General features: G+C 35.5%; 2 protein-coding genes, 3 long non-coding RNA genes, 2 other non-coding genes and 4 pseudogenes across 15 annotated transcripts; 4 read left to right on the top strand and 7 right to left on the bottom strand.

The window, feature by feature from the left end:
* Positions 1 to 46,604: 46,604 nt before the first annotated feature.
* On the bottom strand, positions 46,605 to 47,725 carry LOC105720487 (tubulin alpha-1B chain-like; annotated as a pseudogene).
* Positions 47,726 to 65,044: 17,319 nt separating this feature from the next.
* LOC135277112 (small nucleolar RNA SNORD56) lies at positions 65,045 to 65,115 on the bottom strand. The gene has a single exon (XR_010344713.1). It is a non-coding gene; the product is annotated as a small nucleolar RNA SNORD56 (small nucleolar RNA).
* A 32,149-nt stretch (positions 65,116 to 97,264) lies between these two features.
* RPRM (reprimo, TP53 dependent G2 arrest mediator homolog) lies at positions 97,265 to 98,714 on the bottom strand. Its single transcript, XM_012457046.3, has one exon. It carries the CDS (start codon positions 98,480 to 98,482, stop codon positions 98,153 to 98,155), a length of 330 nt encoding a protein of 109 aa, XP_012312469.1. The 5' UTR covers positions 98,483 to 98,714; the 3' UTR covers positions 97,265 to 98,152.
* Positions 98,715 to 124,929: 26,215 nt separating this feature from the next.
* LOC105718982 (uncharacterized) lies at positions 124,930 to 134,969 on the bottom strand. Of its 2 annotated transcripts, XR_001107879.3 has the most exons (4): positions 134,862 to 134,969; positions 132,587 to 132,797; positions 132,088 to 132,303; positions 124,930 to 125,175 (listed from the first exon to the last, which is right to left on the bottom strand). It is a non-coding gene; the product is annotated as an uncharacterized LOC105718982 (long non-coding RNA). The 2 variants fall into 2 exon arrangements; XR_001107880.3 differs by lacking the exon at positions 132,587 to 132,797.
* Positions 134,970 to 339,950: 204,981 nt separating this feature from the next.
* On the bottom strand, positions 339,951 to 340,843 carry LOC105718978 (dnaJ homolog subfamily A member 1-like; annotated as a pseudogene).
* Positions 340,844 to 451,545: 110,702 nt separating this feature from the next.
* Positions 451,546 to 1,049,851, top strand: GALNT13 (polypeptide N-acetylgalactosaminyltransferase 13). 6 transcript variants are annotated; one of them, XM_064382746.1, is made up of 16 exons: positions 451,851 to 451,936; positions 480,295 to 480,364; positions 524,305 to 524,550; positions 556,491 to 556,544; positions 711,532 to 711,700; positions 810,839 to 811,005; positions 811,472 to 811,679; positions 824,370 to 824,540; positions 837,069 to 837,186; positions 889,879 to 890,059; positions 991,807 to 991,946; positions 1,004,399 to 1,004,497; positions 1,031,219 to 1,031,353; positions 1,035,941 to 1,035,970; positions 1,039,925 to 1,040,122; positions 1,043,775 to 1,043,857. In XM_064382746.1, the coding sequence occupies exons 3-15, from the start codon at positions 524,409 to 524,411 to the stop codon at positions 1,040,108 to 1,040,110; spliced, it is 1,800 nt and encodes a 599-aa protein (XP_064238816.1). In that variant the 5' UTR covers positions 451,851 to 451,936; positions 480,295 to 480,364; positions 524,305 to 524,408; the 3' UTR covers positions 1,040,111 to 1,040,122; positions 1,043,775 to 1,043,857. The 6 variants fall into 6 exon arrangements, with proteins under 6 accessions (XP_021521573.1, XP_021521574.2, XP_064238816.1 ...); XM_021665897.2 differs by lacking the exon at positions 556,491 to 556,544; XM_064382747.1 differs by lacking the exon at positions 1,035,941 to 1,035,970.
* LOC105718966 (prohibitin 1-like) lies at positions 876,558 to 877,338 on the top strand (annotated as a pseudogene).
* On the bottom strand, positions 966,481 to 966,605 carry LOC135277131 (U4atac minor spliceosomal RNA). The gene has a single exon (XR_010344730.1). It is a non-coding gene; the product is annotated as a U4atac minor spliceosomal RNA (small nuclear RNA).
* On the bottom strand, positions 1,024,377 to 1,034,342 carry LOC135276993 (uncharacterized). The gene is made up of 3 exons (XR_010344600.1): positions 1,034,240 to 1,034,342; positions 1,024,816 to 1,024,899; positions 1,024,377 to 1,024,467 (listed from the first exon to the last, which is right to left on the bottom strand). It is a non-coding gene; the product is annotated as an uncharacterized LOC135276993 (long non-coding RNA).
* Positions 1,049,852 to 1,054,012: 4,161 nt separating the features above from the next.
* Positions 1,054,013 to 1,100,511, top strand: LOC135276940 (uncharacterized). 3 transcript variants are annotated; one of them, XR_010344490.1, is made up of 3 exons: positions 1,054,013 to 1,054,089; positions 1,077,940 to 1,078,055; positions 1,100,181 to 1,100,511. It is a non-coding gene; the product is annotated as an uncharacterized LOC135276940 (long non-coding RNA). The 3 variants fall into 3 exon arrangements; XR_010344489.1 differs by lacking the exon at positions 1,054,013 to 1,054,089 and adding an exon at positions 1,076,100 to 1,076,180; XR_010344491.1 differs by lacking the exons at positions 1,054,013 to 1,054,089; positions 1,100,181 to 1,100,511 and adding exons at positions 1,076,100 to 1,076,180; positions 1,095,063 to 1,095,284.
* Positions 1,100,512 to 1,136,736: 36,225 nt separating this feature from the next.
* On the top strand, positions 1,136,737 to 1,140,537 carry LOC105718977 (large ribosomal subunit protein eL20-like; annotated as a pseudogene).
* Positions 1,140,538 to 1,153,433: the final 12,896 nt, after the last annotated feature.

Here is a 1,153,433-nt window from a genome sequence, read left to right as displayed (position 1 = left end):
ACTTCTTTTTCTGTATAGGTATATCTCTGCTGTGTTGGAATTTGATGTATGCAACAATAGATAATAGTTTTAATTGTATACTTTATGTTTCATGTTGACTCAGAATTGGGAAAACATTTAATGGAAAAATCATTCAGACTTAAGCAGTATACCCCAGCAAGTAATTTGAGAAAAAAATCTGATTACTGAAGGTGTTTATTTCAACTTGATTATTCTTAATTACATTGCATTACTGATTTATACTGATTATAAAGCTAATTTCCTATGTTAATGAAAGATTATATTAAATTTTTTGATTTTCCCAAATTAGCAAGACTGAAATATTTACAAGAAGTCTTACTTGCCTATGTACTAAGTAGTGGAATATAAGATTTCAAAATTAAGGGGCCATAAACTGTCCCAGGGTTTTTAAAATTTTTCTTGAGACAGTTATAAAGCTTGCCTAGAAACTTTTAAGATATCTCTCTATAAATATTGAGACAAGGGGATGAAAGTGGAATCTTTAGCTGTACTCAGCCACTCCAAGCCTAATTTTCCATCCTCACTCAGGTTTATTTCCCTGACGCTTAATTGTGCTAAAAGTTATCAAAAAGACATTGTATATTTGTAAGAATGTTAATTAAATTAATGCATTTGAAAGGAACAAATATTAATTCTAAATATCTGTTTTTGTAGTGATTTTAATGGGAATACATCTTAGCCACAGCACTAATTTACATCATTTTGTACTCTCATGTTAAATCCCTATAATGTAATGTCACTGTATATCCTCCCAAGAGGCATTTAGGCACATATAGCTAGTTCACGATGGAACTACACACTCATATGATCAAACAGAAGTGTTAAGAATTCATATGAACCAAGAAATGAGGTTTTCACATATGAAAGGAAACTTACTCATGTGCTTACAGTTCTGTAGTCCACTTATAAGTCCCATGTAAAAGGCTTTTAAATGTAACTCTTGATTCCCATTGCATCTTTGCATTTCATCATTCCCAAAATAGACTGTTACTTAAAGTCTAGTGTTAGGAACATGCACTATGATGAGATATTTGAAAAATAACATAATTAAAATAAAAATCCAGTATATATGTCTTATCAACTTTAAATCTCTCCAAATTTACCTGGATGTAATAGCAACATAAAAGTTATAGATGCCTAAGGACATCATAGCAGAAGGTAATGTAGAACCAAAACTATCACTCCACCACTTAGAGTAACAATTGAAGACATTCACAGGGAAGACACCTGATAGTGAACTTCACAAAAGCTAAGGACTAACATTACCTTCCAGGTAATTGGTGCCTGATGGGAGGCACATGCACCAATGAAGAATGTTGTATGCCAGTGAGACTTTTATATTTTCCCCTTTTATTCTTACTAACCTATTTGAAAAACAGCTAGTATGGATATTTTTTTCCCTGGAGTAGGTCCAAGTGGTTTTAAAGAAACTGTCTCTAATTAGACCAGAACAATTCATGTAAAAATAATATAAAATGAATTCCTTTAAAATATTTAATTATGAAGTATTTTAAATGTACATAAAAATATATAGAACATATCCATGTGCTAATAATCCTTATTTACCTGATGTTGTTTGATATCTAATTTTTAGAAAGTGAAACATTCAGATACAAATAAATCACTCCTCCTGATTTTCCCCTCCCTCTCTTTTTTTCTCACCAGAGATTATCACTATTCTGTAGCTGGTAGGACGCATCATCAGGCATGTCTTTATACTTTTTAAACATAGGCATGAGATCATAAATAATACAAAAAATTATTTTGGATGCTTCCCTATTTTATGAAAATGGTATATTATACAAATCCTTCCACAACTTGATTTCACTAAATATTATTTTTAAGATTTATCTATTTTAATGCATATAAATTAGTTCATTCATTTTAATTTATGTATAGTATTCCATGTGGTGCAATCTCAGCTCACTGCAACCTCTGCTTCCAGGGTTCAAGTGGTTCTCCTGCCTCAGCCTCCTGAGTAGCTGAGATTACAGGTGTATACCACCACGCCCAGCTAGTTTTTTTTTTTTTTTTTGTATTTTTAGTAGAGACAGGGTTTCACCATGTTGGTCAGGCTGGTCTTGAACTCCTGACCTCATGATCTGCCTGCCTCAGCCTCCCAAAGTGCTGGGATTATAGGCGTGAGCCACCGCTCCTGGCCAACACTTAATTTCTTTATTGATGGTCATTATCAATATTTTTACAAAATGATAAATGCATCCTTTTGCATATGTAAGGACTAGTGAAGTTTATATAGAACTGGAATTGCCAGAGGGTGTATGCTTTTGCAACTTTAATGAATATAGCCAATTGCCCTCCAGAGTTGTTTTACCAAATCATGCTCCACTTTGCAGTGAATAAAAACTCTTGTTAATTCATATACTAAGCATTACCTTTTAATTTTTGTCAGTGATAGATGTTAAATGTTTTCATTTATATTTCATGATAACTCGTAATAATGATTTTTTTTATTTGAATTTTTGAAAGTGAAACAGCTATACACGATTGAGTAAAACAAGGAAAAATAGTCAGACTTCAAGTTTGCAACTTTCTTTTAAAATCCACTGGATGCAGAACACACAATTGACTGAAAATATAAAGAGAGACAGTACTTACAGAGAGAATGAAGATGTGAGCACCCACTTGAGCTGGACACATTGGGATACCAAAATACAGCTTTCAGCAAAAAACCATGTGACATATGAGAAGGCAGGAAGTAACTCAGTAAGATGAAACAAGCATTAATTAGAATAAAACTCATATATGACACAGATGTTGAAAGTATTTGACAGGGAATTTAAAATTACCGTGATTCATTTATTAAAGATGCTAGTGGAAAAATTGTGGACAACATGCAAGATCATATGGGTAATTTCAGCAAAGAGGTAGAAACTATAAAAATGAATCAAATTGAAACACTAGAAAACTATGAGACAGAAATGAAGAATTCCTTCAAAAGCCGCATTATAGGTTCAGCCTGGAAGGAAGAAGCATCAGTGAATTTGAAACAAGGACAAGGGTGGGGCCAAGATGGCTGACTAGAAGCAGCAGTGATCGGAGGCTCCCGTCCAAAATAACCAAGACAGTGGGCTAATCCTGCACCGGCAACCAAGCTATCCAGGTACTGTTGTCAGGACTGACTAGGCGGCTGGCGTGACCCACAGAGAAGGAAGAGCGGTGTGGTATGGCAGCCCACCTAGGAGCCACACTGGGCAGGGGAGCCAAGGAAGGTGGTGAGTGAGCATGCTACTCAGCCTGGGAAAGCGTGCTTTTTTCATGAAACTGTGCATCCCACAGATCGGAACAGTCCATTCATGAGCCTGCATCACTGGGGCGTAGGGTCCAAACCACAGAGCCACGCAGATTCTAAATGGCCACTCAGCTAGAACCTGCTTAAGGCTGCCCAGCTACTGGGGGAAGAGGCAGCCACCACCACAGATGCAGCTTCTTGATGACTGAGCCATCTGAGTTCCTTGGGGGAGGGGTAGCAGCCAACACTGGGACTGTTAGCTGCCTAACACAGTAAGCTCCCAGAGTGAGGGAAGAGCAGCAGCCACGTCTATAGTTCTAGCCCATACTTTTTCGCTACTGGAGCCAGGGAGGCTGGACAGCTTGGTCTCAAGTGGTATTCCCCACAGCCCAACACACCGGCTATGGCCGACTGCAGCTGGAGTGCCTCTTCAGGCCTGACCCTTACCCATCCCTCCTCACCAGGTGGGGCCTCCCTGCAGGAACTCCAACAACTCCACCCAGGGGCTCAGGGACAGAACTCTGAATTCCCTGAACCTAAGCCCCTAGTGGGAATGGTGGACATAGTCTCGGTGAACTAGCAGACTTAGTTTTCCTCTTGCAAGTTCTGAGGAATCCAGGCAGCCCAGACAAGTAGGTTTCCTCCCAGCACAGCACACCTCTTCTACCAATGGACAGCCAAGGTGTGTTGTTAAATGGGTTCTGCTCCCTGTGCCAACCAACTGGGAAAGACCCTCTAACAGGGGTTGTCAGACACCTTATACAGGAACATATCTACTGGCATCAAGTTGGTGCTCCTAAAGAGCACCTACTCAAAAGCTAAGAACGTTGATAAAAGGTTACAGGAGCTGCTAACTAGAATAACCAGCTTAGAAGGGAACATGAATGACCTCATGGAGGTGAAAAACACAGCATGAGAACTTCATGAAGCATACACAATTATTAATAGCCAAATAAATCAAGCAGAAAAACGACTATCATCAGAGTTTGAATACCATCTTGCTGAAATAGGCAGGCAGACAAGATGAGAGAAAAAAGAATGAAAAGGAACAAACAAAACCTCCAAGAAATATGGGACTATGTAAAAAGACTGAAGCTATGATTGATTGGAGTATCTGAAAGAAAAGGAGAGAATGGAACCAAGTTGGGAAACATACTTCAGGATATTATCCAGGAGAACTTCCCCAGCCTAGCAAGACAGGCCAACATTCAAATTCAGGAAATACAGAGAACACAACAAAGATACTCCACAAAAAGATCAACCCCAAGACACAAAATCATCAGATTCTCCAAGGTTGAAATGAAGGAAAAAGTGCTAAGGGAAGCCAGAGAGAAATGCCAGGTCACCTGCAAAGGGAAGCTCATCAGACTAACAGCAGATCTCTCAGCAGATACCATTGAAGCCAGAAGAGAGTAGGGGCCAATATTCAACAATCTTAAAGAAAAGAATTTTCATCTCAGAGTTTCATATCCAGCCAAATTAAGCTTCATAAGCAAAGGAGCAATAAAATCATTTTCGGACAAGCCAATGCTAGGGGATTTTGTTACCACCAGGCCTGCCTTGCAAGAGCTCCTGAAGGAAACACTAAATACGGAAAGGAAAAACTGGTACGAGACACTGAAAAAACACACCAAAATAAAAAGACAAATGACACTATGAAAAAAACTACATCAACTAGTGGGCAAAATAACCAGCTAGCATCATGATGACAGGATCAAATTCACACACGACAATATTAACCTTAAGTGTAAATTGTTTGAATGCCCCAATTAAAAGACAGAGACTGAAAAATTGGATAAAGAATCAAGACCCATTGGTGTATTGTATTCAGGAAGACCCATCTCATGTGCAAAGACACACACAAGCTCAAAATAAAAGGATGGAGGAAGTTCTAGAACAAGGCATCAGTGTCATTTTTCACTACTCATATTTAATATTGTCCTATAAAATCCAATATAATAAGTCAAGAAAGGTAATAAAAAGGATGTAGATCAGAAAAAAACCAAACGATTTGCATATGACATAGTTGTCTGTGTAGAAAGTCTCAAAGAAATGTGCAAAAAGGTACATAGCACTAATACACAAGCTTATCCAGATTGTAAGGTACAATGTCAAAACTCAAAAATTCTTAATGTAATAAATTTGAAATATGCAATTATAAAAACAGTGCCATTTATGATACTGTAACAAACATGTTGACATAAATCTAAAGAAAAACTGTTGTATCTGTATGAAAATTAACAATAATAGTAAATTGAGAGATACACCATGCTCATGAATTGGAAGGCTCAAAATATAGTTAAGATGTCATTTATCCTTAATTTGATTGAAAAATTAATTCTAAGAAATCCCAATAAAAATTCCAGCTGGGTTTTTGTAGATATTATAAAGTTGAGTCTAAAATTTATCCTTCCTCAAACACCTGGTGATCTTTGGATACTTTTTAAAACTCAAGACTTAGTCTCTAAAAAGCCCACTGTAATCTTCGTGTGTTTTGATGAGGCTTGTTCATTAGTGGGCTTCACTTGGAATGATAGAGCAGTGCCTTTGCGTTTTGTTAGAAGGCCCACATACCAGTATTTACTGGGCTTTTCTCTGGGGCTGTTCACCTTCTCTTGTGAGGAACCAATCTGTTTCTGATTTAGTGAGTGTTGAAACATGCCCAGTTGTCAGTATTCTCTGTTTCTGACTTAGTGTGTGTTGAAATATGCCTGGCTGTCAGTATTCTATTCAGGTGAGTTGGAGAATAGAATTGGTGGGTGGGGGGCCATGTGGTTTACTATTTAAGGGGTAAACTTTTACTTAACCTCTTAGGTTTATTGCAATGTATTATCCTCACTTTATATTGACTGGTTTCTCTGAGTCTGGAGCTTTTGTGATTCCATTTTTCTAGGAAAAAAAGCTTCTAGTCTTCCCACAGAAAGAAAGAAACATATAGCTGTCAAGAAAGCAGAAGAGACCTGAATCTTAACACTCTCTCTCATGCTCCCTTTAAATTGACCACCACACTTTCCATTCCATCCTTCATCTCTTTTGGAAGTAAATGGTGCCTCTATCCTGAGCATCATATGGGTTTTGCTTAACAAATTAGTGTGTCTTGCATTAGCATCATCATGTTGGTATTGATGCTTGAACTATCTTTACTCTTTTATGTAAATAACCATGCCTTTATCCTCTTTCTGTCTTAAAAATATTTATGGACATCATTGACTTTTGCCTTATTTTCTATTGGCATCCATTTACTGACAATTTGGTGGCGTTGCCTAAGACAGTAGAGATAAATGATTATTTTAATTCAAGCCGTTTAGTGTCTGAGGTTAATATGATTTTTACATGGTTATTGGTCATTCTCTTTTTCTTTTGTGAATTGTCAGTTCATAGCCTTTGCCCGTTATTCTGTTGCTCTGTGTGTGTGTGTGTGTGTGTGTGTGTGTACATGCACACATATACTTTACTGTTTGTAGGCAATCATTACTTCCTGGGAGATACAAGTAATTGGAACAAAAAAGAAAGTTGGGCCTATAAGTCACACAAACATGACTTTACTTTTGACTAAGAAAAACAAAGTGTATTTACTAAAATATTTTTAATTATTAAAAAATACATATAATGTTCCAACTCTGTATTATACACAATGTTAAGATGTGAAAACTGTAAAGCTGAGCTTTTTTTTTTAAATCAAAGTATCAAATATAATTCCCGTGCCTCCTCGTCTGTCCAACCTTGTTTCAGTTGTTTGTGCTGCTTCTGACCTGAGCATCCCTATATACAATTTTGATTGAGTTTGTATTGAATCTGTAATCAGGTTTTAGGGAATGTATAAATTTGCAAAGCTGTATTTTTCAAACTAAAAACATTTACTATTTCACCCACTTTTAAGTGTACAGTTTAGTGGCATTAAGTATATTCCCAGTGTTGGGTGATCATTAACCATCATCTTCAGAACATTTTTCATCATCTCAAAATAAAACTGCATATCCATTATAATAACTCCCATTCCCCTCTTCCCCATAGTGATGGCAACCGTGAGTCTACTTTTTGTCTTTATGAATTTGATTAATCTATGTACCTCAGATAAGTGAAATCATATAGCTTTTGTCCTTCTATGATTAGCTTATTTCACTTAACATTATGTCTTCACGTTTCATGCTGCATGTGTCCAATTTTCCACCTTTTTTAAGGTTGAATATTATTTTATTGTTTGTTTATACCACATTTTGTTTATTCAAACATCCATCAATGAATACTTGGCTTGCTTCTTCCTTTCGGTAGGTGTGAATAACACTGTTTAAAACATTGCTGTGCAAAGATTTGTTCAAGACTGTGCTTTCAATTCTTCTGGAAGTAGAATTGCTGGCTCATCTGGTAATTGTATTTTTAATTTTTTGAAGAATTGCCATACCATTTTGCATTGCAGCTGTATCATTTTAAATTGCCACCAGTAGTGCACAAGAATTCTAACTTCTTCACATTCTTGCCAACACTTGTTATCTGTTATCCAAACAAGTATGAAGTGATATCTCGTTGTGGTTTGGTTTTAATTTTCATTTTCCTTATGATTAGGAATGTTGAGTATCTTTTCATGTACTTATTAGCCATTGATATATATTCTGTGTGGAAATATCTCTTCAAGTCATTTGCCCATTTATTAAATCAAGTGTTGTTGTTGTTGAATTTTAGGGATTCTTTATATATTTTGGATGTTGAACTTGTCAGATTTGTGACTTGAAAGTGTTCAGTCTGTTATTTTACACTGATTTATATTCTAGTTCACAATTCTCCTTGCTGTGTTCAATCTAATAAACCTATCTATTAAACATGTAATTTTGATTACTGTATTTTTTCAGCTTTTATGCTATAAGAGAATGAACCCTAGACTGACTGATAGATACTGGCAAATTTTACCAATCAGAAATACTGGCAGGAGATTAAAGGAGGGAAGGAGACTGAGGACAGGCTATTTATTATCCTGATCACCTCCCTCCATCTCTGAAGAGCATTCATATTTCTGCAGTTTCAGGTTCTGCCTCACACTCTCTAGCACACATTTTTCTCTCTGCATCCAGTAATTGCTTTTTCCCTCACCTCTTCAGCATTAAGGGGCATAATGTGCCGCTATTACCAGTTCTCAGATACTGCACTAATGCTAGTGTTTTCTTTATATACTACACTTTGCTTTGTAAATAATCCTTTCATGCAACATCCTCAAATCATGGACACCATATTTTTCTACCTAGGACAGTGACAATAGTAGATATGATATGCAGAAAATTTTGGTTTCTCATTACTTACTAACTTCTGGAGTTCAACCTACTTTAAAAGGCCATTGTCATCCAAATATTTTATAAATAAAGTAGCCCATGTTTCCTTTTACTACTTTTATGGCTTCAAACCTTACATTTACATCTATGATCATCTGGATTTTCTTGTGATATTAGAACTGAAGTATTACTTATATTTTTCCTACACTTTTTTATGGATATTTTTGTTTATTTATTTACTGTTTGACTTTTGGAATATGCTTATCAAATTTAAAATGGACTAATACAGACTTGAACTGTATTAAATTAAAAAAATTTTTTAAAGTACTGTTTTTTTTGACACACATGTAATTTATAAATTCGCTTACAGATAAATGGCATCTTTAGGAGACTACTTAGTCATGATAGCAGATATCTTTTTTATTCAATTATTTATTTGTGTTTCTCACTAGCTTTTCTGATTTTTCTTTGCAGGGATCTTTTACAGTTCCTATTACCCCAGGTATTTTATCAAAGTTGTTATTGTAAATGTTGTTTTCTTTCATTATAACTTGTAAAAGGTTTTTGTTTGCCTATACATAGCCTAGTGATTCTTGATATTGTTATTTTAATTTTGGACCCAGCCATTTTACTGAATTATCTTCATGTTTATAACAGGTTAAAATTTTCTGATTTTCTCTTTAGCGAGCCTCTGGTAACAGAACATAGGAGAGTCGTTTAGACTATGTGGTCAGTAAAAGCTTCAAGTAGGAATTGATCCCTTAGCTGAGTCCACAGGTTCAAGTCTGTATTAGTCCATTTTTGCCCACAGGTATTTCTAAAAGGAATACCTAAGGCAGAGTAATTTATAACGAGGTTTATTTGACTCATGGTTCTGCAAGCTGTACAAGAAGCGTGGTGCCAGTGTCTGCTTCTGGTGAGGGCTACAGGCTGCTTCCACACAAGAGGGAAGATGAAGGAGAACTGATACTGGGCTGGCTCGGGGGAGGTGCCAAGCTCCTTTTACAACCAGCTCTCATGGGAACTAACAGAATTCACAAGTCCCTGCCTGCTCACAGGGAGAGCATTAATCTATTTCTGAAGTATCTGTCCCTATGACCCAAACACTTCCCAGTAGGTCCCACCTCCAACCATCAGGGATTAAATTTCAACAAGAGCTTTGGAGGTGGAAATATCCAAACTGTAATAAATTTGGATCTTGATAATTTTAGGTAAAACCGAGAGGTATATGAGAAGAATGTTCTAGCTTGAGGAAGGAATGATAATGATTAGAAGGAACAAAGTATGTGGTTGACTTGAGAACTTAAACATCGTTCAGTATCGCATGGCAATGGGCTATGTAATGGAGAGCTGTGAGACATGAAGGATAAGAAAGGGTCAGTTCACTCAGGGCCTTTCAAAGAAAGAGGTCAGGATTTATGCTAAAAACAGTGGAAGCAACTGCAGGATTTCAGAAGAGCAACTTGCTGACAAAAAGAATGTATCCTCGTGGTTAAGGTGCCTGGTATAAGCGTGTTGTAATAATATGGGAGATAAACTTTGATATATCAATAAAGAGGAATGCATGGGTTGAACACATACAATCTGAAAAATTTGTTGCTGACTTCCAGGAAAAAGAAAGGAGAGGGAGAGATTAAAAATTATTGCTGAGCAATGGGTGAGGAAGGGATTTGTGAGAGGAAGGAGATGAGTTCAATTATAGTGAGTTTGTATTTGAGGAGTCTATGGAATACATGCATATTAATGTACTGAATATAAATATGAATTAGGTCCATATATTCGTTTATTTATTCAACAAATATTGATTAAATATTCTCTCCATGTCAGATACATTTTTCATGGCAGGAACAGACATTAGGATATGTTTCCTGCCTTGCTGTAGTAATTGACACAGGATGGTGAATGAATATAAGTACTTGATGCATTTTGTATCTACAAAAAGCAAGGTGACTATTATGGGATGAATTGTATTCCCTTCAAATTCATATATTAAATTTCTAATCCATAGTACCTCAGTGTATTTGGAGATAAAGCCTTTAAAGAGTGATTAAGCTAAATGAAGCCATCAGGACGGGGACCTAATTTAATATAACTGATGTCCTTATAAGAAAAGGAAGAGGCACCAGGGATGCACAGAGGAATGAATATGGGGAGAGGCAGCAGGAGGATGGGTATCTGTAAGACAAGGATACCTTAGAGGAATCAACCTTCCCGGCACCTTGATCTTGGACTTCCACTCTAGAACTGTGAAAAATAAAGTTCTGTTATTGCAGCTAGTCTGTGGTATTTTGTTATGACAGGCTGCTATGATTTGGGTATGGTTTGTTTGTCCCCACCAAATCTCATGTTGAAATTTAATCTCCAGTGTGGTGGTACTAGGGGGTGGGGCCTAGTGAGAGGTGTTTGGGTCACAGGGGTGGATCTCTCATGAGTAGATTGAGGCCCTTGCTAGGGGTTGAGTCAGTTCTCACTCTATTCCTTTCTGTGAGAGTGAGTTGTTAAAGCCTGGTAGCTCCCTTCTTTGCTGTCTTGCTGTATGATCCCTGCACACTTTGGCTTGCCTTTTACTTCTGCCTCTAGTGAAAGCAGCCTGAGACCCTCACCAGAAGATAAGCAGATGCCAGTATCGTGCTTCTTGTTTGCAGAATCATGAGCCAAATAAAGCTCTTTTCTTTATAAATTACCCAGCCTCAGGTATTCCTTTATAGCAACACAAAATGGACTAAGACACAGCCCTAGCAAGCTAATACAGTGCCCAATAATTCAAATGTGCATTTATATCCATGTAGAGCAAACAGATCAACAATAAAGAAAGATCAAGAACCAGCCAAAAAAGATGCATGCAAATTACTTTTCTGAAACATTTTTCAGAAAGTAACTAAATATGTACATTCTATAATAGATTGGACTGTATTCTTTCAGCAAAGGGTATAATTTATTAATATAACTTTTGCAAGTTGGAATCATATCTTTGCCATTTTCTTTGGTGACAAATGAAATTTGTATTATATTTTAGAGTCTCAAAATAATTCAAATTCAGGGATAAAGTATGGAAAGTAAAATATTTCTTATTCTGTGACATAGAGTAATTAAGTGGTATCCTTAAGCATATTGACTCTTCATTTATAAGCCATTTTTTGGCAGTTTTATTCTTAATGTATTCTACAGAGGCAATGTTCCCAGAAGGGTAAATAGCAGAGATTTTATGTGTGTGTGTGTGTGTGTGTGTGTATATATATATATATATTTTTTTTTTAAGTAAATGCTAATTCTGCAGCCTTTAAGAAATTATTACTAGGAAATAAACCCATACTTAAATGTGTTTGGAACATATAGTTTGTGATATCAATATGAAAACATAGCTCTGAAGAGAAATAATTTTTTTGCAGCTATGATTTGATTAGATCCTTTGAACTGTGAAAAATGAATCAATCATGGCCAAGAAGTCAAAGGGGTGGCCTCCTTAGGTCACTTAAATTCAAGGTATTTTTTCCCAATCACTGCATTTCTTCTTGAGTCTATGCAAACTGGACACAGTGTTCATTTTTAATTGTTTCCAGAGGCCAAGAGTTAAGCAATGTATTTTCCTACTGGTAAATTTACTTTTTAGGAATCATCAGTTAGATTATGTTTTAATAGCATTTTATTTCCTCTTTAAGTGCTTGAAGAATATAATAATGGCTCAGTTGCAGATATGGGACATTCTTTTCTGACCCCAGTTCTCTGGTTTTGGTAATCTGTTAATCTGGAAGCCAACTTGTACTGGCTTAAACAATTACGAAAATATGCTGGTGCACATGCTGAAATGTCCAGAGTGTTGGCAGACTACAGGCACTGATTAACTGGGTTTCTATTTCATCTTTCAGAGATATTTTTTGGTGTTTCCTCCTAAGCTTGTTGACCATATTCCCTCAAGGGCTCAAAAGTGCTACAGCAGGACCTCATCTCGCTGAGAGAATTGTGACCAAATAGGACCCAAACTTAGATCCTGGAGTGAGGATTATTCCGAGTAGTAGCCCAAGGAGAGGAGATATTGTAAGGGCTCTTCTATCCTTAGATGCGATTATGTATTAATTAAATTTTAAATAAAATGAGCAAAACTCATTTTGAAAGACTTTGCTAGTTAATGAAGTTGATTCCAATATTAGCCAAGTAATGTTGCTTTTAAAATAATAAAAACCTAACAATGTGTATTCCATCTGGCTCATAATAATCAAGCAAGTCTATGACAGAGGTGTTTTTTAATTCTTAACACCAGTACTGCTGTGCTTATTTTAAAAGGGTTGGAGACCATCTAAGTGAGTCTATGTTTTCTAAGAGCCCACCAGTTGATTAAATGTAGAGATTAGGCAATTAAAAATCAATACTTACAAGGTTTCTTTAGGGAAATTAATTTTATTAGGTTCTAATCTAACTGATTAGGCAGCAATCAGACTTCTTTGTCTTCAAAATAATGCAGTTAATGTGACAACATTGTTTCATTTACTCTGATTAGGATTCTCAATTAGGACATCAAGGATATTTAAGATAAATGATGACAGGTCTAGGAAGAAGTTGGGAATCTGATTTAGAGCCAACTTTGTGTTATTTAACTGTGTTTAATACCACAAAAGAATTGAATGAGATATTGTTTATAATCATACTTTAATATTTATAGCATGGATACAATATTATTTCTGGGCACAGAATCTTTTATATATACTCATTCAACAATCATTTCCTGAATATCCATTAACATGTGAAACTTTTAAATGTACAAAATTAAAAAAGATACAGTTTTTATATTCAAATATCTTATGATCCAATGGGTTAGATATATCCATATAAGAATGTAAATCTAAGTACTGACAAAGAAATATAAATAATATTTTGGTAGAAGAAGGAAAAAAATTGGCCTGGAGGATTAGAAGCCTTTCTAGAGAAAGCAATATTTCAATTGGTACTTGAAAGATGAGAACAGTGATGAGTGGTGGTGAAGCAGGACTCTCCCTCCCATGTAGAAAGAGTGATGCCACAAAAGAGCATACAGTTGGCCTTACATGTCCATGGCCTCCACATACATAGATTCAACCAATCATTGATTGCACCTGTACTGAACATGTACAGACTATTTTTCCTGTCATGATTCCTTAAACAATACACTCTAAGAACTATTTACCAAGCACTTACATTGTATTAGGTACTATAAATAATCTATAGATTATTTAAAATATATAAGAAGGCTGGGCATGTGGTACATGCCTGTAGTCCCACTGTTTAGGAAGTTGAGGCAGAAGATTGCTTAAGCACAGGAATTTGAGACTACGGTGAGCTATAAACGCACAACTGCACTCCAGCGTGGGCAACACAGCAAGACCCTGTCTCTATGATAATAAAGTATATGGAGTATGTGCTAGGTTATATACAAATACTACAGCATTTTATTATATAAGGGACTTGATACTATGAATTTTGGTGTGGGGTGAGGGGGGTCCTGGAAACTATATCCCGTGCATAGCAAGGAACAACTGTATGTGAATGTACATAGTATAGTGGAAAATGGTGTAAAAGTATATTATGACCAAATTTACAACTGAAGGTCTTGAATCTCATGCTAAGGAATTTAAACCCCATTTTATGGTTAATGGAGAATCACTGAAGAATGTGCAACAAGGGAGTAAAAGATTATAGTGAATAATCATTATATAGACTAGTAACTCTCATGGCTACATTAAGCATTGAACTTTGAGAAGTTCCACTTCTGAAAGAAAAGGATAAAGGAAAAGCCCTTATCAAGTGATTGTGATAGCCTTAGTGAAGACTGTTTGTGCTGTATAAAGGGGCAAGGTGGAAGAGTCAGAATTGTGACACATTTTAAAAGTGAGATTAATAAAATTAGATGATGTGGAGGATGAGATAAATGTTCAAGCCAAATGTTTGTGGTTGACATTGCCAGTTACCTTTCAATATTTATTCTCCCAATGTTACTTAATAATATTGTCTAGAATTTTAGCTGGGCACATTGTCACCCAGTTAAAAGACTATGTTTTATAGCTGCCATGACTGTATGTGGCCAAATGAATAAGAAATTCTCATTCAGAAAGAAGTGTTTCCTTCTTCTGTTTCTTCCTTCCAGCTGCTGAGATGTGAATGGGGTACACTAGAGCACTACCGACCTTTGGGTATTACGAAGTGGACACCAAATGCTGCAGGTGAGGCTCTTGTGCATCAGAAGCAGGGAAGTAGGAGTGCGAGTCACTGATGATTTCAGGGCCATGCTGCCACACAGGAATGCTTGCCTCTGGACACCTTTCACATGACATAGAAATCAAGGTAAAAATGTGTTTTTGTAATTTGTATTTTAAATTTTTTGTTATATATCATATTTTAAGTTTTAAAATTTATATGTCAGGCTTAATCCTATTTCAGGGACATCAGGTTTCATATCTGAGAAATTACATGGCATTTAGTCAATTTGGGTTTTTTTGTGTGTGTTTTGTTTGTTTTCTTCTTTTTGAGACAGAGTCTCACTCTGTCACCCAGGCTAGAGTACAGTGGCACGATCATGGCTCAGTGCAGCCTCAGCCTCCTGGGCTCAAGTGATTCTCCCATTATACATGGTTTCTGTACCTCCCCAGTAGCTAGGACAACAGGTGCACCACCAGACCCAGCTAATATTTGTATTTTTGGTAGAGACAGGGCGTCACCATGTTTCTCAGGCTAGTGTCAAACTCTTGGGCTCAAGCCATCTGCCCACCCAACTCCCAAAGTGCTGGGATTCTAGGCATGAGCCACCACTCCCAGCCTCAGGTATGTTTTAATAACAAACAACTGCCAAATTTTGATAGTTGAAAGCAACAAAGTTTTTGTTTGTCATTATGTCACATGGCTGTGTCTAATTTTAAGGGTTGGTATAAGTGGCATCCTCTTGTGTGCCCAAATGGAGAAGAGAACCAGAAATATTGGCGAACATCATGAATATTTATCACAGAATTCTTTTAAATGGTATCATTAACCAGAAAGAGGAAGCAAGAAAGAAGGAAGAAGGCAGAGGAGTAAATTTAATAATGGATATGTTGCCTGTAGATTTCAGGTACCTATATATGTAATATGGCTAGAAATAGGGGTCCCAAACTGAGTGACACTAGAGGTAAGGCTGATATTCATCTATATTCATATGGAATTTGAATCAATGGGCAATGATGAGATCAGTGGGGTCAGATTGCCCAGAAAAGATGTATCCAAATCTTAGAAAAGAAAAAAAATCAACTGGGACACAGAGAAGCCCAGTTAACCTTAAAATTATTTAAGAAGATCTGAATTTTATAAATTAACATTTGATTAAAGAGTCATCTAAACTTTGTAGGTATCCACAATACTCTTGAAGCCAGTATTAAATATTGAACCAGCCAATCACCTGCATTTATACAGTCATCTGTGAGGCTGTTTTCTTGACAGAAACAAAGCAGTGTTATACAAAGGACTTTCTAATCGTTTTCACCCAGTGAGATTGTAGTGTGCAGGAAAATGATGCCATATACATAATGACAAAAAAGTAAAAACTCGATGTGATAATCTAGAAACAATCAATGCTGATAACCAAGACTGAGCATCTTCTGAACACATTGAGGTGATTCTCAGCATGGTTTATGAGGAATTAGATATGCTAAGGATGGTCTCTTGTAATCACCAATTTCCTCCCTAATCCAGAGCTTCTTTATTTTATCTATCTGCTTTGGAACCAATTTTTTTTTAATTTCAGCTTTTATTTTAGATGCAGGCGTTACATGTGCAGGTTTGCTACATGGATATATTGCACCCAGGTAGTGAGCATAGGACCCAATAGGTAGTTTTTCAACCAGAGCCTCCCTCTCTCCCTCTGCCCTCTAGTTGTTCTCAGTGTTTATTGTTGCCATCTTTAGGTTCATGAGTGCCCAATGTTTAGCTCCCACTTATAAATGTCATGTTATTGGGTTTTCTGTTTCTGTATTAACTTGCTTAGTATTATGCCCTCCAGCTCCATCCATGTTGCTGCAAAAGACGTGATTTCATTCTTTTTTATGGCTGTGTGGTATTCCATGGTGTATATGTACTATATTTTCCTTATTCAGTCCATTATTAATGAACACCTAGATTGCTTCCATGAGAACCAAATCATTTTTGCTTAGCAATAGAGTAGTTTTTTACTTGTTATTTGCTTAAAGTTTCTTATTTTTTACTGGTTGTGTAACTCAAGCATTATAATGAGGTCTGAATATGAAATACATAAATTAGGGGTAAATCCGAAATGATAGACATAAAATTATTTAAGCTGTTATATAAATCCAAATTAAACTTTTTCTCACTCTATGACAAAATCTTACATGATATAATTATGTGATGAATTGAAAAATCAATCAATGGTCAATTAAAAATCTGACGTATAATAGATTATTAATAAAGAGCAATAGTTACAAATTCCAAGTGAATTTAGCTGAATTTTCTATTTAATCTTATAAAAAGAATTTTCCTTTTGAAAGCACTAAACAATATCATTATATAAACATTGCAAGTATAGGAATATTTAAAAATCCTTTTAAAAAATTCATTTCTTTATCCATTTATACTTTAATATAATTAAGAAATGTGTTCAAATGTTCAGTAGCAAATTCATAAACTAAACACTATGCCTTGCTTTAAGGCAAATTCGAATTAAATAATTTTACATTGTAAAAATAATCAGGCAGGTTTCTGGGGAAAAAATACAGCACATATTACAACAAGACTGAAGAAATTTCAACATCTCCCAAGTGCTTAGTAACCATTGCTAAGGAAACCAGTTTCTCAACATTCATATAGCATGGAGTTAACAATTCAGAGGGCCTATCTGTTGAACTTACAGACACATGTAACGGATCACACACAATCTCATTCCCTAAATGAAAAATTATATTTCATTGGTCTTGAGAAAGTTTTGAAAATTAACTAAAGTTAATTATGTAGAGGTATAAATGTGAATCAGACTGAAAATTATCTCATGCCATGAGAATTAACTTGGTACCTGAAAGCAACCTAAACAGTATTTTGGTAGGGAAGCAGCTTGTATTGAGGTTGGAGAAAGAAAAATAGGGTATATTTTCAGGTTTATGTTTGACTTTCTACTTTGCTTTCTTAAAGGTTCTTAATTAGCTTGTTTTTAATTAATTCATCTAAATTGTCATGATAACACATATACCCTAAAAATAAATTTGTTCATTGATTGATTGTTCAGTAGATTCTCCAATTTACAAGTAAGAGGCACCACAGTATCAGTGGGAAATGGACATTATCAAGATACTTTGTCCAAACCTATTATGAGCCCAGGATGAATGGCAGAAAAATCAAACTGACCATAAGTCTTCATAAGACAGAAGAATGTTAAGACTCATGGGGAAAGAGATACAGGATGTATTTTTGATGAACTATTTGAAGCATGGTGGATTAAAAGAGCAGAAGTGAGTTAACATGAAAAGTAAAGTAAGATATTGACCTTGGGGTAGAAGTTTTGAATTCACATTTGGAGAACTTCAAAAAGAAGGTGATTATGAAAGACTTTAGATAGCAAACACCCATTTTCTATTCCTTTATTTTGAAATTACTAAGCACATTTTTGTGAGGGGGCTAAGAGTGTCAAATTCAATGAGTTCTCTCTCCACTCCTCCCTGCAAAATAGTATTTATTCTTTGCAATAATTCTCTGTTTACAAGATCTTAGTTGATTATTATGGAACTGATTGTGTCACCAAACAGCTGGGTGATTAATTACCATGACCTACTTACCAAGACCAAATGAAATCTAAAGTCTTACTATTTCTCTGTAAATCTTCATTCTTAGAGGCTCTACCTGACAAATATTGAAAGCAAATACCATTGTTAAAACTATGTTTTTCAAGTAATGAAGAAAGGGACTACCCTTAGAAGCAGTGACTCTTTGATTAAGTCATATAAATGAGTGAAGCTGGCCAGGTGCTTTAATGGAACAGCAGGAGGCTGTGGACTGCAGAAAGTTGGAAAAGGTGTTCCTTTTCAAAGGAAATGCCTGCCACTCACTCCAGTTGATTGTTGCCATTTGGAAATTAAAGTCCAGTCTTGCCAGATCTTCCAATTTTTAAAAGCAAGATGGAAATCTGGAACTTATGTGAAAATCTTGATTTTCAGAAGGAAGACTTTCAAACATTTAAAAAACAATGTCCCACTCAAAACAAAACTATACACATCCAGTCTAGTTAGCTGAAAGGCTGCTAACTTACAGCCTCTGCTTTAATGACATTTTTTGCTTCTGATTTTTAAATATATTGAGAAGAAATAAAAATATCTTTATTTTCATGTTAATTCAAAAAGTAGTTATTAAATATACAATTTAGGCACGGCAATGTCCTAGGTACTGTGAGGTACACACACAAAAAAAAAGGATGACTACAGATTTTGAAGAACAGTAGGAGAGAAAGAAACCATACATATCAAACTAAAATCATGAAATGGATCACCAGTGTTTATGTTGCCCATTTCACTACAGATTTGTTTTTAATTGCAATAAAAAAAAAATCTATTTAAAATTCCCTCTTTGGTGAGGATGTAAAGAAAAGGGACCCCTCATACCCTGTTGGTGGGAATGTAAATTAGTGCAACCACTATGGAGAATAGTTTGGAGGTTCCTCAAAAAATTAGTAATTGAGCTACCATATGATCCAGCAAGCCCACTGCTGGGTATATACCCAAAAGAAAGAAAATAAGTACATCAAGGAGATATCTGCACCCTCACGCTTGTTGCAGCACTGTTAACGATAACTAAATGTGGAAACAACCTAGATGTCCATCAACACTTGGACAGATAAAGAAAATATGGTACATATACTCAATGGAGTACTCTTCAGCCCTAAAAAAGAATAAGATCCAGACATTTGCAACATGGATGGAAGTGGAGATCATTATGTTAAATGAAATAAGCCAGGCACAGAAAGACAAACATCACATGTTTGTAGAATCTAAACATCACTTATTTGTAGAATCTAAAAATCAAAACAGTTGAACTCACGGAGATAGAGAGTAGAAGGATGGCTACCAGAGGCTGGGAAGGGAGGTGAAAGTGGGGTGGGAAGATGGAGATGGTTAATGGGTACAAAATAAGTTAGAAAGAATTAATAAGAATTAATAAGACCTACTATTTGATAGCAAAACAGGGTGACTATAATAATTTAATTGTACACTTAAAAATAACTAAAAGCATTATTGGATTGTTTGTAATACAAAGGATAAATGCTTGAGGAGACGAATACCCCATTCTCCATGATGTGATATTACAGATTGCATGCCTGTATTAAAACATTTCATGTACCCTGTAACTACATATACTACTATGCATCCACTAAAAATAAAAATTAATGATAAAGTAAAATAAAATTTACTCTTGATGTGGGAAAATAGAGTAAGTAAATTGTATCCTATCATATGGAAATAAACTCCAGAAAATCCACTTGAAAAATCCACTTTTCTTGACTTTTTGAGTTTCTGTACCATGATAAAATTTCTTGCTCCATGGAATTTTATTTTCTTAAGAATCAATGTCAAAATAACTGTCCTATTTTCCCTTAAGAGATTTGCGGTTTTTTTTTTTGTAGAAAGCTCTAAAATCAGTATTTAATTCCACATATGCTAGATTTTTAGGTGATTTGAATAACTACTGCTGAATTGATGTGACAGGAAATCAGTGAACTTTTAGCTTAAATAAGCAGAAGAAAATCAATCTTAAACTAGTTGACTTAAACTAAGGGCAATTTTAATTGGATGGTTCATTTGTAAGGCTTTCTCTTTGCAGTTGAGTGGGAAACTACATTAAAGGGAATGAGCAATTTTGAGGGAATTGAAAAATTGATAGGCTGTTTTACAGGGTCTAGTAAAAGCATCATCTTGAGAGTCATCACATACAGATGGGTAAAATGAGCTTTCAAAAAACAAAAAGACAAAACAACAGAAAAATAACAGACATAACAAGTTGGCAAAGTGCTAACTTCTCCTGACTTTATGAGCTTTGGAAATGACCTGGCAATTGTGGCTTTGTGGTGAATGAGGGATCTGAGTTGGGCCAGAGAGCAACATGCCAGGTGGTGAAAGTAACCCAGGGAGAAGCAAGAGGGGATATATGTTCTATCCCATTTGCTCAAACTCTACTTTCCTCTTGGAAACTGTGAAATTAATCACTGCTGACAAGGCACAGGGGCCAGGTCAATAAGTTATGCACTCCTCTCCATGCCTACGTAGTACAATTTCACTTCTAATTGAATATAGCACTTTTTCCCCAAAAGGATCACTGGCCAGGCCTCTGGGAGACATAAATTTAGATCCAGTCCTCTGAACAACTGCTGACTTTGCCTATAACCATGAATACGTGAGGCGATGCCCTTCCTTTCCACCCAAGCCTTGAATAGGGTTAGTAAAACGTAATAATAATGTCAAGTAACTAGCGTGGCCTTGCAGGGCTACTAAACTTTTAAAAATAAACTGTCCTTCTCTCCCCAGACATTTCATTGTTGGCAATCTAGTCACAAAAATTATGATTTAGAAAAGGAAAATGATTGTATGGACCATTACCTCATAGCATTTGGCTCTGGTACTTAATTCTAGAATCTAAAAAGTAAAAATACATATTGGAAAGAGAAGAAATGAAAGATAATTCCTGAAAGGCAGCCACATATTTTTTCTAAGACAATGAGAAAGCAAAGTGATGTAAGATTCTATGAAGCTCTCGTTATAATATTTGGTTTCTGAGCAGATTTAAATAATATACAATGTTATGCTTATTCCATCATGATCAACTTAAATACTAAGAAAGAGTAGAAATTTGCAGCAGGTGTAATACCCACACACAAACACACACAACTAGATTATACAATTTTTTTTAATGTCCACCAATGGGTAATTTTATTTAGAATATACCTCCACTCCCCTACTCAGGTTCCTGGTAGCTGACTTCTAGTGATTGTATTTGTATCAGTTGCTTTGTTTTGATTTTGACTAACTTTGTTGTAAAGGAGTTTCATTTTCACTGCTTAAAGTATCAAGGTATTTTCCTTTTCTTTAGAAGACTAGGTATCAAATATTATTATTAAATTTATACATTTTTAGCAAGCACTGAATTTGCTGTCCCAGAGACATTCAGAGCTGTTTAAGATGCAGACAAAATGTTTATTTTTACTTATAAGAATAAAAAGTCACTCAATATGACTCTTTTTTTTTTTTTTTGAGACAGAGTTTTGCTCTTGTTGCCCAGGCTGGAGTGCAATGGCACAAACTCAGCTCACCACAACCTGCACCTCCTAGGTTCAAGCGATTCTCCTGCCTCAGCCTCCTGTGTAGCTGGGATTACAGGTGCCTGCCACCAGGCCCAGCTTATTTTGTATTTTTAGTAGAGACGGGGTTTCTTCATGTTGATCAGGTTAGTCTCGAACTCCCAACCTCAGGTGATCCACCTGCCTTGGCCTCCCAAAGTGCTGATTAGAGGTGTGAGCCACCATGCCCAGCCACAACTTTTAAACTGTAGCACAAACTCTAAGTTGTATGTGTTAAAGGCTTTAAATTTCAGTGATTTCATAGCAGAAGAATGTTCCATACGCCTAAAATCCTGACAATGAGCTAAATGCCTGGCACCAAACTAAATGCTATAGCTAGTCCTCATCACTAACCATGTGAGGCCAGCATGCTTCTCTGCCTTAGAGCTGAGGGAAGTCGTCTCAAGAGACACTGCCTGAGGAATGTCTAATTCTAAGGCAGGTTCTCTCTCTTTATTTCCTCTACACCACATGGCCTCTCATAACTAACGAGTTTTTTATATCCATTAGATCTTTATCCATGTGTACCAAGAGATGATTTTTTGTAAGTAGATGGCATAATTAAAAGCACCTCATAAAAAGCTCCATTTTTTTTGTTTGTTTGTTTTTAGTTTGCATAGCGTGTGTTGATAGTAGTCTAAGGAAAGGGGAGGGCATGCTAGAGCAGTATTCAAAAGAATCATCAGGTAGCCCATGCGAGGAAATGAATATTTATAGCATATACAAATTCCTTCTAATAGTTATGTCATGTCATATAGTAACTTTGGGATTTTGGAATGAATGGAGGAAAAAGCGGGGAGGAGGAAGAGAGGGGTGTGGGAGGGCAGGGGAGGGAAGGGCAGGTGGAAGCAGAGAGGGGAAGGGAAAGAAAAAATGTGGACCCTAGTCTTTGCTTTGTCACTTCTTAGTTAACCTTTCCCTGTTGTCATTTTCCACATCTGTAAAGTTGGAGCTTGAAATATGACCTCTAACTTTACCTTAGCTTCACATTCTCCAACTTACTCATTAATCCAAACAAATGGTGGCAGTGTTTTCACATTTGGCTCCTCAAAGATCTAGTGGTTATAAAAACTAGTTAGCTATGAGAGGCTATGTGGTGTAGAAGAAATAAAGAGAGTGAACCTGACTTACAGTTAGACATTCCTCAGGCAGCATCTCCTGAGACAACTTCCCTCAGCTCTAAGGCAGAGAAGCATGCTAGCCTCACATGGTTAGTGATGAGGACTGCCTAAAGCATTGAGTTTGGTGCCAGGCATTTAGCTCATTGCCAGGATTTTAGGCCTATGGAACATTCTTCTGCCTGGAAAAGCTTTTATTAGAACTTCTAGTAACCTACTAAAAAGGATTAACCATGAATTCATTAGCCAGAGCACAGTTTAATTGGATTTTAGCGTCTGAAGGAACTTTGGCAATCTTTTAGTCCATCCTCTTTTCCATTTTACAAATGGAAGAATAGGAGGAACATCAAGTTAGGTGACTTGCTAAGGCCATTGGGTAGATTAGTTGCAAAGCCAGGAGTACAATTCCAGCCTCCTAACTTCTAGGCCAGGCTATCTTCCTTGATACAATTCAAGTCCAGAAACCCAGAAGGACTGACTGTAGATTTCTCTGTTTGGATATACTGACACTTTTCTCCATCTCTATTATACACTAGGGTTGACTGATTTCAAAAAATTGAAATGGAGCCTGGGGTCTACTTGGAGAGAGTAGAAGTAGCTCCTCACACATGGCTAATGGGCATTTCCTCAGGAAAACAATGCGAAATCTTGGCTGTAAGAAAGTGAGTTAGATCTGCTGCAGAATTCGCTCCTTGGAAACATAGCTCTTGTCAATACAGTTCATCATATGCTCTAAGGGACACTGGCTTTACTCACTGCCTACATGCATGGAGTTGTTAATTTGCTAATAATTGCTTAAAAGTCTCCATATTAAACTGACTCAGACTATGTCTTCCCTGTTACTAATTTGTATAGCATTTATTTTCGGCACAGCCAATTTGAGAGCTACAGTCCCCTGCTGATATTTGAATTACATATTGGATGTATACGTTTTGAATTTGAATGTCCTCAACAGTGTTGGTTTCTTCATATTTCTCTTGCTTTGCCCAAGTGGAAATTTACATACAAGTAGCAGGGACACCAGCGGGGAGGTGGCGCTGAGGAATGGAAAGCTTGTAAGAGGTAAAGGCTTCGTGGACAGGCCCTCTGCCTCATGTCACTAACTCCACACTTGGGATTAATTTCAAACAAGCTTAGGGTCTAGACTCAATCTCATGGTACACCAATCACACAGGACCCCTATTACACACATTTGACAGTGTGATGCCATCAGGATGAACTAAAGAAATGAACATTGGGAAATTTTTTTTTTTTTTTTTGAAACAAGAGTCTTGATCTGTTGCCAGCAGCTGGAGTACAGTGGTGCGATGTTGGTTTACTGCAACCTCTGTCTCCTGGGTTCAAGCAATTCTCCTGCCTCAGCCTCCTGAGTAGCTGGGACTACAGGCATGTGCCAACATGCCCAGCTAATTTTTGTAGTTTTAGTAGAGAAGGGGTTTCACCATGTTGGCCAGGATAGTCTTGATCTCTTGACCTTGTGACTGCCTGCCTCAGCCTCCCAAAGTGCTGGGATTACAGGTGTGAACCACCGCACCCAGCCCAACATTGGGAAATTTAAAAGAATGAAAGAATGTCCAGAGATCCATTTGAAGTTTGTGAAATATGGATGTGCACCAAAGAGTCCTACACACCTTGCCTTGATGACGGTGGAGAGTTTATGAACTGGCTTGTATAAACAGAATGTTTTCTACAGTGGCACCTGGTGGAGGGTACACTGGCGAGAGCACTGGGCCAAAGGCAAATACTTGGGCTTGTCTGATCCTAGGTGAGTTTCTTAAATTCCTGAGACTCAATATCTGACTCTACAAAATCAAATAATAATTTTCATTATTATTTTATTTATAAGGTTATTGAACAAGTCATTATAAAGTTATTGCACAAGTTAATAATAATAGTGTTTACAAAAACACATTGGAAATGATAAAGACCCATCCCATTATTTTTACATTATAGTAAAAAGTTGTAGACCTTTTACATTCTAGAACCAGTCAGTGCTTAGAGTTCCAATCAGAAAGCAACAATCAATATTAATATTACATATTATTTACTAATATTAATTATATTATTATGGTTTTATTGAGATTTATTTCTGCCAGTGACTCCCTGAATCTCTGCCCATTCGGTAGTTACTACAGTCATTTTTCATTCAATCCATACATTTGAATGCTTGCTGTGGACCACTTACAGTTCCAGGCAGTTGTGATAACGTAAAAGGTGAACTGGTAGAGATTTCTGCCCTCATTGGGCCTACAGCCTAGTAGGGGGTTGAAGATGGGGGAAGATGATAAATATAGTAAATAAAAAAATTGTACAACATATTCAAGGGTGAAAGCTGTTACAGAGGGAACAAAAAGTAGAACAGGGTAAGGAGAATTGGGAGAGCCAGGATTGGGGGCAATTTTAAACAGGGCGGTGAGATTTGGCTTTATTGATAGTGTGACATTTGAGCAAACAACTTAGGATGGTGAGAAAATTTGCCACTCTTTTATTGGGGGAAGAGAATTCCAGGCAAAAGGACTAGAGAGGTTAGAAAGGGTGGGGTCATATAAAGGCTTATAGGTGGTTTTAAGAACGTGGGCTTTTACTCTGAGGGATGTGAGGGGTTGTTGGAAGGTTTTGAGCACAGGAGTGATAGGATCTGTCTTATGTTTAATAGTATCACTCTGACTGCTTTCTTGAGAATTGACCTTAGAAAGGCAAGGGAGCAGAAATGAGTTAAGGGGCAACTGCAGGAATCTAGGAGCAAGAGGATGGTGGCTCATTCCACACTGTAGAGGTGGGAATAGTCAGAGTCCAGCTATGCAGCTGCTCATATGACATGCTATTACCTCAGTAATGATTGTGTCTTCTATTTAGGGCTCGACTATAGCTGTGACTAACTGCTTGTAAAGACATTTAAAGGTACATACTGAGATTGTAAGATATTTCTACTGGCAATATTGTGAAAAGGTCTTTTATTAAAAACTGGAAGAATGCTTTTCTAATTTATCATTTTGGATTTCAAACATGAAAATAAAAAGCTCTGTGGTAGGGATTTTAAAACCAAGTCCTTTTTCCAAACCCCATGATCTCCTTCAAGAATAAATTTTCAAAATTTATGATAGAGTCTGAATTTAATGCTATGTGACTCGCACCAGTAAGAAATTTGAGAGTTTGTTTTAGTGCAAAGCCTTGCTTCTGTGCCCTTTTACTCACAGATTTGGTTTAGAAAGATGGTTACATTGCTTTCTGTACACTCATATTAGTATAAAATATTATTTTCAGGCTACTTTACAAAGGAAAATTATATTTTTAAAGCCATATGTCCTCCACCAAAATGAAAAAAGCTATGACTGTGAAACTTTATTTACCCATTTGAAGTATACTATCTATATCTCATAAAATTCATAAAACATTAAACACATTTAATCACATTAAATTCATCACATTAATTATATATTTATATGTGATTAATCACATAAACTATATAACATAATTTATGGATGTTTATGACATATAAACTAAATTAAATATATACTACATTTTATATTTTACCATAAAATAACATGGACAAACACAATTATAGTACTTTCTGTAAATTTCACAAATAATCTAATTAAATTTGTGTTTTACATATTTCTTCCTTAATTAAGCTTTTTAAAATTCTTGAGATTTTTGACGTGCTTAAATTTACCATCTTCAAACATGACACTAAGAAAAAACAATCAAATACTAAAAAAACCCCACAAAAAACACATCATAGATGTTTTATGACCCAAGTCATTATTTTTCTCCTATAAGGCAAAAGTTCAAGAAGGTGTTTGTTTCAATCTCAAAGCAGAGTAATCTCCTTAGTTGAGGATCTTTATAATTTCTTAGGGAAAGATGTTAGCATTTACTGAGTTTGTTAACAGGGTTTTGTCAGTTAGGAGAGCTCTATGAAGATAAGCTAGCAGGCTGGAGATCCAAGGAAGAGTCTATGTTGCAGCTTGAGTCCAAGGGCAGTCTGCTGACAAGATTTCCTCTTCCTCTAGGGAGTGAAAGTATGACATACTCGTCTGAATCCTAGTTAGTTTGCCCAATTTCTCCCTAGTCCAGTCACCTGCTTGACATCTTCAAACAAGCCTTGTGCTGAATATTGATGTCCCCCCAAAGTTTATATGTTAAAGGTTAATCTCCAATGCAATCATATTAAGAGGTAGGGCTTTAAGAGGTAATTAGGTCATAAAGGCAGAGCCCTCCTAAAATGGAATTAGTGCCCTTATAAAAGAGGTCCAAGGGAGATTGTTAACCACTTCCACCATGTGAAAACACAAGAAGGTGCCATCTATAAAAAAAAAAGAGAGTGAGCCCTCAGAAGACAGTGAATCTGCTGACACCTTGATCTTGGACTTCCTCACTTCTAGAAGTGTAAGATATAAATTTCTGTTTATAAACTACCCAGTCTAAGGTATTTGGTAATAGCAGCCCAAATGATCTAAGACGTCTGGGTAATCATAAAGTTCAGAGCTGCAGCTGTCCTTGTGGCTGAATATATACAAAATATGCCAAAAAGTTCCCCAGCTTCTCATTAGACTAATCTTAATTTATTTTGTGGTCCCAATAACAGACTCGAAGTCTCCATTTTTTTCTTTTTCTTTTTCTTTTGGTCTTGTTCAGGGAAATAGATGCCATGGCAAAACAGATCTCTCTAGTTTCTTTGTCTTGTTTCCTTTTGCTTTTGTACCATTCACCAAATATTTCTGATTCTCTTCTCTGCCTACCAAATCTATGGTAACATCATTTTTCTTGCTTTCTAAGAACTTAGGATATGACCATGTGATGGTTAATTTTATGTTAGCTTGGCTAGGTCATTGTACCTGGACAATTGATTGAATATCATTTTAGGTGTTTCTGTGAATGTATTTTTCAGATGAATTAACATTTAAGTCGCTAGATTTTGGGTAAAATAGATAACCCTCCATAATGTGGGTGGGCCTTATCTAATCAGTTGATGGCCTTAACAGAAAAAAGACTGATCTCCCCAGAGGAAGAGGGAATTTTGTCAGCAGACTGCACTTGGACTCAAGCTGCAACATAGTCTCTTTCCTGGGTCTCCAGCCTGCAAGCCAGCCTTACAGATTTTGAATTTACCAGCCCCTATAATCACAAGCCAGTCCCTTCAGATAATCAATTTATTTCTCTCTTTCTCTGTCTGTCTACACACACACACACACACACACACACACACCCTATTGCTTATTGGTTTTGTTTCTCTGGAGAACCTTGACTAATAGGCCACATGACTTGTGTTAGCCAGAGGAATGTGAACAGAGTGATGTGTGTTGGTTCCGAGTAGAAGCTTAAACAGCCAGAATATGACTTGCCACCTTCACTTTTCCTGCCTCAGAAAATGTAAAATCAGAGAAATGTAGCCTGTAGAGCAGAACTCCAACAAAACTATGATGGACATAGTTTTGCTGAGAATTAAACCTGCATTTTTGTAAACCTCTATGATGTGAAGATTGTTGCTACAATATAACCTATATTGTCCTGATACAACTACTTCTAAATTTACCTTTTAAGACCAGAATTTTCTTTTTCTCCTAGATTTTGCAATTGTACTTAATACCATTTTTAACCTTGGCATTATGAGAATTTAAATTGGGCCCACACAAATATCTGAACACTTGCTTAATTGTCCAGTTGACTCTGAAGAAAACTTGAACACAAAAATGTAGGCAGAATCAATAATCTAGGCTACACAAATGTTAATCCATCCTCACTTCCCAACCTCAAAAAAACAGTTGATGGCTCTATACTTATAAAACTTAGTATGAACTTCCTTTCTTGGAACAGTCTCATTATAAAGGATCTGATACTTGACAACTTGAGGACTGTTCAGAAGATGTTCCAATCACAGTGATAAATATAGGTACTGCCATGTCAAATACATAACGTCTTTCCAACCATAAGGAAAAGCTTAAATAATTCTTTCTGGTTTTCCAAATAATAGGGTATATTAATGTTCTGTTGCTGTATCAATACTACCACACATTTGGAAGCTTAGACAAATTTATTGCATCACAGGTTCTGTGGTCAGGATTCTGGCACGTTTTAGTTGTGTAGTCTGTTCAGGATCTTACAAGGCTGGGAAATGAATATGTTGGCCATCTGTGTCCTCCTCCAGAGGCTGAAGTAGGGAAAGATCCACTCCCAAGCTCTCTCACTTTGTTGGCACAGTATACTTTCCTGCGCTTGCATTACTGAGGTCCCTGTCGTTTGCTGGCTGTCAGCTGGAGACCACTCTTAGATCCTAGACACTCTCAGGTCCTTGTCATGGGGCCTCCTTTAGTGTACAGAATAGATAGGGGAATTTGAGGTAACAGATCCCATGATGTTTCTAATCTTGCTGTTGTGATCCTTTCAAATGAATGCTTAAAACCTTGATACCTAGACCTCCAGGGATATTACATTTGGACACCCTTCCCACTCTGTTTCTTGCTTCTTATTTCCAGAAACTCACTCTTGTAGAACTTTCCTTTTTATTCTTTTAATCCTTTTCTCATCTTGGCAGTACCAGCTTAGGAGTTTCTATATAGAAAAATTATGTAATTACGACGTAGTTGGAGATGAATGTTTCTGGGTATATAAGACAGTAGGCTTGAATCTTCATTGTGAATTTTTTTTTACTTGAAAATTTAGAAACCCCCATATATGGATTTCAGAAAAGAATCAGCTGATGAATATTTCAGGAAAGAAGTCAAAAAATTAACAAGATCATATTTGTATTGAGAATTTCTGTGGGGCCAGTGAAGAATGGACTAGGGTGGGAGTGTGTGTAAGAAGGCAGATAGTGTTATTGGGTCAAGGGAGATTACTCACAAACTCTTGCAATTGACCAGGGGTCAGCAAACATTTTCTATACAGAACCAGATGGTAAATATTTTGGGCTTTGTGGTCCAGATGGTCTTTGTCACAACTACTCAGTTCTGAAGTTATATTGTGAAAGTTGCCATAGATGGTATGTAAATAAATGGGTGTGGCTCTGTTTCAATGTATCTTTATTTACGAAATCAGGCAGCAGGCTAAATTTGTGCCACTGTTTGTAGTTTGCAACCCCTATGATAGTCCATGACAGTACTAAAGCAATGACAGTGGGGCTGGTTAGGAGATAAAATTGGTTGGCTTAATTATACATGTTTTGATTTATATTGTACCAGGTGCTCTGCTAGGCACAGGGCCTATGTGATGAATAAAAGAGAAAAGATTCTGTCCAAACAGAATTTTCATTCTAGAAAAATTTAAAATGTAAAACCCTACCAAGTAGTTTACCTATTAAATGGAAAAGGGAGATAAATATTTTAGAATGGGAAGGTGGATAGAAAATATATATTTTCACAAAAATTCTTTGTGAGAAACTGCTGGTCAAGGATTGTGAATAAAATATAAGATTAATTAGTGAGAGCTTTGATTACACATTGACTCATTTCTTTTTAGTCTATAACCATGTTACACTGTGTTTTCTGCTCAGTGTAATGTGTCTAAAATAATCAGCATACAAAAGAAAATATTTCTATGTGAGTGGTCTGGAGCCCCAGCCAGAGAAATAATTTTGTGCAGCATGAATAATGTGACCATACAGTGACTTGTACTAGGGTCACATATCAAAGGATAATAAAGCAATGCTCCTATTGTAGATACTAAACATGAAACTGTTCTTCTGGGTCAAGTTGCAATTTTCAGAAAAAGGATGGATGATGTTTTGCCCTTTTATGGAAAATGTGAAGAGAATTTCCATTTATTAGGAACATTTGATTCCCTGTTTCTTGTTGACCTTTGCTAGCTGTTTGTGTTTGTCTGGCTGCACATTCAGGCAGCCAGGAGAGGCTTCTCCCAGCAAGTGATGCAAAAGAAGTTTGTTTCCAACAAGGACATGTGTGGGGTCTGAGTATGACAGAAAATGATGATGTGAAATGATGGCAAGCTATGATGGAACAGCGAATTGGGAGTTGATTTTGTCACCATTTTCATCCCCTAAGCTACATTTAGAAAGTAATCACAGGCTTAATGATTGTTTCTTCTGTAAGTATAGAGTTATATTATAACATCTAACCAATGGCACTGAAACCAGCATCTGCTCTAATGACAAATGCCTTTAAAATTGTTAGTGTCAGAGAGTAAAAGGATGTTTCTCATTTCTGGTTGTGGTATCTTTATTATTCCTGTGCCTCCAGGGTGTATGTTCATATCTGTGCATTTTACACAGGATACATGTTCAACCTAAGGAGGGTTCACATATTCTATTATTACTTTACTAATGTTAATGTGCTATGTTCTGTGACTTCATGCAGACCATGGGAAGAATCACTATGAAGCTGTAAGAGTCTCCACAGCAGGATTGCATTCATTGATGCACTGACTTTTCATGAAACCCAATGAGGCCACAACTTACAAGCTGATGTTTTCAGAGTGTGGGGAAAATCTAGAGAAATATTTTTCTTATTCCCTGATTTTTAGGCTCCAATATTTTAACTAGATGTTACCAGTCTTGCATCCATATTTGGAATTAGGTATGAGAGATTCATGCTTTGTTGTTGGGAGGGAAGGAATGTCTATGAAGGCAAAACAGGAAAAGTATCACCAAGGGGGAGGGCTCAAAGTGAAGAACTAAGAAAAGAAGGTAACATCTGCTGCTCTAGTTGTTAACTGCTGGTCGGTATCCAGTGTCTATTCGGTCTTCCAGCCTAGCAGAACTCCAGTTTACTGACGTTTCCACACTTCCTCTATATGACTCAGAGAACTTTAGTCTTGGATACTAATTCATCTACAGGTTTCCAAAATTTCCACTGATTATAAGACTTACCTAAGAAACTTGCTGAATACATAGGGGAACAGATTTTTATTTTGAAATTCTAATCCAAAACTAGGTCCAAGTTTGGGTCTCAGAAATCTGTGTTTCTACCAAACACTGCAAATCTCTCCTTTCCTTAGGGAAGTTGTAATAAACACTGATTTAGGCTCATTGGTGTGTGGCAAACTGTAGCAGCTTGTATCACTCCAGGAGTGGGCTAGTGACTTAGATTGGTCCAAGCTGACTGATGGCAAGGTCTTTTAGTTCAGGGTTTTTGAGAGAAGATTTTTTTCCTACTTTTTTTCTTGAGCAAAGGCACATACAGTGCCAGTAATTGGTGTCAGTCATTTTATGAAAGTGAGGAGAATTAGCCTTAGGCTGAAGAAAGTGTGTGCTTATGACAACAGAAAAAAAAAGTGAACAAGAAATCTTAATCAAAAAATGAGCCATCAATCAGCTAACTCCAAAGCCTGCACTGCCCCTGGACTTTTATTATGTGACAAGTGTTTTTCTTATTTCTTAAGCAAGTTGTATTTACTGTTCTTGGCTGTTAGAAGCTTTCTAATTTCACCTAATTGTGAATTTTTTTCAAAAGTTGTTTTTAGCTTTAGAAAAAAAATCTAGGAAAAGTGTTCCCCAATTTTCTGCTATTATTAAGTAAAACTATGCTAAACTATTAGTCTACATCATTTCCTTCTAATAATAAATTTGGAATCCAGGAAAGAACAATCAATTTTTTGCAATTATGTGATGAAACCACTTCAGGATCAATATATTTAACTCTTATGTCTTTGGTGTTAATGACTATGAAAAAAAATAACGTATTGGTTAAAAATATATAGAAGTATGCATATTTGAAAGTAAATTCAGTAAACAAAACTGGCTAAATGCTAAGGTATTCAACATTTCTAGTCTATAGTGGTAAAGATGCAAATTAATTTTCCCATGGAAAAATGAAATATTTTATTAAAATAGTCACACGTATGTGTGATGCTCATTTTAGCTGTGGGACAGGCTTTGGGGCTAAGCCTCTGTTGGTGCTGGGTGAGATAGCTGTCACAGTTCCTGCAGGACATCCAGTCGAATTTGGATGCCTACATACTATTGCTCGGTGGAGTTTGCTGTGTCCTTCCTTTTAAATGTTTTTTGTGTCCAGTAGATTACACACAAGACTGTTAAGTTCCTCGAGGAGTAAAAAGGGACTGGAAACTTGACCTCCCTCCCTGTAATTTTTATATATAAATATCCATTTGCTGCATGAGAGTGGCAGCTGACTGTTTTCATATTGCAAGAAGGACAACAGAGTTTCTACATAAGGAGTCTGACTGAACCTATGTGAAGATTTGGAGGCAGAGCCTAAGGTTTGGAAAGGAACTGTGGTTCCCTCTTCCATGTAAAGCTGGCACCAGGACTAAATTTAGTCAAGAATGCACCCTAGGGGAAATGCATGCACAGGCATGCACAAGTGTGTGCATTTATGTCTTCATGTGTTTTGGCATCCATAGATAACCCATAACACTTGGGGGCCTGTACAGTTTAGTGAAGGACACTCTTTGAACATAGCAGAGGAAAGGTTCCACAGGTATCCTCAGTTGTTAGCTACAGCTGAACTATTTTCTGTGCAATTATCATTGAGGCAATTTTTTGGAGCCCAACCTCAGGGAATATAACTAAATTCTTACTCTACCAATGAGTACTAAGGGTGACCAGAAATGATTTATAGGCTTGGAGTCTCAGAAACAGTTACAAATTGAAACTGTAAGCACATATTAGAATTTCTGATAGTCAAACAGGATGAGAGAAACAAGATTTGGAAGGACAAATGTAAATATCTTACTGCTATTATAAGCCAATAAAACCCAGGACACCCTGATTATACTTAAAGGACAAAGTGGTCTATATTAACTGCCCTGCCGAGAACTTCCCCCACTTCAAATTTCTCCCAACTCAGTTCTTAAAACTTACTCCAGGAGCTAATAGAATGTTAAATGCAGACTGGCAAGCAAAGATCCACTCCCAGAGTTAGAGAGTTCTTCATAGGATTTCAGGTGTGAGGAAAACAGGATTGGCAGGTGAGCTAAACAAGCAGAAGCAGTGCTTCCCTCCTTGATCCCTGAACTAGAGAAAAGAGAAAGCTGCTGAAAACAGTTTCTCGGTGTGTCTGTGAAGTTATTGCCAAAGGAGGTTAACGTTTGAGTCAGTGGACTCAATGAGTCAGAGGCAGATGCACCCCCAGTCTGGGTGGGCACCATCCCCTTGACTGCCAGTGCAGCTAGAAACAGCAGGCAGAAGAAGGTGGAGTGAGCAGACTTGTCTAGTCTTCTGACCTTCGTCTTTCTCCCGTGCTGGATGTTTCCTGCCCTCAAACATCAGACTCCTAGTTCTTCGGCTTTCGGACTCTTGGACTTGACACCAGTGGTTTACCGGGGACCCTTGAGCTTTCGGCCACAGACTGACGGCTGCATTGTCCATTGCCAACTTCCCTATTTTTGAGGTTTTGGGACTCAGACTGAGCACTGCTGGCTTCCTGGCTTCTCAGCTTACAGACAGCGTATCATGGGACTTCACCTTGTGATCATGTGAGTCAATTCTCCTTAATAAACTCCCTTTCCTATATACATATATCCTAGTAGTTCTGTCCCTTTAGAGAATTCTCACTAATACAGATTTTGGTATCACATATCATAAAATATCTGGAAAAAACTAATAGCCTGAAAGAGAATATAATAAAACAACCACAATAGAAGCAAAGAAAACACAAAAAGTAAAAGATAATTTTTTAAAAAATTAGTAAATTCAGAGAAATGCAGGAAGACACTGTGTTCATAATCCCAAGAATCAATGCCAGGAAAATTAGGTAATCAGAAGGCAAGAATACAGAGAGCTACAGACATAATCACTGAAATAAAACGCAAGAAAAGATAAACTATGAAATAAATAGAACTGAAGAGTATTAATAATCAGAAATAAAAAGTTAAGGAAATTTTCCAGGATATTGATGTAAAAAGAACAAAAATACTAAAGTATAATTAAGAATAAAAATGGAGAAAGCAAATAATAGAAAAACATTTCCTTGAACTGAAAACACACACACACATTTAGATGTGAAGGTCACACAATGTGCCAAGAAAATTCTCCAAATCTGGATATATCTTGGTAAAAGTTGTGAACTTGAAGGAGAAAGAAAAAAAATCTTAAAAGTTTCTAGGGGAGAGTGATAGATTATTTACAAAAAATGAGAATCAGACCAGTGTCAGCCTTATATACAGCTTAGAGTACTAGGAAACAAAATGGGGCAAAGTCTTCAAAGTCCTGAATGAAAATGCTTTGTTGTTGAGACAGGGCGTCACTCTGTCACCTAGGCTGGAGTGCAGTGGCACTGTCACTCACTGCAGTCTCTACCTCCTGGGCTTAAGTGATCCTCCCACCTCAGCCCCCACCTAGCGGTTGGGAGTACAGGCACACAACCATGCTCAGCTATTTTGGAGGTGAGGGGCAGAGATAGGAGTTTCACTGTGTTGCCCAGGCTTGTCTAGAACTCCTGGGCTCAGGCGATCCTCCTGCCTCTGCTTCCCAAAATGCTGGGATTACACGCTTGAGCCATCGCACCCAGCTGGAAATGCTTTTGAACCTGGAATTCTATACCATGTAATATTCAAAGTAAGAGTACAAGAGAGAGCTTTCAACAAGCAATGAGCTTTGAAAAATTTTATTTTCCAACCCCAAATCACTCAGTTAACCATTTACAATCAACAGACACTCATCAGAGAAGAGAGGAGAAAGATGTAGAAAACAAAATATGTAAAACCTGTAGTTTAATAATGAGATTAACTCATTTCTGGTGTGTAGGTAATTATCTTGTTAAGGAAGTTTTCCTAAAGAGTTAGAGATACGTAAAGAATGTGATAATAATCCCAATGAAAATTCTAGATAGCTTGAATAAAAAGGGTGGATCAGGGAAATAGTGATAAAAATAAGCTGTGTATATCATGTATTGATTATATAGTGTTAGCACTAGAGACACTTTGAATTTTAGAGTTTGAAAAACATTTACATATATATATATATAGAGAGAGAGAGAGAGAGAGTGAGAGAGTGTTGCCCAGGCTGCAATGCAATGGCATAATCACAGCAAACACTGTCTACTAGTTTCAAACCATCCTCTCACCTCTTTGAGTAGTTTGGAATGCAGACAGCATCACCAGGCCTGGCTACTTTTTGTAGAGATGAAGTTTTACTGTGTTTCCTAGGCTGGTTTCAAACTCCTGAGCTCAAGCCATTTGCCCACTTCAGCCGCCCAAAGTGCTGGAATTACAAGCATGAGCCACTGCACATACCCTATATATATATCTTTTTCTAAATTGAAGAGTAATAAATTCAAACAGTAATATAGTAAATTCATTCATTAATTCATCAAGTACTTATTGAATACCTGTTCCATGCCAGGCACCGCATTCAGTATAGGGGATCCAATAGGGAGATGTGGCCCTGCCCACAAGGAGTTTAGAATACATTTCAGTGAATCAGGAATCTGACATGGGAAGCTCAGGGTACTGTGGGAGCACACAGGAATGGTGCCTGACCCAGACTTGATGAGAGGTAGGAGAGGCAACTAATTTCTTTAGGAAATGATTACTGAGATAAAATCGGGGGTAGGTGGTGGGGGAAGATGTTTGCATGAGATGTATGCATGCATGACACTGAGAAAGACCATGTGCTTTGAAACAACTGAAACAGCTTCAGGTGAGTTGGAGTATAGGGTTCACTGGGGAAGAAGCATGAGATGAAGCTGGGGGCAAGCAGGTGCTGGATTATGCTGGGCCTTCTGACTGATATTGGAGCAATAGTAATAGCCCTTGAAAGCTTCTCATGAAGGAAGGAAAGGTGGTGCGATAGATTTGCATATTAGAGAGTTAACTCAGATTCTAAATAAGCATGGTAGAAATGCTTTTGCCTCTCCAAAACCAATAAAATTTTTCTATAAAGAATTTATCTGATTGTGATGGTTAATACTGAGTTGAGTCAACTTGACAGGATTGAAAGAAGCAAAGTATTGATCCTTGGTGTGTCTGTGTGGGTGTTGCCAAAAAAGATTAACATTTGAATCAGTGGGCTGGGGAAGACAGACCCACTCTTAATCTGGTGTGTACAATCGAGTCAGCTGCCAGCAAATGAAAGGCAGGCAGAAAATGTGAAAAGGTGAGACTGGCCTAACCTCCCAGCCTATATCTTTCTCTCGTGCTGGATGGTTTCTGCCCTTGACCATCCACTGGTCTCTAAGTTCTTCAGTTTTGAGATTCAGACTGGCTCTTTTTGCTACTCAAGATTGCAGAAAGCCTATTGTGAGACCTTGTGATCGTGTAGGTTAATATTTAATAAACTCTCCTGTGAGTGTGTGTGTATGTGTAGCCTATTAGTTCTGTCCCTCTAGGGAACCCTGGCTAATACACCACTGTAGCTTGGGTTTGAAAAAAAGCTTGGGTTTTGTAATTTGGGGTTCAAATCTCACCTTCGTCACTTACTAGCTGTGTGATTTCGAATATGTCACTTAGCCTCTTTGAGCCTCAGTTTCTGTCTCGTTAAAAGAAAAACATGAAAATACTTTTATCTTCTCTTCCTGGACTTTGTGGCATCACAAGTGAGAATTTAATATGCTGACTGTATGTGGACTCTTTTGTTCCAAGAAACAGAAGCTCATCTCAAAATAGATGGAGTCAAAGAGAGGAAATTGTAAGAGTGCACTGGCATGTCTCAGAAGCCAATGGCAAGACTAAGCCGTGGGTTTCAGAAACAACTGAATTAGGAATTTGAAGACTGTCAAGATCCTGTTCCTCTTTTCTACACATTGGCTTTTTTTCTCATTCCCTAAGGGCTGAGTGTTTGTTTTTTGGCTGTCCAAAAGCTTGGGGCTGTCGTTTCTTCTGTTCAAAGAACACTCAGACTGAGTTGTAATTTCTTATTTTTATTTCTGGATTTCTAGGGAGGCACTCGTCTTTGCTCTCTGGTGTTTGTTCTAAACCCAGTTAACTGTGGCAGTGGGCAAGTGTTTGCACTCATATGGGTTGGAGATATTTCTCAGGAGAGTGATACTTTCTCAAAAGGAGACACAACAGGGCCTAAACAGAAATCACATGGCCCACACAAATTAAGATAACTTAAGAATGGTTCTATAAAAAATTACTAATTACAAAAATGTTGGTAAATTATAGGAGGACTGTGAGGGATTATACACAAACCTAGGGCTAGCAGCACCTGTAGACTGTTAAGGATGAGGGAAGGGAGAATTTACCAGAACCCAGAAGGGGAGAGTTGGAAAGATCAGTCTGTCTTGAGAGGAGTAGTGACCTTCTGTTTAAGGACACAGGCAGCCCAAAGGAGGGAACTGAGAAATATACATCCTGACCGCATACTTTCCCTTCCATATCCTATCTGACCTCTCAGTTGGCCAAAACTCCCCAAGGGCACAGGATTGTATCGATACTGTCTATACAGGTCAGCTTCCTTGGGCAGACAGTGGAGTGGAGAGGGTGGAGAGTGCACTGGGGTACAAGCATAGGTAAGTGGACACTGACTACTGGGTCTGTCCCGCAGCTCCCTGAGCCAGACACCCTTGCCTTGCACCCCAGTGCACTCATACAGCTCTCCACCATGAAGAAGCTGTATCTCTGTCCTTAAGCGGCATACAACTACATCCATATCCATATCCATATCCATATCCATATCCATATTTCCTATTTAACATTGACTAATTTCGTCTATTGACTTCTAAACAATAAATTCCTTTTTTATAAGGAATGAGTGATGTAGGTTTCAGTTATATAACTGCCAAGTTTCTATTGAGTCCGTTTAAAATAGATCCTAGTTCTTTCAGATCCCTAGTATTCAAAACAGCAATGGATAGACTTGTTGAAAAATGTGGTGGACAAGATTTGTCTTTAAAGACAAGTACATTAAGACAAATGTTTATAGAAAAAGGTCATTTTTATGGGCAATTTTATTATATTTGGCTAACACAATTTGTATGTGAGTAAGTGCTTAGTATTTTATTCAGTTTCCGTATAGACATTTTTTTAGAATTCCAATCTCATAAGTTAGCATCTAAGCATTATCTACAATTGATTCAGAATGTATAAAAATATAAACTTTATTATATCTGTGGAAAAGATCTATACATTCTATGGCTATTCTAAAAGTAATAAATTTGTAAGGGAGAATGGAAGAAAAAAATGCCAAAAAACTTTAAAGTGATTTTTCTTTTGGAATAAGCTTTATGAGAAATTTTAAACAACCTTAGTATTTTTTTTTATTTAAAAATGGTATAGTGTCCTTTTAAATTAGATTTGATGAAATGGTGAGCATCTGTGTTAGAAACACAGGATAAAAAGATTTTTTTTTGTTAATTGATCTATACACCTACCACAAAACTGAAAGAAGTCATGACAAAAACCACTAAATGAAATGCATGCAAGTAATTCAAAATGAAATTATCATCAGCTAATGATCATAGGACCTTATCAGTATAAAAATGAATGGAACCATATATGCAAACATACTGAAATGAAACTTAAGAAGCAAGAGATTAAAATCTTACAATATAATCACTGTATTTTATAGCTTAAAAAATTCTTATCAGTTTTTCCACTTCGCCATAGGAGTCCTTCTTAAATCTGAAAATATACTCCTACTCTTAAGCTTTGAATCTGTGTTTGTACCACTGAAATGTTACAATGTGGTATTTTCCTCAGACCAACTGTTTATATTTACAAATAAAAGTGTATTTTTAAAATATTTCAGACCAATCAGAGAGCAGAACTCTGGTAAGAAGAGGGCAGTGTTCTACTTGAGAACAAGGAGGGAGTTTTAAGGGCATCATCTACTGTAATTGCTTTGCTCTCGCAGCTAGTAAGAATTAGAGACTCTTATGAAAATCACTGACATGGTATTACTAATTATTTAGCCTTGGTTTCTTAATATGTCAATTTGGCCTTCACATAAGAGTAGCTACATATTAAAAAAAAAAAAAGATTATATGATCCAGAAGATATCAGAAAGATGGCTGGCTTTTTAATATCTTCCAGGTGCTACAAAAGCCACACATAGTCTCGTATATTGATGTGGGTCCTGCAAGGTGAGGGCAGAAGTGTATGACTCCACCATGTAAAGGATGTCAGTTGGTGGAGCCATGGTAGCTGGATCTGGGAGGCTGACTAGTTCACAACCTCTGATAAACTGTCATCCAAGCCAGAACCAGGATCATGTAGGAGAGTCAGGGGTAAATGCATTTTAGGTGGCCCAACTCCTTGTGTTGCAGCAAAGAAAGTGATTATGAAAATGGTCTGCATTCATTGGAATGAAACCTTTGATTCTGGTTACTCACAAACTGGTGTGTTAATCCTTGCTTGATACCATTTAAGTCTATATAAAGTATGAGTACATGGTCAGTTTTATTATATAAATCAAATATAATGCATTTATAAAATTAAAACTGAATTTTCAAATTTGTGAACAATACACAATGATATGAAACAATGTTCACCATATGAAATTGAATTACAAAAGCAAGAAGTGAAATTATAGAGTGTGAGATCTCAGTTTTGCTAAAATGGACTTTAAAATTTACTGTAAAGTAAGCACACAAAAATAGAAACCTTTCTGTGCTGATAATTGTTTCTGTGTGAGAACAGGGAAAATGGTCTCTATTTTCTTATATTTCTGTGTCTATTTTCATTGTAATCTATTTTTAAAATGAGCAGGAATTATTTCTATATTCAGAAAAGAATTAAGTAAATGTTGTTTATGAGATAAAGTGAAAAGAAACAAGTTCTGCCGTGGCAACAGACACAACCCATTTCAAAGTGTTTAATCATTCTTGGTAATTGTTTAAAGAACATTTGCTATAAATAAACATGCCTACCATTAAATCTACTGAAATTAGGGCCTGTATTAGAGTATGTATGTGAATATTGTTAATAATTACAGTAGCACAAAAGCAGCCCCCTGATTTTGTGGCTTATGATTCATAATCATTTATTTTCTTATTCAATATTAAGAAATACCCTGAAAATTACTATTGTATTAAGAAAAAGAAAATGTACATGTGTAATTTTTGAAAAAGGCAATGTCCAAAGCCATGTGACTGCTTCTGTTTTATGAGAGAAATCCAAAATGTCTCATAGGTCTCTTCCAGACACACTGGAATAGAGCCAATGTAAGAATATTAACAAAGAACAAGCACTGAGTCAAATAATTTAATTATCACTTGTTGACTTCTTCCATCTAAACTACATGAATCTTTATCCCAATGACACAAAGGCATCATTTCACTAAAGCTGAGGAATAACTGCTTACGTATTTTCCTCCTGAATACTTAAATTTTGTCTTGTTCATTTGCATGGTTTTTGTTGTTTTAGTTTGTTCTTGTTGTTTTATATGTTAAAGGCATTTAAATTTTGTCTATCAAAGTTGTGGCAAATATTTTTCTAGACTGCTGATTACCATTCTGTTTATGGTATTTTTGTAAAATATAGAAATTAGTTTTTTAGAGGGTCATATCTATTAGTGTTTTTCTTTGTGAATTCTACTGATTGTATTAGTTGATTCAACAAATACTTATTACATACTATATGCCAGATACTCCTCTCTGTGATATGATGCAACAGTGATCCAAAACACCAAATACATTTGCCCTCATGGAGCTTGTACTCTTACAGGAGAAAGACAATAAACAATTAAAGTACATCCAACTTTTGTAGCTCCTGAATCCTGAATCAGTTGGAGGCTGTCTTTAAGAAAAAGAATACAGGACCTTGGAAAGGGACCATGGAAGTGAAGGGCTTCTGAGCATATCACATGAGAATGAGTGCTATGGAGACAAATAAAGAGAAGGAGAAAGACAGGAACTGCTAGGTCAGAAGTAGAGATCCCAAATGTTTCAAATTTGAACAAAGACCCAGAGAAGGGACAGAAGAACATAAAGAGGATATCTGGGGAAGAGCATGGTGGGAGAAGGAAAGAGACAGTGCTACATCCCTACAGGGAGAGAATACCTGTAATGTTCCAGGAATGGAAAGGAGATGGATAGGCTGAAACAGAGAAAGCCAAAGAAAAATAATAGAAGATGAGTCATAGAGCTGCCAAATGAAATTATGGGAAATGGAGGGCAGATGATGTAGGGCCTTGCAGGCCCAGTCAATTTTCTTGACTTTCTGTCTCTGAGAGTGTGAGGAAGTCACTAGTGGTAAAGTGATTTAACTTATGCTTTCACGTAGATTGATAGGTTAAGAATAAACTATAGGGAGAAAGAATGCAAATAGGGAGATAGATAAGGAGGATATTGCAATATTCCAGGCAAGAGATCATGGTGGTTAAGATTAATCTGTCTGGGGGAGGTGGGGAAATATAATTTGATTTTGAATATGTCTTGAAGATAGAACTATTAGGATTTTCTGGTAGAATGGATGTAGGTTGTAAACAAGGAGAGTCTATGGGTTTTGTTCTAAATAAACATGAAATGTTAAGTTTATTGAAATGAGGAATTCTTTTAGAGAATAAGCTTTTGGAGACAATACAAATGAGAAATTCCACTTGAGATATATTGAATTTGAGATGTCCATTGGATATATGAAGTAAGATTGTCATACATGCAGTTGGAGCTCAGTAGAAAAGTCCAGAATGAATATATACCTTTGAACATCATCAGCATATACTTGGAACTTATAAGCCATAATATCAGATATGAGTCACATAAATCACTGTAACAATTAACACGAGGAATTGGAAGATTGAGTCCCTGAAGGATGCTAATGTTTAGGTTAGAAAAATGTGGGAGAACCAGCAAGAGAGAATGTGGCCTTCCAAAGATGCCCACATCCCAGCCTTTCAAAACCTGTTAATATATTTTGGAGTGATTGTTTTGGAGTATCCAAGTGGACCCAATGTAATCAGAAGAGTGCTCATAAGAGGGAGGCAGGAGGATCAGAATCAAAGACAGAGATGTGATGACAGAAGCAGAGGTCAGTGGGGTTATGTAATTGCTAGAAATGAGACACAAGTCAAGGAATTCAAGTAGCCTATAGAAGCTGCAAAAGACAAGAAAACAAATTCTCCCCTAGCACCTACACAAGGCTTGCCACCTTCATATTAGCTCAGTGAAACTCCTTTTGGAGTTTTGACCTCCAGAACTATAAGATAAATTTGTATTGCTTTAAACCAGTAAGTTTGTTGTAATTTGCTACAGGAGGGATAGGAAGTAACTGCAGAGACTGTGAAAGGAATAGCTAGTAAAGTAAGTGGATAGGTAAGAGAGTGTCATGTTCTGAAAGCCAAATAAGAAGTATTTCAAGAAGGGAAAATAATGGCCATTTGATCAACTATGTCAAATGCTTCTTATAGGTCAAGTAAGATAAAGCCTGAAAAATGAACATTATTTTTAGCAACATGGAGGTCATGGGCAACCTTGACAGGAGTAGATTTTGGTAGATGGACTAAAGAGAAAGCCAAATCAGAATTGGTTTCAAGAGAGAGTGGAGGGTAGCCAGGATTGGTGGTGTATGCCTGTGGTCCCAGCTACTTCAGGGGCTGAGGTGGGAGGATGGCTTGACACCAGGATGCAGAGCTTACAGTGTGCCAAGATGGCACCACTGTACTCCAGCCTAGGGGATAGAGCCAGACCTTGTCTCAATCAATCAATCAATCAAAAAAGTAAAATAAGGGAGGCTGGAAGGAAAGAACTGGAGAAAGAATTGCTGTGGAGCAGTGACAGCTATGTGCTTTCTGTTTTTCCCCTTTTTGAATGAGAGTGTCTCTTATCTCCATACCATTGATTAAAAAGAAATAACTATTAATACACACAATCATTAGAGTGAACCAGCAACCAACAGAATGGGAAAAAATTTTGCAATCTACCCATCTGACAAAGGGCTAATATCCAGAATCTACAAAGAACTAAAACAGATTTACAAGAAAAAAACAAGCCCATTCAAAAGTGGGTGAAGAATATGAACAGACACTTTTCAAAAGAAGACATATATAAGGCCAACAAACATATGAAAAAAATGCTTATCATCACTGGTTGTGAGAGAAATGCAAATCAAAACCACATTGAGATACCATCTCACACCGGTTAGAATGGCGATTATTAAAAAATCTGGAGACAACAGATGCTGGAGAGGATGTGGAGAAATAAGAACACTTTTACACTGTTGGTGGGAGTGTAAATTAGTTCAACCATTGTGGCAGATAGTGTGGCAATTCCTCAAGGATCTAGAAATAGAAATTCCATTTGACCCAGTAATCCTATTACTGGGTGTATACCCAAAGGATTATAAATCACTCTATTATAAAGACACATGCTTCATCGAGGCGCTATTTATGTTCATCAAGGCACTATTTACAATAGCAAAGACCTGGAACCAACCCAAATGCCCATTGACGATAGACTGGACAAGGAAAATGTGGCACATATACACAAGGGAATACTACACAGCCATAAAAAACTATCAGTTTGTGTCCTTTGTAGGGACATGGATGAACCTGGAAACCATCATTCTCAGCAAACTAACACAAGAACAGAAAAGCAAACACCATGTCTTCTCACTTGTAGGCGGGTATTGAACAATGAGAACAGGTGGACACAGGGAGGGGTGCATCACACACTGGGGTCTGTTGGGGGGGCTAGGGGAGGGACAGTGGAGTGGAAGGGGGTAGGGATAACGTGGAGAAATGCCAGGTATAGGTTATGGGGGGATGGAGGCAGCAAACCACCTTGCCATGTATGTACCTATGCAATAATCCTGCATGATCTGCACATGTACCCCAGAACCTAAAGTACAATTTAAAAAATACATATACGATGACTTTGATGGTGTATTAGTTCATTCTCATGTTGCTATGAAGAAATACTCAACACTGGGTAATTTATAATGGAAGGAGATTTAATTGACTCACAGTTCCTCAGGGCTCAGGTGGCCTCAGGAAACTTACAATCCTGGTGGAAGAGGAAGCAAACACGTCCTTCTTCACATGGCGGCAGCAAGAAGTGCTGAGCAAAAGGGGAAAACACCCCTTTAAAACCATTAGATCTTGGAACTCAATCACTATCATGTGAACAGATAGGAGAAACTGTCCCCATGATTCCATTATCTCCACCTGGTCCCTCCCATAAAACATGGGGATTATGGGAAATTCAATTCAAGATGAGATTTGGGTGGGAGCACACCCAAACCATATCAAATCATTCTCAAGGTACTTACACTGATTGGAAAAGACTAATCTCAAAAATCATATACACTTAGGTTAACATTCTCAAAATGACAAAATGATAGAGACAACAGGTGAATGTTTTTAGGGATTAGAGAGGGAAGTAGACAAGGAAAGGATGTGAACAATGAAAGGAATCTTTGTGATGAAACTGTTTTGTATTGACTATGGTTGTAGTTACACAAATTTACACATGATAAAGCTACATGGACCTAAATACACACACATGTGTGCACACACACGCTCTACATGAATGCATGTAAAACTAGTGTAAATCGAATTAGGTCAACAGTTTATATCATTGTTAATTTCTGGTTGTGTTATTGTACTGTAGTTATTCTATCACTGGGGGACTGTAAAAATTAGTTTCATGTGAATATACAATTATCTCAAAAAGTTTAAAAGAACGGTAGAAATACATCTAAAGTAAATTGGCTAAATTTGCAAGTTAAATGGCAAGACTTCTGAAAGTGGACTTAAAAAAAAGTAGTCCATCTGTGTATAGTTTACAAGAGACCTACCTAAAACATAAAGACACAAAAATGTGAATGTAAAGAAATGGAAAATTATATTGGAGGTGAATATAAGCAAAGAAAGATGGTGTTACTTCCTATGATAATGTTTAAGAAATATATTTTAAAGCCAAAGCATTATTAGCAAAAAAGAAGGTTATAGAAACATAATAAAAGCAGCCATTCACCAGTCTGGATATACATTTAGTACATATGAGGACTGTAAAGAGCAGGTACACAGGATATTATGAATGTTTTTAATTCCACTGAACCATATGCTTAAAAATGGTTAAGATAGTAATATTATGTTATATGTATTTTTTACCACAATAAAAAGAGCAATTATAATGTTGATAAATAAGAAATCTGTACTCAACAATTAAAGCATTTTTATATTTTAAACATATATGAAATTATTAAGAAATAATATATTTAGGCATAAAAAACATACAGATCATGCTTCTGCTGATAATTCAAAAAAAATTTTTTAAAAAGAAATAGCAAATAGAATCGCCATATATTTAGAAATTTTATTTTATTTTATTTTATTTATTTATTTTTTTTGAAACAGAGTTTCGCTTTTGTTACCCAGGCTGGAGTGCAATGGCGCGATCTCGGCTAACCGCAACCTCCGCCTCCTGGATTCAGGCAATTCTCCTGCCTCAGCCTCCTGAGTAGCTGGGATTACAGGCACACTCCACCATGCCCAGCTAATTTTTTGTATTTTTAGTAGAGAGGAGGTTTCACCATGTTGACCAGGATGGTCTCGATCTCCTGACCTCATGATCCACCCGCCTCGGCCTCCCAAAGGGCTGGGATTACAGGCGTGAGCCACTGCTCCTGGCCCTAGAAATTTTATTTTATTTACTTCATGCCTTTAATTTGAGACATGATGGAAAAATATTTTAGGTACACATGGAAAAGTCATGATTACTGCTGAGTAAAAACAATCTAACTAGAAAGCTTTAATGTTTGTCAGCTAATGTCAAAGCTGAAATTACGGAAGTATGACAGGCTGCAGGGCTGAAAGGAATGGAAAATTAGTGTTTTTCTTATTTTTCTTCAACAGGATCTATATCAACTTTCTCCTAATCCTTTTTAAGGGCAGCCATGTCCTCACAGCCCTCAGAAAATGCTTCTTCTCCCATCCCCTCACCCATGTCCCAGTGAACAAAGGAACAGTTGGCATAACTCAGGTCAAACTTGTGGTCCAGGCAAACCCAGGGCTCAGCAATGGCTATAGTGTTGCTCAGCATGCATGCAGCTCTCTTTACATTGGCCAGATCTCCAGCAGGTACCACAGTGGGAGGCTGGCAATTAATGCCAACTTTGAGGCCAGTGAAACACCAATCCACAAACTGGATGGTCCATTTGGTCTTGATAGTGGAATAGCAGTAAGTATTGACATCATTGGGAACCACGTTACCACAGTACAACAGGCAGTAAGCCATGTATTTACAATGGTGAGAGTCACATTTCACCATCTGGTTGGTTGGCTCAAAGCAAGCACTGGTGACCTCTGCTGTGTATGGTAAGCTTACTCAGCAGAGATGACAGGGTATCTGTGACCACAGAGAAGAGGATGCAGGAAGAGGGACCAGGTCAGTCTGGAATTCTGTCAGACTCCACGTTATCTGAGAGAAGCAGTGATTGAGGAGACATTCTGGCTAACAAAGCAGCTGTGGAAACCTGCAGGGCTGGGTAAATGAAGAACTCCAGCTTAGAGTTTGTGCCATAGTCAACAGAGAGAAGTGAACCCAGAACCAGTTTTTCCACCAAAGCTGTGGAAAACCAAGAAGTCCTGAAGACCTGTGCACTGCTGAACCAGCTTGCGAATTTGGCCCAAGATGAGGCCAATGATCTTGCCAATGATCTTGCCAATGTTATGATGCCCATAAGCATAGTTATTGGCAGCATCTTCCTTGTCTGTGATGAGCTGCTCAGAGTGAAAGACCTGGTGGTAGGTGCCAGTGCAAACTCCATCAATGACTATGGGTTCCAGGTCTATAAACACTGCCCTGGGCACAAGCTTGCCTGCTCACTGAAGAGATGTAGAAGAAATTGGCATTTGGCTGTCGAGCTGAATGCTGTGTTCCAGATAGTGGATCTCCCAGAAGGCATTGCCAATCTGGACACCAGCCTCATCAAGGTGGATGAAGATGCATTCACACATAGTGGCTACAGGTTAGAAAGCAAAGGTCAGAAGATACCGAGTCTCCGTTGCCATCCCTGACATGCTAACAGTCAAATAGGTAACACATTGTATTTGGAAATTGTTAAAAAAAAAAAAAAGTCATAAATAACTCATGAAACACTTTAAGAAGAAATGATAATGGAAATTAGAAAATATTTACATCTGAATGATAATGCAAATGCTATAGATCAAAATGTGTGGGATTTGGCTAAAACCACAATTAAAAGGCAAGAGCCTTAACTGCATACATTAGGAAAGAAGAAAAAATAAAAATCAATCAGCACAACTTCCAATTTACACAGGCAAAAAAAGAATAATGAAATCATCCAAAGAAAGTAGAAAGAAGGAAAAAGCTAAACATGAGAACAGAAAGTTTTTAAATGGAAAAAACTAATAGCTACCCCATCCAGGGCTGAAGGGAAGAGGAAATGGAGAGCTTCTGTTCAAGGGGTACGTGTTTAGTTACACAAGGTGAATAACTTCTTGAGGGCTGCTGTACAATTGTACTTAATAATACTGCATTGTACACTTAAAATTTGTAGGAGAGGCCGGGCGCGGTGGCTCACGCCTGTAATCCCAGCACTTTGGGAGGCCGAGGCGGGTGGATCACGAGGTCAAGAGATCGAGACCATCCTGGTCAACATGGTGAAACCCCGTCTCTACTAAAAATACAAAAAAATTAGCTGGGCATGGTGGCGCGTGCCTGTAATCCCAGCTACTCAGGAGGCTGAGGCAGGAGAATTGCCTGAACCCAGGAGGCAGAGGTTGCGGTGAGCCGAGATCACGCCATTGCACTCCAGCCTGGGTAACAAGAGCGAAACTCCGTCTCAACAAAAAAAAAAAAAAAAAAAAAAAAATTGTAGGAGAATAAATCTTAGGCTAAGTGTTCTTATCACAAAAAAAATACAGAGAAAATAGTGTAAAAAGTACTCAAATTTAATTCTATTAAATAAACTAATACAATAGACAAACCACTGGCAGATTAATAAGAGAGAGAGACTTTAATGAAAACTAGACCACATAATCACAAAATAACATTTTGCAAATTATTTTGAATTTTTTTTTAGAAAAAATAAACTTTACAGAATAGATTCAAGGTAAATAGAAAGTCTGAGTAATCCTATTAAAATAAATGAAATGAAATCAGTAATCGGCAATTTTAGCATTGGTAAAAAACACAACAACAAAAATGACAATAACAAAGCAAAACGAACAATGACTGAAACAAGCAAAAACATGTATTCTAAATATATTTACAAGATAATTTCAATAATAAAAGGTTTGATAGTATCTACCTTATTCACTTTGTTCTAAAGAAGAAGAAAAAGTAAGACAGCTCCTCAACTATTTTATGCTTTGGTAAACTATGCTTTGATAAAATCTGTCAGGGATGTTAATGAAAGAAAATTTCAGACCATTATCTTTTATAAACATAGATATAAAAGTAATAGCTTAAATATTACCAAATATAACAAAGAAAACTATGCATATTTAAATCATGAAAAAGAATAATGAATTTTTTTCTTAAGAATGCAAGCATAACAATGTTAAAACATGCATTAGTGTAATTTAATCACAAAACAAATTAACAGTTTTAAAAACATGATTATTCCAATACTTGCAGTAAAATCATTCAATAAACTCAGGACTCCTTTATAATATAAACTTAACAAATAGGAGTAAGAGACTCTATTTATTATGATAAAAAGTTAGCTACCAAATATTACCCATATTAACCAAGATACTTTATAATAAAATATTAAAAACATGCCTTTAAATTGAGAACAACGCCTCAATGCCTTCTTCTGTTTATCATTGAATTGGAGTTCCTGCTATATGAGAAAGGTATGCAAAATAAATATGCAAGGATTAGAAAAAAATAAAACTATCATTTGTAAAGGTTATGATTATGTATATGAAAGTCCAAGAGATGTTACAGAGAATGATTGTTTAAAATTTAAAGAAATTCATATATACAAACAGCCAACAATTAAAAATATAATTTTAAAATATAGCGATCACAGAAGCAATGAGAGTACTAGAAATAGATGTAACTTCACAGAGGCAAGGGCTTTAATAAGAAAGTCATAAATCTTTATTGAAAGATAGACTTAATTAAATGTAGAGATATATTAATTATAAATAAGACTTAGTATAACAAATATATGAGTTCTTCCTCCTATTTATCTATAATTTCAAAAAAATCCCCAAGATTTTATCACTTTTATGGAGCATGATAAACTCAGCTTAAAATTTATATTAGACTATAAAGTGCCTAAAATGGTTGAGACTTTTCAAAGAACAAAAATTATAATGGTCTACTCATTCAAAATATATCATGAAATGATAGTAAATAAAAGTTTAACTGAAAAAGTAATAGTCAGATAGTAAAATCCATTTACTGAACAGATCGAGCCGTGTATATGTGGGTCCTCCCCATGTATATCTGGGTTCTAAAGCAAAATGACAATAGGATACTTAACATTTGATACCATTTATGAAAAAATTTTATACATGAAAATAATATTGTATATTGTGGTGGATATATTTACGTATATTAAAAGTATAAAAACACAGGTGAATGGAAACACAACTATAAAATAGCATTTATGAGGTGTGAGTGGGAAAGAAGAGCTTGGGGCAGCAAGGGCTTTTGTCTTAGTTGTAGAGTTTTTTAAAAAGTAAAGAAGATTGAGCCAAATGTAGAAAAATATTAATATCTCCTAGCCATCAATGGGACCTATAGGTTTCAGTTATTCCTTTGTTTGTAATATTTTGTTATTAAAAATTATAAGAATACATGAAATAGTGTGACTGCTTTAGCATTCAGGTTCTATAGGATCACTGAAAACTACATATGAAAACAAAATTATTTGGTTTCCGTGAATGTGTGAAATGCATTTGGATTTGGTGTCATTGATATACTGCATTCAGGAGGAGATAAATTTAATACACAGGAAACTGATAAATTTATGATTTTTATGGAAATATTAAAATTTTTACTTATGAAATCTTGTTCTCCCATTTCCTTCCCTGTTACTCAAATAGAGAAACATATACCTGAAATCACATATTAAGTATATGAGAAAATGATACAAAGCACAGATACCATCTCTGTGTGAGTTTTCAGTAATGCTGCACATGTAAAAAATAAAATTATTCTTGAAAATAAAGTCAATTTAATATGCCTGATAAATACTGCCATATGCCATGGTCTAAAAATTTTTATTATTTAAAATGTTACAAAGGCATGATGAACAATTATAATCAATGTTTCTCATATTACATTCCATTTGAGATTAGTAATATGAGATTAGTTTTTTCTTCTTCTGAGTCATTCTGCTTTACTTACTATCTCATCTTCCTTCAGCAGTAATTATTCCAATTTGTCATGGTGTTACAGCAAAAATCTGAAAAACATAAACCTCTTAGTTCATCTTGATGCCCTAAATTTTCTTGGATTTCACCAATTTTGTTTATTAGGTCATATGAGGTCTAATTCTTGATTAGCTGAGTTTATGATTTAATATTGATAGTGAGAGTGAAAATAATTTGGCCATTACATTACTCCATTAAAATGGAAAGCTCTATAAACACAGCCAGCTCTTATTAGCTCCATCTAGTATTTGTTGCCATTAATCAGCATTGGAGATTGAGAGTTTTAAATCATTGTGTTTAAAGTTGGCACTTGCTCAATTTCATAGTCTCCACGTCTTGAAAACACATAAAGCTGAGATATCTAAAGAAAAAGACAACAGGGCACAGGATTTCCATCAAGCAGAGGGCACTAATTTGCACATATTTTTATTTTGCTAAATGATTACTACCAAGCATAGATTCAGGCTTTGTGCTGAGGTAATATGGAGAGCTTTCAGGAAGGGCTATCTTAGGTCCAGAAGCTTCATGTGTAAGAAATTCAGTACTACAGATTAAACTAGTCTTGTAAGTCTGTGTTCTCAAAGAGGAGAACTATCATCAAAAGAAACTGAAGTGGTAATCATTTTATTTACATCATGTTCATGTGCATATACTATGTGCTACAATCTTCAAAATTATGTTTATTGCTAAAATTCTTCCAGCAAACCCAAAGCTGGTATACATTTTGTTTCATTTTTAGATGTTTTACCTGTTTTTTTTTTGCATGCACAACTTGAGGTAAACCTGCTTCATCTTTTTTTTTGTTTTTGTTTTGTTTTGTTTTTTGAGTCGAAGTCTCACTCTGTTGCACAAGCTGGAGTGCAGTGGCACAATCTTGGCTCACTGCAACCTCTACCTCCCGGGCTCAAGCGACTCTCCTGCCTCAGGAGTCTCACTCTGTTGCTCAAGCTGGAGTGCAGTGGCACAATCTTGGCTCACTGCAACCTCTACCTCCCGGGTTCAAGCGACTCTCCTGCCTCAGCCTCCCAGGTAGCTGGGACTACAGGAACACACCACCATGCCTGGCTAATTTTTGTATTTTTAGTAGAGATGGGGTTTCACTCTGTTGGCCAGGCTGGTCTCAAACTTCTGACCTCATGATCCAACTGCTTTGGTCTCCCAAAGTGCTGGTATTACAGGCGGGAGCCACTGCACCCAGCCCCTGTTTCATCTTATGAGATTGAAAAAAAAAAAACTCTTTTTGAGCATATGTAGAATTGGACAATTCAGAGCAATTAGTGTTCTTATTGTTTCAGTGGGCTGCTTTGAAATGTTTATAGTAGGCTACATTGTGAAGATAATGTGAAAGTATTTTTATGTTTCAAGATAGCAAATACTTTGAATAAATCAGTCAAAATAATTTTATTGGAAATTCTTGTTTTCATACATATTTTTGCCTTTCTGTTGATAACCAAACATTGGAGTATTGCTCATTTTTGCAGAATTTGAAGGTGTCTCAAGAAGCAGACTACCAGGATTAATAAAAATTTAAATGTATTTTCCTAGAACACCAGGAAAACATTTTAAGTTCTAATTCATTTGGAAATATATTCGTTTTAAACTTTTTTTTGGAGTACCTATCCAATGAATGACTAATTAAGTTCCCCTTTATTAAATAATAAATGACTCTTGTGATGTTGTAATGGAAGCTACAGTGTAATCAGGATGACCAGGAACATATATAGGAAAAGTTGAAGAATAAGGCTAAATGGCAGCAAGAGTAATAAAGATTACCTTCCACTAACAATATTAATGGCAGAAGTTAAGAGGCCACACAATGGGCTGGGGTGGTGAGAAAAATCTATCCAAGTTTGAGCTACAGAAATTTATGAGAAAAAAAGGTTTTAAGATGAACTTTTAGAAAAGCACATTAAATAGGCTAGGGAAACAATTAACAAGGATTTAGCTAAGAAGACAAGGTCAAAGAAAGGTGGGGGGGACAAAAGAAATTAGAAGGTTGAGTTACAGATTAGCCTGGGGGGAAAAGATGGGCATGTATTCACTGAGAAATATAAAAAGGAGAAGACAGGTAAAAGTTTGAAATATTTGGAACTTAAAATGTTTTAAAATAATCCTATCTGACATATTGTTTGCATCATATGAAGTTAAAGATTAGACTATTTTTTTATTTATACGCCAGCACATTCATATGGTTTAACATACTCAATCAGCACTTCCTACCTGCTAGCCTTTATATCTTGCTTTCTTTTTCTCTGTAGTTTTTATCATAACCTCACATATTATATAGTTTTTTATTTCCTTTCCCAGCTAGAAATTTATTTTAGAAAGACAGAAGTTTTTTGATGTTATTGTTATGAAAAACCATTGCAACGAGAACAATGCCTGGTGTTTAGAGGACACAATAAATATTTGTTAAGGGAATAAGTAAGTTCATTTTTACTGTGTTTTTGTTCTTCATTATTTTTCCTTGCTTTCTAATTAAAGATGATTTTGGAATCATCAGAAAGTAAGACATACATTCAATTGAGAGTCAAGGATAATCAAAAGCAATGTTGCTTCCAAAGAGGACCTAACTGAAATCAGGCAGCGTGAATGTGCAGTGGGCAAGATTGCTGTATTTCTAGGATGAATGCTATGTTGATCCATTTGCATTTCTTTCTATATAGAGGAGCAGCTGAGGTTTAGTTGGGTCACAGTTCTGCAGGCTATACCAGCATGGCACCAGCATCTGCTTGGCTTCTGGTGAGGCCTAGGAAGTTTTTACTCATTGCAGAAGACAAAAGGGGAGCAAGTGTGTCACATGGCAAGAGAGAACAAGCAAGGAGTTGGAGGCAGGGAGCACCACATGCTTTTAAACAACTAGGTGTCATGGGAACTCATTCCACTCATTACTGCAGGGAGGGCACCAAGCCATTCATGAGGAATCTTCCCATCAGGCCCCACCTTCAACACTGAAGATTGCATTTCAACATGAGATTTGGAGGAAACAAACATCCAAGCTATATCACATGCTCTTTTTAAAATACTATATTATAAAGTACTCCTTATAAAATTCCAGTGGTGGACGAAAAAAATTGAATTGGAGATAATTACTGAGAAAGGAATTGATTTGAGTAAGGAACAGGAAGGGGCCAGGTAAGGTTTTTCAGCATAGCCAGGAGGCTAACGAAGATGGTGGCCATCAGTTGACAATTGATCCTAGTAAGGAAAAAAACTGTAGTGGGTCTGAGGAAGTGGGAAATTTTGTTTGTAAAGGGGAAATACAAAGTTTACTATAGAGGGGATGGTGATCAGAGTTTGTGCGTTGACTCTACTTCATAACCAGAGAAATAATATGCATATCCTTTCCTCTGAAAGAGCACTGCTTGGATTTTAAGAAACTAGGCCCCAGTGAAGTAGGCAACATTCTTGTCCAGTCACCAAATACCCTCTTCTTCCTACCCTGGTTTATGTGCATGTCTTTTTAAATTCTAGTAACCCCTTTCCTATTCCATTAAGTGTCCGTATATTTCTTTCTCTTTCTCTCTCTCTTTTTGCATATAGTATCTCCAAGAGTCCCTGCATCACAAATTAAAAGGGTGAAAAAAAGGTTGCTGTTTTATATTATAAGGATTTCAGTCTGACAAAAGGTTTAAATTATTACTAGATATTTTCCTGTGGAAACATATTGAAGAAGACTCATTCAAAATATCTGTTGGCATAATACTCGTTTTAGGAAATCAGAGCATACCTGCTTCCTTTAAACGTCCTGAATCTCCCTCCTTATTTGTTGGTATGTCATACAAACACAGCCTCTGTGATTTACTGTGAACTCAGTGAACTGGATACCTCTTAATATGATTTTTGTCTATTGTAAAACATATGTTTAATTAACTTTAACTAATTCTTATGTTTTATCAGTTGGGAGTTCATTTGACCAAAAAAAGAATGGCTGGGATGTGTGAAACATTGTGCTAAATAATCAGAAATGTAACTTCTAATAGAGCATGCTGATTTTTTACCTTAACTTAATAGAGATAGTTATATCATCTTGGCAGTGTTATTCTACAGTCTCAAACACCTTCCAGAGAGAAAGCAGTAAGCATGAATTAAAAATTCCAGAGCAAAATTAATGTCAAACTTCAAAATTTAAAAAAATCAATTTTCAAAATTTACCTTCTGCTGGTATTTTGAAGTATAAAATTTATTTACCTTATGTTATTGCTAAAATAATGACATCTAGCATTTATAAAATATTATGCATTTACCTTCTTTATCCAAATGCTTTTACATATACTCCTTAATTTAGCCGTCACAATTACCTATTTTTGACAAAATGTTTGACCAAGATTTTAAATACCAAAAAGACAATAAAGCACTTAATATTTGTATCATTTTTAAATTCATCAAAAATGTAAATTGTATCCTCACCAGGAGAGTGTGAGTCACTAATAGACATAAGAATATGTTGTATCTATAATAAATTTTACAGGAATTGCTCTGTGTGCATTTAGACTGCAAGTGGGAACTACAAACACAGGAACTGTGTGAATCATTATGTTTCACAGTATGAGATGTTTTGCCTCAACTGTAAATGATGAGAGTTTTAGATTAGACTTATTAAATGTGTAATTATATACAGAGATAGCAACATGGACTATTGAGATTTGAGAAGATTTGTACATATTTTGAACCCTAGAGCACATGACTTCTAAGAAACAACTGGAGGCATAATTTTCAAAATAAGTAGGCAATTTTAATTTGTGTTTTTCTGTATGGGAAACACAAATTATTGAAAGCTTGCTAAAAAGTTATAGGTTTTGAGTTTTTATGATCATCTGCTGTTGTAGCATATTCAGATATTTTTAAAATAACATTTAATATTGCAACAAGTGGCCCTTTGCATATGTGATTTATAAAGTTACATGTAGTGTATTCTTTTGAGATTCTCTTTAATACTAAAGGCTTTCTGTCCTCTAAAATGCAAATGATAGGTATTAATAGGGAGGGAGGGAGGGAGACAGACAGAAAAAGAGAGAGAGACTAAACCTAGCTTATAATTTCAGGGGGATCACAGATCTCTTGAATATTTAAGTATCCATTGATCTCAGATAGTCTCCCATGACCTTTGCTTCACATATTTGAATGTCAATAAACTGCTTAGAATCTGGGTATGAAGAGCTTACCTGAGGATAGTTATGTTATCTTGATAGAAGATCCCTGCTTGAGCTACTCAATCATTTGACATTTTATAAATTAAATAAACTATTTAAATTGAAATCCTCACCAGTTCTTACATTTCTGTATGGAGGTTAAACTATTTAGGATTATAAGGAGGAATGATATTTAAAAGTTGACATAATTAGGTATACTCTATTTTACTAGAACAATTTTTACTGATGTTACGGTTGTCCGGTTTAAGCTAACAACCTAATTTTGCCCTTTCTTTTTTGACTTAGGCCTCAACCATTTTTCCAGATTTTTTTCTGTTGAGTTCACCATTATTTTGTCTTTGAAGCTGAATTTGATAGAGGTGAGCATGAGGCGTGCCATGTGTGAATGTATTTCAACTAATAAATGACCATCCTCAAACTGAGCATGTCAATAGTTGCTTTTCTGATGAGAACAGGGACAGAACCTTACCTAGGTGTACACTTTGCTTGATTTAAATTACAATACAAAAAAGACAAAGAAGTTAGCAGTAGCTTTGCCCTTCAGTTCTTGAGACCATGTCCATCTGACTACAAAAGACACAGTGCGTGCCAGTCATCCTCCCACTCCCTTTCTAGGCTTCTAGTCCCTCACTTTGCCTTAGAGGAGAGCCCTACTGGAGAGACAGTTAGCATGGGATTGGAAGCCATTCTCCAGCTTTCTGCATCTGCTAAATGATGGAGATGGGTTGCCTTTTTCAGTTCTTTCTGAAAGGGATCACCCATTTCTTTTAAGCATCTAATATATTTCACACAGAATGGCTATAAAAACTAACCAGTTACACGTATAACACTATCGCTTTCTCAGCAATCACTGAAGACAGTTGAATTTACAGCCAGAAGACAATCACATTATATTGAACCACACTTTCATACTTCATTTATTTCTCCTTCAAGCACTGCAGCTGTAATATCTCCTAGGAAGCTTTAAAAATATGCAAGAACATTTTAAACCTCCAGGAACACTCAGACTTCAAACTACTTTTTCTTCTTGTATAACATCTTTAAATAATTAATTATTTCTTTTGTTTCTTTTTTTAGTATTCTGGTTTGGGAAATACTAAGATAACTGGAAATGGAAAAAAAGGAATTTATGATTTTTCAATTTCCACAAAATCAACATCCTTGCCTTCTAGAGTGGATTCTTAAGGAGGTCAATAGTACACTTGTGTGTTGTTGAAAATTGTTAGCACTTCTATCTAAAAGCCACAGGATAGTATCCGAAGACTGTGAGTAACAACTCTAGGGCTCCCCGGGATCCTCAGTTGCTATTACCACCAGTGCACTTTTTTCAAAAATATTTTAAAGAAATAGTCATAAGCAGGAATCAAATGGTTTGGAACGAATCTGTTTTGTTGGAAAAACAGGTTTAATTAAATTTTGAACAGCACAAATTAATCTGGACTTAAGTGAGGGCCTGAAAATTGATTAAAATGTGAGCACCTATTCAGAAAGTATTTGACCAGGAAATAATTCATGTCTTCAAGGTCAGTGACTCTACAAGTTGACAAGTGATTCAGATTAATACACATCTGGCTTTCAAGTTTCAACTATTGCTTGGTAGAAGCTTTGCCCCATCCCCCACCCTCAGTGCTGCTTGTCATCCACCTGATCTAGTTGTCACCTGTCACCTTTTTCTCTGGACCATTTTCTGACCGAAACCCTTTGCAGACTTTTTTGGGGGGCTGGGGGGCGTTGCAATCAGTGCAACATTTCATTTTAGTTGTTCCATTCAAGATTGAATCATAACATTATGATTTAAAAATAAGACAGAAAATAGCTTTACCTAGATTAAATTTACCCTCTTAAATATATGTCCATCAAACAGAATGATTTATAAAATAGCTTCCTAAAATCCCACTTGATTTAATGATCTACCTAATTTTTTGCAGTGTCTTTTATTTTTTCTTAACATGCACTCATGTGCTTGCACACACACAGGCACACACATAGACACTCCAAGCATTTGGAAACTATCCTCTATATTATCTAGTAATACAAGCTTCAGGGCCAAGCCATACTATAAGGGAATATTGAAATAATTAGAGAAATGTTGTGTGAGAGTAAGTGAAAAGACTAACTGTTCATTCTAAGAAGAGGGGAAATTGCAAAAATAAAAAGTCTCATCATTGATTTCAAAGGAGAACTTGAAACAGGATTCAATCTTGCTACCCTCATTTAAAAAATTAGAAATTGTGGTCTTAGAAGGCCCTGCTCTACATTCTTTCATAGTTCACATGAAGTAGCAATGGGATGATTTAAGGTGTTTTTATGTCTTCTTGATTTAATGTCAAGTATAATTTAGTGGACAATTATATGCAATACCTTTGATAATTAATTTTCTACACCAAATTAGGCCTTGGTAATCCTTCTCTTATGCTGGTGTCATTATTCTTGTAAAATAATATACACGTTCTCTTTCTCTTTCTCTATTAATGCTTGTTTTTTTCAAATATTAACTATGCCACATAACTTCTAAGTAACATCTTTCAGATTTTAATAATAATTTTTTTTTTTTATGGAGGCAGCATATTGTTTGCAAAAAATCTTTAGCAAATACCTAGAAAAGTTAGAGTTTAGAAGAGCAGGACTTTTCTTCATATTTTTTAAATTAAAAAATTGAACTAACTGTCCGTATACTTCAACAATTTTTATACTCAATAGAGAAAAGTTTTAATATGATAATAATTAGCATTTTCTCTAGAGTTAAAATACATAATAGTATAGTTTTCTAGTTATTTCTTCTTGCTGTGACTTTCCAAAACAAACAAACAAAATAAAAAACCCTGATAAATTATAATGATTAGCCAACTTCTATCTCAGAAATCAATATAATGGCATGAAGCACAAAAGTGGTCAGAGAATCTGCTTACAAAACTACTTTATATAGCTATGTTGTTTCACAGCACTCTGTGATTTTCCTTACAAACTTTCATAATAATTCCTTTGCTCACTCCCACCCACCATTTCTTGTTTTTACCCTTTGATAAATACAGAAAGGAAAATACATGTAGTACAGTGAAAATAGAATATAATTGTTTTTCAGGAAACCTACCTTGGATACCAGTTCTGCAACAAATTTATGGCTTTGTCAAAGTCTTTTTCCATCTCCAACTCTCATCTTTCTTATGGGTAACACTTTCTTTGAACGATGGGTTCAAATCCGTGTGCCAAGGATTGCGCAAAGTTCTTTTGTGAATTATCTCACACACATTCCCCACAATTTTATAAGTTAGGCATTATTATTATCTTTATGTGTTGTAGATTAGATTGTGTCCCCCAAAAATGTATGTTAAAGTCCTTACCCCTGGTACTTGTAAATGTGATTTTATTTGTAAACAGGGTCTTTGCAAATTTTAATCAAGTTAACCTGAGGTCATCCTACATTGTGTTGGGTCCTAATCAAATGATAGGTGCTCTTATAAAATGAAAATTTGAACGCAGACACACATACACGCACTGACAGTAGTGTGTGAAGATGGACACAAAGACTGGAGTTATGCTCCCAACAACCCTCAGGACCTAAAAGAGAGGCCTGGAATAGATTCTCCCTCTGAGTCCCCAAGAAGAAACTGGCCTTATTGACTTTGAACTTCTAGACCCCAGGACTGTGAGGGAATAAATACAATTCTATTGTTTTAAGCAACCCAGTTTGCAGATATTTATTACAGCTGCCCTAGGACAGTGGTCCTCAACCTTTTCGGCACCAGGGTAGGCAATTTTTCCATGGGTAAGGCAGGGGAGGAAAGGATCATCAGGCATTAGATCCCTCACATGTGTAGTTCAGAATAGGGTTTTCTTTCCTATGAAAATCTAATGCCACTGCTAATCTGACAGGAGGCAGAGCTCAGGTGGTAATGCTCCTGTGCAGCCCTGTTCCTTAACAGGCCACAGACTAGGAACCTGGTCCTGCAATGGGGACTCCTGCCCTAAGAGACTAAGGCAAGAGATGAGGAAATTGACAGAGAAGTTAAGCTAGGGAACTGAAATCCAGACAAAACAGTCTGACTCACACTCAAACTACCATCTTCCCATCCTGACCTAATGAGACATCAAAAATCTTTCCATGCCAATACTTGGAGCATGAGGTTATAAAAGAAATTTATTATAGCACTAAAAATCAATCCCAAGCCTCTCCTGCATTTCCTTTTCAATGAATGTGCCATCATACATGTGCAATGTAAGCAAGAAAACTAGGTATTGTTAAAAACATGGGCTCTGAATGAAGGGACCCCCAAACAGGCTTTGTGTGAACAACATGGCTATTTATTCCTCCTGGGTACGGATATGCTGAGTCCAAAAATGGAGTCAGCAGAAGGCAGAGGGATAGGAGTTGGTTTTATAGGTTCAAGGTAAACTGTGGAAAGTTACCAGAGTTACAGTTTAGGGAGATTTTTTTGCAAGCTGGAAGGGAGTCATAGGGTGTGGAGTCATGAGGTTGACCAAGGTCAGTTACAAAGTCCAATGGCCTTGTCAATTGAGGCCGGAATAAGAAACAATAGAAGCATGTCTCAGGTTAGTTAGGCGCCACAGGGGTTGATCGTTCTTCCTTCCAGCACTTCAGGTTTTCTAATTCCAAAAGGCCCTCCAGAGGTGTATGTGCAGATCCAGGGGTCGCCATGCCATCCACCGCGTGGTGAGACCTTACTGGTGTCATTCTTGACAACTTCCTCTGCAACTTTCCATCTTCCTCCCATACATCCCATTCATCATCAAGCCCTAACAATTGTCTCTTAAATATCTGAAATGTTTCTATTCCTCTCCATCTCCACACCCCACCATTCTTGTTCCAAATAAAACATTTTTTTTTTTTACCTTCTCTGGTGAAGTAGCTTCCTAATTGGTCACTCTTAATTCACTCTTGATCTTTTCTAACCCATTTCTTTTCTTTTTTTTTTTTTAAGACGGAGTCTCACCCGGCCCCCAAGCTGAAGTGTAGTGGCACAGTCTCGGCTTACTGCGACTTCTGCCTCCTGGGTTCAAGCAATTCTCCTGCCTCAGCCTCCCAAGTAGCTGGGATTACAGGAGTCCACCGCCATGCACAGCTAATTTTTGTATTTTTAGTAAATACGGGGTTTCACTATGTTGGCCAGGTTGGTCTCGAACTCCTGACCTCAAGTGATCCACCTGCCTTGACCTCCCAAAGTGCTGGGATTACAAGCGTGAGCCACCGTGCCTAGTCTCTAACCCATTTTCTACAGTTAAAAACAAAGTGATCTTTCTAAAAGCCAAACTAATTGTGACATTCTTTTTAAAATCCTTCAAAGTCTCCAATTGCTGTTGGGGGAAAGACCAAAATCCTTATGCTCTTAAAAAGCCCCGTAGGATCTGGTTCCTTCCAGTTTTCCCATTTTCCTTCACTTTTCTCTATGCTTTGTTCACCAGCCATCCTGGACTTTCTCTAATTCCATAAATTTGTCACTATCCATTCATCTTTAAGACTTAAGTACTCTTTGTGTGTGTATGTGTGTGTGTGTGTGGCACTCTTCCCTATGTTTTTATCATTTAACTTCTATCCTTAGGATCTCTGCTAGAAAGTCAATTTCTCAGGCCAGGCATGGTGGCTCACGCCTGTAATCCCAGAAATTTGGGAGGCTGAAGCAGGTAGATCACCTGAGGTCAGGAGTTCAAGACCACCCTGGCCAACATGCCAGGGACCAGCATGGCCCCATCTCTACTAAAAATAGAAAAGAATTAGCCTGATCTGGTGGCAGTTTCCTGTAATCCCAGCTACTCAGGAGGCTAAACAGGAGAATCACTTGAGCTGGGGTGGTGGAGGTTGCAGTGCACTGAGATCGCACCATTGCACTCCAGCCTGGCTGAAGAGAAACTCCGTCTCAAAAAAAGAAAAAAAAAAAAAAAGAAAGTCAATTTCTCATAAAAGTCTTCCTATTCTCCCAAGATTATGTTAGATTTCTTGTGCTCTGTAATAATCTTTTCTAGAATTCTATAATTTATCTTGATAGCACTTAATTACAGTGAGTACTATTTTATCTATCATCTGTCTACCTACCTATCTGTTCATCCATCTGTCCATTCATCCATCCTTCTATCATTTATCTATATGTTCATCTATCTATCTATATTTATCTATCTGTCATCTGTCATCTATCCATCCATCCATTCATCCATCCACTCACCCACCCACTAACCTGCCTACCTACCTACCTACCTACCTACCTATCTAACTGCTTATACATCTACCTAGGGTGATTGTTAATGTTTGCCTCCCTCTTAGATCATAAATGCCATGGAGTTCTCAAACATAATACTCAAGAAATATTTTTTGAGTGAGTGAAAGAATAAATGAATATATTCTGATAAAATAAAAAGCTTGATCTGTTCAATTTTATTTTGAATATCATGATTGAGGAATGTGTAATTCAAAGATTTACAAGGTACCTAGCAGAAAAGCATTTATCTTTGCTATCCATTTGATGGTATGACTAGGATGTAAACAGCATAGGAATAATACTATTTTTTATATACACAATGACTGAGAATTTTCAAACCAGAGAAAATGCCCTCCATTTCCAATAATAAATATATTGATAAATAAGAAAATACAAATCTTTAAAGTAGCATATTAGATAATTTTGCCCTTTTTGGCATGTCATATAAATGAAATAATTCAATATGTATCATTTGTTTTCTGCCTCCTTTAACTTAGCAAAATGCATTTAAGATTTATCCATGATACTGTATGTGAATCAGTTTTTTTTCTATTAATTGCTGAGGAGTCTCATTCCATTGTAGATATGTAAGTTCTGTTGAGTCATTTGGTATTTCACATACATGTCTTGTGTCAATATAGGTTTATAATTTATAATACTTGAATAAATAACAAGAATTTAGATTGAATGTGTACATTTAATGTCATAAAAAACTAGCAAATTATTTTCCAAAGTGATTGCCCTTTTACATTTCCACCAGAAATGAGTTCCTATTACTGGACATGCTCCATAGCAATCAACAATGTCAATCTTTGAACTTTTAGCCATGGTAATACATATGTACTGATTTATCGTTGTGGTTATAATTTGGATTTTCCTAATGGCTAACGAAGCTGAATATTTTTTCAAATACTTATATGAAAACCTGTCTGTTAAAAAATTTGTCCATAAAAATAATTTTTTCAGATATAAACAAATAGAATATTAGAATACTCATAATTATGTTTACCCATATGAGAAGTCTAACAAGAAAAACCATAAGCCACCCCATGAGATGCAGAGAAGACATATGATAAAATTTATTCTTTATTAGTTATTTAAAAAATAACAAAATAGGAAAATATAATGATTATTTTTTTGAGACAGAGTCTCACTGTCGCCCAGGCTGGAATGCAGTGATGATCACAGTTCATTGTGGCCTTGACCTTCCGGGCTCAGGTGATCCTCCTGCCTCAGCCTCTGGGGTAGCTGGGATTAGAGGTGTGTGCCACAATGCCTGGCTAATTTTTTGTGTTTTTAGTAGAGGCAGGTTTTTGCTATATTGCTCAGGCTGGTCTCAAACTCCTGGGCTCAAACAATCTGCCTGCCTCGGCTTGCCAAGGGACCAAAGGTGTGAGCCAGCATGCTTGGCCTATAATTATTTTTTAATGTACAAATTCTTTTAAAAATAATCTCTATTTTCTCATATATATAAATCATGGGGATTCAGGGGTATTTCTCCTTATATGTTTCTTACCCTCAAAGCAGCATTATACTTGGTAGTGAATAATGAGCTTATAAATTAAAGTCAGGAAAAATGACAGGATGCCCATTCTCACCACTATTTTTTAACATTGTTTTGAAATTTCTGTTACAAAGTGTAGATTGGAAAGATTAGGTGGTGGAGAGACAATGATTTTTGGTTTTGAGGGTTTTTTTTTCTTTATTCCTTCATATGGTGTTTAAATTTATTACTTTAAAAAAATAAAACACTATCACCACAAACAGACATCCCTATATTATAAAGTTTACATTACATAGCATGGCCTATATTAAAAAAGAATTAGAGTCTGACCCACTTCTTGAATTTGTTAAATTCTGTTACTCTGGTCTGTTGAAAGCAGAAGATTGTAGATTTAGGGGTAGGAGTTAGGCAAAAGTAGAAATAAGCCAGGTTGGAGATTTTAGAATGAGAGGCAGGCATAAGTTTTAGTCAATATCATTGTGGAATTTGGAACCAGGTGAAATAAATCATTAAGATTCAGGGTCAACATAGTCCACCAAGCTTTGAACAAAGGAAGTGTCTAGTAAGTACTTCCTACATATCAGGCACAACTAATTTTGGCTGAGTTAATTCTATAAATTTTCTTAAAAGGTAGGACTAGTCATCTTTATTTTACACTGGAGAAATATAGAGAGAAATTAAGTAATCTAGGCAGGCTCGGACTTGAACCCATGTAAGTCTAACGCTAAAGATTATACTCTTAACTACTGAAGTATACTTCTACTTATTTGGATGTTCCTCAAGATAAGCAGCAGCTCTAAACTTCAGGGGCATCTATCAGATTAATTCTCTTGGTTTATCTTTCTTATCTGGACACCATCACTATTTTGAATGCTACTTTCAAACTCAGACTTTCCCAATAATTTAGAGGAATTACACTGATTTTTTTAAAGCATTTTACAGAATTTTTTGCTTATAGGAGTGTTTTTCAAACTGGATTAGAACCCAGTAATAGATTATGGAATCAATCTAGTGGATTGTGATTAGCATATTTTTTTCTTCTTTTTTCTTTTCTTCACTCAGACCCAAAGCATCAGCACTTATTAGGTAAGCTGCTGCTGACAAAAAATAATGTCATCCTAATAGTGTATTTTAAATGTAATAATGTAGAATAGTAATATAGGGATAAATAGAAAATATTAAAGTTTATTAAACATAGTGATGACAAATATTCTGTGAGACATTACTTTCAGGTATACATACACACATACATACACCATGATGTATGGATTGCAATGTAAAATACATTGTTACGTTGAAAGATTTAAAAGCCACTGGTCTATAGGACATCTTGGCTTCAGATTAAGTGCTATTTTGTTTCCTGATTTTTATTTCAAGTAAATAAGTCTTGTCTCCCTAATAAATATAAACCTAATTGCAAGCATAAAGGTAAAATGGCATACGTCTCTGAATTTCTTATTGCATCTAACCCGATGCTTGGCACATAACAGGTTCTCAACAAATATTATAATAATTGTAAATGTAGGTGAAGAGGCTAGGATAGCACTGGGGAGCAGAGGGCAGCTGGCCAAATGGGTAGCTGAGTTCTCCTACCTCTGGCCTCCAAAACGCCAGACCAAGTCAGGATTGAGAGACACCAAAGGACAAGATACAAGGTGTCGGATAGGAGCACTGATTATTTTATATGGCTTATTTTTTTCCTGAAGTATTAGATGATCAGTGCAGAAAATATGCACTACAAAGAAAAGAATAAAGGGGAAAAAGACACCTATAATCCTAAAACTGAAAGATAACCACAATTATTTGTAACATTTAAAGCGTATTAACATTTGCTACATTTTTGCCCTGTCTTTCCTGTAGTATTACTCTGATTGTACCCAATGCCTGTGCCTCACCATATAATAAATTCTCTTCATAATTATAGTTTTATTGGTTGCATTCTAGCTCTGTTTCGCAGCTTATTCAAGCATTCTCTTACTGTCAAAAATATGTCAAAAATACTGTCAAAAATTAGACTTTTTTCTAATTTGTAATATTATAAATTATGACTTAACTAACAGCTTTATGTAAAACTTTTCCTGACTTTATTTCCTTAGATTCTCAAAAATGAAATAAATTTAAAAATGGACTTTTAAAGACTCTTGATATATATTGTGAGGTCTTCAATCATTCATTGTGATCAAATTTTAAATGGCAAGGCATTGTGTTCTAGGACACCCTACTTAGAGGGCCATTGTACTTTTCATATGGGTTGATTTTTGGTGACTTTAATTACCCATATACATTGTCTCTTTTGTTACCTGAAAATATTCCTTGAGTTTAATCTAAAAAAGTCCCAATTGACCTAAAGAGCAATTACCATTTCCCTTATGAATGTTTGCAAAGCCAGAATTTTAACTGTAAATGAGGTTTGTGCATCTATGTTTGGATTGTATATGACCTCAGATTTAGGGTACTGATGGGGATAAAGACATATTCTTTGTTCAAACAATAATCATATACTGTCTTTATTTTTTGGTTGTATGTAGTGGAGAATGTTGCTTTTCTATATCTATCAACACTGCCCCCACAATGTGAGTGGGTGGAATGGAGGATTAATAAGGAAACATTGAAGCCAACCTATTTTTATGTGTTTTCTAGTTTATTAGAATAGAATCCTATTTTCATTCTATTCCTCTAACAGTTTATTTTTTTCCTCAAGCAGACAAATCTTCGCTGTCTAGAAACAAAATTTATATATTGCTCCAGTTATGATAAACCTTCTGACATAGGGGGAGATTTTTTGGTGATAGATTAGACATTTTCTGTAGCCTACCATTTGATCACAACTATCAAATCTGGAAGCATATATTGATCTGCTATTATGGTAATTAAGAAATACATATTTCACCAAGTTATATTAAGTTCACTCAGTTCTTCTGTTTTTTTTTTTTTTTCTCTAGATTCCATTAAAAATCAGATTAAAAGAATACTATGAGAGAATGTACAAGTTAATCCATTCTACCTCTCCCGCTTTTCTGTATCTCAGGACATTTTTCAGGACTCCTTGCTATCTCAGGGACTCAGCCAAAGGCATCACAGTAGGTTTAGTCAAAGGCAGTGCTATGGACTGAATGTCTGTATCCCCTCAAATTCGTATGTTGAAACCCTAACCCTAAATGCAACTGTATTTGAAGATGGGACCTCCAAGGAAGTAATTAAGGTTAAATGAGGTCACAAGGGTGGGGCCCTGATTCAATAGGATTAATATCCTTATAACAGACACCAGGGAGCCTGTATGTGCACTTTCTTTCTATCTCTATCTCTCTCTCTCCTTGTTTTTCTCTCTGTATCTCTTTATCTCTCTGTGTGTCTTTGTGTATCTCTGTCATTCTCTCTCCTGCACATGTACCAAGGAAAAGCTATGTGAGGACATATGGAGAAGGTGGCGGTCTACAAGCCAGGAAGAGAGCCCTCACCAGAAACTAAATTGGCAAGAAACTTGATCTTGGACTTCTAGCACCTAGAACTGTAAGAAAACATTTTTGTGTTTTTTAAGTTACCCAGTCTGTGGTATTTAGTTATGGCAGCCCAAGCCCAATACAGGAAGGTGGTGGCCAACAGGAGGAAGGGGAGGTCTGTTTGCTTCTCACCATTTCCTTCTGCATCCTTTGTTGTCTCTGCAAGTGCTTCTCTTTCATAACTCCAGTCACTCAAAGAAGCCATTCACCCTCAGATCCCACTTCTGACCAAGATGTTTCCACCATGGCTCTGGCTCCCACACATTGTCCCTCCTGCCCTAGAGATGGTAATGACTTCCTGCTATTGCCAATCTATATTTGCCTTACTCACCTCTTTAATTTTCAACAATTGCATCATCTATTGTTTTAGTCCATTTTGTGCTGTTATAACAAACATACCTGAGACTGGGTAATTTATAAAGAAGAGATATTTATTTTCTCACAGTTCTGGAGGGTGGAAGTCCAAGATCAAGGTGGCAGCAGATTCAGTTGTCTTGCAAGGGCTGCTCTGTGCTTTCCAATAGTGCCTTGTTGCTACATCCTTCAGAAAAGAGAAATACTGTGTCCTCACATGACAGAAGGTGGAAAAGTAAGTGGGCTAAATGTTAGGCCGGGCGCGGTGGCTCAAGCCTGTAATACCAGCACTTTGAGAGGCCGAGGTAGGTGGATCACGAGGTCAAGAGATCGAGACCATCCTGGTCAACATGGTGAAACCCCGTCTCTACTAAAAATACAAAAAATTAGCTGGGCATGGTGGCGCGTGCCTGTAATCCCAGCTACTCCAGAGGCTGAGGCAGGAGAATTGCCTGAACCCAGGAGGCGGAGGTTGCGGTGAGCCGAGATGGCACCATTGCACTCCAGCCTGGGTAACAAGAGTGAAACTCCGTCTCAAAAAAAAAAAAAAAAAATGTTACTTGCAGCCTCTTTTATATAGGGGTCTTAATTCCATTCATGAAGGAAGAAACCCTTATGACCCAATCACCTCTTAAAGGCCACACCTCTTAATAGCAACACATTGACCAAGTTTCAATGCCAGAATTTTGGAGGGGACATATTCAAACCATATAATCTGGGAAACAATTTTCTTTTCTTTTCTTTTCTTTTTTTTGAGATCGAGTTTCACTTTTGTTGCCTAGTCTGGAGTGCAATGACACAATTTCTGCTTACAGTAACCTCTGCCTCCTGGGTTCAAGTGATTCTCCTGCCTCAGCCTCCTAAATAGCTGGGATTACAGGCATGTGCCACCATGCCTAGCTAATTTTGTATTTGTAGTAGAGATGTGGTTTCTCCATGTTGGTCAGGCTGGTCTTGAACTCCTGATCTCAGATTATCCGCCCACCTCAGCCTCCCAAAGTGCTGGGATCACTGTGTCCAGCCTGGGAAACAATTTTCTATAGTAAATCTTGCTGGTTGAAGAACCCAGAGTATAGCTTCAGCTTTCTTGGATAGAATTGACTGCTAGAGGCATTTTACTTAATAAGGCTTAATCTTTCAGGGTTTAGAATGAGTCTTTCAGGTAATAATTGTTGGAGAGTTCATGTAACCACTCTAACTTGTCAAGTTAGTAATGTGAAACCTGTTCTACCATCATTTTCTACTAAAGTCTTCCTCTTTTATTCTCATAACTTATAATGCATTGAAACGGCAAAGTTGCAAATTAAAAGTTTCTTCCAGTGTATTACACATTGCTGCATTCACTTTTTATTTTCATTCATGTTTCTTTTTTCCTTCCCTATCTTACTCAACAACTTATTTTTTGTTATAAATATCTTTCAATTTGGATGAAAAAAAATGATTGAAGTGAAATGACCCATGATCAAATTTAACACTAGGAGACTCAGAGAAATCATGAACTCACACACTGATTTTTGTCACTGATTGCTTCAGTAAAATCTTTAATGGTTCTTTAGATGATGTATTGGATGATGAGTTCTGATTCCCACAGATAATTGAGTCCTATACCCCTAGGTTTGATTTTTTTTTTTTTGGTCCACACTTTAAATTGTGCCTAGAAAATTCTCTGGATAGAATTTGATTGCAGATGTCTATTATATTCTGATGAACACATATCAGTTCAGTCTTCCAAAGCATTTTATAATGGAGTGAAGCTGACCTTGTAATACAGTAGCACACTTATCAGGCCATTAACATGTCCCTCTTATGTAATAGTAGCTGGTTGCAGTTGACCAGAAGAAACTTTGATGGACTTTCACTTGGAAACTTGTGCAAATATATTCTTCATTTTGATTTCTTTTCATAGGACCTTCAGTTTTCCATAGCATGTTTCATGCAAGTAAACATGATACGATATTTTACTTAGGACCTATCTAATGTCTCACAGAGAAGATTTTCTATAGAGTTCAACCATAAATACAAATAAAGCATGTCCTGTACACAATTCATTGTCATACTTTGGTATTTATGAAACACCCCATGGAGGCATGATATGCTTTCTTTCCAACTGCTGTGTATTTTCAGCCTCCACCAAAAAGTATAATAAATAAATATTAATATACCAGTAATTTAATTGAGCCTATAAAAATAATCTAATTTATAACCTCAGAAAATATATTTTGATGTAAAATTATCAGCATTCATTAATAAACTGTGTGTTCCTTTATATATTTTAATCTAGTAAATAAGATTCTTTTCTCATCCAAAACTGGAATTAACTTTAGCCTGTTCTCAGTAACCTCTTCCAACCCAAATAACACCATTTGTTGTCACAGAGACCTTCTAAGCTTAACTCTATTAGAATTTGTAAATGTACAGAATATTTTCTCTTCTCAGACTTGGTAAGAAATTCCCAAATTATGAGTGCCTTCATCACCATTATCATTATCAAATAATACTGCTCTCCCCCACGTGCCTCAGGCTGCTGGAGACTACTAAATTTCATTAAGCCCTTTCTGCCCCATTTTAGCAAGATAATTTGCCCAAGTGCATGCAGTATAGCAAGAGAAAGAGAGAGTTAAATATCACATCCAGAAAATGTGCTCTGATGTGCTCCACCACAACTAGCATTTTACAATAATTCAAGTGTACTGTATGTTTTTGTTCTGAACTAAAACTGAACTTGGGAGGAAATTTCATTTTCAATACTGTAAACTTACTGTGAAAGAAATGAGAAATAGTGTCCCAGGCAGTGTCAGAATGACTTCTTCTTTCCCTTCTCACTGCAATTAGAGTTCTAGCCCCAGGTGGCAGGTAGGTGCAGACGCAAGTGACTTGCTTTTGATTGGCAGGCTCATGAAGCAGCTAGATAGGAGATTCCTGGGACTGAGTGGAGGATTCATTTACCTTCAAGGCTGGTTTTGGAAACCCTGGCTTCCTGACTAAACAAAAATGTGGATTCTCTTTCATATAGGTTAGAATCAAATGTTGTGTTGGCAAGCATCTGGAGGACAACCTCCTAAACAGCCAGCATCTCTTGTATAGCTTCTATAACTGACATTGGTTTTGTTTTGGTTAACATGTTTTTAATGAGAATTTTATAACTTAGTGTTTACACTTTCAGCACTTGATGCTTTTTTTGCCTGCTTAGAGAGCTTCCTTCCAACTGATGCTGTGGCCCAAACAACAAAACATATGGCATAAGAATATGCTCATTTTCAAATTAGTTCAACCACTGTGGAAAACAGTGTGGCGATTCCTCAAGGACCTAGAAATAGAAATTCCATTTGACCCAGCAATCCCATTACTGGGCATATATCCAAAGGATTATAAATCGTTCTACTATAAGGACACATGCACACGAATGTTCATTGCAGCACAGTTTACAATAGCAAAGACCTGGAACCAGCCCAAATGCCCATCGATGATAGACTGGACAGGAAAAATGTGGCACATATACACCATGGAATATTATGCAGCCATTAAAAAGGAGGAGTTCACATCCTTCGTAGGGACATGGATGAACCTGGAAAACATCATTCTCAGCAAACTGACACAAGAACACAAAATCAAACACCACATGTTCTCACTCATAGGCGGGTGTTGAACAAGGAGAACACATGGACACAGGGAGGGGAGCACTATACACGGGGGTCTGTTGGGGGGAGGGGGGATAGTGGGGGGGGTGGGGAGTTGGGGAGGGATAGCATGGGGAGAAATGCCAGATATAGGTGAAGGGGAGGGAGGCAGCAAATCATACTGCCAGGTGTGCACCTGTGCAACAACCTTGCATGTTCTTCACATGTACCCCAAAACCTAAAATGCAATAAAAAAAAAAAAAAAAAAAAAGAATATGCTCATTTTCTTGTAATTAATATGTGATTTTCTGACCAAATCACAAATTGCAGGATTGAAAGCATGATCTGTCCTTATTTAAAAATAAAAGAATATGAGTATCAAAGGATATGAATTTAGTGTTAAGAGAAATAAAATATTATTATACAGCAGTTAAATAAATTATTATCATACAGCATTTCAATGCAAAAGTAGTTTCCTTCTATCTAGTATTATCATTTAAATCATAATAGAATGAAAGTCTTAGAAATCATAGATGACACAAATAAATGGGAAAACATTTCATGCCCATGGATTGTAAGAATCAATACTGTTAAAATGTTCATACTACCCAGAGAAATCTACAGATTCAAGGCTACTCCTATTAAGCAACCAACATCCTTTTTCATAGAACCAGAAAAAAACTATTATAATATTTATATGGAACCAAAAAAGAGCCAGAATAAGCAAAACAATCCTAAGCAAAAAGGACAAAGCTGGAGGCATTACATACCTGATTTCAAACTATACCATAAGGCTATAGTAACCAAAATTGCATGGTACTGGTACAAAAACTGTCCTATAGATCAATGGCACAGAATAGAGAACCCTGAAACAAAGTCGCACAGCTACAGCCATCTGATCTACAGCCATCAAAATGAGTAAGTGGGAAAATGACTCCCTATTCAAGAAATGGTGCTGGAATAGCTGGCTAGCCATAAGCAGAAGAGTAAAGTAGGCCACGAACTTTCACCATATTAAAAAGTCAACTCAAGATGGAGTAAAGATTTAAATGTAAGACATCAAACTATTAGAATCCAGAAGAAAACCTAGGAAACACAATTCTGGATGTTGGCCATGGGAAGGAATTTATGACTAAGTCCTCCAAAGCAATTGCTACAAAAATAAAAATTGACAAGTGGAATATAATTAAACTAAGAGCCTCTGTACACACACACACACACACACACATACACACAAGCACACACAAACTATTAACAGAGTAAACAGACAACCCACAAAATGGGAGAAAATATTTGCAAACTATGCATTTCATAGAGGCCAAATATCTGGAATCAATAAGGAACTTAAACAATTGAACAATAAAAAATATAACCTCATTAAAAATGGGCAAAAGATATGAACAGATATTTATCAAAAGAAGACATATGAGCAGACAACAAACATTAAAAAATGCTCAACATCGCTAATCTTTGGAGAAATGCAAATCTAAACCATGGCGGGTTACCATCTCACACCAGTCAGAATTGCTATTATTAAAAAGTCAAACAATAGCAGATACTGGCAAGACTGCAGAGAAGAGAGAATATTTTTACACTATTGGAGGGAATCTAAATTAGTTCAGCCACTGTGGAAGGCAGTTTGGAGATTTCCCAAAGAACTTAAAACAGAACCAATATTCAACATAGCAATCCCATTACTGGTATATAGCCAGAATAAATTATTCGACCAAAAAGACACGTGCACTCATATGTTCATCACAGCACTATTCATAATAACAAGGATGTAGAATCAAAGTAGGTGCCCATCAACAGTGGATTGGATCAGTTAAATGTAGTATATATACACCATGGAATACTATGCATCCATGAAAAAGAATAAAATTACATCCTTTGCAGCAACATGAATGCAGCTGGAGACCATTATCCTAAGCAAATTAACGTAGAAATAATAATAATGAACCACGTGTTCTCATTTGTATGTGGGAGCTAAACAGTAGATACTCATGACCATAAAGCTGGCAACAATAGACACTACTAGAGGGGTTTAGTAGGGAAGGAGGGAGAAGGGCAAGTCTTGAAACCCTAACTATTCAGTACTGTGCTCAGTACTTGGGTGACAGGCTCAATTGTACCCCAAACCTCAGCATCACACAGTATACCCAGGTAACAAATCTGAATCTGAAATGAAAGTTGAAATTATGTTTATATATCTATCTGTCTGTCTATCTATCTACCTACCTACTGACCTATCTATCTATATACAACTATAGCCTTATAGTCCTAACTTTAGCTTCTTTACTAACTCATCCAGATCCTACTTTAAGTAACTTCTAGACCTGGCTAGTAATCTCTGAGGCTGTCTATTTTCACAGTCTACTGCAGAATAAACCTGGCAGCTGAGACCTGTTCTCTGAATTTCAGGCAGTTGTATCTAATTGCTTACTAGAAAGCTCTTCTCGGATGCTCTTTGGACAACTGAAAACCCATAAAAAACTGAAGTCATTATTTCCCCTATGAAAACCAGTTTCTACTCCAGCATTCCTTAGTTCAGTGAATGTGATCCTACAATACATTCACATTGCATTACATTGCACAATATGTTTGTCCAAGAAAGAGAGAACCCTGGGAATTGTCCTAGACTTTCTTATTCTCCCATATGTTCAGTTTTATATACCTCCCATTTCTCCTCTCTACTGCTACTTAGTTCAAGTTTTCAACATGTCTTGAATAAAATGTATGTCAAGACCCATGAGTGTATGTATTTGTGTATATGTGCAGGCAGGCACACATTAGGGTCACACACCAACATTATTTGTAATAGTGTAACAGTAGAGGATTAGTTATATAAATGATTCATGGATAATATTCCATATAACATAACACTGTGCAGACATTAAAATATTGATATGTATATATTTTCAGATGTAAAGTTTTGCAGAAGGGGGTGTGTAGTATGGTTTCCTTTGTAACTTAAAATGTATATACATGTATATTTGAGTAAACCTGATTTTTTTGAGTAGGAGAAGAATATAACCTGAAAGTGAATAAGTGTTTACATTGGAGATAGGAAGGAAAGATTGGATGAGGAAGAAGGATTTTCTGTTTCTTTTCTTTGTTTTAGGTGATGTTTGTATTTTCTCTTTCATGCAGTTCTTTAAAAATCTATTTTTATACTTCCAGTGAACTTCTTCGTATTATGATAACTTCTCAGGATTAAGAAACAAGGGATAAAATTTAAACTCAAGGAACACAAGTGTAGGAGTAAAACCCTTTAATGGTGTGAATAAGATAAGAAGGTAGCTGGGAAGTACTGAAGCAGGATATTTCCCTGACCCCTTTGTGGAACTCACCCCAGGAGTGCCTCGGTTACTCAGCCCACTGATCTCTCCCAGTGAGAGAGCACGCCAGTGAATGAGTGCGGGAACTGGAGTGAATGAGTGCTGGAACCAGCTGGCCACTTGGGCACCAGCAGGATCAAACTCCACTCACTGGAACCCACTGTGTTCACCCCTTGTGGGAGGGAGAGCGTAGGTAAGCAGGTAGGTACAGGAACCAGCTGGATGCTTTACGCTGGCAGGATTGAACTCTGTGCAGGCCTGCAGCAGTATCTGGGCAGGAGTACCCGCGAATCCTGAAGTCCCAAGAGGCATGTTATGGTGCTCATTTAGCTGTGCTGTCCGCAGATGGCTTAAGCATTAACAGTTTAGTGAACCCTCTGCCTTTTCTCGTGAGCTAGCTGTCCTCTGGCAGCAAGGGCAAAGGACCTTTTGTGTCTGCATTTGTGGCTCCTGAGCTCTTGCCCGGTGTCCGGGAAAAATAAGGTAGCACAAATGAATTGAAAGATGGCAAATGCAGGGCATTTTATTGCCAAAGAAAGTGGCTCTCAGCAGGAAGGGAAACTGAGAAGGGGACAGAGCAGGAAGGTACCCATCCCCTGAAGTCCGGTCATCTTCAGCTGAATTCTTCTCCGAAGTTACACCATCAAGCTGTCCTTCTGAAGTCAAGCCACTTCTCTCCAATGCCCAGCCATAGTCCCATCTACCAGCTGAGTCAGGGGTTTTTATAGGCACATGACGGAGCAGGGTGGGGCCATGGGTGGTTTAGGAAAAGGCAACATTCAAGCCAGAAAACAGGGATGTATGTTCTCACTTTGGGCCGTGGTTTCAGGCTTTTTGGCTTGAGGGTGAGGTTTCTCAAGAGACCAGCCCTTTTCTGCCTAGAATTTATCTGCCCCCATCACTATAAGTACTACCATCTCAGAGATACTGAAATTGCATCAAAATGCTGGTCCCTTTTCTAGAATCTCCCAAAATGGGCCCTTTCTAGGCTTTTATAGAATCTAGATTTGATCTATCCTCCAAAGAAAAAAACATGAATTGGAAATGCTGAAGTCTGGCTGTGCTAATAGATGGCTGAACATTGATAAAGCCTGGTTAAGGAGAGCTCAAGGGTGGGAGTAATGTTTACTTGGAGTGGCTTCCTGAGAACAGTTGGATCCCTAAGATATCCATTTGTATGTATTGAAACGTTCAGAAAAACACCTAGAAAAAGTACCTACTTACTTCCTCAGTACATAGCCATGAGCACTAATCTGTTACTATATACTGTTCTGTGGACTTTACATGTTTATAATACTCATAACAACTTGTAAATTAAGTATTACTAACATTCCTATTTTGCAGATGAAAAATCTAAAGTTTAGAGAGGCTAGGTAACTTGCCATGGTTAGATAGTAAATACCGGAACCAGGATTTGAACCTAGGCTATCTCACCCCAGAGCCTGGGTTGTTAACTATGACTGTTAGTAAAAGAAAGGTCTGGATTACACATGTGAATGAAAGCAGGGTCCAGGGAGATAATGTAAGTGAATGCAGAGGACCAGTTGTAAGGTATCCAACAGGAACCAGAGGGCTTAGAACAGATCTGGTGCTGTCACAGCACCTGATTTTCTAAAAGTCAAGACTTAAAATGGCTATTTCTGTATATTCAGGCCTTCCTCTTCTCTTTGGGCAAGTGCTGATTTTCTTGAGTCCTTTGACACAGAGTAGTCAGGTGGCTGGCTATTTCCTTGGTACCCATTGTTCTCAGCCTGAAGATTTCATGCCTTCTGAGCTCTATGTATTTTGATGTAACTGTATTGTCAGAAAAAGTAAGCAATTCACTTGTGTTTTATGTGGAGGTAATTTTGACAACTTTCATAAAGTAGGTCCATACTTTTTAAATCTGTCTGAAAATGTGTAAGTTACTGTTGTATTGCTAGGAAAATGTCTGCCTACCTGCCGGACTAGTACTTAGAGAACAGATATAACTAATAATAGTATTTAACTAGAGATATATCATCTGATCTCCTTTATTTTCTCAAATATGGGAAATGGAGACTATTATATGAGCAATATATAAGGTTACAGATCAAACTGAAAATGGAACTTCGCTTCTCTCTCCCCTGACTTTTAAAAATAAAAATGTTACTAAGCACTTATTGAACTAGACACTTCATCCATATTAGTTCATTTAACTGTCATAAAAACCCTATGAGTAGATACCATTTCATATTATTAAAATGAGAAAACCAAGACTCTGAGAGGTAATTATGTACTTTTTAAAAAAAATCACTGAGTAAGTAGAAGCATGGGGATTTCAACCAAGTTGTGTGTGATTCTAACATCACTGCCTGAATTTTAATTCTCCTCTTTTTTTCTCTCCTAACCCTTTTAACTTTCATCTTTATTGCGTTACTCTCCGTTAGGTATTTTCAGTTGTTTCTAAGTTGTTATCATTGCCATTCCTGCATGTACACTCCATTGTCAATGACTCTAGTCATGTTCAGAACAAACCCCACAATCAGCTCATGTTCCATACCCTCCCCAGCCTGTTGATGAGGCCAGAAACCTTGGAGTCATTCCTTGACAGACTCATCTCTTACCTCATCCCATATACAATCCATCTTAAAGCCCTACTGATTTTACCTCCTAAACATTGTTCAATTACAAATGGCTCTTTCTGTTTCAATGGTTACCATTCTAGACACAACTACTATAAGCTCTAACTTGCACTTCTGCTGTAGTTCTTAACTCTATGGCCTTTCTTGATCCACTGACTTCATTCTCCATGGAGGGAGAACCAGGAAGATCATTTCCACACAAATAATTGATCAAACCAAAAAGCCAATCACCTTTATTCTACTCTCAAATCCTTGCTTAAAAAAATTCAGTAGTGGTTTTATTTTTGTCATTTTAAATACAGAGATCAAAATATTTAACAAGATCTAAAATGCCTACCTCAACTGACATCTGAGGACCTCTCATGATTTTGCGTACCACAAAACCCATTTCTCTTTTCATTCTAGCTTCAAAGAGAGGTAGAACAAGCCAAGATCCCCCTGCCATTGGGTCTTCACACACATCACTTTTTATGTCTAATAAACACCCTCCTACTTCTCTTGCATGGTCACTACCCACTCTCTTCTTCCCTCACTTTGATATTTATATTTGGGGAAAGCCTCTCCCAGCGTTCCCAGCTAGATTTCCCCCAATGCTGATGATGTAACACTTCACTCCTTAGACTCAGAACTTAGTTTTACATATACTTGGGTAATATAATCTGAGGACAGATTCTAAGTATCATGTTGTGGAGCCATTTTTGTACATTGTTGTATTCCCAAAACCTATGTCAATTCTTGGAAAAAGTAGTTATTTAATGTTTCTTGAAATGAATGAATGAGTAAATGATTTTTTTATGTTATTCCCCCTGTGCAAATCTAAAATGGTCTTCCTTTCATTCAGAAACTATTTAAAAAAGATCTGTGAAGTTTGCTCCAACAATTTCAGTGAGCATTGTCTTCCTTCTTTGAATATCACAAAAATTATAATTTTTTTAACCTTTACTTGTTCTTTCTGTTTCTAGGATATATGACTCTTAAAATCTAGGGTCAAACTGGGCACTTTTGCTGATTCACCTTCTCCACTGTCTCCCTCCCTCCAATGCTTGTTTCTTGTGCAACAAGTAAAATGCTGCTAGTTTAGATTTGGTACTAAATAAATACTAATTCATGTGAGGTTTCATAAAAATCATTAGGAAATTCACGGATAAAGTGTGAGAGAAATGACTTTGGCAATTTAATGTCACTCTCCTTTTTTTCCCCAATTTTATACGGCCCTGACTTTGGAAGCTTAAAAAAAACAGTATGGCAAAACATAAAATATGTTGAAAAGAAAAAAAGGAAAGATAACATAATAGACAAATGCCAACAGAAATTAAAGATAGAAACATGAAAGTCATATGGAATGAAACCCAAGAGAAGACTATTAGAAAATAAAAGGAATAGTTTATATTGATTATAAAACAAGCTGCCAGGCACAGTAGTGCGTGCCTATAGTCCCAGTTACTCAAGAAGCTGAGAGAGGATCCATTGAACCCAGGGGTTCAAACCCTGGACAACACAGCAAAACCACCTCTCAACAACAACAATGAAATAAACAAAAACAAACAAGGAATAGATAATCCCAGCGTATCTTTCACATTATAAACCTATATGTACTGAGTAACATGGGAACAATATTAACAAGGCAAAATCTGATGGAAATACAAAGTGAAACTGAAATAACCAAATCCTATGAAACTTTAGAACTCTCAGAACTATCTATGAACACCAACAAATGTATAGGAACACAAATATACATATGAAATACATACTCACACAACACTAAAGACAACAGAGACCTCATATTGTCTAATAATGCCCTCATAGTATTTATAGAAGTTTTCATATATTTGGGTCAAATAAAATTTCATCGACTTGCTAAAACTAGATACCATTAAAGCCACATTATGTGGAAGGAAACAAAACAAATTAATAAGAGCATAATGGAAGTTTAATCACTAGAAAACTGTATATATTAATTTTTCCAATGAATCTTAAGTTAAAAATAAAATCACAAAACAACTGTATGAAAGATATCAGCAAATTATACTAAATGCAACAAAGTAGTACTCAAAAGAAAATTTGTGGTATTTGAAGGTTTTTAAATTAATATAAATGCATTTAGGTAAGATACATATAAGATAAAATATGCCTATAATTGGACTAATGTTTCTTTTTGTTATATTTCTTTGGATCTTTTTTTTTACACACACACACACACACACACAGCAAATATAGCAAAAAGCTAACAACTGTTTGAATCTAGGTACTAAGTATATGCATGTTCATTATGCCGGCCTTTCAACTTTTTTTTTTATTGCATTTTAGGTTTTGGGGTACATGTGAAGAACATGTAAGATGGTTGCATAGGTACACACATAGCAGTGTGGTTTGCTGCCTTCCTCCTCATCACCTATATCTGGCATTTCTCCCCATGTTATCCCTCCCCAACTCCCCACCCCCCACTGTCCTTCCCCTATTCCCCCCCCACAGACCCCAGTGTGTGATGCTCCCCTCTCTGTGTTCATGTGTTCTCATTGTTCAACACCTGCCTATGAGTGAGAACATTCGGTGTTTGATTTTCTGTTCTTGTGTCAGTTTGCTGAGAATGATGCTTTCCAGGTTCATCCATGTCCCTGCAAAGGACACGAACTCATCATTTTTTATGGCTGCATAGTATTCCATCGTGTATATGTGTCACATTTACCTTGTCCAGTCTATCATTGATGGGCGTTTGGGTTGGTTCCAGGTCTTTGCTATTGTAAACAGTGCCGCAATGAACATTTGTGTGCATGGGTCCTTATAATAGAACGATTTATAATCCTTTGGATATATACCCAGTAATGGGATTGCTGGATCAAATGGACTTTCTGTTTCTAGGTCCTTGAGGAATCGCCACACTGTCTTCCATAATGGTTGAACTAATTTGCACTCCCACCAACAGTGTAAAAGTGTTCCTATTTCTCCACATCCTCTCCAGCATCTGTTGTCTCCAGATTTTTTAATAATCACCATTCTAACTGGCATGAGATGGTATCTCAATGTAGTTTTGATTTGCATTTCTCTAATGACCAGTGATGATGAGCGTTTTTTCATATGTTTGTTGGCCTCATATATTTCTTCTTTTGAAAAATGTCTGTTCATATCCTTCACCCACTCTTGAATGAGCTTGTTTTTTTTTTTTTTTTTTTCTTGTAAATCTGTTTTAGTTACTGGTAGACTCTGGATATTAGCCCTTTGTCAGATGGGTAGTGGATCTTTTTATGATAAGTTACTTTAGATGAAGTTGAATTTCTTCTAACTTTCCTCCAAGGAACAATACCCTGTATCATAAATTGAATGTATTTGAAGTACTTATTTCAGTACTCTTAATAGTTATTTATAGCATGAAAAACCATATAGTATAATTGTATTTTTAGTCACCTATATGGTATGTAACAAAATTCAGTTTGCTTTTTTCCTGGATATTATGTTTTCAGAATCAACTCATACTAATAAATGTATAGAGACCTCATTCACTCATTTTATCTGCTATATAATTCATTCAGTTTATTCAGTCTATTTACCTACTATTAGACCTTTAGATAGTTTTTAGTTGTTTGTGATTACAGACAAGACTGAGGAAGCCCATCTTTACTCTGATCTTCTTATTTACCTGTGAAAGAATTTCTCTATACCTAAAATTGGATTTATACCTAAGAAGTGATATTATTAAGTTATGAGTTATATATACAAAGATGTTCAGTAGGGTTATTTAAAGAGCAATAAATTAGAAACAACCTGGGTATCCATATGGTTAATAAGTTAAGATACACACCAGGGTGATAGTAAAAATAGTAAACAATAACAAAAATAAACAACAGTGCACCCCTGGTGCTGACTAAATAGAATGCATTAATCAGAGTGGTCATGGCTGTACAAAATTGGCACAAGAATACTGCTGACTACTGGTTTGATTTCAGACATGGATACATCATTTTAGGAAGCTGCTTTTAAATTTGGGACTGACTTTTATGAATTACACTTGAATGATGTCCATAATATTCTGTTTAAAGGAAACAGAGTAAGTTACAGAATTCTATCTATAAATTTAAAGTGACTTTTTTTGGTTAAAAGTAGAAAGAAACAAAAAGTTTACTGTTTACATGGCAGAGTTGTGGTATATACACTTTTCTGTAGTTTTTTGCAATATTTAATAATATTTACTTCATAATTTGCATTAATATTTTTGATTTATCAATTGTATATCCTTCATTGTATTTTATTATTCACCTTAATCCTTCCTTTAATCAGCTTGTCTCTTTTCCTTCATGTCTCACCAAAGGTTTGACAAAGTAGAGAGAAAAGGGGGAAACAGTAGTCAGTTTTTAGAGTTTTGAATTTCAGAAGTTTAACATGCAGGAAAAAATGGAAAGAACTCAAGAGATGGAGAAAAAATTTGGGAAAACACATGAAAGTTAGAAGATGCTACTCTGACCACTTTCCCCACAGAGAGAAAAGAAAAGAAGAGTTAAAGAGTGAGCAGTAAGATTTCGATAGAATTGGGTAAGCAAGAAAGGTACTAGAATCCCTTCCTTTAGCCATCCTGGGTCAAAGCCAGACTAAGCCCAGGGTAGAGTAATGTCAGACAGAAGATGGTTTTGAGTATCTAAAAGATGTGAGGACTGGGGCCCCTCTCCAAAGAAGAATTGGTTGTACATCAGGTCAAGGCAGATGAGTCTGAGTTAATTTCAAAAGTTAGGATACCCAGGATGGTGCTGTAGTGGTGTAAGGATTCCTGTACTTCCAAGGGAAGATCATAATACATCTTATCCATCCAAGAATGGCATGAACTGAATACTGGGAGTCATCTGACCTGCAGAGGCTCCACAGGGAGGGACCTCTACAAATCCACAATCCAGACAAATTATACAAGAATCACCTCAGTAGATGCCACAATGGAAAGATAAGAACAAGAACAAGATACCATGTGTGCTCCTCCCTAAGCCTTGGCATTTTGTGAGCTCCCAACTGTAGACTCAACTCTGAGGAAGAAGGTGGGTGAGATGGAGGGAAGGAACTGCTCAGATACTATGAGAGCGCCTACTGTAAGTTATAGAAAAATAAAATTACAGTATTTGTATATTTTGAGTTTGTAGAGTAAAATGTGTATCTGCCACCACCTGGATCTTTTTCTCCTTTCACTTTCTCTAAATACCAAATTTTACTGTTGCACATCCTATAGGGACCTTTTATGGAATAGGTAGAGATTTTCACTTTTTTTTTCCCTAGAAGCTTGTATGTTATGGTGAACTTTATTTTTAACAGCAGCATGTACTTCAGTAATTAAAAATAGCAAAGAAAATAAAAATTGACATTTTCCTCCATACATACAAATAGTAGGTACAAATTAAATCTTAAATTATTTTTTGAAGGTTACACATTTCTAATATATCTCTTTTGTTAATTACAGCAATCATTCATATTTTCTGTATTTAAATTTATAATTATTTTATCAAATAAAATAGATGAAAGCGTTTTTTTAAATAAAAAGAGAATATTGTCAAATTTTAGTTGGACCTCTTCTTTTCATATTCCCATTTCTCAGCAACTGAAGCAACTATTAGCTCTGCATATGCTTGTTAATGGCTGGATGCAGTCTTTCAGAATTTTCTTTCTAGGACAGCAAGGCAAAATCAATGGCAGTTTCATCTCTCTTGAAGATTGATGCAGCCTTGCAATGCTTAGCAAAACCATGTGATCTTTTAATCAATCACTGAAATAAATCATGCAACTGGTATCAGGAAGCAAAGTCATTTCACACTCACCTTCACTATTGCTTAGAATCAAAGGAAATGAAATCTAAATTAGACTTGTCAAGCCAAACTGCAGCCTCCACTCCCAAAGGAATTGAAATTTTGTCACTGTTCAAAAGAGTTGTCTTGCAATAAGAAAATAGGAAGGTTGGCATATTTGTCTATAAATACGAAAGTGATGGAGAATCTCCTATGGTCCTGACTCATAAAGAGGCTAAGCCAGAATATTGTTGCATAAAACCATAACTTCTAATCACTGGCATATAAACAGTAACTGTATCTTTTCATAGATTCTGGAAATATTTTGCAGAGATCTTATGATTCACTACCCTGCCTCACATAAGATTTAATGAAACATTTGTACACAGAAGATTATCTTTTTACTCTTATCCTAAGGAAAGACATTTCTCTAAAAATGTAATTTATAGCCTCACCCTCTTCACTTCTAGGAATCTCTTCCACATAAAATCAACTCTTTATTTAATCCAGGTAAAGGGAAAGATGAGTGAACCAGAGAGTACAGAATCATAAATAATTTAAAAAGTAATTCAACCTTGCCCTGCAGAATTGTGGGAGAATTGAATAGTGAAGAAAAATGTAATGATACCCGTAATAATGTTTTGAAGAGCTTCTATTAGCTGACCCACCCCAAATCCAAGTGTGTATTAAAGGAGTGGCCATATTCAGTGTTTTTCTCAAATTCAGGACAAAAATAGCATCTTAAATCACCCCTTTAGTCTCTAATTGAACATGTAGCCTCTCTCTGAACACTTTGTTCATTGCCTAGAATCTAATTAGATTTGTGAGTACAGGAAGAAGCAGAAATATACAGTTGACTAACGGAAAACATAAACAGTATTGGGAAGCTAACTCAACCTTAATCATGGCTACAGATGAGGGGAATCAGTGGCCATCCTTATCCCTGGATCCACATAGGTATGGTTAACTTGAACTTAATTCTGGCTGCTCAAAATACCCGAGAGCATGCACTGTAATAGTTGAGGCAAACAGTAATAGTTCCAAAGCGATGCTTTATGAGGGGAGGTGGTGGTTTCACAATTAATAGACTCTCTCAAGCAATAATTAGAGGTATATCCAAATGAATTCCAGTTTCCTGGAAAAGGAAAGTTTTGGCAGTATCAGGGTTAGCCCAAGGTGCAGTAGAAGCCAGGACATACGAGTAAACTAGACAAACAAGTGGACTTCAGGTGGAAAAGCTGTGGTTCTCTGGATAAAAGACTGTCCAGGCCATCACTTTAAGCACACCAATACCTTAAGATCAATCAGATCCCACTAGCTGGTCACCTGGAAGCTACTATTATACTCTCTACTTCAGTCAAAATTGACTCAGAAACTGGACAAATATGATCCTGTAGGTTGAGGCCTCAGGGCTGAAGATATAGCCGAGCTGAGAAAGTCGTGAGCACCCATTTTGTATGTTAGCTACATGTTTGGGATCCTCTCCCACCCCAGCACTGTGCCTCCAAGTGCCCAGAGGATGTATGACATGGATGAACCACAAGATTCCTTCTAGGAAGCATTTCTCTCTCTGATCAGAGTTTAAGACCATATCATCTGTTATTTTTAAGTCTAAGTCTGAAGATGATTTATTGTCATTGCAAAGCATATGCTACTTGTGTTTTATAAATGGAAACTGGGTGAGATGTATCCTTTCAAAGACATTCTTCCGGGCTATGTTTAATCAAACTCTAGCACTCACAGTGTTGTTCTTGGCAGAATTTCAAAATAGAGGCCACTCTGAGGACAGGACATAAAACCGTATTATCGTGAGCAATATTTAAGCAAGATACCAATATGACAATGCTGATTGCAGTGACTTTGGAATACAGGACTGTAAGGTCACACCATGTTCTAAAATTAGGTCAGAAAATTTTTGGTAAGTTATGTTTAAGGGTGATATCACCTAGAAACAGACAACTCAGGTCTTATGATTCCATGGTCCTGTTTTATTACTAAATGTAAAATATCTCATTAAGAAGATATTTAACCAATGCAAGTGTGTACATTGTCTTTATTGAAATAAAAGAAAATAAAAAGCAGGTTATGTTTGGAGAATATTATAAACTATACCAAAAGTAGATATTTACGTACTGTAAGATGCATATCTACAGCTCTTATGCCAGGGATCAGAGACAGGCCACACAGTAGTATGAATTCTAACAGTACTGATTTTGCTTCAAAATTAATAAGTGGTCTCCTCCACGGTGGTGAAGTTTATTACCGCCTCTCTTTCCAATTTGTTGAACAGGATCAATCAGCATTCAAAAAGGTGGTCTTCATGTCTCCACATGGCTGTGTCTGTCTACTAAGAATGCCTCTACCATCTAGTCTGAAACATTACTCTTGTTGGAGATTTATTTTCTGACTATTTTTCTTTGGAGGTATGATATAGTATGCAACTACAGTATTGTTGGAAGATATTTTGGAATTTCAAGAGCACACCACCAAAAACCTCATACCTTTCAGAGCATGGTCTGTGTTCGTTACAGTTCTGTACAGATTCTGAAATAGAATGCTAAAATTACAGACTTGGAGTCTGTGTTTGTTCTCAAGCCTTGTGACATAAAAGTATTAAGTTTTCTTCCCAAGTAACAATAAAATGTTTCTTTCATTTGATTATCTAGTGTGGCTGAGACTACATCTTGTGCCGGATTAGAAAGAATGATTTATCCATTAACACTTTTTACTCATATAGTAAGGAAACAAAATCCTGTTAAATCCATGAGTCTGTACCTCAGGGATCCTTTTGTTTTGGATAAATAGGTGCCTCTGAGCCAGTTTAATTTTCCTTTAGAGGTAGGGAGCTTAATGTAAGGACTAGTCTTTGAACTTGTAGAAAGTTGAGAGGCTATGTCTGCACCTGCTTCAGTTAAATAATCTCAAAGCCATATTGAGTGTAACTCTGGGCAAACCAGTTAAAAATGGACTATTTTGAAGTGAGACCAGAAATTTATGATATTTATTGCAAAAGTAATAAAAGATGGTTTTTGCACAATGGAGGAGATGTGAGGAAAAAGTTGCACGTGAGTGAGAAAGTCTACAGGTCTTGCTACTTCAATAACGGCCAAAATCTTCTAAATCAGGGAGAGCTTTGGCCAAAGACCCTCAGCAGGCTACTGTTTGCTTGGGTCAGACAGCAGAGCCACCTGCCAGGTGCCCATTCTTTCTTGTTCAAAAAAAAAAAAAAAATGCCTAGGAGAAAAAAAAAAAACCACAGGATTGAAAGGCACTGCAAAGATCCAGTTTAACCATCCATCTAATTCTTGTATCTCTGTTGCAATATCTCTTCTGCATGGTCATCCAGTATCAGAGAATTTATTCTCTCCCAAAGCAGTTCATTTCATACTTGTAAAGCTCCAACTGTTAGAAAGATCTTGCTTGTCAAGACTTTAATCCTCTGTTTATAGCTGCTTCTACTCACTCTTGCCAGTTCTACTACTTGGGTTCTTACTAAATAAATGTAATCCCCCCGATTATGTCAGTTCCTCAGATATTGGTGGACAGCTATCCTAGTATCCTGAGGCCCTATTCGTTGTTTTCCTCTGTGGTAAATACTGCCAATTCTTGATCGTTTTTCATCTAACGTAGTGTTGAAATCTTTGCTAGTATAGTTGCTTTCTTTTGAATATATCTGAGTTTGTTTACAAGTTTTTTAAAATGCAGTATTAGGTTCAGAACCCATTATAAGACTGTAATAATCCAAAAGCAGAGGGGAGCTTGACTCTTGCTCCTCTTATGAGATTCAGTGCTTCCCTCAGTGCAGATTAAGTTCACTGTTTTTGGCAGCCTCAAAATTCCATTGACTTTTCTAGAGCTGCTTCTTCAGCAAAAGTTCTGCATCTTTTATACATATGGTCTATTGATGACAGATTTTTCCCATTCTGTACTTGGACAGTTGTTTTAGACTCAAATACAGGAACTTGTATTTTTCTGGGTTAAGTTTTAGCATATTAAAATCAGACCAATACTCAGGTCTCTCAGAATCTTTTTGTATCCAAATGTAGCCAATTAACATATTATCGCTCTGCACTCCAATTTCCTTAGCAATGGGAATAGAGACTACCACATTCCCATGAATGAGATCCATATGGGAATGCATTTCTACATGGAAACTGCTCAGAATGGAGTAAATATATAAGTAATCAATAAAAAATTATTATAACTTCACAAGCACAGCTAGTTCACAAAAAAATCTTTTAACTTTGAGGTATATTCATTGATATCATGAAATAAGCTCCAACATATTAGAATAAAATATTTTAGTCAAAATTATATTATTGGTAGAGTTTAATGAAAACGATTTGAGTAACATGATACAAGTGAAAATTAGAGACCTTTATAATTACAGGGCCCAAAGAAAAAAATATAAATTTTTAACCTGTATACATTTCTGAGTAAAGGGCTATATAATTGGACAAGTTGAGGCTCATTTTAAATTGCCTCCTAAAATGTACATCCCTATCTCCTAGAGCCATTTGCTACTAGCAAACTCTAGATCCACCAAAATGATAAATCACTTTGCATCTCCTCTATGTGAAATCATTACCCAAAGCTGTACGGGTGGATCCAAGTTGTTAATGACAAAGCACCATGTGTGTGAGAAAGCTTAAACTGTCCTTACTGTCTATGCTTCACCAAAAGAATTAGTACAATAGCAAAGAGTTATGCTGATGGTTTGTAATATTCTCAGATCTAGATTGACATCTTAGCATAAGAATATTTTACCTGTATGACCTTGGAAAAATTTCTAGCCCTTCATTCCCTCAATTTTCTCTTTCATGGGAATGGGATGATATAACTTCTAGAGTTACATCACTTTGAAAACTTCGAACTAACACCCATAATATACCAAATATGATTAATACTAGCAGTGACTGCAATCACCTATATAAATGGATGATGATGACATGAATCAACAAGAATTTATTTGATGCAGACCAATTTTCCGTGAACAGAATTTGAAAATTAGCCATGTCAACAATACAATCCAATTAGGAGAAAACAGTGAAAGGAGAATCAGAAAAGAGACCATGTAATATGGTGATTATGTGCTTTGGAGTCAGTGTGGAAATAGGATCTTAAAATAAAAACTTTTCATTTATTAGTTGAAAACATAGGATAGAAGAAAGTCAGAAGTGTTTATAGAATAGTCCAATATTCTGGCATATAATTTCAATGAAACACAGGAGAATTAAGACTCTGTAACTTCACTCAATCTTTATTAAATGACTGTTACATGCCGGGTAACCTAGACTCTAAGAAGACAATGCCCTTGGTGGTCGTAAAACGTGTCTCATTGCACTCTTTCAGTGTCTAAGCACTCTTTCTAAACCATGAAATCATAAATTGAAACTATAATCTCAAAAATCACTGAATCATGGAACACTTAACATTTTCCTTCTCTATACAGCACATTAAGCATGAAATGGAACCCAACATTAAATTTCTAAGGTTCGTTCTTTGAATGCCTTTTTATCTCAATAGTCAGTGAAGTCTTTGTTTGCTTTGTAGAATGGAAGTATGATTTTGGAGAATTAAAATACATTGACCAAATGCAAAGAATTCAGCCAAATTTAGTCTCTGTACCATATTATTGAGTCATACAATCTCATATAAAATATAGACATGAATTTACTTTAATTTGGAAGTAAATGTTTACAGAAAATCTAAAGGAATCTTTTATCACATTCTCCTTTGAAATCAATTATCAATTTTCAAGTTTTAAGTATTATAATTTGGTTCTTTATATATTGTTATTGTTTAAATGATACATCTGATATTTACCAGAGTATTTTGTTTTGGCATCTCTAAAATTTTTTATTGATAAACATTCTAAATATTAGAGAATTTTTAACAACATTTTGAAATAAATCATTCATTGAGAAAATATCAAAAATCTTAAATACTTCATTTTTAAAAAGAAAATTCAAGTAGGCTTAGAGATCTCTCCTCAAATAGACTAGGGTAGCACACGATTCACTGTGTCATAGTAAGAACACAATGTTATAAATCACTGTGAAATGAACTTTGCCACAGTGATCCAATCTTAAGACTACCAAACACTGACTGAGGAAATTAGTGGTATAGAAAAACTATCACTGAGTAATAACTGGATAATTAGCTGTTGGGTATAAAGCAATCAAGGATTATCCACAGAGTAAATCATGTCTAGAGGAGAATGGCTTATGTTATTAACCATTGAAAGTTGTTTTTATAAAGTTATTCCTGAAAAAGAAATTGTCCAAATACAGGAGGACCATCATGCCAAGAAAAAGAGGACATATTGTTTAAAAATGAGCGTGCTCTCTTATATGTGTACAAGCATACTTTAGAGGTCATTAAGTATGTTGCAAACACAGAGATGCTTTACAGAGAACACTGTGCTTCCAGCCTCAGATTCAGGTCTCACAGCTGGAAACTTGTAGAAGAGATGACTTTACCTGTGGTGATGAGCTGAATGAGAAACAAACTCCTAAACACCAGTCTTTATGGTTGAGCAATTTTCTCTTTCAACCACACCATCAGCAACCCTGTCCTCTAACCTGTTAATAAGAATGAAGAAGCCCACTAGCGCAAGACTCAGAGAGGGGCGATGATACTTACAAAGCAGACAGTCACAGTTAGAAAAGTCATTGTCCTCATCGGAAGTGTGGAGAAGGCAAAGCAGCTAGAAACCCAAAGCAATAAACAATGACGGTTCAATTTCTACGCACATGAGAAGCTAAGCCAAGTCTCTGGGTTAGGATGAGTTTATATGAGGAGCAACTTAGAAATAGAATTAGGAAGGCTTCCAAGAAAAGTAATAAAAGTATCTCATATGCTTACAAGGCAGCATTTCCAAGCAAGATGGGTCATGAGAGAGGCTTCATCAAAATAAATTTTTTAAATCAGTTTGGCTAATGCTGAGTATTTTATCCATCTCATGGAGAGTCACAGAGCTTAACTTTTTAAAATAAAATTTACTATTTCATATAAAACCCATTTTTATATTTAGCTAGGTCCAGGGAGGGCAGATGATTTTATTCTCATGAGCAAAGAGAGATGTCAAATGACTGATCCAAATGACCAGAGACAAGGTGGTGGCAATACCTGCCCCAGAAATTCAGAGCTATTGTCTAGGGCACTTGGAGCTACATCAGCTCAATGCAGAGAACCTTGAAATAAAGTATAAAAGTCTTTTTTATTTTTTCATCCTTGCTGAAATATAGTTGATAGAATAAGTAGCTTTAAAAGAAACATTAAGAGTCAGGAGACATAGATCCCATTACCAGTTCTACCTTTGACTAGCTGTGTGGGACCATGGGAAATGACATACCTACCCTCTCTAGGCTTTGGATCCATTGAGCGAGGTGACCCTTGTTGTAGGTCCTCCAGCAGGCCTCTTGCTTCCTTTGATACTAGAATCCCTTCTCCTGTGAGGATGCATGGCCTTGTATCCTCACAGGAGATAGAGGAGACTGGTTTGAATAGAACCAACTCTCTTTCCCCTTGTTCTCTCTCCTCTCATCCCAAGGGTGTCACTGGCCATTGACTGAGTACACCTTTCTTCCTGCACTCACCGATTTCACGGTGGTTTATTCGCCAGAGTTCTCCCAGGGAAAAAAAAATCTCTTTCTGCTGGGGTTATTAAGCTGATGAGATATGAGTGTGAGCCCAGGGGAATCCATGTTTTTTCTTTTCTCACCATGTGGAGAGAGAGAATCTGAGAGATGGAGAAAGAGTCTGAGTGACATCAGATATCAGCTTCTTTCATGCATGATGCACCTGTATCCTGGAACTTACAAGTCACATGAATCAATCAATTGTTTTTAATTAAAAATTAGCTTCAACTAGATTTTTGTTGATTGGAACCCAAAGATTCTTAATTAGTGAAGTCCATTCTAGCTTGAACTTTGATGATATTAGGAGATATTAATGTTACTTAAAAGCAAAATGTATCATTTTCTTAGAAAGCTCATCTATGGAATGCAGGGGAGGAAATTTTACACTTGATCTTCTTAATTATTCAGTCATTGAAAATTCACAGTGGGAGAAATGAATAAAACACTTGTTCCTGTGCTGAATTCGTAGAAATTATAAGTAGCCTCAAGATATTCATTTGGAGCACTTTCTTCAGGCCTTCCATATTCATGTTCATCTTGAGTTTGAATATGTAAAGTGGAGCAAGCTTTGTGTATGCTGCCTGAAGACATGGGGAAAAGTCAAATTAAATAGTTTGAGTATTTCAGGCCCCATGCTAATTATAGAGAAGGGTAGAGAGTACTTCATTTTCAGGGGGAGAAGGCAGGAGAATATGTGGCTCACACAGATAGATCCCCAAGGACACGTGCAAACAGATTAAGCAAAAGATAGGCTGTTATCACAGAAGGTCCCTTTAAATTCCATGATTCTTTGCATCAGACTTCCACCGTCTAAGTTAGTACCTAGTGCAGAATCATGACTATAATAGATACTAAATAATAAATATTTATTGATGATAAAGATAAGAAGGCCTGGCAAGTCCTCTTTCTCCTTTAGAGATAAGAAAATTGAGCCAGCGGACAGGATGTTTGCAATCATTCCAAGACTCCATAGAGAAGAAAAGAGAAACAGAGAAGGAATTTACAACCTTCCACGTTCTCCCAATGTTTAGTCCTTCCCCTCAGCATTGTTTTGAGAATTTAGAATCTGCCTGTAAATTTCTAGAGACTTTACTTGATAGGTTCTTTTTGTTTTCATTTACCTTCTTCAAATTTAGGGTCCCAGCTCATTTCTCTTAACTTAGCTTTTAAAGATTTTCAAGCCTATGCAATATATAATCGTTGACTTTCTGTCTCTTAGGGTTTTAGCTTCCTTTCCTTTACAATTCTTAGATGAAGATTAAAGCATATATCTCAAGATACAGATGTACTTTAAGACTCTAGACACTTCATATAAATCTTCTTTACTGAACATTTTGAGACAATTTACTTGCAATGTTTCCTATGCATTGTTTTATTGTAAACAAATAAATAATATAAAACATAGAATTGGGGAATGTGTAATGTGCAATGCTCATTTTTAGTCTATAGTAGAATAAACATGTTTCATGGGTGTACAGTAAGGGAAACACTGAGTATATGTGCACATGCACCTGCCTTAACCAATACTACTTAGAAGATGAACTACATGATCCTGCTCAATTTATAGGATAATAAATAAAGCAAAAGAGACACTCTGGATCCCAGAGGGATTCTTTTTCCAAAGCAATCAGACATCTGGAGTCTTGGTCTGATAAAAATCAATGACTCTTTCAGGGCACTATATCTTTAGATGTGGGTGTGGGAAGGAGTGTATAATGAGACAGCAATTGGTGAGGGTAGAAAGCAAATATTTAAAAAATGAGAAAAACTATAATCTTATCTTCCTGCAATAAAATATGCCAACATGTAGGCTATGGCATAATTATATGTGTATATTTGTATTAATATGAATTCTAGAAATAATAAGAACAATTTCTTATCTTACTCTTGTGGGTAGATTATATAACTTCCCTTATATGTGTGCCAGTGTTTTATGGTTCAAATGGAAAGGAATCATCTCATTTTCTTCGGTAATAAGTAGTAATGAACAATCTATGCATGGGTGCCTGAAAAACACCATATGACTCTTTGAATTATGAGTTCATAAAATATTACTATCTAATGGAAACCAGTTTTAAAATGGGGTGGGGCAGAATTTGTTCCAGTATTATCACAGATGACTTGACCTTTTTAGTATTGATCATTCTATGCCTGCATTTACCCACTCAAAAATGCTTCAGCAAGCATGCCCTTAAATATATTTAGAAAAGAAAACTATCCATTATCCCTTCAAAATATACATAGTTAAATAAATTAAAATAAGCTTTGTTTATTCTTATTTAGTGTATATCGCTATTTAGGTCAGAAGCAAGCCACTGTTTGCAATGTAACTGAAGATTATTTAAAAATACATGTAGTTATCCTTACAACAGTCCTTATAGGAGCTCTGGAATGTTTTAAGCTTCTCAAATATAACAAAGATAATAAAAAATAAGATATATACCTATAAATTCAAACTATGTTATCATAACCATAAATGATATATGACTGATAATAATATCATATAATTCTCATATAATTCATTTTTCTGAAAGTTAATCCTAGACTTTCAAGTCTTTTAAACATTTAAAACAACACAAAAATATCAGGAAAAGAGAACAAAGTGAGATCGGCCATGGAAACAACTTACCATTAAGCATTTACATTCAAACATTAGGAAACAATTACTACTGAGGCAGCTGCTTTTCAAACATATCCCATTTGAGCTATCATGCACAGGTCTACATGGGATTTGACAGGTAGAAAAAAGATTTATTGATTCCTATTGGAAGGATTGCTGCAGACTTGCTGCTTCAACAGGCTTTCAAACTAGGTTTGAGTTTGAGGGAACAAACTGAACCCTGGAATCCTTTCCTGTCATTGTAACCCCCAAAGTGACAAGTAGAATGAGCTGGTGTTAAGGAAGGCTCTAAACTGCATGTGCAACAGCTGCTGTGTGCTGTTGCAGAAACTCAAAAGGAAAAATGCTTTAGGGAGAAAAAGTGGCTGTTAATGAGTCTTCAAACACCCTAGTAGTTTCTATAAATGCTTATAGTGTGAATGTGTTCCTAGAAGAATTGCTAACTCGCCAGTACAATGGGCTTTACATTCATGACCTCATCCTTTGAGAGCACAGAGATCTGGAAATTTAAGGAGCTGGAGAGATCATGTGTAGTCTATCAGGTTAAAAACTACTGTCTACTCTGGCTTGGCTAGGTATCTGAAATTTTGCTTTGATTATTGTAAATAACTTACCTCCAGTGGAGGACCACTTGACTTTTGTGAGAAAAACATCTACACAAAAGATCAAGACTGGAAAGATAAAATATATATTTTTAAGACACATAACAGAGAGATCGATGAAACATCTTAAGAGAGAAAAAATGTTAAATCAATTAATTTAATGGAATCATAGAATTGGAAGTTTCTTTAGAACCCGTCTTCTTTATTTTAGGGATCAGGCCATTCAGCTGCTTAGTGACCAAACCAGAATTTCTAAAATCTCAGCCCAGTGTGTCTTTCCCTTCCTAATTCAGAGTTAGCATAAGAAGACACAGTAGCAGGATTGACTTGGATCCAGTGAAAAGTCAGGATGGCTTGGAAATCAGAAATCATGGACCATCTACTAGGAGCTGGCGTGTTCTCAGACTTGACAGAGCAGTATGACCTCTGCGTTTGGTTCCCTCAAGGTGTCCAGCATTCAAGCTCTTGCTACATTTTCAGAGAGAGTAAGGAAATGAGTATCAACAATATTAAGAAAAAAAAAAAACACTTATCAACAATTGGTTAAGCTACTTATACAGAGGACATCCAATTAAGCTATCACTAGCTGTCTGCCCGGCCTGAGATCCCATTAATCCACCAGCTATGTCTCATGGAAACTTCTTCCTGCATTTGCTATATTTCCAGAAGGGCTTCAGGAAATATTAGATAAGTCCCCCTGGGCCATGCCATATCAAGCAAGCTCTTACAGATCTCTCTCTCTCTCTCTCTCTCTCTCTCTCTCTCTCAGGGCCTCCCACTAATTACTGACCAAGACTTCAGTGTGGTATGGTAGAACCTGCCTGTTTGGTTATTTATCTAAACTTCTGGTCTTTTAAGGCTGACATTATTTTCTTAGGTGAAACACAGAGAGTGGCTTTCAGAACCTATTTTTCTTAGAGAATGTCTGTGGGAAAGGACCGACAGTCCATAAATTCTGAGCAGAATTAAAATGTTTCATTTAAAGCAGTTTTTAGAATGAGGGACAAAGAGAGTCAAAGGCAGAGTGAGAGAGGGAGTGGTATGGCCCCAGAAAGTGGTTGCTCTGTGGCCATCGGGGAATAGAGAGTGTAAAAAGCTTCTTGTACACATTGGCTCATCTATAAAAACCAGAAACACTTGGCATCTCTCTAAGTAACAAATGGATCTAAGGGCTGGAGAGAAAGGTTGTTGGCAGGAAATAGTCTCCAGGGCTATGTGCACTGCAGACTGTGCATTTCCCTATAGTGCATAGATCATAGATTACAAAACTACATTCGCCTATGTTTTCTACCTACATTTTGCAGGTTCTGGTTTGTTTCATGATCACAATTTCTGGGGGTAAGAGAATAAATACAGATAATTGAGATAAAGAGAAACTGTAGATTTTGCTTTTGAGGTTCAGGGAAGAGGAAAGAGGTGTGACTAAATATGAAGAGAAACAAGATAGAGAAGATAGAGGTCTTCAACCTTGGGACGGCTCCTCTCTCAACTTTCAGGACTTTTGTTTTAAATGAAAACATGTGTTCTATACAATTTAAAATTGATCTGTACGTTTGAACCCTCCTCCAGCGTCCCCATGTCTGAAACTCAAAGCACGTGCCTGTACACAGCAGACTACAATGCAAGATTCCTACACTCTACCTGATTTGTTTTTTTTAATCCCAAATCGAATTCTACCAGAGTACTGAATTCACTGGTGAGCTAATAAATCTTCTAGAAGAAGGGACCCTCAGAGGATGTTGCAGCCACAGCCTGAGTTAAATTTTAAGCGTCTGCTTTGTCCCAGAGAATCCCTTGCTCTGCTTTGTCTCTCCCTTTGAAACATGGAGGCAGCAGATTTACTCGGTGCCACAGAAACTGTCTACAAAATAAGACATTGCCATTTCTTGTCCTATCAGTTCGCAAAAGTAAACTGCCTTTCAAGACTCCTGCTGACTACCTATTGACTATCTCTTGACCCTGCCCCCTGACCAGATACCAAAACAACAAACAAGCAAACCATTTTAATAAAAGACAGGAACAACCAGCAAAACTTCAAAATCCTTTTTTCTCAATCCTGATACCCATTAGCATTAAAAAAAAAAAAATCCTAGATTGTAATTTCTGGCAAGGTTTACTTGAGAGTAAAATGGACACTTAATAGTGGATATGACATTAAAGGCACTCAAAACTTTTGATCCCAATCTTTGAGTCATTAACAGTGTTTACACCAGTTGTGCTTCTTCCCGCGTAAATGGAACACTTTATTGTTATTTGATTTTAGTTACTCTTATAGCTGTCATTGTGAAGTCTTTGAAATTTTAATTGCTATAGCATCTTAGTGGATTCTTTATAGTCTCGAAAATATTTAGAATCCTATCCCAGGCATAAAAATAAACTACTCAAAACCTTTTGTCAAGTTTATGCTCGGAGCTATTGCATCCTTTGGGTTATTTTCACAGGTACGATTTTTCAGTCTTTGTAACACTGTTGAATTTCTGAGCCTTAAATGTGTCAACGGCCATCGGTAGCTCTACTCCAACCACCCTTCCCAGTTGCGGTTGTTAATACTCATCTCCCACATTCAGGACCTCGGCTAACTCCTTTGAGCCCTTTGCCAGGTCTGGAGCAGACTCAATTACAAAGAGCAGGCTGAATCTTTTAATCTGGTCTTTTTGTTAGAAAAAGTAATAGGGCAACGACAATAATGCATCTCATGTTTTAGTAACAATGGTTTACCCCAGGGAGTATTAACATCACTAACGTCACTGTGTATCTTAGCAGCTACTTTTCCTCGGATTTTATAATTTCTCTCCCACCATGGGCAGCATCCCAGAGCCGCCTAGCTGACGTTAGTTAGGGTAGAGACGCCCTCCCTAAAGGCTGGCCAAGCCGTCTCTTCCTTTCATTAGCGGTGTAATCCTGTGTTCCCGCCGGAGCCTGGCACGGAAGTGCAATCTTCACGCGGGGGCTCTCCTGTCGTCTAGCCTACCTGAGAGCTGAGACTAAATGAAGTATAAAATATTAACGATAAGAGAAAACAAAGGATGCTGCTTCCAGGACGGCTCCTGTGCCTGAGGCTGGGGTCTGTCTCACTCATCCCTGGGCCTCTCCGTCTGGCCCAGACCTTCGCCCCTCCACGGGATCCACAAGTTGAATCGCAGCTCTCCAAGGTGAATTGCCCTGGCCGAGAGCCAGGCTCCTCACCGCCGCCCGGTTCCCCCTGCTGGGGAGCGCAGAATGACCACCAGGAGGCCAGGAACCAAACGCTTAAATGTTGCATTTATTAAGGAAATGTTAAATAAGAAAAAAAACAAAAAGTCAAAACGGTGTCACGGATGTCAAGAGCACTTTTGTGGCGTAAACCGTGCAGTCACGAGCTACGAGTTCTATTCTGGGTCTTTGTCCCAGGGCCAGCAGGAACGCCAAGCACCTCTCAAAAGACCCAGTGGGAAATGCACTAAAAGAAACAACGCACCCCGTTCAAATTCGCAGGCTCCCCCTCCCCCCACCCTTCTCCCACAAGGACAAAACTCTAACCCCTCAGGCAGGCAAACAGGCCAGGGGGGGCAGAAAAAGACTCATCAAATATTTGTATTCAAGCAAACAAACACAAAACCTTTTAAAACGGCACGTTACAATCAAAGGTATTTATCGCCTCTCTCCTCCAGGGCTGGAGAAGAGTGAGGGCGCATCCGGACACGGATTTGTGCGACCCCATCATGTCTGCTGCGTGGTTTTTAACAGGTCACTTTTCCGGTCACAAGGCGATCAGTGCCACTGGTCTCTCCCCTGCCCACCCTCTCCACCTGCCCCCAGAGCTTGGCCCACCTGCTGGTGGAAAAGGGCCTTCGCCCCGTCGGTCTCCCCGCATTCCAAGCAACTAGCAGCTTCCAAAGTTCTGCGCCCTAATCACCCTCTTCTTGTCACTTTCTGCTGAGTCCAGAAGTCTGGGCGCTGTCCTCCGACAGCCAGGCATGAGGACTTTCAGAGGGCGAGGGAGAAACCGGTCGCTTCTCTCAGAAAGGCGGAAGTCAAGAGAAATAATCGACTCCGACAGGTTTGCTTCGCCCAGTCTCTGATGGTGAGGGGCACAGCCGGGCTGGCAAAGTGGGCAGGCGTGGGAGCGGTTGCCGCGGGGGCGGAGGGCGGGTCAGTAAGGCCCCACGACCACCGCCTCCACCTCCTTAGACGGTCTCCGGTCCTTCACCAGGAAGTTGATCATGCCCTCGGACTTGATGAGCAGATTGCAGCCGAGAAAGAAGATGCCGAAGACCACGGTGAGCGACAGCACGCACATGACGGCGATCTGCACCACGCGCATGATGTACAGGCTGCGCTCGTCCGGGCCTCCCTCGGCGAAGCCGTCGTCGGTCACCACGGACGCCTGGGTGCAGCAGCGCATGGCGCGCTCCAGCGCCTCGCTGCTGTTGGCCAGGAACAGGCCCGCCACGTCGGTCTGGTTGCCCAGGGCCAGATTCATCTCAGAAGCGGGCGGGCACCGCGGGCGCCGCGGGTCCGAGGGGTGAGAAGGCGGCGGCGCTGGAGGAACAGGTGCCGGGCTGAGCGCTCACTCGCAGACTTGGCGCGCGCGAGGGCTCCTCGCTCTGCTTTCGAAAGTCCCTGGGCCGTGGGAGTTTCTCAGGAGCCTCTCCGACGCGCGCAGATGCTGGGCTCTTCTAACGCCGTCCGCTCCAGCCCGGGCGGTGCTTGTTCCCGGCGCTTGCTCGACTGGGGGCTGTTGGAACTTGGCGGGGCTGGGCCAGCCCCGCCGTGGGAGGTGCGGGCGCGGCGGCTGCAGCGGCGGGGCGGCTGCACTGAGCGAACAGCGGCCCCTTCCGGCCGCACCGCCGCGCTGCGCGCTGCTCTTGGGCGGTGGAGGAAGCAAAGGGGCGAACCTGGCCTTCCTTTTTATTGCTTGCTTCTTTTGCAAACTCCAAAGGCCAGGCAGAGGTCACAGTACTATTCTGGCTTGATGGATGATTAAACAGTTTGGGGGGGAGGGTGCGGTCAGCTGAAAGTTTCAGAGGAACTGGGACACGCCAGCTCTGTGTGTCCTTTGCCTGCTGCCCCCCTGCCCTCTGGGCGGATGGAAAGTGGCGATGAATCGCAGGTGCCAGATGGTACTGGCCGAGACCACCCGCCCGCCGCCTGCGCTTGACTCCGTCTAGCCTGCGTTGGATTTCTAGTGTAGTGGGGGTGATCTGAGAATGTTTTTTACAAAGTAATGAATTTGGCAAGACGGAAAGGCATGGAAGAAGGCAGGAAGGAAGGAAGGAAAAGAAAAAAGGAAGGGAGGGAGAAAAAAAGGCGATTGGGAGACAGAGCAAGGCAGGTTTTCTTGTGAGGTTTGAGGCCAAGGGAAGGGGGTTAGAGGAAGGAGGAGTTATTCTGTGGCCCTTGGGTGGAGGTGGTTGTCGGGAGCAGGGTCACCTCTCTGCTAAAGGAGGTGAACAGAGTGACCACTTGCTTGTAATTTTAATTGCAGATGAGTGTTTGGATGTACTTCCAGCATTTTGACCGCTGGCAGTAAATCAGTTGTTTAAGGGAATTGCTCACCAACATCCATCATCTAGAACGCTGGCCAAATGCTGGGAACCCTCCCCGTTTTCCATAAGCTGATGTATTTCACCCTTAGTCATTTTAAACTAAAAACAGATGTTTTTATGGGCCTGATCGAAGTTTCAGCCATTGTGATTTTGCTGTAGATTTCAATGAAATTGTATAAACCTGTCAGATTAAGTTTCTTAACTCTTAAAGAATACTGCATGTTCCCACGCCCCCTTTTTTATTTTCTTTCCCTTCCCTCTTCTTCCCCATTACTCCCTGCCTTCTTCCTCCCTCTTTCTTTCAGCTGTAACAGCTGAAAACCAGTAACTTGAACTTTCGATGGCATACACTTACTTTCTATTAAATGTTCTAACCACAAAGAATTAATAAAAATTTGAGATAATGGCTATGCTAATTACTGATTTAATCATTCCACAATGTATATGTGTATCAAAATATCACTTTGTACCTCATAAATATGTACAATTATTTATCAATTAAATTTAAAATAAAACTAGAAAACAGTAGCTGTCTTGCCATTTTAACTCTATTCTTAATTTCATTCTGTTTGCTTCATAAGTCCTCTTATTTCTGTCTCTTAAAACATAATTTATTCCATCTTCAGAGTGTTGCTTAAATGTTTTTGCACTGCTTCACGACTATCATAAAATAGAATTAAATGCCTTCTGGTTGAGTTTTCGATTTTTTGATGTTTATTGTATATTAGCTGCAATAAGTTCGAGTTTTAAGTAGCTGTTGTTATTTTTATTTTATTTTATTTTATTTGAGAGGGAGTCTTGCTCTGTCGCCCAGGCTGGAGTGCAGTGGTCAATCTCAGCTCACTGCAACCTTCGCCTCCTGGGTTCAAGTTATTTTCCTGCCTCAGCCTCCCCAGTAGCTGGGACTACAGGCGTATGCCACCACGCCCGGCTAATTTTTTGTAGTTTTAGTAGAGATGGGGTTTCACCGTGTTAGCTAGGATGGTCTGGATCTCCTGACCTTGTGATTCACCTCCCTTGGCCTCCCAAAGTGCTGGAATTACAGGCGTGAGCCACCGTACCCAGTCAGCTGTTGTTATTTTGAGGGGGATGTTTAACAGCTGAAAACTCATGCTTGGGCTTCTTCCACAACTCACTGCTTATTGTTCTAGTTTCCCACAATTTAATTAGAACTAAAGAATGCCTCACTCTCAATTTCTTCTTTGAACAAATTTATTAATAATTCATTAGTAAGAATTTACTTAAATCTCACCATACAATCAGTCTATCTTAATGTGGGTAGGTAGTCCTTAAGAATAATAAAACATAATGTATACATGGAAAAAGTTGCAACAAATTTAAGACAATATAAAGTAATCCTGAAATAAATGGTAGAGAAAAGTAATAGAAATTTAGAAAAGTCAAAGGTCAGAAAATAGAGGCCTACCTCTAGGGATGTCAAGTTGTACAGAACTGTGTGTTCAATAGAAGTTAGGTGTAAGCAAATGGAGAGGGACTAACCCCTCCTTATGTGACAAAAACCAACAGTTACTTTATAGTATGTTTGTAAGGTCCAGTATGGCAAGATGCTAAAAATGTTAGTTGAATCATTAACAATTTGAGTATATTTATTGCTATTAAGAGTATTGCTGTTTTAATCAGGTCAGTGTTAAATGGTCAAAACTTGGAGTCCAGGAGAGGTCTAATATTTAATCAGATCTTTGGGAGGGAAAGCACACTTACAAGACATAAAGTAACACTATGACTTTGTTTCTTTTCTAAATTGTTGATCAAGGTAATAGGTATTTCCCCCATCAGCTAGTTCAGCTCTCTGGTTTTGTTCAACACAATCTTGGGATTGTTTCCCTTATTTTCCCTCCAATCTGATTTGGTTGAATAAAATTACTTGGAATATTTAGATAGAAATTAATTATAAACTTAGTCATACAAAAATTATATTTTTTATTCATTCATCAATTGACTTAAGGGGATCTGTGTTGCTAGAGAAATCTTTATCTTTTACAGAAACCTTTTATTTATCTTTTCCTTTTGTATTTTCAGCAAACAGTTTCCTCTCAGTTTTACTCCTTTTATTCACCTGTTTCTTAGGAGAATCTTACAAGTGTGAAAAAGAAATCTTTAAGAAATGTTGACATTGAAAATCTTAATTTCCAGAAAAATGGATGAATATATGGTATGGGGGGAGCATACTGGTAATTCACTTTAAAGCAAAGGTTTTTGATACTGAGAAAGACTAACTGCTGTATTTATTTAACTAGTGTCCTCTTCTACTTCATTGGAAATAGGTAGGTGTGATTTTAGGAGAGTTAAAGGCTCAGTGTTTTATAACATACATGTTACACAAGGACAGAAACACTTGCCTACTCTTTCTGGAAATATAACTTTGGCTTATAATGCATTCTGTAAGGGTATTCCAGGCATATATGGTTGGTTGCTGTAATCTATAGTTTGAGTAGCCTTGAAGTAGGACCAGATAATGCCAAAAGATTTTTTATTTACTCTTTTGGTACATTATGAAAATATTAAGCATTATGTACATTATGTATTAAAGTATTATACGTTATGAAAACATGATATTTTTAAAAAGGAAATATCAAACATTGAAAGGATATTTATTGCTTTGGGACAAGCTTTTTAAAAAATAAATTACATTCTATTATACAATGTAAGTAGGAGTAAGAGTAAGAACTCCTATTCAGAAGCCATTCATAATAGTAAATTCCATAGCCAAAACAAGAAAAAAGCCAGAAATAACCAAAATAGGTTATTGAACTGCCAAAATAAATATCATAAAAGCTAAATACCTAAGCTGATATATTTTGCCCTTACATTTTCCCTCCCAAATTCTTTCTCAGAACCTATTTTTTTATTTCTCAGAACTCATTTTTTACAGTTTTAACTCACTTCTTTGTCTGTTTTTCTTAATGACAGGATATCAACATATGGGCTAAAGAGGAGGAAATGGCTAGCGGGTAGGTGATTTTACAACCACAAAGAGTAACAATAGAAGGGAAAAACAGAATGTTAAACAGCATACACAGATTTTCTAAGAGCATTAAGTAATAGTTTGGAGACATTTAATATAGAGACAAGCAGTCTAAATGGCAAGTAGACGATATAAACACATGGCTTTGAATCCCGTTGTCTTTACTTACTTGCCATGTAATCTTGGGCAAGTTCTTTTTGTTTGTTTGTTTTATTTTATTTTATTTTTTGAGATGGAGTCTTGCTCTGTCACCCAGGCTGGAGTGCAGTGGCACAATCTTGGTTCACTGCAACCTCTGCCTCCCAGGTTCAAGTGGCTCTCCTGCCTTAGCCTCCCAAGGAGCTGGAATTACAGGCATGCACCACCACACTTGGCTAATTTTTTGTATTTTTAATAGAGACGGGGTTTTGACATGTTGGTCTTGAACCCCCAACCTCAGGTGATCAGCCCACCTCGGCCTCCCAAAGTGCTAGGATTACAGGCATGAGCCCAACCTTTTTAAAACAAAACAAAACAAAAACAAAAAACCAAACCTCTATGTACATCATTTACTTATCTGTGAAATGGGGATAATATTTCACAGAATTTTGAGAGGATTGATCTATTCTATGGAAATAACTGGAAAACAGTACCTAGCACATAGCACCATCTCAAATAAAGATATATTGCAATAGTTTCTAAGGTCACATCAATATGCATAAGTCATTAAATGAAAAAAGCCATTAAATTTTATTCAATATTTTTCTTTAAAGAAGGCTGGAAAGTGAGTGAAACATTTTAGAAAGATTGCCATATAAAATAGTTGACCTTGGTGAGTAAAAAATGCTAAGGATATGGAGAAATTGGAACACTTGCACGTTGCTGGTGGGCTTGTAAAATGGTACAGCATGGTGAAAAACACCATGGTGGTTCCTCAAAAAATTAAACATAAAATTACCACATAATCCAGCAATTCCACTTCTAGGTATATACACTTCAACATTGAAATCATGTACTTAAACAGATATATGTATACTAATGTCCATAACAGCATTGTTCACAATGGTCAAACTGTGGAAGCAACCCAAATGTCCATCCACAAATGAAATGATAAACAAAATGTAGTATTTAAATAAATGGAATATTATTCAGCCTTAAAAAGGAATGAAAAAAAAATTTTTGTTTGAGATGGAGTTTCACTCTTTTTGCCCAGGGTGGAGACCAATGGCACAATCTCGGCTCACCGCAACCTCCACCTCCAGGGTTCAAGCGATTTTCCTGCCTCAACCTCCTGAGTAGCTCGGATTACAGGCATGTGCCCCCACACCCGGCTAATTTTGTGTTTTTAGTAGAGACAGGATTTGTTGGTGTTGGTCAGGCTGGTCTCGAACTCTTGACTTCAGGTGATCCTCCCACCTTGGCCTCCCAAAGTGCTGGGATTACAGGTGTGAGCCACCACTCCCAGCCTTGAAATTTTATATATGTTACAACATGTATGAACCTTGAAGACATGCTAAATGAAATAAGCCAGATAAAAAAGAATAATATGGTATGATTTCACTTTTACATGACCTACCTACATTACTCAATTCAGAAAGTAGCATGATAGTTACTATGGGTTGGGAAGAAGGGTAACAGTAGTTATGGGTACAGAGTTTCAGTTTGGAATGATAAAGAATTTCTGGAGATGAATAGGGAGACAGTTGCACAAAAATATGGATTTACTGAATGCCGCTGAATTGTACAGATAAAACATTGTTAAAATAGTTAAGTTTTAAGTTCTATGTTCTTCACTACAATAAAATACTCTAAATATTTTAAATTACATTTGACATAAATATTTACATTTTTGAAAATACAGAAAACTTAGAAAATAATCCCCCAAATTTATTACTCTGGTAGCTCAAAGATACCCTAGTAATGTAGACTTTTTTTTTCCTTTTTACTATACTTATTTGAACATAGCCATGACTATGTAGTAAACACAATTTTATACCTTGCTTTTCCGTTTTGATACTATATTTGCCCATGGCATTAAAAACTTATATGCACATTTTGAATATAGTGTTCCATTATGCGGACATAGCATTATTTATTTATTAAACCATAACTGAGCAGTTATATGTTGATCTCAAATATTGTTATTGAACTAATTATACACAAAGAACATTTTTTACTTATAAATATTTTCTATGTTTAAATTACACTTTTAGAATGAATTTATAAAACTGAAATTTTTAGTAAAAACTATTACTTTTACAAAGCTAAAAGTAACCAAGTTGTTTGCCAAAAAATGTGTTACCGGTCATGCGCGTTGGCTCCGCCTATAATTCCAGCACTTTGGGAGGCGGGGGCGGGCAGATCGCGAGGTCAAGAGATCCAGGGAGCCATCCTGGCCAACATGGTGAAACTCCATCTCTACTAAAAATACAAAAATTAGTTGGGCGTGGTGGTACGCACCTATAGTCCCAGCTACTCTGGAGGATGAGGCAGGAGAATCACTTGAACCTGAAAGGCGGAGGTTGCAGTCAGTCGAGATCAGGCCACTGCATTACAGCCTGGTAACGGTGCGAGACCCCGTCTCAATTAAAAAAAAAAAAAAAAAAAAAAAAAAAAAAGGTGTTACCAATTTTTGCTCCTAGTTGTAAAGCATGCAAATACCCATTTTATCATAATCTTCAGAGCATTAATTCTCAACTTTGGCTACATGTTAAAATCACCTAAAGATGTTTTGCCTTTTTTGATACCCAAACCAATCCCACAATGATTAAATCAGAATTTCTGGAGGTAGGGGCCAAATGTCAGCATTTCTTAAAATTTTCCAAATGATTCAATAGACTGGACTGATTGAAAACCATTTCTTACAATAATGTTTTCCAAGCTTGCCTTATCTTAAGATCAACTAGGATGAGAATGGGAGGTAAGTGGTTTCTGCCTCCTATTGCCAATCAATTGAATTAGAGTTCCCCAAACTTCCTTCCTGGGTCCATCTACTAAGATTTTGCTTTAGTGGGTTTGGGGGGATTCCTATAAGTTTGTATTTTTACTGTGTAACCCCAGAAAGACTGTTTTTGAGCACCAAGAAGTATAGTTGCAAGTTTGACAGGGAAAAGGTGGTACCTTGTTTGAAGTTGCATATTATTATCGTAGTGGAAAATTTTTCTATAAATTTGTTGTAGGACTGTATGTCCTGCTTTGTAAACTTTATGTTCAGGTTCTTTGTCTATTTCTCAATTGATATTTTATCATTCATATTGATTTATAATGTCTTCTTTTATCACATATATTAACCCTTTTGTACGACATATTTGTAAATTGATTTCCAGCTCATTTGCCTTTTAAATTAGGCTGTATTCTTGACATATGGAATTTTCTTACATGTGTAGATACATCAACATTTTCATTAGTGATTTCTTTCATTGCTTTTAAACTTAGAAAGTTCATCCTCATCCAGAATTTAATTATTATTTATACATTTTATTAAAAAAAAAGTTTTTGATATTTGCCTTGCTTCACATTTACCACAGTGGAATATCTGGAAGGTATTTGTGTGTAAGATAAGTTTGCTCCCACCCTAACAGTCCATCAATAGTTAAATAATAATTCTGACACAATTTTTGAATTCAGAACTTAAATGAGGGATTTCAAGTATCTTTTTTATATATAACTTTTTTATATATAACTGGGACAGGTACACTGACTGACTCCTGTAATCCCAGCACTTTGGGAGACAAAGGCAGGAGGATTGCTTGAGTCCAGAAGTCCTAGATCAGCAACATCGTGAGACCCCGTCTCTACAAAAAAATAAAAAAGCTTTAGCTGGGCATAGTGGTGCATGCCTGTAGTCCCAGCTACTCGGGAGGCTGAGGTATGAGGATTGCTTGAGTCCAGGCGTTTGAGGCTACAGTGAGCTGTGATCATGCCACTGCCCTCCAGCCTGGAGGACAGAGCAAGACCCTGTCTTAAAAAATGAACAAAAAAGAGAATATATCACCTTCCTTTCAATGAAATTTGTAAACTTTAAGCTTCTAAAATGTAGAAACTGTGTCTATTTTATCTTTTGATTTTAGTATTTATAGTTTTATGGTACTCAAAATTATTATGTAATAAGGGTTGGTCAGAGGAAAAATAACGGAGGTTGTGGCGACGGCAGTAAAAATTAAACCAAGTGCATGCCTGTTCCTTTTTTATTTAAATGTATTCCCTGGATCTCTTACCTGTGATATCTGGTGGCAGTGAACCTCTTTCCTTTTTTTTTCTTCTTCCTCTAACATAGATCATAGGAAACAAGACAGTGAACCTCTTTCCGTGTCCTTGTGTTACCCAGGTGACTGCACTGAGTCAGGGCTTTCTTTACATGCCAGACATGTGAAATAACCTTGTGAGTAGTAGCTACAATGTGCCCATCTGTTAATACCTCTTTAATGTTACTGAAATGAAAGGCCAAGGGAGGCATGTAATAATTCACCCAAGCCTGATTTAAAAATTCTGACCACTAAGCTTGCAGAGAAGTTTTCCGAATGATACATCATAGACCTATAGCATCCTATTTTTAGATGTGCAGCATAGACAATTTTTGCCTCCACAGAATTTTTGTCATTATTTCACTCTGATTTTCTGCATACTCTTTAAAGTCTGCATGATTTAGACTTTAGAGTGAAAAAGCCACTGAACTGCTTATAGCCTTCCGTGTCCCTGACGTATCCCTTCCCATCCTAAGAAACAAGAGTTGCACCAGCTTCATTATGGGGAAAAGCAGGTGGCTGCAAGGAGGCACAAAACTTGCAATTTCTCCAGTTTATCAGATTCAGCTCAATTAATTGGAGGTGGGATTATATCTGTTTCCATAGGACAAATTTGTGTTATTTTATTCCAATATTTAAAAAATATAAAGGAGAAATCATCCCAGAAGCAAAGGAGGAAAACGAAATCACTCCAATAGCGTGTTCAATTTAGACTTGTATATTTACACTCATGAGGATTTACAACTTCTGCAAATGTATAGACACAAAGGAGAGAAACAATGAAGGTCACCTATTTTCAGATGACAAGCAGGGGTTGCAGCATTTCTGTGTGTATACACTGATCAGAGTGGCAACAATAGTCCAGCATTTACTATATGCACACCTGTGATTCTGCAGTTGACAAATATTAAAAGTCAATGTGATGGATGTCGTTGGCCAAGTCGCCTACCAACATCATTCTGCTCAGTTTCCTTATCTGCCAACCATTTCTCTTTTCTGTATAATGTTTTTATGGCAATTAATTACTTATTTATTCAGGAAACATTTGCAGAGCATCTTATGTGTATAACATTCTAGAGGGGTGTAGATCGAAGGGACACAGTCTCTACCTTCCAGAAATTAAGGAAGCAGACCAGCACAAAAACAGCAATCATTGTAGCCTGTGATAAATTGTATGGGAAATATATGAAGAGCATCTAATCCAGACTGGGGCACTGGGAGAGTGGTAATAAGGACATGATGTATGAGCTGAGTCATGAAGGATAAATAGGAGAGCATCTAGCCAGGCAAAGCATGCCAAATGCATCAAGGCATGAAAGAACATACGTTTTACTTTTTTGCATGCAAGTAGTTCTGTATTTTGGAGTATTGATTATTATGATTTTGGGAACAATTAAGGAATTTGAAGGGTTCAGATCATGAGGGCTTTTTTTGTCATCTCACAGAATGTGGATTTCCACTTGAAAGCCATGGGGAGACATTGAAGTGTTCTAAGCAGCAGACTAAAAAAGTCAGATTTGCATTTTAAAAAGAACCTCTGCGGGCAATGCAAAGAAATATTAAGGTAAGTGAAACCTCTGAGAACAGTATAAAGTCTTGTACATTACATATTAAATAAATCATACCAGAGGTGCCTGGTGGCCAAAGGAAGGAGGTGGCTTCTCATTTCTAGAAACTTATTTCCTAACTCACTGACAGCAGTATCCAGAACATGAATATCCATGTTTTGGTTTCGGTTTCTTCAATTGTGCTGGACACCTTAAAAGAGGACATTGTCAACATGGCAAACCAGACCGAAATGCATTTCCACCTGGTGAGCCTCAGTTCTTTCTCTGTGAAGAAGGCTCTTGTTGTACAACATTCAGCACGTCACATTCACACACACTGAGCAGTAACTCTCAGTCCTTGCTAGGGTGTTCTTTTAGGCACTATTTTTTTCCTCAGCCACTTAGAGCTACAGTACACTGCTCCAAATGAAGGTTTTGTGATGCTTCACAAATAATTATTTTTCTGGCTGCTGAGTGACCCACTTTCACCTTAATAGTCACTAACCAACTCTATGTCCTACCCAGATAATGATGTTTTTGGTGGGACTTGAATCCAGCTGGTGGTCTGACTGCATTCCACAACATCATTGCTGGAGAGCCTGCTTTGAATTTAATCTCTATGGAGCTGATGGAGTGACATTGTTGATTCCAAATTCTGTAAGATGAATCTGTGATACATCCAGAGCTATTTCCAGTGTTAGAAGACCCAGACCGTTAAAAACTCTAAGAAAAAAAAAATAATGGAGCCTGCTATGGTTTGACTGTGTCCCCATCAAAATTCAGGTGTTGCTAATGTGATAATATTAAGAGGTGAAGCCTTTAACAGGTTATTCGGCCATAAGCACTCCTCCCTTATTAGTGGGATTAGGTGACCTTGTAAAGGAACCTGATGAAGGGAGTTTGTCGTCTCTCGCCATTCCCACTTCTGCTATGAGAGAATATAGCAAGCATCTTGATCTTGGACTTCCTGAGCTTCAGAACTCTGATAAATAAATTTTATTACTTTAAGTGAAGCAGCTCAGAGGCAGAAAGTGAAATACTGTATGTTCTCACTTATAAGTGGGAACTAAATAGTGTGTACAAACGGACATAGGGAGTGGAATAATAGACACTGGAGACCAGAAGGATAGGAGAGTTGGGGGGCTGAGGGGTGAGAAATTACCTATTAAATAAAATGTACACTATTTAGGTGATGGCTACACTAAAAGCCCAGACTTCACAACTACACAACATATCCATGTAACAAAACTGCACATATGCTTCCTAAATCTATTAAAAAACAATAATAAAAATAAAATAAAGGGCACACGTAAGCATACTTTCTTTATAAAAAAATGCATTTTTTGTTCTCTGTATATTACCCAGTCTGTGGTATTTCATTACAGTAGCACAAAACAGACTAAGAGCCTCAGTCTACCTTTCCAGTAATTGACTCTTAAATGTTAAACATCTCTTGATGTTCCTTGTAGTACAAAGATTGTTTGGATAGCACTCAGACATTTAAAGAAAAAGCAGACAGTTTGTGGGGCATGTTTATTGTTCCTAATGCAAGGTTATATCTAACTTTACAGTATATCCAAGGTTATATTTCATTGTTGTAGTCAGCAATTGCTATATATAAGTAGAATGACTAATCCCCAACTTTTTTTAATTGATACAACTTTTTTTTTAATTGATACAGGCAAAATCAAGGCAACCCACCATTTTGGAGAGGGACTTTAAATTAAGGATACGTTAGATAAGATCAGGTGTATACAAATGGTTCCTAGGACACATTGGTCCTCCAGAAAGATATTTAAGAGTAAATAAATTGTGTTTACAATAGCATATCAAAACTATTGCAAAGTAAAATTTCTTAACATGCATAGTTGGGTTATGTCACTCAAAAGAGGAAGCTTCACTGAGGTGGGAGGATCACTTGAGTCCAGGAGTTTGAGGCTACAATGAGCTATAATCACACCCCTGCACTCCAGCCTGGGCAAAGCAAGGCCCTGTTTCACACACACACACACACACACACACACACACACACACCACAAAACAGTGGCAGCTTCAGCAATGCAACATTCAATTATGCTGATCCAAAGCAGGCAAGCTTGCCAATGTGTTTCCTATTCTGTCTAGAAGACAAAGTGTCTGTGTGCATAAAATTTATTTGTTCAGTTCTTGTGACAGGCATATCTCTGTTAAGATGGCTGCCTCTGGATAATATTCTAATGGCATAAAAGTTATCTATCTTTTCCATCAACACTGGAATTTTTTTAATATACTTTAAGATCTGAGGTACATGTGTAGAAAGTGCAGGTTTGTTACATAGGTATACAAGTGCCATGGTGGTTTGCTGTACCCATCAACCCATCATCTACATTAGGTATTTCTCCTAATGCTATCCCTCCCCTAGGGCCCCCACACCCCAGACAGGCCCTGGTACATGATATTCCCCTCCCTGTGTCCATGTGTTCTCATTGTTCAACTCCCACTTAAGAGTGAGAACATGTTGTGTTTGGTTTTCTGTTCCTGTGTTAGTTTGCTGAGAATGATGGTTTCCAGCTTCATCCATGTCCCTACAAAAGACATGAACTCATCCTTTTTTATGGCTGCATGTATTCCATGGTGAATACATGCCACATTTTATTTATCCAGTCTATGACTGATGGGCATATGGGTTGGTTCCAAGTCTTTGCTATTGTGAACAGTGCTGCAATAAACATATGTGTGAGATGTCTTTGGAGCAGAATGATTTATAATCCTTTGGGTATATACCCAGTAATGGGATTGCTAAGTCAAATGGTATTTCTAGTTCTAGATCCTTGAGGAGTTGTCACACTGTCTCCTATAATGATTGAATTAATTTACACTCCCACCAACAGTGTAAAAGCATTCCTATTTCTCCACATCCTCTCTAGTATCTATTGTTACCTGACTCTCTAACAATCACCATTCTAACTGTCATGAGATGGTATCTCATTGTGGTTTTGATTTGCATTTCTCTAGTGACCAGTGATGATGAACTTTTTTTCATATGTTTGTTGGCTGCATAAGTGTCTTCTTTTGAGAAATGTCTGTTCATATCCTTTGCCCACTTCTTGATGGGGTTGTTTGTTTTTCTCTTGTAAATTTGTTTAAGTTATTTGTAGATTCTGGATATTAGCCCTTTGTCAGATGGATAGATTGCAAAAATTTTCTCCCATTCCGTAGGATGCCTGTTCACTCTGATGATAGTTTCTTTTGTTGTGCAGAGGCTCTTTAGTTGAATTAGATCCAATTTGTCTATTTTAGCTTTTGTTGCCATTGCTTTTGGTGTTTTAGTTATAAAGTTTTGCCCATGCCTATGGTCTGAATGGTATTGCCTAGGTTTTCTTCTAACATTTTTATGGTTTTAGGTCTTAAGTCTAAGTCTTTAATCCATCTTGAGTTAATTTTTGTATGAGGTGTAAGGAAGGGGTCTAGTTTCAGTTTTCTGCATATGGCTAGCCAGTTTTCTCAACACCGTTTATTAAATAAGGAATCCTTTCCCCATTTCTTGTTCTTGTCTTATTTTTGTCAAAGATCAGATGATTATAGATGTGTGGTGCTAATTCTGAGGCTTCTGTTCTGTTCCATTTGTCTATATATCTGTTTTGGAACCTGTACCACGCTGAGTTCAAGTCCTGAATATCCTAGTTAATTTTTTGTCTCATTGATCTGTCTAATATTGACAGTGGGATGTTTAAGTCTCCCACTGTTACTGTGTGGGAGTCTAAGTATCTTTGTAGGTGTCTAAGAACTTGCTTTATGAGTCAGTGTGTTCCTTTTTTGGGTGCATATATATTTACGATAGCTCTTCTTGCTGCATTGATCCCTTTGCCATTATATAATGCCCTTCTTTGTGTCTTTTGATCTTTGTTGGTTTAAAGTCTGTTTTATCAGAGACTAGGATTGTAACCCCTGCTTTTTTTTCCTTTCCATTTGCTTGATAAATATTCCTCCATCCCTTTATTTTGAGCCTATGTGTGTCTTTGCACATGAGATAGGTTTCCTGGATACAGCACACCAGTGGATCTTGACTCTATCCAATTTGCCAATCTGTGTCTTTTAACTGGGGCATTTAGCCCACCTACATTTAACGTTAATATTGTTATGTGTGAATGTGATCCAGTCATTATGATGCTGGCAGATTATTTTGTTTGTTAGTTGATGCAGTTTCTTCATAGTGTCAACGGTCTTCACAATCGGTTTGTTTTTGCAGTGGCTAGTACCGATTTTTCCTTTCCATGTTTAGTGCTTCCTTCAGGAGCTCTTGTAAGGCAAGCCTTGTGGTGACAAACTCCTCAGCATTTGCTTGTCTGTAAAGGATTTTATTTCTCCTTCACTTATGAAGCTTAATTTGGCTGGATATGAAGTTCTGGGTTGAAAATTCTTTTCTTTAAAAACGTTGAGGCTGGGTGCAGTGGTTCACGCCTGTAATCCCAGCACTTTGGGAGGCTGAGGCAGGTGGATCACAAGGTCAGGAGTTCAAGACCAACCTGGCCAATATGGTAAAATCCCATCTCTTCTAAAACTACAAAAATTAGCTGGGCATGGTGGCAGGTGCCTGCAGTCCCAGCTACTTGGGAGACTGAGGCAGAAGAATTTCTTAAACCTGGGAAGTGGAGGTTGCAGTGAACCAAGACCACACCATTGCACTCCAGCCTGCATGACAGAGCAAGACTCTGTCTTAATACATAAATAAATAAATAAAATAATGTTGAATATTGGTCCCCACTCTCTTCTGGCTTGTAGGGTTTCTGCGGAGAGATCCGCTGTTAGTCTGATGGGCCTCCTTTTGTGGGTAACCTGATCTTTCTCTCTGGCTTCCCTTAATATTTTTTCCTTCATTTCAATCTTGGTGAATCTGAGAATTATGTGTCTTGAGATTGCTCTTCTCAAGTAGTATCTTTCTGGTGTTCTTTGTATTTCCTGAATTTGAATGTTGGCCTGTCTTGCTAGGTTGGGGAAGATCTCCTGGGTAATATCCTAAACAGTATTTTCCAACTTGAGCCCATTCTCCCCATCACTTTTAGGTACAACAATCAAATGTAGGTTTGGTCTTTTCACATAGTCCCATAAAAATAAAGGAATTCCTCATAATAAAAAACATACAAACAGAATAAATAGCATTGAATATTTTTAAATTAGAATTTAAAAAACCCTGAGCACATTTTGGACTACAATGCAATTACTATAAAAGGCAATTTAAAAGGATAATGTTACATCACAGTGTGGTAGGCAGAATAATTTCCTTCCGAAATATGTCCATGTTTCAAACTAGAACTTGAGAATATGTTGTCTTAAATGGCAAAGGGAAAGGTAGCAGATGGAACTAAGGTCAGTAACCTGTTGATCTCAAGAAAGGAGGCTTATTCTGAATTATCTGGGTAGGCCTAATGTAATCACAAAGGTCCTTTAATGTGGAAGAGGGAGATGGAAGAGGTCAGAGTGATATATGAAAGAAGAAGAACTGAACTGCTCATTGGCTTTGAAGATGGGAGAAGAAGGCCATGAGCCAAGGAATGGGGGTGACCTCTAAATGCTGAAAAGGCAAAGAAACTGATTTTTCCATAGCGATTCTGGAAAACAATGCTGCCAACACCTTGATTTAGGTCAGTGAGGTCAATTTAGGACTTGTGAACTACAGAACAATAAGATAATAAATTTTTTGCTGTTTTCCGCTACTTAGCTTGTGGTAATTGACTGCAGTATCTATGGAAAACATGTACACACAGATCTGGAGGTAGTTTTCAAGATTATAAGAGAATATTGTAAACAATTCTATGTAAATGAATTTTAAAGTATTGTTCATTCTTTATATAATATAAATTAGCAAAAATGACAAGAATAAGAAAGCTTACCAGGCCAAAAATGAGGTGCTGTATTGAAAAAGTAATTAAAAATTTACATAAAGACAGATGCTGGCCCCAAGACATCTTGCTTATAAGTTAAATCAGACTTTCTCCCAGCACTTTGGGAGGCTGAGGCGGGCAAATCACAAGGTCAGTAGATCAAAGCTATCCTGGCTAACATGGTGAAACCCCGTCTTTACTAAAAATACAAAAAATAAGCCAGGCTTAGAAAGCATACTTATATATTTTACAAATGTGGCCTTAACCTCAACCTTCAAGGACAATACCAAAAATAAACCACAAATCAGCTTCACTTATGAGTAAATAGAAAATTGGCCAGGTGTGGTGGCTCATGCCTGTAATCCCAGCACTTTAGGAGGCCCAGGTGGGTGGATAACCTAAGATCAGACGTTCGAGACCAGCCTGGCCAATATGGTGAAACCCCATCTCCACTAAAAATGCAAAAATTAGCCAGGCATGGTGGTGGGTGCCTGTAATCCCAGCTACATGGGAGGCTGAGGCAGGACAAGCACTTGAACCCAGGAGATGGAGGTGGCAGTGAGCAGAGTTTGTGCCACTGCACCTCTACAGCTGGGGCAACAGAGCCAGACTCTGTCTCAAAAAAAAAAAAATTATAAAGAAATATCTATTAACCGAACCCAATAGTATCTTAATATAATTTTGTATCACAACTATGATTTATTCTGGGAATAAGTGGATGACTTTAATACTATAAATCTATTAATATCCAACATATTAATGAAAAAAGCAAAATCATTCCAACACAACAATGATTTTTCTATAACTCAGCAATATCAGATTATAGTATGTTAGAAATAAATTACTTCACAATAGAATAAAAAATTTAACAGATATAAAATAAATATAAGAAAAAAGTGAAACTTCACAAAGGAAAACTTTGAAACTTTACTGAGAAACATAGAAGATTTGAGTTAATAATATACTACATTCCTGGATAAAATACTTAAAATAGTAAAGACATTAATTAGATTTATAACTGCAACGTAATTTCAGTCAAAATCCTAAAGGGATTTACTTTAATACTTAGTAAAATAACTGAAATCATTTAGAAATGGAGATAGTGAGCAGACTTTCCCTGTGAGAACAAGAACTGTGTGGTACTAATGAAAGAAGAGTCAGGCCAGAAGATTATATTTGAAAACTCAGAAACACACCCCAAATCATATTTTCTTTTTCTTTTTCTTTTTTTTTCTTGAGACAGAGTCTTGCTCTGTTGCTCGGGCTGGAGTGCAGTATCACAGTCTCAGCTAACTGCAACGTCACTTCCCAGGTTCAAGTGATTCTTTCACCTCTGCCTCCCCGGTAGCTGGGATTTCAGGCACCTGCCACCAGGGCCCAGCCAATTTTTGTATTTTTAGTAGAGATGGGAGTTTCACCATATTGGCCAGGCTGATCTCGAACTCCTGGCCTCAAGTAATCTGCCCGGGTTGGCCTCCCAAAGAGCTGGGATTACAGGCATGAGCCACTACATCTAGCTGTATTATCTTTATTTCTATTTCTAGATGAAGCATTTTAAATCAAAGTATGCATTTTGTCACATATAGAGCCAAGGAAACTGGTTGTTTATAAAATAATAAAATTCCAATTCCATTTAAAAAAATTAAATGTAAAAAGTGACTAAAAGGGCAAACTGCACATAAAGGAGGAAACATAAGCAAAATATTAGGAGTTCAGAGGATTCTGGCAGAATGATGGTAGTGGGTGGTAGAACAGTTTATGAGTCTTCTCAACTCCCACCATTCAGACACATAGGGAAATTAGGATACAAAAATCTAACCTGAAGACAGCATGTACAACAAATCGAGGTGATTTGTTGTAGACATCCTCATTAACCCTAAAGTATGAATGAGTAGGGACAAACCACCAACAGCTACAAGACCAGTGTAGTATTAGCATCTGTGTAGGAGGAAGCAGAAGACAGCAACAGTGTATCTGAAGGACATGAGAACACCTGATCAACTAAAAGGTACAAATCCAAAAGTTTAGCAAAGCAATTGAAGAATGTTAGCTACAACTTTAGGGATGTTGCTTTGCACAATTTGATAACAGGTAAGTGCAAGTGGTCTACATAAAAGACTAAAGAAGCTAGCAAGAGAGGTTGAGACATAAACTCTCAGAATTAACCAGCCACATCTCCTTTCGAAGTCCCACACTGCTGGGAGTAGAAAACAATTCGAGCATAACAGAAACAACAGAGGAAATGTTCACATAAAAGTGCAGGTAGGAACAGAGCTAGATAAACTAAAAAAATAAGCGGCAATAATCTTGACCCAATTAATATTTGTAGAATGCTACCTTCAGCAATTGCAGAATATACATTTTCAGTGTGTGATACATCACCAATATAATACATGTGTTGGATCCTAAAATTAGTTTTACAAATCACAAAAGTACTGAGATAGAGTATATTGCCCGATCGTGACATAGTTAAATTAGTGTTCATTTACGATAAAACATCTAGGAAAACCTCAAATATTTAGAAATTTAGCAAACTGTTTATAAATAATTCATAGGTCAAAGATAAAAAAGAAAATTAAATGTTCAAACTGAATGATAATGTGAAAATAATATATTAAAATGGGTGAGGCATAGCAAAAGTGTTTAGGAAGACACAGCATTAAATGTTAGAAAAGAAGGACCTAAAATGAAGAACTAAGGTATTGCCAGAAGAAGAAGAAAATAAATAGATGACAGAAATAATAAAGCTCAGAGCAGAAAGCAATGAAATATAAATCAAACAAACGAGGAAAAATTGATGTGGAAACCTGGTTGTTTGAAGATATCGACAAAATTGATAGGCACCAAGCACACATGATCACTGTTTCACTGAGAGAGAATAAAGGAGGCAGAGAAAAAATTTCTAATATTAGAAATGAAAGGTCTTACAAATATTAATAGAAAAAGAATATCGTCAACAACTTTTATTTCAAAAATTCTACAGCTTGAATAAATTTATTGACAAATGTAACATCAAAAATTAACACAATATGAAATAAAATTTATTTAAAATAATTTTGTTTTAAACCAAAAAACCTTCTTACTCAGAAATTTTCAGATGATTTCACTAGTTAATTCTGTCACAATTCAAAGAGGAAATAACAGCAATTTTACACAGCATTTTTAAGAAAAATATAATTATAATATGAGGGAGCATTCTCCTACTCATTATATAAGGCCAGCATTAATCCTTATAATGGCATAATTGCAAATTTGACAAAGATACTACAAAAATAAAATCATCAGATGAATATTCTTATGAATATAGATATTAAAATCCTTAATAAAATATTAGCCAATCAAAGTCAACAATGTATGAAAAGGAAAATATATTGGACCAAGTTGGGTTTATCCCAATAATGCAAGCTTGGATTTCACATTAAGAAAAAACAGTCATTGTCGTTCACCACGTGAGTTTATTTGTGCGTAACTATAGAGGAATACCTGAGACTAGGTAATTTTTTTTAAAATGAAGTTTAATTGGCTCACAGTTCTATGGGCTGTACAAGCATAGTTCCATCATCTGCTTTTTGTAAGGTCTGAGGATAGGGGGTTCCTGTAAAAACAACAAATACATTTTTGTATAATAGCAATAAATAACAGGAATAATTTTAGCAAAAAAATGAACAAGACTTGTTCACTTACAACTATTGAACATCACTGAGAGAAATTTAAAAGGCCTATGTAAATAAAAAGATATACCATATTTAAACATTTCCATTCTTAGTATTGTTATAATTTTCCCCAATTATGTATTTGTGTGTGTGTGTGTGTATTTTTCCCAACACAATTCCAATCAAAACTTTCCACAGACTTTAAAAAAGTATAAATCTATCAGATGACTCAAAAATGTATGTAGAAATCAAAATGACCTAGAATACTGAGGGGAATTTAGGAGAGAATTAATTTGGCGGACATGCACAATTTTAAATGTGGTTTGGCAAAAGGATAGAAATAAAGGTCATTATGATTGAATAGAGGGTCCAGAAATAAACTTATACCTATATGACTAATTGATTTTCAATAAGTACCTCAAAACAATCCAATGGGGAAAGGAACATTTTTCAAAAATGTTGCTAGGATAACTGGATAAATATATGAGGAAAAGTGAACATTTACCCTTACCTCATACTGTGCTAAAAAACTAACAAGAAATGGATTATTAATATAAATGTAAAAAAGTAAAATTATAATATTTCAACAAAGAAACATAGAAAAGAAACCTTTGTGACCTTAATTTAGGTAATGGTTTCTATGATAGGAAAGAAAAGTTTAAGTCATTCAGGAAAAAATCATAACTTAGATTTCATCAAAATTTAACAACTTTACACTTTGAAAGAAAACTTCAGCAGAACAAAAGAAGTAAGCCACATAATAGGAGAATGTATACATATCCAGAATATATATAATGCTCTTACGAGTCAGTAAGAATACCAGAAACCTAATAAAAATGAACAAACTATTTGAATATACAATTCTTAAGAAAGAGGTACAAATGACCAGTAGAACAATGGAGAGGATTCACAATATTTCAGTTGGGAAAATGCATTTAAAATCAAAATGAGATAATATTACATAGTTTAATTAATTAAGATGTACAAATGACCAGTAAGTACAGTGGAGAAAATTCACAATATCTCAGTTGGGAAAATGCACTTATAATCAGAATGAGATAATACTACATAGTCAGATTAATCTTGTCATCTGAAAATAGACACAATTTTACTTCTTTTTCTTGATTATTTTACCTTTCTTTTTTTTTTTCCTTTTATTCAATGGCTAAAATTAAAAAGAATATACTAAGTGTTAGTGAAGGTGTGAAACAACTAGAATTCTCATACATCACTGGTAGGACTATACAATGGTGCAATCCTCTAGACATCTGTTTGGCAGTTTCTTAAAATGTTAGACATTCACCTACTATAAGCATACTTCAGCCTGGGCAACAGAACGAGACTCCATCTCAAAAAAAGGAAAAGACTAATTCTAAAAGCCACTACTTGGCTTTTACCCAAAAGAATAAAAAAATTTGTCCACAGAAAAAGATGTATCTGAGAATACCAATACAATAGAAGTAACTTACATCACAGAAGCCCAAATCTGGAAACAACCATAATTCCTATAAAGACATATATAAGATAAACAAATTCTGTTTTATGCATATAAAAAAAAACCTCAAAAAACAAAACAAAAACTAAAGGAGCTTACTGATGCAAACAACACATTGGATGAATCTCAAAATGCTGACTGAAAACATTCATACAGAGAAGAGAACATACTGTTTTGTTTTGTAGACATAAAATTCTAGAGAATGAAAACTACTAATCTATCATATCAAAACACAGAACAATGGTTTCTGGGACAGTGGGGAGGGAATCATGGAATGCAAAGGGGGGACCAGGACACTTGTTTTGTGTCTTGTTTGTGATGGCTGTTTTCTGTGCAAATATATTTGTTAAAACTCATTTGAGAGGAGCAGTGACCTTCCATTGAGGGAAAAGTTAGCCTGAGGTAACCTTACAGGAAAGGAGCCAAGAGAATACATTTCCAGATCTCACTCTTCTCAACCTGTTGATGTCTTGGCAGGCAGGGTTCCTATTGGCTGAACTGACAGGAAACCAAAGGTTATAGCTGCCTTGTTGATGGTGTCCAAACAAATCAGTCTCTAGCAGCAGAATGAAGGGTGGAGAAGGACAGAGTGGAACCAAAGGAAGAAGAGACGCAGCATTGATTATTTGCCAATGTTTAGACTATATTTTAGGGTTTGACTTTCTCCAAGCCCTATTAATAAACGTTATTGCAATATATTCTTCATAGCATTTTCCATTTTCTTTAGCCCAACGAGTTCACATAAACCATGTTTTATCCTAATAGAATGCTTTCTGGACCTTTTCTTTTTAAGGAATCCCTAATGGCAGAGGGAAATGGATACTTAACTCTTAGGAAATCTGGAAGCATAGCTTGGAATTTACTCTGTACATCAAATTTCTTCTAAGTTTCTTTTTGTCTGCTTCAGCTAAATAATTGATGTGAGTTTTGAATTGCACTGCATAGAACATTTGTTTGATATTACATCGAAGTTACTTACAAAAAGGAAAAATCAAACTAATAAATGTTGTGACTTTTTAAAATAGTTTTTCAGATTAATTTCCGGTAATTGGGTAAAAATAAGATCATGGATTATTTTTTCTGAATCTATAAAATATTAACCACCATAAATATTAAATCTTCATATTCCAAGTATCCACTGTCATTTCTTCTACTGATTTTTATTAAACCTGTTTGGTGGGAAACCACTGTTTCTTAAGAATGTATCTCTTGGCTGGGTATGGTGGCTCACACCTATAATCCCAGCACTTTGGGAGTCTGAGGTGGGTGGATCACCTGAGGTGAGGAGTTCAAGAACAGTCTGGCCAACATAGTGAAACCCCGTCTCTACTAAAAATACCAAGAAAAAAAAAATTAGCCAGGTGTGGTGGCACATGCCTGTAGTCCCAGCTACTTGGGAGGCTGAGGCGAGAGAATCGCTTGAACCTGGGAGGCGGAGGTTGCAGTGAGCAAAGATCATACCACCGCACTCCAGCCTGGGCAACAGACTGAGCCTTTGTCTCAAAAAAAAAAAAAAAAAGAATGTATCTCTCATTAAGACACAATAGGCACAGCAATCTGTACACAATAGGTACAGATTTGAGATGAAATCCACATTCAAATAGTAGACACTGAAAAATTCTGCAATTAAAAACATGCCTATTGGCTTTTTACTAGCCTTTTTTGTTTTCAAACTTATTTGACTATGGAATTCTTTTCTGCTAAAACCTACTTTTAAACAATAAACCACCTCAAATGGTTTATTATTTAAAAACTATAAGGTTTTTCAAATGAATATTGGCTGTTTCTCTTGGGTCTGGTGTCTGTTGCCTAGTTCCTTTATGAGCCTCTTCTCTCTGTTCCCACAGTTCTTTATGTGTCCTTCATATTTTATGTCTTCTGCTGCTTGCTGGTGCTTGACACAAAGCATTCAATAACTATGTATTGAATTTGAATCACATTAAGTTCATTGGTTAATTTTTTATTTTCTTAACATTTCTCCCAGCATTTTGTTTGTTTAGTTGTTTTGAGGAGGAGTTTCACTCTGTCGCCCAGACTGGAGTGCAGTGGCACGATGTTGTCTTACTTCAAAATCCGCCTTCCAGGTTCAAGCAATTCTCCTACCTCAGGCATCGCCACCACCCCCGCCCCCGCCCTGAGTAGCTGGGATTATAGACGCTCACCGCTATACTTGGCTAATTTTTGTATTTTTAGTAGAGAAAGGGTTTCACCATATTGGCCAGCTAGTCTCAAACTCCTGACCTCACGTGGTTTGCCTGCCTTGGCCTCCGGAAGTGCTGGAATCGCAGGTGTGAGCCACTGCACCCTGCCACAGTTCTCCCACCTTTTAGATTAGAGACTATTTGTTTACTCATCAATGCAAACATACTCAGAATTTGGAAAAGAAAGAGTTGATGATAAAAAGAAAAATGATAATGTTGTTTTGTAGGTGAATGTATAGAACTGCAGGGAGAGTTCAGAAGAATTTGTTTTTATCACTACAATGGCCAGATACAAGCAAAGATGCTGCTGTTGGAAAATGTGCCTGGAGATTATTTTGTACTCTTTACTGATCTTGCCTATAAGGAGAGTAAAGAAATAGATCAAATTACAGCCAACACTTCAGGTCATGCAGTGACATCTAGTGTGTGTAGAAAACAGTATTTTGGAATCACATGGTCACCTGACCTTAAAAGAGATACACTTTAAAAAAAGTCTTTCAAATATTTTGTCTTAAAATTATAAAGCAAAGCAGTTCATGGGATCGTTGGGGTGTCACTTCACCAGCTGGAAACCTCTGTGGCTAGCGGCACCTTCTGCTGAGTATATCTCATACCCACTGGGCTCATTCAGCCCTCACAGCCTGGCAGGCTGCACTTGGCTCATGTTACTGTCCCAGATCCCATACTTGCCAAGGGTGAGCCAGGCGTAGAGAAGCTAGGGGTATGTGGGTGAGTAAACATGAGGTTGAGTCACTTTGCAGAGCCTGGCATGCTGCTGCTCATTGGGGTGGGCAGCTACAGGTGCCAGTACAGTTGCCACCTCCATGTGAGGCTGTGACTGGACCAGATGTACCATGCGTGGCTTCATCTGTGGGCATCTGCATCTGGACAAGGGGGATGCAGTGGTGTCCAAAAGCTTGGAGTTTCTAGGAACTGCAGAGCTCCAAACAGGTTGTCACAGCCCTGGCTCAGGGAGCCCCTAGGTCTGAGCTCCCTAAAGGGATGCAGCTCTTCTCTTCTCATTGCCTGAAATGTGGTGAGTGGCGGGTGTGTGTTTGTGTGTACCTGTGTGTGTGTGTGTGTGTGTGCGCACGCACGCTTCAGCCCAGTTTGTGTTACAGCTTTTTCAATCCTGCCATTTGGTGGGTCCTGAATTCTTGTCCTGCTTTCAGGAAGAATGAGGTACACAGACAACTGGAGGATAAGCAAGGTGAAGAGGAGCTTCATTGAGTGACAGAACAGCTCTCACCTGAAGTAGGTAGTTCCTTTATGAAGGCAGGTCATTCTGACGATTGTTCGAGTCTGGCTGAGTCCAGGATTTTTACGGGCTCAGAAGGGAGAAAGGTTCATGGGTAGACATGGGTGGGTCCAGAAAAAGTATCATAAGTTCTTACTCTGGTCCATTAACTTCTCCCAGCAGAACTGACAGACCAATCCCCATACTTTAGGCCATCCCTGGCTTGAAGGTGGGATTTCACTGGATACCTGCCCCTTTCTACCCAGGAGCCTGTCTGCCTCCTGCCACCATCAACCATGTCATCCATGACACCCGGGATTTTCATGCCAAGGGATCCTGCAGACCTGTGCCAAGCCACCCTAAGCTTCACCTCAGTCTCCTTCCTGTGCTCATCAGCACCCAAGTTCCAGAGGGGGCTGAGGTGGCAGGGGGATGGCATGTCAGCACTGCCTTGGGTACAGGCATGTCCAGCTGGATAGTGACAGGGCCCAGGGTTGGCTTCAACTTTGCTCCAAAATCAGAGCATGTGCCAGGAGCTGGGAAAGGCCAGGCAGTGGGAGCAGACACTTCTGAGCCTCTGGGGACACAGGGCTTCCCAGCCCCTTGAGAGTGCAGAGACACCTGGGTACACAGCCACGGCTGGGTGGCTACAGCTGAACCCAGCAGGTCAGGGCTCCTGCACTGCCAACTTGGAAGGGGGCAGGTCTTCCACCTGCTCCTTGTTCCCGCCAGCTTTCTGGAGTGCACAGCTCCAGCTGTGCCTCTCCCACTGCAGCTGGCATCCCCACAAGTGGCTGCTCCAGATGGGCTGCTGCTGCCATCAATCCCTCCTGTGAAGAGGTACATCTAACTGCCATTAGTATAGAGGTGATGACTCATCTTAACTGCTTCATGGTGACAGGGGGCATGTTTTGGGGAAAACAGGAGTCAGATCTTCTCTAAGAGGCCTATCTAAGGATCCCCAGTGAATAGGAGCCATCATACGAGGCTCTATTTGCATGGCTATTTGGAGTTTGATGGCCTGAAGGTGAGAAGACACAAACCAGGTTATTAGGAGACACAAAATCAGAATGAAACAAGGGGGTAAGGACAGCTCAGAAGTCCTGAGGCTGCCAGCTATAGTTATTCTTGCTGAGACTTGGGTGAATGGGGCTTTGCTTCGGTTAGCTCCCTTGGTCTTACTTTCCCAAAATAGAAACCTACAGGTTATGGGCACTCCATTTACCCCCATCATCTGGCAGGGTTTACAGGATAATTGCCCAGAATTAGAGTATTGGTCCAGAATTTTACATTATGTATCCGTTTTGTTTCTTCTGAGCTGCAGTCAGAGATCACTGGTTGGTTCACAGGAATAAGCAAGGTTAGTCTTAAATGCAGGCAAAAACTTAAAACCAACTAATGGGCACCTGTCAAAGTCCAATAGCTAATTATAAACTATCTTTAGAAGAGGATCAAAACAGACAACAATTGTCTGTGAATGGCAAAATGTCTTAGGGTAGTCACAGTCAAAAACCTGATTGACAAAGAAATTTGTTTTTTTTTTCCTGTGGTTTACAATAACATAATAACATTAGTTATGATTGATAACATATACTCAGACATTAGAATTTTAGAAATCCCATACAATTTTGGAACATAGGTTAATATTATTCACTAAAATATAACCTGAAGAAGATTTGGACAGTCTCATCTAACTAAGCACATCAAATAATCCTGTTTACCTGTCTTCTGGCTATTCCAGAGGCCCTCCATAGCATCCCAAAGTTACGAGTCAAAAAAAGAAAAAAAAAACATTTCGAAATTGAAATTTGATTTTGGGAAGCTTATCAAATATGTTAAAGGTTTAAAAGATTTGATAATATGAAATAGAATTCCAGATTATCATAAATCATTCATATAGCCAAAATGATTACTCAAAAATTTAAAAAGAAGGCAAAAGCCTTTACTAATTAAGAGGGAAGACTCAGCTTTTCAAACAATCTGTTTTCTTCCAGTAGTTTAGTTTAGTTTCACCTTCTTTGTTTTGTTTTTGTTTTTGTTTTTGTTTTGTTGTTGTTGTTGTTTGTTTTTATTTTTGAGACGGATTCTCGCTCTGTCACCCAGGCTGGAGTGCAGCGGTGCGATCTCGGCTCACTGCAACCTCCACCTCCCGGGTTCAAACGATTCTCCCACCTCAGCCCTCCTAGTAGCCAGAATTACAGGCGCATGCCACCATGGCTGGCTAATTTTTATATTTTTGGTAGAGATGGGGTTTTGCCATGTAGGCCAGGCTGGTCTCAAACTACTAACCTTAGGTGATCCACCTGCCTCGACCTCCCAAAGTGCTGAGATTACAGGCATGAGCCACCACACCTGGTCACCTCCTTTGCTTTTCCCAAGGAGTCCTTGGACATCAGAAGTTATCTTGGAACTTCTCATGTGTGCCTTAAGAAAGCCAAGATGAAATGGAGAAAAATAATTCAGTCAACTGAGAAGAAAAAAACTCTTTTTTTTTTTTCAGAAAAACAAGATCGACAAAGAGAAAGGACATAAAGGCTTTTAAAATATTACTATAGCTTGGATATCCACTTTTAATTAAGCTGGTTTTTAACTATGGCAATCCTCTTTTAAGAAGTCCTTTTAGATCTCTTATTGCCTAACCTTAGTCATGCCAAATGCCCAATACTTCTGGCTTTTGAACTTATGGAGGGGCAGAGAATATAGTGACTTTTACTATTCCTACAACTAGTTTGCACAGAGAGAGAGGAACCAGAAGTCTGACTAGTAAAAAAAGTTTTTTAAAATTAATTATTTTTTGTGAGGCATTTTATTTATTTATTTAAATTTATTTTATTGTAATAGTTTTTTGGGGAACAGGTGGTGTTTGGTTATATGAATAAATTCTTTAGTGGTGATTTTTGAGATTTTAGTGTACCCATCACCCAAGCAGTGCACACTGTACCCAATGTGTAGTCTTTTATCCCTCACCCCTCTCCCACCTATTCCTCCAAGCCCCAAAGTCCATTCTATCATTCTTATGCCTTTGCATCCTAATTACTTAGCTCCCACTTATGAGTGAGAACATGCAATATTTGGTTTTTGATTCTCGAGTTACTTCACTTAGAATATCTGATAGGTTTTCCTTTATAGGTTTTCTGATGCTTTTGCCTCACAGCACCATCCAGTGGAGGTAGCAGGGGAGTGAAGGTCCTTGATTGTGTTTTCATTTAATGCACTGATGTTGTGTTGGTTGGCCTCGAGCCAGGAGGTGCCACTCTCAAGAGCACATCAGCTCTTACAGAGAGGAAGCAAACGTGCCCTAGGGTTGCTTGGTTATGTATTTAGGTTTCTCAGGCAGTGGGCAGGGCCATAGAGCTCCCAAGGGATTATGTCCCACTTATGAGTGAGAACATGCAATATTTGGTTTTTGATTCTCAAGTTACTTCACTTAGAATATCTGATAGGTTTGCCTTTATAGGTTATCTGATGCTTTTCCCTCACAGCACCTGCTCCAGTGGAGGTAGCAGGGTAGTGAAGTGGACTCTGTGAGGGTCCTTGATTGTGTTTTCATTTAATGCGCTGATGTTGTGTTGGTTGGCCTCCAGCCAGGAGGTGGCACTCTCAAGAGCACATCAGCTCTTATAGGGAGGAAGCAAACATGCCCTGGGGTCGCTTGGTTATGTATTTAGGTTTCTCAGGCAGTGAGCAGAGCCATAGAGCTCCCAAGAGATTATGTCCTCTGTCTTTGGCAACCAGGGAAAATAGAAAAAGACCACCAGGTGGGGGCAGGGATAGACATGTCTGAGCTCAGGCTATCCTTGTATGGGTCTTGCTGTGGCTACTGTGGGGGATGGGGGTGTGGTTTCTAGGCCAATGGAGTTATGTTCCCAGGTGGATTATGACTGCCTCTGCTAAGTCATACAGGTCACCAGGGAAATGGGGCAAAGCTGGTAGTCACAGATCTCACCAACTCCCATGCAGTCCACAGTCCTAAAGGCTGGTCTCACCCACAATGTGCTCCCCCAACTACACTGAGTCTACTTCCAAACAGCTGGTGACCAGGACTGAGAACTTGGCCCAGACTACCAGCCTCTTTGCTGAGAAAGCAAGTGGACTCACAGTTTTTTGGCATCTCAGGGAGCCTGCAGCGGTGATCCAGTCCTTCAATGGGTTTGTGGATTCTCTCAGTTTTCCTGGTATGTTGCTGTGGTAATTTTTGGAGCAAAAGCTCATGATGTGAGTCTCCACACACTGCTCTGTCTGTCTAAGTGGGAGCTGCATCCTAGTGCTGTCTCCTATCTGCCATCTGCCCCTCAATAAATCTCCTAAGAACTTTAACCCTTTTGCCAGCATGTCAAGCTTCTGGGCTCCCTTCCCTTGAGCCATGAGCCCTATCGACCCTGGGGTCCTGTGAAAGGGAAACAAAGAAGTTGTCCCTCCTCAAGAGATTGCCAGGCAGTTTAAAGTTTGGGGAAACGAAACTCTTCCCAGTTTGGGGGATGCATGTGAGGGGAGTGTCATGTGGTTACAGAGATGTGATTACCCATCTGTGAAGAGGCCAGGCAGTGGGAGCAGGTGCTTCCAAGCCTGTGGCAGAACAGGAGCTTCCCGGGTCCCTGAGAGCACAGGGATACCCCAGTCAGCAGCCATGGCTGGGCAGCTGCTGCTGCCTAAGGGAGCTGGGGCTAAAAAGAGCGGTAGGCGGGGGGACTTCCACCTGATCCTGGTTCCCACCAGTTACATAGAGTGCACAGACCTGGTGGTGCCCACTCTGCTGCAGCTGGAGAACCTGCAGCCACTGCTCCAGACAGGCCACCACTGCCATCAATAGTGATTCCTTCGCTTATATTTAAGAACTTGAAACTGTAATAAATAATTAGAATATTTGAAAGCACAGACCATAAAGAAAGACCCTAGATGAAATGTTTAAAGAAATTTGTAAATAAATTAACTGGAACTTCTTGTTAAAAGTGTTATTGTAGTCGTTTAATTGCTTCTATATAGATAGGAGGTATCAAATTCCAGCAATCAACATTTAACTCACTGTGTATGTGTGTGATCTTGGTTGAGCCGGGAAAGTAGAGAATAGTCACTAATTACAACTAGTTTCTTCTTCTCTCAGGGCTAGACTCTGCGAAGCTTTGGCCCAAGGGACTCAGACCTGACTCTAGCAGGTCTTATAATTTAAAATTTTTAGTTTAGATACAGGGCCTAAATTGTTTTCCATGAGACTTATTTTTACTCCTAGGTATATTTTTATCTCATTTTTACACTGTGCTGTGTAAATAATGATTTACACATTATAAATAAGTGCACTCTTGATTGCACTTATTTGAGAAATTATTTGATAGCGATACCAGGACTTACCTTATAGGAGTTGTGACCCTTTAGGGTCTCAGGAAATTTAGGAAAGAAAAAGAATATCTAAATGCAGGCAGAAAATGTTCCAGCCTAAGCATGACTCAAAGAATGCAAATCTCACAATGATTTATTTTAGTCTTGTCCCAATTTCATCTCCCCACCCAAATCAGAGCGATGCTCCTAACAAAAGGGACAGCGTAAAGGTTTCTGGGGTACATATTGCTTCCAAAGCCTTGTCTTGTCCTTTAACATTTTATTACTACAATAACACCACATAAGCTATGGCCAGAATATTTAGCTGGACCCATTTACTCAATATGTGATTACTGAATGTCTAGGACACGCCAGGAAGCATTCCAAGCTTAGACAGTGACCCTGCCCTTGAGAAACTTGTATTCTATCTGAGAAGTTCGGAAACAAACATGTATACAAAGCCAACACAGATAACAGGGAGTGTAGGCTAAGGAGGTGCTATTTTATACAAACCAATGTTGCCAGGAATTATCAGCCAGGTGGCACATTAGAATCACCTGGGAATCATTAACAAAATTGACCAAGCCTTTCCACTCACCCTCATGATTCTGCTTTAATTAGTCAGAGATTCTGATTTAATATGTTGAGGCCTGGGCACTATTGTAGTTTAAAAACTTGGCAGGTGATTCTTATATGCAGTCGTAATTGAGAAACCCTGGCCTAAAAGTAGGAGGGATTAGGATGTATCAGCAAAGGAGGCCGAGACAGTGTGTTTGGTGAGGTAGGAAGCAGACAGGAGAGCTGTGGGGTAGGTTTCAACTGAAGAAAATGTTTCTTGAAGGAAGGAGTTACCCGGCAAATATGAGCAGAAGGAGAGAATGGGCCACTCTGTGGTATCTGCCAATGGAGCGGACACTGTTGGACAAGAGCAGATTCACTGGAGAGGTAAGGATGAAAGACTGACCTAGGAGTTACCAGAGAGAGCCAGAGAAGCAGAGAGAACAAGCATAACTTTGTCCAGAGGATTTGCTTTATCTGGGAGCAGAGAAAGGGGTGGAAGGTGGAAGAGGATGTGGAGTTGGAGGAGGAGGATTAAAAAAAAAATCTATTCATGCCTTTTGGTAGGAGCTATTAAAGTACATTTCTATGGTCATGGGAATGATTCAGCAAAAAGAAAGAAATTGTTGAGATAGGAGAAGAAATTTCTAGATGTCCTGGAAAAAAAAGGGGGGTTGGCTATAGATTAGGGGGTGATCCAAGCAGGTCATTCACAGGTAACAGGTGAGAAAGCTGAATGTGGGGGTACAGATTCAATAGGGTTTTAAGAGATGTGGAACTTCTTTTCAGAATATTTTTGTATTTCTTTTGTCTCAATGAAATAGAAAGCCAGGGTAAACGTGTTAGGGGTCTGAGGGAAGAAGATAACAACTCTAGGAAAAAAGGGAGTTATTGGATCTTGACCACAGGAGATTAGTGGTCATGAAACTAAATTTATGCTAGTTAGCATGATTCTGTATTTTTCACTATCCACAGTCAACTGTGTTGAGTACAAGTTCAGAATAAATGAAGTGGATAACAAGATGACTGATTTTACCAGGGTTGTAGTTTTGCCAAGTGAGCACAATAAACAAGGCAGAAGCAGGAATTTTCTGGGTGAGTGTAAAGAAGTATTTATGTTGATAAACCATGTAATCTCACATTGATAACAGAAAACAGCAAGGAAATGAGAAGCAGGGATAGGTGGTCAGCTAAAATAAATTATACCCTAATGGGGTTGAAGAGGAACTGGAGTTTGGAGTCCAGTGTCCTGGAAAGATAAGAGGTTGTGGTGAAAGAGGAAATTTCTTGAAAGGAAAATTATGGAGAAGGTACAGTTACTGGCAATCTACGTATGTATGACCTACAATATAATCATGGGGAGAAGGGCTGAGATATGATAGGGTCAGGGTCAATGGAGGAGTCGGGGGTAACTGAACTGAGAGGTCATGGGATTGGAAGGCTTAACTATTAGGATATTGAAACCACTAAAACCCAAGGCAGGGAGAATACTGAAAAGAAAGACAGTGATTCAGATCCAGATCTTCAAGAAAATGGAGGATGACCCTAAAGTCTGTAGTTGACTGCCACAAAGCAATGTGGCAGGTGGTATAGACTTCAAAACCGGGTTTTTAGAGAAGAGGGTCAATTGTTTGGAAGCAAAAATGAGAAGCATGAAGAGCACCTATACCACTTCTAGGCACCATGAACAATATCCGTGGAAGAAAAACAAGCCATCATTTGTGAGGGCTACAGACTTTTTACACTAGATGAGAGTAAAAGCAGTATTTGTAAATTCATTGACAGCAGCAATATGTCATGGTGGTTAAGAGTGTGAGCTCTGGAGCCTGTTTATATTCCAGTCACACTTCCTTTACTTACTAGCTTTGTGACACTAATGCCTGAGTGCCTTGTCTTCTTTGTCTATAAAATTGGGAGAATAGAAGTAGCTGACTCCTCGGATTACTGTGCAGAGTAAACGAGTTAACACGTGTTAAAACACTTAGGATAACACCTGGCACATATTAAGAGTATGCAGTTAGCCATAATGATGATGATTAATCATTTTTAATTTGCTTTTGAGGAGTGAAAAAGATTATTATTGTTATTATTATTATTACTCATTTTTAATTTGCCTTTAGGGGACAGAAAAACAGATGCCTGGCAAAGAATGAGTAAAACTGTTTTCTGCCCAGCTGAGTTTATTCAAATTTTGTTTGAACATTCGGTCCCCATATGATATATATTAGGTTTCTGTAGCCTCCTGTCCCTGCAATATTAATAGTTTTCAACACATGTTATTTGCTAATTTTAAAAAAATTCTAAAATTGTCTGAGAAAAGAAATTGTAAATAAGGGGATGATCTGTTGGATGCCCAAGTCCCCAACACAGTATTGAATTTTAACCCATAGAGTAAAATAAATACCTATTGAGCACATATGGTAGAAGTAAATAATTGGATAAATTAACTTCCAGGTTTTTGTTTGTTTGCAGTCTCTCTCGTATTCTCATAGGTGAAATATATTTCTCATAGACAACTTACTCATCGTCCTTTTCGTTTTCCAATTTGAGTGCTTATGAATCTTATTTAATGACTTTTATAGATTTATAGGTATTGAAATTGCTGCTTTGGAAACTTAACTTTGCCATCATATTTAGAGAAGTTGATTTTCCACAAGTTCTATTTGTTTTGTTTCCCATACTCAATCCCCTAAACAAATCAAATTATCAGACTCAAACTTATGCTGTTTTCTTTTTCTTGTTAATCACTAAAGCTTATCAATATCTATGCCTATCTCCTAAATGAGAAAATAATGTGAGCAAATTTTCACTTTCTTCAGGTCACTGCCAACTGCCCTTTTCCTCAGTTAGTTTGGTGCCTGAGTTTTAGATGTTTTTATTTTTCCGTTGGTCATCTTTCATCTAGAGAACAAAACACTTCAGTAAGTCCATTATTTCCTTACTTTGACACCTGTTTCCATCCCCATACCTAGGGCTCTTCCCACCACTCAAGCTCAGGGGAAGTCCAGGGGTGTAGGGAGTGGGATCTAGCTGAACTAGAGCAAACTGACCAAGGGGGAACAGGAAAGCAGAAGCTGGAAGACAAACCCGTTTCATTTCCTGATCCTGGAGACACTTGCCTGTCTGGAATATGATAAATACGATTAAGCCTCCAGCCGTGATTTTCTGTGTGTTTGAAGCTGTAGTGAACTTGGAAACACGCCACCTGTACTTGCTTTCCCTCCTTCCTTTCTTTCCTTTCCTTTTCCTCTCATTCTTCCCACCCTAGAATTGGCATTTCCAAAAGATCTTAACTTGTAATGTTTGACTCAAGCTCCCTTTTCTAGGGGATATTAAAAACATTACGTTATTTCCAATCTAAGATTTAACATTTTTTTCTCTAATTCTTGGAAATTCATTTTTATAATTTCTTCAAATTATCTCGTTTAGTCTTATCACGTTTATTTTCATCCTCATATATCTTACCTCCGTTCTTTCCTCTCTTTAGCTCTTGCTCATTCCTATTTGAAGTTTCTGGCAATAACATTTCAGCTTCTGAAATCATTCTTTAGGTGTATCAATTTTTTAAAACACATCCATTGGGTTATTTATTTCAGTGACTGTATTCTCAAGCCAACTTTTGCCAACTGATTGTTTCATACTTCATCTTCCTGCTTCACTTTGCTCATGTCTTTCTCATCTCTGAAAGCAAATGGTCATTTTATATTCTTATTCTTTTTGTTCCATTTGTTAAAGTCCTGCTTTTGAAGTGTCTTGCCAAATCTATCAGCCACTTTTCCCCAAGTATGGTGACCTTGAGGGAAGGGTAACAGCCTAGGCCCTGATTTCTGCTCCTCTAGGAAACTGAGGGATGTGAGATGAGGACCTTTTATGGATGGGCATTTCTAGGGTTCCAATCTGGGTTCACATGTTCCTTTCCTTTTCCTCCTTACTCGCCATCATTCCTTGCTCCAAAGGAACTTACCAGGATTTCTGCTCTAGTCCTTTCCATTAGCCGAGTACTACCATTCATGTTGCTATTGCCTATGGATTTGTCAAGGGATGGGGATAAGGAACACTCAGTTGCTTGTTCTTTATGCTGTCGGCTGCTTCCTCCATGGTTTTGGATGCTTGCTTAGGTCCTGTGGCCTCTAGCAGGTGGTGTGCTCAGAATGCTGCTTTAGTGGCCAATCATCCTGGTCAGTAATCAGAACAGGATAATGTGGGAAGAGAAAAACATACAGACAGAATGCTCTCCCTCTGCCCACCCACTCCTCCCTATCCTGTTTCCTCTGTCCTTCTCCAGAAAATCCAGAATTTTTTTTATTACTTCCCACCCAAGACCCCTAAGGGTTTTTAAGTGTTTTTGTTGGGTAGATGCTGAGAATCACCCTAAGATCCATTAACCTTCTTGTTTCTCTGGTCCATCTTCAGGTTTGGGTGTTGCGGGGTGGATATTGTAACCCAAACTGATTCACTATCTTTTTTCCATTGGCAATATCAGAAGGGTTTAAACCCTTCAGTGACTTTCTTCAAGATACATCCTAAAGTATGAATAACTTGATAGGTCATAGAGACCATCCCTGATCTGGTCCCTCTTTTTCACAGCCCAATGCCCCACTTCTCTGCCCTAGCCCCCTCTGCCCCTGCAGCAAGGACCCCTTTGCCACTCATTGAACACATGCTGCTATTTCAAGCTTCTGTGCTTTGCACTTGTAAGTCCCTTTGCTCTCACAACCTTCTGGCTTTATCTACAAAATTCCTAGAAAATGTTTACCTAGTCTCCTACCATCAGCAAGCATTGAGCAATCTTGATTATTTATTCAGGTGACAAACTTTTGCTGAGCAATGACTATGAACCAAATCCTGAGAAATAAACTAAGGCAGCATTGGTGAGTAAGATAGCCTGTGCTTTCTTAAAACTTCTACTGAGAAAGGCAGCTTAGCAATTGACATAAAGTTATAATAAATTTAATAGCTAGACGATTAAGTATATGATCCAACGGGTCATAATACCACCTAGTGGTGGTAGCCAGTGCAGTTTAGGGGAACTAGGGAAGGCTTCTTGCTCTAAGAAAAATCTCATGGGTTAAAAGTTAGGTGGAAAAAGCGATTCAGAAGATGTTCCCTGCTAAGAGAATATTATATGTTGAAAAACACTAAAGTGAAAAAAAAAGCATGTGAGAAATTAAAAGGATTCACTTTGGTTGGAATATATATTGGAAGAGTGGCAAGAGGCTGGATAGATTAAGTGCCAGCTCCACTATGGCCCCTGTTAGATGTGGTAATACCTTACCAAAGGGCCGTGACAGCAACTGAATGTTTAAATTTATTTCTGAGAAATCACTCTGCCTATTGCATACAAGAAGAACCGTGGGGATGGGTCAACTGTAAGACAAAGACCAGTTATTAAATGATTGGATTTTAGTTCAAATAAATGATACGACTGGATTAGAGAAGTTGAGGGCAAAGGTCTTATTCTTCTATGCCACTTTGATTTACCATTATTATCATACTTATTGTACAGTATTTTAGTGATTTATTTGTAGATATGTCTTCAAAATCAGGCCTGAACTATTTAATATAGCTATTTTTTTTTTTGGAATATGAATTCTCAGTGCCTGACAATGCCTAAGTCCTCAGTAAACACTTGTAGAGTGAATGAATGAATGGTCTTATTGGATGATTAACTTGGAAGGATTGATTAAGGAGGTGGAGAGTTTCAAGTCAGGGAACTGGCCAATTAGGAGTTAGGAGACTTTGCAACAGCTAGGAATGGGAGAGAATAAGTGCTGGATTTTGATAGGAATAAAGAAACATTATTTGTAGTAATAGGTTTTGGAGAGAGAGCAAGTTAGGTGTTAGGAAGAGAGGGAATTTCCTGTCTGGTTTCTTCTGTTTCCTTAATGAAATATCAGAAAAAGGGCATCTGATGGAGGATGGGAGGATAGAGAATATTTGAAGTGAGAGAGGATGTGAAATGGCTATTTTACAGAGGGAGAAAGAAAAAATTCTTCCTGGGAAATTGTAGTAGAATCATGTGCTAAGTCCCATTTTTGTTTGACAAATTGTTAAATAAGCACGAATTCCGTTTTTAAAAACTCAGATCTATAGGATATCAAAAAGGATCAGATTCAGGTCCCACAGATATGCTTTTATCCTTCTTTATTCCTTCCCAGTTCTCTTTATACAGTATTCAAGGGCTCTCTTTTCCTCCCCACAAATAAATTACTCTCTTGTAGAGTTTAGTTTTACCTTACCTTCCACCTCCTTCTCCATTCTATTTTTTAATTAGTAACTGTTTTTCCCTTCGAGTTCTTAGGATCTGTCTCCCACTATGGCCAGTCTTCTCTGATGAGGCTTTGGTTCCAGGTGAGAGGCTCAGAGTCTGGGAAAGAAAATCAGATCTATGGGGTTTGTTATCGCGGAGGGCTAGTGGTAGTAGATGGGTTAGTCTATGGACATTCCCACCTTCATTTTTATCATGTCAGAAAAATTAGTACATATACTGTCCCTGCCTTTTAGAACAGTAGGTCTCAACCATGAAACTGTATATGCTTACCTGTATGGCTTTTAAAATATTCAGTGGTTTCTTCAGGAATTCAGATTCAATCGATGCTGTTTTCAAAAGCCCAGGGGGTGAACCTAATACGTGCTCTGAGTTAAGAATGACTTTTCTTACTTGATTAAAGGAACCAGAACTTTTAGGAGAAGTGATTGACTTCAGGGCTGGGACAGGGAAATATAATATGAGGCTTGGAACCCTTTATGGTACCTGAAAGCAAATAAATGTTCAAAAGAGAGAGGCTTTCAGAGAAACACAAGAGACAAACCTGAAGGAACTAATGGCCAACACTGGAAAAATGTGAGTCAGAAAATATTGATAGTATTGAATTTTACCCATAGAATCAAGCAAATTTCCATGAGTCCTTACTACTATAAATGAATAATTGAATAAGTAAATGGGAGCTACAGATAGCTCTTCCTCACAGTAGAATTTCAATTAATGTAGGAGGAAAAGGGAAATAGAGAATCACCATTAGGCAGACACCATAGTAATACATATTGCAGATAAATATCCACCAATGTGTGCTAAAATCAGTGGGCAAAGGTTTGAAGAGAAAGAAGCTATGTATAGTTTTAGTATCTCCCCTAGGATGCTTATCAACTACAGACAGGAAAATAGTAAATTTGCAGTGGAGTAATCGAATACACAGTGACTTAAGTGACCAAGGTAAACATCCCCAATAATAGCTATCAATAGCGTGAAACACTTGATATAAGGCACTAAGCAGGACACAATATCATTTAAAAAATGATTCATGACAGAAATGAGTCTGTTCTCTGTGGTGCTGAGAAAACATGGTGGCTCACAATAGTCACACATTTTCTTCTTCCTAGACGTGCTGCTCCCATCTCCAGACTCCCGTCCAGTACACACACCCTAGCTCTTCCTTTGGTAGGCTCTTATTTTTCAGTTTTCTTCCAATGTCTTCAGACATGTTATCTGACCAATCTAAATATGTTATTCTATTGTTTTTCTTGTAGTCCTTTCTTTGTATCCCTTATCATAATGAAAGTCACACACAGTCTGTCTACTTGTTTAGTGCTGTACTGCATGCTCTTTGATGGGAAGGACCATGTATATTTATCCATCCAGGATACTTAATACCTGACATGGTTCCTAAAATGCATATGGAAATTATAAAGATTTTACAAAAATGAGAACAAGTGGACAAACAAACAGGAAAAAAAATCTGTTTCTGAAGTAAAAATCCAAAATACACTAAGAAAACAGAGTCAGAAGACATGGGCTTGAATCATCACTGTTACTTACTGACTTTATGTGTTTAGGCAAGTATAGTTTAAACCTCTTTATAGTCTAGTTACTAAATGTATAAAGTAAAGGGTTTATATGAGTTCTTAGTATTAAAGAAAGATTATTTTAAATTATGAAATTGGTACTAGAGTTCAATGACTAAAACTAAAAGTTATTGAACTAGAATAAGTAATTCTATAATTAGTTCTATAAATATCTATTAGATAATTAAATATCTGGTATCTGGTTCTATAATTGTTTAGTGGGTTCCTGGAACAATAATTAACTTTTCTGACCCTTTTCTTAGTCCCACAGATGGAAAATGGGTTTCATATGAAGTGAGAGCTGTATTGAAAAGGTTAAGAGATTTGTATTGGCTCAGCACAATACAGTACTGTCATTGAATCGTGATTTCTGCCTTGGGTACATAAGGGTACATAAGACATATGCTAGCCAGATCATTTCCATCCTTGGAATAAATGACTTATTATATTCTTTAAATTTCTGCTAATTATGTCATTCTATGTTAAATTGTTGCTAAACAGTAGACTAACAAGTTAATGGGTAAGTGTATTGTGTCCAAGGCTCCTAGGACTTTTAGAAACCCCTTTAGCCTAAACTTTACTGCAAATTGCTGCTGCTGCACACACCCAAACAGGATTCAGTTGATAAACTGTAAAATAGATATTTTCCATTTAAATGGCTTGATTTAATAACTCACAGGGTTGACAACATGTTTATTATAAAATTTTGATTGTTGATATTGGTAGCAGAGTTAATCGATAAATCCTGCAGGTCTAACAATTTCCTTTGAGTTCTCTGCTGATTGAAAACAACTGGACACAGCATGGCATAACGCACCCAGTTAAAAGGATAGGAAAAAGTTTAGGAAATTAGTCAACGGGATAGTACAAGCAGTCTTAGAGTTCCAATTGGCTAACAATGATGGATTGCAGTGCCACCTGCTGGCCAGAAGCATTGTCTTTTTTTGTTGTTTGTTTATTTTTAACTTGTATCATTTTGTTGCCCTCTCATGGGCTTTTTGCTTGTATGTCATCTGTAAATTTAGGGTTTATTCAGATAAAGTTTCTTCTTCAATCAATTGACAAATAAAGCCATTCTACTACTAGCTCATTATTGCTATAAAAGATATAGCAATAGACTTCAATGGGAAACATTTCATGTGATTAAACATTCTCAACTTTACTTTTTCTCCTGTTTTGTATTACAAATAGAATACCACTCTAAGAAGCTAAAGTTAGAGGAGTCACAAAAATGAATGACAAGGCATCGTTGGAATCTATTACATTTTATCCCTCTGGGTTTATTTTAGCACTTCAAGTTTAGCATTATTTCTTCAGTAAATCCAGAATACCTGGAGTGTTCTGGACCTGTCACAAATTATCTTCATTTTCTTAGCGTATAGCTGCTTTCAATGGCTATTACTAACTGCAGTCCATCTTTAATCTCTCTCCCTGTAGGGCTGGCAGCAAAGGCACCAGATGCTAAATTAAACTGTTAAACATAGGATGATATTAATATGAGCTAGATGTCTTCCTGTCTTACTAGAAAAAAAATCACTCATTTAAAAATCACATTTAACAACATATTTGAGTTATTTATTTTAATGATCTTTACACATATAATTTTTATTTCAGGCAGTAAGGCACCTTAAGGAATGGACATCTGTTTCTCCAGAGGTCATAAAAACAAGACATACACTAAGCAATTCAGGCTAATGTAGGTCCTAATTGGTTGGGAAGATCAGCAGCTAAATTTACTGATCTCAAGGCGTCATTTAAGGTTCATAATTCTTCAGAATTTTGTGGTGACCAAATAACAGAGATATCTTTTCAAGCTAAGTTTGGGCTTTCAAAACTTTATGGATTGTTGGCTTCATTGAGAATCTAAAGATTTATCCAAAAATGCAATCTGAAGAAATCTGAACTCAATCTGACCTCAGGAGTGCTTCATTCTGTTCTTTCTTTTTTTTCTGGTCAGAAAAGGAGAACTTATTAGAGGTTCCCATGGATGGATTTTATCCTGATGCTCGGAAAAAGAAAGGCTGAGGGGTCGGCACATTGGCACCTGACACTTTCCTATCAACTACCATATTGCTTTTCATTTCTCTTATAATTTATTTCAAAGACATTTTCTTTTCTATTTTGATTATTCCCAAAGTGGTTTTAAAACCCTTTTAGTGGCACATTGTTATCTTACTAAATTATTAGAATATGATAATCAAATTGTAATAATTTGCTTTTCATAGATGAAAGTACATGAACAGAAGAGACCATGAGATATGTAAATGGTAAATAGGTTATTTCGTTGATAAATATGAGCTCATGGAGATAATTGACTAGAAATTGCTTTTAAATTGCACATTTTATTGGTGAATGTTTATGACATTCATTATAGGTCCCAAAATTTCCTTTCAGTGCATGACAGATTTAATTATAATCCTATTTTATACTTTAAAAAATGTGATTATTTTACTTTAAAGGAAGACAGTGATGTTTACAAAGTGTACCTGAAAGCACCATATAAAGTATCCTTGTAAGTTATATTTGTTCTATGTTACAGATGTTTTAAAGCATAGTCCTTCTTCTGAAGGAGCTCCAAACATTTTTTTTAAGTCATTCTAATTAATTTACACAGGAACGCTATGCTAGTGGATGATAACTACCATTAGGGTTTTTGTCCTAATTGAAATGTTTTACCAAAAAATTTTAAGATACTTGCCTAAGTTTTTATAGTCCAAAAACATAAACCACATCCATTTTTTAAGTGACTATTTTTGAGCAGTTTTAGGTTCAGAGCAAAATTGAGAGGGAAGTACAGAGATATCTCATATATCCCTTCCCCTTACACATGCACAGCCTCTCTCATTATCAACATCCCCCACCAGAGTGGTACGTGTTATAATTGATGAACCCACAATGACACATCATTATCACCCAAAGTCCATAGTTAACGTCAGGCCGCATTCTTGGTGGTGTACCATCCTATGGACTTTGACAAAGGCATAATGACATGTACCCACCATTATACTATCATACAGAGTATTTTCATGGCCCTGAAACTCATCCATACTCTGTCTATGTGTTCCTCTCTCCTCTACCCCTGGCAACTACTGATCTTTTTTTGGTTTCTATAGTTTTACCTTTCCTAGAATGCCATATAGTTGGAATTTTATGGTATGCAGCCTTTTCAAATTGGTCTCTTTCACTTAGTAATATGCATTTAATGGTCCTCTGTGTCTTTTTATGGCTTGACAGCTAATTTCTTTTTAGTGCTGAATAATATTTCATTGTCTGAGTATACCACAGTTTTCCCATTTGCCAACTGAATGATATATATTTTTTTTATTATTGCATTTTAGGTTTTGGGGTACATGTGAAAAACATGCAAGGTTGTTGCATTGGTGCATACGTGGCAGTATGATTTGCTGCCTTCCTCCTCTTCACCTATTATGTGGCATTTCTCCCCGTGCTATCTCTCCCCGACTCCCCACCCCCTGCTGTCCCCCCCACTCCCCGCCAACAGACCCCAGTGTATAGTGCTCCCCTCCTTGTGTCCATGTGTTCCCATTGTTCAACACCCGTCTATGAGTGACAACATGAGATGTTTGATTTTGTGTTCTTGTGTCAGTTTGCTGAGAATGATGGTTTCCAGGTTCATCCATGTCCCTACAAAGGATGCGAACTCATCGTTTTTGATGGCTGCATAATATTTCATGGTGTATATGTGCCACATTTTTCCTGTCCAGTCTATCATTGATGGGCATTTGGGTTGGTTCCAGGTCTTTGCTATTGTAAACTGTGCTGCAATGAACATTCGTGTGCATGTGTTCTTATAGTGGAATGATTTATATTCCTTTGGATATATACCCAGTAATGGGATTGCTGGGTCAAATGGAATTTCTATTTCTAGGTCCTTGAGGAATCACCACACTGTCTTCCACAATGGTTGAACTAATTTACACTCCCACCAACAGTGTAAAAGTGTTCCTATTTCTCCACATCCTCTCCAGCATCTGTTGTCTCCAGATTTTTTAATGATCGTCATTCTAACTGGCGTGAGATGGTATCTCAATGTAGTTTTGATTTGCATTTCTCTAATGACTAGTGATGCTGAGCATTTTTTCATATGCTTGGTGGCCTCATGTATGCCTTCTTTTGTAAAGTATCTGTTCATATCCTTCGCCCATTTTTGAATGGGCTTGTTTGTTTTTTTCTTGTAAATCTGTTTTAGTTGCTTCCAAATTTTGGAAATTATGAATTAAGCTCCTGTAAACATCTGCATGCAATATTTTATATGAATGTAAATTTTCAGCTTCACTGGCTAAATAAAAGAGGACCAAAACAGGGTGGATCACATGCTAAGAGTATGTTTAGTTTTGTAAGAAACCAATATAATGTCTTCCAAAGTAGCTTTACTATTTTGCATTCCTGCCAGCACTGAATGAGAGTTCCTGTAGTTGCTGTTGCTGGTGTTTTCATTCTGGATTTTGCACCATCCTAAAAAGTGTATAGTGGTATCTTGTTTAATTTACATTTCCCAGATGACATAAGTGGAGCATTTTTTCAGGTGCTTATTTTCCATGTGTACATCTTCTTTTGTGTGGTGCCTATTGAGATATTTGGCCCACCTCTTTTTAATTGTACTTTAGATTCTGGGGTACATGTGCAGATCATGCAAGATTCGTGCATAGGTACATTCATGGCAAGGTGGTTTGTTGCCACCATCCCCCCATCACCTATACCTGACTTTTCTCCCCACTACCCCTCCCTACCCACCCTCCCACTATCACTCTTGTGGTCCCCCCGCCCCACCGCCAACGAACCCCAGTGTGTGATGCACCCCTCTTTGTGTCCAAGTGTTCTCATTGTTCAACACCAGCCTATGAGTGAGAACATGTGGTGTTTGATTTTCTGGTCTTGTGTCAGTTTGCTAAGAATGATGGTTTCCAGGTTCATCCATGTCCCTACAAAGGACACAAACTCATTTTTTATGGCTGCATAGTATTCCATGGTGTATATGTGCCACATTTTCTTTGTCCAGTCTATCATTGATGGGCATTTGGGTTGGTTCAGGTCTTTGTTACTGTAAACAGTGCCACAATGAACATGCGTGTGCATGTGTCTTTATAATAGAATGATTTATAGTCCTTTGGGTATATACCCAGTAATGGGATTGCTGGGTCAAATGGAATTTCTATTTCTAGATCCTTGAGGAATTACCACACTGTCTTCAACAATGGTTGAACTAGTTTACACTCCCACCAACAGTATAAAAGTGATCCTATTACTCCACATCCTCTCCAGCATCTGTTGTCTCCAGATTTTTTAATGATCACCATTCTAACTGGTATGAGATGGTATCTCAATGTGGTTTTTATTTGCATCTCTCTAATGACCAGAGATGATGAGCATTTTTTCATATGTTTGTTGGCCTCATGTATGTCTTCTTTTGAAAAATGTCTGTTCATATCCTTCGTTCACTTTTGGATGGGTTTGTTTGGTTTTTTCTTGTAAATCTGTTTCAGTTCTTTGTAGATTCTGGATATTAGCCCTTTGTCAGATGGGTAGATTGCAAAAATATTTTCCCATTCTGTTGATGGCCAGTTCACTCTAATTATTTCTTTTGCTGTGCAGAAGCTCTGAAGTTTAATTAGATCCCATTGATCTATTTTGGCTTTTGGTGCCATTGCTTTTGGTGTTTTAGTAATGAAGTCCTTCCCTATGCCTATGTCCTGAATGGTTTTGCCTAGGTTTTCTTCTAGGATTTTTATGGTGTTAGGTCTTATGTTTAAATCTTTAATCCATCTGGAGTTAATTTTACTGTAAGGTGTCAGGAAGGGGTCCAGTTTCTGCTTTCTTCACATGGCTAGCCAATTTTCCCAATATCATTTATTAAACAGGGGATCTTTTCCCCATTGCTTGTTTTTGTCAGGCTTGTCAAAGATCACTTGGTTGTAGATGTGTGGTGTTGCTCTGGAGGCCTCTGTTTTGTTCCATTGGTCTATGTCTCTGTTTTGGTACCAGTACCATGCTGTTTTGATTACTGTTGCCCTGTAGTATAGCTTGAAGTCTGGCAGCATGATACTGCCAGCTTTGTTGTTTTTGCTTAGGATCGTCTTGGCTATGTGGGCTCTGTTCTGGTTCCATATGAAGTTTAAAGTGCTTTTTTCCAGTTCTGTGAGGAAGGTCCTTGGTAGTTTGGTGGGGAGAGCATTAAATCTATAAATTACTTTGGGCAGTATGGCCATTTTCACAATATTGATTCTTCCTAACCATGAACATGGAATGTTTTTCCATCTGTGTCCTCTCTTATTTCCTTGAGCAGTGGTTTGTAGTTCTCCTTGAAGAGGTCATTTACCTCCTTTGTTAGTTGTAATTCCTAGGTATTTTATTCTTCTTGCAGCAATTGTGAATGGGTGTCTACTCTTGATTTGGCTCTCTGTTTGTCTGTTATTGGTGTATAGGAATGCTTGTGATTTCTGCACATTGATTTTGTATCCTGAAACTTTGCTGAAGTTGCTTTTCAGCTTAAGGTGTGTTTGGGCTGATATGATGGGGTCTTCTAAATATACAATCATGTGATCTGCAAATAGAGACAATTTGACTTCCTCCTTTCCTAACTGAATACCCTTTATTTCTCTTTCTTGCTTGATTCCTCTGGCTAAAACTTCCAATACTATATTGAATAAGAATGGAGAGAGAGGGCATCCTTGTCTAGTGACAGATTTCAAAGGGAATGTTTCCAGTTTTTGCCCATTCTGTATGATATTGGCAGTGGGTTTGTCATAAATAGCTTTTATTATTTTGTGATAGGTTCCATCAATACCTAGTTTATTGAGAATTTTTAGCATAAAGTGCTGTTGAATTTTGTCAAAGGCCTTCTCTGCATCTATTGAGAAAATCATGTGTTTTTTGTCTTTGGTTCTATTTATGTGGTGGATTACATTTATAGAGTGATGTATGTTGAACCAGCCTTGCATCCCCGGGATGAAGCCTACTTGATCATGATGGATAAGCTTTTTGATGTGCTGTTGCAGTCAGTTTGCCAGTATTTTATTGAAGATTTTTGTATCTATGTTTATCGTGGAGATTGGCCTGAAGTTTTCTTTTTTTCGTTGAGTCTCTGCTGGGTTTTGGTATCAGGATGATGTTGGTCTCATAAAATGATTTGGGAAGGATTTCCTCTTTTTGTATTGTTTGGAATAGTTTCAGAATGATTGATACCAGCTCCTCTTCCAAACTCATTCTACAAAGCTACTATTACCCTGATGCCAAAACTAGACAAAGACACTTTTAAAAAAATACAGGCCAATATCTGATGAATATTAATGTAAAAATCCTCAACAAAATAGTAGCATAGGACATACGTGAAAAACATCATCATGATCAAGTGGGATTTGTCACTGGGATGAAAGAACAGTTCAATATTTGCGATTCAATCAATGTGATATGCCATATCAACAGAATGTAGGAAAAAACCATATGAGCCTTTCAATTGATGCTGAATAAAGCATTTGAAAAAGTTAAACATTCCACCATGATAAAACCCTTCAAACTAGGTATAGAAGGTTCATACCTCAACATAATAAAAATCATATAAAACAGACACATAGCTAGTATCATACAAAATGGGGAAAAACTAAAAGCCTTTTCTCTAAGATCTGGAACATGACAAAGATATCCATTTTTACCAGTGTTATTTAACATAGTACTGAAAGTCCTAGCTAGAGCAGACAAGTGAAAATAAAGGGCATTCATATTGGAAAGGAAAAAGTTAAGTTGTTTTTGTTTGCAGGTGATATGATTTTATGTTTCAATAAACTTAAAGACTCCACCAAAAACTATTAGAATTGCTAAGCAAATTCAGTAATGTGGAAGGACAAAAAAATCAATATATAAAAAAAAGGTAGCATTTCTTTATGCTTTTCTTGCCCAGTTTTCCAGAAACAAATGACAACAAAAACACAACATTCCAAAACTTATGGGATACAGCAAAAGCAGTACTCTGGGGAAGTATATAGCTATAAATGCTTATACTATATACTTGATAAATAATCTGAAAAGGAAAAAAAAATCCAATTCACAATAGCCTCACATAAAACTAAATACTTATGAATTAATGTAATCAAATAGGTGAAAAATACCTATAATGAAAACTATAAAATATTGATGAAAGAACCTGAATAAAATATCAAGAAATTGAAAGACAGTCCATGCTCATGGATTGGATGAATTGATACTGTTAATTTTGTCCATACTTTACAAAGCAGTCTACAGATTCAGTGCAATCTCTCTCAAAATACCAAAGACATTTTTCACAAAAGTAGAAAAAAAATCTAAAATTTATTTGAAATCACAAAAACTCATAATAAACAAAACTATCCTGAGCAAAAAGAACAAAACAGGAGAAATCACATTACCTGACTTCAAATTGTACTACAGAGTTGTAGTAACCCAAACAGCATGACACTGGCAACAAAACAGAACAAAACAAAACAAAACAGACACACAGATGAATAGAACAGAACAGAAACAAATTCATACACCTACAGTGAACTTGTTACCCACAAAGATGCTAATAACATGCACTGAGTTAAAAACAGTGTCTTCAATAAATGCTGGGAAAACTGGGTATCCATATGCAGAAGAACAAAAATAGACCCCTAACTCTTAAAATATACAAAAATAAAATCAAAATGAATTAAAGACTTAAATCTAAGACCCAAAAGTGTGAAACTACTGCAAGAAAACATTAGAGAAACTCCAGGACATTGGCCTGGGCAAAAATTTCTTGAGTAATACTCCACAAGCACAGGCAACCAAAGCAAAAATGCACAAATGGGATCCCATCAAGTTAAAAAGCTTCTGCAGAGCAAAGAAAACAACTGGCAAATTGAAGAGGCAACCCATAGAATGGCAGAAAATACTTGCAAACTACCCATCTGTATTCATTTTTGCATTGCTATAAAGAAATACCTAAGACTAGGTGATTTACAAAGAAAAGATTTAATTGGCCCAGAGTTCCACAGGATGCATAGAAAGCATAATGTTGGCTATCTGCTCAGCTTTTGGGGAGGCCTCAGGAAACTTATAATCATGGCGGAATGTGAAGGGGAAACAAGCATGTATTACATGACTGGAGTAGGAGAGAAAGGGGAAGTGCCACATGCTTTTAAACAGCTAGGTTTCATGAGAACCCCATCACACGATCAGCTCTAGGGGGATTGTGCTAAACCATTAGAAACTGCCCCCATGGTCTGATTACCTCCCACCAGTCTCCACCTCTAACATTGGGGATTACATTTCAAGGTGAGATTTGAGTGAGGACACAGATCAAAACCATATCACTCTGCCAGGGCCCCTCCCAAATCTCATGTTCATCTCACATTTAAAATACAATCATGCCTTCCCGATAGTTTCCCAAAGTCTTGACTCATTTCGGGGTTAACTGAAAAGTCCAAAGTCTCATCTGAGACAAGGCAAGTCCCTTTAGCCTATGAGCCTGTATAATAATAATAATAATAATAATAATAATAATAATAATAATAAAACTGCTTAGTCACTTTGAAGATACAATGAGACTTCAGGCATTGGGTAAATACATTTCAAAAGGAAAAAAAATGACAAAAAGAAAAATGCTACAGGCCCCATGCAAGCCCAAAACCCAATGGGATGGTCATTAAGTCTTAAAGCTCTAAAATAATCTCTTTTGACTCTAGGTCTCACATTTAGGCCACACGGATGCAAAGGGTGGGCTACCAAGGCCTTCAGCATCTCTGCCCCTGTGGCTTCTCTCAAGGGCTGGCATCGAGTGTGTATAGCTTTCCCAGGTGCAAAGTGCAAGCTGTCCGTGAATCTGTCATTCCAGGTTTTGTAGGACAGTGGCCCTCTTCTCCCAGCTCCACTAGGCAGTGCCTCAGTGGGGACTCTGTGTGGGAGATCCAACCTCACATTTTCCCTCTGTACTTCTCTAATAGAGGTTCTCTATGAGTGCTCCACCCCTGCATCAGGCTTCTGCATGGACATTCAGGTTTTACTTACATTCTCTGAAATCTAGGAGTTCCCAAGTCTCAACTCTCGCATTCTGCACACCCACAGGCTTCACTCTGTATGGAAGCCACACCTTTGAAGCAGCAGCCCAAGTTGTGCCTGGGTGCCTTTGAGCCACAGCTGGTGTTGGAGCATCTGGGATGCAGGGATTTGTGTTCCAAGGCTACATGAGACAGCATGGCCCTGGGCCTAACCCCCCAAAATTATGCTTTTATGCTTCTCTCATATGCCTCTGAACCTGTGATTGGAGAGGCTACTTTGAAAGTCTCTGAAATGCCTTGAAGACCTTTTCCCCATTGTCTTGGCTATTAGTAATTGTCTCCTCTTTACTTATGCAAATTTAGGCAGCATACTTGTATTTCTCCCCTGAAAATGGGCTTTTGTTTTCTATCACATGGACAAGAGAAAAATTTTCAAAATATTATGCTCTGCTTCATCTTTATAAGTTTCAGTTTTACATTATTTCTTTGCTTACACATGTAAGCATAGGCTATTAAAAAAAAAAAAAAAAACCAGCCAGGCCACCTCTTGAACACTGCTGCTTAAAAATTTCTTCCAACGGATTCCCTAAATCATGACTCTCAGGTTCAAAGTGTCACAGATCTTTACAGCAGGGGCACAGGGCTGCCAGGTTTTCACTAATACATAACAAAATGACCTTTGCTCCAATTCCCAATCATTTCCTGATTTTAAAAACAACTAAAATAATATAATTGGATTATTTGTAATACAAAAGATAAATGCTTGAGGTGATGGATATTCTGTTCTCCATGAGCTAATTATTAGGCATCGCCTGCCTGTATCAAAACATCTCCGTAATTTATAAATATTAATTTATTGATTTTTGTGAGTATTCAAATCTATTTTTGCTTGAATGGATTCTGACAAGTAAGATATAATTCTTATCTTTGTTCCTCCAAAGGTAAAATTTTTTTCCCTTAGGCTTCCTTTTAAATTTTTTTCTTTGTCTTTCATTTTCTGTAATTTGAAAGGAATATAATAATAGGCCTAGGTATAGTTGGTCTTTTTAGGTGGAAAGGCGTTTATTCTGCTTGGTGTTTTTTGTTTTTGTTTTCAAGACAGAGTTTTGCTTTTGTCTCCCAAGCTGGAGTGCAGTGGCGCAATCTCAGCTCACCCCAACCTCTGCGGCCCTCATTCAAGCAATTCTTCTACCTCAGCCTCCTAAGTAGCTGGGATTACAGGCAACTGCCACTACATCCAGCTAATTTTTATATTTTTGGTAGAGACAGGGTTTTGCCATGCTGCCCAGGCTAGTCTTGAACCCCTGACTTTAGGTGATCCACCTGCCTCCCACACCTAAAGTGCTGGATTACAGGCATGAGCCACCACACCCAGCCTGCTTAGTGTCCTTGAGCTCCTTTGATCTATGTTTTGGTATCTGACATTAATTTGGAAAAATTCTCAGTCAAAGTTGTTTTGATGTTTATTTCTCTTTTTCTTCTGCCATTTCCATACACATGTATTGCAGTTTTCATACTTGTCCCACAGTTCTTGGATATCCTGACGGTTTTTTTTTCTTTTTAGTTTAGGTAATACCTATTGGTATTTCCTCAAGCTGAGAGATTTTTTTTCCTCAGTTATGTCCAGTCTACTGAGAAGCCCATTTCTGTTATAGTGTTTTTGATCTCTAGTATCTTTTTTTTTTCTTGGAATTTCCATCTCTGTTCTGTTGCTCATCTTTTCTTGCCTATTGTCTATTGTATCCATTAGAACCCTTGGCATATTAGTAATAATTGTTGTAACTTCTCTGATAATTCCAACCTCCCTGCCATATCTGTTTCCGATGCTTGCTGTCTCTTTAAACTGTGGTTTTTGCCTTTAGTATACGTTATAATTTGTTCTTAATAGCTGGACATGATGTACTGGGTACAAGAAATAACTGTCAATAGGCCATTAGTAATTTGGTAAGGTGTAAGGAAAAGAAATACTTCATAATCCTATAATTAGTTCTGGTTTTTTTTTCATAAGTGTCTGACTCTGGACTAACTTCACAAGTGTTTCCCAGTATTTTTTCTTCCCCTTTAGATGAAACAGGGTAGCTAGAATGAGCTGGAGTTCGATACTTCCTTTCACCAAGGTCAGTCAGGATCTGATAAAATGCCAGCAAGTTAGGCCCCTCTTAATAAAGTCAGCTCTTAGAAGAAACTTTTTAAGAATAGAGTACTCTGACATGTTTAAAAATAGTTCATTTTCTCCTTTTCCTGCTGGAAGCATGAGGGTTTTCTTTTCTCTGCCATATTTAGTGTGGGAATATGATCAAGCTCCAATGGTAAAACTAACGACAGCATGAGAGCCTTGCATGACTGGGTTTCCCTTGAGTTTTTAACTTTGAGACTTATTCATACCTAGCCTCCAGCAATTTGTCAGTTCAGGTTTCTCTATCCCAGTGCTGGTTCTCACAAGGATTACTGCTTTAATATGTAGTAATTCTCTGTGTCTACTTGCCTGTCCGTCCAATCTTGGGGAGGGGGGGAATTCATTTTCCCTATTGCCTCATTTCTGTTACTGATGTAAGAAGTGGTACGGATTTTTTTTTAGTTTGTTTAACTTTTTACTTGTTAAGATGATGTGGTGACTTGTAAGCTCCTTACATGTGGAATTAGAAATCAGAAGAGAGACATCAATTTTAAATTGAACAAAACAGATATATGCTTATCATTTTTATTTTTGACTATGAGAATCCTTTCCATTTTAGTTTGCCCTGAATTCATTCATTTAACTAATATTCATTAAGCATCTAATAGTGTAGAACTTTACATTGTGAAATAAGTGATTTCTATTCTCAGGGTACTTATAGTTTGGTGGGAAGACACATAAACCTATAAATCAGAAATTTTAAAATAGTGTGCTAAAGGTTTCTTTGTCCAAATATATGTGTAATTATAAAATTATGAAAATAGAATACAATTATTCATGCAATAAAATACATTGTTATAATAAAAATGTGTGACTAAAATATAAATGAATGCATACTTATAACATAGTACGATAAAGGCTTTGACAGTATTTGACACATATTTCTGTACATTTAGTTAAAAGCTAACTACATCTGACTTGGAAATCACTGCAAAAACTTCTTATAGGAGGTGAATATTGAGCAGCTTTTCAAAGAATTATTAGGATTTAGTAGACAAAGTAGGGGTGGAAAAGTCCAGCAAGAAGATACTGTGTGCATGAATGCTCAAAGGCATGCATTCACTGCTATATTGAAGGAGCCACAGGTAGTTCTCTCTGGGAACATGAGAGGGAGATATGAAGCTGCAAAGACTGTATAGAACATGAAGATGAAAATTCAACTCGGCCTTGGAAGCTTTGGAGGATAATTGTGGAAATTGAAAACAGATTACAGTTGGGTTTTACAAAGAGCACTCTGGCAAAGACAAGCTCCCTTTAAGGCTGTGTCAACTATCAGGCAAGAGCTGGATCTAATGTTTTAGCTGTCTGAAAGGGCAAGAGAAGGGGGCTTCAAGATATTTATAGGATAGATTCTTTGTGAGGGAGGAGTGCGTTCTCTCTTTTGGGTGGCTGGTAAATACTGGTGTCATTTCCTGCTTTGGAGAAAACATCAGGACTGTGTTGGGACTCAGAAAGTACCACAAATTAAGCTTAGAAGCAAAAGCTTTTCTCTGACTGATATGTTTTGGCTGTGTCTCCACCCAAATCTCATCTTGAATTGTAGTTCTCATAATCCCCAAGTGTTGTGGGAGGGACCTGGTGGGGAAGAAATTAGATTTTGGGGGCAGTTCCCCCATGCTGTTCTTGTGATAGTGAGTGGATTCTCATGAGATCTGATGATTTTATAAGGGGATTTTCCCCCTTCACTCAGCACTTTTCCTGCTGCCATGTAAAGAGAGATGTGTTTGCTTCCCCTTCTGCCGTGATTGTAAGTTTCCTGAGGCCTCCTGAGTCCTGCTGATCTGTGAGTCAATTAAACCTCTTTTCTTTAAAAAAATTACCCAGTCTCAGGCAGTTCTTTATAGCAACATGAGAATGGACTAATACAGTACATTGGTATCAGAAGTGGGGTGCTGCTATAAAGATACCTGAAAATCTGGAAGCAACTTTGGAACCAGGTAACAGGCAGAGGTTGGAACAGTTTGGGGGACTCAGAAGAACTGTGGGAAAGTTTGGAACTCCCTAGAGACTTGTTGTATGGCTTTGACAAAAATGCTGATAGTGATATGGACGACGACGTGTCCAGGCTGAGGTGGTTTTAGATGGAGATGAGAAACTTGTTAGGAACTGGAATAAAGGTGATTCTTCATATGGTTTAGCAAAGAGACTGCTAGCATTTTCTCCTGACCCTAGAAATCTGTAGAATTTGAACTTGAGAGAGAGATTATTTAGGGTATCTGGTAGAAGAAATTTCTAAGCAGCAAAGCATTTAAGAGGGGACAGAGCATAAAAGTTTGGAAAATTTGCAGCCTGACAATGTGGTAGAAAAGAAAAATCCATTTTCTGGGAAGAAATTGAAGTCAGCTACAGAAATATGCATAAGAAATGGGAAGCCAAATCTTAATTGCCAAGACAATGGGAAAATGTCTCCAGGACATGTCAGAGACTTTTATGGTAGCCCCTCCCACCAGAGGCCTGGAGGCCTAGGAGGAACAAATGGTTTTGTGCACCTGGTCCAGGGCCCTCCTGCTGTATGCAGCCTAGGGATTTGGCACCCTGCATCCTAGCCACTCTAACCATGGCTAAAAGGGGCCAACGTGCAGCTCAGTGCATGGCTTCAGAAGGTGCAAGCCCCAAGCCTTGGTAGCTTCCATGTGGTGTTGGTCCTGCAGGTACACCAAATACAAGGGTTGAGGTTTGAAAACTTCTGCCTGGAGTTCAGAAGATCTATGAAACATCTGGATGTCCAGCCAGACATTTGCTGCAGGGGTGCAGCCCTCATAGAGAATCTCTACTAGGGCAATGAAGAGGAGAAATGTGGGGTTGGAGCCCCCACATAGAGTTCCCACTGGGGCACTGCCTAGTGGAGCTATGAGGAGAGGGCCACCATCCTCCAGACTCCGGAATGGTAAATCCACTGACAGCTTGCACCATGCACCTGGAAAAGCCACAGGCACTAAACACCAGCCAATGAAAGCAGCCTCAGGGACTGTATCCTACAGATACAAAACTGCCGAAGTCCATGGGAGCCCACCTCTTGCATCAGTGTGATCTGGATGTGAGACATGGAATCAAAGCAGATTTTGAAGCTTTAAGATTTAATGACTGCCCTGCTGGGTTTCAAACTTGCATAAGGCCTGTGGCCCCTTTGTTGTGACCAATTTCTCCCATTTTGAATGGGTATATTTACCCAATATCTATACCCCCATTATATCTAGAAAGTAAGTAACTTGCTTTTGATTTTACAGGCTTGTAGGCAGAAGGGACTTGCCTTGTCTCAGGTAAGACTTTGGACTTGGACTTTTGGCTTAATGCTGGAATAAGCTAAGATTTTAGGGGACTGTTGGAAAGGCATAATTATGTTTTGAAATGTGAGGACATAAGATTTAGGAGGGGCCAGGGGTGGAATGATATGGTTTGGCTATGTCCCCACCCAAATCTCATCTTGAATTGTAGCTCCTATAATCCCCATGTGTTGTGAGAGGTACCCAGTGGGAGGTGCTTAGATCATGAGTGTGGTTCCCCCATCCTGTTCTCATGATAGAGAGTGAATTCTCATAAGAGCTGGTTGTTTTATAAGGGGCTTTTCCTTCCTTCTCTCTGCCCTTCTCCTTCCTGCAGTCAGTGAAGAAGGATGTGTTTGCTTCCTCTTCCATCATGATTGTGAGTTTCCTGAGGCTTCCCTAGTCCTGCTGACCTGTGAGTCAAATAAATCTCTTTCCTTTATAAATTACTAAGTATCAGACAGTTCTTTATAGCAGGTGAGAATGGACTAATACACTGACTTTCTCTTGCCCTCCTGCCTCTCAGTTCTTTTCTTTCCCAAGGCACCGTAGAAACTAGAATCCTACCTCTCCAATGTGGGTCATAGAAACCAGAATACCTTTCCCCAAAGCCAGTCCTAAAACCTACAATTATTATTCTAATCATTTCCCCAGGCTTTCTGTGTAAAAACTGGTCATAAATAAATTATCTGACCTACCTTGTTTTATTGTAGGCCATAAGACCCTCATTACAGAGGATGTCCTGCCCTAACCTCAGAAAGAAGGGAAATATTACATGCTTAGAGAAAATAAGAGGAATCTAGATGGACAGGGCTTGCTGGGTTTCTCCACTCAATTATTAGCATTAGGTTTTTCGTTCAACATATTTCTACATAGCTACCCATAGTTTACTGAACATAAGTATAAAAATGAACAATTTCTCCTGTATCTTTGGACCTTCATTCTGAAAGCTCTTGTGTTATGTGAAACTATGATCAAATACGTTTCTATGCCTTTTCTCCTATCCATCTGCCTCTTGTAAGTAATTTTTAAATAAACCTTCAAAGGGTGAAGGCAATATTTCCTCTTAGCCCTGAGATGTGGCAAAGAAATACTGGAGCTGGACAGTAATTAAAGGCCAGGCAATGTGGCTCACACTTGTAATCCCAGCACTTTGGGAGGCTGAGTCAGGTGGATCACATGAGGTCAGGAGTTCAAGACCAGCCTTGCCAACATAGTGAAATCTCATCTCTACTACAAATTCAAAAAATTAGCTGGGCATGGTGGCACATGCCTGTAATCCCAGCTACTCAGGAGTCTGAGGCAGGAGAATCGCTTGAACCCAGGAGGTGGAGGTTGCGGTGAGCCAAGATCATGCCATTGCACTCCAGCCTGGACAACAAGAGCAAAACTCCAACTCAAAACAAAAACAACAACAACAAAAAAAAAAAAATAGGAAAAAGCAAATTTTATTCAGGACTATTGCAATAGGAAAAAAGAGATTTAAGTATAGAACTGGGCTCAGTTCTGAATACAGCTTGAGCAAGTAGGAATTTATAGCAAAGGGCCAAGTTGGCGATCAGTGGATGGAAAATTATGAAGCAGAAACATCAGGGGTAAGGAGGATTTTGATGAAGCTGAACTAACAGGATTCTTTCTGAAGACAGGCCAGGGTGATCAGACATCACTTGAGGAACCCATTTAGCTATTGAGGATGATCAGATATGAAGGATGGGGGATTCTGGCTAAACCACCTTATCAGGGTTCTTGTTAAAACTGGAATTTGCAGGAAGGTGCACAGATAGGCCTAGGAGAAGTTTCAGGAATTTGACTTAAGTTTGGTCAACAAAGAATGTCTGTCAAGACCAACAGATTTGGTGAGTGTGAATTCAACTTCTACTCCACTGCTTGTGGAGGCAGTCATATATATTTTACTTATGCTATACCTCATCAATAAAAATACACATCCAGTGAAATTTTGAGCATGCAACCAACTTTACATGTATTTATGACCTACATAATTATATATAAGATTTTTTTGTGCAGTGTACAAATAGAAATTTTAAAAGGCTGAGATAAAAATATATCTGTAAAAAGAAGTTTTACTACTTTCTTTCCATGCCCCATTGATTGCCTTGTAAACTGCAATTTGGAAGCCTCTGCTTTAAAACAAGTCTGTAGATGAGGTTTCCCAGAAATAATTTGTTGAGTGGAAATACTATAAGGTTGGTGGTAGATGTTTAGCAATACCCATATTTAAGAATACAGAGAAAATGGAGACCACAAAGAAGACTGAGATGAAATGGACAGAGAAGAATCATCTCACAGAAGCTGAAGGAAGACAATAATTCTTTTGTTTATCGCATCTGCCTACACCTTATTGTTGAGTGCAGGCTCTGTGACAAGCCCATTTAGAAAATCTAGAGACTCAGTGTAAAATAAGATGCTATCTTTCCCTAAAAGTGGCAAAAATAAATTTGTAATTATATTACAAGGTCATAAAGCTTTATCAAAGCACTTATAATCATGTAATATAAATATATATTTATAATTACACATAAGAACGCATTCTGCATTCTGAATGGAGTGTGTGTTTATATATGTTAGGGAGATGGAATGCTTCAGAAAGTTTCTCAGAAGAGGTCATGGCTGAACTGAGCCTTTTTTTCTTGTTGAACAGGAGTTAGGTAGAGAAAGCTTAAGAATACTCAGTAAATGCCTATGACTCAGTCTTATAGAAAAACAAAATTATCAAAACAGTACAAGAAACCATCTTCCTGCTATAGGTCACCTCCCGAATACATGGAAGTACTGGCTCCTTTATATTCCTGAGGGTTATTACATTATTGCAAATTGTTACAGATAACAGTACTCACATTTAAATGAGAATTTTTAAATACCTTTCTCTATTTATAGCAGGAAAGTAGTTCTCCACTTCTGCTCCCTGGAGGCATTCATTAGGAGAAGTGTAATGAAGCAGGCAAACAGGTGCTTTTTATGTGCCATTTATAAAGGGTTATAGCAGTGCTCTTACCATCCCTTCAGATTCCAACTGGGAGCACACGTCATCAGCTGAGCTAATAGCTCACAGCAGGGTCCTTTCCTGTGCTCCCCATAAATATTCAGTTTTATCTTCCTCTGCCTGGTGATCGATCATCAGCACAAAGTACAGAGAAAGACAGAAAAAATAAATGCAGAAATGTATGATTTCTGGGTCATAAATCCAAAGAAGTTTTGGCATAGTAAGATTTAAGAAATAAACACTGAAGATAGGATTGGTACATGAGTTATAAAACCTCTGCTGATTGTTCCTATTAACAATTTCCCTAAATCCCCAATATCCAGGGAAAAATAATTCTATCCAGTGGCCATATCTTTCTTCCATTGCTTCTCGATCTCTGCTTGCTAACTCATGTCTGTGGGAAGTGGTAACATTTACAACCATTCTTAACAGGTTCATCATAATATAAGCATTACATGAAGTCTTCGTTCATTTCACTTGCCAGTAATTTAATGTTTTAATTACTTGAATACTTGAACACATGTCAATTAGGTATATTATTTCCTTCTAATATCCATAGAGTGAAGAATCACTTTAATTCCTAAAAGATTACTTACAAAATTATCTGAATGAGGCAAATTGAGGAAAACTAACAAAAATTATTGTCCAGTTTAGATAGGAACCCATGATTCAGGTAAAATTTCTCAGTATGTGTTTAGAAATGGCTTGGAAAACTATTCTTAACAATTTCTAATAGGATACAAGAATACAGTGTTCTGTATTTGGGAATTCAGTGTTTTAATCACAGTAGAGATTATATAATACTGAAGTATGTAGTTATTCTTAAATGATCAGCAATTGTTACCTCTTTGCAGAAAGAAATGGAATCAAAAGTTAACAAAATCAGTTATAATCATTTTAAGTATGGTAAAATAAAGCCATGATAGAATTCAAGCATTGAGGATATCCTCTTCCAACAGCTTAACAACAAACATTCGTAAGGAAGAGGTAGAAATGAAAAGAGATCTTGGAGTTGGATAAATGATCTCTGAATAAGGACCAGTAGTGAGCGCAAAAGCATAAAATCAGATTATTTTTCCTCTAATTTTAGGATTATGATTTGACTTTGGGTAGCAGAGACTCAGAAAAAAAAGAGAGCTTAACCAAGTTACATGTGTGTGTCTTTTTCTTAAGTCTGGTGGTAGCAGTCCACAGCTGGTGAGGTGAAAACTTAATTTTTTAAGCTCCTACTCAGTCATTTCTGAGATATGGCCCTTCTTCTCAAGGTTCAAGATAACATCTTGAGCTCCTAATTTTATATCCATTTTCTCCATAGCAGAAGGAAAGATCAACGAAAAAGAGGCAGAGGATGGGTACTGGTGCCACACATGTTGATTCCATGTACACATCTTAGCCATGACTCAGTCACACAGCATTCTCAGCTGCAAGGCTGATGGGGAAAATGCCTGCTTTGTCTTTCTCCCTAACTAAAAGTTGAGAGTTCTGTTATTATTACACAAGAGGAGAATGGATATTGGAGGGCAAACAGCAGTCCGTACCCTGGCTGCTTCAACAGAAAGGATGTGTTAGGTAAGCAGGTCTAGGATGTGTGCAGTGTGCAAGGCCCAGCAGGTTGAAGGATAGTTTAGGCTATCAGTTTCCCCACCATCTGGTATTCCGGGCCCCACTTGGCCACAGGAGCCACCTTGATCTCAGAGAGAGTGTGGTATGGCAACGGTTGACATTATGCCCCAGTATCTAGGGAGAGGGTCATAGTGGTACGCATCCCAACTCTAGTCTGGCCACACTACAGAAGTCTCTTACCCACCCCCAATCCAGGTACCCAACATGGAGGTTACAATGCCTCTGGCAAGAGAATATGCCTAGCTGAACTTCTCCGCCCTGGTCAGGACAAAGTATGTGGATCCAGTGGCTGACAAGAAATGGAACTCAGTTGCAGTCAGGTTCCACAGCCCTGGGAGGTGGGCAGGGCCCTCGGCAGCCCTGTGGGTCTGCACATGCCCCATGAGTATTCCAAGTTGACCTTGGAAGATACTTTCTTCCTCGTTCCCACCATTCTAAATCTGGCTTATGTTTTTCTCTTCTGGCCAGCTCCTTGCACCCTCAGGAGATAAGCCACAAAATATATAATCTCAATTTTAATGATTACTAATAGGATCTGATAATTGCATTTAAAACCAGCATTTCATCATCTAAAGATAAATGATAGCATCCTTGCCAATTTAAAATTGATAAGTAATTTTTTGCTTAGAATGTAATTAAATGGAAAACATAAAAATGCTGTGACAAGTTGGAAGAATGATTGTAGAAGAGGAAAAAACTTTGTGTTTTTGTACTTTTATAATCATTTCCATCTCTTGGATTCTGAAAAAGTTTCCATATTTTTATTTTGCACTAGGCCCTACAAATATTTTCCTGGCCCAGTAGATGTTTTGCTACTGAAATATGAGCATATATTATATTTAAGGCATTGGAGGAAAGTTTGTAAAATTTTATGAAAGGATTAGAACATCTACATTTTGTGTGTCTAAATGTGCCCTTCTTGTCAGATGTCAAACAAGATTAGATGCTCTCCTTTACCTCGTTATCTACCTAGTCACTGTCCACAGCCAAGTACGATACTAATGCCAATAAGACTGTGTGCAGATCAAGTTTGGTATTAGCATTAGATGCAAAATGCCTTGTCAATAAATCTGTGTGCATATTGCCTCAATAACCACAATGTAATTTTCAGCATGTTTTGTTGTATTAAAGAAATGCTGAAGGTCTTCTGTGTTTTTCTAAGTCTTTTTGAATAATTTCCCCCTTTCCTACCTCTGTCTAATTCTGACAACTCCTCTATATATAAATAGAAAAGGCAATTTCTACTCTAAAAGATGAGATTATATAAATGAATTTATTCTCTTGTTTTCCTCTGGCTATGGCCCACCTACTCGGGGTTCTATTTATAACGCTAGCTTGGCATGTAATTTGGTCGCCTAATGGAATGGAGGTGAATAACAAGTGGTTCCACTGTAGAATAATCACGTACAAGACAGATGAAGTAGAATGTTTGGTTTCAAGAATTTCCTGCATTATTAGTCCTTTGAGAAATACATTTCAGCTTTACTCAATACATATTTTGCCACCATTATACCGCACATTTTCGATTCTTACAAAATGCACCCATGTTCTAGGCCAAAACTGATGTTTCCAGACCATTGTTTTATAATAAAACAACTGACAAGACACATTTTTAGTGACAAATACAGCTCTTTCAAGGTTGTGCTATGTCAAAACACTCTGTGATAAGATGGTATTCTGAGGAGTTACTGCTGATGTATAGCACCATATTACTTCTGTTTTCATTGAATAAATTCATCAGTGCCGCAGCAAACCAGCCATTAGCATTCATATTACTGGTAAAATTCAAGGCTGAGAAATTGGAAGAGAAATCAGTTAAAGATGAAATTTCATTTGAGTAAGCCATAGTAGTGTCTTAATATATAAACTAATTTTCTCATTCAATAAATTTAGTGACAGCTTATTATGTATTGATCTAGATATTGAAGATATACCAGTGACAATGTCAAAAATTCTCACCCTCTTGGAGCTTATGTTCTCATGAATAGGTAAGAACACATTTAATTAGTTAAGTTTAGAAATTATATAGCGTAGATCTTGTTTTCTTTTTCACAAACTAGATTATGAGGATGCCATTTGCAAACCTTACTGGGCAAGATAAGACAGTGGTAATGAACTTGGGCTCTAAAATTAGGAAAACTGGGGTTTGACTCCTGGCTCTTACTCTTAAAAGAGCTTACTCCTGACTTTTGGCAAATAGCTTGAGTTTTGAGCCCTGGTTTTGATATCCATAAGTGGGGCAACAAATACTTGATTGCCATAAAAATGAAAACAGATAATGCTTGGAAAGCAATTGGCATAGTTCCTGAAACATAGTTGACATCCAATAATTGCTTTCTGTGTATTATTGGTAATAATATTATTTGATGACCATATTCTCACAGGAAGATTTTGATTAAATGTCTGAACATCTAGCTTTAAATTGTGTAACAGCTCGATGAATTAAGGTTACTATATGGCATTGGCTTTCAATTTTTTCTGTGCATGAAAATCCTTGGGGATCTTGTTAAAATGCATATTCTTATTCAGTAGATCTGGAGTGGGGCCTGACACCCTGTGATTCTAAGAAGCTTATAGGTGATGCCAGCAATGAGGCTCTGCTCTGTGGATCATAATAAAACACCATGCTATTACAACAGTAAGCAACATAGTAAGACTTGCCACCACAGGCCAATATTAAGCAAAATGTGTGTTTTGAAACAATAGGGGATGTCAGTTATCTCAATTGATAAGGTATATTAATAAACCAAAGGATAATAAGGGAAATACTTTATTATAAAATATACTTACATGACTAGTGGAGTATGTGGAGGTTTCAGAGACACCTGAACAGGAGTCACTGTCCTCTGGCTTTTGCATCTGGAGAATCTTTCTGACCTAACTACTTTAGACCACAGTGATGAATTTAGGCTTTTTGGTATAAAGACTACTGAAACTTTTCATCTGGCCTACCCTACCAGAAATGACTTATTCTGATTTTTTTATCTGAGTGTATAAAACACATTGGTATGGTCCAGTCAGGCATACGCATCATGAGAAATCCTGGGTATAATACTATATCAAGACTCAGCAATCCCACTTCCAGGTGTATACCCATGAAAACTGAAAACGTATGTTCACATGAAAACTTGTGCACAGATATTCATGACAACATAATTCATAATGCCACCAAAGTGGAAACAACCCTAATGTCTGTTGATTGAGTAGATTAAAAATTTGGTATAGTCATATAATGAAATATTACTCACAGAAATAAAGTACTTATACATGCTATGATATGAATGACCTTTGAAAACATCATGCCACGTAAAAGAAGAGAAACACAAGAGACTATATAGTGTAGAACTTAATTTATATAAAATGTCCAGAAAAGGGAAATCCATACAGACAGAAAATAGATTAGTGGTTACCAGGGGTTGAGGAAAGGGGAGAATGTGGAGTGACTGAAAATGGGTAGGGATTTTTTTGGGGAGGTGATAAAAATGTTCTAAAATTAGACAGTGATGTTTGCACAATCATGTGAATATACTAAAAAAACCACTGAACTGCACACATTAAAATGGGAATTTCAAAATAAAAGTATATCAAGTGCTCAATACTTCAGTAGCTAGCAATCTTTAAACAAAATACTTGAGAACAGTAAAGTTCTCATTAATATTTAACTGTTTTAAAAGAACTCAGTTTTATAGGATAGGTCAATGGTAGATTGAAAATAAGAATAATTTTTTTGTGGTTCCTCACCTCAAGAGGTAGAGCCTATTTCCTCTCTCTTTGAAACTGAAATGGCCTCATGACTTGCTTTGACCCGTAGAATGTGGTAGATTGGATGTATGAGAGCTCCAAAAGAAATTGTGGCTTGCATTCTCACTTTATTAGAAAACTATAGGCATGTGACCAAGCATGGCAAGAGAGACCATGGGGAGTCTCGGCTTTCCTAACCCTCACAGTGTCTCAGCCAGAGGCCAAATACAAGAGTGGGCTCAGCAACAAAGCTTTCATGCACAGCCTGGTATAAATTGCCTACCCATGGGATTCTGAGCAAATAAATGATTATATTAAATAACTAAGTTCTAGGGTTGTTGATTACATAGTAAGGTCCTATTTAGTGGACTAGATACAATGGGATTTTGCTGATGACCACATTAAAAATAAGAAAGACTAAAATATCTGTTAGCATCTAACCAGAGCTTTCTTTTTATCTTCTTTATATTCTCATTTTCATCACTATCCTTGGTTTTTAAACATCTTTCTAGCTTGATTGTCTTCTTAATTAATAAAAGCCTGACCTCTAAGATACTGTAGCAATATCCAAGAAACTTTATGGGATAGGTTCAAATGCATACCTGATCTTGTGCCAGAGAGAAAGATATTGACTGAAAGACCTGAAATTCATTCCTTTTCTGCTCTTTGTTTCCTGGAATACCATTTAAGAGCCTGGCTTCACAAGATGCCAGCTATCGAGCAGCAAAAAGATTGCTTAGTCTATTATCTGTGTTATTTACATACATATTTGTATGTTGACGTATAAAAGCAATCTTGGTAACTGAATGGTCACTTAACTTTTTTTATGTTTGGAGACAGAGTCTCATTCTGTCTTCCAGGCTGGAGTACAGTGGTGCCATCTCAGTTTACTGGAACCTCTGCCTCCCGAGTTCAAGTGATTCTCATGCCTCAGTCTCCTGAAGAGCTGGGATTTCAGGAATGCACCATCACCAGCTATCCTTTTTTTTTTTTTTTTTTTCAGTACAGACAAGGTTTCATCATGTCAGCCAGACTGTTCTCAAACTCTTGGCTTCAAGTAATCCACCTGCCTTGGCCTCCCAAAGTGCTGGGATTATAGGCTTGAGTCACCGTGCCCAGCCTTAATTTTTGATTTAGCTGTCACAGACTGCAGAGCACTGTTCCCTGGCCTTCATGGCATTCCATAGGTATCACTGTTCATCACTATGGCTATCACCAACAACAGCCACATCTTGAGTGCCTACTAAGTGTAATGAACCACATTTTGCATGTAGGCTAGTCCCCAAGTACTTGCCTGTTTGATAATGCTTAACTTTACACAATAGTGACAATTATCATTGTCTTTAATATATCTAACAATGATTGTTAGATAAGTTAAATAGTGATTCATTTTATATAATATTTATTGAATCACTACCAGGTCTCAGCAGTTTTCTAGACATTGATGATACAACAAAAAATTCCTGCCTTTATAGAATATATATTTTAGTGGAGGGACAGTAAAAAAATCTGTAGATTATGACATATGTCCAACCGCGAAAAATACTATGGAGAAAAATTAAGCTGAGGGTGGCTAAAGAAGGCTGTTGGGTAGGATATTACCGTTTAAATAGAGGAGTCAAATTGTAATATAAGTCCAAAAAAATCCATGGCCAACACAGTGAGGGGTCTCTGGAAAAAATATTCCCCTTCAAAGTTGTCCTACATCAGGAAAAAATGACTGGGACTTTACGCACATACCTTGTGTGGTCATTGGATGTAGGTTATTATCTCAGAGGAGGTGACTTTTATGCTCAAGGAAGATCTTGAGAAAGTGACAGTGTGAGACTCTGCTAACCACAGTCCTACATTTGGGCAGCAATTCCCCTCATGACAGAAGATCTAGATGGAGTATCTTCATGCCTAACATAGGAACCAATAGAGCATTTGGAGCCAAGGAGTGACATGATATGACTGACATTAGACAATCACTCTGGCTGCCGTGTGGTGAATAGACTGTATGGAGACCATGGCAGACTTAATGAAGACAAAGGCAACATTAATGGAGACAAAGGCAGAATGAATGAGACAGGGTAGATTATCTTAATACAGATAAGAGATGATTATGGCTTGGACCGAGGTCGTGGCAATGGTGGTAGTAGAAAAGGCTAAAATTCTGACCGTATTTTAAAGCTTGGACTAACAAAACTTACTGATGAATGTTGGATGTCAGAATAAATAATAACTAAGTTTTGTGGGGCTGAGCAACTAAAACTGCTGTTACCACTACTTAGATAAGGAAGTTTGTAAGAAGGATATGAGGTGTCAGTTTGCTAAGAATGATGGTTTCCAGGTTCATCCATATATTAAAAAAAAGAAAAAAAGTTTGCTTCAAAGAAAAGAAAAAAAAAAGATATCAGGAATTTGGTTTGAGACCTATAAAGTTGTGATGTCCATTATATGTCAGAGCGTAGATGTTGAGTAGATAGATGGACATACAAATCTGTAGGTCTGGGCCTAATTCTAGGCTACAGATGTAAGTTTTAGAGTCATTAACATATGGATGACAAAATCCTGAATTGACTGAATCATTCAATTAGTTAGTGTAGACAGGAAAGAAGAGTGAACTGAACCCTGGCACTGCACTGTGTAATGATTGTGGGGGTGAGTAAAACATCAGTGGAACTTCAAAAGAAGAGGTTGGAAAAAATCCAGGAGAGGTGGGTATCCTGAGGGCCAAACAAAAAAAGTGTTTCAAGGAGGAGAAATGGTCAAATGTCACATGTTTCTGATAGGTCGAGATGATCAAAAATTGACCCCTGGATTTAGCAACATGCAGGTTATCTGTGGACACTGAAAAGAGAAGTTTCAGAGGAGTGGTGGGCAAACACCTGTTTAAATGGATTCAGGAAAGACTGGGGTTGAAAGCCTTTAGGATAGTGAATGAGACAACTCTTCTGAGGTGATTTGCTGTAAAGGGTAGAAGAGAAATAGCATTAAGGAAGGGAAAAGTGGGTTTTAAAATACGTTGAGAATGATCCAGGAGAGAGGAACAAACTGAAGATGTGAAAGAGAGGACAATTGCAAGGGTGATGTTCTTGAGCAGGATAGGAGAGATACAATCAAATGTACAATGTGCCCTGCCAATTCCACCTTAAGTCAGGAGGGGAGTCAGGATTTACAAACACAGATGCAGGTAGGTAAGCAATTGTAGAATGAGACTGGTGGAGGTTGTCTTCTGCTTGCTTTTTTTTTTTTTTTTTTTTTTTTGGACAGCACAATTGGAATCAAAGGCATCACTGGAAATTAGGAAAATGGGAAGGATTTGTTGGCAGTTGATGAAAGAAGCATTGGTATGAAATTGTTTTCTAGAACAGTGGTCCCCAACCTCTTTGGCACCAGGGACCTGTTTCGTGGAAGAATTTTTTTTTTTTTTTTTTTAACAGATGGTGGCAGGGGGAATAGTTTTAGGATGAAACCATTCCACCTCAGATCATCAGACATTAGTTAGAATCTCATAAGGAGCATGTAACCTAGATCCCTTGCTTGCACAGTTCACAACAGGGTTCCCCCTCCTATGAGTATCTGATGCCGCCACTGAACTGACAGGAGATGGTGTTCAGACAGTGATGCTTGCTGGCCTACAGCTCACCTCCTGCTGTGTGGCCCTGTTCCTAACAGGCCACAGACTGGTACCGGTATGCAGCTGGTGGGTTGGGGACCCACTTTCTAGAACATAGAGAAACTATAGTTGAATAATATACAACTGGGATACAGGAATAAAGAGAACTAGCTGCTGTGTATTGTAAGAACGAGTTTGCAAATTCTAAGTTTTGTGATATGCTCAAGTTAAAAGGAAACAAAACTTTGTCAGTTGCCTTAGATGTGGCATTTGGTGTTACATGAATGAGAAAGCCAATAATGACAGAAATATTTAGGTCTGATTCTGTCATGCAGTTTCGTCTCTCCTTAACTCAGCATTTTTCTGATGAAATTTTCCAAAGTATATTTGAAGAAAGTGCATCTGGAATTTAAACCAGTTCCTTAAATTGTAGACCAAGCACTGTTGAACCAAATATTAGTGTCTCAGAAAAGGGCTGTTACCAAATCCAGAAACCTGAGATGCTATGTGCTTTTGTGTGTGTGTGTGTGCGCGCGCGCGCGTGTGCACATGCACATAAGTGTACCACACAAAATTTGTACTTGTATAGTCTTTTTTTGTGTGCCTTACTGGAGAATTGAAGTGACCTATGACACCCTATGTTAATGCCTAATTTAAGTTGGGATCCTCCTAATATACTCACATATGCCCTTTGCTTTCTTTTTATATCCTTTTTAAAAAATATGGAAATTATTGTATGTGTATGAAAGAGACAGATTTTTTTTAAATGTAATACCTGCTTTGTCATTAGAATAGAAACTGTCTTAGAGCAGGTAGATAGAGATTGGTCTGTATCTCCAGGCCTAATATATCACCTAGAACATAACAGACACTCAACACTATTTTGTTGGGATAAATGGAAAAAAATTCAACTCTGTAGTACTTTTTAAAAAATAATTCATTGTATGTTTCTGTAGCTTGTATGAATGGAGTGGAGAGAAAACTACATTGTTTCCCCCAAATATAATTTAGTATAATTTTGATTACAATTTTGTTAATGTAAAAGAAAAGCTGTACTTTTAAATAAAAACAAAAATAATTATAAAAGCCTGGGTAAGTGTTGCGTGCTAGACATGATTCTAACAACTTGTAGTGATTAATTTCATTCTCAAGACACCCTTGTGAGGTAGTTACCCTTATTATCTCATTTTACACATGGGGAGACTGAGACATAAAATATTAAGAGTCATACAGTTGAAATGCGGCAGAGTTGAATATCTAAATGCAGCCTGTCTGGACCCAGAGTCTATGTTCTTAATTGCTGTGTTACACTACTTCTGAATCATTGTTTGTAAGATCTGATCTTGTTTTAAATATGTCATTCAGCCTATTAAAGTATTGAAAGTAAGGGAGAAATATGACATTACAGAAGATTATAAAAAGATTATTAGCAAATAACTTATTTCAGCTTTGATTAATTTGATACATTAAACACAGCATCATGCTTTTGCCTAAAGCTAGGGAAAAACATTTGTTGTGAAAGGACAAATGCCACTATAAGTTTTTATTGTAATGGTTGCAAATGGATGATAATTTTTTTGTCATCCTAATATCTCTTTCTGCAATTATAGCAAAATAACTTTTTTCAGTCAAGTGCTTTCAGGCATTTTTAATATTTTTCATTTATTTTTTCTTTTTCATAGATGGTGATGCTTGAAATTATGTAATGACATCCACTTTTTCAAAATTAGACTTTGTAGGAATAAAGAATTACATATGATAGCCCAATGAAACAATTTGTATAATATTTAAAGGTTGGACTATTTTAAAAGAAAAAACATGGCAGTAAGAGGCAGTTTAAATTAAAAGAAAATTTTTATATAATTTATATGTTTTTTCCACTTAGGTCGATGAACTTTACATCTTTTACAAATCAGAAAAAAAACTTACAAAATCAGGAAACTAATATTCTGTGTTCAGAGACTATAAAATATAAGTAAATTTCATTTTCATAGTATAATTTTATAAATTTTCCATTGAAGATATAATACTTGGAAAAGGATTTCCTTGCTAATCCTTAGCACTTCAGCTATCTTCACAATTTTCTGGCTTCGTCTGTTGCTACCCAAATGGGTACAATACATAATAAAATTGCTAGACTAATCATTTTCTTTTTCAAGCCGTATTCTGAAAACTCTAATGTCTTCAAAGCCAGCAGGTAATACAAATGTGTTAAGTAGCCTGGTAGAAAAGAGGGAAAATTGTTTAACTGGAAAATGCAGGCCATACCTAAATATTCTTAAATTCAAAACATTTTTCTGGTCACACTCAACCTTCCCTGCTAGGTTGATGCAGACTGAGACCCTGTTCTCTGATGGATTCAGCTTGAAGCCCTTTAGGAAATCCCATCTACTTCTCTGACCACATATCATCTGGCTAAGGACTTCCATATTTCTAGATCTTTCTTTGTGCTACATAGTTTTACATTTATCTGCCCATCTGACATTTCCAATAAGATATCCTAAATTCGATGTATCTCAGCCCAAACACATCCTTCAAATCTAGTTTACTTTGAATATTCTCCATCTCCACAAATATGGCCCCTACCATCATTCAGTTACAGACCACATATATGATGGTGGCCCCATAAGACTGTAATACTGCATTTTTGCTGTACCTTTCCTATGTTTAGATATGTTTAGATACACAGATACTTAGCATTGTGTTACAGTTGCCTGCAGTATTCAGTACGGTAACGTGTTATACAGGTTTGTAGCCTAGGAGCAGCAGGCTATACCATAAAGCCTAGGTGTGTAGTAAGCTATGCCATCTAGGTTTGCGTAACTATATTCTGTGATGTTTTCACAAATACTAAATCAACTAGCAATGCATCTGTTTTTTTTTTTAAGTGACTCATGCCTGTATACAAACAAGAAATAAGGGGGTTTCCTTGACAACTCCCTCTGCCTTACTTCACTTCCAACCTCCCCCACCCCTTAGCTAATCCCTCACCAAGGCTACGAATTAAATTTAACACATCTCAACCTTCTATTCACCTGCAGGTCACCAATAGCATTTCATTTACTATCACCTCTTGCTTGAACATTTGCAACATCAGTTTGCAATCTTTCTATCTATTCAGCCCTCCCTACAATCTATTCTCCATACTAAAATTATAGTGTTCTAAAAACGTAAATCCAATTTTGTTACTCCTCTGCTTAACATCCTTCAATTGGCTGTCAGTGGCATCAATTGCTCTTAAAATAAAATTTGAACACCTTAACGTGGCTACAGAGTTCTTTAACATCAGGCCTGCCTCATTCTCAAGCTTCATCTAGTTTCCTTCTCCCTCTGGTCTTTGCATTATAACCTATCTGACCTCCTTTAGCTGCACCTTTATTCCCACAATCCCCTCTGCCTGGGAAATTTTTGCTCTATTAACTTTGCCCAGAGCATACTTTTTCTTCCTTCAAGCATCAGGTAAGTGGCATTCCCTTGGAAAGCCTTTCCTGACCCTGCCAGACTAGAGAAAGGATTCCTTTGATATAGACACAGGAAGACACTGTTTCTTTCCATATCGCTATTTATGATTGGTGTTCATCACTGTGACTGTGGTGCAAGTCTGTCTCCTTCACTTTACTGGAAGTTCCTTTATGGAAGAGTTTTCTGCTTTTGCTCAGAGATTACATGCATCATAAATATTTTTAAATGAACAGATGTTTAAATACATTAGTGTATAACCTAAGCCTCAGAGCAAACAGCATTCTTCAATTTAGAAGGACTAAAGATACCTAACAAGCATCTGCACTCCTTGGGCATTTACTCTTTGGGGATGCTGTTATTTTCCACTGCTCTGCTTGAGCCTCAGGCCACTCCATATATCCTTAGTGGGCAGACCTAACCTGGGGTTCACTGAGAACAGAGTCAGCAGCAGCTTAAGAAGAGTAGTTCTGTCACTTGAAATGGCCCCTCCAGCTGTATCCCACATATCTTAGCGATGGCACCATAAACATCTGCAGCTGACCGCCTCAGTGTGGTTTATAACAGTGGTTTGTACTTTAAGTAGCAAATTGAGCTTTGCTGTCTTCTCCTTTCCAAGGTCCTTTGCAGACTGACATTTATAAGTCCATATATAGTGCTATTGTTTTTTAACAGTAATTCTGAGACAGGTGTAGGAGTGATCAACTACATTCATTCAGTTAATAACCCTCCCCAAAGGGGAAAATAATTCTACAGTATTCCTGGATGTGGATAACGTCTGTTAAAATATATTGGTTGTATGTTTCTCTGAAAGTGCTCAAATTATGTGCTATAGCTCCGCTGAAAAATCATAAACTCTTATGGGTCAGATGATAGTATCTTTTACTTTCTTTCTTTCCAATAGAAAAATGCTGTGTTGTGGACACTGGAAATTTCATAAATACAACTCTCTGGAAAGCCAGGAATAATGGCAAATTACAAAAAAATAAGATATGGCAGTTCTTCTGGAAAATTGGATACTTGGCACATAGAAAGTTTATTATATTTTGGTGGTGATAACAATGAATATTAGCAACTCTGAAAATCCAACATATTACGTTGTTTTGGGGGAGTATATTAAAAAATCATAAAGATTATGTTATTTCAGCCATATATACATGAGTATACACTGCTAATACATAACATTTATTTTTGTAACATAACCAACATTATAATAGTTATCAAATTAATAATTACCTAATTCTGTATAATAGCCAGTTTGTACTGAAAGTTTTCTAATTGTCTTAAAGAGTCTTTTTGTAGTTGACTGAAAAAGGATCAAAGCAAGTTACCACATTGCATTTGACATTTGTGTCTCTTGAGCGTCTTTATGTCCTAATAGTCTCCCCTTCTGTTGTCCACCATGCCACAGTTTAGTTGAAGAAATTGACTCTTTTAGCCTGTAGATTGTCAGTACCCTGACTTTGGCTGATTATTTCCTTATAGTATAATTTACACTGTCTCTGTATCCCCTATATTTACTGGATAATTATAGTGAGGCATATACAGAGAGGATTGGACTAATATTCAGTTCTTTGACAAAACATCCTGTTTGTGCTCTGTACTTCCTAGTCTATCACATCAGGAGGTACACAATCTCTGGTTCTTCCACTTCTGTTAATTCTTCAATTGACCAGTGCATTTAAGTAGTATCAGCTTGATCCCTCCATTAAGAGATTTTCATCAATTTTTGACCTGATGAGTTTAAAGTTTACTAGTTATTAGCCCTATCCATTATTTAGAGTTTGGAAAGTAGCGATATTCTAATTTTGCCATTTTATCTGTACATGTTCACTGTAGCTCTTCTGTCAAGAGGGATTTTATTTGGCTAACGTTTTCAGTATAAGAAAAATAAGAAACATTTTTTGAATTTTCTCTTAAGATTTGTTTTAAAACTAATAAGTTATATTCAAGTATATGTTAATAATCTAATCAGATTTTTAAATATTTCTTATAAGTAGTGCTATATCAGATGTTTCAATAAATTACAATCTCTGTGCTCTTTGAAACTCAATTTCATCTAATTCAGGCCAGTAGGAGCCCCATCAAATTGGTTCCTATAGCCTTTACACATGGTATCCTAGGATCATCTTTTGCATTTTGCACCCCAGACCTTGTATCAGTCACTTCTCCATAAATTACTGTCCCTTTAGGGGGAAATAATATTTAGAGACCACGATCTGGGCTCTAAATGTATTCTTTACTAGTGGTTTAACATTGTTTCTAGGCCTTTCCAATTGAACAGAGATAAGAAGTATATACATTTTTCAAGGAAAAGTTTTTGAAGCTATACTAGGCAAGAGAAAGCAATAAAGGGTATTCAAATAGGAAGAGAGGAAGTCAAATTGTCTCTGTTTGCAGATGACATGACTATATATTTAGAAAACCCCATAGTCTCAGCCCAAAGTCTCCTTAAGCTGATAAGCAACTTCAGCAGTCTCAGGATACAAAATCAATGTGCAAAAATCATTAACATTCCTAATACAACAAGAATAGACAAACAGAGAGCCAAATCATGAGCAAACTCCCATTCACAATTGCAACAAACAGAATAAAATACCTAGGAATACAACTTACAAGGGATGAGAAGGACCTCTTCGAGGAGAACTACAAACCACTGCTCAAGGAAATAAGAGAGGACACAAACAAATGGAAAAACATTTCATGCTCCTGGATAGGAAGAATCAATATGGTGAAAATGGCCATACTGCCCAAAGTAATTTATGCATTCAATGCTATTCCCATCAAGCTACCATTGAATTTCTTCACAGAATTAGAAAAAACTACTTTAAATTTCACATGGAACCAAAAAGGAGCACGCATAGCCCAGATAATTCTAAGAAAACACACACACACACACACACACACACACACACACACACACACACACACACAGAGCTGGAGGCATCACAATACCTGACTTCAAACTATACTGCTATGCTATGGTAACCAAAACAGTATGATGCTGATACCAAAACAGACATATAGACAAATGGAACAGAACAGAGGCCTCAGAATTAACACCACACATCTGCAACCATCTGATCTTTGACAAACCTGACAAAAACAAGCAATGGGGAAAGGATTCCCTATTTAATAAATGGTGTTGGGAAAACTGGCTAGCCATATGCAGAAAGCTGAAACTGGACCGCTTCCTTACACCTTATACAAAAATTAAGATGGATTAAAGACTTAAATGTAAGCCCTAAAACCATAAAAACCCTAGAAGAAAACCTAGGCAATCCCATTCAGGACATAGGCATGGGCAAAGACTTCATGAAACAAAAACACCAAGAGCAATGGCAACAAAAGCCAAAATTGAAACATGGGATCTAATTAAACTAAAGAGCTTCTGCACAGCAAAACAAAACAAAACAAAAAAACTATCATCAGAGTGAATAGGCAACCTGCAGAATGGGAGAACATTTTTGCAATCTATTCATCTGATAAAGGGCTAATATCCAGAATCTACAAATAACTTAAACAAATTTACATGAATAAAACAACCCCTTCAAAAAGTGAACATAGGATATGAACAGACACTTCTCAAAACAAGACATTTATGTGGTCAACAAACACATGAAAAAAAGCTCATCATCACTGGTCATTAAATAAATGCAAATCAAAACCATAATGAGATTCCATCTCATGCCAGTTAGAATGGTGATCATTAAAAAGTCAGAAAACAGCAGACGTGGGAGAGGATGTGGAGAAATAGGAATACTTTTACACTGTTGGTGAGGGTGTCAATTCTTTCAACCGTTGTGGAAGACAGTGTGGCAATTCCTCAAGGATCTACAACTAGAAATACCATTTGAACCAGCATTCCCATTGCTGAGTATATACCCAAAGAAATATAAATCATTCTATGAAGACACATGCACACGTATGTTTACTGCAGCATTATTCACAATAGCAAAGACTTGGAACCAACCCAAATGCCCATCAACAGTAGACTGGATAAAGAAAATGTGGCACATATACATCATGGAATACTATGCAGCCATAAAAAGGGATGAGTTCATGTCCTTTGCAGGGACATGGATGAAGCTGGAAACCATTATTCTCAGCAAACTAACACAAGAACAGAAAACAAAACACCACATTTTCTCACTCATAAGTGGGAGTTTGACAATAAGAACAAATGGACACAGAGAGGGGAACATCACACGCCGGGGGCCTGTTGGAGGGTGCAGGTCTAGGGGAAAGATAACATTAGAACATATACCTAATGAAGATGATGGGTTGATGGGTGCAGCAAAAGTCCATGGCACATGTATACCTACATAACAAACATGCACATTCTGCACATGTACCCTAGAACTTAAAGTATAATGAAAATTAATTTTAAAAAGTTTTTGAAGGTATATACACATTTTATATTTGAATGTAAAATTACCAGGTTAATACTTCTATGATTTTTCCTTCTATCTAATTACTTAATGCTAGACAAATAGATAGATAGGAATGAAAGTGTTTTCCCCTCCCAGGTTAAAAAACAAATTCATCTCTGTTTTCTACTCCTTTTGGAATTTTAAATTTTTATATTTAAATCTTAGATTCACTTGCAATTTATCCTAGTATGTGGTGGAAAGAATGTATCAAATTCTATACATTTCTACATGCTTACCCAGTTGTCCTGATATCATTTATTAAAAATTTATCTTTCTTCACTGATTTGAGATGACACTTTTATCATTATTGAATTCTATACTCATTGGGCCTATTTTTGATATTCTACTTATTTTCACTGGTCTTTTAGTTTATTAAATAATATTATGCTGTTTTAATTAGGGATGCCTTAAAGTATTTTGATATAAGCTATGATAGTTCCCCCACCATATACGCTTCAGCCTTTCTCTTGTTAATTTTTTCATATTTATTCTTTTTAAAAAATTTCATCAACTTGTCTTGTTCCAAGGAAGAACATTATGGAACTTTTATTTGAATTAATTCATTTACAGAATTAACTTAGAATTAACAACTTTATGAAGTTGAATATTCATAGTCAAGAAATACATGTACATTTGGTCACATATCCTTTGCATCTTTAATGAGTCTTCATATTTTTCCTTATATCTCTTATTGTACTTTTTCAAGTTTATTGATATATGGTTTATTATTATTATTTTATTGTAAATAAAACCTTCCATTCCATTATATCTGGCTAAGTCTATTGGTTTGGAGATGTTAATTATATATCCAGCCAGTTTACTAAACTCTTATTGTTTGCAATAGATTATTATTGATTTTGGGGTGTTTTCCAGTTATAATATCTTAGCATATGAAGATAATCTTCTTTTCAAATTCTTATGCTATATATATGAATATGCCATATATAAATATACAGGTTGACTCTCCCTTATGTGAAATGCTTGGGACCAGAGGTGTTTTAGATTTCATTTTTTTCTGATTTTAGAATAATTACATATACATAATGAGATATCTTGGGAATGGGACCCAAAATGTGCACCTTATACATATAACCTAAAGGTAATTTTATACAATATTTTTAAGTATCTTGGTCACAAAATAATGTTTTTATTGTGAGGTGTGACCCATCACGTGAGGTCAGGTGTGGAATTTTCCACTTGTGGTGTCATGTTGGTGCTCAAAATTTCAGATTTTGGAGCATTTTGAATTTCAGATTTTTGGATTCTGGATTAGAGATGTTCACTCTGTGTGTGTGTGTGTGTGTGTGTGTGTGTGTGTGAATCACCACTTAGGTAATATCTGTAGTTTATTGTGAAATACAATAGAAGATACCAGGTACATTTGTTTTGTTATAGACTTTAAAGGTAATGGTGCTAGGGTGTCCTCTTAATTAACTGTTTACTTTTGAATTGGAATAATATAAATTTTATTAAGAAAATTTCTATTTGTAATTTTTTCTAGATCTATTAATGTGTATTATATTAACAAATTTCCAAATTTAGAATCAAACATACAAAACAATAGTTTAAGCAATTATTCAAGAATGTCTTATTTCTTTACCAATTTTCATCAGTGTTTCATACTTTTACCCCTTTTGTTTACCATTCTCCCTCCCTCTCCTTATATGTGTGTATGTGTGTGTGTGCATGTGTGTGTGTGTCTGTGTGTGTGTGTGGTTCAGGCATAGGCAGGTGAGCATGTCTGTGAGTAGGCATATGTATATGTTTTTTCTGAACCATTTTTGACTAAATTGGAGGTATTATTCCCATTTACTAAAAAAATAGTCCAGTGTGTACTGAAGGCTTGTGCTTTTTTCTAATAGTTACTTTAAGATACACTTAATTTTTTATCAGTACTATCTACCATCTTTATAATGTAACAATAACAAAATTAGCTAGTAATGTTTTCATTCCTTTATCCCTTTCCTCCTGGATTTTATTTGATATTGACAATCACTTATACCAATTTATCCCCAATGAGGAGCGAACTTTGTATAATTCCTACATTTTGTCTGTCGTAGGTATTAGTTGTTGGCTGTAATAGACTTCCTTTGTCAAAGAACACCATGTTTATACTCTATTTGGTTATGTTATTTCCTTTAATTTGTGTTAGCTTTAAATTTAAATAAATTCAATTTACTTTAGTGATAGTTTTACAGAAAAGTTGCTGAGACTTACCTTGAATTCTTGGTGGGCTTCCTCTCTAATAAATTCTCAGAAAATGGACCTTGTTTAATATTCCTAGGAAATTTATAACAGTAATTGAAAATTACTTTTGGCTCAATTCAAAATCCTGAATTTGTACTTTTTAAGTATTTGTCTCTGTCATTTTATCTTATGAGGTGTTGCTGTGATGTTCGTTGCCAATGCAATTACCCTTTCCTTTACACTGATTTGGTCTTTTTGTCTAGTGCTAAATAATTCTTTCTTTAAGCCCAGTAGTTTTACTAGAAAATATCTCAGTGTGGCAATTCTCTGATACTTTTCCCAGTTGTATGATGTACCTTTGCAAATATGTAGGTTCAAGTCCTTTTTAAAATGTATTGTATGAATGATTGTTACTATTTGTGCTGATCATATTTTTTGTCTTCTTAGGATTACCTATTGTATCTATGTTGTTTTTTCCTTTTTTTGTTGTTGTCCAACCTGTTTTTATCTGTGTATTTATTTGTGTAATTTCTATTTGATATTTTTCCTCCTTGATAGCCTTTGTTTTTCTTACCTTACCTTCTATAATATTCTTCAATTTATTTAATTTGAGCTTTCCTTATTGAATTTTTTCCCTTTAAAAAAAATTTTTGTCCTTAATTCTGAAAGCTCTATTTTCAAATATTTTTCTTATTTTGTAATCTCATTTTGAGATTTTTCTTTGATTCGTACTTTTAATTAATCACTTTAGAGTTTTCTTAATTGGCATTTGCTGTTTTCATATGTTTATGCACTATATTAAAGTTTACTTCTAATTTATCATCAGATTTTTTAGTGGGTCTTCAGGTTTTTGTATTATTTTCTTCCAATATATTTATATGACGTTTGGTCACAATCCATTTCTTTTGTTCACATTGAATGATTAGGATTTTCTAATACCGTGAGAGGAACAGTCTTGCTGTGTGGAGTGGGTCAGGGTAGTTTCATTACTTGAAAGCTTTCTGTTTTGTTGTCAATATAAAATATTGAAAATATAACTTCTTTGTTTAGCCATATCCAAAGTTCTAAGATCTGCCTCCTTGGCATCTCCCCTCATCTACTACCTAGAATATGAAAATTCTTTCTCCTTCGCTCCTAGGGTTTTTTTCCTATTAAGCTTACCATTTGTTCACAGAAGTTTTCCTCCTTCGGTTCAGAGGAGATCTCCATCTTTACAAAAAAATGAGTTTTTAATAAATTATTCCAAAATGTTTCATGGGCCAACTTAATTAGTGCCCTCAAATATTTTCCCTAGTAGGTCCTCATAGTTTTTTGGCCCCCTCTTTCACATTGGAGCCAGTGTATCCTTTTTCGATTTTCACAAATTGTTCTTCGCTCTACATAGTTGAGGATTCCAAAATGAGATTACTCCACTTTTGTATGTGAATTTTGTGGGTTACTTATGGTTTCTGTATTTTTGATAATTTTGATATCACAGAGTGCTCCTTTCTCTACCCTATCCTATCTTTGTCTTGAACAGGTCATTCTGCTAGTGTTGGTAAGATACCATCAATTTCTATTCTCAGAAGTTGATGGGGTATTTCATCACTAGATCTTTCTGCAGATGTCCATGGATTTTTTATATTTTCTTTTTACTATTCTTTTTGTTTAATGACAGGATTGAAGGAATTTTTTTAAAGTACATCTATAAATCCCTTCTTTATATACTAACTATACTCTCAACTCTATCCTCTTCATTTTCACAATTTGCTGAAAGTATTTATACCATTTTAAAGTATAGTTATTTTGTCCTGGTCAACATGGTGAAACCCCGTCTCTACTAATACAAAAAAAAAATTAGCTGGGCACGGTGGTGCGTGCCTGTAATCCCAGCTACTCAGGAGGCTGAGGCAGGAGAATTGCCTGAACCCAGGAGGCGGAGGTTGCGGTGAGCCGAGATCGCGCCATTGCACTCCTGCCTGGGTAACAAGAGCGAAACTCCGTCTCAAAAAAAAAAAAAAAAAAAAAAAAAAAAAAAAAAAAAAAAAAGTATAGTTATTTTGGCTTTTAAAAGACAGAGAAGAGAAATCTATTTTCACTGTCATTACAAAAGAAAACAAAATTTTCAGTATGAGTTTTTAACACATATAGTAATATTGTCATGAGAATCGCACTGTTTTGACATCAATACTTTATAAAGTGCTTGTCAATCAAATATGTGAAAACAGCAGATGTGAATATTTAAATGACCCTGTGGAGATAAAGTTCAAGTGGGGTCAACATATGTGGGTTACTTTTCTTTTTGGAGTTAAAACCATTATTGTTTTTGATTTTTAAAAAATTTCAATTAAGCCTGAACCAAGTTTGAAGGTCATTAGTGTGGCAAATTTGACTAGTGGTCTTTGGAAAATAATTCTTACAAAATTACTGTCATACAGAATGGCAGACACATCCTACCTTGACTCCTTGTATCAAAAAGTCACTCTCTTGATTAGGTTACGTTGTACTGCAAAGGTGATGGAATGTTGTTCCATTGCTTTACATTGTATATAATTCTGTTTTAGCAGAATAGAGTCAGAGATTCTTCTGTGGGTCTTGAAGAAACAAACAACCAAGTTGTGAACTGCCTATGGAGCAGGCTACGTGGCAGAAACCTTAGGCAGCCTTAGCACCTGAGAGTGTCTTCATCAGCTAGGAGGAGATGCATTCTTCTAACAACCTGAATGGGTTTAGGATGCAGATTTCTATTTTAGTGGGTCTCCAGATGAGGACATGGGAAAACTGAAGCAGAGGACCCACCTGTCAGTTGTGCCTTGACTGCTGACCTGCAGAACGTGTGAGATTGTAGATTTGCAGTGTTTTAAGCTGCTAAGTTTTTGGCTATTTATTGTTCATCCATAGAAAACAAATACAGTATTATAATGATAAAGTGAAGGGAGGGGAGAAGGGAAAGGAGAAAAGGAAGGAAAATCATGTTGAGGCAGGTACTTTGACTGTGATGTCAGTAATGATTGGAATCTTTCAAACTCACAGGCTTTTTTCCAAATATATTAAAAAATGACATTGTACTTTTAGAATTAACATTTATTTCTGGGTGGTTGGCAAATCTCGTGTGAAATACCTTTTGCTTCCGAATTATTTTTTAGCAAGGCTTAGTATCTTAAAATCATGTGTGTGTCTGTGTGTGTAGATAATAGCATACAGCATCTCCTCACTTAACATCATCCACAAGTTCTTGGAAACTATGACTATAAACAAAACAATGTGTTATGCAACCATTTTTTTTCTCATAAATGTTATAAAGAAATAATGTTAGAGAAAATGATGTTATTTGAGGACCAGCTGTTTATCATTTCCCTTAAAGTCACAGTTTCCAAGAATGTATTGATGATATTAAGTGAGGACTTACTGTATATTTATGTCTCTTAATACATACACAGTGTGCATATGCTTATGTGTACACATCCCCCCATGAATACACATAGTCTGAAATTATATAACATTCTTTTATGTCTTACAATGAAAATTCCCTTCTCTGTATGGCTTATTACTTTAAGCAAAAATAAATGAAAAATATATTTAAGTTCAAAATAACTGGTACATAAAAATGTGTAATGAAATAAATACAATTTCATGTGCTCTACTGATGCTTTTGATATAGTTGTATTTCTTAGTTATGTAATATCAAAGGTAATAATGTAATTTTAATAAGATAAATATTTTAATTTAAAAGCATTGAATTAGAAGAAAGGCATGGTAAATAGAAAATTCAAAATATGATGGTAAATTATATTTCAAAACAGAATTATTTATTTGGAAAATATGCCATTATAGCATTTGATCCTGGAGTTCCTATGGCATGGTGTAAAGACTCAGCTGCTATTGAGACCCACAGGCATTTAAAGACTTTTAAAAATATAATAGGTATATTAGATATTTGTTGCATGTTAGAAATACCTTTAAAATCTTCTAGTCACATTTTATAGATGAGGAAAGGTCAGGTTAAATCATTCATTCAAAATACCATAGTAGGCAAATGGACAAACTAGGATTTGAAACTATGCTGTGACTTATTTGTAGTGCATTGTTCTTTCCATTATTCTACAGTGCCTCTGCTTTGGCTGGTAGATCTTAAAATATATGCTTATAGTGGCAAATATTTGAGTACTTTTTATGTTATGTATTGAATCATAACAACCCTATGGAGTCAACCCTTTTGTTATCCACATTTTATGGAAGAGAAGACTGAAACTAATTGAATTCATGTAATTGCCCAATGACATATTACTGGAAAATGAGAAAGTGAGAATTCAAATTCTATAACATAAACTATTGACATACTTTCCTTTTTATACTCTTTTTATTGGTTGACTCTTTTGCTTTTCTTGGCTTTTCCTCTCTTAACTCCATCTCAATGCCCAAGTGGGGCTGGATATGGCAAACATTGTTGAGGATGGGAAATTCCAGGCTGTTTCTCATCTCGTGGCATCCTTAGCATGACTGAGACAAAAAAATACATTTTCTGTTCTTAATTTCTGCTGCTTTCTCACTGGAGTTGTTCAGAAGGGCCAGGTTGAGATAAATCCTAGAATTTCTTTACTGGGAGACTTTATTATCCCTTCAATCTCATTACTAGCCATTGGTATGTTCAGGTTTCAACTTTCTCCATGGTTCAATCTTTCTGGTTGTATATTTCTAAGTATTTATCTATTATTGGTTTTCCAATTTGTTGGAAATTGGAAAACCATAGTAGCCACTAATGATCCTTTGCATATCTGCAATATCAGTTGCAATGTCTCTTTTTCCTCTTTTTCATCTCTGATTTTATTTGTATTTTTCTCTATTTTTCAGTCTCACTAAAGGTTTGTTAATATTGTTTAATGTTTCAAAAAAACAACATTTTGTTTTATTGATCTTTTGTACTTTTTACTTTCAATGTTATTTATTTGTGCTCTGGTCTTAATTATTTATTTTATTCTCATAATTTTGGGTTTTGGTTTTATAGTCCTTTAAGGTGCATCATTAGATTGTTTATTTAAAGCTTTTCCCCCTTTTTGATGTAGGCACTTATAGCTATAATCTTCCCTCTGAGTATTGCTTTTCCTGTATCTCATTCTTAATTTCTTCATTGACTCACTGGTCCTTCAGGAGTATATTGTCTAATTTCTACGTATTTGTATGGTTTCCAAAATTCCTCTTGTTATTAATTGTTAGTGTCATTTCATGGCAGTCAGAGTAGATGCTTGAGATATATATATATGTGTGTATATATATATATATATGTGTGTGTGTGTGTGTGTGTATATATATATATATTTAATGCTTTAAGACACCTTTTGTGACTAATACATAGTCCATCCTTGAGAATGATCTGTGTGCTAAGAAAAAGAATGTGTATTCTGCAGTTATTGACTAAAATATTCTTTAAATATCTATTAGATTCATTTTATCAATAGTACAGATTAAGTCCAATGTTTCTGTATTGATTTTCTGTCTGGAAGATCTGTCTAATGCTCAGTGTGGGGTGCTGAAGTCTTCAACTATTATTGTATTTTGGTTTGTCTCTCTCTTTAGCTCTAAAAATATTTGCTTTGTATATCTGAGTGCTCCAGTGTTGGGTGCATATATATTTAAAATTGTTATATCCACTTGCTGAATTGGCCCCTTTATCATTATATAGTGACTTTCTTTGTCTCTTCTTACGGTTTTTGTCTTGGAATCTAATTTGTCTGATACAAGGATAGCTCTTCTGTGGTTTCCATTTATTTATTTTCTGTCCATATATACCTTTTCGAAGTGTGTTTCTTACAGGTGACAGATTAAGAGGTCTTGTTTTCATCCATTCAGCCAGTCTGTGTCTTTTGATTGCAGAATTTAGTCCACTTACATTCAGTGTTATTATAGACAAGTAAGAACTTATTTCTGCCATTTTGTTACTTGTTTTCTGGTTGTTTGGTCCTCATTATTTCCTTACTGTCTTTCATTAGTGAAGATAATTTTCTCTGGTGATATGATTTAATTTCTCACGTTTTATCTTTTGTGTATTTATTACATGTTTTTTGGTTTGAGGTTACCATGAAGCTTTCAAATACTATCTGATAACTCATTATTTTAACCTTGTGACAACTTAACACTATTTGTATAAACAAGCAAAAAGAAAACTATAAAAACTGTATGCCTTAATTTCAACCCCCTACTTTTTAACTTTTTATTTATATTTATATTTTATTGTACTGTCTATATCTTGAAAAGTCTTTGTAGTTATTATTTTTGATTGGTTCATTGTTTTGTCTTTCTACTTGTGATAAGTGTAGTTTACACACCACAGTTATAGTGTTAATAATATTCTGTTTTTTTCTGTGTACTTAGCATAACCAATAAGTGTTGTACCTTCAGGTGATTATTTATTGCACATTAATGTCCTTTTCTTTTTGATTAAAGTACTTTCTTTAGCATTTCTTGCAGGATAGATACGGTGTTGATAAAATCTCTCAGCTTTTGTTTTTCTGGGAAAGTATTTCTCCTTCACATTTGAAGGATATCTTTGCTGGTTATACTATTGTAAGGTAAAGTTTTTTTGTTTGTGGTTTTTATTTTTTCCCTTAGCACTTTAAATATGTCATGTCACTCTCTCCTGGCCTGTAAGGTTTCTGCTGAAAAGTCTTTTACCAGACATGTTGCAAGTCCATTATGTGTTATTTATTTCTATTCTCTTGTTGCTTTTAATATCCTTTCTTTATCTTAGACCTTTGGGAGTTTGATTATTAAATGCCCTAAGGTAGTCTTCTTTGGGTGAAATCTGCTGGGTGTCTTATAACCTTCTTGCAGATATTGATATCTTTCTCTAGACTTGGGGAGTTCTCTGTTATTCCTTTGAATAAACTTTCTACCTTCATCCTTTTGCTATTTCATCTTTAAGGCCTTAAATTTGTCCTTTTGAGGCTATTTTCTAGACTCTGTAGGCATGTTCATTGCTTTTTGTTCTTTTTCCCTTAATCTCCTATGTGTATTTGAAAATAGCCTGTCTTCAAGCTCAGTAATTCTTTTTTCTGCCTTATTGATTTTGCCATTAAAAGACAGGTATTCTTCAGAATGTCAATTGCCTTCTTTTAATTCCAGAATTTCTGCTTGAATCTTTTTAATTATTTCGATATCCTTTTTCAGTTTATCTGGTGGAATTCTGAATTCCTTCTCTGTGTTATCTTGAATTTCTTTGTTTCTTCAACACAGCTATTTTGAAGCCTCTATCTGAAGAATATCTCTGTTTTCTTGGAATGGGCCCTGCTGGCTTATTATTTCATTTGGTGAGTTTAGTTTATGTTTTCCTGTATGATATTGATGCTAGTAGATGATCCTCAGTGTTGAATATTGAAAGGTTAGTCATTTATTGTGGGCTTCACTGTCTGGTCTTGTTGTACCTATTCTTCTTGGGAAAGCTTTCCAGATACTTGAAAGGACTTGGGTGCTGTGAACTAAACTCTTTCTGTTTTAGAAGGCACCCCAAGCCTAGTAATGCTGTGGTTCTGGCAACCTTGCAGAGGTACCACCTTAATGGTCTTTTACAGGATATGGGAAAAATCTCTGGATTATCAGGCAGAGACTCGTGCTCTTTCTGTGCTTTCTGCCAAACAAACAATATCTCTTTGTCTCTTTACTGAGCCACATAAAGCTGCAGGTGAAATGACAAAAGCACCCCTGTGGTCCCCATCACCAAGACTGTGCTGGGTTAGAGCTGTAGCCAGCACAGCACTTGTCCTCACCCAAGACCTGCTGTAACTACTCCTTGACTACTACCTATGTTTGCTCAAGGCCCTGGGAGCTGTACAATCAGAATGTGTCACAGCCAGCCAGGCCTGTGTCTTTCCCTTCAAGGTGGTGAGTTCCCTAAGGTCCATGTGGGTGCAGACATCCTGTCTGTGAGTCAGGGGCTAGAGTGAAAAAACTCAGAAGTCTACCTGGTATTCTATTGTACTGCAGCTGAGCTGGCAATTGAACCACAAGATGCAGTTCTTCCCACCTTCCCTCCACTTTCCAAAGGCAGGGGAGCCTTATCCAGTAGCCACTGCCACCACAGGCAACAGGGAGCATTGCCAGACTACCACCAATGTTTGCTTAAGGCCCAAGGTCTCTTAAGTTAGCGTTTGGTAGATGCTGTCTAGCCTGGGACTCACCTTTTGGAGCAGTGGGCTCCCCTCTGGCACAGGGCAGGTCTGGAAATGCTATCTGAGTCAAGTTCTGGAATTGAGGACACCAACAGCCCGCTTGGTGCTCTACTCTCCTCTGTCCATGTAGGTACTTGAAGGCAGCCCATCTCAGAGGCTTACTTGAGGTCCTTGATGTAGTACCTGGGTATTACTTCTGGTTATTCAGGGCCTAAGGGCTCTTCATTTAGTAGGTGATGAATGCTGCCAGGACTGGTTCCTTCCCTTCAAGGCAGTGGGTGCCCTTCTGGTACAGGGTGTGTCTAGGAATGTTGTCCGGGAGCTCAGACCTGGAACAGGGGCTTCACATCTCAACTGGTGCCTTATCCTGCCGCGGCTGAGTTCGTCCAAGATGCGAGACAGTGTCCTCTCCACTCTTTCCTCTCCTTAAGTGGAAAGAAGGGCCGGGTGCGGTGGCTCACACCTGTCATCCCAGCACTTTGGGAGCCCGAGGTGGGCGGATCACGAGGTCAAGAGATCAAGACCATCCTGGCCAACATGGTGAAACCCCGTCTCTACTAAAAATACAAAAATTAGCTGGGCATGGTGGCACGTGCCTGTAGTCCCAGCTACTCGGGAGGCTGAGGCAGGAGAATTGCTTGAACCCGGGAGGCGGAGGTTGCAGTGAGCCAAGATCACGCCACTGCACTCCAGCCTGGTGCCTGGTGATGAAGTGAGACTCTGTCTCAAAAAGAAAAAAAAAAAAAAAAAGAAAAAAAAAAGTGGAAAGAAGGGTCCTCTTTTGAAGCCTTGAGCTCTGCAGCCTGGGATTAGGGGAGGAGATATGCTAGGACTCCCTTAGCTTCTCCAGCTGGTGTCTCAGTAGGTCGAGTGCCCCCTGTCCACAGTCTGTGGGCCCAGTTCAACACTAGGACTCACCTAAGAGCTTCAGGCCTTCTGTACTGCCTTTCAAGGTTTCTCTGAGACCCAGAGCACTTTGGTCCTTGGTGATAAGGTTTGCAGGAACTCAAGTTCCAACAGCTGGGATCTGGAGATTCCCCTCTGGCTAGCACTAGTTTAAATGCTCCCTCCAGGGGCGGTTTTTAGGTTAGTTTGGTCTGATTTTCCTTTCTCCTCTATTAGAACAGCACTGAGTTTAATGTGTCATAATTGCTTTGCTTTCCTTCCCCAGCACCCAGTGATGCTCTCTGCACCATGCAGGCCCTGTTGGGGTTTGGGAAAGGGGTAGCACCTGCAATTCAATACTTTTTCTCTATCTCTTCAGTGCTTCTTTCAGGGATAGGAAGATAAAACTAGGTACTAAGAGGGTCCCCTGATTTTTAGTTCTTATGAGGTATTTTTTCTGTGTAGATAGTTGTTAAATTGGTGCCCCTGCAGGTGTTGCGGGGGTTACAATTAATGGATTCTTCCATTCTGCCTCTTGTTCCACCATGCCTTTTTATTCTTAATGGTCTCTTTTGATAAACAAAAGTAGCATAGTTAAATTTAGAATTTCTTAAAGTCATTGTTAGTGTCTTTTATATCTTGTTTAAAAATCTTATTTACTTCAAGCTGCAAAGATGTTTTCTTTTTTTCTCTATTTCTCTATGTGTTTTACTTTTCACATTTAAAGCTGAAAACCATATAGAAGTGGAACTGATGCATGTGTGTATGTGTATGGCATGTGAAGTAGGAGGTCAAGATATTTCCCTGCTCCTCTAATGGATAGAAATTGCCCCAGACCAAGTTTTTTAAGAGGGTATCTTTTCACCTCTGCATTGTAGTCTTTTAGCATGACATTTTTAGAGAAATTTTAAAAGGATGAAATGTTTAAGGTATAAATTATTACCTTTCTTAATTGACATGTATAAACTTTTCTTTGACTTATGCTAAATTTTATATTGCAATTTTTAAAATAGTTTGCTAACAATATCTTAAAATTTTAAGAGTAGAAGTGTCAGAGTATTGTTCGATTGTTTATCTTTTAGAAACCTCACATCATTCCGTTCTCAAACACAGGCAGTCTGTTAATATATAACTTCTTCCAATTAATTAAAAGAATTCCCTTAGTTTGCCTTTCTAGCTCACAGAAGAGCTATTTCCTTTATCTGAAGCAGAAAAATTAATAAATATATAAGTATCAATATTGGGCCCTTGAGAAGATAAAATTCATCATGTTTGTTTTCTCCCCCAAAGAAAAGCTTGCTTTTTAAATACCCACTCTCTTAATTGTCTTTATTGGATTCTATGTTCAGACATATATATTTACAAATGGTACTCTTAGTTTTTTAAGTCTCAGACAAAAATGGACTATTGGCTTAGTCCATTATTTTAGGCAAAATATTTATTTCATAAAACACTGTGTTCTTCCCGGGCGCGGTGGCGCTGTGCCTGTAGTCCCAGCTACTCGGGAGGCTGAGGTGGGAGGATCGCTTGAGCCCAGGAGTTCTGGGCTGTTGTGTGCTATACGATTGGGTGTCCGCACTAAGTTCAGCATCAATATGGTGACCTCCTGGCAGTGGGGGACCACCAGGTTGCCTAAGGAGGGGTGAACAGGCCCAAATCGGAAACGGAGCAGATCAAAACTCCCGTGCTGATCAGTAGTGGGATCGCGCCTGTGAATAGTCACTGCACTCCAGCCTGGGCAACATAAGACCCCATCTCTAAAAAAAACAAACAAAACAAAACAAAAACCACTCTGTTCTTGTGATTAGAAAAAATATTCTGAGCTATGTAAAATATTTTAAGAATGAATATATTCTATTTCTATATATGAATAAAATATTTTAATTATATTCAGTAAATGGATATTGAATGAAATTTATTCTATATTTTAAACACTGACAGTTTATATCTTTATATACATATATATTTTTAAACACATAAACACATAAGACTGTTTTATTCAATGAGCTTTTAATCAAAATATCTGTATATATATTTATATATACTTTTATGCACATGCACATGATTTTCTAAGTATTTATGTGTCCTTAGAATCTTTTTTAATGTCTTAAACTATACATTCCTAAGGAAACGGGTCTTTAAAATATCTTCCTTTACATGTTTACCATCATAATATATATGTGATAAGTGATTTTTTTGTTCAGTGCTTTAGGGTAAGCTTCAAGGTAAAGTCTCTAACCATGTCAATAAAACATTCTTTGCCTTTGTGTTGGATTATTATACAATTTTATCATAGGCAAAATATCATATACAAAATGAAGTTTAACCTTGAGAGTTCTTCTGGTATAGCCCCAAATTTAAATTTATAAGCTAAAGCTTCAACATATTTAGTATAGAGCCATTGTAATATTAGCTTAAGACAGTTGTTATCGTTAAGCCATGGAGAAATTAATTTACCAGAGAAAAGAAACAATGCACTTTTTAAAGTCTCTGTGTTGAAAATTCACAAAAAGAAACTAATATGGATGAACACTGATTGGCAGCCACCCTGACTACAGACTTGTCAGAAGGTGAAAATACAGAGTTTAAGATCTGAATGCACAAAGCCAGTAGCTTTAGTAATTTAAATCTAGAGAGAAGACACAAAATGAGAACAAAACCTTCAAGGGCTAAGATTTTATCTCTGAATGTGAGAATCATTTTGCCTATAGAGTTGCAGAGTTCCAGGGACTGAAATTTGGCTGAGCAGTAAGAATGTTCTGTGGTCTGTAGCAATGGTCAGTTAGAAATATTTTATGAAGTTAACCTCATAAATGCTAAGATAAATCAAGTGTGCAAAACACATTGGCATCATTCCTGGGATTGTTAGCAGCCACCAACAACTTAAAAAGGCATCACACGGAGGACCATAAAAAAAAAACATAAATGCTGTCAGCACTTATGTTAATATAGTTTTTGTTGCAAACAAGGCAATCAGACAATGAACACAAGGCTTCTTGGTTGGGCTAATTATGTGGCTAACAAATTCTAGACAATTTCCAGTAAAAATTTAACTTTACAAAGATTCTAATGTCTCCAAGACTTATTGGTTTGTATTGAGTGGGGAGCAGAAAAACTGTAGCTTTCCCAGAAATTTAGCTCATCCAGTGGGAAAATCTGAAATCCCTATTGTTGAGTGGTGGATTTTTGTGTCACTCTCTCTATCTAGAGATTAAAAACTATCCTGAGTGGCTGGTCCCAAGATTTATTGGAAGATCTACCAATGACATCAAAGAGTTGCCCAGGAATCTTCTGGCTTAGAAACCAGGAAGACATGGCAGATTTTTTTTTCTAGCATGTATTCTAAGTTTCATTAGCTAATACACACTTTGAGGTCTAATGGCATTTTATTTGTAATCAGGATGGCTATAAAACATATTGTTAAGCCATCAGTCAAAATGAAGTCAGAGAAAGTCATATGATTTTTGGAGGAACATTTTGGGGAAGGAAAATGCTGTTGTTCTGATTGTAATGTTATTTTGAATCTCTTTAATTTTTAATTTATAAAATAACCATACATTTGTTTTAGTGATCCCTAAGACATAATATGAAGATACTTGAGCATAATTTGAGAAAAGAGGCAGAATAGCATGAATGTTTCCAAATTTATTCCTTACAGCAGAGGTCCCCAACCCTTGGGGCACAGACCAGTACTGGTCTGTTGCCTGTTAGGAACCAGATTGCATACCAGGGGATGAGCAGACACAAAGTGTTACCACCTGAGCTCCACCATCCATCAGCTCAGCAGTAGCATTATATTTTCATAGGAATGTGAACATTATTGTGAACTGTGCATGTGAGGGATCTAGGTTGTGCATGCCTTTTGAGAATCTAATATCTGATGACCTGAGGTAGAACAGTTTCATCCCCGAACAAACTCCCACCCCCACCTTCTGTGGAAAAATTGTCTTCTACAAAACCAATCCCTGGTGTCAAAAAGGTTGGGGACTGCTGTCTTGCAGAATTTTATGTAATTCAATGGCTTAAATATGGTGAATTGTAGCCTAATTATATTTCTATGATTTCACCAGATGAAGAAAACACCTAATCTAGAGCACCTAAAAAAAAGTTCCCATGAGAGTTTGTTTAGCTCACATACTCTAATTTTTACTTTTTTCTTCTCTTCTCAGGGAAACAAAGTGTCATAGTTATGCAAAACACTACTTGGGAGGTAAAAATTCACCATTTATGTGGATCCTAGGTTTTTCTCCAAAGTAAGGAAACTTTCATAAAATTTAGTCCTCTGCAGGATACTCTATTCTGTAGAAAATTGCATGGTTATAGAACAATTTCTAGAATACCCAACTTGAACAAACATTTTCTAACAACAAAATCCATTTGGCCAAAAAAAAGTGATGCTAAGCCATGTCATCCAGTTTCCAGGTCTTTCTGAAGTACTGAATGGATAATCAATAGGCCCACCTGGAAACTCACTTTTAGCTGAGGGACTTCAGAATATCTGCTTATATGCCAGGCCAGAACGCCAAGACAATGCAGTATGAGAAGTAAGTTTTTTTCCAGAAAAATCCATACTACAGTGAACAAGTGATGCATGAAGACTGAGAGAGGACAGAAAAGAATATAATTTAGCATCTACAGAGATGAAGGAAATGAAAATTTATGAAAATAGAGGAAAGGAGTTTTGCTTTTTCTTGTAAGGGAAACAGGCATGGAAATAAAAAATTTCAGTAAAAGAAAAAATGCTACTTGCCTCCATCATATAGGTGTTTATAACAATTGCTTAAAAAGAAACAACTGGCCGGGTGCGGTGGCTCACACCTGTAATCCCAGCACTTTGGGAGGCTGAGGTGGGCGGATCACAAGGTCAAGAGATCGAGACCATCCTGGCCAACATGATGAAACCTCATCTCTACTAAAAATACAAAAAATTAGCTGGGCATGGCGGCGCGTGCCTGTAGTCCCAGCTACTCAGGAGGCTGAGGCAGGAGGCTTGCTTGAATCCAGGAGGCGGAGGTTGCAGTGAGCTGAGGTCGCGCCACTGCATTCCAGCCTGGCACCTGGTGATGGAGTGAGACTCTGTCTCAAAAAAAAAAAAAAAAAAAAGAAAAGAAAGAAACAACTATTGGCAAAGAAATTGCTTTTAATGTAAGGTCTAAAGTGAAATGTCCATTGTAGGAGTAATAGCAGTTGAAGTACCAAATATAATCCATTCATCTCTCTCAGGTACATTCTTGGTTGTGTATAGTATAAAGGAATTATTTCAACTATCTTTTTCCTTCATCTGTTAGATATTGGTGTTCATATATAAATTTCCTATTCATTTTTTTAACAACAAATTCTAGATGTTACTTCTCTTGCCTTCACTGGTCTAATCCAGACTCCCCCTGCTTAGAGATACTTATGCATCTTCTATTATAGTGCTCAGCATATTGTGTTATATGTAATTGTTTGCAGGTCTCTGTCTTTTTCATGTCTTATATCCTGTTTTCATGTATTGCTTGTACCTTAGTTTTTGACAGTATGTGGGACATTGAGTTGCCCTATAAATGCATACTGGATTACTAAATATAGAGAAAAAGGACTCCTTTTTTAGACTGACACCTGAGCTATAAAATAATTCTTTTCTTGACTGAGACTATTTGTTCAGTCAATGAATATTGATTAAGTACCTAGAATGATTGAGCACACAGCTACTTCTATTGTATTCACCACTGGTATATTTTAATTTTTTTTCTCATCTCATCTTTTTTTACTTCTTTCATGGTTATTTTAATAGCAAATATGGGGATATTCATTTTTACTTTGTCTTCATATTTATTTACAAGTTTGTAGAACACAAATATTTTCAGAAGGAAAGTAAGAGCTGCCTAAAATTTCTTTTCAAAAATTGGTATTGGTTTCTAAAATTTCCTTACTATTATCTTCTATGCGTGTGTATATATGTGTGCACATTTGTATTTCCCTGTTTTATCCTGTAGTACTCATAAGAACTGAATCTACCTATTGTTATAAAGAAGTATCTGGATATTCTTTTGATAAATGTAAAATTTCATGTATAATGGGAAAAAGACACATAACCATTAATTAACCTATATATTTATTCAATAAAGATTTATTGATGTCTTACTATTCATAAGAGAGTTTAAGCATCCAAAAGACCTGGGTTTTGCCCTCAGAGAGCATTCTGATTCTCTACCACTTCCTCTTTTTGCCATAATGGCATATTCAATAACTTTGGTTACATTTATTTTTTTCTTATTTGACTATATACTGATGATCAAGGTCCTTTAGACTTTGCACATCTCTTTTTAAATGGATAATGCTTATAATTTATTGTTTCTAAAACTCATTCCTGGAAGCAACCTTATACCTTCTTTTCAATGACCACTTAAAAGGAAAAGTAGAGATTCAAGGAATTCCTGTAAGGAGAGGGAAGTATAGTATATATATATATCTTTTGTTATAGATCTATTCGGAAAGAACTTCTTGAATATCTGGGAAAAATGCTTGTTGTTTCTGGATATTTACCAAAATATTATTGATTTCATAGCATGTTTACCACGGAGATACAGAATTAGCCCTTTTTCATTTAGTTGAGAAAGTATTTGTAATTCCTAAGCCACTAATTGCATTCAATTTTCACTTGGTTTGATTAATGTTTCTGTATTGATGACAATCTTAAGAGTAAATGCAGACTTGCTTTGTAATTTCTAAGGGATTTTTTATTCATGTAAAAAATTATCCTGTTGCATGTGTTATTGAATGTTGAACCATTCAAATACCTGAGCTGAATGTTTTTTATATTAGTTTATTAGAGTTGATTATAACTTGGTAATGAGTAAAATTCTGGTTTTACATCAATTCAATCATTTCAGATACCATAAATCACTTAAACTTTATTTTAGCCAAAAGAAATATATCTCTCCCATTTTAATTCAATGAAAACCTTATTTTAGGAACTAAAATTCTATTAAGATCTTTTTAGCAATCCTTTCTACCATTTTATTTTTTAAAAAATCTATAAAACTATGGTTACTTCTTTGAAAATTATTTGTGCTTGTAAAATTCCTATCTTTGATAACAGGATCTACAATTCACTCACTATTATTCAAAGAGTCAGATCTGTTATATATCTCTTTGAAATAAAAATTTATGGCCTGAAAAATTAAGCATCCATTTTCAAGGACTGTGGGATTTTAGTCTATGGGAGGCCTCTAACTTTTTAGATGTTGTATTGTAACATTACTGGCTGTGGGTTTGCAAGTGTAGTGCCCTTATTGAATATGAAAACTTTTTTTAGGATCATTCATTTCATCCAGCACATACATAATTATTTGGCATATAGGTGTGGCGCTGGGTACTGGAGATAAAATGATAAACAAAAACAAGTTTCTATTCTTGTGTTTCTTAGTCTGGTGGGTAAGTCAGGCATTAATTAATCACAAACATTGTAAAAGCAGCTGTGACATGTGCTATAAAGGAGTTGTGCGTGCTAGTCCACATGAGAGATTTCACTTGGTGTGGAGGTCAAGGAGGGCTTCTAGGAGGAAGTGTCACTTAAGCTGAGATGCCAGGAATAAATAAGCTTTTAATTCATGAGGAGGGAAGAAGGAAAGCTGACAGGCTGAGCAATGAACATTTCAACATGTGTGCTAAGAAATAATGGAAAGAAATTACAATTGTTAATGAAGGACATGGTTTTCTTTTCCAAGATGGTTGACTAGAAGAATTTTCAGCATACGTATCTACTTAGAGGAACCAAAGTAGTGTGTAGACAATCATACTTTGAATACATTATTCAAGGGGGAACATGGGAGTTCAACAAAAAAGCAAAAATAAACTTTAAAATCTACGAAGAAGAAAGAAAACAAAAAGCTTGAGTGTTGTCCAGGAACCGGGAGTGAATTTCCAATATGGAAGAGGGTAAATGAATGCCTTTTTGTGGTCCACTTTCCCACTGGGGAAACATGCAATCTGGGCATTGGAGAGCATTTTTACACTCCCCAGCTCTGAATCTAACTTAGGGAATGGCTCTGAGACTGTGAGAATTGCTCCAGGACATGTCCTATGCCCCTTTTGAGACTCCAGCAACTACTATAAAACATCATCCTTGATCCTCGCTCTTGAAAACCTGGGCACGGTCCTGGGAGCAGCAGTGTCAGTCCTAGCTGTTGGAGAAACTTGGGCAGCACTTGAAAGGGGTTGGGCTCTCACAACCAGCTCTGAGAAACAAGTGCGGCTGGGACCCAGCTGCTGGTGCTAGAACCAAGCACCCACTTTTCCTGGGAACTGAGCAGAAGAAGAGTTGCTAAGAAGGCTTAATCTTTAGGGGGACAGATGCTCCTATAGCCTGGGACTGAGTTACTGACTAGGTGCAAACCATCGGGACTGACTGAAAAGTTGAGTGGGCTGTGACAGCAGGGGCAGGGGAGGGAGCCCCACTGGGACTGGGGCATGAGAAAATGCAAGCCCCACTCTTACTGGCTAAAATTGTAGCTTTGGGTCCATACCACCCTCCCCATGCTAAGACCTTAGTGCAACAGTGGTTGCCCCTCAACCAAGCATTTCACCAGGGGCCTGAGAACTGCCCCACCCCATCAAGACTGATGCATGCATCCATCATTGAGAGGGCTTGAGCACAAGCTTGCCTGGTCCAACTTCACTGCCTCCCTCCAAGATGCTGCAGAGGATTTAGGTTATTGAGTGTTTCACAACCAATCTACCACCTGGGACACCTAAGCACTTCTCAGGAACAGAGGTTGGACACAAGCATTCTACTGCTACCACCACAGCTACAGGTGCCATCTACTGACCCACATAACCAATTGCAACCATTGCTAACATGAAAGCACAGTGCTTGGAAACTAGAATAGTATCCCATGACCACTACCACGACCATTTCCCACATCACTCTGACTGCTCAAGAGGCAAACTGCCTGATAGCCAACTCAACTTGGTACACTGTTACTACAACTGGCATCTGAGAGGCCAAAGAATTGGCATGCCAGGAGCCACCAACAAAGGTGCCAGCACAGAAAACAAGGATGATACACTTAACCCACCATTGAAACCTGAAGACAAACCTATCTGGCATTCCAGTTCCCAGCACAAGTTCACCACAGCTCCTGCCAATAGCAGCATCCCAACATGAATGAGGAAAATGCAGATGACACTAATGTTATTTATAGCTAAAAAAAAATTATAGATTATTCATTACTGCATGCACTCAGAGGCAAAACTAAAGGCCCTTACCCAACCAACATCATAGTCACATCTTCAAGGAAGAAGTCTCCCCTCACCAAACAAAAGTAAATTCAAAATTAGAAGCACCTGTTGCTACAAATTCACAGGAAATCTCAAAAGCCAAGTAATATGACACCCTCAAATGAATAAAATAATTCTCAAGCAATAGATCCTCATCAAAAAGAAATATTTGAAATACCAGATAAAGAATTTAAAATATTTATTTTTAAAGAGCTCATGTAAAAATCCTGCACGATCTGCACATGTCCCCCAGAACTTAAAGTATAATAATGAAAGGACGAAGGAAGGAAGGAAGGGAGGAGGGAAGGAGGGAAGGAGGGAAGGAAGGAAGGAAAAAGAGACAGAGACACGAAAAGTACACATACACAGGGAAAAAAAAATCCACATGAGGACACAGTGAGAAGGCGGCCGTTGCAAGTTCAGCACTTAAGTGTTATCTTGAATGCTTTGCTGCTAGATATTTCTTCTGCAAGATACCCTAGATCATCTCTCTCAAATTCAAAGTTCCACAAATTTCTAGGGCAGGGACAAAATGCCACCAGTCTCTTTGCTAAAGTATAACAAGAGTTACCTTTGCTTCAGTTCCCAACAAGTTCCTCATCTCCATCTGAGACCATCTCAGTCTTGATTTTACATATCATTATCAGCATTCTGGTCAAAGCCATTCCACAAGTCTCTAGGGAGTTCTAAACTTTCCCACATTTTCCTGTCTTCTTCTGAGCCCTCCAAACTGTTCCAACCTCTGCCTGTTACCCAGTTCCAAAGTCACTTCTATATTTTTGGGTATCTTTTCAGCAGCACCCCACCCTACTGATACCAATTTATTGTATTACTCTGTTCTCACACTGCTAATAAAGACAAACCCAAGACTGGGCAATTTACAAAAGAGAGATTTAATGGACTTACAGTTCCACATGGCTGAGGAGGCCTCACAATCATGGAAAAAGGCAAGGAGGGGCAAGTTACATCTTACAGGAATGGCAGCAGGCAAAGAGAGAGAACTTATGCAGGAAATTCTTCTTTATAGAAGCATCAAATCTCATGAGACTTACTATCATGAGAATAGCATGGGAAAGATTTGCCCCATGATTGATTTACCTCCCACTGGGTCTTCCCACAACATGTGGGAATTCAAGATGAGATTTGGGTAGGAATACAGCCAAACCACATCAAAATCCTGCATCAAAAAGTAGAAAAATTAAAAGCCAACAAAATAATGTTGAACCTTAAAGAACCAGAAAAGCAAGAGCAAATCAAATCCAAAATTAGTAGAAGAAAATAAGAAGAAAGATCAGAGCAGAACTAAATAGAGATAAAAAAAATGCAAAAAAACAAACAAATTAAAGGTTTTTTTTAAAAAAAGATAAATGAAACTGTTAAATGGTTAGCTAGAGTAACCAATGAAAGACCCAAATAATTACAATGAGAAATACAAAGGAGATATTACAATGTTATTTCAGATATAGAAAAGAGATGGAGGAAGATTTATCAAGCAAATGGAGAGCAAAGAAAAGCAGGGTATGCAATCCTAGTCTCTGATAAAATAGACTTTAAACCAACAAAGATCAAAAGAGACAAGGGAATTACATAATGGTAAAAGGATTAATGCAACAAAAAAAACTATCCTAAATATATATGCACCCAATACAGGAGCACCCAGATACATAAAACAACTTCTTAATGACCTACAAAGAGACTTAGACTCTCACACAATAATAGTGGGAGATTTTAACACTCCACTGTCAATATTAGACCAAGACAGAAATTTAACAAGGATATCCAGGACTTGAACTCAGATTTGGACCAAGAGGACCTAATAGACATCTACAGAACTCTCCACCCCAAATCCACAGAATATACATTCTTCTCAGCATCACATCACACTTACACTAAAATTGACCACATAATTGGAAGTAAATCACTCCTCAGCAAATGCAAAAGAATGGAAATCATAACAACCAATCTCTCAGACCACAATGCAATCAAATTAAAACTCAGGATTAAGAAACTCACTCAAAACTGCACAACTACATGGAAATTGAACAACCTTCTCCAGAATGACTAATGGATAAATAATGAAATGAAGGCAGAAATAAAGATGTTCTTTGAAACCAATGAAAACAAAGACACAATGCATCAGAATCTCTGGAACACATTTAAAGCAGTGTCTAAAGGGAAATTTATAGCACTAAATGCCCACATGAGAAGCAAGGAAAGATCTAAAATTGACACCCTATTGTCACAATTAAAAGAGCTAGAGGAGCAAGATCAAACAAATTCAAAATCTAGCAGAAGACAATAAATAACTAAGATCAGAGAAGAACTGAAGGAGATAGAGATGTAAAAAATATCCCTTAAAAAATAAATAAATCAAGGAGTTGGTTTTTTGAAAAGATCAACAAAATAGACCATTAGCCAGACGATAAAAAAGAGAGAAGAATTGAATAGATGCAATAAAAAATGATAAAGGGAATATCACCACCAATTCTGTAGAAATGCAAACTACCATCAGAGATTACTACAAACAACTCTGTGCACATACACCAGTAAATCTAGAAGAAATAGATAAATTCCTGGACACTTCTGAACACTTATGCCTTCCCAAAACCTATGACAGACACACGCCAATATCATACTGAATGGTCAAAAACTGGAAGCATTCCCTTTAAAAACTGGCACTAGACAAGGTTGCCCTCTCTAACCACTCCTATTCAACATAGTATTGGAAGTTCTAGCTAGAGCAATCAGGCAAGAAATAGAAATAAAGGGTATTTAATTAGGATAAGAGGAAGTCAAATTGTCCCTATTTGCAGATGACATTATTGTATATTTAAAAGACCCCATCAACTCAGCCCCAAATCCCCTGAAGATGATAAGCAACTTCGGCAAATCTCAGGATACAAAATCAATGAGCAAAAATCACAAGCATTCCTATACACCAATAACAGACAGTCAAATCATGAGCAAACTCCCATTCACAATTGCTACAAAGAGAATAAAATACCTAGGAATACAACTAACAAGGGACATGAAGGACCTCTTCAAAGAGAACTACAAACCACTGCGCAAGGAAATAAGACAGGATACAAACAGAAGAAAAAACATTCCATGCTCATGGTTAGGAAGAATCAAAATGGCCATACTGCCCAAAGTATGATTTGAAGTGTTAATAGTATCCGCTACAAAATTAAAAGAAGAAAATACAACTTCAGTGTAATTTGATGGGGAAAATCACACTCAAAGTAGATAATAGAGACCATGTGCAAAATAATAAGAAAAAGTGAAGATTAAAAATTAAAAAAACAAAATGATCAAATTAAAATAAAATGTTTATAACAATAAATGTAAATTAGGTAACTATTAAAAGAAAAAGGCATTTAGTTTGTATAATAAACAAACAATTTTATGATACATAAAAAACTCAGAAATAAAATTATTTCAATATAAGCAAGATCTTTAAAAATTTGTTAAATCTTTATATTGATTTATTTTTTAATTGATAGGCAATTTACATTAATTAGGGTAATTATTAATTTTATAAAGTCAAACCAAGCTTTTTGTTTACCTTTTCCTTATATTTTGTCTAGAATTGTCAGTTTATTCCTTAATTAAAATAAGAATGAATGGAAATTTTGCTACAGTAATTTTTATAATAAACCCAGTTATATGACATAAAAAGATTCACTGGAAATAAAATATTTATAAAATGACTGAGCAAGATGCTTTAAAAATTTGTTAAACTTTAATATCTATTCCTTATTTTTAAGAAAGCCATTGAAAACCTCTAAATAGATGAAAACTGTCCTACAGTGATTTTGTGTAAAATCAGATGAACCACTAGAATCATTTCCATTAGTCAGCCATAAAACGTGTGCTATTAAAATTTTGTTTTATTGCCACTGTAGTTTAATCTTGTTCTGAATGTACTAACCAATACAATTAGACATTCAACTAAAATAAGTGGTATAAATATTTAATGGCTTAAAACAACATATTTCTTATTATTTTTTGTGATTCTAAGTGGCTCAGCTGAGTGGTTCTTGCTTACATTTCCTCACCCAGGTAAGATTAGTTCTTGGCTGGATGTATGGTCATCTGAAGGCTCAGCTAGTCAAATCATTTAAGATGACTTACTCACAAGGCTGGCAGTTGAAGCTGACCATTGGCTGGAAGCCTAGCTGTGGCTAACAGCCAGAGAGCTTACATCTCAGATTTCACAGGCTTCTCACAGTTTGGTGGTTGAATTCTGAGAGGGAGTGTCCTAAGTGTGAGTGTTCCAAATCACAGAGGTAGAAGCTGCCAAGCCAAGTAAGGTGTCTATGCCCATAACCAACACAGTATGATTTTGTTACATTCTCTTGATGAAATCAGTCACAGAGCCTAACCAGCATCAGGAATTGAAGACATAAACTCCACTTCTTAATGCAGATAACTTATTAAAGACACCTCTCTGAAAAGCATGTTATGTAGAGATATTTTTTGCAGCTTCTTTTGAAAATGAAGTCAATTCCTTAGTAATAAATCTAGCATGACATTTGCAACATCTAATTTATAAAATTTTGGAGACCATGCTGAAGGTCACCAAAAAAGTGTTTAAATGGAAAGATTTAAGTGGAAAGATACTTTTCTTAGATAGGAAAATTCAACATCATAAACATGGCAATAGTTCCTAAATTAATTGGTAACCTCAATTTAATCTATTTAATTAAGATAACATGTTTTTAACTTGACAGTACTGGTTTAAAGTTCATGTAGAAAAATATGCACATAATAAAAGCTGGAAAAAACTCTAAAAGGAAGAAAACTGAGAATAAAATCAGTAATTAAAATGACTAACATATATACACATATGTATATATGTGTGTACATATTCATGCAAATAAAGACTAATCAGTGGAAAAATAATCAAATTCTATTTTAGAATGCTAGGATATATTGAAATCTAATAAATAATAAAGTTTTATTTCAAAGTAGTAGTTAAAATATGCTTTTCAACAAATGATTTAGGAAGACTAAAAAACAAATTGGGGTACAAACTTTAAACATCCGTGATATAGAAAACACCCTTAAACAAAATCCAATGATAAACAGAAAAATGAAAATAATATTTTCTATGCACAGGACAAAAATATAAATTTTAGAAAAATTCAAAGTATTCCTTTCTCATTTAGATTCTGCAACAGTGTTTTTAAAAGTTTCTAGGCTTCTGCTCTGGGCTCCTTTTCTTTTCCCATAACAGTCTGCCTACATAATTTTCAGGCATAGTGCAAAATGAAAATGTGGGCTTTTTGTTAATAAATTACATTGTATTTCAATACAGCCACAGCAGAGCATTAAACCTAGTGCAGGGTGCTTCAAAGCATAGGGCTCAGAGCAACTGCACAGATCACATAAGCATGAAGCTGATCCTGTCCCACAATATCTTTTAAAAGTATAAATCATCTGACAAGTGTGTCGTGACATTGCATGGTAGAAAAGATGATCTTTTCGACAAATGGTACTGGACAACTTGATATCCACATGCAAAACAATAAAATTAGACACTTGCCTTACGTCTTTAAAAAATTCACTCAAAATGAATTATAGAACTAAATGGAGAGCTAAGGCTGGAAAATTCTTAGAAGAAAACAGAGGAGTAAATCTTCATGAACTTGAGTTAGAAAATATTTTCTTAGATATGATACTGAAAGCACAAACAGCAAAAAAAATAAACTGGACTTTATCAAAATTAAGAAAAAAATATGCTGCAAGTAATACTATCAAAGTAAAAAGACAGACTGGGAAAAATGTTTGCAAATAATCATATATATGATAACCACCTTGTATCCAGAATATATGTTCTTATAGATCAGTAACAAAAAGACAGCCCGATTTCAAAATGAGCAACTCCAAAAAAGTATAGAAATGGCCATTAGGCACATGAAAAGATGCTTAACACATTATTCATTAGGGAAATTGAAATTAACCCATGAAATAAAGCTTTATATCCACTAAGGTGGCTGTAATTAAGAAAAAAAGACCATAGCAAGCATTGATGAGGCTGTGGAAAAATTAGAACACTCATACACTACCTGTAGAAATGTAAAATTGTACAGTTACTTTAGAAAAACAGTTCCACAGTTATTAAAATGTTAGAGTATATAAATATGAAGTATAAAACTGTTAAAAATAAAGTACCAATACCTGTGCATGTGTGTGTATGTATATAAACCCCAAAGAGATCATACCACCCTCGTGCTCAAAGCCCTCTAATGGCTTTGTATTGAACTTTGCATAAGATTTAAACTTTTCTTCTGTAAATTTTAATATGCCCAGATATCTTCCTAATTTCTCCAATCCCATTTCTTACTATTCTCCATCTGTATCTCTTACTGCAGCTACTGGGATATCTTTGTTTTCTCTGAAGGCAGCAAGTTATTTCCTGCCTCAGGGCCTTTGTACTCACATTTCCCCTTCAAAAAGCTGTTACCCATATCTTTGCATGGCTCCATCCCTCCCTTCAATCAGACAGGTGTCTTCTTAAATTATCATCCTATCTAAAGCAAACTCCTGTCTTACTCTTCTCCTGCTTTATTTTTTCTCATTGTACTTTTCACTGCATGGTGCTAAATATTCTATTTTTATTTATATGACGGTTGTATTGCCACTAAAGGCAGTTTCATGAAGGTAAGGATTTCGTCTGCTTTATCCACTGCTAACAATATCTACAGTCCCTGCAACAGTGCCTGGCACATTGTAAATACACAGTACTACTGATTGAATCATAGTAAAATCAATTTGTATGAATCCTTAAGAAAAAAGACAAACCATACGATAATACTTTTCTCCTGAGTTATATCATTATGAGAATATTAGTAACATCTGTTTAAATTTCTTTATTTTTAAATAGGCTGTGAGGACTCCAAGGGGAGAAAGAGAGTTTTATTCAATAATTTATGCTCTGTGAATGGCACATTGTGATGTCTAAAAAATTCTTTCGGTGAAGGCTGGAAACTTTCATAGCCAGGTTTATAAAGTTATTGTTCTCTACCCAATGGATCAAGTTTGTGTCTTCTTTTTTTTCCCATACCCATCCTCTTCTAAACAATGTCTTTTTGAATAGTACTGTCAGTAGCCTATAGGAAACTCAATCTTCTGTGGTATTAGTTCTTGAACTGTAAAGGCAGCAAAAGCAGTGAGACTTGAATCAATAGCAACTATAGTATTATAACAAATAGTAATTACCTGTGTGCCATGCATCTGTCATAGTGTAAAGCCTCAAAAAATTTTTCCAGACTAATTGGGATATATATTACCTTAAATTAATTATTTGTCTCTTCTTTATGATAGCAATATTTGAATTTTTCTCTTCTAGCTATTTCAAAATGTGTACTAGATTAATGTTACCTATAGTACCCTACTGATCTAATGAAAACAGGTCTTATTTATTCTATCAAACTGTATAATTGTACCCATTAATCAGTCTCTCTCATCCTTCCCATTTCCTTTCTTGGTCTCTGGTAACCACCATTCTACTGTGTGTCTTCCTGAGATCCATGATTTTAGCTGCCCCTTAAGAGTGAGAACAATCACTTTGTATGGGGAAAGTGCAAATTGTGTCCATTGTACTGATAGACCCAAGCGGGTATATTTAGTAAATGGTGAGGCTGGGATTTGAACCTGAGGTCAGACCTTATAACTACTAGTCTCTTAGGCCTCAGAGCTGTTTCACCACATTCATTACTATATTTTGAGAAGATAAAGAGCAAGACATAGAATTCCCCAAAAGACACCCAGATATAATCAGGGAAGGCTTTGGAGTAGCTGAATATATTATCATAATATATAGTATTTACATTATTGTGATTCTGTTGTTTTTAGTTCCTAGACTGCTTTACTTGAGAAAGCATAATTTACACATCTCTTTCTTATCATGCCATAGATCCCACGTAAATATATTCTTGAGTAGGATATTTTTCCCCTCTTCTCAGACCTGCCACTGAACTACCAAAGCTGTGTCAAGAACTGCCACATTATCAAGATGGCTGCTGAATACCACTCTACTGACTATACAAACATTCACCTATCCTTATCTCCACTCTACTGCCATCTAAATCTCCCAAGAAAGAGAGGATTAGAGAAACTCTGCCCTGGTTACTTAAAAATATATTTACCTTTCAGCTAACACTGGAAAACCAGAGCCATAGAGACCAGGGGGCAGAGTAGAGGTGTGTCATCCATCTGCTTAGTTCATGCCATGTACATGCAGCCTCTGTTTGTCATTTCTCCCATTTATTTTTGCCTGTATTGGCTTAACTGTTGAGTACAACAATTCTTATTTCATGCTGTCCAAAAATGACATTTTATTACTCAAATATAACATGCAATGTTATTTTCTTTCAAAACCCAACTCTACCTTTTGCACCTAAGTTAGCTGGAAAATTATTCATTTGGCTTTTTGTAAATATCTAAATACATCAATTAGCACTTTTGTTGCAAATGTCAGAAAATCCAACTAGAGTGGATGTAGGCTTAAAAGAAAGTGTTTGGCTTATATAAGTCAGTATGACAGCTATAGTGCCAGATTGACAGAGGGCATGACCCTTTATGCAAGGGTTCATTTTCCAACTCCTGGGTCTGCGCTATTGTATTTGTGCTTCCCTTCTACGAGATCCTAATTGATCAAGCTTTACATCCTCCCAACCTCATATTTTCAATAATTTCTCTTCCATTCTTTCAAAACTGAGATTCATTTCAGAGCTTAAATTCTGATGCCTTAAGACATTAATAGATGCAGCTATGTAAAGAATTAACTTTCTCAGTATTTTGGATGGTACAATTTGGGTACTATCTTTGGGAGAGCAGTTGCTGAAATCATTTTCTGTGCTGTAATTCAGATGAGGATCCCTGGCTGAGATTAGTTTGAGAGAGTTCTAAATATATCTGTATCTAACTCTTAATGGTTTTAATAATGTGGAGTAATCCTCCCTGATTCGATCATTGTGATCAGAAGGACAAAACATACAGAGAGGCACGACCTAACTTATAAACACACAAGAGAATCAGGGAAAGAGTCAAATCTAATATTCATATGCATATTATGACTGGAGGAATAGTGGTTCCAGGAAAGAAATTCAAGGCATTACTAACCAAAGATGTTGGTGGCTAAAGAGAAAAATAAATGTTTACCACAGCATATTCAAACATATGTACATTCCTTTAATTTCTTTATTTAGTAGGCTTTTTTGTCCTATCAATTTGTAGTGGAGTATTGGTTAGAGATTTATTTTCTAAATTTATTTTCTTAAGTTCCTTAATTATTGATGAGTTTTCCTTTCATAATTTGATGCTACATATTCCTGAAACAGAGTTTGTACTAGTAATGATGGCAAAATATTGTCTTCAGTGATTTGAGACTTTATAATATAATGAACATAAACTATACTAAGCAAACTATAATAAGAAATAACTTGTAAATGATGCCAATACTTTTCATTGGTAAGGAATATGATAATATTTTTCCTTGAGGAGATAAGAAAAGAATGTCATTTTTCCCTCTGACAAATTTCACCATTTTTCTTTTTTTTCAACATTCTCACATATTTCTTTTTGTTTCATGTCAGATGCAATTTCTCAAGCTGAACAAGGGCAAACTCTTTTCATTTCCACATTGTCACTCCTGTTCAGTCTGGTTATAAATGAAATGAAAACATATTGTACAATAGGCCCCCACATGTACTATAATACCAGAAAATGATTTTGATATACAGAAACAAATGTTGTGTATATCTAGGCCTTCTTTGACTTTTTAGTCTCACGTGGATGCACACAAGAAGATGTTCCTTACTGTAAGGAAAATGCTAAAAAGACACTGCCAAATGGCAGACAAAATTTAAATTAAAAGATAATGTATACACCAAATAATCTTAAATAATCTAGCCAAGAAAGAGTGATAAAATGCTGCATGATCCTTATGTAGTCAAATGGGATTTAGCCATGGTGAATCACTTGACTCATTCAGCCATGTGTAATAGGCCAATTAAAATGCTTAAACTGGCAAATTCTCAAAAGTGCAAATATTTAGTCCAATGTGGATTCTCATCCAACTTATCTGTGATACTGCATAAATAGAACAAAAATAGGGAAAGGCAAAGAGCAAATGGAGATTTAAAGATCGACAAGTCTCTATTGTGTATCTGGCTTAGCAAACAAAAGGGATAAGAAGAGTTCACATGGATTGTGCTTTATGTTTCCAGGCTTAGCTATAACATGTTATTAATTTATTTAACAAATACTTATTATGTATCGACTATATTCTAAGTACTATTTTAGGCACAAAATTTGTAGTGAGCAAAAGTTCTCCAAATCCCTGCTTTCACGGTATTTGTGAAAGACAGAAAATAAAGCAAATATGTCATATCAAGAGTGGTAGTTGGTGAAAAGGACTCTGGAGAAAATTAAAGCTGGAAAGCAGGGTTTAGACTAGTGGGTGGGTGGGGTTAATTTTAACTATGAGATCAGATAATACCCTACTTGAAAGGGGTCATTTGAGAGAGACATGTAAAATATGAGAGAATTAGCCTTGTGAATATTTGGGCAAGACATTTTAAGAAAGAAGTAATAAGTGCAGAATCCTTTGGTTAAGAGAATTCTTGGTGTAAAAAAGGAATAGAAAATACATAAAAATATTTCTGGCTAGCCTGAAATGAGCAAAAGGAGAGAGTTAGAAAATGAGGACAACCAGATTTCATAAGGCTTTGGAGATCATAGTAGAGAGTTATTCTCTGAGCAAAAGAAGGAGGTATTGGAAAGTTTCCATTATAGGAGTGAATGATCCACATAGGTTTTAATAAATTGCTCTGGCACCATGTGAAGATAGACTGCAGGGGCAATGGCAGAGAAATGGGAAAGGAAAAAAGTAAGCCATAAAGATTAGAAAGTTTTCGTAACTTTCCAACAAACCAAAGTAGAAATGACAGTGATTTGGGAGAATATAAAAGATGAGTCTGTTTTCAACACAACTTGATTGCAATTGCTGTTGAGGATATATTTCTTTTGTACTTTTAACAACAGGATATATCAACTATTCATCTAAAAAATAAGTGTTGTGTTATAGTCCTCTACTATTCCACCTTATTCCGTATGTTTACAAGGATATGTAGCTGCTTATAATAAAGACATTTCCCAGCTTCTCTTGCTGTCAGGTGTCATCTCATAACTAAATTTCAGCCAGTGCAACATGAGAATTACTTGTGCATCTTCTGGGAAGTATCTTTTAGGGAGCGAAGTACTTTCTCTTTTCTTTTCATATGAACATAATGACTAGAGCAAAAGAAGCCATTTAGGAACATCATGTAGCCTTGGGAATAGCAGCCACTCATGACAGAGAAACAACAGGAAAAAGGCTAGGACCCCAAGGAATTTATGAATCAGAATTTCCATATGCAAGCAGATTATATCAGGACAAAGTCTAATTGAATTAGATTCATTCTGGAATGGATATCCAGATGTTACCATGTACTTGTCTATATCATTTGGTTTGAAAACAAACAGTAATTTGACTCAAGGTGATAATAACTCTAGTTTTTTCTTATCAGGGTAGATAACTATTCTTCTCATGTTGGAGTAGATGGGGCCACAATATTATCTGCAGACTACTAATTTTCAAGGTTTCATTCATTTTCAGTGTTTGCTGTTTAAAGATACTATAGGCTTTGCTGTGAACATAATTAATCCTCAGCTTTTTCCTATTAGCACAGAAAGGAATGTGTCTTTTGTTATATTTTATTGAGACTCAACAAACAAAGTTTTTTTAGGGTATTTTAATATTTTAGACATAAAAATTTCAACATTAGATTTTACTTGATGATATAGAAACAGTAGCACCCCATGAAAATAGCCCAAGGCTTAGCTGTCAAGAAAGTTGTCTTCAAGACCATGTGTCTTGAAGAGTCTTGTTTTAACTTCTAGGCCCATATTGAAAACTCTGGATATAGGAAAATTCAATGGATGCCCTATGTTTTCTGTGAGTATGTCATTATCTGTTTTATCTTTGTTAAGAGAGCTTCTCCTTCCCCACAAATACCTTCCATGTTTGTTTTCAATATTACATTTCATTAGTCAAATTGTTGTGTCACCATCACCATCAAACGCATTACTTGCAATGTAAAGATGGCCAGAATCAATATATTGTTAACCAGGGAAAGCACTTAAATGAAAGTGTGGCATTTCCAAAGACTTTTCCTTTTCTTCCATTATAGTCTCCTCCTGCCAAGTTATATTCTGACAACCTCTGGGGCTATCACCCTCTGGCCACAACCTTTTGGTTGATACCAAGGGTCTTAAGTGATTTCAAACCTCTCTTTGAAAGGGGTGTGAATGTAACCTGAAACTTCATGGAAAGTAAATGGCATGGTAATCACAGGCATGTGGAAATTTTATGTAAACAGAGTTGTTGCCGGTCTCCGTCTCTGTCTCTCTGTCTCTGTATCTCTCTCTGGTGTCCAGATGAAGCCTTTAAAAAAATGCAATTAGATTTCACTGCAACCAATAATTTGGTTTCATCTCTCAGTTATATGGCTTTTGACCATTTTTATCATTAAGTTTTCAACTAAAACAAAATTTGCTTCTTGAGCAATATCCTATTTAAATTGCTATCTAGATAAACCTGCTGGAGAATATTGGACATACTTATTAGTTGGATTATATGTCAAAGTGTTATTTTAACTAAGCTTAATAGTTTGAGTTATGTATGGCTCCTTCAATTATCTAACTAGATATTCTTATCCTTCAATGTACATCATTGGTATTTTTTATGAATTATTTTAGTTTCTAAGCATATCTATGAATAAATATGACATTATTAAGAGAAATTTAACAAATAGTTTTTCTTACATGAAGGAATACATATTGGATGGTTTCTTTGTGCCACACCCTCTGCTACCTATTGAGGCTAACAAGGAACACATAGTTTGATTTTCCTGAAGCTCACAGACTAAAGCATAGTGACTATCTAGTTCAATAATTCATTTGATGGGTGAGAAATATAAGGCCCAAGGAAGGTAAATGACTTTTTTGGGATCATGCAACTAGAATCCAAGCCAGGACCAAAAGTCAGATCTCCTGACCGTCTGTCTGTCCAGTTTGATTTCCACTTTGACAACTGACACTCCCTATCCAACATGGATGTTTTAAAGGAAAGCACAGGAGATGAAAAACCTACATGCTCAGTCTATTTTCCTCCCTTCTGAAAATTCCAAATAGCTTTTTGGCAGTCTTCTATTCTAAGCCTAAATCCCGTTCTTTTTGCTATCAGTTGCAAGTAATAGATAGGCTCTTTACACAAAGCTGGTAATCACTTCTTGATTGACTCCAGACCAAAATTAAACTTGCTCTTGCTAAGCAAGCTCATCGGCTCTATGAACAGAGGCTTTTCAATTATCCAAGACCATCATACCTGCTTCTAAAATGTCCTGTTTTCTCTGTTATTATAAACTACTTCAGCATACTGCAGTGAGCTCTTAGCACTCAGAAAAAAATGAATTCTTTAACTTCTTAAATACAAGATGTCTTTGAGAGACCATGGCATATTTGATGAAAGTTTTTTAGTAGTTTTTTTTTTTCTTTTTGGTCCAGATTTAAACAGTTTAAAATCAATTGCTCTGGAGCTACTTGTCATTTCTTATCTTCATTTTTGCAGCATGTGTGAATTCATGTCAGACTTTACTTTTATCCAGAGGAGAAAAAAATTGTTATCAGTTCTTGGTCTTGCTTCTACTGCTGTATAAAAATAAGCTGACTTCTTCCCACACATTTAAGCAAAACTCTCTCCAAAAGAGGTTTGTCAGAGTTTTGATAATAAGGTAAGCAAATACCATTGCTATGTTTGAAAAATTTGTGAAATATTCTGAGTTAAACTACTTTGAAAGAAGCTCAGAAGAGAATAGGGGGTCAAATTCATCTTCATATGGCGATTTCGCACAGTGTCTATATGTTGTGGATATAAAGAATTTTGGTAGGGAGGGTCTGTGAGATACTCTAAGTGTCCTCATAATTAGAGCAATAGTGAAGAGAAGGACCCCAGAAGGCTAGATTCCAACCCAGGCAATAATGAGTTCCCCATATTTATACCCTTCAGTATATCCATCAATAGAGGGCAATGATAGCAAAGGAATTTCATAATTTCATGCAAGAGCAGCAAGCACCCATTAGATCCAAAGCAGGGCAGGGTTAACATATATATCATTGTCAAATATATATATACACACATATATACACACACATACACACATATACACATATATATATAAGTATATATATACACACATATAAATATATACATATACACACACATATATACACATATACTTATATATGTGTGTGTATATATATATACACATACACACATACACATACATAGTGCTCTGCATGCAGTGAAAACTGGAGGTCTTATTGAAGATGTCATTTCTGTAGCCTATTTCTAACTATTAGAAACATAGATTGTATGAGAACTCTGCAGCATTTGCCAATAAACCCTAAACAAAGACTGTCTAATCCACAGACCACAGGCTGCATGTGGCCCAGGACGGCTTTATACATGACCCAATACAAATTTGTAAATTTTCTTAAAACATTATGTTTTTTTGGTGATTTTTAAAGCTCATCAGCTATTGTTAGTGTTAGTGTATTCTATGTGTGGCTCAAGTCAATTCTTCTTCTAATGTGGCCCGGGGAGGCCAAAAGATTGGACACATCTGCCCTAAACCATGATAATATTTGGGAGACAAAGAATATATAACCTTGAGCTCTCAGGCCAAATTATATGTCTCAAATGAGTTTCTTATTTTGAAACCTTAAAGTAGTGTGCCAAGCCCCATGGCCCAGAGTGAAGCCTTTTAACTCTTTCTAAAGGTGGCATTCTGGCCCTCCTTGCCTCCCCTGTCTCTCTTCTCTCCTTCACATTCTCTTCTCCTGACTTACTGAGTTACTCTCCGTTCCCTAAATGCTCTGTGTTGTGTCTTTCTTCAGGTTTTTTTGTCCATGTGTGCTTTCTTCTGTTTGATACTCTATCTCCATACTTCTATCGATCACTTCCATTCTTCATGTCTTTTCACATTTCAGTATATAGACCCACTTTTTTTGGAAAAATGTTCCTTAATGTTCCAGGCTGTGTGAGATGCCCCTCAGCATGATCCCACAGCCCTCAGTGTTATCTCTGCATGAGCAGTTATTGAAGTTGTTTGTCAAAATTTCCTCTACTAGGACCCCTGGAGCCCAAATTCCATGACGGCCCATGACGTCTTTGGCACTGAAGCCCTAGATTGACCCATTGTATGTAGATGCCTAGTAATTACTTGGCGAGTGACATAAGTTAGGCAAGTTCCTTAGAAGAGAGGTAAGGGTGACTCCACTCCTTCATCCTTTCATTGTTGAATAACATTTATTTGTGCCTTCTACATGCAAAGAACCATTCTAGGCACTTGTTAAACAATGAATAAAAGGTAAAGTTAGACAGACAGTAAAACTGACCATCATCATGATATATGCCTTGTTTTCTAAATATGTTATCAGAGAAAAATCCATATTAAATGAATTATTCTGTGGTTTAAGGCAGTATAAAAATACAGAAAGAACTCTTGTGTGAGTTAAGGGAGGAAACATTCAATTAAGAATCTTTGGAAATCATAATTTTTGGTACCTCCAAAAGAAGAATAACACCATTACCAGTATCTTTCATCTCAGTTGAAAGATTATATTTATAACGTTTACCTAAATCTTTTTTAAAAAACATAATTTTCATAGAAAGTACAAAATTGAAGAAAGAGACTAAATGGAATGTATATGTTTGCTTTGAAATAAACAAGATTCTGTTTTTCTGGTTTTGTTTTCTTAAACTTAATGAACTCAGCTATAACATGTTTTTTACTGGGAGAGGTGATGATGTTTGTCCCACCCTTAAGAGAGTCTTCTAGAAATAGACAATCATGGACACTTATCAGAAAAAGCAGACAAGAATAATTTAATGCCATTATTTAATTTTCATCAGGATAAATTTTCATCTAGCCACACATAGCTAGATTCCCTAAAGTTTTCTTTTGCTTGTATGTCACACACACACACACACATACACACACACACACACCCCCCCCACACACACTTTCCCCTTTAAAAATGTTTTCCTTCCTTACAACTTTCTCTCTGTTTTTGAAGTGCCAAAACTGGCCACTGGAAGGATCGGGAATTTTCTGAATAAGCACCAGGGACTTTAATCTGAAATGTTTGCCGCAGAGGTGTCAGACTCTGAAAGCCTTCCAGATTGTTCTCTGTTAGTGACAACTCCCTGCAGAGGAGGTTAAGGGATTAATAGCAAATGAATCACATTTTAAATAACCAACTGTATTTAAGCTTATATCTGTTACTATAATGTATTAAAGGTGTTTCATTTCTTTGAGGGCTTAATATAAGTCATGAGGACAGTGTCATTTTTTTAAGTCCCACAGCTTTTCTTTCTTATTTCCCACCCATGGTGGCAGAGCGTGTTGAGAAAGAAATAAGGTTATGTGGCAATTTCAAAACAGGTAGAAGATTAAAAAGAGAAATATTTTGTTGATTTTCTTTTTAAAAGTATACTCCTAACCACGCACAGTTTAGTTAATAAAATTTTAAAATAGCACAGGGGTATCCATCATAATAATATTGCTTTATGCTATAACAGCAGCTGTTGCCTGCTAATATCAGAAAAATTTGGAAATAATTACTTTAGTGCCTTCTTATTCATTATATAATATATACACACATATTTCTTTCATAAATATATAAATATAGACAAACATTATATAAATGTATTTCTCATATATTTATAAAACATATTCATATATAAATATGTAAATTTATATATAAATTATATAAATATGTTATATATAAGTAAATATACCTCATCTATAAACTATGTATGATTTATAATATATTTTATTATATATAATATACACCATGTAGAATAAATATATATATTTTAAAAATATTTTTATATGACATATATATATGTAAAGCAGAAATAGTGGAAGCAAAAATCTAGAGTACAATTATTTTTACTTTTTTTTTTTTCGAGATAGGGTCTCGCTCTATTGCCCAGGCTGGAGTGCAGTGGTGCGATCTTGGCTCACTGCAATTTCCGCCTTCAGGGCTCAAGCCATGTTCCCTGCTCAGCCTCCTGAGTAGCTAGAACTACAGATGTCCATGCCCAGCTAATTTTCTTTTTCTTTTCTTTTTTTCTTTTTTTTTTTTTTTTAGTATTTTTTGTAGAACTGGGGTTTCACCATATTGCCCAAGCTGGTCTTGAACTTGTGAGCTCAAGTGATCTGGCTGTCTCAGTCTCCCAAAGTGCTGCAATTATAGGCATTAGCCACCATGCCTGGTCAATATTTTTTTCCTTCTAATCTTGAAGAAAAGGAAAATCTTGTATTTTGAAGTATAATTTTTAAAATCAAACTCTACCTTTTTCTGACAAAGGATGCTTGCATCTAAGTGTGTTAGTTCTAAAATGGTTTAAATTGTAATAATTATTGTAGTTCATAATGACTTCTGACAATATCTGGCAATAACTATTTTAAGTATTTGAGAGAACTCTGCCACTCCTATTGTCTTCCCTGCTTCTCTTACACCTGTTTCCCCCATTTCTCTACTTAAAGGTAACTTTCTTTTTATTATACTTTAAGTTCTGGGGTACATGTGCAGATCATGCAGGATTGTTACATTGGTATACACATGCCATGGTGGTTTCTTGGATCCATCCCCCTGTCATCTACATTAGGTATTTCTCCTAATGTTATCCGTCTCCACTTTCTTCACCCCCTGCTATCCCTCCTCTAGCTCTCCCACCCCCCCAATAGGCCCTGGTATGTGATGTTCCCTTCCCTGTGTCCATATGTTCTCATTGTTCAACTCCCACTTATGAGTGAGAACATGTGGTGTTTGGTTCTCTGTTCTTGTGTTAGTTTGCTGAGAATAATGGTTTCCAGATTCATCCATGTCCCTGCAAAAGACATGAACTCATCCTTTTTTATGGCTGCATAGTATTCCATGGTGTGTATGTGCCACATTTTCTGTATCCAGTCTATCATTGATGGGCATTTGGGTTGGTTCCAGGTCTTTGCTATTGCAAACAGTGCCACAGTGAACATACATGTGCATGTGTCTTTATAATAGAATGGTTTATAATCCTTTGGGTATATACCCAGTAATGGGATTGCTGGGTCAAATGTTATTTCTATTTCTAGATCCTTGAGGAATTGCCACACTGTCTTCCAAAATGGTTGAACTAGTTTATACTCCTACCAACAGTGAAAAGCGTTTCTATTTCTCCATATCTCTTCTAGCATCTGTTGTCTCCAGATTTTTTAATGATCACCATTCTAACTGGTGTGAGATGGTATCTCAATGTGGTTTTGATTTGCACTTCCTCTAATGACCAGTGATGATGAGCATTTTTTCATATGTTTGTTGGCCACATAAATGTCTTCTTTTGAAAAGTGTCTGTTCATATTCTTCAACCACTTTTTGATGGGGTTGTTCTTGTAAATTTGTTTAAGTTCTTTGTCAATTCTGGATATTAGCCCTCTGTCAGATGGGTAGATTGCAAAAAATTTTCCCATTCTGTTGGTTGCTGGTTCTCTCTAATGATTGTTTCTTTTGCTGTGCAGAAGCTCTTACATTTAGTTAGATCCCATTTGTCTATTTTGACTTTTGTTGCCATTGCTTTTGGTGTTTTAGTCATGAAGTCCTTGCCTATATTTATGTCCTGAATGGTATTACCTAAGTTTTCTTATAGTTTTTTTATGGTATTAGTGTAATGGTTAAAATGAGGTAACTGAGGCCAGTTATTGAAATAAAGAGATTTAATTGGCTCCTGGGCAAGGTTCTATGGTCCGGTGAAAGGGGGCTAGAGAAGTCGTGCTGACTTCCTGAGGTGTAGGGATTTTATAGCTAAAGTGAGCGAGGGGGAGCAGGGTGCTTTGATTGGTTATGGGGGAGTGGGACGTAGATGGGGCAAGCTGCTATTGGTAGGTAGATCGTTGGGCAGGATTTTTTACATCATCCAGATCCTCCCAGGAGAGCATGTGCTCCTGAGGTAGGTTCCAGGCGCAGAGATGTGAGGTAGGTTCCGGGCGCAGAGATGTGACGTAGGTATTGGGCACAGAGATGAGTGGGTGTGTCCGAGCTCCTGGCGAGGCAACTGGCCTTACAGTTAGGTTTTATGTTTAAATCTTTAATCAATCTGGAGTTAATATTTGTATAAGGTGTAAGGAAGAGGTCCAGTTTCAGCTTTTTGCAGTTGGCTAGCCAGTTTTCCCAACACCATTTATTAAACAGGGAATCTTTTGCCCATTGCTTGTTTTTGTAAGGTTTGTCAAAGACCAGATGGTTGTAGATGTGTGGCATTACTTCCAGAGCCTCTGTTCTGTTCTATTGGTTTATATCTTTGTTTTGGTACCAGTACCATGCTGTCTTGATTACTGTAGCCTTGTACTGTACTTTGAAGTCTCAGGTAGCATGATGCCTCCAGCTTTGTTCTTTTTGCTTAGGACTGTCTTGGCTATGCAGGCTCTTTTGTGGTTCCATATGAAGTTTAAGCTTGTTTTTACCAGTTCTGTGAAGAAGGGCAATGTAGCTTGATGGGGATAGCATTGAATTTATAAATTACTTTGGGCATCAGAGATTACTACAAACACCTCTATGCACAGAAACCAGTACATATAGAAGAAATGGATAAATTCCTGGACACTTAACACCCTCTCAAACCTAAATCAAGAAGAATTTGAATCCCTGAATGGACCAATAACAAGGTCTGAAATTTAGGCAGCAATTAATAGCCTACCAACCCAAAAAAGTCCAGGACCAGATGGGCTCACAGCCACATTCTACCAGACATACAAAAAGGAGCTGGTACTATTCCTTCTGTAACTATTCCAAACAATACAAAAAGAGGGAATGCTTCCCAAATCATTTTATGAGACCAACATCATCCTGATACTAAAACCTGGCAGAGACACAACTAAAAAAGAAAATTTCAGGCCAATATTCATGATGAACATTGATGTGAAAATCTTCAGTAAACTACTGGCAAACGGAATCTAACAGTACATCAAAATCTTATCCATCACGATCAAGTAGGCTTCATCCCGGGGATGCAAGGCTGGTTCAACATATGCAAGTCTATAAACGTAATCCATCACATAAACAGAGCCAAAGACAAAAACCACATGATTATCTCAATAGATGCAGAGAAGGCTTTCGAGAAAATTCAACAGCCCTTTATGCTAAAAATGCTCAATAAACTAGGTATCAATGGAATGTATCTCAAAATAATAAAAGCTCTCTGACAAACTCACAGTCTATATCATACTGAATGAGCAAAAACTGGAAGCATTCCCTTTGAAAATTAGTACAAGACAAGGATGCCCTCTCTCACCACTCCTATTCATCCTAGTATTGGAAGTTCTGGCCAGAGCAATCAGGCAAGGAAAGGGTATTCAATTAGGAAAGAGGAAGTCAAATTGTCTCTATTTGCAGATGATATGATAATATATTTAGAAGACCCCATCGTCTCAGCCCCAAATCCCCTTAAGATGATAAGGAACTTCAGCAAAGTCTCAGGATATAAAATCAATGTGCAAAAATCACAAACATTCCTATATACCAATAACAGACAGAGAGCCAAATCATGAGCGAATTCTCATTCATAATTGTACAAAGAGAATAAAATACCTAGGAATACAACTAACAAGGGATGTGAAGGACCTCTTCAAGGAGAACTACAAACCACTGCTCAAGGAAATAAGAGAGGACACAAACAAATGGGAAAACACTCCATGCTCATGGTTAGAATGGTAACTTTTCATATACATTTGTTCTGATGAGACCTTGCCCTTTATCTGGGCTGTCTCACCCAGTGAAGTGTGTCATTTTGTCCCCAGTTTTTTTCCTCATGAAAGTAACCTTTTGTTTCTCATTTAAAACACCCTACCAACTAGAGAGCAGAGCAGTCTTAGGTATTCACTTGTTGAAGTAAGCCATTTCCTTTGACAGAGATGTAAAACATGATGACAATGAAGCAAATCTTATTTGCTCTCAAATGCAATTTTTTTTAAACTCTTCTGCCCTTTTCATTCTCATAGCCCTAAAGCAAACATCTAGTATAACTGCACAGCAAATAAATAAGTAGATTCAAACCAGCTGGAGTCTTACACTTACATACTGTCTAGACATAAAACTGAGCCTTTAGGTAGAAGCCAAGTCACAATGTAGCGCATGAAGCTCTGAGCTAGGAAAGTGAGCTAAAAGGACTTTGGCAGCCTTCTTGGTATGTTTATTTGTGCACTACACAGATAAACTCAGATGAAGGGTCAGCTCTATGCTAGAGCTGGAAGTGTGGCCAACCTTCTGCTCTGCTGGCTATTGACTGCTAGGAGTGGGATGAAAGTCCCAGAGAATGTGCTCATATCCCATCATTCATAGGGAAGCCCCACGACAGCCATTACCAAAGTTGGTCAATAAAGAAATTGGATTTTTAACATATTATATAAAGTTAGTGATATAGCTAGTAGAACTGAAACCAAACAATAAACTATGTATCATATTGCACATCTACACACAGAAAATACACACACACACACACAAAAACAAAAGCTACATTTATTGAAAAAAGAATTAAAGGAATTAGAAACAGAAAACATGATGCAAAAATGGAGCCTCAGGGAAACATTTCATTGTTTGCAAATGGTATATATGCATATATTTATTAAAATAAACAGATTGGGCCAGGCACAGTGGCTCACCCCTGTAATCCCTGCACTTTTGGAGGCCCAGGTGGGCGAATCATCTGAGATCAGGAGTTTGAGACGAGCCTGTCCAACATGGCCTATACCTGTAATCCCAGATACTCGGGAGGCTGAGGCAGGAGAATCACTTGAACCCAGGAGGTAGAGGTTACAGTAAGCTGAGATTGTGCCACTGAGCTCCAGCCTAGAAGATAAAGTGAGACTCTGTCTCCAAAAAATAAAAGTAAAAATAAACAGATAGGGTCAAAAACCAAAACCCAAGTTATAGGCTGTGTATAATAAATGTAGCTAAAATAAAATATTTCAGACATACAGAACATAAAAAACTAAATTGAGAATGAAGGCATACTAGGAAAGTGCCACCAATAAGAAGATATGCATTTTATTAATACTAGAAAATGTTAATTGCCAAGGCAAATTGTTTCAATGGAGAAAAGAAGAAAATAAATTTTTTAAAATATTAATTTCCACCTGATAATTTTTTGGACCAAGAAGCACAGTATAAATAAAGGTAAAATTATAGGAAATACAAGGAATTGTGACAAAATAGCCCAGAAACAGGCAAATCAGGTAAGAAATGTAGTTATGATAAAGGTCACATTTTAAATCATCAAAAAAAATAATAATAATTGGCCAGGTGCGGTGGCTCACACCTGTAATCCCAGCACTTTGGGAGGCCGAGGCAGGCGGATCACGAGGTCAAGAGATTGAGACTATCCTGGCCAAAATGGTGAAACACCGTCTCTACTAAAAATATAAAAATTAGCTGGGCGTGGTGGCGTGCGCCTTAGACCAAGCTACTCGGATTTTTAACATATTATATAAAGTTAGTGATATAATTCCACTGAGGCGGAAGAATTGCTTGAACGTGGGAGAATTGCTTGAACCCAGGAGGTGGAGGTTGCAGTGAGCCGAGATAGTGCCATTGCACTCCAACCTGGCGCCTGGCGATGGAGTGAGACTCTGTCTCAAAAAAATATATTTATTATTATTATTTGGCTTAAATGGCTTTGCGACAACTGGCTAACCATTTGAAAATGCAAATGGTTTGAAATTTCACAAAGTTAATATATATATTAAAAGTACTAGACTAGCCAAGTATTTGAGTTCTAAGTAATTTAAATGTATTGTCACAAAGAATTAATTAAATTGCCCAATTTAGCATACCTAATACACGACAGACTAGGATTTGAACTGAGCAAATCTCCAGGCATTTTTTGTTTGTTTGTTTGTTTGTTTGTTTGTTTGAGAGGGAGTCTTGCTTCGTAGCCCAGGCTGGAGTGCAGTGGTACAATCCTGGCTCACTTTTACCCGGCTTCCTGGGTTCAAGCAATTCTCCGGCCTCGGCCCGCTGAGCAGCTGGGACTACAGGCACCCACCACCACACTCAGCTAATTTTTAGTAGAGACAGGGATTCACTATGTTGGCCAGGCTAATCTTGAACTCCTGACCTCAAGTGATCCACCTGCCTCAGCCTGGCCACCACGCAGGGCCAAGCAGTGTATTTTTACCTTTTTTTTTTTTTTTTAATTTTGCTTTAACTTCTGGGATACATGTGCTGAACATGCAGATTTGTTACATAGGGTATACATGTGCCATGGTGTTTTGTCACACCTATCAATCTGCCATCTAGGTTTTAAGCCCTGCATGCATTAAGTATTTGTCCTAATGCTATTCCTCCCCTTGTCCCTGGCTCTCCAACAGTCCTCAGTATGTGGTGTTCTCCGTGTCCTTGTGTTCTCATTGTTCAACTCCCACTTATGAGTGAGAATATGCAGTGTTAGTTTGCTGAGGATGATGTTTTCCAGCTTCATCCATGTCCCTGCAAAGGACATGAACTCATTTTTTATGGCTGCATAGTATGTTGTGTATGTGCCCACATTTTCTTTATCCAGGCTATCATTGACAGGCATTTGGGTTGGTTCCAAGTCACCTTGCCTCTAGCTTTCTTATGTAGGAAGATAAATTCCTCATTATTCATGTGAATTATGTTTGAACACGCATTGATTGATTTGTAGCTATTGTCTCATACCAGTTAAAATGGTGATCATTAAAAAGTCAGGAAACAACAGATGTCAGTGAGGATGTGGATAAATAGGAATGCTTTTACACTGTTGGTGGGAGTGTAAATTAGTTCAACCTTCATGGAAGACAGTGTGGCAATTCCTCAAGGATTTAGAACCAGAAATACAAATTGACTCAGCAATCCCATTACTGGGTATATACTCACAGGATTATGAATCATTCTATTATAAAGGCACATACACACATATGTTTATTGCAGCACTATTTATAAACTGCATTTTAGGAGTAACAAAGATGAGTTCTAAAAGGAAACCTTGATGGACTTGACTACATGAAAATTACAATCCTTTCAATGTGGAAAAAAATGGAAACAACAAAATTGAAAATCATCTGATAAAACAGAAAATAGTCACAAGACATATCATATAAACATTGTTGATATCTTCAGTACATTACAGGTTTTGTATCATAAGAAAACAAAGAAAAAGAACATACAGGAAAATGTGTAAGTGGTTAATTATTTTGACATCCACAAAATTACCATTCAATTAGTAAAAATGATCTTTTAGGAATATATTCTTTATAATGGCTAAAGTAAGGACAATCTATTATCAAAAGAAAATAGATTATAGAAACAATATAACAATAAGATAACATTTTTGTCTTAATATTTTTCATTACATATATGTGGTAAAGAAAAATTAATGTATGATTCTCTGTAACTTTATTTCCCTTTATCTTTGTTTTGGTGTAAGAATATGATATTTGGAATTGTTTCAACAATTTTATTACCATAAAAGGAAAACAAGCAAAAAATTTGTGGAATGACCAAACCGAAGGCCTCACTTTGTTAAGCTGCCAAATAAGTATCCTGGACTCACCTTGCCTCTACCTTTCTTATGTAGGAAGATAAAGTCTTCATTATTCATGTAACTTTTGTTTGAACACACATTGATTTACTTGTAGCTGAAAGCACCCTAATTGATATAGACAGGGAGATAATTGAGGGAAAATTAATTTGATCATACAACAGAAGAGGAAATAATAAAAGAAGAAAATAGAATCAGTGCAGATTTAAGATTTTTCTAAAGCATTTTAAGGGCAAGAGATCAAAGAGATTTTTGAGAAGATTGCAAATTTGGCTGAATATATCAACAGGGTATCCAGATTTTACAGACAATTTTTCCATAAGTTAATATAGTTACTCCTTTTTACCTATTTTAGAGAGCTCCATAAATATGTGCATTTTTTCTGAATATTAAGTTTGAATTTGTCTTTCTGTCAGATGCAAAGTGCTATCTATGTAACTCAATTTTATTAGAGCTTTATATGAGATAGTAAGAGAAAGAGTTTTCTCTTCAATAATAATACCAAAATATTTTCTAAAGAGGCAGATTCCATGAGCAAATGTTCTCAGGAACATAATATATACTATTAATTTTTTAGTATTATAAAACGTCAATATTTTAGAAAATAAAATGAAGAATCCTAATATAAGGAAAGTGTTTTGTTGAGTACTTCCTAAACCAAAGAATGGCTATTATCAAAAGGATTTCCAGGACTGAGTGGCTTCTAGGTAGAGATGAGATATAAAAGAATGATATTTCCTTGACAATGAACTCTAAAAACTCAACATCTATGAATACTCTAGGCATTACCCACACCAAATCAATAATAACATTAGAGCGAGTCACATATCCTCTTTAAAAGTATTGTGAGTAAAATGGAGTTAATACAATACTTACCTTATAGTACTGTTGTAAGAATTAAATTGTAATACTGTGATGATTAAAGAAAATATTTCATTTGGAAGGTTCTTGGCACATTATTAGTATGATTATAATAATTATTAATATGACTTGCTGTTATAATTATCATTATTTCATGAGGACTATAGTAGGAGAGGTGATGACTGGATTTCTCCAGAGCACTGGGGAGGTGGTCTAGCATCTCTAGCAGAAGTCAGTCAACTCCTGAGTCAGAGAAAGTGGGTCAGCTTCCCATCTTTAGCTGAGCTGAAGCACAGGTGCAGAATTTGAACAGTGATGGGGGTACCAAAGACTATTTGGAACTTTGTTTCTACTCTCCTATAATTTTGCATTAATGATATTACTATCTTCTCAAAATATGTTTATTGATTATAGAATTCCTATTAATCCTTGAGGCACACTGATTTTGGTTTTATAATTTATTTTTTAATTTTGAATACCGAATAGGTGTATATTTATGGGGTATATGAGATGTTTTTTATATAGGCATGAAATATAAAATAAACACATCATGGAATATTGGGTATTTATTTCCTCAAGCACTTATCCTTTTAGTTAGAAATGATCCAATTACACTCTTTGTTTTAAAATATACAATTAAGTTTATTTTTGACTATAGTAACCTTGTTGTGTTATCATGGTAGGTCTTACTCATTCTTTCCAACTATTTCTTTTGTTGCCATTAACCATCACCACCTCCTCAACACCTTTTACCATCATTTCCAGCCTCTGGTAATCATCCTTCTAACCCTCTATCTCCATGAGTTCAGTTGTTTTGATTCTTAGAATCCATACGTAAGTGAGAATATGCCATGGTTGTCTTTCTGTGCCTGGCTTAATAGACTTAATAATCTTCAATTCTATCCATGTTGTTGCAAATGACTGGATCTTATTCTTTTTTATGGAGGAGTAGTACTGCATTGTGTGTATGTACCACAATTTCTTAATTCATTCATCAATTGATAGACACTTAGGTTGCTTTCAAATCTCAGCTACTGTAAACAGTGCTTCAACAAACATTGGAGTGCAGATAACTCTTCCATATACTGATTTCCTTTATTTTGGGTCTATACCCAGTAGTGACATTGCTGGATCTTATGGTAGCTCACTTTTTAGTTTTTTCAGGAAACTTATGAGTTCCTGCTCTCCATAGAGGTTGTACTAGTTTACATTCCCACCAGCTGTGTACAAGAGTTGCCTTTTCTCCATATCCTCACCAGTTTGTTACTGCCTGTCTTTGGGATATAAGCCATTTTAACTGAGATGAGATAATATTTCATTGTAGTGTTGATCTGCATTTATCTAATGATCAGTGATGTTGAACACTTTTTCATATGCCTGTTTGCCATTTGTGTGTCTTCTTTTGAGAAATGTCTATTCAAATCTTTTGTCCATTTTAAGAATCAGATCATTAGATTTTTTTTATAGAGTTGTTTGAGCCCCTTATATATTCTGATTATTAATCCCTTGTCATATGACTACTTTGCAGACAGTTTTTCCCATTCTATGGATTGTCTCTTTACTTTGTTGTTTCCTTTGCTGTGCAGAAGTTTTTTAACTTGCTGCGATTCCATTTGTCCATTTTTGTTTTTATTGCCTGTGCTTGTGGGGTATTACTCAAGAAATTCTTGCTCAGACCAGTATCCTGAAGATATTCCCCAGGGTTTTCTTGTAGTATTTTCATAGGCTGAAGTCTTATGTTTAAGTCTTTAATCCATTTTAATTTGATTTTTATATAGTAAGAGATAGGGAAGTGTCCTTTTTTGTTCCTGCATGTGTATATCCAATTTTCTCAGCACCATTTGTTGAAGAGACTGTCTTATTCAAGTGTATGTTCTTTGCACTGTCTTAGTTTACTGTAGGGGTGTGCATTTGTTTCTGGGTTGTCTATTCTGTTTCATTGCTTCACGTGTCTGTTTTTATGCCACTACCATGCTGTTTTGGTTACTATAGCTCCAGTATAATTTGAAGTCAGATAATGTGATTTTTCCAGTTTTGTTCTTTTTGCTCAGGATAGTTTTGGCTATTCTGGGTCTTTTATGATTCCATATAAATTTTAGGATTTCTTTTCTATTTCTGTGAAGAATGTCAATGGTATTTTGATAGGGATTTCATTGAATCTGTAGATTGCTTTGGGTAGTATTAACATTTTAATAATATTGATTCTTCCAATCCATGAACAAGAAATATTTAGTTTCAGTGTTTTATAGTTTTTATTGTAGAGATCTTTTACTTCTTTGGTTAATTTCTAGGTGTTTAATTTTATTTGTGGCCATTGTAAATGGGATTAAATTTTAAATTTCTCTTTCTTATTGTTCACTATTGGCATATAGAAAGTCTACTGATTTTCGGCCGGGCGCGGTGGCTCAAGCCTGTAATCCCAGCACTTTGGGAGGCCGAGGCGGGTGGATCACGAGGTCGAGAGATCGAGACCATCCTGGTCAACATTGTGAAACCCCGTCTCTACTAATACAAAAAAATTAGCTGGGCACGGTGGCGTGTGCCTGTAATCCCAGCTACTCAGGAGGCTGAGGCAGGAGAATTGCCTGAACCCAGGAGGCGGAGGTTGCGGTGAGCCGAGATCGCGCCATTGCACTCCAGCCTGGGTAACAAGAGCGAGACTCCGTCTCAAAACAAAACAAAACAAAACAAACAAACAAAAAAAAAAAAGAAAGTCTACTGATTTTCATATCTGGTATTACATTTTGCAATATGAATGAATTTGTTTATTAGTTCTAATAGTTTTCTTGTGAAGTCTTTAGATTTTTCCAAATATAAGACTGCACTATCCACAAACAAGGATAATTTGACTTCTTTCTTTCCATTTTGGATGCCCTTTATATATGCACCCAATATGGGAGTACCCAGATACATAAAGCAAATATCATTGGAACAAAAGAGAGAGATAGGCCCCAAAACAATAATGACTGAAGACTTCAACATGCCACTGTCAGCATTGGACAAATCTTCTGTAAGAAATATCTTATCTTTCTCTTCTGATTTCTCTAACTAGGACTTCCATTACTACATTGATTAACAGCGGTGACAGTGGGCAACCTTGTCATGTTCCAGATTTTAGAGAAAAGACTCAGCTTTTCTCCATTTAGTATGGCACTACTGTGGGTGTGTCATATTTGGCTTTTATTATGTTGAGATATGTTCCTTCTGTACCCAGTTTTTTGAGGGTTTTCATTACGAAGGGATGATGAATTTTATCAACTGCTTTTCAGCATCTGTTGAAATAATCATATGTTTTTTATCCTTGATTCTGTTGATATGCTGCGTTACATTGATTTGCATACATTGAATCACCCTTGAATCCCAATGATAAATCCCAGTTGGTCATGATAAATGTTCTTTTAATGTATTGTTGCATTTGGCTTTCTAGTATTTTGTTGAGGATTATTGCTTCAGTATTAATCAGATAATGGCTTGTAGTTTTCTTTTTTTGATGTGTGTTTGTCTGGTTTTGGTATCTGAGTAATACTGGCCTCATGGAATCATTTTGGAAATATTCCCTTCTCTTCTACTTTTGGAATAGTTTGGGTAGGGTTAGTATTAGTTCTTTGAATAGTTGGTAGAATTCAGCAGTAAAGCCATTGGGCCTCAGGCATTTTTTACTGGGAGATTATTTATTAAAGCTTCGATGTTGTTACCTGTTACTGGTCAGTTCAGATTTTGGATTTCTCCATAGTTCAATCTTCATAGTCTGTATGTGTCTAGAAATTTGTCTGTATCTTCTAGATTTTCCAGTTTATTGGCATATAATCCTTTGAATTTCTGTGATATCAGTTGTAATGTCTCCTTTTTAATCTCTGATTTTAGTTATTTGGGTCTTCTTTCTTTTTTTGTAGTCTGGCTAAAGGTTTGTCAATTTTGTTTATGTTTTTTAAAAAATAACTTTTTGTTTTATTAATATTTTGTATTATTTTCTTTATTTCAATGTCATTTATTTCTCCTGTGATCTTTATTGTTTCTTCTATTCTACTAATTCTGAGTTTGGTTTGCTCTTGATTTCCAGTTCTTTAAGATATATTGTTGATTGTTGAAATTTTTCTCTTTTTTGATGTAGGGTCTTATAGCTATAAACTTCCCTCTGAGTGCTGCTTTTGTTGTATTCAATAGACTTTTGTATGTTGTGTTTCCATTATCATTTGTTTCAGGAGTTTTTCAGTTTCTTTCTTAATTTCTTCATTGACCCACTGGTCACTCAGAAGCATATTGTCTAATTTCCATGTATTTATATAGTTTCCAAAGTTCCTCCTGTTATTAATTTCTGGTTTTATTCCATAGTGGTCAGAGAATACATTTGATATTATTATTTTTTAATGTTTTAAGACATATTTTATTACCTAACATATGGTCTGTCCTTGAGAATAATCCATGTGTTGAGGAAAATAATGTGTATTCTGCAGCTCTTGGATAAAATGCTCTGTAAATATCTCTTGGACCCATTTACTCTGTATTGAAGATTAAGTCCAATGCATATTTGTTGATTTTCTGTCTGTAAGATCTGTCCAATGCTGAAATGGAATGTTGAAGTCCTCAGCTGCTATTGTTTTGGGCCTAACTCTCTCTTTAGCTCTAATGATATTTGCTTTATATATCTGAGTGCTACAGTGTTGGGTGCATATATATTTAAAATTGTTGTATCTCCTTGCTGAATTGACCCCTTTATTATTATATAGTGACCTTCTTTGTCTCTTTTATAGCTTTTATCTTGAAATCTATTTTTTTTCTATAAGTGTAGCAACTTCTGCTCTTTTTTTTGGTTTCAACTGGCATGGAATATCTTTTTGTGTCCCTTATTTTTAGTCTTTAGTGTATCTTTATAGATGAAGTGTGTTTCTTGTAGGCAACAGATCAATGTTTCTTGTTTTTTATCCATTCAGCCCATCTCTGTCTTTTAATTGGAGAGTTAACCTCATTTACATACAATGTTTTATTGGTAAATAGGGACTTACTCCTACCATTTTGTCATTTTTCTGCTTGTTTTGTGGTCTTCTCTTCCTTGTTTCTTTTCTTCCTAAGAAAGGTGAGTTTCTCTGGTGAAATTTAGCTTCTTGCTTTTTATTTTCTGTGTATCCATTGTATGTTTTTTGGTTTGAGGTTACTATAAAGCTTATTAATACTATTTTATAACCCATTAATTTAACCAGATAATTACCTAACACTATTTGCTTTAACAAACAAATAAGCAAAAAGACTCTAGTAAAAACTCCATGCCTTAATTTCATCTTCCTGCTTTTTAACTATTTATTGTTTCTATTTATATCTTACTATACTATATCTTCAAAAGTTGTTATAGTTATTAGTTTCCATTGGTTAAAAAATTAGTCTTTGTACTTAGGGTAAGAGTAGTTAACACACCACAGTTACAATGTTATAATATTCTGTTTTTTTCTGTGTATATACTATTAGCAGCAATTTTTGTACCTTCAAGTGATTATTTATTGCTCATTAATGTCCTTTTCTTTCTGATTAAAGTACTCCCTTTAGCATTTCTTATAGGACAGGCCTTGTAGAGGGTGTTTGGAAGTATCCTATCTGTTATTAATGAAATCTCTCAGCTTCGGTTTGTCTGGGAATGTCTTTATTATTTCTTCATGTTTGAAAGATATTTTCACCAGGTATACTACTATAAGGTAGAAGTCTTTTTTTCTTCAGCACTTTATATACATCATACTACCCTCTCCTGGCCTGTAAGGTTTTCACTGCAAAGTCTGTTGCCAAACATACTGGATCTCCACTGTCGGCTTTTTGTTTCTTTCTTTTGCTGCTTTTACAATCCTTTTTTTTTTTTTTTTAATCATTGATCTTTGGGAGTTTGATTATTAAATGCCTTCAGGTAGTTTTCTTTGGGTCAAATCTGCTTGGTGTTACATAACATTTTTATATTTATATATTGATATCTTTCTCAAGATTTAGGAAGTTCTCTATTATTATCCCTTAGAATAAACTTCCTCATCCTGTATCTTTTTCTATCTCCTCTTTACAGGAAATAACTCTCAGATTTGCTCTTTTGAGCCTTTTTTTTAAAGCTCCTATAGGCATTTTAAAAATTTTTATTTATTTATTTACTTTTTTGAGACAGAGTTTCATTCTGTCACCCAGGCTGGAGTGCAGTGGCATGATCTTGGCTTACTGCAACCTCCACCTCCCAGGTTCAAATGATTCTTGTGCTTCAGCCTCCTGAGTAGCTGGGATTACAGGAGTGCACCACCATGCCTGGCTACTTGTATTTTTATTAGAGACAGAGTCTCACCACATTGGTCAGGCTAGTCTTGAACTTCTGGTTTCAAGTAATCCACCTGTCTCCACCTCCTAAAGTGCTGGGATTACAGGCATGAGCCACCATGCCCAGCCCTGTAGGCATTCTTAATTACTTTTTTTTTGTTTTATCTCCTGTGACTGTGTATTTTCAAATATCCTGTGTTTAAGCTCACCAATTATTTCTTATGCTTGATCAATTCTGCTATTAAATGACTTTGATGAATTCTTCAGTTTGCCAATTGTATTTTTTTAGCTCCAGAATTTCTGCTTGATTCTTTTTAATTATTTCAATCTCTGTTAAATTTATCTGATAGAATTTTGAATTCTATGTATGTGTTTTCTTTAATTTTTTTTTAGTTTTCTCAACACAGCTATTTTAAATTCTCTCTGTGAAAAGTCACATATCTCTGTTCCTCCTGGATTGATCCTTGGTGCCTTATTTAGTTAATTTGATGAGGTTAAGTTTTCCTGGATGTTGTTGATGTTAGTAGATGTTTTTCACTGTCTCTTTGAAGAATTAGGCGTTTAATGTAGTCTTCATTGTGCAGCCTTATTTGTAGCAATCCTTCTTGGGAAGACTTTCCAGATATCTGAAAAGACTTGGGTGCTGTGATCTAAGCTATACGTGCTTTAGGGAATACTTCAAGCCCAATAACACTGTGTTTCTTGCAGACTTATAGAGATATCACCTTGATGGTCTTAGACAAAATCTGAGAGGATTTTCTGGATTACCAGACAGAGACTTTTGTTCTCTTCTGGTACTTTCTCCCAAACAAAGAGAATCCATTAATCTTTCTTTCTCTCTCTCTCTCTCTCTCTCTCTCTCTCTCTCTCTCTCTCTCTGTCTCTTTCCTCAGCCATCTAAAGCTGGGGGTGAAGTGATGATAGAATTACCCAATCACCCTGTGGTGCTTGCAGAGTAAGAATTATTTATAGCTAGCATGCTTGAACCTTCATATTTATGAAATGTTGTTACTCAAAGTTATTACCATGGAACACTCTAAGTGTATTCCAATGATGTTACCACTCAAAACACCACAGCTATCAGTATGAGTACTCACCAGTTTGGAACTTTCTTTATAGTCATACCTTACTTTTAATAAAAATAATATGACCCAAACAGATTATACAAGCACCATCACAATGACGGTACTGGGTCAGATCTGAAGCCAGCACATCACTGGGTCTTGCCCAAGGTTTTCTGTAACCACTCCCTAGCTACTGCCTATGTTCACTCAAGTATTTAGGACTCTACAATCTGCAAGTGGCAAAGTCAGCCATATCTGTGTCCTTCCTTCCAAGGCAGCAAGTTTCCCCAGGCCCTGAACAAGTCCAGAGGTGCTATCTGGGAGTCAGGGACTACACTCAAAAACCTTACAAGTCTATTTGGTGCTCTGTTGTATTGCAGTTGAGATGACATTCAAACCCCAACAAAGTCCTTCCCACTTTTCCCTCACCTTTCCAAAGGCAGAGGAGCCTCACCCGTACCTACCACCACCCTAAGCCACAAAGAGTACTGCCAGATTACTAGCCAGTGTTCCCTTAAGACCCAAGGTCTTTTAAGTCAGCTTGTGCTGAATACTGCCTGGCCTGGGGCTCACCCTGTAGGGTAGTGGTCTCCCCTCTGGCTGAGGACAGGTCTAGAAAAAGGCACATTGATTTTGGATAGTAATACAGAGTGAACCTTGCAGAATGACCTTAATTTTCGGAAGTATCTAACATTAATTAGAAGTTAGTTTAGTAAAAAATGTGCAATCCTTTTGTGTCATATTTTTTCTTAAACATAATATACGACTATAACGGAAGCCCTAAACTGGTAAGTATTTATGCTGATAGCTCTGGTGTTTTGAGAGGTAATGGCATTGGAATGCAGTTAAAGTATTCCAAGATGATAACTTTGAGTAACAGTATTTCATAAATATGTAGGTTTTAGCATGTTAGCGATAAATAATTCTTACTATATTATAGTTCTTCACACATACACACACATACACAGTGAATTTTATACTGATATTAGATATAAAATGTCTAATTTAAATTTTGCAGAGATCAAAAGGTTTTATTCACAAAGATCTTAAGTGATTTTGACAGGAAATTAGTCATATTCATTTATAACTAAGAGGCAAGAATAAGGTTATATTTTGAGATATTCCTGAGATCTGCTAAAGTAGTTTCTTGAATCATGAAGCATTAAAATAGCCACAAAAGCATATTTTTGGCATTTCTTTAGAAATCGAAGGGGCCTGCCCTCTCAGGGTTGAGGTAACGCAAAGATGATTTGCATATTTAATTTATGGTCTCTCCAGAGGGCAAGGCACTATGATTATTGGTTCCTCAGGCGCACATAATAGATATGGAAATGGACATTTCATAAATTTTTCTAGAAAAGGTATTCAGTTGTCTCAGGAAAATATAAACACAATATCCTTTATTATCCAGTTGGTGATAATATTTACTGCTTATTATGTGTGTCCAGAATTGTACATAAAATTTTAAAAACAACCAAATTTGTATTAACAGAATTTAACTTTTAATAGAAAAGAAGCATTTATCATTTTTACAAGCTTCCATAATGAGCTCACTGGTAACTATGTTTTGCTTTTATCTTTACTACCAATATTATGGCTATATTAAGTGGTAGATAAATAATATAGATTATTAACCTTATATGTAAATGTAACACATATGTTCTCTGGACTCAGAATGATTTCTAGATGAATCAACGAATGATTGTGGCCACCTTTGTTGAAAATAGAAGAGCTTAGGTTAGTCCTGTAAGGTCCGTGATAATACACATTTTCTACTTTTTATGCTTTGTATGTGCATTCAAATGATATGGATATTGTGACTATTCTTTATTAATTCTGATGCTTAGCTATTTATTTTTGTATTCTCCATTGAAATAGACTCCTGAGATGGAGGCTATTTTTCCTGCAGTAGAAATGCTATGATGTGAGTGAGTGGTTTGTAATTTCTATAATTCTGTTTTCACTGTAACCTATTAGGGCTCCATTCCAAGATCTACTTCTGACTCCTTTGACATTGGGAAAATCACTTTATACTGTTTCTCAACCTGCTTTCCCTCATCTGTGGAATGAGAATACTTAGCTCTACTTATCTCAATGGGAAATGTGTTTTATTAAAGGCCTATTAGCTTCTTGAAGTATAAAATTGTAGTTTTGGTAGCATTTCCTTTACTGTGGCATTTGGCATCAAATCTTCTTTTGAAATCTTTATAAACGTCGCTCTATATAAGTGTGCTTTGCAAGGACAAGTGGAAAGTAGTTTGCTCTGCTACAAAAGAAGAAACTGCCTTTATTCTAATATAGCTAAACCAAAGTAAGTTCCCTCCAAATGATGGCAAATATCTTTTAAGCTTTCAAAATTAAATAAAATGGCATAACTATACATAGAGAATGGGACTAAATATAATTATTACGGAAATATTGTGAAAAATATATATAATCTATGTGATAAATAATATTATGATTTAGTTTATTTAAATTTTTTAGCCTGAGAATTCATATGAATTAAAAGCATTCAAATTTATAGGAAAAAGTATATCAAAATTTTTTACAAATTTAAGTATTTAAAATGTTGAATTTCCTACTTTTTTTTTTTTTTTTTTATAACTCACCAATCTCATTCCTATTTAAATAAGCAGATATTTGTTTTATAAGTGAGGAACTAAAGAATGTGTTTTAGGGATGGTACACTCCATGGAGCCAAAACATAGATTGGCTTAAATGCCACATTTTCTGCCCATCTCATGCACATGTTGTTTAGAAAAGCCCTTTCCATCATAGGTCCCAAACTTTCTGTTCTAACCATGATCATGCCTATATCTTCTTAACAATAAAGATGATGTAGAGAGTGGGTACAGGAGTTGGTTATGAGAGTGGAAGAAGAAAATGAGATATCTAATTTATCCCAGACTCTTTGTTGATTATTTGAATACATTATCCCTAAAGATTCCAAAGTTAACTGAAAAGTGAAAAGACTTATTTGATTCCTTATATCCTACTTGAAGGCTTATTATGATCCCAGAGTAACTCATTCAAGAACTGTACTCTCTAGGAGCTTATTTCTGTGTGACATTTGTCTTAAACTACATTACTGGGCACTCCCTCCATTGTGAGAGGACTTTACCTCTCCACCCATTGTCCTGTGACCTGCAGTCCCTCTTTCTGGTGGAGGATATTATCCTGCCTTTTGGCTAATGTGATATAAACAAATGTGACATGTCAAATCAAAACAGAATATTTGGAAGAGATCACTTGATACACCTTGGCCTCTTGCTTTTGCCCCTGCCGTAAAAACAGCATGTCCTAGACAGCAGCTTCATACTGTGTCTTAGAATAGGAAGACATGCAACAGAGCCAAATAGAATCCAACAGTGTCTCAGCAGCCACAGCCAGAACACAGCTTACAAGTAGTATAAGAGGAATTTTTGAGGCAATTCAGTGAGCTATGGGGGTTATTACAGCAACAAAAATGTCCACTTTAGGAAATAGCTTTCAAACCTTGTGGTCTACTCTAACAAAGATATCTAATATATGTGAGAAAGATTTTGCTGGGCACCAGGAGGAAGACAGACTTCTCTTTTTTTTTTGGAAACTAGCAACCTGTTTTTACAGAGTGGCAATATGTTTTGTAATATTTTGTTTGAGATAGTTCAGAAGACAGTTGATATACTATAAAATGTTGTGGCTTTGTACTAAAAAGTTTCAAAACACTACAATACTGGCATTTTGCGTTGATTGTTATTAGTTGCGTTTGAGAAGGCACTCTAAGAAGGCTGAGGTCAGAAAAGAATTGATGTATTTGAAAGCAGGAATGAAAGGAAAATGAGATCCTAGCAATTCTAGAACTTGCACAATTTAAAAATGAAATGATTTCTCAATTTCAGTGAGTAAAAAATTAGAAACACTTTAAACTACTGTCTCAAGGTAAATACTAAACATGACCACGTTATGCTCCAGATTTCTTTGTAGATTAAGGTGGTCTTTTAGATGAACAAAATGGCTTGGGGGAGAGTGGGGAATGGTACAATTCCACAAAACCTGATAGATGAAATTACCTAAAAGTAAAAAAGAACTATGTTCAAATATAAACAGTGGAAGTAGTGATTGCATGTGGTACTGACTACAATAAATATTACAAACAAACACTTTTTTTTGAGAAATTTATGTTACAAGAAGTAACATAAATTTACAGAACTAACATAAAATTACAGAAGTAACAGGAGCCTGTAACAAAAACACTGTGACTGTTTAAGATATCAAGTAAGTCCTTGGACTCCTGTTTTTATCGACAGAGAGAAGAAAGAATTTGAAGTTCAGAAAACTCATACAGCCACAGAATTTGAAAATCTAAGATAATACTATAAGAACTGCTTACCCCAAACTGGCAATGATATTTTACTGAGTCCCTTTGTTCATTGCCCTCCATGAATTTTGGTTCCATCCTCCAAGAAGCTCTTTCTTTTCTATTATCCTCCTGGACTGTTGCTGAAGAGAAAAGTGGAGACTCTTTATTATGATTGCTTGATTTGTCTTAGTGGGTTTTTTTTCTTTTCCTTTTTCTGTTCTCTACCATAAGAACAAAATACCTCAGACAGGATCACTCTTCATTCTTCATTCTGAGTTCAGAATGAGGCAATATTGGAGGGCTGGTCAGACCCATATCAGCCATTGCTGACATACAGCTTGCATATAACACAAGTGAGAAATAAGTTATTGTCCATTTCAGCTCCCTGCTGAAATGTTTGAGTTGTTCAAAACTGATCAAGGTGTAATTTTTCTTATTTAATATTCACAAACTTGTTACTAGTTGCTTTTACTCCTTCCATTTTACAAATCATGAAATTTGCTCTAAAGTGAATTCATAATCTTAACAAGAATATACCATGCATGCCCCATACTTTAAGAGATACTGCCTTAAACTGCTCTAGTTTAATAGCCGAATTTCTAAGTTTCACATGAACCATAGGTTCACAGATACAGATAAGAAGTTTTGTCCAACTCACTCAATGAAGAAATATAAACTTACTCATGGGATACATATATGCTGAAAGGCAGAAAGAGGAAGAACCCAACATAAAGAGGAGGAACTCAACCTGAATATTAAATACAACACAAAAATTTTCACAAAGTCTTGTATATGAAGATAATCAAGAAACCTAGTAGTTCAAAGGAGAGATGAATACAAAATGTATTCTTCTCATTATGGGCTTTTAAAATGCAGGATTTCTGGATGCTGTGTTATGTTTTATAATGAAACTTTCTCTAAGGATTTACTGTATCTGTTGACTCCCTCTGATTATATAATCTTTTCTCAATTCAACACTTCTTGTCTGAATAGGAACATGCAGTACTTATTTGTAGCTCTACTTTCCATGCCTGGCACATAAGAGATGCTCAATAAATACTTGTTGAATTGAAATGGACTTAACAATAAAAAGCTTTAAATATTGTATGGTTTAGCATCATCATTGTTGTTGAAAAGTAATTGGCTAAATCAGGGATTGACAAGCTACTGCCTGCAAGCCAGTTTCAGCCTGCACCCAGTTTTTGTACAGCCCTCAACCTAGGAATGATTAAAACAAAACAAAAACAAGAATGTGAAATAAAGACTCTAGGATGCCTCCAGAACCCAAAATATTTCCTTTCTGGCATTTTACAGCAAATGTTTGCTGAGCCCTGGTTTGAATTCAAAGAATATTTCCTGGACTTAATCCCAGACATGTAGAATTTATGCAATAACATATGTAATAATACTTCAGATAAGGAACAACATTATAAATAGAGAAAAATGCACGTGGTAAGAGGAAATTGGCTGGGAACTTCTGGGAAAGTTATTTTCAGTTTGCAAAAGGGATGAGGAAGAAGTACAGCATTTTCCTCCTTTCTAGTTTTTGGGCATTGTTGTGTGGGAATGTAATGCCTGAAGGTGCTTGCAGCTATCTTGAGACTATGAAGGGACAAGCCTGGTCATAAAAACCAATACGCTGAGGATTGTACACAGAAAAGATGGAAAAAGGCTTAATCCTTAATGTTCTCAGTAAGCATCAGAATTTCCAAACCTAGAAGTATCATAATTATGTATTGTGCTATAAGTGATAATAATAAATTTTCTACTATTTTTATGTCAGTTGATTCAAAGTTTATATTCCTCACATGTGAAAACATCCTTAATGTCACTGTAATTAGAGTTTGGTTGCAAAGTAGAATAAGTAGATATTCTTTGAAATATCTGTCTTGAATTTGTGAACTTCTTAGAAAATGAGAGGACAACTGGACAAACAAGCGCCTTAGGTGGACTTGGCATGATTTATTTAATTGTCATATTATGATAGTAAACAAGTGAAAAACAGTGCTAGCAAAATATGTCATAATGTTCCCAACTCAACATAAATGATCATAAAGTAAAAGTATAAATTGATCCAAAAGTAATTGTGGTTGTTGCAAATTACTTTTGCACCAATTTATACCTTTATAAATTACTTTTGCACCACCCTAGTAAAACTCATACAAGGCCATTGCACAGCCATGTTTGGGAAGACAGAAGGAGACCCTTCTCAGCCATAAACATGCATTAAAACTCTTAGACAAAATTTTTAGGCCTTGAAACCAATAATATCAGTAGTCCCCCACCTCTTAGCATAAAAATTAAGATATTCATTGTTCTCAACTTTGACAGCATTCAAGGCATAAACAGCATCCCTCGTCCCTGTTAAGAATCATCAAGCTCAAAGCTGCGTCCTCTAAGAAGCTCCTCCCAAGTCCCTCTTACTGATACGCTTTCAGAGTTCCTCTGGGTTATGTTTCTCCTGCTGTAAAAAGCTAAAGAAACCTAACATTCTTTACTACAATTTTCTTCGTGCTTTAAAAAAGTTAATAGAGATTTTAAAAATCAATTTTAAACTTACAGAAAAATTCAGCAGAAAGTATAGCGTTCCTATGTACTTTCTCCCTAACTGCCCTCGGTTTCCCCATTACTAACATGTCACATTACTGTGGTACATTTGTTACAATCGGTAAACTAATATTGATATATTATTATTAACTAAAGTCTGTAGTTTACATTCTTTGTGTTGTGGGGTTCTATGGACTTGGCCAAATGCAAAATGTCATGTATCCATCCACCATTTGCACTGTCATACACGGTAGTTTCACTGCCTGAAAAATCCCCTGTGCTCCACCTGTTCATCCTTCCCAAACCCCATCGCTTATCTCCTAGAAACCATTGATCCTTGCACCTCCTCTATAATTTTACTGTCTCAATAGTTTTGCCTTTTTCTTTTTAAGTAAAATGAAACATACAGGATACAGTTTGAATCATATACTATGTAGCCCTTTTAGGCTGGTTTTCTTTATTTAACAATATGCATTACAGATTTATGTCTTTTCATGATTTGATAGCTCATTTACTTTTATTTTTTTTTGTTTTATATATTTGTCATTGTTGTTTGAGACAGACTCTTATTCTTTTTGCCCACCTAGAGTGCAGTGGTGCAGTCTTGGCTCAATGTAACCTCCACCTCCCAAATTTGAGTGATTCTCCTGTCTCAGCCTCCCCAGTAGCTGGGATTACAGGTGCAAACCACCACACCCACCTAATTTTTTTTAGTAGAGATTGGGTTTCATCATGTTGGCCAGGCTGGTCTCGAACCCCTGACCTTAAGTGATCCACCTCCTTGGTCTCTCAAAGTGCTGGGATTACAAGCGTAAGCCACCACACCCAGCCTCATTTATCTTTATATTAATGAATAATATTTCACTTCACAGTATAGCATAGTTTGTTTATCCCTTTATAACTATACAAGGTATCTTGCTTGCTTCCCAGTTTTAGGAACTGAATTTCAAGGAAATTGCTAAGCATACTTTTAACTTTCAATATATACAAAATTGAAAATATAATCTAGGTTTCCCCTATCCCCTAGGTTGTATTTGTGTGCAGTTCAATTCATATTTCTGAATTACATTGCTGAGGATATGAAGTGTTCTTAGAAGAAACAAATATGCTTAAGCTCTTTGTAAAATAAGACATTTTTTTACCAAGTGGTTTTTCTTTTTTTTTTCATTCAATTTACTCCCTTTCACCATTGTAGATGATAATAAACTAGAGAAAATATTATATTTTTTCCTTTCAAGGTTTTAAGAATGTTTCATATAGATAGATCCTAGACATATAATACTTACAGACATTCTGAAACCATAACCATCATTCCAAGAAATGCCTTCTCTTTGTTTGCCTACTACAATATTTTTGACCATAGGGGACATTTATCACCTGGTAGTGAATTACCTGTTGTAGTTTCTTACCAACTTGTTCCTCTTTGCCATGTTTTTAAGGAGTGGCTAATTAAGGAGTTCAGTGAGTAATCTATTTCCAAGTATAGTGTTCATAGCATATTTTCAGAAATCCCCAATCTTTGGAATTCTGATGCTGGAGATCTATGAAAGCTTTCATTATATCTTTGGCATCATATATAAAAGCCTCTGAATTTTTCATAGCAAAACATTTATAGTACTTTTTTCCTCTAGCGTTGTGGTTTTATAAATATCTTATTATAATCAGTAAAGTCTGTGGACAGAACTGTCAATCTTTTTTCTTTTAATAATTCCCCATGTCTGACTTTTAAATCCTACAGACCCTAAAGACTTAAAAATCTAATTAGCTACCTTTTGAGTGCTGTTGACTTAAAAATCATCATTTTCCATCACCTCATTGAAAGCTGTCAGATGCAATGCAGAACAATTTCCATAACTTTGTGTGGCATATTGATGAATTGTCAGGCAAACAAACAAATTATGCAGGGATTCGGTAGTCCAGAACCACTAGGAAAATTACTGAGTAAATGAGTCACACATAATTTTAAGTTTTATGATTTCATACAGAAGAAACCCTTGAACATAAATAAAAAAAAAAAAAAGCCTAAGTAATTAACCAAATTAGAACACCTACCTTTTATGTAGCCTACATTGATATATTCAGAAGAGCATTTTTGTTGAAAGTCATATGAGTCATGAAAGTAATAGAATGTAGTAACTGTCCATTCAACTCACACTGCTCTCTGATAATACTCTGATGGGACATTTTATAATTGTTCTTGATGATAACAACTCGGAAAGGTAAAGACATGAAACCTTTAATCCTAGAGACTCTCTTCTTCATCTATATATCCTTGGTAGAAGTGATACATCATGTTACTAACTTTTGAGTTTGACTTAATGATTGTAAAAACATGAAAATCTCTACTAAACACAAATTACACACTAAGGCACTGAAATAGATTTTTGTCTGTGTGTGTGTGTGTGTTACTTGCTTATCTCATCTTGTGGTTCTATCTTAGCTCTGGGAAGCAGGCATCTTGAGCTCCAATTAGGGAATGTGAAAACTGAGGTTGAGAAGCATTAGGTGCTAAAGCAGAGTGATTTTAGAAAGCATTAGTTTCTAGGAAGTGTGGAACCGACTACTACTTTAGAGGAAATTAGATCTTGGAAGCAGGGAGAAAAAAAACACTTTCTAGGAAAGGGAAATGGAGATGAGACTCTTGAAGCAAAGCATGTGCTTTATTATTTTCCTTTGTCTCATCCTTTGGTAGACCTAGTTTAGGCTATCTGCCCAGCTGAAACACATGTTTTTCTGAGAAATTTTACCATCCCTCAAGTGGGAATTGTATAAGATAGTACATTACCTCTATACAATACATTTTCTTTTACTTCAGGTAGTTTAAAGGGAGTTTCTGGTATTTGCAACCAAGAAACTTTAAACAGATTATTTTTTTTCCCTAGAACTCTCTACTCATAGTACAGTAAATATATATGTATATGTGTATATGTGTATATATTAGTTTTTAACTTACCTTTCAGTCTTGAAGATTTAAGAAAACAATTATTTGTATGACTGCAAGAAATTGCATGATACTAAAAGTAAACTAAGGCAAGAAGTTGGAAATATGAATATTTAAAAGTTTATAGCAGGTGTTTAGCCTAGGATCAATTCTGCAGAGTTGAAGAGGTACCACCCACTGTCTTGGGAGTCATTCATATCTTTGGATATGGAAAAGTCAGGTGGTTCTGTGTTCACAACTGCTCTGTGTAACTCTACTAATTTTATGTTACTAACTGGAAATCTTCAAATATTGCACATCTGTGGTTTCCCTGTAGTGTAAGTCAGTAAACTTCAAAGACTTCATAGATTAGTTTGAGGCTTTAATTTCTTTCTAGTATCGTATCTTTTTTGTCCATGTTTAAGAAGCGTTTTTAAAATTTCAGATGCTTTGAGGCAGGGGGAAAAAGAAACAAGAGAAAATGCCTTGTTTGAATTATGTATTAAATAGAAACTAAATGTGTAAACTTGAAGGATGTACGCGTGTTGATGTGGGAAAGGGAGAACACTATGAAGAGGAAATTCCAAACTCCATACATTTCTACATCACATTTGGTGACTACATTTTTAGCATGCTGGGAAAGAAATCAGGCACAAAACACTCATTATGTAAAAAGATGTTTTTCTGTCTAATTCCCCCTTCACTCCTGCTGAATACATACCCACTTATATTTAATTCCACACATTCAAAATGCAGTCACATTTTCAATGGAAAATAGTTTAAGAAAACAGTTACCTAGTTATTTTTTAATATTCCCCTCTGCTCCCTATTACTGACTTTAATGAAAACAAGAACAGCATGTACTACATTTTAAAAAATTAATTATGTACCAGTAAATAGGTACAGAATCATACTTTATTTAATAGTTTTCAACTCTTTTAAAAACAGAAAGGTGGTATTCTTAGTTGATATTAATGTGTAAAAAGGCTTCTTGTAGTTTTTATTTAATAGGCAGAATTTCCTTTTTGACTATAGTTAGCAGGAAATATAACAATAATAGTTACCATTACAAAATGCTTTAAATTCAAACAGTCTCCTTCCCCAGTTGAAGACCTTGCTAGATAAAATAGGATATTTCTGTTTTTTAAATTTGGAGAAATTGGAGCTTAGTTTTGTAAACTCAAGGAACCTCTAATCAATAATTGAAACAGTGCTGGAATCCAGGCATCTCTTCCTTCCAGTAGGGCTGGAGATCTTACTGCTTTCCTAATGCTATGTACCATTTAAACCCTCTGAAATAACATGTTCAAATATTTGCTCCTACATTGCTAGGAATTTAGGGGAAAATAGAGAAGATTTAAGGAAATTATTACAGTAAGAAAGCAGAATCTGTGATGGCAAGATAAATCAGTTGACATAGTTTAGCCTGGAAAGGATAAGGTTAGAAGGTGACTTGATACATGTATTTAAGTAAAATGATCCTGTGAAGAGGTGTTCTGTATCTCTGCCAAGGTAATAGTATGGAGTACAATGATGAACTACTGGGACAAATATAAGATAACTTTTATTGACAGAGGCTGCACTAAATTCAATAATAGGCAACAAAAAAAAGGTGAAATGTCCTTTTACAGAGAAATAAAGAAAGTAATCTCTGAGGCTCCATTTTATGTGATTAAATTGTAACATCACTTATGGTTAGTCAAGCTTGTAATATCACATCTCTCATCATATACCAACTTGCTGAATTTCTAAAATGCTCAAATCTTATGGATGAACATATCTATATGATGTGTTAATTCCCTTTGAAGTCCACATTGCCTCATTTCAATTGAATTGAATATTCTAACTGGAAGGAAATGCAAGATATTGCAATCTATCACATGATCTTTAATTAACTAACAATACCTCAGGGTAAATCCAAAAGCTGTTCTTATTCAGTGGAAATTCCAATTCTGGCTTCCTTTTCCTGCCTTTTTTCTTCTTGCTTCAGTTACTCTTCATCTACATTTTGTTACTGGTAAGCACCTCTCTGGATAGCAGGATAGAATAAAGAAGAACCGAGAATTCAAGGTTTGCTAATGTTATTACTTCTTATCAGGCTTGTTTTTTATTTTTTTAAACAAAAACACACAAGGAGGAGAGAAAAATATAACAGCAAGTTTGTTCCATTTTCTTGGAGCCTTTAGACGCATGTTATCAATGAATATTTTATTCTACATGCAAAATTTTATGAACACCTGCCAGAAATTGAGTGCTATTAAAGCACTGTGTGGAGTGTAAAATAAATCTAGAATATAATCCGTATATGTGTGGAGTTTATAGTAGCTATTGATAAAAATAACCATATGTAATTAGGTGCCAACTGACATGATACAGACTCTAGGTGTTGTAGAAGCTCACAAGAGAAAATGATTGATTCAGTCATACAATACAAATTGAGAAAAATATTACATTTATTCATTTATTTCTGTAGTCAATAAACTTTGTACAGTGGCTACCAAGTACCAGGCATGGAAAACAGAGTCATGAATTCTTCCCACAAATTCTTACTAAAACAGAGCCATGAATTCCTATTAAAACTTGAAGTTTTAGTAAAGGGTTGGGGTAAGAAGACAAACCATAAATAAATAGACAAATAAATAGTGATATGTTGGTGAGTGTTATGAAGGCAACATAAGCGAATTAAGCAAGGGAGGAATTAAGGTGAGACATGGAGAGGGGCTTATTTGATGTAGGTGGCCAAGGAGGCCTCACTGATTTCCCAAAGAAGCTGAAGGAATAAACCTTTCAGATACACTGCAAGAAGAGGGAGGGGAAGGGCAAAATCCTGGAGGTAGAATGCATGTTTGGCGTGGCTGGAATAGAGTGAGTTGGGATCAGAGGATATCAGAGATGTAGTGATAGGCAGATCATTTGGCACCTTGTATATCACTGTAAAGGTATCCACTGGATCTCCAAGAGTGCAAATCACTGGAGGAATTTCAGCAGAGAAGTCGCATAATCTTACTTGTTTGTAAACAAAATTGCTTTGGAAGCTCCCTTGAGAAGGGGCAATATGAGGGCAAGAGGAGAAGGAGAGGGACACAAGGAGTTATTGCAAAAATTCAGGCAGGATGCACTGGTTGCCTGGACACCAGAGACAGTAATAGAAATAGTAAAAAAGTAGTACAGTTAAGGATATATTTTAAAGTTAGAACATGTAGCAATGCTGATAAAGAACTGATGAAGTAGGGGGATGGAAGAATTGCTCTAATAGTACATCTTTGAATAGGCAAAAGGGGATAAAATCTAGTACACAAGCAGAAGGAGTGATTGTGAGTAGGAAAATGAAGAGTTTCTACATAGTAACAAGAGCAAAGGCAGAGTACACAGCTCAACCCTAATCCTGACCTTAAACCTAATTTATATGGCCACAGTCACAGATAGGTAGGTAGATATCGTGATAGGAATTTGGCAGGGGTAGGGGGTGCTCTCTTTTGATACTTCTGTTTTCTCAGTGGAAGAGAAATAAATGTCATTGGCTAAGAGTGAAGACAGACAAGAGATCCTAGTGATTTAAAGAAAATGAAAAAAGTGTAAATTTTCCTTGAAGAGAGTAGGAGAGTAAATGGACTAAAACAATGAGGAAGGATTGCTGAGCAGCATCAAGAGTCCACTTGAGCTCATAATATGTCAACCAGACAGCACTTGTGGTTTTCTCTGGTCATGTTCAATAGTATAGTTCTAGATAAAGAGTAGTTGGAGAATTAGATGCAATTAGAATTGTGTGGGTTTGTTTTTTTTTTGTTTTTTTTGGTCAGGCACTACTGTGAAGAGAGGGATGGTAAAGAGATCAATAAATACAAGAGGGCGATTACAATGATGGTACATGTTTTTTAATGGATGAGGAGAGAAGGAAAGGCATGAGGCATGTTAGGTCCAGTGAAAAGGAGTTAGGATTAATTGATGTCTTTGTCTAATTAAACATTTGTTGAAGTTAAAGAACAAAATGGGTGAGCTACAAGGAAAGAAGGTGGTGAGTAGAAGGATTAAGATGCACGAAATTATAATTTCAGAGGGAATACAGTAATTGATAATGCCAAGGTTTCTAAGAATATGATTATGAGTGTCTGAAGCAAAATGAACAGCAGAATTTTGAGAAGAGAGGAATCCAAGGACCTTTGTGCCTAAGAATTTGAAAGACCATGTATATGAACATTAAAATCACCAAGAATAAAACAGGGGTGTTGTTGACAAGAGTGAGAGCAGTGTGCAAGAAGTCAATGAATGAGGGAATGTGACTGTGACAGCATTAGCAAAAGAGTCAAAGCTGGGATAATGCAGGAAAGGAAGAGTTCCCTGAAACTGGCAAGGAGGACCAATCCATTCCATCACAAGAACTCATGTTAGAAGAGGATGTGAGTGTAAACATTCCCCACTTGTGAGAGCTATAGTTTTAAATTGATTTTAGTTAGAAACTAAAGGGATGGAAAATTGTATAGAGGAATTTGAGAATGTAAGAAATTTTGCTGATTACTGACCATGAGTTCAGAGGGTATAACTGTGAAAGAGTTTCAGGAGCTGGGAAGGTTTTGAATATGGAGTCAGAAGAGTTTATGTAGAAGGCAATCTGAGGACTAGAGTCTTGATGATAAGGGATGACCTGGAAATTCTTGGCTTCCTGTAGTAACATGTCCGGGGATCAAGGGCATAATGGGATTTGTCCTGATGGTCTCAGTGCAGGTGCCCATAGAGGGGCTGTGAGAGCTAGTAGGAAGGTAGGGTGAAGCAGTTGCCAATTCCTTTCATTTCTGGAGGCCTGACTTGGCCTAGTAATGGGAACATGGAGGTTGGAAAAAGAAGTTTGGTCTTAAATGGAGCACCAAGATCTCCGTGGTTCCCTCTTGTCTCTACTTCTAGGAGATGAGGAAGCTGGAGAATCAAAGGATTTACTGATGCTCAAAGAGCACCAGTATCCCCTCTTCACTCCTTCCAATGGATACCTGTATCCATTGGAAAATAGAGTAAAACTATTTCATCCAGAGGTAATTGAGTGCTCCAGGTGTGGAGATCAGAGGCCTATGAGAAGCATCTAAGAAGGAGTGGCAGTCCATACTGTCAACTGAGATCAAATGATCACTATGTTTGGATCATAGAAACACACTATAATTCAATGAGGAGACTAGACTTAAATTTTCACAACTTCATAAAAAATAACAAAAATCTGTAACAATCATTCTTAGCTATTCTCTTTAACATTCTCTTTAATATCAGGAAGAAAGCAAGACTATCTAACTGTCACCATTTCAACACTGCTCAGGAGATCCTACCAATGTGGTAAAACAAGAAAAGTAATAAAAACTATGAGGAATAGAAAAGAGGAACCCTGTCATTATTTTTAAGTGATACGATTGCTTAAATAGGAAACCAAAGTATCTATAAATACATTATTTAAATAAAAATGCTGGCTATAAGAACAATATATAAAAGAAATTACATTTTATACATAAGTAATGCAAATTTTTGTTTGTTAAGGCTGAAAGCATCCTATCTAATAAATGTAAAATACAGGAAGTAAAATATATTCTGAATCAGAGAGTGCTTAACTATTTTTCCTCCTGAATAATGATAATGCATTCTTCTTTGGCGCTTTCACCATTCAATTTGATTTTGTTAAAATTTTCCCCTCCTCTCTGAAGCTTAACCACTGCGTAATACAGGATCATCAGATCAGTTCAGTTATCACTGTCTCAGGACTGTGGGAAGGAAACTGGAGCTCTGAGCACTACTAGCAGAGGGATCTCAGATTTTGGGTTTTTTTGTGATTATTTATTCCCATGGTTCAGGATATTCAATGTACTACTTGTACTGGTCCCTACTCTAACTATAAGGTATAGAACTGTCTGACACTCCCCAGCCTCCCCTTACCCCTACCCCTCCACCAAACCCACCCTACTTCTTGATTCACTGACTTTGATAATTAGCCTTATTGTAAATTCCTACTACTTTGGAATTCCAACAGGTTATACAAATGTATTTTCAAGATCAGGTAAAGTACATAAAAATTACAGATTCAGATAGGTCTGAGCCAATGATAGTACCTATTTGTCTCCATTAAGATTCTCATCTTTGGCTTTTTATGTTGTTCTTTCAGTCCATTTTGCTTCCCAAACTAATATGTCCATGGGGCAAAATCTGTCAGTATGATATTCTACATATGCCTTCTTTGTGCTTACAGTCTTGTTTTTACTATTTCAACATGATGATGAAACATTTGTCAGTGTTACTTCTTTTAAAATTCATATAAGAGAAAACTATCTGCATATGGCAAGTCCCCAGATCCTCACTATTGTGAAACATTTTCCCTAATTAAAAACATTCATAAAAATTAACTGCAAAGAGTTAGAGGCAAGGTTACTTGAGATTGCATCTTATAAGAATACGAAGAAAAATGTGCGCTTCATGGTATAATGCTCTCTTCTGAGCAAGAGGCTAGATGTGGCTTTGCTCAAGGCTTGAGTTATATACTTAATTTTATACATTAAAATTTAATAACCTTTTAAATGTAATATGCCTTTAACAAACAGCATTTTTGCTTTTCCAATAGCATAATTTCATAGTATTGTAGAAGTAATAGTTTAGAACATAGTTGATATTTTTTTCTGTATACATTTAACTATTTTTCATTAATTAAAAAAAAACTTTTTTCTTCATTAGCACTGTCATTTTCTCTAGTTCTGACAAAATTCTGAGATAAAATGATTTAAAACATAATATATTTCTTTTGGCTCAGAGAAAAATTTAAATTATGCAAATACAATACTTTTTATTGACTCGTTAAGTCTATCATTACATGTGCATACAGAGCTGTTTTTTCACTCATGATTTATGAATTTTATAAATTAAGATGAACTTGGATTAGACAAAGTATGTTTTGAAATATATCTCAAGAGGCTTTCAATGACAACTAAAATAGAAAAAGCATTTTATATGTGGGAGAAATGCTTGTTTTATTCCCGAAAGTTCCTGGCAAGCTTTCACAGGATCTTAATTTTACATTCCCTTTTCCTGTGCAATTTTTTACTTCCCACCCAACAAATGAGGTAGTGAAAAGGGGTTATAGAGCAGCAGGGAAACCTGTTGTTATACCAGGTAGCTAGGCAACCAGCACCCATTCTAGTATTTTACACAAAATGCTGCTAAAATTTTACATTTGTGGAGACTGTTTTACATTTTTCAAAATGAGTTCATGCTTACATGATCTCACTTGACCTCTGCCTTGTAAGGTATGCAGAAAAACTAATATAATTATTTCTATTTTGGTGTAATAGCACCAAAGATGGAGTAGATTGAGGCTATTTTAGATATTATAGTAAATGGCGAAGATATAATTTTACTCAGGAATTCTGATTTTATATCTATTGTTCTTCCTCTGTACCTTGTTATGCACAGTGAATTTCTAATAGCTGACTGACTGAATACAAACAGTATTATCCCAAAGTTCAAAAGCCTTTATAAGTAATCTTAAGATATTAGTGACCCCCCGAAATATTAGTATTATTTACTAAGATGATAAAGACTTTGAAGACAACCCTATCTGCATTTCTACTGACATGGTTATTTACTACAGTTATGAAGGAAAAGTTCAGCAACTAAGATAAAAAAATTCTGAACTCTGGGTATTAAAGTTACAATTTTTTTAACTAATGACTGTTTTAAATTACTTTTAACAAAATGCACATTTCATCCAAGTTTAGGAAGTATAAGATTAAAACTTGGATGTGATGTACATTCATATCTTTTATAAAAAAAACCTGTAGCTTTATGACTAGCTTTACCAATGTCTGAAGTGGGAGTGTTTATCTGATTGATGTGAGGGTTCAAGTGAAATAGAAAATCAAGGGTTCAAGTGAAATAGAAAAGGTCACGGACCAATAGGCATAAAGTCTAAGTTATGCAAGATAAATAACTTCTAGAGATTTAGTGTGCCTATAGTTAACAATACTGCATTGTATATTAAAGTTCTTTAAGAGGGTAGATCTCAATTTAAGTGTTCTTACCACAATACAGTAACATTTGAAAAGGAGGAGTTGGGGAAGAAGCAGAAGTGTGGAAGTATAGAATATTAAAAAGGAGTCTGGAGAACTGATGGGGACCAGAAGTGAGAATCAAAGTCATAGAATAAAGTCTGATTGCAGGATGAGAAAATAATTGATAAATATGAATGAGAACAAATTTGGTGAAAGAAGCAAGGGTTCGTACCTAATTATGTGGAGCAACTGTTGGTACTTGTAACATTGTGATTGAATTAACAAAAATAGCTTAGTGGCTCAGGGCAGAATAGACAGTATCATGTCTGTTATTCTTTCAAAATCTCGGCTGCATTCTCCTTCTCTGGTAGAAGATATCTTGAGCCCACCTGTGCACGGTAATTAAATAATTGCTTTAAATCATTCCTAAGTAGACAATACTCTTGAAATACAAAGTATTCTAAGCATGGGAAGGACAAATCTTCATCACAGTAGTTGGTTGGCATTGAAGCTGACCATGGTGCTGGTGGAATGTACCGTTTCTAACGATCTGGGCAGAGTTTGAGAAATGGTGGTGTATTAGGAATGTAGGATACCCATAAGATGAGCAGACAAGCAAAATGCCATTGGATTGGCTGTGTACATTTTCTAAAAGGTATTAGGTGATGATCTTACAATTTTCATCAAGCAAGAGGATGTGGTATATTTGTTATATCTGTTATTTTTATATCTAATTCTGGTTACCAACTTCAACATAACTTTTACCTAAACTTTTCAGCACCAGTGGATGCTTCTTAAGTGAATGACCTGTAAGCTTCCGGGGTACTACCTAGCTGGTGGAATTCCAAGTGGTAAATAAATGACTGTTAGAACTCAGGATGGAGCAGCAAAAGTCATCATCATTCCAAATTTTTTTTCCACCTAACCTTAATCTAGTCCACTCTAATCTACGTATAAGTAAAATTATTTCGTATATGTTGCATAGGTCATGTATAAAATTTGACTAATTAAATTTTTATTTCAGTAATATATCTTAGGGTTTATACAAACATGTTTAATAATAAGTTAGTACATTCAGATAATATTTGAACCCATTGTAAAGGTTGTAAAAGTATTTTTACAATTAACTTAAACTTGATAATTTGATGAAACAAACAGACATATAAATTTAGAGGCAGAGGCCAGGCATAGTGGCTCATGCCTATAATCCCAGCACTTTGAGAGGCCAAGGTGGGCAGATTATCTAAAATCAGGAGTCCGAGACCAGCCTGGTAAACGTGGCAAAACCCCATCTCCACTAAAAATACAAAAATTAGCCGGGCGTGGTGGTGTCCGCCTGTAGTCCCAGCTACTCAGGAGGCTGAGACAGGAGAATCGCTTGAACCTGGGAGGTGGAGGTTGCTGTGAGCTGAAATTGCCACTGCACTCCCACCTGGGCAATGGAGTGAGACTCTGTTTCAAAAAAAAAATTAGAGGCAGAAAGATCAATAACTATGATTGACATGCACCTCTCCATTCTTGACATTAGTTTGAAAATAAAATGCAAAATCTTACCAGTTTATCCAAATGTAATTGCCCTCATATGTATTTAGAAATTTTTTCTAGTTTCTTCACCATCTGAAGTAGAATTTCTGTCTCAGCTGTAAAATAAAAACAGCTATATTCAGATTAATGCTAAATTATCAAAGAATTATGGATGAATTAGTAAAAAGTTCATAGAAAATATAAAAATGGTCCCTTATTTTTTACCTTTTAAAAAAATTTAGATGTAGCTGTTCATAATAAAAATGTGGTGGTAGTATAAGATATACATATGTATATATATATACACACACACATATCTATATGTATATGAGTATATATACATATGGATTTGTATCAGAAATACGTAGCTGAGGTGGCAGATAAAATTGAGTCAGGCAGTCATTTGAGTTCCAAATTTATTTACTATTTTGGCTATAAATTGCTTTCTCTGGAAACATGCTGATATAAAAATTGGGGTAAATTTTGTTAGGGATCAACAGATGTGAAGAGAAGGAGGGAAAGCAGAATTGGATAGGAGAAGAAGTCAAGTGATTCAAGCTCACAAAGCTTCCGCTAATCTACTGGGGAGCTTACAGAGAGAATTGCCCTTTAGAGAGTCCCACGCTGAGATAAAATGTCAAGACCTTTATAAACTTTTCTCATTCAATCGTCAGGTACGGGCTTCCCTGGGAAAACCATGACCTTGAGTGATAAATTATTTTAGAATTATTTAGTTGTTCTGAGGGTTGTGCTTGTGTTTGAAAAGGAATAATATTTTTTAGAACAGTTACTAAAATATTTATGAATATAATTAGATGTTGTGTGAGATAAAGTTCAAAAAAAAAACAAAAAACAAGACAAGAACCAAATTGCAAGTGGTTTCCAGTGACCAAAGATAGGACAATTTGAGTATACTCTGGCTCCCCAGAAAAAGACCACTAACCATCAGAACACCTAAAATATGTAAGTATACATGAGTTCATAATAACATTTGAAAATAACATTGTATTAAGTGTTGCTTCAACATGTAATTCATTTCTTTGAAAATAAATAAGAGAAACAGCCTAGCACTTTTCTGCCTACTTTATACAAATATATTTTGTAGTAATCAAATATGTGAAAAAAAATTTTATATAAAAATTTCATGTAATAAAGAATAAATAGTAGAATAGAAAAATTATTTTTAATAACCCTTAATAAAATAATGGATTTAGGCAATGATCATCAAAGGATGCTTAAACATTAAGCAAAATACTGATGTAAAAACTAATTGATGAACCAGGTTGAAGCTACTGAACCACTTGACCAATTGGGACAACTGTATATATTATGTACCTACCTGATAAGATGAATTAAGATATACATGGCACCCCCCATGTATATCTTAATGTAAATTAGTGTAATCAAGCCTCTATATCTGTGAGTGGGAATTATAAGAGAATAGAGAAATAATAGCTCTCAAATCCAAATCATAAAGAAATGCAGAAAACATTACAATACACACTTTTTTTCAACAAATAATTGACATGAAAAATATGAGGATGAAGAATTATTTTAAATTTTGAAAGTCTTATAAAACATACTAACCAAATGCAATTGTGTGGTCTTACTTGGATTCTGATTTTAGCAAATCAACTATATAGAAAAATATTACCATGGAACAAGTATTAGATGATATTATGACAATATTGTCAATTTTGTAGGTGTGATAATGTCATTGTGGTTAGGTTAAAAGGTTTTATTTGTTTGAAATGTACACTGAGTTATTTGTGGGTGAAGTATTTACAATAAACAGAAGTCCACATTTTTAAATTGTGTACTGCCTAAAACAATCTTGCTTCCTACTACCAGCAATACCTTAGCGTGGTACTGTTCTCTCCATCCACACAATCCACATCCGAGGATTCAACTGAGGATCAAAAATATTTGGAAAAAATAATAAAAATTACAACAATTAAAATAATACAAATAAAAATACAACATAATTATTTATATATTATTTACATTGTATTCATTATTATAAGTAATCTAGAGATTATTTAAAATATCCAGGAGCATGTATGTAAGCCATATGCAAATCCTATGCCATTTATAAAAAGGACTTGAACATTTGTGGATTTTGGTATAGGGGCAGGTGATCCTGGAGCCAGTGCTCCATGGACACCAAAGAATAACTCTGTATCTATGTGGTACCTGAATCATTGTCACTTCCACACTAGATATAAGTTCCTGATGTTAGAGATATTTTTCGGTTCTAATCCTCTATTCTCTAGCATAGCATCTAGCTTACATTAAGTATTAAGTAAATGTTTCTTAAATGAATAAACACATATAACTAGTATAACTTGTGAATTCATATTATCAATTTTGATCAATTTTTAGATTAAGGGGTGGTATTATTGAAGCAACTGCCAAATTCTCTTAATGCTGTGCTGTTCAGCACTGCTCTGATTTTTCTTAAGGAAAAGCATAGGTTTAGATTGTAGAGTTTATTTGTTTATTACACATAATTTATGCATCCCAAAATGCCTGAGATGTTAAACATTTTTCTGTTTTTTTAGTTGATAGTATGGAATAATGCTAGAAAGCAGATAATTTTATCATTATTAAAAATATTTGATGACTTTTAACTAAAACATGATTCTACAGGTGCTTTTTCTCTGTACAAATAATGTTCTTAAATGTTAGTATCCCTGACAATCACTTTTCATTCTTTGATTTAAGAGACTTATAGAGATTTTTCTGTCAAAATAATGTTGAAATCCTCAAAAGTGAGAGATATATGTCTTTGTGATTACCAATAAATAGATCCAAGTCCATGAACATGAGACGCATGTCTAGCTATGGGTTTGAAAACTACTATCCTAACTACCAATAAGAATGGCTCACATGATGACAGAGCAGGTCATGAAAGTCATTCAGAATATTTATGCATTTATGTTCGGAAGGAAACTGATATCTGGCATTTTATAGGGACATATAGAAACTAATATACCTTCTATAGCTTAATTATTTCATATAAGAAAAAAATCACTATTACTAAAATATCAGAGAAATGTTTATTTCCTTGTTATTGCTTGGGAGGGGAAGAGTGGTTGAAAACTAGAAAGTGAGACTAAGGTAGATGTTACAAAGTGAGTGAATTTACAGCCAACAAACGTAATATATTACCTGAAACATATCTAAAAGTAAGTCCTTTAATAGGTACAATGTCTTCAGATATCAAAACTTCCTACCGGTATTTCACTTATCCTTTATCATTTGAAGGCTTGCCCAGTATGTTATGCAAACTGTGAATGGTATGTCTCCATAATTAAACATTTTAATTGGCTTATGAATTGAACTTAAAATGTCTTAGTACTATCTAATTTTAAAATGTTGTCAACAGGCTTGTTAATTCTGCGTATACTTACTTAACACCTATAGAAATTTTTCTGTCAGATAATGAGGAATAAAAGTGAATAAAACAAAAGACAGTGAGCACACATTTCAACTATGGTGATTATCTCAGTGTATTGATTGCTTTGTTACATGTTTGAACACTTGTGGTTGACTTAGAGAGAGAGTGTGTGTGTGTGTGTATTCTAGATTATAATGTAGAAAATATTCCAACTGTGATAATAAAAAAAGATTGAAAAATACCGCACTTACCTGTGAGTTGCCTGAGAGTAGAGACTATTTCAGCTATTTTATCTGTTTCTCTTGAAACCAGAACTAGAACTGGAATTTTGTAGTTACTCAGTATTTGTTGAATCTTAGGCAAAAGAAAAAAGGAAACATTGTTTTTAGTATAGTGATAAAGTTCTTGTAGTCTTTAAACCTTAAGACAAAGATATTAGAGCAATAAGGTTGGGTTATTTTTGTTGCAAATGCCATCTGGGTTATTTGAAGACTACCCTTTAGGGAAAAGAAATGTCAAGAAAAAGTTCTATTACGATTGAGAGTGTTATTGGGAGTTGCTAGATGATCATGTCAGCTAGAGCTAAGCAGGGGAAGTGGGACATCAAATCTGGTTTGAAATTTCTTGAGGAAGTGGGGGAACAGTCATACATTGGGATAGAGTCTAAGAATTGAGGCTAAAGCACTTCAGTACAAGAGGAGTAGGAGGTGCAACCCAGCTTTTAGGAGTTGGGAGCTTGGCAGCTATAGCAATGGGAAAGAAAAATTAAGAAGGCAATGGCAGGAGCATAGATCTTCAGCTGGATAAGTGACCAGATGATGATGAAGGAAATCAGGAAAAAAATGGAAAGGGGATGACCGAGTCTTACAGCAGGGCTGGACATAGCAGTGAGCATCGGACAGATCTCTATGAAGTTATGGGCTCTACTGTAGTAAACACAAAGCATATTGAGATAATGTGAAATGCATTCAGTCTGGCTCAAAGAAAGAGATAGTCTAGGGAAACACAAAGCAAAGACAGGTTTTCGATAGGAAATGCAGGATATGTAATGGAGGATGCTATTTATAGGCACTGAGGAAGTTATTGAATTTTTTTAATGGGAGAGTTCGAAGATGAGATGTATGTATTATGACAGTGTCCAAAATGAGCAGAAAAGAGAATGAAGATAGAAAACAGTAGGGAACTATTGCAATAGATAGTAGAAACTATGTGACAGGCATGGTACTTAGTATTTATGTGCCTTACCCACATTTAATCCACAATAATATTATGAATTAGATACTGATTTCACCTCCATTTTGCAATTGGAGAATCTGAAACACAGAAAAACTATATGACTTGCTAAGGTAAAATGCTAGAAGGCAGGAGGGTAGTGTCAGGAAGCAATGCCTGAGGGTATAAACTGAGCCCTCAATTACCAAACCACATTATCTCCATATATACCACTCTACATCCAGTATTATATTCCTCATACATTTTAGAATGAAATAGCTCTTTGAATGAAGTTTTTCAAGTTTAAGTTAATTTCTTTTTAAATCTCCAATTAGTCTCTTATAGCATAAACCAATTAGGCATATGTTTGAGAATAACTTGGCAGATTTTGCTGTAGTATAGCAAGCCTGGGCTCTTATTATCCCTTCCATGTGTGTCCTTTAGAGCCTTAGATACAGTCTTTGGCTGACTTTGGGTATTGATTCCATTTTGCTGCCAACATTCTTCAATTGATGTAGAAAATCCAGGCTGATCTATTAATATACCTAAGTCTGCCTTCTGCAGCATAGGGTTGAAGTGAATTTTTAAAGAACAAGTTTGTAGTCAGCTGTATTTCTAGACCTTTTCATATAGGATCACCAACAATAAGGTCCAAAAAAATAGATACCTGAATCATTCAAGACCCCTCCTCAAGGGTCTGAATTCTCATTCAGAATTTTGTTATAAAACTTCTGCAGCCACAGCTTTCCTATTACTGTATATAAACGATTCATTCTACCTTCTGGCCAGGTTATCCTCCATTCTTTAAAATGCTTGACTTCTACACTTCCTTTTTCATGTATTTATTGCTTATCTGAATTCTATTCATTGTTCAAAGCCAGCATCACATCCCACTTATGCCAATGACCAACTACCTAGCCCCGGTGTTGTTTCTTATTCACTTCCACAGCACTGATTAGAAGTAGCACTCATTAGTAAGTACATTTTGACTACTTGATGTGGCTATTTTTATGTGACCATGTTAGTCTTAGTTCAGTAGGTGATAGATATTCCACTCCCCAACTATAGCAGGGTCTTGGCCTTAGCATTAATTTATATCTCTGATTAGCATATACCATTTTACTTTACACACTGCAAACATACAAGTACTTTTAATTTCTTTAACATCTTTAAAAATTATCAAATAGTGCTTATTTTCTTATGATTAAGTAGAATAGTGTAGATAACATATTTATTATAGGTGTTCTAAAGTCAGGAAAAAGATAAGAATTTAGCAAGTCATTTGGAGATTACATATGTTGTCTAAAATGAAAAATATATATATTGCAGTCTAAGACAGCAGGTGCAAAACTGCCAAACGTCACTCGCTTTTTTTTTCTTTAAGACAATCCAAAATTCACATTTTCGTGTAAAATTTCTTCAATACTCAATATTTACTGAAACAAATTTTAAATACTATGCAAGAAAAAATAAGCACATCTGTTGACCCATTTATCAGCCCACGTTTGTGCCTTCTATTGTATATGTATTTGTCATTTCAGTATAATATTTAGAACACTGTAGTTACAAGCATGAAAAAATAATTGAATGTATTAACATACACTATTTGTTTCTATAGACCATAATGTAATATAAAAAGGACTGAGAACTATTACAAAATTTTATTCCATACATGTATTTCAACAAGATTTTATCAACAATTTTGTATTGCACAGAAATGCAGAACTGATGGGAAATGCAAGCATCAGTACTTCTAGCATGCATCACTTTATCATTTATAGAAGTATTAATATAGACATTTTTCAGGGCCTAATAGCAGTTGCCAGATTTTATATCTGCAAGAATCAAACATTTCCGTGAAGACTCAAAGAAGTGTGATTGTTGGATTTACCCCCTCTGAGAGATTAGATTTCAGTTCAATTCAATCAACATATACTAAATATCTGCTTTTAGTAAGACCTCATGGTAGATGCTACAGATAACACACAAAAATGAGTAATATACTTTACCTTCTCTGTACCTCTGTTCATATCTTTGCCTATCTAAATTCTTCTTGTTCCTTCAAAGCCTAAGTCTTATTTAAACTCTTCTAAATCTAGTTGATGGGCAAAACACATAGTCAAATAAGTACAGAGCAAAATACACTATGACAAGTTCTTTAAAGACGACATCCAAAAAAATGATCTGGTGCACAAAAATTTCAAAGTAAGCCTCTACTAGTTTTACCACAATTCAAACTTATTCGAATTATCAATTGCAATCACATGCAAAGAAAGCATAGCCCTGCAAAGACAATGGAAAGCAGCTTTCTGCTGACTCTCAGAGCACTGCCTGTGAGTTAGTCCTGCTCCATAAGGAGCAGTAAATAATAATAATAATAAATTTTTTAAAAGGAAAAAAACAGCTTTCTACTAATGGAATGAAGAGGCTTGTGATAGAATATGAATAACTAAGCCAACAACCAGCACAGGAGATAGTCTAAAATATTCTAATTGACATTTCAATATGTTAGATATGAAATATATTGTTATTCAATCATCTATTAAAAATAATGATTGTCTTCCATAGGCCTTTTACTATTCTAGATGCTGAAGATGCAGCTGTAAATAAGACTGTCAGGGTTCTCTCTTCCTGGTATATACATTATGGTGACAAAGACAGATAAGCAAGAATAATAATTTCAGTTGGAAAGAAATGCTTTGGTAAAAATAAAACAGCATAACATAATAGAGAGTGACCAGTAGGAACTGAAAGCAACCTTAGTTAGGTTGTCCATTATACATCTCTTTGAGGAAATGATATTTGATCAGAGTTCTAGTGATGGGGGGCAACCAGAGAGGTGACTATCAGGGAGCCAGGCAGACTTGACATAGTCTATGAATGGAAGAAGTGTGACAAGAACCAGAGTGACAAAGAAGAGGAATGTTCCTTTCTCTAGTGGCCAGTGATGATGAGCTTTTTTCATATGTTTGTTGGCTGCATAAATGTCTTCTTTTGAGAAGTGTTCATATCCTTCACCCACTTTTTGATGGGATGGTTTTTTTCTTGTAAACTTGTTTAAGTTCTTTGTAGATTCTGGATATTAGCCCTTTGTCAGATGGGTAGATTGCAAAAATGTTTTCCCATTCTGTTGGTTGCCAGTTCATGCTAATGATAGTTTATTTTGCTGTGCAGAAGCTATTAAGTTTAATTAGATAGCATTTGTCTATTTTGGCTTTTGTTACCATTGCTTTTGGTGTTTTAGTAATGAAATCCTTGTCTATGCCTATGTCCTGAATGGTATTGCCTAGGTTTTCTTCTAGGGTTTTTATGATGTTAGGTCTTGTGTTTAAATCTTTAATCCATTTGGAGTTAATTTTTGTATAAGGTGTAAGGAAGGGGTCCACTTTCAGCTTTCTGCATATGGCTAGCCAGTTTTCCCAATACCATTTAGTAAATAGGGAATCCTTTTCTCATTTGCTTGTTTTTGTCAGGTTTGTCAAAGAGCAGATTGTTGTAGATGTGTGGAGTTACTTCCAAGAGCACCGTTCTGTTCCATTGGTCTGTATCTTTGTTTTGGTACCAGTACAATGCTGTTTTGATTACTGTAGCCCTGTAGTATAGTTTGAAGTCAAGTAGCATGATGCCTCCAGCTTTGTGTTTTTGCTTAGAATTGTCTTGGCTATGCAGGCTCTTTTTTGGTTCTATATGAAGTTTAAGGTGTTTTTTTTTCCAGTTCTGTGAAGAAGGTCAATGGTAGCTTGATGAGGATAGCATTGAATCTATAAATTACTTTGGATGGTATGGCCGTTTTCATGATATTAATTCTTCCTAACCACGAGCATGGAATGTTTTTCCATCTGTTTGTGTCCTCTCTGATTTCCTTGAGTAGTGGTTTGTAGTTCTCCTTGAAGAGGTCCTTCACATCCCTTGTTAGTTGTATTCCTAGGTATTTTATTCTCTTTGTAGCAACTGTGAATGGGAGTTTGCTCATGATTTGGCTCTCTGTTTGTCTGTTTTTGGTGTGCAGCCATAAAAAAGGATGAATTCATGTCCTTTGCAGGGACATGGATAAAGCTGGAAATCATCATTCTCAGCAAACTGACATAAGAACAGAAATAAACACCACAAGTTCTCATTCATAAGGGGGTGTTGAACAATGAGAACAACACATGGACACAGGTGGGGGAACATCACACACCAGGGCCTGTTGGGGACCGGGGGCATTAGGGGAGGGATAGAAGTTGGTAGAGGGATTGGGGAGGGATAACATTAAAAGAAATACCTAAAGTAGATGATGGGGGGATGGATGCAGCAAACCACCATGACATATGTATACCCATGCAACAATCCTGCACAATCTGCCCATGTACCCCATAACTTAAAATATAATAAAATAAATAAATAAAATAAAATAAAGTTAACCTTTTTATACAAAAAAAAGAAGAGGAATGGTGGGAAAAGAAAGCATATCACACCTGGATTTGTTAACCAGCATAAGGACTTTGGAAGTTATGTGAAATATAATAGGCAACCATTGAAATTTTTTGAGCAAGGAACTGGTACTATATGATTTAGGTACTGGAAGATTACTTTGGCCTAAGTAGACTGGGTTGATAGAAAAGCTGAGGAAGTGGAGCAACAGAATTGGAGGATATTTATATGGTAACAACTTCTAAAATATCTGTGGCTTACAAGACCTTTTTTCATTCAGGTTACCTGTCAGTTGCTACAGTTCAACCACTGTAGATGGTGCTTTGTGTCTCATTTTAACTCAAGGCCACATCGAAGAAGCAGCCCCTATTTGGGATGTATTATTCTCATACTAGAGAGAAAAGAGCAAGAGGTAGAACCTTATCTTGAAATTGTTCTTGAAGTTTCTGCCCAGATGTGATACAGTCACATTTATTGCCATTGGTCAAGTAAGGCAAGTCACATGACCAAGCATAGCAATGGGATGAGACGGCATTGGAGGCACTACCAGTGAAGCAGCAACATGCTAGTGTGTGCAGCGCTTCACAGAGGAGGGAGTGCATAGCTGGAGGCAATGATACAATCTACCACAAAAGGATAGGTGTAAATAGGGAAAAAAATGTTGATGAAAATGTCTTCAGCAGAGCTTCAGCACTGGATTCTGATTACAGGTGAATGAATTATCTGGTATCTAACCTGGCTTTGCAATTAGCAAACTTTTAATCCTTCACAATTCACTTAACTTGCTTGAGCTTCCTATTTATCTGTAAAATAATGTTTATACTAGAATCAGGGAATATTATCTTGGCTTTCAAGAGTTCTTGACTAACATTAGGTTCACCTAATGCTATATTAAAAAATTATATGATATCCGAGTAGGTACATTTTTGGAGATAGGATGCTCAGTGCTCAAAATCACTGGGACCTGAGGATAACAAATAATTTAAAAACAGTAAATGATTTCTAAGATTCACAGTGAGCTTTAAATGTCTAGATTCACACCTGCCAAGGCACATCACATCCCCAAGTTTAATCTTTCTTCTAATTCTTTTTTTAAGTGAAAGCATACTAACTATAAGAAATAAACCATACCAAAGAACAATTAGTAGTCTCCAAACACTATCTAAATAATTGATATCAACTCCCTGGCATGAATCATTCTGTGTTATTTTCCATGAACATACAGACTTATGTGGCCACTTCTATAATGCATAGTTTAAATCTTGCTTAGTTCATACAAAAAGGAAAATGCAAACGAGTTTGGACCAAACATATTTTCTGCAACTTATTTCTCCACATAATATATCATCAATATCCTTCCAGAGTAGTATATATAGATTAAATTTATCTTTAATAGCTTTATATTTGCTCATGGTGTGTATATATGTAATACGTTTGACCATTTACCTATTGAAGGACATTAAGATTTTCTTCATAGCATTTTCATCATAAACATGTTGATAGAAATACGTTTGCACATGCATCTTTACATATATGTCTTTATATCTTGTGATAGATTCTCCCAAGAGGGATTGCTGTACCAAGAAAATGTGTACTCTTAGTTTTATTGGCATAGTAGATGTAGATGGTGCACTGCACAGATCTTCTCTTTGGATCTGTGGCATTATTTCCATACTGCTAGGAATGTTGATGTCCAACTTCTCTCAGCTGAATTCCTCTCTGGTATTTGTTTTTCATTAAAGAGAGCTGAATAAATCAGAGTCGTAGTCTTTTCTTGGGGGCATCCCACACATAAAGATTGGTTGATGGAAGGGTACAAAGGTCTCATTTTCCCTCCAAATAGGGATAACTCTAAAGGGCTATCCCATTTCCAGATCTCCTGAAATGATTGGCTAGGATTTTGTGGCAACTGCAGCAAAACTCAGCCTATCTTTCTGTCCACTTCTGTTTCCTTCATTCTCCCACATATGTTTATAGAAAGATTATTTTCCAATAGACTTGGTGCACATTAATTCCAGTAATCTCCATCTCTGCTCCCTAGGGAACTTGGCCAGTTACAGTGGCAAATTCATTTCCGTAATTACTGCTCAGACTTCTCTGGCAATCAGGAAGTCAAACCTAGCAGCATTAGTCTTGAAACTTATCAACATAGCATAGTTTCTGTAGGATGAAGCATCGCATCACACACATTTTCTCAGTACCAACTTATCTGATGGAAATTAGTCTTCTAGAATGAAAATCCACTGCAGTGAATGACTTGTTTACTTTGTTCAGTTTCTATAATCAATATATCTCTCTGCAGGACATTTATATATTACATTTAGTTGATATGAATTTTTTTCTTCAGTGAGCTGGTGGTTTACTCCTTACTGTTAATGAAGCAAACATGCTTACAAAATACTTTCAAAGCCAAAATTTCTGTTTACTAAGTATGCAACAAAACGTCTTTAAGATTACCCTCAATTTCTGTGCACAGACAGCTAGTTTTCCACCATTTTGTCTAAAACCTCAATCTATTCTCCAGAGTTAGGCAATCACGTAGGAACTTTCCAGGCAATCCATTCCTGTAGCAGCCTTTTCAAGGTGCTTCCCAACTCTTCTGTGAATGCGACATACAGATTCCACGAAGGGAGATTTGTGAGAGGAAGGAAGAAGAAAGGAAAATAACACAGGCGGGAAGAAGGAACTCATTTGAAAGCAATAGTAAAAATAAACTCTAGTTGCCTTCTTTGTGAGTAACTAATATCCAGTGATAAATTTGTTAGAATATTTGATGTTTCAGTAGACATACTTAATTTAAAAAGCCTCTATAATAACCAAACGTTATGTTTAAAAATGTAAAAATAATACAAAATAGATGTATTCAGAAGCATGTGAAGTGTGCTCAGTAAAATCAACAAAGGAGTATGGAATAATAACTCTAATGTTATATAACTAGACTTTTTGATATTTACTTTAAGTGGGTAAGAGGAAGCCAATGTGGAAAGGTTATATTTTAAGTTGATAAGCTTCCTTGTAATGTGCTGATAATAAATCACTATTTGATTTTGGCCATGTCAGAAAAAAAAGTGAAAGGAAATGTTTACTGAGCTTTAAGCTATTCCATGTGCTACATAGAAATGCAATGGATCGATTTCATTACCTGGAAGTCAGTGATTGACATTTTGAGTGTCAGTTTGAAATATGGCTGTGACAAACCTCATTCAATTAAAGAATATCCCCACTTACAAAGAACAATCTTCTGCAGCTCTATACTGAGGGACATCATTGGGCTTATGATAAAGTCCATGGCAAGAGCTGACATTAGAGTTCTCCTTTACTGTCTACATAGTGCCTTGCTAATTAGCTCAACTTCACTCTGGGAAGACCTGTCTATTCGGAGTGGGAGAAGTTTTTCTTTCTCAGTGCCAGCTTGCTTCTAATTCCTTCCTGAAAAGAAAGTGTCAGTCATGCTTAATTGTATTAAATTAGGTGTGATGTTTTAAAACAGTACAGCCTCTTTAAAGCTCAAATAAATCATTCAAATTCTCACTTACTTCTTGAGCCTGAGGTTGGGGTTATAAGTCGTATCTGAGAAGTGTCACTGTAGGGAATTAAATGGCATGTGTGTCCAAGGTCACCTAACTTAATTTTCTGACACATGTTATAATCATTGTCAAGAGGAATTAAATGCTACCATCTGTATGGAGCTCTCTTAGGAACAAGCCAGAACAACAGAGACTTGGCATGGCTCTTTATTAGAATTCTAAGGTAGACAATATTGTTGATCACACACATGAGTGTGGGGATTAAATGTAAAGTCATTATTAATTTGAATTTGACTCATTTGGAATAGCTAGTAATTAATGCCATAGATTTTATCTTATCTTTAAAGAATTGCTAAGGAAAGTAAAAACACAAACAAGATCTCACAGAGCAAACTTGTCTACATAAAGAAATATATTTCCAAATATATGCATTCATTTATGTATGAATTCATTCATTCACACTTCGTTCAAAGTGCTCACTGAATGGCTTCATTGTTCCTATAGGAGTGTTCTAGGGTCTGCAAGGGTATAAATAAAATAAGGTAGCACAATTACAGTCTTGCAGAAACTGGTCAATTAATTAGGACCTATAGATATCTGCTGTTGGTAAACTTGGATTGAACTAGAAGGACATTTCCTTCCAAAGTTTTGTTTTGGTTTGTTTTTGTTTTTGTTTTTTTGCTTATTCACTTTGAGGTTTAAAATTTATTTTTGGAGAACATTTTTTTTTTTTATTTTAACCTGAGCTACCTCATTCTATCTGATATTCAAAATTCCAAGAGATGTATAGTTTATTATTGATGTAGCTAACAGAATTTGAGATAAACAACATTCAAAAAAACACACATAGGTAAGCCTGTTCAGATATAGGTATGCATTAACTTTGAGAATGCTTATCACAATGTCAGGCACAAAATTTGCACTCATTTAGCATGTATTGATTTAGGCAATAGAATAAATTTAGAAGAAAAATATACGTTAGGTATCAATCAACTAGCTCAATTTAACTTACAGAATTTTTCTTAGTTTATTCACCTTAATAGATTTTCAGCTTTCTCAGGATCCTCATTTTATCTTATAGCTTGTCCCTGTATTCCATCTGAGTATGCACCTAAAAGAGACATGAGCGTTAGAAAAGGAGGCATTGTAGCATGTAACCTATGTATTTTTTGTAAATATAGTCTATCTAAGTGTAGCATTTATACTTTGGTAGCAGAAGAAAAGCCACTTTGAAGCTTCAGCTGTTTCCACACTGTTAAAATGTTAAGGCTTAATTTCTCCTAAAATTATTGAAAACTAAGTAATTTGTATTTCTTTATGAGTTCATATGTCCATCAGTCTTCCGTCTGTTTATCCACTTGTCTATTCATCCATCCATCCATCCCTCCAGCCAGCCAGCCAATTACCTATTTGTCTAACAACATATGTTCCATAAAGTACCTTAAATTTAATGGTGGAAATACAAGAGATATTCACAGTATTTTTGAAAAATCATACAATTGGGACAGATGGGAGATAAACCAGAGAGTTATGCTTAAAGACAGTAGGTATAGAGGATAATTTGAGTTTAATAAATAATTTGATGGCCCAGGAAAAGAAAAAATTCATCTCTAGGACAGGGTATTTCGATATGCTTTACAGAATCTAAATCATCTTAATAAAGATTTCTTGAATGAGTGAATGAAAAAAATGAATGAATTACAATTTAAGCAGAATCTTAAAATAGGAGAAATGTTATAGGAAGAGATGAACACTTAGACGTTTTAAGAAGAGAATGAAATGTAAGCAATACTACTTGTATTTAGCTAAGAAAACACAAGGTGATTAGGAAACTGTATGTGTTCTATATTAATAGGCGTATGGAGAATGTAAAGGGAATCAAAGACTATGAAGATAGTTAAAGAAAATATGACTATAGGTCTTTCAACAATCTCCCATTAAAAGTTATAATTCATAAACCCTTTTCTAGTAACATGGAAGGCTTGTGATTACTTTGATCAGTAGAGTACATAGAATTAATGATAGGTGATTTCCAAAGCCAGGTCATGAAAGAACATATAGCTTCTGCCTGATTCTGTTAGGATGTATACTCTGGTAGATGCCAGCCACCATGTAAAATACATGACCAACCTAAGCCTGTGGTTCTGGAGAGGTCATGGGTAGGTAATGGAGTTGATAGCTCAGCTGAACTCTGGCATGAGTTGCCAGTTATGTAAGTGTGCCATTTTACAACTAGCCCAGGTAGCCCGCTTATACCCCTGCCAATATCTGACTGCAACCAAATGAGAATTGCCCTTCCCAAACTCCTGGACCACAAATAGTAAGCACAATAAAAATAGCTATTACTATACACCACTAAGCAAGAGTACAATTTTATAAACAGCAGTAGTAACTAGAATAAAAATTTGGTACCAGAGTATGGCAGTCAAACTCACACAAATATCGAATACCCATTTAGTTTGTACTTATCCTGCTAGTGTATCAACAGACAAGAAGTTCCACCCTACTAGCTGGGTGATTGATCCTCACTTTCAATAGGGACTAAGATGCTTTATATAGTGGAAGTGAGGAGAAGAATGTCTGGAATGGAGAATATCTCCTGAAGTGCTTCCTCTTATGTTCTGTGGTAAAAGTCAAGAAACAGTGACAACCCAACATAGGCAGCATTGCTAAAGATGCAGATCTTTAAGAAATGAAGAGTTGGGTCACCCACCAGGCAAGGAATAATGACCAGCTGAAAAGTTTGCTGAGGGCAAAGAGAAAGTAGAGTGGATAAAAAATAAAATTATAAATAACAGCAGAAACAAGAGTCTGTAATAGTTACAATATTTATTTTTATTTTCTATTAATATATATGTGTAGATGTGAATCAGTTCTCTTCCTCCACCACCTCCCCTTATCTAGCATAGAATGTGTTAATTCTAGTTAGCCTTATATCTTATTAAATTACAAGATATCAAAAGAGGAGAGTGACTCTGCTAGAAGAATACACATCATTTAAAGATGGAAAAAGGGGTGAACAAATGGATGACACAGACTCTGGGCTGAAGTGGGGAGAAGCTGGAAGCCCTGAATGGGGTTGCCAAGCACTAGGACTAATTCCTAGCCCCAAGCAGCTCCTAGAGAAGGGGTGAGTTAGGTAGGCATGGAGTGGCCCACTCCCGCCATGGAACTCTGGAATCCTAGCTGCAGGAGACCCCACAATCCCAATGGAAGTTTGAGCTGGTGGGGATAGCTGCTTGGAGAGTTGGCAGGAACCAGACTGCAGCAAGTGTGGAACCCAGAGGGTTTGGCACAGGCATGGCTGCAGTGAAGAATGGCCAGGGATGCCCATCCCTCAATGCTTGCCATGCTCTTCTAGGCAGCTTTGGCTTTTGTTTACGGTCAGACATAGACAAAGCACAGATGTCTTGCCCATGGGATTAGGTTAGTGTGATCTGAGCACCCCTCTATCTGACAGGCTCTCCTGGGTTGCCTGCCTGGCCATGCCCACTTGCAGTGCAGCCTTCAATACCCAAACAGGATGCTTCCCAGTGGCCACTTCTATAATTCCATTTACAGTAGAACCTGCCTAACCATCAGAGAGCTTCTACAGGTGGGCCCCCACCAACACTTACCCACCTGCAGCCTCCCCAAATTGCTTTACCAGCACATGATTGCCCATTGCCTATCCCCTGCTGCCACTGTGTGCACACACAATTGCAAACCCTGCCACCACACTGTTCCTGCCACCACCAGCGTGCAAGCACCAGACCCACTGTGCCACCTCTCTGCTGCTCCTGGTGCATGCATGGTGTGGACCCAGTGCCACTGCCTCAATGAAGTGCTTTTGCCAGCACTCCTTATTGGAGTGGTGCTTCCAGCAGACCAGGAAAACCTTAGCCACTTCAGCACAGCAAGCACTTAACCTTAAAGGGCCAGAGAACAGAGTGCTGAGCTGAGTCTTGCACCCCACTGAAATTTTCCAGAAATGAAGCCAGTCACCTATACCCAGCTTATACCATCATCAGACCCTCAGGTGCGTCAAATAATACAAAAGCAAAAATCCCTATCCAGAGGGCAGCAACATCAAACATTAAAGGAACATTGGCCCACATAAATGAGAAAGAACCAGTGCAAGAACTCTGGCAAGTCAAAAGCCATAGTGTCTCTTTACCTCCCAATGATTGGACTAGCTCCCCAGCAATGGTTTTCAACAAGGCTGAGATGGCTAAAATGATGGACTTGGAATTCAGAATCAGGATGGAAATGAAGATCATAAAGATTCAGGAGAAAGTTGAAACTCAACACAAAAAATCTAAGGAGTCCAGTAAAATACGAGATGTGAAAAGCAAAATAGCCATTTTAAGAAAGAAAACTCACTACAAGAATTTTATAATACAATTGGAAGTATTAATACCAGAATATATGAGGCAGGAAAGAATCTCAGTGCTCAGAAGTCACTTCTTTGAATAAATTTAGTCAGACAAAAATAAAGAAAAAAAAAGAATAAATAAAACCCACAAGCAATATGGGATTATGTAAAGGCTAAACCTACAACTTGTTGTCAACCCTGAAAGAGGGAGAGAGATCAAACAACTTAGAAAACGTCTTTGAGGATATCATCATCCCTGAACATTTCCCCATCATCACTAGACAGGTCAACATTCAAAGTCAGAAAATTCAGAGAACCCCTGCGAGATACTAAATAAGACAACTATCCCCAAGACACATACTCATCAAATTCTCTAAGTTCAACATGAAAGAAAAAATATTAAAGGCAGCTGGGCAAAAGGGGCTGGCCACCCCCAAAGGGAACTACAGGCTATAGTGCAGTAAATAGAGAAATCAATACCAAGAAGATATCTCAACATGAGAGGCAAGATGGCCAACTAGACACAGCTGGGAGAAAAGTCTGCCACTGAGGTACTGGGACACAAGAAATACTGGCATAATCCAAGCAGATCTTCAAAAGGAAGACATTGAGAGTGAGTGGAGGGAGGGCACAGACAGTGGGATGAAGGGAAGGAGGCTGGGAACCAAGCCCAGGGCCACTGTGCCTTAGGACGTGTTCCTGGCCCCCAGCTACTCCTGAGAAGGTGTGACTTGAACAGATAAGCCACAACCCACTCTCATCACAGGAGACCCTATGATCCCCACAGATATTTGAGAGGGCAAGGAGAGCTTCTTACAGAAATGATAGCGGAAGGACTCCAGGGTGTTCAGAGGCCTAAGGTTTTGGCATAAAAACATCTACATAGGTGCATGACCAGGGATGCCTATCCACCAAGTCTCACCTTGTTCCCCTACAAGACTTTAGTATAAGGGGAACTTTAAGACAAGGACATACCAGGAAAATCTTGCCATGAGATGGAGCCAGTCTGAGTTGAGTGCCCTTCTGTCTGCTGGCATTTTCCAAAGCTTGGCCATGCCTGCTCACAGTAAGGCCTCAGATGCCCAACTGACTGTCTCCTGGGGGCTGAATTATAGCTCCTGCACTCTCAGGCCATGCCTGACCATCAGAGAGCTCCATCAGAGTGGCCCCACCAACACACACCAGCTCATCTGCACCCTCCCCTAACCACGGCTTCCCCTATACTACTTTGCTAGCATGTTCTCACCATGGCCCCCTCCCCCATTACTTTGATGGTGTACCTGTGCACATGTGAAACTCACCTTCCCTACCACCCCAGTGCATAGGTGCGGGTGCACCCTACCATGCCATTGCTGCCAGTGTAAGTGTACCACTCCCCACAGCCATACTGCTACCTATTGGGTATTATGCTTATTACACCAATGATGAAATAATCTTTACACCAAACACTCATGACACACGATTTACCTATATAACAAACCTGCACATCTATCCCTAAAACTGAAATAGAAGTTAAAATAAGTACATTAAATTAAATAAAAAAAAAGAAGACTATATCTCAAAACTATACAATTACATGGAAATTAAACAACCTGCTCCTGGATGACTTTTGGGGAAACAGTGAAATTAGAACAGAAATCAAGACATTCTTTAAAACTAATGAAATCGAAGACACAACTTACCAAAATCTTTGGGACATGGCTAAAGCAGTAAAATGAAAATTTATAGTGCTAAACATCTACATCAAAAAGTTAGAATGATCTCATATTAACAACTTAACATCACACCTAGAGGAACTAGAAAAACAGGAGCAAAGCATCCCCAAAGCTAGCAGAAGAAAAGTAACAACTAAGGTCAGAGCTGAACTGTATAAAACTGAGACACAAAAAACACTATAAAAGATCAGTGAAATCATAGGTTAGTTTGTTGAAAGATCAAAGAAGATTTATAAACCATTATCTAGATTAATAATGAAAAAAGGTGAAAAGAACCAAGTAAACACAATTGTAAATGACCAAAGGGACATTACCATCAATTCACCAGAAATACAAAAAACCCTCAGAGATTATAATGAACATCTTTCTGCATACAAATTAGAAAAATCTAGAAGAAATGTATATATTCCTAGAAATATACAACCCCCAAGACTGAACTAGGAAGAAATTGAAACCCTGAACAGACCAATAATGAGCTCCAAAATTGAATCAGTAAGACAAAGCAAGCCAACCAAAAAAAGTCCAGGACCAGACAGATTCATAACTGAATCCTATCAGATGTGTAAAGAAGAGCAAGTACCACTCCTACTAAAAGTAATCCAAAAAATTGAAGAGGAGGATCTCCTCCCTGGCTCATTCTGTAAGGCCAGCATCATACTGATACCAAAACCTGGAAGAGACACAACAACAAAAACAAAAAATGTTAGGCCCATATTGCTGATAAACATAAAGACAAATATCCTCAACAAAATAGTAACAGACTGAATCTAGCAGCACAACAAAAAGCTAATCCATTATGATCAAGTAGGTTTTATCCGTGGATGCAAGGATGGTTCAACATATGCAAATGAATAGATGTGATTCATCACATAAACAGAAGTAAAAACAAAAACCACATGGTTCTCTCAATAGATGTAGAAAAAGCTTAAAAAAAAATTAAACATCCTTTCATGTTAAATATCCTCAATGACCTAAGCATTGAAGGAACATGCCTCAAAATAATAAGAACCATCTATGAAAAATAACACAGCTATGATAATACTGAATGGGCAAAAGCCAGAGACATTTTGCTTGAGTCTGGAACAAGACAAGTATGCCTACTCTCATCACTCCTATTCAACATAGTACTATTCAACATCCTGGTCAGAGAAATCAGGCAAGATAAAGAAATAAAAAGCTTTTGAATTGGAAAAGAGGAAGTCAAACTATCTCTCTTCAAATATAATATAATTCTATACCTAGAAAACCCTATAGTCTCTTCCCAAAGGCTTCTAGATGTGATAAACAACTTCACCAAAGTTTCAGGTTACAAAATCAACATATAAAAATAGGTAGCATTTCTACACAGCAATAACATTCAAGCTGGGAACCAAATCAAGGACACAATCCCATTCACAATATACATACATACACACACACACACACACACACACACACACACATATGCACACAATACCTATGACTACAGCTAACCAAAGAGGCGAAATATATTTACAATGAGAATATTAAAACACTACTTAACTGCATCAGAAATTACCCAAACAAATGAGAAAACATATATTCATGAATAAAAAGAATAAATATTGTTAGAATGGTCATACTACCCAATGCAATTTATAGATTCAGTGCTATTCCTATAAATGTACCAATGGCATTCTTCACAGAATTAGAAAAACAACTTTTTAAAAATTTATATGGAACCAAAAAAAAAAGCCTGAATATTCAAGACAATCCTAAGCAAATGGATAAAGCTGGAGACATCACATTATTCAACTTCAAACTATACTACGAGGCTACAGTAATCCAAATATCCAAATAGCATGGTACTCTTACAAAAATAGACAAAGACCAGTAAAGCTGTACACTTTACAACCTTCTGATCTTCAACAGAATCAATAAAATCCAACAATGGGAAAAGGACTTCCTATTCAATAAATGGTGATAGTGTAATTGGCTAGTCATATACATAAGATTGAAATTGGACCCCTTCGTTTTGCCACATAAAATAATTAACTCAAGATGGATTAAAGTCTGACATGTAAAACCTGAAACTATAAATCCCTAGAAGAAAACCCAGGAAATACCAATCTGCACATAGGTCCTGGCAAAGGTTTAATGACAGGCTCTAAAAGCACTTGCAACAAAAACAATAATTGACAAATGGTAGCTAATTAAACTAAAGATCTTCTGCAAAGCAAAACAACTCTCAACAGAGTAAACACACACTTACAGAATGGGAGAAAATATTTGCATCTATGCCTCTAACAAAGGAATATATATATCAAATATATCCAAAGGAATATAAATCATTCTGCCATAAAGGCACATGCACACATATGTTCATTGCAGCACTATTCACAATAGCAAAGATGTGGAATCAACATAGATGTCCATCAGTGGAGGAGTAGATAAATAAAATGGGTTACATATACCCATGGATTCTATTAGCCATAAAAAAGAATAAGATCATGTCCTTCTCAGCAACATGAATGGAGCTGGAGGCCATTATTCTAAGTGAATTAATGCAGGAACAGAAAACCAAATACTGCATCTTCTCACTTACATGCAGGAGCTAAACATTGAGTACACATGGACACAAAGAAGGATACAATAGACATGGAGGCGTACTTGAGGGTGGAGTGTGAAAGGAGGGTGAGGATTGAAAAACTGATCAGGGCTATGCTCATTACCTGGGTGACAAAATAATCTGTATGCCAAACCTTCATGACATGCAATTTACTCAGGTAACAAATCTGCACATGTACCTCTGAACCTAAAATAAAAGTTGGAAAGGGGAAAAAAGATGGAGAAAGGGACTTGCATTGTGTCAAGTGGAAGCAGTTGCTATTGTATTTATTTAGAAGTTTTAAGGATGGTTAAAAGAGTTCAGTTTAAGGATGGTTTAAGTAAGTTGTCAAGGGATAGACAGGAGTAGGTTTGTACTATGTCAACTTAGCTAAATTGGTACTATATAATATCCCAGAATTCCTTCACTATATGCTTTCCAGTAGGCCACAAAATACAATAATAGTTGAGAGTTCGGAAAATGGAAGTGAAGCAGCAGTCATCTCTTTATTCCATTGGGTTTCTCCTCCCTCGGCTTCTCTGGGCCAGTAGCATGAGCAGTCAAGTTATTGTCTCTTACCTACATTACCATTATTGAGGTTGTGAGAGACAAGCATGGTTTTCAAGGTTTCTTGTTTGTCCTCAAGGATTCCAGCTTATCCTTGCTTCCCACTACATATGTCTATATTTTCTTCCCAACAGCCAGCCTGTTGACTTCTGGAAAATACCAGATACACAAATAACAGCACTATACTAGACTGCCTATGCAGCTCCCACAAGTACATAAAGTCGAATTCCTGTAATAAATTCCTTATTCTGTAATACTCATAATGATTATGTTTCTCTGATCAAACCTTGACTGACACAACTTCAAACATTTATAATAGTGGTTTGATAAAGAGAATTCTGGACTTGTGTTTCTCTTCTGTCTATATAATTGAACCACTACATCAGGGCAAATGTCTTTGCCTTAGCTTCTTCATTTGGAAAGTGACAATATAAATTCAATCCATCAAAAAAACATACACACATTATGCATGGTACATGTCATTCATTTTTTTCTATCATGAGTTTTGACAAATCTGTCCAATTACAGTCCTTTTCTGGGGATGTCTTCACCTTATTATCCTTCCTGCACCTTAAATACATCATATCCAAAAATAAATTAAAAATTTCTCCCACAGATCTTCTACCTTTTTAAAAACTGCCAACTGTATCATTCTTTTACCAGTAATTTAGACCTCTACAAATTAATTTTATTCTGCAAATTATTATGTGCATCCTTTGAATTTGGGACACGATATAACAAACTCACTCATGTGCATTCTTTCTCCATTATCTCCTCTCTCCAGATGTGATCCTTCAATCTCAATCCAATTCAGTTTCTTCTGTGAATCCTGCTTAAATTTTTCTTGGTACTAACTTATACCTGCAAAACAATTTCATTTCAATACTATCTTTCATTATTCTGAATTCCATAACATAGTTTTATCTTCAGTATAAAAATTATAATCTTCCATACATTATATTGTTTTGTATATTTGTCACTTGTCCTTCTACCTTCATCCCACAAACTAGAGTAGTGAGCATGCTTCATCTTCCGTTAAGAAAATACTAAATAAATGTGTTGAATAAATGCATAAGTGAATAAATGAATGAATATAGGAGATGTGAATAAAGAAGAGAAATTTTAAAAATAAAATGAGTGTAGTAGATTGTAAAGTGGGTAAATATTGTGTAATGCCATATGACAAGTGAAGAATGGAGTTACATAAATACACTGGCTGTCTTATCTCTGGTCCCACAGAGAGAGAAGATAAATGAGCCTACTTCTACTACCCTATGGGAAATAATTTTTAAAAAAATCCTTCTCCCCTACCTGGAGGAAAAAAATGATTAGGGTTTACAAAAACAGAAGACAACAAATAGCATGTATCAGTGTACAAAAATATGTGGGTTTATATAAAAATAAACTCAATTTATAAGTGATAAGATACAGAAATTATAGATGCCCTTCCCTCATAAACTTGCACAAACATATTTATATATACCTTTAAGAAATTTTGGATTGCCCATAGTCTGTCTTAAACTTGATCACATCTGATTTAAACATGAGTAAATGCATTTCCTATCTCCTGCTTAGAGAGTCAGTAAGAATGACCCTGAAAATTCTCAATTGACTGTAGGTATGACTTTTCTACCTCTCTGTTCACATTGCCCACATTCAGTATGTCCCTGGGCCAGCCCTTTTCTCTTACTCAAGACTATAATATTTGCCCATCATATAAGAGCTATAAGAGGTGACTGTGTATGACTAATTTACTATTTTTTTTATTTTTATCATGAGTTCACATAATTAAAACAAAGATTAGAATTATATTATACATAAAACTCAGATATCAATCACTATTAGTTTTTCAGGGATAGCCTTAAGGAAGTTGGATAATGACTTATTTTCTATCTTCAGAGCCACAAGCCAAGACCCTACCTCTGACTCTAAGAAGACAAGGTTATAGAGAAGTCCAACAAAGTGGTGCCAAGTCTGCCAAACTCCCCAATGACACCTGCACACTGCAGTAATTCCTCAATTAAGCTAGAAAAGATGCCCCAATTTGTCTGACAAGGCTGCAGAAACATTGTAAATGGAGAAATGAGGACAAAGACCCAGTCCTGCAGGAATTACACTTGGCAGAAATTGATGAAATTTCCTTAACATGTTATACCTTTCAGTAGTTAGCACAAACCAAGTAGATATTAGATCCTGTACTGAAATGATCCAATCGTGACCTTGGATTATGTCGTGATAATATTAATCTCAAAGATATCTGGGAAACTGGACCATTTCTACAACTATTTCTCTGAAGTTTTCTTGTGAACATTCCTCTAATACTTTCTGGAAAATTATTCTAATATTTAATACCCATTTCCTCTCTTTAACATTCTCCTCTCAAATACTAACATCCTTTAAGTCTACAAATATGTTTATTTCCTCACCCTCTATCATTAAAAGACATGAACAGAATTTTAAAACAACAAAAAGACAACCAAATTTTTCTCTTTATGCTATCACACCATTCTCAATTTCCTGTCTGGATCTTTCTTCTCAGAGAAGTCTTTTGCTATCTCTATTTCTTCATTCTGCCCCTTTATCACCCATTATTTGACACTTTGCATGTGTCTTCTGTTTTCAAAATCCTATTAAAAATGCTCTTTTTATCAGTCAGCATTATTTTCCCCACAGTGGCCTTGGGGAATAGCCTCATTCAAATAGTTCTGATTTAAAAGATACACACCAAAGGCATAGCATTGAGTTTTGCTGCACAAGACAAAATGTTCTGGGATTAAAATGCTACAGAGCATAGAGTTCTTACAAAAATACACACAAGAAATTTACTATTGCTCAGTACTCAATTCAGGAGATTATTCTTGATTACCACCTTTAAGCTGTCTGTCCTGTGCACCAGGCATAGATGGTGTGAATCTTTCTATTGAGTAAAGTTAATTACAATTCTTGCGCTGGCAACTAAGTATTGCCATGAAATGTTCAATGTCATGACATATACTATATAGTAGTATGCACCATATGCTATTTGATCATTTGACCATTACATTCCAAGTTATGGGAAACTTGAACAAATGATTTAACTCTCAACCTTCATTTTCCAGCACTTCATAAAGTGATTGAAATAAATAAAATGAATAATAGAGGCAAAGTGCTAGACACAGTGCCTAGCACATAATAAAATGGCCAATAATTATGTTATTATCAATGAGTAGAAATTACAAAAGCAGATTTCAGCTTAACAAAAGGTTTTCATAAAATAATGTGGTTTGCATGTACTTAAATGGAAAGCCTCACTTTAAGAAATTTATCTTGAGAAAGTTCAAGGTTTACTTCAGCTCAACAACTTTTCTGTGTTATTGAGGGGATTAATTGCACTACGCAGTGTCTAATGTTTGTTACAGTTTAAATCTATTATGATTCTTAAGTGTTAGATATCTAAGACAACATATTTTATTGGAAGAAATAAGTAGATGAGATTAATGCAAAGACTAGTGAGGGAAATGCCCTTGGACTTTTGATTCCTCTCAAATTGTGCTGATGTCCCAACAAGGCTCTCTCTGCCTCTGGATACAATCTGCTAACATAGGCTTTGAACTAAATGGCAAAAATATATTTTTCCAGTTTCCATTATTCCTAATCTTTGGGGAGTAGCTACTTTTTCTAGGATCTGTACAGCTTCAACACTAAATGCTTTGATATCTCCTAGGAACTTTGGTGTTTTCGTTTTAAACAAATGATGGTATAAAGAAGCAAATAAATGGATAAAAGTGTGTGACAAGAAACAATTACCTCTCACCTCCAGCTATCACTGTCCTTCAGCAAGTAGAAGTCAGCATTAAAGAATCACCTGATGGCAATTTCAGGGAAATTAGCAGCTCTCACTAAAGTCCTATGTCAATATTTCCTCTTCATGATGAGAATACATATATATCCCAGGCCCGGGGAATATTTATTTTATTGATCATTTATTTTAAAGATCCTACATCATTTTACAGGTAGCCTGGGAGAAATTAAAATTGTATGTGAATAATACATAATAACAAGTGAAATTAGTAGAAGAAAGAAATTTCTTATGATAATATTGGTATGAATTTTTATATGTTTTATTTATATTATTTCCACATTATTCCTAGCTTATTTCCATAATAGTTTCCTGGGTCACTATGTCTATATTTTGCCTCCTCTAACTGTCATTATGTAAGAGCTCTTCATTGCTTCATAAGAAAAAACAATACTTTATTCCAGCTATATGCTACAAAAGGTGTAATTATTTTTTTCTGCTTGGGAATCACATCAAGCTGCATATTAAAATATTTAACCTGGGTATCAGGGAGGTGTACTAAACATTCATCCATGGAGAATGGTGTCAAGTGATGTTAAATATCAGTAGAATACACATTTATCTGGCCACAATGATTCCTTCAAATTATTTGTTTATTCCTGATTGATTTCCTTGTTGATGGTGTCAGAAGAAGAATGTTTCTTTTGTTTTTTAATTTTTTTTAACTTTTCTTTTAAGTTCAGGGGTACATGTGCAGGTTTGTTACAAAGCTAAACTTGTGTCATGGGGGCTTGTTTTACAGATTATTTTATCACCCAGGTACTAAGCCTACTATCCATTAGTTGTTTTACCTGATTCTCTACTGCCTCCCACACTCCATCTTCCGAAAGGCCCTATTGTGTGTTGTTCCCCTCTATGTGTCCACGTGTTCTTATTATTTAGCTCCCACTTGTGAGTGAGAACATGCAGTATTTGTATTTCTGTTCCTGTGTTAGTTTGCTAAGGATAATGGTCTTCAACTCTATCCATGTCCCTGCAAAGGATATGATCTCATTTTTTTTTATGGCTGCATAGTATCCATAATGTTTATGTATCACATTTTCTTTATCCAGTCTGTCATTACTGGCCTATCATGTAGGTTGATTCCATATCTTTGCTATTGTGAATAGTGCTGCATTGAAAATATATGTGCATGCCGCTTTATAAAAGAATGATTCATAGGCCTTTGGGTCCACTACTGGGAATACCAGTTATACCTTTGAGTATTCCTTTGGTATCCCATTACTGGCATATACCCAGTAATGGGAACTCAGTAATGGGAACCCAATAACGGGATAGTTGGGTTGAATGATATTTCTGTCTTTAGGTCTTTGAGGAATGGCTGCACTGTCTTCCACAATGGTTGAACTAAATTACATTTCCACCAACAGTATACAAGTGTTCCTTTTTCTCCACAACCTCACTAGCGTCTGTTAACTTTTGACTTTTTAATAATGCCATTCTAATTAGTGTGAGATGATACCTCATTTTGGTTTTGATTTGCATTTCTCTAACGATCAGTGAGGTTGTTTTTTCATATGTTTATCGGCCACATGTATGTCTTCTTTTGAAAAGTGTCTGTTTATGTCCTTTGCTCACTTTTAAATGGGGTTATTTTTTTTCTCGTAAATTTGTTTAAGTTCCTTTTAGATATTAGATTTTTGTTGGATTCATAGTTTGCAAAAATGTTCTCCCATCATGTAGGTTGTCTGTTTACCCTGTTGATAGTTTCTTTTGCTGTGCAGAAGCTGATTTGTTTAATTAGACCCCATTTGTCAATTTTTGCTTTTGTTGCAATTACTTTTGGCAATTGTGTCATGAAATCTTTGCCCGTGCTTATGCCTTGAATGGTATTTTTAGTTTGCCTTCTAGGGTTTTTATGGCTTTGGGTTTTACATTTAAGTTTTTAATTCATCTTTATAAGGTATAAGGAAGGGGTCTGTTTTCAATTTTCTGCATATAGCTAGCCAGCCACATTTATTGAAAAGGGAATCCTTTCCTCAGGGCTTGTTTTTGTCAGGTTTGTCAAAGATCGATAGTTGTAGTTGTGTGGTCTTATTTCTGGGTTCTCCGTCCTGTTCCATTGGTCTATGTGTCTGTTTTTGTACCAGTACCATCCTGTTTTGGTTACTATAGTCCTGTAGCATAGTTTGAAGTCAGTTAGCATGATGTCTCCAGCTTTATTCTTTTTCCTTAGAATTTCCTTGGCTGTTCCAGCTCTTTTTTTGTTCCCTATGAATTTTTAATGATTTTTCTAGTTCTGTGAAGAATGGCAATGGTAGTTTAATAGGCATAGCATTGAATCTACAAATTGCTTTGGGCAGTATGGACATTTTCACATTATTGATTCTTCCTATCTAGAAGCATGGAAAGTTTTTCCATTTATATGTGTCATTTCTGATTTCTTAAGTAGTAGTTTGCAGTTCTCTTTGAAGAGAACTTTCACCTCTATAGTTAGCTGTATTCCTGGGTATTTTATTCTTTTTGTAGCAATTGCGAATGGTAGTTCATTCCCGATTTGGCTCTCGACTTGACTATTGTCAAGGCATGTTAGTGATTTTTGCACGTTGATTTTGTATCCTGAGACTTTGCTGACGTTGTTTATCAGCTTAAGAAGCTTTTGGGCTAAGACTATGGATTTTGCTAGACATAGGATCATGTCGTCCACAAATGGATAGTTTGGCTTCTTCTCTTCCTATTTGAATGCCCTTTATTCACTTCTCTTGTCTGATTGGCCTGGCCAGGATATACAATACTATGTTGAAAAGGAGTGGTGAGAGAGGACATCCTTGTCTTGTGCAGGTTCTCAAGGGGAATGCTTCCAGTTTTTGCCTATTCAGTATGATGTTGGCTGTGAGTTTGTCATATATGGCTTATATTATGTTGAGGTGTGTTCCCTTCAATACCTAGCTTATTGAGAGTTTTTAACATGGATATTGAATTTTGTCAAAAGCTTTTGCTGCATCTATTGAGATAATTATGTGATTTTTGTCTTTAGTTCCATTTTTGATATGAATCACATTTATTGATTTGCATATGTTAAGCCAACCTTGCATCCAGGGATAAAGCCTACTTGATCATGGTGGAGAAGCCTTTTGATGTGTTGCTGAATTTGGTTTGCCAGAATTTTGTACAAGATTTTTACATGGAAGTTCATCAAGGATATTGGCCTGAAGTGTTGTTTTATTGTCGTGTCTCTGCCAGTTTGATATCAGCATGATGCTGGCCTCATCAAATGAGTTAGAGAAGAGTCCCTCCTCCTCAATTTTTGGAATAGTTTCTGTAGCAATAGTACCAACTCTTCATTGTACACATGATAGAATTCAGCTGTGAATCCATCTAGCTCTATGCTTTTTTTGGTTGCTAAGTAGCTTAGCAATAATACTGCTCAATTTCAGAGCTCGTTACTGGTCTGTTCAGGCATTCAATTTCTTCCTGGTTCAGTCTTAGGGGGAATGTATGTGTCCAGGAATTAAGTCATTTCTTCTAGATTTTCTAGTTTATATGCATGAAGGTGCTCATAATATTCTCTAATGGTTGTTTGTATTTCCATGGAGTCAGTGGTAACATCTTCCTTGTCATTTCTGATTGTGTTTATTTGAATAGAAGAGTAAATATTTATCTCTAATCTTTAATTTATTTCTTTTCCACCTTTTAAATTTTTTATTTAGCCTGTCATTCATGTCAGTACACTGTTTTCAGAAGTATAACAATTAATAGTAATTTACTAAATCTATAATCCTGGTGGAGCTTCAATAACTCTCTTGTATAATAACATAGATCCAAGGAAAACACACGAACCCTATCAAAAAGAAATGATGGTATAGAGTATATTGAAGAATCTTTCTGTCAGCCCCCAAATGTAAGTATCTTCAGGAATTGAAGACTTCAGACTGCCTTAACAAGTTACCAAAAATAAAAAAGAGAGTAGCTAGAAAAGACAGTTTGTGGTATTTTCTTTAGAGCTAGCCTTTACATTTTAGGTTATGAAAATTAATCATCAATATTCAATATTTCCTATTTATAAAAATACCATAGAAGAAAAGTAAATACTACCATTAACCTCAAATGTCAACAATATACCAAAGTAACTACACAGTTTTTGTTGCTGTTAATTTTAGTAAAATTCTCAAATTATTTTTAGATTAACTTTAACTTAGAATAGAGGTCGGCAAATCATGGTCCACTTCCTGTTTTTGTAAATAAAATTTTAATGGGACATAGCCACATCTATTCATTTACATATGGTCTATGGCTTCTGTAAACTACAGTGGCAGAGTTGAGTAGTTGTAAGAGACTGTGTTGCCTACAAAGCCTAAAATGTTTACTACCTGGTCTTTTATAGAAAAAGTTTGGAAATCTGGGCCTAGAAACTTCTGTTGGGAGAAAACTTTCATAGAACATGAATAGCTTCAGAGGCTACTGTGCTCTGTGTGACTTTAACAAGTTGTTAGTTTCTCAATATCACTACATATTTTTACTACTTAATATTTTAAAATAAGATATTTTAGTAAAATTTCTTTTGAACTATGTTTCCAGAAAGTACATACATCTTTAGTATATAGTGTATAGTTCAATGAAATTTTACTAAGTGAACATATCTGTATATTCTTCAGATCAAGATATATAGTATTACAACATAGGTTTTTCTCTTATTCTTTGGAGTCATTATCACCCAAAGGTGGTCTCTCTTCTAAAATTCTCTTATTCTTTGAGTCATTATCACCCAAAGGTGGTCCCTCTTCTAAAATTCTGACTTGTCTTTCCATAGGTAAGGTTTGCTGATATTGAACTTCATATAAAAGAAATCACACATTATGTTACTTATTTAAATCTGGCTTCTTCATTAAACCTGATGTTTGTAACATTCATTTGTGTTGTTACATGTAGCAGTGGTTTGTTTACCATTTACTGACTCGTGTTCAATTTTATATATGATACAATGTTTTGTTTTATCTTGATGAATATTTAGGTTGTTACCAGTTTTGGTGTCTATTATCAATATTATTGTTGTTATCTTTCTTGAGCATGTATTTTGGTGAACTTCTGCTGAGTTTCTGTTGACTGTATACCAAAAGCACAACTGTTAGGTCATAAGTAGGACTGTGTGTGTGTGTGTGTGTGTGTGTGTGTGTGTGTGTGTGTGTAGCTTTAGTAGATATTGCTAAACCATTTTCAGACATTAATGAACCAATTAATCTTCCTACTAGTGGTAGAAATGTTACTGGTATGAAATATCAGTTATTCCACATTCATGACAAAAATTTGTATTTCCATTTTCATTCAGATGTGTATGTCAAATCATATTGTGGATTTAATTTGTATTTTCCATATGACTTATACAGTTAAGCACATTGTCATATGCTAGGCTATTTGAATATATTCTATTTCTTAGTCCTTTTATCTATTATCTATTTTTTCTATTGGATTTGAAGGCATTCTTTATGTAATCTATTCTAGATATAAGTACTTTGTTGGTTATAATTATTATAAATCTCATTTTTTATTCTGTGGTTTGCCTTTAATAAATCCAATTTAATAAGTGTTTGCCTAATTCAAAATCATGGAGATATACTTCTTTATTTTCTAGTAATATTATATATTTTGTTCCTCAAATTTAAATCTATAACACTATGAATTAGATTTTTGTTTGTGGTGTCAGGTAGTTTCATATCTTTCAGCCTTTTAAATATGTGATTCCAGTGATTCTTGCTTTCTAATGAAGTCAGCGGTAATGCTTAACTTTTTTCCTTTGTAGATAATATGTATTTTTCTCTGATTCTTTAAGACTTTGTCTTTGATTTCTTCCAATTTTTCCACAATTTGCTTAAATATGTGTTGTGGGGAGTAGGAGTGGTGGTGGGCTTGGTTTTCATTGAGAATCTTGAATCTGCAACTTTTTTCCAAAAGGGACATTCATTTTGTATCTCTTCAGATTCCTTTTTTTTTTTTTTTTTTTTTGTCTTATTCGCGCTCTCTTTTGTTGTTCCTATAATTAACATGCACTGGGCCTTTTTAACCATTTTTATCCTCTTTACTATTTATACTTCAGTATGGATTTATTAGATTGATCTGTCTTGCAAAAGGCTTAATCCTTTTTAACCATTTTTATCCTCTTTACTATTTATACTTCAGTATGGATTTATTAGATTGATCTGTCTTGCAAAAGGCTTAATAGCCACTTCATGAAAAAATTAGCCAAAAGACAAACAAACACAAGGAAAAAAAAAAACCCCTTGACTTTATTTGTTATCTAAAAACCACAATATGATAACACTATATACATTTGGAAAGTCTATAAATGAAAAATAGAAAATAAATTTTCTCAAGGATATGTAGCAACTAGAACTTTCATACACTACTGGTGATACTGAAAATTGGCCCAGCCACTTTGGGAAACAATTTTTGGCAATAAATAAAGCTGAATATATACATGCTTTGTAAAAAAATTTATTGCTGGGAATATGCTCAACAGAAATGTGTACTGATATTCTAAAAAAAACATGGATTATAATGTTCAAAGCAGTATTGTTTGAATTGGGGAAAAATAGAAACAGCCCAAACACCAATTTAGAGAACATTGGCTAAATGACAGGTAATATATTTATGTAATGGAATACTATACCACATATGTATGGAAATGAACAATCAATATCTCCACACACAATGATAGGGATGAAGCTCACAAATACAATGCTGAGCAAATGAAACAAGAACCAAAGAGTAAATAGAGTAAATACTGTATTATTTATTTCATGTAAATTATATAAACAAACATATTGTTAGAAATGAGGCTAGGGTTCACCCTTGGTGTTGGTAGTGACTAGAAGGGAGTGTAACAGGGGTTTCTGAGTCACGAGTACTGTTCTGTTTACTTGAAAGCTGGTTACATGTTGTGTTTGCTCTTAAAAATTTATCAAGCTGTACAGTTGAGAGAATTCAAATTATGTATATTATAATTTATAAAAAACCAATAATGCATCCCTGCAAATATCATAGAAATTGGTGCCATAATTAAAGACTTGAAAGATACGTATGTGATTATTCTTTTTGGTCAGTAGAGAAGACAAATAGGTCTTGGAAACTGCTAGTGTGTTATTATAAACTTAATCATGTATTGACTTCAGTTGTTGTTATTCCAGATATTGTTTCTTTAGTTGGAATAAATCAACTCAGGCTTTAGTCCCTGTTAGGCAGTTATTGATCTGGTGAAAGCTATTTTCTCTATTGATTAGCAATGACCACCAGAAGCGATTTGCTTTCATCTAGCAGTGTAGTAGCATACTTTCATTGTATAACCTTTGGTTCTTTGTTTTAATCTAGTACACAACAACCTTGATCAACTTGTCATTCCACGTATATTGAGGACATATGTATTGTCCACTATATTGATGTTATTTTGTTATTTGAAAACGAGCAGCTTTCCTGAATGTCTTCATAAGACTCACATACCAGAAGGTGGAGAAGAATAAGCCTCATGAAAACTCATGGGGTTGCTATCATGGAGAGGTTTCTAGAAATCCAACTATGAGGCTCATGTTGAGTTATTACTTCCAAATGAAAACCAACATTTCACATTGTTCTCCCAACATTAAAAAATGGTCCCAAGGCTTTGTGGGCCTTTTTAATACTAGAAGCAATATATAGCAGAACCAATGTGTTCTACAATATATTTCATATTTAATCCAGCTTTGAGAGGATCCCAGAGCAAGCAAAGACTCTGAAGCTGGTCCTAGAGTGTGTATAGGTTGCTCTGCACTGTAATCGTCTAATCCAGCAGATCTATGGCACTTGAAATTTATGTGGCAGTTAAGAGTGCTGTCTGTGATTTTCTTGCAAGCCCCAATGGTCGAATCATAATACAGACCCTTTGAATTTTGAAAAAAGTCATGGCTTCTTTGACTAGCTACTCTTTTTGTGAAACATATTTGGATTTACTCCTGAGCTCTAGGAGATATGACAAGTCTATTATCGATGGGTTTTATCCTTCTTATCAAATCATAAAATTAGGTGTATGTAGCAGTACTCCTCCATCACATGCATCTTAAATTGGGCTAAGCAGGATCTAAAAGTTATAAACCAAAAAGTGACTGAGGCAGATCTCAATTGATTTAAAGGTTTATTTTTCCAAGGTTAAGAATGTGCCCCTGGGGAAAAAATGCAAGTTACAACAGAATCTGTAGCCTATACTTTTTCCAAAGAAGGTTTTGGGAACTTCAGTACGTAGAGGGGAAAGAACAAGCAGGAGGATGGGGGGAGTGGGGAAAGTGGGGAGGTGGGCAATGAGGCAAGAGATTACCTTCTTGTGAGGGTTTGATTAGCTCTGCTCAGTAAATCCACATTTTACATGTAGAAAGAAGGGATTTTGGGGAAAAGGCAATTATGCATTCATCTCATGCTCAGTAAATCTATATTTTACATATAATAAAACAGTCAAGTGAAATTACAGCTTTCTGTTTGGGAACAAAAGGAACGTAGTTTTTATGTGTGTAACTCAGTTATGAAGCATAACTTTCTCTTTGGCTTAGTGAGTTTGGGGTCCTGAGTTTTCATTTTTCTTTCACAAGGTGCAAGCAGGTTGTATGCACAGGTAACTCTAGGATTCCATGGATCTATGTTCATTATTTTGCCTATTCTCTCAAACTTCATGAATTACTTCATGAAGAATTTCCTATGATCAATTGATAGAACAACTAAAAAGTTCAGGAATGGTTAATTATGTATGATGAAATATTACATAGCAATTGAAAAAACTAGTACTATACATAATAACAGGTAAATCTCACAAATATAATGAATGAAAGGAGGCATACATAAAGCAGAACATATGTATGATTCAATTTTCATGACTTTTAGTAAAAGACACAACTAATTTGTGGTGTTAGAAATCAAAATGGTGTTTACGTTTGGAGAGTCTCGATAGAATGATGCATGAGAAAACCATCTATGGTGTTAGAAATGTTCCATATTTTTATCTGAGTGAGTTGCACAATTTTGGTAGAAGGCATTGAGTTGTAACTTCAAATTTGATTTTCTTAGGTAAAAAAATTTAAATCATAATGAAAGATGAGAGAATTTTTACAAATCTGTTCTCCATGTCTATGTGAAGGAAATGTCTAAGATACTATGACTGGACAATAAAGTTTTAAAATGTATGTTTTTAAAATAAGGAAAAATTACAGCTACTGATATGGGAGCCCCCAAGGCAACTCCCAGATTCAATGAATTGCTAGGATAATATACAGGACTCACCATATAGCTGTACTTACAGATATGATTTATGATAACAAAAGGATACAAGGAAAAATTAGCAATGGGGAAAAGGTACATGGAATGAAGTCTAGAGAAAACAAGCCACAAGTTTCCAAGTGTTTTCTCCCAGTAAGTCACAAAGATAAACTTAATTCTTCCAATGACAAATTATAACAACACTTGTAAAAGAAGCTCAATGGAGACTTAGCACCCAGAGTTTTAATTGGGACCTTTTCACTTAGACACCATGTAGGCATGTACCAAAATTCTAGTCTCCCAGAGGAAATTAGATATTCAGCATAAACCACATTGTACAAATAGTTTAGGCACAGTGAATCACTCTTATCAGGGAATGGTGAGAACCCTCTCACAAATACAAGTTTTTAGATACTAGGCAAGTGTCTAACTTGCAAGTAGCCCTTTCTAAATATAAGTCTTTCTAAGTTTTAGGCCTGATAGGTTACTTCTTTTCTGCACAGCAACTACATATGGGCAGGTCTACAACAAGCTCTAATACTTCAGGAATGATTGTTTGATTCAGCCCGTTAAGTAAGAAGCATGACCAGAGGAATTGATGGATGAATGGTTCAGGGCACCCTAAATACATGTAGAGGAGAGAAGATGTAACTATCAGTTATGGCTTTATGACCAGTTTCAATTTCAGAAAGGAGGAAATCAGTAGTGGATATTCCCTCCTTAACATTTTAATAAATTTTATTGTTGATTTAGTGTATAGATTAAATTATATTTTTATAAATGTTGATTGTAACTAAATTGGAAGAAATAAACATTACAAGGGGGTGAGATTTGGAGTCTCCTTTTTGAAGAAGTAAGAACATTTTTATTTTACAGTAGTTAACTGCATCATGTTAGGCAGAAATGCATTGTTCTAGATAAATTTTGTTTTGCAAGGATAATGGAGTATACCCCTTTATCCACAGAAGATATGGTTCAAAACCACCAGTGGATGCCTGAACCCACAGATAGTGTTGAATCCTCTACTTGCTGTATTAGTCAGGGTTCTCTAGAGGGACAGAACTAATAGGACAGATGTATATATATAGAGGTGTTTATTAAGGAGTACTGACTCACACAGTCTCAAGGTGAAGTCCCGCAATAGGTGATCTGCAAGCTGAGGAGCAAGGAAGTCGGTCTGTGTCCCAAAATCTCTGAAGTAGGGAAGCTGACAGTGCAGCCTTCAGTCTGTGGCCAAAGGCCCAGGAGTCCCTGGCAAACCTCTGGTGTAAGTTCAAGAGTCCAAAAGCTGAAGAACTTGGAGTCTGATGTTCGAGGGCAGGAAGCGTCCAACACAGGAGAAAGATGAAGGCCAGATGCCTTAGCAAGTCTGCTCGTCCATCTTCTCCTCCCGGCTTTATTCTAGCCAAGCTGGCAGCTGATTAGATGGTGCCCACCTAGATTGAAGATGGGTCTGCCTCTCCCAGTCCACTGACTCATATATTAATTTCCTTTGGTAACACCCTCACAGACACACCCAGGAACAATACTTTGTATCCTTCAATCCAATCAATTTAACACTCAATATTAACCATCACAGCTACTAAGTTCTTTCCTATGCATACATATCTATAATAAAGTTTAATTTATAAGTTAGTACCACAAGAGATTAACAATAGTAAATAATAGAATAATTATAAGAATATACAGTAATAAAATTTATGTATATGTAGTCATTCTCTCTCTTCTCTATCGAAATACGATTGGACTGCAGTTGACCATGAATAACTGAAACTGGAGAATGCAAAACTGCAGATAAATGGAGGGAAGGGCACTATTTTATGGTTAGAATATAGATGCTGAGTAGCCAACATAGGGAAATATACTACTTTTTCTTTCTGGAAAACCGTATCCCTTTCTGGTCTTCCCTCTTTGGATGGGTTGTAAATGTGAGATCTATATTTCTCAGACTCTCTTGTTTCTAATCTAAATTCTGCCACATTTTGCCAAGAAAATACACTCTGAAAAGAACTTATAGGAAAACAGGAGTCAAAACCATTTTCTAAAAGTAATAATAGTTATGTGAGCTCCTGAAACTCTGAGGGTTTGCAGAGGCTTTATGTGTTTCCCTGCAGGTAATGTGCCCCATTGCTGCAGGACATCTATGATTTTAGAGGTAGTTCCCCACAGTTCTGACTAGTGCAGTTGCAGCAATTTCTTTCTTATTAATACCACAGTGGCTGTGTGGAGCCTCAAAGCTAACAGTGGTCTCTTCTGTCTGTTGATCCTCTAGCACCTAATCCCTTATATTGAATTCTGCCTATTTACAATTCTTCCTGTGGTGTCTGCTTTATAAGACTTTTAGTCTATGTTTTCTTTGGTTATGATTTCTGCACTCTTGTTGCTTCCCCAGATGAATACAATGTTTCCATATTTACCACAGCCAGGTAAGAGAGAGAGGAGAGCATCCTGGCTCATTCCATAAGTGACATCCCTTTTTGTTTCTATAACTAGTCACATGGCCCCAACAAATTTCAAGGGGTCTGGGAGGTGTCACCTTCATTGGCTCAGAAAAAATGGAGAACTAGATATTTCTGAATGTGACATGTGAATATGTAGGAGAAAAATATTCTAAACAAGGAATGAAGCTAAACTGTAGGATCTTGAGGCAGAAGACTATCTGTAATATTCAAGAACCAGTAAGAATGCTGTGTGGCTGGAGCTTAATAATTGAGGGTATGAGTAATATGTTGTAGAGTCAGAGGTAATAGGGTAGAAGTGGAGAACTGATCACAAAACAATTTAAAGTTTCAAGTAATAATGAATGACATGTGAATGTACTGGAGAGTTTTGAACCAAGGGGTTACATGATCTGACTTGTATTTTAACACTGACTTGCATTTGCCACTCTGGCATTGAGACAAGCACTTTGAAGTTTATTGTCATAATCCAGGTAAATAATGGTTTAGGCCCCAGATTAAAGTGGAGGCCAATATTCAATATTCTTAAAAAAAAGAATTCTCAACCCAGAACTTCATATCTGACTAAAGCAAAGGAGAAATAAAATCCTTATCAGACAAACAAATGCTGAGGGATTTTGTTACCACCAGGCCTACCTTGCAAGATATCCTGAAGGAAGTACTAAATATGGAAAGGAAAAACCAGTACCAACCACTGCAAGAAACACACCAAAATAGATGACACTATGAAAAAACTGCATCAGCTAGTGTGCAAAACAACCAGATAACATCATGGTGACAGGATCAAGTTTACACATAACAATATTAACCTTAAATGTAAATGGGCTAAATGCCCCAATTAAAAGACACAGACTGGAAAATTGGATGGAGTCAAGATCCACTGGTGTGCTGTATTCAGGAGATCCATCTCATGTACAAAGACACACATAGGCTCAAAATAAATGGATGGAGGAAATTTTATCAAGCAAATGGAAAGCAAAATAAGTAAATAAATAAACAGCAGGCATCACAATACTAGTCTCTGACCAACAGACTTTAAACTAGAAAGATCAAAAAAGACAAAGAATGGCATTACATAATGGCAAAGGGATCAATTCAACAAGAAGAGCTAACTATCCTAAATATATATACACCCAATACAGGAGCACCTGAATTCATAAAACAAGATCTTAGAGCCCTACAAAGCGACATAGACTCCCACACAGTAATAGTGGGAGACTTTAATACCCCACTGTCAATGTTAGATCACTAAGACAGAAAATTAACAAGGATATTCAGGACTTGAACTCAGCTCTGGATCAAGTGGACTTAATAGATATCTACAGAACTCTTCACCCCAATCAGCAGAATATACATTTTTCACAGTGCCACATGGCACTTTTTCTAAAATTGACTACATAATTGGAAGTAAAACACTCCCCAGCAAATGCAAAAAAAAAAAAAAAAAACTGAAATCATAACAAAAATTCTCTTAGACCACAGTGGAACCAAATTAGTTTTCAGAATTAAGAAATTCACTCAAAAACATATAACTACATGAAATTTCAGCAATCTGTCCTGAATGACTCCTGGATAAATAATGAAATTAAAGCAGAAATCAAGAAGTTCTTTGAAACCAATGAGAACAAAGAGGTAATGGGACACAGCTAAAACAGTGTTAAGAGGGAAGTTTACAGCATGAAATGCCCACATCAGAAAGCTAGAAAGATCACAAATCGATACCCAAGCATCACAATTAAGAGAACTAGAGAAGCAAGAACAAACAAATCCAAAAGCTAGCAGAAGACAAGAAATAACTAAGATCACAGCAGATCTAGTGGCGCTAGAGACACAAAAAATCCTTCAGAAAATTAATGAATCCAGGAACTGATTTTATGAAAAAATTAACAAAATAAACTGCTAGCTAGACTAATAAAGAAGAAAAGAGAGAATAATCAAATAGACACAATAAAAATGATAAAGGGGATATCACCACTGACCGCACAGAGATACAAACTACCATAAGAGAACTCTATAAAGACTTCTATGCAAATAAACTAGAAAATTTAGAGGAATGGTAAATTCCTGGACACATATACCCTCCCAAGACGAAATCAGGAAGAAGTCGAAACCCTAAATAAACCAATAACAAATTCTGAATTGAGGCAGTATCTAATAGCCTTCTAACTGAAAAAAAGCCTAGGACTAGATGGATTTACAGCTAAATTCTACCAGAGGTACAAAGAGGAGCTGGTACCATTCCTTCTGAAACGATTCCAAACACTGAAAAGGAGAGACTCCTTCCTAATTCATTTTACGAGGCCAGCATCATCCTGACACCAAAACTTGGCAGAGACACAACAAAAAACCCCCAAAACTTTAGGCCAATATCCCTGATGAGCATAAATGCAAAAATCCTCAATAAAATACTGGCAAACCAAATCCAGCAGCACATCAAAAACTTATTCACCACAATCAAGTTGGCTTCATCCATGGGATGCAAGTCTAGTTCAGCATACACAAATCTATAAATGTAATCCTTCACATAAACAGAACTAATGACAAAAACCACGTGATTATTTCAATAGATGCAGAAAAGGCTTTTGATAAACTTCAACATCTCTTCATATTAAAAACTCTCAATAAACTAGGTATGATGGAACATAACTCAAAATCATAAGAGCTGTTTATGACAAACCCACAGACAATATCATACTGAATGGGAAAAAGCTGGAAACATTCCCTTTGAAAACTGGCACAATACAAGGATGCCCTTTCTCACCACTACTATTCAACATAGTACTGGAAGTTATGGCCAGAGCAATCAGTCAAGAGAAAGAAATAAGGGGTATTCAAATAGAAAGAGAGGAAGTCAAATTGTCTGTGTTTGTAGATGACATAATTCTATATTTAGAAAAACCCATCATCTCAGTCCAAAAACTCCTTAAGCTGATAAGCAACTCCAGAAACGTCTCTGGAAATAAAATCAATATGCAAAAATCACAAGCATTCTTATATACCAAAAATAGATAAGCAGAGAGCCAAACCATGAATGAACTCCTATTCACAATTGCCACAAAGAAAATAAATTACCTAGGAATATAGTTAAGGGACACAAAGGATCTCTTCAAGGAGAACTACAAACCACTGCACAAGGAAATAAGAGAGGACACAAACAAATGGAAAAACATTTCATCCTCATGGGAAAGAAGAATCAGTACTGTGAAAATGACCACAGTGCCAAAGTAATTTATAGATTCAATTCTATGCTCTTCAAACTGCCATTGACATTCTTAACAGAATGAGAAAAAACTAGTTTAAATTTCATATGGAACCAAAAAAGAGCCCGTATAGGCAAGACAATCCTAAGCAAAATTAACAAAGCTAAAGGCATCTTGCTACCTGACTTCAAACTATACTACAAGCCTACAGTAACCAAAACAGCATAGTATTGGTACCCAAACAGACATATAGACCAATGAAACAGAACAGAGACCTCAGAAATAACACCATACGTCACAACCATCAGACATACCTGACAAAAACAAGCAGTGGGGAAAGAATTTCCTATTTAATAAATGGTGCTGGAAAAACAGGCTAGCCATATACAGAAAACTGAAACTGGTCCTCTTCTTATACCTTATACAAAAATTAACTCAAAATGGATTAAAGACTTAAATGTAAAACTTAAAAACCCTAGAAGAGGCCAGGCACCATGGCTCAGCCTGTAATCACAACACTTTGGAAGGCCAAGGCAGGCGGATCATGAGGTCAAAAGATGGAGACCATCCTGGCCAACATGGTGAAACCCTCTCTTTACTGAAAATACAAAAATTAGCTGGGCATGGTGGCATGTGGCTGAAGTCTCAGCTATTCAGGAGGCTGAGGCAGGAGAATTGCTTGAATCCAGGAGGCAGAGGTTGTTGTGAGCTGAGATGACACCACTGCACTCCTGCCTGGCAACAGAGGGAGACTCCATCTCAAACAAACAAACAAAAAAACCCAGAAGAGAATGGTAATTCAGGACATAGGCATGGGAAAAGATTTCATGATGAAAATGCCAAAAGTAATTGCAACAAAAATGCAACAAAAGTTAAAACTGACAAATGGGATCTAATTAAACTAAAGAGCTTCTGCATAGCAAAAGAGACTATCATTAGAGTGAACAGGCAACCTACAGAATAGGAGAAAATTTTTGCGATCTACCCAGCTGACAAAGGTCTAATATCCAGAATCTACAAAGAACCTAAACAAGTTTCTGAGAACAAAAACAACCCCATCAAAAAATGGTCAAGGGATATGAACAGACACTTCTCAAAAGACATTTATGTAGCTAGCAAACATATGAAAAAAAGCTCAGTATCACTGATCACTAGAGAAATGCAAATCAAAACCACAGTGAGAGTCCATCTCATGCCAGTCAAAATGGCAATCATTAAAAAGTCAAACAAAAGATGCTGGCAAGGCTGTGGAGAAATAGGAATGTTTTTACACTGTTGGTGGGAATGTAGATTAGTTCAACCATTGTGGAAGGCAATGTGGTGATTCCTCAAGGATCTAGAAGAAAAAATATCATTTGACCCAGCAATCCCATTACTGGGTATATACCCAAAGGGATATAAATTATTTTACTATCAAAACACATGCACATGTATGTTTATTGCAGCACCATTCACAATAGCAAAGACATGGAACCAACCTAAATGCCCATCATTGATAGACTGGATAAAGATAAGGTGGTACATATACACCATGGATACTATGCAGCTGTAAAAAATAATGAGATCATGTTCTTTGCAGAGATGATCTGCAAAGCTGGATGGATGAAGCTGAAAACCATCATCCTCAGCAAACTAACACAGTAACAGAAAACCAAACACTGCATGTTCTCATTCATAAGTTAGAGTTGAACAATGAGAACACATGGACACAGGGAGGGGAACAACATACACTGGGGCTTGTTGAGGGTCAAGGGCAAGGGGAGGGAACTGAGATGGTGGGTTAATAGGTGCAGTGAACCACCATGGCACACGTATACCTATGAAACAAAACTGCACATTCTGCACATGTTGCTTGGAACTTAAAGTAAAATAAATAAAATAAATAATAATAGCTTAAGCCAGGATGGTAGCAGTGAGAGTGGGGAGAAGAGCTTTTGTATATAGTTTGAAGATTTATTCAACAAGATCAATTTATGGACTGGATGTAGTATGTGGGAGAAAAAAAATGAATCAAGGATGACTTCAAGTGTTTGGCTTGAACAACAGGAATAGTAGAATTTCTATTAGCTTGAAAACAGTCATTCAAGGAAGCAATGTAGGGAGTGGATATGAAAAGCTTAGTTTTAGACAATCTAATTTTGAGATGAAAAACCAAGCAGGAAGGTTAACATATGAGTCTGAGGTTTAGGATTAAGATCTATATTAAGCAGGAAGGTAAGCAAAAATTAGATGGTAATTAAAGGCATGAAACCAGATGAGATCACTTACTGAGCATAAAAAGATGAAGGACTAAGCCCTAGCACTTTAATATTAAGAAGTTGGGAAGATGAGGAAGACCTAGCAATGAGACTGGTAAACAGATACCATTAAAGTAAGAGAAAAAGCAAGGGAAGTGGGGTCTCCTGGAAGCTAGGCAGGGAGGCATTCATAGGGGTGAGTGATTAGATGAATCAAGGGATGCTGATAATCAAGTAATATGAGAGTTGGGAATTGACATTTAGCTTTTGCAATGTGTGAAGCATCTTAATAATAGCAGTTTGTATGAAACGATTGGAGTTAAAACATCATAGATGTGTCTTCTCCATACACATTTAATCTTTCCACATGCTTGACTGTCTTTGCCTTTTGTCTCATCATTAAAAATATAATCTTAATCTTTTATTTTAAGTTACTGATTCCATTGCTTACTGTATCTCATTTATTATTTCATAAGGGTATAAGTATTATGTTTAATTTGCTTTAATCTTTTATTCTTGTTTCATATTTCGGTAATTTCCTATTTCTAGAGAATATAAATGTAGCTTGTGCAAATGTTTCTTCAGTTTCCTTGGGATTATGTTTTTTTTTTTTTTTTTTTTTCTAGAACAGGTTTTTCATCTTTCCTTTCCTCTTTCTTTCTTCCCTTACTTGTGGTCATTTTGCCTGCCTTCCTTTCTTAGTACTTTTAAGGAGCTGCTCTTCATTTTGCATAGCTTGTCCCTGAACATCTCTAGTTAGGATTGTATTACCTAAATGTAGGGTGGTTATATAGTCCTTGATATCTGTCCCTTCTTTCCCTGTCTTGCCTGCCTTCTTTATTTAGCCTTATCAAACCAAGCTGAAAATATAATCTAATTAATTTCAGCCTGCATTTCCTTTTATTTTTAACAAACAATTGGAAAAATAGCTGGTACATAGCAGTATATGCTCTGCTTATGGACTGTGTCAAATGCTGGAGAGAACACGTGTCACTTCTATTGTGGAACAGCAGTCAAGTCACCTTAATCACTTTGATGCAGTTTCTTCACAGTAAGAGTATAAAATTTGATTATTTCTAAAGACCTTCCCAGATGAAAATTTCTATGTTTGTAGTAATATTAAGTTACTCCTCAATCCTACAGAATACTCTATTTTTCCAATTCCACAAAAGTTTTATTATATTTTTCAATATATTATATCTTAAAAACACGAGTACTTTTTATTCTGGTTAAAAATCTACCCTATAGATTTGTTAATATAGTAGAAGTTAGAACACAATGACTGACTTTTATATATAAGGCATTACATTATCCAAAACTTTCTCTTTCTCACTACCAGAACATTAAAAACCAAGTATCATTCAACATTTTGACTCATAGAGAAGAACTTCTGAGCCAATTACACAAATGTATCATTAAATGCTAAACTATGTACAGACGTATTAAGCAGGCTTGCTTTCTTACTTTAAAAAATTATAGTTAAGGAAAATAAGCCATTCACTGATTGACACTAAGCATGGCTACATTATTTGAGCACCATATTAAGTTTTCCTGAAGTACTTTTACACTACCTCTAATTTTCACTGCAAAGTGAGTGGCATAACTATAATTTTCTCATTGAAAATATACTATACTTTGCTCTCAATGTACAAATATACCTCAGTTTTCAATGCCAAAGCAAAAATCTTTCCTCTTAAAACTTTGGAGCTTATTGTAATTATAATGAAATTAGCAATGTGGCTATCGTTCAAGTGTGCATGTGATTTTGGAGAACTGTTTTGGAATGAATGATATTTTTGTTTTTCTGCTTTCTAACAACAGCTGCCTCCTTTCTGGGATATAAATGCCATCTGAACCCATGACTTATTTCCAATCAGATAGAAAATGTAGGCTGAAATCTTGCAGTTAGCTTAATAGAAACCCAAATATTTTCACACAGATTAACAACACAAAGAATTTACTGCAGCATGAGAACAGAGCATTAATTTCAAACATTTTAATAAATGTAATAAACAGATCCAAGAGGACTTCCACCACATAAGTTTTTAGATGCACTGCACAAATCTGTGATAAATATTAACAGTAATGCTAGAAATGTGGAGAAAATTCAATAACCTCATTTATACCGATAGTTAATTTTGGAATGGTCATGTCAACTACTACAACATTGCATAACTCAGCATCCTTTAGAGCAGCCAAGTATATTTGACTGTACTAAATATTTTGCTGTGTGTGTAGATTTAGCAGTAGCTGTTGATTTGGTGCAGAAACATGTACCAAATACATAATGCAGCTATTGACAGATAGTAGGATTTAAAAGAAAAACTTGAACTGGAAGACAAAGGTTGATTTTTGAAATACGGCTCCACTGACTAGTCTTGAGTAAGTCACTTTGCTTTCCTCAGTATGGATGTGTAGGAACAGTTGGTTGCATCATGAAATATACCTTTGCATTTCTGGACATATATTTCCTATCTGTCTAGCTGAACCCCTTTCTTTGTTCCTTTCTCTATTATTTTTACTGTGGTTGTTTTCAACTTCCATTTCCAATTGCAGTTGTTTCTTCCCAATATGACACAGTGGAAAACAAGAAAGATTGAGGAATCAAGTTCTCTGCCATTTATTATTTCCTCAAAACGGAATAAACTACCTAGACTTTTTGAATTGGTTTCCTTGAAGTAACTTGAGGAAAAGAAGACTGATATGGTTTGGTTGTGTCCTCACCCAAATCTCATCTTGAATTCTTATGTGTTGAGGGAGAGACCTAGTAAAAGGTAATTGAATCATGGAAACAAGTCTTTCCTGTGCTGTTTTCATGATAGTGAATAAGTCTCATGAGATCCGATGGTTTTAAAAAAAGGAGTTCCCCTACACAAATTCTCTTTCTTTGCCTGCTGCCATCCTTGTAAGATGTGACTGGCTCCTCCTTGCCTTCCACCATGATTGTGAGGCTTCCCCAGTCACATGGAACTCTAAGTCTAATTAAACCCCTTTCTTTTGTAAATTGCCCCGTCTCAGGTATGTTTTTATCAGCAGCATAATACAAAGACCTGGATTGTAGAGTTGTAAGAATAAATGTCGTAGTTTCTAGAATATTTCCACTTATCCAAGGTAAAAATGCCATATGCTTGATCTTTATTATTATGCACATCATTCATCATAATACTGAAAAAACCAAACCAACCTATAGAGAATCTTGATTATATTTGTGGTTGCTATGAAACTCCATATTCATAAAGATATTTTGATGCACACCTCCTCAGATAAAAGCCAGAATTCCATTTCCTAGCTTCCTTTGTACATGGATACAAGCATGTGACCTACATTCTACCAATCAAATGCAATAGCACAGTAGTTAAATGTTTGTGCTAACACATGTGTGCCCCCTTGCCTCTTTACTGCTGTGCTGCCTCATACAAGCTCACTTGAGAGAGTGACTTTCAGGGAGAAGCAAGTCGTCTTCATACTCCTCCTTTACCACCTTTCATTATCTCCAAGCCTATCGCTAGAGTCATAGCCCATCATGTCTTATGGGACCAATTACAAATTCAAACTTGAGAGGGGAACATATTCATGAATAAAACCTGGATTATATATGTGAGAATGGAATTTGAGAGTGTTAGACCAGGGAGGAATGTAATTTAGATCAGGCTGAGGTTTTTGATCTGAATGTAGTTCCAGAAGGCTTCTGGATAGAATGTATGACCTCAAGCAAATAGGGCTATTATACCTTATTTTGGCTAATTAGACTGAGATAATTAATTTTCTATGGGCTACATTAAATGATATTAAGATCCCATAAATTCTTTGAAATAATGGAGAGAATGGATTCTTCATGTTAAAATGTTCTTTTTATCCCCTCTGCTACCCACAAGTCTTCCCTCATAGAGTGAGTTCTGGTTCATTTTTATTTCCATTACTAATTTCTGTATTCTGTATAGGGCCCACCTTTGGCACAATTCACTTAGAAATTTTAAAAAGTGTTTTACATCATAAGAGAGATGTAGAGTAGAAGACAGCTACTGGTGTATGTTCCCTTTACATAAAAAGTCTTGATGCTTATAATGATATGAATCTCAGTCTTCACAGGGACCTCAAAGCAGCTTCCTTCTCCCAGACAATTCTACCTCTGTGGAGTGTGTGTGAGAGACAGAGAGTGAAAGTTTATGACTTTCAGGGTAAAATGAAACTACCCTCTATTCTTAATGGTTATAGATAATAGTCATAACTATGCATTTGATTGGCTGTGCATCAGATTAGCTTTATTTTATTTATATGTATCTCAAAACCTGTCATGGCAATCAGTGTTTAAACTTTATCAAGTGAAATAACCACCTTATGATAATCTTTAAAAATTGAAAGGACTATGGCTTTAGTGTAAATCAATGGTTCTCAGGATTCTGTTGCAGTCCTGAAATATTTTGAGGACCTAAAGAGATTCTGTTTATACAGATTTATCAATTTGTATTTAACAATTAAAAAATAAAACTCAAAAACAACAAAGCTGGAGGTATCACACAACCTGATTTCAAGCTACTATATACTACAAAGCAATAGTAGTTAAAACAGCATGGCATTGCTGTTTTATAAACATAGGCACATTGACCAATGGAATATAATAGAGAACCCAGAAATAAACCTGTACACTTTCTGTCCATTGATTTTGACAAAGATGCCAAAGGAGAAAAGACAATGTCTTCAATAAATGGTATGGGAAAAACTGGATCTCCAAATGCAGAAGAATGAAATTGGGCCTTATCATACACAATATGCAGAAAGGCAACACAAAACGGGTTAAAGACTTAAACATAAAACTTGAACCTGTAAAGCTACTAGAAGAAAACAGGGGAAAAACTACATAAATTTGGCCCTGAAAACACAGGAAATGAAAGGAAACAGAAGAATTGGATTATATCAAACTAAAAAGATTTGCACAGCAAAAGAAACTGCAAGGTTAAGAAACAATTTACAAATTGGGAGAAATTATTTTCTAACCACTTACATCTGATAAGGGGTTAAAATGCAAAATATCTAAGGGATTCAAAACATGAATAGCAAAAAAGAAAATCCAACTAAAAGATGGATAAAAGACTGAATAGACTTTTCTCAAAATAAAACCTATAAATGGCTAACATATATAAAAAAGTGTTCAACATCACTAATCATTAGGGAAATGAAAATTGAAACCACAAGATACCACCTCACATTAGCTTTTATTAAAAAGTCAAATGATAACAAAGGTTGGTCAGGAGGTGGAGGAAAGGAAATTTTTGTACCCTGTTGGTGAGGATTAAATTAGTGCAGCCATTATGGAAAGTTCTATGGAAGTAATTCAAAGAAACAAAAACAAGAATTACAATATGATTCAGCAATCTCACTTCTGGGTATTTACCTAAAAGATTTGAAATAAGTCTGTCGAAGAGATGTTTGCAGTCCCATGTTCATTGCAGCATCATTCACCATAGCTGTGTTATAAAATCAACCTAAGTGTCCATCAACAAATGGATAAAGAAAATGTGGTATATATATAGTGAAATAATATTCAGTCTTATTAACTTCTATCATTGTGACAATATGGATGAACCTGGAGGACAGTATGCTAAGTGAAATAACCTAGGCACAGAAAGACAAATAACACATGTTTTCACTTATAAATGGAATCTAAAATAATCAAATTCACAGAAGCAGAGAGTAGAATAGTGATTACCTGAGGCTGTGGGGTGGATGGAATGTGGAAATGATGGTCATAGGGTACAAAGCCTCAGTTAGGCATAAGAAATAATTTTTTTCTTAAATCTATTGCACAGCATGGTGAATATATTTAATAATAAGGTATTATACATTTCAAAACTGCTATGAGAATCAATTTCAAATGCTGTCACCACAAGAGATGATACATATGTGAGGTGATAGACACATTAGTTAGGTTGATTTAATTATTATACATTGTATTCAAAATCAACACATAACTTTATACCCAAGAAATCCATACAACTATAGTTTGTCAATAAAAATAATCTGAGAACTTTTAAAATATGAAAATACAAAAGCGAACATTCAATTAGCTGTCAAAGAGATGATGTCATCACACCTAATGTAACCTCTGGAAAATATCACAGACACTCAGAAAATGAAAGTGAAAAAGTAAAACAATATGTTGATACTATTATGAAAATAGTTTTGACCTTGTTGATACCCAGAAAGATCTCAGTAAGTCCCAAGAGTTCAGGAGTTTTGAACCACACATTGAGAACAACTGGTGTAAATAATTTTATGTCTTCTGAACCCAAATATAATTACCATCTGAACTGCATACATTAACCTTTAAAGGAGAAGGAATGTATATTTTGATTTCTCTATTAGAATATAACTCCTAGAGAGCTTATCTTTGTTTTAAGTTTTTTCTCTACTGAACAATCTTAGGCATTGGCATCCAACCATCCAAGAATCCTTGTTTGTTTCCTCCATATGTTGTTTTTTATATTACCCAGTTGTCAATAAAGTATCACAGACATTGGGAACTATTTAAGTGCTAAATGAATATGTCATTGACATTAACTAGTTCACACATTTTGTTTCTTACAGCTATTGTGTATTTGATTATTTTTAAGCATCATGTGGTCTATGAGAGTACAAATTTACAAAAGCAATGTATAACACAAAAGGTCACTATCCTTCAATATATTTTTATTCTTAATCTATTTACTTTTTGAATAAAAAACATTGTATATTAGATTTGATTTTTTTTTAAATATAAGCAAATAACACTTGTACTCTAAGTAAAAACACCTGACTTTAAAATAATATTTTAAGCCCCTCTTCTTCTGAGCCTTGCCACAGGAAATTTGTTGTATAATTACTCAGCTCTAAATTCAGCTCTCCAAACCATTTTCAGTCACTACTAAAGCCAAGTTTTTGAAAGAGTCATTTATCAGAATTACTAAGCTCAGGATGCTGAAATGAATTTATAAAAATTGCTATAATAATTTGGCCTAAATCTATGGCTTTATAACATTTATAGTATATATGGAGTTACATTAGTGGAAACATTAACTAAAATCTGGCCTCAAGTTAGAACTTGATGTCACCATAGATAACTTGAGATAGCTCAAGCTCTAGGCTTCTCTAGGAGATAATTATAATAAAACCTACTTTATATTGCATAGCTTAATACCATGTACTAGGAACTATGACCAGCCCTTTAGATCTCTCATTGTAATCCATACAGCCACCTCTTGAAGCAGCTATCATAATCTTCATTTCAAAGGTAACTAAAGGGAAGTTCAGAGAAGCTGGGAATCTTGCCAATGTCACCTGGCTAAAAAGTGGCAGAGCCTGGATTTGAACCCAGGTTTGTTTGACATTAAAGCTGTGTATTCTAATAAATGCCTTAATACAAAGAAGTTAAGTAATTATATGGATCAGAAGTTTAGTTAATAGTAGCAGCAAATAAAGCTGAATTCAGAGCAAAGATCTGTTGCTCACTTGTGCTACATGTTCATCATGGGCCAGCTGTGGGCTCTGTTCCATGTTTTCCCTACTCAGAAATGCAAGTTAACAAGGGTCCATCCTCTTTATTATCAGTGGTTGCTGCAACAGGGAAAAAGGATATGGAGAATTGTGTGCTGGCTGTTAAAGGCATCACTTTTATCCATATTTTATTTGCCAAGTCAAATGGTTAGGCCTACCTTCAAGAAGATGAATCCTACTGCATGCTGAGAAGAAAACAAATGATAATAATCAAAGCAGTCTTCTTGAAATTTTGAGTAAAATACACTACCACTCCAAATGTTAGTTCTTTTGACACAACCTGAAATTAAGAATAAAATTATTTTGGGTTTGTGATTTTTTTTGATGAAAATAGACAATTATACCCGAAATTGTAATCATATTCCTTCTTTTTTTTTTTCTTTTTCTTTTTCTTTTTTTTTTGAGATGGAGTTTCGCTCTTGTTACCCAGGCTGGAGTGCAATGGCGCGATCTCGGCTCACCCATATTCCTTCTTTAGAAACTTCAGTGGTTACTAGTCATAAAATATCTGGAAAAATTATGGAAACTTGTTATTATACTTCCAATCCTTTTTAGCAAGGTTAAAAATGTACTTCAATTAGAAGTATGTTTATATTATTTCAATATGACAGTTACACTATTACATGTGACATTCTTAGAGATTACAGCTTACCTTTGAAAGAAGCTACCAATTTATTAGTCCTTCAAAGAAATAGCTCACTGAATCTTCAGTACACCTAAAGTAAAATAAAAATAAAATTAAATTTAAAAGCAGCAAAAAAAAAAAAAAAAAAAGAAATAGCTCACTGAGATTTAAGACATTATATACATTTTTTGTCTACTTTCTCAATCCTTAGCCAATATCACTTCTATCTTGCCCTAGGTTCTTAACAACATTAAAGAGTCAGTATAACAGGATAAGCTTGCCATCTGCAAGAAAAAAGAACCTCAGTATATTCTTAAATATTTAGTGATGTTCATTTTTTAAAAATTAGCAAATAAATTATTGGGTTTGAAGTGAATAGGTAGGATATTATGCTGCCATAGAAAAATCTAGGGCTTTTTGCCTGGTGATCTGTGTTAAAACCTGTTCCTCTTGTACTTGCAGAAGTGAGACTAAAAAAAAGTTCTGTTACTCCACTAAATGATTATTTTTTCAAATTCATAAGCAACTTTGAGATATACTACATGGAAATGATCGTTTTAAGTGTCACAAAGACCTCTTGCAAGCCATGGTCATCTCATCTACCACCATTATGAAAGCCATCATTGGAGCAGGTAGTCATTATCTAACCACTGAAGCTGAACTGGAGAGTCAGCTCAGGTAGGACTGACTACCTGCCACCATAGAGATCAAAACATGTATCGGTCCACCATTTTGAAAATCTAGTCATACCCTGCCCCACAAGGGAATATTAAACGAATGGATCTATTTAAGCCATTGTAAAAGGATAAGTGGAGTCCAACAAAGTAAGCAATCTGCGCTGTGAGAACCTGTTATCCAACTGTTTAAAAACTGCTTTCAAAGCCAGAAAATAGGGAGTCACTTTAGGGATTTTGTTAATGGCCTAAAACAAAATGTATGGTAGATATGGAATTTAAATTGTAAAGAAGTTTATATACGTATGTTAAATATTAGCTGGTATAGTAATATTATTCCTAAAGCTAGTATAAGTACCTCCACAAATACTTTTATCTTTTAGGTAAAAGATAAAATACGTTATAACACTTCCCTTCATATGAAATAAATACTACCCTTATTCATTTCTCCTGGACAAACTGGCTTGAGAGCCAACAAAGCTTAAGCAGCTCTCACAGTGCTATCAGACTCAGGAATATCCCTAAAGCTACAAAACATCCTGATTCCAGGGTTCTCTTCCTTCTTACTGATGTCTCTTGTATTATAATTTTGCTGAAGTCAGTTCTTTACTTTTCATGAGAGAGTAGAAACTCTCTCATGGTTCCATGTTTTGCCATAAAGAGACTATGTTTTTGTTTGTTTTGTTTTGTTTTTTGAGATTGAGTCACACTTTGTCGCCCAGGCTGGAGTCCAGTGGCACAATTTTGGCTCACTGAAGCCGCCACCTCCCGGGTTCAAGCTATTCTCCTGCCTCAGCCTCCTGAGTAGCTGGAACTACAGGTGTGTGCCACCACACCCAGCTAACTTTTGTATTTTTAGTAGAGATGGGTTTTCACCATGTTGGCCCAGCCATACTCGATCTCTTGACCTCGAGTGATCCACCTGCCTTGACTTCCCAAAATGTTGGGATTACAGACATAAGCCGTCGTGCATGGCTAGGCTGTCTTTTAATGTCTATGGCCAAAAAGAGCAAAATCAAACATCAGTCAAATAAAAACTTCTGTCATCCAGACAAGTCTTCTGCTGCCACTTAGATCTCAAACTCCCTCTTCTCCCCAAATGATACAATTTGCTGCCATTTTCATACTCTGGATACCAACATCTCTGAAGTGTGTACAGAGTGACCCCACTTTCTCTAGCAATGATTACTAAATAACCCACACTCTTTCCCCAAAACAACCTCTCCTGGGTTTTAGGCCCATTCCTAAGTCTTAGGGAAAGTTCCTAGGGGCTAGACTGAGGGCATTGGATGACACCAGTGTTGTACTGAAACATCACATCTCCTGCACTTTCTATATCCCAGAACAAATTCCTCAAGTCTTTCCTATGTCATGATGAGTTCTTGCTAAACTAGGATATTCCAGGTCCAGAGATTTAGACATGTTTGTTGCCTTTTTCATTTAGAATTGATAACTCCCACTGAGACAGACTCTACTTATCACTACCACAATCCTCATTACTTTTTCTCCTAGGAGGAGAAAAATTTCCTCTGCATGTAAATAAAAAAAAGCTAGAGACTTGTTCTATGTCAAACAATTCTCAGTTTTCTAATGTATAATTAAATAAAATGCATTATAGGCATGTATATGGACATCATGTTTTTGATTTTAATAAAGTCTACCTCTTGCTCACCTATTTTACTGCACATTTTCAAAAATGTTCCCCACATTCAAAAAACCATTTCTAATATGCACCTTTAAGCTCTGCCAACCGTGTTTCTCATTATTATAAATTAAATGAATATATCATAGCCATAGACCAATTTTTTTAATGGTGAAACACTGGAACTGTTAAGTGTAAACAATTTGCAATGTTATAATTAAGGTAGAGAAAAATGAGCAATGATGAAGTGCTAAAAACAAAGAATACTCAATGTACCTATTCAATCTTCCAAGAGCTCCGACCATCCTAAATAAAACAGGCAAAATGGAAATGGCAAAAGCTAAAATCATGGGTCTACACCTTTTGGGTTCTAATGCTCCTGTGTTATATCGTTCTGCTAATTAGTCTGAATCCAAAGTAAAGAGAAAAAGAAAACAGAGTAATACTACTTCATACTTAGCCCTGACCTGCTTCTTTTCATTCATTTTGAGTTTCACAGAGTCTGAAATACCCATGTTAGCGAATATTGCCATAAGCTGTTGAGAGCTAATTGAAATTCAAATGCTACTTGGAAATCTTACAATCTTTTTCTTTAGTTTATTCATAAATGTAAAATATGTGTCTGAAGTAGTTCACTCTCTGTCTGTGTCTGTCATTCCTTCGCACCATGTCTCTGGGGGCATCATTCTTAGTGAACTATCAGGACTCAGGATTTCACATTGGCCTCACCTCAAAATTCAACTGCTGGCCTCGTACAGCTTAGTTACTAACTTCACTGGGATGTGTATAATTTGTAATTTATACTAATCTATAAGGGCTAATTGTAATCAGGGGTATTTTTGTGTGCCTACTAAGTGTCAATTGCTACCAGTGGCTGAGGTGGTAATTGGATTTGGAAATGAAATCTAGAACAAACTGTCTTCAGAAATACCCAGAGCTTCAGAGGTAGCGGCTGATTGCTTTGCAGCCCTCCAGTCTCCTTAGCTCCCAAGGGTTTCTGCTGGCTTTGGCCCTTCCACAGTGTGTCAGCAGCTCTCTCAACTGTGACTGGTGCACTGCCTTTTAGCAGCTTTAAATGGTAGATGCTAATGGCTTTGCAGCCTTGCCGTTCTCCCAGCAGGTTTCTGTGCCTTGTATTACTTTGAACGCAAAGCACTTTGAAAACATGCATAAATTAAGGCTATAATTCCATCTCTAGTCTTTGGCATGTACTACTTATCAACTTTTCAAAAAGCAAATGGCTGATATAAAGCATTCCAGCAGGCTTGGGTCAGAGTATTCCTTCCCTCTGCTTCACATTTAGGCTCTGGCCCTTCCTTCTTTAATCCACCCATAGTTCTCGCCTTACCATATTTAACATCCTTAATTATCAGTTCACTTTTCTTTTTGGTTTACCTGCTAGCTCCCTCTTTTTTATTTTCTTTTTCTTTTTTTTTCCAACTCATGGCTTGGATGTCAGAGCTGTAACTAGCCACAGTTGCAAACTGATGTCCTTTCATTTTACATACGTATAGGGAAGAAGGCCAAGGCACAGTTTTCTGGATTAAGGATTTTGGATCCTGAGCTCTGTTTTTGTTTTCATATTGTTGAAAGGGTAATGATAAATGTTTCATTGGTAACAAAAATTTGAGAATAGATAACTGAGAGAGATACAACAAGAACATGAACCTTGCTTGTGTAAGTATCATCTGAGCTGATTATTTTGTCACCTGTAGCAGGGCCTATCACTATAAAGTAAAAGAGTGAGTTTGGGAGCCAGAGAGAAAAATAAGATGAAACTTAATTGCATGGAAGAGCTTTAGTCACACTGAATATCTCAGATACTTGCTAGTTTGTCCCAGCCACAGCTCACCAGCCACATGGCCCAGGATAGCTTTGAATGCAGCCCAAACAAATTTGACAAATTTGTAAACTTTCTTAAAACATTATGTGATTTTTTTGTATGTGATCATTTCTTTTCTTTTTTTTTTTTTTGCTCATCAGCTATCATCAGTGTGTTGGTTATTTTATGAGTGGCCCAAGACAATTCTTCTTCTTCCAATGTGGCCCAGGGAAGACAAAGATTGGACAGCCCTCAAATGCTCACATAATGGGAAATGATAGGTCCCAAGCAGCCAAGGCAGCCAGTAATAACATTTCACTCTTAAGTTCAGAAATAGTGCTTTAAAAAATCTATATGAGTAAGCAATAATCTGAATTGCACACATCTCAGATTAAAATTTTTAAATGTATTATTGTATTGTAATTGTATTATGATACAGTCCTGCATTTAGGGCTCATTCCAATGACTGCCAGAGACCTTTTAATGGTTCACTAATGATTTACTGAGTTTTGAATACTATCCACTTAACACTACAAAATAACTAGTTATTTCTAATAAAAAGGCCTGTGACTGGTAAAACTACTCTTAATGCCATAGAAAGTAAGCTAAAAAATAAACAGCTTTAAGCTTTTCCATTCCTAAACCAACCTAATGGAAAGGCCCCCTACTCAAAGCATGAAACAGAGGGGAAGTATTTTCATGTTCTTCATAAAAAGAATCTGTTCCTTTCAAGATGAATCCTAAATCTTCATAAAACCACTGACTCTAAATAACATTAGTTTGCCTGCCTCTCTTCTGGCATGCTGAACCACACCCTTGTCACTTCATCTATAGCAGGAAGAGTTAAGGGATAAGAGGTGTTTTAATAACCATTCAATATCGCTAGGGCACTTTGGAAGCACTGTAGCTTCCCTGCCTGGGTGGCAGTGTTTATTCCCTGATGTAAGAGCATTCCCCGATGAATATCTCAAAATAATAAACATTCTGCTTTGCCATTTCCCCCCCTTCTGTTGGCTGTTTGTTGTTCCTAATTGCTAGCAGTGTTGCCATGTAATGAAAATAAAAGTGTATATTAGCAAGTTTCACTTCTGTTCTGCAGGGATTTTATTCCACTTCAGTATTCTTTTAGACAATAAGTGAAGCAGACTTTTTGCTACTGCTGTAGCATTTTTAGTAGAGATTTAAGCATCTATTGAGGAAATAACTTCTAAACTCTTGCAGGATGCCAGTTTATATACTTGTAGGTAGAATATTTTCTGAGGTATCTGTAAGGCCGGCTGCCTCACCGGGAGTTAAATGGACACACTTATCTCTCCCCGTGCCGGCTTCTCCATGCTGACACACTTATCTCTCCCCATGCCGGCCTCTCCATGCTGACACACTTATTTCTCCCCATGCTGGCCTCTCTATGCTGGCTCCCCACACCCACTCCTATCTGGTCTCTCTATGCAGGCTCCACACACCCACTCCTGCATTCCTCACTCGACCCTTTCAAAATTTAAAAAGCCCGCCAAAGATTTGTCCAATGGCAGCTTAACATTTACCTCCCCAGCCGGTCAGCCCACCAGTAGTCCCGCCTGGCAACCAATGGCAGCTTGCCCCATCAGCACCTTGACTTCCCCTCACCAATGAAACTCTCTGCTCTTCGTTTCCCTAGTAATCAATCAAACCCCCTCACCAATGAAACTCACCAATGAAACTGTCTGCTCTTTGTTTCCCTAATAATCAATCAACCCTCCTCACCAATGAAACTGCTCTGTTTCCCTAAAGACCAATCAATTACCTCCACTCCCTATAAAACCCCGCACCCTGAGAAGCCCAGTGCAACTTCTCTGGCCCCTTCCCGGACCACAGAACCTCGCCCGGGAGCTGAATAAATTGGATTCTCCATACACTGGCTTCAGTTTCCTCATTGTAACTCGGCAATATACCTTACAGTATCACTCCTAATTTATTTGGCTTTTTTTTTTTTTTTTTTCAGAAAAAAAACTTGAACATGGTATTATGTAGAGAATGAATACAACTCAAAAATCATGTCAATGTTATTGCTTACATACGACAACACAAATTGAGTTCTTGTATTTTATATTTATAGTGAATTTTAAATCTTCTACATATTTTAATCCTTTCTGGAATGGTAGTAAATTTCATGCAAGAAAGAAAGAAGATGCACAAATGTTTAATATTTCAATAATATGCTGAATTTTTAAGGACTGAGGCTTTTGTAATGCCAGTTAAACCAATCTAATGTTAGTTTGTTAACTCGATTACTTTGAGTAAATATTGAAAAGGTCGTAAAGCAACTAGCCAGAAGTCTTATTCAATCATGAAGTCAGAATTTTCTCACCATTTGGTGCTTGGTCATCAATTATTCACAGCTAAATTTACACCAAGTTCTCAAACCTAACAGACAAAAGAAATAAAAATATCTAAAAATTAGTAAATTTTTTTACTCATAGTTACAGGATGTATACAAACCCTCTTCTTTGGTGTTGCTCTGGAATCATTTAAAAATTCTGAGAATACGACTTACCTCTTCTTTTAATTTAACCATGTCAAAAAGATTCACTAGTGTTCTTACTTATTTAAAAAGTCCCTACTTCTTAGAAGAGAATTTTGAAGATAGACTAAAAGTAAATACAGTTTCATCATTGTTAGTATTAGAAAACAAACAAAAAACATGCTTAAAAAAGAAGCTAGGGCCATAAGAGAGATGAAACTAGTTAATGGTCCAATGCAAAACACAGAAAACAAACAAACAAACAAACAAACAGAATTAAGGTTGATCCAAAGCCAGGACACAAAGTAAGGTAGTGAAATTTGTCTTGGTTGCCCTTTAATGTCTCTCTTAATCACCTGTGTCTGTTCCTGCTAACAGGTATACTGGGGTAAGCTTAAAGGTTTTTTAGTGTGTTTTTTTTTTTATTTTATTTTACAAGTTATTATCTAAATGTTCAGGCGCCTTTAAACTCAACAGGAATAAATCCCTATTCTGAAGTTTGTAGTTCATAAAAGTAATAGAGGTGAAATTTGCAGTTGATGGGCCTCCAGGTAGCCTACAAGTCATGTTTCATAGCCATCTCCATATTCTTCTAATGCAGTGACATAAGGAGGCAGCAGGTGTCAGGATGGAGCATGAGAAGACTTCTTGGATTGAGGACTCTATTCTACCCTCACAAGCTGTGAGAATATAGAGAATAGCGCTATGAACTCTAGCTTTCTCATCTATATATTGCTAAGAATAATTCATATTCTGCTGACCTCACACTGTTGTGAAGGTCAGGTTTACAATATGCTTTGAAAATCAGAAGGCATTTTAGAAGCATAATGTGCTGCTATTGAATGGATCATTTAGTATCCAAAAGTTTGTATCCAAGCCATATGTTTTTATAGGACATGTCTAATTAAACACTGGGATTCTCTGTTTATATAGGGGGAAAATGCCATGAATATTACTCTCAAAGTCCAGAGAAGGATTTTCTAGTGGTCATTATTAACTATATCAGGTTAACTTCCACTGAAACCCCTACTCTGTTCTTATTCCACTGAATCTTTGATGATGACGGCAAAGCCTTCGCATCAAAACATAAACCCTTGGTTTTCTGTCTTCACATTTAATATTCATACTGTTGGGTTTATTACAAAAACCATCTGATCAACAGTGGCTTGAAGAAACTGAGGAATGTAGGTTAGAAAAGGGAAGACCAGGAAAATCAGATAGAAATTATGGCTTGGGAGTCATCATCTGTTTGAATTCCTACTACATAAAGAGATTTAACTTACCTGTTGTCCCCTCTAATTCACTAAATTGTATGTTCTCGTGGCTAGCTTACAAAGAACACTTTTCCGAGAGCTACATTGACACTGACTGAAAGGTACCTATTGAATTTGTAATTGATGATCAGGTATTTGCATTCATATTTGTTCAAAGTCCATTTGAAAAGCTAATATGACTAAGATGCAGTAGTTCTTCTTTTAAGGTCCCAAATCATATAAATAATGGGAAAGTTTCAAAAGATAAATCGATAGGGAATAGTTGAGAAAATTTTAAGAAGACTTTTTGGAAACATGAAGTTTTTGATATTTTACCCCATAGGGTCCAAAAATCTGGTCCCATGCCGCCAGCTTCACAGATGCTACTTTTGAGGAAGATGGATGCCAATGGCAGCTGGTTCCAAAAATATAATTTAAAACTTCAATTGGCATTCCTAATGTGCTACACAGCTTAATCATATGAAAAAAGAATTGTTTCGTGAATTTCCTCTTTATGGAATATTCACATTGTGCTGAACGTTTAAATGATCTTTTCCCCCTTTGTGTGAAATAAATTGTAAAACATTCTTTGTACTGTCTTTTTTGTGTGTAAATAGTTACCTTAATTAGTATGGTATTTTTAATTATGCTTTTAATAATTTTTAGTATACAGTGTTACTAGGAAATGCATAGAGTAGCTATTTATTCTTTAACAATGGTTTTTTATTATATAATAAGTTATTCTGTTGATGAGTATTATAATGTCAACATAGTAAATCTTAAAAATAGACACTTCTGAAAAAAATATTTTCATTTATATTTGGAATGGCTTTTATAGTCCTTTACTAGAGGTACAAACACACATATTCACATGCATATACAGAAAAATTACACAAATGTGGTAGACATCACTATGTAAACAAACTTTATTAGTTATTCAAAATTATAATTTGAGACATTTGGAAAAGTTTAATTCAAATGATTGAAATGTTAAGTCAATGCTGTCTTTAGTAACTCTCATAGATGTAACGTGTTATTTTTTTTAATTGCAAGTTTTTTTCCATGTGGAATCAGTACCTTAGGTTAATTTTTCTTTAACCATTCCTTTATGTCATAATTTGAATGTAATAAAATATGACTTTGTGAGGCACATTTTAATAAATTTCTGCAAAGTAAATTTGATGAGAGGTACTCCATTCTAGGTGTTGTTAGGCAAATAAAACACTTTAAGACAATCTCTTTGTTTTAAAGATATATGTGAATAAACCACATCATTTAGCTCATGCACCATTTTTTCTTGTTGAGAAACACATGCTAGGTTGCTAGCTTGTTTCCTGTTCAAAGAGAATATCAGTAAACCATTGGGTCCAAACTGCTGATGTGAAATCACACAGTCATAACTTCACATAGTAATATTGAGACTTGTAGAACATTAATTACTATATAATTTTCAGTTATTGGATGTAGACTTTAAAGCTTACGATTTTTTTCAGAAAGCTGTAGTTAAAAATAACATAATCAAGTTTTTTCTGATTTGTCACATAATATATTGGTTTTGCCTGTTTGGGAGCTCTGCATGAATAGAATTGTATAGTGTGGTTTCTGGTTTCTTTTAACAATAGGGTTGTGAGATTTATCCACATTTTTGTTTGTAGTTGTACATCATTCATTCTCATTGTTGTATATTATTTTATTTTGTAAATAGGCCAAAATTTATCCATTCTACTGTTGATACATTTGGTACTTTTTTAATTCTTTGCTATAAGAAATAGTGTTTTCATGTACATTCAAGTGTACACATTTCTGTTAGAATTGGAGTAGAGTTGCTAGATCCTAGAGTGTATACATGTTCATCTTTAGTAGCTACTGTCAAGGAGTCTTGTAAGTGATTTTACCAATTGCCATCCATACCGCTTATCTCTAAAAGTTCTAATTACTCTATAGCCTAACACTGGGTATTTTCTCTATTTTCCTTTTTAGCTATATTTTGGGTGTATAAAACAATCACTTGTGATTTCACCTTCTATTTCTTAAAAACTAATGAAGTCAAGCAATTTTTTTTTCTTCTATTAAATTTTACTTTAAGTTCTGGGATAAAAGCACTGAATGTGCAGATTTGTTACATAGGTATACATGTGCCATGGTGGTTTGCTACACCAGTCAACCCGTCATCTAGGTTTTAAGACCCATGTGTATTAGGTATTTGTCCTAATGCTATCCCTCCACTTTCCCCCCACCCACTGACAGGACCCGATATATGATGTTCTCCTCCCTGTGTCCACATGTTCTCATTGTTCAACTCCCATTTATGAGCGAGAACATGCAGGGTTTGGTTTTCTGTTCTGGCGTTAGTTTGCTGAGGATGATAGTTTCTAGCTTCATTCATGTCTCTATAAAGGAGATAAACTCGCTCATTTGTATGGCTGCATAGTATTCAATGGTGTATATGTGCCACATTTTCTTTATTCAGTCTATTATTGATGGCCATTTGGATTGGTTCCAAATCCTTGCTATTCTAAATAGTGCTGCAATAAACATACATGTGCATGTGTCTGTATAGTAGAATGATTTATAATCCTTTGAGAGTATATACCCAGTAATGGGATTGCTGAGTCAAATGGTATTTCTGGTTCTAGATCCTTGAAGAATCGCCACACTGTCTTCCACAATGTTTGACTAATTTACACTCCCACCAACAGTGTGAAAGTGTTCATATTTCTCCATATCCTTGCCAGCATCTGTTGTTTGCTGACCTTTTTAAAAGAAGGTCTTTGAAACCAATGAAAACAAAGAGACAATGTATTGGAATGTCTGGAATACAGCAAAAGCAATGTTAAGAGGGAAGTTTGTAGGACTAAATGCCTATACAGAAAGCTAGAAAAATCTCAAATTGACACCCTAACATCACGATTAAAAGAACTAGAGAAACAAGAGCAAACAAATCCAAAAGTCAGCAGAAGACAAGAAATAACTAAGACAGAGCAGAACTGAAGGAGACAGAGACACAAAAACCCTTCAAAAAAATAAATGAATCTGGGAGCTTCTTTTCTGAAAAGACCAACAAAATAGTTCACTAGCCAGACTAATAATGAAGAAAAGAGAGAAGAATCAAATAATACAATAAAAAGTGATAAAGGGGATATCACAGTGATCCCATAGAAATACAGACTACCATTAGAGAGTACTGTAAACACCTCTACGCAAATAAACTAGAAAATCTAGAAGAAACAGATAAATTCCTGGACACATACACCCTCCCAATACTAAAACAGGAAGAAGTCAAATCCCTGAATAGACCAAAGACAAGTTCTGAATTTGAGGCAGTAATTAATATCCTACAACCAAAAAAAGCCCAGGACCAGACAGATTCACAGCCAAATTCTATCAGAGGTATAAAGAGGAGCTGGTATCATTCCTTTTGAAACTATTCCAAACAAAAGAAATAGAGTGACCCCTCTCTAATTCATAGCCAATATTGTACTGAATGGGCAACAGCTGGAAGCATTCCCCTTGAAAACTAGCTCGTTTAGATGTCTTCTTATGTAGAGTATCTTTAAAAACCTTTTTCCATTGGGTTTCTGACTTTCATTAATTTGAAAGTTATTTAGATATGAAGAAATATCTTTTCAGATGTACATATTTTTAATATACTTTTCCTTATGTGGATTACATGTTCACTCTCTTAATGCTATATGTTAATAAATACAGGCTTTTAATTTTGATATCATGTATAATTTTAAAAAATTAAGGTTACTGATTATTGTGTCATGCTAAGAAATATTTGCCTATTCCATCACAAAGTTATTGCGCTGTGTTTTTTACTGAAAGCTTTCTAGGGTTACTTTAGATCTGAAATCCCTCTGGAGTCAATTTTGATGTAAGAGGTGAAAGTCAAGATTTACTTTGCCTACTTCACTATTCCTATTTAACATAGTACTGGAAGTCCTAGCTAGAGCAATTAAAGAAGAGAAAGAAAAAATTCATCCAGATAGAAAAATGAGGAAGTCAAATTATCTCTGTATCTGGTGACATGATCTTATACCAAAAAAAATCCTAAGGAGTCATCCAAAAGATTACTAGATGTGTTAAATGACTTCAGTAAAGTTTCAGTATACAAAGCCAGTATTCAAAAATCAGTAGCAATTATATACACCAAAAACAATCAAGCTGAGAACCAAATTAAGAACTCAACCCCATTTACAATAGCTAAAAAAATAGTAAAATATCTAGAAAGAGAACTACAAAACACTGATGAACGAAATTATAGATGACACAAATACATGGAAAAATATCCCATGTTTGTGGATTGGGAGAATCAATATTGTTAAAATAACCACACTACCCAAAGCAATCTAGAGATTCAATGCATGCCTATCAAATTACCAATGTCATTTTTCACGTGATTAGAAAAAACAATCCTAAAATTCATATGGAAGCAGAAAAAAAAACTCTGGATAGCCAAAGCAATCTTAAGCACAAAGAACAAAGTGGGAGCCATCACATTATCTGACTTCAAATTATATTACAACACTATAGTACCCCAAAGAGCATGGTACTGGCTTCAAAATAAATACATAGATCAATGGCAGAGTAGGGAATCTAGAAAAAAGCTACACATATATAACAAACTGATTTTGACAAAATTGACAAAATAATACAAATATACACTGTGGAAAGGACACTCTATTCAATAAATGGAACTAGAAAAATTGGATAGCAGTAAGTAGAAGAGTGAAACTGGACCGCTTTCTCTCACCATATACAAAAACCAACTCAAATGGATTAACAAGTTAAATGTAAGTCTTGAAACTATAAAGATCCTTTAAGAAATCACAGGAATAATTTATGACTAAGACCTCAAAAGCAAATGCAACAAAATAGACAAATTGGGACTTAATTAAACTAATAAGCCTCTTCCGAACAAAAGAAATTATCAATAGATAAACATGCAATCTACAGAAGGGAGAAAATATTTGCAAATTATGCATCTGAAAAAGAGCTACTATCCAGAATCTATAGGGAACTCAAACAACTCAATAAGAAAAACCAAATAACCTATTAAAAAGCTGGCAAAAAAACATAAACAGACATTTTTCAAAATAAGACATACAAGTGGATAATAAATAAAAATGTTCATCATCACTAATCATTGGAGTAATGTAAATTAAAACCACAATGAGATATTATCTTACACCAGTCAGAATGACTATTATTAAAAAGTCAAAAGACAACAGACGTTGATGAGGATTCAGAGAAAAGGGCACTGTTATACACTGTTGGTGAGAATGTAAATTATAATAGGATAACCTCTATAGACAACAGTATGGAGGTTTCTCAAAGAGCCAAAACTGTAACTGCTATTTGATCTAGAAATCTCACTACTGGGCATCTAGTCAAAGAACAATAAATATATATAGGAATTATATATGTATGTAAACCCTGCATTCACACATTTATTGCAGTACTATTCTCAATAGTAAAGTCATGAAATCAACCAAAATGTCCATCATTAGATGATTGGATAAAGAAAATATGACATATATAAGGGTGTGTATATGTTTGCGTGTGTTTGTGTCATATGTATGATACGTGTGTCTTTATGACACGTGTGTCATTTATATTTCACATATATGATGTATATATATAAAACATATGGTCATATATATGTTGCCTTAATCCTAAATAGAGTTAACTCAGAAAATCAAATACTATATGTTCTCATGTATATGTGGAAGCTAAGTGATGTGTACACATGGACATACAGAGTGGAATAATAGACACTGGAGAATGCAATAAGTGAGATGTGGATGAGGGATGAGAAATCATCTACTGGGTACTATGTACACCATTTGGATAATGATGGGTATGCCAAAAGTCCAGACTTTACCACTATGCGATATATCCTTGTAACAAAACTGCACTTGTGCACCCTGAATCTATTAATGATAATATAATAATCATGTGTAGTTTCCATGGCTCCATTAACTTACTCATTTACCACATCCACATCCAGCAGTGAAGCAGGGTATTACTGATGCATATTACATGACACAGGGCTATAAATACAGGATTCAAACTTTATCTTGGAGGCAGTTGGTTAAGTATACTTTTTAGATAAGTATTGTTATTGCAAAATTAAGGTTTCAAGCAAAGAATTGGCTTAGGAAATATTTTGTATTTGCCAGTTTTATATTTTGACATCAATTTTTCTGTAGTGCAGAGCGGCTATAAACTACTGTGAGAAAGATGCTCTCTAAATAAAACTGGAGAACAGATCCTTGCCAGATATAAGACTAAATGTAGACAAGTGTTTTGTGTTGTTTTGTTTGTTTTATATAAAGTAATGTGTTCTACTGTGGTATGCAGCACAACCACTGATGCTCTGAGTGCTTATAAATAGTGATAAAGTCATGTGTTGCTTTTTTGAAATGAATAGAATGCTTTCTTTTCTCATTTTAGAAAAAGGAACTACATTGTGAGTGTTTGAATTATCTGATACTCTACAGGAGCCATACAACGAGTAGCAGATCTCAGAAAATTCATCATTCTGAAATATTTTGGGAACTAAAACTATCATTAGGTTATAAATAAATTTAGATAAATTTATATATACAAAATCCACAGTAGGCCATAAAGTGGGGTTCAAGGATACATCTCTAATTTTTTGAGATGGGTCTCACAGAAAACCAATGATACCATCTTTCCAATGTCTTTTGAGTTTACATTTAATAGTTTTGAATCATTTGCTTAACTGATATGATTTAGTATTTGCCTAATTCATGAGCATGTGAGTAATACAAACAGAGCATTATATATTACAGTTTTGTTTGTGATTAGTTACCACCACTGTTGATTTTCATATGTGGTTAATGAGGCAGAGGGCATGGACTTAATTTTTGGATAGACCAGATAGCTTTTGTGTTGTAATATAACCATGAACTCTACCATAGCACCTTTAAGACTTAAAAATGTGTACAATGGCTGAATCAGGGTCAAGACCCATGTAGGAAGTATAAATGTGTCTGTTATACTAAGCGTAAAATTTCAAGTATAAACAAATGAGAACATAATCAAGTAAGAAAAACCCATGCCACTGGAGAATCTGCAGATGAATATTAAAACATGTACAGAAACTGTGGTTACTTATCCAAGTATTGTCTTCTTAACTAACCCAACTCTGATTATTTTTTAGGTAACAAGTTGGAAGACTTTGGAGCTCAAGAAAAGTGGATTTGGCCTCTACCCTAGAGATAGGTATGTGATCCAATACTACCAATAAAATATAAGGAAATGTTTGTTCATAGGAACTTATGGAATGTTTTGATTTGTAATAAAAATAGGGAGAGAGAAGAACTGCTTACTCTCCTAGTTTTTCTTCCTGCTTTTGAAGGTAGTTGTGTTTCTTTGAGTTGTAATAGTCATATTACAATCAGGAGGCAACATATCTAAGAATCAAATTTCAACATGTAGAAATGTCAGAGTAGAAGAGTAGAAAGTTGTTGAGATCTTGATGAATCTTTGAGAAGATAAGCTAATGCCAACCACTACTTAATATTTCTCGTAATGCAAGGAAAAATAATCCCTTGTTTGATAAGCCATGTGTTTGTTATTTTGGGTGAAAGTATTTCTGCCAAACAAAACATTAGCATAATTGGGTTATAGCTAATCTCACTTCTTCATTTATCATGTGTCCATTGACCTAGATTAAAATATGAAAGAAATTAAGCTAATGAGGTTAGCCTGCCCTTCAAATTGTTCTGAAAACTTCAAGATGGCAGTGTTTTCTTTGTTTATTCATCTGAAACTACTAACACAGTTCTTTAAGTCTCAATAAATATATGTAGAATAATTTATTGTGCCATAGTGATAAAAATCAGTTGGATACCACCCCTCCTTTTCCTAATTGCCCCTCCCAATACCCCCATGCATACATATTTGCACATTCATCCTGCCATGTTTTATGATGAATTCTCTATAAAAGGTCTAATTCCAGCAACCTTGCAATTCTGCCCTTTTTAGCAAAGACTTTTAGAATGAATGCTATTAGATCTGAAAGTGGCTTCCTCTCTGTGTCAGGCATTTAAAACTGCTATTGAGCAAACGGTTATTGGCAGTAACGTGGTGGTGTAAAGTGGAAGCCACTGCAGGCATGTAGTGGTAGTGTTCATTTCATAGCCGGTGAACACGTGAAGTAAGACTTAACCTAAGTCAAATAATTCTGAATAAAGCAACAGTATGAACTCAGGGCCTTTAGTGAATTTTCCAGCAGACTGTCCTTTTAAAACATCTAAATCCCCTCTGCTATGCAGCAGTGTTCTCTTTCAGATTGCTGAATTCATCTTGGAGCTATCCCCTTTTTATTTCTTCAGTGTCTGCATTGTCTTTCTCAGGAAAGCAGTCAGATTACTTGATTGCCTTAGAAACACGGGTATAGCTCAGGACCATGTTGGTTGTCTATTTCATTGCTTAAATCATTATGTCAGATGACTGTCCTAAGCCACATATGTCAGAAGCCATGTTCCGTGCGACTCAATTAAGTTTTCTGGCTTCTGGTAGCCCCCGTGTATACTCAAATGTGCTTGTTTTTCATGTTGCACTTTGAGGTCCTCTCTTCTGCTCTGTAAGACATTGACCAGAAGAGGTATTGCTTTTCAGTTTTCATGTGTTATTATGAACATCTCACACAATTTTTTCCTTTTCTTTCATGTGTGAACTCTTTCTGATAGTATTTACTAGGTAAACCATAGATTGCAGCGGAAAAACAAAGAGGCAGTCACCTGAATTGTAACTGTTTAGACTTACTGACTTACCAAAACACAGATCTGGTTAAGTCCAATCTGAATTTACTGTAGGCAAACACGGTTGGAGTGGAATCTGAAGAAACATAAACAAGGGATCAGGGATAGATTTGCATACACAAACAGCCTTCTTAAACTTCAGGCCTTATAGTTATTCAGTATTATGCATATATATTAGGTTGTTACTAATGTAATTGCAGTTTTTGTCATTAAAGGTAATACTAATTTTTTTGATCGAGTGCAAAAGGGATGGATTCTGCCCTGTAACGCAGAGCTCCTTTTTGTTTTAGGAGAAGCAGTGTGGTTTACACCTGCATAGCATCGATTCCTCCCTGGGCTGTGACTCTAGATGCAAGTGTATCCTGTGCTACTTTTGAAGTCAGAAATTATATTCTGATCAAGCTAACATTTTTTGGACTAATTCATAGTTAAACATCTTGGGATATAAGTTGTGTTATTTTCCCATAAGTTGTGGCCTTCTGTTTTTAACTGGAAATAGCAGCTTTGGAATTTTGGAGAGTAACCTCCTAGAGGGCCACAATCAAGATGTAGGGCTCTCTTTTCTCTTGCACCTCACTGAGTACCTGACCGTGCAACCTTGAACCGTGACACCTCCATCAATACCTCTAGCTCCCTGGCTGCCAGGCAAAGTGAAAGAACCACTGCTTGATATTACCTGAAGAACAAAACATAAGTCACAGCTACAGGGCTTCCACTTTGCAGTGTCCCATGTCTTGTTTGGAATTCCATTTTTACATTTTTATTTTCAGAGAACTTAATTAATATCCATGGGCACGCTCTACCTGATTTTATTTCTGAGAGCTGGTCTTGTTCAATTGAATTTTTAAAGTAAAAGAACTTTGAATTTTGTCTCTAGAGCTTACTGTGTTGTTTTTAATGGTTTTAGTTTGTTGTTCAGAAGAGAGAGTATACTTTTCCCCTTAAGATTTCATGCATCAAAAGCATTAAGTTGTCACATACATAGATTGTAGTGAGTGACAACAAAATAAGCTGCCTTTTAAATGGGTTGCAATGAAAAACAGGTAACGTTGATATTACTGAAAAATTTGTAAATATTCTTTTTTAGCATGCTATGATGATACTGTTAGGCCACCTTGATATGGACAGGCACACTGAATTTGCTTTTGTAATAACTATGGTAAGCTAGATTACCAAGATAATTCCACAGATCTTGCTCAAGTTTCCCCAGTTGTCCTAACAATGGTCTTTTAGGTAACAGATTCAGTCCTGGATCGTGTGCCACATTCCGTTGTCATATTTGTTAAGGCACCTTCAATCGAGAAGGTATTCCCAGTTCCTCATGACATATAAGATCTCATTGTTGTTGAAGATCACAGAGCAATAATTTTGCAGAATATCCCTCAACCTGGTTTGTCTGCTTTGCTAGGATTAGATTTGGGCCATTTATTTTGGACAGGAATGTCACAGAAGTGATGCTGTGATCATTTCATTGCTTTCTACCAGGTAGTGCATGATTTTGATTTGTCCCATTACTGGTGATGTTAACTCTGATCACTTTATTTAAGCTGTTTGTAACCAAGTTTATCCTTTGTAAAATTACTCTTTTTCTCTTTGGAATAAATGTTTTGTGAAAGGGTACTTTGAAACTATGTAAACATTCCGTTCCTTATCAAACTTTCATCCGCTAATTCCAGCATTAGATAATGTTTTTTTAGTCGAACCAACAATCATCGTGACGGTTGCCAAACGATGATAATTTTTATTTCCCTCATTATTTCTTCTACATTTCTTTAGTTGGTACTCCATCATGGATAAAAGCTGTGTTTCCTCCTCATTTATTTCTTCATCCATTCATTTAAATCAGCATACACTCATGGATTCTAACTCTTCTCCATGGGTTTTAGTCTGTTGCTACTGTTATTTTGATGTCCAGATTATCTCTGATTTGGCCAAAGGGAGCCCTTTAAGATATCTCCTGTGTCCTCTTAGCACACCCCTTCAATCTTTAAGAAGTTGCAAGTTCACCTGTGCTTTCCCTACTTCCCCACTCTAATCAAGTATTTCTTCGTCTTAAGAACTTTGGTTCCTTTTACTGGTGAATTCTGTTTAACAACAAAGATCCAGGCATTAGATGTGTTTATTGTTATTGGTGTATTGCAGTTCCTTGTGCCCTGTCAATGCACCAGACTTAGGAACATCTATATGTTTACATGTATATTAGCACCCAAACATCCATGTTTTCATATGTATTTCTCTAGATCATTTATATATCTGCTATCTGTCTATCATTTTCCTATCATCTGTTTCTCTATCGTCTATTGTTAAAACTTTAAGTCCACATGGATACATCCCATTTGAATCTAACACTACAGGGTTCATTTTACATTTTACCTTTCCAGGTATTCTTGTTTCTTCCTTCCTTCTTTGACATTATCTTCAGTCTGTTTTCATTATCTTCAGTCTCCCTGAATGCAATCTAGTTCCTATGACTGCTGCCACCACCACCCACCCCCACCAAATGGATGCCCTCCTCATGTTGCCACCCAGTTGGAGTGCAGTTGCCCTTTTCCATCAACCTCTGACATTCTATGCAGGATTGCTGCTGCCTTTCCCACTGCCGCCATCAGTCTTCTGGGTAGGCAGTCCTCTGCAAGCCCACTTGGGATCCAACATTCTATGTTGTTCTGGCCGGGCGTGGTGGCTCTGGCTCACATCTGTATTCCCAGCACTTTGGGAGGCCGAGGCAGGCGGATAACAAGATCAAGAGATCAGACTATCTTGGCCAACTTGGTGAAACCCCGTTTCTGCTAAAAATACAAAAATTAGCTGGGCATGCTGGTGCACACCTGTAGTCCCAGCTACTTGGGAGGCTGAGGCAGGAGAATAGCTTGAACCCAGGAGGCGGACATTACAGTGAGCTAAAATTGTGCCACCATGCTCCAGCCTGGGCAACAAGAGCGAGACTGCCACAAAAATATATACATTCTATGTTGTTCTATCAATCAGGTGGATGTGTGTGCCAGTCTGATTGATAGAACAACATAGAATATATTTATATATATTTTTATATATTCTATTTATATTTATATATATTCTGTGTTGTTCTATCAATCAGGCTGGCACACACATCCGCTTCATCTTGTTTATGCTCCAGCAGTCCACACTGGGCCATTCTGGGCCTTTCAAACATGCATGCCTTGTGGCTTATGGACCTAATTATTCAGGGAGGAGAAAAGGAGCACAGGCAGGCAGAAAGGGAGACTGGGTAATAGGAAGAAAGAATTTTAAATGATCAGGAAAGTTGGAACCTAAGGGGTCTTTAGGAAAGTGTTATTATTTTTTTAATGGTTCAGTTTTGAGGGGTTTGTAATTTTTTTCTCTACTTTTATTACCTTTGTTCATATATGTTGTTTTTCAACCTGTCTTGTATATATTTATTGGAATTGTGGGTTTTTCCCAATGTTTTTTATTTTGGTGGCCTCATACATTGTCAAATTTTGGACATTCCTTATGTTATTTTTAAAATAAAGCACATTTTGTGTTTTCATTGTGTAACATATATAAATATGTCCTAGATTGCATACATTTGTTATCATATCCAGATTTTCCTCTTCTTCACTTATGTTTATCTACTCTATTTTTAAAGACTTAGGAAATGTATCAAAATCTTACTTACATAACAATTCTATTTCAATATCTCCTTTATCATCTGGTACCTCTCCCTCGTAGTTTTGTTTCATGTATCATGAAAAGATATTATTTGGCACATAAAGATCCACAAGAGTTTAGCATAGTGTTTAAGAGCAGAAAACAGGAGTCAGACTTACCTATTGTGTTACTTAAACTACAGTTTCCTAACCTGTGAAATAATAATTATAATTGCATCACAGGTTTTTTATTTGTATCCAATTGCTGTAAAGTTCTTAGAATAATGTCCAAGTTCTAATATAGGCTACTTAGATTCTATTATAGAAATAAATGTAAGTAATATGTTTATGGGAATTATGTATTTAACAAATATACTAAGCTATGTTAATCATTTGTTAGTCTACTTAATATAGTCTATCTTGTGTTTAACTATATCTAATGTTAATCTTTCTGTCTCTCTTTTTCTGTTTTGTTTTACTCTTGATTTTTATTTTTCCAGCATATCTTCAGTATATCATTGCTTTTTTAATTTTTTATTTTTTCTCTTATTATGTGTTTATTAATCATATTAAAGTCCTTGCTTTTAATATATGAATTGAATATACCTGTGCTTATTTTTATAACAAATATTTGAATTTTCTATTTTCATTATAATTTACATTTTCTGTTTTTATTCTTCCTGGCTCTTTCTTTCTATTTCAACCTTTTACTATATTTTCCATATTTTATTGAAAGTAACTGCCCTCCTCATTCCCCAACATGGAAATTAGAAAGTTGTATAGTTCACTTCTGTTAATCTCATGATTACTTTTAAAGCCTTACATATTTGGGTATAAACTTACACTTTTTATTCAGCCGCTTCTGAAATCTTGCCTTCCTTATGAACTATTTTAAAAAATTAATTTATATTTTTTCCTACCTTATCTGTGCCACCTCTGATTTCTTTACAATTGACAATGAGCTTCTAGTTTTACTCTCTTAATATTGCTCTTATATTTACATTGGTTTATGCTTTTCAAAAATTATAGTATGTATATGTTATTTTATAATTAAAATGTAAAAAATATTATCTCTACACAACTTCCTTCTTTCTATTGGCTAAATTATGTCTTTGAGTTGACATTTTAGGACAAACACATGAGCAATCGAGTTCTTGGGCTCTTTAATATTTGAGCATGTGTAGCTACTGCCTATACATGTTATAATAGATTTATCTTAGTATCCAATCCTGGAGTCACCCACTACCCTCAAAGCATTATAGATATTGCTCCATCGTCTTCTTTCTCCTTCAGTTTTTATTATGAAAATTTCCATATGTAGAGCAAAGTCAAAAGAATTTTACAACAAACACCCAGAAACTAGCAACTTAGATTCTACCATTAGCAATTTATCATCTGTGCATGATCACACATGCATCCATCTGTACATCTGTGTATTTATTCATTCATCCATTTTATTTTGTAATGCTTTTAAATAAATTGAATTTAATAGTACATTTCTCTCTCCAAATACTTCACTTTTATATAACTAACTGGACTCCAATGTATTTATAACTTTTAAATCAATATATTACATTCAATGAAATGTATAAATCTTAAATCTATATTTGCAACATTTTGGCACATGGATTTTTCTGTGTAACCCAAACTCCTTTTTAGATACAGATTACTACTCCCACCACAGAGAGTTCTGTAATATCTCTCCCAGGTCAATTCACATCCCAGTCCTCTAAGCTAATAATTAACGACTGCTTTTTTGTATCAATATATATTCTGTGTATTTTTAGATTCCATAAAAAATGGAATTATGTACTATGTATTCTTGTATGTAAGGTTTTCTTCATTTTCCAGACTTTGAAGATACAGCTAGTTGTGTGTATTACTATATGCTTTCATCTTTGATCTTCTTGAATTAGATTTTTATTTTATTTTTTAATCTTTAGTCTCTTAATATTGTAAGTTACATTAATTTATTTATCAGTGTCATCACATAAACTTACTTTGGATAAATTTTACTTGATCGTGATAAATGACAATTCTTATACATTGCTCATTTTGATTTCTTAATATTTTGCTAAAAATGTTTACATCTATAGTCATGAGACATATTAGTGTATAATTTTCTTGTGGATAATGACTATCAGGTTTTGGTTATAGATTTAGGCTAGATTCTATCTTCTAATAGAGTTTGAGTAATATCATTTTTCATTTAGAATATTTATTAGAACTCACCAATGAGAACATTTGTACTTGGAGTTTTATTCATGAAAATGTTTTTTCTTCATAAAAATTGTATTTCTTCAATAGGATATAGAAGTATTCAAATTTTCTATTTGATCTTGTGTCAGTTCTGGTATTTTTCAAAGAATTGTCTATTTTATTTAAGTTCTAAGAGTTCTTTGCTTGCAGTTCTTCAAGTTTTTGAGTCTTTCAATTTGTCTTTTGCTATACTTGTGAAATTACCTTCAAACATATTTCTCACCTGGTTACTTTTCTTCTCTTCTACTGGGACTCCAATTACATCTACACTATGTGGTTTGATATTGGTGACACAAGTCCCTGAGGCACTGTTCATTCTTTATAAATTTTTTTTCTCTTTTATTCATATTGGTTAAATATTCAAGGTCGCTGTTTTCTCTTCTACTCTATTCTGGTATTAAACCTATCCAGTGAATTTTAAATTTTAGATATCATATTTTTTAAGCTGTAGAATTTTTATTACATATTTCTACTCATACCTTGAAAATTCTTACTTTTTCATTAATTGCAAGCATATTTCCTATTACTAAATGGCTGCTTTTAAATTTTTGTTTGCCAGTTCCAACATCTAGTTCATTTTAGCATTCATCTTTTCTCTCTAGCCTTATTAAATTTTTCTGGACCATTATATGTATAATTTTGGATTATATCCTGCACATTATGAATGTTTTGTTTGTTTGCTTTCTTTTTTTGTGGAGACTTAGGTCTGGTAATATTCCTTTGGAGTTTGCTGTGTTTTTTTTTTATTATTATTCATTTATTTTTATTATTGCATTTTAGGTTTTGGGGTACATGTGAAAAACATGCAAGGTTGTTGCATAGGTGCATACGTGGCAGTGTGATTTGCTGCCTTTCTCCCCTTCACCTATATCTGGCATTTCTCCCCATGCTATCCCTCCCCAACTCCCCACACCCCACCCCCGCTGTCCCCCCACTCCCCCTAACAGACCCCAGTGTATAGTGCTCCCCTCCCTGTGTCCATGTGTTTTCATTGTTCAACACCCTCCTATGAGTGAGAACATGCGGTGTTTGATTTTGTGTTCTTGTGTCAGTTTGCTGAGAATGATGGTTTCCAGGTTCATCCATGTCCCTACAAAGGACGCTGTGGTTTTAAAAGGCAGTTAACTTCATTTAACTCAAATGGCAAACACCGATGTTTGGGTGATAGCTCAAAAACTGGGTGGCAGTTGGGCTAGTCTGTGAATCCCCTGTATATGCTTTATTCATTTTCCACCAGACACCTGAGCAGAGTTTGTGCATAGCATTTGGGGCAGCCCCTTTTTAGCTCTCTCCTTTTCAATATTCCTCTTTCACTTTCCTGTGAGTCTCCACTTATAGAACCTGTAAACTTTCTACCAGTTTGTTACCCTTCTTGTACGGTGTCTGTACTTAAGCTAAAAGTTATAAAAGTGGGAGTGTTAGCCACACTAGAAACAAAAGTTCTACTCTATTGTTTTCTGACATTTAATCTTGATTAATAAATGAATGCAAGTATCACTTTTATTTTTTTTTGTCTGCTGCTGCTTCTATCCGTATTTCCTAAAATTCTTTGATTTTGAAATTTGGTAAATTCAACAATGTAAGTCTCACTATAATATTTTTTTTCCTGGATTATCGTGAGCTATTTGAATCTATATATTTATAAATACTATCTTGTATTTTCAATCAAATATATTTTTCTGTTTCATTATTTCAATTTTATTCTTCAGTCATATCAACTATCCATATGTCAATGTCCTTTGCCTTTCCATTCTATCAGCTCCTCTCTAAATCTTTCATATCTTTGTCTTTTCCTGTGCCCTTTAAAAGATTTTCTTCAATAGCTGTTATGTAAAATTGTACTCTGCTTCCGAGAGTTTTTAAATCTATCTTTGATACAACGGTTTAGCATACAATCCATTTTTTTCCTTCATTTCTCAAGCTTTCTTGATTTTTAATTACCAAAGAATATGGTAGGTACTTAATACATCTTAGTTGTTGAGTTGTGAATCTACTATATAATATATTAAATTAATGTTTCCCCACATTTTATAATATAAAGGCTAGAACCAATGCCTGGTTTTAGTGTTGCTACTATATATCCCTTTTATTTTTTATTTCTTTCTTTTTATTTCAATCTGTTTTGTAAAGGTAAACTATAAATCTGTTCATATATCACCATTTTTCCCAGAAATGTGCCTTTCAAATTTTTCTATACAACATCCTAGTCTGAATAGAAAACAATTTGATGAGTATTCAAACTTTATCTCTTTTAAAAATTTAATTAATTTATGTTATTATAAATTGAGAAATTATAGTTGTATAGATTTCTGGGGTACAAAGTGATGTTCTGATTTATAAATGTAATGTGGAATACTTAAGTCAACCTTATTAATACATCCATCATTTCAAATGGTTATCATTTGTTATAATGAGAACATTTGAAATATATTGTCTTAATGATTTTGAAATGTACAATATGTGATTATTAACTATATTCACCATACTGTGCAATGGATCTCAAAAAAAAATCTTTATTCCTCTTGTCTGAGGCTTTGTACATTTGGACCACCATCTCCCCATTAACCACGTTCCCCAGCTTCTGGAAGTCACCAATCTACTTTCTGCTTTTTTGATGTGTTTGATTGTTCTAGAGTCCCATGTAAGTAAAAACACTCACTATTTGTCTTTCTGCGACTGGCTTATTTTACCTTCATATAATGTCCTCCAGGTTTATCCATATTGTTGCAAATAACAATAAATCCGTAAATTGAATTTTTTTATTTTTTAAGACCAAATAATACCTTATCGTGTGTATATACCATGTTTTCTTTTTAAAAACCTTCTTTTAATGAATGCAAATTTTTCTTTTTTAAAATCAGTTTAGATTTAGGTGGTGCATATGCAGGCTTGTTACCTGTATATAATGCATAATGGTTTTGCATTATGGTTTGGGCTTCTAGTGTACTTACCCCAAATAGTGAACGTTATAGCCAGTAAGTAATTTTTAAACCCTGATTCCCCTCCTACCATTCCCCTCTTTTAGGTCCCCAGTGTCTGTTATTTCCGCCTTTGTGTTCACATGTATTCATAATTTAGCTCCCACTTATAAGTGAGAACATGTGATATTTGATTATCTGTTTCTGAGTTATTTCACTTAGAATAATGGCCTCCGGCTCCTCTCATGTTGCTGCAAAGGGCATAATTTCATTCTATTTTTATGACTGCATAGTATTCCATGCTACATATATACCACATCCAATCAACTACTGATGGAGACTTAGGTTGATTCCATGACGTCACTTTTGTGAATTATGCTTTGATAAACATACTAGTGCAGTTTTCATTTTATACAACAATTTCCTTTCCTTTGGGTAGATATCTAGTAGTGGGATTGGTGGGTAGAATGATAGTTACATTTTTAATTTTTTTAAAAAAATCTTCATACTGTTTTTCATAGATGTTTTACTAATTAAAATTCTCACTATATGAGAATTTACACAGAGTTACAAGTGTCTTCTTTTCTTCGCTTTCATGGCAACACATTTTCTTTATCCAATCATTGTTGGTTAGACACAAAGTTGATTTAATAATTTGGCTATTGTGAATAGTACTGCAATGAACGTGGAAGTGCATACATCTCTTTGATGTACTAATTTCATGTCTTTTGGGTAAATAGGAGTGGGATTCCTGAAACATATGATAATTCTATTTTAGTTTTTTTTTTAATTTTGTATTTTATTTTTTTATTTTGAGCCTACTTTATTTCAGGGGCACTTTTCTTTCAAGCTTTTTATTTGTTTATTTTTATTTTTGCAGGTATATTGTAGAGGTATAGATGTTTTGATACAGGCATGCAAAGAAAAATAATCATGTCATAGAAAATGGGGTATCCATCCCTTCAAGTATTGACCCTCTGTATTCAATTAAATTGGTTATTCTAAAATGTACAATTCAGTTATTATTGAGTATAGTCACCCTGTTTTGCAATCAAATAGTAAATCTTAGTCATTATTTCTATTGTTCGTACCTGTTAACCTTCCCCACTTCTCACCCCCGCAACTCAGCCTCTGGCAACCATCTTTCTACTCTCTATCTCCATGAGTTCCATTCCTTTGATTTTTAGATCCCACAAATAAGTGAGAATATGCCATGTCTGTCTTCCTGCACCTGGTTTATTTCACTTAGCATCATGACCTCAGTTCTATCCATGTTGCTGCAAATGACAGGACTGCATTTTTTTTATGGCTGAAGAATACTCCATTATGTATATGTACAATATTTTTTATCCATTCACCTGTTGATGGGCACTTAGGTTGCTTCCATAACTTGGCTGTTTTGAATAGTGCTGCAATAAACATGGGAATATAGATATCTATTCAATATATTGATTTTCTTTCTTTTGGGTATATACTTAGCAGTGAGATTGTTGGATCATATAGTAACTCAATTTTTAGTTTTTTTGAGAATCCTCTAAACTGTTCTCCACAGTAGTACTAATTTACATTTCTACCAACAGTGTGCAAAGGTTTCCTTTTCTCCACTTGCTCACTAGCATTTGGTATTGCCTATCTTTTGGATAAAACCATCTTAAATGTGGTGAGATGATATCTCATTATAGCTTTGATTTGTGTTTCTCTGATGATCAGTGAAGTTCAGCACCTTTTCATATGCCTGTGTGCCATTTGTATGTCTTCTTTTGAAAAATGTATATTCAGATATTTTGCCTATTTTAATCAAATCATTAGATTTATACTTAAAGAGTGGTACCTTTTCTCAGCTTTTCCTATCTCTTAGCTCCATCTCAATGTCCAAGTGTGCAAGATTTGGTAAACATTGTCAAGGATGGGAAATTCCAGGCTGTTTCTCATCTTGTAGCATCCTGAGCGTGACTGAGACCAAAAATATATATATTCTTTTTTAAATTTCTGCCATCTTCTCACTAGAGTTGTCAAAAGGGCCAGATTAAGATGGTTGGGACAAATCCACTGGAGTTTGAGCTTTTCGGAAATTGGCAGTATAAGGAATTCTAGATAGACAGATACATAACAAATGTCAGACTCAGATTATCTTTCCAGGTGAAGTGAAATAATTGGAAAGCAATTAGCATTGGTGGAAGTCCAAGTAGGGACATGAAGACCTGGTGAGGAGTGAGTGATAAATGAATACCCTTGTTTGCAGGCAGAGCATGGTTTCAGAAAATCTTAGAATGAGCAATAGACCACTGTCCAGAGAAACATAGGCTATCGGCACGAAGCAAATCCAATGAGAACTGATAGTCTAAGGTCCATAAACGAAATAGGAAAGGAACACAGATTTCTGTCCAGACAGTGCTTGGAAATGAGGTGGGACATCAAACAGAATACTCCTGGAGAGATCACTCAAAACAGAAATGCAGTGATGAGAACTAGGTGGTTAGGCAAAAATTGCTTAACAAGGAAGAAGCAAGAGCTGGTTACAAAAACAGGTTATGTACAAAAAGATGTTTTTTAAAAAAATAACAATAGGCATGATGGCGGGTGCCTGTAATCCAGCTACTAGGGAGCTAAGGCACAAGAATCGCTTGTACCCAGGAAGCGGAGGTTGCAGTGACATGAGATTGCACCACTGCAGTCTAGCCTGGGCAACAGAGCAAGACTCTATGACAAAAATAAACAAACAAAAACACTAAAATTCTATAATTGACCAATGCTGTAAATAACTGAAATAGCATTAAATATTACATAATAAAGATTTTTTTTCTTACTTAAAAAAAAAAAAAAACAATAGTTTACAGAAATCAAGCCCTACAGGACTAACATTACCAAACTACTTAATTCCTTGACAGAATTTTCTTAAAAGTCTCCCTAGCTATTTGACTCCAGAATCTGTGGTACGGCTGAGCATGTACATTAGGCTGAGTTAGCATTTGGTTTAGGTACCTAGGAATGAGGACCAAGAAATGTGTTAGCTTCCTGAGGCTTCTTCTGAGTTTTTTCCCTCTTGTTCTCAGCAGGTGATTTTTTTTTTTTATTTCAGCTTTTTCCATTTCTAAATTCACTGAAAGAAATTCTCAAATGATAGATTGAACCTGAAATTCTAGTTTTGGATTCATTCTTATAAAGCAAAAGTTTAACATTAAACTTCAAATATTAAGCATAGATTAACATAGGCCAAAATATTTGTTTGTTTGAAGCTTCGATTTTTGATTTGTTTTTTGTTTTTTGAAACGTGGTCTCACTCTGTCACCCAGACTGGAGTGCAGTGGAGCAAACACAGCTCACTGCAGCCTGGACTTCCTGGGTAATCAAGTGACTGTCTCACATCAGCTTCCCAAAGTGCTGGCATTACAGGCATGAGCCACCGTGCTTTGCCTGAACCTGCTGTTCTATATATTGCAGTTTAAATATTTCGTCAGAGTTGTTATTAACATCAGAAAACCTGAAACTGCTACTTAGATACATGGCCATCATATGGTACTGGTTTCTTAGACTGTAATAGAAAGTACATTTTTAAAGATTCATTTACCTCCCTTATAATAGTGATACTCTATGGTTCTCTGAATAAAAGTAAATTTTCTTAATAATACTCATTTTATAGATGACATTTTTCTACTAATTGAATTGTGATATATATGCATAGCAGTGCAAATATCATAAGTATACAGCTCAATAAATTTCTAAAAACTGAACACACCTACATAACCAGAGCTCAAATTATTTTTTGAACACAAAAATACCAAATAATACCAGCCCCTAGTAAGTACATACCTCCCAAAAGTTACTACTATCCTAATTTGTGGTATCATAGATTAATTAGCTAATGAAATATATATGTAGATATGTATACATATTGAATCATACACTGTATCTAAATATTTCTCCCAATATTGTTTTAAAATTCACCTATAGTATTAAAAAGATTTATAGTTCATTTAATCTTGTTGTGTAGTATTTCATTTGGTGTATATTCCATAGTTCATTTATCCTAATGAACATCGGATGGTTTCTGATTCAGCACTATTATGAATAATGCTGCTATGAACATTTTAGCACATGTCTTTTGGAGAACACATATATTTCTGTTGGATGCAGTGGAATTTCTGGGCCATATGTTATACTTATGTTAAATTTTAGTGGAAGTGGACAAATAGGGCTTAAGAGTTTAAGTTATTCTATATCCTTGCCAATATTTATTACTTTCTATTGTTACAATTTTAGCCATTACGGAGCCTACGTACACATGTTATTTGGGGATTCAACTTTCATTTCTCTTATGGCTGATAAAGCTGAGCAACTTTCAATATGTTTATTAAATATTTGGATGTATTTTTTTAAATATCTGTTCAAGCCTTTTGTTCATTTTTCTCTTTGGTTGCTTGTTGTTTTTTAAAATTGGTTTTGAGTCCTTTATGTAGTTTGATATGAGTCCTTTGTTGAATATTTGTGGCATGAATGTCTTCTCCAACTCTCTGGGTTGCTTCTTATTTTTATTTTTTTCCTAATTTTTAAAAATTTTTAAGCTTTGTGGGTACATAGTAGGTGTATATATTTACGAAATACATGAGATGTTTTGATACAAGCATTAAATTTGAAATAATCACATCATGGAGAATGGGGTATCCATCTGCTCACGCCTTTATCCTTTGTATTACAAACTACCCAATTAGATTCCTATAGTGGTTTCGAAATGTACAGTTATCATTGACTATAGTCACCCTGTTTTGCTATCAAATAGTAGATCTTAATCATTCTTTCTGTTTTTTTGTACTCATTAACTTTTCCCATAGCCCACCCCCAGAAGCCCCCACTACCCTGCCCAGCCTCTGGTAATCATTCTTCTATTCTCAAATCTCCAAAGGTACAATTTTTTTTAAGACGGATTCTTACACAGTTGCCCAGGCTGGAGTGCAGTGGTACAATCTTGGCTCACTGCAACCTCCACCTTCTTGTTTCAAGCAGTTCTTCTGCCTCAGCCTCACTAGAAGCTGGCATTACAGGCATGCACCACCACACCTAGCTAATTTTTATATTTTTAGTAGAGAAGGGGTTTCACTATGTTGGACAGCCTGGTCTTGAACTCCTGACCTCAGGTGATCTACCTGCCTCCGCCTCCCAAAGTGCTGGGATTACAGGTGTGAGCCACCACTGCTCACTGCCAAATTGTTTTGATTGTTAGATCCCATGAATAAGTAAGAACATGCTATGTTTCTCTTTCTGTGCTTGGCTTCTCTCACTTAACATAACGATCACCAGTTCCATCAATGTTGTTGCAAATGACAGGATCTCACTCTTTTTATGGCTGAATAGTACTCCATTGTATAAATGTGCCATTTCTGTATATGTATCTGTTGTTAGGCACTTAGGTTCCTTCCAAATCTTAGCTATAGTAAACAGTGCTGCAATAAACATGGGAATGCAGGAATCTTTTTGATATACTGATTTCCTTTCTTTGGGGCATATACATTATAAGTATATATAAAATATTAGTTTGGTGCAAAAGTAATTGTAGTTTTTGCCATTGAAAGTAATGGCAATTTAATCTTGTTGTGTAATATTTCACTTGGTAAAAATTCCACAGTTCATTTATCCTAAGGAACATCTGGGTGGTTTCTGATTCAACATTATTATGAATTTGGAGATTCCTCAGAAAACTAAAACTAGTTCTACTCTATAATCCAGCAATCCCACTGCTGGGTATGAGCAACTTTTGAATATATTTAATAAACATATTAAAAGTTGATCACACAAGTTGCTATAATTTAGCAACTATTATGAAAATTGGATACCCACACACAGAAGAATGAAGCTAGAACCCTATCTCTATTATTTATATTTATACTGCTCACTTATAGCAATATAAGTGCTAAAACTACATCTACTGTGTGATCCAGCAATCCCACTGCTGGGTATGAGCAACTTGTGTGATCAGCTTTCAATATGTTTATTAAATATATTCAAAAGTTGCTCACATCCAGCAGTGGGATTACTGGATCATACAGTAGATATAGTTTTAGTTTTCTGAGGAATCTACAAATTGTTTTCCATAGGAGATATAATAATTTAGATTCTCGCCAAAAGTGTACGAGGGTTCCCTTTTCTCCACATCCTCACCAACATTTATTATTGCTTGTCTTTTGGACAAGTCATTTGAACTGAGGTAAGATGATATCTCATTATAGTTTTGATTTACATTTCTATGATAATCAACGATGTTGAGTACCTTTTTATATGCCAGTATGCTATTCGTATGTCTTCTTTTGATAAATGTCTATTCAAATATTTTGCCAATTTTTAATTGAATTATTAGTTTTTTTTCTATAGTTTATAACCACTTTTCTTGTTGTCTTTTCACTTGGTTGATTCTATCATTTGCTGTGCAGAAGCTTTTTAGCTTTGTATGATCCCATTTGTCCATTTATGCTTTGGTTGCCTGTGCTTTTGGGACATTACTCAATAAACTTTTTCCACCTTTATTACAGTGATACCTGAAAAAAAAATGTTTGCCCACATCAATGTCCTGGATATTCTCTCCAGAGTTTTCTTGGAGCAGTTTCATTGTTTAAGGCTGTAATTCATTTTGATTTGATTTTTGTATATGGTGAGAGATAGGGTTGTGGTTTTATTCTTCTGTGTATGGATATCCAGTTTTCATAGCATCATTTATTAAAGAGACTGCTTTTTCCCTAGTTTATGTTCTTAACACCTGGGTCAAAAATGAGTTGACTGTAGGGTGTATGGATTTGTCTCTGTGTTGTCTATTACATTCCATTGGTCTATGTGTCTGTTTTCATGATGATATCATACTATGTTGATGACTATAACTCTGTAACATAATTAAAGTCATTCCTTCAGTTATGTTCTTTTTGCTCAGAATTGCTTTTACTCAGATTATTCTGAGTCTTTTATGGTTCCATATAAATTTTGGCATTGCTTTTTCTACTTTGAAGAATGTTCTTGATATTTTGATAGGGTTTATATTGAATTTGTTGATTGCTTTGCATAGTATGGACATTTTAACAATATTGATTCTCCCAATCGATAAACAAATATATTTTTATTTTTGCCATCTTATTCAATTTTTTTCTTCAGCATTTTATACTTTTCATTTTAGAGATCTTCACTTCTTTGGTTAAGTTCACTGCTAGGTATTTAACTTTATTGGTGGCTATTGTAAATGGGATTCCTTTTTTACTTCATTTTCAGATTGTTCACTGTTGGCATATAGAAATGCTACTTATTTTTGTATGTTGATTTTGTATTCAGCAACTTTACCAAGTTTATCAATTCTAATTTTTTTGGCATCTTTAGATTTTTCCAAATATTAGATCATATTATCTGAAAACAAAGATAATTTAACTTTGTCCATTCCAGTTTCGATGCCCTTTATTTCTTTTATCTGATTGCTTTAGCTAAGACAACCAATACTGCGTTGAATAAGAATGGTGGAAGTGTGCATTCTTGTCATGTCCTAGATCTTATAGAAAAGGCTTTCAGTTTTTACCCATTTAGTATGATACCAGCTGTGGGTCTGTCATATATGGCTTTTATGTTGAGGTATGTTTCTTCTATCTTCAGGTTTTTAGGGTATTTTCTCATGAAAGAAGTTGAATTTTGTCAAATGCTTTTCATCATCAAATGAAAGGATCATATGATTTTTATACTTCATTCACTTGGTATGATGTATCACACTGATTGATTTGCATATGTTGAACCATCTTTGCATTACAGGGATAAATCCCTCTTGTTCGTGATGAATGATCTTTCTAATGTATTGTTGAATTGGTTTGCTAATATTTTCTCGGGGACTTTTGCATCAATATTCACCAGAGATACTAGCCTGTAGTTTTAATTTTTTGGCAGGTTTTGTCCGGTTTTGGTATCAGAGTAATACTGGCCATATAAAATGAGTTTTGATAGTGTTCTTTCCTCCTTGATATTTTGGAGTAGTTTAAGTAGGATTGGTATTAATTTTTCTTTAAATGTTTCATGGAATTCTGCATTGAAACCAAGTCCTGGGCTTTTGTTTACTGGGAAAATTTTTTTGACATTTTAATCTTGTTACTTGTTATTGGTGTGTTCACGGGGGATTTTTTTTAGTGGTTCAGTCTTCATTTGTTGTATGTAGGAATTTTACCATTTCTTCTAGATTTTTAACTTTGAGGACTTATGTTGCTCATAGTAGCCACACATAATCTTTTGAATTTCTGTTAATAGCAGTTGTAACATCTCTGTTTTCATTCCTGATTTTATTTATTTGGACCCTATTCCATGTTTTCTTTGTCTGGCTAAAGTTTGTCAATTTTGTTTAACTTTGAAAAACAACTTTTTGTTACTTTTTTATTTTTTAATTTCAATTTTATTTATTTATGCTCTAATCTTTATTATTTATTATCTTCTAATTTTGGGTTTGGTATGCTCTTGCTTTTAGCGTTCTTTAAGGTTTGTCATTAGGTGATTTTTTGAAGTTTTTTAATTTGATTTGATGTAGGCACTTAAAGCTATAAGCTTCCCTCTGAGTACTGCTTTTGCTTTATCCCATAGGTTTTGGTATGTTTTGTTTTCATTGTCATTTACTTCTATTTTCATTCTTAATATCTTCATTGACCCACTGGTCATTCAGGAGTATATTGTCTAATTTCTGTATATTTGTATAGTGTCCAAAACTCCTATTATTATTAACTGTTGGTTTTATTCCATGGTGGCTAGAGAAAATGCTTGATATTATTTCAAATTTTTATGTGTCTTAAGACTTCTTTTGTGACCTAATGTATGGTATATCCTTGAGAATATAATTCAAGTGCTGTGGAAAGAATGCACATTGAATAGCTGTTGGATGAAATGTTCTGTAAATATTTATTAGATCCATTTTGTCTGTAATTCAGTTTATGTCTCATATATTTTTGTTGTTTTGTTTTTTCTGATGTTCTGTTTGGAAGATCTGTCCAATGCCGAGTATAGGGTGTTGAAGTCTCCAACAATTACTGTGTTGAGGCCTATCTCTCTCTTTAGCTCTAATAATATTTGCTTTATATCTATGTGCTCCCATGTTGGGTGCATATATATTAAAATTGTTATATCCTTTCGCTGAATTGACCCCATTATCATTATATAGTGACCTTCTTTGTCTCTTCTTACAGTTTTTGTCTTGAAATCTACTTTGTCTGATATAAGTATAACTACTTATGCTCTCTTTTTTTAGCTTCTATTGACATGGAATATCTTTTTCCATCCCTTTACATTTAGTCTATTTGTGTCTTTTTATGTAAAGTGTGTTTACTGTAGGCAAAAGATCAACAGGTCTTGTTTTTTGAATTTGCTCAGCTAGTTGATGTCTTTTGATTGGAAAGTTTAGTCCACTTACATTCAATGTTATTATTTAAATGTAAGAACCTATTCCTGCCATTTTGTTGTTTTCCAATTGTTTTGTGCTTTTCTTTTCCTTCTTTCTTTCCTTCCTGTCTTTTTTAGTTTTTAGTGGAGGTAATGTTCTCTGGTGATACACTATTCTTTCTTGCTTTTTATTTTTTGTGTATTCATTGTATGTTTTTTTGTTTGAGGTTATGTTGAGGTTTGTAAATACTCTCTTATAACCCATTATTCTAACCAGATAACAATTTAACACTATTTTCATAAAGAAATAAACAGAAATAAAACTAATAAAAACTCTGTGCCTTAACTTCATCCCCCTGCTTTTCAGTTGTTGTTATTTCTATTTATATCTTATTTTACAGTTGTGTCTTGGCAAGTTGTTGTAATTATTATTCTTGATTGGTCCATCATTTAGACTTTCTACTTAGCATAAGAGTAGTTTACACATCACAGTTACAGTGTTATAATTTCTGTGTGTGTGTGTGTGTGTGTGTGTGTGTGTGTCTACTTGGTATTACCAGTGAGTTGTATCCCTTCAGGTAACTACTTATCGTTTACTAATATTTTTTTATTTACGATTAAAGTAATACCTGTAACATTTCTTACATGACCACTTTTGTGTTGATGAAATGTGTTGATGAAGTCCCTCAGCTTTTGTTTGTCTGGAAAAGTTTTTATTTCTTCTTCATATTTGAAAAATATTTTCACCAGTTATAGAATTCTAGGGTAAAAGGGTTTTTTTTTTCCTTCAGCAATTTAAATATGTCATTCCACTCTCTTTCTTCTGCCTGTAAGGTTTTCACTGAAAAGTCTGTTGCCAGACATTTTGGATCTCCATTGTATGTTATTTGTTCTTTTCTCTTGTTGCTGTTAGGATATTCTCTTTATCCTAATCTTTGGGGGTTTGATTATTAAATACTTTCAAGTAGTCTTCCTTGGGTGACCTTCTTGTACTAGAATATTGATATTTTTTTCTAGGTTGAGGAATTTCTCTGTTATTATACCTTCAAATAAACTTTGTACCTCTATCTCTTTCTCTGCCTCCTCTTTAAGGTCAATAACTCTTAGATTTGCCCTTTTGAGGCTATTTTCTAGATCTTATAAGTATGTTTCATTGCTTTTTAATCTTTTTCCTTTGAACTCCTTTGCGTATTTTCAAATTACCTGTCTTCAAGCTCATTAATTCTTTCTTCTGCTTTATTACTTCTGCTATTAAAGGACTCTGATGCATTCTTCAGCATGCCAGTTTCATTTTTCAGCTCCCAAATTTCTGCTTGTTTCCTGTTAGTTATTTCAATCTCTTTCTTAAATTTATCTGATAGAATTCTGAATTCCTTCTGTGTTGTCTTGAATTTCTTTAAGCTCCCTCAACACAGGTAATTTGAATTACCTATACAATAGATCACATAACTCTGTTTCTCCGGGATTGGTCCCTGGGGCTGTATTTAGCTTATTTGGTGAGGTCATGTTTTCCTGGATGGTCTTTATACTTATCGATGTTCATCTGCATCTGGGCAGTAAAGAGTTACATGTTTATTGTAGTCTTCTCAGTATGGGCTTGTTTGTACCTGTCCATCTTGGGAAAGCTTTCCAGATATTTGAAACGACTTGAGTTTTGTAATCTAAGATATATCTATTTTATGGTGTATCCCAGGCCCAGTAGCACTGTGATTCTTGTAGATGCATTGAGGTACTATCATGATGGTCTTGGACTAGACTCAGGAGAATTCTGTGGATTACTAGGCAGAGATTCTTGTTTTCTTTCCTTGTTTTCTCTCAAACAAATTGAGTCTCTTCCCTTTCCCTCTGTTCTGACCCATCTAATCCTTGGGGTGGAGAGACACAGGCACCCCTGTGGCCATTACCACTAGGACTGGGTCTTGCCTAAGGTCTCCTGTAACCACTTCCTGGCTTCTGCCTATGTTTGCTCAAGGCCCTGGGCTCTACAGTCAGCAGGTGGCAAATCCAACCATGCCTGGTTTTATCCTTTAGGGCTGTGAGGTCCTGCAGGACCCAGGCAGGTTTGGAGGTGTCATCCAGTAGTTAGGGACTAGAGTAAAAAAGCTTAAACATTTACCTGACATTCCATTTCACTACAGCTGAACTAGTATGCAAACCACAAGACAGAGCATTTCCCACTCTTCTCTACCCTTTCTAAAGGCAGAAAAGCCTCACTTCATGGCCTTTGCCACCACAGTTCCACTGGTAGACTACCATCAATGTTTTCTTTAGGGCCAAGGGCTCTTCAGTCAGCTTGTGGTAAATACTGGTGGCCTGGGACACTCCCTTCTGGGCAGTGGACTCCCCTCTAGCCCAGTGCAGGTTCAGAAATACCACTGAATACCAAGTCCTGGGATCAGAGAACCCAGAAGCCCACTTGGTGTCTACCCACTTGTGGCCAGGCTAGTACCTAAGGTGCAAGACAAAGTCTCTTTCACTATTCCCTCTGCTTTTCTCACGCTGGAGTCTCACATCAAAGCCAGCACAGCTGGGGATGTGCTTAGTCTCACCTAAAACCAGCAAGTCTCAATGTAGTACTGGGTATCATTGCTGGTTATTCAGAGCCCAAGTCTCTTCAGTTTGTAGGTGATGAGTCCTACCTGGACTGGATCCTTCCCTTCAAGACATTGGGTTCCTTTCTGGCCCAGAGTGTCTAGAAATGTTACCCGGGAAGTGGGGCCTGAAATGACAGCCTCACAACTCTTGACCAGTGCCTATCTTGCTGTAGCTAAGTTGGTATCAGAAGTGCAAGGCAGAGTCCCCTCACTCTTCCTGTCCTCTTCAAGCAGTAGGAAGGAGTCTCTTTTGGAGCTGTAAGCTGTGCAGCCTGGGGTTAGAGCAAGGATGATGTCAGCACTGCCTTACCTTCCCTGGCTGATGTCTTAGTAGTTTGTGTGCTCCTTGAGTCCTCTAGCTCTAGGCCCAGTTCAACACTAGGACTCACCGAAAAGTGGTAATCCTTGTTGCCTAGCTTCCTTTCAAGTTTATTAGAGCCTCAGAAGAGAGCTTTAGTTCACAGTGGCAAGGATTGCAGGAAGTCAAATTCTGCCTATTGGAATTGGCAATTTTCCTCTGTCTAGGGCTTGTTTAAATGCTTAAATGCTCCCTCCATGGGTGGATGCCAGCTGATTTGGGTCCAATTTTTCTTTCTTCTATAACAGGATAGCACTGTGTTTAATGCTTCAAAATTGCTGCACTCTCCCTCGCTCTATTGCACAGAAACACTCCACACTGCAATGCTGCTGCCAGAGGGTGAGAGGAGTGGTGTCTATCCTCTCACCCTCTTTTATCTACCTCTTCAGTAGCTCTTTCAGTGATACGAAGTTAAAACCAGGTAATGTGATAGCTCCTCTGACTTTTTGTTCTTTTAAAGTTTTCTGTTTGTTTGTTTGTTTGTTTTTTAGTATAGACTCTTGTTAAATTGGTATCCTTGTGAGATGATCAGTAGAGGTTTCTCTTCTGCTGTCTTGATCCACCCCTCTCCTCTATTTTTAGTTTTTTGAGAAACTCTATACAGTTTTCCATAATGGCTGAACTAATCTGTATTCCTATCAACTGAGTAATCAATTTCCCATTTCTCCACATCCTGGCCAAAACTGTTATCTTTCATCTTTTTCAAAATATCCATCTGACAGGTACCAGATAATACCTTGTGGTTATAATGGGCATCAGTGATGTTGAACATTTTTCAATTTATCCATTGGCTATTTGTATGTTTTCTTTTGAAAAATACTTATTTAGGTCCCTTCTCTAGTTTTAAATTATAGTGTTTTCTTTCCATAGAGTGTTTTGAGTTTCTTATATATTTTGTATATTAACTCTTTATCTGATGTATGGCTTTCAGAATTTTTTCCTGAATCTGTAGGTTGTCTCTTCACTCTGTTGTTTCTTTTGTTGTGTATTTTATTTTTTCATTTAACTAGAATACATTATTCTGGTTGGTAATTTAAAATATCTCCTGCAGCATATTAATTAGTCCTCCAAAATATCATTACAACAAGTATCCAAATCTTTATCCCAAACATACCCTCCTCACCAGGCAAAAAGTAACGGACATTTCCTGTAGTCTTAAATGATTATTCCTGATTAATATTTATGCCATATTGATTTTGCAAGAAGTTAGTTCTGTCATTTTCTGCAATATTTTCAGCAATGAATGTCCATTAAGCAGGCTATTGGAAAAATATATTCCTATAGAAGTCTTTAATCTATAAGGTAAAAATAATTTATAAGATTATATAGTCCAATTGAAGAAGTCTGGTAAATACACATTCTATCTTTCTTATCTTCTCTGATTTGATTGGGCAATAAATAGCATTTAAGCATTTAAGCCATGCAATAAAAAAGATTGTCTTCAGAGGGATAATATGTATAAGATTACATCTATGAATACTTTACTAGGATCAACTTAATATCTTTTGTAGAAAAACCAATTATCAAAATAAGCATTTTACCTTAGTTACATTAAAAAGAGAAAAATGCTTTCATGACCAAAAAAAACCATATTTATTAACCAAGTAAATAAATATGTGAATATAAGTGCTTATAAACGGTGCATTGCTCTGTTAAATGAACCATTTAAAGGAGACAGAACTAGTTGTTGTAGCTATTTTATACAATAAAACATAGATTTCAGTTTACTTTTGTATCCTTGTAGTAGAACCTAATAAGACTGATAACTCATTTTATCAGTTCAATATATTTAAACTAGATTTTTCTTTTAAATCACATGTTAAGATTGCTCTTAAAAGAAACAGATGAAACTCACTTCAAGTACCTTATTTTATTTATAATCATATTAGACTTGTGCACCTTTATCTTCTAATTATGAGAATTTTTTTTTTATTTCAACATCCTTTCCTGCTTTCCAGATTTACCATTTTAGAACGTACCATTGACTAGACTTTCCATTCCAAACTGGTATCTTCAAAATACTCAGTGAAATTCATTAATTCTATATCTTCAGGAACTACAGCTGGGCCTTCCTTGGCAGAAATATAAACTACCTGCTCCAGTTCTCTAGGGTTTTTTTCCTATTATCCTATTTTTTTTTCAGGTGTTTTTGTTTGTTTGATTGCTCACCCAACCAGTATACCTTTCACTAAACACATGTGTCACAAATGTAGAATCTCTTCCTTTGTTTAGACAGTATTTTTTAAAGAAAATTAATTTATTTTTGTTAATTATTGACAAATTATAATGTATTCTTTTATGGAGCACAATATGATGCTATAATATCTGTATACAATATGGAATGATTCAATTGAGCTAATTAAGGTAACCATCACCTCAAAAACTTACTTATTTCTCCTGTCTAAATGAAACACTGTACTCTTTGATCAACATCCACCTGTTACTCTCCCCAGCCAGTCCCTGGCTTCTGGTAACCATGGTTCTGCTTTCTTCTGTGTTAGCTTCTTAGCTTCCACATACAAAAACATGTGGCATTTGTCTTTCTATAGCTGCATTATTTTACTTAGCATAATGTCCTACAAGCTCATGTATGTTGTTGCAAATGACATAATTTCCTTCTTTGTAAAGGCTGAATAGTATTTCATTGTGCATGTATACTATATTTTTTATCCATTAATTGACTGGTAAATGCTTAAGTTATGCCAAAACTTGATAATTATAAATAAATCTTTAGTAAACATGGGAGTGCAGGCATCTCCTTGACATACTGATTTCAAATCCTTTAGATATACTAGTGAAATTGTATTTTTACTGTTTTGAAGAACCTTCATACAGTGTTCCACAATGGTTGTACCAAATTACATTCCCAACAATAGTATAGTAGGGTTCTCTTTCTCCACAGCCTCCCCAACACTTGTTATTTTTCATCTTTTTGATAATAGCTGTCCTGAAAAATGGAAGAACATACCTCATTGTGGTTTTAATATGCACTTCCCCAATAATTAGAGATTTTGAACATTTTTTAAATGTATCTGGCAGCCATTTGAATGTCAACTTTTCTTTTAAGAAATATTTACTCTGGCCATTTGCCTATTTTTAATCTGATTATTTGTTTACATTCTATTCAATTGTTTGTATTTCTTACATATTTTGAATATTAACTCCTTATTAGATGTATGGCTTGCAAATATTTTATCTCAATTCATAGATTGCCTCTTCATTCTGTTAATTTTTTTCTTTACTATACAGATGTTTTAAGTGTGATGTAATCCTATTTCTCTATGTTTGGTTTTATTCCCTGAGCTATTAGGGTCAAATTTAAAAAAAAAAATTGTACAGACAATTATTGTATAGTTTTCCCCCGTTTTTGTTTTGTTTTAATACTTTTAAAGTTTCACTTTTTACATCAAACTGTTTTTAACTCATTTTGAGTTGATTTTTGTATATGGTATGAGATGAGGGTCCAATTTTATTCTTCTGCATGTGCATATCCAAATTTCCCTATTTCCTTTATTGAAGAGATTGCCTATTTTTTATATTTTGTTTCAGGCACCTTTATCAAAAATCAATTGACAGTAAGTGAATGGGTTTATTTTTTGGCTCTCTGTTCTGTTCCATTGGTTGATGTGCCTATTCTTATGCCAGTATCATGCTGTTTTAATTACTATCATTTTGTAATATATTTTCAATTCAGATAGTGTGATGCCTCCAGCTCCTTTTTTTTTTTTTTTGAGGGGGGTAATGTGTGCAAGATTGTCTTGGAAATTTGTGTTTTTCTGTGGTTTTATATAAATTTTAGTTATTTTTACATTTTTGTGAAAAATGAATTTACATTTTGATAGAATTTTCGTTCAATATGTAAATCATTTTTGGTAATAGGGACAGTTTGTTTATTTATTTGTCTACTGAGACAGAGTCTCACTTTGTCACCCAGGCTAGAGTGCAGTGGCATGATCTTGGCTCACTACAATCTCTGCCTCCCAGATTCAAGTGATTCCCATGCCTCAGCCTCCCAAGTACCTGGGATTACAGGTATGTGCTGCCACACCCAGCTAATTTTTTGTATTTTTAATAAAGACGGGGTTTCAATATGTTGGCCAGTCTCATCTAGAACTCCAGTCCTCAAATGATCCACCCATTTCAGCCTCCCAAATTTCTGTGATTACAGGCGTGAGGCACACATCAGGCTAATAGGGACATTTTAACAATATTAATTCTTCCAAAATGTGAACATAGAATATCTTCACATTTATTTGTGTCATCAATTTCTTTCATCAAAGTTTTGGAATTTTTTTAGTGCACAAATCCTTCACATCCTTGGTTAAATGTATTCCTAAGAATGCTTTATTCTAGGTAGCTGTTGTAAATGATTTTTTTTTTTAATTTCTGTTTCAAATGGTTCATTGTTCATGCATAGAAACACTACTGACTTTTGCATGTGGATATTTTTAATCCTGCAACTTTACTGTGTTCATGTATTAGTTATAACAGTTTTTTTGTGGAGTCTTTAGGTTTTCATACATAAGATCATGTCATCACCAAACATGAAGAATTTTCTTCATCTTTTCACATTTGGAAGTCTTTTATTTCTTTTTCTTAACTAATTGTTCTGGAAAAGAGCAATATAGTCACTTTCCATACTATAGTATATAAAAATGGTGAAATTAGATATTCTTGTCTTGTTCCTGATCTTATAGGTAAAGTTGCCTTTGTTTTCATCATTAAGTATAATGTTAGCTGTGGCTTGTCATGCTTGGCTTTTATTGGGTTCAGGTACACTCCTTCTATAACTAATCCATTGGGAGAATGCTGAATTTTCTCAAATGCTTTTTTCTGTCTCTAATGAGATTGACCATACGTTTTTTGCCCTTCATTCTATTAATGAGGTGTATCACATTTATAAATTTGGATTATGTTGAACCATCCTTGCATCCCTGGGATAATTTCTACTTGATCATATTAAATGATTAAATGATTCATTCAATATATTGTTGATTAGATATTGCTAATGTTTTGTTGAAGATTTTTGCATTTATTTTCATTTGGGATATTGGACTATAATTTTTTTTTTCTTATAATGTCCTTGTTTGGCTTTGGTACCAGGATGATTCTACCCTCATAAAAAAAATTGAGAAGTACTCATTTGTGGAAGAGTTTGAGATGAATTTATATTAGTTCTCCTTTAAATGTTTGGTAGAAATCAGAAAAAACCATCAGATCCTGAACATTTACTTGATGGGAGACATTTTATTACTGATTCTCCCTTTAACGTTTATTTTTATATATTTTTTATTTCTTCATGATTCAGAGAATAGGTTGTATGTATCTATGAATTTATCCATTTCTTCTGAGTTATTCATTGGTTGGCATATAATTATTCAAAGTAATCTTTTATGATTCTTACATAGCTGTAGTATCAGTTGTAATTTTTTTTCCCGATTTTAGGTAGTTGTCTCTCTTTTTTGTTAATCTAGGTGAAGTTTCATTGACTATGTTTATCTTCTCAAAATATTCTTGATTTCATGGATTTTCTTCTATTGTTTTTCTAGACTATATTATTTATTTCTTCTCTAACCTTTATTTTCTTAATTCTTCTAGCTTGGGACTTAGTTTTTTTTTTCTTTTTCTCTTCTTTGAGGTATAACATTAAGGTATTCATTTGAGATTTTTAAAACATAGAACTGCTTTTTTTGTATCCCATAAGTTTTGGTATATTGTGCTTCCACTATTGTTTGTCTCAAGTTTTTAAAAATTTCTCTTTTGATTTCTCCTTGACCCATTGATTGTTCAAGAGTATGTTGTTTAATTTCCATGTATTTGTGAATTTTCCAAGATTTCTTCTGTTTTTGATTTGTAATTTCATATACTTGTAATTAGAAAAAAATATTTGATAATTTTCAATTTATTCAATGTGTTCAAACTTGTTTTGTAGCCTAACTATGTAATCTATCCTGGAGAATGTTCCATGTTTCCTTGAAAAGAACAGGTATTCTGTTGATGGAAAGTTCTGTATATGTCTATTACATCCATTTAGTATAAGGATATTTCAAGGCTGATGTTTTTCATTTTATTAATTTCCTGTCTGAATGATTTGTCCATTGTTGAAAGTAGGGAACTGAAATCCACACTATGATTGTATTTCATATCTCCCTTCAGATCATTTAAGATTTCCTTTATGTATTTAGGTCATCCAATGTTGGGTGTGTTATATATTTACACTTGTTATATCTTCTTGATAGATTTGTCCTTAAATATTATGTAATAACCTTCTTTATCTTTTTTACTGTTTTTGATTTAAGGTCTATTTTAAGTATAGCTAACTTTGGTCTCTCTCTTTTGGTTTTCATTTGCATAGAATATTCTTTTATGTACCCTCATTTTCAGTCGTGTGTGGTCTTAAATGTGAGTTGAGTTTATTTGGGTAGCATATAGTTGGGTCTTGTTTTTTAAATAAAGTCATTCTATGTCTTTTTATTGGAAAATCTAATTTATTTATATTCCAAGTAATTAGTGATAGGTCAAAACTTTCTACTGCCATTTTATAATTTATTTTCTGCCTTTTTGAGCTTTTATTTTTGTTTATTCATCATTTCACTTTTAAAACATTATTATAGTTGAATACTAAAACAAAGACAATAGCAAGTAGTGAACATATTATGATTACAATCCTTCACTCATTCACTACTGCTCATCAAATGCCAGCAGTGAGTGTTACTCACTGCTCCTTTTATAAATTTTGGCACTGAAACACCACTTCTAGGATGTTACCATCCTCATATGTTTATCCAATGGAATAGTGCTGTCTTTTCTGATTTGAATCAAAGTACACCAGTTCTACTTGATCTATTTCATAAATGTCTTTTATTTCTTTCCTGTCAGGTAGGAGTTTACCCAACTAAGAGAGCTTATCATGAGAGAGAAAACCATTCTCAGGAAAGTTGACCTTGAATTTTGATGATTAGGTGATGCTTTTCCTATGGTCTATGAAGAATTGGCATGATTTCATTTAGCACATACTTGATATCTTCATGCTTGACATTTGGACCTGGGTAAGAGGTGATGACTATAGTTCAGTAGTCAATCGTGGATATCGATTTTTAGAAACCACACTATATTTCAACCAGTTATATGTCCAAAGATGTAAAATAATCTTCTTGTGAAGTAAAAACAGTATGGTCCTTTTCATCTAACTTAAAGATATCTCCTGGTTCCAATCTGGGTTCTTTGTCTCATTCACTATAAAATGTTATCTTCTGGCCATCTTTCATGCCTTTGTCAACATAAACTTTTAGAATCTTTTTCCCTCAAACTATCTTTCTTCCATTTCAGTTTTTACATCTATCTTTAGGACTGATTCATTCTCCATGAGCCCGGCACTCCATACATACAGACTAAGTTTGCTGAACCATTCGAGGTCCTATCTCATGAATTTGTATTTGCAGTCCAGTAACTTGGCAATCGGGACAGCGCTATACTTCTCTCCCATTTCCGCCCGCCCCCCTGACTTCTGCCTTCACATTAGTCACAAATTACATTCCTGTGAGGTGCCAATTTTCTTATTGTACTGTCATATACGTTTTCTAAGGTTTTTGAGAGCTGATGCACAACAGTGTTACTCCTCTTTTCTCTCTGCATTCTTCTTCCTCCATAAATAATTATATCGAAGATGTCCATGGGGGACCCAGAATTTCCACTTGCTTAGCCCTCTTATTTACCTGTTATCTTTCTTTGTTGAATAATTCCCTTTTATTAGCATCAGAAATAACTTTGTAAGCTTGAGAAAACTGTTTAAACTTCCTCCTTCATTTGGATTTTTATCAGGGTGGTACTTCAAGGACAGGGTCTCACGAGCCTTTTTCAATTTTTCCTTAGTGGTACTTTGTTTGACCCTCCAAAACATCATGGAAAGTGGTTTATTTCACCATTTTCTACAGCTAGTGAGTGGGCTGAGGCAAATCTGAGAAGGCAGAAAGGACTGCGTAGCTTCATGCAGCTCAGGCAGCTGCTGCTTCTCGGCCTCTCCTGAGTGTTCTGGAAAGTTCCACCTGGTTAACTGAAGCCCTTGCTGTCTTCTCCTTGTTTTTTATTTACATTTTTTCTTCCTCTGTTGCTGTCATCATTTGTAGCTTAATAGTTTTCTGCAGTGAATTATTTATATTTTTAAAATCTAGTATAGATTTTTGCTCTTTGGTTATAAAACTTACATAAAACATATTTATAACAAACTATTTCAATCTGATAACAATTTAACTTTGATTGCATTTGATTTTGTAGAGTTACAAAACTCTAAACTTTTACTCTACCCACTACATTTTATGTTTTTGTTATCAAAATGTACATCATTTTGTAATTTGTATTCCTTGAAAATTAGATTTTACTTGTTGTTTTGATGCATTTTTATTAACTATCATACTGAGATAAAATTGGTTTAAATATCACCATGTCAGTCTAGAGTATATTGAATATGATTCTGTATTACTTATACCATGAATTTTTGTGCTTTTGGATGTTAAAGATAATAATTAGTGGTCTTTGGTGCATTTTAAAGAATGTCCTCTAGTCATTCCAGTAGGACAGGCCTAATCATAGTGAACTGTATTAGTGATATGGTTTGGCTGTGTCCCCACCCAAATCTCACCTTGAATTGTAAAATCCCCATGTGTCAAGGGCAGGGCCAGGTGGATATAGGCCCAGAATCATCGGGGCAGTTTTCCTCATACTGTTCTCATGATAGTGAATGAATCTCATGAGATCTGATTGTTTTATAAGTGGGCCTTCCCCTCAACAAGCTCTCTTGCCTGCCACCACTTAAGACATAATTTTGCTCCTCCTTTGTCTTCTGCCATGATTGTGAGGCCTCCTCAGCCATGTGGAACTCTGAGTCAATTAAATCTCTTCAGTCCTTCATATGTCTTTATTAGCAGCATGAGAACAGACTAATACAGTAAATTGGTACCAGGAAGTAGTGAGGTGCTGCTATAAGGATACCCAAAAATGTGGAAGTGACTTTGGAACTGGGTAACAAGTGGAAGTTGGAATACTTCAGAGAACTTAGAAGAAGATAGGAAAATGTGGGAAAGTTTTGAACTTTCAGAGACTTGGAGGGCTCAGAAGAGGAGAGGAAGATGTGGAAAAAATTTTGAACTTTCTAGAGACTTGGAGGGCTCAGAAGAGGAGAGAAAGATATGGGAAAGTTTAGAACTTTCTACAGATTTGTTGAATGCCTTTGACCAAAATCCTGATAGTGATATGGACAATGAAGTCCAGGCTGAGGTGGTCTCCGTTGGAGATTAGGAAATTGTTGGGAACTGGAGTAAAGGTCACTCTTGCTATGCATAGAAACTGGCAGCATTTTTCCCATGCCCTAAGAGTCTGTGGGACTTTGAACTTGAGAGAGATGAAATTTCTAAGCAGCAAAGCATTAAAAAAAAAAAAGCAGAGCATAAAAGTTGGAAATTTTTGCAGTCTGACAATACAATAGAAAAGAGAACCTCATTTTCTGGGAAGAAATTCAAGCTGGCTGCAGAAATTGGCATAAGGAGGAGCCAAATGTTAATCACCAAGACAATGGGGACAATGTCTCCAAGGCACGCCAGAGACCTTTACCTGCAGCTCCTCCCATTATAGATCCAGAGGTCTGGAAAGGAAAAATGGTGTTTTGGACTGGGCCCAGGGCCCCCCTGCTGTGTTTAGCCTAGAGACTTGGTGCCCTGTATCCCAACTGCTTCACATCCAGCCGTAGCAAAAAGGGGCCACTGTACGGCTCAGGCCATTGCTTCAGGGGGTACAAGTGCAAGCCCCAAGCCTTAACAGATTACACATGGTGTTGGGCCTGCAGGTGCATAAAAGTCAAGAATTGAGGTTTGGGAACCTCCACCTAGATTGCAGAAGATGAGCAGAAATGCCTGGATGTCCAGGCAGAGGTGTGTTGCAGGAACAGAGGCTTCATGGAGAAACTTTGCTAGGGTAGTACAGAAGGGAAAGTGGGATGGGAGCCCCCAAACAGAGTCCCCCACTGGTGCACGGCCTAGTGAAGCTATGAAAAGAGGGCCACTGTCCTCCAGACTCCAGAATGGTAGATCCACTGACAGCTTGCACTGTGCACCTTGAAAAGCTGCAGACAATCCCAGCCTGAGAAAGCAGCTGGGAGGGGGCTGTACTCTGCAAAGCCACAGGGGTGGCACTGCCTAAGCCCATGGGAGCCCAGATCTTGCATCAGCGTGACTTGGATGTGAGACATAGAGTCAAAGGAGATCATTTTTGAACTTTAAGGTGAAATTACTGCCCTATTGAATTTTGAACTTGCATGGGACCTGTAGCCCCTTCATTTTGGCCAATTTCTCCTGTTTGGAACAAATGTAATTACACAATACTTATAACCCACTGTGTCTAGAAAGTAACTAAGTTGCTTTTGATTTTACACACTCATAGGCAAAAGGGACTTGCCTTCTCTCAGATGAGATTTTGCACTGTAGACTTTGAGGTAGTGCTGAAATGAGATAATTTGCGGGGCTATGAGGAAGGTGTGATTGTGAAAGGAACATGGGAAATGTGAAAGGAACATGAGATTTGGGAATGATCATGGGCAGAATTATATGGTTAGGCTGTGTCCTCATCCAAATCTCACCTTGAATTTTAATAATCCCCTCAGGTCAAGGGCAGGGCCAGATAGAAATAATTGAATCATGGGGGCAGTTTCCTCAATATTGTTCTTATTGTAGTTAATAAGTCTCATGAGATCTGATGGTTTTATAAATGAGAGTCCCCCTTCACAAGCTCTCTTGCCTGCCACGTAAGACATGACTTTGCTCCTCCTTTGTCTTCTGCCATGATTGTGAGGCATCCCCAGTCATGTGGAAGTATGGGTCAATTAAACCACTTTTCTTTATAAATTACCCAATCTCTCTTATGTCTTTATCAGCAACATGAGAAAATACAAATACACTTAGCTTTTGCTTATCTGGAAGTCTTTGTTTTGTCTTATTTCTGGAAAACAAATTATTTCTGAAAAATCAGCTTTGTTGGATAAAATATTCTTGATTGGCATGGGTTCATTTTTTTCCTTTTGCACTTTGAATATATTACTTCAGTCCTGCCTGGCCTCTGAGGTTTTCACTGAGCCATTCTCTTCTAGCCATATTGGGAGTCTTTTCTATGTGATATGTTTCTTATCACTTGCTATTATCAGAACTTTTTTTATGTCTTTGATGTTTGATAGTTTGATTATTATGTGCCGTGACAATCTCCTCTTTCAGTTGAATTTAATTGGAGAATTTGGGGTTCTCATACATAGCTGTTGGCATTATTCCTTAGATTTGGGAAATTTTCAGCTATTATTTCTTTAAACATGTTTTCTGGCCCTTTTATCTATCTTCTCCTTAAAATCCTATTACACATAGATTTGGTCTCTTGACCAAATCTGTTCAGTAATTTTCACAGACTTCATTCTTATTTTTTTTCTTGGCTCCTTTTGCTGGTTAATTTCAGATACTCTGTCTTGCAACTTACTAATTCTTTCTTCTGCTTGATCAACTGTGTTGAACTTATTTATTTATTTATTTATTTATTATTTTACTTTAAGTTCTGGGGTACATGTGCAGATCTTGCAGGATTGTTACATAGGTATACACATGCCATGGTGGTTTGTTGTCTCCATTCCCCTGTCGCCTACATTCAGTATTTCTCCTAATGTTCTCCCTCGCCAATCTCCCCACCCTGTGCTATCCCTTCCCTAGCCCCCCGCCCCCCAACAGACCTCAGTGTGTGATGTTCCCCTCCCTGCGTCCATGTGTTCTCATTGTTCAACACTCACTTATGAGTGAGAACGTGTGGTGTTTTTCATAGGCGAACTCCCATTCACAATTGCTACAAAGAGAATAAAATACCTAGGAATACAACTAACAAAGGAAGTGAAGGACCTCTTCAAGAAAAACTACAAACCACTGCTCAAGGAAATAAGAGAGGACACAAACAGGTGGAAACACATTCCATGCTCATGGTTAGGAAGAAACAATATCGTGAAAATGGCCATACTGCCCAAAGTAATTTATAGATTCAATGCTATCCCCATCAAGCTACCATTGACTTTCACAGAACTGGAAAAAACCACCCTACACTTCATCTGGAACCAAAAAAGAGCCTGCATAGCCAAGACAATCCTAAGCAAAAAGAACAAAGCTGGAGGCGTCTTGCTAACTGACTTCAAATTATACTACAAGGCTACAGTAATCAAAACGGCATAGTACTGGTACCAAAACAGAGATACAGACAAATGGAACAGAGCAGAGGCCTTGGAAGTAATGCCACACATCTACAATCATCTGATCTTTGACAAACCTGACAAAAACAAGCAATGGGGAAAGTATTCCCTGTTTAATAAATAGTGTTGGGAAAACTGGCTAGCCATGTGCAGAAAGCTGAAACTGGACCTCTTCCTTACACCTTATACAAAAATTAACTCCAGATGGATTAAAGATTTAAACATAAGACGTAACTCCATAAAAACCCTAGAACAAAACTTAAGCATTACCATTCAGGACATAGGCATATGCAAGGACTTCATGACTAAAACACCTGTTGAAGCTTTCTATTGCACTTTGTCTTTTACCCATTATATTATTTATCTCTAGGATTTCTATGTATTATTTTTTAATTTTTAAAATTTCTTTGTTAGTGTTCTCATTTTCTTCATTTATTCCTTCTAAATTTCACTTAATATTTTATTTTTTACATGTTTTCTTGAAGTTAATTAAGCTTCTTTAAGAAGATTATTCTGAATTCTTTTTCTGCCACTTTATAGATCTCCATTTCTTCAGAGTCCATTGTTGGAGTTTTCTTATTTCTTTTCAGTTTTTCATTTATTTTATTATTAAATTTGTCTTATTAATTGTCTTTAAATGTATTTTATTTTAGATTTATGGGATACATATGCATGTTTTTCTTTTTTACAGAGCTATATTGTGTACTGATGAGGGTTGGACTTCTAGTATATTCGTTAACCAAATATTGAACATTGTACCCAATAGATAATTTTTCAAAACTCACCCCCATATCTATTATTTTGGAGTCCCTGGTGTCTATTTTTTTAATCTATCTACCCCCATTGTTTAGCATCCACTAATAAGTGAAGACATGAGATACTTAGTTTTCTGTTTCTGCATTATTTTGCTTAGAATAATGGCCTCTAGCTCCATTAGTGTTGCTGCAAAGCACATGATTTTATTCTTTTTATGGCTGGGTAGTATTCCATAGTGTGTAGATACAATCTTATCTTTATCCAATTAATCATTGATGGACACTTAGATTGGCTTTATGACTTTACTATTGTACTGCAATGAATGTATGAGTGCAATTGCCCTTTTTATATAATTATTTCTTTTCTTTTGGGTGCATACCCACTCATAGATTTGCTGGGTCAAATGGGAATTATATTTTTAGTTCTATGAAAAATATACTGTTTTCCATAGAGGTTGAACTGATTTACATTCCCATGAACAGTGTATGAGTGTTCCCTTTTCTCCACATCCATGACAACATATGCTACATTTTTACAGTTTATCAATAGCCATTTTGAATGATTTTACATATTTCATTGTGGACTTAATTTTCATTTATCTGATCATTGCTGATGTGGAGCATATTTTTATATGTTTGTTACCCACATGTATGTCTTTTTTTGGCAGTAGTGTAGTTCATTTTCTTTGCCTACTTTTTAATGGGGTTTCTGGGTTTTTTTTGTTGTTGTTTAGTTGTTTGAGTTCCTTGTGGATTCTGGATATTGGTTATCTGTCAATTGCATAGTTTTCAAATATTTTCTCTGATTATTTAAGTGGTCTTAATCGTTTTCTGTTCATAATTTCTTAAATCGTTTTCTGTTCATAATTTCTTTTGCTGTGCAGACACTTATTTGTTTAATTAAATCCCATTTTTCTGTTTTTATTTTTGTTGCATTTGCCTTTAGGGTGTCATAAATTCATTGTCTAGGGAAATGTCCAGAATATTTTTCGTAGGGCTTCTTCTAATATTTTTATAGTTTAAGGTCTTACTTTTAAATCTTTAATCCATTTTGGGTTTCAATTTTGTTTATCCATTCAAAGGACCAACTTTGTTTCATCAAGTCTTTTTTGTTTTAGGTTTTTGTTTGTCTGTTTCAATGCCAGTTAGTTCTTCTCTGATCTTTTCCATTTTTCTTTTGCTAGTTTTGCTTTTGGTTTCTTTTGGCTTTTCTAGTTTTTTAAGATATAATGTTAGGCTGTTAATTTTATGTTTTTCTAAATTTTGAACGAAGGCATTTAGTGCTATAAACTTTGCTTTTAACACTGCTTTTGCTCTCTTCCAAATGATTTGATATATACTGTCTCTATTTTCATTTGTTTTGAACTTTTTAAAATGTTTCTCTTAATTTTGTTGTTTACCCAAAGGTCATTTAGGAGTAGGTTTTTTAGTTTCCATTTGCTTATGTAGTTTTGATAATTTGTCTTGGTGTTGATTTCTAATTTTATTCCACCTTGGTCCAAGAAAATATTTGTTATAATTTTGAGTTTTCTGAATGCATTAAGACTTGCTTTATGGCCAAGCATATGGTTGATTTTGGAGAATGTTCCGTGCACAGATGAAAAGAATGTGTATTCTGTGGTTGTTGGATGCAATGCTCTGTAAATGTCTTATAGGTACTATAGTCCAGTTTACATCCAGAATGTTCTGTAGTCCAGTTTACATCCGAATGTCACTGTTTATTTTCTGCCTTGATGATCTATCTGGTAATGTCAGTGAAGTGTTGAAGTCCCTTACTATTATTGTATTGCTATCAGTTTTTTTCTTAGGTCTAGTAGTGTTTGTTTCTTGAATCTGAGCACTTCAATATTAGATGCACACATATTTAGAATAGTTAAATCTTCACGTTCTAGTGAACTTTTATCATTATATAATGCATTTTTGGTCTTTTTTTACTGTTATTTAAAATTTGTTTATCTATTGGAAGGATGGCTACTCTGGCTCACTTCTGTTCTTAATTTGTGTTATATATCTTTTTCTATCACTTTACTTTGAGTCTGTAGCTGTCTTTAGCCATTACTTCTGTCTCTTGTACAGAGCAGATGGTGGAGTCTTATTTTTTAACCCAATTTGCCACTCTGTATCTGTTAGGAATATTGAGGCCATTTACATTCCAGGTTAATATTATTATGTGAGATTTTGTTCTTGTCATAGTGTTGTTAGCTAGTTGTCTTGGAGTTTCATTGTGTATAATTGTATTCTAGGATTACAAATATGTATAATTGTTTTCTAGGATTTGTGATTTTTGGACATATGTGTTCTTCTATGATGGTGAATAGTATCCCTTCATTTCAATCTTTAGAACTCCTCTGAGTCAGTCAAGCGATGACAAATTCTCTTAGCTTTTCTTTGTCTGGAAAAGGCTTTATTTATTTTTCATGTATGAAGGTTAGTGTGACAGAATACAAAATTGTTGGCTAGCTTCCCGTCACCCCACCCCCAACCTAAGGCTAAAAATGGCCTCCTAAGCTCTTCTGCCTTATAGAATTTCTGCTGAGAAGTCTGCCATTAGTTTGATAGAATTTCCTTTACAGGTGAGGCTTCTCTATTGCCAATCTTAGCATTTATTCCTTCCTGTTGACTTTGAATAGTTTGATGACTATGTGCCTTTGTGTGGTTCTTCTTGGATTGTATCTTGCAGGAGTTCTCTGAGCCTCTCATATCTGAATATTTAAATATTTAGATTTTTCCTGAATTATTTCCTAAAATATACTTTATATACTTTTTACTTTTTTCTTCCTCACCCTCTGGAATACCTATAACTCATAAGTTTGAACACTTTATGCAATCCCATTCTTCTCAAAGGATCTGCTCAGTTTTTAAAATTCTTCATTTTTGTCTGAGTGAGTTAATTCAAAAGGCCTCTCTGCACAGAAATTATTTCTTTCACTCAATATAGCCTATTGTTAAATACTTCAATTGTATTTTCTAATTGTTTTAATTGATTTTTCATTTCTAGGAATTCTGTTTAGTTTTTTTTGTAATGATGTCAATCTCTTCTTTATATCCTGAATTGATGCTGTGATCTACTTATATTGCTTTTCAGCTTTCTCTTGGATCTCATTGAGCTCCTTTAAAATCAACATTTTGAGTTATGCGGTATTTCAAACATTTCATTTTGGTTAATAGCCATTGATGGACAGTTAATGTAGTCCCTTGAGGGTGTTGTAACACTTCGTTTTTTTTTCCTACTTTTAGAGTCTCCCCATCCCACCCCCACCTGCCCCCACCGGCTCTTTCTCCTCTGGATAATCTATCTACCCTTATTTTTTTAATTTGATTTCATATGGATGAAATTTCCCATGCTACCCCAGTTTTGGAGGTGTCTGTAGTATATGTTGTCTATGGTCCTTTGACTTTGGTATGTTTGCTTTCAGTGACCAAGAGTCTGTTTTTAAGTTCCTTGGTTATAGATAGCCTTTTTATAGTGCCTTTTCTAAATGCTGGTTGTAGTAGCAATGTACTGGGCATGTGAGTATGTTCACTGGCACCTATGGGGCTGAGGTGGTATTGGTATCAAGAAGCTTATCTTGTTACCCAGTGCTGTGATTCACCTTTCCACTAGGGTTCCATGCAACTAGTTTCATGCCAAGAGAGAGCACCTTATTTCTCTGAAGCCCTGGAAAAAACTTGAGGAGACAACCAGAGGAAAAGATATTGAGAAAGCTATAGGCATTTTTCCATGCCCAGAACTGAGAGGATGAAATCATTTTTAATCCAGGCTCATAGAAAGTCAGTCATTGTTTGGTAAGCTGGAAGAAGCAGCCACTGCAAGCATTGTAGTCAAGGGCCAGAGATTGGTGTAGTGGCTCTGCATTGGGGGAATAATCTTCACAGCCAGAATTGATGGCAAGTGTGGAGAGCACCCCAGCAGTAAGCACTGGAATTGGGCTCTCTCCAGTCACGACTGCAGCAGGAAGAGTTGCTGAAGCCAAGATTTATCCTGGGATTTGCATCCAGGGACGGCTTTTTGACTTGGAACCAGTCTGCATATGCCATTGCTGGGTGCCCTGGACTGCTCCCTTGGTCAACCAGAAGAGTGCCCCACCAGTCTTGAGGAGCAAGAGAAAGGCAGACCCTAGTCCTGCTCACCTGAATTAAGAGTATAGTCCAACCCATCCTTCCCTTGCATCTGTGTGCAGTGACCCTCTCTCTACACCCCACACCCAGGCATATTCTGAGGCATTCGGAGTACTCACTCGCTTGGATTAGTAGCCTGAGTTTTCACTCCTTTTCTGTTTAGAGATTTTGGTGCACTGGAGTACTTTGCACTTTATGCCAAGACATATTTGCAGGCACACATCTGCTCACCTGGATTATCAGCCTGAGATGCCCCTCCTTTTTCCTACAAAATCTTTGTTGTAGCAGTGATTACTTCCCTTCTCACCAAGGGATTTATTTCCAGGCAATTGAAGCAATCACTCACCTGGTTTGGGAGACTGAGCCACCCTAGATTAGGAGACTACACATTCTCCTCTGCAGAAATCTTGGTGCAAAGGTGCACTCTTGCTCCACACCTGGACATATCTCCTTCCTGGAATAGGAGCCTGAGGCACCATTTCCTTCTCATGCAAAGGACTTGGTGCAGTGGCACTTCTTCTGCTCCATACCTGGATGTAACTCCAAGCATTTAGCACACCCACTCTCACATATTAGATGCTTGAGCTGCCCTGCCCTTCCTGTACAAAGACCTTGTTGTGGTGCAGTTTCTCTGCTCCTTCCCTGGACATATCAACTACCTTGAGACACAGCTGCCCCTCCACCAGATTAGGAACTTAAGTAGTTTCTCCCATTCCCTACAAAGACCATGTAACAGCAGTTTTTCTAATCATTGCTGGGTCATATTACCATGATTTGACACATCTACTTGCATGGATTAGGAGACTGAGCCACCTTTCCCTTCAGTTGCAGAGATCTTGGTGCAGTGGCATTCTCTCTGCTTGACACCCAGACATATCTCCAGGTGTTTGGAGTGCCAACTCTTCTAGATTAGGAGTCCCTTTGGAAAAGGCCACCCATTTTCCATGCAGAGAACTTAAGGCAGTGTGGGTTTTCCAACTTCACACCTAGGCATACCTGTAGATGCTTGATGGCTATCCACAAGACCATACCTCAAAGATGGTGCCTGTGCCTAGCATTTGGGAATCCATAGGTGGGTCTGCCCAGTTCAGCTGCAGCCAGCTTGGTCCACCCCTACAGGGCTGATCAGGGAGCTCAGACTACTGTACTTATTTTTTTTTAATAAGTATATAGGAGAGGATAGGGGAGGGTTTTAAGACAGAGGAGGAAGTTTCTTTGCTCTTTAGGACACCTAATATATCACTAAAATAATGTCATACTGACTTATAAAAATAGATCACAAATGCTTTCACTTTCTTTTTTTTTATTGCATTTTAGGTTTTGGGGTACATATGAAGAACATGCAAGATTGTTGCATAGGTACACACATGGCAGTGTGATTTGCTGCCTTCCTCCCCTTCACCTATAGCTAGCATTTCTCCCCATGCTATCTCTCCCCAGCTCCCCACCCCCTGCTTTCACTTTCTGAAACTTAGGGCATTCATCTGGATACAATACATTGATAGAAGCAAAACCACCAATGTATTGATAGAAGCAAAATAGAAGCAAACCCACCTATGGGGCTGAGGTGGTATTGGTATCAGAAAGCTTATCTTGTTACCCAGTGCTGTGCACTGGTGTCAAAAGATTTCCTATTGTGTTGTGCTGTTCCTCTTCCAGGCCAGTGGGTGGTGCTTATGGGTAAAAGCCAGAGAACTTCTCCCAGTAAACAAGGATCAAGTATATATTCATTTGCATCAAGGATCAAGTATATGCCCATCTACATCATCAGCCACAGTTGATACATATAGGTATATATATCTACTTATTCCTCGTTTACTGGGAGACATTTTTTATTGCCTTAGACTCAAGAAGTAATGCCAATTTTCCTCTTGTACTGAAGCTTCTCTCACTTTTATCAGCTGAATGCCATCGTGGGGGCTGCTTGCCCACTTTCTCCTCCCTGAGATCTATATCATTGTTCACTATTCCAGTGAATTCTCATTTTCCTTCTTGAATTAAAGCTCAAAGAGTTTACCTTTATGCACTGTTTTGCTATTTCCAGGTGGCTGAGACAGGCTAAAAGCCTCTAGTATGCTTTTTTCCCATCTTGGGAAAACAAAGGTTTGGTTAGCTTTTTTTGGAAATGTTGTGATCTCCTGATCCTTTATAGTCCTCACGTCCTTGTAGTAATGTCTGCATTTGTGGAGATAGCCACCTCCTCTGGGTTTTATAGGTATTTTTTGACAGAGATAGACATTGCCTATTTAGTCTAGCCTATGATTCTAGATAGGCTAGATGGTAACAACTCTGGGAGGGCAGGGCTTGTTTTTAGGCTCTCTACACAGCTGGACTGCCACCCCTGCTCTGATTTTAGGTGAGACTGCTGACTGGCCTCCCTCTGCAGTGAAATCACTGGCTGAGCTGTGCAATAGAGCAGAGCTGCTGGATAGCCACTGCAGTTGCTTCTGATTGGACCTGGCCAATCAAATCTGGGTGGCCTGGTATTCCTGTGGAACTGCTATTTGATATTCATAACTGAATATGGTTGTAGACTGAGCCCTGAAACTAGGCTGAGTCACTGCTTGGGATGAATAAGACCAGTTGCTCTGCTCAGTAGAAATGCCAAATTGAGGTTTGCTTCCCTTCCTAGGTAGAGTGGCCTTTGAGACTGAGCTGAGTACTGTTTAAGCTCCCAAGTTTAACAGAACTAGTTCCCATACTTACTGTAATGTGCTATGGCAAGCTGTCCACCTCTCTGGGCAGGTGATGCTCTTCATTTCTCAAACATTTTCTACTATAGTATTGGATACCAAGTCAGTCACTTGCCACTTTAATTTGAATAATTTAGATCAATGAAGTTTTTGTAATATTATGTATTTGCATTTAAGCTCTATGTGGAAAGAATATAGATATCCCTTATTGAAGTAATTTTAGATGTCAGGAAGAAAATAAGGTTTCCCTTCTTTTTCTAGATTTTTTATTCCTCTTTCCCTTACTTTTTAAGAGACAAATGGTTGTCACAGCATTTACAGTCAATGTAATATACGAAATTAACCTCTCTGGAGAAAATATTGCCACTTTTATACTTTAATGAGAATATCTGAGACAGTTTGTAAGAAGAATGACACCATGATAGGCTTTGAAAGAAAAGGTAGAATGGAGAGATTTTTGAAGACCTCAAGTTACACCTAACTCATAGTTTAACGACTATTTGTGGCCCATCTCTTCTCTTTAACCTTAACTCTTATCTTATCCCAAGACAATTATATATAACTCAAATTATAAAACTGACCATAATCTTAACTACCTGCAAATTGAACTCTAACCATGAACACTATATTAATGTATACTGAAGTGCATTCATTTATTTCTGACTCATATATATTGATATAATCCATTTATGATTGATTAGAATTAATCATACTTTGCTGATGCAGTATAATTTGAATTTTAACATACTGTTTTTCTGAAAAGCAGTTGAAATACATATTTATGTTTTTGTATTATGGAGACTATGGTATATTTACAAACTTTTAATCATATATATATAACTTTTTATTGATTAAAGTAATCAATATATGTAATACATCATAAATATGTAAATAATCCATAAATATTATCTTGAAAAACTCAAGATTAAATGCTTAGTAAATATTGCAAGATATTTATGGGCTTGTAGGTGATGTTTCTTTTCTCTCTTTCTCCCTCTTCTCTTTTTTCCATATTTTTCTAATATGTACAAATTAATTTCATAATCAGAAAAATAATAGGGGAAGATGGCATTGCAAGTATGAAAAAAGGAGAAGCTAAATTATATATCAATTGGGTCTTATATAGAGAGAGAATGCAGAGCTTAAGTGAGTGCAGAGTTTACTTGATTCAGGAAACCATTTCTATAGGTAGAAAATCTATATCTATACTTTTCTATAATCCCTTTGACAAGAAAACTTTTTTTTTGTAAGCTTATTCTGTTGAAATTTAGTCAAGAACAAAGATAGGCTGGGCATGATGGCTCACACCTGTAATCATAGAAGTCTGGGAGGCTGAGGCAGGAGGAGGATTTTAGTCCAAGAGTTCAGACCAGCCTGGGCAACAATGAAACCCCATCTCTACAAAAAATAATAATTTAAAACAAAAAGCAAAAAAGCAAAAAACAGTCATGGTGGCATGTGCCTGTAATCCCAGTTACTCAGGTGGCTGAGGCAGGAGGCTTGCCTGAGCATAGGTGGTTGAGGCTGCAGTAAGCTATCATCATGCCACTACACTCCAGCCTGGGAAACAGAACAAGACCCTGTCTCTAAAAATTAAAATGATAACAATAATTTCTGGTGTTATACTTCTGATCAAATACTGAAAATGCTCAAGCACATTCTCTGACAGAAGAAAACATTCAAACTGCAAAATTAATTTTTCTGACACTTTTATAGAAATATTGCCTTAATGACTCAAGTAAGGCAAATTTTCCTTTTTTAAAAATAAATAGATAGTAGAGGATGCGGGAGGGTTTAAAGACAGAAGAAGAAGTTTCTTTGCTCTTTAGGACACCTAATATATCACTAAAATAATGTCATACTGACATAAAAATAGATCACAAATGCTTTCACTTTCTAAAACTTAGGGCATACATTTGGATACAGTACATAGATAGAAGCAAAACCAAGTCAAATATTAACACAAAACACATTATTAAATATTTATTCATTCATTAAGTCAAGTTTGAAATTTAGTTTTCAATATATTGTCAGAATTGATAAAGAGGTTGCATAGTAACCACTTACTGCCTCATTCATATGTTGATATATTCTACTTACTTTTCATATTTCTGTTAACAGCAAAATCTCAAGTTATTAAATGGAAATCAGCCATGTTATCATGCAAACTATTCTCTTACTAAAAATAACTGAATATTTTCTATAAACTTTCTTAATTTCCTTCCTTCTTTCCCTTCCTTCTCATCCCTCCCTCCTTCCTTCCCTCCTTCCCTTCCTTCCTTCCTTTCTTGTTTTTTTGAGACAGAGTCTGGGTCTGTTGCTCAGACTGGAGTGCAGTGACAGATCTCAGCTTACCACAACCTCTGCCTCCCAGGTTCAATCGATTCTCCTGCCTCAGCCTCCCAAGTTGCTGGAACTACAAGCATGTGCCACCATGCCCAGCTAATTTCTATATTTTTAGTAGAGACAGGGTTTCACTGTGTTGGCCAGGCTGGTCTCGAACTCGACCTCATTATCCACCCCGCCTTAGCCTCCCAAAGTGCTTGGATTACAGGTATGAGCCACCCACCGCAGCTGGCCAAATTGTTTTTCTTTATAAAATATACATAATTCCCAATTAAGATTAAGGACACTAAGTCTAATATCCTTTTTCTTCTTCATCATGTACTCAGCTTATGTAATTTAAGTAATCTAACATATGTAAATATAAGTAATATGTCTTTATGCTGCCTTAAAAATATTCAAAGTTGTGCATTTATCTAAGAGCAAGAATCACATCATCTTTCTAGAGCCTTCTTTAGACACAATACTAACACACCAAATAATACTGAATGACTAAGTCTTGTACAATTACTAGAAATTATTCATACTAAATATACTCCTCCAAGATTTGTTTGAAATGTTATTCTTTCCTTTTTAATCCACTTTCTATTTGTACCTTTATTAAAACTCTAAAATTATTCATTTTAAAATTTGTCCATAATAAATTATAAAATCACCCTTGAATTAAGATTGTGACCTTCTCATTGCCAATCCAAATGAATATGTAGGAAACGTGGAAGAAAAAATTTAATAGAGATTCTATAATAAACAAAAAAAAATCTGTTCAAGCATTATTATTATTTTTTATTTTATTTTTTTGAGATGGAGTCTTGCTCTGTCTCCAGGCTGGAGTGCAATGGCACAATCTCGGCTCACTGCAACCTCCGCCTCCTGGGTTCAAGCGATTCTTCCGCCTCAGCCTCCCGAGTAGCTGGGACTACAGGCGCGTGCCACCACACCCGGCTAATTTTTTTTGTATTTTTTAGTAGAGATGGGGTTTCATCATGGTGAGGATGGTCTCGATCTCTTGACCTCGTGATCTACCCGCCTCGGCCTCCCAAAGTGCTGGGATTACAGGTGTGAGCCACCGCACCCGGCCGCATTCTTTTAACTCAGAAATTTGACATAGATGTGACATATTGTTGTAGAAATAAATAAAATAATAATGGAATCTGCTGTTTCCTTTATGGTGCATTTTAATTTAAGAAAGTGATTGAAAGTAAAATATTTTTGAAATTTTTCTCCAGAATTGTTTTTAAAAACTATGACACAAAAGAGGAAGACTTGTTTATGTTTTATCCTTCACAGTTGGTTGTGAATACATCTGTACAAGGCTAGTGTTCTTACTCTAACTCAGTTTTGAGAAGCTATAAAATTTCCCTTGAAATGTGTTCAATAAGGCCAAAGAGCACAATGCTTTAGATTTCCCTGTTTATCCTTCCCATAGCACCCCAGCTCTCTCCAAGGACAACACATCTTTGGTGCTTCACTACAGCTATTAAGTTACTTTTTATAGCTTCAAAATGTCAATTCCAACAAAGCATTAACATCCTAATGAAGCTTCTTTCAATTTCTCAGTTGCCCATGTCTTTCATTCCTGATGCTATCTACCCCAAAGATTTTTGAACTACGCATAAAGCACACATTTACTGAAAACATTTGTAAAGTGAATGTTAAAAAAAAAAAAGACTGTCACCTTCTATAAGAATCTTTGTAGCTTCTCTTCTCTGTGCAGCTCTGACATTTCAGTAATTGCTTCAACCTTAGTGCAGCCGGGCTTTGTGTTTTTCCTAGATGAAACATTTCCTTGACTCCTTATTTTAGAACTTCTCCCCTTTGATTATTAAGGCACTAAGTTTCTTTTCCTTGGCCAAGGCTGCTTTTAGCCTGTCAACATGTCTGAATCAAGTTTTTCCTCAGTGAACACGGAGTCCCTTGGTGAAAAGTGGTCCCGCCATTTCCTGTCTCTTAAGACTTGTTCTGGATGAACTAAATGTATCTGTGGAAGTATTTTTTCCTGTTTTTATTTACTTTTTAATTTAATGAAGTAGATTGATATTTTGTAACAACTACAAAGCTACCAAAAAGACATAGTTATAATATGTACATCAGATGTTACTGTCTTCTTTATATGATTTTTTTGACAAATAAGATTGTTTTGAATTGAAATAAAACCCTGCAAAGAAGAGTAGGTGCTTGAGGAAATAAGCCAAAACAAAACAAAGGAATAAAAAGTCACCTCCATTATCTTAGCTTAGGGCAGCAGACACTTTCTAGTGTTTTTGAGTGTTACCTGTTTGAGAGGTGGGATGGGGTGGAAGTGGAGAAGACTTACATGCAGTGCATTTCAAAGAGGATGCTATGGTCTGAATGTTTGTGGTCCTCAAAAAATCATCAGCAATGTGACAGTTTAAGGAGGTGGGCTTTTGGTTGGTGATAAGGTCATGAGGGCTCCACAGTCATATGGCAGAAAAGAGGGAGCTAGGGAAATGAACGGACAATTCATTGTGCCCATGTTCAAAACTGACACATTTCTCTTCCACTCACATTTTATTGGCCAATGCAGTAATGTTGAAATGGGAAAAGTTCCCTTGTCCCCATTGCAGGGCATGCAATGGGGGTGTGGCTCTCTTCTTCAGTGCCTCACTGCTCAAACCTCTAGGGAGCATACAGAAGGGCAGGCTTTGGGACTCTGACCCCACAGCAGTGTCTAGGGTTGGATTTACATCTCCTGAAGCCCCAGTGTGTGTGTGTTACAGGGTGCTCTTTTAGTTTAGCCGTCTGTAGGTGGCTTGTGTTAGTCAGCTCTATTAGACCCTCTACCTTGTTGCAAGGACAGGGGGCTTTCTGTATCTCAGTTCGTGCCTTGGTGTACTGGAAGAATGGGCTTGGAGAATGAATGCAATGTTGTATGGAGTGGAAGTAGTTCTCAGTAGCAGATAGGGGATCCAGAAGGGAGATGGTTTTCCCCTGGAGTTGGGGTACTCTGTGATGCAAGCTTTCCTCCGACTGTCCTGGCCAAACTCTGCCTGGTTCCACCAGTCAATGGCCTGCTGGTGGGCCAGGGTGCTCTTACGCCTGTTTGTTCCTCTGGATGTCTGGCTGTCCACGTGTTCCTCTGCTGATGTGCTCTTCTCCATGTCCAGCCGCTTGTGTGTCTGCCTACTAGGGTCTCAGGGTTTTTAGCAGCACACAATGGGAGCATGGCAGGCCAGGGTGATATTGGGAAATGCAACATTTGGGTGCAAAGGGAGGAGTGCCTGTACTCACCTACGTTCGTAGGCACAAGACTGGGAGTGGATCCCTAGCCAGGGACCATGCCCTTTTCTACCCAGCACTTCCCTTCACCCCTTCGGGATCATTTTAAGGGACCATGCCCTCCCTTCCTGGAAATTCTGTATTGACATGACAGGCTAAATTAAAGAGGTGAGGAAGTGTAATTCTCCATTCATAAGGAGAAGAGATAATGTAAACAATAGAAATGTCTACTTCTTTTATCAAACCTACTAAACTCTATTTCCAAGTGTCTTATGACTCATAATAGAAGACACGTAATACAAAATGATCACATTAAAAGACTTAGCGCCATTCTCTCTGCTAAATAATTCCAACTCTTCTCAATCTCTATTATAATCTCTACTTCTAAACTTTTTTAAAAATTTTATAAATTTAAGTGGTACAAGTGCGGTTTTGTTACATGAGTATATTGTGTAGTAAAACCCTGGACTTTTAGTGTAACCATCACCCAAAGAGTTTTTCGTCATTATTTTTCTGTACTCCTCTTTGAAAGCCAGATATTAATTTATATAGCAAAGGGAGAAGGTAGAAAAGCAGAATAATAGCAAGGCAGGTGAGATTCATATTCAAATCCTAGCTCTAAAATTGACTAGCTGTGTGGTCTTGGACCCAATACTTAATCACTCTAAACTCGGCTTCCTCAGCTGAAATTTTGGGTGACCTGTTATTAAAATTTTGCAAAACAATTAATGTTTGTGAGCTCCTAATTCAGTGCCTAGTACATAATAAATATTGAATACATGAACTAACTTAAGAGATGGGCACGTAACCAGGACATATCCTTGTTGTTTTTTTTTTTCTGTGAAGAATTCTTGTCCTAGAGGCAAAACACATAGGCTCATGTATGCTGTTTATTGAAAATTGGACTTCTGTTCTGAGCCTGTGAAGAGATGCTAATAAGTAATTAAAGTGTTAGAAGTTCTGTGGTCTTTCTATTAAAAATGGAGCCAATGGCACTAACACAATTTCCAAGTTATAGACTTGACACAGTTACTACAAAGACATTGATTCTGCTTCTTAGTCACCTCATTTTACAATGCACTGTTGTGGTTTAATTCTTAAAGTGCATATGCCGTATTATTAATACTTGGATTTTAAAACTTTGGTAAAATTGAGTGTACAATACAATTCATATAAACTCTCTTTTAACTTCAACTACTGTGATCTACAAGAAAGAGTTTTTAAAATAGTGTATTTATTATTTCATATTCTTATAAGCAGGGATTTCAATGTAGTCCCAAATGCATTGCTATGTTCCATTTTTATATTATAATAATATCTGGAAGGCAAGCTTATGTGTGTATTTCCAGATTCACAATAAAAAGAAAAGGTAATTTCTCATGAGTGATGGTTTTACTAGAAATCACAGTTTTCATAAAACATCCAGATTACAATAGCTAAACTGGTTCCAGTTTTTCTTAGATGTAAATACAATATCCACATGTAGCGCAAGAAGATTTTCAGCTTTTCCTTCTTTTTGTCAGCCTCTGAAGTCTCTGAATAAGTCAAAAACTGTTTACATTTTCTTCACTATTCAGCTTCATTTCCATCTAGTTTACATGTGTGGTAAACGTGATATATTCATTTTTGCAAGAAAATTCTCTATTCTTCTGACACCATGCATGATTCAGCAAGACACCATCAGAGTCAATAATAGCTCAGGTGAACTGCCTTCTTATCTCTGTTAGACTTTCTGAATATATTCTCACAAAGTAGCCTGCACATTTTTTCTCTTGTGCCAATGATCAATTATATAATGGTTCTATACAGTTTATATCTCAAATCATGCCATCCTAGGTAACATAATCTTCTTTTGGAAAGAATTTGAAGATATATACATCAGAAGCTGTCATTCTGTACATTTGACCTTAATATAATTCCTCTTAAGCCGCAGTTTAACCCTCTTCTGGAACCAGTAAAGTCATTTAAACTATCAAGGTGGGCTGCTGATCCCTCAGTACTGTTCACTGTAATCACACAGGGCAGCCTTTGCTTATGCCTGATCTCTGATTGCTACAAATCTTGCTCAACTTCAAACCCTTGGTTCTGTATTTTCAAGTTTAATCATATTTCTGGTTCTAAGGATTTAGTATAAATCTTTGCTTTGACTAGCAGATTCATATGAAAGAAACTCTTGCTCTATCTACACATATCTTCTTGATGTTTACATAGTCATGCCCTAACACTAAGCACTGGATTATACCATTGCAGGTATTACAAAATAAGAAATTCATATGGGAGGACTACAGAATATACCATGAATGTTTTTTGGGGAGATATATTTTTTTAATGATATGCCCAAACTAATAGCCTGCTTTCCATTCAAATTTGAGAACAGAAAAAATATTGCCTGCTTATTGCTCATTGTGGCAATAGATTGAGGTGTTATTATGGGCCAAGCACTGAATTAAGTGCCAGGGATACAGTAATGGCTAAGAGAGACATGATTCCTGGCTCCCCAGGGCTTAATTACCGTTTAATGGGTAAGATGGATAAACATGAGGTTACAATGCCATGTGATAAACTCTATAATTTGTTGGTTAATGCATGGAATGGCCATGTTCATATTTCTAAAGGACATTTATATAAACTGGGACCTGAGAGGCAACGAGATGTTAACAAACTGAAGTGGTGGGCTTGCAGTAAAGGGTAACAGAGGTGCATAATCCAGGCAGAGGGAACAGCATATGCAAAGTCACTGAAGATTTTGGTTCATTTGTTTCCTTTGAATTGACGTTTTGTTGCATAAGGTGTGCATATGGATTGAAAACAATTGTGATGTCAGAATCTATAAAATTGTTACCTTAGCTTTGCCACTGAGCAGGTACAGGGCTGTGAAGTGACTTTCTATTGCCTCATTTTGCTAATCCTCACCCTGTCATCTTGTCCTGTTACAAGAAAATGCGCTTACATACTTTTTGGTGTCACAGAATTAGAATGAACACATCTGTTGAGAATTGATTCATTTTCTTTCTAGTCGAGATGTACAACATGCACTGTATGATGAAGCTTTGGTATGCGTGCTGGGCGAGAATAAGTAGGCAGTTACTCCCTGAAGCATGGACTCCTTCTCCACAGTGAGAAAAATTCTCTGCCATTAGAAAAGTGGGCTTTTGTGTATACAACATATAAACTATTTATTTTTACATATCTCAGAAAAAATACTAAAGTTGAGGCACTTTTAAAATTAAAAAACTGTCTTTAAGTTAAAAAAAAAAAACCACTAAAACCTAAAGGTGGCAGATGTAACATTTTCTGTGTCCAGATTTAGTCAACGAAAATTAAAGTTGAGGAAAAGAGGTGAGAATTACTCTAAATTCTGTACAGAATTGCAAATGATTTGGATTAGACATCACTTCCAGTTAATAGAATATGGAAAATGTCACTTCCAAGATTAGGTTATGAAAAAAGTGCTAAATTGTTTGCTTACTCTCTCTTATTATTTCTCTTACTTACTCTGAGCGAATCCAGCTACCATGCTGTGACCTGCCCTGTGCATAGGTCCACCTGATAAAGAACTAATGTCTATAGTCAACAACTCAGGAGAGAACTTGAGGCCTGCTATTGTGGGCTGAATTTCATCCCACTACCCCTTTAATTCATATGCTGAAGACCTAACTCCTAGTACCTCAAAATGCTACGGAATTTGGAGGCTGAGTCTTTACTGAAGTATAGTTATATATGGCTTAATGATAGAGACACATTTGAGAAATGCTTCATTAGGTGGTTTTGTCATTTTGCAAATATTATAGATCTCTCTATGTATCATAGATCAAATATTTCCTTGATATATCTTATACAAGCTAGATCACATTTCTCAGATGTATCTTATACAAGCTGGATGATATGGCCTACTACACACCTTGGCTATATGGTATAGCCTATTCCTCCTAAGCTACAAATTTGTGCAGCATACTGTTCAGTTCCTGTAATGAACACTGTAGGTAATAGTAACACAATGGTATTTGTGTATCTACACACATCTAAACATAGAAAAGATACCATAAAATACAGTATTATAATTGTATGGGATACATACGATTACATGTGTGGTCTGTTGTTGACCAAAATGTTATGCAGTGAATGACCAATTAAGTTAAAATGAGGCTATTAAGGTGGGTTTCATCTAATGTACCTGATGTTTTCATAAGAAGAGAAAATTTGAAAACAGACAAAAAGAAAGCACTATGAACATATATGAAGATGATGGCTATCTACAAGCCACGAAGTCTGGAACAAATTCCTGTCTCATGGCTCTCAGAAGAAACCAATCCTACCAACACCTTGATTATGGTCTTCTAGACTTTGGAATCATTAGAAAACAAATTTCTGTTGTTTAGACTACCCAGTCTATGGAACCTTGTTATAGCAACCCAAGCAGACTAATATGTCTGCCAACAGCGACGTGAGTGAACTTCTTAGTGGCTCTTTGGAGGCCTGTCAACAGCCAGGTTATTGCACTTGAAAGAAACTTCTTTCCCAAGGTAAGCCTTGAGAAATGGTTACAGACATTCTGGAAACAGGTAGGCCCAGAAAGGGAATGCAGAGTGAATGAAAATTGAGGATGGTTTGGGCTTAGTGTAAAGGTAGAAGTGAATTCATCCAAAGGGCTGATGGATATTTAAGTCTAAAGTTTAAGAGTGAGGCCAGTACATGTTGATATAAAAATTGAAATCATGAGAATACTTTACATTTCTAAGCTAGAAAATACATATTATGAAAACCAATGTAGCAATAATAAAGCTTTGGAAAATATGCAGTTTGCCGTTTTAGTATTATAGTGGGAGATATGAACCAGCAGGAAGCCATGGAAAGAAAAATCCCAGAGGTTACATGTTTCTTGAAACCAAGAAGAAATGATTTCATCTTAAAATTAACAAAATAAAAGAATAAGAGAAATCTGTTTTTTTATGTTTGTTTGTTTTCTAGATTAGAAGGTTTACTAGAAAAGTCTTTTATAAACCTCATTTTCCTCACCTTCCTTATTTCTTCAGTCACCTTCAATGGTATCACATTTCTTTGGGGCTCCATTTTCATCTCAACCTGGACTTCCACCCTCATTATCAGTTGTCCAGGGCCAAGCTGATAGGCTTTGGCTGTGTCCCCACCCAAAATCTCTTGAATTGTATCATCTTGAATTGTAATTATCCCTATGTGTCAAGGGTGGGACCAGATGGTGATAATTGCATCATGGGGGCAGTTTCCCCCATACTGTTCTCATGATAGGGAGTGAGTTCTCATGAGATCTGATGATTTTATAAGGGGCTTTCCCTTCATTCAGCTCTCATTCTTCTTGCTGCCACCATGTGAAGGATGTAGTTGCTTCCTCTTCTGCTGTGATTGTAAGTTTCCAGAGGCCTCCCCAGCCATGCTGAACTGTGAGTCAATTAAACCTCTTTTATTTATAAATTACCCAGTCTTGGGCATGTGTTTATTAGCAGCATGAGAACCAACTTATACAGTAAATTGGTACTTTAGAGAGTGGGGTGCTGCTATAAGGCTACCCAAAATATGACCCAAAAATGCCCCAAAGCAACTTTGGAACTGGGTAACAGGCAGAGATTATAACAGTTTGGAGGGCTCAGAAGAGGACAGGAAGATGTGGGAAAGTTTGGAACTTCCTAGAGACTTTTTGAATGGCTTTGAACAAAATGCTGATAGTAATATGGACAATGAAGTCCAGGCTGAGGTGGTCCATATGGAGATGAGGAACTTGTCAAGAATTGGAATAAAGGTAATTCTTGCTTTGCTTTAGCAAAGAGGTTGGTGGCATTTTGCCCCCGCCCTAGAAATCTGTGGAACTTTGAACTTGAGAGATATGTTTTAGGGTATCTGGCAGAAGAAATTTCTAAGCGGCAAAATATTCAAGAAGAAGCAGAGCATAAAAGTTTAGAAAATTTACAGCCTAACTATACGATATAAAAGAAAAATCCATTTTCTGGGGAGAAATTCAAGCTGGCTGCAGAAATTTGCACAATGAAGAGGCAAATGTTAATCACCAAGACAATGGGGAAAATGTCTCCAGGGCTTGTCAGAGACCTTCCCAGCAACACCTCTCTTTATAGGCCCAAAGGCCTAGGAGGGAAAAATGGTTTTGTGGGCCAGGCCCAGGGCTCCCCTACTCTATGCAGCCTCAGGACATGATGTCCAGAGTCCTAGCTGCTTCAGCTCCAGCCATGGCTAAAAGGGGCAAAGTACAGTTCAGGTCATTGCTTCAGAGAGTACAAGCCTCAAGTCTTAGCAGCTTCCAAATGGTGTTGGGCGTGTGGGTGCACAGAAGTCAAGAATTAAGGTTTGGGAACCTCTGCTTAAATTTCAGAGGATATATAGAAACCCCTGGATGTACAGGAAGAAGTCTATTGCAGGCACATAGCCCCATGGAGAACTTCTGCTAGGGCAGAGCAGAAAGGAAATATAGGATTGGAGCCCCCACACAGAGTCTCCACTAGGGTACTGCCTAGTAGAGCTGTAAGAAGAGAGCCACCATTCTCCAGACCCCAGAATGGTAGATCCACCAAAAGCTTGCATTATGCACCTGGAGGAGCCACAAACAGTCAATTCCAGCCTGTGAAAGCAGCCAGGAGGGGGCTGTACCCTGCAAAGCCACAGGAGTGGAGCTGCCCAAGGCCATGGGAGCCCACCTCTTGCATCAGCATGACCTGGATGTGAGACTGCTCTGCCTAGACTTTACATAGCTCTGCATGTCAGACTGAAGGCCCTGGTGGAGTGGATTCATAAGGGGATCTCCTGACCTGGGGGTCACAAAGACTCATGGGAAAGTGTGGGTTCCTGGGGTCATTCACCCACTCATCACTTTCCTGGGTGATCTCAATAAACTAGGTATTAAAGGAACATACCTCAAAATAATAAGAGTCATTTATTACAAACCCACAGCCAACATCATACTGAATGGACAAAGCCTGGAAGTATTCCCTTTGAGAACTTGCACAAGACAAGGATGGGGTGTCTCACCACTCCTATTCAACATAGTATTGGAAACTCTGGCCAGAGCAATCAGGAAAGAGAAAGAAATAGAAGGAATCTACATAGGAAGACAGAACACCAAACTATCCCTGTTTGCAGATGACGTCATTCTCTCATTAGAAAGTGTAATAGTCTCTGCCCAAAAGCTCCTTAAACTGATAAAAACTTCAGCAAAGTTTCAGGATACAAAATCAACAGACAAAAATCACTGGCATTCCTATACATCAACAAAAATAAATCTGAGTGCCAAATCAGTAATGCAATACCATTCACAATTGCCACAAAAAGAAATAAAATACCTAGGAAAACAGCTAACTAGGGAGGTGAACAATCTCTAAATTGAGAATTACAAAACACTGCTCAAAGAAATAGAGATGACACAAATAAATGGAAAAACATCTCATGCTCATTGATAGGAAGAGTCAGTATCATTAAAATGGCCATACTGTACAAAGCAATTTACAGATGCAATACTATGCCTAGGAAACTACCAATGACATTCTTCACAGAACTAATAAAAACAATTTTACAATTCATACTGAACCAAAAAAGGAGCCTGAGTAGCCAAGGCAGTCTTAAGCAAAAGAACAAAACAATACATCATATTACCAACTTCAAACTATACGTCAGGGTTACAGTAACCAAAACAACATGGTACTGGTACAGAAACAGACACATAGACCAATGGAACAGAGTAGAGAGCCCAGGAACAAGGCTGTATACCTACAAACATCTGATCTACCACAGAACTGACAAAAACAAGCAATAGAGAAACAATTATCTAGTCAATAAATGGTGCTGAGATAACTGGCTAGCTATATGCAGACGATTGCAACTGGACCCCTTTCCTTATACCGTATACAAAATTCAACTCAAGATGGATTAAACACTTAAACAGAAAAGCCCAAAAGTAAAAAACCCTAGAAGACAACCTAGGCAACACCATTCTGGACATAGGAACCAGCAAAGGTTTTGTGATGAAGATGTCAAAAGCATGGCAACAAAAGCAACAATTGGGGTTCTAATTTAACTTAATTAAAAAGTTTCTGCACAGCAAAATAACTTATCAACAGAGTAAACAGACATCTTATGGAATAGGAGAAAACATTTCCAAACTATACATATGACAATCATCTAATACCCGGCATCTATAAGGAACTTAAACAAATTTACAAGAAAAACAGCAAAAACCCCATTAAAACATGGAAAAAAAAATCTACCTGTGGCCAACAATAATATAAAAATAAAAGCTCAACATTCCTGATCATTAGAGAAGTACAAGTCAAAACCATAATGTGATACCATCTCACACCAGTCAGAATGGCTATTATTAAGTTGGTGCAAAAGTAACTGTTGTTTTTGCCATTACTTTCGCACCAACCTAATATTAAAAAGTCAAGAAATTACAGATGCTGGTGAGGTTGTGGAGAAAAGGAAACACTTATGCATTGTTAGTGGGAGTGTAAATTTGTTCAACCACTGTGGAAAGCAATGTAGCGATTCTTCAAAGTGTTAAAAACAGAACTATTCTACCTAGCAATCCTATGGCTGAGTGTGTACACAAAAGAATATAAATTTTTCTGCCATTAAAGACATACATGTGTATGTTCATTCCAGCACTATTTACAATGGTAAAGATATGGAATCAACCTAAATGACCATCAGCGGTAGACTGGATAAAGAAAATATGGTATGTCTACACCATGGAATACTATGCAGCCGTAAAAAGAACAAGATCATATCTTCTGCAGGAACGTGGATGGAGCTGAAGGCCATCATTCATAGCAAACTAACACAGTAATAATAAACCAAATATCACATGTTCTTATTTATAAGTGGGAGCCAAATGATGAGAACACATGGATATAAAGTGATACTGGCACCTATTTGAGGGTGGAGGGTGAAGGTGGGGAGTAGAAAAAGTAGCTATTGAGTATTAAACTTAGTACCTGGGTGATGAAATAATCTGTACAACTAATCCCAGTGATAATAATTTACCTATGTAGAAAACCTGCATGTGTACCTAAAATAAAACCTGCACATGAACCTAAAATAAAAGTTAAAAAATAAAAATAAAATAAATAAATATTGTTTATAATCCCACTACATGTTGGTAACCACCATAAACTTTTGGCCTTTATCTTTGCAGTCTTTTTCTATATGTATATAATTATCATCAGTCCTCTGTATTTGGTGGGTTCTACATCCATGTATTCAACCAACTGAGGATTGAAAACTTTTTTTTTTAAGTTCAATGGTTGCCTTTATATTGAAAATATACAGATTTTTTTCTTGTCATTCTCCAAACAATATAACAACTATTTACATAGCATTTACATTGTTTTATGTATTATAAATAATAAAAATACTATTTTATATAAGGGACTTGAGCATTTATAGATTTTGATATTCACAGGGGGTCCTGGAATCACTCCCTGAAGAAACCAAGGGTCAATCCTCTTGATTTATTTTAATTATTTAATTTGGGACTGTATTTTATATTATATTATAACCTGCTTTTATCACTTAATATTCATGCTGAAAATTTTACACCTTTTCACATTTTTCCAGGCATGATTTTTAATGGCTACATAATAAATACTTGTATAGGTATATTCTAATTGGTATAATCTGTCTGCTACTATTGGTTGTGAAGTGATTTTCCTATATCATAGAAATCCTCATTTGTATCTTACCCACTGTCACAGAGAAATTCCCAGAAGAGAATAGACATATTCTTAAGGCATTTGAATTATATTGTCAAATTGTTCTCCAAAAAAATTGTATAATTAATTTTGGAAGAAGTGGGATATTTACAGTATGCATGCTTCCTAACAGAAACATAGTAGGTCTCTCCATTTATTTAATCCAACTTTGGTGTTCTGAGGTAACATTTTATAGATCTTATGGGCTTTAAAAAATACAGATTTTTCTATATTTTGTGTTAAGCTATGCATTTTTTATATTGTTCTTTGAGATAAAAATGTTCTTATACTTTCTCTTTACAGTCCAAACCCAGGACATCTTTTAAAAACTGAACACAATATTAGGTACTCTAAAATTTAGCTTCTTAATCCTTTAATGGTGCAGTAGAGTTTCTCAAAGCCACAGCTCCTCAAATGACATGGCCAAACTATATTATATCTTACTGCTCCTTGTCTCTGTTCTCTCACTTCTGAAATCAGAGTTATAGAACTGAAACCTAATATTTTCAGTAAGAAAATACTCTTCTAAAATTAGACAATAGTGTTGTCATTTTGCTTTTTTTTTTACACTAGAAAACATCCTTCCCATATTACGTGTTATGTTATGTTATGTTATGTTATGTTATGTTATGTTATGTTATGTTATGTTATACGTATCAAAGGAAAATTCAAGTCTTTGGATTTAAGGACTAACACTCTACCCTGGAAGGGCAAAATGAAAGGGAAAAAGCACTTTGTTATACTTTATCCACACAATATTTCATGTTTCTCTATAATACCTATAATGATACAAGCAAAGTAGAAACCTGTTAAACAAATGAATAAATACTCTAGAAAGTTGACAGTCACAATGATGTAATCTTCCACAGTGAATGTAGATTTTCTCTTATGAGGAGGTTGGTCTTGTTAATGCTGTATACAGTATATTTTAGTACTTCTTAGGCAGACTACTTTGAGTTTTCAGAAGGTAGAAGGATTGTTCTTTTTGCTCTAAAATATCTGTTTTAGCTTTTAAAATAAAAGAGCTTAGTTCCATTTAATCTGGAAGCCAAGAAACAAAGCATGGGCAGTTTTAATCTTGAAATTCAAAGCTATTGATCACAAAGAACTTATTTCTATTTTTGAGATCAAGGTTAATAAATTTTTAAATTAAATTTCACCTAAAATTTTAAAAATACAAAAATTTTGATTTAAAAGTTATTAACATTAAATCATTATGTAAGGTAATAATTTAGTGTCCTTTTTTTTTAACTTACAAAATTTTACTGCTGGTACCCCTAAAATAGCTCTCTCTTTTAAGTTATTTATATTTTAGAGTTGGTTTATTAGCAGTTATTCAGAAAAATGTACAGCACCATAAAAGAAAATTTCATACAGCAACCTGCAGCCAAACACAATTGTGATTTTAAATTTTAAGACCAATGAGTATTGGCTTAGTTTCCAAGAATACACTGTGTTTGGTCTATTAGAATAACTTTTTATTAATGTGATACTTTAGAAATTTTTTGAAGCAGAAATAAAACAAATTTAAGCATAAACATTGTTAGAAGAACTGTCATTCATATCTGGTAAAGAAATATTTTATTTATAGACAAAATAATGCTCCAGTGGAGTTAGTTCTGTAGTTTTCTTTGCCATAGCTTCAAAACACAGGTGACACTTAAATTAAAAAGAAAGAAAGAAAAAGCTAAACAGGCTCACAGGTTTGGCTTTCAGCTGAGCCAGGGAGGGTGGTTGTGAGTGCCCCAGATTTGTGAACTTTTCCTCACTATGTTAGTTTGTTTTCATTTCTCTTTAAAATAATTGCACTAGAAAGACCTTGCTAGCAATTGACAAAATAATTCTTTCATATTATTTAAAGTGTTTAATTGGAACTTTGCTGAAAATTGAGTCAATTTTTGGGAAATTATTGTACTTTAGGTGATTTTGTAGAGACATTCTTTGACTAAGGTACTGGAAAATGTGCTCCCTGTTTCCTGCCATCAAAGCTAAAAGGGACACTCTCAGTGGAGAAAACAGAATTGAATTACTTGACCTTGGAACTGATATACACCTGCCAATGATCACATGAAACTACCTAATGACCTCCTGGGCCCAAATCAAGTGATTTATTTAGAAAAACAAATCCCAGGTAGGCACTTTTTTGTTTTTTGTTCCTTTTCTTTAGCTTTTGGAGGGAAAAAAATGCATATTGTAAAAAAAAAACCAAAATAACAAAAAAACAAAAACAAGCTTTGAACATTTATTTTATAACCTCTACATAAAATATGCTTAATTTACTCTTGGATTCTACTCAACTTTAGGTTACAATTGATTCTTAAAACACAGATATTCATGGAAATTTACTGTTGAAAAATATTATTTTACATTTTTGCCATCAGTTCTGTTGATTTGTTTGTGTTTTCCATGCTAAAAGATTACTCTCAATTTGATAAACTTCAAAAGTTCTCCTACTATATCCGGGAAGAGAGAGCTATGAACACAGGCAGTCAATTCACAATTATTAAACTATCTGTGGCATATTTTATACTCATAATAGATTATGTATCTTGGAGTGTTCTCTCAGAATTAGTACATGCCCTTTCCTCCATTCTTGAGTGTTTTCACCTGCAGATCAAATTGTGCCAGAATGCAAGTCAAGAAGAAAGACCTCACCTGCACCCTGTAGAGTGTTCTTAGCCCATGTCAGGGAGATCAAACGTTCACTTCTACTTCTTCTTCACATACTTGTTACTTTAGCAATGGTGGCCTTTGTGCATAGATGGTGAGTTTTATATGGATGAAGTATTTAATACAGGAAAATACCCATTATAATGCAACAGCATCAATATTGTCCACTTGACTCATTGCCCATAGTCAGGCTTCTGGGATAGCACAGACTGGTAGAATGTGGTGCCAATCACCACAAGAAGAGAAAAGAGGAGAAAGACAAAGTGGGGAACATTTTCTCCCTAATGCAATATGTACCACACACACAAAAAAAATGCAAAAGGTGACCTGTGCTGGGATCCTGCATTATGCATTATTTAATAAAATGTATTACATCTGTCATAACTCAAATGTTTAAATTCAAAAAGCATTCAGATGACTTGGTGAAAATGATCATGTCATGTTGGAATAACTAATTTAAATCTCTAATTTATCAATTGCCATGGTAAATAATCTTTTATAAAAATAAATATTACAGTAAAGTAAAACAAAAATTATGTCACAAATTTAGTATATTGAGATTTTAAAAAGCATTCTTGGCAGTATAGAATGTTTGAAATTCAACACATGTATCCAAAAAAGCATAGACAATATTGCTATAAAATATATTCTTTGGTCAAAATATTCTCTGTTTCTAATGTGGTGAAGTACATATACATAGAAGTTTGTGTATCATCTTAGGACGGCAAAAGTATACGTGTTGTTTCACAATACTTTCTTCAATACCATAAATTAAAAATATATATAATGGCAGGTCTTCTCCTGCCAGTTTAGAGTTAACTCAGCTTTTTCATTATGGACAAAAGCCATATTTTATAATTTCAACAGGTAAATATAAATCATTAATGGGAGAAAATGAGAAAATTTATCTTCTTCCTCATGTTTGATGCAATAAGTTAGAGTTTATTTCTATCATCAATTTCACATCATATTTTTTAACAAACGGAAAGGAATGTTTAAAGCTTTAATTTTATATGATCTGTATTATCAAAGGACAAGTTAATAACACATTTGATGAACATTAACATGAAAGCTTGCACTCGGGCCACAATTAATGCCTACTTCATCAGCAGATGTAGAAGACAAGTAAATAACAGAGAGTCTAATGGCAAGTCTGTTAGATGTGTCATGGACAGAGGCGTTTTGAAATTCAGTAAAATCATCTATTACTCAGTTTCAGTCTGAGACAACAAATGTCCAGAAGGATTGCGATTAGGCTATACATCACTATTGGAGAGAGTTATGCTATATTTCCATAAATGGTTAGAAAGAATGATTTGGTGATGCTCTTAGTCTTCTTTAATGTGTTACATTATAAAGTGAGCAAAGGCCCTTTTGGACTACTCTCTGCACTGACAAAATAACATTCACTTTATATAGGTCACAGGAGCTCAACCATCCTAAAAATTCATCACATTGGCTCAATAGGTTTAATCTCAAGGGATCCCTTGAGGACTTTTCCTATCACTCTGCTTCCTATGTCACCTCCAGTCTGCATGGGTAGAGATCAGAGGCTTAATGTGTTTCCCTGAAGAACCCATCAACTACATTTCTTTTGGTCACTGGAAGTGTGTTATAAAAGAATTAGAAACCTCCCCTTGCGATCAAAGGCTAGTACTCCTGTGGGATTCAGTTACACCTTTAGACAAGAAGTTTGAAGTAAAGATTAAATTATAGTAAAGACAGGCAGTGCAGAAGCCTGTTGTTTGACCTTGCTGAGACTCACACTCCATGCTATTGCTGGCCTATGCCAACTGAAGTATTCCCATAAGTAGACTGGAAATACAATGATTTTTTTGTCCAAAGGTGATGTGGAATGCCTTCTATATTTTACTGTGTTTTTTTCTAGAGTAACTCTGACGTAAGCCCTACTGTCATCTAGCACCTGGCTTTTCATGGGCCACAGCATCAGCATTACTTGGAAGCTTGTTAGAAATTAAAAATCTCAAGTTGTTTCAGAACTAGTAGAGCAGAATCTTCATTTTAAAAAGATCACCAGATTATTTCTGTGCATGCTGAAATTTTAGAAGCCCTGCTCTACATTGTCCTTATTTGATTGAAGTCAACACATAACTTCTGTGCTAGCCAGTAGCTTCTCTTGATCTTATAATTCAGAATTTTCTGTGATTTTTCTCCTACTACATTTTTCCTCTTCACTGGATAAATAGAAAATATTTGATGAGGGAACAGTTTAGCATATACTAAAACAAATTATTCAGTTTCCATTAGATATTTGAACAATTTTTACTATTTTATGATAATATGTATAATACAGTTTGCGTAATTAGAGGTAAAAAAAGGTGTATGTGAATTGAATACTTTCTGAGTTTATTACTATGTATGTGTGTGTTTGCATCACTGTCCAGTCCTTTATGTCTTATGTGAATTCATCTCCTAAGATAAGTGCAGTGTTTACCTTTAATGACACAATAATAGCAAATTGGATCATAAAATATGTACATACAAACCTGGAATTTTAACAAGTACAGTATAAGTATGTCCTGGTAAAGATACAACCAATTACCTCCTGTTTCCTAATGAATAAGGGATAATTCAAAGAAAAACTCTTCTGAATAACCAGTTTTAATGAGAAAAGCTCACTCTAATATTGTATGTGGAGAGATTCTTTTATCTAAGTTGTTATAACAGATGCATTAATTTTTAAATCGAACTCTTAAAAGAGTTGTCATACTTCTGGTGGCTTTCCATGGTATAGTTTATTAATTGTTACTTAGGTTTTACTGCCTTTTACTTAAAAGTAGTTAAACTGCTATCCCCGCATTTCTATCGGCATAGCATTGAGCACTATTATTGCTGATGTTTTAAAGATGATGTTACATATGTTTGTGTATAAGCATGTGCACCTGATAAATACTGACATACTATTTTCACATCATCTAGACACAAACTCTGTATTTGTTTACCAGTTATAATAGGTTTTAAGGATTAAAATTTTATAGGAGACAAAATGCAAGCTCACAGGCTGCCTTACTGGGTGACTTAACAGGTGTCCATATGAAGAAAAAGTGGGGATTGTGATTCCTCTAAGAAGAAACACAGATATAAATAAAGATCAGGACTTTAGGATATTTTTCCATTAAAATTTAGTGTTTATTTTTTCTGTGGTTAGTGTTTAGTTTGTTCTATTTGTGTGTTCTTGCTAAATGTAAAACACTGGTCTTGCTTCATTGACCTGGGAAAATGAAAAGGACAGTTGCATAGAGCAAGGATTCTTAGAACTTCTTAACACATCTTCAGGTGTCTCCAGACCCTGTCTACCTTCCCTAGCTTCCTCAACCAGAATGGCTCCTATAGTTGCTACAAAGTCTATTCATTTATCTACATACATACCCTGACAGTGTTTGTATATGCTAATAAAACTGGGAGTAATGCAGAGGAATTGGACCAATACCCAGGAGTATCAGCAATCACCATGTCAGGTCTCAGAGACTGGAAAATCATTCAGAGCACAAGAATTGTCAAGTAGGTGTCCATTGCTTCCTATTCAAATGCTGTGCCATTATAGTAACTATAGTCAGTTATAATATTGTCTGAAGTTATTTGCCATCCAACCATGTGAAATAATTACATTTTGTTGCCCTGTATCACCCTATCAGGCATGAATCCATGACTTAGTTTGGCCTGTTAACTGTGAGGAAACAAATGACAAATGGCATTTTTAAACAGAACCTCTAAGTACTAGCTCTCTTTTTTCTTTTTCTTTTCTCTCTTTCTCTCTCTCTCTCTCTCTGTGTGTGTGTGTGTGTGTGTGTGTGTGTATATATATATATGTGTGTGTGTGTATATATATATATATACACATACACACACACACAAACATATTTTTATTGTACTTTAGATTCTGGGGTACATGGGCAGATCATGCAGGATTGTTGCATAGGTACATACATGGCAATGTGGTTTGCTGTCTCCATCCCCCCATCACCTATATCTGGCATTTCTGCCTATGTTATTCCTCCCCAACCTCCCTACCCCCACTGTCCCTCCCATAGTCCCCCACAGCAGACCCCAGTGTGATGCTACCCTCCCTGTGTCCATGTATTCTCATTGTTCAACACCCGCCTATGAGTGAGAACATGAGGTATTTGATTTTCTGTTCGTGTCAGTTTGCTGAGAATGATGGTTTCCAGATTCATCCATGTCCCTACAAAGAACATGAACTCATCTTTTGTATGGCTGCATAGTATTCACGGTGTATATATGCCACATTTTCCTGGTCTAGTCTATCATCGATGGGCATTTGAGTTAGTTCCAGGTCTTTGCTATTTGTAAACAATGCCACAATGAACATATGTGTGCATGTGTCTTTATAATAGAATGATTTATAATCCTTTGGATATATACCCAGTAATGGGATTGCTGGATCAAATGGTATTTCTATTTCTAGATCTTTGAGGAATCACCACACTGTCTTCCACAATGGTTTAACTAATTTACATTCTCACCAACAGTGTAAAAGTGTTTCTATTTCTCCACATCCTCTCCAGCATCTGTTGTGGTCAGATTATTTAATGATCACCATTCTAACTGGCATGAGATGGTATCTCAATGTGGTTTCGATTTGCATTTCTCTAATGACCAGTGATGATGAGCATTTTTTCATATGTTTGTTGGACTTATATATGTCTTCTTTTGAAAAGTATCTGTTCATGTCCTTCACCCACTTTTGAATAGGTTTGTTTGCTTTTTTCTTGTAAATCTGTTTTAGTTCTTTGTAGATTCCGGATATTAGCCCTTTGTCAGATGGCTAGATTGCAAACATTTTTTCGCATTCTGTTAGTTGCCAGTTCACTCTAATGATTGTTTCTTTTGCTGTACAGAAGCTCTGGAGTTTAATTAGATCTCATTTGTCTATTTTGGCTTTTGTTGCCAATGCTTTTGGTGTTTTAGTCATGAAGTCCTTGCCTATGCCTATGTCCTAAACGGTTTTGCCTAGGTTTTCTTCTAGGGTTTTCATGGTGTTAGTTCTTATGTTTAAGTCTTTAATCCATCTGGAGTTAATTTTAGTGTAAGGTGTCAGGAAGGGGTCCAGTTTCTGCTTTCTGCACATGGCTAGCCAGTTATCCCAACACTATTTATTAAACAGGGAATCCTTTCCCCATTGCTTGTTTTAGTCAAGTTTGTCAAAGGTCAGATGATTGTAGATGTGCAGTATTGCCTTTGAGGACTCTGTTCTGTTCCATTGGTCTGTATCTCTGTTTTGGTACCAGTACCATGCTGTTTTGATTACTGTAGGCTTGTAGTATAGTTTGAAGTCAGGTAGCATGACACTTCTAGCTTTGTTTTTTTGCTTAGGATTGTCTTGGCTATGCAGGCTCTCCTTTGGTTCCATATGAAGTTTAAGGTGTTTTTTTTCCAGTTCTGTGAAGAGGATCATAGGTAGCTTGATGGGGATGGAGTTGAATCTATAAATTACTTTAGGCAGTATGGCCACTTTCGCAATATTGATTCTTCCTAACTATCAGCATGGAATGTTTTTCCATCTGTTTGTGTCCTCTCTTATTTCCTTGAGCAGTGGTTCATAGTTCTCCTTGAAGAGGTCCCTTACATCCTTTGTTAGTTGTATTCCTAGGTATTTTATTCTCTTTGTAGCAATTGTGAAAAGGAGTTTGCTCATGATTTGGCTCTCTGTTTGTCTCTGATTGGTGTATAGAAATGCTTGTGATTTTTTCACATTGATTTTGTATCCTGAGACTTTGCTGAAGTTGCTTATCAGTTTAAGGGGAGTTTGGGCTGAAACGATGGGGTCTTCTAAATATACAATCATGTTGTCTGCAAATAGAGACCATTTGACTTCCTCCTTTCCTAATTGAATACCCTTTATTTCTTTTTCTTGCCTGATTGCTCTGGCTAGAACTTCCATACTATGTTGAATAGGAGTGGTGAGAGAGGGCATCCTTGTCTAGTGCTAGATTTCAAAGGGAATGCTTCCAGATTTTTCCCATTCAGTATGATATTGGCTGTGGGTTTGTTGTAAATAGCTTTTATTATTTTGAGATATGTTCTGTGGATACCTAGTTTATTGAGAATTTTTAGCATAAAGCACTGTTGAATTTTGTCGAAGGCCTTGTCCGCATCTATTGAGATGATCATGTGTTTTTGTCTTTGGTTCTGTTTATGTGAAGGATTACATTTATAGACTTGCCTATGTTGAACCAGCCTTGCATCCCCAGGATGAAGCCTACTTGATCATGATGGGTAAGTTTTTGATGTGCTGTTGCAATCGATTTGCCAGTATTTTATTGAAGGTTTTTGCATCTGTGTTCCTCGTGGATACTGGCCTGAAGTTTTCTTTTTTTGTTGAGTCTCTGCCATATTTTGGTATCAGGAAGATACCATAAAATTTGGTCTCATAAAACTATTTGGGGAGCATTTCCTCTTTTTGTATTGTTTGGAAGAGTTTCAGAAAGAGTGGTACCAACTCCTCTTTGTATGTCTGGCAGAATTCGGCTGTGAACCCATCTGGACCTGGGTTTTTTGTGTTTGTTAGGCTATAAATTGCTGCCTCAATTTCAGCCCTTGTTATTGATCTATTCAGGGTTTCAACTTCTTCCTTGTTTAAACTTGGGAGGGTGCAATTATCCAGGAATTTATCCATTTCTTCTAGGTTTACTGGTTTATGTGCATACAGTTGTTTGTAGTAATCTCTAATGGTTGTTTGTATATCTGTGGAATCGGTGGTGATGTCCCCTTTATCATTTTTATTGCATCTATTTGATCCTTCTCTTTTTTCTTTTTTATCTTGCTAGCTCTCTTTTTTCTTAGCCATGAAAATGATATGTACCACGGGGTTCATTCAGCCTGAGTCCTGAAATTAAGGAATAGAACAAAGCTACAACTGAGCCACATTGGTATATATTTGAGGGAGAAGTAAGCATTTGTTTTTGTTAGGCATTGAACATTTGCACCATTTGTTACTGCAGCATTATCTTTCCTAGAATGACTGGCATGGTTATCAGCTGTTTTTTGTTTCTATCAACTAATTTCTGTTCCACTTATTCCATTTAGTGTCCCCTTTCTCTCTCTCTTTCTCTCTGTCTGTTTTTCTCCCCACCCCCCAACACATGCATATCTCAGAGATATTACAGATTCAGTTCCAGACCACTGCACATTGTAATAAAGCAAATATTGCAATAAAGCAAGTCACACGAATTTAGTGGGGGGGCTTTCTCAGTACATATACAAAAAATTATGTTTACCCTACACTGTACTATTTTATTTGTAAAGCAGTATTATGTCTATAAATTCACATACCTTAATGGAAAAATAATGTATTATTAAAAATCCTAATGATCCTCTGAGCCTTGAGTGAGTTGTAATCATTTTGCTGGCAGAGGATCTTGCCTTAATATTGATGGCTGTGGACTGATTGGGGTGGTAGCTATGAAGGTTGGAGTGGCTGTGAAAATTTCTTTTAACAAGACAATGATGAGTTCACCATATGGATTGACTTCATGAAAGACTTATCTGTAACAGAGGATGCTGTTTGGTAGCATTTTACTCGCAGTAGAATTTCTTTCAAACTTGGAGTCAATCTTCTCAAGCCATGCAGCTACTTTATCAATTAAGTCTCTATGATATTCTAAATCTTTGGTTGTCATTTTAACGATGTCCACAAGCATCTTCACCAGGAGTAGGTCCTAACTCAAGAAACTGCTTTCTTTGCTCATCTAAAAAAAGCAACTCCTCATTTATAGAAGTTTTATTGTGACATTGCATCAATTCAGTCAGATCTTCAAGGTCTACTTGCTATTTCTGTTACATCTGCAGTTACTTCCTCCACTGATCTCCTGAATCTTTCAAATTTACATGCTATTAATTCTACGTTGAAAATATGTTGCTTAGCTTATCTACCTTTACAAATTATATTAGCTAGATATTCCAAATAACTTGCTACAGCTTCTCCATCAGCACTTGCTACTTCATTTTGTACTTTTATGTTATGGAGATGGCTTCTTTTCTTAAATCTCATGAACCAATCTCTGCTAGCCAAATTTTCTTTGGCAGTCTTCTGATTTCTCTCAGCTTTCATAGAATTAAAGAGAGTTATGGCTGTGTTCTGGCTTAAGCTTTGGCTTAAAGGAATGTTTTGGCTGGTTTGATCTTCTATCTAGATCACTCAAACTTTCTTGATATTAGCAAAAAGGCTGTTTTGCTTTCTTATCATTCCTGTGTTCCCTGGAGTAGAATTTTTAATTGTCTTAAAAATTTTTTACTTTACATTCACAACCTGGCTATTTGAACAAGATGCCTAGTTTTTGGCCTATTTTGCTTTTGACATGCCTTTTTTTTATGCTTAATCATTTCTATATTCTGATTTAAAGTGAGAGATGTATGACTCTTCCTTTCACTTGAACACTAAGAGGCCGTTGTAGAGATATTAAATGGACTAACATCAATATTGTTTTGTCTCAGAGAATAGGCAGGCATGAGGAGAGCAAGAGAGATGAATGAACATCTGGCTGGTGGAGCAGTCAGAACACACACACATTGATCAATTAAGTTCTTTCTCTTGTGTGGGCACAGTTCATAGCACCCTAAGAGAGTTACAATGGTAACATCAAAGATTACTAATCACAGATCACCATCACAGATACAATAATAATGAAAATTTTCAAATATTGTGAAAATAATCAAAATGTGACACAGAGACATAAACTGAGCACATGCTGTCAGAAAAATGGTGCCAACAGGCTTGTTGGACTCAGGGTTAGCACAAACCTTCAATTTATGCAATATCTGAAAAGCACAATAAACAAAGGTATGCTTTTTTGTATTCATTGTTTCCACTTATGTATGGTACCTGTTGCTTCATGTCTTCTTTTACTGTGATTTTAATTATTATTATTTGTCTCCTGTGTCCTTCTCTTTCTGCTTCTAATATCTACTGTCCACTTTCTAAGTTTCTCATTAATATTCTCAAGAAAATTAGTCATTTTATCATCTTGGCTGAGAAGAATGTTCATGCCTGTCTAGTTAATTAGCCATTAGCCTTTATATTTGTGTATCTGAGGACTATGTTGTGGCATGTCATTTACTATATGGAGAATATTTTGGTAAAAATTTAATGATAGGTAAAATGTCACATGCCCTTAAGTTTTCTTAAAAATCATGAACAGTTATTAGAATATCTGTCTTCAAGGCTTTCTCAAAATGTTAGCACCTATAAATAGAATAATTGTACTATTGCCATGGATTTTGTTCAGGAAATCAGATGTAATCAGAAGCTAAAATACAATTAAAAGAAAACTGAATGTTTCTAGTAAGCTTTCTCTTTATTAACTAAAGTACGTATTATAATGAAAATCACATTAATCTCTCATTTTAGGATATTTGGTTTGGTTTGTTCTACTATTAGTCACTCTATTAGTGATAGGAGATGAATGATGTCATTCTTTTCCATTTTCTCTGTTATTGTTTTCTTGCAAACTTTATAAAAGAGAAACAGAGTTTTATATAATCTCCAGGCTTTGCTCACTCTGCTGTGTTTATGAGTCCATCTAATCCTTACAACCACATTTCAGGTTGACAATTGTTAAGACATCAGTGGATATGGATGCCAATTTCATGAAATGTCCCTGAGAATAATACATCCTGAGTTATTTTTGAAACTTAAAGTATTCATCCTGCAGAGGAGAAATAGCTTCAACATTCTTTCATTTCTGTTCAATCAGTTTCCACAAATTTGTATTCCAATGCAAGCCTCTTTCATTTAGTCACAGTATCACAGAAACTAAAAGCTCAAAATACCTCTAAAACTACTGAATGGAATCCTGTCAAAACAGAAGCTCAGGATCATGCCTTAGCATCTGCCCTCAGAAAAACTGTGAAGTTTTTAGTGGCAACAGAGGAAGAGAGGATGCATTAGAAATAGCACTTGGTCTCACGTATTTTTAGAGGAAATCTTGATTCTGCTACTTTCTGGCTGTGTGATCTCCCCTTCTCAGTGCCCTTAACAAGACATAAATTAGATTTAATATTCATTACATCCAACTGAAGATTCTTATATCGATGCCATCCTGAATTCCTCTGTTTTAATGCCTGTAATTTCAGGGTACCACTGGTAAGCTCAGTGTTCCCCTCAGGACCACAGTCTATGAGCCTCAAGCTCATCTTTCCCCATGTCCCAAATTCAGATAGATATTTTCATTGTCTTATTTCAAATAGTTTATTTCAGTATATTAATGCTACACACTGAATTGTGTCCCCCAAAATTTATATATTCAAGTCCTAGCCCCCCAATGTAATTGCATTTGAAAATAGAATTTTTAGGAAGTAATTAAGCTTTAATCAGGTCATAAGGATCTGGTCATAATCCAATCGAATTGATGGCCTTATAAGAAAGGAACAGAGAGAGATTGATCTCTCTCTCCATGAGCACAGAAAGTTTATATGTATATACACCACAGTGGGGGCCACCTGCAAGCCAAGAGAAAAGGCTTCAGAATGAAACCTATCTTGCTAGCACATGAGTCTTAGACTGCTAGCCTTTATAAACTGTGAGAAATAAATTTCTGTTGTTTAAACCATCTAGTCTGTGGTATTCATTATGGAAGCCAAAGTGGACAAATCCAATTAATCCCTACCCTTCCATCCCTCAAACACTTAACCTGCTGAAGTGACCACATCTGCATTTGTCAAGAGCCTCTTTAGACATTCTTAAACCAATGAAATGACATTAATAGAAGAAATGGAATGTTGGGATTGAGACATGCCAATGAATAGAAATTAGAGTTAATATAAAGAAAATCAAGGCAGATATAAGTAAGATTCTTTTTGTTGTTTTTGCTTGTTTTTGAGATAGTCTTGCTCTGTGGCCGAGACTGGAGTGGAGTGGTGTGGTCATGGCCCCACTGTAGCTTCAACCTTCCTGACTCAAGTGATCTTCCTACATCACCCTCTCCAGTAGCTGGGACCACAAGCATGTGCCAACATGCCCAGCTCGTTTTCCTTTTTTGTTTTAATTTTTTGGCAGAGATGGAGTCTCACTAGGTTGCCCAGACTGATGTCAAACTTCTAGGCTCAAGCTATCCTCCCATGTCAGCATCCCAAAGTGTCCGGATTCCACAGCACATGGCCAGTAAAATTCTAACAAAGGGGAATGAGTGGAAGGTGACAAAAGTTATTAGGGAAAATATTATATCTGATGGCTTTCCTATGCTCTGCCTTCATTAAAAAAACACTCATGACTAATTAAAAGGGGAAAAAAGAGTACATTTATTTTTTACCTTTTTAAAGTGATTATTTTTTTCTTTGCTCTGAAGAAGTTCAGAGTAAATAATATGGAAATAACTAGACAAATTGTAATTGGTTTCATGTAAAAATAAGTGAGTAAATAATATGGAAATAACTAGACAAATTGTAATTGATTTCATGTAAAAATAAGTGACATTTAAGTATAATGTAAAATTCTATACATTTTATTATAATAAAAAGGAAGTAAAGAGCAGAATATCTACATAAAGTGAAAATACACCAGAAAGTCATGCTCATATAAAATATGCAATTTTATATTTTATTTCTAAATTAGTGAGAAGACAAAAATGTTGTAAAATAAAGGAAACAATGTTAATAAGAATTAGAAAGTTTAGAACATAAGTGACAGAACCTAAAAATTTATTCATAGAAAATATTACTAGAAATTAGTCTAAATAAAAAGAGTAAATGAGCATAAATTATGAAATATATATGTGATTATGAAATATGTATGTGATTATATACATATCGTAGACTGATATATATGAATTATTGGAATATAAATAATGTAAATTATGAAATAGAATATTAAAATGAGAAAAATTTAAAAATGAAGAGATTTAAGGAGGAAGTGAGAACTATTGATAGTCGAAGAAAAGTCAATGTCTAGATAATAATCTCTGAAGACAAAAAGCATCAAAGCAAGGGTATAGAAAAATACTAAAATACGATAAATAACATATAGTGAAAATAATTGTCATCAAAAATTTTAACATCAACTTCCACCAAGATCGCCGAATAGGAACAGTCTGGAGTGCAGTTCCCAGTGAGAGCAACACAGAATGCGAGTGATCTCTGCATTTCCAATGGAGGTACTAGATTCATCCCAATGGGACTAGTTGGACAGTGGGTATAGGCCAAGGAGGACAAACTGAAGCAGGGTGGGGCGCTGCCTAACTTGGGAAGTTCAACTGGCTGGAGGACCCCTTCCTACCCAACAGAGGCCATTGGAGACTTATCCTGGGCCACTCGGGCACTCCAGTTCAGATACTGTGCTTTTCCCATGGTTTTTAAAGACTGCAGACCATGAGATTTTTGCCTGGCCAGGCTGACAAGCCGTGGGTTACCAGCACAAATCAGAGTGGCTGTTTTTGCTGGTATTGCAGGTTTTGGCTGAAACGTTTCAGCTGTTGCCACAGGTTTTGCCTGAAATGCCTACGAGACAGACCCTCCCACTCCTCACAAAAAAAAGGGGAGCTGAAGGCAGGGAGCCAAGTGATCTGGCTCAGCAGGTCCCTTCCCCATAAAGATCAGCAAACTGAAACCCTCTAGCTTGAGAGTTTCATAGCCAGCATAGCAGTTTGAGCTATACCCAGGACAATCAAGCTCAGTGTAGTGAAGGGCATCTGCCACTGCCAAGGCAGTTCTAACCGTACCTTTGCAAACAGATTCATGGAGAAGTTTACCCAGCAGCTGGACTGAGCCTCTGTCAGCTCAGTAGTGCCTCTGCAGGCAGAATACGACTAGATTCCCTCCTTGTTGGGCAGGCATCTCTGAAAAAAAGGCAACAGCACGTCAGGGGCTTATAAATAAAACACCACCTCCCCAGGACACAGCGCCTGGGAAAAGGGGCAGTTGTGAGTTCCGCTGCAGCAGACTTAAACGTCCCTGCCCAACAGCTCTAAAGGGAGCAACAGAGCTCCCAGCATAGCACTTGGGCTCTGAAAAGGGACAGACTGCCTCCTCAAGTGGCTCTCTGACCCCCATATATCCAAAAAGACACCTCAAAAAGGAGAGCTCTGGCTGTTATCTGACAGATACCCTTCAGGGACTAAGCTACCAGAGGAAAGAACAGGCAGCAATCCTTGCTGTTCAGCAGCCTGGGAGGGTGATCCCCAGTCAAACAGGGTCTGGAGTGGACTTCCAGCAGTCCTGCAGCAGAGGGACCTGACTATTAGAAGGAAAACTAAAAAACAGAAATAAATAGCTTCAACATCAACAGAAAGGACATTCACTCAGAGACCCCCTCTGAAAGTCACCAACTTCAAAGACAAAAGGTAGAAAAATTCACGAAGATGGTAAGAAACCAGTGCAAAAAGGATGAAATCACAAAAACCAGAACATCTCTCCTCCTCCAAGATATCACAAATCCTCACCAGCAACGGAACAAAACTGGATGGAGAATGAGTTTGATGAATTGATAGAAACAGGCTTCAGAAGGTTGGTAATAATGAACTTCTCTGAGCTACAGGAACATGTTCTAACCCAATGCAAAGAAACTAAGAACATTGAAAAAGGTTAGATGAAATGCTAACTAGAATAACCAACTTAGAGAAGAACATAAGCAACTTAATGGAGATGAAAAACACAGCACGAGAACCTCCTGAAGCAAACACGAGTTTCAATAGCCAAATCAATCAAGCAGAAGAAGGATATCAGAGATTGAAGATCAAGTCAATGAAATAAAATAAGAAGGCAAGACTAGAGGAAAAAGAGTGGAAAGAAATGAACAAAGCCTCCAAGAATCATGGGATTATGTGAAAAGACCTAATCTACGTTTGATCAGGTACCTGAATGTGACGGGGAGAATGAATCCAAGTTGGAAAACACTCTTCAGGATATTATCAAGGAGAACTTTTCCAACCAAGCAAGACAGGCCAACATTCAAATCCAGGAAATACAGAGAACACCACAAAGATATTCCTCAAGAAGAGCAACCCCAAGGGACATAATTGCCAGATTCACCAGGGTTGAAATGAAGGAAAAAATGCTAAGGGCAACCAGAGAGAAAGGTCGAGTCACCCACAAAGGGAAGCCCATCAGACTCACAGCAGATCTCTCAGCAGAAACCCTACAAACCAGAAGAGAGTGGGGGCCAATATTCAACATCCTTAAAGAAAAGAAATTTCAAGCTAGAATTTCATATCCAGCCAAACTAAGCTTCCAAAGTGAAGGAGAAATAAAATCCTTTATGAACAAGCAATTGCTTAGAGATTTTGTCACCACCAGGCCTGCCTTACCAGAGCTCCTGAAGGAAGCCCTAAACATGGAAAGGAACAACCAGTACTAGCCACTGCAAAAACATACCAAATGGTAAAGACCATTGACACAATGAAGAAACTGCATCAACTAATGGGCAAAACAACTAGCTAACATCAAAATGGCAAGATCAAATTCACACATAACAATATTAACCTTATATGTAAATGGGCTAAATGCCCTAATCAAAAGACACAGACTGGAACATTGGCTTTAAAATTTTCCTACAGTGTGCTGTATTCAGGAGAACCATCTCACGTGCAAAGACATACATAGGCTTAAAGGGATGGAAGAAGATTTAACAAGCAAATGGAGAGCAAAAAAAAGCAGGGTTTGCAATCCTAGTCTCTGATAAAATGGACTTTAAACCAACAAAGATCAAAAGAGACAAAGAAGGGCATTACATAATGGTAAAAGGATCAATGCAACAAGAAGAGCTAACGATCCTAAATATATATGCACCCAATACAAGAGCACCCAGGAGCATAAAGCAAGTTCTTGACAGCCTACAAAGAGACTTAGACTCCCACACAATATTAGTGGGAGACTTTAACACTCCACTGTCAATATTAGACAGATCAACAAGACAGAAAATTAACAGGGATATTCAGAACTTGAATGCAGATTTAGCCCAAGGGTACCTAATAGACATCTACAGAACTCTCCACCCCAAATCCACAGAATATACATTCTTCTCAGCACCACATTGCACTTACTCTAAAATTGACCACGTAATTGGAAGTAAATCACTCCTCAGCAAATGCAAAAGAATGGAAATCATAACAAACAGTCTCTCTGACCACAATGCAATTAAATTAGAACTCAGGATTAAGAAACTCACTCAAAACTGCACAACTACATGGAAACAACCACCTTTTCCTGAATGACTAGTGGATAAATAATGAAATGAAGGCATAAATAAAGATGTTCTTCGAAACCGATGAGAGCAAGGACACCACGTACCAGAATCCCTGGGCCACATTTAAAGCAGTGCCTAGAGGGTAATTTATAGCACTAAATGCCCACATGAGAAGTGAGAAAAGATCTAAAATTGACACCTTACATCACAATTTTAAAAACTAGAGGAGCAAGGTCAAACAAATTCAAATGCTAGCAGAAGGCAAGAAATAACTAAGATCAGAGCAGAACTGAAAAAGATAGAGACACAAAAAACCCTTCAAAAAATCAATAAATCTAGAAGCTAGTTTTTTGAAAAGATCAACAAAATAGATAGCCTGCTTGCAAGACTAATAAAAAAGAAAAGAGAGAAGAATAGATGCAATAAAAAATGATAAAGGGCATATCACCACTGATTCTGTAGAAATACAAACTACCATCAGAGAATACTACAAACAACTCTATGCACATAAACCAGTAAACCTAGAAGAAATGGATAAATTCCTGGACACTTATACCCTCCCAAGAATAAATTGGGAAGAAGTTGAATCCCTGACTAGACCAATAACAAGGTCTGAAGTTGAGGCAGCAATTAATAGACTACCAACCAAAAAAAGTCCAGGTCCAGATGAGTTCACAGCGGAATTCTACCAGACGTACTAAGAAGAGCTGGTGCCATTCCTTCTGAAACTATTCCAAACAATACGAAAAGAGGGAATCCTTCCCAAATCATTTTATGAGACCAACATTATCCTGATACCAAAATCAGGCAGTGACACAAATGAAAAAGCAAATTACAGGCCAATATCCATGATGAACATCGACGCAAAAATCTTCAATAATATACTGGCAAACCAAATGCAACAGCACATAAAAAAGCTTATCCATCACGATCAAGTAGGCTTCATCCTGGGGATGCAAGGCTGATTCTACATATGCAAATCTATAAATGTAATCTATCATGTAAACAGAACCAAAGACAAAAACCACATGATTATCTCAATAGATGCAGAGAAGACCTTCAAGAAAATTCAACAGCACTTTATGCTAAAAACTCTTTAAAAACTAGGTATCGATGGAACATATCATAAAATAATAAAAACTATTTATGACAAACCCACAGCCAATATCATACTGAATGGGCACAAACTGGAAGCATTCCCTTTGAAAACCTGCACTAGACAAGGGTGCCATCTCTCACCACTCCTATTCAACATAGTATTGGAAGTTCTAGCTGGAGCAATCAGACAAGAAAAAGAAATAAAGGATATTCAATTAGGAAAAGAGGAAGTCAAATTGCCTCTATTTGCAGACAACATGATTGTAAATTTAGAAGACCCATTGTCTCAGCCCCAAATCTCCTTAAGCTGATAAGTAACTTAAGCAAAGTCTCAGGATACAAAATCAATATGCAAAAATTACAAGCATTTCTATACAGCAATAACAGACAAACAGAGAGACAAATCATAAGCAAACTCCCATTCACAATTGCTGCAAAGAGAATAAAATACCTAGAAATACAACTAACAAAGGACGTGAAGGCCTCTTTAAGGAGAACTACAAACCACTGCTCAAGGAAATAAGAGAGGACACAAACAGATGGAAAAACATCCCATGCTCATGGTTAGGAAGAATCAATATTGTGAAAATGGCCATACTGCCCAAAGTAATTTATAGATTCAATGCTATTCCCATCAAGCTACCATTGACCTTCTTTACAGAACTGGAAAAAGCACCCTTAAACTTCATATGGAACCAAAAAAGGAACCCACATAGCCAAGACAATCCTAAGCAAAAAGAACAAAGCTGGAGGCATCACACTACCTGACTTCAAACTATACTACAAGGATACAGTAATCAAAACAACATGGTACTGGTACCAAAACAGAGACAAAGACCAATGGAACAGAACAGAGGCCTCAGAAGTAACGCCACACATATACAATCATCTGATCTTTGACAAACCTGACAAAAAACAAGCAATGGGGAAAGGATTCCCTGTTTAATAAACGATATTGGGAAAACTGGCTAGCCATGTGCAGAAAGCTGAAACTGGACCCCTTCCTTACACCTTATATAAAAATTAACTCCAGATGGATTAAGGTTTAAACATAAGACCTAACACCATAAAAACCCTAGAACAAAACCTAGACAAAACCATCCAGGATATAGGCATAGGCAAGGACTTGATGACTAAAACACCAAAAGCAATGGCAACAAAAACCAAAATAGACAAATGCAATCTTATTAAACTAAGAACTTCTGTACAGCAAAAGAAACAATCATTAGAGTGAACTGGCAACCAACAGAATGGGAAAAAATTTTTGTAAGCTGCCCATCTGACAAAGGGCTAATATCCAGAATCTACAAATTTACAAGAAAAAATTTTACAAGAAAAGAAACAAACAATCCCATCAAACAGTGGGTGAAGTATATGAACAGACACTTTTCAAAAGAAGACATATATAAGGCCAACAAACATATGAATAAATGCTCATCGTCACTAGTCATTAGAGAAATGCAAATCAAAACCACATTGAGATACCATCTCATGCCAGTTAGAATGGCGATCATTAAAAAATCTGGAGTCAACAGATGCTGGAGGGGATGTGGAGAAATAAAAAAGCTTTCATACTGTTGTTGGTAGTGTAAATTATTTCAACCATTGTGGAAGACAGTGTGGTGATTTCTCCAGGATTTAAAAATAGAAATACCATTTGACCCTGCAATCCCATTATTGGGTATATACCCAAAGGATTATAAATTGTCCTATTATAAATATACATGCACATTTGTGTTTATTATGGCACTGTTTACAATAGCAAAGACCTGAAAGCAACCCAAATGCCTATCAACGAATGACTGGATAAAGAAAATGTGGCACATATCCATCGTGGAATACTATGCAACCATAAAAAAGGATGAGTTCATGTCCTTTGCAGGGATGTGGATGAATCTGGAAACCATCATTCTCAGCAAACTGATGCAAGAATAGAAAACCAAACACCACATGTTCTCACTCATAGGTGGGTGTTGAACAATGAGAACACAGGGACAAAGGGAGGGGAACATCACACAATGGTGTCTGTTGGGGTGTGGGAGGCTAGGGTTGGGATAGTGGAGGGTGGGAAGATTGGGGAGGGATAACATTGGGAGAAATACCTAATGTAGGGGACAGGCAGATGGAGGCAGCAAACCACCATGGCAAGTGTATACTTATGTAATAATCCTGCAGTATCTGCACATGTACCCCAGAAATTAAAGTATGATTAAAAATATATATATATATAAAAGAAAAACAAATTTTATTTTTTCAAAATTAAAAAAATTAACACTAATAATTTATACCGAAAGATTGAGTAATAAAGTACTCAAGAAATAAAAATGTGAGCCACTAATTTTGTATCTCACAAAGTTGATTTTCAAACATAAAGATCACAAACTTTTTGTGACATGTAAAAACTCAGTAAATTGTTTCCTTTTCTGAAGAATCTACTAAAGGAAATGATTAGACAATCGAAATGACTAGGGAGATATGGACATAACTAGTGATGAACATTAACTATATGGTTACTTATAGAATGAATCCTACATGAGAGTTACAAGAGAGAGAGCGTAATATGCTCAGACCCTGTAGATATAGTAAAACTATAACAAAAAGCAAGGTGGGGATTATAGGAATAATATATGCAAAAATAGTTTTGCGATTTCTCAGTGGATGTGGTGGTATTAATATTGTTAGTCTAAAACTAGGTATATGTAATGTGTGAAAAGTTCATGCTTATGATATTTTTTAATTCTGTAATTCATTGTCATTTGAAAGCAGGATTCTGATTATGAAGAAGAAAGCAGACATAAGTGTAATATATGTGATTAATTTGAAAATCCTCTAGTATTAAATTTAAAAAGGAAATATAAATATGGAATTGAGTATCCTAATTTATACATATATAGCATGTATAATATAGTATGTGTATATGTATATATAGTGTATGTATGTGTGTATATTCCTAGCTTTCCTACCAAGGAGCCTAGGAACAATGACCAGATCAGAAACAATGAATATCCCTAGCATCTGACATCCAGGTAGTCTTATAATACTATTTCTCATCGAAATACTAGGGTTGCTTAGAAAAATGTCTGATGATGTATCTGCAGCAGCAAATGTCCAAACTAAGTCTAAAACATCTCTTTATATCAATTGGTAATAAAGCTATCAAAGATTTCTAAAGTAATGTTAAAAATTACTAGAGTTATGTTAGAAGGAGACAATTTGAAGAAGCTCCCACTAGCCAAAGATAATAATTTGTACTTTAATAAGGATAATTGCAATTGACTTAAATCCATTACTATACTATATTGACAACAAATCAATAAGGGGACATAAAAAGCATTTATCTTTTACTATTGGGTGACTAAATGACAGATGAGAAGAGTGTCTTTTTATAATAATATTCCAACTAAAATATAGGCAAGAAATGATATAATTGAAATACCACTAATTTGATATCCTCATTGAATTAATAAATGTAAGCATCGATCATCAACAACTGCCAGTGTTAGAGAAAGAAAGGCAACCACACATTAAGTGGCTCTCTAGGAAAGAAATCAGTATCATTATAATGATGTCAAAGGGGATGAATAGGAATCTGATAAAGAGCCTGGATTTACCTGTCAATTTGTAAAAAAAAAAAGAAGAACATACAAATCTTTACTATGAGTATAAAATCAGTAAACTTTAGACTCTGTGAAATGCTGTAGGCCACGTGATTCAGGTTCTTAAACAGATAAATTTTAAGGGCAAAGGAATAGAACAGAACCTGCAGATTAAAGAAACTTAAACAACATACCAAATTTTTAAAAGTTGTCAAAGCCATGAGCTACAGTGTTTGAAGATGTACACTTTGGTGGGAAAAAAAAACACTAATGAAACATAGAAGTGATTACTATAAAAGTTAAAAGCGTAATTACTTTATGGGGAAGGGGAAAAGTGATGGGGATTGGGAAGGAAGATGGTTTCGGAGGTGACTAGCAACGTTCTCAATCTGGGTATTGATTACAAGTGTACTTATCATTATTTATGCATAATCATGTAGTAACACAAAATAAGAAAGTTAATTTCCTCTTTTAGCAATCCTATCCCTCTTCTCTCTTATCACTTATAACATACTCATGTATATCCTCCGAGATATTTTTCTAACCTTTTATATTAGATAGACAGACATATATGTATACATGTACATATGCAGTAATGTATAAATATAAACTTGAATAAGGTTTTTATGTATTTATTTTATAGAAATGAAGTCAGCCTATATGTATTTTCCTTTGATTTCCTTTTCTCACTGAAAAATATGTCTAAGCTACATTTTCAATTAGATAACTACCTTTGCCTCATCCTTTTGAATGGCCATAAAATTATTTCTTTTAACTGTCATATTAGATATTGTATATGTATAAAATATTTATAAAAATATAAAGATCAGTGATATAATGAAAACTCCCATCATATAGTTTAAAATATAACTCAATATCTTTGAAAGTTACTATGTATGGCAGACATTATTCCATCCTCTTAAAGGAGTTATTTTACAGTATCAGATTGGTTATCCTCAGAGTTTCTTGTTTTGCGCTCATATCTTCAAGGTATAATACATTTCTTTAAATATGTTATATTTATTCTAATTCTGTGTTTGATAATTTCAATATCCATAGTCTTGAGACCCTATTATTGTCTTGTGTTTCATTTGTCCATGAAACTTTGTTTCCTTGTGCATTTTGTGACTTTTTGTTTACTGTGAGTTTGTAACTTTTTGGATCTTCATTTATAGGAATTTGGTTTAGGCATGGGTTAAAGCCTTTGGTTATTTTCTTAGTGGTAATTTTCATATGTTTTTGATAGATGCCTGGCTAAATTACTAACCTGAAGCCACTTTCAACTGAATTATCAACTTTGCTTCAAACTTTCTCATCACTGGCTCTTTAGTGTCCACTTAGGAGTGCATAGAAGAAAGTGAAAAGTCAATGCAGTAGCCAAAAGCACTGTAGTTAATACTGTGATAGGCAGTTTAAACTATAAGTTACAGAAATGTGACTGTGTTTTTTCATCTATAATATGGACAGCTTTGGGGGGTTTTCTGTATTCGTTCATTCTATACTCAAACTACACCAAAAAGTCAGTATTAGCAATATTCTATAGTTCAGCAAACTGAACTGCATAAAATTAAGCTATTTTTTTCCCATGACATTTTCAACAGGTGCCTGTTTTATCTACCACATCCCATACCATAAGCCCAGAGGTAGTATAATTGTCTTCCTTATTTCTCATGACCATTTTCAGCCCATTTTTTTTTTTCTGTTCTTCAAATCTTGGGTTCTTTGAACTGCCTGCTTGCAGACTAGATCTGCTATTAGTTCTCCTTTTTGCTGTCATCTAATCCCCAAGGTTCTTCCCTTTGTTGTTAACTATCTCAATATCCAGCTCATTCCCTTTCTAACTTTATTCCTGTCATTATTTCTTAGGACTTCAGTCTCTTTTGTTGATGTCTTCAATACTTAGCTTCTCAGAAAATCTTAACCATAAGAACCCTACTTTGATCACTACATGCTCTTTCAAACTCACATTAATTTCTTCTCTCCAATAATTCTTTTGCTCACATTGAAACATCCAATGCTTTGACCCAACCTATTTTTCACTGTCATCTGCCTTATCTTTTTTCTTAATTTTCTATTTACCTATATTAGCCTCCATGATTAATCACTTTAATCATTCTCTTGCAGAGGCCTTCAACTCCTTGCCTTTCTCTAATGCTTTCAAAACTTGCCTGGCAAAATGCCAGGCCTGCTTAAACTCATAATTCTGTTTACTCTGTACATACACCTGAATATCTTAACGTGGCTAGAGAAAAAGAGCAACCACACTGACTATCTTACCCTTTAAATTTATAGTCATTAATCTTTTGTGGGCTCTCAGTAATGCTAAGCATTTCCATTATATTTCCCTAGTAAATTTACTTGCCTGGTCATCAAAATGACTCATATTTTCTCTCTCTCAATCACCTTAAGCTCTCTTAACTGACAGTAAAATCTGTTCTTGCTTCACTGATAACACACATGCTCCCAGGATGGAATGCTGTTGTTTTTTTATCATCAAATCTTTCAGCCCCCATTAATACACACACATTAACCATGTAAGATGTTTTTTCCAACAATCAGCAAAATACACTATGAAAATTGGTTTTAAATTGGGTTTTAAAATATCACATTAAAGAAAAACAGAGATGTGTGGTTTCAGTATTGATTAGTTCCATGCTCAAAAAATATTACAGTTCTGGGTGGCTTCTCTGTGATTCTCTTGGCTGTAAGATAGTTGCCACAGCACCAACATCACGTTCTAATACATCAAAACATAGATAGTAGGAGTTTCTCTTTGCGTGTATCTTCTTGTAATCAAGGAAGAAAACAATTTCTGAAACTTTTGAACAAACTTTTTTTTGCCTGTATATCTTTGAGCAATTTTAATCATATGCCCACCCTAAACCAGTCATAACCACAAAGGAAATATGATTTGTCAGGTCCAGTCCATTGAAGTGGGTCTATTAATCCTAGGCATATCTTAATGTAATTTGGATCATGTTAGAAAAGATGAAGAAGGAAATAACAATTTTGGAGAAACCAATATCAGGTACTACACCTTTATATTTTGCTTTCTCTACTGTTATAATAGACTTGTATCTATATTAAAGATATAGATATGATATAAATGACTTGTATCTATATTAAAGATCAACTTCACTTATACACTCAATCCCATCTTCTCTTGCTTGCTCAAGGATTTTCTCTCTCAAATAACCCCTATTTTCTCTGTACGAACAATTTCTCCCTTTCTAAACAATTGTTTCCATTAACATAAACATATGCTATGACATTTCTTAGCTATTCTTTTGACTTGAAAGTCCCCCAGAATTACACCAGAGAAACAAAAGTGTTTTAAAGTATTGTGTGTAATTACTGTCTATTTTCTCCTTATTCTCCATAGTCAGATTAAATTACTGGTATCTATATTAAGAGGTTTTATCAAATTAAATTTATTATAATTATTGTGGTTTACTCTCATCACAAGTTCACCAAATTTTTTTTTTAGTTTCCATAAACTTTATCTTCTTGCATATACATTTGTTATTTTACAATTGTATTTATTATTTCAATTAATACCAAATAGAAAAAATAGGACTGGCAAGAGAGAATTGAAAAACAGAAAGATAAAGAGCCTCTAAAAAATAGAAGCAAAAGGTTTGGAAAAGTATAGGAAAGGATAGAGTAAAAGGAAGATATGTTAATATGAAGTTCTGTTAGGGCCATTGGTTTTAGAGAGTGGTAGTATTTTATTAAATCAAGGAAGAATACCATTTACATATTTGTGGATCCTCATTTATCAAAATGCTGTGCTTATAAGTAGGCACAAGACACCTATTTGTCAAATTTCAGTTTTCAAATTGTAGAGTAGTTTCAGAAAAACTAGCCAAATATCACATGTGATTTATACAACCACTTCGTGAGGTAAACTAAAAAAGAATAATTATCATTGTTTTACTATACTTGTGATTTCAGGCCAGTCATTTAACCTTTTTGAGCCCTAATTTCATCATCACTAAAATGTGGATAATGTCCCTATTAATAAGGCTCTAGTGAGAATTGAATTAATTCAGTATTCAGCAGATAGCAAGCATATTTGTGTTAGCTGTTATTATTATCATTATCGTTATTATTTTAAAGATGGGGAAACTGAGGTTCAGAAACATTAGAACTACCCAACTAGAGAATGATGACTTCTTGAGATCAAAATCCAGGTCTTTTTATTTCAATCTAATGATCTCCCTACTTTACCATATTTTAGGACAAACTGGGAATCTCTTAGCATAGATTATAACATAAATTCAGTTCTAGACAAATTTATTTCCCTTGGGAGACTGATATTTGTCTTCTTTTCTGACATTGAGAATTAAAACACTGATTAGCTTTACCTCTGTTTACTGGCTGCTGAGAAGCTGAATCAAATTTAAAGTGTAATCATAGCAATTATCTGTCTTTATTGCCTTTATCTTCATTGCCTTTATATGTGTCTTATTTGTATTCTGATTTGTCCTGGTAATTACTTTTTACATATATCTTCCTATTAGCTGTCCTCAATTTCTTAGAAGAATTGCTCAGCATTGTTGAACAAATAAATCTCTGCTCCTACTCTTGTTGGGACTTGCAACATAGAGTTGCCCATGTGAGAAGTAGAGAAAATGAAAGCCAAAACCTACAATTTGGAGCTTCCACCCTTGTGGCTCCTTATTTAGAGCTCACAATTGAAACCACTATTTGTTTTCTCTGTGATGTCTTAATATATGCAGAATGACTCTTCCAATTGTCAGTCACACAAGCCTCTTTTTATTTCTAAGGCTCAGCTGCTCTGGGGGACAACAGTCTTTCTTTTGAAGTGTTCACACCAGGGTTCTCCAAAATTAACACATTTGCCTCAGAGCTTATACGTTTTCTTAATCTCTATCTCTTTTTAAATTGAGATATAATAAACATACAGCAAACTATATAAAGTACATTATTCTTATTCAGTTAAAGAATTATTTGCGTATGTTTGCATTCTTTTAACCATCACCTAGATAAAGATATAGAACATTTCCAGAATGCTATGAGGTTATTTGTGCCTATCTTGTCCATACCACTTCCTCCAGGAGGTAACTTGTATTATGACTTCTGTCATCATAAATTCATTTTGCCTATTCTTAAATATTCTGCAACTAAAATCATGCATGTTGTGTGAACAGCTTTGTTGTCTGGCTGACCTCTTTTTTATTATTCAGCACATCTAAGATTTATTCATGTTTTCTCTTGTACCAATACTTTGCTATTTTTTATTTTGTACATTCTATGATGGATATAAATATATATGATGCAGGAAAAGGCAAAATTATGGGAACAATTTGTTTTTGTGTCCTTCATACCTAGGTTTCTATTGTTAATTTCCTTAATCCTTTATGTAAAAAAAATATGATAAACATGGAGGTCTTGCAAGCGAAAGAGAACAGAAACTAAAATACTTAAAATACCAGAGTTAGAAGGATAGGAGAATTTCACTTACTATTAAAAAACATTTCTCTACACATTTATTCATAATAAAACTATGTTTTGTTAGTAAGTGAAATATTTTTTAATAGTAAGTGAACAAAACAGGGCCCAAAGATTCATTACAGCCCATTCTTACCTTATTTACTTTGTGCCCACAACACAATAGAGGGAAGGGAATGCTAGTTTAGCTGTGGCCTTTCCTACAGGTTCTATTTCTCCCAAATTCTAATTTATATTCCATTCCCTTTAAATTTTCCTATCTTTCCTTTGTTTACCTCAGTTGGAGGAAAAGGATACCCAGAGCTTTTCCAGCACTGATATTATCTAGAGCACGCTGAATATCCTGCTTTCCCCTATACACACAAAATGTTATCTTTCTAGTCTTATGTAAATGGTAATATTTCACAGGACTGTTGATTGTAAAAGATCCTCCAGGGTTTCTTCTCCTTACAAAATTATCTGTACCATTCTACATACAGGTTTTGTGTTATCTTTTTCACTGATATTGCTGAGAGATTAAAATGTATAAAAATGATCAAAGTGGTTTCTCCTTCACTTTATCTTTTCTTATTATCTATATGCTTCATTTCTTATCAATTTTAATAAAAATCTGATTTCTTCTTGGGTTCATCATTTCCTTATCATGTCTCACCTAGGTTTGAGACTGTATATGAGTTTTGAATTCTTATCTGTTTTCTTTTCAGTGATTTGGCATTCTAAGCATACACTTTTCTATTACAAATGAGTAAAGTAATATTACTGAGGTGGAGGTAGGGGGTTGGGTAAGTGTGAACAAGTATAACCTACTCTTGTGTAGGATTCCCTGGGACTGAGTTTGCATATTGATAAAACAATCTTATGATATAAAATATTTGCATTGTTATTTAAAATATATTTTAAATACTGCTAGGCTGCCAAAACAATTACAGATAGATGCATGTCCTTAATTTTCCTAAGTCTTGAGCCATGCAGCTATAGGTCTCTTCTAGAATCAGAAAGTAGCAGATCACACAAACCAATTCCCCATTAAGTTATGGAGAGGGTGGGAGGAAGACATACCTTATCTCGTTTTTTTCCATAATCAGAGGACCTTGAAAGGTGTTCTATAGTATTCAATTATGAGAAAAGACCTCAGATGCCATCTGGCCTGACCTTACCTATCCTATACTCATGTATTTTCTACAACTTCCCACAAATGATTACAGAATCTCTTCTTGAATACTACCAGTGGCTGGAAATCCCAATCTGATACAACACATGGGCTGATCATGAGCAGCTAGCATTTCAGAAATCTATTGATATAGTACAATACCATATCATGACTTTTAGCAACCATAATTTATTATTTCTTGCAATTATATAGGTTAGGAATTTGGGCAAGAATTAATAGGGCTGTTTTTCTAGTTTGCATATTGCCAGTGGGATCACTTGCTCAGCTAAACGGGGCCCAAAGATTCAAGAAGGCTTTATACCCAGCACTTTGGTGCTTCCTGATGCGCTTCATGTCATGTTGAGTCATCTTTAACTGTCAAAAAATTTTCTACATAGAGAACTACAATTCAACCCCCTGTAAATATTATTGTTTCCTAGTTCTATGTGTAAGAGCTATTTAAATGCTAACTACAGCTACAGTGCTCTCAGCTGAGCTATTTCCTGCTCTATGCTAAACATCCCTGTCTTCCGTCATTTTTTCCAAACCCTTTGCTAGCATAACCATTCTTTTTCAGATGAACTTCATTTGGCTGATATATATCTTAAAGCAGAAATTGTTTACTTGGAGAGATGATGTCATTTATATTCTAATTCTGGACACTATAAATCTATTGCCACTGCTGTCTTATATTGAGCCTGATGGAAACAAAATATTTAATTTTTGTGCATACTTTCTGTTCACTCATTTTTCTCTCATCCTATGGTTAATATACCCACATTGTTGCATAGAAACCTGATGTGTATAAACTCAGATGAAGTGCCTGGAACATTTGGGGAATGTAAACTCACTTCATTCCATTCAAGTAGAGCCCAAACACCAAATTAAGTGATATGTATATCTTCAGATAAAAATTTGTGAATGACACAATTACAATTTTTAATTTCCCTCAGGTTTATTTCTTCAGTCTCCTTACTCTCCAAACATACAAATCTTGAATACTTTTAGGTTATAGCTGCAATCTACTTCATAATAGGGGAGGGGAGGTGCAGGTCTAGTCATTAGGCAAGGTCATTAACTCTGCATGTCTTACAACACAATAAGAGTGTTTCCATTCTTAATATGTTTTTTCTAAACATAATGAATCATTTAGAAAATGTTCTCAAATAGTCACTTGTCATAATATCTTGAGGAAAGGTTTTCTTATTGGTCTCAATTCCTATTGTTTGGTTTCATCAAAATGTGCTGAAGGTTTAATCTTTTGAATTAAGAAAAGTCTTCACATCAGAAATTCTTTATTCTACTACTTACCCAAGGTCTTAAACCTAAATCCTAGGATACGTATATTTATTCAGCCAACATGTCAGTTTCTTCTTTCTACAAGATGACTACCTGTGATTATTCCTTCAATTTCTCAATTCACTCACTCAGCAAGTGTGCTTGATGAAGAGTCTGTGCCAGTGAGTCAGGAAGGCCAGTTCCGTGTTTTGTGAGGTTTACATTCTTGTGGGAAAAAATATGTAAACAAATCAATATGTACCGTGATTATAGATATAAGTTCTATAGAGAAATGTAACAGAGAATTAGAATCAATAATCCAAAACAAGGAAAAGCTAATGGGATAGGAACTACTTTAAAGGCAGTTAGGGGGAAGAGCCCTCTGAATACGACGTCGTGATGTTTGGACAGTTATCTGACTCCTGGACAGGAGTCAGTCTGAGGAGATGTGTGGGTGGAGTATTCAGCTCAGAGGTACAGAAGGTGAAATGGCTTCAGGATGGGTCAACTTTTGTGTTTTCCAAAGTCATGAGAAGTGGTAAGACCTAAGTAGAAGAAATAAGTGGGGAATGGCAGTTCATGGAATGATTTTCATTTCATTGGACATACTTAGTTTTTAGCTTAAATGCAATGAAAACTGTAGCAGACACTGCTGCTGCCATTTAGAAAGATTTTCTGATCCACTTATGAGGTGCATTAGGGTTCTCCAGAGAGAGAGTATCAATAGGATGGATGGATGGATGGATAGATAGATAGATAGATAGATAGATGATAGATTAGAAGGGATTGATAATTAACCATCACATCAGATTACTTAGAAAGCTGCTATTTTTGAGTAGGATCTATAGCAAGAGACATATTTGTGACAAGGTCAGTTTATAGGTCAGTCTTGCTGCTTGATCCATACAACCTGGCAAATTCCAGAATTCTAAAAGCATCCATGGTAAATAATTGCAACATGTCACATCTCAGGCCAGCACTAATATGAGAGTTACAATGCAGAATCTTTGGGTTCTGAAGCAAGGTCACACATTATGCAGAGGAGAAATGTTTACTGTTTACAAAGCTCTCCTGGAATGGTATTGGGCTCCAGCAGAGACAGTGCCTGACCATGGAATATCAAATGTCTATGTAATCAGAGCCACCCATTTTAAACTACTTATTTTCATCCACCAAGTTAGAAGGTCCAGCAGAAACAGCAACAGTCCATCATACAAAAGAAGTGCTACATTTAAGGTCAGCCCCAAGCAACTGGCTCAGAACTTCATGACATTCATTGCACCAATGACTCTTCCTCAGTGAAATTACATGTGTGTTTTAATGGGATGTTCATCAGGACCATCTGATAGAAGAGGAAAAACCTGACCAAGTTCAGGTATGAGTTTACCCACTGACAAAGACTCTTTGTTTGGCCAAACTTAAGTCATGCTTTTGAAACTTCTAGGCCTATCTGCATACTTTCTTGTAAAATTCAGTTTTAGTAAAGAACGCTGATAAATCAGTTTAGCAAGAAATCTCCATCTTGATATCTCATCATCCTTCATATCTTACTGAGTTTCTCATCCCCCACAATCTCCCCGGTGATATCTGATCACCCTGACCTGTCTCCAGCAAAAATCCTGTTAGGATGGCTTAGCCAGAATCTCCGTTATCCCTGATGTTTCCTCTCAGTAATTTTCCATCCACTCACCCCCATCCCGCTCCTCAGCTATAAACTCCCACTTGTTGATAATGATTTTGGAGTTGGACTGCACCTTTCTCCCCTATTGCAAGATCTCTGTTACAGTGGTCCCTAAACTTATTATAAGAGTCCCGAATAAAGTCTTACTTAACATGCTTTAACAAGTGTCATTGAATAATGATTTTCTTTAACATCACATAAAATTTTGTACATACATATTCATAGTAGCATCATTCAAAATAGGCAAAAATTATAAACAAATCAAATTTACATCAACTTTTCAATACAGAAAACTGGTGGTATAACCATAAATGGAAAATTATTCAACCATAAAAATAAATTGAGGAGGGGGAGGTTCAAGCTGGCTGACTAGAAGCAGCTAATGTGCCCTGCTTTCATGAAGAAGAAACAAAGAGCTAGAGTAAATACCACCTCTTCAGGTGTATCATCTAAGAGATCATGCTGGGATTTACCAATGAAGTGATATGACCCACAGAGTATGAGAGGAGTAAAGCTACGCAACTGCCCACTCAGAACTGGCACGGTACCAGGGCAAGTTCCCTAATCTAGAGAAAAGTTTAGTTGAGTAAGAGACCCCAGGAGATCCACACTTCCACCATGGATCTTTGCAATTCCTGGAATGGAAGGACCCACTGTTTCCCCAGGGACTCCAGATTGATAAAGAAAGCCATCTGGAGTCTTTGCAGAGTTACTGCTCAAGCCTATGTGGAGCCCCACAGGCCTCGGATCCCTGAGCAGCCTGGCGCCAGCTGCTTTAATCCCAATAGAGGCCTCAGCACAGTGCTGAAGAGTGGCCAGATTGCCCTGACTACCCCACTGTTTCTCACTAGGCAAGGCTCCCTGTGCAGCAGTCTTACCTCTGTCTGAACACTGGGGGTGGTTCTGGCCCTGTGCTCCTCCAGAAAGTACCCAGACAGCAGACTGTATGACCCCCACCCCATCTGCTCCTCTCCAGGCAGGGCTCACAGGCTAGGGCTACCAACATAGTGACTCTGCCCCAGCCTGAACACTGTGGTCCATCATGGCTCTGCGTTTCTCTGGTACAAAACTCTGAGATAACAGGCAAGGCTTGGCACCTTTGTGTGCCCGCAACAGTGAAGTGGGAGATAAATGCAAGTGTGCCACATGCCTGACAGCCACCAGTCTCTATTGCCATAGCGAAAGGGTCCTGCCCTCCCTAGTAAAGGCCCACAGCACAGCCACCCTGCCCCATCTGAACATTTTACCTGCAGCCCAAAGCCCTTCTGAAAACTCAGCCCCCATCAGTCTGTAATATTTTCTCAGGCTCCCACTACCTAAGAATCCTACCTAACCCTGCTTGAAAGTTCAGCCAGTGACCTGAGTACCAGCCCACCCCTCCCCATTGTAGCCAGCACCTGAACTTTGAGCCAGCCTGACTTGGGTCCAGCCCCTTCAGTACACATACACACTGTCCAGCGGGCCATATAGTGGGCTAGGAACCGAGAAACTCTCTACCCCATTCTAACTCTGCTAGCATCTGATAATTTCTCCCAGTGCCTGAGCTCAGGCCTACCCAAACATCCAATACTACCACAACCAATACCAACCTGTATGGGCCCAAAGGTAGAGTGCCCCTTTGAAAAGCAGCAGTATTGCTACATTTGAGAACAGGTGAGCCATAAAGGTATCTGTATCAGGCTGAGTGATGAGGTAATGCCCTGAAACCACACCCATGGAGAGTCGCAAGTTAGTACTTTCCCATTACTCTCAATCACATTGTGGTTCAGAGATATTCTACAATGTGCATATGAACTAGGAGTCATAAGCCCTGAAACAAGGACGTGATAGGGAAACATCAAGTTGCTGCCTATCAAAGATGGGGAACCAGTGCAGCTCCTTCACTCCCCCACAGAGACTTCAGTACACTTCAACCAAGGCTTCCTTCAAGCCACACTTGTTAGGGCTGGTACCTTCACTTGCCATCAGGATGTTTGTGGGAAAATCAGGGTCTCAGCTCTGCCCAGCTCTGTCCTCTCACCCACATGGAACAACAAAGTCTAGCCCTTGACCTGAAACAATAGAGAGCACATCTTAGTAAAAAAGGATCAGATACATACCCACCTGCTTGTGCCACAGCTAGTTCTTTCCTGTAAGCACTATCTACTGGCCTCTCCATCTAACCACACAGCCTAATATAAATCCTGCCAACTGAAGTGCATAGGGCTTTATGAGAAAAGCCAAAGATCCTACCTAACACACTCCTCTCCAGATGAGAAGAAACCAGTATAAAAATTATGGCATCATGAAGAATCTGAATGTGGCGACACCACCAAAGGATCACTCTAGCTCTTCAGCAATGAATCCTAATCAAAATGGAAACTCAGAAATGACAGATACAGAATTCAAAGCATGGATTGCAAAAAAGCTCAATGAGATCAAAGAAAAGGTTGATAATCGCACCAAGAAACTTCTGAAGCAATCCAAGAAATGAAGAGAAAGATAAACATTTTAAAAAGAAGCTGATTAGAGCTTACTGGAATTGAAAAACTCACTTAAGGAATTTCAAAATACAATTTAAAGCTAGACCAAGCAGATGAAGCAATTTCAGAGCTTGAAGACTGGTCTTTTTTAAAAAACAAAATTCAAGAAAAAATAATTTTAGAAAATGAACAAAATCTCCAAGAAATATGGAATTAGTTAAAGTGACCAAACGTACAAATTATTGGCATCCCTGGGAGAGGAGAAAAAGTAAACAAATTGAAAAACATACCTGAGAGAATAATTCAAAGAAATTTCCCTAACATGGTTAGAGAGATAGACATCAATATACAAGAAATCTAGAGAACACCTTCCTGATAATATACAAAATTAACATCACTAATGCAAATAGTCACCAGGCTAAGGTCAATGCCAAAGAAATAATCTTAACAACAGTTTGAAAAAAGATCAGATCCCATACAAAGGGAACACCATTAGACTAATGGCAGACTTCTCAGCAGAAACCTTACAAAACAGAAGAGATCAAGGCCCTATTTTCAGCATTCACACACAAAAAAATTTATATTCCACCAAACTAAGCTTCATAAGTGCAGAAGAAATAGAATCATTTCTAGACAAGCAAACACTAAAAAAATGTGTTACCACTACACCAGCCTTACAAGAAATTCTTTTTTTAAAAAAATTTTTATTGCATTTTAGGTTTTGGGGTACATATGAAGAACATGCAAGATTGTTGCATAGGTACACACATGACAGTGTGATTTGCTGCCTTCCTCCCCATCACCTATATCTGGCATTTCTCCCCATGCTATCTCTCCCCAACTCCCCACCCCCCAGTGTCCCTCCCCTATTTCCCCCAACAGACCCCAATGTGTGATGCTCCCCTCCCTGTGTCCATGTGTTCTCATTGTTCAACACCCACCTATGAGTGAGAACATGCAGTGTTTGATTTTCTGTTCTTGTGTCAGTTTGCTGAGAATGATGGTTTCCAGCTTCATCCGTGTCCCTACAAAGGACATGAACTCATTGTTTTTGATGGCTGCATAGTATTCCATGGTGTATATGTGCCACATTTTCCCTGTCCAGTCTATCATCGATGGGCATTTTTGTTGGTTCCAGGTCTTTGCTATTGTAAACAGTGCTGCAGTGAACATTCGTGTGCATGTGTTCTTATAGTAGAATGATTTATAATCCTTTGGATATATACTCAGTAATGGGATTGCTTGGTCAAATGGAATTTCTATTTCTAGGTCCTTGGGAGTTCTAAACATGGAGACAAAATAATAATACCTGCTACAACAAAAACAGACTGAAGTATAAACACACCCTGTAAAACATATAGCCAACACACCCTATAAAACATCTACACAATCAAGTCTACAAAACAACCAGCTACCAATATGGCAAAAGGATTAAAATCTTATATAACAATTTAGCCTTGATTGAAAATGGTCTTAACATCCCACTTAAAAGGCACAAAGTAGTGAGTCAGATAAAGAAGCAAGACCCACTCATTCATTGCCTTCAAGAGATTCATCTGACATGTAATGACACCCATAGGATAAAAGTAAAGAGTTGGAGAAAGACGTATCATGCAAACAGAAGACTTGACTATTCTAAATATATATGAACCCAGCATTGGAGCACCAAGATTCTTAAAACAAGTACTTCTGGACTATGAAAAGACTCATACAACCACACAATGATAGTGGGGAGCTTCAACACCCTACTGACAGCATTAGATAGATCGTCAAGGCAAAAAAAAAAAAAAAAAAAAACTAACAAGAAATTCTGGACTGAAATTCAACACTTTACCAATTGGACCTCATAAATATCTATAGAACACCCACCTATTATCTACAAAATATACATTCTTCTCATCTGCACCTGGAACATACTTTAAGATTAACCACATGCTTGGCCATAAGTCAAGTGTCAATGAATTCAAAAAAATCAAAATCATACAAATCATACTTTTAGATCATTGTAGGATAAATAATATAAATCAATACCAACCAGATATCTCAAAACCACACAATTACATGGATATTAAACTTCTCCTGAATGACTTTTGGGTAGGCAACAAAATTAAGACAAAAATCAAAAATTTCTTCAAAGTTAATGAAAACAGAGACACAGCATACCTAAATCTCTGGGATGCAGCAAAAACAGTGTTTAGAGGAAACTCGTAAGTACTAAATGCCTATATCAAGAGTTTAGAAAGCTATCTAATTGACAATCTAACATCATACCTAGAAGAAATAGTAAAACAGGAACAAACTAACCCCAGAGCTAGGAGAAGAAAAGAAAAAAACTAAAATCAGAGGACACCTGAACAAAATTGTAACCCAAAAATCCATACAAAAGATTAATGAAACCGAAAGCTGATTCTCTTAAAGGATAAACAAGATCCATAGGCCATCATCTAAATTAACTATAAAAAAGAGGGAGAAAATTCAAATAAGCACAACCAGAAATGACAAAGGTGGCATTACAACTGATTCAACAGTAATACAAAGATCCTTGGAGGCTAAGGAACTCTATGCACACAAACTAGAAAATCTACGGAAAATGGATAAATTTCTGGAAGCACATAACCTCTCAAGACTGAAATAGGAGGAATTGAATCCCTGAACAGACCAGTATGAGTTCCAAAGTAGATTCTGTAACAAAAAACCAATCAGCCAAACAGAGCTCTGGACCAGATGGATCCACAGTCAAATTCTATCAGACATACAAAGAAGAGCTGCTACCAATCCTACTGAAACTATTCTAAGAAATTGAGGAGAGACTCTTCTGTAATTCATTTTTACAAAGCCATCATCACTCTGATAACAAAATCTGGCAAATATACAATAACAAAAGAAAGCAGGCAAATATTCTTGATTGACATAGATTCCAAAATCCTCAACAAAATACTAGCAAGCCAAATTCAGCAGTACACCAAAAAGTTAATTCAAACAATAAAGGCTTTATCCTGGGGATGCAGGGTTAGTAAAACACATACACATCAATAAATATGGCACACTATATAAACAGAATTAAAAATAAAGGCCATATGATTATCTCAATAGATGTAGAAAAAGCTTTTGATAAAAATCTCACATCCCTTCATGATAAAAATCGTGAACAAACTAGGCATTAAAGGAACATACCTAAAAATAACAAAAGCCATAGATGACAAACTCAAGCCAACATCAAACTGAATGAGCAAGAGCTGGATGCATTCCTTTTAAGGACTGGAACAAGACAAGTATATTCACTGTCATTACTCCTATTCAATATCATGCTGGAAGTCTTAGCTAAGCAATCAGGAAATAGAAAGAAATAAAAGGTATCCAAATAGGAAAATAAGAAGTCAAATTATTTCTCTTTGTTGATATGATGCTATATCTAGAAAACCCTACGGAATCTACCAAAAGGCTCTTAGAACTGATGAACAACTTCAGTAAAGTTTCTGATTACAAAATAAATGTGAAAGAATTTGTTGCATTTCTATATATCAATAATGTTCAAGTTGAGCACCAATTCAAGAACATAATACCATTTACAGTTGCCACACACAAAAAATAAAATACCTAGAAATACATCTAACCAAGGAGTTGAAAGTTCTGTATAAGGATAATTATAAAACACTGCTGAAAGAAATAATAAATGGCACAAACAAATGGAAAACCACTCCAAGCTCATGAATTGGAAAAATCAGTATCTTTAAAATAGCCATATTGCCCAGGACAATATACAGATTCAAAGCTATTTCTATCAAACTAATATCATTCTGGACATTGGATTTGTAACAAATGTATAAGCCCTCAAAAGAAATTGTGACAGAAACAAAAATTGACAAGTGGGACCTAATTAAACTAAAGAGCTTCTGTACAAACAAAGAAACCATCAACAGAGTAAATAGACAACCTACACCATTGTAGAAAATTTTACAAACTATGCATCCAACAAAGGTTTAATATCTTGAATCTCTAAGAACGTTAAACAATTCAACAAAAACCAAATAACCCCATTAAAAAGTGGGCAAAGGATATAAACAGACACTTCTCAAAAGAAGACATCCAAGTGAACAACAGACATTAAAAAACGTTCCACCTCACTAATCATCAGAAAAAAATGTAAGTCAAAACCACAGTGAGACATTATCTGACACTAGTCAGAATGGCTGTTATTAAAAAGCCAAAAACAACAGATGCTGGTGAGCCTGCAGAGAAAAGGGAATGCTTACACACTGTTGGTGGGAATATAAATTAGTTCAACCACTGTGGAAGCAGTTTGGAGATTTTGCAGAGGTTAAAACAGAACTACCATTTTACCCAGCAATCCTGTCACTGGGTATATACCCAAACAAAATTAATCATTTTACCAAAAAGACAAATGCACTTGCCTTTTTGGTAATTATATCCAGCATAAAATCACCTTGGGCCAAGGAATCCATGTTTGTTCAGGGAGTTGTGACAATGGGCATACGACCATGGGATCCACCATTCCTGTCTTCTGGCATATCATGAAAAACCTAGTGGATTGATGGAGCAAACATTGGGATGATGTGGGAGGCAAAATTCTAAGATGGATCCCCAAGATTTCCAGGCACTGGTGTATCCACATCTGATATGATTTGAATCTGTGTTCCCATCCAAATCTCATGTTCAATTATAATCCCTAATGTTGAAAATAGGGCCTTGTGGGAGGTGATTGGATCATGGGGGCAGATTTCCTCCCTTTAGTGCTGTTCTCGTGATAGATTTCTCACAAGATCTGAATGTTTAAAAGTGTGTGGCACCTCCTCTACCTCTCTGTCCCTCTTGCTTCAGCCACATAAGATGTGCCTGCTTCCCCTTTGCTTTCTGCCACAATTGAAAGTTTCCTGAGGCCTCCCTAGCCATGCCTTCTGTACAGCCTGGGGAAATTTATAAATTACCAGTCTCAGGTAGTTCTTTATAAATTGCCCAGTTCTTTTCTCTATAAATTACCCAGTCTCTGATAGTTCTATATAGCAGTGTGAGAATGGACTAACACAACATCTTCTCCCAGGTATTCCACTGTAGGGGGAAAACCCGCAAGTGCCATGGCAAGGGTCTGAAGCCTCAGCCTGTTCCCATATAAATATTGATTTAGAAAAGAATTAGAAATGTAGGCACATAGTTATTCCTTTATATAATCATATATAATCTTATAGTTACTTATAAAGATATATACTTAATATAACCTTTAATTTTTCTAATGACTATTGGGTTATGAAGCATGGAACTGAGGTGACATTGTGAACAAAGTGCTCTTAGCCCTCTGTCACGCCCGCATAAGGGCTGCTGGAGGGCGCCTTGGCCGTGCAGCAGTGCTGATGCCATGAAATCACCTGCTGTTTTGCTCGCTAGGGAAGGAGATGTCCAAAATGACCGAGATATCTCCTTCCTGGGGAATTTAGGTGAAAACTCCGCTTCTCCAAGCTCTTGTGACAAGGCCTGACGACTGTCAGGAGGCCCACAGACTTCCAGGGGCTTAACTGTCTCTATGTCATGCTGTGCTTCAGTGGTCATGTTCCATGTCTACTCTCACGTCCTGCTTCTGCACCTGGTTTCTCTTTTACTCAGAAGAATTAATGTCCTTGACATTTCTAACAAATATGTGAAGAGTGCTGATGCATTAGGTTTTCTCCTTGCCTCTGCTGCTTGATAGTCTTGGGCCCCCTAACTTTTTTAGGAATGCAAGTTATGACTTGCAATTGCCAGTATCTGTGACTCTCTCCATGAGTGCTCTGTGTGTGTGTGTGTGTGTGTCTCCACTGAAACCTGCTACACCTGAGTGTGAGCAGACCAGAAACGCAAGGGAATTAATCCCTATATCCCTCAATGAACAGCCTTTGCAGGAACAGCATATAAAATGACTAACAAAGCTAGCTTCTTTGCTTCTCCAGTGGGATAACTGGGACACATATTCTACATTGCATCTAGAATTTTGTATGAAATTCATTTTTACTTCTTCAAAGTAGTGCCTTGTTTGGTGTCTTAGTCTACTTTCTGTTGCTTATAGCAGATACTTGAAACTGGATAATGTATTTATCCTAGCTCCCTGGTACCTCTGCACCAGCAGCTCTCTCCTCCTCATTTGCTCTAAAGTATATCTAATAACTCATGCCAAATTCTGACACTCTTCTCTATCCCAAACTCTCTCATTAGTGTACCCAGTTTCCATCCAACACTACTCAATACACAAAATTTATTTTTTATACTTCTGGAGGCTGGGAAGGCTCAGATCAAGAGCTTGTATCCAGTGAGGGCCTTCTTGCTGGTACAGACTCTCTGCAGAGTCCCAAGGTGGTGCAGGGTAACACATGATGAAAGGGCTCACCATACTCTCTCAGAATTCTCTTTCTCTTATAAATCCACCAAGCCTACTCCCATGATAATATCCCAGTAAACTATTAAGGCAATAAGCCATTAACCCATTACTCCCTTAATGAGGGCAGAGTCGTGTCTTCTCATGACCCAGTTATTAATACCTCTTGAGTGCCTCACCTCTCAACACTCTCATTGTGGATTAAGTTTAAACATGAGTTTTGGAGAGAGCAAACATTCAAACCCTAGCACTGGGTAATGTACCATTTATGATGTTTTTCCTTTTTCAGTCCGTACTTTCCCTACAAGTGTTCCCTGGGATTGCCTGTCAAATAATTTATTATCCTTTCATCCGTATTAAAGTCTGCTTCTGAAGAAATCCAAAGTAAGACAGAAAAGTTTAAAGAGTTTTAAACCAGAAAATAACACAATCTAAATAATATTTTTAATGACTCCTCTAGCTATTTTACGATAAATGAATGGCTGGGAAAGAGTGTAATAAGGGAAACTAGATGAAAAGCTATTTCACTTGTTCAAGAGAGATACAGAGGACTTCGACTCAGGTAGCAGCATTGGATGGGGTAGGAATTAGATATGCTAATGCAAAAGTTGGGGATACATAAAAGTGTCATATTTTGGCATTAGTAATTAGGTGTGTTCTAGAGAAAATGAGGAGGAGAAAGTTGCCAATGCAGAGGTGCCAGGTAGATAGAATCAAGCAGAAGGAAGACATTTTTTTTTGGACATGTTTATTTTGTGAACTCAGACTTTGTATTAGTCTGTTTTCACACTGCTGATGAAGATATACCCAAGACTGGACAATTTACAAAAGAAAGAGGTTTACTGGACTTAGAGTCCCCCATGACTGGAAACGACTTACAATCATGGTGGAAGGCAAGCAGGATCAAGTTACATCATATGTGAATAGTGGCAGGTGAAAAGAGACAGCTCGTGCAGGGAAAATCCTGTTTTTAAAACAATCAGATCTTCTGAGACTTATTCACTATCATGAGAACAGCACAGGAAAGACCCACCACCATGATTCAATTACTTCTCACTGGGTTCCTCCTATGACACATGGCAATTGTGGGAGTTACAATTCAAGATGAGATTTGGGTGGCAAGACAGACAAATTATATCATTCTACCCTGGCTCCTCCCAAATCTCATGTCCTCACATTCCAAAAAATATCATGCCTTCCCAGCAATCCCCCAAAATCTTAACTCACTTGAGCATTAATTCAAAGGTCCACAGTTCAAAGTCTCATTTGAGATAAAGCAAGTCCCTTTCACCTATGAGACTGTAAAATCAAAAGTAAGTTAGTTATTTCCTAGATATAATGGGGATGCAGGCATTGGGTAAATATACCTGTTTTAAAAGGGAGAAAGTGGCCAAAACAAAGGGACTACAGGCCCCATGCAAGTCTGAAATCCAGTGGGTCAGTCAAATCTTAAAACTCCAAAAGGATCTCCATTGACTCCATGTCTCACATCCAGGTCATGCTGATGCAAGAGGCAGGTTCCCTTAGTCTTGGGAAGCTCCACTGCTGAGGCTTTGTGGGGTACAGCCTCCTTCCCAGCTGCCTTCATGGACTAGCATTGAGTATCTGCAGCTTTTCCAGGCACACAGTGCAAGCTTCATTGGATCTCCCATTCTGGGGTCTGGAGGATGGCGATGGCCCTCTTCTCACAGCCCCACTAGGCAGTGCCCTAGTAGGGACTCTGTTGGGGCTCCAACCCCACATTTCTCTTCTCCACTTCCCTAGCAGAGGTTCTCCATGAGAGCCCCACCCCCACAGCAAACTTCTGCCTGGGTATCCAGGAGTTTCCACACATCCTCTGAAATCTATGTGGAGATTCCCAAATCTCAAATCTTGGCTTTCGTGCACCCACAGGCTCAACACCATGTGGAAGCTGCCAAGGCTTGGGGCTTGCACCCTCTGAAGCCCTGGCACAAGCTGTACCTTGGCCCCTTTTAGCCATAGCTGGAGCAGCTGGGATGCAGGGCACCAAGTCCCTAGACTGCACACAGCATGGGGGCCTTGAACCTGGTCCACAAAACCATGTTTTCCTCCTAGGCCTTTAGGCATGTGATGGAAGGGACTGCTGTGAAGAGCTCTGATATGCCCTGAAGACATTTTTTCCCCAATGGTTGGGGGTTAGCATTGGGTTCCTTGTTACTTGTGCAAATTTCAGCAGCTGGGCTTGAATTTCTCCTCAGAAAATGGAATTTTCTTTTCTATTGTATTGTCAAGCTGCAAATATTCTGAACTTTTATGCTATGCTTCACTTATAAAAGAGAATGCTTTTAACAGCACCCAAATTATCTCTTGAATGCTTTGCTGCTTAGAAATTTCTTCTCCAGACACCTCAAATTATTTCTCTCAGGTTTCAAGTTCCATGAGTCTCTAGGGCAGGGCCAAAATGTCACCAGTCTCTTTGCTAAAACATAGTAAGAGTCACCTTTGCTCTGGTCCCCAACAAGTTTCTCATCTCCATCTGAGACCACCTCAGCCTGGATTTCATTGTCCATATCATTATCAGCATTTTGGTCAAAGTCATTCAACAAATCTCTATGGAGTTCCAAACTTTCCCACATTTTCCTGTCTTCTTCTGAGCCCTCCAACTGTTCCAACCTCTGCCTGTTACCCAATTCCAAAGTCACTTCCACATTTTCGGGTATCTTCTCAGCAGCACCCCACTCTACTGGTACCAATTTACTATAGTAGTTTTTACACTGCTGATAAAGACATACCTGAGATTGGGCCATTTACAGAAGAAAGAGGTTTAATGGATTTACAGTTTCACATGGCTGGGGAGGCCTCCCAATCATGGCAGAAGGCAAGGGGGAGCAAGTCTCATTTTATATGGATGGCAGCAGGCAAAGAGAGAGAGAGAGCTTGTGCAGGAAAACTTCCATCAGGTCTCATGAGACTTATTCACTATCATGAGAAAAGCACAGAAAAGACCTGCCTCCATGATACAATTACCTCCCACTGGGTTCTTCCCATGACACATGAGAATTGTGGGAGTTACAGTTAAAGATGAGATTTGGGTAAGAACGCAGCCAAACCATATCTGGCTTCTATGGTTTTATGGTTTTTAGACTTCTATGTCTACTAGATGCCTAGTAGACTGTTAATTGTGCATATCTGGAGCTTAGGAAAGAGGTCAGAAAATATAGGTTAGAATATTAAACCTATAAATGCCATTTAACTGATTATTTAACCTAGAAAATAAAATTTCAGAATTAATGTTTGCAAATTATAGTTGCTATAAAATGCTTGTATGTTGAATTGAACAGAACTAGAAGTTGGTATTTAGAAGAGATTTAATTCATTTATTTTATTTGTTATTCCAAAGGAAATCTCAGTCTTTACATTTTGTTTTTGGGGAATAATGGGGAGATATATTTGCTCCAAGAATGATTCTCAAGTTCTGAGTATATATTTTCTTTAAACAGATGTGTACTAAAAATTGTGTACCTTAGTATTTCATTTTATGAATGGCAAGTTTTAAAAGTATTTTTAAAAGTGAAATAATCATCTATAATTTTGCTATTCTGAAATGACTATTATTGTTACATATTACCTAGACTAATATCAGAAACATTATTTTGTATTTTGCTTTTTTAAATTTGCATGTTTTGAAGTTTCCAAGTTTATCAAATGTATATTTTTAAAATATGCTTTTCAAACCTGCATAATATTTAATCATATGGCTCTACCATAATTTTCTTATTGTTAGATATGTAATGAATTGACAATTTTCTTTATTATTGTAAAGATGTTGAATTTCACATACTCAAGACTTTAACTGTATCTTTATTCATTTTCTTAGGTTAAAGTCCTAGAAATGGGGAAATTCTTTAATTCTAAAAATTCTTTAAGAGTTTAGGACATGTATTGCGCTTTTGTCTACTAAACAGGCTGTGCACGTTTACTACTATCAGCTGAGCATGGGAATGCCTTTAATATTGTCAATATTAATTAGTATTTCCTTGGTCAATTTCATATCAAAAAGTATAAATTTTTATTTTATCTATATCTAATTGCTAAAGAGCCTTAATTTTTATGTTTTTTATTTTTAACTTTCTCTTTTACTGTTTGCTTAAGTCTTTTGCTCATTTTTCTAAAAGAAAGCTTTTCACTTTTTATTGATTTATAATTTTTCTGGCTGCCAAGAACTGTATCTCTTTTTGCACAGATTTGTAAAACTTGTTCCTAGGTATCATTATTTCTTTCATTTTTGCTTTAATAACTTTGCTTTCAGAATTATTCATTATATGTAATCATTGTGACTCTTCCTTTAATGTTTTTCTTTAGTTGTATGTTTACATATTCTTTCTCCATGCTGAATCCAGTAAAAAATAAACATCATTGATTTTCTATATTTTAGTATCTTCATTTTACACACTTGAAATCTTAATTCACTGAAAATAAAATTGGTTTGACATGTTACACATAAGAAAATGATATCTCAAATTTCTAGCAACATTGGTTTAAAATTGTTTTACAATTTAAAGACATAATAGAGTCTGTTTCAATAATTTACTTAATCAATTTACAGTACTATCCTGTTATGGTTTGGAGTATCGTTTCTCATGCATTTTCATGTCCTTAATATAAAACTGCTGTTATTATACTTGTTGATAAACTTTGCCTCTTTTATTCCTTCAAATTTCAACTTTAAACTATTTTAAAACTTCAAACTATTTTCAGATACTATTATTCTATCACCCAAATCCATTTATATCTATTAATGTACTTAGGAAAAGTGGAGATTTGTTGTACCATTTAATATGCTATACTACTGTCTCTCAGCCCCAATTCTGCTCTTCTGTGCCCTGCTCCTTAATGTTGGAGTTAGAGCTCTGCAAACTACGTTTTCTTTAATAGTGTCTCTGTCTGAGTCTGCCAATAAAGAGTGCTAGAAAGAGGCAGCAAGGACAGGACGACGGGACTTGCTGCTTCTTTTCTGCTTCCTGTGGGAGATGTGCTCTTTTGTTCCTGTATCTTCCTAGAATGCTTCTTCCCTTTGGTAGCAGCAATTCCTTCTTGTAGTAGCCACTGTATCCATGTTGAAGCTTTTCCAGCCTTCACAGAATCAGCCTCATCACGCCTCAGCACCTAGAAACCCGGCACTACTGCCAATGTCCCATCTTCGTTCTGTGGGAGTCCCTCCTCGACTTCAAAGCAGTAATAAATCCAATGTCTTCCCTCTGTTTCCTCAGCCTTAGCAGTGTTAACTGCTTCTATTGTTGCTATCTCTGTGATTCTACAGTTCTGTTTCATGTCTCCCTGTTGGCAGCTTCCTATTTCTATATTCTATGTTCATTTGCTTTGCTGAGTGGACTCTCGCTAATAACGGGAAATCATAGCGCATCTCTTCACTTATTGCCTTCTTTGAACTCTTTTAGCAGAAGTCCACAGTTCTGCTTCTATGTTCATGTGACATATTTCTAGTTAATTATAAAGTACTTTATATTTTGTTGTTTCTGTGTGTGAGCTAGCTTTGTCATATATCTTCAAGCAGGTCATTGCTGGAATAAAGGAAAACTTTTAATTTCCATGTTGATTTTAAGTAATTAATTTTTCTGAAGTTTAATGAAAGAAGAGAGCTGTATGCTTGGGAGCATAATCACTAGGGATGTTTGTAATATGTTAAAAGCGTATGCTAATAAAATAAATGAAGCCTACCTGTTCCATCAATGCCTGAATAATCTGACTGTATTACAATTGACATTCACTGGGAAAAAAATGAAGAAGGCATAGTGGAGACTAATAAGGACAAGGAAGATCACAGCAGACATTGCTAAAAATAAAAATTATTTCCAGAAGAAATGCTATTCATAGTGAATTACATGTGCTATTGGTGATATGATCTGTGAAGGCATAAACCAAAATTTCATTATTTTAGTATGAGAGTCTCCATTGGTCAATTTTGCCATAATCAAAACAAGTTGAAAAGTAAATGGAGTTACTATGGAATTTAAGTTGTTCAGAGAATTAGGTATGTAGTTGTAAAAGGTCTTTATTTTGACTCCAGTGCTTATCCAGGGAGTATGACTAACATAAAATAAAAGTTACAAAATGGCAGAGTTGATTGTTTGCTAACAGATTTCAATATGAATAAATATTATTGATGATATTGTTTTGTACTTCTTCATTTCAACCAAAGTCAAGATGAAGTAATTAAAGCTGCAGCAGGAGAATTTAGATTAGGTAGAAGAAGAACTTCTGCTACAAAGGCCATTTTGTAACGTATTTTGGGTACCTAGTTACGTTTTTCTTTAGAATAGAGATAGACAAACTTTTTCTCTAAAGTGTCAGTAAATATTTTCGGCTCTAAAGCGGGACAGTCTCTGTCGCAGCTATGCAATTCTGACTTTTTAATACAAAAGCAGCCACAGGTAATACTAAACAAATAGGCATGGCTGTGTTACAACAGGCTTTATACAATAGTCCCTTTTGTCCTCTGTTTTGCTTTCCATGGCTTCAATTGCCTGTGGTCAGGCTTGGTCTGAAAATATTAAATGGGAAATTTTAGAAATAAACAATTCATAAGTTTTAAGCTGTCCACCATTCTGAGTAGCCCGATGAAATCTTGCACTGTCCTTCTCCATCTCGTCCAGGTTGTGAATCATATTTCTCCAACATCTCCATGCTGACCATGCTCCCTGCCTCTTAGTCACTTAGTAGCCCTTTTGGTTATCAGATCACCTATCCTGGTATTGCAGTGCTTGAGTTCATGTAATCCTTATTTTACTTAATAATGTCCCCAAAGCACAAGCATAGTGATGGTGGCAATTCTGATATGATAAGGAGAAGCTATAAAATACTTTCCTTAAAGTATTTATGGATACTGTAGTATCCATAAAGTATATATGGATACTCTAGAACATGAAAGTTCTAGACTTAATAAGAACAAAAATTGTGTGCTGAGGTTGCTAAGATCTACAGTAAAAACACATCTTCTATCTGTGAAATTGTGAAGAAAGAAATTTTCCAGTATGTTTTAATTGTTCTATTTTATTAGTAGTAGTTGTTGATCATCTCTTAGTGTGCCAAATTTAAGTGAAACAGTATCACAAGTAGGTATGTATTGGAAAAAAACATAATATATACAGGGTTCAGTACTACCAATGGTCTTAGGCATCCACTAGGCATCTTGAAATGAATCTTTCATAGATAAAGGAAAATTATTTTATATGAAACAAGCAGCAGGCCAGATTTGGGTCATAGATTGCATATTGCCAACTCCTATTTTAGAAGACTGGAAACAGAAACAGTAAAATCAACTCTCCAGGTAGAGACATTTTGGGAGATTTATATTTTGGCAGGTGTCAAAATATGGTGGTAGCTTCGGGGTTCTATGCCACCAAGCTTTCTATTCTTTTTTGATTCCCTTCTGAGTATAATATTGGACAGCCATACCTTTTAGTCTTTAGAGTTATCACTTCAAAAACAGTGCTGTGATTTATTAACAATGTTACTGATAAAAAATTAAATTTTCTTCTTTTGTGATTTAGGCATACTCAGTTTTGTTTTCATTATATTAAATTTAAAAAGATAATATACTGACCTGCCTGTCCTCACCCCATTGTAAGGAAATTTGTACCACCAGTAGCTGTTTTTAGTTAGGCAGCTATATTTTCTGTTCTAAAGCCCTCTCACTCCCAGGACCCAGAGGATGTGCTTCATCTAGGGAAGCCTACCACAGGCTGGTCACTATGCTAAAATGAGACTGCAAGGTATGCAAACGGGAAAGTTCCCAGAGGCCATGCAGATAATATAAAAGACTGAAGGAGGCCAGATTACACAGTATTTCACTTTCTTCTGCTTAGAAGCTCTTCTCTAAAATATGTCAGGGCGTAAAGACAAAGATAAAAGCCAGAGAATCTCAGCCTCATTGTAGGACAGAGTTGGAGTGGTAAGAACGTGGACAGCACAGGCTCTGTCCAGGGGACTGTAGCTAATCAGTCCCAAATAATTGTTAGCATGAAAAAAAGGTCAAGTGTTGCCAGCTCTTCTTGTTTTTCAAGGGATGGCAAAAAATAGTATTTTTTTTTTTTTTGTAAAAGTTACCAATTTATAAATATTGGGAGTTAATTCAATTTTTTAAGACTTTAGTGGAGAGGGTGCAACAGTATGTATGCTTAAAATATATCTGAAAGTTTAAAATGATATTGAACCACCATTTACAACGTCTATAGTACACATTGATTTTCTTTTTGGGGAACTTTAATTTGGAAAGATAATGAGGCATATAATAGGCTTATATAACAGGCATAATAGGAGGAAGGAAGCTGGCAAAAATCAGGTGGAGTTGGAGCCATGGCAAGATGAAGCTGTCTGTACCCTAGAACATAGTTCATGCCTTGTAAATACTTGCTTTTCAATGGGGATCAACACATTTTCAACTTAAATATTTGAACTACCATAAAGTATGAGTAAGCAGAGTTAAGTTAATTGGCAGAAACTCGATTGAGAGAAGAGCAGAAAAGACCTGAAAAGAAAAATAGAAACTAAAGAGGAAGTAATTAAGTCTATGAAAAAGAAGAGAAGAGAATCTGGTCCTTGGAGTTGCTTCCTTTCATGGTACTTTTTCATTCTAGTTCTAGACTTTTCCTCATGTCACCTTACAATAAAACTTCTTATCCTGAGAGAACTTGGATGAATTCTTTCTTTCTTTCCTTCTTTCCCTCTTTCTCTCTCTCTTTCTTTCTTTCTCTTTCTGTAATTAAAAGCAACTTAACCAAGCATGTAACATTATAGAGTGTATCTGTTTGTTTTAGATAGTATCAGTGAGTACAGGGTCATGGTGGTTAATCTTACATGTCATATCCCAAGAAAACTTACAGGCAAGAAAGATACAATTGCAAAACATAAGAATTATTTATGTCCAACTTTTTTATTAATTCATTTAAGATTATAATATTTGTTATCTGTCATTCAAAGCATTGGATGTAATATTTGATACCAGTGATAGTTTGAGTAATAAAACATAATCAGAATAAAGAGTGCAGTCTTTTTAAAAAAACAAATTTAATGAAAGGGGTTTTTGTTGCATGATAAAATAGTTTTAACATAGTTTCTGGAAAACTGGAATCTTGAAGGTTTTGCTTTTAAAAAAAATTTTAATTGAAATTAATAAACTTAAAACTTACTTTTAAAATATAAAAATACTTTGGTAAAACCCCATTTGTCTATGCTTTATAATATAAAAGTGAATTTTCTCTACTTATCACACATATTTATATTTTTACTTTATTGCTATCACTTCATGTCATATTAAAATACTTTAAATACACATTTCAAGAACAAATTTTGGATTTATGGAAACCAACAGATTAACTCTTATATTTTTATGGGTAATAAGCTCACTTGCTTCATATGACTTGAGTGATTTGGCCACTCTAAGACTGAATATCAGATTAATCTTCTCTAACTAATATGTCCATTTTAGCTATGCCATTTTTGGGGGAATAGTGAACCTATCCAAAGCATTGAGTTTGCCTTAATGTGCTGTAGGTAATAAAGCTAACATGAATTAATCTTTTCCCTTGATCTATGGTTAAGATAAAATAATTTTAGGAGTCTTTAATCCTAGACTTTCCTTCCCAAGTTGGCAAATTACCTAAATATATCTGGAAGAGATACAATCTGAGCTATGGCTTCAACATTTGAATGCAATGAAGGTAAAATAACAAGTGGGGCAATTTATTGATATGATAGGACAAGAAGAAAATATTTTTATTGTATATTTTTAAAGTGTACAACCTGATATTTTGAAATACCTATATATTGTATAATAATTACCATAATCAAGCCTATTATTGCATCCATCACCTCATACAATTGCCATTCTTTTTTGTGGTTAGAACACTTAAGATCTACTCTTAGCAAATTTCAAGTACACAATACATTACTGTTGTCATCATGCTACACATTAGATCTTCAGAATATATTGATCTTATAACAGAAAGTTTGTACTTAATGCCAAAAATTCTCTTATTTCCTCCCCTCCCATACCCTGGCAACCATTGTTCTTTTCTGTCTCTACAAGTGCAACATTTTTAGACTCCATGTATTTAAGTAAGATTATGCAGTATTTGCCTTTCTGTTTCTGGCTTATTTCACTTAGCATAATATTCCCTAGATTCATCCATTTTGTTGCAAATGTCAGTATTTCATTCTTTTTCTAGGCTGAATAATATTTTACTCTATATACCTATACGTATAGATGGACATCACATTTTCCTTATCCATTCATATGTCAATGAATATTGAGGTTGATTCCATATCTTGATTATTGTAATGCTGCAATGAATGTAGGAACGCATAAATCTCTTCCAGATACTAATTTTACTTTCTTTGCATATATTCCCAGATATAAGATTGTGGGTCATATGGTAGCTATACATGTAGTATTTTAAGGAATCTCTGTATTTTTTCCCATAATGACTATACCAATTTATATACTAGTTCAATAATGTACAAGTGTTCCTTTTTCTCCAATTCTCACCTACAATTATTATCATTTGACTTTTTAATAATAACTATTCTAACAAATGTGAGGTGGTATCTCATTGTTTTGATTTGCAGTTCTTTGATAATTAGTGATGTTTAGCACCTTTTCATGTACTTGTTGGACATTTGTGTATCTTCTTTGGATAAATGTCTGTTCAGGTCCTTTGTCCATTTTTATTTATTTATTCATTTTTGCTACTGTGTTGTATGAGTTCCTTATATATTTTGAATATTAAACACTGTCAGATATATGGTTTCCAAATATTTTGTCCCATTCTATAGGTGGCCTTTTCACTTTGCTGATTTTTCCCTTTCCTCTGCAGAAACTTTTTAGTTGGATGTAGTCCCACTTTATTATTTTCTTTTGTTGCTTGTGCTTTTGGTGTCATATCCAATAAAGCATTGCCCAGACCAATGTCACATAGCTTTCCCCCTATATTTCTTCTAGGATTTTTATGATTTCAAACCCTATGTTTAAATCTTTAATACTTTGAGTAGTTTTTTTATGTGGTATAAGATAAGGGTACAATTTTATTCTTTTCTGTGGGTAAGGGACTGCCCTTTGCCCATTGTGTATTTTTGATGCCTTCATTGAAGATTAGTTGAGTTTATGAGTTTTTACTTTATTTTATTTTGAGCTGTCGATTCTACTCTATTGGTGCAAAAGTCTGTTTTAATGCCAGTTCATGCTGTTTTGATATAGCTTTATAATATACTTTAAAATCAGGTAGTGTGATACATCCAGTTTTGTTCTTTTTGCTCAAGATTGCTTTTGGTCTTCTGTCTATTCAGGGGTCTATTCAGAGACTCTTGTGCTTTCACAGAAATTTTAGGATTTTTTTCTATTTCTGTGAAAAATGTCTTTGAAGTTTTGATAGAGATTAAATTGAATCTTTAGACAACTTTGGGTAACATAGACATTTTAACAATATTAATTATTCTAACATATTAACAGAAGATATAATTCCATTTTTGTCTCCTTCGATTTAAAAAAATTTTTTTCTAAGTTTCAGTGTATAGATCGTTCATCTGTTCGGTTAAATTTATTCATAAATATTTTCTTCAATATGATGATATTATAAATGGATTTATATTATATATTCCATATGAAAAAAGTATTAATTGTGAATTATGTAAACTTTTTCACAATATTTTTGAAGTGGAAATCCATATGTTTAATAGGTTATTCATAATTTGCAGCTTCAATAGATACTGAATTTTTCTGATCTGTTTCGAAATAGACATTTGTATTTTTTTTTTTTTTTTTTATCATTGATACAATTAGAGACAGGAAAATCTGGGCCAATGTTACATGCACTTTCTATTCTAAACCACTAAGGAGCCATTGTGTATTTATTATCTAAAAGACTCAAGACTTCAAAACAGGGAGTAACTAAAACAGTATTTTTAAGCTAGTATGTGTACTGCCAAAATCATGAAAAACTGGCTCTACAAACAGCTACATTTGCCAGCAGAGGATGATGGAGCAAACCCAACTTAGAACATTTTTTTCAAAAGGTAAAAGGATAGGAGACGGGGGAAGGTCCTCCCAGTAGGGAACTACACTTATTTTTCTTATTACCAATTAATGTGGTTGGCGTATTGTGGTTATTGCTTGTTTAATGACCTATATTTTTATATGTGATATTGCTCCAATGCATTGAAGAATGTTGTTTACAAATAGAAAAATAAATAAACAAACTAACACATAGTTCAGTGTAAAATTCATAGGCAATAGCATTTCATTGAACGGGTTTTGATACACAGTTTTTCTTCTGGGTTTTGAAAATATTTGGTGTTATGTTCCTATAATCTCAAAATATTCATTTATATAATTTGCTTTTACAATTAAAGCTACATGTTAAGAAACAAAATGTTAATATATGACATGATGTCAAGCATGATTGACTTTATGAACATACCTGAGAAACAGGTCATCTGTTGTAATCTATATAATAAAGCAATAAACTTCTGGGCAGCAACAATATATTTATCGTATTGAGAAGGAGAAAATGTTGATTAATAAACCCCAAAATTCTGAGCTCCTTTAATTTTTCCCATATTAAAGATATGGTTTCTGTGTGCATCAGGTCCTAGCAGAAAAAAGACAGCCCACGCAATTTGGTAATTTGAGAAATGCATTATAAAAGGCAGAGCATAAGTAAACCACAAAGGATAGTAGAAAATACTCTAATGCTTGTAACAGCATCTTTAAAAGCTGTGTGGTGAGAATTGCCTGGCAGAAAATATAACCTTAAGCAAAAAATAGAAAAAGCTAGAATGACCCTGGAAGAAGGCAACAGGGGGACTATATACCCTGACTTGCCTCTAACCTCCTGATAATGTTGCTCATTGGACAAACCCAACCAGAAGTCTTTCTGAGCACAGAGCAGAATGCAGAAGTATGGCAAGTGCAACTGAAGATATGCAGCACATATTCCAATCAGGTATTTCTCAGGCTTTTTTTGGTGTGTAACCTTGGAAAGTTAATTAAGTATTCCCAATTTAAGAATTCTTAGATTATAAGAGCTCTTACAGTTCTAAACTCTCATGATTCTCTGAAAAAAATATTAGAATTAGGCTTGTCAAAATTGGCAAAGTTTTGCATTACTTAATGGAATATATTTTAAAGTCTCATAACAATTTAAATATTTACTTTCAATTACTCTTAATTTTTAGATGCTCTTCAAAAAGAACTTAATTTTTTTCTTTCTATAGAGGAATTCTTTTGAACTTCATATTATTCCTCTATAGACATTTATTGTGTTTTATTTATTAAAAACAGTACTACTTTTAAAAGTATATACCTATTCAACTGAATCTATTCCTTTATAATTTTATAGCCAAACGTTCCAGCATAATTTGAATTTATTTTTAGACACTTTCACTTCACTGAGGAAATTATTCATAAAGAATATGAATGGGTGACTAATATTGACTAAGCACTTCGGGTAAAGTTGATTTTGTGTTAAATATTTTATATACATTATTCCATTAAAACTTACACAGTCATCATACATAAATATTACAGTATAATTTAACAGAAAATTGAGGAGGAAAGATATTACATTCTAATTACATACAAAGTGGTCAAGCCAGGATTTGAGCACATGTCCATCTCATCCCAAAGCTGAAGTACTTCCTGAAATATGCAGCATAATATTTCTGCTCTTCCTCTACTTTCATAATTTTTATTATACAAAATGTGCCAATGTTTTGAGAAAATCACATGAGCATCTGTGTTATGGTTAGATCTCAAGTTTAATGTATAACATCTGAAAGTATATAATTACTATAAGGTCCTTCTTTATTAAGTGGTCTATGTTTATAACAATGTATTTTTGGGATCCAAAAGTACAAGTCAACACTCAAAACAAAGTGCACAAAAGATGATATTTACATTTCTGATTTGTACTGTTAGCATCTCCCAGGGTTAGAATTTAAGATTGTTGATCCAAAGGAAGACAAATGAGACCAGTACTAAAATTTTAGGGGTGTACTTTCCTATACGAAACAAAGTACAGTAGGTGTGGGGGAGCAGGGTAGAGGATTGGGAGAGATTCTCTTTCCCATAATGGTAAAATAGCTTATTGTGGAAATATTCTGCCACTGAAAAAAAGTAAAAAAAACTGGGTGGGGGAGCGGGAATAATCTCTCCTACAGCATCAGAGAACTAGCACAGGGCCAGAATATGAAGAAAAGGAAGTAAACTGAAATGAGTCCACCATTTTTTATCCCTTTCTTTTCAAAATTATTTGCCAACAAAAGTCACTCAGAGTTGAGAGGTCAAAACGTTGAACAAAACATTCGATAAATAAGAAACTGAGTAGAAATTTTGACAGCCCCACAGTCTGGTGAGACAAATATTGGCAATTAGGGAGTATCAAAGAGCAAAGGTCCTGGATAATTCTCAAGATGTACATTTAGGAACCTAGAAGTGTCATCACCTAATAGTAAGGATGAGGTAGAAACACTCAGTGTCTTACAAAGGACTGAAAAACAACTTCAAACTCAGTCCTAAACTGAATGAAGGTATCTATTTTTACTCACACTGCCTGCTAAAGAGTAAAAATAGGGGATTTTTTTCTGAAGAAAAATTATACCATCCAGAACCTCTTTTAATTCTTCATTTTTAAAAAACACAAGAGCTAGAATGCAAAAATAAAAACCAAAGCCTGCTGACAATGGGGAAAATTACAAAAGAATAACACACACAAACACAAACACCCCAGACCAACAGGTAATCCAGATGCTGCAGTAACTTTAAGATTAATATGTCTTAGAATGTATATGACAAGATTGAAGTTTGACAAGATTCCAGTTTTATCAAGAAACTGATCCATATAAAATAGTATATACTTGACATTACAGAACTGGAAAAAAACACAATAGTTTCAGATGAAATGAAGGATGTAATACATGTGTTTAGTAGCAAATTACGGTGGTTACATTTCAACTTGAGATTTAGACAGACAAATATCCAAACAATATCATTCTAGCCCTGCCCCTCCCCACAAATCTCACATCCTTCTCACATTGCAAAATACAATTTTGCCTTCCCAATAATCACCCAAAGTGTTAACTTATTCCAGCATTAACTCAAAAATATAAAATCCCAAGTCTCATGTGTAACAAGGCAAGACTCTTCCACCTATAAGCCTGTAAAATCACATGCAAGTTACATAACTCCAAGATGCAATGTGGTATAGGCATTGGGTATACTCCCATTCCAAAAGTGAGAAATTGGCCAAAAGAAAAGGGCTACAGGCCCCATGCAAGTTTTATGACTGACTCAGCAGGGCAGTCATTAAATCTTAAAGCTGCAATATAATCTGCTTAGGCTCCATGTCGCACATCCAGTTCTCACCAGTGTAAAGAGTGGGTTCCCAGTCTCACCAGTGTAAAGAGTGGGTTCCCAAGGCCTTGGGCAGCTGTGTCCCCATGGCTTTGCAGGGGCACCCTCTAACCTGTGGCTGCCTTCACAGGTTGTTTAGTGCCTACAGCTTTTCCAGAAACAAGTGCAAGCTCCCTTTGGATCTACCATTCTAGTGTCTAGAGGTCAGCAGTCCCCTTCATGCAGCACTAGGCAGTGCTCCATTGGGGACTGTTTGTGGGGGCTCCAATCCCACATTTCCCCTCCACACTGCCCTTGGTTTCTTGGGGGCTTTACCCCTGCAGCATGCTTCTGCCTGGACACCCAGACCTTTTCATATATCTTGTAAAATCTAGGCAGAGGCTGTTTCTTCACTTTTGTATTCTGTGTACCTGCAGGCTTAACACCACATGGAAGGTGCCAAGGCTTACAGCTTGCACCCTCTCAACCTGAAGTGGCAGTGACAGTTCGAGCGGTACCTAGACCCCTTTAAGCCAAGGCTGGAGCCAGAGCAACCAGGATGTGGAGAGTATTGTCCTGAGGCTGCACAGGATAGCAGGGGCCTACACCAGGGCAACAAAATTGTTCTTCCCCACCTAGGCCTCTGGACCTGTATTGGAAGGGGCTGCAGGTCTCTGAAATGCCTTCAAGGTTTCTTCCATATCCTTGGATAAGAGCACTTAGCTCCTTTTTAGTTGTACAAATTTCTCTATCAAGTGGTTGCTTCACAGCCTGTTTTTTTTCTTCTGAAAAAGCTTTTTATTTCTTTGCCACATGGCCAGGTTGCAACTTTTCCAAACCTTTCTCTCTGCTTCCTGTTTAAAATTCTAGCCTTAAGTCATTTCTTTTCTCCCACATCTGAATGTAGGCTGTTAGAAGCAGCCAGGCTACATCTTGAATGCTTTGCTGCTTAGAAATATTTTCCAGCAGATACCCTTGGTCAACTTCAAACTTCAAAATATCCCTAAGCATGAACACAGTGCAGTCAGCTCTTTGCTAAGGCATAACATATGTGACATTTGCTCCAGTGCCCAAGAAATTCCTCATTTCTATTTCAGAGCTTGTCAGCATGGATTTCACTGACCATATTATTATCAGCATTTTGGTCGCAACCATTTAACCAGTCTCTAAGAAATTCCAAACTTTTCCTCATCTTCCTTTCTTCTTCCAAGCCCTTCAAATATTTCAACCTCTGATGTTACCAAGTTTCAAAGTTGCTTCCACATTTTCAGGTATCTTTATAGCAAGGCCCCACTCACAATACCAATTTTCTATGGTAAGCCATTCTTGCATTGCTATAAAGAAAAATACCTGAGACTGGGTAATTTATAATGAAACAAAGATTAATTGGCTCATGGTTCTTCAGGCTTTACAGAAAGCATGCTGCTGATATCTGCTCAGCTTCTAGGGAGGCCTCAGAAAGCTTGTAAACATGGTGGAAGGTAAAAGGGGAGCAAGAACATCACATGATAAAAACAGGAGCAAGAGAGAAAGAGAGAAAAAAGGGATGGCAGAAGGTGCCACATACTTTGAAATGACCTGATCTTATGTGAATGAACTCAGAGTGAGAGCTCACATATCACCAAGGGGATGGCCCAAACCATTCATGAGTTACCTGTCCCCATGATCCAAACACCTCTCACCAGGCCCCACCCGGTGATTACATTTTAACATCAGATTTGGATGGGGACAAATATTTAAACTATATCAAGAGACATGATGAAAAGATAAAATTTAGTATTTTAGGGGTTCCCAGAAGGAGAGGAAAGAGAATGAGCAGAAGCAATATTAGAAGACATAGTGATTAATATTATCTAAAACTGACAATAGATATCAGGCCACAAATTTATGAATTTCTTCAAAACCGAAGAAGGATAAATGTAAAGTACCATACTTTTGTGTATCACAAAAGTATATACCAAACATAAATTATAAAAGTAAACAGGAAAAAAAGGTGTATTATTTTCAAAGAATAAACAATAAGACCAAGAGCTGGTTTCTCAACAGACATCAAGGAAAAAAATAAGACAGTGAAATGACATCTTTAAAGTTCTGAGAGAAACTGCTGACCTAGAATTTTATGTCCAACAGAAGTAAAGGCAAAGTAAAGTGAAGTCTTTTCCAGACTAACAACAATTTGATACTTTTCTATTAGTAAACAGTAAAAAGAAGTACCAAAGAAAGTTGTTAGGCAGAAGCAAAACGATTCCTTATGAAGTCATAATAATACAAAAATACATTTGAATATGTGGAAAGGATAAATATATGGAAAATCAAAATAGATGGTTCTTAAAGCATTAATACTAATTCCTTCTGGTGTTTAAATATATGTAGAATTTAAATAGAGGACTCTAATATACATAAGGAAGAAAGTAAAGAGAGAAAAGATTTCAAAAATACTGACACTGCCATTTTCAGGAAAGAGATAAAAGTAGAATGCATATTGAATGTGTATAGGTATTCACTAAGAAATTTTGAGCACATTAATAACAAGCCAATGAGGGTTAAATAATCATGTTAAATAGACAGGGTCTGGTGGCTCACACCTGTAATCCCTGCCCTTTGGGAGGCCAAGGCATGTGGATCAGGAGGTGAGGAATTCAAGACCAGACTGGCCAAGTTGGTGAAACCCTGTCTCTACTAAAAATATGAAAATTAGCCAGGCGTGGTGGTGGGTGCCTATAATCCCAGCTAGTCAGGAGGTTGAGGCAGGAGAATTGCTTGAACCCCGGAGGTGGAGTTTGCACTGAGCTGAGATCAAGCCACTGCACTCTAGCCTAGGCCACAGAGCAAGACTCTATCTCAAAAAAAAAAAAAAAAAAAAAAAAAAAAAAAAAAAAAGATAAATATTGTTGGTTAAATCAAAAGAAAAGGCAAACAAGTTGGGGGATGTAGGAAACATCTGTAAGATGTTAGATTTAAACATAAGCAGAAATCACCTTTAAATGTGACTGTTTTAGATAATTTAAGGATCACATTAAAAGATAATATTCAGAGGAAGCAAATTTATGACTGTCATACAGATATAAAAATATACACTTGTTAAACAGTTTAACTCATGAGTGAACTTAACATATGTTACAAACCAGTTAAGAAGAAAATTCAAAAACAGACTCATTTATAAATTAGGAATAATGAAATGAATATGTAGATAGAGGCAAAAATTAACTGCATCTGCACCAACAAAATAGGGCATAATTTGCATGTCTATAAATTTACATTTACAACATAGCCTAAAGAAAAAGAAAAACTAGAATCAGATAACCTGAAAAGGTGTCCGAATTAAAATATATTATTTTCTCCAATAAATATTTCTAGAATGAACATACAAATAAGATATAATTTAAGCTGTTTATAAGAGACACATCTTAAATATAAGGACACCTGAAGGCTGAAAGTAAAAGGAGGGAAAAATGTATTCCCTATAAAAATGAATGAAAAAAGCTAGTTAAATCAATTAATATAGAAAAAAGCAGATATCTAGGATAAAGAACATTACTCAAGACAAGAACACATTTCACAATGACAAAAGAATCTGTTTATCTGGATATATTATATAACAATTATAAATTTTATTTCATCTAATATTACCTTCACTTCAAATTACGTAGAAAGAATTAAGAGATTTGAGTAAGTAGACAAAAGTACATGCAATAATAAAGGATTTTGAATGCAAATCTTTCAGTAACTCATATAAGAGACAAAGATGTCATTCAGAATATAGAAGATTTTAATAACATGTTTGACAAATATATGTTCACACACACACACACACACACACACACACACACACGCTATATAATATTTCACCCTAAGCTAAAAAAAAAGTAGAAATATATTGCAACATCTCAACAAATTCTAACACAAAAGCAGAAAAAACCTCTTATCTAATCAAAGTGGACATAAGTTTGGAATCTATTGCAAAAAGACAACATGAAAATTCCCAGATATTTCGAAATTAAGTAACACACATCTAAATAACCCAGGAGTTTAAAGAAAATGTAATTATAATGGAACTTAGAAAATACTGTGTGTTAAGTGGTGATAAAAATAAGGTGTATGTCAAAATAATGTTACCCAGCTAGAGCAGTGCTTAGAGGAGAACTTGTAGAATATTCTAAGTTTATTTCTTCCAGAAGCACTCTTTAATTGAACAATGTATTGAGAAATGCTTCAGAAAGAAAGAATTAAAATATTGGAAACAACAGTTAGTGAAGTGTGAAAGTATAAGAAATATGAGATTTTACTTAAAGGTTCAGCTACAATTTGATCCCATGGAGAGCTCTAGAACTAAAATTGCATCTCAATTTCAGTTCCATCTTGAGGCAAGAGAGCTGGCTTATGGAACTCTGAATCAGTCAGTAATTGACTATGGTCTATTCCAAGGAGATGGAAAATTTTCAGCACTTCAAGCTCTCTCCAAATAATCAAGGCCGCTCAAATATTGCCAAGACAACTCTCTGAAAAAGCCGCAACTATAAGCTAGAAGCCAGAGGATGGGCCAAAAACACTAGAAAAGAAGTATTTGGGGGAATCTGTGTGCCATACTGGGGGGATTTAAGCTCCCAAGCACTTATATATTTTTATATTGCTGAGGTAGTTTTAGTGCCCTGAGGGTAATTCTCTGAAGAAGTTTGAAGCTACACACCATTAGTAGCAAAGAACACAGAAACTGGGAATTGAGCACATAGCATGGTGATTTACACAAGGCTTTGAAGGTGTTCATTTGGTAGTGTTAGGCTGGAAATCAGTCTCTAAGATTCTGTCTCAAGAAGTCATCAAATAAGAGTAAATTAAATCCAAAGAAGTAGAAAGCAGAAAATAATAAATATGAGTAGAAATTAATGACTCAGAGGTAAACACAAAATAAATAAACCACAATATCAAAAGGTGCTTCTTTGAAACTACTGATTACTGTAGTAAAATTATCCGTCAAGAAATTCTGAGAAATACAAATTATTCATATGAGCATTTTAGAAAAGGTGAATATCACTACAGCTCTTACAGGTAATAGATAATATGAAAAATCCATGAAAAATATGTGTTATGAATATGAAAATTTATAAAAATATGCAAAGTTTTAAAAAACCTTAATATAGAAACAAGATAAAATAGTCAATATGAAGCATTTATAGCTAATTAGTAATTGAATCTATATTTGAGTCAATATTGAAAACCTTTCCACAAAGAAATTATAAATTCAGATGGTTTTATTGATACATTCTACAATGTATGTATAAAGTAAATTGCACTAAAATTATAAAACTTTCCCAGAGAATAGAAAATTATTTTATAATACAGCAAAATTTTGATCCCAATAAATGACAAGGACTTTATGAAAAATAAAGAAAATTACAGCTCAACCTCTCTCATTAATCTAGCTGTAAAAATATTTAAATACAATTAGCAATGCAAATTAATAAAATATGGAATGATACTACCTTAAGACCAAGTTGGATTTATTTCCGAAATGTAAGGAAGTTTTAATACCCAACAAAGTAACTTACAAAACTGACGATAAGGGAGCGAAAACCACATTACCATTCCAATACATGAAAAAAACACATTTGAAAAAAGTTAAAACATTTTGATGATAAAACTAGGAACAGAAGAAACTGTCTTAAACTAAAAAATAAAATCCTACCAAAAAGCATATGTAATAGTGAAATATCTACTTTTTCTTAGAGATAGATGTAAGACTATAATGTCTGCTCTTATACCTCTAATACTCAATAATGAACGGAATTCAATATTGTATTCTTGCCTAGCAATGAGAAGCAATGACACAGCAAAACAGAATAAAAAAAATTAATTCTGCTTCTAAAAAATATATGAAACAATAATTTTCGGATAATGATTGTTTGTCAGTGGAATGCAATGACTCTGAGAAAGGGGAAACAAACAGATAATTCCTGCAATTGCCCCAGTTGTGCCCATGAGAATATAGGGAGGGATAAGCCAGGTGTCTCCCTGAGTTGAAGGTATTGAACCAGGAGTTCTCTCTGCAGTAGCACCCAGCAGCTTCCCTGAATAGAGAGGACAGAAGAAGAAGTCCAGGGAAGACACAGTGGTACAGTTTGAAAGACAGAGATACGGAGATTAAAGAGCTGCAAAATAACTTCATAAATCTGCAGTGGATTCCTTTAAGTATTCAAGTGAGTTATGTATGAGCATATGTGTTTAAGAAACTATCTGATGCTGGGCTAAGAACCACTAAAATGAAGCATAGAGAACAATACTTGGCAGTCACACCAGTCCAGGAATAGTTCCTGTTTCTACCAGTAGGACACTGGATAGAATAATCAGAATGATGGTTTCATCTCAGTAATAAAGAGAAAACACTAGATTGAAGACTGATTTGTTCCTATGGAAGCCTAAAAGCGACTCTCAAAAAGATCAAACTATTTCCAAACAAATTAACTGGGTCTCAGAATATAGCCCAAGGTAATTTATGAAAACATGAGTTTTCAGAACTCAAAAGGTAGAACTGATAATGTCTGCCAATCAAAAATTACCAAGAAAGAATCCGAAAAATTATAATTCAAATGTGTCGAACAATTGATCAGTTAACACATGTATAGTAAAGACATGAATGATAATTAGTAAACATGGACATTCAAACAATTTTTAGAATCATATTCCATATATTTAAGATGGTAAAGCTTGAGCATGCTTAAGAAACACATAGGATTTATTATAGACACCCTATCTAGAGATGGGAGCTAAAGTTCTGGGATGAAAAAGGAACTGGATGAGATGAGCTGCAGATGATGTAGAAGAAAAGATTAGTTAAGTTGAAGAATAGCAACAGAAACTAAAAGTAATGATACAGAGAGGTAAAAGGCTAAGAAAGCTGAAAAGAGCATTAGGATGTGTGAGACATCTTCAAGTAACCTTGGTGTGATTAGAAACTCTGAGTAAAGGTGATGGTTTCAGCACAGTTTTTCTCTGTCACCTTCAGAGAAATAAGGTGACAAATAAATTTTTGAAGAAACAATGAAAGATTAACCAAATTTGGTGAAAAGTATGAGCCCATAGTTTAAGAATATCAAAAACCTCAAGCACAAGAGAGAAGAAAACTATACCATAATTTATCACAATCAAATTGTTTAAAATAAGTGATAGAAAAATCTCAAATGTATCTAGAAAAAGAGGCCATGTTACAAAGGAGGACAAATATCAAAGTTTCAATGCAATTCCTGTCAGCAACAATTCAAGCCATAAGAGAGTAAAGCAATATATTAAAAACACTTCAAACAGCCATTCTTGAATTCTACAAGGAAAATGCCTTTCAAAAAAGTAGGCAAAATAAGAATTTTTAGAGACATAGAAAAGCTAAAACAGTTACCAGAAGACCTTCACTACAGAAAATGGTACTGAAAGTCCTGTAGAAGGAAAATGATATCAGATGGAAATTTGCATTTACCTGTAATCTCTATGTTTTAGGAGGCTAAGGTTGAAGGATCACTTGAGGCTAGGAGTTCTTAGGCCATCCTAGGCAACATAGTGAGACCTCAAGTTTCCAAGAATAACAAAGAGTAGCCTGGTGTGTTAGCATGCACCTATAGTCCCAGCTACTTGGGAGGCTGAGGCAGGAGGATTGCTTGAGCCCAGGAGTTTGAAGCTATAGTGAGATCTGCTTGCACCCAGGAACTTCAGTCTGTATGACAGAGCAAGATCCTGTCCCAAAGAAAGAAGAACAACAACAAAAAGAAATCTGCATCTATACAAATGAATGAATAGCACCAGAACTTGTAAATACACAGATAAATATTGCAGATCATTTTCTTAGTTAAAAAACTCTTAAGATAATAGACTGTTTAAAGGAACAAAAATGTATTGGAGTTTATAGCATGGAGGAAACAAAATGTAAGACAAGACTAACACAAAGGCTGGGAAGGGGGAAATGAAGTATACTTGTAAGTTGCATACCGTATGTGAATTGGTATAATATCACTTGAAGGTGGGACTGAAAAGTTAAAGATGTATACTATTCACCTTAAATCATTTTTCAAAATAACAAAGCATTGCAGCTAATAATCCAAAAAATGAGAAAAAAATGGAGGCATAAAACTACTCAAATTGAAAGTAGACAGAAGTAGAAGTAAAAAGAAACAAGATAGATTGGATAAATAGTAAAAAAGAAGAAGATGGTACATTTAAACCCGTATCTATAATTACATTAAATGTAAATGGCCTGAATAATTAAAAGCAGAGATTTCCAGATTGGATTTAAAAATACAGCAAAACCCAACAACTGTATATTGTCTACAAGAAGCACACTTTAAATATATGCAAATCAAACGAAGTCTACATTGGCTATATCAGTATTAGATAAAGTGGATTACCTAGTAAATGATATTTTCAAAGATAATAAATAAGATTTCTTAATGATATTTTCAAGAATAATAAGTGACATAATGAGGTCATTTCATGTATAGGACATAATCCTAAAATGTTTATGTATTCAATAACAGAGATTCAAAGTACGTAAAGCAAAAATGTATAGAACTAAATAAGAAATAGACAAATTTACAAATAGTTGTAGATTTCAATAATGCTCCCTCAATAACTGATAGAACATACACATGGAAAATCAGTAAGTATATAAAAGACTTAAAGGACTATCAAGCAAGTTGGCTTAAAATGTATCAAACATTCCACACAACAACAGCATAATACACAACATAAGTGGTATAACCACTGAGGAAAACAATGTGGCAGTTTCTTAAAGCATTAAACATGTAAGAGCCATTTAACCTAGCTATTTAACTGCTAGGTATTGAGTCAAGAGAAATGAAAGTATATGTCCACACAAAGACTTGTTGTATTAAGCTTCGTAAAGGGACAGGACTAATAGGACATATATATATATAAAGTCCCACAATAGGCTATTTGCAAGCTAAGGAGCAAGGAAGTCAGTTTGAGTCTGAAAATCACAAAAGTAGGGAAGCTGACAGTGCTCCCTTCAGTCTGTGGCTGAAGGCTTCAGAGCCCCTGGCAAACCACTGGTGTAGGTCCAAGAGTTCAAAAGCTAAAGAACTTGGAGTCCGACCTATGAAGGTAGGAAGCATCTCGCATGGGAGGCCAGAAGATTCAGGTGGTCCAGTCCTTCCATGTTCTTCTGCCTGCTTTATTCTAGCCATGCTGGCAGCTGATCAGATTTTTTTGTGCCCACCCATATTGGGGGTAGGTCTGCGTCTCCCAGTCCACTGACTCAAATGTTAATCTCCTTTGGCAAAACCCTCACAGATACACCCAGGAATGATACTTTGCATCCTTCAATCTAACCAAGTCAACAACAGTCAATACTAACCATCACACTTGTACACAGGTGTTAATAGCAACCTTATTTATAATAGCCAAAAACTGGAAACAATTCAAATATCCAGCAACAGGTGAATAAATAAATTGTCATATAGATATAAATTATATAGCTGAATGTATGGATTAAACAGATAGACATAGAGATGATGGAATGTCTCAAAGAAATTAAAAGGAATCAACATGCATAGATACATAATACATGCAACAACATGGGTAAATCCCAAAAAAATTATGCTGAGTAAAATAGGTTGGACAAAAGTAATATACACTGTGTGATTCATTTATACAAAATTCTAGAACATGCAAGTAGTCTTTAGTGACAGAAAGCAGAATAATGGTTGCCTAGGAATGTAAATAGGGTTAGAAAAAGAGTTATAAGGGATTAATTATAAAAACACAGGAGGAAATTTTGTGGGTTGACGGTTTAAAATAATGAACATATCCATCCATCGCCCCACAAAATTTACCATCCATCAGCCCATAAGTATATACATATGCCAGATTCATCAAGTTATATACTTTAAATCTGTGAAGTCCATAGATTGTTAATTATACCTCAATATAACTATAAAATGTAAGTATTGTAAAGAAATACAATTGTCATTATTGCTAATAACATAATTAAGAACCTAGAAAACCCAAAGTAACCATGGATAAACTATTAAAGATATGTTGTTAGATACACTGTTGCCAGATACAAAAATCCATATATGAAGAGCAAGTCTTTCTATAAATCAGCAATAATAAAGAAATTAAATATAAAGATATAATTTATATTATTAAAAATCAAATTTCTCATAATGTAACAAAAAATATAGAGCACCTTTTCGAAGATAACTTCAAATATAATGAAAAGAAGGCAAGGAGACATGAAAAATGGAAACATATACTATGTTAAGTTAAAAGAGTCAATATTTTAAAGATATCAACTTTCCATAAATTAGTTTATAGTTTCAATATTAATCAAATAAAATCAAGCAAATTTTTGGTGGAAACTGACACACTGATTCTAAAATGTACACATAAATGCAAAGGGCCAAAATAGTTCAATTTTGGAGAGGAAGAAAAATTAATGTAGAATGATAATGTTTTGATTTCTGTAATGGAAATCAAAACATTATCATTCTACATTAATTTTGACAATGTAATATTGCAGCAAGCATAGAGAATTGATCTTGTAATGACGTAGATTCCACAATGATATAGATTCCACGAACAAGCCAACATGTATTTAAACAAGCCTACATGTATATAAATGATATAGATTCCACAAACCAGCCTATGTGTATATAAACATTAGATTTGTGACAAAGTTGAAAATGTGGAACAATAAGATACAAAATATTTTCCTAATGGCGCTGCTGAATTAATTAAATATTCATGTGGAAAAAGTTAATCTTAAACCACAGCATACAAAAATTAATTACGACTTATTACATATTAAAGTGTCAAAGGTAAACGAGTAATCCTTCTAGAAATTAACATGGGAAAACATTTTTATAACCTACATGTAAGGAAAATATCTTTAACCAGACACCTAATATATTTACTATAAACGAAAGGATTGAGAACTTTTGTAACTGAATAATAAATAGAAAAGTAACCTGATTAAAAGCAGACAAAGAAAAAAACAACAACAAAAATGAGCAAATACCTGGCTAGGCATTCTCCAAAGAAGATTGCAAATGTCAATCAGCACATAGAAAAATGCTCAAATTCTCAATATCATTAGTCATCAGAGAAACGCACATCAAAGCCACAATGAGACACCACTTTTCACCCATTAGGATGACTATAATCAAAAGGATGTCATAATAAGTATTGTCCAGGATGTAAAGAAATTGTAAACCCCATACATTGCTGGTGGGACTATACAATGACACAGCTGCTATGGAAATGAGTCTGGCAATTCCTCAAAATGTTAAATTAAGTTACCATATAACCCAGCAATTTCAGTCGTAGGTATATACACAAGAAGAATGAAGACATATGTCCACACAAATGCTTATATGTGAATGTTCATAGCAGCATTGTTCAAAATAACCAGAACAGTGGAAATAACCTAAATGTAGAACGAATGACTAAATAAAATGTGGTATATTTATGTAATTAAATATTTTTCATCTATAAAAAGGAGTAAGTGCTGTTGCTTAGTACAACATGGATGAACCTTGAAAACATTATATTTAAGAAACCTCACAAATGACCACATAGTGTTATGATTCCATTGATATGAAAAGTGCAGAATAGGCAAATATGTAGAGACAGAAAAATATTTGTGATTGTCTAAGCCTTATGAAGCATGGCAAGGATACGGAGAGGTATTATAAATGAATATGGGATTTATTTGGGGGTGATGAAAATGTTCTTGACATAGTTGTGGTGATGGTTACACAACTCTGTGAATATACTAAAAATTATTTTGCTATGCAGTTTAAATGGGTGAGTTGTAAGTGTTGTAAATTGTATCTCAATAAAGCTGTGATAGGTAGGTAGATAGAAATAAAAATGATTGGCAGGTAGGTAGGTAAATTTATAGACAGTCGTTTTAAGGTGGAAACTTCTGTTCATTAAGGAATTCCTTTAAGAACATTAAAATATGAGACCCAGAATGAAAGACATTTTTAACACGTCATCAAAGGTCTAGTATTCACAATGTATAAAAAACTGCAAACCAACCAACATTAAAACATGGATCTAAGACTTGAATAGAACATTACACAACAGAGACTATCCAAATGTTTCAATAAACATATTATAATGTGCTCAATCTCACCATCATCAGGGAAATGAAAACTGAAATCAAAATGAGATTTTTCAGAACTGAATGCATAAAATCTGAGAAGACAAAATTTCTTGTCTAGGTAAAGATGTGGAGAAACTAGAATTTCCATACACTGAACAGTAGTGACAATTTATGCATTTACTTTTGAACGATTGTTGACATTTTGTATTAACATTGATTTATCCTTTGATTTGACAGTTCTTTTCTTAGGAATCTACACTACATAAATAAGTACATGTGTTAAACTAAGGACAAGTATAATAATTCTTATAACAATATCATTGATAATAACCAATACTAGAAACAATCCAAATGATTGTCAATGCAAACGTGGATCTATAAATTATAGCACTGTATGGAATAGTATACTGCACTGGAAAGGAACTACTGCAACATATGGATATATCTCATAAACACAGAATTGAGAAAAAAAGCATATGCAAAGGAATGTGTATCATATTTTTATATTAAGTTCAAAATAAGTGTTAGAAATTGGAATACTGGTTACCTCTGGGAAACCGTGAAGGGAATTTGATTGAGGGAATCATGGTATGACGTTTTTAGTGATGTGGTATCGCCGGCTTACATCAATGTGTAAGGATTGTTAAGTTTTCAAATTTTGCAGGCTGATTGACATCAACTTAGTAACTTGAAATTAGCCATATTGGGAGTATTCACATTTAAAATTTAGTTTTTTCAATGTGGTATGTTTTCCTTTTCCAGTGGAGGAGCTGGTTGTTACATACTTACTAGCATTCCGGTGATACAAAGATTTATGCACATGTGATTTGTCAACTTTTCTCTACTGATGTTACAGTTCAAGATATAAGTTAGTTCATGTTTTAAAGAAGGAAATAATGAAAGTCACTGTAATTTCAAACAAATATCCCTATAGCATAACCTAACCCAAATCCAGGGAAAACGGGGCAAGAGAACCAAGTAGGCAGCTGCGAGAGGAGCAACAGGGCCAAAGCACTTGTAAAACAACATTGATTTCCTCTCTGCTTTAACTACCTAGATCAAAGGTCATGATGTTTTGCTTTTACAGAGGTCAGACGGGTTGTAGAAATATGTTTGCATATTTATTCGCATAGGAATATTCTGCACTTCCACACAGATTTCTTTTTAAAATTTTTTTCTTGAAAATCACATACCTCTTCTTAATATATTTGAAATTTTGTGATTAAGAGATTGAGACCTGGTTTTAGACTGCCAATGTTTAAATATGGGATTTTAATTTTTTTTAGGCATGTGATCCTGGGCAACTATATAACTCTTGCTTCCAGTTTCCTCATTAGCCAAATAGGAAAAATAATCATACCCATAACTTATTCATTTAGACCAATTTTCAGGTTAAGACTTATGGGCCAGGTATGAGTCTTAGAGCAGGGAATATAGCAAGAAGTAAAATATATGAAAATCCATTATATTAATATAAAATTGCCTCTATAATAATGAGGAACACAGAGAATAAATAGAATATATAAGTAAAATCTATAGGAGGTAATAAACATGGAGGAAAATCAACAAGGAAGAGAGATAGGAGTATCAAGGTATAAATTAGGTGGTTAGTTTTTACTAAGAAGATGACATTAAGTGAAGACTTAAGAGCAACTGTATGGGAGAAGTGCATTATAGGAAGAGGGGACAGAAAATGGGAAGGCCCTAAGGCACAAGTAGTCCCCAACGATTTGATAACTAGCATAGACGCCAGTGTGATTGAAGCAGAGTGAGAAAAGGTCAGACAGGCCACTGAAAGGACTCTGATATATATTTTTTAAGATCTTAGTTGTTTTTAAAATGTTTTTATTGTTGTTGTTATTTTATTTATTTATTTATTATACTTTAAGTTCTGGGGTACATGTGCAGATCGTGCAGATTTGTTACATAGGTATACACGTGCCATGGTGGTGGTTTCTGATACTTACTCAGACTGAGATGTGGAGGTGTTGAGGGTTTTAAGCAGAGTGGTACTAAGATGTAACTTGGGTTTAAGAATAGATTCAAGAAAGGCAGGGAGAGAAACAGAAGGTGATTACGGTAGTTTCCCCCTCTTATTTTTGGCTTCAGTTGCACATACTTTAAGTTACCTGTGATCTGCAGTCCAAAAAGGTGAGTACAATAAAATCAGATCATTTTGAGAGAGAGAAATTATATTCACATAACTTTTATTTCAGCATATTGTTATAATTGTCCTATTTATCAGTGTCTGTTGTTAATCACTTAACGTTCTTAATTTATAAATTAAACTTTATTACTGGTATGCAAGTATAGAAGAAAAATGTAGTTTGTAGGCTTTAAAAATTTTTTTTTTGAGACAGTTTTGCTCTGTCATCCAGGCTGGAGTGCAGTGGCGTGATCTCAGCTCACTGCAACCTCTGCCTCCTGGGTTCAAGCAATTCTCCTGCCTCAGCCTCCTGAGCAACTGGGAATTACAGGTGCCTTCCACCATGCCTGGCTAATTTTTGTATTTTTTAGTAGAGATGGGGTTTCACCATGTTGGCCAGGCTGGTCTCAAACTCCTGACCTCAGGTGATCTGCCCACCTTGGCCTCCCAAAGTGCTGGGATTACAGGTGTGAGCCACTGTGCCTGGCCAAGTTTATGGGGTTTTATATGGCATAGGGTCTGCAGTTTCACACATCCACTGGAGATCTTGAAACTTCTTCCCTGGAAAGAGGGTGTACTACTGTAGAATAATCCACGTGAGAAATGATGGTCCTTTTGTCCAGTTAGCTTCTTTTGCATTTGGCAAAGTAGATTCAATTTTTCTAGATCTAATTTTAAGGGAAACCAAATATCTAGTTTATTTTAATAATAAATATCCTAATTTTCTAATGTTGGATTAATTAATTTTGTTTTGTTTCCTAACATACGAAGATACTCATACACGCAATCTATATCTACAGATTTTTAAGTGGAATCTTTTATTACAAGAATACTGTTCCTAACTCTTTCGACTGCTCTTTGTGATGTCTTTTCTTCATAAACAAATGAGTCTCAAACCAGGTTCTGTCTTGATTTCTCTCCTTAACTTACTCCACACCTTTTGGTGTTGGCTTTCAGTATTCTGTCCTGAGTCGTAAAATATAACAAATTGTTTGTTAAATATATCCCTTAGTAGAAAAGGCAAATAGGAAACAAATAAGACAAATAAGCAAAAGAAATAGACAAGTAAAACATGCCCAACTTTTCTTTAATATTAGGAGGAAAAAAGCGAAAACATGTTTTCACCCTGAATCATGGACAGTGGCTATAAAATGCAAATTGGAGACAACTTTGTAGATGTTATTGAAATATCCACCTAAATTTTGATGTAGACAGTACATATTTACTTTAAAATCTAGAAGTCATTACTTCTATACTTTTTAAGGGAAGACTTTACAAGGACTTGTAGTAAATTCTACCATACATTCAGCAGTAATAGAATAATTGGCTAAGAATCCTACTCAAACAGTTTTAAAGGAAGGTACATCACAGTGAGACTCATAATCCATATGTAAAAATTTGTTCCTCTTTTCATTGGTACTGATAACACAAATCTCAATCATTAAAAGGCAGATTTTTAAAAAGTTGAATAAAAAGCCCTAGATGATTTACTTCTCAATAATGTAAAATAAGATAATTTGAAAGTAAATTACTTTCAAATACATAAATTTATTCAGGGATTTTGTACTTTCAGAAACTCTAGAAATTGAGTTGCCAAAAGGCAAATATTATGATAAAATAACACTTTGTAAAAAAGAATTCTGAATTTTCAAAATGTTGGAGTTATCAAAGTGTTTTGAGTCCTGACAAACAGATCGTGCTTCTATTCCTGTTTCTTCTTTTCCTCTTCTTTCATATATTAGCCAGTTTAGGACATCTTTGTACTAGCCAGAGTGAGCTAAGCAAAGTTCAGAATAAATGAGGGATGTGGGATACAGTTGCTTGACTATTTAGGACCAAATCGGTTGACTTCTATCCTCTTTTGCTATATGCAAAGCTTATGGAGGTTACAGCAGGTGGTTGCTGGCATGACGGTCTTCGCCAAAGAGAGGAGCATTCACTTCCTAACTACAATGTCGTTAAAAACCCTGATAATGAAGAGACTGCTTGAATAAAGCCGGTTTCTTCTGATATTGAAGTGGTTATTTAGGAGAGAAAAATATAGAACTATATGATGACCTGTGCTATTTATCAGGCTCTCATTAAGAGGCACTCCATTCTATTGGGGATATTTCTATGACCAATGTGACAAAAGTCCCTGGGGCTTACACTTTAAGTGGGAATCTGTGTGCATGTGTGTGCTGATGCACGGTTGTATGTATGATACACTGAGGACAAACGCAAATGATAGGAGTAGTAATTAGGTCTACGAGCAGGAGCAGGAGCGCTCATAGTACCAATGTTTATTCTGATTATAAATTAGGATCATTACTGAGTTTAGGGATTTGAGGGGGCAGAAAGCAGTGAGAACAGTGATATATATACAAATAGTTTTGATCACCTGGGCTCCTATTCCTAAATTGTCATCATAACAAGGACCATGAAACCTTCCTGGATCCAAACTTAAGCCTCTTTTATATTTTGGAAATAGCAGTGCCTTTTAAAAATACAAGGATTTAGAAATCGCTATGATTTACTGAGTACCTAGTCTAAGCATGGTAATATACTAGGGAACCTCCACATATTGCATCATTTAATTCTCAAAACATCTATTATTGTATGTAGTGTATACTTATTTTACCAACAAAGTAACTACTTCTTAAAGTACTTCTCAAAGTGACTACTTCTCAGACATACCCAATGCCATGTAGCTAGGAAAGGACAGAACTGGATATTTATTCCATGTCTCTTGTAAAGTTTACAGTTAGTTTGTGGACCCTTGACCTGAGAAGGAATGTGATATTTAGAAGAAAAAAAATGACAACTTTGTGTAGACTGGTGAATGAAAAATGATAGTAATTATTCATTTACTATTTTTATGTTTTTTTTTTTTTTGTGGTGAAAATAAAAGTAGAAGCCCTGCTTTTGAAAAGCTGATTCTAGTACAGTATCTTTTTCTGTGCCTCCCTTTCCTTTCCTCCCCTCCCCTCTCGTCTCCTCCCCTCTTCTCCCCTCCCCCTCTCTTTTTCTCTTTCTTTCTCTCTTCCTCTCTTTTTCTCTTTCTGTCTTTCTTAATACAGTTTTGCTCTTGTTGCCCAGGCTGGAGTGCAATGATGCGATCTCGGCTCACTGCAACCTCTACATTCCAGTTCAAGCGATTCTGCTGCCTCAGCCTCCTGAGTAGCTGGGATTACAGGCGCCTGCCACCATGCCTGGCTAATTTTTGTAACTTTAGCAGAGATGGGATTTCACCATGTTGGCTAGGCTGATCTTGAATTCCTGACCTCAGGTGATCTGCCTGCCTCAGCATCCCAAAGAGCTGGGATTACAGGCGTAAGCCATCAAGCCTGGCTTCCTAACTTTAATGGATGCCTACAGGCCATGACACTAGGTCTTACCAATTTTTAAAATCGAGCTACTGGCAGCTCACATGGTTTGCAGACTGGTGGGGCAGAAGTATCATTTTCAGCTTTCACTTTTAACCACTCTAAAAATGTCCATTATTCAATATTAGGTAACTCCAAAAGATAATATAACACCATATGTGTCACATGACATATTTAGTCCTACCATATATTTTATGATAGGTTGCTATAAAAGTGAACTTTTCAAATTCAAGAATCTTAAAGAAATTACACACTTAGAAAGATAGCTCTGGGTATTTGCTTCTTAAAAATAAACTGTACTATAATTTAAAGATTCATACACATATCTACACACATACTTATGTAATAACCTTTTGTTCAAAGCAGCAGCACAAAGGTGTCAGTTAAGTTGATATAACTAAAAGCCTGGAAAAAAGTCTTGCAGAACTGTTTCATATATCCTGGGGCATAAATACACTTAAATGTTTTCAATTCTATTTCTTTATAAATTTGAGTAATTCTTAATATCCTACACTATAAATTGTGAAGGGTCAATTCCCATGTTTATGGAATTCTTCATGGAGAGAATAATATTATGTCCTTTATGGCTGATAGACTTCATTGCTTTTGTGTTATACTGATGACTATTTCAAGGGAATAGTATGTAGAAATATTGCTACAGATTTCACCCTAATATTACTTTCCTAACACTAAATAAATGAGGCCTATCATTTAAATATTTCATAATTTTTCCTTTTCTTGATGTGTTAATACTATTTTTATTTTACTATAACTTACATTTATAAAATGCTTTATATTTTCCAAAGAAATATACATATGATGTATTTTATAGCATATATATATCTGTATGGTTCCTTTTCATATACATATCATAACATAATTACTACATATATCTGAATTAGTGGACTGTTATGCATTTTGGGGTAACGAAAAATTCTAATATGTTTTATTTTTATATTTAATCTGTACTATAGTATGAACTTCTAATCTTTTATGTCCCCTTATTTATTTAGCCAAGTTTCACAAAATTCTTCACAGTTAATGGTAGTCAACTTTCCTACCAGATGAGTCATTCTTTTGACATTTAATACTGAGAAAATTGCCTCTTCACATTAATTTGGCAATGTACATGAATTTAAAGTGAAACAGACATTCTCCTTTTTATCCAAATCCTAATCAGATATTTAGATAGGATGCAGGACCAAAATTTGCAACACTACACTTAATACCTTCTACTTCATCTTCTCTGTTAAAATTGTATAATGTATTTGTCTACTTAAAATTTTCTTGTCTGGTACACATAAGTTTTGTTTAGTACATTGTGTTATGTATAAATAATTACTTTGAATTAGATGGGTAATTCAAAGTGAGGCTTACAATGAAAATCCAATATGATTCTGGGAATCCTTTTAAATATTTAAATTTAAAAAGTGGCTTTCATACTTTTCTTTGTTCTCCATATCTGACTCACTCTAACTCTATAAGTCATCAATGCACAAATGTAAAATTATTGTCTTAGGAATTTAGAGTGAGGCAGATATAAGCTATCTGTTGGATAAAAGATGTGATTGTTACAGTTAGTATGGCTAAAATTTTGAGTAAAGCCTCAAACAAATAATTAAAACACACTAGAAAATCCTTCATATAAGAGGGAGATATTTTAAATGTAGCTTTAAAATAAAGTCCAAATGTAAACCAATAAAATGTACTATCTATGGAGTTATTTTTGATAAGCATTCATGTTCAAAATTTAAATAGCAAAGTATTAGGTTCTTAAACATGAAAGTTTTTCTATTCTAATGAATTATTCATAAGCTTTAATAAGCAAGTGAAAAATGCTTGACAGAATTATGTAATTTAATATATATATTTAATGAAATAATAACCATGTACTATGTGCCAGATATTGTACTCAGTCCTGGAAAGCAATGATACAGTCTCTGCCTTCCAAGGGTTCACATTCAAAAAGAGGTATGACCATATGGTATATGTAAGTGAAAAAATCTTGAGATTGTGTGTGTGCAGTTGCTTCTTACATTGATGATCCCTGATGGCGCTTAACATTTTACTTCATATTTGCCTTTTCATTTGCAGAAATACACAGAAGTTACAAAGCAGCAAAACCACATTCCTGTAACTGAATGCCAATACTTTTCCACATTGTCCTGATTTCTGCCTACTTACTTATCTCTGTTTATGAATTCTGAACAGGAGTATAACAAGTCTTTTCCATATTGTCCTACTTTCTATGTAGTTACTTTCTCTGTCAATGAATCCTAAATAGCATAGTCAGGCTGGCATTACCACAACTTTGGTTGGCAGTCAATTGTTGCTCTCCGTGGTACTGAAATATCAGTGTGGGCTGAAAATTAGTTGTTTTTCCTTATTCTTTGACAGGAGTGACTACTGTCCAATCAAGAATTCACAACATGGAGAGAAAAGGTCTGTTGGGGGAAAGGAAAGATCAAAAACAGAAAGTCTTAAAGGAAAGATTTAACTGTTCATGAATAAATGGTTGGATTCATTTATCCATTCAACAGGAGTTTACTATACAAAAGGCACTGTGCTTTGAATAGAGTTACAACAACCACCTCCCCATATAAACAAATAAACCTATTTTTTTGCTGTCATGTATTCTACTGTATAGTGGAGAAAATAGATACAAATCACCGTCATGGAAAAGTATAAATTTGCCACTGTGTTTGGTGCAAATGACAAATGATATAAGGCTTTATGGATCATAAGATAAAGTAGAGTAAATTTGAGTGTATTAGCATGAAGCTTAGTTAAAAACTAATTTTACTTTCTTCACATTATGAAATTATTATTATAAAACCTACAGTAACAATAAGATATATTGAATCATAAGACTTCCAAATAAAACTTTAAAACTTATAATGAGATCTTGCTTTCATAAACTCAACATTTTAACAAAAGATTTTATGCTTGAAGTAGCTATAATATTTACTCATTGTGACATTTTAAATGATGGTATAATAATTTATCATCATAAATGATGAGAAAATTTGTTTGCACAAGTATAGGTGAGAAAGATTTTAAACATTTGCTTTTATGACCAAATATTTACATCAGTTAAAATCTTATTAAAAATATATCATCTCTACTTTTCTTTCATTAATTGATTCATGTTTTTGTGGCTACACATGGATTTTATCAAATCTATTCAACATAATGGCAAAGCTTGAATATGAAGAATGTCCATGCATTATAAGAACAGTCAATCTGCAGCTGAAATAGCTACCACTGAAATAACAAGTCAACTATATATAAAATAGGATTACTTAATCTTTAAGTTGCTAAATCTTTGGGTCATTAGCTGGAGCTATACCCTCCTGAAGTTCCTGCCCAACTTCTTTTCTTTCCCAGCCACAATGGGCTATACTTTGAACTGCACATGCTGGCCATTCTCTAAGAAGTCCTTATCAAGTTTCTTATGACTAAAGGCTATCTAACTATGGGCTCTAGCAACTTGAGGCCACACTGCTTGGCTACTTCTGATGGGTGTAGTGGTCAATATATTACGGTGTATCTATAAACTATTTGTGGTACATGAGCTGAAAAGCTCAACTCTTAGCCTGTTCCAATTTTCTTCTAGAATTTATTATCACCTGACATAAGTACATGCATACTTGTTTATTTGGTTAGAGCAGGAGTCCCCAACCTTTTTGGCACCAGGAATGGTTTTGTGGAAAACAATTTTCCACAGATTGGGAAAGGGGATGGTTTCAGGATGATTCAAGTACATTACATTTATTGTGCACTTTATTGCTATTATTTTTACATTGAAATAGATAATGAAATAATTATCTAACTCACCATAATGTAGAATCAATGGGATCCCTCAGCTTGTTTTCTTGCAACTAGATGGTCCCATCTGGGTGTGATGGGAGATAGTGACAGATCATCAGGCATTAGATTCTCATAAGGAGCACAACCTAGATCCCTCACATGTGCAGTTCACAATAGAGTTCACACTCCTAAGAGAATTTAATGCTGCTGCTGATCTTACAGGAGGTGGAGCTCAGGCAGTAATGTGAGCAATGAGTAGTGTATGTAAATACAGATGACGCTTCACTGGTTCATCCTCCCCTCACTTTCTGCTGTGTGGCCTGGTTTCTAACAGGCCAAAGACTGGTATTGTGGTCAAGGGGTTGTGAAACTTTGGGTTAGGGCATACCTCAGCAAAATGTAGTATTCATGAAGGCAGGATCTATATCTTTTTTTAAAGTTATTTTATTTTACTTTTTATTTATTTTTATTCTTTTTTTATTGTATTTTAGGTACATGTGAAGAACATGTGAAGAACATGCAAGATTGTTGCACAGGTACACACGTGGCAGTGTGATTTGCTGCATTCCTCCCCATCACCTATATTTGGCATTTCTCCCCATGCTATCTCTCCTCAACTCCCCACCCCCTGGTGTCCCTCCCCTATTTCCTCCCAACAGACCCCAGTGTGTGATGTTCCCCTCCCTGTGCCCATGTGTTCTCGTTGTTCAACACCCACCTATGAGTGAGAACATGCGGTGTTTGATTTTCTGTTCTTGTGTCAGTTTGCTGAGAATGATGGTTTCCAGGTTCATCCATGTCCCTACAAAGGACACGAACTCATTGTTTTTTATGGTTGCATAATATTCCATGGTGTATATGTGCCACATTTTCTTTGTCCAGTCTATCATCGATGGGCATTTGGGTTGGTTCCAGGTCTTTGCTGTTGTAAATAGTGCTGCAATGAACATTCGTGTGCATGTGTCCTTATAGTAGAATGATTTATAATCCTTTGGATATATACCCAGTAATGGGATTGCTGAGTCAAATGGAATTTCTATTTCTAGGTCCTTTAGGAATCACCACACTGTCTTCCACAATGGTTGAACTAATTTACACTCCCACCAACAGTGTAAAAGTGTTCCTATTTCTCCACATCCTCTCCAGCATCTGTTGTCTCCAGATTTTTTAGTGATTGCCAATCTAACTGGCGTGAGATGGTATCTCAATGTAGTTTTGATTTGCATTTCTCTAATGACCAGTGATGATGAGCATTTTTTCATATGTTTGTTGGCCTCATGTATGTCTTCTTTTGTAAAGTGTCTGTTCATATCCTTTGCCCAGTTTTGAATGGGCTTGTTTGTTTTTTTCTTGTAAATCTGTTTTAGTTCTTCATAGATTCTGGATATCAGCCTTTTGTCAGATTGCAAACATTTTTTCCCATTCTGTTGCTTGCCAATTCACTCTTATGATTGTTTCTTTTGCTGTGCAGAAGCTGTGGAGTTTGATTAGGTCCCATTTGTCTATTTTGGCTTTTGTTGCCAATGCTTTTGGTGTTTTGGTCATGAAGTCCTTTCCTACGCCTATGTCCTGAATGGTTTTGCCTACATTTTCTTCTAGGGTTTTTATGGTGTTATGTCTTATGTTTAAGTCTTTAACCCATCTGGAGTTAATTTTCATGTAAGGTGTCTTTTTTCTCACTGCTAGGCAGTGCTAGGCATTGTCTTCTGCTCACTGGTAGGCACTGGGAATATAGCAGCGACCCTTGGCCTTAGTTCACTGCTATATTTCTAGTGCCTAGTAAATAACTGACGTGCTGTAAGTGCTCAATGTATATTCATGGGATGAATGACTGAACCCTAAGTTTTGTACAGGTTGTCTTTACTTTCCTCTTTGACTTTAACATGTACCACAGTGCTTAGCTCATTGTTAAGTACAAAGGAGGTAAGCAGAGCCCCAGAGTAAAGGTTCTTATAGGGCATGTTACAGATTTTCGACAATTTCTTAAAATCAATGAGAAGCCACTGAAGTGTTAAAATTAAACAGAAATGTTATTAGATTTCATTTTAGAAAAAGAAAAGTTACTGCTTTTGGTTTCCCTTAATAATGGCATCTCCATCATTCTACTAATCTAATCTTAATCGCTTAAAGTTATATAATGCGTTTTCCTTTTTTCCTCATTCCTAATAATTTGCCCAAACCTGGTAATTTAATTTCAGCAACATATAACTATCTCATTCTTTCTTTATTTCCCTTTTGAATGAGGGCCTTGGTTAATCACAGAATGGACAACTGTAGCTGCTAAACTCACATCCCTATCTTTAGTATATTCTATAGCTAAGTCCCTATACATTTGGCCATATAATGAACAATAAACATTATTGGCCTGGTAGCCATTATATTGGCCTTATAGCCAAGAATTGTCCAATATTGGTCATACCATTTATCTAAGCAAATACTTGGAATAGCTCCACTTTGATTAAAAATAATGCCTTTCTATTTGAAAAAATATAACTTTTTAATAACTTCCAACACTCATTCAGATGAATTGTTAATTATTCTTGTGACATAAGTAATGATAACTACCCAATTTTTCCAAAAAGTATTGAAACTTCAAAAAATATTGCAAAATTACTACAAAGAATTAACATAAACCCTTTACTGAAATTTACCAATAGTATTATAAAAGGTTGCCACATTTGCTTCATCATTCTCTTTATAGGTATTTCTGGACCATCTACAAATAACTTACAACTGCTATGTTCTTTTTACTTCAAAGTATTGTATTACGTATTTTTAAAGATCAAGGAGTTTCTTATACATGATCACAGTACAATTATCAAAATTAGGACATTTAATATTGATATAAAACTAATTTTATTATAAAGTTTTCTAGTTTAGATATTATGGTTTTTATTAATATTTTGAAGCAGATTGTCTCAATAATGTCCTTTATATTAATAGATATTTTTCCCAGTTTGCTATCCAATTCTGGATCACACATTGCATTTAGTAGTCATGGTTTTTAAATCCACATTAGTCTGGAACAGTTTCTCAGCTTTTCTTGGACTTTCATCACCATGACATTTTTGAAAAGTATAGACAAGATATTTTGTAAAATTTTCCTTAATTTGGGCCTGTCTTTGCTTTCTCATGTTTCCATTCAATTATACTTTTTTTTGTTGTCTGGAATCCTAAATAAATAATGTTATATACTTCTCAGTGCATCATATCATGAGGCTCATGATATCACTTGGTTACTGATTGGAGACTTCAACCTTGGTCACTTTAAGGTGATGTTTACCAGTTTTATCCGCTACATGTAATTTATTATTCCCTTGTAATTAAGGATCTATAGTATATTATAAAAATGGCCTTATTTTCATTTATGTATGCATTCTCCTAAAGGTGGTGTTATAGTTTATCCCATCAAGACATGGAGCATATTATCTATGTTTGGGCCATGTAACTTCAATGACTAATGAGACACTAGTAAATATACGTCCACAGAATCTCAAAGAGTGCTCCACATTGCAGCTTGCACTCCCTTGTTGCTTTCTGGAGCCCTGCAACTACCACTGGTGCTAACCTATTGAAGGATGATGGACTAGATTAAACAAAAGACAGAACATTGCAGCTGAGTCCCACACCCTCAAGACAAGTAAGTATGCCAGTCACCAGACAAGTGAGTGAGGCTATCATCCTAGACCTCTAGACCAAATTAAGCTGGCCAGGGCAGAAACCCCCCTGACAACCCACAGAGCTTTAAGAAATTATTGATGTTTATTGTTTGGGACCAATAAGTTTGGACTGGTGTATTATTCAGCAAAAGCCAGTACTTTCTAGGGTGATACTCTGGGACTATGTAAATATCCAGTTACCCAAATAGCTTTGAACAAGTTTATGATTCTTGCCTAAGTAAAGTATTACCACAAAGATTGCAAAATGGTATTGTGCCTTTTAAAGTGATTAAAAATGTGAAAATGGGGTCTCATTTGTCTTCAAAGAACCTAAGACTGTTAGTAGCTGTATCAGCATCAGAACCCTGATCTTTTACCTGGTCCAGAGTTTCTCTCAGTATGCCACGCAGAGGTAAATGACCTGATGGTAGGACTGGAATTCACTAGAGGGAGCAGTACAGAGAAATTTTAGAGTCTTATGAGTGGGACCCTGTGTACTCACACATTCCCAGAAGCATCTCTGGTAAATGCTCCATAATTGATGGTGGGACAGGATGGACAATGTAGGAGGAGACATTAATATAGTTATTAACATACAAATTTAAATGATAATTGACTCATGAAAAGATATAAAGATAATATGTCTGGAAATTGCCTTTCATGCATATAATCAAGAATGCCATTGACATACTAGGTTATAATTAATAGTATCATATTTGTGAAACGTGGCTCTTATTTTTATGTAGCTGTTATATCCTCCCCAAATTCTGCCAAAAACATCCTATAAGACATGTGAAGTGACACTGTGAGAAGAAAGGACCCGTTAACCCTTCTTAAAAACAAGAAAACTGACATCCTAGGGGCCAAAACTAGACAACAGCCACAGTGAATAAATAGCCAAGCAGGAACTTGAACTAGGTAATCCCAATTCCCTAGAAGAGTTCCTCTCCCATGGCAGTAGTGGATAGGTCCCAAGTCTTTCAGATGCTAATAATGCCTTCATCTTAAGTCTCTACCTTGTGCCAGGCACTGTTCTAAAATCTTTACACATATTTAAACTCAGCACCATGGGGTACTGGTACTACACATTAACTTAGACATGCAAACATCCAGGCACTTCGGAGTCAGTGTGTGCTTAATATCACATCTTCCTGCCTGAGAAAGGTATTCAAAACTCCACTTTTTTCTTTACCTCTTCATAAAAATTTGATAGCACAAGGAAGCGCTCTGTGTGCCCAGTACTCTTACAGTGCGTTCGGTGGCAGCAGCCACCGCCAACTAGAACACTAGGATCCTGCCAAGGTGTACGGACTGTAACCAACAAGAGGCCAAACTCTGTCGTTTCTGCGGAGGGCGCCGAAGCCTCAAGTACCCCGCAGCATGTCTCCGCTGGAGAACCGACGGCAAGGGTGAGGTTGCCGGCGTTTTCCCCGAGGGCAGTCTCTGATCCTCCAGCTCCCCTCTAAAAGGCTCCCCGGCGCATGGGGCGAACGGTGCACGCAGGCCGGCTCTGGCGTTACGGGAACCCAAGGCAGCTAGGGGTCGCGAGGCGCTCTCCGGGGAGAGGAGCTGACCCCACGGTGGTTCTCGGGGGCCGTGCCTGCCAAGTATCGCGGGACTTGTGCACACCGCAGGAGCGCCAGCTCCAGGAGCAGCTGGAGCGCGCTCGGTGCGCACAGCCCCAGCCCGGGGAGGAGCGGGAGCAGGGAGGGAGGAGGGCCGGAGGTGCTGGTTACGTAAATGATACTAGCCCAGTGAGAGGCCTCCAGGCTGGGGCTACGAGAGGGGGAGGGACCACGCGAGGAGGAGGGGCCGGGAGGCGGCGGGTTGGGGTGGGAGGGGGGCGGGGGCCGGGCGAAGTGACCAGGCGGCGGCGGCGGCGGCGCCTCCGCCGAAGTGACAACGCGCTAGCAGCCCTCGCTCGCTCTCCGCGCCTTCTCGGCCTCGGCGTCCGCTCTGGCCGTGCTCGAGGAGCCCTTCAGCCAGCCGCTGCGCTATGAAGGCGCCTCTCTGGGGCTGGCCGAGGCCGGAGCCGGCTCCCTCTGCTCGCCGGGAAGTGTGAAGAGACACGCGCGGGCGGGAGCCCGGGCTGCGCGCGGTGCTCGCGGGCCGACGCGGGTTCCAGGTGAGCGCGGGTTCGGCGAGCCTCGCACTCGGCGCGGCTGGCCGGCGTCTGCTGGGCTTGATTGAAGGCTGAATCCCGTGCGTGCACCGCTGTTCCCTCTTCGCGGGATTGTTGGCCACGATAGCAGGTCTCCGTCTCTTTCTCGCTTCCCCTCTTTTCCTCGTGATTGTCTGGGACGAGCCCCCTCTGGGCTGCCGGAGTGACCGGGCTGGGTGCCGCAAAGTCCCGCTTTGAGTGCCAGGGCGCGGAGCCGAGCGCCCCGGGCCAGTCCCAGGGCAAAGGCAAGAGCTCGGGCGGACGCGGCGAGGCGGCCTTCCCGGAGCTCCGAGCGCGCTCGCCCGGGGCTGCAGGTGCTGCGGGAGGACCGCGTGGCGCGGAACTTTCTGCCGCCGCCCACCTTCTGCTCTGCTTTTCCGGCTACCCTGCTGAGTTTGGGTGGGTGGGTGGGGGGTGCTCTTGCCCCCTCGGTGTTCTGGTGACGTTCTGCGGCGGGGGTGGCTCGGCCTGCCAGCCCAGGCAACTTTCTCGCAACAGCTCCTGGCAGCCTCAGCTGCGGTGTGGGCGTTTCTACTCGACCTGACACCAGGCGCTCCCTGGGTCTTGGGTGTCTTCCTCGACGGTTGCCCTCTTATTCTGCCCCCTTTGCCTAGCTCTTTCAGAGTCTTCCTGCCTCTCATTCTCTCCATGAATGTCTCTGCCTCTGTTTCTTTCTGAGTCTTGGTCCCTTCAGTCCCCACTCCCTGGTCATGTATCTGTTTTTTTCTCTTACTCTATTTCCCCGTTTGTCTTGGGATGTTTGTGTCCCAGTTAATCTGTCTTTCCGCTTGTCTTTCCGTCTTGCAGCATTTGTTTTCTCTGTGTCTGCTTCTCGCAGCTTATGTGTCTCCCTCTGTCATCTCCTTGCCCGGTCTTCCCCACCACCAGCCCCCTGATCCCGAAGTGCCTTGGTTAGGGGAGCAAGCCCTGGCCCATCTAACGGGCATCTCCAGGTGCAGAGACTTCCCTACTTGGGGCCAGCGGGGACGGAGGCAGCCTGCCCTTGTCCGGGCTGTCGTGGACCTGAATGAGGGGTGCAAGGGGTAGAGCGGAGGGCGCCAAGGCGGGCTTCCCTCGCCGGGTCCGAGAGCGCTGCGCTGCCGCGAGTCTGAGCGCACCGAGGCTGCTACTCTGGACAGCGAAAGCTGCGCAAGCCCCTCCCGCAAACCCGATTCTCTATGACTATGCTTACTTGAATTTCCAGGTGGAGAGTCTGCCTCCCCAACCTTTATAGTCAGCTGCAGGAGAACGGAGAGTGGGGCAGGCAAACATAGATGCTTTGGGGTTCAGGGAAACTAACCTCAAAAGGGTGGGAGCTTTCTTCAGGCAAAGGTGTTGCTAGCAGAGGAGAGGAGCTTTGGGCACTGAGGTATGCCTGCCTTAAACTGCCGTGCATTCAGTGCTTAGGAAAGCGGTTTCCTTGGAGAGATCATGGTCAGCCTTCCCTGAAACCGCCTAACAACCTGGGTTTTATTTGCAAGACTAAAGCCACTTGGCTGCCAAAGCTCCCTTGAAATTTCTGGTTTCCTTGCGTATTTTTCAGCTTTATGTGAAAGCTGTCTTTCCTCAGAGTCAGTCTCTCTCTCTCTGTCTCTCTGTCTCTCTCTCTCTCTCTCTCTCTGTCTTTCTGTAATGCCCTCTAGTGTTAAAGAAGCCTGCTGGTTTGAGAATATTGAAAAGTAAGGTCAATCTATTGGCTATTTACTTTTGAACCTCTCATCTTCCAGGATCATTCTCCTTGTATTACCTGCATCCTTTCCTTTTCCTCAATGAATGACTTTTGCATTGCATTACTAATCTTTGTTCCCCTGCCCCCCAACCCCTGCAATCTCTACGTTTTTTTTTTATTTGGCTCCTGCAGACTAAGAACCTTCATATTGAAACCCTGTTCGTTTGATTTAGGAATTGGTTAGATGTGGAGAATTTTCATAGCCTAACGCAATGCATTTCTCTGCACTGTTTGCCACAAACCAGGATTTCACATCTCTCCTTCAGCTCCTATCCACATTCAATTCCATAGAGAATTTTCCTGGCTGCTCCTGCTTGTTTAAATAAATGCTTTGATTTCACCATTTCTGTGATGCTCATCCCATTCCAGGGCTTAAGCTACTTGCTTAAGTAGGGGCACTATGTCTCAGATCCGCTTTGGAGAGGAAGAATAGAAAGCTTTTCCAAAGGAATTATAGGGTGCTATTAATTCTAGTTCAGAAAGTACCGAGTGGGAATGTGGGAATGGAGGCTATCTCAGATATGTAGTCCCTAGTAGTGTGGGGAAACTAGTAAGTGCTTAATAAAAACTTGTTGGTTGATTGATTAGCATGCAGCTGATCATAGACTTCCAAGTTACCGGCTATGCTAAGGAGCCTACAGTTGAATTCCACCTCCCCACTCCTTTTTGGGAGGTTTCATTTAGTTTTTTATGTATGGTAATTGAGAACTAGTAGAAGGGTATTGAAACAGGAGTCTTCTGTTTCTTTGTAGTTGATGTCATTGCTTGAATTTGCCCCTTTTTGAACATCACAACATGGCTGGTGTTCTTTAAAACAGTCATTGCAGAATTGAAGAAATGAGTTTAGAGGCCCTGAAGTATGGCATCTCTCAACCTCCCTACCTGAAAGTAAAATGGGACATGGCATCATTTCTGGGTGAATACTTTCATGTGGTTTCTAACGAGTGAAAAGTTCTCTCTCTTATATAAAAAACAGCTATATCAGCTTAAAATAGTTGGGGGCTACATATTGATCTGTAATCTGGATCACTTACCCTAAATAATTTATGGATTCCCCATACTGCTTCAAATATATATGAGATGTGTGATACTGCATGAATATAAGAATTTCCTAAAGTACCTGAAACAATGCGTCTTAACTAAACGTACTACTTTTTTTGATGATATGCTAGTCACCTCTTAAAATAGTTGGTGGTTTACCATGAGTATTGTGCAGGAGCATGTTCAAAGCAATTTTTCTTTAAAAATATTTATAAATCACTTAATACTTTACCAAATTTTTATATTTAAAAATAGCAAAGACATAGTGAAGGTGAAAAATCAGATATTGTTTGAGATGCCTACTTTTTTTTTTTTTTTTTTTTTTTTTTTTTTTTTTACAAATTTAACTTGTGCATTTAACTTTTTAACTTACTGGGCAATCATTTCAGTTTAAGCCATTATGTCATAGTGAAGTATGTTTTTATCATGCCAACTTGATTTCTAGAAATAGTAGTTGTAACAGGAACATTTTCATGTAATAAAGCTTGTACAGCTTATAAAAACTTTGGAATTTTAGAAAAGGAGTGAGATAACAAGTAACAAATGAGTATTTTTATTATTTTGAATGGGCAGATGAAGAGAATCTTGGTGTTTCTGAATAAGAACAGTCGAAAAAATGCCTGCATAGAATTAAGTCTCACTGTGTAAAATATATTATAAACTACGTATCTCTGTTAGGTGTTCATTGTGCTTTATAAAAATGGACAGTTCAAATAGTTGCGACCTTTAAGTAATTTGCCTTATTAGACATGATATTCTCAAGGGACACCTCTTGAAACAAACAACACCTTCTTGACAGTGACTTTTAGTACATCACCTTCTTGTATTTGTGTCCCTACTAGTAGGAACATGTAGATATCTTAAATCTAATGGGATCTAACAGGATTACTGTTTTGAAGTCTAATTATCAAAGGATTTTAACTGGGCTTTGGTTCTAAATCCTTCCATATGCTCTTGTCATCAAAATAAACACGTGAAACATCAACTCAAGACCTATATGTGTGTATATATATATATATACTCATATTTATTCTGACAACCTATTTAAAGACATTTCTGACAGCAACCCCCCCACACTCCATACACACATATACATACACATCACACACACACACACACACACACACACACACACACAGAGAGAGAGAGAGAGAGAGAGAGGCTAAGCATATGTTTGAAAACATAAATAACATTTAAAGATCTGGCACTGTCTTATTTGATAAACCATTTATTATTTTATCAGATTAGTCTTCTGTTTATAAGTTCTATCTTAAGGCACATTGTTGAAGGACTTCTGCCATTCAAATATATGCATGTGTGTTTTTGAAAAGTCTGTTTTCTCATTGTGAAATTTGGCTTTTCAGGGAAATTTATGAAAATGAATACATTTGTTAATTCAGTAATAGTCATCCCTTTGGGGCATTATAAACAATTATCTCTGGTCTTTTGGAGGAGAAGTATAAACGAAACAGACTTTAATCCCTTGATATTTGTTTCTTCTTGATTTGAGATTTAGACCTGTGTCTGCTTTTTCAGTGTAGCAGGTCTGTTATAATACATTTAATTGGTCTTAGCTTGATTACCAAGAAATGGTTACAGGTGGCTAGAGACATCTGTGTTATTCTGATTACTGTATGCTTTCATGTCCCTAAATTCATTTTTAGCTATGAGTTTTTCAAGTTTTTTTTTTTAGTATGTCTTCAGACTTATACATTTAAATGAAATTCTTAATTTTTAAAAGTTATCACTACAGAGATTGATGGGATCTAAAATTTAAATTGTAAGTTAAAGTTAAGAGACATGCTTTTCTTTAAAGGCTCAGCTTGATTCGATGTCCACATAATTAGAGTCCTTATGAACTATCAGGCTCTCTCTTAATGTCTACCCTATCTTAAGTGAACTCAAATAAGATTCAAAATATCAGTTATTAAACATTGTTCTATGTTAATGGTTAATCCTTTCAAGATAGTTTGAGAGGGATGTAGGGAGAAGAACGACTATTATTATCATAGATAGGAACATATTTGTTATCATCTTATAAACTGTGAGAACATTGAACACAATGTCCGTAATAAATACTTAAATTTCTTTCATGTTTTTTAAAAATCTGCTCCTTGTTAAGATAGATGGGTGCTGTCCAAGATATATCCTTAAGGTTTTAACATGAAGAGGAATTAATTGAGACTCTGTTTCATACATTCCACTACATTGAATTGTTGCTTAAATTTTATTTAAGCTCTTATACAACATTATAGGGAGAGTGTGATTAATCTGCTTGTTGACACTTTGGTAAACATAATGCATGTGGTGAGTAGCCACAGGAAGAAGTAAACAGAAAGAATTTAAAAGCATAGCACAATCAAAAATCATCCAAATAACACCTTAAAGATAGCGGTAAATGTCAACTTAGTCTCTTATATTAATTGCCTTGATATTACAAGCAAAGCGTCTCTTTTTTGTTAATAAAGTGAATTTTGACATATGAGGAGGATTATATAGCTTAGAAAGATAATAACTGACTTAATTTCCTCTTGAGATTATTATGATATAATTAGTTTCAGGTAGAGAGGGTAAGATTTATATGACTATCAAGACTCCAGTGAAATACAACCATTAGTTTAAAGAAAGAAAAATGGAACAAAATATATGTGAAGGTATATCCATTACAACTTATTTATGAAGAAGTTAAGATGGTGAATTGGGTTATAAATTGTTAACGTGACTAAAATGTGTTGAATGTTTACTTTGTACTGGTACTGTGGTAAATAAACATCTGACAGGTCTTAACATGTTTTAGCCTTATAACAGCAATATGAGTAATAGTAATGTTGATATTCTCATTGTATCAATGAGGCCTTACCTTCTCAGAATCACATAGCTAATATGTGTGAGGGGCAAGAATGACACCGGTTCATTCTGCCACGAAGCCAATAATCTAATAGTTCTCAATTTGACATTTTCATTGACTAATAATTTAAAAAAAAATGGTAAACTTTATTTGACTATTTTCTTTTGTACGATAAGAATGATTTAAAAAGTCTTACCACAATTTTATAAGAGTGGACATTCTAACACCAAATAACATGGAAGAACTGAATCTCAAAATAAATAATAGTTATTTAAAGAGAATAAATTTAGCTCCCTGTACATTTTCCACATTGTACTTATTTTCCTAATTTCACCCAAGACTGATGAAAATTTCATCACAAAAATTTCCTGTAGATTGTGCTTAGATGCCCATCTTACTCTGAACTACTATGATATACTGCCTACTCTATGCAGCCACACAGTTCTGGCTGGCATGGTCATCATATTCATGGCTTGATGACATAGTGCTTATAGCTTATTCCATTCTCTTCCTAGTTGCAAATCTGGATAATAAAATTTGAACCTAGGAAAGGTGCCAGCATTTGCTTTAGCCTTAGTTTACTGTGTCACTGTTTGTTGAAATGATTGGAAGTTTAGGGATGACTTGTTGCTTCTTGGTAGTTAACCATCATTTACTGACCAAAAGATGGTACCAGTCTTTGTCCTGGGATAGGGAATGAATATGGGGCAATGACAGCAAGAGCTTATCAGAACTAATTTCTCCATCCTTCCCCCCAAAAACACATCCCAAGCTATAGGGATCAGTTCGCTCCATTTTTACTGACTTGCTTTGGCAAAAGCAAAGCAGTTTTGCTTCGTGCTTTGTAAAACTGGCTGTTGGTATTACATCCCAAGTTTCTTTAGATAGTGTCTATTTTGGCCATCAAAGAGGAAAAGAATGCTGATGGAGTGTGTGAAATATGGCTAAATTGACCTAAGACATTAATTTTATTTCTACCAAAGCATTTTATAAATCTAAATTACCTTATTTATTTATTTTAGTTATAGGTGTTCAGGTCCCACTGGTACAGATTCTCATTCGTCTGGGATGGATCCACAGAATCTATCTTTATACACATTTTCCTATATGATTTTGAGGTGCAGTGACATTTCAAGCAACTGATCTGCATGCAGTATATCATTTTACAGATTTATTTAACAAAACATAGCAATTACTATGCTCCAAAGACTGTTCTAAGTGTTTTGCAGATACTGATTCATTTAATCATAAAGACCTTCAAAAGTCAATTTTATTAGTATCCTTATTTTAGAGACAAGGAAAGTAAGGCACAGAAAGGTGAAGTAAGTTGGCCGGTGTAAGAAGATCAGTGGAAGAGCAAGGATGATGCTAATTTTGATGAAATAGTTTAGAGTACCTACGTGTGTGTGTGTGTGTGTGTGTGTGTGTGTGTGTGTGTGTATGTTGAGACAGAATCTCCCTCTGTCAGATATGCTGGAGTGCAGTGGCACAATTATAGCTCACTGCACCCTTGAGCCCCTTGGCACAGCCTTGAACCAATCCCTTGGTGCAACCTCTCAGTAACTAGGACTGCAGGCATGTGCTGCCATGTCTGGCTAATTTTTTATATTTTATTTTTTTGGTAGAAATAGGGACTCACTATGTTGCCCAGGCTGGTCTTGAATTCCTGGCCTCAAGTAATCCTCCTGCCTCAGCCTTCCAATGTGCTGGGATTACTGGGATGAGCCACTAGCCTGGCCATGTTAAGTCACAAAACTTGATCTAGCAGAATTGAAAATAGAACCCAGATTTCTGTCTTTTTCCTATTTGAGTAAGTTTTGCCTTTGAAAATGAAGGAAGAAAAGCTGATATTTCTAGAGTTGGAAATTAAAAAAACATTTATATTTTAGAAGTCATAGCACCAGATTAAGAAATAAATATAATGATGAAGGGGACAATAGACATGGAAGAATCTGAGCAGTTTTCCTCAGCTAGTGCCTTCATTGACTTGGCCTCACTTAGACATAGACCAAGGCAATAATAATAATCACTAATACATAGTATTGCAGACAAGAATATTTTTAAGAAATTTGGAAAAGAAATAGCTGTTTGTTTCAATCCATAACAAAATAACCATATATATACTTCAATACGTAAGATTTCCTCCCCCTCCTTCCCTCCTTCTCCTTCCTCCCTCCCCCTCCTTTCTTCCCCTCCTCCACGACTCCCTCTTTCCCCTTTTTTCCCTCCCCCTCCTCCCTCCTTCTCCAATAAGAAACAATTTATTTTCCTGTTCTCCTCATCTTTAAATTACATCAGGAAATGCTCATATTTATGGAAGGATTGGGAAATTCTACCTAAATTTATGGATTTTTTATCAATAATTTTTGTAAGTTTTTTATAAGATGGAATATTTGTAATAATTTATGATCACTTGTGAAAACCGATGTATTAATCTTTAAAAGGTACATTTTCTTCTTTTCTGTTATTTAATATTTTTGTTTAATGCACTAAGATAATCTTTTAATATGGCTTTCCTTTAGTGTTTTTAAAGTAAATTTTATTTTAGACCGATGTTTGCTTAGATTATGTAAACTATTTGAATTCTATACTCCCAATAATGAGTCATTCCACTTGTGTGGTTTAAAAAAGAGTTTAAAATCGGCGTTTAGAAACAATGTGATTTCCAATTCTGCAAATGAATTAAGAGTTTATGTGGTTACTGACTCTTCTACTTTCAAAACTCAATACCATCTTTTCTCTTTTTCTTATAGCAAATTTCACCAGGATTCCTGAGGCTTATGTTTCTTTGATTCTCTTGATCATTCAGTCTGAAATAGGATTATATATCACCTGTCCTGAAAAATATTAGAAAGAGTCTGTCACTGAATATGGTGCAGATTTTATTCATATATTATAGATTAAACATACCTTTTTATTTTTTTCTTAAAGTAAATACTGTGTTTATTATTTTGCAGTATTCTTTTTCTTTGTCCCATGTCTTTTTCTTTCTTCTTCTTTCCTTTCTTCTTCATGCTGCTTTTCACTTTAAATTGTCTTTCTTTTATGACTTAATAACTCTCCATGTAGTCAGACTGAACTATCTGTTGGTGCCCTTGATTCTGTCAAAAAACAACAACAACAAAAAACGGAAATAAAAAAGGGCTGTTCATTTCATCATTTAGTTTCTGAATAGGTAAGAGACACTATAGCTCTTGCATCTAGGTCATTTAACAGGAGGATGGGGATGCTAAATTTGCATCTCATTACCTTTGTCTACTTTTAGAATTGTGTGTTTGGGCCCTGTGGTCAGTTGGCAGGTGGCAGGCCATGGCTCCAAAGGAATGCTGTGTTATTTGAGGGGATGCCAATTTCAGTTGCCACACGGTTCTCACATTACTTGGTCAGACTTTTTAAAAAGAAAACAACCAATATACGTTTCGTTATTAACTCTAGATTACTGACGTCACATCAAAAATCATTGTGATATTGATAGACTGTGATAAATAATTTTAACAGTTTATGTTTTGTGGCACCTACTGCCAGACTTATGGATAGTATTTCCCCTATTTTGGTAACCTAGAGCGGACATTTTGTCAGAGATTTTTAAAAGACTTTTATTGTTGTGCACTAAAGTTGAGATGAATTGTAGGAAATTGGATGGTACAGCTGAATTAACACATTGAATTGCTAGTTATGAGACACTTCATTTGCTGTTGCAGACAACAATAGGCCCATTTTGCTTCTACAATGCACAAATTCTTATTATCTGTATAAAATTCTAATTCAAGTGGGATAACATGTATACATCATTTCCATTCCTTTTGTAAGGAAAACTAACTTCCACAAATGTAAAATATTTGCAGCTATCTCAATTTTGAACTTCAATTAATCTTTTTCTTTTTTGTGTAAATGTTATTCAATTTTCTCATTCCCCACAAACAGAACAGCATTTAAAGCATTTTGAACATGAAATCAGTAGTATCAGTTTACCCTGTGTGTACCTTAAAGTCTGTGCAGATGGGCAATTCACATTGATCTCAACAGAGATCCTGATTTGAATCATTCTGAACAACATTATTACTGTCATGATTATGGTGATAGGCAACAGTGTAGTAATTTTGTTGGTTCTTGGGTTTTCGTTTTAGACTTTTTAAAATATAGCTTCTTAGTTTTCAATAGGTGAGTATCCATTTTAAGAGGAAGGAATAAGAACTATCTTTACATAAACTACCTCCTGAAAACTCATCAATTCAAACATTAAACTGAGGGATTAAAAGTTATGAAATTGTTACAAATTGTAAAGAGCAAATCAAGGCAAAAGAAACTGCCCAGAATGTAGCATGGGAGAAATTGGGGTGGTAGCTTGATGTTGAGGAGAGTCACTCTGCCCATATCAAACCTCCAAAGATTTGAGCTTCAATAATGTTGAAAAAGTAGAGAACAGAAATGAGAGTCTGGGGCTAAAACAAAATAATTTACCAAACATGTATAGATGGATTAGAAAGTCTTCTACTCACAACTCTACTTTTTATGTAAACATCTCTATAGTTAAGTTTTTCTCGCTCACTTACCTAACTGTCCACTCTTAACATGTACTAACTGCTAAGGGACAGCAAGGGCAACTAAGAATGAGTCTTAGAAAAATAATGCCCCTTTTATTTTGGTACTTAGAGTCTTTAAGCCTAACGGTCAGCTTTTTACTTGCCCTAAAGCAAAGTCTTCTAGTCAACAAGACTCACTCAAGTTCATAGATACCTGCGCTTTCTATTCCTCTATTTTCTTTACTTTGTTTTTCTTTTTTTTCCCTTGAGCCAGGGTCTCTTGCCCAGTTTGGTATACAGTGGCTTGATCATAGCTCACTACATGTAACCTCAAACACTTGGGTTCAAACAATCCTCCGGCCTCAGCCTCCCAAGTAGGTAGGACTACAGAAATGGCCCAACATACCCAGTTTTTGTATTTTTTAGATATAGGAGATCTTGCTATGCTGCCCAGACTGGTATTCCTCCATTCTTAAATATATAAAACAGCAATCAAGGATCACAGGCATTTAAGAAATAATATAAGAACAAAAATTTTAAAAAGTCTGCAACATGAAAAAAAAAAGACTAGGGTAAAGAAACCGATAACAACAAAATGACTTTGCAAGAAACAAATAATTAGAGGACCATAAAAAAGACAAATACACACACACACACACACACACACACACACACACACACACATTTATGTACATATAAAATACTTGAAAAGATCCAGGAAAATATTGCATTCATAAAACAAGTGGATGATACAGAAAGGGAGCATGCAATGAGCATGAAAAGCTTTTGGAAATTGAAGATTTTCAAATAAATACTTTAAGGAAAAATGCGTAATAGTAAATGGAGAAAAATATGTCAACAGTTCTAACAAAAATGAAACAAAATGGAAAATATGAATCACAGTGAATCTCTATGATGTGTGACTTCTCACTAATTGAAAGTCTAGTAAGAAAACAAAACAAAAAACTACATTTAGAACAACCATTAATGAATTAAGAGAATAATTATCAAATTTCTGAGGAAAGATGATTTTCAACTCAGAATACCATACCCAGTCAAAATATTCATTGTCAGGGTAGAATTAAGACTTTTTAAGACACGTAAAGACAAAGGTTTTATTCTTTAAATAAAACCTTTCTTGAAAAGTTACTTGAGGTTGAACCCCAGCAAACTATGATTAAGAAAAAGAGAAAGACGTGGCATGATGGCTGTGAAGTAGTCCAAGAAGGTGAACAAATTGTGTTATTCCAGCCTGGTGTAGGATTAGTATAAGGAAATGGAGGTCTTTGATTGGTGGGAGAATTTGGGAGAAAAAGGGGAATTTATAGAACATTTAATGTTTAAGGAGTATTTAAAAAGACAAAAAAAGTACAAAGAAAAAAGTAGAAATTTCAGAAAAAACAAAAGAATATGCAAAAAAGGAAAATAACCATAGAACTTTAGTTTGCTCCAAAATGAATAATATTTTTATATTAATTAAATATACATGGTATTTACTAATTTTCAACTTTTGATAGGTTTTCAGTCAATCTTAAAAAGTGGAAGATAAAATGCAAATATTATCAAGACTGACAATGTCACGATAAACACACACGTGGTGGGGTTGCGAATTTGGCGTGGTGACTGGAGAGAGCTGAAGGAAAGGTTAGGGATTGGAATAGTAGCACATCACAAAATAGGAGTCAAGAGATAGTGTCTATGGTTAATGTAAGAAATAGCACTAATAGTCCTTAAAGTTATAAAGACAACTGACAAGAGGAATAATGACTACATTAGGAGGAAAGATACAGAGAAGTTCTGAATATGATGTGAAGTCACTTAGATAATGGCTAAACTAATTTGAATGTATTTGGTCAACATATGCTTTAATTTTTTTGAAAAAAATGTGATTATGCTTCAGTGAGTGTGTACTTTCCAGATTTACACAGATTTCAACTACTCTGTGTGGAATCATCATGATCCGTAAAGATATTGGGATTTAAAGGTTCTGTAGTAGAGCTAATAAACAATTAAAGGTGAGTTCCTCTGGGGAGAGGAACTGGTTGGGGTTGAGAGGGGTCACTATATAAGAACTGTAAATTCTTGGCACTTGTGCCACTGAACATGATAGCAATAATTCCCTATAATACTACATTATGGAGTTAAGAGAGGAAAATTGGATTTTAGTTCTGATAAAGCCATTAATAAATTCTGTAACATGTCATTTAAATTCCCTTAATGTCAGTTTCCTCATCTTTAAAATAAAGCAACTGATGCTGAGCACGGTGGCTCACACGTGTAATCCCAACACTTTGGGAGGCTGAGGCAGGTGGATCACCTGAGGTCCGGAGTTCAAGACTAGCCTGACCATCATGGTGAAACCCTGTCTCCACTAAAATATATTTTAAAAAAATTAGCTGAGCATGGTGACATGAGGCTGTAGTGCCACCTACTCGGGAGGCTGAGTGGGGAGAATCACTTGAACCCAGGAGGTGGAGGTTGCAGTGAGCTGACTGGGCAACAAGAGCAAAACTCTATCTCTAAATAAATGAAAATAAAGCAACTGGTATTAAAGAATACCCAGTACCACTTTGTAGTCTAATGTTTACTTTATGAAGCTAGGTCTATCATTTTATTGAGAATAAAATGAATTCTAATTATTCTAGGTATAAATCCTAAGACTAATACAGAGCTCTTACTCGCTCTGTATCTTTATTAGAGTAAAGATGTTCATTGCCTTCTTAACAATGGTTCTGTCTCTTTCCTGTCTCCTTTAAGTTTGATTCTTTACTTTGTGTCTTACTGACTTTACCAATCAAATCAGAATCATACATCTTTAGTTTTATGAATGTGTGTGACCAGATCCTAAATAGGATTGTTTTGATAGAACTTTTTTTATTCTTCAAGGCCTCATTTTCTTATGGCTTAAAAAATTTTTTTGCTGATGTAAAAATGTACATTACAAGATGATTCTTTTTTTTTTTTGCTTTCTATCTATTGATTTTATAACCTGCACTTTACTAAATTCTATTAAGTGTTTTGACAGTTTTTTTGATTTTTTTTTTAGTTTTCCAGATATATAATAATCTGTAAACAGAAATAATTTTATCTTTTTCTCTAATTCATATGTCTCTCTCTATTAGCACTGGATGATAATTTCAAACTGGTTTTCTACAAGATGATTCTTTAGAAGATCCTATCACCATTTCACCTCTGTTTTTCTAGACATTTTCAAAGCACTGAGGAATAATTTGAAACAACATTTTGTAGTGGATTCCAGATAGAGACAGTAAATTTTATAGTTCTCTCTGTTATTAAATTGTACCAGTTACTGTGATTACCTGATGTGCCTGCAGATTTATAGAAGAATTGACAAATGTAGGATGGCCATTTCAACATTCACAGATGTGAAGATATTGCCATCTTAGATCAGCAGCTGCTCTCAAAATGTTCACTCCTTAGTATCCTTTGGGCTAGTACTAGTTTTGTAGCTGATTAGAAATAGTTGCTGTAAAGATACTAGCTATTCCTAATTAATGTGAGCATATGGGTAGTTCCCACAAAAATTTTATTAACCTACTGGTTGTTGCTGTGTACATGTTCATACTTTAGCATTCTTAACTATGAACATGAATTAGCAAACTAAAAAATAATCATAGTTAGCTTTCTATAGATGGAAATGGAGAGAAAGAGAGAGAGAGAAATGAGGAAGTTTTCAAGTTTCCCCATAGTGTAGGATACATATAACACAAGAAAATATTGTGGAAAACTGAGAAAAATAATTTATGTGGTAAAACCTAGTCTGTTAATAGTAAGAAGGGATAGGGGATTCTGATATGAGAAAAAAACAAATGAACAATGAGGCACTCTTTAAAGCTGTGAATATCTGGTTTCTCTTGACAGTTTGTGATTACAGTCTCTCTTGGTCTCCTCATTTTACCATATTCTGGGTGATCTTGATTTGAGGACAATAACTTGTGGGCAGATCGAGCTCTTTTGTCCTGTTATTTCAAGTGGTTGCTGAATCTGGGGTCCTGTAAGTTATATATTAAAGGTGAAGTTCATGGCAATTAGTTAGGAGCTTTTAGCATATTAACTTCCTCTTCATTTTAAAATAAGATGAATATAGAGCTTCAAGTAAGGAGAGACAGTAAAACACAACTAAATGTTAAAGACACAAGTTTAATTTTATGGTACCTGGAATCATATAAATATAGTTTAAAATTCTTATATCTAATTTCTAGAAGTATGACAGAAGACAGTTGCATAGTCTGCATGAAATTTAGTTACCTCATCTTTAAAATGGAGATAATAGTTATACTAGCTAACACTAATAAAATCCAGGTCTCTTCCTGGGCAAGAAGTTCTCTTTTAAGTGCTCTACATAATATTAACTTATTTAATTCTTATAACACTATAAACTAGATATTCTCATCCACCTTATAAAATGGTATGAGGGTTCAGATGACAATGGATGTAATGTATGGATTGTTGTGCTTGGCACTTAGCATGTGCTCAATAAATGCAAGCTGTTATTAGTGTATCTCCTCTTCCACGGTCCTCTTTTGGTATCTAGTGTGACAGGTGCCTAGTAAATTTGGCCTGCTTAACCAATTTTTGAAATAAAATCTCACACCTGGAAGAGTTATTGTAAGGAGTTACTGCAAAATTGGGCCCTGAGTGCCAATAAATAAATAGGAGTTAAAGATAGGACTGAAGCCAAGTGAAGTAGAAACAGTAAAACTGTGTTAGTGAAATATTGAGAAATCTTATTTAAGAGAGAAGGAGAGAAGGGAAGATAAATGTGTGAAGGCAAAGGTGCCTTCATTTCATGATAAATATTATGATACTGTACACATTACACGCAATGCTAAACAATGACATACCACTTTGCGAAAACGTTCATCAAGCTGAGAACAATGATAGTACGCATGTTCTATTCCCTTTAACTTTATTTGGGTCTTTCCAACATCACTGCTGATTTTTGTTAGGTGTTCTGGGTTAAGTGATAGCCATCTTGCATTTCCCCCTTATTTGATCTGCTTTGACTATGTTGTTTTTATCGTGTGGAAGATCTTTAGAGAAATTGTAAGATCAGTGCTTTTTGTGTGTGTGAGTATGGAAAATAGAGAACATTTTAAAACATTGCCATCCTACCCTTAATTTCTGAATGAAAAAAGATGAAACACTGTATATTTTTAAATCTTTTTTCTTTTTCTGAGACAGATTCTTGCTCTGTCGTAGGCTGAAATGCAATGGCACGATCTCGGCTCACTGCAACCGCCTCCTCCTGGGTTCAAGCCATTCTCCTGCCTCAGCCTTGCAAGTAGCTGGGACTACAGGCTCCTGCCACCAGGCTCAGCTAGTTTTTGTATTTTTTGTAGAGACGAGGTTTTACCTTGCTGGCCAGGATGGTTTTGATTTCCTGACCTCGTGATCCACCCGTCTTGGCCTCCCAAAGTTTAGAAACACAGATTGTATTTTCAGTATGTGATAGGTAGTTTTTAATGATTTTTATACAAGCTTATTTAGAGATTTTCTCCTTTTTTAATTTGGAAGAAAGCATAATTTGAAATAACAAATTGTAATTGATTTCACATTTAGAAATATTTCAATTCCAGTTCTCTTTTCTTATCAAGTGAGGCGAATATGTTTTGAGCACTGGTAGTTTGTCATTTCCTTGATAATAATTTGAGCAAATGATAATTATACATAAATTAATAAACTGCTGGTGGGAATCTAATGATGCATCATGCTGTTTTTGATTTATTTCTAAATCATTTGCAGAATGTTGAAATGTACCTGGACTAATTTTTAAATGTAACCTATAACTTCCTCAGCTCCAAAAACATATTCAGTAAAATAAAATAGTTATTTTAAAAAATGCTGGTACAGGAATAAATTGCATTCTGTTTTGTGAGTTTATTATATGAGAAGGACATTATAGGTTATTAAATAATATTGTGTTTATGTTTAAAAACTTTTTATAATGCAAGTAAAGAAATTATTTTAAAAACCTATTAGAATTTTTCCTGTGTACTAGCAATTTCTAGTACTGCCTAAAATAATGTTGGCTCCTCAATTTATATTTCCTTAGTGCTCCTGTTTCATTCCTTCTTAAAGTTTTCTGTGCCACTTGAATATATTTTAAAAGTAATTAAAAAAATTTTTATCTCAAGCTTTAAAAACTTTGTGGAACAATTTCTACATTAAAATATACTTAAAATCAAGTAATAACTCGTGACATTTCTGGGGACCACATATGAGGTTAACTATTTTCAACCAAGATTGCATAAAGTCACAGACAGACAATTGATTCATTTTTTTGTGTTGTTGCATTTGTCTGCCAACATATTACATCAATTATAATTATTTTATTTATAGAGTGATAGTCAATTGATAATTAACCCTGTAAGTTCACTTTGAGAACAGTCTTCATTTTATTCAACACCAGGTACCTTGGAAGTTAGTAAGTCACAAAAAATGTTTTCCAAAGTTATAAAATATTTAGCAATATGATTAATTTTGTAATGTATTTTTCACTAGCATGAATCAAAGATATACTCTTTCCTAGCATAGGGCAGAGCTGATGGAAACTACTTGTGTGTGTGCTTTTCTCTAAATGGCTCCTATGGAAAGTTGGTTTTTCATTTTTCTAAGTTTCCTGGCAGTTTTTAAGTGTGGTCCTTCAAGATCTTGGCCTTGGATACCACTAAAACTAAGTATAAATTACTGATCTTATTTTGTAATTCAGATTTATTCTAGACTTTCAGTTGCCTTATTAACTCTAAAGTTTGGTTTGACCTTATATTAGATCAAATTAAGTTTTGCCAGCTGGATTTTTTTTTTAAAAGTTCCTTATCCCAAACTTTATGCTCAGTGTAACTTTCCTGTCAGATTCCACTCAGTATGTTGAGTTTTTAACCAACCTCAAAGCCTTCCTGACAACCATTTACCCTTCTTCACCCCACACTAACACATTCTAAAACTCCCACATGTAGTGGGAGTTATTTTCTGTCTGTTTATTTTTATGAAATCGCATAAGTATTTATTTCTTGCGATGGGAAACATTTATTATGTGATTTTAATCATGTTGTATTATATGCAGTTGTCATTTTATTATAATTCACTAAATACTGATGCACTTTCATTTGGCCACAGGCCTACATCTCATAGTAACTGGGTATATAAAATTGTGGGCCAGTAAAATCCTGCTGCATTTTAATATAGATATGACTACACTTCATTGGTGCATGAAATGATTTCTGCCTAAGCAGTCAGTATACGTAATCAATTAATAAATCTGGCCAGTGATTTTGAGATCTACATAGTTTAAGGCACTATGTAAATACAAGATCAGGCACTTCCAACTTATTGAGATACCTACCTACCAGTGGGTTTTCAGCAATGGGTTTATGCTCATGGTATGCAATTATTGAATGCTTTTTGCAATTCTAAAACCCTGGGGGTCCACTAGCCAAAATTCATTTTTGTGGGTGTGTCTGTACTTTTGCTTGCTTTCTGTGAAGTCTCTGCCCTACTGAAGTCTCATACTATCAAGACAAGTTGTTTTCTCATTCCTGTTTCTGAGAATTATTTTCTCAATCAGGAAAGAATAACATCTGTGAAATAGAACTACATGTTTTCATAAGGCTATTCTATCAAGAAAGGGCCTCTTTGTGTCATAAAAAAACATAAAAATCATCTGTCTATATGAACAATATTCCAAATATATGAATCATGAATTACAAATGTATAAGTTACATGTTGTTATTTTGTAGAATTTTTAGTTTTCCTTTTCTGTGTTTTTTAGTAAATGTGTTCATATTATGTTATTTGCAGCTGTATTTTATGGGAAAATATGTGCCTCATTCCTTCAACCACTGTGGAGGGGTTCAAGGACAGGGAGTTGTTTTATATCAAGAGTTCTGATCTCATGATATACTTGGCTGATTGCCATCAAACCAGTCACTCATGGGACTTAAGAATTCTGATCTCGTATACCACATACTTGGTCTTAGGGATAAAATTCACACTGCAACCCAAGTTAAAACTTTTCACATGTTGCTTTCTCAATCCAGGTTCTCACCTTCTATTTATTAGAAAATTTATGAGTTCTGTCTTTTTGCCGACACATATATGTGGGTCTCCCTCTGCAAGGCTAAATGCCCTCGTTAGAATGGCAAAACAACAACAGAAGAGAAAGCAAAAGGAAAGGAAAGGAGCTTGTATCTCCAGACTGATGCTGTGCCATGGCTGGCTTGTTTCTTCTTTCTTCAGCACATCACTCCTGTGACGTGTTGTGCCTCAGACTGTTTGATTGACCTTGCTGTTTAGAGCTGTTAAATCTGAATAGAGTAGAGCTTTTCTTTTCCCTTCCAGTAAGTCTCAGGAGTGAGATCTGGTCACTGGCATTCATTCTCTGATCCTTAACTGTGGTTTCCCTTGAAATGGAACTTAACAAGGTGTTGTTCTACTTATTGATTGATGCTCATGAAGTATTCATTGTCAGTACATATAATTTTACCTGTTCCTATACTTGAATAAATTCTTTCTTCTACCTAAACTATAGATGCATAGCTACATCTGTTTGCCTTTTGTAGATTAGAAAATCCAAGAAGGCAGTCTGACAGGATTCTTTTTGTGCTGTACCTAGCAAAATGCTCTACACAATTAAGTCCTTACTGCATGCATTTAATTAGATTGCATCTGCACAGATAGGCCCCTTGGGCCTTCCAGAGCAGTAGAGGCTACTTTGCAAAATGATGCAGGCCAAAAAGGATTTAGGTCAGTCAAATTTTTGTCTGGCTTTCCCAGAAGGATAGTTGAAACTGCCTTTCCACTTGCTATAAGAATATCTTCCATGTGATTTTTTTTTCTTCTCAAATTTCGTTGTTAGCTAGTCAGAGATTGTGCACTCTATATGCTTCTTGTCAAACTCATTGGGTATTTGAAATCACAACGCCTTTATGATTTTCACCCAAGTGGCCTCAGAGTTCTGCCACTTCTGTCATTTAGAAGAATTTTCCTGGAACTTGTTTCCTTTACAGGAGACGTAAGTCACCGGGTTTAAGATCGAAAAGGATCTCAAGGGCTGATCCTGTCACTCCTACCAGCCCTCAGTCAAGGTTGTGCTTAATCTAAACCCAAGACTAATATGTTTCTCTAAAACAAAACTGCGCCTCATCATGTGGTTTGTTAAATAGTCTGCACTGTCAGTAGAGGGATCTCTCTGAATAAGCATGTAAGTCCTGTGTGTTAAAAACCTTCAAAAGCTCTGCAGGTTAAATTTCAAATTCTTTAGCCTATCTTTCAAGACCCTTCCTAGAGATCTATTCCAAATGAGTTTTTTGGCCTTGCATCTCATCTTTTACCCGTTCTTAATCTATTTTAAGGATTCACTGAATTGATTCTCTTTTACCTGGACTTACCATAGAAGTCCATGATTGTTTCTTTGCTCACATTGCTTTGCAGACTTGAATTACTCAGCTCCTCATTTCAAGGATCAGCTCACATGAGCAAATTCTTTTTAAAGGATATCTCCAAATCCCCAAGGCAAAAATATTCTATTTTCCTGTTCCCTTGTTTCTATTGCTGTTGCTAACGTTTAACCTGTTATCATAGTGGTGCCCTCACATGTCTCCCATTTTAGATGATAAGCTTTTTCACAATGAAGACATCACATTTCTCATCACATTCCTCTGAGACCTACCAAAGTTCATAATACAACGATTCATTTAATAAATGTCGAGAAAATTGTTAAATATTGATGCCGTAAGATAAAGGGCTATGAATTTAATGATGCTTTATTGAATATATCTTTGTGTTATGCCTTGTAGTGTAGCATAATCTCTCCTGGTACTGTTAAAGCTATTTCTTATAATTTTAAAAATAACCTATTGTATTACTAAAAATAAACTACTAAACATTTATTTTTATGAAATGTAAATTTCTCTATTTGGGTTATTTTTAATGTATCCTAATTTTCCAACTGCTAATTCTTTCCATTTCTGTCTTTCCTTCATTTTAAATATGACTTGACATGTGAACTCTAATATTTAATAATATATGGTAGCCAAATACTCATTAAAACCATAACAAAAAAAAATTAATCTTATCTGCAAATTCTTAGATAATGTGTATCATTCAGGAATTGTGTTCAGTGTATATCCAGAGTGGCTTAAAGAAGTTGGTACTTGATTCTTCACTCACAAAATATAAAATCTTGATGTTGGTAGTCCAAGTCTGCTAAGATGACCTCTGTAATGTTACTAGAGGTCTTGGATTCTTGTATTCATTCTAGGATTCATGCATTCAAAATAGCTGTCAGAGTTCCATTCATTATAACTACATATTGAACAGGCAAAGGTCAAAGAGCATAAATGTGCTAATATCAGCAAGGAAAGGAGAGATTAGACACTGGCGAGGCACCTTACAGGTCTGGCCACATTCGTCCAAAAATCATGTATTCTTAACTTTTGTAAAATTGATTTTGTTTCTTACTTACGTTGCAACTTGGTTTATACAATTTTCCAGTTCTTTTAATGTTGAGGTTCTGCCTAATTTATAGCTGTACAATTGGTTCTTACCTATGCACTTTGTTGCTGTTGTTGACTTTCAGCTTTTAAACTGGCATTTTTTTGGATTATGACATGATACATATTTTTTGTAGAAGCTTGGAAAATTAGAAAAAGTGTGAAAAAGAAAATGGAAATTACTTACATTTTTACACCATTTAGACATAATAACGTTAATATTTCACTGTATAGCATATTGTTATACTGAATTTATATATTTATATAGGCACATATATTTCATATATGTAAATTACATAATTTACACAACTGCTACTTTATTCTCCATATTATTTTAGAAATTATTGATACTATTTTGAAGATTAGGTTTCTGTATATAAATAAATATTATTTGGGATATTATTTTTTATGACTACATGGCATTTCATCATATGGACAAGCCATAATTTACCTAGTTGATCCCTAATTGTTGCTTTTATGGATTTAAAATTATAGCATTATAAATGACACTGATGAAGTACTTTGAATATGAAATTTTGCCTGTATATCTAATTACTTTTTAGAATAACTTGATGGAAGTAGAATGGGTCAAAAAGTAAGGATATGCAAAGGAAAAGGCCACATTTCTTCAGAAACTAGGAAATAATGAAGCAAAGATATAAGATATGCCATGCTTTATTGTGTGTTTACTGGGAGTGGAGTGTAGTGAATAAAGTAGAAATGTTCCGGTTTTCATCCCAGAAGATGGAAGAGCCAGTATTTTCTTCTGTTTCTTCAGGTAGACAGGGGCCAGTGGTGAAGGAGCTGTCATTGAACTCTCTTCACATAGGCTAGTGACTGTTTGGAACAATCATTTGGCCGTTTCTTTAAACATTCAATGATAAAAAAAGGAATAAAATATTAACAGAGAACCCACTTGAATCTCTTGAGACCCTGCTTCAGAACCCACAGATCTCTGCCTCTCCCCAACTGGATGAATAAAAAAGAGGAATGGATGATGTAGTGTTTAGTTAGGGAATGCATCAGCATGGCATCTATCTATGATGTAGAGACTGGATATGGAATGATGCAGTGATATAAATTGGCTGATAGATTATAGAGTGGTTACGTTTAAATACTGGTTGTGTACAAATCAGGGGATCCTGATTTGTTATGCCTATGATGGAAAATATCATGAGATCATGAATCAGGGAGCTGGAGGTTGCAGTGAGCTGAGATCATGCCACTGCACTCCAGCCAGGTGACAGAGTGAAACTCTGTCTCAAAAAAAAGAAAATATCATGAGATCATTATCAAGTTGTATTTACACTGGGAGAAATGCCAGATATAGTATGCACCTAAAGTAAAATAAAAATAAAAATAAAGTGCAAGGGAGTTAGTGGCTTTGAAGGTCAAATTAAGAGAGAGAGAGAGATGGGGGTGACAAGGAGGAAGGGAAAAAGGGAGGACATACTAGAGATGATTTTAGAAGTTACAGATGAATCAGTTTGCTTTGATATTTAGGAAAATAAAAGAATAAGACACAGTGATGATTGATTTCCATACACTTAAAGAGCAGAAGAAATGGGGTAACAACCAACATGTCTGAGAGAAGCAAATCACTCAGTTAATGTAATTTTCTTCTCTGACACATGACAGAACTTAAATATGAGAGGACAAAAAGTTCATCTTTACTTCAGTAAGGTTTAGTTCTGTCTGACATGATATTCTGATCAACCAGCAAAGAAAATGTAGTCTTGTATAAAGGCAGGCATAGCTTCTTACTTGTCTTTGAATCAGTGACCTGGTAAGGCAAAGAAAATAAGACTTTAGAAGTATTTATTGGGGACTTACTGAATTGAATAATATTTGTAATAATCCTCATAATTTAAGACTACACAATGTAGAATCTACAGACAAGCAAAATTGCTAAATCTGTGGGAATTTGCAGGAATCTAAAGTGAATATGGGAATTAAAAAAAAGGGACTGAAATAAGTTGACTCTCTATGAGAACCCTTGATTAAAATGGTATTAAAATGGTAATAGCTAGTGTTGGTGAGGCATTTTGACACATTGTTGCTATAAATTAGAGATGAGACCTGGAATAGTTGTTTGTATTGTTCAGGAGGATCTGTAGTGTTTCCTGCTTTAATTACATCCTTTATCCTGTAATGACCTTTTTTTTTTTTTCTATGTTCTGAGTTTCAAGATTGTAACACGTCTTCCTCTATTTGTGGACATTTTTCTTTGTTTTCTTTTATCTCAACAACATGAATAATTATTTTACTGATGCTGCTTTGTTTCCATACCTTTTCATATAAACAATTTTTCATTTCAGTGTTACCTTTTGGTGTAATCTTTTTGAAGACATTTTAAAAGGTAATTAAACTCAACATGTAGAATACCAAGGGTGCATACAACTCAAATGAAGGCATGACAATATGCAAAACTAGGGTCAAGTTGGGGCATCACCAGGCAACAAACCCTTTGTCGTGACTGTAACTGGCTGCAGTAATTGTAAAATATAACCTGATTTGGGAGATGGTCAAATAGGAAAGTTGGATATATCAATATTGATAAAATATGGTTTAACAAGTTTTAACAGTCTCATGCTACTTGACCCAGAAATTTCACTTCTGGGTGTTTTATCCTAAGGAAACAATCATATTATGGCAAAAGATATGTGCACAAGGACCTTCACAGTATCTTGTTTTTGTCACAAATATTTGATGATAATTTTTATTTAGAAAATATATAAATGATGGCATGTCATAGCAGCAGGATATTAATCAGTGAAGTGATCTTGCAGTGTAATAATAAAAATGATGATATTGTCATACAAAGAAATTAACAATTAAGTAAAAAGAGAATATAATCATAATATAGTTTATATTATATAATTCTTTAAGTAATAATCTGTGAGAACAGAATAGTTGTATTCTTTCTGAAATTAAGGATGATTTTATATTTTTATTTTTTTCCTGAATTGAAAAGAACTTGCAACTTTTAATTTAGAAAACTGATTATATAAGAAAAAAACATTTATATTGCTAATCTTTAAAGACTGATAACCTTTTGTCTTTTTTCCTTGAAGTCCTACTTTCATTTATTTTTTGATTATCATTTTATTATTTAACTTTACATTGCTTAATTTGCTGACCATAATGTAGTATTGTTTGTATGGTTTATTTTAAAACTCTAAACTAGATTTTACATTTGTTCTTGTGCTCCTGTATTTATATATTTAATGGGTTTATATCAATATGTAAGTTGTGAATAAATATATATATATATCATTTAATCTAAATATTTAATATATATGAAGATATAAATTATATCTAAACACTATATGATATATAGTATGTAAGTTATCACTCTGGATTTCTTACTCTACTAATTATACAAAAACATTGATGATTTTGAATTATTTTTTAACTTTTAAATTGTTTTCTGATTTATTTATTTCTAACTTTCATTTTAGCTTCAAGGGTACATGTGCAGATTTGTTATATAGGTTAATTGTGTTTCACGGGGGTTTGGTATACAGATTATTTTGTCACCCAGGTAATAAGCATAGTACCTGATAGGTAGTTTTTTGATTCTCACCTTCTTCCCAGCTTTCAGCCTCAAGTAGGCCCCAGTGTCTGTTGTTCTCTTCTGAAAAATACTTTCTTGATATATGTTTGACTATTATTCTGTGATTCCTAAATATAAATGTCTAGATTGAAATAAAAGATTTTATTTTTATTTTTACTTATTTATTTGATGTTTATAATTTCAGATAGTTTCAAACATACAGAAAATTTCCAAGAATTGTATTTAAGAATACCTTTTGTCTAGATTCAAGAGTTGTTTACGATTTTGCCTCTTTTGCTTCATTTCTGTGTGTGCTTTCTTACTCTATACCTGTGTGCTCATGTGCACACACACACACACCCCCCCCACATTTTTTTCTCAAATCATTTGAGGATAAGTTGTAGACTCATGCTTCCTTAACTGAAGTGTTTAAGTGTACATTTCCTAAGAATAAGGACATTGTCCTCTGTATCCAGAGAATAATCTTTAAAGATATTCAGTATTGACACAATATTACTTGTATTGTGTAACTCACAGTATAGGATCCCAGGTATATTTTGTTGTCTTATCTTTAAAAGTCCTTTTATCTGGAACATTTCCTCAGTCTAATTACTTGGACATTTAAAGAGTTCAGATAAGATACTGAGTGCAGTATTCTCGATTTGGCTTTACTGGATGTTTCCTAATGGTTAATTCTGGTTTTGCATTTTTGGCAGACATACAACAAAAGTGATGTGTTCTTCTCAAGTGGATGATACTTGGAGGCATGTCGTATTTGTCTGATTATTAATGATGTCTTCTTTGATCAATTTGTTAATGTGGTCTCTGCCAAGTTACCCCACTGCTAGTTACTATTTTCCCCATTGTAATTAATAAGTACTTTGTGGGAAGATACTTTTCAACTGGAAATTCCACGTTTGTTATCACACTTTCATGCACTGGTGCTGATGCACTAATATTTTCTTTACTGAATCATTTACCTAAAATATTATGGTGATTTTCTAACACCATCAGTCAGTCTGTACTTTTTAGGTGACACTATACTTGCAGAAAGAGTTTTCCCTTCTTAATTTCATTTATTATATTTTCTGTAATAAATTTTAATCCATTAACAATAATTATTTATTTTTATTTCCCAATTGTCTCAGATGAGACCAGTAAGAGCCTCTTGAAGCTAGGACTTGTGTTCCTTTGACATATCCCCATCATTTGATAAATGCCTTACTTGCTTTTCTTCCAGAAAAAAAAAATGTCTCCTCAAATTTCATATATTTTTAAGTCTTCTTTCTGTGTCCATGTTCTAATATGCCAGGATAGTTTTTTGGAATTTTCATAGTTTGAATGGATTTTCTGTGAGTGATTTTCATGTCACTCTTAGGAATTTTGGTTTCCTTTATCCTCTTTCTTACAGTTTTTCTGGACCCCATATATCTGTATATGTAGTGGGAGCTTGAAAGATAACTCTTTTAGAAATTGGTGTCTAATTTTCTGTTTACATATAATCTGACATGTTTATTATTCTCCTACTTCCAGTTTTGCTGAAGGACTAGGATTTGTGTGTTGTTGTTTGTTTTTGTTAGGTGTATGTATTTTTTTTTTGGATATGTGATCAGATTGAGATTTAGGTGAGTCCTACCTGAATTCCTCAAAATGCCAGTCCGTATTTTTATACATTCTGTAAAATGTGTTGATATTTGAAGACAATTGCAGTATGCCATTATTTAACCAAAATTTGCAGATTGCATGGCTCTACCTTTAGCTGTTAGTGTTCTCTTAATCCAGTTTATCCAATTAAATTGAAGTTTTCAATATATCATAGTTATTATACCTATCAATCCAGGAAATAGCTCTCTGAAAGACATGTCTATGGTAAATGTAAGATCATTATTTAAGATCACTCATTCTTTCACTTGATGATGTACTAATCAGTTACGTTTGTAATTTTCCTTTAGTTATGAAAATTATCAAATACAGATTTTAAAAATGGAAATTCAAACCCACAACTTTTTAAAACATGTATATAGATTAAAATAAGATAACCAATCAATAGCCCCTGATTATAGGAATCCAGTGAAATGTAGTATTATAAGTGGTTGTTTCAATTGACAAAATACATTTTTCAAGAATAATAAGGTAAATCCTTCAGTTTCACAGCAAAAAAGAAAAATGATGGCAATTCTTAGTAAAGGAGGGCTTGAATCTGGTGCAAAACACTCTAGTGTTTAAAATTGGCAGAGTGAAAGATGGTTTGTACAAGTAGGAAGTAGATGAGTATGAAAATTTGTGCTGTCTAAGAGAAGAAGGACATCCCCATTTTTCTGTTTCATGCCTGAGTCTGGCCTTGTAAGAATCTTCACTTTTTTTAAAAAGCTAGATATGAGGATTTTTTTTATGAGAAATACTCTGCTTTTGAATATTGGGTAATATTTTAAAAACCATGGTTGGGGCGGACGAAATGTATCAGTAAGCCAGATTTGGTTTTCAGTCCCCCAGTTTTCAACCTCTGCTTTGGATGCAACCTAGAAACTAGCAGATATTGTAGTAAGATGAAACCTAGGTCAGAAAATCTGGTTTTGAGCCCAGGGTTACCTCCTATTTGCTGTGTCAGATTGAGAAAATTATGTAATTAGTGTTCACCTCAGTCTTCTTGTCTATGAGGATGAATATGCTAAAGTATGAAGAAATATAGAGATCTGCTACTTATTATTACTTTATAATTGAATTGAATTATATTTGAAGATGAATATGTATCTTTTTATGTTCTAAGTTTTAAATTTAGAAAATACAAAATTTCTTGGGCATTTCTTGATTTACTTTTTTCATTTAACTATAAGCTTGATAACTATATCTATGTTTGAGAGGTTCTGTGTAAAACATTAGTAAAATCATTTATTCATGGGCCAGGTAGAAACCTGTGTAATCCCAATGTCTCTAACATACTAGAGCAAGATAAATTAGATTTTCTATTCAAAATGTTTATTCTGAATGTTGAATTGTTGATTTGGTTACAGTTGATTTTGGTGAACACAAAAGCACAACTCCTGTGTTATTAAGCTGGAATTTCTGCTTAGTACCATAAAGACCCAAATCTCTCTGAACAGAAATTCTGTTTGTTGCTAAGAAATAATATTCCTTTAAAGATGTTTGGTACTTAAGAGGATTTTTGTTTGTTTTGTTCATAGTGTGTCTGATCTGTCTGAAAGAACACACTGTATTTTTAAAGGGTTATGTATAATTTTTTTTTTTGAGATGGATTCTCACTCTGTCTCTCAGGTTGGGGTGCATTGGCACGATCTCAGCTCATTGCACCTTCTGCCTCCTGGGTTTGAGTGATTCTCCTGCCTCAGCCTCATGAGTGGCTGGGACTGCAGGCACCTGCCACTATGCCCAGCTAATTTTTATGTTTTTAGTAAAGAGATTGTTTCACTATGTTGGCCAGGCTGATAATTTTCATTAGGTTGTATTTTATTTTTTTTCTTTGAATGGTTGTTTTATATCATTGTGTATACTCAGTAGCATAAAACCCATTTAAGTTGAAATATTTTGAGATTCAAAATCAATATCCTCTTTCAAAACCCTGCTCTAAAACAAACAAATTAATTAATAATGCTTGATTAAATCACTTTCTCCTTATAATCACATTGATATTCTGAAACACAGAGAATGGATCTGTTTATGTATTTTTGTGAGGTATGCAGGTCTCATGCCTGCATTTTTCTCAGTGCATCATTTTCAGTTAGAATTGAAATGCAATTACAAAGTGAATTGGTGCAACTCTCTGGATAAATCAAACAAAATTCTCTTCTAACTCAGTGATCCTCATATATCAGATAATAGTACCTTTTAAAAACTTGAAATATTTGAATAGTCACCTCAGCTCTCCAAGTATGTTTATTTATGAACATCTCATATTTTTGAATTACTTTTATGCTCTTCTGCCAGCATTCTGGGGGCACTGTGTTTCTTGCATATAATTCTGAAGCTAATTTGCAGAGACTTTTACTTCTTTCTTCAAAGTGTCCTCCTTGACTGATGTTTTGGAGTATTTGCATATAGTTGGGAATATTTCTGTTCATCAGCCCATTATACTTTGCTAGATGTATAGTCTACATTTTGCAAAACCTACTTTAGTATGTTACAGTGTATAGTGTTTAAGTGTGTGTTGGTCTGGATTAGTTTTTCCTGTGACCTTGACAAATTGCTTACTCTTTTGAATTATTTTTTTTCTTCCTCCACAGATAACATTTTTATAGAGGCATTTTGAGGATGAATGTTTTCACATTTTGAAATTGCCAAGTGCCACATACAGTAAGTAATATTTTTATTTTTCCACTCAATTGCAGTCGTGCTCAATTAATTTGGCAGACAGTCATAAAAGAACACATTTCTATTTACAGTCTTTGATATTTGTGAAGATTGAGGACAAATGTTTACAAAAGATTAAAAAAATTGATGGGCTATTTATTAATCTGAATTAAGCTGCATAATTTTAAGATTTCTGATGACTGATTTTACTATCGTTCTATGTTAACCACAGATAACTTTTCTCATTTATTCTTTAAATAAAAATTTTCCTTCTTAGTCACAAATCAGAAAGAGTGAAGGAAAGATTAATAATATCAGCTAGTGTTGATATGTAAATTTAAAGGAGTACTGAATTAGTATGTATTAAGATTTGCCATGTGTCCGGTAGTTTATATACGCATTGCTTTTAATCTTCCCCCAAATATTTTAAGATCAGTATTTTTATTTCTACCTTATAAATGAGAAAACTAAAATGCAAAAGTTTTAATAGCCCACTCAGTATCTTTTCAAAATGATGAATCTAGGCATTGAACATAAGACTTTCCACAAAATATTGCCTCTACCAGTTAACTTAGAATAAGTTAAATAAATTCAACTTATGAAAACATGTTCTAAGTATTTCTTTTGGATTTTGGTTCTGCTTAAGCATTATCTTGACAATTTTCCAGATTATTTTTTGTATTGTCTGTTATGTATTGTATTGTATGCTATATGTATTGTATATGTATTTGTATTGTCTGCTCCCGTTTTAAATAGTGTGTTCTAATTCCTGACTTGGACTGCTTTGAACTAGAAGAAAAGAAGTGAAAATGTAAATTCCTGAAAGTTTATAAAGCACTTGAATTATTATTTGATAAAACATGTTATGAATTAAAGTTTCCAATTTCTCTAAGAGTCTTCTTTCATTCACCAAAAAAAACCCATACAATTTAAAATGTTATCCTATTATGTTATAGCTGGAAGGGACCACAGACTCATAGTCTTAGCCCTTACTTGCTCAACTGTCTTGTTTGATATAGTGGAATGATGTGGAAGATAATTATAAAATAGAATTTCCAAAAAATATAAAAGCAATGATGGCAACATTGATGTTTGTTCATTATCTCTCAATGTAAATACTTCAGTAAAAAGGTGGCATAGTGTAGTAGTTGAAAAATCCAGGCTCTGGATTCTGTTGTCCACAATGGCTGATCTAAATTATATTCCACCAGCAGTGTATTTTTTGATTTTTAATAGCAGACATTCTGACTAGTGTGAGATGGTATTTCACTGTGGTTTTGATCTGAATTTCTCTAACAATTAGTGATGTTGAGCGTTTTATTCATATGCTTATTGGCTGCATGAATGTCTTCTTTTGAAAAGCATCTTTTCATATCCTTTGTCCACTTTATAATGGGATTTTTGTTTTTTGCTTGTTAAGTTTCTTATAGATTCTGGATATTAGACTATTTTCCAAAGTATGGCATGCAAATATTTTCTCTCATTTTGTTGTCTCTTTACTCTGTTGATAGTTTCTTTTGCTCTGCAGAAGCTCTTTGGTTTAATTAGGCCCCACTGGCCAATTTTTATTTTGTTGCAATTACTTTTGGTATTTTTGTCATGAAATATTTTCCATGTCCTATGTCCAGAATGATATTTTATTTTAGGTTGTCCAGTTTCAATTTTCTGCATATGGCTTGCCAGTTATCCCAGGACCCTATCCCATTGAACAGGGAGTCTTTTCCCCATTACTTGTTTTTTTATCAACTTTGTCAAAAATCAGAAGGTTGTATGTGTACAGCATTATTTCTGGGCTCTTTATTCTGTTCCATTGGTCTATGTGTCTCTTTTTGTACCAGTACCATGCTGTTTTGGTTACTATTGCTCTGTGGTATAGTTGGAAGTCAGGTAATGTGATACCTTTAGTTTTTTTCTTTTTACTTAGAATTGCTTTGGCTATATGGGCTCTTTTTGGTTTATGAATTATAAAATAGTTTTTCCTAATTATATGAAGAATAGTATTTGTAGTTTGATAGGAATAGTATTGAATCTGTAAATTGCTTTGGGCATCATGGCCATGGCCATTTTATTAACCTTGAGTCTACCTGTCCATGAGCATGGGAGGTTTTTCTATTTGTGTCATGTCTGATTTATTTGACCAGTGTTTTGTAAAGAACTTTCTCCTCCTTGGTTAGCTATATTCTTAGGTATTTTATTCTTTTAGGGGCTATTGTGAATGGGATTGTGTTCTTGTTTGGCTGTTGGGCTGGTAATTGTTGTAGAGAAATATGCCTCTGCCCTGATGAAGTGCTCTGGCCAGCACTACCCATCAGAGTAAATGAGTATTATGACTGAATTTCAAATAAAAAAATAACAATTGCCTTATATTGAGTGTCAATAGAACCAATTGTCCACCCAAAATGAATTGCCTTGAGCAAAATGTTATTTGATTAGAGAAAACTTAAAAATATATATCAGCTTTTCCCCTAATGGCAGAGACAGTGTCTTACTCTTCTATTATACTTTTCAGAATTTGCAGTGGCTGACCACACCCTTTTCTTGCAGTCTTTTAGTTGCTTTCTGTAGTGAAAAAAAGTTTGGAATGAAGGGTTGAGCTTAACTTACCATTCTCTTTGCTCTATATTATCTTCAGATGTGTAATGTTCGTAATACTGTCCTTTACATCACACTGGCCACATTGATGCTTTCCCTTTTGGACTCTGCTGATCTTCAAATTCTTTCACTTTAGCCATTCATTGGTTCTACCTCCTGTACGCTTTATTTCTTAAAACAAACAATCAGCAACATTTTATCTGGGGACATTTTCAGAATCACTAGTATTTAAAAGATCATTACTCTGAAGGCGGGGTGTGGTGGCTCACATCTGTAATCCCAGCACTTTGGGAGGCCGAGGCTGGAGTATCATGAGATCAAGAGATCGAGACCATCCTGGCCAACATGGTGAAACCCCGTCTCTACTAAAAAAACACAAAAATTAGCTGGGCGTGGTGGCATGTGCCTGTAGTCCCAGCTACTCGGGAGGCTGAGGCAGGAAAATTGCTTGAACCTGGGAGGTGGAGGTTGCCGTGAGCCGAGATCGCGCCACTGTACTCCAGCCTGGCGCCTGGTGACAGAGTGAGACTCTGTCTCAAAAATAAAAAAAAAAGATCATTGCTCTGAAATTGAGTGGATCAGATCTTTCATGCTCACACACTACTTTTGGTTTTGAGATTCAAGAATTTACAGAGGGATGAGAATGAAGGGTTAAGTCTCCATTTCTAGAATTGACCTCTGCAAGACCAAGCTAGTGATTTTGTTTAGTAATTTTATTTTATTTGGTTCAGTTAATATTTCATGCTCCTCAATGTGAGAGGCACTGTGTTAGTAAGGATTAGAGCAAGTGGGAGAGAAAGACAAAAAGAACTCTCAAGGAAATTTTGTTGTTAGTTTGAGGAAATAATGTATACTCTCATTTAAATAAAGCAGAGGCTATGGTACGTTACATCGTGAGAATAGCATAAACTAATAAAATTTCAAAGCCATTTTAAATAATTTGAGAAATAATAAAATGTACAGGTGAACGAAAAAAGAATCCATTTTGAGAGACCTCAGAAAGGAGATATAATTCTGAACGATATTGGTCCAGGGTTTCATGGAGATTGCATTTGGGGTAGATCTTGATGCAGGTGAAAAATGTTAACTGAACAGTCAAGAAAATGGCATACTAACATTTAGAAGTGAAGAGGCATACTGTACACTCAATGAATGACAAATTAATTAGCTTGGCACCAGAATAAGTTTCTTATGTTGGACTAAAACAGATAACAGTGGAAAATAAGGCTGGTGACAGGTTGTGGGAAATACTGATAACCCTTCAAGAAATTTGAATTTAATTGGTAGGTAATTAAAAAAAGAGATAATATTTTGTGAGGGCTAATCCTGTGAACAGAAAGGTATTTTTAAATGCTGTTCTGGCAATATCTTCAAAATAGATTGCAGTTGGAAGACTTGTTGCAAAAAGATCAATTTTTAAACATTTGGAGAGGGATGAGAATGAACGGATCAGGGCAAGACCTGAGGTCATGGCAGTGGGGTTGGACTGGGAGGTGTTGGAGCTCGTGACATTTATTTGGAAGGAAATAGATTCGGGTATATAATAATTAATGCTTATGCAGGATTTACTAAGTACCAGGCTTGTTTCAAATGCTAATGACTGATGTCATCTCCATTTTGTGCAAGAGGAAACTGACAGAGGCATCATTTAAGCAAATTATCTCAGGTCACCTAAGTAAAACATACCATCGCTGATATTTGGGCCCATTTTGTCAAGCTCCAGAGTCATTGCAGTTACCATTGTACCATCATTTCTCCAAAAAAAAAAAAACTTAGGCTTTCAGGTTGCTTGAGCTGGAAAATGATGTTGCCAATAATCAGGGAAACTTCCCCCCCCCCCCCCAGAATTTACCCCTTCTTTACATAGGTTTTTGGGTAGGCAGAAAAATCTTCTGACCTTTAGGGAGAAATATCCCTTGTGGTTAGTGATAAATCTCTTGTATACATTCACTTGTATGTAGGGCAGCAGGAACAGTAATTTATTATATTACTCAATTATAAGTTAAAATAGTAAATATGTCATCTTAATCTGATTTGTCTTCCTTCCTTAGCAGAGCTTAAAAATGAAACAAGGATAGAGTGGTAAATAAAATATTTTGTATCTTGGTTCCATAAAAGACCACTATTTTAGACTTAGTTTACCAATCTTGCGAAACAGTAATTTTGACAAGGGAGAAACATAACAGCATATGGAGTATCTCTTTTTCTATTGGTTGATACAAAGGAATTTTTGCCATTACTTTTGAATCACCCTAATATGGTGGAGAAGTAGAATAATGTACTGCTTAAGACCGTGAGCTCCAGGACCATGTGTGGTTCATTAATTTTCATTGCTATACAGTATTCCATTGTATAAAAATACTACAGAGTATTTATTCATTGTATTGTTGATGGACATTTGTACTGTTTCTAGGTTCGGGTGATTATGAATAATGCTGCCATAAACATTCCTTTAAATGTTTTTTGCCAAACATCTACATATATTTCTCTTGAATATATACTTAGCAATGGGATTTCTTAGTCCTATTGCATGCAATCTTTCCATTTTAGTGGATACTACCAGACAGTGTTCCAAAGTAAGTATACTAATTTCACTTACTTTATTAGTGTGTAAGAGTTTCCATTGTTTCATCTTTACCAAAGCTTAGTATAATCAGTTCTTTTAATTTTAGCCATTCTGGTTAGAGTTTGGTGTACATTTCCTTGTTGAATAATATGGGTATGTCATGTGGCTTAATTGCCATGTGCATATTATTGTCTATAAATTTCCTGTTCATATGTCTATTTTTTAATTGTGTTGATTTTAAAAGTTGTTAATATTCACAAGTTAGTTACATTGGATTAAGGGCCTCCCATCGGTTAAATATGCTGCAAAGGTGTTCTTCCTTTCTATGATTTGCTTTTTCAATTTCTTAATGAGGTTTTTGATGTTCCTAATTTTAATTTTAATCATTATATCACCTCTTTATGTTTATACCTTTCCACTTGCCTTTGGCTTTTGTGTGTGATGTGAAGTAGAAGTCAAGTTGTATTTTCTTCCAAATAGATATCTAGTTGTTATGGAATCATACTAGATGATTCTCTCTTTTGTCCACTGTTCTTCAATGTTACATTTATTATAAATTAAATTTCTTTATATATTTGGGTCTTTTAAGAGCCAACTATTCTATTTGATTGGTTTATTAGTCTCTTCTTACCACTAATAACACTATTTTAACTATGGCTACTAAGTATTCTTAATATCTATTAAAACAAGTCTACCATAGTTTAATCAAGGGCATCTTGATTTTGCCTTCTTTCATGTAAATTTTAGAATTACTTTGTCAAGTTGACAAAAATAATAGTCTAGATTTTAGTTGGAATTTCATTCAATCTAAAGTACATTTTTATAAAGAACTGGCATAATTACAATATTAACTTATTACATCTATGACCATAATATATATAGCATTTCCTCCTTATTATCTAGGGACTCAGTCCAAGATCAGCAGTGGATACCTGAACTGCAAATAGTACCTAACCTTATAAGACTTATGTTTTTTTTTTTTCTATACATATATGCCTATGATCAAGTTTAATTTATAACTTAGGCACAGGAAGATATTAACAACAACTAATAATAAAATAGAACAATTATGACAATATACTCTAATCAATATAGTCTGTCACTCAAAGTATGTTATTCTACTGTGCTTACCTTGCTTCTTGTGATGATGTGAGATGATACAATGCCTACATGATGAGATGAAGTGTGATGAATGATTGTGGTCGTAACTTTCATAGTTTGAGGTGCAATAGCAAAATGAACATAAATCTCTTTTTCTTTCATCACAATTTTAAGGATAGAAGAAGCATTCTTACCATAGAGCTTAGCAACCTGAGCATACAATTTTTTGTTTTTATTCTTTTCTGAAAGGAAACACTTTATGGCTTCTCTTTGGCATATTCAAATTGCCAACATTACTACTCTTGTAATTTGGGGGCCATTATTAAGTAATGTGAGGGTGACTTGAACATAAGCACTGTAATATCTTGGAGATCAATCTGATAACTGAGATAGCTACTAAGTGACTATGGGGTGGGTTGTGAATATAGCATGAGAATGTTGAACAAAGGAATGATTAAAGTCCTAGGAGGAATAGAGCAGAGAGGTGGGAAATGTCATCATGCTACACAGAACAGAACATCATTTAAAATTATAAATTGTTTATTTCTGGAATTTTCATTTAATATTTTTGGACCACAGTTGATGATGAGTAACTGAAACCGTGGAAGGCAAAATCATGAATAATGGGGGACTACTGTATTTATTTCAGTCTTTAAATTTCTCTCAATCACATGCATTTTTTTTTGTTTAGAGGTCTTATACATTTTGGTTAATTTGTGCTTAGAAGTTTAATGCAGTTTGATATTATTATGTATATATAATTACATACATATATATCTTATATACATACAATTACATATTATATATACTTTTTAAACTTTCATTTTAGGTTTAGAGGTACATGAGCAGGTTTGTTATATAGGTAAACTTTTGTCATGGGGGTTTGTTGTACAGATTATTTTGTCACTCAAGTACTAAGCCTAGTACCCAATGGTTGTTCTTTTCTTTTCCTCTCCTTCATGCCACCTTCTATCCTGAGGTAGACCTCAGTGTCTGTTGTTCCCTTCTTTTATACATGTGTTCTAATCACGTAGCCTCCACTTATAAATGAGAACATGTGGTATTTGATTTTCTGTTCCTGCCTTAGTTTGCTAAGGATGATAGCCTCTAGCTCCATCCATGTTACTGCGAAGGATATGTTTTTTTTTTTTTTTTTTTTTTTTGTGGCCGTATAGTTTTCTGTAATGTGTATATACCATATTTTATTTATCCATTCTACCATTGATAGGCATTTAGGTTGATTCCATATCTTTTCCATTATGAATAGTGCCACAATTAACATATGTGTGCATGTGTCTTTATGGTGGGATTATGTGTATTTCTTTATGTATATATCCACTAATGGGATTGCTGGGTTGAATGGTAAGTAGTTCTGTTTTTAACTCTTTGAGGAATCAGGACAGTGATTTCCACAATAGTTGAGCTAATTTATACTCCCACCAACAGTATATAAGCGTTCCCTTTCTCTACAACCTTGCCCGCATTTATTATTATTTGATTTTTTTCATAGTAATCATTCTGACTGGTGTAAGATGGTATCTCATGGTGGTTTTAATTTCCATTTATCTAATGATCAGTGATGGTGAGCTTTTTCATATGATTTTTGGCCACATTTATGAAAAGTGTTGATCCGTGTCCTCTGCCCACTGTTTAATGGAGTTTTTTGCTTTTGTATTGTAATTTATTTGAGTTCCGTATTGATGCTGGGTATTAGAGTTTTGTCAGATGTATAGTTTGCATATATTGTTTCCATTCTGTAGGTTGTCTGTTTACTTTTTTGATAGCTTCTTTTGCTGTGCAGAAGCTCTTTAGTTTCTTTTGCAGTGCAGAAGCTCTCAGTTAGATCCCATTTGTTAATTTTTGCTTTTGTTGCAATTGCTTTCAGTGTTTTTGTCATGAAACCTTTAACAGGTCCTACATCCAGAATGGTATTTTCTAGGTTGTCTTCCAGAGGTTTTATAGTTTTGGGTTTTACAGTTAAGTCTTTAATCCATCTTGAGTTGATTTTTCTATGTGGTGTAAGGAAGGGTTCCAGTTTCAATCTTCTGTATATGGCTAGCCAGTTATCCCAGCACCCTATCCCATTGAATAGGGAGTCCATTCCTCATTGCTTGCTTTTGTTGACTTTGTGGAAGACCAGATGTTTGTAGGTGTGCAGTCTTATTTCTAGGCTTTTTATTCCATTCCATTGGCCTATGTGTCTGCTTTTGTACCAGTACCATGCCATTTTGTTTATTGTAACTCTGTAGTATAGTTTGAGGTTTATAACATGATGTGTCCAACTTTGTTCTTTTTGCTTAGAATTGCCTTGGATATTTGGGCTCTTTTTTGGTTCCATATGAATTTTAAAATCGATTTTTCTAGTTCTGTGAAGAATGTTATTTAAAGTTTTATAGGAATAGGATTGAATCTATAAATTGCTTTGGGCAGTATGGCCATTTTAATGATATTGATTCTTCCTATCCATGGAGCATGGAGTGTTGTTCTGTTTATTTGTGTTATCTCTGATTGCTTTGAGCAGTGTTTTGTGATTCTCATTGTAGAGATCTTTCACCTCCCTGGTTAACTCTATGTCTAGGTATTTTATTCCTTTTGTGGCAATTGTGAATGAGATTGCATTCTTGACTTGGTTCTCAACTTGGCTATCATTGCCATATAGGATTTTAAGTGATTTTTGTACATTTTTTTTTTGCTAGTTTGTACAGATTTTGCTAGTGATTTTTGTACATTGACTTTGTATCCTGAAACTTTGCTGAAATTTATCAGTTTAAGGAGCTTTCAAGCTGAGATTGTGAGGTTTTTGAGATATAGAAATATGTCATCTGCAAACAGGAATAATATGACTCTGGGTCTTTCTATATGATTGCCCTTTATTTCTTTACCTTGCTGGATCTCTGCAGCCAGGACTTTCAATACTGTGTTGAATAGGAGTGGTGAGAGGGGGCATCCTTGTCTTGTGTGGCTTCTCAAGGGTAATGCTACTAGCTTTTGCTCATTTAGTATGATGTTTGCTGTGGTTTTGTCATAGATGACTCTTACTATTTCAAGGTATGTTCCTTCAGTATGTTGCTTTTTGAGAGTTTTTAATGTGAAGGGTTGTTGAATTTTGTCAAACATCTTTTCTGCATCTATTAAGAGAAATGTAGTTTTGACTTCTGTTTTTGTAATGAATTGCATTTATTGATTTGCATATGTTGAGCCAATCTTGCATTCCAGGGATAAAGTCTACTTGATCATGGTGGATTAGCTTGATGATGCATTGCCGGATTTGATTTGCTGTTATTTTGTTGAGGATTTTTAAATCTATCTTCATAAACAATATTGGCCTTAGGTTTTCTTTTTTGGTTGTTTCTGCAAGGTTTTGGTATCAGGATGATGCTGGCCTCATAGAATGAATTGAGGAGGAGTTCTTCCTTGTAATTTTTTTGGAATAATTGCAGTAGGAATGATACCGGCTCTTCTTTGTACGTCTGGTAGACTATGTGAATCCATCTGGTCTGGGCTTTTTTTCTGGTTAGTAGACTATTTATTAATGATTCATTTTCAGTATTCATTATTGGTCTGTTCATAGATTCATTTTCTTCCTGGTTTAGTCTTGGGAGGGTATATGTGCTCGGTTATCTATCCATTTCAGGAAATTTTTGAGTTTGTGTGAATAGAGGTGTTCATCATAGTGTCTGATGGTTATATATGTGCATCTCTGTGGGGTTAGTGGTTATTGCCTTTGTCATTTCTGATTGTGTTTATTTATCTTCTATCTTTTTCTCTTTATTAGTCTAGCTAGTTTCTATCCATCTTTTAAAATTTTTTTCAAAATGCCAACTCCTTGATTCATTGATCCTTTGATGTGTGTGTGTGTGTGTGTGTGTGTTTGTGTTTGTGTGTGTCAATCTCTTTCAGTTCAGTGTTGATGGTTATTTCTAGTCTTCTGCTAGCTTTGATGTTGATTTGTTCTTGCTTCTGTAGTTCTTTTATTTGTGATGCTGTGTTGTTAATTTGAGATCTTTCTAAGTTTTTGATGTAGGCATTTTGTGCTTTAAATTTTCCTCTGAACACTGCCTTATCTGCCTCCCAGAGATTCTGGTATGTTGTAGCTTTGTTCTCATTAGTTTCAAAGAACTTCTTGATTTCTGCCTTAATTTTATTATTTATCCCCAAATCATTCTGAAGCAGGCAATTTCCATGTAATTGTATGGTTTTGAGCAATTTTCTTGAATTCTGTTTTTATTGTGCTGTTGTCTGAGAGAATGGTTACTATGATTTCAGTTCTTTTGCTTTTGCTGATTGTTTTATGTCCTATTGTGTGGTTGATTTTAGTGTATATTTCATGTGAATGAGAAAAATGTATATTCTGTTGTTTTTGGATGGAGAGTCCCATAGATATCTTTCAGGTCCATTTGGTCCTTTTAACTTCAGGTCCTAAATATCTTTGTTAATTTTCTGCCTTGATGATCTGTCTAATACTGTTAGTGAAGTGTTGAAAGCTCCCACTATTATCATATGGAAGTCAAAGTTTCCTTGAAGGTCACTAAGAACTTGCTTTGTGAATCTGGGTGCTCCTGTTCTGGGTGTATATGTATTTAGAATAGTTACGTCTTGTTGACCTCAATCCTTTACCATTATGTAATGCCCTTCTTTGTCTTTTTTGATCTTTGTTGATTTAAAGTCTGCTTTGCCTAAAATTAGGATTGCAACCTTTGTATTTTTGTGTTTTCCATTTGCTTGGTAGACATTTCCCCTTCACTTAATTTTGAGTCTGTGGGTGTCATTGTATGTGTGACTGAGTATTGCTTCTTTATTCACCTGGCCACTCTGTGTCTTTTAATTGGGACATTTAGCCTGTTTACATTCAATGTTAGTATTGATATGTATGGATTTGATCCTGTCATTGTGTTGTATCTAGTTATTAAGCAGATTTCTTTGTATGGTTACTTTATAATGCCACTGGTCTGTGTTCTTAAATGTATTTTTGTAGTGGCTGGTAACAGTCTTTCCTTTCCATATTTAGTGCATTTTTTCAGGAGCTCTTATAAGCAGGTTTGTTGGTAATGATTTTCCTCAGCATTTGCTTGTCTAAAAAGTGTCTTACTTCTCCTTTGCTTAGGAAGCTTAGTTTGTTCGTACATGAAATTCTTGGTCAGAATTTGTTTTTTTAAAGAATGTTGAATATAGACCCCAATCTCTTCTGGCTTTTAGGGTTCTTTCTGAGAAGTTGACTGTTAGTCTGATGGCCTTCCCTTTGTAGGAGACCTGTGCTTCGTCTCCCACTGCCTTCATCATTTTTTCTTTCATTTCAGCCTTGGAGAATATGATGATTGTGTGTCTTGGGGATGGTCTTCTTGTGAAGTATTTTGTGGGGGTTCTCTGCATTTCCTGAATTTGAATGCTTACCTTCCTGGCTAGATAGGGGAAATTATTATGGATGATAACCTGAATCATGCTTTCTAAGTTGATTCCTTTCTCCTCATCTCTTTCAGGGATGTCAATTGTCATGGATTTGTTCTCTTTATACAATCCCATATTTCTTAGAGGTTTGGATTGTTCCTTTTCATTCTTTTTTCTTTATTCTTATCTGATTATATTATTTCGGAAAGTCAGTATTCAGGCATTGAAATTATTTCCTCACCTTGGTATAATCTGTTGTCTTTACTTGCTATTGCATTATGAAATTCTTGTGGTGCATTTTTTCAGCTCTATAAGGTCAGCTTCATGCTTTTTTATACTGTCTATTTGTCTGTCAGATTCTGTATCATTTTATTATGATTCTTAGTTTTCTTAGATTGGGTTTCAGTGTTCTAATGAAACGTGAAAATCTTCATTCTTATCCTTATTCTGAATTCTGTTTCTGTCATTTCAGCCATAGCAGCTCAGTTAACAACCCTTCTTGGATAACTTCAGTGATCATTTGGAGAAAAGAAGACACTCTTGCTTTTTTTGAGTTGTCAGACTTCTTGTGCTGGTTCTTTCTCATGTTTGTGGTCTACTGTTCCTTCAATCTTTGAGGTTCCTATCATTTAGATAGGTCTTTTTTTTTCTTTTATCTTATTTAATGACCTTGGGGGTTTAATTGTGGTATAAGGTCAATTTGCTTTATTTCTGGAAGATTTTAGGGAGTCAGGTCTCAACTCAGGACTCCTGGACTGTGTGTTCTAATTCCAGTTGACTGTTTTTGGGCGCTGGCTTTGTTTTCTGGCCCCTCTTGGTTAGGAACGTGTTGCACTGGATGGGTTAAAATGCTCCTGGACCGCTGGTCACAGTACTCTTATGCATGGTGCCAGCCAAAGCTCTTTTTAGGGCAGTGGCAATGGAATCTGTCCTCATTTGCATGGGCTAGCAGCAGTGGCAGCAGCAGCAGCATGGCCAAGTGCACACTTGTCAGCTGTAGCAGGGTGCTGGTGGGTGTTGGGGTGCCAGCAGGTGTTTGCAGCAGTGGTGGTGGCAGTATGACTTAGGGAGACGGGGTCTTCCACTGGCAACTCTGCATGTGTTTATGCCAGTGGTGGTGTTAGCATGATGGTAGGGTGCTGGTGGGAGCAGGACTGTGCATGACCTCTATGCACATTCACACTGGTGGTGGTAGCTGTCTAGGGTGGAGGCAAGCTGGCTGTTTTCCCTGCCTAGTTTCACTTCGGCAGCAGTGCAAAGGTGGGTGCTGCTGGCAGCAGGACAGGTGAGTTTTGTGCCTACCAATCTCTGACAACAATGGCAGTGTGACAGGTGGGGTGGGGGGCAGCATGTACTCATGCCAACAGCAGTGGCACAGCAGGGTGCATGCACACACATGTGGTGGCAGGGAAGGGAAGGGAAAGTTTGTCTGTGCATACATGTCCTGTCTCATGAGCAATACAGCCCTGCAGAGTTCAGGATGGACAATTCTCCGAAGACTAAAGTCTCCTATGGAAGCAAGTTAAGCCCAGGGGAATGGGCATCCCCGGCCATGCTCCACTACAGATACTCCAATACCAAACCCTCTGGGCTCTGCAGTGGCTGGAGTTCTGCCCCTACCACTTCTGTAAGTAGTTCTCCCTGCCAACTCGAGGGTCCATGGTGGTCGAGGGGTTTTCTCCTACTGGGATTCCAGAGGGTTGTGGTGAGAGCAGGCTGCTCCTTGTGTGTTCAGCTTCCACTTTCTGCAGGAGTTCCTGGGAGCCAGGAATAAGTCCTGGTGAAACGGTAGTCCCATGCAGGGTTTCCAGTGCCCTCTCCCTTCAGTCCAGCATTTGTGTCTTCCCTCTGTCTGTTCTCAATGCCTTGCCTCTGAAGATATGAAGATATGCTCGGAGGATTCCAGTCTTTCTGATGTTCTGGTCCCATGGCAGGGAGATGTTCCTCCTAGCTGTGTTTAGTCAGCCATCTTGGAGCAGGCAAGATATATCTTAAAAAAATTATTTTCTCTTTGTTCCTTATATAAAAACAAATGTTTAAATATTGACGTTGCATATAGTAGATTGTAAATTCATTAATTCTAGTATTTTTTCAATGGATTATTTTGAATTTTCCATGTAAATATCCATGTTGTCTGTGAAGAAAGATACATAACTTAACACTTTCAAAATCTTATAGCTTTATCGTATTTTCTGTGTCTTACTGACTTGGCTAGAGTGTCCAGAAAAATGCTGAATGAACATAGGAAGAATGAACATTCTGGTCTTATTCACAAATCAAAGACAATACTTTCCATCATTTTACTATTAAAAATGATGTTTACTGTATATAAAAATATAGCATATATTTGAGAAAATCTATTTTTATTCTGATTTTATTAGGATTCTTAATTATAGATAGGTTTTAAATTTTTATCAAATGTTTCTGCATGTATTGAGATTTCCAGACCCATTGAGATTATCAAATTATCAAATCATCAAATCTCTTTTACTTTCTTCTCTGATTATTTGTGTTGATATTGCTGTTATTCCCTCCCCCTACCACAGGCCTCCTTGCTTAGTACAGTATCTTAGTACAGTACAGCCTTCCTTGCTTAGTACAGTATCACATGAGAATTTTTTTAGTGTTTTTTTCCAACCCTTTCTGTGTTCCTTGAATGTTTACCTAGGGGAGGTGGCCTCTTATTACACTCTGGACTCTCCTCCAGTGGTAAATTGCTGTTGCTTATTAATATACTACTCCTGGTGGGGGAGAGGAGGTGCCTGGATCCTGTTCTCTAATCTTTATCTTAGTCATGGCCTGTACGCCTGTGTCTTAGATGTGTGACTCTTGCAGAATACCTACCCATTCCTCCCATGGTGCACAAACTCTTCCTGGAGTCTGTGGGATTTATGAATGGGAGAGGTGTCCTGCTCTTCCTCCAGTGTTAGCAGACCTCTGTTTTATGTTAGCTTAAGATTCTGGGGACCAGAAAATTACCTGCACATTCAGCAAGTTTCGATGGATCATTCTGCCTCTTCCCCAGAAACTATACCTCTTTTCCAGGACCTTGGGAGGATGAGGATTTTTTTTTTTTAATCCTAAAAGGCTAAATTTTGCTTTGTATTAGAGAAAGATTTGGAGAATTGGTAAGGATTGTGTGGCTTTATACCTCCAAAGAGTTCTCACTGGTCTCTACCCTGGCTTGAATCTTTCTTCATAAAGAAGTTTATGAATGAACACATATTTGTTCATATGTGGTATCCCTGGGTGTCTATACTGTTCTTTTGGCCAATTCTGATCCTTAGGTATTTGATACACTTTTAGCTGTTTTCATCTTACCTACTTTCGTGGTGACCACCTCTTCCTCTCTTATTCTGTTGAAGGCAAAATAGTTCATATGGCCTGTCACTCCTCGGAGTGGCTATTAACCTCTGAAATTTAGTTCATCTCTTTGCCTGGCGACCTGTGCCCTCTGCACACAGGAAGCCTGATCGTTATCATCGTTGGCTAAAATTATAGCTTCTAGGTCATTAGGAATCTAGTCTCCTTGTGTAGTTCTTTTCCACAGTCTTAGCTACATAACTTCATCCTCAGGAATTTTCCAGTGGTTTAAGATGGCTTCTGGAGCCTAGCCATCACATGAGTGTTCTACACAGCAAGAATGAAAAAAAAAAATGCAATGACAAATGAGGCCTGCAGCCAGCTGATTTACCCCTCGTCATGGAGATGACTTGGAAACTCTTCCTTCTGTTTTCTACCTTGCCATCATTACTCTTAGTTGTAAAGGCAACTGTTACATGTAGTATTGTAGCTGCACATACAACTGCTCTGTTGGTGACCTAGTAAGGTGGAAGGGGAAGATAGATATTTAATAAGCTCTTAGTGGTCGTAATCACAAGGAGGAGATAGGAATTACATTTAAGTAATCTAATTTTTTTTTCTTTTTATAAGTTTTTGAGATAGGATCTTACTCTGTCACCCAAGCTGGAGTGCAGTAGCACAATCATAGCTCACTGCAGACTTGACCTCTTGTACTCAAGCAATTCCCTGCCTTAGCCTCCTGAGTAGCTGGGACAGTAGGTGTGTGCTATTGTACCTTGCTAATTTTTAAATTTTTAGTAGAGATGAGGTCTCACTATGTTGTCCAGGCTGGTCTTGAACTCCCGGCTTCAAACAATCCTCCTGCCTTAACCTCCCAAACTGCTGGTATTATAGGCACAAGTCACCATGCCCAGCCTAGCTAATCTGATTTTTGAGGCAGGATGGGGTGGGTAAAAATGTATAGGTACTAACATCATACAGAATTGGATTCTGATCTTAGTTCAGCAAATAACAAGCTGTGATATCTTGAGCAATGTTTTTATTTGGTTATTCTTTCTTAGTTGTAAAAGGGCATGATGTAACTTTAAATGTTTTGGTGTGGATAGAATATGGTAATATATTCAATAGGTTTATTGCATAGGACGTGATCGAGAAATGGTATGTTTATTTTACCTATCTTATATTAGCATAAATTCAGTTATTTAAGAGAGGACAATGTCTATTAATGACTAATACAGACTGATAGAGTACAAAGGCAGCTAACCTTGTTTCTCTTGAGTAAAGCTTTACCTTTTAGAGAGAATTGAGTCTCCGTTTCTGTTCTTTGATGTATATTTTTTACACTTTGAACTAAACTGAAAGTTTGCTCAAAGTTAAGGGTTATGATAGTAGCACTTTATTAATGTCAAACTCTGAAATAGGTAAGAATTTAAAGGTTTCCCTTTAACCTTTGCCATTGGTAAGTTATGAAACTTATGGAAGAAATTATATTCCTCTGGGCCTTAGTTTCTTCAGCTAACAAATCAATTAGTTGATGAGATGGCCTCTACCACCTATTTAACAACTTTGAAACACCATAATTCTGTGCATTTTTTCTTTTGCCCAAGGCAGATTCTTTTGCCAAAAGAAATATCCTAAAGGCCAACAAATAAAATGATAAAGACTTATTTACTGAAACTACAGTTTAACTTTTTGTAGGAACTGGCTATGTTGAGATATTTTACCAGTTCTGAAATAAAACGGTAGATGTTAATGTAATAACATAGTGGTATATGTTAGAAAATTGGCTTAAAATTTTGGTTGTGAAGATTGCTGGCTTAGATAAAATATATAATATGGGACAAGTCACTTAAATCCTCTGAGCCTTAGATTACTCATTTATAAAATGGACACTATATTACTGAGGCCATTATGAGGATCAAATACAAAAAGAACAACCTAAAATAATAATAAACTGTCCAAGTTCAATGCTTAGCTCTTTAGACTATTCAATGGGTAAAGCACAGAATATGCCCTAACACTCTGATACAGAGATTATGCAACAAAGTTCAAAATAAAATACAATAAAAGCAATTAAGGATCTCTGTTTTAAAATCTGTATTAGAGATTGCCAATCTATTTCTATGTTGTGCCATAGGAAGTTGTGGCAAGTGGGGATCTAGCGTACTCTGCAGTGGCCAGACCAGCAAGGCGTGTGTATACTTTGTGTATGAAATACTTAATTGAGGTAAATTTCCATATATCATATTTTCTCTGCATCTGTAGCGTTCTTGTGATCCAATGAGGCTGAAACAAATGGCAAATAACATTTGCAGTGTGTGGCTCTGAGTGCTATTTGCTCTCTTGAATTCGCTTGGGTGAATTGACATTTAAGGCTTCCTTTCTGTAAATAGGAAGTTAGTACTGAAAGCCTGGCTACCACATGGCAAAATAGTTTATATTGTTAAACTGACTACATGTAATAAAAATGCCCAGTCTTTAAGAAGATATATGATAAAAGCAGACAGTGTTTTTGTTCTAAAGCTAACATATACCAAGGTTGCATAGCCTCTGTTTGTGTCTCTGTGTATATATTTGTTCATATTACCATCATCTTGAAAATATCTTGAAATATACCATATGTGTATTAAGATGTGTAAAGTACACTAATATTAAATATATGGATTGATGGGTTTTTACATAGTTATATGCCTGCATTACTGCTACCTAGAAAGAAAACATATGGAATATTTCTAACCCCCAGAAAGTACCCTTTACATCTTTTCCCCATCAATAACCTGCTGGTTTTTAATGTTTTTTTTTTTTATTTTGACTTTATGACTTTATGATAATATAATTTGAAAAAGGTATGTGGTATTTTGAGCAGTAATTGCAATATTTAAAAATTTTCTGGAGGTATTAGTAATTGTGACAAAACCAAAAGCCTCTAAAGAACACTGAAAAGTCAATAAACTGTAACAATGATGTTATAAGTAATAATTTTAATTGCACATCCACTGAAGTGAAACAGAATTGCAGTGTGAAAAATCTCATAAAATTCTATCCAAATCTCCCACCTGTAAGCCAAAAAATAGAGCTACCACACAGGCTGGTGAGTATTCTATCAGTCATGTTGCCAGGCAACCTTAGTCAGTATGAGAGACACCCAGTTGAGCAGCCGTAGAGTCAAACTAAAAGTTATCTCGGAAACAAAAGGGTGCAACTGATAGAGAGGGAGAATGGAGAGAGAGAGAGAGAGAGAGAGAGGGAGGGAGGGAGGGAGGGAGGGAGGGAGGGAGAGAGAGAGAGAGAGAGAATGTCAATTAGGAAGTTATCTATGTTAATCATGACCACAAACAATTTTTTTGCTAGTAAAATGCAGCTAGCATACAGCAAAGTTACTTGGATTTCTACTTCCTTCACAGTGTTTTTCTCCTGCATGTACCCATGTGTGAGTGGAAATGTTTGGCAAGACGCATTACCATTACTTTTTTAGAGAGAAGGATGTTAAAAAGCATTTTTAGAATACTCAAAACATGTTCACTAGGAGTTCATTGAGATTATAATAATTCAGGATTATGTTTGATTCAGTCATGTTTAAAATAATCTGATTTTTAGATTGAAATACCATGTTTAAAAAATTGGGAATACAAAGTAAAAATCCCTACCACTTGAACTGAACTGCTTGGAAGGTAAAATGAATAGAAAGGGAGGTGCACCTAATTCCCTCTGGGTGAACTTTAGTGGAGATACTATATGCCAAGCAAACAAGGTGAGAATATGGCATGACAGTGTCAAGTAAGCCCTCAACTCTGCAAAGCAACTCTTAATGTGATTTTCTAGAGAGATATCTTCCATTCCTCACAGTTTCATTTTCAAATCTAATCTTTGCTACTCCCCTATGCTCTAACCCACCACTCTTCTCCCTTCCTTTTTAACAGATCGTGTGCAGAGAAAATTAGCATTTGTGGGACAGGAACTTTTGAGGTTCCTACTAACTTACTAGTGTCCATAAATCCTTTTATTCTCCCCTTCTATTGATGCCTCTTCCTCTATAAACCAATTCCTTCATCAGTGCTCTGGATCCTACACCTACCTGTGCGTGTTCTAAGAGTGCTAGTTCAAATGATTATTTTATTTTCGAATGTTCACCCTTCTCCCTTTTTCCTGATTCCTTCCTCTTGGCATTGAACATGTCAAAATATCTTTCCCCTTAAAACCAAAAATGCATTTTTGCATAAATCCTAACTTTATTTCAAGTCTATTTTTAGCTACACTGTAACTATTACCTCTACTCATAGCTAAATGTCTCCAAGATTTGTCAGTATTCTCTGTCACATCCGTTCACACCTCAACATACTGAAGCTTTCTTAATCTGCTTGTCTGAAGCTGCACCAAGGTCACCAAAGTTAGTTGTGTGACTTAAATTGCATATAGAATATACTTCTTTGCTCTCTTAGCACAATTTTGTACTATTAATCTTTCCTTCAATTAAGAATATTCTTTTTGATGAAATCTATATTATTGCACTTCTGCTTCTTTCCTCCCTTGAGAGCATTGCCCAATCTCATTTGTGTGCTTATCTTTCTTAAAATACGTATTCTACAAGATTCTTTATGGCACACTTGTTTTCTCTCATGCTTAGATTCTCACTGAACAAATTTCACCAATTTCCATGGCTTCAGTTTCCATCGGCTTGCTGACTCCCTCATCTTTACCTCTTCTGATATTCAGTCTGTATACTCACCTGCCTTCCGGGCAGCTCCACTTGTATATTCCGTAGGAGATTCAAAAATTAATAAAATCTTCTGGTGAATTTGTGAATAATACTGTTTTTTTCCTATTGTAAACTTAATTAAAATATATGTGATATTGATATACACAAAAGCAAAATGAAAATAATAAAATTAATATTCTTAACAATGATGCTGACCTCAGAAATTTTAATCTTGAGCAGGCCTTTGATTTTATCTAGAACTGCTAGATTATAAATTGTGAGGTAAGGTGTCTCAAGCACCTACTTTGGCCTAGGGTTGAGGGCATATTGTGTACTTAAAAATTACTTGGCAAATAAATAAAATAAATAACTTAATATTTGAATGTATCTTAAGGGATTTTCTTTTTCCAAGTTATGTTAAAAAATTATTTTGCTCATCCTAATATTGATTACAATAATAGCAATGGTTAACATCTACTGATTAATTACATTATGCCAGTTCCTCTGATTCTCATTTCATATATATAATCTTTACCACAATTCTATAAGTAAATATAATTCTTATTGCTATTTTATAAACATGGGAACAACTGGAGTTAATTGAGCAAATTAACCTCTTCAGTATCTTCAAACTGAATATGTATAGGGGTTAGACTTGAATCAGAGTTGTCTGATTCCCCATTATATATATAATACAGTTATATATATTATATATAAATAAATATAATCTATATGTCTATATATATCTGAATTTTTAGAAAAAAATAGTACTTTCTATATTCCTGGTTCTTTGATACAGACATTCATGTTGTGATATTTTTGTTATCAGTAGGCTCTTTGGAGTCTCAGTACATGCACATGACTTAGGTGTCATCAATTATGATTATAATTTGGGTTGTCTTGAATAAATAACTTAAAATATGCCTTCAGAGGCTACAGTAATCAAAATAGGATGATACTGGTACAATGACTGACACGTAGACCAATGGAACAGAATGGGCAACCCAGAAATAAGGCAGCACACTTAAAACCATCTGATCTTCCACAAAGCTAACAGAAACAAGCAATGGGGAAAGGACTCTGTATTCAATAAATGGTGTTGAGATAACTGGCTAGCCATATGCAGAAGATTAAAACTGGACCCTTTCTTTACACCACATAAAAATATCAACTCAAGATGAATGAAAGACTTAAATTTAAAACTCAAAACTATAAAAACCCTGGAAGACAACCTAGAAAATACCATGCTGGATGTAGAAACTGGCAAAGATTTTATGACAGAAGTGCCAAAGCCACTGCAACAAAAACAAAAATTGACAAATGAGACCTAATTAAGCTAAAGAACATCTGCAAAGCAAAGGAAACTTTCAACAGAATAAACAGACAACCTACAGAATGGGAGAAAATATTTGCAAACTATGCAAATTCGAACAGATTCTGGATATTTGGACAAAGATCAAATATCCACAATCTTTAAGGAACTTAAACAAAATTACAAGCAAAACAACCCATTAAAAAGTGGGCAAAGGGCATGAACTGACAATTTTCAAAAAGACATACATGTGACCGACAAGCATATGAAAACATGTTCAACATCACTGATCATTAGAGAAGTACAAATCAAAACCACAGTGAAATACCATCTTACACTAGTCAGAATGGCTATTACTAAAAAGTCAAAAATAACAGATACTGAAAAGTTGTCGAGAAAAGGGAACACTTAGACATTGCTGATGAACGTGTAAATTAGTTCAACCATTGTGGAAAGCAGTGTAATGATTTCTCAAAGAACTTGAGAAAGAATTAGCATTCAACCCAGCAATCCCATTTTTGAGTATATATCCAAAAGAATATAAATCACTATACCGTAAAGACACATGCACGTGCATATTCATTGCAGCACCATTCACAGTATCAGACCTGAAATCAACTTAAATGCCCATCAATGGTAGACTGAATAAAGAAAATATGGAACATATGCACCATGAAATGCTGTATAGCCATAAAAAAGAAGATCATATCCTTAGCAATAACATGGATGGAACTGGAGGCCATTATTCTGGGCGGGTGGATCACCTGAGGTCGGGAGTTTGAGACAAGCCTGACCAACATGAAGAAGCCCTGTCTCTACTAAGAAAAAAAACACAAAATTAGCTGAGCATGGTGTGCATGCCTATAATCCCAGCTACTCAGGAGGCTGAGACAGGAGACTTGCTTGAATCCAGGAGGCGAAGGCTGCGGTGAGCTGAGATGGCACCATTGCACTCCAACCTGGGCAACAAGAGTAAAACACCATCTCAAAAAACAAAACAAAACAAAACACCCCACGAAACGAACAAAAAAACACAGGAACAGGAAATCAAATACTACACGTTCTCACTTATAAGTGGGCGCTAAACAAGAACACATGGACACAAAGGGGAAAAACAGGCACCAAGGCCTACTTGAGGGTGGAGTTTTGGAGGAGGGAGAGGATCAGAAGAAGACCTATTGGGTAATATGTTTGTTCTTGGGTGATGAAATAATCTGCACACCAATCCCCTGTGACAAGCAGTTTACTATATAACACACCTGCACCCTGAACCTAAAATAAAAGTTATAATAATAAAAAAGGAATGCCTAAGAATTTATGTAAGAGTAAGAGAGAGAGAATGCAAGTAGAGATTATGTAGAATATTGGGATGGCCAAGAGATACGGTGTTTTCTCCATAGTAGAGGAAGAAAATATAGTAAATTTGAAAAAGATGGCAGAAACAATTGACAAATGGACAAACAATTAACAAATATATCCTGCAGAACCAATTAAAAACTGAAATAAAAAATTCAGGTCAGATGTTTTTTATAATTGAAAAAAGACTATGGACAGGAAATAAAATGAATAATAAAGGAATATTAGAAATATAAGGAGAAACATAATTTAAATATGTTAAAGACATCTATAATTTTAAAAATATGAGGAGTGGAATAACCAGGAATTAAAATGACATATAGAAAAAAATCTATGTGTTGGTTAGTAGGCTTTATTAATTTAGATTGCTGTCTTTGTACATATCTTTGCCAGAAATGTGAAACGGAAAGGAAAATAAAATGTTGATTGCTGTTCTGCTGGAGTGGAGCTGAATGGATGTGGGAGATCAGAGAATTTTTGTACTGATTATGGTTTTTTGCAGGAAGGGGAATCATACCAATATTTTCTTCTCAGTTTGAACACAGTTTCATTTCACAGAAATTAATAGATAAGAGACTTTGAACTAGAGCACACCTACTGATTTGTTCTGATGTCAATCAGTTTGTTAGAAAGTATTTACTATGCTTTTCAAAATCAAAAGAAGATATTATAATTCAGCCACATAAATAATGGATGCTTTTCCTTGGACTAAACAGATATTTTGATCTTGAAGCTTTATACCTTTCCCATTTCAGCTATAAAACTATATAATCTTTACAGAAAATGTATGGACTGTTTACTTTTAGAATTTGGACCTTGACTCAAAAATAAACTGTAATAAGAAAAGCTGTCTGTTAATAACTAATTGCTTCTCACCTCCATCATATCAATTATAAAGATCTCATTTTAAGAAAGGAAACTTTATGGTTGAGGTAAACTTAGAAAAGGTGATAATCATTCCTTTCCCAGCCCTTACTCTCCACCCTCCTTGGTCTAGTACCATGTTCCTCACAGCTAACTTCTGGTGAATAATATGGAAAGAAAAACTATTTTCAGAAATTGCTTTAATTGGCAATGACTGGCACAAAGTGATAAATGGAAATGCATATTTTAGAAACTCAGAAATATTTAATAACTATGTTAAAGTAATAAGGTCATTTGAAACAAGATTTTATTTTATTTTATTTTTTATTATTTTTTTGAGACAGAGTTTTGCTCTTATTGCCCAGGCTGTAGTGCAGTGGCTGAACCTCGGCTCACTTCGACATCCACCTCCCAGATTCAAGCAATTATCCTGCCCCAGCCTTTGCAGTAGCTGGGATTACAGGCACCCACCACCATGCATGACTAATTTTTGTATTTTTAGTTGAGATGGGATTTCGTTAGGTTGGCCAGGCTGGTCTCAAACTCCTGACCTCAGGTGATCCTCCTGCATTGGCCTCCCAAAGTGCTGAGATTACAGGCATGAGCCACTGTGCCCAGCCTGAAATAACATTTTTAGATTAGACATTTAAAAATTGAAAAAAATTATATATTAATTAATAGGCTTTATTAATTCAGATTCCTGCCTTTGTGCATATCTTTTCCAGAAATGTGAAGCACAAAGGAAAATAAAATGTTGATTGCTGTTCTGCTGGATTAATAGCAAAGTATAGTAGAACTGATTATACTAGTTAGGTACTACTACTGTATTAGTTATGTAATTTTTGGTTTCTGAATAAAATCATACTCTAGTTTGCTTTTAACAGGGAGAGTCGTTTCTTCATATTGATTTGATTTTGAAATATTATTTTTGTTAAACCTCAATCATGATTTTTTATAATTTCCTACTTTTAAGTTCTGAGTACATGTGCAGGACGTGTTCGTTACATAGGTAAGTGTGTGCCATGGTGGTTTGCTGCACAGATCATCCCATCACATCTATGTATTAAGCCCAGCATCCATTAGTTATTCTTCCTGATGCTCTCCCTCTTCCCACCCCCCACCCTCAGATAGGCCCTGGTGTGTCTTGTTTGCCAGTATGTGTCCATGTGTTCTCATCCTTTAGCTGCCACTTATAAATGAGAACATGTGGTATTTGGTTTTCTGTTCTGTATTAGTTTTCTAATAATAATGGCCTCCAGCAACAACTATGTTCCTGCAAAGGGTATGATCTCATTCCTTTTTATGACTGCATAGTATTCCATGGTGTATATGTACCAATTTTCTTTATCCAGTCTATTGTTGATGGACATTTAGATTGATTCTGTGTCTTTGCTATTGTGAATAGTGAATATATGTGTGCATGTATCTTTATAATAGAATAATTTACTTTATAATAGAATGATTTATATTCCTTTAAGTATATATCCAGTAATGAGATTGCTAGGTCAAATGGCATTTCTGCCTCTAGGTCTTTGGGGAATTGCCACATCATTCCACAATGGTTGAACTAATTTACACTCCCACCAACAGTGTATAAACATTTCTTTTTCTCCACAACCTCATAAACATTTATTGTTTTTCGACTTTTTAATTATAGCCATTCTGATTAGTGTGAGATGATATCTCACTGTGGTTTTGATTTGCATTTCTCTAATGATCAGTGATGTTAAGCTTCTTGTCATATTTGTTTTGGCCACATGTATGTTTCTCTTGAAAAGTGTCTATTCATGTCCTTTGCATACTTTTTAATGGGATTTTTTTTTTTTTTGCTTGTAAATTTGCTTATGTTCCTTATAGATGCCGGATGTTAGGCCTTTGTCAGATGGATAGATTGCAAAAATTTTCTCTCATTCCATAGGTTGTCTGTTTACTCTGTGGATAATTTCTTTTGCTGTGCAGAAGCTCTTTAGTTTAATTAGATCCCATTTGTTAATTTTTGCTTTCGTTGCAATTGCTTTTGGCATCCTTGTCATGAAATCTTGGCCTGTGCCTTTGTCCTGAATGGTATTGCCTAGGTATTCTCCTTGGGTTTTTATAGTTTTGGGTTTATAGTCAAATCTTTAATCCATCTTGAGTTGATTTTTATTTGTGGTATAAGGAAGGGGTCCAGTTTCAGTTTTTTGCATGTGGCTAGCCAGTTCTCCGAGCACTATTTATTAAATAGGGAATTCTTTCCCCATTGCTTGTTTTTGTCAGGTTTGTAAAAGATCAGATAGTTGTAGGTGTGCAGTCTTATTTCTGGGTTCTCTATTATGTTTCATTGGTCTATGTGTCTGTTCTTGTACCAGTACCATGCTGTTTTGGTTACTTTAGTTGTGTAGTATAGTTTGGCATTGCGTAGGATGATGTCTCCAGTGTTTTTTTTTTTTTTTTTTTTTGGCTTAGGATTGACTTGGCTATTTGGGCTCTGTTTTGGTTCCATATGAATTTTAAAATTCTTCTTTTCTAATTCTGTGAGGAATGTCAATGTTGGCTTAATGAAAACAGCATTGAGTCTATAAATTGCTTTAGGCAATATGGCCATTTTCATGATATTGATTCTTTCTGTTCATGAGCATGAAATGTTTTCCATTTGTTTGTGCCATCTCTGATTTCTTTGAGCAGTGCTTCATAGTTCTTGGAGAGGTCCTTCACTTCCCTTGTTAGTTGTATTTCTAAGTATTTTGTTCTTTTTGTGGCAGTTGTGAATGGAAGTTCTTTCATGATTTGGCTGTCTGCCTGTTGTTGGTGTACAGGAATGCTAGTGATTTTTGCACATTGATTTTGTATCCTGAGACTTTGCTGAAGTTGCTTATCAGATTAAGTAACTTTTGGGCTGAGATGATGGGGTTTTCTAGATATAGCATCATGTTACCTGCAAACAAAGATAGTTTGACTTTCTTTCTTCATATTCAAATACTCTTTATTTCCTTCTCTTGCCTGTCAGTCATAATTTTTTTCAAATTATAGTACACTACTGATAGGAGACAATGGTTTTCTAAAGCAAATATCACTACAGGTCTCAGATACCTCAAGTTGCATGTGATTTTAATCTAAATCGTATAAAAATAATAATGTTCTGAGGTCCAAGTATCTATATTTTCAGTATATTAAAATTTGTTTACATGAGTTGAATATAGAATTTCTTGACTTTTTGTTTCTTTTTTAAAGATTTAGTTGGATTTGTGGGAAATACAGGCTGCAATGGTGACAGTAGTTGAAGTGAGTAGTCTTCTCCACTTTCAATAATCACTTTTAAATATGGTCCAGATGGATTGAAGGTCATATTTGTTTGAAACGAAAAACCACATATACAACTAGAAAAAGATAGTTCCTGAATTTGTAGTAAGAGTCCAGGTTTGAATGTTAGCCATTTCCTTCAAAAGAATGTGGAGTTTTAAAATAATTTGACATTTGAGGCAAACTTTCATCTTTTCAGAGTCTGTATACTAGAGACTAGGAAAAGTTGGAATTTTGGAAACAGATTACTTAAATCAGACATTGTAATAGGGAATTCTGTTCTCTTTTTCTTTCTCATTTATTTTTTTCTGGATAACCCTCGACAGTTCTTTGAGTCTGTTGGTCTATATTTGCACAATGTTCACGACTCTGTGTGCACACATATACTCATATACACATCAGCACAAATTTCAAATGAGTCAGAAATTTAGTCTCTATCACTATTATTGGTGATTTTCTTATTACTTTAAAATAAAACATATATTTTCCCCATTATCGAGGTAACAGATACTATTTCTAGTTACTATATAAAATCACAGAACTAATCAGAGAAGTACAAAGAAAATTCCTACATTTGCACGTTTTTCCAATACTTTTATATGAGTAAGTTAAAAATCATTACAGTCATAGTGCATACATAAGTAGACATCGTAGTTTAAAAAAAATAGTGAAATAGTGTCATAATACCTCTTACCTTAAAACCTTTTCTCTAATATAGGGTATTTAAAAAGTGTTCAGTAGAGAAATTACTAGTTCAAAGTATATGATAATTTTTAAGAAAATAGGTCAAAAATCTTATATTTAATAAACCGTTATTTCTTTCCAAAAACGTTTTTACCAATTTACTTTTCCATCTGCAAAGAAAGGACTCATTTATCCCATCTTCACTAAAATATAATTTTGTTACAAATAGTATTTAATTTTTATTTATAATCCTTTAATATGTGCAATTATTGATTAAATTAATTGGAAGTTTTGCCAGATGATAGGGAAAATGTTGCTTTGTTTACATGTTTGCATGTGCTGTACACATAATGGTAATCTCTGCTTAACTGTTATATCTTGCATTATTATTTTTCCTTTTTTCTTACAATTGTGGCAGATTTTCTTATTTTATAGCATCTCTGTGTTTTCTATTAATGGATTATACACTCCATTATTTATTTGCTTTATATTGATTAACAAATTGTCTTCAGCAATCTTATATAACAAGTTAGCTTTGCTAATAAGAATATGACTTTTAACTCCATGGGGACTTGATACTTTTACTTTACTGTTAATTAATTGGAGAGTAATTATTCAATATTTGGAATATTTAGTTCTTTATGTGATTATTTACTTCTTCCCTCTAATTGCCTGTCTTTTAAGGCACTTAACTTATGATCGATAACGTTACCAGGAAATGTGCAGGGAAAAAAAATGAAGCTGCAAGTCAAATTATTAAGTAAGTTTATATAAGCTTTAATGAATTGTTTTGTTTTTTTCCCCTACTGGAAGAAGATGACTGTTTCACCTATTAATACTTCATTAACTAGTTTAAGAGTGCATTTATTATTCCATAGATAAGATGTGGTTAAAATCAATCATTAAAAAATATATGAGCAGACAAATAAAATGTTGTTTACATTTGTGCAATTTTAGTATACCTCTAGAATACCCTGTGGAAAAGCCCCTTCTTCATCTCTCCTTTGTGCTACTGGGGGTTCTTTTGTATCTAGTGTTCTGTGCTTTCGTTTGACTTTATTTCACTTTCTATCTCCCATTAATTGTCAACCGGACTAGTGAGAGCGACTCTGATATAACTTTACAAGATAATCTAATTATTTCTACAAATAAATGCCCCTATTTTGAAATGGAAGCCTAGATAAGAAATAACCACATTATTCTACACATTTCAAGGAAAGAACACTTGTAATTCATTCCTTACACATTTTGTGATGAAGAATTCAGAAACCACTATACACACTGGGGTCTGTTGGCGGGGAGAGGGGGGGATAGAGGGGGGTGGGGAGTTGGGGAGGGATAGCATGGGGAGAAATGCCAGATATAGGTGAAGGGGAGGAAGGCAGCAAATCACACTGCCACATATGTACCTATGCAACAACCTTGCATGTTATTCACATGTACCCCAAAACCTAAAATGCAAAAAAATAAAAATAAAAATAAAAATAAAAGCATTTGGATATGAAGCAAAAAAAAAAGAATTCAGAAACCTTAAGGCCAACTAGGAAGCTGAGGTTAAGATTTTCTAATGGTTTGATGTCTCAGTAGAAACATTTATTTTCTTTTTAATCAGAAGATTCATGGCAGAAGATGGCCAGCTAGCTGATAGATGTCTGCTGGGAACTGTCTAAATGCTCTAGTGTTGTTTTAAATCTCTAGTTTTATATCTACTTCAACATTCTGAATTTCTCTCTTCCACTCTTGGTTACTATTAATGAACAAGCTTGGACCATTGGTTGGCTATGTTACAAGATGAATATTGAGTAGTCATTAAACACTATAACAAATGAACTATGAACATTTTTTTATGTTGATAAATAGGATTTTAAAAATAATTTCATTATCTTTTTGAGGCTCATATATTCCTTTTCACAAGCTTTCTTTATGAAGACTTCTTTCATTACATTTTAATAATAATCTATTGCTTTTAAAATTTCACTATCATATATTTTAGGTTTTGACAGCCATAGCATCTTCATAGAATGGTTATTCCTAAATTCAAGCATGGCTGAAGACACCTATGTGTAACAAACTGCCTTGACACATGACATCTGCATTATAAAAATGTTACTGCTCGCTAAACATTCTCTATAACTCACTCTATGGCCGATTATTGTTTGTCACTTCATTTTCTCAGCATTAGTAGTTGTGTATAAAAACTATCTGTTAAGAGTTTTACATCTTGGAATTACTCCATATGTTTCATGCATCCACTTTCTTATCCCGAATCTACTGCTTTATCTCCCCTCCTGAATCCTAAGACAGAGGGCAGGGATTATGTCTTGTTTTCTGTTTATTTTATTCACTTATTTGTCTTTTTATTTGATTCAAGAGAAAAGATGAAAAATACATCACAGAACCTGCCTGTCAGCCAATGTGAGGTCCAGTGGGCCACAGCATCACCCCAGGTTGTTAGACATGTGCAATCCCCGGCCTTATCCCAGCCCTACTGAATTAGAATATGCATTTTATTTTTCTTTCCAACACTTACTTCTGGTTTGCAGGGGCATCTGCAGGTTTGTTACATGGGTAAATTACAGGTTGGGGTGGTTTGGTGTACAGATTATTTCATCACACAGGTGTTGAGAATAGTATCCAAAAGTTAGTTTTTCAGTACTTACCCTCCTCATGCCCCCCACCTTGAAGCAGGCCCTTGTGTCTGTTTTTTATTTTTATATCTGTATGTACTTAATATTTAGCTTACACTTATAAGTGAGAACATGCTATATTTGGTTTTCTGTTCCTGTTTTTAATTCTCAGGATAATGGCCTCCAGTTCCATCCATGTTGCTGCAGAATGCAGGGTTTTATTCTTTTCGTGGCTGCATAGCATTCCATGGTGTATATGTAGCACATTTTCTTTATCCAGTCTACCATTCATGGGCATCCAGGTGATTACATGCCATTGCTTTTGTGAGTAATGCTGCAATGAACATGCACATATATATGTCTTAATACTAAAGTGACATATTCCTTTGGGTATATACCTACTAATGAAATTGCTGGGTCAACTGGTAGTTCTGTGTTCTTTGAGAAAGCTTCAAAATGCTTTCTCCATTGGCTGAACTAATTTACATTCTCATTAGCAGTCTATAAATGTTCTCTTTTCTCTGCAACGCCACCAGCATCTGTTATTTTTGAATTTTTAATAGCTATTCCACTCATTGTGGTTTTGATTTCCATTTCTCTAATTATTGGTGATGTTGATCATTTTTTCTTATGTTTGTTGGTCACATACATGCCTTCTTTTAAGAACTCTCTGTTCATGTCCCTTGTTCACTTTTTAGTGGGTTTTTTTTGCTTGTTTATTTAAGTTCCTTATAGATTGTGAATATTAGACCTCTGATGGATGCATAGTTTACAGATCTCTTCTTCCTTTCTGCAGGTTGTGAGAGTTGTCTGTTTTCTGCTTTGCAGAAGCTCTTTGATTTAATTAAGTCCCACTTGGCAATTTTTGTTTTTGGTGCAATTGCTTTTGGCATCTTCACCATGAAATCTTTGCCAGGACCTGTGTTCAGAGTGGTATTTCCTAGGTTATCTTCTAGAGTTTTTATAGTTTTAGGTTTTACATTTAAGTTTATAATCCATCTTTAGTTGACTTTTACATATGGTGAAAGGAAGGGGTCGAGTTTCATTTTCTGCATGTGACTAGCCAGTTAGCACCATTTATTGAATAGGAAGTTCATTCTTCTTTGCTAGTTTTTGTTGACTTGTTGAAGATCATATGGCTGTTTACGTGTATGGCTTTATTCCTGGGTTCTTCCTTCTGTTCCATTGGTCTCTGTCTGTTTTTGTACTGGTAAGTACCATGCTGTTTTGGTTACTGTAGTCTTGTGGTATAGTTTGAAGTCAGGTAGTATGATTCCTCCACCTTTGTTCTTTTTGCTTAGGATTGCTTTGGCTATCTGAGCTCTTATTTGGTTTCATATGTACTTTAGAATAGTTTTTCCTAATTCTGTGATGAGTGTCCTTGGTAATTTGATAGGAATGGTATTGAATCTATAAATTGCTTTGGGCAGTATTGCCATTTTATCAATATTGATTCTTCCTATTCATGAGCATAGAATGTTTAACCATTTGTGTCATCTCTTACTTCTTCAGCAATGTTTTTTAATTCTCAATGTAGAGACATTTCACCACCCTGGGTAGCTATATTTCTAACTTGTGTGTGTGTGTGTGTGTGTGTGTGTGTGTGTGTGGTTATTGTGAATGGCATTGCCTCTTTGATTTAGATCTCAACTCTGACGTTATTGGTGTATAAACATGCTATTAATTTTTGTACATTGATTTTGCATACTGAAACTCCTGAAGTTGTTCATCAGATCTAGTAGTCTTTTGGCAGAGACTGTGGGGTTTTCTGGTATAAAAATCCTATTGTCCACAAACAGAGATACTTTTATGTCCTCTCTTTCTATTTGGATAGCTTTTATTTCTCTCTTTTGCTTGATTACTCTCAGTAGGACTCCCAGTATTATGCTGAATAGGAGTCGTGAGAGTGTATGTCCTTGTCTTGTTCTGGATCTCAAGGAAAATGTTTACAGCTTTTGCCTATACAGTATAATGTTGTCTGTGCATAGGTGGCTCTTAATTTAAGGTATATTCATTTTATGCCTAGTTTATAGAAGGTTTTAAACGTGAAGACATGTTGAATTTTATTGAAAGCCTATTCTGTGTCTGTCAAGATAATGATGTAGTTTTTATTTTTAGTTCTGTTTATGTGTCGAAGCATATTTACTGATTTGAGTATGTTGAACCAACCTTGCATCCTAGGAATAAAGCCTCCTTGATCATGGTAGATTAGCTTTTTGATGTGCTGCTGGATTCAGTTTTTTTTTTACATCTATGAAGATTTTACATCTATGGTTATCAGGGATATTGGCCTGATATTTTCTCTTTTCATTGTGCTTGCTTTTAGGTTTTGGTATGATAATGATACTGACCCCATAGAATAAGTTGGGGAGGATTTCTTCCTCCTCAATTTTTGGGAAGAGATTCGGTAAGATTGGTACAAGTTCTTTATATGTCTGATAGAATTTGTCTGTTAATTTCTCTTATCCAGGGCTTTATTTGGTTGGTAGGTTTTTTTATTACTTATTCAATTTTGGAACTCACCTGGGAATACATCCATTTCTTCTGTTTTCTAGTTTGTGTTAATAGAGTTGTTTATAATAGTGTCTGAGGGTTTTTTGTATTTCTGTGGAATCAGTGATAATGTCACCTTTGTCACTTCTGATTGTGGTTGTTTTACTTTTCTCTCTTTATTGTTCTAACTAGTGGTATATTAATCTTATTTATTCTTTCATATAACTAACTTTTGGCTTCATTGATCTTTTCTATGGTTTTTCACATCTTAATTTAGTTCATTTTAGCTCTGTTTCTGGTTATTTCTTTTCTTCTGCTTACTTTGAAGTAAGTTTGCCCTTGTTTTACTCATTCCTTTAAGAGTGATGTTATGTTGTTAATTTGAGATCATTTAAACTTTTTCATGTGTGCTATAAACTTTCTTCTTAATAATGCTTTAGCTGTGTCCCAGAGATTCTGGAACATTGCATCTTTGTTTTCCTTAGTTTCAAGGAATTTCTTGATTTCTACCTTAAGTTGTTTTCCCAAAAGTCATTCAGGAGCCTATGTTTTTGACAGATCTTCTTTTCTTTTTTCTTTCTTTCTTTCTTTTTTTATTTTTTACGAGACACAGTCTCACTTTTGTCACCCAGCCTTGAGTGCAATGGTGGCATTTTATTGGCTCATTGCAACCTCCACCTCCTAGGTACAAGCAATTCTCTGCCTCAGCCTCCCCCGTAGCTGGGATTACAGGCACCCGCCACCATGCCTGGCTAATTTTTGCATTTTTAGCAGAGACAAAGTTTCACCATATTGGCCAAGCTGGTCATTTTTCAATATTCCTTACTGCAAACACAGTTATGAAAAGTGGCCTGGAGCATTTGGGGCCTTGCATTCTTGGCATCCCCAACAAGAAATTTAGGAGTTTATGAGAGGGGAGGAGTGTCTCTCAATGATATCCACTCTTTGATCTTCCATCATGTTGACTTTTGGTGAATTTTCATGTGAGTATGCCACTCCATTGAACACCTTAAATAATATAACAGAGGCTGAAGTCAAATCCATTTAGTTTTTCTCATACAGTATTTCTATAAGGCTATTATTAACAGAAATTCTAGCAACGGGATTAGACCAACCTGTAGTTTTGACTACACTCATATTTCCCATGGTCCTGGACTCAGTCACTTTAAAGAAGTCTAAAAGGATATCAACAGGTTTTATTCTATAAAGCCAAATTGTAGTAGTCTAAGAACAATGTATTATCCAGCACAACTGATACAAGGGAGTTTACATAGATTGGCTTATCTTTGGTTATCACTGCAATAGATGATTTACTTAATAGAATCTGAATTTCCATGGAGAGATGGTCCATGGCTCATTCTGACCATATACAAACGTATAGCCCAAAGGAATAGAAGTCTGTCCAGTTCAGGATTTTTTATTAAGCTTTATTTGGATCATTATTACATTGGTCTGATTAAGCATGTCCCATGTCATTGAAGAGTTGTAGCCTGGATTGTATACATGGCATAAGCCAAAGTGCTTAGACATCAGAAGAAGCCAGTGAATTTCTACAGCCAGATGGAAACAATGTTATGCAAGTTCTTATGATTCTTTAGGTGGGAGGTGGGGTATCATTTTGGGAGCAGTCATTTATGGCATCAGGCATAGCAGGGCAGTTTAGGACTGGCCATGCCCACATGAGTTTTTCTGTTTCAAAGCACTTGGATGAGATGACAAATGGAACAGCAGGCTGGATGGTCAGCAACAGATGCTATTTCACTCAGGCAGTCCATATGATTATTTTGCCAGGCTCTGATTTTGGATCTAGGTGACAAAGAGAGCCTTAATTAACACATCTTCTTCTTCACAACTCTTGATGTACAAGCCATTTCCTCCCCAGATGTCAGAGTTACTGCTTTATCTGTAGCCAGGAAATTTTGTGTGCCCTATTTCAGTATAACTTCACCATTTTTCTCCCCAATCCTCTATTAATCTAACCCAGAGTTTTCATATGGAAGTGTTAAAGGCAAGTGGAACAAATACATTTTTACAGACTATACAGAGACCCATTATACCTCCCATGTTTGCCCACACATGCCATTGTAGAGGGATTCAGTTAGCAGTAAGTAGAATTGCCCTCTGGATCTGCAGTTTCTGCATCTACAGATTCAAGTAACCTTTGATTGCAAATATTTGCAAAAGAACACAATAAAAATAGAAATACAACAATAAAATTACAAATAAAAACAATATAGCATAACAACTATTTGCATAGCACTTACATTGAATTAGTGTTATGAGTAATCTAGAAGTGACTTAAGGACTACAGGAATATGTGCATAGGTTATATACAAATACGATGCCATTTTATATAATGGACTTGAGCATTTATGGATTTTGGCATCCATGGGGTTCCTGCATCCAAACCTCATGGATACCAAGGGTCAATTGTATACTCAGTCAAGTGCTTAGTATTCTTATGATCTGGGACTATTTCAGTCCAACAAGAGAATTCAGGTAGCTGATTGAGAATTCAGTTTGAGGACCCTAGATTCGCTTTTGTCTGGGCTGCCACCTAAAGGCATACCAACCAGGCTGACTGTCAGGGTAGAATTCCATATATTAAAATAGTCTTATATGATTTTCTACCCTTTTAATCCTGATTATTACTCAGTAGGAGATTAAGGGAATATAAACTTGTTCTTGAGAAGGCCATATTCAGTGAGTCAACTACTTTAGAGTAGGTAGACCAGGGGAAGATGAGAGGATTGATTACATATTTTTTTCCAGTAAGTTTTTGAAGAGGTTATTCCAAACACTGAATAGTAGTGAGTGTAGAAAATCTAATAAATAATAAAATGTGGCCAGGCGTGGTACCTCATGCCTGTAATCCCAGCACTTTGGGAGGCCGAGGTGGGCAGATCACGAGGTCAGGAGTTCAAGACCAGCGTGGCCAATATGGTGAAACCCTGTCTTTATTAAAAATACAAAAATTAGCTGGGCGTGGTGGCATGCATCTGTAGTCCCAGCTACTCAGGAGGCTGAGGCGGAAGAATCACTTCAACAGGGAGGCAGAGGTTGCAGTGAGCTGAGATCACACCACTGCATTCCAGCCTGGGCAACAGAGTGAGACTCTGTCTCTAAATAAATAAATTAGTAATGCCTAATAGTGAGTTTGGAAAATTAATACCTTGACTATCATTTTATTATTAGGTGACCTTTACAACAAATGGTACAATGTTGCTAGACTGTAGATGGTCTGGAAACCAGCAAATAAGATCCAGTTTAGTTTCACGGGTCACGGTGGTATAGCTGGAGGTGGGTGACTGGCCTGAAACAGCAGCCCTGTAACCTGAAACAAGGTAGGGTGGTGATATAGGTACCTTTATTAAAGAGAGCCATAAATATTCTTATTCCCACCATCTCTTCTTAATTTTGAACCATACTTGTGTTGCAGTCCAGGGATAGGATTTCAAATTTATTTTAAATGTGATAGAAGCCATTGATCAATAATGAGCAGAACAGGGAAGAGATCTAATTACATTTAAATATTAACAGGATCAACCTGCCTTTTGTGTGAACAGATTATAATGGGGGTACATTTAAGATGCTAAGGCATAGCATATGGTCAAGCAATTTTACTCTTAGGTATATACCCAAGAGCAATGAAAACATGTCTATAGAAAATTTATAAATAAGTGTTCACAGTTTAAATTTTTCATTATAGTCAAAAGGTAGAAACAACACATGTGTATCAACTAATGAATGGATAAATAAAACGTATATAGCTATACAATAAAATATTATTTGGCAATAAAAAGAAATGAAGTACTTGTATATGCTACAATGTGAATGAACTTTGAAAAGATTATACTGAGAGAAGACAGTCATGAAGGCAACATACTGTGTGATTCATTTTATATGAAATGTTCAAAATAGGAAAATTCATAGACAATTAATCAGATTACTTGTTACCTATGGCTATGAATGATGGTAGGATTGAGGGTTCTAGCATTGGGGAATGGTTTACTTTTAGAAGAAAGGAAATACTCTAAGATTGTATGTGGTGATAGATACACAACTGTGTGACTATATTGCATTGTATACTTTAAATGAGTGAATTATCAGATATATGAATTATGTCTCAATAAAACTGTTTCTTTGGGTTTTAAGAATCTAAGGCAGTATTTCAAAATCCTGGTGGCTGCTTGGCTATAGTTGTAGTGGTGGAATTGGTGAAAAGTGGCTCAAATCTGAAAGTAGAGCCAACAGAATTTGCTGCATAATCAAATATGGAATGTGAAAGAAACGAGTTGCTAGAAAGGAGTACACAGTTTTTGGCCAACCCATACCAAATGCTGCTAAGGATTTATGTAAGATAATGATTAAACATTGTTCATTGGATTTGACTATGACCTTATCACATAAAGTTTCCACATAGTGGCAGGACCTAAAGCCTGTTCAATTTAAGAGAGAATGGGAGGATAAGGAATGTGTAGACATACATAATTATTTTAAAATGTTTTACATTAAGGGTGAACAGATGGATATAGGGGTACCTAAAGAGGGATGTATGTGAAATTAGTTTATTCAAAGGTTATTATTAATATAACATCTTTGCATATTGGTAAAAATGACTTGTTAGAGAAGATAAACTAATGTAGAAGAGAAAAGTGCATGAGTAAAATCCTTAAATATTGAGGGTGGAGGGTATTGCATTCTTTAAAGGGACAGTTCATCCATGGTAACAGTTGGACTTGTTTGGTATGGTGATAATATAAAGAAGCAAGCTGATACATTTGACATGGCAGTATGCAAAATTCTCTTCTGATTGTTTATATCTTCTCTGTTAAATGTAGATGCATAGTGATCAGCCATAAGTTAAAGACATGTGGAGATGACCATATGAAAAAGTCAAATAAGCTGCAAAATAGTTGTTGGAAAGATGGTTTTTGATTTGGGCTCCACTGCAGTGTGGGCTTATAGATTAATGAAAAGATATGCAACTGCCTTAGTAATCAGGAAAAAGCAAAATGAAACTGCAATGATATATTACTATTTACTTATCAAAATGGTTGATGCTTAAAACACTGATAGTAGTAAGCATAGGTAAGCATGTGGAACAACTGGAACTCTTATATACTGCTGGTGGGAATGTAAATTGGTATAATCACTTTGGGAAATTGTTTGAAATAATCTACTAAAGCTGAGTAAACACATACTCTGTGATCCAGCAATTACTCTTCAAGGTATGCACTCAAGAGAAATGTGTTACCAAAAGACATGTGCAAGAAAGTTTATAGCAAAAAATTTTGTAATAGCTCCAAGTTGGAAACCACCTGAATTCCTATCGAAAGTGGAGTAAATTATGGTATTCTGCACAATGAATACTATACAGCAGCCTCTTCCAACCTGCAGTTTGTGGGCTGCATGTGGCCCAGGACAGCTTTGAATAAGGCCCAACACAAATTCATAAACCTTCTTAGAAATATTATGAGATTTTTTTTGCATTTTTTATCATCAGTTACCATTGTTAGTGTATTTTATGTGTGGCCCCAAACAATTCATCTTCCAGTGAGGCCCAGGTGAGCCAAAGATTGGACACCCTTGCCAATTAAAATGAATGAACTACAGCCACGTACAACAGCATGGATCAATCCCAGTGACATAATTTTGAGCATAAGAAACCAGACACAAATTATTACATACTATATGGTTCCCTTTATATACAGTTCAAAATCTGACAAATCTAAACAAAAGTGTTTCATGATTTAGGTTTAGTGATGAAATTTTAAAGAAAAGTGAGAAGATCATTATCATAAAGGTCATAAAGAATCCCTTTGTGGGAAGTAATAACTGTGAGGGAAAGGATGGGGGCTTCTGGTATGCCAGCCATGTTTTATTTATTTTTTAAAAACTTGAATGGTAGTTACAGGTATGTTTACTTCATAATAATTCAGAGTTGTACATACTTTGTTCTATACACTTTGTCATATGTGTGCTGTATTTTACAATAAAGAGAATAAAAAGGTTAAAATAAATAAATAAATAAAATAAAATAAGAAGAGGTGGAATAATTTGGGAGTTCCATGCAGCCGTGTTCACCTGTTTGCATGTAGAAGTGGAGTATAGGAAAGTGGATTTGACTAGCCAGTGTATTAATTTGCAGGGGCTGCCATAAGGAATACTACAGACTGGGTGCCTTAAAAAACAGAAATTTATTTTCTCTCACAGTTCTGGAGGCTAGAAGTCCAAAATCAAGATGTCAGCAGTGTTGATTTTATTGAGGCCTCTTTTTGTGGTTGGAAAATGGTGGCCTTCTCTGTGTCTCCACATGGTTTTCCTGTGTCCTAATCTCCTCCTTGAAAGATACCAGTCATATTAGATTAGGGTCCACCCACATCACCTCATTTTGTCTAATTACCTTTTCAAATACCCTATTTCCAAATATAGTCCCATTGTAAGATACTGGCAGTTAGCACTTGAATCCATGAATTTTTGCAATGTGAAGGGCAATGGCAATTCATCCAACAACAAATGTTGGAGTTTTAAAATTTAAAAATATTGGAGTGAGAGAGGGCATATGTAAGAGAAGTGTAATCCTGTTCTCATATAGCTTACCATTTAAGAAAGGGATCAAATGAGAAACAAACCAAAGAATTAATTTTTCAATAAACTGGAGATGATAATTGCTAAAAGGAAAATTAAGTGGGGCGAGAAGATAGAGAATGACTAAGGTATGTGTGCTGTTTTGTATGGGCTGAAAAGAAGGCTCTTTGTGATGTGACATTTGAGCGGGAAGGAAGATCTGAAGGAAACAAGTGCAGGGAGCCATGAACATATTACTGGGCAGAGAAAGCACAAGTGCACATGCCCTGAGGCAAGCTACTAATTAGCATATTTAAGGAACAGCCAGGATACCTAAGTGACTGGTGTGAACAGTAGGAAATGAGATCAGAAAGGCATTAAGTAGAAGCTCTTTTATCTGATGAACTTGTGACTCTAATTTATTTAATTAATCAAAAGTTGATGATACTAGGGAATTATGTGATACCTACATAGTCATTTTATCCTATTTTTCCTTTAAAAGGGAGGTATAATTTACAGAGAGTGAAATGCACAGATCTTAAGTGCACAGTTCAATGAGTTTTCACTGTTGTAAAACCTTGTGTAACTCATACCACATTAGAAACTACATCTAAAATAGTTCCTGTGGTGCTCTTGTTCTCCAATACCCTGAACACCTACACACTGAACATGCAGTGCTTCTGCAAGGGTGGGCAAGGAGAATCCTCATTATTTTTTTCTGGCTCTTTGAATGATGTTTCTGATGATAATAATATGTGTTACTCCTACTACTAATAATGAATATATATTGAGTTCTTATGTGCCAGGCACTGTTATAAGAGGTTGCATGTTACATCCCTGTACTCAGCCTTACAAGTAGCTACCACCGTTCACATTTTATGAATAGGAAAACCAAGGCTTTAACATTTAAGGAACTTGAATCAAGGTACATAATTAATGAGTGTTGGAACCTGGACTCAAATCATGACAGTGTAACTCTGAAATGTTTTCTTTTATAGCCTATGTTAGGTTCTCCTAAGAGTTGAATTTTGTGTTATCAATATTCTCTTTTCCCTTAGTTTATATGCAAGTGAAGGCATTTTTTGTTTGTTTGTTTGTTTTAGTTTTGTTTATTGCTTCTCTCTACCACCTTTTAGTAAAAGGCATTTATTTAGCATTATATTTGTTGGCTTCTTGGTCTCTTAGTTTATCTTTTAGTGTTATGTGATTATTACAGCAGACACTGGATTAGGCTGTGAGTGGATTTCCTGGGTTTAAGTTAATTTTTTATCTTTTTTTCCTTTGAGACGGAGTCTCACTCTTTCACCCAGGCTGTAGTGCGAGGGCATGATCTCAGTTCACTGCAGCCCCCACCCTTCAGATTGAAGTGATTCTCCTGCCTCAGCCTCTCGAGTAGTTGGGATTACGTCTACCACCACACCCAGCTAATTTTTGTATTTTTAGTAGAGATGGTGTTTCACCACGTTGGCCAGGCTGGTCCTGAACTCCTGACCTCAGGTGATCCACTGCTCTCAGCTTCCCAAAGTACTGAGATTATAGATGTGAGCCACCATACCTGGCCAATTTTTTATCTTTATTCATGCAAAGATCTGTTTTCTTATTAGTTAGATCTGAAGCTAATTTGTGGTATTTTTTCAATGCTTACTACATTTATCAGGCCATAAACCAACTACAAAATTATTTGGTCATCAGCTCACAGAAGCTCCTGCATAACTATTTAAAATATTCAAAGTGTGCTGAGAGCCTGAAACTTCTGGAAGCATTACCAGCAGCCTTAAACACTAATTTTTGGGATCCATTGGCAACCTCAAGTATAGCTCATAAATAGACCGAAAAAACTTGCTCAAATTACACAATTTTCTACAAAAGAATGTTTATGTGTACAGATTAAAAATATGTCAAATAACAAGTAAATTCCCTAAGTAATAACCTTCTAATTAAAAAACAACAACAAATAAAAAATCAAAGCAAAAACCAAATATTTTTTCTTCTTTATTTACCAACATAGTTATGAAAACCTTAAACTTTATCTAGATTTTATTTCTTATATTTAAAACAATTTCTAATAAAGATAGGAAATATGGTACATATTTTCAAGTAAAAATCCTGTAATATAGACAGTCTTGCTGATATCATTATTTAATGCTTTCAAAACAATTAGGAAAAGGGTAATAGTATTAGATAGAAAAGGCTGTAGTTTATGCAAGTTGGTCATGCTCCACATTGGCTTGGCAAGCCAGGGGATATTGCAGAACTTGGATTTTCTGACTGTTTGAGAAACAGAACAATATTTACAAATAAATAGGGGTTTCCTAGAACAAAAACATAATACAGATGCTGATTCTCTTAAATAAACCTGGTCCACCAACGGTGCTTATGTTGATTCCTATTCTGTGTTTAAAGTACCATTTTTCTGCTAAGTTTTCTTCTCTTAAGAGGAATGTTGAAATACAATATATGAGATTATTATTTTGTAAGTACCAGGGGATTAGATTTCTGTGAAGGATAAAGTTTAGCCTGTTTTCAAGATACAGGTAAAATTTAAAAACTTAAAAAATATAAGGAGAGTCTGTTTCATAATTAGATAAGAAGTTGAAACAGCAACTTAGTTTATCACATGAAATATTATAGTTAGACTTTTTTCCATGCTAATGTCTTAATATATAGTGCTAGCAGGCTATGAAATTAGGATAATTTGAATAATGCTTGAAGTGGCAATAATATGTAATTTTGACTTTTTATTATAACTAAGGTTTAAATTAAATTCTCAATAACCTCAACTGTTAGGCTCGTATTAGAAAATGACTTATCTTAGACATTTTAATGTTTAATTAATACTAAGTGATTTCAGATTTTCTATTATAATATTCTTCATTTTTCTTAAACAATTTTTTAAATTCTTTATCCTGCTTAAATCTCACAATATTTTGTGAGATGGATGGGGCAAGAAATATAAGCAAATGAAACACTGAGTAGCAAGATACCTACCTAAAGTCATCCCTTTGTTTGATGACAGAGCCAGGGATGGTACTGTCTACATCTTCCAGGATCATTTAAGTATAAGGTACTCCTTCTAAACTTGGGAATAGCCAGGTAGTGACCATCAGTGTTTTATGTACTTCTCCATGGGATTATTTTCTACAATAAACTGAAAATACCCTATCTTTGGCTCTAAAACAGAAAATTTGATAGCTTAAATTGTTTCATATCTCAAATTTAGAAAAGCATGGACACAGTAACAGGAAATAAATATGGGAGAATTAATCCCTTATTATCAAGTTTACAGGCTGATTTCCAATATTTAGCGATCATTTTTATAGAAAACTAAAGTGGAAATGAAACAAAGTATATAATAACATGTCACTTTTTTCTAAGAAAAAAAAAAACCCAAATGTCATGGAATCCATGTTTAGATTTACATATATCTCTCCATTTTTAATATATATATTCTGAGCAAATGTAAATGTAATTTTTTGTAGTTACTAAAATAAAATCTGTTACAATAATTATTTTTTAACTGACATTTCATGTGGATTTTGAATTTTTTGCTAGTTTAGGTTGGTTATAACAGGCAACAGAATTTCTTTTGCTTTTTTGTGCTGTCAGCTGCTGTTAATTTAAAGAGCTTGTGCTCAGCAAATTATACTTTGATGTTATTCTTTTGAGACAAACGTTTATGAAGTATTTCAAGTGTCTTTGTACTTAATTCTGTTCACCCCAGATAGCTCTGTCAAAACTTCATCACTTATCTCATTGTCATTAATAAGTTTATATTTTACTTGATATTATTTGAAATGTGACAAATGGTATCAGATTATGTTTCATCTGATTTAATTACTTTATAGATATAAATTAGTTAACCAGATAAACAAATGTAGTAGTATAAATAAAATGCTCAATGTAGTATAAATAAAACAAATATGTATAATGTGTTAATTCTGTACTTTGAATAATATCTCTTAATAATTATGTACATATCTATACCCTTTAGAATTCTTGCTTCAATAATTGTAAATCATTTATATTAATATGATTTACTCCTCTGATAAATTATTTGGATACTTCCTATCTATTTTAAATACACATCTATTGTGGATATTTTCTGTGCAGATCAGGTGGGATTTTCGAGGCTAAGTAATATTTGATTTGTGTCTTGTAATTTCTCTACTTAAGAATTGAAGGACAATTTTTTTCTTTTATATATATATTTTTATTTTATTTTTATTTATTTATTTTTTGAGACAGAGTTTCACTCTAGTCACCCAGGCTGGAGTGCAATGGTGTGATCTTGGCTGACTGCAACCTTCACCTCCCAGGTTCAAGTGATTCTCCTACCTCAGCCTTACGTGTAGCTGGGATTGCAGCATGTGCCACCATACCTGGCTAATTTTTGTAATTTTAGTAGGGAGAGGTTTCACCATGTTGGCCAGGCTGATCTCGAATTACTGACTTCATGTGATCCACCTGCCTTGGCCTCCCAAAGTACTGGGATTACAGGCGTGAGCCACCATGCCCAGCTTTGTTTTATATTTTAATAATTATCTGTTCTGCAAGATGCTTTATAAGTATCATCTTATGTAATCCTCATAACAAATGAGGTTTAGGTTTGGCACTTCTGTCCTCATTACACATATGAGGAAACTATGTATGGCTTAGAAAGTCTTCCATTCCTAGGAAATGTGTAGACCCAGACGTGTCTGTCTGCAAAGGCCAGCTCTTAGTCACTATAATATCTTGTATCCCAGATGATTTCCATTTCAATATTATTGGCTAGTCAGAAGTACTGAATTAGAGTAAAGTCAGAATTGCACTATTTGACAACCTGATGCTATAAAGAATATCATGATAAGACTTTAAGGTAATTACAATACAACTTGAAGAAATCAGATAGTTTGTCAAGGGCCTAGTAGAAAAGTGGCAGATCTAGTATTAGGTATTGAAATGTTAGTCAGCTAGCTTGCTATCAACTTTCATTTATTTAGACTTTTAATTTTGGATTTGAAGGCTTGAGTGCTGATGTATTTGAGAACATCCATTAAGTCATACATTTCATATTATATGTTCTTTATGCACATGTGTACGATTAATGAAATTTTCTTTTCTTTTTTAATGCAGTGGAATGCATCCTGCTTTATTCTTGGAGTTCACCTGTGTGGCTTGGATTTATCACAGTAGCATTTGTCTTCAATCTCTGTGTTAACTAGAAATCAAGGAAAGACATGAGGAGATTTGTTTACTGCAAGGTGGTTCTAGCCACTTCACTGATGTGGGTTCTTGTTGATGTCTTCTTACTGCTGTACTTCAGTGAATGTAACAAATGTGATGAGAAGAAGGAGCGATCTCTGCTGCCTGCATTGAGGGGTAAGTGCTCATGAAGCAAATATTGTTTTTATAGAGATGAGAAGAGTGGTGACTTGACAAAATAAGAAACCTCAGAATCAGAAGAGTTTTGCCTTAGTGAGTTAGAAGAGTGTATTAGCAGCACTATTAATGCACATTAAACCATGGAGAAGTTACTTTACCTTTCTTGGTCTTTGTTGCCTTCTTGGAAGAAATGAGTAGAGTTTGCTAACTTCTAAGATACCATTCAACCTAATAAAGTCCAGTGTTCTATGACTGTATGAAAAGCACAGTTTAGTGAACATTCAAACTGGGCAGAATTTTGAATCTAGGCTCCGAGAAGCCAAAAGCCTTTAAAGACCAAGCACATAACATAAAACGGAAAAAATACTGAAGTGAGACAGGTGGCGATTGTAGCAAATGAACTGTGCATGAATGATACCACTAAAGACTTCTAAAACAGTTGAAATAAAACAACTAATTTTTGAAACAAAACACATGGTGGTATTCAGATTCACCAGATTGCTGGCTGTATGCTAAGTGAAAAGATAATTTCAAGTCTACTACAAAATTACTTTAATTCAGTATTTTCCTCTTGAGGGACCAGTTTCAAAGACTATGAATATAAACATAATAATGTGTATGAATGGTTATTTATCAAGTAAAGGCATAGAGATTTGTTTTCTGTGAAGCTATTCCAAACAGTTTATGCTTTCTTTTTTGTTGACTTCAAGATCTATAAATATACTTCTAAAATATTCCTAGAAAATGGAATACTTCTAAAGTGTAAGAGTACTCAAAATTAGTTTTATTCTCATTGAACTAACATATTCTCTGGCAAAAGTTTTCTGCATAAATCTGACAACAGGCAAACTTCAATTGAAGTTTGATGAAATGTTTGTACTTTTCAGAAAAGTCAATCTAAATTATCAAGGTGAGATTTTCATTTATTTAATGAATGTAATCTGCTTTTAATGTTATAGATATTTTAGAGATTATTTATTAAACAAAATAATAAGCAGAATTTCATTAACACTATCAGATTATATGAAGTTTAGGAAAACAGAAGAGCATTTCTAAAATTTAATTTTTGTTCAAAGAGTGCTTTAGACATGTTGAGTTTGCTTTAGATTGCAAAAATACTATTATTCAATTGAAGAAATTCTGAATAGCTTTCTTTTTAGAAAAAATAAATCATTTTAGTTTTTGACTAATACAAATAATTTTAAAAAATACTTTGGAAGTGACTGATTCTAGACCCGCTTAGGTGGCTTGCATGTTTTTTTTTTTTTTTAATGCCTTGATACTACAGTTATTCTGAGAAGGGAACATTATGAGTCCATCAGTTTTTAACAGATGAACATGGGGAATGATTTGCTGATCTTTTATTAAAACCCCACAATTCATCAGCCTTCTCAGCCTCTTTGTCAGAATCAGTTGAGTTACTGCTTGGCTGAAAGTAAAAAGTGTTTTTGATGGATTACATCAGTTTGGAATGATCACTCTGTCATTTGTTGAAGGAAACCATCTAGGTTGGTCACAAAAAAAAATGTTATAATCTGATTCAGCAAAACTTTGATAGCCTTTTCTGCATGTAACAAAGAGGTATAGTTTTGCTGATTTATGTCCTTAATGCTCCTTAGGTCTTAAATCTCAAAATGTGAAATTTAACAATGGAAGGGAAAAGTAATAACTTTTCTTTTTACTTAAATTGTAAAATTACACTATTGTTCTCCTTGCTTACAAGACTTGTTATTTTAGTTCATTCTTGTTAAAAAATATAGCCTTGGTGACTAATAAAGAACAGAAATTTATTTCTTACAATTTTGGGGGCTGGGGATTCCAAGATCAAGGTGCTAACAGATGCAATGTTTGATAAGGACCTGTTCCTTATAAACAGCTGTCTTCCCATTAACCTCACATGGCAGAATAGTTGAGGAACCTCTCTGGGGCATACTTTATAAGGGCACTAATTCTATTCATGAGGGTTCCATCTTAATACACAATTACCCCCCACAAAGGCCCCAACTCCTAATATCATTACTCTGAAGTTAAGATTTCAGTATATGATTTTGCTGAGACATAAACATTCAGTCCATTGTACTAGTTTAGTTTTACATTAATATTATTTGTCTTGAATAAATAGAAAATAGACTTGAGGGTTTTAATTTCATTTTCAATTTTGACTTATTAATTCAGAATTTTACTTTCAGAATTTGCACCATGTATTCAAAAAATTTTATTTGTAAGCAGATGATGCTGTGCAAAGTGTACCTAACTGAAATTTTCATGTTTGAAGTCTGCTAAAAACAGGCTTTTTATTTACTTAAAAAAAGATTCTTCTGAACTTGTGCATCTCCATTATAAAAGCAAAGGTTTTGGATTAGGCAGCTTCTAAGATCCTTTATATGTCTGAATTTTAAAAAATTCCTAAGGACCCAATATTAGCATATACTATTAATTTTTGAGATATTTTCATTCATTAATTCACTCATCAATTAATTACTTAGTAAGTTCTTACTGTATGCAAATCCTGGGGATATAACTGAGGTCCCTGATGTTTGGAACATAAAGGAACAAGGCTCCCACCTTCCATGGAGCTTAAAGTCAAATATATAGTAAACATTTTTCTCTTTCTCTTTCTGTATGTATTTATGTGACTCTGTGTGTGTGTGTGTGTGTGTGTGTGTGTGTGTGTGTCTGTGTGTAGTCATGTGCCATGTAATTTTTTTTGTCAACAACTGCTTGCATATGTAATGGTGGCCCTATAATATTTTAAAATAATGATCAGTAATGTTAAGCTTTTTTTCTTCTGATTGTTGGCTGCATGTATGCCTTCTTTTGAGAAGTGTCTGTTCATGTCCTTTGCCCACTTTTTAACGGTTTTTATCTTGTGAATTTGTTTAAGTTCCTTATAGATGCTGGGTATTAGACTTTCGTCAGATGCGTAGTTTGCAAAAATTTTCTCCCATTCTGTAGGTTGTTTGTTTACTCTGTTGTTAGTTTCTTTTGCTGTGCAGAGGTTTTTAGTTTAATTAGATCCAATTTGTCAATTTTTGCTTTTGTTGCAATTGCTTTTGGTGTCTTCATCATGAAATCTTGGTATGTACCCATGTCCTGAATGGTATTAATTAAGTTGTCTTCCAGGGTTATTACAGTTTTGGGTTTTATGTTCAAGTCTTTAATTATGCAATGAATGACTGAATATATATTAAACTAAAAAGGTAAAATAAGTCAGAAATGATTACAAAACAAAATTGATATTAGGATTAGGAAGAAGAAGAGGAAATTGGATCTAGAGTTTTAGATAAAACTTCTGAAGCCAGGCATGATGGTTTGTGCCTGTAATTCCAGGTACTCAGAAAGCTGAGGTTGAGGATTGCTTGAGTTCAGGAGTTTGAGTCCAGGCTAGGCAATGTAGTGAGACTCCATCTTAAAAAAAAAAAAAAAAGAACCTTCAGAAAGGCTGTAACATTAAAATTGAGATTCACAGCCTTAGAGTAGGAAATAACTAGTAAAAAGCAAAAAAAAAAAAAAAAAAAAAAAACTAAAATTTTAAAGAAATGATAAAGATTCCAGTAAACCCAGGTTACTTATAAGGGAGAAAAACACAGAGTAGAGATTTGACAAGTAACAGCTCTTAAAGTGTAGAGTAATTAAGGCTATATAATTGGAACAGAGAAGGACAGGGGGAGACAAGTTGTCTGAAGGAAATGAATTAGCCCTCGGATGTCAAACCACATATGTTTGGAACATTCAATATATGACAAGAGAGGCACTGCAGATCAATGGGAAAAGAGAGGTGTTCAGTAAGTGGAACTGAGAATAAAATGGTAATCCATGTGGAAAGAGATGAAATTAGATGCCTAACTCATGTCAAAAACTTTAGGTTTAGGACTTAAATGTCAAAAACAAAACTAAAACTTTTGCAGAAAAATATTTAGACCACTATAAGACATTGGAATAAAAAATTCTTAAAGCATAAAAAATTACCACAAAAATATTGATAAATTTAACTATATTAAACTTGAGAAAGTTAGTTCATTCAAATGTACCTTAAAGAAAGTAAAAAGAGAAGTTAAAAATTGTAAAATATATTTAAAGAAAACAATTGACAAATTATTAAGTATATATAAATAACTTTGTATATATCAAGTATATATAAAATTTTTCTATAAGAGAAGCCCAAATAACCCAATAGAAAAAAGCAGGCAACAGAAATGAGGTGACACTTCATAGAAAATGAAATGCATATGGGAAATAAACTTGTGAAGATATAATTAACAGCAGCTGTACTTGACAAAATGCAGATCTGGGTAAAGTGAGGTATCACTTATATTTAGTTGGCAAAAACTAAAAATGGCTGATAATATCAATATCTAAAGGTGATGTGTCTATATATATTTTTAATAACTTCAGATAACAGTTGGGCATTATCTCTGAAATCCAGACATTCATCTATAACTCAGCACTTCAGTCATATACCCAAGAAAATTTCTTCTACATAAACAAAATGTCCATAGCACTACTATTCATACAAATAAAGCCTGAAAATGACCGACCAATCTATTAGTGGAAAAGTTGATGAATAAATGTTAGTATATCAGTAGAAGGAAATCTTATATAGTGGTTAAAATGAATGAACTTCAGAGACTTTCATCATGATTGAATCTTGAACATATGATAGCAAATTATGTACAAAAAGTACCTATTGGGTACTATGTTCACATCCTGGGTGACGGGATAATTTGTACCTCAAACCTGAGCATCACACAATATATCCATGTAACAGACTTGTACATATATCCCTGAATCTAAAATAAAATTGTAAAAAAGAAAAAAGTTATATCATTCAAAGATTATATATAGTATAATAATGCTTAAAACACTAAAAATAACAAAAATTTAAAAAATGGTAGAATTTAAGAATATAAAGAGATACAATAAAACTACAGAACCCAAGCAAGGCTAATTATGAATATGGGAATTAGGAGGTTGTCTGTATTGTGTGGAGGAGATTGGGGTATGAGATGGGGGTGAACATTTTGACTAATGTAGAGTATTATTACAGTCCTAGACTTGATTTGGATATGGATTTGATGTGTCTTTTTCATTATATGGGTAACTAAATGAATGAATAATATATACTGAATGGATTTTAGAAGTGGGAAGTCACTGAATGGACTTAAAAATCAAAACAAACAGGATCAGACTTGTGTCACAGAAAGATTGCTGTAGATACAATGTTGAGAATGGACTGGAGAAGAGCTGTTCTCTCCAGAGGGTCTGGGTAGGAGGCTGTGGCAGTATTCCATGTATTCTGTGTAGGAAATGATGCCTGCTTAGAGCAAAATAGTGCTAAATGAGGTATGAGAGAAGTAGGTAAAATTGAGGCATTTAAGATATGAGAATAAAAGAGCTGGATACTTGCTTGATGCTGGCAGATGTAGGAGAAGGGAGTTTCAAGGTCAGATCTCTGGATTTTTGCAGGACTTTGATCCAATTTCCTGAGAGAAAGAAAATTGTAGGAGATGATTTGAGGGTAGACATTGAGTTTATTTTGGACATGTTGAATTTGAGATGCCTGTTAGGCCTCTGAAAGGAACTGTTCAGTAGGAAGTTGGCTACATCATTGAACTCTAAATATCAAACTTAAAAAATAAAACAGTCATTTTAATGGACATTTTTCTAAAATGAATTACATTATCATCTCCTTTTTAAAGATGAAATTTATGGACTGTAATGGAATATTTGTTACAGAATCAGTATTATCATTTTACACATCAATTATTGAATGATGCTGTAAAAAAGAAACGATTTCAGGGACTTTATGGGATGATGTAGACCTAATCCAATATTAGATATAGACCCATGAATATGATTTGTTTTTCTGTTTTTCTAAAGGACTGCTCTTGGGTAAGGTAAGTACTTGTTAGGGGATGATATTAACTCTTTTGTGCCACTCTGATGCCACCTGGAATTAAAATGCACCAAAAACATTTCAAATTCATAAGTGGTGCCACTCCTACTGTGGCAGGGTTAGAATAGGTATTTGAGAGTATAGGTATTTAAAAAGGCCAATGATGCCACCGTGCACCTGCAAACACTTTGTGGAAATTTGAGGGCATGTGGTAGATTTGTATGGGCATTATGACATAGTGAATCCTTGTCCTGGCTCCCCAACTTATGGCCTATATTCTCAGGCAAGTAGATTAATCTCTCTGGGCCTCAGTTGTAATATGTAATATGAAATGAATATGAATCATGATTTTTAAAATCATACCAGTCCAGAGTGAATTATTATCTGCTTCTAGCTTTAAGAAAATAAGCCTATAGAAAACCAACTACTTTATTATCTAGCTTCCAGTTAGTCTATAGATAATATTTGGTTTGAGATGAGAAATGGTCCTACAGAGATGACATAATGGGAAGGGATCTGCTTAGAAACTCCAGAGGTTTCTTATCACAGATGGCAAAAGGGACATAATGTTATGATATGTATTAGTTGGGGCTCTCTAGAGGGACAGAACTAATAGGATAGATGTATAAATAAAGGGGAGTTTATTAAGGAGTATTGACTGACACAGTCACAAGGTGAAGCCCCACAATAGATCGTCTGCAAGCTGAGGAGCAAGAAAACCAGTCCAAGTCCCAAAACCTCAAAAGTAGGAAAGCTGACAGTGCAGCCTTCAATCTGTGGTTGAAGTTCCAACAGCCCATGGCAAACCACTGGTGCAAGTCTAAGACTCCAAAAACTGAAGAACTTGGTGTTCAATGTTTGAGGGCAGGAAGCATCCAGTACAGAAGAAAGATGAAGGCCAGAAGACTTAGCCAGTCTAGTTCTTCCACTTTCCTTTGCCTGCTTTATCCTAGCCCGATGGCAGCTGATTAGATGGGTGCCCATCCAAATTGAGGGTGGATCTGCCTTTCCCAGTCCACTGACTCAAATATTAATATCCTTTGGCAACACCCTTACAGACACACCCAGGAACAAAATCTTGCATCCTTTAATCCTATCAAGTTGATACTCAATATTAACTTCACATGATATTCTAGAAGGCAAGGAAACCTATCTTTTTTTGTCTTATTCTGAACCTTAAAAATATGACATATGCATAGGAAATGAAATGAAATTTACTTGAAAAAGGGGAAAAATAGCAGAGCAAGAATTTCTAATTCTATAGAAAAAGATACATACATTAGTAAATAACACAGTAATACTTTTAAGTATCAACTATTGTAAATTATTTACAAGTGCTACATTAGTAAATTCTCATTAAAAAATCTGTAAAGTTGGCATTATTATTATTATTTTACATATGAGGAAATAAGGCAAAGAGAGGGTAAAGATGTCTTCCAGAACTTTTACAACCAATGGAACAAGCTTTGGTTGTTATAGTATAAGTTCACAAAATAATTCTGTCATTGGTAAATGCTAGTTTGCATTGGAATTCAAGTACTGTGTTTTCATTTGGATACCAGTGCAGAGATACACATTCTGAAAACTCAATGTTTTGTCTTTATTCTTAGAGACACTCTACACCCTCCAGATCTCCTTAGCGTGTAATATGTGTAAATCTTAGCCTGGAAAATATTTACTAGTTATCATTCTGCTTGCAGATAATTAGTAAGACAGTTATTACCTTCTCTGGCATTTTAAGGTTTGCAAAGTTACTCTTACTCACTTTTGTTCCTCATACCCCCCCAGTACTGCTCTGAATTGGTGAGTATCAAGAAAATGAGTGGAATTGCTGACCAATGATTTCACTTCAAAATCTCTACATTTTTCTTGGTGCTGCCAGGGAGGTTAAGGTTTCTTCTCATAAATCCAGGAGGACAGGTGGCCTTGCTCTCTTGCATGTTTGACAATAGGCTATTGTGTCAGCCTTTTCCTTTTTTGCTTTTTAAATTACCTCCTCCTTATAGCCATGCATTCATTTATTAAACAGGAAATGTTTGCTGATTTTGTCTGATTCATCTTTGATGCTTTGGGGGAGAATTCCTGTGTTTACATATGGAAAAACTAAAGACTGGTGAATTAAAGCAATAAAACCAAAAGCATATTTTAAAAATGTATGGCTTCATCCTTTGCAGGATAGGTAGAGGGGTATGATTGATTACAATGCATTGTCAGTATTGGAATAACCCTTAATATATTCTTATAACCACTGGAATGTTCAGATTATAATACTTGTAAACTTAAAAAAGTGGAATATATCAACACAATTAATTTGGATTAAGGGCATATATGTCCCAGATAATTTTCAATCAGTTCTGTATACAGCTTACAAAAAGTAATAGGCCTTATAAAATTTTGACCTCTGATATTTGCTTTTCTCTCTCATACTGTTATCCACAATTCACTCTGACCCTTTTGCTCTTCTACACAGGTATAGTAATGTCAGGAATAACAATAAATTATGATCAATATTATAATGTATTTTAATAAATAATTATAATATTGTAATAATCATTTGTTAAAATAAATAAATAATGAACAATTATTGGGTTTATTGTGCTAGGTGCTTTAGAAGCATTTTGAGTAATTTCAAAAGCAGCATTAAAAGAAGGTCCTGTTGTACTCATTTATGTATGAGAAACTGGACTATGGAAAGGTTAATTAAATTCCCCAAGGTTACAAACCTCTAGTAAGAGGGAAGAAAGGACTCACAGCTGGTTTGTCAGACTTTTGAGCCCATATGTTGAAACAGTAAACTGCTGTGCCCCTGGCCCAGGCATGCCTAGACTCCTTTTAGCCAAAGTAATCATAACATTTGTATACTATGTATGAAATATTTATATAAACAGGAGTATTTCTGAAGGACATAGACATGGCCATTGACTTTGGGTAAAATATGTCTTATTTAATAGGGAAGTGAAAAGTACCTTTGCCAGTCTCACCTAGCCTTATTTCAGACTAGCAGTTTTGCTTTCATTGAGTCTATAAAGCATACTGATTAATTTAGATTACAGTTTTTTTGAGCAGTGAGTTTTGGGGGCAACATAACAAGTCTTAGAAAAACTAGTTAAAAATTGAAAGCAATAGTGAAACACCAATTTTTTCCCAAAGCTTAATAAAAATAATTGATACCATTCATTCATTCAGTAGAGGTACCGGAGATATGATGCATCCATAAATAATATATTACAAAACAGAAAGTGGTGTCTACTGTAAGAGAGGTGCCAAATAAACTTCTGTAAGTGTTAAGAAGTCTTGAAATATGAGAGTTTTATGGACATGTGAAAATTGGGAGAGAAGGGATAGCAGAAGGAAGTGAACTACTAGGAGAAGCATGTTGCCTTTCCCAAAATAAGGATATAAGAAATCAGTGAATTAGTTGATAGAAGCAGAATCAGACATAAAATCGTTTCTAGATTGTAGGTTGAACATTCGGAGAAAGACAGATTTTAAAGGACTGAGTGCTAGGGAAAGGAATTTTAAACTTGTTCTCTAGGAAAAGGGATCATTGATGGTTTCTCTAAAAAAAAGTGTGGATTTGATGCTGGCAGGAAAGCCCCAAAGTGGATCTTAGCCTGTAAAGTTTCTCGGTTTTACCCAGGAAAGAATTGAAAGGCAAGCCAGAGGTGGAAGAAAACAGTTTTATTGAACAGGCAGTGATATAGCTCTGGTGGGGTTACAGCTCTGTGACTGCCAAGGAGTACTTGCCCACTTTTACTCTCATCTGGCTAAAAACATCCAGCTGGCTACAATTCCCCTGACTTGAAGTCCTCTGGCTCTGGGGGCCCTACCAAGGGACACGATGGACGCAGAGCAGGCAGCACACCTACTCTAGCATTGGTACAGGACAAAATGAAAGCTTGGCATCAACACTGCCTTCAGCACACCCTAACAAAAAAGGTGAATACAAAAACAAAACCAAAATCCATAGGCCAAAGGGAATGGAGTTGGGCAGGCACCTGCAAGCCTCAAAACCCTAAAAAACCAAAAGCCAAAATGAGGTTACACATCAAGGAACACTGATAGCATACAATTAAGCTATGTTGGGAGATAATACCGCTCCCACAGACCTCTAAGATAAAATACTTTAGCATTAGGCCACAACAGCAGTCATAATCAAAGTAAAAAAATTCAAAGGAGCTAACAAAAAAGATAAAGGAGAGAGCTACATGAATCCGAGAAGATTTCAAAGGAAATAGATCACAGGATTGAAAATAAAATTTTCTGGTAATTTAGCAAATTAATACCTTAAGAAAATTTGGTTCAGACACAGAAACCATTTTCTAAAAAGTCTGTTATAGACAATTTCCTTTTAATACTTCCATACATTCATCTTTACAAACTGTATCAAGACTTATGCAGATCATCTATAACATGCATGAATGTGCATGAATGTTCTGACTTGTTCTATACTGCTTATTTCTTAAATAACCAGTCATTTTACTTTAGGACAAGAATTTACTATACGAGATCCCTTCTTTTATGAAATTATTCTTTCTTTATATCCTTCCTTGCAAAATAATAACAAATCTTCTATTTATGATGTTCTCTCCATCTCTCTTTTTTACTCACTGGTTCCCTCATATTTTGGACCTGTCTTTTAATAACTTCCAAATTAGACAAAATTATTTTTCCCAATAAAGAATCCATTTTTTGGCACATTTTATATAAAACTAGGAAGTAAGAAATCCTGAACTGCCCACCAGACACTGGCATTCTAAGATAAGCATCATTCTATCATTTTAAGACTTTAAACCACATAATAAGCTCACTATTTAAGCATCTATTCCATTCTTTCACTTTCAATAGTTTTATGTAGACTATCTCCAAGAACCAAGATACTGTGCAAATCTAGTCACTGTTTAAAGCCATGTTAACCATTTTAAAGCCTATGATCATCAATGATTTACCAAGGTGAAAATCTTAATGTCAAATTTCAGAAGACATAACATTATCTCCAAACTAATAAGTTTTGACTAATCTTATTTAATTTATGAACACTTTTATTTATAAACCAATTTGACAGCATGCTAGACAAAACACATATCACAGTACCTGTATATATACCTAAACAAACACATTAAATAAAGTTACCTATAGAAGGCAACTAGATTAAATTGTTTACAAAATTTGGACCATCTACTTGGCCAAGTTTTGTTTGCCCCAGTAGATAGGAAAGCAGGAAGAGGCAGAGAAGGGGATCAAATAGTATCAAATAACAAAGGGAGGGAGCGAATGGCATTGCTCAAGGGGAGACCCTGGAAACCCCGAGCCACCAAAGAGCTCACTCAACAGTGGAATCACTGAAGAAAAATGTTCAGGCAGCTGCTTGTCTGCCACTGTGGGAAGACATCTGCTCGGTCAATGGTTCAAGACTCCCAATCAAGTTACTTGAACAAGGAAGTTTGTTGGGACTAGTGGAAGAAATTTAGCTCTAGAATTGGTGGAGAGCTTATAGTGGGTGCCCAGTTGCTGATTGAATAAAGAATGCATCATAAGCTTGGTACTCTGTTTTCATTATCTTAGAGTAGCCAGTTTATATATATAATTAAGAAACTTGATGTAACTTGATAAAACATGCATGAATGTGACTTGTTCTATATTGCTTATTTCTTAAATCTGTCATTTTACTCTAGGTCCAGAATTTACCATATGAGATCCCTTCTTTTATAAAATTACTATTTCTTTATATCCTTCCTTGCAAAATAATAAATCTTCTATCATGACATTCTCTATGTCTCTCTTTTTTACTCACTGATTCCCTCATATTTTGAACCTCCCTTTTAATAACTTCCAAATTAGACACTCGCATGCTATAGGCTTAAAAAATTGTTTAGTTTACATACAACCCAAATGTAGAATATTTTCTTGGCCCATGTAATTTGATTTATAGCCCAAATTGGGCAAATTTATGGCCTGGAGATGATATTTATTCCTTCAGAACCTGCCTTGTGTTACATTGTATATACTTTCACTGGCTCCGTGATACATGTTAGTTTTCATAAGATCACTGCATATTGACATTGTAGTATTCAATAAGGTAAGAGAGTAAAGCAAGTTCTAGATGGAATAGACATATCATGTGGAGTATGTGGAATGAATCAGTACATAGAAGACTCAGCAGGAGCACTCATGAAAATAAGATTGAGGAACTTTGAAAAAGATGGAGATGGGTGGTATATTTGACTTATGTGTAAAAAGCAGATAATAAATGGAAACAATAGCAAATGAACATATAAAGTACTGTTGGAAAGTTTTAAGAGTGAAAACTTCAATCAAAGAGGAAAATGACTGAAATGCAATTGTAGAACAGAACTTATGGTTTGGCCAATAAGTAAAACTCCATGTAAGTATAGCTTTGAGAATAATTAAGAAACTTTATTTTTAAAATCAACTTTATTGAGCTATATGATAAAAATCTCCATTTTAATTGTACAGTTTGATGAGTTTGGACAGATGGATCCCAGATTTAGTCTCACGATCATGACTCCCCCTGCACAATGTCCCTTGTACCTCTAGGCAGTCCATTACTCCACTCGGGACCTGATAACCACTGATCTGGTTTTTGTCACTATTAGTTAGCTTTGTCCATTCTAGCAAATATGAAAAATTGAATCGTATTACTCATAAGTGTTTTTAGATTAATCATGTATTGGGTGTATCAGTGGTTCTATTGCATAAAAAATTCTTGTATAGTTTCTTTATTTCATGCTGCTATAAGAGAGCATGTGGAATGGGTAATTATTAAAGAACAGAAATTTATTTCTTACACTTTCAGAGGTGTAGAAAGCCAAGATCAAGGTGCCAGCAGGATTGTTCTCTAGTTCCAAGTCGGTGCTTTGTTGCTTTGTTCTCCAAAGAGGAGGAGCATTGTTGTCTTGATGTGCCTATCAATTCTTTTAGTAGTGGCATTAATTCTATTAATTAGGACAGAGGTCTCACTTTTAAACATCTGAAAGTCTCCATCTCCCTATTCCTCCATGCTGGGGGTCAAGTTTCCAACATATGAATTTTGGGGAAACATTCAGAGCATAGCGTGTCGATAGAGTAAAATATCACTATTTTTTCACTAGCTGGTGGACATTTAGGTCATTTCCCTCTTTTCATTATTATGAATAAAGCTGCTACATTCATACACAAGTCTTTGTGTGGACATATGTTTTCACAACTCTTGGGAAAATACCAAAGGATGGAAGTGCTGAGTCATATGCCAAGTGTATGTTTAATTTTGTGAGATACTGCCAGTCTGTTTTCCCAAGTTGTTAGACTATTTTCTATTCCCATCAGCAGTGTAGGAAATATCTAGTTACTTCACATCCTTGCCAACACATCATAGCCAGAATTTTAAGTTTTAGCCATTTTACTGAGTTAATTGTGGTATCTCATTGTGATTTTAATTGGGATTTCTTGGTAACTATTGATATTGAGCATCATTTTCTCTCTTTGTGTGTCTGTGTCTGTGTGTGTGGCGAGACTTCTTTTATGAACTACATTCAATTTGTTCATTTTTGAATTGGATTGCCTGTGGCTTGCCTTTTTTATTTGTCTAAATGGGGTCTTTGAAAGAGCAGAAATTTTCAACTCTGATGAAATCTAACATTTTTTTTTCTTTTATGCTTCTTTTATTGTTCTAGCTAAGAAATCTTTGCCTATGTCAAGGCCATGAAAATTCTTTCTGGAAGATTTATGGTTTTAGATTTTAAGATTTGAGTTAATTTTAGGGCATAGAGGGTGAGAAGAGTCAAAGTTCCTTTTTTTTTTTCCCCCTGAAAGAAACCCTCCATTAATTCAAAATTATGTGTCCCTTGAAGATAAAAAAGGCATGAGTTTTAGAAATAAGAACAGGATTTTCGGCCAGGTCCCAGTGGTTCACGCCTGTTATCCCAGCACTTTGGGAGGCCAAGGGAAGTGGATTGCTTGAACTCAGAAGTTTGAGACCAGTCTGGGAAACATGGCAAAACTCCATCTCTACAAAAAATTACAAAAATTAGCCAGCCATAGTGGCATATGCCTGTAATCCCAGATACTTGGGAGGCTGAGGCACAAGAATCACTTGAACCTGGGAAGTGGAGGTTGCAGTAAGCCAAGATCATGCCACTGCACTCCTGCCTAGGCAACAGAGCAAGACTCTGTCTTAAAACAAAACAAACAAAAAGAAAAGCATTTTAATATATTTCTCAATATTCTTATACATTTTCCTATTCCTAATATGAAAAATTTAGTTATGAATACTGGTTTAATTTTTAAAATTTGTTACATATATATAATGTTATAAAATTCCTTAGATAACTTAAAAAATATGTAATTGTTACAGACCAAGTCTTCTTTAGGTATTTCATTTAAAGGTAATGAAAAATCTATTTTGTTGAATTTCTTTCAAAAATAGTACTGTTTATTTTTCTTGATAATAAAATTAATAAATATTGATTGTAGAAAAAAATTAACATATATACAAATAAAAAAATTAAATTTGAATTCCACCCAGATACTGACCTCACAGTAAAAAGAAATTTAATTTTTAAATTAATATAATGTGGGCATTTTGTCTTTCATAAGATATTCTTTAAAAATATGCTTTTAATGGCCAGATAATATTTTATAATATGTCTATATGATAGTATTCATAACTATCATGAATTTTCATGTAAATTGCATCCAACTTTTTACCACTAAATAATGTTATAAATATATTTATGAATTTATCTTTGAAAATGTGACTGATTTTTTATCTAATGGAAAGTATGTTTCAATATTTTTATGGATAAATAACAGTTTTACATATTTATGAGGTACACGTGATATTTTGATACAAGTGTACAATGTGTAATGATGAAATGAGGGTAATGGAGATGTATATCACCTCAAGCATTTATCATTTCTTTGTGTTAGGACCATCCCAATTCCTCTCTTCTAGTCGTTTTGAAATATACAATAAATTATTGCTAACTATAGTTGTCCTATTGTGCTACCAAACACTATTTCTTCAGTCAAAACTGTATTTTTTATTTTTATTTTTTTGAGATGGAGTCTTGCTCTGTTGCCCAGGCTGGAGTGCAGTTGTGTGATCTTGGCTCACTGCAACCTCCGATTCCTGGGTTCAAGCAATTCTCCTGCCTCAGCCTCCGGAGTAGCTGGAACTACAGGCATACACCACCATGCCCGGCTAATTCAAAACTGTATTTTTGTACCCATTAACCAATTATTCTTTTCTACCCCCACCACATTACCCTTCCCAGCTTCTGATAACCATCATTCTACTTTCAATCTTCAGGGGATAAATTTTTTTTTAGCTCCAAAATGTGAGTGAGAAAATTTAATACTTGTCTTTCTGTACCTGGCTTGTTTTATTTAACAGAGTATCCTCCTGTTCTATACATGTAATCACAAATGACAGAATTTCATTCTCTTTTATGGCTGAGTAATATCCATTTTGTATAAGTACTATATTTTCTTTAGCCTTCCAGTCATGGATACTTGGGTTGATTATATAACTAGGTTATTGTTAATAGTGTTGCAATAAATAAGGGAATGCAGATTTCTCTTTGATATACTGATTTATTTTCTTTTGGACATATTCTCAGCATTGGGATTGTTGGATCAGGTGATAGTTATTTTTAGATTTTTGATGGACTTTCATGTTGTTCTCCATAGTGGCTATACTAATTTACATTTGTACCAATAGTGTACAAAGGTTCCCCTTTCTCCACATCCTTGCCAGCATCTATTATTGCCTGTCGTTTGGTAAAAGTCATTTTATCTGTGGTGAGATGATATCTCATTGTAGTTTTTATTGGCATTTCTCTGATGATTAATGATGTTACGCTTTTTTTTAATATACCTGTTGGCCATTTGTATGTCCCCTTTTGATAAATATCTACTCAGATTCTTTGCCATTTTTTTAGTTGGATTATTTATAGTTTTGGTCCTTATATATTCTGATTTTAAACCCTTTGTCAGCTGGATAATTTGCACATATTTTCTTCCATTCTACGGGTTGTCTCTTCACTTTATTGTTTTCTTTGCTGAGCAGGAGCTTTTTAGCTTTGTTTATTTTGTTTGGTAACCTGTACTTTTGAGATCTAATGAAAGAAATCTTTGCTCAGGCCAGTGTCCTGGAGTGTTTCTTCAGAGTTTTAATAGTTTCTGGTTTCTGGTCTTACATTTGAGTCTTCAGGTTTTTTTTTGTTGTTGTTGTTTTTTTTGAGACGGAGTTTCGCTCTTGTTACCCAGGCTGGAGTGCAATGGCGCGATCTCGGCTCACCGCAACCTCCGCCTCCTGGGTTCAGGCAATTCTCCTGCCTCAGCCTCCTGAGTAGCTGGGATTACAGGCACGTGCCACCGTGCCCAGCTAATTTTTTGTATTTTTAGTAGAGATGGAGTTTCACCATGTTGACCAGGATGGTCTTGATCTCTTGACCTCGTGATCCACCTGCCTCGGCCTCCCAAAGTGCTGGGATTACAGGTGTGAGCCACTGCGCCCGGCCGAGTCTTCAATTTATGTTTGATTTTTGTATATGATGTGAGATAGGAGTCTAGTTTCATTCTTCTGCATGTGAATATCTAGTTTTCCCAGCACCATTCATTGAAGACACTTTCCTTTCCCCCTTGTATTTCTCATTGCCTGTTTCAAAATGAGTTTACTATAAATATGTGGATTTATTTCTGGGTTCTCTGTTTTTTTCCATTGGCCTATGTGTCTGTTTTTATGCCAGCACCATGCTTATTTGGTTACTATAGCTTTGTAGTATAATTTGAAGTCAGGTAATGTGATGCCACCAGCTTTCTGCTCAGGATTGCTTTGGCTATTCTGAGACTTTGGTAGTTCCATATAAAGTTTAGGATTATTTTTACTATTTCTGTGAAGAATGTCATTGGTATTTTGATAGGGTTTGCAGTGAATCTGCAGAGTACTTTGGGCAGCATGGACAGTTTAACAATATTCTTTCAATTAATTAACATGAAATACCGTTTCATCATTTTGTTTACATTTCAAATTCTTTCATCAATATTTCATAGTTTTCATGTAGAGATCTTTCAGGTCTTTGGTGAGTTAATTTCTAATATTTTATTTATATCTATTTTAAATGAGATTACTCTCTTGAATTCTGTTTTAGATTGTTCACTATTGGCCTATTGAAATGTTATTGATTTAGGTATGCTGATTTTGTATTCTGCAACTTTATTGCATTTATCAGTTTTAATGTTTTTTTTTTGGTGGAATCCACAGGTTTTTTTTTCTAAATGTAAGATTGTAGTGTCTTCAAACAAGAATAGTTTGACTTCTTTCATTCCAGTTTTGATTCTTTTTATTTATTTCTCTTTTCTAATTGCTCTGGCTGGGACTTCTTGTATTATGTTAAGTAAATGTGGTGAAAGCAGTTATCCTTGTCTTGCTCCAGATCTTGGAAAAAGTTTTCAGTTTTTCCCTATTTAGTATGATACTAGCTGTGGGTTTTTCACATATGGCCTTTATTGTGTTAAAGTATATTCTTTCTGTACCAATATTCTGAGAGTTTTTATCATGAAGGAAAGTTGATTGAATTTTGTTGAATGGTTTTTTGTTAGGTATTGAAATGATCATATGTTTCCCCCCTTCATTCTGTTGATGTCCTATATCACATTTATTAATTTGCTTATATTGAACTGTCCTTGTATCCCTGGGATGAATCTTATTTGATTATGATAAATTATCTTTTTAATGTTTTGTTGAATTTGGTTTACTAATGTTTTGTTGAGGACTTTTGCATCGCTGTTCATCAGAAATACTGGTCTGTAATTTGCTTTTTTTTTTTTTTGTGATTGTCTGGTTTGGTATCAGGGTAATATTGGCCTTTTAGAATGAGGTTGAAAGTATTGCCTCCTCCTCAATTTTGTGGCATAGTTTGAGTAGTATTAGCATTAGTTCTTTTTAAATGTTTGTTAGAATTTGGCAGTGGAGCCATGAAGGCCTGGGCTTTTCTTTGATGGAGACTTTCTGTTACTTCTAACTTATTATTGGTCTATTCAGTTTTTGTATTTCTTCATTTTTCAATCTCGGTAGGCTTTATGTGTCCATGAAGTTATCAGTTTCTTCTAGATTTCCAATTTATTGACATATAGTTGTTAATAATAATCTCTAATGATCCCTTATATTTCTGTGGTATCAGTTTTAATGTCTTCCTTTTTGCCTTTCATGTAATTTATTTGGGTCTTCTTTTTTTTCTTCTTAGTCTGGTTCCAGGTTTGTCTACTTTGTTTACTTTTCTAAAAAGCAACTTTTAAAATGTATCTTTTATATTTTTAAGTATCAATTTTTATTTCTATTCAGATTTTTTTTCTACTAATTTTTTGTTTCTTCTTGGTTTTCTAGTTCTGTTAGATGCATTAGGTTGTTTATTTGATGTTTTTCTACTTTTAGTTTTTTGTTGTAAACTTTAACCTTAGAACTGCTTTTGCTGTACTCCATTGGTTTTGAAATGTTGGGTTTCCATTTTCATTTGTTTCAATAAATTTCAAATATTTTTCTTTCATTGACCCAGTGGTTGTTCAGGAATACATTAGAATATTTTTCAAAGTTCCTTTTGTTATTGATTTCTAGACTTACTCTATTGTATATTAGAAAAGACCCTTGATATGATTTCATTTTCTTTTTAAATTTTTTTTGAACTTGTTTTGTGGCCTAACATATGGTCTGTCCTTGAGAATATTCCATGTGCTGAGAAGAAGAATATTCCACAACTTTTGGATGCAGTATTCTTTAAAATATCTATTAGGTCTATTTGGTCTATAAGGAGGATTAAATCTGATGTTTATTTATTGATTTTCTGTTTAGATGATCTGTACAACGTTCAAAGAGGGGTTGTGCAAGTCCCCAACTACTATTCCACTGGAGTCTGTTCTGTTTATTTATAATAATATTTGTTTTATTTATCTGGATGATTACTGGGTGTATATAAGTTTACAGTTATCATATCTTCTTGCTGACTTGACCCTTATATCAGTGTATAATGATGTTATTTGTCTCTTTTTACAATTTGTGTTTGAAATGCATTTTATCTGATATAAATATAGCTATTGCTGCTCTTTTTTTGTTTTCCATTTGCCTGCAATCTCTTTTCCTATCTTTTCATTTTCAGTCTGTGTGTGTCTTAATATGTGAAGTGAATTTCTTGTAGAAATATGGATGCCTTTTGTTTTATGTGAATCCATTCAGCCACTCTATGTCTTTTGATTGGATAACTTATGTCCATTTTACATTCAATGTTATTATTGAGAGGTAAGGACTTACTACGGCCATTTTGTTGCTTGTTTTTTGGTTCTATAAATCCTCTTTCCTTTCTTTTTTTCTTAAGGTTCTTCTTTATAAATACGTAATTTTATTTGGTAGAAAGTTTTGATTTTTTGCTGTCTATATTTTGTGTATCTATTTTAGGTTATACTTTGTGGTTACCATAAGACTTGCAGATAATGATTTTTAAACCAGTGACAACTTTACTCTGATCACAATGAAAAGGAAAATATAAGCAACAAGAAAACGAAAAACAACGAAAAATAACAACTCTACACTTTCATTCCATCCCCCCAACTTTATGACTTCTGTTGTCTCTACTTATATATTTTTATATTGTCTGTCGTATAACAAATTGTTGTAGTTACTATTTTTTGTAGGTTTGTCTTTTAGTTTGCCTACTACGTATATGAGTGGTTCACACTCTGAAGTTACAGTTTTAGGATATTCTGTATTTTTTTGTGAATTTACTTTCTCCAGTGAGTTGTATACCTTTAGATGATATTGTGTTGCCCATTAGTGTTCCTTTCTTTCAGACTGAATAACTTATTTTAACATGTCTTGTAAGATGGATTGGTGTTGAAATCCCTAGCTTTTGTTTGTCTGGGAAAGTCTTTATTTCTCCTAACTTTTCTGGAAACAATATTCAATATTCTAGGATAGATTTTTTTTTTTTTTTTACTTTAGTATGTTGAATATGTCATCCATTTTCTTCCAGGCTTATATGGTTTATACTGAGAAATCTGTTCCTAGATGTATCAGTTTGTTAATATTGCTATTTGCTTTTTTTATTGCTGTTGTTAGGATTCTTTTTTCTCCTTGACCTTTGAGAATTTAATTATTATATGCTTTAAGGTAATCTTATTTGGGTTGAATCTTCTTGGTGTTCTTTTATGTTCTTCTACATGGTTATTCATATTTTTTCCAGGTTTGGGAAGGTCTCTATTATCATTTCTTTGAATTAACTTTCTACCTTGATCCCTTTCTCTATATCCTCTTTAATCCAGTAACTCTTAGATGATCCCTTTTGAGGCTATTGTTTAGACTTTGTGGGATTACTTCATTCCCTTTTTCTTTTTTCATCCCTGTATATTTTCATACAGCCTATCTCCAAGTTTACTAATTCTTTCTTCTGCTTGATCAATTCTGCTTTTGAGAGACTCTGAGACATTTTTCAATTTGTGACTTGAATTATTATTCTCCAGAATTTTTGCATGATTAAAAAAAAATTTTGATCATGTTGTTAAATTTCTCTGAGAGGATTCTAAATTCCTTCTCTGTGTTATCTTGAAATTTGTCAAACTTCCTAAAGACAGATATTTTGAATTCTCTGTCTGACAGGTCACATATCTTTGCCACTCAAGGATTGGTCACTGGTGCCTTATTTAGTTCATTTGTAGAGGTTATGTTTTCCTAACGTCCTTGATGATTGTAGATGTTTGTTGATGTCTGGACATTGAAGAGTTAGGTGTTTATCACAATCTTTGCAGTCTGAGCATATTTGTACTCATTCTTTTTTAGAGGGAGTTCCAGGAATTCAAAGGGGATCGAGTGTTGTTACCTAAGCCTGTGGTCACTGCAGCTGTTTCAGCAGTAGGGGGTCCCCATAAGCCCAGGAACATTGTGGTTCTTAACTTAAATACAGTCTTGGTGGATTTGTGGAAGACAGAGTATTCTTTGAGTTCCTAGGCAAAGCCTCTTGTTTTCTTCCCTCTCTTAAGGAGAAGGAGTTTCTCTCCATGTGGCACTGCGAGGAGTGTCACCCTCGAGGGGTGACACCTGAAACCACTGCCTTCCAGAGCAGCACAGTAGTGGTGCTCACCCATAGACCACAACTACCACTGTCTGTCTGCCATGGATATTTTGTCAAGGCTCAAGGCCACTTTAGTCAACAGATGGTAATTCCTGCTGAGACTCAGTCTAATGTGTCAGGACAGTGGATTCCCTTCTGGCCCATGTTGGGTCTAGAGGTGCCCTTCAGGAGCAAAGGTCTGGAATTGGGCACTTCAGAAACCTTCAGATGCTTTACTTTGCTATGACTGAGCTGGTACCCATGTTGCAAGACAAAGTCTTCTGAACTGTCTCCTCTCCTGACCCAGGCAGAAAGAGTCTCTCCCAGTGCTGTACTGCCTACTGTTAGGAGAGGTCTGACACAGACACTCAGTTGACCACCACAGCTGTGTTGCTCTGGGATGTTCCCTAAGGCCACTGACTCTGAGACCAGCCCAGCACCAGAGCTGGACCAGGGACTACAGTCACTGTGGCCTGTTGCCACGCGAGTATTTGGAGCCCCAGGCCATTTTAGTCAGCCACAGGTAGAGCAGACTGGAATTAAGTTTCCTCCTACTGGGGCAGAAGATACCTCTCAATCCCAGTGGTGGTCTAAGTTCTCTCTCTGCGAGCACCGGCAGAATTTTTCCCTGTGTTGTGCTTTACTGTGACAGGGTGGCCCTGACCTTCAGTGCAAACACCCATACTTTCTTTGCTGTCCCTTCTCTAAGCAACAAGATTCTTTCTCCAGACTGTGCTTCCTGGAGTTGGAGGAGGCGGTGTTGTAGGCAATGCAAGACTGTCCTTCCTACCCCTTCAATGTTTCTTTCTTTGTTATTATGCTGAACTGAGGTATTGTGGTCCTTAACCTGCTTATCTGGTTTTTATGAATGTCCTTCCTTGCATAGACAGTTTTTGAGTTTGATGATCCTGTGGGCAGTAATCACTAGAGGGTTTTTTTGGTCATTTTGTTCCACCTTCCTCTGAAAAGTAGTTTCTGATTATATTCTTAGATTGGATTATTGGTATTAGATTAAATTTTTAAAGACATTAATATTCTCTTATTCTTTTGGTAGAAACTTTCACTGCTTTAAATAGGCTTGTTTTTAATAGTTTAAAACAATAGTTTAGTAGTTTAAAAACAAGGCTTATTGATCTTCTTAACATATCATCAGTATAGGTGTATACATCTCACCACAGTATTTACAATTTAATTTAAACACATTTGTGAGTTAAATTACTTTCTAGTCAGAATTTTTTTGAGATTTTCTGTTTTTAGATTTTTACATTGAATGATGTAATCCATATATATTTTGATTTAGAGTAATAATGAGGATGTATTTTAATTTTTTGATAATGATTCACTTGTAAGATATATTGAATTGCCTTGCTCTCATTTTTATAACGTGAAAGTTAACATGTAGAAAATGTTTAGGTACATTAGGGTCTATATACTTCAAAATCAAATCCAGATATAATCTCACTTCCTCCATTTTCTGAAGATTGAAGAGGTAAACAAAAACAATGCATTAGGCATCACAAAGGCCTCTAGAGAAAAATAATATGCAAACATCATAATTTACCTAAGTTAATAGTTTAAAAAAGTCTAATTCCTTTAATTAGAAAAACTTCAAGTATTTTCTAGTTAAAAATTACCTAAATAAAATGTGTGATTTCCTTTTTAGAAGACTTATTCTCCTTTCAGATTACAATAACACATGATCTCTATTTAAACATTTTTTCAATATAGAAAAATAAAATAAGAATATAAAAGAACTTATAAATCTAATACACATAGATTGTAGCAATCTTGGTTTATTTTTTATATTTATAATAGAGTTTTTTTTCATTTTTACATCTTGCTTTTATTGTCTGAATTTATATTTTGGGCATTTTTTTACAGTATTAAATCTTCCTTAACCCACAGTTTTACTGACTGTACATTATTCCACCTAATATATTACAAATTGCTTTAACATTTTCCTTTGGATTTTCAAAGGGATAATAAAAAATTTAAAATCTTTCTTTACTAGTTCCTTATTTATAACTTTTATTATTTTCTTTTATTATTATTACCTTATTTATAACTATCATTATTTCCTGTAGTATGGTTCTATGTGTTTTCCTTTCCTTCTCTAATCTGTGTGTTAAATTTATTTTATTATTATTGTACCTATTTTGAGCATGTCTAATCTTATTATTTTTATTGTTTATTATTCAAGATGTGAGCTGGACCTGAAATGATAGATTGCTGAAGGTGAGAGATTTGTTCTTAAGGAAATTCGCACTCTTGTTGAATTTGGAGATTTATGTGTATTGTTATAAGCATCTTCACCATTATTAGGAGTTATCATTTATTAGGTGTTTATTATGTACCATGCCATGAATTCAAAGCACTTAGTTTTCAAACATCTCTATGGAGAAGTTAAGAGAGAATCATCTTGACAAAATTTTCTGTACTCATAGTCTCTGAATTCAGTCCATAGTTTCTTTCTTAAAGATACTCCAATCAGCTTCTTTTCAAGTCACCATGACTTCACCAGAATTGCTTTTGTTAAGACCCCTTATTGTCTCCATATTGCAAAGTCTGGTGTAGTGGCCAATTCTCAACCTTTATTTTACATGACTGTCAATAACATCTGAAACAGTTCATCATCCTTACCTCCTTGTATTACTTTTGTTACTTGTCTTAGAGGCTGTCACACCCTCCTGGTTTTCTACCTCACTGATAACTTCTTCCCAATATCCTTTGCAGGTTCCCTGTCTTCATTTCACCTCCTAAAGTTGAGGTAGCCCAGGAAGCAGAATTAGATTTATCTTTTCTTTTTCTATATTTATTCCTTTAGTGATCTCTTTGAATATAATATTATTCATTTATATGCCTTATCATAATTTTACCACTTCAAAATTTACATAGCCATCTTATACTTCTCTCCTAATTTTTAGACATTTGTGACCAAGGCTTACTTGATATATCTGTTTGGATTCTAAGAAACATCTCAAATTTACCATATCCAAAGCTGAATTTCTGATCTTCCATCAGAAGCTTCTCTATTTATCATCTTCTCTATGTCAATTTTTAGCAGTTTCACCACTCCAGTTGCTTAAACCCCAAATTTTAGATATCCTCAACTTTTCCTTTTCTCTCCCATTTCACATTAGTACATCCTTTTTATTCTTTCTTTAAAGTATATTTAGAATTCAGACTTAAGTCAGATCATGCCAATCCTCTGCTCCAGCCTCCTTGTTAGTTCCCCAGTACTCAGAGTAGAAACAGAAGTTCTTATGATTGTTTACCTAAGTTCTGTGCCTTGAGCACTGGAGTCACAATGACTTTAGGTCTTGTTATTCTCCCCTTATTCATTCTGTTCCAGTCAAATTGGCTTTCTTGCTATCCTTGGAATATGGAAGATAACTTTCTACCTCAGGATGTTTGTCTTGCTAACTCTATTGTATGCAATATTCTTTCTACAGTTTACTTCATGTCTTAATTTTCTACCTCGCCTTTTTCAGGCATTATCTCAAATGTTACTGACTCAGTGTGGCCCGCATGGCCACACTATTTGAAAATGTAAATTGTTCCCCATCCCTATACTCCCTGTCTTTCTTCTCTGCTTTGCTTTTTTTTTTAACCATTATATTTTTTGCTGCATTTCATATTATGTTTTACTTATTTACATTCTTTATTTTCTATTTTCTCTCTCTGCCCAATAACAATCCTGTAAGTCTATTTTACTGCTGTATCTCTGGTATCGGGAAGTGCTTGATGCATCAGATATGTGAATGAGGGAAAGAATACTGCATGAATATTTGCTTAATGCTGTATGATAGCAGAAACTGCAGAGCAAGAATTCAACTTTTGTTCCAAGAATAATTTACCACTAGAGAGAATCATTTCAAGAATTTAACTAGAAATCTATATACAACATAAATAGTATATAAACTTGAAAAATCTATAAAGCATGAAGACAGTTACAGATTTCTTTGTTCCTTTCCACTCCCACCGCTTCACTTGACTAGCCTTAAAAAAAAAAACCATGAAGTTTTCAAATATAGAGTTTCCAACAACTGAAAGCATCACAGAATTTGCTTTTATGATATAATTTTATAGTATTGAGAAGACTGCATGCATTCTTGTAACTTGTAAATCTTTTCATATTTTATACAAATGGATAAAATATTTCTTAACCATTATAATGGGTGAATAGTGTCTCAGAAAAAGTCATGTCAACCTGGACCCTCAGAATGTAACCTTATTTGGAAATAAGGTCTTTACAGATGTAATTTGTCAAGGATTGAAATGGGATCAGACACGATTAGAGTAGGACCTAAATCCAATAACCAGTGTCCTCTTAAGAGAAGAGAATGCAAAGAAATACACAGAAGGGAGAGATTCATGTGAAAATGAAGGCAGAGAGTATAGTTATGCTGTTACATACCAAGGAATGCTTGAGGTCATCAGAGAAGATGAATGAGACAAGGAAGGAGTTTCTCCTACTGCCTTTGGAGGGAGCACCGCCCTGCTGACATTTTGTACTCCTAGCCTCCAGAACTGTGTGAGAGAATATATTTCTGTTGTTTTAGCCACCAAGTTTGTGGTAATTTGTTATGGGAGCCCTAGGAAACAAATATAGCAACTAATAACAGTTTTTCAAATGTTCCACCAAAATACATCAAAATACAGTCCCAAAATATTTGGGACATGGCTTGTCCCAAGTCACAAAGTGATTGAGTCAGGATATTGATGAACTATTAAGAAGTCTTTATTCCTGGTTCAAGATGCTACCACAAATATCCTTCTCTATCTTTTTAAGATAAATGATGTATAGTTCTATAAAAATATAATGCATTTTTATGGAAGTCCCTTTATTAGAAAAACAGTAAATATATATTGAGAATATATAATATTTATCAACTTATATAGGTAGACTGCTGGTTGATATATTTCATAATTTGCAGTCATTACTTCTCATGACAAATATGCTACAAATAAATTGGGGATGATGTCATAATATGTGCATATATTAGGTACTTTCTGTACCTAATATAAAATAGTGTATTAATGTTTATATAAGGGCATTTCTTGCTTTAGCTTGAGATGCAGATACTTCCTGTACTTAATGAAGAGTTATATGCCTATATTATGACATAATATGTCAAGGTATTCCTTCCTTTAATGAAGTAGAAGTTGCTAATTTAGATCATTCAGGATAACCTATGAAGTAGCCTCATTGACAGAATTTGTATTATGTAACGCTTTAGAGTTAGTACTCATGTGACAAAGAATAAATGAAAAGAATAATATAAAGGTAGTCATTGAGTTTTAGAGCTGGTCGCAATCTTAGAATTCATCTAAGCTATTTTCATACTTCTGAAAATTCTCGATGACATAGAATACATTTTCAAATAGAATCTCATGTAAATGCAGTTTATTAATTGACAAAATATTGAACTCTTCTATGTAAAGAGGGGTTAGTGGTTCATAGCCTTTTTTTTTCCTAACAAGGAAATGGAGATCTGAGGAAAGTACATCAATTATCAAAGTTAGACTAGTAGTAGAGGCCAAGCTAAAACTACTGAGAGCTTTGAGCATTGTGACCTAGAACTCTATTTAAAAATTACAGTGATTATGAAAATACCTCTATAATTTACAACCCGGCTTTTGGACTCATTAATTTTATCTTTTTCTGAAACGTATCAATATCATCCTATCTGCTGTACCAAATATCATTAAGAGTTACTGACATTTACCAAGAATTATCCCAAATCCATTAATATACTATTTTTGATGTTTTTTGGTAGAATATATATTATAGCTCAATTACTAGCAACTCACTGAAGATTTCTGCAATCCCAAATTTATAGTAACCCGTTTCTCTTCTCACTCAAATAGTACCTTATCTAACGTCTCCCATTATAATCTTATTATTTTCAGCTATTTATGTGCTTTTTTTGCCTTACTAAAGGCACTTTGAGTTCAAACCTATGATTGATCTGTGATTTAAGGAAAGCATCTAACAAAGTATCTTTCATATGGCAGGTACAGAACCAACATGAATGAATAAACTTTAATCTAGTTTGGACATCCTTCCTTCCTTTTACTTTTTAGACATTCTTTGAAGATATTTAAGTAAGTTTTTTATGTTATTCACATACCTACCTAGTGGAACGAGATGAACATGACCATATACAGATGATCTTGTCTTACCACTTGACATACAGTGTCTGGTAGAGTCTGTTGAGGATGGCTGTGAACATTGCATGCCCTCAATAAATATTTCCTGAATGATCGTTTGTAATAGGTCCGCATCTCAAGCTGAAGAACAATTTGATGTTACCAATGATTTATAGACTTTTACTTTGAACTAGTTCCTGAAATTATCTTGACATTGTGCTTTTTTCTTTGAACCTTCTTGCTGCCTTGATGTTCTTCCCCTACCAATCTTTTCTCCACACTCATGGCAGATAAATCTTCCAGAAACACTGTTTTGTGGCTGTTATTTGCCAGCTCTGTGTCCTTCAATAATTTCCAACTAATGACAGCTCTAAGTCATAACTCCTTACCTTGGCACCAGAAACTGTCTATGGTCTGGTTAGACATAGTCTAGCTTCAAATACTTCCCTAAATATTTACTGTGTAGTGGTTAATGAATGCACTTTTATATGAGACAGATCTGTATTTTAATCAGTCTGTCATTCCCTGAAGGTGTGACCTTTTAAAATTCATTTGCTATTATGAGCCTCAGTTTTTTCATCTTGAAAATAGGAATACTGATCACATAGATTTTTATCCTTCCTTTAATAAATATCAATTGAGTCCTTATTATGTGCTAGTCATTTCTCTAAGTATTGAGAATGAGTCAGTCAAGAAAGGAGACAAAATTATTGTGGAGCTTCCATACTAGTGGAGGAGATAGACAATAAATATAACACATAAATAACCCATTGAATATGCTAAAAAGTAAAAAAAAAAGTTGGTATGGATGGGTTATTAGGAATGGAGGAAGAGTTCTGGAGAAGAGGAAGGATGGAAATCAGTGATAGCACAGATGAGATATTCTTCCTCCCTTGCTTTCTAGAAGTCGTGGTTACCAGAATAATTAAGATTTTTAGAGCTAAAGACTGATTCAAACTTCCTATTATTTGTTCTGTCAGTAGGTCCTAGGAAATTGGAGTCATGTGTAAGGAAAAGAAAGTTGGTTTTGACAGTCTGGTCTTCCTATGTCTTTGTGATATAAAATAATCTAGAGGAAGGAAATCTGATTTTTTAATTCTTAAGTGATAAGTGGGAAACTTTCGGAATCTTGATTACTATATTATATGGGTATTACGACTTAAAAAACAGAAATTATTTTATACCCATTCCTTGATTTGCATATGACTGTCTGTTATTTTCTGTATGTTTGTGTATGAGTATGGAAATTAGGTAGAAAAAAATTAAGAAAAATTTAAGAATTAAGAAAAAAATTAAGAATTTCAGCAAAGCTTTTATTCTTAATTCAAGGAAATGTATTTTGACATTACTGTTTTTCACCCTAATTTTTAACCCTGATCTCTTGGCCTTATCATGCCTTCAAGTGTGTGATCATTCATTCCTAACAATGGGTGTATGTTACATTTACGTGAAGGATTTGAAAACATACTTTTTCTTAGATGCCATTCATCCCCGCTCCTTTTTTATTGGTATTTTGTCAAATTTCTCAGTTGATTCTAATATGCAGCCTGACTTGAGAATACTGACTTAGTTGGTCTGGTACATGCCTCTCTCTCTAACCTTATCATCTACACTTCTCTTCATCACTTTCCTTTCTCTGCACTCAGGCTTTCTTTTCCTTTGCCCAAATTGCAAGTTATGCTCATATTGGGCCCTTTGCATTTTCTACTCCAACTACTCAAAATGCTTTTCCCCAGATTGATTCATTTAACACTTCAACAAGTATGTTAATTAATTGCCTATTTACTTTACCATGGATGAAACTGGAAAAAAAAAATTCCTCTTGATTTGGCTGCTTCTCTCTCATCATTAAAGGATTCAATGGAGAGATGTTGGCAAAAAGAAACAAAGTTTCAGTTACACAGGATAAATGGGCATATAATGTATAGCTTGGTGGCTATAGTTCAGAAAATTGTATTGTGTACTTGAAATTTGCTAAGAGACTATGTCTTAAATGTTCTCACAGCACCACACACACAAAAACGGTAAAGTGATGAATATTTTAATTAGTTTAATTGTCATAATGAAATCACAACTTATACCTATATTAAAATATCACATTGTACATCCTAAATATATGCAATTCAATAAAGCTGGGGGAGAAAAGAAGAATAAATAAATACTGCGTCCCAACATACTTCACCTGATCATTCCAGCTGAAATTGCCACTTCAAAATTATTCTCTGTCTTCCTTATTTCATCACAGCTCTTATCTTGTTGCATCTTTTGATTTTGTCTTATGTATTTATGTGTTATTTTATTTCCCACCTTTAGAACATACGTTCTATAACAGCGAAAATTTGTATATATTATTATCCATTTTATCTTCAGTGCTTAGATTAGCATTGGCTGGAACATAGTGGGTACTCAGTAATCAATCAATTAATTAATCAGTCAATCTGTTTCATAATGTAACTAAATGTGGTCTATAGTTTCTAAACTGAATCTTATCCACCATGAAGATAATGAAGTTCAAGGTTTAGCACCTATTTTAATCATGAACCATTTTCAATTTTATCTTTGTAAATCAGTCCTTCAAAATTCATAAATTTCAAGTCCTATAATAAAATCTGCATGTCTTCTGTTCCTAAACTAAATTTTCTTCCAAGCCAATTAGGTATTAGTTTATCAGAATAACATTTTTTAAATTTCAATTAAACTAGAAAACTAATTCTGCTGTAAAGAATAAGCTATATTGGAATCATGGGTTGAGTGAATAAAACATTTGGAACCAATAATAAATAGTTTAGGTAATACCTCATTTTAGAAAACAAAAACCATTCATTTAGCTTTTTCTGTAGAAACAGATTTTTTTTAGTCAATCTACTATGGTGGGTTACTTATAATAAGTAAATATATTTAATTCCAGACTACTAGTGATTAATTCCCACAGCATATTTGAGAATTTTAGAAAATTTGCATATTTTTATAACAATTTGCAAAAATTGACATGGAAACATGAAAAATCATTGATATGGGTATGCATTTAAAGTAAATTTGAGATTAGTTAGGAAATAATTATTGAAATAATTTCATCTAAATTTTTTTTAAGGCTTGCAATATGCCTTCTCTAATAAGAGAGGGCATACTAGTCATAATTAAACTGATAAATCACTTTATCCTTAAGTTCTTTTTAACATTGCTCTTGTCAATGAGGGAATATTTTTCTTTGATAAAGCAATGAAAGTAAGTTTTGTGCTTGAAATAAAATCTTGGAATAGTAACTTGTCATTCAAACCCCTTTATAATTTGACTTAAATAAACCTTTTCATCCATTGCTTCTCCAAGGAAAGGGTGCTACTGACTAATGCAAAGCATAAATGATTCTTTTTTGCCTCTATACTTGCTCATACTGTTTTATATGTCTAGCACTACCATGCTACTTGTATTAGTATGTTCTCATGCTGCTAATAAAGACATACCTGAGACTGGGTAATTTATAAAGGAAATAGGTTTAATTGACTCACAGTTTCCCAAGGCTGGGAGGCCTCGGAAAACTTACAATCATGGTGGAAGGGGAATAAAACATGTCCTTTTTCACATGAAGGTAGGAAGGAGGAGTGCTTAGCAAGGGGAGAAGCCCCTTATAAAACCCTCAGATCCCATGAGATCACTATCTCACTATCGTAATAACAGGATGGGGGAAACCAACCTCACGATCCAATTACCTCCACCTGGTCCCTCCCACGACTTGTGGGGATTATGGGAACTACAATTCAATATGAGATTTTGGTGGGGACACAGCTAAACCATATCGCTATTCAAAGTGTGGTTCTCATACCAGTAGCGTCATCATATCTCAGAGCATTTTAGAGAAATGCAAAATCTCAAGTCCCACTGAAACCTACTTAATTAGAATCTGTACATTAACAATATGTCTGAGTTATTTATATGACCATTCAAATTTTAGAAGATATAAAATGCCCTTTTCATTAACATTTACTTTTTGAAATTCTAACTTTTTCTCAAGACTATACTCATATCCACTACCTATTGAAGTCTTCCTTGAATATTCTAGAGAAAAACAATCTTTCAATTCTGGGAATTACTGCATTTAAAAAAAAATAGTGCCTTCAATTATAGCTATTTGTAGATAATCTTGCTCTTTGAGATTGCTATTCATGCCTCAGCCATAACCTAGAAAAATAGATTTAATAGATTTTCCAAAAATGTTGTTTCATTAATTATTGTCATGCTTCCAAAAACGTCACAAATGAATTACTGAATTTAATGCAAACTGAATTTTTAGAGGTAAGAAGATAGAATATTGTCTATTTACTTCTTAAGCTACTGCTTTTGTGCTAGGATTGTATGTCCTCAGGGTCAGAAACTTTCTTTCTGCTTCCTGCATGACTAAGATAGTGGCATAGGAACAGAAAATTGAAGAGGTTTTCTACATTTTCATTGTCACTGAAACCCAGTACAGTATACTTGAATCATCATCTCTACTTGCATTCAGCCTGGGTATGAATTCTTACTTTCCTCATTGCTTTGGGTGAGGTTCATCAAGTATCATAGTTTTCTATGTCTGATACGGTTTGGCTGTGTCCCTACCCAAATCTCAACTTGAATTGTATCTCCTTGAATTCCCATGTGTAGAGGGAGAGACCTGTAGGAGGTAATTGAATCAAGGGGACTTGTCTTTCCTGTGCTATTCTTGTGATATTGAATGAGCCTTATGAGATCTGATGGGTTTATCAGGGTTTTCACTTTTGCTTCTCTCTCATTTTCTCTTGCCACTGCCTTGTAAGAAGTGCCTTTTACCTCCTGCCATGATTCTGAGGCTTCCCCAGCCATGTGGAACTGTAAGTCCAATTAAACCTCTTTTCCTTACCAGTTTTGGGTATGTCTTTATCAGCAGCATGAAAACGGACTAATAAAATGTCTTATTTCATTATCTCTTAAATTGAACTTGGCATGGTAACTCATACAAGTAGTCCTAGTTACTTGGGAGGCTGGGATGGGAAGATCCTTTGAGCCCAGAAGTTTGAGACTGCAGTGAGGTATCATTGCACCACTGCACTCTAGCCTGGGTGACAAGGCAGCTGAGCTAGACTCTGTTTCCTAAAAAAAAAAAAAAATAAGGAAAGATAATAACAATACAATAATATACTCCTTGAATCATAGGCTTATTATTAGGATTAAATTATGTTACATCTACAGAAAATTTTGCACACTACTTAACATATAAGAAATACTCCAAAAATGTTATTAATAATAGTTATTATTATTATTTGATTATTTTAAATCTAGGTTACTTTTATTGTAGCTATCCAAAGAAGGCTCACACACAATTTCTTAAAATAAACTATTTAATTTACATTTACTTATAATGAATTGCCCCAAATCAATAGTTTTATACTTCAAGTATGGATATTTTTCATAAATCTTAGTGATTCAGCTAGCCACACTTATTTAAATAATATGCTGGGTTGCTGAGGGGCAGAGGATCAAAAATTAATGGGGCAATAAAGGCTTCCTTGCTTTTGAACAGATCAATATCTGTAAGTGAACTAGAGACACTTACAACTAAATATCCAGGAATGAATTAAAAATAGATTCACTGATGCTTGATGGAGTTAAGGATCTGAGATTATGGTCTTTGGCAAATTTAGTGACCTGAATACATATTCTTCTTCTACCATCCTCCTTTTCTGCAATGCTCATCATTTCAATAGGTATTGATATGCCTGTTGTATAAAAGGACATTGAAGAGTTGAGCCTTATATTCAGAATAGCTTTTAAAATACACATGTGAATCATAATTATTCTCTAGTAGAATCTGTGTATATAACATCATATGCACAAATAAAACATTTGTAAGTATGATTTTAAACATTCTTCAACCTCATTACAGATGTAGGGAAGCAGACAAAGAGAGAAGGGAAGATTCAGCATCCAAGTGAGGCTGATATATATACTTTTTGCAGATAAAAAGGATGAAAATGTTTAAATCTGGTCAAAAGTCTATGATACCCAAATGAAAGGTAGATTATATTCTTCCTCATATTCCAGATTATTATTTACTAATAAAATGGATAGAGGCTAATTCAGCTCTAGACATTATTTGCTGTGATATGAGGGTAATACAGAGAGTGTAGCTAATACTAAACATAAATGTTAAAAACAGAATTGCATGTTGAATTATTGTTGTGATATATATGATAGCATGAAAATGGATGATCTGATCTCCTTTGTGCCAAGCCCTAGGCAGGGAGAAATTAACAGTACTTAAGAGACAGAGAGAGTGCTAATACTGCTGGAGTACAGGTGGACCAAGGAGGCTAGTGACATAATTAAATGATTCTAGACAATATTATGAGTTTTGTTCTTAATTCTAAAGGCAGTAGAGAACGACTGAAAGATTTGAAACAGGGAACTTTAAACACTAAGGTCAGATATGCACTAAAAAGGATTACTAATTGCTATGTGTAAAAAATGCATTAGAGAACATGAAAAGTAGGTGAGAAGGAAGACCTATTAGAATGTATTACAGTAGCTTGGAAATGGACATAGGGGTAGCTCATTGAATAAGGTTAGTGAAATAGAGATGGAGAATAGGAAGCATAGATGGAATTGAGAAAGAAAGGTTTAGGGAGAGTAACAGGCATGGTTTAGGAATGTTTGGAAATTGTTTATGGGTGAATGAGAGGGAGGTGATCAAAGCAACTCCTGGCGTCCTTCTTGAGATGTTGCGTGGGTGATAATGTTCTTTACTAAGGAAATGAGTTTAGTCTTGAATACATTGCACTTGATGTTCCCTTTAGAGATTCACATAAGAGTTTTGAGTAGGCAGTTGGATACATATTTCTGAATCTTAGAGAACTAAAGGGCAACTTTAGATGTTGAAAAGTCTTATTTTAAGACAGATGAACGGCAAAACTTCTCTACTCATATAAACCTACTAAACTTGTCTTCTCATGTTTATCGAAATTTGAGTATGAAATAGAAGTAGGCTTCTAAGTCATGTAGTGGTTTGCAAGCTTTGTTTCTTAAAGCCCTAAGGTATCATGAAGGTGACTCAGAATACCTCACATATTGAGGAGGTATCTGTGTATAGGAAGCAAGGCTCTTCCTTTTCAACTAAAGGAGCTTTACTTTTCTATAAGTTGCAATCTCAAATGATATTATATTTTTTAAAAGATCTATTTTTAAAATTTAAAAATATTTACATTCATGGATGGAAAAGCTCTGGTACATTATTAAGTAGTGAGGTATCTCAGTTCACACCCTAATCATTTGAGAATGAAACTATGGAAGGCAACTATCATAATTACCTCCAAAATTATTTCTTTAAAGTCTAAATACTAGATTGGAGGGACTACTCATTTCGTCTCATGCAAAATTATGTTAGTCCTTGTCATATTTTAGAAATATAATTTTTAGAAACAATAATTCAAAAGTTACTTTGGTTCACAGTTTAACATTTTGGGTTTTGCCTTGTCACCTGAGATCAGCAATTCATCGAACCAGGTTATCTCCCTTGGCTTTCAGAATTTTTTCTAGCTCATGGAATACAGATACGTTGTGTGTATCCAACAGTCCTCTCCTTGATATAGAATAGCCTGATATGTGTATTTTTCTTGCTAGTTATTTTTTCTCAGGTCTTATTATTTATTTAACATATATTTTATCACGTCTATTATTATAATGTTTGTTGTGGCATTACTGAGTAGTCTTGTCCTTTTTCTTGCTTATGAAGGGCAAATAATTACCACACACAGAATGCCCCTCTCCTACAGAAACTGAAAGGTGTAATTTCAGCTTTCTGATGCTCTTTCAAACTGACACTCGACTCTAACAAATGTGTGCTAGGAGAAATTAAAATTTTTTTTCTCTCATACTTCACTACAATCTACAAGAACAAACACAGTACCAATATTTATCATTTTAGTTAAGTGAAATGCTAGGAATCAAAGTGACAGACTCCGAGAGAAGTTATACCGTGGAATAAAACTTTATGATCCGTTTGCAAGGATGAAATGTACTTGGCTCATCTTAGTAATAAATAACCCTAAATTTATTTAAATATTGATCTGTTTTCAGTAGAAGGGTGAAATGAATTTCAAAATGTAGAGGTTACAAATGTATACAAAGCATTTTCTACTGTAATACCAATATTGTGCTATGTCACTTTACGAATCTGTGAATAAGTTGCTGAAAACTGCAAATTCTAAGTTAAACTAGTCTTCTATCACCAAGTTTGTATGTTAAAGTCAACATACCTATGGAAAAATAGTGACAGACAGATTAGCTCCTGCATAGTGTCTGTCAGTGTAGATAGCTACCTCATTTTATAGGTGAGAAGCTTAACTATCTTTAACAGGTAATATAGGGTCTGTTCTAAGATCTACTCTCTATTTCCTTTAATAAGCGCCATGATGAAGCTCTAACTTCTAACTTGACGTTTGGAGATATGTTGAATAATCTTAAGGAAACATACTTCATTTTTATTTTTCAAAAGATTTATAGATCATCAAAGAAAATTAATTATACAAAGCAATCCCAAATAACAGATGTATTTAATTTGTCTGGGGAAAAAAAAGAATATGCGGTAAGAAATTTTGTAATTTTCTCTGCCAGGGTGCTGAGAATATTTAAGTTACTGGATATATTTAAAGTGCTGGGACTTTTTGTTAGAATTTGAAGAGAAGAAAACAAAAGGTCTATTTTCAAAATGTATTGAAACAAGAACTATTTCTATCTGGATATAAATTAGACAGTAGTAACAGTTTTATAAAGCTAATCTATCAGAAACCTAAATAAATGTTAATTAACATTGATATTTATTTATAAACTCTTTAAATATTAGAAACTACAACTTAGACTATGCATTTAAAATCATGTAATTTAATTCTCTTCCACCTCTTTTCTTCCTTTAATTTTTGGGTTGGTTGAAGTTATCTGGTAAACTGAATCTGTGACATACACTGAAATGTTAAATGGATGGTTTTTTGTTTGCAGTAATGAAAGATTTAAGCTTTAAATATTCTCTCAAACTCTGATTTCCAAAAAAGAGAAAGTAAAATGAGATTCCATTCGCATAATAAAGTAGTGAGAAAGAATTTGAGTGTAATTTATTTCATTGCAACCCTTTATGTGCTTGGCATTCTATTTCATTACATAAACATGCTGTTTAACATGTGGTAGTGTGTATTGGTCTGAATGGAATGAAGATATTTCATTCTGTGCCCTTTATATTGTGCCATACTGGCATTTTCAATAAAGGTGTCACTTACTTTGTTCCTTTTACAGAAAATGCTATGCTTCTTCCTAAAGGAAAGCAAAGATAATGTGAGAACAAGACAGGTAAATGTTTAATGGTATCAGAGAACTGCAATAAATTTTGCTTGTTAGCTTAAGGAAAGATCTGTCATATTTGCTTGTACCTGTCATTTTTAATTTTAAAGTCTTTTTCTGCCGGGCATGGTGGCTCATGCCTCTAATCCCAGCACTTTGGGAGGCCGAGGCGGGTGGATCACAAGGTCAAGAGATCGAGACCATCCTGATCAACATGGTGAAACCCCGTCTCTACTAAAAATACAAAAAATTAGCTGGGCATGGTGGCACGTGCCTGTAATCCCAGCTACTCAGGAGGCTGAGGCAGGAGAATTGCCTGAACCCAGGAGGCGGAGATTGCGGTGAACCGAGATCATGCCATTGCACTCCAGCCTGGATAACAAGAGTGAAACTCCGTCTCAAAAAAAAAAAAAAGCCTTTTTCAATAATAAAATTCTTCTTAAGTAAAATCCATTCAGTGCTTTTTTTAATTTACAGAAGCTACAACTTTAAAAGTTTAATGTAATCCCCAATTCTTAAACTACATTGTAATCATGGAGGTTTTACAATAATACAATGCGTTTTTTGTGTTATTGTGTCTGTTTTTATTTTATTTTATTTTATTGTACTTTAGGTTCTGGAGTACATGTGCAAAACATGCAGGATTGTTGCATAGGTACATACATAGCAAAGTGGTTTGCTGCCTCCATCCCACCATCACCTATATCTGGCATTTCTCCCCATGTTATGGAATTTGAAATGAAAAAAATCATAGGGTGGGTTTATTGCAAGCTTAAATTATTTTTATAATTGATTAGATTATTGGCAGTAGTTATCTTCAGCACAATTATTTGTGCAAACTTGTACTGGTTATTTGGAAATGTATTTAGAGACTATATAGTAAAGGATACTAACTCCAGAAGACTGTAGTATACCAAAGTTATGAAGAGAAGTTAACATTCAAATACCTCCTAACAGTGAAATTTGGAAAGGCCAGATTTCTACAAGTTTTAATGTTATTTAAATATTATTTGAATTAAATAAATTCTTTTTTATTTTTATATTATATCAACCATCTTTTAAGCCAAATTGTGAGTTATCCATTTGGTTATTTTTCCCTTTAATCAATTTTATTAAAGAGTAATTTACAGACAATAATATTCACCAGTTTTAAGTGTGCATTATGATGTGTTTTGATAAATGTCTACAGTTGTGTACGCAACATGATGTCCTCCTCTCACCCCAAGTCCAGGAATTTACTGATCTATTTTTAGTAACTATAGTTTATTGTTCTACACATTACTGATGCTTCTCTTTACTATTTGTTTTATATTTACTCTCTTTTTTCCATTTTGGATAGTTTTCAACACTGTCAGGTTCACTGATGTTATCTTCTGCAGTATCAAATCTGCTGTGAATTCTAGCCAGTTTTTTGTTTATTTCTATTGTATTTTTCATCTCTATAAGAAGTTCTATAATGAAATAGGCATAATTTTTCAAATGACTAGGGTCAAATCCTGTGGCTGATATTTTCATTTGAAGATGTTCCTTAACTATTCAGTGCCTCGTGATATTTTATCTGAAAAATGGGAAAACAGTTCCATCTATGTTGTAAGATCAACTGCAGCTATCTGTATGTCACACTTAAAAGTAAAAAGTAAACCTTCCATAAGTACCAACTATTATTTTTATTGTCAATTAGTATTTATGACTTATTAAATGCCCATTCTTAGAAAACTACATATGCCTATTATTTGTAATCCTCAGCTAAGTGCATCACTTTCCTAAGAAAAGACCCTTACATCCTACTTAACTCCTTTTCCCTCCAAAGTTTAAATGTCCGTTTCTCTTGAAGTCCATTTGGCTGTACCCCGCCCAGACTCCTCTGGTCACTGTAATACATAACTTTTCTATTGTTAGTTGAGTTGTGTCAAGAATTTCCTTCCTGTTCAGTTGTATTCCTCTTGTACATCAAGCTTTCCATTCTACTTTTGATAATTTACTTATGGAATTTTTTTTCATTGGACTGGGAATGACTGTAGAGAATAGATTTTCATATCATTTGTTCTATTTTTAGCACCCAACTCAGTACCTGGTGTAATAGTTACTTAGTACTGAAAGGCGAAATACAAAAAATAAATAAAAATAAATTCTAGGGAAAAAAACACATTAACTTTTTGGTTATGCCATTTTTATTTTGGCAGTTTGAGTGGACTCCATTAGCTTAATACATTAATGGGCTTGCTTCTTACCTATCTTGGCAAACTATGGAATATAAAGAGCTGATCCGAACCACTGCTTGACATCACATGAAAACATATCCTGACTGAAAGTCCTCCAGAAGAGTTCCAGGCCTATTTGCCTCATGAATTTTCCTGTTTCATTATTCATTAAAATGCTATTCGGTAGGAAGCTGAATTTGATGATAGTTTGGAATGTTGCATTTTTATTGGAAATCTTTGGCTGTATTTAGTTTCCTTGGTGTGAGTTGTTATGTGATCTCAGCACAGTTGTTCAGGTCAGAGCACTCTTGTCCTTTTGTGGTAGTTCTGAAACTGGCCCTCGGCCCGATTTATAAGCATATCTACAAGAAACGTGAAATTGCTAGATAGTGTTACCAGTGATGAGGTCCAGAAATACTGGGCATGAGACTATTTGATTCTGGCAGTAAAAAGACTGTAACCCTGCGATTTTGCCTCCTTTTCAATCATTACCTCATATTTACTTTATATAGTAAAAAGCTGGCTTCAGACTGTCAAATGCTATATACATTAACATGGAGGTGGTTTACTCTGGAAGAATCTCACTTAGAAAATGCACTTTCTTTTTAAATTTGGACTTCCAAATCAGAGGAAATGTGTCATACTCAAAAATAAATGTCCCTCATTTAAAACAAAACAGAAAGATAGGTATTGTTCTAAATGAGATGTTCCTGTGTAAATTAGATATCACACAGTAATCAGTAAGTGCTAGGATTACAACTGTATACTTGGCCATATAATACACATCAACAATATTGTTACTGGGATTTGATAGTCACACATTTGAAAAACACTACCTGGAGTCATGATTTTGACAGCAGTTTCTCAATTTGAATTTATGGATTTCACAATTGTAAAGTTGCTTTGAGTAGTTATTTTTTAATCCCCTGCCTTCAAATCCCTTTAGCCCAAGTTTACCCCAATCACTGTGACAAGATTTTTATGTCACAGTAGAAGACTCTTTTCTGTACTAGTGCTTCAACTAGCAAACACCCTTTGTTAAAAGCCTCAAGGAGCTCAGAATGCCTAAGGAAATGAGTTATATTGGGTGTAACAAAGTGGATGAAGGGGAGAATTAAGAGAGAGCTAGGCAAAAGGCTGCTTGTGCAGGGTCTTTTACTCTGTATTCACCTTAGGTACAGTGGGAAGCCACTGAAGGATATTAACAATAGAGGAAGGGAATGAGAAGAAATGATATAATCAGATATACATTTGTAAAATTTTCCTACTGAATGTTGTTTGGCAGTTAGTTTGGAGGGAAATAAGATAAGCATTAGAGCCAGTAAATAGGATATCACAGTAGTCCAAGAGAAAAGAGGAAGGTGGTTTGAACTGAGGAGCAGGGGATTCAAATACATAGAGTTGAAATCCATTTATACACACAATAATATGTCTTGGTATTAGATTGGATCTAAAGGATAAAGGAGTAGGAAGAATCAGGATGAGAGCCAGATCTCTGGCCTAAGCAAATGTATAAATGCTGATTTCATTTACATAAAATTGGGCAAGCTGTGGGAAGAAGAATTGGCTGGGAATAAAAAGAGATAGGGTTCTGGTGAAACTCAAGTTCAGTGTTGTCTTTTGGATTTGAGAGGCTCATAATTCATCTAGGTGGCTAAATTCTAGTCCGGGTTTAAGGGAGAGGAGCCTTTACTTCCTCTACCTTGGAAACAAGACAACCGTTAAGCAAGAAGAAGGTAAAGGTACCTATTTAGACACAAAGTAGATAAATATTATTAGACTCAGTCATTGTATTGAATGCTCTTACACTTCAATTGGTGAGATTAAATATGTATACACATGTTAAAATATTCCCATAGTAAAGCCTACCTAGTTTTATGTTTATTGTAAGGAATTTAGGCATATTAACTCATGAAAGAGCAAGAAGTTAGGGATTATGTTAGTGTAATGTGTCTTTGGAGGAATTACCCTACAAAATTGACCTCAATGACTAGTCCACATAGAGAAAAATAGGAAGATAGTTTGCTCCTTAACTTCCTGGGCATGACACTAGATAGGATGGTAACTCACCCTGAGTTGGGAGATAATTGACTTAAGCATCTTTGCAGAGAAGGATGCTATGAAATAATTCATTAGTTTTCTGACCTAATGTATTGCATTATTTGCAACAGTATTTATAGTATTGATCAAATAAAAATAATTGTAATACTAAAAGGTCTAAAACTATTCCTACAGTTAGGATTAAACCCATAAGGACTTCGTGGCGAAAAGCATCATAGAACAGGATGTTTTAAAAACTATTTTTAAACTAATATTGTTTTAACAAATAATAATTGTATACATTTTTGGGATAGGAAGTGATTTCTAAATATATATATATGCAATTTAGAATGATTAAATCAAGTTAATTAACATTTTCATTGCCTCCTTTACCTATCATGTTTTATGGTGAAACATTTAAAATTTACTCTTCTAGTTATTTTGAAATATACAATACATTGTTATTGACTGTAGTCATCTTGCTGTGCAGTAGATCTAAAACTTACTCCTCCTATCAGAAACTTTGTATCCTTTGCTCAACAACTTTTCATTCCCTCTTTCACCTCCTGCCACCTGCCTGGCCCCAAGTAACCACGATTCTACTCTCTACTTCCATGAGTTCACCGTTTTTAGATTCTACATGTAGGTGAAATGATGCATGTTTGTCTTTTTGTGCCTTGCTTATGTCACTTAGCATAATTTGCTCCAGGTTAACCCACATTATCAAAAATGGTAAAATTTCCTTTTTTTGCAGCTGAATATTATTCCATTGTGTATACACCCTGCATTTTCCTTATCCATTGATCTTTTGATGGGCACATAGGTTGATCATGGACTAGAAGTTTAAAAATGTGAGCAACATTGGAATAAAGCATTGACAGTGATGCCTAAATAGATGAAATTAAGCAATTGTAGGAAGCAGGGGCATTGAAGGCCCTGTTGAGTAATGTGTGTCTACCCCAACCCTTGGTGAAAATTTAAGAGGATGATGAAGACTTAAATATGTAATAAAAGCAACATATTTTAAAGTATTTATTTATTTATATAAAGTTCAGGTGACTAAAGTGTGATTTTTTTGTGTAAATCAGGAAATAAATAGAGTCAAGTAAATAATAAAAGCCAGAGATGGTAGTAAAAATGGAGAATTCCTTCTCTCTTTGAGGTTATCATATTGAATTTAAATTGAACCTTAAAAGTGGGATAATTTATGTCAAATTTAGTTAATCTTGGCCAAGCCACATGCTTGTAATAATAGATAGAGGTGCAATTAAGGAATGAAAGTTATATATTATTGTTAAAATATTTTTTCCAGTGCCTTCAGAATGCCTGAATCCTCTCCTAGTCAAACTTTTCAAGGACTTTTCTAAAGAATTGGTACAAAATGCTATAAAACAAAGTAAAGCAATACTTTATGCAGCTGGATTTAATCTTTTAAAAATGCATTAACTGATTTTTTGGCCTTAATAATCTAGAATCAATATACAGTCATAGGTCTGCATTGTATATATTTCAAACTATAAGTATAAACTTAGATCTAAAATCATATCTCTCTACTGCTTGAAAAGGCCACATCCTTTAAGGCCAGAAATTAAGAGAGAGTGGAGAGTCCTTAGTCTGCCTGATTAATTATCTATATTCTCTCCTTTAAGGCACCAATCATGATATATATATATATGCGGTCTAAATACAGTAATAAAAGCCAACCAATATAATTTTCCTTTTTTGGGTTTGTGTGCAAGGAGTCCTGGAGAGTAAGTGAAGAGTACTTCTTTATCTTTGAAGCTAACTTATAGGCAGAATTTAGATATCTGCAAAGATGTGGAAGGATACTCTTGGCAAGGTGGATTATGTTAGGAAAGGCATATGGATACAGCAAAGCACAGGGCAATTCCAGGGGGAAAGTGTATATCACAGATAATGATTGGTTGAGCATTTGCCGTATTTATGCACACTACAAAATACTATGGCAGTCAAAGATGCACATTCCTTTTCCTGCTCTCATATGTCAGGGATTTATTTGGAAATTCTGGAAAATGAAAGATATTGATTGAAGTGGTGTTTTAAGGCATGTTGATATGATCTCAGAATGCATGATGTTTTGGGTATAGAAAAGTCCAGAGGTAAATAAATTTGTCAGAAGACAATGAAATGAACTCCAATATGAAAAGGATGATATTTACCTTCAGAGATAAAACAAAAAAAAAAAGGATCAACAATATCTAGTAGTATGCTGATTGAAATAGAACAACCTATCAGGGTAATTTTTCTTGTCCCAGAGGAGTTGAGAAAACTTGACTCCTCTGGGACAAGAAAACCTAAGTAGCATTTATTGGAGGCAGCTTATGAATAGTTCTAAATAGTTTTATTTCATTTAATCTATCTGTAGGTTCGTGCTTTTTTTTTCTTTGTTCATCAGATGTGAAAAGGCTGAACAAATTAACTTGCTCAAAATCAGACAATTAGTAAATGGTAGTGTTGGCATTCTGAGTCAGTCAGCTATCATTTAAAAAATGATGGGGAAGAGAAAAAGATATAAGAAAGGTGACAAGTTGTCACAGAAGAGCAACAGAGAAGATGTATTTGCCAACCATATGTTCTTTGTGTTATAATTTGTATTTAGACTTTCCCACACTTAATTATGTGGATTACCACCATTAGAATCCTGTCTCTGTGGTATAAGTTCTGCCTGCAGTAAGTTAAGTGAGGAACTAATATTCACTTTTGGTTTTTTAGGATGAAGTCTTCCAACATTTAATGCAGAAATGAAAATGAGTCATTGGAGAATGATAAAGCTTAGAAATCCTTGTTACAAGGGAATTAGGCTCTTTGAATTATATTTTGAGAATGTGTTGCAGAGTTTGGCATGATGTTCATTACATAGAGTGGGGCCCTGGGACTTTGAAAATAAAACAAACAGGTTGGTTTGAGAATATGAAATGATAAATATCTCAAAGCAGTGTTAGCAACAAGTATAAATGCGTAGTTTAATATACACTTTCCTACCCATGCAGCTTACAAAGCAAAACTAAAAACTTTTTTCTGCAAATGTGAACTAGTTCAAATGAATATTTTAGAAAATTGGTGTACAAATGGTGATAGCTGTTGTTTCAACATTTGAGGAGCAGATTGAAACACAAAATTAGCTATTAGCCTAAAGCTTAAGTACTCTCTAGGAAGGGAAAAACAACTGAAGCTAGCAAATTGACTTTCATTTGGGATGGGGTGCCCATGGTTCTGATGAAACTTGCGTGTGGTAACTTCCAAATCTCTGGGGACATATGTTCAACTGACCTCTGGGAAGTATAGCAAAGAGGAGCTGGGCAGCTTTATACAAAACCACCCTCAGCATTTCACTCAGCAAAACCTTCTCCACCAGAACAAAGCACGGCATACATTAAAAAGAAATTGAAGCGTAACTGGGAGAAGGACAGAAAAATTCACTCATAATGTTAGGAATACTGTTTAAATCATTCCAACAAAGCATTAGCTGGACAGGGCTAAACTGATGGAGCAAAAAATGTGAGAATGAGCTGACTATTGATCAAGTCAAAGGGCTGAGGATGCAGGGGCTTGAAGATAAGCCTGAATAGACAGCTGGAGTGAGGGACCAATATTCCAGATGGTTGATCTGAGTCAGATAGGTTATGAGATGTCAGGCTGCACTGGAGGATAGAAGCAGGATTTGGAAGAGAAAAGAGTGAACACCACCCGGAGGTCAGAGTGAGGGAGGAGTGTATGGGCAGAAGTATAGACAACATTTCTTCTTTAGGGATTAGGCCTAATTCTGAAAAATAATGAAGCATCATTAAAACACTCTTTGGCCACTTTACAAGAAAAGAATGAACTTCGTGTAGGGTATGGTAGTGAGGGGCTTATTAACTAGTGGTATATAATTATACTATATTGTGTTAAATAGAGACAATACTGCGAAATGGTTTACGGGGATTGGCTTGACTACATTTAATTCTCATTTCTGCTGTTCCTAGTTGTGTCACCATCAAGAAATTATTTAATTTTTTAACACCTATTTATACTTACTTAAAAGGGGGAAATAATATTATCAGTGTTACTGGGCTGTTTTTTCAGATCAGGGTGTTGAAGATCATTGTCATTTGATGATCACTCCGATTTTGCCAAGGACAAGCTTGTACTTAATGCCAAAGAGAGAAATAAATAATGTAGAAGGCTGCAGCTGGTATCAACAATGTGTTTGAAATCACGGGAGAGTGGATCATGAAAATGAAACATTAATCTGATAATTGTTAACCTTTTAAAGGGGTATTAAACCTTTCAGAGAAAAAATAATATCTGATAATTTTGTCCTAGGGTTTTATAATAGAGTGAATTATCATTATGTTTTTATGTTATGTTTTCAATCCATAAATTCTTCAAATAACTAGAAAAATAGCAACCACTATGTTGATTTAAATGTTTCAGTATTGTAGAGTAAAAGAATTAGAAATGCAATGATTATTAATAGTTCAGTGTGTTTTCATATATCATATGCATGTTTATAATTAGTGTGGTGAAATAATATACACTTTTTTATTTCTAAGAGAGAAGTTCAGATAAAAACTGCTTTGATGAAAATAAAATGAAAGTGAATGTTAGGGATGTTTAATGCTGCTTACAATGCATGTTGGCACTTAACTTTAGTGTATGGAAAACATACCTGTACCTAAAATAGAACAGGACCCAGTAATTTAACACTAAATTTTTCATTTTACATATAATTCATTGAAAAATACATGTATGGACAAAATTACGATCAACCTGAACGCTGAATGATCTGATTGTGTAACTCGTTTCTGGGCATCTAGATTCATGAAGCTGATTCCCTAATAAAGTCATTCTGGAATAAGTGTATCTGCTTCTAGTAATTTCTAAACAACAGATTGCATTTGTAATATATTGTGGGGTTATAACTTTAGTCTGTGGAAACAATACCATACTCATACTTTTTTTTTTTTTTTTAAATTTTAGAAAAGAAAATGGAACAAAAAAGCAGAAAACAAATGGCAGCACTGTGAAAAAGTCTGTCTGGTCTAAGTGCTGACTCATCACCCATGCCTGTTAGGCAAATTATTTTCCTTGACACTTATAGAAGTAAAACTAATATTCATTTTACTTGCACACAATATATCTAATACCCAATTTTCTTTCATCATTAAAATTTAAAATTCTACAAATGTTTACTTTTTTAGAAAATATACTGTAAAATTACACATGATATAGTCTGCGGAAGCATTTATTTGATTAGGAAAGGTTAGTTCAGTCTGTTCTTTATGAATGAATATGAAGAAATTCAGAAGGTGATACATTTATGACTAATATATTTTATATTCTTACCAAGTATGTTACAATTATATATCTTAAGTTGTCACGTGCTATATTTGACAACTATATATACTACAAATTAAACATCCCATTCATTCTGAACAGATGTGTAAAAATAAAGTGACTGTAAATTTATTAAATAAAACAGAATAAGTAGCAGCATTTATAATAATATACTGAATTTAAAAATGATTTCTTCCAACATTCATTGTAGAAAGCATTATTAATATGATTAATTCTTCTGACGTATTAGATGATATGCAAAAGAATGCCAAATTTTGGTGGTAATGACTTTTATTCTTTTACTTTTCAAAAAATGTATGTAAGCCCCCTATGTAGCCATGATCATACTTCAACTACTTAGAACATTTTTCTTTTGATTTAACTCATGTATATTCAACAGAACACTTGTTTTTTTAGTTGTATTATAAAATTAGAAATAATCTAAGAAAGCTTAAATCTTTAATAAAATGGTTATATATATTTCTAAATAAGAATAAAAATATTGTCATGGATATTCCTATGGTAGCATAGACAATTTATTTGCATATACAGAAATTGTAGATCAACTTTAAAATAGTTTAGTTATAAATATTTGCATATCTATATTAGTTTCCATTTTTTCCGCTTTTTTTTTTTTATTTAATGTAAAACCTACATACTCATACCTGGTTTAAATGCATAAAATCAATGCCTTTGATTTGCCTATTTAATAAAATTGAACTCTCAGTTAGTTTTAATTAAAATATTTATTTTATGTTTACTTTTCTAGACTCAGTGTTATGTTATACATAAAAATAAATACCACTGCCTGTTCATTTTGGAACCAAAGCAGGGTTTTATATAAATTATAAGAATAAGACATTGCCATTGCTCTCAGGAGCTTAGAGGCAACTTACAGGTATTTTCAGTCATTTCATAACTGACCTTTAAATTTTCTTTAAAAAATTTTTTTTGTTTATATTTGGCATATAATTTTACATGTTTATAGGGTACAGAGTGTTGTTTCAGTACATGTATACATTGCATGATTATCAAATAAGTATAGTTTTGATCTATTCATCAATGTCTATCCCTCAATCCTTGATCATTTCTCTGTGGTGATAACTTTTAAGATATTTTTTTTTGCTAGCTACCTTGAAATATCCAATACATTGCTATTAGCTAAAGTCACCCTAGTATGTAATGGAACATCAGAACTTATTCTTCCTATCTAACTATAACTTTGATCAAGTAGTCTCTACCCTACCACTCCCACCTTCTCCCTTTCCTCCTCAGCCTCTACCTAATCACTATTCAACTGTCTACTTGTATGAGATCAACTTGTAGAAATTTCATCTATGAGTGAAATCATGTTCTTTCTGTACCTGGCTTATTTCGCCTGACATTATATCCTCTAGATTTATCTGTGTTGCTACAAAAGACAGACTTTCCTTCTGATTTTAATAGCCGAATAGCATTCCAGTGTTTAAATACCCCACATTTTCTTTATCCATTCATTGGTTGATAGACATTTAAATTGCTTTCATCTCTTGACTGTTGTGGCCAGTGCTGCAATAAGCATAGGACTGCAAGTATCTCTTCAAAATACTGATTTATTTATTTTTTTTGATAAATACCCAGTAGTGAAATTGCTGAATCATATAGTAGCTCTATGTTTAATTTTTTGAGGAACTTCTATACTGTTTTTCCATAATGGCTGTACTATTTTATATTCTAACTGTGTATGAGTTTTTTCTTTACACCGTTGCCAACATTTGTTATTTTTTGTATTTTTGAAAATAGCTATTCTAACTGCGGTAAGGTGATATTATGGTTTTGATTTCCATTTCCCTGATGATGAGTATTGTTAAGCATTTTTATCCTATAACTACTGGTCATTTACATGTCTTCTTTTGATAAATGTCTATTCAGGCTGTTTGCCCACTTTTGGATGGGATTTTTTTTTTGTGAGTGTGTGCTATTGAATTGTGTGAGTTCCTCATATATTCTGGATGTTAACCACTTGTCAGATACATAGTTTGCAAATACTGTCCCTCATTATGTAGGTTGCAACTTCAGTATGTTGACTGTTTCCTTTGCTGTGCAGAAGTTTCTTAGTTTCACATAAATTCATCTGTCCATTTATTCTTTTATTTCCTGTGCTTTTCAGGATCTACCTGAAAAATTTTTCCCAAATCAATTTTGTGAAGTGTTTTTCCTAAGCTTTTTTTGTAATACTCTTGTAGTATCAGATCTTATATTTAAGTCTTTAATCCATTTTGAGTTCATTTTTGTTTGTGTGAGATGGGGGTCCAGTTTCATTCTTCTACATGTTGATATCTAGTTTTCCTGGAACCATTTCTTTTTTTCTTAATTGAATAGACTGTTCTTTCTCCAATGTATGTTCTTGGCACCTTTGTAAAAAGACAGTTTAGTGAGATGTATGGATTTGTTTCTGGGCTCTCTATTCTGTTCTGTTGGTCTTCGTGTCTGTTTTAGGTCAGTACCATGCTGTTTTGGTTACTATGGGTTTGTAGTATACTTTGAAATCAGTTAATTTGATACCTTTATCTTTGTTCTTTTTGCTCAAGACTGTTTTGACTATTCAGGGTTTTTTGTGGTTTCATACAAACTTTAGGATTGCATTTTCTGTTTTTCTAATGAATGACATTGCTATTTTGATAAAGATTACATTGAAATTGTATATCACCTTGGATAGTATAGACATTTTAACACTATTAAGTCTTTCAATCTATGGATATGTAATGCCTTTTTATTGATTTGTATCTGTTTCATTTTTTTCATTAGCATGTTTTCATTAGTGTTTTATAGTGTTTATTGTAGTGATCCTTCACCCCGTGGTTGACTTTATTCCTAGAGTGTTCTTTTTTTTTTTCTCATATAAATGTCGCTTTTTTGATTTCTTTGTCACATAGTTTGCTATTACCTTAGAAAAAAATACATCTGGATTTTTATGTTTATCTTGTACCCTGCAACTTTACTGAATTCACTTACTAGTTCTATGAGTTTTTTTTTGGTAGTATTGTTAGTATATTCTATACATATGGTTATGCCATCTGCAAACAGGGACAATATAACTTCTGTCTTTCTTTTTTTCCAATTCGAATGCCATTTATTTCTTTCTCTGGCCAAATCACTATGGCTAGGACTCCCAATACTGTGTTAAGCAAAAGTGGTGAAAGTGGGCACTTTTGTCTTGTTCCAGACATAGAGGAAAAGCTATAAACTTTTCCCTATTCAGTATGTTACTAGCTGTGGGTTTATCATATAAAGCCTTTACTTTTTTGAGGTGTGGTCCTTTTATGCCTAATTTGTTGGGAATTTTTATTATACGGGGATGTTAAATTTTGATGCATACTTTTTCTGAATGTATTGTAACAAGTCTATGATTCTTTTGTCCTTGATTTTGTTAATGTGATTTATAATATTTATTGCTTTGTGTATGTTGAACTATCCTTGCATCCCTGGGATGAATCCCACTTGATCATGGTGAATGATCTTTGTAATATATTGTTGATTCTGGTTTGCCAGTGTTTTATTGAGTATTTTTGCATTTATGTTCATTGGTGATACTGGCCTATAGTTTGTTTTGTGGTTGTGTTCTTGTCTGGTTTTGGTATTAGGGTAATGATAACCTTGTAGAATGAGTTTGAAAATATTCCCTCCTTTTAAAGTTTTTGGATGAGTTTGAGAAGAATTGGTATTAATTCTTTTTTAAAAATGTTTGTTAGAATTCAACACTGAAGCCATTAGGTTCTGGGCTTTTCTTTGATAGGAGGGTCTTTCAGACTGCTCCAATATTATTATTTGTTATTAATTGATACAGGTCTTCCATTTCTTCATGATCTGATCCTGGTAGCAGTTAGGTAAGAGAAAGGATGTATGTTACCAAGAATTTATGCATTTCTTCCAGATTTTCCCATTTGTTAGTATATAGTTGTTCATAATTATCTCTTATGATTCTGTGTGTTTCTATAGTATTGGTTACAGTACCTTCTTTTTCATCTCTGATTTTATTTAGTTTTTACTCTTTTTCTGTTAGTCTAGCTAAAATTGTATCTGTTCATATTTTCAAAAATAACACATACTTTTTGATTTCTATTTCATTTATTTTTGCTCTGATATTTATTACTTATTTCCTTCTAGTAATTTTGGACTTACTTTGTTCTTTTTTTGTTTCTTGAGCTATAACATTAGCTTGTTTTTTTGAAACCTTTCTCCTTTTCTGATGTAGGATTTTATTGCTCTAAAATTTTCTCTTATAACTATTTTTGCTGTATCCCATAAGTTTTGGTATGTTGTGTTTCCATTTTCATTTGTCTCAAGGAATTTTTACTTCAAAAATAATTCTTCATTGATTCATTCATGTTGTTGAACATCCTTGTATTAGACTTTATAACATTTTTGTTATTGATTCCTAATTTTATTCTATTGTGGTGAGAAAAGGCAATTTATATGATTTTAGTTTTTAAAAAAATGTTAAGACTTGTTCTGTGACCTAAAATATGGTCTATACTGGCAATTGTTCCACGTGCTGTTAAGTAGAATGTATATTCTGTACCTGATGGATGGAATGTTCTGTAAATGTCTGCTAAGTCAATTTGGAAAACAGCACAGTTTAAATTCAATGTTTCATTGTTGATTTTCTGCCTGAATGATCTTTACATTGCTAAAAATGGGGAGTTGATGTCTCCTACTATTATTATATGGCAATCAATTTCTCCCTTTAAGTCTGTGTGTATTTGCTTCATATATATATATATACACACACACACACACATACATATACATATTGTGTGTGTATATATATAAACATATACATATTGTGTGTATATATACATATTGTGTATATATATACATATACATATTGTGTATATATACATATATATTGTGTAAATATATGTTTATATATATGAGTAATCTGGTGTAGGATGCATACATGTTTACAATTGTTATATTCTCTTGCTGTATGGATGCCTTTATTATTTTATAATGGCTTAATTGGAATATTGTTGTCATCCTGTTTTAAATTATATCTGAAATACATATAGCTACTCACACTCTTGTTTTAGTTTCAGTTTATATGGTATATCTTCTTGTGTCCCTTCACTTTCTATCTTTGTGCATCTTTAAAGGTGAAGTAAATTTCTTGCAGGCATCATATAGTTGCACCTTTAAAAAAAGTTATAGAGTAACTCTGTATCTTTTAATTGGACAATTTAATTCATTTACATTCAAGGTTATTATTGATAGCTATGGGTTTATTACTAACTTTTTTTTCTTATTTTATGATTGTTCTTTTTTGTTTCTTACTGTCTTTGTGGTTAAATGATTAACTCGTGGTTAAATGATTAACTGTATTAGCATGTTTTGATTCTGTTTTATTTATTTTTAATGTATCTATTATAAGTTTTTGCTCTGTGCTTATCATGAAGATTACAAAAAATCTTATAGTTATAAGAGGTCATTTTAACCTGATACTATCTTAAGTGTAATTATAAAGAGAAAAAACTGAAACACATTCTACAGGTCAAACAGCATACCCCCACTGTTTTATTTTTTGATGTTTCAATTTATATAATTTTATATTACATTTCTTTTTAACAATTACTGTAGTTATTATAATTAATAGTTTTGTGTTTTAGTCTTTATACTAATGAGATATTAGTGGTTTACAGACCACAATTACAGTTTTAGTGTGTTCTTAATTTGTATAATTACTTTTGCCACAGAGTTTTATATATTCAGATGGTTTTTTGATACATGTTAGAATTTTTTTCCTTTCAAATGGAAGGACTTCGGTTAGCATTTATTGAAAGACTGGTCTGTTAGTGATTTATTTCCTTAGCTTTTGTTTTTCTGGTAAAATCTTTCTTTCTCCTTTATGTTTGAAGTATAACTTTTCTGGGTATAGTATTCTTTGTTTACAGGTTGTTTGTTTTTTGTGTTTTGTTCTAGCACTTCTAAAATATCATCTCAGTCTTTCTTAGAAGTAGGATTCTGATGAAAAATCTTCTGGAAGCTCTATTGGGACTACATCGTATTTGGTATACTTCTTTTCTCTCGCTTATTTTAGTATTCTTTCTTTGTCTTCAATTTTTAATAATGTAATTATGATGTGCCTTGGGAAATTTCTCTGGATTGAATTTCATTGTTGACTTCTGAACTTCCTATACCTGGATGTTGTTGTTATGCTTTATATTTGGAAAATTTTCAGGCATTATTTTCTTAAATAATCTTTCTAGGTTGTTTTCTTTTTTATCTCATTCAGTAATAACTATTATATGAAGGTTTATTCCCTTTATAGCATTTCATAATGCTTGTAGGCCTTCTTCAGTCTTTCTTGGTATTTCTTTTCCTCCTCTCATTGGATAAATTTGTATGTTCTGTCTTCAAGCTCATTGATTCTTTTCTCTTTTGATCAAGTCTGCTGTTGAGGATTTCTGGTGAGGTTTTAAATGTATTTATTGTATTCTGTAATATGCAATTTCTATTTTTTATTGCGTTTATGTTTTTGTCAATTTTGCCTTTTATTCCTAGATTGTTTTTCTTAATTTTCTATACATATTTTCTTGTGATTCTCTGAACTTCTTTGAGTATTATTCTGAATTGTTTGTAGATGTTTTTTAGATCTTTAATTCTTCTGGCTCCCTTACTGGAGCTTTGTTAGTTTCTTTCAGTGAAGTCATGTTTCCCTGAGTTTCCTTTGTGTCTTTTTATTCATTCCTGTGCATTTGTTGAGATAGCCACCTCTTCCATCTATTGCAGTTGTTTTTTGGTGATTTTAGACTTTTATCAGTTGTTACAAGAATTTAATTGTAGGCCTATTTATTGCTTAGAATTCTGAGGAGGCCTCATAGTGAGCATCAGAACTAAAATATGGCACAAGAATTTACTCACTGGCTTTCCACTGTTTCTCAGTCTGGGGACAACTTATTGTAGTCTGAAGAAAACTTAAGCACACATCACAATTTAATTGGTAACCTTTTAGGTTTTGCAGGTTAGGGGATTACTTGACACAAACACTTAGGCTTTGTGAGGGACCCAGCCAGGGTTTTGGGCCTTAAAGTGCACTAGGCTCCCTTCAGTGCTAAGACACCAGGCAGCATTCTCAGCATGACTTCCTCACTGATAGGAAAACAGAGCAGGTGCCGAGATCTTCATGCTTGTCACTGCAGTCAGTGTTCTCAGTCTTATTTCCAATTTACCTCACATTGTTGAGCCCTTTTGGCCCTCCCATTGCTTCCTGTGGAATGAAATCAAAGTGTGGGCCCCCCATGAAGATTCCCAGACTGGTGGAGAGATTAAACATCTACCTTCATTTCTTGCCAAGAAATCGTGAGTCTAGGGAAGTTCTCTGAGAGGGGTGTTATGCCGGCTTGGGAGAGGTGGGTGTTTACTAGCCGTGGCTTCTTTCATTTCTGTGGCTCAGGGTATTTTTATGCTTCTTTTCCAAGTTCTTGTGAATTCAAAGTGATATTCTTGCCTTTGAATGGTTGTACTTTTTGTGAGGGGATTGATGCTGAGGTATCTTCTACCATCTTTCTGATGTCACTCCTCTTAGTTTTCTTTTAAATATTGTTGAATACAAAGTCTTGTTACCTACCGATGTGTTTTGTATCTGTGTCCTTATCAAAATCTCATGTTGTTGTAATCCTGATGTTGGATTTGGGGCCTGGTGGGAAGTGATTGGATCATAAGAGAGGTTTCTCATGAATGGTTTAGCAATGTCCTCTCGATGCAGTTCTCATGATAGTGTGGGTGTATTATTGTGAGATCTGGTTGTTTAAAAGTGTCTATCACCTTCATCCTCCTTTCCCTCCTCTGGCCATGTAAGACATGCCTGCTTCCTCTTTACCTTCCACCATGATTATAAGTTGCCTGAGGCCTCCACAGAAGCAGAAGCCACTATACTTCCCATACAGCCTATAGAACACCGAGCCAATTAAACTTCTCTTCTTTGTAAATTATCCAGTCTCAGGTAATTTTTTATAGCAATGAAAGAAGAGACTAATACATACCTTTAATTTTTCTAATTAAAGGACTAATATTAATACCTTTCATTAGACCTTTAATGAATTATAGACTAATACTAATACCTTTAGTTTTTCTCCATAGAATTATTACTAATTGTTATTACTTTGCTATAGTGTATCCAAATAAAGTGAATATTTCAACTCCCTTGAAATACAAAACTTTTATGAACCTGACTTCTTAAGATGGTGCTAAGGAGATTGAAGTAGAGATTCACTTCTGAGAGAACATGGACTTAAAATGAATATAAGTCAGCCTTTTGTACTACATATTGTAGATTGATATCTTACATTTTGATCTACAGCTAGTATCTCAGTGGTGCCATAGATTAGTACCCAGCTCTGATTTCACCACTGTCACAAAAATTGATCTGCCATCACTCTGTTACCTCCAATCATTGAAGTGGTAGGGTATTAAAACTTTTCTATTGGTGAGAAACATACTTTTAGCACAGTTATGTTTCAAATATATGTTATTGATTGCAAAGAGAATGAATCTTTACACAAGGCTAAGCAAATAAATACACGTACCTGATAGGTAGTGAGCTCAGTGATATCAGAATTTTACATATTACTTTATTGCTTATAATCTCAGAAAAAAATAATTAATCCCTAAAGTGTGTCTTTAAAATTTGAAATATGGTAGTCAAATTTAGTAACTTTTAGTAGGGGCTCTATATAATCTGTTGCTTTAGAATTCCATCACTGTGCAGAAGATTGATCATACCTTGTGCATGTTTCATTTTTCAGATTGTTTCTCTGCATTTAGCATCTGTAATTACTACATATATTTTGAATTTTATCTTCAGTCATTTTAGCTAATTAAATGTAAAATTTTTATGATGGTTATATTGAAAATGATTTTAAATTATTGGTTGGTGAAATTGCTGTTATACTGATATTGATATACAAGCAATAATTACCTGACTTTGTGAAGTAATCACAAGGAAGATACTCTTGTACTTATAGTTTTGGGAGTTTGATTCATATCATATTTTTTATTTGTTGTGATTTTTATTTTCAGGTTTATGCATTTATTCTGTGTTATTTTTGGCATCCTGGAAACCTGTGCCCACTATGATATTTTTAAAATACCTTAAAAAGTTATTCGCTACATAATCTGCAAGACTGAAGTGCTAGTGTCTTTGATTTATTCTTCAGTTGTTTGCACTGTGGTGAAATTAATGGCCCCAAACCATGACGTTGAAGTGAGAAATAATACTGGAATCTACATTCAAGCTTGGGCCCTTTGCTCTTTCTCTCAGAGGTTTATCCAAGCATGCAGTGAGTTTATTATCCCTTCTCCTCTTGATGGGACAGCTAATTACTAATTCACAGATGGGCCCAAATATAAGTAAGGGGAAAATTTTACTTAAATACTTTGATTTCTTTTGTAGTTAAAATAAAAACAATTGTTGCTATCAAAAGAAGCTAGGTAAATGTTTCTCTAACTTTTGTGTGTGTAAGAATCACCTGGAGAGGTGGTTCAACACATATTTCCAAGTAGAAGAATTAGAGATTTTGATTCAGTAGGTCTAGCAGTTGGGTGCTTTAGAATTCTCTTCTTGGATTAACTACAAGATGCTAATGCTGCCTGTCCAAGGACCATATAATGAGTAGCCCCATGATGGATGATGATATGCAGTCAGAGGTATCTGCCTAATGTTTAAAACTTTGAAGAAAATGGGTACATTAATTCAGTAGGCACACAAAAATACCTTCCTCATATTTGGATGTTAATCATAAACAGAAATTTTAGGGTGCAAATCTGGTGGTAACTATGCTGAACATAGTTTGTTTCATAAACATTTTACATTAGAATAATCCTGTGAGATTCTTAATTACAAAACCTCATTGAACTTCAAATGAAAATTGCATTTATTAATGATTAGTTATCAAGAAACTTATGTGAATTACTGATTGTTTTCTAGAGAAGAATTTTTTAAAAAGCATGTTTGATGTATATGCTAAATTTTTTGCTGAGTATCATTGGGATTGTGGGGTATTATAAATAAAATTTACATTAAGTAGATATTAAAATTAAAAGCTGATTTTTAATCTGTTTTCTAATTTATTCATCACAAATTTGACTGATTAAAAGATAAACTTTCCTTCAAAATGTACCAGTTGATAACTTCTTTTTGATGTGCTGAATCTTATAAAGTGGTTACAACTATTTGTGAATAAAATTTCATAAAATATCAGAAAAATGGACTGTGGGTTCCAATAATAGGGGATTATTCTGTTAGCATTTTAAAATTAGCTTATTAATGAGAACTACCAGAAAAACTGGTTAGTATTTTTTAGATAAAAATAAATTTTAAAACACACCACAGAAAACCTGTGTTTGAAAATCAGACAACCATGGTAGGGAGCACATGAAGAGCCCAGATACTGGAAAGAAGGTAAGCATAGAGTGGAGAGCCCAACATTCAGCCCAGATTTGTCTTGCAGGTAATTGTCAATTTGCAAGTGAAAATTACCAAGCTAAGAAGCCAGGAAGAAGTTTTAGTAGTCTTCAAAAGCTATGATTTTTTGGACCTCCAAGTAGGAGCTTAAATACCCGACCTTTCAGTTGATACCAATAAAGTGTTGCATCTTGGTATTGAGATTGTAATGGGCAGACTTGTAAGATGGCTCTCAGTGACCCACATTTTTTTGTCATTCCCTCCCTTTGGGTATGAAAGGACCTATGGATGTGATGGGATATTATAACTGTGACTAGATTCAATTTTATGACTAATATTAAGAGATTTTGCAGCCATACTCAGGTTCCATAACAGCTGGATTTTGAGTTAATTAAAAAGGAGATTACCTTAGGTGCACCTGATCAGGTAAGCTCTTCAAGGAGTAACTGTGACATTGCTAGTGAGAGAGATCCTCCTACTGGCCTTGAAGTAGTAAGTTGCCATAGCATGATAGGGTCCTTTGGCAAGGCACTGTGAGAGGCCTTTAGACTTTGTGAGCAGCTCTCAACTGACTGCTCACAAGAAAACAGGGACTTCATTACTACAACTGCAAGGAACTGAATTTCTCACCAGTCATGCAAGCTCAAGAGATAATTCTAAACTTCAGAAAGGAGCAAGTCCTGGGGAACACCTTGATTTTTGTTTTGTGAGTTTGGTTTTGTGATGATACAGCTAAATGGCCCAAAATTCTTTACCCATAGAAACTGTGGGAACCCTAAATGGAAAAATGAAAGGTTGTGATTAGGTATTCTGTATAGTTCCTTTAATTTCTAAACATTATATTTTCAAGTTGTGTTAGTATTATATTTTGAATTGAGTTTATTAAAATTAACTCCATATGAGGGATGTGTTCTTTATTCACTAAGAAGGAATTTATATACTTAGGAAAAGACCTAGAAAAATATTCACCAAATTCTTAAAAATTGATATTATAATCACATTACTATACCTATGTTACAGTTTAGGATTAAGAGGTGGTGGTTGGAAGATAGAGAATGGAATGCTAACATTTTCTTTATGTATTTCTATACTTTAGATTTTTTTGTAGAAGGAACATTGTTTACTCTTCACTCTTTTTACACTAGAATATCAACTTTAAGACAGCAATACGACATATTAGGGTCAAAATTGTTTCCATATATAGTCTTAGGGCATCTATTGCCAACTGTAGCCTAGTCTAGACTTGTTAACACATTAGGAAATCTATCTTGTATTCAATGCAAAGATAGAGCCCTTCAGGTTTCCAATCCTGTTCCATCCCTACCCCTCTCTCAGTACCTCCCAACTATTCCCATGGTCATCAAATTGTAGTATCTGGATGTTCATCCTCAACTTGTTATTCACTTCATTATGCTTAATTAGAGTCTCATTACAGTTGGTGGAGTTAACTAAAATTTTTCTCTCTTTAGAGACAGGATAAACTCCAAATTCCAGTACCATTTTGAATAGGAGTGGTGAGAATGGGCATCTTTTTTTGGTTCTGGTTCTCTAGGGAAATGCTTCCAGCTTTTGCCCATTCAATATGATGTTGACTATGGTTTTGTCATAGATGGTTCTTATTATTTCGATGTATGTTCTCTTTTCACTCAGTTTTCCCTTAGGAAGATTTGGGTTATCCACTATCTTGGAATATTATTCTATATCATTTTCCTATATGACCTTAGTATATTACCACTTGTGCTAACAATTTCTCTCTGGAGTTACTTTTTGTTATTTATTGTTTTTTAAACTTTTAGGTTTGGGGCATATGTACGTGTTTGTTATATAGGTAAATTGCGTGTTATGGGGGTTTGGTAATACAGATTATTTCATCACCCAGGTCATAAGGATAATACTCCATATGTAGTTTTTTGATCCCAACTTCCTCCCACCCTCCACCTTCAAGTAGGCCCTAGTGTCTATCTTTCCCTTCTTTGAGTCCATATGTACTCAATGTTTATCTCCCACTTATAAGTGAGAACATCGGATATTTGGTTTTCTCTTCCTGGGTTAGGATAATGGACTCCTGCTCCATCCATGTTGCTGCAAAGGTCATGATCTCCTTTTTCTTCTTTTGAGATGGAATCTCACTCTGTTTCCCAGCTAGAGTGCAGTGGCACAATTTCAGCTCACTGCAACTTCTGCCTCCTGGGTTTAGGTGATTCTCCTGCTTCAGCCTCCTGAATAGCTTGGATTACAGGTAACCTGCCACCATGCCTGGCTACTTTTTATATTTTGTAGAGATGGGATTTCATCATGTTAGGCAAGCTGTTCTTGAACTCCTGATCCACCTGCTTTTTATGATCTCAAGTGATCCACCTGCTTTTTTATGCCTGCGTAGTATTCCATGGGTGTGTGTGTGTGTGTGTGTGTGTGTGTGTGTGTGTGTGTGTGTATGTCAACTTTAAGACAGCAATACAACACATTAGGGTCAAAATAGTTTCCATACATATTCTTAGGGCATCTGTTGTCAACTATAGCCTAGTCTAGACTAGGCTACATCTATCATTTTATTTATCTAGTCTACCATTTTATGAGCATTTAGGTTGATTTGATATATTTGCTATTGTGAATAGTGCTATGACAAATATACGAATGTATATGTTTTTAATGGTAGAACAATTATTTTGTGGGAGTATATACCCAACAATGGGATTGCTCAGTTAAATGATAGTTCTATTTTAAGAACTGTGGTCTGGGAGTGTGGTTGGTATGATTTCAGTTTTTTGGATATTGCTGAGAATTGTTTCATGGCTGATTGTGGTTTGATTTTACAGTACACCTCATGTAGATGAGAAGAATGTATATTCTTTTGTTTTGGGATGAAGAGTTCTGTAGATATCTGTTAAGTACATTAGGTCAAGTATTGAGTTCAGGTCCTGGACATTTTTGTTAGTTTTCTGCTTTGATGATTTGTCTAATGTTAGCAGGAGGTGTTGAAGTCTTCAACTGTATCTAAGTCTTTTGTATGTCTCTAAAAACTTGTTTTATGAATCTTTATACTCCTCTGTTGGGTGCATATGTATTTAGGATAGTTAGGTCCTCTTGTATGTACAATTATATAATGCCCTTACTTGTCTTTTTTGATCACTCTTGGTTTAATGTTTGTTTTGTCTTAAATTAGAATAGCAACTTCTGATATTTTTAATTTTATGTTTACTTGGTAGATATGTCTTCATTTATTTACTTTGAGTCTCTGGGTCTTCTTGCCTGTGAGAGAGGTCTCTTTAAGATAGTATTGTATAGTTGGGTGTTTATTTTTCATTCAACTTGCCACTTTAGGCCTTTTAATTGGGGCATTTACCCAGTTTACGTTCAAGATTAATGTTAATAAGTGGGTATTTGATTCTACCATCATATTGTTAGCTTAGTATTATGCAGACTTGATTGTAGGTGCTTTATGGTGTCACTAGACTATGTACTTAGTTGTGTTTTTGTGGTAGCCAGTAACGGTGTTTTATTTCTAAATGGACTTTCTTAAGGACTTCTTGTAAGGCAGGTCTAGTGCTACTGAATTCTTAGTACTTGCTTGTCTGAAAAGAATTTTATTTCTCCTTCACTTATGAGGCTTAGTATGATTGGATCTGAAATTTTGGTTGGAGTTTCTTTTCTTTAAGAATGCTGAATATGGGCCCACCCATCTTTTCTTGTTTGAAGGATTTCTTCTGAAAGTTTCATTGTTAGCCTGATGGGGTTTCCTTTGTAGGAGACCTGCCCCTTCTCTCTTGCTGCCTTTAATATTTTTCTTTCATAATGACCTTGGAAAATCTGATGAGTATGTGTCTTAGGGATGGTTGTCTTGCATAGTATCTTGCAGGAGTTCTCTGCATTTCTTGAATATGAATGTTGGCCTCTCTGGTGACGTGGAAGAAATTTTTGTGGACTATATCCTCAAATATGTTTTCCACGTTCTCTCTCTCTTTCTCTGTCTCTTTTTCTGCCATGTCAATGTGTTATACATTTGGTCTTTTCACATAATTTCGTATTTCTCTGAGGTTTCCTTCATTCTCTTTTATACTTTTATATGTCTAATTAAGTTAATCTGGAGAGCGAGTCTTTGAGCTCTGAGATTGTTTCCTCAGCTTTGTCTGTTCTGCTGTTAATACTTTGTGGTTGTATTATGGAATTATTGTATTGTTTTTCAACTCTATCAGATTCATTTGGGTCTATCTTAAAATGATCATTTCTTCATTCAGCTCCTGTATGTTTTTATTGTATTTTCTGGATTCTTTAGATTGGATTTTGACTTTCTCCAGGGTCTTGATGATCTTCATTTCTGTGTATATTCTGAATTCTATGTCTGTCATTTCAGCCATTTTAGCCTGGTGCAGAAATACTGCTGGGGACCTAGTGGGTCATTTGGAGGTAAGAAGACACTGACTTTTTGTGTTACTAGAATTTTTATGCTGTTTTGAAGTTACTGACCTCTGAACAAAGCCTTTGGCTTTTATCTTCTTTGAAGCCCTTCGAGGTTTGATTGTGGTACAGGATGCCTTTAGTTGACTGGCGTTGATTATGAAAAATTCCAGGGGACCAGGATGCCCCCAGCTGTGTTTTCTGGCCCCTCGAGGTTATGAACCTGAGCCCTAGAGGTGCTGAAATGTTCCTGACAAGTTGGTCCCAACACTTCAAGAGGAATGCTGGCTGAGGCGCTTCGTAGGGTTGTTAGCAGTGGTATCAGTACTCATTTGTGCTTGCCAGTCACTGTGGCCTTGCAGTGGGGTGCTTTCATGTCAGTGGGGTGGTGCACTAGTAGGGGTGAGAGGCTGAGGGGGGCGTCTGTGACGGGGCGGGGGCACTGGTGTACACTGTGCTCACTTGGGCGGGAGTAGAAGCAGCACAGCAGGGGTGGGCTGCTGGTGGATGCACGGTTCTGGAATCTGTGCATGCAGTTGCACCCACCGCTATGCGGTGGGCTGCGCAGACTTCAGCGACAGTGGAGTGCTGGCAGGGGTAGGCAAGGCAGTAGAGTGTGCTCATGCCAGCAGCAGTCAGGCAATGGGGTGTACGCTCAAATGCCTGCTGTTGGAAGAGGGTTGGTGAGGTCGGTCGGCCCTTGCATATTCACTGACAAAGCAGTGAGGGAAGGCTGCAGTGAGAAGAGACTGTGAGTGGGCTGGCTGTGTTGGTAGAGTCCAATCTGCTGGGCTTCCCAGATAGTTAGGCATGGACTGCCCTGGTTGGGCATTTGATGCTGCATTGCAAGCGGGAGTGACCAGGCTAGGGCTCCAGGAGAGTCCGGCAGCAGGAGAGGTTGCTCAGATAGGAATGGCTCTGAAACATGGGCAGGACCACCCTGCTCCCAATCCAACAGTCACCCAAATGCAAAAATCACTTAGAGAAGCTTGGTGGATAAACATCCCTGGCCATGCTCCACTGCGGCCATTCCCCTGACAAGCCTTCTGAGCTATGCACAGGTTGGAGTCCTGCCACTGGCATCTCTTTACGTAGCTCTTGCTACCAGATAACATGTATGTGGGGGTCCTGAGGTCTCCTACAACTAGGATTACGGGAGTCTGTGGCAAGGATGCACCACTACTCACCTGTTAAACTCACCCCTTCCCCAGTAGTCACTGCAGGCCAGGAGTGGGTCCCAGGGCTCAAACAGCCCCATGCAGGATTTCCAGATACCTCCCACTTCAGTCCAATGTCTTCGTCCTCCTTCCATCTACTCTCAATCCCTTCCCTTTGAAGGTCTGCTATAACTGTGCTAGTCTTCCCAATGTCTGGGTCTCTCTGTGAGAGATGTTTCTCCTGGCTGTGTCAGGTCAGCCATCTTGGCTCTTTCCTCTATTTTTTTTTAACTACTTTCTGTCTTTCTAATAACTCTCTTTATCTACCTGACTCAAAATATACCCATAGAGAAAATATTACAATTTTCCTTATTGACATGTACATTGAAGAGAAAAATAAAACAAAACAGGCATATTATCTTCTGAAAAATATGTATCCAGTCTCTATAGACAGGTAAATATTTAATGGAAGAAACAATGCCTCATATATGTGGGTACAAGTTAAAAAAGGAAAATAAAAGTTACAGTACTTCTTTTCTAATACTAGAGTTTGAAATGCTTCTGTTCTTATTCTACTTTGTTTTGCTTAGCAACTTAAAATATGAATTATTGCCATCAGAATAAATCTAATTTAGTGAATTTATTTTAAGTTGTAAGAGAAAAAAATACTAATTTTTGTTAAACATTGAACAATTAAAAATTAAACTAGTTAATTCCTGCTCCTTGATAAGTCCTAAAGCATGGCATCATTACTGAACTTAGAAAATCTCTTTGCTGATGTAGGTACTTCCAGTCAATAGGTGGGGTTCTGCCACTATATAAATAAGATGTGTCTGCTACACTGATATTTGTTGATGTCACTGATTCCTAGTCCTTTCAGGAATCTCTCTGTGGCTTTCCAGCATTCCCCTGGGAGAAAACACAGCTATCAGGGGACAACTTTTCCCGTTTTTATTCCGATTTTTTTTTTTTTTTTTTGAAGACAGAGCCTTGCTGTTTCGCCAGGTTGGAGTGCAGTGGCACGATCTCCACTCACTACAACCTCTGTCTCCCAGATTCAAGCAATTCCTCTGCCTCAGCCTCCTGAGTAACTGGGAATACAGGTGCGCATCACCACACCCAGCTAATTTCTGTATTTTAGTAGAGATGGTGTTTCACCATGACTAGGATGGTTTCAAACTCCTGACCTCATGATCCGCTCACCTCGACCTCCCAAAGTGCTGGGATTACAGGCTTAAGCCACCACGCTGGCCTTATTCTGAATTTTTAAAACTATTTTCTGTCCACTTGAAAACTTCTGTTACTCACCACATTGCCTTCTCCTACACTAGTTATACTGTCTTTGGAAGAAATGAAAGAAAACTTAAATTTAAAACAGATAATAATATCTACAGGAAGCATTTTACCGTCACATATTTTAAATGTTCCTAATTGCAATCAGTTTTTACCCCCAATATTTACCTCGTTAATGTCATGAGTTTGTACTCTCCTGCCTAAAAAGAATATCCATGTTCTTTCTTTAAATTTAAAAATTATTATATTTATCCTAATATTTCACATAACTAAGAACACATGACTGTAAACACTTGAAAGGTATTGTGAAAATATGAATGTTTTAGGTACAAACTCAGAGGTGCCAGACAAAATGAAATTAATCAGTATCTACTTGTGTTGAGCCGTTACCAGCACAGATGGCAGCACATTAGCTTATTCTTTGTCTCAGGATATTAATGATGCAAAATTATGTGTGTTTTACTTTGGACAAATACGTGACAGACTAGCAAGCAATATTTTGGAAATATGAGCCCTTGATTTAATAATGGGGTGAAAGCATTTAATATTATAATTCTAACTTAAATTTAATGCATTCTATATAATTTTAGATGCCTCCATCTCAGCTTTTTAAATTGGAACATGACACAAAGTTATCAAAATGCAGGCTTCAGTGACTTTGTGGAGCATAGAATTAGAATTTTGAATTCTTCATTCGTAAACACAGGGGTGATTTTTTTGTTTTTTTGAGATGGAGTCTCACTCTGTTGCCCAGGCTGGAGTGCAGTGGCGCAATCTTGGCTCACTGCAACTTCCGCCTCCTAGTTTCAACTGATTCTCCTGCCTTAGCCTCCTGAGTAGCTGGGATTACAGGAGCATGCTGTCATGCTCACCTAATTTTTGTGTTTTTAGTAGAGACAGGGTTTCACCATGTTTGTCAGGCTGGTCTCGAACTCCTAACCTTGTGATCTGCCCACCTTGGCCTCCCAAAGTGTTGAGATTACAGGCGTGAGCCACCGAGCCCAGCCAACACAGGGGTGATTTTTGAAGATTATGTTTGCGTTCTCAATAGCCTCCAGTCTCCATTCTGAAGATTATATTGTCCTAGATTTTTTTGAGACAAGGGTCTCTCTCTGTCTCCCAGGATGGAGTGCGCAGTGGTGCTCTCTTGGCTCCCTGCAACCTCCGCCTCCCAGATTCAAGCGATTCTCCTGCCTCAGCCTCCCAAGTAGCTGGGACTACTACTTGGTTTGTGCCACCATGCCCAGCTAATTTTTATATTTTTAGCAGAGATAGGGTTTTATCATATTGGCCAGGCTGGTCTTGAACTCCTAACCTCATGATCTGCCTACTTCAGCATCTCAAAATGCTGGGATTACAGGCTTGAGCCACGGCACCTGGCCTAGATTGTTAAATCAACACATCAAGCCAACAGGATGATTTGAAGATTTATATAAATAACTAGAAAACTAATCAACTATAATAATTTTATTTTTAAATGGAATATATCAATGATTGAATGTTAACTGGTGTGATGTAAATGATTATTGTTGAAAAGAAAGAGTGATCAGTCAAGGGTTTCTGTTGTTGTTGCTATGGGCTTAAGAAATGAAAAATGTGGAATTAATGAGAAGTTGAGAATTTTCTGAGGGGTAGGTAAGAAAGTACAAGAGATATAGAGAAGTACAATATGTAAGCAGAAAGTAGTCTTTTTTTTTCCCCTGTGGAAGATTAACACATAGACAAAAGAGACCAATGAGGAGCCCACAGTCTCAGGAAGAACAAATAACGGAGTATCCACAGGCAGCATGGTATGCCACAGAAAGCACTAGATGAGAAATTCAGACTTTATTTTTTTCATCTATAAAGTGAGAATTGTTCATTCTCCTTAGTCTGACTAATATGACTTTCATGAAGATATTTTAAAATTGTAAATGACATGAAATATAATAATAGATAATACTGGCATTATATTATAAAATAAAATCATATCCACATATAACTCTTAACATCCTCATATGAGTAGGAATGGGCAGTACTAGCTTTGGAGCCATAATATACTCATTATTTAAAAAAACTGTCAAAATCCCCTCTCTTCCTAAATAATTGGTTAATATGATATTCAAATGTAAAATGAAGAATACTTTTTGAAAATTACATGATAAGTACACTACTTTAGTACTTATTTAAAATTTTGTTCTTTATAGGTTACTGGGCTGTTATTCATAACTACAACGTTCAGAAATTTACATATTTTCCCAAGAATTTGGGAAGATTATAATGAATGTTCTTTTCTTGTTTAAACACTCACACAAATTAATTTGCAACTTATTACTGGCTGTAAAGTTATTCAGATTTCTTTGCCAAATGAGCAAACCCAGCTCATAACTGAAATATGATGCTTTTTCTTTCTAAATAAACCATTTTTACTATTTTTGAAACATCCTATTTATGGCTTATCACTGCAAGTTAATAAGCACATTGTGGAGTTTATTTTTGTTATTCACTTGGAGGATTTTAGGTATTATAGCCACCTTCTAAAGATCTGAAATGAGTTTTAACTGTGACATGTATTGTCTTTAGGTTCTATTTATATTTTCAGTACAGGCGGAAATAGTTCTCTGTTGACGTCCACTGCTTAGGTTTTGTGATTATCCATTGTTTACTTTTATATCTCCAAAAGTTTGTTGCTTTATAATCAATTTACCTTTAATTCAGTATAATCTTCATCACAGTAGAATGAATTAAGCTTGTCAGATGTTATTCCTAGCTCTCTTTATATTTAGGAATTCAAAGGCAATAGCAACTTGAGAACTGTCTTTTCAGAAATCTCAGTACATTCTCAACTGCAATCTCATAAACTCAGTAAATATATGAATGGAAACATTCTTTTGCATTTCCATTTATTTTGTTACTATATCAATTGCTATTTATTGTCAGAGTTTATTCTATCCCATAAACTGCCACTCCCAACCAGAGGAGAAGGAGCCATATTTGCAAAATGGAATTATAGAAGCCACTTCCTCCAACCATCTGAACACAGTGATTGTCCACACCTTGTTGAAGCCGAGACAATAAGATTATCTCAGAATTTGGAATTGGGTCTCATAGGTATCAGTCTCTGTGGTCACTTGAATTAAGTTATTGCAAACTCAGATGAAAGAGTTCAACCTTGTTTTGTTTGTGTGTATAGGAAGAAAAGCAGAGAATACCAAATCAGAGAGAGGGAAAGAGGATGGGGGAGAGGAAGAAATAATGATGGAAACCGTGAGGAGATAAGAGAGAGTTGGAGAGAGAGCGATGAAGATGGCAAGGGGATGAGGGAGAGGGAGAGAGAATGATGAAGAGGGTGAAGGGATGAGGAAGAGAGAAAGATTGAGAGAAGAATAGATAAGGGAGGGGGGAGGGGATGAGCGAAGGTGAGAGAGAGGTCGATAGAAAGGATCAGAGAGGAGGAGGAAGAGCAAGACAAGAGAGGAGAAAGGAAATAGAGGAAGACGGAAGCCTGGAAAGAGGAGAAGAAAGGAACAGGAGAGATGAAGGGAGGGATGGGAGAGAAATAAGAGGGAGTTGGGAGAAAGAGAAATGAAAGAGAGAGAGGAGAGATTGACTGTAGGAAAGAGATGTACAAAAAGCAGAATAAAGATATTAGATGTCTTCAGAGAAATAGAAAGAAGCTGAGGCTGCGTGCCTCTTTTTATTCCGTGATGCCTGTTGCCAGAATCTTGACTTCGCTCTCTGCTCTTGGTTTCCTTGAGTTCCACCCATATGGTTTATTTATTTTGCATCACTTTTTCAACCCTAAGAAATTCAACCAAGACATAAATTGAATCAAAGCTTTACTGTACCGTAATTTAAAAATCAAAGCTTTACTGTACTGTAATTTAACAATCCAAATGGATTGTTTAGATTTTTAACCATTTTAAAGCCATTTAATATCTTGTTTTGCTATAGAATTTCCATTAACGTATTTGTTTCATTAGCATACTTGAAAAATGCACACATGTTTAACAAAAAATAAAATATACGTTTGATCTCACCATATGGAAGTAACTTTTACTAATGTTTTAGTACATTTTCTTAAAATCTTCTATGCATGCCAATACATACACACACATACACATAATCCATTCATTTTTTCTGGACACTAATCAACAGCATATACAGTTTTACATTATGTTATTTTTATTTAACAAAATGAGGTTTCGAAGACATGGTTTTTATTCAGTATAATCCCACTTAATTTACCATTGTTCTATTTTAATCATTCTGGATTTTTAATTTACACAGTGTTAATTGTAGCCTCATTAGTGCTATGATTTTTTATTTCATCATTTAGTCAACAAATCTTTATTAAGTACTCACTCTTTATACCAAACATTTTAATACAACTAACCAGGAAGATGTGTGTCTTGAGGGGATTACAGCTTTACAGTGAAAAAGACCAGTAAGCAATACCTTCATTCAATCCAGGTCACTCAATTCTTTGAGGGAAAGGGGGAAAACAACTACTACTTAGGGGCAAACTGGGTCTTGAACTGAGTCATAATATATAAATAAATTAGAGGAGGATGCATGTGAAGTAGCAGGAGATAAATTAGAAAGGCAGGCAGGACTCAGATCATGGGGAAGGAGGAGAGAGAAAGGGAGTGAAGGCTTACTCACCATTATATAAGGAATGGATATCACTGAACATTTCAAGTATGCATGGGGTTGGGGTAGTCAGGACTTAGTAGATTTGCATTTTTAAATGATTATATGACAGTAGCAGATTGATTTCTCAGGTATAAAACTTGGAAGGTTATTTGAAGTGAGCAATCTATTGAAAGAGTCCACATGGGAAATAAGATCTAATATTCTGCTAGAGGAGAGAGATTAAGTTATGGCTATATTGATAAGACAGCTTATGATATTTGATAACTAGTTGGCTGTCAGAAGGTGAAGGGTAAAGCAAAACTCAAATTGCTCTCAATCTTCTGGCTTGCTATTATTTTATGAGGTATAGAATATAAGAGGAGGAGCAAGTTCAGTAGAAAGTATGGATTTAGGTGTGTTTGGCTTGTGTTACCTGTTGATCATTCAGGTAGAGGTGACTAGTTGTCAGCCAGTGGTGCCATCACAGAATACCACAGACTGGGTTGTATAAAGAACAAAAATTCATTTCTCAGTTTTAGGGTCTGGAAGTCTGACATTAGGGTGCCAGCATAGGCAGGTTCTGGTTATAGTCTTTTTCCTGACTTTCGGTGGACAACTTCTCTCTCTGTGTTCTCATATGGAGGAGAGAGTACAAGTTATAATTCTGCCTTTCTCTTCTTATAACATAATAGTCCTGTTGGATTAGGGCCCCACTCTTATGACCTCATATAACTTTAATTATCCCCTATAAACCCTAGCTCCAAATACATTGAGAATGATGTTTAGAACTTCACCCTATGAATGAATTTGGGAGAGTAGGGATATTTCAGTCCATAACAGCTAGATATAAATCTGAACTTAGTGACATCTTGGAATTGGAAGTGTAGTTGGGTATGCCACATCATGAGAATGGATAGGTACACCCAATTGAGCATTCAGAGAAAGAATGGAAAAGGGTCAAGAACTGAAGGATTTATGTTGCTCTCAGAAGAAAAGAAGATAGCAAAAAAGACTGAAAAGCTAAGGTCAGGGAGCTGGAGGACAAGCAGGAAGCAGGATGCCTCTGCATGTAAGGAAGTGGACAGTTTTATCTAGAGTGGAACATTGAACAGTATCAAAAGATATATCGAAGTCAAAGAAAATGAGTGAGCAACTATTTTACCTATCTAAACGAGTTGGATCCCAATCTTTTGTTCTTAACAGCATATAGTATTGGGGATATTCACTCATTCCTCACCTCTTCCTTGTTCCAAGTTTCTTTTCAGCTATTCCATTTGTCTTATTTATCATTGTTCTGTGTTACAACAATGTCAGTAACATAATATTGGACTACTTAATATAGAAACATTGCTTTGTATCTGCTTATTCATATTCAGTAGATTGATATTTTCAATGTTTGATCATTTTCAAAAAATGATCCCTGACTAGAGATAGCATGACATTAGCAGGGACAAACTGTTGAATGGACAACATATACCTAATTAAAAAAAATATGTCACAGATGAGTCACACTTCAGACTCATAATTGGCCTCTATTTGGAATTGTTTGAATGACATGTGAGAGATATAATCCAAAAGACACAAGCTTAGAACCGTTTAAGCATGACCTTTCCTGTGAGAAATAAAAAATAAATTTAAAAAGTTATTTTCAGAAGGAAAGCTATTAAGTCATTCCTAGAGCTAAGGAAAGAATGTTAGTAAAAGATTTACAAAATAAACTGTGTAATATCTATAAATATCATGGGGGATAAATAAATAGGAACTGGGAATACATCTCCAGGTATTTTCACAGAAGAGCTTAATTAATGACAAAGACGTTTCCTACGTCTTAAATATAACATTATTTTGAATTGTAAAAAGACAACAAATTAAACAGTATTTGTTATAAAATATATCATATTATTACATATTGCACATCAAGGATATTTTTAAATAAAGTGAATATTATATACTTGCTTTTTGGGTAAACATTGCCTAAGTGAAACCTACAATTTTAGCTTTTTCTCCCAAAAGCAAACCTTGATATGCACATAGAATTGCAACTATAGAGCACTGTAGCCAAAGGAGGATGGCAAACTTTTCGGTAATGCTGATCCTACCAACATGTGAGGGCGTTAGGCATACTGATAGTGATATGAACCAAAGGAAATGTTGACACTGTCCTAAACAATATTCTTTGGATTTTTAAAGTTATTTCATTGAGGGCAAAACCATAACCTGTGTAAGGTCATAGTACATTATGGCTTATTACTTTGCCTTGGCTATATTGCTAAGAAAATTAATTTGGTTATCTTGATAAATTTAGTCTTCACACAGCCATGAATAAATTTATTCTTCACACAGCCCAATAGCTTGTAATGTTATTATAGCTTGCAAGTTGATTTTTTTCTTTTATTATTTGCTTCAATATTTCCCCAAGCATAACATTTTAGATAAGTATTTCACTAGGGGGATTATTGTGCCATCCTCTTCTTTCTACTTAAGGATGAACTTTTTAAAAAGGCATTAAGGATGAACTTTTTAAAAAGGCAATGTATTTGTCCTCATCTTCCATAATCTCAAAAATAGTCAATAAATTCTAATAAATAATAGATAATTTTTCTGTGATTATATTTGCCAGTTTGTTAGGGAATTGGGATCTTGCAAAAGTATACAATTTTTTAAATTGTTTAACTTGACTCATATTTTTATTAGAATTTGTTTACATTTTAATCAAGACTTTTTATTCTGCTGCATTTTGTGGGGCATAATTATGTTTTCATAAGGAAATATATAATACAACATGTGAATTAATAACTAAACAGGAGACTTAGGCTTACTTCCAACTCCTGTTTGGAGATAAAAAATGGAAAGAAGCATCACTCCTGGCTGTAGAACAGCAACTAAAAAAAACTAGACAGTTTGCAAATTCACAACTTTTCTTGGACTCATCAGAGAACTGAGGTCATAGGTCATAGGGCATGCAACTTACCTGAAACTTAGGAGCAGACATAAGCACTTGTTTTCCTGGAGCAGATACCACCAGATAGCAGTAAGCATTTAGATGAATTTTTAAATTGAATTGATAAAACCAGTTGTGCACTGGAAAGAGAATATAGCAACCCTATTGACTGCATATATGAGGGGAATTTGCATTACAGGTTTTTCTCCATAGACTTCAGTGGATTCTCAAAAAAAAAAAAAAAAGATTGTCTAGAGTCCTCTGAAAGCATCTCTTCTGATACAGATATAGCATAAGAAGTACAGGAATCACTCTGAGAAAGGGAGGAGTCATCACCTGAATCCTTCTCCTCTTCTCCTTACAGAAGAAAATCCTTAAACTGCTAAGTGTAGGATAGCTATTCTCTGAAACACAGTGTAAAAAGAAGACCTAAAGTTGAGTATGGAGAAGATATTTGAAAGGAAATGACTATCCATGTATTATCCATCCTAAACACAAGAGAATATTAGAGGAATTTGAAGCTTGTGATGCCAAGTAACCTTGGTAATAACAAATCCCAAACCTAGCTTAACTCCTGAATAGAATGATGCAAACCTCAGCTCTAGCAGAGGGACAGTTACTCTCATTTAAAGACATAAACACCATTTACTCGGTCTTTAATACATAGGATACTCAGTCTTAAAATGTACAAGATGTGTACAATGGAAAGAAAAAATGGGCACACTGCCAAAATAAAATGAATTTAACAAAACCAAAGTTATGACTTACATAATAAAACTATCAGACAGAAAATTTTAATTACTGTCATTAATATTTCAAAGATTCAAATGGAAAAAGTGAACAATATGCGCATCCCATAGGTAATTTTAGCAGACAGCTGGAAACCATAAGAAAGAGTCAAATGGAAACACTATAACTGAAAAACATAGCAATAGAAGTGAATAATGCATTTGATGGGCTCATCAATATGCTTGGTATACCTGAGGAAAAAATTATTATTCTTGAAAACAGGTAAATGGATAGTTGAGGTGCAATAGTGTATTTGCAATCTCCTGAGCAGTAGTCTTAAATATGTGTACTTGCAATCCCAGATGGAGAGAAAGAGAACAGGACCAAAGAAATGTTTGAGGAAATAATGCCAAAAATTCTCTGAAATTAATGAAAAATAAACTAATGAGGATTTAAGGAGAAAAAAATCAGTGAGAGACACCAAAACAGATTGAGAAGTTCAGAGAACAACACACACACACACAAACACATGTATAAAAAGGAAACCATACTCAAATTGCTAAAAACCAAAGACAAAAAGAAAATGTGTAAGGCATCCCAAGAAAAAAAGACATATTATGTACAGTGGACTTGTTATCAGACATAAGGCAAAGTAGAAGACAAAGGGTGACATCTTGAAATTGATGAAAGAAAACAACTCTCAACCCAGAATTTTATACCCACCAAAATTTATCATGATGAAGGAGAAATGAAGATGTTCTTTGACATATAAAAATGAGGAGAATTTATTGTCAGCAGAGCTTCTATGAAAGAAATATTGAAGGAGGTTCTTTAGGGATATGGAACGTAATACCAGACTTAAACTTGGTTATTGATATGTTCTGGTTCCGTGTCACCACTAAAATCTCACATCAAATTGTAATTCCCACATGTCGGAGGAGGGACCTGGTGGGAGGTTTTTGGATCATAAGGGCAGATTTACCCTTTGCTGTTCTCATGATAGTGAGTGAGTTCTCATAAGATCTGGTTTTCAAAAGTGTGTAGCACTCCTACCTTTACTCACTCTTTCTCCTGCTCTGCCGTGGGAAGATGTGCCTTGCTTCCCCTTTGCCTTCTGCCATTATTGTAAATTTCCTGAGTCCTCCCAGTCATGTGTCCTGTTAAGCCTGTGGGAATGTGAGTCACTTAAATGTGTTTTCTTTGTAAGTTACCCAATCTCAAGTAGTTCTTTATAGCAGCCTGAAATCAGATTAGTGTAGTTATACAGAAAGAAGTGAAGGAAACTGAAAATGAATGAAGGTCAAAATGAAATTTGTTTTCTCATATTTTTAATTGTTCTAGAGATAACTGACCACTTAATAAAAAAATAGCAATGCAATATTTATTTGTCTTACCTATAAAAATAAAATATGGAAGAAAATGGTACAAATGATGTGTAGGAGAAGTATTGAGATAAGATATTGTGTTATAGCATTCTTATACATATTAAAAAATATAATATTTGAGAGTTGACTAAAGATGTGTAACTTAAACTAGGGTAAGCATTAGACACTTTTTGAAAAATTATGTATTGTAAGTAAATAGTAGAGGTAATATGGTAACATAAAATATATTTAATTAAAGAAGAGGAGGAAAAAATAACAACATACAGAACAAGTCAAGAACAGACAGAAAGATGGTAGATTTTTAATTTAACAATGTTAATAATTACGTTCAATGAAAATAGTGTAAACATGTTAATTTAAAAACTGAATGACAGCTTGGGTAATAAAATCAAGATCCAAATATATACACTATACAAGAAACCCACTTCATGTGTATGGATATATATAGAAAAGCAAAAGAATAGAGAAAGATAGATTATGGAAACATCAACCAAAAAAACTGGAATTGCTATATTAATATCATTAGACTTCAAATAAAATATATTAACAAGGTTAAAGATGAACATTAAATAGCGACAAAGAAGTCAATTTTCCAAGAAGACATCTTTAGTGCTGAAAAAGTCTTTAAATATGCATATACTTAACCACATAGATTCAAAATATATAAGGCAAAAATGAGTAGACTTGAAAGGATAAATAGATAAATCCATAATTATAGTGGAAGGCTGTAACAGTCCTTTCTCACTAATTGATAAAACAACTAGATAGAAAATGAGTAAGTATAAAAGAAGACCTGAGCTGTTAACACAATCAGCTGATTTGACCTACTTGATATTTATATAACAGTCTAAACAAAATGCAGCTAAAGCAACCCTTTAAGGAAACTTTATAGATTTGATTCTCATGTAATATTAGAACGAAAAAACCTCAAATTTGTGACCTAATCTACAATCCTAAGATACTACAAAAGTAAGAGCAAATTAAACCCAAGACAAGCAGGAGGAAAAAGTAATAAATACAGAAGCAACAATCAAATAAATTGGAAGTACACTAATCGAGAAAATGAATAAAATTAAAAGCTAATATTTGATAAAAAGCATTAAAATATAATAAACTTAATTTTGAAAGACATAATGCACTAACTTTCACTAAAACACAGGTTATGTGAGTAGACCTGTTTGTATTCAAAAATCATTTAATGAAGAGGCCTCTAGGCTCAGATAGGTTAACTAGTGAAGTCTATTAACCTTTTAAGAAAAATATAATATAAATTCTACCCAGTCACTTCCAGAAAGTAGAAGAAGCACTTTCAATTCATCTAAAACTAAAACCAGGCACAGACATCACCAAGAAAAGAAATTGCTAACCAACACACCAATACCTCTCATGAATATAGATTTTCAAAACATTTTTTCAATAATTTTTTTCAAGAATATTCCATAAAATTTTGAGAAAAAATCTAGCAGTATATTAAAAAGATATTATGCAAAATGTTATTTTTCCAGAAAATCAAAAATTGATTTAACATTAGGAAATCTAACTATGTAATTAATCATATTAATAGAATAAATATGAAAATTCATATGATTTCATAGATGCAGAAAAAGCATTTGACAAAATTCAACATCTATTTATGGTAAACTTCTCAAAACACTAGAAACAGGAAGATAATTCTTTAACCTGAAATTAGACACTTAACTATAGAAATAACTGACATCATATTTATTAGTGAAAGACTCAATGCTTTTCCACTAAGATCAGGAACAAAGTATAGGAACATACAGTTCCTTTTTTTCTTTCTTTTTACATTGACCTTGTGGCATGCAAACTTACTAAACTCATTTATTAGTTTTAGGATTTGTTTTACAGATTGTTTGGGATTTTCTACATAGAAGCCATTATTCTATGTGAATAGATAATGGTGGGAAAGATAGAGTCCAGAACAGGACCTATACTAATTATTAATTAATTTTCTTTAAAAGGTACAGAAAATTCAATAGAGAAATGTATTTTCAATAAATTGTGCAGAAAGCAAAATTGGACATCCATATCTAAAAAATGAGCAAAAACCCATGTTTCACACCTTATATAAAAGTTAAATCAAAAGGTATTGTAAGTCTAGGTGTAAAACTTGTGAAGAAATACAATATTTGTAACTTGGAGTTCAAGAAATTCTTAGATATGATACCAAAGTCATCATCCATAAAATAAAATATATTTAAATTTAACAATATAAATAATGAGATACCACTACACACCTATTATTAGAGCTTTAAAAAACTGGAAGGGGCCTGGCGCAATGGCTCATGCCTGTAATCCCAGCACTTTGGGAGGCCAAGGCAGGCGGATCATGAGGTCAGGAGTCCACGACCAGCCTGGCCAACATAGTGAAACCCTGTCTCTACTAAAAATAAGAAAGAAACTAGCCGGGCATGGTGGCAGGTGCCTGTAATCCCAGCTACTTGGGAGGCTGAGGCAGGAGAATCGCTTGAACCCAGGAGGCCAAGGTTGCAGTGAGCCTATATTGTGCTGCCATTGCACTACGGCCTGGGTGACAGTGGGAGACTGTCAAAAACAAACAAACAACAACCAAAAAAAACCAAAAAACAAAAAAACTGAAAGGAATGAGTGCTGCGGAGAATCTGGAGTGACAGGATCCCTCAGACATTGCTGGTGAGAATGCAAATGGCTGTCATGACACTTGGGGAAAGAGTTTGGTAGTTTCTGATAAACTTAAACTTACTTTATGACTCAGCCGTCACACTATGAGGTATGTACTCAAGAGAAATGAAAACCTGCATTCACATAAAATATCGTACATAAATATTTTAGCAACTTTATTTATAATTACCAAAAATTGGAAGCAATTAAGCTACATTCAACCAGTGAATGCATAAACAAGCGGTAATATAAGATTACAATGGACACTCATCCCTAAAACTGAATAAACTATTGATATACACACTCATGACTACGTAGGACATGATTCCATTTATATGACATATTGAAAAATACCCAATAAATATTTTTAATAAAATTAGAGTCAATAGGTGAGGTTTTGGTTTCACTTGGTTTTCTGTTTTTTTTTTTATTATTATTTATATAAATTTAAGGCATGCAAGTGCAATATTGTTACATGGATATATTGTATAATAGTAAACTCTGAGCTTTTAGTATAACCATCATTTGAATAGTGTACATTGTATTCATTAAGTAATTTCTCATCCCTCATTACTGTCTCATCCTCCCATCCTTCCAAGCTTTTCCAGTGTCCATTATTTTACACTCTGTGTCCATTTAATAAGGTACACATTGTTTAGTTCTGACTTATAAGTGAGAAAATGTGGTATTTGGCTTTCTGTTTCTGAGTTATTTCACTTAATGGATTCTACTTCATCTGTGTTGATACAAAAGATCTAATTTCAATCTTTTTTATGGCCGAATAGTAGTCCGTTGAAAAAATACTCAACACTGCTAATCACAGATAACTGCAAGTTAAATTCATTGAGGTATCATTTTACACCAGTCAGAATGGCTATTATTAAAAAGTCAGAAAAGAACAGAAGTTGGCAAAGATAAGGAGGAAATGGAATAGTTATACATGCTTAGTGGGAATGTAAGTTACTACAACCTCTATGGAAAACAATATGGAGCTTTCTCAGATAACTAAAAATGGAACTACCATTTGATCTAGCAATCCACGACTGGATATATTCACTTGTATATTTATCACAGCACTATTCACAATAGTAAACATATGGAATCAACTAAGTGTCCATCAGTGGATGATTGGATAAAGTAAATGTGGAGTATACACACACACACACACACACACACACACACACACACTCTCTCTCTCTCTCTCTCTCTCTCTCTTAGATTTCTTACTGCTCATCTCATCTCTGATGGGTATGTGTTTGTGTGTGTGTGTTGCTTTTATTAGTAAGCATTTTATCTTAAAATATTATTTGCCATATAAATGAATGTGAATAACCTGTAGCTTAATTATTTTCATGTGGTATAAGTGTTTATTAGAAATCAAATGGACATTGTAATTTAGTATAATATAGAACTTGAAGTTAACCTCAGAACTGTTATATTTTGTCCATACCCATTAATGTCACTGCAAGTTGTTTCTCCATCACAGATCTACAAATAGGAGTATATAGCAAATGTCTAGCATGCTATGTACAATAAGTACATGTATGATTAGTCATTTTTAAGTGGAAAATTATTTCAAAGTAGAGCAATTTGAACTACAATTTTATTTTTAAAAACATTTAGACAGCATGTTAGATTAGCAAAGTCAGAAATATTTTCATCACCGTTTTTTATTAATGTGTAGACCAATGTTTGGAATATAGTAGACCTCTGATTTCTATTTGTTGGATTATTTATTGATTACATTTGGAATAAAAATACATCATAACTAAATATAACAAAACCATTTTTCTAAAGTATACTTCAGGAAAATCTAGATTATACCCACCTTAAACAGGGATGTTAGAGTTGTAGCATTGTTATATTATGAATATGGATTAAACACTTAGTAATAGGAGAGAGAGGAATAAAGAATAATCTTTGATATGAAGATATTTCCACGTCTAATACTGTAGGCAACAAAAAAGATAGACTTATAAACCTGGCTTCCTATTATGTACTGCTTTTCTGATGATTTCATTATTTTAGTATTTTTAACTTGTCTCTAATGAGAGCTTATTGGTTATTTCTCCTCAAAGTATATATAAATGTATCTATTCTGAAGAATCATTTATTAAGACAAATTAAATTTTTCATTTATTGATACAGTTTGCCAGTGATTAGTGTCCAAGTTAAGAAATACTGTTATAGCCACAATGATTTCCCTAGAGGACTTCCTAAATAATAAAGTGAGAGTATTTCACATTACATCTGCTTTCTTTAAATTTATCTGTTCTGAAAATAGCAACATTGATCCCATGATATACCTGATATATTCTAATTGCCTAGAATGTAAACCACAAATGCTGCATTGCAGATGCCATCATAGTAAATGCTGTTTAACTTATGCAAAATTTATAGAATGATGACAAAACAAAAGCTTCTGAGAGAATAAGTGTTTGACCACAAGCAGTTTATGAATCTGGCTCCATTTATAAACTGTAAATTAGCCTTGGGTTATCATTGAGTCCCAACACAGTAGTAATGGTAAGAAAATATGCCATTTTAAGCTATGTTCTTATTGACCTCTATGTTTATATGAGTGTATGTGTGTACCTATGTGAACATGTTTATGTAAGCACACCTTTTTTTACACACTTTTATTTTTTAACTAAAATATTTTTCTTTCCTTTACACTATCAGACATTGTTACTTTGACCTGTACGACTTAACAAATATCTGACCTCTAATCTAATGGAGAGGAGCAAAACACTGAAAAAGGGTAGAAAAACTTGACTTTTTAATAATAGCCATTCTGAATAGGGAGGAGCAAAACCCTGAAAGAGTATAGGAAAATTCAGGATGGTCTACAAGGTTGGCTGCCCGTATTGGAAACACTTGTAGAATTTTAAAGAGATATTGATACCTTTGTTCCACCCCAGGAATTCTGATTAAAAATATATTGTGTGTACATTGGATATCAGGATTTTTAAAAAATCTCCCCACGTGATCCTAATAATGCAGCAATGTCTGAAAATCCTTCCTCTAGAATACAATTAAAGTGCCTAATAAAGAATGATTAGTGTGTATTTTAAAACCAGAAACAACCGTTTTCTTAACCTTTTGTGTTTTAAAAAAATATGGAATAGAAGTTATTTAAAGGTGATTTTATGTGTCATATGTGGTTGTTTTTTTTTTCTGCAATAACAGTGGTTTTGGATTAAGTTATAACCTATTCTTCTTGTGGAGTGTATGCAATAGAAAGTGACCCAACTTGAGTGTGTATGGTATGGTAGTTCTGCCACTTCTTAAATATATTGCCTTGGCTGGGTCTCTTATAAAACTTACTTTCTTATTGCCCATGGTAATATAGTTGTTATGGCATTTCAAAAATTAAATGGTGCGTTTGTAATAAAGGCTATATATAACAAACCCACAGCTAAAATGGGTTTCCCATATTAAACAGGCAAAAGTTGAAAGCATTACCTCTAAGAGCTGGAACTAGACAAGGATGCCCCCTTTCACAATTCTTATTCAACATAGCACTGGAAGTCCTAGTCAGAGCAATTAGGCAACAGAAAGAAATAAAGGTATCCAAACTGGGAAAGAGAAAGTCAGTTGTCCCTTTTTTGTACATGACATGATATTATATACAGAAGAACATAAAGGCAACCAGAAAATTCTTGGAACTGGTAAATGAATTCGGTAAAGTTATAGGATACAAAATCATATAAAAATCATTGTCATTCATATACTTCAACAATGAATTAGCTGAAAAAGAAGTCAAGAAAGTAATCATTTTTATAATAGCCACAACAAAAAATTACATACCTAGGAATACAATTAACAAAGGAGGTTCTATAATTAAAATTATAAAACACTGGTGAAAGAGGACCTGTAAAACACTGGTGAAAGAGGACTTAAAAATATTATAAGATGGATAGGCATGGTGGCTCATGCCTGTAACCTCAGCACTTTGGGAAGCTGAAGCAGTAAGATTGCTTGAGCCCAGGAGTTCAAGGCCACCAACATAGCAAGGCCGCATCTCTACAAAATTTTTAAAAAATCAGTCAGGCTGAGTGTCATGAACCTGTAGTCTCAGCCTCTGAGTTTGGAGGATTGCTTGAACCCGGGAGGTTGAGGCTTCACTGAGCCATGATTGTGCCACCTTGCTCTAGTCTGATAATAGGAAAAGAAAGAAAAATTAGTAAGACAATCCTTGCTCATGAATTGAAAGAATTAATATTGTTACAATGACCATAATACCCAAAGCAATATCAGGTTCAATACAATCTCTATTGAAATATCAATGACATTCTTCACAGAATTAGAAAAAACATACTAAAATTTGAATGGAACCATAAAACACCTTGGCCAATACCAAGCAAAAACAGCAAAGCCAGAGATAATCACATTACCTGAATTCAAAATATATGACAAAGGGATAAGTAACAAGCAGCATGTTATTGGTATAAAAACAGACACATAGACCAATAGAGCAGAATAGAAAACCCAGATATAAATTCACATATTTATAGCTAACTGAATTACAAGAAAAGTGCCAAGAATGTGCATTGGGGAATGGACACTCTTTTCAATAGAAGCTAGAAAAACTGGGTATGTATAATCAGGACAATGAAAATAGACTCTTGTCACTTGTGGTGTACAAATATCAACTCAAAATGTATTAAATATTTATGAGACTTCAAAATATAAAATCATTTCATAAAAACATAGGAGAAATGCTTCAAGACATGGGTCCAGGCAAAAATTTTATGGGTAAGACTATGAAAGCATAGGCAACAAAACAAAAGTAGACAAAAGGGACATTTTATCAAACTAAACCATTTCGCACAGCAAGGAAAACAACCAACAGAGTCGAGAAACAACCTTAGAAAAAGAGAAAATATTTGCAAGTTATTAATCCTAGAAAGGAATAATATCCAGAATATATAAGGATCTCAAAAAACTCAATATACCTCAAACAAATAATTTTATTAAAAATGGACAAAAAAACTCAGTAGACATTTCTCAGTAGAAGACATACAGATGGCAAGCAGGCATATGAATAAAGGTTCAGCATCACTTGTCATCAGGGAAATGCAAATCAAAGTCACAGTGAGATAGCACCTCACCTCAGTTAGAATGGCTTTATCAAAAAGACAACAAAAGCTGACAAAGATGCAGGAAAAATGAAGTTTAATACTCCATTGGTGGGAACATAAATTAGTAAAGCCATTATCGAAAGCAGTATGGAAGTTCCTCAAAAAAACTAAAAATAGAACTACCATATGATCCAATAATTCTACTACTGGATATTTATCCAAGGGAAAAGAAATCAGTAGATCAAAGAGATATCTTTACCTCCATGGTTATTGCAGCACTATTCACAATACTCAAGATGGAGAATAAACCTAGGTACCCCTCAACAGATAAGTGGATAAAGGAAAATGTGGTATGTTTACACAATGGAATATTATTCAGCCATTAGAAGAAGGAAGTTATGTCATCAGCAGCTACATGGGTGAACCTGGAAGACATTATGTTAAGTTAATTAAGTCAGGCACAAAAGGATAAATACTGCATGTTCTCACTCATGTAGAAGCTAAAAACATTGAGTTTATAGAATCAGAGTAGAATTATGGTCATTAGAAGCTGAGTTGGATAGCATGGAGGAGAGAATAGGGAGAAGTTGGTTAATGGTTACAGAATTACAACTAGATTGGAAGAATAAGTGCTAGTGTTCTGTGGCACTGTAGGGTGAATATAGCTAACAATAATTTATTGTGTATGTTAAAAATTCTAGAAGAGAGGATTTTAAATGCTTCCTGCACAAAGAATTGAGAAATGTTTGAGGTAATGGATATGCTAATTACCATAATTTGATCATTACACATTACATACATGTACAGGGATATTCTGTGCCCCATAAATACATGCAATTATTATGTGCCAACTAAAATTAAAAGAAAAAATAGTGTCTATAATAATTCAGGTATAATTTTGCACTGTTATCTGTAGCCTGCTCTGGCCTCTTATTTTTACAAAGTATATTTTTAAGTTCACCTTACTAAATAACATATTTACCATTAACTCATTTATTGTATTTTTTATTAAATAATTACTCAATGTCTACTACATGTCTGTTAGACACTTGCTAAATGTCAAACATACAGTGTTATGTGAGACATGATTTCTGTCCCCAGTGAGTTATTATGCAATGCAGAAGAAAGATATACACGAACACATGCACATGTGTATTTTGGAGGGTGGGGTGAACTAAAAGTCCAGGATTGCATAAGCAAAATGTGAAAATGCTCAATCAAGCAGGTCCTCATGTAGTTCTTTAAAGCTCAAACCAAATGTATTCAAATCTAAGGCATCTTTCTGATGTGTCTTAGGCATTGAAGTTTTGGTGCATTGAGTAGAATACATTGTGATTAAGAAATGTTTTCTTTGGAAGGTATTATAAATTAATTGATAATGATAGAGGCTTTGAAATCATATTGTCTTGGTTCAATTTTTTGGCCCCTCCAGCACATCAGCTGTATGATCATGGATAGGTTTTTAACCTTTGGGTTTCACTGTCCTCATATGTAAAGTAAGCAAATAACGCTAATACTTCTTTGACTTGTAATGAGAATGAAGAGGTAATACCTATAAAGTTATTTGAATGTTGTCCTTACACATAGAGATTAGACAATATTTACTATTATTTTAAAATTACTGTAATGATATTGCTTATTTGGGAAGAAGATATTTTTCTGCCTTTTCTGTATCAGAATGGTGCATTGAAGATATTTTACTCTTAAGGTAATTATTGAACTGGGAAAATGGTTTTTATCAGCAAGATATAGAAAAACATTGGCAAAGGTAAAAATACTTTTATTTTGAATCAAAATATTAATATATTATTTTTCTGATTTATGGCTCAGACCTATTTATTATTATTCTTTAGATGCTCAACTCCTCTATTTAATGTCATGTGGTACTTTTAAAGAGAACATCTGTTTTTGTACAAAGTGTTTGCTATGACACTTCAGTAGAAAAATGTAGCAAACACATAAAAAGTTTAGTACTATAGCTAAGGCATGGGATTATATTGGTTTGGTTTGACTGTTCCTTAAACAAGAAAACAGTTACTAGCTAAACCACACATTTCAGATGAATAAGTGTGAGGAATTCAGGGATTACCTTGTTCTTGGTAAAAATCTTTGTTTTATAGATTTCAGTGCTTGAAGGGTCATAAGAAATGTCGCTTCTTTCATGTCTAAATGTGTTTTATTATTGCAATTACTCAAGCTATTGTAAATGAAGAACTAAATTGAAGTTTTTAGACTATATTGTTTGTATTCAACAATAAAGGTTATTACTTTTCATCTTTGATTCTGAGAAATCTGTTCTCTTTATGTTTTAGAGAGAGAAAATCTCTTGATAGTTTTGAGATATAGGGTGGAAATATGCAATTTTTGATGGTCTTCTAAATTTCACTCTTTTATATCAGAAAATGTTCTGTGAGGATTTTTTTCTGGACAAATATTAAGACAGAATCAATCAAAACCAATATAAACACACTGTTAATTTGCACACAAGAAAAGAGATGTGTCATTAATTAATTTACATAAATTATCTAGCTGGCTTTAAAATCTATTGACATGTGAGAAGTTCAGAATTTCTTCACCTTAGAGTAACCTCTTAAGAATATACATGTTTAGATAGACACAAGAATGTATATAGATACTATAGAAATTTTCTTTAATGATATAAAGCATAATTTGTATTTACTTTCTGCAAATATGGGAACTTCTAATGTCTTTCAAAATCACCATAATGCTGAAGACAATGTTTATAATGATATCATATACAAGTATAGATTTTACTGCTCTTTCTTCTTCGTTTCTGTGTAATCTGTTCCACCAACCAAAAATAAGATTGAACCAATATATGATTTTTAGTAAACTTAGTACTTAGTAAATGTATTTAGATGCTCAGTAAATTAACTAAAACTAATTTAGGTGTTTAGTATATTTATTGAATGGAATCTAACCTAACATTTATAACTGGAATATTTTATAATTGATCTATAAAAATCATCAGTGATGTTCTTTTTATACAGTATCTATGTCTTTATCAAGTCATGGAGATTATATACTTAGTATAAAGAGCAATGTCAAGATTTTGATGGCTGGAAAGAGCACTAGAGGAGGAACCCTGAATATCCATTTTCACTTAACTTCTCTGAGTCTGTTACCTTGTGCATAAAATGGAAATGATGACATTACTACAGTAATTATAGTTTTGTGTTTTTTTTCCAATCTCTTTAGACATATGTACTGGGTACCTCATTATGTGCTGCTCATAATTTTAAATACTGTACTGAGGATTTATTCCCTGCTTTCAAAGAAATAACTTATAGTCAGTGCGGGGGTGGGGGAGAACTAGCAGACTCTTTTACTGCAAGGTAATATGTTATGACATTATCATTTAGTTTTATTTATTGGTCACAGCTTCAGTGTCAGCACTTCAGAGGAATTCCCTGATCACCCAGTCTAAAGCAGTCTTCCAGGGAATATAATAATCTTTTTTAAAGTATACAACACTATCTAAATTTTCTTTCTTATTTGTTTATTATTTTTCTGTCTCCACTCAAAATATCAGTCTTACAGCTGCAGATACTATGTTATTCTGTTCACTTATTTACCCTAGTCCTTATAATTATGCCTATATATATCTTACGTTTTCATTAAATATTTATCGAATAGATGAATGGAAGGATTCTTAAAAATACTTGTACCATGGCAGTATAGATAAGGAGACTTTATTAATTTAAATGATATTTGTTTCTACTGTTTTCCAGAAACATACTATTTGTTCTTGGGAGTACTATGTTAATCTTAGTCTAGTGGGAAGACATTGATCAGCTTTGTAACTGCAAATGATTATAAGGGCTCTGTAGAAATGGTGTGAAGGGTGGCATGTTACTATGTTAAAAAATAAGGTATCTCCCTAATATGGGAGACTAGAATCCTTTTGAGGAAGTTTCACTTGAGCTGAAATTTGAACAGTTTGAATTAACCAAACAAAAGCATTGGGAACATCATGTACAAAGGCCCTGTGGTAGTGGCAGCAGGAGTCTTTTAAGAAAGTGAAAGAAAACCAGTATGGGTTAACTGTAATGGGTGGGCACTTGGTAGAGTGGGAGAGATATAGCTAAAATGCTGGACACAGACCTTGTAAGTCACTGTACTGGTCTGCATTAATACTTGATATCAGAAAGCAAAATGTATACAAGGAGAACAGTATAAACAAAGGAAAAGAGTAAAAGAAAAAAACAACAATGATGCATAGAGTCTTTGTCCTCTCATGTAACTGGGTTACTTTAAAATATCAACATTTTCAAAATGTCTTCTCTCAACACTTCTATAAGGATGTTAGACATACATATATACATACATGAATACGTGTATTGCAAATAGAAATAAGGTCTCTATTTAACAATTTAACAGTTATTTGCTAATCATTTGTTTTTATACATATAGGCCTTAATGAGAGAAATAAATATTCATCAAAGTGAATTAAAAACAAGTCTACAGTGTAATCAGTAGAGAATAGGTCACATTAAACACAAAATGTATAATTACATCAAACTATGCATTCAGTGTCTCACTTGTACAGGAAGAGACACAGGGTCTAGTATTATTTTCAAAAAATGGACTGAGACTTAAAATATACATATGAATATACCCCAGAACTTAAAGTATAATAATAAAAAACTAAAAAAAAAAAATACATGTGAAAGGCATCATAACAAACATATGACCTACACAAATATAAAAGGGAATAGCTGAGTAAGATCTAGGCTTAGCAAGGTGCAGGGGCTTATGCCTATAACCCTAGCACTTTAAGAGGCCCAGGCGGGGCAAACCCAGTCTCTACAGAAAATACAAAAATTAGCAAGGCATGCTAGTGGTGGCATGTGCCTGTAGTCCCAGCTACTCACAAGGCTGAGGCAGAATATCACTGGAACTCAGAAGGCGGAGGTTGCAGGGAGCAGAGATGGGGCTACTGCACTCCAGCCTAGACTCTTTCAAAAAAAAAAAAAAAAAGAAGGAAAGGAAAAAGATATGGGCTTAATTTAATGTAGAAGGCTTTGTAGGGGATCAGGTTTGAATTGAATTTTGAGAAAAGAAGGTGATGAATATAAATAAACAAGTGGAGTGAATGGAAGAGATGCTAATAATCAAAAGCATGAGGTCCAAGCCATAGAAGAACTAATAACGTGTGAAATTAACAAAGACATTAACTTTATGGAAATACAAAGCTCAAGAGTGGAGACCTTGATTAAAAAGATACCTTGACAATTATCTGAAAGATAAGGGAAGTAAGATCATTTCAGATGGAGGCACTCCCTGTACGAAAGCTTGGATCATTCAGTGTCAGTCATGTGGCAAGATGATGTTAGCTTGGAGATGTACCCATGTTAGAAGCTGACCACTACTAAAGGAGCTAGATCAGGATAGGTCTGGGGGACTTGCTATCGAGGTGTAGTCTCATGCACTGGAAAAGTATGGAGTGACACAGAGGGAGCTAGGGCATGATTATAGTGGGCTGGGAGGGAGATGAGGAATATAAAAGAATAGGGAAGTGAGGAGAGAAGTTATATGTTAGAGGTATTTAAGAAGCCAATTCAATAGGATTTAATGATTTATTGGAGGTAGAATGAAGGGGAAGGAGAATGAAGGATAATTCTTATGTGTGTCTTAGCTAACTGAACATTTAAGGGGAACCCTGGGCCAAGAAGGTTTTGTTTTTTTGCGGGGGGAGGGAAGGGGTTTAATTCATTTAGAAGAGATAATGAATTAAATGTTATTCACATTTAATCCAAGATAACTGAGAGATACAGGATGAGATATCTAGAAGGCAGATAGTCAGGTCTAGACTTGGTGTTATCCATTTAGAAGCCATAACAGGTAATGGATTAGATTTTAGCTGGGCCTTGGAAGATGAGGTATGTTATGGTCAGTACCAGGGAAAAAGAAAGGGCTTCTGAGCTGCATGATGACATGTCCATGGAATAAGGAGAAGACAGGTATCACGAAACTCAGCATGTGCTAGAGTAATATGTGATAAGGATGAATCATGGATCAGTAAGGTGAGGCAAAATTATAGATGGAAGTAACAGAATAAGAGGTGGGACACTTTGAAGCAACTTTTAGGAAAGAAAGATGAAATTACACAGTGAATGAACTGCATAAGAAAGAATAGGCAGACATTGGAGGACAGGACTTTATCACAGTCAAATTGTGAATTTTGGTTACTGTGGTTGGAAGAGGTGCTTAGGAGAGGTACATAATAGCTGTGATGTAAGAGACAAAGAATAAGAACATTGAAATGTATGCTCAAATGAAACAGATCGATAATTGTATTCATGATTTATTGACACAAAATGCTCTTTATTGTGTATCCTGGGTCTGACCTTGTCTCCAGTTAGCTGTGATTTCGGAGAATACTCCTCTGTGACCCTTGCTTCAGTTATCTTTTCATTTGGTTCTTTTCTCTTTGTTTCTGCCGACCTGCTAAGGAGGCTGACAGCTCTGTACGCAAGTGATTTTGCTTCAGGAGTAGATGGGAGAAAAGCATGTCCTGTAGTTATAATGCTGCTTTTTGCTAGGCAGGGAGAAGCAGCCTCCAAATACTAGGAAAAAAAAAAACTGCCTTAAATTCAATGTAGCAGTTCTGATGTTTCTGTGAGTTTAAGAAAAAGCAAACAAACCCTTTCTCTGCTCGCCAAACCAAGCCATAACAAATCAACAAACAAGAAACCTAACTAAAGTGAGGAACTCCAGATTGTACTTACCTCTTCTACTCACTCACAGAAAAAAAAGATTCAACAGATTTTTATTGTCATGGCATTATTGCCTTAAAATCTTTTTATTTCTCTGTCTAGTAAGTCTTTTTTTCTTGTTCAATACAGTTGTTTGTTTGTTTGTTTCCGGTGTAGTGAAGAGAATATTGCAAGACTATGAATAAGACCCTGAGCTGGATGTCATGATTCATGCTTGTAATCCCAGTGTTTTGGGAGGATGAGGCAGGACGATCACTTAAGACCAGGAGTTGGATGCCAGCATGGGCAAAACAGTAAGACACCATCTCTATCATAAATTAAAAAAAAAACACACAAAAACACAAGAAGATGATGGGCATGGTGGTACATGCCTGTAGTCCCAGCTACTTGGGAGGGTGAAGCTGGAGGATTGCTCTAGCCAAGGAGTTTGAGGCTTCAGTGAACCCTGGTCATATCACTGAGTTCAGTCTAGATGACAGAGCAAGAATTAAAAAAATAAAAATTAAAAAAGGACTCTGACAACTATTTGTCGACACACACAAATTTCAAGTTGGTTCTGGTGGCCATTTTCCTTTAGGATTCATCACTTGTGGCGCCATGTTGCAAAGACACAGTGCTATTTATTTAGTAGATATCTTACAGATCTTTTTTCTTAACACCTAACAAATTGCTCTGTTAGTCCTCCAGGAAAAAGTTCTGGGCACATTAAGCCCCATGTCTTATGCAGAATTGTCCTTGCTATATGTTGTGGTGTAAATTGCGATTCTTCGAAATTTATATAATGAAGCCCCAAAGCCTAGTACCTTAGAATGTAACCGTATTTGGTTATAAGTCTTTAAAGATGTGACTGCACTACTGTGAGCCCAACAGGGTGGGACCCTAATTCAACATGACTAGTGTTCTTACAAAAGGAAAAGACACTGTGAAAGAAAGAAAGAAGAAAAGGAAGATTAAAAGCCATCTGAGGACACAAGAAGAAGGTGGCCTTCTGTAAGCCAAGGAGAGAGGCCTGAGAAGAAACCAAACCTGCTACACCTGGATCTTGACCTTCTAGCTTCAAAAACTGTGAGGGAATATACTTCCGTCATTTAGGCTACCTAGCCTGTGTTATTTTTTTTAATGCCTGTCATAGAAAACAATATACAATACGTTCTGGTTAGTAAGTTTTTATTTTCCCTGAGTGAATTTTTGGTAGCACGTATCTTTTCTGTGCTGAAAATGTGAGACAGTTGACGATTTGATGAACCCTTCTCTTACCTTAACTTATTATATCAAAGCTAAGTGCTTTCTATTCTTATTTTCTTGTTAGTGTGCTGTGTTTCACTTAGCTGCATTTTTCATTTTTCTAGAAATTTAGAATATATTTGCTAAAGCTGGAATGAAAATCTCAATAAATGAAGAAATAATGATTTCGTGACATCTGCTGTGTGCTTGAACATTTATTGATCTTTAAGAATGAAATTTTCCAACAGCAACTGATCATTAGGGATTTCTGTAGATCTTATTAAGTATGATGCTTTTTAAAACCTTTTATCAGAAATAGGCTTCTTTGATCAACATGAATATAACATAGTGATGTCGTTAAGAGTATATGGTCTGGAGTTAATGTGCTATAGTTTAAATCCTGGCTTGGCCTCTTGGAAACTGGGTAACAATGAGTAAGATAATTAAATTAGAGCCTCATTTTCCTCATCTGTAGAACAAGAATAATAATAGTTATATTCAACTCACAGTACTGTGATGAAGATTGAGTAAGCTAATAAATACAGTACCTGGTTCATGGTAAATGCTCCCTACATCTGGGCTATTGTTATTATTTTTCTGAATACTATTCTTTGCCGTCCTGAAAATCATCTTGTGTTAATATTGTTACTACTGGAACTTTATTGTGATATTAACTTAAAGCAGGTTTCTCCACCTTTGGCTGTATTGACATTTGGGGCTGGATAATTCTTTGTTGTGAGTGCTCTCCTGTGCGTGCAGTATGTTTAGCATATGTGGAGTTTAACAGCATCTATAAAGTCTACCTACCAGATGCCAGTAGCACACTGCCTCCCCACCCAAGTTGTGACAACTAAAGCTGTCTCCAGATGTTTTCATCCATTTTCACATTGCTATATAAAAATACTGGAGACTGGGTAATTTATAAAGAAAAAAGGTTTAATTGGCTCATGATTCTTCAGGCTGTACAGGAAGCATAGTAGCTTCCACTTCTGGGGAGGACTCAGGAAAGTTTTAATCATGGCAGAAGGTGAAAGGGGAGCCAACAGTTCACATGGCTAGAACAGCAGGAATAGAGAGACTGGAGAGGTGCTACACACTTTTAGACAACCAGATCTCATGATAAGTCACTATCAGGAGAACAGCACTAGGGGATGGTCTTAAACCATTGGACACCCATGATTGAATCACCTCCACAGGGCCTGACCTCCAACTTTGGGGATTACAATTTGACATGAGACTTGGTGGAGACTCTGAACAAAACCATCACCAGACATTGCCAAATGTACTCTGGGGGGCAAAATTACCCCCAGTTGAGAATCCCTAAAAAAATTTCATTAACAAAATATTGTTTGGGAAAATATATCTAAAGTCTGCTTCTTACATGAGCTATACCTGATGGTATAGCTATACCTGATTGCTTGATTTAGTTTGACTGATAGTCTTCGGATTTTTGTAAGATAGCTTTTCTTTTAAAATATTATTAAAGAGGTAAGCTACAGTGTAACTCATAATTTCTCTCACTGTGTCATAAGGCCAGAATATCTTGATATGTCTAATTCTCTAAAACAGAAAACATAGCCATGAAAAATATAATTGACTTAAAAACTGATCCAGTGTGTTTTCATGAAAGCATCTAGTAACTGAAATAAATTATACCTGCAGCTTATCAGAGATAACTCAGATGTTATCAGAAATGGACTTGTAATTACTTACTTATATTTCTCATGATGCTGCAGAGATTTGTTTAAAGTAGAATTTGGAGTAGGAGGGAGAAATTTAAGTATTTGTCAATGTGTAATGCCATATTTCATGATTAAAGGTATAGAAAGATTAAGTATATGGATAATTATTTAAGGTACCATAGAGGTATTTTTCTAGAGAAATAAGATACATTGCAGTCAAGTACATGTGGATGTATATCATCTTTCTAAATTAAGGTATTACATGGAACTTACTATGGTTCAATAACTCAGTAGGAAGTTTTTAAAAAAGTAAGTATGTTTGCATAAATTCCAAAGTGTAATGACATCTTGTTTCTGTCATCCCTGTGTGTTCAATCAAAATGATTAATGCCTGTCAGTTACCATTCATTACTCTTTTGCTGCTTGGAAGTTGCAGTGCTTCATCTGACACACTGAAACACTGATCAGTGTGGAATAGGCTGAAAAGTAGATTTTGTGGGTGTGTGGAATTTGTCTTAATACTTATTCTAAAGTATTTAAATACTTAAACAATTGATATGTATTTTATTTTACAATAAATGCTGTTTTATACTTATATGTGTATATATATGGATGTATATATTTTAAAGGATATGTATCACTGTATAATGAGATATATAGACATATGAATATATGGATATAATGTCCTGTAATATGAAATACATATATGTATGTCACTACAGTGATAAAGTCAAGTAGCATAGGAAGCAAACAGATCCAGAATTCAGGGAACATACCACATATAATAAATGATATCCCGCTGTGTTTCTTCAATTAAAAAATAGAATCATAGTATTTTAATATCCTAATAGGATTTTCCACATGCTTAATAGTTACCCTTAATGTTTTCATGCTAAGGGTAGGTTTTGTATAACCCTTTACTGGCAAGGTGACAAGCTGGAAAAGAATGGGTTGCCTGTTGTTGATTATATAGTCTGTAAGAAACCGTTTTTTCGTTGTTATTGTTGACACTTTGAATGCCATGTCCTACAGATTTTGCCAGTGTGAGAATTTAAAAAGACTTATTTTATTTTTATTTTGTTGGGTGCCTTTTCTGTTTGATCAATACCAGCAAGTCTTTTCAAAATCAGAATATAGCTAAACATATATTCCTTTCTCAATTATTTAAAATGTTTATTATATTATTAATTGGACTGATTTTTGTATTATGTTATTTTAAATATACCATTTAAAATTAGATTCAATATTTATGTCATTTTTACTTTCTTTATTTTTGTCCTGGTTTTATACAATCAACATTGACATTGAGAATAGAAAGAAAGAGAAGGGATTTTAAAGGATAATAATAATGAACCTTTGTGTAATTTTTTTCATACATGACTTTTTAAAATTTCATAATAGTGGGGTGATATGGATGTACCTTCTAACATCATCATTTTGGTGATGGGGAAAGTTAGACTGTGCGTGGGGAAAAAAATGAGGCTTAGTTTAAGTGAAGCAATAAAGTGGAAGTGGTACTTTGTCCTAGCCCCTCTGACTCCAGACCTTGTGCTCTCATGCTACATCACAGTGTCTGTGGAATACCCTTTTGTCACTTTTGTTGTTGAGAAAATGAACTTGGGGTTTCTTATCATGATGTGTAATTTCCCCTGGGAAAGTCCTTGATAACTCGATAAAAACAGCCAAGAGTTTTGGAGAATGATTAAATACCACTCTTCACTTTTATATTTTTCTTTTAACAAGGCCTTGAGGATCTCTTCATCTGGTACTGAAAAACAGCAGCCAATTAAAGGGGGGAGGAATATTAAAATATAAACATATATTTTAACACATTTTAAGTATCAGATATTGTAGAGTACTCAAAGAGTGTTTTGCCCTGTTTTAACATATGCATATCTGTGTTTTTCTTTATAAAAACAAATATAATAAAATAGTTTAATAATATTTTATTGCCTTTTTGTGCACAGTCACCATCTTCAAAATTAATCAATCTTCACTTCAGACATACCGTATGTGATCTTTTACCAGAAAGTACATAAATATATTGCTTAAAAGATTAAAAGAAATTAATCACATATAGTTCGTTTTACAAACCAAAGTTGAGTACTTTTATGTCTGTTTTATAGCACATAGACAATACTTGACCTCCCCCTCCCAGGACATAGGACATTATAAACTCTGAATAGAAAGTCTTCTTGGAAACTTTGGGAGCATTGTGTCAGACGGAAAGTAGTGCTCAGATAAGAGCCAGCAGTAGTTATAACTCTCAGTAATGATATCCATCTTATCATCTTGTGGATCAGTGGTTGTCTTAGTGGAAATCAGAAGATAATGCCAAGGAGACATCAAATGTTCAGAATGTCCTGCTCTGTAGAGTATAACTTGTTAAATTTCACTCCTGTTTAAATCTTAATTACTGGAAGAAGCAGGTGGTGAAAAAAATTATTCACTCCTTCTTGAAGTTTAAGCCATTTAACAATTAATTATTAAACAGGGTTAGAATCAAGTGAAATAATCTACTTCATTTAGACTTTTCCTTCTAAACTGAGCATAAATGCCCATTGGTACAAATATTATTAAATGGAGCAATGACATGATGACCTATAGATAATTTCCTTTCTAGATAAACATTATAAATTCACTTCAGCATGTCAACTATATGCTCTCTATAAGTAAACAATGTGATTCTGCTACTTAGCAAGATATTTCATTCAGTGTACTGTCTTATCCTAACTCTGAGCTTTCCATTGTCTATTCAGAAATGTCAGAAATGATATTCCTTTGTAAAAGACTGTTTCTCAGTGTACGTACTTGTTAGCAAAATCAAACATAGGATGCCAGAGAAATCAGTGATTTTTTTTTAACTTGTTCCTGTGGTTGTACTCATATTCCTCTGCTCATGTAAACATTTCAGTTCCCAAAATTCAACCTGACTGCTTGAAAATCTTTGTTAATATCCATTACCTCTTTAATAAAGTCTAAATTCCTAAACCTCTAGATTAACCTCCATGAGAGCAGACACTTTGTTGTTGTGCTTGTGGCTAATATCATCAGTGCTTGCTATTGTGCCTGTCCTATAGTAGGTAATCAGGAAATATTTGTGAAAGAAAAAAATATAACCAAGTTACTGTACTATCTGACTTCAGTGTACTTTTCCAAGGCCATCTTACATAACTTATCTCCATGCATTCTATGTTTTAATCCAATGAAGATTATTTTTCTTGCACTTGGAGATGATCCCATTATCTTCATGTATGAACCACCAGTTCAAGTGTACTCTCTTCTTAAAGTTTTTTTGATCACCTCATTTAAATTTTTTTCTTTTCAAACTCCCTTAGAATTTTATTTATATTTCCTTTACAATTTTTTACATTTCTCTTTTGAATCACAGTTACTAAATATATCCTTTTTCAACTCCTTGAAGTGAGTAACTATAAGAGATAGGAGAGTATCTTAACTCTTCTTTATTCAACAGTGCTCAGCATAGGACCCTCAAGTGTGTTGGTGCCCAGTACGTGTTGGCGTGTTGTGTTGGTGTTCAATATATGATCGTTGACTGAATGAACACTTCTTTGTTCACTTAACTACAGAAATGACTATTTTTTAGTTGTCACTTTTTCCTCTCACTATCTTAAAAAACATTCCACAGCTAATGTAATTTGATAGAAATTCAGTAGAACTTGGTTCTTAAAGATATCTGACAAATAACTTTTAATTTGTAGTACTGTAATAAGAAAGAACACTGAACTTGGAGGAAGAATCTTGAGTTCCAAGACAGGACCTCAATGAACTGATTGAGTAAATTTGACATCAAAATTAATTCTTCATGTTAACCTCATATGCAAAAAATTTAATATGGTACAGGGCAATAGCTAGACCTCAATAAAACCTCCTTTCTTCCTTTTCCTATTGTTTCACTTCACTTAACTTTTTTTTCTTTTTCCTTTCCCTTCTTGCCCTCTCCTTTAAAAATCACAGATTTATTAAATGACTTTTTAACCTTTTATGACCTAAAATTTTTCTGGCCTGGATTTTTTATTAAATCAATTCTTCCTGCTTTACTATTCGTGTCTGATTTTCCATATAAAAAATTATTTGATTTATATTGAAAAACAGAACACTAAACAATAGTGCCTTAAGCCGAGTAATTTTAGAAACATCATTGGTTGGCAATATCTAGGTATGTTGCTAGCATCTACCTTCCAAATCTACTTTGGAATGGCTTTGTTGCTTAGATTTTAAAGAAATATAATATAAAGAAACTTGTAGTGTGAATCTGGGCTGAATGGGTGAAAAGCCAGGATTCAGCATCTTTTGCAAGGTGATTCAGTCTTCTTAACTGTTAAATACCCCTTTATTGTTGATTTTTCTTTTTCTATCAAAAACTGAGAGACATCTGTTCTGTGTTTTAGGTGGTGTTTAAACACATTTAACAGAATGAATAGATTTTCCTATTATATTATCTATAAATAAACACAAGGTTCTTGACATTTCTCTTTCTCCTTTTATCACTTTTGCCTAAGGAAACCTAGTTTATTCATTTGCCTGTATTTTATACTCACAATATTTTCTTATTTGCTTTTACCTTCTTCATATAAAGTATTATTTTTGCATAGAAATCTATTTTGCAAACACATTTACTCTTAATATTTTACCTTTTGAGTCTATATTATGCCGATGGAAGTTTTTCATGTATGAGTGTTTCATTTTTCTGATACAGGTTCAGTTCTTTTTCTTTTTGCCTTGTTTGTAGTTATTTTCCCTGAAGAATGTTTTGTATGCTACCTTTCTTTTTACTTTTTCCAGAATACTTTCTGAACAAGTAGCTTGTGAATTTCAAATAATTCATCTTTATTTTTATGCTATGAATTGACATTCTTTTCCTCTGCTATTATTCAGATGAGGAAGAAAGATAAAAGTGATAAAAAGAACATAAATTCTACCATAGAAGTTATTGCCAAGTGAATATGTATTCTAGTATGTAGGAGTTTTACTCATGAAATGTTTTGCCTTTACTTAAGGAACCTATGTTAAATAGGAAAATGCTTATTTTCATTTTAAAAAATTAAGGTATAAATTGGGGGTGCAAGTATATGCACAGTCTCCCAAAATTATCTTTTTCTGTATAAATATTTACGAAATTGAATATCCTCCTTTTTTAATGACTCCTTCTAGGTAGACAAGAGGGAGGGTACTTCATAATTTTGGTCATAACATCCCTTAAGGAATTCATTCCAGTGGCCAAAAGAGTACCTTTGTAGGAGGGAAACAGAATCAATCAAGTTAACAAAATTATTGGTATAAGTTTCTTCACAGGAAACTTTATGAAATAAAAATTATATCCATAATAAAATAACTAAGAAATTAGAAATTATGAACTCATTTTAAAATGGTCTTTAAACGTTCTGTATAATGTCAGTGGTCTACATAACTTGTTCAGTGTCTAATTATGTTGGTAAAATAAGATGTGGGACTTTTTTTTTAAGATGAAAGAACTTCCATTGTAACTCTTTGCATATGTATGACAAATTATTCTCTTTATGCAAAGTTAAGTGGAGGTTTGATCAAAAATCTAGGCTCTTTGGTCCAATAAATCCTACATAATTATTTATTCATATCATTTCCCTCATAAGAAAGAATTTTTGTAATATCATTATTATTTTGCTATGTTGCTTATGTAGATGCAGCTATCAATTTGGAGCAGCAATATGATGAGAAGATAGAATAATATCTTTGATGAGTTTTGCACACGTGCAAAAATGTAAATAGTTCCCTTTACATTGCTCCCTTTTGTTGCTGCTCTCCACCTCCACCTCAGCTGCAGAGCTGGATGATGTGATCCTACCTCTCTTTGCTCTGCTATTGCATTTAATACAGTCGATTGCGGTTATCTTTTTAATGTGTCTCTATTCCACAATCGATTATGAAATTTTCCAGGGCAATGGCTATTATACTCACCTTAGTTTCCCCAGCACTTCCAAGTTGGTACTGCATAAATATTTAATGAATAAAAAAAAAGTATAAGACAGTGCCTTGAATCTCCCAGTACATTTTGTTTTTGCTTCTTTGTATGGTTATACTCATATTGCCAATCTAAAATTGTTTTAAAATAAAAAATTTAGAGCCAGGCACAGTGGCTCACACCTATAATCCCAGCACTTTGGGAGGCTCAGTTGGGCAGATCATGAGGTCAGGAGATCGAGACCATCCTGGCTAATACAGTGAAACCCTGTCTCTACTAAAACTACAGAATTTAGCCAGGCATGGTGGCAGGCACCTGCAATCCTAGATTCTCGAGACGCTGAGGCAGGAGAATTGCTTGAACTCAGGAGGCAGAAGTTGCAGTGAGCCGAGATCATGCCACTGCACTCCAGCCTGGGCGACAGAGCGAGACTCCATCTCAAAACATAAATAAAATAAAAATAAAAAGTTTAAAAGAAGAATTAAGTTTCCTTCCTGCCTTTTTCTTAATGTTTTCTATAGTCATAGGTAGTCAGAGAAAAGAAAAACAACGAGAAATTCTTGGATCAAAGAAACTCAATCTAAAACTAAAAGGAATCAATTTATATTATTCTTCAATTTTTCTAATATTAAATATTTTATTACGAGTAGGTAATTGACTGTTTCAGATATGTCTATAAATATGTAAATGTTTGTATTCTAAATTGTTTTGTCATTCCATCACCCATGGAACACCATGATACATATAAACTCTGACAAACAGGAGTTAGTAACATACTCGGGGAACCTAGGTTATGATGTTTTAATCAAAGACACATTTCACAGTTTCACTAAAATTAATCTGTTGTTATCAATATCAGCTATAAGTCTGAGTTTAAATTCCCATTCATTTAATGATGGCTTTACTGTCAATGACTTTAAGTACAGTAAGAAGAAATGTTGAAAATTAATTCAAGTGCAAGAATCAAAAACTCAAGGGTTTCTAAAGTACCATAAAACGCACTTGATCTATGAGTCTGAAGTTATCAGGGCATTTAAATTGAGCAGGCAATGTATTAACTATATCCTAGGATAGGATGATCAATATTTTGCTTTAGATTAAAAATATAAGAATGCTACCAAAGTAGTTCTATGATGAATACGATAAATCTAGATGTCTAATATTACGTAAATTATTATAGCCAAATGAAATGAATTGTCAACTTAAGATTTCTTTAAAAAATAAACTGAGAGCATATTTGGAGAATGACAAACTCAACAAAGTTATATTGACTTTTGGTTGAAATACTTTCCAATTATCTTTTATCCAGAACAAATAACTTACTGAGGGTTTTCCCCTTTTTTTCTTTTTAAATGGTCATATATAAATTGCACAGCTCTAAGCAATAAAAGTAAATCAGATGAAAACATTTTTCTTACCTAAGGTTTTATTATGAGGGATCAGTAATTCTGACATGAAGAAGAGCCTGTCACAGAATTATAACTACAAAGATAAGACTTCTTATTGTTTTACTTAACAATAAAGTTTAGATTTCATTTAACCTCCTTTGCTTGAGGGAATAGCCAAATCTTGACCCAGGAGACAGTTATACTCTGTGCTAAAATTGCAGAATAACCATTAGATCATCCCCTACTGCCACAAGCCTCTAAAAGCCCAACTTGAAAATGGATGGTTAAGATTTGAGGTGTGAGGCAAGCATAGGAATCAAGGATGACTCCAGGATTTGGAGCCTAAGCAACTGAAAAACTGCAGTTACCACAAACTGAATGAAGGATAATGTTTGTCTCCTTTCACCTAACCTGCTGTTACTAATCACTGGTAGAATTCAGGTGGCTTTGGTTGTAAAATATGAACATAATATTTTGAGAAAAATGAAGGGAAGATAAAAATAATTAGGGAAAATAACCATGTTATGGTATTTAAGTTTCTTTTAGCTATTTTAATCTTCATTTCTCTTGAATGATCCTTAAGGTCTTGACCATGGCTGCAGGGAGAGTGATAAACTCAAGTGATAATAATTTAAAATATAGAATCTTGATCCGAAAGAGCATGGACTTCATTTTGTTTTTAAGGCAATGCTTCTTACATCTATATATGAATATTTAATTCCTACCAAATTGTATATGCAACATTATGTTAAGCTACTCTACAAAAAATCTTTTGAGAAAATGTGTGATGCTATCTTAACACAATTAAATTAGTTTCATCCATTTTTCATCTGTGAAACAGCCCATGTAGGTATTTCAAAATGATTAGTTTTTCAAGTGTATTCACAAAGCATTTCTACTAATAATTGCATTTTTGTAATATACAGTTTTCAAAATATTTCCAGTATTTAAATACATTACATTTTTTTATAGTGTTTTCCTTCTTATTAGCATTACGTACCAGACAAGATGCTTGTGGGAAAGAGAGAACACACTCAAAAAGAGTGACTAAGGAAGATTTAATAAAGGTAATACTTACCAAGGTGTGGGCAAGATTAAGGGAAGTCAGCAAGGGATAATGAAGCCTGGGGAGCTGGTAGGGAGTGATTTTTTTATGTCCTTCAAAATTCATATGTTGGAATCCTAATCCCTATTGTGATGGTATTTGGAGATGGGGCTTTTGGGTGGTAATTACTTTCAGATGAAGTCATAAAGGTAGAGCCCCTATGGTGGGATTACTGTTCTTATAACAAGATGAAGAAAAACCAGAGCTCCACCCATGTAAGTGTACAAACCAGGAAGAGGGCTGTCCCTAGGAATTGAATCTCTAGCTCCTTGATCATGGATTTTTCCAGCCTTCAGAATTTCGGAAAATAGATGTCTGTTGTTTAAGCCACCTGACCCATCCTACTTTGTTAAAACAGCTTGAGCTGACTAAGATAGCGAGTAGACTCACAAGATCAAGATTACTGTCTTAGTTTTTCAGGTACCTAGAGAGAGTTATGTCTTTATTTTATATTTGTATTTTTATTTTTTTTTTATTGTACTTTAGGTTCTCAGGTACATGTGCAGATCTTGCAGGATTGTTGCATAGGTACATACATGGCAATGTGGTTTGCTGCCTCCATCCCCCCGTCATATCTGGCATTTCTCCCCATGTTATCCCTTGCAAACCTCTCCACCTCCCGCTACCCCTTCCCTAGCCCCACCATGAACAGAATCTAGTGTGTGATGCTCCCCTCCCTGTGTCCATGTGTTCTTGCTGTTCAACACCTACCTATAAGTGAGAACATGTGGTGTTTGGTTTTCTGTTCTTGTGTCAGTTTGCTGAGAATGATGGTTTCCAGAATCATCCATGTCCCTACAAAGGACACAAACTCATCATTTTTATGGCTGCATAGTATTCCATGATGTATATGTGCCTCATTTTCCTTGTCCAGTCTATCATCAGTGGGCATTTGGGTTGGTTCCAGGTCTTGGCTATTGTAAACAGTGCCATTATGAACATACATGTGCATGTGTCTTTATAATAGAACCATTTATAATCCTTTGGGTATATACCCAGTAATGGGATTGCTGGGTCAAATGGAATTTCTATTTTTAGGTCCTTGAGGAATCGCCACACTGTCTTCCACAATGGTTGAACTAATTTACGCTCCCACCAACAGTGTAAAGATGTTCCTATTTCTCCACATCCACTCCAGCATCTGTTGTCTCGAGATTTTTTAATGATCGCCATTCTGTCATGAGATGGTATTTCAGGGTGGTTTTGATTTGCATTTCTCTAATGATTAGTGATGATGAGCATTTTTTCATATGTTTGTTGGCCTTATATATGTCTTCTTTTGTAAAGTGTCTGTTCGTATCCTTCACCCACTTTTGAATGGGTTTGTTTGTTTTTTTCTTGTAAATCAGTTTTAGATTCTGGATATTAGCCCTTTGTCAGATGTGTAGATTGCAAAAATTTTTCCCATTCCATTGGTTGCCGGTTTGCTCTAATGATCGTTTCCGTTGCTGTACAGAAGCTCTGGAGTTTAATTAGATCCCATTTTCCTATTTTGGCTTTTGTTGCCATTGCTTTTGGTGTTTTAGCCATGAAGTCCTTGCCTATGCCTATGTCCTGAATGGTTTTGCCTAGGTTTTCTTCTAGGGTTTTTATGGTGTTAGGTCTTATGTTTAGATCTTTAATCCATCTGGAGTTAATTTTGGTGTAAGGTGTCAGGAAGGGGTTCAGTTTCTACTTTCTGCACATGGCTAGCCAGTTTTCCCAACACCTTTTATTAAACAACGAATCATTTCCCCATTGCTTGTTTTTGTCAGGTTGTCAAAGATCAGATGATTGTAGATGTGTGGTGTTACTTCTGAGACCTCTGTTCAGTTCCACTGGTCTATGTCTCTGTTTTGGTACCAGTACCATGCTGTTTTGATTACTGTAGCCTTGTAGTATATAGTTTGAAGTCAGGCAGCGTAATGCCTCCAGCTTTGTTCTTTTTGCTTAGGATCGTTGTGGCTATGCAGGCTCTCTTTTGGTTCCATATGAAGTTGAAAGTGGTTTTTTCCAGTTCTGTGAAGAAGATCATTGGTAGCTTGATGGGGATGGTGTTGAATCTATAAATTACTTTGGGCAGTATGGCCATTTTCACTATGTTGAGTCTTCCCAACCATGAGCATGGAATGTTTTTCCATCTATTTGTGTCCTCTCTTACTTCTTTGAGCAGTGGTTTGTAGTTCTCCTTGAAGAGGTCCTTTTACATCCTTTGTCAGTTGTATTCCTAGGTATTTTATTCTCTTTGTAGCAATTGTGAATGGGAGTTCACTTTTGATTTGGCTGTTTTTCTGTTATTGGTGTATAGAAATGCTTGTGATTTCTGCACATTGATTTTGTATCCTGAGACTGCTGAATTTGCTTATCAGTTTCAGGAGATTTTGAGCTGAGATGATGGGGTTTTCTAAATAAACAATCAAGTCATCTGCAAATAGAGACAATTTGGCTTCATCTTTTCCTAATTGAATACCCTTTATTTCTTTTTCTTGCCTGATTGCTCTCACTAGGACTTCTAAGTATATTAAACAGGAGTGGTCAGAGAGGGCATCCTTGTCTTGTGCCAGATTGCAAAGGGAATACTTCCAGTTTTTGCCTGTTCGGTATGATATTGGCTGTGGCTTTGTCGTAAATAGCTTTTATTATTTCATGATACATACCATCGGTACCTAATTTATTGAGAGTTTTTCGCATAAATGGATGTTGAATTTTGTCGAAGGCCTTCTCTGCATCTATTGAGATAATCATGTGGTTTTTGTCTTTGGTTCTGTTTGTGTGATGGATTATATTTATTGACTTGCATCTGTTGAACCAGCCTTGCATCCATTGGATGAAGCCTACTTGATCATGAGTAAGCTTTTTGATGTCCTGTTGTGTTCTGTTTGCCAGTATTTTATTGAAGATTTCTGCATCTACATTCATCATGGATATTGGCTTGAAGTTTTCTTTCTTAGTTATGCCTCTGCCTGGTTTTGGTATTAGGATGATGTTGGTTTCATAAAATGAGTTGGGGAGGATTCCCTCTTTTTGGATTGTTTGGAATAGTTTCAAAAAGAGTGGTACCAGCTCTTCTTTGTATGTCTGGTAGAATTCAGCTGTAAACCCATCTAAACACCCGTCTGAACATCCGTCTGGACCTGCGCTTTTTCAGTTGGTAGGCTATTAATTGCTGCCTCAACTTCAGCTCTTGTTTTTGGTATATTCAGTCATTCTCCTTCTTCCTGGTTTTGTCTTGGGAGGGTGCAAGTGTCCAGGAATTAATCAATTTCTTCCAGATTTACTGGTTTATGTGCATAGAGTTGTTTGTAGTAATCTCTGATGGTAGTTTGTATTTCTGTGGAGTCAGTGGTGATGTCCCCTTTATTGTTTTTTATTACATCTATTTGATTATTCTCTCTTTTATTTTTTATTAGTCTGGCTAGTGATCTATCTATTTTGTTGATCTTTTCAAAAAACCAGCTCCTGGATTTGTTGATTTTTTGAAGGGTTTTTTTGTGTCTCTATCTCCTTCAGTTCTGCTCTGCTCTTAGTTATTTCTTGTCTTCTGCTAGCTTTTGAGTTTTTTTGATCTTGCTCCTCTAACTCTTTCAATTTTGATGATAGGGTGTCAATTTTAGACCTTGCCTTGCTCCTCATGTGGGCATTTGTTGCTATGAATTTCCCTCTAGACATTGCTTTAAATGTGTCCCAGAGATTCTGGTATGTTGTGTCTTCATTCTTGTTGGTTTCGAAGAACATCTTTATTTCTGCCTTCATTTCAGTGTTTGTCCAGTCTACATTCAGGAGCCAGTTGTTCATTTTCTGTCAGGTTGTGCAGTTTTGAGTTAGTTTCTGAATCCTGAGTTCTAATTTGATTGCAATGTGGTCTGAGAGACTGTTTGTTATGATTTCCATTCTTTTGCATTTGCTGAGGGGTGATTTACTTCCAATTATGTGGTCGAATTTAGAGTAAGTGCGATGTGATGCTGAGAAGAATGTATATTCTGTGGATTTGGGGTTGAGAGTTCTGTAGATGTCTCTTAAGTTCACTTGGTCCAGATGTGCATTCAAGTCCTGGATTTCCTTGTTGATTTTATGTCTCATTTATCTGTCTAATATTGACAGTTGAGTGTTAGGTCTTGCACTATTATTGTGCAGAGTATAAGTCTCTTTGTAGGTCCTTTATGTATCTGGGTACTCCTGTATTTGGTGCATATACATTTAGAATAGTTAGGTCTCCTTGTTTTATCGATCCTTTTACCATTATGTAATGCCTTTCTTTGTCTCTTTTGATTTTTTTTTTTTTTTTTTGGTTTAAAGTCCTTTTTATCGGAGACTAGGATTGCCACCCCTGCTTTTTTTTTTTTTTGCTCTCCATTTGCTTGGTAAGTATTCCATCCCTTTATTTTGAGTCTATGTGTGTCTTTACACGTGGGATGGGTCTCCTGAATACAGCATACTGATAATTCCTGGCTTTTTATCCAGTTTGCCAGTCTGTCTTTTGATTGGGGCATTTAGTCCATTTATATTTAATGTTGTTAATTTTTGCTTAGGATTGTCTCTTTTCTTTCTTTCTCATTTCATTTCATTGATTGGATCTTCCATCTCTGATATCCTTTCTTCTGCTTGATCTATTCAGCTATTGAAACTTGTGTATGCTTCATGAAGTTCTTGTGCTGTGTTTTTCAGCTCTATCAAGTCGTTTATATTCTTCCCTGAGCTGGTTATTCTAGTTAGCATTTTGTCTAACCTTTCCTCAAGGTTTTTAGTTTCTTTGCATTGGGATAGAAAATGTTCCTTTAACTCAGAGAAGTTTGTTATTGCCTATCTTCTGAAGCCCGCTTCTGTCAGTTTGTCAAATTCGTTCCCTGTCCTGCTTTGTTCCCTTGCTGGTGAGGAGTTGTGATCTTGTGCTAGGGGAGAGACATTCTGGTTTTTGATGGTTTCATTCTTCTTTCTCTGGTTTCTTCCCATCTCTTGGATTTGTATAGTTTTGATCTCTGGTAGCTGCTTGGGGAGGCAGCCTTTTCTTTGTCTGCCTGCAGAGGCGCTGCTGGGCTGCCACAGATTCAGTGGAGCTGCTGGGTCTTTTATTTACTCAGGAATATTAGGCTGGCTTCCGTAATTGTGGCTTCCTTTCACCCTTCGGAGCTTGATCGTTCCTGGTCGCTTTCTAAGTGATGTTCTGGGTGCGTAACTCTGGAGTCAGAGTTTTTTAGGCTGCTGGGCTTTGTGTGGGGCGGGGTGGGGGGACTGTCCTGCCATTTGGGCTTTTTCCCTGCGTTCAGTTCCCCTTCTTACTGCATGGTGGTAGCTCTGTCTCACAGGCTTTTTGGATTTTTAGGCGTCAGCCAGTGCTTCCACCTAGATCTGTGCTGACAGCCCCAGCGCCGGCTGGAGTTTCTGTTTTGCCCTGTTCATGCAGCTCACTGAGGCTCTTGAGCCTGGCAAAGATCTCCTGTTCTGTGGGTTGTAGAGGGCTTGGGTGGAGCACTGTATCCAAACTGATGTCCCAGTGTGGGAGATCCCCCGGTCCTCCGGTCGGTTGCATGTACCTCCAGGGTGGGGCAGTGCCCCACCTTGCCTCAACTTACCCTTTTTGGTTTATAACCACTGTCCAACCAGACCCACAAAATGAACTTAGTACGTCATTTGGAATTGTGGAGACCAGTTGGCTTCTGCATCTCTTGCTGGGAGCTGCTTTCTGGAGCTGCCTCTTATTTGGCCATCTTGGGATCAGCCTCTTTTTTTTTTTTTAATAAGAGGATGTTAGGGAGAGGAAAGAGTTGATGTGTTTTGTTATCCTTTTTGTTTCTGCAGCAAACATATATTTCTTGATTTTTATTCACTGCCTCATTTCAATCCCTTACATATATCACATTATCTTAAGAAAGCAGTGGTCTTAGAAGGCCATCACTTTGATTCTGCATACCATCAAGGCCCATCTATATAGCCAACGTTATAACCAAACACCTGCTGACCCATGTTTAGTATTTTAGCATTTAATGCTGCACTTTTTGTCTTTTAGGGACTGATTTGGTCTATGTTTCATGGATAATGTCTACTCTTCTCACATTTTTCATGAAGTCTCTTATGCCTTCTCTTTCCCAACTTTCATACCCCTAGATTTGTAATACTAGGTGACTGGTAGAAATTTTGCTGGAATTTTCTTCTTCACAATTTTAAAGGTCATATTTTTCTCTGTCTCCTAGTTAAATTGAAGTCCTGGGTTATGCTCGGATTATTTTGCTATTATAGATTTTCTAATTTATTTGGAAGGGAGTGGAGGAGATTCAGAATCAATGGCCCCATCATTATTATCCAACAGCAAAGGTTGACATTTATCTGTATTTTGAACTAGAGTAATCAAAAATTAATTTAAAACTATTTTGTTTAAATAATCATATACATCTTTATTCTCATAAATGCTGAATATGAAATGAGAGGTCTAGTTACAAAAACAAATTTTTTTGCAGTAAAATATAAAAAATAACAACTTTTATGGGAAGTAGAGCAACATGGCTACACAGAAGCCTCCACTGATTGTTCTTACTGTGGGGACACCAAATTTAAAACAACTATCTATACAAAAAAGCAGCAGCTTCATATGAACTACAAGTCAGGTGAGTCATCACAGTACCTGGTTTTAATTTCATGTCATTGAAAGAGGCATAGAACAGGGTAGGAAAGTCTTGAATTGCCAACACCACTCTACCCTCATCTACTGGCAGCAGCCCAATGGCAGGGAGAATTTGTGTGCTTGCAGGAGGGAGATCCCCGTGATTATAGGACATTGCATTGGAACCCAGCACTTTCCTGTCACAACAGAAGCAAAAACATGCAGAACTTAGCTGACACTGATGGAAGGAGCATTTACACCAGCCCTAGACAGAGGAGAATTATCCCTCTCAGTGGTTGGAACTTGGAGTTTGCCAAGCCTCACTACTATGGTCTAAAGTGTTCTTGAGTCCTAAATAAGCATGAAAGGCAGTCTAGGCCACAAGAACTGTAATTCCTGGGCAAGTTCTAGTGCTGGGCTGGGCTAAGAACCAGTGGAATTGGGGTGCATGTGATCTAATGAGACACTAGCCAGGGTGGCCAAAGGATTGCTTGCACCACTCCTCTCCTAACTGCAGACAGCATAGCTCACAGCTCTGAAAGAGACTTTCTTCTGCTTAAGGAGAGAAGAGAGAAGACTAAAGAGTAGTTTGTCTTGCAACTTGGATACCAGCTCAAGCCAGAGTAGGCTACAGCACTGGGCAGCCATGAGGGTCCCATTCTAGTCCCTAGCACCTGCATGACATTTCTAGACACACCATGGGCAAGAAGATTACCCATTGCCTATAATGGAAGGATCCAGTCCTGGTAGGGTTTATCACTTGCTGACCAAAGAGCCATGGAACCCTGAAAATCAGCAGTGGTAGCCAGGTAATACACCCAGTAGGCCTTGCTTAAGACTAAGACCATGCTGGCTTCAGATGTGATCCAGCAATTCTCAGCAGTGGTGACTGTGAGGAATGACTCCTGCTTGAGAAATGCAGAGCGAAGAGTAAAGGGGACTTTGTCTTGCAGCTTAGCGACCAGCTTAGCCACAGTGGGATAGAACACCAATCAGGATCTTGGATTCCTCAGTTCTAGCCTTTGGATCTTGGATGTTGTTTCTGGACCTGATTTTGGCAAGAGGGGAGCCCACTGCCCTAAAGGGTGAGTGCTAAGCCTGGCATTCAACACAAGCTGACCAAATATCCTTTGGGCTTTCAGTGAACATTGGTGGTTGCCTGGCACTACTCCTGTGGGTCCGTGGCTGTAGGTGCCACAGGGAAAGACTACTTTCTGTTGAAAGGACAGCAAAGAGTGGAAGGACTTTGTCTTGTGGTTTGGGTGCCAGCTCAGCTGCGGTAGAATACAGTAACAGGTAGATTTCTAAGGTATCTGACTTCAGACCCTGGTTTCTGGATGTTCTGGACCTGCTCAGGTCCTGGGGAACTCATCATCCTGGAGAAAAGGACAGACTTTGCTGTCTGCTATTATAGATCCTTTGGGACTTGAGCAAACATAGGTGGTAACCTGGTAGTTGTTACAGTGGTGCTTGACTGACATCCAGTGTTGTGCTGACTTCAAGTCTAACACAATACATTGCCAGTGGTGGTACCCACAGGGGTGCCTGTGTCACCCCTCACCCAGCTCCAGACACCTTAGCACAGAGAGAGATTCCGTTTGGTAGAAAGTAATGGAAGAGAGCAAGCATCTCTGGCTAGTAATCCAGGGAATTCTTATGGATCTTATACAGTATCACCAAGGTGGTATCTCTGTGAGTCTACAAGAAAAATAGCATTACTGGGTTGGAGTTCCCCTAATGCAGATATGGCTACAGTAAGCAAAGCTTATATCATAACACACAAGTCCATTCAAAATCATAAGAAGTCTTCCCTAGAAGGACAGGTATGAACAAGCCCAGACTGTGAGGACTACAATAAATCCTGAATTCCATGATGCCAGACACTGACAAATATCCACAAACATAAAGACCATCCAGGAAACCATGACCTAATCAAATGAACTAAATAAGTCACCAGTGACCAATCCTAGAAAGAGAGAGAAATGTGATTTTTCAGACAGAAAATTTAAAAGAGCTTTTTTTTAGGGAACACAACAAAATTCAAGATAACAAAATTCAAGATAGCAAAGAGAAAGAATTTAAAATCCTATGAGACAAATCTAACAAGGAGATTGAAATAATTAAAAAGAATAAAGTAGAAATTCTGGAGTTGAATAGTGCAACTGACACGCTGAAGAATTCATCAGAGTCTCATAATAGAATTGATCAAACAGCAGAAACAATTAGCTCAAAGACAGGCAATTTGAAAATAAACAATCACAGGAAACACAAGAAAAGAACAAAAAAGACTGAAGCACACCTACAGGATCTAGAAAATAGCCTCAGAATGGCAAATCTAAGAGTTATTGGCCTTAAAGAGAAGGTAGAGAGAGAGACAGAAGTAAAAGAGTTTTTGAAGGTATATTAACAGGAAAATTCCAAAACCTGGAAAAAGTATATTAATATTCAAGTACAAAAAAGTTATAGAACACCAAGCAGAGTTAGCACCAAAAAGACTACCTTAAGACCTTTAATAATCAAACTCTCAAAGGTGAAAGATAAAAAAAGGATCCCAAATGCAGCAAGAGAAAAGAAACAAATAACATACAATGGAGCTCCACATCTGGCAGCAGACTTTTCAGTGGAAACCTCACAGGCCAGGAGAGAGTGAAATGACATATTTAGATTACTTAAGGAAAATATATTTTGCCGTAGAATAGTATATCCAGCAAAAAAATATTCTTTAAACATGAAGAAGAAATTTTTCAATACAAACAAAAGTTGAGGGATTTCAACAACACCAGACCTGTCCTACAAGAAATGCTGAAGGGAGTTATTTAATTTGAAAGAAAAAGGTGTTAATGATAAAGAAAAAAGTCTGAAGATATAAAACTCACTAGTAATAGTGAGCACACAGAAAAACACAGACTATTATAACCCTTAATTAGAAATACAAAAAATAGGTCAAAAGTAATAACAACTTTTCAAGACATAGCCAGTATAGTAAGATATAAAGAAATAAAAAGTTAAAAAGGTGGGAGATAAAGTTAAAGTGCAGTGTTTTTATTATTGCTTTTCTTGTTTGATTTTGTTAATGTAATCAAATTATCAGTTTAAGATAATAGATTATAAGATATTACTTGTGGCCAGGGTGGTGGCTTACACTTGTAATCCCAGCAATTTGGAAGGCTGAGGTGGGCAAATCACAAGCTCAGGAGATTGTTACAATCCTGGCTAATATGGTGAAAACCCATTTCTACTAAAAATACAAAAAAAATTAACCAGGTATGGTGGCACGCACCTGTAGTCCCAGCTACTCAGGAGGCTGAGGCAGGAGAATCACTTGAACCTGGAATGCAGAGGTTGCAGTGAGCGGAGATTGTGCCACTGCACTCCAAACTGGGTGACTCCATCTAAAAAAAAAAAAAGATATTATTTGCAAGCCAAATGGTAACCTCAAATCTATAAACATGCAACAAATACATAAAACGTAAGCAAGAAATTAAAACATACTACAAGAGAAAATTATCTTTACTACTAAGGAATGAAGGAAAGAAAGAAGACCAAAAAACCAATATAAAAGAAATGGGAAAATGGCAGGATTACATTCTTACTTATCGTAATGACATTGAATGTAAACGGACTAAACTGTCCAATTGAAAGACATAATGTGGCTGAATGGATTTTAAACAAATGACCCAACAATCTATTGCCTACAAGAAGCACACTTCACCTATAAAGACACATAGACTGCAAAAAAACAGATAAAATATGATAATCCATGCAAATTAAAACTAAAAAAGAGCAGGAGTAGCTATACTTGTATCAGACAAAGTAGGTTTCAAGACAAAAAACTCTAAGAACTATAAGAGACAAAAAAGGTTATTATATAATGATAAAGTGGTCAGTTTAGCAAGAGGATGTAGCAATTGTAAATATGTATGCACCCGACAGTGGCACAGCCAGATATGTAAAGGAAATATTATTAGATTTAAAGATACACAAAGAAACATTGGAGTTAATCTGCACTATCCCTGGCCATATGCAAAAATCAAAGCAAAATAGATTAAAGACTTAAATTGAAGATTTCAAACTATGAAATTACTAAAAGAAAAATTTAGGGAAACTCTCCAGTACATTAGTCTGAGCTAAGATTTCTTGAGGAATATACCACAAGCACGTGTAACCAAAGCAAAAATAGACAAGTGGGATGTGTCATGTTAAAATCTTCTGCATAGCAAAGAAAATAATCAACAAAGTGGGGAGACAACCCACAAAATGAGAGAAAGCATTTCCAAACTGTTCATCTGACAAGGGATTAAAAATCAGAGTATATAAGGAACACAAATAACTCCATAGGAAAAACAATCTTATAATCCAATTAAAAAATTGGCAAAAGATCTGAATGGATATTTCCCAAAAGAAGACATACAAATGGCAAACAGGTACATGAAAAGATGCACAACATCATCAGAGAAATACAAATCAAAATTGCAATGAGATGTCATCTCATCACAGTTAAAATTACTTCTATAGAAAAGACAGGCAATAGTAAATTCTGGTGAGGATAATGACAAAAGAGAGCCCTCATACCCTGTTGGTCAGAATGTAAATTAATACAAGCACTATGGAGAACACTGAAGATTCTTCAAAAAACTGAAAATAGATCTGCCATATGATCCTGCAGTCCCACTTCCAGTTATATACCCAGAAGAAAGAAAGTTAGTATGTCAAAGACATAGACACACTCCCATGTTTATTGCAACACTATTCACAATAGCCAGGGTTTGGAAGCAACCTAAGTGCAAATGAACAGATGAATGGATACAGAAAATGTGTTATATATACGCCATGAAGTAATATTCAGCCATAAAAAAGAGTGAAATCCTTTCATTTGGAAATGAGGTTATTATGCAAATAAACTGGAGGCCATTATATTAAGTGAAATAAACCAGGCACTGAAAGAAAAGCTTCCTATGTTCTTATTTATTGGTGAGAGCTAAAAATTACAACAATTGAACTCATAGAGAAAGAGAGTAGAATTATGATTACCAGCAGCTGGGAAGAGTAGTGGGGCAGGTGAGAAGTAGGGATGATTAATGAGTACAAAAATATAGTTAAATAGAATGAATAATCTCTAGTATTTGATAACACAACAGGGTGACTACAGTCAACAATAATTTATTTATATGTTTAAATAGCTGAAAGAGTATAATTGGAATTTTTATAATACAAAGAAAAGATAAATACTTGAGGTGATGGATACCTCATTTAACCTGATGTGATTATTATGTGTTGTGTGCCTACCTACATCAAAATATAAAAAAATTTAAAAAGTTAATTAAAAAACACAATAAAATTATATCTTTAAAGGGCCAAAAGGAAAAGTCAGTATAGAATTCTATGCCAGATAAAAATATCCTTCAAAAATAACTATTATTTAGATAAAACTGAATGCATTTATAGCAATCTTTGTTACAAGAAACACTAAGAAGGTTCCTTGGCTTGAAGAAAAATATTTTTGTTGGAAACAGATGCTTGGTGTTGGAAAGAAAAATCAGCACTGAGACAAAGGATCTTTCAGCAATGCAAATTTTACTTCCTGGACTGCAGGAAGGGTACTCTCGCTAGGCATCATGCTACAAAAGCTCAATGAACAAAGGAAAACACACAAATTCGTTTCTTACTCATTTGGGGTGTCCGTATTGCTGTGTTTGATATCCATTGGCTGGAGCCAGACCTCACAATCTAAACTAAAACCCGATTGGCTAACAACTTAAAACTTTTCTAAACAGGAAAAGGCAATGGAGAGCCAGGACATGTGAGCATGTCCAGTACAGATATTTTTGTTAAAATAAAAGGACATAGAATGTACTACGTGCCTGTAAGCATGGCATGTTTAACAGCTACATAGGATAGGGCTTAACAAAGTTATTAGTACACTTATTCTTGAACAAGAAAGGAAACTTTAAAAAGGAACTTTTTTACTTCCCACGGTTTGTAAATGGAAGCACATAGTATACAGAAAGAAGAGGAGTTCCAGAATGTTCAATCATAGATACAAAGTCAATTTAAAAAAAAAAAAAAAAAACACTGTACTCTTAGAGACTAGCAACATACGATTGCAAAAATGAACCTTTATAAATACTATTTACAATAGCATAAAATCTTGAAATACCAAGAGAGATTTTAATAGGTGTTTGAGACCTCTGTTTTGAAAATATTGAAACACTACTTGGAGAAATTAATGAACAGCTAAAGAAATGGAGAAGATCATCTATAAATTTATTATGATTGTAATCTGTATCTAAGCATAGTTCCTTTCTTTTGGTGGACATTAAATAATTTTGATATTTTTCTGGATTTCAAAAGACATAGCTAGAATAATGTTTAAGAAAAACACATATTACCAGTTTTTAGGACTCATTATAAAATTAGAATAATTAAATGACTGTGGGATTGGCACAAGATCATGTCAAGAGGTGGCATAAACTAGATTATAGAATAGACTAACACCTCCACATTGAGGAGGAAAGGATAATGTTTACATGAAAGCAGTAATTTCTTCTTTCCTTATATACAAATTAGCTTGAAATTTACAAAACACATGTCTGTAGTAGCATTCGTGTTTCTTCCCAAGTATCTAGCACATTTCAAGGCATATGATGGATATCGAATAAATAGTTGATGAATCAGTGACAATTAACATAAACTTCATTATCGAGAAAGTTTTATTAGAATGCACTACTAAAATAAAAGAAAAACTAAATTATAAAAGAATGCACTACTAATAACAGCAATAAGACTGATCCAGAGTTTAGGATCCTGGAAGTTTTCTTCTTGAGGACTGAAGAAATATAAATGAGTGCTGATCCTACTGATAGTTGATATGTGGCCCTAGATTTAAATGTAAGGGGATTCACAACTGAGCTCCAGTCCAGAAATTCACAGTTACTCATTTATTGAGGCTATCATAAAATAGAGTTCTTCACTTGGTGTTGAAGTGGCCAGGGAAAAAAAGAAATGGAAAAGTGGTATTTCATGTTGTTTCTTTGTTACTAAACATGAGAAACTGTATTATATAAGGTGATTTCTAAAATTTCTATAGTTCCACATACTTTCATTATCAACATATACTGTCATATGGTTCCGTGTATTGATAATACCATTCAAAATAGTTGACTGAAGAAGTTTTAATCTAAAGTAGCATAAAAAGCAGATATAGAAGAAACACATATGGATGAAATATAGAGCTGGTATCTTTTAGTGAAGAACAGAAGGGAACATGAAAAAAGAAAGAAAGAAAACATGTTAAAAGTCACCAAAAAGAAAAAGAGTAAAATTATCTACTACCTTCTCCTCTTTTATATTGTGACAAATAGAGATTCAAGTTTTTAATTAGAAAAGTTGGGCAAGGTGCGACGGCTCGCACCTTTAATCCCAGCCCTTTGGGAGGCCGAGGAAGGTGGATCACTTGAGGTCAGGAGTTCAAGACTAGCCTGGACAACATAGTGAAACACTGTTTCTCCTAAAAACACAAAAATTAGCTGAGTGTGATGGTGAGAGCCTGTAATCGCAGCCACTTGAGAGCCTGAGGCAGGAGAATTGCTTGAACCCAGGAGGCAGAGGTAGCAGTGATCCAAGATTGTACCTCTGCACTCCAGCCTGGTTGACAGAGTGAGATTCTGTTTCAGAAAATAAATAAATAAATAAATTGGATCACTTAGCTATGATAAGGAGACAATGAAATACTTATGGATGATTTAAAATGTATAGCAATAAGGATTTTCTAGAAGTCAGATTTCTGTATTTGGTTGTGTTTTCTAAACTTCTGGAATTAGGGCTATACTAATTTGTTAAAAATGAATTTTCAAAATAATATTGAAAGCTTCAAAAATTTTTCTTATTCTTATTTCTTGCAAGTTGGTACTTTCTCTTCATTAATTCAAGCATCATGGCTTTTTTGCCAGTATTTTATTCAATCCTGAAACCTAGCATAACTGACATCTATTTCTTTTCACGAAACTGATATTGGGGGTTGATGCCATTTAGATGAAGAGCTCAGAATTAAAATTTTCCAAAATTTCTGAGTCTTGATGTTATAACGTGTTAAAACTACTTTAGTATCCATAATCCTAATATAGGGTCACATGACCTTAAATGTAGGAAATTTGTAAACGAGTGCTTTTATTGCAGACAGAAAAAAACACACCTGCAGCTGTTGTGGATTGTATTTTTATAATTCTAAATATGTTTGAACTTTACATACTATGTTAGCACAGTTAGTCCTCATTATTCATGAATTTCACTTTTGTGAATTTAACCACTCACTATGAAATATGTTGATAATCCCCAAGTCAGTATTCGTGGTGTCTTTCCTGTAATTCATGGACATGCACAGAACATTGAAAAATATGAACTGTCAAAAGCACATATTCCCATCATGTGAGAACAAGGCAAAACAGCACTCTGCCTTCTTGTTTCAGCTCTTATGTTATAAACAAGAGTCCTTTTTGCAGTCTAGTTAGTGCCAAGAGCTTTGAATTTTTGTCCTTTTTCTTGGTGATTTTACTTTTTAAGATGGTCCCAACCAGTGCTGACGTGCTGTTTATGCTGCAATAGACAGGAAGCACAAGAAGGCTATGATGTGCCTTACAATGAGAAAATATGAGTGTTGGACAAGCTGTTCAGCATGAGTTACAGTGCTTTTGGCTGTGAGTTAAATGTTAATGAAATTACAATATGGATATCCAGAAAAAGGAAGAGGAAATTTGCTGATCTGTATGTGAAGTTGCTTCATAAGGTGCAAAACTAGCATCTATACTACATGATAAAACTATGGAAAACATGGACTAGTGGCTAACTCTGTGGATTCATAAAATGACAGCCAAGCGTAGAGAATAGCATTATTTTGATGCTGATAGCAAAAGAAATTTATGGTCATGTTATTCGGGATTTTAAAAATGCTATGCTAAATCCTTCTGGATTAGTGCTACATGGTCCACAGATTTCAAAGAGTGATAGCATGAACATGTGAAACTTGCAGGTGAGGCATATTCTGTAGATAGGAGGCTGTGAAAAACATTTTTGAAAGAAATCTGAATTCTGTATAATTATGTTTATGATGGATAACATTTATGTTTAGTTTATAGTTTGTTTTTTATGATCAAAGCGACTGGAGCTAATTGCAACTTACTCTCTTTTCATTATAGTGTATTTAAGATTTGGCTCAAACCATCAATATAACCCTATAGCTCATAATTATGACTGGTTTTCCAGAGTCCATACTAATACCTCCTTGCTTAGTGCTCTCTCCTTTACAGTGTATCACCCAAAAGATTATAAAATGTTTTGCAAAACCCCTAGAATATTGCTGCCTGGTTATAAGTAATAGCGTACTGATACTACCTGTCCATGTACTCCTTACAGAAACTGGTGGTAAGGCTGTAGCTGCAAGAATTAGATAAAATTGACTGATGATACTGCAATCTGCTACCAAATTTATTATTGAAAGATAGTTCACTGATTGTAAGGAACACAAAGAATTAAATGAGAACAGGAGAAATTTCTTCTAAAATAATAAAACAAAGTGTAATAATTTCCTACCTACCTCAGGGAGGTAGGGATATGCAAACATTTTCATGACCTCAGGTTATTAATATGGTCTGTGTCAGTGATTCTCAAATTGTGATCCCTGGCTCTCTGAGTATCCTTGAAACCCTTTCTGAAGGTCTAATAGGTCAACACTTTTTAAGAATAACAATAATATAATGTTTTTGTCTTGTTCACTTTGTTGACGTGCACTGATGGAGACAAGAAGTAGTGATTTAAATTTCTGATGCCTTCATTTGAAGGAAGACAGTGACTACACATGATTTATAATGAAATGGAAAGTAAATGTAAGCAATATTGGCGCCATCCTTATGTGTGATGCGTGTCTAGAATAAAAGCCCTTGTGCGATTGTTTCAGTTGCAAGATAAAGTAGCTGCTTTTTTCATAGAACTTAACTGAAAGAATTACTATGAATAATTTAACTGAAAGAGAATATATGGATGTTAAAAGTTGGATATTTTGCAGACATTTTCTGTGAAAATATAGGAAGTGAGTCATTCAAGTAAAACGAGTAACTATTGCCAATGGTAATTCAAACTTTCAAGTGACAATTTGAATTTTAGAATACTTGTATCCATGTTCACTGTGACCTTGATCATTTTCCAATAAAGATTTTTCTGAAAAAAGTTATAAACAAATGTATTTTCACATTGCATTTGAAATGTGTTAAAACTTGGAAAATCTGCATAGCCCAAAGAACCAGCATTTTCCAAATGACCAATGCAGAATGTTACAAAATCATGAAGAAATTTAGAAATTCATTCAAAATGCAAGATAAATCAATTGGTTTTACCAAGTAGAGTATGAAATATTCATTGTTAGGGTTTTTGTTTTCACATTGCAAGTATATTACTTGCTGAATTTTGATGTGATATCAAATTGGAATATCTCAATTATCTGAAAAATCTGCCAGAATACTATTCCAGTTTCTAACTGAATATGTGTATGGAACAAAATAACATAACAAAAACAACATACTATATAGCAGATTGAATTCAAAGGCTCAATTGAAAATCTAGCTAGTTTCTAATAAGGCAGATAACTAAATTTATTTTAATGAACAAAATGTCATTTTTCTTACTGGTTTTTAGATAATAAAAGTATTTGATACTTAAATATTTTATGTATATTGTTTTAGGTTCGTTATTTTTACATTCAAAAATCAGAAATATTTTTAAGTTATATTCTTAAATCAAATAAATGCTCTTATAGGCCTTAATCATTTTTAAGAGGATAAAAGTGTCCTAAGATAAAAATTTCTAGAGCTGCTATGCTACATTTTGAAAATATCTCAATAGTATAAGGTTTCATTATTATCTTAAATAAGTTATACTTAAAAGTGAAATGGTAGTTTAAAAGGATAATCAAAAGGAAGTTCTCAGAACTCGGTTATTTTGTCACCAATTGAGGAAGTACAGTTGGGGACAATCAGTACATGGTTAAAGTATGTGGATGAACTATGAGAATACAGTAAGTGTTTCCCTGGCTTGGGATTTGGAGAGCCAGTCAACTGGTATAACGTGATACAGGACCCATTTTCAAGTGTAAATTAAAATGGTAACATTTATTGAGGACAATTAGGTTTTTACATACATAATTTTGTTTTCTTTTTACACAACTTTTTGAGGTAGATACTATTAATGTAACTTTGTAGATTTGAAGAATACAGCTTACTGAATTTTGGTAACTTTACTGAACACAGAAGGAGAGATTTGAGAATAAGATAAGGGACTACTGCCTAACTAATTCATTCTATGAGGCCAGCATCTTCTTGATACCAAAACCTAGCAGAGACACAACAAAAACAGACAACTTGAGGCCAATATTCTTGATGAACATGGATGTAAAAGTCCTCAGTGGAATACTGGAAAATTGAATCCAGCAGCAGACCAAAAAGCTAATCCACCTTGATTAAGTTGACTTTATCCCTAGGATGTAAGGTTGGTTCAATATATGGAAGTCAATAAATGTAATTTACCACCTAATAGATGCAAAAAACGCTTTTGATAAAATTTAACATCACTTCATGTTGAAAACCCTCAGCATACTAGCCACTGAAGGAACATCTCAAATAATACACCTTATGATTTGAGATGGCTCTCAAATAATAAGAGCCATCTATGACAAATCCATGACCAACATCACACTGAATGGGAAAAAACTGAAAACATTACTTTTGAACTGGAGTGAAACAAGGATGCCCACTCTCACCACTTTTATTCAACATAGTACTGGGGATCCTAGCTGGAACCATTAGGCAAAAGAAAGAAAGAAAATACAAACAAATAGGAAGAGAGGAAGACAAGCTATCTCTCTTCATGGATGAAATATGAAATGAGAGATGAGAGGATCAAAAAACTACCTTTTGGGTACTATGCTTATTACTTGAGTGACAAAATAATCTGTACTGAAGCCACGTGATGTGCAATTTACCTGTATTAGAAATCTTCACATGTACCTCAACCTAAAATAAGAGTTAAAAAAAAAGGATACTGTCAAAACACCACAGTTCTTGCTATTTCTGTTATACCATTTTGTAATATCAAAGATTCTCTTCTTCTTTAGGTTTCAGACTACATCCACACCGTACATGAAACCAAGTTAGTTGGTTTTTATATTACTTTTTCATTATAAAATTAATGCATGTAAAAAAGTATCACTAAATATTCCTCTATAACAATTTTAGTTACTAAGTAGAATTTAATTATGGCTATCCCATAAGTTATTTAACTAATTTCTATTATTAGAGATAAAATATATTTTCAACATTTTTTATTGTAAATGATGTAGCAGTAGACACTCTTCAATTATAATTTTGAATATATCCATAATTACTTCCTTTACAAAATTATTAAAACTAGAATTATTAAAATGTACCTCTAGATTGTACTACAGAAATATTGTAGCTGTTAATATTAATCTAATCTAATATTTATTATCAGTTCACTACTGGAGTAAATACTTCTAATGTTTTTTTTTTATCTCTAGTATCACTAATTTTACATTGTTTCATATGATCATAGGCTATTTGCTTTTAAAAAGTTATTCACTATTGAAATGGTATGTGTCACTCATTGCTCTAAGTATTATATATATATATATATAACACATATATATACACATATATATGTATGTATACACACACGCATATATATATATACGTACGTATATACATATACATTTATACTGAGACATTTAATTCTGAAAACAACCATTGGAAATAATATACCAATCAGATTAGGTGAAGACATGCTGTTATTAGGAGCAACACCAAAGTCTCAGACGCATACAACAGCAAAATTTTGTTGTTGCTCACAGTACATATTTATTGTGGGCCAGCAGCAGGTCTGCTGTCCCTTTTCTTCATTGTAGGACCCAATCTGAAAGATTCATCCCTATTGAAATTTTTTAAATTTAATGGCAAATAGAAAAGGGAGAGGGCTTAACTACAAGATGACTCTTAACCTTTCTGTGTGTAAGTGGTTCCCATCATTTTAGTGCACATTGCTTTGACCAAAATAATGCAAATCATTAAACACACCTAATGGAATAATGATTTTTAGCTCTTCCATATGGAATAGTATCAGAAATCACAGAATCAGTCATGATATCAATGAGCAACAGAAAGTGTTATCCTTCCACAAAGAGGGGTGACAAATATTTGAGAACAAAGATATAATCTGTTACACTAGATCCTATAATTTTCCACATTTTGTGGAAATCTGGAATACATCTCAGAAAACTGAGATATGGAGAGTTTGAGTAACTAACTTACCCATACTGGGAGATTTAATAAATGGTACAGCTGGGATGCAAGCCTGAGCACTCTGGTTTCAAAGATTGTGTTCTGGTCCAATGATAGGAGATAAAATTTATCCAGAAGAAGTTACCTAGCACCTCATAGTATTTTATAAATATGACAACCCTAGAAATTATTGTCCAAAGATGGATCATTTTTCTTGGATACATGTTAAACTGGACGGGATGTATTAACTAGTTTTCACCTGGGATTGTCCCAATTAAACCAAGACATGAGGTAAATCTTGAGGCAAATTTTATAAAACATTATACTTTGGGGCAGTAATTAAGGGTTTTGGCAAGATTGTTTAAGGAGTACCAACCAGGCAAACACTTATAGAGGCTTCACTGTAAAATGCATTATGTAATACCCTCCAGTGCACACTAAATTTCTGAGTTGGTTTTGCCTCTTTGCTATATTCTGTAAGTGAAACTTATTAATGTTTGCAGCATTTCCCAAGATGGTCTCTAAAATCTGCTCTATTTTAGCAGTTTTAAACTACCATTTGAAGTAACAAATATTTCTAAAGGAGCCCAAATAGTGGTTGTAAAGTTTTAATAAAGCAGAATAAATAATAAAACACACTAGGAATTTATTAGTATAACAATGAAAAGGAGCAAGACTTCTAAACTTGAGCTTATATGCCTATTGTTTTGTGTGCTTAGTGGAGGAATTTATAGATGCAGCTAAGTATACAAACTATAAAATCTCAGTAATTTTAACATTGCTTGTTTATATACCAGGAACCTTAAGGGGAGTTTTGATTTGCAAGCTTTTGTAGGTTTACCAGACTCATTAATTACCTGGGAAGAATTTTCTGTACAGGATTTCCTTTGGTTTATATCTAATCTTTGAAATTGGAAAACTTAGAAGTAAAATATAAATTATCCACAGAGAAGTGATCACGAGGTCTGAATATAATCAGGCAATTCCCAAGAGACATACAAGATAATAACAAAGACACACAAAACTATATTCCATATCATTTGTGACCTTATTTGTGAGTAAAGTGGTGGAAAATATGATACTGAATGGTTGTGAGGGAATGGTCAATTGAGAATTCTCTTATATGACTGGTGAGAATTTAAATAGACACATTTTGTGGAAAGTAATTTAAAATTTAAAAAAAATTATGCATGTTCCTAGTCATTGACATCAAGGAGTTTATGCTTTGGAAATACCCATAGATTTTAGTGAAATAGTTATCTTCTAGAATTATGTTTAGTGTTGAAAAACTAGAGGCAATAATGAAAGGTTAAGTAAATTATGTCTGTGCACATGGAGGAAACTTATACAGCATTTTTTTAAATCATGCTTTCAAATAATGTATCTTAGGAAGTTTTAATTATTCAATCCTGAATGAAAATAGCAGCCTGCAATATTGTTAAACAGAGTATGGTCACAATTTTTAAAATTAGAAAGAAATATAAACATGTATCAGATTAACAGCAGTTATAAACTGTGTTGTAGAAAAATGAGTAATGTTTGCTTTTCAAAACTATGGATATTTTCCAAATACTGTGCAGTTTTCTTTTCTTTTTTTTTTTAATTGTATTTTAGGTTTTGGGGTATATGTGAAGAACATGCAAAATTGTTGCATAGGCAGTGTGATTTGCTGCCTTCCTCCCCTTCACCTATATCTGTCATTTCTCCCCATGCTATCTCTCCCCAACTCCCCACCCCCCACTGTCCCCCCCCACTCCCCCCAACAGACCCCAGTGTGTAGCACTCCCCTTCCTGTGTCTGTGTGTTCTCATTGTTCAACACCCGCCTATGAGTGAGAACATGCGGTGTTTGATTTTCTGTTCTTGTGTTAGTTTGCTGAGAATGATGGTTTCCAGGTTCATTCATGTCCCTACAAAGGACACGAACTCATCGTTTTTTATGACTGCATAATATTCCATGGTGTATATGTGCCACATTTTCCCTGTCCGGTCTATCATCGATGGGCATTTGGGTTGGTTCCAGGTCTTTGCTATTGTAAACTGCACTACAGTGAACATTCGTGTGCATGTGTCCTTATAGTAGAATGATTTATAAATTACTCTGCAGTTTTCTAATTATAATCAGAAAACAATTCTTAAACAAAGTGAAATAAAATTTAAATTTTCCAGTATAATGTTGCTTCTTTAGAGGGGGATATTTTAACTTATTGACTACCATCAGGTTTATTAAATATCATAGCACATTATTTCATTTAAATTCACTGCACATTACTTTTTATGTAGATCATTTACCACAGGTATAATATTACCATTTGTATTACTAGAGTTTATACTTAATACGTTGAATTTATGCCATAGGAAAAAGAAAATTAAAATTATTTGCTTATTGTATATGCCTATATTTTCTTTTTGAGAAAGGATTTTTCTCAAGCAGATTGTAATGACAGATGATGGATAGATAGGAATTCTTAATGTGAAGATAAATATTTGTGAACTGGAAAAAAGCTGCTCTTTCAATCTTGATAGGATATATTATTCAAGCAGTCTTTTAACTGAATGTTTCTTTTTTCTAAATTAGATAATTGATAAAAATAATTTTTTATTTCAGAGTTGTATGAAGTTTATATAAAAGGTTTATAACAGGAAAGAAAGGAAGGTACACTTGGAAGAGACCCAAGCAGTCACCTTGGAGGTCAAGTACCCTGTTTAACTTTGAAGCTCAGATTTTTATATGCTGGCCTACTTCTCGCATCTTGTACCCCTTTCTCTTCATTCTTCCCTCAGGCTGAGCCACCCATGGTGGCTCCTTACACTCTAGAGGTGAGCATGCAGTGTGTTTAACAAGTTGCATGCATGCTCACCTCAGGCTTTCTTCCATGTGGAAAGGATATTTTTGAAATACATAAAATAACCTTTTAAGTAATTTGCAAATTTAAGGCTTTATGATGACTACTACTACTACTTTTCTTATTAATAATCATCATTGAACATAGAAAATTAAAGTAAATTAAATTACTTTAACTTTCCATTTGAGAAGAAATATGGAGCAAAATGGGCAGTACATTTTATTCTTCTGTTTATTTTTATGTAGCTTTTGAGAATACATTTTTTGGAGTTGAGTGTATTTGGGCATAATGTGCTTTAATACGTTGAACTTCTTCCACCCCTTTGTTTTCTAAAGGGCTTTTTGTTGAATTTTAAAGAAAATTTAGATTTTTAAAAACATATGCACAATAGCATGTGCATAAACATGCACATATGTGCATGTGTATTTCAACTAAGGTTGCTGGGAAGAATGTATATTGTGGAAACCTTTATTTAGGCAATTTGGCTGCTTTAGTTGCATCCTTCATTCTGCAAAAATTCACTGGGCATGAGCTGGAGTACAGCTACCTTCTTCCCAGCTTCCTTGCTGATGATTAAATGAAGCTGTGGAAAAAGAAGGAGGAGAAGGAAAAGAAAAAGGAAAGAGAAGGGTTAAGTGTTACCTTCAGGGCCAAGGAGATGAGATGTTTCCTTTAATATTTAATGAAATAAATAAAGGGAGTAGTAAGTCAAGTAGTAATAAAAACTTGAAATGCACTTGGGCAGGATATTACTTGGTAAATATGATTAAATTCTAGACCCAACATTTAGTGGAAATAAGTTTTGGAATTTTTCCACTAGGGATCTTTAAAAACATTATTTCCCTCAAACACGGTAACAGGTGGAAGAGTGAGTATCTGATCTCTAAATTGCTACGCTCCTTAGATTCTTCTGACATAACAGCAGTGGCCAAATTCCAGTATACATTCAGAGTTCAATGCACCTTTTCATACTCTGGAAGCACCTGCATATCCACTTTCTCCCTAATCCTTTGACTATTCAAATAGTATTACCAATGCACAATTATATCAGTGATTTTTCTTCATGAATTGTAACCCTATGCTAAGTAAAGTATGTCATCATGTCAGTGCTAGTAAATATTATAGTTCCTTGGGTGAAACTCAAAGACTAGTATTCAGGATCCTTAAACATGTTATCCATCTAGTTTCTAGGAGGGAGGACAGGAAGTGTTCAGTTTTAAAGAAAGGTTAGTTTTTTTGTGTGTTTTTCATGTAGTATAAGTCCCCATGTTGTGTAATCATATTGAAACTTCATATTATATTTTATGGTTGTGCATCCAAGATTCCTTTATACTTCTTGCATATAAACTGAGTTTTATGTTCTAATTGCCTGAATATTTCTTAGAACTCCTGTAATCCAAATGATTTTAGCTTATACTCCACAGAGAAGTCATGAAGCCTGTAGACCATATCCTATGTAAATCTTTTGTTCATTACTGATTACTAATCCACCCTAGTACCCTTCCCTTGACTTTTACACCTATATTTTATTTTAAAACCCTTTCCATATTAAAAACCACCACAAGATGTAAGCCATCTTCTTGAGAGAGAAGCAGGTATTCTCTTAGCCTTCTACCTTCTGCTGTAATTCCAAATTACTACTGTTAAGAGCTTAATTTCCTATAATAAGTTACATCACTGCCCTTGTGTCCTCTTAACAAACAATCGCATCACTGCTCACTCATCATCTCCCTCAATGTGGCATATCGAGAATTCAATTTTAGTCCTTGCTATAAGGGAGTGACAGTAGAAAACTGGGCTATGATAGATCAAGCATTATCAATTTCACAGATGCTCTTACCCAAAACTCAGGTCATAAACACTATGACTATACCCTGAAAATACTTTCTACTAGTATTTCCACCCAAGTTATACCTGTTTACATCATACCACAGTATTTTCCCCCATACTACTGAGTAAATTTCTATATATATGTGTGCTATAAGAGATCCAAATGTAGTTTGCTTTGAAGGTAGAGCACTGTCAAATGACCATTGATTAATCTTATTTATACTTTGATAATATGTATAACGTTTAACAGCTTGAAGTAGCCTCAATCTTTAATAGGCATTTGTGGTCAAACCACAATAAAACAATGCTTGACACGGGTTTTCTTAGTCTCTAGGCTCTAATTCAAGCAATTTTCTATCCATACAACCAATAGATTGTTCAAATATCTTGTGAATATGACAGATTTCTTCTAAAACAGCATAGCTTGCTAGTTCCTAGCTCCTGTTAAAATCTAGAAACCAATTTTTTTTCCCCTGTCCAAATAGATTCCGTAGGTACCAAATCCTATATCCAAAGGTCAGAGTGTAAATATTAAGAGAACTTTATCATGGTTTTATAATGTGTATTTTTAAATGAATTAATCTCCTTTGATTTTTAAAACAATATAACCTATATAAATTTTGTTTTTATCTTAAACCAAATGAAACTGAAGTAATATAATAATCTTTCCTAGGGACAGAAAAAAAAGATACAGTGGAGTTGAGATTTGGCTTAGTGGTAGTATATTCACAGGAAGAATTTTTCTGTCTTATGTCCCAGAGCATTGAGATTTCTATATGACATTAAAAATTACTTAATTTTTAGTTCATAAACATTAAAAATTTATTTGATTATTGATTCTGTTGATTAAATTTGTTATACATAAAGATGTCTAAAATAACCTTTCTGAGTTAGCAGGAATGCTTGTGTTTTGGGCATACCTTATGTACAGCTCCATTGTGATGAATATTATGAAACATTTAACAGTTTATTCACTGAAAGGAACAAGTGATAACTATTTGGTTTAATAAATAAGTACTATTGTTGAGCTTTCTGAGTTGGAGAAAGTACAGACTTTCTTGAGGAAGTGATTTTGAATTAGAACTAGAAAGATGAGAAAGACATTTCTTCCATTTTCCATGACTACCTCTGCTTTAAACTCACCTCATTTTTTTTTTTTTTTTGGCTTTTCTTTTTAAATTATACTTTAAGTTCTGGGATACATGTGCAGAACGTGCATATTTGTTACATAGGTATACATGTGCCACGGTGGTTTGCTGCACCCATCAACCCATCATCTACATTAGGTATTTCTCCTAATGCTATCCCTCCCCTACCCCGCAATGGGAACCTGGTGTGATGTTCCCCTTCCTGTGTCCATGTGTTCTCACTGTTCAGCTACCACCTATGAGTGAGAACATGTGGTGTTTCGTTTTCTGTTCCTGTGTTAGTTTGCTGAAAATGATGGTTTCCAGCTTCATCCATGTCCCTGCAAAGGATGTGAACTCATCCTTTTTTATGGCTGCATAGTATTCCATGGGGTATACTGCCACATTTTCTTTATTTGGTCTATCATTGATATGCATTTGTGTTGGTTCCAAGTCTTTGGTATTGTGAACAGTGCTGCAGTAAACATACACATGCATGTGTCTTTATAGTAGAATGGTTTATAATCCTTTGGGTATATATCCAGTAATGGTATTGCTGGGTCAGATGGTGTTTTTGGTCCTAGATTTTTGAGGAGTCGCCATGCTATCTTCCACAATGGTGGAACTAATTTACACTCCCACCAACAGTGTAAAAACGTTCTTGTTTCTCCACATCATCTTCCAGCATCTGTTATTTCCTGCCTTTTTAATGATTGCTATTCTAACTAGTGTGAGATGATATCTCTGTGGTTTTGATATGCAGTTCTCTAATGACCAGTGATGATGAGCTTTTTTTCATATGTTTGTTGGCCTCATAAGTGTCTTCTTTTGTGAAGTGTCTATTCTTATACTTTGCCCTATTTTTGATGGGGTTCTTTAAGTTCCTTGTAGATTCTGGATATTAACCCTTTGTGAGATTGATAGATTGCAAAACTTTTCTTCTATTCTGTAGGTTACTTGTTCACTCTGATGATAGTTTCTTTTGCTGGGCAGAAGCTCTTGAGTTTAATTAGATCCCATTTATCAATTTTGGCTTTTGTTGCAAAATTGTGTTGGTGTTTTAGTCATGAAGTCTTTGCCCATGCCTATGTCCTGAATGGTATTGCATTTAAATCTTTAATCCATCTTGAGTTAATTTTTGTATAACGTATAAGGAAGGGGTTCAGTTTCAGCTTTCTGCATATGGCTAGCCAGTTTTCCCAACATCATTTATTAAATAGGGAATCCTTTCCCCATTGCTTGTTTTTGTTAGGTTTGTGAAAGATCAGATGGCTGTAGATGTTTGACATTACTTCTGAGGCCTCTGATCTGATCCATTGGTTTATATATTTGTTTTGGTACAAGTATCATGTTGTTTTGTTTACTGTAGCCTTGTAGTATGGTTTGAAGTCAGGTAGTGTGAGGCCTCCAGCTTTGTTCTTTTTGCTTAGGATTGTCTTGGCTATATGGGCTCTTTTTTGGTTCCATATGAAATTTAAAGTAGTTTTTCCCTAATTCTGCGAATAAAGTCAATGGTAGCTTGATGGGTATACCATTAAATCTATAAATTACTTTGGGCAATATAGCCATTTTCACAATACTGATTCTTCCTGTCTATGAGCCTGGAATGTTTTTCCATTTATGTTCTGTCTTATTTCCTTGAGGAGTGGTTTGTAGTTCTCCTTGAGGAGATCCTTCACAACCCTTGTGAGTTGTGTTCCTAGGTATTTTATTCTCTTTGTAGCAACTCACCTTTTTATGACTTGCACCACTGAAAATTAAGCGAAGGCTTTGTGTCTTCTCATCAGACAACCACGTCCCTGCCTGACCTTTCCTTTTATGTGGCCATAGCAGCAGTTCTATTTTAGTTCCTGCTGAAGTGAAGAAAGTGAAGTTTTAAAGAAAGTAATGGTTTGTGAATTGGGATGACAATGGCAGTTTTTAGTAATACAAGGAGTTTGCCAATGTTGGGGAGTCCTAGAAAATGAGTATCAACTGTCATGAAGAATTGTTCAAACTTGATGTTTTTATAGATAGGAAGAGAGAATTATCATATTTTCAACCCAAGGACTAAAGGAACAGATGTCTTGGGCTCTGTATGCAAATAGGCTACTTCTGGAATACTAAAACAAGTGTACTTCTCAATTTTTACTGGAGAAGAGATGCAGCTTAAACACTACCACAGAGTTGCCATTGTTAGAGTCCCAAGCAGTAATAGTCCAAATGTGTTATTTTAACTATAAATGCCACTTTTTATTGTCAAAGGTTAAAGAACTTTACAAAATAATTTTTTATTAAGTTTCTTCCATTTGTTTTTCTGGCTGTTCTCTCTACAGTATGCTAATTATAAATTTATGATGGGAAATTTATTACCAAACTGGTTAGCAAGATTATTTGTTTATGTAATTTCTACTACACCAGTTTCACCTGAATTATAAAAATTAGGTTGATATATCTTAAGTATGAAAGGACCCTTTAAAGCGCAATTGTGATCCATTAAACAATATTAAACTTGAAGGTAAGCCTACTGAATTTTACAAAATTGATTTTAAGTAGAGAATAATGTAATTCCTAAATTATTTAGGTCTACTTGAAGAGATATTTTATACTGTAAAACTGCTTACTATAATACTAATGTTTTCACTTGCCTCTATTACAAATGTTGAAAACTCATATTAAAACAAATCCATGTTTCATGCCAACTATAAAACAGATATTGTGTCTTAGCTAAAGTAATAGGGAAGCTTGTTACTGCCCAGATAAGATTTCATGCTACCAGTGCTACCTAAGAATACCTTTGTATCATATAAAAATTTTCTTCGTCTTTCTGAAAGTTATTTTTTAATCGCCCAACGTAGACCAATGCTTAGTGATGTTGTACTTGAAATTGTTTTAAGAATTTTTTTATATTTTGAGTAACTTATCATGATTAACAATTTTGAACATTTGCCTCAAATTTCTTAAGAATGAAATTTCTATATTCTCTTTCACTGTTTACTTTTTTCTTGCTCAGTAATGCACTTTAATTGCTCTCAAGTAATTTCAAGGTCATGCTTAGTTGTTGGTCTTGTGCATATTCTATGGAAGATTTTCAACAATGAATTTGCTAGAGAACCTAATTCTATACAACTGATCTATATTTATGTTCCTACTGAAGTACTCCTTCCTCACACATGCCTGCCCATGAAATCGAAATATTTGGCAGGACAAATTCTCCAAAGATAAAAACACTCCAAATGGAAGAAAAGTATCAATTCAAATCATATCTTTTAAGAAGAAATGTGTTCTTTCTTGCTTAAATTTGAAATCACAGCAGTTGAAAATTGTGGATTGGAACTAATTGCTGATTAAAACAAAGTACAGCTATGATTTTTAATACAAGCAGTTAAGAGTATTTTGTAAATGACTTTTCCTTGTTCATGAAAACCGTTTTGGTTTTCAGGTGCAGCTTATCTTCACAAAAGCTAATTGTAGAAATAATTACATCCAAATGCACAAATTGGGGTAAACATAGAGAAGCTTCATTCAGAATTCACTGACTTTATGAAAGACAGGATGGTATAAAAGGTTACTGTGCTCTGAAAAAGGAAGATCTTAAAAACTTTGGAGCTCCAGAATCTTGGGTTTGATTTCTGCTTCCATCATTTAATTGAATTTCATGCAGGTTATCTAAACTGCCTCAGTTTGCTCATTGTTCATGCAACAGAGTTTCTGTGCAGATTACATGTAGTAATATATTTTAAGCTTTAAACGTAAATAGAGTTGATTTCTCACTGACTCATTTTCTTTCAATAAATAATTCATTTTTAAAAATTATTTCTTAAAAGTACATTATAGGTCAGGTACAATAGTTTTCTCCTGTCCCAGCATTTTGGGAGGCCCAAGTGGGAAGATGGATTAAGGCAAGTTTTTAAGACCTTCTTGGACAGCAGAGTGGGGCTCCCTCTCTACAAAAAAATAATAAAAGTAAAAAACAACTACATTGTAATTTGGCCTTTTTAATTTTACAATGCCAGTAGTAATATACAGTAGAAAGCTATTATGCGGTGGTCGTTCCCCATTGTCAATAAACAACATTTCGATGAGCTGTAATGTTAAACTGAAAATACCCTTTTTCTTTAGCAATTATATGATATTTATACATATATAATATATGTAATGTGATTATCATATATTATAAAAAGTATATATTATATAGAATACATATGTGTATAATTATATATTATATGGCAATTATATGCATCACATAAATTTCTTTATATATCATTATATTTATTTATATATAGTATATATAAATACATATATTTATAATATATTTATGTTATTTATATAAATCTTAAGATATAGATATGGGTAATTATGATTTTACAGACATAATCAGGGTTCTGTATATTCATCTGCATACACTTTTGATTGTATGCATTTTTATGTGGGATGTTGACTTATTTTTCATCTAATAAATGTAATTTTCTGTCCATAAGAGAATTTACCTTTGCATTTGTTTCGGTGATACTTTAAATCATAGGTTAACTTTTAGAAAACCAATTGCAAATTACAACTTGGTAACTAAATGATATTTACTAAAGCAAAGCATATCAAGTTATATGTTAAAGTTATATGTAAGTTATATATGTTTTTTATATATATATATATTTGCTTATATGTAACTTAAAAATATATATGTATACACAAGATAGGCTCCAGATATATTGATGCCATAATAAAGTAACATGCTGGTTAAAGGTGAAATGAATTTATAAACATACCATTATATACAACTCTCTGGATAAAAAAAACAAATATGACTTGTGGTGAAATACAAGAACTTTTGTTCCCTACATGCACTGCTGCCATCGTTTGTTTTTTATGAGAGGATTCAACTGTTGCATCAAAGGTTTGCAGGTGTGAATTCAGATTCTTAGTAGGGAAAAGATAAAAGATAAATTGCTATCTTCTGAAATGTGTGAATTGTTCATATGTGCAGATTTTACACTACTGAGAAACCTTAACTGTTTCTCAAAAGAAGAAAGGCATTTCCGACAAGGTTACATACAGCATTTTTTTGCTTTTCTACAATCTTTTGTTTCAATTTCTTTCAGGAAAAAGGACAAGCTCCTAGACCAATTTTTCAGACTCTTCTCTAGATTGCTTGAGCAGATATAAATCAGTAAGAACTTAAACAGTATGGTAAAAAAAAAAAGTCTCTGATACATTGAGTCTCAAAATATGTTGCACATTAACTGAAGACATGTTTGTAGAGTTCATAGCATGGTTATATCTTGACCATACTGAGTCCTCTTTAACCTTGACCATTACAGATCTATCTTGCAGTTTCTCCAAATTCATTTTATTTTAATGAGTTATTAATTGACATTACAGTCCATTATACACTTACTTGACTAAGTCTGTGCTATCAATTTGTCTACCACCACCACTTCCTATCAGTAAATGATTGAAAGACTTCATTCTTATAAAGCACAATTATGTTAGCTTGATCAGTAATCTTCAACTATATCTGCTCATCTGTCCCCTGAAATAATTGAGAAATGTAATATAAAATCAATAATTTTTGAATTGAATACATTCAAGCAATGATGTCTTTATACATGTGCTTGTCTTCCTGACACATGGGAAATGTTTCTCTTAGATCTCAGTGCTAGAATGGTATAATTTCAGAGCAACAATACAGTTTTCTTGGAATAAAAATGTGAAGCTCACAACTATTCATGTTTCTCTCTTTGTCACAAAAAAGCTATAAGGTTCAACACAATTATGAAAGCTAGAATACAAATGTATTTTTGTAGCAGTTTTGTAGAATTGCTGGCTTTATGTTACTGTGTTTCACTTTCCAGTAATAGTTTTTTTAATCATAGAATATGTTTGTGAGTGGAGTAGGTAATAATTAAATATTTCTAAACAGACTGCTATAGTACAGTGTGAAAAGTTTTACCATAACTGAAAATGTATTAATAAAGAAGTGGCTACAGGCTGTGTCTCATACACTCTAATTTTTTTCAGTAGCCTTGCATCTCTAATTGATTTTGCAAAACTAAGGCCTTCATTTCTTCTGTTACATTCTAATATTTTTTCTCTTGTTTTATCTTTAGTATTAATAGATATAAAGAAAAACATATTCCTTTACTTTAACTAGATTCAAATGCTGTTTCCTTTTGTTCATTAATCCTTCTTTAAACTCTTCATATTCTGTATTTTAAAAAATATTTGTATATGTTTTCCATAAAAGTACTATATATACAGCTAATTATTTCTCTATAGAGTTAAAAAGTAGAGATAACAGTGCTTATTTTATTTTAATTAATTAATTTGTATATTTATTTATTTAGAGGTGGAGTTTCACTCTTGTTGCCTAGGCTGGAGTGCAATGGTGCGATCTCCACTCACTGCAATCTTCGCCTCCCAGGTTTTAGGTATTATCCTGCCTCAGTCCCTGAGTAGCTGAGATAACAGGTGCTTGTCACCATATCCAACTAATTTTTTGTATTTTTAGTAGAGATGGGGTTTCACTATGTTGGCCAGGCTGGTCTTGAACTCCTGACCTCAGGTTATCCACCTGCCTCGGCATCCCAAAGTGTTGGGATTACAGGCATAAGCCAATGCACCTGGCCAGTGCTTATTTTAAAATGAAATATCAGGACCATTTTGAAAAACATTTTTGCACTAAAGTATCAGGGCTATGGTTTTTTCTTGACACCAATTGCCAGCTGATTGCATTATTGTGTTTAAAATTTATGCCCTGGGGCATAAATTTCTCCAGAGTCTGATCTAATTAATTTTAGGCTCCTTTGCAGAGACTTTTAGGGACTAGTTATCTCTGAGATTTTTTCTGAACACAGGAAGGCTCTTCTTGACTTTCTCTTTGAATGAATAGCTGGCCTACAATTTAGCTTGATATTCTCTCATGGAGCTACTATCCTTTCTTAATCTCACTTCCAAAATCTCTATTATTCAGAGTGCCTTCAAGTTTAACCTTCCCCACACTTTGTTCTAAACAAATGAGTTCCTTTGAGGAGAGCTTTGGAACTCTCTCTGTTCTTACGGCCTTCCTACTCCATGGGCAAGATTCCTGTGTCTCACTGTTCTGTAGTTGGCTTCTGGACAGTGGTCTACTTCTCTCAGAGTAACACTCCTGCTTTTCAACCAGAGCACTGGGTGGATTGATAACATCTGCTCTTCTAGGCTTGTCTCTTATAGCATGGAACTTTTGCCCTGTGAGTGAGTAGAGGCAAGAGTGATCAGGGTCTGCCCATTAATTTTCTTGGCTTCTCATACCTGGAGTAGAGCTTTCACTGTAGAAGTGGGGGTCAGACAAAGGAATAAAGCCTAGATGTCTCAGCCATTGTTGGCTGGAAGAGATTCTGAAACAGAGATGTGGGAGTGGGAGCTGAGAAGCCCTGGTGCTCTGCCCTTGAAGAGGAGATACCATCCCTCATGCTCAGCTGTGGGTGAGCTGTGGGTATTTGTGGCTCAAATTCCACAGACTCTTGCTGCTCTTACTGAGATTTAGCAGAATTTCTAAAATAAATGTTTCTTTCATTTACTGTCTGTTTTTAGGACAATTTCCAGAGATTATATATATATATATATATTTGGTATACTCTTCACCACTTATGGTTGTTTTCCTGTGGAAACGGTCCACAGATTCTGGATTCTGCCACCATTCTAGGAACCATCTCTTTACTACCTATATTATTAACATCATTTATTGTATCTTGTTTAAATGAATACATATATTAATATGTCAATAATTGGGCCAGATACTAAGAAGAGAAAATGTTCCTTGCAAGAAGCACAAATTTAAACTGGAAAAATGTAAACAATATTATCATTTGTGTAAAATACAAAATGATGTGAGTACATAATACAACTGTGAAAGATATCTATGCATAACAAGATAAGCACTGGGTGGTAATTTTAGTGTGGAATGCTCCATTAAAGAAATCAAAATATAGGGATATGTAAGTTTATTAAAAAGAAGGTGAAACAACTTTATTTATTTTCTGGAAATAGGTGAAAATCTACATCATTATATGGTTCCCTTATTTGAACCTGTAATGTCCGCTCAACTTGTTTGATGAAAGGCAGATATTAATTAATTTTAATCAGCTTTTTATTTTATAATATTAAAAAAATATAGATTTTAAACATTATTCTAATAGAAGTTGTTTTATTTTTAACCATTTAAAGTTTATTTTATCAGTGTAAGCCCAAACTATCAGCACAGAAGAAATACCAAACTCGATTTACTCATTCTATTCTTTTGAAAACCTAGATTTCGTGTTCTACAAAATGTACCTTCAGCACTTTTCTCAGTCTATTTTAAAATAACCTCTGTGATTGAGCTTCTACCATAGTCTCAGGAACCTGTTCCATAATTCATTTATTGTTCAGAGTCAGGAAATCGCTTCTGATATTCAACTCAAGTTTCCTTTACCATTATAAAAATAACTTTCCTCTATTAGGATACTTTATATTTATCCTACTCACTTTGTTCCTAGTTTTTTCCCATGTCACACAAACATGCATGTCACAATTATCTAACAAATATTTGTATGTCTGTATGATTTTAAACATAAAAAATCTAAAATACAACATTTAATAAATCTAGTCTACAGTATTGGGTAACATTTTTGGATCTATAAAACAATCACGAAATTTTCACATTGGATTATTTTGCATGAAAGTTTAAGGTTCTTAATTTGATATGCCAGACAAATTATCATCAGTATTATTTACAAGGATGAAGAAAAATAGGAAGACAAGCTGTTTGCTGTAGCTATAAAGGTGGCATAAATTATCTTAAACTGCATAAGCAGAGTATAATATTGTGATAATATGCAGCAACTGTTGTCTGTTTTACAGCTAGGACTATATTTGAAACCTAGTGCTCAGATATTTGATTAAGGCTCTTATAATATTCTTGTTGAGAAGATCTCCATTTGGGAATGGAGACAATGCGGTATAAGCTGAAAGATGTTATGTTATAAAATTTTATTTTTAATATGTATACATTTATTTACTTTTATTGCTGTATAAGGAAATTTGATTTAAAGTTAGATTTTAATTTTCTATTCTTATTACTGACTTGAATGAAGACAAAGGTCATGTTTATTGTGTGTGTGTAACATGGTCAACTTGGAAAGGATATAGGTTATAATGGCTAAAAACTCAAGAAATAATTTTCATAAGCTGAAGAAAATAACCTTACCAATATAAATAATTTGTGTTAAGCATTATAAAATATGCTAAATTAAAAGGATGTGTTATTACCTTTTATTATTTTTATAGCATACAACATACATTCTGAATATATTTCATTCTTAAATGTATGCTTTTGATAGTTCTAAATACTAGAAATTAAGGTATTTATCAAAATGTTTATGTCATTTTCAGTGGCTTCTGTAATTGGGGATTATTGTATTAAATCATTTGTCTAATTCATTTACAAAAATGTTAGTAACCTACTTCTTCAGAATTAGTCATTCCTGTTAGAAGATAACATATCCTTGTTAAACTGAAAGGGTTTTTATTTTTTCCACTATACTGAGGTAATTTTGTTCATTGAAATAAGAGATACTGACTAATGACTTTGATGAAATGAACTAAATGATCAGTTAAGTTAGGCTCTACTAAAAAACTAAATGGATGATTTAAATTACAGAATGACTTCAAACTAATCAGATATTTTATTGTACCCTGAGAGTTTATTATAAAAATTTAGATATGTCCCTGTCTGGCAACCCTCTTACTACAAGCTAAGTACAGAGAATCTTGCTGCCTGAAGAGGCATTTCATGCTTCATGTCTGCAAAAAATATGCTATAATTTAGTTGTATATGCTTGTTCAGACAATTTCAAGTTGGTGCTTTTGATAGTCCGAGTTCCAGCTGCTCAGTCCTATGAGTCCTCTTGTGAAAAATTACGAAATCCCAGCCAAGTTAACTGCAGTCATTTGACAGATCTCATGTATATTGGTAGGAATTACTGTACATTGCTGTCTTTAGAGCTAATGTTGTTTTAAAATAAGAACTATTTAAAATCATTAAGAAGAAAATCTGAGGCAAATGTTTGACATTTTGTATGCATTAGATGGCCCTGTCATTTTTGAAGGTATTTTGCAAGACTAAATGAAATATGCAAAATGCCTCTTATAATATGGATCTTTTGGAATTTAAAAGCAGCTACCCAATTTGAAATGTGTGCTCCATGTAGGCTACAGCTCCTTTAATGCTGAAAATATCTTCTCCAATTAACTTAATTAACTGAAAACTGTCACTGTTGGCACTGCACTGGCATAGCCAAATACTTAGAAATGTGCAATTATTCTTGCTAGAATAAGAAGTGGCTTTAAGGGTACCCAAGAATGTACTTAGGGGCTAGTTAACAGTATCAAGACTAAGAGAAATTTACATTTCAGAGAAACATCATTTACTCCATCATCAACATGAACAGTGGTAACCAATGTGAGATCAGGTGAAGGGGCACCTTATTTGCAGTAGGAAGAATATATTGAGTGTCCATGTGAAGTAAGAGGCATGAAGTATGACTACAGGGAGTATTGTGGGGTACAGGCAGCTGAGGGTAATTCTTTGCTTTAAAGGATTTCATGCAGAGAAAAGTGACTATAGATTCTGTGCCATGCCGAAGGAATAAACTGGATGGCATCCCAGTGCTTGTTCAAAAAATAAATGTAAAATGTACAACACATCTACTTTTAAAGCACTAAGTAGAAAAAATTTAAAATATAAATTTAAGTACTTAAAGTGAAATACTCGAAAGATTTCATGTACCATTAAATGAAAATAATGTAGCCCTACTTATGTCTCAATAGAATCTCAGTTGTAGAAGAAATAAAATATATGAGTAAAGAAAATGAGATGTGAAATAGGTAGTAAATGGTGAATATTTATTTTAAATTGTATCTTTTTATAAATTATTTGAGTATAGGGGATTCTCTTTTACTTTTTTTCTTCTATGATTATTTTTAGTAATATCTGTAACCAAAATGTCAGTGACTGCTGAATGTTAAAAGAAATTCAAACACATGATTAATGTTTGCAGTAAAGAGTAATGCCCATAAATATTTTTCAATTTTTAATTTTAACTAAATATAGTTCAACAGTATTTATGTCGTATCTCTCATGTACCTTCTCTAGACTCTACCTTCACAAAAATGAATCAAGCATAATTGTGATGTGTGTTCAGTGAGTAGTCCAGCATACTCTGGCATCACAAAGAAGGAAAACTGTTCATACTGAGAGTTTAGGGGAAACTTCCTGCAACAGCTGCCGCATTAAAGATAAAATAGCTAAATACAAAATAAATAAGGTAAACTATTAATTAAATATCCTAAAATTTTTAAAGCATTTGGTCAGACATTATTTCACTGGACTTTTATGGGAATTCCAGGTGTTTCATAGGGTATTTTCCTCATTTTGCAAGTGATAAAATTGATAGTAATACAGTAAGCAAACACTCTTGTCTAATGTACATATAATTCAGTGTACAACTAGTATGTTACAGAGCGTAACTCAAACGCAGGTAATCTTGCTCTAAGTATATTCTCCCTCCTCCCTGCCCATCAAGCTGCTTGTTAAACTTCATAAAAGCTCTTATGTACTAGGCAGTAAGTGAGCTGCTTATTGACTTGCCATGCAAATAAGATTTTTGGTATGGTGGTCTTGGTGTGTGTTTCCTATATGTGGAGACCGTCACTGTTTATAGTTTAGCATTTAACTTTTCCAAGATACTGCATAGTTATCTCAGAGTTCATAAATATAAAGTACCTTTAAAACATGTTTTATGCAGGTGAGTTGTTATTACTATTTTTCCCAGGCCAGTTTCTTATGTTTAATACTTAGTTTAGTTGAGCAGCCCATTAAAGCCAACTGGTCAAGGTCCTGTGAAACTAGGCCACTAGGCAGTTTCCAGGGTAGCAAAATGTAGCTCCTTTCCAATGAGTAAAGTAATAGGTGCAGATCATGAAAGGAAATATTTGGGCAATGTCCTGTTCACCTCTCAGGTTGCTTGCTCAGCTGTAAGCCTTGGTGCAATGCTGTAGAGCTTCAACATATAGTCTCTGCTATCCTTTATTACTCCAAACTAAGGCCCTTGTTTTATAACACAATAAGACAGACAATAACTAAAAATTATTTTCCATCAGTAATCCTTGCCTTACATTTGCCAATTCAGATAAATTCTAAATGTATATTTTGGTGAGAAAAAATATTTGTTCAAATAAAAAATTAAGATTTATCATTTAATTGATATATATTCAATATTCTAATCAATCCTTCTTTTTCTGTTTTTGTCTCCTTCCAAATAAACTTTTATATTTAATTTAGCACAGAGAAGTTATACATAATATTTAATTGCCAAACTAAGTTCACTTTTGAAGGCAAATATTATTCATTTACCACATTCTCTTTGCTTAAATGTCAACTCCTCGTCTCCCAGTTAGTTATCTGGCTTACCTTCATCTTGAATATTTTCATATTCAGACCTCTTAATCTTATGCAAACTACTTCATAAAGTCCTCATTTATGTGTTGGAGTAAGGAGAAAAGATGAATAAACTAAATTTATGTTAAAAATAATATGTTTATTATTATTATTGTTATTTCGAGATGGAGTCTTGCTCTGTTGCCAGCCTGGAATGCAGTGGTGCAATCTCGGGTCACTGCAGCTTCCACCTTCTGGGTTCAAGTGTTTCTCTTGCTTCAGCCTCCCAAGTAGCTGGGACTACAGGCATATGCCACCACAACCAGCTAATTTTTTTTTGTAATTTTAGTAGAGATGGGGTTTTACCATGTTGGCCTGTATGGTCTTGATTTCTTGACATCGTGATCTGCCTGCCTTGGCCTTCCAAAGTGCTGGGATTACAGGTGTGAGCCACCTGTATATGATTATTTTTGTCACCATATAAAGCCTTCTATTGATTAAGTTCCCAATACCTGTATTTTTTTTTATTAAATCCACATCCAATTTAAAAAAACTGAACTTTTTTTTTCAATAGAGAAAATTCTTACATATGGAAGATGAATGTCTTCATCAGCTCTACTGATATTTAATTGACTAATGTTAGAAATGTTTTCAAAGGAAGAATTCCTACTGCAAATGTTCATGGCTTAATAAATCTGGTATGCGTTGTTCATGTGCAGGCAGTTAAATGGTGTCCTGACATACAGCTTTTGAAAAATTCTTACATATGGAAGATGAATGTCTTCATCAGCTCTACCTGATACTTAATTGACTAATGTTAGAAATGTTTTCAAAGGAAGAATTCCTACTGCAAATGTTCATGGCTTAATAAATCTGGTATACGTTGTTCATGTGCAGGCAGTTAAATGGTGTCCTGACATACAGCTTTTGAGTAATTCTTTCAGGTGTTAGTTCATTGTCCAGATGATTTAGCATCTTTAAGTATAATTTGGTCTCATCCCTGCTTTAAAATAACTGGAATTACTAGATCTGCTACTAGGTGATGCTCTAGGATATATTTGCATTGAACAATTTATATTACTGTATCACAAATTTGTGTTTTAAAAATGTTTTTGATAACTGTAGTTCAATGTAATTGGTTTTTTTGTTTTTTTGGAACCCTAAACTTTTTCACTGGAATGCCCAAGGGATGTATGGAACAAAGAAAGGTCAATAACCCCCACTTTTTTCTTGTTTGAGATGGAATCTTGCACTGTCACCAGAGTGGAGTGCAGTGGTGCGATCTTGGCTCACTGCAATCTCCACCTCCCGGTTTCAAGGGATTCTCCTGCCTCAGCCTCTTGAGTAGCCACTAGGCCTAGCAATTTTTTTTTTTTTTCATATATTTAGTGGAAACGGGATTTCACCATGTTGACCAGGCTGGTCTCGAGCACCAGACCTTGTGATCCGCCCATCTCAGCCTCCCAAAGTGCTGGGATTACAGGTATGAGTCACGGCTCCTGGCCAAGAACTCCTATTTTAAAAGGTTTAATTCAATGTTTACTTTCAAATCACTGCCAATAACAAGCTAATTTTCACATTTCATCCCCAATTCATCTTATTCCTAACTCTTTTTTTAATTAATGCCTGTGGTTTCCCTACAGAAGAGAAAAAGAAAACAATAGATTTTTCTTAATATGTGAATAGAATATACTTCTATATTTTTACAGTCTTTACCCCCAAACTATGCTAAGTATTAAACTTAATAAATAACATACATGGATTACTTCTAGGTTAAATGATAATTGCATAGTTTTATCTGAATGAATTTTAGGGCATTAAATAATTCACACATTTTAAAATATAATGGCTTTAATATTTAAATCTTTAACACACTGGTTTTGATTTTGTCCTGTATTAAAGATTTCAGTATTGATAATGAATTCCTATAAGTTCAATGTTGTCATTTTCAAAGTGTGTTCATCAGCTCCTATAAACCACAAAATAAGTAGATTAATGTAATCTCCAGATACCACATCTATAAAACATGATTGAAAATGTCTTGTCTTCTTATTAGCAAAGCGCTAGGCAAAAAAGCAATTTGAGGCTTCTTTCAACTCTGAGAAAAGGTATTCTATTCTATATAATGTCAATGTATTTGTATGTATAAGGAATAATATTTATATTTATTCTTAATATATCACTTTTACTAAGATACATATGTTTACACAAATTGAAATTGAATTTAAAGTTTTCCAGTGGAACTTAGTTAACATATTCAAAGAAAATAAAATTTCAATTGCTGGCAACTCTTTCTTCATCCCCATTGCCAACTCTGTTCCTTGTAATTGATATTAGGTACATATCCACTCCTTTTATGGCGTCTGGCTCTGGGACATACCCAGCTGGCATAATTGGTAGTGTGGAGAAAAGAGACAAATACTCTTCTTGTAAGAGGCATTCCACCTTTCCACCTGCTGTGACATTGAGATGGCTTACAGAAATCTCATGCTCAGTTAGAAATGGCAAAATATTTCTCAACACTAAAGTGATTCTCAAAGCCGTCTCATTTCTTGGATACACAAAGACTCAGAGACAGATTGATTCTATGACTTTGTGTTGTAAGTAGTGTTGTGGTAAACAAATGAGTGTAAGTTTCTTTTTTCATATAATGATTTTTTTTCCTTTGGATAGATACACAGTAGTGGAATTGCTGAGTTAAATGGAAGTTCTCTTTTTAGTTCTTTGAAAAATCTTCATGCTGTTTTCTATAGAGGTTATGCTAATTTACATTCTCACCAACAGTGAAAAGCATCCCATTTTCTCTGCATTCATACCAACATCTGTTGTTTTTTGACTTTTTAATAATAGCTGTTCTGACTGGGGTAATATGTGTTTTATTGTAGTTTTAATTTGCATTTGTCTAACGATTAGTCATGTTGAGCATTTTCTCATGTTTATTGGCAGCTTGCATGTCTTACTTTGAGAAATGTTGGTTCATGTTCTTTGCCTATTTGTTAATGGGATTACTTGTCTTTTTCTTGGTGAGTTGTTTTAGTTACTTGTTAATTCCAGGTATTACTTTTGTCAGATGCATGATTTGCAAATATATTCTCCCATTCTATAGATTGTTGGTTTACTCTGTTGATTATTTCTTTTGCTGTGCAGAAGCTTTTTAGTTTACTTAAGTCCCGTCCATCTATTTCTGCTTTTGTTGTTTGTGCTATCAAGGTCTTCATCATAAATTATAGACCTAGCCCAATACCCAGAGAAGTTTTTCCTAGGCTTTCTTCTAAGATTTTTAGTTTCAGATATTACCATTAAGTTCTTAATTCATTTTGATTAATTTTTGTATATGGTGAGAAATAGGGGTCAAGTTTCATTCTACTGCATATGGCTAGCCAATTTCCCAGCACCAGCCAGGCACAGAGGCTCATACCTGTAATATCAACACTTTTGGAAGCCAAAGCAAGAGGATTGCTTGAGCCCAAAAGTTGAAGACCAGCTTTGGAAACATGGTGAAACCCTCTCTCTACAAAAAAAACTTGAAGAAATTAGCTAAGCGTGATGGTTCATGTCTGTGGTCCCAGCTACACAGGAGGCTGAGGCTAAAAAATCACTTACACCTAGTAGGTTGAGGCTGCAGTGATCTGTGTTTGTTCCACTGCACTCCAGGCTGGGCAACAGAGTGAAACCTTCAAAAATATTTCCAGCATGATTAATTGAGAAGGGAGTTTTTGCTTCATTGTTTATTGTTGCTGACTTTGTTGAAGAGCAATTGGATGTAGTTATGTGACTTGATTTCTGCATTCTTTATTCTGTTTTGTTGATCACTGTGTCTGTATTTATACCAATACCATGCAGTTTTGGTTACTATAGCCTTGAAGTATGGTTTTAGCTCAAGGACTGATATGCATTTAGCTTTGTTCTTTTTACTTAGAATTTTTTTTTTTTTTTTTTTTTTTTGGCTATTTGGGTACTTTTTTGGTTCCATATGAACTTTAGGATTGTTTTTCCTTCTTCTGTGAAAAATGACATTGGTAACTGGATATAAATTGAAATGAATCGGTAGATTTCTTTGGGCAGCGTGGTCGTTTTAATAATATTGATTCTTGAAATATTTGAAGATGGGATGTTTATCCATTTGTTTATGTCATCTATGATTTTTTTCAACAGTACTTTGTAGTTCTCTCTGTAAGATTATTCACTTCCTTGGTTAAATATATTCCAAGGTATCTTATTTTATTTTATTGTCAGCTATTGTCAATGAGATTGAGTTAAATTCAAAACTTGAATTGGTTGGTAGCTTGAATGTTGTTGGTATACAGAAGAAATGTTGCTGATTTTTGAATGTTGATTTTGTACCCTGAAACTTTATTATAGTCGTTTATCTAGTCTAGGAATCTTTTGGAGAGATCTTTTGGGTTTCTAGGTATAAGTTCATGTCATAAATGAAGAGAGATAATTTTACTTTCTCTTTTCTAATCGGAGTGCCTTTTATTTCTTTCTCTTACCTTGTTGCTCTTGTTAGGACTTCCAGTACTATGTTGAATAGGAGAGGTTAGAGTGGGCATGTTTGTCTCTTTCTAGTTCTTAGGGGGAAATTTTTCAAACTTTCCCCATTCAGTCTGATATTGGCTGTGGGCTTGTGATACATGGCTCTTAATATTTTGAGGTATTTTCTTTCAGTGCCTAATTTGTTGAGGGTTTTTATTTAAAAAGGATGTTGGAGTTTATCAAATGCTTTTTCTGTATCTATTGAGGTAGTCATATGGTTTTTGTTTTTAACCTTATTTATGTGGTGAATCAGATTCATTGATTTATGCATGTTGAACCATACTTGCATCGTGCAGGAGGCAAATTGATCAGGATGAATCATCTTTTTCATATATTGTTAGATTTTGTTTGCTAGTATTTGGAGGAGGATTTTTGGGTCTATGTTTATCAGAGATATTTTTGTTGTTGTTGTATCCTTCCCTGATTTTGACATCATGGTGATACTGGATTTGCAGACTAAGTTAAAAAGGAATTCTTCCTCCTCACATTTTTTTTGGAATAGTTTCAGTAAGATTGTTACCAGTTCTTTTTGGTTGTAATATTTTCTATTACTTGTTCAATTTTCATACCCATTATTGGTCTTTTTTTTTTTTTTTTTTTTTTTTTGAGACAGAGTCTCACTGTGTCACCAGACTGGAGTGCAGTGGCATGATCTTGGCTCATTGCAACCTCCAACTCCCTGGTTCAAGTGATTCTCCTGCCTCAGCCTCCCAACTGGAATTCTGGGATTACAGACACATGTCACTATGCCCAGCTAACTTTTTGTAGTTTTAGTAGAGACGTGGTATCACCATGTTGGCCAGGATGGTCTCCGTCTTCTGACTTCGTGATCCCCCCACCTCAGCCTCCAAAAGTGCTGAATTACAGGTATGAGCCACTGCGCCTGTCCTATTGGTCTTTTTAAGGTTTCTATTCCTTCCTCCTTCTATCTTGGAAGGTTGTATGTTTACAAGAATGGATCCAGTTCTTTAAATGTTACAGTTTGTGCACATGGAAATGTTCATAGTAGTCTCTCATAATGTTTTGTATTACTGTTGTATCAACTGAACTGTTATCTTTATCATTTCTGATGGCTTATTTGAATTTTGTCTCTTTTGTCTTTAGTTAATCTAGATTATAGTCTATTAATTTTGCTTATCTTTTCAAAAAATTTATTTTCCATTTCATTGATATTAGTATCTTTTTACTTTCTTTTTTTTTCTTTTTTTTTTTTGAGATGGAGTCTCACTTTGTCACCCAGACTGGAGTGCAATGGCATGATCTCAGCTCACTGCAACCTCCACCTCCAAAGTTCAAGTGATTCTCCTGTCTCAGCCTCCCAAGTAGCTGGAATTACAGGCACCCACCACTATGCCCAGCTAATTTTTTGTATTTGTAGTAGAGACGGGGTTTCATCATGTTGGCCAGGCTGGTCTCAAACTCCTGACTTTGTGATTCACCTGACTGGGCCTTCCAAAGTGTTGGGATTACAGGTGTGAGCCACCGTGCATGGCCAGTATCATTTCTTTTTGTTCTCAATCTTATTTAGTTCTGATCTGATCTTTGTTACTTCTTGTCTTCTCTTAGCTTGGTTTTGGTTTGTTCTTGTTTTCTTTTTCCTTGAGGTGTGACATTAAATTATTAATTTGATATCTTTTTGATATAGACACTTAACACTGTAAATTCTTAGTTTTGTTTTTGTTGTATCCCAGAGGTTTCGATATGTTGTTTTCCTATTTTTTCTTATTTCAAACGATGTTTTGATATCTATCTTAATTTTCTGGTTCACCCAAAAGTAATTCAGGAGCAAGTTTTTTAGATTCTGTGTACTTTTTCTTAGTTTTAAGAGTTCCTCTTGGTATTGATTTCTCATTTTATTCTACCTTGCTTCAAGAAAGTATTTGATATGATTTTGATTTTTAAAATTTATGGAGACTTGTTTTATTGCCAGGTATATGATCAATTTTGAAAACTGTTGCACAGATGGCAAAAATGTTTATTCTGCAGTTTTGTAGTAGAATGCTTTATAAATGTCCATTAATTAGTTCTGTTTGGTCTAAAGTGCAGTTTAGATCCAGAGTTTCTTTGTTGATTTTCTATCTATGATAATCTATGTGGGTATCCCCCTTCTACAACCACAGGTGGTGCTCTCTTGAAAGCACCACTGCCTGGCTGGAGCTCAACCAACTCAAGCCATTACAGCAACTCATAAAAACCCTGCTCCAAAAAGGAGAAAACAACAGCTAATTCCACTGCCTGTAACACCCTGGCTAACCAGAAGTCTTCAGTCTGTCTACATGACACTTCACTGCTAGCATAATTAGCATTCAAGAAAACCAGTGAACTAAACATAATGATGAAATACATAAAAATAATATAATGGACTCTGGAGACTCGGGGAAAAGGGTGGGAGTCGGGTGAGGGATTAAATACTACACAGTGGGTGCTTTGTACACTGCCTGGTGATGGGTGCACCAAAACCTCAGTAATCACCACTAAAGAACTTACCCAACAGCGTAACCAAACAACGTATGTTCTCCAAAAAACTATTAAAATTTAAAAAGACTAAATATTTAACAAAAAAAAAATATCTATCTGGTAGGGTTAGTGAATTGTTGAAGTCATCCCCTAATACTGTCTTGCTGTCTCCTTTCTTAAGTTTAGTTAATTTTTTTTTTTTAATGAATGTGAGTGCTTGGGTGTAAAGTGCATATGTATCTAGGATAGTTAGGGCTTGTTTTATTGAATACTTTATTATTTTGCAATGCCAGTTTAGTATTTTTGTACTGTTGTGGGCTTAACGTCTGTTTCATCTAATATGATAATAGGTACTATGGTTCCCTTTGGTTTTCTATTTCTGATTATTGTCTTGGTGATGTTTCTTTTGTATAGTATTTTCTAAGTGTTCTCTGCCTTTCCTGTATCCAATGTCTAAATCTCTAGCAAGATCAAGTAATATTTTTTCATTATTCTTTCAAATATATTTTCCAAATTTCTTTTTCTTATTATCCCTCAGGAATGCCTATAAGTCATAGGTTTGATCACATTACATAATTCTCCAAGGCTTTGTTCATCAAAAAATTTTTTCTCTATTTTTGTCTGACTGGGTCATTTCAAAAGACTGGTCTTCAAGCTCTTAAATTCTTTCTTCTGCTTTGTATCATGTATTGCAAAAGGTTTGAAATGTATTTTGAAACTCCTATAGTGAACTTTTCATTTACAGAAGTTTTGTTTTTTTTTTAAAATATGTCTGTCTCATCTTTTATATTATGAATTCGTTTATTGATTATTTTGTGTTGGTTTTCAACTTTCTCTTGTATCTCTTGAGCTTTCTTATAGTACATGTTGTCAATTTTTTATCTATCATTTCAGAATTTATATTTTGATTGATATCCATTGCTATAACAGCTTGCATGATCCTTGGAGATATTGAAACACTCTGTCTTTTTATATTGCTGGAGTTCTTGGACTGATTCTATTACATCTGAAGAAGCAGTCACTTATTTTTGAAATTGTTATTGATTTGATAGCACTTTTAAATTTGTTATTCTTTTCTCCCTTGTAGATATCACCATAGGTTATGTTACATATGAGCATTTGGCTTTGTTTTTAGGAGCTTTCAGAGGGCCAGTGTTTTGTTTGGGTTCCTTGGTTATTATCTTATGCGATGGCTTTCTCAAATTCTGGTTGTTGTGGCAATGTATTTGGTGTATGACGCCACACATCTGCTATGGGGATGGGAGTGTGGATGTCTCACAAAGCTTCTTTCATACTCTAGCACGATTCCCTTCTGTCAGCAGACTTTTTATTTTGTGATCCAATTTGGTCTCCAGTTCAGTTGTTGGCAATCAAGATTAAGAGCTGTCTCACCCTTGGGTAACCCAGTGATGAGTGAAAGCCCCAGCCCCGACCCCTGATGGGAGTAGTGTGGGAAGTTCATGGTGAGATATGCAAAGGTCCAGGTGTGGGAGGGGACTGCACCAGCTTGGGTGCAGACAGACACATGATCCATTTCTCTGTCATACTCCTGTATAAGGGCTTGCCATCTTCCATTCACAGAGACACTGTCCTTTATCTTCAGACATGATGCAACTGAGTTTCATAGGGTGGGGAGTTGCGGGGGTGGACATGTCTGGCAGGTACCACTAAAATGGCCAGGGGAAGAACCTCTTCAATCATTCCAAAACAAGTAGATTTGCAGCTGGTCTGCCCTCCAATGCAGGGAAACTTCTGCTCTTTGTAGAGAGGGAGAGATGAGCCTTGCCCTCTGTGTGAGCACAGGCAGCGGGCACACATTCATTTAGTGAATGTGCAGCTATTGTGAACAGCACTCGGAAGGTTGTTTACAAGGGCAGTCATGCCAGCCTCCAGAGGGAAAAGCCTTGGCTACATCCATAACATGGACAGGGGAAGTTGGGAGTACCCCTTCTTCACCTCCTTTTCCCAGCAGCTAGGGCTGCCTATTCTCTGGGACAGAACAATGCTCCCTTCTTTTGAAGACCTGGACTGCGTGTGTGTGTTTTAATTGTTTCTGTGGGTGCTTTGGCAGCTTGTCCTCTCATTTTCCATAGGGGTAGCCTATGCCATGCACTAGATCTCCAGTGATCCCACAGCTCTCCATGACCTACTGGTCCCTGTGTTTTCCAAAGTCAGAATGTGTTCTCAGGTGTGTTTTGAGAGATTTAGTGATGGAGTGACAGAAAGACTGTGATTCCCTGGGCAAAGTAGTGGCCCAGAATGAGTGCACAACCAGTATGGCACCCACTGCCTCAGTTCAGGCTTGTGTAGAGTGTAACCACACTTGTGCAAGTAGGCCATCTGGTGCTCTGCCCCCAAGAAGTTCTCAAACTGCAAGTGTTGCCCAGACGTGCAAGGGCAGAGGAGCTCTTTGACAATTTGGTACTCAGCAGGCTGTTGCAGGGTGAGGGGGCAAAGAATAACTTCCACCTACCCTTTTGGTGGGACTCCAGGTTCCTTGGGGATCACTTCCTGTCATATTCTTGCTACCTTCCTTTTCTGCATCACAGATGCTTCTTGTGGGTTTTTCAGCTGGTTTTGGCACTCTGCCCTCAGCTTTCCACTAGGGCCATGACTGTTCACCTATGATCATGATTTTTTTCTGAACTTGTACCTAATGTCTGTAGTTAGCGATTTTGAATAAAAAATTTTGTTTTTGAAAATGGTCATGTACCACATAAGGACATTTCAGTCAAGTATGGTCTGCATATATGACTGGTCTCATTAGATTATAATAACAGTTTTTCTGAAACTTTTATTATGTTTAGTTATGTTTATATACATAAATACCATTTCTTACAATATCCTACAGTATTCAGTGGAGTCACATACTTATACTAAAATACAGGCTGATAGCCTCGTAGCAACAGGTTATACCATATAGCCATGGTATGTAGTAGTCTATCCCATCTAGATTTATGTAAGTACACTCTATGATGTTCCTAGAATGATAAAATTGCCTCATGACACATTTTTCAGAATGTATCCCCACTGTTAAGTGATGCATGACTGTGCTTCTAATAAACTTTGACAGGAAAACAGAAGTTTGTTTGGACCACATTAAAGACAATGCTATCCCTTAGAATGTTCTGCATTGGTACGAATGTTCTAAGACTTGTACTGTCCAGTATAGTAGCCACTAGCCCTGTGTTAATGTTAAGTACTTGAAATGTGCAGTGAAGGGACTAAATTTTTATTTCAATTAACTTAAATTAAAATAGTTATTTCTGACTATTACCTACTGTACCAGACAACTGGAGAGTATATTTCTGAAAATTGGCTGTGCCACCCTGATATAATCAATAAGTTAAGGAAGCAAAAAAATGACAAACCGAGGGAAAATAAGGAGACTTCTGTTAGCCTCTGTTACTCAGCCTTCATTCTCCTTTTTCAGTGCTATTTTGATCATTCATTATATATTTTGGGTAGATGTCTTTTGTCAGATACAGGTTTTGTAGGTATGTCCTCACTGACAGTGGGCTGTCTTCTTATTCATTCAATGTTGTATTTTTGTAAAGCAAAACTTTGTAATAGAGTGCAACTTATCATTTCTTACTTCATGGATCATGCTTTTGTTGGTATATTTACAAACTCATCATCAAACCAAAACTCATGATGATCTTACCCTATTTTTTGAGAAGATTTTTAGTTTTGAATTTTTAAATTTAAGTGTATGATACATTTTGAATTCATGTCGTGAAACATGTCAGATCTTTATCTAGGTTTACTTTCTTTTGCATATGTATGTCCAAGTTCTCTAGCACTATTTGTGAAATGACTATCTTTTTTCCATTGAATTGGAATTACTTCTTTGTAAAAAATCTGTTGAATATGTTTACATGAGTATATTTATGACTTCTATATTTCTTTCATTAGCCTATGTGTCTCTTTTTCTGCCTAATACAATAATGTCTTGATTATTAGAGATTTATAGTAACTCTTGAAGTCAGGTAGTGTGAGTCTTAAAATTTTAATTTTTTGTCTTTAATATTTTGCTACTTTTTGTTGGCCTTTCCATGTAATCATTTTTAAATCACTAAATGTTTCATTATAAATTGACAATTTATAATTTTATATATTTATGGGGTACAATATGATGTTATGCTTTGTAAGTTCAATGGGATACATAAATCAAGCTAGTTAACATATTACTCTGGTTTGGATATTTGTCCTTCCCAAACCTCATGTTGAAATTTGATCCACAGTGTTTTAGGTGGGGACTAATGGAAGGTGTTTTGGTCAAGGATACAGATCCCTCATATATAGATTAATGTCTACCTTTAGGGAGTGAGTGAGTTCTCACTCTATTAATTCCCAGGAGAGCTGGTTGCTAAAAAGAACCTGGCACTTTTCTGTCTCTTGATTCCTCTTACCATGTGACCTTTGTGCATGTCTACTCCCCTTTACCTTCAACTGTGAGTGGAAGCAGCCTGAGACATCACCATAAGCTGAGCAGATGCTGGCATCATGTTTCTTGTGCAGCCTACAGAATCGTGAACCTAATAAACCTCTTTTCTTTATAAATTATTCCTCTTCAGGTATTTCTTTATAACAACATGAAACAGATTATGACAAATACCCTTTAACTGAAATACTTTACATTTGTTGTATTAAAAACATTGAAATATGCTCTCTTAGCAATTTCCAAATATGTAATGCTCTATAATTAACCATATTTATCGTGAGGTGCAATAGATATTTTTTTAAAACCCACATATTCCTTCTGTTCATCTGAGATTTTCTACCCTTTGACCATCAATTCCAATTCCCTCTGTGCTCCAAAGGTTTTTTTTCTGTAAAAACTATTTTATTTTCTGCTTCTATGATTTTTATTTCTATAGATTCCATATGTTAGAGAGAACATAGAGTATTTGTATATCTATGCCTGGCTTATTTTACTCAGCATAATGATCTCCAATTTCATGTAGTCAAAAATGACAAAATTTATTTCTTTTAAACATGAATAGTTTGTCATTGTGCATATATACTATCTTTCTTTATTCATTTGTGTGTTGATGTACACTTGGGTTGATTCCATGACTCAACTCTTGTTAATAGTGCTGCAGGATACATGGGAGTTCAGACATCCCTTTGACAAATTAATTTCAAATCTTTTGGGTAAATCTTCAGAAGTGGGATTACTTGAACATTTGTAATTCTAATTTTTGTTTTTTGAGGAATCTCTGTAAAGTTTTCCATAATAGCTATAATAATTTACATTCCCACCAAGAGCATACAAATGTTCCCTTTTCTCCACATCCCTGCAACACTTGTTATCTTTTATCTTCTTTGTATTTACCATTCTGAAAGGTGTGAAATGGTATCTTATTGTGGTTTTATTTTCCATTTTTCATGATTAGTAATAATGAGCATTTTTTTCACATTTCTGTTTGCTGTTTGTATTTCTTTTTCATGGTATGTCACTTCAACTTTCTTGCCCATTTTTGATTAATTTTTTTGTTTTCTTGCTATTGAGTTGCTTCAATCTTTTACATATTTTAGATATTAAATCCTTCTCAGATGTATATCTTGCACATATTTTCTCATGATTTTCACACTGTTGTTTCCTATGCTGTTCAGTAGCTTTTAAATGTGATGTAATTCTATTTGTCCATTTTTATTTGGTTGCCTTTGTTTTGGGGGTCAAATCCAGGAAAAGTGATTGCCTAGCTCTTTGTTGTATAATTTTTCCCTTATGTTTTTTTTTCTTCTTGTAGTTTAACAGTTTCTGGTCTTACACTTAAATCTCCTATCCATTTTGGGGTATGAGTTTTGTTGAGTTTTGTATATGCTATGAGGTAAAGATACAATCATTTTTCTGTGTGTGGATATCCAGCTTTTTCAACACCATTTATTGAATAAATGGTTCCTTTCCATTGAGTATTCTTGGCATGTTTGTTGTAAGGTAATAGATGTTACATGTGTGGGTTTGTTTCCTGTGTTTTAATTATCATAGCTCTGTGGTATACAATAGTTTGTAATTATGTAGTGTAATAACTTCAGATTTCTTTTTTTTTTTTTTTTTAACTCATGATTACCTTATTTCAGGGTTTTATTGCCTTCCTGTGTAATTTAGGCTTAATTGTATTCGTATGAAAAATGACCTTAGAATTTTGATAGAGACTACATTAAATATTTAGATCACTTTGGGTAGTATGAACATTTTAATAATAGTGATTCTTCCAATTCATGGACATGGAATATGTTTTCATTTATTTCTGTTATCAGTTTATTTCATCGAAGTATTGTAAGTTTCAGTGTACTGATTTTTCATCTCCTTGTTTCTTGATTTCTTTTTTAGATAGTTTGCTCTTAGTGTATAGATATGCTACTGGTTTTTGCATGTTGAATTTGTATGCTGTAGCTTTTCAGTATTTACATATTATTTCTAACATTGTTTTTAGTGGTCATTTCCTATACATAAGATCATGTCATCAGCAAATATCAACAATTTTACTTCTTCCTTTTCTGTTTAGATGACTTTTATTCATTTCTCTTATTGCTCCGGCAAGGGTTTAGAGTACTTTGTTTAATAGAATTGGAAAGAATGAGTATTACTGTCATGTTCCAGATCTTAGAGGAAGGATTTCAATTATTCACCATTGCATATAAATGTTAGCTGTCAGTTTCTTATATATAGACTTCATTGTTTTTTTGAAGTACATTTCTTCTACACCTAATTTAGTGAGTTTTGATGATGAAAGTTTGTTTCTTGAATTTTGTCTAATGCTTTTTCTACATTTAATTGAATAATAATATGGTTTTTGTTCTTGATTTTGTTCATTTGATTTAACATACTTATTGATTTGTGTGTGCTGAACTATCTTTGCATCCCATGAATAAATCTTACATAATCTTGGTGGATGATCCTTTTAGTATGTTGTTGATTTGGTTTACATTTATTTTGATGAAACTTTTTGAATCTGTGTTCCTCAAGTATATTGGCCTGTAATTTGTGCATATGTGTGTCTGTGTTGTCCTTGATCTGGCTTTAGTAGCAGTCAATTCTTACCTCTTAAAGAGTTTTAATGTATTCCCTTCTTTTCAATTATTTGGAAGAGTTTGAGAAAGACTGATATTATTTCTTCTTTAAATGTTTGGTACAATTCAGCAGTGAAGGCCTCAGGTCTTGGAGTTTTCTTTGATGAATGAACTGATTCAACTTCGTTTGTTACTGATCTGTTTGTATTTTTTATTTCTTCATGATTTTTGTCTTTTTGTTATTGTTGTTTTAATTTTTTCTTTCCAAAGGTTTTGGGTAGCAGGTGTGGACTAGTGAGGGTTCTTTAGAGGAACAGAACTAATAGGATATATATATATAAAGAAGAGTTTATTAAGTATTAACTCACATGATCACAAGGTCCCACAATAGGCCATCTGCAAGCTGAGGAAGAAGGAAAGCCAGTTTGAGTCTCAAAACTGAAGAACTTAGAGTTTGATGTTTGAGGGAAGGAAGCATCTTTCAGCATGGGAAAAAGATGTAGGCTCAGAGGCTAGGCCAGTCTACTCTTTCCACATTTTTCTGCTGCTTTTATATTCTAGCTGGCAGCTGATTAGATGGTACCCACCCTGATTAAGGGTGAGTCTGCCTTCTCCAGCCCACTGACTCAAATGTTAATCTCTTTTGGCAATACCCTTACTGACACACCCAGGATCAATACTTTGCATCCTTCAATCCAATAAAGTAGACAGTATTAACCATCACAAGTCCACCCCTTGTCAACTTGAACCCATACACATCTCCTGAGATCATACATAATCTTCAAATAAAAACAATAGTAAGATCATAATTACACCTAACATAATACCTTGTATAACCAGAAATGCATCAATCCCAAACTCAAATACTATTACATAATGTTAACAATACTTAAATGTTAATATGAAGTCAATAAATTTTATGTCACACAAAAAAGGAGAAAGAAAATAAAATGAATATATTTTCATAGTACAAGTGTATACATACATACACAAACATGTTTTTAACAAAAGAAGGAGAAAATACTCATGACAACTATAGTCCTTGTTTCTGCAGCTGGCCACATGGTCATAGCTTGTATTGATGACTACCTTCTTTTTCTACCCATTCTGCATTCCATTTCCCTTCAGCAAGTACCTCAAAAGGTCATGGGTTTTTTCCCGGTGGAGTGACTCAAACTTTCATTCCTGAAGGGTCTGAGCCATTTGAAGTCCTGCCTGAATTGGGCTGTTGTAGTTTCCCATTGACCTTAGTCACAGGGAATGATAATACTAAGAGACACCCTCATGAATCTCCTGTATTCCATGCATATTCTTTCTTACCTCTGTTGTAGAGTAGTAGACTGATTTCATCTTGATGGTCTGGGTCAATCACCCCAGCCAACACTTTAACTCCCTTTTTAGCCTGTTGACTTAAAGGTAGGAGGAGCCTACCAGGTGCCAATCTTAACTTCCTGGTGGCAGCATCCCTCCCTCTGGAATTAGACCTCTAGGCCAACAGAACGTAATGTCACAGGAACAGGAAGCAAAGGGGTGATGGTCAGTGGTGCCACTTCCACTTCCATCCCTTGATTCCTGGACCCATGAATCCTGGTTATGGAAGAAACATATTGGACGCTGAATCAGAGCATACACAGACTTCTGGAGAACTTTGTCCCCCAGCTCTGCAAAGTATTGTCACCTAGTTGGCATTGTAATTGTGACTTCAAAGGCCATTCCACTGTTCTGTAAATCCAGGTGATTTAGGATGTTGGGGAACATAGTAAGACCAGTGAATTCCTTGAGCATGAGGCCACTGCCACACTTCTTTAGCCATAAACTTAGAGGCAATGCTGTATGGAATACTGTGACAGTAGATAACACATTCCATGAGCCCAGGGATGGCAGTCTTGGCAAAAGCATTGTCTGCAGGATAGGCAAACCCATATTTGGAGTAAGCATCTATTCCAGTGAGGACAAATCTCTGCCCTTACCATGATGGAAGAGGTCCAATATAATTAACCCACCACAACCAGGTAGCTCGCTGATCAACCCAAGTAATGGTGCCATATCAAAGGCTCACTGTTAGTCTCTGCTGCTGGAAAATTGGGCAGTCAGCAGTCACTGTAGCTAGGTCAGCTTTGGTGAGTAGAAGTTCATGTTGCTGAGCCCATGCATAACCTCGGTACCTGCCACCATGGCCGCTTTGTTCGTGGGCCCATTGGGCAATGACAGAGGTGGCTGGGGAAAGAGGCTGAGTGGTATCCACAGAACAGGTCATCCTTTTCACTTGATTTTTAAATTCCTCCTCTGCTGAGGTCACCTGTTGGTGAGCACTCACATTCAGAAAGGTCCATCCACATAACTCTTCCCCAAATTTCTTTGTCACCAATTTTCCAATCTTGCTTCTTCCAAGTCCTTGACCATCCAGCCAAACCGTTGGCTACAGCCCATGAATCAGTATATAATCACACATTTGGCCATTTCTTCTTCCATGAAAAGTACACAACCAGGTGCACTGCTCAATGTTCTGCTCATTGGGAAGATTTTCCTTCACCACTGTCCTTCAGGGATGTCCTAGAAAGAGGCTGTAGTGCAGCAGCTGTCCAATTTTGGGTGGTACCTACGTATCATGCAAAACCATCTGTGAATCAGATCCTAGTCTCTTCCTCTGTCAACTGATCATAGGGAACTTCCCATAAGGCCATTGGTGCAGGCTGGGTAAGAGAAGGCAGGGTGGCTGGAGTACAGACCAGGTCATTTGAGCCACTTCCTCATGTAAGTTACTTGTGCTTTCAGGACCTGCTTGAGTCTGATCACATATATACCACTTAAATTTAATGAGGGATTGCTGCTGCACACAACCCATTTTATGGCTAGATGTGTCAGAAAGCACCCAGTTCATGATAGACAGTTCAGGTGGCACGGTGCCTTGAGGAACCATAGGCAAGCATTCAGTTTCCACCAAAGTCCAGTAACAGGTCAAGAGCTGTCTCTGAAAAGGAGAGTAGTTATCTGCAGAAGATGGCAGGGCCTTGCTATAAAATTCTAGAGGACTCTGCTGTGATCCACCTGTGGGGGCCTGCCAAAGGCTCCAAAAAGCATCCCTATCTGCCACTGACACCTCAAGCACCACTGGATCTGCTGGGTCATATGGCCCAAGTGGCAGAGTAGAGCAACTTACATAGCAAACTGGACCTGTTGCAGAGCCTTCTCCTGCGTGGACTCCACTCTAAACTGGCAGCCTTTTGGGTCACTTGATAAATGGGCCAGAGTAACACAGTCAAATGAGGAATGTGTTGCCTCCAAAATCCAAATACATCCACTAGGTGTTATGCCTCTTTCTTGGTTGTAGGAGAGGCCAAATGCAGCAACTTACTTTTCACCTTGGAAGGAATATCTCAATGGACCTCACACCACTGGACCCCTAGAAATTTTACTGAGGTGAAAGATCCCTGAAATTTAGTCAGATTTATTTCCCATCCTTTGGCATGCAAATGTCTCACCAATAAGTCTAGTGTGTTTGCTACTGGATCCAATCAACATAATGTGATCAGTGTAATAGACTAGTGTGATATCTTACAGAAGCAAAACATGATCACAGTCTCTCTGAATAAGATTATTACACAAAGCCAGAGAGTTGATATATCCCAGAGGTAAGACAGTAAAAGTATATTGCTGAAAGCCAGCTGCTTCTTGTGGGCTTTATGGACAGGAATGGAGAAAAAGGCATTTGCCAAGTTAATGGCTACATACCAGGCACCAGGAGATGTGTTAATTTGCACAAGCAATGAAACCACATCTGGTACAGCAGCTGCAGTTGGAGTCACCACTTGGCTAAGTTTACGATAATCCACTGTCATTCTCCAAGATCCATCTGTCTTCTGAACAGGCCAAATGGGAGAGTTGAACAGGGATGTGGTGGGAATCACCACCCCTGTGTCTTTCAAGTCCTTGATGGTGGCACTAATCTTTGCCATCCCTCCAGAGATGCAATATTGTTTTTTATTTACAATTTTTCTAGGTAAAGGTAGCTCTAATAGCTTCCATTTGGCCTTTCCCACCATCATAGCCCTCACTCTACCAGTCAGGGAGCCAATGTGGGGGGTTCTGCCACCTGCTAAATATGTCTATGCCAATTATGCATTCCAACACTGGGGAAACGATTACAGGATTGAGTCCAGGAACCCATTGGACCCACTGCAAGTCAGGCTGGAGCTAAAACTCCATTAATTACCTGGTCTCCATAAGACCCTACTTTAACTGGAAAAACAAAATGACGTTTTGGGTCCTCTGGAATCAATGTTAGCTCAGAGCCAGTGTCCAGTAGTCCCTGAAATACCTGATCATTTCCCTTTCCCTGGAGGTCTCCTTGGGGAATGATGGGAGAAGGAATAACAGCATAAATTATCAGTAGTGTAGTGGGGTCCTTCCCCAAGGGGACCCAGCCTCCCCTTCATTCAAAGGGTCCTGGGTCTGTAAACTGGATTAAGTCTGGAAATTGATTGAGGGGCCATGATTCTCTGTTTTTATAATTCAAATTGTCCATTTGACCTAGAAGTTTTCTGCTTGTATAAATTAAGCAGGAATGCAGTAGGCGTCCTATCAATTTCACTTTAAAGAACACTGTGGTTAAATTAGCCAATGCCAGAACTACACAAGTCAGAGTATTGTAATTGCTGCTTTGCCTCTGCTGTTCATTACAGTAGCTATGCCCACCTTGATTTTGACAGTTGAATGCCACCACTTAGCTTCTGCCACCTGGGATCTAGTTATTCCCATTGTATTTAAATTTTGTAGTTGAGTTACTGTGATTCCCACCATTAGATCTGACTTACAGAGAAGAGCAATTACAAGGCTCTTCAGAGATGCAGGTGTTGCCCTCACAAACTTATTTCCCAAGGCATTGGTCAAGGGTATATCTTCTAGACCCTCCCAGCTGGGATGAGTAGTTCTAAAATGACTAATCCACTCCATCATCCTGATTTCCCTAAGTCTTGGGATTCCTTCCTCTACATTAAACTAAGGGAGATCAGGCATTTTCAGCTCACTCACTGTGGTCCATCTTTTAATCCATATTTCTCCTAACTAAGCAAATAAGCTATTAGAACTTTTTATTTTATTTTAATTTTTGAGATAGAGTCTCGCTCTGTCACCCAGGCTATAGTCCAGTGGCATGATCTTGGCTTACTGTAACTTCCACCCAAGTTCAAGTGATTCTCCTGCCTCAGCCTCCTGACTAGCTAGCATTATAGGCACCTAGCTAATTTTTATATTTTTAGTAGAGATGGCATTTAGCCATGTTGGCCAGGCTGGTCTTGAACTCCTGACCTCAGGTGATCTGCACATCTTGGCCTCCCAAAGTGCTAGGATTACAGGCGTGAGCCAACATGCTAGGCCTATAAGAATCTTTTTTTTAACTCCTCAAGCTGCAACATTAACTGCAGAGTTGCTACTTAGTGGGCCCAAATCAATCAACTCAGCCTAATCCAACTCTATGCTTCTTCCACCATTATCCCACACCATTAATATTATTCCCACACTTGTTCTCCAGATTTCTGCTTACATAAATTAGAAAACTCAAGCTGCACTTCTTTTCAAGTGTAGCATACCTCCTCATTGGTCATACTCTGAACCCCACCTGTAGCAGCCCCCTGGGACTTTAGTCTAGTTGTAGGTGTAGAGGCAAACAGGGGTGTTAGGGTTGGCTTGTGAGGAGAATCAACATTATGTTGCCTGGCAACTGCCTCAGGGGAGGCCTTCACTATTTCCTTGGGCAGCACAGGGTTTATCTCCTCAGACAAAAGTAGAAAGGCTGATGGCAACTACTAGAGATGGGGAACCTGTTTCTTCTGGCAAGAAAGGTTCATTAATGTTTACAAACTCAGTATTCCCAGCTTCATCAGGGTTCTCCCATATGTCCCCATTCCAAGTTGCAGGGTCTCATTCTTTTCCAATCAATGCCCTCACTTTAATGGCAGACACCTGGTGAAGCTGTTCATGCACCTTTCCTTGCAGGTCAGTCACTCGTATGATAAGAGTTTGTGTCTTGTTTTCCACAATTTCAGCTCTTTCTCTGTAGGAGATAAGACTCTCACTCAGGGCAATCTAAGCAGCTTTGAGGCTCAGTATCTACTTCTGAAACTGGGAGTTAAAAATCCCTGAGTTCATCATTTTCTTTCATCATTTTGTCCACTGAACTAGAAGCAACCAACCAGCTTCATTACCTTTTTTGGTTCTCCACATACAGTCAAAGGTGTTATGTATAGAGTCACTAAACTCTTTGCCTGTCATGAGCAGTGAATTAGGAGTGTCCAATGCATTTATTTTGCATAACTCTGTTTATAAACTCTGTTTATAAACAGTTCACACCAAGGACTATCAGTGTTCTCCATACCATTAGAAATAGAGTCCTTAGCATTTTTGGGTATAATCATATTAAGCAGCCAAATCCAGAAACCCCAAAACCAATGAAAGAACGCCATCCTTAATATTCTGTTTCTCAAGAACCAATCCTGGTACCAAAATATGTAACAGTCAGGGTTCTCTAGAGGAAAAGAACTAATAAGATAGATAGATAGACAGGAGAGTTTATTAAGTATTATCTCAAACAATCACAAGATCCCACAATAGGCCAACTGCAAGCTGAGGAGCAAGGAGAGTCAGTCGTAGTCCCCAAGCTGAAGAATTTGGAGTCTGATGTTCAAGGGCAGAAGCATGCAGCACAGAAGAAAAATATAAGCTAGGAGGCTAGGCCAGTACAGTCTTTTCATATTTTTCTGCCTGCTTTACATTCTAGCCATGCTGGCAGCTGATAAGATGGTGCCCACCCAAATTAAATGTGGGCTTGCCTTTCTAACCCACTGACTCTAATGTTAATCTCCTTTTGCAACACACTCACAGGCACACTCAGGATCAGTACTTTGCATCCTTCAATCCAATCAAGTTGACATTCAGTATCAATCATCACAAGGTGGTATTTGGTTACATGAGTAAGTTCTTTCTTTAGTGGTGATTTGTGGGATTTTGGTGCACTCATCACTGGAGCAGTATACACTGAACCCAATTTGTAATTTTTTATACCTTGCCCTCATCCCACCCTTTACCCTGAATCCCCATAGTTTATTATATCTTTCTTATGCCTTTGCATCTTCATAGCTTAGCTCCAACATATGAGTGAGAATATAAAATGTTTAGTTTTCCATTCCTGAGTTACTTCACTTAGAATAATAGTCTCCATTTTCATTCAGGTTGCTGCAAATGCCATTAATTTGTTCCTTTTTATGTCTGAGTAGTATTCCATCATAAAATAGGCACATAGACCAATGGAACAGAATACAGAAACCAGAAATAAACCTAAATATTTACAGCCAACTGATCTTCGACAAAGCAAACAAAAATATAAATTGGGGAAAGGATGCCCTGTTCAAAAAATGATGCTGAGATCACTGGAAAGCCACATGTAGGAGAAAGAAACTGGATATTTGTCTGTCACTTTAATATGAAATCAACTCAAAATGGATCAAGGACTTAAATCTAAGACTTGAAACTGTAATGTCTTCATTTAATCTTCTGAAGATTGCTGAGACTTGTTTTGTTTCCTAACATATGATTTATTTTGGAGAATGTTCCATGTGGTCTTTAGAAGAACCTGTATTCTGTTGTTATTTGTTGGCTGGAATATTCTATACATATCTGTTAGATCCATTTCGTCTACAGTGTTTTTTGAGCCAAATTTTCCCTTATTAATTTTCTGTTTGTAAGTAGGGTATTGAAAGAAGGGTATTGAAGTCCCACCTTGTTATTTTATTGTGACCTCTCTCTTCAGATCTCCTTGTCTTTTTTTTTTTACATTTTTTGACTTAAAGTTTATTTTTTTATTCCCACATTCCTTATGAATACAAAAGTTTATTTTTTAAAGTATAGCTATGCTGTCTCTCATCTTTTTATGTTCCTTCACTTTCAGTTTATGTGTGCCCTTAATAGTAAAGTCAATCTCTCTTTAGTAAAAAGTAGGTGTTTTTTTTTTAATCCATTCAGTAACTCTATTTCTTTTTGTTGAAGGATGTAATAAATTTACACTCCAGGTAATTACAGATGAGTAAGTACTTACTACTGTCACTTTGTTTTCTGATTATTTTGTAGATATTTTATTTTTTCTTTCTTGCTTGCTGTCTTTATGGTTCAATGGTTCTCCGTAGTGGTTCATGCTTTAAAACCTGTGTAATTCCTGCTTTGAATGCAGTGATTCATGCGTTGAATTCTTTCTATTGTTTTGTCTTGTGCCCTACTAAATATTTTTGCCTATTTGTTACCATGTTATTTGCTAGAACATCTTGTACTTATTGCATTCTATTTCAGTCTGATAACAACTTAAATTTTATTGTATACAACAGCTCTGCATTGTTACTCTTCCCTTCATAGTTTATGTTTTTGATGCCAGAATTGATATCATTTTTATTATGTATCCCTTGATAATTTATTTTAGCTATAGTTGTTATTAACAGTTTTGCATTTTACTCCCCATACTAGGAATACTATTGCCTTATACACCTTACACACACACCATTAAAATCCTAGAGTATTCTGAAAATGGCTGTGTTTTACTTCTACCATTAACTTTTGTGCTTTTGTATATTATTATTACAATCTAAATATTAATAACTCCCATTAAGATTACTGGAAGGCAGGTCTAGTGGTGTTGAACTGCCTTAGCTTTTGTTTGCCTACAAAAGTTCTTATTTTTCCATGACTCTGAAAAGACAGTTTTACTGGATAAAGTATTCCTCATTTGCAGTTTTCATTTTTATTTAGCACTTTGAATATATTATTTAAATTTCTACTGGCCTGTAGGGCTTTTTCTAAGAAATATGTTGATAGTTCTATTGCCATTCATTTGTATGAAATGTTTGTCTTATTTCTTGCTGCTCTCAGAATATTTTGCTTTTGATTTTGACAGTTTGAGTATTATGTATCTTGATGTAGTCCTCTCTGGGTTGAGTTTGATTGAACTCTGTGCTTCCTCTACCTGGGAGTTTACATCTATCCTTAGATTAGGGAAGTTTTCAACCACTATTTTTCTAAATGTGATTTCTGGTCCCTCTTCTCTTTCTTCTTCTCCTGCAACTCTTCTGCAAAGACTTTTTGAAGGTGTCTGAAATTTTAAAGGGCTTTCTTTACTCTTTTTTATTCTTTTGTCTTTTTGATCCTCTGGCTGTATTATTGCAAATTGCTGTTTTCCACTCACTGATCCTTTCTTTTGTTTGATCTTTTCTGCTGTTTGAGTTTTCTGTTGAGTTTTACAGTTTGGGTGTATTTTTAATCTCTAGGATTTCTATCTGATTTTTTTTTTTTTTATTGATTCTATTTCCTTGTCAAACTAATTATTTTGCGTATTGTTTTCCAAACTTTATTAAGTGTTTCATCCATATATTCTTGTACGTTACTGAGCTTTTTAAATGGACATTATTTTGACTTCTTTTTCAGTCATTTCATTGATGATATTCATTTCTTTTGGATTTATTATTGTAGTTTTATTGTACATTTGGAGATGTTATTATTCCTTAATTCCTCATAATTCTGGTTCCGTTGCATTGTTGTCTATACATTTGAGGAGACATCCTTCTCTTTTGTTGTTTTTAGGTGCTTTTTGTCAGGAATAGATCTTAACTATTTAATAAAGCCTGTGATTCTGGAAGGGCAATCTGGTAAAGGCCCTGGTCTAGTAGAACTTGCTGTCAGTTTTCTAGTTGGCATGGCTGCTACCTTTGCCATGATGTCAGGTGGAGCTTGTGGTTGGGCTCTACTATCAGGTATCAGGCAGAGCTTCTGTTTTGATACTGAAATGTCCTCTGGTCAGGCTGGTCACAGGATGTAATCCCTGGCTGGGCATTTCTGCTATTTGGGATCTGCAGTTGGGCAGGGCTACCAGTTCGGCTTTGAATTAGGTGTAGCTGCTACATGGAGAGACAAATAAGACCAGAGCCTATACTCATTAGCACTGGAAGAGTGAGAATGGCCTGTTAGGTTGAAGCCATAGGGTGAGCTTTTGGCTAAGTTGAGTGGCTGTTTGACTTTCCAGGTCAAACCAGTTTATTTCTCTGGGATGTATGGAAGTAGAAGTCTCCCTGGCTAGGCAAGGTCATTGGGTGGGCTTCTGTGCTGAGTGGAGCTATTGCATAACTTTCCAGGTCAAATTGGTTTAGCCTTTGTGCTTTTTTTTTTTTTTTCATAGAGGTGGGAGTCTTCCTGTCTTGGTCAATTTATGGGCATGGAAACTAGCTGCCTAGGGACCCAAGGTAAGTTAAACTTTCCATCATACTTTTGAAGGCAACCACACCAGTTTCATAAGTGGGCTGTGAAGTTGACTGGTAACTTTAATCTGGTGCCACAACTGGCAGGAAAACGGAGCAACCGCCAAGATCACTATGACCTCCATCTCCTTTCTTTGTTTCTGTCTGACTGAGTATTCTTGCCAGGCTGTTTCCCCACTGTTCTCCATGAGGTGAATTTAGCATAGACTTTCTGGGAAGTATCTAGGAATTCTAGGGAAACTAGATGACTACATGTTGTTTTTCCTTCCTTTGTAGTAGAAAATGTGAGTCAGGAAAATCCTCTCTGTCTCCTATTGTGCTGATTTGGGGAAGAGAATAAAGTGGTTCAGGTGAACTAAAACCATTCTTCTTACTCTTCTAATTCAGATATAATTCTGTTCTATGGAATGCATGGGTGTTCAGGCATATTTCGAAGTATTGGAGTTTTCAGATGGTTATTTTGGTCTGTGGACATTTGCTAGTTGAACTTTCTGTTGGGGGTGAGAAGTGGAACTTGAGAGTTTGTTTTTGCCATCGTGCTGATGTCCCTCTTTAATCTTCTATATCAGTATTGATGTATATATAGTAGCTTACTGACATTTTGATTGGAATTCTGTTGAATTTATTGATCAAGTTGGGAATAATTTATTCAACAGTATTGTCTTCTAATCCATGAAAACAGATGATTTATCAATTTGAGTGGATGTTGGATTTGTGTGTGTGTGTGTTTGTGTGTGTGTGTATGTATATATATTTTATTGTACATTAGGTTCTGGGATACATGTGCAGATCATGCAGGAGTGTTGCATAGTTAAATACATAGCAATGTGGTTTGCTGCCTCCATCCCCCTGTCACCTATATCTGACATTTCTCCCCATGTTATCCCTCCCCAACCTCCCTACCCCCATTGCTCCCCCCTAGTCCCCCTCAACATACCCCAGTGTGTGATGCTCCCCTCCCTGTGTCCATGTGTTCTCATTGTTCAGTATCCACCTACGAGTGAGACCATGCAGTGTTTCATTTTCTGTTCTTGTGTCAGTTTGCTGTGAATGATGGTCTCCAGATTCATCCATGTCCCTGCAAAGGACATGAACTCATTGTTTTTTATGGATGCCTAGTATTCCATGGTGTATATGTACCACATTTTCCTTGTCCAGTCTATCATTGATGGGCATTTGGGTTGGTTCCAGGTCTTTGCTATTGTAAACAATGCCACAGTGAAATGTGTGCATGTGTCTTTATAATAGAACGATTTATAATCCTTTGAGTATACACCCAGTAATGGGATTGCGGGATCAAATGGAATTTCTATTTCTAGGTCCTTGAGGAATCATGATACTATCTTCCACAATGGTTGAACAAATTTAGACTCCCACCAACAATGTAAAAATGTTCCTATTTCTCCACATCCTCTCCAGCATCTGTTGTCTCCAGATTTGTTAATGATCGCCATGCTAACTGGCATGAGATGGTATCTCAGTGTGGTTTTGATTTGCATTTCTCTAATGACCAGTGATGATGAGCATTTTTTCATGTTTGTTGGCTTCATATATGTTTTCTTTTGAAAAGTGTCTGTTCATGTCCTTCACCCACTTTTGAATGGGTTTGTTTTTTTCTTGTAAATCTTTTTTAGATCTTTGCAGATTCTGGATATTAGGCCTTTATCAGATGGATAAATTGTAAAAAGTTTTTCCCATTCTGTTGGTTGCTGGGTCACTCGAATGATTGTTTCTTTTGCTATACAGTAGCTCTGGAGTTTAATTAGATCCCATTTGTCTATTTTTGCTTTTGCTGCCAGTGCTTTTGGTGTTGTAGTCATGAAGTCCTTGCCTATGCCCATATCCTGAATGGTTTTGCCTAGATTTTCTTCTAGAGATTTTATGGTGTGAGGTCTTATGTTTAAGTCTTTAAAACATCTGGAGTTAATTTTAGTGTAAGGTGTCAGGAAGGGGTCCAGTTTCTGTTTTCTGCACATTGCTAACCAGTTTTCTCAACACCATTTATTAGAGAGGGAATCCCTTCCCCATTGCTTGTTTTTGTCAGGTTTGTCAAAGATCAGATGGTTGTAGATGTGTAGCATTGCCTCCAAGGCCTCTGTTCTGTTCCACTGGTCTATATATCTATTTTGGTACCAGTACCATGCTGTTTTGATTACTGTAGCCTTGTAGTATAATTTGAAGTCAGGTAGCATGATGCTTCCAGCTTTGTTCTTTTTGCTTAGAATTGTTTTGGCTACGTGGGCTCTCTTTTGATTCCATATGAAGTTTAATGTGATTTTTTCCAGTTCTGTGAAGACGGTTATAGGTAGCTTGATGGGGATAGAATTGAATGTATAAATTACTTTGGGCAGCATAGCCATTTTCATAATACTGATTCTTCCTAACCATGAGCATGGAATGGTTTTCCATCTGTTTGTGTCCTCTGTTATTTCCTTGAGCAGTGGTTCCTAGTTCTCCTTGAAGAGGTCCTTTACATCTTTTGTTAATTGTATTTCTAGGTATTTTATTCTCTTTGTAGCAATTGTAAATGGGAGTTCGCTCTTAATTTGGTTCTCTTTTAGTCTGTTATTGGTGTATAGGAATGCTTGTGATTTCTGCACATTGATTTTTTATTCTCAGACTTTGCTGAAGTTGCTTATCAGTTTAAGGAGATTTTGGGCTGAGATGATGGGGTCTTCTAAATATATAGTCATGTCATCTGCAAATAGAGACGATTTGACTTCCTCTTTTCCTAATTGAATGCCCTTTATTTCTTTTTATTGCCTGATTGCTCTGTCTAGAACTTCCAATACTGTATTGAATAGGAGTGGTGAGTTAGGGCATCCTTGTTTAGTGCTAGATTTCAAAGAGAATGCTTCCAGTTTTTGCCCATTCAATATGATATTGGCTGTGGGTTTGTCATCAGTAGCTTTTATTATTTTGAGATATGTTCCATTGATGTCTAGTTTATTGAGAGTTTTTAGCATAAACAGCTGTTTAATTTTGTCAAAGGCCTTCTCTGCATCTTCTATTAAGATAATCATGTGTTTTTTGTCTTTTGTTCTGTTTGTGTGATGGATTACATTTATAGACTTGTGTATGTTGAACCAGCCTTGCATCCCTGGGATGAAGCCTACTTGATCGTGATGGATAAGCTTTTTGATGTGCTGTTGCACTCAGTTTTGCCAGTATTTTATTGAACATTTTTGCATCTATGTTTATCATGGATATTTGCCTGAAGTTTTCTTTTATTGTTGAGTCTCTGCCAAGTTTGGTATCAGGATGATGTTGGTCTCATGAAATGATTCCCTCTTTTTGGATTGTTTGGGCTAGTTTCAGAAGAGGTGATACCAGCTCCTCTTTGTACGTCTAGTAGAATTTGGCTGTGAACCTATCTGGATCTGGGCTTTTTTTTCGTTGTTAGGCTATTAATTGCTGCCTCAACTTCAGCCCTTGCTATTGGTCTGTTCAGGGTTTCAACTTCTTCCTGGGTTAGACTTGGGAGGGTGCAAGTGTCCAGGAATTTATTCATTTCTTCCAGCTTCACTTGTTTATGTGCATAGAATTGTTTGTAGTAATCTGAAGGTAGTTTTTATTTCTGTGGAATCAGTGGTGATATCCTCTTTATTGTTTTTTATTGCATTTATTTGAATCTTCTCTCTTTCCTTTTTTATTAATCTGGCTAGCATTCTATTGTGTTGATCTTTTCAAAAAACCAGCTCTTGGATTTATTAATTTTTTGAAGGGTTTTTGTGTGTGTGTGTGTGTGTGTCTCTATCTCCTTCAGTTCTGCTCTGGTCTTAGTTATTTCTTACCTTCTGCTAGCTTTTGAGTTTTTTTTTTTTTTACCTTACTCCTCTAGCTCTTTCAATTTTGATGATAGCATATCGATTTTAGATCTTTTCTTGCTTCTCATGTGGGCATTTATTGCTATACATTTCCTACTACACACTGCTTTAAATGTGTCCCAGAGATTCTGGTATGTTGTGTCTTTGTTCTCATTGGTTTCAAAGAACATCTTTATTACTGCCTTCATTTCATTGTTTATCCAGTCAACATTCAAGAGCCAGTTGATCCGTTTCCATGACGTTGTGTGATTCTGATTTAGTTTCTTAATCCTGAGTTTTAATTTGATTGCACTGTGGTCTGAGAGACTGTTATGAATTCCATTCTTTTGCATTTGCTGAGGAGTGATTTACTTCCAATTATGTGGTCAATTTTAGTGTAGGTACTATGCGATGCTGAGAAAAATATATATGTTCTGTGGATTTGGGGTGGAGAGTTCTATAGATATCTATTAGGTTTGCTTGGTCCATATGTGAGTTCAAGTCCTGAAAATCTTTGTTAATTTTCTGTCTCGTTGATCTGTCTAATATTGACATGGAGTGTTAAAGTCTCCCACTATTATTGTGTGGGAGTCTAAGTCTCTTTGTAGGTTGTTAAGAACTTGCTTTATGTATCCAGTACTCCTGTATTGGGTGTGTATATATTTAGGATAGTTAGCTCTTCATATTGCATTGATCCTTTTGCCATTATGTAATGCCCTTCTTTGTCTCTTTTGATCTTTGTTGGTTTAAAGTCCATTGTATCAGAGACTAGGATTGAAACTCCTGCTTTTTTTTGCTCTCGTTTGCTTGGTAAATCTTCCTCCATCCCTTATTTTGAGCCTGTGTGTGTCCTTGCACATGAGATGGGTTTCCTGAATACAGCACAGTGATGGGTTTTGACTTTTTAATCCATTTTGCCAGTCTGTGTCTTTTGATTGGAGCATTTAGCCCATTTACATTTAAGGTTAATATTGTTATGTGTGAATTTGATCCTGCCCATTTTGATGCTAGCTGGTTGTTTTGACTGATAGTTGGCACAGTTTCTTCATTGTGTCGATGGTCTTTACCATTTGGTATGTTTTTGGAGTGGCTGGTACTGGTTGTTTAGTGCTTTCCTTGTTTCCTTTCCATGTTTAGTGCTCCCTTCAGGAGCTCTTGTAAGGCAGGCCTGTTGGTGACAAAATCTCTCAGCAATTGCTTGTTGATAAGAGATTTTATTTCTCCTTCGCATATGAAGCTTAGTTTTACTGGATATGAAATTCTAGGTTGAAAGGTCTTTTCTTTAAGGATGTTAAATATTGGCCACCACTCTCTTCTGACTTGTAGGGTTTCTGCCAAGAGATCGGCTGTTAGTCTGATGGGCTTCTCTTTGTGAGTAACCCAACCTTTCTCTCTGGCTGCCCTTAGCATTTTTTCCTTCATTTCAACCCTGGTGAATCTGACGATTATGTGCCTTGGGGTTTCTCTTCTTGAGGAATATCTTTGTGGTGTTCTCCGTATTTCCTGGACTTGAATGTTGACCTGCCTTGCTAGGTTGGGGAATTTCTTCTGGATAATATCCTGAAGAGTGTTTTCTAGCTTGGATTCATTCTCTCCTTCACATTTAGGTATACCTATCAAGTGTAGAGTAGGTCTTTTCACAGAATCCCATATTTCTTGGAAGCTTTGTTCATTTCTTTTCACCCTTTTTTCTCTAATCTTGCCTTCTTGTTTTTTTTTTCATTGAGTTGATCTTCAGTCTCTGATATCCTTTCTTCTGCTTGGTTGATTCGGCTCTTGAAACTTGTGTATGCTTTGTGATCTGAATTTCGTAGTTTACCACATATAGGTTTTGTTCATACTATGTAAGATTTATAGCTAAATATTGAAATTTTTGGTGTATTGCAATTGTAGTTGTTAAATATTAAGAGTACATTTACTAAATGTTTATTGCCATGTTTTGACTTTTGTATATTATCCTTGTTTCTTGAGACTTTGCTGTAGTCATTTATTGGTTTTATGAATTTTTTTTCTATTGTACATACATTGTGATTTTCTTCATAGACAATATGTCATGTGCAAGTAATGACTATTTTATTTCTTTCTTTCCATTCCATGAAACTGGTCTTTCTTTCTTCTGCCTTATTGATCTGAATTTCAGTAGTGTTGACTAGAAGAGGTAGGAGAGGAATTCCTTTCCTTGATTCCAACCTTTTGCAGGAAACCTTCTAGTCTTTTAATGTTTCTTTTGTTGGTATAGGTTTTTGTAAACATTTTTATCAAGTTGAGGAATTTCTATAATACAAATTCTTTTTTTTTTTTTTTTTTGAGATGGAGTCTTGCTCTGTCGCCAGGCTGGAATGCAGTGGCGCAATCTCAGCTCACTGCAAACTCTGCTTCCTGTTTCAAGTGATTCTTCTGCGTCTGTCTCTGAGTAGTTGGGACTACAGGCACACACCACTCTGTCCAGCTAATTTTATTTTTGTAGTTTTAGTAGAGACGGGGATTCACCATGTTGGCCAAGATGGTCTTGATGTCTTGACCTTGTGATATGCCCGCTTCAGCCTGAGATTACAGGCTTGAGCCACCGCACCCAACCAATACTAGTTCTTGTTTTCTATTGTCTGAAAGATTTTATGGTGAATTGCTGTTGGATGTTGAAATTTTATGCATTAGTTGATGTTTATATGCAATTTTTTTTTTGGCCTGCCTCTGTGGTGGATTTCACTGATGCTTCAAATGTTGAAACATTTGTATATACCTGGATTAAATTACATTTGTTTGTGGTATATGCCTATTTATTATATTTTTATTATAAATAGATTGAAATAATCTTTTTATTATAAATAAATTTAAGTAATCTATTTAGGTTAAAAAATGGCTTCAATTTTTATTCCGAATGGGTTTACATTGTTGCTGTTTTAGTAACATTTTGTTGAGCATTTCTGTGTTTATATTCCTAAGAGTTATTGGTCCATAATTTTTCTTTTTGTACTATTTTTTTTCTGGTTTGGTATTAAGGTGATGCTGGTATCATAAAATATTTTAGTAGCTATTCCCTCTGCTTCTGTTTTCTGGAAAAAAGTGTGAGGATTGGTATTCTTTTTTCTTAAATATTTGGTAGAATCCACTAGTGAAACTACTTGGGCCTGGTGCTTTCTTTTTTGGAAGTACAATTATTAATTCAACTTCTACAATAGGTTGATGAGTATTCAGGATATGTATTTTTCCTTGTGTGGGTTTTGAGAATTTGTGTATTTCAAGAAGTTTTTTTCATTGCAACTAAATTATAAACTTGATAAATTTAGTCTTGTTTATACTATTTCTTTATTGTCCTTTTGATGTTTATAATGTCAGTACAAATAATGATTTTTCTTAAACTACAGATCTAAGTAGTGCAGGAAACACTAACAGGATAAATACTAAAAATGTACATTTAGTCACTTTGTATTCAAACTTTAGAAAATGAAAGACAATTTGAAAACCTTGAGGGCATCCGGGGTGGCAGGTAAATGAAAAGGTTACCTCACCTATACAGGAATATGGATAATAAACACAGCAAATTTCCCTATGTATGTGAACGAAAAGAGAATGGAATGAATTATTGAAGCATTGAAGGAAAAATGAATAATTTTATATCTAATGAAATTATCTTTCAAAAGTAAAGAAGTAATAAACATTTTTTTTTTTTGAGACTGAATTTCGCTCGTTACCCAGGCTGGAGTGCAATGGCGCGATCTCAGCTCCGCCTCCTGGGTTCAGGCAATTCTCCTGCCTCAGCCTCCTGAGTAGCTGGGATTACAGGCACGTGCCACCATGCCCAGCTAATTTTTTGTATTAGTAGAGATGGGGTTTCACCATGTTGACCAGGATGGTCTCGATCTCTTGACCTCGTGATCCACCCGCCTCGGCCTCCCAAAGTGCTGGGATTACAGGCTTGAGCCACCGCGCCTGGCCAATAAACATTTTTAAACAAAAAAAAACTGAAGGAAATTTTGCTAGCAGAGTTGTGTATAATAAATTTTATAATCTATAGAAACTTCTGAGATCAAGAATGGGACTGTGATGAACTGAAACACAGAGATGCATAGGTATGCTTTTATGATGTCAGCATTGAGTTTTTATTCATGAGGACATAGTGTGTATTTCTAGAAAGTTGTATCTAAAACTGTTCAAGTAATGTTTCCCTGTGTATGCTACGACTATGGCTCAGTCTAGGCTGAGCTTCAAATATTTGCAGGATGGGGATCAAGATGACAAATATAGATACTCCTACTACTTGTGTAAATATTTCCTATTTATAAAATCGATAGAAAACTATTAAATATGTATTATACCATTTAAAAAAGCCACAGAGAATGTAACTACACACTCAATAAAATGGCTAAAGTTAGAATGAATGATAATATCTTATCCTGGAAAAGATGTGGGGAGCAGCTGGAACTCATACACATTTCTAGTGGGAAAGTGACTTAGAGAAGGGTTTGTCATTTCTTATAAGGTTAAGAAATGTACTCTCATTTAATCCAGAAAGTTTACCTTTTGCTTTTTACCAAAGGGAAATGACTATTAATAGACTCAACAATATATATGTATCTTAAAATGCTGGCCTGGCACGGTGGCTCACACCTGTAATCTCAGCACTTTGGGAGGCTGAGGCGGGTGGATCACAAGGACAAGAGATTAAGACCATCCTGGCCAACGTGGTGAAACCCCGTCTCTACTAAAAAAACACAAAAATTAGCTGGGCGTGGTGGTGTGCGTCTGTAGTCCCAGTTACTTGGGAGGCTGAGGCAGGGGAATTGCTTGAACCCGGGAGGCAGAGGTTGCAGTGAGCTAAGATCACGCCACTGCACTCCAGCCTGGCGACAGAGCAAGGCTCTGTCTCAAAAAAAAAAAAAAAAAAAAAAAAGCATTATGCTAAGGGAAGACAATCAGACACAAAAGGCTATGTAATTCCGTTTGTACAAATGCTAGAAGAAAGAAATATAAAATATAGCGGCAGAAGGCATATCAGCAGGTCTGAGAATATTCATGGACTTCACATAGAAGGAGCACAAGGAGTCGTTTAGAGTACAATGCATGTTTTCTACATTTTGGTGGGAGCAGTGTTACATGGGTATATACATTTGCCTAAACTCATTGAACTGCAAACATAAAATATGTTTTATTTTATTGTATTTGGACAATACTTTAAATAAAGGTAGTTTGAAAAAAAAATATTTCTTAACTAAGAGGGCCAAAAATTAGAATTAAATTAGTGACAGATCTCGGTTTTATATTTTCCTTTACATTGCTTGAAGGTGCACATAAGTAGAATCTACTTCATTATCTTAAAAGGGATTTAGTATCCGGACGAGACCAATCTGGTTTACATGGATGATAAGGAAGCTGTATATCTATTATACAGACGTAATTTTAAAAAGAAATTAGAGAGATACACATCGATAGGTTTCTAGCCAGGAGGAATATGTTCATGGTCTTTAAACAATGGATTCAGAATTCGAATCGAGTATATTTGCCATTTTATATTAAACTGACTTTGATGTAGTAAAGTTTCTTCTATTTTGTTATAGATCTGTGTACAACAAATAATATTGAAAATAAAGCCAGTATTTAATGGACTTCATTTCCTACAGCAATAATTATACACTTATTAAAAATGACTCCTTTTTATTGGGTGAAATATTTTGATGCCTAGACCACATGTTTTCTATTACAACCCAAAAAAGTCATGGGATTAGAAAGTAGTAAAATATATATATTATTCTTGTAATATTATATACCTCTCATTTGTAGAGAAAATTTCATTATTTTTAATAATTCTTTGATTTAATATGAAAAATGATCTATTTGGTATTAAAGAGAGACATTTTAAATCAATGGCCATGAGGTTAAGTTAAATTGATTAAGAATATATTGTGCTTTGAAAATTCTTCAATGAAATGTGATACCCTTTCCTTTTAAATATATACCATAGTTTTGATTAGATGAGATTCTGAATTGAGTTTTAGGTTGCTATATAACAAATAATTAAAGTATTAAAGTAACTACACCAAAAGAAATACTACATAAGCCTTTCTGGAGAGATTTTGAACATTTAGTGGTAAATGTTAATAACACAAACTCTGAGGGTAAGCTGCCTGAGTTTGACTAGAATGTCACTTGGTAACTGGAAAAACTTGGAAAAGGATTGAGCACAAGGGGCTTTCTCTTTTCTCACATTGGGATAATTATAAATAATGAATAAAAAAATAAAATAAAAATAAAAAAATCCCATAGACTTGTTATGTAGCTTAAATGAGTTAATAGATTGAACACTTTAGAACAGTGCCTAGCACATGAGCACAGCATAAGTGTTACCGCTTTCATTATCGTATATGTTAGATAGTAACATAATTGGCTATTGAAAATTTTCTAGTGGTACTAGGGAGAAAGGGTATCAGAAGAGAAAATGAAAACTTTTGGTGGGTGAAGTAAACTATAGAATATGTTAATATATTAGGCTTAGATGCAAGAAATAAGGGTAAAGGTTTTGTCAGTTTTCTTCACTAGCGTACTCCAAGAATCCCAAATAGAGGCAGACAAATAGTAGATAGTCAACAAATTCTTGTTGAAATTAAATTGAATTAAACTTTCCCAAACTTAGAAGAGTTAAATGTTCCGTTATATCAAACAATGATAATTAAATGTGTAATTTACACAAAAATAGAACTTGAAACTATTTACTGAAAGGCTATGCAAACTTAAAAGGAAATTATGAATTAGATAATCTGCATGTACAAAAAGGCCAAAAAAATGGCTTGGTAAGTCATTGGGATCTGACAGCAAAGAGAAGGTGACAATAAGTCATTCTCATTAGATGGGAAAAAAATAGGAAGAGATGGAAAAACTCTAAGGAAAAAGATTGTTGTCAATCTTAATGAATTCACTGTTAAACTTGACGAAGTTTGGTTCCATCTTCCTTGTTTCCTTTTTGTAATAAGCATCATGAAAAGATGACCAGTAAGAATGGAGGTTGGTAAATAACTACAGGAAAACTAAATTTTATAACTCTGCTTTGGACCCCTACTCATACCTTTATTTAAAGTCTCAGAAAAAATGTTGTATCCGAGTAGTTGCCTTCATACAATGACCTCAGATTCTTTCTTATAAGGGATACAATCTACCTTCTGTAATACCTCATCCTAGGGATTCATGACTGTTTTTCAGTGGGTGAATATCCATTCTAGAGGGAGCACATGAGGTCAGTTAATAGGCAAAGCAATAGCAAGTTGCTATTATCATGAGTTCTCTTTACCTGAGTGTGGTACTCAAGACACAAAGACACTTTATTGCATCATTCTCCCTTCCCTGTTCTTTCATCAATCTATTTTATCCCAAGACCACATAATTTTACTTTTTGAATTATCATAAATAACATCATGGAGATAAATTTGCGAGACTGAATTGCAAGGTAAACTCAAGTTTATTTTTTTCCTTTTTTTTTTTTTCCCCAAGACTGGGTTTCACCATATTGGTCAGGCTGGTGTCAAACTCCTAACCTCAGGTGATCCGCCGGCCTTAGCCTCCCAAAGTGCTGGGATTACAGGGTGAGCCACCATGCCCGGCCACTCAACTTTATTTTTCAACTAAAAGACAGCTAGGGTAAAAAAAAAAAAAATACTGGTGCCTAACAGTTCTCTATTCAAAACATGTTTGTGCATTAGAAATAAATTAATGACTGATGAATCCACAATCTTGAGATATTTGTGTTTGTCTAATTCTATAAGATATACATGTATGTGGTTTTTGAAGAATGCAAGGTAATGTTGACTTAACATGCAATGCATCTACCAATCCAGATTGACTTTTTTTATTTACTTGGTCTCCCATATGGTAGTGCATGAAATACCACAGTATATGGGAAAAAAGAGGCCAGAGTGAAGAAATGAGATATGAGGCAAAAAAAAACAATATCTGAGGGATAATGATAATGTTTTTATTATGCTGTAATGGAATAAGAAACCAAATTTGATCAATAAGCAATCTTAAAGCTCATTTCTAAAAGGATACTCAGCTGCACTTTAGAAGGTCATTTTTAATTGCTATTTTTACCTCTCTGGACTATAAAATAAAAAATAATAATAATTCAAATTAGCTTAGTGATGCAGGGAGGAAATATAAAATAACGGAAAATATAACTATATAACAATATATATTAAAGTTTACCCTCCCTAGTAGCATGAATAAAGAGCCATAAGCATAAATTACAATGGTACCTAATGGGCAGTATTAACCCATAATATAAAGGAATATAAAAGCTGTTTTAAAAAGTGACCACTGATATGTATATCTGTAGAGATCTTAACCAATTTCTAGACATTGGAAGGCTACTATGCCATAGTAAACTACTTTTTTGTTTTGTTTGAATAAATTCATGCTAAATATTCCTCAAAAGGTTCATAGTTATCTTGAAAGTCAAACTTTATTGCAGAATCTTCAGAAGTAAATTAAAATCACATCGATTTTGTTTAATGTAGCACAGGAGTTAAACTAGCCGTGTTTATGTAAGGAAAATTAAGTACCTCCAGAAGTACTTGTGAAGAGGTGAAGAGGAAATATCAACTATTATAAAACAAAAAAGTATTTTTCATAAATATATTTTAGACCTAAAAATATAGGAAGAAGTTAGTGTGTGTGTGTGTGTGTGTGTATATATACACACACATACACACATATACATATATATATCCAGATACACACACATTAAACTTTTGAATTTGCATATATTTCTGCATACATATGCAGACATATGCAGAAATATAAACCTGCATGCATATATATATACACATAAATATTTGATGTATTTATTAAATATAATCAGGTAGAAATTTTTAGGATTTTAAGAGGAAACTATAAGTAGGGCAAATTTATTACTTAGAGCACTGTGTTATTTCATATCGGTTTATATCGATTTACTATTCTATAATTTAGTCTTAGCTTTTCTACATAAGAAGGCACTCATAATATGCCCTTGACCTTATGATATAACCAAATTATTTTATTAAAGCAAGGCTTACATAATAAAGGCCAGAGTATGTTTGATAATATTCTATATACGTCTGATGAGTTGTAAAAAAGAGCAGGTTCATTTAAAGATGCACCTACTGGGCTGGGCGCAGTGGCTCACACCTATAGTCCCAGCACTTTGGGAGGCCGAGGCGAGTGGATCATGAGGTCAAGAGATCAAGACTATCCTGGTCAACATGGTGAAACCTCGTCTCTACTAAAAACACAAAAATTAGCTGGGCGTGGTGGCGCACGCCTGTAGTCCCAGCTACTCGGGAGGCTGAGACGGGAGAATTGCTTGAACCCAGGAGGCAGAGGCTGCAGTGAGCCAAGATCACGCCATTGCACTCCAGCTTGGGTAACAAGAGCGAAACTCCGTCTCAAAAAAAAAAAAAAAAAAAAAAAGATGCACCTACTGATAATGTAGCTTTGTGTTAATGTTCACAACAGCATTTAAGTTTTGGAACTAGCATATTTCTTTGGCATACTCAATAAATACTTATTAAATGTGTTGACTTAGTTAGGTCTTGCATGTTTTGATTTTTTTTTAGTTACTAGAATATTTGAATACTTGAAAGGATTAGGAATAGTATATGACAATTTCTTAATTTTTAATAGCATATTTGCATTATTTAGTTTACACATTCAATTTAATTATTTTGATTGTTAAGGTAAGTTTTTCTTTTTATAGTGTATTTTTAGTATGCTGGTTCTTTTTTATTAGTGTTAACTAACAGAAAATGTCCAAAGGCAATGAAAAACACAAACCCAGTATAAATTAATAATGAACAGCAAGATTTATAATGACTGTGAGGAAATACAAAGATCAGCAGCTGGTTTGTACAGATGGTCAATAAAATGTTGGAATGCCCAAAACATAAACATAAGGGGTGCCAGTAGGAGGCAGGTAGTGATTAGATATGTGATCACTGAGGTTAGCTGTTAGTTTTCATAGAACGTTGAACTTTTTTTTCGTAGAATGTTGAACTTTTTTTCTTCCACTAGAGATTTTCTTCATGAAAAAAATTTATTAAAATGCTACAGTTCAAATTACAGTGCCTCTTACAGAACATATACATCAGTTTATTTTGATAGCCTGAAATGGCTGCTAGAGCATCTGAAAAAATACCTGATTCAAAAATCCAGTAATTATTTAGGTCATAAGACATTATCCATTATTTGACAGCTAAATTGAATAATTTATATAATTTTATATTTCTGAATTTACAGGTGTATATGTGACCTTCCTCTCAGAATTACATCTAGTCATTTGGAAATGCAAATCTTACAAGCATTTGTTACTCACTTTTTTTTAGCATCATGGAGATCAGTGATATTTTAACCCTATTTCAAGGAATATATTCTAATTAATATCTAAAATCAAGCAATCAAATTGTACTTTTAGGATTCCACTGTATGTGCCTTACCATCCTAAATTACCTTTTATAGTTTTTGTATCCCCCACCATCCCAATTACCACACACACTAGAGTACACACATAGATACAGTACCTTAGCAAACCATATTCTATGAAAACTGGCAATGTGATTATCAGGAAAGAGAGCAAAACATACTTGTCATTTAAACTTCATCCCTATTTTGGCCCTCAGAAATGCCATTCAGTAATTTTTTCTTCTTCTTGATATTGTGCCAGTAATAATAATAAAAACGTCAACCCCATGCCCAGCATTAATAGGTGAGTACTAAAATAAAATAATACCTATATAACAATTAATGCAATGTAACAGCAAAATGTCTTGAGATGTATAAATGCATGTTATCATCACTTTATCTACAGCAATTTTCAAAGTGTTGAGTTTGAAATCCAGGAAATGTGGAAGATGCTTCATTGAAATGGAAAAAATGAAATACTATTTTATGTTTATATCCTTATATATTATTTATAATATGTAAATATCTTTTTATTTATTTTTATATTTTACCTTTCAATTTTCTACTTTTGATTTAAATTGATACCTATATTAATTCTCAACAAATACAATTTATTACAAATTCATACTCAAACATTTTTAATTGATTAACAAACATGGTGCTTGTTTCGAGAGGACTATTAATGTACTCCTCCATGAGATCTCCTGATCATCAATCTTTCAATCTTCCAATCAGCTTCTTTGCAGTTCCCTTACCAGCTGCCCAACCTGTTAGCTACTACTCATGGGTGTTCAGGTCCCTAACTCAAGCCCTCTCTCCCTTCACACATTGCTCATTCAAATTTCCCCTCTAAATTTCTCCCTGATGGAAGGATTTCCTTTCACTCACTGACTTGCAGGACCATGCACGTGTAGGGTTATAAAGAAGCAACTGCTAGCAGTTGCTAACTTATCAGTGAATTCTTATTCAATGTGAGTTTACAATTTTTCTTCCTTTATTAATTGGTTATAAGGCACTCCCTATGAAATTGTACTTATGGTTGAGACAGCCGTCAGCAACCCCACAGAGAAGAACTATGGAAATAAATGCCTTCACCTCATTCATTTTCTGTCTCCTAATACTCTGTCATTGCCTTACCAACCAGGAGCCAAAGGGAAAGGGAGCCTGGCTGGTATGAACATAGAGGTCAGCAACTCAGGGCACAGAGCTAGAGATGGTGCAGTCAGGCCTGTGGAGCCAAATAAATAGCATTCAGCACAACTGCCCTCAGCAAAGTTTCACAGTCCAGCTGTAGATTTAATTTTATAACTTAAAATACTTTAGAATATCTGAGAAAATCCATTTTTCTGTTCACACTTATTCCAGTATTATTTTATTGATAATTTGTAAACTTTTATGAAAGATATATATATTTTTTACTTCCAACAAGGACTGATTAGCATGCTAATACTTGCCTCATGTTTTCTGTCACTAAATTGGCGTTTGGAGCTTTGTTAGATATTTTATGAAGGTTTAAAATAAATAAAATGTTACATCTAGAAATTGTTTCTAAAATATATGTCCATTTCCTAATTAGATGTATAGTCAATGAATGCAGTACTCTTTTCTTTATGACAAAAGTGAGTATACTTTTCAAACATGGTGAATCCAGATATGTGATGATATGCTGTATGCTGCTCAAAGCTTACTATTTTCTATCTGAAGAAGAACTCATAGTGAATATTGGATTATGTAAAGAGCTTCTTTAAAATGGCCCTTGTTCTACTTGAGATGTTCTCTTCCAAAGGGCTTCTCAAAGCATCTGGCAGCCAAATTGGTGCTTTTGTTTCCAAAGAATTCATGGTCATTTCAAAAAAATTTTTTTTTTTTGCAATGTGGGCAGAATGGGGAAGATAAGGATATTTCCTGTACAATGCTGAAACTAAGGCTATTACTGGAGCCATTGCAAGATAAGGGCCTTTTAAATATTTTTATTGAGGAAGCTCATTCTTAATGCAGAAGGAAATCATTTCATAATTCAGCATTATTTTATTACCTTAGTGAACACTTCAAAAGTTGGGTCAGTGGTTTCCAGGAAATGTGTATGACTGTAACATGTGCCAAACAACCTCTTATTGTATATGAGAAGAGTATAAGCTTAAAGGATTTGTAGAATATATTGTAAGGATGATTGCAAAAGGAGTGGTACAAATTGTTATATTACTATAGGAGTGTGTTTTTTCCCAAAAACGAAACAAGGACCTTGCTACTTGTTTTTGCTCAGCTACTAAATGTTTTCCTTATCTTTGTAAATTATAGTGAATTTCTTGTGAGGAGCTTATATTCTAGAACAAACCGTATTTCTTTATGGATATTCCTCTCCCCACTTCTCATCTTATGTCCATTAAGAAAGTGTCTTTCCACAGAACTTTGATCCCTTCTTTTTCGTATCCCAACATCTTCTGATCACTTTGTATGCCTGCCACTATAAAAGTTATTTTATATTCCTTTTCACTGGAGCCAGATTTTTCATTAATACGTAGCTAAAATTACCTTAGTGGGTGTATTAGTCAGGGTTCCCTAGAGGGACTGGATTAATAGGATAGATGTATATATGAAAGGGAGTTTATTAAGGAGTATTGACTCACACGATCAGAAGGTGAAGTCCCACAATAGGCCGTCTGCAAGCTGAGGAGCAAGGAAGCCTGTTGGAGTCCCAAAACCTCAAAAGTAGGGAAGCCGACAATGCAGCCTTCAGTCTGTAGCAAAAAGCCTGAGATCCTCTTGCAAACCACTGGTGGAAGTCCAAAAGTAGAAAAGCTGAAGAGCTTGAAGTACCATGTTCGAGGGCAGGAAGCATCCAGTAAGAGAGAAAGATGAAGGCTGGAAGTATAGTCCTTCCACGGTCATCTGCCTGCTTTTACCTAACCATGCTGGCAGCTGATTAGATGGTGCCCACCCAGATTGAGGGTGGGTCTGCCTCTCCCAGTCCACTGATTCAAATGTTAATCTCCTTTGGCAACACCTTCAGAGACACACCCAGGAACAATAATTTGCATCCTTCATCCAAACAAATCAAGTTGACACTGTATATTAAGCATCATAGTAGGTCATGTACTGATATAGAAAATGTAGATAATGCAAAAGAAAGATGTGAAAGTCCCTTTAATTAAATGAACCACTGCTAATCTTCATTGGTGATATACATATATGCTTCATTTAACTTTTGGTTTTCCAAAAATAGGCTTAATTTATAACATTGTCTTATAATCCCCTTTTTTTACTTAATATAACATGAACATCTTTCACATCATTGAACATTCTTCTATGCATCATTTTAATCACTGCATAGTCTTCTTGTATGGATGCAACACAGTTTTCATAGTACTGTATATAAGACATTTGTGAGGGGGAGTGATATATACATTTATAATGGGATCCATGTACAGACACACATGCATACCTAAGCTACTTTAATCACGTATGCAGGGCCTGGCGCAGTGGCTCACGCCTGTAATCCCAGCACTTTGGAGGCCGAGGCAGGTGGATCAGGAATTTAAGACCAGGATGGCCAATGTGTCAAAACCCCGTCTCTACTAAAAATACAAAAAGAAACTTAGCTGGGCATGGTGGTGCACACCTGTAATCCCAGGTACTTCGGAGGCTGAGGCAGGAGAATTGCTTGAACCCTAGAGGCAGAGGTTGCAATGAGCCGAGATAACACCATTGCACTCCAGCCTGGGCAAGACTCTGTCTCAAAAACAAACAAACAAAAAAACAAACAACAACAACAACAAAAAATGTGTGCAGGTAAATCTTTGGTCAGTTCTATGTATGTTTTAGAATATATTTTTAAAAGGAATTTCTGAGTCATAAGTTATAAGCTGTGATTCATTTGCTTGTATAGAATAGTATAGGAAGGTATCATATGGGCATCTACTGTAGTTCCTATTGGCATTGGGATATAACTTTCCATCTAAACTACATGGTGAAATTATTTAAGTATCTTATTTAGGAAGTGATTGTGAAGAAGAAAGGCAGAATAAGTGGTCCATGATTGTACAAAAAATAGCTGACAATATTTAATAAGCCTATTTGTGTTGAGGTATTTTTGAGACTCCTTTGTAGCAGTTAACAAAATGCCATTTTTATTAAAAGTTGCCATTGGGGCATTGAAATAAATTAATCATATACTTTTTTAATTTAAATGGTGATTTGTTAACTCTCTGCTTAAAATCTGATTTGTGATCTAATTAAACCCATTAAGGCCATAGTCTCCACACATTTTCATTGTGAGTTGCTATGAATAAAGATTTTTGAGCTTGCATTAACACTTATCAATTTATTTATAATGTATATACATATGGTAATCTCCACTCAATTCATCTAACTTTTTTGATAACATGACAGACTATATATATATATATATACATATATATCTGAGATGGGGAAAACCCATGTTAAAAACCTCTATTCTAATTACTTTTTCATCAGTCTTTTGATAATAGAACTAGATTGTATAAAAATTTCCTTCTACTTTAAAAAAATTATTCACTGATTGAATGGACAGTGCCAAGCACTGGGATGTGCCAAAATTGATGCACAGTGCTTTGGTGAGGCTCACAGACTAAAGGGGTAATGAACCCAGTACATTAATAAAATTAACACTGTCAGGTATAACAAATAGACCTAAAATTCTAATGGTTTAGCAAAATAGAGTTGTTTTGTTTTGTTTTCTCATGTAAATTTTGCAATGGATATTTCTGATGAGCAAGTAGCTATCTTCCAAGTGGTGATTCAGACATCTAGGTTACTGCTGGTAGTGTCAACTGCTGTTTTCCACACATGGCTTCCAAAGTTGCTACAGCAGGGGAAGGTACATGGAGAACCACATATGGGAAGTTTTTATGAGCCAGGCTCAGAATTGGCATATATCTTTTCTATTCTCGGTTAAGGACCACACCTAACTGCAGGGCAGGCTGAAAAATGTTGGATAGCTATATGTCCAGGAGGAACAGAAACTATGTTTGTTCAGTAGTTAGACTCTCTGTGATAACATGCAAAAAATGGTATTACAACATTATGAAAATTATAATAGAGTAGATGTAAAAGAGCTATAAAATTATAGAAGAGAGAGTTATCTGGAAGTCGAAATTGGTCTTCAGAGATGAACAGGGATTATTTGAGTGAACAGAGGTTGAAGGAACTTTCTAGCAAAAGAAATATACAGAAAGTCAAAGAGATGAGAAAAGGAATAATTCTAGCATGGTTTATCTGAAATTCACCCATTGAATTTCCACTACTTTTTCAAAAGGTGTTTTCAGACAAATTTACAAAGACATATACATAAGGAAGAAAATTAATTGCATTGCTGTTTATAACAGAGATCATTGCAAACAACATAAATATTCAAAGAAAAAGCATTGGTTAAATAAATCTTGGTGTATCTAAACTTTGGAATATTTTGCAGCCATTAGAAAATAAGTATGGATTGACATATTTATTTGGAAAGTGTCCATAAATGTATTTTAAATGATATAACATGTACAGGCTGGGCATGGTGGCTCTTGCCTGTAATCCCAGCATCTGGGAGGCCATGGCGGGGCAGATCACCTGAGGTCAGGAGTTCTAGACCAGCCTGGCCAACATGGTGAAAACCAGTCTCTACTAAAAATACAAAACCTTGCCAGGCATGGTGGTGAGAACCTGTAACTCTAGCTACTCAAGAAGCTGAGGCATGAGAATCGCTTGAACCCAGGAGGTGGAGGTTGCAGTGAGTGGAGATTACGCCACTGCACTCCAGCCTGGGTAACAGAGGGAGACTCCATCTCAAAAAAAAAAAAAAAAAAAAAATTGGCATGTACAATAATGATGAATGAAATTATAAAATTCAACATGTATGAATGGTCTTATTTTAGATGCATAATTATGTTTATATACAGATTACTGCTGACTGTTCATTCAAGTAGTAGTTTAATTGATTTTTCACTGTTTTTCTATAGTGGCTTCCTCCCTTGCTTGCTTTCTGCCTGCCTTCCTGCCTTCCTTCATCCTTGTAAATGAGCATGCGTTATTTTTATCATAAAAATAATATATTTTGGGTTAAAGAAAGATAATGTTGGTGATAAGTGTTCTCTTGGTTCTGTGATAATCTCACTTACTTAGCTAGCTGATGTAAAATGCTACCTTATTGATTATCTAATAGATGACACCCTTCTGGGAAACAGTAGTTAATATATGCTAGACTTGATGCAGTCAGGGCTTGCTATTTACAACTTTCTACATAAAAAATGAAAACAAATCTTATTCTCAGATGTGTCAGATTTATAAAAGTTGCATATAGTTTCTTTTCAAAGGGATACTAAATGAATTGCTACTTGTCATACATTAAATAGAATAAATTTAGTCAATTTGTAGATTAACTATAATATTGATATGTAGAGTCTATATTTGTTTCTAAGAGAAATGGGCCAAAGCAAATGTATACTGAATCCCCTTATTTTATTAAGAATTAATCCTGAGCCCTGTGTGATGGTGGGTTTCTATAGCGTCAGCTACTCAGGAGGCTAAGGAGGGAGGATCCCTTGAGCCCAGAAGTTAGAGGTGGCAGTGAGCTGTGACTGAGCCACCACACTTTAGTCTAGGCAGCATAGGGAGATCCCCATCTCTTTTAAAACAATGAAAAAAGGCAATTACTCATATAATTATCCTTGGTAAACTAGAGCCTTTGGACCAGCAAAAGAGCATGATCTGGAGAATGGTAAATGAAGGGTAAAGTGATTTTGGTGGTGGAGGGGTGGTGCAAAAACCAGTATGGTTTTCTTATCTTCTAAGTCTACTATAAGCAGATTATTGATTAACAAGATAAAAAGCATTGTTTTAGGGAAATTGATTTATTGGTAGCGGAGTATGAATATTCAAATATGAGAGGGACTAAAAGTCAGTGTTTCTAATTTATTACAATTGTAAAATTTGAAGTAATAAAAGTGCAAGATCTACAATGCCAATGAAAAGAAAATAAAGGAAAATATACAGAAATCAGAAATTAACAACTTAGTAGATCTGAGAATGGAAATACAATTTGAAAGAATTTTTTGACAAGCAAGGCATATGAGATACCATTTAGATTTTGATTTAATGTTATGCTTGTACCATTATTCATCACTTTTTTTTTTTCTCTTTTTGAGACGGAGTCTGTATCCCAGGCTGGGGTGCAATGGCATGATCTAGGCTCACTGCAACCTCCACCTCCAGGTTCAAGCAATTCTCCTGCCCCAGCCTCCTGAGTAGCTGAGATTACAGGCACGTGCCACTACGCCTGGAGACAGGGTTTCACCATGTTGGTCAGGCTGGTCTTGAACTCCTGACCTCGTGATCTGCCCACCTTGTCTTCCCAAAGTGCTGGGATTACAGGTGTTAACCAGTGCACGCAGCTCATTATCTATTACTATGTTCTCTAACAGAATAAAATAATTACTTTAAAATTAATCAACTTGAAATGCTTTTGTTGCTTTTTTTTAACTTCAAGCTTTTTCCTAGATATAGACTAGTTCATTACTCTTTTTTCAAATAGACACTGCTCATTGTTAAAGGGGTAATTCTGCAAATAAGAAAATGTTCATAATGTTAAATACATAAGCAAATAATGCAATTGCTACATAGTGTTCTTTCTGGTAGATTTATCAGTTGGTTTGTTTATAGTATGATGATCATCTTCTTTATCGTTGGGAATTCTAAGATTAAAATAAATATTATTGAAATCTTTAAAGTAGGTTCTATGGTAAAGAAAATGAAAGATAAAAAATGATTCTCACTTTATCATATTTCTACAAGCTTTGTAATGTCATTTTGAGTCAAATTAATTATCTTTTAAAAAACGTTCACCATATAATTAGGAAGAAAATGTCTTATAGCATAATATATTAATCTATTTTTGCTGTCTACACCAGCTTTGGTATTGGAACATTCCCATCCATATTCAAATTAACAATAAAGAAATCACAATTTATATTTACTTGCCTTCTGGATTACATTTGCCTATTAGAGGACATAAGTAGCACACATATTTAAATGGCAACTGTTTTGTTTTGTTTTCCTTTTACTATGGGAAAGTATGGTATTCTGTGAGTATACAAGGTGTGGGTGTTTGGTTTTTTGTTTTGTTTTGTTTTGTTTTTTAGTGCTATGTAGAGGAAATAAATCAACAGCTGAGAAAAATGTATAGAAATGGGTATTTAAAGGTGCTTCAGATCAGAGATAAGTCACAAAACCCAATTGCTTATTCTTTCCCATTTGTTATTTATGCTATTTGAAGGATTAGAAAAGTGTTTTCTTCTGGGAAGATGCCTTCCTCCGGGTAAAAGCCAGAAAAAGTAAAAGGCTGGTTCCCCACCATAATTACTTAGCATTCTTTTTGCTTGAGCAAAGTGAAAAACACCAGTAGGTCCGCTTATACACAGGAACGAACACACACACACACACACACATTTCTAAAATGTCAAATATATATTCATCAGAAGCTGTTATAGAAAAATGTATTTAACTCTGAGGAGAAGACACTTAACCTGATATGCTTTAAGTTGTTACCTATTCTCCACCAAGAAACTGAGAACGATTAGGAGAATGACTAATGTTCTTATTCAACATTAACAGCATGTTAATGCAAGTAGTTCTAGGTGTACGGACACTGTTTATGACCATTTTAATTTTACTGATTATAGTACTATATAACATGACACAATTACTCCTGCTACCACTGATAAAACAATAACTTACATAAAGTGAAAATAAGATTGCCATGATGCCTTTGAATATATTGCAAATATCAAATACTTCTCTGTGCTCTAAATTGACCTTCATACCTTAAGATATTGGAGTTGAGCTCATGTCTTTTCCACAGGGTGAAATTTTAATCCTATCTGCTTCCTAGTCTTGGAAGGATTATATTGATTATGGTGATTTTTCTCTGCAGCATGTTTTTTTTATTAGTTTACAGATGGTGAAGGGGATCAGAACATGCACCCCCAAATATGCCACTTTGGCATATGGGTTATTTTAAGCTGCAGGCTCTTTTTTAAGAAAGAACACATGCAAGAAGCTGTTTCTGATCTCCCCCTTCCTACCTAGAAGAAAATCATGAAGTTTCCTATGATAAAAATCCCCCCCACCCCTTCCCACTGTATTAGAAAGCAAAAATTGTTCTTATCACCAGAAGTTAGGAGTCAACACTGGAATGGACCTATGTAAACAAGCTTACTAAAATAACCCTCATCTCCTAATAGTTTTCCCCAAATATTACCTAGTTACTGTCCCACCATTTACTGCCCCAACCCCCCTACCTAAATCCCCTTTGTATTATCACTTACTGACAATTTATTATTCTTTATTTAAAATGGCATATAAGCTTTTGGGCCTAAAAGGTTCTTTGACCTTCATTTTCCTTCTGAAGACATAAAACACATTTCTATGCTCTTCTCCTATTAATGTGTATTATGCCAGTTTAATTTCCTTCTGAAGACATAAAACACATTTGTATGCTTTTCTACTATTAATGTTTATTATACCAGTTTAATTCTTAGGTCACCACAGAATGTAAGAAGATAAAGAAGGTTTTTTCCCTTACAATACCTTTACAAACAACTGTAAACAGAGAATTGCTTTCTTAATTTCTAAAAATTATTTTTAAAAATGTACCCCAAATTATTTTAATCATTCAAAAGAATCACAAATTTTCAAAATGTTAAGAATCACAAAATTTTTTATAATGGGGAAAATTATCTCTTTTTTTAAGGGAATTAAAGTTACTGGCTCTTAAGGAGCCACCTACAAATTTATTTAATGCTCTCTATAGACTCAAAATATTTTTTTAATCTAAGAAGTGGAAGATACCTTAACGTGATTGTCTCACCAAAAGCACAAATTCATCCAAAGCCAAATCCAATAACTCCATCTGAGTTTAGGGATATTACATGTACTAAAGCCCAAGGAAAATTTTTTCCATTAGAATTTTATTTCTTGAATTTAGAAAAATATACCTTCTCATAAAATTCCTGCTGTCATTTCTGTTTTTGCTTCTTAAAGTGAATGATAATCTTTGTAAACTTTACTTTGATGACAACTTTTTAAATAGTTTAAAACTGAATACATACCTTTTTTTCTATATTCAGTGTTTCCAGTTCTAACTATTTTTCTTTACGTAAGAAGATTTCAAGGCCAATCACCTTCCTGTTACCCATATCTTAAGGTCCTTAGAGGTGCCCATTCTCTTCTATAGTTTGACTCATGCCATTACAAAATCATCAGTGGGATGGTCAAATGTGTATTGGTGCTAATAATGCCAGTTTTGATGTTTAGTAACTATGAAGGTCCACTCAGAGGAAAGTTTGCTGAATGTGTTCTATCCTGGTTTTTACCATATTCATACATTATTTTAGAATCTGTGTTTTTAATGAAATGTTCTAACTTATAAAATATATTTTTGTATGCATTATAGCCCTTATTTTTTAATAGTATTTCAAGGTAGGCTATGCCTAAATATGTGCCTTTTAATTTATGTGGAAATTAAACCCAGTAAGATTAATGTGTTAGGAAATATAGCAAAACATTGGAAGAGTCAAGACCAGAGCTACATTCCTTTCACTTTAACCTAATTTAGTATCACTGTGAAGAGTAAGTTCAGGATACATTTGAACCAACTGGAACTTTGTCTTATTACTATATATACACACTCACACCTTGAAACATATACTTTAGAGCTAGAAGGGACTTTAGTGTAGTGATAACTTGGGAGAAGTGGCAAGAAAATTAGCCTGTATATCAAATCCTGCATTCACTTAAAGTATATTCAAACCCAGAAAATTATTGTGAAGTTTCAGTTATAGAGCACATAGTATCCAAATTCAACTTGATGTTTGAAGTTACATGTCACCACCATGAAGCTTCTTTTGACAAAGTTCAAAATGCTTTGACAAAGGAATTAAATTTTTATGGGATTAAGGCTTATTAATTTTATTTGCCTTTATAAAGATGTACTGGCAGTAAATATGTGAAATATCAAAACATTTAATTGGCTGTGAAAATAAATTAATCTTGCTTTTTAAAAAGTTCTCTTATTTTGCACTATTTTGTCTGCCTCGTGTTCAACTTCATTTTTCTCTAATAAGTGCATTAAAAATAGGACACAAGTTTTAAGACTTGGTATTTTGTACTGTTTAAAATTATTGTCTTAATGATTAGTCATCATATAATATGCCTATACTTGGAAAACAACATGCAGAATTGATTTTTTCCTTAGCATGGTGTGTGGTTAATAAGCAGTAAAATCTTGGTCATTATATTATAAAGCCTGTATATAAATAATATACTTCAGAATCTAATCAGACACACAAGTTTATTTATTCAGTTCATTATCTGTGTGTTTGTATGTATGTGTGTATCTGTGTATGTCTTACAGCTGTTATTTCAAGAAACCAAGAAGGGCCAGGAGAAATGGGAAAAGCTGTATTGATTCCTAAAGATGACCAGGAGAAAATGAAAGAGCTGTTTAAAATCAATCAGTTTAACCTTATGGCCAGTGATTTGATTGCCCTTAACAGAAGTCTGCCAGATGTAAGATTAGAAGGGTAAGTTTACATTTGTTATATAATCTTTGATATTCATAATCGCCATATTTCAGAATCTCGGAACTTCAGCTAACTCAGATTATGTCAATTCTAGAAATGTGTGCTTTTTAGTACCTATAACATAGCAGGAATTTATTATGCATGCATATGCTGAAAAGATGAACTATTTTCTTCTCTGGCAAAGCAAAATATGTTACTTGCCAAGACGCTGCAAAATACTCAGGCCAAACAAATTTTTCCTTGTGAGATGTTTTTTGTTATTGTTTTGTTTTACTTTCTTTATCTTACCAAATACAGAGTAAACATGCTCTTTAATAGATTACAGTTATGTATTGCTTAACGGTGTGGATATGTTCTGGGAAATGTGTCATTGGCAATTTTGTCATTGTGTAAGCATCACAGGTGTACTTAAACCTCCATGGTATAGACTACTATATTTCTAGGTTATATAGTGTAGCCTGTTGTTTCTAGGCTGTAACTCTATACAGCATATTACTGTACTGAACACTGTAGATAGGTGTAACATTATGTTAAGTATTTTTGTATCTAAACATAGAAAAAGTACAGTAAAAACATGGTGTGACATAAAAATTGGTACACCTGTATAGGTCATGTAGCATGAATGGAACTTGCAGGACTGAAAATTGCTCTGGGTGAGTCAGTGAGTGAGTAGTCAATGTGAAGGCTTAGTGCATTACTGTACACTACTGTAGACTTTATAAACACTATACACTTAGGTTATGCTAAATTTATTTAAAAAATTTTTTTCTTTAGTAATAAATTAACCTTACATTACTGTGATGTTTTTACTTCATAAAGTCTTGAATTTTTCACTTTTAAACTGTTTAATATTAATATTTAGCTTAATACACAAGCATACTATACAGCTGTATAAAATATTTTCTTTATATCCTTATTCTATCAGCTTTTTTCTGTTTATAATTTAATTTTTAATTTTTTTCTGTTAAAAACTAAGACACAAACACACACATTAGCCTATGTCTATTCAGGGTCAAGATCATCAAAACATCACTTGGCAATAGGAATCTTTCAGATTCATTATAATCTTATGAGACTATCATTATATATGTGATCTGTCATTGGGCAGTACATGACTGTATTTACTTGGCTGCATATATACTTTGCTTATAAAAAGTATATATCCATTGCTATTCTAGCATTAAAACAGCCAATTGTCTATATGACTCTTTGACCCTGTAAAAGTGATTTATTATGGTTTCCAGCAATTTATACTGCTGTTTATACTTAGAATGCTTAATTATCAGCTGCAGAATAAATAGGCACTTGAAAATAATATTGCATGAAAATTATGTTGAAAAATTCAACTTTTATTTGATTAACTGTAAACTATGCTCTAGATAGTTGAACATATTTTAAACAGATGTAATAAAATGTGAATATTTAGTGGCAGCCTTGTCAATCTAGTATATAGTCCTTGTAAAGCAAATTCTTGGCATTGATAAAAGATGTGTCTTGAGATTTTAGAAAATCTCCAAGTTTACAAATATACTCCAGGACACACTTCCATGTAAACAGAAGTTGTTATTTTAAGCACCTAATGATTTTTCTCTAAATGCAGTATAACATAATGCAAATAAAGTTTGCCACCTCTAATGGGCTATGTTATACTGCTGTGTCATGATAGTAGCATCATATTTACTAACCCTTATTTTTTTCTTTCTGAATTACTTCATATAATATGAAAACCTTGGCTGGGCTTGGTGGCCCATGCCTGTAATCTCAGCATTTTAGGAAGCCGCGGTGGGTGGATCACCTGAGGTCGGGAGTTTGACAGCAGCCTGACCAACATGGTGAAACCCAGTCTCTACTGAAAATACAAAATTAGCCAGGTGTGGTGGTGCATGCCTGTAATCCTGGCTACTTGGGAGGCTGAGGCAGGAGAATTGCTTGAACCTGGGAGGTGGAAGTTGCAGTGAGCTGAGATTGTGCCATTGCATTCCAGCCTGGGTGACAGAGCAAAACTCCATCTCAAAAAGAAAAAGGAAAAAAAAGAAAGAAAAAAAGGAAACCTTGTTGAGATTCCAGGGCTGGTAATTGTCAGAGGTTTATTTAGTAGTTTAGTAAGTGCTTTGTCACAACCATCGTATACTTTTGAGATGTCTCTCTCAACAAAATCACAAGTAATTACATGTTGTGGACATGTTTGGTCCCTGGAATATAGTTCAACATTGAATATTAAATTTGTACATTGTAAATTGTTATGTAAAAATAATTTTACATATGGTCCTGTCCGTGTGTGTGTGTGTGTATATATATGTTTGTATGTAAACACATTTAAAAGCATATACGATAAGCATATACAAAAAGTATATACAATATGCATAATCTTCAAAGCACTTTTGAGCATTTTAGATGCTAAGTTTATAATGTTTTAACATTACATTTATTCCTTTGTTTTATATGCTGTAGTATGCTATAGTGCAGTGGTCCCCAACCTTGTGGCATTGGGGACCAGTTTCATGAAAGAAAATTTTTCTACAGGTTTGGAGGTGGTGGGTTGAAGTTTGGGGGTGATTTCAAGATGAAACTGTTCTAACTAAGATCATCAGGCATTAGATTCTCATAAGGAGCACACAATCTAGATCCCTTGCATGTGCAGTTCACAATAGGGTTTGTGCTCCTATGAAAATCTAAGATCTGCTGGAGACTGAGCCCAGGTGATAATGCTTGCTCACAGGCAGCTCAGCTCCTGCTGTGTGGCTGGGTTCCTATAACAGGCCAGGACCAGTACTGGTCCTCAACCCCAGGGACCTCTGCTGTAGTGTGATAAAATGAGTGGGTATGATACTTGTATGTTCCAGAAAACTAGGTAAACAGTATTTCAGATTTTTAAAAAATCATGACTTTAAACTGTCAGAATACAAATAAATCAGAACTGTCAATTAAAAAGCAATAAATAAAGTCTTAATTGAGCTAATGTTTAAAATATTCATAGCCAGTTACATTTTTTCTTTTAAGAATCTCTGCGGGGCACTGTGGCTCATGCCTGTAATCCCAGCACTTTCAGAGGCTAAGGTGGGCGGATCACTTGAGGTCATGAGTTCAAGAACAGCCTGGCCAATATGGTGAAACCCTGTCTCTACTATAAATACAAAAATTAGCCAGGTGTGGTGGCCCACACCTGTAATCCCAGCCTCCTGAGTAGGAGGCTGAAGCAGGAGGCGGAGACAGGAGGCGCTTAAAGACAGGAGGCGGAGGTTGCAGTGAGCCAAGATCATGCCACTGCACTCCAGCATGGCTCAAAAAAATAAAAAATCCTTAGCATGCTAAGTTTATGAGTAAGTCAAACTGTGGGGCAGTCCAACATTTTAAATGAATAATTCAACTTGCTTAGCATAAAAAGTACTTAAATGCTGTATTTACTGTGGTTATTATTGCTTGAATTCTCAGGTTTACAAATAGTTTCTGAAATAATATTAATGAAATAATTTTCCATTTTATTTTCATATAAAACTACAGTGTGTTATAAGTAAGAAAAGAGAAATGCCATCCAAAATTCCTAGTAAAGTCACAGTCTGTGAGGTTTACCAGGGACATTTACAAGTCATCTAGAATGACTCAGCTGTGGGACTTCCTGGGAACAACTAATGTTGAAAAACTTACCATGAATCATATATCCAAACTGTTGTTTAAAAGATGTGGAAATGTTAATTATTTGATATAGAAAATATTTTTATAATTTGGTTATGTGTCAGTTACAGTTCAGTTTTTGGATGATTATATCTTAAAAATAAATAGATATATTAAGCCAGCTCCAGTGATGACTGATATAAATTATATAAAGATGTAAAAAGAATATGATTCTAAAATAATTAATTTTAAGAAGAAGCTTAATTTATTTTAGTGGAAAACTTAAGTAGATACTTAGAAAGTGTCTGAGTCATCCAAACTGTGAATTCATTCAAATATCTAATCATATTTTACTGTATTATATATTTGACCAAATTAAAAAAACTGTCCAAAAAGTTTCAAGTTGTGTTTGGTGTTAATATCAATTTACAAATATTGGAAGATATATTCAGAGAAGTAAACCTAAGCATATAGCCTATGTTTACACAGAGAACAGACTAGGTAAAAAATAGTTTATCTTGGAAGCAGTTCTGATTAACCATCAGGACATATTACAGTTCTCTTCTTTAATATCTGTCCCTAGGAATGTTTAAATATTTATACAAATTTACTTAAAGTATTTAATTTGTTAATAAATGTAACACATTTGTATGTAATTCTAATTTTTTTTGATACAAGATGCTAGTTACAAAAAGTTATGTTACTTTTATATTTTAAGTACAGTTAAGGGCAGATACCTTTATAAAATGTTTTACCTTCTTGAAGTCCCTTCATTTCTTGAATTCTTATTTAGTCTGTCTGAAAATATATATACATATATATATAGAGAGAGAGAGAGAGACTAAAACATTTACATATAAATTTTATTTCTATAAATAAAAGTTTAGACAGCTGTAACCAGCCCTCTCTCTCCTTTGCCCATTCCCCCACAAATAAAATTTTTTAAAGTGAATGTCTGAATAGTCTGTCTGATTCAGAATGTTGAGAAAAATGAGTATCAACTAATGGTTCCGCATTAGGGATTTGTCAGCTTGTTTCCCATCTAAGATTTTGTAAATTTATATATTTCGGATTTCTGAAGAGCAGGGTTTACATACTTGTGTTGTTAGAAAGTAAATAAACAGATGTTATTTTGTTTTTTTTTTTAACCTAAGATTCCTATGATAATAATTGAAGAGAGATAAGGGCGGTGCAGCGGGGTCAGGGGACAGCTGGGGTTGGCAGACAGAGAGAAGGAAAAAGAGAGAGAGAGAGAATATTACCAGATTAAAAGTGCCTATTAACATATTTTGTATACACTATTTTGAGCATCTAATATGTTAATATATACTAAGTACTGTTCTATGTACTGAGGATAAAGCAGTGAACAAAACTAAACTAAATTCCTGTTCATGGAGCTTAGAACAAGTCAAAGAGCTAAGACTTGTTAGCTTAGCTAACAAGTAGAGAATAGAGTAGTGAGGCAAAGCCTTTTTGAGAAATTTATGTTTAAGTAGGTTGAATGACGTTTAAATATTATACTTTTCTTTTTTTTTTTTTTTAGCTAATACACAGATTGTTAAGTATTTACTGGGTTCCTGGTACAGACAATACTGCAAATATAACTGACCTATGGATATATAAAACTTGTAAAGATACAAAAGCAATATGTAAACATTAAGCAAATGCATAGATATATATCTATATTTGTATTAAAGTTTGAAAGCAGTATTTGAATTGTCTTTCCTTGCAAGCCAGCAAAAATCACATTTTTGTTTGGTAAGGCGTCTTGGTAGCCAATGATAGGCTTTCCTGGAAGTAGACAAAACAATATGACTATGATCATATCAGTGAGATGGAAACATAACTCCATTCCATTATTTTCAAAACAAACAGGGAGAACAAAAAGCCAACTGTGGAGAGAGATTTTTCAAGTAATTTGGAGAAAAAAAATCTCTAGACATGGAGCCAAAATATATAGGTTTAAAACCTGGCTGTATGACTTACTATTACATCTTGAACAACATTATTTTACCAAGCCCTAGTTTTCTTTTACTGATTAAACCAACTAATCAGTCACTCAACTAACCAGCAAATTCATGTTATTTACCTAATATACAGTTAGCCTTAAGAACCTAAAATGGATACAATAGGCCTTGACTGTGAGAAGTAAAATGAATATATTTACATAAAAACTGAATTATAGGCTGGATGCTGTGGCTCACGTGTGTAATCCCAGCACTTTGGGTGACTGAGGTAGGTGCATAGCCTGAGGTCAGGAGTTGGAGACCAGCCTGGACAAAATGGTGAAACCCCATCTCTACTAATAATGCAAAAATTAGCCAGATATGGTGGTGCACGTCTGTTAATCTTTGCTACTTGTGAGGCTGAGGCAGGAGAATCACTTGAACTTCGGAGGTGGAGGTTGCATTGATCCCAGATCGAGCCATTGCACTCTAGCCTGGGTGACAAGAGTGAAACTCTGTCTAAAATTAAAAAAAAAAAAAAAAAAGAGGCCAGGCACGGTGGCTCACGCCTGTAATCCTAGCACTTTGGGAGGCTGAGGTGGGTGGATCATCTGAGGTCAGGAGTTCGAGACCAGCCTGGCCATCATGGTGAAACCCCATCTTAAAAAAAGAAAAAGGATTATAATATTGTGTGAACACACCTAGAATTGCAAAAATGACAAAGTAAGAATAGAGTTGCCAGGAATTCTTAGTGCAGTATAGATATATAAACCTTCCCTCTGAAGATAATAATTTATTTAATATTTTGATTTACATAATGTGCTCATGTGTAGAATTAATTTTACTACCCAAATTAAAAGTGATATGTTAGAATGTCTGTATGTTTATATATGTTTATATATGTATAAACAGAATGTCTGTATGTTTATATATATGTAAAATATTTTCAACTCTCTATAAATATTATATTATTATTAAGATTATGGGGGATTCTCTTATGCCCTCTAGCTCTTTTCTGGGTTAAGGGAAACTTTTTAAGCAATCAGCTGCTCCCTTTATTCTTTACAATTCTTTTTGAATATGCAGTTAATAGTAGCTATTGGTGAATAATTATAAAACAGCTACAGGTAATTAAAACAAAATGCTAGAGTTCTTTGGCATTTACTTGAATTCAGTCATTTAATAACACTTCAAGGACTGGTATTGAGTTATTTGAAGGTTATATTACAGGTGGCATTTAAATATTTTTCATCAGGAAAAGTTTAAGAAAATAGGAAATTTATTTTAGCTATTTATATCCTAGGCTGCCAAATAACTGCTTCTTACATATGCACACTTTCAAGTCAATAAAGAGGAAAAGACTCTGGCAGTCGTATATTATTAGTGGAAGAGGAGCTATAGCATACAAATTTTGAATAAGTTGCTCTCAAAGGATAAAGTATTTATTTACTGCATAAAGTAGAAATAAGACATAGCGTATATCTTTTCTGTACTCAATCTCATGAGTACATGTTCATTTATAAGGATTGTCTTTCCCATAAATTAAAATATGATAAATGTAGCATTGATTGCACAAAGGAGAAATAGAAAATGAGAATATTAATTGGATTCCCAATCTCTGTTCCACATCTTTTCTTTTTAATTTGAGAATTATTACAACATTTATATGGTGGTAAAAATCTTCCCTGTGAAGATAATAATGATTTCTGTAATATTTTGATTTATGTAATGTGCTCATGTATAGAATTAATTTCACTACCCAAATTAAAACGGTGTGTTAGAATATATGTATGTTTATGTATGCACGTATGTATGTATATCTATATATATATGCACACACATACACATACATACACACAGGCTTCAGGAATGTGAATATAAGTATTATCATTTGGGGGATAATAATACTGTTACACTGTAAGCTTCCTTTCAAATAAGCAAGTAGAGTAACACATGTCTAGGCATGTTCTCAGTTACACATTTAAGTACATCGTATGCAGAAAACATGCCACATGATCTTTATTTACACTTGAACTACCCCTCATGATTTCCTTATGTAATTTAATTTTCTGACACTACTACCTTCAACTTCTAAAAACAAATGTAGTACTATGTACATAACATAAAATTTCCCATTTTAACTATTTTAAATTACATAGTTAAGTAGTGTTACGTATAAAGGGCATAAGAACATGCTACCCTAAAATATGCCAATTTAGCATAAAGATCCTTTTGCGCTGAAGGCAATTAAGGAAGAGCAGGCACGGGAAACCTCTCTGCTCTTCCCCATCTACCTAAAAGTAGGGCATACATTCGACTTATGAAAGCATCCCCCACTCTCATACCAGGAGGAGAGGAGCAACCTTTCTTAGCAGAGATAGAAATGCTGCCAAGATGGGTCAGCATAAAGAAATCTCACTGAATAACCTTTGTTATCCATTAGTTTCTCTCCTACGTTACAGAGATTCCCACCCTAGAAGCCCCAAACCCTTTTTTTTCGTCTTGCCACTTCTCCACAGTGTATCACCTTTTTAAAAATGTCATATAAACCCACTGAGTGTAACTACTTTTTTGGGTCTTCACTTTTTTTCTATGAAGGTATCTGTCCATGTGAAAATAAAACGATTTTAATCAAATAAAATGTGTATACCTTTTTCCCTGTTAATCTGTTTTTTGTTATATTAATTCACAAGCCCCAGTTACAGAACCTAAGAAGGTAGAAGAAAGGCTTTTCTCTTCTTTTTAAGTGAATTCACATTGTTGTGCAATGAATCTTTGGAATTATTTTCATTTTCCAAAACAAACTCCGTAGTCAATAAACAGCAACTCCACATTTCCCCAGCCCCTGGCAACCACCATTCTAGGTCCTGACTTTCGAAAGATGATATTTTCAGCATCTATCAGGACTTAATTGAGTGCCAATGAAAACTAAGACAGATATCTATTCTGTTAGAAAATGGAATATATATCTACCTAGTATGTGACAGTGTGAATTTAGAAGTGCCATTGTATCGAGGCAAGATGAAGGACAGCTTTACAGGAAGGTGCATTTGGAACCAAGCTTTGTAACATGGATTTGTGTAGAACCAGGCTACACAAATGAGACAGCAGAGAGTGTAGATAAGCAAGACAGTTCTGGTTGGAGGAGGGCCAATGAAATATTTGTTAAGGAACATGGATCATAGGTAAACAGGTATGGAGCCTGGCTGTTATTTGATTTATACTCTTAAGAATTTATATATTCAAGTTTACCAAATACCTATTTGTTTTTGCAAATTCTAATTGAGAAAGCAGAAAATCTAATTTTCATTTTCTAAATATACATGGTAATCATATTTTCCCTACTTGAGTTATGTAGGCCTGAAATGGTTTTGAAAATACTACCCACCATCATGGCTGTTAATGTGTTCTTATATTTCTAATGTTTTGTTTTGTTCCCTGTATTTTTGTTCTATGTGATTTAAAGCAAAAATACTCAATTATTTAAACCTCAGTAAAAATTAGAGTTCACAGCAATTAAATCTGGCAGGTTTTTTTCCCCAAAAAATAAGAACATTTAATAAAGAAAAAGTAATTTTAAAAATGCAGAAGATTTGGATAACCAAGGAATGGAAAATGATGATACCGTTAAGACAGAAGGGACGTGAGGCCTTGTGAGAAGAGAAAGTAACTCAGAAAGTTAACTATCCATCCAAGCTCACTGGCCTGTGGAGGATGATGAAGAATCTTGGAAGCAATGTTATTTAGACATTTGATGGTAGGTGATAAGGAGGTTTTAGAACAAAAACATGGTGTGATGGAAATGATATTGAGGAAGAGCTATTCTTGCAGTGTTATATACAAGATATTATGAATAAGAGAAGCCTGAATTTACTAAGATTCCCTACTGGCTATTATAGTCACATAGATCTGATTGGATGAGGAACTTGTCTAAGATAATGACCTTAGAAACATAAAGCAATATGTAGTAATAAATTAAAATGAAGAGAAAGGAAAAACACCGAATTTAAGATACTGTCAGGAGGGGTAGACATGTGGTTGAATGTTCAACTTTATTTGTAAGTGTAAGTATTTGTGTGTGTGCATTTTAAACCTGAAGCAAATAGGAAAGAGAAAGGAACTGTAAGTAAAAACTATCCCAAGTATATTTTCAAGTGATTTCCCAGAATTGGTGACTTACTAGATACAAGGGAAGTCAAAATATGACTCTAATGTTTCAAATCGGGTGACTAGGAGATTTGTGGTATTGCTAACTGATTGTTACGTTTGTGTACGTGTATGTGTGTGTATAAACACACATATACAAAGAGACATACTTAAATGCCACTTTTAATATGGATAGTAGAATTAACTTCACACATAAGAACATTAGATAAATCAAAATATTGTAGAAACTATTATTGTTATCTTCAGAAGCAAGATTTTGATCAGCATATGAAAGTTGTATTAATTCTCAATTTAAAAAGAAAAGATGTGTACCAGAGATCAGAAATTCAATTAATATTCTCATTTCTATTTCTCCTTTATGACATCAATGCTACCTTTAACTGCATATCATTAAAATAACTGTGCAAAACATAATTTTTAAAATCAACCATTTGAAAGTCAGTCTTTGTGGTTAAAATGTGTATTTTTTTCACTTAACTCATTAAAAAAATATGATTTAAAAAGCAAAAAAAAAATTTTTTTTAGTAGACATTGCAGATTGATTTAATTTAAGAAAGAAGATAGTTCTATTATTGCTAGAAAAATCCTATGTGGAAGGAAGATTTGACTTCTGTATTAAATTACTTCTCACTGTTTTTTGCCCCAGATGTTATCTGTGCACATATCAGTATCTTAGGGAAGGCTAAATTGTTCTAATGCCAACTTACAGTAAAATTTTGCTGAGGAAGAATTTGATTTTTTAGTTAAATAGTTTAACTCATGATAGTAAGACATTTTTATTGACATGAGAGATGTTAGCATCTGTCTAAAAATCTCATTGTATATTATAATTACTATTCTCATCAGCTTACAAAGTCTCCCTGTAGAAGCCAGTATACTTTCTGCTTGATAACTGCTGTTCAAATTAGAAAATTTATATTTGAACTTTGAATTTCAATATTTAATGTTGCTATGTAATTTTGTTCATTAAGAATATTGAAAACAAGGCCAAAAATAAGTTGCATTTTCTTACATTTCAAGTCCAACTTGAAATAAATGGAACATATGTAATGGTTATAATTTTAAGATAAAACTATAGGTGTACAAATATATTTTCTACTGTATATCTATGTATTGCATTTATAGTGTCTTATTTTTCCCCTAAGAAAAAGCATTCTTTCTATTATTTTTTATGTCTTTTTATTTGTGAGTTATAGTATAGATACAGATAGAGACGTTTTCACTAAAATGTCATAGGAGGCTTTCTGGTTATACTTGACAAGATAGTTAATTTTCTAAGATAGTGTTCTATCTTCAAATAGAAATGGAAAGATCAAATATAATGTGATTGTTTTATAGTCATACTATGTAACATAGGGTTGAATTTCACAATATAAATTCTTAAGTAAAAGTCAAATTTTATATTCATACAGTGTCTCATTTCTATGCTGTATTTTGTGAGAAATTTAAAAGCAACTTACATAGCATAGGGATTAGGAAGATATATTTCCCCCATGGCACAGTTTAAACACATGAATTAATAAATACTATGATAATAGTAAATGTAGCTTAGTATCAATATTTATTGGACTTTTAGTGTGTATCAGCTATATATTAAGTATTTTCGCTGAATTATGGCATGGAATTTTCAATAAAAGCCCTATGAAGTATATCATATGTTTTAATGTTATTGGTTTATAGATTAGGAAACATACTCAGAAAGGTTAAGGAACTTCCTCAGGGTCGTGCAGTTGACATTTGAAGTAGGACTGTCTAATTCTGAGTATTTACTCTCAACCACTACAGAACACCAAAGAATATAAAAGCGGAAAAGACAAGGTAGAGAGTTACATTACCAGGAACTTCATGGAAAAGACTAATCATGAGTTAGCCCTTAAATAAAGACTGGTCTCATATAGATAAGGGAAAACACAAAGATTCCACATGAAAAGACAAAAGTCCCTTTGTTATTCCATCTCCTCATGCACAGAATAGAATTATTAAACAGTGTGTTGAAGAGACTGATCTAATATAATAATGAGTTTATTTGGGAGACTGTTCGTTCATACAGTCATGCTGACCTGTCCTGAGTTAAATACTTAAATTACTGCTATCACAGGCTTTAATGCAGTCCATCTGTCATATGACATTTCCCTTTTCTATCCTTTTTTCCACTTTTTAAATTATTTTATAATTTCATCAATCCCCTCCCTCACACCTACAATACTTCCTCTCAACCTTCATTCTCATTATCTTACCTTCTGTTTCATTGAGAAAAATAGACACAAAGAAAGCTCCCCTTGGTCTCGCCATGACATCTACCGACTTACTTGAATTTGTAGCCCTTTACTCAGCCTTCTCGCCTATTACTATGAATACATTGTCCAGCCTGTCCTTTAGGTGTCCTTCCCTCTTACCTCTTAACTACTGAAGCACAAGTACATTGTTCCAACAATTCTATCCACTTTTTAATTTTTTTTTAAAAGATTGGGTCTCACTATGTTACCCAGGCTGGATTCAAACTCCTAGGCTCAAGCAATCCTCCTACCTCAGCCTCCCAAATAACTGGGACTACAGAATTCTGCTTACTTCTTTAATCAATTTTCTCTCTTGGGTTACTCTTAGCAGCATGAAAACATGCTGTTTATCCTCTCTTAAAAACAAATGTATAAACAAAATACTTCCTCTAGAGAATGCTTCTCATGGACATTTTCATTTTTCTTTTCTTATTCCAAAAAGTTATTGAAAGAGTTGGCTGTAGTCACTGTATTGAGGCATCTCCCCACCACCATTTTGTTTGAAATTCCCTGCAGTTGACTTTTGTCCCCACAACACCGCAAAATTGCTATTACCAAGTCCACCAATGATTCTTACGGTGCTATATTTAACAGTCAATTTTCAGTTCTCATAGTTCTTGACTTGTCAGCATAATTTGACACACACAGTTGATTACAATCTCCTTTTTGAAATAAATTTTTCACTTGGCTTTTAAGTCACTACACTGGAATAATAATTTTCTCCTACTTCTCTGATGATTCCTTGCCTTTGTTGTTTGCTGATGCCTTTTCACCCTACCCTCAAGTGTAGATATGCCCTAAGGGTAAGGCCTAAAGGTAATGAGCTGGACAATTTTCTGTTGGCAATCATTCCCATGGTTATTTTATGTCAATGTTCAATATCATTTTAATCTGCAGTCCAGACTTCTGCCCTGATATCCAGACTTGAACATCTAATGGTATTCGGGATATCTTCTCTTGACTATCTAACACTCATCTAAATCTTAACATATCCAAAACTCAGCACCAGATAGTTCCCACAAAGCCTCATCTTTTCAGGAAGTTAAATCCTCTTAGAAAACAGAAACTCCATTCTTTCATTTGCTCAGGCCAAACCAAGAAGTCTCATTGGACCATGTCTTTCTCTTAAAATCAACATCTGACTCATCATCCCATTAAAAATATTAACTCTTAGCATCATCTTCCTTGCTGCAATTAATATTTTAGTCTAAGCTGCCAATATTTTTACCTGAATCATTGTAGCAGTCTAATAAGTGTTTTTGTTTGTTTGGTTTGGTTTGGTTTTTATATGATGTTGTTTTTCATTTTCTTAGGCACCCTTCCATCTCTGATCAACATAACAGTCAGAGTGAGCCTATTAAAATATAAAGTCCTATTAAACTGTAGATCAGTTTTGTGTTTATTTCTTTCAGTCCAAGGCACAGGTGAACCATACCAAGAACAATTCTACTTCAGGACCTTTTTACTTCCTATTCTCTCTGCCTGGAGATTTCTCCTGAATATCCACATGGTTTGCTCCCTTACTTTCAGTCTTTGTCATTATACCTGAGGTTGCAATGTTTTTGAATTTGAAAAATCAGACTTGGCAATGACCTTGAGGAGTAGGATATAAATAACACTCACATGCTTAGTGTTCCAGTAATGGAACAGTAGACATAAATGGGTTAACCCATTTATCATTTCTCTGAATTCTTCTTTGGCCAAATTATATAAAATTACTCCCACCATGACACTTTCTACCCCCTTATTCTGCTGTATTCGTCTGCTTTGTACTACTGACTGCCTAATATAGTGAATGTTTTACTTCTTTATTATGAATAAGGAAGTAAAACATATTTATCACTAAACATAAGTTGATTGATTGCAGAGGTCTTTTTTGTTATTTATTAAATTTTATTTATTTTTTGAGACGAAGTCTTGTTCTGTTGCACAGGCTGGAATGCAGTAACACCATCTTGGCTTACTGCAACCTCCTCCTCCAGGTTCAAGAAATTCTGGACAAGGCGTGTTGGCTCACACCTGTAATCCCAGCACTTTGGGAGGCCAAGGCAGGTGGATCACAAGGTCAGGAGTTCAAGACCAGCTTGACCAAGATGGGGAAATGCTATATCTTCTAAAAATACAAAAATTAGTCAGGCGTGGTGGCAGGCGCTTGTAATCCCAGCTACTCAGAAGGCTGAGGCAGAAGAATTGCTTGAACCCTGGAAGGTGAAGGTTGCAGTGAGCCGAGTTTACACCACTGCACTCAGCCTGGGTGACAGAGTGAGACTCTGAGTCAAAAAAAACAAAAACAAAAACAAAAAACAAATTCTCCTGCCTCAGCCTCCCAAATTGTTGGGATCACAAGCACAAGCCACTGTGCCTAGCTAATTTTTGTATTTTTAGTAGAGACGAGGTTTCACCATGTTAGCAATCTGGTCTCGAACTCCTGACCTCAATTGATCCACATGCCTTGGCCTCCCAAAGTGCTGGGATTACAGGCATGGGCCACTGCTCCCAGCCAATTGCAGGGATCTTTGTAGGGGACTTTCATCTGTATGGTGGGCACTCAATAAATATTTGTGGAGTGACTTTACAAATTAATAAATGATTATATATATTCTGATAGCACACAGAAGATGTGATAGGCAGAAAACTTGACTTTGATTTTGTAATCTAAAGATGAACTTAATAGGTTTTTAGAGAAATACTAAGATGATGAAAGAGGTATTGATCTGTATTGGGATGAGTTAGTGTTTTTTTAATCTATGTTTTCCCCAGCAGGACAGTTTATCCTGGAGCAGAATAAGAAAAAAGAGAAATTGAAAATAGTGTAATGTTGGAGATTATTACAGTGTGCACTATAAAAAATCAGATTGTGATTGAGGTCATTGGAATTTAGTGATAGCTAAGAGAGGACTAACAAATTGTTACAATTAAAGTTGGAAGTCCTTTTTATAGCTTCTATTTATTGAGCAACTACTGGGTGCCCTAGGTGCTGATAAATCTTCTAACTTAAGTCCTCCTCTTCAATCTTTAAATTATGCTTAAAAATTAAGTTGCATTATTCCCAGTTTACAATTAAGGGAACTGAGGGAAGAAGAGAGATTTTTATTTGGACTGAACTATTGGAAATGGCTTTCTCCTGTAATTTCTTCTATATTTGCTGCCAGACTTCTCTTTCCAGCCTTTAGATGATTTATCTGCAGTTTTTTGGCCATTTTCAGCTATTTTTAAACTCTCATTTTTAGATACTAAATGATACAGCCTAGTTTTTGGCTAATACTGGTTGGACTTCATATTCTCCATGCTGCATGCATTTATATTTTCATTTTTTATGAGAAGCATTTTGGAGACTACTTTACTGCAAAATTTTCAACAGACCGATGACTCCCACCTGATTTCTTTCAATCTCTCTCAGTTCCTGCTTCTGGCAGAACACCATGCAAGTACTTGCTTCTGAGGCGTTCTTTCCTCATCAGACATCCCTATAGAGGAGAGACTTGAGTCCAATAATTCCTAACATGTCCACTTCCCTGTAGGAATTCATGACTCCTTACCACATCCAGATTTGCAAATGTACTTCTTCAACCATGGACTTGTTTTCCCCAATCAGCTCTTACAATCTCTTTCAAGATGAATCCTGCCTTGCATGTCTCCAAACCTTAAAGAAACCAAGTCATGTTATTTTCCCATTACATTCTGTCAAAACCAAAGCATTATTTTAGGTTATAATTTTATGGTCATTAAACATTTTTAGCAAAAGTGAGACGCTGATCTCTTAAAAGCAGCTACAACCTCTGAAAATAGGTGTTTTAAGATTCCTGTCACTTTGTTGAAGAGATGAAAAGTATACTTTTTCCTTTCCCTGGAAGTAGGAAATGCCACCACATACCCAATGCCTTTAAATTTTCTTACTTCATTGAACTCTTCTCCAAATTTCTTATCTTCTGCCACAGAAATTAGAGATGTGTGATAGAGAGTCACAGTTACAATATCAGTACTGCTGTTTTTCCAACCGCTTCTTTTATAATTTGGGGGTCACTTATCACTGGCTAGTCTCACTTTGCATACTTGCTAAAATTCCAGGAAAATGAATTTTTCTTATCTCTATACTTACCACATTTATCTGTTATCACACAGTATATAAGCCTCAAAGTCAGGAATTGAACAATATTCTCTGACTCCAAAGTTGTACTCTTTATGATGCTTCTTACTTGAGTTTCCTGAGAGGGTAAAAGACACTAAAATATTCATGCAATGAGGAGGAAATGGTCAGGATACTAAGGTCATAAAGGGTGAACACAAATCTGTGAAATGCTGCAGTGTTCTTGATTCAACAACTGTATTCCCATTGTCCAATAAATGTGTTCTGTATTATTAATGAATATTCTGCTAGAATGGATATTTCTACATTTAAGAGATCTCAAAGTTCATGCCAGTTGCATGAAGATGATCGAAGTAGTCTGGAGTAGAAAGGAGAATAAATGTGAGTCCCACACTGGTATCATTTTAGGGAGTTCAGAATTGGTATGCATTGTGGTAGGAGTGGGGACAGGAGAGAACAGGAATGATTAAGTGGGTGTCTGAGACAGATGGTGTGGACTTCAAATAAAGAAACCCAGAGGGTGGTGGATAAATAATGATGAGAGTAGCACTGGAGAGTAAGGAAAAACTGGACAATTCTATCTAAAGAATTCACGGAATAAAGGATGAAATCAGATCTTTTAATGTTTACTATCTTTAATTATTTAAATGATGTGACAAAAAATAACACTTGGAAAATCATTTTTAAATGTTTTTGTTATAAACTCTTATAAACAAGACCATCAGTTTATAGAAGATAAGGCTGAGCAGCATAACAAAATCAAGTGTATTTTTTTCTTTTGAAAAATTATGTTGTGATTTTTCATTCTAACATACTCTATATCAGAAATGAACAAACAACAACCAACCACTAGAATGAGGAGAAAAATGTCATTACAATGGAATTTGGTAAAAAAGAAATTGTTGCTGATAAAAGAACCACCAATCTGGCGGGGCACGGTGGCTCACGCCTATAATCCCAGCACTTTGGGAGGCTGAGGCGGGTGGATCACGAGGTCAAGAGATTGAGACCATCCCGGTCAACATGGTGAAACCCCATCTCTACTAAAAATACAAAAACTAGCTGGGCATGGTAGTACACGCCTGTAGTCCCAGCTACTTGGGAGGCTGAGGCAGGAGAATTACTTGAGCCCAGGAGGCGCAGGTTGCAGTGAGCCGAGATCGCGCCGCCACTGCACTCCAGCCTGTGTAACAAGAGCGAAACTCCATCTCAAAAAAAATAAAGAACCACCAATTTGTGTATGTGAGGAAATAGCTATTTAATTGTTAAATTTTTGTGTCATGTAGAATTCTTAAATAACATAATAATACCTAAAAAGTCACTGAGTGCCTTTTATAAACAGTTTTGATCATCTGAGAGCCTATTCAGCTGTGAGTGATTTTAACCAAAGTAAGTTGCTTCAACTCTTTGCTTAATAGATGGTGTCACAAGACTGCAGCCCAGAAAACAGGATGCTGAAAGACATGAGATGTACATGAGATACACATGTGTCAGTCATAGCCTGAGTACGGTAGATGCAGTCTAGGAGAACGTCTGGGAACACAAGACCATGTCTTCATATTTATTTTCAATGAGTTAGGGGGTAGACAGAGATAGGATCTTCCTAATGAAATATGTTGGTTTGTTTTTATATATGCATTGAATATTTGTGTCTTATAAAGAACAATGTTAGATAAAGAGACAGAGTTAAGTAACATAAGGTTTTTATTTTCACTGTGCTTAAAAATAGCAACCAAAAAATATTTGTTGGCAGAATTAACAATATTATTGTCAGTTTTACCATTAGAAAACAGCACCAACTAAAGTGTTAGTTTAGTGTCACTTTTAAATATATGAATGTATTTTACACCTTCTTTATTGTGTAGATGAGGTAATGGAAGTCCATAGTAGTGAACTGAGTTTTCTGAAGCTGTTTATGAAAAAGAACAAAACTCTGTCTCAACCCACATTCTTTAGTATGAGTGTTCTGTCATTCATCTCACTGCTGTTGTCCATTTGACACCCAGACTGTGGCAGCTGTGATGATTGGGGCAGTTTTCTATTTGGCATGCAGTAGCAGGGATGGCTGTGTGTCCCTTCATATTCTTTAGCATAATCAGAATCATATCTATACACTAACAACCCTGAAGCTATCTTAGGACAGAGATAGTGACTATACATGAGCACCCTAAGAATTAAGTTAATAACAGTGGGAAGTTAGTAGAAATGGTGGAGTTTAAGTAGGGACACATAGAAGTACCTGTTATAAACTGGGTTTTGAAACAATGGACAAGAATTCAGGATAACATTTCTAAAAGTGGTTCCTCTTTCATAAGCTATGGTCCTTAGTTCCCAATCTGTATTTCATAGGTCTTAGTCTTTTTTTATTTATCAAATACGAGTATTGACTTTGCTATCACCCAAGATTTCTTCTAGCTGTAGGATTTCATCTTAAAATGAAGATTTCTTAAGATATAAACTCTTCCTAATTAAGATTTCTGAACCATTTGGCCTGCCAAATAGTACAAAGCTTTATATCATACTGAATCACAGATGCTAAAGTATTTATAAAACAGTTTAGTAGGCATCAGTGTAGGCATATTGTAGGCATTACATAGAATTATTCTAATGTCCCAACATATGAGACAGGAAAACATAGTCTAGAATTGATCATGGAAAAAAAAAAGCAGTGAATCTAGAAATTCACAATATTTATCAGGCAAAACTGGTAATAGGGGTAAATTACCATACAGGCCCAAAAGGTGGTCTTTGGGCAATTAATAGCTTAAATATAAGTGAAATATACATAGATCATGTATAGCATTCTATCTCTGTGTTACATTAATTATATTTGAAATTTGGAGTTACAGCTTAAATATTTAAAATATTTATATGATTTCAACAACTAGGCATAACTTTGTACAAGAGGTAATAGAAGCATGAAATACTTGTCCTTCAAAGAAAGATATGATAGATTCATTAAAACACACACAAAATCTAAACTTGGTATTTAGAGAAACAACGTATATTGGATGGGAGATTCAGGAGAACAAATTCTGTTGACTAAACAGAGAATTCTTATGTTAAGCTAAAAGGTTTTTTAAATTATCTACTCAAAAAGTACATGTAGTTTTAACGCTAAAAATTTCTTTATAAGGAACATAAGAAAGCACATGATGTGGCAGCCTCAAATAATAGCAATTTAAATTTAGAACTTGATTATACAATGGATGTTTGAATTTGAGCACACACTCATGTGCACAGTCTATACAAATTTAGAATTCAGAAAATCAAAAAATCAGCCATGTTATTTATAAAAACTGAGAAAAAAACACTTTTTTGGTTGATAGTAAGTTGTAAGTTTAAGGAGGACATGGTTTGGGTCTGGTTTATTTTTTAGTTTAATAAAATTATAACATCTAGCAATGTATCTGAAAAATAGTCTCTTTAATAATGGTATCTTTAATACATTAATAAATGCATTGTTTGAAAAACTGAAATCCAAGTGAAACTCTAACACAAAATGAAAAATGTGTCTCCTGTTCCAGGACTGTTCCAAAAAAATTTCAAAGGAGAAAAGCACAAGGAAATAGTATGATGCTACTTGCTCATTTTTAAGTGAGTGTTAATGTGAGAGAAAAATCCACAAAAATATTTATCTAAAGAATAGAATATAATCTAACAGGTGTCAATCAGAAGATTGATATTTTTGCTTGGGAAACTTTCACCTCCTTCACTGTCTTTTAAGACAAAACTCATCAATAATTTGAAGGAACCATTCTGTTTGTCTGTCTTCTTTTGAGGAAAGTCCTTTCCATTTAAAGCTTCTTTTTTAAAATTTTTCCTGTTTTCTTCACACGTTAGGTAATTATCACCATTTTCAGAGATTGGTAATTAACTGAGACATATGTACATGCTTACACTTACAGCCTCATTATATTATCAAAATACAAAGAAAATTAGCTTTAGAAAGGATGAACCATTGATTTGGGAATTTAATCATTTAAGATGTTCTGGAATGTTTATTTACATTTTATTATCTGTGTTTATTTTAAAGTTAGTTTTCATTAATATTTAGAATTCTTGCAATTTAACTTAATAGGAATAGATGCAACATAGCATTCTGACTCCTCATAGGGAAATAATTTAAAGACTATTCTGAATCTTTCTGTCAGAAGAGGAGGAAGTCTAAAAGAAGCATTACCAAAGGGCACTGACTGTGATTTGGGGCTGGAGTACGTGAAATTAGATCAAGATCTGGACTCCAAGCTGAGAAGAAAATTACACAAAGAGAAAGCTATTAGCAGAACTCAGTAAAAGGATATCACTGGGTCAAACTCCACAGGTGGAAAAGATTTTTGATTGATTACGAATTCAAGAGAGTATTGCAAGGAGGCACTTCTTGCTTGGCATCTTTGGACACAAAGTGTTTTTTAAAGCTCTGTGTAGGAAGTTTGGATGTCATGACCTGTGTCTGATACACTGGTCAATTTTTCCTAAGGTCTCACATTTCTAAACAAAATAACTTTTTATTTGTTCCAAAAGACTTGTATAGAGAAACTCAATTCAGTTACTAAATAAATATTGTTGGCTGGGCATGGTGGCTCATGCCTGTAATTCCAGCACTTTGAGAGGCTGAGGCAAGTGGATCACCTGAGGTCAGGAGTTCGAGACCAGCCTGACCAACAAGGTGAAACCTCGACTCTACTTAAAATACAAAAATTAGTCAGGCAGGGTAGCAGGCACCTGTAGTCCCAGCTACTCTGGGTGCTGAGATTGGAGAATCACTTGAACCCGGGAGGTGGAGACTGCAGTGCACCACTGCATTCCATCCTGAACAATCAAGCAAGACTCCATCTCAGTCAATCAATCAGTCAGTCAGTCAACATTGTTAGGGTCTATCAGGTTCCAGGAATTGTGTCAGATCCTGTGATTGAAATTATGAGTAAGACATATTCCCTGCCATTGTGAGATTTACCTTGTAGTTGAGGAAAAGTCGAAAGTATACAAAAACCACTTTGTATATTAGAGAACATAGCATGATCAATCGATCTGTTTCTACAATAGGCACACATAGCATTTTAAAAATTGTATTCTTCTAGGGTTGATAGAGGAATTCTATTACTGAGCTTTGTCGATTAAGCAACTTTCAGATAGTAGTTCAAATATTTGAAAGGTTATAAAAAAAGGCAGCCTCTTCTTTAAACAAGCTTTTGGGAGTGATCACTGTAACAGCAAACATCTCCTTTGCATGTAAAACTAAGCAAAAGCTTTTCTTTTACTCCTTTCCTTTCCATTCCCCTTTTCTTTTTACCACTTCAGCCCAAAGCCCTTAGGTGGTGTTGAACAGAGGGAAGGCAATGGTCATTTGAGGTCAATGCAGGGAGAGAAAGGCATCCATGTGTGACCACAGATGTGGGTATAAGGAGGCAACTATATGGGCATCAGGGCCCAAGCAGGTTGAGGATAGAGTCCTGGCAGAAAGACAGCCTTGTTTGGGGGATGAGAATCTGTGCAGGTTGGGACTGACGATTCAGTGGATGGTACCCTGGCATCGCATGTCAGAACCTGAGCAGGATAAGGAAGGCATCCTTGTAGGAGGATTTTTCAAAATGCAGTGTAAGAGCCTGAGCAGAGTAAAGAATACTTTCACATAGGAAGAGAACTTTCACCCAGCGAAGTTGGAGTGCCAAAGCCAGGTCAGGTGGGGAGGGCATCAGTGCATGGCAAGAAGCTGTTTGGCCTAAGGATCCAGAGTCCAAGTGGGGTAGGTATGTCGTCCATGCAGTAACTGACCCAGGCAGGGTGTGGTGTGGAGCCTGGGCAACATGAAGTGGCCTGGTGTATGGCAGGAAATTTAAAGGCAGTCTATTGGCAGAATTCCCTCTTCTTCAGAAGAGGTGTCTTTATCTATTAAAGCCTTCAACATATTGGATGAGATGCATCCATATTATGGAGAGTAACCTACTTCACTTAAAGTCTACCAATTAACCTAATTTCATCTAAAAAATACCACTATAGAAACATCTAAAATGATGTTTGACCAAATGTTTTCGTTCATTAGTGTTGCTACAAAGGAAAACTTGAGACTAGGTCATTTATAAGAAAAGAGATTTGGCCAGGCAAGGTGGGAGACCTGTAATCTCAGCACTTTGGGAGACCAAGGTGGGTGGATCACAAGGTGAGGAGTTCGAGACCAGCCCGGCCAATTTAGTGAAACCTCATCTCCAAAAAAATACAAAAATTAGCCAAGAATGGTGGCAGGCACTTATAATCTTAGCTACTCAGGAGGCTGAGGCAGGAGAATCACTTGAACCTGGGAGGTGGAAGTTGCAGTGAGCCAAGATTATATCACTGCACTGCAGCCCAAGTGACAGTGTGAGACTCTGTCTCCAAGAAAAAAAAGAGAGAGATTTATTACTCCATACAGGAATAATGGTGCCAGCATATGAATCTGGAGAGGGACTCAAGCTGCCTCTACTCATGGTGCAAGGGGGAGGGGAGCCAGTGTGTGCAGAGATGACATCTTGAGAGAGAAGACGAGAGAGAGAGAAAGGAGCGAGGTGCTAAGCTCCTTTTAACAACCTGTTCTCTCAGGAACTGATACTCCAACAACTCTCTCACTCCCCACTACCACCACAGAGGGTATTAATCATGAGGGATCCAACCCCATAACCCAAACATATCCCATTAGGCCTGTCTCTAACACTGGAAATCAAATCTCAATATGACTTTTGGAGGGGAGGGGTCAAGCAAAGCATATCCACACTATAGCAATAAATATCTCAGTATTTTAGCCTACTCAAGTTGATAGCATTAACATTTGGGAAGTAGGCTCTGAGGTATAAGTAGTTTCACTATGGCTTATTTTAAGCTATCAACTTCACATCACTGGATGTGAAGTACAGAAGAATTATGTGAACACAGCCAGCTATTGTGAGCAGTTATTAGCCAGCTGCAGCATACCACTGAGTTGACTTGAGTTGTGATGTCTGAATGGAATCTTAGTCCAACCCTATGGAAGGTTTTGAGGATGGGACACCCTTCAAAACTGTACCATATTGGCACTAGTGAGTCAGATCACTATGCCCTGAATCAATCATTGGATTCAGGGTACCTTCAGAAGGGAGCAAGGATTTGAGGAAGGCAGCTCTCTTCAATTTAGGCTGGGCTGATAACTGGAGCTATTCACTGGCAGCACTCCCAGTAAGTTGAGTGGTAAGCTATTATTGGTGGATGAGGATCTAGGCAGCACATTGCAGCATCATAGCACCCACTATGTTCAGTGATGGATCTCCATGATTAGGTCTCACCAAATCCATAAGAAGAAATTGGAGACTGACTCTCTCTTTCTCTCAGAGTGACATCTACCACTATGCTTTCCATGCTGCCTCTCTTCTAGAAGCAATCCAGTTAGGATAACACTGTAATTTATTGCTCAATTGGACTCTTTGGGGAGTAAAAGAGGAGCTTTTATAGTTGTTCCATGAAGCAGGTGTAGACCCGAGTAAATCATATGTATGGTCACTGTAAACAAAGTGGATAACAGTCCAGCATCAAATCTCCTACCTCTCTCTTACTGAATGCAGTTCAGTAAAGAACTGCTCAGAGAGAGAAAGAGTAAGAGAGAGAACCCAGTCACAACCAGAGTTCTATGGAGCAGAAGCACAGCTGTTGCAAAGAATGAACTTCAGCTGAATTTCAGGCACACCAAGACTCAACTGAATTTGAGCCAGACCAAGACTCAAATTCTAAAAGTATTATTTACTTTTTATCAGCCTAGTTGAGTCATGGAACTAGTCCTTCATCACAGAAAGTGTGTAGTTTTAATTGATAGGCCTACTGTTTTAGTCAGGGTTTCCAGCTGCAGAAAAGAAAGATAATTTGCCTTTTCCCTGCCTTCTTGTTCTACCTGGGACCTTAGCCAGTTGGATGGTGGCTGCCCACATTGGATGAGGGCGGATCTTCCTTACTCAATCCACTGAGTCAAATGCTAATTTCTTCTAGAAACACCCTCACAGATATACCCAGAAATAATGCTTTTCCAGCTATTTGAGTATACCTTAATTCAGTCAACCTGACACATAAAAGTAACCATCACACCCACCAACCTCAGTAAGGGAGAGGTTGGAGATTTGATGCTGGACTGTTATCCACTTTGTTTACAGCGACCATACATGCGATTTACTTGGGTCTATACCTGCTTCATGGAATAACTATAATAGCTCCGCTTTTACTCCCCAAAGAGCCCAGTTTGAACAATAAATTACATTGCTATCCTAACTGGATTGCTTCTACAAGAGAGGGAGCATAGAAAGCATAGTGGCAGATGTCACAAACTTTCACTGGCATTTAAAGCCTGGGAGAAAGAATAATAATACAATTTAAGACCGTCATTGGAATTAAATAAGATAAAATATGCAAAAATATACAAGCTAAATTATTGGAATAGCACATAAGTATTATTATATTTTCCTTGTGATGGCATTTTATACTGCCCCCAAATGACTAAATATTAAAATGTCCCTGCAATAGAATTCCAACATGAAAATATCCAGCACCAATATAAAAAAGAAAGAAATGATTGTTTTTTTAACAAATGAATACTCTGGAACAACTTGTGTAGTTTGCTGGAAAAGCTTTCAATGCAGAAGTCTGGGGTCAAACCCAAAATCTTATAAGCAGTAGTTGTGTTTAGGCAATTTGCTTAAACTTTCTCAGCTGTGGGTCTCTCAATTAGTGGCTTGTAAATTATCAGAAGGATATCTTTAAAGTCCATAGTGTCTTCCTGGCCTTATCAGACACTCAGCAATGTTAATTTTCCTCTCCTGGATGAGAAAAGTGACTGAGGTTAGGAATATTTTTGAGATCAAACAACTGCATGGAGGGCTTGGAAGGAGTCTTCCAAACTTCTCAAAGCAGAGAGTATTCTGTCCTCAAACCCTCCTCATCAAATAATAAAATTCTCATTCATGGGGAAGGATGGGATGGGATTAATACCACCTACTACTCTAGAAACCTGTTCTCAATTCCACTCTTCATCTACCTGCTCCACTAGCAGCATTTCCTTATGGCGTGAATGACAATATATATGAAAGCATACTATACATTTGCATGTTTTCAATTTATAAAAATGGTTTTACATATTACGTCTCAGTTGAACATCAAAACAGTGCATGAGTTGTCAATTCATGTGTTAGTCTCATTTTACAGATAGGAAATAGGAAATTCCAAGAGGTTACTTGACTTGCCTGGATAATACAATAACTGGAAGAGACAGGCAGGATACAAACATAGTTTTCTTAGCTCTGAAGTGAATGATTTGTCTACTTCGGAACACTCTGAAGTCCTTGACTCTGAAATAGGAGCTCCTGGATGTGTTATTAAGACAGGCACAGTGAAGTATGAATACATAAGTGCTAAACTGTTTCTCAGCTTCACAGCTTATCAGCTATTTCAAGACTATTTCCACTTGAGAGTTTTATACTTCTAGCCTGCTGTGAGTCACTAATGATATAATCCATTTTGGAAATGGTGGTAAATTATGGGTTGTGGTAACCCTGTTATGAGCTTATTATTATTAATTATTTGCCATCACTTGCCATCTCAATTGTTTTGTTCAGTAAACATAATATCTGTGCTCAATACCAGAATTAAATCTCTCTCTCTCTCTCACACACACACACACACATACACACACTAATAAGCCAAGAAATGAGTTTTACTTTTACTTGACCTTAAGTTTCAGCATCAAATGTGAACCTGGATTCCTGAAAAAGTGAGTTTCTGACTATCTTTGCCAAATATTTTTGAGGGTTGGTTTCAAATGAACATTTCTAATGAAAATGTTATTTTAAAAAATTTATTTTTATTTTTACAGTTGCATAATAGATACATATAGTTTAGGGGTACATGTGATAATTTAATACGTTCATGTAATTTGTAAAGATCAATCTATCACCTTATATATTTGTCTTTTCCTTTCGCTATAAACATTCAAATTATTCTCTACTAGCTACTTTGAAATCTATAACTTATTTTGAACTATTGTTACCCTACTAATGTATCTAATACTGGGTCTTATTCCTTCTGTCATGCTGCTTTTTGTACCCATTAATCAACTTTCTTTATCTTCCCTCCCCACTACCCTTCTGCCTCTAGTAACCACCAATCTATTTTCTGGCTTCATGAGATTCATGTTTTTTAGCAACTACTCATCAGTGAGAACATGTGGTATTTATCTTTTTGTTCTTGGCTTATTTCATTTAGCATAATAACCTCAAGTTCCATCCATGTTTCATTCCTTTATATGGCTGAATAATATTCTAGAGTGTGTGTGTGTGTGTGTGTGTGTGTGTGTGTGTGTGTGTGTGTGTTGATGGGCACTTAACATTGATTCCATATTTTGGCTATTGTGAATAGCTCAGCAATAAACATAGGCATACAAAGATCTATACAAGAAAATCTGTACAACAGTTATGAAAGAAATTGAAGAGTACACAAAAAATTGATAGATATCCTATGATCCTGAATTGGAATAATTAATATTGTTAAAATAATAATACTACCCAAAGCAATTTACAGATTCACTGCAGTCCTCTCAAAATACCAATGGCATTATTCACAGAAATAGAAAAACATCCTAAAATTTATATAGAACTACAAAAGATCCCAAATAGACAAAGCAATCATGAGCAAAAAGAACATGAGTAAAGCTATAGGCATCACATTACATGACTTCAAAAGTTACTGCAAAACCATATTAACCAAATCAGCTTGGTATTGGCATTAAAACAGACGTACAGAGAAATTGAACAGAATAGAGGACCCAAATATAAATCCACATATTTTCAACCACCTTATTTTCAACAAAGGTGTTGAGAACATACATCGAGGAATTAACACATTGTGTTCATTCATTGTGGGAATGATAAATTGTGCCAGGAAAACTGGATTAATTATCTGCAGAAGAATGAAACTAGACTCCGATTTCTCACCATACACCCAAGTCAAATCAAAATGGATTAAGACCAGAAACGATGAAAGTACTGAAGAAAGCATTTAGGAAATGACCCAGGATATGGGTCTGGATAAATATTTTCTGTGTAAGACTTTGGAAGCTTGAGCAACCAAAGATAAATACACAAATGCGATAACATAAAGCTAAAAAGCTTCTGCACAGCAAATATAACAGTCAACAAATTGAAGGGATAACCCACAGAATGAGAGAAACTGTTTGCAAACAATTCATCAGACAAGGAATGAACAACTCAATAATAAAAGAAAAATCTGATTAAAAATGGACAAAAGTTCTGAATAGACATTTCTCTAAAGAAGACATACAAAAGGCCATCAAACATGTGAAAAATGTTCAACATCACTAATCGTCAGAGAAATGTGAAGCAAAACTTATAATAAGACATTATCTCACCCCAGTTAAAATGACTTTTATCAAAAGACAAGCAATAATAGAAGCTGGAAGCTGGCACAGATGTGGAGAAAGGGGAATGCTCATATACTGTTGGCAAGAATATAAATTATTTCAGCAACTCTAGACGATAGTATGGAAATTTGTCAAAAAACTAAAAGGAAAACCAGCACATGATCCAGCAAGTTTACTACTGGGTGTATCTCCGAAAGAAAGGAAATAATATGAATGTTCTTTGAAGTTAAATTAGATATACATAATTTAATTGTGATGAGTTTGCAATTTATGATTTTCTGGATTTGTTTGCAAAGAGAATTTAAGATACATTAAAATTATGCCATCTCAACCCCTTCACTGATTGGCTGGACGGTCCAGGTGGATTTAGCTAGACAGTACCTCAGAGTGTTTGCAAATGCTTAATCAAATACTGGTATTCCTGTTAAGGGAATGTGAGTAGGGCAGATGCAATTATAATCTAAGCTGAGGTGAGCAGTTCTACTCTAGGTCAGTACATCTATGAAACCACACACAAAGCAGAAACTGATCTATATCATCAAAGACTCTCAGAAACAACTGAACTCTGGAGTGTAGAGGGTGATATTAAATAAGAAATTCAGGGAGATAAATCCGAGGGTTTTTTAAGCTAACCTAACAGTTCCATGAGCAAGTTGGAAAGCATTGAATGAAGTATACACATACGAACTTTGAAAAGTGAACACTAACTTGTCTAAAATAATCCTTTCTAGTTAATGGTTTTTAAGCAAGATGAGTTTTGGAGTGTTTGAGTTTATTAGGTTTGATTAAAGATATAACCTTTATTTCCTTTCTTCTATGTAAGTTTATACAGGAAACTTGACGTTTGGTTAATTGACTTTTTACATTTCTCGTTGGGAAATAAAACTGAAGCTTTATGAAAATTCAAATCAATTGTGTATATGGGATTTTTGGTTTTGCTATGTCTCATTTTTCATTGATGCCTCCAATAGAACATTATCATGTTTTTCTAGCTGCATGTCTATTACTATAAAAAATGTTTTCAGTCTTGGGAAATGAGGTAAATCTTCTTGTCATCATAACTATATTGCACTCCATATACTTGATTAGAAAGCCTTTGCATATTAAAAAGAAATTTACCAGAAGTGAAAACTTGAACTGATATTTCATTTCAATGTGGTTATAATAATCAGTATCTTTTCCTTGCGAAAATAATGAATAATATTCCCTATCGTTTTGTTAATTTGATTAGGCAAGTTGTAAATTCAGGTTTTCTGATTTTTGAGAGAACCACTGAGCCAAACATCTGCATATTCTTACCCAATGAATACACATCACTGTTGGGAACTTAACTCATAAGTGGAGGAATTCTAGCATTCTCTTTTCATTTTCTGGAACATCTTAGTTTATACAGTAAACACATCAGTATGTGACATAGTTAATCTGTTCTTTTCAGCTGTTCTCCTGATGAATACTGTGATCAAACCAATTTATAAAGATCCACATAGATCATGTAACATGACACTTTTGACGTAATGAGATTCATTCATTCTGTGTAGAAAGACATGAGCCTTTCTACTATCTGAATAGCCATATTTCCATACAGATACTTAATATGAACTATGTTAGTCAGGTGGCAGAACTGAAAACTATTCTGGAGGGAATAATTGAAGCTAAATGGGATCCTTAGTGCTAATTTGGAACAAGCAGGATATTTTTACCAAGCAGTATGGGGATTCTTAACCTTTAAATGCCACAGGCTCCTTGGAAAATCTGGTTAAAACTATAGATAACTTCTCAGAATTAGTTTTCAAATGTACAAAATATCAAAATAAAAAAAAGAATATTATATTGAAATATGGTCACCAAAATAGTTTAAAATAAATGCATAATAGGGTAATATGTACTGTAAAATTATCTCTATCCTGAGGTACTTGTAATAACTATCATAATTTCAAAATAGCAATGAGCATAGATGATAATCCCAGATATGTGCAACTATAATGTGCTCATAAAAATATCTATGATTTATGTTATTGATAAAGTACCAGTTATTACAGTATGTCTATGGTTTGTTGCTTATAGTCATAATTAAATTAAATGTTTTTTCTTACTTAGAAATTAAGGAAACATATTTTCTCCCATCCAAGTTTATGAATTCTAAACATGGACCACTGTCAAGCTAGTAAAAATAAAAACAGGATAGGAAACCTTGTATTAATGATTTCTCTGAGAGGCAGAAGTGATAACGATAATATTAGACTATGCTACATAGATCAGTATACACACAGACATAAACGATAGAACATAACCCATTTTGTACTAGAATTTCTGGCTCTCTGGTATGGGAATCTGTTCCTCTGAGAAGTCAGCATGATGCAGGGTATTTTTGTTTAAGGTTTAACAGAACATATAATTTAATTGATAAATAATCATTTTAAGAATTCCTGATATTAAAAGAATAAAAAAGGCAGCTGTTTGGTTTAAGGTACATGTTTATTATGGATAATGGTATGAACGATGTTACATAAAATCAGGAAGAGGAAAACCATGATTAAGATGTTCATTTAGTTTGTAGTGTTTCTGTTATGGCTAGTGTGCTATTCATATTCCCCTAAAATGCTGATTTTGAAAAGATGTTTAATATATTTCATTTAATCTATCAACTAAAGTAAAGGGAAAATTCTTAATAAAAATACTTAGTGACTTCATTTTATTTAAAAAATTTCTTAGCCCAAATTTATGGTTTTGGTTATCTAGGCTGTTGTTACTTAAATTGTGGGCCAGGAGCAGCAGCTTCTGCAACTGCCTGGGAATTCATTAGATATGCAAATTAATGAGGCCCCTCTCCACTCCAGTCTTACTGAGTCATCATTTGGAGGAATATGGGTAAGGAATCAATCTTTTAAGAACCACAGATAATGTTAAACAACAATAACTTGAATTAACTGCCAATATTTAAACTTAGAAATATTTTACATTAAAAGAATTCAGAATGCTAATCTCAAGAAAAGAAACTGACAAAACAAGGATCTGCTGTGGTACACCCAGACAATGATATATCATTCGGTGTTAAAAGGAAATGAGTTCTCAAACCACAAAAAGACATGGAGGAATCTATAATGCATATTGCTAAATTAAAGAAGACAATCTTAGAAAGGCTATATACTGTATGGTTTCAACTATATGACACTCTGGAAAAGGCAAATTACAGAGACAGTGAAAAAGCCATGATTGCCAGAAGTTGGGGAGTGGGAAATGAATAGGATTTTAGGGCATTGAAAATTCTCTTGTGATACTATAATGGTGGATACATCTCATTATTCAATGGTGAATCCATACATTTGCCAAAACCTCCCCCCAAAAATACAACACCAAGAGTGAACCGGACTGTAAGCTATTGGCTTTAGTTTATAATAATGCATCACTGTTGGCTCAACAATTGTGATGAATGTAGCACATTAATGCAACATGTTAATAACAGGGATACTGTTACTAATATTCTGTCTTTTTTTTCTTGAGATTAGCTGGGGCAGTGGACTAGGGGATAGGGAATATATAGGAATGCTCTGAGGTTTTCTGTAAACCTAAAACCCTAAAAATAATGCTATTTAATATATGTATACATACATAGATGTTTGCCTACATATATACATATGAGACAGAGAGAGAGACCAGACCTAAAAAAAGATCTGGCAACACTGGACTAGATTTTTGTGTAATAGCATTCTGCAGCTGAGTAGTAGTCACCCCCTTTTAAAGAGCCAAGCACACACCAGTTTGCCTCAATGTCCAAGTGGCCATTTTAAGAATTTGATTTATATACTCCTGGCTTCTAAACTTTTATGACTCAGGTAACTCAAGAGCAAGTTTTAAGAGCAGAATTGTATTGGTAATTGCAATGCTCTGGAGAATTCTGGGAGAGGATACCAGGGCCATCGTCTTCTGCTACTACTATGCTTAGCTGTAGTCATTGCTGCAGTTGGGCCATGAACCATGCCAATCCTTATTCACCTCTATGAGATAGGTGCTAAGATACGGTGGCAACTTGCTGGGGGTCATATAAGTCTACTGAATGGAAGAGGGTACTCAGAATCACCAGCCTGTGCCAAATTGTTTCTGGTTACTTTTGCATTTGATAGATTTGGCAGATGTTTTTCAAATGGAAATTAATGTGAAGAAACATTATCTAAAACATGGGAAGTGCTGAGTAAGAAAAACACTAAGAATTAAGCATGTCTTCCTCTCACTCACCTTGCATATGGAGTGGGTTGCAAAGTCCTTAGTTGTATCAATTAACATATTCTTCAAGTCTGCTTTCACTCTTCCAATTCCATTGTCTTCATCATTTGCTGCCTGAGGGTTTGCGATAGCTTCTTAATTTATCTCCCTGTTGCCAGCATTGTGGTCAATGTCCTTTCCCATTCAGCCAGCTCCAATTTCTTTCAGGAGTCTGCCAGAATTGTACTCTAAATGCAAATAGTAATCAGGCGGCTCCCTCCCTAACATCTTTTACTGATATTCTAGTCTAACTGGTTTAGCATCATTTAAAACTCCTTCAGACAGCCTTTCTAAGTTTATCTACAGCCTCTGTCCCTATGGTGCCTTAGGATCCAATCACACAGAACCAACCTGAGAATTTTAGAGCTCTCAGTTTTTTTCTTACTGATAAATCTCTTTTACCATGGTGTTCCCTTTGGTAAAAATTTCCTTTCTTGGCACACCTGCTCAATAAACTCTCACTCATCCTTCATGTCCCAACAAAATTATCCCTCCCTCTGAAAGTCCTTCTACTCTCTTAACTCTAGCTCAGGTGTGGTAAGTAGTAACCATTATCAAAGCATTCTGTTTATAACTTTTTGATAGCATATATTATATAGTTTATTATGATTAATTTTACATCAATTTTCCTCATCTAGAGAATAAATCAGAGACTATATTTTTTGTCTATTTTCCTAGCCTATAGTAAATATTTAGTAAGTGTTCAGTGAACAAATAGATATGAACAAATGAGTGAATGAATCTGCATGTGAAATATATGATGCTGTTTTGCTGATTTTATTATAATTAAATTATGAAAAGGGAAATTTGCTGGTAAATTACACATAAGATTTAACTTCCTATTGATTCTCTCATACTCATTTTAAAATTAAAAGCATACACAAAATGTTCTTAAAGTCAACAGGTGTGAGGATAAACTGTAAAATGTGGAATATCAAATCTGAAAGTGGGCTAATTTTTGCAGGGTTGTATGGTTGAGTATTAAAGAACTTGACTGACTTTCATTTGAAATATAATATCCTGGGTTTGCATTTTTATTATGAAACAGGCCATAAAGTAGTACTAATGCTAATCTTTAAAGGCTTTCTCTTTTTTCAACTGACTTATAGCTGAAAGAGGCTTCAGGTACAATTTCATAAGCAGGCAAAGCAGCTTCTCAAGAAATGACATTTAAGAAGTGTCAGTATTTCTGGTTTGGGTATCCTCCTCGATGATAAAAAAAAAAATCTTAAAAGGAGTGTTCAGCTAACTCAAACATAATTCTATTTGTTATTTGAGTGCATATCCAATCAAATACTCAGGGAGCCAGATGTTTTGGACACACATTTCTCTATAGCTGACTTAGAGTGCATTTTATTATGTGCTTGGTTTGAAAACAAATTTCATAGCAAAATTTACAGAAATATCCTGCTTAGTTTGTAATGCAATTCACATACTCAGCATGAATCCCAATTTATGAAGGTGTCATCAAGTTGTTTAAACCAACCCAAACACACATAATACAGATGGCATTGTAGGCATCAGTGCCTGAAAAATAATTTGTGACATCTGTAGCCTTCTCTAATCATTTCAGTTCTTTGTGCTTTTTGTTCAGTGACTCTTTTATGCTATTTCAAAATATATACAGACATATAACAATATAGAAATTGTTTTTGAGCATTAAAATGAAAAGTTTATTATATATAATTATTGTTATTTTATTTTATTTACTTTAACATAGCTAGTATGTTACACATTTTGGTAGATCCTTTTCTCCTTGTCTTTTATGAATCTTTTTGTCAGGCAGTTGAACAAACCATTTATTTTTTAAAAATATATAAATATTGCTTTTTAAATTTACATTTACAATTTCTTACTGAAAGTTGTGCATTTCTAGAGTTACAAGTACCTGTTAAAACAAATAGATTTGTTATTTCTGATTACAAATGTAATTAATGGATTTTGGAAACATTTTTAAAAATTTATAACCATGTATAAGAATTCTAAAAATCACCATGCAAAATAAACTTAGTTAAAATGTTATTATTCATAATTCTCACCTTCTTTTTCTAAATTAAAATCCTTATATAGGTATCTTCATCCGTATATCTAAATTAACCAAGTGTTAAATATTTTATGGTTAGTTTTTTGTTTTTTTTCCCCCTCATCTGTTCTATATGCTTCATTTCATTGGTCTTTATTGATGTCATTAACTGGAGATCTTTGTGAACATGTTAGTGATAAAACAAGTGTTAAATATAGTTGACCCTTGAACAACATAAGTTTGAACTGCATTGGTCCACACATACAAGTATTAAAAAAAGAAAGAAAGAAAAAAAACCACCATCAGCCCTTCCCATTGGTGGGTTCCATATCCACAACCACAGGTGGGTGGTATTTTCAGGATGCAAAACCTGCCATAGGAAGAGCCAACTTTTCATATCTGCAGTTTTCACAGGGCCAACTGATGGACTTGAGTATGTGCAGATTTTGGTATCCACTGCATTCCTAGAACCAATTTCCCATTGATACCAAGGGACAACTATATTGCTTTGAATTTAATCAATCCTTTATTATTGTATGTTTAGTCATTTTTATGATTTTGTAGACCATATTGACAGTAAAGTGTTTATTATCAGTAACACTTCAGGGAATAGATTTTAGCACTAGGATGAGAATTTAGAAGAAAATTAACAAAATAAAAATGCATCACTTAAAAGAATAATATTTTAGCCTTGAAAAGAAAACTCTCCTCAGCTTTGCTACCAATAAGGCATTAATCTAATACTTATATTTATAGCATTTCTCATATTTACATTAACATTATTCTCTCTGGCAAGTAATTGACACAATAACAATTTTAGGTTTTATTATTTGATTTAAAGTGAGTATGTATTTTCCCCAAAGGGATAATTTAAAGTTGAAATGAAGCAATGCCATTTTGCTTTTTGAAACACAAGAGTTTGATAAATTTTTACAATATGATATATATGTATAGCCTTTTAAGTTTTAACTACAAAATACATTTGTTTTTCCATTCACAGTAAATAGTTACTGGATTTCACAAGTAAAAATAGAAACAATTAATATTCTTATCAACCCAGGATGACTACAAGTTACATTTACATATCTTTTAGAGGTTACTCAAAATATATTTTCATACTTTAAAAATAATTATAAAGAAATATTTAACATAAACAATATTGCACAATTTTAGTCAGTTCCTTAGTATCTAAGCTAATATTATGAATGTCAAAGTCCACTAAGTAGTGTATTCCTTAAGAACATTTTTAGATTTTCTTGTTTTTTGTTTATATGTTATTGGTAATCATTTATCTCTCTTTTCTCATAAGATTTCTAAATCTGAGAGTCTAATGAGATTAACGATGATAATATAGTTGCAATACCCACAGATATTCAGGGAATTCTTCCTGAATATCAAACACTATGCTAACTATTTCATATGCATTGACTATTTAACTTAGAACCCACTGAGCTGGTACTATTTCTAGCTCCCTTTGCTTATAGGGAACAAATGCTTATAGAGGTTAAACAAATGGCCCAATCCATTGCAGTGCTAGTAAACTGAGAGAGTTTCAAGCCCAGGATATGTCAATTATTTGACTACTGCACTTATAACAAGACAATGTTTCATTTCATCAATGCATTTCTAGTTGCACAAACTGAAAAGCACACATTGCTGGGGTTTTTTGTGTGTGAATTTGGTAGAAGTATTTCTAAATATTTCAAAGTTGTCTAAATATCATCATCAGATCTTTCTGAGCTTCAAATGGCTGCTTTTTGTGTACAATAATATTGGTTCTATTTTGTGGTCTTTAAGGATCTTTCTTATCCCTGTTCATGTGGAATGATAAGCCAGGAGTTCTCAAACTTTCGTCTTAAAAATTATTGAGGAACCCAAACACTGTTTATGTAGGTTATAACTAATTATATTTGTTGTATCAGAAATTAAAGCAGAAAAAAAGTATTATATGGTATATAATATATAAAATATATTTATTATATTGATATAGAATAATATATTTGTATAACATATGAAAATATATTTATTGATATTGGTGTTGACCCCTTTTTAAAATAAGAGTAGGCCTGGCACAGTGACTCACAACTAATCACAGCACTTTGGAAGGTCAAAGCCAGAGGATCACCTGAGCCTAAGATTTCCAAACTAGCCTGAGCCATTTGTATCTCAGGCATAAATCCCACTTGATTATTGTGTATGATCTTCTTAATGTGCTGTTGAATTCAGTTTGCTAGCATTTTGTTCAGAATATTTGCTTTCATATTTATTAGTGATATTGGTCTGTAATTTTCTTTTCCTGTAGTATCATTATTTTGCTTTGATATCAGAATAATGCTGATCTTGTGGAATGAGTTTAGAATTTTTCCCTCCTATTTAATTTTTTGGAAGAGATTGAGAAGCACTGGCATTGAATCTTCTTTAAATATTTGTTAGAATTCCTCAGTTAAGCCGTTAGCTCCTAGGCTTTTTATTTGTTGGGAATAAATACTAAATCATTGTCCTTAATTGTAATTAGTATGTTGAGATTTTCTATTTCTTCATGGTTCAATCTTTGTGAATTGTATGTTTATAGAAATTTATCTCTTTCTTTTAGGTTATCCTATTTGTTGGAGTATAATTGTTTATAGTAGTTTCTTATGATCCTTTATACTTCTGTGCTATCAGTTGTAATATATTTTCTTTTATTTGTAATTGTATTTATTTGAGTCCTATCTATTTTTCTCTTGTTTATCTAAAAGCTTGCAGACTGAGCATGGTGGCTCATGCCTGTAATCCCAGCACTTTGGGAGGCTGAGGCTGGTGGATTGCTTGAGCCTAGGAGTTCAAGACAAACCTGGGCAACACAATAAAACCCCATCTCTACAAAAAAATATAAACATCAGCTGGGTATGATGGTGCATGTCTGTAGTCCCAAATACTTGGGAGACTGAGGCAGGAGAATCACTTGAGCCCAGGAAATAAAGGCTGCAGTGAGCCTTGATCCTGCCACTGCACTCCAGCCAGGGCAACGGAGTGAGATCGTATCTCAAACAAACAAACAAATTGAAAAAACCTTGTCAATTTTGATTATCTTTTCAAAAAAACCAATTCTGAGTTTCATTGTTCTTTTGATTTTTTTTAATCTATTTCATTTATTTCTGCTATTATCTTTATTATGTTTTTTTTCTTCTGCTACCTTTGGGATTAGTATTCTCTATTATTTTGAAATGAAAAGTTTATTTGAAATATTTCTTTATTCTTAGTATAGGCATTAATTGCTATTGATTTTTAAATAGCAAATAAAAAATCAATAACTATTGATTTTTTAATAGATGCAGGGTCTTGCTATGTTGCCAAACCAAAGTCCTGGGCTCAAAAGATTCTCACTTGTTATAACCTTATCATGAATTTACCCATATATTATTTGAATTTATAAATGTATAATATATTTGAACTTATAAATTTATAATAATATGTGGGTAAAATATATTATATGAATTTACCCATATATTATTGTAGAATAACCTTCTTTGTCTTTGTTGTGATAGGTTTTGACCTATAGTCTATTTTTTATATACATATACCTGAGACTTTTCTCACTTTTTGTAACAGATGGAATATGCTTTTTTACCCTTTGCTTTCAACATGTGTGTGTCCTTAAGACTAAAATGAGTCTCTTGGATACCATTTTTAATCCATTCAGTCAATCTCTGTGTTTTGATTGAATAATTTCTTTGACTTGAAGTAATTATTGATTGAGTAGGATTTATTATTATTATGTTGTTACTGCTTTTCTGTTTTTAAATTGCTTTGTTATTTTTTTTCTTATCTTGTTGTCTTTCTTTGTGATTTTTTGCTTTCCATAGTGATATATTTTGTTTCCTATCTTGTATCATTTAGTTTCTTATTTGTGATTATCATGTGCCTTAGTCTGTTTAGTGTTGCTAAGAATACCTGACGCTGGGTAATTTGTAAAGAAAAGAGATATTTGGCTCACCATTATGCAGGCTATATCAGATGCATGGCAAGAGAGAAAACAAGTGTATAGAGTAGAATTGCCAGGCCCTTTTCAACAACCAGCTCTCACCAGAACTAATAGAGCAATAACTCGCTTATTACTCCAAGGACAGTGCCAAACCATTCATCAGTGATCTACTTCCATAACCCAAACATCTCCCATTAGGATTAGGCTCCACCTCCAATGTAGAGGATCCAATTTTTTTTTCTCTCTTTTTTTTAATTGCATTTTAGGTTTTGGGGTACATGTGAAGAACATGCAAGATTGTTGCATAGGTGCATATGTGGCAGTGTGATTTGTTGCCTTCCTCCCCTTCACCTATATGTGGCATTTCTCCCCATGCTATCTCTCCCCAACTCCCCACACCCTGCTGTCCCTCCCCTGTTTCCCCCTAACAGACCCCAGTGTGTAGTGCTCCCCTCCCTGTGTCCATGTGTTCTCATTGTTCAACACCCGCCTATGAGTGAGAACATGCGGTGTTTGATTTTGTGTTCTTGTGTCAGTTTGCTGAGAATGGTTTCCAGTTTCGTCCATGTCCCTACAAAGGACGTGAACTCATCGTTTTTGATGGCTGCATAATATTCCATGGTGTATATGTGCCACATTTTCCCTGACCAGTCTATCATTGATGGGCATTTGGGTTGGTTCCAGGTCTTTGCTATTGTAAATTGTGCCGCAATGAACATTCATGTGCATGTGTCCTTATAGTAGAACGATTTATAATCCCTTAGATATATACCTGATAATGGGATTGCTGGGTCAAATGGAATTTCTACTTATAGGTCCTTGAGGAATCGCCACACTGTCTTCCACAATGGTTGAACTAATTTACACTCCCACCAAAAGTGTAAAAGTGTTCCTATTTCTCCACATGCTCTCCAGCATCTGTTGTCTCCAGATTTTTTAATGATCACCATTCTCACTGGCGCAAATTTTAACATGAGTTTTGGACTGATCCTATGACCCAAACATCTTCCATTAAGACTAGGCCCCAACTCCAACATTGAGGATCAAATATTAATGTGCGTTTTGGAGGGGACAAACATCTGAACTATAGTACCATGAGGCTTACATAAAATATCTTATAGTTATGATGGTCTATTTTAAGGTGATAACAACTTAATTTCAATTATATATAAAAATTGAACACTCTCAATTTTGTGTTACTGACATCACAATTCACATTTTTTCATATAGTATATAATTTAAAAAGTTGTCGCAGCTCTAGTTATTTATAACACTTTTATCTTAACTTTTATATTAGAATTGAAAGTGTTTTATACACCACTATTACAGTATTAGAGTTTTCTTAATTTGATGATACACTTACCTTTGCCAGTGAGTTTTATACCTTCATATGTATTCATGTTGCTAATTAGTATCTTTATATTTTAACTCGAAGAACTTTCTTTAGCCTTTCTGGTAAGGCAGGTTCAATGATTATAAACTCCCTTAGATTTTGTTTGTTGAATAAAATTATTATCTCCTGATTTGACAGCTTTAGTAGTTACTGTTTTCCTAGCAGGCAGTTCTTTTCTTCAAGCATTTTGAAAACATAATTCCACTTTCACCTGACATGCAGAGTGTTTGCTGAAAATTTTACAGATAATTTTATGAAGGTTTCTTTGTGATAAGTTGGTTTGCTATTACTGCTTTCAAAAATCTTTGACTTTTGGCAATTTGATTTTTATGTTTCAGTGAAAATGCCTTTATTATCAACTAATTGGAATTCTTGGGTTTTATCAACCTGGATGTTCATTTCCCTATTCGTATTTGAAACATTTTTATGTCATTAATTATTTAAATAGGCTTTCTACACCTTTCTCTTTCTCTATCCCTACTGAGATTCTCATTGTATATATATTAATTCACTTGATAGTATATCATAAGCTCTATAGGTTTTCTTCACTTTTTTATTGTTTTTACTTTTTGGTTTTTGACTGGATTATTTCAAATCATCTGTCTTAGTGTTCTCTGATTCTTTTTTACATTCGATTAAATCTGCTGTTAATGTTCTCTATTGACTTTTTAAGTTCATAAATTATATTTTTTAGCTTCAGAATTTTTATTTTTAAAATAATTTTTATCTCCTTGTTGAACTTCTCAAATTGTTCATTTATTGTTTTCCTGATTTTGTTTGGTAATCTATAAGTTATAATTTCTAAATGATTACCTACAGTGAAGAATCCATATCAAGGTACTTTCTATACTCTGTTACATTAAAATTTATTGCCTAGCTTGTAGTTCAAGTGGATATTTTCACTCATGCTAAATTTGGGACATTATTTATTGTTCATTTGGAAAGTATTTTTACTTAATTATTCCAGTCTTCCAAATATAGCATATTCCATATTATACATTTTGATAGATTAATGTCATAAAATTACATTGCCTAATAGCATCACCAATCTCATCAGAGAATTTTTTTTTACACATTGCCATGCTGTCAAGCTCAAGGTGAAGGATGCACATATTCTTAAATTGTAATTTTTGTTTAAAGTCTTGAATTTTTGTTATTTTAAAGAACTATTACTGACAGTTGTTTTCCATGAATAGCAGCTTTATTTTGTTAAATTTGAAGAAAATGTTTGGCAAATTCCCAATTGTTAAATGACAGTCTATCTGTCATCCATTCTTTCCAGTAACAATGTCATTAGATTTAAAAAAATAGATAAGTTAGCTTGCAACTCAAACAATCTCATAATGACTTATTTTAGGCAACCATTACATTTATGTATGTAGCAGAAGTTCTTTGGGCCACCTCTGCATTTCATCTCACAGAATTTTCAAAAGGTATGTGTTGTTGCTGCTCACACTATTTGCTCATGTTATTTTTACTGGAAGGTGAAGAATTTAATGATCACTAGTACAGTTTGCTGCCAACCGGATTCCTGCAAAGAGGCCAACAACTTACCCACCACTGATTTTACATCATCAGTGCAAATGTCAACTCTGTGACAAAGGCAAATATCTTAGTTTTGCTTTGAAACTAGTTGAGAAACTCTACAATAATCCATCAACATTTCTTTACTTAGTTCTACTTGAAACCATATGCTTATATTGTTGAGCTAAAGTAAAATTGTTTTCTCACAATCCTAGTAGACTTACAGGTTAAGCCTATGACTTTGACCCAGCTCAAAACTGGGTGTAAACCTAAACAACTACCTGAGATCACAGAAAATAAAAAGTAGGGTTGGGGGAAAGGAAGGCAAATAATTTACTACATATATAAAATATATTAAAATGGCATTTTTAATGTTATAATTAAAAATAATTTTTTGCTGCTTCTGTGACATTTTATGAGTTTTTTTTTTTTTTTTTTACCATAAGTAACAGAAATAAACTCCTACTAGTTCATCAAGAATAGATATGTAATGGAGATTGTTCTTTTCTATTAGCGTTCATGAGAATAATTGCCTTGGTAATTTCATGGAAAACGTAAGCTAAGAAAAAAGTAGTGATATAGCTGGCTATCAGGCGTCTTCCTCTCCCCATCTCTCTCTCTCTCTCTCTCTCTCTCTCTCTCTCTCTCTCTCTCATTTCCATTTTCTTTCTACATTAGCTTCATTTTTTTCTCACTGCAGTGCATCTTTCCCCAATGGTGGAAATATGGCCTCCAAAATTTCCATTTCTAGAAACATGACTCTTCTGAACAGATGTCCAAATGTCAGGGAAGGAAATCATTTGCCTTTGGTCAGATGAATGCTCTGTAGCACACAGAATAATGATAAAGAGGTCAGAATAAGGACAGTCTGTACTTGAACTATATGGACTAAGTACAAGATGTCAACAATCCCTAAATAAAGAGTGGTTATTGTAGCTGAAGAAGGGGTGGGTACTAGATAGACAAAATAAAAGTTTACACTACAGAGACTCATTGTTATAAGATTTTAAAAATCAAGTCAATTAAGTTATTATAAATTACAGTTATAATATGTATCCATGTTGAATAAAAATGAAATTCATTACTAGGCCAACTGCCAGCTGGGGAAAACAAAACACAAAAAGATGCTATGATTGTGGTGAGCCCAGCAGAAGCTTTGCATGTAAATTAATTAGTAGTTATTAATGTTAAAGCAAAAAAGATAAGCATACTAATCTCCTAACAGCAAAGAATATTTGATGAACAACAGACTATTTTTAAATTAGATTGGTGAATATTTCATTTGTCCTTGTATATAACAAATGGAGTAGGATGTTACCTTTTAATTTTTTTTCTTTAATATTATTTTGGAAATAAAAATTATGGGGAAAAGCATATGCTATTTCATAAAGAACAAAGCATATCTCATAGTCAAAATACAGTATTTCATTTTTTCTGCACATTTCTTTAGGTAATTTTTTTAAGACTGTCATTTGACAACTTGCTATTAGGTTGATTTCCATTACTTTTAATGGCAAAAACCAAAATTACTTTTGTAACAACTTAATAACTGTAATAATCTTGAATCAATTATTTAAATTTACTATGCCTCAGTTTCCTAATATAATAAAACAGGTTTTATAATCCTATCTAAAACAAAAGTTTTCAATTAGGTGATTTGAGGAAAACATTTGGAACTAAGATAATTAAAAAGCTGTTCTTATTCATGTAAGTTCATATAGTTGCACTTATTCGTTGTACTCTGACCATTCAGACTAGCATATAGAGATAGAATTAAGATCCTTTTAATTATAAATAGGACGTATAGAATTAAAAGTTGGATAATGTTAAGGACTGAATGTTTATGTGCCCAAAATTCATATAGGGAAGCCCTAACTTCCAATGTCATTGTATTTGGAGATGGAACCTTTGAAAGGTAATTTGGTCTGATGGGATTAGTGGCCTTATGGCCTTAAGAGGCACCACAGTCCTTGTTCACTTTCTCTCTTCTCATGTGCATACCAAAAAAAGCCATGTGAGCACACAGCATCAAGGAAGAGAATCCTTACCTGTCCATCCATGCTGGCACCCTGATCTTGAGTTTCCAGTTTCCAGAACTGTAAGAAAATCAATTTCTGTTTTCTATGGTATTTTATTGTGGCAGTTGAAGCTGACTAAGACAGATAAAAATTAAGTTAATTTAGAAAAAAAAATAGAATGATTTAAAATGGAAAACATAACAGAGTTGTCTGCCTTCACCTCAATAAATAGGTCACTAACCACATTTTATTCTGCTACTAAGGTGAAGTAGGATAAGAATGGATTAGTAATAGGTAAAGCTATTTGATCTACATTAGTAAAAATAGCTTCACCTTATAGGAAAAAAAAAAAAATGGAGAAAGATTCACCTTTTTATACCTACAACAGTGCTGCTTCCATTGTTCTGTTATTAGCTTTAATATATAAAATACAAGTGGTTGTCAAAACCATAAAAAACCTGAAAGTAGTTTTAAAACTAAAATGTCAGGTCATAAAAGACACTGTATTTGGTATCCTTCTTGTGTGTGTTTCTTTTCGGTGTCTTGTTCTTGATAAAATTCCCTCAAATGCTCCTTAGAGGCAGTTTGCTTGCAGCAGGGTCCAGGATGTGAGAGGACTGTAACTCAATTTTCGGATTTAATAGTGCAGGGTTATTCAAGCATGAAATTACCTATTCATGTAGAGCGATCCCCTTTGCCTGGCAAGTCAAGGCTCAAAAACTTGATGTCTACTATGATTACAGCTGTTGACCCAACCAATTGTTGCTGGAATCAGAGTTAAGCTTTTCTGTATGCCCCACTGAGGAAAATACGTGTCTGTGAACAGCTAAAAGGTGAAAATAGGTATGTAGCTCTTCTTAAAATCTCAGCACTATGTGATTAACATGCTGGGTTAAAATGAACCAAATATGATCATAGCACAGATGCAAAGTGTATTTTTTGAACTTTTATTTTAGGTTCAGGGGTACTTGAAAAGTGTATTTCTTTAATTGACTAGAATGTGCTTTCATTTGGTTTAAACACATTTCTTTTAACAAAAAAAACCTACTAGATTTAAGAATTACAGGGGAGGCAGAGTCCAACTCAGCTTTGTCTGTGACCATCTGCTCTATAGGAAACAATGCAAAACAATTTGGTTTTCCTCATTAACCTAATCAAATACCCTAAGTGAAGTTGTTTTGAATTGCAACCTCTGAAGTATGAAAATTCAAATAGTGCAGACCTGTCCAGGAGTAATTTTGAACCACAAATTTTAGCTACATATATAATTGTATTTTTTCCTAGTAATCACTTCATAAAAAGAAACAGGGGAAGCAAATTTTAATAATATATTTTTAAATTTACCCAATATATCAAAAATATGGTTACTTTTAACACTTAACAAAAGAAATGTCTGATGAGATACTTTATATTCTTTTTTTTCATACTAAATCTTTGAAATCTGGTGTGTATTGTATACTTACTGGACATCTGAATTTGGAATAGTCATATTTCAAATACTCAATAGGCACATGCTCCTATCATATTGGACAGTGCAAATCTACCATCATTAACATGGTAAAATATTCTCTCTGAACTCAGCAGTTTTTAGAACCCCTAAGCGGCAAACACTGGAGATGTGAAATGATTGAGAGAAACAGACAAGGCTACCTGCTTTATTGAGGTGTTTTCAATATGATAAGGCTATCTAAAAAAAAAAATGTTCTTTTCTGTGCAGTGGGAAAAGTCATATTCACGTACGTGCGCATGCACACACACACACACACACACACACACACCCCACTTAAGTTCTTGGTTCACTGACTTCTCTTGTCCTGAGCAGAGTAATGGATTAAAAGGTTTAGATTTATTTAGATTTTAAAGACTAGACAACTGCCATTTCAGATCAAAGAAAAGATCTAGGAAGGCTGCAGTTGGAAGCAAGAAAAGTGTCATTTTTGGATGAAATTTAACCGACAGTGAAATAAGAGATTGAAAACATCCGACTAGGAAGAGAAATTCAGAGGGCTAACAGTTTGTTGTGAGGTATGAATGTAATCACCCTGGTTATCCATTCCATAGTTTTTGGTAAAGTTTAAACCACTTTTCTGCTTGGAGAAATGTTTAATTGATGGTTTTCTGAATATAACATGATACCTACGAAACAGAAGTTCCCTTATCCCCCTTGCATGGCATGCAGTGAGGTGTGGCTCACTTCTTCAGCGCCCTGCTGCTCCAAACCCCTTAGGAAAGCAGGCAGATGAGCAACTTATGGGGCTCCGACCCCACGGCAGGCCGGTGAGTGTTTACAACTCATGCGGCCCCAGTGGGCATGTGTTACAGTGTGCTCTTTTTGTTTAGCCATCTGCAGGCAGTTTGTGTTTGTCAGCTCAGTTAGACCCCCAGGCTTAATCGCAAGGACAGAGGGCTTTCTGTATCCCAGGGTTTCTTGCCTTGTGTACCAGAAGAATCGGATCACATGTGGGCTTGGAGAATGAGTACAAAGTTTTATTGAGTGGAAGTAGCGTTCAGCAGATGGGGGAAGCCAGAAGGGAGTTGGAGTGGGAAGGTGGTTTTCCACTGGAGTCGGGCTGCTCAGCAACCGGGCTTTCCTCCGAAACCCCTGGCCAAACTGCGCATCGTTCTGCTGGTTGATGAGCTGATGGTGCCTGTCGCTGTGCTCTTACACGGGTGCGTTTTTCTCGACCTCCAACCACTTGTTTTCTTCTGTCAGTGTGTTCCTCTCCATGTCCAGCCGTTTGTGTGCCTGCCTGCTAGGGTCTCGGGTTTTTATAGGCACAAGATGAGGGCATGACAGGCCAGGGCGGTCTTGGGAAATGCAACATTTGGGTGCAAAGCCAGGAGTGCCGGTCCTCAGCTAGGTCTGTGGGTACAGGCCCGGGAATGGAATGGAGCACTACCCAGGGACCCGCCCTTCTCCTCCCAGCATTTCCCTGCCCCAGTCCTGTATCACCTGCATGGGCCATGAATTCAGCCAGGTTTGTTTGGGTTATATTTACATTCACTTGGATTGAATGACAAACAATATAGCTTTATTTTTTTAAACTTTTAATCTGCCTTTTGCCAATTATATAGCGTACACTTTTTTATATATACTTTACAGCATTATGAAATAAAGTAACTTGTTTTGCCTGTTTGTGTATGCAAGAAAACGATATAAAACTTTAGATTTGTCATTATAAAATTTGTTTTTTATTGTTGTTAGCCAGCAATTAGGTCCATTCTTATAGATGTTTTTAGTAGTTTGTTTGTTTCTGTCACATACATGAAATTTTCAGAAATATTATGTAAGTTATTTAAAGTCTGATCATGAAGGACAAAGGATTTCAAAGCAAAAATCTGTAAGTTTTAAGGTTGTTATCTTGTGATTTACTTAATGCTTATGTGTAGCTTGAAAAAAGTTAGAATCTCTCTTGTCAAGAGCTAGTTTCAGTATTTTAGAAGCACATGACTTAAAAATCTGTACTACTCTCATTCACAACAGTGAAAGTTGGGATTTGTCGAGTTCCTTAAAGTGGCTATATGTTCCATTTCTTGAGTAAAAGGCTATTGAAAAAAGTTAATTAGTATAAAGAGTAAATGTCACATAAATTAAAACATTTTGACTAAAATATTAGTGTATGTTTGTGTGTGTCAGATCAACAAAGTCGTGATTCTTAGCAAGGAACTATACGTATGCATATGTTGTACTTCTGCTCAGGGTAAGAGTACAGATTCCTTTGGCTCTTTCTGAACAGTGACAACAAATAATTTTATTTGGAAATATCACATCCTTTATAATTGTTGTATATACAAATATTATATGTGTTTATTCATATGATTAACTTCAACTTCTCTCTGACAATCTCAAATAATACTGATATCTCTTGCTGCTTTGTTTTTCATTCTTATTAAGTAGAACTCATGGACTCAGGTTTGGAGGCATCCAAGTTGTGATGTTCAGTTGCATCTCCAAAATTAGGTCATCTCTCCTTGAGGGACAGTAGGTAGCCTCCCTCAGAGCTGACCAGTCTGCTGTAGGCAGTTTTGTTCCTGAAGAATCATGATCATGACTAAACATCACTTGAATGTTGAAAGTTTTCTTTCTCTATAACTTTTCTCCAGCAGCCTGATTCCCGGAAGATTCCTGATCTGATCAGTGACAGCCCTTGTCCTGACAGGATTTGATGAAACACACCACCATCTCTCGAGAAACTCTTGCTTCAGTGCTGGACCTTGTACCATAGTAATAATAACTCATCTAATTTGCCTTCTCATATTGCTTGAGAGTGAATGTCAAAAGTTTGCTTTGCTTTCTAATATATATAGGTAATAAGTGTGAGCAAGCTTCCTGGATTTTAATCCCACTCCACATCTGTCTATACGGTTTTGGGAAAATTACCTAACCTCCCTAACCTCCCTAACCTCAATTTCCTAGTCTGTAAAACGGGAATAATAATATCAGCCTGCTTTGGAGGATTACTGTGGAGATTAGATGACTTGAGAGCAAAATGTGTTAATTCCTGTAAACCAAGTTGAATAGGACCTGGCAAATGGTAAGCAACCAGCAGATGGCACTTATTATTACCATCGTAACATAGTATATTTTTACAGTGGTGGCTGTAAACTGCACAGCAGAATCACCCAATGAAAATTTTAAAAATCAAGCTACTTGTGTCCTAGCCTAAACTTACTGAATTAGAAGTAAGTCTCAAAGTGTTTTTTCAAGTTCCAAAGACGATTGTGATATTGCAGTCAAGTTTAAGTCTTACTGCTGCAAGAAGATATTATCATTCTAATTGGTGTCCAGTTTTTATTAATTACAAGTTAACCATATACTGATGGTGGCCATTCTGTGCTTTACTGACTCTAGACCATTATTCAATGTCATTATTTATGTAGAGATCTCAAATGAGAGGTTGAGACCATTTTTTTCCTATGCCATTTACATGCAATTATTTATTTATTTATTTATTTATTTATTTATTTATTTATTTATTGAGACAGAGTCTTGCTCTGTCACCCAGGCTGGAGTGCAGTGGCACAATCTCAGCTCACTGCAACCTTCGCCTCCCGGGTTCAAGCGATTCTTCTTCCTCAGCCTCCTGAGTAGCTGAGCATGCAATTTTTTAAAAGTAGAGTTGGGAAGAAATGCCCAACGGGTGAAAATTTAACTATGAAAATACGGTGTAGACAGTAAGGGAAATCTAGATTTTGGTTCAGCCTTAGAGGGAACAGTCATTTCCTGGGGAATTGTTGGTGAAAGGTTGAGTTTACTTAAACCAGATGGTAAATCTGAATTTCTTTGTATCCCTGTTTTCCCCAAGATTTCCACTGTCCCTTTAGAGCACAGTTGCACTATTGTCAGGGTAAACTTTTGCAGATTTGCCCTAATATGGTTATTAGCTAAGATTTATTAAAGGCCTTCTGGGAGTTAAAAAAAAATGTTTTAGGTGCTTTACATGATTTTATCACAATAATGCCATGAAAGAGAAATTAATGTCATTATTTTACCTATGAAGAGGCTGAGGTCAGAGAGATTAAGCAACTTGCCTAAAGCTGCAAAATTTTTAAGTGATATAGCCAGGATTTTAAGAATTTCAGCTTGGACTCTAGAGTATTTTTTTTTTCAACGTAAGTTCTGGGATACATGTGCAGAACGTGCAGGTTTGTTACACAGGTATACATGTGCCGTGGTGGTTTGCTGCACCCATCAACCCATCATCTAGGTTTTAAGTCCCACATGCATTAGGTATTTGTCCTAATGCTCTCCCTCCCCTTTCCTCCCACCTCGAAAGGTTCTGGTGTGTGATGTTCCCCTCCCTGTGTCCCTGTGTTCTGAAGAGAGCAATATTCTTAACCACCACTGCTCTGTACTGCTTTCTCCGATAACTGCAGCTCTTCAGCCCATTTCTCTTGAGAATAAATACATCCTCTTAAAGATGACTATTTTGGGTAAACAGAAATATTGTTACTCTGGGCATTTCTTTGTCTCTCCTGACTTTTGTCCTTAGCTGCAGGTTTTGGCCACTACTATACCTTCTTCATTAAAATTGCTTTTCTTAGCATTTCAAGTTTCAGTGCTATTACAAACAGGTTTTCATTTTTTTAAAAAAAATGTACCATGGGAGAAATGCAGCTGTCTTTCCTTCAGGGCTCTTTCCTTTAGATATGATTAAACAATCCACATCAATAAATGACTCAACCAGGTGAAACAGAGAATTCCTAAGAAACCATAAATCTCACAAGTTTCAAAGGCTGCTGCTCATTTCATATTGTTCAGATGAAATATATCACCCTAAATTCAACTTTAATCATATTATCCTGATTGTCTTTGCTCCTAATACTTCTTCAGATTTTCAACACTTTGGTCTGACTTTTTATTTTTTTAGTCCATTCTTTGTTTAGTGTTAAGACCTTCTACACATATTGGAGCTCATAGCTTCTTTGTGGTGATTAAAGATGAGCCTCTTCAAATTTTGAAAGAAAAAAAAATCTCAGCTATGGGGTTTAAATGAACAACTCTGTCTCAGGTTTCAAACCAGTGGATAGTGATATTTTCCAAACACCCTACACAGCTAAGCACTTGCAGTGAAGTGATTTTGCCAACGGGCAGCATTTTTCTGGTGCCCCAACCCCTGCTCGTAGTACCAGAAACCTAACTCCAAACTGTACTGCTTCTTGTTCATAGATCTAGGATTAGGATAATATTAACTCAACCAAGCTAGGAACAGAAACTGTGAAGTCCACTCTTTTGTTCACCTTAACTGCATCAGGCCTGGGCCTGTAAGTCAGTTCAAACCAATTCGACACTGCAAACATTTGCTGGTGTCTTCTGGGTAAAAAGCTTCTCTTTCCACTGAAAGCTGTGAACACAGTGTTACCTCTTTACTTCTGGACATTGAAATACAAGATTGTAAAGCCTAGAACTGTTGCAACTATTTCTAATAAAACGAGAAAAGCCAGTCTTAGAAATGATCTGATACTCAAAAAAAGACTGTCTCATGAATTATGTGGGATAATTCAGATCAAACCATAGTCAGAGAACTCTGAGCTTTATAATTCCTTTTTATGCTTAAGGCTGTGTCATCTGTGATTTTTGGCTACATACAATGTAAAGAGTTCTAAATGATACTTCAAGAGAGAAACAGCATGAAACTTATAATTCATGCTTGAATTATAAGACTTTAGAGAAGTTATTTTATTTGTTTTCTTTAATTTTTTATTAATCAACTGGTGTTAGTCATACCAAAGACACAAAGAAGTGAAATAATTAGCTAATCATAGATTCAGAGGCAGCATAGAGACAGAAATAAAAAGCAAGCTGTAACAAAACTTAATTCCTGCTTAAAGGCTTTGATTCAATCAACAGGATCATTAATATGCATTTATTTGAAAACACAGGTGATTCTGATAGGAAACTACTAGCGGTCATTGTTAAGTGAGTTTATTTTCAGTTGTATAAACTTTGTGATAATTATAAATTCAACCATGTTTCAGTAGTCACAATATATTTATAGATTTGGATTTTCACAATCAAAAGCTCTTTAATTGCTTTTTGAATTAATATTTCAAAGAATTATGTTCCACTAAAATTATCATTTCATGACCTCTTTGTTGAATGCACTTTGGCAATGTCTTTGCTAGATGATCATATATCCCATGCTTAAGCACCATGGGTTCTAATCTTGACAGGTTTTTACTATTATATGCTTCCTTACTCTCAGGAAATGGATCGTCTGATTGCTATCTTATTCCCTGAGTGCCGTATAGAAAGAAAGCCTTTTCAATATTTAAAGATGTCCTTTATAACTTTTATTTATTTTTACGTGATCTCCAATATCTTCTCAGGATAAATTCCTCCAACATTCTCGTTATTTGATTTTTTAAAAATGTATATTAAACATTTTATTTAGGCCAAAGAGATGAATGACAGTAAAATAAATAAAAGTGACAAAGGTTAATAAGGAATCAGAAACGTTTCATTATTTATAGATAATATGTTTCTCCAAACAAAAAAGCCCAAAGAAGTCTAAGGCAATAACCAGGCATTGCATTCCAAGTGGTAAAGGATGGACTTTTCAATCAACTGAGCTGATAAAGTTGACTTTCCCTATTCAATAAGGAAAGTCTTTCCCTATTCTAAAAGGGTCTATTGGAAAAAAATAAATGAGTACACGTACCTCACATGATACACATGATCAATTCGAGATTATTAAAGACTTCAAAGTAAAAAGTAGAGTGCTAAAACTATTATTAGAATATTTTATCATTTCAAGATTAAAAGAAAAATTTTTTAAAGAACTCAGAAGAGAACATAAACTATGAAAAAAAAGACTGATACTTTAAATTAACTTAAGCACATCTATTCATTGGAAAGCATCAAGTAAAAAAATAGAGAATACTAGCCACAAATAAGCAGAAGATATTTGTAGCATATATAACTGATGAAGGATTAATTCAGAACATACAAAGTCTAGTAAGTAAGTTTTAAGAGACACTCATCTAGTATAAAAGTATCTAAATAACAAACACAAATGATCAACAAATATATGAAAAGCAACTTTACTTCACTGTAATCATAGAAATCATTTTACCTTTTTAAGAAATTAAATGATTTTAATTTAAAATGATTTTACATGTTGTTTAGGAGTACATACAGATGTATTCAAAGTAGATACAATGCTTAGAAAAAAGAACACATTTAATTCAGAACAGTGAATAAGTATTGAGACAGTGAGATGGAGTGGGAAAAAAGGGAAATGCCATCAGAATAAGCTACCAAGAGGTTGAATTGTACCTCATATGATTTAAACCTTTTTTTTTTTTTTTTTGGCTTGGTGCCTTTTTTTGTTGTAGTAAAGTATACACACCATAAAATTTACTACTTTGATCATTTTATGTGTACAATTCAGTGGCATTAGGTACGTTTATAATGATTATGTTTTTAATAGCTAAAATAAGTTTTTTCTTCTTATGGATGTAACTACTATCCTGAAACAGAAAATTTGGGTGGGCAAGATACTGAAAATGATTGTAACTTCTTCAACTGATAGTGAACGAGACTTGGGGTCTCTATGAGTACCCTAAAAGGGGTGCTTTCCACATATAACCTTTCTGGGTGAGATTACAGAACAGAAAAACATAAATGTTAATAACTTTTTGAAAAAATAAAAAGTAGAATGACTCAGTAACAAATTAGAATATGGGTAGAAGGGAGCTGAATTGTCAATAAGTGAATAAGCTTATCTTACAAAGTAGATAATTAAGATATGTTGTCTGTGGTTATTAAAATAGAGATTTAGATATGGTACCTAAAAATATACAAATACAGTTACTAGAGTACTATAGCCTTAGTATTATAAATATATCAGGAGAAAGAGTAGGATATAACTAAACTAAATCTTAATCTAGCATAGCAGAATTTCAGTGGTTAACACTAACTTTTTCAATAAAAATGTATGTGTATGTTCAAATTAAAAAGTTAATAGTATATGATTTACAACTATGGAGAAATAAGAACAGAAAGAGGTCCAAGTGCTTGCAAAAAAGGAGCTGGACTCAGGATGGGGAAATTGATGGGAAACTGTGACTTTTAATGATAATTTCTTCTGTATTTTTTTTTATGTAACTTGCTTGTATTCTTTCATTGAAAATAATCATCATGGTAGGTTTAGAAAACTGATTCTGTTTTGTTTTGAATGTCTCTCTCAGATTTATGTTATATTTAAATTTTAATTGTTTATTATTGACAGTAGTATATCTATTATAGGATTACTGTAAAAAAATGAAATGCAAGAAGAGAGGGGATGCATTTTAAGTCTAGGAAGTAGAATAAAATATGCTGCAAAAAATGTTTTAGGTTTAGTATTTCTTGAAATAGAATTCAATCTTGATTTTTTGGGAGAATTTTTCACTGTATCATTCTTTCTGTATAATCAATCAGAGCACAAAATAGGTATAGGTATATTCAACCTTAGGAAACTTGAAGTTTAGTAACTTTTCCTTTTCTAATACCTTACCAAAAATGGTTTCATTAAATCAATTTTTTATGTTCATACAATTTACTTCTAAGACGAGGTAGTTAACAAGGGTTTTATAGTGTTTGACAGTGGAAGCTAAACAAGATATGTCTCAGTGGAGTAATTATTGCTTATGTATGTATTAGAATTTCTCTATTAGTAAAAAAAATCAGTCTTATAATTATGTCATAAAATTTGATTAGGGACATAAAACTGGATATTGTAATACTATTAGAGTGCAGGGAATCTGCAACTTTCTAAAAATCTGATTTTGGAATGTATCTCTTTTGGATACCAAATACAGAATTATTTGACCCTAGGGTAAGTAATCATTTATCTAAACTCTGTTTTGAATTTTCTAAGACTTATAATAATCAAAGTTTGGATTGAAAGCATAATAAATTTTTTAGAGATGCATTATTGCACAGTTAATGGCCTGAGATATGCACAGTTGCACATTCCACATAGACTCCTCAGAAATCATATCTTCAACATAAGTAAAATAACTTCCACTAGCAATTTATTTATTTATTTTGTGAGGGATGGGGGGATTAACTCTTAAATATTAAGGCATTAAAGTTTTTACAAATTGTTATTCCTGTAAGATTTTATTTTAGAAGTCGTGATGATATATTGGGTAGTAAGCATAAAATTAGATTTTTGTCTCTGCATATTGAAGTCAATCCTCTAGGTATGATTATTATTTAACTTATGCAATGCATATTTTTTCTTATCTCTTCTACTTCCAATCAATAGAATTACATTAACTGTGGAGACGGGGTGGCGATTAAGGAGACTATCCCCCCAAAGATTTGAACTGTGGTCTGGTAAGAGTATGGCAAGAGTAATAGAAGAAATGCCACTACACTACTTTTAGTGCATTTCCCATGCATATTGCCTTAGTCTGTTTGTACAGCTATAACAAAATACCATAGACAGTAATTTATAAATAACAAATTTATTTCTCACATTTGAAACTTGGGAAGTCAAAGATCAAGACGCTGCCAGATTCGATGTCTTGTGAAGGTCCTGGTCTCCACTTCCAAGATGGCAGCTTGTTGCTGCATTATTTGGAAGAGAGGAATGCTGTGTCCTCCCATGGCAGAGGGTAGAAGGACAAGAGGGCCAAGCTTTGCCTGAAGTCTCTTTTGCCAGAGCCTTATCCCATTCACAAGGGAGGAGTGCTCATACCTGATAACCTTTTACACGCCCTACCTCTTGCTACTATCACGTTGGCCATTAAATTTTAATACCTGAATTTTGGAGAGGATACATTCTGACTATGGCAGAGCTTAATCTATAAAATTTGACCAACATACATGATGAGATGGTTCATCTCTTAAGGTTTGTTGTGAACTAAAGAGGTTTTGGGAGCTAGCCGAGAAAATGTGATATATTATATAATTTTGTTTTTCCAAGAAAATGTAATGCTATTTTGCAGCAATTAAATGAACTTCAAGAAAATACTTGTGGAATATTATCAGTTCCTACATTGAGGTCTCTTTATATGTATATGTGTGAGTAGTCACACAGGTGGTATATATAATATGCTTTGTATTAGTTTGTAAGAGCTATTGTCAAGTTCAGCTAGCTAACTGAAGAAACTGTGGTCAGGCTACAAAGAGTTGTCATGTGTATTAATAATGTAATCTGAATGACTGCACAGTGATGAAATTGTGTTGTTGGTAGTTAATAAAGACAATAGAAAGTCTTGCATGAATGTGTATTGATGACAGCATGGGAGAATGATTCTCTCTAGTTACACTTTGAAATCTTGGCATATCATAGAAGCTTTGTTTGATTTGTTGCTGTTGCTTTCATGACAGAAATTCTATTTAGGGAGGAACTCTGAGACCAACACATCTGTTACCTGCTCTGTGAAGCATGGCATTGAAGACTGTCTTACACCTATTAGCAATCATGACAAGAGGACATTAGTAATGATGACACACATGCATAGCATTACCTTCTTACTTTATTTAAAGTGTCATGGGATTGGGCCCCTTAGATAACTATTCCAAACAGATTTAGATAATTTTGCAGCTTAAACATACAGATGCTACCAAAACCATGGACCATAAAGTGCTGTTCTTTAGATCATATTTTTTAAAAAGTATCCTTGGTTATCTCCTCTTTTCAAAAGCTTCCTTTTTCTTCATTTTATTGCGATAATGGTAAGAGTTAATTCTAAATGTTTTTGCCATAAGCATGTATATTTGGGAATTCTTTGCTTTTTACTTACAGAATAGGCACCTAGTTGAGCAAATGTGTCCCAAAAGGTTGATGTGTGTCTGGCAGTGTTTTCCCTTCACCTAAGTCCTTGTTCCATTACAGTGACTATTATTGACAGACGGAGCACCATTTTTGATTCTTCCTTGTCATCTCAAGACTCAGCGAGAGTCACCTAATTTTATTATTGCTGTTTACAGTTTGTCTCTTGACAACCACATTTTTACAATTAAGTCTCATTGGTGAAAGTAACTTTCTGGCATTTATACTGCTTACCCTTAGACCTAATTCATTCCAAAGTACTTTTATGAAACACCTACTCTGTGCCTGGCTGCAGACAATGTTGCTGTTTGTCTGGTAGGGAGGAAAAATAACTATATTATAGAAGAATAATGCAGATATATGTAAGATGTTAATAGAGTTCTATTGTGGAAGAGATAAAAACTTTGCCTTTCATAGAAAGGAGCTAGATTGGGATAGTCAGTAAAACTCCTGTAAGGTAATATTTGATCTAGATTTTAAAAGATATATGTATTTTAAATGCATAGAGTAAGTGCTGTGTGTTCCCTGATGAAGTTCTATTTTTCAGGGAACACTGCTGCGCTTAGTGTCCCTAAGACCACACTTCTGCTTTTGGATTAGTAGAAACATGAATGGAGGTAGCGTTATTTTAAGGCACATATTCTTAATTGCACACTTTATATATTATGGTTATGGCTATCAGTATCCTCTTTTTTTAGCCATGGGCCAGGGAGCCAGGGTAACTTAAAACAATATAAGAAAATAATACATTAGTAGGCTGGAGAAAATTTAGGAGATTTTTCTTGTTACCTGATGGCCAATACCAAGAGCCAAGCTTTCTTGACTATCAAGATTTTATAAACATGTATTTACTAATATCCTCATAGGTTTGCCCATCTTTCACTACCATGACATTCTATTAAAAACTATCAAGAAGCTTTGTTTATGTTTAGGCCCAGTCTCCTTTGATATTCCAAATAGGCTAAAACCACATGCTTCAGCATTTCAGGGTATGTAACAATTATCTAAAATGACTACCATCGGTGATTCCAAGGTAACTGTGCATGAAGTTCACTCAGGGAAATTAATAAAAACCCAGAATTCTGAGCCTAACATTGGATGTTTTGCTGCAATAGGTCTGTGGTAGGAAAATACGGTAAGGATTTGTAATATGTAATTCAGGTGAATCTGATTTAGTCATTTTATGACATGGGGCCTGGAAGCCGTTAATCTAGATTTTATACACCTGCTAATGAAAATATACCTTAAAAAATTCCAGTCTGTACTTGTGTTGTCAGGGGCTATAACTGGCCTCCAAGCAAAAGTATCCCAAAATGTAAAACCTGTTGTAACCCAATGTGGAGCATGGGGAGGAAGAAGATACAAAATAATAAAATTCATTATGAGCACTCATAACCAGTTATGCCTTGAGCAACCCTGGCAGAAAATTATGGGAGAATAGATGTGAGTGTTGTTTATTCTTCTTATTCAATTCTAATTCTCTTTTCATGTTTAACATCTGGATGATTAATAACTTATTAATATTCTGCAATAGAAAGCTCTCAATTTATCAAAGTTGAAACCCTTACTGTCAGGCTATCAGAATTGGCATCCCCAATTGTAACAGAATTGTCTTTTCTATGAATTGTCTCATGTCACATTTTCTCTCTCACTATATATAGATAGATAGATTTTTAATGGCAATTTTTTTCACTATAAAACCTCCTCCAAGTCATGTAATTTCTTTCAAAGCCATTCAGACCAGAAGTCTGGAGGCTCTTCCTAACTCCTGATTTCCAGGGAACCCCTGTTCATCCATTCCACCTCTAGTTTTCCCTGTATCAGTAAATGACAACTCCTTCCACCCAGTGCTTTGGAGGAAATTCCAGGATCTTTCTTGATTCTTTTCTTTGATTTATACTATATCTACAATTTCCACTACATGAAAGTTCTATTCATTCAGCTCTATAATGTAGCCTGAATTAATTCACTTCTCTTCCTTTCCTGCAACAAATCACTGTCATTGCCTGTGTTTCCACTGTTACCTACCTACAATCTATTATTTATGGAGTAGCAAGAGGAGACTATATAAAAACCAAGTCACTCCTTCAATAGTGATTCTCCAATACATTCAAATTGCTTTAAATAAAGTGCAAAATCTTTGTCTTACCTACTAGGCCATCAATCTATGACTTATGCACACTTCTTTAACTATACCTCTAGTATCACATTCCCACAAGCCCATTTTGATCCAAACACACAGGACGTAATTCTGTCCTTTGGACATTGGGACTTAGTCACTCTGTACCATTGCCCTCCTTCTTCTGACACATTTTATCCCAGACTGCCTCCTTATTAATAAAGTGTAAGTTCAAACATCAACCATCTCAGTTAGTCTTTGACTAATCAGCCTAAATTTAGCACCACCATTCTATTCCCTCTTTCAATATATTACCACATTTAATTGTTTCAAATAACTTATTTTGTAATTTATACTGACTTAATCCAAGTTTTTCTCTCTAAAATATAAGATGTGTCTGTTTTATTACTACATTTCAAACTGGAGAAGTCCCTTATATATTGTAAGTACACAATAAATATTCACTGAGTATTAACTCCTTTTCCCTGTTGAATCTTACTGCACTTCATCTTCCACAGAGTTGCCAAAGTTAAATTTCCAAACCAACAAAGTGTTGAACTTTTTTTCATTCTCCAAATTAATAAGATAAAGTCAAAAGTCCTGAGCAGTGTCTAAAGGCTTTTTATTATTTATTCTGCATCTGTATTTTTAGCTTCATTTTCTGCCTCTTCCCCTTTGTACCATACTATCTAACCACATAAAACTTGAGTAGTCTCAGACATACCATGTTATGTTGTGATCCCTGCCTTTGCCAGTTATTCATTTTGAAATTCACCTCAAGTGTCAATTCTCCCTTCTTTGTTGTCAGTTAGTGGTTTTCACAGGTCTCTGTCTTAGCGTTTAATACAGCATATGGTAATTATCTCTTCATATTCTATACTAGCCTTGAAGACTAACATAATGTGCTCAGCATATGTCACATATGTGTAAATCGAATGAGTGATGGATGGTAGATGGGTGGATGGGTAGATGAATATATGAAAGATGTCTTCTACTAATTCATAATCATCTTGTGAACAGGATCCTTTTCTATTCATCTAAGTGTTCCCTTGACACTGGGCTTTAAATATGTTAAAGGGTTTATGTTATTAAGGGAGTAGATAAAATAACCGTACTTATTTTATTCACTGTACTGTAATAAAAGTACTTATTAAGAGAGTGGCTAAAGTAATGGTATTCACAAACTTTACCGAAGGGAGCATTATCTTCTTCTTAAAAAGTTTTTCTGACCTGGAGCGGTGGCCCACGCCTATAATCCCAGCACTTTGGGAGGCCGAGGCTGGCGAGGATCACAAGGTTAGGAGTTTGAGACCAGCCTGGCCAATATGGTGAAACCCCATCTCTACTAAAAATACAAAAATAGGCCGGGCACGGTGGCTCAAGCCTGTAATCCCAGCACTTTGGGAGGCCGAGGCGGGTGGATCACGAGGTCAAGAGATCGAGACCATCCTGGTCAACATGGTGAAACCCCGTCTCTACTAATACAAAAAAAAAAAATTAGCTGGGCATGGTGGCGCATGCTTGTAATCCCAGCCACTCAGGAGGCTGAGGCAGGAGAATTGCCTGAACCCAGGAGGCGGAGGTTGCGGTGAGCCGAGATCGCGCCATTGCACTCTAGCCTGGGTAACAAGAGCGAAACTCCGTCTCCAAAAAAAAAAAAAAAAAAAATACAAAAATAAGCCAGGCGTGGTGGTATGTGCCTGTAGTCCCAGCTACTTGTGAGACTGAGGCAGGAGAATTGCTTGAACCTGGGAGGCAGAGGTTGCAGTGAGCCAAGATGCACCACTGACTCCATCCTGGGTGACAGAGCGAGACTTCATCTCAAAAGTTTTTCTGTGTTCTAGTCCTGTGTTCTCTAATATAGTAGCCACTAGTTATTTAAGGTTACTGAGCACTTGAAATGTTGCTAGTCCAAGCCAAAATATGCTGTAAGTATAAAGTATATACACTTAATAGGAAAAAAATGTAAATTAGCTAGGCAATAATTTAACATGAATTATATATTGAAATGTTAATAATTTGGGTATATTGTCACATAGACATTGTATTAGTCTGTTTTCATGCTGCCGATAAAGACATATCCAAGACTGGGCAACTTAATAAAGAAAGAGGTTTATTGGATTTACATTTCCACATGGCTGGGGAGGTCTCACAATCATGGAGGAAGGCAAGGAGGAGCAAGTCACATGAAACACAGATACCATTAGGCAAATGAGAGCTCGTACAGGGAAACTCCTATTTTTAAAACCATCAGATCTCATGAGACTCATTCACTATCATAATATCAGCACAGGAAAGAAGGAAAGACCCTCCTTTCCCTATAATTCAATCACCTTCCACTGGATTCCACCCACAAGACATGAGAATTGTAGGAGTTACAAATCAAGATGAGATTTGGGTAGGGACATAACCAAACCATATCAAACAAATAATTAAAATTAATTTACCTGTTTGATTTTATATTTTTGATGTCGCAAGTAGAAAATTTAGAATTACATATATGGCTTACACCTTATTTCTGTTTTATTACAATTATTGTTGTCTTTTTTCAACATGTCTTGTTATATGTTAACAGCAGTCATTTCAAACTCACACAATCTACAAGACAGTGATGCTGCCTTTCTTGGGAGATGCTCTTTTCACCACATTTGGTGTTTTGCAGAATAAAATAGTTAAGTCGGATGAGTATCACATAGCTGCTTATTTGTGTTCCTGATTCACCAGTAAACCTCCTAAGATATGATAATCAGGTGATCTGTCTTTCTTTTTACCTCCATTACCCCCAACAAAAGATCTAAGGATAATTTAATTTTAGAATAGCTCCAACTTTAGTATCAGAAAAAAAATTCTCTAGTTTTCTTTATTTAGACTTCATTCAGCTTTATTTAAATGTTTTACTTTGCATTGTATTTTATTTACAGGCTCTGACATACATGTTTTCAAACAATTATGATTTTCCTTTTATTGTAGGAAGCATTTTGTTTTTGAAATTATATATATGATATCTCTATGTGTGTGTGTATATATATGTGTGTATATATATGTATATATATAGACACAGAGACACTTTTTTTTTAAGTTGAAAGTTGTGGTTTTAAATGAATCTGCTTACTTACAAATATTTACCTAGTAAACATTCGAGGTTTAGGATCGTAGTTATCTAGGGGTATAAGAGGAAGGGGGACCAGGCTTGGTGGCTCACACCTGTAATCCTAGCACTTTGGGAGGCCAAGGTGAGCGGATCAGCTGAGGTCAGGAGTTTGAGACCAGCCTGACCAACATGGTAAAACTCTATCTCTACTAAAAATAGAAAAAATTAGCCGGGCATGGTGGCAGGAGCCTCTAATCCCAGCTACTCTGAAGCCGAGGCACAAGAATCACTTGAACATTGGAGGTGGAGGTTGCAGTGAGCGGAGATCCTGCCACTGCACTCCAGCCTGGGTGACAGAACGAAACTCTGTCTCAAAAAAAAAAAAAGGGGGTGATTTGAGGTTAAGGAATAAGTCTAAGGTCAAGAACAAAGAAACTACTTCACCAGGCAAATCAGCAATCAGGATTTATTTATCAAATTTGATCATCTTTCCCATCTCTGATATCATGCCCTGTTTTAGGGATTTACTACTTTTTACCATGATAATTTCAACAATCTCCTGTTATCCTTCTCTCCATTAGTGTCTGCATTAAATCCATTTTCCACACTGCTACCAGAGAGATGATTAAATATTTATAATTTAAAACTATCACTTTCCTAAGTGAGAGCCTTTGTTAATCACTAACTATGACCCCATTAAACACAGAGATAAAGTCTAAATCCCTGGCTAGGGTATACAAGCCTCTGTGTAATTGAAATCTCGCTACCTCCAATATCATGTCTAGTCTGATACCTCCCCTACCTCCTGCTACATGTTCTAGCAGCACCAATCATGTCTTTCTTACTCTCATCTCCATAACCTGCTCTTCTGTGCTGCCTTTGCTGACTCCTTCTGTTGCTCTCCCATTTATCTGTTGAATTATTTATAATTTCCATACCAAATTTTATTATGAATCTGTTTATTATAAATAACCTGACAAGACTGCTTCTTTTATAAGGCACAGATCTTGCCTTACTCTCCATGGCTTGTTTTCCTCATCAGAAAAATGAGAATGACTCATTACTTACTTTGTAGGAGTGAGTGAGTGAGTTGATACATGTGCCTGGCAAATAGTCAGTGGTCATTAAATGTTAGTTTTATCATTTAACATAATTATTTTAATTATCAATATTAATAGTAATTTGTTATTATCACACCATTAAGCACTCAGTAATGTGTATATAGTAAATAAAAATCAGGTGATTAATTATACTTAGGATGCCAGGAAAAAGGGACAGGGAAGAACTGAGTTGAATTAAGAAGGAAGAAATTCAAAAAGCAAGCATGAGTCCAGAAGTCTCTAACTGAAACTACTGGTTCCTCTGCACTGGTCTAAACCTCGATCATTCAATTAGCTTACATACTAACTGTCCCCTAAGGAGTCATTTTTCATATATTCATTGTAAGTTCCCTCAGAGATCAATCATAGTCAGTATTAGTTGATGTTGAATAGAAGACAACATATGTGGCTTTGAAATAGGACTTTTGAATGTACCTCCTTCAGCATTATCCTAATTTACTTCCTGTAATTCTGTACTGCTAATTTGGCTCTTTTCTATTTCAATAACAAATACCTAGGGGATTTTTTTAAAGCAACTAATAAAGATATTAGCAATTTTTCATAAGTTCCAGTTAGATCAAAGAGGAAATCTATCATGTAGTTGGTAAAAACAAAATTAACCAAAGGTCATTCCAGAAAAAAACTGTAAAAAGAGCAAGAAATATCTCATGTCACTTAATTGGTTATGATTTAAGTAATTAACTTGTTCTTACTTTGTGTTTGGCACTCATGATATTATCTAGTTAGCATAATATATTGTTATAGAACAGACCTAGTTCCTGGTTTTTTGTCATTATGAGAAAAGGAGAAGTTAGAGCTAGAAAATTAATCTGCATATTGCATTTGTATACAAATAAATATATTTTATATAAAAATAAATATTAAATCACATCATACATATTGCTGCAAATATATAATTTACTGTGTGAAATCTAATATTAGGTAGCAGTTACTGAGAGTCTATATTATTTTTTCTTGCATAATTGTCATAATGATCTAGAGCTCAGGTTGTTTCCTGGAGTCATATGGGCAGAACCACACGATTCAACAAAGGTCTCTTTGACCCTGGAGTCTAATATCTGAAGCACTGCCTTGTCTTATTTTAGTCGTGTGTGTGTGTGTGTGTGTGTGTGTGTGTGTGTAGCTAATTGAACTTTTATGCCTAGAATAGTGCTGGTCTAACAGTAGATAAGGATCATATACTTTTATTACCTCAAATGCCCAGGAGTATCATATTTTTCATAATCACTTAACATATTTCAGCTACCCAATCTTTGAAACTATGTTTTAATCCTGTAGAATATTTTTATAATGAGATCCGTGTCTGTATTACCTGTATTGAAGCACAAAGAAGCAGAAATTATTTTTATTTCAATTAACTTTGTCTCTGTCCTTCTGCAAGAGATACCTACGATAATAGTATTTAAGAATTTAAGTAGGTCTATATTTCCCCTTTAAAATTTTTGTATGGGTTTACAAACATTGAAGAAATTCCTTCTAAACCGTCCTAATTCCAGATCAAAGACTCATCTTCAATGTTTTTGGTTATAACAATGAAAATGAGAAGAATGATAATTTTCTTGAAAAAGGAGTTTGTGAAAGTTCAGGGAAAAAAAGAGAAATAGTACCAATAAATGAGAGCAAATGATGTTTCCAGCTGGATAAAATGAAAGTATACAAATCCTTCTTAAAAGCAAATTTAATTAAATCTGAGGATACAGTGGGGTTTTTTAGTGCTGGTGGTGGTTGACCTATTTTTAGGTCACAAACCTCAGCGGAGAATGTAATGAAAGCTAAGGGTTTTTTTCTTCCAAGCAAAATGCTTGCATGCAAATAAATACAAACTTTTTTCATAAAATTTCAGGGAACAGAACCCAAAGGATAGACCTTAGGTTAATAACTTCTGACTGAATCTATAAATTAAGATTCACTTTACTGAATTCAATTCAGTTTTCACTATCTCCTGCTAAAGATTTGTATCTTCTAAAGCTATAACATATTTTACTGCTTTGCCACTTGAAGTCTCCTCCTATCATTTACATAATGCTGATGCTATTTCATTTCTCCAACTCTGCTAGACATTTTTTCATTAAAAGTTTTAGAAAACATCCAGCCTTTTAAGAATTGTCCCTTGGGAAGCTGAGGCGGGCGGATAACGAGGTCAAGAGATTGAGACCATCCTGGCCAACATGGTGAAACCCTGTCTCTACTAAAAAATACAAAAATTAGCTGGGCATGGTGGCACGCACCTGTAGTCCCAGCTACTCGTGAGGCTGAGGCAGGAGAATTGCTTGAACCCAGGAAGAGGAGATTGCAGTGAGCCAGGATTGCACCACTGCACTCCAGCCTGGCGACAGAGCAAGACTCTGTCTCAAAAAAAACAACAAATAAAGAATTGTCCCACGTGCCTACTATGTTATTTGAACATTATCTCAGAGGAATTATTTCATGTTCCCTTTTAAAATTGTTAATTGACAAATTATAAAGTATATTTTTGTGGGGTAAATTGTGATTTTTGATATATGCGGTATAATTAAATCAATCTAATTAACATAACAATCACCAAAACTACTTGTGATTATTGGTGGTAAGAACATTTGAAATTTACTCTTCTGGCAATTTCAAAATATAAATTATTTAACTATAGTCTCCATGCCATGCAACAGATCTCACAAAAACTATCCCTCCTGCTGTCTAATTGCAACTTTGTAGCCTCTGCCCAACATCTCCCCTTTTCCACCCCCTCTCAGCCTCTAGAAACCACTGTTCTCCTCTCTGCTTCTATGAGTTTAAATGTTTTAGATTCCACTCATAAGTAAGATCATGTGGTATTTGTCTTTCTGTACCTTGCTAATTTCAGTAGTATAATGTCCCCCAGATTCATTCATGTTGCTACAAATGACAAAATTTACTTATCTTTAAATCTGTATAGTATTCCACTGTATATTTATACCACATTTTCCTCATGCACTCCTCCACTGATGGACACTTTGGTTGATCCCGTATGTTAACTGTTGTGAATAGTGATGCAGTGAATAAGGGAATACAGATACCTCTTCAGCATGCTAATTTCAAATCTCTTCAATATATACCCAGAAGTGGGATTACTGGATTATATGGTAGTTCTATATGTAGCTTTTGAGAAACCTTTATGCAGTTTCTCATAATGGCCATACTAATGTGTATTCCTACCAATAGTGTAGGGACAACAGTCTTGTGTTCCCTTTTCTGTACGATCCTAGTAACACTTGTCATTCATTTTTTTTATAGTAGCCATTTTGACAGATGTGTGGTGATATCTTATTGTGGCTTTAATTTACATTTCCCTAATGATTAGTGATGTTGAGCATATTTTTATATAGGTGTTGGCCATTAGTATGTCTTCTTTGGAGAAATGCCTATTAAATTCATTTGCTCCTTTTTTAGTCAGGTTGTTTATTTGTAACTGAGTTGTTTGAGTTCCTTATATATTTTGGATATTAGCCACTTGTCAGATTTATGATTTGCAGATATTTTCTTCTGATTCACACATTGTCTCTTCAGTCTATCATTTTCTTTGCTGAGCAGAAGCTTAAGAAGCTATCTTTTTGTTTGTTTGTTTGTTTTTTGAGACAGTCTTACTCTTACTCTGTTGCCCAGGCTGTAGTGCAGTAGTGTGATCTCAGCTCACTGCAGCCTCCACCTCCCCAGTTCAAGTGATACCTGGTGCCTCAGCCTCCCAAGTAGCTGGGATTACAAGTGTGTGCCATCACACCTGGCTAATTTTGTATATTTAGTATAGGCGGGGTTTCACCATGCTGTCCAGGCTGGTCTCGAACTCCTAGATCCAAGTGACCCGCCTACCTCAGCCTCACAAAGTGCTGGGATTACAGGCGTAAGCCACCTCACCCGGCCAAGAAGCTATATTAGTAATAGTATTTCCTAGTCTTTTTCCACTTGTGTGTGTGTGTGTGTGTGTGTGTGTGTGTGTGTGTGTGTGTGTATCCGTCCCCATATTTTATGAAATTTAGTTATTAGGAGATGCCACATACATTTGATGATAAGGTGTACAGTGCATTTTAAATTATAACATTTGTCTGAGCATGATGGCTCAACATTAGCCTTGAAGAGGTTTAGAACATGGATCAAGAAAGACAAAATAAAAATGTAAACTAAGAAAAAATGAGGGTAGGTCATTTCCCACAGAGAAAGGGTAGGTCAAGAAAGCTGTGAGAATGGAGTGGTAATCTGCGAGATATCTACCAAAGAAAAAATTAAAAATATTGTCCATTGAGTTTAGGAAATTGCATCTTTGATGATATTTTCCAAAGAAACTTTACTAGCATGTTAGGTTGAGAAGCCAGATTGAATTGTGTTTGAAAGAGAATGAAAAGTTAAGAAGTGGAGACAGCAAGTGTAGGCAACTTTTCAAGAATGTTTGTTCTAAGAGTGTACAAAATGTTTACTAGTGGGAGTGCAGGGGGTTGGGGAGTAGGTGGAGTAGTGTTTTGAAGAAATTCAATCAGGCTTTTTTTTTTTTAGACAGAGTCTCACTCTGTTGCCCAGGCTGGAGTGCAATGGCATGATATCAGCCCACTGCAACCTCCACCTCCTCTGTTCCAGCAATTCTCCTACCTCAGCCTCCCAAGTAGCTGGGACTACAGGCACCCGCCACCATGCCTGGCTAATTTTTGTATTTTTATATTTTTAGATACAGAGTTTCACCATGTTGGTCAGGCTAGTCTCGAACTCTTGACTTCAGGTGATCCACCCGCCTCAGCCTCCCAAAGTGCTGGGATTACAGGTGTGAACCACCACACCCAGCTTAGGCAATTTAAGTGTGTATTCTTCCTCTCTTTCTCTCTCTTACTCTTGCTATTCTTTCTTTCTATTCTTTTCTCCTTTCCTGTCTCCTCCTATCCTTCTTTCTCACCTCTTCTCATCCCACTTTCCTTTCTCCTTTCTCTCCCTGTTCCCCTCCTTCTTCCCCTCATCCTTCTTCTCCTTCTAAGACAATAGATACTAAAGCAAGTTTAAATGCCCAGAGAAATAATGCAGTGGAATGAAAGGAGGTTGCCAATGCAGGTAATATAATCCTTTTTAATACAATGTTTTTTTTATATTTGTGCATATTTCTTTTCAGATTTTTTTCACATTGATACACACATTTTATTAACCACAGTAGTCAAAATAGAATAGAATAGGTCTCAAAATTTGATGGGGTTTTAAAATACACAGAAAATGTAACATTCATGTGGGATATTGAAATCAAAGGACTGAGCTAGATCACTTTTAGGGTTTGACTTAAAGAGGAAGAGTGGCCGTGTTTGCTGTAAAGATGAAATGTGAACTTAGGAGAAAAGGAAGTCAGGTTTTTGTTTGTTTGATTTTTTGTCCATTTGTTTTTTGAGAAGGGTCTGGCTCTGTCACCCAGGCTGGAGTGTAGTGGCACAATCTCAGCTCACTGCAGCCTCCACTCGCAACCTCAGCCTCAGTGGCTGGGACTACTCATACACACCACCACGCCCTGCTGGTTCTTGTATCTTTTGTAGAGATGGGGTTTTGCCATGTTGCCCCGGCTGGTCTTGAACTCCTGGGCTTAAGCAATATGCTCGTTCCAGCCTCCTAAATTGCTGGGATTACTAGTGTGAGCCACTCTGCCCAGCTCAGTGTTATTTATATTAAAGTTAAGGTGGTCAGATAGCCTTGAATTTGAAAGTAAATGTTGCAGACAGACAAATGGAAAGCAGATTGTAGATATGAATTTATAAACCATATTTATAAAGTCAGTTCCAAACTAATAAAACAGATATCTGGAAGATAGCAGATTAGAAAATAAAAAAGACTAGGTGAGTATGAGGAAGGAGTAAGAGAGAAAGAAGAGAATTCTACTTAGCAAGTGAAAAAAAATAGACACAGACAGTGAGAGTTTGGATGTGTATATCTCAAGAGGAGATGTTGGCCAAAACTAAAGCTGGGAAGCCATTTTTCTGAAAGAAGGGAGTGGAAAATCAGTTTTTATAACAAGGTAGGTAATGTTTCAGTAACAGGACAGATATTTAACTAAAATCAATTTTCATGTTAGGATTTATTCATAATTATCTGTGAAGAGTTAGAGCAATAGTCATTCTCATGTACTTCTCTCTTCATTTGTTCTGCTCCTATTTTTCCTCTTTTAACTACACAAACTTTCATTATTTTCTCAGTTAAACAATTTTACCTCCACTTTTCCAGATCTCTTAATGAGGTCCACATGCCAACTAGAATATTCCACTAATATCATTATATAACTCACTAATGATGTAATGAATAATTGATACATTATCATAATTGATAAAAATTCATAAATTTCACTTGTGAATCCACAGTAAGATCCTTTCTCAGTGACTAACTCTACCATTGTCTATTCACTAATGCAAGGCACCAGTAGTCAATCCATTTTTTTTTTTTTTTTTTTTGAGATGGAGTCAGGCTCTATCGCCCAGGCCAGAGTGCAGTGGTGTGATCTCAGCTCATGCAACCTCCACCTCCTGGGTTCAAACGATTCTTCTGCCTCAGACTCCCAAGTAGCTGGGACTACAGGTGCATGCCACCACACCCAGCTAATTTTTGTATTTTTAGTAGAGACGGGGTTTCACCATGTTGGCCAGGATGGTCTTGATCTCTTGACCTCGTGATCTGCCTGCCTTGGCCTCCGAAGGTGCTGGGATTACAGGTGTGAGCCACTGCGCCCAGCCAATCCTTTCCTTTTTCTTACAATCAGTAACTAATTCTTTCTCAAATGCTCTCTAGTCTTCCTCTTTGTCCTAAGCTTGTGTTGAATCCAAATGGATTTTCCATCTCCTTAGTTTCCACCCTCATTTATTACATTGTATTTTAAAACAATTTTACCTAGCAATCCACCTTTGCTTGTTGTGCTATTGTTGTATTTGCCTCTCATTCTCATTCTCATCTTATTTAAATAAAGTCATTGCAGTTTATAATTAGGGGAACCAGCCTTTCCCTATTGACATGATTTGGCACTGGGTCCCCATCCAGATCTCACCTTGATTGTAATAATCCCCACATGTCAAGGGTGGGATCAGGTGGAGACAATTATCATGGTTGTTTTTTTTTTTCCCCTCCACGATGTTCTCGTGAAAGTAAGTGAATCTCATGAGATCTTACCGTTTTATAAGGGACTTCCCCCTTCACTCAGCACTCCTCCTTCTCGCCGCCATATGAAGAAGAATGGGTTTGCTTCCCCTTCTGCCATAACTGTAAGTTTCTTGAGACCTTCTCAGCCCTGTGGAACCGAATCAATTAATCCTCTTCCCTTTATAAATCATCCAGTCTCAGGCCGTTCTTTATAGCAGCGTGAGAACAGACGAATACACCTATTATTAGTGTATGTAATTAGAGTGGACTTGCTGGCTGTACGCTTAAGAGCCATCTGTTTCCCTAGCATAATGCTGGATTCACAGATGACATATGAATGAGATGATCTATAACAGCACTCACTCAGACTTTGATTTGGGCTATTGGTGAAAACAATGTTTTTCAGAGGTATTGCTGAGCTGTGTAGCATATGTAAGCCAAAAGTTTCTGGTGGTTGATTCTGCAGCCATGTGTGAAGAGAAAAGTCAACACAGAAAAATCAAACGTAGATGAGAAGACAGGCACTTGACACCATTGTTTGCACACATGGATCCAGCTGTATGCAAAGCTCTCACTCTCCCCTGACTTTGGAAGTTATATGCGCCAATAATTTCCCCGTGCCTGAACTAATTTGAACTGAATCTGTCATATGTAGCCAAAATTTTTGAATATGCCACTTCTATATGTTGACCTTCCAATCTAAATTTTACTGCCACCAGATAAATCTTTCTAACATAGAAACCTGGTTATCAAATCCCTCTGCTTTATTCTTAGCACAAGGGAGCCTTTGGGATAAACACAGTGCCTTACTGTGACCTGACAGATACCTTCGTGATCTAACCTTTGACCTATCTTTCTAACTTTGTCTCTTGACACTCTCCCTCCACCAAATTTGTCTATTCATGCTTCTAAGTATTCTTATATTTACTTTGCTCTGCCTGAAAAGTCTTTCTTTTCTAGCCAATAGGTATTAACTATTTGCTTTCCTTTGCTCATCAGGTATTATGTTTAAAACCCTTCTTCATATCCCATAACTCTCAGTACATACCTTTATGAGAGCCCATAGGATTTATTTCTCTTTCTTTTATTTAAACCTCCATAAAGGGAATAATATTTTTTCTGAATCTCAAACTCTTACCCGATCATTTGGTCTATTAATAAATGTCTACCTAATGAATGCTTGGAGGAGCAAATTGATAACAATCTTAAAAGGCTAAAATAATGTTCTGCCTCAGAAGCCTTGCTTATTTAACCTTAGGCATCAGAGCCTACAATTTTGGGGAAAACAAACTCTTACACGTTTTGTAGTTAGAATACATTTTTAAATATTTATATGAAAAAAATTGATATTTTAGAAATATAAAACAAATTAAATAATTCTGTTACATTTGATATTTTATTTACCATTTGTTGACTCATATTACAGCGAATTTAGGCATATTTCTTACATATTATTTTATTTCTAATATATAAACACATATCCTTTTGAGCTTCCTGTACATCACCTGCTTACATGTAGTAATGTCTAATATATTAATGTTTTATTTAGGTTTAAAAACTCCCCACGAAGATTTGACATTTAAGTCTAGATTCAGAGTGTGTTATAATGAACATTGACAACTGACACTGTGACTGAAGGGTCTTCGTACTTATAAACTAAAAACCTATTTATAATGCATAATGAAACACTAGAAAGCCATTTTCCTTACCTGTTTCTATATCCATCATTCTCTACATATAAAACTTGATTGGTTTTGAGTATTTTTATTTAACAAAATTTAAGAAGTTGGTGGACATGTAGTTGTTATAGACCCCATTTTTTCAATATGAAGCAAATTTCTTGTTAATTTTTATTGATCATAACAAATTATAAATTTGAAATATACCTGGCTTCCATGTGAAAAATGCTCCTGATAATGCCCATCTTTTTATTGAAATGATATTAAATCAAGATGGCCCAAAATATTACAGTAGAAGTTTACTTTTCTTTTTCCTTAACTTAAGGCAAGTTAAAACTTTCAAAATAACCATTTCATATAGATTTGTATCCAGGTCCATGTGTCTGTACGTAATAATTAAGACAAAATGTTAAAATGATTCCTTTTCCCTCCTTTAAAATTATTTTAAAAGGCAAACACCTTTCATTTACTTTCTCTCTCCTTTTTTTTTTTTTTTTTTTTTTTTGAGACAGAGTCTTTCTTTTGTTACCCAGGCCCAAGTGCAGTGGTGTGATCATAGCTCATTGCTGCCTCAAAATCCTGGACACAGCCTCCCAGGTAACTAGGACTTTAGGCATGGACCACCACATCCAGCTATTTTTTTTAAAATTTTTTGTAGAGCTAGGGTCTTGCTGTGTTGCCCTGGCTGGTCTCAAACTCTTGACTTCAAGCAATCCTTTTGCCTCAGCTTCCCAAACCACTAAAATAACAGGCCGAGCCACCTCATTACCCTCATCTCTTTTTTTATTAAACTACTTAAGTTCCTTCTTACAAAAAGACTTTTATATTTTCTATTCTTGCAGATTTAAAACAATGTACCCTATCATTTGCCTTACCTCTTACGAATACGATTCCTGAAGAACATGACAAATAACAAATAAAATGTAAACTCCAGATTCCAGCAATGAAATTCTCATTATTTAGTACATTACTCACATTTAACTTCTTATTTTGAAACATATGAATGAGTAAAGTACTATTTCTGGAGGGGACTACATGTGGCCATTCATTTAGAAACCTGCCTAGTGGGTTTGAAGGGAAAATATAATTGTGTAAATTAGTGGAAAGAAAGGTTGTCAACAACATTTTTTTAAGTTTAAGTTTATATTTTAACTTTATGTGTCATATGTTCTATTCTATTTTATATACTTCTTGTTTTCAATGACATCACATGATGTTATATACATCTTCTGGCACTTGTAAGCCTCATGAATTTTATAGACCATGCTGACATTGTTGATCCCCCTATGCATACAAATCTTTGGAAATATTTATCAAAAAAGGAAAAAAAATCTTCACTGAGGCATTAGCATTCCAGTGATATGAGAATTATGCAATGTTAAGATTAAAATAATTTTCTTTTTTCATGAGTAATGCATGCTCATGGTTATAAAAAGAAAATAAATTAAAACTACATAGAAGTATATAAAGTAGAAAGTAAAATGAAAAATATGCCCTCCTCAGAAAAAATATTTTAAGATGTATTTTTTAAAAAGTGTATGTGAACAGAATTTATATGGATTTAATCACCTCTGGACTTAGTTGACAATCTACAAAATTGTCTAGAATAAGATCTAGGTAAGCAGTAGGGGTCTAGGAGGTTTAAATGGCAGGAAAAATCAGGATTACCTACTGTAAGATATCCAACAAGCTTATACTTACGAGATCATGAGGACATTTCACTTTCTAGGACAGAGGTCAGACCAATATATCACATCAGATTTGGATTGATATCAGATTCCAGGAGATAACAGCTAGTCAATAAAAGGCCAAATATGTAGATAAATGAACCCAGAAAATAGTCTTTCATTAGTGTATTCTCAGCAATCAGCCTGAGTATTAATATTCAATCAGTGTTACATTTACTGTTTCTTCAAAGGCTGTCAACAGGTGATTCCCTATATATTCTAGAATCAATCATTGACAGAGATGTGACAGTAACTATATTTCCTCAGTCTCCAAACCCTCCTTCCCTCCTGACACTTAGCCTATGAACATTCTCCCATTGTTTCTACCATCTAAAAAAGTAAACAATCCTGCATACAAGAAATATGCCTTCCCTTCACCTCCAATCCTCCTCCTCCAGATGTTGCACTATTTCTCACCTTTTCTTAAGAGCCAAAATTATAGAAGTCATCTTCACTGCTTGTCTTTACTCACTCGTTTCCAATTCCTTACTCTACCCACTGTAATCTGGTGCCTGTTTTCGAGAATCATTATTGGTGATCTTCCAAGTGTCACAGAGGGCCTCCATGTTGGGAAATCCAATGGGCCTTTCAGTCTTTTTCTTACTGTATACTTCTGACTAAGCCTCCATCAAATCACTTTATCTTGAATCTTAGCCATATTTTCTCAGTTATGTTTCAGGCTCCTCAATAATTTCCTCTTTTGCCTTTCATATCTTAAACATTAGTATTCATTTTTGATACACATACTTATCCATTTTGCCTAATTTTGTGGACAATTGTCTGTTGATTTTCCATTGCCTGTCTCAACATTTGACTAACTCCAGAGCTTCAAAGTCAAACATTTTATCTTTTGTATGACATATTGTCTTGAATCTATCCAAGTCAGGATCCACCCTACAAGTATGCATAAGCTCTCTCTTTGACTTTCTGGTACCAGTTCTTCTTTGGGTATCTTTTATCTCTATTAATGATACTTTAAAATCTGGAGTAATCTCAGTTACGCCATATCTTTCACCAGAGGTCAAAATTAATCACCAAGAATCAAATATCTCTTAAATATTTTCTTAACTTTTATATGCTTCCTAGCCTATTTTAATGATGATAAATAAGATCTATGTTAATAATGTTGGCTAACATTTATTGAGTGCTCACTACAATGCAGGCACTGTGACAGGCGCTTTACATGTATTCATTCATTTGATCTCCCCAACATTCTTATGAGGTAGGTGTTATTAGTGATTACATTTTAAAGATAACGAAATTAGGCAAAAGATGATTAAGTCACTTTACCCAACATTCCACCCCCAGTAAGTTAGAGAGGCAAGATTTGAATTCAGGCAAATCTGGTGCCAAAGTCTGACCTTCAATTTCCTTACCTGTTTCCATTTTCCCAATCTTACCATTCTTTAATCCTAAATCTAGATGTAAATCTTTCTACCCATATTATTTTCAAGCAATATTCATACTATCTAGAAATCACATTAATAATATATTGTGTATCACTGCCATACCTCAAGTTCTGTTTTATAATTTCAAAGGTGTCTTACAAATTAGCCCCTTCAGCTTTTGCTTATGATGAAGTAATAACTTACAAACCCAATCCTGCTCCCAGTTGATCCATTTTCAGAAGGCCTGGGCCATGGGTACTTTTTAGAAACTGGAGCTGTGAAAGTACCAGAATATCTTTGTGATCTCTAGCTCTTAATGTACCATGGTTAGGTCCTATTCCCTGCCTGTGTAGAATACCAGTCTCCACCTGGAAGTGATCAGTCCTTCCAGAGCTTATGATTTGCAGAAACTTTAAGGGCTGAAGCCTACAGTCTGTGAGAATATATGACCTCAGATGCCTGATGCACCGAAACAAGGAGACCCTCAGCAGGGAGCAGGCTAATTTCCAATAAATGAAGAATAAGGACACATCTCATATATATCATATATGATACAAAAGACTTCCAGAGCAAATCTAGGTGTGTTGTGCCTCATACTTAAACTAATTGGGTGTATTCTTTAAGAAAACTAATAAAAACTGTGAATTTAAAATTAGATACAGGGTGCTGAATGAGCTGTGCAAGCAATGGGCCCTAATGCTTGTGATTCCTTGGCTTTATGCTCATCTACCTCTGTCCACTTCAATGAGTACCAGAATAATGTTGATGCAATTTCCCTCATGAGTAAATGTTACTGTATATACCCAGCACAAATTTTATTCATGAGCCATAAATGAAATATTTGGATATATATTAAAAAAATCTTAAAGTCATTTGTAGAGATTAGAAAGTAGAGAAATAAACTGGAAATAGATATTAAGATTAGTAAATATCTTGGAATTAAAAAGAATGAAGAGAAATTAGTTATTCTGATGACATACCAAAGAACTAATCGCCTGCTTTTCAGTATGTTCATTCTCAGCAATTCTAAAGTTATTTTCTACTAAATCTTAAGCTCTTAATTTCCAGACTCTCTGTTCATTTTCACTTCAAATTTTAAAAATACATGTGCACATATGCATATACACACATTTCTGAAGAAAAGTTATTTTAACTTGAATATTTACATTATGAACTTGGGATAGAAGTTCTTAAAATCTTGATCTTATACAATTTTCTTATCATGAGTTCTATTATTTTGCAATGCCATTTATAAAGCAAGTTGTAACATAAGTAGTCAAAAGTGAATCATCTTGTAACAATCAAGAGAGTAGGTGATACTTATTAAATCCTACTTTTTAAAGACATTGTACTAAGAAGGCCAATTTTTTAAATCACATTTAGTTAATGAAAGATTGTAGAAGTTTGTAAAGTTTAAGTCAGACACTTGTGCTTTAGTTTCTGGCCCAAATACTTGTCATAATTCTCCAAACTATCACCTTTTTGTTTCAGATAAGCACAAAGAAATAATGGCATTTTATAGACAGACCAAATTGAATTATATTAATTTGTTTACTCACATTTTAACTACATAGTACACTGGGGCTTAGAAAGATAAAGAAATCATTTTCTCTGGACTCCAAAAGCATCTAGTGGGTTTTACCACTTACCAATATATTAACCAATTCTTTCTACCTGCCAGAATATTCTAGTAATAAAGTGCGCAAATTAGTATTGTTGGTCAATTAACTTAGCTTTCTTGAATAGAGGCTGTTACTTGTTGATGCAAACAAACAAACAAAAAAAGCAAGAATGGGAGCCCACTTTCCTTACCATATAATCATTGTTAATATAAATCATAATGTTTATTTTTCATTGTTATATCATGTATATTGCATTAGACAATAATAATTTTTTAAAGTGAATGATCCTCACCACTGTGTTCAAAGCCAGCATCTATTGTTATTAGAATTCTTATCTGAATAACTCCTTGACTTAGTACTTCAACTAATTACATTGTTTTGATTTGCAGGTATGTGTTTCTTTTGACTGTTGGCTTGAGGTTGATTTTGTTCCCTAAAATTAGAATCTATAATTATAGACTAATGTAACATTTGAGATCTGAAAGAGCAGTGACCTTGAATTTACAATAATTTGACAATCACAAGTGCAGTAGGTTCTCCTTAGAGAATGAAAGCCAGTTCTATTCGAGGCTTCTAGTAACAGATCCCAATGACAACTCATTCCTTTCTGCAGGATATGGAGAAAGGAGATAGAGTTCAGATACTAACCCTATTTACTACTCTTCTTCTGACCTTCTGACATGGAAACATTCTATTATAGAGCATAGAAAGTAACATTAAAATGAAGTTTGTTCTTTTCCTCAATGAAAACATCACTTGTTTATCTTATTAGGAGAATTCATTTGTTTTACTGTTTATTCGTGTTTGAAGTGGTGCACAGAATAGCCTTTCCTCTTTCCCAAGACACCACACCACTGTAATCCTCAAAGAAAAATGGTGGAACCACCCCAACATTTCTCCAAAATAGTTTTCTTTTCTTTTATAGTTGCTTGAATTCAAGCTCAATTTGTTATATTAGGAAAACCTTAAAATGCTATGGGTGGGTGCATTTTTCTAGCATTTCAGAAAATGCATCTTTAAAAAATTTTTTTTCTAACCATTTATTCTCTACGTGCCTTTATTTCATTTCTACCTGCGTTTTTTGCACAATTTACAGGTTGATCCCACTCTCCTTAGAAAAGAAAGCATTGAGTATTTTGTCTACAAATCCTATGTAAGAAATCTTACTGAAATAAAAAAACTAGATAAAATTTAAATTCCTAAAAGAAAGTTATAGTATCTTCCACAATTAATATAAATTATTAGCCAATGAGAGAAATCTTTGAAATGTTTCCCTGCTTTTCCTCATGAGTACTATTTTGTTTCAGAGAAACCATATTCTGATCAGCCAATAATATCATCAAAGATAAAGAGGCTTTCATAAGAAAACTGAATAGACCTTACAAGAAATGAAACAAAGTGTCTTATGTTATTTTAATCTCTAAAATCATTGTTGATAAAACACAGAATGAATTTTGACCTGGCCTGTTCCTTTTGTTTTTACTCTGTTATTTGTTTCATAAAAGTTGAACTATGTAGAACCTTTGCATTTTATGGGTACATTTTGCCTCCAGTAGCTACTGGACACCCTCAAGAGGCAAAGTCAGTGTTTACAGAATTCAAAGACTTGAATTCTGGTCAAAGCACAGCCTCCAGTTGTTTATTCTTTTGTCAGGTTATTTTCTCTGTTTGTGATACCCTTTCCCCATGTGTTGCCTCCTCAATCAGGAACTGGTTCAGCATTTATGAATGAGTTCATGGAGTAAGTTGGATTTGAAAGAGAAGCATCATTGAAGTGGTGGATGTGACTGGTGTCAGCAAAAGAGAGAGGCAAACTCTTTTTAAATTCTGCTTTATTTCAAAAGGTTTTAAGGACAATGTAAGATATGCTGTTTAAATAAGTGATAAAGGAGACTAAATTAAGAAATAGGAACACTCTTACACAGTTGATTGGAGTGTAAATTAGTTCAACCATTGTGGAAGACAGTGTGGTGATTTCTCAAGGATCTAGAAATAGAAATTCCATTTGACCCAGCAATCCCATTACTGGGTATATGCCCAAAGAACTATAAATCATCTACTATAAAGACACATGCACACATATGTTCATTGCAGCCCTGTGTACAATAGCAAAGACCTGGAACCAACCCAAATGCCCATCAATGATAGACTGGACAAAGAAACTGTGGTACATATACACCATGGAATACTATGCAGCCATAAAAAATGATGAGTTTGTGTCCTTTGTAGGGACTTGGATGAATCTGGAAACCATCATTCTCAGCAAAGTGACACAAGAACAGAAAACCAAACACTGCATGTTCTCACTCATAGATGGGTGTTGAACAACGAGAACACGTGGACTCAGGGAGAGGAGCATCACACACTGGGGGCAGTTGGCGGGGCAGTAGGGGAGAGACAGCAGGGGGTGGGGAGGGTGGAGAGGGATAACATGGGGAGAAATGCCAGATATAGTATGCACTTAAAGTAAAATAAACAATTTTTTTTAAAAAAGAAGAAAATTAGGTTTTAGAAGTTTGAACGTGTTAACAAAAAAAGAAAAAAATTCCAGCTCTAGTTCAGAGTTTACTTGTAGCAAGAAAGAAGTACTTAATTTAAACATATAATTTCTATTTATTAAACCAAAAATTGTAGCTCTTGGTTAAATTATTTGAAGATAGAATCTGGGATTTCTTTAGCATATAAAACTATAAAAGGGTCCAGCTTTACGTATATGATAAAGTGGTCTTAAATCTTCAATATGATTTTAAAGGAGAAACCTCTTATTCTGATCAATTATTTTTCAGCCCTTTTCACAGAATATAGATGTGAAATTTTTTAATAAAATTAAATAAACATCATTTTTCATACAGTTCAATGTGAGAGATATCAGCAACATAAAAAGGATGCTGGATTGATACAGTATATATTTGGGAGTGATTAAATTCACTATTTCTCTTCACTATGTTATTGTGGATGGAAAGCTGATCCACTTTGTTGAAATTTATTATTTCATTTTTAATAAATCATTTGGAAATTATCTTATCACAGGTAAAAGTATTTATCACTTGGGATTCTCATTCTTCAATGGTAATAGCTGCTCTTAACTAGCATTACATTGAAATTAAGGATAGCTATAGTTAACATTTCGATATTGCTTGCAGTCAGTGAGGCATGCTATTTTATATTACATTTAGCAATAACAATGGAAACTCTGGGCATTTATGAGGTGTTCGTGATGGGAAGGGAGGAGTTGATATATGAAGATTGCTTTGACTTCAGTTATTACCATTCAGAAAATGCTCAGTAATAAGGTCATTGTTTAGAATTTTAGGAAAAAAGAGAAGTTTACATTGTTTATTTATTTGTATGGTGTATGTGTGTGGACAGAGAGAAATAGAAAAAATTATAAGAACCCTATACAAAAGAGTATATACTATATGATATCATGACAAAGTAATTTTGTGGTGATAAAAAGCAAACAAGTGGTTGATTTGTAGGACAAAATTTCTTGTGAAGAAATGTAGCTATGATAATGCTTCACATTTTGATAGGTGTTTAGGTTACACAATTGTATGCATGTATCAAAACTTAGGAAATGCACAAAAGCTATGTGCATTTCATGATATACACATTTTACATTAAAAAAAACTGAAACAGAAATCAAACTCTAGTTAATAAAGCACATGGCAAAATTTTGGGAGTAGTGTGCCTATACTTTGATAAGTATAAAACATTAGATGGATCAGAATGAATAAAGAGGCTCACAAGAAAAAACATGCTAGAATAAGTAGGAAAGCAAAGAAAAAAATCTAAAGGGAGAACTAATCTTGCTGGATATTAAAACACACTATAAAGTTATATAATTATAACAAAGCAATAGTGGAGCATGGATAGACAGTCAAAAGGAATGAAATAGAAAATATAAACATAAAAATAAATGGAAGTTTAATATATGATAAAAACGACAAATCACTCTCCTAGCAGTAATAATTGATGCTGAAACAACTGGTTTGTCATTTGATAAAAGGTATTATTTGACACAAATTTCACATCAGAACAAAAGAATAAGCTCCACGTAAATCAACATGTGAATGTTTTCGAAAAAAATAGCTACATTCCTTTTAACCTCTATAAAGGGAAATGCTCTCTGGTGATACTGCATATGCAATAGAAGAAAATATTGATACATACAAACCTTTTACGTATTAAAACAATAAGTTAAATGAAAAGACAAATATCAAATTGATAGAAAATATTGAAGATATATCACATATAACTGCTAATATCACTTTAAAGATCTGTAAAACATTGATGGGTATCAAAGCAAAACAAGCAAATAAACAAAACCCCTCAAATACAGTAATGAAAGAAACACTAGAAAAGACATTCACAACACACATGGAGAGACAGATAGAGAGAGACAGAGGCAGAGACAGAAAGACAGAGAGAAAATTGACATTTAACATATTCAAAGATGTTTGACTTCATTCTTAACTTTTTAAAAATGCAAGTTAAAACTATGCTGAGGCACCTTTATTCACCTAGCAGTCTGTTGAAAACTTAAAAGTGTGATAACACATTCTGTTTGCAAGTCTATGGGAAAACCAAAACTGTTCACACATTGACGATGTGAAAGTAAACTGCAACAAGCCTTATAGTGAGAGATTTGGTAATACCTAATAAAACTGTCTATGCATTTACCTTTGATTCAGCAATTCTGTTTCTAGAAATTTACCCTCAAGATACAGCTCCAACTATGTGAAAAAAATACATGCACAAGATATATGTTAAAGGCAATAATTGTCAAGATGATGTAGGCACAGGGGAAAAACATATTCACTCTCTTGAAGGTTTGTGGAAAATGACTGAAAAAACGCAGATTAATAGGAAAAAAAGTCATACAGCTTTATTTTATCATTGTTGTACATGACATGGAAAATCTTCAGCATAAAAACCCAAAGATACAGGGGAAATTGTCCATTTTTATGCTTAGATTATATCAAGTATGAACAGCTGTGTAGAGTATGACTGGACAAAAAGGAATATGATTTATTTATTTTATTATATTTTAAGTTCTGGGGTACATGTGCAGACCATGCAGGACAGTTACATGCCATGGTGGTTTGCTGTATCCATCCCCCTATCACCTACATTAGGCATTTCTCCTAATGTTATCCTCTTCCATCCCCCCATCCCCTGCTATCCCTCCCCTAGCCTCTCCACCCCTCAACAGGTCCCAGTGTGTGATGTTTCCCTCCCTGTGTCCATGTGTTCTCATTGTTCAACACTCACTTATGAGTGAGAACATACGGTGTTTGGTTTTCTGTTCTTGTGTCAGTTTGCTGAGAATGATAGTTTCCAGATTAATCCATGTCTCTGTAAAGGACATTAACTCAACTTTTTTATGGCTGCATAGTATTCAATAGTGTATATGTCCCACATTTTCTTTATCCAGCCTATCATTGATGGGCATTTGGGTTGGTTCCAAGTCTTTGCTATTGTAAACAGTGCTGCAATGAACATATGTGTACATGTATCTTTATAATAGAACAATTTATAATCCTTTGGGTATATACCCAGTAATGGGATTGCTGGGTCAAATGACATTTCTATTTCTAGATCCTTGAGGAATTGCCCACTGTCTTCCACAATGGTTGAACTTATTTCACACTCCCACCAACAGTGTTAAAATGTTTCTATTTCTCCACATCCTCTCCAGCATCTGTTGTCTCCAGGTTTTTTAATGATTGCTATTCTAACTGGCATGAGATGGTATCTCAATGTGGTTTTGATTTGCATTTCTCTAATAACCAGTGATGATGAGCATTTTTTCATATGTTTGTTGGGTGCATAAATGTCTTCTTTTGAAAAGTGTCTGTTCATATCCCTTGCCCACTTTTTGATGGGGTTGTTTTCTTATAAATTTGTTTTAGTTCTTTGTCAATTCTGGCTATTAGCCCCTTTTCAGATGGGTAGAGTACAAATTTTTTTTTTCCCATTCTGTTGGTTACTGATTCACTCTAATGATTGTTTCTTTTGCTGTACAGAAGCTCTTAAGTTCAATTAGATCCCATTTGTCTATTTTGGCTTTTGTTGCCATTGCTTTTGGTGTTCGTCATGAGGTCCTTGTCTATGCCTATGTCCTGAATGGTATTGCCTAGGTTGTCTTCTACAGTTTTTATGGTGTTAGGTCTTATGTTTAAACCTTAACCTATCTGGAGTTAATTTTTGTATAAGGTGTAAGGAAGGGATCCAGTTTCTGCTTTCTGCACATGGCTATCCAGCTGGGGGAAAAAGGGGGTAAGATTTAATGCTAATACACTGAGGGGGAAACCCAGCAAGGCCTGCCTGTCTAGATTTTGACCTCTCTGTGCAACAGTCCTTCCTTATGGGTGTGGGGCAGGACCCTCTCCAGAATGGGGATCTTATAACCTGTAGCTAAATAAGGTCAGTAAAATATTTTCTTGATGGAGAGTTTTTACACAATATAGAGGGTAGGGAGTTAGAGTAATATTTTTAGGTTTTGTGACTGGCTTTGGGGAAATGGGTTTTGTTTTTTATGACGCAGCTTGGAAAAGAGGGATTCTGGCTAGCCTTGGGGGAGAATGAGTAGACAGAGACAGGAGGACAGGAGAAGGTCAGAGAAAAAAATTTCTTATAAAGACTTTATTATGGTGTGACTCCGATAATGATATAACTAGTGAGTGAAATTTCTATAAAAATTGAAAAATTTACAAATTCTCACCTTAAGTGATCAAAGTTAACGTTAGTAACGGCACAAATCAACATTCTCTGTCAACTTTTATGGCGCACTAAGTACACAATATCACTTCTGTTGCATTCTTGACAAAAAAATGCAAGAAGGTAATGATGTGTAAATACCAGACAAATCTCTCTTCCTCCCAAAATGATGTGACTATTATTGTCATTTATAACACTGACTGTACTTAATAAGAATAAAATATGAAGAGAAAAAATAATGAATTTCTTTTTTAAAACTGTATGGAGAAATATGCAAGAAGAGAAATTCACGATGCATATAGTCTTTTAATTGATACTTAATTTAGCAGCAATTAAACCTTGCAATTAGTATTTAATATTTTTTAAATTTTAGTATGTAAAACATGATCTCTCTGCTTTAATTTTTTTAACTTATTTCACATACAGACTGATACTAATTTTTCTTATTGATGGATTTAAAATGCTTTTATAAATATAACAAGTAGCATTTAAGTTTCTACGCCACAGGAACAAAGTATTGTTGTTCTTTAAAACATTTCTTTTGTGTCAGAAATTCATGATATTCAATTTCGGAGTATTATTAATACCATTAATATTGATTTTATATTTGTTGGCGTTGGTATATAGTGCTATATAGTTAACAAATATAGAAATAATGGAAAAATTATCTAAGCCAAAAGAAAAAATAAATTCTCACAAAGCCTACATTTTTTTTACTGCATAAAGAGAGACTCTCCTCAATGACCCTGCTCAATTATCTGCCTTTCTGCCCCACTTCATCTAAAGATACAACTGTCCCTCTAGCAACAGAACATGTCCTCTTTCGTAGTCAGGGTGATTTAAGGCTGTCTAGGCTCAGTACATCCATGCAGAGTGATCCAGTGTGTGTACTGCACAAAGACACCAGCTGAAGGAATGAGTGGGTGCCCTCTGCTGATGATGCGGGGAGGGGCTGTCTCACTGAAAAAAAAAAAGTGCCTTTTTCTGGATACAAAGGCTTCATTTGCTTTTAAGTTTGTGGTAGCAGGACTCCACAGCCTAGCTGGGGCACATTTCTTAAGTCACACAAAATATAGGCTGGTTGTTGCCCTCATTCTAGCTTAACCCATTTCCCACTTACCCCTGCAATACTCACCAGTGGCACTTGTGGCTGTAGCGTTTACCTTGAATAACTTTACCACACAACATCTCACTTTTATTATTATATTTGCATGGCTCTAGTATATCAACTTTGGAAACAATAGACATCATTCTATTTATTGCATTCTGTTTTTAGTAGTGGTATTTCCATTTACAAAATATAGTAATTCTCAGTCACTGTAAATGTCAAATCCTAGAAAACGTAGCATTCCTATGTGTGATGTTAACATTGTTCTCAAACGGTTTGTTGGCCAAAGATTCATTTGATGAATCCAACTTTTCTGAAATAGATGATTCTGATGATTCAGATGATTCTGATGTTAGTTCTGTTTAGAAATAACTCCAAGAAGTTTTTATATTTCATTTTCACACTGAAAATCAGTTAGATTTGCCTCAGCCTCAAAGAGGGTGTTTATATAAAATTAAATGAGTGCTGGCAGCGAGCTGCACTTTTTTTTTCTTTTTCCTAAATGGGAAAGGGTTAACAAGCCCATTTTACACCTTAATTGACCCTATCATTTTAGGTTACTGCTTTGGTCCTAAGCTCTACCTCCCATATTGTACGGTGATCTGTGAACTGAGTCTTTGTCCTGCACATTTGTATGAATATCTTGCTGTGACAATATCAGAAGCCCTGTTTCTCCATGAGTGAATTATTTTGTTTCTCTGGGACTGTGATCTATTTCTGAATTTTCTCCTAGATTTGGTCCCTGCTTTTGTTACTGAAACACGAGAGGTTTTGTCTAGGATCTGCTACTCACCGTGCAGAAAGCCAATGACTGAGACGATGAGTATTGCCAAGGAAGAAGGTTTTAATCGGGTGTTGCTACTGAGGAGCTCAGTCTCAAATCTGTCTCCCTAACAATATAACAATGTAAAGGAAAACAGGAACTAAGGAGGGGCAAGGAAGCAATCATGATGAATGAGGGGTCTGGAATCTCATTTTCAGGATGTGGTGATCTGTTGAGTTTCAGTTCTTTGATACTTTTTTTGAGAGGCCTGGAGTTTCTTTCCTGAGGAAGGAACTCAAATAAAATAAATATAAGTTTTAAGCTTTAAGATCGGAAAGGTCAATTTCTGTGTTTATTAAATAGAACAGTTTATGGGACTATTGGGTCAGTTTCACTACCTGCTACGAAACTCTACAAATACCATCAATTTATCTGTTAGTATCTCTTCATTTTTCTTGTTGCTGTGTATCCCTGTGCAAGGCTCTTGTTCTTTGCTAACACTGGGCTGTTCTTAAGTGTTTTACATGGCACTAAGGACATAGTATCAGTTCTGTTGCATTCTTGACCCCGCAAAAAATGGGTCTCTGAATCTAATGATGTATAAACACCAGACACATCTTTCTTCCTCCCAATCATGTCTTATCCTAATTTACTTTGGATACAGAGCTTCACTTGACAATTAAACTTTCATTATTAATAACCACACCACATCTTTCTTTAAGATTGTATGGGCCATAGCCAACAGATGTTTAGTATATACAAATTCTCAAACATTTGCTGAATGTGTGTGTGTGTGTGTGTGTATAATTTTAAAAATTCTATGAGTGAAAAGTCTCATTAGAAGAATACTAAGGAAAGAGATTCTTTCAGAGAATTGTTCAGATTTTGCACTGAAAACAGTAGCTACACTGTGATCAAAAATTTTCCACACACTTCAGAACAGCTTGATTCTCTCAGTGGGTTTGATTGCCCAATAACTTAATTATATGAGAAGGAAAGGTGAATAAATATATAAAATATATTAGGAGATGAGGAGATTGAATCGTTGAATGTCACTGGAGAAAATTCGGATTTCTGAGAGGAAGTGTGACTTGAGGGCTAACTTGGGCAATATGTGTAAGTTCTACATGAAAGAAAGCATTCCAGATAGAAGGCATTCTACAGCTAGGAAGAGACAAAAGCATGAGAGGGCTTTGTTCCATGAAGAAACATTGATATGTTCAACATTGCTGAAGAGTTACAGGCAATAGTGAAAGAAAAAGATAACATGAGGTGAAGCTGATCCAGATCCTGTTGAGCCTTTTGACTTTATCATTAGGAAAGAAGAGCCATCAAAAACATTTGAGTAAAGGAGTGGATGTTTTAATTTTGCATTTTTGTCTGCCATGAGGAGAATATAATTTGAGGATCAAGAATATTCCACAGATGCACTGTACTGACTACATGTAATCATTTAAGTATTTGTTGGCTTGTGATGTCAATATCACCATCGTAATGTCAGTATCAAAGTTTCTGGCTTTGAACCTGTATGGATAGTGGTTTCATTGTCTCGGAGACGTAAAACATGAGAGCCCCAGGGTGGTCAGTTGACTGGGATGAGACCATAAATGAGAGCAGAAGCAAAGCCCAGTCCGGAGTCCAGGCCTGCTGATACAAAATGCAGTGTTAGTTTTACTAACAAAAGCAAAAATTTAAACTTAGGAATTGTAGGAGTAAGTTTGTTGCAAAGTCACTTTAATTATAGTTATCATAGGCAATAAACATATTTGTTCTAGACAACTAATTGTTAACTACTTTCAGTAGCATGAAAGAATTATATTCAGAGGTTACACAAAGGGAACAATCTCACAAATTCATTTTCCAAAACAACAAAGGCCTTAGCACTAACTTGAATGGTGCTCTTTTACTTTTATTGTAGTTTATTTCCAAAATTCAAGAGAGTTCTTCGCAATAGAAAGAGTATAAAATTTGCTTGCATAATACTGTAGGTTATCTCTCTCATTTTTATGTCCTAGATAAAAAGGCTGTTTTAAAATTATTGACATTATGGAAATAACTCCAGTGGTAATATATGATTGTCATTCATTTAACAGAAATTATATCCATGATATATTTTATTTCTTAAAATAACTCACATATCAACTGAGTATACCCTGTCTGTTAAAGTCCAGATGAGTTCCACTGAAACTCCAGAAGAATTATCTGTGGATGTTCAGAGAGCCGTGCAAGATGTATTCAGTTCCCTGGTAGACTTAAGTGTTTTGTGACTGCTTTTGTTATTGCTTTCTCTGACCCTCACAGTTCAATCCAGATACTAAACTTGGCTTTTTCTTAGATTAATGGTATTGCCATGAAACTACTAATCTAATGCATTTATGAATAGACTAAATTTAGTGGACAATAAGAGAGGAGGTGGGCTTGTACTGCAAAATTGTAGTCAAACCTGAACTTTAGATATAACTCATTTTAAGATTTCCTCCAGCTATCACACCACTAAGGAAAACTCACCGGCCTTTTTAGCTTCACATCATTTGACTTGCTCATTTTCTCGACATAGTCTCTTTTTATTCCTTTCTTTAGTTTCCCCCACTTTAAGCCCCTACCTTCCTGGAATAAAGCAAATGTTCCTCTTATCTCATTCAAAGCAGCTATTTCCTCTGTTTCCTGGAGATACATACCTCACCAAATGAAATTCATCCTATCAAAGGCTGTTTCTTTCATAAGTGGGTTGTCATTGCTAGCTATTAAAATACTAATATGTTTACTTTCTTAAATAACCTATCTGGACTTACGATTTAGAGAGATGGAGGCCTCTTCAAAGTACTCACCTTAGAAGATCTCATGTGTCTACTGATGATGTTGCTCGTATAAATGGATTTTGATTGGTTTTGTTTTTATTTTCAGTTACTCATTATTACTCTGGTGAGGCCCTTAATTTATTCAAAAATGATAAAGAAGTTTTATGATTTTTAAGAACTTCAATTAGCACCAAAATACTTTTCAAAACCAGTCCATAAGGGGTGACTATTCCTTTTGAAGTTCTTTTTCTACAATTTTATTAAAAACCACATGGTGCAGTGGATGATAAAATGCCTTTCCTCACCAATAATGTTGAATTCCATTGAGCCATATGCTATTATTATTTTTGCCATTATTTTCAATGGCAAAAACCACAATTGCTTTTGCACCAACCTAATATCTAGCCAATTTTGTTTAGTTTTACTTTTCTATAAATTTTTAAAAATTCAAATAAAAAACTGACTATAGACAATAAAAAAGCACCATGTAATAAATTTACATATATGTTATATAATACTATATGCCATGCACTAGCCTGCTTTACATTTACTGCCTCCTGTCTGACAACTCTGCGAGGTAGATAATATTTTTATTCCCATTTTACAACTGAAGAAACTGAGGCACAGAGAGTTTAAAAAAAAAAAAAGTCCATTCTAACTCTAGGCCTATGCTGCCTTATCCAGGATTATTTCAGATAACATTCCAGTTATAACAATGCTGAAATGTGATTGGGGAGTTGATCTAATAATTCATACAATGCCTGCCTCACTCCGAACTTTTCACTCATTCAAGCTCTTATTCAATATATTTTGCCATATGAAAATATAACTAGTAAATATGTAATAGCACATTTACAGTCTCTAAAGTTAATAGTATTTATCCTAATTGTCAATATTGTATTCTATTCTGCTTCTTTCATGTTGTCCATGAGTTTATTCCCATTTGTTGACCTTCACCAAGCCTTGATGGACAGTTACTGCTTTAGACTTTAAAATCATCATTACTGTAATAATCACGGTAGACTTCTTTATATCTAAGTCCTATTTATTTTCATCAAAGTATACTGCAACAAAAATAATTTACCATCCTTTTTTTTTTTTTTTTTTTTTTTTTTGATACAGAGTCTTACTCTGTCGTCCAGGCTGGAGTGCAGTGGTGAGACCTCGGCTTACTGTAACCTCCACCTCCTGGGTTCAAACGATTCTTCTGCCTCAGCCTCCAAGTAGCTGGGATTACAAACGTGCACCACCACGCCCAGCTAATTTTTGTATTTTGAGTAGAGATAGGGTTTCACCACATTGGTCAGGCTGGTCTTGAACTCCTGACCTCGTGATCCACCCACCTCAGCCTCCCAAAGTGCTGGGATTACAGGCATGAGCCACCATGTCGACCATAATTTACCATCTTTATTTACCACGTGGCTTAGTTAAAATGGTGATATAACTGCCATTGTTATCAGAAACACTATCTGAACTAGTAAAAAACTTTATCCCATCAGGAAAGAACTTCTGAAATCAGACTATATGGGTTTGAAACCCAGCTCCACTACATAGAAGCAAATTACTTAACTGATTGGAACATCAGGTTCTTTATTTATCCAGTGGGAGTAACAGTATAATTAGGCTGGGTGCAGTGGTGCAGGCCTGTAATTCCAGTACTTTGGGAGGCTGAGGTGGGCAGATTGCTTGAGCTCAGGAGTTTAAGACAAGTCTGGGTAACATGGTGAAACTTTGCCTCTACAAAAAAATACAAAAATAAGTCTGGAGTGGTGGCATGTGCCTGTAGTCCCAGCTACTTAGGGGGCTGAGGTGAAAGGATGCTTGAGCCCAGGAAGTAAAGGTGCCAGTGAACCGGGATCCTGCCATTGCACTGCAGCCTGGATGACAGAGTGACCCTGTCTCAAAAAGAAAAAGAAAAAGAAGGAAAAGAAAGGAGAAAAGAAAAAGAAAAAACATATAATTAGCTCATAAGGAATATTGTGAGGATTATCTTTTCTGTAAACCCCACAAAAGACCACCAGAATACCCTGAAGAAAAAGGAAACTGAGTTTATTTCCTGCTGCAGTAAAGATCACCACATTAACAGATGTCTTAGTAATCTTGGAAAGGAGACACCAAGGTGGATATTTGTAGACATTGGGAGTCTGGACGTAACTAATTTAAGGAAGGTCTTTAATGTAGGGATGTCATTTGGATTGGGCGAAAGATGTAATAGTCTAGGATGGGTAGACATAATAAGGAGGTTCTGGAGGTTAACTGATAAGCAAGCAGTTTGTCTAGTTAGGCAATATGTAATTGTCCTATGAAACAGGCTGTTTACCCACGTGAGCAACTTCTCCTCCTAAGAAGGGGGCTGTTTGAGCAGTTTATTGTTTGAATAAATTTATTTCCTAATAGTTCTTGATGCATGAAATGAAGTTACTTATGAATTTTAAGCCTTATTATAGTTGTGATAGGTAATCTGTGTGGTTGCTGGAAGTCTCAGTTCTCAAGAGCAAATGGCATGATCCCTATAAAACACATAGCACAATGCCTGCTATATAATTAACATATCCATAAATATTAGTCATTTATAACTGCATCTTATATTATGATGTTTCTTAAATCAGGGCTTGATAGATGGGAGACATAGCCTAACTCTGGAAAGATGCAAAATTTGGTAACCAGACAGACCAACAGAGTGGAGAAAGTGGTCAGGGACAGTCCCAGTTGTGCTTAGTAGGAAGTGGGGTGGAAGATGGCAGATAGCTCATGGATGGTCATAAGGGGGCAAGAAGCAGAGATCTCAGCAAACAGGCAAAACATGATCCTCTGGGTTCTTCCAGCTGAAAATATTAAACAGAGATTAAGGTAAGTAAGCAGGAAGATCTACCAGCAGGCCAGATACTTTTAGGATTAGGAGCTACATAAAATTGTATTTCATGCTTTACAAGAGCTGAAAGGGAAAGAGGCAGGACCCTTACTCCACACTGCTGCACTGGACAAACAGATAAAGCTTCTCTTAAGCCTAGATGGTCTAGACATCAAATCTGTTACTGAAATTTATTGGGAAATAGTGAATATAAAATGGAAGCTTGGCCATAGAAATTAACATAAGATACAAGATAGTAGAACCATGGCAATGATCAGAGTTTTACCAGCAGCATGACTCACCCAAATAATTTAGAGACCTTACCTATAATATTCTGTACAGCACTTCATATTATAATATAATAACAAATTACATTCATATCATTCCTTTATAATTTTATGTGTTGTCCTCCAAACTTCTGCAATGTAGCTATTGGAGCAGTTTTACTCTAATCTATGTGATAACAAAACTGAAGCTTAGAGAGTTTACTCACAGATTTTAAATGGCAGAATGAAGAGGCAACTACAGGTTTTCCGACACAGATCTTACTCCAGTATGTCCAAATAGTAATTATGTTACTGAGGTTTGAGGGTAATGTGTTATAATTGGGTCACTTGTAAACTCATTTTCATATACGCCTTCCCTTTCTTGTATTTTGCTCATTTCTGGCTATAGAAAAACAAAATCAGTTGAAGATATGGAAAAAAATGTTTTAAAACAAGATATTTCTGCACCTCTATTTCATCTTGTAATAATGCAGAGATATGATTGAAGAACTGATCTGATAATTCATACAATATCACTCCTCATTGTGAACCTTTCATCCATTCAATCCCTTACTAACTATATTTTTATAACATGCAGAATGGTATATTCTGGACAGACAGAGAAAAATAAGATGAACCTTCCCACTGTTCTCCTTTCTAAGAATTCCCTAGTCTGTTGAATTTGATAGATTTATTGTGAAAGAGTATAAAAAGTAAAAGATTAAGCCATATACAAGGTACAAGGTTAGGGAGGAGGCTATATATTCTAATATGTGCTTAGGGAAGAGTAAAGAAATTCCTTGGCTTCCAGTTCCTATTTTGTCCAGCACTGCTGTGTCCCACCTGAGATCCCTATGACATATTTCCAATAGACCCAAGAAGTATGGGAGTCTTGGAAATACATCCTGCCCAATGACCCTCTCACCCCATCCCCACCAATACTTAGAAGAAAATAGAAGGGCAAAGAATTGATCTGATAGCAAATAGATCAAAGATAAGTTTAGCATCTCCCTGGAATTTTTTCTTTTTTTTTTTTTTTTTTCCTTTTGAGAGGGAGCCTTGCTCTGTCCTAGACTGGAATGCAGTAGCGCCATTTCCCCTGCCTCAGCCACCTAAGTAGCTGGGATTACAGGCGCTCGTCACCACGCCCAACTAATTTTTTTTTGTATTTTTAGTAGAGACAGGTTTCACCATGTTGGCCAGGCTGGTCTTGAATGCCTGACCTCGTGATCCGCCCGCCTCGGCCTCCCAAAGTGCTGGGATTACAGGCATGAGCCACTGCACCAGAACTGGATTTTAAAATAAAGATGTTTGGAGCAGATGAATACCAATCTGATTTTTTTTTAATTTCAATTACTCAAGTAATTATGACATACGAACTTACTTTTGGAAGACTTAACACATTGTAAACATAAATCAACACATAGAAACTCATATAAAATTTAGTGCTTCATTTTACTCCAGGCCCCAAGCTGCTCAACTATTATGAAAGAACCGCTTTTTGGTTGCCCACGTTTTCTTTGCATGGGTGTATTGGAGAATGAATTTTCTCTCTGTGAATGTGAATATTAATGATCGAGAAACAGAAACCACATACAATTCTGCAATTCTCATAGCTCTTAGAAATATATAAAGGACTTGCATTGCAAGTCTTTAATTACTGTTGTTAATCTTCTTTGATTGAGGTAGTAAAGGTAGCCACTGACTCAATGAGCAGCACTCCAACAAGTCATGGAAACTCCAATGCTGACAGCGGTTGTTTGGAGTGCTGAATGAATGGATTGTGTCTAACTAAATCACTGTGTAATCATGGATCCTTTGTGATTTCACATTCTCATCTTATAGTTAATTTTTCTTTCTCTGATGTGGCATGTTGTTTTCAGTAGCTTATCTGAAAACATCAATACGGTTTTGAAAGGATAAAATCAAATTGTTAACAGTTTATGTTTCCATGATGTGTGCATAGCCTAGGGGGAAAGTGATAAATAGGTATACTATCTCACTGTATTGCCATGTTACAGACATTGGAAATACGATTCTATCTCCATATTCTCTCCAAAGTAGATCAGCTGGATTTTTATATATTTATAAATCAACAGCTAGTAGACCATTAGAACAACATTAGTGTATATTCAGATGACAGAAGAGATTGTAAACAAAATGGAGAAGACTATCTGACTTTTCCTGCTTTCATGACAGTAAACAGTGTCTTCTTGCTTTTGTATGACATAAAAGTAATATTACTTTTCTACGACATAAACACAAAAGGAGATGTTAACCTCATGCATCTTATTTTATATATATATATATATATTTTTTTTTTAAATTGTACTTTAGGTTCTGGGGTACATGTAAAGATCATGCAGGATTGTTGCATAGGTACTTACATGGCAATGTGGTTTGCTGCCTCCATCCCCCCATCACCTATATCTGGCATTTCTCCCCATGTTATCCCCCCCCAACCTCCCTACCCTCCACTGTCCCTTGCCCTGCATCTTTTCTTAAAATGTTGACATAAGTCTTAAGGTTTTACATATTTCAAAAAGTCTGTCTTTATGGTAGAGTACTTGAGTAACCATTCTCAACTTTGGCTACACATTTGAATTTCCAAAGATTTTTAAAAATTTTATCCCCTATAGCCACACTCACACACTTTAATCAGATCTCTGTGACAGAAACGCTCACACCCGTAGTTTTCTGAGCTCATGATAGAATTCCAGTGTGCAGTCAAGATTAAGAGCCACAGATACATTATCATAGAATTAAAAAAAAAACTTGTACTTCCTTGCAAGTATTACAAATTCAGCATGTCAACATAGTATTAACTGTTGCCATGATTAAGTTCATGATTTCACTGGAATACCAGATTTCAGGCACAATTTGACATCAAATATTCCTTTCAAATTGATGAAAACTGCTACTGTTGCCATCTGCTACTTTTACTCTCAACGTTAATTACATATACATTGTGCTCCACAATAATATCAATTTTTGCTAATCCCATTTAGGTGTTTACGTAAAAGAAAACAAATAGTAACTTCATAAGACATGTTGCTAAAAGAGTTATTTGGTCTATTTGTGCATAATATCAATTAAAGCTGACTTTCTATGCTTAGTTTTAATGAAGTGATCCTGGGGAAATTGCTATTTCCTTATCTGATATAAAGATATATATTTGAATGCAAGATTAAAGCACATTTTGATATGCTTTGTTTCTAATTTTCCAACTAATGTTTTTTCAATTAATGTCATTTTAAACATTTGATATAGCATATGAAAGAATCTCAGGCAGAAATCATTAGTAAGTATTACTAAAATAATAAATTATTTTTGTTGCATTACTTTATTATGGTACTGAAAGAGCTGTGCAGCTTGAGACTTGTATTCTGTAAAATGAAACATTGAATTAGTCAACTTTGAAAGTCCTTTCTAGTTCTACCATGTGGCGATTATAAACTTTACTCTGCAGTGTATACCAAGCAATGTCTACCAATATTTCAGATAAGACCTTTGAGATTGCCTACTTTAATCTTATTATGTAAAAGATATAAAAACTGAGGTGAAAAGTGTGAAATTATCTTTTTCATATCACAAAGAACAAATTGTCTTGTATCAGGGAAAATAGATTACTAGCCAAGTTCTATCTATTTAAGTATTCATCCCCACTTCCATCATTTGTTCCTTGTTGTTGTTGTTTTGAATTATTTCTGGAGAAATCAGTGAGTTAAAAACTCTGCCAGATATCTATATCTGTATCTATCTATCTATCTATCTATCTATATCTGGCAGAGTTTTTAACTCACTGATATTTCATATATATATACACACACACATATATATGAAATATTGTTTATAATATATAACATCATTAAAGGTTTTTGTTAAGGACACAAAACTTTCAGTGCTTTTTCTTGTCTAAACAAAAGAAATTATTGTATTCATGTATGTTAAGATGTGTAGTTTTTTCATTTTATATTGTGAAATCAGCATGAGTTTAACAAACATGGTCATAGCTGTTAATATAGCCATTGCTTCAACTAAATTATATGTATTCTTAGTACTGCATATACTGAGCTTGTCATTCACTATTTTTTCAAAAAGATTACATTATGGTTCAGTATTAGAACAAAAAGTTATTGTCTGAAAACAAGAAACAAAAGAGCAGGAATAATTAAATTTCATATGATGAAACAAGTATTTGTTATTGGAGTCATCATGACAATCCTGTATTTACTTGCTAATGGACAGATGACTGATTTATATGGCTTTGCTTCTTATCATGTCAACCAAGAACCAAGAGTGTTGGCACCACCAAGGATGGTATTATAAATGCAGAATATTGAGTCAATCCCAGACCTACTGAATAAAAATCTGCATTTTAACAAGTTCCCCACATAATTCATTTGCACCTTAATCTTTAAAAAGCAGGACTTTATAGCACCAGGGAAGATATCCACAAGAAGTTGATACTGTTTTAGATTTCTTAATTGAGTTATATGCTAAATGTTTGTCTCTCACATAAGCAATACTATTTAAAGCTGGAGAAAGATTAAATACATGAAAGAAACTTCAAATCCACAAGAAAGTGATGTGACTGATTCATATGTCAAGCGTGACAATATTGATAGAAATCTATGTCCAAATTCATTTAAAAGATTTTTCTATAAGCTCCATTTAAGTATTAAATAGATTCTAGTGATAAGAAAGCATTGTGCCATAGTTTGACCACATTTTTTTCTTTCCAGCAGTAGATAAAATCAATATATCTTTCCATTTCCATGGATGAAATATTAACTTTGGTAAAATACAGACAATAATATCAATGTACCACAAATCCATCAGAAATAATGAAAAACATAACCCTTGCTTATATAAATCTATGCATTTAAGATAACTGGAAAAACTGAAATAGAAAATAACTAATTAGTATCACTTTATCGTATAAATTATTTTATTGGTACAGAGTCTTCTTTGCTGAAGGACTTTATTTTTTCAGCTTTATTGAGGTGTATTTGACAACTAAAATTTATATATACTTAAGGTATACAACTTGATGTTTTGATATACATGAACATTGTGAAATGATCAAATTAACATGTCTGTCACCTCACATCTTTATGATTTTTTTTTTGATGTGGTGAGAACTCTTAAGATTAATTCTCTTAGTATATTTCAACTACAGTATATAACACAGTATTATTAATTATAGTCACCATGCTTTGTTTAGATCTCCAGAACTTATTTATCCCACATAACTGAACCTTTTTACCCTTTGATGAATGACTGTTTACATAGGAAGAAGAGGAAGAATTATTTAAAATATTAGTTTTATTTTTATGCTACATTAAATAATGACAGTGGAAGTTTTCTCTAAGTAAACATGATAGCTGCATTAATAGTAAATTAATTCATTATAACTTCGATACATAAAATGAATGCAAAATTAATATTGGTGAGTAGATTTTTTTAATCACAAAATAAAGCTTGATAGAAATGTTTTAAGATGCTGGATCTAAATACCTGCTTTTAGTTTGACATTTTAAATCATTTATTTAATTGTTGGCATTTAGTGTAACAAAAATTGTTGATTGAAAAATCTTTTTTTTTTTTTCTATTGTACTTTAGGTTCTGGGGTACATATGCAGATCATGCAGGGTTGTTGCATAGGTACACACATGGCAGTGTGGTTAGCTGCCTCCATCCCCCCATCACCTACATCTGTCATTTCTCCCAGTGTTATCCCTCCCTGACCTCCCCACTCCCCTGCTGTCCCTCCCTTGCACCCCACCAACAAACCCCAGCGTGTCATGCTCCCCTCCCTGTGTCCACGTGATCTCATTGTTCATCACCCACCTATGAATGAGAACATGTGGTGTTTGATTTTCTGTTCTTATGTCAGTTTGCTGAGAATTATGGTTTCCAGATTCATCCATGTTCCTACAAAGGACACAAACTCATCATTTTTATGGCTGCCTAGTATTCCATGGTGTATATGTGCCACATTTTCCTTGTCCAGTCTATCGTCAATGGGAATTTGGGTTGGTTCTAAGTCTTTGCTATTGTAAACAGTGCCACTATGAACATATGTGTGTATGTGTCTTTATAATAGAATGATTTGTAATCCTTTGGGTATATACCCAGTAATGGGATTGCTGAGTCAAATGGAATTTCTATTTCTAGGTCCTTGAGGAATCGCCACACTGTCTTCCACAATGGTTGAACTAATTTATACTCCCACTAACAGTATAAAAGTGTTCCTATTTCTCCACATCCTCTCCAGCATCTGTTGTCTCCAGATTTTTTAATGATCGCCATTCTAACTGGTGTGAGATGGTATATCAATGTGGCTTTGATTTGCCTTTCTCTAATAATCAGTGATGATGAGCATTTTTTCATATGTTTGTTGGCCTCATGTATGTCTTCTTTTGAAAATTATCCATTCATATCCTTTGCCCACTTTTGGATGAGTTTGTTTGTTTTTCTCATAAATCTGTTTTAGTTCTTTGTAGATTCTGGATATTAGCCCTTTGTCAGATGGGTAGATTGCAAAAATTTTTTCCCATTCTGTTGGTTGCCAGTTCACTCTAATGATTGTTTTGCTGTACAGAAGCTGTGGAGTTTAATTGAGTCCCATTTGTCTATTTTGGCTTTTTGTTGCCAATGCCGTTGGTGTTTTAGTCATGAAGTCCTTGCCTATGCCTATGTCCTGAATGGTTTTGCCTCAGTTTTCTTCTAGGGTTTTTCTGGTGTTAGGTCTTATGTTGAAGTATTTAATCCATCTGGAGTTAATTTTAGTGTAAGGTGTCAGGAAGGGGTCCAGTTTCTGCTTTCTGCACATGGCTAGCCAGTTATCCCAACACTATTTATTAAACAGGGAATCCTTTCCCCAGTGATTGTTTTTGTCATCTTCATCAAAAATCAGATGGTTGTAAGTGTGTGGCATTGCCTCCAGGGCTTCTGTTCTGTTCCATTGGTCTATACGTCTGTTTTGGTACCAGTACCATGCTGTTTTGATTATGGCCTTATAGTATAGTTTGAAATCAGGTAGCGTGATGCCTCCAGCTTTGTTCTTTTTGCTTAGGATTGTCTTGGCTATGTGGGCTCTCTTTTGGTTCCATATGAAGTTTAAGGTGGTTTTTTCCAGTTCTGTGAAATTTGTTGATTGAAAAATCTTTCTTTACAAATGATGCTGAGTAGACTATTGACTGTAATCTTTGTGTGAAGCTAGTGGTTGTTGGATGTTAGACTGCTTTCAGCCTGTTATACCAGCTGTACTTCTTTGAGGAGGAGGATGATCTTCACCTTACTTTTTGCTTCATATGCTGAAAGTGATTAGGCTTTTTAATGAGGCAGAAGAATGGAGATTTGGGGAAAATGGTGGAGAAAGCCCTCTCTGATTTACCAAGATGGCTTTCTAAGTTTATTTAGTGATGAGCTACTTGGAGATACAAGTCAAGTGATGAAGAAGTTCATATAAATGTTTTCAATCTTGCCACCGAAAGGAATGAGATGATAATACATCTAACTACTTTTTCCACACCTTATATTTTTATTTTCATATATGCACAATATCTTTTGTATTATAGATGCTTAATAAATTTTTTTCAAATAAACATGCTGGAAAATGTTGTAATTGTGTTATATGTATTGGCTATATTGCAGTAGACCTCATTTAGACAGTTTTAAAAAATAATGAAGATAGCTGGCACTGAATCAAGTATTTATTATATGCCTTCTTCTTCCACATTTTATTTTTTTTTCACTCTCTTGTGAAGGAAACTAATTTCAACAACACTGTACTGTTCATGTATTAAGCCGTTCATAAGTAGCAAGAGGTATCTGATTCAATTTTATTATGGTATTATTTTAATTATCTACCTCTTAAGAATATTTTACATGAAAAAATAACCTCAGGTGAATAAACTTCTGTTACTGCTCCAGAAACCCTTTGACATTTTTTTTAATAATCTATACTCACATTGATTTAAAATGACATGACAGAAATGCCTGAATGTTGACAAGTTGATGAGGGCAGCAAACATCTGCCTGTTAAATTTGGGATCACCACCTAGAGTACTATACATATCAATGATCCAAGTGTACCTTTTTTGATTGATTGCTTGATAAGAAAATCTGGACTTCTTTAGATTTATAAGCAAAGTCAAAAATATTTTTCAAAACATTAAGTTCTAAAAGTAGTAGTAATTATGGTGTAGCCCCTTACTAATCAGTGTGCTCCAGGGACCAGCAGCCTCTAAATCGTCTGGGAGACTTTTAGAAAAGCAGAAACTTCACCCTACACCTAGTGAATTAGAATCTGCATTTAAACACATCTCCAGATGATGTTGAAATGGGAAAAGTTGCCTCGTGTCCCTCGCAGAGGGTGTGATGGGGCTGTGGCTTGCTTCTTTAGTGCCTCTCTGCTCAAACCTCAAGGGGAGCATAAGGATGGGCATGTTGTGGGGCTCCGACCCCACAGCAGTGTTTTGGGGTGAATGTTTACAGCTCCTGAAGCCCCGGTGGGCAGGTGCTACCATGTGCTCTTTTAATTTTGCTCTCTATAGGCAGCTTGTGTTAACCAGCTCAATTACCTTGTCACTACCTTGTCACAAGGACAGAGGACTTGCTGTATCCGGGTTCTTGCCTTTATGAACCGGAAGAAGCAGATCACAATGGGGCTTGGAGAATGAGTTTAAGGTTTTATTGGGTGGAGGTAGCACTCAGCAGATGGGGGAAGCCAGAAGGGAGATGGAGTGGAAAGGTTTTCCCCTGGAGTCAGACAGCTCAGTGGCCTGGGCTCTCCTCTGACTGCCTGAGCCAAATTCCACTTCCTCCCATTGATCTATGGCCTGCTGGCATGCCGTGCCCATGGGTGAGTCCCTCTCCATGTCCAGCCCCTGGTCCTTTACTGTGCTCCTCTCTACATCCTGCTGTGTCTTCTTGGGCAGATCTGCTCCTCTGGCTGTCCAGCAGTTTGTGTGTCTGCCTGCTAGAGTAAGGATGGCAAACCAGGGTGGTCTTGGGAACTGCAACATTTGGTCAGGAAATGCCTGTCTTCACCCAGCCTCTGTGGGGGTGGAGCCCTAGTGAGGGACCATGCCGTCCTCTACCCAGTACTTCCCTTCTCCCTTCCATGTGATTTAAAGGGACCAAGCTCTCCCCTTCCCAGCACTTCCATATCAGTGCCTATGCACATTAAAGTTTGAGAAATGCTGGTAGTTCATTCCCTTTCCTGATCTCCAAAGCATAAGGACATTTTAGAGGCCAGGATGCATTTAGTAGATTCTGAATCTAAAGGAAACCTAAACCTTTCCTTGGAAGTAGACGTTTATAGCATCCTCAAATGCAGTTAGAAGCATACATGACTAGATTTAGAACAGAAAATCTCAGTTTTACCCACTTCATGACCCTTTGGACACATGTCTGTTTATGTTCTTATGACTTCTTGAGTTATACAATTGTTTTTAACAAACAATAAAATTATATTCACTAAATGAACTCATTTGTACTTGGTGTATGGGGTCTTTTATCGACAGTCTCAGAATACTATTTTGTATTTCTTAAGTTTTTCTTAGACTTGTACAAATCATGCTGCTTTGTTCTCTGCTGCAGTTAAAATAAAAATATTAGTAATTATGCATATTTAATTTTCAAAATGCCAAGTGATTACTCACAGTACTTATAAAAGGAAAATGATTTTAGATATTCATAAAACATTTCCTTAGTAAGGGACTTTCAAATCTGAAGTTGTGTTATTATGGATATTTCTTTTTATAATAATCAGGGTAAAAATGCATTTATTAATTTATTTCCTCTTTTTCAGATGTAAGACAAAAGTCTACCCTGATGAACTTCCAAACACAAGTGTAGTCATTGTATTTCATAATGAAGCTTGGAGCACTCTCCTTAGAACTGTTTACAGTGTGATAAATCGTTCCCCACACTATCTGCTCTCTGAGATCATCTTGGTAGATGATGCCAGTGAAAGAGGTACAAACTTTGTTTTTTTGTATTGTTATTAAGAAGCTTTATTATGGCCAAAAAGATAACTACACAATTATCTATATTTGCATTATAAATTTACTGACTCTGCTACAGCCTATCAAATTCTCATCAATAACTTCATTAATGCCAACTCTAGAAGCAAATAATTAATCCTTTCACTTTCTCTCATGATTCTGTATGGCTCTTACTAACCTAAAAATTCAGTCAAAATGACTTTCAAAAATACATCTTTTTTTCAACTCAACTGATATTATTGAGCATTCATATGATTTTATGGATACATGACATTAATTAACTGATTAAATCTCTACTGTTTTATATCTAAGGCAATAAATACTGATAGAAATTGGCCACCATTTCTGTGTGTTGAATTACCATCTTGATAGTATCTCTGCTATGTCTTAAAACAGTTTCAAAAATTTTTCTTGTAAATTTTTATTGCACGTTACAGATTTTCTGAAGTTGACACTGGAGAATTACGTGAAAAATTTAGAAGTGCCAGTAAAAATTATTAGGATGGAGGAACGTTCTGGGTTAATACGTGCCCGTCTTCGAGGAGCAGCTGCTTCAAAAGGGCAGGTCATAACTTTTCTTGATGCACACTGTGAATGCACATTAGGATGGCTGGAGCCTTTGCTGGCAAGAATAAAGGAAGACAGGTAAGAATTTGTGTGTTATTTCTGCCTAGGTTATGACTGAACCTCATAGGACAGTTCCAGATCTCCATCAGAATTTCTCCTCCAAGTTACTATTTTTAAAAGGTTTATTTTATAGCTTTTATTTATTATTATTATATATATAGATTTTTTTAAATTTAACTTTAGGTGCATACTGTATCTGGCATTTCTCCCTATGTTATCCCTCCCCACTCTCCTCTCCCTCCCCACCCCCCGCTATCTCTCCTCTGCCCCCTCCAACTGCCCCCAGTGTGTGATGCTCCTCTCCCTGAGTCCACCTGTTCTCATTGTTCAACACCTACCTATGAGTGAGAACATGTGATGTCTGGCTTTCTGTTCTTGTGTCAGTTTGCTGAGAATGATGGTTTCCAGATTCATCCAAGTCCCTACAAAGGACACGAACTCATTGTTTTTTTATGGCTGCATAGTATTCCATGGTGTATATGTACCATAGTTTCTTTGTCCAGTCTATCATTGATGGGCATTTGGGTTGGTTCCAGGTCTTTGCTATTGTACACAGGGCTGCAGTGAACATACATGTGCATGTGTCTTTATAGTAGAATGATTTATAGTTCTTTTGGTATATGCCCAGTAATGGGATTGCTGGGTCAAATGGAATTTCTATTTCGAAATCTTTGAGAAATTGCCACACTGGCTTCCACAATGGTTGAACTAATTTACACTTCCATCAACTGTGTAATAGTGTTCCTATTTCTCCACATCCCCTCCAGCATCTGTTGTCTCCAGATTTTTTAATGATTGCCATTCTAACTGGCGTGAGATGGTATCTCAATGCAGTTTTGATTTGCATTTCTCTAATGACCAGTGGTGATGAGCATTTTTTTATATGTTTGTTGGCCTCATATATGTCTTCTTTTGAAAAGTGTCTGTTCATATCCTTCACCCACTTTTGAATGGGTTTTTTTTTTCTTGTGTGTCTGTTTTAGTTCTTTGTGTATTCTAGATATTAGCCCTTTGTCAGATGGGTAGATTGCAAAAATTTTTTCCCATTCTGTTGGTTGCTGATTCGCTCTAATGATGGTTTCTTTTGCTGTACAGGAGCTCTGAATTTTAATTAGATCCCATTTCTCTAACTTGACTTTTATTGCCATTGCTTTTGGTGTTTTAGTCATGAAGTTCTTGCCTATGCCTATGTCCTGGATGGTTTTGCCTACGTTTTCTTCTAGTGTTCTTATGGCATTAGGTTTTATATTTAAATCTTGGATCCATCTGGAGTTAATTTTAGTTTAAGGTGTCAGGTAGGGGTCCAGTTTCTGCTTTCTGCACATGACTAGCCAGTTTTCCCAACACCATTTATTAAACATGGAGTCCTTTCCCCATTGCTTGTTTTTGCTGGGTTTTTCAAAGATCAGATGGTTGTAGATGTGTGGTGTTTCTTCTGGGATTTCTGTTCTGTTCCATTGGTCTATGTCTCTGTTTTGGTACCAGTACCATACTGTTTTGATTACTGTAGCCTTGTAGTATAGTTTGAAGTCCGGCAGTGTGATGCCGCCAGGTTTGTTCTTTTTTACTTAGGATTGTCTTGGCTATGTGGGCTCTCTTGTGATTCCATATGAAGTTTAAAGTGGTTTTTTCCAGTTCTGTGAAGAAGGTCATTGGTAGCTTGATGGTGATAGCATTGAATCTATAGATTACTTTCGGCAGTATGGCCATTTTGACGATATTAATTCTTCCTAACCATGAGCATGGAATGTTTTTCCATCTGTTTGTGTCCTCTCTTACTTCATTGAGCAGTGGTTTGTAGTTCTCCTAGAAGAGGTCCTTTATATCCTTTGTTAGCTGTATTCCTAAGTATTTTATTCTCTTTGTAGCAATTGTGAATGGGAGTTTGCTCTTTATTTGTCTCTCTGTTTGTCTGTTATTGGTATATAGGAATGCTTGTGATTTCTGCACATTGATTTTGTATCCTGAGACAGAGAAGATTTTGGGCTGAGATGATGGGATCTTCTAGATATACAATCATGTTATCTCCAAAGAGAGAATTTGACTTCCTCCTTTCCTAATAAAATATCCTTTATTTCTTTTTCTTGCCTGATTGCTCTGACTAGAACTTCCAATACTATATTGAATAGGAGTGGTGAGAGAGGGCATCCTTGTCTAGTGCCTGATTTCAAAGGGAATTCTTCCAGCTTTTGCCCGTTCAGTATGATATTGGCTGTAGGGTTGTCATATATAGCTTTTGTCATTTTATAATACGTTCTGTCAATACCTAGTTTATTGAGAGTTTTTAGCATAAAGGGCTGTTGAATTTTGTCGAAGTCCTTCTCTGCATCTATTGAGATAATCGTGGTTTTTGTCTTTGGTTCCGTTTATGTGATGGATTACATTTATGGATTTGTGTATGTTGAACCAGCCTTGCATCCCCGGGATGAAGCCTACTTGATTGGGATGGATAAGCTTCTTGATGTGCTGTTGCAATCTGTTTGCCAGTATTGTATTGAAGATTTTTGCTTCGATGTTCATCATGGATATTGGCCTGAAGTTTTCTTTTTTAATTGAGTCTCTGCCTGGTTTTGGTATCAGGATGATATTGGTCTCATAAAATGAGTTAGGGAGGATTCCCTCCTTTTGTATTGTTTGATACAGTTTCAGAAGGAGTGGAACCAGCTCCTCTTTGTACGTCTCCTAGAATTCGGCTGTGAAACCATATGGACCTGGACTTTTTTTTGGTTGGTAGGCTATTGATTGCTACCTCTACTTCAGCCCTTGTTATTGGTCTATTCAGGGTTTCAACTTCCTCCTGGTTTAGTCTTGGTAGAGTACAAGTGTCTAGGAATTTATCCATTTCTTCCTGGTTTGCTGGTTTATGTGAGTAGAGCTGTTTATAGTAATTTCTGATGGTAGTTTGTATTTCTGTGGGATCAGTGGTGATATCCCCTTTATCATTTTTTATTGCATCTATTTGATTCTTCTCCCTTTTCTTTTTTATTAATCTGGCTAGCGGTCTATCTATTTTTTGATCTTTTCAAAAAACCAGCTCCTGGATTTATTGATTTTTTGAAGGGTTTTTTGTGTCTCTATCTCCTTCAGTTCGGTTCTGATCATAGTTATTTCTTATCTTCTGCTACTTTTTGAGTTTTTTTGATGTTCCTCCTCTAGCTGTTTCAATTTTGATGATAGGGTGTCAATTTTAGATCTTTCCTTGTTTCTCATGTGGGCATTTATTGCTATAAATTTCCCTCTAGACACTGCTTTAAAGGTGTCCCAGAGATTCTGGTAAGTTTTGTCTTCATTCTGATTGGTTTCAAAGAACATCTTTATTTCTGCCTTCATTTCATTGTTTATCCAGTCGACACTCAGAAGCAAGTTGTTCAGTGTCCAAGTGGTTGTGCGAGTTTGAGTGTGTTTCTTAATCCTCAGTTCTGGTCTGATTGTACTGTGGTCTGATAGAATGTTTCTTATGATTTCTGTTCTTTTACATTTGCTGAGGAGTGATTTACTTCCAATGATGTGGTCAATTTTAGAGTAAGTGCAATGTGGTGCTGAGAAAAATGTATATTCTGTGGATTTGGGGTGGATTGTTCTGTATATATCTATTAGGTCCTCTTGGTCCAGCTTCTGCATTCAAGTCCTGGATATCCTTGTTAATTTTCTGTCTCGTTGATCCATCTAATATTGACAGTGGAGTGTTGAAGTCTCCCACTATTATTGCGTGGGAGTCTAAATCTCGTTTTAGGTCATTAAGGACTTGCTTTATGTATCTAGGTGCTCCTGTTTTGGGTCATATGTATTTAGGATAGTTAGCTCCTTTTGTTGGATTGATCCTTTTACCATTATATAGCATCCTTCTTTGTCTCTTTTGATCTTTGTTGGTTTGAAGTCCATTTCATCAGAGACTAGGATTGCAACCCCTGCTTTTTTTTTGTTCTCCATTTGCTTGGTAAATCTTCTTCCATTCCTTTGAGTCTACATGTGTCTTTGTATGTGAGATGGGTTTCCTGAATACAGCACACCGATGGATTTTAACTTTTTATCCAGTTTGCCTGTCTGTGCCTTTTGATTGGGGTGTTTAGGCCATTAACATTCAATGTTACTATTGTTATATATGAATTTGATCCTGCCATTTTGTTACTGGCTGGTTTTCTTTCCCATTAGTTGACGCATTTTCTTCATTGCATTTTTGGTCTTTGCTCACTGGTTTGCTTTTGCAGTGACTGGTACTTGTTCCTTTCCATGCTTAGTATTTCTTTCAGGAGCTATTGTAGGGCAGATCTGGTGTGACAAAATCTCTCAGTAATTGCTTGTCCAGAAAGGATTTTATTTTTCCTTCACTTATGAAGCTGGATATGAGATTCTGGGTTGAAAGTTCTTTTCGTTAAAGATGTTGAATATTGGCACCCACTTTCTTCTGGCTTGTAGGGTTTTTGCTGACAGATCTGCTCTAAGTCTGATTGGCTTCCCTCTTCGGGTGACCTGACCTTTTTCTCTGGCTGCCCTTAGCATTTTTTCCTTCATTTCAACCCTGGTGAGTCTGACGATTATGTGTATTGGGGTTGCTCTTCTTGAGGTATATCTTTGTGGAGAGAAACTTCCTGTATTTCTTGAATTTGAAATTTGGACTGCCTTACTAGGCTTGGGGAGTTCTACTGGATAATATCCTGGAGCATGTTTTCCAGCTTGGATTTATTCTCCCCATCATATTCAGGTACACCAATCAAGCATAGATTAGGTCTTTTCACATAATCCCATATTTCTTGGAGGCTTTGTTCATTTCTTTTCACTCTTTTTTCTCTTGTCTTTCCTTCTCTTTTTATTTCATTAACTTGATCTCTGATATCCTTTCTTCTGCTTGATCGATTCGGCTAATTAAAACTTGTGTTTGCTTCACGTAGTTCTCGTGCTGTGTTTTTCATCTCCATCAGGTAGTTTATGTTCTTCTCTAAGCTGGTTATTCTAGTTAGCATTTTGTCTAACCTTTTTTCAAGGTTTTTGGTTTCTTTGCATTGAGTTAGAACGTGTTCCTTTAGCTCAGAAACGTTTGTTATTATCCACCTTCTGAAGCCTGTTTCTGTCAGTTCTTCGCACTCCTTCTCAGTCATGATGTGATCCTGTGTTGCTGAGGAGTTGTGATCCCTTGAAAGAGAAAAGGTGTTCTGGTCTTTGATGATTTCATCTTTTTTGCACTGTTTTTTCCCCATCTTTTTGGGTTTACCTGGCTGTGTTGTTAGGGAACTGCTTGATGAGGTCCCTTGTCTACCTGTGGAGGTGCTACTGGGTTTCTAGGGACTCCTTAAGGTTACTAGGGAAGCTTCCTGTGTCTTTTTGTTTATACTGGGAGATTAGGGCCCCCCTCTTCTGCTGACCTGTAGGTGCTGCTGGCTTGTCAAGAATGCCATCCCGTTGCTATGTAGGCTTCCTGTGTTTTTTGTTAAAACATGTAGCCCAGTCCCACTCCTCTCATGGTGGGTTGTGCCCTTCCTCCACTGGGCTGGATCATTCAGGAATCAACTCAGACTGTGGCTCTTGCTGCACAACCCACTAGAGTCAGAGCTTCAGCTCTCTGTTTTTTGGGGGAGAGTAGGAACCCGCCCAGCAGTGCCTGGCTGTCTCCCCCTTTTAGCTTCCTCTCTCTCCAGTCATGGGCTAGGGGACCGCCCAGCTGCTCCCACTTACAGTTCCCTCTCTCTCTGGGTTGGGGGAGGGGGCAATAGCTCAGTCCACAGGTTCTACTGGACCAGACCCATTAAAATGCACCTGGTACCTTGGTTGGAGCTAGGAGATCTCTGGATTTCTGCATCTCTCTCCCTGGGTGTTGTGTGCTGGAGTTGTATCTATTCAGCCATCTTGGATCCAAAGCTATACATAGCTATTTTATTGCACTTTAGGTTTTGGGGTACATGTGAAGAACATGCAGGATTGTTGCATAGATACATAAATGGCAAGGTGATTTGCTGCCTCCATCCCCGTCACCTATATCTGGCATTTCTCCCCATGTTATCCCTCCCCAACTCCCTACGTGGCACTGTCCCTCCCCTAGTCCCCCCCAACAGACCCCAGTGTGTTATGCTCCCCTCCCTGTGTCCCTGTGTTCTCATAGTTCAACACCCACAAATGAGTGAGAACATGCAGTGTTTGATTTTCTGTTCTTGTGTCAGTTTGCTAAGAATGATGTTTTCCAGATTCATCCATGTCCCTAAAAAGGATATGAATTCATCATTTTTTATGGCTGCATAGTATTCCATGGTGTATATGTGCCACATTTTCCCTGTCCATTTTATCATCAATGGGCATCTGGGTTGGTTCAGGTCTTTGCTATTGTAAACGGTGCTGCAATGAATGTACGTATGCATGTGTCTTTATAATAGAATGATTTATAATCCTTTGGATATATACCCAGTAATGGGATTGCTGGGTCAAATGGAATTTCTATTTCTAGGTCCTTGAGGAATTGCCACACTGTCTTCCACAATGGTTGAACTAATCTACACTCCCACCAATAGTGTAAAAGTGTTCCTATTTCTCCACATCGTCTGCCCATTGTCTCCAGATGTTTTAATTATCACCATTCTAACTGCTGTGAGATAGTATCTCAGGGTGGTTTTGATTTGCATTTCTCTAATGACCAGTGATGATGAGCATTTTTTCATATGTTTGTTGGACTCATATATATCTTCTTTTGAAAAGTGTCTGTTCATATACCTCACTCACTTTTAAATGGGTTTGTTTTTCACTTGTAAATCTGTTTTGGTTCTTTGTAGATTCTGGATATTAGCCCTTTGTCAGATGGGTAGATTACAAAAGTTTTTTCCTATTCTGTTGGTTGCTGGTTCACTATGATGATTGTTTTTTTTTTTTTGTTGTTGTTGTTGTTGTTGTTGTTTTTTCCTGTGCAAAAGCTCTGCAGTTTAAGTAGATCCCATTTGTCTATTTTGGCTTTTGTTGCCAATGCTTTTGGTGTTTTGGTCATGAAATCCTTGCCTAGGCCTATGTCCTGAATGGTTTTGCCTAGGTTTTCTTCCAGGGTTTTTCTAGCATCAAGTCTTATGTTGAAGTCTTTAATCCATCTGGAGTTAATTTTAGCATAAGGTGTCAGGAAGGGGTCCAGTTTCTGCTTTCTGCACATGGCTAGCCAGTTTTCCCAACACCATTTATTAAACAGGGAATCCTTTCCCCATTGATTGTTTTTGTTAGGTTTGTCAAAGATCAGATGGTTATAGGTGTGTGGAATTGTCTCCAAGGCCTCTGTTCTGTTCCACTGGTCTATATCTCTGTTTCGGTACCAGTATCATGCTGTTTTGATTACTGTAGCCTTTTAGTATAGTTTGAAGTCTGGTAGCATGATGCCTCCGGCTTTGTTTTTTTTTTGCTTAGGATTGTCTGTCTTAGCTATGTGGGCTCTCTTTTGGTTCCATATGAAGTTTAAGGTGGTTTTTTCCAGTTCTGTGAAGAGGGTCATAGGTAGCTTGATGGGGATAGCATTAAATATGTAAATTACTTTGGGCAGTATGGCCATTTTCACACTATTGATTTTTCCTAACCATCAGCATGGAATGTCTTTCCTTCTCTTTGTGTCCTCTCTTATTTCATTGAGCAATGGTTTGTAGTTCTCCTTAAAGAGGTCCTTTACATCCTTTGTTTGTTGTATTCCTAGGTATTTTATTCTCTTTGTAGCAATTGTGAATGGCAGTTCGTTCTTGATTTGGATCTCTGTTAGTCTGTTATTGGTGTGTAGGAATGCTTGTGATTTCTGCACATTGATTTTATATCCTGAGACTTTGCTGAAGTTGCTTATCAGTTTCAGGAGATTTTGGGCTGAGATGATGGGGTCTTCTAAATATACAATCATGTCATCTGCAAATAGAGACAATGTGAATTCCTCCTTTCCTAATTGAATACCCTTTATTTCTTTTTCTTGCCTGATTGCTCTGACTAGAACTTCAAATACTATATTGAATAGGAGTGGTGAGAGAGGGCATCCTTGTCTAGTGCCAGATTTCAAAGGGAATGCTTCCAGTTTTTGCCCATTCAGTATGATATTGGCTGTTGGTTTGTCGTAAATAGCTTTTATTATTTTGAGATACGTTCCGTCGATACCTAGTTTATTGAGGGTTTTTAGCATAAAGGGCTGTTGAATTTTGTCGAAGGCCTTCTCTGCATCAATTGAGATAATCATGTGGTTTTTGTCTTTGGTTCTGTTTTTATGTGGTGAATTATATTTATAGACTTACGTATGTTGAACCAGCCTTGCATCCCTGGGATGAATCCTACTTGATCATGGTGGATAAACTTTTTGATGTGCTGTTGCAATCGGCTTGCCAGTATTTTATTGAAGATTTTTGCATCTATGTTCATCATGGATATTGGCCTGTAGTTTTTTCTTGTTGAGTCTCTGCCGGGTTTTGGTATCAGGATGATGTTGGTCTCATAAAATGATTTGGGAAGGATTTCCTCTTTTTATATTGTTTGGAATTGTTTCAGAAGGAATGTTACCAGCTCCTCTTTGTATGTCTGGTTGAATTTGTCTGTGAACCCTTCTGGACCTGTGCTTTTTTTGGTTGGTAGGCTATTAATTTCTGCATCCACTTCAGCCGTTGTTATTGGTCTAATCAGGGTTTTGTCTTCTTCCTGCTTTAGGCTTGGGAGGGTGAAAGTGTCCAAGAACTTATCTATTTCTTCCAGGTTTACTGGTTTACGTGCATAGAGTTGTTTGTAGTAATCTGTGATGGTAGTTTGTATTTCTGTGGAATCAGTGTTGATATCCCCTTTATCATTTTTTATTGCATCTATTTGATTCTTCTTTCTTTTCTGTTTTATTAATCTGGCTAGTGATCTATTTTGTTGATTTTTTCCAAAAACCACCTCCTGGATTTATGAATTTTTTGAATTTTTTGTGTCTCTATCTCTTTCAGTTCTGCTCTGATCTTAGTTATTTCTTGTCTTCTGCTAGCTTTTGAGTTTTCTTTATCTTCCTCCTCTAGCTGTTTCAATTTTGATGATATGATGTCAATTTTAGATCTTTCTTTGCTTCTTATGTGGGCATTTACTGCTATAAGTTTTCCTTTAGACACTGCTTTAAATGTGTCCCAGAGATTCTGGTACATTGTTTATTCATTCTCATTGGTTTCAAAGAACATCTTTATTTTCATTGTTTATTCAGTCAGCATTGTTTATCCTTCATTTCATGTTTTATCCAATCAACATTCAAGAGCCAGTTGTTAAATTTCCATGAAATTGTGCGGTTCTGAGTTAGTTTCTTAATCCTGTTTTCTAATTTGATTGCACTGTGGTCTGAGAGATTGTTCTGATTTCCATTCTTTTGCATTTGCCAGGGAGTGATTTACTTCCAATTATGTGGTCAATTTTAGACTAAGTGTGATGTGGTGCTGAGAAGAATATATATTCTGTGGATTTAGGGTGGAGAGTTCTGTAAATATCTACTAGGTTTGCTTGTTCCAGATCTGAGTTCAAGTCCTGGATATCCTTATTAATTTTCTGTCTTGTTGATCTTTCTAAAGATAGTGGAGTGTTAAAGTCTCACACTATTAGTGTGTGCGAGTCTAAGTCTCTTTGTAGGTCATTAAGAATGTGCTTTATGTATCTGGGTGCTCCTGTTTTGGGTGTTTATATATTTAAGATCGTTAGCCCTTCTTGTTGTGTTGATCCTTTTACCATTATATAATGCTCTTCTTTTTCTCTTTTGATCTTTGTTGGTTTAAAGTATGTTTTATCAGAGATGAGAATTGCAACTCCTGCTTTGTTTTTTGCTCTCCATTTGCTTGGTAAATCTTCCTCCATCCCTTTATTTTAAACCTATGTGTATCCTTGCATGTGAGATGGGTTTCCTGCTTATAGCACACCAATGAGTTTTGACTTCTTTTCCAGTTTGCCAGTCTGTGTCTTTTTGATTGGAGCATTTAGCCCATTTACATTTAAGGTTAATATTGTTATGTGTGAATTTGATCCTGCCATTTTGATGCTAGCTGGTTGTTTTGACCATTAGTTGATGTAGTTTCTTCATTGTATCGATGGTCTTTACCATTTGCCTTGGTTTTGGAATGGCTGGTACTGGTTTTCCTTTCTATGTTTATTACTTCTTTCAGGACCTCTTATAAGGCAGGCCTGGTGGTGATGAAATCTATGAGCAACTGCTTGTTCATAAAGGATTTTATTTCTCCTTTGTTTATGAAGCTTAGTTTGGCTGGATATGAAATTCTAGGTCGAAAATTCTTTCCTTTAAGGATGTTGAATATTGGCCCCCACTCTCTTCTGGCCTGTAAGGTTTCTGCTGAGAGATCCACTGTGAGTCTGTTGGTCTTCCCTTTGTGGGTAACCCGACCTTTCTCTCTGGCTGCCCTTAGCACTTTTTCCTTCATTTCAACCCTGGTGAATCTGATGATTATGTGCCTTGGGGTTGCTCTTCTTGAGGAATATCTTTGTGGTGTTCTCTGTGTTTCCTGGACTTGAATAGTGCCTTGCTAGGTTGGGGGAGTTCTCCTGGATAGTATCTTGAAGAGTGTTTTCCAGCTTGGATTCATTTTCTGTCACATTCAGGTACACCTATCAAACATAGATTAGGTCTTTTCACATAATCCCATATTTCTTGCAGGCTTTGTTCATTTCTTTTTACTCTTTTTTTCTCTATTCTTGCCTTCTCATTTTATTTCATTGAATTGATCTTCAAGCTCTGATATCCTTTCTTCTGCTTGGTCGATTCAGCTATTGAAACTTGTGTATGCTTTGCAAAGTTCTAGTGTTGTGTTTTTCAGCTCCATCATTCATTTATGTTCTTGTCTAAGCTGTTTATTCTCATTGGCATTTCGTCAAACCTTTTTTCAAGGTTCTTAGTTTCTTTGCATTGGGTTAGAACATGTTCTTTTAGCTTAGAGAAGTTTGTTATTACCCACTTTCTGAAGCCTGTTTCTGTCAATTCATCAGACTCATTCTCCATCCACCCTTGTTCTCTTGCTGGTGAGGAGTTGTGATCCCTTGGAGGAGGATCTGGTTTTGGGTGTGTTCATCCTTTTTGCACTGTTTTTTTCCCATCTTTGTGGATTTATCTACCTGTGGTCTTTGTAGTTGGTGACTTTCGGATGGGGTCTGAGTGGACATCCTTTTTGTTGATGATGAAGTTATTTCTGTTTTTTAGTTTTCCTTCTAATAGGCCATTCTGCTGTAGGACTGCTGGAGGTCCACTCCAGACCCTGCTTGCCTGGGGATCACCTGCAGCAGCTGCAGACCAGTAAGGGTTGCTGCCAGTTTCTTCTGTTATCTTTGTCCCACTAAGATACCTGCCAGATGTCAGCCTGAGTTCTCCTTTATGATGTGTCTCTTTGGATATATGGGAGTTGGGGAGCTGCTTGAGGATATATTCTGTCCCTTACAGGAGCTCAAGTGCTGAGCTGTGAGATCCATTTTTCCATTCAGAGATGCTGGGCAGGTACATTTAAGTCTGCTGCAATGGAACTCATAACCACCTTTTTTTCCCAGGCGCTCTGTCCTGGGAATGTGGGCTTTATTTATAAGTTCCTGACGTGCTGCTGCCTTTTTTCAGAGATGCCCTTCCCAGTGAGGAGGTAGTCTAGTCACAGTCTGCCAGCAGAGGTGTTGCTGCGCTGCAGAGGGCTCTGCCCAGCTGCTGTTTGAACTTCCTCGTGGTTTTGTTTATAGAGGTATAGTTAGAACTGCCTCGGTAATGGTGGATGCCCTCCCTCCCACAGAGCTGGACCATCCCGGGTCCAGCCATGCTTGTTGTGAAACTCTCAATCCAGAGAATTTCAGATTGCTGGTCTTTGTTGGGGTAGGAACTGCTGAGCCAGATCACCTAGCTCCCTGTTTCAGCCCCCTTTTTTTCAGTTGAATGGGTGACACTGTCTCCCAGGCTGAACTCCAGCCTGGGAGACAGAGCAAGGCTCCATCTCAAAAAGAAAAAAAGGAAAATAGGATAAAACACCAGAAATTGCAATTGCTTAGCTTTCCCTATCTTATCATCTAGATTATAAATGTAATGAGGACATTTCACTCAGAAATCATCATGTCTCAGAAAAATTCACTTTTAAATTATGATCTAGAAGATATCATCTGGATTATAAATGTAAACCCTTAATTTGAGGACATTTCACTCAGAAAAGTATCAGTCATTTTTCATAGAAAACATATACTGACAGATGATTATGATTTTTATTGTTACTCTTTGTTGATTTTTTGTTTGTTTTCCTAGTAGGTGTTTTCTCCATGAAGATGGTCCCTGAACTCTCTAAACTAACCTACCCTACTTGAAATGTTAACTACCAGATCTAATTTGCTGTCATTCCTTCTTCCCTCCCTGAATGCTATTGCCTTTCAAAGTGTTGTAGCTAAAATGAAGCATAAAATGAAGCATAATCTCAGAGCAGCTCTACTAATCATGCTGCGGGTAGAGGTTTTATGAAAAATTGACCATGCCTATCTTGCTAAGTTAGTACTTAGAATGCATTTGGAAATAAACTTGAAGGTCAATTAGTGTATTTGATTAGCTTTCAAATGATAGCATAAACTGTAAGGAATATATATTCAAAGGAAATAATTCCATGGACTAATAGGATAAAAATGAAGCTAAAAGCACATTAAAGTAACAAAATAATTATCAGCTATATCAGCTATAATCAGTTTTAAGAAGATAATGTAACATTTTAATTATCATGTGTCTATAAATTGGGCTTAATTTCTTGGCAGGAAAACGGTTGTCTGCCCTATCATTGATGTGATTAGTGATGATACCTTTGAATATATGGCTGGGTCAGACATGACTTATGGCGGTTTTAACTGGAAACTGAATTTCCGCTGGTATCCTGTTCCCCAAAGAGAAATGGACAGGAGGAAAGGAGACAGAACATTACCTGTCAGGTATGTAGATCATATCTCTTAAAGATTATATAGATTCCCATAAAAACTAAGGAATATTGTAGATTTCTGTTCTTTTTATTTAGTCATATCCTCGTTATTCTATAGGTATGTGTGTGTGCATATATATATATATGCATATATATATGCACACACACACATGACCCTTTATATGAGCATATTAAAATCAGTGACAATATTAAATCTAGTTTAAATTAGTATAGGCAAACATTAAGTATTGGCAAAAAGGCTAAATATCTTTTAAAGCTTTATGTATTCTTATATTCAAAATATATTTACTGTGAATTTGCTACATGACAGAAATGTGCTAGCCTTGACACTTCAAATAAATGTGTGTCTTACTCTAAAGTATATGGTTTATAATAGAAATGTTCTCAACACTGAAATAGCCAAAAATATTTTGGTTAATATTCTAAATATACTATGTTTAAAAAGCTGTCTTCCTTATAGACTTCATAGATCTGTTTGTAAAATTTTAATGTATTCAAAATTAATTATGAAGGGTTTAAATGAATATTGATTAGTAACATATAGGCTTACTTGTAATAAAAAAAATACACATCTCTGTCTGTGTAAGCATTACCCACTTTATTGACAAAAAAGGCTATCATCATCTTCCTCCTTAAACACATTGTGGACTTCTTACGTGAAACTGAAAATCGGTTTCCTGAAAAATACTTTCGGAAGTATTCACTAGTTTAGTTCTTTAAAGATGAATTTGGCAAATCATCCTTCCTTTGGAACATGAGAGAAACACCCTAACATTCTAAAACCATATACTTTAAGTCCTTACTTAGCACTGTCGACAAGTTTTTGGAAACTGCAGCTTTAAGTAAAATACCAGAAAACACTGTCATGTGTCTTATAGTGAAAGGACATTGAACCAAAGGATGTTACTTGAGGACCTTTTATTTGTCATTTCACTTAAAGCTGCAACAGCATTAAGTGAAGACTTACTGTATATAAAATCCATGATCTGAATAAAAATGTCTGGTAACCTACTGAAGGGATGACTTATCTATTATCACCTACTTAATTATATAATGAATTAATTAAAATTAAACTCTTAAAATTGGCTAATGGAAGAGAATGGCTAAAGGCATTTGCTACTGAACAATTAAATATGATGGAAATTAACTTCTTAAAGAGATCTATTACATCAAAGAGAAAAATAAAATGTGACTTCTAACATTTGTATAAAGCCATGTAAGTTATCATGTCAATATTTAAAATGTAACTTAGTAGTCTTAAGTCCTTTATAATCTTCAAATTCACCAAGTCTTATTTATACTTACCTTTAAAAACCTGAGAAAATATAGTGGCTCATGTTACCATCATTTATTAGAAATCATATTTTCCCAAATTGTTTTCATTTAGTGTTTGTTTGTTAGCTGATTTTTAAACTTTAGATTCCAAGTGAAATCTATCAGAATGCTTGACCAATACACTTAATGTTTTTATTCTTTTGAAAATTCTATTTATAAGAAAGCATGTTTATACTCATTAAAAAAATTGGCAAAAGACATGCTTTATTTATGTTCTCACAGAGTCAAAAGGAAGATAACTAAGAGGTAGCCAGTATTCACAGTAAGAAATTACTGATCTCATTCATAAAATAAACATCTATGTAGAAATCAATCATTATTACTTACCTTTCATTAAATAAAACAAAAGATGGATCATCTAACTTGCTATATTTTAACCATAATTTATGTGGTTGTATTGCAGTAACATGAGAACTGATAAACTCTCCATATATTTTGTTTGCTTCAGTAACTGCACATCATTTTATTTCCTAACATGCTGAGGAAGCTGAAGCAAGAGAAATAATAGAGAAACCTCAGTCTTTGCTGAAGTTTCTAGATTTTTATGGCAAAAGGTTAATTAATTCATGGGCTCTGTTGTAACAGCCTGCAGGTAATTTTCATCAGCATAGCTGTAATGTGAACTTGCTTCCAACTTATAATCTATTACTTGAAGATGATGTGATCATTTTTCTCACAGTCATACAAACAGATAAATCATTCTAGGTGTTGAAGACAATTTTTTTCCTACTTGATTAACAGAATTCTAAATAGCTAAAGTGATGAAAATGAAGCTGAAATTTTAATTTTCTTAGTGGAATGCTTCATTAAAAATGTCAGTTATGACAGAACTTTGTAGTCACTATAATTGGCTAGTCATCATTTAGAAATACAATCATGCATCTGCTTACATTGAAAGTGAAGTTGAACTTGTGACCTAAATCAGTTATACTACATTTAAAATAAAGCTTAACATGGTTATTCTTATTTTTCTCTTGCCAACTTCTGGGCTTTGGTATTTTCATTTTCATAATAAATGTAGTTTGTGAAATACTTATTTTTCTTATTATAACTATGGAATAATATACATAATTCTTAATATATAGTTTTCATTCTTAATATATAGTTTTAAAATCAGTAAACTTTCCTTGACATTTAATAATCAAATTATATGACTTTTCAAGAATATTTCAATTATGTGTGCAACAAATAGTACTTTTTTAAACTGAAGTCATAAACTAGGAGCTTTTATGTGAAATATGCTCTGTAGAAGTGTTTTACTTTTCAAAAATTACCAACGCTTTAAAAATGAGATGTTTTAAATAAAAATCTGGATTTCTCGCTACTGATAAGTTAGAAGATCTTACTACAATGGCCTGGGATTCTTACCTGGCACCATCAGTGGAGTTTAGTAGAAACTGCCCATGTAGAAATGGAATTATTAAAGCTTATCCCAAACTCCACAACTCCTTCTAATTATGTCCCTGACTTGGAGGCTGAGGGTCATTTGCCATTTGTCATTATTCTTGAACTTGAAGAAGTATTTCTCTGTAACTGTGTCTCAACAAAAGGGGGAAAATACATTTATTGTAACAAATCCACCTTATGTAATTAACTTTATCTGGCTATAATCTTTTGAAGTTTTGACCCTGGTCTTAGAGGCTGCTGCCTAGGAAATGGCTGGGTTTGAAACTCATCAAGCATATCACCCCTGTATAACTATGCATATACATTACCTAATGGAATAGGCGAGTAGTAGCAAAGATACATGATAATGAAAATAATCCTCTAAATCATTTAATTAATTTGGGGATGAATTATGCATTTTTTGTAACACATACAAATTGGAGGTGATCTGGTTTAGGCTATTGAAATAAGTTTGATTCCATACACAAAAACACATGCATACAAACTGTTAGACACTATGCCAAGTTCCACACATACAAACATGGGTAAGGCAACCTCTCCTTTAAAGTTGCTCACTCTCTGGCACAGGCTGCAGCTATGCTGGATGAGGGCAGGAGTCTAATGTAAGTGGTCCAAGTGTGGGTGTACAGGAATATATCTACTACTAAAGTGATGTGGACCTCTAGAAATGAGCCTGGCTTAAGTCTTATTGATTGCTTTAGTCCTTAATTATGCCCTGTAAGTGAATCTCAATAAATAATTATAAACATATTTATTTCCACTTTAATTTCACACTGACTAAAATAGATTTTTTAAATTAAAAACCTACTGGTAATTTCTAAGTAAATTTAACTTTTTTTACCCTTCACATATTATGGACTCTTTTACATGTAATCATTAATATTATTAATATTTCATTTTTACTTCAAGTGCCATGTTGAGTATATTTCTAAAGTAAAACAAAGGAGTTTTAGATGTTCTTATAATTCTAATATAGCAATAAACATAGATGTTACTGGTTTTTATTTCAGACCTATTTTACTTGATTTTATAATTTTTTTAATAGCATTCACCTGATCTCAATTTTTTACTTAATTAGAATTAGGAGTTTATGAAGATCAAATAAATCAAGTAACATTATTAATGTCTCTGATTATAATTTTATCATGAAAAACTCATAGAATGTTCATATATATTATCTCCTCTATCATTGTAGTGTTATCATAGAAGAAGCATTGAAGCTAGCTTTAGAGGATCTGATTTTATTTCAAGCTCCTCCAATTGGGAAATTACCTAGTCTTCTCAACTATAAAATGGAAAATTATTCTCCCTGCCTTGCTTAACTTGTGAAGTATTATAAAATATTGAAATGAGCAATGTCTTGACATGAATTAGATTTTAAATTTATCTCTGATAATGTAACATATATATTGCAAAATAAATGTGACAAGTACCTAAAAGGATAACGAAGAACACCAATAAGCCACCCCTTTTAGAATTTGGTTGCATTTTCTTCCAAGGCATTTCTATTCAATTTCTCTACAATGTGAAAGTTGATATAGCTTCAATATTTTTCTATGCCATTAATATTTTTCCCCACGTAGGTTTTAATGGCTGCAAATGTCTTAATTACTTAGGTTGTTCCCCTATTTTTGTGTGTGACTAAAGTTCATCAAGAGTTTGTTTGCAGTTTATTTTTTTACCAATTATTTTTTCTGTATCTAGTTTTTGCATATGAAGTAGTCACTTTAGAATTATGCAGTTGAACAACATGAAACTTGTTTTAATATTCCTGATATTTCCTGACAATTTAATTCCTCCCAAAAATATTATCACTGCTTTCAATTTATAATTTCACTAGTTAGTATAATAAATTGAAAACACAAATATTACTCTATAAAATCTTATACAAATATGACAAAGTTTTTTATATTTAATAGTAACTAGTTATTTTTTATCAGATTACTTTAGATTTTTTTCAATACAACCATAAGATACGTTTGGATTGGAGAAAAGAAACAGAAGTAGATACCACCAAAACCTTTAAAGCACTTCTATATAATAAAAGATATGAAAAAAACAACAGCACAGGGAAAGGTCAATATTGTGAGCAGAACAAAGACTGAAAGAAAGAATTAACTTTGGAATGCTCAATTAGTCAACATCCTTGCTTACTCCTGTTAAAATTTAATGTCTGTTGATTAAGTAAAAAATTCACGCCTGTAATAAAAATGTTTGAATCTATATTCTATGAACAAAGTACATTTATTTATATTATATTACTTTCTATTATAGTTTAGGGGATAATTTGCAACATTTTCTTAGCAGCCTGTTGGGATGAGAAGAAAACTAGGGTAGTATAAAAAATTTTCAGAGTGGTAAGTTAAATACTATATTTATATGCTGAATAATTTTATCACGTTAACCAAAATATTTTAAGACTATTAAATATATTAGTCCCAGCTAGCCCCATTGTTTATTTGGATCCCTCAAAAGCATGAAATGAAAGTATAATGAAAGATTAAAATTTGCACCAATTACTGTACATGCTTTTGGAAGCTTAGGGTTTTATCGGGACTTGGAATTATTAAAAAGAACTTAGAAAAAATAACTACACTTTTATTGGAAATATAGCTCTTTAAGCACAGGTTAAGGTATTGATTCCCATGCTTGTTGGTAAGTGGGTTCTTTGGCCGCAAAACTACTCATTTGCCCATACTAAGCGGAACATTATATTTTTCTTATTCCTTAAAAATAACACTGAGATTGTGTTTCATAGATGCTGCAGGATTTTAGTAAGCTTCCTTGTCCAGCACCTAAGCCAACATAAACTCTTAAAGTAACAGTTTCTTCTCTACAAAAAGCCACATCTTCATCCTCAAACATAGGTTCAGATGATTGTAATAGTGTGCAGTATTCACCAAACTTCTCATTTTTTAGCTGTAAAATATTTAATTACTTCAACACCTAATTATTCATCACTCTGATAGAAGAGTATTTGTGCCTCTGCTTCCCTTCTCTTTCCTCTGCTTTCTATTTTGGTTAGTGGATAGAAAAAGGAAGAAGGGAGAGAAACTCAGCATTTCATTTCCTTTTGGTTCCTAAACCTGCAAAATGGTTAACGTAACAAAGCCATTAGATTTTATAATTAAAAAAATATCAGCTGTATGCGAATATTTCAGCTATTCATGCTTCATATTTGTAAATGTAAAATAACTCATTTTTGTTACTTATCTTTAACAATTTATAATCTATGGAAAATGTAATTAGTGTCAATCTAAATACTAACAGTTTAGATATTGTGTTATTTGAACATTATAAATAGTAGCCTAGAACTGAGCTATAGTCTCTCAAACATTCTTTGGAGATTTTCTCCAAGGACCTTGATTATTTGCCAAGTAAGATTAAACAGAATCCTGATGTATCAAAATAAAAAATTAGTGAGAAGGAATGATGTTTCAAGAACTTTAAGAGAAATTGTTTCTGAAGGGCAGTGCAAAAATTCACAGGAAAACATGGTACATAAACATGGAACTTGAAATCAGGAAAAATGTGTTTCTGATTATCCAGAATCTTTTCCTGTATAAGGTATATGGATGAATGGAGAGATTAGTAGTTGGAAGGCAGGAAAGAAGGAAGGAAGGAAAGAAAGAAGGAAGGCAGGCAGGCTTTTTTTTTAAACCATGCTACTAACTAGTTAGAGATCTTTGAACAAGTCACTTAAACGCATTCCCACTACCTTTTTTGACCAAATCTGTAGGGATTTTAGAGCTCCAAAATATTACAATTCTAAAAATTAATTGGACCTTGAAAACAATAAAAATGAAGCAAATTATAATCTTGGTAAACACAGATGGTTTCCTTTTTTTGATAGATATTATCTAAAATGTATACTATTAACGTTGTACTGGTATTGTTTCAAGAGTATTACATATATTAGCTCACATGATCCACATTTTATAGGTGATGAAACAGGCACAGAGTTTAAGTGACTTACTGACAGTCAAACACTTTGAAGTTGGTGTTTAAACTCAATCTAGCTACTAAGTCCAGACTTCTAACAACTGAATTTGGCTGCCTCTTAGGTTTGCCTTACCTCTCTCTATACTGGATGATTATCCCAGTGTGAAATACAAAATATATCATCTTCTTGGTGAAAATACAGGCATTACATTTTAGCATGATTGAATAATTAATGTATTCTGCCACAATTTCTGTTGATTCACCAACTTCTGGTGAAAACCTTCAGTATTTTTCCAGGTCAAATGTGTACTTTTTTGAGACCTTTACTATTTTGCATAGTTATAAAGCTTTATATCTTAAATTCTAAAACTCTAATAGAAACTGGATGCTGAGGCATGTACCTGTAGTCCTAGCTGAGACAGGGAGATTGCTGGAGGCCAAGACCTTGAGCTTAGCCTGCGTAATATAGTAAGACCCAATCTCAAAGTATAACTAACTAACTAAATAAAATACTATCAATCTCAACCTCTAAAACTGCTGTTAGATGATAGAGCCTTTAAATATCTTGGAATTAGTGAAATTACCTTTGTTACTCATCAATTTAGCAGGTATGAGCAAAGAATATTTTTGAAATCTTAGAAATAAGATTACAGATAATTTTAACTTTCAAATAGATTTTTCTGTGGCTACGGGAATACATTGCTCTTTTGTTTATGTTATGTATTCAGTAAATATCTATTAATAGTCTAATGCTATTAAGCCAATCTACTGAGTATGCTTACAGAAGTGGTGAAATGTACACAGAAATAAATATAATACTATATACAATAACAATTGGCCAGTGCCTTGAGACAGACAGAGATAAGGGGCTATAGAAGAAGGTGGAAGGGGAAGAATATGTCTTGATTGAGGGAGCAGGGAGACAGGGCATTGGTGTTGAAGGCAGGCTGCCTAGAGTATATAACATTTGTATTAGCCTAAGAATAACCAAGTTTGAATATACAAGGGGAGTTTTCAAAGAAAAAATCCAGGTGACTAATGGATGTGAACAAATGTACCAAGGTACAAAAATGTAAAGCATTTACCAGTAACAGCTAAACACTTTACTGCAGAGAAATAATTAAAAAGGGTTGGGAGAAGCTCATTGGGTGATGCCACATTACTGATGCCAGTATAAGAAGCTAGAATTTGTTTCCTTAACATAGATTTTTGAACATCTGGTTTACATTTTTAGAGAAGCATTGATTTACAGAAATTAATCTGGCTATGGTTTCTAGGATAAATTTCAGAAGCAGAAGAATCTAGAGCCATACAGATCCTCTTAGCATCTAAGCATCTTAGCATCTAAGAGGATCTCATTATTACCAAACATCGAAGACAGTTAGACATAGAAGACTAAAAGTAGAGTCGCTATGATAACAGAGATGAGTCAAAAATACTTCAGAAAAAAAAGGTAGAAGTATTTTGGAAATAACTGAATTACACAGAAAAAAAATGTTCTTTTTTTAATTTTATATTAAGAGACTGGAAGGAAATGAAAGACATTAAAAGAGAAGCAGATGAATACCAAATTCTCAGGTCTATGATATACACATTGAACAGAGTCAAAGGAATTTTTTAAAGGAAACATCTAGTGAGGAACTGCAAAAGCACAACTTATGCAGAGAAAACAGGTATGGAAACACAGATTAGGAGTCAACCGTAGAAAGGTATGTGATGAATGATCTTATCATACCCAGGCAAAGAGCATAGAAAGAGAAAAGTGCCTCTGACAGACCCTTAGGAGGATACATTTCAGATGAAAGAAAAAATTACTAAATGCATATATCCACAAAATAATATTATAATGGCAAATTGCATTTACGTGATAGATGTGAAACTAACAGCTTATATTCTGATAGCAAGGAGAAAGGAGAGGAAGGGGGTTATCAATAAGGATCATAAAATTAACAGTCAAATTCGCAGAAGGAAAACCTCTACAGAACAATGCAATGGGAGCTAGAAACGAAAATAATTTCAAGCAGGAGGCTGATGAACTGTGCTATATGGTTTCAAAGGAAAAGTTAAGGACAGGTTATTGGAGTTCAGAATCAATGGGGACCTTTCAGAAAGAAGTTATTGCAGAAGTGGGAGCAGGATCTACCTTCTAGTTAGAAGGTCAAAAGTTGTTAAGGGAGTCTGAAGAAAGTAACCTTTCAAGAAGGTTACCAGTGAAGGAAATAGGAAATATATGTCCCTAGTTTAAAAGAGTAGTAAGATGGAATGAAATTTTTTTCTGGTTTAGGATAGAACTTTGTTCGCAGGTTTGTAAGCTCAAGAGAACAATCTAGAAATCAAAGGCATAAAACATAAATGTTAATAGTCAATGAGCAAGGGCCTGAAAGAGTAGTCAGGAGAGAGCCTGTTGAGATGACAAGGGTGAATGCTAGCCCACAATAAGAGGAAAGGAGATATTCTTTTCTATGAGACAAGAGGAAAGACGAGGCCATGAGGAAGACACATTTTTAAACACGTTGAGCTAGAGATTGAAGGAGTTTAGATTTCATGATTGAGAGAATTTAGGTGTCATGCATTGCCTTGATCCCCTGGTTGTTGAGAGGAGTCCGAAACTTTTGGAAGACTCAGGCCAGGTGTGGTGACTAACACCTGTAATCCCAGCATTTTGTGAGGTTGAGTAGGCAGGTCATTTGAGCTCAGGAGTTCAAGATCAGCCTGAGCAACATAGCAAAACCCTGTCTCTACAAAAAATACCAAAAGATAGCTCAGTATGGTTGTGCATGCCTATAGTACCAGCTACTCTGGAGGCTGAGGTGGGAGAATCACCTGAGCCTGGGAAGTCGAGGCTGCAGGGAGCTGTGATTGCACCACTGCACTAGTCTAGCCTGGGCGTCAGAGTGAGACCCTGTCTCAAAAAAAAAAAAAAAAAAAAAAAAAGTTTAATAAGACAGGTGAACAAATAAACAGATAGCAGTTTGTGAATTAAGCAGAGAATCAATAATGTAGACTTGTCCTATAACCAGTTAACCACATCTTACTACTTTTCCAGTGCCTTAATAGCAGAAGTAAATGAAGTGAAAGGTAAATTCAACCAATCACCAACATTAAAGAAAAAAGAGAGAGAGAGATAATTAGAAACTGCAGAAAAGCAAGCACAGAGAACTAAGGTTCCTAAGCTAGTGTTTTGCTGACATGACAGAGCCCTGGAAATGGGCTGTGAGAAGGGAAGAAGGAATTCCTGATGGGTGTTATTAATGTGAGACTATAGATTAAGGAACCAGAATCACCAATGAAGGATAAAAAGTTACTTCCTATGAAGGATAAAAAGTTACTTCCTATGAAAATGGGAGTAAAAAGTTATACTCTGAGACAGATTTCAGTCCACATCTTAAATATGAGGTAGTTCCAAATGGTTTTGAAACCTAAAGTGAGGGTGTATGTAGAGAGAGGAGCCCAAATTAAGTGAAGGACAGCAAGGATTTTGCTTAAATGATTAACATCAGTAACAACAACAAAGATAAATTACCTAACCTTATTAACTATTGATTACGTGTTGGATACTGTGTTAAGTGCTTTACTTCTGTTAACTCAGTTCATCTTTCCTACTTACTATGTGTGGTGGGCAGTGTTCACAGTCACTGAGCTGACTGTTCCCCTCAGGTTCAATTGATTAAATTGGTTGTTTGATTTGACATTGTATAGACACAATCTTGAAAAGCAAATAATTTCAGCTAATTTCACTACAATCAAGGTTTTTCATTTTCTAGATGCTCTGAATACTTAAGGTACACATGGGCATATGTAAATATTTTATTAAGCATATTACAGAGTAGTTAACTTAGAATGTATTGCATAACATTGGCTATGGCGATAGGTATTAAATATTATAAGGCACCGTCTCCAACCTGAGAGAGCTAACTGATACTGCAAAACACACACACATACACACACAACCTGTCCAGGAGTATCTGTCTTCAGAAAATACAGGAATTACTTGAAGAATTGTAATTTTATCTTATTTTTATTATTTTCAAGCACAACTACAAGTTGAGTCATTCTCAATAGTATAAAAAAAAACTATTAAGCATAATTTATTTTTAGCCACTTATCACACATTTCTCACATACAAGAATGATGACCAACTGTAAGGTGAAATTCAATACATGTTATTTAAATTAAAATGTGCCAGTACTTTATCAGTAAGTAGATAAGTAGAGAGGCAGTCTGAACTGATCATTAAAAATGCATCACTTATCAGTCTTAAGCATTTGGTTGCATTATGATAGGATAATTGCAGCAATTTTGGTTCCTAATTTTATCAAATAGACTCTCCAGCACTGTAATACCTAATATAGTTATTGCCATAGAGTTCCATCAGGTGAGGGTCATGGCTACTTCCTAATTACCATCTGTTTAGCTTTGTTAGTGTTTCTCATTTTAACTCAGAAGGTCAATGATACTGTTCATGATAGGAACCCAGCAAGACAAAAAGTAATAAAATAGTTCTGAGACTAAGCAAGGCTCTGCTACTCCAACTGATGGACAGTTAATTACCTGAGCATAAAACAGCAAGAGCACTGGGAGAAACAGAGAACTTTGCAATATGGTAGATGTCCAAGTACAATATCATTTGGTGGTTTTTCAATGAACAATTCTGTTTAATTAAAACATGAGCATAACCTTTGGCAGAGGAGAATACAATTTTGACAAAAGCAAAACACTGGGTTTTTAACAGCCTCACAGACTACTTAGATGAGTATTCCAGTAAGTTTCTATAGCAGTTTCTCATCCTTGGCAGTACATTAGAATTACATAGAAACTACATAATACCAAAGTCAGGCACCAACCCAAGCCAATTAAATCTAAATCCGTGGAGGGTGGTACTTAAGCATGCCCATCTTTTTTTTAAAGTTGCCTCAAGTGCTGCTATTGTGCTTTTAAGGTTGCAAACCACTGTATTACAACTAACATTCAAAAGTCATCATTGCCAGTATGGATCTATTTCTGATAAACTACAATCTTCTTTTTAACCTTTAATTTATACTGCTTATATATAGAAAGACTTGTGTAGCTTACTCATTAACATTGTCTGTAATTCTTCTTTTAAATTAACAATTAATTTATCCTTTAAAAACTTAACATCAGACTCCTCAGCTCCTATAGAGGAATTTTGAATGTGAGACCAAAAGGCATTTATTCCTAGGAAAAAGTTTTAGAATCCCTTCCAAATGTCCTTCCAAACATAAATCCCATAGAATTAGATGACTAATTCTATCATTTTAATTAGTAAAGAGAGAATAAACAATTAGATGTAAAGTTCTTATGATTAAAAAAAACCTTTGTAACTATCACTAGATACTTATTTCCTATAAACATTTTACAGCACTTAATTTTTTCATATTTAAACAGGTTATGGATCTTTTCAAAGTGAAACCATGTCTACAGGTTTCTAGAGTTTATATAAAAATGATTTATAGTTATGTGACCTAAGTTCACAACTGGTAGTTTCATGACCAGCTAACCACTTTAAGGACAGTGCAAAGGGCAGAAACCTCTCTTCGCTATGCTTTTCAGAGGGAATATAGAAGTCCCAGTCTTCCGTGGCCAGTGTTACTTCCGCGTATCTATTTGATCACCCATAAGAAAAACAAAAACTAATTTGAGTTTTACAGAAAATGTTAAAAAAAATGCTATTAATTTAAAAACTTCTTACACCTGGATTTTGTTTCTAGTTTGAGATTATTTTTAATATTTAGAATGTCTCAAAAATATGTCTCATTAAATTCCACACATTGTTTTCAAAAGATATTCTTTTCTTTTTGTTTTTTTTTTCAACTAGGACCCCTACTATGGCTGGTGGCCTATTTTCTATTGACAGAAACTACTTTGAAGAGATAGGAACTTACGATGCAGGAATGGATATCTGGGGTGGAGAGAATCTTGAAATGTCTTTTAGGGTAATTGCATTTTATTTTATTTTTTGATGCTGAACATACTATGCTGTAGCATGCACATACCAGACACAGTAATTTACTGTCAAATCATTTTTGCTAAGTGATGCAAATTACTGATCAATTGGTCATCTTAATACATATGTAGAAGATTTGACAGAGTCCTATTGCATGCAATATTTACTGTTAAATGGAAAATTATAGATAATTTTTATTTTCAAAAATAATGTTTTTATTCGCAGTAAAAAGTACGTTAGGGCTTTAAACTGCTGAAATAAAGAAGGGTTTTGTTGATTAATAAAATGTTGCTCTATAAAATCACTTTGTGTTTTTGAACTAAAACTTGGAAGTATTTATGTAATCTGAATTTGCAACTACTGCCTGAGATTGTTCTCAGAAAATGTTAAGAATGAACTGTGGTCAAAGGAATTTGGATAATTCTGCAAGTAGTATGAGTATTTCCACTGACATTATTGTTTGATAAATCAGTTTGAATAAAGCTAATTCATTTAATAAATGGCCTTCCAAGTGAAAAAAAAAATTAAGGAATAAGTCCTTACAAATAGGTTATTAGGAAATGTTTAATAATATTTTAAATAATATGTTGTTATATTTTAAAATTTTAATATGGACACATAAGTATGCTTTCATGCTAAGAAATTGATAAGCACTAACATAGTGGTTTTTTCAAATTACACATAATACTATTGCTTTTTTTCTACCTAGAATTCAGTGTAAACTATTTGTGTGTGTTTGTTGTTGTTGTTTTGAGACAGAGTCTCACTCCATCACCCAGACATGAGTGGTACAGTGGCACAATCAGGGCTCACTGCAGCCTAGACCTCCAGGGCTCAGGGATCCTCCCACTTTAGCCTCTCTAGAGGCTGGGACCACAGGTGCCCAACACCACACCTGGCTAATTTTTTTTTTTTTATTTAAACGGAGTTTCGCTCTTGTTACCCAGGTTGGAGTGCAATGGCGCGATCTCTGCTCACTGCAACCTCCGCCTTCTGGCTTCAGGCAATTCTCCTGCCTCAGCCTCCTGAGTAGTTGGGATTACAGGCACGCACCACTGTGCCCAGCTAATTTTTTGTATTGTTAGTAGAGACAGGGTTTCACCATGTTGACCAGGATGGTCTCGATCTCTTGACCTCGTGATCCACCTGCCTCGGCCTCCCAAAAGTGCTGGGATTACAGGGTTTTTTTTTTTTTGTATTTTTTGTAGAGACATGGTTTTGCCATATTGCCCAGGGTGGTGTCAAATTCGTGGGCTCAAACTATCCACCCGCCTGTGCCTCACAAAGTGTTGGGATTACAGGTGTGAGTCACTGCACCCAGCTTCAGTGTAAAATATTTGAAATATTCCATCATTTTGCCCAAAATATTTGTACAATAAAATTATTAGAGTTTACATATATTTATCTATGAAGTTTAAACATTATGCCTTTTAATTTCTCATTTCAAAAGTAAAGTTTTTCATTTTCATAATATAAATATGTGTGATGTTGTTTAAGAAAATGTTAAAATTTGAGAATGAGTTACCTTGAATTTCTCTACTGTAGAATTCAGTGGATCTGGGATAAATTATTTTAAAATCACTGGGATGGCTTAATTATATTATTATTTTGCCTGCAAACTTTCCTTATAGCCAGATGTCTGAGACAAACCTTAGTTAAGAGAATTTTATTATTTTTGCATTTGCTTATATGCTCATATTCTCATGAAACTTGCCAAACCAAACTCAGGAATATCTTCTTGCCTTCAGGTCCTGTAAATCTTTGCAAAAGTTTTGAGGACATTTGAGAACCCAAAATTATTACCTGGTATAATGCTCACAGTGAAAATAGAAAAGAAAAAGAAAATAAAAGAAAATCAGTATATTCAAAAGTTTAAAAACAATTTGCTTCTATTCTTAGATGTAATAATGAGATAATTTATTCATTCATTAACCAATATTCTTTGGGTGTTATGCTGTGGTTACATAAGAAATAAAATCAACACAGAAATACTGCTACTATATGGGATTCTCTTGTTCCCTTTTCTCTTGTCTTCCTAAAATTCGAATTCACCTCTTTTCTCCCTACCTGTTAAGGTTGATTTTCTGCCAATGGATTCCTCTTACTTTTATCACATATGTCCCAGATTGGAGGAATGCTCTTTATCTAACTGATTGAAAGTAGATTTCAGAAAGAATTTAGTGGAATAATATGATAAACGAGGAGGACCTGATCAGGAAATGTAACAGGTTTAAATGTAGAAAAAGGAAGACTTGAGGATAAGATAGGTGATGCAGATACCAGGGATACAGAAGGAATGCGGCTAGGGGCTGTAAGAATAATCAGATCCCTCAAAAATGACACAGGAGGTTTTCAGTAATTGGTTGTTAGGGTTACTAAGAAATAAAATACTTATCAGTAACTTTTAAAACAGTATCAAGTGTTTTAAAATATGTTATTAGTTTCAATATGACTTTAATAGAAAGAAATATGCATTTTGCTTTTTATTAGACTCAATTTATGTTTTAGTTTCTTCTCTGTGACATGAATATGTTTGCTTAATAGATTGTACTGTAGCTGAGGAATATATTGAGTAAGGAAAAATGCTAGAATAGTGCATTAGCAAATGATTGAGACCCCTCATCTCTCTTTAGATTAATTTCATGACACTTAATAAAATGAGAATGTGTTGAGCATTTATATTCAGAGGATTTGAATCTAATATCCAGCCCAATTATTACACAACAGATATACATTGAGCAAGTGATATGTTTCCAGGTGCTGAGGCTACAAAGATGAGTAAAGCATAATGCTTCTTTACTCTCAAAGAACTACATTACTATGACAGAGATGTGTGTTATTGAAAAGAAAATGTGATAATTTCTTTTATATATTTATGTGTGAGGTTTTTTTTTTGTCTCTGTCATGTGAGCGTAGGCAAATGTAAATTCAACTGTAAGAAGATGATTATACCTTTCCCTCTAAGATCAGGAATAAATAAAAATGTTGGATCTTCATCTACTTAATATTATACTGGATGTTTTAGGCACAACAATAAGGTAAGAAGAGTAAGTTAAGCCATCCATATTAGGAAGGAAAAATTAAGACTATAATTTCAGAAGACAGGATTATCTACAAAATCCATTGGAATCTACAAAACAAGTCAGTCTTCTTATCAAGGTTGTAGAATATAAGAACAATGTATAAAAGTCAATTGTATTTCTATACACTAGCAAAAAACAGCAGAAAATGGATATTTAACCTTATGTAAAATAATTTTAAAAATATGAAAAAGTGATAAATCTGACAAAAGATGTGAAAGACTGCTATGCTAAAAACTACTGTATATTACAAATAAATTAAAGGATACCCAAATGAAGAGAAATTCCATTATTTAGTAAGAGTTAGTAGACTCAATATGATATTAATATGATAATTCTTCCTCACATCGATTCACTGCAGTAGCAAATGTATTTACTTACTATTGCATATTAGTATACATTCAAAATAATAGTTATGTGTATTTTATTTGCTTACTATTGCATTGAATCTATATTGATATGCAATAGTAAATAAAACTTACTTCATCTAGTAGAAATTGACAGGTTGATTCTAAAATCCATATAGGGATGTATAATAGCCAAAAATACTTTAATAAAGAAAAAAGAGAATTAACAAAATGGGATTTTAAAATTTATTGTAAGGCTATAATAATCAAGACTGAGTGTTGTGGATTAAAGACAGACAAAGGAACAAAACTGAAAATCTGGAAATAAATTCACACATATATGGACAATTGATTTCTAACAAATATGCAAAGGCTGTTTAGTAGAGAAAGAATAGTTTTTCAGTAAGTATTACTAGAACAACTGAGTATCTGTGTGTGGGGGAAAACAACTCCAATCCATAACTTGTACCATGAAAATATTAATTCAAAATGTAAAAATATAAAATTGAAAAAGAAAACATAGGAGAAGAACTTGTGTGACCATTGATTAGACAAATATTTCTTAGATATGACACCAAAAGTATGAGTGATAAGAAAATGGATCAGGCGGATCCCTACGCCATGACCGGAGAGAGAAGAAGCTGAAAGGGGGAGACAGCCAGGTGCAGCTGGGTGGGTCCCTACCCTCCCCCACAAACCCCAGAGTGCTGAAGCTCTAATCTAGTGGGTTGCACAGCCAGTGCCACAGTCTGAGATGAACCCTGAATGATCCAGCCCAGTGGAGGAAGGGCACAACCCACCACTAGAGGGGTGGGACCGGGCTACGTGTTTTAACAAAAAACACAGGAAGCCTGCGTAGCAACAGGACCATATTCTTGACAACCCAGCAGCGCGTACAGGTCAGCAGAAGAGGCTGGCCTAATCTCCCAGTAAAAACAAAAAAGACACAGGAAGCTTCCCTAGTAACCTGAAGGAGCCCCAAGAAATCCATTAGTGCTTCCACAGGCAGACAAGCGACCTCACCAATCAGCTTCCTGACACCACAGCCAGGAAAATCCACAAAGATGGGAAAAAAAACAGCAATAAAATGATGAAACCATCAAAGACGAGAACACCTCTTCTCCTTCAAGGGATCACAACTCGTCAACACAGGATCACAACTGGACTGAGGACTGTGACGAATTTACAGAAACAGGCTTCAGAAGGTGAATAATAAACTTTTCTGAGCTAAAGGAACACGTTCTAACTCAATGCAAAGAAACCAAAAACCTCGAAAACAGTTTAGACGAAATGCTAACTAGAATAACCAGCTTAGAGAAGAACATAAACGACTTGATGGAGTTGAAAAACACAGCACGAGAACTACGTGAAGCAAACACAAGTTTTAATAGCCAAAGCGATCAAGCAGAAGAAAGAATATCAGAGATCGAAGATCAACTCAATGAAATAAAAAAAGAAGACAAGACAAGAGAAAAAACAGTGAAAAGAAATGAACAAAGCCTACAAGAAATATGGGATGTGAAAAGACCTAATCTACACTTATTCGGTGTACCTGAATATGATGGGGAGATTGAATCCAAGCTGGAAAACACACTCCAGGATATTATCCAAGAGAACTTCTCAAGCCTAGCAAGGCAGTCCAAACTTCAAATTCAAGAAATACAAAGAACTCCACAAAGATATTCCTCAAGAACAGCAACCCCAAGGCACATAATCGTCAGATTCACCAGGGTTGAAATAAAGGAAAATATGCTGAGGAGAGCCAGAGAGAAAGATCAGGTGACCCAAAGAGGGAAACCAATCAGACTCACAGCAGATCTCTTGGCAGAAACCTTACAAGCCAGAGGAGAGTGGGGGCCAATATTCAACATCCTTAAAGAAAGAACTTTCAACCCAGAATCTCATATCCAGCCAGACTAAGCTTCATAAATGAAGGAGAAATAAAATCCTTTCTGGACAAGCAATTACTGAGAGATTTTGTGACCACCAGACCTGCCATACAAGAGCTCCTGAAAGAAACACTAAGCAAGGAAAGGAACAAGTACCAGTATCTTCAAAAAAAAAACCAGTGGGCAAAGACCAAAAATGCAATGAAGAACTAATTTCATTGTGGAAGACAGTGTGGTGATTCCTCAAGGACCTAGGAATAGAAATTCCATTTGACCCAGCAATCCCATTACTGGGTATATATCCAAAGGATTATAAATAGTTCTACTATAAGGACACATGCACACGAATGTTCATGGCAGCACAGTTTACAATAGCAAAGACCTGTAACCAACCCAAATGCCCATCGATGATAGACTGGACAGGAAAAATGTGGCACATATACACCATGGAATATTATGCAGCCATCAAAAATGATGAGTTCATGTCCTTTGTAGGGACATGGATGAACCTGGAAACCATCATTCTCAGCAAACTGACACAAGAACACAAAATCAAACATTGCATGTTGTCACTCATAGACGGGTGTTGAACAATGGGAACACATGGACACAGGGAGGGGAGCACTATACACTGGGGTCTGTTGGGGTGAAGTGGGGGGGACAGTGGGGGGTGGGGAGTTGGGGAGGGATAGCATTGGGAGAAATGCCAGATATAGGTGAAGGGGAGGAAGGCAGCAAGTCACACTGCCACGTATGCACCTATGCAACAATCTTGCATGTTTTTCACATGTACCCCAAAACCTAAAATGCAATTAAAAAAAAAAAAAAGAAGTCAAGAGAAAAAAATCTGTAGTCTTAGCCATGAAATGCTATAAGCAAGAATCATAAGAGTGCTAGTTTTTAAAAACATGACCTGTTCCACCTATGTGATTACAGATGGTCTGAGAACATGTCAGATTTACCCAGATTCAAGGCACCGACCTTCCAAAACAGGCAAAGCCTTCTAAATCAATTCAAGAAATGAAGCTAGACATGCCTACTCCCTAAATAAAAAAATATACATTCCAGCATCTTTTCTAACTAAAAAGAATATTCATCAATCACTTTGAATATGAAAATAAGTCCTTAATAAAAATTTTCTCTAAGAATAAAAAAAAAAATGCAATGAAGAAAATGAGTCAACTAATGGGAAAGAAAACCAGCTAGTAACAAAATGGCAGGATCAGATTCACACATAACAGTATTAACATTGAATGTAAATGCTAAATGCTCCAATAAAAAGACACAGACTGGCAAACCGGATAAAAAGTCAGAACCCATCAGTGTGCTGTATTGAGGAAACCCATCTCACATACAAAGACACACATAGATTCAAAATAAAGGAATGGAAGATGATTTACCAAGCAAATGGAGAATTAAAAAAAGCAAGGGTTGCAATCCTAGTCTCTGATAAAATGGACTTCAAACCAGCAAAGATCAAAAGAGACAAAGAAGGACACTACATAATGGTAAAAGGACCAATCAAACAGGAAGAGCTGACTATCCTAAATATATACGTCCTCAACAGAGGAGCACCCAGATAATAAAGCAAGTCGTTAATGACCTAAAACAAGATTTAGACTCCCACACAATAATAGTGGGAGACTTCAACACTTCACTGTCAATATTAGATGGATCAATGAGACAGAAAATTAACAAGGATATCCAGGACTTTAATGCAGACCTGGATCAAGTGGATCTAATAGAAATATGCAGAACTATCCACCCCAAATCCACAGAATATACATTTTTCTCAGTACCACATTGCACTTACTCTAAAATTGACCACATCATTGGAAGCAAATCACTCCTCAGCAAATGCAAAAGAACGGAAATCATAACAGTCTATCAGACCACAGCACAATCAGACTAGTACTCAGGATGAAGAAACAGACTCAAACCTGCACAACCACTTGGAAACTGAACAACTTGCTTCTGAATGTCGACTGGATAAACAATAAAATGAGGGCAAAAATAAAGATGTTCTTTGAAACCAACCAGAGAGAAGACACAACTTACCAGAATCTCTGGGACACCTTTAAAGCAGTGTCGAGAGGGAAATTGATAGCAATAAATGTCCACCAGAGAAGAGAGGAAAGATCTAAAATTGATACCCTATCATCAAAATTGAAAGAGCTAGAGGAGCAAGATCAAAAAAACTCAAAAGCTAGCAGAAGACAAGAAATAACTAAGATCAGAACCGAACTGAAGGAGATAGAGACACAAAAAAACCCTTCAAAATATCAATAAATCCAGGAGCTGGTTTTTTGAAAAGATCAACAAAATAGACCACTAGCCAGATTAATAAAAAAGAAAAGGGAGAAGAATCAAATAGATGCAATAAAAAACGATAAAGGGGATATCACCACTGATCCCAGAGAAATACAAACTACTGTCAGAGATTACTACAAACACCTCTACTCACATAAACCAGTAAACTAGGAAGAAATGGATAAATTCCTAGACACTTGTATTCTACCTAGACTAAACCAAGAGGAAGTTGAAACCCTGAATAGACCAATAACAAGGGCTGAAGTAGAGGCAGCAATCAATAGCCTACCAACCAAAAAAAGTCCAGGTCCAGACGAGTTCACAGCCGAATTCTACCAGATGTACAAAGAGGAGCTGGTTCCATTTCTTCTGAAACTGTATCAAACAATACAAAAGGAGGGAATCCTCCCTAACTCACTTTATGAGACCAACATCATCCTGACACCAAAACCAGGCAGAGACTCAACTAAAAAATAACTTCAGGCCAATATCCATGATGAACATCTACACAAAAGTCTTCAATAAAATACTGGCAAACAGATTACAACAGCACATCAAGAATATTATCCATCACAACCAAGTAGGCTTCATCCCGGGGATGAAGCCTGGTTCAACATATGCAAATCCATAAATGTAATCCATCACATGAATTGAACCAAAGACAAAACCATGATTATCTCAATAGATGCAGAGAAGGCCTTCAATAAAATTCAACAGCCCATCACGCTAAAAACTCTCAATAAACTAGGTATGGATGGAACATATCATAAAATGATAAAATCTATGTATGAAAAATCTACAGCCAATATCATACTGAACGGGTAAAAGCTGGAAGACTTCCCTTTGAAATCTGGCACTAAACCAGGATGCCCTCTCTCACCACTCCTATTCAACATAGTATTGGAAGTTCTAGCCAGAGCAATCAGGTAATAAAAAGAAATAAAGAGTATTCCATTAGGAAAGGAGGAAGTCAAACTGTCTCTATTTGTAGATGACATGATTGTATATCTAGGAGACCCCATCATCTCAGCCCAAAATCTTCTCAAACTGATAAGCAACTTCAGTGAAGTCTCAGGATACAAAATCAATGTGCAGAAATCACAAGCATTCCTATATACCAATAAGAGACAGAGAGCCAAATTAAGAGTGAACTCCCATTCACAATTGCTACAAAGAGAATAAAATATCTAGGAATACAACTAACAAAGGATGTAAAGGACCTCTTCAAGGAGAACTACAAACCACTGCTAAATAAAATAAGAATGTTTCTCCAAATGGAGAAACATTCCATGCTCATAGTTAGGAAGAATCAATATCGTGAAAATGGCCATACTGCCCAAAGTAATCTATAGATTCAACACTATCCCCATCAAGCTACCAATGACCTTCTTCACAGAACTGGGAAAAAAAAAAAAAAAAAAAACTTTAAACTTCATGTGGAATCACAAAAGACCCCACATAGCCAAAACAATCCTAAGCAAAAAGAACAAAGCCAGAGGCATCACACTGCCAGACTTCAAACTATACTACAAGCCTACAGTAATCAAAACAGCATGGTACTGGTACCAAAACAGAGACATAGACCAATGGAACAGAACAGAGACCCCAGAAGAAACACCACACATCTACAATCATCTGATCTTTGAAAAACCCAGCAAAAACAAGCAATGGGGAAAGGACTCCATGTTTAACAAATGGTGTTGGGAAAACTGGCTAGCAATGTGCAGAAAGCAGAAGCTGGACCCCTGCCTCTCACCTTACACTAAAATTAACTCCAGATGGATCCAAAATTTAAACATACAACCTAACACCATAAAAACACTAGAAGAAAACATAGACAAAACCATCCAGGACATAGGCATAGGCAAGGACTTCATGACTAAAACACCAAAAGCAATGGCAGTAAAAGCCAAGATAGACAAATGGGATGTAATTAAACTCCAGAGCTTCTGTACAGCAAAAGAAACCTTCATTAGCACGAATCAGCAACCAATAGAATGGGAAAAAAATTTTGCAATCTACCCATCTGACAAAGGGCTAATAGCCAGAATCTACAAAGAACTAAAACAGATATACAAGAAAAAAACAGCTCCATTCAAAAGTGGGCGAAGGATATGAACACTATTCAAAAGAAGACATATATGAGGCCAACAAACATATGAAAAAATGCTCATCACCACTGGTCATTAGAGAAATGCAAATGAAAACCACACTGAGATATTATCTCATGCCAGTTAGAATGGGGATCATTAAAAAATCTGGAGACAACAGATGCTGGAGAGGTTGTGGAGAAGTAGGAACACTCTTACACAGTTGGTAGGAGTGTAAATTAGTTCAACCACTGTGAAAGACAGTGTGGCAATTTCTCAAGGATCTAGAAATACAAATTCCATTTGACCCAGCAATCCCATTACTGGGCATATACCCAAAGAACTATAATCATTCTACTCTAAAGACACATGCACACATATGTTCATTGCAGCCCTGTGTACCCTAGAACCAACCCAAATGCCCATCAATGATAGACTGAACAAAGAAAATGTGGTACATATACACCATGGAATACTATGCAGCCATAAAAAAACAATTGATTTGTGTCCTTTGTAGGGACTTGGGTGAATCTAGAAACCATCATTCTCAGCAAACTGACACAAGAACAGAAAGCCAAACACCATATGTTCTCACTCATAGCTGTGTGTTGATCAACAAGAACATGTGGACTCAGGGAGAGGAGCATCACACACTGGGGGAAGTTGGGGAGGGTGGTAGGTGAGAGACAGCAGGGGGTGGGGAGGGAGGGAAGGATGGGGAGGGATAACATGGGGAGAAATGCCAGATATCATATGAACCTAAAGCAAAATAAATAAATAAATAAAAATGGATCACCAAAATTTTAAAACTTGTGCTTTTCAAAGCACTATTAAGAGAATGAGAAGTCAAGGCACTGACAGAAAGAAAATTTGGCAAATTATATATCTGTTAATGGATTTGTATCTAGAAAAAAAAAAAACTCTCAAAACTCAGTAATAAGAAAACAGTCAGCTCAATAAAAAGTGACCAAAATATTTTGAGTAGACCCTTCACTAAGAAAGGTCTACAAATGGCAAATAAGCAAATGAGTAAATCCTCAACAGTTAGTGGAGAAATGAAATTTAAAACACAATGAGATCATACTACACATTTATTAGAAAAACAAAGATTAAGAAGGCTGACCATGTTGGTGATAATATGGAAGAACTGTACCTGCAATGCTGGTGAGAATATGCAATGGTACACTAAACTCCAGAAAACAGGTTCAATACTTTTTAAATAACTCTTGAGTATTTACTCGATGAAAATGAAAATGTATGTTCATACAAAGAGTTGTATGCTAATATTCATAGCAGATTTATTTGTATCGCCAAAAGCCAGAAACAATCCAAATGTCCATCAGCAGGTCAATGAATAAACTATGGTTTGTCTGTATAGAATGCTACTCAGAATATGTGCAAACCATTAATACATCCTGCAACTTTGGTGAATCTTGTAATAATTATGCTTAATGAAACAAGCCAGATAAAAGGATTACATACTATATGACTCCATTTGTATAAAATTTTAGTAAATGCAAACTTATCTATGAAATCAGGTAAGTTGGGGGCATGAGATTGAGGTGGCACAGGGAAGATTGCAGGGAGGGATTACAAAGGGGCACATGAAAACTTTTAGGGGTAATGGATAAATTCATTATCTTGATTGTGGTGACAGCCTCACAAGTTACACACAGGAGAAAACTTCTTACTGAGTGATACAATTTAAATATATGCAGTTCATTGTATGCTAATTATATTTTAACAAAGCTATTAATAATCAAAACATACAGAGAGAGAGAGGCATACTCCAAAGAGAAACAAATGAAGGAAAAATATAGGTCAAAGTATTCACTTAACAGTAAACTTCTGTAAAACTTCTATACTTAGGTTAGATTCTCAATGTATCATAGTCCAGTTATTTTTAAATACCCCTGTTGATCTGATTATAACAGTCTACCTCTAAGGACGACTGTGTGCAATAAATGAGGTAATACTTAGTAAAGCTGTTTATAACTGCATGGCAATATTAATTTTTATTATCACCCTTAAAACAAGCTCTTTGTGGATAACTAATATTTAATTAACAACATGGAATACTTCAAATACCCCAATATCTTTGGCTTGCAAATCACAATGAAAACAGTAGTATTTTCACCTAAAGAATATAGCCAAGTAAAATGTCTTCTCATGTGAAATCCATTTATTTCCAATTTGTACAAGCAATGAAGTGGAAAAGAAATGAGAATTGACATAATAAATAGTGGAAAAATGAAAAGCGGGGGTTCCCATTGAACAGAATAGTATGATAAATGAGTTAAAGAAACTTGTCAACCTTTAGAGGCTTATAGTACCCAGATTTTAAGTACTAAAAGAAAGTAAATCACTTTCTAAGAAATGTTCACACAATTCAGATTTTGACAAGTGAAAATGTCAATCATAATAATTTGTTAGAAATCATTTTAGACAAAGGTCCAGCTTATTTACTTCTCTTAGAGTTCTTTGCTTTTTCTAAACTTAATTCATACAAATCTGATGAAAGTAAGTTATTTGCCAATGTGTAAAATGTGGCTGGTTTTTGTAGACCAGTCATAAAAACCAGATTATAATAGAAATATGGAGATGGTTTTGTGGGATCCTTTTCTTTAAATATGATAAACCACTGTCTTAATGATAATATAGAGATTAGCCTTTAAAAAAAATCCTATGAAATCATAAATTGACATTATGTGTGTGTAGTTTCCACAAAGAATACAAACCAATCTTAATGATTTGGTTTAGCAAATGTTTCTCTTGTTCCCTATTTGGTGCAGGCTAAACCTTAAACTTATTGAAAAATAACTTGAATTTTTAGCTTCTGTGCCTGTAACTAGTTTTTCTGTCATCTGGGCTACAACTTTGCTTTGAACCATTGTTTGAACATGTATTTTCATTTAAAGAATGGCTTTTTAAATTTAAACCAAGGAATAAAACATTTCTACATAAGAGACAATGAGACAGTGCTAGTAAAACTGTCATATCTATTATATATGCTTCTAAAGCACAGGGTGAGTAGGTGTCACAGAGTAATATTTCATTATGGTTCTCAGTAGAATTCTGTTTACCCAAAACAAATGTGTTAGAATTTTATTTTGAATATTAACTGCTATAAATAACTGGCTTCATATGCTCCTTTGGAAAAAAATTAGTGAACAACAGGTAAATTAGACATTAATCGAGCTTTAGAAAAACATTTGCAAACATCGACAGAACTTGTATTGCTCTTCAAATTATAATAGCCTAAGGCATTGTAATTTCAATAACTGTATTTCTTCGTTAACATTTTTGGTTCAGAAAACTGGAATATGAGAAGAGCTTTATATTAGCCTTTGATATGATGCTTTACCCTGTAAACATTCAATTTGGAGACATGCTTATACTTTTAGAAACAAACCATTTTAGAATACTTAGATACACTAAAACTTGGTATTAACCTCTGGTTTTCTTTATAGTCATTTAATTATTTCTTAAACTAATTGAAAATAATTTTGAGGTGGTCAGTACCAAACTTCTAATTTATTTTTAGAGCATAACCACATATTTACACCTTTTTCGTTATTTCTAAAATCATCCTAAGAGATTATTAGCATGAAAATTCACATTAAAATGATTCAAAATAGGGGAGGATCTAAGATGGCCAAATAGGAACAGCTCTGGAGTGCAGTTCCCAGCAAGAACAACACAGAGGGTGAGTGCCCACCACATTTCCAAACAAATTTTCACTGCCGACAGACCAGGAGATTCCCAAGCCGAAAAGTGCCATGAGTCTTCAGCACAGCAGTTTCGACCGGTATCAGATTGGCAAACAGAAACTCACACAAATCTGGGCAGCCATTTCAACTGGCGCCTGGAATGCCTGGAAGACAGAGCTGCCCATTCAACTGAAAGGGAGGGGCAGAGACAGTGAACTAGGTGATCTGGTTCGGGGGGTACCACCCCCACAAAACAAGCAATCTGAAATGCTCTGGATTGAGAGTTTTGCAGCAAGCGCAACTGGACCTAGGACAGTCCAGCTCAGTGGGAGAAAGGGCGAACACCACTACCAAGGCAGTCCGCCACTACCGAGGCAGTTCACACAGCAACTGGGCAGAGCCTGTGGCAGCTCAGCAACACCTCTGCTGGCATACTGTGACTAGACTACTCCATGTAGGGCAGGGCATCTATGAAAAAATGCAGCAGCACAACAGGAACTTGTACATAAAGCCTACCTTCCTAGAACAGAGCACCTGGGAAAAGAGGTGGTTATGAGTTCCACTACAGCATACTTAAAAGTACCTGCCCAGCATCTCTGCATGGAATAACAGAGCTCCCAGCACAGCACTTGAGCTCCTATAAGGGACAGACTATCTCCTCAAGCAGCTCTCCAACCCCTATATAACCAAAGAGACACCTCATCAAGGAGAGCTCAGGCAACATCTGGCAGGTACCCTTCTGGGAGGAAGATAACAGAAGAAACCAGCAGCAACCCTTACTATTCTGCAGTCCCCGCAGGTGATCCCTAGGCAAGCAGGGTCTGGAGTGGACCTCCAGCAGTCCTGCAGCAGAGGGGCCTGTTAGAAGGAAAACTAATAAACAGAAAGAAAGAACTTGATCATCAACAAAAAGGATATCCACTCAAGAGACCCCATCCAAAAGTCACCAACTGCAAAGACCACAGGTAGATAAAGCCACAAAGATGGGAAGAAACAAAACACCAAAAACCAGAACGCCTCTCCTCCTCCAAAGGATCACAACTCTTCACCAGCTAGGGATCAAAGATGAATGGAGAATGAATCTGATGAATTGACAGAAGCAGGCTTCAGAAGGTGAGTGATAACAAACTTCTCTGAGCTAAAAGAACATGTGCTAACCCAATGCAAAGAATCTAAGAACCTAGACAAAAGGTTAGATGAGATGCTAACTAGAATAAACAGCTTAGAGAAGAATATAAACGACTTGATGGAGCTGACAAACACAGCACGAGAACTTCACAAAGCATACACAAGTTTCAGTAGCTGAATCGACCAAGCAGAAGAAAGGATATCAGAGATTGAAGATCAACTCAATGAAATAAAATGAGAAGGCAAGAATAGAGAAAAAAGAGTGAAAAGAAATGAACAAAGCCTCCAAGAAATATGGGATTATGTGAAAATACCTAATCTACATTTGATAGGTGTACCTGAATGTGACAGAGAGAATGAATCCAAGCTGGAAAACACTCTTGAGGATATTATCCAGGAGAACCTCCCCAATCTAGCAAGCCAGGCCACCATTCAAGTCCAGGAAACACAGAGAACACCAAAGATATTCCTCAAGAAGAGCAACTCCAAGGCACATAATTGTCAGATTCACCCAGGTTGCAACGAAGGAAAAAATGCTAAGGGCAGCCAGAGAGCAAGGTCAGGTTGCCCACAAAGGGAAACCTATCAGACTCACAGCAGATCTCTTGGCAGAAACCCTACAAGCCAGAAGAGAGTGGGGGCCAATATTCAACACCCTTAAAAAGATCTTGCAACCTAGAATTTCATATCCAATCAAACTAAGCTTCATAAGCGAAGGAGAAATAAGATCCTTTACAAACAAGCAATTGCTGAGAGATTTCATCACCACCAGGCCTGCCTTACAAGAGCTCCCAAAAGAAGCACTAAACATATAAAAGAACAACCAGTATCAGCCACTCCAAAAACGTACCAAATGGTAAAGACCATTGACATAATGAAAAATATCTGTCAACTAACGGGCAAAACATCCAGCTAGCATGAAAATGGCAGCATCAAATTCACACATAACAGTATTAACCTTAAATGTAAATGGGCTAAATGCCCCAATCAAAAGACACAGACTGGCAAATTGGATAAAAAGTCAAGACCCGTCGGTGTGCTGTATTCAGGAAACCCATCTAACATGCAAGGACAGACATAGGCTCAAAATAAAGGGATGGAGGAAGATTTATCAAGCAAATAGAGAGCAAAGAAAAGCAGGAGTTACAATCCTAGTCTCTGATGAAATGGACTTTAAACCAACAAAGATCAAAAGAGACAGAGAAGGGCATTACATAATGGTAAAAGGATCAATGCAACAAGAAGAGCTAACGATCCTAAATATATATGCACCTAATACAGGAGCACCCAGGAACGTAAAGCAAGTTCTTAACGACCTACTAAGAGACTTAGACTTCCACACAGCAATAGTGGGAGACTTTAACATTCCACTATCTTTAGACAGATCAACAAGACAGAAAATTAACAAGGATATCCAGGACTTGAACTCAGATCTGGAACAAGTGGACCTAATAGACATCTACAGAAATCTCCACCCCAAATCTACAGAACATACATTCTTCTAAGCACTGCATTGCACCTACTCTAAAATTGACCACATAATTGGAAGTAAATCACTCCTCAGCAAATGCAAAAGAACAGAAACCATAACAAACAGTCTCTCAGACCACAGGGCAATCAAATTAGAACTCAGAATTAAGAAACTAACTCAGAACCACACAACTTCATGGAAACTGAACAACTGGCTCCTGAATGCTGACTGAATAAACAATGAAATAAAGGCAGAAAAAGAGATGTTCATTGAAACCGAGAATGAAGACACAATGTACCAGAATCTCTGGGACACATTTAAAGCAGCGTGTCTAGAGGGAAATTTAGAGAATAAATGCCCACATGAGAAGTGAGGAAAGATCTAAAATCGACACCCTATCATCAAAAGTGAAAGAGTTAGAGGAGCAAGATTAGAAAAACTCAAAAGCTAGCAGAAGACAAGAAGCAACTAAGAGCAGAACTGAAGGAAATAGAGACAAAAAACCATTGAAAAAAATCAATAAATCCAGGGGCGATTTTTTTGAAAAGATCAACAAAATAGACCACTAGCCAGATTAATACAAAAGAAAGGGGAGAAGAATCAAATAGATGCAATAAGAAACGATAAAGGGGATATCACCACTGATTCCACAGAAATACGAACTACAATCAGAGATTACTACAAACAACTCTATGCACATAATCCAGTAAACTTGGAAGAAATGGATAAATTCCTGGACACTTGCACCCTCCCAAGCCTAAACCAGGAAGAAACTGAAACCCTGAATAGACCAACAACAAGGGCTAAAGTTCAGGCAACAATTAATAGCCTACCAACCAAAAAAAGTCCAGGTCCAGATGGGTTCACAGCTGAATTCTATCAGATGTACAAAGAGGAGCTGGTACCATTCCTTCTGAAAATATTCGAAACAATCCAAAAAGAGAGAATCCTTCCCCAATCATTTTATGAGATCAACATCATTCTGATACCAAAACCTGGCAGAGACTCAACAAAAAAGAAAACTTCTGGCCAATATCCATGATGAACATAGATGCAAAAATCTTTAATAAAATACTGACAAACTGATTGCAACAGCACATCAAACAGCTTATCCATAACAATAAAGTAGGATTCATCCTGGGGATGCAAGACTGGTTCAACATATGCAAGTCTATAAATGTAACCACCACATAAACAAAACCAAAGACAAAAACCACATGATTATCTCAATAGATGCAGAGAAGCTCTTCGATAAAATTCAACAGTGCTTCATGCTAAAAACTCTCAATAAACTAGGTATTGACGGAACATATCATAAAATGATAAAAGCTGTATATGACAAACCTACAGCCAATATCATACTGAACGGGCAAAAACTGGAAGCATTCCCTTTGAAACCTGGCATTAGACAAGGATGCCTTCTCTCACCACTCCTATTCAGTATAGTATTGGAAGTTCTAGCCAGAGCAATTAGGCACGAAAAAAAAAAATAAATAAAGGGTATTCAATTAGGAAAAGAGGAATTCAAATTGTCTCTATTTGCAGAGGACATGATGTATATTTAGAAGACCGTATCATCTCAGCCCAAAATCTCCTGAAACTGCAGAAATGTCTCAGGACACAAAATCAATGCACAGAAATCACAAACATTTCTAGACATCATTAACAGACTAACAGAGAGCCAAATCATGAGCAAACTCCCATTCACAAATGCTACAAAAAGAATAAAATACCTAGGAATACAACTAACAAGGAACGTAAAGGACCTCTTCAAGGAGAACTACAAACCACTGGTCAAGGAAATAAGAGGACACAAACAGATGGAAAAACATTCCATGCTCATGGTTAGGAAGAATCAGTATTGTGAAAGTGGCCATACTGCACAAAGTAATTCATAGATTGAATGCAATCCCCATGAAGCTACCAATGACCTTCTTCACAGGACTGGAAAAAACCACCTTAAACTTCATATGGAACCAAAAGAGAGTCCACATAGCCAAGACAATCCAAAGCAAAAAACACAAAGCTGGAGGCATCACACTACCTGATTTCAAACTGTACTACAAGGACCATAATCAAAACAGCATGGTACTGGTACCAAAACAGAGGTATAGACCAATGGAACAAAACAAAGGCCCTGGAAGCAACACCACACATCTACAACCATCTGATCTTTGACAAACCTGACAAAAGCAATGGGCAAATGATTCCCTGTTTAATAAATGATGTTGGGAAAAGTGGCTAGCAGTGTGTAGAAAGCAGAAACTGGACCCCTTCCTGATACCTTACACTAAAATTAACTTCAGATGGATTAAAGACTTAAACGTAAGACCCAACACCATAAAAACCCTAGAAGAAAACGAGGCAAAACCTTTCAGGACATAGGCATAGGCAAGGACTTCATGACTAAACCACCAAAAGCACTGGCAACAAAAGCCAAAATAGACAAATGGGACCTAATTAAACTCCAGAGCTTCTGTACAGCAAAAGAAACAATCATTAGAGTGAACTGGCAACTAACAGAAAGGGAAAAAAATTTTGCAATCTTCCCATCTGACAAAGGGCTAATATCCAGAATCTACAAAGAACTAAAACAGATTTACAAGAATAAAAAACAAACATACGCATCTAAAAGTGGGGGAAGGATATGAACACTTTTCAAAAGAAGAAATATATGAGACCACCAAACATATGAAAAAATGCTCATCAAAACTGATTGTTAGAGAAATGCAAATTAAAACCACATTGAGATACCACCTCATGCCAGTTAGAATGGCGGTCATTACATAATCTGGAGATAACAGATGCTGTAGAGGATGTGAAGACATAGGAACACTTTTACACTGTTGGTGGGAGTGTAAACTGGTTCAACCATTGTGGAAGAGAGTGTGGCGCATCCTCAAAGACCTAGAAATAGAAATTCCATTTGACCCAGCAATCCCATTACTGGGTATATACCCAAAGGATTATAAATCATTCTATTATAAAGACACATGCATACATATGTTCATAGTGGCACTGTTTACAATAGTAAAAACCTGGAACCAAAATGCCCATTAATGATAGATGGGACAAGGAAAATGTGGCACATATACACCATGGAATACTATGCAGCCCAAAAAAAATCATGAGTTTGTGTCCTTTGTAGGGACATGGATGAATCTGGAATCCTGCATGATCTGCACATGTACACTAGAACCTAAAGTACAATAAAAAATAAAAATAAAAAAATAAGATGATTCAAAATAAACCAACTGAGAGTAAAGACGAAAATAAAGGGCAGGAGAAATGGAGTAATAGAAAAGTGAGATAAACTAGTCACTTTGAATAAGCAATAACTTTATTCAAATATTTGTGACAGCTAAAGTGAAAATAAATAAGTAAATAAAATTGCACTGAACATTTTTTTTCAGATGAAATGAACTAGATTCTAAAAGACATTGCCCAGTAGACACAAGCAGTTGACATATTAGACCATGTTTTAGCAAACATCCACTAATGCCTTTAAATTAATGGTGAGTTTTTTTAGTGCTTTAAGAGAAAATGATCTATTTTATTGCTTTCCGATGATTTAATCTCAAAGTAATAGATCTGGAAGACAGAGTATCATATAGGCTTTTTCTCTAAATAAAACTTACCTAAATTCAGTTGAGCTTAACTGTTGGTCAATTCACATTTGAATAATCTTAGTATTCTTTCCTCTTAATAAACATAGAAGTCACATATACAAGATGCAGGGATATAGATACTAACATTAGTGGCTGGTCATGAAAATTATGATACAAACTTTCTCCTACTCAGACCCATCACATTTCTTCACAGATTTGGTTCACATAGTCGCTTGTGAATAATGCTGTTAGAGAATGGATTTGCTTGGATACAACTTGGTAAAGAGATTAAAAAGTAATAAATATACAAATTATCTAGATATTTTTGGTTATGTTATTTGTTATCTGTACAACCCATAGAATAATTCCCAATTACTGGCTACAATGCAATGCCTATGCTAGCTTGTAACAGTTGTCTTGTAACTAAACAAACTAAAAATGTTGGAGGAGTTAAATATGAGCTTTGTTAGGTAACTTCATGAGGAAATAGAAGATGGTAAGATAAATCCTAATTAGAATTATGAGAAGAGATGAAAATTAGAATTATTGATAAGAGATGAAAAGTTTAACCTGAGTGTTAAAGAACTGATAGAAGTTAGCTATTTCAAGAATAATAAGAAAGGCATGTGAGGAACAGAATACCACATCTATGAGGAATTATAATATGGATCATAAACCTAGCCCTCTTGCATTAGAAACATTCACTTCTCATTCTTGAGCTCACAAAATCTTATGAGTGTTTCTCTGGAAAATTTTAAGCATATACTGTATTGGTAAATCAGCAAAAATACTCATCTACAATCTAACCAATTATGAATACTACCTATTTATTTTATCCATCTATTCATATCTATTTAATTATGTATATATGTGAGTCTATGTGAGTGTAAAAACTAAGTATTTATGAGGGCCCAAAATGTAAGTCCCCAGTGGTAGTTGCTGTGGAAGTTATAATGTAACAACGATAGATGGATAAAAATATTACAGCATTAGATGTCTCTATGCAAATAAATGCTGGATAGTATTCACAAGACATCCTGAAGAAGTTGGAACTAGGATAGTAAAGGGAATTATAAAATTATGGAACGCTGAAAGATGGACAGGAATTAAATGCATAAAAAGAGAAAGAAATGGAATGAAAATTATATAAAAATAATATGTGTAAAACACATTTTCATTTCCATTAATAAAGCAGAAGTAAATTATATTTTATAGGGCTTATTTGAAAACACATTGGATATAAGTTTTGTTGCAAAATCAATCTAATTGAGAAAGTTTTTTCTGTCATCTTGAATAATACCATTAGACGGAAATAAAAGCACACACAAGAAAAATAAGCAATTAACATCTGAATTATGATAAAAACGTTTGAAAATATTGTTCTTTAACAAATACAGGGATATTTTAAACATACTAAGCAGAATGTCCCTGTATATAGCAATAAGCAAGGTATACCTGGCTTTTTAGTGAGTTTCAGTACATTAAGAAACCAGCTCTCTTGTTAGAGACAAATGTCTAAAATGTCAACTTTGAGAAACATGCTTCATTGTTGTGGCTTTCTGACACTTCTCTGCTCATATGACCAGATATTTCATGTGCATGTTACCCTTAAAAGTCTTTATAATCCTTCTGATCCCAAACATAAAGATCTTAAATTCAGCTTTTTGAATTTATAGCAGTAAAAACAGCTATATGATGAATGTTAATATGCTCAGAATTATTGAACAGAATAGTTTGATATCCCCTTAAGGCCAGATTTTACTGGAGCCTCCCATTAAGTGTGCTTAATCAAACAAAATGGTACCAAAAATTAAGGCAATTATCCTGGTGATTTACATTTGAAATGTCCCTGAAATATTCTAATAAAGAAATGTTTAACTTTCTTTTAAATCTAAATATATGCTGCCATGAATTGACTTTTAGCTATTTATTTTACAAATCAGGGTTTCATTTTTTTTTTTACATGGAAGGGGAATGTTAAATAACTTGTAAAAAAAAATTAGCTTTAAAATTTTAAGAAGCTTTTAGACAGATCGGGTTTGATTAATGAGCTAAAACTGCCATTAAATTCAAATAAAATGTGCAAATAAGTTTAAGTCAGGAAATTTCTGATTAATTTTAAAATGTTTGCCAGTTGTTGGGCATACACAATCCCTGATCTCCTAGAACTCATCCTAGAGGGAGACCATGGACAATCAACAAGCAAGCAGAAATATTAGTCTGTTAATTTCAGATAAAGACAAGTGCCTAGAAGAAAATAAGATTAGGTAAAATGTCGTGAATGACAGAGGTGGAGGGTGAGGGGTAGAGAACTACATTACCTAGAGTGGTCAGAGAAATGCTCCCAGGGGACATTTGGGCTGATACCAAGGTGACAGGAAGCATCTATCTATGCAAGGATTTGCAGGGAGGAACATTCAGCATAGAACAAATGATAAATGCAAAAGGCCTTAAGCAGCTATGAACTGATCTCAATTCTCCTGTTCCAAGTCTATAGGATCACAAATATCCTAAAGAACTGGGAGGGTTAAGAGAGAATTCATCCTCTCAGAATAATGTTTTGGTTGGCTGATTTGTTCAGCATGCAGTTAATGTGCACCTATTTGCCACATACAATCACACACTACATAATGATGTTTTGGTTAACAGCCACATATATACAAATGTGGTCCTGTAGGATTATCCTACTGTATTTTTCTATATATAGATATTTTTAGATACACAAATACTTACCACTGTGTTACAGTTGCTCACAGCATTCATTACAGACACATGCTTTTCAGGTTTGTAGGCTGTACCATCTATATTGTATAAATACATTCTGTAATGTTCACATGACAATAAATCACCTACTGGTGAATTTCTTAAACTGTATCCCAGTCTTTCAGTATTGCAGGTACATCAAATACAGTTACAAAAGATGTACAAGAGATGTTTGGTAGGAGTTAATATTTTGATGAAGTGTTACATTTGATTAACACATAATAAATAATAAAATCACTTTACAAACATTGTTATAATGGATCTGGTATAGATTAAATATATGGTAAGTTTTTTCTCATTAATTTGTTTTTTATCTTGAATGCATTTTGTAACATTTGCACTATACTTCAGATCACCTCTAAGTATCAGCCAGGCACAAATCAACCCTCATTTTACCTATCAATCAATATAAATAGTTACATACCTAAACCTGCAAGAGACCCTGTGGATGGAATATACGCAAGGTGTGGTTCTTCATTTCACTCAGTGTGTGGGTATGTAAGATAGAAAACAGCACCTGATAATGTACGAAGTTCTAGGTATCATTTGAAGGTACAGATATATAGTGCATTAAGTTCAAAGGAGGAAGAGATTGCTGTGGTCTAAGGCATTCATGGAAGGATTTATAAATAAAAAGTGTGAAGAAGGATGTGTTTGTTTCCCCTTCCGACGTGATTGTACATTTCCTAAAGCCTTATCGGCCTTGCTGAACTGTGAGTCAGTTAAACCACTTTCCTTTATAAATTGCCCAGTCTTAGGTATGTCTTCATTAGCAGCATGGGAACAAACTAATACACTCCTACTTTGTGCTTTCAGCCATATCTAAGTTTAGAGCAGAACATATGATTTCCCACCTTTTGTTTTCCCTATGGAAGATTACATGAATGAAGTATTACTAAAGCATTACATGTGTGTCTTATAAAACTAAGATTTAAATGGCAGAATTGATAAAGTATCTATTAAGAACTCATTAAATTGAACCTATTTTTTTATATACCTATATTTGATCCCTTAAAGACATCTAGGATGAAATTACAAACCTGTTGTTTTTGTATATGTACATTCAGTTAGGAAACCTACTGCACCTTGCTAGTCAAAATTAATGCATTCAAATCAAATCTATGTATTTTTTATTAAAGAGCTAAATTTAAATCTCTATGGTAACTACTGTAATAAATGTGCAACATCTTAAGCTATGATTATAGTGTCACACTTAGTGATGTCTATCTTCAGTGCATGACTACCAATCGTTTCACTGTTGTCCTAGTCAACCAGAAATGTGGTTAAAAAAGGAAACCAATTATGAGATTTATTTAAATAAGGCTGAACAATTTCTGTAATAACAGATTCTAGATACTAGGACTGACTCTGAGTGTGTGAAATAATGTTGAGGGGAGAATTTGATCCAACTGTACAAAAATTGGCAAGTACCAATACTTAATCACTACTGAGTAATTAAGTATAACTGACAAGGTAGTTGTTGATTTTCAATAGATATTTTAAATTACCCTTAAAAATTATATTCAACCAGCTGGGCGCAGTGGCTCACACCTGTAATCCCAATACTTTAGAAGGCCAATGTGGCCAGATCATGAGGTCAGCAGATCAAGACCATTCTGGCCAATATGGTGAAATGCCACATGTAACAAAACTACAAATATTAGCTGGGCGTGATGGTGTGTGCCTGTAGTCCCAGCTACTCGGGAGGCTGAGGCAGGAAAACTGCTGGAACCCAGGGGGTGGAGGTTGCAGTGAGCCCAGATCGCGCCTCTGCCCTCCAGTCTGGCGACAGAGCAAGACTCCGTCTCAAAAATAAAATTATATTCAACCAAACAATTTTCACATCTGCAAAATTCCAAACTTGATGGATTATGAATTCTAAAAATGTTTTATAATTGTCAAGCCAACCACATGGTTACACTGCAAATACGCCCAAATTGAAATAAACATTTTTGGTGTGGAATTATTAGCACTTCTCTACTACCATGATGATATGCCTGCATGTGATAATATATTTATGCATGCCATACTCTATTATCAAAGTTTTGGCAACATTTTCACACTTATTTACTTACCTCATAGCCTAGTAATATTCGATCCCTGACCAAAATATTTTTTCTCTATTTTAGTTGGTCAACCAAATTCTGTTTACTTTTAAAAATTCTGTGTTTTGGTTGGTCAGCCAGCTTTATATTCCATATTTTTAATTGGCCAATAAAAGCTATTTGCATTGAGAAAAACATCATAACTTATGGAATTCCTAAATTAAGATAATAATCTATACAAAACTTTAAGAGTACAGTGTCCCACCTTAATCCTGTAATGGTCTATTTGGATGGTAATTAGACCTGATGAAATACTAGTGCTCCTCTATCATTTCTCTTACCCTACAAGAGAAGACATCAGAAACTGCAAGCTTTCTTTTCATATTTGGGGAACAAAATGGAAGCTCTTCATTCTGTATAGTTACGGAAAGTTAAAGATGCACTTGAAGCACTTGGAAATCTGTTGCCGAGTTGAGGCAAAGTATAAGGAGGGTGACAAATTTAAGAGTTAGCTTTATAGAATTTATAATTAAATGGGTGTATGAGGATTGGTTAATTTGCCAAGGGAAAAAAATAGGGAGAGCAAAAGAACAAGGCATGTCCTTAGGTAGCACCTACTTTAGGGGTGGGAAAAAGAAGAAAAAGTGACTGCTAAGTCAAAACTGTCAGTGAAGAACAAATAAAATGTCACAAAAACTTAGAAAGTTATGGTGATTGTCAACAGTGTCAAATGCTGCAAAGAAGTCAGGAAGCAAGAATAATATAAGCTCATAAAGTTTCATGAGCAGTTTCAGATGATGGATTCAAGATACTGGAATATAAGATGTTAAGATAATTGGATTATGAAGACATGTAGTGGGGAGAAAATCTTTTTTTTTTATTGCATTTCAGTTTTGGGGTACATTTGAAAAACATGCAAGATTGTTGCATAGGTGCATACGTGGCAGTGTGATTTGCTGCCTTCCTCCCCTTCACCTATATGTGGCATTTCTCCCCATGCTATCTCTCCCCAACTCCCCACCCCCCGCTGTCCCCCCACTCCCCCACAACAGACCCCAGTGTATAGTGCTCCCATCCCTGTGTTCATGTATCCATTGTTCAACATCCATCTATGAGTGAGAACATGCGGTGTTTGATTTTGTGTTCTTGTGTCAGTTTGCTGAGAATGATGGTTTCCAGGTTCATCCATGTCCCTACAAAGGACGCGAACTCATCGTTTTTGATGGCTGCATAATATTCCATGGTGTATATGTGCCACATTTTCCCAGTCCAGTCTATCATCGATGGGCATTTGGGTTGGTTCCAGGTCTTTGCTATTGTAAACTGTGCTGCAATGAACATTCGTGTGCATGTGTCCTTAGAGTAGAACGATTTATAATTTTTTGCATATATACCCAGTAATGGGATTGCTGGATCAAATGGAATTTCTATTTCTAGGTCCTTGAGGAATCGCCACACTGTCTTCCACAATGGTTGAACTAATGTACACTCCCACCAACAGTGTAAAAGTGTTCCTATTTCTCCACATCCTCTCCAGCTTCTGTTGTCTCCAGATTTTTTAATGATCGCCATTCTAACTGGCGTGAGATGGTATCTCAATGTAGTTTTGATTTGCATTTCTCTAATGACCAGTGATGATGAGCATTTTTTCATATGCTTTTTGGCCTCATGTATGTCTTCTTTTGTAACGTATCTGTTCATATCCCTTGCCCACTTTTGAATGGGCTTGTTTTTTCTTGTAAATCTGTTTTAGTTCGTTGTAAATTCTGGATATCAGCCCTTTGTCAGATGGATAGGCTGCAGAAATTTTTTCCCATTCTGTTGGTTGCCGATTCACTCTGATGACTGTTTCTTTTGCCGTGCAGAAGCTGTGGAGTTTGATTAGGTCCCATTTGTCTAATTTGACTTTTGTAGCCAATGCTTTTGGTGTTTTGGTCATGAAGTCCTTGCCTACTCCTATGCCCTGAATGGTTTTGCCTAGGTTTTCTTCTACAGTTTTTTTTGATGTTAGGTCTTATGTTTAAGTCTTTAATCCATCTGGAGTTAATTTTGGTGTAAGGTGTCAGGAAGGGAACCAGTTTCTGCTTTCTGCATATGGCTAGCCAGTTTTCCCAACACCACTTATTAAACAGGGAATCCTTTCCCCATTGCTTGTTTTTATCAGGTTTGCCAAAGATCGGATGGTTGTAGATATGTTGTGTTGCCTCCGACGCCTCTGTTCTGTTCCATTGGTCTATATCTCTGTTTTGGTACCAGTACCATGCTGTTTTGATTACTGTAGCCTTGTAGTATAGTTTGATGTCCGGTAGTGTGATGCCTCCCCCTTTGTTCTTTTTGCTTAGAATTGACTTGGCTATGTGGGCTCTCTTTTGCTTCCATATGAAGTTTAAGGTGGTTTTTTCCAGTTCTGTGAAGAAGGTCATTGGTAGCTTGATGGGGATAGCGTTGAATCTGTAAATTACTTTGGGCAGTATGGCCATTTTCATGATATTGATTCTTCCTAACCATGAACATGGAATGTTTCTCCATCTGTTTGTGTCCTCTCTCATTTCATTGAGCAGTGGTTTGTAGTTCTCCTTGAAGAGGTCCTTTACGTTCCTTGTTAGTTGTATTCCTAGATATTTTATTCTCTTTGTAGCAATTGTGAATGGGAGTTTGTTCTTGATTTGGCTCTCTTTAAGTCTGTTATTGGTGTATAGGAATGCTTGTGATTTTTGCACATTGATTTTGTATCCTGAGACTTTGCTGAAGTTGCTTATCAGTTTTAGGATATTTTGGGCTGAGATGATGGGATCTTCTAGATATACAATCATGTCATCTGCAAATAGAGACAATGTGAATTCCTCCTTTCCTAATTGAATACCCTTTATTTCTTTTTCTTGCCTGATTGCTCTGGCTAGAACTTCCAGTACTATATTGAATAGGAGTGGTGAGAAAGGGCATCCTTGTCTAGTGCCAGATTTCAAAGGGAATGCTTCCAGTTTTTGCCCATTCATTATGATATTGGCTGTTGGTTTGTCATAAATAGGTTTTATTATTTTGAGATACATTCCGTCGATACCTAGTTTATTGAGGGTTTTTAGCATAAAGCGCTGTTGAATTTTGTCGAAGGCCTTCTCTGCATCAATTGAGATAATCATGTGGGTTTTGTCTTTGGTTCTGTTTATGTGGTGAATTATATTTATAGACTTATGTATGTTGAACCAGCCTTGCATCCCCGGGATGAATCCTACTTGATCATGTTGGATAAGCTTTTTGATGTGCTGTTGCAATCGGCTTGCCAGTATTTTATTGAAGATTTTTGCATCTATGTTCATCATGGATATTGGCCTGTAGTTTTCTTTTCTTGTTGAGTCTCCGCCGGGTTTTGGTATCAGGATGATGTTGGTCTCATAAAATGATTTGGGAAGGATTCCATCTTTTTTGATTATTTGGAATAGTTTCAGAAGGAATGGTACCAGTTCCTCTTTCTATGTCTGGTAGAATTCGGTTGTGAACCCATCTGGACCCGGGCTTTGTTTGGATGGTAGGCTCTTAATTGCTGCCTCGACTTCAGACCTTGTTATTGGTCTATTCAGGGTTTCGACTTCTTCCTGGTTTAGGCTTGGGAGGAGGCAACTGTCCAGGAATTTATCCATTTCCTCCAGGTTTTCTAGTTTATGTGCATAGAGTTGTTTGTAATAATCTCTGATGATGGTTTGAATTTCTGTGGCATCTGTGGTGATATCCCTTCATCATTTTTTAATGCATCTATTTGGTTATTCTCTCTTTTCTTTTTTATTAATCTGGCTAGTGGTCTGTCTATTTTGTTGATCTTTTCAAAAAATGAGCTCCTGGATTTATTGATTTTTTAAAGGATTTTTCGTGTCTCTATCTCCTTCAATTCTGCTCTGATCTTAGTTATTTCTTGTCTTCTGCTAGGTTTTGAGTTTTTTTGATCTTGCTCCTCTAGCTCTTTCAATTTTGACGATAGAGTGTCAATTTTAGATCTCTCCTTGCTTCTCATGTGGGCACTTATTGCTGTATATTTTCCTCTAGAGACTGCTTTAAATGTGTCCCAGAGATTCTGGTATGTGGTGTCTTCATTCTCGTTGGTGTCAAAGAACATCTTTATTTCTGCCTTCATTTCATTGTTTATCCAGTCAACATTCAAGAGAAAGTTGTTCCGTTTCCATGAAGCTGTGCGGTTCTGGGTTGGTTTCTGAATTCTGAGTTCTAACTTGATTGCACTGTGGTCTAAGAGACTGTTTGTTATGGTTTCCGTTCTTTTGCATTTGTTGAGGAGTGATTTACTTCCAATTATGTGGTCAATTTTAGAGTAGGTGTGATGTGGTGCTGAGAAGAATGTATATTCTGTGGATTTGGGGTGGAGAGTTCTGTAAATGTCTATTAGGTTTGCTTGGTCCAGGTCTGAGTTCAAGTCCTGGATATCCTTGTTAATTTTCTGTCTCGTTGATCTGTCTAATATTGACAATGGTGTGTTGAAATCTCCCACTATTATTTTGTGGGAGTCTAAGTCTCTTTGTAAGTCATTAAGAACTTGCCTTATGTATCTGGGGTCTCCTGTATTAGGTGCATATATATTTAGGATCGTTAGCTCTTCTTGTTGCATTGATCCTTTTACCATTATGTAATGTCCTTCTTTGTCTCTTTTGATCTTTGTTGCTTTACAGTTTATTTCATCAGAGATGAGAATTGCAACTCCTGCCTTTTTTTGCTCTCCATTTGCTTGGTAAATCTTCCTCCATCCCTTTATTTTGAGCCTTTGTGTATCCTTGCATGTGAGGTGGGTTTCCTGGATACAGCACACTGATGGGTTTTGGCTTTTTATCCAAATTGCCAGTCTGTGTCTTTTGATTGGGGCATTTAGTCCATTTACGTTTAGGGTTAATATTGTTACGTGTGAATCTGATCCTGCCATTTTGATGCTAGCCGGCTGTTTTGCCTGTTGGTTGATGCAGATTCTTCATTCTGTTGATGCTTTTTACCATTTGGTATATTTTTGGAGTGGCTGGTTCTGGTTATTCTTTTCTATGTGTAGTGCCTCTTTCACCAGTAAAGCAGGTCTGGTGGTGATGAAATCTCTGAGTACTTGCTTGTTCACAAAGGATTTTATTTTTCCTTCACTTATGAAGCTTAGTTTGGCTGGATATGAAATTCTGGTTTGAAAGTTCTTTTCTTTAAGGATGTTGAATATCAGCCCCCACTCTCTTCTGGCTTGTAGGGGTTCTGCTGAGAGATCTGCTGTGAGTCTGATGGACTTCCCTTTGTGGGTAACCCGTCCTTTCTCTCTGACTACCCTTAGTATTTTCTCCTTCATTTCAACCCTGGTGAATCTGACGATTATGTGCCTTGGGGTTGCTCTTCTTGAGGAATATCTTTATGGTGTTCTCTGTATTTCCTGGACTTGAATATTGGCCTGCCTTGCTAGGTTGGGGAAGTTTTCCTGGATAATATCCTGAAGCATATTTTCCAGCTTGGATTCATTCTCTTCATCACATTCAGGTACAGCTATCAAACATAGATTAGGTCTTTTCACATAGTCCCATATTTCTTGTTGACTTTGTTCATTCCTTTTTACCCTGTTTTCTCTAATCTTGCTTTCTCGTTTTATTTCATTGAGTTGATCTTCGACCTCTGATGTCCTTTCTTCTGCTTGGTCAATTCGGCTATTGAAACTTGTGCATGCTTCATGAAGTTCTCGTGTTGTGTTTTACAGCTCCATCAATTCACTTATATTCCTCTCTAAGTTGTCCATTCTCATTAGCATTTCATCAAATCTTTTTTCAATGTTCTTAGTTTCTTTGCATTGGGTTAGAATATGTTCTTTTAGCTCACAGAAGTTTATTACCCACTTTCTGAAGGCTGATTCTGTCATTTCATCACACTCATTCTCCATCCAGTCTTGTTCCCTTGCTGGTAAGAAGTTGTGATCCCTTGTAGAAGGAGAGGTGTTCTGGTTTTGGTGCTCTGGTTTTGGGTGTTTTCATCCCTTTTGCACTGGTTTCTTCCCATCTTTGTGGATTTATCCACCTGTCGGCTTTGTAGTTGTTAACTTTCTGATTGGGTCTCTGAGTGGACGTCCTGTTGGTTGATAATGAAGTTATTTCTGTTTCTTAGTTTTCCCTTTAACTGTCTGGCCTCTCTGCTGCAGGACTGCTGAGGTCCACTCCAGGCCCTGCTTGCCTGGGGATCACTTGCAGCAGCTGCTGAACAGTAAAGGTTGCTACTAGTTTCTTCTTCTGCTTTGTCCCAGAAGGATACCTGCCAAATGTCAATCTGAGCTCTCCTTTATGAGGTGACTCTTTGGATATACAAGGGTCAGGGAGCTGCTTGAGGAAACAGTCTGTCCTTTATATTATATCAGGTGCTGAGCTGTGAGCCCCATTGTTCATTCAGAGCTGCTGGGCTGGTAAATTTAAGTCTGCAGCAGCAGGACTCATAAACCCACTTTTTTTTTCCCCAGGTGTTCTGTCCCAGGGAGTTAGGGCTTTATGAGTTTCTACTGTGCTGCTGCCTTTTTTTTTTTTCCGGGCTGCCCTGCCCACAAGGAGGCAGCCTAGTCACTCTCAGCCTGCAGAGGCTTCACTGAGCTGCTCTGTGCTCCACCCAGCTGCCGTGTGAACTTCCCTGCAGTCCTGTTTATATGGGTGTAGTTAGAACTGCCTCAGGAATGGTCGCCCGCCTCTGTAATGATGGACTCTCTCTGTAATGGCGGGTTGCCTCAGCAACTGCAGGCTGCCCCAGGAATGGCAGACTGTCTCTGTAGTGGTAAAGTGCCTCCGTAATGGCAGACGCCCCTCCCCCACAGAGCTGGACTTTCCCGGGTTCAGCTGTGCTTGCTGTGAAAGTCTCAACCCAGAGCATTTCCAATTGCTGTTTTTTTGTTTTTGTTGGGGTGGGACCAGCTGGGCCTGATCAGCTGGCTCCCTGCTTCAGAGCCTTTTGTTTTTCAGTTGAACGGTCGGCTCTCTACCAGGTGACCTGGTCGCCTGTTGTATAGGCACTGGGATCTGTGTGATTTCCCATGCGGCGACCCACTGCGCCGGCTGAAACCACGGCTCTGAGATTCGTGGTACTTTTTTGCCTGGGAATCTCCTGGCCTGGCTCCCTGTTTCAGCTCCCTTTGCTGGCTAAGAGGGGACACAGTCTCGTTTACTGTGCACTGGGAACCGCTGTGCCGGGGAGCAGGCAAAACAGCCACGCCAGCCAAAACAGCTGCCCTGGCAACCCGTGGGGCTCCTCCGCCTGGGAATCTCCTGGTCTGTGGGCAGTAAAAATCCGTCTTGAAATGCGGCATCCACTCACTCTCTGTGCTTTCACTCGGACCTGGAATCCTGAGCTCCTCCTAACCGGCCATCTTGGATCTCTCTCAGAAAAATCTTTTTAAGACGTTTGCCAGCAAATAAGAAAAAAGCATAGTAATTTTAAGGCTAAATATGAACAAATTCATTATTTTGTATTTTCTATCATTTCATTTTATCATAGAAGTTAAAATAAAATATCTGCTATATTTTAGATATCTAAAATATCTATAAACCAGTAAGTATTTTAAAATATGAGGTGATATCTGAAAAGGAAAAGGAAGGGATAATTGATGAGTTAAATACCTATAGGTATTGGACAAATGGTGTAGAAATAAAGAACATCTGTGTAACACTTAATTTACAGTGAAATTTCACACTTATTATTTTACTATGTCCTTACTAGAACACTGTGGATGAGTTCTTACCATCATCTATTCTATAGCTAAAGGTTCTGAGCCTCAGATAAATTTTCATGTGCCTAGAAATTGGCAGGGCTAAACACTGAACTTGCATTTCCTGACTCCAAGTCTAGTGCTCCTATAATAGGAGTTCAAGAGACCAAGTGCAAGAGTTAAGTTTAGAGAAGACGATTGACTTTCTTTCCTAAAACAGAAGGAAGAAACTAAGGATATTTGAGACACTTCAAGTAGAAATGAGTAGAAAATCAGGTCAGCTCTTCTTGATCTCAAGGAAAGTGGAGGCAAAAGATTATCTACAGAGAAGATGGAATTTATGTGAAGCTTGAGATGAAAAGTTTGTATTAATCACAGCTTCTTCAACAAGCATTTGAATGAGTATTGATGTTCTCTATGAAGCAACTTTTAAATATCACAAGAATAACATTTTGAAATACTAGAATACCAAGGAAATTATCTTGACTGGGCTTTAGGCATCATATCTGAAGAAATAAACTTTGCACTCCACTCTCCTTGTTTGTGACTGACAAGTGAGCAAAGTAATATGCCAAATGTTGCTATTTCATGGTAATTTTTTAGTCTTCTATAGTATAATGTAACCATCAATGACTATTACCAATTAATTTTTAAAATAAAAAACTGTTACAGTAGATTATTAATTTCCTTCATAGGTGGTTTTTGAGTTTCTTTAATAAGCACTTGAAGTGATATTAATATGAATATTTTTAGGTGTTTCACATTGGTTCTTGGCAAACACCACATAGCAAAAAAATAAATAAATAAAATAAAGTGCCTGTAAGATGAGTTTTGAGAGGTACTCATAGTGTTCCACTGACAGTATTAGAATTTTATGTATACCTCCTAGGGAAAGTACTTATTTGAAGCAAAACTTACAGCTTTAAAAAAAATCTTAGATTCTGGACAAGAAACAAAATGACTCTAGCTGATTAAAAGCCAGGAGAAAAGCATCCTGTCTATGACAGTGGTGGGGGTAAGAACCTTTCAAGTCCCCTTCTTGTAGGCAAGAAAGACTGTTTTTGTTTTTCACTGTCAAATGCAAACTGATGACTAGACTTTAATATGCCCAGTTTTGCCATTCACAACTAGACAGGCCTGTGAGTTACTAGAGAGCTATGTATTATTATTATTCTTTCTCTATGCCCCAGAGCCCAGAATTGTCCTTGACAAAGCACAAAGTCATTGGCTAATATATATTTGCTGAATAGATACCAGCCAGGTTCTTAAAGAAAATTCTTTCTTATTATTATGCTTCAAGTTCTGGGGTACATGTGCAGATCATGCAGGAGGAGACAGGTTGTCCCATATCCTCAAATTTATCACAATTCTTTACATTTGGGACACAGGTGACCACTTTACAAATTACAAACTTAATTGAAACTGAAACTTTATAATTCCAGTCAGGATAGGTGGACATTTACAGATGGAGGGACTGAATGAGAACTTTTTCTGAGCTATCAGATTTTCTTTTCCACTCAAGTTCTTTTTATGTATTGCTGGCATCTGTGAAAGAGCAGGAGACGCTATATATTGCAGCTGGGTACCCAGGTGGTCTACTGATATTCAAAGGGGACTGGTTTGGCATGAATTGTAGGGTAGCGTCACGCAGCTGTCATGAGCCACTCTGTGGCTAGAAGCAGCAGATGTTACTGTTATCGGAAAGGCAGGCATATCATCAGACATGGGAGAAGACCAGTGTAAAATGCAAAGTATCTGACCCAAATATCACTTAACAAATCACACACACTTTCCATCCAGTTTTCAAATTCACATCTACATACAATTTTTTTCACAGTTGAGAGTAATTGATAGACTTAATTATACAACAAGGAAAACAGAAATTCCAATAATTCTACTTTTGTCTTAATAATCACCTAACTGTACTGAAAATACTTTCAAAGCCTCCAGGATGTATTATACTTTAAAATTATTAATTATCAAAAGATTAAAAAGTGTTACTCTATACTTTCTTTTTAATGAGTTACTTTTTGAAACAATCTGTGTTCATAAAAAAGAAATACTTGTTTATAACATGAAAATCTAAACATTAATTTCTCAAGCAGAACCATCTTATATTATGTAGGATTTTTAATATCTGACACATGGTTTTAAATTCTTCATTTCTTCCCTGTTATATTCATACATTTTATTTACACAGAGAATGGAAGATTTGCCATAATACAATCAGAACCATGTGTTGTATTGTTGATCTAAAGGACAATTGGGATTTTCGGAAATATCAACAGCCCTAATAAGATGTGGAGTAATGACATGTAACAATTTTTCTGAACGCAGAAAATACAGAAGCTATAAAGTGTTATCAATCCTAAAGGTCAGAAAACTCCAAAGCAAAGAAAGTTGTTGAAAGGCAAAAAGTAATAGTAGATTGTTCTTCATAAAATTAGTATGTGTATTTTGGGGGTAGCTTCACTTTTTGAGCTGCTAGGAATTGGTGTCTGGTTTTGAGAGGAGAGGAGATTAAAGACTCCATCTGTGATCAATGCTACTTCACCGTAACTCTCATACACGCCAGTTCATGCACATTTTGTTCTTAAACACATCCTCTCCTTCAGCTCTGTGTTCAGTATATATACACCTTCGCATTCTTTCACTCTACTTTTTCCTCTCCCCTTCTGCTTCCCCCAGTCTTCACCCACCTGCTCTCCCAAAAGTCAGTTCCTAGGCCTTTAGCAAAGCAAAAGATGAACTATGGTTGAGAGACATCTTTTTAAAAAAACAAAACCTAGTTCATGGTCAATTTGCTAAATCCTTTAGAAAATGAGTAAGTATGAAAAGGACCATTTTGAATTTCGGGCTTTCAGGAAATTCATTACTAAATTAAGATAGAAAGTACTTGATAAAGGAAAATGCTTGATAATTGAACATTTTAGAAGCAACCTGACATTGGTGGGATAAATATGTGGGATGGATTCAACTCAGCATTGTCTATGTTTAATACCAACTTGAAAATCTCCAAATTACTCTAATATGGCTATGACTTTAAAAATTCTCTTAAAGGAGAACAAAAGTGCTCTCTTGCTTTTTCTTGTTTTTAAAACATTTGTGACCTTTCTAAACAGGAATTCCCATATATGATGGGGAAACACATATTTATGTCTCATAAGTTTTATAGTGTTTTTTCCTTTATGCTTTCTCTTGTTCAGAGAATCATTTTTATTATGTTCTTTTAATACAGCTATAATAAAATAAGCTTGCCTAAGTAGGAAGAGTTTTAAATTTCAGAGGGTTTTATCATTCCTATCTAAAAATATGATCTCTACAAGTGGTTTGTGTACCCCATATGAAAAGACTAAATCATAAATATATGGCAAAAAAATGCAAAACCATCGTCAACCTCATTCCCTCTTCTTCTGAGTGTGAGTTTTCTAAGGACACTCCAGATTAAATGACTTGTTCCAAATTCTACAATCAGTTTGTGTCTATTTCAAGAACAGAATCCAGCTTTCCAATTTTAAATGTGATACTTTCTTTTATTTTCTATGCAAAATAATTTGTTTAAAAAACATGGAATTATCAAGTATTGGACAGAATCCTCAGGTGTGTTGACTCTCCCTGTGGCTTCTGGCAGGTGACCACTTAACGACCACAACAACTTGATGTAGAAAAATCTTCATCTTGAGATTCCATCAGACTTCAACTCTAGCAACCACTCCAAAATAATATAAATCTAGGTTACACTGGGAAGTTAAAAGTAGGCTGAGAGTCAACCAAACAACTCCAGATGACATTCTCTCAATCAAAATGACAACGAAGAAAAAGCGGCAAGTTTTGTATCAAGAATGAAGAGAAAATACCTACTGTAACCTTTATGCCTGTCCCATTTGAATGACTTTCATGCCTTTGGTGTTTGTGTGTGCCAGTTTATCAAGGATCATAGTGTCTTCAGCATCAATGAAGGCCTTTTTAGACTTTGTTTCCATTCTAAGGATTAAGGGATTTGTCATCAGGTTACTTGAATATATAGAAAGTGGAGAGTTGATATACTGACTGGGATTTTTTTTTGTTTCTTTTTGAAGCAAACAAGAATATAGGACAAAATATTTTGAAAATTAAGTTACCAGTATCTTTAAGTATTCCCTTTGCCAAAATTGAGAAAATAATAGCTGTTTTTGGTAATTCCATTACATGGTAGATACATTTTGTGTGCACTTTGTAATTTTTCTGATTTTTCTTTATCAATATTACTTGATCAATAATCAATTTTTATTGAGCACTGATATGAGTTAAACTTTTTTTAGACTTTGCAAATACTGATAGAATATCTTTAATTTCTGATTTTTTACTATATATAAATTATACTTCAGTTTTATAATGTAGAAACATTATGCTTTTTCTTAAAGAGATAACATGAGTGGGGCTATAAAGCTAATATATGTAAAACACACACACACATACACACACCTTTATGTATGTGTATGTGTATATATACATATACACATCCTCACATTCACATACATATACATGAACGTTTATCTGGATGACAAGCTATAGAATTGAGAACTTAGTGGGGTGGTGTAGAGGTAGATAGTTCTATAAATCAGTGAAAACTTGAGATCAGTGAAAACTATCATAGTCAAAAACTGCTTATAGGAAGAAAACAAAAGTGGGCCATGAAGGGAGGACATCATAGGTAAGGGAAAGTACATATATTAATTCTTTTTTATATTTATTTGTAATTAACACATAACTGTGTATATTTGTAAGGTGCATTGTGTTGTTAGATCTACGTATACATTATGGAAAGAACCAATCATGTCAATTAACACATTCATCACCCCCCCAACTTATTTTTATATGTGTAGTGAGATGTTAAAATTATACTATTTAAGCAATTTTGAAATAAACAATACATCATCAACTCTGGTCACCTTGCAGTGTAACAGATGACTAAAACTTATTCTTCCAGTCTAACTGAAATTTTTTTATCCTTTGATCAACATCTTCTTTCCCCATCACTCCCTGATCCCCCAATATCTGGTAATCTACTTTCTCTTTTTATGAGATTGACTATTTTAGATTCCTCATATAAGTGAAATTATAAAGTATTGATCTTTCTGTTCCTGGCTTACTTCATTTAGCATAATGTCCTCCAGTTCCATTCATATTATCCCAAATAATTCCCTTCCTTTATCTGCATAGCATGCCACTGTACATATACATATCACACTTTTTAATCCATCCAGCCATTGATGGGTACTTTGGTTGCATCCATATCTTGGCTATTCTGAGTAATATTGAAATCCACATGAGAATGCAGATGTCTCCTTCATATACTAATTTCAATTCCTTCGAATATATACCCAGAAGTGAGATTGTTGGATCATATGGTAATTCCAGTTTTAGCTTATTGAGGAACCGTCAAACTATCTCCCAAAATAGCTCTACAAATTTACATTTCCATCGAAAGTGTACAAGGGTTCCCTTTTCTCCACATCCTCATGTGGAGAATGAGGATGTGGAGAATAACTGAAATATCACACTTATTATTAAATCTTTTTATAACAGCTATTCTCATAGATGTGAGGTCATATCTGTTTTAATTTCCATGTCCTTAATGATTAGTGATATTGCACATTTTTTCATATATGTTAGAGATTCCTATCTCTTTTTTGAGATTCATCTGTTCAGATCACTTGCCTATTTTTAAATTGGGTTTTTAGTATTTTTGCTATTAAGTTGTTTGAATTCCTTAAATATTTTTTATACTTGCTCTTTATCAGATATATGGTTTGCATATATTTTCTACCAATTCCTGAGTTGTCTCCTTACTCTGTTGTTTCCTTTGTTATGCAAGAGCTTTTTAGTTTGATGGAATTTAATTTGTCTCTTTTTGCTTTCGTTGCCTATACTTTTGGAGTCCTAGCCAAGATATCATTGCCCAGACTAATAGTTTTTCCCCATGTTTTCTTTGAGTAGCTTTACAGTTTCAAGTCTTATATTTAAGTCTGTATTTTATCCAGTTTGACTTGATGTTTGTATATGGTGTGAAATAGTCCAGTTTCATTCTTCTGCATGTGGATATTCAGTTTTCACAGTACCACGTATTAAAGACACTCTCTTTCCTTCATTAAGTGTCCTGCTGAAAATCAATTAATAAATACCTGGGTTTATTTTTGGGCTTTTGATTCTGTCCCACTGGTCTCTGTGTCTCTTTTTATGCCAGTTCCATGCTTTTTTGATTATAATAGCTTTATAGCATATTTTGAAATCAGGAAATGTGATGCTCCAGCTTTGCTCTTTTTGTTCAAAATTGCTTTGGATATTCAGAGTCTTTTCTGATTCCATATGAACTTAAGGATTTTTTTTATATTTCTGTGAAAATAACACTGGAATTTTGATACGTTTTGCATTGAATCTGTAGGTTACTTTAGGTAGTATGAACATTCTACCAATATTACTCGAACATGGGATATATTTTTATCTATGTCTTCAATTTTTTAATTCAATGTTTTATAATTTTCAAAAAACACATCTTTTACCTCTGTGGCTAAATGTACTCCTAAGTATTTTTTATGTTATTGTAAATAGGATTGTTATTTTTCATTTCTTTTTAAGATAGCTCATTATTAGTGTATAGAAATATTAGTGATTTTTGTATCTTAATTTTGTAACCTACAAATTTTTTTTTATCAGTTCCAACAGATTTTTTGGTATAGTTTTTAGGGTTTTCTACATATAAGATCTTGTCATCAGCAAACAGATCATTTTACTTCTTCCTTTCATATATGAATGCCTTTAGCTTATTCTTACCTAAATGCTCTGGCTAGGACTTCAAGTACTATGTTGAATAGAAGTGGCAAGATTGGGCCTTCTTGTTGTTGACCTTACAGTACAAGTTTTCAGCATTTCACTGTTGAATCTGATGTTAGCTGTGGCCTTATCATACATGGCTTTTATTGTGTTGAGGTACATGTACTCTATACCTAGTTTTTTGAGAGGTTTTAACATAAAGGGATATTGAATTTTGTCAGATTTTTTTTCTGCTTCTACTCACATGATCATGTGCTTTGGGCTCTTCATTTTGTTAGACATGCCTTACAAGAAATACTAAAAGGAGTTCTTCAACCTGAAGGAAAAGATACCACTAAGCAGAAACAAGAATGTATAAAAATATGGTCAGAGTGGAAGCAGGTATGAGAGGGTCCAGCAGAAGAAACATGGCTGCCAGTGTGTTTGAGTCCATTAGCACGTTTGGCCTGGCCTTAGCTATTGTAGGAGGCATGGTGAACTCTGCCTTATACAATGTGGATGTGGGGCACAGAGCTCCCATCTTTGACTGATTCTGTGGAGGTCAGGACATTCTGGTAGGGGAAGGGACTCAGTTTCTCATCCCATGGGTACAGAAACCAATTTTCTTTAACTGATGTTCTTCACCATGTAATGTGCCAGTCATCACGGTGACAAAGATTTGCAGAATGTCACTATCACACTTTGTACCCTCTTCTGGCCTGTTGCTAGTCAGTTCATTCACATCTTCACCAGCATTGGAGACAACTACGATGACTGTGTGCTGCCGTTCATAACTACCAAGACCCTCAAGTCAGTGGTGGCTCACTTTGATGCAGGAGAACTGATAACCCAAAGAGAGCTGGTCTCCAGGCAGGTGCGTGATGACCTTACAGAGTGAGCAGCCACCTTTGGGCTCATCCTGGACAACATGTCCTTGACACATCTGACCTTTGGGAAGGAGTTTGCAGAAGCCATGGAGGCCAAACGGGTAGCTCAGCAGGAAGCAGAGAGGGTCAGATTTATGGTGGAAAAGACAACATCAGAAAAAGGCAGCCATCATCTCTGCCAAAGGCAACTCCAAGGCAGCAGAGCTGATCACCAACTCACTGGCCACAGAGCGGGGACAGTCTGATTGAGCTGCATAAGCTGGAAGCTGTGAGACATTCCATACTGGCTCTCATACTCTCAGAACATCAGCTGCCCCAATGAGGGCCCACCCTGCCTTCACCTCTGACAGCCAGCTGGACCACAGCCCAGTGACTCTTAACACTGCCTTCCTTTTTCCCCCCATCCCAGATTGGATGATTTCCAATGACCTGTTTTCAAGTTTATCAATCCTTCTTCTGCTTGTTCTACCTGGCTACTGAACCCCTTTTTTGAATTGTTATTATGATATTCTTCAGCTCAGTGATTTCTGTTTGGTGCTAATATTTCCTGTCCCTGTTTTAAAGTTCAGTTTGTTCATGCATTGTGCTTCATACCTCAGTTAGCATCTTTATGACTGTTCCTTTGAACTGCTTATCAGGTAAATTATGTGTCTCCATTTCAATAGGGTTGGCTACTAGAGATTTATCTTTTATTTGAAGCATATTTTGCTATTTCTTCATTTTCCTTGACTCTCTATGTGGAATTCAGTACATTAAAGAACCACCTCTCCTAGTCTTGCTAGACTGGCCTTATGTTGGAGATATTCCTCCCTATCAGCATGGCTGGAGATTCTAGGTGCCTCAAAACACTGTTTGTACAATCTCCTTTGCTTGTATTGGTCCCTGTATTACTCTTTCCTCATGCTGATAGTAAAGACATACCCAAGACTGGGTAATTTATAAAGGAAAGAGATTTAATTGACTCTCAGTTCCACATGACTGGAGAGGCCTCACAATCATGGTGGAAGACAAAGGAGGAGGAAAGTGACATCTTACATGGAGGCAGGCAGGAGAGTTTGTGTAGGAGAACACTCCTTTATAAAACCATCAGATCTTATGAGACTTATTCACTATCACAAGAACAGCAGCATGGGGGTAACCACCTCCACAGTTCAAACACCTCCCACCAGGTCCTTCCCACAATATATGGGAATCATGGGAGCTACAATTCTAGATGAGATTTGGGTGAAGACAGAGCCAAACTATATTTTTCTACCCCTGGCCCCTCCCAAGTCTTATGTTCTCACATTTCAAAACTAATCATGCCTTCCAAACAGTCCCCTAAAGTCTTAGCTCATTTCACCATTAACCCAAAAGTCCACAGTCCAAAGTCTCATCTGAGACAAGGTGAATCCTTTCTGCCTATGAGCCTGTAAAATCAAAAGCAAATTAGTTACTTCCTAGATACAATGGGGTATAGTCATTCGGAAAATACAGCTGTTCCAAACAGGAGAAATTAGCCCAAATGAAGAGGATCATAGGCTTCATGCAAGTCCGAGATCCAGTGGGGCAGTCAAATCTTAAAGCTCTAAAATGATCTTCTTTGAGTCCATGTCTCACATCCAGGTCACAATGACGCAAGAGGTGGGTTCCCATGGCCTTGGGCAACTCCACCGTTGTGGTTTTGCAGGATACAGGGTACAGCCCCAGCCCCTGCTGCTTTCATGGGTTGTCATTGAGTATCTGTGGCTTTTATAGGACACAGTGCAAGCTGTTGGTGGATCTACCATTCTGGGGTCTGGAGAACAGTGGCCCTCTTCTCACATACCCACTAGACAATGCCGGCAGCGGGGGGGGGGGGGGTTCTGTGTGGGGACTTGCACCCCACATTTCTCTTCTACACTGCCCTAGCAAGAGGTTCTCCATGAGAGCTCTGCTCATGCAGCACACCTCTGCCTGGACATCTAGGCATTTCCGCTATATCTTCTGAAACCTAAGCAGAGATTCCCAAACCTCAGTTCTTGACTTCTGTGCACCTGCAGGCCCAATACCATGTGTAAGCCACCAAAGCTTGGGGCTTGCACCCTCTAAAGCAACAGCCTGAGCTGTACGTTGGCCCCTTTAAGCCATGGCTGGGATGCAGAGCACCAAGTCTCAAGACTGCACAAAGTGACAAGGCCCTGGACCAGCTCATGAAAAAATTTTTTATCCTAAGTCTCCAGGCTTGTGATGGTACCAGTTTACTGTATTAGCCCATTCTCATGCTGCTAATAAAGAAACATCCAAGACTAGGTGATTTAAAAAAAAGCAGTGGAGGGTTTAACTGACTCACAGTTCCACATGGGGGGTTTAATTGACTCATAATTCCACATGGCTGGGGAGGCCTCACAAAATGGCAGAAGGCAAAGGAGGAGCAAAGACATGTCTTACACAGCAGTAGGCAAGAGCTTGGTTAGGGGAACTCCCCTTTATAAAACCATCAGATCTCATGAGACTTATTCACTATCAAGAGAAGAGCATGGGAAAGTCTCACCTTCATGGTTCAGTTACCTCCCACTAGGTTCCTCCCATGACACATGGAACTCATGGGAGCTACAATTCAAAATGAGATTTGGGTGGAGACACAGCCAAGAAATTAGTTATTGCCAAGTCATGCTATTGCCTTGAGAGAGTTGGAATAGATGCCAGTCTCCTGAGATTCAGCTAGAGAGGCTAGGGTGTTAGATGTGTGTTCCAGTTCCTTCTTTTCTTGCAGAGAAGCTGAGAGCCAAAGTTTATGTCCCACTTATTCTGTCCTTCACCAAGGAGACAGTCTGAAACAGCTGCCTCTGCTCATAATCAGAATGCTCACTTTGAGCCTGGTGAGAGAGATGCTGAACATTTTCAAGTTTAAACCTCATTTTCTTGTTCCCTGTTGTCTAGGAGACTCAAGAGTGCACTGTCAACTCCCGTAGCTAGGTGATTTAGGAGCCAGTCCCTTGGGCAAAGGCTATAAAAGTTGGGGCACTCAAAGCATGCAGAAACTACTCCCAGTGAGAGTCTACATATCTGGATTTACTGCTGGGGCATGCTAAGGAAAAATATGCAGGGAGAGCCCATTCTCCTGTTCAAACAAGTGGAAGCCTCACACCCTCCTAGAAGGGGAAGAATGTAGTCCAGAATTACCACTGAAACAAGGCAGGGAAGAAGGTGCAGAGAATACCCACTTTTCCAATCAGGAATGAAGAGGTCCCCCAGTTTCTCTCTAATGAGAGACTGCAGAAATTTATCTCAAAAACAAGCCAAGGAAGGAGGCAAGGAGAATTCCCACTCTCCTATTAAAGCAAGCAGATCTTTTGCAGGAATTTATCTTAGTTAGGAGCAAGCCAGAGAAGAAGGTACATACAGGACATGCCTTCCTTTCTGTGTAAGCTGGAGGAGGTTTATTCTTTATTTGCTCTGTAGGTTCCCAGATACTGGCTTGTTGAAAGGCCAGAACCGGCTGGCCATGGTGGCTCAAGCCTGTAATCCCAGCACTTTGGGAGGCCAAGGTGGGTGGAGCACCAGGTCAGGAGTTCAAGACCAGCCTGGCCAACATGGTGAAACCCCGTCTCTAATAAAAATACAAAAAAAAAAAAAATAGCCAGGTGTGGTGGTGCACCTGTAGTCTCAGAGAGGTTGTATTGAGCCGAGATCACACCACTGCACTCCAGCCTGGGCAACAGAGATTCCATCTCAAAAAAAAAAAAAAAAAGGCCAGAACCACAGAAGCCTGATGGGAAAACCTGAGACCAAATTTGGGGGAATTTAGAAGCTTGGCCAATCCTGAGTGCTACAGTTGCTAGAAGGGCTCATATAGCATGAACCTTTTTTTTTTTTCATTTGTGCTTGAGAGAAATCTTCTGATGCCCTCTCCCTGTGGTTCATCAAGCATGGTGATTGAAGAGCCAAGCCCTCCATAGAAACCGCAAAAGTTGGCACTTTATACGTGGTACAAGCCCCTCAACCCCTCAGGAAGAAGCTAGAAGTTGGGATTCTTCTCCTTTGTAAGGCTTTGTGCTCATGGTGGAGCTAGAGTATGGGTATATTTCTGCTTTCATTATCCATTTTGATGTGATTATTTCTCAGTAGTCTGACATGTAGGGGGTCTTTCATCTATATTTTGGCTTTCTCTTGGAGAGAACAGACTCATGTGTAGGTGTATACTAGATGTGTCTGTGGGACGAGGGGTAGCCCAGAGACTGCTCTTTCACCATGTTGCTGACATACCCTCATATATTATTTCTTAATTTTAATTTCCCAAATTTTGTCAAGTTATTAAATTCTATTTCATTGGCAGCAGCATAGGCAAAGTCATCATCTCTATTCTAGATTGTTGGAATGACTCCTCAATAAATCACTCATTCACTCCATTCCAATTCATTTTCCAAAGCTAAGTGTTTTTATGTGAACTAGATTGCCTTAATCCTCACAACAATGTTCTTTTAGCAGGATTGCTGGGCTAGATGCTTCTAGTTTCATTTTACTGTCTTATACCCAAATCACAGAAAGGTGACATAACTGAGGTCACCCAGGTAGTAAGTTGCAGAGCTGGGATATAATATCAGGAGCTATAGCCTCTACTCATAATCATTGTGCTACATGGTCTCCATTGTATATTATTGTTGTTTGTTTTCATTAAGGCTATATTAAACAATGACTTTGTGCCAGAGGTAGTATGTGTATGGGTTAGGGGAAAGATAAAGATTAATATAAAAACAAGCAGCTGCATGAATTTGGCACAACAGCTGTAAAATTGGAAACAAAGTAGCACTAGAACTGAGATTGCAAAGTGGAGATTATGAAGTTTATAAACTTTAATTAAAATGTCACTGACGTAGGTGCCAAAAACCATGAAAAGGATAAACTATATTAGTTAATTGTCTCCTAGCAGGGGAAGAAAATCAAGTAGATAATCAAATGAGCAATGGGCATTTTACATTTTGATTAAGAACCTTCTCCATCATCAGAAGACATTTATAAAAATATCTGGGAACAAAGACAAGCTTTAATTCCCTGTGGATGATAGCATAGTTTATACTGTATACATGGTCAAATTTACTTGAAAGATATATAATATAAAATATTAATCTTTTGAAAGCCTAGAAAATAACAATCAGATATACTCAGTGATACAAAGTAATTCAGATATCACTTGTTCATGTGAATGAGACATCATGTTTTATTCAGCTTATACTGTTTGTTCAGACATTGTAAAATAATTTCAGGGAATGAAATGCAGTATTCTAATTAGAAGCGAATAGACTATTCTTTTAGACTCTGAACAGTGTACATACCCCTGGATATTGATGTTATAATTTTAAAGAAACGAAAAATGTTGAAGACCTGAAAAAAATTCTTTTTAAAACACAAGAATAAGCTAATAATGTATAGATGTTGATTTCCCTGAGAAACAATGGCAATAAAAGTTAAATAATATCCAGTTATCATTTCACTTCATCCCATATTAACTGCCAGGCATAGTTCCTTGTTTCTTTGTACATACAGTCTTATTAGGGTCTTGGAAGTAGTCATTGTTATCCCCACTTTCCACTGGGAATGTTAAGGCCTTGAAGACTTTTAATAATTTTTCACAAGTATACATAGTACATGAAAGAGCCAGTAGAAATATTATGTTTCCTTATTTCATAGCCCAAGTTCTTAATGACTGGGTCATGTTTCTTTCTTTTCTCACGTCCTTTTAAAATATTGAGAGTACACACTAAAGGAAATAATCAAGGTAGTCATTGTGGACTCCACTCAATTTAAGCTCTTTCTGCTTTAATATTTAATTTTTTCACATTACGCAGGAGTCTAAATATATGGCATTTATCTGGTCAATATTTCATAAATTAAATGTTTTATTCTTATGTTAACTTAGTATGAGTAGATATTCACCTAATTAATGCATAGTGCTATGCATTTTAACCTTCATCTTTTTATTTTTGTGCAAATTTTGAAGAGAGACTTTACCTAGGAAATGCATTATCAGCATTTATCTACACAGTCTGTGAGCACAGATGGCTGATGGGAGAAGCACTCACATTATTCCAAGAGTCAGTAGCCTATGGCACACAGGCAAAACATGAGCCAGTATTCACTGAGTTATGGAACAGTTGCCATCACTTCTTTGTATTTATCCTCAATATATTTAAGAAATGCCTTTATCTGTGAGAATCAAAGTCAGACAGGTTTTCCTTGTCTTACAAATATCAACCATTAAAAAAAAATAACCAACCATTGCAGCGTTATACCTTCATGTACATACAAAATGTCATTACATGTCAGGAGGATAACATAAAATCAGCGCTTCCGTATATTCTTATCTTTGCCAATTAAGATGGAAAGGAATGAGACCATTGGAACCCTTTAAAAGATTTCAAACCAGATTTCATTTCCTGTTCAGTGTACACATTCAGGATGTAGGGAAAAACAAAACAATATCTTTTCCCTGTCTGTCACAAGGTTTATGACTGACACCCTTATACAAAAGACAGACAGATTCACCAAAGGAAATCATGACAAATTTATTTAACCAAAGTTTTATGTCAAATCAGAGCCTTCAGAAATGAAGACCTAAAGACCCAGGAATTTTTATCCTTAGGCATCTGTTCCGTAACTCAATGAATGCTTTCATTCTTAGGATCCAAGAAGAATGGACAGTCATATAGAAGTATGATTGTACAAAAATTATCTGTGATCTAATGGAATTAAAGAGTGGGGCTCTTAGCAAGGTCTGTTTGTTCATATTCTTCTTGGCCTACAAATATATGATCTTCTTTAAGGCAAAGTAAGTCAGAGAATCTCATTATGGCTATACTTCAGGGGAGAAAGGTGGGAGAAGGTCAGAGTGGCCTCCTGGCTACTGCAGTTTTTTCAATTGCCATCTTGACATATTTTGGAGTATTATGTTTAGAGCCCTGATACTGACATAGAACCAATAAACCCAAAAGCTATGGGAAGACCAAGAAGCAACAGATTGGAAATAAAGAGCCCTGGGCATCTAACTCACATAACCACAATGCTAATCCATATTTGTAAAAAGCAAATGGAGAATACAGAGGACAACTGTCAGTTGCTAGTTTATCTTAAACAGGGCTTAGTCTGAATTTAATGGAGTACAGATTTAAAATGGTTATTTTTTCCCAATTGTTGCTTTTATGCTCTGAATATTCATTTTCAATCCTTAATGTTATATTTAGCACTGATTATTTAGTTTTGTGGTCACTTTTAGTTATTGAAATTTTTTTTTTTTTTTGAGACGAAGTCTCTCTCTGTTGCCCAGGCTGGAGTGCAGTGGTGCCACCTTGGCTTACTGCAACCTCCACCTCGTGGGTTCAAGCGATTCTCCTCCCTCAGCCTCCTGAGTAGCTGGGATTACAGGCACCCGCCACCATGCCTGGCTAATTTTTTTTTATTTTTAGTAGATGAGGTTTCACCTTATTGACCAGGCTGGTTTTGAACTCCTGACCTCAGGTTATCAGCCCATCTTGGCCTCCCAAAGTGCTAGGATTACAGGCATGAGCCACTGCTCCCAGTCAGTTATTGAAAACTCTAGTATCCACTGTAAAGCCTTGATTTTTGTAGGCACTACAGAGCTCACATTCTCTGTTTTCCCTAGGCCCATGATGAAAGAGGAGCTTGGAATGAGGAAGAGCAGGGGTTTGGGGGTTGCTTTCCCCAGTAGGTAGGGTCAAATAGGAAGTCTAGAAAAATGGCAGGTCTTTCATGGTAAGTTTGATGATGGCTTGCCATCGTTGGCTCCATATGGTTCTACTTGCTATTGGTGGCCTTACCCAGGTTATTATCTTCCATACATAGTTTTACTGTTTTCCTAAAACTGTGTTCAGCTTCACCCTTTATTTCTTCTCTTTTCCAAGGGCCTTTTGGAGAGAGAGATCTTAGTCCCTATTTCACCTAACTGCCTTTCTCAAAGTGTGCCTCTGTGCTGATCTGCCATATTGATAATCCCATGGCTCATTTTTCTTTTCTATGTTCCATGCTCTATAGAGCCCAGAAATGACTAAGGTCTGGTCCAGTTGCTATTAAAAACCACTTCCTTCCAGGTTCACTGCATCACTGTACCTATCAATTCCGCTGGAACAACCCTGTACGATGTAACCCAACTATATCTTCAGAATTCACTAGATTGGAAGTGGTCTCTTTTTTACTAGGGTCATGTAATTCTCTGAACACATTATTCTCTGTTCTAAAGGCAGCACAAGGATAGCATGCTAATTTGCTATACAAGTATCCAGCTGGGAGGGAAATGCCAGTTTCTCCTTCATTCAGTTAGCTCCCTTGTTTGGGAGGAGGAGGAAAGAAGCTCTTCATTTGTGTGTATTCCATAGAAAGGGAGGGAAAAGGCTCTTTACCAAAAACTTTGCATTCCTTACAATAAAAAGAAGACCTTAAATTTCTTCTCATGTATAATAAGTCATATGTCATTTCTTCTGAAGTTGGCACACTCTTTACAAAGTCCTGGTCATAGTATGAATGCTTGAGTACTACACTAAATCACGATTTTGAGAGAGAAGGCATGAGATTTGTGTGAGCTTGGCTAAATAGCTTTCATAGCACATTAAAAATTAAGATTGTATCATTGAGCAGTCTTGTTTGCCATGAACCATCAATCATTTCTAATTTTTCTTTGTTATTCTGTGACCTCCAAAGAACTTCCTTAGTTCCCAAGGCATGTGGAACAGCAGTTATGTATCATTTGACTTGACTGCTTTACCTAGTCTTTTAAAGATATTTTCTACAAAAATGCCATTTAACATTGCACAAAAATATGTCTGTTTAAATCTCATCACTGTACCAGGAATGTCTTTTATTTTTCATGTTAATCTTGGTAGTTAATTTTGAATTGTCCATCTGTCCATTCAAAAAACATATATAAACATCTACTGTGTATATAGCACTGGGCTTAGCTCTGGGGCTACAAAAATGACCAGACATCTCCACTGTCCTTTTTAGAGTCTACATTGCAGTTGAGGAAAGAAAGTGTATAGGTATACAAATAAACAAGTTACAGATTGTGATAAGCAAAGAGGGAACTAAACAGTTTTCTTAGAGAAAATAGCTGGGTTGGTGCTACTTTAAATACAACAATAGGAGAAGAACTCTGACGAAGTGATGTTTCAGCTGAGATGAGAAGTATGGGAAAGAGGCATCGAAGGTGTAGGGCTGACAGAATCGTATTCCAGGTACAGGGGAAGGAGATTTGAGAATTTGGTGTGTGAAAAGGTATGTAGTATATTATCCTAGAATGTGGCAGAGGGCCAATATCACCAGTGCTTTTTGACAGAGAGGGAGAATCAGGTATGGTCTTAGAAGCCCTGCTAATGGATTTTGTTTACATTCACAGTGCAATGAAAAACCATTGAAGGATTTAAGCAGGGCAGTAAAATTAAATTTTTAAAAGACGACTTTGATTTCTCTGTACAAACAAATTGTAGAAAGCAACAGTGAAAGCAGCAAAACAATTAAGAGTCTATTGAATTGATAGACAAGAGATGCTGGTGATTAGGACAAGAATGGTAGCAGTGGAAACAGAGGGATGGTTCTCACAAAATTCATGTGTTGAAGCCCTAATTACCTCCTCACATATGGTGTGTGACTTCCCAGCCTCTAAAACTTTAACTTCTCAGCCTCTTGAAACTGTGAGAAATAGATTTCTGTTGTTTAAGCCTCCCAGGATTTTGTTATGGCTGCCCAGGTGATGAAATAAATAAATCAATGTTATGTTCTAGTTTTATTTATTTATTTTGCTTTACTTATGTATTTATTGGTTTGACTATCTGGGTGAATGGTGGTACTATACTGTCAATTTAAAAAAACACACACACCAGAAAAAAATAAGACCTGGCTGACAGAACAGGGGTGAATCAACAAACCCAGTTTGAACATTTTTGTTTGTATATTTCTGGGACATACAATAGGAGGTATCAAGTAGATGTAGGATACACAAGTCTGGAACCCAGAAAAGAGATCTGGGTTGAGATGTAAATGTTGAGATTGTCGGGATGCAGGTTCTATGTAAAGTAATAGGAACAAATGATACCACCCATGAAATGTTTAAAGAAAGAGGAAGGCCAACATTTAAATACAAGTTTAAAGTAGTAATGGATAAATGTGTAAGAAGAGAAAAATCAGGAGACTCCAAGAAAAGAATAAATAAGATAATGAATGCAACAAGAAATGTTTGTTATTTTGACCAAAGGAATTGTGGGTAGCTACAGAATTAAACATCCTTTTTTATAATACATTAAAAAAAATGAAAATTGAGGAAGGGAAAGAACATGTATCACTAAAATGTATTTTGACCATATTAGTGATACATGTTTTTTAGGAACCAGGCACTATTTCTCTCTGTTTCCACTGCCACCTTGTCCTAATCCCGTCTGTCTATTCAATGGAATCTTAATTGTCTTGCTGCTTTCACTGTTGTTTCCTACCTGTTGTTTAGGAAGAAATATGCTAAAATTTTATAATTCATAATTTTACCATGACAAAAAATATACAATATATATTATATATAAAATATATGATATGTATTTTATATTATTTAATGGTAAAAGGAAACAGATATCTAAGATATAGATATTGAACAAGTGATTTTTTTCTTGTTGAAATTTTTAAGCCATTTGAAAGATAGATGATTTTAAAAGGTATTATGCAAAGATACACATAATCTAGTAATGAGAAACATGATTAATATTGCAGGAGAAAAGCAAGGAGAATGACTAAATTAGTGGCATCCTTAAAAACGATACAAGGGATATAATGGGGGCTGAAAAAGAAGTATTGATTTGTCTTCGATAGGATAAAGATTAACTGCCTCCATTTTAACAGGAAGGAAGAATGTAAAAATGTACATAATTACAAGAAGGTTTTTATTTCATGAAGCTAGAAAGATGAGCGAGTTATCAATCAATGAAATACTTTGATTATTTAAGAATGAGCTTCCCTGTCTTTTAAGGGGGATGAAGGTTTCTATTCTTCTCTTATATTCATCTGCATCTCAGTGTTTGTTGGACCTATTTTTCTGCTAGCATTATACTGTTTAAAAAATTATAAAATAAGAAAGAATAGATTTATATGAAATGCACAAACCATTATTATTATAACTTATTATTTATCATCTTTTATCTTCTGATAAAAAAGTGAATGTCTCTTACTGCTACCCAAGTCCAAAAGCAGCTCTCTTCTAAGCTGAATATTACCTAAAGGGTCAGGTGGAAAGTTATTTTTCTTTTCTTTTTTTTTTTTTTTGAGACAGAGTTTCACTCTTGTCACTCAGGCTGGAGTGCAATGGTGTAGTCTTGGCTCACTGCAACCTCTGCCTCCCAGGTTAAAGCAATTCTCATGCCTCAGCTTCTCAAGTAGGTGGGACTACAGGCATGTGCCACCACATCTGGCTAATTTTTGTATTTTTAGTAGAAATGGGGTTTCACCCTGTTTGTCAGGCTGGTCCTGAACTCTTGACCTCAGGTGATCCTCATGCCTCAGCCCCTCAAAGTGCTGGGATTACAGCACCTGGCTGGAAATGGCCAGAAAGATATTTTCCTTTCAAAAATAGTAACTCGACTTAAATTAGATGTATCAAATGAAAACAATGTTAGTTACAGTATAAAACCATATCTTCCAAATTTTGTATAGCATTAACTATGACTTCTATTTATTGTGACAAGAAAATCTGTAGCATATATTTAATATATGTATATATAAAATTGTATGTATAGCATTGTATGTATACACACACACACACATATATATAAACAACTAGCATAAGCTATGGCTATAAAATGTAATTTCATAGACATAAGTATTTTTTTTTTGAGACAGAGGCTTGCTCTGTCACCAGGTGCCAGGCTGGAGTGCAGTGGCATGATCTTGACTCACTGCAACTTCTGCCTCCTGGGTTCAAGCAATCCTCCTGCCTCAGCCTCCCAAGTAGCTAGAACTATAGGTGCGTGCCACCACAGCCAGCTAATTTTTGTATTTTTTAGTAGAGACAGGGTTTCACCATGTTGGCCAGGATGGTCTCGATCTCTTGACCTCATGATCCACCTGCCTCAGCCTTCCCAAGTTCTGGGATTACAGGTGTGAGCCACTGTGCCCAGCCAGAAATAAGTATTTTATGGATACTTTACATAATACTTAGCCTTAAATACACCGTGAATCTAGGATACTGAGAAATATACGGTATATTTTCTAAGAATTTATAGTTTTAAAGGAGTGATAAGGAAGTGAATAATTACAGTCAGTTCTTCAATAAAAGCATACTTAAACTATAAAAGGTACACATTACTAAATCTCCCCCAGAGCTTTCTAGAAGAAATGATCTTGGTGAAGATGAGTTTTTAAGGTTATGTGGACATTGAGCACCTATAAAGGCATCCTAGCACATAATAATAAGTCCAAAGGCTTAAGATGTGAGGCATATGAACAGCTTAGAATGAATGATCATTTATAATTCCATATGGGTGGAGAATAATTGATTTTTCTTCAAATCAAATTTAGTTTTTGACCACAGTACAAATTTATTAATAGCAGATTTGGATACCAAATCTACTAACTAGCAATTGGGTTAAGTACTAAAAACTAGAAATTAGGTACTCTAATAAAGAGACACAAATTAATTATATCTTACCTACATAATTCCAATGCTACAGGTATTTAACTATATCAAGATCTTTCAAATTAGCATCCTTTGCCAAAAGTAAGTATAGTATACTAGTTCTAAATTTTGCATCAGAATTATGCTTGAAACATTTAAGATCTGAAGATTTGGCCTAAGCTTCAGTGGCTTATTCTCATACAATATTATTGCATTATTTATAATGATTGTTCCTTTTCTCAGATTTGGCAATGTGGAGGCTCCTTGGAGATTGTTACTTGTTCCCATGTTGGTCATGTTTTTCGGAAGGCAACTCCATACACTTTTCCTGGTGGCACTGGTCATGTCATCAACAAGAACAACAGGAGATTGGCAGAAGTTTGGATGGATGAATTTAAAGATTTCTTCTACATCATATCCCCAGGTATAGAATTCTGACATTTTTAATTTCTCTACAGGAGAAAATAATGTTGAAACATAATATGTGTTTCATTATTGCTATCATTCTACTATTTAAATTTCATTTATTACCATAATATTGTAGAAAATTGTATGAGAAAGCTGTACTATGAAGTAAGTTCTGATGTAAAATAAGAACTATATTTCAAATCCCTAAATATTATCTTTTTTCTCAACCCAAGTATTATGCTAGAAAAATGGAGCAAGCAGTACAGAGAGATCTAACTTAACTCATATTTATTAACTCAAATTAAGAATATTTTAAAAAATATCTCAGGTTAAATGACTTCATACAGAAACAAGATGAAAATTATACAGATATTCAAATTTATATTTCTAAAGAATAACATAGTAAATTATTCATTAATAAATATATGTGGAAAATAATAATAGACTAAAATCTTTTCATACTTTAGTTACAGAGAAGTATATATATATTGAAGTAGAAGTTAATATAGGCTATCAGTGGGTGATAGGATTATGAGTAATTTAATTTTTTACATATATTTTCTAAATCTCTCAATAGTCATACTTTACTTATTTTTAAAATTAAAAGAGTTAGTAGCAAATGCTTGTTCCTTGGTGCCAGAAAGAAGAACTGGAGCAAAGTCAAAGAATTTTCTCAGCAAGGCAATTTTACTTTCTGCAGAAATGATGCTTCTTGGAAGCTGATTGTCACAAGAGCACCACGAACAAAGAAAAGCAGAGGTTTTTATCTCTGACACATTGGGGCCTTACTGCTGTGTCCTATCTCCATTGGCTGGAGCTGGACAACACAATCTAGACTAATCCCCATTGGCTAAAAACTTAAAACTTTATTAAATAGGCAAACTTGTGTGATGGAGAACAAAGAAAGGAAGGGGTTTATGGGAAACTAGGAAGATAATAACATTTCCAAATAAGGAAGAGGCATAGGCAGTAAGCCAGGAAATGCATGGGGATGTTCAGACATGTCTGAGCAGCTATAGGACAGAACAAATAACTTGGTTAAGGTACAAGGAAATAGAATGTACTTATTCCCTTACTATCTTTAACAGCTACATAGGGCTTAACAAAGAATTATTAGCAAAAAGCAAGCAAGTTTGAAGGAAATTTGTTTTTAAAATAAACCATTATTTCTAACACTTATTTACACTTTAACAAAAAGGCAAACTTTGAAGAGGAACTTTTTACTTTTCACAAACGTCATTAAAAAGGAAAAAAAAGAGAAAATCCTATTATTTGGTAGTGGGATTGTTAGTAAGTTCTTTATGATTTTCTATATTCCTGCAATAACCAATTACTTATTAAAAAAACAAACAAACAAAAAGCCAAAGCATTTAAAAAGGGAGAAAAATAAGGATACAAAAAGATTCAGTTTTTGTATAGGCCTTATGGTCATCAGTGACATTATTATCATTATTATGTAACCCATAAGGACAATAACAAAAATCCAGGCCTACATCCTCTTTCTGTAATTAGCTGGCTTAGAAAAGCCTATCTAGATTTTAATTGGCATGCTCTGATTTTTGAAGGTATATTTAAGTGTCAATGAAAAGAGTCAAACTCTGCAAAATATTTAGAGCTTTATTCTGAACCAAATTTGAATGAACCTACCCCAAGGCACATCCTCTAGAGTTCCAGAGAACACGTGACCAAGATGGTGTGGTTATAGGTTAATGTTACACATTTTAGGGAGACATAAGAAACATCAGTGAACGCATGTGAGGGGTATATTTGTTTGGTCAAGCTATTATCTAAAGACCCAGAATCAATAGAAAAGAGTGACTGGGTTAAGATAGGAGGTTGTGGAGACCAAGGTTCTTATTACGTAGATGAAGTATCATAGGTGGTCACCTTCAAGACAGTAGTTGGCAAGTGTTTCTTATTCAAACCTTTAAAAGGTACTAAACTCTCAGTTGATCTCCTCAGGTTTGGAAGGGCATGGAAGGGGAAAGGTCTAGATGCAGATTCTCCTCTACAAAAGATTTCTTTGAAGGACCATTTCAAGTTATGGCAAAGAAATGTACTTTGGGGTTCCTTCTTTATCTGTTATTTATACCACAATCAGATTGATGATGAAGTGGCTACATTGTCTGGAGTAAATACCGGTGGTTCATCCTCTCATGCCAAGAAAATTTAGGACAGGGACAGACATAAGGAGTTTAGGAGCAGAGGTTTACTAGGCAGAAGAAAGAGAAAGGAGGACAGCCCTCTCTCTCACCAGAGAGAGGGCTTCTGAAAGGGAAAGATCACCGGGTTGGATGCATGAAATTTTTTTTTTCTTTTGAGATGGAGTCTTGCTCTGTTACCCAGTCCAGGCTGGAGTGCAGTGGTGCAATCTCAGCTCACTGCAGCCTCCAACTCCTGGGTTCAAGTGATTCTCGTGGCTCAGCCTCCTAAGTACCTGGGATTACAGGCATGTGCCACCATGCCCAGCTAATTTTTGTATTTTTAGTGGAGATGGGGTTTTACCACGTTGGTAAGGTTGGTCTCAAACTCCTGACCTCATGATCAACCTGCCTCAGCCTCCCAAAATGCTGGGATTACAGGCATGAGCCACTGTACCCAGCCTGGATGCATGGGATTTTATACGCAGGCTTGAGGAGGCTGATTTACTAGGGCCCACAGAATAGTTAAATCAAGTGTGCCCTTTACATAGGGTGCAAGAAGGTGGCCACCCCACCCGAATCTTATGCAAATAGACTTTCCACCCCACACTGGTGCCATCTTGTCTGCTCCTTACTGTACACGTGGCTGGCAAAGAGAGAAAGGAAGATGGTGTTGCTGTTTAGAACATGATTGGCTAAACTGCTGGCATCTATGTCTGCAGTTCAATTTTACAGGCTGCTCTTTGTTAGAAAATGATTTTGGGGCTGCTTTATATTAAAAAGGAAAACTTTACTGGGGACTCCCATATCCTCACTATCTGCCAAGGTAATTTCATCTTAACTCCTATATCAGCAACTAACCCACATGACATAGCATTAAATAAAACCTATCTAATGAGATTGTATGTGCTATAGGACATGATGGGAATTTGGACAAGAGAGGAAAAGGTCCAAGTTTAGTCCTCATAAGGAAAATCAAACTTTTTTTTTTTTTTTTTTTTTTTGAGACAAAGTCTCACTTTGTCGCCCAGGCTATACAGTGCAATGGCACTCTCTGGACTCACTGCCACCTCAATCTCCCAGGTTCAAGTGATTCTCCTGCCTCAGCCTCCCCAGTAGCTGGGATTACAGGCACCTGCCACCATGCCCAGCTAATTTTTGTATTTTTTAGTAGAGACAGGGTTTCACCATGTTGGCCAGGCTGGTAATGAACTCCTGACTGCCAGTGATCCACACTCACCAGCCTCCCAAAGTGCTGGGATTACAGGCTTGATCCACCGCACCCAGTCAAAACATTTTTATATACAAGTACCAAGAAGAGAAGGAGCAGCAAGAGCAGTATGAAGTTTCTTAATAATATCCAGCATTGCTATATAGAGAAGAAGAATGAGGGTATTGTATGTGTAAGTGTGTGATTAGAAGGACTTTTTCACACGTTTTCAAGCCTCTTCTATGTTTAAAAAAAAAAAAACACAAAAACTATTGCTAGGAACACCATTTCATGCATAGATGTATTTCTCTTTACAGTAGAAATCTAGTCCAGATGTTCAGAGTTGAATTCAGCAAGAGTATGTAATATTCACAGCAAGGCAGTGACATTTATATAACCTTTTGATTTTCTTTTGATGATACTTTTTGAATTCAAATCATTACTTGTAGAAATACATAAGTTCAAATATGAATAAAGGAGTAATGGTGAAAAAAGTGTATTACATGTGATTACATGCAATGTACATTCAGGAATATGAGTAATTGAGAATAACTGTAATCTCATGTATTATATTTGTCCATGATGAATGTTGGTGAAAGGTAATGTGCTAGTCTTTTGTATAATTTTCCACTGAATGAAAAAGGCAGATAAATGATGCAACTATTTCTCAAACTATAATGAAATGACTAACTTTAGAATGTAAAGGGTGGGGAAAAAATGCTTGCTATCTAGAACTAATGACTATGTGGCACAATAGGGACTGTTTGTATATCCTGGAAAGTGTAGTTTTTACATTGCAGTAAATATTATTTGGGTTATTGTTCGTATAAAATGGACTTATTTAAATCTAGAAAAGTAGTTTGGGAAGCAGAACAAGGACTTTTGGGGAATGTGTTGAAGATACCTAAGAACTTCCTAAAGGACATTTAAGTTTACATGTGTCTCAGAGACAGTCAGTGTAGCTAAGCAGTCGTGGAATCTACCTGCAATAGTGTTGGCAGAGGGAGGAAGCCCCAAACCTGAAGCACAAAACAATGAATTGCTTCTCGCTGGAAAAGGAAGAATGGACGCAGGCTGGAAACTAGTGCTGGATGTCTAAAAACAATTTGAGCCCTTGGAAGATTTTAGATTATCCAAAAACAGATAAAACAGGTTGTATTTAGGAAGCCAGAAATCTATTATTTTTATGATAACAATTTCAGCTACTGTTAATTTAGGCTAAAATAGTGCTGATTATTTTAATTTAAAATCAAAATCATGCTTTTTTTGCTATCCTCTGGAATTTTTGTTTTCTATTGTTCATCACTTTGGATAATGGGTGAGTTTGTAAAGAGAGAATCTGGTGTCTGTATTAGAGAAGGAGGGGTGAGAGCTACATGCTTTTACATCCATAATTTGAACTATATCCTTTACTATAGCCCACACGCGCACACGCGCATGCACAAACACACATTTATTTACGAAAAACTGTAAAGAGTTTATGAGTTTATATTGAGCTCCCCAGAACCTCCTTAACATGGTGAAAGAAATTATACTGGTTCTTTCTAAAAAACTCTATATATAATTTGTTAATTCTTCCAATGTGTTTTGTGAGATTTCCAGTTTTTACATGTGGGCTTCTACTCCCAAATTGTATTCTTAAGCAGTTTCTCAAACTTCAGTCTTTTGAATTCTGACAATAACTTTCTTACTTCCAATATACCCTATAAAATATTGCTTGCCTACTTTATTGGCTGGCTTTAGGAATGCTTCAGCTCTGTATCTGTTTTGAACTATCTGGGTATTCCTTCTCTCTTTGTATTTCCTGAAGTTTGATAAAATGGGCAAGCCATCATCACTTTGTACCATAATGTTTTAATTTTTATTACTTGTCTCTATATCCAATGTAGTTCAGAGACAACTATTTACAGTGCCTAGCAACTTTCCTCACATTTTGTTAAAAATTTTTTGTTGAATGACTAGAAGAATGAAAGAATGAATAATTTTTAAAAGAGAACCACCCTTGCTTCTTTCTTTCTGCTGAATTATCCATGGGTGTCTGGTTTATATCAGGGAAACTCTTCATAAGAATTGAGGCAAATAAGCCTTTGTCCTCCATCTCTGATCCAGCCCTGGATAAGGACCCACTGTTTAAAGAGAGGTGAAGGGTCTTCTTCATAAATCTCTTATATCATTCTGTAACCGCACAACAAGTTATCCTTGCCCACTGCCCAGGCAGAGCTGATTTATCAAGACAGGGGGACTGCAATAGAGAGTTTAAGTCACATAAAGCTGGCTGTACAGGAGATCAGAGTTTCACTATTACACAAATCAGTCTCCCTAAAAATTCAGGAATCAAGATTTTTAAGGATAATTTGGTGGATAGGTGGGGTCAGGAAATGAGGAGTGCCAATTGGTCTGAGAAGAAATCATAGGGAATCGAAGTGGGTTTTTCTTGCAGTCTTCTGTTCCTGGGTGGGATCACAGAACTGGTTGAGCCAGATTACCCATCTGAGTGTCATCAGCTGGTGCATCAAAATGCAGGGTCTGCAAAATATCTGCAACATTGATCTTAGGTTTTACATCACAACAATGATGTATCCAGGAGCAATTTGGGGAGGCTCAGAATATTCTGGCCTCTGACTGCATAACTCCTAAACCATAATTTTTAATATTGTGGCTAATTTGTTAGTCCTACAAAGGCAGACTAGTCCGCAGGCAAGAAGGTGGTTTGTTTCAGAAAGGGCTATTTTTGTTTCAACATTACACTAAATTCCTTCCCAAAATTAGTTTGGCCTGGGCCCAGGAATGAACAAGGACAGTTTGGAGGTTAGAAGCAAGATGGAGTTGGTTAAGTCAGATCCCTTTCGCTGTTATTCTCACTGTTAAAATTTTTGCAAAGGCAGTTTCAATTCCTCTGACTTTTCCATAGGAAAAGAAAATTCCATTGATTTACATATGTGCTTAGGATTTTATGATTTCACCATAATCACAAGTGCACACTGTAATATAATCTTACCCTCCAGGGCTAATACAAAAGTCTAACAGGTGCAATTAAAGCAGACAAAATTGTCTAACAGAGCAGCATAATACACAAGCCCACAGACTAAAATACGGTTACTTTTATACATCTTGGTTTTTATATTTCTTATGACTCCCAATTAATTTAAAGTTGAAAATGAGATGTATAAATAGCTACATGTGTGAATACCTTTATCTGACTTTCTTTTTCCACAATATTTACTATATATCCTAACAGTCTTGGCCTTTACCCATTAGCCATTTGGTAATATTGACAAAGCTGGTAGGGTCTACTTACGTCTTCTAAATAGGGGTGTAAATAAAGAGTAGACATACTTTGAAATCGTGCTCAATAATAGATTTTTTTTTTTTTTTAGACAGAGTCTTGCTCCATCGCCAGGCACCAGGCTGGAGTGCAGTGGCACAATCTTGGCTCACTGCAACCTCCACCTCCCGGGTTCAAGCAATTCTCCTGCCTCAGCCTCCTGAGTAGCTGGGACTACAGGTGTGCGCCACCACACCTAGCTAAGTTTTGTATTTTTGGTAGAGACGGAGTTTCACCATGTTGGCCAGGATGGTCTCGATCTCTTGACCTCGAATAGATTTTTTTTTCATAATTGTTTAGTTTTATTTCTGGCTGTCTTCCTAAGGATGCAAATACTATAGCATCATTGATTTTTAAAGCTCTATAGGCTGTTAAAGCCTAAGGCAGTTTTTACAAATAATTGAGCTGTTTTAGCTTGAACCAATCTGATGGTCCTAGCAAATCCTTTGAAATGAAGTTATGTAAGCAAAATCTGCTCTTCATAGAATACCACATATATAAAAAAATGCATTTTTTTTCCTCTTGGTCACAGGTGAAAATCTTCAGAACTTTAAGATAGACTATAGTCATAATACTTTCTGTATGTCTGATATGCTGGCTGTTTGATAACTAGTGATTTTCTTTGGGGGAAGGTAGATCTCTAGCTGTATATCAGTAGGCATGGTCATTAGAAACAGCTGTTTTTATACAATGCTCAGGTTATTCTCCCTTCACTTGATGGACACTCTTGTTTTGAGCAGAGACATACTAAAATTAAATTTAAAGGATCACAAAACATCCTTTAAAGGCATTTATATGTATCTTGGAAAATAGCTTATTTTTTCTTTGGCAATATTGTAGTAGTTTGCTCTGTATTCCAGTTAACTATGACCCACACATAAAGAAGACTCCTTGAACTTACTTTGAAGGTTAACTCCCTATTTGTTAACCTTTTAAAAATGCTTAAGAAAAATCAGCTCACCAAAGGCAGCCTCCATTAGCAGCATATTTGCATCATTTTTAAAGTTTAAAGCCTATATTCATTTCTATTGCTTGAAATTTCTATCTATGAAATACTAATGTTTTTTAAATGCTTATTTTTTGAAAAATACAATATTTAATAACCAGCTCTTTGAATGTAGGGCCTAATTTCTTCTGTCATGAAAATGTCCCAGGCTGATTTCACAACCACAGGTTTTGCTGTTTCCAGCAAAATGTGCAGTGTGAATTTTTTAATAATCTAGGAATATTCGTTTTTGGTTGGATAACAGGGATTCATATGAAAAGAGTGCAGCACTTCTGAAAATATAGTACATTTGTACCTATGAATTTTGAACTTTTGTTATATAATAATGCTTTTTCAGCAGCAGCGACCATAATATCAATGAGGGAATGTGGTAAGATGAGAAAATTCTAAGTCATATTAATGTGCTGTATTGTAACAACACATAATGCATTATTTGTGTGATGCCCTAAAATGCTAAATATCAAAAATAAAGAATGACAGCTATATTCATCTACTGCTTTTCCTTGCTACAATCAATTAAAACAGTTTTGGATTGTTTAATTCTTTAAGGCATTAGGTCAGCATTTATTATTAGTCCTTTTATTGGTATTTTATGGGTTATTTGTATTTTTATTGTAATGATACTGTCTCGCTTCTGTCTTCATTTGTTAAGTGCTTATTAAGTTTTTGCAACTTTGTCAAGTAGGAAGGACTAGGAACACTTTTAAAATGGTTGTCTTTGCTGTTAAAGAGTGAACGTCTACATGAGCACATTTAGTTAAAATAAAAAATAAAATTGAAGCTTAGTACATAGGAAACACATTTTCAAGAATTAATGTGATTCTTATATGAACTGCTTACATTTTCCTAGATTCTTCCTTCTGTCCCACAGTCTTCAAATGAATCTCCAACTCCTTTCTATTCTACCTTTTAATTGCTCTCAAATCCATTCGTCTTCATTTCTTTTTTTTTTTTTTTTTTTTTTTATTGCATTTTAGGTTTTGGGGTACATGTGAAAAACATGCAAGGTTGTTGCATAGGTGCATACGTGGCAGTGTGATTTGCTGCCTTCCTCCCCTTCACCCATATCTGGCATTCATTTCTAGACTCATCTTCATCCAGACAACCTTCTGATTATCCTGATGTGGCTCTGTCCTAGTCTGTTTTGTGTTACTATTAACAGAGTATCTGATACTGGGTAATTTATAAAGATAAGCAGTTTGGCTGACAATTCTGCAGGTTGGGAAGTCTGAGATCAGGCAGCCCATCTGGTGAGGGCCTTGTGCCTCTTCAACTCATGGTGGGAGGGGAAATGGGCATGTGCAAAGAGACCAAACACAAGAAGGAATAACCCACTTTTGAAGTAACTAATCCAGTCCTGTTAGAGCAAGAACTCACTCCATGAGATGGCATTAATCTATTAATGAGACATCCACTCCCATGACTCAGACACCTCCCACTAGGTCCTACTTTCAACATTGCCACATTGGGAATACAATTCAACATAAATTTGGGCAGGAACAAACCTCATCCAAACCACAGCAGTCTCCCTGTCTCAGAGATTGCCTACTCCTCACCTATACATACAGTGCTGCTGGAGGATCTTCCCAAACCAAATTATCACTGCTTTCTCATGTTTCTAACAACCTTTTAATGATTTAACACAAAGTCAAAAGCCACAAATGTGGCCAGCAAGGCCCTGTGAGATCCAATCCTTGCCCTACTTTCCAGTCTCTTCTCGTACACTTTCTTCCCAAGAATTCCACATACTTGCCATGTGGAACTACATTCATTTGGGTCTCCAAGCTTACCACGCTCCCTTTTACCTTCAAGTTTTTCTGTATGTCTAAAGAGTATTTGAGTCATTAATGAATACTGCCACCTCTGCTTAAAGTACCATAATCATCCACCCCTATCAATCAAGTTTGATGTAATTCCCCCAGGGACTCTGATGGCTTCTGGTAATTTCCCTAATGTAGCATTTATGCATATTTCAACTATTTCTTACCCCCACCAAATGATGTGAATAAAAGGACTGTATCTGTTTTATTGTTTTTTATTGTTGATTTTCTTTTTAGAGCTTACTGAGCTCAAATCCTATTATTTTTGTGCTATTTTCTAACCTGTGTCAGAGACAAAATCAAATATATGTAAGTCTTACTCACCATTACCATGTATCCTTCAAATCTTTTTCTTATGCATTTACGTACCTATACAGATACATATTCATATATAAAAAATAATTAGTATTGTTGTAACTCCTTTACTTCTACCTTAACATTATGTCCTACAGTGTTTTATTTACTATTTGCTTAGATTATTCCATTTTGTAGAGAAATAGTTTTATATTGCATAGATATGTCAAAACTTATTTAATCATACCATTATTTTGACAAGCTGTTAGGTTTCAGTTGTCCCTTACTACAAAAAAAGGTACATAAACCTTCCTGTAACACTTCTTTGTGAACCTGAGAGGATATTTCTGAGGGATGTGGTAGCATTAAGAATGGGAGCACTGGAGACAGACAACCTGAGTTAGTTCAAATCTTGGCTCTACTTAATCTCTCTGTACTTAATCTCTCTACTTACTTTATTTACTGTAAAATGGGTATTATAAAAATAGGGCCTTCCACATAAAGTTTTTTGAGAGTGAAATAAGGTATATTAGACACTTCAAACAATGTCTGGCAAATATCAGACAATTAGCATTCAATATTGCTGTTATTATTATTCATATATAGTCATAGAAGTAAATTTATTAGATCAATGGATATGTAGATTTATGTTTTGGTAGATAATGTCAAAAGCTCTTAACTCCTAAAAATGCTTTATTATCACTCCCACCAACAATGCTTGAGCACTTACTGTATACTATCAAATTCTAGATTATTAATCTTTATATATATATATAGGCATATATGTACATATTTCTTTATATTTGTATAGATATTTGCACAGATAATCTGGTTTTTTGCAACTTTCTACTGACATTGGAATTTCTTCTGTAAAGAAACTATCCTTTTTATTCATATGCTTTGTTCATTTTACCTTGGAATATTTTTTGCCTATCTTATATATTCATAGATCTTTATGTATTATGGCAGTAAATTATTTGCCTGTTATACACATTGTCGAGGATTTTCTGCGAGGCTATTATGTAGGTGCTGTAACTTAACTGATATACAAAAAGATATTTTAAAAGAATTTAATTATTGAAGTAGTCTATCTTAGCCTTTATGACTTTTTTGGTTTATACATTGTTAAAACAATCTCCCCCAAGTATAGCATGTTTTATATGACCCAGAAATATTTGTTGAATGATTTAGGCTTGAGTTGAACAAAATTAATGCTTTTTAGTGAAGTCAGTGATTTCTCTGGGCAATAAGCAAGAGCAGAATACCAGAATCAGGTATCTTTCCCTATGAAAAGTGTTTTGTTTGTATACATGGAACAAAATTAAAATTATTAGCTTGACAGTTAAAGTTTTAAGTAAATCTATTAATGTGATTATATTACATTAATTCTAAATATCTTGAATTGTATTCATGGCATAAAACTAATAAGCAGATGGTATAAATATTATTTGTCAAATATTACAAAAATATTGAATGGCAAAAGGGTACACCATTGCATCCTCATCGACTCCGATTAGCATTTCATCAATTATTTCAGATACTTTGGTCCTCAAAATAAATTTATAATGAAATATGGATACTTTCCAACTATTTCTAGAGTGAATAGAATTTAAGTTCTAGCATATGTTTTTGCTTTTTTTGTTTCTGTGTTTTGTTTGTTTGAGATGGAGTTTTGCTCTGTGGCGCAGGGTGTAGTGGTACAATCTCGGTTCACTGCAACCTCCGCCTCCTGGGTTCAAGTGATTCTCCTGCCTCAACCTCCTGAGTAACTGGGACTACAGGCACATGCCACCACACCCTACTAATTTTTGTGTTTTTAGTAGAGATGGGGTTTCACCATGTTGGCCAGGAGGGTCTTGATTTCCTGACATAATGATCTGCCCACCTCAGCCTCCCAAAGTGCTGGGAATACAGGCATGAGTCACTGCGCCTGGCCCTAGTATATGTTGATTCACAGAATAAGTACTACCTTCTAGGTTTCAGATACTAGAATTGTTCATATGTCTTGTTTCTGATTCTCCTTCAAACAAAATATGGATACCTGTAGTCTAAAAACTTTTTTTGTATATGCAACTAATGCAATAATCTGAAATTTTATTTTAATAAATTCTACCCCAATTGGATTGGATGGGTCACAACCACTTTCCATTACCCTAAAGGTTGCTGAATTAGTCAAGGTAGGAAATTACAAAATTTTTCAAATGGTGCAAATGATCAATAACACTTATGAAAAATGCATGGATTTTTGGTCAGCATTTGGTTGAGTTTTTGTCTGATGTAAGAGTACTACAGGGGGGATCCCAAGATGGCCAAATAAGAGGCAGCTCCAGAAAGCAGCTCCCAGCAAGAGAGATGCAGAAGCCGAGTTGTCTCCACAATTCCAAATGAGGTACCAGGTTCATTTTGTGGGTCTGGTTGGAGTGGGTATAAACCCAACAGGGCAAGTTGCTGCAGGGTGGGGCACTGCCCCACCCAGGAGGAGTGTGCAACGGACTGGAGAACTGGGGGATCTCCCACTCTGTGACTTCGGTTCGGATACAGGACTCTACCCAAGCCCTCTATAACCCACAAAACAGGAGATCTTCGCCGGGCTGAAAAGCCTTAGCGAGCTGCCTGAACAGGGCAAAACAGCAACTTCGGCCCTGGGGCTGTCAGCATAGATCTAGGCGGAAGCACTGGTTGAGGCCGAGAAAGCCAAAAAGCCAGTGGGACTGAGCTGCCTGCCCCCTTGTAAGAAGAGGAATGGAACGCAGGTAAACAGCCCAAACGGCAGGACAGGTTCCCCCACTGCTGCATAAAGCCCAGCAGGCCAAAAAACTCTCACTCCAGAGTTAGGCACCCAGAACGTCAGTTAGAGAGCAAGCAGGAAGGCTCCAGCTCAGCGGGCAGAAAGGAAGCTGCCATTATAGAAACCAGCCTAATTTTCCTGAGTAAATAAAAGACCCAGCAGCTCCACTGAATCTGTGGCAGCCCAGCAGCGCCTCCGCAGGCAGACAAAGGAAAGGCTGCCTCCCCAAGCAGCTACCTGAGATCAAAACTATATAAATTCAAGAGATTGGGAGAAACCAGAGCAAGAAGAATGAAACCATCAAAAACCAGAACGTTTCTCCCCCACCAGGAGTTCATGACTCCGCACCAGCAAGGGAACAAAGCAGGACGGGGAACGAATTTGACGAATTGACAAAAGCAGGCTTCACAAGGTGGGTAATAACAAACTTCTCTGAGTTAAAGAAACATTTTCTATCCCAATGCAAAGAAACTAAAAACCTTGGAAAAAGATTAGACAAAATGCTAACTAGAATAACCAGCTTAGAGAAGAACATAAACGACTCGATGGAACTGAAAAACACAGCACAAGAACTTCATGAAGCATACACAAGTTTCAATAGCCGAATAAATCAAGCAGAAGAAAGGATATCAGAGATAGAAGATCCAATCAATGAAATAAAATGAGAAGGCAAAAAAAGAGAACAAAGAGTGAAAAGAAATTAACAAAGCCTTCAAGAAATATGGGATTACATGAAAAGACCTAATCTATGCCTGATTGGTTTACCGGAAGATGACAGGGAGAATGAATCCAAGCTGGAAAACACTCTTCAGGATATTATCCATGAGAACTTCCCCAATCTAACAAGGCAGGCCAATATTCAAATACAGCAAATACAGAGAACACCACAACCATATTCCTCTAGAAGAGCAACCCCAAGGCACATAATTGTCAGGTTCACCACCAGGGTTGAAACGAAGGAAAAAATACTAAGATCAGCCAGAGAGAAAGATCGGGTCACCCAGAAAGGGAAGCACATCAGACTCACCGTGGAACTCTCAGCAGAAACCCTAAAAGCCAGAAAAGAGTGGGATCCAATAATCAACATCCTTAAAGAAAAGAACTTTCAACCTAGAATTTCATATCCAGCCAAACTAATAAGCTTCATAAGTGAAGAAGAAATAAAATCCTTTATAGACAAGCAATGGCTGAGGGATTTTGTCACTACAAGACCTGCCCTGCAAGAGCTCCTGAAGTACTGAACACAGAAGGGAAAAACAAGTACCAGCCACTGCAAAAAAAGAATCAAATGGTAAAGACCAATGATGCAATGAAGAAATTACACCAACCAAAGGGCAAAACAACCAACCAGTAATAAAATGGCAGGATCAAATTCACACATAACAATATTAACATTAAATGTAAATGGACTAAATGCCCCAATCAAAAGACACAAAGTGGCAAATTGGATAAAAAGCCAAGAACCATCGGTGTGCTGTATTCAGGAAACTATCTCATGTGCAAAGACACATATAAACTCAAAATAAAGGTATGGAAGAAGATTTACCAAGCAAATGGAGAGAAAAAAAAAAAAAGCAGGGATGGCAATCCTAGTCTCTGATAAAACAGACTTTAAACCAACAAAGATCAAAGGAGACAAGGGCATTACATAATTGTAAAAGGATTAATACAACAAGAAGAGCTAACAATCCTAAATATACATGCACCCAATACGGGAGCACCTAGATACATAATGCAATTCCTTAATGACCTACAAAGAGACTTAGACTCCTGCACAATAATAGTGGAAGACTTTAACACTCCACTGTCAATATTAGACAGATCAACAAGACAGAAAATCAACAAGGAAATCCAGGACTTAAATGCAGATCTGGACCAAGTGAACTTAATAGACATTTACAGAACTCTTAACCCCAAATCCACAGAATATACATTCTTCTCAGCACCACATCACACCTACTCTAAAATTGACCACATAATTGGAAGTAAGTCACTCCTCAGCAAATGCAAAAGAATGGAAATCATAACAGTCTCTCAGACCACAGGGAAATCAAATTAGAACTCAGCATTCAGAAACTAACTCAAAACTGCACAACTTAATAGAAAATGAACAACTGGCTCCTGAATGTAGACTGGATAAATAATGAAATGAAGGCAGAAATAAAGATGTTCTTCAAAACTAATAAGAATGAAGACACAACATACCAGAATCTCTGGGACACATTCAAAGCAGTGTCTAGAGGGAAATTCATAGCAATAAATGCCCACATGAGGAGCAAGCAAAGGTCTAAAATTGACACCCTATCATCAAAATAGAAAGAATTAGAGGAGTAAGATAACAAAACTCAAAAGCTAGCAGAAGACAAGAAATAACTAAGATCAGAGCAGAACTGAAGGAGATAGAGACACAAAAAAACCTTAAAAAATCAACAAATCCAGGAGTTGGTTTTTGAAAAGATCAACGAAATAGACAGACCACTAGCCAGAATAGAAAAGAAAAGAGAAGAATCAAATAGATGGAATAAAAAACGATAAAGGGGACATAACCACAGATTCCACAGAAATACAAACTTCCATCAGAGATACTACAAAAAACTCTATGCACAAAAACCAGTAAATCTGGAAGAAATGAATAAATTCCTGGACACTTGCACTCTCCCAAGACTAAACCAGGAAGAAGTTGAATCCCTAAATAGACCAATAACAAGGGCTGAAGTTGAGGCAGCAATTAATAGCTTACCAACTTAAAGCCCAGGTCCAGATGGGTTTACAGCCCAATTCTACCAGACTTACAAAGAAAAGCTGGTACCACTCCTTCTGAAACTATTCCAAACAATACAAAAAGAAAGAATCTTCCCCAACTCATTTTATGAGACTAACATCATCCTAATACCAAAACCTGGCAGAGATGCAACTAAAAAAGAAAACTTCAGGCCAATATGCATGATTACCATAGACCCAAAAATCTTCAATAAAATACTGGCAAACAGAATGCAACAGCAAATCAAAAAGCTTATTCATCATGATCAAGTAGGCTTCATCCCAGGGATTCAAGGCTGGTTCAACATACACAAGTCTATATGTGTAATCCATCACATAAACAGAACCAAAGACAAAAACCACATGATTATCTCAATAGATGCAGAGAAGGCCTTTGACAAAATTCAACAGCCCTTTATGCTAAAAACCTCAATAAACTAGATATGGATGGAACATATCACAAAATAATAAAAGCTATTTACAACAAACCCACAGCCAATGTCATACTGAATGGCAAAAACTGGAAGCATTCCCTTTGAAATCTGGCACAAGACAAGGATGCCCACTCTCACCACTCCTATTCAATATAGTATTGGAAGTTCTAGCCAAGGCAATCAGGCAAGAGAAAGAAATAAAATGTATTCGGATAGGAAGAGAGGAAGTCAAATTCTCTCTATTTGCAGATGACATGATTGTATATTTAGAAGACCCCATCATCTCAGCCCAAAATCTCTGGAAACTGATAAGCAACTTCAGCAAAGTCTCAGGATACAAAATCAATGTGCAGAAATCACAAGCATTTATATACACCAATAACAGGCAAACAGAGAGCCAAATCAAGAGTGAACTCCCATTGATAATTGCTACAAAGAGAATAAAATACCTAGGAATACAACTAATAAAGGATGTAAAGGACCTCTTCAAGGAGAACTACAAATGACTGCTCACTGAAATAAGAGAGGACACAAACAGATGGAAAAACATCCCATGCTCATGGTTGGGAAGACTCAACATCGTGAAAATGGCCATACTGCCCAAAGTAATTTATAGATTCAATGCTATCCCCATCAAGTTACCAATGACCTTCTTCACAGAACTGGAAAAAAAACACTTCAAACTTCATACAGAACCAAAAGAGAGCCTGCATAGCCAAAACAATCCTAAGCAAAAAGAACAAAGCCAGAGGCATCATGCTGCTGGACCTCAAATGATACTACAAGACCACAGTAATAAAAACAGCATGGTACTGGTACCAAAACAGAGACGTAGACCAATGGAACAGAACAGAAGCCTCAGAAGCAACACCACACATCTACAATCATCGGATCTTTGACAAACCTGACAAAAATAAGCAATGGGGAAAGGATTCCCTGTTTAATAAATGGTGTTGGGAAAACTGGCTAGCCATGCGCAGAAAACAGAAACTGGACCCCTTCCTGACACCTTACACTAAAATTAACTCCAGATGATTAAAGAATTAAACATAAGACATAACACTATAAAAACCCTAGAAGAAAACCAGGCAAAACCATTCAGGACATAGGCATAGGCAAGGACTTCATGGCTAAAACACCAAAAGCAATGGCAACAAAAGCCAAAATAGACAAAAGGGATCTATTTAAACTCCAGAGCTTCTGTACAGCAAAGGAAACAATCATTAGAGTAAATCAGCAACTAACAGAATGGGAGAAAATGTTTGCATTCTACCCATCTGACAAAGGGCTAATATCCAGAATCTACAAAGAACTAAAACAGATTTATGAGAAAAAAAACACAACCATTCAAAAGTGGGTAAAGGATATGAACAGACACTTTACAAAAGAAGCCATCGATGAGGCCAACAAACATATGAAAAAATGTTCATCATCACTGGTCATTAGAGAAATGCAAATTAAAAGCACATTGAGATACCATCTCACACCAGTTAGAATGGCGATCATTAAAAAATCTGGAGACAACAGATGCTGGAGTGGATGTGGAGAAATAGGAGAGTGTAAATTGGTGGGAGTGTAAATTAGGTCAACCATTGTGGAAGACAGTGTGGCAATTCCTCAAGAACCTAGAAATACAAATTCCATTTGACCCAGCAATTCCATTACTGGATATATATCCAAAGAATTATAAGTTGTTCTATTATAAAGACACATGTACACATATGTTCGATGCAGCACTGTTTACAATAGCAAAGACCTGGAACCAACCCAAATGTCCATCATGGATAGACTGGACAAAGCAAATGTGGCACATATACACCATGGAATACTACGCAGCCATAAAAACAAATGAGTTCCTGTCCTTCGTAGGGACATGGATGAATCTGGAAACCATCATTCTCAGCAAACTAACACAAGAACAGAAAACCAAACACCATATGTTATCACTCATAGGCAGGTGTTGAACCATTAGAACACATGGACACAGGGAGGGGAGCATCACACACTTCAATCAGTAGGGAGGGGTTTGAGGGAGGGACAACAGGGGTAGGGAGGGTGGGGAGGGATGATGAGGGGAGAAGTACCAGATATAGGTGATGGGGGAATGAAGGCAGCAAACCACCTTGCCATGTATGTACCTATACAACAATCCTGCATGATCTGCACATGTACCCCCAGAAACTAAATTACAATTAAAATAAATAAACAAACATAGTAAGACCAAAAAAAGAGAACTACATATGAATTAAATATTACTCAAGTACATACAGAGGCTTAATTATACCTCCTTTCACCTTGCCACTTATTCTTCAGAGTACCTCAGTTTTACTATTTAAATCTAACAACTAAATTTGAATAGGTTAAAATTATATGATTAATTACACCAAATTTCAATTCTAATTTCTTAACAAAATTGAGATTTCTCTGACACTTATTAGCAGACATTTATATAATGTTATTGGTGTAGGTGGTTACACATTGCAGATTTCTTATCTCTAATATGCTCATCTAAGTCCCCCAAATTAGATATTCTGGTGGATCCCATTTGCTTGCATTTCTGTTATACTCATTGTCTTAAGTCTCATTGTGTTGCTGTAAAGAAATGCCTGAAGATGAGTAATATAAAAAGAAAAAATGTTTATTTGTCTCACAGTTCTGCAGGCTGTACAAGAAGCATGGCATCAGCATCTGCTTGGCTTCTGGTAACAGGCTCAGGCTGCTTCCACTCATAGTGGGAGGTGAAGGGGAGCCAGCATGTGTAGATACCTTGTAGGGAGAGAAAGGAAGCAAGAGTGAGGGAGACAGGAAGCGCCAGATTCCTTTTAATAACTAGCTCTCAGAGAAACTCTTTTGGAAACTAAGAGTGAGAACTCAGTTATTACTGCAAGGATGGCACCAAGGCATTCATGAAGTTAGGAGATCAAGATTATCTTGGCCAACATGGTGAAACCCTGTCTCTACTAAAAATACAAAAATTAGCCACATGTGGTGGGAGTGCATCCATAGCCCCAGCTACTCAGGAGGCCGAGGCAGAAGAATCTCTTCAACCCCGCAGGTAGAGGCTGCAGTAAGCTGACACTGCGCCACTGCACTCCAGCCTGGGTGAAAAAGGGAAACTTCCTCTCATTAAAAAAAAAAAAAAAAAAAAAAAAAAAAGAATGGTATAGTGTTTTTACTCTAACTGTTTTCGAGAAGAGCTTAAACATTTGTACAGATTCAGAAGATAAGAAAATAGACACAATTTTAAGTTCTAGATCAATAAGCTTTCCAGAAGATGTTGCATATGGGACTGATTTTCAGTGTGATAAGCTACAAATCTAGGAATATCTAGAAATATTCAAAGACTGGATGTTAATCTTTTAGGGATGTTATAGTGAAAATTGATTAAGAAGCTGGATTTGATTTCTTATCCAGTCTAACTCTAAAATTCCACCATCATAGAAACCTGTATCAATGAACAAAGTCACATTACATTTATTCTAGTAGGCTAAATAAAAATGGAAAGAAAATGGATGTTGACTCAGCATGAGAATTTTCTAACAAACAAGCTTTTCAACCATGGGACAGGAATCTTTGAAAGAAGGTGGCTCTACTTCCCTGTTTCCCTGAGACTCCTGGTTTATGCTTGTTATATGGGAATAATTATAACACCCCATTTACTCACTATAGTGTCCTGATTTTTGAACAATAAATTACATAGTCATTCTACTTATAAAGCACTAAGCACATGGACCCTGGAGGTGACTCTCTCTGGAATGGACTAAGTCAACTGTCAGGGATAACAATCATTCTCGCATTGAATAGGACATACATTTTTATTCATCCAGATCCTTGTCCTACCAAATTCTAGAAAAAAATTCTGTAAGTCATTTAGGCTTTTACAGACTATCAGTTTGTAGATAACTGCTCTACCTCAATAAGTTTATTGATTACCCAAGACAAATGCCCTTCTTTAAAATACTACCCAGAAAGAGATAACTAATTAAAAACAAGCTCTTCGGAGATAAAATTTTATCACTGAGATTTGAATTATTTTTTTGAAGTGTGTTTGCTCTCACTTTCTTAATTTGTCTGATTATCACTGGCTTTATGATGATAAAAAGTCGTTTTAAATGGAATACTAATGTTTCTAAGTTTAAAGCTTCCGTGAACTCCAAATTTGTGTGAATAAAGTTGTGCATACCTAGGTATATATGTAAATGTCTAGGAATATTTTCACAGACTTTATCAAATTTTCAGTTTGTTATCCCTGCCCCAGGTTAAGAAACATCACCTTAACGATATGCAGAACCATATGAACACTGTTTTTATAAAAAACAGAAGTACTCTACACTATACTCCTCTTAAAAATATAAATATAAATACAAGTGTATAAAATAAGAAAGTGAGATTAACAAAAATTGAAAATCAAAATGTATGCAATTATACCTTGTATGACAATTTATAAAATTTGAAGGAAAAACTCAGATAATTTAGAAAGGAAAATTCTTCCAAGGTAATATCAAATTTATAGCTCTCTGGTGTTGTAATTTGATCCAATGATTATCTTAAAGTACAGGAGTACATTGTTAGCAGTATATCCCTTAAATTGTCTTCTATAAAGACTTTTGGTAGAAAATACAAATCACATATCAATAGTATTCCTGTGTAAGAGATTGCAGTAATGTGATATTGCTGATTAAGGTCACTTATGTCAGTTCTGAAAACCAACTAAGCAGGACAGGCTTCAGAATATATTATTAAAATTAAAGTGTGCTCCATCCCAGTAAAAGTGCACTTCATAGCTACCTAGAGTTGGGTCCAATGACGACCAATAAGAGGTTTCTTCAGGGAAGTGAATTAGTTCCCCCTGGCTACAAACCTGTGTTTAACTGCAAAGCCCCAACTGGAATCATAGCACACAATTTTAACTTAAAAAAAAAAAAAAAGTCAACCAGTTAACCTCCAAGACCAGACGGATCTTGTATTAGTCCGTTTCTGTAATACCCTAAAGAAAGTACCCCAATCGACTCACAGTTCAGCATTCCGGGGAAGCCGCAGAAAACTAACAATCATGGTGGAAGGCAGAGGAGAAATAACGCCCCTTCAACACAAGGCAACAGGAAAAAGAAATGTGGAAGGAGAGAGCACCTTATAAAGCTGTCAGATCTCGCGAGAATTCACTCACTATTACAGCATACTGATAATGAGAAAAGCATGGGGAAAACTGCCTCAGTAATTAATTACCTCCACCTGGTCTTTTCCTTGATGTGTGGGGATTATGAGGTCTGGGTGTGGAGACAAAACCTAACCATATCAGATCTTCAGAAATAAGCCAGAAGAAATAGTATCAAATTTATATCCATAGGAACTTCTGATGGACAAGCCAAAATGACTTAGTTGCAAAATGTGCCCTCAACACCTGAAAAATTTAACTTACTGCAGATTGTTGATAATAATTTTTATGTTAGACAATAATTCTCAAAAATTATTTTTGTTTTTGTCCTCCCTTCTTACTAGCTTCAGATAGCAGAATGTTTTGATTCTTAAGGTTCTTATTTAAGGTAATAAGGCAGCATGGCACTGTGGCTCACGCCTGTATTCCCAGCACTTTGGGAGGCCAAAGCAGGCAGATTACAAGGTCAAGAGATTGAAGCCATCCTGGCCGACATGGTGAAACCCCATCTCTACTAAAAATACAAAATTAGCTGCGCGTGGTGGCGTGTGCCTGTTATCTTAGCTACTCACGAGGCTGAGGCAGAGGAATTGCTTGGGGGTAGAGGTTGCAGTGAGCTGAGCACCATACTCTAGCCTGGCGACAGAGGGAGACTCTGTTTCAAAAAAAGAAAAAAAAAATTAAAAACAAGTCTAAGCTTAATTTTATGTTTTGTAAGTATAAAAAGTGATATAGATTCTGGCTTATTTGAGGGTAGAGATCAGGATTTCAGATTCCATTTCTTCCAAAAGAAACTGAAAAATTGTTATGTAACAAGACAGGGCTGTTTTAGTAAATATTCATATTGATGTTGGCAGAAATTACTGGTTGTCCTAGAGATAATTTATATATATATAGAATTTCCAGATGTAGCAAATAAAAATACAGAATTCCCAGTTAAATTTGGATTTCACATTAACGAGTAATTATTTGTACAACTACGTTCCAAGTATCAAATGTTACATGGCACATATATACATTAAAATATTACTTATTTATCTGACATTCAGATTTAACTTTTATTTTTTTCATTTGCAGAAATCCTCTTCCATATAAAGTAATCATATTTTGAAGCTTAGTGATTTTAGAATCAAAGGATTCAATGTTTGCAAAACCTGTGCATTTGTTACAGAGGCCAGAAGGGCAATCGCAGACAGGGCCAACCAAAGCAGATAAAAATGAGACCCAACAATTTTTAACAGTCCGTAGTTTTTCTCAAATGTCCACAAGAATCACATCACCAGAGATCTTATTGAAATGCAGATTCTGATACCGTGGGCCTGGAATGAGGCCTCAGACTGCGCCTAATAAGCACAGATGATGACAACACACGCTGAATAGAAGGGAATGATGAGTGCAGTGTTTCTTCAGATTTAGTGAACTGTAGAAACACCTGGTGGGCTTATTAAACTCAGCTTCCTGGGCCCTGCCCTCAGAGTTTGGGTCTAATAAGCTCCCAAGTGATGCTCATTTTGCTAATGTGAGAACCCAGTATTAGAGAATGAGTTACCCTCACAGCTGATCTCTATATGCCTAAGCTATTTATATACCATATTGAAATAGTAAAACTAAAAAATGAAATATATGCATGATTATACATAATTAAAAGAAAGTATCTAGTTTTAAAAATGAGTTACAGTACATGAGGTGGTGGATGCCCCAATAATTCAGTTCCTAGATTGTAGTACCCCAGTGCCAGCAGTAGCAAGATCTATCCCATTCCAAGGCCTCACCTCATTTACCTTAACATACTCTAGTATATTTGAGAACCTTAATCTGGAGGAGCCCAATCTAGTTCCTTTAATGTGGAAGTGGTGGGGGATTCTGGTTAAGGAGCTTAAGATGACTGAGAACAGGAGCTAAGTTTTCTGTTTGGGATGACCAGGAAAACTAGTGGTATTTTCCTCTCCTGTGAGGAGGGCCTCATCATTTTTTAGGCATAGGTTTAGGTTCAGGAATCAGGATGTTACTGTTCAAACTGGCCCTGGCTCTCTAATATGAAGCATTTTTACTTTCTCACTGAGCCATTTCCACAGGAAACTAGGATGCCCCAAGGTTTGGCGTCATGTAGATTACATAGATGCTAGAGATTCCAGCTAGAGTGAAACAGTGCCACTGCATGCAGAACTCAGGGAGGAAGGGAGGCTGGGTCTCCCATGAACAAACAGAGAAGAAAATGAGGCAAATACACACACACACACACACACACACACACACATATCTCTATATATGTATACACAACTTTTTTTAGACAGAGTCTCATTCTGCCACCCAGGCTGAAGTGCAGCAGCATGAACTTAGCTCACTGCAACCTTCACCTCCTGGGTTCAAGTGATTCCCTGCCTCAGGCTCCCAAGTAGCCGGGACTCCAGGTGCCTGCCACCACGCCCAGCTGATTTTTGCACTTTTAGTAGAGATGGGGTTTCACCATATTGGCCAGGCTGGTCTCAAACTCCTGATCTTGTGATCCACCCACCTCGGCCTCCCAAAGTGCTGGGATTACAGACGTGAGCCACTGCCCTTGGCCGGCAAACTTTTTCACACAGTGAGACATCTTATAAATAAGGCTCTGAATCTTCATTGAAAAACATATACTGCTTCAGGAGCTTCTCAGGACCATGTCTAGACCACTGTGGTGAGGCAGAAAAATTATCAGGTATTATAAGTAGATTCACTGGCTGCTGCCAAGCAACCACACTCCTGCTGGCAAGCGTCGGGTCCTGGAGGTTCTCAGTTATAATTGGTGACCTCATCTTTTGCTCTGTGCACCAAGACCACTCTATTTCCAGTTCTCTGATTTACAGGGAAGATTGGCCCACTGGTTCTCCCTATTTTCTCTGCAACCCACTTTCTTTGTAGCCACCCTAGTTTAACCCCTTAAACCTGGAATTTGGAGAGAAATTATTCCTTCTTTTCAGGAAAACCATGGACTCCCCATGCAAATCAACCTACTCTGTCCCCACAGACCAAAGCTTTATAAAAGATGTGGAGGTAGCATTTGCCAACTAATTCACAAGAAGCTTCTCAAAATTAGTAATTTAAATATATCAAAATATAAACATACAAAATCTTCACACATTGTATTGCTGAATATTCTCCAGTGGACAAAGTTGAGAGTTTATCTAGTAAAAAAAACAAACAAACAAAATTATACCCTTAGCATGTAATTTTAAAATTATTAGAAACAAGACATAGTTGAGACTATTAAAGACAATAAAATAATAAAAAGATGAAGAACCAAAATGTTAAACAAAATAATTTTTAAAGCCCTAAAAATATGTTCTAAAAAACTTCAAAAGCATAAACCAAAAGGCAAAAAAAAAAAAAATCATTTTAACAAAGTTAAGGATTTCTCATTGAATATCCTTTTCTTCTTCAATACAGAAGAAACTAATACAAGATGTGGGGAAAGAGTGGAGTAGGTACAGATAGGATGGGACTAAGATTTCTAAATATTGACATTGCTATATTGTTTTTACTTTGGAATCCTGTGAATGTATTACATATCTAAAATAGGATAAGTATTTAAAATTTTTAAAAATGAATCTTGCTTAATTAAAAAAATCCACCGTGGACAAAGTTAATTGGCACCTGGGAGATGATACCTGCTGGGATCCTGCAAAACTATCTGACAAAATTCTATGACTTAGAAATTTTGCTCTTAGAAAGAAATCCTCCTTCCCCATTCTTATGGACATATGCCCATAAGAATTTGTATGTTGCTTTTACCTAGACTAGTGCTTGCACACAGAAAATCACTGATGTTATTTGTTGACGAAACTAATAAATTAATGGTAACAGGAAGCTGGAGATAACCATCGCTGGAAGGGTAACCATCACTGAAAGGGTGACTGGTTAAAAACGCAGGTGTATTCCCACCACTGAGGACTTTGCAACACAAAGATGCACACTTAGAAAGAAGGAATGAATTTTAAGCACATAAAGTTATATGATGAAGAAAAAGAGTAAGATATGTAACTTAGTGCCATTTATGCTAATCCAAAATAAATTAACCCCAAACAATACACATTTTTCAGTAAAACATTCAAATAAATATACATATTAAACAAAATGCAATAGTTGTCTATGATGGGGGATAAAACAAACAAACAAATAAATAAGCTATTTAAGAACCAAAATGTTAACGTGCAACAAACCTAGAAGTGTGATTAACTCAACCCTCTTAAAGTTTAGGGGGAAAAACTCATTGATTAAAGATGGACATAAATACTTTGCTACTCCTCTCTTTTTTATTTTTTTATTTTTTAGAGACAGGATCTCACTAGGCTTGGGTGCAGTGGCACAATTATAGCTCACTGTAGCCTCAAGCTCCTGAGCTCAAGGGATCCTCCTGCCTCAGCCTCTCAAGTGTCCAGGACAGCAGGCAGAAGTCACCATGCTCAGCTACTACACCTTCTTTTGAAACATGGGGTTTATAATCAATGTCCTTGAATCCGAGAAACTTTAGAATTTCTGAAACGAGCTCATAAGAATTCTTACAGCTCTTGTGCAGACTCCTTGAAACATTTGCTCTAGGGAAGCCCGGTTCCTTGCAAGTTATTTGAGTACCCAGAGATCACTACTCTGGAGAGGTCACAGATAAACATTTCAGTTGCCCATTCTAAGTCAGCCAAGTCTTCAAGCTGTCACATCAAAATGCCAGACATGTAAATAAAGCCATCTTCGATCCTGCAAAACACCCCATTTGCCAGCTGAATATCACTAAGGGACTTTACTTAATGCTTTCAGAATCAGAGAAATCACCCTATCGAGTCCAGCCTAAGCTCCTAACCCACAGAATCCTGCCATCAAATAAAATGTTTTAAGCCAATACGTTTTGGGGTAATTTGTTATATAGTAATAGAAAATCAGAACCAAGACAAACAACAGAACCTGACTACCACCAGTTTTAAAGACAGAGTCAGGGCTAAAAATACAAAGGACTAAAAGTTAAATATTCACAAAATGCTGTTACACATTTCAAAGCTTTTTCCCACTCTGAGTCAGAATCCTTCAAACCAAGGCTTCCACTGATGTGTAGGGATATCCTCATATAATTGTCCTTTTAGTCTCTGTGAGCCTCTTGTCTTTTCTACTTTTGGTTCTTGCCCCTAGTGCCTTGTCCCAACGTAAAAGGCCAGAGTCACAGGAATATGCACTTCTTTAGTGAGTGCTGCTGAACATCCCACTCATACCAGCATGATCAAATGGGAGAAAATGGTCTTGTATTTCAAAAAGATTGGAGAAGCTAGTTATTTCATAAGAATATAGATGGTGAAGTTGGAATTAGAAATAATCCTTTACAACTGCCATTTTAAATGAAAATGTTTAATGCCTGTGAGGTTAAGTCAATATCCCAGAATAAAAAAAAAAAAAAAAAAGAACATCTTTTAGAAAGTAAACTCAAACTCAAAGCTTCTAAGTTACTTTCTTGACTTTAGAGTCCTAGACCTTTTATCTTAAATAAGAACCTTAAGAATCAAAACATTCTGCTATCTGAAGCTGTAAGAAGGAAGGACAAAACAAAAATAATTTTTGAGATTTATTGTCTAACATAAAAATTATTATCAACAATCTGCAGTATTAAATTTTTCAGGTGTTGAGGGCACATTTTGCAACTAAGTCATTTTGGCTTGTCCATCAGAAGTTCCTATGGATATACATTTGATACTATTTCTTCTGGCTTATTTCTGAAGATCTGATATGGTTAGGCTTTGTCTCCACACCCAGATCTCATAATCCCCACACATCAAGGAAAAGACCAGGTGGAGGTAATTGAATTACTGAGGCAGTTTTCCCCATGCTTTTCTCATTATCAGTATGCTGTAATAGTGAGTGAATTCTCGCGAGATCTGACAGCTTTATAAGGTGCTCTCTCCTTCCGCATTTCTTTTTCCTGTTGCCTTGTGTTGAGGGGGTGTTATTTCTCCTCTGCCTTCCACCATGATTGTTAATTTTCTGCGGCTTCCCCAGAATGCTGAACTGTGAGTCTATTAAACCTGTTTTTGTTTGTTTGTTTGTTTGTTTGTTTACAAATTACAAGTCTTGGGTACTTTAGAGTATTACAGAAACGGACTAATACAAGATCCGTCTGGTCTTGGAGGTTAACTGGGTTTTCGTTGTTTTTTTTTTTAAGTTAAAATTGTCTGCTCTGATTCCAGTTGGGGCTTTGCAGTTAAACACAGGTTTGGAGCCAGGGGGTACTAATTCACTTCCCTGAAGAAACCTCTTATTGGTCGTCATTGGACCCAACTCTAGGTAGCTATGAAGTGCACTTTTATTGGGATGGAGCGCACTTTAATTTTAATAATATATTCTGAAGCCTGTCCTGCTTATTTGATTTTCAGAACTGACATAAGTGACCTTAATCAGCAATGTCACATTACTGCAATTTAATCTCTTACACAGGAATACTATTGATATGTGATTTGTATTTTCTACCAAAAGTTTTTATAGAAGACAGTTTAAGGGACATACTGCTAACGATGTACTCCTGTACGTTTAAAGACAATCATTGGATCAAATTACAACACGAGAGAGCTATAAATTTGATATTACCTTGGAAGAATTTTCCTTTCTAAATTATCTGAGTTTTTCCTTCAAATTTTGTCAATTGTCATACAAGGTATAATTTCATGCATTTTGATTTTCACTTTTTATTTTGTTAACCTCACTTTCCTATTTTATACACTTGTATTTATATTTTTAAGAGGAGCGTTGTGTAGAGTACTTCTGTTTTTTATAAAAACAGCATTCATATGATAAAATGCAGTTTAAAGAATTATATGAAAATATCTTTGTACCCAGCATGCTGTTTAAAAACTAGGTACTAATCCTATCTTAAAAGCACCTTGTCTGCATCTTAATCGTATCATGTTGATCATCCTGCTACTAGGGTCAAGTGCTGTCTTGAATATTGTAATAAACATTCTTCTGGTTTCCTTTCTTACTGAATTTATCACATATGTTTATTTGCTTGCTTTTCATCTTTTATATAACTGGATTTATATATTGCTCTGGGATTTAATTTTTGCTCAATATTATGTTTTTAATACTCATCCACATTGATTCATTTTCACTGGTATATAATGTTCTATGGTCTTATTATATCATAAGTTATTTTTCCCTGCTACCAAGTAGGGATATTTGCATTCTCTCAAACTGTATGTTGTTGTAAATCATACTGCTGTGACCATTATTTTTCATGTTTTCTGGTGCATAGGTGCCAGAGATTCTCTAGGGCTTGGTACTGAGTGTGGTCCAGGGACTAGCAACAACAGCGTCACCTGGATCTTGTTAAACGATGCCCTACCCCACATATACTGAATCAAAATCTGTGTTTCAATCAGTCATTCCATGGCATAAACCTACAGGTGGAATTGCTGAACATGTTTTCTGAACATGTAACAAGATAACGCCTAGTGTTTTTCTAAAGTTGTTGTGCCAACTTTACCCACAGAGTCATCCTTGCTTCAACATTTTGTCCAGCAGTGGTATTGTCAGGCTTTACAAGTGTAATGTGAAAATAGTCTTTTTAAAAATGTTTATCAATTCTGTCTATAAATGCAATTGATGTGCTTCTGTGTGTGCAGCCATCTTGTTCATGAGGTTAAGCATCGATTATTTTTCAAATCATCAATACTTCTCCCTCTCTTAAAAGATTGCTCATTATTTCGTTCATGTTTTATTTTTATTTCATCTTTTCCTTATTGACTGTATTCTTTATATATTCTTTGTACTACTACTTTGTTGGCTATAGGTGTTGAAAGTGTTTCTACCCAGTTCGTAGTTTGCAATTTTATTCTTTTTTTTTTCCTTCTTTTTTTCTTTCTTTTTTGTTGTTGAGACAAGTCTCTCTCTGTTGCCCAGGCTGGAGTGCAATAGCGCCATCTTTGCTCATTGAAACAGTAGTCCACCTCTGGGATTCAAGCTATTCTTCTGCCTCACCCTCCCGAGTGGTTGTGACTTCAAGCACAGGCCACCATGCCGGGCTAATTTTTGTATTTTTAGTAGAGATGGGATTTCACCATATTGGTCAGGCTGGTCTCGAATTCCTGACCTCAGGTAATCCACTCACCTCGGCCTCCCAAAGTGCTGGGATTACAGACATGAACCACCACACCTGGCCTGCAATTTTATTCTTATGTTGTTGATTAAAGTTCTTTTTAAAATTCAGTCAAACTTATCAGCTTTTTAAAGGGTTATCAGTGTTTGGGGTTTTTTAATGCGCTTTGCTTTTGCCTGTTTGGTTTCTCTGAACATCTAGTTTTTCACATTTTGAAAACAGAAGACATAGTGAATTTCTTATACTGCCACCCACTTCATATACCAGCTGCTATAGATGGGATATTTGCCCCTCAAACCTCATCTTGAAATTTGATCCCAGTGTTGGAGGTGGGGCCTAATAGGAAGTGTTTGGGTCTTGGGAGTGTATCCATCGTGAAAAGATGAATGTCCTTCCTAGGGAGCAGTGTGAGTGAGTCCTCACTGTTAGTTCCTGAGAGAGCAGGTGGTTAAAAAGAGCCTGGCCCCACAACTCTGCCTCTTGTTTTCTCTCTCATGTGATCTCTGTGCAGAATGGCTCCCCTTCACCTTCTGCCATCATTGAAAACAGCCTGAGGCCCATACCAGAAATAGATTCTGGTGTCATGCTCTTGTATATCCCACAGAACTATGAGCCAAATAAACCCCTTTTCTTTATAAATTACCCTGCCTCAGGTATTTCTTTATAGAAACACTAAATAGACTAAGACATCAGCCAGTTCCCAGTGGAAGTAGTATGCACACAAGAAAATCATAGCCAAAGGGGAACTAAAGATCACCTTAGGATAGCCAGGCAGATGATATGCACCCATCCTCAAAGCAAGGAGACACAATCTCATCTAGGAACCCAGGCTAGTAAATTTTAAAAATGCAGTTTAAATGCAGAGAGAATTACCAGCACATGTTCTCTAACTACAAAGGAGCAGAAAGTGCTGGACAGACTAAAGCCTCTATTCCTTTTTTTTTTTTTAATTGCATTTTAGGTTTTGGGGTACGTGTGAAAAACATGCAAGATTGTTGCATAGTGCATACGTGGCAGTGTGATTTGCTGCCTTCCTCCCCTTCGCCTCTATTCTTTATAGTGGAGTCCAGGAAACCCATTCACTAGTAAAACACCCTCAGTGAATGTTTAGCAGCAGAGACCAGTCAAATTGCAATGACTTCTTCCACGGCTTGGGAAGGAGAGGACCACAAAGGCAGTGAAACGAATATAAAAGTATTCTCATGTTCTTCACCTGTTTGCCAAAGCTAAATATGGTAAAGGATACAGATAGTAATCACCTTGCTCTCTAATTTATGTACAGCTGATTTTTCTCTCTTTACCGACTAGGCTGTAGTTAACCAAGAGTGAAGCTTCTTTGGCTCCCAGCTTGATAATGTTCCTCCAATGCTCCTTTTGATTATCCAGGGACCAATGATTTGGCCATTCAGCTCTTGCTTCCAGAAATCTCTGAAACAGATCTTAATAGGACACTAACTTTTCATTCAGACCACACTACACCATAGATCAAAAATTCAGTTTATTCTAAACCCAAGTTTACATTGGGTTCAGTTGTGCTGTCCAGTATAGTGAACCTGAAATTGTACAGGTTCAAATAACAAAATGAATCATGTTCTAAATTTAAACAACATAACCCTTCCCCACATTAATAAGTTTCTAATGACTGTTTTAAATTTCTCTTTGATACCATGTAAATTCAAAGGAATTATAGTACAAATTATTTTTCTCTGACAATTTTGATTTCCTTAGACTCAGCTGGAAGAGTGATAAGGACAACAGATAATACAGGAGTAGACATGGAGTAATTAATATGCCTGGACACTGTTTCATATGCTTATAAACATCATGAGGACTTCAAAAAAAACTTACAGCTCATTATAAATATTCCCTTTAACATCCCCTTTACAATATTATGCCATTTTCTTATTAAAATGGCATGTAAAATAAAAATTTAATCAAGGCAGTGGCTGTACATGAGATAAAAGTAATAAAATCTTTAGAGAGGGGGGAAATATGTGGCAACAAGTTGAAAAGATTATCATCTGAGATCACTGAAATCTATTCAGTAACTACATACACTTTTTTACTGTTTAAAAATTCCCCTATATGTCTATTAAAAGCACTTTTCATTGCAAGTAACAAGTTTCCTGGCTTGGAGCACAATGGAATCATCATAGCTCACTGCAGCCTCCAACTCCTGGGCTCAAGCCCTTCCCTCACCTCATCCTCTCCAGTAGCTGGGATCACAGGTACATGCCACCATGTCCACATAATTAAAAAAAAAAAAAAAGTTGATTTTTGTGGAGGTAAATAATAGAAAAGTAGATAAGAAATGAGAAAATTGTCTTTCTGTGTTTGACTTATTTCACTTAAAATAATGACATCCAGTTCCATCCACATTGCTGCAAGTAGCATGATTTTATTCTTTTTATGGCTGAATAATATTGCTGTGTTTGTGTGTATATACATTGTCTTTGATTGTTGGACACTTACATAGGTTGATTCTGTGTCTTTGCTGTTGTGATTGCTGCTGCAATAAATATGCAAGTATAGGTTAAAAAAAAAAACTGTAGAGACTGGTTCTGACCACGTTGCCCAGGCTGGACTGAGACTCTTAGCCAGGAGTTCCACCTCAGCCTTCCAAAGTGCTAGGATGACAAGTGTGAGTCACTGTGCCTATCATGAAATTTTCATGAAAATAAATTTGTAGGGTGTTCATAGGAAGGTGAAGATATCTAACTTTGACAAGGTAATGTTAATAGGCTATTTTATGTAGTTTTGATATGTGAGTTAACAACCAGAATACATTACATGTGGGCATCTGTCTCAGAGTAGTGAGTACTAATTTGAAATGGCTCTTAATTTTTTTTTTTCCTCCAAACACCAAACATCTAGCTCTTGGAATAAGCCAATAGCTGCTTCTTGCTGCAGAAATAGAAAACTGTAAATTTGTTTTTTGTGAAAGACACAAGAGCTCTGGAGGCAAATGCCCAAGGCAATCTTCATTAAGGAATAAATTCATTTGACTGGTTTGAATAATTTGAATAGCAATGTGTTGTCTCCATGTGATCTATTTCAGGCTTGAATGCTGTTGTACTGGGTTGAATAATTTATGGAAAATATTTGAAACTATTACCTCTTGGAGTCGGCATTCAAAACACCATGCTTCTCACACTTGGATAGCAATCCAGACACACTTAGCCTCTGTATCTTTAGATAACCTATTTCCTTTTCTTTGATATCAAAAAAAAAATAAAAAGGAAAAACTGAAGGAGAAAAGAATTGAGGTTGCCATTGAGTACATATCTTTTATAAGAGATAGTGTTTGCTACCTCCGCTGAGCCTAAAAATAACAAACATAAATGCTGACCTTGAGGCCAGAATGTTCAAAGCTTGGTTTTTACAAGAGTTCCCTAGTTTTAATAAATTTTTGAATCTCAGTGAGTCTCCTCAGCAACATATCTGTAAAATGGGAACAGATTCTGCCTTTGCTATCCCACATAAAATAATGAGTGTCTAACCAAGTAAGATGTTAAAAAGACATGCTATTTGTTCTATAAAGCCCTCCTGCATTGTTTTAAAATGTGGTATTTTTTAAAAATAATACTCTTAATAGGATTCATTTATCTACCCACTGAATGCTCAAACCTACCAGTTGAGGAGCCTCTTTACAGGACACCTACCTCTTCTAGTTTTTCACTCAGCAAGAGCGATGTCTCTAGAATATCAATCTGTCTTTTGGCTATCTCAGCTGGTTGCCCTGTTTGCAAATTTGTCAGGAGCTGTGGCCACTGCTTTCTCTTTCTATAACATTTCAATAATACTTCAAGCAATGTTATTGGTTGAAATTGAGCAAAGTTACGAAATTATATTTAACTCTATTCTAAAGGCAAATGCTGAAAAGCCATCAGCTTTCTTATGTGATAAAATCAAATGAAGAATAAGAAATCTATCTTATGTACATATTTTCATTACTTTCAGTTATCTGAATGTTTTGTAGTAGCAATACAAAAAAACCCATAGGTGTATGCCTCTTGGAAGCTTCCCTACACATAACTCCTTTTCCTAATTTTTTCCAAGCAGAATTAATGACTCCATTCTCAATGCTTCTGTGGAATTACCTTGATTTTAAAATGTCTTTAGAATGACCTTTAGAATGACCTTTTTTATGAGCCTGGCTTTCCCCAAAATAAGGAAAAATATCTGGGAGCCCTGTCTTTTCCTTTCTGTATTGCCAGGACCTCCCTAGCTCTGCACCTGTGACTCAGTATTGACTAAGGAAACACTGACTTTTTAGAAACCATGATGTTTGTAACTTCCCCCCTGCCCTCACCCTTTAGAAATAAGTGTGCTCTGAAAAAGGGGAAAAAGAGGGCTTGAATATGTAGCAGAGAATAGAGAAGTTTGAGAAAAGAAAAAGTACATGACTCAAATATTCAGAAAGCTTGGTAATAATGAAAGACTGTTTAGCTGCTTCAACTTGGTGCTGAATAAATGAGGATTTTTCACTTATTGAAGTGTTGCACTCTATTCATGTGGATATATTTATGAAGGGACATAGGAAAGAGTAGCTACTCCAACAAAGGGCCATTACAGAGAAGGGTCCCAATAGTCTATTGTGTTTAATACCCTTGGTGTTTTGGCAGTGTAAGAACTCACCTATACAACAGGAAACTTGCTTATGAGAGAAAAGTGGATTTTATTTGTCCAGAAAGCAGAAAATTCCCCATCCCCTGAAAAGGAGAGAAAACACATTTGGAACAATATAAAAGAATTGCAATGCTTTTGTGATAATGACATTATTTAGATACTCAGATAAGGATAAGAAGTTGAAACTTCTGATCTGGAAGAAAATTAGATAGTTCTGCTTATTTGTCAATAAATTTGAGTTATGATAAAATGTACATTAATGCCTTTTGCTGTCAAATCGTGAATATATTTTTTTCTTTAACAGTTGTTGAACAAAAGATTACCCCAATCTTCTTTAATGTTACCACATAGAAGTAAATAAGCAGTTAGGATGCGGTTGAAAAGTAGGGTGTAGAATGAAAATGTACAAGAGAACATATAGGAAGTCTTCTGAAAATAGTTGTAGGAGCTCACAGTCTTTCTGAGTAAAGTGACTTTTATGCTGAATAGAAGTTAGCTAGGGTAAAAGAAGACTAGTGGAAAAACGTAGTATTTCTGCCAGAAGGATCACAGTTCGTCCCTGCAGAGAATTAAGAGTATGATGCTATCTAGGACAAAAAATGAGACATTTAATATCATTGGAAGAGTTAAGCAGCAGCCTGAAATTTATCTCAAAGGGTAACTGGCTGCGAGTTAAGGAAGTAGGTGGAAAGTGAATCACTCTGGCTGTTTTATGGAATTGGAGTTAGATGCAAAGTGTATTGTAATAAACCAAGTATAAAATGTTGATTGCCCAAACCTGTGTTTGTAGTGAGAATGGATACAAAGCGCAGGAATATTTTGGAGGTAGAAACGACAAACTGTACTGATGGTTAGAAAGTTTGCAATTAAGAGAGAAGAAGAATGATGGCAAGTTTTCTGATACAAGCAAATAAGTGAGTGGCTACTGCCTTTGTCCAAAATGGGGACCCCACAAAAATGTTTTGATGTAGTGGAGGTTAGATGATTGGGACTAAAAACCCACAAAGTTTTTCAACATTGCTCTCTGTCATATTTACAGCTTAAAATTTCTCTAGTATTGATAATACTTTAAGTTCCAATTTAGTTTAAAGGATGTTTATTGATTTCATAGTCATAAATGAGTTATCTTGGTGGATGCTGTGTGAATTTATAATGAACTTACAGGGTGTAGAATACTGTTGCATCCTATAGTTATTCGTAAGTTAGGTAGAAAGGATTCTCAATGTAATAGTAAAATATTATTTCAAAAGTTTTTTCAGATTAGCCTGAGGAATCATATCTCTAACATTATTTGAATGAACAAAGTATTGTATTTCTCTGTTCAGCAAAGGAAATCTTATGGGGGTCTTCTAGAATGTCAATTGTAAAGGAGACAGAATGGAACGTTTTAACATCATATAAAAGAGAAGAGAAAAAAAATCATCCATAAGGAAACATAACAATGAGAGTTCAAAAGCAACAGAAACGACTGCCTGTGTGATTGACAACTTCAACATAATGAACTCAGCTTCTGTGAAGCTTTGCAAGTTACTACAATTGTAGAAATAGGCCACTGTGATATTATCTTCCATGCTTAGTGTCTAAGCAAAGACACTGGATTATTTTCATTTGTTAAAACAAAAGGCTAAACTCAAGCATGAACTGCCACTTGCAGATTTAGTAGAACAACTATCATTTTCTCTTAACAGGGAGAAAGTCGTTTTAATTTGTCTAGGAGGAGGGATAAGCTGCTAACTGCCTTTACAAAAGCAGGGGCTGTGCATTTATAACTGCTATTAGTCACTGTTCAATTGATATTTTGAAACATTTTTCAGCATTTCTTTTATAGTTAAACAGGTACGAAAAATTCATTGCTATTTCAAGTGAATTAAAAACTAATATAAAATAGAGGAAAGACAAGTCATTGAAAATGTTTTACACAATTGAAGATGTGCAATTTGTTTTTGCTTTTCTCAATTATTTTGTTCAACAAATGGCAAATGATAAACATTATTTCAAACCCAATAATGTAATTGAATTTCCTACTTTCAAAGGGTAAAACTTCCTAAACAGTTATGTATGTTCTTTAATGCATGACTAGAATCCCTGGCTAAAGAATCACTTTGTATAATCAATAAAATTCTTTAATTGTTGTAATAATTCATATATATTTTATAAAATGAACATATATTTAGAAAAATGTATTTTTATACATATGTGTATACATTTATGTATAGTTATAAATACAACTATAACTCCGATATCAGTGATAACTACTGAAAATTCTTGTATTTTCTAACTTCTAGGTAGATAAAAAAAATCAACTTATATACATTGAACATTTTTTGTTAGAAATTATATTTATGCTTCATTAGTTATGCATAAATTTTCTCTTATCAATCAAATTTTGATCAATCAAAATTATTTATCCAAACCCTAATTACTGGGATTCTAGGTCATGTAATCTGTTATAAACAGCATAACAATGAATATTTTTTAAACTAAATATTTGCCCATTCTTTATTTTTTTGAGATGGAGTCTCGCTCTGTTGCCAGGCTGGAGTGCAAGTGTTTCTCTTGCCTCAGCCTCTTGAGTAGCTGACACTTCAGGCACGTACCACTACAACCAGCTAAATTTTGTGTTTTTTGTAGATAGAGGGTTTCCCCATGTTGGCCAGGATGTTCTCTATCTCCTGACCTCCTGATCCACCTGCCTCGGCCTCCTAAAGTGCTGGTATTACAGGCGTGAGCCACCAAGCCTGGAATTCCCGTTCTTAATATATAAATCATTTGAAGTTAAACTGCTGGAATAAGTAACAAATACAACCAAAAGAAGCAAGGTTCCTTTTCACTTGACAACTTCATCTCTCATATTTCTGTTAAGTCTAAATTTATGTAATTTTTAGGGTTTACACATTAAGTATTTACTTGGTACTTTGTTAGAAATCCTTAGGAATTCAAAGATGACTAACATATGAAAACACATTTATCTGTTAAGATTAGTGACAAATACAGAATACCAAAAGACTGAATCCACATGAATTGTGGATCAGAGAAAGAATCCATTGTCACTGGCATATAAAACTTCTAGCACACCTACAAGTCTAATTGATTAAACAAGCTCCCTGCCTTGTTTGGGATTAAAAGAACAGACTCTACAGGGTAATACAAATGGTTAATGGTAGAGATATTTTAAATAATCAACGCAGTTTATGAAGACAAGAGCCACAGACTGGTCTTTTAAAAGTTGCCCTACCCAAACCTACTCAGTGATCATCAGGAACACCACAGGGCTTTCCCAATCCAGACTATTAGAAACCATGCCCAACAGTGAGGATGACTGCATTCACATCAGAGATAATCTTGGCTTCCAGCTCATTTGTGAGACCAAGGGGGCCGATTTAAATTTCAAATCACCAATAGGGCTCATTTTGTTTAGAATCTCCTATTAAGCATGGAAAGGAATGAAAAGTTACTGTCTTGGTGAAGCATTTTATTTAAAGTATGGTTATATTTAAATAATTCTTTTAGAATTTAAAATCAGAAATCCTAGAAAATGCCCTTTATCCAAGCACATAATAAAACCACAAGTCTTTTTTTTACTATAATTATAAAATTAGTTTGAAAATGGTCTAATTTATTTTCTTAGTAAAAGCCCTTTGTAGTAATTATAACTTGGAATTTGGTTATGGTTGTTGAAAGTTTTAATGTTCTACCACTCATTAGTAAGGAAATCCACAGTGAAATTACTTTTAGTTAACTTAGCTCTCTCTGCAGTGGGGCTTCTTGACTTTTCAAGAAGAGTAACTTTTCAAATATACCATCTCCAATTAATATAATTTTTTAATTGCGAAATTATTTCTCTATGAAAATTGTACATATATGCCTGTTAAAATATGCCTGATATGCCTGGCAGTCTCTGGTAGAGTGCCAGGCCCCACATAACAGGTATTCTAAGTTAAGGCCAAGGTTTAAATTGAAATGCTTAGTTAATAATTTATAAAATGGAATATAGTGATGCAGGTTAATATTAGTTCAATGTGAAGAGACATTGTAATACCACACTAGGTAAACTTAAAATGTGGGGTCTTACTGATTACAGAGTAATATATGTTCTCTGTGGATACCTTCTAAAAAGTACATATGAATGACAATTGCTTTATTGGTAAACTATGAGAAAGGAAAAGGATTAAGTGAGGCTTTTATCTATATTTCAAATGTTTTATTTTTTACAAAGAAAACTGAAGCTAATATGATAAAATAATTGACTTTGTTACATCTAGATTGTGGCTATATAGTTTACTTTCTCTATTTTTGAAATGTTTTAAAATTAAAAATGAAGTATTATTAAAAACCCCTAAGTGTATGACATAGTGATAATTATTAGCATTTTAGTGCTTAGCATTCCAGCTTTTGTTATATGAATATTTAAGTACATATTATGTTATAAATATGGAATTATGATGTTTAAATATATTTCTGAGCAATGTATTATACATTTTCCATAGGCCATATATAACATATATAGTATATATTGATTGTCCAAGTCAAAATAAAAATGTAAACGCAAGTCCAAATTTAACATTTTGTTCGGGAATAAAGAATTGCAGTTGAGGCATACTTAGAGACCAAGTGGTCTTTGATATGTCGGAAGAACAAAGAGAAAGTTTGGAGTGTTATAAAAAAGAAGATTGTTGTAGGTGGTCTGAGAAAAAGCTCATTGGTATTAGTAAAGCTTTGGGGAACTGGCAAGCTTCAATTGGTGGGTGACAGCAGCAAGCAAAATTAGTCCTAGTGTTGTAGCAGGTTATTTCAGTAGTTGTAGATAAAACTTGTCTCAGGTTATAATAGGCAATTTCAGCAGCCAGACTTGCAGAGAATTTCTTTTCTAGAGCAATGCCATGTGCCCTGAGTGCTTTGTCCCCCTGGCCTCTAGACTCTGATTTAGTTGAGTATGATGCAAATAATCCAATTTGCATGATCAACTTTCACATAATATATTTTTAGCAGAACACTATTCCATTAGGCATTTTAGCTAGGTTTTTAAAATTAGAAGCTGAGTTAATTGTTACTATATTGGTTTAAGTATTACCAAAGTGTTCTATAGAGAGTTTGCACCAAATTATATACAGAATAACCAATTTAAAATCTTTGTCAACTTCATATGTGAAAAGCCTTTCATTGTTCTTTTTCCCCATCCTTTTTTTCCTCATATGTGGAGTTATGTTTTATTGCCAACATGTTGAATAGAAACATTTGCACTGAGGAATGACATTTTAAGGCTACCTAGGATTTGTTTCAATTAGGGATGGCCAGACAGGCAGACAAGGAAATTACTATCTTGAACGAGGAGTTTTATTGTACTCACAGATTCTTGGAAAGAGGAGGCATGGCACACCATGCAGGGCCACATGGGGAGGCCCAAGGGTCAGTCAGGAAGCAGAAAGAGTGGGTAAAATGTGGACAAGAGCCCCTATCATGGTTTCTATGAGAAGAAATGAGAAGGTAAGGTGACCAGGTTTAGGATTAACTAGTAGGAATAATTTCAGTAGACATAAGGATAGTTCCTAGTTGTCTGGTACCAGGCCCTGGGAAATTTAGGGCTGGTGGATAATGGCCCAGAGTTTGAGAACCTTACAGAGAAGGTAGTTAAGGTGTGGACTCTGTCATGATTGGTTTGCATTTGAAAGCCAGGCTCCCTCATGAATTGTCTATTATATCTAGGAATTGTCTAACAATAGTCTGCAGGGCCTTATACCTCAAAGTATCAAAACACAGAAAATAGACATGGTTGGTGCAATTTGGTATTAAATAAGATGTTTTTAAATACTGAGCAGAGGTACATAATGCACTTTGGAGAAAAGTAACTAAACCAAAGATAAGATAGTTGTAAAAATTGTTTGACTCATTAGGCAAATGTTTACTAAGCATCTACTACATGTTAAACATTCAATCATGGACAAATCCAGACCCACATCCTGCTTTTATTTAACTGACACTCTGAATCTCATTTTCAAATACATTATACTAGTATGAATTTCTCATAGTTTCTATTAATATATTTCAAACCAAGACTAATATGCAGTTGGTATATCTATCATTATCTTGTGTCTTCTGTATAGGATGGTTTCTCCAGACTTTTAAGTTTCCCTTAGTCTTTAACAGAAATAATACTGTTGTATCATTGGTTTTTCATAATTTAGAGGAACTTTGGATAAGTAACTAACTTTTCTTTCTGTGATTCAACAAAATAATGGGCATATTCGAGGCTAGAATTAAAAACTCTGATGTACTTTAGTACTTACCACCCTCTGATAATAATTTAAGAACTGTGTTGGCCAAATGTGATGTTTGAAATATACTCATTATTTGGAAGGAAATTGCAGGAATTTTTAAATATAGTTCTTATAGAGATGTACTTGATTGGAAATAATTAAATAAAAATAAGGAATAGCATTTGTGGTGAAATTTTAACAAAGATTTTGTTTTGTTTTGTTTTTGGAGATGGAGTCTCACTCTGTCACCCAAGCTGGAGTACAGTGGTGTAATCTCAGCTCACTGCCACCTCCGCCTCCCAGATTCAAGTGATTCTCCTGCCTCAACCCCCTGAGTAGCTGGGATTACAGGCATGTGCCACCACACCAGGCTAACTTTTTTGTATTTTTAGTAGGGATAGAGTTTCACCATGTTGGCCAGGATGGTCTCAATCTCCTGACCTTGTGATCCACCCACCTCGGCTTCCCAAAGTGCTGGGATTACAGGCATGAGCCACTGTGCCTAGCCTACAAAGAGTTTTAATACTGAATTGCGTTCAGTTCACACACACAGAAATGGGTATCTGCTTCAGTGACAGTGTATATTACATGCTTAGGTTTTTCCAGTTGTTGATTTAAATTCTGATTTCCAACAAATGATTTGAATGCTTTTAGTAGTAAAAAAAACTTTATTTTCATAATCAGTTTTGGTGCCTGAGGTTGCTCTCTCTGTATATGCCAGATTTTTTTTCAAATTGATGGCTTATTTCCCAGTGAGTGGCTGGGAAGGATTTTATTTCAAACCACTAGAAGCTTATCAGCAGGTGAAATATACTCTCAGTTGCAATGCATGTTTTGTAAATATATATTTTATGTTTTTTTTTTACCACAGAGGTATTTTGCAAGTGTATTAGGTGACATTATATAAACTAATTTTTTTAAAAAGCGTGTATTCTATTTCTGTCTTAAAAATGGTAGACATGGAAAGAATTAGAATATATGGCTTTCAAGTAATAGGCTCTGACATTTCCTAAGACAGCCAGGCATAATATCATTTCCATTGCCTGTGCAGATCTGTATTGCTCCAACTTTCTAACATGGTTAAGGTGATAAGGTTCCCTCATTCTTTATTTTCTACTTGCATTTCCTTATTCCTCTTCTTTCCTCATCCCTCTTCATTTATTTACTTATTTATTTACCTTTTGGAGACAAGGTCTCACTATGTTGCCCAGAGGGCCTAGAACTCCTGAGCTCAAACGATCATCCCATTTCAACCTTACCTGTAGCTGGGACTACAGGTGCATGCTACTGTGCCTGGACCTCCTCATTGATAAAACAGACATATATTCTCCAAACACAATGCAGGAAAATTGTTTGGCTTTTAATGTCACTTCACACTGAGTTTTCTTGATGATGACTTCAATTTAATAAGATGGTTTTTTGATTCATTTCTTTTTTATTATTCCTTGTGCTGCCTTGATTTAAACTCTACACTAGCTTTTACTTCTTTCTAATATTGCTGTTGATGGTAAAAAGGAATTTGTTTTTCAAGTCTCTTCTTCCTTTTCTTCCATAGTTGAAGAAAAATCACTATATCATCATCCTAAATTGAGATTCAGAGCTAGTCCCACATTAAATTCACATTACAAAGTCCACGGGAGAAAATAAATATGTAAATGTAATTGAGTTATTGCTTAGCCTAAAATGATTAGTGCAAAAATACATAGTATCCTCCCTTGGTAATGATCTAACATTTGAACAACTAATAGTTTACCAGATATCCTTAACACATTTATCAGATTGTATCCTTCCAATAATAGATAAGTTAGGCAGTCATAGATAACTTTGTACTTCGTGTGTGTAGTATGTGCATGTATAGGTTTACAATTATATATTATGTAATACATATTTTAGTCATAAAGATAAAAATCTCAAGTCATAGACTTTTGAACTAACCCAAGAAGACACACATATAAAGTAACATATCAAGGGCTAGAATCCAACATTTGTGTATCTTGATTTAAACTCTACACTAGCTTTTACTTCTTTCTAATAAAATATGCAGGCATATACAAAGGAAAAAATTAAAGATCACTCACAATGCCAGCCCCAAAAGATGTTCAATTATCCAACAAATATATTTTAAATTCCTACTCTGCCAGGTACCATTCTTTGTCACCAGAGAAAGCCACGGTGAAAGAAACAGGTAAAAAATAAAAAAACATCTGTGCTCTTGGGATACTTACATTCTAGTGGCAGTGATTTTAAATAGCTAAAATGTGTAATATGTTAAGTGATGACAATGATATGGAGAAAAATGAAGCTGCTGAGATGGAAGTGTGCAATGCAGTGTTAAAAAGATTCATAATCAGGGATTGCCTTATTGAGATAATAACATTAAGCAAAAAACTTTGTTACGAACAAAAGGTATAGTATTCCAGACATAGGTGGGACTGTCATGCTTGAAATATATCAAGGAGACCCATGTGGCTGCATCAAAGTGAGAAGAAGTTGTAGAACATGAGGTCAGACGAGTTGGGGAAGAAGGAGGAGAGGAAAAGAGGCACATAGGCCGCAGACATAGGGCTTTGTAGGACACAGCAAGGACTCTGGCGTATTTTTCAGAGTAAGAAAATTATGTCCTGTTCTGGAAAAAGGAATGACATGATCTAACTTAGATTGTAACAAATCGCTCTGAATCCTGATGGAAAATAAACTGTAAATATCTGGCGGTGTAACAGCAAGACCAGTTGGGAGCTTATTGTGATAATCCAGGCCCGAGATGACAGTGGTAACAGATGTCAAGAAATGATTGTATTCCAGATATATTTCAAAGATAGAGCCAAGAGTGTTTGCACGTGGAATGGATGTGTGTTGTGAGACAAAACATTTAAAGATGACTCAAAGTTTTGAGCCTGAACAAATAGAAGGAAGATTTGTCATAAATTGAGTTAGACTTGGGGAAGAGACAGGTTTAGGAAGAAGATTGAGTCTAATTTTATATGTGTTTAGTTTGAGATGTATTCTTATAATAAAAACTCTACTCAACATCTCCATTCAAATGGAGTCTAGTGCTTAGGGAAAATTTTCAGGCTGGAGATACTAATTTTGGATCCATCAATGTTTAGATAATTTTAAGGTCAGGGCATACTCGATGAGCTCACCAAGAGAATGGAGGTAGGAAAACATGATCTAATAAGGGTTGAATACTGAGATAATTCAAAGATACTAACAATAAAAGTTAATATCACCTCTCAAAAAGGTGGTTGAGTTCTTAAGTTAGCACATAAGACAAATTGTAAACATTAATCTTAAACTCCTTAAATCACCTCTAAATTTCAGTATATATGGCTTGGTTTATACCAGAGGTTAACTATGGCAATCTATGGCCATAGAACAAATCCAGGCTGCTGTCTGTCTGTGTTTGTTTTATGGCCTATGAACTAGAGTTTTTTTTTTTTTTTACATTTTACATTTCTAAATGATTTTTTGATCAAATTAAGTATATTTCATCAAAATTCTATAAAATTCGGATTTCAGTGTTCATAAAAAAACTTTAATTACAACACACTTGCTCATTTGTTTTTGTGTTATGTATGGCTGTCTCAGCTCTACGACAGCAAAGTCGAATAGGTCCAACAGACTGTATGTCTCACAAAGACTATTTACTCTCTGGTCCTTTACAAAAAAATTTGCTAACCACTGACTTCAACAATTTCATACAGTTGTAGATACATATGTATAAAAAGTATATAATTAAGAGTGTCACTCACTCTCTGTGTAAATGTGTTAGATAATTTCTTAGGCTATTTAATTTTTAAAATATTTTCAGCATTTTTTTTCTTTGGAGCGCATTGTTTCATTTGCCTGATTTAATCTCGCTGTTCTTAGTACCATATTTGAACATCTATTTACCAAGTACGTTACAAGCATTATATTTAGCATGAATTTGTCACACCCATTTTAGAGACAAGGATCAGAGAGATCAAATACATTATCAGAATACAAACTCTTGGAGTGGATCTGGATTTTACGTCTGGCATCTCTTTTGTTTTTTTGAGACGGAGTCTTGCTCTGTCATCAGGCTGGAGTGCAATGGTGCCATCTTGGCTCACTGCCACCTCCGCCTCCCAGGTTCAAGCAATTCTCCTGCCTCAGCCTCCCAAGTAGCTGGGACTAGAGGTGCATACCACAATGCCCGGCTAATTTTTTGTATTTTAGTAGAGACAGGTTTTCACCGTGTTGCCAAGGATAGTCTATCTCCTGACCTTGCGAGTCACCCACCTTGGCCTCCCAAAGTGCTGGGATTACAGGGGTAGGCTGCCACACCTGGCCTGAGATCTCTTTTTGCTTTATCACAAACCCTGCCCCGCCCTGTGGAGCTAAACATGTGGGGCATCAGCTCTTGCTCCAGCCAGGTCTCCTAAAGGAAGATACCAGAGACTTGGAGGATATTCTAAGATTTAGATTTGAAAAGTGAGTGAAATTAGTTTTTAAAAAGAAAATACATATTTTTAAAAATATATTTTATTGCACTTTAGGTTCTGGGGTACATGTGCAGAACATGCAGGATTATTGCTTAGGTACATACATGGCAATGTGGTTTGCTGCTTGCATCTCCATCACCTGTATCTGGCATTTCTCCCCATGTTATCCCTCCCCAACTCCCTACCCCACCCCCACTGTCCCTCCCCTAGTCCCCCACAACAGACCCCAGTGTGTGATGCCCCCCTCCCTGTGTCCATGTGTTCTCATTGTTCAACACCCGCCTAAGAGTAAGAACATGCAGTGTTTGATTTTCTGTTCTTGTGTCAGTTTGCTGAGAATGATGGTTTCCAGATTCATCCATGTCCCTACAAAGGACACAAACTCATCATTTTTTATGGCTGCATAGTATTCCATGGTGTATATGTGCCACATTTTCCTTGTCCAGTCTATCATCAATGGGCATTTGGGTTGATTCCAGGTCTTTGCTATTGTAAACAGTACCACAGAAAATATTAAGAAACTGTCATCTGCCTCAAGGGAGTGGAGCTGTTGGTTTAGGGAAAGGGAAAACTTATTAAATATATATATTTACTCATTCATAAATTTATTAATTTAAAGAAAGTGGTTTTAATAGGCACTCTGCTGGTTACTGCAGATAAAATGATGAATGACACATTAAGAAATTTTCAAACTGAAAAGCAAACAAGCAATTTCATTATGCAAGAGATACAATTAGGATGTGATCTCATAAGCCTGCTATAATACAATAAAATGCTAGAGCTTTTAAGTTTTCAAGAATATATTTGAGTATTCATTACTAATGTTTGAAACTTAAACATCCAGTCAGTCAATAAACCACAAGCATGCCCCTGCCTAGCATGCCTTTTGTTGCACAGTTTTTTGACTTGAATGCAACTTACCTATGATAAGATCTTGAAGATCTAAGATCTTCTAGAATTTGTGATCTCAAATCATGGCTACAACATTGATATATACAGTGAATCAAGTTCATCCCTAATTACTGATATAATCAGAAAAGGACAGGAGTCCTTCCAGGGATTTTGGTTGCATGAAATGAGATAATAGTTTATGAAGATATTTTTTGAAAAAACGTTATGAGCTATTCAAGCTTACGAAGATAGCTGCTCTGACTGTTTTTACTGTGACTAATTGAGCCCCTGAGAAGAACATTTTGCATTTTGAGAGGATATGTTATTCTGTCACTTGTGTCTATTTATAGACAGAATATTTCAGTAAGTGGCACCTTAGTGGCTTAGAAATATGAATGTAGCTCTAGAGACACTATTTTCTCTCTCCTTGTGAGTCTTATGACCCATTACTTGATAGAATTTGTTTCTAAGAATAATTTTATGTATACCGTCTCTATGATCTTTACAAATTCCTTACTAGGTAGTGTCATTAACCTCAGATCTAAAATTTTCTGCTTTTAATACACAAAAGACTGTTTGCAAATTGCATAATCACATAGTGGGAATTTGCAAAATTTAATGAAAATTAATACTACATAGTTAACAAATAGTAGGAGTTCTTGCTTGTTGACTGACCTGACGAAGACTTCCAGCAAACCGTTATGTTGCTGTTCTGTCATCCTTTTATCTTCCAGCTAACGAATAACATTCTGACAGTGTTAAAGGACATCAGAATTTTTCTGCAGAAAACAGCCCTGAGCTGACATCAATGCTTTCACAAAGGAATAAAATAAAACTGGTGAAGATGTTAGTTTGACATCATGGGGAAAAATTGTTGAAATGTATTTATATCTAAATCCATTATCCCATTTAATCTTTGCAAAAAATCATGTGATGTAAGTGTGGTCTTCATTTATCCTATCAAGATTCCAGCTTAAGATAGTTTAATAATGCCTGTGGATACATAATTAAGAAATGGTGGGAAAACAACCAGACCTAGGTGTTATTCTATTCTTTTGTTCCCTTTATATTATATGATCTTGCAGTACTACCACCCCTCCAACCAGAAAATCTAATTTCTCTTATTTCTAGAACATCTCATTATGCCATCACCATTAATGATTGATTGCATGGATAAGAATTAGTGCAACTTGCTGGAGTGAATAGAATTCTAGAAAGATATATTTGAATTCTAGATGAAGAGAGGGAAAGATACATTTTGAGCTTTTAGGAGAGTTAACTGGGAATTGTTGATGGGATACATGACCACTGGAGGACATCTTAGGACTCCAGACACTGTGTGGTTAAAAATATGGGCAAAATGAGACTTAGGAATTCTCTAATAAAAAAGAAAAAGCATAGGGGCAAAAATACAAAGAAACTCAGAATATTGGGCCATTGCTGAAAAAACAAATTCCAGATGCTTTACAACTTTATCTCTAATTAGAAATGCCTTAGGATCCACTATGTGGGGAATTAAAACAAGGGCAGAAATTCTTCAGAGCAGCTTTTGTATATTTCCTGAAATAAGGCTTTCCAAAAGACCTTAGATAAATACATGCTTCACTCCTAAAGGTACTGTTGATTAATGAGTGATTCATTCTTGCCACTGCTATTCTTTCTTGACCTCTTAGTAGCTGGAAAGTGCATAATAATCCTGAAACACCTAGAGCATAAGACAGATTGTCCCTGAGATCAAGAATAACCTCACAGAAGGATTCAAGCTCACCAAATGGTTCAACAATTTTCCATATTTCCCAAGCTGAAAGTTTCCTCCTTAGAAGAAGTAGCCATCCACTGTTTACAATATCAAAGATTGGAACCAACCCAAATGCCCATTAATGATAGGCTGGGTAAAAAAAAATGTGGCACATATATACCATGGTATACTGTGGAACCATAAAAAAGGATGAGTTCATGTCCTTTGCGGGGACATGGATGAAGCTGGAAACCACCATTCTCAGCAAACTGATGCGAGAACAGAAAACCAAACAACACATGTTCTCACTCGTAAGTGGGTGTTGAACAACGAGAACACATGGACACAGGGACAGAAACATCACACACTGGGGCCTGTTAGGGGGTGGGGGACTAGGGGAGGGATAGCAGCGGGTGGGGGAATTGCAAAGGGATAGCATTAGGAGAAATACCTTATGTAGGTTACAGGGGGATGGATACAGCAAACCACCATGGCATGCATATACCTATGTAACAATCCTGCACAATCTGCACATGCACCCCAGAACTTAAAGTATAATAAAATAATAAAAGTAGCCATCATCTAGAAATGTTGTGGCTCAGGAGAGTACATTCTGTGATACTGAAAATGTTCTATAAATTTATACTGTTCAATATAGTAATTACTAGCTATATCTGGCTTCTGAGTGCTTAAAATATGCCTAGATTGATTAAATAACTGAATTTTAAATTTTATTTACTTTAAATGTAATTATTTGGACAGCACAATTCTAGAATAAAGGGTGATATGCTTGACCCAGAGCATATCCTAAAATTGAATTGCTTTTGAGACCAACTGAGTAATGTTTGAGTGATACAAACTCCTAATTATAGAAATTCAGTCTCTTCTGGGAACTCCACCTAATTCTGGAATGGAGATCTTTGGAGATAACTCATAACTATGAACATAGTCTCAGGTACAAATGCTCACTTCTATTGTAAAGACTTTGAGGTGAGAATTTCCAGACAATCTTCTCATTGACTTCTTTAGCAATCAGTAGGACCTTTTATTGTAATATTCTCAAAGGAGTAAAAGCTAAAGAAAACATTTGTAAATATAATCTTTCTACCCCATCCAAATTATCCTAACCCTTTATTCAAAATTTCCATTTTAGCCTATAATGACACTCTATTCTATATAATTGAAGCTCACGTATTAATATTTTTCCTACAGTCCAGCATCATATGAAGTATAGAACTTTTAGTCCTGAGACTCAGGTTCAAGCTTAGCTCAAGTCTTTCTGAATTTAGGGAAACCATTTAACCTCTGTCCATTTCAGTATTCTCATCTGTAAAAGGGAAATGATATATATGTGTTTTACAGAATTCTTGAAGGAATTAAATAAGATATATTTATGTATTTATTTTAAAGAAGAGAAATAAATGCTTTCCAAAAACTAAATAAAATGCTAGGAAAATGTCAACAAATATAACTACTCTGTCAACCATCTATCCTTTCTCTCACAGACTGATCCTTCTTCCCATTTCTAGTTATATCCTGATGTAGTTTGGCTGTGTCCCTACCCAAATCTCATCTTGAATTGTAGCTCCCATAATTCCCACATGTTGTGGGAGGGAGCCCATGGGAGATAATTGAATTGTGGAAGTGATTTCCTCCATACTGTTCTCATGGTAGTAAATAAGTCTCACGAGATCTGATGATTTTATGAGGAGTTTCCTCTTTTCCTTGGCTCTCATTTTCCCTTGTCTGCCACCATGTAAGGTGTACCTTTTGCCTTCCCCTATCATTGTGAGGTCTCCCCTGCCACCTGGAACTGTGAATCCATTAAATCTCTTTCCTTTATAAATTACCTGGTCTCAGATATGTCTTTATTAACAGCCTGAGAACAGACTAATGCATATCACCAATAATATCCTATATTCACATAGAACATTATATTTATAATCTGCTTTTAACTATAATACTGCATATATTTATTGCCTAATGCTACCTAGATTTTCTCCTAGACCCTGGTTGAATAGCCATGCAAATTACATCTTCTAGAAATATTCTCAAAATAGATTTGATACATAAATGTGCTCAGTAACCCACTGTGGGTTTCATGTGTTCTCATTCTGATATGAAAATTTTTGTCAACTATTCCAAAGCTGTTACTCTAATATCTGACTTTTAAAAATACTATTTCCAGTTAAAAGTAATATAACCTTATTCAGAAAATTTGAAAGTTAGAGAAAATACTGCTAGAAAGCTAGCATTTCATTGGGCATTATCACCAGCAATAATTAATTAAATGTTAAAATAATTAACGAGTAGTTAATGCTATAATATTTTAATTTCTATGCTTGAATCAATAAATTCTGGACATTTAGCTTTATGTCAATAATTGTATTCCCTCTTCTATATACTCTGTATCCTTGCTTTTGCCCATTTATTTGTCAGGACCTTAGTATATTGATTATCAACTCATGGGAGCAGATACTGTATAAAAGATGATACCACTTGATCTTTCATGTTTGTTACAATATTTTATTCCAAATTCCTTTTTAAAGTTTTAAACATTTGAGAATCTAATTTTAAAATTTTTATGTATTTAAATCTGCAATTATGTTTCTTAATTTTTTTCTATCTCTTCTTTATTTTGTAAATCATCTGCTTTCTGGTAATTGGACCAATTGTCAAATTTGGTCTCTCCATACCAATATGTCACCTATAGATTTTGTTTTTTCTCAACTCTGTCTTTGTTCATAATGTTGGAGCAAATACAATTAAGAGCTCAAATTCTATGACAAAGTCATAGAAGGAAAATGGTCTTTTCAATTCTGCCCAACTTGAAATGATGAACAAAGTTTATAATCATAGATTTTCAGTGAAGGCAAAAGGGACTAGCCACATACTGCTGTAGGCATGTGGTATGTGTGACCTTCTTTCACGTTCACCACAACTCACAGAAGTAAGGTTTGGTTTTGTTTTTTGTTTTTGAGATGGAGTCTGGCTGTGTTGCCAGGCTGGAGTGCGGTGGTGCGATCTCAGCTCACTGCAACCTCCGACTCCCTGGTTCAAGCAATTCTCCTGCCTCAGCCTCCCGAGTAGCTGGGATTTCAGGCATGTGGCACCATGCCCCGCTAATTTTTATGTTTTTAGTAGAGACAGCATTTCACCATGTTGGCCAGGATGGTCATGATCTCCTGACCTCCTGATCCACCCACCTCAGTCTCCCAAAGTGCTAGGATCACAGGTGTGAGCCACCATACCCAGCCTGAAGTAGGTATTATTATTTACATGGTAAGAAACTGAGGCTATGAGGGGCTAGGTAGCTTGCTAAGATGATACTGCTAGAAATAGTGGATCTGGCTTCCTTATCCAGGTTCAGTTGGCTCAGAGTCACTATGCTCTTCCTTAGACCGTGATACTTGGAAGGCCACTTACCTTATCAGAAGTGTTTTTTTAAAAATCAAGTACATCTATACTAATGATTCCATAATAACCAGTAATTATTAAACTTTACTGAGAAGCAGTTTCTGCTTAAGACCTGTCATGCTTTATCTTATTTGAAATTGACTATAAAATTCTATAGCATTGTATTATATCCCTAAAGGTGAAGAAACAGAGGCCCAAGGCCACAGAATTTTCAAGTATTGGAGAGAGGTTTATAACTTTGGTCTTGATTCTAACTCCTCTCCTGGCCCTTAACCACTGTACAATCCTGCTTCAAACTACTATGTATTGTGTTATACTTTAAGAGTGGGAAGAACCTACCCAAATGAATGGCTACCTAAACAGCTTCTTTAGCATATTTTTAAAATTAGGCACTTGTAACATAGTCACTTCCAATTGAATAGTGTTAATAGTGTTTAATAGTTTCTCAGTGTTAAAGTGTATTTTGTTCATTGGTTGGTTGGTTTGCTTGTTTTAAGTATACTTTATTAGTCAGAGTTTAGAGTCAAAAGGGAAGAAACACCCACACAGTCTTAGGTTTCCTGGCATGTCCTAGAGCTCCTTTGAAAAATGTGTTCATTCCCTCCTGACAGGAGCACTGACCCTGAAGTCTGCCATATTCATAACAAAGCCACAGCATCTATTTTATGTATAGGCCTGGCCCGTCTCTAATGTGCTATGACTTGCTTCCCAAAGGTGCATCTCAGCAGGGGAATCTATTTGAGGAAGTCCCAATGTCATTTTATACTAGATGGTAGGAAAACCTTCACAAAGCCCTCTTTGTCACTTTTATTCTACAAGGTCCTGGAAATGCACTTGAATATCTAGCGCTCCGGAGTTTGCACCGTATTCAGAGGTGAGCATTCAGGATCAAAGTGCGTAGTCAGAATCCAACAGAGCCTTTCCAGAACTTTTTAAAGGGTCATGAAAATGAAAAGACTAGTGAATTCTTTCAGATAATTCTGCCTTTCTGCATTTCTCACTAGTCTTTTAGAAATGAATACTGAAATTTCAAGGTAACATTTGTTGCAGGTTCACTAAAATACTTTACCAAATTATTTAAAATTACCACAACATTTAAAAGATCGTAACAACTCATGTGCACTCTATTAATCAAATGCATTTTTAGAGAGTACCAAGAATGTCTCCACAAAATATCCACGTGAGCAATCGTCAGTAAACAGGCACGTATAGTATAATCCAAGGAGAGAGCTATAAAACAAGAGCCTAAGGATCTACATTTAATTATTATCATTAATTATTAGACACATAATTGATGGGATATCGCATAAGATTTACCCTGTTACATTTTCCTATCCATAAACGTGGTTAAAAATACAACTGTTTTAACTGGCTTACAAGAACATTGCAAGGATCATCCAAGTACCACCTAAAATAGTTTAAAGCATCTTTTATTTTTAATGCGAGAAACTAATATCTAGGTTTTTTACTCCCTGACCAAAATATAGGTGAACAAGTTATAAGTCTTGAATCATAAATATATCCCTTAGAAGTTGGAAAAGTCACAATGTTCTATTGCATAAAATCAAATTATTCACTAAAAACATTGCTGTTAGGTCAAACATTAAAGCTGCCACAAGTCATCTTTTAAGATGTGGATGAACATGGCAATTTACTATGAAATCATTCAAATTGGGAAAGGCCTTAGAAACAGATGTAAATCCAAACCCTAGGGTGACACAGGTGCAGAGAGAGAAGCCAGGAGAGGGGGATGGGCATATCCAGAATCAGATGCTGGGATGATGTCCAATCTAGTAAGCACACTTAATAACCTTAATCTCTGGACATTGATAAATAAGTGCCATCCAGGCCCACAGGCAATGTAAATTGGGTCCATTGCTAAGTAACTCAGTCTTGCACATGTTTGCAGAGCATGGCAATGCTGAATGGAAAGCAGAAGTAGGAACATATTAGAAGAATCCACTGGAACTATCAGGAATCTGGCCATTAGATTGTGAAGCTCAAACATAGATGTCAGTTCTAAGTTTTACTAAGAGCAAGGAAGAGTTTTGGTAACCTAAAGTCTGGGATTCAAGGACAAAATAATAAACCAGAAGCAATTCTATCAAAAATAGAACATTAGTTCAGAGTGAGAATAGCAGTATGACTAATTTATTGATTTGTGCATTCAACAAGTATCCATTAACTCCCTGTGATGGTTAATATTGAGTGTCAACTTGATTGGATTTAAGGAGGCAAAATATTATTCCTGGTTGTGTCTGTGAGGGTGTTGCAAAAGGAGATTAACATTTGAGTCAGTGGACTGGGAGAGGCAGGCCCATCCTTAGTCTGAGTCAGCACCATCTGATCAGCTGCCAGCACAGCTAGAATAAAGCAGGCAGAAGAACGAGGAAGGACTAGACTGGCTGAATGTTCTGGCCTTCGTCTTTCTCCCATGGTAGATACTTCCTGCCCTCCAACATTGGACTCCCAAGTTTTTCAGCTTTTGTACTCTTGGACTTGCACCAGCAGTTTGCCAGGGGCTCTTGGGCCTTCGGCCACAGACTGAAGTCTGTACTGTCAGTTTCCCTATTTTTGATTTTGGGACTCATACTGGCTTAGTTGATCCAAAACTTGCAGACAGGCTATTGCAGACTGTGAGTCAATACTCCCTAATAAACTCATTTTCCTGTATGTATCTATCTTATTAATCCTATTCCCTCTAAAGAACCCTGACTAATACATACCCTGCTATCAACAAATGAATATGTTTCAGGAATGTGTGGTAGGGGAAGGTACAGTAGCCCTCCTATTCTCATATTCTACCTAGGAGACAAATGGGTGAACAGAGGGCAATTAGCATTGTATGGCAGCAGTGAAAGGCAGTGAGGACCAGGCAAAAACTTTCCAGAGAACTTCACACTTGAAACATGTCTTCAGTGATGAGTAGAAACTAGCAGCTCTCCTTTGAAGAATATTTAAAGAAGATAAAATGTGTGATTTTAAATGCCTGTTTTATTGGAGAACAGTAAACACTTTGTTATTGATGAAGATTAAGGTGTTTGTGGGAAATGCAGTGGAGCTGGTGACAGGGTAGTTGGGGACACAGGATTTGCAGCTGCAGACAGGAAGCTTACAGGTCCATGAAGGTTCATGTGTGCCATGTAATAGCTCCAGTCTGTGTCATGAAGCACATGGGGAGGCCCTGAAGGATTTGCAACAAGGAATGACTTGGCACTTTGGCTCTGATTCAGTCAAAGCATTGATGGCCAGGCCGTGGAATATCTTGGAAATGGTGTCATTAAGCTTGATTTTTATTATTTTGAAAGATCTCAGAGCTGAAGAATTTTTCATTTGGAAATATGAGTTAACTTTATAATATTCTTCTTGCATCTTGCAGATGTTTGCAGTTGTGAGCTTCAAGAACTGAATTGAAAAAATGCAATAAAGACCAGAGCTCTATAAGATCACTCTATCACTTGGACACAATAAATTTTCTATAAGATCATATTGATCCATGTATCACAAGGAAAAATACAGATTCTAAATACTTTGATCAATAAAACAAGTAGTTTTATATATGCATATAAAAAGGAAGAAATAAACACATATATTAATCAAGTATAGATTATAAAAACTTTACCACAGGGTTCAGTTTTCTTTGAAACAAACTACTAGATGCGCCATCTTTTAGGAAGTCTAATTATTTTATGTGAAGTTTTGCTATATTTTAGCTCCATGAGGAAAATTTTTCTTTCATACTTTTTCAGTGTCATTTGATAATACAAACTAGTTCATATATTCTTTTAATTTAGACAGTGTACTTACACAATTTTATTTGGTTGTAATGTTCATAATATGCCACTAAAAATTAGTATCGCTTTTAATAAGTTAAAGTTCAAGGAAATAGAAATACCCAGTATTGCTGCACCTGCCCCAATCCCATTTCTTTACATGAACCAACCTCATCTATGCACTAATAATCAATAAAACTGAACCATGGACATGCCACTGCAGTTGGCCTCCCATAGCTCTGCATGACCTGCTTGTGTTCTGGGCCAGTTTATAAGATTATGCCAAGACTTGTTTCCCCAAAACTTGTCTTTGAGTCTCGGGTAGATAAAACAGGTATTTACGTTCACTTCAGAAAAGTAAAGTCCAGAGCTATTTATTGAATGCTTGCTAATATTGTTAATCAGACACAGTTCCAGGTGCTGTTCATGTCTTATCACATGTAAGGCTCATAATCCATGAGGTAGGTAATTTTATTACTCCCAGATAACAAAGGAGAAATCTGAGGCTCAGAGAAGTGAAATAACTTCCCAAAGTCACCCACGGAAGAAGCAGTTGTGCAGAGCTTGAATCGAATGCTAGTCAGGCTCCATGGCCCGTAATCTTGCCAACACCACGTTCCCCTTATTCAGTGGTAAATAGTATAAGAAATGTTTCCCACACTACATAAGTTTCTTCAGTGTACCTCCTAGGGTAAGTACTTTCAGTGTGCCTCCCACTTAGGGTACCTAGTCAGTGTCCTCCCTTGCTGTCTTTCAGCTCTGCCTATAAAAATTTATTTAGCCTCCCTTTTCTCTCTTTGGACTTTGACAAGTCCAGCACAGTGTCTAACTGGAAGCATCTCCTTTTGTCAGCATCAAGTTAGGCTTACTATTAGTATCCTCCAATCTTTTTGCTCTGGTTTGCTAGCAGCTGGAGTCTAACTTTGACAGATACTCAGTAATAGAGCACTGGCCTTTTTTCTCTAGTGACTTGGTAGTTCTTTGAAGAAAGTCATGGGAAGATTATGAGCTTTACACTACAATGACCTGAATGCAAACATCAACTCAGTCATTTATTGTGCAGCTTTTATCAAGTGACTTGACCTCTTTGAGCCTCAGTTTATCATCTGTATAATGGATATTACATACCTCATTAGGTTTTTTTGTCAATTTAAATACTGAATATAGGGAATTTCTCTATATTCATGGAACCCCTGTATAGTTAGCACTCAATGAACATGCCTTCTTATAACTTTTAAAAAATTATATTCACTTAAAAACGGGTATGTCTGAGGTTTACACATTATGTTATGGGATACATAGAGATAGTAAAGTGGTTACTACAGTGAAGCAAATTAACATATCCATCATCTCACATAGTTACCTGTATGTGGTGTGAAGTATGTGTGGGAAATGCAGTGGAGCTGGTGGTAGGGTAGTTGGGGGCACAGGATTTGCAGCTGCAGAGAGAGGAAGCTTACAGGTCTTGAAGTTTCATGTGTGCCATGTAAGAGCTCTAGTCTGCATCATGAAGCACATGGGGAGCTAAAATCTAGGTATTTAAGAAAGATCCCTAATATAATACAAATTTATTAATAATAGTCATATCGTGTATTAAATTAATAGACTTGTTCATCCTACACATATGCTACTTTATATTTTTTGAATGATATCTCCCCATTTTCTCTCCTCCACCCTCTTCCCTGGTAACCCCAGTTTTATTCTGTATGTTTGACCTTTTTATTTTAATTCCACATGTAATTGAGATCATGCAATATTTTTTCTTTCTGTATCTGGCTTATTTCACTTAGCATAATGCCCTCCAGGTCTATCCATGTTGTGGCCAATGGCAGGATCTCCTTTATTCTTGCTGAATAATAATCCATTATATAGGATGAGTATATATTGTGATATATACTCATCACAATATATTATGATATATACTCATCCTACACAAATCTCAATAAAAGTCATTTATCCAGTTGACTTTGGTTGTTTCCATATTTTGGCTATTGTGAACAATGCTGCTGTAAACATGGGAATGCAGATGTATTTACAAGGTGGTGATTTCATCTCCTACAGGAAAAAGTCAAGAAAAGGGATTGCTAGGTTACATGGTAATCTATTTTTAACATATTTAAGAACCATCATACTGATTTCCATAATAGCTATATTTTCACCAACAGTGTATAAGGGTTTCCTTTTCTCTCTGCCCTCACCAACTTTTACTATCACTTGTCTCTTTGATAATAGGCATCCTAATGGGTGTGAGGGGATGTTTTGTAGTGGTTTTCATTTACATTTCCCTGATGATTAGAGATACATTTTCATACACCTGTTGGTATTTTCATGTCTCCTTTGGAGAAATTTCTGTTCTGGTCCTTTGCACAGTTTTTAATTGGATTGTTTTTCTGCTATTGAGTTGTGAGGGTTTTAAATTTTAGATATCAATCCCTTATCAGATATGTGGTTTGCAAATATTTTCCCACTCCACAGGTTACTTTTTAATTTTGTTGATTGTTTCCTTTGCCAAACAGATGCCTTTTAGTTTGATGTTGTCCCCGCTTTGTTTTATTTTTGCTTTTTTAGCTGAGCTTTTGGTGTGATATCTAAAAAAAAATCATTGCCATGGTCATGTCAAAGAGTTTTTCCTCCGTTCTTTTTTTTTTTTAATTGCATTTTAGGTTTTGGGGTACATGTGAAGAACATGCAAGATTGTTGCATAGGTACACATGGCAGCGTGATTTGCTGCCTTCCTCCCCTTCACCTATATCTGGCATTTCTCCCCATGCTCTCTCTCCCCAACTCCCCACCCCCCACTGTCCCTCCCCTATTCCCCCCAATAGACCCCAGTATGTGATGCTCCCCTCCCTGTGTCCATGTGTTTTCATTGTTCAACACCCACCTATGAGTGAGAACATGCGTCCTCTGTTCTCTTCTAAGACTTTTATGGTTTCAGATCTTACATTTAGATCTTTTATCCATTTTGAGTTAATGTTTACAGATGGTGTAAAATAATGGTTCTATCTCATTTTTTTTGAACGTGGAAATTCACCTTTCCAAGAACCATTTATTGAAGAGACTACCCTTTCCCCATTGTGTTCTCTTGGTGTCCTTGTTGAAATTAGCTGATCATAAATGTTTGTATTTATTTCTAGGTTCCCTCTTCTATTCCACTGGTCAATGTTTCTGTGTATATGCTAGACATCATACTTGCAGACATCATATTTTGTGATTTTAAATTATTATAATTTGTAATCTTAGTTTTCCACAGCAATTTTCTGTACTGTTTCTTCATGTCTGGCTTCTACTTGAATGCCACTGTTTCTATACATGGAATTTTCCTTTTTTTTTTTTTTTTCCTGTGATATTAACTTTCCACCTGACTGGATTTCTGCCATTGACTGCCATAACCCTTCTCAGTCAGAAATTAGATTCAGCTGGACTTGAACCACAATCCATTTAATTCTTACCTTGTCTTTTGTGGACTGATTTTGGATTTACAAATGAGCTTAAGCTTTAGTCCCAACTCAACTGCTATTAGAATAATATACAGCAGCTTTTCCCCCCACCCAGCCACATGTTTTGCCTCTTCCCAAGCTCAGGTTGTGTAGCCTGTGGTATTCATAGCTGACCAAGTACTTTTGGGTATGCTATCTGATTTAACTTTTGCAGTAATTCTATTGAACTGTAACAGGTCACATGAGATAATGGAGACTTGCTTTTTAAAAATAATATTTAGTTGAACCACATGACATGGCTGATATTTGGATATCTTTAACCTACAAAAACAATTTCCTAGCATTCAATCTAATACTTCCTTGAATATGCAAGACATGAGTTCTTAAATAGTTTTGGTTCACGAAGTGCATCAGCACAGGTACATGTAAATGTCACACTTCATTCTATGATATTATTGTATTTGCCATATTAAAATGAGGAAATGCATCTTATATTTTCTCTTTTGGCACAAAGCACAGGATTCCACGGGACTAATGCTGTCTCAATGTCATCAACTGGCACAGCATGAACCCAGTTCAGCTTGTTGCTTCTCTTCTAGAAATCTAAAGCTAAATTCCTGGTCATGCTCAAAATCTTCCTAGATGTTCTTTTGTAATCTTATTTCCATTAATACTTATTCAGTTGCTTGTTCAATATGAGGACTGGTAACATTTTGTGAAAACATATAGAGAGCTGTGGACTGTAGTAACTCATATATCCTTAGTACAAAGCCTGACACATAGTAGGCCCTTAATAAATCTTCTGGATTGTTACATAAATTAAAAACTAATAAATCAGGTACTACTTAATGGGTAGTGTAAATATATTTTACTTTTAATATGTGAAATAGTTTTATATCTTCTATATTGATAAAAATAAAAACCTGAAAGTAAGGATTCCCAAACATCAGAGTTGCATCTGTTCAAATCTGTGGTTATTTCCTCTGATATTTCATGTACCTAGGACTTTAATTTTTTCAAAATAGATAAAGTGACAAATTCATCAATGAGACATTGTGCTTTGGGCACTTTATTTAAAAGTTTTGGCCGGGCACAGTGGCTCATGCCTATAATCCCAGCACTTTGGGAGGCTGAGGCAGGCAGATCACCTGAGGTGAGGAGTTCGAAACAAGTCTGGCCAACATATCAGAACTGTCTCTACTAAAAATACAAAAATTATTCTGGTGTGGTGATGGGCACTTGTAGTCCCAGCTACTTGGGAGGCTAAGGCAAGAGAATCTTTTGAACCTGGGATGCGGAGGTTGCAATGAACCGAGATCACGCCACTGCACTCCAGTCTGGGGGAAACCCTGTCTCAAAAACAACAACAACAACAACAACAACAACAACAAAAAAAGGTTTTAAAGTATTTTCATTGATTTTTTTTATAAGCACTTCCAAGAACTTCTCAAATATTCTTGAGTCTCAAAAGTTTTTCTTCCTAAATGCAAGAAATTGTGATTACATTTTAATTAAGTACAAAGCTCACTTTTAACATAAAAGAAAAGCGTTGTACAAACATACTTTCACTGAACTTGTGATCAAAGATGCATGGAAAAGTACCACAAAAATAGTGTTCATGCTTTAATTTACAAACAACATTGGGTGTCTTTAACCTTCTTTTTATGATGTCATTACATAATTCAAATAATTTCTAAAATCTAGTTGGTAAGTGTGATTGAGGAAAACAAAAGTTTGCAATCTGTATCAAACCAACTATCCATATATTCTCCATATTGAGGGGAAACACCCTAAATGATTTTCAGATTTGTGAGGATTTCTTGTTAATTAATTTTCAAAACATCCTAACAGTGATGTTACCTTTCCTCTATCCTATCTGTGTATAAAATAGTACATTTCCCTCAAACTTTTTTGAAAATTTTCAAACATACAGCAGTTGACTGAATTTTACAGTGAACAACTGTACCCAAGCACCTGTACTCTGCTATTAATATTATACCGTATATGGATTTCAAAGCAAATTGCAGCCATCAGTACACTTCAGTACATTTAATACTTAAATATCTATAGTACCAACTAGAGTTAATATTTCTGTAGAATTTTCAGGTGAAATTTATATACAATTAAATATGCACATCTTAAGTGAATATTTGCCGACTTTTGACAAATGTATACAGTTGTGTAAATAAATACCCTATCAGAATACAGTACATCACCATCACTCCTGAACATTTCCCCATGCCCTTTAAATGACAATTTCATCCTCTCAAGAGCAGCCATAACTGTGATGCTTTTGCACAATGGATTAGTTTTGCCTGGTCTAGAACTTCATGCAAATGAAATCATATAGTAGGTACTCTATATTGTAAGGCTTGTTTTACTCACCAGTTTTTTTGAGATTTATCTGTGACACTGCATGTTTGAGTAGTCTGTTTCTCTCTATTCCATAGTAGCATGCCATTGTACAAATATACAGTAGGTGTTTATCCATTTTATCTTTAATGTTTATTTTATCATTAGTTTTAATCCATTTTGTCATTAGTGGATTAACCAACTTAAGAAAATAGTATATAGTTCAGATATTTGCCTAGAAGGTAAAAAAAAAAAACTCTCAAATTCCTAATAAAATGCATTTCAATTATTTAAGCATAATTTAAAATAATAAAGGATGTAAGAATTCCCAAAAGTTGAAGGCACCATGATTTCTGCATAGGAATGGATATAAGAGATTTTGGTTACATAAATGTAAGCAAATTGATCATTCTTTATAATGCTGGTTCTTGAAATGTTCATGTGTATTTGGGCTATTTTTTTATTAATCTCTGTATTCTAGTAATGCTTGAAATACTTACTAGTCAACCATGGACTTAAATTTTTGGCTTAGTTGGTTATTTATACTATTGTTCCTCAAAGAAAATACCATGTCTTCCTTAATAAAGGTTTTAGATAAGACACGTTTAATTGTAGGCACCTAATAGGTATTTAGGATTTGTTTATAAGTACTATTGACAAGGGCTGCAAATACCCTGAAATTTCATCACTCATATAGATTGACAGTGAATCTCCACTATTATTTTGGATAATGTCAATTATCTTCTCTCTTTAGGCAAATATAATTTATCTTAAATTAAGCCTTGTGAGATGAATAGCAACTTTGCAACTCTAGTTGGCATTGTTTGAATAGAAACATAAGAGATATATTTCAGATTTTGCTGAATGATACTTCAGAATGTATTTCATATATTACAGTGCGATCCACCTTTTAAAATCTCACATAAATGCATATATGATATGATAACAGCTTATTGTAGAACTGGGAAAAGTAAGTTGTTCATTATCATTACTGCTAATATGTGTAACTGATAACCCCAGAGTTTATTTATAAATATAATAAGTATTTCTCACAGCGTCCACAAGATAGTTTTTGAGAGACTGCATAAAATGAATACTTTCCCAACACCCATTCAAGCAAAATTATCCACTCAATAATCATGTTCCAGAGCTGTAGACACTGTGTTCTTAGGTTGAATTGTTTTTGAAAATGGACTGCGAGGTCATGTTTTTCTCTTGCTACCAATGTACCAAGAAGAGGTTTTAAAATTTTCCTAGTTAGTGATAGGAATCTCAGTCTGGGCCTTCTGACTTCCTTTCTGCCAGTATCTTTAGTTGCCATGTGTTCTTATTGAGAACAGAATTTATCATCAGGTTCCCTTTGAAATTAAAATGGCTTCAACCACCTCAATTTGATTTAATTTAGGTTTGATATTACTAAACCTCTACTAAACACGATTTCAAATGATTTCTCTTTGATGACTATTCTATTACTATTGGTGAGATAAACTTCTCAGAAGTAGCTTAAAATCTGTTTGCTTTATTTTTCAGCAAAGTTATCTATAGATTTGCCCATTAGCTTTCTCCTATTAATCAAGTAAATTTAAATCTAACTGCTAAGTAGGTTTTCTTAGAACTCTTTTTAAAAAACTGTTGAAATGTGTCTCAGGTGGATTATTCCGATTTTCTAAACTCAGACTCTAAAATTGTGGGTTTTCATTTAAGAGTCTGAGAATTGCTTGTGTTCAATTTGCTCAGATTAGATTTTAGTTATGAGAAATCTAGACACATGGAAAAAGTGCTTTTTAATCAGTTCTTGAAATCAATATAGCAATAAAGCAATACATGAGATTATTTTGAAAAAATTTTACAGGGTGGGTGTCACAGTATATTCTACATGAATCCCCATTTCATATCTTACCTGAGGTACTTTATCATTTACACTAAATTATTCTACTTAGGAAACCTCTTGGCTGGTGCATCTTTTTGTAAAAACTAACTCTCCTCAATTTTGTATGTTCAATATATTCTACTTCAGGTCAGTTTTTCCCAAACCTCTGCCAATAGTTTACTTAACTTTTTCATTACCTTTGCCATGTCTAATCTATATTTATGTTTCTTTAAATTGATTTTCAATCTTCTTACACTTTTAACTGAGCCCTTAAACTATAAAACTATATGTTGATGCATATTTTTCAAATGCACATTAAATACTTTGCTGTTAACACGTAAATTGAGAACCATGTACTGACCGTACTTATCATGTCTTTCAATAGACTAGGAAAAGCTTTTGGTTGTCTCATATGACCTATATAAATAAAGACATTTGACAATACCTGTTTTTATTAACTCGAAGATTGATTGAAATGAAATAAAGCTGTGAGAACTTAGTGTTATCAAAAAGAACATTATATTGGGTATTACATGAACTAGAAATCTATCTTCTAATTTCTTTTTTACCTCTTGCTTGCAATATCGTTTTGGGTACATACATTTCTAAGGTCAAATCAGTTGCTTCATCTACAAATTAGAGACATAGAATTGTTAAAATCTCTAAGATCTCTTCTTGGAGAGTCAAAAATACTTTGTAGCATTCTTGGATGACTTATTTGGGGCAATATGTGTTCTAAGCTATATTGCTGTTATTTTTTTGTTTCCTTGCATTACTGATGAGTATTAACCTTTAATTTTCATATTTCATGTGAGTTGTCTTCTCTTTATTTTTGTTTTGTTTTATTTTGTTTTTTTTGAGATTGAGTCTTGCTCTTGTTGCCCAGGTTGGAGTGCAATGGCATGATCTCTGCTCACTGCAACCTCTGCTTCCCGGGTTCAAGCGATTCTTCTGCCTCAGCCTCACGAGTAGCTGAGGCGGCTGCCACCACACACAAATAATTTGGTATTTTTAGTAGAAATGGTGTTTTGCCATATTGGCCAAACTGGTCTTGAACTCGTGACCCTCGTGATCCACCCATCCCAGCTCCCAAAGTGCTGGGATTATAGGCATGAGCCACCATGCCCGGCCGAGTTGTCTTCTCCTTATTAGAGTTTGATATTTGGCCTGGGGTCCCAGTTCTGCTCCTGCTTTCTCATTTGACTACATGCACAATTTAAGAAGTGGGGTGTTGCTGACTTTTAAGGCATGCAAATTATTTAGCTAGGTGAGTTTAGTCACTAGCAGGTGGTAATCATGAGGCATTGTGCATAGTGGATGACAACTGCAAAAAGACCTGACTTGTATCTTTTCTATGACATTAGGCAAGCTACTCAAATACTCTGATCTTCCATGTTGTCACCTGAAACAAATATTCATTTAGTGAAGGGTATGGGTCAAGGGATGACTGGTCATTCACTGGGATAGTCATGATACTCATAATACCCCAATATCAGTCAAATTTGATATTTACCTGGAGTGACGGCAGAAGCAGGTAGATAACATTGGTCTTTCAGTGTGTGCTTCAGAGCATAAAGAATGATGGTTTGCAACTATTATGTTCAAATGGACCTTATAAAATAGCCTACTAATTAAATGACTACATCAAATGAAACTACACATTTTAAAACTTTTCTTCTTTATTTAAACTTAGCAAATTATCATTTTTGATCTTCTATACTGAGTTTCTAACTTAGCACAATTTGTTTATATCTGAGTTTTGAGTGGTCTATGCCCTTCTAAACTATAATACTTCTATTGAATATATTGCCCATTGCTTATGGAATACTTGAAATTCTCTTGAAATTCTCATCTGATTTGCTTTGTTCTTACACAAATTTCATGTGCTACGCATATATATTTATTGAAACAAAGCTACTGTTTCAAACAGCAAGTTCTCTTACCATGAATGTGTGATCCAGTTATCTTTGATATTTCATTTCCCCTTAATATCTTTTAGCAAATCTCACATCTTAGAAAGTGTTGTTGTTCTCTTCTAAGGTGATATGTTTTAGGTGAATTTTGGTATTTCCAGAAATCTATTTTTTCCACTCTTCTGTATGCTAACGCAGAGTTAGTTACTTATACTAAATGCTCTGGCTAAACATCAGCAGACAGAAATCATTTAGCATTCTGAACCAACTTTATATTCATTTATAGAATATATTCACTTTCATAGAAAATTTTATAATCCCTTATACATTAAAGCACTATCTAGATTCAAAATCACTTAATTTGAAGTTTCTATGCAATATAATAACTTATTCCTAAAATGGAAGTCTATACAGTACTACAAAAGGAAATCATAATTGGACCTTATGGGTTTTATTTGCTTTTTTGATTTTTTTTGTTTTCAGGATTGCAAACAATAAATCTTACTGTTTTTCAAATTATATCCTTATTTGCTAATTTGATTTACAAATTTACATGATCTTTGAGCCAGAATGCTTGCCCATTTTCTTTGCCTCATTCCAATGTTTATACACCTAACTTAACTACTTAGATACTTGACAGGTACAGTCTCTAGCTTTTAGTTTATGAGAAGCTACAATGGAAGAAATGTGTGACTTGCATTCATAGTACTGTGAGTTTGTTCACTCACTGAAATTCACTAAAAACAGAACCTGTTTTCAGCCATTCCTTCAATCTGTGTTTCTTGTCTGAATAACTGTAATAAAATAGGACAAAACAAATTTTGATGGGCAATTTCATTGCAGCCCATCTGTTCAGTTATGCTGGGAGGCAGGAACCTAGTCTTATCTGTCCTGCTGCTTGTAGAGCTGCCTTAATAAAGCTTGATGAATCAGAACTACAGGTTTATTTCATTTACTTCTATGTGTATTCCTATGTTTTGACATTCTTTCCCCTGCCCTTCATAGTGGGTTTAAAGCAGCAATCTAGTGGCATCAGAGATAGGAGTCTAGATGAGGTTAGAACTAGATGGGTGCCCTATTCAAGGTAGTCTTGAAACTAGAGCACCAACAGGTCAAGTCCCAGGTAAAATCCACTAAGGAAAACTGAGATCCAAACACTAGGAAACCAAATATATACTCCAAGTTCAAATGACAAGAGAGAAAATTAAAGTGAAGTTTCAGAGCCAAGAGTGAGCAGGTGGGCAGAGACCAGATTAGCACTGGAGCTGATCATAATTCAGCAGGGAGGATGGCTGCCTGCAGCCATGGTTCCTGGAACTGCTATTCACCAACTGGAGACTTCCTAGAATTGAAAGATCATGAAAATGTTGACAATTACCTTACTTGAGAGAGAAAATGAGGCAAAGGTAAGACTTACGGTCAACTCTTACCATCCTGGTAAAATTCCTCAGTCATCTGACACAATGTAAGACAATCTGCTTGTGATCCATAGGCCACTCGTTCTTCCTCCAAAATGGTCTTGCACATTCTGTATTTTATTTGCATGTAAACAAAATTACCAAGCAGTAAATAATGATTTTCCTTATGCATTGATTAGTGCATGTTGATGCTGGGGATGTTATTGATTTGTACAAGCCTAGCTTGAAATGGAGCAGATGGGTATGTAAAGGTTTACTCAAAATCAATGTGAATTAGATTGCTGCTCCCCAGTAAAATGAATTATGAGTTACAATGGCTGTTTTCTTTAACTTAATATAATAGAATGCTGTCTATGGCAATCTGTTAACGTAGACTGACTGAAAATGTAGCCTTTGATCTCAAAAATAAGCATTCCCAAAGCAACATGATTTAATGAGCAAATACAATATTATGTCTAAGAAAATTCAGTTAAGGCATTTTTAGCAAATCTCCCGGAAAAAAAATGTTTGACAATAAATCTTGTTTGTTTGTCTTTTAAAAAAGAAAGATAATCATGTTCTTTCGAGTTATGCAGTATTATACTGCTTTTCTTCCTTGACTGGATGTTTGTAAATATTCACATATACATATGTTACAGTGGTTTAATCACTGCACTGCTCAGGATGCAACAGTGCTGACTGGATAGCTTCAGTTAAAGAAAGATCATTAACATTTATATCCTTGTTCACTGCTGTTGCTTACAATGTAAAGAAAATTATAATCCATTTATAGTCCACTGGCTGTATATTCAGGCTTTGTTCATTCCTTTAAAAAAATAGTCTGGGCTGGGTGCAATGGCTCATGCCTGTAAGTCCAGCACTTTGGGAGGCTGAATCCCAAGGTCAAGAGATCGACACCATCCTGGCCAACATGGTGAAACTCCATCTACTAAAATACAAAAAATTAGCTGGGCGTGGTGGTGTGTGCCTGTAGTACTAGCTACTTGGGAGGCTTGAGGCAGGAGAATCACTTGAACCCAGAAGGTGGAGATTGCAGTGAGCCGAGATTGCGCCACTGTACCCCAGCCTGGCAACAGAGGGAGACTCCATCTCAAAAACAAAGAAGTCCAACCATTCACGTTCCTGAAATATTAAGGAATAGGCAATTCTTTGTCCAATTTCTTTCTTAAATAGACCTTAAAGGTTTGGAAAAACCAGGTGGGAGAGAAAGGTGCCGGAGGTACCACAGACTGTCTTATCCCAATATAGGATACTGCTTTGGCAGAAAACCAAAAAATATTCCCAAATAAGAGTATGCTTTTGTTTTTCCACTGGAATTATTCCTCAGATGGCTTACGCTTGTTTTTACAGTGATGCAAATTTGCAACCAAGTACCTACGTGTGGATGATGTCTCATAAAAGTCTATTGTCATGAATGTGACTATTCAATAAATATTTATTGAGCACGTATTTTCCAGCAAGTAGCATACTGTGTCCTCGACCTTAAAAGAAATAGAAAGCAAAGCGCCTGTTTTCAAGGAACTCAGTTAAATGTGGCACCATGATAGCTCTCAGGCAATCTAAGTCCTCTACAAGAATTCAGAGAAGGAAGGCTGAGATTAATCCAGCCAAGAAGAGTTGAGGGATTTGATTTGGGATTATAAAAATGAATCATATTTTAGAAGCATGGGAAAGTGGGATGAAGTTGGGGTTGATGAAAAGCCTAGAAAATTTGAAAACAAATGGCATATACAAAGCACAATTTGGAAAGATGGGTTATGTAAAACAAATGGAGCATGGAGTGACTGATGGGGAAGAAAGCAGAGTGATCTTGCACAGATAGCATAATTTCCCTGCATATTTTTCAGGCTAAACACCCAGAAGATCACCTTATTTGTTTTTGTCTGGTATTTGTTATGTTTATAAAGATTTTATTGAGCAGAATATGATCAACACTACTGTTATTACAAAGCATAGGAGAATATTTGTAGAATAATTTTTATACTGATGTATCCATATACGGTTTATAAACATATACAGCATGAACACTTCCTTCAAGATTGGTATATGCATAATCTAAATTAGACTATAGTTCCATTTCTGATACTGTCTAAATATATAACTAAGTTATAGACTTTCTAAAATGTAACTAGTCTATAATATTTCTTTCAGCCATAACCTTATGAGTGATCTTATGATTTTGTGGTTTAAAGCAGAATATTTGGAATCAGACTGTCCTGAATTGAAATCCTAGCTCTACTGCTTGCTGGTTGTGTAAACTTTATCATTTTGCTGTAATACAGTGTACTCGCTAATCCTCAAATCCCTCTTATATAAAACTAAAAATAGTGTCTATCTAGTAGGATTGCCTTTAGATTAAGTGTAAAGCACTTAGCCCATTTCTGTCACATAGTGAGTACTTAACAGATGCTGCCTATTACTATTGTGTGATTCCATACTGTCCAGTAAAAGAATCATATCCACTTAATTTCTAGACCTTTGAATGTCAAAAACCAGGCCTGTATCATTCTAATAAGCTTGACCCAGCTTTCTAAGTCAACATTATTCGCCTCAGCCTTGGGCAGTGATTCCTCATGCTTGAATTCTAGTTCTGGCTTTTCTAAGACTTCATAGTTTAGCTTCTGGCACTCTTTCTAAACCTTATTTGGAAAACTAATATAACTCACCTCTCAAAGTAACTAGCCCTTGACTGCTGTACTTGATTCAGTATGCTCACAGTTCTAGGTAAGAGATCCTGCTACTACTAAGCTCAGTACCATGGAATCAGTACTAAGCTACAGAAATAGAGGAGTAAAGAAAAAAGGAGTAAAGTTGGCAATGAAGGTAGGTAAACAAGAGTGTCCACAGGAACTGGTGACACCCTATTTTCACAAAAGAATAGGCATTAAGAATTGGAATGGTCCTTAGAAGTTTCTATTCTAACATATTTTCAGAAAGTGCAAAAAAAAATCACAAATTCTACCCCCACCCGCACCCTAACTTCTTATCAAGAAGTGAGTCTGTCTAGTTTCCTACTTCTTGAATCTGGACTAGTCTTATTACTTGCTTTTCTGACATACATGACATAGAGTGAAATAGAGTAAAATTTGCTGCTCAAACTGAGGATTTGTATATTTCATCTGTCTGTCTCTCCCCCTCTCCCTCCTTCTCTCCTTTCATCTCTCTCCCTCCCTCTCTCCTTTCATCTCTCCCTCCCCCTTTCCTTTTCTCTCTCTCTCTTTCCCTCAGAATGTTTACCATATGAGCAAGCTAATTTAACCTATTGGCAGGTGAGAGAGAGACCATGTGCAGAGGGGTCCCATTCATCCCAGTCTTTCTAGTCAGTCATATTAAATTAGCCAACCCCCACCAACTCAAAAGCTCTTCCCAAATGCAAGAGAAAACTTGATATAGAAGAAGAAAAAATAAAGCCCAGCTAAGCCCAGCCAAATTGTTGACTTACAGAATTGTGAGCTAAAATAAACTGGTCATTATTTTATGCACTAAGTTTTGGGTAACTCCTATTAGCAATGCATGAATCACCTCGAAAGTATTGCCTGTACGTGGCTATTGCATTAAGGAAGAAATTCTTTCTCCCCACATTCATTTTTATGAGTGAAGATACTATATGGCTCAATAATTAGTGTAGGTCAAACTTTCAAGCCCTTTAAAGTATTAAAGTCATTAAGTGAATATTCATTGTAACAGACTTAAATCACCAATGAAAATGTCAGTTTATTTTTGAGGTATCAAATTCCTTACATAGCTTTTAAAGTTTCATTGCCCTCTACTGTTTTGCTTTCTCATTTACTTTAACCCAATAATAGTAATATTTTCTAAGCTTAAGTACATTGAAAACTTTTGTTTTTTCTCATTTAATTTTACTGACCTCCAAGATTTATTTTCAGAATCCATTGTTTTTCTGACTTTTTCTCACACTACATTACCTTTGTTGGCTTAAAAAACCAAGCCAGATGTGTGCCTGTCTAATCAGCTTACCCAAGTTTGAATCACTACTTCTTCATCCTCCCCGCCTTCCCAGTATGGCTTAGATGTTCTCAAGCCTTGGCTTGCTTCTAACCTTTTCAGAGCAGTACTCTGAATTATGTCTACAGCATTTAACTTGTGTGTGTGTGTGTGTGTGTGTGTGTGTGTGTGTGTGTGTGTAGGGTTGGAGGTGTGGAGGATAAATGTTCTGATCACTTATTCTATGGATTTCTGCGGGGGCAGGGGGGCAGTGAGGATTCTATCCGTCATAGTTGTCTCCATCTATCCATCAGCTAATTGCATGACCTTTTCTTAAAAATGCAATTTTTTGCAATCACTGTTCTGCGCACTCTGACCCATTATAGTGATGAAAGAAAATTAAACCACACTCCAAAATTTGAAAAAAAGCAAAGAGCAGAATGATGAAATGGTTATGTTTATAGCCTGAAATGTAAATATGGGCAAATTCTTTATCTGTAGGGAGTTTTTATGTGAAGCTCTTTTGGAATAAATATAAAAGATAAAGATTGGAGTTAAATAGAAATGTTGAAGTGACTCCCCAGACCTGTGCCTTCCACATCATGTTTATGCAATTGTGTCTTGAAGGCAATGTCTTTATTCATCTGAAAATATCACCCAAGTGCTTTATCATATCTACAAAAGAATCATATTTGAGACCTGCTCAGTAGGTCAGCATAGACATCTCAAACTCTGTATAGCCATGAGATTAAACTATCTAGGAGGTCTAAAAAGTGAAAGTCTCCCTCATATACCTTTCAATGATTATTTTTTGATGTTAAGAACACTGAAAATCCATCCTTGAATTACAAATTGAATAAACTAAAAATCACACAGGTTATATATTGAATGGAATAAAATAAGAAGTATGTTATATTGACCAGAGAGAAGATACTGTTGTATTATCCTTATAGAATTTAAATCGTAATTTCTATTTGTAGGCAAGCTATATGGTATTGAGACAAGGAAATAATTTACAAGTCTTACAGTTATTTATAGAAAGGTTATTTTTAATTTTATCTCATGGAGTTAAAATAGAAACTTAATTTAAAATTAACCTCACTTTTGGGAGTGTAATCAGTGCAACCTCTCTGTTAGCAAGAATACATTTAACCTAACTGTATAAGGCATTAACATATTGTATAATATCACTTATCCTGTAGGAAATAATCAAAATTTGATGATTATGGAAAACTGGCTTTCTAAGTTCAGGGGAGAATATCTGGACTCCAGTGAATTCTATCAAGACTGAGAACAGTGTGATGGCAGTTAGAAAGTGTAGCAAGTTAATATCCTTAGAAAAACTTCTTTCTTAGGATATCAGTGAGAATGAAATCAGACCTTTCTATAGAGTATTGTTACCCTTCACCTTTTTATTTATTTATTTATTTACTTAATTACTTACTTCTAGGGGAGACAGAGTCTTGCTCTCTTGCCCAGGCTGGAGTGCAGTGGTGCAATCTCAGCTCACCACAACCTCTCTTCCCCCGGTTTGAGTGATTCCCTTACCTCAGCCTCCTGAGTAGCTGAGATTACAAGTGCCTCCACTACACCTGGCTAATTTTTTTTTATTGTTCTTTAATTTCTGGGGTACATGTGAAGATCTTGCAGGATTGTTGCATAGGTACACACATGCCATGGTAGTTTGCTGTCTCCATTCCCCCGTCACCTACATCAGGCATTTCTCCCAGTGTTATCCCTCCCCAACGTACCCACACCCCGCTATCCCTCCCCTACACCCCAGCCCCCATCAGACCCTGGTATGTGATGTTCCCCTGCCTGCACCCATGTGTTCCCGTTGTTCAACACCCACCTATGAGTGAGAACATGGGGTGTTTGGTTTTCTGTTCTTGTGTCAGTTTGCTGAGAATGATGGTTTCCAGATTCATCCATGTCCCTACAAAGGACACGAACTCATCATTTTTTATGGCTGCGCAGTATTCCACCTTGTATATGTGCCACATTTTCTTTGTCCAGTCTGTCATTGTTGGGCATTTGGGTTGGTTCCAGGTCTTTGCTATTGTAAACAGTGCTGCAATGAACTTATGTGTGCATGTGTCTTTATAATAGAACAATTTATAATCCTTTGGATATATACCCAGTAATGTGATTGCTGGGTCAAATGGAATTTCTATTTCTAGATCTTTGAGGAATTGCCACACTGTCTTTCACAATGGTTGAACTAATTTACACTCCCACCAACAGTATAAAATGTTCCTATTTCTCCACATCCTCTCCAGCATCTGTTGTCTCCAGATTTTTTAATGATCGCCATTCTAACTGGCGTGAGATGGTATCTCAATATGGTTCTGATTTGTATTTCTCTAATGACTGGTGATGATGAGCATTTTTTCATATGTTTCTTGGCCTCATAAATGTCGTCTTTTGAAAAGTGTTCATATCCTTCACCCACTTTTGTTTTTTTCTTTTAAATCTGCTTTAGTTCTTTGTTAATTCTGGATATTAGCCCTTTGTCAGATGGGTAGATTGCAAACATTTTTTTCCCATTCTGTTGGTTGCCAGTTTAATGATTGTTTCTTTTGCTGTGCAGAAACTCTTAAGTTTAATTAGATCTCATTTGTCTATTTTGGCTTTTGTCGCCATTCCTTTTGGGTGTTTTAGTCATGAAGTCCTTGCCTGTGCCTATGTCCTGAATGATATTGCCCAGGTTTTCTTCTGGAGTTTTTATGGTGTTATATCTTATGTTTAAATCTTTAATCCATCTGGAGTTAATTTTAGTGTACGGCGTAAGGAAGGGGTCCAGTTTCTGTTTTCTGCACATGGCTAGCCAGTTTTCCCAACACCATTTATTAAACAGGGAATCCTTTCCCCATTGCTTGTTTTTGTCAGGTTTGTCAAAGATCAGATGGTTGTAGATGTGTGAGTTTGCTTCTGAGGCCTCTGATCTGTTCAACTGGTCTATATCTCTGTTTCGGTACCAGTACCATGCTGTTTTGATGACTGTAGCCTTGTAGTATAGTTTGAAGTCTGGTAGGTGATGCCTCCAGTTTTATTCTTTTTGCTTAGGATTGTCTTGGCTATGTGGGGTCTTTTTGTTCCGTATGAAGTTAAAGTAGTTTTTTTCCAGTTCTGTGAAAAAGATCATTGGTAGCTTGATGGGGATTGTGTTGAATCTGTAAATTACTTTGGGCAGTATGGCCATTTTCATGATACTGATTCTTCCTAACCATGAGCATGGAATGTTCTTCTATCTGTTTGTGTCCTCTCTTATTTCCTTGAGCAGTGGTTTGTAGTTCTCCTTGAAGAGGTCCTTTACATCCTTTGTTAGTTATATTCCTAGATATTTTATTCTCTTTATAGCTATTGTGAATGGGGGTTGGCTCATGATTTGGTTCTCTGTTAGTCTGTTATTGGTGTATGGGAATGCTTGTGATTTCTGCACATTCATATTGTATGCTGAGACTTTGCTGAAGTTGCTTATCAGCTTAAGGAGATTTTGGGCTGAGATGATGGGGTCTTCTAAATATACCATCCTGTCATCTGCAAATAGAGACAATTTGACTTCCTCTTTTCCTAACTGAATACCTTTCTTTCTTTTTCTTGCCTGAATGGACCAATAACAAGGGCTGAAGTTGAGGCAGCAATTAATAGCCTACCAACCAAAAAAAGTCCAGGTCCATATGGGTTCACAGTGGAATTCTACCAGGCATATAAAGAGGAGCTGGTACCATTCCTTCTGAAACTATTCCAAACAATTAAAAAAAGAGGAGATCCTTCCTAACTCATTTTATGAGACCAGCATCATCCTGATACCAAAACCTGATAGAGGTAAAACTAAAAAAGAAAACTTCAGGCCAGTATCCATGAGGAACATCGATGCAGAAATAAAATACTGGCAAACCAAATGCAACAGCACATCAAAAAGTTTATCCATCACGATCACGTAGGCTTTATCCCGGGGATGCAAGGCTGGTTCAACATATGCAAATCTATAAATGTAATCCATCACATAAACAGAACCAAATACAAAAACCACATGATTATCTCAATAGATGCAGAAAAGTCCTTCGACAAAATTCAACAGCGCTTTATGCTAAAAACCCTCAATAAACTAGGTATTGATGGAACTTATCTCAAAATAATAAGAGCTATTTATGACAAACCCACAGCCAATATCATACTGAATGGGCAAAAACTGGAAGTATTTCCTTTGAAAACTGGCACTAGACAAGGATTCCCTCTCTCACCACTCCTATTCAATAATTTTTATATTTTTAGTAGAGACGGGGTTACGCCATGTTGGCCTGGCTAGTCTCGAATACCTGACCTCAAGTTATCCGCCCGCCTCGGCCTCCCAAAGTGCTGGGATTATAGGCATTAGCCACCACGCCAGGCAGTTATCCTTCACTTTTTATATACATTTACATTCTTATGTTTTTTTGCAAAAATGTAAGTGCCAATTTAGCACCTACTAGACAAACTAGTTTAGCATTTAATTTTCACATGAAAATTAGAATCCCACCTAGTTGGGGTTATTTTCCCATTCTGCTCTTTTCTTTTCAAATGAGCAAACTCACTAACTTCACAGAGGCTTTATTTATCTTTTTATTCTATTTGCTGAAACCCTCAAGTATGCTACAACTCTAGTCTCTGGGTTTACAAGAATAGATGTTTTTTCCCTAAGCAGGTCACGATCAATTGTTGAATATAAATGATGTTCATATAAGTAATTCTCAAGCATACCCTTCAATTTAAGTCAACCAGAGAAACACAGCTACACCACCATCAAAGACAAAACGAAAAATATAGTTGTGTTCTATTTATAAATTGTCAATATTTTTAAAATATAGAGAATGAAAAACTTGGACTTTATGCTAGAATGTGCTATTGTTATTACAAAGAGTTCCCATAATTTCATCTGTGCATTGTTATGATTCATCCCAAAATTGTTTGAAAGGGTAAGTTTTCCCAATAAAATTAAGATTTAATTTGCAAACAGTATGTCTATTTCATAAAGTAAGGCGAACTTCCATGACAAGATCATCCTATAGATCGATTGAGACTTGACTAAAGTAATGAAATGTCTCTCCACTAGCTTTATTCAGAGCAAGTGGAAACAGTCATCGACTTAGGTTTCCATTGTCTGCATTCTTTCCTGTTAGATATTCAATAAATGTAATTAGATTGATTAACTGACTAAACGAGTCTTACTTACTGCATAAGAGGAACTATCTCTGTAAAAGGAAATCTCCCTTAGCAGCCAAATTTTCTGAAGGATGTCTTCAATATGAAGAGTAATGAGTTATTTTCCTCCACAGAAACCTGACCCAATATCAGCCTAGTGAAGAGACCTAGACCTCAGGCCATTAGTGTGAAGTCAGTGCTATTGACGATCATCAAAGACTTTCATCCCTTCCAGTAGAGTACTTAAGAAATAAATGTCATTGATGAGAACTAAAGCCTGTTGATGTGTTCCTGTAATTAATCTTAATAATATGTTAAATTTTTTTCTGATTGTGTGCATATACATCATTTACATTGATTTATGCCAAAGCTATTAGGAAGGATTTGGTGTCATATCATAGCCAAAGTTATTCTCTTCTTTTTCTTCTTCCTTACTCCTAATAAATATCCCAGATGCAGACAGTCATAATCTGATATTCAGATATTTACATTTAAAATAAAATATTCCTGTCTTTTCAAAAGTTTTCAAAGTTCTATATCTTTGTCTAAAATATATAGTTTAGAAAATATATTGTATATATGTATGCATTACATGTATGTAATAGTCTATAAATATAAGGGTGTACATGTTGCTTGCTATATATGTAATTAGCATATATTTAATCATGAGCATCTTGTCGCTCATATATAGCACAGCCTCAGACATAAGTCATGTCTAAAGAAGAATGTGATGGAAACAACCAGAACCTCGTAACAAGATTGAGTAAACCAATTGACATCTCTTTTAGACTGAGATCTCAAGTGCAATGAGTTAAACTGTTAAATTCAGATCTGCTCCAAGTGAGCATTAATTTCTAAAATGTGTTATATATGTCACAAATTCTGAGCAGTGTTAATCAGGTGATAATTCTTAGGTGAGAACTGAGGTTATCTGTCAAGTGAGCAGGATTTGTTGCACCATGGGAAGAATTCCTCTGTAAGATGGATAGAAACAGAGTTGGAGTACAACTATGATTCCTGTGTGGAAAGAGATCAGCAGAGAAGAGGGAAGGAGGAGAGTATAGTTACACAAAAAAGCAAGTCCAAGTTTTAATCAGATGATCAAATAAGTCAATTCTAGATGTTACTTAAGGTACAGGGACTCCAACAAACTATCAGACCTTTAAGGTGAGCACATAGACTGATCAGACTGGATTATGAATAATGTAAAAGAAGAAATACCATGTAATACTCTCCCTTAGACCATATTGGACACTGTGAAATGAAGGAGTTTCATTGCTGCTTTCTTTTTGTGTTCATTTATTTTAGTTAAATAAACTCCTTTTTAAACAAATTGAAATTATATAATGGGGTAAAAATAGAATTCACTTTATGCTGTGTGGAGAGTTTCTGGTTATAAAACAGCTGAGATGTAAGCCATAAATGAAGAGAGAAAACATAAGTGATAAAACATAAGCAAATCATTCTAAAAATAACTACCAGGGAACAAGGGAGTTCAAGATGTTAAGAGCCCTTATCTTTGTGGAAAAATTGATACCTCTATCAATCCTCTCTCTAGATTCAGTTCCTAAAAGTGAAAAAAAAATCCCAAGAAAAGAAAGATTAGAAAAGTAAAAAGAATTTGATATGAGCAAATGGTCCAGAAGTAGACCAAGTGGTAGAAAGCATAATTTTGTTAGCCATTAGTTACATAGAGCAGGTTATGTTCCTACCTGAGAAGTCAGAAAGCATTACTGAAAACCCTAGCTGGCATTTCCAGCAATTTGTGAGAACACAGTTTACATTCTGAAGCCCAAGGTCAGCATTGCTCTTTAATCTTATGTAACATTTCATTACTTATTACCATTTAAAGAGTATGAAATAAAATAACAATAGGATTGGCCTTCTCATTCTGAGCTTCTTATGAGAGATTAGGCAGTGCAAAGGCCAGTATGGCTCAGACAAAGCTGACTACAGAATAGAAACCTCTGCCAGCAGAGGTGGCAGCAAATCCTTCTGCGGAGGTGTGGCTGACCAGATGTAGGCCTATGTTTCCCAAAGAACCATGGGCGCCACTTCTGTGACATGAAAACCTTTTTATTTTTTGTTTTTTTAAAAAAGGCTTTTCATTTTTTCCAAAAATTTTCCCAACGTGAAGCAGAGCTGTAGTTGATGCGAGTGTGTTGTTTAGGGTTAGCAGCACCGCCCTCACTATGCGCTCATTGGACAGTGGCGCAACCCCAAGAAAAGGATGAATAAAAACCTTTTTTAATGGAGAATATCTAGACAAATTTCTCCCTATATTACCTTCATTATTTGTAGAGTAAAACGTAAAGGGTTTTAACTTCAGAGAAATGATGTACAGGCAGGGAGATGGGTGGAGTTGACCTAATGCAGAGATGGGGAGCCACAGCTCCTGGAGTCAGATATGTCATCTCTTAATGCTGTTTATGCCATTGCCTTGTTATTGGATGGTACACAGGTAATTGATTTATCTGGCTCAGTTTTCTCTTTACTAAAATGAACTTAACATCTGTATCATACAGTTACAGGAACAAGCCTGGGACTGAGGAAACTCTCAGTAAATGTTGACTGTTGTAATTACAACCTTAGTATGACATCCTCCGAAATTCTTAACTTTTTGGTAACCAGTAAGATATATTAAGGGGCAACAAGATTCTTCTGGGGTACCACTCTCCTTGACTTCCTTCAGATTTTGCTAGCTTCAAATCACAAGTCATCAGTAAAGGCACCATTGTGTTCCAGAACTGTAAAGTATCGTTCTGGTGGAGGCTTTGAGAAGACACCAAGTTGTTTTTTGTTTGTTTGTTTGTTTGTTTGGATTATACTTAATTTGTATTTAAATTCACTGGACTAAATAAGATGCCCTAGGGAGAAAGTTTCCATTGAAACAAAACAATCTCAGAGTTGAGTCTCAAGGCATAACATTTAGAAGGCCAACTAAGAGGAGGCACCAGCAGAGAGAGCCAAGGATGGGTGTAATGAAAGAACACCAAAAGAGTTTGGTGTTACAGAAGCCAAGAAAAGATAAGCTGGAAAGTAGGGAGTAGGCACTTGTGTGAAATGTTGCTGAGAAGGTAAGATGAAGACAAAGAAGTGGCTATGAGATCAGGTTACGTGGAAGCCATTGGTGACTTTGCTTAGTGAAGTGTCGATGGAGTGGTGTTGATGGAGATTGAAGGCAGAACAGGAAGTGTGAAAATGGAAAATGACAACATAGGCTAGTGTACCTCAACCCTAGATCCACCTGTGGAATTTTAGAGAATTTCCAGTGCCTTATCCCATACCAGAAGTAGAGGGATGAGCTTGAAAGTATTTTTGAAGCTGGAGTATTGTTAATGAGTTTCCAGATAATTCTAATATTGCTGCCAGCATTGAGAATCACTATTATAAACAAATGTTTCAAGTAGTTTTTGAGTGTGTGTGACAGAAAGCAGAGGGTGACCATGTAGCAGGAAAAGTATATGTCGTTATTAAATGTAGGTTTGATTATTTTTTAAATATGAAATACAAGAGGATGTTATGAATTCATAAGGAGAATCCTGCCTAGAGGGAGAGTAATTGATGATTCAGGAATAAGAGGAAACAATAGCAAAAGGAAATTCCTTGAGGAGGGCAGAGGGGACAGAAACTGCATAATTATATAGAAATCATATCTGATGGTAACAAGTGCAGGCATTTTCATTTTCACCAATGAAGAAACTCATCTTGCCTGGTTTGCACCTATATTCTGATTCTGAGTAGGGAAAACTTAGAAAACAAGGCCTTAAGGTTTTTTTGTTTTGTTTTGTTTTGCTTTGCTTTAATTAAATCTTAATTTCCCATAGAAACATTAATCTTTTGGAGTCATTATGATCAGGAGGTAAGTCAACATGTATATAAAAATACTCACCTATCCTCTATTTAGGTAAATAAGAATGAACAATCTATTAATCCGTTTCATACACAACTTTCCAAAGTTTAAGAATAGAAGTTTAACCACTTATACCTGACATAGACAAATACATAAGTAAAATGGAAATTCATTGCCTAAACTGATATTCAGTAAGTTATTACAACATATTAGAGAAGAAGAGATGCTCTCATCAAGAATGGGAAATATAGAAGGCTACTTTTCAATGAATAGTACAGAAAGCTTTGAAGATTCTAAAGCTTAATGGCTTCATAAAAAATTAGTCTTTTTTTTTCTGACTGTAAAGAAGTTACCTGGATTTGTAAAGAAAAAAATGGTTTAATTCAGCCTCCAAAATTCACTAAATTGAGTGAGATTTTATTGTTACGTTAATTTGATATTTGTCTAGTTCAAGAGAGAAATGGAATTTGCTCAGGGTTATAATCCAAAGAGATCAAGACCTGAGCATATGGAGGAATCCTATAATCCCCCTGATGTACTGATTGATTTGTGTGGCTGCAAATGTTTCCTAACAACTAAAGGTGGTAGAAAACAGATTTCTGGTCCCTGGAGCCCTGTTAAGAAATAAGTTTGCATTCAGATATCTATGTACAAATGCCTTCATCCCAATGTCATTTGTAATAATACTTGCACAAGGATAAAATGTAACAGTCGACAATAGGGGACCAATCAACTAAAACAGCCATTGAAATATTTACAAGGTGTATTTTATTAAGAAATTTCTTAGAAAATAAGGTAAAATATAAAAAAAAGTGAACACAAAATACAGTATATTTTCAGCTAGCTGAAAAATACAAAATAAAAAGTAAGATAATAAAATGTTAACTATGCTTATTTTGGGGTAGGGAAATTGTCTGTGATTATTACGTTTTATTCTTCTTCCCTTTCAGCATATTTGAGTTTTCATAGTGTGCATACATTGTTCTGTGTTTGAAAAAAAAATTCCTTTTACAGATATACTTAAATCATGAAAATTGTATAAGCTCCATTTACTTGTTTTCCTTTTCAATATAATTTTAAAATAAGTTAAAAAATAAACTCGATTTTTTATGTAATCATTAATACTGTCAAAAATTTTTAGAACACTTTTCAAAGGACATTATTCCTACGAGCTAAGATACCTAAAATTTTGGTTTAAAAAAGTCAAAATATTTTAAGTACTTTAACATCAAAGTCAATTAGAGTAATGAAAAGTTATAAAAAGAATCGTGTGCAAAAATATTTGCTTGGTGTTTATACATTTTATGGTAAACTTTCATTTATTCCAGATGCTGAGATTAAGACATCTGGTACAGTATGAGGAAACACTATTTAAAAAGAAAAAAATACATTAAATTTAGTTGTGCTAATTACCAAATCAAATACAAAAAATGTTATAACAAAACCGAGGTTGTGTTATACATATGTACTCACTGTTTACATTGAGGCTTGAATCATGATGGCACGAGGATTTTTCTGTTCCCTTCATCTTTGATTCTGTCTGTCCATGTCTTGATCATTCAAAACCTTGAAGATAATTTTAAATTCAAATTCAAAACCTTGAGAGCTGTCTAGTTCAGACTTTCAATCTGCTAAGACAAATGATGTCTTCAACAAACAATATATCTTTTTGGACCATGTAAACAGTAAGGGATAGAACAGATAATTTCATCACTGGACTTTGGACATTTTGCCCTCAAAAGATCTTGTATAAAAATCAGACCTGTTTTTAAAATAGCATCCCATGTTTCCACTATTTTTTACATTGCCTTTACTTACATAATTGTTAAGTCAAAAGACATGAAACAGGTTTTGATTGCAGAATAGTAACAGCAAACCTTTTCCCATGTTGGGCACAAGTCTTCCCTTGGCCTTATAATAGCGGCTTACACGTGTGGAAGGAGTAGTGTTTTAAGGACTTTTAAGGATTCTTACCGAGTGTGAACAATAACAAAAATAGTCAGAGCTCTGTGGGTTTTGTTTATATTTTGCTTTGTTTTATTTAAGATTTCATGCATCCAAGTGCCATTTTTTGGTTTTAAGATGTGAGGGTAACGTTATGTTTAAAATTTGCTACAACTCCTCAAAGGCTTTTGTGAATTCTTCCTTCAGACTTGTCAACTGAGACAGTTCACCAATTATAACACAAAGTACTGTCTTTACTCCCACCCTTCTTCCTTTCCCGGCTTCCTTCTTTCTTCACTCTTGTGCAGTATAGGAATGAGATTGTGACTGGGAGTCTGAAACCTCCATTTTGCAAATTGATAATATGATTTTATTATCTGTATTGCTGAGAGCCACTGAGATATAGGGTGAATTCCTAATATTAGGCAAACATACAAATTCTTTACCCAGATTCCCCTTTGTTGAAGAAGGAATACTTACAAATTATTAATTTAGAGAAGTTATAGTAGTTGTTTTTCAAATCTTAATTAAGCATAATTGCTTTTTTGTCCTTAAAAGCATATGGAGAGACAGTTAAATGAGTTTTCAATGAAATGTGAGCTGATGGTTCTTGTTTAGTACAAGGAAAACTGATGAGCAGTTGGAAGAATTAGAAGCCATTACCAGAGAGAAGGCTCTAAATGAAAGCTGAACTATGAACTTCAGAATTGAGTAAGGAAAAAAAGGGTGGGAGAACCCTTACATACCTAATTATGATGTAATTCGATGGCAAGTATGTAAAGTTGATTTCAAGTACCCTAGCTATACCAGCAGAGGTTGTCATTGCACATAATTGTTTCATTAGTTACGACTTGTAAACACATGGAAACATCATTCAGCTGCCCCTTTTGCAGTTGAAAGTATGGCTTCCCTGAGTGTTGATTCCATATTGAGGTTTGAATTAACAAAAAAATCCAGCTTATACTGTGCTTTGAAATGCTGCAAGCCCAGATTTTTATTTTTTTAACTACCTTTGTTTTAATTATCTTTCAAAAAGACAATGGGCTAAATAACCATTCTGATAGTGATTTAATTAATCTCGATTATTAAATCTGATCAGTCATTTAGAATACAGTCATTCATTTCCTGGACAGGGAAGAATAAATATAATCTATGGATGTTCACAGAAATAATACTTAAGACTGGCAAGAAGATAAAGAGGACAGGCCCAAGATAAAAAGATAGAGCTATATATAGGGACAAGGAGGAAACATTCTGTGCACTTTAGTGTTACCCTCTGGAAAAACCCTGGGCTACTTTCCTTTGCTCATTCCAGGAGGATCTGATTTAGAATGTCCTTCTCTGCTCATTGGGGGCTTCCTTCCAACGAACAATAATGGACGGAAAGAGATGTAATCACTAGCCTGGGAAATTTATCACTGAAAAAGGACAACAGGAATGTGGACACTAATGCAAGAAGACAAACAAACCCAAGCAGCCACCAAGAGACTAGCTTCAGGAATCAATCAGTTTATTCTTCCCATTCTCATTCACCTCATGGGGGTCAAAACAACTTGACTTTAATAATACAATTTTCAAACCACTTACAAATCACGCAAATTGTGGTCTTTCTGATATGCTGTTAGGAGAGCAGCTGTTTTATCCACCGAGGGAATAGCAAATCCGACTGCATGCATGCTTTTGAAGCAGCTTTAAGTTTTAAAAGGGAAAGGCTTCCATCTACTGGATGCTTTGAGTAATAAAGACTGAGAATCCACATCAGATTTCCTTTTGTGCTAGCAATGCACAACCTGACATGTTCACTTAGAGGTTTTCTAATTCCTTTAAAATACATTTTATTGGAATAATCTAGTTATTACCGAATATGTTCAGCTTTGACAAAATATAAAGCCCACATTATATCACAAAAGGGAGTCAAAAGGAATATATGATTTATCCTTCTTTTCACTTGGAAACAATTATATGGAGCAGTTAAATACCCAATAAAGACATTCTATTTGTTAAGAAAGTTCATAATGAAGATAGCTTTAACTGGAATATGAAGATGGTTGAAACAGAATGGGGTGTTTCAGTCCCTCACTTTTTTTCTTTTCTAAATATTGTATTGCTTTTAATTAACAAATCTCATCTTCATTAGAGTTCCCTTATTTTGAATTCAGCTAATTCTATTTAATGACATATATTTTTGCTAATATGTTGCATTATATAGTTAGAAAAGAACATGGGTATTTTTCTAGGCATGTTTTGTAAATGAGATATATATAATTTGAGCTAAATCGTGTATTTTTTTCTGTAATCTTTTAAGTTAGCACATAAAGATAAAAAAAACTTTTTTCCAGCAGATAGATTTTTTAAAGAATGTAAGAATTTAATGCTTTTATTTAAAACAAATTCCATTAATAATTTTTTTAAGTATACAGCACAATATCTTAGTGTCTGAGTCTTACTAAAGTCTTTTAAATTAATATCAATGTCAAAATTAATATCCAAATTATACTGAATATCTTTTATATTAAATGAAAACACATTACAAGTTAATCATGTCCACTTATAACTATGAGAATATTATGGTAAAAAGGACAATTTAGAAATCATGACAAGATTTTTTTTTAATTCAAACTCATTCATATCTAGGACAGTATTATTTATGGGTTTTCTATGTTTCCATAAAGTGAGGTTGAAGAAATAAAGCAGAAAATTCTTAAGACTTGCCCCCTATACCAAAACAAATATCTAAGGATTTGCAGATGCGTTATCTACAGCTTTAACTATTCCTTCCTTTATAAGTTAGTGAATATAAAATTCCACACCTAGAAAAGACTAAGTCTTGCTAAAGCAGAATTCCGGCAGGGTTGCTGTAGAACTTATTTTGAATATTCTTAGCACCAGGACCTGGAATATAATACAATGTTAGGATCCACCTAGTTCAGGTATATTTTTATAATTCTACCTGAAGGATTATCTAAAATAGTACTTCTGAAAACTGAAACGATTTGCTGAGAATAATTGGCAATGTAAATTGTTTATATTTAAATATATATTAGCTTGGTAAGTATATAAAACAAATACTAAATTACAGAAGATAATATGATAATTCCTCTTTGATAAGGACCTAAATATTTTCATTCAGTGGTTTTTTTCTCTTTGGGTTGTCTGGGTTCTGTTCATTGTCTTTTTTGTGATGAATCTTTTTCACATATTTATGGCCCATGCAGATTGACAATAGAAATGTTTATTTCATTTTTGCAACTGAAAATTTCTTGGCATTTACAAAAGAAAGATAAGAGACAGAGGAAGTAAGGAAGGAAGGTAGGAAGGGAAGGAGGGAGAGAGGCAGGGAGGAATTAGCCTTTTCTTTACACTTGCCCCTCTAAATCAATCCTGAAGCTACTAAATATAACAATAAAAGAAGGAACCACTCAGAGGCTTTAGTCCATACATTCACCTCAAATTATTTAAATGAGACTTCACTAAAGCCTAGGGGAGGACACAGAGGAAATAAAAATGAAAAGTTACATAGGCATAGATAATCTGACTTAAAAATAATAGTTAATTCATTCTAATATGTCCCAGACATTCCTCTAGGTCCTAGGGCTCTAGCAGTACATGAAACAGACAAAATATTTTTTTCTTAATTGTACTTACCTTCTAGTATGATGACAGAAAATAAGATAGATTATGATAGCAGCTGAGGAAATCAGTAGATTTGAAAGGGAACTGGGTGAAGAAGCAAAGCCATGTTAGATAGGGTAGCCAGAGGCTTCACAGAGTCTTTAGTGTGTTGATCATATGATGCTGTGACCTAGAGGAAATCAAAGCTCAGTCTCTAAAGACATGCCACCCTTTTGGAGTGCATTCCTTTTTGGCTAGATTATCTTGGTCTTCTTCCTTGTAGCTGCATTTATATGACCCCTGTCCTTATAAAGTGCCCCAACCTCGAATATGCTACTTGCATTTCAGACCCACAGCCTATTTTACCTTAAGTCCCTGTCTGAGGAATGAACACAGAGAATGCCAATTCTCTATAAGAGAAACCCACCCTTCCACACCACATTTAAGTACAACCCCCATTCAAGAGGGTCAGTGGGATCCCAGAAGGAGGTTGTTCTGCTATACTTGCTCAATATTCAGATTAAGAATTGATCATTTATCACAAGCGTTACTGAGATTGCTTGGTTGACTATCTTAGAAATGATCTGAGATGTGCAGCCTTGTGCCTTCACTTGAGAGATAAAGAAGTAAGTATATAACTAATTCTTTAAGTTAGAGAGATTGACTTATTTCTGCATCTCCTGCTATTAGGAAATGCCTCAGCTATAGGAAATTTACTTCAAAACCATTATACATCTTCTCTGTTGTAGGCACCTAATTTAATATAGTTTACACATGTACAAAAATTGCATCTTATTCTGCCTATGTTAAACAATGCAGAGCACAGATTGGTTGCAACAATTTGCTGTCTTAGAAAAATATGTGTCAAATGTTGTAAATTTTGAAGTCACAGATAATTTTTCTTCATATCCATTGACTAACCTCTCGCATTCCTCCCCTCCTGATTCTCTGGTATTGACTCTTTGGCTCTGCTTATATGATACTATATCTTGTCTTTTTTTTTTTTTAATTCCACACATGAGTGAGATTAACCCTGATTTGATCATTATACAACATATAGTATCAAACCATCAAATTGTGCCCCATAAGTATTTACAATTACAATGTATTCAGTGGAAGTAATATAAACATTTTTCAAGATAAATTACTTTGGATGAACAATTGATCTGCACCATTTTGTCACAATGCCTCTATTTTGGCTTCAGGTATCAGGACTCTTCTCTCTTCATTTAAAATTTGATAAACTGTGACTTAAAAATATTTCAGGCCCAGTCTCAAGGAAATGTCCTGTTACACTACGTAAAATGAAATCATAATAACAGCAGTAATTTCAGAGGACACAGAATATGGGGCTAGAAATACATAATGTGTGTGTAATAAATGATGCCTAGCCCTTTAAAAGCAGAAAATAAAACTACATTAACTATAATTTAAAAGATAAACTAAATGTTATGACATTAGCTCATCTTAGTAAAACAGTTAAAAAGTTGTACTTTCATATAAGACACATGTCATATTGACTAAGGGCTAACAATATGTCTTCATAAAGCAAACTCACCTTGTAAAATGCTATGTACCTTTCTCTACTTTTTTAGAGCCTTAAACTAGATTTTCATAAACCAGGTTTATCAAACTTTCTTAACATTTTCTTAATCTTACTACAGACTATCTTTAATAGTAGAGATCTTGGTTATGAAGCTATGAGTGAAAATTAAGATATTGCTTAAGTGCAAATAGTTTTAAAATAATTCATTTTTGGTCTATTAATATTGTCTAATAGTCTACATATTCAATTTCTTAGAAGGCTGTTTGATTCTCGTGTATTTAAAATTAAATCATCTAGAAACTACTTAAAATGTAAAAATATACTGATGTGTTAATAATTAATATGAGTAGTCCTATAATGTCTGTGTTCTTAAATATTGAAACTCAGCATTGGTTTATTGACAAACAGAAATCTATGATTACACTATGTAGTAATTGTACAATTTTAATGCTCTTAAAATATGCAATGAATTTTGCAGCACTGCCTTGCAGAGTAACTCTTAACTGAGTAAATACTGAATACTTGGCAGGAAAAAAATTGCAAAATTAAATAATAACATTTAAAAAGATTAAAGGGATTAAGATTACTGAACCCCATGAAAATGTTAATAAAACACATAATGACTGTTACGTAAAGTAGCAAATATCTTAATCCATGACTAAAATCACTGAAAATTGCTTTTGAATTTTTAAATCTAGCAGAAGGAATAAAATTAAACTTTTTAAATGTTTCTATTTATATTTAAAAATGCAAAAAGGAATAAATAGTACAGTAACCTGTTATTAGATTATAAAGTACTTTACTGTAAAGTTTATGTAACTGAGCAAAAGGTACTTATCAGTTTTTTGACACAGGTTAACATTCTTTATCTCTCACTGTGCCAAAATACTTCGTATACATCATTCTACTTCTTTCCTCATAATAATCCCATGAAGTATTAAAAGTTATCTGTTTTACTCTCAAAGAGTAAAGCAACTTAATAAAAGTCGTATAGCTACCATGTGATGCACTGAAATTCATACTCAGAAGGATCATTCACAGGAATGAAATTAATAATCTAAGTCTCCATTGCTTCACAGTTTTCAGCCTAATGCTTTTTAGACTCTAGGGTGACATTTTGGTAAAAGGTGATAGCATGTCTGTATGTAGCCTTAAATAGTAATGTGTTAATATTTCTAAAAGTTAACTCTTAAAAGATTTTTAATGTATATATTAAGAAATTAAATGATGATTTAAACAGTTTTATAGTAGTCCTTCCAGAATTTTTTTTTTTTTTTCTGGGAGATTTTCGAAGATGAAAAAGGACTTAATGCTATCAGCATCAAAAGATATTCCAAGTGAAATCTAAAAAGATGCAAAGGGCAACATATTATCTGTCAATATGTACAAAGCCTGTACTAAATTGCCACAAACTTAGTGGTTGAAATCCAGACATAGTATTTCTCAAGAGTCCAGGGATGGCCCACCTGGGGCCTCTGCATCAGGGTCTCTCACAATTGCTATTAATGTGTTGATGGGGGCTGCAATCTCATCTCATGGCTCAACTGGGGAAGAGTCTGCTTCCAATTTTACACGTCAACATTTAGTTCCTTGCAGATTGTCAGGCTGAAAGCTTTTAGTTTCTTGTCTGTTTGCCAGCAGTTTCTTATCATGTGGCCCTCTCCATAAGGCAGCCTACAACATGGCAGTTTGCTTCACCAATGCCAGAAATGCAGAGAGTAAATAGTTTCTGCTAGCAAGACGTAGTGTTATTATCTAAGTGACACAATCACCTTTGTCCTATTTTTTGGATTAGAAGCAAGTCATAGAGTCTAGCCATATTCAAGGGCAAGAGGTCACAACTACACATGAAGATCAGGAAGTAGTAGGGGTAAATATTAAACCTTTTTAGGGTCTGTTTGCTACAGAAAATAATGCGGAACCAAACAAGTGAACAATCCTTGTAAATAGCTAAATAAAAACCACTTTTTATCAATATATTCCCAAACAATTAAACCAGGAGGCACTTCCTGTAATGCCCACCCACTCTATATCTCAGCTCAAAGACTACTTTCCTCAGAGAAGCCTTCCCTGACCACCCCTCCCTGACCACCAGTGAATCAGTTGCTATTTGTTTGCGTTTATTCTCTATACATCTCTCAAATACACTTGTAATCTCACATTTGTTAATTTTTAGTGTTGGCTATTTTATTAAATCCTGATTAAACTGATGAGGAAAGAAACTGTATAGATGTTTTGTGCAACATTGAATCCCCATCACCCAGGACAGTGTGTAACATAAGATGCAAAACAAAACATGAGTGAAGGAACAGATGTTAAGGACACTAACCTGGAAGTCAGGAAACGTAGGCACCAATATGAACTGTTCTGTTTCACTCAAGTCCAGTCATATTTCCAAGGCTCAGGTTGTTCATCTGTGAAAGGTCATTTTCTAATGCAAATGATTAGAATTTTGATACAATTTTTTGATTTTATACTGCTTTTAATAATTAAATTTTTACTGTATTGAAATGTTTTTCCCCAGAATTCTTTAGTAGCTGCTGCCTTCATCTTTTGACCAGTGATTCTGAGGTATTCCCAAACAGTTTGCAACAGGCAGAGTTAGAGGATAAGAGAAGTAATGTGAGAAGCTTAAATCAGCATTTGTAAATTACATGTATTTTAAGAAACACTCCTGATGCTCTTCAGAGTTTGTGCATTTGAATGCCACAGCTATGATATAATTCGAAATGTTTCCCTTTCCCCTAGACAAATGAAAACCTCACCAGAAAACAGAAACTACATTACACACATGTTGTTTCCTTTCAAGACGTTGGCATCCTGCCTTCCCCTTCAGCTGCCCAACCCCCTCTATGGACACAGAGGGTTTGTTAAATTAAATGGTAGCATAGTCCAGGACCAATGACTTCTTGAGAAAAATATAAAGCTCTAAAAAAGAAGAGTGGCATGTTAGAATTCTCTATGTAACAGAGAACTAGACTATTATGTAGGAGAATATTTTAGCATCACAATAGTACAGCTGACATGCTTGGCCTGCTTTCATCATGACTGAATGTTTCCCTTATTTAGTGACTACTGAGAGGTTCTCATACCAAGCAGTGTTTAGTTTTTGAAGTGTATCTTATGTATGCAATAAATAACTTTGCATTGTTTTCAGTATCAATTCTTTGACATGAGCAGTGCTAGAAGAAAATAAATAGTGCATGGGAAACCCAGGAGCAGTATGTTACTCAACCATTCTCCAAAGTCATATGTCAAACTCATGGTTATTGAAATTTTGGTCATAGATTGTTCCACAGTTAACAGTGCACAGTGTCCCGGGGGTGACTAATGATTCTCCTGTAGCCTTTTTCAGCTTACTCATTTATAGCAGTTCAGGACAGAAGGGGAAAACTGGTTGACAGTTGAGGCCAAGAGTAATTTTTACAATTGTTCTTTCAATCCACAAATCAACGTGTTCTTTTAAAAGCATTTTTTTAAAAAAACAAAATCTCAGTTTCTACTGTTCTTAATAGTGTGTCTTAACTGAGAGACTGTGGTTATGGAATTTGTATTTTTCTTTGTTAATATGTAGTGTATGTGTCAAAATCACCCTGGTGCACAAATGTAGACGGGAGAAATGGCAAGTGCAGAGAGATGTGGAGCATCAGTTTCATGTTTGTTAGTACTTTGGGCTGAGACCTTAAATGATACCTGTAGGAGTGCAATTCCGAGACATCTTGGAGATGATGAATGGTACGCTTCTTATTGAAAAGGCATCTGAGCCAGAGTAAGTGGTTTATTTCCCACTTCATTCATCTGATATACAACAAAAATACACAACCCCAGAAAATAGCTATCCTACTGTTCTGTTAGGAGATGATGTGCCACTTGCAGTGCATATCCACATGAAAACAACAGACATAATGGGTAACATTTAGTGAGCACTTACTATGCGTGATGCACTGTTGGAATGTTTTATGTGTTAACTCATTTCATAATCATAATATCACTCAGAAAAATGTGCTATTATTACCATTGCTGTATAAATAGAAATCTTTAGATGTTATAAAGATCATTCCTGTTGGAAAAAAAAATTATATGCCCTATGTTTACAGTCTGCCTAGATAGTCAAGAATTGGTTATTCATAGTTATTATTTCTTTGGTTTGAGTTCACATGATCCATAATATAATCTAGATGCTACTTGACTTACTAAATTCTGCCAACAATTCACAGTTGTCTTCCTGGGTCATAATGGGTTTTTTCCATACTAACTCATAATTTTAAAACATAATTAGGTTTTCTTATTGGCTTTGCAAAACAGAATGCTGACTAAATACAGACTAGACCAAAAATATTAAAAATTACTGTTATTCTATTGAGACCAACTAATACTTTGAAGCCAATTTTTTGTAAACTTATTCCTTTCTATATAGCTTTATCTACATATTACAAGAGTAATATAAAATTTATATCTAAATAAGTCCAAAACACTTTTTAGCAAGTATAAGTAGTAATTCTAAGTCATAAAAGCAAATATATAGAGAAATAGTTCTAAAACATACATGTATGTGAAAGAGTGAGAAAGAGAATAAGACAGAAGAGAGGGCACATGGCAGAGCTTTGCAAATAGTAGCTCAGCTAATATTTAGAGAATGTCTACTCGCACCAGATACTGTTCTAGCAACTGAATGTAAATACACGTATCAACAAATACGTGTTTATGTTTGCTCTCATTGTCTTGGTTTAATTGAAATCTTGTAATTGAAACTTGTTAATGGAAGAATTTGAAAAGTATGTGGAAGGAATTGTTTTTTTCAGGAAGATTTTTCTCTAATAGGATCAATTTATATTTTGTTAGTGACTAATATTTTGGGTTAAATATAGAAAATACAACAAATCTATGTTTCTCAAAATATTTTCAATGGAGCATTGTTTCAAATTCTGGAAAAGGGAGAATACATCTGGAAAATACAAACTACTTTGGTTATTTATAATGCACTTTACCATAGTAAAAGTTATAAGTACTGTTTAAAGACACCTATTTAACTTTGTTTTACTCATTCTTTCTATTAAAATATAACCAGATTGTAACTTATTAAGGAAAAACTATTTCATCTAATTTAGGCTGTCATCAATTGAAGATCACCATTAGATAATATATCTCTAAGAAAAAAAATATTTAGTTAAACTATAATGCATAGCTTCCTTTTCACCTAGAATTATTTTGTCCCTATTTAAGGAACTCTTAGACATAACTAATTCAAAACCAGCTTTTCAAATCATGTCATTCTTATATATACATAAAAATAAAATATAAGCAAATGAATTGATCAAGCAGCTTTACATTTGCAGGTTGACTCTTTTGAATCACTTTTCAATGCAAATTAACTGATGTGCATGTGTTTCCTACCCAGTCATTCTCGGTGTCATCACGATGATTGAGAATCTAGACTTTCTTAAAATCATGATTCATTATTGTGCCTGGATTAGTCTTTCAAGTACCTGAAACCATTCAGGAAATTTTTATCTTGGTACTTTTTTTATTTTACCAGAAGGCATCAAAGGAAGCTTTTTCAAACAATTAGAATACATTAAAATGCCTTCTAATTTAAATGGCCATTAATGAAACTGCAATTGGCTACTGATTTTAGAGAGGGGAGAACATATTTGCACTTGCGAAAGCAGTGATAATTACAATAAAGTTGCTGTCTCACCAACACCAATGGTAAGATACTGTTGATTATAAAACATAGCACTATTTCAGAAAGGTTCCAATAAGATAACATGTGGCTTATAACTGAAGAAACAGTTATATCTAACGAGCATCCTGCAGAACTAGTTATGGATAGGATACAATTTGTGAAGCACTTTAGGAAATATTTTGGTTTCTCAGTCAATTGTACACTGAAATCTTCTGGCTTGTATTAAATTGTCAAATCAATAAAGTAACTCATGATTATATATCATTATTGATTTTTTATTTCTATGAATTCAAGTTTGGGATCTTGGATCAATCACATTGATAGGTCAGGTAGAATTTGTCACATGAATCCTGTCATTCAAGGAATGGTAATTACCATGTTCTGTACCCAGGAAAATATTTCTCTTTATAGGTTTTTCAAACTTTCTCTGGTTTTATGACCCCATTCTAGTAGAGTGGACAAGAACCCGGATTTTGATATTAGATAAAAGTGAACAACATCTGATCCTATTTCTGCTATTTTCTAAGTATACTTAATAATTTAACCATTCGAAGTCTTAATTTTTTCATCCTTAAAACAATAATAATAGATAGAAATGCTATGTAGACTAAATGAGAGTGTGTACAAAAGTGCTTACTGTGTAGTCTGGAACATGAAGTCCCGTAAGTAATACTTTATCCAGTACTTCTGGTGTCTAACTAAACCATACTCCATGGATGGATAGTTGAGTGTCCTCTTTCAATAATGGTTCAATATGGCTTTCTACATTCTAAATTCATATGATACATGGGAAGAATATAGAGGGATACCTCATCAATTATAAAGTTAGCAGTGTTTGTCAGATATAGCAAGTCAGTTGCTAAGGACAAACACAACTTTTCCTGTTTCCGAGTCCATAGAAGAAATTACTCCTGAGATTTCTTACAAAAACAAAATACAAAACAATAGCAACAACATGTATGATAAGATCATCAAAGGCTCAGCATAATACAAAATGCTAGCACAGTAACAAGTTTGGGGTCACTGTTTTTTTGTATTGATTCTCAGTGTCTTACCAAAACACTGGAAATTCAGTCTAGGTCCTGCTGCTTACTGCATAGAAATTCAATCACCAAGGCAATGAGTACTGCCAGGGAAGACTTTAATTTAGTGATGCAGCCAAGGAGATGGGAGATAGTCTAAAATTCATCTCCTCAACTGACTAAAATTAGGGATTTGTTTCACAGGGGAAAGAAATGTAACCATATGTGGGAAAATAGGAATTAGGGAAGGGTAAGAAAGAGGAGTTGATCAAAAAAAAGAAAGCAGGTGGTCAGTAAGACAATCATGATGGGTCAGTAGTCTGGCATCTCATTGTCCATATGTGATGATATGGTAAGTTTTAGTTCCTTGATACTATCTGGGTGGCCTGATGGTTGGTTTCCTGAGAAAGGACTCAGATGAGACAAGCATAACTTTCTCAAGCTTCAGCACTGGGAGGGTCAATTTTTATGATTATTCAAAAGAAATGATAAGCACAGTTCTATGAGAAAATTGGGCCAGTTTCAAATGAAAACCAATATCATAATCCTAAATCTTCATTTAGACTTGATAGGTGTCAAAATAATGCTGAAATATACAGCTATGTATTAGACTAAGTTAATTCTACATTAGATAACCTACAGACTGTTCAAGCTATAAGATATATTAGAGATCTGATTAGTGTCTTTCACTAATCAAGACAAACTGAAACAAGTGCATTATTTCAACGTTGGATGTTCTTAAATGTACAAAGAAACAAAACGACAAAGTCCAAAAGGAAAATGGTTGATAATTCAAAAAATTTTAGGGATTGTAGATCTTGTAGTTCCTTTACCTAAATGGATATCAAATTGTTCTTTATTTTAAAAGGCTACTGTAAATACTCATTTTTCTTATTTCCCATATTCTCATTGATCTTGGACCAAGCATTTGAATATGAGCTCTTTATTGTCAAGTTAAACTGAAATTTGAAGTAATTACTTAGAAAACTCAGCTTCAAGATCTGTTTTAAGTTTTGACTGTGGATATTAGAGTTAAATAAATTGAAAGTTGTCTGATAATCCTCTTCTGTTTGACAGCTCTGTGTAGAAGCTCTGATTTGATAAAATTCATTATCTCCTTTTTATTCCATTAAAATAAAATTGCAGTAATAACAGTAAATGATAAATTCAACAGAAAATCACTATGTATTATTAGCTGGAATGGGCCGTCAGCCAGTTAATGTACTTCTGTCCACTGACATCCTAATAAGAGATTATGAGACTGGATAATTTGTATGCACATAAGAAATAGATAAAAAGATAGATTAAGGGAATAATTTTAAATTTCAAAACAGCAACAATGATAATTCCAAGAAATCTCCTAAACCTCTGAAACAATACAGTATTTATGTGCTTATAGATTATTCATATTTTTGATTGACAAGTTTTAACAGTAATAAGGCACAATGTGATGTTTTGAGATTACATATATATACACAAACAGTATGGAATAAATAAACCAAGCTAATTAACATATCCATAACCTTGCTTAACTATTATTTTTAGTGATAAGACATTAGACATTTACTGTCCTACTTATTTTAAAATTCATAATAGAATGTTGATTGTATCACATGATGAGCAATAGATCCCAAAACCTATTATCTCTTGTCTGTCTGAAATTTTATACCCTTTGATTAACAATTCCCCATTCCTCCCTCCTCATGCTTGTAGCTTCTGGTAGCCATAATTCCATTCTCTACTTCCGTGAGTTCAATTGTATTAGATTCTATACATAAGTGAGGTCATGTGGTATTTGTTTTTCTGTGCCTGGTTTATTCCACTTAGGATAACGTTCTCCAGCTTCATTCATGTTGTCAAAATGATGGGATTTTCTTCCATTTTTACAGCTGAATAGTACTTCATTGTGTAGAATACCACATTCTCTTTATTCATCTGTTGATAGACATTTAGGTTGATTCCATATCTTGACTATTGTGAATAATGCTGCAGTGAACAAGCAAGTGCAGATATCCCTTTGACATATTGATTTCAGTTCCTTTATATAAATCCAGAAGAGGAATTACAGCATCATGTGGTAGTTCTATTTTTAGTTTTACAAGTAAGCGCCATACCATTTTTATATTGACTATACTAATTTATATTTCCATCAACAATGTCTAAGAATTCCCATTTCTCCATATCCTCTCCAACATGTATCTTTTATATTTTTGCTGTGTCACTCCAGGTATGAGGCGATACCTTACTGTGACTTTAATTTGCACTTTCCTAATTATTAGTGATACAAGCTTTTTTCCCCCATATACTTATGGGCCATTTGGATGTCGTCTTTTGAGAAATGTTTATTCATGACCTTTGCCCATTTTAATGAGGTGTTTTCTTGTTTTTGAGTTGTTTGAGTTCCTCATATATTTTAGATTTTAATCCCCTATCAGATCCATGCCTTACAAATATTTTCTTCCATTTTGTAGGTTTTCTCTTCACTTTGCTAATTGTTTCCTTTGCTGTGCAGAAGCTTTTTAGTTTGAAGCCATCACACTTGTCCATTTTTGCTTTTGTTGCCTGTGCTTTTAGGGTCAAATCCAATTTTTGTCCAGACAAATGTGGACTATTTCCCCTATGTTTTCTTTGAGTACTTTTACAGTTTCTGATCTTAAATTTAAATTTTTAATCCATTTTGATTTGATTTATTATATTTGGTGTAAGATAAAATCCAGTTTCTTCTTTTGCATTTGGATCTCCAGCTTTTTCAGTAACATTTACAATTTGGTATTTAGATGCAATATTATATAATAATTGTTAGCTGGATTAACAGTGGCTTATTATATTATCACTTTTAAAGAGGAGAAAAATGCAGATCCTTATTCATGAAGTTCCTAATTACAATTATTAAGAGTAAATAACAAAATAAAGTTCACTTTCTATTTTGAATTTAGAAAACACCACAAAAAAATTATTAGCTTAGACTGTATATTCTGGTCTACTCCTGTAATGTGAATATATGTCGCTAATATGACATCATATACAACAAACTTTATAATCAATTGCAGAGTTTTGACTGTTAAAGGAAAAAATCTTGCTTTATCTCAATTTTTTATTATATATTTTAATTATAACTGTATAATAAACATTTGTTTGGCTTATTAACTTTTTTCCATATTCTTATACAGACATAATTATTTTAATACAAGAATTGCATTTTGTCAACCAGATATAACTTTGATTTATTTAAGCATTCTTTTTTTTGTTTTTGTTTTTGTTTTTTGGAGGTTTTTTTGAGACGGGGTCTCGCTCTGTCACCCAGGCTGGAGAACAGTGGGGCCATCTCGGCTCACTGCAACCTCTACCTCCCAGGTTCAAGTGATTCTCCTGCCTCAGCCTCCCAAGTAGCTGGGATTACAGGTACTCACCACCATGCCTAGCTAATTTTTTGGTGTTTTTATTAGAGACAGTGTTTAACCCTGTTGGGCACACTGTTCTTGAACTCCTGGCCTTAAGTAATCTGCCCACCTCGGCCTCCCAAAGTGCTGGGGATTACAGGCATGAACCACTGTGCCCACTTAAGCATTATTTATTGAAGAAAAATAATTTCCTCTTTTAAGTTATGCTGGAATATGTATTCTTTGTGCATAAAACCATAAGCTTTAGGATGCAATTAGGGTATTCTTTCTTCAGGTACCTTGATTTTAGAGGACAGAACTATTAGACTTACTAGACATCTACTAGGGAAAGAATTTAATTGAAATAATTATTGCCAGGGGTTTGGTCTAAGGCCCATTGTTTGCCTCACAGAAATCCAATCCCTGAGATAATTAGTATTGCCAGAAAAGAAGGCTTTAATCAGGTGCTGTAGCCAAGGAGATGGGAGATCTATCTCAAATCCATATCCTCAGTTGACTAAAATTAGGGGTTTATATAGCAGAGAAAAAATGTAATCATATGTGGGGAAAATTGGAATGGGGGGGTAAGAAAGAAGAGCTTGTCAACAGGAAGCAGTTGGTTGGTTAGGCAGTCATGATGGGTGAGGGGGTCTGGTGTCTCACTGTCCAGATGCGGTGATCTGGTGAGTTTCAGTTCCCTGAATATGTCTGGTTGGCCTGATCATTTGTTTCCTAAGAAAGGAACTCAGACAAGACAAATGTCATTTTCTCAAGTTTCAAGACTGAGAGAATGAATTTCTATGTTTATATTTTAAAAACCATAAATATCAGTTTTATGTGACAGTTGGGCCAGTGTCATTTTTATCTTCCATCTAATATCTATTTGAAATTTAAGAAATGATTTCTCTAAAGAGTGAATTTAACACTATAGTGCAATAGACTTAAGAATGAAAGACAGATTTTTTAACTTTTAAGTCCAGGGGTACATGTACAGCTTTGTTACATAAGTAAAATGTGTCAAGGATGTTTGTTGTACAGATTATTTCATCACCCAGGTATTAACCTTAGTACTCATTAGTTATTTTTCCTGATCCTCTCTATTATTTCATCACCCAGGTATTAACCTTAGTACTCATTAGTTATTTTTCCTGATCCTCTCTCTCCTCCCACCCTCCATCCTCCAATAGGCTCCAGTGTGTATTGTTTCCCTCTCTGTATCCAGGTGTTCTCATGAGTTTTCTGTTCCTGTGTTAGTTTGCTGAGGACAATGGCCTCCAGCTCCATCCATGTCCCTGCAGAGGACATGATCTCATTCTTTTTCATGGCTGTATGGTATATATATACCACATTTTCTTTATCCAGTCTATCATTGGTGGGCATTTAGCTTGATTAAATGAATAGACAGCTTATTTAGAAAATACAGCAACCCATAAATTTTATCATTTAGCTGTTAATGAAACCTGCAAACCTGGAGTTAATTAAAATACTCTTTTGTTCATACTCATTATGAATCTTTATCCCATTGTCAAAACGTTTACATGGCTTTTTCATGTCCCATTGAAAGACTTACCTTAAAAACTTACAATTTTTTTCCACAGCATGTATCACCTTCTAATGTCTTTACTGTTTATTTAGCTCCCTCTCCAGTAGAATGTAAACTCCATGGAGGAAGATAATTTGGTTTTATTTACAGATATATCCCAAGTGCCTAGAAAAGTTCCCTGTGCAAAACTTGACCACAACAGATATCTGTTACCTTAATCTTGGCTTGGCCTCTGCTTTCTATCTTTAGATAGTCTTCTCTCTTACCCTCATACTTTATATTTTTCCATATGTGGATTTATCTTACTTCTATATTGGTGTCACTTTCATAGGCCTTTTTTTGTATGGTAGCCCCCAAAACTCCAGGCTTAGCTCATCTATACAGCTACCTAGTTCCAGAGGAAATAGTTTCAACTTTCTAAGAGTCCTAGTATATTCTCAAGGGTATACTTTTATTAGGCTGACTGGTTTATTTGCCCATTCTTGAGTCAGTCATTGTTATCTGGGTTATATGTAAGATTGAGAAATAGAATGCTCTAGTTGTTTTAGATGCTAATCAAAATCTGGAGTGAGCAAAAGTAGGATCCTTTGGAGCTTGTTAGAAATATGGACCCTAAGGCACCCCCTCCAGACCAACTGAATTAATTTGCATTTTAACTAGATTTTCTGGTGATGTGCCTTTAGTCTGTGCCCACAGATGGAACTGGAAGACAGTGGGGAAAGCAGTGAAACCAGCTCCACCTAGGCTGAAAGTGAAGTAGGAATGGTTTCCTAGAGAAAACCTAAATACTTTTACCAGAAGACAGAATGGATGTCAAGCATGCAAAACAACGGCTATCCAATGCAATTTACAATGTGTATTAAGCAATTATTACATGCCAGTTATTGTGCTAAGCATTTTCCAGGCATTATTTAGTATTCACAATATGTTGTAAGAGATTATCAGGTGAGTTACCTTATCCTTCAAGAAAGGAAATATCCAAAGTTTTTGTTGAGAAGGCAATGAGCAAAAGTGATCTACAATATGATATCAGATAATAATAAGTGCCATGGAAAAAAAATTAAACAGGATAGAGAGATAGAGAAAGACCCAGGAAGATCAGAGAAAGGGATCAATTTTGATAGGAATAGACCTGAAGAAGTAAAATTTGAGCAAAGACTTGGACTAAGTGAAGGCCATCTCATGAAGTTGCAGGGTAACACCATTCCAGACAGAAAGAGAAGCATAAAGCCTTGAATTGTTGAATTATGAATGAACTTGGCATGTTTGAAGCAAAGTTAAGAATAAAAAAACAACAGTGTGGCTAGAATGAATATGTTACTGAAACACAAGGGGTTCTGTCTGGGTCCTGCTGCTTGCTGCACAGAAAGCCAATCACCAAGATAACCAGTATTTACAGGGAAGAAGGATTTTATAGGGTGCTGCAGCCAAGGAGATGAGAAATCAGTTTCAAATTAATCTCCTCAACTGACTAAAATTAGGGGTTGATATAGCAGGGAAGAAATGTAACCATGTATGGGAGACTAGGAATTAGGGAGGGATAAGGAAGAGGAATTAATCAACAAAAAACAGGTGGTTAGGCAATCATGACAGATGAGGGGATCTGATGTCTCTCTGTCCAGATATGGTGATCTGGTAAGTTTCATTTCCTTGATACTATCTGGTTGGTTTCCTGAGCATGGAAATTAGATAAGGCAAACGTAATTTTCTCAAGTTTCAAGACCAGGAGGGCCGTTTTTTTTCATGTTTATTCAAAAGAAACCATAAACATCACTTCTGTGGGACAACTGGACTGGTTTCAAAGTGAGTATAAATGAATTCAAAGAGCTAGTCAAGAGCTATTTTCTGAAGGCTCTTCAGGCAATAATTAAGAGATATCCAATTATTCTTAGTATTATGGAAAATCACAGTATACTTTTGAGCAGGAGAGTAACATGATTTGAGTTATATTTTAAATGTATTATCTAAGGAACATGCAATATTGAATAAAATGTAGGTAGAGAAATGTAAAATGTTTTCGGGACTAGTTAGGAGAATATTGCAATGCTAGTCTAAGCAAGAGATGGGAGAAGTTAAGACCAGGATGATTAACAGTAGAGTGGCTGAAAATATATTGTGAAGTAGAGTCAACAGAAATTGCTAGTGAGTTAAAAATGTATATGTGTGAGGGAAAGAAAATTGTTTTTCCTTGAGAAAATCAATAGATATTTGTGCTAGTTACTGAAATGAAGAACCTTGGAGGTGGAGCAAATTGGAGAATCAAATTTTTGACTTGTCAATTTTGAGATGGCTAGTATACATAAAACTGTTGGGTAGGCAATTGGGTAACCTACTTTGAAGAGGCTTGAATTAGAGATAAGAGTTTGGGGAACAAGTGAGATTACATATCAAACCATGGATCTGAATAATCTAATTCTGACACTACTTTACAGTCACTAAATCATACAGTACAAGAAAAGACGCACCATCTTATAACTGCACCCACTGGGATACAAGTCCTCCTCAGTTCCTGTGGTAAAGGAAAGAAAGCTTTCATACTTGCTTTTCTAACTTTTTAAAAATTATTATACTTTAAGTTCTGGGGTACATGTTCAGATCATGCAGGATTGTTACATAGGTATACACATGCCATGGTGATTTGCTCCATCCATTCCCCCATCATCTACGTTAGATATTTCTCTTAATGTTATCGCTCCACAATCCCCCCACCTCCTGCTATCCCTCAGAAGTGACATAACTCCTTTCTCTCACAGTTTATTGGCCAGGACCAGTTAAATGTCCCTACCTAACTGCAGAGCCCTGAGAAATGTGGAGGAGTACATGGAGTGTCTGTGAGGACTGCTGTCTCTTAATATATCTCACTTCTAAGATGAATAATAGGGATTCACAGAGAAAAAGCCATTCTCACCAAAATGTTAAGATAGCCCACAGTAGCTTTGTGAATTCTTAAAGGTAATTTAGCATAATTATCTAGGATTAGAACAAAAGCAAGTTGCAGTGGAAATGCCAAGAGATGACTTAGAGGTGGCAGGGTAAGAAGGCTTTTGCTTTATTTAGTAATTTCTATAATTCTCTACTAGCCACTTTTTGCCAAATCTGAAGTGGGCAATTAATGTTTTCTCTGACCTTATGTAAAATGATGTGCAAATGAAACTAAATATTTATTTCAATCAGATAACTGCTCACAAAACCCTTCTAGGACTTTATCTTTTAGAGCAGGGGTTGGCCACTATGACCCCTGTAAAACTAGCTTGCTGTCCATTTTTTAATGACTCAAGATCTAATTTTAAGAAGTTGGGGAAGAGTCAAAAGAAAAATATTTTATGACGGTGATATTAAGCCACCTCAATTAAATTCACCCACCTCAAAAATGAAAACAGAACAGTAAAATTGACTGTTGAATTAAGTTCTCTGAAGATAGTGTTTCTTCTCCCCATCAGGCACAATAACATCTCTGTATATGATTTTGAGAACTATGTATTCAATTATTTCAATTGCAATAGTACTTAACATAATGAGGAATATTAGTGATTTATTTTGTAAATACTAAATTGGTTTGAGTCTCTTATTTTGAAGGTTGCATTTCAGATTGGGAGTTCTGATTAGAATTATTTTGAAAGCAAATGTTTATCTGTTTAGAAAGTCCAAAGACCTTGTTTTCTGTCCAAACACCAGCTAGGAAAATCAATATTTTCTTTTGGAAGGAAGTGGTTTGGCTGCTTCAGCATCAAAATGCTTTCTATCAACACTATGGCATTTAATTTTGAAAGAACATGAATTCTGAAGAGACGGGGATTTGGAGCTAGTGAGTGATGAGTTTTGAGAGTGTTGCTGCTTTGGAAAATAGTAGCTTGGTAATGGCATTAGTTACAGACACTTAGATTGTCTAAACACTTGCTCCTATTTTAGGGAACAATTCATTGACTCTGTTACTTGGTTAGGATAGAATATCTTAAATACTAGGCCATTTGTGCCAGTGTGTTCCATAATGACCTTAAAGAAAAGAGTTAAACATTGAAATATTTTCAGAATAATCTAAGAATTAATTGCCTTCTTGTCACAGTTCTTAGTTATTTCAATCAAATGTCAGTTTTATTATTAATAAAGAATAAATTAAGTCATGTTTTTATATAAAAATTAGTAGCATTATTATTTCCCAACTAAAAAGCATTCTTTAATGATTTTCAGTGGAAATAATCATTTAAATGTCAAATACTCTGTGAAATAAAATTAAGCAATTCTCATATATACATGTGAATATATTCCTGTTAGTTTCTTTACACTTACATATTTACTATTTTAAGGACTAGGGTAGCTTAGAATAACTCAATAAATCAATAAGAAAATAAGTTTATGGTAACTAGATAGAAGTTCAAGAAAAAGAACACGTGCAGTCTATTATATGAATTATATTTCTTTAAATTTCTCATAAAATCTACAGGTGGTGAATAAGTGACTATAGGGAAAGTATGAATATTAACAAAAACATTGGAGATACTAGAATTTTTTATTAAGGAGAAACAGACACATTATCCAGCTCAGTTAAGCTTTGATTATGAGATACTAAATTAATACCAATTTAAATTTAGTTAATTATTCAATCTAAGTAGTACAAGTACTTGATGATAAATATTTGCATTTGAAAAGTCATAACCAATGGAAGAAGTGTTATTTATATCTATTTAATGTACTAATTGGATGTTAGTAAAAATCTAGTGTAGTAGCAGCTGCATATGCAATTGAATTTGCTGGAATTATAAGGAAAAAAACTGATAGCAAAGTAAATGGAGTGAAACAGTACTAAAACAAAAATAGCACAAACTGATTTGTGTTTCTCTGAAAAATTCCAGGTGTTGTCAAAGTGGATTATGGAGATGTGTCAGTCAGAAAAACACTAAGAGAAAATCTGAAGTGTAAGCCCTTTTCTTGGTACCTAGAAAACATCTATCCGGACTCCCAGATCCCAAGACGTTATTACTCACTTGGTGAGGTATGAATTATTTATTTTGGTTAAGTTAAAAATATATTTTCCAAATGGAGCAATTTCTAAGAAGCTCAGTATTTTTTATGTTATGAAAATGCTGTAAGGGATTTTTAATTAGATCATTTTAAGTAACTTTCATATTTCAAGGACTATAAAGTCTTCATCATAAGAAACCATAAAAATGAGGGAAAATTTTAAGATTGAACAAGAACAACAACAAATATGTTTTTACCAACAATTCTAAAGCTTTTGGTCATTTACCCTCTTAAAATTTACTGTGAACTCCAAAGACCTTTTGTTCATGTGAGTTACAACTATTATTTTTACTGTATTTAAATTAAAACTGAGGACTTTAAAACCCATTTCTTTACTAACTAAACATTATATAATAAACAATTGCATGTTACTAACATACTTTTGAAAAGTAAATATATTTTTCCAAGCAAAGTCAAGTAAGGAGAAGAGACTGCCATTGATTATATTTTTATAAATTGTATTAATGTCTGGCTTAATAGAAGATAGCTGGATTGTCACATGTGCTTTGGTATTCATTCTGTTGTAATACAAGACAGTCAATTACAATAGCCTCTAGAAAACTGTTTGTACACTCAGGAGAAAGTGAAAGTGAAAACTGCAAGTAATATATTGATATTATTCCAATAGTGGTATTGAGTCTTTAAGACACTATGAAAACCATTGATCTGCACCATTCTTTTCTAAATAATACAAAAGTATTTCTAAATAAAATATTCATTATAACTATACAAACATGTATATAATGTATAACATAATTTATGTATTTCTAAATAAAAACTTTATTATAACTAAGCATGTATATAATGTATGTATAGTATATTTATATATAATATATTCATACATATAGATTGATAATTATATATAATCCTATAGTCATACATATCATAGATATGATTATATATAATATATTCATATATATCATATGTATCTCAATTGGTCAAAATAAGAATTATATTTCCTTTATGAGTTATATCTTCCATATTGATAATTATCCACTTAATAGGAATCAAAGCTACCTTAATATCAGTTGTGATTAAAGCATTCCAACAGCAACAGATAATGCACTTAGAAAATAATTATCAAGTAAGCATGTTCTCAGTATTAAAATGCCATTGTTGTAGGTCATAGTGATAGAATATCTGAAAATTTATATGGTTCTATCTGTACTGTTTGGGTCATCTGCCTTACTGTTCGTAAACTTTATAAACATACCTTACTAGCAATTAACTTGAACAAATGAAAGGAAAACAATACTTGAGGTGACTGGAGCCCTAGCTGAATTGTTTTTAACAACAGATTTATGTTCCATATTCATGCCCTATTGTCCAAGTCTCCACTTTCTCATTAGCCATGTAAATATAGAGCTTGATTTACATATATTTAACTTTAATCTCAATAATGTAAAAAAATTCATGTGTAATAATAACATTTATTTTACCACTTTCTAAGTGTGACTTTAGTCACTTAGTCCTGTGCCTCAGTTTTGTTTTGTTTTTTTGTTTTTATTGGAGAGGAGGTATTGTTGCTATTGCTTACAAATATGTAACATCCTCGTGTTGTCACTGATTTCACAGGGATTTATATTTAATGCAGAAAATGTATGACTGTGCTTTTTAAAATAGAACACTCCTTGCATATTAGTTATTATAAACCACTGAAGATCTCCAATAAAATATCTATACCCTTATCAATTTATCAAAAATTTGTTTGAACATTCATGAACCTGACTATATCCTCAGAAAAAGGGAGTTTCTCTATTCTTATTATAAAATGTGTTTGTCACTGTTGTCAATGGACCCAAATCATTAGTAAACATGGATTTCTTTTTCTAAAAGGAGGAATGACCCGGGGCTATAACAAGACAGAAATGAGCAAAGAGGACTTTTGGAAATTCTCTGTGGCCACAAAGGTGATTCCTGAGAAAGACTCAGGGCTCTGTAACAACTAAATGTTTACTTCCAAGTTAAAAATCAAATTTTATGCTGCCCTGCACTCCATCAAGGAAACCTAATTCACTTTCTAAAAAGTAAAAATATAGTGTGGGCAAATTCCTTTGTAAACTACTGATTTCAAATTAGCTATATACTACAATGGATTAGGTGGCCATATTTTAATCTGTAGAAATAGTTTATGAAAAGATTTTAAAGAGAGGAATTGAGCCTTTCATAGTATCTAAAAGAGACAGTATGGTGTATTGAAAATTTTCCAGTCCCTGAAATCAAGCATAGGAGGGTTCAAATCCTAGCCTTACAGCTTTCATTTCAAGTGGCATTAAATTTCCTCTTCACTACGTCTGTCAACAGAATAAACATAATATGTCTTCAGTCATCACTGGGTTATAGCGATGACTGAAGACATAAAACATCTAGCCCAATGCCTAGCAAGAATAGTAGCACACCAGTAGTTATAGTTATAATAATTATAGCTACCATTTATTGATTTCCTATGCCAACAGTTATTCTAGGTGGTTTATATGAATTGCATAAAAATTAGAACGATTTTCATGACTTGGGTTTTGTTATTATCCCAGAGTTAATAAGGAAACTGACACACAGAAAGTTTATGTGCTTGGCCTATAGGTCACACAGCTAGTTAACTCTTGAAGTTAGGATAAATTACATGCTAGTCCAACACTAAAGCTTACTTTTTCTTATAACTAGAGGGAGAAATAGATGATTTAATTACATTTTAACCATTCAAAATGTTATTATTAAATGAGAGCTTGAAGCTGAGTATGTTGGCATACACCTGTAGTCACAGCTATTCAGGAAGCTGAGGTAGTAGTGACTTGAGCCCAGGAATTCAAGATCAGCTGGGCAACATAGTGAAAACCCATCTCTATTTAGTAAAAATAAAAAGGGAACTTGAGATGTCTTAGTCCAGTAGGGCTGCTATGGGAAAATACCTTAGATTGGGTAATTTATAAATAATAAAAATTTATTTCTCACAGTTCTGGAAATTAGGAAGTCCAAGATCAGGGTGCCAGCCAATATAATGTCTGATAAAGGCTGGCTGCTTCCAGGATGGCACATTCTTGCTAAGTCTTCATATGGAAAAAGAGGCAAATGACATATTCTCACATGGACAAGGGGCAAGACAGCTCCCTTCAACCTCTTTTATAGAGGCACCAATCCTATTCATAAGGATGAAGCCCTCATGACTTAAACACTTCCCAAAAGTCTCCATCCCTTGAATCATCTGATTCATACTTAGACATGTTATCTCTTGGGGCACTGGTCCTCTTGGCCCCACTTCTTAATACCACCACAGTAGGGATTAGATTTCAACATGAATTTTGGATGAATGCATTCAGACCACATCAAACTGAAACCTTTATATGTTGAGAATACAAAGTCAAATGAGGAAAGACCTTTACTCTTAAGCCTTTCTACCAAAATAGGGATGCAGGGGTGGGTATGGCAAGAGGGAATCCGACAGGTAAAGAAATTCAGTAGAAATGAAAGATGCCCTGCATGTGTTATATGGTACGCTTTAACTGCTGTTTGAAAAACCTGATATATTTATGAGATATGTTAACTTCTGAGCTTTCTGGAGTATTAATGTACTGTAGTTTTCCACTTTAAAACTAGCCTTAAAGAAATGCAATCCAGCATCTGTTTCCATGGAAACAGAAGGACAGATTCACCAAGCACTACATCCTAATTCAGTTTTGCATGGCCATCTATACATAATTTAAGATGGACATTTTGATAGTGAGTTAGAGTTGAACTGATAATGAACAACAATCATTTTCTAAAGCTTTTTCTTTCTTACTGCCTGTTATTAATCATTATTAAAAGAATGTAGAAAGATATCTTCCCTTATGTATAAGATACCTTCTTTTATATAGAGGCCCAAAATGATAGATATCAGGTGTTCAAGCTACTTGTCATCAAAACAAGAACAATATTTCTTTGCAGTATATTCATTTGTATTTCTCACTGAATTTGGAGTGAAATTGTGTGACTTTAACAATTTATATATTTTTAATTTCAATGTTTTTCAAAGTCTATTTAATATTGCTGTGTATTGGTGAATATAAATGTTTCCCTGTCAATTTCCTTTTATAACTTTCCTTTCTGTATTGGAATATATAGAGGCAAATGTGGTATTCAGTTTCTCTATTATATATCATCACCAAAGTCAATAGTTATTGATATCAGATATCTGTATCTTAATTTATTTTGTGTTTGCATCTTACTCAAGTAATTGAAATATTACTTTATCCAGCCCATGAATTACATGCAGTTTCCAATGAGAAGTTAAAAGCTGTGCAATTGCTTTGAACTAAAACCTTTAAATAAGTTAATGAAGCATGTGTCTTTTAGACTCAGTAAGCAGATCATAATGGAATAAGGAAGTTGAGCTCTTTGCGGCATTAAATTCTCTCTTAACTAGCCCTGTAGCTTATGTAGATTTAACATGCTGGGTTCTGATCTTGTAAATTTAAGTGTAAGATTGAAAAAAAATGGCATTCTAAAATAGAATATCTCAGCCCAAATTTTTGGGTATGACAGGCTAGCATTCTGGAAAAAGAAATACATTGTGAACTAAAATTGAACACAATCTGAGGGCAAATGAAGGAGATGAGGATTTCAGGAGCCAAGTGACAACTCTTGGTGCTTAAAATTTGCATTTGCATGTTGCTTTGAAGAGGTTTTGACATTAGTCTATGCATTTTGTATTGTGTATTTGACCTCAGGATTTCTTTTTCCTTTTGTATCCTTTAGCCACAGTAAGTAGTTAAAGTTCTTGCATATATCTGTATTGTATTCCTTAAATACTGCTGAAGAGCAAATTTAAGTAATGAAAAATAGACATCCATGAAGCTGCTAGGCTGCAGAGATTAACGGTAAAATCAGTTACTGCCGAATGCAGAAGCTAAAACGCTTAAAAGTTTACCCTTCCTGTTGGTAATCAGATCTATTTATAGATTCACAGTCTTCTTGGCCCTTTAATAGGATGACCAGCAAGAAAACCTCATTTTAGGTAACTTAAATAAATGTGGACATTTTTTGTTCATGATTTAATTTCCAAAATTCTTGGGGACTCAGGAGCTAATTTTTATCCAGCGTTTCTGAATATGTGTGTATTTAGGTAGAATATGTCACTCTTTATTAGATGGCTACCTTGAAGCATGTTGAGCTAGGTAACTCAGCTGTGAGCAAAGCGAGCTATTTTTGTTACCTGAACATATGTATTTTTTAACTTCATATTTCTAATAAATAAACTAAAATTCATTCTAATTTTATTACTTAAATGTGCATTGACAAAACAATTGCAACAAACTATATGCCAATTTGACATTTACTGAATTCTCTCAGGATTTTTGTTGTTGCTATTCTTGTTATCCACCAAATAAATGAAATTGTTTATTTTTCTATGTTCTTTACTTTTGGGGGAAGGCGTTTCAGATATCAGATAATAATTTTTGAATCTCACAGCCGTTAATCAAGGACCTTCTAAACCATGATCTGTGTAAGTGAAGTCGATATGAATTGTTTCAATATACAGATTTTGTTCTCATCTTTCTGATTTATTCACAATTAGGTAAACAGAAAATATACTTTAAGTGCATATTTACAAGAGAGTCATTATGGAAATATTAGCATTAAGCTCTGGAATTCACTGCAAATATGCTTATTTCCATCGTTACCAAAAAGAAAACAAGTGAGGTTGACATTTGTAAAATAGTGATACAAAGTAACAACGTGCAATTGAAGGATAAGCATATGTTGGGATAATTAAAGTAAAATAATGCTAGTTTAAGTTTAGATTGTCTTATCTTTAGAATGGATTTCATTTGAGTTTTTAAAATGCAAAGATTGGTGGTGGGGGTGTGGGGAATATATATCTTTTAGAAATGGAGTTCTCGTTGCTACTTGCTTTTACAATCCAGCAGAGGGAGCAGAAGCTAATGAACAAATTATGTAAGTGGTAACATTACCAATGATGCTGTATTGCACAGAAACATTTAGAAAAAGGATGGCTGATTTCAAACATCAAAATACAAGTGGGAAAAATGCTCTCAAGTTTATGTCATTAAGAATTGTTTTCAAGCAATAAAAGATTATGTGTAAACATAGAAATATCAAAGCAGACAGCCAGTTAAAGTTAAAACTGTCTTGGCCTTGTGCCATACATTCAAAGCTCTACGATGACATAAAGAATGAGTCAAAAGAGTTTACCAGATCTTAGAGCTACCAATGTACTCTACTATTTTGATTCAAGTCGTAAAACAGACTTTGTAAGAATTTTTGATGGATAAAGTTTTTTAGTTGTTGGTTGCTTTGATTTTTCCCAGGATTAATGGCATGACCAAGCCATCGTTACTGTCAGATAATACAGTACCAGTAACAAAATTGCATCTTTTCTGAAATTTACCTCTTCTCTTGACTAGCATTCTGTGTGAGTATATATTTGATTAAGGTCTCAAGGTGTTCTTAGAAAAGTTCTGATTTTAAAATTATACATGATTATCCTAAATTTGATTATCCTTTACATCTCAAAAGATGAGATGCATAGTTTCAACTTTCCCATATGCTAGTATTGAGATACATGTTAAGATTTGTTTGTTGAGAATTGTTAGAAAACACCAGGGACCATTTTTGTATTTTGAAGACAATATAGCAGGTGCCTACAGGGTTGGTCTCACTCACTTGAGAACAATCTATGTGCTTCTATCTGCCTTCTAGTTGTGCATGGCTTTTTTAAAAATCTGATTATAGGCCTAGTGATAAAAAAAACCTTTCAGATTCTGGGCTGCGCATGGTGGCTCACACCTCTAACACAGCACTTTGGGATGCCGAGGTGTTTGAGGTCAGGAGTTTGAGACCAGCCTGGCCAACATGGTGAAGCCCTGTCTCTACTACAAATATAAAAATTAGCAGGCTGTGATGTCATGCCATGCCTTGTAGTCCCAGATACTTGAGAGGCTGAGGCATGAAAATCACTTGAACTTGGAAGTCAGAGGTTGCAGTGAGCAGAGATCACAGCACTGCACTCCAGCCTTGGTAACAGAGTGAGGCTCTTTCTCAAAAAAAACAGAAACAAAAAATCACCTTTCAGATATTATCTCTATCCCAGGTGATAGGTCTGTCCTATTTGTTTAAGATGGCGACTGATATCCTGGTTCCCTGACACTCTGTCCTCCACAATGCTTATCTCTGAGGTTACCCTGGACATAGACAGAAATTATTTGCATGGACCTCAGCTCATCAGGCTGGCACTAGGCATAAAGAATACTTTGCTTTTCTGCTTTTTGACCTGGTCCCCCAGGTCTAATACCAGGCTGCCTTTGTGTATCTTGTTTCATGTGTCTTCGCTCATGGTCTAGATAACCTCTGGTTAGCTCTGTTCAAGCAGAACTCACTCCTCCCTTGCTCCTTCCAGGCCTCCTTTCTAACATATACTTCGTACCTGTCCGGAAGTCAGGACTGGCAATTCCCAGACTCACTGGAATACCTTTACATTCCTTATTTTGGCAAATTAGTTAACCTCTCTGTATCTTAATGTTTTTGTTTGTAAAACAGGAGTAATAGGTTGGCACATACAATTAAAATAGTTTCTAATTGTTATTATTGTGGTGGAGGTGGTGGTGGTTGTCTCTCTTTTCTCCCTGTGGCGGATTTCCTAAACCACTGACTCCTGTTTCTTGCTATTCTCCCAGATTCTACATCCAGGCAGACTTGACTTCAGTTCCTATGTTGTATCCACTTAGCACCTGCTACATTCTAAAGGACAAGTAATATTACACATCCAGAAACTACAAAACCACATTGAAAGTAGAGTAATTACAATGTGCCAGAAATAGGATAAGCTTCTTTTCATACAGTCCCCAAGATAAGTCTATTCTGGAATTCTGGAAAAATTGGTGGCAGCAATGACATAGTGTGTGAATCTCTGAACTTTCCCATTGAAACAGAAAAGAACAACTAAAACAGCAAAGCTAAAAAAAATGAACAACTTTGACAGCAAAATTAGGTGGCAAAGTGTTCTCACAAATTCTCAAATATGAGCTAACATTGTCATGACCCACATGATACTACAAGTTTTACAGGAGACAACAGAAGGAAGCAATGAGGTATCTGATGGAAATGAGGTCAAGATAACACCCAAATTTCTAATAGCTACTCATGAGAAATTGTTTCAGGCCAATGATATAATAGTAGCTAAAAATGGAAGAAGTACTTTGTAGGTGAGCAAAACAACTCCTCTCTAATATCTGAAGAGTCTGAACAGTCTACAGTCTGTGAACCCTTGAAACTCACTAGCTGAAGCTCCTTCTCAGGAACACTTCAGGGAATAAAACCAAACTAGAGTAGGTGGATAGAGGAAAATGAAATGGATGGTCCAGATTAAAATGGGTGACATAAATGCGGTCAGGAGTTCCTGAAAAAAATAGAAGGGTACTTTTTTTAAAGACTTCAAAAAATAGAGGAAAGGGAGTTCTATATTTGTGAAATTAGAAACGGTCTTTTGATCAACACTTTCCCCTTAACAGACTAGGAAAATTGATTTTATGTAAAAAAAGAAGGAAGAAAGGAAAAAAGGGAGAAACGAAAATCTAGAGAAGCCTGACTGATGTAAGAAAAAGATAATAAAAAGTAGAATGGTATCTCTGCAAACACACCAATATCTTATGCTCATAAGACAGAGGAAAAGTGTGACCTAATATTTCGAAAGATGCTAAAATAAATGCTCTAAATGATAGAATATAGAAAGGAACAACATAAATCAAATTTAGAAAAACCGAAATAGGGACTAGAATGCAGGAAAGGATTAGAAATCAAAGAATAAATCATTTCAGATATGAAGGCTAAACTTGTAAGAACACGTGAGTGAGTAATAAGAGTATGCCATAAGCATTTTAGAAAAGTAAAAGGAGCAACTAAAAAAATAAAAATTAAAAACTAAATTATTCAATTGAAAGTGACACATATAGGAGATAAGCAACAAGACCAAAAATATTAGGATTTCCTAAAGAGAAAAACCAATGAAATAAAATGAACATTAATAACTATAGGCCGGGTGCAGTGCCTCACGCCTGTAATCCCAACACTTTGGGAGGAAGAGGCAGGTGGATGATCTAATATCAGGAATTTGAGACCAGCCTGACCAACATGGCAAAACCCTGTCTCTACTAAAAATACAAATGATTATCCAGGTGTGATGGCGAGCACCTGTAATCTCAGCTATTTAGAAAGCTGAGGCAGAATTGCATGAACCCGGGAAGTGGAGGTTATAGTGAGCTGAGATGGCGCCATTGCATTCCAGCCTGGGCGACAGAGTAAGACAGTGATCCATAATGAGTAATATCCAGATATATTGTAGTAAATCTCCCAAACTAAAAAGAAAAAAAAATCAGTTTCACTTCCACAGAAATAGATACTTATAAGAATTAAGGGGGGAAAAACCCAGATTGTCATCAGAGTTTTCAAAGGAATTATTTATTCTGGAAGTAAATGGAGTAACATTTAAAAGGTATTCAATTTTGTGAGCCAAGGATTTTACATCTATCAAAGTGATTTTCAAGTATAGTAGCCACAGATATAATTATCAACATACAAGAACTCAGTCTATTGTTCCCAGTAAAGAGAAATGTATTTGCCCACTTGTTCAGGCCCAAAACTTGGCATGTTTCTTGATGTCTTTATTTCTCTCATAATTCAATTCAACTGAAAGTTTCAATGGCTCTACCTTCAAAATATATCCGAAAGGGGGGACCTTCCACCCCTATTGTTATTCTGTTAATCAACCATCATCTCTTGCTGGCATGACTGCAGTGGCCTCCTTCCTTGTTTCTCTGCTTCCAGTCTTTCCTCCCTCTAATCTGTTGTTTGCACAACAGCCACAATAAGTTATTATTATCCTATGCCTGTGCTAAAAATCTCATGATTCCTTACATCAGTTAGTCTGGGATACCTCTCTAACCTGTCCCTTGCTCACTGCGATGCTGGTACAATGCTAGCCCATTATTTCACTCTAAGTATTGTCCAGCTACTGGGAGCATCCATTTGCTGTTCCCCTGCCCAAAATCTCCTTCCAAAGATGAAAATATGGTTGCTCTCCTCTTCACTGACTTGCCTTTTCAAATGTCTTTTTTTCAGATTGACCTTTTCTTTCTAAAATAGTACCATCTCCTTTGCTTTATTTACCCTTACTATGCTTTATATTTCTTTAGAGGACCTCTTGATCTTCTGACATATTACAAATCTATTTGTTGCTCTCCTCCCTTCCAAAACATAAGCTTTATGAAAGAAGAGGCTATGTTTATTTTGTTCACTTCTGTATCCTCAGCACCTCAAGTAGTGCCTGGTATGAGGTATACATTTTCCTGATACTCTTTCTCAAACGAATTCACAAGAGGTGTTACAGACTAAAACATAATGTTTTATCTTTTGTGGAAAATTTATCAATATAGGTTGTTACTGAAGGCAAAATATTTTGGAGCTTTTCTTAAATTTTTTTTCTGAATTTTTCAAAGAGTAAGATGCCACGCATCTCCAATAAGTCTCCTTCTGATACCACTGTCAGAGTATGTACTGGGCTGAATATGGCTTTGAATTTTCTGTTTTCCAGCAAAGAAAGAAAGCTTTACAAACAATCAGGCTGTAATTATTAATTAGTATCTATTCAAGTACAATGCACCTAGCAGAGATTATTCTAATCAGATTGCATACCTTATGTCTAAAAATGAATCATTTTGTGAGATGTTTATTTAAGTATTATGGTATTACACTGTTCTACACTCTTTTAGAAGCTAAATAGCAATAATGTATAATCTTATTTTCAAGAAATCTGCCTTTTATGAACAGTTAAGAAAAGCTGATGTAAGAGATTCAAAAATAATTCAATTTATATGTTATATAATTTAGTCAGACTATATGCAACCTACACCAACCTATTTGTTATATCACACTGCAGTTTATCAATTGTTTCTCAGTCCTCTCCAGCTGAAGGTCCTGAAAAGTCTTTTGCCTATAGCTTCAATCCCTTCCAGTGCCTGGACCAACTGAAATTGGATGGGGAATATATTTCAGTCCTATATGAACTGGCACAGATTTTGTTCCTAGAAGCCCGTGCCCTTTCCTTGTAATATTCAGTATGTGTTCTGTCCTTTTTAGATGGGTTGCTGCTCAGATTTTTGATGAAAGCACATATAACTGCTCTAAATGTCAGCCCATTGAAATAGGGCTTGACCCCTCTGTCCAGCTTTTTCTAACACTTACCAAGTGAGAATTCTGGTTTATGCTATTCTCAGTTACTGAGGGGGGCCCTAATGCAAGTCATACCACTTCCCCCACTACCAGGTACTAGTACTTGACCATGAGGCTCTGTACCACAGAAAAAGTGAATTGTATAAATTATATAAACCAAATTCATCCTCTCTATGTTTATATAATAAGTTTCTCATTCATTTGCCAGTGTGAGGAAACATGTGCTCAAAGCATAGATAACTAAATAGATGTGTCCAATTATTCTACTGAGTGAACAGTAAAATATGCATGTCTATGGCTCAGAGATACAAACTTTTCAAGAGCAGAGTGGACAAGCATAAATACATACTTGGGTTTGAGACTAAGCAAAAATCTAAGATATCCTATTTATTAGAAGGATTTTTTCTTTTTTGCATTTATTCTTGATTCAGTCATCTTAGTATCTTTAAAGTCAATTAATGGTTTTGTAATTACCATTTGGTGCAAATATATATTAATTTTATGTTAGTTATAGGACTAATGCAGTGTTTGAATATAAACCAAGAACTTTATGTCTGTAGCCAGCAATTTAATCTTGCTTTTGAGGAATTTGTAATGTGAAATCACTGGTTAGCCTTGTAATAGCTCCCCTTAGGGTCAGGCACTTCCCAATAAGTTTGTCACTAGACATGAAAAAAGATGCATGAATATGTTTTAGTCACAGATATAAACAATGTAATTAATCTTTATAAATACACAGAATGGAACATTTAGTCTTAAAAAAATCTGAACATAAATTTCAGTATTTAGCCAATTTGTTTTTATTTCCTTCTGTACAGTAGTGTAGGAGTTCAAGAATAGACAGTGATTATTTGAGTGAATATGAAAACTGTGTCCTAATTTTTAGAGGATTTGGATAAGAATTCCTAATTCATATTATGTAGCTGCTTCCTTCTTCTATGATACTATGCTATAAACAGGGAATGTCTCTTGATTAGATGCTACTGCCAATTATGTTCAAAAACTTCAGGAGGAGTTTAGAAGTATATACAAGTTAAGAATGGACAAAGAAAAAGAAAAATGTTTAAAGCAATGTGTTTTTCTTGGAGAAATTTTCTTATAAAGTTGTATTAGTTAACAATAGACAGTAACATCAGAAAGCTTTGATGACTTAAATAACTGTCTGATTTATGTTTTACCCTCTTTTTTGTGTGTTTCCTTTAGATAAGAAATGTTGAAACCAATCAGTGTTTAGACAACATGGGCCGCAAGGAAAATGAAAAAGTGGGTATATTCAACTGTCATGGTATGGGAGGAAATCAGGTAAAATCTTCCTTCTTAGCAGCTTCATATTTTAGAGCAAAAATATTGTTGAAACTATCAGTGTAGACCATGGCTCACATGTTAATAACTATAATTCCAATCTAGAACTAATTTGGCTATTTTATTGTCTGAAGGATCTTAAAAGAGCGTTGAAGAAGTAAATAAAAAGAAAACTTTCAGTGTGTCTACAGTTAATGAAGATATTCAAATATTTTAGACACATTTTATTATATATGAGCAAATGAGTAGTACATTTCATTCTATTAACTGAATATATAAAACAATTACTCAACATCTGTGATTTTTTTCCCTAATGGTTATTATTTTCCATTTTTTTTTCAAATTTTTATGTATATCATGATTTTTAAGAGTTTTTGAATTTTAATAAAATTTTTAAGTGAATAGTTCAGTGTTGACTAAAAGTCTTGAACAGCATTTCTTGTATGTGACAAGAGTTTTTGTGCTCTCCTTAAGCATTGGAGAGTGGCTTTGCAAGGTGAGCCACATGGAGGCTATTTGGCTGTGAGTCTTCAGGACCGAGCTATTCTGCTGCCATGACCACTTGGAGAGGTAGAATTTCGAGTTTTGGGGAACTATACCGACAAAGCAAAGTTTGAGGTAGCTGATCCTCTGTAAACAAGTTGTCTACGGCAGTTTAGGAGAACCACAAGTTCTTTATCCAGAGGTAGAATTTCTGAGTTAGAGTGAACTGAGGCTGCAAAAGTTATCCTGTTCAGCACAATTACAGTTGTATGTGTGATGCACCTAAATGTGTCAAGATTTCATACAAAAATACTTGTTGATTCTTGTACTGTAAAACAAGAAGAAAACGAACTCCGTTGAGTTCTGGCACCATACTTCAAACAGGGCTTGTGTTAGTCAATGGAGAACATTAAAAGGAAGTTTCTCCCTTTAAAATTCTTACTTTTAAAAGTCCTAATTAGTGTTCCAAACTGTCAATTGAAGCAACAAAATATTTAAACCAAATTTCTAAATTACCGCATGGGAAATTGACCTTATCGGAAGAGGATAGAAACAACATAGGCAGAGTAATGACAACGCTTTCAGAAATGATCAATTTATTGTTTCATTCATTCATAATGAATGTGAGAGGCCTCTACTGCCAAAAACCAATGGAGTCCTGATGAATTCAGCTAGAAACAACAAAATGCATAACTATAAGAGGACTAAATGTGTAAGGGTTTAACATAATAAGAATTCTGACATTTGTTTAGGACCTCAGTGATTTCATAAGGAAACCAAAAACTTTGTATCTTTCCATTATTTAGTGTTTAAGAGTTAACTTTTATCATCAGCTGGTCAGAAGAGGGCTGCTGAAATTTCATACATCATGTCCACATTCAAGGCAGGAACATCTGGGGTTAGGGAAGAACTGCAACAGCCATATCTGTTCTTTTAGGAAAAGCAAAAGTGTTCGTAGAGGCTCAGGACGTCTTAGTGTATCTCTCTTTAGCTACAAATGTGTTACTTGGACATCCCCAGTACAGCAAAATACTGAATATTTAACCTTACACTGACAAGTAGCTGCTTCCATGGTTCATTTACCATGATATTGGGGGCACATTTAGAAGTGCCAGTCATAATCTGTTTCCACAACTTATGGCAAAAAAAGAAAAAAAAAATCAACTAATCATCTACTCTATGATGTCATACAGAATTTAAAAAAAGAAACACTACTTATAAAAATCTCTGATTCTATTGATGATGAAAACGAGAAAGGTACCCCAGATGAATTCTCTACGTGGAGTCATTACAGTGCCATGTTAAAAATTACTTTATTCATCTGCATGTTTTTAAATACCCTGAAATAAGCTATACTATACTACTGCAAACTTCTTGTTGGCAGTCCTGTATCTTACTTCTGTTTGCCCAGCACCTGCTGCAGTTTTGGGATATGGTAGGCACCTGACGAATACTAGGCAAGCAAATAGATGAAAGACTCTATGGTCAGAACAGTAGGTTTGTGTCTTAGAACTTTGTAGACATTGCCAAGAAATCATTGGCTGTTATTTTCAAAGTAACCAAAAGTATATAAAAACACCTCAGGGATTCATAAAGAAAGAACAAATAAGCATAAAATCTATTCCTACATTTATTGTAATGTGCTTTTCACGATCAATTCAATGACAAGCTAGAAATTAGAGTCATTATTTTTCCATCTACATAAATACTTAATTGCACAAATATACACACACACACACACACACACACATACACATACACATACTTACATGAATGGTTTTGGAGCCCTTTTTCTTATAACACAAACAATGGAAACAATTCAGTATTTACCAAGAGAAAAGTGGCTAAACAAAGCACGATTTGCACATAGTATAGAAAGCTGTACCATCAAAGAGACTGAGGGAGGTCTGCATGAATGTCATTAGAAATTTTAAAGACAAAAACAATCCCAACAACTTATTTCCAATAATCCCATTTATGAAAAATATATGAACATTTTTCTATATATGGTATCTAAATATTTATATGGATGCTATATAATCTATTACAAATCTATAAAAATCTATCCGGAATATAGATTGTATTTGGAGAGTGAATATCTGGAAAGAAGACTGAATTGGAAAAGAAATTTTCCTTTTTACCCCACATTTTTCTGCGTGCAGTATATATATTACCTTCACAATTAAATAAGAATGGAGAATTTTAAACAGTTGAGACTAGAAGAACATTGTTGTGTTGCATTACTCCAAGCTGATTAATTGGGTAACTTATGGCAAGTTACGTAATATTTTTGAGTTTTGATATTGATTGTCCATAAAATGAATAAAAGATTTCACTCAAATTTTTCCTAAGACTAGAAAAATTCATTAAAAAATTAGCACTAAACATGGCAGACAGTAGACACACAATATGTATTGGTCCATTGCCACTTATTAGTCCCTTTACTTATTATTTCCATTGATATTGTTAATTATTTTTCTTTTTTATTCCTAAAGTTAAAAAATGTTCATTTAGTGGCTAATGAACAAGTGGTTAAAAGCAAGATAAAAGCACACTTCATTTGGTGATGTTGATCTCAAAACAATGAACAGAGTTCTGTAACTCTAACAAATATATATTATGGAAAATTTTAGCCATCACATAAAACTCAATTATGATGAATTCTGCTCTGATGGAATTCTGTATTTCTAAGATAATTAATACTAGGAACCTGTTTAAATTTTTGTCTTTCTCGCTTTAATAAAAACAGATTTTAGAATTGTATTTTCAGAATTACCCTCCCTGGTTTTGTTGCTGTTCTTTTATGTTACCATGGAAGCAGCATTTATTTTTATGGTTATTTAGTTTTGAATGTTTTATAAGTAGCCCCCAACCCATAAAAATTACTGAAGCTTTTCTCTCTTGCTTTTACACAAAAAAATCATAACAAATGTTAAAATCCGTTTTTAACTTAGTTATATTTCTTTAAAAAGGTATTTTTGGTTGTTGACAATTATACCTTAACCATCTCTCCTTACACAGGAGTTTTGATAGTTTGGGGTTTTTTTAAGGCCTTTGGGACATCAGAAAGAAACTTGCTTTTCAGTAGTTGTTAGAAATAATTTTCTTAACTCAGATTTCCAGTAAAATCTAAATGGAGTCACTGAAAGTTTTTGTAGCAACAATACTGCAAAAACTAACAACTGGAGAAGTATTGTTAAGTTCAACATGACCATTTTGAAGTGCTCTTTTTAAAGCCTTATAAATAAAAACTGTCTTGCTCAAAGAATAAGAAAATTCAGCACTCCATTTATATCTATTCTTGCAACGATTTCTTTTCATTATCAAGAAACTTCATGATGATGATGAACACTTTGAAAAGAAGAATTTGAATAACTTGAACTAAACTTTTACAATTGAAAGACAGAACTTACAATTTACTGAAATAAAGTATAGAAGTTATGAGATTGTCTTCTCTGTACTTCTGAGAGATGACATAGATTCCTGAAAGCACTTCTGTGTCCCTTCCGTTAATGGCTCAGATTTACATATACAGCCCCAGCCTCTCTCCTGAGCTCGGAAATCTATAACCAGTTACTTATTGTTAATGTCTGCAGACATCTCAAACCCACCTGTTTCCAAACTGAATTCATTTCCTTCCCTTTCACACAGTCATCCAAAATTGAAACCTAACATAGAAACTTACTTCTGAAGTCTGATTAGTCACCAAATCCCAACATTTCTATGGAAAAATGTCCCTACCTCTTCATCCTTTCATAACCAGGATCTCTGCCTTTGTTCTAGCCTATATCTACTTTCATCTGTATGGATTTAAAACCTCATTATTTCCATGACTCATAATTCATGTTACATTAGTTTAATATCTCATTAAGTCTTCAGCTTTCCACGGCCCAAAGAATAAAAGCCAAATTCCTTAGTATGATATACAAAATTCTTCATAACTAATATCCCCATCTGACTTTCCAGCCTGATCTACCTTGATGTCTTAGCAATCTTCTGTGCTCTAGACATATGTCTGATAATTTCTCATTCCTTGCATGCTTTCAGTGTTTTCATATCCCAGAAGTTCACTTACACTGTTCTCTGAAATTGAGTTGTTGGCTACATTGTGCTCCACTAAAAATCTTAAGACACACCCACCATTGAAAACCCAAATAATGTAGCTTCTTTTTTGCTAGCTATTCCCTAGCAACTCCGTAACCTTAACAGGACACATTTTTAATGGATAAACTATAATTCATTCATTCTTTTATTGTTTAACATACATATTTGTAAATGTTCATTATTATAAACCAGGCCCATCAATTTACTTGTAGCTAAAATGTGGTGATCACCAATATTTACTTATTTAGAAATATGTCTAGAAGTACATTTACTAAATCAAAGGTGATGCAAAATTATAAGGCTTTTAAGATACAGTGACAAATTGTCCTTTTTTCTTATGATTTCACCAATTTAATAAGACTAATAGCTAAAATAAAAAGGACTTGGATAAACATTTAATACAAATTATCCTCTTTGAGTCTTACAATGATCTTTGAAGTGGATGGTGTTATTATCTTGATTTTACTTATGAGTTTAATGGAAATCTTAAGTGATTAGTATCATGATTGAAATGTCAAAGCCAGTTTAATCCTAAGTCTGATTCCATACCAAGTGTATTGTCACTGTATTTGCATTGATTCCCAACTACACTTGCCCAGGGTTATAATCACAGTGCCCAAACTTGTGTATCATATTTTTCTGTTTTTTTGTCTTTGTTGTTTTATATGGGAAAAACATTTTATCTTGTTGCAACCATGTTTCTAGCATTATCAATGATTTTAAAAACTGGCATTTAAACACTTCAAAAATTGTTATTGCAAATTTTCTAGTAATATTGTTGCTTATATGTTCATTGGGGGTTGAAGGGATTCTTTTTTCTCTTGTCATTTTTAAGAGTACTTTGTTAAATAATATTATTAACCTTGTCATACACGTTGCAAACATTTTTCTTTTTGTTTACAGTTTGTTTTTACATACAGACTTTTAAACAGTTTATATATTCAAACCAATGTTTGTCTTAGTACTTCTCTTTGGTGTAGATATACCATTCATTTTTAAAGAAGTGCTTTTAAACATTTATATCATCTTAGGCATAAATATCAAAATTGGTGATTGGATCAGTCTTATTAGGAATATGTTATATCTACTCAAACTGGTACTAGTTTTTATTTAAAATTTACATAAAATATCAGGGAATTGTGGCATCCATCTATAGTACCATCTATTCAGAAGGCTAAGGCAAGAGGATCTCTTGAGTGTTGGAGTTTGAGTCCAGCCTGGGAAATATAGCAAAACTCTATCTCTAGGGAAAAACAAAACCCTAAATAATACATAAAATATACTTATAATTAGGTACACAATTAGATTAACGTAATATTTATAAACTAAGCCTTTTACTTTGAAATTAATCACTATGAAAATTTAAAAATCCAATGCTGTTTCCCTTTGAATAGCAGCATATCTTTAATTAAAAAGAAATAAAAATAGCCCCATACACAGTGTACCTTTTCCTTTTAAAGGCAAAAAAAATGTAAAGTAATGGAAAAATATTCACATCCTAGTGAATGCATTTATAATTTTGCTTTTCCTCCCTGGAGCCACTCAATTGGAGACAGCTAGAAAGCACATGGAAACATTCCATATAATTTATTGCAGTAAATGTTTCAGAGCTATTTTTCAAGGTAGCAGGCCTTTAAGGAAGCTTATGTTAGCCATTTATTAAAATGCTGTTTTCTGCCAAGATTAAAGAAGAGATTATTAGATATTATCTACACTTTTGTACAAACGTCTCCTCCTCCTCTAACATCTGATTACTTAAGATGAATCTAACCTTGTGACAGGTGTATTAAAATTTTGGAGAGTAAACAAATACTTTGTCTCATTGCAGATCCTCTCCTAGAGAAAGCTTAATTATCTTAGTAATGTGTTCTAATGTACTCACAGATTGTAATGAATACATTCATTCAACAGATATGTATTCATTTTAAAGTTTGAATTTTTATAAGTACTATAATTACTTAGAAGCCATTTTAACACTAATTTGGTCCCTTTATAGTAGCCTGCACAGTGGAATTAAAACTTACCACGGATTTCACAAATAAATTTTCAAGTTAAATAGAATGGCCTGTGAGGAAAGAAGGAATATCTACCATTCATTAAATGTTTAAATGAGTTGGATACATGCAGGCTAGAAGAAAGCAGAGTTAGCACAAGTTTCTTAGCAACAGGAATTATTACAAGAGCCTTTTGTTATCATTAATACTTGACTGGGAGAACTTCTCTGGTCTTTGCTGGCCTTGTCTTCCTATCAGGAGATTATACTATACTTGGGATGGAGTGGTGTTTTAGTCTGTTTGGGTTGCTGTAATAAACATACAAGAAACTGGGTGGTTTAAAAACAACAGAAATTTATTGCATGCAGTTCTGGAGGCTAAGAAATCCAAGATCAAGGCAACAGCAGATTTGGTGTCTGGAGAAGGTGAAGTTCATTGAGCCTTCTTGTTGCATCCTCACATGGTAAAAGAAAAGAGCTAGATCTCTGGGGTTTCTTTTATAAGGGCACTAATCTCATTCCTCAGGGCAGAGACTTCATGATTTTATCACCTTCTAAGGGCCTGGACATCTAATACTGTCACACTGGGGATTGGATTTCAGTGCATGAATTTGGGAAAGCGGACACAAACATTTAAACCACAACAGATGATAATTTGAATCAGTCATTCATCCAACAAAACCTGGTTATCGTAGTCCATAATAAACACTCCAGGGAGTATATGACTAAGGGGAAAATACCCAAAGAAAAGAAACATTTCACTTTGGCCAGTTTTTTAGGGGATCATGAGTTGTCTTTTTATCCTCAGTTCTTCAAACAATGAAGTTTAAAGTTTCCTTTCAAGTAAATCCAATAGGCCCTGCAATCTTCGGATCAGTCAGGTGTCAACAAAGCCTTGGAACTCTTTTACATGTCAGTGAGTCTCTTAATGCCATGCTACTCTGTTCAGTCTTGATTCTTCATATTTTACTTTTCTAGAAAATTAATCCCCTCAAGTTTATCTTTAAGAAGACATCAAAGTTTTACCAATTTCTGGGCTTGCACCCAATGTTTCAAACTTAGTGTGTCTATAATTACCTTATCTTTTATCCGAAGCCTTTTGTTCCCTAATCTCTTTCTTTTATCTTACACATTTTTCTCTCTCATCTTTCATTACCCCCTGCTCTCCCCAAACTGGACACTAAGCCCTGGGGATTCATCCTACTAGTCTTTTTAAAATCTTTTCTTCTCTTTTCTTCCATTAATTCAAATTTCTAAATTTGAGCCTTGATTGCCTCAGATTTGGATTACTACAATAATTTTCAGTGTAGTTTCCCCAGAGCTCTAGCCTGTTCCTGTCTTCATTCCACCCTCCTTAGATAATTAAGCGATGACTCCTTCTAAATTATCACTCCCAGCTGGAAAAACATACAAGCACAGAAAAAAACCTGAAAGAGTTCCTAGTTATTGCAGGATACAATTGGGACAGTTTACCCAACTTTGTCCCCTTTCTACTCCACTCCATCAACTCTATTGACCCTGACCAGACTTGTAAAAAATTGTTGTTTTTCTTATCATAGCTTTGCCGTTTCTTATACACATTTGCCATGACCTTTGTGTTTTTATAACCACGTAAATTCTATCCATCTAGTATTTCTTCGAAACCCACCATCTTGGCTGGGCGTGGTGGCTCATGTCTGTAATCCCAGCACTTTGGGAGGCTAAAGTGGGCGGACCACGAGGTCAGGAGTTTGAGACCAGCCTGGCCAACATGGTGAAACCCTGTCTCTACTAAAAATACAAAAATTACTTGGACGTGGTGGCGGGTGCTTGTAATCCTAGCTACTTGGGAGGCCGAGGCAGGAGAATTGCTTGAACCCTGGAGGCAGAGGTTGCAGTGAGCCCAAACTGTGCCATTGCACTCCAGCCTAAGTGTCAGAGTGAGACTTCGTCTCAAGAAAAAGCAAAACAAAACAAAAAAAACCCACTATCTCTATATAGTGCTCTGTTTTTCTGCTTGTAAATACACATTTATATTTCCTTTGTCTGAACTTACTTACACTGCAGAATTTTTCTCATGTTTTTAACTTATATACTATTTCTCAATATTTTATTCTTTAATCCTTACATTGTCATTCAATTTATCTTTTATTATCCTATCTTCAAAAATAAATTGTAATCTTTTTTTAGAAGCAAGAATTTGTTCTTTTTCTTTTTAAAATATCCCCCTACAGGAATAAATGCTCATTGAAAGAGTAAACAATTGTTAAAAAATGTCAATTCAAGTTAATCTAGAAAACACCTTTTCCATTTTCATAAGTATTTAAAATTCACTTTATGGAATCCTACATTCATTTAAGTTAGTAACAACTGTGGCTCTTTGCTTTCTAGCTATGAGTACAAAGTTGGTTATATGATTCCTTGTGTCAATAATATAAAAAAAATGGCTTCATAAAAGTTCAGATAGTCCTGGTGTTAAAATCATAAGGATGTCTACTATGATTCTTGATAAGAAAAGCAGTACATGGAAAAGGGACTGTGGAACCAACCAGGGAAGGAAACCAGACCAAGTTGAAGAAGACAGTCTCTAAGAAGGCATCTTAGAAAATGATAACAAAATATGTCAGTGCAAATAGGACAAAAAAATTACTCCGTTGTTTAATTAAAGTGTATCACCATTCCATGCTTAATAGAGATTAATATTACATTTCCATAAGGCTTAAACATTAAAATGATGTCTGTTTTTAATTTACATAAATGTGTATCAGTTCTATTAATGGAATTCCCAGAATAATTTGAGAAACTCCCCTTAAAAAGTGAAATATCACAGAAAGTATATAAAGCAGAAAGTTTAGTACTACCCTGGTATAATAAAACCCCAATACACACACACACACACACACACACACACACACACACACACACACACACAAAGCCATACCTCTCGTACCTTAACCATCAAGACACTTTTTCTTACTGAAAATAAGAATATGTGTTACCTAAAAAATTTACTAAAAGGAAAATGTTTTGCTACTAAGAGCATCCAGTTTGTACCCATTGCCCACCAATTTATCTCCTCTATCCTGTTATATACAGATGCACTGCAAGCTCTCTGCTAACTTTACCAAGATAGACTTGTCTCCCCACTATGCTTGATATTTAGTCCCAGCAGAACTTACTACTCCTGTGTACTCTTTTAATCTTCTGACTTTCATTTTTTTCTCTACCTTGTCTTCAAATATTTTTCTCCTGTTTTGTGCCTAATTCCTTGACTTGAGGCTATAACCTTACTTATTACTGTGAAATGTATTCTTGTTCAAGTAATCTTCCTGCCAACATTCTTTACCTTGACTTAATCCATGGAGTAAAAGTCAATGTGTTATTTTCTAGGTAAGTAATGTCCATGATTTCTAAATTAACAGTGTTGCCTAGCCCACTTTTATGTTCTTGAGAAGCCGAGCAGAGTTCATACTTAGGTTTAGTTGCTTTTGCTGTACCTGTGATTGTCTTCATATTATTGTGTTTGCAATTCCATCCTAGTTATTAAATTCTTACCATTTTGGAAGAAATTAGAAAAGGGTCTTCCTGGTTGTTTTGGTTTTTGAATATGAAAACTTAGTTTTTCAGAAATGAAAAGATAGCACAACAAAGCCAAGATGACATAAAACTAGACAAGAAATTCACGTTGAAATATTTGACTAGGCAATGCTAATACTTTATTCCGGGAAGAGAAACATCAGGTTTAGAAGAAGAAAAAATCTGAAAAAAATATGCAAGTGAAATGAAAATATTTGATATTTTATAGCACAGAATACATTTTATATTCTGTGTAAGATTGTTAAAGTATTCCTTGCTTAAAACTCATCAATTTTAAAAGGAGTCATCAAATATAAAATATTATTGAAATCCCAATGTTAGAAGACTAATCAAATGTAAGCTATACATTGATAAGGGTAAAACAAAATGTTTTAGATATGTCATTTAAAGTTAACTGTGTATCCCATATATATTTTGCCTTGTTACAAATTTAGACATAGTCATACTATGTCAGCAAAATATCTTCTATTATATATTTTACTTGCCCTAATTATATACTCATTATGTCAAAAAGGAATTGGATCTGTGATATGAGATTGTCATCATTTTTCTATATAAATAATGAAGAAAAATTATTTCTTATTTTTAGTAATTTTCCAAATTATTCTTATTAAAAGCTGTCTTTATACTGAAATATGTCTAATATTTTTTCTTTGCACAAAAAATTTTTGTTTTCTAGGATTTTATTGCATTCTAGACTAAATTGAAGCATGTATTAGTATGAAATGGATTTTTTCTTTATTTTTTACTTACATCATATATAATTACACATACATAATATGTATATTACATATATGTGTGTGTGTATGTATATATATATATATAAAACCCTGTATAAATCCACTTTGTAATAGGATGTAATATAAGTAAATGGGCACACAAAACCCTATATTCAATTTCATAGGGAATGCAAAATAATCAACAATAGAGCAAGCATTTATAATACTCTACAAGATGCATTCAGTAAAAGGTCTGATAAGGACAGGAATGAGTCTAAAGGACTCCACAAAGCACTCAGCGTGCACAGAGATCAGAGTGTGAACAAGGACAACAAGGACACTGGCACAAATGGAATTTTAAAAGTCTGGACTGGGACAGTGGAAAATTAAGTTTTTATAAGTAGGAGAGCTAAGATTACAAAGGAATGTAAATGTCAAGAAAGGGAATTTTTACTTGAGGGGACAAAAGAAGCAAAGAGCTTTCAGACCACAAAGATTGTCAAAGGATAATGTGTAATAAGCATCATGAAAATACTTGAACGTGCACTTTTGTTACTAAAACTGACATAGTGAATCCAGCCAAATATGAAAAGGGATTTTTATTCATATTATTTAGTACTAAAGTATAATTTCACAGCAAGCAGGGGCAGACTGTAGAATCTTTTTCAATTCATTTCTTTTATTCTGCTATCAGAGGATTTGATCCAATACAAAGCACGAAGCTACATGTGGTGTATACAGAAATGATACCTTTCCATTAAAGGAAAAAGGCTTCAGTAGGTAACCATGGAAATGGCCTGGTGTCCATTCCAATTTCTAATAGAAAATCTTAGTCTCTAATGAAAATCTACCATATAGAAATATTTCTACTCCAGCTCTCTAGTTCTAACTTTCTAAAAAGGTTTGGAATACTCATTTTATTTTAAAAAGTGTAATACGTGTTTATGGCTGTAATATGCAAAATTTGTTTTTCTTCTTTTAACCAAAACATTCAAAGGTGCATTCTATGACCCTAACACCAAGGAATGATCAAAGTGGTCTTGCTAGCTCACCATGGCCAGTGTCCAATTCATGGTTTACACATTACTGAGAGCAAGTGCCACTTCTGGATGGCAGAAATTGTCATGTTCCAATCCACCTAACAAAAAAACCTGATATTTTTTATTCACTTAGTGAGTTAACCAAATGACCCATGAGCTGGACTTATTTTTTAAATGTAGGAATCTTAATGTATTTAAGATTATTATTATTATTACATAGACTAATGTATTTAAGATTAAATAATTTATTTAAGATTATTATTATTACATATAAATCTAACATAAAGACATGGCCCCTAATTTTCGATGAAAGCTTTTAAAGACAAGTTAAAATTGATCTCTTGGATCCCTTGTACAGAAGAATTTCATATAATTTTTGTAGCTCATGCCCCACTCCAGGAGGTATAACGTAACCTTCCCCATTCCCTTGTGGGTTGTGTTGACTTCCTTCCAAAAAGTACAATGTGGAAGAGGATAGTGGCAACTTTACGTGGAGAAATATTGGCCAATACTACCTTGAGTATGTAATCAAGATTCTATAATGTGAGTCATAGTGATACCATGCACCCTTGATATGACATGATGAGAATGGCACTGAAACTTTGTGGCCTTCCACCCCAAACCTCAGACCCCCTAATCCAGCAATGAGATAAAAATTAGAAAAATTCAAACTGAAAGACATTCTATAAAGTACCTGACAAGTATTTCTCAAAACTGTCATCAAAAAGATGAAAGTCTGAGCATGTGTCAGAGTAGGCCGAGGGGATATGATGACTAAATGTATTGCGGGATGGGATCTTGTAAGAAAGGAGCATGGATTCATAGAACATGAGGGAAAACCTAATGAAATCTGAATAAACTCTGGAGTTTAAAAAGTATCACTAAGAAGTGAAATGCTAAGTGTGTGGGAAGAACATGGGACTTGGAGCCTGAAAGACCATAGTTCAAAGACTGGTTCTCCCACTTGCAAACAGAGTGACTTCTTCAAACTTCTTTAACCTTTGCAAACCTCATTCCTAATTCACAAAAGAGGAATAATATATGATTTGTGCTATATCATTTTTAATATACAGCATATTTTAAATGACAGCTGTCTTGTCTAACATATAACAGATGCTCCCAAAATGTTGTTTCTCCCAAAATGTTGTTTCTCCCCTTTCTTCCAGCCCAACATCAAAAGGCCAGCACCTCTGACACTCTGTCTGAGGGTTTCCACTCTAATGGCTGCTTTGCCGATGTAGTCACATATAAATATCTCAGCTCTGTTACTCTTTGAGGGACTGATTCTGAGATGATGCTTCTACACTGGTTGCCAGGGATCCCCAACAGAATTAAGCTCTAGTTATCCACAGTGTATCTAATTAGATAATTTACCATGTATTAGCCTTATTCTCCTCCCTACCACCATACTGGTCTTTACTGAGCTCATTTTCCTAATAAACTACTTGCACTTGAATCGCTGTCTCAGTGTTGGCCTTTGGAGGAAGCCAGACTAAATAGACCCTTCTCTTAGTTGGCAGCAATACTGAATGCCATAAGTAAATACGATTTCTTTAAACTTGAAACCACCTAGAAAACTTTAGTATTATTTGCACCCAATGCAAGCTTTGTGGTAATAATTGCAAGGTACATTTTCAATGTCGTGTCTGGTGGAGAGTGCTTTCCCTTTACAGATAAGGAGTTGTAATCAATAATAAGTACATCATTGTGCCATTTATGACATTATAGTTTGCCTTTTCAGACTTTTTATATATTTAATAATTTTATCTAATTATATGCCTGAATATATCTGGTATAGTATATTATATACCAGAGTTTTAGGAAGTGTCTAATGATATAAATGAAAACTTTTAAAATTATATGCAATGTTACAAAAATACCTGTAAAAGACATGCAGATGGGATAGCAAAATGTCTTTTGCCATTAATTTTCAGCTATTAAATACTAAAATAAATATAGTTTATATAGGTGTCATGTGAATGATATATATTATTGTTGATATGTCTGTTTTACATTCACAGGCTTAGATCAGTAAGAACCTCAAAGATCAGATATCTTGCTGCACAGTGAGACAGGCATAAAGGGAAACTATGTATGTATGTGGCAAATGGCTAAAGAAGAATGTTTCATTTGGAGTCAGTGTTCTTCCCTTAAAATGTATGTTCGAGAGCCAGTTCTTCACAGAATAAATGTTTAAGAAATGATACAATTGAAAAAACATGTGAAAATATACCATTAAGAGAGAGATAAGTTGCTAGAAGACCATTACAAAAAGAACAGAGTTCAAATGAGGTTGGAATAGTGGGAAAAATTCTTACAGGAATGATAGCACTCTGTTAGATGTGTGTGTACTGGATTCAGGAGTTCATGAAGGTCATGTGTAATTTGGATAAAACCGGACACATTCAACACACACAAAAGTATCTGTTGAATAAACAGATGATTGAAAAGCTGAGTAAAAGAATGATAGAGATGGGTCATGGGAGATGGTGTTCCACATGGTGAGAACAACTCGAGTTTTTGCATGTTTCCTTTTTCCTGATGGTCCCATACTAGTTTTCCATTGTTTCACAACAAATTACTGTAAGTTTAGGGGCTTAAAACAATACAAAATTATCTCACAGTTTGTAAGAGGAATTCAGGCACAGTGTGGCTGAGTTCTCTGCTCGGGGTCTCACATAGCTGAAACTCGGGTGTTGGCCAGAGCTGTGATCTCAGTTGAGCCTCTGGGGATTCCTCTTTCAACCTCCCTGATTGCTGGCAAAATTCAGTTCCTTGCAGCTAAGACTGACTTCCTATCTTTGTTGTCTGGCTCTCTGCCGGAGTTGCTCTCTGCCAGCACCTAGAGGCTGCCCTCAGTTACGTGTCACGTAGCTATCTCCAAATCATGACAGTTCTCATCCTCTGGCCAGCAGGAGAATCCCTCTCTTCAGTTGCTAACCCAAGGCTGTATCGCATATCTTTGTAATATAATGTAATATGATCTTGAAATGACCATCCTGTCATGGTCATAGTCTGTTCACACTTAAGGAAGTTATATAAGGCAAGTATACCTGGGGACAGAAACCTTGGGTCATTTGCAAATTGTACATCAGTCACATAAAAAGCAACATCTGCACGTTCAAGTATAACTCATGGGGTATATTTTGGAAGGGATTCCCAACTGAGTTTAAATTTGCAATTTATATTATTCAACACTGAAATAGTAAAATATAAGTATCTGCAGCATAATGTTTATAAATTAGATTTCCCAAATTGTAGACTTCCTTAAAAACCCTTCAGGGCAGAGTCAAGTATTAAAACTACATAAAATTTAACTTTGGCAAGGTTAAAAATGGGAAGATTTAACAACGAAGTAGAAAGAAAATTGAAGTGTCAGTCACATTTTGTTATATATTACTGCATATTGCTTATTGTATTATCTTGCACTCTTGCTCTGTTTTCCATAAAGACTAAGGAATTTCAAAGACAAATTGTTTTCATTTCAATTCAAGTTTTAATTATTGGACACTATTCTCCTACTGGAACAGTTTCCATAGGGATTCAAAATATATTCTTAGCATTGTTACTGAGTCTGCAAGATTTTTTAAAAAGAACATTAAAAACCAATAGCAAAGATGAGATAGAATATAATCAAATACAGATTTTATGCATGAATATTGCACAATCACTAATATTTAGATATTACTTGAGGCAAATGCTTTGTTTGGTGCTTACGTGAATTTGCCTTATTCAGTCTGTACAATAACCTATGAAAGAGGAGGCATATTTTTATCCTTTTTCTTAGATGAGGAATCCAAGATTTGGACAAAGCCTCCCAGTAACTCTGGTCCTCAGTCATAGCTCTCAAACTTAGGTTTGTATAATCTTCCAGAGCTCATTGTTCCAGTATTATCCAATTCCAAATATATATAAACATGATACCTTTCTGCAGTACAGTGGCAGATACGCTGTCTGGGTAAAAATAGTAACCAAGTGCTAAATGAGAAAAGTGAGGAATGTATGAAGACTTTAAGGAGACTAGTGTTTTGCTTGGAAAGGTGGAGTGGGAAGGATAGTCCTAGTGATTACCAGGTCAGGGATGGGAGAATAAGATGGCTTGATGAGTGAGTTATATTGAGGTTATATATCTTTATACTGAGGTGAAAGCAAAAATAGTTAATGCTTTACAGATGATGTTGAGGAGAGAATGAGAATGTTGAACGTAAGATGCATACCTGCATCCTGTTTATAGTTACAGAATTTTAGAGCATTAAAGCTGTAAAAAATAAGTGATATCATCTAGATATGTAAGAGTAAGTTAAGAGTATACAGCTAGAAGCTACTTCTTCCTCCTGACCCTCCTCTGCACAAACCACTGAGCTAACATCCTACAGATGAAACTTGGAATCAAGTCAGGCGTAGGGAAAGGTACTGTCTGTGAATAAACTCGACAGCTCGACTGGTGAATTCAATTCCATCTATGAATTATCCATGCTGACTTCAGGATGGTGTGACATATGGAGGAAGATAATATCTTAAAAAAGAATTCACATTGCTAAAGGTATAATTTGCGTTGCTAAACAGTTTTCCCTGATTTCAATACAAATTGTCTTGGGTTATTTTTATAAATGAGAGAAAACCATTATGACAAGTTTATTTTCTTATAAGTCATATTTCTGGATTTTTGTTGACATATTTTCAAATTGACTGCATTCCAAATACCTGAAGAGATCTTCCAGAGGATGCAAAGATCCCAAATGACCAAATGATGGGTGTGTAAAGAGAAGTTTAAGCACATGGAAGAATAGTGGCAAATAATAGAGCTACAGGTTCAGAAAGACCTCTGTCACTAAGCCGCTACATATTGGGTGAATCCTGTAACTTCTTTGGCTTCAGTTTCGTTTAGAAAGTGAAGCAGTTGGCATAATTTGATATATCAAACTGTGAATCTTTATAGTAAATACAGTCTTGATGAACTCAAACAAGAAAAGTATTTTATAATTTAAAATTAAGTGTAGGAAAATCAAAACCTATATGATAAAGCTGCACTAAATATACATGTAGACATTTTGAATTCAAATATACATTTATTTGTAAACTATACCTTAATTAAACAAAACAAAAATGAATACATGTATATGTGTCTAGGCATACATTGTTTTATTACTCTTTGCTTTATTGTACTTCACAGATATTGCACATTTTAACAAATGTTTGTGGCAACCCTGCATGGAGCATGTCTATTGGCACCAATTTTTCAACAGCATGTGCTCACTTTATGTCTCTGTGTCATACTTTAGTAATTCTCCCAATACGTTAAACTTTTTCATCATTATTTTATCTGTTATGGTGATCTATGATCAGTGATTTTTTTAATGTGACTATTAAAATTGTTTCAGGGTGCTATGAACTGTACCCATGTAACAACAGCGAACTTTTTTTTTTTTTTTGAGACAGAGTTTCGCTCTTGTTACCCAGGCTGGAGTGCAATGGCACGATCTCGGCTCACTGCAACCTCCACCTCCTGCATTCAAACAATTCTCCTGCCTCAGCCTCCCGAGTAGCTGGGACTACAGGCGTGCGCCACCATGCCCAGCTAATTTTTGTATTTTTTTTAGTAGAGATAGGGTTTCACCTTGTTGACCAGGATGGTCTCGATCTCTTGACCTCGTGATCCACCCGCCTTGGCCTCCCAAAGTGCTGGGATTATAGGCGTGAGCCACTGCGCCCGGCCCAACAACAGCGAACTTAACTGATGAATGTTGTGTGTGTTCTGACTGCTCCATACACTGGCCACTCCCTATCTCTTGTGTCTCAAGCCTTCCTGTTCCTAAAACAAAACAATATTTAAATTAGGCCAGTTACATAATATTATATATAATATATACACTAATATATGAAATAATATAATTAGGCCAGTTCTATAATATTGAAATTAGGCCTACAATGGTATCTGTGTGTTCAAGTGAAAGGAAAAGTCACATGTTTTTCGCTTTAAATCAAAAGCTATACAAGATTAAGCTTAGTGAGGAAGGTATGTCAGAAGCCGAGATAGGCCAAAAAGCAGGCATCTTGCACCAAACATTTGGCAAAATAGTAAAGGCAAAGGAAAAAAATATTGAAGGAAATTAAAAGTGTTACTCTAGTAAACACACAAATGAAAAGAGCAGCCTTATTACTTACATGGAGACAGTTTTAGTGGTTTGGATAGAAGACCAAACAAGCTGTAACATGCCTTTATACCAAGGCCTCATCCACAGCAAAGCCCTAACACCTTAATTCTATGACAGGTGATAAAGCTTTAGAAGAAAAGTTTGAAGGTAGCAGAGGTTGGTTTATGAGTTTTAAGGAAAAGAAGCTCTTTCCATAACATAAAAGTGCAAGGTGAAGTAGTAAGTGTTGAGGGAGAAGCTACAGCAAGTGATCCGGAAGATGCAGCTAAGATCATTGATCGATGTGAATACAGTAAACAACAGATTTTCAATGTAGATGAAACAGCACCCTATTGGAAGAAGATGCCATCTGGGACTTCCATATCTAGAAAAGAGAAGTCAATGCCTGGCTTTAAGGCTTCAAAAGACAGGCTGATTCTTGTAGGAAAAATGTAGCTAGCATCTTTTAAGACAAAACCAATGTTCATTTACCATTCCAAAAATTCTAGGACCCTTAAGAATTATGCTGAATCTACTCTGCCTGTGCCTATAAATGGAACACCAAGGCCTGGATTACAGCACATCTGTTTACAACATGGTGTTTTAAATATTTTAAGCCCACTGTTGAGACCTGTTTCTCAGAAAAAAGATTCCTTTTAAAATATTACTGCTCACTGATAATTTACTCAGTCACCCAAGAGGTCTGATGGAGATGTACAAGGAAATTAATATTTTCATGTCTGCTAACACAGTATTCACCTGCAGACCATGGATTAAGGAGTAAGTTCAACTTTCAAGTCTTACTATTTAAAAAATACATTTTGTAAGGCTCTAACTGCTATAGTGATTCCTGTAATAGATCTGGGCAAAGTAAACTGAAAACTTTATGGAAAAGATTCACAATTCTAGATGCCATAAAGAACATTCGTGATTCATGGGAGGAGGTCAAAATAACAATAACAGGAGTTTGGAAAAAGTTAATTCCAACCATCTTAGATTACTTTGATGGGTTCAAGACGTCAGTGGAGGAAGTATTTGCAGATGTGGTAGAAATAGGAGAACTAGAATTAAGAATGGGACCTGAAGATGCGACTGAATTATTGCAATCTCTTACTAAAACTTTAGTTAATGAGCATTGCTTCCTATTAATGATCAAAGAAGGTGTTTTCTTGAGATGGAATCTACTCCTGTTGAAGATGCTGTGAACACTTGTTGAAATGACAACGAAGTATTTAGAATTTTACGTAAACTCAGGTTGATAAAGCAGTGGCAGGTTTTGAGAGGATTAATTCCAATTTTGAAAGAAGTTCTGTGGGTAAAATGCTATCAAACAGCAGAAAAATCTTTAGTGAAAGAGTTGATTGATGTGATAAACTTCACTGTTGTCTTACTGTTTTTTAAATTACTATATTCACCCAACTTTCATCAGTCACCACTCTAGTCAGTCAGCAGCCATCAGCATTGAGAGAAGACCCTCCAGCAGCAGAAAGATTACCACTCACCAACAGCTAGGATAATTGTTAGTATTTTTAGTAATAAAACATTTTTAAGGAATTGTTTTTTGAGACACAATGCTATTTCACACTTGATATGGCTACCATATAGTATAAACATAACTCATATATGCATTGGGAAACCAAAAAATTCATGTGGTTTGCTTTAAATGTGATACTTGTTTTATTGTAGTGATCTGAAACTGAACCCACAGTATCTCTGAGGTACGCCTGTGTATACGTATTTGTGTACACACACACACACACACACACACATCTCTTACTCTATGGATTAAAAAAAGGAAAGAAAGAAATGTTGTGACAAGATAGAGCAAGTAAAGGGCGTTTAATTCTTGAGGCTTTGCAGAGAGGCAGGGTCCAGGTCCCAATAATACAGCAATGTCTTTGCTTCCTTGCTTTGTAACGTGCTGCTGGAACAAGGTTTCATTAGTAGAGGCTTATGCTAGAGATTTGAGTAAACGTTTGTTTGTAGTTTTTCTAAAGGGTCATGAAAGAAGAGTATTTTAAAAGAAGTAACTATACATACATTAGGATTTTAAACATGATACAATTGGTAAAAAGAAAAATGTGGACACCTAATCTTTGATTATGTAAAATTTAACAGAATATTTTAGAACCTTCTCACAGAAATCCTTGACATTATTTAGATATTGTTTTAGGTATTTGAAGAATCATAATATGTCTTTGGACATTCTCCCTAAAAAGAAAAATCCAAAACAAACCATACACGTATGTGAATAATAAAGAATGCTTACCATCTGATATGGTTTGGCTGTGTCTCCACCAAAATCTCATCTTGAATTGTAGCTTCCAGAATCCCCATGTGTCAGGGGAGGGACCTGGTGGGAGAGTAATTGAATCATGGGAGCGGGTTTTTCCCATGCTGTTCTTGTGATAGTGAGTATGTCTCATGAGATCTGATGGTTTTATAAAGGGCAGTTTCCCTGCCCACCCTCTCTTGCATGCCACCGTGTAAGATGTGCTTTTGCTCCTCCTTAGCCTTTCACCAAAATTGTGAGCCTCCCCAGCCATGTGGAACTGTGAGTCCATTAAACCTCTTTCCTTTATAAATTACCCAGTCTTGGGTATGTCCTTATAGGAGTGTAAAAACAGACTAATACACCATTTATGAAAGATTAAAAGGAATTGAGATTTGAATTGGTACCAATTCAAATTTCAATTTATATATGGTACCATCCATTATAGATAGCACTCATTTGATTACAACATAAATTCAAAGACAGAAATCAATATGACCTCAATAAAGTATACATAAAATCAGATAAATCACCTAGTCTCATTATAAAACACCTTCGTGAAGATATAGCTAAATAGAAAATTATTATGAAAATGGTTAATTTTATATTACTGGAAATTATGACTAAACCGGATGTTAACATTTCAGCCCAGACACCAAGACAAAATAAATGTGAAATCTAAAATCAGACTTCCCTATGCAAAATTTGCAATGACAATCTAAAATCAGATTTTCCTGTGCAAAATTTGCAAAGATACTTTGGAAATCTGATTTCGTGACTTTAGATGCTTCAATCAGCATGAGGAGAAAAAGGAGATATGTTAGTTTCCTGGAGCTGTTGTATCAAATTATCATGAGCTAGGTTGCTTAAAATGATAGAAATTTATTGTCTTACAGTTCTAAGGAGGCTAGAAGTCTGAAATCAAGGTGTCAGAAGTGCCATGCTCCATCGGAAACCTAGGGGAGATTCATCGTTTTCCTCTTCTAGCTTCCAGTGTTTGCTAACAATCCTTGGTGTCCCATGGCTTGTAGATGCATCACTCTAGTCTCTACTTCTGTCATCACATGACTGTCTTTTATCTGTCTCTGTTCTCTTATAAAGATACCAGTCCTGTTAGATTAAGGGCCCATCCTACACCAGTATGACTTCATCATATGGACTATCTCCATAAGTGTACACATTCTGTGGTACTGGTGGTTAGGACTTTAATTATATCAGAGTTCAACCCATAATGAAAGGTATCAGAATATGGGGAAGTTTGCAGGATTTTGCCTAGAAAGAAAAGTTGCCCTCCCTCTAGAGGAGATGGGCTGGGATTCTAGCTTCTAGTAAGAGGATGATTCATAGCAGGGACAGTTCTTGGCTGTGCAACCCATGCAATCACATAGAGCCCTACAATTTTGGAATTCTTGATAATTTTATAAAGATAAGTTCTGCACTTTTATTTTGCACTGGGGCCTGCAAATTTTGTAGGATGCCGTTTCAAGAGCTTGCTATAGGCTTCTAGTACTTGATAGTATGGCAGACTGTGACCTGACTCACAGATAATGTGGCTGGCCTGTGACAACTGAATTCTGGGAACTGTCTGCACTGCCTAATGTTAGCCTGCCTCCAAGAGTTTTCACAAAAAGTGGTTCACATATAAAATATACATTGTCTTTTTCCTTTGCATTTCACTTAATGGGAATCTCTAAGAAACCTCAAATGGTCTCAGGACAGGGAGCTTTAAATCTCTAGCAGGCCGGAGAACAGGAAGGGGTTATACAAAACAGTTCAAGTAAGATCTCTCTTACAGCTTTGCCACTCTGGAAGAATATTGAAAAAAAAAAAAAAAAAAAAAAAAAAAAAAAGCTGATTAGCAGACTGGGCGAATTTGGGAGTGGGCAGGAGCAGTAAGAAAAAAAGAAGCTTAAGATGTAAAACAGGAAAAGCCTTTTCCTCTGCAGGCTGCCAACATAAATCAGGTCCAATGTGGAGAAGGGGGAAAAATTTGATATTACATTACATTTAGAGTTTTGATTAGTAAAACTAAATAGTACATTCTAATTTTAAAATTGATCCCAAGGTGACCTAAACAAGTTAGCCAAAAAAATCATACACATCATGTTTTTCACTTAGGAATAAGGAAAGGTATGTTAAATACTCCAATATATTATAAAGGGTTAATAGTGTTGTGGCCTGAATTGTGTTCATCAAGAAAATTCATATGTTGGAGTCTTAACTCCCAGTTCCTTAGAATGTAACTGTATTAGAGATGAGTCTTTAAAGAGGTAAAGTCAAAATGGCATCATTAGGATACCCTAATCCAGTGTAACTGATGTCTTTATTGAAAGAGGAGATTAGGGCACATGCAAACAGCGAAGGAAGACCGTGTGAAGACACATGGAGAAGATCCCTCTTACAAGCCAAAGAGAGCGGTCTTAGCAGAAACCAACCCTACTAATATCTTGATCTTGGATTTCCAGCCTCCATACCTGTCAGGAAATAAATTTCTATTGCTTAGGCCACCCAGTCCATAGTACTTTGTTATGGCAGCCCCAGTGAACTAATACAACAGTAAACAATAAACACTGAGTTATTACAGTGGTTAATTTTGAAAGGCATAATAATCAGCAAGGTCCACAAAATGGAGCATAGACTTTATCACCGTATCATTATCACCATTTTATAGCTGAGATTAAAAGAGATGAGTAAAAATGGCCAATGTAGTGGTTGTTGGTAGACCTAGCTTGACTGAAGGACTATGGAAGAATGTATGCGATACTAGATAGCTCATAATTTTAGTTTAGACAACATGAACAGTATGTGTGAAACACAGAATTTTAAAATCACTGTAGGTACAATCTTGCATGTTCTTCACATGTACCCCAAAACCTAAAATGCAATAAAATATATGTTAAAAAATCACTATAAATTATTAAATTCACAGGATTCATGCAAAGAGCTCTACTTATGTTTTGCAATACTGTAAGTTGGTATACATTCATAGAAATGTAATTGCACAATGAAGTAATAGAGCACATTTACTTAATGTAATATGTATGAAGCATAGAACACGCTTTTTTAACAAAGTTAGTGCCCAATTAACGTTAACTTCCTCCCTGTTTCCTCTTTTATAATGGAAGGAAAGCCACAGAGATTGATTGTTTTTCCCTGCTCCTAGCCACCTTAGCTTAATTAAAGTGATTAGACTTTGAACCAATTACTTATTATTAAACTCAGTCTGGCACTGGAACAAATGGAAACATATGCTAAATCTATGGTTCGTGTAACTCAGTTCTGCTTTACTAAATATTGGTAACTGATGATAAAGCAATTTGGGTGATAATTAGAAAAGGAAGAATAGTTTCCATTTTTTAAGATAATGTACAATGAAATTTTACTAATGAATGAATCAATCTTGTATATTGTAGTTATCAACATGTGTGATAGTTTAAGATAAAGTGCTTCATTGGTGTTAAGGTTTGAAATATTTTAAATCACATTATAGTCAGGCTTAATGGTTTCAATCACAGCAAGAAGACAGATTGGGCCTTACACATACTAACTGAGAGAGTCTGTGGAGTAGTAAGACAGAAAAACAAGCAACAGCCATAAGGAATAGCTGCCTCCCAGGATATCCAGCATGAGATTTGGAGATTGTCCCCAAAGTCATAAAGGAACTCATAAGTAGTGAATCTAGAGGGTCATAATACAATGCTGAAATTATCAGGAACATCTGTCAGCAGGTATTATAACCTCTCCCTTAGGACTGTGCAGTGGCCAAGGGGTCAGCACAGATAGGCAAGACCAAAAATTGCTGTACCCCTATACTAAAATTTCTTGGCAGTATTGGGTAGATTCACAATTTGGGATTAACTCCAAGACTGAGAATAATAACTCTAAATATCAGCTACTGAATTTTGTCTGTGTGCCAGAATCTCTGCAAAGTATTCACATATAATGTTTTCAGTATACCCAAAGTGAATTCCATGAACCTTTTACAGTAGTAGGTATGAAAAATAATGACAATTATGGGTTAAAAAAAACTAATGGATATAATGATAAATAATTAATATGAAACCTAATGGTTTCCAGATAAAATCAAGAAGGATGTGTATATACTGACATGCACTGACTTATAAAGATTTTTAAAAATCCTAGAAACAAGCATAAAAATGAGATTATTTCCCAGGTACAAAAAATAAATTAATCCTGCTTTTACATTAATGCAAGAAAAATAAGGAAGTGTTATCTACAGATAGTTTTTAACAGAAATTGCTCATGAGCCAAATACTTAACATCCATTAATTTTTTTCAAGTACAAAAGCCAAAAAAAGTCAATTTAGCAGGCATACAATTTATATACATATCTAAGTACAGAAACTATTCTACAAATATATCTTTCTTAAATGTAAATTACTTAAGATATCTCTAATGACCACAAAATGAATCTAAATTAGAAATTGAGGATCAAAGGATGTGGTAGACAGCTCTCCAAAACTTTCAACCGCTACTGTTTCCAAACTATCTTAAGGGATTTGAGAAGAATATACTGTATATAAGAATGGCCTGAGCCATTACTATAGAATATTAAGGCCGAAATGGATGTTATGATGTCTCCTTTTACACTGGCATTTGTACACATTAAAATGAAGCAATTTTAATGTGGAAGACTATCCTTCAGTATTGAAATAATCCTATAATGAACAAAAGGAATTTCTCTCTCTCAGCTTAAGATTCACTACCATACTCACTTATGTAATTAAATAAGTTTGTAATTGTGTTTAAAATAATACTGTTTGAGGAGGATATAAATATTTCTGTTTAATGGGTTTTTATTTTATTCTTCTTTTGGTAACCAGATGTTCTTCATTTAAAAGTATGAACGTGAAAAAGTAATGAAGATAGAAAATTTATTTCTAAATTGAATACACAAAGTCTGTGATGTATTTTACATAATTCATTAAATGTACTTCACATATTTTTCAAATTTGTATATTGTTGAGTAAATGTATAACCTTTGTGAAGAATTTTCTTTTCTTTCTTTCTTTTTTTTTTTTTTTTTTTTTTTGGAGACCCAGTCTTGCTCTGTCACCCAGACTGGAGTGCAGTGGTGTGATCATGGCTTAAGCAATCTGCCTAAGTCAGCCTCTCCCACCTCAGCCTCCCAAGTAGTGGGGACAATAGGCGTGTACCACCATGCTTGGACAATTTTCTTTTTAAATTTGTTTGTAGAGATGAGATCTCAGTCTGTTTCCCAGGCTGTTCTTAAACTCCTGGATCAAACAGTCCTCTCACCTTAGCCTCCCAAAGTGTTGGGATTACAGATGTAAGCCACTGACCCAGCCCTTAATAACTTCCTTTTAAGAGGTTTGCAGAAGAGGGTATTGGTGTTCTTTCATTGATTTTGCCACTTCCTCTCACCACTGCTTGTGATTTTCATAGAAGTCCTGAGTAGCAGTACTGCAGAGGCAACTCTTCCAAGACTAACTCATTCAGCTTACAAGCTCCAGAATTTATGTTATTTGTAAAGCTGATTTCCTCAGATTTCATGAGATATCTTTGGGAAACAAAAGACTCTTACATGACCTTTCTCATTATGTACTCTCTTGACATTGCAAGGAGAAAGAAAAAACCCAGAGAATACTGAACAACACTTACCCTAGCTAATAGAAGAAAACACATTCTATAATTATGTGCTTAATAACCCTCATGAAACTTTAATAATCAATGTTATAAATAAATTATTCACACCAGGAACAAAATAATAAAGATTATTATAGTTCAATTGAATTATCTAACAAAGAGTCCATAATCCACAATGACATTCTTGGATATTTTGAGAATAATTGATGTCGTCAAGCGTAGGCAAACCATATTCAAGAGATAAGTATAGAGCCTACCTTTAATGAGGTCTCTAGAGAAGATAATTTCATACCCTTCAGAAACTTACGGACAATATTTAATACAATTTACAAGACTTACTTATGTTATCAGAAGAAAGATTTAAACTTTTATATGAAAAATGACATTGTAGATTTGGAGAACTGGTCGTAAGATGGTAGGAACAGGAGCTGCCCTTTATTGAGCTTTATGCAGTTGGCAAACTTTATTTTATTTAACCTATTGTGAGCTTTATAGTGCAACTATCATGCAAGAAATACAATGCCAGCAAATAATGGAAATTTAATAGTTTATTTTGTTAAATTGAGGCCTCACCAAAACATCATTTTGCAATTGAGGAAAAAGACTCAAAGAGATGAAGTAGCTTTCTCAAGATGACACACCAGTAATTGTTTGAAAACGCAAGTTTATCTGATATGAAAGCTTCCATGGATAGATCTGCTATGCTAAACATTTAAACTATGACATTGTAAAACGTACATATTATTTTATTAGCTGAATTTTATATTTTCAGGTGTTTTCTTACACTGCTGATAAAGAAATCCGAACGGATGACTTGTGCTTGGATGTTTCTAGACTCAATGGACCTGTAATCATGTTAAAATGCCATCATATGAGAGGAAATCAGTTATGGGAATATGATGCTGAGGTAGAGTATTTTCCTTAATTTACTTATTATTTGATGCTTAAGCTCAGTTATATATTTCAACATTCATCATTTGAATCTTAAGCTGGTTTCTTATCTGCACTGGCAAAATTAGATTTTCAAGCATGCAGGTTCATATCTAATAATATTAGGATGCCATATCATATAAACAGGTTTTGCCAAATTGGTCCATTAATATAAAACATGAATGAAGACAATAAAATCAGTTTTGTTTATGATAGTTTGTTATCTCCATGTACATGCCAAACATAAATTAGGCAAGGGGCAAGCCAAGCTTATCTGAGAGGTTTATATGAAGATGTGCATACAGGAAAATATTGACAATATGTCCATATTTTTAAATTTCAAATTTTATAACACTAATCTCTGACATTTATGTTTCTCAACTGGAAGGAACAATATCTGACAAAATTAACAAGATTTCTTTACTGTTTACAATTGTAAATACTTCACAGAATTCAATGAACTAATTAGTCACATAATGAGCTGAGTAGCCTCTTCTCAGTATAGCACACCTTTCTGTCAGAGGAGAGGGAGAGAAAACAACAAAATTCCTGTTGGAAATTTATTTCCAGGCAGTGTGTAAAAACCAGATCAGCCATCAGATGGAGCTAATAAAAAAGAAATATTTTCTTTTGCATAAGGAAGCTTACTCTTGAAAACAGCTTCATTTCTTTCAGTTTACTTTTTTGATTAGCAAAATGAATTGGTCATCTGTGTTACATTTCCCACACTATTAATTAGTAGGTGATTTATTTAAAAGGAGAACTAAACTTCATTCTTAAAAGATAAATTCTACAATAGAGATAAATGAGTCTCACAGATGCAGTATTCCATGCAAGCCTAAAATATTCTACAATATAACATTTTAAAAACCAATCTACAGAGTTTTTGGTATTATTGATATTTTAACAAGGTATTTTATTTTGAATGTCATTTTAATTATTTGCATGATTCTCTAGTTTCTTAAGCTGAATATTAGGAAAACTTACCGAATTCTCATAGGATTTGAAACTGGTTATGTAGGGTTAATTTGGGACCTAAAACTTATGTTATCAGGATCTCAGGACACAAAATCTTCTGGGCCATAATTGAGGACAAACACCAAGAATCCTTCCTATGTTGCACAAATGTGCTCTACTAAGATGATATTGCCTTCTCTATATCTTACTTACTTTATCTGACCACCAATTTTTTTCTCTTCAACTATTATTTATTGGACCCATCCTTTATGTTAAGCCTACAGAAAACAGTGCTTATGGAACATACATGCAGGTAAATCTGGACCCTTCATCAGCACTCTATCTGTTCTATGAAGAAAAGTACAATTAAATGTACAGATACAGTAGAAATCCTACAAGTGATATTTATTTTTAAATGAAACTTGTTCTTCTTCTTTTTGTTACTGTTTAGTTTCTACCAGGAACCTGAGACTCTATTGAGCTTATGCTAAAAATAAGAAAATCTAGAACATATTTATTAAGAAAGGGGAATGATTGTATGCAATTTTATAAAATGAAACAGTGTTGAATTTTAGAATACTGCTTTTAAGCTTTAAACATTTCATAACTCTTGAGTGAACAATGTCATACTCAAATTCTTTCATTTCTCAAATAACTATCTTAGCAATTAGGTGTATATTTTTGTTTGTATTTCCTGTCAGCTGGTAGCAATGTTATTGAATACTAAGGAATTTTAAGTAAAATGTGAAAAAAAAAAAAAAAACAGGTAGCTTCACCTACGATAAATAAATGATTGCTATAAATTTACTCTTTTGGGTGACTAGTTGCAGTATTTCAGTGCACTGTAACATTTTGTGTTATGTTTACTTTGATTTTGGAACACACACACACACAAAGCTTATAAAATGCCATAAATATTGAGAAATTGTTATTTTAAATAGATTATATGAATTATATAGCTTAATTATCTTATATGTTTGTGTTTTCAAGATTAACTAGTGATATTCACATTGTCTAATGACACCACTTTGCCAAATTAAAAAAATTATGAAATGAAAATAGAGCAGTTATCGGAATAATACATTGCCTTTCTGGAAATTTTAGCTTTGAAATATAATTGTATTTGTGAGAAGGTCGTAAGAAAGATATTCTTTTTAACAAAATTGAAATATAACAGTATGCTTCTAAGTTTTACATTTATGGTTTCTTTCATTCACAGAAGGGTTCCACCCCTTGCTACCCAAAGGGTGATTCTAGGACTAGTATCATCACCTGGGAACTTGTTAGAAAACATGTTGTCTGAAAAACATGGTTTCAGATCACCTGTTTAGCAGGATCTGAAACCATGCTAAATACATAGAATCCAAGTCTGTATTTTAACAAAATCCCTGATCATTTATATACATATTTACATTTAAAAAGGACAGGGTCAAATATCTATGTGTCTTCTATAGTTTCTTTATACACTGATTAAAGAATATTACAAATTTAGGAAAAGGTATGAATATAATTTGGAAAATGGCAAGGCCTCCAGAGGGGAGCAGAGAGAGGGAAAGGGAGCAAAAGGATAAGAGGTATTGAGATGAGAAAGAGGAATAATTGCTCTATTCTTCTCATATTCCAACCTGTGTGAGCACAGCTTACTACTTTAACTCAATTTTTTTATCTTTTGCTAGCAAGGACAAAATTATTCTTTGAAAAATCTCTAAGGTGGTGCAGTTCAAGGCAGAATAAAAATTGTTGGAGTTCACAGAATTACAGAACTGAAATGTACCTTAAAGTTCTCTTCTTTCAGCTTTTATCAGGAGGAACTATAGCACAAAGATTACACCACTAGCAGCAGAGCTAGGATTCCGGTCCTGATAAAGTATTCAAAGCAAGCTATCAGTACAATTGTGAATCTCACCATGTGAACAGCTGAAATATTCCATCACCTCATCTCCCATAGTCCTTTTAATCTTAGAAAAGCAAGTCATAAATAAGAGCAGAATTGTTGGAATATCCAGAGAAAAATCGAAACAGTCTCACGAAGCCTCAAAACATGGAATCTATCCAGCTGTTTTGGTTTTGTTTACTTGTGGGGAAAAAGAGAAGGGAATAAAGTTCATCATGTATTTATCCATTTTCTCATGCAATTCTTACAATAGTCTTATAAGACAGATATTATTCTATTTTTCACATTATTAAACTGAAGCATAGGGTAAATGCCTCATTTAAGTTTGCACAGCCAGATTCTGGCAGAAAATCCAGCAATTTTTCTAGTATATTGCATTACCTCTCAATGTTATTGAAAAACTAGAAATAATTAGATTCTTTCAATGGTTATGATACAATAAGCTAAATATACAGTATTTAAATAAATACTGTCAATTATTTGTTGTGCCAAATTTTATTAACATAAAATTTCTCATTTTTTTAAATAGTGGAAAAGATGTTCTACAATAAATATGGTCTATGTAGCTAAACAGGCAGTCATAAAACTACTTTGTCATTTTGCTCCAATTGCTTACAAACTTTAGCTATACATATTCATAATATAATTAATGCATAATTGCTTATCCTTGTAATTGAGTGAAACTAAGCACATGTTAGTAATAAATGCACTTCTTTGGTCAACTTTTATTTGAAATGTAGAGTTTCTGACACCTATAAATAAATAGTTATTAAATAACCATGAATTCAATTCACTGTCATCTTATATGTGGCCTAATGTGTTTGAATTGAGGGCAACCTGAGCATCATTAGCAAAATTGTGGGATACCTGTCTGGATTAGAATCTTAAACAAATTACACAAACCCTTCTGTGCCATGAATTGCCTATTGCCAGGATTAAATGAAAAGAAAAAATTCATCTCACTGAGGCATTTTAAAAAATATTTTTTGTAATCTCAGCACTTTGGGAGGCCGAGGCGGGTGGATCACGAGGTCAATAGATCGAGACCATCCTGGTCAACATGGTGAAACCCCGTCTCTACTAAAAATACAAAAAATTAGCTGGGCATGGTGGCGCGTGCCTGTAATCCCAGCTACTCTGGAGGCTGAGGCAGGAGAATTGCCTGAACCCAGGAGGCGGAGGTTGCAGTGAGCCGAGATCGCGCCATTGCACTCCAGCCTGGGTAACAAGAGCGAAACTCTGCCTCAAAAAAAAAAAAAAAAAAAATATATATATATATATATATATATATATATATATATTTATGAAGTTCTGTCATCTATTCATTCTATTTTATTTAGGTGTTCTTATATTCTGTTTGAACATCACAATTGTGTTCCAGTCATTTTAGAATATTTTCCTGTGATATGTGCACATAATTACATTTCTTTTTTAATAACTAGGCAGCTACATACAGTGTGAGAATCTAATTTTAGATCAGAACACTTATGTTCAACAAACACTATGCAACAAAGAAAAAAGGGAGAAAAATATGATGCTAAAAATAACTTATTTTTCCTGTGACTGAGCAAGTTGACTTAGAAAATACTTGTTGTGAATTCTATATATATCTGTATCAAATAATTTCCAGGGTCACAATATAAGGAATTTTTTTCCATAGGTAAAATGCAATAGACTTTACTCACACTGCCCTCTTTTATTTACCTTTATTAGAGAGCAGGTAAATGGGATTATAATTTCAAGGTAAGTGATCTCTAAGTGCATCCCAACCATTCCCCTGTGTAGCATTCCTAAGACAGTGGCTCAGTTTACCTTGTGAAGGTTGTGTGCATTACACAGGTATTACTTTTCCATATTCCTATTGACCTGTAGCTGTGATTTCTCATTAGAAGTAGTGAGTAGGAATTTCAATAGATAAGTATCACATTGTAGTCCCTGTATGTTAAACGATTACACTTCATATTTTGGAATATTTCTATTCTACTGAATGCATCTATTACCTCGTCTGGAGATCATACTTTTGTGAATAACAACACTTTTGTATTAAGTTTTAAATAATTGTTATTCTATGTTTGATCAACAGTAGAAATCCTATTGAGAATATCTTTGCTATGAAATTAAATATCTATAATAGTCCAAATTTGTCCTCATTTTGTATATTATTATATGTAATAACACAATTGCTTGGGTTTTATTTTAATCATTTACTATACCAACTTTTAAGCTGAGACCTATGCATCAACTTAAGTCAACTATACAGTCAGTACATTATGTATCTATTTTTGTACATCTTAAATCAACTATACAGTTAGTACATTAAAATATCTATTTTTTTTTACTTAATACTTTTTAATACCAAGGTATGACCTAATTTTACAATATTAATGACTCTTATTTTATCACCAAAATTCTTTAGCCTGATTCCAGTTGGCCTTAAGTAGGAATTTTATCTTTTGGAAGGGTAAATTTAGAGATACTCCATGCCACATCTTATGTTAGCAAAACATGCAAATATGTTTGAAAGAAGGAATCATTAATGTTTTTCTTAGTATTTTTAAATCTTATGATTAAAATTTTGTACATGGCAGGAAATACCAAGGCTTTACATTCTAAAGGAGAACAATAAAGTAATACTAAATTGTAAGCAAAACTCAATATTAGCTTAGGTTTTAGAATCCTAATTTCTAGTCAATATTTTAAATAAAGCTATAGGAAAATATATTTGGCAGTAAGTTTCATGTCAGCCTGGATGTCACATAGTCTTCAAAACTGAGTTAACATAGCTGGATGAGGTGGCATGGGCCTGTAGTAGCGGCTACTTGGCAAGCTAAGGTGGGAAGATTGCTGGAGCCCAGGAGTTCAAAGCCAGCCTGGACAGTATAGTGAGACCCTTTCCTAAAACAAAACAAAACTAGCTTAACTAGGCATTTGCCACAAAAACAGATATAACTGAGTTACTGTACTTTTTGACGAGGAAATAGTATACCACACATCAAAATTTGCAAAGACTTGAATTATCAGCATAATAGAAACATAGCCAAAGAAAATGGAAAAAATGTTTTTAAATAACAAACATATATACATAAAAATCACTTTATGTTATTGTATTCATTTCTTATTTATCCTATCAATAGAGCAAGAAATGTTTTTAGCAGCAACATTTAATATTGGTGAAGATGCAGTGATACTGACACCCATACAGTATCCTGACATATGCAAGCACAAGAAGTGTTAGCTGCTGCTGCTGCAATTATTAAAAAATTACTGTTATAGATGCATTTTAAAGAACTTTGCTAATATATGTTAAAGTGTTCATATATTTTTTACCTTGCAATTTCACTTCTAAGAATCATTTTAAAGAAATAATGACAGATGTAGACACTGATGTTCAGAGATATTTGCCATTATTTATAATATGTTTATATATAATATATTATAAATATATTTATAACATCTCTGATGTTCATAGATATCTGCCATATATTATAAATATATTATAAATAATGGCAAATATCTCTGAACATCAATATATTGATCAAGTATCTCCGAAATACAATACATTTTTATTATTTACCATAACTCCAAATTGGAAAGATATTCCCTGCAAATAAAAATCTTAAATGGATTTTAGCAAATTCATTTTAGAGCAATAGTTTATTTCTTAATAATATGTTTTTAGATTATTTTAATAATAGAAAAAAATCCCCACAGCATGAATAAAAGAATATTTTGTTATATGACCTCAATTATATAAACTTATAAAAGATAAAATTATTAGAAGATACATACAATGTTAATAATTGTTATCTCCTCAAACAGTATACTCAGGAAAAAAGTGAACTATACTTTGTTTTCCAGCAAATGAAGACACTACATGATTTTGGGTGTTTTTTAAATGAAAAATAATTTTTGTCTAAATATGGACAAAATTCGTAATTTTTCTTCTGGGCTATGGCTTTTTAGAAGTACCTGGAATGAAAGTTCTTTGACAATTTTTTATGGCCATTCATGTGATAAATACCTTTGGGAAGTATGTTACAGTCATGTTTTTTATGGAAATTCTATATTGTATTCGTGCCCTGGAGTCACACTTCCAGAGGATAATAAGCAAAATCATTTTGTTTTTGTTTTGTGTCATAAAACTTTTCTTTATCTTTTAAATTACAAGTGAAATTAAAATCATTTATACTAATATTTTGATGTTAACATGGCATTTTCCAAGAAAAGTTCACTGCAAGAAGAAAAGTCACTGAGGGCAGAGGATGATCTAGCCTAGCGATTTTGAACAGTATGGATGGAAAATTCATGTTTGGTTAAAAAAACATAAACTATTCTTTGTAAAAAATCAAACTATATAGTTAACAATGCTATTTATAGTTGTAGTTTTAATATTAACTACATAGTTAACAATATTATGAATAAAATGTTATTTTTTATCTTTATAAATTTTGTACTATTTTACTGTAGAAGACAAATCCTTGAAAACATAAATCCAATAATTTGTGTCTATTAATCTGCCTGAGAGATGCAGCTTAATTTTAACAGAATTTATTGTCTGCACTGGCCTATCACTAAGCATTTGAATCAACAGACTTCTTCTGTGTCTCCCATGGGCAGGCACTGGGCTTCAAGTGTAGGTGGCCATAGTCTGTGGCTTCCTGGAGCTTACGTTCCTGTGAAGGAAATAGATGGACAGCAAGAAACAGACAGATAAATAAATTAATTATAATAGTTTGGAGAATTAGATCAAGTTAAGAGTTGATCTTCTTTTTCCTCCTTTTATTACCTACCTTCAGGCTGGGTGCTGTGACTCATGCCCGTAATCCCAGCACTTTGAGAGGCTGAGACAGTTGGATTACCTGAGGTCAGGAGTTTGAGACCAGCCTGACCAACATGGAGTAACCCTGTCTCTATTACAAATACAAAATTAGCTGGGCTTGGTGGTGCATGCCTGTAATCCCAGCTACTGGGAGGCTGAGACAGGAGAATCACTTGAACCCAGGAGGCAGAGGTTGCAGTGAATTGAGATCATGCCATCGTACTGTAACTTGGGCGACAAGAGCGAAACTCTGTCTCAAAAAAAAAAAAAGAGTTGGTATTCTTTTTCCTACCTTTATTACCTACCTTCCTAATTGACAACTAGCAAAGGTGGCAGTGTATATGTGGAACCCTTCTAAACACAATCAGGTTAGCCCTATAAAAACGCAAGTGGGAACAATATGAGTACCATAGTGTTCAAAGTAAAGCCTTAAAGCTAAATCATCCTCCAAATTTGTTCCTGATATTTATTTAATTTTAGGCCAAAGGAATGAGGAGGCCAAGGACCTTAATTGGACTAATCAACTATTTTGAATATCCACTCACAGATAACTCATCTGGTACTAAAAAGCATTGTATTACTAGGATGATGGCTGAGAATATAATCTTTTATATCTAAAATAACCTTTTGCCAAAAATATTTCATCGTTTACTCTCAAGCCCCTCTCCATATTCTCAGTCTTATCTTCATTTATTCCTTAATAGGGTTGATATTAAAACCATCTAAAAAAATGTGGCTCACAGCTCCATGGATGCAATTATTGTGACATGTGCCTTCCATCTTTATCCAGTAGAAATTGTATGTTGCCTAGGATGATTGATTTATTACTGTCTTTGTACTTGATTTTGTCATTATTCATTATTTTCTTTGTCAAACAGACCCACACTCTTCTTCATATAATCACCCAGTCTTGTCTCTCAGTGAACAAAGTAGCTGATGGCTCCCAGCATCCTACTGTGGAAACCTGTAATGATAGCACTTTGCAAAAATGGCTACTAAGAAACTATACAAGAATGGAAATTTTTAGAAATATTTTTGGGAATTCTACTGATTACATTCTCTAATGATTTTTGGAGGTTTGTGTTGCAGACTTTATTAAATTTATTTTCATATTTTTGTTATGTTCAGTTATTTAAATCTGGAAACTCCTTTAAAGTGTGGTTGAAAGAAATCTGTATATACTTTTTCTCCATGGAATTAATTCTCTGTCTTTTACTTCTTAGCTACTCATTAATTTTGGGGACTGCATATATTAAGTTGTGTTTAGTCTATCATTAATGAGTAGGTATTTTTTTGTTTTTTTTCTTTATTTTAAGCATATATATACACATAAATATAATTGATGAACTATATTATGAAATATTAGCTCTTTTTGATGAGAACTATAGCCATGTCTATATGACAACAGGTTCTGCATCATCAGATCTGGAAAAAATCTATTAAAAAACAGCCAAGAAAAGGATTGTTTCTGGGACACTGAAATAATTTATTTTTGTTTCTTTTTGTTCAGATACTTTGGTTAAATGAAAATATAGCATATCCTTTCTAAAGTATTATTATTTTAATTAAAACACTAAGCAAATACAGTATTAAATCTTAAGATGTGATTTTCAATACCTTTATAAAGAGAATTTTATAAAGAAAATTATTTCTAAGCAATTATTTGTGGTTGCCTAAGTGAAATAATAAAATATTTTTTTAAAGTTGTATCTTTTATCTCTCACTTGTATGATTTGTGACTGTCTTTTCAGTAAGCAATAAGATGAATCATTATTCAGTTTAAGTCAACAAACTGATATGGAATTCTTGTAAAGAGTGCAAATAAGAACATGTCCTAGCTTTTGGTGTTAAGGGGTTTACTATCTAATAAATAAAATATTTTGCTTTGTCCAATACCTTACAATGAGAATACAAGGGAGATTGGGGCATTTTTCTGGCTCAGATGAACCACTTAAAGATTGTTAGTGGAAGAAACAATTGAGCTCAGAAGTCCTGTAACAAAGCTGAGAATGAAGTTATGGAGAGGGAACAACATAGGAGGTACTGTTTTGATTAGAACTATATTCAAGCCAAAGACATTCCAAAAGTAAGAGTTGGTAAAGCTGGAAAAGTCGAGACCTTTGCACAAAGAGAACTATGTACAAAGCAATTTATGTCTATTATCTTAGTTTGCTTTCAAAGCAACCAAACCTGATATGTGCAATGCCCAACAAGGAGGTTTAGGCTTAACTAGATATTTATTCTCACAAGTCTACTATAGCGTGCTAGAGCAGAGACCACAGAGTGCTTCTCTCCATGGAAGAAACTGCAGCAGTTCCTTTAGCAGTTCTTACAGCCAGCCTTCTGGGAGTTAGCTTCTCCCCAGGTAACAGTCTGGTGCAAGGAGATGAGGTCCACATCAGGCAGATGTCAAAACCATCCTGGCTTACTGGCCATATCCTCACTGAAGATAATCTCTCCCTGTAACAACTCCATAGGCCTAGCTTCCAGGAATCAAATAAAACATACAAAATTACAAGTCTGCACTTAGAAGAGCCTAAAGTTTGCTTTCTCTTAGTATATATACACAGTTTATCAGTTGCAGATGCAGTTTATCAATCAGAGGTCGTTTTTACCATAAGCAAGCTAGAAACATAGTTAACATTTTTACCCTTTCAAGGTTGCCAAGGGATCACAGTTAGTTTACTGACAGTCAAATTTTTTAAACAAAAGGATATTTATAAGCATTTTTAAGTCTAAGTATTTTCTGACGAAGAACATGACTCCTCAGAATAATTTGAAGCATGCCCAAGGGTTTACAGCTAGTAAGTAAGGGACAGGAATTTACCTGAGTCTAAAATGTCTGGTTTTCTACTGCACTACATTAGAAGAAGTATTTAGTTGTTTCTCTATCTCTGCAGCAGTGGGTTTTGTAGTGAATTCCTTCACATAAATTATGCGTTATTTAGAAAGAACAGTAATAACTGGTGTTTTTAAAATTATCATTATTTGTGTAGTTGAGAACATCTATTCAACATGATCCTTAATGAAAAATCTCAAAGTCTATGATGTATTTTGAACTAAGGTAACTGATAGATTGATCAAAGACTTCAACTACTATGATATGTGATCAGTTGCAATAAGACAGTGGCAGTGCTTTCTGGGGTGGCTTAATGGGCAATGACATTTGATATATGAAAAATCATACTGTTTTTTAAAAAGAGATCTAATAGAAGTATGCAGTGGTAAGTGATATTTTCAAAAAAAAATGTATACACAAAGGACCATAGGTACGTAACAAAAATGAATCAATCGTGTTTATTTTTAACTAAAACTGTTTAGAAAAAAAATATTTGTTTTGTATCTTTATTTTTTCAAGCTGGCTACTGGTTGAATTTCTGGCATTATAAGCATAAATCAACCATCTTTGTTCCTATCTTTGGCCATTTATTCCTTTCTTTGTTTTTTAGTGTAAATAAAAACATGATTCCATGTTTTGAAAGAGCAACAACAAAGGTCTCAATCTTGAAATCTCCTTTGCATCTAATTGCCTTGTTCTTTTAATTTCCTGCTTGCTGTCTCTTAGGCATCTTCCAGCACAAACCTATTCTCCATTCCATTGTTTCTTACAACAGTGCAGTCCAGGATTTTTCAGTCTTAATCTAAACAAATTACAATTTTCTGGCTGCTGTTTCTCTACCATTTTTGTTGCTCACCCCTTACATTTATTTTCATCTTATTATTAGTAAGCCAAAAAAAATTTTTCATTTACCTTCAATTTTGGTAATTTGCAAAAAAAGTAGAGTGCTGTTTTCAAGATATATTTGCAAATCATTTCTCATACCTTCAAATACTTCACTTCTGGTTGGAAAAGTTTTCATATAACACGGTCCTAGGCATTGCCCATGAGATAGAAGAAATGTGTGTGTGTGTGTGTGTGTGTGTGTGTGTGTGTGTGTATAATTAGTATGTATAAATTATGTTGATTTAAAATGTATATCTGAAAAGTCCAAAACTGTGATTTCCAATCTACATAAGAATGCCAAAGAGAAGATATATATAATGACTGGTTAACATGATAAAATTATTGGAATTTATGATGAAACTAAAATATAAATATAACATTTAAAAATATATGATTATCATACCCGTTTTTATTTGATATATATTTAAGATTCTTAAAAACACAGACTAAAATATTGTAGAGATTTTATCAAGTAAGGTTATTTTTTGCTCTGATAATCATTTTCCACAATGAATATCTTACAGTCGCAGATACTATAGCTTGTTTAGTATTTTGAAATGGGAACATCTCTAGCAGTTTTGTTCATTTGGGTCACAGCTGTGCCATCTATTTGCATGTTTACCAAATGGTTACTGAATAACACATGCCTAAGAAAACTAAGCTTTTGCAAAAGCTTGTTAATATTTGCAGTCCTCAACTGAACTCAGAGCTCACAAATGGGCTTTTTGCAAAGGAGCCTGAATTCTTGGCAATGCTTGATAAATGTCAGCCAGTTTCTTTAACCATCTGCAAATAAAGGTATACTACACAATGATGACTTCATAACAGTCAATGTTGTATAATAATTAATCCAGGAACACCTGTGCACAGTTCCTTTTACAAACCTATCACCATGTATTATACTAAAAAAAATTAAGGATTTTTTTAAAGAACAGATTTAATCTGATGTGCTAGTGAAGCTAAAGATGAAATAAGCTGCACTGATTACTGGTTATCTTTTACAGAAACTCACGTTGCGACACGTTAACAGTAACCAATGTCTTGATGAGCCTTCTGAAGATGACAAAATGGTGCCTACAATGCAGGACTGTAGTGGAAGCAGATCCCAACAGTGGCTGCTAAGGAACATGACCTTGGGCACATGAAGACCATGTCCCCCAAGCCATGAAAGTGTCTATGCTTTTGTTTTTCCATTATTTCAATTGGGGGAAAATATTAACTTTGCTGAATTGAAAGTTTTAAAAATCCTTTTAGTATTCTAAAACACAGTTGTTTATAATTCATTTCTAGAAATGTTTGCTTATTTCCCTACTAAAATTTGTATCTGATCAAAGAAGCACATAAAAATATAAGTAATAGCAAACTGTTATTAAACAACAGAACAACTTGGAAAACAAATTGTGTTTGCTTTAAGGAAAATTTTTATTGCACTCATGTCACAGGGTTAATTGGAGGTTATTTTATTTTTGTTGTCATGGTAATAGAATGTAAATGCCTTATAAAATCATGTTCATTATGAAATATTATCAGTTCTTTATAAACTCTTTTTACTGGACCTTCATAGAAACATGTTTAATTTCTATGTCTACAATAGGGCCACATATTAAATTATTTCTGAATGGTGAATTCATCTTACAAAATGTTCCAAGTTTTAGACAAGGAGAAACATTAGATTGGATGTTGAATTCATAGAGCCTTAACAGAAGCATCACATCCAAACCAATGTGAATTCAAAAAAGAGACGGTAAATTTTTAGTTCAATTTAAAGTACATTAAAAAAGAACTCCTTGAAGCATTGAAGGGAACAAGATGAATCTAAGCCGCAACACTTCAATCACTGTAAGAGGGCTCAAAGTGGGTTGCAATCATTCCTAACACATGCTGAAGCCAAACAATCTTTCTCCCAGAATTTATGTTGGAAACTCAATTATTAACCAAAATTTTGCTCTCCACAAACTCTACCATCCCTTTTCTTTTCACTCTGTAGACAGTGGCATGCCACTGATGCTGTACAGAATTGTGGTGAAAGGGAGAATTTTAGATTTAATTTTTAACTTTATTGCACTTAAAGATTTTAGTTAGGTCACCACTGTCATTTTAATTTGATATGTTAAAGAATACCTTTCAGTGTTATGCTCTAATATCTAACAATTTATCACCAGGGGAATAAGCTCAACACGCCTTCATTAAATTTTTATCATAATTAAACTGCTAGATATTGTTTGCCATATATTATGACCCAAGGAGCATAGTTACAATTAGGCCAGATTCACATTTTCTTTTCTCGTCTTAAAACCATTTATGTTCAAAATACATTAGCAGAAGCCATGAAAAGGAAAAAATCAGATTTTTGCTAATAAGTTTTTGTATTTGACATCTTTTAAAATGCTCATAGAGTTGCCCTATATATGTATGTTATTCATTATACATGCACTCAGCAGCTAAGAGAAATTTGAGAAGAAAAATGGAAGTGTTTTCTGGAGCAGGAGATTTCACTTCTTTGGCCCTCATCTTTACTTAAAAAGCTCTTATAGAAAGGAGTAATCAGTTTGACTACATACAAACTCTCTATGTCTCTGACATACACACACATATACACTGCTTTATAATGAAACTGAGGACACTTTCTGATGGTCAGTAAAATCTTAAATGATTTTTTCAGCTGGTATTCCTTCCTCTTTTGATTTTTTTATTAGTACAGCTCTGGGGAAGAATCTACAACCTGGAGCATTTCAGATTTGCTCTTAAAGTGTAGATAGCCCTCACCACTAGCTCTCTGGGAATCTGTGACAATTTCCTAAAATTGTAAGCAAAAGGTTGAATATCAGGGCATGTTTTTTGGAGGTGGGAATATATCACAGCAAACTTGGAAAGAAGGCTATGACTCCCAAGAGGCAGTGAACCATTGCCTTAAATTCATAGCAGCCTCTCGAGTCCATTGAGGCCTCATGTGAAATTCCCATTTTTCATTTTTACACTCCTTTTCTCCCCTCATTTCCTCTTGTCCTGACTAAAGTGAGGCAAAAAGACCCTGCACAGCATTATTCCTTAAGTTGAAAAAGCTTCAGCTTTCAAGGACTCATGTAAACCGTATGTTCCACTTGCTGATTTGTCAAAATGCATGTTATATAGAAAATGGTCTATGGCAAATTTTTATAAATACAGCTACCCCATCAAAGCTGAACTTGAAACATTTTAGCAGCATTTTAAATATGTGAAAGGTCATTATGGTCATAGTGAGAAAACTAAAACTACATGAGTTTCATGCTAGAAAAGAATTTTTAAAGAATCTTCAGATGGCTTCAACACATGCCATTATATTATCTAACAAAAAGTGGCATAAAATATAAAACACCCAACACTAGAAAGCAATGACTAACATTCAGTTTGTTTTCAGAAATGTTTATTGTCTTCAGTACAAAAAGTTAAAACCATGATTGGATTTGTAATGCACTCATCCCTTATTTATGGGGCTAGATTCACAGATACTTTATTTCAAACTAATCTCTTCTGTAGTCTTCTCCATCTCAGTTAATGCAACTTCAACCTTCCAGATGCTCAGGTCAAAAATTTAAAGTTGCTTTTGACTCCTGTATTTCTGTTTCAAATTTTGTTTAATCCATCAGCAAATTCCCTCGATGCTACCTTTGAAATATAACTAGAAAAGAATGACTTGCCACCACATCCACTAGGTGTCACTACCTCTGACCTTTTTAATCGCAATGTGCTTATTATTTGGTTCCCTAATTTCCCAGTCCTTGTCTTTAACAATCTGTTCTCAGTACAACAGCCATAGTGATTCTGTTAACCATGAATTTGATTGTGTCACCTCCCTCCTCAGAATCTTCCAATGACTTCTCCCTCTAGTGGCCTTCAAGGTCCTTCATGAGTGATAGCCCCCTACACATCCATACCACTCATCACACATACACACACATGCACACACACACAGATACAATTCCACCTTTTTCTGACTCATCTCTTATCTCTTATTATTCTGCCTCTTACCCCAGTATGGCTCCCAAGAAAGTTCCTGCTTTAGTGTTTTGTTCCCTCTGCCCCAGAGAGCTCCCCTTATTGGTCTCAGTTCAAATATTATCAGTAAGACAAACCCTTCTCCCTTCTGCTTTCCCTATCCCCTGTACCTGACAATCTATAAGTCTGTTTCTTTATTTCTGTCTACACTTCCTCCTCCCCAGCCCAAAACATGCCCATCACATGCTCTAGAAGGTAAGTCCCATGAAGGCAGGGGCTTTGTCGGTTTTGTTCGTTTGGTATTCCTGGCATATACAAAGTATTCTTTAAATATTTCTTGAATTAATGAACTGAAAAATGTGTGTTAAAGTTGCTAAGTGTTATTGTATCATACTTTTTTTTGTATTTGAAATTTTAAAATAAAGGCTAATGATATATTTAGACAGGATTTTCAATAACTTTGTCTTCAAATTATAATTTTCTTCCTAATATTCTTCACATTAAACTATGGACTATACATTATTTTCTGGATAAAATAGCCTGCTTTATGGAAATGAAATATGATATTTTATTAAAATGCTGCTATATTATATAAGTTGTTTCATTAAGCTAAAATAGTTTTAATTTGTATCTTTTGGTTGTGTCCAATGGCCACCTGAAGGGATAAGATTTTGACTTTTCAAAGGGAGCATGTCATTGTCTTAAAAATTATGTATTTTCATGATTTCATAAGAACTTACTAAATTTATCTGCTAAGTGCAGTGAATGGAATAAACACAATTATAGAGATTTTTTAAAGGACTTTACAGATGACCTAGTCTTAGTTTCTGTGTTTATAGATAAGAAGACTGAAACCCAGATATGTAATATAGCTTTTCTAAGGATCATAATCTTTAAGTGGTGTTGCCTGGACCCCTTGTTATTAATATAAACTAATACTGTCAGTCAAAAAGTTATGAAAATGGAACAGTGATGAGAAAAAAATCTTCATTAAACATGTTATGGGGCCAGGCACAGTGGCTCACAACTGTAATCCTAGCACTTTGGGAGGCCGAGGTGGGTGGATCACTTGAGTTCAGGAGTTCAAGACCAGCCTGGCCAACATGGCAAAACCCCATCTCTACTAAAAATACAAAAATTAGCTGGGTGTGATGGCGCACACCTATAATCCTAACTACTCAGGAGGCTGATGTGGGAGAATCACTTGAGCCCGGGAAGCAGAGGCTGCAGTGAGCCAGGATCATGCCACTGCACTCCAGCCTCGACTATGTAAAAAAAAAAAAAAAGTTATGATTAGTACATTGATTTTTTAGAAATATTTAAATTCTTACCACCTTTTGTATTTAAATAAAAGTAGTTCTTTAAAATAATACAAGCACTAAGACCTACAGCAGAAATAAACTACCAAGAAACAGCATGATCACAGGAACATCCGAGCATTACTGGGCATGCTGGGTTTTAGAGAAGCAAAGTCTCTTGAGTAGTAACTAATGGAACATACTCACTTTCACTTTCCTTCTAATTATCTTCAAGTTGAAAGTAAAGTTTGGCCTACAGCTTGCACAGAGAATTAGACCATCTATTACTGTGAAGATTGGGTAGGTTCTATGTTATGCAGCTTCAAAGACTGCAAGGAAATCAGCAGAGATTTGTAGGCTTCCCAGTGGAGCTCTGTAAATTCTAGTAAACACAATCCATAAATTTGATTTTGCCATGGTGCTTAGAAACAGTCTAATAAAAAGGAAAAAAGAGTATGGAGAAAAAATAACTACAGTAAAACAGAACTGTTTTTACCCTTTTAAGAAATTTGGTGGGAGGTTAGGAACATATTCTGAATTGGTTCAGTAAACCTCAGAATACCATCTCCCCCACACATGGTTTCACCACTTAAGACATGATGATCGTATCTGCTCACAACCATTTTACTTGCATCTCATTTACAGATGCTAAATCTAGTCTCAGAGGAGGCAAAACATGTATGCATTCTTAAGTTATAAAGTATACTGATTTCACAAATATGAAGAATTTTAGAAATTCAAATTTTTAATGGATGTGTCACCATCCACAGCTGCTATCCTGCATAGCTGATATCTGCTGCAAATCTTGAATAAATTTCCAATTCAGTTGGGCAGCAAAAATTCAATTAGATCTTAAGGCAACTTGTGTTTCAGAATTCTGCCACTGCCCATTTCCCCCAATATGTCAAAATATGGAATAGGTGAAATCAACCCCTCTTATGTACAGCATATAGACACATCTGTTGTGACTACACCATGTTTGAACTGCTACTAAATATCAGCTATTGTATGAATTTATGGTGTTGAATGAGCACCAGCAATGTGTTCTAAATGATTTGTGTATATTTGTAGCCCAGTTTGTTTTATATTAGTCAATAAATTCTAAAGACAATTTTCATTGTATTTGTTTTTAAAAAAATCCCTCTGAAATACTTGTGAGTTCAGGGCAGTTATTTTCTTAACTATCTTTTAAGATAAAGACCACTTCTGCGATACTTACGTTATCATTATATGAAGTTATTTTGTTTTTGTTCTCAGCTGGAGAGAACAAATCACTCAATATTCTGTTTTTAATGAGTTAGAATGCCAATGAAAATTAGATGATTAAGGATATATCTATAAAGTTTTTTAAAAATGAGATTTTTCCTCATGCATTCAATTGGTGTGAAAATGAAAGTAAGCTGCTGCTTGGTTCCAGTTGTACTGAAATTTTAGCTAAAAATAGCACAAGGGGGAAAAAAGAACTTGATGATTACATGTGTTGGTTTTTTTTTTTTTTCTATTTCAGCTTTTGTGTTTTTTTGTTTTGTTTTGTTTTGTTTTGGTCAGTGTAGCCACAGCTAGAAAGGAGTAATTTCAAAAATGTTTTAGATATATGCTTGGCACATAGTTCTTTAACATTTATAAAAGTAGATTATGCATAAAGAATGACACATTTTAAATTCTGTAAGCATTACTAAATGATATAATTGTTATTTTGCTATAAATTTAAGTATACATTTTTGTAGAATTAAAATATGCCAATTTAGTTTTCCTTTGGTATATATTGTTGTTTTTGAAAATAAATAATTAACATTTCAAATAGATAACTTCAGTATTTTATGCTTATCTTTCATATTTGTAGATTATTTAAATAAATGATTAAGTGCCTATGAATATCTCCTAGCAGCAAGAAAATGTTGTGATCCCAGTACAATTTTGATACCAAAATATATAAATTAGAAACTTTAATATATGCATGATTTTAAATTATTAATTGTTTTATTTTTCTGAAATGATTTGGGATGGATTTTTTCTATTTTATAAAAATGATTAGTCATAGAAAAATTTTAAAGTCTCATATCGATGATAAAAATTATTTTTCAGAATACTATAGGCCATACCTAATACTTGGATTCTGAAGCTGAAATCCTAAAAGACAGTCTGTCAGGGTGAGAGAAAGATGGAGAGAAGCTGCCCATTCCACAGCGCAGTGATTCCCCAGGATCAACTCTTCAGTCTTAACCACAAAGAGAATCAAAAAGAACATTTAATTTTCTAAGGTAAAGAAAGGAAGGAAGAGAAGGAAGAGAGAAACAAGAATAGAGAAGGAAAGAAATAAAGGAAAAGAGGGGGATGGGAGAGGAGGGGAGAAGGGAAGGGACAGGAAGAGAAGAGAAGAAGGCAAGGAAAAGAAGGGAAGGGAATAAGGCAAAGAAAGGAAGGGAGAACGGGAAGGAAAGGGAAAAAGGAGATTCTAATATCTGTTTTCATAATTTTGTTCTGAAGAGACTCATCTAAAATTTTCTATTGTATTTGCATGGTTCAGAAGTCCATTGATCTGCAAACCTGAACTCCTCATTAATTTTCCACAACCTTTGTAACTGTCAGCACATATAAAGAACATTTCTAGATTTTGTGTTTTACACACAAAATGTCTCTTCTTGGCTTTCTGTAAACCAAGTGTGACTCCCGATACCCAACTCTGTTACTCTCTTTTCTATTACTCTTGTCCACACACAGCATACATTTCCAGCAGTAACCAGGTACTCAGTATAACCTAATATAGCAGCCCCACCCACTAACTTACCTTGTCTTGCTTTTCTTCAGCACCTGGTGGAAACAGAATGTGAGCTCTCATGCTCAGAACTGTGTTTTCCTCTTCCTCCTCAGTCAAGGAGACTATTAGGTGGGCTCTCTGCTAACTCACTCATTTTCTGACATAATGATTTTTCCCCCAACAGGATACAGTATATTAATCACCAATCTCTGCTTCTACTATGGGAATGAGTTGGTATGTAGCCTACTGAATTTCTTTTGAAAGAAGTCTCTTCACCAATTTTTTGAAGTGAATACCTAAACATGCAAATATCTAAAACATATTTTACAGTTTCCCTGCAACACGAAACACATGAACTTGATGCAGCAAACACTCTACTACATGATAACGTATATAAGGTGGAGGTTGTGAGATCAACATTGTCCAAACAATCAAGGTCAGAATTTAAAATACCCTTAAGACTAATGGGCCCTGACCCTGCAGCTTGTTTTCTCTGTGTACCTGTGAAACTTTTTGGCTTTTAAACAATGACATGACGTTAAGTTGGATATATAAAAGCACTTCAAATTTCTTCTTTTATTTATATGGACCAAAGTGGGGGGTGAATCCATTTTTTCCACATAGTTAGCTTTTAAAATTCTGGTTTCCATTAGCAGATTTAGAATTACTTGACTCAGCAGCTCACCATCTCCCCCTTTGGATATACTTTCTTCATTTCTTGGTCTTCCTTTCTCACCTCATTGGCCAATGATTTCCAATTTTTGCTAGGCTTTCCCTTCTTTTTCCCATGTCTTAATATTCGAGTGCCTCAAGGTACAGTCCTTGGTCTTCTCAATTTGCATTCACTCTTTAGTGATCTCATCCGGAAGCACGGATTTCCATTCCTCCAATGCTCATGACTCCCAATATCTCTCTCCAGTTCACAAACTCCTTAGTTGACATCTACACCTGGATAAAACTAATAGACATCTCAAACTTGGTATGTCCAAAACTGAACATTTTCCTTCTCCTACAAATCTGTTCAACCCAGAGATTTTCCATCTCAGTTGACAGCAACTCCCTTTTGCTTGTTGCTCAGGCCAAAAATCTTAGTATCCTTGACACCTCTCTCTCCTTTAGAAAATCACCTGATTCCACCTTCACAGTGTTTGCTGCATCTGACCACTTCTTAGCACCTCAACTACAGCCATCCTGATCTGTACCACCTACTAAATTATAGCCAGAGTCTCCTGACTGGTTTCCTAATTGCTTGTACCCGTGCCTCCTCCATTGTCTGTTCTCAAAGAGAGCCTTAAAATTAAAATAAATAAATAAATGTTTAAAAGAGATCTAGAATAATGCTATAAACTGTAACCCAGATATGTCTGTCTGCTGCTCAGTCATCCAGTGGCTTCCTGTTTTGCATAAAGTAAAAGGCTATGTCCTTATAAGAGCCAAAAACACTGCATGATGATCTGGCCCCTGTTAACTCTCTGACCTCCTCCCATACAATGTTTCCTCTTATGCACTTCATCCCAAGCACTCTGTCCTTGCTGAGTATCTGAACAAACCAGGCATGTTCTTGCTTTAGGGACTCTACCTGTAATACTTATTCCTAGATATTTACATGGTAACTCATTCACCTTGATCACAACTTAAATTATCTATGAGATTCCCCATCTGCTCTTTTTAATACTGTAGCCTAATTTTCTCAGTTATCAGTTTTAATGATTAGTTGTTTATTTACCCTTTCTCTCTACCTCACACCCCCTACCAAGCACCCCTTGAATAGGGGTGAGGGCACCACAGAACAGGAATATTGTTCTTACCCTTTGAATAAAAGGTACTGCAGTACAGGAATCTAGATTTCATTGTGATGTATTGCAAGTATCCAGAATAATATCTGGCACATTCTAGGAACCCAATACATATCTGCTGAGTATCAAATGAACTTCCATCCTTCCTTTCTATTGGTGCATTATATTCCATCCAAGGGATATGGGAGTTGGTGGGAAAAGGGTTGGAAGCAGAGAGAGAGAAGAACTTTAATATTTTTCTTGTTCTTCTTTATATTGATACAGTTTAAACTCCACTACACTTTTAAATATCCTGCTACTAATAGGATTATACCATTTATCTTCACTGTAAAACTATTAATTTTTAAGGGAATGGGTGCATTTGGAACTTGAGGCAATTCCGTAATTATGTGACTATTGGGGTAGTTATATTTTACATGACCCAGATTAGCATTTTTTTTCTCTAATAGAAGCATGGTTTGGGGGGATAGAATAATGGAATGTTCAGATGACAAGGGAGCTGGATATGTGATCATAAAAACAAAGTTACTCTAGACTATTTGTACAAATGTATGGTAATGTCTTTCTAGGGCTTATTTTAAAACTAAATAATTAGATGTTCCTAAGTATACATATATTTAAAGGAAATACATAGATTCCAAGTTAAAATACTGAAAATTATATTCTCCCTGCTGTGCCTTTTATTAGTGTCACCATTTATGTGCACAAGTCTCTGGAGATAGGTAGGGAGATGGGCTTCTCCCTCTGCTGTTTGTTGAAATCTTAGGTGGTATTAGCTCCTAAACACTAAATATGACATTCTTATCTTATCTTCCATCTACTATGGACAGATCCAGGAGGTGCTAACTATCCTATCATGATTGGCAAGAGGTGGGAGGAGTGCAGGTTCTTGTTACCTGCACTACAGGGCCAGGTTCTGAAGACAGCTGCTTTGATCTGACAGAGATTTCTTTCAATACCAATCAAGTAGGAGAAGAGCCACGTTTGCTTAGGTAACTGCTCAGGTCAGTTTTATTTACCTTGAAATAGAATCTGAACTTTTTATCCTAGAGTGTAGTAGGAAGAGTGTGGATTTTGAAGCCACATAACTAAGGTTGTCATCTCACATGGGCCACATACTATCTGAGCTGACAGTTGTCCAGTGCCCACCTTGAGGGGCTTTTGTGAGGGTTAGCAATGATTCAGGTAAAGTGCCTCTTGCACAGAAGGTTAGCTTCATAAGTTTACTTGAGTGTGCTGTGTTCATTATGATTCTTCCATGTAGAAGAATAACTTAACTAATATAAAAGCTGCTTTTAATGAATAAGAAATGTCCAGGCATTTTGTTTTTCTTTTTCCTCATTTTCCCATTATGTATAGATTTGGCTTCTGTTTCGCATCATAAGCAGACTAAACCCCCTGTGTTTTGTCCCTCTAGGCCTGCAAGTCAGTGGAGGAGGACCTAAACTAGAGCACCTTGCAGCAGATACATTCTGGAACTTCAGGCATTTATGTAAGAAGCTCTTGAAATCAGCTTTTCTGAGAAGTAGCACCTTAGATTTACAGAAGTAAGCCCAGAATGCAAACAGTTCTAAGCATTCTTCAGTAACTAGCATACTGACATTCAAGACTCTGTTTATGATAAACTATGTTGATCCTTAAAGCTGGGCTTTATAGGTAAATATTTTGAAAGGATTTCCAATGCTGTCTGACTTATTGCTGCTTTGTTTCTCAAAAGATGCACATAGCAGCAGAAGGCAAATTAATGTACGTGTGCCTGTACCTGAGTCATTACGTAACTTACTTTTGACTCTAAGAGCTGAAGTTGCCTATGGCGTGGAACTAATTAATGATATTTTTATCCTTAATTATTCTCAAGGTCTCAAAATTAGAACCATTTATTTTTTCCATAATGTTTTTTTTAGCATATTTTCTATTTTTTAAAATGTTTAATCTATTTACAGAGAAAATCACTGTCAGAAACATTTGCCAATAGATGAATAGTACATCTTAGGCAAAGTTCATGCTTTCGAAACTCTTATTGGGTTCTAGTAAAACTCTGGATTCTTTATTTTTTATTTTTATTTATTTATTTTAAATTATATTTAAATTTCAGGGATACTGGTGCAGGTTTATCAATAGGTAAACTTATGTCATGGGGCTTTGTTGTACAGATTATTTCATCACCCAGGTATATTCTCTTACAAGGAAAAAAATTCTTAATTTTTAATCATCTGAATATTGCCAGAAGACTCAGTATAGAAACACTTTCCATGCAAGTTAGTGATGACAATGCAGGATATGAGGATTCGCTGTGGTTGTTGTGGTGTATGTTATGACTAATTGTCAAATATTGGTTATTACATTATTAGTTATCTAATGTCAACATGTAAGAATTAAAGAAAGATGAAGACAACAGTCTATTTGCATTTTAACAGTTAAATTTAAATTAACCAATCACATTGTAATCTTCAAATAGAATAAGGGAGTCAGTCAGGCAAAAGAGCTTTCTTTATTCCCTATTCAGGCAGAATATTTCAATCCCATTTTTTCTCCTCAGTGCCAACCATCTCGCTCCACCTACATGCCAATAGGATACATGTTTAGAAAAGTGATGCCCTTTTGGCATTCTCTTGGAATTTAACAAGATCTAAGGCAAAAGAAATTTGGGTTAGTGGGAAATAAATTGAAAAGTAAGATCTTTTTTAAAAAATGAAATTCTCATAAATCTCAGTGAAGAAATATTATCCTGATTAAAATAACATGCATAGCTTATAAAAGATCATCATTAGCTAATTTGAGTGCATTGAAAACAAGCAGGATATATTAGCATGAATCCTTATCCTTATTCTCTATCTTTTGTGATTAGAGAATATGGTTTGAAAAAAATCCTTTTTAAATTAAAGCTCTTGGGCCAAAAGCAATTAGAGAAATCTAGTTTTTGACTAGTGATCTGTAACCAGATTGCTGCTTGGATATTAAGGTGGAGATGAGATGGGTAGATAGAAAGGCTCATGCATTTGTTATGATATTGACCGATTTTGTGACTTCCTGCCTATTGTATCTGCTATTCATTGCTCAAAATAAGAAGTCTCTCTTCTAGGTCAAGTCTGATAGTCAAAAGAGAATGTCTGTTATAGTCTTTCAAAGCATAGTTTAACTCAATTGTAACCGAAAACCTCCATATTTATAGCAAATATGTTTTACAGTAACAAGGTGTATTAGAAAGGGCAGGCTTGAAATGGACAAATCAGGATCCAATTAACAGTTCTAGCAATGAGAAAGTTCTTGAAAGCTGTGGTTTTCATGGGCTAACCATTGTACCCTTCCCCACCTCCTTCCCTCTGGGAACACGTGATCTGGGATGAGCCAGTCGTGGACCCCTTTGCATCTTTGACACTAGTGATTGCTCCAGAGATGGACCTGTGATAGCAGCCAGGCTAATTAGATTTCTGTTTTATAAGTATCTTATTTGGAACTGGAGGAAAACCTTTTCATTTTCTCTCAGGGCAAATTAAAGAAAAAAGACTATGTTCCAAACTCAAGCATGTGAAGTTTCCTACTCACAAAGAGTGAGTAAGAAATCAAAAGAAAAAAAAAACACGAGAACTAAAGTTTAGGTCCCTGAACTAAGTGCAGTTCAGTTCTGCCCTCATCCTTTCTTTTGTTTGGATAGTTTATCAGAAAACTCCCCTCTTGCTTAAACTGGTTCAAGGTTGGGTTTAAGCACACACAAATGAAAGTGTACTGGGTAATCAATTATTTAAACTAGTTGAACATGTTTCATCATTTGAAAAATGTAAATAATAAAATGGTCATCATAGATTTCTTGTAAAATTGTAATCTATGCGGAGAGTCTAATTGTACATGAGTCAAGGGGGTGCTCATCAGAAACTAGTTTCTTGATGCCACTTTTATTTCTAACATGCCACTGGAAAAGAACATGTCTAGCAGACCCTATTACGTGCTCAAATGAAATATTTACACACCACTAATATACCTAGCATTTAAGCTAACTGGCTGTTGCTTTTTTGGAGGTGAGGGGCCTTAATTGTTAGTACTTCATTATAGTAAATAAACAAGTAGGCCTAGTGACACAATTTCTCTCAATGGAGGTGATTTTTAAAGTTTTGATGCAGAAAACAAAAAATCTTACAAATGATATTAGTTACTTTTCAAGTGTAATGCCTAGAAGTGTGAAAGTGTGCTTATTAAATAATGTCTATGGTACGGTGATTGTGCACAATTATTGCCCCTACAGACCTTACCTCTTTGTTAAAGGATTGCCTTGGCCAAGGAAGCCATTATAATTCTAAATCTCATAAGTTCTCAAATGACAGCATGTGAAAAAGCAAAAAGTCTTTGGAAAGGCAGGACACAGCTAGAAATGCATTTTAGCAATAACTGACAAAGGATATGATTGAATCAGAGTGATAATGGGACCTATATTTGAAAAGAAAAAGCTAATTACTTTGTATCTGATTCAAATTCATTGATAATCAAAATTACTTTGTATCTGATTCAAATTCATCATAATCAAAATTATTTGTAAGCACCTGTATTCTAGAGACTAAAGCTAAATATTTTATGTATGATTTGAATAGACTGAGTCCCTACTTCTTTAGGAGCTTATGAGGTAAGATGGTAAAATAATGATATTAGAAACAGACATCAACATCAACACCTGTGCCTATATCTTGATGTGCCATCTGAAAATAAATTAACTTAACTATAATTTTATTTAGTATAATGGACTATATGAAATATTGGAATAGTGTAGTATCATTTGGTATAATGTCTTTGGGAAAGGCATGGCATTAAGTCAGTGTTTAAAAGATGAAACAAAGGTAATTTTGCGGTAGCAAGAATGGAAAATCTCAAAGGTAATCCCTCAGATACAAAAAGCAATAAGCTAGTGTTTTTGTGACTGATGTTTCTGGTAAAGATTTAAAATCAAGATTCCCAATAGTAAGAAACTGTAGGCCTAAAATCAATTTACAAAGTCATAAATTATAAAACATTCTTCACTCCTTTTGAAGAAAAACCTTTCAAAATCACTCATCCATTATTGTGTATGCCTGTGGTTGTGTGCGTGTGTGTGTGTCTGTCTGTATGTGTGTGTATAGACTATTCTTATTTAAAACAAGAGAAACAGGCATTTTACAGGCTGGGAAGCAGGCTAAAAATATTCTGCTAAACTTCTCTAGGTTTCATGGCAGAGGAATAGAGCTCAGAGTTAGAGAGCCTGAATTCTGTTTTCAGCTAAACCCCTGTCTTCAGAGAGTAAGGCTTCAAGGAGCTGTTGTTGTTTGCTAAAGGCAGAGCAGAAGGCATGGGGAAGAACAGTGGTGCTTGCTGTGAAGATTTTCTAATGGAGTTGGTCCAACCCTGCTGTTTTCCAAGGCTTCACTCTCAAGCTGCCTTCATGATGCTTTCTCTGTGTGTTAGTTTCCTAGGCCTGTTGTAACAGGATAATAATAACAAGGGGCTTACAACAACAGAAGTTACCTCTCTCACAGTGCTAGAGGCTAGGTGTCTGAAATCAAGGTGTCAACAGGGCCATGCTCTCCCTGATGATTCTAGGGGAGAATCCTTTGCCTCTTCCAGCTTTTGACATTTTCTGGTAGTACTTGGTATTCCTTGACTTGTATGAATGCATCATTCTAGTCATGTGGTCATCTCTTCCCTGTGATATCATCACATCATCTTCCCGCTGTGTCTGTCTGTCCCTGCATCCAAATTACCTTTTTTGTAAGGATGTCAATCATAGTGGATTAGAGTCCTCACTAATGACTTCATTTTAACTTGATTACTCCTATAAAGACCTTCTTTCCAAATTATGTCACCTCCTGAGGTATTGGAGGTCAGAACCTCAACACACATTTTTGGGGACCCAATTCAACCCATAACACTTAGGGTTTATGCTTTCCTTTAAAGTTGACTCACAAAAATAGGAGTCTAAAGGGATTCTTGGAGCAACTTTCAGCACCTTCAATTTCTGCCATTGTTACTCATGCTTCTACACTTTATACATGTCTGGCCTTCTCACGCCATACTGCCTTTTCTTCTAAAATCATAAATATTCCATTATACTCAGAGTTTATTTTTCTTTGTAATACTCTCCCCTACTCCCCACCTCCTTTATACAAATACTAATGATCTGCAATGAGAATTTCCCATAAAAAGTCATAAGAAGGAGATGATACTATTTTCAAGTGTCCTTCTTTCCACTCCACCTAACTCTCTCACCTATGCAGTTTCAGCTTCCACATGGACGAGAGTCTACTAATAGTGGGCAAGTCATGTCGAAATAAGAAACACTGTAATATTTTGCAGTGGAGAAGCTTCCCAGGGAAAGTGTTAAGATGAAGAAAGCTGTCCCCTCTACTCCTCATTCTGGGAGAGAACTGTTTGTGGATTCAAGAAATACATTAATAGAGAACAAGGGATTGGTGAGCAGAATAGGATGGAACGCCTACCCAGTTGTATACTGGCTTGTTGCCAAAAATACTTCTCTTTTTCTACTTTGTCATCATGTACCCTAAATCCCTTACTAGAACCTCTCAAACTAAATATCTTGATAGTTATGCTGAGATGTTGATATCCTTCCATCTTTGGAAGACAGGTGACACCATCTGCTGCCAGATGGTATCCAAGTAGCATCCTGCTTTGTCCAGCGTGCCTCATAAACCATATTCTAATTATCCATGTGTGCTGTGACATGAAGTACTGTTCTATGCTGATAAAGAACAGTGCTTAGAAACTACCAGAAACACACCCATAGTCAACCAAAATTAGGTTTATTAACCTACTGCAGCAAAGAACACATATTGTTGTGAACACTAAAATGTGTCAGAAGTTAGTAAGCAAGGAGGGAGAATTTTCTGAGCAGAAGAAGCAGAGATGCAGGGCATAAAGTTATGAGTCATGATGATGTGATTAAGGAGCTGTATGAAGTTTACTATGCCAAAAACAGGCTCACATGGAGGTAGACAGAAATGAGAAATAAGCAAGAAATAAGCTGTCTGGGACAGCTTTGCTTGCCAGATAATAGCCTGGGACTTTTTTTTCCCATAAATAATGGAGTATCATTCAAGAATTAAAAGCATGCTAGTGATATAATTATATTTGGATGTTGGAAATTGTCCTTTAAAATGAGAAGAGAGGACAGATTTGAGGTCTAGAGACTTTTGTAATAGTTTAGGCTAGAAAGGATTAAACCTTGAAATAGAGTGCTGCCTTTAGGAATGATTTGTGAGTTACGTCAGACAGAGATGAAATTGTGTGACTTAATAGGTGATGAGGCTGAAATAGAAGGAAGAATCCAGGGTAGGAATACTAAATAGATTTCAACACAGAATGATAACTCTGATGAATTCAAAGTGCCTGCTTGGAGTGCTCAGTTCAGACTCATTTTAGGGCTATGTGAGTACATGTTAGGGAAGTGATGAATTAACCACAGTTGTTATGGCTTGAGAAGGGAGAAGGAACACACTCGTCATGTGAAAATGGCATTGTGGCTGCATAACTAGGGACCGTTTCATAATTCTCTTTTCCTTCCAGATCTCCAGATTCTTTTCAGACAGCCACTTCTATATTTTATGTTCTTTAGGAAAAGGGAATCACACAGGGCAACTTCAATGGATATTCATAATATGTCACTCATCTCCTTTGCAGAGGGATTATCCAAGAGCCTAGGCCAAAGCCCATCAGCCCCTGTCACTTCCACAAACAAAGAGGGTGGCTTAGAATTAGGCATGTGATGCCTTTCAGGCCAATGAGATGTCAAGAGAGCTTTTCCAGAGGCTTCTGGGAAATAAAGTTTCTTGCTCTTAAGAGTAACGTGGGGAAAAAAAAAGAGTAAGCTAGGATTAAGCCAACATTAGTAGACCAATAAATATCCATATTGTTTAAAACAGTTTGAGCTGAGATTTCCATTACTCGTAATCGAAACACATTACTTAATGATTCCTTCATTGTCCTTCCTGTAGCACAACTCCCAAGTTCATATTTTCAGCGACTAGGTGGATGTTGGTTCCATTCATCAAACTGGACAACAGAGGATGTAAAGATTTTAACAGTAGGTTGGTTGGATTTGTGACATACATAAGATATCCAGAGAGAAATAACTAATAAATAATGTACATTCTCATCTATAATTCAAGAATGATATCTAGCATGGAGTTTTAGGTTTGAAAATTACTCATGTGCAATAGGGGCTTTAAAACATTGTGCAAAATGAGATAGAATATTAACTTATGAGGTAAAGGCCAGTATTCATTTTTTTTCACTGATATAGCACACAGTACTTAAGAGTTGAACAGAAAATAAAATATCAATATGTATTGCATGTAACAGGAGAAAATATTGTTTTTTAAAACTTTCATTTAGTCATACAGTTGTATGCTCTGGATCATAATATAAGATATATTTCTAACTATAAGTAGAAGTCAAAATAGCTTTCAAAGTACTGATACACAGTGGGGAACTTAGAAAGCTAAGAACAAAACCTGGGGACCATGTAAGGAGAGAACATGAGAAAATGATTCTAAACAGGGGAGACAGAGAAGACAAAATCCACATAGAATGCTCTCACCATTTTAAGTTCATCTGTATTTATCTTTTAGCAGAAATTTCTGATGCAACAAGTCAAATTTGGGTAAGAACATCATGAGGCTTAGTGACTCTTCTGTCTTACCTATCTTGCATCTAGAAAAAGATGTCTTTTCTTCATACACACTGATCCTGTAGAGTGTGGACTCCTCCAATCTCCTATTCCCCCAAACTCCATCTTTCTCGATGCCCATTTCTTTTTTCCTAGTAATGTTTGAATTTTCAATAGCTCCAAATTTTTATATTCAGCTCCTTTTCATATCAGCTTATGAACTCTCTACTTGTAAAGCGTTGTAAACTTCTTATATGACAGCACCTTGGAGTGACTAAGAGTATTTTAAAAAGCAAGGAAAATCATTTTAGTCATCTGAATTACCTTATATAAATATAATATTTTTAACGGAATTGGCCCATGTGAACCTAGATTAAACAGACTGAATCAGTTTTTTACTTGAATCACAGGAAAAACCTCATTTTCACCTAGGAAGTGAGACTGTGAGTTATAGGAGATCCCCAGAGACTCAGTTGGATCAAAATTCAATTCTGTTTTTAAATAGATCTGAAAAGTGTGGATCACTGTTTTCTGCAGCATCCCACGTAATCATAAAAATTTCATGCTGGCATCTAACAAATCAATGGTGCTTTTCAAGACTTTCTTTTTTTTGTACATTTGTTTGAGCGGCTAGAAGGATTAATTTGCTCTCGTCAGGGTACGGACCACACGATACTACAGAATGAACATTCTAACACAGTTGTCTATTTAATGATTGCTTCTTTGTTGTGTAATGTGTATTATAATTTTAAAATATATCTGAGATATTTGATTTTTATTGTCTGTTAATTTATATTTTACATGCATTCGTCTAAGAATCTGTGAAGAAAAGGGGCTCATCTCAAGGAAAGAATGTAATATTTAATTCTTTAAACTGTATCTGGATTACAAAAGCAAAAATACATTATTTAAAAATGCATATTTTTACCCTGAAGATACCAACAAAATAAAAGGGAGCAATTTATAAACAAGTCTACTTATTAAAGCATTATTTGTATAACACATAATTTTATAAAGCAAAATTATTTTGTATAATAATTCAAATGACCTTCAGTAAGGAGCAGGTTGATTGAACTATGGTATAATCCCACAGTAGAATATTATTCAGCTATAAAAATAATACGAAAGATATGTGATGATATGACTCTATAGTAGTCTCTGAGACATATTACTAGATAAAAACATCAAGTTGCAGAATGGCAGATTATATTTTCCAGGAGTTGTGTACCATTTTTTTCAGCTAACATTCAACATGTTCTTCAGAACCCAGTTTCTTCCCCTTCAATAATTGGAGTATATGTCCCTTCCCTTTGAAACTTGGGAGACTTTTTGACTGTCTCAACTAACAGACTAGTGATAAATGCTACCTCCAAGGCTAGGTTATAAATAGTGATTTAGCTTCTGCCAGCCACCATGTCAACTACTTTAGACTACGTTCATCATGCAAAAAATGTACTTTATTTTAACTGGAATAGACACCAATTCTGAATATGGAATTGCCTTTTCACAATTCTTCTTCCAATATCACCATCCTTGCATTTACAACATGTCTTATTCTCCTTCACAATATTTCACACAGTATTGCTTCTGACAAATAAACTCACTTTGTAGAAAATGTTGCAATGGGCTCATGTTTATGGCCTTAATTGGTCTTACCATGTTCCTTATTGCCCTGATGTATCTGGCCTGTGAGAAGAGTTGATTAGTCTTTTGAAGACTCAGTTATGGAGCCAGTTGGTTGGCCATACCTTGTGGGTGGGGTAGTATATTCTTCAGGATGCAATATATACTCTGAACGAGTGACTATGGGTACAGTTTCCCCCATAGTTATGATTTATGGGCCTGAGAATCAAGGAGTGGAAAAGAGAGTGTCTAATCTCCCTATAACCCCACAGATATGTAGTTGCTTCTAACTAACTTCTGCTGGTATAGAGGTCTTAGATTAGAAAGGGAGAAATGTGTCTTCTGGGACATACACTAATAAATCATCAAATTGAAAGCAACAGGCAAAAATGAAATTTATTGTATTTGCTAGATTGATTGATCCTGAAAATCAAGGAAAAATTGGATTACTCCTACACATTGGGAATAAAGAAGAGTATGCCTGAACTCAGGATACTCCATAGAGTATTGCTTAGAACTCCCATGTCCAGTCATTAAAGTCAGAAGAAACTAGAATGATTCAATAGAGGCAGCAATTCTAATGATTAGACCTTCAAAAATAAAGATTTGGGTCACCCTACTAGGCAAGGAAGCATTACCCATCAAGGTGCTCACCCAGGTCATAGGGGATATAAAAGGTATAGTGGAAGATGGTCATTATAAGTATCAGCTATGACAATTTTTCAAGTTGCAGAAATGAAGTGATAATCATTAATGTTTACTCCTTATTTTGATATGAATATAAATACATATATGTGTATATACACATATGTAACTCATCATTTATTTCTCTTTTATACATATGTAAGTCATTTTTTTAATTCTCTCTCCTGTACCTCTACCATCTAACATGCGTTCATAGTAGTAAGCATTTTATCTCAGCATTTGAGAAAGCATGGTTCAGTGAAAAGAAGAATAAACATCAGCCACAGATGGATACAAAGACTCTGTATCCTCTTTTGGGAAAGAGGACTGAATTTTGGTTATACAGAGTATGGTTGAATCTTCTTAGGTATACTCATGATTTTGCCATTGCATTTATTTGAGAGTTAAGTATAATTAAAAGAGGGATATATATTATATATTGGACGATGACTGCACAAAAATAGACTGAGGTGGCTTTGTAAAGTGTCAGCTTAGTTGGAACTAAGTTTCTCAGTATTCTCTACCATGTTCAGTTCTAAGTTAAAATTTGCCACAAGTGAAATTTGCATGGAATTTAAAGTCTTACTGGAATCAGCTGCCAGGATTATACTCAGGTCTGTGTGGGGTCATGCGCTGTTGCAGCTCACACAGTTTATGACATTGTGGTGGATCTGCATGGTGCAGCAGCTTGGTTGGCAGCTTCTCAAATTGCCCCTGGATCTCCTCCTTCGGCTTTTCTGAAAGCTGCTGTCAGTGGCTAATGTTTTGGCAATTTGTTCCAGCTCTTTTGTAGGTTACCCACATCATCAAAGTTGGAGGCTTGGAGGTGCTGAAACACCACTGCCAGTTCAGATGAGAGACAAACATGGTTGTCAAGTTTATCTTCAAAGGTTCCACTTTGGTCTTGTCCTCATTGTTTCCTAGTCTTACAGACTTCAAGCCCAGCTTGAGTTCTAGGGGTAGCAGGCTCACATAGCTTAACTGGCTCTCTCAATTGTGTAAGGGGTATTCCAACAATAAATCCTTAACGTTGCTTGTAGTGGTTCTGCTTCTCCGATAAAATTCTACTAGATTCAAGAAGAGTTTTTATTGTATACTGTTTTTAAAAGAAAAAGTGAAAGATAATCTAAAAGTTAATGAAAATAATAACTGTAGAAAGAGAATAATAAAGAACTTTGAAACTCTGAAAGTATTTTGGTTCATAGTTTTGACTTTGGAATCATCTATTCTTCATGAATTAACAACCCAAATTAAAAGCAAAAAATAGTGAAGTATTCTGTTAAAATGGAACAATATATAAAAAGTGTGTGTATGTATATATGCATAAACACATGTATATATACACACATATAGAGTATATTCACAGAATATAGTATAAATTCATATATAAACAGTTTTTATAGTATATAAAATATGTAAAATTGGCTGAGTGTGGTGGCTCATGCCTGTAATCCCAGCACTTTGGCAGGCCGAGGTGGGTGTATCACCTGAGGTCAGGAGTTCAAGACTAGCCTGACCAATATTGGAGAAACCCCATCTCTACTAAAACTACAAAATTAGCCAGGTATGGTGGCACATGCCTATAATAACAGCTACTTGGGAGGCTGAGGCAAGAGAATTGCTTGAACCCAGGGGGTGAAAATTGCGGTGAGCTGACATTGCGCTAATACTCTAGCCTGGGCAACAAGAGTGAAACTCTGTCTAAATAAATCAATAAATAAAATATGTAAAATTGGTGGAATAAACAGACATATAAGCATTCTTTCAGATGACCTTAAAAAAAACACAATGCTTTGACTCAAAAGGTGGAAGTATATATTCCTCAAGTTGGGGTATGAAAAAAAATGTAGATGTACATATTCTAAACTCTAAAAAAGAAAAATCAAATTTGTTTTTATTTTAATTGAAATGTAAATAATTTTATTTTGGAACTATATAATATACATATAAAAACTAATGCAAAGGTGAAATTTGGCTTTCTCTTTTGATCAAAGTTTTCATGTAATATTAAAGGATAATGAAAGATGTTTGTTTGCCTTTTGGATAAACTCAGGAAAAAGAAGGAAAAGACAAGTTTGCCATCTATCAATGAGTAAATGTTTTTGCCTGTTTAAAGCTCCTGAGTTATCATTTTGGCTAAATGAATGACTTATTGTGACCTGGAATTCCATTTTATAATTTCAAGTGTTTTAAACCTTTAACATATTTGATAGACTTCCCAAAATCAAATATCAGCTTTCAAATGGTCTTTTCTGACCTCTAACTTTGGTATGCTACAGTGAACCCCTGAAGCATCCAAAAGAGAGGCATACAGGATTATCTGACACGTTAAGTCACATGGGAAGCATTGTCAAAATAAAAAATAATGTCTAATCTTCTTCAGGTTATATTTTAGTGAATAATATTAATATTTGTTCCAAAATTGTATGGAATTTGTAATAATAAAACATTATAGACAAATCATTTTAATATTAATTGGTTTGGCCATAAGGTGAGATTCTCATAAACACTTTATAACCCTTTACAAATCTTTGCTTAAGAGTAGATTAGTGCTCTAAGAAAATCCTGTTATGATTTATTTCAATGTTCAATTTCCAGAAAAACCTTACAATACTCCTTTAAATTTAGCCAGTATATTCATTCACAGAATTTTTTTTACAGGATTATTTTCTCAAAAATCTTCCCCAATTTGCTCAAAGCTTCAGCTTTATCCTATCTAATTTTAAACAATCCTTTCACCCTCTAAACGAGGCAAAAACTTATATTCTCATGCTTATAGTCTTTAACTAAAAAGCACATTTCACTTTCCTCACATACCTCGCATGTAAAACTGTTTTTATTTCTAGTAGTCTCATGATACAATGTTAACTCTTAGCATTTTTAATTTTTGGTGAAAAACCTAGTAAGTGATTTTAATTATGTATTAGGTATGGAGCCGAGGACACCAGACAGAAGTGTAAAGTCTGGCTCTTTACAGCATAACCAAGGGGCTTGGCTAACTCTACAAGTCTCCAGGCCTTTCCTAGAATCTAATAGCTCTGAAGCAGTTAAGTTGAACAATTTTGAAAAGTCAAAGAAACAGTTTATTACCCTAAAGCATTTAGTAAACCTAGTTAATATTTGACCAGCCTAATTTAGACCAGCTGTCTTGTTTTACCAATAATCTTTAACACTTTTTATTTCTCAAATCTTACTAAAGTCACATGAACTAAAAGGCATTACAGTTTTAATTTTTCTGACAACATATTTAAGTGCTTATATTATTTTTATGCCAATTTATAAGAGCTTTTTGGTATCTAAACTTTTCATACATAACACGTATGAATACACAGAAAGATCCAATAGTCGTAAGATTTTTTTGTCAGTTTTTAAGTTTCTTAATTCAGTTACTGGCTTCAGGGAAGAGTCTTTGGAGGAATAAGGCTAGGAAAATATGCAGTTTCTAGGGCCTAATGAACAGGCACAACTGTAAGGCAAAACAGATCCCCCTAAATTCAGGGTCCCACTTTTATACTGGATTCTGGATCCCCAAAAGAGAAACACTATGGAACAAGACAGTGCAATGATTTTACCATGCATTTTATTGCAAAGCAACTCAAAGTTGATCAGCCTATTCTGTGATTAACCCATCCCCATGGAAGTCTTATCTCTGTGAGGGGTGGGGACATTTCCATATTTTCTAGGTGACCAAGAGTATGCTTCTCAGATCCAAATGTACAAAGAACTGAGTATTCCCTCATAACTGCCATTTGTCATCCCTAAATGTATATTTGCCTTAGATTTTAAGAGGAATCTATCTGCATTCGATTCCTGGGGTTTCATAAGAAAAACAAAGGTTTTTCCCAAAACGAGCTTTGTGGCATCTCCTCTATTTTTCCCAAGGAATCCGGTCTGTTAGAGCTAGAAAGTTCACTTTTAATTAAGCTGGCTTTTAACCCTAAGAATCTTTAAAAAATATTTTAAATCTCTTATTATCCAACTTTAGCCAGGCCAAGTAACCAGTATTTCTGACTTTTGTACTTTACCAAAGGCAACCTCCTAAGTGCTCAGAGAAAGGAAATTCAAGAAGGGAAGCCAGAAGTTGTACATGGAGGGGAAGACTACAACAAATGGAAAAAGTCACACAGATATCATCCAGAAAGTACTCATACCTAAGCTAGGAATGAACCTGGGCCACCATTTTAAAATGGCAAAATCTTAGCTGCTGAGCTGCAGCGTGGGGTGGTTTCCATTGCTTTCCCAGAAGGAGCATAGAGCAGTCAATTTTGAGTTTGCAATGCTTTTTAACTGATCTAGATAATTTTTAGAGCTAACTGTGACATGAGCCCCCTAATTCCTTTTCCCTGGATGTCACAGATCAAGAGAAAGCACCACCATATGGTTACAAGATAAAGCTCCCAAAGACATAAAACAAAACAAGATGGAAACCTGATCCAATTTTGTTTGTTTTTTTGTTACAGACCAGCTTGCTGAGCTGTCTTGAACAGCCAGCTTATGGAGCCTAGGCCTGCATTTCACCCTATATTACCCCATTTTATGACAGAAGGATGCAGAAAGACCATTTCATAGCATAAAGTATACCAGATTTGCTACAGCTTCAGTGTAGCCTCACAAACCCATTTTTTTCATTAACTAAAACTTTGTAAGAGATAGTAATTTTTACTATTCCTACAACTGCTTTGCACAGAGGAAAGAGAAGGGAGAAAAGCATTGCCTGCAGCAGGCTGGAGAACGGGAAGAGCTCAGGGAGGCCAGAGAACGACCCATCCTTTGCAGCAACACTGAATCAAAAGTTCTTGTGGCTGCTTGTTGATTGCAAAGTGATCTTTTCCAGGAAACCCATCAGCTCTCGAGTTTCTCCCTTTGGGAAGAAAAAAGCTCCCCATGCCCCGTGATCCTATACATACCTAATCCTGTCACAACCATCAGCGAAGATTGCAAGGCAGATTAATACAAAGAAAATAGTATTATATACATCCCATTGTGCCAAATCAATTTTTAATCAAGAGGCACTATTCTGAGGGGAGGGCATCTAACCCAATCCCATCCTTTACCCAGGTAAAATTTGCCCTATTACTTACGCAGTGTCAGCCAACTGTTGCTGCAGTCTATATCTTTTGAATCGGGATAGTAACTAAGCTATAAGGTTAGCAGATTTAATTTTTAAAATCAATTAGTCATTCACACTTTTATTTGCCTTACATAAAGTCTTTGAATAAAAATACTGAAATTTTCTTAGAAGCTTCTTTATATCAATAGGCATTCCTAGATGAGACTGAGACTAATTTGGGAGCCCTCATTTTTAAATGCACGTCTGTGCAGTGTTGTTCATTTGGAACGTTCCACTGTAAGTTGTCTTTAGTAAGATTTCACCATTTCTGTAAGACTTTGCTGCTTAGTTCTTCAGAAATTAAGGATTTCATTTTTACCTCAAATATTGGCTTTCTCTCAGGTTTCCTGGATCGACTTACCCAGTGATTTTTTTCCTATCTAAGCACACAAGAAAAGTGAAACAAAAGAATAGAGCACAAAACTTCCTGTGAATTCCCAAAAGCCAAATTTTATACCCCCTGCAATATTGCCATTTGTTATCAGTTTCTTTCTAACCCAGTTAGATGTAAGAGGCCTCTAGTTGGATCCAAGCCAGTTAATTACTGGATCCAGTCCAATCCTGGACCCACTCCAGTTTTTGTCACAACTCCCAAACCCAGTTTGGATCAGAAATTTGCTCAAAGAAACTCAAAGGGCTCACAACACAAATCTGTGGGGCTTCAGAATCTGAGAGAGAACTTACCATGATCCCCAGCTGCTCCAAGAGAGCAGTGGGCACAATGGGCCAAGTGGGAACCACACTCAGTGCTTCTGGGGGTTGTTAGAAGCTCTACTTTGGATCCCACTTCTGACGCCATCTGACAAAAGAAAAACTTCAGCTGAATTAAAATTAAAGGAGTTTAACTGAGCATGAACAATTTGCAAATTGGGCAGCCTCCTGAGCCAAAACAGGCTCTGAGACCCCAGCACAGCCACGTGATGAAAAAAGATTTATGGACAGAAAAGAAAAGTGACATACAGAAAATGGAAGTGAGGTACAGAAACAGCCGGAAGATTACAGCTCAGTGTTTGCCTCATTTGAACATGGTTTGAACAGCTGACTGCCTTTGATTGGCCAAAACTCAGTTATCTACACAAGTGTAGGCTATGGCCTGTTTACACCTCTACCTGTTATAGTTCACAATGTACAGAGAAACTTTTAGGTAGAACTTAAATTGTCTAAGGAGTTAGATTTAGCCTAAACTTGATTGAACAAGTCCTAGAAGCAAGGAGCGGCCCTCTTGCTCAGACTGTCATATCTAAATGCAATTTTTCAGTGTAAAGAACCAGGACTCCTTGGACAAATGGCTAATCCAGAGTCTGGAGTAGAAAATGTACAAGATGAAATATCCTGTTGTACTTGAAAGCGAGAAATCCATCTAAATAAAGGGGCACTACAAGCCACTGGCCAAATACTGGAGAACTTGAGAGTCACCAAGAATAATGACTGCCATAGGCTGAAACCATAAACTATGTTAACATCTATGGGTACCTAAAACACAAGGAAAATAAAATGGACAACAAGACAGAGCACAAATTATAGATCTCCTTAGGGGTTCACTAAGGCACAAACTCATTATTTAAAAATAACAAATGAGAAAGAATCAAGCATCTATTTAGCCTTTCTTCAGTTGACTTTCAGAGTCACCAAACTGTTGATGAAGAAAAGATCTAAATCCCTTAGGTGAATATTTGAAACTCTGTAAGAGACAAATGACATTCAAGTTTTCTATTACTGTTACTATTGATGAATCTTTACAATTCTAAAGTCAAACAGCCAGATACAATATACCTCTTGGTAGAATGCAGTGATATGCTTAATTGGATGTTCAATAGCTACCAATTTACAGAAAATTCAGAAACACAATAAGAGAGAAACATGTCAAACAATACCAAAGGGATATAACCTATCCAATCCAGAATGTGTTGAAATTTTTACAGGACAAATGGCCCACTTTTGTAAACATGTAAATTGGAGAGACAGTGTGAGTAAGAGAGAATGAGAATGAACAATTATCCATTAAAAGTGATGTAAGAGACATATCAGCCACACAGAATATGTAGTTAGACCTTGTTTGGACCAGAATATTTATAAACCAACGGTAAAAAGGTGTATCAGATATTGCTATAAAATTTTTCTTAATTATATTGTCATAGTTTATATATATATATATACACATACACATATATATTTAATTTTATTATCTGCTATATATATAACATGAAGTATTTATAGGGAAAAGCTATGTGATATCTAGGATTTGCTTTAAAATACTCCAAAAAAATAATGGATTCTGAGGATTGATAAACAGTAAGGATAGAAAGTTGGTCATTATTAAAACTTGGTTAATGTACATGGGGGTTTAATTGATTAGTCTCTCTACTTCTACATGTATTTGCAAATTTCCATAATAAAAAGCTATACATCTGTAAAAAAAAACACACGCACACACACACACACACACACACACAATGGTATATTTTAGTTTCTAAAAATATCGAAACCAAATTATTGCTGAAGAAATTATTCTTTTGGGAGCTGTCTAATTAAAGGCTTTTTGAAAACCTGAAAATTGCATGGTTCCCTATTTCTCTGCCTTCATTATCATATCATAAAAATGGTATATATGTTACTCTATAGTGAAAGTTTGGAATAAGAAGGATGTTACACTTGACATGAGAATAGAACTCAGCGATAATATTTCTAATATGTGTCCAATGTACAGTTTATTTAAAGGAGAGCAAAACATTCTTCTAGTTTAATATATTGTTTCTAAAATTCATATTTTAAAACAAAACTATAAAATGGAAGACTTTTGCTTTATCTTACTTTTCAAAAGTCTTTTTAAAAACTTATTGGTAAACACTACTTATTTTTCAGGTGTAACACTATAGTTAATTTTGATTTTTGTTTTAGCAAAAAAATCAGATTTTGACTATTTTCCCTTTTTGGTAGCTTTTTTAGCAATTAATTTCTGAGTGTCTGTGTCTTCTTAATGAGTACATTTTATCTCATGAGCTTGAAACTGCCTTTGCAAAAGCTGTATCAATGAGAAAATTATAAACATAAACTAAGCTAACCCAACCCCCTTCTTGCCTTTTCCTTAATTATTCCTGGGTTATTGGGCCAAGCCAACTTTGGCAGACATTTAGGCTACAATTTAAATGATAATAGGCCTTGCACACAGCTCAGCCACTTTTGTAAAGCCAGTAGGAGGCCATCAGGCTGAAAGAAGAAGAGGAGCCTTAGTCCTGCTAAGGTCAGCCATTATTTCAGAGGTTATAAGATATGCAACTTCCTCAATTACTCTTGCAAATAATACCACTATTGTAGATTGGACTTTTGAGATATCTTTCCACATTTTTTGTATGTCTGACTCCCATGGCTTCACGGGGACCCACAAGACACCCTCGTCCTCCACACCCGCTTCCTGTGGCCCCCACCCAGAAGCAGTTCCACATAGAGGAGAACAGCTTCAACCTCCTGTGATTTCATCTCTGCCTCAACATATCAACAGCAAGTATCTGCACCTTTCCCCTAAACTGCACTTGAAAAACCCCTAACCCAGGAGCTTTGAAGGTGATGATTTGATACAGACTCCATCTCTTACATGTGACATGGCTGTCCTCATCTATTAAACTCTTCCTCTACTACAATGCTGTGGTCTTTCTATATGCAGAGGCAGAAATAACCTCTCAGGCAGTTACAAGCTCAGAACAGAAGGAATATTCTACAACTATTTCAAGATGGAATGAGTTTGGGAAACTTCCTAAAATTCCAAGTTTCCAATTTATATGTGACAGGTAATTGGAGGCCAGGTCAAACTTCCTAACATAGTCACCTGCAAACCCATTTTTCTAAAAAGAGACTGTATCCTAAAGGTTTATTTTTAAGTACAGGATTTGTGCCTTTCTACTTGCTCTTTTTTTCCTCCAACCAACCTGAAAACATTGTACTTAATAGGTGGGCAATTAATGAATGAATAAACTAGTCTGGGAAAAATTAGAGATCAGAATGCCTAATATAGCTCTAAGAGGTTAAGCAACTAACAGTTAAAAGAAAGAACTGCTGAAAAAGTGAAGCACCATTTATTAGAGCCACATCAGGGAATGTTTTTCAAGGCAGCTGCACAAATACAGTATACCCATAGGGGTGGGGCATTTTCCCCCTGCAAATGTTTAGAAAATACACCCTCAGGCTTCTGCTTCCTTATGCAGATCCATAGGGTATATTAATGGCTAGCAAACAGTAACATGTTGTGTCTGATTGCTCAGGGCATTATTTTTTTTCTCTGAAGTTTGCATCAGGGAATATTTTTCAAAATGTTTCTAAAGGTCATTTGGAATCGTCTTGAAACTAAGAAAATAATGAGATGCCTGGAAATGCTGAGACACTTCCTTTGTAATTCATAGCTGAAAACACAATAACCCTTTATGTATATGTCATTGTCAAGACAACCTTCATTTTCTGCATAGATGCTCACATACCTGAAACTAAATGTTAAGCATAATCAGTACTGAAATTGTTAGAATATAAGGTTCTAAACTCCTATCCTAAAGCATTTTGCATATTTCCAGCAATATAACTTCATTCCTGCCACAGGAGATTTCTAATAATTAGAAAGGAGTTACTAAAATGCAGAAGATGGCTAGGCATGGTGGCTTCTGGCTATACTCCCAGCGTTTTGGAAGGCTGAGGTTGGAAGACCGCTTGAGGTCATAAAGTCCTCACAAAGGTGCAGCTAACGATTCACCCTATGTTGACTTTAAACATGTCTCATTTCCACCCCCAATAAACAGCAATATTATTTAATGTAAAATTCCCTGCAAACAATGCTTTTCAATTCTAATGAAATCAATAAAGATGATGCAGATGATTAAAAGAATGATTTTGCTTCCATTTGTAAAGCACAGGTATTTACTTATGAACAAGTAAGTTGATGCTATTTACTGCTTATAAATTAACACAAACATTTACTGTGCTAGCTTGCAACCATTAAAAAAAACAAAAGTTTGACTTAATAAATTTGACTCTGTTAAAAATCATGTCAAAGTGTTCCATTCTGAGGAGAGTGTGATAGGGAAGACATAGAAACATACAACTTCAGAGCTGAAATGAACCACTAAACTAACTTCATCTGCCCTCTTACTTTTTTGCAAAAGGAAACAAGAGGTTCAGAGAGGGGAGTTTATTTGCTCAGAGTAATTAGTCTCAGCATAGGGACTGGAACTCCTTAAAAAAGGAAAACAGAAAAACAGTAAGGTGGAGAGAAGGTGGATGTATTAACATCTCTTAGGGCATGTAAATCTGGCTTTCCAACTTGGGTAAAGCAGTAGCCATTCCTCTCCTCTTCAATTTGCATTTCTTCCTTTGCTATATATTTACTCTTGATGCCATTTCTAAACATATGGGAAAGGCAAGGGGTGAAAAAGGATTGAGGCAGGGCACTCAGATCCAAGGTGATACAGGTTTATTTGAGCTGATTAATTTAGGTTGGACCTGCTCTGTCAGTTTTCACAGTAAACACTAATTCCTCTGTGCAAATAAGAAGTTTCTGGGAACCAGAGTATAAGATGGGCAAGACAAAATGTAGATAACAGTTTCCTTTTGATCAGATCCTGTTCCAAAGCCCTTTACATGGATAATCTTATTTAAACTCCTAAACTCTATAAAGTACTTATCACACATGATATAAAAAGGCACATACAATTGTAATTGAATTACACAAATCACCTAGTTAATTAATGATTGAGCCAGAACTTCAACCGGAACCCTGTGATTCTAAAGACAGTACTCTTGACAATTATTCCATGCCAGATCTAAAAATTATTCCAATTCTATCATTACCTTTGTACTCACAGTACATTTTCTATTGTTTTATTTAGGTTAATAATTTCAACCACATGCAGCATGTATCTTAACATAATTCATAAGAAGTAAATGTCACTGATAGGATTTTTAGTTCCTTTGTCTTGAGGGTGGGAGGAGATTCCTGTGAAAATTAAATTCATGAGTCTATTCAACAAATAGTACCTATTTTACATATCACACATCAGACATGGAGATACAATGGGAAGGAAGAGAGACATATGGAAGACAGGAGGTATAATGAAGAATCAGTGACAATTAAAAATCCAAGATAATTTTACCTATTTATGTTATATTGAGAGAATTTACATAACGTAGAAGAGATGGTAATATGAATAAAAAAAGAAAATAAGGTAATCTCTAGAAGCTGAATTACGAAGAATAATTTCCAAGCAATATTGAGTGCTGCAAACAGTGAATGTTGAACATCTCCATTCTTCAATATTGATTAGAGTAGAAGGAAGACACAAACTCTTTTTGAAGGTATAATCTTTAGAGAGATTTCACTGGGACAGTGAGTGAGTGGAAAAAGGATGTCTCTCCTTCTTTAGCTCTCAAAAGGACATTTTACCCATATTTATTTCTTACTCTTCCCTGAACTAATAATGAAAAGGTCAAGAAAAAATTTTAAACCTCCTTTCTACAGCATTTGTTAAGGAACGGCAGCAACATGATTAACAGACAGTATGACCTTCCAGAACATACAGCATGAAATGTGATTTTAAAACGTTTTTTTCTCCCAAGTTAAATCACAATACTAGAGAGGGAAATGAAACTTCCTATTAACCCTAAAATGGGAAACAGCAGGGATCTTGAAACTGATTTTCATTTATCTCATTCCTCTAACCCAGTGCACTTTTCCTTCATCAAATTGCAAGTAAACATGTTCATGTTCATGTAATCTCCATATAAAATTGATTGAGAACTTCTGGGCTGTTTTCTAAAGAGATGTATGTACATGTCCGTACTAGTACATTAGACTTAGAAAAAAACTGCTGCATTAATTCTCTTTGTTCTACTCTAGGACAACACATGTAATTATCCTTTAACTAAAGCTTGCTGAGGAGGGTGACTCACATTCAGATATGTCTCTGCTTCCAGAGTGCAGCAGTGAAAAGAGTGATTATCACTTCCAGTCTCTGCCTACTCCTTTAAATCTTAGCTCCCAAAAAGTGGAGGAACTTAAAATTTTCTCTTTCTTTTAGTCCTTTGGGATTGATCCATTGTTAATTTAATCTTTATAAAAGAAAACATTCTTAAGGATATAGAAGTGGATTCATTTGCTGTAATTTGATTGGTACTGAGTGGCAATTGGGCTTTAATACAAAGAAAAAAAATTCTAACAACCTGTGTCATGCACAAGGTTTTCACATTTAACACAGCTCTTGTACATGGCAGATGCTTCACAAATATTTGTTTAATGAATGGATGAATCCCTTTCAGTCCAATAGTTCAGAAGTATCCTATCAAAGTGCAACTAGAGCTATTTAAAATCAAGGCCCTTAGTGAACTGAGCAGGTGAGGCCTCTATAGGGGCAACGGAAGGTTAGCTGAGCCCTTCAAGGTTATCCACAGGCCCATGAATTCAGAGGAGAAGATTTCAGTGATGGAACACTCTCCAATTAACTGCTCTGCACAGCACCTTGGACAAAAGGCCATAAAAATTATAAAAGTATGTCAGTGGACCTTATAAATTATAATTATTGGTTGATGATGCTGGTATTAATATTAGATAAACAGAAACTGTGCCAATGATAAAATTATTACTCTGGGAACAACACTAGCAGTGAGTTATTAGAAATGACAGTTGAAGGCCAGGTGCAGTAGCTCATGTCTATAATCCCAGCACTTTATGAGGCGGAGGTGGGTGGATCATGAGGTCAGGAGTTCGAGACCAGCCTGACCAATATGGTGAAACCCAGTATCTACTAAAAATGCAAAGATTAGCAGGGAGTGGTGGCAGGCACCTGTAGGCCCAGTTTCTGGGGGGCCAAGGTTGCAGTGAGCCAGGATCACTGGGATCACGCCACTACACTCCAGCCCAGGTGACGGAGAGAGTCTGTCTAAAAAAAATGACAGTTGATAATCTTTAGGAAAAAGCAGAAAGTTATTGTGTTTAAGGCACTGCAGAGAATACAAAGAAATGCAAGGAGGACAGAAGGCTTCTCCCCTGTGTAATGTATATTACCTTATTTAATGCTTGATAACAACACTGAAAGTGGGTGGTATATGCCCTTATGTTATAGAGGCTTAGACAGGTTAATTACCTTGTTTGAAGTAGCATAAATAGCAAGAAAATGAACTGACAAATCAGAAGCACATTCTTTATTATTCTACTCTGAAAACCCATGCTAAGCACCAATACCCTTGTAGATATCTGGGTACAGAGAAAATTCAAGTACTGTGCCATATGTTAGCAGCATCCAGGTTTATAACAGGCTCACCTAAGAAGTTTGTGAATGAGGATGAGAAACATATTTTACAAATTGGTTTTAGAAATATTTTTCACTGGTTTGTGTTACTGAGCTAGTACTATCAGAATACTCCTCCTCCCAGTTTTACCTAAATTAGCTGAATGATTACTTCCATCTCTAGTTTCATATCACCTGAAAGGATTTGGTGTTCAGGGTTTTATTTTGTCATTACAGAATCTGCATACTTTAGCCACCAAGGAATAAGCTGTTTAAGGTCAAATCAAAAAATTATCTTCTTATGCTCTGATATGCTTTGGCTGTTTCCCCACCCACATCTCATCTTGAATTGTAGCTTCCATAATTCCCACGTGTTGTGGGAGAGACCCAGCGGGAAGTAATTGAATCATGGGGCGGGTCTTTTCCATGCTGTTCTCGGGATAGAGAATAAGTCTCACGAGATCTGATGGTTTTATAACGGGGAGGTCCCCCATACAGGTCTCTTGCCTGCTTTCGTGTGAGACGTGACTTTGTTCCTCATTTGCCTTTTCCCATGATTGTGAAGCCTCCCCAGCCATGTGTAACTGTGAGTCAATTAAACCTCTTTCCTTTATAAATTACCTAGTCTCTGGTATATTTTTATTAGCAGCCTGATAACAGACTAAAACGTGCTCTGTCCTTTAAACAATTTTGGGTTTGAATTTGCAGACACAGAAACCATGTTTTGCTATTTTCAAAGTTACACAAGAGCATGAAATGCAGTCTTTGAACAACAAAACTAAAAAGAAAATGCATTCTCACCCTCAGAATATTCTCGAGTTTATTAATACTTCCCATAGCAAGTTGAAACTATGGTTCCAAATGCCCTTGAGGAAGTTTGTTTAAAAGGCAGGAAAGGGGTTGTGGACTTTGGTCTATTTTTATGCCTCCCTAGAAATTCTCTACGGTTTTCTCACAAAGTGCTGAGAATGATGGCACTACTAATTACTTTCTGGTTGATGTATTTATTTGTCCCTGCAGGATGATATATTGAATTTTTGAGGAGAAAGTGAAACATGTCTGGGTCTAAGCAAGAAGTGAATATTCGCCTGCAGATTCCGTAAAAGATGGGGCTGGAGGAACAACCTACACAGCGGGTAGGTTGACTTGTTACTTCAAGTACTTCGTGATACCGAGCAAGGGGAGGGCATTAAGGAATGATACCTGGGAAGTTTGCTGCCATAAATATTTGAGTTTATAGAGAAAATGAGTACACTAAGAATTTGCCTTCCAGTTCAGCATGCTTAATCACCTTTTTAAAAATGCAGCTAGGCCAGGCGCGGTGGCTCACGCCTGTAATCCCAGCACTTTGGGAGGCCGAGGCAGGTGGATCACGAGGTCAAGAGATCGAGATCATCCCGGTCAACATGGTGAAACCCCGTCTCCACTAAAAATACAAAAAATTAGCTGGGCATGGTGGCGCGTGCCTGTAATCCCAGCTACTCTGGAGGCTGAGGCAGGAGAATTGCCTGAACCCAGGAGGCGGAGGTTGCGGTGAGCCGAGATCGCGCCATTGCACTCCAGCCTGGGTAACAAGAGCGAAACTCCGTCTCAAAAAAAAAAAAAAAAAAAAAAAAAAAAATGCAGCTATCAGTAAAGAGTTACATGCTTTGTGCATAGGTAGGAGGAAATTCCGAGCACAGACTCAAGACGAACATCCCATTTTAACATTTACTAACTGTATCACCTTGAGAAGTTAACTTGGTCCCTTCAGGCCTCAGTGTTTTCCTCTGTAAAGTGGAGATAGTGGTAATACCTACTTCGTATAATTGTTTTGAGGGTTAAACCAGATAATTCACATTTACTAATTAATAACAAAGACTGGAACACAGGTGCTCAAAAAAGATGATTAAATTCTCGTGGAGCTCAACTTGCTCATAATTATACCCATGATCTGATCTTTTCCTCAAAATAAGTAGTAGCTTCACTTTCTGATATGGTTGGGGAATAAGATTTCATGAAACCAAGAAGAAAGTACTATATTATTTTTTTAAAAACCTGTAAAATTAGAACAAAGAAGGTTTTGTTGTATTGGTGCAATTAAAGTTGTGTTCTACCCTTAAAAGCTAGAGGAAGGCCGGGTGCAACAGCTCACACCTGTAATCTCAACAATTTGGGAGACTGAGGCCAGTGGATCGGTTGAGCCAAACAGATTGAGACCTGCCTGGGCAACACTGCAAAACTCTGTCTCTACAAAAAATACAAAAATTAGTCAGGTGTGGTGGCATGTGCCTGTAGTCCCATCTACTTAGGAGGCCGAGGTAGGAGGATCACATGAGCCCAGGAAACAGATGCTACAGTGAGTTGAACTTTTTATCAAGATAAATCACAATACTAGAGGGGGAAATGAAAGTTCCTATTAACCCTAAAATGAGAAACAGCAGGGAACTTGGCACTGATTTTCATTTATCACTATCATCTGTTTGGCTAGTGAAACCTTGTCTTCAAAAAAAAAAAAAACTGGAAGAAGGGCAAAATAATGAACCCTGCTTGTTATGTTTAATGGTAATATTTAGTAAACTGTGAATAAGTGACTTCTCAGGGTCACTGAGATAAAATCACAGGTGAAAAAACAAGCCTCACGTATGTTAAATTCCCAAGGTATCTGTATCTTTTTTATTTTTATGCTGCTCTTTCTACTGCTTGACAGTTGGCTCTTTAAATACACTAATGAAATTTTGAGGCTAAGAGTACTTCCAAGTTTTACTACATACTTGTGGGGAATTATCTGTCACTACATGTGATGGCAACACAGATGATGGATAATGGGGCTCCCAGTCTTTGGCACTGTAGGCATGTGAGCCAGACCAGTGCTGTATGCATTGAGTATCAGGCTGAGACTCTAAACCCAACAGACTTCACAACAGGGGGAAAACGTGCATTTAATATAAAAGATTTGACTGTAAGCAAAATTGGTAAGGTTGTGTCTGCCACTTTACAAACATTTTACTTCTCCCTATTCTCGTGACTCTGGTCTTGCACATTTTATGTGATTGTAAAGATCAGACTGGCTGAAGGCTGAGTTGCCTCTCTTGCCATGGATCTTTATTTTCAAATTACAGAGATTCTAATGTGTTATATAGTCACCTTGGCTTGAGTTAATGTTGAGTTAATCTTACCTGGTTAACTTACTTAACCTTTCAGACCTCTCTATTCCTGTCACCTCTTAGGGATTTCGCGCTTGATGCCCGGTCAAAATCGGGTATCTTGCTCTAATTGCCCCTCTCCTCAATGAACAAACCAGGATCCTTTTTTCTTTTCAGAGCACTTTTCTTCACTAGTAATTCACATTTGTTACTTTGGTTATTTCATTGATGTTCAACTTCCCATTAAACTATAATTTCTGTCAGCACTAACTGCTTCCTTGGCTCACATATTTCCACAGTTCATTATAGTGCTGGGCACCAAGTAGACACCCAAGAAATATTCAATGAGTGAACACTTGCTTTGGATTTGATGGAGACATAACTCCTGGGTTCATCATAAATAATTTACCCATGTTCATTTTGAGATTAAAGTTTATATGGACATAGTATTAATGGTTTTTTATTTTAGTTTTCAGAAAACTTCTCATCAATGAAATTCCTCAGCCCTTTCCTCTAAAAATGATCTTTCATTTTGAGTACAGGATGTCACTGAGTTTGTGTTTATAGTGGTACTCAACAAATGGATAAACCAATAAATTAAAGTGACAGACTGGTGATTAGCCACCAGTCTTTTGGTCATGGTTAAAAACTTATGTGATGCTGTAAGTTGCCTCATGAGTTTCATGTGTAAGTGCAGTCCTTTTACAGCCTGACGTGCTCTGCCCACTGTTCCATGGAGAACACCTCGATGACTAATGTAGGCATAAATATCTCAGAAATAGTAGTGCTAGCAGAAGATCAATGATCTATGCACTACCTGTGAAATGGGCGCTCTTAAATAGCTTTGGTTTTGCTGGTTGATTTTGGTAATTTAATTACTGTTTTAGCCCAGAGATCTGCTAACTTGACAGGCCCTCAGAAGTTCCAGGGCACAACTAGGAACTCCCCAGTTGTTTCTAGGCCATTACCAAAATGGTACCTCATAGATACCTTCAACTATTTTGGTCGGCTTCTGTACCAATGTAGCTTCTTCCCATTCGGCTCTGAGTTTGTCTTGGATCATTTCTCCTATTGGAGAAATTTCACTATTGCCGTGATCTAAATGAAAATGTCACTACAATGTCAAGAGCTGTTCATGCTCTCCTCTGTCTCCTCTTTCCCTCTGTCTCCTTCCTCTTTCTCTCCTGTTTCTCTCTCTCCTCTTTCTCTCCTCTGTCTCTTTCTCTCTTCTCTCCTGTCTCTCTTTCTCTCCTATCTTTCTCTCCTCTTTCTCTCCTCTCTCTCTCCTCTCTCTCTCCTCTCTCTCTGCTCTCTCTCTCCTCCCTCTCTCTTTCTCTCCTCTCTCTCTCCTCCCTCTCTCTTTCTCTCCTCCCTCCCTCTCTCCTCCCTCTCTCTTCTCTCCTCCCTCTCTTTCTCCTCTCTTCTCTCTCTCTCCTCTCTCTCTCCTCTCTCTCTCCTCTCTCCTCCCTCTCTCTTTCTCTCCTCTTTCTCTTTCTCTCCTCTCTCTCTTTTTCTCCTCTCTCTCCTCCCTCTCTCTTTCTCTCCTCCCTCTCTTTCTCCTCTCTTCTCTCTCTCTCCTCTCTCTCCTCCCTCTCTCTTTCTCTCTCTCTTTCTCTCCTCTCTCTCTTTTTCTCCTCTCTCTCCTCCCTCTTTCTCTCCTCCCTCTCTCTTTTTCTCCTCTCTTCTCTCTCTCCTCTCTCTCCTCTCTCCTCCCTTTCTCCTCTCTTCTCTCTCTCTCTCGTCTCTCCTCTCTCTCTCCTCTCTCTCTCCTCTCTCTCTCCTCTCTCTCTCTCCTCTCTCTCTCTCCTCTCTCTCTCCTCTCTCTCTCCTCCCTCTCTTTTTCTCCTCTCTCCTCTCTCTCTCCTCCCTCTCTTTCTCTCCTCTCTCTCTTTCTCTCCTCTCTCTCTCCTCCCTCTCTCTTTCTCTCCTCCCTCTCCCATTTTCTCCTCTCCTCTCTCTCTCTCTCTCTCTCTCTCCTCTCTTTCTGTACCAGTGGTCAAAATGCAGGAACAGTGTTGATTTCCATGCAGGACTAGGTAGATGTTTACTCCAGTATCTTGACATACCTTCCTACTTAGGATATGAAGTTCCACAGTCTCCAGGGAATCATTCCTGCAGATTTGGCCCATATTCCTATTATAGGCACCCAATTCTATTGAACACATATGGCAGACATACTGTTCTACACTGACTAAAAAAGGGAGGCTCATGCATCCTAGTATCTTGTCAACTGTTTTCCTTTTACCCCTCTTCCTTTCTGCTACAAAGAGGGAGTGGATGGAATTTAAATACAGAAAATTGCTGCTTAAGCAATTGCCCTTTTAAAACTAGTTTTAATGTCTTACCTTAGCAGTGTCTGTAGCAAGACTTTTCAGGGGTACCCTGAAAATAGACTAATTTTATCTGTCACCCCCCTTTTCTCCTACTATTGTTTCTCTTCCTTGTTAAAACTGGGTCTTAGTGCTCTGTATTTAAATATTGTTCCCTGTGTCTTTCTGGCTATGTAGCTGCATATTGTTTCCTAGCCTTTAAAAGTGAAATACCTCCTCTCTTCAGTCCTTAGCAACCTAGGTGTGAATCTGATGTTAATAATTCACAACAAGCAATAAAGAAGGGTAGATAGTGCCAAGAGATATTTCCATTTGAAATATTTGCTAGCCCAAATATATTTCAGGTAGACAAATACGTGAAAAATGGTGTTACTGAGAAAAGTCTTTTGCTCATTTCTTCCAGGAAGTGACACATGCAGAATCAAAACTTGAGTCACAAAATTGCCTTCCAAACTAGGATCTTGTCATTTCATCTGATTGGCAACACTTAGGTCATTTAGTAAAGGGAATCAGGCAGGTGTTAGTTATGAGGTATGGGATCCAGTAAAATGTTATATTTTGAAACCTTGCATCATAATTTTTTTAACTATAAAAGTACCAGTGTGAGCAAAGGAAAATAAATTCAGCAAAATTTAAAAAAATAAACATCTGACTGTCTTTCTGCATTCTTAATTACTAATAACTTTTAATTTTAAGTATAATTTTTAGGGGGGTTTAATTTTCTTCATACACAGTAAAAAACATATTGTTAAATATTAAGTTTTCTTTACACTGCCTCTTAAGATTTTTCTGTCAATGGAATTGCTTTTACTTAGATTACCCCGTGGAGTAAATCATTTGTGGCCTTTAATTGCTGGAGGTCCATGACGGAGACCTCGATTTCCATCAGAAGGCAAACTTCCTCTCTTATTTTTAGGCTTGGCTATGAAAAAGACGGTTTGGACAGGGGTGTAGTTAAGTCCATCACTACATCCATCCCCTTATTTATTTATTGTGTCAGCCAGGAAGGCTTTTTTTTTTTTAAGACAGAGACTCGCTCTGTCACCAGGCTGGAGTGGTATACAGTGACACAATCTCAGCTCACTGCAACCTCTACCTGTCAGGTTCAAGCGATTCTTCTGCCTCAGCATCCAGAGCAGCTGGGACTACAGGCATGCGTCACCGCACCCAGCTAATTTTGTATTTTTTTTTTTTTTTTTTTAGTAGAGATGGGGTTTCACCATGTTGGCCAGGATGATCTCAATCTCAACCTCGTGATCCACACCCTCTCCCTTACAAAGTGCTGGGAATACAGGTGTGAGCCACCATGCCCAGCCCCAGGAAAACTTTTCTATGGCAACTGAATTTATCCAGTTCTTATATGCATTTATGAAAGGTTATAACAGTCCAAATTTGGAGTGAAGAATTAAAACAAAGAGACAGGTAAGAAGAAAAAATCTCCAGGGAGGCTTTGTTATGTGGGAGGCAGGTCACCACAGTGCTGAACTGGAAACCCTTTAGCCAAGCACGTGGACCGGAATTTGCAGAATCCAGCAATAGCTCTTAGTCTAATTAAGAGTTTTCTTCAGTGATATTTAAAAAGTGTAAATTCAGTTAATAGGCAACAAACAGTACTAAGAACATTCAGAAATTCAGGTAGTTAGTTTAAAGAAGAGAAGTGAATAAGCCATAGGAGCTAAGATATTTATTTTATTTCATGATTGACAAAAATTGTGTATATTTATCATGTTCATGGTTTTATTTGAAACGTATATATTTTGACATGGTTAAGTAGAGCTCATTTATATATACATTATCTCACACACTTAACATTTTCTGTGGTGAGAGCACTTAAAATTTACTCTCCCCAATTTCCATGAATATATTGTTTTTAACTGTAGTCACAATGTCGTATGATAGTCTCCTTGAACTTATTTCTTCAATCTAACTGAAATCTTGTATCCTTTGATCAACATTTCTCTTTTACCACCCTAGCCTCTTATACCGTTATTCTAATTTCTACGTCAACTTTTTTAGATTCCACATGTGAGATCATGAAGTATTTGTCTTTCTGTGCCCATGTTATTTCTCTTAACATAATGTCCTCCAGGTTCGTCTATGTTGTCACAAATGACAGAATTTTTCTTCTTTTTAAAGGCTGAAGAGTATTCCATGGTATATATATATATATATATATATATATATATATATATATATATATATATCACATTTTCTTTATCTACTCATCCAGTGACTGACACTTATATTGTTTCCATATCTTGGCTCTTGTGAAGCAATGAGTGCAGGATTGCAAATATATTTTTCTTTTGGGTATATACCCAATAGTGGAATTGCTGCATCATATGGTTGTCCTATTTTTAATATTTTAAGGAGTCTGCATACTGTTTTGCATAATGCTTGTACTAATTTACATTCCCACCAATAGTGCACAAGGGTTTTCTTTCCTCTATATCTTTGCCAACACTTGCTATCTTTTGTCTTTTTGTTAACAGCCATTCTAAGAGGTATGAAGTGATATGTCATTGTGGTTTTAATTTGCATTTATCTCATGATTAATTGCCGAACATATCATATACCTGTTGGCCATCTATGTGTCTTCTTTTGAGTAATGTCTATTTGGATTATTTGCCCATTTGTAAATTGAGTTTTTTGTTTTCTTACTACAAGTTCAAATGAAAGAACTCAGATATCTATACTTTAATATTTTAATGAAGATTGGAAATATAAAAGTATAGTCATTACATATTCTAAAATATGTTAACATGAGCACATAGAAAATTTACTGAACTTACATTTAAATGAGGGGAATTTTGTCTTGTTTCCTCCAATTACCACCTACCCCAATTACCACCTACCCGGCTAATGCTTTCTTCTTCCAGTGTACTTATCTATGCAAGTAGTTTATGTGGCCTGTCTTCCTCATAGGGTTAGTATGAAGCTCAAATGAGAGGATGGAAAAAACACGCATTGAAAGTTAAGTACTAAGAAGAGGAGTAAATAAGAAAAGAGAGTCTAGAATTAGTAATAAGGTGGGTGGCAGGTGTAGTGGAGTAGAGGGAGGAGTCCACAGAAGGAATTCAATTCCATATTCAGATGTAGAGAGTTGTAGGTTAGAGCAGGAGTCCCCAACAACCAGACCAGAGACTGGTAAAAGTCTGGTCCATGGCCTGTTAGGAACCAGGCTGCACAGCAGGAGGTGAGTAGCAGGTGAGCCAGCATTACTGCCTGAGCTCCACCTCCTGTCAGATCAGCAGTGGCATTAGCTTTTTAATGAAGTGCAAATCCTATTGTGAACTGCGAATGTGAGGGATCTAGGTTGCGACTCCTTATGAGAATCAAATGCCTAATATCCTGGGGTGGAACAGGTTCATCCTGAAACCATCTCCTTCTACCCACGTCCATGGAAAAATTGTCTTCCATGAAACCAGTCCTTGGTGCCAAAAAGGTTGAGGACTACTAGGTTAGAAAGACATGATGGAAAAGAAAATTAGCCTACACGAACATTCTGTTGTTGCTTTGAGAGATGAAACCCAGATTACAGTCAACTCTTTTCATTGTCCTGAAAATGTAAATCAATTAATCCTTGATTTCAGCACTTTACTCTGTATTCTTAAAACATAATTACTGTCTCATAATTACTGTTAGAGCAGTCCACATGAAGTGAAATAATTTTCTGGATAGTTGTATCAACACATAGACCACTGTAATACTGTAGACCTATAATAAATAAAATGAAGCTTCTTAAAGTCAGTTTGTTTAACCCTTATCTGTGCACATGTTGTCCCTCAGGGGAAGAAAGAAACAAGCAACTATTGGGTGCCCACCAACCTTAGGTCAGGAAGTATGCCTATCTCAATGGGTCCTCATGCCCATCTCATATGGAAAGTCTATTAACATATGGGAAGATGAAGGTCTGCTGAAATTAAGTAGACTGACAGTTGGTTCTCCAGAGCCATTTGGAAATTCTTAATTGTGATTATGTTAAAAAAAAATTACACTGGACAGGATGAACAAACATTGATTTTATTCGAATACTATTGCCCGAAATAGGGCAGAGCACATAGATGAAGTTTTTATACCCAACTCTGCTGAGGCAAAGGCAGGAGGGTTTTTAAGTACTGAGCTCTGAGCCTAGGGAAAAAGTGCTGGAGGACTGCAGGGAAGATATTGATCAATGCAGGGAAGATGTTGATATATTGAACACATTGGGTTATAATTGAGTTTGCAAAGGTTTTGTCTGTGATTAGGCCCTCTGTGTTTGCTAATTGGTGACTTTGCTGTGAAGACATGTTCCTACTCTCACAAAATGACTGAGAAGTAGGGGTGCTATCTCCTCCGATGTTCAGATTTCAAAGAGATGGTTCCCAGATTCTTGAGGATGACATTTCCTGAATTATGAAACTCGCAAAAGATTTATATACATTTCAAAGGAACAGATAAAAATTTACATTTGTAAGTATTCTAAAGTAAATGCTCTAGGAAAAGAGAGTTTGGCAACCTATTGTCAGAAAGAAACCTATTTAAATTTGTAGTCAAGCTTAGGCTTTTTGGGTCAGTTACATTCAAAAATTGCTTAGGAAATGTAAAACAAACCAACCTACCAAAAAACAAACAAACCCCAGGTCCTACCATGGACCAATAAAATCTGAAAATTAGAATCTCAAGTAACCTGGGCATCAGTATTTTTAAAAACTACTCAGGCAATTGGAATATGGACCGAACATCACATGTCTACATGCCTGTCCTGTAACATTGCACTCCAACACCTGCCCCCTAACTGAGCCACGATGGTCTTTGGCCCCACGAATGGCTTATTGATTAGGATTATTTTAGGTGTAGTGATGGTGTTATGGGGGAAAGGGGAAGTTTTATCTTTGCCCTTTGAGGACCCTCTGAAAATCAACTGACAAAAGGCAGATTAGTAGGAGAAATGGCATACAAATTTATTAATGTGCATGGAGGAAATTCAGTAATTGCCCCATCCCATAAAGGGATACAGATGATTTATGTACCCTTCTTCTTAGGGTAAAGGGAGTTGGGGTAGTATGGATGATTTTAGGGAAGGTAGTAAGTGATTTTTAGGGGAATCCAATGAGCTTGAAAAACATTCAGTGGCTTGGAACAAAGTTTGTTGGGCCCACAGAGCAGGCAGTGGTTTGTGACAAACCTGTGTGTTGACACACTTCAGTCATTCTTCCAGGGATTAGTTCAATTAATGAAAACTCAGAGAAGGTGCTATGATGAATTGTTTTCTTCTGTGTCAGGGCCAGACTTTAATCACATAAAGGAGCTTCAGAGAACAACTTCATCCTGTGCTTTAGGAGATAAGAGTCAGGAGAGGAGAAGATCAGACAGACCTTGCTTGAGTCTTCTTCAGTTCAGTGAGTCAAAGCACCATATTTTGGAGTATTGGTTTCTGAGCTCAACAGTGTAGTCATTCAGTTTGGGTGATTGCATAATCTAAGTACTTAGTTATATTAATGTGTTCTCGCAGACACTGTTGTTGTCAACTGCCTCCCTTCTATAAACTCCTTTGATTTATAGATTATCGGTTTTGTTTGAGCAGTAGCACTCTCAGAGAAAGCATGAGCCTCCACAGCTTCTGGAAGTGTATCATGATTGGCCAAAGACAGGTAATATGAATATTTCCCTATTTGCTAAATGCTCATTTATAAGTAAACATGACCCAGTACTGACAAATAAGATGTAAAAGAAGTATCCTGGGTGCCTACTGAGCAGAATATTTTCCTCAGATATGAAGGAATAGAGAGAAATCTTGCCTCTTTCTTCTGACTTTGAATGGGTTGTATAGCATGTAATGCTTGAGGCAGCCGTCTTGCAACCAAGAGGTAACAAGCTATAATAAATGATGAAAAATCAAGTTCTCCAATAGAGTAGAGAGTTAGAACCTGGATTCTTAATAATATCATGATGTTCTATGCAACACTTAGAACCACTTACTTTCAGATTATCTTTTGTGTGTGTGATAATTCTTTCTCTCATTTAAGCCACTGTTAGTTAATTATTGGGCTTGCAACTGAAAGCATTCTACTTGATAATGTCATAACATGATGAGTGAAAGCTGAGATTTATGAAGAGGTTACAGAAGTCATCAATAATGGAAAACAGTGTTTATGTTTCTGCACATAGCCAGAATTCATCTCTCCTTCTACAACTTAATAATAGAAAAACTTACCAGAGTTTCCCTTTTTTAAAATTGTTAATGTGTGTTTCTCTTCCCTATTGGACTCTGGCTCTCTGGAGAATGCAGACTGTGCTATTTTTCTTGGAGTCTCCTCCAGTTCCAGTTTAATGCTTTGTGCATACTATTTGCCCAATAAGTGTTAAATCGAGTGAATTGAAGTTTGAGTTTGACAGCTTAGTGATTTATGAGGAGCTGAATCATGTGTGAGTTGAATAAAGTTCTTATGGAGATAAAAATGTTGGTAGGATTGAACATGTCCTCTGTGAAATGAGTGACAAGGAATCTCCTTAAATTAGTCTTTGCACCATTACCATTAAACATCAGCCCTTGAATTATCAGGTGTGGGTTGAATAATCTAAAATTAGGTAGAATTAATCTAAAATAATCCCTTTAACTTTTCATTTTCTCAGTAGTAAACATCTGGTATGCCTGAAATCACTATTTAATTTTTTTTTGTTATTTTTGAAAAGCTGTCTACTATCCTTAAGTACCATGTGAAACTACTGGCTGCACCTCAATGCCTTTCACCTCAGCAATAGAATCATCATGTCAATTTGGCTCATTTTCCCTGCAAAGACAGTCATGTGCACTGATAGTGAAATTAAAAATAACTCTCTCTGTTTGGAATTCAGGATGGGTAGGAACCTCATCAGCCTACAAGGCCACAGCCTTTCAGAACTGTCAACTGCCACTCAAGGGAGTTGACATAGCTGTGAGGCATTTTAATACCAATATTTTCCCCACAGTCTAAAATGATTCAGGATTGTGCAAGAGAGAAGGAAATCCACTAAGGGTGTGAATGAAAATGGTCTTCTTTGTTAAAGCCATGTGGATTTTTATTTAACGTTATTATCTAATTGCATACAGAGCTCTAAGGTGTCATAGGAAGCTCTACAGTCATGTAGCCTTTTGACTCTAGGGAGGTCAATGCCTATACTATCCTCTACAAATTATTGGCTATTCAGTTTTTAAAGGTTGCCAGACAGGGAATTTTGCTAATATTAAATAGAACCTGACCTTATGTTAATTAGCATTAGAGTACAGAAGTTATTTCATCTAACAAGTTAAGCTCTGTGATACTGAAATAAATGATATATCAGTATGTCTTTATTAAGGGCAAAGAAGTAGCCATTTTAGGCAAGTCTAAAAATAAAGTTTTAAATTTCACCATGAAAAACTTAACTGAGCAGATTCTTAAACTTTATTCTCTCTGAGAATGTTAGTCTCACCCTAAGTCCTTCTCAAGACAGCTCACTTCAATCCTGAGCCTACTACCACCCATCATTCCTACCCTTAGCAACCATGGCAGCATGAACCACAGGAGATTCCATTGCCTCATTTTATACACAACTCTTTTTATGAGGGGTTAAGTGTGGCTCCTTCCTCTCTATGAAATGAAGTGTATAGTTCTTGTATGTCAGAAAATTTGTTTACGTGGTCTCTCAGCCAGAGACAGGTAAATCTAAATAATGTCCCAGGTCTGTACATGAACATCTACAGAAATTTGCTGGGAGAAATTTTATAAGATATAAGTAAATGGTCTTTGTATTGAGTCCAATTACTCAATATTCTTAAGGTGTCAGTTCTCCTCAATTGGATCTACAGATTCAAAGCAATCTCAGTCAAAATCCAAGCAGAATTTTCTGCAGAAATTGACAAGTAGATTCTAAAAATTTTATAAAGACCCTGAATAGTGAGAACATTTTTTGAAAAAGAATGACAAAGTTGGAAGACCCTATCTGATTTTAAGACTTATTCTAAAATGATAGAAATTACGAGTGTGGTGTCAAGGCTGACAAGTAGATTAATAGACTAGAGAATCTAGAAATAAATCCACACATATTTGGACAACTGATAACTGACAGAGCTTTATAGGTAATTATGTGGAGAAAGAATATTCTTTTTAATAAATGGTGCAACAACAATTGTAGCTCTATATGCAAAAAGAGGAAAAAAAATCCTGATTCACAGCTCACACCACTTACAAAACTTTAATAAAAAAAAGTGAAGCCTAAAATTGTTAAATTTCTATGAAAAAACAAAGCAGAAAATGTTATCTGGGCTAGGCAAAAATTTTTTAGCTATGACACTGAAAGTATAATCTACAAAAGAAAAAATGATAAATTCTACTTCATCCAAATTAAAGTCTTCTGCTCTCAGAAAAACACTATTAAGAAAATCAAGAAACAAGCAATAGATTAGAAAAAATATTTGCAAATTATAAATCATGGATTATATTCAGAATATAAGAAGAATGTTTGAACTCACAAATGTGAAAATAGAAGGGCTAATAAAAGTAAGTGAAAAACTTATACTTTTAACTAAAGATATTTGGATTGCAAAATCCGATTTCATTTGTTAACAGACAAATTCATGTTAAAAGTCACTCTGTATTATCTCGAAAATCTTATTAAGATAATTGAAATAAAAAAGACTGGCCATATCAAGTATTACCAAGGATATGGAGAAAGTGGAACTCTGTAAACTGCTGATAGGAGTATAAGATGGTACAACCACTTTGGAAAACAGGTCAGCAGTTTCTTAAAAAAAAAAGATACAACTACTACATTATCCAGCCATTCAACTCCTAGATATTTATCAAAGAGGGTATTCACACACAGACTTTTCCAAAAATATTTATAGAAGTTTTATTTGTAATAGCCTCAAACAACCCAAATGACCATCAACAGAAGAACAGATAAGCAACAGATAAACTATTATTTCCTTGTATGGCTATACAACAATAGTACTAACCAACAGAAAGGAACATACTATTGATACACACAAAATTGTGAATGAATTGCCCCCAAATCATGCCATGTGTTAGAAGCCAGAATAAGAAAGAGAATATATTATATGATTCTATTTTTGCAAAATGCTAGACTATGCAAATTAATCAATAATAGCAGAAAGTAGATTATTGCTTGCCTCTGAAAAAGGTTAGGAGGTATGGGAGGATGAGATTGGTGAGGAGAAAATGGATGGGTTTGATGGATGTTAATTATCTTTATTGTGGTGATGATTTCTTAAATAGATACATATTTCAAAATATATCAAATTGTACACTTAAGTTTGTATGGCGTATTTTGTGTAAATTATACATTGATTAAGCTGTTTAAAACTTCTTCCTCAGCTCCTGCCATCCATGCAGGAGGACTTTTTCTGTTGGGTTGAAGTAACCATCCAGTCAGGTCTTGCATGTTAGCATAAGCTAGGTAATTCAGTTCTAGTTCACTTCTACAGGTTGCACAGCTGGCTTCTGAAAAACAGTCACCTCTGCCCTGCCAGGAAGAAGGCTGCCATGTTTCTAATGCAAATATATTGCTTCTCTTCATTACAGTGCAAATCCTACCAAGATTTGACCTTTAAAAACTGTTTACATATGAGTCAGGTGTCAGTTGTGTGACCACCCAATTTCAAGGGACACATGCCAAGTTCTCTAAGGGATTCTCTCTTGAACACCACCCAACTTAATTCAGGAAGACAATAATTATTCCATTCTCTGAGCAGAAAGGCATGAAGAAAGAACCTTTGACAATCTTTACAAAGCAGTTTTCCCAGACATTCTCATTCCTGGTGACTCTGAGCCTTCCTTTATGCAGCCAGAGGGTGGAAAGAAGGCTAGTCTTAACTATTGCTTTGGAAAGTGAGAGTTCATATGTTTGTTGGCTGGTTGTATGTCTTCTTTTGAGAAGTGTCTTTTCACGTCCATTGTCCATATTTAATTAGGGTGATGTGATTTTTTTCTTGTTGACCAATTTAAGTTCCTTATTGATTCTGGATAGGGTGTTCATTTTTGTCAACTTTATGGAAGATCAGTTGGTTATAGTGTGCAGCTTTATTTTTGGTTTCTCTATTCTGTTCCTTTGGTCTGTGTGTTTGTTTTTGTACCACAATCATGCTGTTTTGGTTATTGTAGCCTTGCACTATAGTTTAAATTCAGGTAATGTGATGCCCTTCCCACATTGTTCTTTTCACTTGGGATTGCTTTGGCTATTCAGGCTCTTTTCCTGGTTTCAGAGAAATGCAAATCAAAACCACAATGAGATACCAACTCAACCTACTCATAATAGCTATAAATAAAAAGTCAAAAAATAATAGATGTTGGTGAGATTGTGGAGAAAAGAGAATACTTACATACTGTCAGTAGAAATGTAAATTCATTCAGCTTCTGTGGGTGGCAGTTAGGAGATTCTGTGGGAAGCAATTTGAAGAACTAAAACTAGAACTACCATTTGACCCAGCAATCCCATTACTGTATATCTACCAAAAAGACACCTGCACTGATATGTTTATCGCAGCACTGTTTATAATAGCAAAGACATGGAATCAACCTAGGTGCCCACTAATAGTGAGTTGGGTAGAGAAAATGTGATATATATACACCATGGAATACTATGCAGTCCTTAAGAAGAGTAAAGTCATGTCCTTTGTGGCAACATGAATGCCATTAGAGGTCATTATCCTAAGTGAATTAATGCAGAAACAGCAAACCAAATACAGCACATTCTCATTTATAAGTGAGAGCTAAACCTTGGGTACACATGGACATCATGCTGGGAACAATAGACACAAGGAGCTCTAAAAGGGGGAAGAGAGGGAGGCAAAGATTGAAAAACTACCTGTTGAGTACTATGCACACTATTGGGGTGATGGGTTCAATACAAGCCCAAATCTCACCATTATGTAACACACCCATGTAACAAACTTGCACATGTACCCCCAAATCTAAAAATTTTTTAAAAACACAAAGAATGTAAGGGTTCTTTGGCTTCTCTGTTCTAAATTTACCTTAGCCTGAAACCCCAAATAGTACCTCCTATTTAGAAGGCTAACAATTGATTAAAGAATGAAGCAGGAAAATGCCATAAATGATCTGTAGTAAATTTGTGTTAATGTAGTTTTTATGTTTTGGTAGCAAATCCAAAAAATCGTCTCTTTGCATACTCTAATAATTTTTAAGACAGAATATTATATAAAGACTATTGAGTATGCAATTATTTTTGACTCAAAACTATAAAGTGAAAGGAAATTAATGATTATGGGAAAAGATAGAGAATTAATCCATTGTTTTCGTTTTCAGACTAATTTTGGGTAGTAGAGTCTTTATCATAAAATTTAAAATTATAAAGATAGTTTCGCTTACCCTCATCATTACTATATTTTAAAAGCATGATCTACCCAGGTACCTGTAATCCTAGCACTTTGGAAGGTTGAGGTGGTAGGATCCTGGGTTTGAGCCCAGGAGTCCAAGATAAGCCTGAGTGACACAATGGGACTCCATCTCCACAAATTTTTTTTTTTAAAAGCCAGTCATGGTGTGCACACCTGTAGTCCCAGCTACTATGGAGGCTGAGGTGAGAGGATCAATTGAGCCTAGGAGGTTGAGGCTGTAGTGAGCTGCGATTGTACCTCTGCATTGCAGCCTGGGTGACAGAGTGGGACCTTGTCTCAAAAATAGCAAAACTCAATAGACAAAAGCAGGAGCTAATGGGATTGATGCCAACAACATCAACAACAATAATCATTATTATTTAAAAATATTCATCTTATCACTTTTATGTGCTATGATCAGAAAGTTTCCATATAAATTTAATACATCAGAGGGATATATCCATGATTGGAAGAAGTGATTTATATCTGATATGGTTTGGCTGTGTCAGCACCCAAATCTCAACTTGAATTGTATCTCCCAGAATTCCCATGTGTTGTGGGAGGGACCCAGGGGGAGGTAACTGAATCATGGGGGCGGGTCTTTCCCATGGTATTCTCATGGTAATGAATAAGTCTCAGAAGATCTGATGGGTTTATCAGGGGTTTCCACTTTGGCTTCTTCCTTATCTTCTCTTGCTGCCGCCATGTAAGAAGTGCCTTTAGTCTCCCACCATGATTCTCAGGCCTCCCCAGACATGTGGAACTATAATTCCAATTAAACTTCTTTTCCTTCCCCGTCTCAGATATGTCTTTATCAGCAGTGTGAAAATGGCCTAATACAGTAAATTGGTAGTAGTAGAGAGGAGCGTTGCTGAAAAGATACCAAAAATTGTGGAACGACTTTGGAACTGGGTAACAGGCAGAAGTTGGAACAGTTTGGAGGGCTCAGAAGAATACAGGAAAATGAAGGAGATTTGTTGAATGGCTTTGACAAAAGCTCTGGTAATTTTATGAACAATAAGGTCCAAGCTGAGGTAGTCTCAGATGCAGAGGAGGAACTTGTTGGGAACTGGAGCAAAGAGGATACTGTTATGTTTCTGCAGAGAAACTGGTGGCATTTTGCCCCTGCCCCAGAGATCTGTGGAACTTTCACCTTGGGAAGGATGATTTAGGGTATCTGGCTGAAGAAATTTCTAAGCAGCAAAGCATTCAAGAGATGACTTGGGTGCTGTTAAAAGCATTCAATTTTAAAAGGGAAACAGAACATAAAAGTTCAGAAAATTTGCAGCCTGATAATGTAGTAAAGAAAAATTCATTTTTTTTTTTCAGGAGAATTCAAGCTGGCTGCAGAAATTTGCATAAGTAGTAAGGAGCCAAATGTTAATCACCAAGACAATGAGGAAAATATCTCCAGGGCATGTGATAGGTCTTCATGACAGCCTCTCCCATCACAGACATGGAAGCCTTAGAGGAAAAAATGGTTTCATGGGCTGGGCCCAGGGTCCCTATGCTGTATGGAGCCTAGGAACTTGGTTTCCTGTGTCCCAGCTACTCCAGCCATGGTTAAAAGGGGCCAAGTACAGCTTGGCCCATGGTTTCAGAGGGTGCAAGCCCCAAACCTTGGCAGGTTCCACATGATGTTGAGCCTGTGGGTGTACAGAAGTCAGGAATTGAGGTTTGGGAACCTCCACCTAGATTTCAGAAGATGTATGGAAATGCCTGGATGCACAGGCAAAAGTTTTCTGCAGAGGCAGTGTCCTCATGGAGAACCTCTGCTGGGGCAGTGCAGAATGGAGCCCCCACATAGAGTCCCTACTGGGGCGCTGCTTAGTGGAGCTGTAAGAGGAAGGCCGCCATCCTTCAGAACCCAGAATGGTAGATCCACTGACATCTTGGACTGTGTGCCTGGAAAAGACACAGACACTCAATACCGTCCTGTGAAAGCAGCCAGGAGGGAGGCTGTACCCTGCAAAACCACAGCAGTGGAGCTGCCCAATACCATGGGAAACTCACCTTTTGCATCAGTGTCATGTGGATGTGAGACATGGACTCAAAGGAGATCATTTTGGAGCTTTAAAATTTAACTGCCCCACTGGATTTTGGACTTGCATAGGCCCTGTAACCCCTTTGTTTTGGTAAATTTCTTTTGTTTGGAATGGCTGTATTTACCTAATGCCAGTACCACCATTGTATCTGGGAAATAAATAGCTTGCTTTTGATTTTATAGGCTCATAGGCAGAAGGAACTTGCCTTGTCTCAGATGAAACTTTGGACTGTGGACTTTTGGGTTAATGCTTAAATAAGTTAAGACTTTGGTGGACTGTTGGGAAGGCATGATTGGTTTTGAAATGTGAAGACATGAGATTTGGAGGAGCCAGGGGCAGAATGATATGGTTTGGCTGTGTCCCCACCCAAGTCTCATCTTGAATTGTATCTCCCAGAATTCTCACGTGTTGTGTGAGGGACCCAGGGGGAGGTAATTGAATCATGGGGGTGGGTCTTTCCCATGCTATTCTTGTAATAGTGAATAAACCTCACATGATTTGATGGGTTAATCAAGGGTTTTGGCTTTTGCTTCTTCATCTTTTGCTACCACCATGTAAGAAGTGCCTTTCTCCTCCTGCCATGATTCTGAGGCCTCCCCAGCTATGTGGAACTGTACGTCCAATTAAACCTCTTTTTCGTCTCAGTCTCAGGTATGTCTTTATCAGTAGCCTGGAAACAGACTAATATAACATCCAATAGCTCAAAATCATTAGTATATATACATAACATTTATTAATAAACTCAATAAAACAGAATGGTTGTGTTTCAATAGTTATTTGCAAATACTTTAAAACATAATGAGTTATCCTGCCTTGATTTCCCATCATAGAAACAGTATTTAAGATCACTTTATATATAATAAATAGATAAGTTTTGACTGCTGTTCTTCAAATCTGCTAATGTGAAAATTGTGACTTAATTGTTTACTTTCATCACTAGTCCAGGAAGAAATGTTTACAGTTTACTTACTAAGAAACTGTCATTCTGTATTCTTAGGAGGCCACCTGTTGTCAGACAACTAATGCTAGGAGGATAAAACATATGCTGGAAAAATGACACCTAAACAGCATATTTGTTTTATACTTTCCACAAATTAAATTATGTGGCACTAACATCTAATAGCTCTTACTTCACTACAGGCAGTGTTTTAATGTCTTTTTGTCTTAATGTTTTAATGTCTTCTATAAACAAAGACAAGGAGGGAATTACAAAACAATGTTACATATCATGGTAATTATTTTATATCTGGATCTAGACTTGGATCAAATACAGGCCACTCTTGGTCCCCACATCCTATAAATATGGGGTTGTATAGTATTTGGCTTGACTTGTTCAATGAGCAGTTAGGTAAAAACTGACTTAACTTCAAATGCTTTAAAAAAAATACAGAAATTACAGATTTATTTTTAAATGGTTAAATTATTTATGTACCAATTTAATCTTTCACACTTTCCCATTATACAGAATTGGGATTGTTTGCATTAGCTAGACCAAAACACTCCATCCTATGGTTTTTGTTTATTCTACTTGCATCTTTTGCTTCTCCTTTGAAGTCTGCTTTCTCATCTCCTCCACATTTTAGATGTTAAAGTACTTCTGCTCTCTTTGTGGCTCCTCATCCTTTCAAAACTGGGAAAGCATTTATTTCATCTTTTTAAACTTGTTAACCAATAGTCTGGTCATTTTTTTCATTTCAAGGAGTTTCAGCCCATGCTTTAGCTCAACCAACCACTTGTCTTTTAAACCTTGCATTTCTAATCAGAAATGTGGATATCTTCAAGCATATGGCAAGGTATTTTGAGGAGCCAAGAGGTCCCTGCAGTTATACTATAGCAATCTAAAAGAATCCTGTTAAGGATTAGGATGACTACAATGTTTGGATTGACAAAGAAGTAGGAAGGCAGAAAGATTTGTCTCCTAGATAATCGCCTCAGAAATTTTGGAATTGAGACCAACTGCATCCACAGAGCTTAATAAGGGATAAAACCACCTCTGTCAATTTAACTCCAGCATTTATTTGAGGAGAAAGAAATGCTGCATTTCTTATGAAGGAAAATTTCTTTTGTATTTCTTTTTTATGCAGGAAAATGATAAAATAATAAATAACCTTAGGAAATTCCTAAAAATCAGTTTTTCTAGACAAACAATTTCCTCACCTGAGTAAACAGGTTTAATAAACTTTTGTCCAGCAAAATTTTAATAAACTTAACTGGAATCACTGAGACCAAACCCAAAATACTATAAATATCTTTATCTGCCTTCCGTTTCTGAGACACTATTAAGATTATCAAGATATTAATCCTTTCTGATATAACTTTAATAAACTTTGCTTTGCTTCAACAGATTAATCTGGTGGTCCTTTGGGGGTGGGGGAGCGGTAAGGTAGTTGTTGACAAGTCTTAAGTACATTTGTAATGGGGATTGTTTCTGCTGCTGTTGTTTTCTGAAGTTGACTTGTTTTAGCACAGATGGCCCTGTAGGGGCCTCTAGGGTCTCTTCTCTGCACTAAAAACACCAGGGAAATATTCTGTTTCTAAAGCTATTGCAATTTTGTTTTTACAAACCTGCCCTGATTATAAACTGAAACTTCTTGGAACGCTTTCCCATTTCTGGTTTCTATTTCTAGAAACTACATTTCTGATAGAGTTGTCTAAATTTAGGTAATTTAAATAATCATTTCTAGCAAGAGATTTTAGGAATATATAACAACTGAGGTCTCTGAGTGCAAATATTTCAAGATTCTCTAAGCTTGTCTTTGGATGTGTTCTCTTTATGAATAGGCAAGACACTTGGACAAAAATATCTGTCACTCAACTAATAATTGTGGTTGATTTAGCTGATTTGCCTGAAATAAATTTATCTTTTCTCCTCACAAGAGCTACCTGGAATCTTCCTGAATGACTTTATTTGAAAGAACAACTTTTTAGTAGTGATTTATCACATTATAGAGTTCAAAGAGCAGGACAACAAAAGGGTGTACTCCAGACGAGAGATCTGTGAACACAATGCAATTACTTCTTTATTTTATACTCTCTGAGGACTAAATGAAATTACAGTGATAAGGTACTCACTTCAAAGTAACTTCCAACAAAAATAAATTAGAAAGTTATTAATATGACCTAAAAATTAGTGAGAAATGGACAGGCTTCAATAAATAAAAACTTTTCCATCTACATTCAGAATGATCAGAAATTACATGAAGCCATTTGAACCAATTTTTGGTTTGTAAATGCGTAGGTGATATTTTTCATAAATGAAATAAATTGCAGAATATGCTACCTTGGGTTTCAAGATAAAATATCTACAGATTAATATTTTCTGAAATTTAAAGTATTTTTAGAAGAGACACTGTTAACAAATAACTAGGAAAGAGAATACGGCTTATTTTAGAGAAAAGAATTAATACTTATAATACCCAATGAATCCTACAAGTAATATGAACATTCAAATGTAAAACAGGGAAAAAATAGATAATTATAGAAATTGAAATATAAATGGTTAATAATTATTTGAAAACATTTAATTTTGCTAGTAGCCACATAAATACAAATTAAAATACCAATTGGATAAAACTTTTCAGCAAACATATTGGCAAAAATTTTAAAAGTGGAATTATAAAATTTTAGTGTGCACGTAAATATCTGGGAATGTTTTTAAAGTGCAGATTGTTTGTTATGTCTGGGAAGGGACCTGAAAGTCTATATTTCTAACAAACTTCCAAAAGATGCTGATGTTGATCTGAGATCCACACACTGAGAATAAAAGGCTTAACAGACACTTAAAAACCCACTGACTTAAAATAAAATTCAGCCAGGCATGGTGGCTCATGCCTGTAATTCCAGCACTTTTGGAGGCTGAGGCGGGAGAATCACAAGGTCAGAAGATCAAGAACATCTTGGCCAACATGGTGAAATAGCCAGGCATAGTGGCAGGTGCCTGTATTTGCAGATACGAGGCTGAGGTAGGAGTATCACTGGAACCCGTGAGGTGGAGATTGCAGTGAGCAGAGGTCGCACCACTGCACTCCAGCCTGGGCGACGAGGGAAACTCCATCTCAAAAAAAAAAAAAAAAATTATCCCTTAAGTCTGAAAATAGTGTCTAAAATCTCATATACAATAGACATTCCTTTAGGCTAATTCATTATTCCTAAGAGGGCAACATTAGGTTTCACCACAGCCAGTTGACATTTTACAATGAAATCTCATGAACCAATTAGCACTGGAGTTCATCAGATTAGCTAGTTTTCAATGAAGCATGACGTTGCAAGAATGGGATACAGAAAAGTTATGTTCCCATTGGAAACAAAAAAGAGGCAAATATCCAGAACATAAAGAGATGGCTAGGTGGAGGGATAGCAGGGCCTGTGTGGCAAAATGACAGTGTCCTTCCTGTCTTTACAGGGATCTCTTAAAAGAACAAGGAGCAGTATGAGGAAAGGGAAGTGTTAGAGATGGATTTTCATCCTAGACATCAGCACAGAGGGAGCCCTGAAAACTGTGAGTATAGAATGAACAGTGGGAAATAGAAAGGTAAACACTTTCTGGTTGTATCTGTTTTTAAAGACAGTAGCAACTACTGTATAATGTTGGGGTTTAAAAAAGAAGTGTTTGGAATATGAAACCATTCTTTGGTTTAAAAATGCTGAATTTAATAGAATTGATTATTTTCATGCTAGAAATAACCTAATTGCCTAGTGAAAAACTAAGAAATACAAGAAATTAAAAACATGAATCAAGTTGTTTATTACTGCTTTATTTCTCATAAACCTTGTGATTATAGGCAGATTCTAAAAATCAAGTTTAAATCCACTATGTATTGCTGTGCTCAACAAAGCCAGTGTAGTAAATACTGTGATTTTCTATAACGTTCAGCATCAGCTCTCCTCATGGGTAGTTCTACTCAGGGCCTGGAATCCCAGGGAAGTTAAAGCAGCAGAACAATGTCTACTTCCTGGGTTTATCTATATTACACTCCTCAGAACGCCTTTGGAATTCTGACTTTCCTGTCAAGAGAGGACTATACTTGCAATAAGGGTCTATTGACTGGCCTAGTGTCCGAACATGAAACACAACATAAAAAGATTCAACAGGGCTGTGGTATTTGTATGACGTCTACATCATGCATTTTTCAGAGGGGTTGCACAGTAAATACAAAGATGTTACACAGTCTCATTATCTTTCAGAGGAGGCGTGTCAATACTCTTTTGAAACAGAGCTATGGATTAAAAGCTAGCTGAGGGATAAAGAAAAGTTAAAGTGTAATGATCATTTTTAATGAATGAAGGGGAGCTATCAAGTGGAGTGCTAAAGAAATCCGTGTGCTATCTCACATTTAACATCTCTCACATTAATCACCCAAAAGAGAAGGTAAACATATGTTAATTAAATCAGCAGATGATACTAAATAAAGCACATCATTAACTCCAATAGAGGGCAATATTTTCATAAAAGAGACTCTTTGAATTGGGAAATGAGATCATAAAATTCCTAAGTGAGATGTTATTTTAAAACATTCCATGTTTATCAAGATATCAGCATCTGGTAATAGAAAAAAAAAATCACAATATCTTTTCCTTCTCTTCCCCCACCTCCTCCTTCCTTAACTGTTTATTATACAAAGTTCATTATAGACAAAATTGAAAATAGACATAATTAAAATGAATAAACAGTAATAGATACCATTAACATTTCGCTTTGTATTTTCCAATTTTATGTATGCAACACATTCACTAACATTTTTTAAAGTTTCTCTAAGTTTAAACTCTTTAATGGCAATCTCCTTCTCTATTAACAAAGTTTATTTAAATATTGTATATCCTGTCAAGATTTATCCATGTTAGCATGTATCAGAATGTTCTTTTAAAGCCTGAATAATATTTCATTATATGTATATACCACATTTTCTTTCTCTGTTCATCCACTGATGAACACTTGGGTTGCCACCCTTTGGCTATTTTGAATAATGCTGCTGTGAACACGGATGTACTCCCTGCTTTCAGTACTTTTGGAGATATATTCGGAAGTGGAATTATATTACATAATAAATTCTGTTTATGATTTCTTGAGGAACTACTATACTGATTTCAAAAAAAAAAAAAAAAATGCTGCACCGTTTTACATTCTCACCAGCAGTACACAATGATTCCAACTACTTTTCTTTGAAAGATAGGAGATTCCATTTTTTCCCCACAAATATTTGGAAAGCTTTCTTCCTAATATCTGATACCCCCTATTAAAATACTATATTTGCTCAGTAGAACACTTTTCTTTTCATATAAATAGAAAGGAATTTATAAATGATAAATAAGTGCAAATGTGACATATGCCAACTTGCCATTGCTTTGATACTGACCTGGTATTCTCTATTTTTCAGTCTGTCAATAATATCCCAGATGTTTCTGTCAGCCATGAGGAATACAAAACTTTGTGATTAAATATTTTAAGTCTTTTAAGAAAAAGAATTCATAGAAAATTTTAGGTATAGAAAATGCACTTTGTTGTGATTTTTACTCACTGCCAAACAGAGACCAAAAAATAAGCAAGAGAAATAAATAATACTCCAGAAATTAAAACAAAAGCTTGATGGAATCTACTATTTCGGTTCCATCCATTATTGTATAACACGAAAGCACAACTATCTCTCCATTGCTTAAACATTCCTTTCTTTCAAGGCCTCTTCATAATGATCATATATGCTTCTGTGGGTATTGATTGCATGCTATTGAACAAAGGAATACATAGAACACTAATCTGGTTGATATTTTTACCTAGTACACATATCATTTCAAATTATTTCAATTCTTAGGGAAGGTTAGTAGGGCATAACATTATTAGATTGTCAAGCACACAAAATCTCTCATCCATTTCAGTGGTCGTAAGCCATTTCAACAGAGATAACTGTAATTGCTGACTGCAGGGTATGATGGGAAAAAAAAGAATCAAATGGGAAGTTTTAATTAGAACTGTGGTCAACGAATATATCAGTAAAGTGAAAGTATGAATTGTCCCATTCCTGCCTACAATTAAGAAGGTTTCAAAAGATCTTGACTTTTGCTCCTTATCTAAAAATTGATATTTGATTTCATTTACCTGATTTACTAGTTTTTTATTCTAAGCTCTCAAATCAGGGTAAAATTATAGACTCCTAGTTTTGTCTGCAATAGGACTAACATATGTGGAGCATGTGGGATTTGCGAATAGTGAGCTTTGCTGGGCCAACAGCCTCAATGCCAGCCTAATTGTTCCAAGTAGTAGTTTGTTCCTTAATGAAGATTCCACAATGTAATTGTTGTTGAAAAATAATGATTACTTTAGGACAGATGGCAAAGTGGCAAGATGGGGAAATTGTCCATATAATTCTGACTCTAAATCCTGAGCTTGATGAAGGATAAGCATTTGAATGAATACTCCAGGAGAGGTATTTATAACAGCTCTGAATCACCCACTTACTGCTCAGCTCTTCATTCTCTTTTCCTTAAATAATGTAAGCTTTGCCTGTAGGGCTGAAAAAACAATGACAATATTAATCTTTAATTAAATAGTTTGAGTAATGCCAAAGCATTGTTATATTTGTGCCTGTGTGTATTCTAAATTCCAAAATGCAAAAATAAAAAATAAAATTGGAAGTCTAGAAAAATGTATTTTTAAAATTAAAGCATAAATAGCTCAACCATCTGGATTATTTTAGATTAAATGTGAATACCCCTTTTTTTGGCTTTTATATTTGTTTCTGTGGTATAGACCTATGTTCAAACATCATCTACTTCAGCACATACCTCTCCAGGACTGTGAGCATACAGACACATCTCTTATTTAATTTAATAAAGGAAATATTTGGTACATTGCATAAAAAATTAATTTTAAACTGATCCATTACTATTCTTAAACCAATAATTTTCTTTTTGGCTAGATCATCTACTATATTAGAATATATAATACTGTCAAAATTTTTCTTGATGTAACTTTAAAACCCACTTAACCAAGCATGAAGGAAATTAGAGATTTATTACAGCAGATGTTTTTAACCTAAACTCAGTAAAATACTGAAATATTTAAAAAGGTGTAAATGTAAGAGTATATACACTTTATTTTTTTAAAAGTGATTTTAACATTCATTTAGTTGCCATTAAGAGTGGTCTGTAAAGAATATCAAAATACGTACAGTGTTATGGTATACGTGTTTTATAAAGGATTTTGCCTGTTTCTGAGGCTATATATATATATATATATATATATATATATCTGTCTTAGAGTGGACATGTATAAATCAGAGCACACACTAATTATCTCATTGGTTCAGTACATGCATTCCAATTGCTGTATCAGCCATTTTAATTAACCACCACTACTGCTTAGCTATTGACAATGTGAGTACTTTACTTCACAATCTCCCTTTGTGTTGATAGATCTGTCTAGTTATGAATGATATATTACAACACATTTCCAGTGTTCATTCATTTTGGAACACTTTTTGAGCACCACTAAATGCCATACAAAGTGCTCCATGAGCCATTTAAGTGTAGATAAGATCTAGTATTAGAAAGGTAATTAGAGGTCTTATCTTCAAAAATATGCATGACAGGCTAAGGATTTGGCCTTATTTGTAGAAAATAAGAAGATATTGGAGAATTTTTAGCTGAGGGATGACACATTGAATTTGCATTTTTCCATGGATCATTCTGGCAGTAGTATAAAAAATGAATTTGAGTTCAGAAGCAAAAGTGTGAGAGAGACAGAAAATTCACTTCTGCCAAGTGGAGGCTAGAATCTAAGACAGTAGACTGATTTCAGGAATATTTGGGAGAAAAAAATTCACAGAATGTAAATCAATTTAGCTATAATTGAGATAGAGAAGATAGAGGAAGAAATTACATTGAAAGAAAAACTAATATTTCAGTTTAAGGTTTATGTTTTGCTTTGTTTTTTTAAATTTTATTTCCAGTTGGAAATGTACAGCAGACATCTGAAGATGTAAAGTTTAAGCCTGGAGAATAAGTTTAGGATTAAATGAGATTTGAAAACCATCATTTTTGTAGTAGGTAAATCATACAAATAGGTGAAATTATGAGAATACTTAAAATGAGAAGAGTAATAGGACAAGATCTGAGTCTTGAATTGTATGACTTTTAAATTTGCAAGGATGGGCACGTGAAGAAGGGGTCCTTGGAAGAGAAAACGAATAGGCAGAAAAGTTGTGAAGCAATCAGAAGATACACTGTCATTAAGGCAAAAGAATAGAGAGTTTAAAGAAAGAGAGAAACTTAAATAGTGTCAAGTGATGTGGATATGAACAGAAAAACACTCACTTTTAAATTTGGCAGTTTATGAATTGTTACTGATCAATGAAACCATCTTAACAAATCTGCTTGCCTCTTTCAACAGACTTGACAAATTATACTAAAAAACAATCTAATTATTTTATTGATGTTATATTTTCTATTTTATATGAGGAGGCCAATCAGTATACATGTTTATATGATGTTATTAAATATTCTATATTTTTCCAATTATGTTTACTCAGTTCAATTGCTAAAATGTGTATTATGAGCTCATTGAATGAGAAATTTTATATAATACATCATAATTTTCCTGGATATGTTTTCACTTCACCCTAGTAGAGCAGTTGGGTGCAGTAAGGCGGAAGGATGGGATTTTTACATAAGCAAAATCTAGTCATTGGATGAGGGTTGACTTAGAGAGTGGTGTAATTTAGGAAAGCCATAATTTCCCCTGACTGCTTTGGTCAAGGGAAATTTATGGGAAGGGATTAGGCTTCCTGTCATTGAGTAACATACTCAGCAGCTAAGGAATGGTGCTCAGTCCTGAAACCAGGTTCTGGGCAACACCATAGCCTTTCCTCATCATTCTTGTAAAATTAACACACACAACCTGGCATGTAGTTAGTGTTAACTGATCTTATTACATGTTTGAATAAAATACCTAAAGACTTTACATGGCTACAAGACTTTGCATTGCCTAGCCTCTACAAAACTCTTCATCCTCAATTTGTACACTTGTTCAAGTTTCCCTCACCCCCATCTACATTTTATATTTCCTAAACTTGCCACCCTCCTAGTCTGTAAATATAAACTTCCCTTTAGCTAGAATCCACCACCATCTCCTAAATTCATAATTACGTTCCTTTAATTCACAACTCAAAGCCAACTGTCCCTCTGCAGGGATTTCCGTAACTCTCAAAACATGGGGCTTCTCCTGGTTGATATTCTCATAGTGTTATGTGACTTTCCTTCAAAGCATTTAAGACCATTGAAACTAAATTGATATTTGGTTGACTGTTGATTAATATAGCTATTACCTCCACTAGACAGGAAGCTCCATGAGGGCAGGAGATAGTTTGTTACTTGCCTCAATTCCTAGCAATAAATATTGTCCTCAGTACCCATCAAGAAAAATTATTTGAAGAAATGAGTTAATGAATAAACCCATATCGATTATATGTTATGAAATGAATAAACATTTTCTATAATGTATACAATAAAATAATAGAATAATCCAATCCCAAATTTTAGGATTTTCTTTATCAGGTCTCTCTGTTTTACAAAGCTGTATTTAAAACAAACAAACAAAAAAACTTCTGATATATATTTATATGTAACAGGGAACTGATACTAATTAGTTGTGGTCTACTTAACTATAGGAAGAATTCATTTAGTGAACTAAGGGGTTCCATTAAATAGCAGTAGCATTTTTTCTTTGTTTTCTATAGTGAACTAGGAAAAGCCTGCAGCTGAGAGTAGGTAATTCTTGCATACCTCGCTGTAATCTGGACCATCATGACAATAAAGTGTATTATTCTCTTACTAAATCTTTTTATCTTTACAGCTGAAAATGTGTTTCTGACTCTAGGATGAAAGATCTCCCTTTGATTCGATTTACTAAAAAGTGCTGAAATTAAATTGAGTATATATTTTCAATTACAATTGAATTCTAGTGTTATAATTTGCACACTGAGCTAAGGGTTCTTCCTAAAATTCATGAGCTAAAAGTGATATAGCAGCTTGGCTTGCAAAGGGGATTCTGGGAGGCTTTGCATGTGGATGCTAATATGAACACCAGCTTGACCCACTTCTAGAGTGGGAACTATTTGTAAACAGCATGAGTTTACTGCTCAGCATGAAAACTTCCTGAAAAGTTTTATCTTCCTGCTATAATAGTCTTTGACTGTGGGTTCTCAATGTTTAGTGTGCTTAAGAATCATCTGGAGAGCTTGTTAAAAATGCAGATTCTTAGCCCCACATCCAGATACTTTAATTTGGTTGCCCTAACAAGCACCTTAGGTAATTCTGATACAGGTTTCCAGAACAAGGGGATTATGTTGCAGCTCCTCAGATTAATGCCTGTGGAGCTCTCTAGCCTGGCACCCACTCTACTTCCTCCCCAACCAATGTCACACTTATAGAAGTGCTGAGCACAACACTTAGGTTACTTTATGACCTGAGCCTTTCTTCATACTTTCCCCTCTGCTTTGACTGCTCATTACCACTCACCTTCTTCATATTTAGGTCTTCAAGGCTCTTCACAAATGTCAATGATCCTTTGAAAACCTCTTCCTCCTCATTGTGCACCTGTTCTACACCACACAGCAGAGACAGCAAATAGACAGCAGGCAGACTGACTCTTTCCATCCCAGACCAATGGCAGTCATCACCAGTTGATCCTGTTGTAAATACCTTTTCAAATCCTTCTAACTCGTGCTGTAGAAGCTACCATCAACCTATGAAGTTTGGCAGATGAAATAAAATGTATTGGTCATTCCATTTGTTAATTATTTTAATACTATAACACTGATAGTATTCTATTACAATCATTTGTTTATATATGTGTCGTCTATTACACAGAGATAGCTGGTACAAAGTCAACCCGTAGTTAAGACTTGATTAATTTACAGCTGAATGATACTGTTTTCTTGCATAAAAAAAATAAAGTTTTTTCATGTTCACCTATACTTTAGAAATAGCTTCTGCTCTTTTATTCCTTAGATGATAGCTTCGCTCAGTTAATGTCTTCATAATCGTTCAATTGAAGTCAATAGCTAGATGCAAATTAGTCTGTGTGACAGATATTTTTGTTTTACCATTTGTATGTCATGAAAATCTCTAAACCAAAATATACAACAACGAACATTTTCTTACTGGTAGTTTGAGTAATGAATTTAGACTGTTCAACTCACAATCATCAGGAATTAAAAGAAGATGAGAAATCTGAGGCTAAAGCCTCCTGTGTCTTAATTCCCACTTATCTTTGGGTAAATGTCATTTTATCATTACAGCGATAACATTTATTGAATATCTTCTAAGCCTCTGACTTTTAATATACAAAGGTTTCACGCTACTGACCTGCCCTTAAAGAACTTTAATGATGCTGATTCTTTTTAATGAAGTGAGATAAGATTGCTTTGGAATAGAATTTGCATAATCAGAAAAAAGGAGTCAGGAGGAGCAAATGTTCAGAGCATAACAGGTACAGTTGATAAATATCTTCCTAGAAGCATTAAAATTTCCAAAGGCCTTGTTAATAATGAACAGTACCATTTATAACATTACTGTAGATTTATATAACAAGTATCCTTCAAAAAGCTTGAAATAAAATGGATTTGCTAAAGTTGTTCGGTTTTATGAGTTGTCTCTCCAGATAAGTAAAGTGGATGAGGAAAAAAACAAACAAACACATAACCAGTAGCTACTTAAGCTCTCAATTATGACTAGGCATCAGACAAATCTTTAGTGAGAGAATTAGCCGGCAAAACATGTGCTGGTATATATATTTGTGGGATGTTAGTTTGTAAAGAGGAATGCTACAGTAGTTCTAAAACATCAAGAGATTCATTATAAAATAACAAGATTCTTGAAGGCTGTTGTTGATTGCCACTTTAATCATCCTCACATCATGTTCACCCTTCTAACATCAGACCCTATTCAAGTCATCAATTTAAGAATTGCTCTGAGCTGAACATTCAGGTTTAGAACACTTTGCCTAATGGAAAATATCATAGTGAGAAACTGATGTTTCAAAATGCTCTTTCTTTTGTCTTCAAAAGAATTATCTCAGAGTTACAATTACCAAGAGTAATTATTTGAGTCCCTGAGAGAGATAGTATGGAGAAATGAATAAATTGGAAGGGTTTAAGAGAAATGCAGGGTGGGGTAAGTACAAGGCTATTAGAGCATTGGTTATGAAATGATTGGGAATAATCTAAATTATTAATTTCTAAATTAATCTTTTCCAATTAATCTAAATGCCCATCAATAGTAGATGGCTAACAAATTATGATATAGTCATATTATGGAAGATTAGGTAGCCATAAAATAGAAAGAGATTTTTCCTAAGTTTATATTGAAAATTAGTTGCAAAAGCAAATTATAGAGGAATATATATGATACTTTGTTTAGAAAGGAGAGATTATATATGCACATAGATATATATATATATTTGCTTATTTATGCAGTTTTTTTTTTCTTTTAGGATACATAAAAATCTAACATTATTAGGATAAATACCTAATGCATGTGGGGTTTAAAACCTAGATGACAGGTTGATAGGTGCAGCCAACCACCATGTCACATGTATACCTATGTAACAAACCTGCACATTCTGCACATGTATCCCAGAACTTAAAAAATAAGTTACTCAGTATAAATTGGAAATAAAAGTCTGCTAACATTGTTAACACTTGCAGTTTGAACCATGTGATGGTAAAACTTTTTTTAAAAAAGTAAATACAGTTTAAAAACCTTAAATTATAAATAAAAGGATATAGATGCCAGAATTTTGTCTGGATTTAAAACTTGGATCCCCTAATTCCAGCTGTGTAAATGCGAGTAATTTCATTTAACCCTTGTGAATCATAGTCCTTATCTACAAAATGGGGTTAATATATACTGCCTACTCCACATCTTTTGGAAGAGATTAAATGAGATCATATATGGAAAGCATTTTCTGACAAATGATAGCACTCAAATGATGTCATTATTTTTATGCGTTTCAGTGGGCTTATTTCCCTGGTTTAAATAATCCTTTCCTTTTTTAAAGTGGCCCAGAATTCTAACTGGGGAATTTAAAGAATTGTCCATTTCCCACCAGCCAGGAATTATAAGGAAACTGGAACATGAAAAATCTGCTTATGTTGAATTCCAAAGTCCTTTTTAAAGAGATTTTTGCTGTAGTTAGTAGGTTACGTACTCCTTGAAATGGAATTTCTCACTCTATGAATTTGAAATCTTGAAGGTTTCAAGTGACCACCTAATTATTCAATGTAATTTCTTTCTCTGTTTTCATTCTTTAAAGTTTTTTTTTTTTTAGTTTTTAATTTTTGTGGGTACATAGTAGGTATATATATTTATGGGGTACATTAGATTTTGGTATGGACATGGCATATATAATGATCACATCATGGAAAATGGGGTATCCCCTAAGTATATATCATTTGTGTTCAACTCAATTATACTGTTATGTTAAAATATGCAATAAATTATTTTTGACTGTAGTCCCCTTGTTGTGCTATCAAATACCAGGTCTTATTCATTCTAATTATTTTGTTTTGTACCCATTAATTATCCCCACCTATCCTTTCCCACTCCAACTAGCCTTCTCAGCCTCTGATAACCATTCTTCTACTCTCTATCTCCATAATTTCAATTGTTTTGATTTTTAGATCCCACAAATAAGTGAGAACATGGGATATTTGTCTTTCTGCACCTGGCTTATTTCACTTAACACAATGATCTCCAGTTCCATTCATGTTGTTGTAAATGACAGGACCTCATTCTTTTTTATTGTTGAATAGTGCTCCATTATGTATAAGTACCATATTTTTAAAAATCCATTCATCTGTTGATGTACACTGAGGTTGCTTCCAAATCTTGGCTGTTATGAACAGTGCTGCAACAAACATGGGAGAGCAGATATCTCTTTGATACACAGATTTCTTTTCTTTTGGGTTTGTACCCAGCAGTGGAATTGCTGGATCATATGATAGTTCCATTTTCAGTTTTTGTGAGGAACCTCCAAACTGTTCTTGATAGTGGTTGTACTAATTTACATTTTCACTAACAGTGTACTGTGGTTCCCTTTTCCTCACATCCTCGCCAGCATTTGTTATTGCCTGTCTTTTGGATGTAAGTCATTTTGACTAGGGTGATATATCTCATTGTAGATTTGATTTATCTGATGGGCACTGATGTTGAGCGTCTTTTCATATGTCTGTTTGCCATTTGTATGTCTTCTTTTGAAAAATGTCTATTCAAATCTTTAGCCCATTTTAAAATTAGATTATTAGTTTTTTTTCTTACACAGTTGTTTGAGCCTGTTATATATTCTGGTGATTAATCCTTATCACATAGGTAGTTTGCACATATTTTCACCCATTCTGTGGGTTTCTCTTTATTGGCTGTTTCTTTTGCTGTGCAGAAGCTTTTTAACCTGATGTGATTTCATTTGTCTATTTTTGCATTGAATGCCTGTACTTATGAGGTATCACTCAAGAATTTTTTACTCAGACCAATGTCCTAGAGAATTTCCTTAATGTTTTCTTCAGTGTCCTAGAGAGTTTTGTCAATGTTTTCTTTTAGTAGTTTCATAGTTTGAGGTCTGATATTTAAGTCCTTTATCCATTTCAATTTGATTTTTGTATATGGTGAGAGATAGTTTTATTCTTTTGCATATGGATATCCAGTTTTCTCAGCAACATTTATTGCAGAGACTGTCTTTTCCCTAGCATATGTTTTTGGCACCTTTGTCAAAAATGAGTTCACAGTGGGTATTTTGAGACGGGATTTCACTCCTATCGCCTAGGCTAGAGTGCAGTGACACAGTCATGGCTCTCTGCAACCAGTACCTCCCAGACTCGAGCAATTCTCCTGCCTCTGCCTCCCATGTAGCGGGACTACAGGTATGTGCCCCCACACCCAGATAATTTTTGTATTTTTTGTAGAGACAGGGTTTCACCATGTTGCCCAGGCTGGTCTTTAACTGCTGAGCTCAGGTGATCCACCCACCTCGGCCTTTCAAAGTGCAGAGATTACAGGCTTTTTCAGCACTTTAAATATGTCACACAATTCTCTCTTGGTATGTAAGGTTTCCACTGAAAAGTCCACTGCCAGATGTATTGAAGCTCCATAGTATATAATTTGTTTCTTTTCTCTTGCTGCTTTTAGAATTCTTTATTTATCCTTGACCTCTGGGAGTTTGAATATTAAAAGCCTTGAGGTAGTCGTCTTTGGATTAGATCTGCTTGGTGTTCCATAACCTTCTTATATTTGATTGTTGATATCTTTCTCTAGGTTTGGAAAATTCTGTATTATGTTCCCTTTGAATAAACTTTCTACCCCAATTTCTCTACCACCTCTTTAAGGGCAATAACTCTTAGATTTGCCTTTTTCAGGCTATTTTCTAGATCTTATAGGCATGCTTCATTGTTTTTTATTCATTTTTTTTTTCTGCTCTATGTGTTTTCAAATAACCTTTCTTCAAGGTCACTAATTCTTCTGCTTGGACAATTTTGCTATTAAAAGACTCTGATGCATTGTTCAGTATGTCAATTGTGTTTTTCAGCTCCAGAGTTTCTGCTTGATTCTTTTAAATTATTTCAACCTCTTTGTTAAATTTATCTAATAGAGTCCTGAATTCCTTCCCTGTGCTGTCTTGAATTTGAGTTTCCTCAAAACAACTATTTTGAATTCTCTTTCTGAAAGATGACATATCTCTGTTTCTCTGGGATTGGTCCCTGGTGCCTTACTTAATTCATTTGGTGAGGTCATGTTTTCCTGAATAGTCTTGATATGTGTAGATTTTCTTCTGTGTCTGAGCATTGAAGAGTTAAGTTTATTGCAGTTTTCACAGTCTGGGCCTATTTTGTACCATCCTTCTTGGGAAGGTTTTTCAGATATTCAAAAGGACTTGGGTATTGTGATATAAGTTGTATCTGCTTTAGGGGGTACCCTAAACCAAATATTACTGTGATTCTTACAGACTCATAGAGGTACTACCTTGATGGTCTTGGACAAGATCCTGAAGAATTCTCTGAATTATCAGGTAGAGACTCTTGTTTTCTTCCCTTGCTTTCTCCCACACAGGCAGAGTCTCTCTCCCTCTGTTCTGTGCTACCTGGAGCTGGAGTGGAGTGGCTACCAGCACTAGGGCTGCACTGGGTCTTACCTAAGACCTACTGTAACCACTCCCTGGCTACTGCCTATGTTCACTCAGAGCTCTGAAACTCTATAGCCTGCAGATGGCAAAACTAGTCAGGCCTGTGTCCTTCTTTTCAGGGAGACAAGTTCTCCCAGGTCCCAGGTTAAGTTGAGAGGTGCTGTCTGGGAGCCAGGGACTAGAGTCAAAATCCTTAGAAGTCTACATGGTATTGTAATTTACAGCAGCTGGGCTGGCACTCAACACACAAGACCTAGTCCTTCCCACTCCTCTCTCCCCTTTCCAAAGGCAAGGGAGCTTTACCCTGTGGCCACCACCACCACCATAGGCCCAAGGGGAGTACTGCCAGACTATGGCTGATGTTCCTTTAAGGCACAAGGACTCATCAGTCAGCTTGTGGTGAATGGTGCCTAGCCTAGCACTCATCCTTTAGGGCAGTGGACTCTCCTCTAGCCCAAGGAAGGTTGAGAAATGCTGTTCAAGAGCCAAGTCCTGGAACCGAGGACCCCAAGAGCCTGTTTGGTGCTCTACCGCTCTTGGCCCCAAGCTGGTATCTAAGCTCCACCTTAGGGGCCAAGCTAGTATTTAAGGTGCAAGACAAAGTCCCTTTACTTTTCCTTCTCCTTTTCTGAAGGAGCTGAAGGAGTATCATCCGATATCCACCACAGCTGGGAATGTGCTTAGTCTCACCCAACACCTTTGATATAATACTTGGGTATCACATCTGGTTATTCAGGATCCAAGGGCTCTTCAGTTTGCAGGTGATTAATCCTGTGAGAACTGGGTCCTTCCCTTCAAGGCAGTGGGTTCCCTTCTGGCCCAAGGTATATCTAGACTTGTTGTCCAGGAGGTAGGGTCTGGAACGGAGGCCTCACAGCTCTGACCAGTGCCCTCTCCAGATGTGGCTGAGCTGGTATCCAACATGCCAGACAAAGTCTTCCCCACTCTTCTTTCTCCTCTCCTTGAACAGAAGGGAGGGGTCTCTCTTGGAGCCACAAGCTCTGCAGCTTGGGGTTAACGGAAAGGTAAGGCCAGCAGGCCACTGTCTCTGGGCTCAGGTCAGCACTAGGACTCGCCTAAAAGTTGCAGCCCTTGTGGCCTAGACTACCTTTCAAGTGTATTTGGAGCCCAAAAGCACGTTAGCCCATGGTGGTGAGGCTGTGGGAACTCAAGTTCAGATGCTGGGATCAGGGATTCCCCTCTGGCTAAGGCTAGCTTAAATGTTCCCTTCGTGATTGGACATCAGCTGAATTTGGTCTGGTTTTGTTTTCTGCTATAACAGGGCCGAACTGTGTTCAATGCCTCACAATTGCTGTACTCTCCCTGTCCTCAGTGCATAGAAATGCTCTCTGCACGGCCCTGCAGCTGACAGGGGATGGGGGAGGAGTCACATCAGTGAGTCCAGATGGGTTTTTCTACGTTTTCAGTATCTCTTTCAGTGACATGAAGTTAAAACCAGGTACTGTAAGTGTTCACCTGATTTTTGTTTCTTACAAAGGTGCTTTTTAGGTGTGTAGATTGTTGTTAAATTGGTGTCCTTGTGGGAGGGACAGTCAATGGAGCCTGCTATTCTGCCATCTTGTTCTTCCCCCTTGTCCTAAAAAGAATGAACATTGATATTAAAAATACACTAATACAAAACAAAAATTTTGGTTCCTTATGTTAGGACAACAAAGTTTTCTTAAATTGATTGGCTTTTAATAAAATTATATTTTTAATTAAAAATTAAAAATTACATCTTTTAAATTTTATGATCTGTTGGTTTTTGAAACTTCTCAGATATATATCTCAGAAGTTCAATTTTTGTTGTACCTTGCTGCATGTGATTTGCCTTGTCATATGTTACTGCCTTCTGTTCTTTCTCCTCTTAGATACATTTTTATTTTTGTTTAACTGGGATGGTAACTCTTCCCTTCAGCCTTTTTGTCAATCCCAGTGGTTTTTTCCTCTGGTTCTAACTTTACTGTCATAGCTTGATGCTGAAATGTTTATCTTGAAGGTCTAGAAAAGCAATGTTTTCCTTACATGTAACTTTATTCTGTGCACTTGGCTTTGCTTGGTATGTCTAAATTGGTCAGTGTAACCAGGAAATGTCCCAACCTGTTAGTAAGAGCCATATATCTCCCAGTTCAAGGTACTAGTTCTCTTGTTTACATTCCTCTAAAATGTAACGTGTACTCATAACCCTGAACATGCTCTTTCCATGCCTAAATTCAAGTATCCTTTTCATCAGTTTTGACTTCCAGGTTATCCAAATGAGCTTCACATAAGGAGACGTAATCATGACACAGGAAGTTTTTCTTGACCTTTTTGGTAACTGGCCTAAAAAACAAAGATTTTACATTTTATCAAGATAATTCCTGTATCGTCTTATTTAGATTTTTTAATTACTTGGGAAAACTGAGCTTTCAAAGGTTAAGGTTTTTATGTAAGTCTTTTGATTATTGCTCTGGTTAAATAGTTGTTATTTTACAATGACCTGTGATTCTGTTTTGATTAAGTGTTTTAAACCTTTTGACATTTTTAGAAGGTTTCTCCAGGATTAATATCCTAAATTAAGTCTCTTGGGTCTAATATTAACTTTTGGATTTTCCAGTTGGGCTTCTGAGAAACCTCACAAAATGTTTCTCATCTTGTAGAGATATTAAATGATTAGATTATTTGGTAAGTTATATGTAAAATATTATCGAATGATAGATGACAGTAAATCTATAAGCTTTTGTCATCCACAGTTATTGCTCTAAATTTTTCTTAGAAACATTTGTAGTCAGCTTCAGTGTAAAACTGCTTTTCATGAAAAAAATCTAGTAAGTATGGGTATAAAGAGGAGACAAAAAAGAATAATAGTACAATTGATGAAAGACTATGCATATGTATGTCCTGGTTTTATTAAATGATTATCATGGTTTTTTTTTAATACGTAATTTGCTTTGATTTTATTAAGTATATTCTGGTATATATAATCTGTAGTATCCTTGTGGTGGTTCTGTTGAATGTTATGTTAGGTGCAGGAAAAGGCAACCTTGTGTGAATAGGCAAAACTTCACTCCTGCTGAAAACCAAAGCACATTTCAAAGCCAATTCAGATTCAGCGGAAGAGGAGATAGTCTCCACTGATTTATGGAGAAACAGTACAGAATTTGTGGCAGTCTCTAACCCTCTACTCTTTTCTTTCAGTCTGTCTACTTTCACTTAAACTTCTCTCATTTGACAGACCCAGCCCCCTTCTGCTTATCAAGTCCCTTCCTTTGTATAGTTTTGGATTACGTGAGCTAAATGGGAAATTGCAGGAAGTTTGGGAGGTGGAAATGAAGTAGTCATCCTTACTCTCTGAAGGTCTCTATTATTAGCTGTGGTGACCTGGTGACCTCACTCTCTCCCACTCCATGTTCAGCTCCTACACAATTGCTAATCCTGCTAACCAAGAGAGGCCCCAAGTCCCTCACTAGACACCTGGCTGAAGACCCATAGATTCAACCGTTTCTTAAGGACTTCTCCACCAGCTTACCCTTTGTACTTCCACCTCAGTGCCTGCACTTGCTGACTTTTTACATTGACTGATGTGTGTCTCCTCTGATTCTTCTACTCCCTCTTTCAATCCTGCCCTTACCCATTGCCTCCTCCAGTTGTGAAAGGCCTAATTTCTATAACAAATCCCTTATCTTATAACTCTTCAGATCTCAGCTTCCCTGATTAATCCCTGACAGATACACCAGATAACTATCTTCTTCAAAATCTTTGTAACAGATTTTTAAAATATCTGAAATGCAACACTTAGAATGATATGAAGAAGAGTTATAGAACATTATTGATTTTGTTTCTATTGCAATAAAATTCTGGGGTCAATTATGTTGAGTGAAAAATATATACAAAACAATATAGACAAAAGTATTGATTGCCTACGTTTGTATAGAGACTATACTGTATACTGAGGAGAAAACTGAAATCAATTGAATAAAACAAAAGTCACTTGACTAATTAACTTTGAAGACTCTATAATTTATAATCTCAGCACCTTAACACAAAAAAGTTTGCTTTTGCTCTCACTATGTGTCCAGCATAGGCCACATTGAAGATTTGCTGTATAGTGTCACTTGGGTGCCATACCAATGGAGGCTCTACCATCTTGTAGCTGTGCCATCTGGCACAGGAAGCCTTATAGTGGAAGAGACAACTGGCTAGTCGAGCTCCTACTCTTCTATACTTTGCTCAGAAGTGACACATTTCACTTACTTTCCAGCCAGAACTATTCACATGGGTCTATCTAACTGTAAAGAGGCAGGGATATGTGAGGCAGAAGATGGAATGTTTGATGAAGGGAACTCACTCTGCCATAGAGAGGGAACAAAGATTAAAACCTGAAAGATAGTTTCACAAAGTATCTTTAAGTATAAATAAATAATAAGCTTTAGGAAGACTCTAATGAAAAGAGTGATTTAAATTAAGTTGACCAATTATTATGGCTAGATGCTTCCTTGAAAAATGAGGACCATTGAGGCAAGATGCAAAGAATATGTTAAATATGGATTAGTGTTTATAGTCAGACCTCTGGTAAAAGCAGAAAGTTAGAGGTTGATGATTAAATGCTGGAAATTAAGTGCCTATGGGAAAGAATTCTCATACATGTAACACAATAATGAGAAAAGCAGCTTAAAATTGGTTACCTAACAGAGTTAAGGTGGGATGGTTGATGAGAAGGGCGTTAACTGTATGCATTAGTAATTTGGCTCTGCAGGTTAAAAAAAACTCCTCATAGATTCTGGAGTGTGTGTACGTGGCCAAACTCTTTAAAATAAAAAATTAGCAACCATGTGAAGAGTAGAGAGATAGGGCTGATAGTCATATACATTAGTATGTTCTTACTGGATATTAAAATCTCATATCTGGCTGGATGCGGTAATCTCAGTACTTTGGGAGGCCAAGGTGGGTGGATCACTTGAGGTCAGGGGTTTGAGACCAGCCTGGCCAATATGGCAAAATCCCATCTCTACTAAAAATACAAAAATAAGCTGGGCGTGGTGGCACATACCTGTAGTCTCAGCTACTTGGGAGGCTGAGGCAGGAGAATCGCTTGAACCTGGGAGGCAGAGGTTGCAGTGAGCCGAGATCATGCCACTGCACTCCAGCCTGGGTTGACTCAGTCTAAAAAAAAAAAAAAGAAATTCGTATCTGCTATGAAGCAATTTGTTTCTTCCTGAAACAAACTATAGAGTTGTCTGCTGAGTTATATATAGTCTTTACGTTCCTGGGCAAATATTCCCTTGAACAAGCAGCGAAGTCTTACTGACGTGGGTGTAGGTGGCCTCAGTTCTCAGTCCTAATAATTGACTTGTTGATAAAAGAGGTTTTAAATCTCACAAGAATAGTAAGACTTAGCTGTGAATTAACTGCAAAAAGGTCGAAGAAGTCTAAATTGAGAATCAATTTAGGAACTTGGAGGATAAGACAATGCTTTGTGGGAAGAGTCTGTGATCTTTACTGCTAAAATAAATGACTTAGAAAAATTATATGGCCTTATGGTTATGACATGAAAAACTGAAAATTTAGTATTCAGTCTCAAATAATTGAAGTTGAAATCCTGTGAATGAGTGAATGTACAAGGAAAAAGAATAGGAGTGAAAGCAGTGAAAAAATAAAGAAAACTTGAAAATGACCTCAGGGATAATAGTAGCTAACAGGCAGTAAAGAAAAATAAATGAATGCCAGAAAGGAAAAGAAGATAAGGAGGAGAGTACTATTATGGAAGCTACATGCAACAGTTAGATTTATAGGTATAAAATTAAAGAGTTAAATGCTTGACTGTAGTCTAGTATAAGAGTTTTATTTCACAAATTGGAAAACTGAGATTAAGAATGACTGATTTAATCAAGACCATTCAACTGGTTACCAGCAGAGCTAGGATTTAAACCAGGTCTTCGTTTTTGTCTGGCCCGTGTAACACAATGGCTGGCCACTTCTGTGCAAATGAGACATTAACATGTATAAACACTTAGAAGAGAGTGCTGGCTTTGCCCTGGAGGAAAGTGATCAATGACTCTCAACTTAACACTTGCTGAAAAGTTAGGACAAAACAGAGCTTGCCCTGAGGAGTGAAATTGATGAGGAGAGTAAGAGGGGTGGATAGAGACTCCCTATTTGCATAGCTTAGGGAGGCTGGCCTGATAATTAAGAGGCATTTGTTTATGTTTACATCATCTTAGCTGAATTAAGGCTCAAGCTTTTTAAAATGAACAATGTATATACTTCATATTTTTAGAACTCTCTCCAGTTTTATTTCCTCCAGATTTTCTTGTGGCATAGCCTGTCACAAAATTCAACCTTAAAAAGGTCAAACCTATTATAAAGCAAAAGTGTATGAAATTTTTCCTTGTTCGTTCTTTACACTTTCTGCCTTAATGCTGAATGGTTAATTGGAAACCCACTTCAACTTCAAATGCCCAATTCTAGTTGAAGACGAATGCTCCATGTAACAATGGTTAACTGACTGTCAGACCTGCTCAGGCATGTCCTTCCTTATTTGGGGGAACCTTGTGAGTGAATTACCAATAATACCTAGTTCATCAATAGAGGGGAGGGAGGTTGGCTTTCAGCTTTGCTGTCAGTAGATCAAGTAGGAAGTAGTCCTTTAACATTTTCCTTTAATAGTTCAAAGAAATTTTTAACACTAACAGAGGAAACTGTTAAAGGACTACTTCCTACTTCATGCCTGGTTCTTACTGTAATTATGAAGGTCCCACTACTGTTGTCAGCCCCCCAAATAACCCTCAAATCTGTTTTGCTTGCAGGTATAAGGCTAGGTACTTACATACACAACAGTCTTTTGGGGGCAAGTTTCCACTTCTCTCTGACTAATACCAGGGCTTGTGTTCTCAGTCAGGGAAATCCTGGACTCTATTTTATTTACTAGCCACTATCCTTAGTGTGAAACACATTTTATTGGGAGGCCATTGTTTTCAACTCAGTTCCTGCACTAGGCGCCAACAGACCAGACCAAACTATGTAGGGTTTACTTATGCAAAATTCTACATAATCTAATGAAACTTTAAGAAAACTGCTATCCCTAAACAGACTTGCTTTCCCTGAAAACAGGAGATTCAAAGCAACCAATTAGAAAAGGCACAGTCAACCTGAGTTAGCATAATAAGGACATTCTCTCTGCTCTAACCCTTACAAGAAAAGTAGCCTAAAGTAACCTAATGTTAACCAATCCAGTTTGCTCCATTCTGTTTCCTTGTTCCCATCTTACAAAAACCAACTGTTCTGCCATGACCAGTGGAGCACTCATTCTATTTTATAGTTTAAAATGCTGCCCAATTCTAGAATTGCAAATAAAAACCAATTAGAGCTCTAAATTTGTTGCAATTTTGTATTTCGACATTAGGTAAAACTCTCTAGTCTTTATTTTTCTCCATTTTAAAATTGAGCTAGTAATAGAACTTGTGCAAGATTATGTTGAAGATTAAGTTAGATCACATTTGTGAAGCCTTCCATATATTGACTAACTTGATGACAGCTTCAACACTAATAAATGGTAAAAATTGGATTTACACTCAGTTCTCTATCCTTTCTCCACAGTAAATATAATATCTGGTTCATAAATGTAGCTGTTATTATGGCTATAATTGTGTGCAAAAATCTGCAATTCTTGTGGAACTGCAAAAGTTAATTAGACTCCACTCTTCTCTGTATCACCATAGTACATTACAATGCAGTTAAAGAGAGGGGATATTCATAAAAATGACAAAGACTACACAGCAGGCTTTCATATGTGCCAACTCAACAGTGGACATTAGCTGTGTAAAGGAAACTGAAACTATTTCATCTCTAAACGTACTTTTAAAACATATTTCAAGATGGCTATTCAGAGGAGCTGAAAGTACAAGAATAACTAAAAAGCTGTCTTTTGAAGGGAGATTTGCATCTGTAGAGGAAATAGTAAAGTAAACAACAGATGCAAACAGACTTTCTCTGAAGGCCCCCTTGTACATATCTAGAAACTTTTAAAGGTCTGACAGAAACATTTACTGCTGGCAACCATCTATTCCTTCTGAGAGCTACTACCTGTGAGATTTCATCTATATCTTACTTAGGGAGGAGAATAGGGCCTGGAGGCAGGGAACCTAAGGATTTCCTAGAACTAAATCAAATGGAAGTCAGCTATGAGCAGAAACATTCTCTTCATTTACATAAGGCCTACACCGAGTAAATGACTTTGTAACTTTACTTCATCCTCCTCATTTACATAGGGTGTACACCAAGAAAAGAACTTTGTAACTTCACTTTAGCCTCTTCGTTTACATAAGGCTTACACCAAGTAACCAGTGGAAACCTCTAGAGGGTATTTAAACCCCAGAAACTTCTGTAACTGGGCTCTTGAGCCTGCTCATCCCACTCTCACTCTGTGGAGTGTACTTGCATTTTCAACAAATCTCTGCTTTTGTTGCTTCATTCTTTCCTTGCTTTCTGTGTATGTTTTGTCCAACTCTTTGATCAAGACTGCAAGAACCTAGACACCCTCTACTGGTACCATTATCTGTTTAAAAAGAATGCCTTTTCTGCAGGTCTTTCCTCTTCTCTTCTTCCCATAACCTGTCTTTGCCATGATCTAATCCTCTATTCTTTCTATAACCTCAAGGTGACACAAAAGTGTCGGCATCTTGCTTTCTTTGGGTTTTTATATTTTGTATGAATCTTGTGCACATGTGTGCATGTAATAAAATTTGTATGCTCTTTTTCCTGGTAATCAGTGTATTAATTTGTTTCACAAACTCAAATTATTAAATCTTCAAGGGAAAATTTTAAACTTCCCTCTGTGTGTTAAGATTCAGATTGAAGGATAGATTATCTAAGACTGATGTGCACAGGCAAACTTCATGAAGAAGGAACTTGAGCTAGACTTAGAAGGGTTTGTCAATTGTGAATGAAAAATATAAGAATATTCCCAGCAGGAATTAAGTACAAGCGGAGGAGCTTGTATGGACCAGGGAGATTTGGCTGCTGGAGTGATTGGGTAGAGAAATAATGAGAAATACATAGAGGCAGTGATGAATGGTAGAGCACTTTGCATGCCAGGCTAGAAGTTTAACTTTTCCATGAACAATGGTAAATTGATAAAGTGGCTACTGCTTTTGCATATGTATTTTATCTTCTGATCAAATTTTCTTAAAAATGCTGTCTGAAGTTGTACCATGTTTTCAACTGGCGCTGGCCCAAATCTTATTAATTAGCTAAAAATCACAATTTCTCTAAGTTTAGATTTATCTCTCCATCTGTTTTACAGTGAAAGCAGAAATCAAAAATGCAGATTTGAAACCCCCTTAGAAAATATTTAAATAAACTACAACAACAGAAAAATTTTTAACAAAAAAATTTTTGGCCGAATCATGTTCAATAGGAAAAATAAAACAAATCTTTATTTATAGAATAATTAAAGATTGTTTATGTAGAATATTTTCTTTAATATTGTTAGGATAAGGCTACATTAAATCTAAGGTCTAGAAACACAATATTGTCATTGTTATCTGCTAGTTTTCTATAGATTCTAACTTTGTTGACATTATAGGTGATTCGTAAAACTAATCATAGATATCACTTGATTAAACAAAACCGACACTACTCCTAAGCCTACACGCTCACACCCTTTCCATCATATTCTATCATTCTTTTCTTTTCTATTTTAACAAATTGAACAATCATTTAGGATTTTTTCAAAGTCTGGTAAGGGTTACAGGAATACATTCAGCTCTGTATTTAAAGCTCACCAACAATTTGTCTTTCTAAGTCTCTATTTTTAGCAGTTTATCACAGCAAAATAAAAATACTGTTATAGTTTAAAATGTGGTGTACATGAACTCTGTCAAGACAAGAGGGTCACACAAGCTTTTGTTTCTCTAAAACAGGTTATTTTGACTACATGTTAGTTTCAGAAAAGCTGAGCTAAAATCAGAGATTGTCATTTTTACAGTTACTCTCTCACAGCTACTAAAATAGCTCCACTTAATTGAGTAAAACCATTTTAGGTCATTACACTTTTAGGTGGCGGGAAATACGTACAGCAAGAAAAAGAACTTGTCATTTTAAATGTAGATAAATTCTGAAAAGTAATAGGTTGCTGATTGACTACAGATATACATATACTAAGAAGAGTTTAAATAAGAGTTATTTCTGGATAGTATATTTTGTACCATCTCAAAGTCATAAACTCTTTTATTCAAAATTCACTATAGTCATCTATATGTGGGTATACCTTTTTATGTATTTTCATTTTTTAATTCCCAGAGGCTTACATTTATTTAAAGAGTATTAAAAGGATATTGTTTGGTTGTCAGATTTAATATAAACATTTCTCTTATTCAAAGGAGAAAGGTCAGTGTTAAAAATATTATGACAAAAAGTAGTTTATTAGTAAATTGTAGATATTTGGTCATTTAAATTCTATTGATAATGTTACTTATAGTTTATAAAGCTTAATAGCTTTTAAATCACATTCTAAGAAGATTTTGTAACTTTACTTTCACAGTGATAAGGAAAACATAAAAATGTTATTTCTGTTTTACAGTAAATACAAATAGAAGTTTCAAAATTCTTATTTCCTTTTTTTTCAGTAACTCTTACCTTTCCCAGTAGTCTATTATGAAATCAGGGTCTATTTCTGGATGTAAGTACTTCATTGCTTTGTTTCTGGCATCAATAGTTCTCTCTCCTCACATCATCATTAGCTGGGGAATGAGGTTGAGACATTGCTTCTCTAAACAATGGGAGCACTGGCGTCTTGCTATCCCCCAGCCAAGAGAGCTAGGTTGCCAGAAGCAGAAGGTGGGAGCTACCCTAGACGTTTAGTCAATTTCCTCTGTCCTTATTTTGTTTACACTTGCTTCCTGGATTAATATTCTATTTTCAAGTTCCTTTCATTTTCTCCCCTATATTACTGTCAATTTCTAAATTACCTGATTATGCTGTGAACACAAAAACATTCAACAGTTTTGTGTCTGTAGTTGGTAATACTGCTGCAGTGGTTGTTATAGTAACCAGCTCTCTTCAGCAGGAAAAACGTATGGACATTTGACAATGCTTAAGATTTAATAGAATGAGATAAAGTTTCTAAATTTTATATTTTAATAAAAGGTGAATCCAGGGTAAATGCTGTCTCTTAAAGTCTCTATTTTTAAGTAAACAGTAAGTTAAAAGCAGGTGCTATCTACTCTTTTTCCTAAATTAACCTGGATAAATTCAATCTCCATCAGGCACTTTAATTGGTTTATGTAGTTATTCCCCAAATGCATATTCATTATTTCACACCGAAGTACCCAAGTGCTATGGTTTGAATATTTGTCCCCTCCAAAACTCATGTAGACATTTAATCCTTAATGTGGCAGTATTGAGAGGTGAAGCCTTTAAGAGATAATTGGATCATGAGGGCTCTAACTTCATGTATACATTAAGCCCTTTATGGATTAGTAAACTAATGGTTTATCATGGGATTGGGACTGATGGCTTTATAAGAAGTGTAAGCAGAAGAAGAGAGACAAGAGTTAGCACACTCAGCTCCTTTGCCATGTTATGCCCTGCCCCACCTTAGGACTCTGCAGAGTCTATAATAGCAAGAAGGCCCTCACCAGATATCAATCCTCAACCTTGATATTAAGGCTAAAGCAACTCCAGTTTGCATGCTAACCTGCCATGTTTGCTTCTGATTAACCCCTATTTCAGGAAGGCCTGTAAGATTTCCAGTTTATTGTTCCTTCTGTAAGAGCACATATTTACCATAAATCTTGCCCTTAGATCAAACAACATTTGATACTGTTATACTTCAGTTGTCCTACACATCTCTTCTGAGTCACCCATTCTCTATGGTAGATAAGCCCTGGGTCTGGGGTATAATGGCATGGGGATCCACCATCTGGTCTCTCCGCTGCCTCAGACACAAACGTAACTTCTGTTCATACATTCCTATTAAATATTTCTTTCTAAGAAACTGGATTTGTCAGCCTCTTTCTTCAGCCTCTTGGCTTCCTTGGACTTTTGGGGTAGGTTTACATAGGCCTACCTACTATAGAACACTTGGATTTCTCCAGCCTCCATAACTATATTAAGTAAATTCCTTTTTGTTACAACAAAAAGGACAACAAATTGTTGTTTCAGGCATTCTGTTATAAGCAATAGAAAACAAACTAAGATGCCAAGTTATCCAGAAAAATGAGCACATTCCATAAAGCCAGTGTTGTATGATGTGGCCACTCAGAGCATACAAGAGCAAGCTTTGCAGTGAACACTTCCTTCTTTTGCTTCTGTTTTATTTTAATAATATTTTCTATTGGTTTGAAAAGTTCTTTACTCTTTTTATTCTCAATTGTCTCCAGAAGTAGCACCATTAACAGATCAATTTTTATGCAATTATAAGAATATGAATATTTATAGCTGTGCTGTGCTTAAATGAATGTTTTATACAAAAAATAGGACTCAAATATTTCCATTTGATCATAGGGACTTTTTATTTAATGTATCATGAAATAATTTCGATTTTTAAAGCTATATTTTATTAAAGAGTGTATGGTATGTTCTGCTGTATTTATGTAAACAGTGCCTACTAATGAAGAGGTAGGTGCTTTCTAACTTATTGCCCCGATGAATCAGTGTTCTGAGTGCTCTCATCCCGAGTACGTGTTGACAGAAGAGGAATTGCTGCATCATGTGATAGGAAATCTCATATTTTATAGAAATATTTATAAATTACAGTGAGCCGAGATTGTGCCACTGCAGTCCAGCTTAGGCTACAGAGTGAGACCCTGTCTCAAAAAAAAAAAAAAAGTGTAAGTTAAAATTATAAATGAACTAACTGACTTAACTGCCATCCAAAGGATGTCACATTTCACCCTGCTATTAATAATATATAAATGTGCTAATTTCTTCATACCTTTATCAATGACAGATACTATCTCTCTCTCAAAAATATACTGCCTATCTGGTAGGCAAAAAAAAAAAAAAAAAAAAAATTGTTACATTGATGCCTTTACTTACACTTCCCCTTTTTTGGTTTGTTCTTAGCCAGGTGTGGTGGTTTGTACCTGTAATTCCAGATACCTGGAAGGCTGAGACAGGAGAGTTGCTTGAACCCAGGCGGCAGAGGTTGCAGTGAGGCGAGATAGTGTCACTGCACTCCAGCCTGGACGACAGAGGAAAACTCTGTTTCAGTAATAAACATAATATTTTCTAAGGTGTTATATCTGTTCAAATAACAGAAAATTTAACATTTTTGTTGGCTGACTCCAAATAACTTACTAAATGACTATGTTAGCTATTTTATTTTACAAAGTACTCTTTAATGAAAATATTTCTTATATTTTGCCATTTAAATGCATGCTGCCATAAGTTTCTGTATGATATATTTTATCAAGTTAAGCAAGTTGTTTTTCTTATGTTAAAATACTTAAAAGCACTCGTTTGGTGCTAAGAGTGGAATTGTATGAACTTCTTTTCAAGTGAAAGCTGATTATATAAAATTCTAGTCCCAGCAACATAGAGCATAAACTCTGAATTGAGTATATAACATTTTGAGGACAGGGAACAACAAAAAACAGATAGAAACTAGAGGAATTTGATCCCTGAAAGATTGGCAAGGCACTAAGTGAGATCTTTTACATTTATATGGCTTTTCCCCTACAGCACTCTGTAGTCTACAAGAAGGGAAATTTAGAAATGAGTTAAAAAAAAAAAAAATCACTCTTTGCCTGACCCCTAAGTATACATATGTAGGCACAATTCCAGGGAGCTAAGCAGAAAGCATTAGCTTGAGGATTAAAAAGAAAACAAAAAGAAAAAAACAAAACTAGGCGTATATTTCACCTTCTGCGTAATTAAGGGGACATAGAGTTTAGAATTTGACCTCTGCCAAGTTAGAGACTGTGTGTAAATGTCCTGGTTTTGCAATGGAAACTTTTAAGAGTCACAAGTTACGTAGTAAACACTATGTAACAGAACAAAGGGATTTACCTTGGACTAAGGGCTAAACTGAAATAGACAAGCATTAATAAAATATAAAATCAAGTCTCCAAAATTTCAGTGTGGTCTGTACCTAATTTAATAGAGCAGAACTTTTACATTTTAGAGGACAATAACAATATAGCCTGTAAAATGTGTCATCCACCATAATTAGGATACAGTAAGCAGAAAATTACTAAACATGCCAGGAACAGGGTTATGCAACCCATAATATCCAAGGGGAAAAACAATGAGTAGAAAAACGGCCACTATGACTCAGAATTGTAATTGGAAAATAAGAAATTACAGGCAAGGATTGTCTTCATAAGTGAACATGAGGATTGGGAAATGTCAGGAGAGAAATAGAAATTATGAATAAACCAAATGGAAATTTTATTGAAAAGTACATTAACTGTGATGAAAAATTAACTGGATTAGAGATTAGAGATGGAAAAAAGAATTGGTAAACTTAGAAACAGATTTTTATAGTTTATTCTGCCTGAGGAATGGAGAAATCTTAAAAGACATGAGGGGCAATAAGGAGAATTTACTAATAACATCCATATAATTTGAATTGCAGAAGGGAAAAAGAGAATATGACAGAAAAATTTTGAAGAGACAGTCTAAAATTTTCCAAATTTGGTGAGGAATATCAAAAAGTTTAATGACTCTTCATCATGATAAATGCTAGGGAAACACACCTAGATGCTTCAATTCCATTATAAATCAAAGAGAAGAAGAAATCTTTAATGCAGCTACAGGAGAAAAAACAGGACACATTGCATGTAAGGGAACTATAAAAATGATGCTGACTTCCCATAAGAAAAGTTTGCAGCCAGAATGGAACATCTTTAAAATACTGGAGGAAAAAAAAAAAAAAAAAACCCTGTTAAACTAGAATTCTAGCTTAAATAAAAATATTATTCAAAAGTGAATAATAAAGTTGTTTCAGATAAAAGGTGAAAAAAATTGTCAAAACAGAACTATTCTATACAAAGTATCTAAGGAAGTTTTTCAGGATTAAGGGGAATGATAGATGGAAATCAAGTTCTGTGCAAAGAAAGAACACTAGGAAAAGTACCTATGTTATCAGACAGCTTTTATTCTATCTTTTTATACTATACATATTAATTTCATGGAAGACATTTAAAGTAATAATGAACATGTATTTGAGAGGAGGCATAGAAATAAAACATATAAAATAAAAAGTGGGGGAATGCTAATTGGACATGTAACACCATTTCTACATCGTTCTTTAATTATTTGTAAAGTAATAGAATAGATTTCGAATGTAGACTGTGGGGAGTTACAGATCCACATTATAAATAAAATACAAAAAGTACAAAAAGGTATGGCTCTAAAATTTTATTAGAGGAGATAAAATGGAACACCAGAAATATGTCATTTCCTACAATGGCAGGGGCATAGAAACAGAGGAAGAAAAGGCAGTTGTGACAAATAGAAATCAAATGCTAAAAGGCTGGAATTATATCCAAACTTACCAATATTTAAATTAAATGTAAGTAGACTAAATACTTCAAATCAAGTAAAAGATTTTCATGCTTGAGTTATAAAAAAACTAGAACCACCTATTTGTGTTCTACCAAAAACAAAAACAAAAAACAAAATATACTCAAAACACAAAAACACATTAAGATTGGAAGTAAAGTAATGGAAAATATTAAGAAAACAGTTTTGACTATACCAATATCAAATAAAGAAGACTTCAAGAAGAATGCCAAGTAAAGAGTTCTTTCACAATGAAAAAAGAGCCAACTAATTAAGAAAATATAAATATTAAATGAGTATGAAACCAATAACACAGTTTTCCAATTCATGAAAAAAACGTCAGAACAAAAGTGAAATATGTACAGATTTATATTAATATCAGAGATGTACTCCATTTTCAAATAGAAAATATAGACTCCCACAAAAAATATAGATCTATGTGACTTGAACAATACTATCAACTAACAAACTTGCCCTAATTGACATTTTAAAATCAATACACCCGACAAAAATACCATGTGTGGCTCATTCACCAAGATTGAACAAATGCTAAGCCAAAGTGGAATTAAATTAGAAATCAATAATAAGAAGATACTTACAAAATTCTGGAGATTTTGAAACATGGAGATCTGAAAATGAACTATTAAGCAATCCATGGACTGAAGAAAAATTATGAGGTAAATGTGAAAAAATATTCTGTGATGAATAAAATCAGAACACAACATATAAAACTATGTGAGATTTAGGCAAAGCAGTCCTTAGAGTGACATTTCAGTTTTAAATCCTTAGAAGAAAAAAGGCTTAAAACTAATGCAGTGTGCTTCCACCTTAAGAATTTCAAAAGAAGAGCAAATTAAATAACATTAATTTTAAAAAGAAATAGTAAAAATCAGAACATAAGTCAATGAAGTAGAAAGAAACAATAGACTAAAATAAATCATGATTCTTTGAACGATTTCTAAACATGATAGAAGTTTAATGAGAGTAACGATAAAAGAAAAAATAATTAGCAACATAAGTTATGAATGAGAAGATATAAACAACTTTATAATTTAAATAATTTTCCTTGAATGACAGAAATTATAAGAATTTACTGAATAACTTTAAAATAGATATATATATTTAGAAATTAAATTTATAATTAAACAACTTTCTAAAAATTCTGGGCACATGTGACTTCATTGATTAATCTTTAAAAATAAGGAAGAAAAAATATCGTTCCTACAAAAACGAAGAGGCCAAAAGAATACTTTCTAATTCATATTAGGAAACTGCTACAACTCTGACACCAAAACAAATCAAAAACATCCCAAGGAGAAAAAAAGTAATTTCTCTCATGAATATAGACATAAAAATCTTAAACAAAACATCAAATTGTCCAACAATATATAAAAGGATAGTACACCTGATAAAATTCCATCCACAATAGAAATATAAGATTTAATATAGAAAAATTAATGTCATTCATGCATTTACAGACTAAAAGAAAATGTTCATATAGTCATTTAGTTAGAAGCAAAAATAAGCTTTGTAAAAAAAAAAAAAACATAAAAAGCCTCAGTAAACTGTGGATAGAAGAAAACTTGCTAAAGAACATTTATCAAAATCCTATAGCTAATATTGTATTTAATGATGAAATGATAAATGTCCTAAGAAAAGATTGTTCTATTTTTATCAATTTTGTACTAGTCATACTAACAGTGTAGGGGGCAAGATAAATAAAATTCAACATACAGAACAGGATGAGGTAAAATAGCCAAATTTTGCAAATGACATAATTTTGTGGGCAGAAAATTCTCAACCATTTACAAAGACTACTACTACCAATAAAACTCAAAGCATTCCACCTGTCCATCAATAGAGGAATGTAAAAAAATATATGTTATATTGATATGATGGGATGACAGTAGTAAGCAAGTATGTACTGCTGATACAAAAATAACATGGATAAATTTCAAAAACATAATGCTGAGTTGAGTAAAAGTCCCATATTAAAGAATCCATTGGCAGGAACCTGTTTCTACGATGGTGAAGAACCAAAAAATAGAAGTCAGAGCAGTGGTTGTAATTGAGTGGCAGTGTTTGAAAGGGAACATAAGGAAACTTACTGGGATGATGAAAATGTTCCTGATCTTGATGGATTAGTAGGTTGCATGAGTGATTACATGTATCAAAATTCATTGAAATGCTTACTTAAATCTGTGCATTTCATTGTGATATGGTTTGGCTGTGTCCCTACCAAAATCTCTTCTTGAACTATAGCTCCAATAGTCCCCATGTGTCATGGGAGGGACCCAGGGGAAGGTAACTGAATCATGGGGGCAGGTTTTTCCTGTTCTGTTCTTGTGCTAGTGAGTAAGTCTCACCAGATCTGATGGTTTTATAAAGGGCAGTTCCACTGCACACACTCTCTTGCCTGCCACCATGTAAGATGTACCTTTGCTACTCCTTTGCCTTCCTCCATGATTGTGAGGTTTCCCCAGCCATGTGAAACTGAGTCCATTAATCCTCTTTTTCTTTATAAATTACCCAATCTTGGGTATTTCTTCACAGCAATATAAAAATGGACTAAAACAGTAAATTGGTACTAGTAGAGTAAGGTACTTCTACTAAGATACCTGAAAATGTGAAAGCAACTTTGGAACTGGGTAACAGGCAGAGGTTAGAACAGTTTGGAGGGCTCAGAAGAAGATAGATGTGGGAAAGTTTGGAGATTCCTAGAGACTTGTTGAATGGTTTTGATCCAAAAGTCCAGACTCAGGTGGTCTCAGATGAAGATGAGGAAATTGTTGGAACTGGAGAAAAGGTCACTCTTGCTATGCAAACAAACTGGTGACATTTTACTGCTGCCATAGAGATCTATGGAACTTTGAATTTGAGAAAGATGACTTAGGGTATTTAGTGGAAAAAATTTCTAAGTGACAAGGCACTCCAGAGGAAACAGAGTATAAAAGTTTGAAAAATTCGTAGCTTGACAATGCAGTAGAAAAGAAAAAAACAATTCTTGGGGGAAAAAAATCATGCTGGCTGTAGAAATTTACATAAGTAATGAGGAGCTGAATGTTAATCACCAAGACAAAGGGGGAGAATGTCTCCAGGGCATGTCAGAGACCTTCACAGCAGCTCCTCCCATCATAGGCCTTGAGGCCTAGGAGGAAATAGTGGTTTCATGGGCTGGACCCAGGAATCCCCTGCTGTGTGCAGCCTAGGGACTTGGTGCCCTGTGTCCTACCCACTTCAGCCATAGTTAAAAGCGGTCAAGGTACAGCTCAGACCATGGTTTCATAGGGTGCAAGCCCCAAGCCTTAGCAGCTTCCATGTGGTGTTGAGCCTGTGGGTACAGAGAAATCAAGAATTGAGTTTTGGGAACCTCTATCTAGATTTCAGAGGATTCATGGAAAAGCCTAGGTGTCCAGGCAGAACTTTGCTGCAGGAGCAGAACCCTCATGGAGAACCACTGCTAAGGCAGTGCAGAAGGGAAATATGAGGTCAGACCCCTCATACAGAGTCTCCACTGGGGCACTGCCTAGTCGAGCTCTGAGAAGAGGGCCACCATCCTGCAAACCTCAGAATGGTAGATTCACCAACAGGTTGCACCATGTGCTTGGAAAAGCTGCAGGCACTCAATGCCAGCCTGTAAAAGCAGCTGGGAGGTAGGCTATATCCTGCACAGCCATAGGCACAGAGCTACCCAAGACCAGGGGAGCCCACCTCTTTCATCAACATGACCTGGATGTAAGACATAGAGTCAAAGCAGATCCTTTTGGAACTGTAAGGTTTAATGACTGTCTTACTGGATTTTGGACTTACATGGAGCTGGTAGCTCATTTGTTTTGGCCAATTTCTCTAATTTGGAATGGATGTATTTACCCAATACCTGTACCCCCATTACATATAGGAAATAACTAACTTGCTTTGGGTTTTACAGGTTCATAGGAGGAAGGGCCTTGCCTTGTCTCAGATGAGACCTTAGACTCTGGACTTTCGAGTTAATGCTGAAATGAGTTAAGACTTTGGGGAACTCTTGGGAAGGCATGATTGGTTTTGAAATGTGAGGACATGAGATTTGGAAGGGGCTAGGGTGGAATTACATGGTTTTGCTGTGTTGCCACCCAAATCTCATCTTTAATTGTAGCTCCCATAATCCCCACATGTCATGAGAGGGACCTGTTGCGAGGTAATTGAATAACAGGAGTGGGTTTTTCCCTCATCGTTTTCTTGATAGTGAATATCTCATCAGATCTGATGATTTTATAAAGGAGAGTTCCCCTGCACATGCTCTCTTCCCTGCTGCCATGTAAGATATGCCTTTGCTCTTCCTTCACCTTCTGCCGTGATTGTGAGGCCTCCCCAGCCATGTGGAACTGCAAGTCCATTAAACCTCTCTCTTTTTTTTTTTTAATAAATTACCCAGTCTTGGGTATTTCTTCATAGCAGTATGAAAATGGACCAAGCACACTATATGTAAATTATATGCATGTGAATATGTTCATGATTTATTCTTTCAATGCTCTAATCTATACAAATTAGAAATATTGGAATGAATTCCTGTCAGAGTTCACTTTACAGTTTCCTAGGATTATTGTTATAAATCTTCTCTCTTTACTTATTAAATCTTAGGGTCAAAATTCATTGAAAACTCTTGGGAAGCTCACACGTGTGTGTGTGTGTAGGTGTGTGTGTGTATGTGAGAGAGAGAATATCCATTTATATGTGCTTTTTTTAGAAATTCCTCAATATTTCCATGTCATTCTGATAACACTTTCTGGTTTATAGAACTGTTCTGGATTGATTCTGTTTTTCTATTGTCTTTTCAATCATTTCTGCATTTTAATGTTTATTTTATTTAATTTAGTTATCTTGAATTAGCAATCCGTCACCCACTCCTTTTAAAAATCCCACTAGAATTTCTCTTGTTTCTTTTCTTTAATGAATTTTTTTATATGCAGGGCCTTGTGGAAGATTTGGTGCTTTAGAGCAGCAGTTAGGTGGGAGAAAGCAGGTCTTGAGAAGATACTTTCTTTATCAAAGTGCCTACCTAACTTGTGTATCATTTATTTACCTAGGATATTTTGGAAATCAGTTTTAGAAATTCTCTAGTGCTATTTAATAATATTCTTATTGTATCAAATGTATTTTTGAAATGTAAATCAAGGAAAGAGGTCAGTTTCGCTTTCCTATACTAATTTTATTATTTTTATTTTTATATTACCCTTTCAGCACACTTCAGTTACTTTGGTACAGGAGAAATTGCTATGTTGCCTTGGCAACATTTCATATTTTGGACAAAATTTATTGCTAAAAATTAAGCAATTTGCCAAGCTTATAAAATATTACTTTGACCAAATGCTTTTTTATAGCATGCCAAGTGAAAGATGAGTGATGAATGGGACTGTTATTCTTTTGTGACTATTTAAAGTACTGAAGGGAGAAATCTGCAGCTTGAAATAGAAAACAAATAAATGTAATCAATGTTCTCATAGCAACAAATGCTCAAGCCACTGTGTTCTCTCATAAGCTGCCATGTATGGGAATGGTGTTGTGGGGTGATGTTCATTGAAGTAAGTGACAACTACCCTTGTTTAGTTAGAAATACCATTCTGGAATTATTCATTCTCCCGCCTCTTTGATTCCTACTGGATATAATGTAGTCTTTCCAAGTCAATGTATTTTGGAATTTGCAGACCCATTATTTACACTGATAATTTTATCCAAAAATCATTTATTTTCATTTGCCATGGATTTTGGATTTTGTTGGGGATTGAGAGGAGTAAGTATTTGGAATCAATAAACACAATCCCAATCTTAGCTAGACCAGCTGCTCACTTTGGGATCTTAAGCAAGTGAACCAGTGTATTTGGAGCTATTATAAGACTAAATGGTGTGTCTGTGTGTGTGTGTGTGTGTGTGTGTCTGTAGATTACTTTGGTGGGGCATGATAAATGTTGCTTACTTTTTATTTTGTTTTTATGCATTATATGAAGTATCAAGTAATCCTGCATTATTCATTCATTCATTAAATAATTAACTGAAATACCACTTATTATTCAGAACTGAAGAATATGCAGAAAGAGAGAAAAATGAGGGAAAATGGAAAGAAAGAAATATCAATTTGTGAAAGAAGGTCATGTGCATCATTCATAGAGGTTTTTATAAACTTACTAACAGATTTACAATTGCTTGTGAATTGTAAAAAACATTTTTAAATAAATAAGAGTAATGCTTTGGAAATAACTTCTAGGACTACCAGTATAAACAAAGTTGACTGGTCCCAAGTATTTACTTCCATTCCTTTCCCAAATCCCACTGAAAGTACAGGGAAAAAATGTGATTTGAGAATAAATTAAAAATAGCACCAGCAAGCTGGAAAGGTGCCATCAGCAAGCCAAAATAGATGGGAATTCAGAAAGTTACAAAGCAGATGCTATCAACTTGAGAGAGAAACCCAAGAGAACTGAGAAATCTGCTACCTCACAAAAATGAAAATGGAAATCTCCTAAAAAACTGCATTTCCCTGGTAGAACATCATCAGAGGTGATGTGTGCTGACCAAAGGGGTAGAACAAGTGGAAGAACTTTGATATTTATTACATCATTCTCCAATTAAATTTGTACATATAATTCTCCCAATAAGCAGGGTATTACTACCAAGGAGACTTGCAGAGTTGGCACTGGGGTCAAAGAGGAAGAACAGTGAGTGCCACAGATTACTTAGGCCACCAGAAAGCTTGTTATTATAGCTAGAGTCAAAGGTAAGCTATCCTCAGTACTGAAGGAAAGGCTTCCTGGTGGTAAGCCTCATTTTCCCCTATGGGGAAAAGGCCACTGGCTTTGGGCTTCCTGTGAGGCCCGTTTTCCCTCATATACCACCAGTACTATTGTCCTGATTAGCTAATCCCTGATTCTCTAATTCAACATATCAGATAGTGTCTTCTTTTGGGGGATGACTTCCATGACTATTCTACTTAGAGTAGACTCCTAGGGTAGAATACTCTAGTTCAGCTCCTGTTTGTTTTTTAAGTGCTTGTTATGAATCGAGATTATTTTATTTTACTGCTTACTTTTGTCTGTCTCCCACAATCAAAATGTGACCTTTATCACTGTGACCTTGTTTTTTGTTGATACTATGCCCTTTCTTTCCCCGAGCTTGGCATGAAAAAATAACTGCTCAACAAAAGTTTGCTGAATGAATGAGTGAATGAATAAAGCACTCATAGAACATTTCAAAGTAAGACATGTTTTTAGCTACAAGAAAAATATTTCCTTTAGAAATAGTATAAAATATGTTTTTAGAAAGCAATGTAATGCTCTAGAAATTATCTCAAAAAGATAACAAAAAAAGAAAAAAATCAAAATCCATCTTTATCTAACTAAGCCCCTTATAAGTTAACAATAAAGGTAAAAACAGTTTCCACTGACATTACATATCTTAGAAATGAATGGACAACAGTGACTGCATAGATAAACAGAGGGAATGAGCCTTAGTACATATTTTTAAAAATGAATGTTTCAAAAAAAAAAAATTGAGTTTGCGAAGCAAAGGTATATTAAATTTAAAATATAAAAAACAAGAAAGAAAAATAAAGATTAAAAATGTTAAAATATATTTTATAAATAAAACCAAAAGTTGTTTTTAGGGAAAAGAACAATCAAATAACAAGGCTTTGATGTGTCTGATCGATACAGGTTTATTAGCTTGCTAGGATTGCCGTAACAGAATATCACAGACTGGGTGGCTTAAACAATAGAAATTTGTTTTCTCACAGTTCTGGAGGCTGGAAGTTCAAGATCAGTGTGTTAGTAGTTTTGGTTTCTCCTGAGGCTCCTCTTCTGGCTTTGCAGATGGCTGTCTTCTCACTGCATCCTCACATGGCCTTTTCTCTGTGTGCTCACATCCCTGGTGTCTCCTCCTGTGTATACGAATCTCTTTTCATAAGGACTCCAGTCGGATTGGATTATGGGCCACCTGAATGGCCTCAATGATGCAGTTTGGCTCTGTGTCCCTACTCAAATCTCATGTCAAATTGTAATCCTCACGTGTTGGAGGAGAGGCCTGGTAAGAGGCGACTGAATCATGGGGGCAGACTTCCCCCTTGCTGTTCTCATGATAGTAAATAAGTTCTCATGAGATCTGATGGTTTAAAAGTGTTTGGCACTTTCCCTTTCACCCTCTCCTGCTCTGCCATGGTAAGACGTGCTTGTTTCCCCTTCGCCTTCTGCCATGATTGCAGGTTTCTTAAGACCTCCTAGCCATGCTTCCTGTACAGTCTGCAGGACTGTAAGTCAATTACACCTCTTTTCTTCATAAATTACCTAATCTCTCCTTTTGTGGGTGACGGCGAGCGTGGAGAGGACTCCATGAAAGCCTCGGGCACACTACGAGAGTACAAAGTGGTGGGTCGCTGCCTGCCAACCCCCAAGTGCCATACACAACCCCTTTACCACATGGGAATCTTTGTGCCTAATCATGTCGTTGCCAAGTCCCGCTTCTGGTACTTCATATCTCAGTTAAAGAAGATGAAGAAGTCTTCAGGGGAGATTGTCTAGTGTGGACAGGTGTTTGAGAAGTCCCCCCTGCGGGTGAAGAACTTCGACATCTGGCTGTGCTATGACTCCCGAAGTGGCACCCATAACATGTACCGGGAATACTGGGACCTGCCCGCCGTGGGCGCTGTCACCCAGTGCTACCGAGACCTGGGCGCCCGGCACCGCGCCCAGCCTACTCCATCCAGATCATGAAAGTGGAGGAGATTGCAGCCTGCAAGTGCTGCTGGTCATCGGTCAAGCAGTTCCACAACTCCAAGATCAAGTTCCCACTGCCCCACTGAGTCCTGAGCCCTCAGCACAAACCACACTTCACCACCAAGAGGCCCAACACCTTCGAGGTGCAGGGCCCTCGCCTGGGTGTGCCCCAAATAAACTCAGTAATGCCCCGGTATGTATGTGTGTGTGTGTGTGTGTGTGTGTGTGTGTGTGTGTGTGTGTAGGTATGTATAAATAGATAAATAACCTAGTCTCAGGTAGTTCTTTATAGCAATATGAGAATGGACTAATATATTCATTTTAACTTAATTGCTTCTTTGAAGAGACAATATCCAAATATAGTTATACTATGAAGTGCTAGGGGTTGGGACTTCAACATAGGAATTTTTGGGAGGGGGACAAAATTCAGTCCCTAGCACAAGGCAACAAATATTAGGAAACTGTATTAACTGTTAGAAGAGGGTTAGACACACATAATTGGAAAAATTTTAAATATCTTTATAAAATTGCATTAAAATATGGTATTTTGTGAATTATTCACTAAATCTCATGAAATGAATGTGTCCTAACTTGATTAGGAAAACCATAAAACTTGAATTCTCTGCTGGTTCCCCCAAAATGTAAATGATAGCCAAATCTAATATACCATCCCAAATTTTACCCTTAAAGTTGCTAGACCCAGGCAACTTCAAGTAACATGATTTCTATGGATATAATTTTTTCTCCCAAACAAAGAAAATGTAGTTTCTCAAAATGCTCTATCAGTGTAATATCCTTGACACCTCACAATAAAATAAGATTGTTAGAAATATAGTATTCCAAATTAATTCAAAATAATTACAAATATTCCAAATACATGATTGTTTACGCAATCTAGCAAGGTGTAAGAGGAATAGTACAACATACCTATGTACTTATTCTAGAAATGCAAGGAGATTTAGCACTAGGCAATATGGTAAACTTAATTATGTTAATAAAGTACACACAAAAAAATAATAAAAGATAAAAATATATTTGATGCAACCTAGTAAGCCAGAAAAAGAAAATAATGTCCAAACTTGATAGATTGAAATATATGAGAAATAATATACTTAGAGTCACAATGTTAGGATCATTTTCTCTAAAGTAAATTAGTGAGCCTGGAAAAAGTCTGAATGTCCTAGCCAATTCAGGAAAGCAAGAAAAACTGCATATAGAATAGATGTCTCTTTGACCAACATTCTCTCTGGCTACTGTATTGTTTTAACACTGTAACCTTGACTTTAATATACCTAAGTATTCGGATATGTGTAGGCACACATAGATTAATGTGTAAACGTCCTCACAACATATTTATGTACACATATGCACACTTCGCACATATACAAGTTGTCTACACAAATATGTAAAAATTATTTGAAGTGTTTTATTTGGAAATTCATGAATCTAGTGACCATTTCATCATACATATATATTGACATGCTTTAGAAAGTACTGCAGTATAAAGCACAAGCAGGGATCAAAAAGCTATTTTTAATAAAAGATCTTAATGGAATTAGCCATCAGTAGTTTGTATTACAGGTCCTATTGTGCCCTTGGCAGCCTCAAACCAAATACTGATGAGCTATTTAAGGATCAGTTGAATGCTTATTACTGGACCTATATTTGCTCATGGCATCATTTGCTGTTTTAAATGTGTACAAATTATTCCAGTGTAAAATAGAAACTGGTGAAAGGGCCTGGAGGTTCATCAACAATAATCTAACCCTACTCTTCTCAGAAGAACACTGCTTCTGATAACCATACTAGTGTAGCACACCCTTCTCATGTAATGTAACATGCCTATGTATCTTAATATTTTCTCCAAAATAAACCCTAAAACACAATTGCACAGTATCTCTTTAGGAATACTGCATAAATAAATGTGCCAAATATTTATCTGAGTTCAATCTCATACTCTCTCCTGTGTTATGAGGGCCTGGAATTTTAAATTATATTTCTTGGACTCCCTTGTGAACTGTGTGCTGGTTGGATTCTGCCAAAACAAGGCACTTATTTTAGACTGAAATTTTATAAAAAGTGGAGGCCATATTGTTTCTCCCTAGCAGGATATTGGAGGTAGCCATTTGCTCCAACAATAGGGAAAGCCAGCAGCATCTGTGGGAGAGTGGACTTCAGGCTCCTGCAGTATCATGGTGTGGGCTCATAGCTGCCTGCAGGAAGCCACTCTGATGGCAAGGAAGCCACAGAAAAGAGCTGTAGGTAGCACTGTTTTCTCTTTCACCTCTAAACCTTCGAACACTTTTATAGCCAATTCTTCTATTAACTATTTGTTGTTGGAAATACCTAGAATGGTTTCTGTTCCCTAGCCTGGACTGATATAACACAAGATATAAAGGAATTTGAAGACTTAGGGATGTGAAATCTGAATAAACTATGACATACAGTGTTGTTAAGGTTTTGAGAATTACTCTCAAACAATTTACTGCAGAGGGCTGTTAGTTGTAGGAGATGTCTTAATCTGTTTTGTGTTGCTGTAACAGAATACCTGAGATAGGGTAATTTATAAGAAAAGAGTTGTTTTTTTTTTTCTTATAGTTCTAGGGGCTGGAACATCCAAGATCAGGCAGCCACATTTGGTAGGCTTCTGGTGAGGGCCTTGTGCTCTGTCATAATGTGATGAGAGGCATCATAGGGTGAGAAGACAGGAGCCTGCCACTTCAGACCTCTTTTCCTTTACTTATAAAGCCATCAGTCCCATCATGGGGGCCTCACCTTGATGACTTTATGTAACCCTAATTATCTCCCAAAGGTCCCACCACTTAATGTCATTATAATAGGGATTAAGTTTCTCACACATGAAAATTGGGGTGCATATTCAAGCCATAACAGAAATTATCACTGGAATTTCTTACTCCCTGTATATAGGCTATTCTTAATGCTTTTTAAAAATTATTATTATCTAACAAACTGGTTTGGGACAGCCTTGGTAATTTATCACATTCTTATATACAGCTTACATGGCTTTGCTAGAAAACTATGTCTCCCTTTGGCATGTAAAATTTTCATAAAATGGGACTTTTAAAACACCATTCTAAAATTAGCTACAAAAAAGAAAATGTTCTTGCCAAACTATTTACTAAGAATGTATGACTCAAGATCAATATTCATCTCAGCAATGATATTTGTGTAATTGATATAAACTTGTATTAAAATGCATTCCTTGTGGAGCTTCAGAAATCATTTTATTTGCTTACAAAAACTCCATTAATTTTAAGGAGTTTTAACTTTTTCCAAAATTTGCATAAACTTGTTTTGTTTTTGTTATTTTCAGATTATACCAGAAGCCAAAAGAAGGTCAGGGATGAGTGTGGAGTGAGGTAGGGAAGATTTCTGTACAAGAGGTTAAACTGAGGAATTACACTGGAGTTTTATGTGACTTAGATGGCATAAAGGTGATGAAATTCATAGATTTTTTTATAACTGGAAAGCTTATTATTTGAAACTGTATATCATTTTCCTAAAATATATACTGCATATATACAGATCTGTTTCAAATGTATAGTGTTTGTTAAAATATGTGCAGAATTATAATATCATACACATTACCCAAAGAACCATATACTTCAACCTAAAGTGTTAGAATTATCCTACTGAGCAAATGATTCCTAGCAGAAGAAATAATGTTATATGAGCTATTTTTAAATAGTCGGATGTGTCACAGAAGCTCTTCAAGAAATATGTATTTTAAAACCTAAGTTATATGTATATATAAAGTATGTGCTATTCCTCTAAATAGCATATCTTATACATAAAATAGAAACTAGTTAATTTAAGCTCTTAAAATTTCATATAACAAGTCTGCTGGAAATTTTTGTAGAGTTTGGTGATGAGAACTTGGCACAGGGATTGGGAATTTATGTTCTAAAGATGTCTTGGATTGCTTTATATGGATCAAACCAATTGTGGTGGCTCCCTTTGCTTATTCAGGCAATGAGAAAAAAAATATCAGCCTTTCATTTTCTGGATGCAATTTGAAAAAAAAAACAAACTCTTTTATTGATGTTTTATAAGTCTCAATTTTTAAATTGAAAAGATAAATGCAAGTAACTCTGTTCCAAAAAAAACCCCTAAAGATTGAAATGAAAAACCCAAGACTACAGTGTTAAAACAGCTCATAATTAAGGGTGCTATCTTAATCCATTCACAGTTGTTTTTCTGGGCTACATGAGGCACAGGCAGTAAGAAGCACCTTTAATAGGTTACCTAGGTTACCTCTACTTAGTCCTGAGCAAGTGAACCTGCAGAGCTCTTTCAGTTTGGCGTGAAATGTCTTGAGCCTTGCTGAACAGCAGACACAGTCTCTGGAAAATGGCCTCTTCACTAGAAGACAGGCCTCCCATTTGATTTTCCCACCATTAAGGAAAATTAAACAATATGCAGAACTTTAGCAGTAATGGATTCTGGGGAAAGAATGTTTTACTTTCCTGGCTCTGATATACAAAAATATATAAGAAATGAGAATGAAGATACTGAACGATTATATACAGCATGTATGTAGAATAAAAATAATGTATAAACTTATTTTTAATCATAAGGTGTTGACATATATGCTCTAAATTCTCCTTCATTTTTCACAGTTGATTATTTTTTGCTTCATTTGCTTTTTAGGCAATAGGAGATTTGTGATGCAGAGCTCTTGGGGAAATACCTGCGGAAAGTAAGGAAAGGGAACAAGATTGGGCAGTGTAGTAATTTGGCCAAGGGCATAAAAAGTGGTACCTAAGTGGTTCACTTGAGTGTGAACCATATGCTTTCATGTTCCCATTGTGTAATAGTAGCCCAACTTTTTCCTAATAATCAATGTTAGTAAATCATTTCAGGTCGGTGACTTTTCTACCTGCTAGTCCCTTGACATTAAGAGCTAAGTACTCCATTGGTATTTATAATTTATAGTTCAGTGAAATTCTTGCCAAATCTCCGGCTGAAGCATCCCCCAGCAGAAGCATTCATTGCTTTGTCAGAAATTTAATAGGTTTTGAAAGAATTTTCCAAACCAGAATATTTTGAGTAAAAAGGGATAAATAATAGTAGGAAAAATATGCTATCTAATTACTATAATCATGTATGACAGTACAAATAATTATGCAACCGTTGCTAAAGAAGTAAACCTGGTTTAATATAATAACACATAAGGTTATATTTTAATGGAGTCAAGTTGATTTTTCTATACTTTCATTAGGTTATGCATGATTATGAGTGGCAAATTAACATGAAGTATAGATCTTCTCATGTATCATGTTAGAACACCTATGCAAAACAAATATTTTGGTAGGTGGGTAAGCACTCAGACTTTCTCAATTTTTACCATAATTCAAAAAATCATCTTAGAGTAAGACTAATTTCATTTTCTCCAACTTATAAAAGAACAAAACAAAGACAGAAAGAAATAATGAATTCATTACGAATGAAAACATCCTTGCTTTGAGACTGTGATCTGAATGACTGCAAAGACAGAATATTTTCCATGGAGAAGAGGACTTTTTTTATATTGCTCATCCCAATATTAATTGTCCTACTGCTTTAGAATATCTCAAAATGCTGAATGAATCAAAATTCCTCATTTGTGCAATGGAGAAATAAGAAAAATTAAAAGATTATTAAGAAATGTATTATTTATTAACATTAAAGTCTTCATGAAAGTTACATAATTATACATATATAGGTAAACAGAAATTGTTATTCTCTAAAACTGTGGATGTACTTGAAATTATACTCACTGTTGACTGGGTACACAGGAGAAACCAATGACGGATTGGTGTTTTCTGTGTATAATCAAGCACTAACCGCACTGAAATAAAACTCTTGCACTTTAAAGAGCAAAGTCTGTCATTTTTGACTACTGAATTGTCTATAATTCTTTTTTCTCATATGTTCTCTCTTACTTTCCAGTGTGTTCATTTTCTTAGTTTTTCTTTACAATACAGCATCAAATTAACTATCTCCAGTTCTTCCAGCTTCTGGAGCAAATAAGGAAACTTTTCCCCAAAATTAGTTTATTTGGAGTTATGTTTATAGAATATGGGCAAGTTGCCAGCATCTGCATGATAAATGTGAATGTTGTACTCTCCCGACATTTGTTACAGATGATTTGTCTTTAACTATAAAAGACAGATATATTTGTGTGATTGGGTATTCTATATATTGCATAATTTTGGGGAATGAATATTTTTATTATGCCAGAATAACAGGCAGAGAATTTCCTGTGTGTGGAATTTTAAAAACTTTGTGTAATTGTCCTTATTGATAGATGAACTAAGTAATTATAACAAAAAAGTAACCCAATGATAATTACTGCTTGTTTTGTATTCCAAAAATTATTGTAGAAAAGTGACATCATCACTACTGTTTGCTGTTAGTTAAATTATTTTTTTCTTATTGTAACTTTGGTATAATTTAATATATATTTTTTCAAATAGGTTGCATCTCTATGTGTTTGTAAGAGAATCTTCATTGAGGAGTTGTACTAGAAAATTTTAAACATTCAAACAAATTTTTCCCAATCAGTGTTCCATCGTTGAGTCTCAATGACAAAGTGCTTTATTTAGTACTAAGAGCATTTAAAAGGCATTATCAAAAAATCATTCTGCTGGGTGTGGTGGCTCATGCCTATAATCCCAGCACTTTAGGAGGCCATGGCAGATGGATCACCTGAGGTCAGGAGTTGGAGACCAGCCTGACCAACATGGTGAAACCCCGTTTCTACTAAAAATACAAAATTAGCCAGGTGTGGTGGTGCATGCCTGTAATTCCAGCTACTTGGGAGGCTGAGGCCAGAGAATCTCTTGAACCTGGGAGGCAGAAGTTGCAATGAGCTGAGATTGTACCATTGCACTTCAGCCTGGGCAACGAGAGTGAAACTCCATGTAAAAAAAGAAAATTTCATTCCTATTAGATAAAAATACAGGAGATAGTTTTAGATGATAAAGTTAAGGCAAAGTGAGAGTTATAAGGAAGCTAGCATTTCTTCAAAAGCATAAGTCACAAGTACGTTTAAATGGAAAGATACACCTATTGGAGCAGTATACCTGGGATTCTCTTAAAAATTAAGGTTCATGTCTGTTACATGATTGCTTTGCAATCAGGAAAGAATATATTATGAGATGTTTGGATTTTGCTAAAGTTATTAAATCAAAGATAACTGATTATCTTCATCTTTGGTGATGTAATAACAGGAAATCAATTATTTAATATTGGATAGTTCTTTGATGATTCAAATAGTGTGTTGTTTTTCACAGTAGCATACCATCTTTTAAAGACAGCAAAAAATAAAGGGAAATTTAGCTGTCGTGCAATTTGGTATATACATACAATGTGTAATGAACCAGGGTAATTGGGATACCTATCACCTCAAACATTTATTATTTCTTGCGTTAGAAACATTCCAAATCTTCTCTTCTAGGTATTTTGAAATATACCATAAGTTCTTGTTAAGTAGAGTCACCCTACTGTGCTATTGAACACTAGAGTGTATTTCTTCTATCTAGCTGTATTTTGGGACCCATTAACCAATTTCTCTTCATCTCCCTTTCCCCCTTACTTTTCTCCGCCTCTGATAATCATTATTTTACTTTCTACTTCCATGAGATCAACTTTTTTAGCACTCACATATTAGTGAGAACATGCAATATTTGTCTTTCTGTGTTTGGCTTATTTCACTTAACACTATGTGCTCCAGTTCCATTCATGCTGTTGGCAAATGACAGAATTTCATTTCTTTTCTTATGGTGGAATAACATTCCATTGTGTATATATACCATATTTTCTTTGTCTGTTTATTCACTGATGGACACCTGGGTTGATTTCATACTTTGGCTATTGTGAATAGTACTGCAAAAAACCTAACAGTGCAGTTATCTTTTCAAATACTGATTTTCTTTCTTTTGAGTATATAACCAGCAATGTGACTGCTAGATCATATGGTAGGTGTGTTTCTAGTTCTTTGAGTAACCTCCCTACCGTTTTATATGGTGACTGCATTAATTTACATTCCCACCAACAGTGTAAGAGTGTTCCCCTTTGTCTGCATCCCCATCAGCAACTGTTATTTTCTTTCTTTTTTACCATTTTAACTGGGGTGAGAAGATATGTCACTGATTTTGATTTGCATTTCCCTGATGATTAGTGATGTTGAGCATTGTTAAGTGTTCTCGTTGGTCATTCGTATGTCTTCTTTGAGAAATGTCAATTCAGATCATTTGCCCATTTTAAAATCAAATATATATATAAAATCAAATGATCTGAATTGACATTTATATATATATAAATTATATATATAAAATACATAATTTTTTTCTTTGCAATTGATTGAGTTTCTTGTATATTCTGGTTACTAATGCCTTGCCAATGGATAGTTTGCAAATATTTTCTCCCATTCTTTACATGCTCTAGGTTGTTCCTCACTCCGGCCTGCCTTCCTTTCTTCCCTCCATCCCTCCTTCCTTCCTTCCTGCCTTCCTGCTTTCCTTCCTGCCTTCCTGCTTTCCAGCCTTCCCCTCTTCCTCCTTTCCTCTATTCCCCCCTTTCCCCCATTCCCCCCTCCCCTTCCTCCCTTCCTTTCTTTCCTGTGCAGAAGCATTTTATCTTGATGTAATCCCATTTGTATATATTTACTTTTGTTGTCTGTGCTTTTGAAGTCTTACTGAAAATATCCTTGACCAGAACCATGTCCTTAAGCATTTCCTCAAAGTTTTCATCTTGTAATTTCATAGCTTCAAGTCTTAAATTTAAGTCTTTAATTCAATTTGATGTGATTTTTGTATATTTTGAGAATATTGGTCTAGTTTCATTCTTCTGCTTATGGATAGTCAGTTTTCCCAGGACCATTTATGGATTAGACTGCCATTTTTCCAGTGTATATTGTTTGCAACTTTGTTGAAAATAGATTGGCCATAAATACATGGATTTAGTTCTGAAGTCTCTATTTTGTTCTATTGATCTGTATATCTCTTTTAAACCAGTATCATCCTGTTCTGGTTACTATAGCTTTGTAGTGTATTTTGAAGCTAAAGTGTAATACCTCCAGCTTTGTTCATTTTGCTCAAGATTGCTTTGGCTATTCTGGGTCTTTTGTGTTTCTATATGAATTTTAGGGTTTTTTTTTTCTTCATCTATGAAGAATGTTATTGGTCTTTTGAGCGGGATTGCATTGAGTTTGCAGATTTCTTTGGATAGTGTGAACATTTAAAAAATATTAACTCTTGGAATCCATGAGCATAGAATATCTTTCAATTGTTTCATGTCCTTTTCAATTATTCATCAGTCTTCTATAGCTTTCATTGTAAAGATATTTCACATTTTTAGTTGAATATATTCCTTGGTATTTTTGGTAGCTATTGTAAATGAGATTGTTTTTGATTCATTTTGCAGATTGTTTGTTGTTAGTGTATAGATATGCTACTGGTTTTTGTATGTTGATTTTGTATCCTGAAAATGGACTGAATTCATTTATCAGTTCTAACGGGGTTTTGAGGGCATCTTTAGATTTTTCTAAATATAGGCTCAAAACATCTATGAACAAGAATAATCTGACTTCTTCCTTTTCAGTTTGGATGTCCTTTATTTCCATTGCTTGCCTATTTTCTCTGGGTAGGCCTTCCAGTACTGTGTTGAATAAAAATGGTGAAAGGTACAACCTTCTCTTGTTCCAGAATTTAAAGGAAAGAATTTTAATTTCTTCTCATTTAGTGCATTGCTAGCTGTGAGTTCATCACATAGGGCCTTATTATTTTGAGGTTTTTTTTTTGAGATGGAGTCTCATTCTGTCACCCAGGCTGGGGTGTAGTAGCATGATCTCAGTTCACTGCAACACTGCCTCCCTGGTTCAAGCAATTCCCCTGCCTCAGCCTCCTGAGTAGCTGGGACTACAGGCTTGTACCATCATGACTGGCTAATTTTTTGTATTTTTAATAGAGACAGGGTTTCACCATGTTGGCCAGGCTGGTCCGGAACTTCTGACCTCAGGTGATCCACCTACCTTGGCTCCCCTAAAGTACTGGGATTACAGGTGTGAGCCACCATGCCATGCCAAAGTATGTTCTTTCTATACCAAGTTTGCTGAGAGTTTTTATCATGAAGGGATGTTAAATTGTATTGAATCCTTTTTAGCATATGTTGAAATAATCATATAGTTTTTGTTCTGACTCTGATAATGTGATATATCATGCTTATTTATTGCATATGTTTTACCATCCTTATATTCCTGGGATGAATCCCACTTGATCATGAAGAATTATGTTTTTAATGTTGTGTTGAATTTTGCTTGCTAATATATTGACGAGAATTTTTGCTTTTGTGTTCATCAGGGATATTTGTAGTTTTTTTTTTTTTTAATTTCATCCTTGTCTAGTTTTGTTTTCAGAGTAATGCTGGTCTCATAGAAAGAATTTCAAAGTACTACCTTCTGTTCAATATTTTTGAAATAGTTTGAGTAGAATTGGTATTAATTCTTTAAATGTTAAGTAGAATTAGTTAGTAAAACTGGTCCTTCCCTAGGCTTTTTTTTTTTTTTTTTTTTTTTTTTGATGGGAGACTTTTTATAACTCTTTCAAACTTATTATTATTGGTTTCTTCAGGTTTTCTATTTCTTTACAGTTCAAACTTGGTAGTTTCTATGTATTCAGGAATTTATCCATTTCTTCTAAGTTTTTCTAATTTGTGGGTGTAAAGTTGTTTATAATAATCTCTAATGATCCTTTGTATGTCTGTTGGTCCATTGTAATGTATCCTTTTATATTTCTAATTTTATTTATTTGGGTCTTCTCTCTTTTCTTTGAGTCTAGCTAATGTTTTGTCAATTTTGTCTTTTTTAAGAAAACAGCTTTTTGTTTTGTTGATTTTTTGTATTTTTTAGACTTAATTTTATTCATTTGTGCTCTGATCTTTACTCTTTCCTTCTACAAATATTGGGTTTGGTTTGTTCTTGCTTTTCTAGTTTTTTGAGGTACATTATTAGGCTTTCATTTGAAGTCTTTCTAATTTTTAATATAGGCATTTATTGCTGTAAACTTCCCTTTTATAACTTTTTCTGTATCCCATAGGTTTCAGTAGGTTTTGTGTTCAATTTCACTTGTCTCAGAAATTTTTTAAATAAAAAAAAGTTGTTAAGGAGCAAGTTGTTTAATATCCATGAATTTATACACTTTCCAACATTTCTTCTTTTATTGATTTCCAGTTTTATTTCATTGTTATTCAGAAAAAATACATGACATTATTTTGTGTTTTTTTCCTCCCCAAAATTTTTAAGACATGTTTTGAGGACAAATACCTGGTGTATTCCTGGAAAGGTTTCAATGTGCCATTGAGAAAAATGTTTGTTCTGCAGCTGTTGGATGGAATGTTCTCTAAATATCTATTAGGTATAGAGTACAGTTTAACTCCAATGTTTCTTTGTTGATTTTCTGTTTAAATGATCTTTCCATGGCTGAAATGGGGTTTTAAGGTTCCCTAATATTATATTGTGGTCAATTTCTCTTTTTAGGTCTATTAATATTTGTTTTATGTATTTGGGTACATTAATGTTAGATATATATATAGAGTTACATTCTCTTGCTGTATTGATCTCTGTTATTATATAATGGCCTTCTTTGTCCTTTTTTATTATTCTTGAGTTAAAGCCTATTTTATCTGAGATAGCTACTTCTGCTCATTTTGTTTTTCATTTATATGACTATGCTTTTTCATCTTTTCACTTTCAATCTATATGTGTCTTTATACGTGACGTGAGTTTCTTGAAGAAAGCATATACTTAGGCCTTGCTTTTTTAAAAAATCCCTTCAGCCATTGTATGTCTTTTAATTGACTTATTTATTTCATTTATATTCAAAATCATTTTTGATAGGTAAGGATTTACTACTGTCATTTTGTTACTTGTTTTCTGGTTGCTTTGTGGATCCTTTCTTCCTTTTTTCTTTTCTTACTGTATTCCTTTGTGGTGAAGTAATTTTCTGCAATAGTATGTTTGATTATGTGCTATTTATTTTTAGTGTATCTATTATAGGTTTTTGCTTTGTAGTTATTATGTGGTTACAAAAAGTCATATCATTATAACAAGTTTTTTTAAACTGATAATGGAATGCAAAGAAAAGTAACAAACAAATTCTATGCTTTAACACTAGCTTATCTCCATCTTTTGCCTTTCTGATGTTATTTACATTTTTATATTGTCTATTTCTTAACCAATGTAGTTATTATTTTAATAACTTTGTATTTTAGTCTTTATGTTTAAGATATAAGTAATTTACTTATCCCAATTGCAGTATTAGAGTTTTACAAAGTTATCTGTTTTCTTTCCTTTACCAGTGAGTTTAATACCTTCAGATATTTTCTTGTTACACTTCAGTGTTCATTTATTTCAGAATGATGAACTCACATTAGCATTGCTTGTAAGACAGTGTTAGTGCTGATGAGTTCCCTCAACTTTTGTTTTTCTGAGAAAGTCTTGAGTTCTTCATATTTGAAGGATTGTTTTTGGGGGCAGAGTATTCTTTGTTGGCAGTTATTTTCCTTCAGCTCTTTGAATGTAACAATCCACTCCTTCCTGGCCAGCAAGGTGTCTGGTATGAAATCCACTGAAAACCATATTGGTGCTCTGTTGAATGCCATGTTTCTTTTTTCTTGCCCCTTTGAGTATTCATTCTTTGTCTTCAAATTTTGCTACATTGGTTATGATGTTTCTTGGAGAATTATTCTTCAAGTTAAATTTGATTGATGACCTAGGAGCTTTTTGTACTTGTATGCTGCTGTATTTCTCTAGATTTGGAAAATTTTCTGTACTATTTCCTTAAATTTGCTTTCTAAGCCATTTTTGCTCTCCTCTTCTTGAAAATTACAATTGTGCAGAGGTTAATTTGCTTGACAATGTCCCAGGCCTGAGGAAGGATCCATGTAAGCAACCTGGGAATTGTGGAAAATCCTATTAGCTATTTGGGTTTTTTTCATGGATTGTGCCCCTGGAGTGCTATAGCACCGGCCAATCTCTTCAAAGTTGTGTCTCCATTGATTAGAATGCAAGTAGCCATCAGCATCCTTGTGCCAGTCACTGAGCTCAGCACCCCACTCTTTATCTCCAGTTCACCCCAGTTGGTTCACTCCTCCTGGCACTTTCAATGGTTCAAATGGAATAGGACTGAAGTAGGCTTCCTGTGAAGATTCCCAGAACAGAGGGGAGATAAAAGTTCCACATCTAATTCTCTCCTCTTGCTAAGAAACTATGAGTCTAGGAAAATCTGTGAGTGGAATTATGCCAGTTTTGAGGAAGGGTAGCATAGTCTAAAATAACCACTTCTCTTACTCCTCATGGCTTCTTTTGATTCTGTGGGCCCAGGGGGTTTCTTCACTTCTCCCCAAAGTCTAGTGAATTCTAGGTGATAGTCTTATCTTTGAATAGTTTCTAGTTGTATTTTTGTAGGGGGGAGTGATCCTGGGGTATCTTAATCTGAAAATCTTGCTGACTAACTCCTTGCACTATTCAATTTTTTATCTCAGGTCAACTATGAATAACTCAGAAAAGATTTACCTAACATAAGATGAAGATTCAACTGTCTAAATTTTACATTATTATACCTTCAATTATGTCCACTTCTTAGTACTTACCACAGTTGTAATTTTACATTTTATGAAATTATTTGACAGCTGGCTCTCCCACCAGGTTGTGAGCTACACCACAGGCATTTTATTCTTTGGTATCTTTTCTTTTCTTTTTAATGAGAGTTGGGAGACAAGATGATGATTTTTACCATCCTACAACTAGTGCCTGGTAGAGTCCACAGTAAATATTTTTAAAAAGGTATTTATTACCTCATTGACTGAATAATAAATAAGGATTGAAAATCATTACTGATTTTAATTACCTAAGTAGTTGCTGGGGTTAACAATGAAGAGGACCAAGTCAACATCCCATCCTGCTATGTTTTTTAAAATCTCTCTATAAAACATCAGAAAAAAAACAAACAGGGAAATGTAAAGCATATAAACAATAAAAAGAATTGGTGGTCTAAACAAAACCAATAATACAACGACAAGTTAAACACTTATGTAGACCGAAAGTGGAAAGAAACATATATCAGGAATCTTGGCCAATGTTTTAGACTTACTTCAAGCAAGTGAAAAAGAAGATGGAGGTGGGTGGTAAAGAGAGCTCAAAAGCAACATTCTGTTGGCAATGTCCAAAGCTAAGAGGAAATTTATGAAAAAAAAAAAAAAAAAACACCATGGCAATAATGGACTGTGCAAGAAATATAAAAAGATTGTGATTATTATATAAAATCAACAGCCTTGGACATTAGTAGCTTTTAAAGTTTCCTAAGTTAATCTATTGTATTAGTGTTACCAAAGTTGAGAACCACAGGACTAAAAAACATTATTTTTAATATATTTAAGTAAATATGTAACATATATGTAAAACACCTACAAATAGAAACATGGACTCTTCATGCTAACATTTCAGAGAAAAGAAAATGTGTAAGTTCATAAAATGAAAGTGTGTAAAAATATATTCCAATTTACCAGCAATCAGAGAAATGAAAATTAAAACACTTGAAATATTCATATTCAATGACTCATAAGTAGACAGAAAAACAGGTTAAAATTGGAAAGCTTGAAGAAATATAAGTTTTATACATTATTGATGCTAATGTAATGAGATTATGGGACACGTTGTGGCTATATATAATGAAATTAAAATTTTCCTAGAACTCCTCAGTTTTCTTTCTAAGCATATACTTTGGAGAAGTTCTTATTCATGTTCTCAAAGGAGTCATGCTCATTGCATTATTTTAGAGGTGGCAAATTGGACACAACCTAAATATCCATTAATAAGGAAGTAAATACCTACATAGTCATATATGGATCTGATGGAATACAGGTTCATAGATTCTTATCTATATTAGCTTTTGCTGCATAATAATACAAGCTTAAACTTTAAGCATTGAAAGCAATGCCCATTTATTTAATTTATGTATTTGTGGGTAGCTAATTTAAAGTGGGTTCACCTGAAAAGTTCTTTTGGTTGTAACTGGACTCAACCATGAATCTGCAGGCAGCTGCTGGTATGTGGCGTCATTCACAGGTCTGGAAGTTGGCTGGCTGCTGTCTGGGGAGAGGGAATAGCAGAGCCATGTGTCTCTAATCAGCAATCAGGCAATCCCAGGCTTTTTGTCATGGTGGTAGTCACAAGATTTCTAAGAACAGCAACTAATCAAGATCCAATATGGGGCACCTTTCAAGCTTCTGCTTGTGATCCATCGCTAACATGCTACTGATCAAATCAATCAAATAGCCAATCATGACTCAAGTTGTGGATAAATACACACTACCTTCTCATATGAGAAGTTGCAAATTATCATGGCTATTTCTTCAGTCTGCCCTTGTGGTTAGAAGTGTTTTCAAATTCAGACATTTTTCATTGTAGAAAAGTGATTAACTGCATATATTAAATATTTACTGAGACCTCAAGCAGAACCTGGAATACCTCTTTATAATCAAGCTTATTAATATACAGTAAAATATATAGCTATGGATAAAGATAATTACATCAATGTAAATTCAGGAGTTTTGTTAAAAATTAGTTTTGATATCAAATGTACAAACAATAAAATAGCAAACTTTTGGATTTAGAGCTTTTGAGGTTTCAGAATTGTGAATAAGTGAACTTTGGACCTTCTAAACATGAGTTAAAAATAAGTTGATCATGTATACCAACTTTGACAGAGCCTCAAACCATAGTTTAGATGAAAGAAAGCAAGTTGCATAAGGATACTTATCACAGTTTAACATTTATATATAATCTTAAAATCAGACAAAATAATTTGTTTATACATATAAGAGCATTAAAATATAAAAACACAAATTGAAATACACAAATTTCAAGGTGAATAAGTGAATAGTCTATTTATCACGTGATGTAGTTAGGATATTTATCCCTGCCCAAATCTAATGTTGTAGGGTAATCCCCTATGCTGGAGGCCAGGGGCCTGGTGGGAAGTATTTGAATCATGGGGGTGGATCCCTCATGCCTGGGTGCTGTCTTTGTGATAGTGAGTTCTTGTGAGATCTGATAATTTAAAAGTATGGGCACCTACCCCCTCCACTCTCTCTCTTGCTCCTGCTTTCACTATGTGATATGCTTGCTCCTCGCTTGCCTTCTGCAATGATTGTAAGCTTCCTGACTGATCCCCAGAAGCAGATGCTGCTATGCTTCCAATAT

Source organism: Aotus nancymaae, unplaced genomic scaffold, assembly GCF_030222135.1.
Source record: "Aotus nancymaae isolate 86718 unplaced genomic scaffold, 86718_ANA_hifiasm-v0.15.2.pri h1tg000029l, whole genome shotgun sequence".
Taxonomy (NCBI): domain Eukaryota; kingdom Metazoa; phylum Chordata; class Mammalia; order Primates; family Aotidae; genus Aotus; species Aotus nancymaae.
This window is presented reverse-complemented; position numbering and strand designations above follow the sequence as displayed.

Excerpts from the sequence above, each read along its gene's own strand:
- RPRM (XM_012457046.3), bottom strand. The coding sequence starts at position 98,482 with ATGAATCTGGCCCTGGGCAACCAGACCGACGTGGCGGGCCTGTTCCTG.
- GALNT13 (XM_064382746.1), top strand. The coding sequence starts at position 524,409 with ATGAGGAGATTTGTTTACTGCAAGGTGGTTCTAGCCACTTCACTGATG. Across the intron at positions 811,680-824,369 it reads GCAAGAATAAAGGAAGACAG|GAAAACGGTTGTCTGCCCTA; the intron begins GTAAGAATTTGT and ends ATTTCTTGGCAG. Across the intron at positions 824,541-837,068 it reads GACAGAACATTACCTGTCAG|GACCCCTACTATGGCTGGTG; the intron begins GTATGTAGATCA and ends TTTTTCAACTAG.